At 38.0% G+C, this 1126402-nt stretch overlaps 9 protein-coding genes across 18 annotated transcripts; 4 read left to right on the forward strand and 5 right to left on the reverse strand.

The window, feature by feature from the left end:
* Positions 1 to 21712: 21712 nt before the first annotated feature.
* Positions 21713 to 80888, forward strand: LOC5578264. The gene is made up of 5 exons (XM_021843981.1): positions 21713 to 22504; positions 50449 to 51013; positions 51164 to 51291; positions 73162 to 73871; positions 79889 to 80888. Exons 1-5 carry the CDS (start codon positions 22474 to 22476, stop codon positions 80561 to 80563), a joined length of 2109 nt encoding a protein of 702 aa, XP_021699673.1. The 5' UTR covers positions 21713 to 22473; the 3' UTR covers positions 80564 to 80888.
* A 15252-nt stretch (positions 80889 to 96140) lies between these two features.
* On the forward strand, positions 96141 to 669933 carry LOC5578262 (Down syndrome cell adhesion molecule-like protein Dscam2). 5 transcript variants are annotated; one of them, XM_021843982.1, is made up of 21 exons: positions 96141 to 97328; positions 210256 to 210842; positions 349577 to 349698; positions 396699 to 396820; positions 413198 to 413256; positions 579107 to 579183; positions 608909 to 609098; positions 609884 to 610501; positions 610655 to 610782; positions 611031 to 611167; positions 620799 to 621685; positions 624288 to 625367; positions 625435 to 625587; positions 630814 to 631959; positions 632022 to 632171; positions 632299 to 632469; positions 632593 to 632744; positions 650700 to 650778; positions 650844 to 651008; positions 668063 to 668234; positions 668347 to 669933. In XM_021843982.1, exons 2-21 carry the CDS (start codon positions 210788 to 210790, stop codon positions 668564 to 668566), a joined length of 5883 nt encoding a protein of 1960 aa, XP_021699674.1. In that variant the 5' UTR covers positions 96141 to 97328; positions 210256 to 210787; the 3' UTR covers positions 668567 to 669933. The 5 variants fall into 5 exon arrangements, with proteins under 5 accessions (XP_021699674.1, XP_021699676.1, XP_021699678.1 ...); XM_021843984.1 differs by having other exon boundaries at positions 650862 to 651008; XM_021843986.1 differs by having other exon boundaries at positions 650931 to 651008.
* A 72615-nt stretch (positions 669934 to 742548) lies between these two features.
* On the reverse strand, positions 742549 to 832154 carry LOC5578261 (collagen type IV alpha-3-binding protein). The gene is given in 10 exon segments (XM_021843988.1): positions 742549 to 742959; positions 743025 to 743160; positions 743622 to 744173; positions 760422 to 760538; positions 820710 to 820740; positions 826957 to 827220; positions 827281 to 827303; positions 827305 to 827418; positions 827420 to 827581; positions 831436 to 832154. Coding segments are annotated over 10 exon segments (1764 nt in total). The 5' UTR covers positions 831673 to 832154; the 3' UTR covers positions 742549 to 742831.
* A 54044-nt stretch (positions 832155 to 886198) lies between these two features.
* On the reverse strand, positions 886199 to 955167 carry LOC5569275. The gene is made up of 5 exons (XM_021843989.1): positions 954457 to 955167; positions 907872 to 908613; positions 887288 to 887561; positions 887084 to 887230; positions 886199 to 887019 (listed from the first exon to the last, which is right to left on the reverse strand). Exons 2-5 carry the CDS (start codon positions 908569 to 908571, stop codon positions 886713 to 886715), a joined length of 1428 nt encoding a protein of 475 aa, XP_021699681.1. The 5' UTR covers positions 908572 to 908613; positions 954457 to 955167; the 3' UTR covers positions 886199 to 886712.
* A 10963-nt stretch (positions 955168 to 966130) lies between these two features.
* Positions 966131 to 1002952, forward strand: LOC5569276 (tripartite motif-containing protein 2). The gene is made up of 12 exons (XM_001652759.2): positions 966131 to 966315; positions 966377 to 966513; positions 966589 to 966767; positions 967021 to 967101; positions 980872 to 980991; positions 995048 to 995135; positions 995283 to 995488; positions 995558 to 995703; positions 995764 to 995910; positions 1001700 to 1001888; positions 1001944 to 1002016; positions 1002112 to 1002952. The coding sequence occupies exons 1-12, from the start codon at positions 966188 to 966190 to the stop codon at positions 1002583 to 1002585; spliced, it is 1968 nt and encodes a 655-aa protein (XP_001652809.2). The 5' UTR covers positions 966131 to 966187; the 3' UTR covers positions 1002586 to 1002952.
* LOC5569277 (ras-related protein Rab-43) lies at positions 1002600 to 1013815 on the reverse strand. The gene is made up of 4 exons (XM_001652760.2): positions 1013312 to 1013815; positions 1006377 to 1006461; positions 1006059 to 1006315; positions 1002600 to 1005990 (listed from the first exon to the last, which is right to left on the reverse strand). The coding sequence occupies exons 1-4, from the start codon at positions 1013522 to 1013524 to the stop codon at positions 1005886 to 1005888; spliced, it is 660 nt and encodes a 219-aa protein (XP_001652810.1). The 5' UTR covers positions 1013525 to 1013815; the 3' UTR covers positions 1002600 to 1005885.
* Positions 1013816 to 1026080: 12265 nt separating this feature from the next.
* LOC5569279 (transportin-1) lies at positions 1026081 to 1058645 on the reverse strand. 2 transcript variants are annotated; one of them, XM_001652761.2, is made up of 9 exons: positions 1058464 to 1058645; positions 1046569 to 1047079; positions 1040362 to 1041210; positions 1038389 to 1039519; positions 1038152 to 1038323; positions 1037987 to 1038082; positions 1028385 to 1028460; positions 1027928 to 1028102; positions 1026949 to 1027856 (listed from the first exon to the last, which is right to left on the reverse strand). In XM_001652761.2, exons 2-9 carry the CDS (start codon positions 1046665 to 1046667, stop codon positions 1027749 to 1027751), a joined length of 2706 nt encoding a protein of 901 aa, XP_001652811.1. In that variant the 5' UTR covers positions 1046668 to 1047079; positions 1058464 to 1058645; the 3' UTR covers positions 1026949 to 1027748. The 2 variants fall into 2 exon arrangements, 1 of the variants encoding a protein (XP_001652811.1); XR_002500318.1 differs by lacking the exon at positions 1028385 to 1028460 and having other exon boundaries at positions 1026081 to 1027856.
* A 9714-nt stretch (positions 1058646 to 1068359) lies between these two features.
* On the forward strand, positions 1068360 to 1099803 carry LOC5569280 (vesicle transport protein USE1). Of its 2 annotated transcripts, none has more exons than XM_021843995.1 (4): positions 1068360 to 1068743; positions 1081741 to 1082131; positions 1082195 to 1082336; positions 1082399 to 1082504. In XM_021843995.1, coding segments are annotated over exons 1-4 (678 nt in total). In that variant the 5' UTR covers positions 1068360 to 1068600; the 3' UTR covers positions 1082401 to 1082504. The 2 variants fall into 2 exon arrangements, with proteins under 2 accessions (XP_021699687.1, XP_001652813.2); XM_001652763.2 differs by lacking the exon at positions 1082399 to 1082504 and adding an exon at positions 1099567 to 1099803 and having other exon boundaries at positions 1068361 to 1068743.
* Positions 1099777 to 1106514, reverse strand: LOC5569281 (electron transfer flavoprotein-ubiquinone oxidoreductase, mitochondrial). 4 transcript variants are annotated; one of them, XM_021843994.1, is made up of 5 exons: positions 1106451 to 1106514; positions 1106069 to 1106246; positions 1101946 to 1102059; positions 1100754 to 1101888; positions 1099777 to 1100490 (listed from the first exon to the last, which is right to left on the reverse strand). In XM_021843994.1, exons 2-5 carry the CDS (start codon positions 1106097 to 1106099, stop codon positions 1099953 to 1099955), a joined length of 1818 nt encoding a protein of 605 aa, XP_021699686.1. In that variant the 5' UTR covers positions 1106100 to 1106246; positions 1106451 to 1106514; the 3' UTR covers positions 1099777 to 1099952. The 4 variants fall into 4 exon arrangements, with proteins under 4 accessions (XP_021699686.1, XP_021699685.1, XP_021699684.1 ...); XM_021843993.1 differs by having other exon boundaries at positions 1106387 to 1106514; XM_021843992.1 differs by having other exon boundaries at positions 1106316 to 1106512.
* Between the last annotated feature and the right edge of the window lie 19888 nt (positions 1106515 to 1126402).

The raw sequence follows: 1126402 nt of genomic DNA on the forward strand, positions 1-1126402 counted from the left end.
AACCGCCATTCACACGTCATGCTAGTTTTTTTTTGAACAATAACAATGAGCGGCCCGCCGGAAAACGTCATTCGAACGTCTCGTAAAATGACTTATGGGGAAACGGATCCATCCAAAGATAAATAGAAAAAGGTACTTTAAGTACGAACCAAAAATTCTCGCCCTAGCTGACAATTTAGGGCATATATCAGTGAACGTTTTGTTAGAACACAACTTTCTAGTAGCTCTTCAAATAAACGAGTTAAAAATTTGGAAGCTCCGAAAATTTCATACGCATGATTTGCCACTTTTAAATCTGGCATCACGGCGCATTTTATGTAGGAAAGTGGGTGGCAAAGCAGTCTTCCGCTTCACCACCCGCTGGATGGAGGTTGATATAGGCAATTATAATGCGCCACCATCGTACCTTCGTGCTGTGCGTATACACGAATTCTCTCTGCTCCTGGAAGTTTTTTTTAACTACAGTGGCCCAATTTCATATTCGTACAGGATACTGTTTCCACATCAAGTTAGTAAAAAACTATTATATGAAGTATTGAGCTACAAATACTTTATCCACATTGAAAGTAACAGGTGTCATCTATTGTTTGCCAATCACAAAATGTTTCCATTTACATTCATCTTTGGATTAATAGAAAAGTATTGAATTGATGTCTAAAATTAACCCAATTCCATATTCGTACACCTACCAAAATTCATACGCACAACGTTCAAAATTAAATTTAGAAGCTCTATTTGATTACTGAAATGCTTTATTATGATGTTCAGATGTAGTTAAATACATTTGGACAATTTATTAGTGGACATATATGAAATTTAGGTTAAGTTATGAGAAATGCCAATTTTTCAATGGTTTTTGCTATTAAATCCTATAATTCGAACAATAACGTTTATTTTTGTTATTGGATCCAATCTATAGATTATACTCGTAAGCTCTGATAGAAATTTAGTTGAAATATATATAGTTTACAGAAATCATAAACAGTTTTTATCCCTTTTGAGTTCAGAAAATTGTTGTGCCATAAGTTCAAAACTCTTCTAAAATGATATTTTTGATCAATGTAAACCAAATTTTCATTTTAAACAACAGGTAAATGTTAATTTTGAATTTGTCTGTAAACGTAATTTGAACTACGAACTTCGTTTTACAATAAAGTACCCTAAACTACGCTGTACATACCTCCACATAATTGATGTCATCGTAATATTCAATTATTTTTGAAATAATATTCAAATTATATTCAAAATAGCACCCTATTTTGCAATTTATTGATTTTATAAGAAAAATACAAAATAACTTGAATGAGCAGAGAGTATTGAATAGTATATCAATACTATCAATACTAATAGAATATATCCTGTTGTTTTGATCATTTTAAAAAACGTTTGTGTTGCGGTTATGGCAATAATATTTATTCTTTAAATCTCTATAATCATATTTGGTAGTAAAACGTAAATTAAAAATGATAATTACGCAATGTTTTGATAGGAACATTAACTATGGATTATGAATATACATTTAGGAGCCAAACATAAAGAAATTGACTAAAATTTTTGGTTTTGGATTTGTAATAAATGTTATACTACCTAAGATTCAAAAGTATAAGTTGTCGATATCCACTCCTAGCTACTCTAAAACTGATTATAATTTTTTGAAACTTGTGCAATATTCGCAGTTATCATTCTTAAGGAAGTGATGTTGAAAAAAATGCAATTTATTGTTCGACTTACCGAATATTCTAGCAAAAAACATGGGAAAACTGATATTTTTCTTAAATTTACTTAAGTTTCAAATATGTCCGCTTTTAAATTTTCCAAATGTATTCTACTGCATCTGAACAACACAACGAAGAGCTTAAGTAATCATCTAGTCCATTAAAAATTAGTTTTGAATGCTGTATTTTTCTTTTCTGTTAGGTGTACGAATATGGAATTGGGTCAATTATAGACACAATCTCAATACTTTTCCATTATTCCAAAGATTTAAGCAAATGAATACAGTTTGTCATTGCCAAACAATAGATGACACCTATAACCTTCATAATTGATAAAGTATATCGAAGTCCATGTACCATTTAATAGATTTATACCAACTTGATATGAAAACAGTGCCCCGTACGAAAATGAGATTGAGTCACTGTACCTGAAGCAATAAAACAGTCTACTCCTCTGTGCTACAAAAACAGTACATTTCATTGCAGTACTATTTTTGCTACTATGGATCCCTTTACGATCCTTGTTTTTACCAGTGCCTTCGATTTTTCGTTGGATCCGTTGGCCAAAGCTATCGGTGGTAATCCTTCTTGGACACCGTGTTGGGAAAAAAAACCTGTCAAAGACAACGTATTCTTTCGTTTATTCACTAAACATGGTTGCAACTATAAACAAAAGGAAGGGTGAATCTCTGAATTCACAACTCCCTTCCAAAAAAGTGGGGTTTGAAACTGTCACTAAACGTGGCAAGAATGGAAAAAAGGGCATTTCTCCGGAATGCGCGCTTTCTTCCAAGGGTGAAATGGATAATGTTGATTATTGTATCGAAATGATTCGATGCTCTTGACAAGTTTTCCGAAGTCAAAATCGAAGAAGTTTCTAGCCCAGTCTTTTTGATTTAATTGAGGAAGTAAAGAGTGCCGCCTATCGTGGTCAGTTGTTTCGAATTTGGGGGATTTAGGCAGGAGATCTTAGTAAGGGTCCACGGCTACAAAGCAAAGCTGAAGGTTTTCTGGGTTCGAATCCCGGTCGGTCCAGGATCTATTCGTTATGGAAATTTCTTTGATTTCCCTGGGCCTGCCACACGATATACAAATGCGAAAATGGCAACTTTGGCAAAGTAAGTTCTCAGTTAATAACTGTGGATGTGCTCAGAAGAACTGAGAAGCAGGCTCTGTCTCAGAGAGGACGTTAATGCCAAGAAGAAGGCAGTAGATCTTGAACTCCATTAGGGGAATCAAGGTCTTCTTCCAAATCGCAAAGAAAGGAGACTGTCGCGTTTGACCGGAAACTCTTAAAGATCGCGAACTTCTTCTCAAACATCTTGAAGAGAAGAAGCACCATTTTTTATTTATGAAGACAAAACTGAACGTTTGTTCAAAGTCGTCTTGAAAGGTCTTTCAAGTGACTATAATTCACCTGAAGAGATCAAAAATAGAATAAATGATTTACTTGGATTTTTCCCAGTCCAAGTAATCATTATGAAAAAGAGAACCCAATCTGGCATTGTTCGGAACGGGTTTTCTCAAGAATATTATTCAGTACACTGTAACAAAAAAGAACTAAATAATATTAAAGCTTTAGAAAAAGCAAAACTTATGTTCGATGTCCGTGTGACGTGGGAACATTTCCGTAAACCTGGAGGAAATTACCAGAACCCCACTCAGTGCCGTCGGTGTCAAAATGGTACAAAAACTTGCCGCATGGATGCTAAATGCATGATTTGAGGAGGTTCTTCTCACCCTAAGAACGTCTTTCCAGTGAATGAAGATACCTATAAGTTCTTATACGCCAATTGCGGGGGCAATCATAAGTCAAATTATTGGGCTTGCCCATCGTGTAGGCGAGTCGTCGAGGCTAGTGCCAGGCAGATGAAAGATAATATTCATTACGATAACGATCGTTTGCGGAATTTGCCTGGTAGGGTATCGAACAATACTCATTTTCAGTTAAAGAACGACATTTGCAATCTCTTTGCTGATTTTTTCCAAGAGACTTATACAAACTTCTCGGCTAATGACCGTGATTTTGAGCACTTTTCAAGTTTTCCTGATTTTACAACCGATGTCGGCGTTAGTCAAATACAGGTACAAGATATTTTAACAGGACTGAAGAATTTAGATTCCACCAAAGGATCAGGGCCTGACGGAATCCCACCTGCTTTACTGAAAAACTTAGCCAATGAATTTACAGCACCATTATTTTGGCTGTTCAACATGTCACTTGAAAAGGGCAGATTTCCAAAAGAATGGAAAAGGTCATTTCTTATACCCATTTACAAGTCTGGTAAAAAATCTGATATTCGAAATTATCGTGTAATTGCTATTATTTCATCCATTCCAAAACTATTTGAATCAATCATTAATAAAAAAGTATTTAGCCAAATAAAACATAGAATAACGAATGTACAACATGGTTTCTTTAAAGGTCGTTCTACTACAACGAACTTTTTGGAATTTGTTAATTACACTTTAAATGCAATGGATAGAGGTAACCACGTCGAATCACTTTACACCGACTTTAGTAAAGCATTTGACAGATTAGATATTCCTATGTTGATTTTCAAGCTAAATAAAATGGGGATTGCAATGAAACTCCTCAACTGGATTGAATCGTATTTAACAGATCGCCAACAAATAGTAAGATTTGAGGGAAAACTATCTAAACCTGTTCATGTTACATCAGGAGTTCCCCAAGGTTCACATTTAGGCCCATTGTTATTCATATTGTTTGTTAATGATATTTCATATGTGATAAAACATGTTAAAATTCTTATTTATGCTGACGATATGAAACTTTTTATGGAAATCAATAGCAAAAAAGAGAGCGACATTTATCTGAATGAAATAAGTATATTTGATAAATGGTGTAGTAAAAGCTTACCTAAATTAAACGTCAAAAAATGTAATCTAATCACATATAGCAGAAAACGTAATACACCACAGATTACTATATTTTTAGAAAACCAAGACGTTCAAAGGAGCAATAAGATTAGAGATTTAGGTGTTATATTAGATTCCAAACTTACATTTACTGACCATTATAATACTATTGTCCATAAAGCAACCAGTATGTTAAGCTTTATTAAGCGTTTTAGCTACAATTTTCGGGATCCATATACGATTAAAACCTTGTACATTGCTTATGTAAGATCAGTTTTAGAATATTGTAGTATTGTGTGGTCCCCACATATGAAAACACATGAGGATAGAATCGAATCAGTACAGAAGCAATTTCTTTTATATGCCTTACGCAAATTAGGCTGGACAACGTTTCCACTGCCATCATACGAGGCTCGATGCATGCTTATTGACATCCAAACTTTAAAGGAGCGTCGCGAATTAGCCATGATTTCATTTGTCAATGATATAGTATCGCATCGTATTGATTCCACCAATCTCTTATCTAGTTTCAATTTCTACACGCCCGCTAGACAGTTGAGGAATCGGAACTTGTTCGCATCAAACAATCATCGAACTAATTATGCCAAATTCGGCCCAATAAATCAAATGATGTCTCTTTATAACCAGCATTACACAGAAATTGATTTGACCATGTCGCGAACGAAGCTTAGGCAATATTTTAATTCCCTTAGATATAATACAACATAGTATTAAGCAAACATGTAGTCTACAATTGATTGACGAAATAAATAAATAAATAAAGAAAGATCATAATCATGCTCATTCTCAAACTAATTTTAATCCGTCGGATAGCCGTTCGAAAAAATACCCACGGAAAATCCTTTGCCGATATCCTAGCAGGTAATTTGAACTCCTCCTCTATTCGTACTATGAGTACCCATTCCAATTGTTTTAAATCAAATGGAAAAAACCCTGCCGTCACAGGTAACTTCTACTCCGCCTCTTCGTCTTCCGAAAGTTCTAATGGAAATCATCAAATGTACCCACTTCAAGTGATATGTCTGCCTCTGATTTTAATTTTCTAACTGAACAATTGAATCTAGTGAATGATGCAATGTTCAAAGCCACCACTATGACTGAAGCAGTCCAAGTTGGTGTAAAATTTACTAATCAAATTGTTATTGGATTACGTTTTTCGAATGGATCCAATAAATAATAATTTAAATATTTTATATTGGAATGTTCGTTCTCTGAATGGTAAAGAGGACGAGCTCTTGATTTCCTTACAGCTAATGTATATATAGCAGTTATTACTGAAACGTATTTGAAACCTGGATCCAAACTCAAAACAGATCATTGACAATGCTCTTGATACTTTAACAAATTCCATTGTTGAAGCCAGAAGCATTGCAATTCCAAAATGTAAAGTAAAATTTGAATCCGTGATTATAGACAATGATCTTAAATTGGACCCTGGCTCTAAGCCCTATTGGAAATTATCTAAAATTTTGAAAAAAAACCTTTGTCAGAAGCCAATACCGGCATTGAAAGAGGAAAACAAGTTATTACTAACTAATTGCGAATAAGCTCAAAAACTTGCTATGCAGTTTGAAAGCGCGCACAATTTTAATTTAGGACTTGCTAGTCCTATTGAAAATCAAGTTACTCAGGACTTCGAAAATATTCTCAATGAAGAGAACGTTTTCGAAAATTCCTGGGAGACTGATTTGAAGAAGTGAGAACTATTATTAAAAAATTCAAAAATATGAAAGCTCCTGGCGATGATTGAATTTTCTACATCCTCATCAAGAAACTTCCAGAAAGTAGCTTATCATTTTTAGTTGATATATTTAACAAATGTTTTCAATTAGCATATTTTCCTGTCAAATGAAAAAATGCTAAGGTTGTACCAATTTTTAAACCAGACAAAAATCCTGCAGAAGCTTCTAGCTATCATCCAATCAGATTGCTTTCCTTCATCAGTAAACTTTTTGAAAAGGTCGTTTTGAACTGAATGGTGGTCCACATCAACGAAATTTCAATTTTTGCCAATGCACAGTTCGGATTCCGTCATGGACATTCGACTTTTCACCAACTTTTACGTGTAACAAATTTGATCCGTTCCAACAAATCTGAAGGCTATTCTACTGGTCTTGCTCTTCTAGACATAGAAAAAGCATTCGACAGTGTTTGGCATGAAGGATTGATCGTAAAATTAAAAAAAAAAACATTATTTTTCCAACATACATTGTTAGAATAATTCAGAGTTATCTGTAAAATCGTACACTTCAGATTAATTATCAGAACTCCAGGTCTGAAAGACTTTTTGTAAGAGCTGATGTTCCTTAAGGCAGCATGTTGAGATCAATATCATACAATATTTTCACATCTGAATCTGACTTACCTGAGTGACCTCAGGGATGTCAAAGATCTTTGTTTGCGGATGACACAGGACTCTCCTCCGAAGGACGAAGCCTGCGTATGTATGCAGTAGATTGCAAAACAGTTTGGATATTTATTTCTTCATACTTGCAAAAATGGAAGACTTCTGCTAATGCTTCCAAAAATCAACTAATAATATTCCCACAAAAACAAAAAGCTCTTTATTTGAAACCTTCAAGTAGACATGTTGTCACGTGGAGAGGGGTTTCAATAAATTGGTCAGATGAAGTTAAGTATCGAGGGTTCATGCCAGATAAAAAATTAACTTTCAAATATCACATCGAGGGCATTCAAGCCAAATGTAACAAATATGTTAAATGTATCAATCCCCTTATTAATAGAAAATCAAAACTTTATCTTAAGATCAAGCTTTTGATATTCAAACAAATTTTCAGGCCAGCCATGTTGTATGCTGTACCAATATGGACTAGCTGTTGTAATACCAGGAAGAAAGCTCTGTAGAGAATACAAAATAAAATTTTGAAAATGATTCTTAAGCTTCCTCCCTGGTATAGTACCAATGAGTAACATAGAATATTCAATGTTGAAACATTGGAACAAATTTCAAATAAATTATTAATAAATTTAGACAAAAATCGTTTTTTTTTCTCCTATGAACATTTGAAATCAACTCACCTGTCAATTCTGAACTGCTACGACAAATGAAATATAATATGTTATTAAAACTTTAATTTTGTTTTACCAAATAAGGATGATAGTGTTTTCTAACACAGAACACCTAGATATAAGAAAATAATGTTATTTATTGAAAACTGTAAAATTAAAAAATGCTAAAATATATTGCAATGATCACATTGCACACTGCATCGAAAAACATAGAAGTGCACACATGCTTATAATTATCTGCTCTGATATGTGCATTTACTTGCATGTGCTTCTACAAAGCTCATTCAATGTCGTTTAGCATCAGCTTGTTGGTCCAAACCAGTTTTTACCCAGAGCAAAGGTATTCCATCCATATTGTATGTGTGGAACATCTTATCGTAAAGAATGCGAGGAACATCCGTTGATCGCTGGCATGCTGTGCCCTTTTTTGGCGCCAAATTCAAAAATGCCTTCGATTACTGAATGGTTTTAAATGCACCGTCCAATAATTAGGAACGCAAAAATTCGAGACGTTAAGAAGCAAACCGACAGACAACGGCGTCATAAGTCTGGAAACATAATGTTTACCTGTTGAAACCGTTTACATTTGTTCGTAGATATCGTACCCCTACTTATCGGACGTCACGGTCGTTTTCTGACGTCAGATATGACTCATCGCCAGCTTGCATCATGTTGTTGCTCGTTATTGCAGGATAGTCAAACAAACCTTTTAAGCTGGCTGACTGCTCCTTCTCCATTCGATCGAGTATAATGTAAGTTTCTCTCGCATTGAAAATTATAAAACATCTTGAGAGAGAGAGGGAGAAAAGGCAACATGTGCTTACAACCCTACAGCAGGTAGGTAGGGTAAATTATGTATTTTGGACAGGCTAAGGATATGTCTGGAAACGGCGATCGATTAACTGCATCAGATTCAAATATTTTATTACGTAATGTTACTTATATGCTTAATGTCCCATTGTATTTTGAGTTTCTGGGGAGAAAAAGCTTACAAAGTGTAGTATTAGCTTCCATAATAGCGTTTTTTGACGGCCTGTCTGACATACATTTCGGACACCTAATATACATTTTGGACACTCTCATGTGAATATAATTTGGACAGAGGCGTTATCTCAATATCCATACAATGGTTTCTTGAAAAGACGATCATATTATAAAACTTTAAGAGTTTACATGTGACTTATGCATTTTTTCGCTTATTGGATGTGTATATCAGTGAAAATCAATAATGTCATTTAATGCAAGCAAATATCATCACATCCACGAAAAACGCCTGCAACTATGCATGCATGCGACACTCCAGTGTGTTTCATCAGATGGCCAAATTATATCAACTGAACAAAAACCATAATCTATTTTGGACAACACTTGATTTATGCCTTATATACTCATGTTAAGATTTTAGACGAACTTAGCTTAAATTTTAGACATATTCAATCATGTTTCCACTTTCAAACTTTTTATGAATGACAATTCTGAGCGTTATTATTGCATTTAATGTATGTTCTTGAAATGCACATCCTCTTGCATTCGTAGGTTTTACAGATGTTTTGTAGATACAATTTACAATTTTTACATTTTTGAAGCCAATATGTAATTGTTATGAAAGTAATCATCAATAATAAGTAGTATAGTGTATTAATGATGCAATACATGATTTCCCATACATGTATTTCTTACCATCTAATTGGAAATAAGCATAGACCGACCAGCCTGTCCAAATTATATGCATGTCCAAATTACATACGTTACCCTAGGTGGTGGGAAGTGAATGCGAGGTCGCTTTGCCCGGCGTTATGTTTTTGAAGTGAATTCTGAGAATTGCTGAATGAGCGAGCAGACGATGGGGTTTCCCCAAAGCGATTGATGATGTGGAATGTACACTGTAGTAGTTATGTTGGATATCCATTCAAGGGGAAGGCAATCGATTATGGGAGCTATGCTGCTACTTAGGTGGCATACAATTAGCCCATTAGCGCCGGCAAATATGAAAATTGTTAACAAATCGCATCATGATTTTGTTTTATATTGGTATATGGAAATAAAAACTAGAATTTAATATGCTCACATATAAAAACAACAAACTTTAATCAAACGAAATCAATGAAATTATATGCCCTCAATTGATTTCATGAAATATGTACTAAGTTTAAAATGTTTCAATTTCTATTCAATGTTAACGATATGCATTGAAATGTACCTTATTGTTAGTACATTGTTTCAATCCATATCGTTAACATTGGATATAAATATGGTGTTTCATTAAAAACTACATGTCTTCACAACGGAATAATTACTTATGTGGTTTCAAATTTCATAACAGTAGTTTTTTTTCGCATTTTTTTGGTACTTAGTTTAGGGCCTGAAATTTTATCAATACGATGTTGATATGTAAATGTGCCTAGTGTATTTTTATTTTTATTCGAATAATATCGATACATTACTGTCAAAACATACAGTATTGGACAAAACATTTGCAACTTTTTCTATTTTTCATACAAAATGATCAACTTTGGTAAGCTATATCTCGGTTATTTATAGACCGATTCGAATCAAATTTTCACAGAACATCACATATAACTTGAATTTTAACATATATTTTTCAATATTTTTTTTTCCAATCACGGGTTAATGAATAATAACGGTTTACCTAAAGTGTAATTTTCGACGAAAAATTCAAAACTATTTATCTCAAAATTTGATAGCCCTACACAAAAACTGTCTTATGTCTGATGTTCTGCCAAAATTTCATTGAAATCGGTTTATAAATAACCGAGATATAGCTTAGTATATTTGTTATATAGTTAAAAGTATAAAATAGTTTTGATATGAAAACTAACCGATGCCGTCATAGTGCTGCCTCTTTAGTGCCCTCGTCATATTTTAAGAGCAATAGAGAAAACATGCGTTATTTTCAGAAGTCTTTGAGAGGACAATGAAAAATCAGTAAAATTGGCAATACTACTGTAATGAGATCGAGTTTATTTTTCATGTTTTATCTCCGTAGTAGTCTCCAGTAGTATCAGATTACTGATCGAAATATTTGAAGAACAACGTTTACACATTGCTGTAGATCGGTTAAAAAGCGTACATATTTGGAAAAGTGTGAGTTTGATTTATATAATCGACCACAAAGGGTAGAATTTATATTTTCCAATATGATTGAAACGCACAATCTCCTTTAGGGATGGTACACAAATTATGTCACGCTAAATTTCAACTTTTTCGACCCCCCCCCCGCCTTTGTCACACTTTTTGTATGAGTCCTCCGAAAATTTTGTAAAGCTTGTCACGCTTGGCTCGACCCCCTCCCCCCCTTGGAGCGTGACGTAATTTGTGCATGACCCCTTATACGAATAAAGTTTTATGTTACTATTCTGAAACAATTTCGAACACGCTGGTTATTTTACATTGTTGTTGGACATAATAGAATTCCAAAAATAAGAATTTTGTACTTTTTTCTAATATCACATTTTTCAGTTTCTTTTTGACTTCAGCAAATAACGGCATAAAAGTCAAAGATATATAGATTTTAGTTCAATTTTAATGTAGGATGTTCATAATAAAATACATGATAAAAACCGTAGAAATATCGAAATAATGTTTGGTAGTTTTGACCGCCTCTTTATATGGAGCCCTACCATTTGCATTGCTTTGAATCTATAAATTCAAGTTGTATTTGATGTGATAAACTTATGCTTGGATAGGTTACGACCTCTTGTATGCAAGAATTTGCTCCTATGAGCATGATACAAAAAGTTGTATGCTTGAGCTTTTTTGCCATCCTATGAAGAAGCTTTTTCGTGGTTTCCCCCAAAAGCTATAACGCATACCGAGGTGGACGGAAGAATAGTTTCAACATAAGGAGTAAGCTAATTGTTGTATCTTACTGTTAATCAAGGCGCTCCTCAATCTTCATTGTTTGATAACGTGAAAACTCATCCATACGCAAAGAAGAAACGTGCTACACATTTTAGAGTGTTATCATAAATTGTGCGAGATTTATCATATGTTATCATATGATCTTTCATTGTCGAGCATATAGAACTAAGTCTTTGTCCCGCAATGCGGGTAGATCACCTTTTCGTAATGAGTTAAGATCCATCAAATAATATGACAATGGATCAAAATAATGGTCGGAGTGCAGTGGCGCAACCATGGGTTTTTTTTTTGGGGTAAACCTCCCCCCTCCCAAAGGCGAAACATTATAAGGCTTGCCAAGTATATTTTTGAAATTTAGCACTACACATCATACAACGATGCAGCTACAGAGCAGTAACTTGGTTAAATTCGTATTAACATTGGAAATGTCAGTGACTTCCAGAGTTATGTTGTTTCAGGTTGTTCTTTAAAATTATTACAACAATAAACTAATGATTAACAGCATTGTCCAACCTTTTTCAAAATCAAACTGATCTGTTGTGTCAACAGTTTGTTAAACCTTTATATATATTGGAATCTTTTCATTGGTGCCGCATCTGAAATATCAAAATTCTTATAGTTCCCTCAGCATTTGGCCAAATTTTGTGACCTTCAAAGCAAACGAATTCCTTGATTATTAGAGTTTACGGAGAAAAAAAACTATTCGGTTTAATCTTGCTTAATTCATTTTACCATGCAGAAATAAAACATACTTAAACTCTTCAACTCATTTTTTTCCTTCAAAATATTTCTTCTTAACAAGTATTTTAATATTTGCAAAACCCCCCCTAGAGCCAAATCCTGGTTACGCTACTGTCGCAGTGGCTCATACGAATAGAAAAAAATGACTCTTCTATCGTCGTCAGAACAATCTTAAGTCCACAGAATCCCACGTACCGTACTTCCGACCACCCGCCACGTTCTACACGCCAAGATACAGGGAATAGGCAAAATGATTGAGATAGGCAAAATTTGGCCCATATTCGAAAGCTTATAACTTTTTGAGAAATAGATTAAATTGGATGCACCTGGAAGCATTCGGTTGCATCTTTGGTCTAATTACAGTAATTTGCCTGACCAAGTGAGGGACAAAATTTAGATTCTCGCTCCAGTCCACTTTTTGGTTTGCATTTAGGTCCCATAACAACTGTGCATAATTTCAGCTCGATCGGAGGAACTATATTTTAGCGCCAGACGTTTAAAGTTTGTATAGGATTTACTATGGGAAAACTTACCTTTGCAAAGAAAAATCGCCAGTGGTCGCCCATTGACCTCTATAAAAATTCTGGACACAGACCTCGATAGGTATTTCTACGACGAAAAATATTGCCGAAGACCGCGAAACAATCCGACACTTATGAAAAAAGTTATTCAATAAAAACCTATTGGCAAGGCGACGTTGATTAACATGTGAAGAAATAACAATAATAACAAAATCGAGCGAAATTTCCGAATAGTCTTTGCTTAATAACTTTTTCCACAAGCATTAAATTGCTTTGCGGTCTTCGGCAATGTTGTTCATCGTAGAAATAACTATCGAGGTCTGTGTTCAGATTTTTTATAGAGATCAATGGGCGACCTCTGGCGATTTTTCTTAGCAAAAGTAAGTTTTCCCATAGTAAATCCTATACAAACTTTAAACGTCTGGCGCTAAAATATCAAGATGATGCTTCCGGGAAAACATAGCAGGTTTCAGGTGCTCTGGGAGAAGTGGACAATGCACGGTACCTACTTTATTAATATGGGTAACTAATTTTAAGATTTTCAAAGGTGATGCTACCGAGAGCATTTCCATAACCACCGGCTGCTATGACTACTGTAAAGTAGGTTTAAGAGGCTCCAGGGCAGATGCGCGGTCACGTTCTAAACCATAGGTAGAACAAACGTTGACAAATATTTTGTGCACAGTGATGCAAAGAAAAATGTTCATCTTATTGATTTGTAAATATTTCAGGCAGTTACTGTATTAAAGGGGTTCAAAAGCAAAGGGTGCCGGTCGTTACCACAAGACAAAGATTGTTTTTCATCTTCATAGGGCTGGTGGCGATTTGGGAACTTTTTGAGGAACTTTTGAAGAAATGTTTGGAAAAACTGCAGGAGTAATACTTGGATGAAATGCTGTAGAAATTCCTAGAAAAAAAAGATTTGATTGAAGTACTCCTAGGCTTCCTCGGTAGAAATTCCGTAGAAATCTTTGGGAGATCAATTGGAGAATTCGGTTGAAGGATGGATGGATGGGGTATGGATTTCTTGGGGCAAATTCTGGAGAAATTCTTTTAGGCATCCTTTGAAAAATCGCCTCTGAAAGTTTTCTAAATAAAATCACTATGACAATTCCTGAAACCTCTCTTTGGGGAATCGCCATAGTCTATAGAGCCTGTACAATTTTGAAGCAGTATTCAATGCAAGCATTAAGGAGCAAAGAGATTCAAAACAGAGTATCCTTTATATTTAAACCCTTTTCAACCAATTTATTTAAAAAAAAACGACAAAAAAAGAACAAACTGCTTGCCTATACAATCAGTTGGGTCGTTAACAAATTTATGAACAGCAAACATTTAGTTAATTTCTGATGTTTTTTTCTTTGCACAGATTAATGAGCTCTCCCGCGAGAGCAAACTCATTAGAATTCTGCTTCAAAAATCTCACACTCAATCACACTCAAGCCGTCAAAAATGATTGAATCATAAAACCTGTTAAAAACTCGTGAAAGCCAAATGTTATTCTTTAACTTAGAAAGAATTATAATTATTCTACCAGACCAACAAGAAGTCATTGTTTTGTGTGCGTAAACTGTTGAAATAGGAACAATGAGTCAAACAGATGAGCTAATTCATCCATCAGTTTTTGATTGCTGAGTTGCGCGATTGACAACTCACACATAAAAAATTTCAAGCGTGAGTTATGAGAATTTGAGTTTCTCACAACACTGATTACATATACTTTACGAACAAATTGATGTGAAATGTGCAAATAAGTTTCACATCTTCTCGGTGTCGAACACACGACTCCCTGTTCACTAGATTGGGCGCGTTACCCCTACACCACGAGAGGACTCATGGACGCAGAAATTAACCTGAATTAGATTTCAGCTCAATAATCACGTGGTCCTTACTGTTTTGGATTTGGCATCTTGTCATTACGGTAAAAAGGTAATGGAGTGGTACGCCAATAACGTGCGGGTAGTTCCCAAGGACAAAAACCCTCCTAACACGCTAGAGCTCTGCCCAATTGAGAAATATTGGGCTATTGTCAAGCGGAACCTAAAGAGGACAAAAAAAACTGCTAGTGACGAAAAGCAGTTCAAGGCAAACTGGCGTTCTGTGGCGAAGAAGGTAGACAAGGTGGCTGTACAAAATCTGATGGCAAGGATCATGCAAAAGGCCCGGCAATTCGGATTTGGAGAAGCGGAAGCCTAACTGAATATTTTTCCTGAATTTTATACTATTGAGCTTGAGCTTGAGCTTGATTGGCCGCCCGTGGTTGCTACTCCAGTATCGCCAGATCAGCTGTACTTACACAAAGAACCAACAGGATGACTGCTTCGGACTAACAGACACCCTCAGTGTATAAGTGCTGGTGAACTTCTATTTATAGGCGATAATGGTGCCTGCCACGTCAGAATGCAGACCAATGAGGGGAAGAAGGAGGAATTGGTGATGCATTAAACTGGCTCCCACGGTAGACCGTATATACCACTGCGTCAACGTCAGTTCATGCGGGAAGTGTATAGAGGGGCGCTAATTTTTATGGCAGAGAGGCTTGCTGTTTGGTTTGCAGGCTGCCTATGTATCAGGCGTAATGAGAGGCGTGCTATAATGATGGAAGAATAGAAGCGTAGAAAAACGGTTTTTTGTCCGTCTCGGGTTTTAGCAAATGCTATGAACTGAGTTAGATCAACTGTGATATATTAAGAGTGGAAAATAGAAGCAAGTGAAAGATTAAATTACAAAGTACGAGGAAAGGACGAGCCTGGGATTGAACCCATGACCTTTTGCTTATAAAGCAGAAGCGGTAGCCTTTGGACCACCAACCCTGTCACTTTTCCTGAATTTTATACTATTTGAACTTGAAAAAGAAAAATAACACAGCGCAACAAAAATGACATTTTTGCGTGTCTCAAGAATCAAATTATGTGTCTCTAGTAGATTTGGGGTTGCTGAATCTGATGCGGTTTTCAGAAATTTTCCAGCACGTCACAATTTTTAGCTACAGGTCGTCAAAGTTGTATAAAACATTGGTTTCGTTGATGTTTACCTAAAATTTTAAGTATATTTTATCAAACTTTTTTGTGATTTTATCCACCAAGCATGTAAAAGAGGACGTATATTTTCGTTTTAGATATATTTTGGTAGAAATTTCACGATTAAATTTAGGTTAAACCGATTTTTTCAACATGCTTGCAGTCTCCATACAAAATTTCTCTTTACTCTTATATGGCAAAATACAATACTTTTCTAAACCATCAAAAAATAACTTTTCCGCATGAAAAGTATTATGAACTTTGATGATAAGTATTGTTATACACATAGAGTTTGAATTCTGTGGCAAATTAAGCAAATAAATTTCCTTACAAGCTGGCAAACTTGCATGCAAGTTGGCTGAAATAGTCATTTTTTGCATTTTCAACACCTAATATCTCAAAAACTAGACGTGTTATGATAATTATGTAAACGGCAATGGATTCAGCAACCCTTAATTAAGTAAATAGAAGTATTTTGATGCTGGAGACAAAAACGTGTTCCGCAGTGTAATTTGATATTTTAAATTAACGATTTCACCTATTCACAGCCATTTTAACCGCACCCATATTTTGACCGCATCACTTTATAGCAAACGAGTTAGGGGAAAGTTGTCGAGCAGGTTTTATCGACGGCCGCTCGACAACGGACCAGATCTTTTCCGTGCGGCAAATCCTCCAAAAATTCCGCGAGTACCAGGTCAATACAGTATTGACCGTAGAGCTATGGAAGATCATGGACGAGAACAGCTTTTTCGGGAAGCTCACAAGATTGATTAAAGCAACGATGGACGTTATGCAAAACTGCGTGAAGATCTCGTTCGAATCCTGCCGGGAACTACCCGAAGGTGGCCAAACCGGGAAGGATACGCTGGGTAAGGCATGTTGCAAGAATGCTGGACAACAGCCCTGTAAAAATGGTGTTCGCTTCGAATCAGATAGGAACAAGAAGACATTGGCGCAGTGAGCCAGCTGGATCGACCAGGTCGCAGTCGAGGATGGAGAGAGGCGGTCATGGACCGAGTGAATTGGCGAAATATTGTTGGCGAGGACAAAACTCCTGCAGAACCTTCCTGCTATTAGCTGCACTTGTAACGACTTTTTACTGATCCGCTGGGAGATTCCATGGGAATCCCAACAGAAAATACAATCGACTGCATTTTTTAGTACTAGTTCTAAAGAAAGGAGCAGATTGCTACACTCGCGTTACGTAATTTATGGCTCCATTCGAAATTTTTTGAAATCTCGAATTCAGGTAGCATAACGGATTGAGTATGAGTGCTTGCTATATGAGATGGCAGAGTCTCATAGCCGAACCTGTGAGCGTCAGCAGTCTCTCTAACCCGGGAGTAGCACTTAAACTGCTGTACGTTGTGTGCACAACATTAGCGTTACACACTTACTCAAGGAACCAACCAGATGACTGCTCAAAACTAGAAGACACCCTCAGTGTATACGTGCTGGTGATGTTCTCTATTTTTAGGCAACAATGGCGCCTGCCACGTCAGAATACAGACCAATGAGGGGAAGGGGGAGGATTTGAGTATACTCCTGCATCTACGCAAGTTCATGCGGGAAGATGTAAGGGTGGTAAACTTATCCCGACTAAGGGTACATAATAAAATTATATCAGCATATGTTATTATGTTATAAGTTTTTTTCGATCATAGGTTGTCACAAACTTGATGCAGGATGTTGTTAAAATAACTAAAATTATAACAAAAAGTGTATGAATAGTAACATAAACATAACAAAATGTGTTTTAATTCTATCAAAAACATATCAAACCAAGTTATAATGTTTAATACAAAGTATCAAAATTATAATACTGTTCGATATACGATAATATTGTACATTATTGAAATGCATAACTATCTATTTATTTTGTTATAAAGTTGTTAAAAAATATCTTAAAGGGAAATAAAACACATTATGTTATATTTCTGTTTTATTATGTTCTATGGATGACGGAGCCTAACAAAATTATATCATAATATGATATGCAAATCATATTCTGATAAAATTTTATTATATTTCTGTTACAAGCCTCTAGTCGGGATGGCAGAGAGGCTTGCTGTTTGGTTAGCAGACTGCCTATGTATCAGGCGTAATGAAAGGCATGCTATACCTAATGATGTAAGAATGGAAGCGTAGGGAAACTTTTTTTTGTCCGTCTCGGATTTTAGCAAATGCGTGTGAACTGTGATAGACCAACTGTGATATATTAAGAATGGAAGATAGAAGTATGTTAAATATACAACTAGAAAGTACGAGAAAAGGGACGGGCCTGCGATTGAACCCATGAACTTCTGCTTATGAAGCAGAAGGGTAGCCATTGAACCACCAACCCCGTCAGATACTCTAGATGAATTTTAGAAAAAAAAAAAATTAATATGCAAAGTGGCATAAATATCCATAAAGTGGCGTCAAATATCCCAAAATTTTGATTGAAATCTGAGAGGGCGCTGCTAGTTCGAAATATGGTTTGGCGCGAAAAGCGTCTAAGGATGCTACTTATCTTGAGCAGCGTCTGTTGATTCCCTGTGTAAGTACAGTTGTTCTTGCAATAACGGAGTAGCAACTGCAAGCGGTCATTCATGCTCATGCTCTGCTGATAATTACTTAGCTTTTTAAAATGTGAATAGCTTTTCTCTGTACATTAGACTGGCCCAGCTCAGTATGCGAGAAAAATAAAGATGTTTTATTCTACGGGGCACCCCTCAGGATTATTCCTTAGGGTTAGAGAAAGACTTCCTGAAAATTTCGGCTCATTTGGTCGTTCCATGAGCTGGCGCATATGGGAAACAGCACATCATCTCCTGTTTGGGTCAGGGAAACTGTTGATCGCGTTCAATTGAACCCAGAATGTCAAAAACACTACTTGATACCATATCGAACAATATTGTAGAAGGTTGTATGATGATTAAAATTGAGAAATTGCTGTTTTAACTATCTGAAATAGATTTGCATTATTGCTTAGTATTTCTTTAAGTTAGCTGGGGGGGTAGCCACTAAGCGCATTATAGCCACCTATGACGCTGGGCGAGCTGCGGTACAAAGTACATGCATAAATGTGATTGTACGGGAGTGCTGATCAAAGCCCAAACTTTCAACAACTGAAAGGTTAATGAAAATGAGTTTAAATCCAGGTACAACCTTTTGCAACTATGTTCATTAGGGTATCAACTTGTGAATTCGTAATTCTGGGTTCAATCGAACACGATAAACTAGTATACGGAACGAAACAGTGACATAGGCAGAGCCGTAGCGTAGCCTCATAGCGCCCTTGGCGTACCGACATTTGAGCGCCCCCTTAAAAATCAGTATTTTTTGTCATTATACTAAAGATACATTAATTTTGTTTTTTCGAAATTCTAACGAGACTTCTGTTAAAATTGTTTATAAAAATTCTCAAGGATAATGATAAAGCAATTTATTCAAGCTTTGAATAGGAACATTGAATTATAAGATAAAAATCTTTTAAAAGTCATACATTATATATAAAATTTTATTCTTAGGAGGACTATTTGATAGTCCGGAGGTTATTAAATTGTCTTAAAAATTTCCTGTTAATAAGACCAGAGATGAATCTGCAGAAGCTACTGAGTGCTACCGAACATTTTTATTTAATTTTATATGCATATTCAAATTAAAAAAAAAGCTAGACAATTATTTAGATTTTCAATTTATTAATTCAATTGAATTAATAAGCCATATCTGGGTAATCAAAAAATGCGAGAAAGACTGCAAATAATTTTAATGAATACTTTCCTTCAAAAAACTTTTTTTTTTTGAATAATTTCGTCAAGAAACAATTTGAAGAACATGTAGGTCAAAAAACATACATGTGTTGAAATTTTATTTTACAGAACATTTTCAGAGAGATTAACATCCTCTTGAAAATCAATTTTGCTAGAATTCTTCTTATTGAAACCTTTACGCAATAATGGCAGCATGGAATTTATTTCAAAATTTTATTATGATTCAATAGAAGCTTCTTTGAAATGTTATTAAAACTTTGTTTTCGTTTATTTTTCTTTTTTTTATGGATCAAATAAATATTAATAAGTGAGAGTATTATTTGGCGCAATTGAAATTATTGCTAAAGTTACGTTTAAAATTTTGCAAGTGAAAGGTTATATCATTCGGTGTGAAATAATTTTTCAATGTTAAATAATTATCTAATTGTGAGAATTTTCCTATATGTTGAATCAGAATCTTCAAAAAGATTCTATGAAGATTCTATTTGTCAAGTGAGGAAACAGTCTAAAGTCACGTAATGATACCGCATTGAATTGACATAGAATCCTGCTTAAAATTATTTTAGAAACATATTGGGTATAACTATTTGGAAATTTTGACCAAGATTTTCTAGTAGAAATTAGATTTATGTGATAATATTACTAATAATTCAGTGTTTTGATGCGGATCATCTCAGTATCCAAATATGGCCAATACCTACCCAAGTCGCCGATTCAAAACGCATTTAATGGAAGAAATCCAGGTAGATCCAAATTATCTTATTTTGAGCTAGTGCACACAAACACACAACACTTTTGTTTGTAGCTTATTTTTGAAGATTTGTACATTCAAAGTTGTGATAGTGAGTTCACTATCTAAGCTACTTCCCCTTAACATCTAATTGGTGATCACTAAACTTAGTGTTTTCTGGATAATGATTTTTGGGTAAAGTAATCTACAAATCATTGATAGCATTAGACAGTTTGGGTCCTTCCTTAGCCGAGAGGTTAGAGTCCGCGGCTACAAAGCAAAGCCATGCTGAAGGTGTCTGGGTTCAATTCCCGGTCGGTCCAGGATCTTTTCGTAATGGAAATTTCCTTGACTTCCCTGGGCATAGAGTATAATCGTACCTGCCACACGATATACGAATGCGAAAATGGCAACTTTGGCATAGAAAGCTCTCAGTTAATAACTGTGGAAGTGCTTATAAGAACACTAAGCTGAGAAGCAGGCTCTGTCCCAGTGGGGACGTTAATGCCAAGAAGAAGAATTAGACAGTTTTAAATTGTTCATTTTGATAAGTCTGAAATTTCACACAGGAGATTTAAATTATTCAACTAATTTTTCAGCATCTTCTGGAAAGCTTTCAATACATTTTGTTTCAAAAAATTTAGTGATAATTCGAGGAAATTTCCAACCCGAAAAAAGTCCCTCGACCGGCGGGGTTTGAACCCGCGACCCCCATTATGCACTTGCTGAATAGCTGCGCTTTTCTTGCTGTGACTAACTATATTTTGATTTTTAAATTTGGATGTTTTTTGAGAAGCGACCTTATTAAATATGCATCTTACAAAATTTAACCAGGTATGTCACGCATTTCGGCGCCCCCTAAAGACTGGCGCCCTTGGCGGGTGCCAACCTGGCCAACCGTACGCTACGGCACTGGACAGAGGATAAATTTTCAATATATTTGAAACGAATATTCCATACAAACTTTGAATTGAATGCGCCAGCTGGGGGAGTAACCAAATCAGTTGAAATTTTGAGAGTTTTTTTCTTACCCTAAGACACATATCTAGGGGGTGCCCGTTGAGTTTCACAACTTTTTTACTTAAGGGCCAGTCTACTGTACATACTATTTTTATACCAACAGTACTCAAACATAAATAGATAAGCTGCAAAATATAACATAATTTTTAAATTAATTAAATAGATTCATTTTCAGTGGTAAACCACACTATTTCCGTGTCGCCAACGATTGGGTGATAAATAAGTGGTTTGATCTTCCAACTCCATAAGTCCATCACCTGTGCGTGAAGACCTCACGGCTTCAAAGCAAAACCAGAATATGTGAGCCTCATCGGACACGCATCCTCATCAAAGCCAAACATTCTTTCGAAACCAATCTAGCCAAGAGAAATAAAAAATCAAAACCAAATCGCCAGACGGATATGCCTCCCAGTTGGAGCTTACCATCCAAATAGTCAACATCTAACGCGGGTTGAAAACAAGAATGAAAGAGTAACCGCCAAATCTAGTCACATAGAAGAAAATTTAATCTCGAGAAGTGAATTTGGCTGATCAACAACCCTTTTCTGACGCTCGTTTTTTTTTTGAATCAGCTCCCACGCGAAAGTAACTCGAAATCAAAGAAGAGCAGCACCAGTAATCGTGCCGGTTACCTCTGAAAATGAAAAGCTGAAACTGTGTTGAACAAACAGAAGTGGAAAATCTTTTTTTTTTTTTGTTAAAAAACGGAGGAAATCTCAATCCGGAAAAGACAGCATAACATACATAAAAGTGAGCTTCCACAAAGGCACTGCGGGAACACTTGTTACAAGTAAAGCTGCTGCCAGTGCGCGGTGAATGCTACCCGAAACCAATGGAAGATAGAGCATAGGGAAGATATCAAAATTAGATTTATGGAATTTTAAGTGCTTTATTGTATAAAGATTTGCGGCGCGATTCTGGCTTCCCTGGGGTTTCCTTTTCTTTCTTCGCTGCTCTACACGGGATTTGTAAACCTTGCATCCGCATCCGCATCCGCAACTGAGTGCTGATCTCCCGGTATAAAGTGTGAAAAGTGAAGATTGTAGATTCAGAGCGTTACCAAACGAAGTGCAAGTGTGGAAAGCTACGCGTAGTGTGAGAAAACCCCACCAGATTTTCCGGCTGTCAGACGGGGAAAGTCAGTAAAAAGACACAATGCGGCGAGGATATGCCGGTTTAGTGGGATGTAAGTGATGCAACATATTATTCGTTTAATCGCTTGAGAATGCTAGAGGGAATTGATTGGTGGAAGAAATGTGAAGTGGAATGGGTAAACTTTATTTTTACATATGTCCTTGAACTTCATTTTTTTCCATATCTTTTAACATATTACTGTGATTATTTTTGCTATAATACATCAATTGAAGAGCTCATTGTACTATGTTTTTGTAAATGCGAAGACAATGTTCGATTTGTTTTAATATTGTCTCATAATTTTAATTTATTTTCAAAACAATGGTTGCATATCACGGAAAATGTTGATGTTTTATACGTCTATGATAATAGCAACGATCATTGTTATGAAAAGGTTTGGATTTTTTAAAGTTTGGATGCACGTTTCAAACAAGTTCCTGTTATACCTGCAATATGTACATTAAGATGGTCTGGGTTTATTAAATATGAAAAATATCAAACAAAAATTACAAACATACTTTGAGAAAGACAGAACAGAACAGACAAAACAGATTCAAGCTCACCAGAAAGAGATCAAAGAGCGCAATTGAATAAACAGATAATTAAAAGTGACGTTTGAGGGTGCAATATGACAAACCCTTCTTCACAAGAAACATGTTTCAAGATTTGCTTGAAAATAAAAAGGGATTCAGTTCGCAGCATCCAGATTTTTACTTACGTTCGCGCTTTTCTCACGCCTCTCACGTCGAGGACCTGGGATCGAATCCCATCCCTGAGATAATGAGTAACTACCCGTCTTCCTTCAAATGGGAAGAAAAGCCGTTGCACAGTTGCGCATGGCTGGTCAAAACTGGCAACATTATAGTTGTGGAAAAGTCAACAAAATTTTACTGATTTAAATTTCCATAAAAGAATTACTGTCCCATATTCATTCTCGAATCGGCACCTTTTTTGTCGCATCAGTGTTTAAGGGGGTTTACCCCAGAGCCGAAAATTTTGGCATGAAACCACAGGAAACATGAAAAATTCTCGGCTGCACCGCCTTTAACCCCTCTACCGGCAGCTTCATTCTTTAACACCAAAAAAAATATTCGAATCACGATAACTCTTTTGTTTCTCGATATTTTTGCACCATATTTTTAAAAGATCTAAAAAAAACTCTTCTAACTTAAGAAGCCGTGTCGATATTAATCATTGGTGATCTGATTTTGAAGATATTCCGATGTTCCTTGGGGGACCGACATTTTCCATATAAAATGTCTTTGGTGGCCATTTTGTTTTTGGTTAATTCATCAAAAAAGTAAAATGTGCACTATACAATACCAGGTAATAAGGAGTTACTCTGCAAAAATCATACAAATCGGTTCAGTATTCTTGGAGAAATCTGAAAATTACGATGTGAGGTTTTTAGAGTTTTCAAGATCTTTTTTTCCAGGGTGGTACCAGAAACATAAATGCTCATAACTCAAAGACGGCTGCACCAAATTGCTTTACTTTTTCATAACATACTCGCATTTTTTTTTAATTTCTTTGTTAGTATCATTTCAAACATTACATTCATTATTTCTTATATCTAGGTGTTCTGTGTTATTAGGCAACACTATCATCCTAATTTGGTAAAACAAATCTAAGATTTTATTAACATTTTGTTAACAACATATTACATTTCATTTGCCGTAGCAGTTCAGATTTTCTACAGGTGAGTTGATTTCACCTGCTTATAAGAGAAAAAAAAAACGCTTTGAATTTACTTAACCTAAACATATAACGCATTAATCGTGGAAATAGAAGATTGTAACGATTTTTGCCTAAAATTGATTATTTTATTTGACATTTGTTCTAATGTTTCAACATTGGATATTCTATGTAACTCATTGGTACTATACAAGGAAGGAAGCTTCAGAATCATTTTCAAAATTTTATTTTGAATTCTCTGCAGAGCTTTCTTCCTGGTATTACAACAGCTAGTTCATATTGGTACAGCATACATCATGGCTAGCCTGAAAATTTGTTTGAATATCAAAAGCTTGTTCTTAAGACAAAGTTTTGATTTTCTATTAATAAGTGGATAGAGACATTTCACATATTTGTTACATTTGGCTTGAATGCCCTCAATGTGATTTTTGAAAGTTAAATTCCTATCTAGCATGAGCCCTAGATACTTAACTTCATCTGACCAATTTATTGGAACCCCTCTCAGCGTGACAACATGTCTACTTGAAGGTTTCAAATAAAGAGCTTTTGGATTATGTGGGAATATTATTAGTTGAGTTTTGGAAGCATTAGGAGCAATCTTCCATTTTTGCAAGTATGAAGAAAAAATATCCAAACTTTTTTGCAATCGACTACAGATGACACGCAGGCTTCGTCCTTTGGCGGAGAGGTGTCATCCGCAAACAAAGATTTTTGACATTCCTGAGGTCACTCAGGTAAGTCAGATGTGAAAATATTGTATAATATTGGTCCCAAAATGCTGCCTTGAGGAACACCAGCTTTTACAGGAAGTCTTTCAGATCTGGAGTTCTGATAATTAACCTGAAGTGTACGAGTTGACAGATAACTTTGAATTATTCTAACAATGTATGTTGGAAAATTAAAGTTTTTCAATTTTACGATCAAACCTTCATCCAAACACTGTCGAATGCCTTTTCTATGTCTAGAAGAGCAAGACCAGTAGAATAGCCTTCAGATTTGTTGGAACAGATCAAATTTGTTACACGTAAGAGTTGATGAGTGGTCGAATGTCCATGGCGGAAACCGAACTGTTCATTGGCAAAAATTGAATTTTCGTTGATGTGGGCCATCATTCTGTTCAAAATAACCTTTTCAAAAAGTTTACTGATGGAGAAAAGCAAACTGATTGGACGATAGCTAGAAGCTTCTGCTGGATTTTTGTCTGGTTTAAAAATTGGAACAACCTTAGCATTTTTCCATTTGTCAGGAAAATATGCTAATTGAAAACATTTGTTGAATTATCAACTAAAAATGATAAGCTACTTTCTGGAAGTTTCTTGATGAGAATGTAGAAAATTCCATCATCGCCAGGAGCTTTCATATTTTTGATTTTTTTTAATAATAGTACTCACCTCTTCCAAATCAGTTTCCCAGACATTTTCGAAAACGTTCTATTGATTGAGAATATTTTCGAAGTCCTGAGAAACTTGAATTTCAATTGGACTAGCAAGTCCTAAATTAAAATTGTGCGCGCTTTCAAACTGCATAGCAAGTTTTTGAGCTTTATCGCAATTAGTTAGTAATAATTTGTTTTCCTCTTTCAATGCCGGTATTGGCTTCTGAGGTTTTTTCAAGATTTTAGATAATTTCCAAAAGGGTTTAGAGCCAGGGTCCAATTGAGGAATTTTATTTTCAAAATTTTTGTTTCGTAAATCTGCAAAACCTTTCTTGATTACTTTCTGCAAATCTTGCCATATAATTTGCATAGAGAAAAAAATTGAAAACCTACCCCTGAGCGATTTTCTGGGTACGCCACTGGTGACAGTTATGTCTTTATGAGCAGTATAGCTTATCTATTAAATTTGAAACAGCTGTATTTCAGCGAAATCAAAAGCGATTTGAGCTCACTAGGCTTAATTTGTAAACAAAGTCTTAAGCCTTCTCAACTGCTATTTAATGTTTACAACGATTTTAGTAGGGTGTTGCTAGTAACAAAAAAAGTTTTTAAAAAACTTCCTTTAAAATTTTGAGTTATTTCCAAAAACTTTGTCCATTTTATGTGAAAAGTTTCGAGAAACTGAATTACCCACTATTAAAAGCAAATGATCCATATTTTCAAACGTACAATAGTTTTTCTTGCCCCACTTTGCCCCTAGAGATGAAAATTTTATTCTCATCTTGTATAATAATTTACCTATTTCTGAATTATGAAATCCTGTTTCCTGCTCTTGTTTCAAAACAAGTTTTTATATTAAAATAAAATTCTATACAATACAGGCTGGGCAGTGCTTTTGGAGGCCCAAGCAGGCGAGTTCGGTTTTCGCGTTGCCGGAGTATTTTTTTATGTATGTATATCAAGTATGCTGATAAAGTAGCTTATGACTGCTTAGTCAAGGATAAATGATCAATTTGGTGAGCTCGTTTCATGCTTTCTTGTTTAATGTATATTATATTATGAAACACATTTCAATTATAATAACGATAGAATGTTCACTTTAATGTAATTTTCTTAACAAAATATGAATGGTTTATCACTGTAGGTGTGACAAAAATTTTCGTTATAGTTTACAAACTGTTCAAATACACATACCTTTTCTTTTATTCAATATTTGTCATTAGAGAAATCGTTTGAATGGTTAGACACTAAAACTGTAGACTTACTTTAAGAACACGTTGTCTTTAGGTGACTATTTGAACTAAGGCAGCATGGGTCGCATCACTTACTAAAGTTGTAACACGCCAGCCTGCGCGTTTCGGGGTTTAAAGTAAGGTGGCTTACGCGCCACTCCTTTCGGAGACCACCTACCAGTTTAGGGCTTGCCCGGCCATAGAGACCCCAGGGATTGGGTCTAATTACTCCCGCTCAGAGATATTTACGAGTCGGCTGACGTCCAACTTTGGGAAGAACAATTAAAAGGGAAAAGGACGGGATTTCAATTTACGAGAAACATAAGAACGAAACGACAACGCAAAACTAACTCGCTAAGTTCTCATCACTGGCCGACCTGACTAATCATCGATCTAACACGTGGGAAAATAGGGAGCATCAACGGTTGTTTCGGGGAACCGCCCCAGTAAAGTAAAATAAATTAAATACAAATAACTACGACCGAATTAACATGCAAAATCTTTACGCAAACATTTATTGACGACTCTTCACTATTCGACACTAAGCCACATAAATTTTACTATAAATTTCGCCTACATTTATTCTTCCCACATTACTCTACAACATATAAACAGCATAACATAAATTCATTTTATTCTCCCTCTCTTCGCATCTTCATTACACTAGCATAGGCCTACTCTCTGCTTTCCCTTCTATCTTTCTATCGTCGTCACTTGGATTGAGTGTTCATGTGCAGATGTTCATTCGAATGGTGTGCGTGTGTGCGTGCTCGTAGTGACTAGCAGCGCAAGCGCGGGAGCTAAGGGTAGCCACGTTAAAAAATCGAATAGCCACGCTACCGACTCATAGGCTACGGTAGCGGGTCAAAACAGAGCCATGCGCATGGACTTATCTCTAATCATGCATGATTTCTACTCACGGTTTGGTCAACTCTCGGAGGGTCTTACGGGTACCGCAGACGGCCGTTCATTCGACAGTGAACGCGCCGCTGGGCGAAACTAGCGTCGATGGGTGCTGGTGGTGACGCTCTCCGACTCTCTCTCTCTCTCTGGTTGTGGGCTAATGCGACGGGGACGGCCGACGCGACGCCGGCGGTGAACTCCTCTTCACGTTGGCGCAATTCCTGATGAATGCTGGGTCCTGCTACCTTCGCCTGGGGCGCGAATAACGTGCGCAAGCCCCCTTCCGGTTTCCGTACCACCGGGATAAACCTCGTAGCTGACGGTGGGGTCTGGACGGAATGGTGTGACGTGTATGGTATACAAGACGGCCACAACCTAATTGGGAACACGTGGTGTCGTTCGACAAACGGATTAGCACACATATTTTAAACCTTATTACCTGCACAAATTGACTCGCACATAAATCTCCTTCTCTGCACTAACTTTGCACTAACTGCCAATTGATAGCAACTAACTAGAGGGAAAGACTTATTAACATCACCTAAAGACAAAGCATGTTAATTTCAACAATCACCTTCAAATACACGTCACGGCGCAACAACTTAAATAGATTACTCCTGCCTCTTCCACTAGCCAGAACGAAGTGATCGGTCAAAATCAGATAATCCTCAGATATGTCGCGAGATGCATCTATCGCTATCTAATCTGAAATATTTCCCGAGAGAAATATCTGAGATTTCCTCGTTCCTATGCTCGCGAAACATTCAAGGTCAGGGGGAGGGGGTTGTTCTTCACCGAAAGGCTTTCGTCAAAACGGCTCGTCTCTATCTCCGACCTAAAGAGAGGCGAACCATTCGGGTAAGTTCAATATCCCTTGAATGCATTTCTTAGGGGGTCAATGCTCAGAAGCACGCGCGGCAAATTTGGCTAGAGCGCTATCGCTGTTGCTTTTTGGGCGGCACATAACATGTGCGAATTGGCTTCAGACGGAACTCATTTAACATGTGGTTTGGAGGATGCTACTCGTGAACTCGAATGAATGTTCATGCAGAGGAAAGAAGTGTTTATCTTAGACTGGATCAATATATTTAACTTAACTATATGGACAAATGTTTTGAAGCATACGAAAAACATTGAACTAAAAATAAATTAATCCTATGGTCGTTACAAGGTGAATCCTGATTATGTAGCTTTTGAACCCTCCCCACTAAAAAATCCTCCATGCGACAATCATGGAGATGCAGAGGTGATCTCGGTCTCTAGTAACAATGGATGTCACACTGATAATCACACATTCCCTCGATGACCGTAAGCACGTGGCCTGCGCCGTTATTGACTTTATAATGTTTGGAGTTCTCGAAAGTGTACATTGAAGATGGAAAGCTATTCTCAAGCTACATCTCTTGGTTCCTTGTGCAACTTCGATTATTCTGGTCTATCACGGAGTAGCAACTACGAATTGTACGGTCATCAATGCTTATGCTTATGCTTAGATTCACAAACAAATTCTATACAATACAAGTCTTTTATTTAATTGGTTAAATAATCTTAATATGGGAAAATTTCATTAGAAATCTAATTTTCATTTTGACGTTTATTTTCAACGGGATGATATCGAAAATCGAAGTAAATTAGTAAGTTATCATTTAAAAGCAATTTGGGACGCATTTGAGATTTTGTCCGACATGTGCATGAATGATGAACTAGCCAGGGTTAATAAATATAGAAATTAAAAAAAAAAGTTGACGTACAGATATTCAATCAGATGATCAATCGATGTACGACACTTTTCAAGTTTTGATATAAATACCTCTGTTTGAAAAATCGCAACTTCAGTCGGTTCTTATATAGTCGGCGTTAAGTCAGAGTGGACCAAATGACACAATTTTTTAATTCGCAATTTTTTGCAATTTTTAAATTCGTGAACATTTTTGTTCGATATTTGCACACATCTTAGGGTTACTTGCAAACAATATAATGTGAAGTGATAAGCAAGGAAAACATAATTGAAACCTCTAATAGAACGATTTTTTGATGGACTAAGTGCACATGGTCTATTCTGACTGAAGCAAAGAACAACTCTATTTTGTTATGGCTATACCGGTCATGCGACTTAAAGCTAAAGGGAGTATGTAGAAGATTTTTTCAAATGATAGAAATGAGCCTGTGTTGGTAGCAAAGCTCAAAGCTTTGAGCCAACCCTTTTCCAGTAGAGAAGCTAGGCAAAATACAGGACGCTTCGATGCTTACTGTCTTTAAAATGGCTTGCTCAATTTTCACCACCTAAATATAATTTGAATCTTGTCGCTCCCTTGCGACGCCTATCCACCTATTCATTTCTATCATTTGAAAAGATCTTCTACTGACTCCCTTTAGCTTTGAGTCGCATGACCGATATAGTCATAAAAAAAAAAGAATATAAAACAATCACGGTCGATACCTTCTCCTATGTATCCAAAGAACAACGTTCATTGATTTGGTTCACTCTGACTGAAAAATTTCCTGGAAAACAACAATCATTTAATGTTTGCATGGTCAATCTGGGTTCTTCAACATTAATATCATAAATTTTTAAAGAACCCATATCCTCAATTCCGAAATAAGTGACATTACAAAAGCTTGAAAACTAAAGTTTTGTTGGGTCAAGGTATTGAAGACCAGAAATATTCAAATATGCGTTCAATCAGAGTGGACCAAGTGAAAATCTTGGGTACCGTTCAAAATATATTTGTCCGAAAAGCGGGTTCTAGGATATTCCATACAGACACCATACGACAACCAAAAACTTCTATCGGAATCAGACATCGACTTTAAAAACTGCAATAATCAATCAGTTTATTGGGGTTACACTAGGTCCACTCTATCTGTACAGAAATCGTTGCAATTTCTGACTAACTATCTAAATCTGTTTAATAGCCAGAAATCAAAATCAGATGCACCAAATTAAGTAATGTTTATGAATTATTGATGGATGGAAAGAAAAATCATTCCCTGCCGAAAAAAAACAAGAAATCACTTGATATGTCTTGCATTTTCTCGAATTCTGCAGCGTGCTGATCATTTTCGTTGTTATGGCAAAAAGCACTTGATCCACTCTGCCTGCATACTTTTATCGATTTTTATATATCATCCAACGTAAATTTGTTACATATCTCTAGCAGTTTACAACAATAATTAAATCTGATAAAAGTGAAATGAAAGCAAGGTAATATTGAATCTAATGACATAATAATCCAATTTTCCCAAGTTTTGCACATGGTTCACTCTGACTTAACACCGGCCATAAATCATCGAGACAAGCATTGTAAAGTTATGTAAATCCTATACGGCCGTGGCCTCCCTCAAGTCTGATGGCTATTTACACCCATGTTGCTTGTGCTTTTCAAGATTCTTGGAAGACATCAAGCGTGATCCTTGCCAGACTAATGGCATCTTCGAAAGATTTCTGACAATATCTTGGTGGATTGCTGATAAGATATATAGGGTGTCCCAGAAAGTAAGGGCACAACTTTATTTTTTTTTAACAAATAAATATTTTAACAGATTTGATTTTTTTTCTTGGGGCATTTTCAATGCTTCCTTTGAAAATCTTGTTTGATGAAATAACTTTTAACATTGAAATTTTCTATTTAAAGAAAATAATTCTTATCTAACCAACACAGATCCTACGTTTGTGTTTGGTTGGAACGTCACTGATAATGAGTACCTTATCAAAATCCTTCGATGTGGTGAGTTCAATTACATTGTATCTAAGATGTTTCATGTTTTGTTTGAAATTTTATTTGACTTTGCTAGAAAACATTTGAGAAAATGGTAAAATTCTTCAAAATCTTTATTTGTTCTCTCCCCATAAAATAACTTCATGAAATCATGGTATTTGTTTTAGATATTTTCAATATAAATAAAAATAGTTCATTTCAAATTTAATGGGTCGAATATCTATATATTTCGAAAGTTGTTTTAACGGATATACATGGACTTGGTTTTGACCCTTTCAAAAATCGACCACAGCTTAAATCGGATGTTTTAATTCTTTCCAATTTTCATATAGGGGAACTTACGTATTCTCGTCAGCTTAAGCCGATGCCGTGCTTCTTTTGTAATTTTCTCGGACATCAGCAGACAAAGTCCGTGTTTGTCTAATTACATTTATACGTTGCTCAGTCCTTTATCGATTCACACCGACGGACCTGTCAAAATGATTCTAGAAACGTTTTCACAACGCTGCAAACATCCCTTGTCAGTGTGACTATTGTCGGCAGCCTTAATCTCTTCGGCAACTTTCCCATAACAGCTGCTGGTGAATCTCTTCGGCAGCTCAAAATCAGTCGCATTTTGAGGCGTGCTCGTTTGAATTGATAACATCTCCGGCGATATCGTTTATTTAGTCTCGGAAATCTCGCCAGCGGGAACCGGGCAGAACGAAGAATCATCTGAATGTTTCCACTGATGTGTTTTGACAGAAAAATACTGTGTATTTGGCGTTTAAAATTTGATTGCCGATAATAGTCGAATGGTGCCGAAGCCGTAAGTCTCCCTACTTAAGTTTATAATTTCAAATGAAATAAGTGATACTGATAAATATTTTTCTCTGATTTTCATTGTACATACGTACTTCATGACCTAGCATAAATTTTGTACTACAAAGTCGCTCAGACATAACACGATTTGTGCAAAACTTATAAGAGGTGCTTCCAGAAATGTAACACTATCAACAATTAAGTAGCGAACAAAATTGCTCAAAATTCAAAATCTGCTTTTAATAAGAGCAGTAATAAAATGTGTGAAAATCAGATATTTATCTGCACTAGTCTTGAAATGGCAGTATGGTGAACACGTGCCCATATTTTCTGGGACGCCCTATATGGCCGGTATCGTGAGCAATCTATATCAAATTAGTTTTAGAGATGAGCCACATTTCAGATTCATTCACATAATCTTGGTATTATTTCTATTTTGTTTTTATTCCTTATTTGGGTTTACCAAAATTTCCGACCATTTTGATTCACATTGGTTTAAAAAATGACTAAGCTTGGATTTAATAACACTTGCATCAATCGATTGAGTAATGTTACCCCAGATTACAATAACGTCAGCTTAAGCAGTAACATATAAAAGAGGCTTAGTGCCGAGTTTCAGACAATTTGAACGAGTTGCCAAGTGGTGAACTCGCTTAGGGAAAAAAGCCACTCGAATAAAGGTAAACTAGCTACCTATAACGTTGACTCTTAAGGCTATTATTTTAGCAAATTCTAAATTAATAATTAGGTTCTCGAAAACTATACCCCAAAATGCAAAAAAGTAGGTAACCACCACTTTAGAATTTTCAGATATGGTGTAAAAACACAAGTGTATTCATCGCAATTTATCTCCTTGCCCTACAAGCAGCGCATTGCCTGACAGCATGATAAAAAATGTCAGTTGAGACATTTTCAAACTTTTTAAGGCTAAAGTTACTGTATTCTGCAACAAAGGTACCTTGATTTCTAATTTAATTTTCCAGAAATCCTTTGCTAAGCTCGACGCAGTGACCCTTTAGGAGTTGACGTTATAATACATGCTTTAAGATGAAGTAACTTAAGGTTTGCTTCTCGTTTACTCACTAAAACTACAGTTTCAAATCCAACATAAAGATTGTATCCTAAATTTTCTTGTTCTGCATCCGGGTCACACTCGCTAGAGCGAATGTAGTGGAGATAAAAAAAAATAATTCAACCACATTATCACCCGCGTGGCACAGAGCTTCTTTTCGTCTGAGACAGCTTCTACCGTGGCTTCGGAAACATAGGAAACCCCGTGAGCAAGACGTATGAGATCTATTAGAATTAAAATGAGAACCCATTCTAAAAATTTATCGCTCGCTTCGAATGCCGTTAAAAAGCAAGCAGTAACAATAGCAGAAACAGACGACGACAGGCGTTCACTATAATTAGATTCAATCTATCAACTAATCACCACCTATCGTTCGCTTATCAATGCGAGCAAAACGATATCTACTGGTTTTATTATCGTTCATAATATTGATCAAATGTCGATAAGATTTTCTCCTACAGAGAGATTCTGGAACGTATGTATTGTCACCTTTAGCTTAACCGTTTCAAAATCAGCATTGGAATTACTATAATCTTGGCATAATAGGATTATAGAAAACCGTTTTTTCAAGACTTAACTACTTCTTGAATAATTTGTCAGTGAAACTAAATAACTCATTACAATTCATGAGCGGCTTAGAAAAAGTGAAATCTCAATTTATCTTGCCATGAAGTTGACACTTATGTCCCGTAGAATATTGTAGAATGAGTTTCTTCAAAGATTTCCCGCCGGCCAACATATTCATGCAGTCCAAGAACTCATCCCAAGGCGGCTTTTATCAACGAACGAACTATCTTCTCAATGCTGCCTGTCGAAACCGGTTGTAAAGTTTTCATTCAAACCAAACTATGAAAATTTCAGTGACTTGAGATTTGACTACGATGATGGCGGTTTGTGTATTCAATTATCATTCAGATGAACTCAACACGGCAGCATACGTGAGCAATAAAATGTGGCTTAGCATAAATTAGATTTCGCCGATGGACAAAATCCACCCATGGCGAATCGTCCGCAACTTAAACCCACACTAATCGATGCGGATCTATTCTTGTGGTCCGCGTATCTAAACATGGTAGCAAACATTTTTCTTCACCTAATCCCGTTATTAGCATTTCACATCCTTTCCGCACTGACGTCCACTGACAGATACAAGATGTTTGATAAAACGGTACAAGCCCACAGTATGTTGCCCAAATTAATCAACATTAACTAGCAGCTGTTTAGTATAATACCGTTCCAAAGTGCCCCGCAGAGTATTTTAGAAATTTAAATATTTTGTTTTGATTAGTAAATAGAATATCTTGCATGTTTAGTATTTGTTTGTGGCATTAGACATCTGGAGGTTCTTATGCCGGTAAAATTTGCAATCTTTTTTTTTTTTTGAAAGAAAGAAGAGAAGTGCTCGATAGATAGGGATCTTCTCAAATGTGTGTAGGTTTACAAATTACGGAATTTTTGCACAGTAAACCAAAAGGTATTTATTTTTAAGATGTATATTGTGTAGTGGGACAACTTTGAGAAGAATGTTGAGGACGTTCAAGATATCGCCATCAGCCATTTTTTTATGAAGATGACCCAATTTTGTTTGGATAGCTCTCACTTCGCTCTTTTTTTCACCACACAAGATATCCATATGCCACTTTTGGTCAAACAACAGTTTTGGTAATCCTTTCGATATACTTGTGTTTTGGACTCCAAGTTTTACCAAAACTTCGTCAGAATTTATTTTTTCCTCGTCTGTAGAGTCTTTTAACCACTGCTTTCATTATTTATCAATATTGTGATATGACCCACATTCAATTTGGTGCTCATAAAATATCCTTTCACAATTGAGATATGTTAGTCATTGGTTGATGTGGCACATTGTTAGGCTGACCATACGTACCGTATTTTACGGGACAGTACCGTTTTCACGACCTTGTCGGGCTGTCCCGTCGTTTTATTGAAAATTCTCAATTTGTCCCGTATTTTTGGAAATAAGGAATAGACACAGCACAGTTTTGAACTAGTTTTTATATTTTTATTTCTCACTCATCTATTTTACAGTAATTTCTCAATCAGAGTCATATTCATTTGTAGACAACATTAAGTTGTAATCAAAATTTTGTATCACACCCTTTAGCATGACAAGTTTATTCTTATATTTATGAAATTTATAAAACGATTTTAAATATTTATGTATCATTTAATTTTGTCTTAAATAGACACCTCAATTTCGGAAAATTGATCGCATGTTGACGTGAACTGAACGAAAACGAATTTTGAGAACGAAAAACTTACGTAAAAATACAAAACTTTTCAAAATTAGGCTGATTTTCAAATTTTAGGAAAAATAAATAATTCAGATAATTAACAATTAGGTACCATTTGTTTTCAAAAAATAGAAAAATAAAAAAACTTTTCAAAGTGCTCAGTCATCTACCAAATCAAGCTTTTAACATAATATTGAACAACAATTTTAATTTCACTATTGATAAAACAATACTTTTTTTAAAGGGGCCCAAACGCAAAGTGGTGTAGGTAACATTTTAGTCAGTTTCAAAATAAATATATTTTAAAATTCCATTGTTTTCAAGCTTTTAAAGTAATTTTTCTGCGCAAAAAAAAGTTGCAGGAGATTGGCTTCTTTTTGGCTTCCATACAATTTATATAAACTAGAAAATTGTTGAAAAAACTTCAAAGTCGATTTTTTTAAAACCTGGTATTTGCTACTTACACCTTTTTGCTTCTAATTCCCTCATTTTACTTTTTATAATCAAACTCATCGTAACGTTAACATTTTCATTTAAATTTTTCCAAGAACCAATCGGATTCAGGAGTTTTTTTTTTATTTTTTTTTCAAATTCTAATGTTTGAAATTTCGCAGATATAGTCAAATGTGGTTCTAAGTTTCAAACATTGTTTTATTACATCTAGAAGATTAATTGATCAAACAGCATTCAAGAGTGAATAGAAATCGTTGGAAAGATTGTGACAACAATTGAAAATGCGGACGACAATTCATTATCTCTTCACAATAAGGTTTATCCCGTTTTTATAAATTATTTGTCCCGTTTTTATCCTGTTATCTTATGGTCAGCCTACACATTGTCCCAACTAAAATTAATATTTGCATCAGCCGACATAGTGAATAATTTTTGGTGATTTTTTTGGCTTAGTCATTCTAAAAAACTATATTTGATCCTTAATCACGATCAGCCTAAAAATGAAAATAATTCAATCTAAAAGAATATATATGTACGCCTTTAGTCTTTAACTCATGTGTATACTAATGGAAAGGTCTCTGTTTTATTTGAAAAAAAAAAAAAAAATGACAATAAGAAAAGTCCAGATCGTATAAAAAATTGTACAAGCTTAAAGCTCAGCAATGGTCCAGATTTTTACTTAGATAGAGTTGATTAGGAATCTAAATTCATAAATTCAAATAACACAAACGAGCCCATAGCAAAAATTTTTGGTGGTGTTCGTGCAGAGATATGCCAAGCCATAGATGTCAAAAATAGTTATTAATTAGAGAGCATAACTTATTAAATCATAGCTCGTGACGGCTCTTGTGGAAGATCTTTTGGGAATAATAGTTTTCTGTAAATCTCAGAAAAAAAGAGTTTCTTTGACCTTGTTGTGATATACATATTTAAAAATATTAAATTGGCAAAAAAAGTTCGCAGTTAATAACTACGAGAACGCTCATAGAACATTCCGAATCAAGCTCTGTCCCAGTTGGGACGTGACACTTAATGAAAATTACTTGGTAAAAGATAGAAAAAATTATATGCAAAATATTGACAGCTTTTACCGAAAGATCTTAGCAGATTATTTTTCGTTTAAAATGTGTAAGGTTTTATTGCAAAAAAAAAACTTCTTACAGCATAACTCAAACTAACAACATATTCTTATAAGAAAATATTTGTTGCAAAAATTGTGAACTATTGTGTATAGCTCCAAAGAACAGCCTGTGTATAAAAGAAGGTGAATTTTATTTAAATTTTAATTCAACAGTTGTTATGCCTATAATTATGGTTACATGATATTTCGAAAGAACATCTAATATTTGAAAGATGAATAAATGTGTGCTAAATACATCGAAAACTTCAGTGCAAAAATTTATTCCAATGGCGCAATCCAAAAGGTCAACTAATATTTGATAGAAGGGTAATTTCTGAATAAATAGTAATATACTAATGGCAATTAGTTATCTAGGGGTCTATTTTGTAAATCGAGCAGATTCATGTGACTCATCTGTGGTCACTGTCGATCAAAGTAAGCATGCATATTTAAGATGTCACCCGTCGACTCCCATAGTAATCCAGTCACATAAAGTGACAACTGTCGAAAAACTCGAGTGACAGGGCCGTGTCGAGTGAAATTTTTGGTCGACAGTGACTCCAGTCGAGTCATTTTGATCGACTCGACTTATAAAATAGGGCCCCTAATATGCTTTAGTTTATTCATGAGCATATGAGTGTTGAAAAAAGTGTAATTCTTGTATCAATTGACACCAAACAAAGCTTTATGTCGTCAGTTGGATTCAGAAGAAACAAAAAAAAAACAAATGTCATCTCAATAAACTTTTGGTTTCATACTCATTATGCCTAACGACCATTATGCTAAATGACTTTATGCCAAATGACAATTGTGCCAAACGACTTTATGCCAAACGGATTTATGCTGAAAGATTTTATGCCAAATGACCTACCACCGAGATTGCGATTTTGAGGCCCCTAGGAGCTCGAAGCCCGGTGCGGACTATCAACTCTCAAACCCCCAACGTCTTTTATATTTTTTATCCTGAACATCATAGCTTTATTGTCATGAACCAATATGAGGTTCTGGTCACTTCCGGAGTAGTTTCCGATAGGGCCTCAGAAGGACACTTTTGTAATCCTATTCATTCATATCGTGCGACTCATGTATTTTTATCCTGAACATCATGTAATTCCATGGACCAATATGAGGTTCTGCTCACATCCAGATGCTTCGGAATCGGTTCCGCCGGAACATCAGAGGAACATTTTTGTAATCTTACTCACTCTAATTGCGCGAGGACTCGAAATTAATGATATTTTTATCCTGGTTCATGGCATTATATATCAGAGGGGCACTTTTGTAATCCTTTTCGTTCATATCGTGCAAAACCCTCGCGCGATATGAGTGAGTAGGATTACAAAAGTGTCTTTTTAAGGCCCTATCGGAACCGATTCCGGGATATCCGGAAGCAATCAGAATCTCATATTGGTTCATGGTATTATAGCTATGATGTTCAGGATAAAAAATCACGAATTATGAGCCGTCGCATGGTACTATTTTTTAACCCCTCTACTGGCAGCTTCATTTTTTACCGCTGAAAAAATATTCAAATAGTGATAACTTTATTGTTTCTCTATATTTTTGCACTATTTTTCCACAAGATCTTAAAAAACTCTTCTAGTTTAGGAATCCGTGTCGATATTGGTGATTGGTGATCTAGTTTTGAAGATATTCCGATGTTCCTTGGGGGACCGACATTCTCCATATAAAATGTCTTTGGCAGCCATTTTGTGTTTGGACAATTTATCAAAAATAAAAAATAAACTGTGTACTATACAATGCCAGGTAATAAGAAGCTGCTCTGAAAAAATCATACAAATCGGTTCAGTATTCTTGGAGAAATCTGAAAACTACGATTTGAGGTTTTCTAGAGTTTTCAAGATTTTTACTTGTCTAGCGTGGTACCAGAAACATAAATGCTCATTACTTAAAGACGGTTGCAACAAACTGCTTCATATTTGCACAACATACTCGCATTAATGTATCATTTCGATGAGTAAATATCCGAATACTATAAAAATGCTGTAGCCTGAGATATTTACGAGGGTTATGGCTACGCGTCGGTCCCCCAAGGAATTTTGGAATATTTCCGGATCCAGATGACCAATTACCAATATCGACTCAAATTTTTTAACTAGAAGAGATTTTTGAGGGCTTGCGAAAAAATAGTGTAAAAATATTGAGAAACAAAGAAGCTATCGCGATTTGAATATTATTTTAGCGGTGAAAAATGAAACTGCTGGTAGAGGGGTTAACATTCAGAAAATGTTCTCTTTAGCAACAATCAGGAATCGGTGCCATGTGACCGGGTATCCGAAATGGCCAGAATCAATGAGAAACAATGTTATTTGACCTTCTGGCAGCTTTTTACTTATAAAAAGTACACAATGAATAATTTAATTACCGCTTATCTTGTAAAATCTACGTGAACAATCACTTCCGGAACGAATATATCCCATTTGAATCCGGAATAACTTCGGAACCAAGTGGCCAATCCCATTTTTTGTGGAACATAAAAAATCTTGAAGAGTATGCGGTTGGTTTGAGACCAAAAGATCCAAAATCGATTTATAACTGGCCATGTTATGATTTGTTAAAGTTAATCTATATAAATGAAAATGGAATGGTATGTCTCGAAATGGCTTGAGAACTGGGTCAAGGATTTGAACAATTCTTTCTCTGTTATATTCTACAGGGGATGCAACGTGTTCGGACGGGGGAAAATTTAGGAAAACTTTAAGAATAGTTAGAAAAACGAGAGAAAACTAATATGTCATTTTGATTTTTAACTGCCTACTTGATGGCAGGACAAAGTTTGCCAGGACCACTAGTTTTTAATGGAAAGTCAGACGTTGGGGGTTTGAGAGTTAATCTAAGCATCCTAGCTCATAAAATGCCGTATAGCTGCTGCTGCTATAAAAGCATAACTGCCACATATGAATTTTTGAATCAACTTTTTTTTTATTGTAATATTCATGTTTCAGTATATACTTTACTACACAGATGAAGATTGAATGATTGAAGAGATGAAGAAAAAGGTAAACACTTTCTTTGAAAATGTTATGGAAAAATATGAAGTTGGTGCAGTTCCATATAGAAAAATAAAGGCATAACAGTCTCTATATTAACTTTCAACCCAAATAGCAAATGCAAAACGTGATTTGAGTTCATGTTCATTAGGGCGATTCAAAATTTGTAAATATTTGAAAATCCAATCTCCCATATCTTCCGTACTATCCTAACCATAAAAAACATGAAAATTTCACAGAACACTATTTTAATGGTCAGGATGGTAAGGAAGATATGGGAGATTGGATTTTCAAACATTTTTCATTTTTAAACTGCCCTTATGTTCATATTCTGTGTTGATAAAAAAGCAATAGTTGTTGCTATATGAATGTGGTATGCAGAAATTTACTAGAAAATTATAAACATTAATATATAATATACTCTGTATAAGAAAACAAACTTCAAACTTTGAGCGCTATTTTCTCAATGCCTACCAATTCTTTATGGGACAGTTATGCTTTTATGGACAATGCAACTTAGTCCTAAAACATGTTGTTACGGTGCATCAATAATGTAATCAGCATACGATAAATTGAAGAAATGTCTCTACACTCCAAGGACTCGATGGTTACCCTGAGCTTAAGTATCGTCATTTATTATGAATTTCAGTTAATGGATCAGACCTCGATCTCAGCCAGAACAAGATAGTGGCCAATAGTTTCAACCACGCGACACGACACCGACATAAAATCTTGTTGATGGGGCTTGACACTTCCACAGGCCGGCACCTGAGGTGAACAATATGTAATTTAATTAGCATATTCTCTATCATATGAACCCATTACCATTTTATGACAGTTCTTTTCTCATCCTAGATGGACGGAATTCCATTCTGGTGACCCAGAGGGCGCCAAGTCAAATTCGGCTCGTGATTCCGTCTAACCGTTTTGCTATGCAAATGATTAGCATCTGCATAGTGGTTTTGTTGGAATTATTCGTCTTTGACCTTGGAGTTATTTTTGATGTGACGTTCAATGCGAGTTGATCATCGGCGACAGTTTTTGCAGTTGATTGAACCTTTTCCTCATATTTTGGACATTTTTGATACAACTACATGTTTATGTTTATTTATTTTTCATGTTTCAATCCCAAACCATAAAAGGCATCTAGGACGTGAAGTTGTACACATAAAAAGAACAGTTTTACAACGTATCTTCTTATTCTTCTTGGTGTTACGAATTTTCGCATTCGTATATCGTGTGGCAGGTACGATGCTACTTTATGCCCAGGGAAGTCAAGGGAATTTCCATTACGGAAGATTCTGGAACGACCGGGAATCGAACCCAGACACCTTCAGCATGGCTTTGCCGTGGACTTCGGCTAAGAAAGGCCCCTTTTAAAACTTATCTATACTGCTAATAAAAGTAAAACTGTCTCTTGTGTTAAAATAAGACATTGAGGAAATAGCGTTGAAATATTGAAGTTTATCTTCTCATACGAATGTTTATAATTTTCTACAGATTCCTGCATGCCGTATATGCGTATTCGTAGGGTCCTTCCTCTGCCGAGTGGTTAGAGTTCACGGCTACAAAGCAAAGCCATGCTGAAGGTGTGTGAGTTCGATTCCCGGTCGTTCCAGGATCTGTTCGTAATGCGGAAATGGCAACATTGGCAAAGAAAGCTATCAGTTAATAACTGTGCAAGTGCAAGTGCTCATAAGAACACTAAACTGATAAGCAAGCTCTGTCCCAGTGAGGACGTAATGCCTAGAAGAAGAAGAGGATTTGCCAAAATGTAGCTTGAACGATTAAGAATGATTTTTTTTTGAAAATCCATATGGGACAGTTATGCTTTTATAGGTAGTATAAATCACAAAGAAAAAAATCTGTCCTATTGTTGTAAGATACCAGAGAGTGTTGTTGTCAACTAAACATATATAAAAAGGATGACTTCAAATCAAGACAAAACGTTGAACTCAGTCTGCGTTGAGCCTATCGCTTTCGCATTATAACTCTTCAATAAAACCGTTTTACGATCGTTCAGCAACATCGTTGTTAATCGATTATGGAAAACATGCGTGCATTTAAAATCTTACTGATCAGTTTGATTTTTGGTGATGGACAGGTGCAGAGCATGAATAATATCCAATTGGATCGTAGTCATTTACTATTAGGGTGTGTTTATGTTTGATATTAGCATAGAAAGGGCTTAGGGCAGGAACAGATCAATACTCTATGCAAGTGAATGAGAAAATTATCATTTTCGATTGCAGGGTGTCTGCGATTTCTTAACTCATTATTTGTTGTATGTTGTTTCGCATATGTGATATTTTCTGCAAGGTGGGGCATAAGTACGACCTTAGTCGAATAATCATTGTTTCCAGAAAAACTAGAATAGAAATAAATTACACACAGTGAACCTTCAACATATTGCATACATTGATGTTGCACAAACTTGTGTCGAAATACTTACTCATGTTTGATTTTAATAATTTTAAATGTATAAAACGAACTTAAGCCCCACCGGTGGGGCAAGAATTCTAATCTTTTGTGGTGCAATATTTTGTTCGTAGACTAAACCATAAATTATCGTTACTATTATGACAGGAATACTTTATACCGGCTATGAACTTATGATACTCCCTATAGAAAAGATAAAGAAAGAAAGATTGCTGGAAAATACACACTAAATTTTGACAAAAAATTATGCCAAAACAGGTTTAATTGAAATATACCTAAAAACGGTTCTCCCCAAAACTAAAGTAAAACGGGAAATTTGATGGATTTTTGGCACAATCACGCATATTTCGCGAATTGTAAAAGTAATATATCTAGAGGGATTTGCGATAAGGGCCTATCTGACAAATCAATAGCACTGAGAAAATAACCAATGAAATTATCATGTGCAATTTTTAACCCCAATTGGAGAAAATATACTCAAACTTAAATTTTTTCACTATAATTCACATATCATAAACCTAGTTTGACAACCACTATTAATACTACACATACAATTTCCATTGCTATTTCGTACTCATAAAATATTATAAGTTTTCACCTAAAACGTACTCTAGAATGCCAGTATCGCCCAATGTTATGCTCCTGTACTCGATATTATTTTCAGTATCGCCTTTTACTTTTGCGCCGTGTTTACAAATTGTTTGATTTCAATTAAGCCCACCAAGTTCGTCATGTTTATTTTTTGTTTGCAGTGTCGCCGTTTACTATCGCCGTGTTTTGATTTCGATTTCAGATGCGCCCATCACTTTGGTTAACAAAAACATAGGCATAATCTATGAAGTGTGTTGTTTTGCGTGAGGTAAAGTTTAGTCTTCTACAAATTTGCGTTTTTTTTTGATAAATTATCGGTACGGGAAAAGTTCAACAGCAGTAGATAAACAATCGAGCTACAATTTCAACGCTATATTTTCTTAAATTGTGTACATTTTGTCAGTTTCGCCGAGATCGCGAATATTTCTAGATATGAATTTTAGGCATTTTTCGAGTTTTTCTAAGAGAAAATATATAAGTCGAACTTTTGCCCCATTATGGGCCAAACATAGTTTCCAAACAGAGTAAGGTGGGGCAAAACGTCGACATTAGTAGTATAATCAAAGTTTCAAGGAAAACAAAAACAGTTAAAACAAAACAAATACCATACAGTGAACCTTCAACATATTGATTATCATTTTGCTGAACAAACAGTCAGCCCAAAATGTTTACCCATTTTTAGTTATAACAGTTTTAAAATTGATTGTCTTCAACGATCTTTTGCCCCACAGGTGAGGCAAGAGTTCGAAATTAGTGTGGGCAAAATTTCGCTGGCTAAAACACAAAATATCGATACCTACTGACAGGCATACTTTAAACCAGCCGTAAACTTATGTTTGCCGAAAAATACACACTAGATTTTCATTAAAAAAATGCCCAAAACAGAGTTAATTGTGATATATCCTAAAATACCCAGTTTCTCACAAAACTAAGTGGAAATGTAAAAAAAATTAGTGACGCTTTTCGCACAATTTGAAAGTAATATTGCCCCACTATGGGCCATAAATTGTTCCCAAGCATTTATGCAAAAACTAATACACCTCAAAGCATCCTTATGATTGGCCAAGAAACGACCTAGAAAAAATATTGTAAAGATTTTTTTTATTTGGTTTCATGCAAAGAGAGTTTGACCAAAAATTACAACATTTACGTCGAAGAACAACAAATAGCCATAACTTTTCCAAATCTCAATCGATTTGTATGATGTTTGAAGTGAAAGTTTTTTATGTACTTTAATACCATTCGAACGACCATGCCATTTATAAATTTTGTTTTGAACTGTGCTACAAATTTCAAATAGAAACTCTTACCCCACTTTACTCTATGTATTATAAATCATTTTTTAATACCTCACAATGCAACCATATTAAAGACACGGACATCGTCTTCAGCCATTAAGCTGTACAGACTGTAACTTGACACTAGACAACGGACAAGCATCCTCCAGTGGCACAGCCGAGAAATATTCCTGACGAAAAGTTTCGACGGCTGAAGCGGGAATCGAACCCCACACCTTCGGCATGGCTTTGCTTTGTAGTCGTGGACTCTAACCTCTCAACTAAAGAAGACACCTAAAAATTTCAAATGATTGTAATGTGTGAAGTATTTTTTAGAAAGGAATAGGGTAAGTGATCCATGAGTTGAGGGTGTTCATATAGTTACGGTAGTGCCATTTTCACTGATTTTATTGCATCAGCCACAAAACCGATACTGTCAATCGACGTATTGGCTAGTTGATACAGGAAATAGCTGAAATTACTTTAAAACTGATTAAACATCACTAAAATTGAAAAAACTTTTCCTACTTGTACCAATAGTTGCGGTAAAGTGTTTCTATAGTGGAGGATCCCGTAAGAAAACAACGATTAATTAAAAATATACCGCAACTATAGGAACAGTGTACCAATAGTGGAATTATTATTTTTCACTGATATGCCATTGATTACTGGAGAGAAAATCACATCGAGATAAAGAGATACCGAGATAAGAACAACATCGAAAAATGAAGAGTAAAAATGTATGCTCATTGAAGGGATCGAGAAAAATCATCGATATAGACATTTACATGTCTATTAAACTTTTCGTTGGTCCACACTCATCCATAGATTTTATTCATATAAACAACAGTTGATAATCCACACCACCGCAAACAGCGTGGTTCCTGTTCCAAAAAGGTTTCTATAATATCAGTAGTATCCATGTAAGGGGGTTGCGGTAAAACATGATTATCGTGTTAACAGCTCTGTCGTTCAATTCCAGTGGATTAAATCCGGGACATTAGGCAGAATGAGCAGCTGCTATCTGAGTACAATCCTATCAAGTTAACAGGTTCCCTCATATGATATGGCGGTAGCACAAATTTCAACCATAAACGACCCGTATGCAGATTAGTAAGATTAATTGTGGGAATTTTTGATTGAATTATCGGAATCAGCGTTAGAATAAGCTCCAATTTGATTTTTTTTTTTGTGACTTGACAATAATTGAGCTTAATATCCAGTCTTGAAATTTTTCGTCACTCAGACCTTGCGGCAACCAAAGGTAGTACTCTTAATTTTTTGAATGAGCTTTGGTGGCTTATAGTGGTATTTCTATCAAAACCTGTAGCTACTGAAGATTCTTAGGCTTACGCATGGTAAATAATGTAAACAAGAATAGGTACAATGCAGTGGCGTAATATCATTCAATCGCTATTCAGCTGTGATGATTTTTTAATATGTTTCCAAGTTTTTCAATGATGAGGATGGAAATCACAGCATAGTTAACAAAATAATATAATTTTCGTAAGGCAGTTAAGCAAAATGAATGCAAAATTAAAGAATATTAGTATGAAATTTTGTATTAAAGCCATTTTCACCGGATTCGAGAATACATAAGGCTTCTACTGCATATAAAAAAATAATGTCCCATTTGGATTCTCGAACCAACAATTCTTTTCATCACAATATGTATGATTTAAGACATACTTTAATATGATTATAAAAAATTACATACTTTGTTTGAAAATGTTCCGGAAAAATATGAGTTTTGTGCAGTCCCGTATTGAAAAATAAAGACATAACAGTCTCTATATTAACTTCCAACCCAAATAGCAACTGCAAAATGTGTGTCGTTGCAAAATGAGTAATCTGTGATATACAGTTAACTCTCCCTTACTCCGTATCTCGATATCGAGTAAGAGAACCATAGTAAAAGTTGATTTTCATGGCTACTTCGATGGTCCCTTGGATCGTAGTTTCACTGGTTTTGTGTTCTGTTACTCGATACCACGATAACTCGATGGTCCCTTCAATATCGAGTAAGGAAGAGTTGACTGTAGCGTGCAGAAATGCACTAGAAAATTATAAAAATTGGTATAAGATAACAAACTTTAAACTTTGAGTTTAATTCGAATATTAAAAATTGATGAGATTTTAGCAGATTTAGCACTCACAAACAATCTATTCTACGATTACTACCTGATAAAGTTTAAAGGAGTTCGTCACTATTCCAAGGCATAGTAGAACATGAATTCAGTCTCAAATTTCTTAGCTAAATGTATTTTTACAAATTGGGGCGTTTTTTGGATTTCAAGTCAGAAATTCTCTTATAAAGTTTAAAACCTAAATATATGCATAATACTATGTATTCTATGTAATTCATTCGATTTTGTTCGAAAATACTTATTTATATTTAGAAATCGATTGATTTTGGTTGAATTCAATGTCAAAATATGAGAGTTAATTCAGAAATTTAAATTTAGATAAAGTTTAGATTCAGAGTTGGTCAAGCTTTTTTTTTCAATTTAAAACACATTTGAAACTTTTCACATTCTCTTATGCAGTTCTAACCGCAATGAAATCAAAAAGCAGTTTGGTTGAGGATTTGCATGTATTTTCATTCAAAATCAATGAATCAATTGTAACGCCACCATTACTGTTTCTCATTCAACTCCTACCACTGCGCCGCTTCCGATCGCCGATCGGCATACGCATCGTTCATCAAATACGCCTTTAACTGTCTACTACCAGAATGTCTGTGGCATGCGTAGCAAAACCAACGACTTTTTCATGGCTACTGCCTCCTGTGACTATGATGTCATCGTGCTGACAGAAACGTGGCTTCGGAGCGATGTGAGCAACTCCGAACTATCCTCCGAACATAACATCTTCCGTTGCGATCGTAGCAGTGCATCTAGTCAACTCAGCAGAGGAGGGGGAGTGCTAATCGCTGTTAAGAAATCTATCTCGAGTCTCCCTGTTCGACTCGAAAGATGTAACTCGCTCGAGCAAATCGTAGTGAAACTCCACTTCGAAGTCTGTTTATGTCTGTGGAATTTACCTACGGCCAAACAGCGATTTCGACAAGTATGCTGCTCATGCAGACAGTGTGCAAGAAGTGATGCAAAATACTTCCGACGGAGATTCAGTGATGATTATCGGTGACTACAACCTGCCTCATCTGCAGTGGACATATGATGATGATTTGAATTCATATCTACCGACGAATGCGTCTTCGGAGCCAGAACTAATATTCACCGAGAACATGATTACCAGTGGTTAATTGCAGATTTGTGACGTACGTAACTCAAACGGTAGACTACTTGACTTGCCCTTCGTCAGCAGCAGTACCGAAGTTGAATTGATCGAAGTGCCATTCTCGATTTTACCTCCTGACCGCCACCACAAACCGTTCGTTCTACGTTTAATCACAAGTGAATTGGAGAGTTTTCATGCAGTGTCAGACCAGCACGATTTCAACTTTAACCGTTGCAATTACAATGCTGTTATCGAGGAACTGAGCTTGTTTAGTTGGGAGGACCTATTTCGAGACACCGATGTTAACGCAGCGGTTGCCAATTTCTACAGCGTGGTTTGTGGAGTAATACGCAGACATACTCCTCTCCGCAGATTTTCTCCTCGCCGCCAGAATAGTTTACCGTGGTGGAACGCTGATCTTCGTCGCCGGCGAAATGTCCTTCATAAAGTGCGTCGCCGTTTCCTGAAACACCGTAACGAAGAAAACCGATCCCTCCTACGGAGACTCGAGGGTGAATACAACGAAAGCGAATCTTCATCCTTTCGTGAGTACATTTCCGTATAGAAGATGAGGTTAAGGCGGATCCTTCCGTGTTATGGCGTTTCTTCAAAGGAAGGAAAGGTTCGCAATCACTCCCATCAGAAATGTCTTTTGGTGGCATAACGAGTCACAGCCCTACAGAATCAGTCGAACTTTTTGCCGATTTTTTCAAATCAGTGATATCTTCGGAAGCATTGGATTTGTTGCCGCCTTTCGATATTCATTTTCCTTGTCCGACGTTTTCAATAGCCGATGTCACCGATGCACATTGGTCCAGATTTTCAAATAGCTGGCTAAAACCCCATTTCCAAACATACACTCCCGTGCAAAAGTTTGGGTTCACCCCCTCAAAAACAAACAAAAGTGTTCTGTCCATATCTCTGTGATTACACGTCCAATTGAAACTCTTTAAGCCGCATTCGAAAGGCAAAGAGTTATTCTTACTTCGTATGTATTTTTCCAAAAACATTTTTTGAATTTTGTATACTAATTTTTTACTTAAAGTTGTGACATTTTTCAAAAAACACACTGAAAATTCATATTCAATTTTCTCAGCTTTGGGTCGACCAAAATTTTAAATCAAAGTGTCATTAGAATCGTAATCTTATATTCTTTGAAGAGACCCCACGAAATTTTTGCGGAAAAATCTGGAAAGTATTCAAAATCAATGAAACAGTCAGTCAAGTCATCGTGCAAAAGTTTGGGTTCACCCCTCAGTATGATGCAAATCGTGCAAAAGTTTGGGTTCACCTGAATTTACCTAAATCTGTGAAATCTCAAACCTACGTATGAAAAACAGCATTTTTGCTTGAATTTTACCCTATGACATCCAAAAAATTGTGACTATGGCCAAAATAGAGTCTTCCATCTTAAATCATATTCCAAAACACTTGTTATGGCTAAAAATAGTAAAATATTGAGAATGCGCAATTTCTGCCATGATTTTTCAAAACTGGACCAATGTGCGATGCCCTGAACGCTATCGATCCATCGTAAGAACCAGGATCGGATAAGCTTCCTCCTGTTTTCATCAAACGTTGTGCTGAGGTACTCGCAATACCTGTTTGTCGTTTTTTTTTTGCAGCCGAATTCACTTTAAATTTACATGATCATGTAATATTCAACAATTTTTAATTGAAAATTCAATGTATATTCATTTAAATTTACAGCATGCTGTAACATTACACGAATTTGATTTATATTTACAGTAGGTTTCATTTTACATCACATTGAAAAATAAATATTTTTTTCTGTGTACAGTAATTAAGGGAGAACAAGTACCACTTTATTGTTTGTATAGTATATGCACAGCACTTAAAATCATTAAATTTTTTGAAAGATAAACTCAACTTCTTTTGGATCATGTAATAAATATGATGCTATATTATTTCCGATACTGTATGTCGGGGTAACATTGATCAGTTCTTTTAGATATTTATTAATAATTTCATTTAAATTCAAATGAAAATGTGGTATTTTTCATAATTTCTAAACTAGTAATGGCACACCTCGCTCTTGCATATATGCCGTATTTTGTAGTAGGCTTGAGTTTGGGCGAAACTCATGTGGCTCTCCTAACTACAGTAGTTGAAAAACTATAAATACAGGAAATGCAGCTATAAATAATATTATTTTTCTACAGTAATTTTGAGTTGTATTAGCACTGGGTGTATTTCTACTTTCAAGGCAATTTGTCTACAGCAGCGATAAGCGTGAGTTCCACAGACTATGATTTACTTTGCTTGGCTACTGAAGTGTGAGTATCACGAATTTTTCAAACTCTGGTCATGGTTCTTAAGCAGAATATGAAGGCCAAATTCCTACAAGCCATTTACTTGACAAAAGTAGATTGTGGAATACTTCTTATGGTCAATTTTGAATCACAATTTTGCATTCTTTTTAGTAACTATTTTAATTTAACATACTTATAGAACAATTCAAGGCAAGATATATTTTGGCGATGTTTTTTTTAGTTAAAATTGTTTTTACTTGCTTATATCATTTGCAGAACTCTCGTGAGGCATGAAACTTCGGTAGTGTAATCCGTAACCATGGGTATAATTGTTTTGAAATATTGAAAAATTTGCATGCATTGAAAATATTTTAACGAAAAATGTTGATATCAATATCTTACGAAAGGGTCATTCGGATCAATGTTTCTCTGCTGCCCCTGCTGCTCTGTTACCCCGTTTTACGGTACCAGTTCTTACCAAGACAGGGCTTTAATCATAAAATAAAATTGTACTATCTTTATATTTTATTTTACTCATTCTAGGTGCTGTGGTTAGTATGGTACTACTATCCACAGTGTACAAAGCTAATGCTCTCAATGCATGGCAAGCAGCCATGCTCAATCCGAACGTTCTCCAGATGTTGATGAACGGTGGTTTTGACACGCGGCAGCCGGCGCGAATATTCCTTCCTCCCAAGTTCTATTCCTCGATTCTGTACGACAGTGGCCACCGCAGCCCGGAAGAAATATTCCGCACTAATGTGGAGCTCATGATGGAAGCCGTTTACGATGACAGTCTCCTACTCAAGCAAAGCCCATCAACAGCATCATTATCACAAGCCGACCTGACATCCTTAGTGGCACCATCAGGAGCAACGTTCAATCGACCCAACTCAATTTCGTATTCCGATGGCAGCACAGGAAATCGCAATAAAGGAAGCGGAGCATTGGAGAAAAATACTGTAACAAATTTCAAATCGTCCTCGGCATCAACTCCGGGGAAGACGATGCCTTCGCCAATCGTTTCATATCAGATCCAGAGCGGCGTGCCACAAATTGGCAGTAGAATCCCTACTGGTGGGAAAAGACAGAACTTCGACAGCACGAGGTAGGACGTGGCTTGATGGCCGGAAATTTAATTATATCCTTTCCATCTTTGTGACACATTCATCATTATGCAAGAGAAACAATCGAATGAATATGTTATAGTTCGTCTATTAACCGTCAATGCTTTCTATCTCTTTCGCACATCGTTTAGGGATCCAGCTCAGAAGGTTGGTTTGGGTTACAATCTGCGCTCGGCGCTTCCTGGGGAACCAGATGTTGACTATCCAATTCTTGGACGCATTCCGGATACCAGTTTCAAGTGCCATGGGCGACGTGATGGTAAGTGAAGTTTGTTAACCGTGTTGGGTGAATCACACTCCAATACATTTTTTTGTATCAAGCACCAAAGTGCTACTAGGTTCTTCTTCTTCTTTACATTGCGTCCTCTCTGTCCCAGTGAGGACAGCCTGCTTCTCAGCTGAGTGTTCTTATGAGCACTTCTACAGTTATTAACTGTGAACTTTCATTGCCAAAGTTGCCATTTTCGCATTCGTATATCGTGTGGCAGGTACGATGATACTCTATGCCCAGGGGAGTTGAGGAAAATTCCATAACGAAAAGATCCTGGACCGACCGGGAAACGAACTCAGACACCTTCAGCATGGTTTTGCTTTGAGCCGCGGACTCTAACCACTCGGCTTAAGAAGACTCCCTAGTTTGAATTGACAGTTTAAAATGCTCTATTTACTTACTTAGGTTAACTTGCATACAAGTTTACAAGCTTGTTTGCTGATTTATGTGCTTACACTCTCAAAAATAATGAAAATTACTGTGAACGTAATTCTCGTTATGACTGAATGACACATGATGTAAGTTATGGAACGACATGGAAAACATAAGGTACCGTGGGGTAAGTGGATACAGAAAAATCATTAGTTAACTTCATTGTTATGTACAGCTAACGTGAATAATGTAATTCAAACTTTTTTCTGTGGATAACAAATAAGGGACTATTTTACTTCAAATCGTCATTTATTTCGATTTTTCTGATTGTTATGTATTGAGTATGGGAGACTTAAAAATTTGCGCCAAATGATCCACTTGCCCCACCATGGTGGGGTAAGTGGATCATCATTAAAAAAATCTGTTCTCGAAACAAATGTAGTGTGATTATGTTCAATAAGAATGATATTACCCTCGTTCTTGTTATTAGTGCTAGTAATGTTGCATTTTAATACATCAAAATTAAAAAGTATCTTTATTTAATCAAGATATAATAAAAAGTATGTATGTATTGGTTCATACTAATTTGAACAAAAAAAAACATTGTAACTAGAAAAATTTGGAGAAAATTCATCCGTTTATACGCATAAGTTATACAGGAGTATTGTAGGATTATTCCTAACGATATTTTCGAAAAACACTCTTGGTTTAAAATATTAGTTACATTTACTTTTGAATACCAAACTGAAAACCTTCTATTTTATTTATGAATATATGTGTATCATCTGTCTAGAACAATTTATATGGTCAAATAAGGTACGATGCAATGCTTTCGATTGGAAAATTAGTATATTTTGCTCTTTAACAACTAAGCTTAGATAAATCACGAAAAGTTTCGTGTAAATTTTGAAATTATTATTCTTTTTATATATTTTTTATACCAGAAAGGTTAAAAAAGCTTTTAGGTGGATTAATTCAAATTTTATATGGTCAATTTGACAAATTCAAGCTGGGAACAAAATAAAGGAAAACAACATTGTCGGATATTAAAGCTTATTAAAATTCACGTAAGCAGTCTGCCAATAGATGATAATTAATCTTGATCCACTTGATCCGCAGTGTTACCTATTTTTCATTGTGAATCATTCAATTAGAACTGAAATGATTACCATGTGTTGAAAAAAAAATAATAGAATTCGATTTTAGACAGAGATACAATGGATTTTTGATTGATGGAAAACAATTTTCAAATTAATTACTTTTTACACCTTACAAGTTTGCTTGTGTTAGTGTATGTGTAGTACCAGTTTTGCAATAGTTTCAGTGTGGGCGTAAGAATATTACCTAAAAAGAAGCAGTGGTGCGAAAACTTTTAACATATTCAAGTATTTATGCTAAATATTGACAAATGATCCACTTACCCCACTGATACACTTCCCCCACTGTACCTTATCTTTGAAGATGTTGTTGGATTTTGAATTCAGACCTCTTTACAGAAAATGCACTGAGTTCAGTTGTGTCGTAAATCTTAAAGCTAGAAATTGATTCATTAAGTAGATATTCACTTACAATTTGATCGTCCTTCTTTCTGTTACAGCATAAATCCAACAAATATGGTCAGTTCCAATTAGGGCTCAAGCGTTATTGGTGAAACCTGACCTAATAATCGTTAGCAGTAAGTTCACTAGTAACTAGAGTGTCCATCCCGGGACATCCCGGGACAAAAAATCCCGGGATTTGACTAATTTCGGGATTTCCCGTTTCCCGGGATTTCTGATATCCCGGGAATCTCGGGATTCTCGAAATGTACGTAGAATTTGATGAAAACCACTGAATTTCAATTGTTAATGACATTTTTCCTTACTATCAACCATATTTGATAAAGTAGAAGAGCATAACGTGAAAGAGAATAAACAAGTAATTATTTTCATGAAAATATCAATTTACCAAGTAAGAAACACATAGTTTTATTTGTCTAGTTGCAAAGTTATAATGCTTTTTTTTTCAACATTAGCCATTTTTATAAGCCTATGCTGAGATAACAAATTTGAAAGTACACCTAAACTACCACAAATTGCAAGTCGGTATCATCTGTAAAAAGTAGGCACTGATAAAATTAACTGACATGTTTTCAATCTCGTTTTTCATACAAATATTCAAAAAAAATCCAGGAGATTGGAACATGTTTCAATTTCAATGAAACTTTCATAATTTGCTTTTTACTCCGTGCAGTGGGACTTACATGCGTTTACTTTTTATTATGGGACAATCCGACTTGGTGTTCTTTCCTAATTTTACTGAACAAAAAGTGATTTCTAGTTAGTGCAGCTAAAAGATCATTAGAAGTTATAATAAAAACTGATATCAGCTCAACTTCGACCAAAATGCAGATGGCACTCACTTGCGATTTACGGCAATAAACTTCAGTCAATAATTTTCAGTAATTACATATGTTTTAGCATAATCTACAATAGCTTCAATGATCTTCGATCGTTTCTTTTGTTCTAAAGTTTTTATGGCTTTTCAAATGTTTGAAGCCAATTGCTTTAATGTTATGACTTAAGTTTTTATCATGCTTGCATTCATAAATGTTATAGATAATTTGAAAAAATACATAGCAAACCCGTAATTAGTCAAGCTAAGTTTTGATTTCTGTTAGGTTTCTTCATCAGAATATCTGAAATGTGATATGCTATAATTAAAATATTAAAATTTACATTATCTGTTTATTTCATTGAAAAAACATTGTATTGTTAAATTTGAACTTCCATTTCAACCGAAATGCCAGTTTTATTAAAAAATATATAAATCCCGGGATCCCGGGATTTCCCGGTAAAAGCATAGAATTTTGTCCCGAATCCCGGGACGAGAAAAATGGTCGGGAATTGGACATTCTACTAGTAACTGTATAATAAATCGAACAACTTACAATACTTTCAAATTGCAAACTCAGCCTCAGCCGGAATTGGAGGTTACACTACCGAGATGTGGAAATCCCAAACCTAAACAAATTACATCTAGTTATTAATGCGAAACTTGTTCAGATTGCACTAACTGCACAACAACTAAATCCAATTAGAAAATAGACTCGATTCTCTCGATTCAGTAAAGCAAATTCAATAACTTTATATTTGTCAAATTCACGATGCTTCGTCTTACAACTCTTTATGATGACTTTCAATTTTGATCTACGCTTGATGAGGTTTTGTGCTCTCCTTTTTCACGTATCTCATGAAAGTTCTGTTGAGGTTCATATGCTGTCGTTCATTTTTTTTTTTCCAAAGAAAACGATGGGACTGCTAGACACTAGCGTATTTAAAATTGGACACAACTTCATGTCATTCGAATCGCCTCAAAAAGACGTAAAATTACAAGGTTTTTTTTGTAAGAGTGTAATTTACCACAGAAAACAGGTTTTAGATGCTGAACTAAAATAGTTCTTTAAGCATCAAATTGCAAAATAATGATTTTTTAAGTAAGAGTCGAACATTTATCTAACGAGGTTTGCCGAGTTGGATAAATGCTACGAGTGCTGAAAAAAAAAGAATGTTGCAACGATTTGCATACAGCATTTTTTTTTTGCAATAACGAAAATGATGTTACAGTTGGATTATTTCTTGGAGAATATACATATTCCAAGAATTTTTTGCGTAGTAACATGCGTAATTTCTCAATCAATTAGGCTGTGTGATGACTGTCTCAAATTGTCACACTTCCACTATGGGCGGTTCCCATATAGAATGGCGGCCAAAAATGTTTTTGCCATCTCATGACATGTTGATGAGCTCTGTGATACAAATTTGATATTTTGTTTTTAATGAACAAGTTTTTGAGACCAACTTTTTAAAAGGGCTTATAGCGAAAAAATGCATTTTTTTCTAATAACGCATATAGGCCACTGATGCAATTGACGTTGTTAAAATTATTATGAATAATAAAATTTACCAGTAGCGCAACCAGGATTTGGTTCTGGGGGGGGGGGGGGTTTTGCAAAATTTAAAATACTTCTTGAGAAGATATTTGAAGATAAAATAAATCGAGTTGAAGAATTTAAGTACGTTTTTTTGCACAGTAAAATGAATTAAGAATTATTACAATATATTATCGTGATGTTATTCGGTTGCTCTCCTTCTGTGTTGCTGTTAAATATGTTTCGAGTTTTTTTTAACAATGAGAATGAATTCAACAATAATCTTCAAGTGCAGCAGTTTGCAAAGGAAATCGTTGACACTATTGTTGCAGTAGATCGGAAGTAGATCAGCATGCAAAACTCATCTGCCGATAGAATACTGTCACATCTTACTGAATGCAATCTAGAAAATCGAGTATAAAATCTAAAAATGAGTTCTGCTTTCATTGTGAAGATTATATGTCCAGATATGTGAAAGTACCTTAAAATTTTTAAAACGACAAATAACCTTTGTTTTTTATTGACTTTATAATCCGACTGAATTACTATTGCAGTGGAGCGCTAATGCATCCATATTTCTAATAAACGAATCCGAATTATAATTTTCCAACATTTTTTTTAATGAACTATTTTCATTATCAACTCAAAATGCTTCCACCACACTGTGTTTTATTTTCTCGATTTCATGCGCTTTTTTAATAGCGCCCAAACCGTTGATTTTAGCGATATAGTTTGTTCGGAGAAGTTTCTTGGTATATTAAAGCGCAGCATTTAACGAAACAAGTTTTGTGATCAATCCACCTAGCAGTGAGATAGGAAAACAGTTTTTTCAAAACATTTAGATAGACATATGGTGTCTTCGGCAAAGTTGTAGAATTGGCAATTTGAAACAACTTTGTCGAAGACACGATTTTTCTATCTCTTATACTTTTTGAGATATATGCCGTAGTATGTGAATGGCCCCTAAAAATCTTGTATTTTATCATAACTTTTTTCCAATATTTTTAACATTTTTTGTGTTTTCTACAAAGTTGTTTGTCATGGAAAAAACCCGTGTTTTTGCTGAACATATCATCACCCTATCTTTGAAGTAATGAATAAAGCAAATAAGGCAGAAATATTGAAAATAGTCAATGAGCCCAAACTGAAAAAAGTGCAAATATGTGCAGCTAAATTCTTCACGATCCTTTAGTTTACATCTTTGACTAACCTTGGAAATGAATTTTATCCTTGGACAACTTGGGACAAAAAAGTATGGGATGTGTAAAGTTTCGGTAAAAAATCGAATATGTTTTTTCAGTGTAGTCTCCACATTAACCTGAACTAAATTACGAATTTTTATTTCGTTTCATTTTTCAAAAACAGCTTTCTTAGTAAGCTGTCGAACGGTGTATAAAGATATGTATGTATGTATTACGATTCTCCAGTATATTCCATCCAACGTATACCTTGTATTTGTACTGAATTCTTTGTTTTTTCTTAAAAACTCTAGCTTTGGCATACTGTGTCAATGAAACTACAAGGGATCTTGCCCTAGTATTCCAGGAATATCTTAATGTGAGTGTTTACCTGATCGACCATAGTGACTTCCATGGCTCATTCAATTTAGGTATTTTTGCAATTCCGTTGCAAATCAGCCTACATTTTGTCAAGAGAATGGACAACATAACAGCTTGCTTTTCCTACCGAAAGAAACAGTACTGAAAAGTGCTATTTTATAGCACTAATGTCGAAAAGTAGCACTCTACAGAACTGTTTTGGGAGTTTTCAAAATGACGTCGGATTGCGAATTTTCAATAACCAATATAAGCTTAGTTGATTTTGAAACGTGTTTCGTTTCCTTAGAAAATGATCGAAGCTTAGATAGATCGACATCTTTTAAGTGCTTCCGCAATCCGGACCGAGAAGGTTTAGACGACATACAGTTACAGGTTCCAGGAAAGCTATCTGTGTAAAAAATCTTTATATATTTCAAAATATATTTTATTCGTTTCTATTGACGTGACGCTTCTTTAATTAGCCGTTGGCTGTCTAGAAAGTGACACAACCTATGGTGCTCACGTACGCATAAATCAGAGGGCGAATAATGGCCTTGAACGAAATTTGATGAATCCGTAGACGGTGGAAGCTAACCATTGCTTTTGGTGAACTAATTTAGAAGCCAGATTTAATAGCTTTAGCATATCTTGATCAATCTCAACGACCATTCTGTTACGCCAGAGGGGGTAACACAGCTGGAAAAATGAAAACCATAAAGGCTATGATATGCTGTTGTTGTATGTTGAAGCAGACCGAACAGCGCGGTTTTTGGAGTAGATTGAACTTTATATAGTCAAAATTGGGCAAATTAATTATGGGAATCGGAGAGAAAATTTCGGTCTCTATATTTTGGTCCCATAGTTTTATTGATAACATCTTTTGTATTCATCTGATAATACACCTTTTGGAATTTAAACTAGTATTATCTATAAAGGAAACATCCACTAACTTTGCTCGAGTCAAATACCGCAATATGAAAAAGGTGGGAAATAAATGTTCAAGCTGATCTCGGTAACCTGAGAACCAATTTCGATTTTCCTTTCAATGGCTCTGGTCCATCATGATTACTTGTATGAATTTCATGTTTCTGGATGTATTTAGTTTCCCCTCAGAAAAGTGGAGTCAATGATTTTTTATCATATTGACGATAAAACTTCCTCAAAAATCGACCGATCAACGATTTTTATTGAAGCTACGGATTCATTAGTTCTCGTTATGACGTATTGAAATTTTTGTTTGAACAGAATTCAGAATTGTTTTGCAATTTGCTTACAATCGATGACCCTATGGTATTCACTGCCGTATCATCTGCACGGCTTACTTGTATCGAGGACATCGCATTTCCAAGACTTTTTGCCTTTTTCTAAGTCTTTGTACAGTCAAACCTCCATGAGTCGATATCTGAAGGGATCATCGACTCATGGAAATATCGAGTCATGGAACACAAATGCTATGGAAAGCTGTTTGAGGGGACCACATCATGAAACCATGAAATTTTGTTTTTAGTATGGTTCCATGAATCGCTATCGAGTCATGGAACATCGACTCAAGGAGGTTTCACTGTAACATAATTCAGGATGCAGCTGCATGTTCAGTGTGCGTGCTGAGCATGCTCAATAGAGTGGTTCAAAAAATCGTTTTTGCTTCACACCACTCAATCTATTCAAGATCAAATTCTGAGTGCCCTCCCAAAATTTGAGCACATTCGGATGAAAATTGAGACTGCACAAGCCTTTCAAGGTTTATATGGGAATTACTATGGAAAAAGCAAGCAAATCATTCAATCGGTCATAGTGTTTACCCATGTGCTCTTAAAGATTTGAGCTACGTTGATACTGTGTGATACAATAATCAGCTACAACTTTGCCCAATACCGATTTCAAATCGGACGTCTCAGTAATTAGTTATTGATTTATATCCAATCGCAAATTCTTCAACAGTGCTCATTTATCTTTTGAACAGGCAACATTGCTGCATCTGGCGCGAAAGAAAGCACACATAAATCATGGCTACTATGTTTTACTGCATATATCCAGTGATGCCTGCAGATAAGCCCAATTATTATAGCCAAAATTTTACAACTCATATAAAAAAACAATAACTAATTACTGAGGCTTACTAATTGCTTGCTTTTCCCATAGTAATTTCCATATAAACTTTGAAGGACTGCACATTGACTTTGAGACGTGCAAAATTTTAATCCGAACGAGTTCAAATTTTGGGAGGACACTCAGAATTTGATCTTGAATCGAATTAGCGGTGGGGAGCAAAAAACGATTTTTTGAACCACTCTAATGCTCAAGTTCATCGTATTATTGGTATCACAAACATCTGGGTGTCCTGTGGACTCCTGAGGCGGATGGACTTACCGGCCACTTTGATTTTACACTGCTCTTTAAGAGCAGCCGATACCTCCGCTGAAACGGTGATCTTATCCAGTTTGTTTTTGCACTGGACAGTCGCTTCTGCAGGCAGAGATCTCATTTTGACTTTATCGCCAAGCACTTTCTATATCAATTGTTTATTGGCTGTACTATTTAGCTTGGCATCTTTCTTTAGGATTTTTTTTTACCAATCTTGGTCAGTTGTATGCTCGGTACCTACGTCTGAATGACTGATACTTAACCTGCCTCGTATCGTCTTTATCCTTTCGCTTCACTGTCTTCGGTTTCGGCTTTCATTTTTCCCACTCGTATCCACGGATTGCTGTTTGCATCCGCGGTTCTTATGGGAGCGTTGCTCGTTTCAGACCATTTCGAGGCTCCTTTTCCTTGGCCTTAGACGTGGGATTGCCAAATCCATAGTTGCCAGGCCATTTTGGTCACGAGACGTGCATTGTACTAGATTCCGCGCTTTTTTTTTTGAATATCTCTATTAGTAACATTACATTCACTTCTTATAACTAGGTGTTCTGTGTTATTAGACAACACTATCATCCTAATTTGGTAAAATAAATTTAAGATTTTATTAAAATGGCCACTTTCCTGTTAACAAAATATTACATTTCATTTACCGTAGCAGTTCAAATTTTCTACAGGTGAGTTGATTTCACCTGCTTATAAGCGAATAAAAAACGCTTTGAATTTACTTAACCTAACTTAACCTAAACATATAACGCATTAATCGTGGCAAAAGAAGATTGTAACGATTTTTGCCTGAAATTATTTAATATTTTATTTGACATTTGTTCCAAAGTTTCAACATTAGATATTCTATGTAACTCATTGGTACTATACCAGGGAGGAAGCTTCAGAATCTTTTTCAAAATTTTATTTTGAATTCTCTGCAAAGCTTTCTTCCTGGTATTACAACAGCTAGTCCATATTGGTACAGCATACAACATGGCTGGCCTGAAATACAAAGGAAACACTTATATTCCAAACACTCGAGTTTCGTATGGAGATTTCGATGAAACATTTCATTTATATATGTTGACAAATTTCGTGGAAAGGATTGTGATTTGCATCTCAAGTTTAAAGCCTTAAACGTTAATTTGGACCAAACAGTTGTAACGATTCTGTACTTCGAGGTTGCAACAACTAACTCATACCTGTATTATTAACCCCTCTACCGGCAGCTTCATTTTTTACCGCAATAAAAATATTCGAACCTTGATAACTTTTTTGTTTCTCGATATTTTTGCACCTTTTCTTCACAAGCTCTCGAAAAACTCTTCTAATTTTAGAATTTGTGTCGATATTGATCCTTGGTCAATTGAATCCTAAGATATTTCAAAATTCCTTGGTGGACCGACGCGTAACTATAACCCACGTAAATATCTCAGGCTACGGAATTTTTATCGTATTCGGATATTTACTCTTCGAAACAATATGTTAATGAGAGTATCTTGTGAAAAAATGAAGCAATTTGGAGCAGTCGTCTTTGAGTAATGATATCAGTCAGTGGTACCAGTCTTTGAGTCTGGTACCACGCTGGCTAAATAAAAATCTCGAAAACATCAAAAAACGTCATATCGTAATTTTCAGATATCTCCTCACCCTTTTCTACCTGAACCTCACACACACACACACTACTTCACGCAACCCTATCGACAAACTTGAGCTCTCCATCATCACACCACCCGGACCATCGATTGCAGCATCCAGTATGTAGTACATAAGACTGGAAATTTCCCACCAAAGCCATTTCACTGTGCATGCAATGATTCCTTCTACCTGCAGCCTATTTAAGGACCTTGCGTGCACAGATATTCATTCAGTATTCAGTATTTAGCCGTTGTATGGCACGCGCAATAAACCGTCGTAGTTCGAAAACCGATACCCAAAGCGTTTCTCTCACCGAAGCAGCCCAGCTAGTAGTCCTTTTCAGGACTGTTGTTAGAAATCATATTCACAGTCTGAGCTATCGACATCCCAGGCATTCCTCCAGGAGAAGGAATTGGCCGATCATCCCTGGCATTCCGAAGAGGAATTGGCCACCGAAGCAGGGATCCTTCAACCGGAAGGATTGCCCTCGTCAACTACTGTCCGTGATCGGACACTCCTAGAATACTTAAGCGATTTATATGATTTTTTCAGAGTAGCTCCTTATTACCTTTCATTATATAGTCCACATTTTAGTTTTTCGATAAGTTGACGTAAAGCAAAATGGTCGCCAAAGACATTTTATATGGAGAATATCGGTCCCCCAAGGAACATCGGAATATTTTTAAAACCAGAATCACCAATGACAGATATCGACATAGTTTCTTAAACAAGAAGAGTTTTTTGGGGGCTTGTGAAAAAATGGTGCAAAAATGTCGATAAACAAAAAAGTTATCAAGGTTTGAATATTTTTATTGTGGAAAAAAAATGAAGCTGTCGGTAGAGGGGTTAATTTCAAACTCTCATAATTCAGGCTGTTTGAAATTTGAACCAAGGTATTCGGAGTATGAAACAGAATGAGCACAGTATTCGAAATTTCAAGCAAAATGTTGTTACAAATTTTTGAGTAGAAGTTACAGTGAAATATTTCACACATTATTTTTCTCAGCACACGCAATAGTTCATACCGTTTTGTCTCAAATTCCGAACAGACTCATATTCCGAACACTTTGTTTTTGTATGGCGACTTGGTTGAAATGTTTCGCTGAAATATGTCACCAAATAACAAGGAAATGCCAGTCAATTGCAATTCAATTTTAACGTCTCCAATATAATTTATACCGTGGGAGTAGTGATGATTCTGTAGTTTGTAACCAGTAGAACAAGCTCACATTTATTTATTTGCCAAATTATTCATTTGAATACGATTTATTCGTGCTGTTCGGAATTTGAATCAAGGCGTTCGGAATATGAGACAGAATGAACACAGTGTTCGGCATTTGAATCAAAATGTTGTACCATACTTTAACGTTAAAACAATACTAAAACTAATAAAATCAACATTATTTTTGGTACACCCAACAGCTAACCGTTAGACTTTGCGAAGAAATTAAAATGTACACAAATATCAGCCAATGTATACCAATCAGATGCATTTGAAGTCCCTGTTGGCCTTAAGTGTTCGGAATATGAGTCAAAACGGTATTTCAGATTTAAAAAGTTTCGGCTGGCTCATGTCTTACAAGCCTCCTTGAATAAATGTACGACTCGTCATCATTTTGCAAATTGTTGCATAATAGTAGCTTAAGGAACAAGTTGCAGAATGATGAATTTAAAGAACGAGTCATATTTTTTTTACAAGGCTTGCCGAGGATAATTACGACGAGTGCTGTAAAAATCGAGTTCTGCAACGAGTTCATCAAAAATTATATCGGACTGCATTCATCATTATTTTACAATTTTTTAAAAATAATTATTGTGTTATGATTCATTACGCAACTCAAAACACTTGCGTTATGAGAAAGCGTTGCGTAATAAATCATTATAACACTGGTTTCAGTTGCGTAATGACTATTCTCACACTGCATACTTCAGTGCAGGAAAGTAGGCCGTTCCATGGCAGATTGGTGTGATGAAAGACAGCCTTTTACGATGAGAAATTGTAAAAATAATTATTTTGTTATCCCGTTGCAAATCAGCTCACTTTTTATACAGAAGATTTACGACATAATGGCCTACTTTTCCTAACAAGAAAAACAGTGCTGAAAAGGTCTACTTTTCAGCACTGTTTACGTACACTTTTCAGAAATGTTTTGGATGTCGTCAATATCCTAGTCTATTCATTCGCCATTCATCTAATAATTCGTATGGATTTCTGACACACGCAATTGATTTCTGATTCTACATTTGCTGGACGGTTCGAATCCGTCTCAGGTGGATGATTTGGAATCTAAATGTCTAGCGGATGTGGAGAAAGCAAAAGAGGCAGCTATTTTACTCGCAATCAAGTCCGGATTTCCACGAGACAGTTTGCATAAGCATTTTGGCACTTGAAGAACAAATGTAAGAACAGCATGGTTACGTACCTTCAATGTTATTATTTATTTAGTTGGTGTTTCTGTTCAATTTAGTTCAATTATTTTGATAAAACCTCGTTAAGGATGTTACGCCATTTTACTCGTTCCATGGCTGTGTCTCTCCAACTTCGATTTTGGCCCACGTTCTCCAGATCTTGTTGCACCTGATCTAGCCACCTAGCTCGCTGTGCTCCCCGCCTTCTTGTGCCAACCGGATTCGACGCGAACACCATCTTTGCAGGATTGTTGTCCGGTAGTCTTGCAACATGCCCTGCCCAGCGCACCCTTCCGGCTTCCGCAACCATCTGGATACTGGGTTCGCCGTGGAGCCTAGCGAGCTCGTGGTTCATTCTCCGCCGCCACACACCGTTCTCCTGCACTCCGCCAAAGATTGTCCTAAGCACCCTTCGATCGAACACTCCAAGTGCTTGCAGGTCCTCTTCCAGCATGGTCCATAGTGGTTATCACGTCCAATGGTATAGGTGCCCTAGTGTAGATGTAGTAGTGAACCTTAGAGGAAAATATCATGCACTCTGTCTCGAAAAACACCCAGAATCTGGGTAAAAAAAATTCAAATTGGGTAATATTTTCATATGCATTTTGATGAGTCTGGAAAACGTGTGCAAGTTTCTTTGAGGAAAACAAAAACAAACTGTGTATGACGAGCGTATGCTAGTCTACGTGTGTTCAAATGTCACTAAGCTCTATACTGCATGTCCATAGAAGACCACCGGTCTTATAAGCGTTTTGTACATGGTACATTTGATGCGGGAGTGAATCTTTCTCGACCGCAGCTTCTTCTGGAGCCCATAGTAGGCGCGACTTCCACTGATGATGTGTCTCCGTATTATCAGCTGTTAATAAGGATCCGAGGTAGACGAACTCATCAATTACCTTAAAAGTATCCCCGTCTATCGTAACACTGCTTCCCAGGCGGACTCTGTCGCGGTTCCGCCTATCAGCATGTATTTGTTTTTGACACATTCATCACCGGCCGACTTTTGTCGCTTCACGTTTCTGGCGGGTGTACAGAGGCCGTCCCTTATTTTTCGAAAATGCAAAATGTTATAAGTTCGTCATTGTAAAGTGCTCGTTTTGGTAAGAAAAAAATCAGGTTAAAATTTGAAGTCCGTACGTGGACGCTAAGTGGTCCCCCAACGACCCTAAAGGTATTAGGTGACCCCCGTGCGCCAAATCGAGCTCGCTGCTCTAGTGTATGCAACATGAATACGCAAAGTCACTTGTAACATATAACATAGGATGGATTTAGATTAACTTAAAAACAATGGACGTAATATTTGAATGTCCCCTTGCTTTGATAATCTGTCAATACCATGTTGCTTCGATAATCCATTTTGGTGTTCTACAATGCATGCTGGTTCAATATCTGCTATAATATTTATAAAGAAAATCTTTAAACTTTTGCAGTACTATAGTATTTTATAGTACTGCAAAAGTTTAAAGTTAAACTTTTAAGCAATGTATGAAGTTTTGAAGTCTAGATTATCCGCTCATATAAAAAATACGTTTCGTTTCTTTTATTGTGTATTACTTTCACCACTGGACTGCGAAGTGCGGCCTAATAAGTGCGAAAGTGTGAATAAAAGTTCGGGATTGTATCGAATCACGTTGGTGTCTTCAGATCACTTATTCTCTGATTTACAAAGCATAAGTCCCCCGAAGATACCTACCCGAATTGATGCCATTGCGCACTTTTATTGGCGTTTCCGCACTTGTAAAAACTTCTGCGATAGTCCAGTGGTGAAAGAAATGCGCAATACCTAAAATAATATATTATCCATATCTTGAGTTTAGAGACCGATTTATTAAAAATTGAAATCTGGACTTCATTGTCATGCGTATTGTGTTGCAAAGTAACTAGCTGCATCGATCAAAGAAGTGTGGGCTCAATTCCCGCTTCAGCTCGGTTTTGTCACGAACGTATCATACTGTGCCATTTGGCGTTGCATGCTAGTCCATTGATTCGTGTGATGTTCCCGTCAAAGGTCTTAATCGTACATAATGCTTTCCAGGAAACTTTCCATAGTAGGGTTGACAGCTAAAAGTGCCCATGCAACCGAAACGAAAGGGAAAACAAAACTTACGAGTGTGGTCAGGGGTCATTAAAAATTACATTCATCATTTAGAGGAGGGGTCAATGAAAGTGTGAGAGTATTAGGTATTGGAAAAAGCGTGACAGATGGGGTAGGGGGTTGAATCGTCCCTCAGAGTCTTACATTTACTTTTGTAACCTAACGGTCACACCGATTGTGAAACTTTAAAAACTCATGGCAAACCAAAAAGCCTGCTGATCGCAGCTGTCTAATGGATTGACTTATTAGAAGCATTGTCAGTTCCTTTATTTTCAATTATGATAATTTCCAAATAATTGAATACATTCGAAAACAAATTTGATTGTTTCTTGTAATTTTAAAATAGCTGGAATATTTGTAACATTTTCAAAAAGCAATTTCATGCTTTAATATGATTAATGACCTGATTTTGACAATGCGTATTTAAAAGGGTTTTTGAATTCTCTTTTATATGTTAGCTATCTGTCTTAGTTCTTTCAGTCCTACAAAGTACTTAAAACCTGGGAGTGAGAAACCAATACAAAATTTATGTACGTCATAGTGAGCCGAGATTCTGCTGTCACGAACTGTCACTGTGAGCCCAGATCTTAAAGAATGGACAAACATGGAAAAAGCGCGTAATTGAACAAAACATATTTTTGCACTTCAACAAAGTTGACAACAATCGATTGAAAATTGATTCCGGCACACCCAAAAGCAATGCCACGATAGCACCTTCTAATTAGATCGAATATAAAGTATTGAGACACGCATCTTTTCACTGTTTTCCAATCAAAACTAAAATTAAATGCACATCAAACTATGGCCCTTTTTCCAAATTTGTCCAGAAAGATCAAAGGTACACAACAAAAGAAAACTAGCGATTTTTCCCAAGCCTGCCTTGATTGTCGTTGGTGAGCCGGGAGTTTGGCAATTTGGAAAAGTGTTGTTCAATATTTCGTGTGTAGTATCTGTGCCTCCCTCCCAGCTTAAAACTAATGTTATAATGACGTAAATTCAATTTTAAGCAAAATACTCGTTGCAAAATGGTGAGTCGACAATCAGGAAGGAGCGACCAACACAGCTCTGGTCCTCACAAGTTCCTACCTCGCGCTTCCTCGGGTCAAATGATGACAAAGACCGACAGCTAAGGGTTGCGTACTTAGCTGGTAGTGCAGCCTGGGCACTGTTGTCCTTCTGACATCAGCTAGAGTGAGGAGGTGCGTTTTGGGCGTCTGTACACCAGGAGGTGCGGCTCAAACAGCGTCTGTTCTGGCATCCAGCGGCTGAGTATGAAACGCTGTATCACGTCAGCTACACCTAAGATGGCAGTCCCATCAACGTGATGTAGGTAGCATGACCCCGGTAAGGTAGCATACCGAATTAATTATCCACCACGAAAAATGGAGAAAGAAGAAGAAACGAACGTTATTTTTGGCAACAGACCTGGCAACGAAATAAGGACTATGATTGGAAACTCGGTACCTGGAACGTCAGGACCTTAAATGAACCAGGACGAGTGAGCCTTTTGGCTCGTGAATTGCGAAAAGTTGGCGTGTGCGTAGCTGCTATTCAGGAAGTGCGTTGGCTAAGATCTGGAGAACGTGAATTCAGAGCGGTAGACCCCATCGCTAACACCGCTGTCAAATACAACATCTACCACAGCGGTGGCGATAAAGCTGAACACGGAGTCGGTTTAATAGTGATCGGGAAGCAGATGAAGCGCGTTATTAGGTAGAAGCCGATCAACGAGTGGATTTGCGTATTGAGGATTCGGGGCAAGTTCTTCAACTACAGCCTGATCAACGTATATGCACCGACTAACGACAAACCCGATGACGTGAAGGACGCGTTTTACGATTGTCTCGACAAGACCTATGGAGAATGCCCAAAACACGACGTGAAAATTGTCATCAGCGACGCTAATGCGCAGGTCGGAAGAGAGGACTTCGTCCGCCCTATCATTGGTAAAGAGAGCCTTCACTCTGTTACCAACGACAACGGCCTACGTTTAGTGAACTTTGCTGCCACCAGGGGGATGGCCATCAGTAGCACTTACTTTGCACGCAAGGATATCCGCAAGCACACCTGGCAACACCCAAATGGTGAATTTTGCAACCAAATCGACCATGTTCTGGTAGACGGCCGACATTTTTCCGATGTCAACGATGTTAGAACTTTCAGGGGTCCTAATATCGGCTCAGACCACTATCTCGTTGTAAGCAAAATTCGAGCGCGATTATCAACCGTTTCGAGTTCTAGAAATCGACAATCGTTGCGTTTCAATATCCAACGCCTGTCAGCAGATGGTGTAGCAGCAGACTACCATCAAAAGCTCGACGAGCGAATTAGCGAAATCGACGAAAGCGTCATCCTCAGTGATCTGTGGGAGTCAGTCCACGGAGCGGTGAGCACAGTAGCACGAGAAGTGGTAGGTACTGCTCAGCGGAGACCAAAGAACGGTTGGTTCGACGAGGAGTGCCAGAGAATGACGAACGAGAAGAACCTTGCAAGAAGCCGGATGCTGGTGTCTGAGCAGAGAGCGGTACAAGGAAGCAAGGGCAGCCGAAAAATGGATCCATTGCAGAAAGAAAAAGGAGCATGAAGAGACAATAATTGCTCAGGCACAAGAAGCTATGGAACAGAACAACATGCGACGGTTCTACAAGTCCGTAAATTGTGTGCGGAGAAAAACAGCGCCGTCTCCCGCCATGTGCAACGACCGCGAAGTAAACTTGCTGACGGATAAAACAATGGTGGCCCCAGGTGGAAAGAGTACTTCGAGTCATTGTTGAACGGAGATAATGGAAGTGGATCTGGTAGCAGAATTCAAATCGATGACGATGGACAGGCTGTGAAACCTCCAACGCTAGATGAGGTAAAGGAAGCTATCAATGGGCTGAAGAACAACAAGGCTGCTGGGAAGGACGAGCTCCCGGCCGAACTTCTCAAACACGGAAGTGAGCAGCTGCACGAACTCCTTCACCGTATCATATCGAGAATATTGGAGGAAGAATAAATGCCTACTAGTTGGTTGGAAGGTCTCATTTCCCCTTTGTACAAGAAAGAGCATCGACTGGAGTGTGCCAATTACCGAAGGATAACACTCCTTAATTCGACGTACAAAATCATGTCTGGAATTCTGTTCAACAGATTGAGACCGTATGAGGAGTCCTTTGTCGGCGAATACCAAGCTGGTTTTTGAGAGGGCCGATCAACGACGGATCAAATGTTTACCCTGCGTCAAATCCTAGATAAATTCCGGGAGTACAACTTGCAGACTTATCATCTGTTTGTAGTTTTCAAAGCAGCGTACGATTTAGTGAAAAGAAACGAGTTGTGGCAAATTATGTCCGAACATGGCTTTCCGGTGCAGCTGATTAGACTGATTCGTGCAACGCTTGATGGATCGAAATCTAGTGTGCGGATGGTGGACGAGATTTCGTCATCGTTCGTAACCTTAGATGGATTGAAACAGGGTGACGCTCTTTCTAACTTGCTGTTTAACATAGCGCTCGGAGGTGCTATCAGGAGAGCCGGTGTGCAGAGAAGCGATACCATTATCACACGTTCTCATATGTTCCTTGGCTTTGCGGACGATATCGACATCATCGGGATTGACCGTCGGGCAGTGGAAGAGGCGTTCGTGCCTTTCAAGAGGGAGACAGCGAGGATTGGGCTCACGATCAACACCACAAAAACGAAGTACATGATAGCTGGTGGTCAACGTGGGTCCGAACGTGTTAGTGATAGCGAAATGGTGCTAGGGGGAGAAAAGTTTGAAGTGGTGGAAGAATTTGTGTATCTTGGAACACTAGTGACATGCGATAATGATGTTACCCGCGAGGTGAAAAGCCGTATTGCAGCTGCGAGTCGGGCTTTCTACGGGCTCCGTAACCAGATGAAGTCCCGTAGCCTGCAAACGAAAACAAAACTCGCGTTATACAAGACACTGATCCTTCCGGTTGTCCAATATGGCCATGAATCATGGACATTGAAGGAAGTCGACCGGAGAGCTTTCGGGGTGTTTGAACGTAAGGTGCTGCGAACAATACTCGGCGGTAAACTAGAAAACGGCATCTGGCGGCGTCGCATGAATCACGAGTTGTACCAAGTGTATAAAGAGGTGGATATTGTCAAGCGGATAAAACACGGTAGGCTGCGTTGGGCTGGTTACGTTGCCCGTATGCCGGAAGAACGACAAGCAAAGATAATATTCAACAGAGAACCTGGACGAGGCCACCGACTTCGTGGCAGGCCGCGCACACGATGGCTTTTTGCGGTTGAGGAGGACTTAAGGGCACTTAACGTTCAGGGCGACTGGAAGCGATTGGCCCAGGACCGAGGCCACTGGAGAAGACTCATCCATTCGGCGCGAATTTATCTTAGCGAATTGTAGCCCATCAAGTATCAAGTAAGTACTCGATGTAAAAAATAAAATAAAATAAAGTAAATTTGATATTGGGGGCAAGATAGCCATAACAGTAAACTCTTCAAACCATGCAAAACCATAGAGTCCAGACGGTATATTTTTTTAAAGAAATATAAACCGCTGAGCGCTCAGTAACGCTCAGTAATTGAAGTCAAAACACAGCTGTCAAAATATTACTAACTGTTCGTTAACGATTACCGAGCAAAGTGTAAAATTAATTACAGCAGGCAGTCAGTATTTCGTTCCAGATGAATAAAAAAGAAAATTCATATTGATGATAAATTTAACAAATTAACTTATTTTGGGAATTCATATTCGTCTTCACTTCATGTATAAAATAATAGACATTTAATGCATTATTCTACATTCTGAAGTTCACAAGTACACCGTGTCCAATATATTCTCATACACTTTTTCCTTTCTGCGTCGTCGTATAAAGAAGGGATCGTTTATCATCAATGTATTGGTGTTAAGTTGCTCTACCTTTGCACTAATGAATGAGCACTGTGTATGATTTTTTTCATTCCGTGTTCACTTGTAATCGACTATGGAAGAGTTTCGAGCTGTTGTGATAAAAAAGTTTGTGAATGGAGAGCGCCCAGACGCTATTTTCAAAAATTTAAAAAGCCAAGGTGTGAAGCGAGATTTTGTCTACTGGACCATCAGACGGTACCGTGATACTTCCTCGTTGGATGACCGGAAGAAATGCGGCCGGGCACGTTCAGTTAGGACTAAACGAGTGATAAAGGTTGTAAGAGAACGGATCCGAAGAAAGTCTCAGCGTTCTATGCGGAAAATGGCTGCAGATTTGGGGGTTTCAAAATCGACCATGCACAATATCCTCAAAAGTGACCTGAAATACCATGCTTTAAAAAAACGTAAAGTACATGGAGATTCAGAACCGTCAAAGAAAACAAGGTTCGAAAGAGCCAAACTCATCCTTTCCCGGCACGCTGGAGAAGAGTTTGTGTTTTCCAATGAAAAGTTATTTGTTTTACAACAATCCCATAACGTCCAAAACGACAGAATCTGGGCCGCCTCGTCGAAAAATGTGTCAGACAGAGATAGGAACATTCCACGGTTTCAACGCGCTGCTTCAGTGATGGTTTGGGGTGATATTTGTATGCGCGGTAAATTACAACTCGTTTTTATCGAAAAAGGTGTTAAAGTCAATGCGGTGTATTATAAAACGGAAGTTTTGGAGAAAATTGTGAAGCCAAATGTTCAAAAAATGTTTGGAAGAGACCATTATGTCTTCCAACCGAATGGAGCACCCTCCCACACAGCAAATCTCGTTCAGAGCTGGTGCAGGGAGAATTTAACAGACTTTTTGGCGAAAGATGAATGACCTCACAGTTCACCAGATCTGAATCCTTTGGATTACTTCGTGTGGTCATATATGATGTTGAATGTAAACGAGCACAAAGTGTCTAATTTGGCATAATTCAAAAACGCAATCCATCGTATTTGGAATGAAATGCCCATGAAAGTCGTGCGTGCCGCCTGTGACAGTTTCGAAAAACGCCTAGAGCTAATTAAAAGGGTTAAAGGTGGAGTTATTTCGAAACATTTGCTCTGATTGATTTATGGTATTATGTCTTTCGATAAATACAGTTGATAGTAAAATTCGACTTACTGAAACGCAATAATTGTGTTTTTTATTTGTATGAGAATATATTGGACACGGTGTACAATAAAACTTCTTAGAGCAGAATTAACTTCATGTTTCCGAATTCCACAACGAAATAGCAAATTCCAGCTCTTTAATTAAATTTCCAAGAAAATATTATTATCATACTTACGTATAAGAACCAAACGCTCTTCTTGTTCATCTTACTTTGATTTTAAGAAATGATCTCGAACACATCATTTAAAAATCATCGGACACAATCAAAACGCGTCGTTTTGCGCTTTGAAACAAATATGGCGGCATGCTTGGTGTTTGGAACAAATTACAATTTGTTCGGCAAACCATTGTTGCGTTAGTACTGAAGTACGGTAAAAGTTTACAGTCTACAGTAAATCTGGACGATTTACAGTTTTTCGGTAGATGTAATGACAATTTCGGTAAAAAAAAGATAAATATGTTTATGATTTTCCTATTTTTTCAAGTTTTTAGGTAAAGCTTGTTAGCAACACCGAAACTTCAGTTCGTTTTTCATTTACAGGGCGTTTTCGGTAAGAATGTCTACCGAACAACGAAATAAAAACTAAGTGTGTATTAATTATACGTAATAAAAGTATTTTTTTTTTTTAAATTTTATTGTACATGAAAAAAAAACAATATTATTTCTGAGTTTTGGGTCACCCTATTCCACGAAAGAGCACCCTAATAACGAAATAAAAAAAAACGGGTCCAAATTTTTTTAAAAAGCGTGACAATTCAAGAAAAAAAATTTATTTTTCGAACATCGACTGCCTTGGAGACGGACCAGCACAATTGTACTGGTCTGAATTTGACTTTGAAAAGTTCATGGATTGATAGAATAGCCAAAATAAAAAAAAGTTTTGTTCTACGGGATGATGTGTTTATAAGGTAAATTTTGAAATAATTACTCAAATGTGGTCCGTCCCGAAAGGGATATTAAACACGTTTCTTTGATTGTTATTTTCATATCATATATGATATCCTGAAAAATTTCTGAGGGGGCCTGGAGGATTCTGGAGGGGATCCGGTCCCCCTGCCACCCCCTGTACCTACGCCAATGACTGTAGCCTCCTCTTTTCGATGGTCTCTGACTACCGTAATCCGGGGTGAGACATTTGTATGAGGCATGAGTTTTCAGTAGCGTCATAATGATAGAAATCACTGCTTCAAAAAGTCGACAAATATACGCATGAACTAAACGCAATTTTCGCAAAAAAACATAATTTTTACTGGGTCATGAATATGAGAAAAAGAGGCACCATTCATGATTTGAAAATGTTCTATCAATAAATATTTATTTGTACTTTTTACGAGATGAGCCATTCCGCTGATTTTATCCTGGATTATGGTACTGGTTTGAGACTGACTTACGCTCTTACTACCCCATGAAACGCTGTAAAATGAAAATGAATAAAAAAGGAATATTACTTTGTTATAACTAACTACATGTATTATATATTAACATATTTTATTCCTCCTCAACAGGATACTACGCCGACGTGGAAGCTCGATGCCAAGTGTTCCGGGTTTGTGCCAATACCGACGATTCCGGTTCAGGATTTGCTTTTCTTTGTCCAAACGGCACCCTGTTCAATCAAAGATACTTTGTTTGTGATTGGTACATGAACGTTCGTTGCGCAGAAAGTGAAAATTATTACAGCAAGAACGAAGAACTTGGTAAGACCACCACAGACTTTGGAAAAATGATGGGTGCCGTGATGTCGATGGTTGGCTTCCCAATGATGTCCAAGATGATGGCGGCTGTTGCTGCTGATGATGTGCCATTCAACAACGTGAGGCCGAGCTCACTTAACGATGATATTTCCTCAAATGGGAAAAACAGCTTCAGCTTTAACATGCTAGACTTTGTTGGAGGAAATCAACCCTCATTCGGCCAGGATGGCATCAAGGAAAACCTTATTCCATCGAAGGGTGGTGTGAAGGGCGGCGTTTTCCAATCAAAATTCAATAAGGAGAGTAGTTACCAGGCTCACATGGGCAAAGACGTGACACATCCAGCGAATCAAGTGTATGTCTCCAGTTTAGGAACTCTTTCAACCGACCCGCAGTCAGGCTTCGATCCGGTAAAATCAACTTTCCTCGCGCCATCAGTCGGATTGGAACTGCTTCCACCAAGATTGACGAGTAGTCTGAAAGTGCCAACCATTGCACAGAAACAGAAGTTCAACGAAGAGGTAAGACACTCTATTTCCGCCAACATCAACTGCTAACAAACTAAAACAGTTCAGTGTCCATTGTCATCTGCACAAATATTTGAATTCCCGGTTGAGATGACGGCAAACTTTAGACAAGGAACAATTTCTCCGCAGGATGATAGCTCATGCCCACGTAGTCACACGCCTACAAATACTAGTTGTCTACTATAAAAGTTTTCAACCGCAGCGAAAGTAAAATTGAAAAGAAGATTGTTCATTCCACCGACTAATTTACTTCCATCCGGTGCTGCTTGCGTGGCATCTCTAACGGATGAGACAATATAATAGTTGAATAAGACAGACAACTAATTGGCGCTTTTACATATATGGTGTTTGTCGAAATTATAAACTTCTCTTCTATTGACGAATAAATGTGAGGTTAAAATTTCCACAATCTATTTTGACAACTCAAAATTGGCGTTTTCCGAACAACTCTAATTATGGCGAAAATGTAGGAAAAATGGTGATTTATCCTTTCGGGACGAACCCGCACAATATCACTGTGTTTAATTTTTTTTGCGCTTTTTGAATAGCGCCTAAACCGTTGATTTTAGCGATATAGTTTGTTCGGAGAAGTTTCTTGGTATATTAAAGCGCAACTTTTGACGCAAAAAGTTTTGTGATCAATCCGCCTAGCAGTGAGATAGAAAAACTATTTTTTTCAAAACATTTAGTTAGACATATGGTGTCTTCAACTTTGTAGAAAGCACAAAAAATGTTAAACATCCTGGGAAAAAGTTATGGTAAAAAATATGATTTCTAGGGGTCATTCACATACAACGGCATATATCTCAAAAAGTATAAGAGATAGAAAAATCGTGTCTTAGACAAAGCTGTTTCAAATTGCCAATTCTACAACTTTGCCGAAGACACCATATGTCTATCAAAATGTTTTGAAAAAATAGTTTTCTATCTCACTGCTAGGTGGATTGATCACAAAACTTTTTTCATCAAAAGATGCGGTTTAATACACCAAGAAACTTATCCGAACAAACTATATCGCTAAAATCAACGGCTTGGGCGCTATTCAAAAAGCGCATGAAATGGAGAAAATAAATCACAGTGTAATAGTGCTGTTCAGCACCCATGGCATTGGATTCCGAACATCACATAAAGCTTTTCTAACTTAAGTTTTTTTTTTAATTTCAATTATTGAACTACAGTTGATGCTTGTAATTAAGCACAGCAGCTCTTGTTTACACAGTATTTAAAAATAGCCAGCTCAGTGTAAACAAAATATAAGCAAACAGTGTAAAAATTGAAAAAGTTTTATCGGCTGCAACTTTTCAACAATTCGTTTGTTCAATCTATGTATAGGTATGAATCGAAAGTGAAAGAATCATTCTTTGAAATGACGAAGACCAAAACTATTTAATGTGAATTGATTTCCACAGCAATGATTTTTGATGGGATAACGTGAGACCAGCATAATAGACAAAGAACACACGACATTGGCAAACAAGGCCTTAGCAGGACGCTGTTGAGCCCAATTCAATTCGATCTCGCTCACCAATACATCTATCAGGAAGAGCTAACATTAATTTTCCTGATAGTAGTATTAGTTAGCGTGGGCGGGATGAAAAGGGCTCAACAGCAACGTTTCTGAAAAAAAAAGGCTCAAGACCTTTTGGGCCCTATCGAATGTTTGTCCAGAATTGCGCTGGTGTCTGCACTTATCCAGTCGATGTTCGTTCGGACTACCGATTTTCATTTTCAGTATTTTGATAAAGTTCTAGGTTGTGGCTCTCAGTCTGTTTTGCTCAGATACTGATTTAACATTTTCATCCGACGTTTCGGACACATTTATTGTGCCTTTTTCAAGGAATTAACTGGCACAATAGGCACAATAAATGTGTCCGAAACGTCGGATGAAAAAGTTAAATCCGTTTTTGAGCATAACGTACTGAGAGCCATAATCTAGAACATACATATAATCATATAATGATCACAGTCGTATCCCCGAGAAATGTTATAGAAATATTTTGAAAAAGTCAATTTTCTGATTCTCATTCTAATCCACAATAGTGGAGCTCCATATGAAAAGGTGGCCAAAACTACCAAATTTTATGTTTTTTTTTTAAATTTTAAAATACACTTAATGTTTCATATTATTATGATCCAACATTAAAATTAAACTAAAATTTAGATTTCTTTGACGTATATGCCATCATATTGGCTTAAGTAAAAAAAAAAATGAAAAATGTGATAATAAAACAAAGTACACAATTCATATTTTAGAAATGCAATATTTCCTTAATGCTTTGCATTTTCTGAAACCTTATGGTTCAACATTTGGTTGAATTATTAATACTATTCAATATTACCCTTAAGTTATTTTAACGATTTTTAACATAAAAATCAACTCTCAATCAAATAATGTTGCTGCTATTTTGAATAGTGCACATCAAAAAGCATCCGTGGATCTTACAAAAAACGATTTGCAAAGACATTTGCTGCTTTTCAGGTTAGAACTATTTAAAAGATATTTTTCATACTAAGCTGATTTATCATATACCGTGCTGAATCAATACCCGGATGCTAGGGATCAATGTTCAAATTATATTTTAAGTGAATTATCTCTTGATTCAGATAATCTTCTGTGATGCAACACATAGATACATATCATATCTAAGTAATGATAACGATTGTTTAACTTAGAAGCTTTTATCATTTAAATAGTCAAATTAATAATTCTTGTCTTGTATTTAAATCCGGAAAATAAAAATAATAAAAATGAGAAATGTAAGTTGAATAGTGTTTTCATTACCTCAATTGAATCCAAAGATATCCGATTGGACGCTCATGTCTCGAACTGCTGAAATACTTGAATCGCACATTTTTTCTGCGAAAAACGAAGTGAGTGATTAGATAACACTTTTACTTGGTTTGCTTCAAGTTTTCTCTGTACTTTCAAAATTCTCGTTCAAATAAATCAAATTCAGTAGTATTTTATAACGTCTGAATTTCGAGCCACTCGTCTTGAATCACGGACAGTCTCTTGCAACACTATAGGTAAACATTTTAACTATATTTCAGTTTCCATAACACTGTATTGTCAAATAATAGTCCCGTTCGCACTTGTGTTGAAAATACCATCGAAATGAATTCGATCACAATATTATTACCCCAATTCAAACTCGATTAAGTAGCATAGCATTGACTGACTGTACATGTCAATGGTTGCTACTCCGTGATTGATTGGAACTGGTAAGGATTGCAATTCGATCCAAATGAATAAAAGATGGGAATTTCCGCTTACTCTCCAGGTGCAATTTTTGCAAATCTCATTTTATTGATCAATAACGGCATCGGCCAAGTCCTTACAGTCAGTTGAGATGGGGAAGGAATGTTAGAGTGTAATGATTGTTGCTTCTCGAAACTAAGAATACCTCTGCATCTCCACAATCACCACGAGAAGGGTGTTTATTAGTGAGGAAGGAAAAATATCTGGGAGTCACCTGTGGTCGGTGATGCGATCCATGGAAAAGAAAGAAAACAATTTTTACTAAAAACTATTTAAGCATTTTGTCTTGCGGTGAAAAGATATTTTAAGATAGGAGATAAAGAAAATACGTTGATATTCAAAATGTCGAACTATTCAAATGTTATTTTTAGTAATGACAAGAAAGTTATGTAGAATTAAATTATATTCAACAAGCAAAAGGGTTTATGTCGACACTTGAAGTGACGAACCATACATAGTTTGTTTGGAAAATACAAAAACGTTACGTTGCCTCAATACAAATGAGTAATTATAAGCATTAAACGAGCTCACCATTTTGTAATCCATCCTCGACTGAACACGATTTTTTTTTGCACTCGCACAACGCGAACCGGACACGATTGACCATCGCTTGCTCGACAGAAACATGGAACAGAATCAAGGGATCAATTACTACCACACTGCCCAGCGAACCGCCGACGACACGAGAAAAAAAAAACACGATTGCCTGGGCTTCCCCGGAGCCCTGCCCAGCAAATCGCGCGCAAACATTGAATTCGGAAACTGCACCGCCGAAAACACCCATTTTGATCAAATTCGATTAAGTAAAATAAGTGCTTTCAACCATTTTTTGCATTTATTATAAAAAAGCGTTTAAAAACAAATTGAGTGAAAATAAGTTACGTAGTATGTCATCAACCTTTCTGAAACGTTAAGAAAAAATGAATTACATACTGAGAAAACACATTTTTCGAGTAAAGCGTTAAACATATTATTGGCCGAATATTATCTTTTTCCGACCATTGCGCATTAAACCATTAAGGTATATGGCAATAAACCATAAATGTGTGATTACATGCGAATCATAGAAATAATGTATCGTACAAAAAGCATGTAACAAAAACTCATAGCTTCGATTTCAAACCTTTATTGTTTTTTATTATTGCATATTTGATATAGCTTGTGAATCACATAGAATGTTTTAGATCTCAGATATCAGAGTCTAAGATAAAGTCATTTTTTTGGGGAACGTTAAAAAATTACGTCCATAGTTTATGGAAGTGGGGGTGTATGAAAGTATTTCAGTGCATGTACTAGGTTTGGGATATAGTGATAGTAGACGGAGAGATTGAATCCTTTCTATACCTAAAAATAATGGACGTAAGATATGAATCTCCCCTCTGCTCCCTTATTTGATGATCTACGATTTTTTAATACCATGTTGACGGGACAATCCATTTTTGTGTTCTGTGATGTATTCTGGTTCAATATTATTATTTTTGGCATTACGACCTCACTGGGACAGAGCCTGCTTCTCGGAGTTCTTATGAGCACTTCCACAGTTATTATGTGAGAGTTTTCTTTGCCAAAGTTGTCATTTTCGCATTCGTATATCGTGTGGCAAGTACGATGATACCCTATGTCCAGTTGAATAATAGGTTGAATTAACCCAATTAAATCATTTTATGCTTTTTTATTAGTTTACGGAACGAGTTGCAGAATGATGATTTTTCCAGCACGAGTCGTAAATTTATAATGACGACGAGTGCTGTAAAAATCGAGTTCTGCAACGAGTTACGTACAACATTTTTTGCAATTTCAAAGAAGACCACTTGAGGGTATCAGAGATTATATAGGAATGCATTCACCATTATTTTACAATTTCTGGAAAATTGTTGTATAATGATTCATTTCGCAACTCAAAACATTTGCGTAATAAGAATGTGTTGCGTAATGGATCATTACAGCACTGGTTTCAATTGCGTAATGACTATTGCCGCACTGCATACTTCAGTGCAGGAAAGTAGGCCGTTTCATGACAGGTGTGATGAAAAACAGCCTATTACAATGAGAAATGGCAAAACTTAACTAATCTTGTGATTATATGGTTTAAGGGGTGAAATCTAGTGCTTCTACCCTGCTAATTGCTAGTAATTAATTTTTAATTTTTATATTGGCACACGTTTACATACTTTCTTGGGCATCATCTTGAGTAAGTTGCAGCAAAGGATGACAGTAAAACAGCTTATTGGGCATTACGACGGTTGTTTCTGGACTTCCAAGACTTACCCGAATACCAGTAGCGCAAATATGAAAAAATATGCCAGCATTTACCGAGGGTCATGTAATCTTTCTTGGCTCTGAATTCAATGAGAGATGTTCTGGAAAATTGTGAATCTAGAATGACTCGGACGTACTTATCTGAGAACCAGGAAGACGTAAAGCTTGATTTCTATCGCGGCTTCGTTTTTCCAAAAACTATAGTTGATTTACTCGTATTAACTGAAAGGCCATATTGGCTATAATAAGAATTATCTAAAAGAACCTTGTTTTAAATCAAACAAAAAAAAAATGCGTGTATTACTGCATTATATCCAATTAACTATATTTAAAATGGTTTGAACTCCTCAATAAAACCAAATAATGAATAACGAATGATAAACTTTTGATAATAAGTATCTCTTCATATCTCTCTATCTACATAGCTTGATGGAATAATTAAATAAATATTCTGGTATACATTAATCACAATCGAATTTCTTTTTAATTTTAGATCAATTCCGCACCACCAATGCCCAAAGCACAATTCGAACTACTAATGGGTAAGCTGCTGAAAACGTGGACCGACAAGGGTTATGCTAAAACTTTCTCACCGAGGCCTCAGACACCTAAAGCTATTTTACCACCATCGGGCGTCCTTCCACCGTCTCCTTTGCCACTTGGCACGAATCGTCTGCAGTTCTTCGCCGGAAAGTCACAAATAGCTCAAACTCCTCCGGCACCACGTAATCCAAATCCTACCACAGTTCAAAACGTGATTCGAGTGAATAAAGTATTTGTCGCGCCGCAAAGTTATCGCCCATCAAGTTATGTTACTTTCTCGCAAACACCAATTCCGCAATCTGTGGCCCAAAGACTCAATGTGGGAAGTCGTCCCATCGTAAATCCATCATCAGTTCAGATTTCACGGCGAAATGGCATTCCAGTTCAAAGAATTTTGCGACCAGCACCGTTGTCAGCATCGGCCATAAGGAGAGAAATCGGATACGACATAGAAATTGTTCCCTCTAATGGGTATTATCTCAATAACAAGCTGGAGAGAAACTCATATTTTGATGCGCTGAACAAACAAGCCAAATCGGATAACGGTTTGAACTACTTTAGTGGTTTATCATCGTACAATGTTCCTATCAGTAGTATAGGACCAAAGTACAATAAACAGCGATGAGAGGATTTAGTTTGTGTTTTAATCGATCAACTTTGTACACATTGAGTAGCTATTAGGTTAAGGTTTCGTAGTTGGTATCTAACAGATCCGATAGTAGTTCAATTTGTGAATGATATGTGTGTAAAAATGTTAAATAAATTGAAAACTAAATAAGCCCAGTATATCTCTTATGTTTAATTTTCTTTTATATCAGTCATTAAATTAGTGTTTGCGTTTTTCAAAATGCTCTCATTAGCATTTGTCATTACTTTTCTGAAAGTATAAAAAGCATATTTATTCGATCGCAGTACGCATATGAGTAGAAATGTCATTTTGCGCGCTTATTTTGCAATGTCATTTCTCTTTAAATTGTGTACTGAACAATTCTCGCTGAAACCAGGCCGCCATCGGCACCCATCGTTAGAATTCCAATTGTATGTCACTGATCGCTAGTTTTCGATAAAACTTAAGGGTGGTCCTTTCTGTTTTCTCAAATTGGTGGACCCCTCGTACGCCAGCTAGCTGAACAGTTTGCGAAAAAGCCCATTTTTTGATAAATCTTGGGTATTTCTTCACGGGATATGTCTCATATTTCGCTTGGAACACATAGCAAACTTAGTGGTATCGTATAGAGAAAGGATATAGCTTTCATTTAAACTTGAAAAAATTTTAGCGGCCATTTTGAATTTGGCCACCATCTTGAATTTTGTTAGAAAAAACGATTTTTCATCATTAGCGCACCGCTAGTTTTGAATTCTGAGATCACCATCAGAAAGCTGAGGAAAAATTGCGTAAGATAGGCTACAAAAACTAGGTGAGCAAAGGTATTCACCCTATGATATGAACGATTTTCTAAATCATGTTCTACTATTTTGACGTATATGGCGAGTGCAATCAATACAAACATATTTTTTTGTACAACAAAGAATCAAGTTTTCAATCGTTGGTGTATTATTTGGGACAGATGAAGAATAGGAGTATTAATTTGAGTGAAAAAATCTGGCGGCCATCTTGGATTTTAACGCCATCTTGGTTTTAAGTAGTAGAATAAGTTTTCACCTTGTTAGCACTCAACATGTTGAATTTCAATGCTACCGTTACACTTATTCTTCTTCTTGTTCTTCTTTTTCCTCACGTTACGTCCCTACTGGAACAGAGCCAGCCAGCTTAACTAGTTTTAAAAACAAATTATCAAATAGGATTTTTTTAACGCTTATTTGCTACCTGAATGATTCTTCTGCATATCTTCGAGTTGTGAAATAGCATTACAGATAACTCTCCCTTACTCGATATTCTGTATCTCGATATTTACCCTAACTCGATGGATTGCGCGCTCCCTTCAATCTAGCATACTTTGATCCCTCTGTAAGTCGATAACTGTTGCTTACTGGATAACTACTGCTTACTGTTGCTAACTCGATGCGATCTGTTTCAGTTTCATATGCAAGTTTACCTCTCTAACTCGATATTCCCATGAAAATTTTTAAATACTCTCCAAATGTTGATAAATTTCATAAACTCGATAATTATAATTATAGTGATAGTAAAATGAAGGTTGAAAAGTCATTTCAAGGTGATAAAAAATTGAATTTCTAAAGACTATGAAAAAAGTGTCACGTTGCTAGATGTACTAAAAATTTACTATTTTTCACATCTATTTACTATTTTGAATGTACTTTGTCGAAATAATCAAAATTTCAAAAATTGAAAAAATTGTGTTCTGTATCTCGATACTTCCCTAACTCGATGGTCCCTTCAATATCGAGTTAGGGAGAGATGACTAGGGCTGTGCAAATATCGATATTATCGATAATATCGATATTATCGGTTCGATTTTATCGATATGATATCCGATATCTTTCGATCCAATATTATCCGATATCGATAAGACCTTTGTCCTTCCGATAATCAGGACAACACTCAATGATTATGTTAAAATTAGTCCAACGAAATTTCCGATATCCGATGAGTATAACATATCTTATCTACAATATTCAAATAATTGAATCCATTATGTAACAGTAGGTGTCAAATGACGCCGAAATAGTCGATTTTGTTTTAAAATCTCTTCATTAAAAATATCGGATATCGGTTGGATACCGATAATGTCAAATCCGATATATCGCCGATACCGATATTGAATCATTGTGATATCGCCGATACCGATAAATCGTCATTGTGCACAGCCCTAGAGATGACTGTATTTCTTTCATTTATTTGGTCTAAAACCATTGATACAAATGAACAATTAGTTGAACAGCTGAGATACGATAAGAAAGATAGAATCTGATTGTTTTTTCAAACGGAGGGCTTATAATTCAACATGATGAGCACTGAGATGGTAAAAAATCATGCAACTGCTAAAAACCAAGATGGCGTCGAAAGCCAAGTTGGCCGCCAGTTTTTCTAACCTCGAAATTATACACCTGCCTTTCGGCATTACGTCCACATTAGAACAAAACCTGCTTCTCATCATTCAATTTCGCAATTTTTCACATGCATGTTGGGCGGTACTAAAAACGATACTTTATGACTTAGAAAATCGAGGATGTTTTTTGCTTCAAAATTTAAGACTTTCATTATAAATTAATGCACTTTTGTCAATGTTTTACGTAAGAACTACAGATATTACCACAAGGCTTACCAATGTCCCGACATGCAATCTGTAAACTTCATACAATGAACAATAATGCATAGGGTAAAAAAATGTTTGTTTAATACAATCAATGTTTTTTTTACGGTTTTCATTTATTGAATTTATATATTTATTATTACTGAATTCAAAGATATATCGAAGATTTATTCTGTTGTCAGAAATCGCATTAAAAAAGAAAATTCCTGTTTAATAACCTGGATTTATAACTAATAAAGCTGAGTATCAGGCTCGGTTCCAGTAGGGACGTAACGTCAGTGAAATGAAGGATATTAAGAAGAAGAGTATACGTAACCTTTTTTTATTGGTAGCCTCTATATTCGACATACTGAGTGCTATCAAGGTGAAAAATTAATTCTACTACCTAAAATCAAAATGGCGTCAAAATCCAAGATGGCCGCCAGATTTTTTAACTAAAAATAATATTCTTATTGTTAGGGCAGGATCGTGGTTTCCGGCGAGGAATTGGGTTCACACACGGACGTTTCTGGCACTACCGGACTTGGTAAGGTTTTCTGAACTAGGCACCACAAGATCACTCAATCTCTAAGTACTTTACGACCACTTTACTTTTATTGAACTTTGAAGTTGACTCGATAATGGTTTGGATATAACTGATTAATTTTATTTCATTTACTTCCCTTTTCTACCCTACGTTGTTTGAAATCTTTCGTTTAACGAATTTTCACAAGCTATAAAAAACTGCCAGCATTGCTGTCAGCTGCAATGGCATACCTGCCTTTTGGGCCACGATTGACTTGAGAACTGTCACTTATTCTTTACTCGACTCGAATAAAACACCAAAGGTTGAAAACTTGATTCTTTGTTGTACAAAAAATGATGTTTGTATTGATTGCACTCGCCATATACGTCAAAATCGTAGAACATGATTTAGAAAATCGTTCATTTGATAGGGTTAATACCATTGCTCATCTAGTTTCTGTGGCTTATCTTACGCAATTTTTCCTCAGCTTTCTGATAGTGATCTCAGAATTCAAAACTAGCGGTGCGCTAATGGTGAAAAATCGATTTTTCTAACAAAATTCAAGATGGCCAAATTTTTTTCAAGTTTAAATGAAAGCTATGTCCTTTCTCTATACGATGCCACTAAGTTTGCTATGTGTTCCAAGTGAAATATGAGACATATCCCGTGAAGAAATACCCAAGATTTATCTAAAAATGGACTTTTTCGCAAACTGTTCAGCTAGCTGGCGTACGAGGGGGCCACCAATTAGAGAAAATAGAAAGGACCACCCTTAAGTTTTATCAAAAACTAGCGATCAGTGACATAAAATTGGAATTCTTACGATGGGTGCCGATGGCGAGAATTGCTCAACTAAGAGTACTTATTATTTCGGGTGCATATTCACGATCAAGTTTATCATTCTAAGCAGGCGATATTTTTATGACTCGATTAAATTTACACTTGTCATTTCATTCTGCGTTTCTATGGTCAATAACAATCGCAAGAGCAGAATTAGATCATTCTTCGTTTAGTTATCATTGGCTGCAGTCGCAAATTTGAAAATGAGCACCGAAAAAATTGAAGTTTTGAAAAGTTCCCGTGGAGAGGACATATTGTACCTCGATGGATACTTATTTTATCGAAATAAGAGGGTAATGAAAAAAATGAAGCTCAAAAACTATTCCCGAAATATCTCTGAATTTTGTTTTATGTAGGTCGAGGATTTGCATTACTGGGAGTGCCGTAACCGTAACCATACTATAGCAAAGGCGTAACTGGTCGTCTAGGGTGGTTACGTGGTTCGCAAGCGATGCACATATTCTTACATCGAATAAACCCCATCACGATCATGAGCCGGCCCCAAGAAGTGCTGAATCGCTCAAGTTCCGCGATGACCTCAAACGTTCATCAACTGCTGATGGCGGGACTCCGGCGAAATTAGTTCGCAAGATAGCTGTGGAGTACAGCGCTTCAGTTCAACACCTACTATCGATGAACGCCCAAATCAAAATTGTGAAGCGAACCCGGAGAATTTTTGTGTTCCAGAAAATCTACAGAAAGCCATCGGAGGAACTCAATTCTTTCAAGGTGAGGTGGAGACGAATGGTGAAAAGGCGATAATTTTTACTACAGAAGAAGACCTACGCAGACTGGCTCAATCTCGGTATTGGGTGGCGGATGTAACGTTTGATACTGTTCCAGGCTTGTTTGAACAACGTTTCAGTATCCACGGTAGCGTTGATCCTGATCACACAAATACCGCACCGATAGTGTATGTACTTATGCAAGCAAAAACGGAAGTGCTGTATCAACAAGCGCTGGAGCAAGTGTCAGAGGTTGCTTCGCGATTCGATATCAAGCTGAACCCTTCCGTAATTCTGACGGATTTTGAACGGGGTTGCAGCGAGAATTCCCTGAGTCCCGTTATTCCGGCTGTTTTTGTCATTTTGTCGCAGAACATTTTAATTCAGCTCTTCTGGCGGAACCTTGTATAAACATTACAAAAATAAAAAAATATATATATAAATAGCGTTTCATCCTCCAAAGGAGATTACAAAAGGTATGGAGGAGAATTTAAATATACAAAATATATGTTTAATTGAACCAGAAAGAAACATACAAATTATCTTCAGATTGAACTCAAATAGATTTGTTTTTATCGCAAATTCACCCATATTTTGAATATAAACTATTTTTCAAAGCTATTATGATAAATGTCGATGTTCATGCCTATATCATCATCAGAATTGTTTCCTTCTTTCGAACATCGACCATTCTTTAGCTTTGCATTGTTCTAGAAATTTTGGCGGTAAAAATGCTACGAACGTACATTTGTTTTTCTTCTTGGCGATTCTCCTACACTATCTGTACTGTTATAGTAGTTATTAGCGATATCCATGCTATATTCCCATAGAAGATTTTTCCTTTTTCAAACTGTTTAATAACCATTTGCGATAAACTGCTAAATTTGTCATTACAAATTTATTTTTTAGTCAATCAAATAATGATTATTCTTTAGTATTATATTTTTAAAACAAATTATGGTAAAAATTGTGGCGGTAAAAATGTTTCAATTTTTGCTGTTCAAAAGTTCTCAATTTCAAGGCTTGTTTTAGTAAACTTTTTCCATACATATCTTTGAAAATTTATAATGCCCAGCTACCTTAGATGTCTCTTTGGTGGTTTAACGATTTCGATTGATGATTTGACTGTTCCATTAATGATTATCATGAGCTGTCCGGAATTCGATTCAAAGTGTCCGGAATATGAGGCAAAAGTGAGGAAGCGTCCAGAATAAGAATCATCAAAAGGCCACACATTTTGATTTATTTAAAATTATTGAAGTTGTGGAAGCGTATTCTTCACCCACCGTTCGAAAGTAAAGGGCTTCCGACGCTCGATAGCGCTAAGAAATCATACAGAATGATTTATTTTGTATGCTCTATGCTGGGTTATATTTCCCTGAGTCCTTAAGTGTCCGTAATATGAATCAAAACGGTTTAAGCTGCATATATCGTTTCTGACATGCTCTCTAAAGTTTCCTATTTGTGTCATTTTTCGACTGGAAAAATGACCTTTTTGGGCAAATGGCATTCGGCCAAACGGCATTCGGTCAAACGACCCGGAACCATATAGGATTCCCTCACTCCTCGTGGTCATTTATTCACACAAAAATTTTCAAATTTGTACGGACCTTTCCCTCCCCCATGACTGACCACGCAGTTTATTGTTATTTTTTTTTGCAAAAAGTTTCCCTATAACTTATTGTCATTTTTGAAAGATTATTTCAACGTAAAATACTAAAAACTTTTATTGATCTATTCTAGCTTAAGTGACGGTTTGGTATAATACTAAGTTGTTGAGTGGTAACGTCTTCTTGTTTCAAGATATTTGTATACAATTTCTCGAATATATTACGAGCAATGAAATCGTGATTAATTGCAGGAGATTTTCTCATGGCAACAAAATTGTATATTTGACACTCAGCCGTTCAAGGTCGCTTTCCAATCGAGGAAACACTGCTCCATTATTGATTCACCAGTTCATCAATTTTCATACAATAACTGAAGGCCGCAAGTTGCGCTCATTTGAAATTCAAATCCTTAATAAAATATTCGCCATAATATTTAAATATCTCAACCGCAAAACAGGAGCCTTCCTGTTTTCCATTGCCGTTTACGGTTTATTTATAGTGAGAACAGCTAAGGAAAACAAACTGAGAACAGCAAAAGTGCTTCCCTCTTCGAGATTTATTCAGTTGGGTACCACAATTATGAGATGAGTGATCTAACTCAAACTCTTCGTCTTTCCAACAGATCACAGCAGGGCCGAATTGATTTCGTCGAACCGAGTCTATTGACCCAAGCCACTCCTAAGGGGCTATCCATTTATTACGTAAGATGAAATTGGCGGTTTTAGAATTCCCCTGCCCTCCATAGTAAGATTTTTTGAATGAAAATTAAATTATTTTGTATGACACGTAAGAAATCTCAAATCTCCACTTCCCCCCATAAACCCTTACGTAATTAATGGAAGACCTCTAAGTAAAATAATAATCCATCTTCCAAATCTTCCTTGTGTTTCATCTTTATATGAAATGTATATGGAAAATACTATGGAAAGTATGAGAAAATATTCTAAACGCGGTAGAATTTTTATGTAAGTAAAAACTCATAATCTCTAAGTCTAAACTTATACTGATGCAGAGGCTTATTCTCCAAGTCTGTAGAACCACTCTATAATCGCTTATATTTGCTCTGTTATAATTTTCAGAATCCGGGTTAGTTATAGGCAATCCTTTTATGTATTGACTAAAATCGGATGGTTGTCAGAACTAGATGAATCACAATAACATAGATCGCTGATAATCACTGATAGATCTGAAAGTTGGCTAAAATTATTCCAACGTTCAATGAAGAATTTTAGGTAATATTTTTTTCAGAAATTAGTAGCTGACTATCATAGCTTCCGAATCGTGGACCGAAAAATCTGTAGAGCTATTGTAGTTTAACTTGTACAGTAAGGTTATTGCACCTACTTAGCCATAATTTATGCCTTTCAGATGGATGAGGTGTTTGGAATATGAGTCAAAACGGTATATGATTTCCGTAAATGTTAACCTTACCATCTCATTTGAAATGAACGTAAAACGACTAAGCTGTCCGAATTATATGCAGGTCTAAATAAAAGGTCAAAGGAAGAGCTGTAAGATTCTAAGAGGACTTTTTCGCTATTTTGTTATTGGAACCCCCTACTACTAAGCTGTGCATCCGAATAGTAGAAGCATTAACCTAAGAATGCTAATGTCGCTACTGTTCGTGTTACCAACATCTAGTTTGCCACGCGCTGACAGCTTGAGTACCGGTCCTCAAAGTGTCAAATAAATGTTTAAATCATCCACTTCAACATGGCATCGAACAAAAAATGAAAATATACAGTTAAAGGTGAAAATAAACTATTTTAGTTTTGTGAGAACAGCGCTATTAGCGTTCTACTACTATTATTTCTATTATCCGAATCGATCCAAACTAGACAATTAATGCATTTCATCCTAAAATTCAGACCCGGCCCTGGCTGCCAGACCTTATATGGTGGAACCAATTCTGATAAAATTAAGGAGATTATTTACCGCAGTTACCAAGGATTACGAAAAGTGTCTGTGCAAACGGGAGGGCGCTTTGCTAATAGGGCACCATTACTGAACAAGAGCTGGAAGTTTAAGTCGGTTATAAATTAAGTTCCTTTGTTCGGGCTCTGCTTAAGATATTATCTTGTTCATCGGATTTTATATCGGCATTTTTAATCGTTGCCCTAATCTGAGTAATGGTCGCCATGTGATGTGAAGGTGAGGCGAAGGTGCGATGTGGGTGGCAATTGGGTGGAACAACGTGTCGTATTTAGGGGTTCTCGCCTTCCCGCGTCCCTTCTACGTTATGTTACGCTACCGCAGTTTTCGGTTACATTCATGGATGCTGTGGGTCATTGATGACCATCTGTATAGTAGTAGCAAGAGTAGATGACGATGACAACGTGGTGATGATACCACAACACAAAACAGTGTTGATCCACGAACTCAGTGAGTACTCGTCGATGAGTGGACCTGCGCAGTAAACTCCACGATTCAAAATTTCGTGCAATCGATCCATGCTTTCATATTACCTCGTTGCCTTACCTCTGCTCACGGTGCATACGCTGCGGTTATTAAACCGAAATCTGTACAAGATTTCACACATGCAAACGATCTCTTATCATTGCTGAGCTTTTTCGAATGGAAAATGCTCTCTCCAGCATTTTTAGCACGTGGAACAGTTGCATCCCGTAAATTGAGATAAGCATGTTGTTTTTTTCGAGAGAAATTGCACACTCGTAGAGGCAATTGCACTGATACTACCACCGTGTGGAAAAACCGGAAGATTGCTATCGTGCACCGGTTCCCGGCACCACAACCAGTGCACAAATTGTTTCTCCGTCATTTGTCTTGCATATGCAATCTGAAGGGTTGTAGCTGAAATCTGTCGCGATGGACGATCCTGAAATTGGCGATTGAAAACTCATTGGATTTCATAAATATATAGATAAGCTGCAGGTGTATACATTGAGACAGGTGCTTGAATTAAGATAAATTGTCTGTTAAAATCATTGAAAACATGTTTTATAAATTACTGATTTGTAAAAAGCGTCACGTTGATATCTCCCTATCTCGATATAATTGTCATTCCCGATTATCTTTACGATGACATGGGTTCCAATAAATTGGTTAGATGAAGTTATGTATCTGGGGTTCATGCTAGATAAAAGTAACATTCAAAAATCACATTGAAGGCATCCGAGCCAAATGTAACAAATATGTGAAATAAGTGGATAATTATTAATAGAAAATCAAAACTTTGCATAGCATAGCATAGCATAGACTGACTGCACATGTCAATGGTTGCTACTCCGTGATTGATCGGAACTGGTAAGAATTGCACTTCGATCCAAATGAATAAGGAATGGGAGTTTCCGCTTACTCTCGAAGTGCAATTTTAGCAGATCTAATATTATTGATCAATAACGGCGCCGGCCAAGTCCTTACAGTCAGTTGGGATGGGGAAGGAATGTTAGGGTGTAATGATTGTTGCTTCTAGAGACCGAGAATACCTCTGCATCTCCACAATCACCACGGGAAGGGTGTTTATTAGTGAGGGAGGTAAAGATCTGGGAGTCACCTCTGGTCGGTGATGCGATCCAAGGGGGAAATATACGACTTATATTTAAAGCTAGTTTTGTATTTTTGTCTCGAGAAGTTTTTGGAAAAAAATACGTCAACATCTATAATGTCGAACAATTCAAAAGACGTTTTTATTAATGACGAAAACTGAAAATTACATGTATGTATTTTAAATTATATGAAACAGGAATAATGCCGACACTTGTAGTGACGAACCATACATAGTTTGTTTGAAAATTACATATGAGTATTACTGTGCATTTTGTCTCGATATGGTAGAAGTTTTAGAAAATACGTCAACATTCACAATGTCGAACAATTCAAAAGATAATTTTAAATAATGTCAAAGAGAGAAAAATGTATGTATATTGAAATTTGTATAAGAAAAGAGCATAATGCCGACACATACAGTGACGAACCATACAACGTTTGTTTTAATATTACATAAAAGTTACGCTTTCAAGAAAAAATGAGTTATCATAAACATGAAACGAACTCACCAGTTGGTAATCCATTCTCGACTGAACACAAAACTGACACTGACAACAAAACTTCTTGGCGTCCCGAAAACAAACCGTCTTGCTTGGGCCTTCCCAAATACCTACCCAGCTAGACACTCCAAAACAGGGGGGAAAAAATTCTCCGGCAACGAAAACACGCGCGAAATCGTCAGCAAAATCTATCGGACGCCGCAAAACCGAACTGTCCTGCTTGGGCTTCACGAAGCAGTACCCAGCTAGACACTCCAAAACAGGGGGAAAAAAATTCTCCGGCAACGAAAACACGCGCGAAATCGTCAGCAAAATCTATCAGACGCCGCAAAACCGAACTCTATTAAGGCCGCACGGGACGTCATCATAATCACCCTATTCATTTCAAGAAGCAAATCTCAAGAACCACTCCATATATCGATGCGAAAAATGTATCAACATGATTCTATATATGTAGAGCACAACCCAATAAATTTTCAGCTTCATCGGTTCACTAAAACTCGAGATTTGCTTTCACAAAGTTTTGATGATTATTGTTAGAGTGAGACGAAAGATAGGGAAAATAACACGGTCTCCCGTGTCCCCTTAATAGAAAATCAAAATTTTGTCTTAAGAACAAGCTTTTGATCTTCAAACAAATTATCAGGCCAGCACACAACTATGCTGTACTAAGATGAACTAGCTGTTGTAAAATCAGGAAGGAAGCTCTGCAGAGGAATTTTGAAAATAATTCGGAAGCTTCCTCCCTGGTATATTGCAATTTTAGAGATAACTTTCCGTTCTACGGTTGAACAGAAAGCTACCGCAGCAGTCACATTACTGATTTTCACAAAGCATCATCGATTGGCTGCGATGATACCTTGGAAACCAGACTAATGATTGTTGTTTTCGACTGTTTTTCAATGCTTTGGACTCTACTAGCATACTTTGATTGGATGGTTTGGTTCAATGACAAAATGATTTTCAAGGCTGCGGTAGAACTTTGACAGCTGCGGTAGAACTTTGACAGCTGCGGTAGCACTTGGCGGCTACCGCAGAACGGAAAATTTTCAAAAGAACCGTAATAGTACCAATGAGTTACATAAAATATTCAATGTTGAAACATTGGAACAAATGTCAAATAAAATAATTAATAACTTTAGACAAAAATCGTTGCAATTTTCTACTGCCACGATTTACCCTTAAAGGCGTGGTCGACTTTTTTACATTTTTTTGCTCATATATTATGACTCAACTTATCAATTCTCAAAATATAAACAGTATTGTGTAGGGGGTTAGTAGCACCTCCAAATGCATCTCCAAAGATTTGAATACCGGTGGCCAATCCGGATACACGGTCGAAAATGTAGTGTACACTCCCTAGTCCACCAGTGATTCTTGATAAAATCTCAATATATTTAGAATGTGTTTTTGTGAAACTATATGAATATAATACGTTTCAAGTCTTCCGAGCTCATGTGGAACATTTTTGAGCCACATTTTTAATTTGCCCACTTGCCATGTTTAGATGCAGTAGACCGGAAGCGTTAGTATACGACCCCGTAAAACCAATCCAAATCATCAGTTGATTTTCATAATGTGTCAAATAAAATCATTCTTTCTCGACGAAAGATGAAAATCGGAAGCCATTCTGGCCATTTTAAAAACAGAATGTATTTATGATTCTATTCAAAATTCATTCAAATCATCCCGGTATTCATATCAGATTCGTCGCAGGATTCTCATCAAGTTTCTCACAGGATTCTGATCAGAATTCTCTTTAGAATTCGCTTGAAATTCTCTAAGTATTCTCATCAGAATCCTCTCATTATTCTCATCTGAGATGCTTGTCAGATTCCTCGTAGAAATCAGAAATCTTCCTAGGATTCTCACCAGAATCATTTCGAAGTTTTCACCAGATTCCACTTTTCAGAACATTCGAAAAATAAGCCGCACCCTAACATACACCTTGAAGTAAGTGAAAAAAAAAAACTAAATATGTTACTTGGAATATCAAACTTCATGATTTGTGGTAACAAGAACCACAATAAATGTCCAGACATATACCTGATGCCATGGAGGAAGTGCCCAATTCCACAATGGAGTTGGAAACGCAAAGGCTAACGTCTTACTGTACTTTGAGTTTCTGAGGAAAAAAAAATATATAAAGTGCAGCTTTGACTTCTTACAGCACGTGTTTCAGCGGCCTGGTCAGGGGCGTTATCTCAACAGCCAAACAATGGTTTCTTAAAATCGACGGCTTTACATGAGACTTATTACTTAAAATATTATTAGATAATTCTCCTGATTCATCAAACACTTCTATGTATTCATTAAGAAATATTTCTAAAGATTCCACCACTCCTTCATTAGTTTTTCTAGAAATTTCTCCAGCAATTCTACCATGAGTGTCCGTATGGACTTCAGTTATATTAAGAGCGTTCTCTTTAAGATCTTCCCGCGATTTCCCCAAAATATTCATCAAGTATTCGTCTAGAATTTTTTTCTCAAATTCCTCTACACTGATAAAAATCTGAATCCCACACCATGATTTACAAGTCATGAAATTCGTGAACTGGTTAGGCCATGATATCAGGACTACAGATCATGGTTCCTGGAGTCATAATCATGATTCTTCATAAGCGCAACATCCAGAGCGACAACACAAAGCGGTGCACTTTGCTTCAACTCATTCGCATCGATCATCCATCATTCATCACGATAGATTAGCACTGTAGTAAAGTACGTGGCTCTTTATCAGAAGGTTCTTGGTTCAAATCTTGCTCTTCCAAATTTTGTTTATTTTTTTGTTTTCATTTTATCGTGTTGACTGACAGAAATATAAATAGATCCGAAATGGATGCGCGAATCATGATTTTCGAGCATTCGATGCATGATTTCGAGCACTCAGCTGCAACTTGTGTCGCATTACGACAATCTGACTCATGATATCGTGAATTCAAATCATGGTGTATTTTCATAAGATGAAAACACACTAGAATCATGATATCCGGGTGCATAATCATGATTTTGGATTCTGATTTCTACCCGTGTAGGTTTTTTTTAGCCACAATTGTTTTCATGGATTTCTCCAGAAATTATTCAAATCCTAAATACAAAATTTTTTTTTCTTTCCATTACCAATGATAATGGCCTGCGGCTAGTAACCTTCGCTGCTGCTAGAGGGATGGCAATCAGCTGCACCTACCAATGTATATAAGAGGAAGGTAGTTTAATGTGTTTAAACACTGAATCCGCCAGGTGACAACTGGCGAGATTGTTTTGGATGAGAGATGGATTCACAAGCTTTGCCTCACAAGCATTCATTTGAATGATTTAAACCATTAATTTTGGCTATGACTTCTTTGAGCAGCATTTTATTCAGGAATTGAAGATCGAAATAGTCAAAAATCAATTTATTCGTGTCGTAGGTTGAATTCAGCGTCCTATCAGCGTTTTCTTCTATTGTGAGCATCAAAACACTTACGTTTTGAATAATTTCGACGACCACGACGACATAACGCACGAAGAAAACAAATATCATTCATGGAATGCGGTAGAACATTTTTATTTCAACTCGTATGCTTCGGGCCTTTTTTAGCCGAGTGGTGAGGACGTAATGCCAATAACAATAAGATGAAAAAGGCCTGACCAATAATTCAACCAAAACGAAGTATTTGATTGCAGGTAAAGATGGTAGGCTGGAGGTGCTGAGTATTGCTTGATGGGGATGTGTTTGAAGTTGTTTTCATGTTTTCCCGCGAAGTGAAAAGACGTATTTGGTCCCTCAACTTGCAATCATAAACAAAAAACAACCTTTATAAAACATTGATTTTTCATGTGGTTTTCTTCTGGGATGAAGCGTGCTCGTTGAAAGAGGCAGACCGAATAGCCTTTGGTGTTTTTTGAGCTGTTTACAATACTCGGTGGGGGACTAAAAATTGTTTGTTTCGCAGACGCATAGATCACGAGTTATAGCAAGTGTATAAGATTCGAATATTATAAGGCGTTAAAATGCGGCAGACTTCAGTTGGCTGGACACTTAGTGCGAATATTGGAAGAAAGAATTGCGGGCATAATATTCAGCATGGAACCAGGTAGAGGTAGGCGACTGTTTTCGTGGAAAACCACGAATGTGCCGGCTGTACGTAGTGGAAAGAACCTGGCGATGGAGAAGTATCGCTTAAGACCGACGAAGATGGAGCTCTACAATACGACGGAAATGGTGTGACGCTACGCTGTAGCCATCAAGATAAGGTAGGATATTCTAGGGAATGATTCTCTCTGGCAAATTGATAAGCTACATTCCATAAAAAAGTTTTCGAGTCAACAGTATTTTCTGGCAATATTTTCATATCTGAATTACCTGAGTTATCTAGCGCAAGGTCAAAAACACTATTAACCCATGGGAAAATCTGCCGACTCGGAGGGAGAAGGTTGTTCTTTCAAGATCCCATGATATCGCAGAATATCCCATGATATGAGCGAACCAGAAGCAACCAGGTTTCGTCGACAATTCGAATCTTGTGGAGAACAATGCACTACCGAGCATATCGTAAGTAACTGTCCGGCTCTCGAAGATTTGGGGAGTATACATGACATCACCGATGTAGTCAGAGCGCTTCAAAATGATCCATCATCTGAAAAACGATTTATAAATTTTCTGAATGACGCAAGAATTTTCGTCAGTATCTAACTCGGATTCACATGTTACATTTATATTTCAGGTACTCTGACAGCATTTATTTTTTGATAAACCCTTCCGTAGAAATTCTCATATTAGATTCAACTGTGAGTACGAAAATATCAAGTTATACTCTGTAACATCTCTGTAATCTGCTGCTGCCCTTAAGGTAGCTTCAGAACTTTTTTTCATTTTCATATGGAGATGAACCAGTCGTGGGCTGAAAATCTCCCTAATAAAAATAATAATCTTCTATATAAATAAAACTGGAATGGTGTTTGTATGTCACAAAATGGCTTACGAACAGGTCAACAGTTTTGAATGATTATACCTCCGTTTTGTTCGTCAAGGGTTCCGACGTGATTGTGTGTATAAAAATCCCAGGATATTCACCGGGAAAGTTGGAAAAACGTGCGTGAACGGAACTGCTATTTCGTTTGGTACGATCAATATCGGTTCAGCCTATTTGATGGCTAAACGAAGTTTGCCGGGACCACTATTAATAATAATAATAATTAAGTTCTGTCGAGCAAGTGCATGATGACACACTGTCACGTGGACTTCAACCCTTTTTCGCTAGGAAAGGACGCTGTGCAATGAGAATCGCATCGGTGTGCGGTCATCAGTAGGATTTGTTCCTACTGGCAAACGATGAGGTTGCCTCCTTCGCCACTTCTTCCGCGCTTTTTGGCCACCGTCGTCATCGTCTGGCACTGGCAGGTAGAAGCAAGAAGCATTCCGAGTGAAAAACCGAGGCTCATTCCTTGATCAAGTGTTGCTAGAGTGAAAAGTGTCAAGTTTTTCTCCGGTGGCAGACTCACTCACTAAAGCAAAAGAAAGATGGCAGAAGCAGTCTGTACCAAAAGTGTCTGGGTCGAGAAAAATTGGATTAAAATGTCATAATTCAGGACTATTGCCAAAGTTTTGCGTTCATTGTGCGAAGCGAGCTGGTTTGTGGTGCGGACAAATTGCAAACCTTTTTTTGGCGGCTTATTTGTCTTATTTTACCCCGCAGGGGACGGAAAGAAAGCTGTGCGGTGGCAGACCGGAGGAAATCTTAGATAGCTTCTAAGAAAAGGCGAAGAAAACGAGAAATTGGGGGATTTGTTTGATTTCGGGTGCAATCGTGTGTGAAGAAACGGAAGAAAGTAAAGAAGAGATTTGTCTGATGTCGGTGAGGCTGCGAAAGGAGAAGGGTTACGATCCGGCTCAAGAAACATGGGTGGTGGGAGGCAAACGTGACCTAAAGAGTGACTGTTTTCTGGGACTAGGAAATAAAAATGACACCAACGCGATAAAGAAAGGATTGTTGAATGTAGAAGCAGTATACTGAAGATAAATATGTGTTTGAATTGGCGGTAAAATAAAATATCTCATTTTCATGTCTACAGACCGACAACTATTCGAACTTGTACAAAACGAAAATGTGAGAAAAAAGTTTTAGTAAATGTGTATAGAATGGATAATCATTTTGATTCAATACGGCATTAAGCAAAGTGAAAAACTAAGCCATAAGTTAGTTTTGCTGCAGTTATGTTCAGATAGAAACAAAAAAAATCTCCAAAGTGAAAAGTTTCCAATCGCCGACAGGAAATGCATTTTTAATTAACTCACATTTTGGGATTTTTGCTTGCTGACGTTGTTACTGAAACACAGAATGGCTGCTGGTGGCTTTTGGTTCGGTTGTACGTCGACGGATGATAGTGGGACGATACTGGTGATTGTGATGATGATGCATTCAAATGTGTTGGTGCGATAGACAGCCTAGAGTGCAGTTGCAGCTTCCGAGCACAGGAGAAAGCAGGTATGGAATTGATGCTTGTCGGCAACCATGAAATCGATAGTTTTTCACGATTTTCTCTGAGATGTTTGCCCGTTTTCTACAGTGGATGGAACTTTGACTATAATTGATATATTCGATTACATCTCTTGCAATAATAAACATTGGAAAGTAAAAACTTACACGACAAATTGAATTAATTAAATTTTATTAGATTACTAGTATAAACCATGTAATGAAATATCATATTAAACTTGAGAATAAGTGTCTAAGAAACTTATAATTGAAGTACATTATGTCCTCTGTGTAAAAACTGACACTATACAAATACATAATAGATTAAGTGCAAATTACCTATTATAGTAAAACAATGTTTCGTATTTAGCTGATCGGTGGTTTTCGATTCAGAAAATTCTTAAACCGCTGTTTAAATTACTTCTCGCATTAACATTCTCATATATTATTATTTCGCAAATCCGATTAGGCGTGATTATATCATGGATCACATAACCAAACACTGGTAACTCCCAGATCTATACCTTATTCCACTTACACAATATCCTTTCCATGACAACTGTGGAGATGCAGAGGCATATTCGGTCTCTAGTAACAACGGCTGTCTAACTAACATTCCTTCCCTTTCCCGATGACCGTAAAGACGTGGCACATTGAAGAATGGTAAGGTAATCCCAAGCTCCATTCGTGAACTCCCTGTGCAACGTTTGTTCTGGTCAATCACGGAGTAGCAACTACGAATTGTACGGTCATCTATGCTCATGCTCATGCTCAAGTAGTTACATTTTCTCACCCACTTCCTATAGACTAAAATGATTCGAACATGATTCCAGATGCGATTCGTAAAAATAATTATTATGATCCGAGAATGCAGGTCATATTATATACTAGACCCTCTATATTTTCTTATTGACAGAACATATCCAACCACATTATGTGGCTCTATGTATGTTCTTAAATACTTCATTTTCTAGGATCTTCAAATTAACTTGATGCACTTTTCAACTGATTAAAAAAACAGTAATCATTGATAATGCGCTTCTTCTTCTTTTCTGGCGTTACGTCCCAACTGGGGACAAAGCCTGCTTCTCAGATTAGTGTTCTTATGAGCTCTTCCACAGTTATTAACTGAGAGCATTTTTTTTTGCCGATTGACCATTTTTGCATGTGTATATCGTGTGACAGGTACGAAGATACTCTATGCCCTGGGAATCGAGAAAATTTCCTTTACGAAAAGATCCTCGACCAGCGGGATTCGAACCCACGACCCTCAGCATGGTCATACTGAATAGCTGCGCGTTTACCGCTACGGCTATCTGGGCCCCATTCTATTACATAACCTAAAACGAACAAACGATATACTTGATGAACATGTTCCATGATCCTATATGAGTCGAGTGTTTCGTTGCATGCATGCAAGATTTGCAAAATCAAGTTCAGGTCAAATGACCTTTTTAAATTCCTTTACTAGTACCATCCCAAACATTAACCCGTTAACGCCCAGCATCCTATTTTGAGGACAGTGATTTGCGCAAATAGCTTGAAAATTATTCATGGTATAATGATATTATGTTTGGAGAACTTGTTCATAGACCTGATGTCTTCTACTCACTGGTAATTATCCTTTGGAATTCACTCACCAGATGGCGTCACAGCATGATCAAATGTACCTCACATCTGCACATGCAACCCCCTGAGAAAGTCGAAAATCCAACTTTCACAATGGGTGGTATGAATAAAAAGCGTTGAACTTTACTACATGTAGCATCTACTCAAAAACAAAATCCACAAAGTTTACTACACTTTTGGTATGAATAAAAAGCCTTTCGAACATGCAGTGCGTACCGCTTTCGAACATGGGCTTTTACTAAAGAAAAATCCATTCAAAGTGACGCTTAGAATTGATACATTCATCCATATACATGAAATTTATGTAATGTAATTAATTATCTGACAATAAGCATAAGCATAGATGACCGTACAATTCGTAGTTGCTACTCCGTGATTGACCAGAGCAATCGCAGTTGCACAGAGATTTTGTGAATGGGGCTTAGGATTAGCTTACCATTCTCAATGTGCATAAATCGAGAGCTCAAAATTTAAAAGTCAATAACAACGCCGGTCTGGGGCCCAGAGAGCCGTAGCGGTAAACGCGCAGCTATTCAGCAAGACCAAGCTGAGGGTCGTGGGTTCGAATTCCACCGGTCGAGGATCTTTTCGGGTTGGAAATTTTCTCGACTTCCCAGGGCAAAAAGTATCTTCGTTCCTGCCACACGATATACACATGCAAAAATGGTCATTGGCATAGTAAGCTCTCAGTTAATAACTGTGGAAATGCTCATTAGAACACTAAGCCGAGAAGCAGGCTCTGTCTCAAAGAAAACGTAATGCCAAGAAAAAGAAAAAAAGAAAAAGAGACGGTTGTCATGGAAAGGATATTGGGTTAGTGGGATTAGGTAGAGATCTGGGAGTCACCAATGTTTGGTGATGCGATCCATGATTTAATCACGCCTAACCGCCCTGAGAAGCAGCACGTTCAATAGATCAAACACTACTAACGATCCGTGGCACGGCATGTTCGATCCTGCCCTCATCGCCCGCCCCCGCAGGAGCAAGCATCAAGGACGAAGGATCAAACACTACTCAATGTAATTAATTACCCGACAATTTGCACAAATTCAGGAAGGTGCTGTAATTTGACAAGGTTTTCAGTGTAATTTTGCGATTATAGGGTGTCCCAGAAAGTATGGGCACGACTTCACCATACTGTCATTTCAAGACTAGTGAAGATACAAATCTGATTTTTACACATTTGATTACTGTGCCCAACAGGAGTAGACTGCGATTTTTCAATGATTAATTTAATTATTAATGTGTTGATTACGTAACATTTCTTTGAAGCATCTTTTATCAGTCTTGCACAAATCGCGTTATTTTTGAGCGACTTAGTTTTACCAAATTTGTCAAAAAGTGCGTATAGAAAAAATCTGAAAAAATATATTTATCAGCAACGATATGATAATTGATCGGACTATCACTAGTTCAAATTGAAATTTTAAACTTAAGCATGTAAAATTTGTATTAGAACTAAAAATTCGATTCCAGCCGTGGTCGATTTGAAAACGGTCAAAATACAAATTCTTATATTTACATCAAAACATGAATAATAGGGATTAACCTTTCCCAATTCTGAAATTTATTACATTTTTTTTAAATGTATTGCTTTTGAAATTCCACAATTATCATTAAAAATCCGACATGGCTATCGGAATCCTAAAGTTCCTAGAGGAATTCTGGAATTCCAAAGGGGATCTGAGAATCTGAGGCGTCAGAATTCGCACGTTAAATTCAGAATTATTTTATAACTATCTGAATTCCCACCGACATTCCAAAATTCCTAGAAAATAACATAATTATCGTAATGTCAGAATTTACGTGGATATTTCAAATTTCTACGACCGGTAATCTAACCAGAATCTCAGAATTGGCGGGGTGAATGTTTTCGAAACCTTAGAATTCCTAAGCAAAACTCAAAATACCTTCCAATTCGGACCTAGTAACAGTTTTTTGGCCATATCTTTTCAGAAAGATGGACGGCATGAGAAGTTTTATGTTTTCTTGAAAGCCTAATTTAGCGCGCGCACTTTTCTCTCAGAGAGTTTTGTGATACCTCCTACCAGGACATGACCAGGACCAGGACATCATGTTTGAACAATTTTCTTCAAAAGGTCCGATTTGGACCAATCCTGTTCCATTTCGGACCCCTCATGTTCTGATTCGAACCACCCTATATATTATCGTTTTTTGCTATGGTATCAAAACTTGTTGAACTTCTTCTACAAGCGCAAGCATAAAAAATAAATTCAATGCGTGAAAAAATCTCATTAAATTCGAGTTAGAAATAGCTCAAGTAAAATGTGAATTTCATTAAAAAAAAACATAGGTGTAATCCGAAACTGGTTCAAAATTGAGTACATTGATATTTTTCTAACTCGATTTTAAACTGACCATTTAAACGGGATATACCGAGATAAAGAACACATATTTTATAATTATGGAGCTTTTTGTTATTTTGACAAAATACATTGGCAAAAGCCATTTTGCTTAGAATACAGTAAAATTTTAAAATATTGAATCATGGCATGAAAATATCGGGATTAAAAGGTGAACTTGTTCGGGAAACTGAAAGAGACAGCATTGAATTTTGGGACATCAAGTTGGAGAAGTATCGACATACATTTTACGGTCAAAGTACGCTATATTAAAGTGATTATAAAATGAAGCCAAACTTCAAATTTTCAAGTTCAAAACACATTATATCGTGTTAGGAAAAGTTGATTGTTTTGTTGTCAGCACTCGTAAAAGTTTTGTTTTTATCGTATTGTCAAACAACAAGCTATATCCAAAATAGGATGTGGTAATAATGGATGCTTTTCAAGTAGCTGGTTTATTGGTTCCTTTTTTGTGGTCTACCGTGTTTCTTAGATTTTTTCGAAGACATTTTTTTGACCGTAACGGAAACAAAGGCACCATCCATCAATATTACAACTTCTGTAATTTTCTAGCAAGTAGAGAAGACTTTCACGGGGTGGAGCTTATGAAATAGACTGACTGCTTGTTGAAAATCAAGAGTTCCATGTTGAACCATATTAATAGGTCCGGATTGAACCAACATACATTTTGAGATGTTCAAATATTTGAGCACAAACAGTGTTCAGACATATCAAAACCATATAGTCCGATGAAAGCTTAGACTTGGGGGATTCGAATAAAAAATAACACAGTAAGATTGGAGATTTATTGCCAATTACAGAAGCTTGGAAATAATTCTAACCGATAGCACACTAAAGCGCTTCAAAACAACAAACTAATATAAAAATCAAACGAATTAATTAAAAGGTGTCAAATTTATTGTGTTATATCCAAGTGGGTAGGAAAACGGTACACAAGATCTTTACAGTAGCGCCAGTGTTGAGAAATGCTTGATGGTCCGAATTGGACCAGGTTCCCCTAATGGATACTCTTTATTTGAAACTCCTTGCTTATGAAATAAAATTAAAAGCGATGACATGTAGTTTCATTGACATCAATTTGATTGAAGTAGTCCAGTGAACATTTTGGTCGGAAATATGAATTATTAATTACATTCAAAATTTGTTTTACTCTGAAAACTACAAGATATTTTAGGTTTCCGATCTGTTTGAATATAAATAAAAATTCATAGCGATGATATCCAGCTTTTTCACTATAACTTTGGTTGTACAAGTCCAGTGAACATATTTTAGTAGACATAGTTTTGGATTACACATTATTTATTTTTACCAAAAACATACGAGAAACCCTAGATTTTGTACCTTTTTGCCCTAAAATCAATGTATAAAGCAACGGCATAGATTTTTTTTAGCATAAACTTACATATAGAAATTATGTGACCTTTTTTGGGAAGAAATAGTAAACAATGAAAACATTCAAAATTTATGATACCAATAATAAACATTCATAAAACCCTATGTTGCATAATTGTATGCCCATTAGGGCGGTTCAAAATCTATATAACAAAGTTTGAAAATCCAATCTCCTATGTCTTCCTTACCATCCTTCCTTACCTTATACCTTACCATAAAAATAGTGTTATGTGAAATTTTAAGCTCTTTCGGTGGTGATTTAAAGGTGGCCCAAAAACGATGTAGGTTTATTTGGAAATTACTATGGAGTAATTGGGAAAAATGTTCCAAACACGTTAGTACTTGAATTTTCAGTACAAACTAATCAGCCCATAGTGAAAACTCATTCTTTAAATCATTACAAAAATTAAGCTGAAGCTGAAGAGAGCAATTCAATAATACGGATAGAAAAAGAGATATTCATGTGTTTGTTTGCTATTATTTAGCTGCATATGGAACTATATCCCTGCAAATATCTACAAAAATCCCAGACAATATTAGCTCAAAAGAAATTTGATTCTTCAGCAACATCCTTCATTAAATAAGAAGTTCTCACTATGGGATGATAAATTTTTACTCACATTACAGTACCAACGTGTTTGGATCATTTTTTCAAATTTCCCCATAGTAATTTCCATATAAACCCACATTGTCTTCAGGCCACTTTTAAATCACCTCCGAAAGAGCTGAAAATTTCACAAAACACTATTTGTATGGTAAGGATTGTAATAAAAATATGAGAGATTGGATTTTCAAAGATTTTTAAGTTTTGAATCGCCCTAATGCCCATAAATCGCGTTACAAAGCAATGACATGTAGGGTAGGTGTACCAGTTATGGCCATAGTGGTTCCCTATTTCGCCATACGTGATATTTTGAATGCCTTCACATTTTGAAAAATCTTTTGTGTTTTAGCAGTAAAATAAAGGATAAATCTTGATGTTAAAACATACAAAAAGATTAAAAGTGTAAAAGTTATCTAAATTTTGCATATGGCCAAATAGGGAACCACTATGGCCATAACTGGTACAGTTTCCCTAGTTCTTATTTGATTGTACAAAAACAGTGAATACGCCTAAAGAGTAAGAGAAATTTTTGATTACACTCAAAATTTATTTTGCTCAAAAAACTACAAAAACAACAAGCTTGAACTTATTAGCCTATAAATAAAAATTCAAAGCGATTACATTTTTTTCTGGTATTTATTTGCTTATTTCAGTTCAATAAACATTTCATTTTTATTCATTTAGTTATCATCTAAACAGATAACACTGAATCAACAATTTTACGCCACTATACTCGGTTCGTGGCTGCTTCTCTCCATCGTCGGTTCTGCCCCACGCTCGCCAAATAGATACGCACATGAACCTACCCATTCACCACTGGTCCAACTTTTGCTGCCTCGCGTTTTAGGCGGGTGTACAGGTCTGCAACCTTTTCAAATGTACGGCCGACAATGTCCATATCATCTGCGAAGCAAACAAATTGACTGGATCATACCCCGGATGTTAAGCCCGGCTCTCCGCATAATACCTTTTATCGCAATATTGAATAACAGGCACGAAAGTCCATCACCTTGTTATAGTCCCCGGCGGGTTCCAAACAAACTGGTTCGCCTGAAACCTTCGTACAATTTCGCACACCGTCCACTGTTGCTCTTATCAGCCTCGTGAGGTTCCCGGGAAAGCTGTTCTCGTCCATAATTGTCCATAGATCTACGTGGTTTCTACTATCGTATGCCGCCTTGAATCGATGAACAGGTCATGCGTTGGTACCTCATATTCACGACATTTTTGGATGATTTGCCGTACAGTAAAGATCTGGTCCGTTGCTAATCGGCCGTCAACGAAACCGGCTTGATAATTTCTCACGTGGTCGTTTACTACAGACGACGGAAGATGCTAACTTTGTAGGCCGCATTTATAATGGTGATCGCTCGAAAGTTCTCACAATCTAACATGTCGTCTTTCTTGTAGATGGGGAATATCACCCCTTCCTTCCACTCCTCCGGTAGCTGTTCTGTTTCTCAGATTGTGCCTATCAGCCGATGCAGACAAATGGCAAGCCTCTCCGGGCCCATTTTATGAGTTTCCTCCCGTCCTTCTTTGCCTGTGCTCTCAGCATCATTCAGGTGTTCATCGAAGTGCTGCTTCCACTTTTCGATCACATCACGCTCGTCCGTCAAAATACTTCCATCCTTATCCCTGCACATCTCGACTCGCGGCACGAAGCCGTTGTGGGATGCGTTGAACTTCTGGTAGAACTTACGTGTTTCCGGCACAGTTGTTCCAACTCCTCGCACTTGGTCTCTTCCAGGCGGTGTTTTTTTCTCCCGAAAGAGGCGGGTCTGCTGTTGCTGTTTTCGTCTATAACGTTCCACGTTTTGTCGGGTCCCTTGCTGCAGTATGACCGCCCGCGCTGCATTCTTCTTCTCCAGAATCTGCGTACATTCCTCGTCAAACCAATCGTTCCGTAGACTTCTTCCCACGTATCCGACGTTGCTCTCAGCTGCATTGTTGATGACTGCTTTCACTGTTCTCCAGCAGTCCTCAAGAGGGGCTCCTTACAGCTCACCCTCTTCCGGTAATGCAGCCTCGAGGTACTGCGCGTATGCATTTGCCACATCCGCTTGCTTAAGCCGCTCTAGGTCATACCGGGGCAGTCGTCGGTACCGTACGTTGATAACGACGGAGAGTTTTGGGCACAGTTTCACCATCACAAGATAGTGATCAGAGTCGATGTTAGCGCCACGGTAGGTCCTGATGTCGATAATGTCTGAGAAGTGCCGCCCATCACTCAGAAGGGGATCAATTTGTGAGTCTGTCTGCTCTGGTGATGTCGAGGTGTTTCGGTATGGAAGGCTGTGCTGGAAGTAGGTGCTACGAATGGCCATATTCTTGGAGGCGGTGAAATAAACTAGTCGTAGGCCGTTTTCGTTCGTCATCCGATGGGCGCTAAAGTTTCCAATAGTCGGTTTGAGTTCCTCCTCCTGGCCAACCTGAGCGTTTAGATCTCCTATGACGATTTTGACATCGTGGGTTGGGCGTGGCGGTTGAAGAACCGGCCTTTGATCCTCAATTTGCACATTCTCTCATTGATTGGCCACCAACCGATTACGCGCCTTTGCATATCACCCATCACTATAAAAGCTGTTCCCAGCTCGTGTGTGTTGCCGCAGTTCTGGTAGATGGTATGGTTACCTCTAAACGTTCTCATCATTGATCCCTTCGAAAATCGCTTAGAAAACGACGGAGATATGCATTGTCAAAAATAGACTTTTAACTTTTTTTGACCTTTTGTTGTCAGGGTAAGTTTTCTCCCTCTTGGTAGTAAAAGAGTAGAAGTTGAGTTCGACCGAATATACTTTTTGCAACGCTTACTGCTTCTAAATGCGTAATAATTATGGCTTAATAAAATGCAAAATTAATTCTGTGGAGCTATCAGATATCGACGACACATTTTAAAGATGTTTTTTGGATCTTCACCATAGATTTATTTTGCCGAAGGTGTGTTTATTTTATGGGAACGTAATTTTTGATAACAATTTCGGGATTCAAGCAATTATGGTATGCCTTGGGCGTTAACGGGATGATATAATATGAAAACAATATGCTCTCATGATTCCATGGGGTTGCTCTGACATACTTAAATAGGAAGTTTTATATTCATACTTTATTGGAAGTTTAATGATTTAATATGTTCGAGATTATTTTGAATGACCTGAAACATATCGAAAAATCTTATGCATTATATTTTGTCTTTTCTGTAACATCCCGAGCAGGTGAAAAAAGCTCAGCAATAGCTAATTTTGATATGGACATCTAAAAGTGATATTAACTTGATAGATATAAGAGATAAAAGATCTGAAAATGATATCTAAAATTTACTCCTAGAATATCATTAGCATATCATATTTAGCTTTTGTAAGATCTAACCAATATCAGCGAGCTATTAATTTGATCTGCAAACATCAAATTTTGATATGGCTTAGTAGTTCCAGGAATAAAATTTAGATATTATCTTCAGATCTTTTATCTTTTATGTCAATCAAATCAATATCTCGATTTGATGGTCAGAACTTTGCTTCTGCTCGGGATGTATGAAACATTTGAACAGTCCTTCTAACAGTATTTCTAACAGTATGTGTCAGTAGTGTTTGACGCGAGTGTCAGTAGTGTTTGACCCTTCGACCTTGTTGCTTGCTCCTGCGGGGGCGGGCAATGAGGATCGAATCAGGATCGAACATGCCGCGCGTTGTCCACGTAGGGAAATGAAAAAGCACCGCGGATCGTTAGTACTGTTTGATCTATTGATCGCGTCGCTTGCTCTTGTGGGGGCGAGTGATGAACACTTGTTTGGCGTACATGCGAGTAACGAATAATATCGCAAAACTTGTTAGGCGTGATTATATCATGGATCGCATCACCAAACATTGGTGACTCCCAGATCTATACCTTGTTTCACTAATCCAATATCCTTTCCATGACAACTGTGGAGATGCAGAGGTGATCTCGGTCTTCAGTATCAACGGTAGTCAGATAGGTAGTGATTCCTTCCCTTCCCCGATGACTGTAAGGACGTGGCCGGCGCCGTTATTGACTTTTAGTATTTGAGCTCTCGATTTGTGCACATTGAAGAATGGTAAGCTAATCCCAAGCCCCATTCATTGATTCCCTGTGCAACTTCGATTGTTCTGGTCAATCACAAAGTAGCAACTACGAATTGTACGGTCATCTGTGCTTATGCTTATTCAAAATAATCCATAAGGTGAATATGTATTGAAAAAAAATTATCTTGAAATGGTTGCATTAGAATAATTATTCGATTTATATTTGAGAAGTTATTAGCCTTCTTCCTTTCTTCTTTCTTATGAGTAAAATTCTTTTGCACCTATTTTTTAAGCGGTTCCAATTCTCATCATAAATGAAAATGCAGGTTTTCACCCGTTTTGAAACTGACATATATCCAACATGGTGATAAGAATTCAAAACTATATTTGTGTGAAATTTGATTGAATTATAATTGGTTGAAATTCTACTTCGAGACTTCCAAGTCTCGAAAATAAAACCCGGTCCTATGCTTGTAGTTAAATTTCTGAAATATCAATTAATGTATTTTTTTCCTCTTGGCTAGTAACGACATTTCAATCTACAAATGAACTTTAACACTTCACTTTTTGCAAAAAAAAAAATAAAATACTAAAATCACTAAGGTGAGCAAATACCTTTAAACTCTAATATGTGTTGCTTATCTTGACAGATAGGCCTATTTCGTCTGCGACTTACAGACTTCTTCAGTGTCGAGTGCTCGACTTGAAGAGAACATCGCATGGATCTATTATTTATACTAGAAAAAGTGTGAGGGTATGTTAGAACTAGATTCTACCTGTAATCGTATACAGGAGGTCATTTTTTAATTGTGTACCTAATCAAATGAAAGGATTGTCAAAATTACAAATTCCTGCTTGTTTTGGCAGGTGGTCAATCAATGTGTTTATGTATTGTGTGTGTGAAGGTTAGGTATAAGTCTAAACAGCCAAGAGTACCCATTTCCTTGATCTTTGTTTAGTAATTTATTGTGGTTTTGTTTGAAAATTTCTATGCTTTCCGCTACGTCAAGCTTCCAAGGATTTGAAATATGTCGTAAGAGTTTGATATTTTTTGTGTTAAGGAAATGTTGTTCATTGTAAATATGTTCTGCAACTTTTGATTTGAAATGGTGTACATGTCCTTTTTCTGTGTCTTTGTGTGCTTTAGTAACTTCTGCTACGTGTTCTTTAAAACGTGTATTGAGAGTCCGTTTTGTTTGTCCTATGTAAATTTTATTGCAGTGGTCGCATGTAATTTGATAAACGCCTGATTTATATAAACTGTCAATTGGGTCTTTTGTTGAACCTAGGAGAGTTCGGAGTTGGTTGTTTCTACTGGAAAAACCTACTCGAAACCAAACTTTCGTAGGATTGGGCGTAGTTTTTTTTGTTTCATCGTTGTAATTGACGGCTATATGTTTGAGTGTTGGTTGTTCTTGTGTCAGAGTAGTAAGTGAACGTTTGTATTGTTCTCGTGTTCTTTTGTCGATGAGTTGTTGTATTGTTTGTCTTGTGTAACCGTTTAATTGTCCTGTTTCAAAAATGTAGTTAAGTTCCTTTCTTCTACCAGTTTCACTGAGGGGGATTGTTAGCATTCGATGTATCATGTGATTGAAGGAAGACATTTTGTGTTGGTGTGAGTGATTTGATGTGTTTGGAATGATACGTTGAGTGTTAGTTGGTTTTCTATAGATTTCAAATGTAAGTGATGAGTGTTCCTTTACAATAAGTAAGTCCAAGAAAGGCAATTTGTTATCCTGTTCCACTTCGTAAGTAAATTCAATGTTTTTGTGAGCCTTATTAATTGTTTCTAAAGTTTGGGGTAAGATGTGTTTTTTAACTATGCTGAAAACATCATCAACGTAACGCCACCAGATTTCAGGGAGCTGGTTTTTATCTTCTAATCGTTTTTCTAAATTTGCCATAAAAATCTCACTTAAAAATGGATTAATAAGGCTCACAAAAACATTGAATTTACTTACGAAGTGGAACAGGATAACAAATTGCCTTTCTTGGACTTACTTATTGTAAAGGAACACTCATCACTTACATTTGAAATCTATAGAAAACCAACTAACACTCAACGTATCATTCCAAACACATCAAATCACTCACACCAACACAAAATGTCTTCCTTCAATCACATGATACATCGAATGCTAACAATCCCCCTCAGTGAAACTGGTAGAAGAAAGGAACTTAACTACATTTTTGAAACAGGACAATTAAACGGTTACACAAGACAAACAATACAACAACTCATCGACAAAAGAACACGAGAACAATACAAACGTTCACTTACTACTCTGACACAAGAACAACCAACACTCAAACATATAGCCGTCAATTACAACGATGAAACAAAAAAACTACGCCCAATCCTACGAAAGTTTGGTTTCGAGTTAGTTTTTACCAGTAGAAACAACCAACTCCGAACTCTCCTAGGTTCAACAAAAGACCCAATTGACAGTTTATATAAATCAGGCGTTTATCAAATTACATGCGACCACTGCAATAAAATTTACATAGGACAAACAAAACGGACTCTCAATACACGTTTTAAAGAACACGTAGCAGAAGTTACTAAAGCACACAAAGACACAGAAAAAGGACCTGTACACCATTTCAAATCAAAAGTTGCAGAACATATTTACAATGAACAACATTTCCTTAACACAAAAAATATCAAACTCTTACGACATATTTCAAATCCTTGGAAGCTTGACGTAGCGGAAAGCATAGAAATTTTCAAACAAAACCACAATAAATTACTAAACAAAGATCAAGGAAATGGGTACTCTTGGCTGTTTAGACTTATACCTAACCTTCACACACACAATACATAAACACATTGATTGACCACCTGCCAAAACAAGCAGGAATTTGTAATTTTGACAATCCTTTCATTTGATTAGGTACACAATTAAAAAATGACCTGTATACGATTATAGGTAGAATCTAGTTCTAACATACCCTCACACTTTTTCTAGTATAAATAATAGATCCATGCGATGTTCTCTTCAAGTCGAGCACTCGACACTGAAGAAGTCTGTAAGTCGCAGACGAAATAGGCCTATCTGTCAAGATAAGCAACACATATTAGAGTTTAAAGGTATTTGCTCACCTTAGTGATTTTAGTATTTTATTTTTTTTTGCAAAAAGTGAAGTGTTAAAGTTCATTTGTAGTTTTAAACATACTCTAATAATCCCTCCCAAAGTTTAATATAAAAAAGTGTAGTGACATTTCAATGTAAATACTGCTTTAATCGTTCAAAAAATCATTAAAAGAACCTGTGACCAGAAAGTTGAATAACCTTTTGCATTCGTTAGCAAGGCAGGTCGGTTTTATTTCTCACGGTAGACTTGGTCTGACATTCGTAATGAAACAAATAGGTATGTATTCACGTTGCACTGTCCGAACCCAGCAGGATGAGGGTAGTCAGAGGAGAGTTTTCTTTGTAGCAGATGTGAATTGGACACGTGCAAGAGTACGGAAAAGTTGGAAATTTTGTATGTGTGCTCACGGAGGACGGTAATAAAAGCGCATGGATGCATATTATGTCCCGTTCTGGACTCATTTGCATCGTTCAAACTGAAAAATGAAATTCAAGTGGGTATGTGTATCAAAACGGTGGACAAGTTTCCCTTGTGCGGCGTAATCGTGTTGGTGTATCCAGCTGTACCAGAGCCATTCGGCTTTGAATACTAATATAAAGGTCGGCTCTTCGGACCGATCAATCCGAGCATGGCAGTGAGCTTTCATAGCAGAAAATGGTTCGTAGTAGGTACAAGTACCGTACATTGAATTGGGAAACCTCTCCCGGTGTTGCGTTACTGGCAGAGCTTCTTCCCGTACGCATCCCAACAGGGTTGAATCTAAGTGTATCTTTGGTAGACGAAGAATACAGTAAGATAGGAGAATTGCGATATACATCAATGGGCGGTATGAATAAAAAGCGTTGAACTTTACTATAGATAGCATCTACTCAAAAACAAAATCTACAAAGTTTACTACACTTTTAATTTGAATAAAAACCTTTCGAACATGTAGTACCTACTACTTTCGAACAGAAGCAGTGACTGGTGCTACACGTTAAGAAAATTCCATTCAGAGTGACACTTAAATTAATAAAATCTTGCATATTAGCTAAAGTGACCAGAAATGTTTGGCTTCAATGCGGGACACATTTTATAAATTTTTGCATATTAGTATAAGGAATATTAAAAATACATTCCTCGCGTTGAGTATCATACAGGCGTATCTGCAATGATCGATTTCTCTTCGTCGATTTTCTCTTTGAATCAGTACACTAAATTCAATCGATTTTCGTAACATTTCACGATGCTGCATGATGAAGAGCTATGCATACTTCATACTTAATCAAACAATAGCAGTCGCCCGGCCAAGTAATGAGCTTAAGAGAAAATCGATGATGAAAAATCGATCACTGCAGTTACGCTCTTATGATACCGAACGCGAGATATCTTATTATTTTTTTAAATTGGTAAAAACTAAAATTTTCGAGGAAAAGGCTTAGATATTTTAGAGTACTAATTTCTATGAAATTTTCGAAATGTCAATACCATACATCAATTTAGTTTCTTTAGATCGGAATCTCGTATTTTTAAACCTGAATTCTTTAGGACTTTAAATCAGAATTTTGTAAGCTCCTCAAACCAATTCCAGCAAACAATTATGGTATTTCAATCCTTATGAGATTCTGGACTGAACACAATTTAAGAAAGATTCTACATCCAGAAGGATTCTGAGCTTTATCTGGTAAGATAACTGGCTTACCAAAATCCTCAAAATTCAGACTACATTCTATGGAAAATCCTTAGAGTAAAGTGGGGCAAAAGTTCGAGTGGGGCAAGAGTTTCTTTTTAAGATTTCTAGCTCAAATCAAATCAAAACTTAGAAATGTCATGGTGGTTCGAATGCTATTCAAGTAAGAGACTTTCACTCCAAATATCATAAACATCGATTGAGATTTGGAAAATTTATGGCTATTTGTTGTTTTTCGACGTAAATATTGTAATATTTGATCAAACTTTCGATGCATGGAACCAAATGAAGATACAATATTTTTCAATATTTTATGTAAGGGCGTGTCTAGGCCTATCATAAGGATGCTTTGACGTGGATTAGTTTTTCCATAAATAGTTGGAATCAATTTTTGGCCCATAGCGGGGCAAAAGTTCGAATCTGCGGGGCAAAAGTTCGACCCATGTGTAAACCCACGGAAAATTCTTCAAATTTCCTGAAATCTTCATATTATCTTCAAATTTAGCGAAATTTGCCTGATCGTGCGAAAAAAGTCACAAAAATTTTACATTTCCCTTAGTTTTGCAAAAAACTGCTATTTTTTGGGTGTATTACAATTAACCCTGTTTTGGGCATTTTTTTATGAAAATTTAGTGTGTATTTTTCGGCAAACATAAGTTTACGGCTGGTAGAAAGTATGCCTGGTATAAAAGTATTGATATTTTTGGCAAAAGTTCGAATAAGACAATCAATTTTGAAACTGTTATAATAAAAATGGGTAAATATTTTGACACAAGTTTGTTCAGCAAAGTTATAGCCAATATGATGAAGGTTCGCTGCATGGTATTTGTTTTGTTTCATCTGTCATTATTTTCCTGGAAACTTTGATTATACCACTAAGGTCGAACTTTTGCCCCACCTTACTCTACAAGAATAGAAAAAATCTTTGAAAACAGAGCCAATTTTTCAAGATTTTGTACAGAATTATTGGAAGTTTCCTAACAGTGCCATGAGAAAAATTCTGAGCAAAATCTTGAGTTCAAAATATAATAAATGCTGTTCCGTTTTCAACATAAACTTTGGATGAATAAAAACGATGTTCTGTTAAGATATTGACTAGAATCCTGTGTGGATCCTGTAAAGATCTTGATTAGAATCATGTTGGTCCATGGAGAAAGCCGACCAGTAGAAGGATGTTAATTTTGAATTTTCATATAACAATGAATAACATTTCATTTCAAGTACAAATTCAATTATTTTTGGTTATCTCCACAATTTGGGACGTTTTCTGGGACGCTTGGTGATGCGTGACAGATTGCTCAAATCCAGCACTATCCCGCACAATCCGGGACGTCTGGTCACTTTGATATATGTCAAATTTGTCGCTTATTCACCCAACAAATCATGTGAAAATATGAATATTACTACATTCCCGCTATACATCGCGTAATTGATCATGAACACAAATTCATGTAGGTTATGTAACTTTATACGATTTGAAGTGTAAATTTGCGATAGCCATTCTCTTTATGTGCATGTGAATTTTATAATGATTTGACAACAAGGATTTTTCAGAGAATTTTGGAATTTTAGCTAGAAATCTGTATCCTATGAAGGAAACTTGAGATTACAGCAATTGTGAAATTATAAAGTTCCTAACATTTTCAAGATTCCTGTACTGAGAATTTTGAGCTTCCTCTGTGAATTAAAAAGAAAACAGCATGTTGAACTCCAATGATGGATATGGGATCCTTAGTATTCATGTGGTATTCTCGTTATTTCGGTAGGTTTCCTGATAGTATTCCTGGAATTCTTAGAAATTAAAATAAATTCTCACAATAGTGGTTGAATTAAGGATTTTATTTTACATTTCTGCATTCAAACATTCAAAGGTTTATACTATAATAGAAGATTTACTCTTGAATCCCAATCTAAAGTTTACAAGAATTTCAAAGATTCGGACCAGAGTTTGCAGGAATCTAACTGAAATCTCAGAGATTCTTACAGAAATACCGCCTTGAAGATACCCGAATAATTTCAAAAGATGAATAGCCACACAGTACGAACGAAACCTGTAAAATTATAGTGAGTCGAATGTAACAAAAGGACTCCATCATATATGATAGATATTTATGTGCGATCTTGAAATTACATTGCTGCTGGTATTGAAATGAGTTATAATTAGCTACCATACTAGATGAATAAGGACTGTTCATTTAAGTAGAGTAAAGTGGGGCAAAAGATCGAGTGGGGCAAAAATTTCTTTTTAAGATTTCTAGCTCAATTCAAAACAAATCTTATAAATGTCATGGTGGTTCGAATGCTATTCAAGTAAGAGACTTTCACTCCAAATATCATAAAAATCGATTGAGATTTGGAAAAGTTATGGCTATTTGTTGTTTTTCGACGCGAATATTGTAATTTTTGGTCAAAGTTTCGTTGCATGGAACCAATTGAAGATAACATCTTTTTCAATATTTTATGTAAGGGCGTTTCTTGGCCTATCAAAGGGTTGCTTTGAGGTGTATTAGTTTTTGCATAAATGCTTGAAAACAATTTTTGGCCCATAGTGGGGCAAAAGTTCGAATCAGCGGGGCAAAAGTTCGAATCAGCGGGGCAAAAGTTCGACCCATGTTTAAAATCACGGAAAAAATTGCAAATTGCCTAAAATCGACATATTATCTTCAAATTTAGTTTAATTTATCTGATCGTGTGAAAATTGTCACCAAAATTTTACATTTCCACTTAGTTTTGCGAAAATCTGATATTTTTGAGTATATTGCAATTATTTTGGGCAATTTTTTGATGAAAATTTAGTGTGTATTTTTCGTCAAACTTAAGTTTACGGCTGTTGTAAGTTATGCCTGTCATAAAAGGATCGATTTTTTGTGTTTTAGCCAGCGAACTTTTGCCCCACACTAGATTCGAACTCTTGCTCTACCGGTGGGGCAAAAGTTCGAATAAGACAATCAATTTTGAAACTGTTATAATTAAAAATAAGTAAATATTTTGACACAAGTTTGTTCAGCAAAATTATAGCCAATATGTTGAAGGTTCATTGTATGGTATTTGTTTTGTTTTAACTGCTATTGTTTTCCTGGAAACTTTGATTATACCACTAAGGTCGAACTTTTGCCCCACCTCACTCTAAGTGGACACGTGTTTTTTACAGTAAACTGTTTATTTTCGAACAAATTCATGAGTTTACCTAAAATACATCGAAACCAACGTAATTTCGATCAAATTCACATAAATTTGAACATTTATTGAGCATTGCTGGAGAATGCTCTTACTTTTCTTTTGATACCTCCCATAAAATTCTGCACAACTTTTTTCGGAACTTTTCGAACTGCTTTTTGAACTGCTGACCACATTTTCTTGAAAAAATCGATGGAGCTTGCTTCTCTTGCATCCTTCTTAAGATGTTTCAATAAGGCGTAGTTCTGAGCAATTTGATGGATTCGATCATTTTTCTACAAATTCGACTTATTCCTTCTTGAGCATCTCCAAAGTAGCTGAAGCATAATGAGCCGATGCAATGGAGGCATGGTATGCTTTCAGTAGATGGGCAGAAGCCATTTTTTAATACATTCAGTTCTGTAATTTTCGCCGTTGATTGAACCCGTCGTGAAATATGTAATACTTTCATACCGCAGGAGCAAATTGCTTGCCATACCAAATCATTTTTCCCAAATATTTCTGTTGGGATGTATCGTACGTCGTCAGGAATATCTGTTTTGGCCACAGCGTTGAAAAAAATCAATTTGGACACTTCGCGATTTAAGCCAAATCTCGGAACGGCAGTTTTTCTGTACACCATTTGTGCAGAAAAAAATTGAGAGTCGCCATGTCAATTCGACCCATCGTTTAGAATTTATAATTTTTTTATGTCAACTTTTGTCTGCTGTCAAAATAAACACTTGAGATCACACTGAAACAAAATTTTATTTGTTTTTATGGAATTTTTACACCAAAATGCTAATATTTAGGTGTCCACTTTCTTAAATGAGCAGTCCTTATATAAAAAACTTCTTAACGGTATTTGAACTCGCGACCTCTGGAGCGATTGCTACACGCCCAAGCTCGCTCAGCTGTCTCACCACTTTAATAAGTGCCTGACGAAAGTTGAACACGTTATGCCTAAAATGAGTGTATCACAGAATCGCTTCGACGGTTGACGGTTTCGTCGGGAAGTGATTGAAAGAGTAGTCAACAATGCGGAGCGTTCTCTCGGTCGGGTAATTGTTGAGCGTGGCTGAGTTTGTTTTGTGGCAGATTCATGTAAGGGTTCATTCAAATATTACGTAACGCAAAATTTGACAATTTTAGACCCCCTCCCTCCCCCCACGTAACAGCCTTTGTATGGAAAATCTTAAATTTTTGTATGAACCGTAACACTATGTAAGACCCCCTCTCTCCCCCTGTTGCGTTACGTAATATTTGAATGATCCCTAAATTTCGAGCAGATTTAACTGAAATATAGTTAGAAGGGCCCTGATTGGTTGACAGATGGTCATATTTGCTTCAGCTGTTGGCTAACGCTTGTAATTTTCAAATGCCTGCCACAATTTTCCGTAGATGTTCATATTGCATGCTGCTTAATATTCACAATTTTTTGCTGTGCAGATCAAATACCGGATATACAGTATTCCCAAAAGACTCCCAGAATGGCTTCCAGAATTCCAGAATTGTTATAACAAATCTAGAATGCCTATCGAATCTTCCGGAATATCTCCCGAAACCGGTAACTTACGCGTTGTTCATACTCCGATGATGGCCGGTAGAGTGCCGAAGTCGGTCCAGAGATTCCGGTTGGAGGATGGCTTCCGGTTCACTGGCGCTCCGACGACTCAAGCTGGTGATACGCTCGCACTACTCAGAATAAAAACTCAGTTAAAAACTGTGTAAGTACTAATAAGAATACTGCTGAGAAATAGCCCAGTGAACCACGTATCGTATAAGAATGTGCGCCAAAAATCTCATATTCATACGTCAAAAATCAGAATCGCACAATATGCCAAACCCAAACGAATAAATGTTAACACAAATTGTATATAATTCTTCACTACGATTCATTGTCGACAAACTTTGTCGACAACAAACCATGCCGTAAATAGTATAATCTAGAATCGTGTCAAGTTATATAAACTGACAGATCATATATCAATGCAGACTAGCAAGAAATGGAATCGCAATAACTTTGCAAAATTTGCCATCCGACCCGAGGTTGGTATCTTCGGGCGGTGGGCTTCAAAGAACAACAAAGCGTATGTACTGTATAGCAAACTTCCTTTCATATTGGCAAATAATCACACCTCGTTCATGAAGCGATCTGTAGTGTAGTGGTATGGTACCAGGTTAGGGATCCAAAGGTCCGGTGTTCGAGTCTTGGTGGAAACTTTTTTTTATTTTTATCGGAATTTTGTGGCATCGTATTGCTGACCATCGAAAGTCTGAAAAAGTCGTGGGAAGTGCGTATATGGCCTTCACTTTGGTGTGTACATAGCGTTTTCATGCATTTTATACGAGTGATTTAATTCATATAGAATGATGTATAGCAAAAAATATACCAACCAAAATGTTGACTGGGAGGATCTGTCCCAGTTGGGACTTAACGTCAGAAAGAATACCAGATCTCTCAAATAAATTCAAAATTCCTTACCGGAATCTCAAAATTCTTTTCGAATTATCAAAATTTATACGGAAATCTCAAAATACCTTTCGAAATATCTAAGCTGACATCGTTTTCCTATGATATTTACTCAAATTTTAATTACACAGTTCGACAAAAAAAGTCGATCTGAATGCACAGAGACAAGACACCCCGGGCTTGAAAGTATGAAAAAAGACAAAAATAATGGCGTTTACAGAATGTTCGTGTCTGCCCCAGGTCATTTTTAAAATATACTTGAACATTTTGCATTTTTTATTAAACCCCTCTACCGACAGCTTCATTTTTTACCGCTAAAAAATATTCAAATCACGATATCTTTTTTGTTTGTCGATATTTTTACACCATTCTTTCACAAGTTCTCAAAAAACTCTTCTGGTTTTCGAATATGTGTCAATATTGATAATTGGTCATCTGGATCCGGAGATATTCCAAAATTCCTTGGGAACCGGCGCGTAGCCATAACCCACGTAAATATCTCAGGCTACAGATTTTTTATCGTATTCGGATATTCACTCCTCGGAATGATACATTAAGGCGAATATGCTGTGAAAAAATGAAGCAATTTGGTGAAGCCGTCTTTGAGTAATGAGCATTTATGTTTCTGGTACTATCCTAGACAATTAAAGATCTTGAAAACTCCTTAAAACCTTATATCGTAATTTTCAGATTTCTCTAAGAAAACTGAACCGATTTGTATGATTTTTTCAGAGTAGCTCCTAATTACCTGATATTGTATAGTACACATTTTATGTTTTTGATAAATTGACCAAAAACAAAATGGCCGCCAAAGACATTTTATATGGAAAATGTCGGTCCCCCAAGGAACATCGGAATATCTTCAATTCCAGATCACCAATGATTAATATTAGCACGGCTTCTTAAACTAGAAGAGTTTTTTGAGATCTTGTGAAAAAAATGGAGCAAAAATATCTAGAAACAAAAAAGTTATCGCGATTTGTTTGCTGTTAAAAATGAAGCTGCCGGAGAGGGGTTCAATATCTAATCTAATCAACAACCCGACACAGTGTTTTATTTTCGGGACAGCGGAATTCATGTGCCATATAATGTTTTAAACTTGAAATTCAATATGAATAGTTGTACTAAGATTTGCATGGGGTCCCCCTTTTTCGTACCTTCCCCATTTCTAAAGTATCGCAAATGATGGAATATATGATATAAATAGTTGAAATTAGCGATTTTAGCAATACTACAATCCACCAGCTATCTCTTCAGAAATATCGTAGTTTATGAACAACCCCTTGACCATATCGTGGAGCCGTCTATAAATTGCGTGTTCATTTTAGGGGGGGGGGAGGTCTGTTCAGAAGTAACGGCTCATATAAATAAAAATAAAAAATTGAAGAGTTGATCACAAGGGGAAGGGGGGGTGAAAAATACCAAAAATATTTCCACGTGGTTATGGAGGATCGCTTGCAGGTTATTTTGTTTCTTGTTTACTATAATGAATTTAAGATCTAACAGACTAACGAACGTTTTACTTATTTCTATCAAATGTGATGCTATTGTGATGGCTATATCATCTTTGCTTCATTTCTCATATATGAACAGCACAATGCATTACAATGACAATATTTCATTTGGTCACAAAGAGTGCCTTTCAATTTTTATTGAGAATTTGAGAATGTTTACAAGTATCAAAAATATATACATTTTCAAACCGAATTTATTGTTCACGGAGATCTACTATTCCTTGAGATAACAGTACAGTAGAGATTATTTGCAGCTAAATTATCTTCTGCTTTATTTTTTGTACATCTCATTTTTATACTTTTGTTACAATTATTTACATTTTTCGGATTTCGGATTAAGAATAATAAAATGGAATATATGTTTCATGATATTTTTATTACCCTTTTTTTCTACATATATTCTACATATAGTCGAACTAATCCCCAACAATATGTTCCCATTGCATTGACGTTATTTTTCCCTTTAAACCGTTGTTCGATGTCCTTAAAATCTTGATGTGCTCGCTCGCCCTGCTCGTCTGAAAAACTTCCAAGGTTTGAAGGAAATCTTGCAAGGTGACAAATCAAAGAATGCATTTTCAATGTAACATTAATGTCTAGCTTTTTATAGCAAGTCATCATGTTACTTGTAAGTTCTTTGTAGTTGTTAGCTCTATTGTTCCCCAGAAAACCAGCACAAACAAGTTTCAAATTTTGGTAAGCAGATTTTTCATCAATTGTCAATATATTATCAAAATCAGTGCTTTTGAATATATCTCGAATTTTAGGCCCATCGAATATGCCCATCTCAACTTTCATATCACTTAATTTTGGGAAAAGATCCTTCAGATGCTCCTTCACTTTAGAGTTTTGTTGAACAAATTTTTTGAAGAGCTGTGTAACAAGTCCAAGCTTAATGTGCAAAGGTGGATGAAGGATGTCTTCTGGGGCGACTAATGGTTCTAATATAGCACTGTATAAATCTGGTTTATTTCCTGGGTACTTATCAAAAAAAGGACGTAGTGGCCATGCTGATTCGGAATATTTATTACCATCATTGTTCCTGTCCCACAGGCAAATAAAACATGGGAACTTTGGATTACCGCTTTTCAGTCCCATGAGAATATTGATCAGCTTGAAATCTGCAATTATTTTCCATTTAAAAGCAGGGTAATTAATCAAATATAAAATGTCTTGCAGCACGTTATATTTTTCTTTATGTATGTTACTGTAAGCCACTGGAATACTGGGGTAAACATTTCCATTGTGCAGTAACAAGGCTTTTAAAGACGATACACTCCCATCAATAAAAAGACGCCATTCAGTTGGATCGTGATCGACCTCGAAAAGTTCAAACAGCCCGTGAAGATTCCTTAAATATGTTATTCCTTTGTGTTCATCGAACGTTGAGTGGAAATCATCGAACTTCGACCTATTTGCGGTTCTTGTAGCTGTTTTTAACAGTTTCTTCTCTCTCAATCTGGATCCTAACAATTCAGAAAGGTTTGAAGGCAAATTTAGATCCCGCGTTAAATCATCAAAGCTAGCTTGACCAACCAAGTCGGGATTATCAGCATGACCCGCTGACGTAGACGGTTGTGGATGATATGATGAACTTGTTGCTATTGTAGGCGTCGAGTTTATTTCCGGTAAGTCATCCTCGTGGTTATCAGGACAACAAGTTTCCTCCTCCTCCCTTTCCATCCCGTCAGATGGTAAGACTTTTTCTGGAAGAGTGCACAACGACCTTTTAGGGTATTGGATTTCACTCCTTTGGCACCATTTTCTACCCACTAATGAGGGCATTAGACAGGAATAACAATACATATGAGCTACATCAGGAACTGACCATATCATAGGGACTGCAAGTATTGACCGATGTTCTTTCTTGAGCAGCATTGAATGGCAGCAAACACAAAGATGATTTGGAGAAAAATTCTCGTTGATTTGTGGATCCCTTTTAAAGTACTGCTTGTACTTTTCAATTACCAGTTGAGTGAAATTTCTTTGCTTGTGTCTTGGCGTGTAAAGGCCACAAATGTTACACAAGAGACTTCTAACCAAATCGCACTTAGAGTTATCCATTTTCACCTTGCAATTAACACTTTGTTTTTCACTTGAATGAAGAAACATATCACGTCGTACATTATTTATATAAGTATAGGTATAAATTAACTCAACGGCCGAATGTGAGGTAATGTTTGAAAAGATGAGTTTTAGCTACCCACTCGAAAAAGCAAGTTCGATAACAAAAAAAATAATCAATTGTTTTTTATATTCATTACAAATTTATTTTACCTGTAAAACGTTGGTCAGGTTTCTAATAGCTTCCATTTCAGCATTGTTTATCCTTCCTTTGGTATTTTATCCCCCTTCTCTTATGATCAACTCTTTAAACCTCTATTTTCATTTATACGAACCGTATAAATGAAAATAGAATGAATGAAATAGAAATAGAAAATTGAACAGACCCGCTCCCCTCCAAAATGAATACGCATTTTATGGACGGCTCCACATTATAGTCGAAGGGTTGTTCATATACCACTATATTTCTGGAGAGATAGCTGGTGGATTGTAGTATCATCTAAATTGCTTATTTCAACTATTTATATCATATATTCCATCGTTTTCGATACTTTAAAAATGGGGAGGGTACGAAAGGGGGGGGGGGAGTCCATGCAAATCTTAGTACAACTATTCATATTGAATTTCAAGTTTAAAACATTATATGGCACATGAATTCCGCTGTCCTGAAAATAAAACACTGTGTCGGGTTGTTGATTAGATTAGATATTGAACCCCTCTACCGGCAGCTTCATTTTTAACAGCAAAAAAAATATTCAAATCGCGATAACTTTTTTGTTTCTAGATATTTTTGCTCCATTTTTTCACAAGATCTCAAAAAACTCTTCTAGTTTAAGAAGCCGTGTTAATATTAATCATTGGTGATCTGGTATTGAAGATATTACGATGTTCCTTGGGGGACCGACATTTTCCATATAAAATGTCTTTGGCGGCCATTTTGTTTTTGGTCAATTTATCAAAAACATAAAACGTGTACTATACAATATCAGGTAATAAGGAGCTACTCTGAAAAAATCATACAAATCGGTTCAGTTTTCTTGGAGAAATCTGAAAATTACGATATAAGGTTTTAAGGAGTTTTCAAGATCTTTAATTGTCTAGGATAGTACCAGAAACATAAATGCTCATTACTCAAAGACGGCTGCACCAAATTGCTTCATTTTTTCACAGCATATTCGCCTTAATGTATCATTCCGAGGAGTGAATATCCGAATACGATAAAAAATCTGTAGCCTGAGATATTTACGTGGGTTATGGCTACGCGCCGGTTCCCAAGGAATTTTGGAATATCTCCGGATCCAGATGACCAATTATCAATATTGACACATATTCGAAAACCAGAAGAGTTTTTTGAGAACTTGTGAAAGAATGGTGTAAAAATATCGAGAAACAAAAAAGATATCGTGATTTGAATATTTTTTAGCGGTAAAAAATGAAGCTGTCGGTAGAGGGGTTTAATAGAAAATGCAAAATGTTCAAGTATATTTTAAAAATGACCTGGGGCAGACACGAACATTCTGTAAACGCCATTATTTTTGTCTTTTTTCATACTTTCAAACCCGGGGTGTCTCGTCTCTGTGCATTCAGATCGACTTTTTTTTGTCGAACTGTGTTATTCCATTCATTTCAACAATCTCAAAGCATGAGTAGCAACCTCAGAAGCTAACTACCAGTAGCTTTGTAGTAAACGCAACCTTTATTTATAGCAACGCGTTGTTTGTAGTATGTTCGAAAGGTGTAGAAAGAGAAATGACACAAACATGTTCCACTCATGTTCCACATATAGCGTTTACTACCGATAATGTAGTTAACTCAACTTTACTACATTTTATTCATACCGCCCAATATCTCAGTGACTTTTTGTCTAGATTTGCATGACTAAATCATACTCGAATCAACTTGTTATCCTCATTGCGCTTCTTCTTATTTTGCACAATCATTTGATTGAGACGAAGCTGAGTGTAAATTTTAAAATTCCAAGAGTACATACATGCATGATCATAATTGACCACCCACAGTTGCTACTCCATTATCGAAAGAACAGGGAACCAACAGACGCTACTCATAATCAGTAGCATCTTCAATGTGTAAGTACTGATCCTCTTATTATTATAACAAATAATAATGATGCCAGCTGCGTCCGAATGCAGGTAAATTTGGGGATGGGAAGGAAATTGGACGTGTCTTTTGCTTAATTTATGCCGAGGAGTCCTCTGCACTTCCACAAGAAAACACTGGGAGTTTGGATATGGGAAAAGATTCGTCTTGGTAAACAAGAAACATATCATTTGAAATGAATACTTGAGCATATACACGTATAACGAAAAAAAAATAACGTGAATTGAGCTTTCAATGTGTTATTCGAATAAGGCAAGTCCAAAGTAAATGCGTCTATCAGACTGCATGTTTCTTCTTATTCTTCTTTATCTTATTTTTGCAATTTCGTCCGATGGATTTTGCTGACAATTTCGCGCGTGTATTCGTTGCCGGAGATTTTTTTCCTGTTTTGGAGCGTCTTGCTGGGTAGGTATATGGGAAGGCCCAAGCAAGACGGTTTGTTTTCGGGACGCCAAGAAGTTAAGCTGTCAGTGTCAGTTTTGTGTTCAGTCGAGAATGGATTACCAACTGGTGAGTTCGTTTCATGTTTATGATAACACATTTTTTCTTGAAAGCGTAACTTTTATGTAATATTAAAACAAACTTTGTATGGTTCGTCACTATATGTGTCGGCATTATACTTTTTTCTTATACAATTTCAATATACATACATTTTTCTCTCTTTGACATTATTTAAAATAACCTTTGAATTGTTCGACATTGTGAATGTTGACGTATTTTCTAAAACTTCTACCATATCGAGACAAAATGCACAGTAATACTCATATGTAATTTTCAAACAAACTATGTATGGTTCGTCACTACAAGTGTCGGCATTATTCCTGTTTCATATAATTTAAAATATATACATGTAATTTTCAGTTTCGTCATTAATAAAAACGTCTTTTGAATTGTTCGACATTATAGATGTTGACGTATTTTTTCCAAAAACTTCTCGAGACAAAAATACAAAACTAGCTTTAAATATAAGTCGTATATTTCCCCCTTGTCCATGGATCGCATCACCGACCAGAGGTGACTCCCAGATCTTTTCCTCCCTCACTAATAAACACCCTTCCCGTGGTGATTGTGGAGATGCAGAAGTATTCTCGGTCTCTAGAAGCAACAATCATTACACCCTAACATTCCTTCCCCACCCCAACTGACTGCAAGGACTTGGCCGGCGCCGTTATTGATCAATAATATTAGATCTGCTAAAATTGCACTTCGAGAGTAAGCGGAAACTCCCATCCCTTATTCATTTGGATCGTAGTGCAATTCTTACCATTTCCGATCAATCACGGAGTAGCAACCATTGACATGTGCAGCCAGTCTATGCTATGCTATGCTTTATCTTCTTTTTGCAATTTCATTTCCCCAAACACTGCTTCTCAGATTAGTGTTTTAAGGATACATCCATAGTTCTTAAATGATGGCTCTCAATGTCAATGCTCCCACTTTTGCATGTGTATACCGTGTGGCAGGTAATGCTAATTGCTCGGAGTATGCATTCAAGGGAATTCAAAAGAAACAGGGAATTTACTCATTCTCCCTTGTCTCTCATTTCAATTGAAATGGACGTTATATAGTCAAAACTTAAGCTACACCCCTGTTTTCGAAAACTTTGGGCCAATTTATCCCTTCTCACGCACGTCCGGCACGACAAAATTGAATTGCGCAAAATGCACCACCACATGGACATGAAGCCGCTACGTGAGCACACGGACACGGAAACGTGGATGCCTCTACAACTGGCCACACAGCTTTTAGTGCACCCGTACGTTTCAGGTGACCACGTTTACGCACACTCGTCGTTAGCTTAATGATTGATCGAATTGCATACGTATTTTCACGCAGCATCAGTTGCATAGTATTTTCCACTAACATGGCATACGAGCCATCGTGTCGTGCCATAGTCGTAAAATTTAATGATTCAGAACGTGGACACTGAGCAGGGCCGAACGCGTTGAATTTCCACAGAATATCTGTGAGGTCGAGTTTCGTAAAATTGTTATTCAAAATCAGTCAAAGACGTAAACTTAAAATATTCAAAATTCAGAGTTATTTCTAGTTAAATGCTTATACAAACAAAATTAAAGTTTGTCTTCACTCTTTTTTGGTTTGAATATTAAATCCCAAATCCGTTACTGGCTTAAATACTGCACTATCACCATCGCACAGAAAACCGGGTACAATGATGAACTTTTCCAATGAAACCGGAAGCTACCGTTTTGAATAAACCCTGCAGTTGGGCATCGATTAAGGTGCTAAATATTAAAAAGACACGTATGAGGCGGTTGGGAGCTTTCGCCGGGCAATCCAGAGAGGCAACTGTTGTCGGCGCATGTTTGGTGAAAAGAGTTGTACACATATGGTGTAGATGTAGTAAGCATGCATGCACTTTGGGACATGTGGGCATTTTACTATATGTGTCGCATGTTTATGACCGTGTGCAATTGTTTAAAAAACATCACTTCATTTGTCACCAGTGTGCATTTTTACAATTGCAAAATCGTATACGCTCGATTTATTTGCTGTTTTTTCACTATTAAGTTAAACTATTAAGCTTTCATTAAAAAAGTTACAAATTGTGACTTGGGTTCGTTTTCGACCCGAATACAATTTGATTAATCGCAAAAATCAGTGTGATGACCGAATTTTGTTCTGCTGGGCTCAGAAACCTCACCGGAGATTCGGATTTGGTCACTGCGGCCACCGGGAACCTGCTTCATCTGGAAAAAGTTTCTTCAAAACCCTTACTAAGACAGCATACAGTTTCGTAAATAAACAAGTAATCTGAATCGTACTCATATTGCTGCATATTGGGTGGTAAATGACTGGACAATGCGTACCATTGGTACTTCGCGTACCTGCAGGTATAAAATAGACCCCGTTTGTGGTCCCTAGCCATTTGTCCAGTAATTCCTATCCCTACCTCTTTGTGGTGCCGCCTGGGGTACGAGTAACCGTAGGGAAGATCGGGTAACCAACCCTGGTGGGACCTTGGTCGTATGTTGACAGGGAAGGGGGGCTCCTCTCTTCTGAGAGTCAGAGCGTTTGTTCTCCATGTTAGGGGCGGCTCAAAACAGCGTCTGTTAAGAGCGGCTGATCATCGTCCTAGTGTTAAGAGTGGCTGATCATCGTCCTAGTGCCAGCTTGGGACTATAAACAGTGCTGTGCACGATGAACCTCCGGCAAGACAGGGGGTTGGTACAGGCCTTACAAGCCAGCCGTAAAAATCATCAGTACAGGAAGCATACAATGTAAATTCGTACCGGAACAATCGGCATAGACCCAGGCATCGAATACGGACTAACGATTGGAAACTCGGATCGTGGAACTGTAAGTCTCCCAATTTCTTGGAAAGTACCCGCATTCTTTCCGAATTATTGAGGGTCCGCAAGTTCGACATTGTAGCGCTGCAGGAGGTTTGCTGGAAAGGGTCGACGGTACATACGTATAGGAATGGTTATTCCATCCCTATACGGTACCGACGCCCGCCACAGTACAATCTGGAACGACTCAAGCTACCAGAAGTCGCAAAGCCTTGAAGCAGCGTTGCCAGAAGAGGGAGAGCTCGCCGAAGCCCCTCTTGAGGACTGCTGGAGCAGCCATTAACAACGCAGCGGAAGGTGCCATTGGGTTCGTGGAAGGAAATCGACGGAACGGTTGGTTCGACGAGGAGTGTCAGACGGTTTTGGACGAGAAGAATGCAGCGCAGGCGATGATGCTGCAGCAAGGCAAACGTGGAACGATACAAACAGAAGCGAAGACAGCAAACCCATCTATTGCGAAGAAATGAAGCAGCTGTATCGTTCTCAAGAAACACGTAAGTTCTACAAGAAACTAAATGCATCCCGCAAAGGCTTTGTGCCGCGAGCCAAAATGTGCTTGGATAAGGATGGAGGTATCTTGACGGACGAACGTGAGGTGATAGCAGCACTACGATGAACACCTAAACGGTGCAGAGGAGGAAGATCAAAATAGCAGGAGGAATGGCTTTATCAGTACGGCAGATGAGGGGGACGTGCCAATTCCCACAATAGGTGAAGTTAAGGATGGATCAAACAGTTCAAGAACAACAGAGCAGCTGGAAAGGATAGTATTGGAGCGGAACTTATTAAAATGGGCCCAGACAGGTTGGCTACTTGTCTGCACCGATTGATAGCCAGGATCTGGGATACAGAACAGCTACCGGATGAGTGAAAGGAGGGAATAATATACCCAATATACAAAAAGGGTGACAAGTTAGAATGTGAGAACTATCAAGCGATCCAAATTGACACTTATATTGAGCTGTTCGGTAATCCAATCCGCATGGTTATTAAATTAATTAACTCATTACGCGTGGTAAAGATGGACAAATTATGAGTGAAATTATGAATAAAATATAGCACATGGATTTTTCCATAATTTCACCCATAATTTGTCCATCTTTACCACGCGTAATGAGTTTATTAATTTATCAACTGACTAGACTGATCAAAGGACACGCAAAGGACTTCGACAAGGCGATGGTCTTTCCTGCCTCCTGTTCAATATTGCGCTAAAAGGTGTTATGAAATGGGCGGGCTTCAACATGCTTCAATAAATCCAGTCAGTTCATCTGCTTTGCTGACGACATGGACATTGTCGGAAGAACGTTCAAGGTGGTTTCTGAACAGTACATATACCAGGCTAAAACGTGAAGCAGATCGGGTTTGATTGAAGGTAAATACGTCGTAGACGAAATATCTGCTGGCTGGAGAAACCGAGCGTGGCTGACGCGTGATGATCGACGGGGATGAGTTCGAGGTGGTGGACGAATTTGTCTACCTCGGATCATTGATAACGTCGGATAAAAACTGCAGCAGAGAAATTCGAAGACGTACCATTGCCGGAATTCGTGCTTACTACGGACTCCACAAGACCTTACGTTCTGGTAAACTTCACTTCCGTACTAAGTGTACCATATACAAGACGCTGATAAAACTGGAAGTCCCCTACGGGCATGAGACGTGGACAATGCTCGAAGAGGATTTGCAAGCGCTAGGAGTTTTTGAACGACGTGTGCTTAGGACGATCTTTGGCGGAGTATGTGAGAACGGCGTATGGAGGAGAAGAATGAACCACGAGCTTTACGGTGAACCCAGTATCCAGAAAGTCGCCAAAGCTGGAAGGGATGGGCGGGACACAGAATGCTGGACAAAAATCCCGCAAAAATGGTGTTCATCTCAAATCCGGCCGGTACAAGACGAAGGGGAGCGCAACGAGCTAGGTGGTTTGACCAAGTGGAGCAGGATCTTGGAAGTGTGAGGCGATCGAGAAATTGGAGGTTAGCAGCCATGAACCGAGTTAGTTGGCGTTACATTGTGGCGCAGGTCATGTCTTGAAGAACGTAGAGCCAGCAAAAGTAAAGTAAGTACTCATATTGCTGAGTATGTATTCACGTGGTGAATTGTGATTAGTGGTTCTCAAATCATTAACTAATTCATACCCGGTTCCGGAAACCCGGAACACCCTAAAAGTAAAAAAAAAGTTTCCGTTGCAGTTTTGTATATGTAATTCACATCGGTACTATTCGGTTGATTGATATTTTATCACAAAATTTCTCTGTAATAAGGAACCAATTACAAGTGCACATCCCCTGAAAAACTCGGTCCAGTATGCGGAACCAATTTCTGAAGCCCCGGAAGGTGGCCAATCTGGACAATCCGTGAATTTACTCGGATTTATGCCTCAAAACCAGTGTTGATAGACTCACACTCAAATCTCAATCAATACGCTCTCCCGTGAAAGCAAACTCATTACAGATCTGCTTCGCAAATCTCAAACTTGAGATTTTGATGCAAAATTACTCAATCAACTCAAACCGTAAAAAATGATTCAGTCGCAAAACCCGCCAAAAACTCGTAAAACCCGAATGTTGTTGTTTACGTTGAAAAGGATTGCCATAATTTTACCAGACTAAACAGAAATTATTGACGTTTGTGAGAAAACTGTGGAAATACGAAACAATTAGTCAAAAAGGTGAGCCAACTCATCCATGATTTTTTGACTGCTGAGTGGCGTGATTGACAACTCACGCATGAAAAATCTCAAGCTTGAGTTATGAGAAATTGAGATTTTTACAACACCGCCCAAAACCATATTAAATGTGTCCAATTCTTTACGACTTTTTATGTTCAGATGTATTTTGCAAAAGGTTCAATGTTAGTTAGGATTTTAGTCTGGTCCTGGTGCACCGGAATGGCCACTGCAAAACCCGTAGTTTGGGACCACTAAGTCTTAGCACCAAAACTTGACATGCGAAGGCTCAATCTTCATGATTTTGGTTCAATTATAGATGAATGCACACTTTGGTTCCTGTGGACCACCGAAATATCCCATAAATGACCACCGGAGATACCCATATTGTATGGCATTTCAGATTTTGCACCAAAACTAGGCATGCGATGGTTCAATCTTCACGATTTTGAATACCTGTGACTCTTCTACTTGAATTATAGACGAATGACCACTCTGGCTAATTATGACCACCGAAATAACTGAGGAATGACCACCGGAGATATCTGTATTGTGGGACATTTTAGTTTTTGCATCAAAACTAGAAATGCGACGGCTCATGAAGATTGATTTTTAATATCTGTGATTTTTCTAGTTCAATTATTGACATTCGGTGCTTTAATTTTACTGTTTTTTTTTAGAGTGTAACCCATATCAAAAGCCTGGATCCAGGTGCACGTTTTTCGCCAATTTGAATCCTTGTGCCCTGAACAGAAATAGACCAGTCACATTGCCAATCGGTTTACAATGAATACCTTTTTTACAATAGTCGGATAGCTTCGTGGTTTTAGGCAATGTTCCTCGTCGTAAAAATACTTGTCGAGGTCTGTATTAAGAATTTTTACAGAGGTCAAAGGGCGACCTCCAGTGAATTTTCTTTGCAAAAGTAAGTTTTTGCATAGTAAATGCCGTACAAACTTTGAACAACTGGCACTAAATTATAGTTTCACCGATTGTATTGAATTTGAATTGAAGTACTTTTTATTGAAGGAATTTTCTGCCGTAGGCAGGTTCATCCCCAAACCGATTGTGAACACGACCACAATACACATATTGCATGGTTTTTCACATTCCTGCTCTATTTTACAATATAAACTCTCATAGTACATTATTGATTACTTCTTCTCCTTGGTGAAAGATAAAAACAATTATTTATTTTTCAAAACAATTTTTATATTTCTTGTGGGGGTTAGTTCAGAGATAACAATTTAAAATTCAATTCCAAACAGTTGGTTCGAAGACCGAACGGTCTTCGCAAATTAAATAAATCAGAACTTGATACTTGATGTGCTACAATTCGCTACGATGAATCTGCGCTGGATGAGTCCTCTCCACTGGGGTCGGTCCTGGGCCAATCGCTTCCAGTCGCCCTGAAGATGCCGTTTTCTAGTTTACCGCCGAGTATTGTTCGCAGCATCTTACGTTCAAACACCCCGAAAGCTCTCCTGTTGACTTCTTTCAATGTCCATGATTCATGGCCATATAGGACAACCGGAAGGATCAGTATCTTGTATAACGCGAGTTTTGTTTTAGTTTGCAGGCTACGCTACCACTAACACGTCCGAACCCACGTTGACCACCAGCTATCATGTACTTCGTTTTTGTAGTGTTGATCGTGAGCCCGGTCATCGCTGTCTCCCTCTTGAAAGGCACGAACGCCTCTTCCACTGCCCGAAGGTCAATCCCGATGATGTCGATATCGTTCGCAAAGCCAAGGAACATATGAGAACGTGTGATAATGGTACCGCTTCTCTGCACACCGGCTCTCCTGATAGCACCTTCGAGCGCTATATTAAACAGCAAGTTAGAAAGAGCGTCACCCTGTTTCAAATCATCTAAAGTTACGACCGATGACAAAATCTCGTCCACCACCCGCACACTTGGTTTCGATCCATCAAGCGTTGCACGAATCAGACTAATCAGCATCGCTGGAAAGCCATGTTAGGACATTGCCACAACTCGTTTCTTTTCACTGAATCGTAAGCTGCTTTGAAATCTACAAACAGATGATGAGTCTGCAAGTTGTACTCCCGGAATTTATCTAGGATTTGACGCAGGGTAAATATTTGATCCGTCGTTGATCGGCCCTCTCGTAAACCAGCTTGGTATTCGCCGACAAAGGACTCCTCACATGGTCTCAATCTGTTGAACAGAATCCCAGACATGATTTTGTACGCCAAATTAAGGAGTGTTATCCCTCGGTAGTTGGCACACTCCAGTCGATTCCCTTTCTTGTACAAAGGGCAAATGAGACCTTCCAACCAACTAGTAGGCATTTGTTCGAAATAGATCAGTATTGAACACAATAGTATAACCTTACTATTTAGATTTGCGAGAAAGTTCCTTCTTATTCTTTCTTAGTTCTGCTCTTCTTTGTTTTGCTTCTTCTTCATTCTTCTTTTCCTCTGCTTTTGCTTTATGATACTCGAGCCTACGGTGCGATGTTAAGACAGCCAGAGTACGACGTTTGAATCGTAGTGTTCCTGTTCGTCGAGGATTATCGGGCGATCCTAGGAATTCGGCAAGAGCACTGCTTTGCTCTCGACGTGGAACAGGAGCATCAATGTTTTCAGCACGCGATTGTTCTAGTTCGATTAGATCGAGTGGTGATTGCGGCTTATTTAATTTTTCTTCAAACCCCTGGAAAAGATCGACCGATTCGGTTTTAATGCATATTTACAATAATTTTCTTGGTTGACTGCTGCCGTGTTCGTTTCAGTGTCGATTAAATATTCATCATTGAAATCCAAAGATTTCAGCATATCGTAAACTTTCGCTAGGATCTTGTCATCTTCAAACATAATATAATGAGCTTCTCGAAATCACACCCATCTAGCAAGACTCATCATGTTAAGCACTTCCTCCGCTTCTGACTGAATCACTGCAAAAGTTTTTAGTGGTTTTTTATTCGGTAAACCCAACACAGTAGCATTTGTGATTTGCGAGCTTTGGTTTCGGGTTCTGTTGTGGGACGGCTACGGGCGAGGCACTTGGAATAATCCACGCTTTTCTCATCGAACGGATACAAACCGCATGCCTTAAATATATTTCGTACTATGCGATTATCGATACAATCCATCGCCGTTTGAAGCAGGGATGAAAAATGTTCCGTTTTGATATGCTGTTTCGGGTTTTTAAGTTTCTAGTCGTCGATGACTTTTAACCAGGCAGACATTAACGGTTTAAATACGGCAACGTCTAGACTCTAGAGGATGCAAACTTCTTGTGCAGTGACATATGATAATTATACCTAGCTTTCCACATTCCTCGGCTGCTTCCCATGCTGTAAGGGAGGAATGACCATCCACAAAATAAATAACTGGGGGTAAATTACCTTCAACCAATTGAGGATGCAAGACGTTTTTGATGTATTTCAAAAAGCATTCCTTGCTCATCCAGCCACTATCTGTCTTGCCTAAACCCCATGCGGCTGGAACGCTCTTCGTAACATCCAATGGATTTTTTTTGTATGGCAGCACCACCATGGGAGGTAGAATTACACCTTCAGCAGAGCAAGTCACTGTAATGATGTTTTTCTTAGCTACCGCTTGATCAACTTTATACACGTTCCGCTCACCATGCATAGCAATCACCTTGTCAACTTTTGTATCCAAGTAAAAGCTCGTTTCATCACCGTTGAGTACCCTTCTCGGATCTTCGAGGATGTCTGCTACATTATCTTCATTTAGGATTTCCAAAACCTCATTGAACCACTTCCTAATGTTCGACTCGGTAACGTTCGCGCTGGCCTTTGTTACGCTTTCAGGTTTACGTACGGACAATTCAGAGCTGTAACGTTTCAAAAAACTGCGGAACTATTGATCACCTAAAATAAAAGAAAGCAAATTAGCACTATGAACTAAACTGGTTAAAACAATTAAGGGGCCGACCGTTAATAACGTTAAGGGATATAGGATAAGATGTGAGATTTCTTACGCTCCATACAATTAAATTTTAACTGTCATATAAACAATCTTACCATGGAGAGAGGGGGGATGAAAAACTACGAAAATTGTCTTACGTAATTAATCGACTTACTTGGTTTACCATTTTTGAAATGATTTTTTTCGGATGCTTTTCGATGTAGCTTGTCACTCGATTAATTTTGCGGTATTTTGTAACAGGGTGGCCTTTTCGGGCCAGTTTCTTCACCCATCGTACAAGCTCGAGCTCGTCGTCGGCACTAAGTGTCGGAGCTGGCCAAGGCCTCGACTGATGTTTATAGTTACTGCTCAAACGAAACTTGATAGTTGATTCCGAGATCAACTACCGTGCCTGCGGCAAGCTGTTTTGATAGCCATTCCTTTGTTGATGTCGCTCAAGCAGTTTTTGATTGCATCGTTTGATTTAACTTCTCTAGCGTTTTTTTTTTTCATTTTGTTTCCATCGTTGTCTCCATAATGAAGGACCAGGAACACGCAAAACATTTTCAAATATGATTAATTTGTCTTATATTACTTCAATTACTTACCAAATCGATGAAACAAGCAGCGGAAAACAGTTACAGGAATGTTTTTTTTATATACTCTTGCTGATTTTCAACTAGTAAACAGTGAGCTGTCATGTGAGCACTCCAGAGGTGTCCAAAATAAATCGGTACCATAATTTTCCTAACATATTTTGATACAATTTCTAAGAATTATTTGAAAAAAGGTCGATGACAACAGGTGCTTTACGCTTTCCTGCAGTCATAAAAATAAATTTATTATTACAATTCCTTTTTAATAAACATTAGAATAGATAATAAAATATTTCAGAGGAACGAAAAATAATATCTTATCGATTGAATAAAATTGATGTAGCAACCAAGTATTTTACCCGTTTTAATTCAGAAAAGACGGAAAATACATGGATAGGGTCTCAAATATATAGGGGTCCAAATTATTTTGGGTACCCTAGTCATATCAAGGGGCTGGCCTGTTTAAAGGTATAATGATCCTTCCTTTAGAGGCCCCAAGTGCCGGGACAAAAACCTTCTTCAGAACCTCTATTTTACAATACGATGCTTCGATTGTCACGTTTTTCTCGATCAACACTAATGGATGATGTCCATTAATTATGTAAGGGTTTATGGGGGGAGGGGGGTTTGAGATTTCTTACGCGCCATACAATTTATTTTAAATTTACATACAAAAAATCTTACCATGGGGGGAGGGGGATTTGAAAAACCTCAAAAATTGTCTTACGTAATTATTGGATCGCCCCAATGGGAGCTTCCCACGCCTGGATACGGTCCCCGCGGACATTGTGCGTCTGTTGCAAGACAAAGAGTTCTCTCGAATGCGGCCGCCCGGATCTCACACGGTCCTTGGTCGAAATCGTCTGTCGGTACCGACGTAAATGAAATTCCGCTTCACCCGTGGGATTTCAACCGCCAGAATACGTCACTGGGTCGCTCACCTCTCACAAACAACTTTACTACGATGTCGCGGTACTCTTTAATCGTGCGCGGTAAATGAACAACAAATGACAGCAAATCGACATCATGTGCGTCGTCGGTTAGACTAAAAACTAGAAACACATGATCGTATACATTATGATATAAGAGTACCAATATGGAGGCGGTATACGTACATTTTGCATGCAGCCCAATGGCGCATGTATGTATAGCCTCCTTTTTTGTACTATTGTGCGCTACAGTATATGAGTTTGTGTTTACTGGGTATATACGAGGATAAAGCTGACACCAATGCCAATACACTGAATGCACAATGCTTAACAACAAAATAAAAAAAAAGCTAATCCATTAACATTGCACATCCATTGCATTGCACATGGTGCGCACCTACACAACGGTGCAAAGTTGTGTTCGAACTTATTGAACAAAATAATATTCGGAACCAACGAGAACATATTTCAACAAATTTTGACGGTAGTTTAGCAAACGCAACGACGAATGAAAATAACTTCAGTCGAACAGTGAAAGTCAAATTTTTACAACAGATTCGTCTTGTAAATTTTCCGTGCAATGTTGCTTTCCGTGAAATGTAAACACGCCTTATTTGCCGGTGTCAGAATGTGAAAAGTGCTTGTTGAACTTTAAAAGAGGTACGGTATTTTTAACACTTGATTTCATTACAAAGTTTTTTTACCATTATAACGCAATAATGTTTATTAGACGGGGTTGGTGGTCTAATGGCTACCACTTCTGTTTCATATGCAGAAGGTCATGGGTTCAATCCCAGGCCCGTCCCTTTCCTCGTACTTTGTAGTTGTATATCTTTCACTTGCTTCTATCTACCACTCTTAATATATATCATGGTTGATCTATCACAGTTCATAGCATTTGCTAGAACCCGAGACGAACAGAAATAAACCGTTTCCCTACGCTCCAATCTTTCATCATTTAGCTAGCCTTTCCTTGCGCCTGATACACAGGCAGTCTGCTAACCAAACCAGCAAGCCTCTCTGCCACAAAAATTACCCCACCCCTTCACCCTTCCCGCATGAACTGGCGTAGATGCAGTGGTATATACGGTCTATCGGGGGAGCCAGTTGAATGCATCATCAATTCCTTCCCCTTCCCCTAATAGGTCTGCATTCTGACGTGACAGGCACCATTGTTGCCTAAAAATGGAAGATCACCAGCACTTATACACTGAGGGTGTCTGTTAATCCCAAGCAGTCATCTGGTTGGTTCCTTGTGTAAGTGCTGCTGATCTGGCGATACTGGAGTAGCAACCACGGGCGGCCAATCAAGCTCAAGCTCAATTATAACGCAATAATGTTTATTGTCGTGGTGTCCACACCATACATAATAATTGTTAGTTATTACCTTCACTATAACATCTAATACAGTTAACTCTCCATAAATCGATATTAATGAGACCATAGAGTTAGAGAGGTATCGAGTAACAGAACACTAAACTTATGGGACTGCGATCCAAGGGACCATCGAGTTAGCCATGAAAACCAACTTGTACTATGGTTTACCGAGATTATTTTATTTATTCCGACCACACTCACTGTTCTATGCTTTCGGCAACTGTGGGGCATAGTGAAAACGGTGGGCCCATATTTTTCTAATAAAAATAGTGTTCAATAATAATATAACTAGACAATGATCAAAAACCGATTATTCGATAACGCTTGTGAAGTCTTAGTGGCTTAGCTGAAGCAAACATGGAGGTACGAAAAGCAAAACTATGTACGATATCAACTGATTATTACATTTTTAAAAGTGAAGAAAGTGCATTACAATGCCACAATACACAGTGGTTCGATTCGTTCTACGAAGCGGTCATAAAAATTTTTACTCAATATCCGACTGCAAATACCGCATCAGAAATTGTCAAATTAACTGTTTTTGACTGTTAAAACTCCATAGATGTTGATGTCGTTATTGATATCACTTCAAAAATTCTTATTAAGATGCGGAGATCATATTGCGAATGCTCTGTTATATGAATTACACTGCGAAACACGTTTTTGTCTCAAGCACCAAAATACCGCTATTCACTCAATTAAGGGTTGCTGTTTTCAAAAATGTCATAGCACGTCTAGTTTTTGAGATATTGGCTGTTGAAAATGCAAAAATGGACTAGCTTAGTCAACTTGCATGCAAGTTTGCCAGCTTTAAGGCAATTTATTTGCTTAAATTGCCACAGAATTCAAACTTATGCGTTTTTATTGTTTTAAAAAAGTTCTGTTTTTCCCCATATAAGAGAAACAAAGAATTTCGTATGGAGGCAGCAAGCATGTTGAAAAAATCGGTGTAATCTAAATTTAGTCGTGCGATTTCATCCAAATTATATCTAAAATGAAAGTATAAATGCAAAATTGAATGCTTGGTGGATTAGATCAGGGCCCAGATAGCCGTAGCGGTAAACGCGCAGCTATTCAGCAAGACCATGCTGAGGGTCGTGGGTTCGAATCCCGCTGGTTGAGGATCTTTTCGTAAAGGAAATTTTCTCGATTCCCAGGGCATAGAGTATCTTCGTACCTGCCACACGATATACACATGCAAAAATGGTCAATCGGCAAAGAAAGCTCTCAGTTAATAACTGTGGAAGTGTTCATAAGAACACTAATCTGAGAAGCAGGCTTTGTCCCAGTTGGGACGTAACGCCAGAAAGAAGAATGGATTAGATCACAAATAAGTTTGATAAATCATGCTCTAAATTTTATGTAAACATCGATGCAACCAGTTTTTTATACAACTTTGGCGACCTATAGCAACAAATTGTTACGTGCTGGAACATTTCTGAAAATGGCAACAGTTTCAGCAACCCTAAATTTACTCGAGACACATAATTTGGTCCTTGAGACACGCAAAAATGTCATTTTTGTTACGCTGTGTTATTATATGTGCATAAAACCGACTTTGCAATTATCTCTCTTTCCGTGTCCAAGATTAACAATAGTATTCAATATTTTATTGATAAGTACCATAAAATCTAACATTGAAAACAATATATCAGGATTATCATTTTCCAACTTGAGAAGATTCCCCGCACAGATTCGCTTCACATGCTCATAAGCCTACCTTTGGTATGTGGATCTAAAAAGCTAAAGAACACTTTTCTAAGTGCCGAAGATGTACATATCAAATAAATACTTGAAATACTTATTAATTGATAATGACAACTTTACACCAAATCTCTACTTAAAGCAAATGATAAACATGTCACTTAATGTAATAAACCTTACATTTCAAATACATACAACTAAGAAGTAAATAATGAATTTATTAATATTTTGTTGCTTCTTAACATTTCTTTTATTCTCACATTTTTTGCGCTGGATATATAGATACTGAAATGTTGCTGAATATCCCTTTTTTGATGCTCAAATTAAAAACAACAACAATTTCATGTCGTTCCTCCCATACTTTGGGAAGTAATGCCATATATATTAGAATGGCTGTTGTGTCAATACTAATTAATTAGGATTTTATTGTCTCAGCGCCCTCAGTAAAACTACTTATTAAATCAATATACGATGAATGCACATATCGAATTGAAGTATGAGTAGTGAAAATTTCATTACTTTGTGTAATCATTCCAGTTAATACAAATATACTGGTATGTATTAAATTCTATGAATATTTTCACCATTGCCTTTATTGGTAAAAACTTACAACTTTGAAGGTACCCTGCTAACTTATTTGCAAATATTTGCAGCTAGAACCTTCACAGGTTAGTTTTCCTACTAACACATGATCATTTGGTGGCAGAAGTATGATTAAATGTGATTAAGAACATATTCAAAAACGTACTGTAAATAAAGTGATGTAGTTACGAAGTGAGTATAGTTCTATCCTCATTACTGACATCCTCATAGATGTCAAATAACACTCTCAAATGTATCGGAAGTGATAGATATAGATCTGTACTAATGTTCTGTAATCTAAGCTGGTTGAAAAATAATTTTATTCTGGTTTTCGAAGACAATAAACAAAGTGCTGAGGTCGCTTAATGTTTAACGTATTTTTAACACATGAAAAATACACTCAATCATTCATAGCCCTACTATACATATCATACATGAATGTCTATAATGTTTATGTTTTTACATTCTTGAGATCATAATTGATCCATGAAAGGGTAAAGGACTGACAACCAAGACATTTTGTTTTTCGATTTATGACCTATGGGCGGTACCACTGTGCAATATGATGTAGTTTGCTTAATATTACCATTTGCTACGTCTTTGGTGATGATTATTGTTTTCATATATATTTTAATATCCTCATTTTATTGCTTTATTTGTGGGACGGGCCCATATTACCTCCTCAGTCGAAATAACCGCCCTCTAACCCTATATTTCAACCACAAATGAAAAATCAACGTTATTCCAAATAAAATTGATGAGAAAGCGCGGTTAGAGAAGAGTGAGTGGCAGCGTTTTTTGAAAGACTTGACTGTATCTATTTTTCGTTGAATTTCTTATGCATTACCCTAAAGTGGAACAGGTTTGTTTCCCCTTTAAACCTATGTTGTTCTCCAAACTTCCAACCACAATTGTGGCAATTAAAACACCCAGGGCGACATGATCGTTCATCGTTTTCCAGGTATTATACCCATTACTTAAGGTGAAATATTTTGAAATTCAGAGATGACGAACCTAAAAGATTGATATAAGCCCTCTCTTACACTTTTATAAGTATAATGTTTCATCTCAAATTCCAAGCATGACCCATGTTCCGAAAACATGACTCTAAACAGTGATTTCCAATTAAGAAAATGCAGTAAAAATATTATAAGGAATGTGGAAAAATAGAAAATATGCATGTTTTAAGTCAGAATTGTGTCTTTGAAATGTTGGTACAAAATGAACGTTAACTACCTTATTGCTTCACCTTAATAGTACCAAAATCCTCTCGCCGTTGGCAGCTGTTGCCATCTTTAAGACATCTTTCAACACCAATTAACTTCCCCGAATTAAGCAGTGGAAAACTGCGCTACCTGCTGCCGCCAACCCTTTCTGGCTGCTCAACACCTAGTTGCGTCGCGTGGTCCTCATCGTTATCGGTCTTGTTCATCTCCGAACCAATTGTGCGAAGCGAAAAGTTAGTGCCGCCGACCAAACTCGGAAATAGATTTAAAATTTACATATTAATTAAAAAGCATTTTCCGCCGTCATCTTTACTCTGCTTCACTGCCAACATCCGACAGCTTGCTCGATGGTACGGAAATTTTCAGAACCACTTATTCTGCATGGGATGATATTTCGGTCGAACCCGAAACTTACCACGCTATTATCGTCAACGGGAAGATACGAAGAATTTTCACGATGAGCATGCACTAACTTTTGAATGAATAAGGAATTCAATAATGGAGCGTGGTTTGGTGAGTTGCCACGGAAATGCATTTTTTGCGGAAAACTCAATTATTTCAGAAAATCTAATCTTGCGAGGTGTGCTGTTAAAAGTCGAACTGATGCTGCTGTCATAATCGATGATTTTTTTCCGATTTATCGGGTTTGTACACACTAAGTTTTTTTTAGCTGTGTGAATTTTGCGTTTTCAACTAACAAATGTTTAGCAACGGAGCGCGATTGACTGAAACTCGGCTTTAATTAGCTGCGATATTATTAATTTAGTTTGCCTATCACTCGGCTGTGCAAATCTCGGTTTGAAACAACTGAGTTTCGGCGTATGTATGTATGCAGTGGAAATCTTGTGAAAGAGCATTTTACTCTATTATTTGTTGCTATGCAACCTGATGAAGTTTTATTAATATATGAAAAATCACTCAATCACACTCAAGTCGACAAAGATTATTGAGTCATAGAAGCCCTCAGGAACTCGTGAAATCCAAATGTTGTAGTTAAGATAAAGAGGATTATTATAATTGTTTAACGGATTCTTGTTTTAACGGATTCTTGTTTTAATAACATAATAAACATATTAAAAATTTAATTTTAAAAATTGTTCCAAATATAAGCCTTGACACTCTTGATCACCACTTGTACGTTCACTTTGTCGACAAAAATGCCACAGAGCTTTTAGTTTTAACGCTGGGGTTGTTCCTATCTGACATTTCGGAAGGGACACGGAAAATAAAATATTCCCAAAAATTTGAGTTTAAACCAAGGGGTGAGACAAAATCTCAAAAACAATAAAAAATGGGCTATTGACTTTAACCAACGAAAATCATTATATATTGAGTAAACATGTGTTTTGGCCTAAATTTAAGCGTTTGGTATAAAAAATTGGGACAGGGCTTTAGGGCTATATTGACTGGTATGACAACATTACTTTGTGTAAGAAAACTTTGTGTGATTACTTTGTGTGATCCTTTGATTAATAGCTCACGCATGCAAAATCTTAAGAATTTGAGTTTTTTACCACACTGATCTGATCAAATTTATTGAAATTAACCTAATTTTACACTAACTTTAAACTAAGAAAAAAAAATTATAAAATAAACAATTTTCAACATGAGAATTCAATAAATTCAACTTTGTTCGATGTTATCTACCTGTTCTGTGCGATGGATCCTCTAATTTAATGTAACAATCCTATGAAGAATTGCTTATCAGTGCACATAGAAAAATGTGCAGTTTTCTAGAGCATTTTTTCTATGCAAATAATTAAAAAAAAAAGGTAATACTAGTGGTCCCGGCAAACTTCGTCTTGCCATCAAGTAGGCTGTTGGAAAACATCAAGAAATCCCACATACAAAATGACATCTCAGTCTTTTCCAGTTTTCCCGATTATTCTGGTGACTTTCCGGAACTTTTACTTCGCACGTACACGTCGCATCCCTTGTGGAGTGCAAGCATGCAAAATAGGACTTTCGCTTTCATTTCAGATATATTTTGGTCGGAATTTCACGGTAAAATTTAGAATAAATCGATTTTTTCAACATGCTTGCAGTCTCCATACAAAATACTTCCTTTCTCTTATATGGCAAAATACATTTTTTTTCTAAACCATCAAAAAATAACTTTTTAACATCGGAAGTATTATGAACTTTGTTTATGAGTATTGTTATACACATAAAGTTTCAGTTCTTAGGCAAATTAAGCAAATAAATCGCCATACAAGCAAGTTGCATGCAAGTTGGCTGAAATAGTTAAATTTAGCATTTTTATCAGCTAACATCTCAAAATCTAGACGTGTTATTATATTTCTGAAAATGGCAATGGATTCAGCAATCTTTACTTAAGTCGATAGCGGTATTTTGGTGCTTGAGACAAAACCGTGTTCCGCAGTGTTATGTGTTTTGGGCTATTTTCAAGCTTCAAAAAATCATAAATATTGAAAGGTACTTCAAAACTTATCGGAAATACCTCTACACAGTTATTTATCCAATTCTACGAATTTTTGTCGAACACGATTTTATGATTAGAGCAAGTTTTAACTTAGTTTGGTTGAGGTTTGTGTCTCTAAGCTCTTGAACATCTCTATTTTCGGGGAGTATTCTCTCTGAAGAACACACCTGTATGAAAACTTCGGATTTTTAATTTCCTGACATGATGACTATGCATATCTAAAAGTCAATCCCGTTCAAGGTTACCATTTATCTTACGAAAATATATTGTAAACATTAGGTAATTATGAAGCACATTTGTAAATCCGCTGTAAGTGAGCCAAAAGCACCACCGGGAGCTTCAAAGAATGAAGAAAAATGAACAAGTTAGCACTGCCTTTTTTCAGCCAATGATGATGATTGTTTTCAAATCGTTCTAAATGGTCAGTGAAATGCGATCAAAATAATCATCACTTGGAAAGAAAAAGCAATGCTAACTTGTTCAATTCATTCATTCGTCAGTACAATAGAAATATTAGTAGTAGAACGCTAGTGGCGCTGTAATCACAAAACTGATTTCAATTATTTTTACCATCAGTTATGGATTTTCACTGTTTGTTTAATGCCAATGATTTGTTTTGGTTTTTAAAATTGATTTGACACTTTGAGGCCCGGTACTCAGGCTGTCATCGCCTGGCAAACTAGATGTTGGTAACACGAACAGTAGCGACATTGGCATTCTTAGATTAATGCTTCTACGATTTAACTTTTACCAGGTTGCGATGCTGTGTTCGATCTATGGACTTTTTTTTGTAATCTATTGCCTCAAACAACAAGTAAGCAGTAAGCCTTCCTTAGCCGAGTGGTTAGAGTACACGGCTACAAAGTAAAGCCATGGGTTCGATTCCCGGTCGGTCCAGGATCTTCTCGTAGTGGAAATTTCCTTGACTACCCAGGGCATGGAGTACATCGTACTTGCCACGAATACGAATGCGAAAATGACAACTGTGGCAAAGAAAGCTGTCAGTTAATTAACTGTGGAAGTTCTTATTGAACACTGAGCTGAGATGCAAGCTTTGTCCAAGTGAAAACGTAAAGCCTACAAGAAGAAGAAGATGGTTGTCCATTATCTGAAAATAGATGAATTAATGAACTAGAGTTGGGCCACCCAATAAATTCAAATGAAATCAAATGAAAAAGAGATTAATATGCATCACTTACCGTACAAAACCTCTTGGAAGAGTCAGGCCAAATAATCTCCACTATCACAGTCTTTATATTTCCCACAATCAACATAATTCCAAAACTAGAAAAAGCAAGATGGAGCGGCCTTTCGTAGTTTTGCTTTTCAAACAACATATCAGTTTAATTGAATATTGAAAATTACTTGAATCCACCTAAAGCTTTAGTTTGAATTTCAGATATATAAACAAGAGTAAACAACCCAATAAATGGTACGAACAAACTAAAGCTTAATTGACATAAACAAATAAATTGGTTTGTAACTACCAGAATTATTGTTAGATTTAACAAAATCCCAAGTTAGAAACAACTATTTTATTAGTTCATTTTCAATCCAATCATTGATTTGAAACAATCAAACGTAAACCTTAGAACAAACAATCAGAGCCGTAGCGTGCCCTCATGGCGTCCTTGGCGAACCTTTATATGGGCGCCCCTTAGCCCTAAGACTTATTGCTCCTACAAGTTTGTAGGAGCAATAAGTCTTAGTGAAATATAACCATACATATTACATAAGACTTTTTTGAATTCTAGAGTGATAAAATCTTCAAAAGATATCAAAGTGTATTTATTTATTAAGCAAAGGTACATTAAATTACTACCAACTAATCAAGACTCATCCATTGCAATGTTTTGATTGTCAGGAATTGAAGCATATCCCTTGGATAAGAAAAAAAGCAGACCTTATTTTTGAGGAAAAATTAGATGAATAAGGTCAAGATTTTTCTTAGGAAAAATGTGAATTTTCGGAATATTAGTTAAAAGCTTACATAAAAGTGAAAGAAAAATGAGGTCATTAGTAAATACAAATCACTTAAAATGTTTCGCCGAGTTCTTCATAAATTTTTAACCAACTTTCACTCTTAATTGTATAAAATGTGTTTGTAATGTGAGTAATTTACAAACGATTGAACTTGCATATGATGTTTCTCTAGAATGACTCAAATAAATTGGATTGCACCCTATTGAGTGTGTGTATAAACATGAAGAATGTGTCAGAAAGAAGAAAAAGAAGAAGTATGGAGCCACATAGCCTCTACCCATCATATAACTAAGTACTACAGGGTAATAAGAGTCATTGATGAAACTTCCTCTAAGTAAAAGGGATACTCGTGGATACTAATAACACTATCGACATTTACAACTACTAATGATGTATTATGAATCCTACTAGGTTTCATCTGCCACCACCCACCACCCGAATTAATACACGGACCCCAAAAATGACTGATTTTTGCACTTAAATGGTTGTAACTGCTTTTGCTTGATCTTTAGAAACCTAGTGTCTTCTAGAGAATGATTCATTTTGACTGTTTACACAATTTTGTAGAACATTGTTGCTACCGGAAACTTCGCATTTTCAAAATATACGGGAAAACTAGTTTTAGGGGGTCGTTCATAAAATACTCCCGTATTTTGGAAATGCGGCTGAATACACACTTGGTGTCTTTGGCAAAGTTGTTTGTTTTTGAATTATCTACAACTTTGCCGAAGACATCATATTTAAAGATCGTCATTAAAAAAATAGTTTCGCAGCACCGCCCGTGGCAAAGTTGCGAACTAACATTTACCGTCAATATGTTGGCTATAATTTTAGAAAATTTTCGTCCGAAGACACCATCCCGAAAAAATCACTTTTAAAGGTGCTACAGAATTAAGTTCACGATTTCGGCCGATCGAAATACTGTGCGATGGCACTGAGTGGGGTTCTGGTAATTTTTTACCAGGTTTTTGGAAATGTTCCACTGTCACTCGGACATTGAACATAAATCTTGCTTTAGCTTTAATTTTATTTAGATGACTTTTTTTAAAGTGAACTAAATAATATTCTCGAGGAAGCCCTTTTCGACGCATGTCAGAATAAGTTACCTTTTTCTTAATGATTACTTGGACTGGGTAAAATCTAAATATTAAATTTTCGCTCTTTTCAGGTGACTTATAGTCACTTCAGAGACCTTTCAAAGCGACCTAAAATAAATATTCAGGTTCGTCGTCAATTGTTTCAATAGTAGAAAAAAAGTACCGTAAAACGGGATATCTTTGATATTGCGGGTAACTTTGATAGTGCGGGACCCATCACATACTAAACGAAATAAGATATTATCTGTTAATCAGTAGAGCAAAACTAACTAATGCAAAAAAGGGGAATTTTAGTATGACACTTCATGTCAGAGCTGTTTTCATTTAATTCGAGAACATTTGAAACTTAATATACACATATTAAAAATTGATGCAACTTTAGTAATTCCGAAACGTTTACGTTCAGTAGTTTTTCACTTATATTCAAGTCTAGTTATCATAAAACTATTACAAACTGGAACCATTTTTGTAATCTAAGTCAGTAATTTCCATACAACGTTAGACGCCTAGAGGTATGCAACGCCGTATAAATGTTACGTAATTCTTTAACCTTCCAGTCGTCGCGTGGTTTGCCACCGTCAGAACCACCACGCTGCAGCTGTGTTCTAAAAGCGAGGTTTTTTTTTCACATGTGTTGTACAAAATACAACAGCGCGTCGACTAAAGTGTTAAATTGTTTATCTATTCAAAATAAATATTTGGCAATCTATCAAATGCAATCGATAGCTAGTACTTGTTTTAGAAATATAAATTATAATTCTTTGAAACAGCAAGCATCATTATTGATGTTTTCTTCGAAAAAAAAACTACCAAAGTAACTTTTCTTTTTTTTTAATTTCTTTATTAGTATCATTCCAAACATTACATTCATTTCTTATATCTAGGTGTTCTGTGTTATTAGACAACACTATCATCCTAATTTGGTAAAACAAATTTAAGATTTTATTTACATTTTGTTAACAACATATAACATTTCATTTGCCGTAGCAGTTCAGATTTTTTACAGGTGAGTTGATGTCACCTGCTTATAAGAAAAAAAAAACGCTTTAAAAATACTTAACCTAACTTAACCTAAACATATAACGCATTAATCGTGGCAATAGAAGATTGTAACGATTTTTGCCTGAAATTATTTAGAGTAAGGTGGGGCAAAAGTTCGACCTTAGTGGTATAATCAAAGATTCCAGGAAAACAATAGCACTGCGGAACACGTTTTTGTCTCCAGCTTCAAAATATCTCTATTTACTTAATTAAGGGTTGCTGAAGCCATTGCCGTTTACAGAAACATCATAGCACGTCTAGTTTTTGAGATATTGGTTGTTGAAAATGCAAAAATTGACTATTTCAGCCAACTTGCATGCAAGTTTGACAGCTTGTAAGGCAATTTATTTGCTTAATTAGCGACAGAATTCAAACCTTATGTGTATAACAATACTTATCATCAAAGTTTATAATATTTTTGATGCGGAAAAGTTATTTTTTGATGGTTTAGAAAAGTATTGTATTTTGCCATATAAGAGAAACGAAGAATTTTGTATGGAGACTGCAAGCATGTTGAAAAAACCAGTTTAATCTAAATTTAATCGTGTAATTTCAACCAAAATATAGCTAAAACAAAAGTTCAAGTCCTCCTTTGCATGCTTGGTGAATAAGATCACAAAAAAGTTTGATAAAATATACTTCAAATTTTAGGTTAACATCAATAAAAACAATGTTTTATACAACTTTGGCGACCTGTAGCTAAAAATTGTGACGTGCTGGGAAATTTCTGAGAACGGCATCAGATTCAGCAACCCCAAATCTACTAGAGACACATAATTTGATCCTTGAGACACGAAAAAATGTCATTTTTGTTACGCTGTGTAGCAGTTAAAACAAAACAAATACCATACAGTGAACCTTCAACATATTGGCTATAATTTTGCTGAACAAACTTGTGTCAAAATATTTACCCGTTTTTATTTATAACTGTTTCAAAATTAATTGTCTTATTCGAACTTTTGCCCCACCGGTGGGGCAAGAGTTCGAATCTAGTGTGGGGCAAAAGTTCGCTGGCTAAAACAAAAAATATCGATCCTTTTATGACAGGCATACTTTACACCAGCCGTAAACTTAAGTTTGACGAAAAATACACACTAAATTTTCATCAAAAAATTGTCCAAAACCGGGTTAATTGTAATATACTCAAAAATAGCAGTTTTTCGCAAAACTAAGAGGAAATGTAAAATTTTGGTGACTGTTTTCACACGATCAGACAAACTTCACTACATTTGAAGATAATATGTGGATTTTAGGCAATTTGCAATTTTTTCCGTGATTTTATACATGGGTCGAACTTTTGCCCCACTATGGGCCAAAAATTGTTTTCAAGCATTTATGCAAAAACTAATACACCTCAAAGCAACCTTATGATAGGCCTAGAAACGCCCTTACATAAAATATTTCAAAAGATTTTATCTTCAATTGGTTCCATGCTACGAAACTTTGACCAAAAATTACAATATTCACGTCGAAAAACAACAAATAGCCATAACTTTTCCAAATCTCAATAGGTTTTAATGATATTTGGATTGAAAGTCCCTTACTTGAATAGCATTCGAACCACCATGACATTTATAAGATTTGTTTTGAATTGAGCTAGAAATCTTAAAAAGAAACTCTTACCCCGCTCGAACTTTTGCCCCACTTTACTCTATTATTTTATTTGACATTTGTTCCAATGTTTCAACATTGGATATTCTATGTAATTCATTGGTACTATACCAGGGAGGAAGCCTCAGAATCATTTTCAAAATTTTATTTTGAATTCTCTGCAGAGCTTTCTTCCTGGTATTACAACAGCTAGTCCATATTGGTACAGCATACAACATGGCTGGCCTGAAAATTTGTTTGAATATCAAAAGCTTGTTCTTAAGACAAAGTTTTGATTTTCTATTAATAAGGGGAAAGAGACATTTTACATATTTATTACATTTGGCTTGAATGCCCTCAATGTGATTTTTGAAAGTTAAATTCTTATCTAGCATGAGCCCTAGATACTTAACTTCATCTGACCAATTTATTGGAACCCCTCTCATCGTGACAACATGTCTACTTGAAGGTTTCAAATAAAGAGCTTTTGGTTTATGTGGGAATATTATTAGTTGAGTTTTGGAAGCATTAGGAGAAATCTTCCATTCTTGCAAGTATGAAGAAAATATTTCCAAACCTTTTTGCAATCGACTACAGATGACACGCAGGCTTCGACCTTTGGCGGAAAGGCCTGTGTCATCCGCAAACAAAGATTTTGACATCCCTGAGGTAACTCAGGTAAGTCAGATGTGAAAATATTGTATAATATTGGTCCCAAAATGCTGCCTTGAGGAACACCAGCTTTTGCAGGAAGTCTTTCAGATCTGGAGTTCTGATAATTAACCTGAAGTGTACGATTTGACAGATAACTTTGAATTATTCTAACAATGTATGTTGGAAAATTAAAGTTTTTTAATTTTACAATCAAACCTTCATGCCAAACACTGTCGAATGTTTTTTCTATGTCTAGAAGAGCAAGACCAGTAGAATAGCCTTCAGATTTGTTGGAACGGATCAAATTTGTTACACGTAAAAGTTGATGAGTGGTCGAATGTCCATGGCGGAATCCGAACTGTTCATTGGCAAAAATTGAATTCTCGTTGATGTGGGCCATCATTCTGTTCAAAATAACCTTTTCAAAAAGTTTACTGATGGAGGAAAGCAAACTGATTGGACGATAGCTAGAAGCTTCTGCAGGATTTTGGTCTGGTTTTAAAATTGGAACAACCTTAGCATTTTTCCATTTGTCAGGGAAATATGCTAATTGAAAACATTTGTTAAATATATCAACTAGAAATGGTTAGCAACTTTCTGGAAGTTTCTTGTTGAGGATGTAGAAAATTCCATCATCGCCAGGAGCTTTCATATTTTTGATTTTTTTAATAATAGTTCTCACTTCTTCCAAATCAGTCTCCCAGGCATTTTCGAAAACGTTCTCTTGATTGAGAATATTTTCGAACTCCTGAGTAACTTGATTTTCAATTGGACTAGTAAGTCCTAAATTAAAATTGTGCGCACTCTCAAACTGCATAGCAAGTTTTTGAGCTTTTTCGCAATTAGTTAGTAATAATTTGTTTTCCTCTTTCAATGCCGGTATAGGCTTCTGAGGTTTTTTCAAGATTTTAGATAATTTCCAAAAGGGCTTAGAGCCAGGGTCCAATTGAGAAATTTTATTTTCAAAATTTTTGTTTCTTAATTGAGCAAAACGTTTCTTGATTTCTTTCTGCAAATCCTGCCATATAATTTTCATAGCAGGATCGCGAGTGCGTTGAAATTGCCTTCTCCTCACGTTTTTAAGACGGATCAAGAGTTTAAGATCATCGTCTATAATCACGGATTCAAATTTTACTTCACATTTTGGAATTGCAATGCTTCTGGCTTCAACAATGGAATTTGTTAAAGTTTCAAGAGCATTGTCAATATCAAGTTTAGTTTCTAAAGAATTGTTAACATCAAGATTAGAGTCAACATACGTTTTATATATATTCCAGTCGGCTCGTAAATAATTGAAAGTGGAGCTGATAGGATTTAGAATCGCTTCTTCGGATATTTGAAATGTAACAGGGACATGATCAGAATCAAAATCAGCATGAGTAACTAATTGGCTACAAAGATGACTAGAGTCGGTTAAGACCAAGTCAATTGTAGATGGATTTCTAGAAGAGGAAAAACATGTAGGGCTATCAGGGTATTGAATTGAGAAAAATCCTGAAGAGCACTCATCAAATAAAATTCTGCCGTTGGAATTACTTTGAGAATTATTCCATGACCGATGTTTGGCATTAAAGTCACCAATGACAAAAAATTTTGACTTATTGCGAGTCAATTTTCGCAAGTCAGTTTGAAGCAAATTAACTTGCTGTCCAGAGCATTGAAAAGGCAAATAGGCAGCTATGAAAGTATATTTACCAAACTGTGTTTCAACAGAAACACCTAAAGTTTCAAAAACTTTAGTTTCAAATGATGAAAACAGTTGATGTTTTATACGCCTATGAATGATGATTGCAACTCCCCCACATGCCCCATCAAGTCGACCATTACGATAAACAAAAAAGTTAGGATCTCTTTTGAGTTAGATCCAGGTTTTAAATACGTTTCGGTAATAACTGCTATATGCACGTTATTAACCGTAAGAAAATTAAACAGCTCGTCCTCTTAACCATTCAGAGAACGAGCATTCCAATTTAAAATATTTAAATTATTATTTGGATCCATTTGAAAAACGTAATCCAATAACAATTTGATTTGTAAATTTTACACCTGCTTGGACTGCTTCAGTCATAGTGGTGGCTTTGAACATTGCATCAATCATTAGATTCAATTGTTCAGTTAGAAAATAAAAATCAGAGGCAGACATGTCATGTGATTTCCCATTGGAATTTCCGGTAGACGAAGAAGCGGAGTTACCTGTGGCGGTAGGGTTTTTTTCCATTTGATTTGAAACAAGTAGAATGGGTACCCATGGATCGAACAGGGGAGGAGTTCAAATTTCCTGCTACGATATCGGCAAAGGATTTTCCGATTTTCCGAAATTGAAAGATTCGAACGGCTACCCGACGGATTAAAATTAGTTTGTGAATGAGCATGATTATGATTTTCCTGATGGGTATGATTCATGATCAAGCGATCGTTAACTGAAAAATGAGCATTGTTCGATACTCTACCAGGCAAATTGCGGAAACGACCGTTATCGTAACGGATATTATCTTTCATCTGCCTGGCACGAGCCTCAATGACCCTTTTTTGTGAAGGGCATTCCCAAAAGTTAGCTTTATGAGGGCCCTTGCAATTGGCGCATTCAAACTTTCTGGTATCTTCTTTCACAGGACAGACGTCCTTAGCGTGAGAAGAACCTCCGCAAATCATGCATTTAGCATCCATGCGACAATTTTTTGTACCATGACCCCACTTTTGGCACCGACGGCACTGAGTGTGGTTCTGGTAATTTCCTCTAGGTTTCTGGAAATGTTCCCATGTCACACGGACATCGAACATAAGTTTTGCTTTTTCCAAAGCTTTAATATTATTTTGTTCTTTTTTGTTAAAGTGAACTAAATAAAATTCTTGAGAAAGCCCTTTCCGAACAATGAAATAGTTTGCGTGTAATTCGAAATATGAAATAGTTTGGTGTAATTCGATGCTAAATCCAATATGACACGGCATTCTTTGAAACAAAATTTAGAATTGATTACTCGGAATACAATGTTCACTATTTGCTTTATTATGACTTGTAGAATGAGTTTTCACTTTGAATAAGTATGTGCTTACGTTCCAATACTAACGCGTGAGGAAAATTTTTCAAAATTTCTCCCTAGTAATTTTCATATAAACTCACAAAGTCCTTGGGCCACCTTCAAATCAACACCTGTGAAAATTTCACAGAACAAACATTTTTGAATTTTGAACCGCCCTAATGAGAAGTTCGTAGTAGCTGCTACGTGATTGACCAGAACAATCGAAGTTGCATAGAGATTCAATGAATATGGATTAGCTTACGACTTGTGCACAAATCGAAAACTCAAACTCTAGTATACCTCTGCATCTCCACAGTTGTCATGGAAAGGATATTGGGTTAGTGGTATAAGGTAGTGATCTAGGAGTCAATACTACATGTACAACGTGACAAACAAGATTGATCCTTATCGCATTACCCGTCCCCACAGGAGCAAGCGTCGATCTAAGGATCTAAGGAATCATGTAGGATCAATTACTACTCTTTGACAAATCGAAATGAAATTGTTTAAAACATAATTTTGCTTCATTGCATTCCGTAAAATTCCGTATTTACGGAATCATTCGAAAGATCGCACACCCTCAACTCATGCCCCATCAAGTCGACCATTACGATAAACAAAAAAGTTAGGATCTCTTTTGAGTTTAGATCCAGGTTTTAAATACGTTTCGGTAATAACTGCTATATGCACGTTATTAACCGTAAGAAAATTAAACAGCTCGTCCTCTTAACCATTCAGAGAACGAGCATTCCAATTTAAAATATTTAAATTATTATTTGGATCCATTTGAAAAACGTAATCCAATAACAATTTGATTTGTAAATTTTACACCTACTTGGACTGCTTCAGTCATAGTGGTGGCTTTGAACATTGCATCAATCATTAGATTCAATTGTTCAGTTAGAAAATAAAAATCAGAGGCAGACATGTCATGTGATTTCCCATTGGAATTTCCGGTAGACGAAGAAGCGGAGTTACCTGTGGCGGTAGGGTTTTTTTTCCATTTGATTTGAAACAAGTAGAATGGGTACCCATGGATCGAACAGGGGAGGAGTTCAAATTTCCTGCTACGATATCGGCAAAGGATTTTCCGATTTTCCGAAATTGAAAGATTCGAACGGCTACCCGACGGATTAAAATTAGTTTGTGAATGAGCATGATTATGATTTTCCTGATGGGTATGATTCATGATCAAGCGATCGTTAACTGAAAAATGAGCATTGTTCGATACTCTACCAGGCAAATTGCGGAAACGACCGTTATCGTAACGGATATTATCTTTCATCTGCCTGGCACGAGCCTCAATGACCCTTTTTTGTGAAGGGCATTCCCAAAAGTTAGCTTTATGAGGGCCCTTGCAATTGGCGCATTCAAACTTTCTGGTATCTTCTTTCACAGGACAGACGTCCTTAGCGTGAGAAGAACCTCCGCAAATCATGCATTTAGCATCCATGCGACAATTTTTTGTACCATGACCCCACTTTTGGCACCGACGGCACTGAGTGTGGTTCTGGTAATTTCCTCTAGGTTTCTGGAAATGTTCCCATGTCACACGGACATCGAACATAAGTTTTGCTTTTTCCAAAGCTTTAATATTATTTTGTTCTTTTTTGTTAAAGTGAACTAAATAAAATTCTTGAGAAAGCCCTTTCCGAACAATGCCAGATTGGGTTCTCTTTTTCATAATGATTACTTGGACTGGGGAAAATCCAAGTAAATCATTTATTCCATTTTTGATCTCTTCAGGTGACTTATAGTCACTTGAGAGACCTTTCAAGACAACTTTGAACAAACGTTCAGTAAAGTAAAAAATTTGTGCTTCTTCTCTTCAAGATGTTTGAGAAGAAGTTCACGATCTTTAAGAGTTTCCGGCAAAACGCGACAGTCTCCTTTCTTTGCAATTTGGAAGGAAACCTTGATTCCCCTAATAGAGTTCAAGATCTCCTGCCTAAATCCCGCAAATTCGGAACAACTGACCACGATAGGCGGCACTCTTTGCTTCCTCACTTGAATCAAAGAGCCTGGGCTAGAGGCTGCTTCGATTTGGTGTTCGGAAAATTTGTCTAGAGCATCGAACTGATTGCTCATTTCGATACAATTATTCATTTCACCCTTGGAAGAAAGTTCGCATTCCGGGGAAGCGTCCTTTCTTTCATTCTTGCCACGTGTAGTGACAGTTTTAAAACCCACTTTTTTGGAAGGAAGTAGTGAATTCAGAGATTCACCCTTCCTTTTGTTAGTTGTTGATACCATGTTTAGTTAATAAACGAAAGAAGACGTGACCTTCTAGAGGTTTTTTCCCAAGACGGTGTCCATGAAGGATTACCACCGCTAGCTTTCGCCAACGGGTCCAACGAAAAATCGAAGGCACGGGTCCAAACAAGGATCGTAAAGGGATCAATAGTAGAAAAATAGTACTGAAAAGTACTGTTTTGGTAGCACTGAAAAGTACCGTTTTTAATTTTAGCACTGAAAAGTACTGATTTATTGCTTCAGGTAGTTTTTAAGAAAACTTCCAAGAGCAGAGAGAATTCGTGTACGCACAGCACGAAGGTACGATGCGCACTGACCAAAGTAACCTTGTTCTACGGTATTGAAAAGTACTGGTTTTGAAGCATAAAAAAGTACCGTTTTTGTAACATTTAAAATACTGTTTTTTTTAGCACTAAGGAGTACTGTTTTATTCCTTTATGTGATTTTAAAGACGGGGCCCAGATAGCCGTAGCGGTAAACGCGCATCTATTCAGCAAGACCAAGCTGAGGGTCGTGGGTTCGAATCCCACCGGTCGAGGATCTTTTCGGGTTGGAAATTTTCTCGACTTCCCTGGGTATGGAGTATCATCGTGCCTGTGGCAGTGCCACACGATATACGCATGCAAAAATGGTCAATCGGTATAGAAAGATCTCAGTTAATAACTGTGGAAGTGCCCATAAGAACACTAAGCTGATGAGCAGGCTTTGTCCCAGTTGGGATGTAACGCCAGAAAGAAGAAGAAGTGATTTTAAAGACATCCAAGAGCAGCAGGAATTTGTGTACGCACAAGCACGAAAGTAAGATGCGAACTGATTAATGGTACACTTGCCCTAGCATACACAAGGCACTTACTTTATAAAATTAATAGCCCTTATTCGGTGCTTTATTTACAATGTTTCTAACCTCAATGGAACTACAGCAATTCAAGGTGCAATTTTGTCAATTCAAAAGATATATTTATTCGTTCGTTAATAATGTTCAATAAAAGTATAATCCAAAAGAAAAAAAAGTTATACTGCTCCTATAGACTCCAAATGCACACATTAAGTTTGTTTTCAACTTCATCATCCCTTAATTTTAATCCAGACACGTTGTTGCATCTACTAAGTGAAAAGGAATATTATGAAACGAATCACGTCATGGTTGGTTAAGCTGATTTCAAATTGTATTCCGTCGTAAGAAATAATGCCATCACAATCCACTGCAGTGCACCAGCTTCCCATCAAGCGATGAATAACCATTCATTATGCTGATGACATTGACGATGATGATAACAAATTTCAGCGACGGTAAATTTATAGAGCGAAGCGCAGCTGGCTCAAGAACTTGTTGTCCTCCGTTCATTGTTCGGATAGCCCAACCGTGTAATGCCAAACCGAAAAAGCAATGCCATGAACTCCAAAAAACAAAGAAGAAAATAGACGAAGTAAGAAGTAGAATAGACTCATTTGCTCACACGCAGCATCCTTTTATGCTAATGGAGTGGTATTAGAGCGCACCGATCCCTGTCACAGGAGAATGCAGGGCTCTTGCTTTTTCCTTTTTTATGGCAACTCCTGATAAGGGTATGCGATATGCATTTTTCCATGGCAATACTGAACGAAACGATACACGGATTTTTTTTGCACTGATAACATAGAAACTAAGCGAAATATGAAATAGTTTGGTGTAATTCGATGCTAAATCCAATATGACACGGCATTCTTTGAAACAAAATTTAGAATTGATTACTCGGAATACAATGTTCACTATTTGCTTTATTATGACTTGTAGAATGAGTTTTCACTTTGAATAAGTATGTGCTTACGTTCCAATACTAACGCGTGAGGAAAATTTTTCAAAATTTCTCCCTAGTAATTTTCATATAAACTCACAAAGTCCTTGGGCCACCTTCAAATCAACACCTGTGAAAATTTCACAGAACAAACATTTTTGAATTTTGAACCGCCCTAATGAGAAGTTCGTAGTAGCTGCTACGTGATTGACCAGAACAATCGAAGTTGCATAGAGATTCAATGAATATGGATTAGCTTACGACTTGTGCACAAATCGAAAACTCAAACTCTAGTATACCTCTGCATCTCCACAGTTGTCATGGAAAGGATATTGGGTTAGTGGTATAAGGTAGTGATCTAGGAGTCAATACTACATGTACAACGTGACAAACAAGATTGATCCTTATCGCATTACCCGTCCCCACAGGAGCAAGCGTCGATCTAAGGATCTAAGGAATCATGTAGGATCAATTACTACTCTTTGACAAATCGAAATGAAATTGTTTAAAACATAATTTTGCTTCATTGCATTCCGTAAAATTCCGTATTTACGGAATCATTCGAAAGATCGCACACCCTCAACTCATGAAGCCTCGCAGTTTTACCACCCATCCACCCACACACACCGCAACACGTTTCCATCGAGGTGACACCCGCCATACCGAATCCGAAGGAAAACCAAGAGAAGCAAACGATAATGGAACTGAGCGGGCCTATTCTCGGTGACAACGCAAAGACGGTCCCCATCTCCCCATTTTCATCCACGCAGCAAACGAGGAAACCCATCTGATATCGGCAGGTGCCGTTGAGTGATCGGTTTGTGGGAGGAAGGGGAAAGGGGGAGAGGGGTGTTGCCACCACTTCTGTTGCTGATGTTTACATTTTTGCTGCTAACTGCTGATGCTGTAGTGGAAGAGTGCTGCAAAACCCACTTGAAGAGGGAAACACAGCACAGGAGCAGAGAGCTGAGATGTTTCGCATGCTGAGAAGGAGAGTGAAGGTCCATCCGTTTCAAGATATGAGAGTTAATGAATGTGCTGTGGAAAAAAGCGAGCGAATCATGCAAAAATACTTGACCACAGTGGGTTGAAATATTTAAAATGATAAGGGTAGATGAATTCGACTTGGATGTTTGAGATTTGAGAAACGTTTATCAAAATCAAATCGATGAGTTTTGCTTTGTCCGACTTTTATTGGGCTTCTTTCAATGATATTTCTTAAACCCAACCCAAAGCCGAACCTTAAACAGACAAATTAAGAACTTTCAGTAAATGCAAATTTTGAAATTTTGGCTCCCCTATGCTTAAACGATTTTTATTATGGGAAATAGCATCCTCACAAAGTTTAAAGTGATTCTGAAGAAATTTGACTGTGCACACGCCATTTGAAGTTTATATGGAGATTACTATGGAAAATGCTCAACTTTTGTGTTCAACCCTCTATCTCGTCGTCAAATTATCCTTACGTCCAATCAAAATGTGGTCTTCGGCAAAGTTGTAGCTGGGACAAATTCACATGAGCAGAGTACGTTCACTTTTCCATAGATTATTATTACGAGCAGTTAGAGGACTGAACACATAAGATTTGCCTTTTCCATAGTAATTTCCATATAAACTTCAAATGACGTGTGCACAACCAAATCTCTTCCAAATCACTTCAAATTTTGGGAGAATGATTTTTATCATAAAAGACATCGTTTAAGCATAGGGGAGCAGAAACTTCAAAATTTGCATCAGTCTAATGGTACATATGGTGTGGGGGTGAATCTTTCTCGATCGTAGCTTTTTCTGGAACCCATAGTAGGCGCGACATCCACTGATGATGCGTCTCCGTATTTCACGACTAACGTTCCCGACTAAGGGTACATAACAAAATTATATCAGCATATGTTATTATTTTATTAGTTTTTTTCGAACATAGGTTGTTACAAACTTGATGCAGGATGTTGTTAAAATAACTAAAATTATAATAAAAAGTGTATGAATAGTAACATAAACATAAAAAAGTGTTTTATTCTAACAACAACATATCAAAACAAGTTATAATGTTTGATACAAGGTATCAAAATTATAATTCTGTTCGATATACGATAATATTGTATATTATTGAAATGCATAACTATGTTAACGGCTACAAGAATCCGAGGTAGACGAACTCATCAACCACCTCAAAAGTCCCGTCTATCGTAACACTAATTCCTAGGCGGGCTCTGTCGCGCTCGGTTCCGCCTATCAGCATGTTCTTTGTTTTTGACGCATTCATCACAAAGCCGACTTTTGTCGCTTCACGTTTCAGGCAGGTGTACAGGTCTGCCACCGTTTCAAATGTTCTGCCAACAATATTCATATCATCTGCGAAGCAAACAAATTGGCTGGGTCTTGTGAATATTGTACCTCGGTTACTGAACCCAGCTCTCCGCATGACACCTTCTACCGCGATGTTGAACAGCAGACACGAAGTCCATCACTCTGTCGAAGTCCCCGGCGAACTGGAATGTTCACTAAAAATCTTCACGCTATTCTGCACACTGTCCTCCGTTGCTTTTATTAGTCTTATGAGCATCCCGGGAAAGCTGTACTTGTCTATGATTTTCCATAGCTCATTGCGGCCGATATTATCGTAAGCAGCTCCAATACCATTTTACCAGCTGCCTTATTGTCCTTGAATTGGTTGATGGTTTCCTTCATCCATCGTGCTGACGTAGTCACTTCCTCCAATGTCGTGACCCTCTGCGCCTGTGTTATCCATGCCATTCAGGTGTTCATCGCAGTGGTGCTTACATCTTTCAATCACCTCATGTCCGTCCGTCAAGATGCTTCCGTCCTTATCCCTACACATTTAGGCTCGCGGCACGATTTCGAATAAAATTATTTATTATTTAATGCAAAACGCGTATTCGTGGTCTTCCCCCAAGCCGCCGACCTCTACCTGGTTCCCTGTTGAAAATTATTTTCGCAATTCTTGTTACCGACATTCGCACTAAGTGCCAGCCCACTGAAGTCTGCCGTATTTTACACGCTTGATAATATTCGCGTCTTTGTACACTTGATACAACTTGTGATTCATGCGTCTGCGCCACACACCATTTTAGAGTTTTCCACCGAGTATTGTCCGCAGCACTTTACGCTCGAAAACACCGAAAGCTTTCCGGTTTGCCTCTTTCAACGTCCACGCTTCGTGCCCGTAGAGAGCCACTGGAAGAATCAATGTTTTATACAGGGCGAATTTTGTTCCCGTTTGCAAGCTGCGGAACCTGAGCTGATCGTAGTCCGTAAAAGTCTCTATGCGCAGCCGCAACACGTCTTTTCACTTTGCGGTAAACGTCGTTGTCACATGTCACAAGTTTTCCAAGGTAAACAAATTCTTCAACAACATTAAACACATCCCCATCAAACACTACCTCAGCACCTAAACCACCAAGCCTGACTCTACATCTATCTGCAACCATGTACTGCGTTTTGGTAGAATTAATGGTCAGGCCTATCTCGCTGTCTCCCTTTTCAGAGGTTCAAAGGCCTCTTCCACTAACCTGCGATCGATTCCAATTAGGTCTATATCGTCCGCAAAGCCAAACGCAAAGCTGGTGATAATAGTGCCATTTCTCTGCAGATCTCCTAATAGCACCCTCGAGTGCAATGTTGAACAATAAATTCGAAAGTTCGTCTCCCTGTTTCAACCCGTCTATCCAGCGTAGCACGTACCAGCCTTATTAGTTTCGCCGCAAAACCATGTTAAGACATTATCTGACACAGCTCATTTCGTACACCGCCTTGAAATCAATAAACAGATGGTGAGTCTGCAAGTTATACTCCTGGAATCCTGGAATATCTAGGATCATTCGCAAGCTAAACATCTGGTCCGTTGTCGAACGGCCTTTACGAAAACCAGCTTGGTATTCGCCGACGAAGAACTCCTCGAGCGGTCTCAGTCTGTTAAACAGGATGCGTGACAGAATTTTGTACGCCGAATTCAGCAGGGCAATTCCTTTGTAATTGGCACACTCTAGTCTGTGCCTTTTCTTGTAGATTGGACGTATAAGGCGATCCAACCATCCGGTGGGCAATTCTCCGTCCTTCCATACCTTCAGAAGTACTCGGTGGATCGACTGATAAAGCTGCTCACTTCCGTGCTTGAGAATCTCGGCCGGGATATCGTCCTTCTCAGCAGATCAACAGTGCTTCAGCTCGCTGATAGCCTTTTTAACCTCTCCCATGGTCGGTGGGTCCACAGCTTGATCGTCATCATCAATGTTCATCCTGTTCCTCGCTACACTTCTGTTTTCACCGTTCAACAATTGCTGGAAGTGCTCCTTCCACCTGGCAGCCACCGCCGTTTTATCAGTCAGCAATTCCGATCCTATTTTGACGCTGATGTCTTAGATTAGTTCCAATGTAATGGCAAATAATACAAATATTTTGTTATTTTGAGTGCTCATAGTAAGTGAGATCATTTGAAAAACTTGGTCTGATCTGACATCACGCCGACCATATATTGTTTTCAAAATTATGTAATTTACTAAATTAGAATGATAGTTTTGCCAAACGCAAAACACCGAAATGTTAGAAATAAATAATTTATCATTTATTACCCTTAATGTATTTATTTATTGCATTTAACGTATTTATTTATTACATCTTATGTACCGTCAAACTGGGTATCTTGCAAAGGGGTGAAACTTGCAACACTTCGACATGTAACCGAATAGTCGTTTCGTTCAGCATTGAGTTGAATCATTATGATTTATTCCGCCGTTTATTGACCTTAGGTATACAACAGAAGGTTTTGACAAGGGTTTGGGTATCGTTTCTTTTTTGGTGAGTTTGCTGGAGGTGAAAATCATTTTAAAATTTGGATTGTATAAAACTAATATTGAAAAACGTTCTTCGTACCACACAAACGGTAGAAATATGTCATTCGAGGCATTTGCCATCAGTTACAGTACTTAGTAGTGTACAAATTGACAACATAAAAGTTTTGATAATTTTTTTCTTAAACACTATAAAATTCAAAAACGTTTTTGATTACCCTTGTGGGGTAACTTGCAACAGTAATTTTGATCTCAATGGTTTGACATTTCCTGCCGTTTGTCATCGAAAACACAAGAAAAGGCAAAATTGAACATATATTTGTACAGTAACATTAAAATGTTTGTACCTTAATCAATTCAATACACTGTTTGTATTAATTATTGAGAAATTTAAGTAAATCATATTATTATTAGAATTAGTCTTATTTTTTTTCATGAAAATAAAGAGTAATTTAGAAAATCTGCAAAAAAAATAAATTACAGATCAGTCATTGGGAACTCTCTGCATGAAATATGATGAAAGTTATGTCAAACCAATTTTACATATCAGTTTGTTATACGTTGCTTTGATTTAAATATGTCTAAAAAATAAGTTATGTGAAGTGAAGCTTAAAATACCATTGTATTTGTAAAAAAGTTGCATTAAAACGTTTTGATGGCTTTTCAATAACTGTCAAGACTTATAATATGCTAGAATTTTCAAGTGTGCCTGTATTTCCAGTAAACCTATCTACAAACGTTTTCTTTTTCTTTACAACACATTTACGAAACTAAACGCGACAAATCTCATCAACACTAGACATCACACTGACACTGGTTACACTCTCCCCCCGCTCGGGTAAAAAAAATATTAGTGGAGCTAATATTTTTTTCATTTACACACTCAACACTCTGACAACTTAACACGTACCTCTGAACCTTAAATTCACAAACTTCGTTGACAGACACTTATTTTTTTACAATGAAATAGACAAAATCTTGACACACTGCTCCACTCCTTCAATTTCAAAAATCCACCCGGGTAAGAGAGCATTTTATTTTAGCATATACATGGGACGGGGTCATAAGGCATCATCGTTGGCTTAGCCAACTCCACGCAATTTAAAGGTTCAACCTTCTACTGACTATCAAAGTACTAAGACTCCGGTCTCCAACGTACCCAAGATACTAAATTTAATTGACCAACATTGATGAGAAACAATTTAAAAATATTTACAATGAATTAAAAAATAACCTATCACCAAATAAAAATGTTGCTTATACAACAATAAAAATACTACACATTCTACAATTCAAACAACATGCAAAATAATCAAACTAAATTCCGGAATTATTATTTACAAAAACAACGTTGCAGAGATACCCTCTACTATGGTACGAAACATTTCGTTTAGTACTTTGCAATATTTCTCAGTGTCGGAGTTCACTGTCGATCGGCCGATCTACTATTATATACGCGCGTTATCGTTATCATGATCAACTGTGTGCTGTTCGGGAAGATCGAGCTGTACTTATGGACTGCATATGTGGCTATTGTTAGGACTTGGTAAGTATCCAATGTGGTTCTGGCCAGGAAAAAATTGTAAAAATAGGCATTTTAGAGCGTTTTTATCATTTTAATGACATTTCGTCGACGAAAGTTTGGCCAAATGATCATTTTGGTGGTATAATTCTCTTCAAAAGGCCTAGTTTTCCAGGTTTATTCCTGACAAGAAGCTTATTGTGGTGCTTGCCATGAGGCATGATTCCAGGTAAGTACCTTTCATTGTACTGTGCACCGTTAAACTATTGTGAGCGTTTAATTGGTTATCCCAAATTTGTTTGTCTATTGATGTGTTTCCTACAATTATTGTGGTAATAGTTTATGTGGCTCGATCTTGCCTACACTCTTAAAAATAATGAAAATTACTCTGGACGTAATTCTGGTTATGACTGAATGACACATGATGTAATTGATGAAACGACACAAAAACGCGTCTATAAAGATGAATTGAACAAAAAATGTAATTTTACATGTTAAAGGACACGAAAACGATGGAACTGTGATCGTCATTTCCCGAATCAGACACTAACGTATTTGAAATTCGACAAAAATTTACATCATTCGGCTCGCTTCTTTTATGTGCATCCCAAAAGATGTAAATCACATTATTTTTTGGTACTGTGTAGCCCATGCTCTATGGATATACTTTTTATCATGCTCACTCTCATCTACGTAGCGATTAGGGTACCAGATGGTTTTTGTCTCATCTGAATCCTCAATTTTTTCGTCCATTTAGCTTTGAAGTTGAAAATTGCTGCAAGTTACCCCGTTTGACGGTACCGTAAAATCGGGTGTAATTGATCAGAAGGGTGAAATTGATCATCGTATCACACGATTTGGAGCACAAATATCAATGTAAGCTGCAGTAAGTGAACATTGTTTGTCGTAACTATTGTCGAATTGAGTGTTGTGAAGTTTTTTACGTTAGAGAATGTTTATTACTATGGAAATAATGTAAAATTTCAAAATCATGCACGGTGAAGTATTGACAAACACCTATGAGCTTCTATTTCTAAGCAAAAATTTGAACATGGTATAAACATGAAAGTTTTTGAGGATGGTTGAGATCCCAGACAACCAAAATATACGTATAACGAAATCACCTGGAGGTTTTTTATGTGCAAATTTTCACGCACAAGATGTCGCGAAAAGGCCTTCTACGTACAAAAGTGGAGGCAATATACGTGCATATACTATGTGATGAATAACAGCATACAATGCGAGTGTATAACTTTTCTACCGAACTAACCTGTGATCTTATGCGACTTAACGTATGATAATAAATGTTTATTTGACAGCTGCTACGAATTGATTCGACTTACTTTGTACGAGTGTACGGGACGAACGAAAATGTACAAATGAACTCAGAAAAAAGCGTTTTATGTGAGGAAACTCATCAATCTGGCGATTTTAGCCACCGTGTGTTGCGGGTTTGATGTAATTTGTATAAATAAACGAGTTATTACGTGATTTTTCATGCGATTTCTGGTTTTCTGGGATATATTCCCAAACCAGATTTCATCACCAAACCTCGTACCAATTTGCTCATGTGGTTGAAATAATTGAATTTCTGTTAGATATCATTGAATTCCATAGAAAATTGCATAAATTTAGGCGTTTTACGCGTAATTCTTGAAATTTAACTATTCGTTATTTATATAAATATTGCATTGTTAAGGATTTGACAAACATATTCGAATTCAGGGAGCTCAAATTTGTCATGTAGAGTTGTTTTGAAAACTAACAATAATGGCATTGACAAGTGACCAATTTCATCCAGAAATGAGATCCCCTGATTTTTTATTTTAGATATATTTTTTAACACTAAAATGACATTTGTTAGAAATTTTCGGTACATGAGTCTATGAGGCTCACCTTCGCACTTGTTTTCCTGCATTTAGTTGTTTTGATTTGTTAACATTATAGAAAACAGACTAGAAAAAACGTGAAAAATGATCAATTTCACCCGAAATTACGGTATTTGTTGAAATGATACTACAGCCAACTATCTCTTACTCGATATTGAGTAAAAACCGTGTGGGATCTAAATCCGTACACCTTAGAAATTAATTCAAATCCGTCCGCTCCATACAAAACGCCTATTGTTTGTATGAAGTGTACAGATTTTTAACCTGTACTGATTTCGTGTACCCCTTTCCCTTGTATAAGTTGGTTTTCATGGCTACCTCGATGGTCCCTAGAACGCAGTTGCACTGGTTTTGTGTTCTGTAACTCGATACCTTCATAACTCTAAAAACCCTTCAATATAGAAAAAAAAACAACCAACTATAAAATTCAAATCTCATGACCCACTGTAAGGATGCGTTGCTATTTTTTCTTTTATCCCGCTGCACTCGTGCCACTCATCACGGCATCCTGCCTCTCTCCAGTTCCGAACCGAAAGTCTGCGTTGGAACTTTCCTGAGAAGAAGATGAGATGCGATGACGATGCAAACTGAGTGAGGTTTCCCTTTTTCGCTCTCGGTGATTTTTCCCTCCCAATCTCGAGTTTTGTACCAACCAATCCTGCTACTGAACCGAACGTGTTTCCATAGTCATCCTCGGTTGCTTGCTGGTCCAGAGTTCCACTTGCTCATCTTCAGTTTGATTTTTGAGGTTCGTTGCGACGGACGCTTTCTCAAGGAGCAAATATCCGGATCCGGTGTGACAACCGTTTAATAACGATTTTTCCTCTTCGGAGTGCTACTGACTGTCTGTCGTTTGTTCCTGTTATCGGTATCTCTGATTTCCCACCCTTGTGCGGTTTGGTTTATTTTTCATGGGAAGAAGAAATTCTTTTCCTTCGGCAAGTGGAGTCGACGAGTCCACAAGTAATTTACTCAAGTGCTGAGGAACTTATTGTTCTTGAGGAATCTCAAGTGGATTTCGGTGGATTTCCTTTCCTACCCAACGAATGGATTCTTTATACGACTACGCTGATTGTCTTGAGCATCAACTATAAAAGAATCATCGGAGTTTGATATTAATTGAGATTGTTCCTCGGAGAAAAGGGAACGAAATTTCACCATAACGGATCTTTTGAAGTGTAAAGTGCAGACCCAAGCACACAAGACACAAGAGCTTCGGTGCTTGCTATTCAACTGACAACCATCTAAATTAAATTCTTCAACCGAAGTGAGGTGTGAAGTTAGTTTGCTGTCCCTGTGTCACTGGTTATGACGGGAAGTGCGATGGTATTTTGTGCGGATGTGGAAAATATTTAAATGGAAAGCCAACGTGAAGGTATCTCTGATCCGGTACAGAAGGAGCAAAAGTGACAAGTGAAGTGTGATGGATTAGGTGTTTGCTCGGATTATAGGTGTGAAATAGCTCATGCAGAGGAATAAAAAAGAGCGCATAGGATAGTGAGTAATTGAATAACACAGCGTAACAAAAATGACATTTTTGCGTGTCTCAAGGATCAAACTATGTGTCTCTTGTAGAATTGGGGTTGCTGAATCTGATTCCGTTCTCAGAAATTTCCCAGCACGTCACAATTTTTAGCTACAGGTCGCCGAATTTGTATAAAACATTGGTTTTAATGATGTTTACCTAAAATTTGAAGTATATTTTATCAAACTTTTCTGTGATCTTATCCACCAAGCATGCAAAAGAGGACTTAAACTTTCGTTTTGGATATATTTTGGTTGAAATTTCACGATTAAATTTAGATTAAATCGATCTAATTTAACATGCTGGCAGTCTCCATACAAAATTCTTCGTTTCTCTTATATGGCAAAATACAATACTTTTCTAAACCATCAAAAAATAACTTTTTCGCATCAAAAATATTATAAATTTTGAAGATAAGTATTGTTATACACATAAAGTTTGAATTATTTGGCAAACTAAGCAAATGAATTCCCTTACAAGCTGGTAAACTTGCATGCAAGTTGGCTGAAATAGTCAATTTTTTCATTTTCAACAACCAATATCTTAAAAACTAGACGTGCTATGATATTTCTGTAAACGGCTATGGATTCAGCAACCCTTAATTAAGTGAATAGAGGTATTTTGATGCTGGAGACAAAAACGTGTTCCGCAGTGTAATTTAACGTTTACAATATCGTGGATAGTGGATGAATATAATAGTGAAAGCATGAACAATATAAGTGCGGAATGGTTTGTAGGAGTTATCATATTAAAATAAGGTAATTTAATCTCTATGATTCATACAGGTAGAGTTGTTCGAGATAGAACGTTCAGAATCTGTTAACTGTCTATTGAACATTAATTACTACAATTAAAACTAATTTTCACTCCAAGTACAATACCTGAAATATAAAAATGGAGATAGTAATAATCTTTCGCGATCGTAAAGAAGCAAAATTTTGATTTGGCAAGTTTCTTTTTGATTCTAAATAGTTATAAGATAAGGGTATGTACCTGGTGTAGGGTTTAGGCCGAGGACCTGGGATCGAATCCCGAAAATTGAGATTTCTTACACGCCATATATTTAGATTTCCATAAAAAATCTGTAAAACTGTTTTATTTAATTAATGGACAGCCTTTTTGTTATAAGTCGATATTCCAATTAATTCCTTGCTACCACTTTCACCTCCTTGCTAGGGTTTTCGTCCCCCGAATTTACGTATGCACGTTTTCGCCCCCTTAGGCTCGCCCACTTTGGAAACATTGAAAGCGATTAAATGCTCCATTTTCTACTGCAGGTTTGAACCGTAGTTAAATATTTATTTTCGTAGTTTATATAACTTCAAGAAATTTCTATACCGGATTGAAAACACATGCGATAACTACAAAAATGCGATATTCTGCTTCTGTCTTCCATTCTCGCAAACTTTAAAAAGCACCTCTTATTGTATTAATGCCTATACTATGGCCCTATGTTCTACATGGTTTTCGAAAACATCAAACCATTAACTTTTGTTATCTTCTAATTCTTGAATCTGTATTAACCTTCATCCAGCCCACATACTTTTCACGTGCATAAACACACTAAAATGTGAATAACTTTTTTGTTTCTCAATGGATTTTGTTGAAATTTTGAGAACTTCCAGAAAAACTTTCCTAGTTTATGGTCCAAAAAACTTGGAAATATGCTTCATGTGGTTCCAAAGTTATTCCGGATTGTTTTGGGGTACCAAAATTGGCCACAACGTCCAATTAACGGATATCTCAAGATCGTGATAAGCAAGAAGGTTGGCGGCTTCGACGAAGTTGGTCAGCAGACTAAGGGCTATCCGGCAGTAACTAATTGGGAATTTCTCCGCTAGGTGGCGCTAGCAACAATTTTTCTTAAATCTTCTATATAACGAGATGTTGATTATCTAATTCAAAATAATCCCCTAGGTGGGGCAAATAACCAATTTTCTCGAACCTTTTCTATCTCGAGATACTGATAAGCTAGGAGGAAGGTCTTCTTCTTCTTGGCATTACCCAGGTAACAATTTGAAGCTGTTCAAACGCTTTTATAACTAAGTTAAATCAGCCTTTGTTTGAACATATAGCCTGCTCACATTTTTATTCAGCTTTTAAACATCTAATTCTGGCGATATTATTCAGCCTTAAGCTGAACTGATGCAATATTCTTCTTTCTGGCGTTACGTCCCAACTGGGACAAAGCTTGCTTCTCAGATTAGTGTTCTCATGAGCACTTCCACAGTTATTAACTGAGAGCTTTCTTTGCCGATTGACCATTTGTGCATGTGTATATCGTAAGGCAGGTACGTAGATACTCTATGCCCTGGGAATCGAGAAAATTTCCTTTACGAAAAGTTTCTCGACCAGCGGGATTCAAACCCACGACCCTCAGCATGGTCATGCTGAATAGCTGCGCGTTTACCTCTACGGCTATCTGGGCCCCACTGATGCAATATGGAAGGCTGATTCAAGGTCTAGCATCCCGAGCAGAAGAAAATAACTACTGAATACCAAACTGAGGTATTCCATACCAGATAATTTCCAATACTTACAACCTGAATGAGGTATGAATGAGCCCTGCATAAGAGGTAAAATACATTATTTGAGGTATTCTATTCTGAGTATTCAACAGAGAATTGAACTCAGATTCACTGATTTATAGCGACTTACCTTGACAACTACTCCACATGAGACTGTGTGAAAATCATTCAGAACAAGAGAATAACTTGCTGACAAGAGCTGTGTTGAAGGTTGCATTGAGGCTGGAGAAGCGATTACTGCGCTATGCGAAAACATTTCAATTAGCTGTCAAAAGTGTGTTGTGAGTTTTGGGTTAAAATAGAATCCTCGATAATTTTCAATCTGTTTAATTGTTGTCAACTCTTTGTATGATGGTTATAGAAAAAACAGTTATTTCTACCGCTTCGTTCAGGTAATGAAAAATATCTCCGTGATCGAATGTAGTATTTCATCTTATTGTTACCCAAGCTAATCGATGCCGAATTCAGAAGTTTTTTTTTTATTTTTTGAGAAAAGAAATGCCTGTGTGCGTTTAAAGTATGTCCGCTTCGTGATGGGACGATTTGTTGTTTAACGAGTTTAATGAAACAGTTTTTAAATAAGCAGGACGTACCTACATAAACGACCCAAACTTTGGATGGTGTATTTTTGTTCCCTTACGATATGACAATTTTTCGACAGTAGATGTTGATTTGATTAAAGCTTTAAATAACCTTTAATCAATGTTATTAAAACTTGCTGAACAAAAGTAAGAACTGTAGATGGCAAAAAATTTGTTCAACTTGATATTCAGCTTTGAGTGTACTGCAGAATAAGATTGTTTAATAAGCTTTTCTTCAAATTATTGTTCAGCTGTCTCGGTGTTCAGCCTTGTACACCATTGTTCGGCCAATGTTCAGACATAACTCTTGCTGTTCAGCTTTCATTGTTACTTGGGTAACGTCCTCACTGGAACAGAGCCTGCTTCTCAACTTAGTGTTCTTATGAGCACATCCACAGTTATTAACTGAGAGCTTTCATTGCCAAAGTTACCATTTTCGCATTCGTATATCGTGTGACAGGCACGATGATACTCTATGCCCAGGGAAGTCAATGAAATTTCCACTACGAAAAGATCCTGCATCGACCGGGAATCAAACCCAGACACCTTCAACATGGCTTTGCTTTGTAGCCGCGGACCATTTGGCAGTGAAACATCCGGTTGAAAATTCATCCGCTAGGTGTTGCTAGCAATGAATTTTTAATCTGCTATATATTGAGATCTTGAAGTAATAGAAGGCCGGCGGTAAAATATGTTAATGGGAATTCATCTTGTAGGTGGCACTAGTAACAATATTTCTACAGTTTTCTATATATTGACCAAATTTATATGTTCGGCTATGTTTTTCAATTTTGACACGGTTCGATTTTGGCAACACGGAAATACATATACAAATAAATGGATCATGGGACAGTCAACAAGCCTGTTAATTTCAATATTTCTGTGGGTCGTTGTGAGGCTTACCATGTTCAAAATAGGTAAATTTAATTTATGGTCATTATCACGGTGATAGAAGTTTCAATAAAACTACCGTTCTATTTTGGCACGGTTCGACTTGGGCACCATGAAGATTTTTGGCAAGTCGCCAAAATCGAACAGGCACTTAAAATATGGCGGTGGAAAATCTGATTGAGAATTCATCAGATGGAAAGTTGTTGTCTACAGTATATATTTCTGGACTGCGATGCTAGGATTTTTGCAATCTCATAATCCTGATATTTTTTTATATTTTTAAAATAGACTACCGGCTACGCAATTACCTACAGTGGAGCAAAACAATTTAAATCATTTTATTTTTTATGAAGAAAGATATTTCACTACAAATTCTTCGAATATCAGAACTTTTGTTTAAGGAAAAACGTTTGTGAGGATTTATGTTTTTCTTCATTATGTACAACCGGTACTAAAATACTATTTTTGATATATTTTTCAATATCATGTAATAGTTATAAGACGAATTTTCCCATACGAAATTATTCCACATAACTTTTCGATTTATGTGCATATAAAGAAGCACTACGCGTTGAGTATCGAGTCTTTCGGTACAGGAATCCATTTGCATTTTGATTATTCATGGAGATAACCTTTCACACAGTACCAGCAAATAATGTAGTCGAACATCGAAAATTTTCTATAACTCACAACTCAAAGAAATTTTCAACAAGTGTTGTTATTAGTGACATTATCTGCTATTACTATGGCATTTGCCATTTATTACATTTAGTTTGGAATGTTATGAGAAGAATTATTGTCGTCTAAAAAAAAAATGATCAAAAGACCGGCATTCTAGCGTACGAGCATCTTGGGATGAAATTCTTCTTAAAAATTTACGACAGCGCCACTAAACGAACAGAACTCAAACCAACTTGATTCCTATTAGGAAGATTTCAGCTATCCAAAATTATCTGTCGAAAAATTAACTTCCTTGCTTATCATGTTGTTGAATTAGATAAGTTTTCTGAAAATATCACAGAGTGAAGAACTAGCCATATGTGTTAAAATTCACGTTAATAAAGCAATTTTGGTTTAACAAAAAAAAAAATATCACTAGTGACATCTGCGGAACAAAATTGAGATCAATTTTATCTCTATTAGGCATATATTGTGGTTCTGGACTATTTGGAAAAAAACACAACATTTTTAGCGATTCAGGATCACCAAATTCTGAATATTGGAAAAATATGTTACTTACACTATATAGCGAATGAATATTTGTTCAGTTCTCTACCTCAGATGATCTATTGAACAGCCAGTGTTGGTACAATGACACTTATATCTCAATCATGAGGTTCTCTCACAAAAGTGAAATGGTTTGAGATCTGCTTCGAAATATTCACTAATGATATTTGAATGAAAAATCCCTTGGTCACGCTCATGCCGTCAAAAAAGATTCAATCATAAAACACATGTGTCCGTGAAAATATAATTTTAATGTTTACATTAGAAAAGTTCGTTATAATTCTAGCAGAAAAACAAAGAATAAGGCCGTTATGTGCGGACGGACCTGGTGTAGTGGTTAGAAAATACGCCTCTCACTCCGAGGATCGCACCCATCCCCGAGATAGTCGCTAAAAATTTCAGTGATGACTTCCTTCTGAAGGCAAGTAAAGCCATTGGTCCCGACATAAACTAGCCCATGTCTAAAAATCTCGTTAATAAAGATAGAAAAAATAACTTTGCCGAAGACACTGACCTTCAGGCTCATCAGAATCTTCAGATGTAGAAGATTGAACAAAATTTGTTACTAGCGCCACCTAGCGGATAAATTCTCAACTAGTTTTGCTATTGCCGGATAGCCCTTAGTCTGCTGAAGAGTTCAACCGAAGACATAAGCTCTCTAGCTCATCCGGATCTTAAGATATAGAAGATTAAAGATAGCCTTTGATTTACTGAACAACTTTGCCGAAGACACCAACCTTAAAGCTCAGCTGGGTCTTGAGATATCAGTTGAATGGATATTGTGGTTAATTTTGGTACCCCAAGACATTCCGGAATATGAATCTGAATAATTTGTGGCTTTAGAATATATTGCAAGAATTTCCAGCCTAAAGAACATGTTTGAATTGCATTAATTTTTTCGAACACTATTTGTCTTTTTGAAAATTAGACTTCAAGAAATATCTGAGAGTTGTTGAATTTTAAAATGGAAACTTCAAGACTTGAAGTAATTTGAATTCAAAAACAGATAATAGTAATATTTTCTGAATATTATTATATTTACTATAGTTTTAGATTGGATAGAATTGTTAAATGTTTATGATCTAAAAATTCAGAAAAAAAAATCAATCATGTTTGGAATTGAAAAAAATGTTATTCAATCTCAACCAGCAAATAAAAAATCGAAATTAAATGTAAAAAAGACAGCGTGTATTTAAATTTATTAGTAAGTCATAGTTTAGTGGTAACCATTGGCGCCATCTTTGGGGAGGGTAGAAAAGATCATACAATTAATCATTTGATATTAATATGAATTAGGTCCCAGATGGGAGAGTGGCCCTGTTCCCGCGGATACGATCCGGTAGGGAATAATTAATACGAAGAAAGATACGTTCGAATTCACGGTTTATTTCAGACTGATTTGGTATATCACATGATGTTGTATTCATAGTCCTCTACCCTATTGTACTTGCATAGAATATTCTCGATGTGCATTGTTGTATACAATAATGTGTTGTGTCTAAACTGTTATACATTTGACGGACTGAATATTCTGGAACTGTCAGACAATAGAGAGAATGAAAATGTAAATAAACAATCGTTGGATTGTGTTCGGTCTGGAAAGATCGAAAGGTAAGTTGGTTGCTTATGATGAAATTATAATGGTTTACTGATGTTTTCTGTTTTGTTTCAGGTATGCTCGATTGTTATGGTATGCTTACAGGTAAGTAGTTTCAGTGTTGCCAGAATGGCAGAATTTATGGAGTGTTTGTGGCCTCAACATGAGGCATGTTCGTCCACCGGTGTGGTGCGGCATGATGCACCCCGGTGGCTTGTTGTTGGCCACATTTCGCATAAACACGTTGCGCGTAAGGATGTTTCGTATAATCGTCTATTAAGCGAAAAGCCCACGCTGAAAATTATGCGAAACGTTCTAATGCGAAATGTTTCATCCCGGAACTCGTGGTTCATCTTTTGCCGAGATTGGCTTCGAATTTAAATTATGTTCATGATGTGTTGATCCAGAAGAGTCCGATTTTGTGTAAGTTTATTTAAGAGAGTCTTTTTGGTTGGATCACACCGTATTTTACGTGTCAAGTTTTTTTTAGTTGACCAATATTATCGGTGCTGCATTTGAAATATTACTATGCAGATTATTGTTTTTGAAACTTAATTTAGAAGGATACTTTAAAGAGTTCTTTCACAATTTTCTTTTAAGACTCCCATCCACCTCTTTTTAATGCAAACATTCATAAGTGTTTGTGTGAGTTGTAAAGAGTGCCTACAATGAAATTGCCACACTCAAAATTGATTCGCAAAATTCGAGTTTTCATCCAATTGTCATCAAATTTTCAGGGGTTGAAAAATAACTATTAAACTTATTTTATTATATTATTTTACAATTTTACTCGTATTTTATTTACAGTCCATACGCAAATGCCCGCACCTTGGCCTTAATCCCGACCATAAGATTCTGCACAACCTGTGAATCAACCGTTTTTCGCATGTAAACCCATACTTTCTTCAGTTCAGACAGTCGTCACTACCTTAGGTCGTTTAAAAAGGTGCTGCTTCATAATCGCCCAGTACTTCATGATGGAGCGGAGCTCAGGAGTGTTGGGAGGGTTGAACATTTTCGGGACGAAATTGACCTTATTGCCCGCATACCACTCCAGCACGTCTTTGGAGTAGTGGCATGCGGCCAAAAGATTGTTGGGACGTTGTGGGCCTTCAGGAGAGGAAGCAGCCACTTCTGGAGGCACTTTCCATGTACACCTGTCCGTTCATTGTGTCCTGGGTCACGATAGGTGCACTCCGCTTCCCGCACGTGCAGATGGCTTGCCAAACCAGGAACATCTTCGCAAATTTGGACATCTTCTGAGTGCGGACATGCTCCGGAACGCTGAACTTATCCTTGGCCGTGAAAAACAGGTTGCCGGGAATCTTTTTGAAGTCGGCCTTTACATATGTTTCGTCGTCCATGATGCAGCATTCAACTTTCGTCAGCATGTTGAGGTACAACTACCTGGCACGGGTTTTGGCGGACTTGTTCTGCTTCTCGTCACGATTAGGGGCCTTTTGTACCTTGAACGTTCGAAGCCCAGCCTTAGTTTTGGCTTTCTGGACAAAACTTCGGCTTAGGTGCAGGTTCTTAGCCACATCCCGAACGGAGGCGTTCGGATTTCGGTTGAAGGCCCCAACTACGCGGTTGTGATTTTTGGTGTTGTACGGAATACTTTTTCCTTCACTTCTGGGCTTCCGATCGGTAGTCAATCGTTCCTCGAACCGCTTAATCACTCGCGACACCGTGGAATTCACGATTCTCAACGTTTTAGCGATGGAACGATGCGAGAGATCCTTGTTCTCGTGATGAATGCGCAAGATTTTATCACGCATGATCTGTTCTTTTGACTCTATTTCCGCGAGTTTTGATCACAGGACTTTAAAACTTGCAAGATGTAAATAATGCACTATGAACTAAATCCACCCAAATTTTCATTAAATTCTACTCAACGGTTAAAAAGTTAGAGCAATTTCATTGTGGACACCCTTTAACATCATTTGTGAATGGGCCCAAAACTGTTTGATAATATAAAACCACTCCCATTTCTTTTTAAGATCCAACTGCTAGTAATGGAAGCTTTTGCCCTAATAATTTTTCGATTGTGCTTTTTCTTCCACCATTTGCATAGAATACTGCTGTGTAATGAAATTACTGTAAACGACGTTATCGGTTTTCCTAATTGCTTTCTCAGTTTGCATGTGCTGATTTTATGTAAGCATTGTAACTAAAACATCACGTAGCTACGTGCTGGCGGCAACATTCACGATCCGTAACCTTTTGCAGCTGTAAGCTCATTTGCTTTTGATCTGGATTGCACTTTCCTGCAGACGGAGTTGCTCGGTGTAGGCTCCTATAGCTATATGAACCTGCATTGGCTCGTTCACAAGTTGCATATCTGGCTTCGAAGCGTTCAATGCTTCACTAGCACGTGGCGTTGTCTGTTCCCTGGGAGGAGAAGCACCGTTGGTTAGTCGGAAACCAAATGTTCACATTATGTCGGAACCGGATGAAAGGCCACGTAAACTATTCTGACATTTTTCCGGGGCATAAATTCTAATAATCGAAGCAAACGGATAAGTTGTGAATTTCAACGCAAAGAAAATTAAGTTTAATAGGTGCAAGATAAATGGAGATATACACGACTCCCTGTTCTCTAGATAGGGCGGGTTACCCCTAAGCCACGTGTCCATTTAATCCAATTGCAAAGTATATGTAATGTTTAGTTTTTCGGTAGTTGTCAAATTTCCTACGGCTGGTTAGCCGTAAACCACGAATCATAATTAATAAAAACAAGTTTTGTGATACTTAACAATTTTCATTCAGTGCTAGAAACGTTATTGAGAGACAACATACAAAAATGTTCATCTACGAATTGAGAAACCAATTGCGGAATATTTCACAAAGTCGCTGAATCGTGAGATTCAGTTAATCAAATTGTCATCAAAAGAGACGAAAAACAAACAACAAAGCAAGCTCGCTCACCATCGTTTATCCGAACTTTTACGGATTAGGATACAATCAAAAGCAAAATTGTCATGACAATAACAGGACGCAACATTGTTGCACCTTCTCAACTCGCGATTAATCAGTTATTTCAAACACAAAACCAAGTTTGTTTAATGGATGCTTTTCGATAATGTGCCAATGTTTATCAACACAGAGAAAGTTCTCGAAAATTGCAATGCAAAGCCTAATCACATGCGCACGTGGTGATTGATCATTGTTTAGAATATAAGTGATTCAAGTGATGATAAACTGATGTTGCGGAATAAAATTTTTGCAACAAGAATTGTTGCTGCGTGTTGAGTGACAATTGATTCACTGGTCAAGAACAAATATTTTGGTATGGTGAATGAAAATGGTGGGATATGCATAAAATCTTGTGAAATGAAAGGATAATGCCATAAAAATGGGGATTTTATGTATGTAAATATATAAAATACGAAAAGCTGTTTTCAGTGTACTCCAACAGAAACACAGTCAGAATTTTAAATACATTTCTATCGGCTTTTACCGCACTGAAAGTTCCACGCGGTTCATCGTTGCGGAATGCGAAACAAATTTGATTTCGTTACTCTTGATTCCTCAACGACGGCTGATTGGATTGCCGAGGCATTTGCTTCCAAATCAAGATTCACTCCTCAGACGCATACATACTCGAATTCAATTTTTCCGTTCCTGCGGAAACGAATCAGCTTAAATCTGTAAAGAATCCGGTCCGTTAGCCTGGAGCAGGCTCAGAAGATTAATCCTTTCGTTACTTAATTTGCCGTTGTAACTATTAGCGACAAACTCGTAACCACATCATGGGGTTTTACCTCAAAATGGCAAATACCCGACTCGCAAATTTGAGAAGCTGAGCGTTCAGGGGAAGCATGATTAAACCATGAAACATTTCCAAGTGCGAGAATCGTACAGATATAATCCACACGCAGGGTATGAGAGAAAATACCTGCATTACAATTCCTGTTTCTGTTCCTTCGAGGTGAAATTAAAATTTCACGTCTGCCAGTATGGTATTTTGCTCCTTCTCTGGCACGGAGTGGGAGGCAAATATTTTACACAGATGCTTTCAGAGCAGAGCAACCGAAGAGTGTAGGTTCTGCACATTCTGTGCGGAATTCTTTCATCTTGGGTGATAAACGATGATAATTTGCCTTATCTTCCCCTCGAACGCATTAAGGGAATGTTGAAGCTCTTTTCGCAATATGTTCCAATTGTTTAAGAGATAGCAAGGCAGGTTGATGGCTCAGAATGAGAAATTCCGTGTGTAATATTATTGCCCACCATTATTGTAGCAACAGAAATATGTATGTTGAACTTTGGTTTGAAAATCATTTATTTGTATGTATTTTAAATCTTGCACTCGTATCGTGTATCATGTGTATTGTAGCTACACGCAAACAAATTTTGTTGTATGATCTACCGAATCCATGGTAGAATTAAGAACTGCACCAACGATTTTCAACCGACTACAAAAATCTGTTAAGTTTACTATAATCTGGTGAAAATCACTGAGCAGTGCAGTAAATTTGACTATGTCCATAGTAGCATCCACTACAAAGCATTGTATTTCAATCCATGACACCCACCGTACAACACAGTGTGGTCAAAAGTATGATGCTTAACTTCTCAAATCAAGAATGATTCTAGTCAAAAATACTACAACTCTGGTTAAATCAACAGAAGAAATTTTCTTGTGTAGTGATGTTGACTATGTTTTGGTAGAGTTAACAGATTAATGTAGTCGGTTGAAAATCGTTGGTGCAGTTCTTAATTTTACCATGGATTCAGTAGTTTCTACAATAAAATTCATTTCAGTGTAGTCTTGCTGAAAAGCTATAGTTATACTACTTAAGCTTTTTAGCCTACCAACCATCAGAAATCAATTGGTTGGTAACAGTCTGAAAAGGACCGTCAAGATTGAAAACAATCATGATGTGTAAACATTTGGAATTTAGCCAGTTCCAGCGTGTTACCTTAAGAAATAAACACGATTATGCTTTCAACAGGATAACTTATTAACCTTTCTCATTGAGGCCTTCTGTTTTGATTGGGGAGTGAAACCATTGGAAGCAATTATAAGCTGGCAATAAAAATGGTATTTACAAGCGAATCATTTGTTTGGCAGAAGTGGATTTGGCGAATGAAATTAGCCGTAAAAGTTGTTGAACTTAGGAGGAAGGTGCAGTGGTGGAGGGGAAAAGTTTGAGCTGAACCAAAGTACAGAATTTTGTTTAAGCACCGGTAAAAGAGTCTGGTTCAGACATTATTATATGGAGTTTTATATGGAATGGGTAAATGCATTTGGGATTGAATAATTAAACAAAGAAAGTATAAACGTATGTGGGCCTACATAAACGTAGCGGTAAATGCGCAGCTATTCAGTTATATCATGCTGGGGGTCGTGGGTCCAAATCCTATCGGACGAAGATCTTTTCGTAAGGGGCATTGACTCGATTCCCAGGACATAAAGTATCGTCGTACCTATCACACAATATACACACGCAAGAATGGTCAATACCGTAAAACTAAACATTACATATACTTCGCAATTGGATTAAATGGACAAATTGATGTGAAATTTGCGAATCGAACTCACGACTCCCTGTTCATTTCAGGGCGCGTTACCCCTATACCACGAGAGGACTCATGGAGGCAGAAGTTGTAATTGAAATAACTTGTTTTTGATAATATGATTGCAAAACCATTCACAGCTGAAGAATATTGATGAAATACGATACAAAAAAGACGGAAAGACATCTAAGATGTTTCACAAGTATGATAAACCCACTTCAAAGTCTCATTTCCATTGCCATAAAGCCTATTCAGTTTCCCAAAAGTTTACAGAAACAGTGATTATTTCAAACCTTCGCAGGTAGTTAAATTTCTGTGCGACATTCCACGATCAATACATTTTGAGCAGATGTTGACATCATAATCCCGGTATTTCAGCGTTCATTTATACCTCCGTGAATTGTTTCTATAATATGAAAACACTAATAAATAATTAAATTAAATAAAAAACCCTCTGACAAAATATTACGTTGTTATTGCGCACGAAACACAGTTGCTGGTTTGAGAAGTTGTCAAAATTGTTATTTAATGCAAGGAATCCTCAACTAGACTTGTTTGATGTTTTAGAGATGCTGTATTCAGAAAGAATAAACACATCTTAATGATGCAAGAGTACACATGGTACCGTAAAACGACAAAAAAGTAGACTTGTAATTTCATTTTTCATCGTTCTTCCTTGACCCAATCTCACCCCCATTTTTAATTTTTAAGGCACCGTACCGAATAAAAAAATTTTTTGTGGAAAAATCAAAAGGATTCCGGAAAATACGTGAGAAGTGTATTGAAAAGACTTTCAAACTTCTACAAATATAAAAAGAGAATGAAGTGCACGCGTTATACTTTGCACAGGAGAAATGTAATGTTGTAAATTTTGTCCAGTTTCAACATACAAGTTTGTTGATATATTAAACAAAAACTACTATTTCTTTAAATGTATATTGTCATTAATCATGTGTAATAATATCAGCGTGATTAGCTGAAATATTTAATTAATCATATTTTTCCGTTTTGACCCAATCTCACCCCCCAGACCCATTGGGAGTGACAATGTCGACGGTACACAAATTATTAGTAAAAACATTTGAAAAATAACTTTACACCAATAACAAAAATGACATTTTTGCGTGTCTTAAGGATTACATTTTGTGTCTCTAGTAGAAAATAGGACTTGAACATTCATTTAAGATAAAATTGAGTTAAAATTGCACGATAAAATTCAGATCAAATCGATTTGTTCAACTTGCTTGCATTCTCCACACAAAACTCTTCGGTCCACTTACAAGACAAAATACAATACTATTCTAAGTAATCAAAAAAAAAAACTTTTAAGCATCAAAATTATTATGAATTTTGTTGAAAAGTATTGTTGAACACATAAAGTTTAAATTCTGTAGCAAATTAAGCAAATAAATTGCCATACAATTTGGCAAACTTGCATGCAAGTTGGATTATGTAGTCAAATTTTGCATTTTAAACAGTCATTATTTCAAAAACTAGACGTGCCATTATATTTTGAAAACGGCAATGGATTCAGCAACCCTTAATTAAGTAAATAGTGGTATAAATAGTCGTATTTTAACAAAACTTTTACATTGTTTTTTTTTTTTAAAGTGTGGATCAAAAGCTTTCGATTGATAGGAAAAATTATTTAATTAATTATTTTGTTCTATGGCAAATATTTTCTCTTAGTACACGGGTAGCAATCGGAATCCAAAAACAAGATTATGACTCATGATATCATGATTCTAGTGTGTGATTCTAGTTTCATAAGTGATATTATGAAAATACACCATGATTTAGACTTATGGTATCATGAGTCAGATTGCCGTAACGCAACACACGTGTTAGGTTTTTGTTGCTGATTGCTCGGAATCATGATTCAAATGCCAAAAATGCTGAGTCGCGCATCCGTTTATGATCGACAAAATAAAAAAAAGTTAAAAATAACATACATTGAAATTCGAGCCAAGAACCTTCCGATTGTAAGCCACGTACTCTACCACTCAACCGCTTCGTCATCTTGAATTAAGAGTGATCGATACGAATGTGTTGAAGCAAAGTGTGCCGCTTAGTGTTTTCGCGCTGGATGTTACGCTTATGAGGAATCATGATTATGACTCCAGGAACCATGATTTGTGATCCTGATATGATGACCTAACCAATTTACGAATTTCATGATTTGTAAATCATGGTGTGGGGATCATATTTTTATCCGTGTAGTGCTACTATAGAAACAATAAGTTTGCTATAGATGCAAGGAAGCTTAAACTTGAAGCAAACAAAATTGGTTTGTGTATCAATGGTACTTGGGGCCGATTTCTTCACCTTCGCTTAAGCCGTAAACCTCGTTTACCCATACGATTGAACCAGGTTCAAGGCCTAAGCGAGAGTGAAGAAATCAACCCTTAGATAAATAGTTTCTGAGCTTGATGTCAAAAAATATTTTGCAACGATTTATAGTAAAACGGCCATAACAAGCCACTAGTGCGATTAAAGGGGACTGTCTTCTAATGGAACACTGACCCTACACGAAATACGAATAATTTGATAAAGAAAATTCCAGCAAGCTTGCTTAGTTTCAAATTTTTTAGAATTTCCTGGGATCCTGGGATTTCCCGGGAAATGGTAATTTTATTTCCCGTTTCCTGGGAAATCAAAACCCGGGAAATTTGGAAACTCTAGTTTCTTCACTAAGTGGCGGTGATATGGATATTATTTGCTAAGTGTCCTTTTATTACTTTGTGTTACTGCAATTTGACGTGCAAATCTTTTCTAACAGGGCTTCATCAGTTAGAAAAGATGTGCACGTCAAATTGCAAACAGCAATATATGTTAACAGTGGAGCACAAGAATTTCTTAAATTAAAATAATAGTTCTCAGTTACCTCCAGTATTTTTTTTTTCAATACTGGCAAGAAACAAGTACACAAAGGCTGATTTCCATACAAAATGGTTAAGTTTGGAGACCTGCGTCTCAGCTTCCAGCAAATCGATTGATCTGAAATTCGAACTACAAATAACTTGAAATTAAATATGTGAAAAAATCATCAAATTCTTTGCAAGGATGTCTATGCTATTGATATCCACCCATTTTGACCCCAAATGCCCAAATTTTTATGCTCAGATCTTTTTGAAACAAGCAGTTTGGAATAAATATTATATTGTACAAAGTTTTGAATTTAATCTAAGTGAACAAATTTGCAGAAACATGCCCAATTCAAAATATTCACATTTCTAAATTATTTCAATTTAACAATTTTGGCATTTACCTCAAAATATTTTCACAATCTTGGAAGCTCTTGAATAGAATTTGGGTAATTTCTTATAGATGAAATTTCAAGATGTTTATGAGATGTAGTTCAAATTTCAGGTCAATCGGTTCATTAGAGACTACTTTATTCTTGCTAGTACTCTATGACTCAATATTATCTGAATGTTTTGCTTTGCTTCTGAGCCAAAACAGTACTTATTAAGGTTTGTGGTAGCTAGAATGATCATGCTACTTTTTCCCGAATGACATTTACCCGAACTCCAGTTCCCCGAAATCTTTTTCTTGAATGACCCTTTTCCCTGAAAGGTGATGAAGTTCAATGAAGGACAAAAACATAGTTTTCAGTAACAATCGATGAGCTGGAAAGAACGAAGCAATCTAAAGAAGGTGATATATGGACATTTTATATTGAACACATGTTACCGAATGCACTACTAATGAGAACACCTTGACCAACAAAATTTCAAAAGAAACTACATCTTAGTCCATTCTACAACTAGTTCTACAATACTGAAAAAGATTTCTAAAAAAAGGCCCAACCAAATTTCTAACCCGGGCCCCCATATTTATAAATCCAGTACTATTTATTAGGTATTGAAAGACCATACACTACTCGCCAACGACGTGCTGGACGAGATTTGAATAGTGCGGGCTTCCAATGGGTCACGACGTTCTCAAACGATCGGTTACGGAACATGAGTCCTTTGCTCGATAAATACGTTTTAATTATGATTTTATCGTGAACGCACTTCCGAATATATATGGCCTTTATTTCCCTGAGTCAGCGATACTTCATTCATCTCAGACTGCAGTAGTGACACTGATTTTGGAATTGAGAATATGTATTCTAAAAAAAAAAAAATTACGACACTGATGAACTGATAAATGATGTTGTAAATCTGTTTTTCCTAAAGATCGGGACATATTTAGAAAATACAAGCATTGAATGATTATTATTTTATGTTGAAATGTTTCGTTTCTACTTAGTCTTGAAATGGGGTTCTTAGTACAAAGTTCATCAAAATCTTTCAGTTGGAGGATTGAATTGTATGTTTTCCATGATAATCAATTCCCATTATCTTATTTTAAAGTAGGAAAATGTCGAACAAAACTATCAAGAGGTTCAAAAATGACAAAAGGGTTATTATATGTGTCATTCCTTACCAGGAGTCCACAAAGAGTACACATGTGTATAAGATCATCGCCGATTTCAGCCAAAATTTGGTCAACTGTTCAATCGCTTGGAACATGCAAAAAGCCAAGTTTTTATGCATATCGTATCACCTCTCGCCCCATGGGACCACCTCCTGTGATTGAAAATTTGAAAAACAAACCATGATTTTGCTTACGTTAAATTCATATCTTCGAATCCATTTGACTCAAAGAAAAATGACCTTCGGCCTTTTGAAAGGAAAACGTTGAGGAAGTTTAGAAAAATATTTTTATAGGATACAGTGTTGCCAAATATACTTATTTTAAATTTAAAAATTGTCATGTACACAATCTGCTGCATTTTTATAATTGATCGTGGAAGCCAAAATCAAAGGGAAGCTGCTTTATAAATCGTTCTTTGATGTTGAAACTTTCAATTATATTCCATCATTAATTTCATCGATGTACTACGAAGCAGAGCGTTAATGATTAATCATAAATTTAATCATGATTAATGATTATGATTAATAAAAAATGGTAATCATTAATCACAATAAATCAAGAGTTAATCATTAATCACTAATCATAATCATTGCAATATTATGTTTTAATCATTAACCATTATTCATAATCATAAAGATTGCCAATTTTATTCAGTAATCATAATCTTAATCTTAAATCAAACATTTAATCAATCATCAATCAATCATTGAACAAAATTCGACAAATTTTACAACTTTGCCTTCTAATGTATAAATAAATTTTGCATTTCTTATATCGTGTGACAAGAACAATGATAGATTATGCCCAAGGAAGTTCCAAATTCAACCAAGTACCGCATGACTTTGCTTTGTATCCGCGGGGGTTACTATAAGTCTAAAAAAGACCCTCAAATATTTCCTTCATGTACGACGGTGCATTTTCTTAGTTGTATTTGATTCGAATCCGAAGACCTGGTTAGACGCTTGTGAATGGTACCATTCTACATGAAGGATTGCTGCTTATAGGCGCAGATCACCAAATTTCGACCAAGCACTAGTTTTTTTTAGCCGTTCATAAGATACTTGTATATTTGTATGAAAATCCGAAAATTGGCACACAATTTTCGAGATCGAAAATTAGTCCAATTCCCCTGGCATTTCTGTCAATAGCTCCTTGCTGTTCTTGTTCACGTTCCTTCGATCATGACGTGATTTGTGATTTGTGATAGTGTCATGCCATTAAATCATCATTTTTACTAATAATCATTATTAATCATTCAAAGGCTAATGATTAAATGCTCGAAAGTATGCACTAAACGCCTTAAAGTATGCAACAAACGGATAATTTCAATTTTCCTTTGGTTAGCAATAAATCTGAAATAAAAATCTTTTGAACTTCTATACAGTAAATTTTTAATCTCAAACCGTTTTTACTGAAATCTAGATTCAGATCAAGGAAGGGCGAAAATTCCTTTAAAACATTGTTTGAAAAAATATTTTTCCAGTTTCTCATAAAGATCTCGTTAGGAAATTACAACCAAATAATTAGACTGATTTCACTCAACATTTTTCAAAGAATGGGGTTGTTTAGTGTTGAAATATTTGCAGTGTTTTGTAGTTTGTTAAAAAGATCACATTTTTCTAAGTATATCACAATTTTATTGCGCTGAAATATCTTAACATTGATATTATAAATTATTAAATCGTCTCGAAGTTAAATTAGGGGGTTATTGAAATAGTTCCAGGGATCATAAAAACAATAATTAAATGACATGAGATGCCCTAAGCACCTTTAAATATGCAACGAATGCATCACACTCTTCAGAATGTATTGGTACACTTATGATTAAGAAAAATCTGAATCAAATAGCAGCATGATTTTTCGTTCAATCATCAACTTTCCAATCATGATAATCTTAACGCTTTGCTATTGAACCATCCTTCTTTACACGAGGTCTGTAAAACAATGAAGCTTGATAAATCGGTCATAACTTTCAGGACTCAATATGAAAGTGGCTACTGTATCTTAGGGGGGCTACTCTAGTACTTCACGCAATTGAATCCGGAATCATCTTAATTTCTGAATCGATACTCGCAGTTCTAAAGACAAACAGCAATCCTGATAATTACAGAATTTCGTTAGAAGACGACTGAAAAACATAATTTTGAACAACTATCGTAAAACTAAACATTACATATACTTCCTCAATTGGATTGAATGGGAAAAAAATGATATAAAATTTGCGATAAAGTTAGACGTCTTCTCGATGCAAATCAAGCTCATGACTCCTTGTTCACTAGATAGGGCTCGTTACCCCTACACCACGAAAGGACTCATGGACACAACGGTTTTTACTGTTGAATGCCTAAGCCGAGAGTGCATTAGCTATTAGGTATAGAAAGACCACATACTACTCGCCAACAACGTGCTGGACGAGATTTGTATAGTGCAAGCTCACAATGGGTCGCGACGTTCTCAATATAAACACGATAACTGATAATTTAAAAAAGTATTATTTTGAAATTGAAAATTTTGATGAAATTTGACACTATTCACGTAGGGGTTAATCATAATCATTATTCATAATCACTAATCATACTGAGTTTAATCATTAATCATCTAAAATTGTAATTTAATCATAAATCATAATCATTAATCATTAATCATACTTTGGCTTAATATATGTATGTATGTCTTACTGTCTTACTGCCGTACTGTTCCTCATAATTGATATTAAGATTTCCGTTTGGTGGTTTGACTTCCAGGTGCTCGCCGTGGGCTGTTGGAGAAAAATGAATTATTCTTCTCTGTGATTCGGACCTGGTATCCACGACTTCTACATCAAGCCCACGAACTACCTGCCCTTGTTCCACCTGTATTTGTATGTTTATTGTTATAGCGATGAAAGAGGTTAGTTTATCTGATCGAAAATATAAAAAATTATTCAATAACAGTTTTTATGGTGAAAAACAAAAACAAAAACTCTAGTAACTTCCTTCGTTACATTTAATGATTGATTATAGGGTGCATTTGATTCGATGTAAAAACATAAAGTGCTCTCAGTAGATGAAAAGTTTGTTGTTACCTCGGATTAGGGGCGACAGACCGTTATTATGCAAAAAAAATGTCTTTCAAATCTGAGTACAGGGCTCGATTCCTTATGTTATTCCGCACCTTTAGGCCAATTTTAAAAAAATCCCTAGGAGGAATCTCAATAAATCTTGATTTGAAGTCTTTGACTCAAAATTCCAATATAAACCATATTAGAAATACGAAAAAGCATATCATATAGCTTACAAAACAGAAGTAAAAGTATGTTCTCTTCAAAAGTGTATTACGTGAAATATGAAAAATATTACGCCAACACTCGGAGTGTCGAACCAAGCATTGTTTTTTTAAATAATGCAGAAATGCAACATTCATACAATTTTCACGATAAATATGTGTGTAAACATATTTCACTCATTGTAAATAGAAGCATGAAACGGGCTCACCAATTGATAATCCAAAGTTGGCAAGGTAGCTGCAAATCACTTGAACTCCGTTACCAGCACGATCAAAATTAACCCCTCTACCGGCAGCTTCATTTTTTACCGCTAAAAAAAATATTCAAATTGCGATAATTTTTTTTATTTCTCAATATATTTGCACCATTTTTTCAAAGGTTCTCAAAAAACTCTTCTAATTTTAGAAAATGTGTCGATATTGATAATTGGTTATCTGGATCTCGAGATATTCCAAAAACTCTTGGGGACCGACGCGTAGCTATAACCCACGTATATATCCCAGTCTACAGATTTTTTATCGTATTCGGATGTTCACTCTTAAGAATTATACATTAATATGAGTGTGTTGTGAAGTAATGAAGCAATTTGGTGCAGTCGTCTTTGAATAATGAGCATTTATGTTTCTGGTACCATCCTGCACAAAGAAAGATCTTGAAAACTCTTTAAAACCTTATATCCTAATTTTCAGATGTCTCCTAGAATAATGAACAGTTTTGTATGATTTTTTCAGATTAACTCTTTATTACCTTGAATTATATAGTACACTTTTTTTCTGGTAAATTGACCAAAAACAAAATGGCTTCCAAAGACATTTTATATGAAGAATGTCGGTCCCCCAAGGAACATCAGAATATCTTCAAAACTAGATCACCAATAATAAATATCGATACGGCTTCTTAAACTACAAGAGTTTTTTGAGATCTTGTGAAAAAATGGTGCAAAAATATCGAGAAACAAAACAGTTATCGCGATTTGAATATTTTTAGTGTAAAAAATGAAGCTGCCGGTAGAGGGGTTAAAAACGAGTTGGCTTCTTGCGCTTTACGAAGCACTGCCCAGAAAGACGCGCGAAAACGAAAAAAAAAGTTTTGCACTGGTGAAAAAAACGTTGAAGAATTAGTTTATCCTCGAACACTTGACATGTACCATTGCCGACTTTGACATGGTTAACTTCAGTGGGCGCATCAGTAGTTGTAAAAGTCGGAAGAAATAGTTGCAATTCAGCTGACTTGATAAATGTCACTCAAAATTTCACAGTAGCTAAAACATTCACTGTTGCTCGATGCCACAATAAAAAATTACATGTGTTGGACACATTATACGAAATATGAGTAGCAATATTTTTTGGAATCAATTTTTAAATAAATATGAAAAACATTAAGGCAAAATAATTATTGTTTTCTATAAATATCAAAGTTCTGGAAGTGCGGTAAAGTCATAGCTATGCAACATGTTTTATTCCTTTGGAAATGCACTAGAGGAATGCATTGAAGTTAAGCAGTTTCGTGAAATACTATCATTTATTCATCGGGCAACATAGTTCCATCTCATGAATCTGAAGTATTGCTCTCCCAAGTCTTTCAGTAAATACAACAACGGTCGAGAAAAAAACGACACGAACGAAACATTTCTTCCGCTGGGGTTCTGTTGCCAAACTCAATTTTCCGATAACTTTGCCTTGCTTCTGCCTTATTTAAACATTTTTGTTCGGAACTTTCTATGGCGCTGCAAGGCAACGCTAGGAATCTGCTGCAAAACTGCACGATGGGAACGGAACGTGTGCATTGGCTGAAACACTAGAGCCTCTTCGGGTGAGATTTTGCAGTTGTGTAAATTTGATCAAAGTTGGATTGAAAAGTAGAGCTAATGTTTGAACAGGGAAGTTGGAGAGAAGTTCTCTTCGGTAGAGTGAATTGCGGGATACGGATGACTGCAAGGAATAAAGGTAGATACTAGTTGGTGAAGCGATTTTCAGTATAATAATCAAAGGGCATTTTGCGTTGATTTGTGATGCAATTATTATTTCATTCGTAAAAGATTGAGATAATTAAATAATGCACCATTAACCTTAGTTATTATACTCTTTCTACCAAACTAACAACGCTTTGTGAATATTTTCTAATTTTATGTTTCAAAATGGAAATTTATGACTGCAACAAAAACTTATTCAATCCCAAAGCGGATATCATAACGGCATCCATTGAATAGGTTTCGATTTCCCATTGCAATATTTCGATGCTATCATATGTGAGATCAATTTTTCAAATTTCCCCGCAGTGACTTTCACACGCTTCGCTTTATATGTTTCTATGCCGTGTCAGCATCGGTGCATTCCCTAAATTCAATTATCATCCAGTGCTGACTGAAGTGAAGTGTTGTAGTACTCTAGAGAAGTTAGAATATAAATTTACCATAAATCATGACACTGAGTTAGCAAAATGCCGAACAAGTTTTGAGACCAACAGCACACTTCTGCCCTGTAAGACTCTTATTCGCCATCAGAGGAGTCATAACATAAATTCAGGCGCATTGGCATTTCCCATTTCCACAGTTTCATTCACATCCACAGAAAAGAATAGAATGGGGGTCGCATGATTTTCGTGCATATATGCAGAAAACATTCACGAACGAGAAGACTTCATGCATGAATTTATGACACTATGACTGGGAGTACGTTTATCTATTACCCTAGATCAGTTGCTGTCGATATCCAAAAGGCGGCCCGTGGCGCCCAAAAATGTGTAGCACGTCTGATTCATGCATTTTAATGCCGCGCTGACGTTGCTGCTTGGTTTGGTTGGTTTGACTTTATTAACGAGATTTTTAGCCCTGGGCTAGTTCATCTCGGGACCAACGGCTTTACTTCCCTTCCGAAGGAAGTCGTCACTATAACTTTTTACGTCATAAGTGACTATGTCGGGGATGGGATTCGATCCCAGGTCCTCGGCGTGAGAGGCGAATGTTCTAACCACTACACCAGGTCCGTCCCCCACGTTGCTGCTGGCTGTATTCTGTGCTCAACACTAGCTCAATGTGGATTTGCTTTTTTTTTTTATTTATTTATTTATTTATTTATTGGAGTAGGGAAAAGCCCCTAGGAGTGGCGTTCCTTTCGAAGCACTTCTCCTAGAGGCATAAAACCTTCTCTTCTTTTCATCAAAACATTACAATAAACATGCACTTCCAGTGAGAAATAATTCTCTTTGAAGGGAGTGCGGTAAATAGAATTCAATTAATTAACTTCCTAAATTAATAATTACTAATTTACACGGCTACAAATAATTTGAATTCAAAAAATAACAATTCGAGCAACGAGAAAAACACATGGCGAGGATTGATGATCAGCTGTAATATCTGCAGGAAAGGTCTTCTGGCGATTCTTCTAACGGAGCAACCAGGCGCCGATGCTGACGCAGTGAAGTGTGGTTGGCGTTAAGCAGTGAAAAGCTGGAAAAGTAAGTGGCGAATCTTCCTGACCGAGCAACCAGGCGCTGTTGTTGACGGAGCACCGGAGTTCTGTTGGAGCAGCGTGGGGCGTCATGCTCAAGGATCGGGTCATCGCTTGTGTAAAGGTGCATGGCAAACTGATTGGCGTTGACGTGTGATGGAGCTGGAACCATTTGAAGACAATTTTAATGGGCGCAGTATCACTGGCTTCGGCCAGACATATACCAGTCATCATTACCTGGAAAAAGGAACTGGTGATTCTTCCTGACCAAGCCACCAGGCGCAGATGTTGACGAAACAGCTGAGTACTGTTGAAGTAGTGTGGGGACAGCATGTTCAGGGTCATCGGTAGCGTAAAGATGCAGGACAAACTAATTTCCGTTGTAGAGTGATGGAGCTGAAAAAGTAGCTGGCGATTCTTCCTGACCGAGAAACCAGGCGCAGGCGTTGACGGAACAGCAGAGTGTGGTTGGCGTTGAAAAGTGGAGGAGCTGGAACCATTTACGAGCAAATTTAACGAGCGTAGCATCACTGGTTTCGGCCAGACATATACCAGTCATCATTACCTGGAAAAAGGAACTGGTGATTTTTCCTGACCGAACCACCAGGCGCAGATGTTGACGGAGCAGCGGGGTGTGATTGCCGTTGAAAAGTGGAGGAGCTGGAAAAAGGAACTGGTGATTCTTCCTGACCGAACCACCAGGCGCAGATGTTGACGGAGTAGCAGAGTGTGATTGCCGTTGAACAGTGGAGGAGCTGGAAAAGTACACAGAAAAAAATCCGTTCTCGTATCCGTGAACAGCAGACGTGAACTCGTCAACAACAAAAATACACCGTGAACTAGATCATGTTTATGTGACCATTTGTGGTAGTTCATGGTGTATTTTTGACAGTTCACGTTTTTCAGAATTCTTTTTTGAGCGTGTAGCTGGCGATTCTTCTTGACCGCGACCAGGCGCAGGCGTTGACGTAACAGCGGGGTGTGATTGCCGTTGAAAAGTGGAGGAGCTGGAACCATTTACGAGCAAATTTAACGAGCGTAGCATCACTGGCTTCAGCCAGACATATACCAGTCCTTCCTTACCTGGAAAAGTAACTGGCGAATCTTCATGACCGAGCAACCAGGCACAGGCGTTGACGTAACAGCGGGGTGTGATTGCCGTTGAAAAGTGGAGGAGCTGGAACCATTTACGAGCAAATTGAACGAGCGTAGCATCACTGGCTTCGGCCAGACATATACCAGTCATCATTACCTGGAAAAGTAACTGGCGATTCTTCCTGAACGAGCAAGCAGGCGCAGGCGTTGACGGAACAGCGGAGTGTGGTTGGCGTTGAAAAGTGAAGGAGCTGGACGTGACACTGGCGATTCTCCCTGACCTAGCAATCTGATGCTTAGTCTACGTACGTTGCAATTTTGCTTCTTATCAGACACAGAACCATTTTTTTGAAACGCTCCATATCTCCTTCAGCTTTCATATGAGGAGGTAGAGCATTGTAACGGTTGTATCCAAAGTATGCGAAGGATTTTTTCCCAGCTTCCGTTTTTGGACGGATTACCAAGACTGCCTAGCTTCTGAGTGGGTATCGGGTAGATGTGTGTTGCAATTGTCGATTATGCAAAGTGCGGGGATTGGTTAAAATATTATGCATTTTAACTAGTCCTTCTTTCTCACGAAGTGCAGCAATGGGTAGAATCGCGTCGGCAGCTTTCTTGAACAATCTCAGAGTTGAAAACAGCAAAGGTCGTTGGTAAAGAATTTTCAAGCAGCGGTTTTGTGTTGATTGTAGTGCTCTAATTGCAGTTTTAGTTGCAGCTCCCCAGACTGATAACAGATATTGGAGTTTCGATTGAACAAATGCATGGTACATTGCCAACAATTCTTTCTGGGGCATAAATTTAGATACTTTCCACATTACACCACACGTGGCACTTAATTCTCGCTGTAGTGACGAAATATGCTCGTTTCACTGTAGTTTCGAATCAAAGGTGAGGCCGAGATACTTGAAAGATTGGACTTTGTCAACTACAGTCGTATTTACTACCAGATCGAGTTCTGTTTGATCTTTCGACCTTGACGCTTGCTTTTGCCGGAGCGAGCGACGAGGGCAGGATCAAACATGTCGCGCGTCGGTCTAGTAAGTGAAAAAGTGGCGTGATCGGGGAGTTCGGTTGGAGTAAGTTAAAAAGTGCCGCGATCGGTTCGTTCTTTTTGATCTTTCGACGACCTTGACGCTTGCTCCTGGGCAGTGCGTCAAGAAAGCCCGAGCTGTCGTCCGTGTTTTTTTTTTTCGGGTCGCGCGCCTATTTTTTTTTTTTTTTTTTTTTTTCTGAGTGCTAGCCGAGCAAGCGAGTGAAGCTGAAAGTGGATTGTGGCTGCTCAGTCAAGGATAACGGATCAATTGGTGAGCTCGTTTCATGCTACTATTTCTAATCTATAAAATATGTATGACTGCACATTTAATCGTTACAATGGTGGGATGTAAATATGATGTTTCAACAAACTATGGATGGTTCGTCACTGTGAGTGTCGACACAAACTCTGATTCATGATTTATTTATGTGCAAAATTTTTTTTTCAGAACACCCCTTATATACCTTTATTTTTGTAATTAAAAAAACTTTGAATGGTTCGACACTACAAGTGTAGACTTGCGAAAGGTTCACTTTATTCAACAAACTTTGGATGGTTCGCCACTGTAAGTGTCGGCATAAGAATAAGAGTGTTCTATGATGTCCCAACCAATTGAGTCTTTTGTTTCTTTTCAAATGAGTAAAATATAATAATACATGCTTTCGTACTGACAGCTGTAGGAATGTTACATTTAGGTATTTGTTCAACAAACTTTGAATGGTTCGTCACCTCAAGTGTCGGCTTAATTTTCCTCTACATAGAAATTATATGAACAATTATATTTACGTATAAGCATGTATATATCTCACAAATCAAATAGTGTGGCTTCGTAGCCGTGCGGTTAGTGTCACCGAGGCATTTAGCCGCATCGTGCTAAAGAGCGTGGGTTCGATTCCCGCCTCAGGCCGAAAACTTTTCGAGAGGAATGTTTTCTGACTGTGCCACTGGGCGTTGCATGGTAGTCCGTTGTCTAGTGTGGTGCTTCCTTCAAAGGGCAAATTGCCCACTGGAAGCATTAACGTGTAGTGTCTTAAAAAAAAAAATCATTGTTTATCATGGTCTAATCGCTTATCAAAGCGAATCCTTTGACCCAACGATCCTTCCCATTAACAAACATCCCTCCCAGTAACCTTTGTGGAGATGCAGAGGCAAACTTCTTCTTCTTTCTGGCGTTACGTCCCAACTGGGACAAAGCCTGCTTCTCAGCTTAGTGTTCTTATGAGCACTTCCACAGTTATTAACTGAGAGCTTTCTATGCCAATTGACCATTTTTGAATGTGTATATCGTGTGGCAGGTACGAAGATACTCTATGCCCTGGGAAGTCGAGAAAATTTCCAACCCGAAAAGATCCTCGACCGGTGGGATTCGAACCCACGACCCTCAGCTTGGTCTTGCTGAGTAGCTGCGCGTTTATCGCTACGGCTATCTGGGCCCCTGCAGAGGCAAACACGGTCTCCAAATAGCAAAGGTTACACACTAACATTCCTTCCCTCAATCCCACCTGACTGCAAGGACGTGGCCGGCGCCGTTATTGACCTTGTATAAATAGAGGCACTGAATTATGCACACTGAAGAAGATTATGGCCAACCCCAGCCGAACTTCTAGTTGATTCTTTGTGCATTTTCACTGACTTCGGTCAATCACGGAATAGCAAGCATTGATATGTGTAGTCAGTCTAAGCTAAGCTAAGCTAAGCTACAGTCGTATTTACTACCAGATCCGCATGTCGAGGAATTTTGAGGCGAGGTGAATGAAACAGCATAAATTTCGTTTTTAAGAGATTCAGTGACAACATGTTTTCAGCAAAAAAGTGGTGCAGAACGGTCAAATCTTCTTTCATATGTTGAATGATCAAATCTGGATTTGCATTCTGATACGATAGGGACGTGTCATCGGCAAACATTCTAGGGTTCCCGTGTAATTTCAGTTTTGCAAAGTCATTAATATACATTAGAAACAGAAGAGGGCCTACATTGCTGCCTTGGGGAACTCCTACCGTCACATCACGTTCGCTACTGAATGCTCCGTTTACAGACACATATTGCTTTCTTCCAGTCAGATAGCTCTCGAACAATTTGTTTGCCAGCCCTCTTATCCCACAGTAGTTCAGCTTTCGTAATAGAACGCGACGGTCGATCGTATCGAAAGCCTTCTTCAAGTCGATAAACAATACTCCTTCTATTTTCCGGTTGTCCAGGCAATTGTAGATTTCATCAACCAACTCGCTAGCCGCCGTCCATGTGCTTGATCCCTCTCTGAATCCAAATTGTCGGCAGTAAAGTACCGTTTTGACTCATATTCCGAACACGTAAGGTCAACAGTGACTTTAAAAGCATCTGATAGGCATAAATAAGCTGATATTTGTGAAAATTTTAATTTCTTCGCAAAGTCTAACCGTAAGCTGTTGGATGTACTGATAAAAATGTTTATTTAAACTTGTTTAGTATTGTTTTTACGTAAAAGTGTGAAACAACATTTTGACTCAAATGCCGAACACTGCGTTCATTCTGTCTCATATTCCGAACACCTTGATTCAAATTCCGAACAGCACGAATAAATCGTATTCAAATGAATAATTTCGCAAACAAATTTATCTGAGCTAGTTTATGTGGTCTCAAGCTAGAGAATCATCACTACTCCTGAGCTATAAAATTGATTAAGACGTTAAAATTGAATTGCAATTGACTGCTATTTCCTGGTAATTTGTTGACATATTTCAGCGAAACATTTCAACCTTGTCGCCATACAAAAACCGAGTGTTCGGAATATGAGTCTGTTTGGAATTTGAGACAAAACGGTACATCATGTTGTCGTAGAAAGTTGTCTACCCTGGTAACTAGCAATTTTTCCAGTACTTTGCTTAGAACCGACGGGATTGAAATAGGGCGGTAATTGTTGACATCCAGTTTGCTGCCTCCTTTGTGAACAGGAATAACACGTGCAATTTTTAGACAATCGGGAAAGGTTCCCAGGGTGATACATTCGTTGAAGATATCACGCTTTGAATGAAAAATGGACACAGTGACAATGCTAAGAATGGCCGCTGAGAAACTGCTCTTAATGCCAGCCCATAAAATTGAGAATCGCAAGCAGATTGTCAGTCCAAACATTGTAGATGCTGAACACATTCGCTTGTAGAAGAATCTAAAGCAATTCTGTTTTGAACTTAGGATACTCCAATAGTACTACAATTCTGTTGAAATAATTAACCTTCAGCTAAAGTCTAAAGTAGTAATACAGTCAACAGATTAGCACCAAGCGTTCTCTTGGGAACTCTTTAACATTCGTTAAAGCGAATGGTTGGATAAAATTAGATGGCAAACAATTGTTAGTTATGTATATGAACCTAAATAAGTAAAATAAACACGCCTAAGCATTATAGGGTAACTCGGTGTTATACGCCCCACCCGGGCAATACGTCCCTCCTCGATATTTAACTAACCACAATCAATATCTAATTGAAAATTACTGAGAATCCTTACTATTCAAAAGACTGTCTCACTATGCAAACTTTTTTTTTTTTTTTCTAGTTCATTTATTTGAGGCTCAATCGCGTTTAACGCTTTACGGAGCCGAAATTCATTTTTTGTATTGTTTACAAATCATTCACTTTTTTGTACTAAGATTAGTATGGGAAGGAGCCAGGGTACTCGTGGCAACTCGAGGTTAATGGTCACATTTTTTGGAAGGAAGGACATGGTGAGGATTGGGTTTAGGGTTTTCTGCAGCACATCCGGGAGGTATATCGTGGTATCGCGATTAACGTGTAGTGGCGTTGGTACCAATTTCTTGCCGGTATTCGTCTGCCGGATGGCCAGGATCCTCAATCCAACATACAAGGGACAAAACACAGAAAAAAAAACTGGAGAAGAGAACACAGAAGAATTAAACTTTTATACTGGACAAGCGAAGAAAATCGTAAATTGCGACCATATAAATTAGATCGCGGGTGCCCAACACATCTCTAACTGGAACATAGGGTTGTCTACCTCGGGCCGCAAGGGTATCCAAAAGTTGCGCTCTGGAGGCGTCCATATCCGGGCATTTCCAAACTACATGATCGATGTCATCATAACCTGAACCACACCTATTACAAATATTGCTCAGCGCGAGGTTAATTCTGTGCAAATGTGTACCTAGCGAGTAATGGTTGGACATAAGTCTTGACATCACGCGAATGAAATCTCGAGTTACATCCAAACCTTTCCACCACGCTCGCAAGGAAACTTTAGGAATTATGGAATGTAACCACCGTCCCAGTTGGCCATTTAGCCAATCGCTTTGCCAACCGTGAAGAGAACTTTGACGTACTAAATGAAAAAATTCATCGTGTGAAATTCTTCTATCATAAATCTCACCTTCCTCAGCGCCCACCTTTGCGAGAGAGTCCGCCTTCTCATTGCCATAAATTAAGCAATGGGAGGGGACCCATACAAAGGTAATCTTATATGATCTTTCGACCAGTGCACACATCTGCTCTCTTATTTTTGTAAGAAAGTAAGATGCATGCTTTACAGGTTTCATCGATCGAAGTGCCTCAATAGAACTGAGGCTATCCGAAAAGATGAAGAAGTGGTCTGCGGGCATGTTTGAGATCATCCCCAAAGCGAAGTTGATTGCTGCCAGCTCAGCAACATAAACCGTGCAAGGTTCCTGAAGTTTTCGGAAGGCGGAAGAGTTTTCATTGAAGACACCGAAGCCAGTGGATCCATTGATGCGGGACCCGTCAGTGAAATATCTCCTGTAGGAATCGACATTCTGATACTTTGCGTTAAAAATACGTGGAATCGTTATACATCGAAGTTGATCTGGGATTCCATGAATAGCTTGTTTCATGGACAGATCGTATTCAACAGAGGAACTGTCATTGGTGAAGTGTACACGTGGAGCGTTATAACATGGAAGACTTATGTCAGATGACATGTAGTAGAGATAAACTCTCATGAATTTTGACCGAGTATTCAGTTTGAGCATTTCTTCGAAGTTTTCGATAACGAGTGTGTTGCTCACCCCACACTTAATAAGTATTCTTAGCGAGAGCTCCCAGAATCGGTTCTGTAGTGGTAAAACCCCTGCCAGCACCTCCAGGCTCGCATTGTGAGTCGAATGCATACAACCTAAGGCGATACGCAAACAACGATATTGAATTCGTTCCAATTTAATAAGGTGGCTGTTTGCTGCTGAGAGAAAACAGAAAGAGCCATACTCTAGAACAGAGAGAATTGTTGTTTTATAGAGTTTTATGAGGTCTTCCGGGTGAGCACCCCACCATGTTCCGGTAATTGTTCGTAGAAAATTGATCCTTTGTTGGCATTTTTCCGTTAAATACCTAGTATGGGTTCGCCAAGTGCCTTTTGAATCAAACCAGACCCCAAGGTATTTTGAAGTCAAAGACTGGTCGATGTCTGTTCCCAATAGCTTAAGCTTTAGTTGGGCTGGATTCCGCTTCCTAGAAAATACAACCAGTTGAGTTTTTTGCGGCGCAAACTCGATCCCTAAATTTCTAGCCCAAGTGGATAGATTATCAAGGGAATTTTGCAATGGTCTTTGCAAGATTTCCGCTCGTGGGCCCTTCATAGAGACCACAGCATCATCTGCAAGTTGTCTAAGCGTGCATGGTTCTTCCAAACAGTTGTCAATATCTTTAACATAAAAATTATAAAGCAAGGGACTTAGACATGAGCCTTGGGGAAGACCCATATAGCTAATTCTGGAAGTTGTCAGTTGACCGAGAGTGAAGCACATGTGTTTTTCTGACAACAAATTGTACAAGAAATTATTTAACATTCCAGGTAGTCCACTATTGTGCAGGCTTTCTGACAATATTTCTATGGAAACTGAATCAAAAGCGCCCTTAATGTCCAAGAAAACCGAAGCCAATTGCTCCTTGTCTGCAAAGGCTAGTTGAATATCTGATGAAAGCAACGCTAAACAATCGTTTGTTCCTTTGCCCTTACGAAAGCCAAATTGTGTACTGGAAAGCATGTTGTTTGATTCGACCCAGTGATCGAGTTGGGATAGGATCATTTTTTCTAACAATTTCCTTAAACATGATAACATAGCGATCGGGCGGTACGAATTATGATCAGACGCTGGTTTCCCAGGCTTTTGAATAGCTATTACTTTGACCTGTCTCCATTCAGGTGGAACAATGTTGTGCTCCATGAATGAGTTGAACAAGTCAAGCAACCGTCTTTTAGCGATATCGGGGAGATTTTTAAGAAGATTGAACTTAATCATATCGCGTCCCGGAGAGGAGTTGTTTGATGAAAGAAGAGCCATAGAAAATTCCAGCATAGTGAATGGTCTGTCCAACGCATCGTCTCTCTGGGTTTCCCAAAAAGGCGGATGAGCTGGAACTGAGTCTGGACAGACCTTTTTTGCGAAGTTGAATATCCAACGATTGGAGTATTCGTCACTCTCATTTGAGGATGAGCGGTTTCGCATGTTGCGAGCCACTCTCCAAAGCGTCGTCATTGAAGTTTCTCGTGAGAGGCCATCGATGAAACGTCGCCAATAGCTACGCTTCTTCGCTTTAATAAGATTCTTCAGTCTTTTTTCGAGCTTCGAGTACTCTAAATAAAGTTCTGAGGTACCATATCTACGAAAAGCTTTAAAGGCATTAGATTTTTCTCGATACAACTGAGTGCATTCATCATCCCAACCAGGTGTGGCTGGTCGTCTTTTGAAGGATGCACTTGGAACTCGTTGCTTTTGGGATTCTAATGCACTTTTATAAATCAATTCTGTTAGGAATCGATACTCATCCAACGGTGGGAGAGTGTTGAATGATTCGATACCGAAAGTTACCGCTGATGCAAATTTTTGCCAATCTATATTCCTAGTGAGGTCAAAAGGAACCTGAATTGACTGTTCTGACCTTTCACAATTATTTTTGATAGAGGTTATTATGGGCAAGTGATCACTACCATGGGGATCATCGATAACCTTCCACATGCAATCGAATGATAGTGAACTTGAACCCAGAGACAGGTCAAGGCGGCTTTCTTTGCCGTCGGATGAAATACGTGTCACTTCACCTGTGTTCAAAATGTTCAAGTTGAAATCGTCGCATAAGTCATAGAAAATAGCCGCTCTATAATCATCATAAGATTCGCCCCATCCAGTACCATGGGAGTTCATATCACCCAGTATTAAAATCGGGAATGAGAGCATGGAAACTGCATTCCAAAGATGACGGCGGTTTATTGAAACTCTTGGAGGAATATAAACAGAAGCTACGCAAAGATCTTTACCCTTTACGTTTATTTGGCAAGCAACGATTTCTATGCCTGGATGAGTCGGAATGGGGATTCTGTAGAATGAATGGCACTTTTTGATCCCTAAAAGCACACCCCCGTAATTATCATCTCGATCCTGGCGTATAATGTTAAAGTCGTAGAAGTTAAGATCATCTTCAGAAGAAAGCCATGTTTCACAGAGTGCAAATATATCACAATCGGAATTGTGAAGCAAAAACTTAAATGTGTCTAATTTAGGTTTTAGACTATGACAGTTCCACTGTAGCACTGTGATCATATCATGTACCTCACTTGATGAATTATCCATCGAAAGATATGATCGAAGCAAGGAGGGGCCACGAGATAGTCAATTCCCTGAGATATTCTTCTATTGCGGGGAGAAAAAGTTCGAGTATGCCTCTGAATGAGTCTGAAACTCCGAGAGCATTACATATGCGATCCACAAGGGCCGTAAAAGTTATCAGTCCTCGCTTAGCCCGGGCCGTTTTCGAGGAAGAGCGAGGGACTTCAGTAGCATTTCTTTTGCTTTCTTGTCTAGAGCTTCTTTTCGAAGTGTATTTTATCTGTGGAGGCGGGGGCGGCAGATCTTTGCTGCAACACGGAACGGAAGCATCAAAGACCTGTTTCTTCGGGTTTTTCAAATTTACCCCACCTCCTTTGGAATTAGGCAAACTTCTGAGGGAAGATTTCAATACCTTACGGCGCAGTCCCGGAGAAGATGGAGACTTTCTTTTACCGGGTGCGTGTACCTCCGAAGAATCTCCCCCATCGGTTTCGTCGTCGTTCGCTTCATCGGAAGACAACTCTTGAAAAGAGTTACCAACTGGGATGGCTGATGAAGACTCTTTTGCAGGCGGATTCAAAGCTTTCACCATTTCCGCATACGTCTTCTTGGAGCGCTTCACAATTGAGCGACTCTCATTTCGAATGCGCTTTTTGTATGCCGGGCATTTCTGCAAGTCATGCAGATCCTTGCTACAGTAGCTGCATTTTTCAGCTTCCTGTGTGCAAGCATCTTCTGAATGAGCTTGGTTGCATTTGCCACAACGGGGCTTGTTGTCGCAAAAGCTAGCACTGTGGCCAAGCTGCTTGCAGTTGGTACAATTGAATACCTTCGGCACGTAAAGACGCACTGGGTAAAAAACACTATCAATGCAAACAAATTTCGGGAGGACGGAACCAGGAAAAGTCACTCGAAACGAGGCTGACGGCGAAAAAACTTTCTTATTTCCTTCCATGGAAACTGATTGCAACTGTTTGCAATCCAGTATAGCCACATCAGGAATTGACCGGTTATCAAAAACACCTTTGCCAGTCTTAATGTCTTCACATGTCAGACTCGCGTCGATGATTTTCCCTTCCACCTCGACTTCTCGTGCCGGAATATAGGTAAAGTATTCCACAGCAAAAGCCTCATGCTGAGCAATCTCGTTCGCTGCTTTGTAACTAGGTGCAGTTACACGCAGCTTGGATTGCTTCACTTGGTGAATAACGGTCCCTGGATATTTACGCGTCAGCTCTCGAGAGATCGAGAGCACATTCAAAATCTTATTTTTGCGCCGGAAATAGACAACCCAAGGCCCAGCCGAAGACGGTTGGTAAAACCGCGTTCGAGCAACGAGATCTTTTGGAGGCGTATTGCCTCCATCCGAATCGTCCATGCGGGATAAAAATCAACCGCAACCAAATAAAAAAAAATAATAAAAATAATAATAATAAAAAAAAAACAAAACAAAAATATGCAGAAAAAAAATTAACCTATCAGTGGACTATTTTGTACACACCTCCCCTAAATGAGCAAAGCAAAATTACAAAGGAAAAAAAAAAAAGAAAAAAAAACTTAACCAATCAGTGGGCTATTTTGTACCCAACTCCCCAATTCGGTCGAAAGAATCGCACCGGGAGAGAGACAGAGGAGAAGCGAAAACAACCTTGAACTCAGCACTGTTTGTTCGGAGAAGTAAAAGCAATTCAATAGATATCCAAATTGATACTTATCCGTATACAGCAGCTCGTCCACGCACCGTAGGTAGCAGAACCGATTTGCCTTCTGCCTTGTTGATGCTCTTGGTGCGGGGAGAAAAAAATCCTTATGGTGGAACGATGCTAGTTTCACTAGCTCGCTTCCTTCGCGAAGCGCGATCGCCTAAGCACACAATTGCACTAATTTAATATTGATTGTGAGCACAAATTGAACCAAAAACCCACGCGGGCGGTGGGAGAAAAAGGCCTAAAATACTTTGCAAGAGTGCCGTGCGATGAGACCGGGAATCAGTCAACCGACTCGTACAAGCGCTAAGCAAGGAATGACTATGCAAACTTGACAGTTGTAACGCGCAGCAAAACAGAGATAATGCAATAAGTATCAAAAGTCGAAATTTGATGTAATTTGTTTATTTGTTTAAGCAACTTTTTTGAACTAAATAGCAACAAGTTTGAAGCAATCAATGGTGAATCGTCGACGCTGGAACTAATGAACGAGTATCTTAATTAGTATGAACAACATGGGTGGAAATTCACAGAAATATTCATTTTCAACAGCTCCTTATTTGTACGTAATATGACTCACCGCGGGCTGAACTATATGTCCCAATCTTGACATCTCTTCCATAGAAAGTTCCTGAGCAGTTTTTAAGCGAGAATAAGCAGCTGACAGTCCTGGGGCATTATACCGGGTTACCCTAATTGGTTGGTAAATACTGATACGGTGGAATACGTGGAATATCTCAAATTTATCGGCAGTACACGCGTACTCGCTGATGTGCTGAAGGACCGTGGACTTGGCATCGTAGCGCTGCAAGAAGGTTGTTGGAAGGGATCAATGGGTGAACGTTTAAAGGTAACCGTACCATCTACCAGAGCTGCGGCAGCACACACGACCTGGGAACAGCTTTGATAGTGATGGGTGATATACAGAAGCACCTGATAGGGTGGTGGCCGATCAATTGAAGAATGTGCAAGTTGAGGATCAAATGCCGGTTCTTCAAATTCTGCATAATAAACGTGCATAGTCCTCACTCTGGAAGTACTGATGAAGATAAAGACGCTTTTTACACGCAACGCGAACGCCAGTACGACATCTGCCCAAGCCACGACGTCAAAATTATCATTGGCCATCTAAACGCTCAGGTTGGCCAGGAGGAGGAGTTTAGACCGACGATTAGAAAGTTCAGCGCCCAACGGCTGACGAACGAAAACGGCATACGACTAATAGATTCTGCCGCCTCCAAGAATATGGCCATTCGTAGCACCTACTTCCAGTACAGCCTTCCATACCGATACACCTGGTGATCTTCAAAGCATACAGAATCAAAAATCGACGACATTCTGATTGATGGACGGCATTTCTCCGACATTATCTACCTATGGCGCTAACATCGACTCAGACCACTATCTGGTGATGGTTAAACTGCGCCCAAAACTATCCGTCGTTAAAAGCGTACGGTACTGACAGCCGCTCGGTAGGACCTAGTGCGGCTTAAGCAACCGGATGTCATAACTGCATACGTGCAGCACCTAGAGACTGCATTATAGCCGTGTAGTTCCGGCGTATAGAATAGAACTACGGACGACCTGTTCCGGTGGTAAGAGTTCACCAAACGGGGTAACCCCAATTCAAGGTGTGATGCGAAAAACCGTGCTGAGGAATGAATGGTCGAAGGGGTGAAAAAGATGTTCGGCCGTTAACGGAGCCTGTGGGGCACCTGGGCACCCCTCACAGTATTTTGTCCCTTACCGCGTTAATGCAGGGCTCTGGCGTGGTGGACCTCTTTTCCCGTGCTACTCGTGGGATCCAATCATGAATACAAACTTAAACCAAAATCAAAATAATAGTAGTAGTGCAGGTAGTAGCAGTAGTAGGGAAGCGAACCCTTTCGCAAGAAGTGGGTTAGCTAGGTCTCCGTTGAGGAGAGCGGAAGCAGGAGGAGGCAGCAGTGCACGTAGTGCCAGTGCTGGAAACCATATTTCATCCCCGGCTAACGCATCGGGTGAGGTTATGGATGGAGCGTGGTTGATGAGGGCCATCAATAAAAGTAGAGATGGGCTCTTTGCGATGGAAGTGGCTGCACAGCAGCTCGACTCCATAATTGACTTTGCGTCCTCGAAGTCTAACATCAGCAAGGACCTCAAGCAGGCCCTGTTCAGACTTCGTAAGTCGATGTTCGCGGCCAAGCAGAACCATGCTGAACCCATGGCGACTGTGGCTGCGGCAGAACCCGTGAAATTGAAGGTGCCGAAGTCTACCCAGACGGAGCCCTTCGTCTTCGCGGGTAGCCCCAAAAGTGCGGAAGCGAATGCTTACAACAAGCAATCGCAGAAGCGCGCGAGGCAGCCGTCAGGGGAGGAGCTACCCGGCGGCGCTCGCAAGGCCAGACGGATATTAACCCCGAAAACCGGCAGAAGTGCCGGAAAATCGCACCCCAGCCAGGCGTCCCGGAAAGCCGAGAAGGGTGGGCCCGAAAAGGCTGGCCCCTCACGGAGTGATGGGAACAGGGGGTTGCGACCTTTGAGAGGTCCTCAATCACCACAGGTTAGGGCGGATCAGGGGGGGACGCCCCCTGGACAACCGTAGTGAGAAAGAAGAAGAAGGAGAAGCAGGAAGTTCAGGAGCGCAGGGATACCAGGCCTAAGAAAAGTAGGAGGGTAGGTGCCAAGCGCGAAAAGGGTGATGCGATCATCATCAAGACGGAAGAGTCCAAGTACTCGGAAGTCCTGAAGGCGATGCGCAGTGACGCGAAGCTCGCAGATCTTGGAGCCGACGTACGCAGTGTCAGACGCACTCGTACAGGTGAAATGATTCTCGAGCTTAAGCGCGACAAGGAGCGCAAGGGCGCCGCCTACAAAAGTTTGGCGGAAGAGGTCCTTGGCGAGGGTGTCGAAGTGAGGGCTCTGACGCAGTCAGTGACTCTGAAGGTGATGAACCTTGACGAGATCACCAACGCAGAAGAGCTCGTCACAGCACTGCGGCAACAGTGCGAGATTCAGGTGCCCACCGCTGCCGTTCAGCTACGGAAAGGTCCGGCAGGTACTCAGGTGGCCTTAGTACACCTACCTGTGGCGGACGCAAATAAGTCCGCTAAGGTAGGCAAGATCAAGGTTGGTTGGTCAGTATGCTCACTGAACATACATGAGCAACCGGTGATCTGTTTTAGGTGTAGGGAACCAGGACACAAGTCCTGGGGCTGTAAAGGCCCTGATAGGACCAAGTTGTGTAGGCGTTGTGGTGAGGAAGGTCATAAGGCACTAGGCTGCAAGAACCCTCCCAAGTGCTTGATTTGTTCCGGCAAGTCCGTGAACAACAATCATCCAACGGGAGGCTCAAGGTGCCCGACCTTCAAACAAGCCATTAACGAAAAGTCACAGTGCAGGTAACGCAGCTGAACCTGAACCACTGTGACGCAGCTCAGCAACTGCTGTACCAGGCAGTTGCTGAGTGGGGGACGGACATCGCCATCATATCGGACCCATACCGAGTACCCGTCGGCAACGGCAACTGGGTCGTGGATGGATCCGGAAAAATGGCGGCGATATGGACGACGGGTAAATACCCCGTCCAGGAGTTGGTGTCTACTACCTACGAGGGCTTCGTGATCGCCAAGGTAAACGGGGTCCTCTTTTGTAGCTGCTATGCGCCTCCGAGTTGGTCGACCGAGCGGTTCACGCAGATGCTATAATGCATGACGACCGTGTTGACAGGGCGAAGGCCAGTAGTAATAGCGGGTGACTTCAATGCCTGGGCCGTGGAATGGGGAAGCCGCATCACGAACCAGCGAGGTCAAATCCTGCTAGAGGCACTGGCCGTGCTAGATGTCGATCTGGCTAATGTTGGTACCAAAAGTACCTTCAGCCGAAACGGAGCGGAGTCGATTATCGACGTTACTTTTTGTAGTCCTGGCCTAACGAGTAGTTCGAACTGGAGGGTAGACAATGCCTACACTCACAGCGACCACCTGGCGGTTCGCTACAGTATCGACTACAACAACAGCAGGCAGCGCGTAGAGGAAGCGGCTAGGTCACGGCCAAGCCCTCGTAGGTGGAAGACATCGTACTTCAATGACGAAGTACTTAGGGAGGCGCTCCGTCGTGAGCGTAACCTACTCGGCCTAAGCGGGGACGAACTGGTAGCGGTGCTTTCGCGTGCGTGCGATGCGACCATGCCTAGGAAAGTCCACCCTAGAAATGGGAGACCACCGACGTACTGGTGGACTCAAGCAATTGCGAACCTGCGCCGTGCCTGCCTACGGGCCAGGAGGCGGATGCAGCGAGCACGTACCGAGCAGGAGCGTGAAGAACGACGGGCGGTGTTCACCGCTGCCAAAGTCGCGCTGAAGTCCGAGATAAGGGCAAGCAAAAAGGCCTGCTTTGAGAGACTCTGTCAGAGTGCCAACGTGAACCCGTGGGGTGATGCCTACAGGATCGTTATGGCGAAGACAAGAGGTGCAATTGCTCCTACGGAGCAATCTCCACAGATGCTGGAGGGGATCATCGAGGGGCTCTTTCCGCGCCACAACCCTAGCCCATGGCCTCCTTTTGTAGGACAGCCGGGGATTGGGGCTGGCGATGAGGATAGAGTAACCGATGAGGAACTTGTAGGGATTGCAAAATCCCTAAGCATGGGGAAGGCACCAGGTCCGGACGGAGTTCCAAACCTGGCCCTCAAAGTCGCAATCTTGGAGGCTCCCGGTATGTTCAGATCTGCTACGCAGATATGCCTGGACGAGGGAGTATTTCCAGATGCGTGGAAGAGGCAGGCCTGGTACTATTGCCAAAGGCGGGGAAACCACCTGGTGACCCGTCGGCGTATAGACCTATATGCTTGATTGACACGGCGGGGAAGGTGCTCGAGAAGATCATCCTCAACAGACTGTTGAGGTACACTGAGAGTGTAAATGGTCTCTCAAGTAACCAGTTCGGCTTCCGGAAAGGGAAGTCCACCGTAGACGCTATTCTGACGGTTAAGAAAACCGCTGAGATAGCACTCCAGCGTAAGAGGAGGGGGATTCGCTACTGCGCAGTAGTGACTCTGGATGTAAAGAACGCATTTAATAGTGCCAGTTGGGCGGCTATTGCCGATGCGCTCCTGCGTCTGGGGATACCCGAGTACCTGTACAAGATTCTCGGAAGTTACTTCCAGAATCGGGTATTAGTCTATGACACAGAGGTGGGTCGGAAGTGCTTTCACATAACCTCAGGAGTCCCGCAAGGTTCCATCCTGGGCCCGGTGTTATGGAATGTCATGTATGACGAGGTGTTGAGATTAAAATTCCCGGCGGGTGTGGTCATCGTTGGCTTTGCCGACGATATTACGCTGGAGGTCTACGGTGAATCGATCGAAGAAGTGGAATTGACTGCAGCCCACTCGATCGCAATTGTGGAGGAGTGGATGAGCTCCAGGAAACTGGAATTGGATCACCACAAAACTGAGGCGGTTGTTGTCAACAACCGAAAGTCGGTGCAGCAAGCGGTGATCAGTGTAGGCGACTGCACGATCACTTCGAAGCGCTCCGTCAAACACTTGGGGGTGATGATCGACGATAAGCTTACCTTCGGTAGCCACGTCGATTATGCCTGCAAGAGAGCCTCCACAGCTATTGTGGCACTGTCCCGGATGATGTCCAATAGCTCTGCGGTGTACGCCAGCAAGCGAAAGCTTCTGGCCAGTGTCGCCTCGTCCATACTGAGGTATGGTGGCCCGGCTTGGGGCACGGCCTTAAGTACCAAGAGCTACCGTAGCAAGCTAGAGAGTACTTATAGGCTAATGTGCCTGAGGGTTGCGAGCGCGTACCGTACCGTGTCACACGATGCACTCTGCGTCATCACCGGTATGGTGCCTATTGGTATCCTTATCATGGAAGACATAGAGTGCTTCGAAATGCGCGGCACAAGAGGCATACGCAGGACTGCCAGACTGGCCTCCATGGTCAAATGGCAGCGTGCGTGGGACAGTTCCACCAAGGGAGTGTGGACTCACAGGTTGATTCCGAGGTTAGATATCTGGGTCAATAGGCGCCATGGGGAACTAACATTCCACCTGACACAGGTCCTTTCGGGCCATGGTTGCTTTAGACAGTATCTACACCGTTTCGGTCATGCGGGTTCTCCCGAATGTCCAGTTTGTGCAGGTTTAGAGGAAACGGCGGAACACGTTTTGTTCGTGTGCCCGCGTTTCCGCACAATGCGTGACCGCATGTTAGCCACATGCGGTCGGGACACGACTCCGGACAATTTGGTACAGAGGATGTGTGAAGACGAGTTTGGCTGGAATGCCGTTTCATCGGCTACCACCCACATCGTCTCGGAACTGCAAAGGAGGTGGCGAGTGGACTCGAGGAGTGGCTAGTGCAGACGCTAAACAACAGGTGGTCCAAGGGTTCGCAGTCGGCTACGTAGGTCATACCGGTGCCCTACGGTCGAAATCGACCCTTACAGCGATTAAGTGGCCGCGGGGAGAACATCCTGGTAGCGCTGCTGTCGTGGCGCCGGTCTACTGGGTGGATACGAGCCTCTGGTTGTTCGGGGCAGGTGGAGGCCCCTTCGTCAGCAATCCCAGCTGGTGCTAGCTGATAGGGCCTGAGCCTTCAGTAGGTCAAATTGCGAAGCCCGCAGTATCAGTTCTTGATACCTGCGGTGCAGCTGGGCGCGGGCGTAGTGGTCGACCCTGCCCGCTTTCAGCGGACAACGGGAGGTGAGGACCACCTGGGAAGCTGGCAAAGCGCCAGCATGCTACCTTGGTGGACCCCCCTAAGCGTGTCATCGATGTTCGTTGCTGCATGGCTACGCAGCTAACCTGGAGGATGCGATGTGCAATAGCCCCTCTCCGAAGCAATGCCTTCTTGGTGGTCCCGGAGAGACGAAGGGTTTGGCGGCAATGGAAATGGTTTAGTGGGTCGGGGGTGTAGTCCTGTTTACTGCTTGCATGTAGTAAATGGTCCCTAACCCCACACGGCGTCTGTTGAGCAGAAAAAAAAAAAAAAAAGAGACTGCATTACCGGAAGAGGGTGAGCTGGAAGCTGAGAGCAACGTAGGGTACGTGGGACGGAATCGATAGATTCTGGAAGAGAAGTATGCAGCGCGGGCGGTCATGCTGCAGCAAGGGACTCGGCAGAACGTGGAACGTTATGGACGGTAACGGCAACAGCAGACCCACCTTTATCGGAAGAAAAAAGATGCCACCTGTAGGAGACGGAGTTCGAGGAGAGGAAAGAAGAGCTGAGCCGGTCTCAAGAAACAAGTAAGTTCTATCAGAAGCTCAACGCAACGCCTTCGTGTCGCGAGCCGAGATGTGCAGGGATAAGGATGGGAGCATCTTGATGAACGAGCGTGTGGTGATCGGATGTAGTAAGCAGCACTTGGACGAACACCTGGCGCTGGGAGCACAGACAATGAAGGTCGAGACAACAGAGGAAATGCCTTCGTCAGTACTGTGGTCGATGGAAACCAACCAGCCCCCACTTCGACGGAGGTTAAGGATGCCATTTACGAGCTCAAGAACAAAAGCTATGGTATCGGAGCTGAACTCATAATGATATGCTCGGTGAGGCTGGCCATTTTTCCGCGCCTACTGATAGGCACAATCTGGGAAACAGAACAGCTACCGAAGGAGTGGAAAAAAGGGGAAAATATGCCCCATCTACAAGAAAGGTGACAAGTTAGATTGTGAGATTTTTGAAGCGATCACCATTCTAAATACGGCCTACAAAGTATTATCCCAGATCATCTTCCGTCGTCTGTCACCTGTAGTAAACAAGTTCGTGGGAAGTTATCTTGCCGGCTTCGTTGACGGCCGATCGACAACGGGCCAGATCTTTACTAATCGCTCAACTCTACGGCGAACCTAGTATCCTGAAGGTGGCTAAAGCTGAAAGGATAAGTTGGGCAGGGCATGTTGCAAGAATGCCAGACAACAACCCTGTAAAGATGGTATTCACCACAAATCCGGTCGGAACAAGAAGACGTGGGGCGTAGCGAGCTAGGTGGATTGACGAGGTGCACCAGAACCTGGAGAGTCTGGGTCTCAATCGAGAATGGAGAGAAGCGGCCATGAATGGAGTGAATTGGCGAAATATTGTTGGCGAAGTTTTATCGTGTTAATTGATGTAAATAAATAATAAATAATAAATGCGTTGAACTGAAGGGCTTCGTATTGTCAAGTTTCATAGAATTTGGTTAAGAAAAACTCCCCTTGCCAAAGTAAATCATGGAAGTGCCCAAGGGGTTCTGCACCCTACATATCACTCATGTTTACAAACTGTATTACGTTTATTGAAGGTTTTAAAAAATGTTTTATGTGAATTTTTGACATGGAGTAATATTGATCACCCATGTAAATATAAAGGCCCAATTCTTACAAGTCATTTGTTTTTTCTATTATTTAAAAATCGAAAAAAAAAACTGGAACCATGGAATACGCCTTTTGGTAGGCAATATCCTAAGGGTTTTTCAGCATTCTTCATAGTAATTTGTCAATTTTACCGAATTGAAATTTTGTTATCAAAAATTGAATTGTATCCGACGTTACTTTTTAAAGTATAAAACTCATTTTTATTATTTATATCATAAGCAGAATTCGTGTGAGACATAAATTTTTGATGGTGTCATCCATAACCACGGAAATCATTGTTTCAAAGTTCTCTGAATTAAATCTCAGACTAATTTTGGAAGACAGTATTGCATTTTAACGCGTTCAGTTTGCGTTCCAGTTCAAACTTTTGAATGAAGGATTAAGTAGGCTTGAATATTGAACAGTTCAAAAATTTGAACCCGAAGGAGCTGAAAAAATGAACGCTAAAGGAAAATTGTTTTCATGGCAGATTTCAATGTACAAATATTGAAAAAGATATCTAGGAACATTTAATGTTCCATAAGTCGTGCATGATGTATATTCAATGAAGTTTAAAGTTTTTTATTATGTTATGTGCATTTTTGAGTGAACGGTTTGTGAGCAGTGTCAGAATCTTGCACGAGAGTTCAATGTTTACTGCGTTCTGAAATGGTGGAAGAACTGCATAACAATTATGTGAAAAAGTCTTTGGAGAAATCTCTGCTCCTAGATGATTTTTTTGAGGTAGTCCTGGAGAGATTTCTGACAATTTTAGTGCAGAATTCTTTAAGTGATTATTTTCAGATGACTTTTTTTTGCTGTTTTTTTGGGATCTTCTTTTTCTGTTACTGGTAGAAGCTCGTGTTTTAGTGGAAATTGGGCTAATCTTTATAACCATCCTATCTTACTTACATAAATTTATTCGTCAAGTTACGTCTATAGGCGATCAAAAGTGAGGTTAGGTTTCGAGAGTTTTACAAATTGAAATGAATATTTACGGTTTCATTTATCTCAAGTTGCAAAAATCTTGTCAATTAGAGGATTGTGATGATTTTTCTTCCAAAGTTATCACTAGAAATTTTGATTAAGATGCACCAATCCCTATTCTATCCCTATTCGCCATCTACGCATTCTAGCTCGGTTTAAGAGCACCAATAAGTTTTGATTTCTTTTATTTTCTCAAGTAGACTAACATTTCTGCTGTTAGTGATTGTAAGGAGGTGGAACGTGTACTTAGGAGACTTCCTGAAGATTATTCGGTTAATGCAATACAATTACTCTGAAGCGGGGGTAGATACAAGCAGAACACACTTAAGTAGAGAGCTTATGCGATTATTATTGTCATGCCGAGACCCACGTAATGGGAGCAATTTGTGTCATGAGCAACGTCACGAAAAATGATAAATTTGTTGAAAGCATTTACGAATCACTTTGAAAGTTCTCATATCCTAATATACTGTAACAACATCTGTGTGCTGAAATCATTATTCTTTATCTGATTAATTATTAAAATGCAAAATGGTCACACTTGCTGCTCTCGGTGATGTCGTTCCCGGTGTTTAAGTGAGTCGAGAAGACAAACTTTTCCAGAAGAAGAAAAACACTGTTCTTTTGTTCTTGTCAGTTTCATCCGTATAATATAAAAGTTCTCTTCTAACGTTTCCATTTTCTTGCTTTTCGTTTTCTTCCAGGATAATCACCACCCAACTGACTCTATCAACGCAGGGAAAGTTAGGCTAAAGTATTTTCCGTAGAAGTCTCTGTCGTTCGCGGCGATGGATCAAGTGTAAAAAGTTTCCCTTTTCGCGCTTTCAGTGCCAATCGTAGATGTGCACTCACGGGACTGCCAAAGTGTGAAATAATTATTTGTGTACATGTATATATACATAGTTGTCATATGAAATCCATTGCTCTAAATTGCAGAAGCCAGTGAAACTGACGTACAGTAATTGGAAATCAAATTAAGAGGGATATGTACCCGATAGTGAACTCTATATCGTAGTGCAGGAGCAGTAGAAGTTTTGACTCAAAATTAAGTGACTTCAGTAAAGTTGTAATTAGTGGCTTTTGTGTACAAGAGGGAAAAAATTCATCAGTGCGCAATGTGCTGCAAAAGTTTGCGGAACTTTATGATGCTATGTAGAAATTTTCAACGAAAGCAGTAATTGCTGCCGGCTCCTTACATTATTGCTCATCATATGATTTTATCAGAGGTTAACCAAAATGGATGTACATGGCCTGCTGCTGAAGGCTGTTTGCTTGCTGTACATTATAAAAGGTAAGTGCAAATAAATGCTACAACAATGTACTAAGAAGTGTAGGTTCAAATTCCTGCTTCAGGTTGGAAAACTTTTCGATAGAATCTTATTACGATTGTGCTACTGAGCGTTGCGGGATGATCCGTTGTCTAGTGTAGTGCTTCCTTCCAAGTACATTAGCCAGAGCATGTGATACCAAATATTAAGTGGACACTGCGTCTAACTATTCACATCCCAAATTGGTTTGATCTCAGGGACATACACACAATTTAATTTTGTACTGTTGTGTAATCTTTCAAGGTTTATTGTAGCCAGTTTATGAAAAATATCAAAACTTGTTTTAAATAAAAGTCAAATGAAAACTATGCTAAGCAAAGAATAAACCTTTATCTACACAGCACCATTTCTATGCTCCAATAGCAGCTCTTTATTTGGAATCACGCTTCGAATTCTTCGAAACGTGAAGCAAGCTGTTTCTTGTTCGGTTCCTATTGTGCTTCGACGTTCGAGTGTGGAGTGCGAATACCACAAGAGTTTGAATTTTCTCGCACGTTTTACTGCACTTTTTATGCAGTTCTCCAAGTGCATTGCATCACTGGCTCGTTGCATCTGACCCATCCAATGCAAACTTGCAGGAATGTTTTGCCACCGTAAGAACGAACGTGGCGTGAAATTGTGCAGTAAAACAGAAGGAATTCCTTCATTAAATTCTGAGCAGGGAGCAATAGAAGGAAACAATTCTCCTGTATTTCGTTCAAGCTTGGGTTAACCAATCGTGCATGCACAATCGATTTAGAGAGTTTGCACCATAAATGTGAGTAACTCAATCCATTTCTTATTCTTCTTGGCATTACGTCCTCACTGAGACAGAGCCTGTTTCTCAGTTTAAAGTCCAATGAGCACTTCCACAGTTATTATCTGAGAGCTTTCTTTGCCAAAGTTGCATTCGTATTTCGTGTGTGCCATTTTTGCATTCGTATATCGTGTGACTGGTACGATGATAGGGTCGATGTACCAATAGCCGCATAGCTAAGAACAAAAAATCGTATAAAATCGAAAAATAACGCTAGCGTCATTATTTTTATTATTATTTTTCGGGACGAACCAGCACAATTGTGCTGTTCGGCACCCATCACTTTGAATGATTCTTTTAGCTAATAAATCATTGTTTTACTAAACTTTTTTGATTTCGATTATTTAATTATCATTGCTACTTGTAATTAAGCACAACAGAATTTGTTTACATCGTGTTTAGAAAACACCAGCTCAGGGTAAACAAAATGTAAACAAACACGGTAAGAATTGAAAAAGTTTTATCTGTCGCAACTTTTTAACTATGCGTTTTTTCTAGGTATGCACAGATACTAATCGAGAGTGAAAAAGTCATTCTTTGAAATGGTGAAGACCATATGAGAATTGATTCACACAGCAAATATTTCTGGGGGGACAAAGTGGGACCAGCACAATTGTGCTGGTGCCGGCACTTACCCGGTCGATGTTCGTTGTAGACTACCAATTTTCATTTTCAGTATTTTGGTCGAATTAAGTGGCTAAATCTGGTTCTAATGTCCACAATAGTGCATAATATTGTATTAAAACATGAATGAGTGATTTCATACGAATCATAAGGATGATGTACCGTTCGAAAACTATGTAACAGAAACTCATAGCTTTGGTTTGGTGTTCTACAATGTATGCCGGTTAATATCTGCCATAATATTTATGAAATTTGACAACTGAAGCTGAAAACCATTACTTACTATTTGCTTCCGAACCACAGAGTCCTTTAAATGGCATACTATTGATGTATGCAGCCCATGCTGGTCTTCTTCTTCTTGGCATTACATCCTCACTGGGACAGAGCCTGCTTCTCAGCTTAGAGTTCATTGCCAAAGTTGTGATTTTCACATTCGTATATTATGTGGCAAGTACGATGAAACTCTATGCCCAGGGAAGTCAAAAAAATTTCCATTACGAAAAGATCCTGGACTGACCGGGAATTGAACCCAGACACCATGGCTTTGCTTTTTAGTCGTAGACTCTAACCACTCGGCTAAGGAAGGTTTCTGCTGGTATTACTTGCAAATATGTTGTTTATGATGTATGAAATGCGTTTGAAATACTCTACTTAACTATTAAACAATGTATGAAGTTATGGAGTCTAGATTATCCGCTCATATAAAAAATATCGTTTCATTCCTCTTACGTTTAAAAATATATTGTCCAAAACTTGAATTTTGAGATTTAGATAAGCTGATATATTAAAAATAAAAATCTGTACTTTGTTGCCGTGCGTAAAGTGTTGCAAAGTAACTAGCAGTATCGATCAAAGAAGTTTAGGTTCAATTCCCGCTGCAGTATTTTTTTCGTCAGATACGTATTACGATTGTGCCATTTGGCGTTGCATGCTAGTCCGTTGATTCGTGTGATGCTCCCTTTAAAGGCCATAATCGTACATAATGCTTTTCAGGAAACTTTCCACGGTTGGATTGACAGCTTAAAATGTACATGCAACCGAAACGAAATGGAAAACAAAACTTACGAGTATGGTCGAGCATTACATTTTCCTTAGTAATCTAACGGTTACACCGATTGCGAAACTTTAAAAGCTCATGGCAAACCAAAAAGTCTACTGTTTGCAGCTGTCTTCTGTATTGTCTTATTAGAAGCATTGCCAGTGTCTTTATTTTCAAATCAGGTAGTTTCCAAATATTTAAATACATTAAAAAAAAATGATTGTTCTATGTAATTTTTAAATTAGCTGGAATATATGTATGTAACAATTTCAAAAATCAAATTCATTTTTTAATATAGTTATTGACCTGATTTTGTCAATCCTTTTTAAATGGATTTTTGAATTCCCTGTTATATGTAAGCTATCCGTCATAGTTCTTTCAATCCTACACACTACTAAAAACTAATACAGTACTGACCCGATTTTGACAGCCCCCGATTTTGTCTGCCCCCGATTTTGTCAGCTTTTTGACCCGATTTTGTCAGCCTATCTTGAATATATCCAAAAATTATCTTCGTCATGTAGTACCTGTTTACATTAATACTGATGATGATGTTCGATGTCATGCACGCATGGGCGTAGCCAGAGGGGGCAATGGCAATCCTTCTTCCCTCTGTACAAAAGAACAATTTTACTAAGAGAATTAATCTTGGGTCTGAATTTTTCAAAGATTATCTCCAGCACTCGTATTTATACAGTAGTTACGTCATGGTAGATTATAAAACTTAAAAAGTCTACCAAACATCAGACTTTTTGAAAACATCTTGCCAGAAATTGATCGAAGGTTTTATCAACAGTCCGCAATGGAGACATGCACACCTGAGTAGTCGACAAACGGATTACATACATTCTCGAGTATCAGTAAATCGTGCTTCGTTACTTGGCAACCTGGTAATTATTTATTTAAAATAAAAAACCGAAAAACACAGCCGAGTTCACGAAAAAGAAATTTGGTATGTAGGTTCATTCATGAATTCCTCTAAGCATTTCTCTAAAGGTTAAGATGCATCGAAACCAAAACTCGAATTTTCAAGAGCACAAATCTAGAGAACCAGTCAACCGTTTGTACTGGAAATTTAACTCATTGGCCACATTTTGTTACATTCTTTCAGGGTTTTTTTTTAAAGTAAATCTCGAAGATTTCCTTTACAATTTGCTCCTAATGTTTTATTGGTTTTCTGCCTTGAATAACTCTATAAGCTCTTAAAAGTATCCCTTCAAAACTACATTTTGATGAAATTCGCTCACAGTATTCTTAATGTAGTTTGGCCTAGGACTCATAAATAGTTTCAAAAACTCCTCTTAAAACTGTCTTAGAGAATCCTTCAGGAATTCCTCTTATTTCCCTTCTATTTTTTTTGCAAAATTGTTAAGATTATGAAGGATCCTTTCTGGAATCATCTCACGAGATTTTTCAATAATTCGACCAGGAATTTCACAAAGATCTTTTTCAAGCATTTAATCATCCCATAGGTATAGAAATAATTATAGATATTTATTCACGACTTTATCGAATATCATTTATGAATACCTCTAAGAACACCAAAAAATCGCAAACTAAAAAAAGTTTCTTAAAATATTATTTTTTAATTTTTATACCGGAAACAATTTTTTACAACAATTCCAGGTCAAACTCTTGATGAAATTCTTGCGAAACTTCAAAAACAATTCTATAAAATTGAATGATGAATTTAAAAATGTTTTAAAATTTACATAGAAATCTCCAGTTGAAATATTCGATGAATTATACTTAAAGGAATTGCAAGAAGAGCTTCGAGGCAATTACTGATGCCATTTTAAAAGAAATTCTGAAAAAAAAAACCCAAAGAAATTTTCGTTTGATTTTTCTTAGGAATTCCGGTGTCCTAAGAAAAATTCTTAGATAATTCAACGGTTAGGTAGATTTAGATTGATGCCGGTTGTCTTACAGGCCAGAGCAACATTGCCGATCAAAGGGATCCTTTGGCGCGAAATTTGAGAATGAAGTTGTGAGGGCCGCTTTTCTCCCCCTGATAAACAAAAAAACCTGACTATGCCCATGTCCCTCGCCCCCTTTAAAGGCTATGTAGGTCGTAAACGTAGTTCATAATCAAATATTAACACGGTAAAATTTGAAAAACAGAAACAAAAAATATGTCCCGATTTTGTCAGGTTCCCCATTTTGTCAGCCTAAAATTCATCGGGGGGGGGCTGACAAAATCGGGTCTCTACTGTATTACAATGACTTAAATTCCATTTTAAGCAAATAGACTCGATGTAAAAAATAAAATAAAGTAAATTTGATATTGGGAGCCAGATAGCCATAACGGTAAACGCGCAGGTACAAAGCAAGATCATGCTGAGGGTCGTAGGTTAGAGTCCAGCCGGTCGAGCATCTTTTCGTAAAGGGAATTTTCTTGACTTTCTTGAGCGTAGAGTATGATCGTACCTGTCACACGATATACACATGCAACATTGGTCGATTGACAAAGAGAGCTGTTAGTTAATATCTGTGGAAGTGCTCATGAGAAGTTGAGAAGCAGGCTACTTTAGCGTCAGAAAGAAGAAGAAGAAATTTTATGGTAATTATTTGCACTTGAAAATGCGCCATTCTTGTTAATTAACGTCCAAGCTGTCGGGCACATATGACGTCAATTTACATGAATGTTTAGGGAAGCTGCTTACGCAGACTGAATATTTTGACGTTTCCATTTTAGCTCTAGGAATAAAATGAATGATTCCAGTTATTTAAAATAAAGTAGTTCCATGTTACCAACCTTAACAAAAACATCGTTCGCATCATTTGAAGGAGGGCTATGTGATTTCAAATGTGATAGTGTATATGTTAGGTAATGTGAGTGTAAGAGGTTGGAGGGAGTCTCTAAAAAAATAATTTAATTTTCGAGTCTAGTACACGACTCTGACAACGGCCTTATAGTGGAGGTCGAATTATGCGTAACTGTCAAAGGATACAAACTGTAGTGGAATAAAATGATATAGTTCTCAATTAGGTTTTCATTTATATATAGGTATTCCACTAAACAATTCGAAGGTTTATTATTATTTTCAATTTTAATTTTTATTGCATAATTATTTTTGAGGAAAAATCCCACGTAATTTAGGAGGATATAAACAAACATAGCAAAATCAAGACGTTTTGATTGAGACAATTAGTTTTCAAGTTATTCGCACATGTATGTTTACCCATTTTTATATGACGTAGACTAGTTCTTGAATAATCTCGATAAACGTCATCGTCACGTGATGCTTTGAATCTTAGAGAGAATATGATTTTTTTTATCTCTCGTACATTATTTCCGTTCCATTTATAAAAAAAATCATATAAATTAGAGTATATTATTTTTTTTAATTTCAATGTACATTAAAAAAATATAATTATTTCTGAAAAAGCACCCTAATGACGAAATAAAAAAATACGGGTCCAAAATTTTTTAAAAAGGCATGATTTGAACAATTTAAAAAAAAATAAAATTTTTTTTTTTTCGAACATCGACCGCCTTGGGGACGGACCAGCACAATTGTGCTGGTCTGAATTTGACCCTAAAAAGTTCATGGAGTGATAGAATAGCCAAAATTAAGAATGTTTTGTTCTACGAGATGATGAGTTTATAAGGTAAATTTTGAAATAATCACTCAAATATGGTCCGTCCCGAAAGGGTTATCTTGGTTTTGTGGGAAATATGAAAACTCAAATGTTTGTATTTATTATCGCGTGTGCCACTATAGGAATACATGTGCCTATAGTAGCACTATTTCTAATTTTTGTTCCTATAGTAGCACTAGCATCACGGCGTTGGCAAAATACTTATCAAAATCGTATTTTTACAAAACTTTTATATTTTTCCTACACAGTGTGGATTAAAAGCTTTCGTTTGATGTAAAAAAAGTTCTAATTTCATCAATTATTTGTATAATAAAAATAGTTTCTCTCAGTAGGGCTACTATAGGAACAATAGGTTAACTATAGGCGCAAGGGAGTTCAAATTTTAAGCAAAACTAATTATTTCGATCATTTTTTTTTCAACAATATCAAGCTGTGTATCAATGGTACTTAGGTTAATAGCTCCTGACCTTTATGTCAAAAAATATTTTAAAAGATTTTGAAAAGATTTATAGCAAAACGGCCGTAAAAAGCCACTTGTCCGACTATAGGGGACTGTCCACTAAGGGAACACCGACCCTACTCTATGCGCAGGGAACTCAAGAACATTTCCATTACGAAAAGATCTTGGACCGACTGTGAATCGAACCCAAATACCTTCAGCGAGGTTTGTTTTTTAGCCGTGATTTCTAACCACTCGGCTAAGGCAGGCCTCTCAATCCATTTACTGTTTATTTTATTGTTTTAATCATTTTCATTCACTAAGGCAATTTTTTATCGAACATCAATAATGTGCAACTATTGCACAATTGTTAATTAACCCGTATAGGCCTGAGTGAAAGCAAAAATTCTAAAACCTACACCGCTCAGCGAATTCTTAATGGATTCAAATGATTTTTTGTCAGTATACTGGCTCACATATCTAGTTTCTAGAAGTGGACAGAGGAACGCGGAAATATTCTTGTGGCCGGAGTTATTCCGGTGGATCACTGGGTCAGGTCGGGTGAGAAGGGTACTGTGCGTTTGTGCCCCTGAAGGTAGGCAAATTTCAAGACACAGATAATTTCTAGAATCGGCTATAATGTGGCCACTACATGACGGAATTTTAGAAAAATTGCATCAGTGTAAACTTTTTGAGAAACGATTGAATTGGATAACTATGAGTTCTGCATTTGATTTATCCTAGAAATGACCATTTTCGAGTCTAGAGACGCCTCAAACTTATGATAAAGTGGCGAATTTGAATCTGAACATCTGCGCCAAGCTTATGGGAACGCATTTTAGTGCATAATTATGTTGAATTTCTACTTTTCGAGAGTTGAAACGGTTTAGTATCCAACAAATCCACTGCCAGTTCTTCTGGGCATTACGTCCGAATGGCCACATTAGGTATATTTTAAACGGTGCAAAACTCTTAATTCATAATGTTGAATATCAGATCTTAATAATTTATGCAAATCAGAATGATTGTCATTGCAAATAAATTAAGGTAACTTGGCATGTCCCAAAAAATAGCCCTTTTTTACCCGACTTGACCCAGTGACCCACCGGCCACAGGAATATTTCCGAGTTCCTCTGGCCACTTACAGATACTAGATATGTGGGCCAGTGAACTAACAAAAAATCATTTGAATCCGTTAAGAATTCGCTGAGCGGCGAGGGTTTCAGTTTTTTTTCTTTCACTCAGGCCTATACGGGTTAATATTTTAGCATTATTATGTCTTTTGATGTCTTGTCCAACAATGTCAGAGTCGAAATGTCATCATTATTATTTATTTATTTAGTTGGTATTACATCAATTAATTTGATGAAACCTCGTTAACGATGTTACGCCAATTTACTCGGTCCATGGCTGTGTCTCTCCAACTTCGATTTTGGCCCACGTTCTCCAGATCTTGTTGCACCTGATCAAGCCACCTCGCTCGCTGTGCTCCTCGCCTTCTTGTGCCAACCGGATTCGACGCGAACACCATCTTTGCAGGATTGTTGTCCGGTAGTCTTGCAACATGCCCTGCCCAGCGCACCCTTCCGGCTTTCGCAACCTTCTGGATACTGGGTTCGCCGAAGAGCCTAGCGAGCTCGTGGTTCATTCTCCGCCGCCACACACCGTTTTCCTGTACTCCGCCAAAGATCGTCCTAAGCACCCTTCGTTCGAACACTCCAGGTGCTTGCAGGTCCTCTTCCAGCATGGTCCATGCTTCATGTCCATAGAGGACCACCGGTCTTATAAGCGTTTTGTACATGGTACATTTGGTGCGAGGGTGAATCTTTCTCGACCGCAGCTTCTTCTGGAGCCCATAGTAGGCGCGACTTCCACTGATGATGCGTCTCCGTATTTCACGACTAACGTTGTTATCAGCCGTTAACAAGGATCCGAGGTAGACGAACTCATCAACCACCTCAAAAGTATCCCCGTCTATCGTAACACTGCTTCCCAGGCGGGCTCTGTCGCGCTCGGTTCCGCCTATCAGCATGTACTTTGTTTTTGACGCATTCACCATCAGGCCGACTTTTGTCGCTTCACGTTTCAGGCGGGTGTACAGGTCTGCCACCGTTCCAAATGTTCTGCCGACAATATCCATATCATCCGCGAAGCAAACAAATTGGCTGGATCTTGTGAAAATCGTACCTCGGTTATTGAACCCGGCTCTCCGCATGACACCTTCTAGCGCGATGTTGAACAGCAGGCACGAAAGTCCATCACCCTGTCGAAGTCCCCGGCGGGATTCGAACGAACTGGAATTTTTATTTATTTATTTACAGTCTTCGATATTTTAACATCGCACAGACTAAAACTTAATTACTTATTCTAGATTTGAACGCAGATTTACACAAATTAAAATCATACATGTGATACACATCATTAAAAACTTGGCAGCAAACATCGAGTGGGTTGTGTTGTCCATACTGTGTGCGATGTGCCGATCGTCGAAAGAAGTCAGTACGCCGTATCGTTCTACCTGGAGCATTGAAACGAAGCTTTTCCAAAATATCCGGACAGTCAACGTTGTTCTCCAGTAGGTCGAACACGAAAAGCCTCTGAAGATATGTTCTCCTAGTTGCCAACGTCGGAAGACTGATGAGTGCGCATCGGTTTTCATAAGCAGGGAGTCGAAATCTATTACGCCATGGTAGTCTACGAAGTGCAAACCTGACAAAGCATTTCTGAACACGTTCGATGCGGTCAATCTGCACAGCGTGATACGGGCTCCAGACCACAACGCCGTATTCCAAAAGGCTGCGAACCAACGAGATGTATAATGTTTTCAGGCAGTAAATATCATTGAAATCCCGAGTGTTCCTGATGATTACACCGAGTACTGCGTAGGCCTTAGCTATCACCGACGATATGTGCTCGTTGAAACGCAGTTTGTTGTCCAGGGTGATACCTAGATCTTTAATGGTTGAGACTCTTTTCAACGTACAGCTTTGCATCGAATACTCAAAAAGAATTGGAGCGCGGATTCGTGAAAAGGTAATGATGTTGCATTTTTGTATGTTAACCTCCATTCCGTTTCTCTCGCACCAGATCAGAACTTTGTCAACATCTGCCTGTAGTGCACAGCAATCCACTGGAGAGGACACCACACGAAAAATTTTCATGTCGTCAGCGTACATGCTTTTCAGGGATTCTAATTCGCTGCAAAGATCATTCACGAAGAGTACGAAGAGAAGAGGACCGAGATGGCTTCCCTGAGGAACACCCGACGAAATGCAAAACGGATCCGATTTAACTGTTCCAAGCTTTACGGAAGCAGAGCGTTTACTGAGATACGAAGAAAACCATTTGGTCAGCCAATCAGGAAATCCAATCCGCTTAAGTTTTTCGATCGCAAGTTGGTGTGGGACACGGTCGAAAGCCTTCGAGAAGTCGATGTATACTGCGTCGATTTGCTGTCGTTTATCTATTAGATCGACCAGTAAAGACACATAACTCATGAGGTTTGTTGTAGTTGAGCGCTTTTTCATAAATCCGTGCTGATCGACTGCAATGATGTTACGCACCGCCGGGTAAAGAAAATCTAATACCATACTCTCAAAAACTTTCGGCAGACAGTTCAGGATAGAAATTGCTCTGTAGTTCGTAACATCATGAACATTTCCAGTTTTGTGAATTGGCGTGATCGACGCTTCCTTCCATCTCGATGGAAATGTGCTTTCTTCGAGCGAACGATTGAAGAGTAGTGTAGCCGGTACAGCCAACGAAGAAGAACACTGTTTGATGAAATACGGCAATAATCCATCCAATCCAGGCCCCTTACAACCGTCAACTTCTCTCAGTTTGATGCACACGTCGCGCTCAGTGAAGGCAGTTGCAGGCAAGTTGAGGTCGAAACTCTGCAATCTATTTAGGTACGATTCAACCAAAGGTGGTGAGTTATTACTTAGCACACTTTGAAAGAACGACGCAAAAAGACTTGCAGACTCCAACGGCGTTGAAGATGTATCACCAAGATAGTTAACGGTGTGAGGAATTGCTTTCGTAGATGTACGGTTTCGAATTAAAGTCCAAAACTGCTTCGGGTCATCCTTTATATTTCTTTCTAGTCGGGAAATGTACGACCGAAAGCGTGATGCGTTTAAAGAATTGAATTGGCATTCTAAGTCGCGCACCACTGCTTTACTGTCATCATTCCTCAGTCGAAAGTATCTTCTACGAGCCTTACGTAGCCGGTTTCGAAGATTCCGCAACTCTCCGTTCCACCAAGGTCGTCTGCTTCCATGCTGTCGTGATTGTCTTTTCAAAGGAACGTGTTGTCGAAAAATAGAATCCAATTCGCCATAGAAACTATCCACAGCTTCGTCCAAAGTACCAGAGTTCAAGATCTCTCGCCAATTGATTTGTGAAATTGCAACATTCAATACATCAAAATCGCAATGGTTAAAGTCATAAACTACATTGGAGTTGTTCTCATTCTCGAGCGTAGTCCGTTGATCTTCAATGACCATCACAAACGGCTGATGATGACGGTCCACATTCATTAAGGGCAGAGGAGGCTCAATTATTTCACATATGGTCATGCAATTCACAAAAGCTAAATCGAGCAGTCTTCCGTTTTCATTTGTTAGATAGTTTACTTGTTGTAAACCAGACGCGATAACGTTCTCAACTAAAGAGATTTCCTGCTCGGAGGATGCATTCGTTGGAATGAAGCATCCGACGTCGTTATCGAAACACCAGCGGAGAAGAGGCAAATTGTAGTCACCCAGAACTACAATCCTGTCATGAATGGAAGTTTTTCTGTGAAGTTCATTGATGCACGCTGCATGTTGTTCATATAATCCAAGCTCAGTATTGGGAGGGAGGTAAACCGCACACACCACAAGTGATACGCTTCCAACACTAGCTCGAATGACTACCTGTTCTAGACGATCAGCCCCGTTGATAGTGAAAACATTGCATCGAATATTCTTTTTGACACCAATCAGAACCCCACCACCACGGAGGCACTGGCTAGTGGACGCACTACGATCACAACGGTGTATCACATACTCGTCAGTTAGCTCGGCATCCAACACATTCTTATTTAGCCAAGTTTCTGTAAGCACCACTATATCGTAATCGCAAACAGACAAGGCTGCAAATAATTCGTTTGTTTTGGTTCTTAATCCTCTCACATTCTGATAGTAAACCGTGATCGAGGGCGTAGATCGGTTCAGTTTGCCGTCGGTATTCGAATTCACGTGATCGGGATCCATAGCTCTTCGCGGTCGATGCTATCATAAGCCGCTTTGAAATCGATGAACAAGTGATGCGTTGGGACTTGGTATTCACGGCATTTCTGGAGGATTTGCCGTACAGTGAAGATTTGGTCCGTTGTCGAGCGGCCGTTGATGAAACCAGCTTGATAACTTCCCACAAACTCATTTGTTATTGGTGATATACGACGGAAGATAATCTGGGATAGCACTTTGTAGGCGGCATTCAGGATAGTGATCGCACGATAGTTTTCACATTCCAGTTTGTCGCCCTTCTTGTAGATGGGGCATATGACCCCTTGCTTCCACTCCTCCGGCAGCTGTTCCGTTTCCCAGATTCTGACAATCAGCCGGTGCAGACAGGCTGCCAACCTCTCCGGGCCCATTTTGATGAGTTCAGCTCCAATACCATCCTTACCAGCGGCCTTGTTATTCTTGAGCTGGTTGATGGCATCCTTAACTTCCCTCAATGTGGGGGCAGGTTGGTTTCCTTCATCCGCCGTGCTGACGTAGCCACTTCCTCCGCTGTCGTGACCCTCGGCGCCTGTGTTCTCCGTGCCATTCAGGTGTTCATCGTAGTGCTGCCTCCACCTTTCAATCACCTCACGTCCGTCCGTCAAGATGCTTCCGTCCTTATCCCTACACATTTCGGCTCGCGGCACGAAGCCTTTTCGGGATGCGTTAAGCTTCTCGTAGAACTTTCGCGTTTCTTCTGAACGATGCAGCTGTTCCATTTCTTCACATTCCGCTTCTTCCAGGCGGCGCTTTTTGTCCCGGAATAGGCGGGTTTGCTGCTTTCGTTTTCTTTTATATCTCTCCACGTTTTGTCGCGTTCCTTGCTGCAGCATTGCAGCCCGCGCTGCATCCTTCTCCTCCAAAACCTGCCTGCATTCATCATCGAACCAATCGTCACATGTCCTCCTTTCCACGTACCCGACGATGCTCTCGGCTGCGTTGTTGATGGCTGCTTTTATGTTGCTCCAGCAGTCCTCAAGAGGGGCTTCGTCAAGCTCGCCCTCTTCCGGCAACGCTATCTCGAGATGCTGCGCGTATGCGGCAGCGACGTTCGGTTGGGCCAGTCGCGCTAAGTTATACCGAGGCGGGCGTCGATACCGTACATTGTTAATGACGGATAGTTTTTGGCGCAGTTTCACCATCACCAGGTAGTGGTCGGAGTCAATGTTAGCGCCACGATAGGTTCTGACGTCGGTAATATCGGAGAAGTGCCGTCCATCGATCAAAACGTGGTCGATTTGTGATTCCGTCTGCAGTGGTGATCTCCAGGTGTATCGATACGGGAGGCTGTGCTGGAAGTAGGTGCTGCGAATGGCCATGTTCTTGGAGGCGGCAAAATCTATCAGTCGTAGGCCGTTCTCGTTCGTCAGACGGTGGGCGCTGAACTTTCCAATCGTCGGTCTGAACTCCTCCTCCTGGCCAACCTGAGCGTTTAAGTCTCCTATGATGATCTTGACGTCGTGGCTTGGGCAGCGGTCGTATTCGCGTTCGAGCTGCGCGTAAAATGCGTCCTTGTCATCATCAGTGCTTCCGGAGTGAGGGCTATGCACGTTTATGATGCTGAAGTTGAAGAACCGGCCTTTGAGCCTCAACTTGCACATTCTTTCGTTGATCGGCCACCACCCGATCACGCGCCTCTGCATATCACCCATCACTATAAAAGCTGTTCCCAGCTCACGTGTGTTGCCGCAGCTCTGGTAGATGGTATGATTACCTCTAAACGTTCGCACCATCGAACCTGTCCAGCACACCTCCTGCAGCGCTACGATGTCGAAACCGCGGATCTTCAGTATATCGGAGAGTATGCGTGTGCTTCCGATGAAGTTGAGAGATTTGCAGTTCCACGTACCGAGTTTCCAATCGCAAGTCCATTTTCGTCGCTGTGGTCTTTGCCGATTGTTCCGGTCCGTATTCTCTCGTTGACGTTCCTGTGCTAGTGTACTTTTACGGCTGGCTTGCAGGGCCTGACACCAACCCCCTAGATTTCCGGAGGACCATTCCCCCTATATGTTCGGAGGGCCATAGTGCGCAGTTTAGCTTAGAGTCCTTCTCTGGCACTCGGACGATGATCAGCCGCCCCTGACATGGGGAACAGACGCTGTTGTGAGCCGCTCCTAACATGGAATACAGACGCTCAAGGTTTGCAGAAGCAAACCCCCCCCCTTCCCTGTCAGCATACGACCAAAGTTCCCACCGGGGGTTGGTTACCCGATCTTCCCCAAGGTTACTCGTACCCCGGCCAGTACCACGAGGAGGTAGGGATAGGAGTTGCTGGGCAAGAGGCTAAGGACCACACAACGGGGTCTATTTTATTCCTGTAGGTACGCGAGGTACCAATGGTACGCCATGCCCAGCCATTTACCGTGCCCGAAATGTCATCAATTGGTCGGCGTTCAGACAGAGTGGACTAGATGATATGTTGGCGTTCTAAAGATACGTTAACTTCTTCTTTCTGGCATTACGTCCCCACTGGGACAGAGCCTGCTTCTCAGCTTAGTGTTCTTATGAGCACTTCCACAGTTATTAACTGAGAGCTTACTGTGCCAATGACCATTTTTGCATGCGTATATCGTGTGGCAGGTACGAAGATACTCTATGCCCTGGGAAGTCGAGGAAATTTCTAACCCGGAAAAGATCCTCGACCGGTGGGATTCGAACCCACGACCCTCAGCTTGGTCATGCTAAATAGCTGCGCGTTCCCGACCAGAACCACATAACAAGATAATAACACATTCCTATCAGCAGCAGTTAAAAATAACAGAAGTTGATATAATTTTGTTATCAAAATGGCTTTGTTCTCAACTTGTTATATTTTTTGTAACACATTTATAACAAGATTTGTTATATTTTTGACATCGCATTTATAAGTTTGTTGCAAATACCATCCGATGTCATATACAGTAACATAGTTTGTAATAATTTTGTTATTTTGTAACATCCTTGCAACACATTCTGTAATAATTTTGTTATTATTATAATAGAGTTTGTTATATTTTAGTTCGGTTTGGTGCAAATTTTGTTAGAATTTTTGTTATTTTAACTACTAACGGTACATGTTTTATAACAACTGGTGATATAAAAAAAATCATATCAGGGGAACACAATCTGTTATAATCTTGTTTCTTCTTTCTGGTCGGGTTTACTGCTACGGCTATCTGGGCCCCATACGTTAAGGATTCCATAAATTCTGATTTTTCTGATGCTGTTTTGATGCACTTATATAATCAAATAGATAGTTTCCATTTTTTAAGCAAAGAATGCAAATATTTTGATATTTTGAATACCTAAGGTACTTTTTCCTGAAACCATTGAAAAATACTTGGTTCAGAGAAGATTAAATTAGTGCGTTTATTGTTGTGAAGGCAATGTTCCATCTTTGTAACGTTCCGATTTTGACACGTTCCGATTTCACCACGTCCAATTTCTTTAACAAATTATTCCGTTTTCGTCACGCTCCGAATTGGCGCGATCCTATTTCTTCCCTAAATTAGTCCGTTTTTATCAACAACAAAAATCAAAAATTTTCATTGTTTTGAATTCTTGGAATACAAATACAAGGCTTGCTTTGAAGCAAATCTTATGTTTTAAAAATGCCATAGGGTTGAATTTCCGACATTAGTATTGAGTACTGATTAGTTGAATAGGTTTTAAGGATCTGCATCTTGACACCATAAAATGTTCGATGTTGAATGTTATAGACATACCCGTTCAGTCAATTTATAATTTTCTGTTATAAGAGATGTGCCTAAGATTGAACTCAAGATATTCTGTTACGTGGCAGTAGAAAAAGTAATTCAACCCTTAAAATCTCGGGACAAACCTCGAACTTTTAAATGACTACAATTTGATGACTAGTAGGGAAAGTGTACCAGTTATGGCCATAGTGGTTCCCTATTTGGCTATATGTGAAATTTCTATAATTATCACATTTTTAATCTGTTTTAATGTTTTAACATCAAGATATATCCTCTATCTTACTGCTAAAAGACACAAAAACTTTTAAAAATTGGAGTGGTTCAAATTATCGCGTATGGCGAAATAGGGAACCACTATGTCCATAACTGGTACACCTACCCTAAATCAATTAATTTGAGATACATTTTGAAGAGAGTAGTGTTTGTTCCTTCGACCTTGACGCTTGCACCAGCGGGGGCGGGCGATGAGGGCAGGATCGAACATGTTGCGCGTCGGTAGTTAGAAGTGAAAAAGTGCCGCGATCGTTAAGTTGTGTTTGATCCTTCGACCTTGCTCCTGGGCAGTGCGTCAAGAAATCCCGAGCAGTCATCAGTTGTTTTCCCTTTCGGGTCGCGCGCCTATTTTCTCTGAGTGCTTTTATATTGCCGAGCAAACGAGTGAAGCTGCAAATGGATTGTTGCTGCTCAGTCAAGGATGACGAATCAATTGGTGAGCTCGTTTCATGCTACTATTTCTAATTTATAAAATATGTATGACTGCACATTTAATCGTTACAACTGTGGGACGAAAATATGATTTTCCAACAAACTATGAATGGTTCGTCACTGTAAGCGTCGACATAAACTCTGATTCATGAATTATTTATGTTTCACATTTTTTTTATTTTCAGAACACCCCATTCTTTTTAACTTTATTTTTGTAATTAAAAAAAAACTTTTAATGGTTCGACATTACAAGTGTAGAATTGCGAAAGGTTCATTTCATTCAACAAACTTTGGATGGTTCAACACTGTAAGTGTCGGCATAAGAATAAGAGTGTTCTATGATGTTCCAGCCAATCGAGTTTTTCGTTTCTCTTCAAATAAGTAAAATATATATAGTAAAATAACACATGCTTTCGCCCTGACAGCTGTAGGAATGCTACATTTAGGTATTTGTTCAACAAACTTTGAATGGTTTGTTACCTCAAGTGTCGGCATAATTTTCCATAGAAATTGTTCATATCAAATGAAAATATTATATTTACATATAAGCATGTTAATATCTCACATATAATTATTTATCATGGTCTAATCGCTAGCAAAGTGAATTCTGTGACCCAACGATCCTCCCCATTAACAAACATTCCTCCCAGTAACCTTTGCGGAGATGCAGAGGCAAACACGGTCTCCAAATAGCAAAGGTTACACACTAACATTCCTTCCCCCAATCCCACCTGACTGCAAAGAATCCCAATCCCAATCCCACCAATCCCAGACGAACTTCAAGTGGATTCTTTGTGTATTTTCACTGATTTCGGTCAATCGCGGAATAGCAACCATTGATATGTGTAGCTGAGCTCTGTTAAATTTTGAAGTAAATACGGTTAGTTGGTCTTACAATCCTTGGGTGAGAAATCCCCCTGACCCCTCCTTCTTTTCTAAGTAATGAAGAAAGCGTGGACACGAGGGGTCTAAATTGGCCTCAAAGCTATCAGTTCTTGGTTTCAAATAAAAGAACATCATTAAGGACAATGGAAATTGCGCGATATGCCGCAAAATAAATTAAAATTGAAGAATTTATATGGAAATCACAGTTCCAAAAAAGTTTATAACCGTTTAGTTTCAACTGTAAAGGTTTTTTTTTGGCTTACTACTTTAAATTTCAAATGTTGCATTACACACTTATATCAAACTAATCATCTAAATTTGTAAAACTATATTTATTGAAATTCCGCGAAATATAAACTGTTTTTATTTAGAATGTGTATTTTTGTGTGAAATATGACCAAAAGTATGAAAGCGCGACAAAACCGCGAATTTTTAAATTTATCGCCCCAGTCACTCGCGAAATTTCAAGAACTTTGCCGCGAATTTCCATTGTCATGCACACTTAGATCAAATCACCGAAGTCGGTAATTAATTTTTTGCAATTTCTCATCGTAATAGGCCTTTTTCATCATCATGCCGGATTGGACGGCATGAAACGGCCTACTTTCCTGCACTGAAGTATGCAGTGCGGAAATAGTCATTACGCAACTGAAACCAGTGCTGTAATGATTTATTATGCAACGCTTTTTCATTACGCAACTGTATTGAGTTACGTAATAAATCATTACACTTTTTTTTTAAAATTGTAAAATGATGGTGACTGCATTCCGAAATGCATACGAAATTGCAAAAAATGTTGTACGTAACTCGTTGCAGAACTCGATTTTTACAGCACGAGTCGTAAATTTATCCTACAAGGCTTCCGTAAATTACTATACCGAAACCTCAACAGCTGAACGGTCGGTAATCAGTTCGGTAAATGAACCGATTATCGAAATTTTGGTAATTTGAAATTTCGAGCGCAGCTGTCAAAACTACCGACTGTTCGATAATGTTTTACCAAAAAAATGTAATCCATGTCCGCCGGTTGTTTTTTTTCTCCTGCATCTTATCAGCAATACGAAAACATAGACAAAATTTCACATTGTCATCCATAATTTTTATTGAATCGCCATGATTATACAACAATTTTAGATATTCATTCACGTTTAACGACACGGATAGGATGAATGAAGGAGTAATCGTTGTTTTTGAGGAAAGCTGACTGCGTCACTACAAGAACGGGACGGACAAAACTGGAATAATTTCTTAGTGCATGGTTCCTAGAAGCCGTACTGCAAATAATTTGTCTTGTTACTTTATAAACCAATCAAAAAGCATCATTCTTACCTTCATCGTAATAGTTCTACACAAAATGTTTGCGACTTCCAAAGGCCCACTAGAAAAAAAAAACACACTCACGACAGCATGACAACACCATGCTTTACCGATTTCGGTAAACTGACAGATTGATTACCGAATCATCGGTTAAACGGTTTACTGTAATACTGACGAATCACAGACGCCTCAGTAAAAATGATGACCGATTCACATAAATTTACCGAAATCCATTCCAGAAATTAGTTTTTCTGTTGTTACAACATCCTTATGGAACCAAATGATAGCAAGACTTCTGAACGATCTAGTTCGAAGCACATTTTCGTCGGGTAGGACTATGCTTCACGACTATGCGTATTCACGAAAAATTTTCTATGTTTATTTTCTTGTATTTCATAAACATTAATCAGTTTATCTTTTAAGTCAAATTTGACAATCTTCGGTAATTTAGAAAAGATCTTCAACACCATGCTTATTGCAAAGTCAGGCATCACATATCGAATGATTGACTGCAATCAAAAGAGCAGTGAGTCCACACTCCACACAAACAGCTGAAACCAATTCTGCCCTTATTCGCCTAACTGTCCCATTTATAAAGAAAAACGTATGAAACTTGGGATAGTTATGCGAATATGGACAAAATTTATATGCATAATAATCATTATATTTTTAGAAAAATATTATTAACTAAGCTTAGGGATGCTTTTTTGTAAAACTGAGCAAATTTGGTTAACAATTTTTGCTGAAAAAGACTCAAAATCTGGACATATCTAGCTAAATTAGGACGTATGGTAACCCTAACTAACCTTTCAATGAGATTTTCCATAGATATATGGATGTAAAATTCCTAGAGAAATGATTTTTTTTTTTTTTTTTTCAATTTCTTTATTAGTATCATTCCAAACATTACATTCATTATTTCTTATATCTAGGTGTTCTGTGTTATTAGACAACACTATCATCCTAATTTGGTAAAACAAATCTAAGATTTTATTAACATTTTGTTAACAACATATTACATTTCATTTGCCGTAGCAGTTCAGATTTTTTACAGGTGAGTTGATTTCACCTGCTTATAAGAGAAAAAAAAAAGTTTTTAATATACTTAACCTAACTTAACCTAAACATATAACGCATTAATCGTGGCAATAGAAGATTGTAACGATTTTTGCCTGAAATTATTGATTATTTTATTTGACATTTGTTCCAATGTTTCAACATTGGATATCCTATGTAACTCATTGGTACTATACCAGGGAGGAAGCCTCAGAATCATTTTCAAAAATTTTATTTTGAATTCTCTGCAGAGCTTTCTTCCTGGTATTACAACAGCTAGTCCATATTGGTACAGCATACAACATGGCTGGGTTTGAATATCAAAAGCTTGTTCTTAAGACAAAGTTTTGATTTTCTATTAATAAGGGGATAGAGACATTTTACATATTTGTTACATTTGGCTTGAATGCCCTCAATGTGATTTTTGAAAGTTAAATTCTTATCTAGCATGAGTCCTAGATACTTAACTTCATCTGACCAACTTATTGGAACCCCTCTCATCGTGACAACATGTCTACTTGAAGGTTTCAAATAAAGAGCTTTTGGTTTATGTGGGAATATTATTAGTTGAGTTTTGGAAGCATTAGGAGAAATCTTCCATTTTTGCAAGTATGAAGAAAAAATATCCAAACTTTTTTGCAATCGACTACAGATGACACGCAGGCTTCGACCTTTGGCGGAGAGGCCTGTGTCATCCGCAAACAAAGATTTTTGACATCCCTGAGGTAACTCAGGTAAGTCAGATGTGAAAATATTGTATAATATTGGTCCCAAAATGCTGCCTTGGGGAACACCAGCTCTTACAGGAAGTCTTTCAGATCTGGAGTTCTGATAATTAACCTGAAGTGTACGATTTGACAGATAACTTTGAATTATTCTAACAATGTATGTTGGAAAATTAAAATTTTTCAATTTTACAATCAAACCTTCATGCCAAACACTGTCGAATGCTTTTTCTATGTCTAGAAGAGCAAGACCAGTAGAGTAGCCTTCAGATTTGTTGGAACGGATCAAATTTGTTACACGTAAAAGTTGATGAGTGGTCGAATGTCCATGGCGGAATCCGAACTGTTCATTGGCAAAAATTGAATTCTCGTTGATGTGGGCCATCATTCTGTTCAAAATAACCTTTTCAAAAAGTTTACTGATGGAGGAAAGCAAACTGATTGGACGATAGCTAGAAGCTTCTGCAGGATTTTGGTCTGGTTTCAAAATTGGAACAACCTTAGCATTTTTCCATTTGTCAGGAAAATATGTTAATTGAAAACATTTGTTAAATATATCAACTAAAAATGATAAGCTACTTTCTGGAAGTTTCTTGATGAGGATGTAGAAAATTCCATCATCGCCCGGAGCTTTCATATTTTTGAATTTTTTAATAATAGTTCTCACTTCTTCCAAATCAGTCTCCCAGGCATTTTCGAAAACGTTCTCTTGATTGAGAATATTTTCGAACTCCTGAGTAACTTCATTTTCAATTGGACTAGTAAGTCCTAAATTAAAATTGTGCGCACTTTCAAACTGCATAGCAAGTTTTTGAGCTTTTTCGCAATTAGTTAGTAATAATTTGTTTTCCTCTTTCAATGCCGGTATAGGCTTCTGAGGTTTTTTCAAGATTTTAGATAATTTCCAAAAGGGCTTAGAACCGGGGTCCAATTGAGAAATTTTATTTTCAAAATTTTTGTTTCTTAAATCTGCAAAACGTTTCTTGATTTCTTTCTGCAAATCCTGCCATATAATTTTCATAGCAGGATCACGAGTGCGTTGAAATTGCCTTCTCCTCACGTTTTTAAGACGGATCAAGAGTTTAAGATCATCGTCTATAATCACGGATTCAAATTTTACTTCACATTTTGGAATTGCAATGTTTCTGGCTTCAACAATGGAATTTGTTAAAGTTTCAAGAGCATTGTCAATATCAATTTTAGTTTCTAAAGAAATGTTAACATCAAGATTAGAGTCAACATACGTTTCATATATATTCCAGTCGGCTCGTAAATAATTGAAAGTGGAGCTGATAGGATTGAGAATCGCTTCATGCGATATTTGAAATGTAACAGGGACATGATCAGAATCAAAATCAGCATGAGTAACTAATTGGCTACAAAGATGACTAGAGTCGGTTAAGACCAAGTCAATCGTAGATGGATTTCTAGAAGAGGAAAAACATGTAGGGCTATCAGGGTATTGAATTGAGAAATATCCTGAAGAGCACTCATCAAATAAAATTCTGCCGACTTATTGCGAGTTAATTTTCGCAAGTCAGTTTGAAGCCAATTAACTTGCTGTCCAGAGCATTGAAAAGGCAAATAGGCAGCTATGAAAGTATATTTACCAAACTGTGTTTCAACAGAAACACCTAAAGTTTCAAAAACTTTAGTTTCAAATGACGAAAACAGTTGATGTTTTATACGCCTATGAATGATGATTGCAACTCCCCCCACATGCCCCATCAAGTCGATCATTACGATAAACAAAAAAGTTAGGATCTTTTTTGAATTTGGATCCAGGTTTTAAATAAGTTTCGGTAATAACTGCTATATGCACGTTATGAACTTTAAGAAAATTAAACAGCTCGTCCTCTTTACCATTCAGAGAACGAGCATTCCAATTTAAAATATTTAAATTATTATTTGGATCCATTAGAAAAACGTAATCCAATAACAATTTTATTTGTAAATTTTACACCTACTTGGACTGCTTCAGTCATAGTGGTGGCTTTGAACATTGCATCAATCATTAGATTCAATTGTTCAGTTAGAAAATTGAAATCAGAGGCAGACATATCATCTGATGATATCCCATTGGAATTTTCGGTAGACGAAGAAGCGGGGTAGGAGTTACCTGTGGCGGTAGGGTTTTTTTCCATTTGATTTGAAACAAGTAGAATGGGTACTCATGGAACGAACAGGGGAAGAGTTCAAATTACCTGCTACGATATCGGCAAAGGATTTACCGTGGGTAGATACATTCGGAATTGAAAGATTCGAACGGCTACCCGACGGATTAAAATTTGTTTGTGAATGAGCATGATTATGATCTTCCTGGTGGGTATGATTCCTAATCAAGCGATCGTTAACTGAAAAATGAGCATTGTTCGATACTCTACCAGGCAAATTCCGGAAACGACCGTTATCGTAACGGATATTATCCTTCATCTGCTTGGCACGAGCCTCAACGACTCTTTTGCGTGAAATGCATTCCCAAAAGTTAGCTTTGTGAGGGCCCTTGCAATTGGCGCATTGAAATTTTCTGGTATCTTCTTTCACAGGACAGTCGTCCTTAGCGTGAGAAGAACCTCCGCAAATCATGCATTTAGCATCCATGCGACAATTTTTTGTACCATGACCCCACTTTTGGCACCGACGGCACTGAGTGGGGTTCTGGTAATTTCCTCCAGGTTTCTGGAAATGTTCCCACGTCACACGGACATCGAACATAAGTTTTGCTTTTTCTAAAGCTTTAATATTATTTAGTTCTTTTTTGTTAAAGTGAACTAAATAATATTCTTGAGAAAGCCCTTTCCGAACAATGCCAGATTGGGTTCAAGAGAAATGATTAAAAAAGGACATAGAATAGTGGTGCTCAACCTGCAAGCTTTATCCGATCCACACTACACACACTACTACTACACACAAATAAGCTTCCTGTCACTTTAATTCAAGCATGTAGAAATCCACCATATGGAATCAATGAATGAATTTTCAGGTGGTCGTTTGGAATTCACAGGGACCCACTAGGACTCTGAGGTAGCTCGTTAGGAATCCACAGAATCTTGCCTATGTTTCCCAGGATCTTGCTTATGTTCCAGATAGAAATTAATATCTACCCAAGAGTTCGCTAGGATTTTCAAAGTTTCGCTTTGAATTTTAAGACTCCGCTGCGATATTGCTAAAACTTTTCAAGTCGCCGATGGGGATTTCTCAAAGCCTATACCCCATTTGGCATAATGCCATTTGACATAATTTGAAGAATAGATTCCCACAAATTGTTTTTCTCAACTTTGAACTCTATAAATTCAATGCATATCATCGTCGATAAAATCTTAACAATATAATTGAATCTCTTCCGAGTTCCAACTGGTGCCTTCCAAGACACACTTATAGCTGTGTGAGTACTTATTCATATTATAATTTGCCACCATAGTGTGAGCTCGCTATAATAAATGTAATTATAAGTAGATGAAAAAAACGAATTTAGTACTATACCATTTAATTCCACTAGAGTTTGTATCCTTTGATAGATACGCGTATTTCGACCACAACTGCAAGGCCGTCTTCAGTGTCGTGTACTAGACTCGAGTAAAAAATATGGCGCCAAAAACGGATCCATTTTGTTACCAAAATCGGGGGGTGGGGATCTGCCAAAAATGGAACATGCTAAAAACAGAGCATGCCAAAAACGGAATTCCACTGTATATACCAGGATATATATAGAAGTTTGAATAAACATCAAAATACATAAACTATCTACGCTTCAATTTTGAATTTTGAGGGAAATATCAAAGTATAAACTACAAATTCAATGCAACTGCGCTTCAAGAGACTATTACGGAAGCTTTGAAAATTTCAATATGGTTTATAACTTAATTAAATTCCACCGTTAGACAGGAACCTTTATTTTTCCCAGTATATCGAGATACTGGAGATTGAAGAAAATTTGTAACAAGCGTCACCAGCGATTGGATTCTCTGATTCTAGTTTCAGAAAATGGCCGGATAGGACATGACCAGTGGAGTTGTGACGTATTTCCGTCATTTCAGAAGCTTATTTTTTCCTCGCTTATATTTTCAGATGGTGTGAATCTTAACCTTTTTCTATATTTTTCCTATAAACTAAAACTAATTTGAAGTCAGGTGCCAAAATCTGATGAAACCCAACCGAACCCAACCAATAGTTATTTCCGCAAAGAAGTTTTAGGAAAAGTGATCATTTGTGCATTCTTTTGTAATTATGTCAATATACACTCCCAAAAATCCTGTGATGTTACGTATTTTGGATGCACATCAAAGAAGCGGGCAAAGTGGCGTAAATTTACGTCGAATTTAGAATAAATTAGTGTCTAATTCTGGAAATATCGATCACGGTTCCATCATTGTCATTCAGTCATAACAAGAACTACGTCTACAGTAATTCTGATAATTTTGATTATTTATTTTTTTAAGTGTAGCATATTTCAACATTTTTCAAGGCAATATATAATTAGCATTTATTCATAAAACTCTATGTTTTGCTTTTCCAGCGATTCAAATATTTCAAATTTATATATCATCCCCTGAATTTTTGTATAGTATCCTTCGTTTCGTTCTAATATAATTTAAAATGTATGAACTGGCCTATTCTATTCGATATCCACACGCCACTCCATTTACGGTCGGTTATCTGCCAGTCTCGCAGCACGTGATTTAATTTTCCGCACAACTTGCAATATTTTATATCCCAGGGAGGAAAAACATCACTCAACACGAGTAAACTATCGTCGTAAAACCCTTCCCGCTTCATCGCTAGTTGAAGAAAAATCGTTGGCAAATAATCACTTAACCCCTTTTTTATGCCAGCAATTCACTTTTCCCCTCCCACACGGCATCCGTATCGACTTGAGAGTCAGGAAAATCTCTTCTGATTGAGCTTCCCACACTTTTTATGTCCCACCACCGGCTGTTTGTAGCGCACGGTTGGCTTCTTTTTTACACTTTACCGATACGTTGAATATTTATTGCGCATACATAGCAAATGCCATATGTATTACTATAGAGCAGCGGTTCCCAAGTTGTTTGGGAACATTACGAATTTTCTGGGAATGGAGCGGCACACTAATATAAAAACACTGTATTTAATGAACCTACTTTGAGGCTGTTTGAAACAAAAGGTAGCAATTGTTCTTAATTTTCATCTGCATTCGCATTCATGTTGTATTAAACGTGGCAATTTCAGGACATTTTCAGGTACAACATAGCAATAGCCAAGAAGTATACAACATTGGAAACAAAAATTCTTTGTAATCGTTAGCATACTTTTCTCATTTTTTTCAAAGATTTAAAGGAAGTCTTCAAATCACAAAGCGAAATTCAAATTGAATGTTGATTTTTGAACAATATTGTAATATTAAGCTGAAAATTCACTTTCGTAAGTATATGATGCGCTGCAAATGACATATGAAATCGTATTGCGTTTTTTAAATCTTCTGATAATCTTCTCCGATATCATCATCTGATTTTTCACGGGTAAGGATTGTTTCATTAATTTGGAAAAGGTTATCCAAGATTATGAGCCAATTTTCGAGTTGGTTTTGAATAAATTTGCGGTGCACCTGGCTAAGTGCTACGACGCACCAGAGCGCCGCGGCGCATAGTTTGGGAATTACTGCTATAGAGTCATTTGTAGGAGGAAAATACATACGATGGATGACTGTCGGGCACATATCACACATCCGTATAGGTAGTTAGATGGGCAGGCACCGGTGCACTTATTCCATTTGGTCGGATCGGTGTACCGTCTCCTATTTGTGGCGTTCACCTTCTCCATTTCTGCCACTTGACAGTTGGAGTCAACGAGTTTCAGCGGAAACGAAAACGTCATTCTTGATATTTCACGTTCAGTGAGTTCACATCAGTGGCACATGGAATCATGGATGGCTGGCTAGATGGGTCGCACAGTGAAGTATGTTTCGAATAGTTTTGTTGATTTATATTGGGGGCAGGACGTTTTCCATACATAAAGATAGTGGATGTTTCACATAGTGCTACTTGATCTTGTATGCAACTGCTGTTTACAAGACATACGTTATGCCAAACGTTTTTATACGAAACGCGATCTTGGAATGTCAGTGAATCAAAAATTGTATACTACTCTACTTCTCATCAGCACCTGGTGTTGGTATTCCGAATTTAAAGGATCATTTGTAAGCCCTTGACCAACCGAACATCTTTGTTGAACAAGCCTACATTTTATGAGATGAACCAGCCTAGGGCTGAAAGTCTCAATAATAAAGAAAGAAAAAAAAAAAAGCCTACATTTCAAATCATCAGGGTCGTATGGCTCTCCTATAACCTCCTATAACCTCCTATAACGTGTAAAAATAAGATAGCGACTTCCGATTTGTTAGAACCATGCAAAACTATACAACATTCTAAGCACTGTATTCAAAAAATGCAACAGATAAAAATGACCATCACACCTCTCCTAAGCCAAATGCACGCACCTGTGCAACACTTGCGCCATCTGTTTTACACACTTTCAATCACTCTTACTTCAAACTACTGTCGTTCATGAGGATCTTCCCTGCTTGATGAGTTTCGCAAGCGTTACGAATGGTTTGTGGAACATAGTTCGTGATTTTCAATTCGTAATGCAACAATCAGCTTGTTCAAGAATATGTGACTGGATGTTCATATATTTCAAACGCTTTGATTTGCGTTTTATTAACTTGAATGGCAATGGAAAATCAACACTAAGCTTTTGCATTGCCGATAATACATACGCACTTTCTGTGCGCGTGACAGAAATGGTGTACACGTAAAAGTATAGTGCAGACGCTTATCTCCGAAACCACGGTTATTCCCACGTATAAATCGGTTTTCACTGTGTTCCGTAAATTAGAGATATAGTTACTGCATTTTTCTGTGAAGTTTGTCAAGTTGCTGATCAGTTTACTGCCGAAATTGAGAAAACAAATTTGTGATTTCTACGGTGTTTCGTGGGAAGCCATAACGCAAACAGCATCCAAAGCTTCCGTTAAACGGGCGGCTGGTATCGAGCAATCATGGCAGACGATCGTCGTACTCTTCGAGGTCAATCTACGACCAAACTTCCTGGCTCCGCTGCCGATGATATGAGTGTGTCTGATCTGGCTAAATTGATGAAATCGCAGTTTGCTACCTATCAACAATCTACTAATGAAGAGATTCGACGATTGGAACACTCATTTCAATCCGAAATGAACAAACTGCGTTCGGACATCACTTCGGAACTTGAGAACATGCGCAAGGAATCCCTGAAAACCACAACTGATATACTGAACACCGTCAAAACGAATAAAACTGAGTGCCTAGCTGCCGTCGACCGAAGCATGCGTGCTAACGATCTCATCGTAAGCGGTGTACCGTTCGTAGTAGGGGAGAGTCTGCCAGATCATTTTATCAAGTGGTGTCAATCTCTGGGATATACAGATGAAACGATTCCACTGGTCGATATCAAAAGGCTCGCAAGAGGTTCACCTTCAAGCGGAACAGTTTACCTAATACTTGTTCAGTTTGCAATCACCATACAACGAAACGAATTTTATGCCCGTTATCTACGCTCAAGAAAGCTTTCGCTCACGGACATCGGGTTCTCATCTAATCAGCGTATATTTGTGAACGAGAATTTGGAACCAGCGGCGAGGGAGCTTCGTTCAAAAGCCTTGCAAATGAAAAAGAGAGGAAAACTAGCTGGAGTCTATACGAGGATGGGGATTGTTTACGTCAAGAAAACAGCCAACGACCAAGAGAAGCCTATACTATCGGAGAATGATCTACAAGTTCTACTTTAAACCACTTTGTTGCTGCTGCTGTTGTTGCTGTTGGGGTTGCTGGATGCCATTTGGATGCTGCTGCAGTAGATGCTGGATTGATGCTATCATTCATCGAGTGTGGTTTGTTAAACTTATTAATATACGCGTCGAATAATTATGAATATGTTTGAATTTTTCTATGTAATTTTGTTAGTTTTTAGTCAATTGCGTGTGCTCTTTACAGATTTCCTCTTAATTGCTTTGTTCTTATCTTATCCTTATGGCTAGTGGTTCTACTAGAGATACCTCTTTGAATTGGTGTTTGCCAGGAACCGTCATGAAAAGTGCCCTTATTGCCAATAAACTTTCAATTTGTAGCCTTAATAGTCAGAGCATCTGTGCTCGCAAGTTATGCAAACTAGACGAATTACGACAAATAGCCCAATCAAGTGCTATTGATGTAATATGTGTGACTGAGACCTGGTTGAATAACAAAACCGACGATTCACTACTGGCGATTGATGGTTATAACATCATTAGGAATGATAGAGAAGGAAGGCTAGGAGGTGGCATCTTGATATACATAAAGCAAGGAATTCATTACCGATTGTTGGACAAATCCATCCGTCGTTCAGGTGTGTCGTATTGTGAATACGCTGCCGTAGAAATTGTCCTTAAAAGTGAAAAGTTATTTCTCGTTGCGATGTACAATCCACCAGAGCTCAATTGTGTTGATACCATTGATAATTTGTTGTCAAATTATGGCACAAATTATGAAAACTTATTTTTTGCAGGTGATTTCAATACAAATTTGTTGAATCCTAATTTGACCAGAACTTCACAATTAATGGCGTTGCTGAGCGTCCACAATATGTTCAGTTTAGGCTCCGAACCTACTTTTTTTCATAATAACAGATATTCGCAGTTGGACCTTATGTTATTCAATTCAAAGGCACGAGTTCTTAGGTTTAACCAAATAGATGTTCCAAATTTTTCCAATCACGATATGATTTTTGCATCACTTGATTTTGACATTGTTCACACTCCTAAAAGAATTGAATATCGTAACTATAATGCCATCGATGTCAATGGTCTTTTAGATGAATTCAACTCCTTAGACTGGCATAGTTATTATCGTATAAATGATCCAAATTCCCTGCTTGATTTTTTTAATTCCAACATTCTTGAATTGCATAATAAGTACGTTCCTGTACGTTCATTGTTTCTGAAAAATCAACAAACAGTATGGTTTAACGACATTATAAGCAAAGCCATTGTAGATCGCGATTTGGCTTATAGGCGGTGGAAAATCTCTAAAAGCTCATCTGATCTGAAAGCATTTAAAACTCTCCGTAACAAGGTGACATTGAAAGTTCGCCAGACAAAAGGAGCATACTATGAAAGAAATTTAGATACGAAACTTCCCTCTAAAGAGTTATGGAAAAGATTGAAAAACATCGGTGTTGGTAAGGGAACTAAGAGTTCAGAAAATGAATTTGAATCCAATGTGATTAATGCAAATTTTGCTAATAATTTCTCTAAGAGTAATTGTATTTTGGATACAAATAATGCTACTACCAGCGTGACCATCAGAAACCAATTCTATTTCGACCAAATAAATGAAATTGATGTAATCAATGCTCTTTATCATATGAAATCAAATGCCACTGGATTGGATAATCTACCCATAAAATTTTTGAAATCAATCAATCCACTTATAGTTAGACCTGTTACACATTTATTCAATTCCATTGTTACAACCAGCGTTTTTCCCGATGAATGGAAAAAACTAAAATCTTACCCTTGAAGAAAAAAACTCATCTCAATAGCTTGCAGAACCTACGTCCCATAAGCATTCTTTCAGCGTTGTCGAAAGTTTTTGAACGCATAATTAAGAATCAAGTCTGCCATTATATCAACCAGAAGAATTTGCTAATTAAACAGCAATCCGGGTATCGGGAAAAACATAGCACGAAAACCGCTATGTTGAAGGTTTTTGATGACATAGGATTAGTTTTGGATAAAGGAAGACCAGTTGTTCTTCTGCTCTTAGATTTTTCGAAAGCTTTCGATTCCATTTCTCATAATGTATTATGTCAAAAACTCACAACTAGATTTGGATTTTCTACTCACGCTAAGAATCTCATCAAATCATATCTGAGTGGCCGAACTCAAACGGTCCTGAACAATGGAATATTTTCCAATTATCTTCCAATATCATCGGGCGTACCACAAGGCTCCATTCTAGGGCCAATTCTATTTTCTCTCTACATCAACGATCTGCCAGAAGTCTTAAAACACTGTAAGATACATATTTTTGCGGATGATGTTCAGCTTTACTTCGGGTGTATGGAAAATACTGCCATAGCTATCTCCAAGAAAATCAATGAAGATTTGTCCAATATACATGCATGGTCTATTAGAAACAAGCTTTTGCTGAATGCCGATAAAACTTGTGCTTTATTCCTAAGCCATTCTCAATCTAATAATATACTGAAACCAACTCTGAAGCTGAACAATACTGTCATTGCGTATTTGGAAGAAGGCGTAAGTTTGGGTATTACGATTCAACCAAATTTCAAATTTGATAAATTTATTTACAAACAATGTGGGAAAATATATGCGAGTTTACGAACTCTATATGCAGTTTCCTCTTTCTTAAGTACGGACATTAAACTCAAACTCTTCAAAAGTTTAGTTCTACCTCATTTCATTGCCTGTGATTTCCTTTTAACCGAATCGTCAATGTATGCTGAATCAAGGTTGCAAGTAGCTTTGAATGCTTGTGTAAGATTTGTGTTCAGTTTGAATAAATATGATCAAGTTTCCCATCTTCAATATCATTTGATAGGCTGTCCATTTAATAAATTCTCTCAGCTAAGATGTTGCCTATTCTTATTCAAACTTGCGAGAACAAAAGCTCCTGAATATCTTTATACAAAACTAAAGCCCTTACGTAGTTCCCGTGCAAGAAAATACGCTATCCCACGTCACAACACGTCCCTATACGGCAACTCCTTTTTCATAAGAGGTACCGTAAAACGGGGTAACTTTGATAATGCGGGTAACTTTGATAGTGCGAGACCCCCAACATACTAAACGAAATAACGAAGTTTCTGTCAATTAGTTAAGAAAAACGAATGCAAAAGTGAAGTGTATTAATATGACACTTCATGTCAAAGCTATTTTCGTTGGAATCAAATGCATTTGAGGATTTTTATGCAAATATTAAAAATTTACAAGATTTTAGCATTTTTGCAACGCTTACAAACAATCTGTTATACGACCACTATTTCATAAAGTCATAATGAGTTCGTCACTTACCCATGATAGCCTAGTTATAGTAGACCATGAATTCGGTCTCAAATCTCTTAGCGAAAACCATTTTTACAAACTGGGACCATTTTTGTAATCTAAGTCAGAAATTTCCATACAGCGTTAAACGCCTAGAGGTATGCAACGCCCTATAAATGTTCCGTAATTCATTCAATCTTGTTCGATTTATACTCCATTATCAAAGTTACCCCAAAACAGAAAACCGACTTTCGATTATATGAAAAATTGTATATCCATTAAGAATAAATCTTTTGGCAATCTATCAAGTGGAATCGATAGCTAGGATGTCAGTACTTGTTTTAAAAATATAAATTGTAATTCTTTGAAACAGCATGCTTAAATATTGAAGTTTTCTTCGAAAAAAACTATCAAAGTTACCCCGTTTTACGGTATTTCTTTCTGGAATTGTTTACCGAACGATATAACCCTAGAAAACTCAATTTCAGCTTTTAAGAGGAGATGTACAGAGCACTTTAACAATTAAATTAGATTTAAGCGATGAATTATTGAATTGTAATCGAATTAGTTTTGATATGTTGATGCACCTTTCTGTGCCCCTTTTTACAAAAGGTAACAATTCAAAGAGACAATAGTCTTATGTTACTTAATGAGAATAAATAAATAAAATAAAATAAATAAATATATATGCAAGTCTAGTTTTTGGGATATTGTTGTTGTTGTTGAAAAGAATTCAAATTTCAAACTGCCTCTCTGTTGTAGCAATGTCGTCACTTGAATGCGAGTCCTCAATATGATACAATTTATATAAAATGTGTAGAACATTCATACAAAAGGAGTGGTTGGGTGTCTAAAATGACCATTTTAGGCGTAATAAAATTTGCGAATGAACCATATTATTTGCGATGATCAAGTGAAGTGTGCTATTTCCATACCTAAGAATAATGCGCGCTCGGGCTAGGCATTGGATATATATATAGAAAGCGTTGTGTTTGGATGGGCATCTAATTCTTCCGAAAGAGGTGTACTTTGCGAAAAAGGACCACGTGATTATTGAGCTTAAATCGAATTCAGGTTAACTTCTGCGTTCATGAGTCCTCTCATGGCGTAGGGGTAACGCGCCCTAACTAGAGATCAGGGAGTCGTGAGTTCGATTCTCACTGAGAAGACGTGTAACTTTTTAGCAAATCTTCACATCAATTTGTCTATCTAATCCAATTGCAAATTATATGTAATGTTTAGCTTTTCGTAAGTTGTTAAACTTCCACTCGGCTGGTTAACCGTAAACCACGATTCATAATTAAAAACAAGTATGATGATCATAAGTTATATTTTGATGCTTCACCAAAATATTGTATCTTGTCATAGAAAAAAAAAGATTAATTTTGTATGGAAACATGGTGAGAAATTCGATTTTTTTTTGTACAAGTGCAATTAAACGATATCCTACATTGTTATGTCCTATTTTGCATAAATAAGATCACTATGAAGTTTTTTTTTAAACAATGTTTTAGTTTCTCAAGTAAGCATTAATAAAACCAATGTTTTATATAACTTTATCGACCCACAGCTCAATACTGTGAAGTTCTGGAACATTTCCGAAAGCGAAGCAACCCCACATTAATTGGAGATGCGTAACTTGATCCTTGCACGCAAACATTATTTTTTTATTTATTGGCGTAGGAAAACGAAAGGCAAGCCCCCCACAGAAATCTTTCATGATGTTGATAACAAAACAAAACAAAAATACAAATAGGGCGCCAGTGCCAATTATGGACTACCTAAGCTATATAGAATCATTTCAACGAAAAGGCTAAACAGAGATCTTCCAGCGTCAACAGAAAGATTTCAACCTCTACTATATGGGAAAAATATAAAAAGAGTAATAAAACTATTTTTAACATAAAATCTTTTGATCCATTATTGGTACACGTGTTCCAGTAGTTGAGCTAGTGCTCCAGTAGTAGACGTTTAACATTTTTCCCTCGGAACAGCAACTAATATCTTTCGAATGATAAAGATCATATTTGGCACTTTTCTTCATTTTTATACATCCATTTTAAAAACTACTTCCATCCGTTGAAAGACAATCTTATATGTTAAACAAATTGAAGAAGCAATAAAAATGTAAGTTGTTAGTCTTCCTGTTGTTACGTAATTGACCATCTCCATGACTAGCTGTTCACAATAAGCAGGGTTCATTTATTGCTTGAATTAGAAAAAAGTTCATTCCACACAAAAAATGTTTTGAATTTCTATAAAACATAATCCTTTAGAACTACATTAGTTTTTATGATGCTATGGAATTTTGTCGGATGTGTTTGTCGATTATGTATCCTTAGCATATTATAGAAACCCCCCCCCTCCAGAAAAAAACATAAGTTAACACTCAAAGTAATCCTTTAAAACCCCACAGGGGAAACTTCGTTTACAATTCTAGGCAAAATATTTCATTTGAGGTTCCGAAACACAGATATTTTAACAGTTTTTTTAAATGAAATCACGGTCCATAATTAGCAATGCCAAGTGGGTCCATAATGGACACATCGGCAGCAAGCTGGATAACATGGGAATAAAATGGAGAGTCCATAATAGGAAACGTCAAATTTGTAAACATTCCAAAAATGGACACAGGCGGGGTCCATAATAGAAATATGAACAACATCAGCTTTACAAACGCATATTTTCATTATGGGCGATCAGGTGGCCAATAATCGAAAAAAATACATGTTCGGATTCGTTTTTCTTGTACATCATTTCATAGTTAACACTTCTATTAAGTTATCCCTGGAATATCAGGGCACGATCATTCATATTTTAATTGATACAGTAGCTCAAAGTTAGAGTTAAAAAAAAATGAAGAATTCAGTGCAAACACAAGATACACATTGAATACAGAATACTGCATAATTGTAATAATTTATACAGATATTTATACACTGTGCGAAAGCTTATTCAAATATCTATCTTTGAAAAACAAAATGAAATAAAAATTCGAACTTTAGGTCGGAAAAATGCGGGAAGTGTACTGAAAAAAATGTATTTGATTCTATATCGAAACTTTACAGATCCCATACTTTTTTGTCCCAAGTTGTCCCAGGCTAAAATGTATTTTCAAGGGTACCTTGATATGTAAACTAAAGAATCGTGAAGAATTTAGCTGCACAAATTTGCACTTTTTTAATTTAGGGCTTTTTGAATTTTTACAATAATTTTAACCATTTTCTATTAACCCGCAAAGTGCCGGGACGAACCTAAAATTTTCAAAATGCTCGTTCTCAGCAATGCTCCCACCGATTTTCGAGATTTTTGGCTTTTAGTGAAGGGGAATAGTTGTACTAACTTTCTGCGTTGGTGCCGCCCCGCCAAAACCCTCCCCGTTTTTTGGAGATGCAAATATGTCTGTGTTTTTTCTCGTTTTTCACGCTGAGCTGACCAAATAGCTCTTGTTCTTAAATTTATTCGTCGCCCAGTTACCTAAATCTTATCAGAGAGGTGCCGTTCAGTGAGGGGATGGTTACACACATCTCGGGAATAACTTGGCTTCGATGGTAAGTAACCTGGGTCTTCGGAAAATCCGGAATATTCGTGAATATGGTCATTTCGTGAAAGTCGTCGTAAACAGCTGCGGTTTTTTGCCAATTCATCAGATTTTATTATCAAAGAACGTAATAGATGATCGGAATTGCTTATCGACATGAGTGGCCACTATAACGGCCTCCGGAAGATCCGGAACATCTGTAAAAATTGTCATTTCGTGGGAACTATCCTAGAACATCGGGATTTTTCCCAATGATATCAGAATTGAAAATTATGGAATAAAATGGGTGATTTGAATTATTCATGGACATATGTGACCACTATAAGGGCCTTCGGAAGATCCGGAACATCCGTAAAAATGGTCATTTCGTGAAAACTATCCTAGACCACCGGGATTTTTTTCCAATGATATCAGAATTGATAATTATGGAATAAAATGGGTGATTTGGACTATTCATGGACATACGTGGCCACTATAATGGCCTCCGGAAGATCCGGAACATCTGTAAAAATCGTCATTTCGTGAAAACTATTCTAGACCACCGGGATTTTTTCCAATGATATCAGAATTGATAATTATGGAATATAATGGGTGATTTGGACTATTCATGGACATATGTGACCACTATAATGGCCTCCGGAAGATCAGGAACATCTGTAAATATGGTCATCTGGTGAGAATCCACATCTCGGGAATAACTTCGTAAACAGCTGCGGTTTTTTGCCAATTCATCAGATTTTATTTTTTTTTTTAATTTCATTTATTTGATAGGCTCAAACGTGCATGGCACTTAACGGAGCCGAATAACGATATTGTAAAACTATTTTGATTCTACAATGAAAAAATGCATTAAAACTAGCTTTTTCTTGCTGTCTTTTTTGGACGCAGCACTTCCGTTGACGTTGAACCAGTTGCTGCAAATTTATTCCTGCGTTCGTTCGCATCATGCCTGTCCATAGCCGCCTGGAACGCGTTTGCTATTTTTGCCAGACCATCCAATTTCTCCTGTCTTAGCCTTTTCTGCTCCGCTTCCTCTTCTTCTTCTTTCCTTTGCATCTCAATTTTTCTTAATTCTTCCGCACTCTCTACGGTTTGTAGAATAACTTCTTCTTCAATTGTTTCCTCTTCAATAAATTCCACTTCATCGGATAACGCTGACGCTCCAGACTCTACAACTACTGCATAGGAAGCCGATTCACCAGTCTCCTTTTCCTTTTTCTTGGAGTTTCGCTGTGGGCATGCATCTTTGTGGTGTCCCTCCATCCTGCACAAAAAACATTTATGCTTAAGACCTTCATAAAAGATCCTAACTTTCCAGCTACTGATTTCTAGAGTTGGAGGAATCTCTTTTTCTAGTTCTAAGTGCACTCCCCGAATACCGGTGTACAAATGATCGAGTCCCAAACCGGTCGGAAACTTTTCCCGAATGATGCTTTCCACTCTTCCGTATTCAGCAAACACCACAGCTAAATCATTATCGGGTACCTCGGGGGCGATGTCGAAAACACGCACGTAGGTACTCTTCCTTCCCGCAATCGACAATCGTACATCCACAGCCTTTCCATTCGTGTAATGAAATTTGATTGATTCCTTCTGTCGCCTTAACATGTTTTCCATGGCTTCTTCTGTTTTATATTTAAAACAGAGCGCTCTTCCCGGCAGTCTATACACTGCTTCAATTATCATCAAATCCAAATGCATCCGTTTCGTAAAAACAGCAATCTCCTCCCATGAAGGCTGGGGAGCTCCAGCGGGGAATTTGAATTGGACTGTATTACAAATCGCTTCCATGATACACGGTATCAACGATTTGCACCGAACGTTTCGAACTAACGGACAAAAGCCGCACCTAACAATAGACTACGTACACGCGGAAGCAATTTACAGCTGCGTCCGATGCAGACCAAAGCAGAATAGAAACTGATCAGATTTTATTATCAAAGAACGTAATAGATGATCGGAATTGCTTATCGACATGAGTGGCCACTATAACGGCCTCCGGAAGATCCGGAACATCCGTAAAAATTGTCATTTCGTGGGAACTATCCTAGACCACCGGTATTTTTTCCAATGATATCAGAATTGATAATTATGGAACATAATGGGCGAAATGGACTATTCATGGACATATGTGGCCACTATAATGGCCTCCGGATGATCCGGAACATCCGTAAAAATGGTCATTTCGTGAAAACTATCCTAGAACATCGGGATTTTTCCCAATGATATCAGAATTGAAAATTATGGAATAAAATGGGTGATTTGAATTATTCATGGACATATGTGACCACTATAAGGGCCTTCGGAAGATTCGGAACATCCGTAAAAATGGTCATTTCGTGAAAACTATCCTAGACCACCGGGATTTTTTTCCAATGATATCAGAATTGATAATTATGGAATATAATGGGTGATTTGAACTATTCATGGACATACGTGGCCACTATAATGGACTCCGGAAGATCCGGAACATCTGTAAAAATCGTCATTTCGTGAAAACTATTGTAGACCACCGGGATTTTTTCCAATGATATCAGAATTGATAATTATGGAATAAAATGGATGATTTGGACTGTTCATGGACATAGGTGGCCACTATAATGGGCTCCGGAAGATCTGGAACATCCGTAAAAATGGCCATTTTGTGAAAACCATCCAAGATCACCGGGATTTTTTCCAATGACATCAGAATTGATAATTATGGAATATAATGGATGATTTGGACTGTTCATGGACATAGGTGGCCACTATAATAGCCTTCGGAAGATCCGGAACATCCGTAAAAATGGTCTTTTCGTGAAAACCATCCTAGACCACCAGGATTTTTTTCCAATGATATCAGAATTGATAATTATGGAATATAATTGACGATTTGGACTGTTTATGGACATAGGTGGCCACTATAAAAGCCTTCGGAAGATCCGGAACATCCGTAAAAATAGCCATTTTGTGAAAACCATCCTAGACCACCGGTTTTTTTTTTCAATGATATTAGAATTGATAATTATAGAATATAATGGATGATTTGGACTGTTCATAGACATAGGTGGCCACTATAATGACCTCCAGAAGATCCGGAACATCCGTAAAAATGGTTGTTTTGTGAAAATCATCCTAGAACACCGCGATTTTTTTCCAATGATATTAGAGTTTAAAATTATAGAACATAATGATGATTTGGACTATTCATGGACATGAGTGGCTACTATAAAGGTATCCGGAAGATCCGGAACATCCGTAGAAACGGTCATTTTGTGAAAATCTTCCATATTTGTTTAAATGATATCATAATTTATGATTGTATTACCTAACGAATGATTTACATTGTTCATGGATATAAGTGGTTACTGTTTTAGCATCCGGAAGATCCGGAACATCTGTTATAATGGTAATCTCGTGAAAATCATCCTAGATTATCATGATTTTTCAAATGATATCAGAATTCATGAATATAGAACAAATTGAAGATTCGTATTGTTTATGGACATAAGTTTTCACTATAATGGCCTCCAGAAGATCCGGAACGTCCGTAAAAATTTACATTTCGTGTAAATCATTTAAGACTACCAAGATTTTTTTTAATAATATCATAATTTATAATTTTAGACCCTTACTGATGACTTATATTGTTCATGGACATAACTGGCCGCTATGATGGCAGCTGGAAGATCCGGAACATTCGTGAAAATGGTACCCCCTTGAAAATCATCCTAGACCAACGCGATTTTATCCAATTACAAAACATAACGAATGATATATATTTGTCATGGACATAAGTAGTCACCAAAATGGCCTCCGGAAGATCCGGAACATCCGTGGAAATGGTCATATCGTGAAAGTCATTCTAAGCCACCATGAATTTTTCCAATGATATCAGAATTCATAATTATAAGACAAAATGGATTATTTGGAATTATGATATTGTTGGAAAATACGCGTTGGTCTAGAATGATTTTCACGAGATGACCATTTTTTTCGAATGTTCAGGATCTTCTGGAGGCCATTATAATGGCCACTAATGTCCAGGAACAATCAAAACCATCCGTTATGTTCTATAATTATAAATGTTGATATCATTGGAAAAAATCGCGGTAGTTTAATATGATTTTCAAGAATTGACTATTTTTACGAATGTTCCGAATCTTCCGGAGCCCATTTTAGTGGCCACTTATTGCCATGAACACCACGTAATGGATGATACGTTCTAAAATTATAAATTCTGATATCATTGGAAAAAAAATCGAGGTGATTTAATTTGCGGATGTTTCGGATCTTCCGGAGGCCGTTATAGTGGTCACTTATGTCCATGAAGAATCTAAATCATCCATTATATTCTGATATCATTGGAAAAAATCTTGAGGGTATAGGATGATTTTCACGCAATGATCATTTTTACGGATGTTCCGGATCTTTCGGATGCCCCTACAGTGGTCACTCATATCCAAGAACTATATGAATCATCCGTTAGGTTAAACAATTATAAATGATGATCCCATTGAAAAAAAAAACAGTGGTGGTCTAGGATGGTTTTCACGACATGATCTTTTTAACGGATGTTCCGGATCTTCCGGAGGTCATTATAGTGGCCGCATTTTTCCATAAATAATCTTAATCATTCATCCGTGGCGCTGGTCTAGAATGATTTTCACGAAATGAACATATCTACGGATGTTTCGGATCTTCCGGAGGCCTCTCTGGTGACCACTATATATCATTCATTATGTTTTGTGATTATAAATTACGATACCATTGGAAAAACTCGCGTTGGTCTAGGATGATTTCCTCGAGATGACCATTTTATCGGATGTTCCAGATCTTCCGGAGGTCATTATAGTGGCAACATATTTTCGTGAAAAATCAATATCATCCGTAATGTTCTATTATTATGATATCTAATATCATTGGAAAAAATCGCGGTGGTTTAGGTGGATTCTCACCAGATGACCATTTTTACAGATGTTCCGGATCTTCCGGATGCCATTATAGTGGCCACCAATGTCCATGAATAGTCCAAATCACCCATTATATTCCATAATTATCAATTTTGATATCATTGGAAAAATCCCGGTGGTCCAAGATAGTTCCCACGAAATGACCATTTTTACGGATGTTCCGGATCTTCCGGAGGCCATTATAGTGGCCACCTATGTCCATGAATAGTCCAAATCTCCCATTATACTCCATAGTTATCAATTCTGATATCATTGGAAAAAATCCCAGTGGTCTAGAATAGTTTTCACAAAATGACCAATTTTGAAATGTTCCGGATCTTCCGGAGGCCATTATAGTGGCCACGTATGTCCATGAATAGTCCAAATTACCCATTTTAATCCATAATTATCAGTTCTGATATCATTGGAAAAAATCCCGGTGGTCTAGAATAGTTTTCACGAAATGACCATTTTTACAGATGTTCCGGATCTTCCGGAGGCCATTATAGTGGCCACATATGTCCATGATTAGTTCAAATTACCCATTTCATTCCATAATTATCAATTTTGATATCATTAGAAAAAATCCCGGTGGTCTAGAATGGTTTTCACGAAATGATCATTTTACGGATGTTCCGGATCTTCCGGAGGCCATTATAGTGGTCACATATGTCCATGAATAGTCCATTTCGCCCATTATATTCCATAATTATCAATCCTGATATCATTGGAAAAAATCCCGGTGGTCTAGGATAGTTCCCACGAAATGACGATTTTTACAGATGTTCCGGATTTTCCGGAGGCCATAATAGTGGCCACGTATGTCTATAAACAGTACAAATCGTACATTATATTCCATGATTATCAATTCTGATATCATTGGAAAAAATCCCAGTGGTCTAGTATAGTTTTCACGAAATGACCATTTTTACAGATGTTCCGGATCTTCCGGAGGCCATTATAGTGGCCACGTATGTCCATGAATAGTCCAAATTACCCATTTTATTCCATAATTATCAGTTCTGATATCATTGGAAAAAATCCCGGTGGTCTAGGATAGTTCCCACGAAATGACCATTTTTACGGATGTTCCGGATCTTCCGGAGGCCGTTATAGGGGCCACTCATGTCGATAAGCAATTCCGATCATCTATTACGTTCTTTTTTAATAAAATCTGATGAATTGGCAAAAAACCGCAGCTGTTTACGACGACTTTCACGAAATGACCATATTCACGAATATTCCGGATTTTCCGAAGAACCAGGTTACTTACCATCGGAGCCAAGTTATTCCCGAGATGTGTGTAACCATCCCCTCACTGAACGGCACCTCTCTGATAAGATTTAGGTAACTGGGCGACGAATCAATTAAAGAACAAGAGCTATTTGGTCAGCTCAGCGTGAAAAACGGGAAAAAACACAGACATATTTGCATCTCCAAAAAACGCAGAAAGTTAGTACAACTATTCCCATTCACTAAAAGCCAAAAATCTCGAAAATCGGTGGGAGCATTGCTGAGAACGAGCATTTTGAAAATTTTAGGTTCGTCCCGGCACTTTGCGGGTTAAAAACAACTAAAAAATAATTCAGAGAATAATCGCTAAATCATAGGGTAACGTATATAACTTGGACATGCATATAATTTGGACAGGCTGGTTGTTCTATGCTCATTTACAATGAGATGATAAGGAATTTATGTACGGAAAATCATGTATTGTATTATAAATACACTAAGCCAATTATTAATGACGACCGTTTTCATAACAATTAAAAATTGGCTTCAAACACATCAAAATTGTAAATTGTATCAACAGAACACCTGTGAAACCTACGAATGCAAGAGGATGTACGTTTCATGAACATACATTAAACGCAATAATAGCGCTCAGAATAGGCTTTCATAAAAAAGTTTAAAGGCTTCAATATGATAAAATATGTCTAAAATTAAAGCTTAGTTCATCTAAAATCTTAACATGAGTATATAAGGCATAAATCAGGTGGTGTCCAAAATAGATTACGGTTTTTGTTCAGTTGATATAATTTGGTCATCTGATGAAACGCACTGGAATGTCGCATGTATGCATACTTGCAGGCGTATTTCGTGAATCTGATGATATTTGCTTGCATTAAATGAAATTATTGATTATCACTAATATACACATCCAATAAGCGAAAAAATGCATAAGTCACATGTAAACTCTTTAAACATTACGATATGATCGTCTTTTTAAGAAACCATTAAATAGATAGTGAGATAAAGCCCCTGTCCAAATTATATTCACATGAGGGTGTCCAAAATATATATTTGATGTCCGAAATGTATAACAGACAGACAATGAAAAAAAGCTATTTTGGCAGCTAATGCTACAATTTGTAAGCTTTTCCTCTCCAGAAACTCAAAAAACAATGATACATTAAACATATAAGTATCAAAACGTAATAAATTATTAGTATCTAAGGCAGTTAATCGATCGCCGTTTCCAGACATATCCTTAGCCTGTCCAAAATACATAATTTACCCTACATATCGTCATTTATATGTAATTTCTAACATTTATAATGGTTTGCACAACGTTAATCGCATAAATGGCTTATATGTATTATTAGTAACAAAACTTATTAACTCGTTATAGGTCCTATTCAAAAGTTAGTCTCGAAAACTTTTTTTTTGAAAATAAAACATCTAATTTGTATCACCAAACTCATAAATACGACATGAGATGGAAAAAATATTTTTGACCGCCAGTCTGTATGGAAACCGCTCATAGTGATTTCTCGGGACAAATCGAGTATTATTGTATATTCTTAGTGCGTAATATGAAGTACAAACTTTGTCTTGCCATCAAGTAGGCTATTGTATAACATCATGTATTCTCCCTTACAAAACGACACATTAAGGCAAAACAAAATCAAAACCATAGGGTAAACAGATATAATACGCCCCTCTCCCAACCCACAAAGAAAAAAACTGCTCTAACGCAGTAGCAAATGCATTACTTCTATAGTTTTTGATGTCAAGGTTTTATCTATTTAGTTGGTCATGCTATGCATGCAACTTTCTATCGCCAGGTAGCTTATAAAGAGGGTTCAAGACGTTTTTGTAAACGGTCCAAATATTGACGTTTCAAAACAAACCGGGATATAAACCTCTCCTATATAAAAAAGTTCAACAGCGTTGTAGAAATGTTTCCACTTGCTTAGCTTAAAAGAGTCCATTAGCAGTTGTCTCCCGCAATTTTTTTGTGATAAGTACAATAGTAAAACATGGACTTCTTTTATAACAAAGTTTGCTTATCGGACTCAAAATTTAATACCGAATAGCAGATTTTCGATATTTTTGGAATTTATATTGGTTTTTATACTTTTCAAAGATCCAATATGCTCAATATATTTTTTTTTGCAGCACGCTCAAAAAAGTTCTGGAAAACGTGAACTGTGCCTAACTCAAATCTTTAAGAGCACAAATCTAGAGAACCAGACAGTGTTTGGAGCTGTATACTTGATCGATTGGTCTGGCAATTGTCTGGTTCGCCAGATTTGTGCTCTTGAATTTTTGGGGTATGTCTTTGATTTATAACCAAGTCAAATTGATTGTGCATTACAAGATACTCCACAAGACGTGTTTAGTTACGATATGTTTCACGTTTCGGAAGAAGAAGTGATTGGAGCGATCGGAAAACTGAAGTTTTCATACAATCCAGGTCCGGACGGGATACCACCAGCGCTATTAAAGAGATACAGCTCCACACTTCTGGCTCCTTTGACTAAGCTTCTAAACCATTCACTTCGACAACAAGTGTTCCCTGCGTGCTGTGCGTATACGAATTCTATCTGCTCTTGGAAGTTTTCTTAAAAACTACCTAAAGCAATTAAACAGTACTTTTCAGTGCTAAAAAGGCAGTGCTTTTCAGTGCTAAAATTAAAAACGGTACTTTTTAGTGCTACTAAAACAGTACTTTTCAGTACTATTTTTTCTACTATTGATCTTTTTACGATCCTTGTTTGGAACCGTGCCTTCGATTTTTCGTTGGCGAAAGCTAGCGGTGGTAATCCTTCTTGGACACCGTCTTGGGAAAAAACCTCTTAGGAGGTCACGTCTTCTTTCGTTTATTCACTAAACATGGTTGCAACTACAAACAAAAGGAAGGGTGAATCTCTGAATTCACAGCTTCCTTCCAAAAAAAAAGTGGGATTCAAAACTGTCACTAAACGTAGCAAGAATGGAAGAAAGGACGTTTCTCCAGAATGCGAACTTCCTTCCAAGGGTGAAATAAATAATGTTGTTAATTGTGTTGAAATGAGCAATCAGTTCGATGCTCTAGACAAATTTTCCGAACACCAAATAGAAGCAGCCTCTAGCCCAGGCTCTTTGATTCAAGTGAGGAAGCAGAGTGCCGCCTATCGTGGTTAGTTGTTCCGAATTTGGGGGATTTAGGCAGGAGATCTTGAACTCCATTAGGGGAAACAAGGTTTCCTTCCAAATCGCAAAGAAAGGAGACTGTCGCGTTTTGCCGGAAATTCTTAAGATCGCGAACTTCTTCTCAAATATCTTGAAGAGAAGAAGCACAATTTTTTCTACTTATGACGACAAAACTGAACGTTTGTTTAAAGTCGTCCTGAAGAGATCAAAAATAGAATAAATGATTAACTTCATCTGACCAATTTATTGGAACCCCTCACATCGTGACAACATGTCTACTTGAAGGTTTCAAATAAAGAGCTTTTGGTTAACGTGGGAATATTATTAGTTGAGTTTTGAAAGCATTAGGAGAAATCTTCCATTTTTGCAAGTATGAAGACAAAATATCCAAACTTTTTTGCAATCGACTACAGATGACACGCAGGCTTCGTCCTTTGGCGGAGAGGCTTGTGTCATCCGCAAACAAGGATTTTTGACATCCCTGAGGTAACTCAGGTAAGGTCACACTACATGTGGAATAAATCGCTTGTATACATTTATCAAGGCGAGAAATCGTCGCAGATCTTTCACAGTCGTTGGTGTGGTGAAATTGGATACAGCCTCGACGCGTGACGGTAACGGACGAATACCGTCTTGGTTAACAAGGTAGCCAAGAAATTCAACTTGGAACGCAAAAAATGTGCATTTCTCTAAATTGATAACAAGGCCATTTTCCTTAAGGCGTTCCAGCACGACTTTTAAGTTGTTTTTATGTTCTTCTTCGTTTGGTGATACGACACAAATGTCGTCGATAAAAACAACAACGAATGGCAAATCTCCGAAAAGTTTGTTCATAAACCGTTGGAAAGTCTGACTTGCATTACAAAGTCCAAACGGCATTCGAAGAAATTCGAACAGTCCGACTGCTTTTTTCGGAACGTCTGCTTCCTCAACTGGTATATTGTAGTAGGCCCTGACCAAATCAAGCGTAGTGAAGACTGTCTTACCTCGAAATCTTTTGAGCAGATTGTGGACATGTGGGACTGGATACCTGTCTGGAACGGTGACTTTATTCAACCGACGATAGTCGCCAACGAATCGCCACTCTCCGTTTTTCTTTGGAACACAGTGGAGAGGACTGGCCCAGCTACTACTGGAGGTTGGCAGATCCCCATCTCACACATGGCATGAAATTCCGCTTGTGCTGCTTTTTCACGTTCAGGGTGCATTCGACGGGATTTTGATGCGACCGGTGGGCCGTTCGTAATGATGTGATGCGTGACATCGTGCTTCACCTCACGTGGAATCGACGATGGAACCAGTATCTCGCGATAATCAGCCAAAAGGTCACGATATGGGTGTTGACAATCTACCGCTTTTACACCGTGAATGACAGCCGGGGTTAGACTGCCGATGGATCGAAGTTTAGTTGTTCCGTCGATAAGCTGTCGGTGCCTCAAATCAACCAGCAAACCGAAATGCGCAAGAAGATCTGCACCGATGGTAGCTCCACTCACATCAGCAACGATGAAGCGCCACGTAAGCGGCGCCGAAGTCCGAGATCGACTGAGATGAATTTGCTGGCATAAGTGTTGATTTTCGTCCCGTTGGCTGCGTGAAGTGAGAAGGGGATGGTTCCTTTTTGCTTGTCGTTTCTTGATGCAGGGATTATAGAAACGTCGGAACCCGTATCGATGAGGAATCTGGTACTGCTGGTTTTATCGAATACTACGAGACGTCGACTTCCACCATCACCGCCTACCTGTGCCGATTCAGGAAGGCGCCCATCTAGTTTTTTTTGACGATTGAAGACGCACGGTTCTCGACAGTGTTCAGCTCGTCCTCCATATTTGCGATGATACCAGCAAATCGTATCTTCTCCTTCCGTGCTTGGTCTTGATGATGAACGGCTTCGGTTTCGGTTCGGTCTGGCCTTCAGCCGGCGAATTTCGGCTGTCAACGCTTCTATCTCTCCCTTAAGGCTGCTGTAATCGAGGGGCGATGAGCCGGTTGTTGGAGCAGAACAACTGGAAACGTTCGTGGCGGAAGTGTCTAGCATTCGATCGGCCATTTCAGCCAGTTTGGTGAGACTGCCATCGCTGATGGACAAAATCGCACGAGCGTGACTCGGTATACGTTGCAAGAAAAGTGTCTTCATGATGCTTTCATCCACGTTGAGGCCGGTAGCAATCTCCTGCATACGAACAAGAAGGTGCGATGGTCGCAGATCGCCCAAATCGCTTGATCCTAGCAACTGCTCAATCCGAGCTTGTGGGGATAAAGCAAATCGTGCGATTAGCCGGTCTTTGACTGCTTGATATTTGTTGATAACCGGCGGCGTGTTGACCAGATCCGAAATATGACAGATGACGCTCTGGTAGATCCTGGCGACGATGTGCCAGAATTTGGTCTCGTCTTGGGTGATCCGGGCCAGATGGAACTGCGCTTCTGCCTGAGCGAACCACATGTTGGGGTCATTTTTCCAAAAATCAGACAGTTTTACAGAAACGGCGGCTGCCAATTCAGCTCCTGCTGCGACAGCTCCGGCTCCGTTATTTTCGTCAACCATTTTGAGGTTAGAATCGGCGCGATACAAAAACTTATCAAATCGGAATGTCCGCGATTTCCTCGCAATGCAATCGAATGAAAAATCACGTCGGGGTCACCAATATGGGAACCGGACACGAGAACGAGTGATAATAAAGGCAGACGATTGAAACTATAACTATTTTTATTAGCCGTTCGATTTCACGCGTTACAATTCTTGCGATTCTTTTTCAACTGACGTTTTCTCTACACTCCACCAGGTGATAGGGTGACCAACGAAATGGGTCTCCACAATTCTAACAATGTATGTTGGAAAATTAAAGTTTTTTAATTTTACGATCAAACCTTCATGCCAAACACTGTCGAATGCTTTTTCTATGTCTAGAAGAGCAAGACCAGTAGAATAGCCTTCAGATTTGTTGGAACGGATCAAATTTGTTACACGTAAAAGTTGATGAGTGGTCGAATGTCCATGGCGGAATCCGAACTGTTCATTGGCAAAAATTGAATTTTCGTTGATGTGGGCCATCATTCTGTTCAAAATAACCTTTTCAAAAAGTTTACTGATGGACGAAAGCAAACTGATTGGACGATAGTGTAGTATCGTACTGTTAAGAGTAGGCCATGGATGTTGAGAGTGACATAAGAGGTTTGGAATAAAATATTGTTATTTAGAACACCATTGAAATCAGACGTGTTTTGGTGTCTCTACATTGGCGACGAGAGTAAAATAGTAAAAAAAAGGAGGAAAAGAACAGTAAGATATGCCCGATTAAGACTCTGTATTGATTATTTGGGTCAAAGTTATGGAGACATGAAAGCCGGAATCAAATGCAACGTGGAGTCAGATTCAAATCTTTCACAGTACCGGCAAGGCGCATCAGACAGGAACCAAGTTGGATGAAGGGCACGATTTGGAATGGTAAATATGAAAATACTTTGGATAAACATTGCAAGATGACGCCATGAAGGTAGCGTGTTCATAAGAATTGTTTGCAAAGATTTAAATTTACGAGAATAATTCTCAAAACTGGTTTTTGTACTGATTGATTGTACAATAAAATGGTTATTGAAAGATTGTTTGCAAGTGGATATTAAATATTATCAAAAATATTTTCTAACAAGTATCATTTTCAACCGGAGTTTACTAATTGATTTTTATTTTAGCAAAATTCTAAAACTATAAAAAAAAATACACTAAACTGTCAGAAAAGGACGTTATTGAGATTGTTTCAATATATTTAGAAAAAAGGAGGAGAAAAAAACAATTAAAGCTTCCGGTAAAAGTAATTAAATGTTTAATTTAAAATTAAGACAAGTGACAACCATGTTCCGGCCCGTATAAATAAACGGGAATCAATTGGAATGAACCGATTAAATGCATTGAATTCTAGTTGATACTTATTTGGAGAACTTCTTAATGAGTCAAAAAAAAAAAATTGGGAGCTTTTCATGATTTTAATATGAAGGTGCAAAATAACAGTAAATAACAGATACTACCCGTATATCAAAATTTTACATAACTGTAATTGAAATCATTTTACAGCCGCAAAAGTGAAGGATAGGGAAGCCATATTTCCAATATTGAATACACTACTTTTCATCACATGTTGGATACATTAACCACACTGCTTAGTGAATGAAACAATATCCACATTCATATCCAGCACAAGCACTACAGGTCTGAACTTTGGTAGCCTGAGTAGAGTATTTCTTATTAGGATGCATACAATGCGTAATAAACACAGTAATAAATTAATAAGCATTGGTTTGTTGAACGGATTGTAAATATAACGATTTTGTGTAAATTTGAATTTAGGAAATTCAACTGCTGTTTATTCGATGAAAAATAAAAGATTATTTTTTGAAAAACACATATTTATATTGAAAACTAAGAATGAAAAACAAATATACCAGACTTAGCTCATAGAAATTTGTCCTAAGTATAGAAATGAAAAGATTGGTAACGGTGAGGTTATTTCTGTTATACTATTAACATTGACATGCTTTTAATATTTTTGATGATTCGGAGAGTTGATATAAGGGTGTAATAAAAACAATATATTTCTGATTTGAATATTAAATGAATTATAAGAAATCTACCATAATTGTATATTACCGCATAACTATAAAAATTAGAAAAGATAGAGCAATCAAAACATTAAATTAAATTTTGAATGAGATCATTTGTGACATTATAGTATTCGAGGCGTAATATTGATGCCAAGACATTTGAGTTCAATTCCCACTCCAGTCAAAAGTTTCTAGCCTAAGTCGGAAGAAATTGCCTATGTTTCTTGATAATTAATAATTGTCATATTTATTGTTTTAACATTACTATTATATGGTTATTCCCATTTAAAACTTTGATCGGTACAAAACTTCCTACTTATAATTCATGTTTCATAGATCAGATGCACAATTTTCAATGCAGTAATAAACAATTTATTTAATTGTTAGCATACGCAGAAAATATATGTGGTATTTTAATTTTAAAGCAGGATTCCAAAGATTGAAAGTTTATTTGAAAATAGGTGTTAAAATGCATGTTAAATCCAAGCTTAAGAAGAAAACAGCTCAAAGATGAAAGATATGTAAATCATAATCATAAAAAAAATAACTTGGAGCTAGTACAGATGCGAGTATAGATTGAAAATTATAATGAATAATGCTTCCTTGACCTTGTAAAAAGTTTAAAATTAATAGATTATCATTAAAAATAAATAAACATACATACATTAATCAAGTATAGATGAAAAGAACACGTAAAGTCATCGCGGTCTACAAAGGTACTAGAGCCCTTGTTAGTATCTGCAAATGAGAGGAAGGCAGATGAAACAATTCTGTCCATTTCTAGTGTGAAATGAAAGGATTTCCAGATTGTTAATATATAGTAGAGAGTAAAGGGAATACTAAAAGTAATTCCGGTCTACTTCTCCAAAAGAAACGAAGAGGATATAAAACCTGGTCCGTTTCTGTAACAAGAACGTAGGGAGAATATGAAAATTCGGTCCATTTCTAAAAAGAAATGAAGGAATAACATAAATCGTCCGGCCCGCTCTTAGTCAATATGTAGAGAGTAAAGAGAACATCTAGAATGATTCTGGTCTACTTCTCCATAAGAAATGAAGAGGAAAAGATAATCCTGGTCCATTTCTGGAAAAAGAACGTAGGGAGAATGTGAAAATTCGGTCCTGTTAAAATCTATACAGTAGGAATAACACATATCATCCGGTCCGTTTCTTGAAAAAAAAAATGTTCGAGAGAACATGGAAAACTTCTCCATTTGAAACGAAGAGGAAAAAAATCCTGGTCCGTTTCTGTGAAAAAAAACATAGAAGTGGAGCGATTCGAAATAGTCATAATAATATATATAAAGAAAAATAATACCAAATTTCCAATTCACTATTAGTCAACTAGCAGAGAGTAAAGAGAACATTTTTAATGATTCTGGTCTACTTCTCCTAAAGAAATGAAGAGAATTAAATAATTCTGGTCCATTTCTGGAAAAGAACGTGAAAGCGTATCATTTGGTCAATTTCTTGGAAAAATAGAAATTTGTAAAGTTATGCAAAGGAAATACAAAGTTTCAGTCTGCAGACTAAGATTCATGTCAGTCCTTCTGGCTGTCCTGTTGTTCATGAGATATAACGATATGATAAGTACATCTAAATTTTCCATGAAAAAAGGAAAACATCCAGTTGTAGGATAACTGGTCATCAAACCCACAACTAGAGTTCATTGGTAATATTTGATCCTTTCCCCTTATGCAAAAGGAAACTTCACATAAAAACCGTTTAAACTTTAATTTTATATGTTTTATACATTTCTCGTAGTTTAGGTGTGGCACGAAATATTTGAATAAATTTTGGAAAATACTGTTATACGACAAACGATTTTCAAGAATGAAAAATGGACAAGAAACATGTTTATTTCAATGGAAACAAAAGTACAATCGGTAATGATTGAGAAAAAAGGGCACATCATTTAGCGATTAAAGAGGAGAGAAAGGTATCTGAATGAAGCTAAGTATAAATGATGACGTATCGGTACTGTAAATATTGATGATATGTTTTTACTAATTGACTTCCATTTATTTAGAGACAAGAGATCGTGTGGCGGGATACTTACAATAGCATAGAGACAACAACAGTACAAGAATGAAGACCTCATGGATGATTTGCTCAACACGGTCGTACCATCAAACATCCGTAATAAGTTTTATATCAAAGAAAAAAGTTCACCTTATTCTCTAGTTTATAATCTCAGGTCTATGCATTAGATTAAATTATTTTAAAATTATAGAAAAAAGGAGAGATGTAGTATCGTACCAGGTCCGTCGCACTCAGGCTCAGATTGGGTACCACTTCTAGTACTGCATTTGGTCCCTCGGTAGTGCAAAAGGTACCCAAGTTTGACACATCGCAGTACACTTTTCACGGCATTCTAGATTACCTTATGAGCCATAAAATTTTGAGCCTTTGCAAGGGACATGAAGGTCTTTAATTTGTCTTTGATCGTACTGTTAAGAGTAGGCCATGGATGTTGAGAGTGACATAAGAGGTTTGGAATAAAATATTGTTATTTAGAACACCATTGAAATCAGACGTGTTTTGGTGTCTCTACAGATAGCTAGAAGCTTCTGCAGGATTTTTGTATGGTTTTAAAATTGGAACAACCTTAGCATTTTTCCATTTGTCAGGAAAATATGCTAATTGAAAAAAAATGTTAAATATATCAACTTAAAATAATAAGCTACTTTCTGGAAGTTTCTTGATGAGGATGTAAAAAAATCCATCATCGCCAGGAGCTTTCATATTTTTGATTTTTTTAATAATAGTTCTCACTTCTTCCAAATCAGTCTCCCAGGCATTTTCGAAAACGTTCTCTTGATTGAGAATATTTTCGAACTCCTGAGTAACTTGATTTTCAATTGGACTAGTAAGTCCTAAATTAAAATTGTGCGCACTTTCAAACTGCATAGCAAGTTTTTGAGCTGTTTCGCAATTAGTTAGTAATAATTTGTTTTCCTCTTTCAATGCTGGTATTGGCTTCTGAGGTTTTTTCAAGATTTTAGATAATTTCGCAAAGGGCTTAGAGCCAGGGTTCAATTGAGAAATTTTATTTTCAAAATTTTTGTTTCTTCATTGAGCAAAACGTTTCTTGATTTCTTTCTGCAAATCCTGCCATATAATTTTCATAGCAGGATCGCGAGTGCGTTGAAATTGCCTTCTCCTCACGTTTTTAAGACGGATCAAGAGTTTAAGATCATCGTCTATAATCATGGATTCAAATTTTACTTCACATTTTGGAATTACAATGCTCCTGGCTTCAACAATGGAATTTGTTAAAGTTTCAAGAGCATTGTCAATATCAAGTTTAGTTTCTAAAGAAATGTTTACATCAAGATTAGAGTCAAAATACGTTTCATATATATATTCCAGTCGGCTCGTAAATAATTGAAAGTTTTTTGTTTACCATTGGTAATGACAGTTCGTTGTCTTCTATACTAGATATACCACTTACCAGCAGCTGGAAGTGGGTACAACTTTTCAACTCGCTTTCACTTCTGAGTTCTACATATGTTATGTGCATATTCTCTAAGATAAGTAACATTTATTCTTGATTTATTCAAGTTTTTACGTAAATATAAGGATTTGTTTTTTGACCATTTTTAAAACGACCACGGCTGGAATCGGATTTTCGGTTCCAATACAAATTTCACATGTTTAAGTTTAAAATATAAATTAATAATATAAGTGATAGTCCGATCAATTATCATATCGTCGCTGGTAAATATATATTTTCAGGTTTTTATTATACGCACTTTCTGACGCAGAACAAATTTTGTAAAACGAAGACGCTCGAAAATAACGCGATTTGTGCAAGACTGATAAGAGATGCTTGAAATAAATGTTACGTAATGAACACAATAATAATTCAATTTTTCATTTAAAAATCGCAGTCTACTCTTGTTGGGTACAGTAATCAAATGTGTAAAAATCAGATTTTTATCTTCACTAGTCTTGAAATGGCAGTATGGTGAAGTCGTGCCGATACTTTCTGGGAAACCCTATATTCGTGAAAACAATGTTAATAAGAATAATGGATATTACATCTTTAAACCGGAATATGCTGGCCCTACTCCAGAAAAAGTTTTAGCTACGCCAATATTTTTGTAACGTTGTGCAACGGATCATTGCGCAAAAGAAATACCATGATACCACGAAGTACATTCATCGTGAGGATGTTTTGTGGTTTACTTCTTTTCTTAAAATCGAATCACAGTTTAAACCACAAATTTTACGCCCAAGTAAACTTATCAAGCATTTCCATGAAATTAATTGCTTTACATTTTACTATATGATATCTTCCTTCATTTAAGTTTGCTGAGCCGTCGTTGGTTTTGAAATATGAATTCAGTGTTAACAGTCAAACAAAAGTGTCATTCATCATTCTTCCTTCAGCAAATATTTAGAGAGGTCGAACATCTTGGTGGAAGGAAACTACACCCGCATAATGTTGAATCTTGCCCGACAGTAAAGGTGTTCCTAGGAAATGTGAAAATGTTACCATGAAGTAATCGCTCGAGGCAGGACAGAGAAAGTTTCACCCAATTGAGAAAGGTAAAATCAAACACCACCCGCATTTTAGGTTTACCATATCCTACGCTTTTCTCAAACCGACAAACTTCCAACCGATTACGTCCCACTCACAATGCAATGACTCACATGACGCAAAACCTTAAAGGATTAGCTACCTTCGTCGGATTCAATTCGATGAAATAATCAGGAAGCCGTTGCTGTCGCGTATTAGTTGTTAATGTTTGCCAAAGTTAGGGTGGCTGTTAAATTAAGAAGTTTAGTTCATTTTTAATGCGGATCCGATCCAAATTTGCTACCATCCGCGAAAGAGCGAAAGGTGTAGAAGAGCGTATGACCAAATGAAGTCTGGAATACACCACGAAAAAGCAATCATCAAAATGAGAAAAGTTTTCCCATGCTGTGCACACCTTGGCAAACTGGCAGAACTTCGCACCTGCCCGGATTTCGCTACATGTTGCGCTATGACAAAAAAAAGTAAATTTGGGAATTGTCGGTGGCGCTAAATTGATTCCGGAACTGATACTACTTGTTCTTTTCCGTTCTGAGATGCTGGGGTGATGGATCTGCTGTCAACTATCTTCTAAATTGTTTGAATCTCAACGCAAAGTTTAACCCTCTCCAAGAACATATTCAAATGATGTTACCCATACTATGAGGATGATGCTGAACATTATTGAATGATAGTTTTATATTCAAATCTGGAGAGACTTGAATGGTTTTATAAAATAGAGGATTCATCATTTTCACCCTTAACAGTGTGTATACATTTGTTGACACTAGATAAATTGAATCAGATTCGATCATGGCATTTGGAATTTATTGTTTTACCTGGAATTCGAACTTTGTTTTTGCACTAACATTTGATTGCAAGATAATCCAGTGCTTCGTGAAGCCCAAGTAGGACAGTTCGGTTTTGCGTCGTCCGATAGATTTTGCTCACGGTTTCGCGCGTGTTTTTGTCGCTGGAGATTTTTTTATACGCGTATCGTTATTTTATACAATCCGATTACTCTGGAGGGATCGGTGTTGGTATTTACTGGCTATTGAGCAAAAATATTACTGCACAATCGACAAGTATTTCGCGAAAGACTATTGATACTATAAATAAACTTTTGTTTCACTTTTGATTGCCGGCTTTCAAAAGATCAAATTGAGAACACTTAAACAACAAATGTTTATGGTCTATCGCCAGCTTTCTAGGCGAATCCTGACAATATACCTTCCCCAACCTCCAACTCCGTAGCACTTATGAGGGTGTCGCTGAGTCGGTGGCTTCATTAAGTAAGTGCTACATCAACATTTCCTTCCCCAATCCCAAGTTACGGTAAAGATGGGCGTGGCCGGGAATAGTGATATTCATGCTTTTAGTAATCTTGTTTATGATTTGAACAAGGTATACTCCCCTGCCTTGTTCCTGAAAGTAGTCAGAATGAGATTATTAAAAACAAACATAAATGTTGCTAGTATCCAATCTACGAAGTATACCGTAACTACGCTAACGGTAACGCTAACATTTGATTGGAAGATAATCCATTCAACTATCAATAGTATGCAAACAAATTTTCAACTTCTATTCATTTCTCTCGTCGCTCGCTTGCGATTCTATCCATCTTGTCATTTCATTACTTTTGTTACTCCCTTTCACTCTGTGATTTGTATTCACCGAGAAAAGCCAATAAATATTCATAATATAATTGTTGTTTGTCTATTTAGTAGCGGGTTAGATAATTTTGACACTGATTAGTTAGCAGAATATTTGCCCTGTCACGCTACTTGAGAATAATTTTGATATACTGATTAACTTTGAGTATGGCATGTAACACGTGACACGTAAACAGAATCTCAAGAAGCCTTTTCAATAACACAATTATTATTCATTCCTATCCTATTTCGTCCTTTGTCCTTCTATTTGGTACCGTCCCCGGGAAGGAGCATCACGAATCAGCTGAGATTGAACAATTTAATGTCACATACAGCAAGCTAGCTGTGTAAAACATGAAATATTCTAGATTCTAAGAACATTAAGGATTTTTTTTCCTGTCAGAGATGATGATCTCAAATGTGATAAAGGGCGTACCTATCGTCAAATTTATTGTGCTCTGAGGGTGTGGTACATACGGAAATTTATACTTATATGATGTCGTTACGCACCAGTGACGATCCCTCACATGAGAGAATGTCAAAAAGAACAGGGAAAAAGAATCGCGTGCAGAGACAAGCACACGTGACACTTATACAATATATTTGTGTTCGTGTCTTACTCAACAAATGAACTCTCCGGTAAGATGAAGTGTGGATGGGTTTTAAAACTGACGTCTGAAATCATATTCTCGAAATGAAATTAAATCGCAGCCTTTTTAATGATAAATTGTTTCGAGTCAAACAGAAAAAATCTACGGTGGGCAGGCCTGATTGATATTGATATTGAACAGAACACTATTTTGAATAGTGATATTCAAAATAATGTTCTGTGAAATTTTCAGCTTTCTAGGTAATGATTTAAAGGTGGCCCAAAGACAATATAGGTTTATACTGAAATAACTATGGAGAAATTTTGAGAAAAGTTCCAAGCACAGTACTAGCGTGAGTAGAAACTTATCATCTCATATTGAAAACTCATTCTTATAACAGTATATTGTTTGCATATGCTAACTTCAATTGTTCGGGGTTCTGCTAAACTGCACCAAGTGCCAAAAGCATCATTTTGAGATATTTAGCTTAAAAGTTCACTCATCTGCGAGTAAATCGCTAATGACTCTTTTGAAAATTTTACCGTTCATAAATGACTAACAGGGTCCAAGAAGTAACTCAAGATAGAATATTCAAAAAAATCATCAATTATTTTCCATTTAATTAGATTTGATTTCAAATCAAGAGGTACTCAGTTCACTCTAGCTGAACAAAAATTGAAGAAAATGGTTTTCAGTTCGGTATGGCTGAATGTGTTTCATGATTTTCAGGAACACAGGAAAAAGAAAGAAATAAAAAGGGTTCATATCATCGCCATGCATGTTGGAATGCTTGTCACAAATGTTTATGCACTGTGAACGGAAAAGATTTGTAATTTTCCATTGAACTGGCCACAATGTAGTGGTATGAATTGGTACAAGCCAATTCGTATTCTAACGTATTCTACCGAATTTTTCTTGATGGATTATCTATTTCAACAGAAGAGTTGTTGAACCAAGTCCCTCACGCATTCGAAGATTTGAAAAAGACAATAATGATGTACTTAGTTAAAGAATGTGCCGATCGAAGAAAACCATGAATTTGTTCTGCCAGAGCAGTAGAAGCATTAACCTAAGAATGCTAATGTCGCTGCTGTTCGTGTTACCAACATCTAGTTTGCCACGCGCTGACAGCTTGAGTACCGGTCCTCAAAGTGTCAAATAAATTTTAAAATCATCCACTACAACATGGCATCGACCAAACAATGAAAAGATACAGTTAAAAGTGATAATAAACTAATTCAGTTTTGTGAGAACACCGCCATTAGCGTTCTACTACTAATATTTCTATTGCCAGAGCGCACCAAGTTACTCGCATTTAATACACTTTGGCTGAACAAGTTCACGATTATTAAATTTTAAGTGAAGTAGATACCAAGAATGGCATGCATTCCATCATTCCCGTTGTACATGAAACTGCTTGTGCTTTATTGTTCAAAAATAGTCATAAAAGCTGAAATTTGATTCATTTTATATGACTCCCTGTTAGGGACAACGTAAAAAAATATTAAACGGGATTCGAACTCGTGTCCTTCGAGTGGTGATATGGCGTGCTATCTCTCGGCCATTAAGAACTGTTGAATTGAGAGCGAATAACTCGAAACAAGTTGTGCGCGATCTGATCTAGGAGGCTTGATGATGAAAACAGATAAAAATGTCATTTTCTGAACAGCTAAAGCGCACCAAGTGCTTCCAAATTATTCAGACAACATCAAATTTAAATGTCTTGTTATTTCATCACGGCTCCTGCATGAACCCATCGACATATTATATATAAAGCGAAGGTAAGCGTCTTGCGAATGTTGAAATCTTTTTTTCATACAAAAACACGATTTTTATATACTTAAATGGTACTTGGTACGGTGTGGCTGAACAAAATTTCAATGATATTAGATCAGCAACAACCAAAAAAATACTGGATATTACAAAGCCGTTAACTTACACGACATACTAAAATCCTTTGGTGTTGTTACTGTATGTTGTCCGGAATGGCCACTTAGCACTATTTAAGGAAGAATTTAAAAAAAAATGCCGTCTTCGATCAGAATACTAAATAACCTCCAATGACAAGCTTAGGTTTATGGTTCGCTCTGGTTGGATACAATTTCAGTTTTACATATCCTGCTAGAGAAAAAAATTGAATTTACTCAACGAGGGATGGTTCAAATTATTCGATATCTTAAATGTAGATAGGTTATGATAATCTGAATCCTCTAGTGTAAATAACTCATTTTTGAAAAAATTGGCGTTTGGTGCGGTTTAGCAGAACCCCGACCAATTAAAATACGGAGTTACAGGTATATAAGATTCTAGGGTTATAAGCTTGTCCATTGCAATTAGGTAGCATGATTTAATTCACAAAAGAGAGAAAAAAAAACTTACCAAAACACGGAAAAAGTAAATAAAAAGTTTGTCCAAATCATTTTACTTGAATGCTGGTTGAAGATATAAGTGAAGATTTCCTAAAAAATGTAGCATATATAAGAACCGTCTGCTTGTGGTTTAAATATTTTTTGATAGAATAAATGTTTGCGGATAAATTATTGCAGCAAATATATAATACTAACTCTTTACAATGGTACGGTTAAAAATATCCCATCAGTGAACCCAACCACGTAGGACAAACCCAACAAACGTATAAAAATAAATAAAAGGAAAACAGTCGAGTCGGGTCATTATTTTGAAAAGTGCCAACAAGGACACGTGCAACGGAAAAGAACCATCAACTTGACATGTCGCCATAATTAAGCGTCACGTTGAGAAGCTGCCGAGCGCTGAGGAACTCTTGTTTCAGGGAACAACAAATTTCATCTGTTGGCGAGTTGTTTCATTCTGCAATGCAATTAATCTTTTAGCAAGCATTACAGGAATGCTAATGTATTCATGAACACGTTCCAATGTAAATGCTAGGATCGCAAAAAGAGTTCTTCTAAGATTTTCTGTAGGAAGATGCTTAAAATGAAAAAAAAAAATAAGGTACCCCGAGGCAAGTGAGGATCCGGGGTAAGTGGGGCGTTTCGTCATAGCTCAACTAGGAAAAGTTTTTCATGGGGGTATTCTTCTAGAAAGTTGAAGATACAACGACAAGGAATGTATTTAGTACTAAACATATTGTTATTTTGATTACCATGTGGTTCATGTAACAGTTGTCAGGTCAGCACCATTTACAACTTGCATGACAAATTGTGACACGTTTCACGTCTTGCATTGACTCGCAAAAAATAAATGTGTTTTAAATCGAATTTCCATCAGTAAGCTATAATTTTTAGTATTATTACAAGCTGCTAACGATAAACCAGTATTTTGTTTTCATTTCATATGAAATTTTCGATGGTCTATCTTACCCCAAAATATATTTGTACCTGGGGTAAGTGGGACCTATCAAAACAAAAACCAGAATCAAAACTTTTCGTACACGTTTCATACATTTTGCTAGAGAGTAGCACTAAAACATTCAAACAAATGATTTTTATCAAAAAATATCAACCTCAAATTACGTTATTGCATAAGAGGGAGAAGAAAAGTATTATTATTCTTTATTTTTTAATTATTTTTTATTTTTGAAATACGACTTCATAATTGAACACACAGCTGACATTTGAAATGCATCATGAGAACGATTACTTTTCTATATTATTTGAACTTTATTTGTTATTTCTTCCAAATTAAGTAGTGATGGAAAACAATTCCATACCATTAGGTGGTTTTCTGTCATGTATATAAATAATAACAAAACATATTTATAATTTCGTCAATTATTAATTGTTTATGTGCTAAGAACTTATAAATGATATATTTTGAACATGTTTAATTCCTCTTTACGCTTTTATTGAGGAATTTTCAGTTTATATTAAATGTAAGGTGACATACTATTAAATAAAGGGTTTCTTCCTAAAACGTAACGTATTTTATGGTTGATCCCTTATGTACATCAAATATGTACTCAAAATTAAAAATCTATGACTTTTCAATCCTATTATTGTAACGATTGACTTAATGATGTGGATTGACGCATGATACTGGATGTGTCCCACTTGCCCCGCTTAGCGAGGTAACCGCGTCCATTGGCTCATTCTTAAACTTTATTCCAAGGTTTTCACAATTTCGAAATTGTTCGATTAGTTTCATGCACACACCAGCAAATATGTTGCCAAAACGTGATTGTGTTGTTGGACTTGAAAAATATTGACATTTGAAAATTTTATTGAACATTTTGTTTGAACTATCGTTTTTTTTCGTTCCCACTTGCCCCGCGGTACCTTAGATCGATTCGAAGTACACAGTCCAATCTATTGGTAAGTGTATTGAAGCTCAGCTTTGATTAACCAGTAAGTACGAACAATGCAAAAGTTTACCGTCGTATCCTGAACGGTAGATATCGACGAATGAAGGGATTACATTTCCTTCTTACATTTTTACGAGCACATCATTCCTGCAGCATCTTTTCGCTATATAGTCGTCATCATCAGCACGGCTATCTTTATTATCGTCACTCCCAGCGGAGATAACGAAAAGAGTGACTTGCCACTTTGCGTAGTGGATCAAAATGAGTTATCAACCATGTCAGGTTTCCTTCCCCTAAGAGCTTCCAGTTTGAGATAGACTACTCAATATTATCATAATTTCCGTTCTGGTAATAAATTATAAGGGAAATTTACGAGTCACGTTTCGTCTGTGACAGCACCTCTTTCTAATACCGTAAAACGGGGTAACTTTGATAATGCGGATAACTTTGATAGTGCGTAACCCACCACATACTAAACGAAATATCATAATTTCTGTTAATCGGTTAAGCAAAACGAATGCAAAACTAAAGAACATTAGTATAACACTTCATGTAAGAGCGGTTTTCATTTAAATCAAGAACATTTTAGGCTTTTTATACGAATTTAAAAAAATTACACAATTTTAGCATTTTCGCAACGCTTACAAACAATCTGTTCTACGATCACTATTTGATGTAGTTTTGAATAGTTGGTCACTTATCTTTGACAGCCTAGTTATCATAGAACTTGAAATCGGTCTCAAATCTCTTAGCGAAAAGCATTTTCACAAACTGGGACCATTTTTGTAAACTAAGTCAGAAATTTTCATATAACGTTAAACGCCTACAGGTATGCAATGCCCTACAAATGTTCGTTACTCATTCAATTTTTTTCGAATCATACTCCATTATCAAAGTTACCCCAAAACAGAAAACCAACTTTCGATTATATTAAAATTTATATATCCATTCATAATAAATCTTTTGCCAATCTATGGACTGTAATCGATAGCTAGGATGCCAGTACTTGTTTTAAAAATATAAATTGTAAATCTTTGAAACAGCATGCATAAATATTCAAGTTTTCTTCGAAAAAACTATCAAAGTTACCCCGTTTTACGGTAATTAGAATAGTACTCTGAAAGTATGCGTTGTGTAGGATTGTCAGAAGTGATTAACCAAATTTGATCGCAATTTCACGGTTTTGGAAGCTTGTATAGAACATCAGTTTTTATGACTAAGGTAGAAGTACCCATTGTTACTATAATTATGACAATAGTGGGAACAAAATTATATTTCATAAGCAATCATTTCATTACTCTGTAGTGTTGCATTATCATTCACTCGAAATGGCATTTGAAATAACGGAATTTTGCGAAATATCGATTCAACTCAACAACAAATTGACATAAACAAAATGTACCTTTGAATCGTTCTTTTTATTGTTACCGGTTTACTATGGGAGTGGCCGTGCGGTTAGTGTTACCAAGCATTTAGTCGCATCGAGTCAAGAAGTGTGGGTTCGATTCCCGTTTCAGTCCGGAAAACTTTACGTCAGGAACGTATTTCGACTGTACCACGTTGCATATTATTCCGTTGTCTAGTGTGGTGCTTTATCAAAGGACAAAACGTCCACTGGAAGTACTGGTATTAAGGCGAAGTAGGCCGTCATTGAAATTTGTACGCGTCGTTGAAATTGAAATTGCGAGCTGCATTGTCAACATGCTTTGAATGACGGGCTACTTAGCTTCAAGGCCCAAGTAAAAATGGTACAAGAGTCAAAACTGAAAAAGCAGTTTTCTCTTTTTAAATAAACAAATCGAAAGAAATAAAAACACTTGGTCAAATCATCTAGCTCGTTGCGCTCCTCTTCGTCTTGTACCGGCCGGATTCAAGGTGAATACCATTTTCGCGGGATTTTTGTCCGGCATTCTCACAACGTGTCCCGCCCATCGTACCCTTCCAGCTTTGGCGACTTTCTGGATCACCGTAGAGTTGCGCAAGCTCGTGGTTAATTTTTCTCCTCACATACTCCGCCAAAGATCGTCCTAAGCACACGTCGTTCAAAAACTCCTAGCGCTTGCAGGTCCTCTTCGAGCATTGTCCACGTCTCATGTCCGTAGAGGACTACCGGTCTTATCAGCGTCTTGTACATGGTATACTTAGTACGGAAGTGTAGTTTATCAGACCGAAAGGTCTTGTGGAGTGTGTAGTGATACGTCTTCGAATTTCTCTGCTGCAGTTGTTATCCGACGTTATCAATTATCCGAGGTAGACGAATTCGTCCACCACCTCGAACTCATCTCCGTCGATCATCACGCGTCTGCCAATGCGAGCTCTATCGCGCTTGATTAATCCAGCTAGCAGATATTTCGTCTTTGACATATTTACCTTCAATCCAACCCGGTCTGCTTCTCGTTTCAGCCTGGTATACTGTTCAAAAACCTCCTGGAACGTTCTTCCGACAATGTCCACGTCGTCAGCAAAACAGAAGAACTGGCTGGATTTATTGAAAATCGTGCCCTGCATGTTGAAGTCCGCCCGTTCGATAACACCTTCTAGCGCAATATTGAACAGGAGGTAGGGAAGACCATCGCCTTGTCGAAGTCCTTTGCGTATTTCAAACGGGTCCGATAATGCACCCGATATCTTCACACAGCACTGTACACTATCCATCGTTGCTTTGATCAGTATAAACAATTTCCTGGGAAAACCATTCTCGTCCATAATCTTTCATAGCTCTTTGCGGTCGAAGGTACCATAGGCCGCTTTGAAATCGATGAATAGGTGGTGCGTAGGGACTTGATATTCGCGACACTTTTGGAGGATCTGCCGCAACATAAAGATTTAGTCTGTCGTGGATCGCCCTTCCACAAAACTGGCTTGATAACTTCCCACAAATCTGCTTGGCAGTGGCGATAGACGGCGGATCTGGGAAAGTGCTTTATAGGCTGCGTTAAGAATGGTGATCGCTCGATAGTTCTCACATTCTAACTTGTCACCCTTTTTGTATATGGGGTATATTACTCCCTCCTTCCACTCCTCCGGTAGTTGTTCTGTATCCCAGATCCTGGCTATCAATCGGTACAGACAAGTGGCCAACCTGTCCGGGCCCATTAGGGTTCCTAGTACCGACCCCTTTTGACGAGTACCGGTTCCACGATACTGGAACTCTCAGTACCGGTAGTACCGGTAAAATACCGGTACTGGAAGATTTTTTTTACAATCAATATGAAGCATTCAATATTGGACAAAATTGAATCATCTTTTTCACATTCACCAATAAGCCCAAGTTGCTTGTTCTTCATTTTTATAATTGAGTAATCCGTTCTAACTTTATAACTCATGAAACAATCAAAAATATGCGTAGACATTCAAGTTTGGTCTGACGTGGTGGGTCACATTGATTCATATATGTTCTTTAACCATCCATAGTTGACCGTTTTACAGGAAATTAGAAAAAGTTGTAGATGCATTGTGTAATATTCTATATAGTGCGGAAAATCGTTCAAAATGAATAGTTTATTGACTATTTTCATGTTAACACCTTGCTTATCATTCATAAAGAAGGATTTAAAAATGCAAAGCTTGTTGAAAGGTCAATGTTTAACTGCCATACTTGTGTATTTATATAACTTAACTTTCAGACACGGAGATATCTCTTTCCTAGCCCATCTGGATGCATCTCGAATTGTTGCCCATGCATCCTGAAGTGTCAACATTTTTTTCGTTTTGAACAGATTCGTAATTCACGAATTATTCCAACAATTTATATCAATCGTTGTATCATAATTGAAGCACCTTTAAATGCTTCAATATCCTGATATTGTTTGTATCTAGTTGTCTAGAAAGCTTGATATTCACCATTAGAAACTTCATTTGTATTCGGCAATCGATAATTCGATAATCCTGTTGATAACCATAGGATCTGCTGAATCATTTCCGTTCAATAATTTAAGTTTTAATTTAGATGTTCAAAAAAATTGTTTTAACTAGATGCAAACAATAAGCGTGCATCTAACGTTTTATGTAAGGAGATAAACCGTCCTTAGTGCTGGAAAGATTATAATTCGAATAGGCCTTGATCGACCTGAGAAATTCACCATCAACAAACTTTTCCAAACTTACGTATCATTTATTGTGAAGGAATTTGTTGATTCAAACGGTTATTAGATTTTTCATCAGTACCGAAAATACCGGTATTCAGTGCTCTCCGGTACCGGTATTTCGGTACTAAAAAATGGTCGGTAGTACCGGTACTTTCGGTACCGGTACTCCCGGTACCAAAACCCTAGGGCCCATTTTAATGAGTTCCGCTCCAACACCATCCTTTCAATCTGCTTTGTTGTTATTGAGCTGTTTGATAGCATACTTAACTTCACGTATTGTTGGAGTTGGCACGTCTCCCTCATCCGCCGTCCTGATGAAGCCACTCCTCCTGCTGCCTTGGTCTTCCTCCTCTGCGCCATTGAGGTGTTCATCGTAGTACTGCTTCCACCTTTCTGTCTTTCTGTTTGTCTGTCAAGATACCTCCATTCTTATCCCAGCACATTTCGGCTCGCGGCACAAAGCCTTTGCGGAATGAACTTACGCTTTTCTTGAGAACGATATAGCTGCTCCATTTCTTCCAGGCGGCGCTTTTTATTCCGGAATAGATTGCTGACTTCGCTTCTTTTTGTATCGTTCCACGTTTTGACGGGTGCCTTGCTGCAGCATAATCGCCCGCGCTGCATTTTTCTCGTCTAAAACCGTCTGACACTCCTCGTCGAATTAACCGTTCCGTCGATTTCCTTCCACGAACCCAATGGCACCTGGATGCCTTGACACAACTCCACCAGTCCTCAAAAGGGACTTCGGTGAGCTCACCCTCTTCCGGCAACGCTGCTTTGGACTTAGTCAGTTGTGACTTCGGGTAGCTTGAGTCGTTCTAGGTTGTACCGTGGAGGGCGTCGGTACCGAATGTTGTTCACAACGGAAAGTCTTTGGCGCACTTTAACCGCTACAAGGTAGTGATCCAAATCGACGTTTGCGCCGCGATAGGTTCTGACGTCGATAATGTCCGAGAAGTGTCTTCCATCAATCAAAACGTGGTCGATTTTCAATTCAGTCTGTTGGGGTGATCTCCAGGTTTGCCGATACGGGAGACTGTGCTGGAAGTAGGTACTACGTATGGCCATGTTCTTGGAGGCGGTAAAATCAATCAGTCTAAGGCCGTTTTCGTTCGTAAGCTGGTGACCGCTGAACTTCCCTATAATCGGTCTAAATTCCTCCTCCTGGCCAAATTGAGCGTTGAGATCTCCGATAACGATTTTGACATCATTGCTTGGGCGTCCTTATCGTCATCGTCACTTTCTAGAAGAAGGCTGTGCATGTTGATTATTCTGATATTGAAGAAACGACCTTTGATCCTCAACTTACACATTCTGTCTGTTGCCGCAGCTCTGGTAGATGGTATAACCATCCCTATACGTATGTACCGTCGACCCTTTCCAGCAAACCTCCTGTAGCGCTACGATGTTGAACTTGCGGACCCTCAATAATTCGGAAAGAATGCGGGTACTTCCCAAGAAATTGGGAGACTTACAGTTCCATGATCCGAGTTTCCAATCGTTAGTCCGTTTTCGATGCCTGGGTCTATGCCGATTGTTCCGGTGCAAATTTACATTGTATGTTTCTGGTACTGATGATTTTTACGGCTGGCTTGTAAGGCCTGCACCAACCCCCTGCCTCGTCGGAGGACCATCGTGCACAGCACTGTTTATATTCCTTGGCTGGCACTAGGACGATGATCAGCCGCCCCTAACATGGAGAACAGTCGCTGTTCTGAGCTGCCCCTAACATGGAGAACATACGCTCTGATTAGCTACATCCTCAGAAGAGAGGAGCCCCCCTTACCTGGGGGGACCAAGGTCCCATCGGGGTTGATTACCCGATCCCAAAGGTTACTCGTATTCCAGGCGGCATCACGGGGAGGAAGGGATAGGAGTTACTGGACAAGAGGCAAAGGACCACAAATAGGGTATGAAATAGACCTGCATGTACGTGAAGTACCAATGATACGCATTGTACAGTCATTTACCACCCGCGCCTTGCCGTGTTGCCGTGAGTTCAATTTGATGATTTGATGAAATAGTAACGCTTGGTTTGGTCGAAACTGCTACCTAAAAAGAAAACACAAATTCAATCTCTAATGAGAAACTTTTCACTTGCCCCACGTGGTGTTTCAATTTAGTTATTTTTAGGTCTATGACGAATTATTTCTAAAACTTTTTTTATCGCGGTTCAAAACTGTCAGAGGGGACAACTTAAAAGTGTTACAGAAAAATATTGCCCGCAACTTTTTTGCTGAAAATATCAAAATAAGATTGTACGCTGTCAACTTGTTACACGGGTAAAAATGCGGCACTCTAAAACAGGAGAAAGAGTCATGATTTCGGGAGGAAGGTGTGTTTTAATGTTATGAAAATACACCATGACCAATAGTCATGGAATCATGAAGCATTTTTCCGTAACGCCGGCTGTACGTTACGTTTTCAATTTTTAGCGAAGAAAAATGTCAATTAAAATCCTCAAATCATAAGGCATGTATGCTGGAACCATGAATAAAGTTCATGCAAACATAAGCACTATTCATGGATTTAATCATCTGTCATTTATGATTCCTATTTTTGATACGAAAAGTGGGAATTTCGGTCATGAAATCATGAAGCAGAATCTGATATCATAAACACAGGTCATGTAAACATAAGAACTTTCCATGTATTCTGATGCCTGTCATTTATGATTCCAATTTTGGTGCTGAATCGTGAAATCATGAAGCAGGATCCCTGAATCATGAACTCATTTCATGAAAACGAAACATTATACGTCAATTAAGATCCCAGTGCCATTGGTAAACAAATAATATTAAGATTGAAATTGTTACTGCTTTTGTGCCGGTAGTTTTGTAATAAACCGTGAAAACATTACACAAATGTCAACCTAACGAGTGCAAACATTCGGTGGTTAGGTTGCATGAGTGATGGAACTCTCCTTAACGACTCTGCTGATGTGAAAAGTGGAACTGGAACATCCAACTGCCGAAAGCCTTTTGTGAGCTGCTCTGTTAACACTTCAGTCGTCGCGCTGTTGTATTTTGTACAACACTGTTGAAAAAACTTCGATTTTCGTTCACAACAGCAGCGTAGTGGTTCTGACGGTGGCAAACCGCGCGACGACTGGAAGATTAAAGGACGTGGGGAATGCATCACTTCCGAACAGTTAAAATCGCCGACGAGCTTGTCAAGTAAAATATTCGCTCGAGATTTTCTATCAAATCATCTGGCAGCTCTGGTTGACAGGTTAACAATCTTTCGCTCTATTATGCAATAATGGCTGAAAAATCTCAGAAATCTGTTACCTGTCGTAATGTTCTCAATAGCCTCAATGGCTTACGCATTAGCTTAAAACGTTAATTCACATATTCAGTAAAATAAAACAAATATTTTCACTTACCCCATTTACCCACTTGCCCCGCGATACCTTATATGAAAGTGATGTGGAAATTCAAGATACCTTATCAATAATTATATAAAACTGATCTGCTTGGTAGAATGTATCAACAAGTATCAATAAGTTATTCGCTGAGAAATCGCTGAGAACAATAGTATTCACAACTTTTGCATTAACGACACAAAGGTTACCAATTTTTCACAACTAAATTTTCGTGACCTTTTAGGTTCTAATTTTTACAATTTCCAAGCGGTTTAATGAAATGTCGACACAACACTCACTACAACACTATAATTCAATATAGTCAGAAACTAAGGTTAAATATTAGCAAATAATTTTATTCACACACATAGAGTTGTTCGGTAATCCAATCCACATGGCTATACCATATAACCCTCGCCTAGCGCAGAAGATGATCTCTCGTAAGTTGACCCAGACCTTTCTTCTCCCACACTGAACGAAAGCTTCAGACTCATACTGAATGATTCACAAGACTGCAAATTATCATATTCCTTATTTTGAATGAAAATGAAAGAGTATGATGCATACACCGTCTATTCAACAAAAATCATCCAATTTTGTGATGGTTTGCAGTATACATCTGTATGAAAATAAACAGATAGTTAAACTGTGACAACAAGCATAAATATCATGCTCCCAATGAATGATTCTATTTACTTCCATGTCCCAAACCAAAAATCGTCCAATCATTGTCTGAAGTATCATACGGCAGACTAATGATGCTAAATATAAAATCATCCTTGTGAATATTTACATAAATATGGCGGCATCTACGTGACGGGCTCGATATTTTCTCGTGGATTTCACAGGTAATTGCATACTATGATTGAATAATCCAAATAAATCTTTGTTTGTAGCACCTTTTCGAAGTTGAAGACACAAATTGAGGGCACCAAAACCAAAAGTAGCCTCAACGCAAATAGTTTGGTTCCCATCCAGAATGTGGTCACATATCAGCACTCTGCATGTTCGCTTCAAGCTGTTTCGCTTCCGACATACTAAAGTGTGATGAATATTTCCTTCATTTAAACAAATAAACAGTTATGTATCTAGAAGCCTCAACGATTAGTTATTATTTACACTCGATTTGAAATATTTTCAATTAATAACAAGAATGCAATGTGTGTTGTTTACATATATGAAGGATAATCATTCAAATTCATACGTATTTTTCAAGGAGTAAAATCATTATCAGACTAGATGATTTTCATTCGGTGTTGTTTGTAAACAGATGATTTCGGCAAAGATGAAAACCATCTTGAGAGTGTCTGAAAATAGGCATGGGGCTCGGATGTGGCAAAAATCATTCAATTTCAGGCGGGAGATTCTGTTCAGTGCATTTGTTTCTCATTAGGTAAGAATAATGAAATAGGCACAATATATGGCGATGGAACAAATCTCCCAAATGGCTGGGACAGTCCGTTTGGAGTAGGCCTTCTGATACATGATACCTAATGTCATTCAAAAACCGATTTGATATAAAATAAACTAAGAGCAATGAACGTGCGTCTGGTTAGAATTATCTAAACTTCGTATAGTGATGTGTTTAGTTCTCTTCAATAACACAATTACTTACAACATTTTTCGTCATAAACAGAAAATCACCCAAACTAATATCTATCCCAAAAAAAAGTTCGATTGCCGATAACAGAGCCAGCTACAAATTGTGCCAAAGATTATAAGAAGTTTCTCTTGTATAAATTGGAACTCTGCTCGCTGAAGATGACGATGACTAGAGCAAAGTAAGGTTCATAGTGCTCGCTAAGCGTCTTTCGTGACGTTCACCTCCTATTCCGTCCCCCAATCGAACCATGTTGCATCGAGCATTCTCGAAGGATAGCGGATGGGTATGGGTTGGGCAGTAGATAAGAAACTGGCAGAGTGCGATAAAGGCCCATCACCACCTCTCGGGTCGACAGCATCCCCCAGGTTTGGGTTAGCTGCTGGAAGGAAATATTTTTTTTTTATCTCTGGTGGGGTGTTTTCGATGGCAATTTCCCTCTTCGACCCATTCACTACTATACTCGAGGCACATATTCACACAGCAGTTTTCAGTTTTAGTTTGTTTATTTTATTAAGTTATCGAATAGCTGTCTTGTCGTTGGTAAAAACAACTCAACTCAAATGGTGCAGAGCAAGCGATTCTCGGGCAAAAGGGTCTGGAGATTTAAGGGGGACCGGAAGCGAGATGTCCCGTAGTGCTACGGTTCCAAACGATCAAAGTTGTATGCAAAAGTTTTACCCTTGCTTGGCTTCCGACACATGAAGCCCGGTGGTTCACCGCCTTTCGGGACAACGAGGGTTTGATGCGATGACTTGGTGATTTGGAGATATGGAATTTATGGGAAAACAACTTCTAGCGTCTCTTCGTCATTTGCTTTACTCAATGTGCCATATAATATTTGTTATGCACATTCCGGAAGACCTGCTGAAAATGAGGCTTATCATCAGGAAAGTTCGTGACACTGCCAACTACAGTAGGATGCATCATTTATAAAGTGAAATGGGTGAGGAAGTTTCTGTTTGCAGTTTTTCGTTTTGCTTTTTGATTGCAAAAAAGTGACACAAAATGTCGATTAGCGAATAATAATATTTGTAGGAACTTTCTTTCAATGCGTTAACGGCCATCGTCCTATTTTGAGGACAGATATGCAGAACGGCCTCAAATGTGGGCAGTATTTATAACTTGAAATATTATGGTATTGTTTATGGGAATTTAAATTTATTCTTAATATCTTCAATTCAGGGAACTTTATAGCAGTTCACTGAATTTTATAGCAGTTCACCGTATTTTGGCCGAATACTTCGAATATAGTTGGTCAAATTACCAAAAATCTCAATGTTACAGCTTTAAACTTCTCCCAGTGGATACAAATTCAATAGCCTTGAGCAACAGCATCAACCTGATGAAAATGTTATTTGATGTTTTTGAAATAAATAGACAAATGAGAAAAGTTTCGAAGCGAGTACCTAAAATCGAGAACACATTCATAAAAGTAAAAAAATAAATTAAAACTAAGATTTTCTCGTGACCCACCAGAAGTCAGCTCATGACCCTCCATGGGGTCGTGACCCACGATTGGGAAACCATGATCTAACTAAGCTACTCTGAAGTTATGGTATTCACAAGCAACATGTTCTATCTTAAGTTATGTTGACCATGCGCTTGCGTTTCATTGATGCAAGTAGGCATTTATTGCGTTAGATACACGTTTTATCGCATTTGTGAACTGTGACGAACTTAAAGTTGAGCTTGATTGGCCGCCCGTGGTTGCTACTCCAGTATCGGAAGATCAGCTGCACTTACACAAGGAACCAAGGAATCAGATGACTGCTAGAGACTAACAGACACCCTCATGGTATAAGTGCTGGTGATCTTCTATTTGTAGGCAACAATGGCGCTTGCTAGTCAGAATGCAGACCAATGAGGGGAAGGGGGAGGAATTGATGATGCATTAAACTGTCTCCCACAGTAGACCGGATATACCCCTGCATCTACGCCAGTCCATGCGGAAAGGTGCTTGGGTTGTGAATTTATAGCAAAGAGGCTTACTGTTTGGCTAGCAGACTGTCTCTGTATCAGGGGTAAGCACTATGGACCAGAAATCAAATCAACCTAAAAGTGATACAAACTTGAGAAAACATGGAAAACGAAACATGGGACGACTAAGATGCATTTTTAATTGAATTGAGAGTATTTGTAAGGATTATGAATGTTTGTAAAAGTATGCGATTTGTAATGCCTTATTATTATTAACTCAAATTCAATCATATTTCATATCACATGCATATTACATTTTCAAGAATATGTTTCATACATTTCAAAGTATTTTAAAGATACTATATTAAGTTTCTCAGAATAGTTTTTACAGTATATTTGCATTTAATGCGTCATTTGCACGCTTAAAATTTTATAACGCTTTTTTCACTGTAAATAGCCTATGACAAAGCCATCAAATCATGAGAAAGTCGCATAGGCATTGTTCAAAATGGAAGAAGTTAATATGAATTACATATTTGTAGATGCTGTTGTAAATTCACTTTCGAAACATTATGTACAGAAATACTTCGACTGTTATTGAGGGTTAACTTGATGTTTTAAAACATCAGAGCATTCGGTTCATACCATCCTGTGGACTCCATTATATTTTTGCATGCAGGAAATTATTAAAAAATAAGCTTTTCATCAACCTTTTTTTAATTATTTTTTTCATTGATAGGCTTTGACCTAGTCATTTGGTGCTGTCTATTAATTTTTATATTCTTTTATACTGTATTTTTCGGATATTCTAACGCAGGGTAGAAGAATAGTAGAGGAGGTTGTATAATTATTTTATAATCAATGAAGAAATATCAAATCACTCTTCACGGTGTGCTGAAACACACATATTATCTAACTTGCATAAACCTCTGATCTTTTTTCACTAAAAGTTAGTCTTGATAGTCAAAAAAAGCTTGCGGAATATTAAAAAATCTTTCATTGGCAACAAATTGAAAAAAGTCGATTTATGTATTTTTATCCTTCTCCCATATATGAGTTCATAGGATAATATTAGAGTTACTCTAATATGATGACTTTTAACGGCTTAATGTCCAATTTGACATATCTTTAACATAAATGAATTCTTAGATGTTTAAAATTTAGCATCATTTCTTAAATACACTCGCACATTTTGACCAGCCCATGATGGTATGCCGTATTTTATATAATGGAAATTTCACTCATATGGAAGATTTGTATTCTTATTTCTGAATCAAATCAGTAATATTTTACGTATGTGGCATAGTATTTGAATAGGAATTCCCAGAAATGGATACACATGGCAGTATAGGCTGTATTCATGTGCTTATATGCGCAAAAGTCTTGAAAGAGGGTTCACTATAACATGAAGTTATGTGCAGTCACTAATCTACTCATATGCAATGCGCACATGATATTAGGGGTTCGAAGTGCCTGATTTTGAAGAAAAAGGACTGTATAACTTCGGATCGACATTATGGCATCACTTCAATTATTTGTCCTGAGATGAATAATAAATGTGGAGAAGATGACAAATCGGTCCAACGTAATCCAGCACTTTTATTCACGATGTCGCACCTATGGAGGGCACATTTTGCGAAATAGACACAACAATGTCAATAAACTACATGGACACATAAATTTTAGTATCGTAATTTCTGGCAACCCTGCTGTGTTTGAAACTGTGTATTCCAAGGTGCTATCTTTTTTCATCATTTTGTGATCAACAACCGCTATTGCTCCTCGCCACTTAACATCGCCCACAACCGACCAATTTATCACCGCACAAATTAGCTGAAGCACTCAGTCAGGTAGAATCAGTGGATTTTGCATAATTCCGAGTCGGCCATGGGCGTAAATAGCCATCAGACTTGAGGGGGGCCACGGCCCCTTCTCATGAGAGATAAAAGTCATAAGGGATTTATATAACTTAACAATGCTTGTTTTGATAATATTTGTGAACCGAGTCGCGCACTTTCATACAGAGGTAGATCAAAACCTAAAAATCGTCCAGAACCGATTGATCAACTTTCTTAGATATCAAATGTCACTTTCATCTTTAAATCTATTTTATCGTTTTATATTGCCAAGATGACGAATTCAACCCAATCTAATAATCTCAAATAGAATACAAGAATTAAAAAACAGACTATAATCAGGATTTACCTTTCCAATTAGATTTGAACTAGAACTTCTTCAAAGTTATCAAACAAGATAAAGATTTAAATGTATCAGTTCAATTCAGGTTCAAGATCAATGTGAAATTCAAACCTTTTGAAGCAGACAAGTAAAAAAAACAAGGCCTTTGAAAAAAAAATAACGCTTGCTAGTTTGAAAATATGGATTATTGTTGCTCAGAATTTCTGTAGCGAACGATTCATTTCTCTATACCTCACGAAACCAAAATTTGAACATAGGATTGAATAATACCTTTTTAGAGTTAAAAACTTTAAAACCTAAAGCTGCTTGGCTACCATCATATTGAAAAATTGAAAGTTTTTTTTGTATTCAAATAAAGCTGTTGTCAGCAAATTCGTACGATAACTGTTGTTTGAAGAAAGCAGGATGGAACTGTTGTTTGAAGAAAGCAGTTGAAATGAAAAATTGCCCAAAGCCCATAAAAGCAGTTTTTTTGCAAAACTAAGTGAAAATGTGAAATGTTGGTGACTCTTTTTGTACGATCAGACAAATTTTGTTAAACTTAAAGATAATATGTGAATTTGGGGTAATTTGTAAATTTCTCTGTAAGCTTATATGAGTTGAACTTTTGTCCCGCTGATTCTAACTTTTTCCACACTGTGGGCCAAAAATTGATTCCAAGCAATTATGTAGCAATCAATACACCTCAAAGCATCCTTATGATGCCTTATAACGGACTTACATAAATAATAAAAGGAAATTTTATCCTTATTCATTTCCATGCGATGAAAATTTGACCAAAAATTTTATTTTTTACGTTAAAAAACAACAAATACCCATAATTTTTCCAAATCTCAATCTATTCTTGAACACTATGGTTTTTATAAGCTTTGATTTGAATCGAGCTAGAATCGAGCTAAAAACAAAATCTTGTCTCACTCGCACTTTGGTCCCAGTCTCTCTAGTAATGTTTAATTTTGGTCTACTAAAAATCTAAAAATAAATCCGGCCGGTCCTAAAATATAAATGTACGACTGAGAAATACATATTTACTGAAAAATCGTGAGCTCATGCTTAGAAAACAATCAGTTTTCATACAGTAGATTGACATAGATGTTAGTAAAGATCGCCTAACAAATGGCTGTTTCATTGGACTTGGTAAAATAAGCAATCTGAGCCAAGACAAATTTAAAAATGTTTTTTGATTTTACACGTATAAAATTCTAATGTGAGTTTGACTTAAAGAAAATTGATTGCAGTTAGGCTTTCTAGATTTGTTCATACTTGCAATTAAAACATATAAAAACATATAAACATATAAAACATATATATGATCATCGATGTCTCCTCATTATTCTAGAAGCAAGTTTTTTTATTTTTATTACAAATAACGTAACGTCTTCCTTTTACAGAAATTAGCTTAGCTTAGACTGACTACACATATCAATGGTTGCAATTAAGTGATTGACCGAAGTCAGTGAAAATGCACAAAGAATCAACTAGAAGTTCGGCTGGGATTGGTCATAATCTTCTTCAGTGTGCATTCAGTGCCTCTATTTATATAGGGTCAACAAAGGCGCTGGCCACGTCCTTGCAGTCAGGTGGGATTGGGGGAAGGAATGTTAGTGTGTAACCTTTGCTATTTGGAGACCGTGTTTGCCTCTGCATCTCCACAAAGGTTACTGGGAAGGATGTTTGTTAATGGGGAGGATCGTTGGGTCAAAGGATTCACTTTGATAAGTGATTAGACCATGATAAATAGTTTTTTGTCAAATGTAAATATGCTTTTATGAAAATATAATATTTTCATTTGATATGAACAATTTCTATGTAAAGGAAAGTTATGCCGACACTTGAGGTGACGAACCATTCAAAGTTTGTTGAACAAATATCTAAATGTAACATTCCTACAGCTGTCAGGACGAAAGCATGTGTTATTATATTTTACTTATTTGAAAAGAAACAAAAACTCGATTGGCTGGAACATCATAGAACACTCTTATTCTTATGCCGACACTTACAGTGGCGAACCATCCAAAGTTTGTTGAATAAAGTGAACCTTTCGCAAGTCTACACTTGTAGTGTCGAACCATTCAAAGTTTTTTTTTATAATTACAAAAATAAATAAAATTACATATTGCTATTGCCTGTCAAACAATGATCATCCAGAAATGTATATTCAAAATGCATTTAACGCGTTTAGTTTCATAAGTGCATGTTTTATACTAAAAACTAGTTTTAACTATATTCTCATTTCTTCTCCATTTTATTTCGGGGGGGCCAAGCCCATGATTCGGGGGGGGGGGGGGGGGGTCCAGGCCCCCCTGGCCCCTCCCTATTTACGCCAATGGAGTCGGCTAGAGTGTGGTCCGAGAAAATCGCCCCGCCATTGCTTTCCAAAAATCTCCCACCTCGCCGCTCTCCACCTGCACTGCACCTCCCAGCTACGTGCGCAGTGCCGCCCGTCAAATCAAAACAAACACCCATTGCTCCCGCTGTGTCACCCGCAATTGCAGTAAAAATCGCAACAAATTCACCAACCTGTATCAGTCGAGCCAATATAGGGTGCAGAACCACTTGGGCACTTCCATGATTCACTTTGGCATGGGGGGTTTTTCTCGGCCGAATTGCCTGAAACTTTGCAATAAGCAGCACTTCACTACGTCGCATGGTGTGGCCAAATATGAGCTTTGTAGCTTTCAAAAAACCCCACTGCCGAAGTGAATCAAAAGTGCCAAGAATTGGGTCCGGCTCCCTACTTTACCGACTCCTGCTTGTCTTATCGATCCGCAATCCGAAAATCCCGCCAAAGTTGCATCGAGGTCCTAAAACGCATCAATTTTCCACATCGCTTCAATTTCATCATCGTCCGCTCCACCGACGTTCAACATTACAAAGGTAAACAAACATATCACCGACAAGTTTGTGAGTAGAGCGGAATAGAGAAAGAGAAGTGATATTCTCATCTGTTCTCATCTGTCAACGCCAGTGTTGCCAGTTCGTTGGCACATCGATCTACTTTTCGGTGTAACGCTTGAGTGACGCCTTGCGACTGACCGTTGGTTAGATTAGACCGTTAGGAGCAACGATGGAAATCTGCAACAGCTGTGCTGTAATGATGGCCGCTCCGGAGGTTGTGTGTGGCGGTTTTTGCAAAGCAACGTTCCATTACAAGTGTGCCAAATTGTCGGAGTCTTTATACAAAGATATTTGTGGAAACTCCGCTGCTTTTTGGTTCTGCAAAGCATGCTGTGATTTGATGAAGAGCGCCCGGTTTAAAAACGCAATGACATCAACAAATGCCGCCACTTTGGAACTTAAGGATGCATACCAGAGGGTGGTCGAAGACTTGAAAGCAGAAATTAAAGACAGTCTAATCGCCGAGCTGAAGCTTGAAATCCAAGGTGGCTTCAACAAACTGTCCCAGCTCTGCTTTCCCCTGCTCCACGTCGTTTCCAGTTCAGTACTCACCCTACACTTAACACCAAACGTATGCGCGATGAAGATGCATCTGTGTCGACAGAACATCCACCGAAAATCTTTTGCGGTACTGGACAAACCGCTAGCAGCGAACAAGCAGCAATGTCGGACAACTTCTGGGTGTATTTGACCAAAATATCACCGGATGTCTCAGAAAACGATGTGCTCGACTTGGTCAAGGAATGTTTGCAAACAAACGACGTCGTGGTCAAATCACTAGCTCCTAGAGGAAAACCTGCATCGATGCTCTCATTTGTGTCCTTCAAGATTGGAGTTCCTCATGATCATAAATTTTTTTTTTTTTTTCATCTTTATTAACGTGTTTTTTAACATTATGCTAGTTCAACACGATGGCCCAGCAGAAGGCTGAAACCCTAGAAAATTTCGGCCAGCAGAAGGCTGTACCGAGGAAAAGGAGATAACTGTCAATCTATTTTACAAGTTCAATTCTTATTCTAGTACAATTTCGTAAATCATTTCAATATCCATAGGCTGGCATCGATGTCGTCATCATACGAGAAGGATCATATGCTGCTGTACAGGTTGGTCTCGCGTAAAAAGCACAGTAAAGCGGCAATAGTAGTTTCATCGTCGCGTAGTAACTCTCCAATGTTGTCGGAAAGCCCGTGTAGTTGTCGTAGATGTTCATACATGGGACAGGCACAAAGGACATGGTCAACGGAGGCTGGGATACGGCAAGTTACGCATTCTTTGTGGAAGGACCCTCCTCCCATATTGTGCGATATTAGAGTGTGTCCGGTTCGTAAGCGAGAAATAATTCTTTGGTCCTTCAAGATGGGCAGGTCTTTCCACGCAGTGGTTGAGTTTTTAATCTTTCGAAGGAAAAGCGTTCTTGTGCGGAACCATGAATTCTCCCAATGTTGGCGGCAGGTAGATTTTATCCATTGTTTAAGGTCCATAGAGGGTACCTCTGAAGTGTACCGCTGACCAGAAATGCCCGATCTGGCCAGATGATCAGCCATTTCGTTCCCTGGAACTCCACAATGCCCGGGGATCCACGTGAAAACCGTGTCATGTGGTGTGTACTTCAGTATTGCTTGAATCCAAGGGTGTGTTGGCGAATCTGACTGAAGGGCAGATATTACACTCGCTGAGTCAGTTAGGACTAAGATCGAACGGTTCGAAGGGGTGGTAGCCGCGATAAAAGCTGCTGCTGCCTCGGCAGAAAAAACTGAACACTGTGGAGGCAGGCTCATACTTACGTCTGGAATGTCACCGGTCACCCCTATGCCAACACCGGAGCGAGTAAGGGATCCATCGGAGTAACGAAGGTCGAAATTAGAATAAGATGTCCGTAGAAGCTCTGCGACTGATCGTCGCAAAGCAGCATAATTGCTGCCGGCAGAAAAACTGTTCTTGATTTTATTGTCGATTTTTGGTGGGACGGAACGCCAGCTCCTGTCTCCGAGCACATGATCATAAAGAAAAAGCGATGGATCCCGCTACCTGGCCCCAAGGAATACAGTTCCGCGAATTTGTTGATCATGACTCGAACGTTCGACATTTTTGGAAGCCCCCGCAGCGCATCGATCCGGGAGCATCTTCTTCGAGCCAGGCCCTGACCAGTCAAGCAATGTCAACGCAGTCGTCCATCACGTTGATCTAGAAAGCTGCCCATCGTACCCATCCAGTGCTACTTTGAAATACCTCACACTGTATTATCAAAACGTAAGAGGCATCCGAACTAAAACGCGTAAACTATTTTTAAACTTATCGTCCTCCGATTATGACATCATAGTACTCACTGAAACGTGGCTGCGTCCAGACATCTCGAATGCAGAACTGGCTTCGAACTACATTATATTTCGTTGTGATCGAAGCTTAGCCACCAGCGACCTTAGTAGAGGCGGCGGAGTTCTAATTGCAGTGAAAGCATCACTGAATTGTATGTCAGTTGATCTAGAACACTGTGACAATCTTGAGCAATCGTTTGTATGTGTAAAACTGCAGAAGTCGTCAATTTACATCTGCGGAATCTATTTTCGTCCCAACTCACAACCTGTATTGTACTCATCGCACTCTGCAGCAATCCAACAGCTCAGTGAACGGATCTCGCGGTTTGATTCGATCGTCGTCGTTGGAGATTATAACCTCCTTCAACTAATCTGGCAGACTGATGATGACATCAATGGACTACTTCCTTCCAACGCCTCATCCGAACAAGAAGTCACCCTGCTTGAAACAATGGTTGCTTCTGGATTTCAGCAAATCAACAACATTGTTAACTCAAATGGACGCCTTCTGGATCTCGCTTTCGTGAACGACAACAACGACGTTGAGCTACTTGAGCCTCCGACTCCTCTCCTCAGAATGGACAACCATCACAAGCCGTTTGTTCTCCGCATTGACGATAGCTGCACGCAAGTAGGTGATTCAAATCACGCCGATGATTTTGACTTTCGATATTGTAATTTCGACGAGCTGAAAAGCGCTATCGCTACCGTCGAATGGGCTACACTGTTCATTGGTAAGGACACGGACGAAACGGTATGTACTTTTTATGAAGTTCTGCATCGCATTCTGGACGAGCACGTTCCGCGTAAACGACTAAGACGTACACATCCTTTCAAACATCCATGGTGGACATCCGAGCTGCAGCACCTTCGTAATATTGTTCGTAAATCTCAAAGGCGTTATTTTCAGTCACGAACTGTTGAGAACCGTGACAAGCTTCGTCTCCTAGAAGCCAGCTATATCGACTGTCAAACAGCCTCGTTCCGACGCTACGTTGCTCGCATGGAAACGACTGCAAAGGAAGATCCCTTCGCCTTCTGGACCTTCATACGGAATCGCAAACGTGTGAACAAATTCCCAGCTGAAATGGCTTTCCGAGACACCGTCGCTAACTCCCCCGAAGGTATTGCTAATTTGTTTGCAGACTTTCTCGAAAACGTACACTGCACAAACCCGCCGACGTTCTCGCCGGACAGTCTCAGGAATTGTCCCACTTTCGATCTAAACCTCGAGCCTTTTGACTTTGCTCAGCAGGATGTATTATATGCCGCAAAAATTGGACACCAGTAAAAACCCCGGTACCGACAATCTTCCGCCGTTACTCTTCAAGGAATGTGCCGATTCTTTCCAAATTCCATTGACAATCATTTTCAATAAGTCGCTCCAAAGCAGAACTTTTCCGATGCTTTGGAAGACAGCCTGAGTCATCCCGATTTTTAAGGCAGGCTCTACTCGTGGTGTTGAAAATTATCGAGGAATTTCAATTCTGTGCTGTCTGGCGAACATTTTCGAAGAACTGATTCATAATGTCCTGTACACTGCATCTCAACCGCTGATATCTCAATTCCAACACGGGTTTGTTAAAAAGCGGTCAACGACAACGAATCTCATGACGTTTACGAGTTTCCTCCCGACGGAAATTGAAAATAAGCAACAAGTTGATGCCATATACTTTGACTTTTCCAAAGCATTAGACAAGGTACCCCATGATCTCGCCATTTCTAAGCTCAGACCCTTGGGCTTTCCAAATTGGATAGCTGATTGGCTACGGTCACATCTGACAAACCGACATTGGCGTAAATAGGGAGGGGCCAGGGGGGCCTGGCCCCCCCGAATCATGGGCTTGGCCCCCCCGAAATAAAATGGAGAAGAAATGAGAATATAGTTAAAACTAGTTTTTAGTATAAAACATGCACTTATGAAACTAAACGCGTTAAATGCATTTTGAATATACATTTCTGGATGATCATTGTTTGACAGGCAATAGCAATATGTAATTTTATTTATTTTTGTAATTATAAAAAAAACTTTGAATGGTTCGACACTACAAGTGTAGACTTGCGAAAGGTTCACTTTATTCAACAAACTTTGGATGGTTCGCCACTGTAAGTGTCGGCATAAGAATAAGAGTGTTCTATGATGTTCCAGCCAATCGAGTTTTTGTTTCCTTTCAAATAAGTAAAATATAATAACACATGCTTTCGTCCTGACAGCTGTAGGAATGTTACATTTAGATATTTGTTCAACAAACTTTGAATGGTTCGTCACCTCAAGTGTCGGCATAATTTTCCTTTACATAGAAATTGTTCATATCAAATGAAAATATTATATTTTCATAAAAGCATATTTACATTTGACAAAAAACTATTTATCATGGTCTAATCACTTATCAAAGTGAATCCTTTGACCCAACGATCCTCCCCATTAACAAACATCCTTCCCAGTAACCTTTGTGGAGATGCAGAGGCAAACACGGTCTCCAAATAGCAAAGGTTACACACTAACATTCCTTCCCCCAATCCCACCTGACTGCAAGGACGTGGCCAGCGCCTTTGTTGACCCTATATAAATAGAGGCACTGAATGCACACTGAAGAAGATTATGGCCAATCCCAGCCGAACTTCTAGTTGATTCTTTGTGCATTTTCACTGACTTCGGTCAATCAGTTAATTGCAACCATTGATATGTGTAGTCAGTCTAAGCTAAGCTAATTTCTGTAAAAGGAAGACGTTACGTTATTTGTAATAAATATAAAAAAACTTGCTTCTAGAATAATGAGGAGACATCGATGATCATATATATGTTTTATATGTTTATATGTTTTTATATGTTTTAATTGCAAGTATGAACAAATCTAGAAAGCCTAACTGCAATCAATTTTCTTTAAGTCAAACTCACATTAGAATTTTATTCGTGTAAAATCAAAAAACATTTTTAAATTTGTCTTGGCTCAGATTGCTTATTTTACCAAGTCCAATGAAACAGCCATTTGTTAGGCGATCTTTACTAACATCTATGTCAATCTACTGTATGAAAACTGATTGTTTTCTAAGCATGAGCTCACGATTTTTCAGTAAATATGTATTTCTCAGTCGTACATTTATATTTGAGGACCGGCCGGATTTATTTTTAGATTTTTAGTAGACCAAAATTAAACATTACTAGAGAGACTGGGACCAAAGTGCGAGTGAGACAAGATTTTGTTTTTAGCTCGATTCTAGCTCGATTCAAATCAAAGCTTATAAAAACCATAGTGTTCAAGAATAGATTGAGATTTGGAAAAATTATGGGTATTTGTTGTTTTTTAACGTAAAAAATAAAATTTTTGGTCAAATTTTCATCGCATGGAAATGAATAAGGATAAAATTTCCTTTTATTATTTATGTAAGGCCGTTATAAGGCATCATAAGGATGCTTTGAGGTGTATTGATTGCTACATAATTGCTTGGAATCAATTTTTGGCCCACAGTGTGGAAAAAGTTAGAATCAGCGGGACAAAAGTTCAACTCATATAAGCTTACAGAGAAATTTACAAATTATCCCAAATTCACACATTATCTTTAAGTTTAACAAAATTTGTCTGATCGTACAAAAAGAGTCACCAACATTTCACATTTTCACTTAGTTTTGCAAAAAAACTGCTTTTATGGGCTTTGGGCAATTTTTCATTTCAACTGCTTTCTTCAAACAACAGTTCCATCCTGCTTTCTTCAAACAACAGTTATCGTACGAATTTGCTGACAACAGCTTTATTTGAATACAAAAAAAACTTTCAATTTTTCAATATGATGGTAGCCAAGCAGCTTTAGGTTTTAAAGTTTTTAACTCTAAAAAGGTATTATTCAATCCTATGTTCAAATTTTGGTTTCGTGAGGTATAGAGAAATGAATCGTTCGCTACAGAAATTCTGAGCAACAATAATCCATATTTTCAAACTAGCAAGCGTTATTTTTTTTTTCAAAGGCCTTGTTTTTTTTACTTGTCTGCTTCAAAAGGTTTGAATTTCACATTGATCTTGAACCTGAATTGAACTGATACATTTAAATCTTTATCTTGTTTGATAACTTTGAAGAAGTTCTAGTTCAAATCTAATTGGAAAGGTAAATCCTGATTATAGTCTGTTTTTTAATTCTTGTATTCTATTTGAGATTATTAGATTGGGTTGAATTCGTCATCTTGGCAATATAAAACGATAAAATAGATTTAAAGATGAAAGTGACATTTGATATCTAAGAAAGTTGATCAATCGGTTCTGGACGATTTTTAGGTTTTGATCTACCTCTGTATGAAAGTGCACGACTCGGTTCACAAATATTATCAAAACAAGCATTGTTAAGTTATATAAATCCCTTATGACTTTTATCTCTCATGAGAAGGGGCCGTGGCCCCCCTCAAGTCTGATGGCTATTTACGCCCATGCAAACCGAAAGGCATTTGTTAACATCAATGGCACATATTCTTGCGTCATCTCTGTAACGTCTGGTGTGCCGCAGGGAAGTGTGGTTGGGCCTCTGATTTTCGTTTTGTTCATAAACGATCTGTGCTTTCGTCTGAAATCCGGAAAGCTGTTTTACGCCGACGACCTAAAAATTTAAAGAACCATCGCATCTCACCTGGACTGCTGCGCTCTTCAAGCTGATGTTAATGAACTTGAATTGTGGTGCCGGGAGAACGGAATGGAGCTCAATATAAAAAAAAAATGTAAATCCATCGCTTTCTCCCGTCGACAATCACGCACCGAATTCGATTATAAGATCGGATCGGAACCGCTTGAACGCGTGGAATCAATTCGTGATCTTGGAGTAATCATACAAAAGTGCAGGGATTGAATCCTGAGAAAATTGAGAGAATCTCTTACGTATCGCTCTCTGTAACTATCATAACATGCTGCACATTATGAGAGACTGTTTATCGTATACTGCTACAAGTTTGATCAGATTGGGGGGATAGTAGTGCATGATAAAACCCCTCTAAACATGCTCCAAGCCTGGGGGACACTGTTGTTATTGGAAGTTCGTGGATTGTTTATCGTGCCAGTAAAGAAAAACACCTATCCCCAACGGTAAACAAGCGAGAAAAATGGATTTTATCATCGCTCTCTCGTTGGGGCTCTCGCTCGCTGCTTCCATTTATCAGACTTGTTACACCTTGCGATACAATGACGATCATGGACCGCAACAGATGGGATGTTTTTCTTTGCTTGCTTTGATCGTGCTTCATTCTCAAATGAGAGTGAATTCTGCAACGCCTGCAAAAGTGCGTTTCAACGATCATATCTCTGTAATTAATGCTAAGGCGTTCGTTGCCCTTGGTTTCGTTCGTCGCAGTACAAACGATTTCAATGATATTAATGCGCTCAAATCGCTGTACTGCTCGTTAGTTCGCAGCAAATTAGAGTACGCAGCATGTGTATGGGCACCGCATCACACCACTCAAATCGTCAGGCTGGAGAAAGTTCAACGGAGTTTTATTCGGTACGCCCTTCGACAGCTGCCTTGGTCAGATCCCGTCAACTTGTCGGATTACCCAGCACGATGTATGCTCATCAATCTGGAGATGTTGGACGCCAGACGTAGCAACCTACAAAGGCTCTTCGTTTTTGATCTCATCATGGGAAATATCGATTGTCCTGCACTTTTGGAAGACGTTCAGTTCTACGCGCCGCTTCGTCAACTAAGGGAACGTGATTTGCTGCAGATAAGGCGTCACAGGACTTCTTACGGATTCAACAATCCGTTGTCTAGATGTTTTCGTTTGTTCAATTGTGCGAGTGCGTTGTTTGATTTTAATGTGTCTAAGTAGGGTAGATGTACCAATAGTGGAGGTACTAAGCACCATAGAACTTCATTTGAACGCCCAAAATACAAGATGCACAATTAATGCACATGTTAATGTTGTAACGGGAAGTAACGACCATTGACTTAATGAGAAAAATGATTTCATCGCAGTAATCCACGGCATGTCAGTGAAAAATAATACCTCCACTATTGGTACACTGTTCCTTTAGTTGCGGTATATTTTTAATTTGTGTTCCTATAGTTGTGGTATCCGTTGTTTTCTTATGGGATCCTCCACTATAGGAACACTTTACCGCAACTATTGGTACAAGCAAGTAAAGTTTTAGCAGATTTAGTGATATTTCATCAGTTTTGAAGCAATTTGAACGCTTTTTTCAACTATTCCGCGTATCAACAATGCCAATACGTCGATTTGCAGTGTCGGTTCTGTGGTAAATGTAATAAAATCAGTAAAAACGGCACTACCGCAACTATAGGAACACCCACAACTAAGGGAACACTTACCCTATGTCTTTAAGAATAGGCTTAAGGATTTTTAGCTTAAGAAACAGTCTGTGAAATGTAACAATTCGAGACGGTGACAATAAATAAAGTAAATAAAGTAAAACGAGGTATCTTTGATAATGCGGGTAACTTTGATACTGCAGGATCCGCAACGTACTAAACAAAATAACACAAATTATGTTATTCAGTTAAGCAAAACGAATGCGAAAGTAAGGAGTATCAGTGTGACACTTGACCACGGAGCTATATTCGTGCCAATCGAGAGTATTTGAGGCTTTATATTCGAATATGAGAGAATGATGAGATCTTAGTACTTTCAAAACGCTCACAAACAATTTGTTTTAATAGTGATAGTAAATTATTCATGAAATTATAATGAGTTCGGTACGTATGCTTGATGACCTAGCTATAGACACGCAAAAATGTTATTTATGCTAAGCTGTGTTATGATTAAAAGACGGCGTGCAATGTATCAAAATTGATACTTCATTGCCCCTCGATGACAATTTGGTAATACTACAGTTAACTCTCCCTTACTCGATATTCCGTAGCTCGATATCGAGTTAGAGAACCATAATAGAAATTGGTTTTCATGGCTAACTCGATGGTCCCTTGGATCGCAGTTGCACTGGTTTTATGCTCTGTAACTCGATACCTCCCTATGTCGATGGTCCCTTCAATATCGAGTAAGGGAGAGTTGACTGTACATGCACTACACTAAGGATACGGGTGGTGTCACAATAAATCTAATTATAGGTTGCAAGAATGAGAAAAACACGGGAAAATAACTTGGACTTCCTTACCAAGTAGTTAGAATTCGTTGCTACAAAGCAAAGGCATGCTGAAGATGTCTGGGTTCCATTCGCAGTCGATCCAGGATCTTTTTGTAATGGAAATTTCGTTGACTTCCCTGGGCATAGAGTATCATCGTATTCGCCACACCGATACACGAATGCGAAAATGGTAGCTTTGGCAAAGAAAGCTCTCAGGTAATAACTGTGGAAGAGCTCGTTGAACACTAAGCTGAGATGCAGGCTCTGTCCTGATTAGGACGTAACGACAAGAATATGAAGAATAACTTGGAGTTATAAGAATAAATTAAGATCTGACGTACAATTGTGAGATATCTAAGGTACTGAGAACTTAATGATCGGACTTAACTGAATCGAAAGCTCAACGATGTCTATACTGTTTAGACAAATACAAAAACAAAAATGTGTTCAAGCCATTCACCTAACGAAGAGCAACATTCATCGACAATGCATGAAATTCAAACATGAGAGTAAAAGAAACATTGACACAAATGTCCCATTTCATAAACACGCGTTCACCTACTTCAGAAGTAAAAAAAACAACCACTACATCCCCTTGAACCAAAAGTGTGAAAATCCTAGCAAAAGATTCGCGAAAAACCACTCTTGGCTCTAGCCTAACCATGCTGGTGCTGGAGTTAACGCAAACATTAATTTGATGGGAGATAAATGAGATAGATAAACGTAGACGCTGGGTACAATTCCGGCTCTGGTGGAAAATGACTAACATTAGGTGGGTACCTCACAAACAATCTGTTCTGAACAGCAAGTGGCTTAAGAGCAGACTGCTGGGAGGTTGATGTGGCTACATATGTGCTAACAAAACGATTTTTTCCTTCGCCCGGTCGTCTGCCCTGGTTGTGCCAACTTCTTCAAACAGGGAATAAGTGGTGGGGTGTATATCCACATAAAAATCGCTCTTCGAACGAACGATGTACCAGTTCATGACAAGTGGATGTGTACAGAGGAAAAAGATACTTGTGTTTTCGAGATTCCATGAACAGCGTGTCGTTCGTGCATTTTTTTCGATTTCAAGAAATTACAAATTGGCAATCATTTTATTTTAGCCCACACGTAAAACATGGTACCTAGTATGAAAGCGTAGTCTTGTTTAATTTCCTACCATATTTGTAGAGAATGCTGGAAATTTGACGATCACTAAAATATTTTCAAAACCGCAATTACTAAATAAATAGTAATTTATGTTGAACACCACTAAGAGTCAGTATTTTTTTTCCTAAGCTCGCGTATGCTTATAAGGGTGCCCCAAAAATTAAAAATGTCAAAAAGTTAACTTGCTCACCCCTTAAATGATAGATAATAGTGTCAGAAGCAGCGTTGTGAAAATATTAAATTATTATTTCTCATGCTTGAGAATTTTTATGCTTGAGTTGTAACTGCCGTAATACGCATGATTGTCCCATGTTCCAAAATATGCAATCGAGAAAAACGCGTTTAAAGATTTTAACACATTTAGGCCTCGTATTGACCAGGTGTGTGGTAAATTAAATTAAAATCTTTACAATAGTATAAAGAATAGCGTGCTCATAAGAATTTATTTTTTCCCACAACACAAACTCACACAACAAGGAAAAAAATAAATTTAGCAACGAAATTCAAAGTGGGACTGTTATGCCTAGAAGTAAGGGTTTTTTGGTGAATTTCTACGCATAATAATTCCACTGATAGTAGAGACCTGAGACGAGACTCGCGAAGACGGTCTTCTTTTTCTGTGATTGCTGAGTTTTTTTCTTATTCCACTTTGTGTTTTTACCAATTATGCGCAAGCCGTTCAAATCTTCACATGAACGTCTCAGCAAAAAATGATTGAGTTTGCATCACATCGAATCATAAATAGCCGTTTGAGTGAAATTTAATACCAGCAAACGTAGCAGATATTAGAAATAATTAATCTCCTGCTTAGATTTATCAGCAACTTTGGAAAAAACTGCTCCGCTGACTGCGGTTTTCAATAACAATTTACTTTGAACACAATACTTTTCACTTTTTCAGCCATAAAAACGGTGGGCTGCATTTGACGTTTCGTGAGAGGGGAATCTGGGCTGCATATGACGTTGATATTTTTCCTCTTCGCGAGTCTCTCTCAGGTAGAGACCAATTATGTGCTAAGCATACTGCTGTAGATGACCATTCTTATGTATATATTGTATCGTATGTAGAGGACGTATATCCTTATGACTACGTTAAGGCACCTAATGAAGGCTCAAGTGACATGTGCCAAACGGAGCCACTTTCTCTGGGGACAGGGTATCCAAAACAATCTGGTATGTTATCAAGTCATCCAAGAACGTTTGAATTACCCTTTTTTAGCCTTGATTTGGAAACTTATGAAGTTTGATGTTGCCAGCTAGGTTTAAGAACCGACAATTTAGTGGCCATTTCCCCCAGGAAACCGGGAAATCGGAACAATCAAATACATCTGAACCACCTTTAGATTTGAATTGAAAATTCATGAAAATTAATATGTCGCAAGCCAGATTTCAGATTCGTCAATATAATGGCCACTTCCACCAGTGAACCGGTATTCGGAACAACCCAGCATGTGGCAAAGTCATCCAAAAACGGTCGAACCATTTCTATTTAGAATTGGTTTGCTAAATCATGAAGTTGATTTGTCGCAAGCCATGGACTCGAAATTAAAGTGATTAATGATTCTTCAAGTGAGATTACTTCAGTACTCCCCGCGATGAACCCAAAATTACAATTAATTTCTAATCGATGACCACGGTTCCAAAAACTAGAAGAGTTTTGTAATCAAACCTGAAAATTTAACTGAAATTCATTGGAAAACGGATGGGAACTAATATTTTGATATTGAAAATTTCTATCAAATTTGACGTTGGGCTCGCATGAATGATGAATGCATCTCTAGAATACAAACGCATAATACAGGTTGTGTTCCACATGGGATGTAAAGCCAACGTAAGAAGATATTCAAAACGATTTTCCCAAACTCCAGCTGAATAAAAACTGCCTACTGAATATTTTGTTAGAGATCAGCGCAGCGAATTGTATAGTGACACTGTGACAGTTATGCGTAGAAATACAGTAGTGGGACAAATTGACTTGGCTTGCTTTTTATTGAGTTTCCGAACAAAGTTAATTTTTAGTAAGTATTTTCTAAAACTAGACGTAAAAATAAACTGTTCGGTGAGAAAAAGTCAAAAAGCACATAAATTAACATGGGACAATTATGCGTATAACGGCAGTGTAGCTCACGAAACTCAACTGTATAAAAAAAATCCGAAGGCTATGACGCATACCATGTCAAATCCGTCAGTCACCGAACTCGACCATCTTCGATTTGCAGAAAATTTTGCACATGTTTTTGGTTTGATACAATAAGTGTTTTCCATAGAAAAATTGTTCATTTTGACTCGAGAATAACTTTTGAAAATGACATATAAACTTTTGCATGCAACTTGTTTGAAAAATTCTTACATCGAAACTGTTGGTTTTAGAGAAAAGTGTTCTATGAAGAATTTGTAGTGATCCGTTTGGTCTACAAGAAAAAAATACACACTGAAAAATTATACAATATTTTTTTCATGAAAAATCAAAATAAAACTTAAATTTTAAATTACACAATTACACATGAAATTTTTAATAAAAAAGTTTTTCTAAGAACAACTTTTGGTCGACTTCGAAAATTTTGATATTTTATCAAAATTAAAACGTTCTGATGATACAATAAGAATTTTGAAATGATTCTAAGCCATAATGATTAAATGAATAAATTCTCTAGAAGTAGCCATTTTCGAATTATATCGAGTTTAATGCAAAAAATATTATTTATATATTAAAATAGACCATTTTCATTAGTTATTCGCGATGCATACACTAGAGCAGTGTGCTCGATTTGTGACACGGGGTCATCTACACCTAATACCTTGAGAGTCGTTGGGGACCACTTAGCGTCCAAGTACGGACTTCAAATTTTTACCTGATTTATTTCTTACCAAAACGACAACTTTACAATGACCAACTTATAACATATCGCATTTTAGAAAAATAAGGGACGGCCTAGTGGAGAGTTGTTGACTACCTGTGACATAGTTTATCTAACTATACGATTTAAATTTGTTTTATCTAATTACTATCGGCGAACTCTTTGCTAACTTTTAACTTATTTTGGACCTACTCAACCCCAGTTGCAAACACTTTTGATTATTATCATCACTAACTATCAGTTCTCTTTTAATTTACTCTCTAACTAAACTTGATACTAATTCGATAACCTAAACTTACTTCATTCTTCTTTTCATTTGCATAATTCTGGATTAGTCTCAACTTTCACTTGAGTTATTCCGGATTTAACCTCGCTTAACTCTCGACTTATTTTGGTTTTACTCTTAAATTTTTAACATTCAAAGTCAATTATCTACTCACCCTTCATTATCTTCGACAGACTCTCGATTCTCTTGACATCCTCTGGTCGTATTTGTAATCCAGCGTAATTGCAATCCCATTTGATGAGACACTCTTCGTTTAATCCAACTCTGATGCATATCTGTGTTGGTTGGTAAATGGCTGGGCATGGCGTAAGGACTGTTCATTTTATAAAGTGGACACTTTGGACATGCAATATCTTTTTAATTTATCAATGAAATCGAAATCGGTTTTCTGTACATCGTTCGACTAAAATTGTACAATGCTGTGGTAATAAAAAGTTACCAAAATAATATGATTTCACACTAATAAGGCACAACGTTTAGAACGGTCGATTTTTGGAGGTTATCAAAATCAAGGATTATTAAAAATCGGCAGGAAAATTCGCCAATTTATGTTTTTTATTTTCAAAAAATGGTTGTACTTAGAAAGCATCATCAATTAGAAGCTTGCTAAAAAATATCAAGTTATTTTTGGAGAAGCAATTTTGCAGATATCATAAAATCATGTTTTATCAATTTTTTTAAAGAAAAATATCTTAAATTTAAATGGAACTGATATTAGTAGAATTTTAAGGTTTAAAGTACGTCCAGACGGAAGTAATAATATAGTATCTTCTATGTAAATAAAAATGGAATGGTGTTCCGTCAAGGGTTCCGACGTGTTTGTGTGTATAAAAGTTGAAGGATATTCACCGGGAAAGTCGGAATAACGAGAGTGAACGGAACTGTCATTTTGTATGGAACGATTCGTACTGGTTTTCAACAGCCTACTTGATGGCAAGACGAAGTTTGCCGGGACCACTAGTTTATAATAAAAATAACTTATGCCTTCATAGAGTTGCTGATTTAGTCCACACGTCATATTTTAAGCACAATAGAAAAACAAATAATTTATTTTCAGAAGACCACTCAAAGCACAATGACAATCATCAAGATTGGGAACACTGCTTGAATTAAATCAAATTTATTTTGCATGTATTATTTTCAGAATGTGTTATTCTGAGACTACCTATCAAAATATTTTGAGAAAAACGCTTACAGTTTGCTCTAGACCGATAAACATGCGTATATAATTTTAAAAGTATGGGATTTTTCAATAAAACGACCATAAAGAGTAAATTTGGAACCCAAGAATGCGTTTTTTTTTTTTTTTTTTTTTTTTATTAAGGCACTCCGTGCTCGTGGCCACTACTGTGCCGGAATCAGTTTTATCTGTATCTTCCTTACCGATACAGTTCTATTTTTAACTAATCTATATTTACATCTGCTTTCACTCTCTTCTGCTCTTTTGCTCTCACACCGAGCAGGTAGGAGAGTGCTCTGCTGTTGGTCCAATCGATTTCCATAAGCCATAGTCCATTGCTCTTGCGGTGGTTTGTTTTGCCGTGCTCCTGAGTCGTTTGAGGCTAGCTGCCTGCGCAGTGGGTCAATTTGTCTCAGTCACCATCTGATACTGACGGAGGATGGATGTGCTCCCCTATGCACGGTCCTCCGTGCGGCGTCTTCTGGTGGCTGGACGGGTTATTTTTTGGAGGGGCTGTGAATTGAATCCATGACCTTCCGCTTATGAAGCGAAAGCGTAACCTCAAGGCTACGGACCCCCCTAAGAATGCGGCTAAAACTCAATATTTTGCTTTTTTTTATACATATATAGTTTCTTTAGTAATCTAAACCAGTTTTGAACACGCTTATTACTTTACTTTTTTGCTGGTAGTAAAAAGATGGTGTATCAGCAAATTTGACCATAAGGAATAGATCACTAAAGTGACTCAGCGTCCGGAACTGATGGAATATTATTGATGTTTTTAAAAGCTCTACCTTAAGTTGAATAGTAAAGGATACCAACATACAATTTGTTCATAAAATTTAGGATTTTTTTCATGCGAAAAATAATGCTTAAACTTGACGAACAGTTTTTCTTATGAGTTTTTGCTAAATTTATTTAGTTCTTCAACCGAAAGTATTTTGTAAGTTTCTGTATTTTCATAACATTGTAGAATAATAGTTGAACGATACACAGAAAACCGTTTACGATTTCATCAATAAATAAAAAAGATATAGCATAAATAAGGTGTCCACTTTATAAAATGAACTGTCCTTACCATTGGTACCTCGCGTACCTACAGGAATAAAATAGACCCCTTTGTGTGGTCCTTAGCCTCTTGCCCAGCAGCTCCTATCCCTACCTCCTCGTGGTACTGGCCGGGGTACGAGTAAGCTTGGGAAAGATCGGTTAACCAACTCCGGTGGAAATTCAGGTCATATGCTGACAGGAAAGGGGTCTGTACCCCATGTCAGGAGCAGCTGATCATCATCCGAGTGCCAGAAAAGTACTCTAACCTAAAGTGCGCACTATGGTCCTCCGAACATTTAGGGGGAATGGTCCTCCGGAAATCTAGGGGGTTGGTGTCAGGCCCTGCAAGCCAGCCGTAAAAAAATCAAGCAAAGAATAATCAACGAGAGAATGCGAACCAGGACAATCGGCGAAGACCACAGCAACGTAAAGGGACTAGCGATTGGAAGCTCGGTAAGTGGAACTGTAAATCTCTCAACTTCATCGGGAGCACACGCATACCCGCTGACGTGCTGATGGACCGCGGATTCGGCATCGTAGCGTTGCAGGAAGTGTGGTGGAAGCAGTGGCGTAGCTAGGGTTTTCGGGGCCCGGTGCGGAGTTCAATTTAGGGATCCTCAAAATTAAGTTGTACGCCGTCTAAGTGTCTAAGGCGCTGATGGGAAATCGACTGTTGAAATAAACGATGAACAAATAGCTTTTATAAAATTATGACTAAGGTGATGGTACTTAAGTTGATATGTTGTTGTAGTAGTTTAATAGCGCAAATGTCAATTTATGTGCCTATAGTTCTTCTTTGTTTAATTCTTGTTCAGATATTATTCTACCGAAATTTGGACTATTAAAATGAAATGTGTTGGAAGTCGGGATTTATTTTGAAATTCATGATGAATGAAATATCTTAAAAATCAATAAATTTGCTCAAAGTTTGCTCAGATAAATTATCAATTCAGATCAGAATTTTTCAGAATTTTCCATAGAAGTTACCTCAGATATTCCACCATAAATTCCTTCAAAGATTCCTTGTTTTTAAAAAATCTAAAAAAGTACTTCAAAAATGTATCCAATGAGTTTACTATACTTTTCTTAAAACTTCCACCAAGTTTTCCGTTCATCAAAAATTAAGATTTTTTTTATCAATTAATCAATGAATTAGGATTCTGAAAAATATTGAGGTTTTTTTTCAGAAATTATTAATGAATCTTTGATTTTTTTTTTCAATAATCCCTGAGATATTTCAGAATGGAATCAAAAATAACATCCGATAAAACTTGATTTAGTTTGAAAGTAACCCTTGATGAACTTCTACAAAGATTTCTGAGCTCTTGAGAAAGTATTGAAGAATTTTGAAGAAAAATGGCTCAAATGATTGAAATTACTAGAATATTTACTATGATATTAGCTGGTGTTGGTTGAAAGTACTGCAGGAGTAATTTCATATGAAATGTTGGAGACATCTTTAGAGAAATTTCTGAAAGAGCTCTATGATAAATCCCAGGTCAAATTAAAAGAAGACTATCTGGAATATTGAATATTTTTCCTCGTATAATCTCTGCAGGACTGTCAGAAGCAATTCCTAGGGTGAATGTGGATAAATACTAGATGGAATTCAAATAAAAATTTCTATTAAAGATAACTGGACAAACTGGCGTAGATTTTCTCGTGGATCTTCCTGGAAAAATCCCCAAATGAATTTCTTTAAGAATTGTAGAATTTTGTTTATTCTTAGAACCTCTGTAGGAAACTTTGGATATCTCCTAAAGTTACAACTGGGGAAATCTAAATAGGCACGGAAAGCGTTGTAATGCTCATGGATTTTCTGGAGGCAATTACGAGAACATTTCTATAATAATTCCTTGAAACGATACTGACAGATTTTTTGGGAGACTTGGTGGTAGAATTAATAGAGAAATTTCTGAGGGTGATTCCAGAAGTTTACCTGAAGAGATTGTAACATGATTACAAGATTATTATTAATTTTTTTAATACTTTGTTTTTTGATTCATCATATTTTCGCCCCGAAAATTCCGATTCAAATCGTTTCAAAGAAGAGCTTATATATATCAGTGCTTATTTTAATCCACGAGCGGTTTGGAACGATACCCGCTCAAGTGTTGGTGCATAATTATACTCGACAACGGAGTGTACTGACTTCTCGACGTTGGAGTTTGTATGCCTCGATGAGTATTGATTATTGGTTGGTGCACATTTCCAAAATTAAGTGCACCGACTTAAACCAATAATGCAAAATTAAACCTAGTTAACGAGAATGAATTTTTAATAGAAATTTAGGCTACTCTAATCACTAATACCATTGATCATGGGGCCCCTTCACATTGCCGATCATGGTCACCTAGAAACTGAATTTTTATCTGCCTGTTAATGTGTTAGTTTTCTAGAAATAATAATAAATTCATAATATGCAGGGAAACTCTTACCACGATTTGAGGGCCCGGTGTGGACCGCACCTACCGCACCCCCTTAGCTACGCTACTGGGTGAAAGGGATCAATGGTGCGAACGTTTAGAGGTAACCATACCATCTACCAGAGATGCAACAACACACACGAGCTGGGAACAGCTTTTATAGTGATGGGTGATATGCAGAGGCGCGTGATCGGGTGGTGGCCGATCAACGAGAGAATGTGCAAGTTGAGGCTCAAAGGCCGGTTCTTCAACTTCAGCATAATAAACGTGCGAAGCCCACACTCCGGAAGCACTGATGATGATAAAGACGCTTTTTACGACAGCTGCCCAAGTCACGACGTCAAAATCATCATAGGAGATCTGAACGCTCAAGCTGGCCAGGAGGAGTTCAAACCGACTATTGGAAAGTTCAACGCCCACCGGCTGACGAACGAAAACGGCTTACGACTAGTTGATTTCGCCGTCTCCAAGAATATGGCCATTCGTAGCACCTACTTCTAGAGCGGTTCAAGCACCGGATGTCGCAGCCTAGATCTAGAGCGATTCAAGCAATAGGATGTCGCAGCGGCATACACGCAGCACCTCGAGGCTGCATAACCGGAAGAGGGTGAGCTGGATGAAGCCCCTCTTGAGGACTGCTGGAGAACAGTGAAGGCAGCCATCAACAATGCAGCTGAGAGCAACTTCGGGTACGTGAGACGGAGTCGACGGAACGATTGGTTCGACGAGGAATGTTGGCAGATTCTGGAGGAGAAGAACGCAGCGCGGGTAGTCATGCTGCAGCAATGGACCCGGCAGAACGTGGAGCGTTATAGACAGAAACAGCAACAGCAGACCCGCCTCTTTCGGAAGAAAGAACGCTGCCTGGAGGAGACGGAGTGCGAAGAGATGGAACAGCTGTGTCGGTCTCAAGAAACATGTAAGTTCTATCAGAAGGTCAACGTATCCCGCAACGGCTTCGTGCCGCGAGACGAGATGTGTAGGGATAAGGATGGGAGCATTTTGACGGACGAGCGTGAGGTGATCAAAAGGTGGATGCAGCATTTCGACGAACATCTGAATGGCGGTGAGAGCACAGGCAATGAAGGTCACGACAACGGAGGAACATTCCAGTTCGTTTGGATCCCGCCGGGGACTACGACAAGGTGATGGACTTTCGTGCCTGTTCAATATTGCGCTAGAAGGTGTTATGCGGAGAGCCGGGCTTAACAGCCGGAATACGATTCTTACGAGATACAGTCAATTTGTTTGCTTCGTGGATGATATGGACATTGTCAGCCGAACATTTGAAAAGGTGGCAGACCTGTACACCCGCCTGAAACGCGAGGCAGCAAAAGTTAGACTGATGGTGAATGTGACCAAGACAAAGTACATGCTTGCTTGTGGGGCCGAGCGCCACAGGGCTCGCCTGGTAGCAGTGTTACGATAGACGGGGGTACGTCTACCTTGGCCTTGCTGACGGTTGACAATAACGGTAGCCGTGAAATTCGGAGGCGCACCATCAGTGGAAGTCGGACCTACTATGGCCTCCACAAGAAGCTGCGGTCAAAAAAAATTCACATCCACACCAAATGTAACATGTACAAAACGCTCATAAGGCCGGTAGACCTCTACGGGTATGAAACGTGGACGATGCTCGAGCAAGACTTGCAAGCACTTGCAGTCTTCGAACGTCGGGTGCTTAGGACGATCTTTGGCGGTGTGCAGGAAAACGTTGTGTGGCGGCGAAGGATGAACCACGAGCTCGCCCAACTCTACGGCGACCCAGTATCCAGAAGATGGCCAAAGCTGGAAGGATACGATGGACAGGGCATGTTGCAAGAATGCCGGACAGAGAATGCAAAGATGGTGTTCGCTTCGTATCCGGTCGATACAAGAAGGCATGTCTTTGGGCCACCTTTAATTCACCTCCTAGAAAGCTGAAAATGTTTATGATAAGGATGGTAAGAAACATATGAGAGATTGGATTCTCAAACACTTTTAAATTTTGAACCACCCTAATGTAGATAAATGAGAAGTTTTTTGTACCTACTGCAGTTATAAAAACGATAATCATTTAAATGTCACTAAAAAAAATATCCAGGCAACTAAGGTGCACTGCTATTTAGGAAAGAGACGTCATCTAAACGATCCATTAATGTTCATTTCAACATGATTGGGGCGTTCGTGTCAGTATTCACCCTGCACTAAACTCAAACCAACATCGGAACAAAACCGAGAAGTAAATAAAATTTATAATCCATAAATTTCCCGTGGCATCGCAAATGATTTTACGTTGCACCTCGTTGCAGTTGGATTCCGACGCGTGCTCTTCTCGGTTTGAAGAAACCCCTGTGCCATTATTCTTATGATGGCAGTGTATTTTTCCACCATCTTGCAGCGCAATAGTAGCGTGCTTCCGCAGCATCCTTCCGGAATGTCTTGTACTCGTTTATGGTTCGGTAAGGTACCCTGTGATGCAATAATACTACACGGCATGGGCACGAAACGAACTGCAACCCATTCTGAGAAGGATACGGCAAAAGCAATGCAATCGGATGCAGGTGAAATCAGTAATGTCCTCAATCGCAATAGCGCAACTTGTTTATTGTATCACTTTTCTGGGAATCTTTTTTCGAAGAAGCTTTCACGTTGTTCGATCGGAAAAACGATGCCATTCATACGCCGGAGATAGAACCCGCCGATGGGAGAAAAAGTTTTATGGGTTATTTTCGTTGATGGGAAACTAAATTGATTACCATGGTTATTCACTTTATTGCGATGCATTGAGTTATTTTTTTATTTAATGTACGAGGGAATTAGATGCAACAGATTTCTTGTTCTTAGCTTAGCTTAGCTTAGCTTAGACTGACTACACATATCAATGGTTGCTATTCCGTGATTGACCGAAGTCAGTGAAAATGCACAAATAATCAACTAGAAGTTTGGCTGGGATTGGCCATAATCTTCTTCAATGTGCATAATTCAGTGCCTCTATTTATACAGGGTCAATAACGGCGCCGGCCACGTACTTGCAGTCAGGTGGGATTGGGGGAAGGAATGTTAGTGTGTAACCTTTGCTATTTGGAGACCGTGTTTGCCTCTGCATCTCCACAAAGGTTACTGGGAGGGATGTTTGTTAATGGGAAGGATCGTTGGGTCACAGGATTCACTTTAATAAGCGATTAGACCATAATAAATAATGATTTGTGAGATATATACATGCTTATTTGTAAATATAATATTTTCATTTGATATGAACAATTTCTATGTAGTGGAAAATTATGCCGACACTTGAGGTGACGAACCATTCAAAGTTTGTTGAACAAATACCTAAATGTAACATTCCTACAGCTGTCAGGACAAAAGCATGTGTTATAATATTTAACTTATTTGAAAAAAAAAACAAAAAACTTGGTTGGAACATCATAGAACACTCTTATTCTTATGCCGACACTTACAGAGGCGAACCATCCATAGTTTGTTCAATAAAGTGAACTTTTCGCAAGTCTACACTTGTAGTGTCGAACCATTCAGAGTTTTTTTTTCAATTACAAAAATAAAGGTAAAAAGGGGTGTTCTGAAAATAAAAAAAAATGTTGCACATAAATAATTCATGGATCAGAGTTTGTGTCGACACTCACAGTGACGAACAATTCATAGTTTGTTGAAAATATTTACGTCCCACAATTGTAACGATTAAATGTGCAGTCTTACATATTTTATAGATTAGAAATAGTAGCATGAAACGAGCTCACCAATTGATCCTTTATTCTTCACTGTGCAGCCACAATCCACTCTCAGCCTCACTCGTTTGCTCGGCTATATAAAAGCACTCAGAAAAAAAAGGCGCGCGACCCAAAAAAGGAAAAAAAAACTTGGCTTTCTTGACGCACTGCCCAGCAGCAAGCGTCAAGGTCAAAGGATCAAAAAGAACTAACCGATCACGCCACTTTTTCACTTACTAGACCGACGCGCGACATGTTTGATCCTGCCCTCGTCGCTGGCCCCCGTAGGAGCAAGCGTCAAGGTCGAAAGATCAGACAGAACTCTTAGATACAACAGATTTCTTGTTCTAACCACAAAATAGAGTTAAAATTCATACTGAGATATAACAATTCTGCATTGTAGTTACAAATTATTGGTGTTTTCAATAGAATTTCTTATCTAATTCTCGTTACTATCGGAATTCTTAGGGATACCGATTTCAAATACAGATATTTTGCTCCATGATACAAAAAAAAACAGATTATTCAAGAAAAAAAATACAGGTGGGGACAGACCTGGTGCAGTGGTTAGAACACACGCCTCTCACGCCGAGGATCTGAGATCGAATCCCATCCCCGAGATAGTCACTTGTGATTCAAAAAGATAATAGTGACGACTTCCTTCGGAAGGGAAGTAAAACCGTTGATCCCAAGATGAACTAGCCCATGGCTAAAAATTTCGTTAATAAAGATAGAAAAAAGAAAAGAAAAAAAATACAGGTTGCAATGTGGCAACCCCAAGTCTGGAACCCAAAGCTATGTACCATGCTTGAAAAAAAAAATCCAAATTGATGTTATGATTTTGTTGATATGGGGTAACATTGATCACACAATTCATGGCCTCTGAAAACAAATTTGAAAGAAAATCTTACAAGCCATTTACTTTTAACGTATTTCAAAATAAAAAAACGCCATAAAGGCAATTTTCCAAGTAAATTATGCAATGGAAGCTTTTTGTTAATAAATTGAGAACATTTCGAATAAATAACGTATAATCTATTGAGAATTTTCTACCTTCTGAATGTTGAATTACAACAACATGTTCATGTATGGAACTGCTGCTTATGCTTCCGTTATGCCAAACGTCCTTCACGTGAATTGTTTTAATGAGAAATGGAACACCTTCGTCCATGCGTTTGAGAAATTCGCTGAATAAGTCATGACAATATAAGTAGATGAGTTTATCGTAAAGTATCCTCAGGTTCGTATTTGAACAATGTTGAAACACGGTGGTCGTAAAATTACAATAGACAGGTGTCAGTCAGCGAAAAAGCCCTTTCTAATTGATCCTGCTTGCTGGGAAGAGAAAAGGGTCGCCACTAACAAATTCACTGTCCATTAAAAGCTTGGCGTGGAACAATCATTACGATGCGCCTCATTTTATTGGAGCGATAATTCATCCGAATTTCATGGCCGTAATTACTCACCGGGAAAGTGTCAACCCAACTTGTTACTTTGTTACTAATTGAAGTGATGAGACGATCCCTGATAATGAATAAAATGTGTCAGTCAGCTCATCTTAGAAGTGTACCGTAATCCGGGGTAACATTGATTAGTTTTTTGAATATTTTCTTAATATTTCATACAAAAATGCAATTGTTGCAAGTATTTTATTTAAAAAAAACTACTTGTACCCATCGCTTGTAGCTGCGTACTGTATTTTGTTTCTAAATGTTTAAAGAAATGTTTTAGGCGATATTTTGATTTAGCTTTAAAATGTCGTTACCGTAAAACGGGGTATCTTTGTTAATGCGGGTAACTTTGATAGTGCGGGACCCATCACATACAACTCGAAATAAGCAATAAGCAAAACGAATGCACTAGTAAAGAATTTCATAGCTATTTTCATTTGCATCGAGAATATTTGAGACTTAATATACGAATATTAAAAATTGATGCAACTATAGCAATTTCGAAATTATTACGAATAATCTGTTCTACAATCACTAATGTATGCACTTTTAAATAGCTCGTCATTTATATTTGATAGCCTAGATATAATAGAACTTGAATATGGTCTCAAATCTCTTAGCAAAAACTATTTTTACAAACTGGAACCATTTTTGTAATCTGAGTCAGAAATTTCCCTATAACGTTAAACGCCTAGAGGTAGGCAACGCCCTTTAAACTTCACGTAATTCTGCCAATTTTGTTCGATTTGTACCCTATTATCAAAGTAACCCCAAAACAGAAAACTGACTTTCAATTATATGAAATATTAAAGATCCATTCAAAATAAATCCTTTGCGATATGTCAACTGCAATCGATAGCTAGGATATTAGTTATTGTTTTAGGGCCGATTTCTTCACCATGGCTTATGCTGTAAACCACGCTTACCCATATAGTTAAACTAGGTTTAAGGCCTAAACGGTGGTGAAGAAATCGGCCCTTAAACATATAAATTATAATTCTTTGGAACAACATGCATAAATATGCAAGTCTTCTTCAAAAAAAAAAAACTATCAAAGTTACCCCGTTTTCTTGGCATTACTTACTTTACTTTTGATGGCTCTACGTTAGACTGGCCCAGCTTAGTATGGGAGAAAATTAAAGTTGTATGATTCCACGGGGCACCCCCCCACGATTATTTCTTGGGGTTAGAGGAAGCCTTTCTGAAAAATTCAGCTCATTTGGTCGTTCCATGAGCTGGCGCATTTGAATTGAAGTTAATATGGGATTTTCAGCTCAAGCATATGAGCAACAGCACATCATCTACTGTTTAGTTCAGAAAAATTGATGATCGAATTCAATTGGACCCAGAATGTCAAAAACACTACTTGATGTAATGGCGAAGAACATTGTAGAAGATTGTACCATGATCAAAATTAATATACCGTCGATGGGGGTGACAATGGGTCTAGGGGGTGAGAATGGGTCAAAACGGAAAATTATGATTTATGTAATATATCAGCTAATAACGCTGATATTGCTAGAAATAATGATTCATATGTTGGGGAACATATTATTACACATAATTTATCACAATATACATTTTTAGAATTAGTAATTTTTGTTTACTATATCAATAAACTTGTATGTTGAAACTAGATAAAATTTACAGCATTAAATTTCTCCTGTGCAAAGTATAACGCATGTACTTCAACCTCTATTGCTGTATTAGTAGAAAGTTAAAAGGCTTTTCATTACACTTCACAAGTATTTTCCGGAATCTAATTGATTTTTCCACAAACAAATTATTTTTTTCGGTACGGTGTCTAAAACATTGAAAATGGGGGTGACATTGGGTCAAGCAAGAACGATAGTAAATTTAATTGCAAGACCACTTTATTGACATTTTACTGTGCCGGGTGTTCTCATTCCTCATTAAGATGTGTTTATTCTTTCTAAATACAGCATCTCTGAAACATCAAACAAGTCTACTTGAGGATTCCGTGCATCAAATATCAATGCAACGAATTTTGACAACTTCTCAAACCAGCAACTGTATTTCGTGCGCAGCAACATCGTTAAATTTTATCAAGTGTTTTTTTTAATAAATTCAATTATTTATTAGTGTTTTCATATTACAGAAACATCTCGCAAAAGTACGAATGAGTTGGATCGCTGAAATACCGGTACTATGACGTCAAAATCTGCCTGAAATATATTGATCGAGGAATGTCGCACCGATATATAACTATTTGCGTGGGTTTAAATAATCACTGTTTCAGTACACCTCTGGGAAAACTGAATGGCCTTTATGGCAATGGAGATGAGACTGTGAAGATAATTTGAGGGAAACAAACAAGAAAATTTATGTAAACTTGACGATAAATGTTGGGTCTCATATATTTTCTCATAGCTCTTCAAATTTTTGGTATAATCGTTCTTTTAAGTGGGTTTATCATACTTGTGAAACATCTTAGATATCTTTTCGTCTTGTTTGCATCGTATTTAATCAATATTTTTCAACTGTGAATGGTTTTGCAATCATATTCTCAAAAATAAGTTATTTCAATAATAGTGACCCAATGTCACCCCCTCTATGGGGTGAGATTGGGTCATTTTTCATTCACTTGTGGTGCCGCTATGAATAAATATTTTTCAATAATTTTTTGAACAGTTGTTAATGTACCATCAAAGTACATACACACCAAATTTGAAGTTTATTGGAGCTAAATTGCGATAGTTATTCAATAAACAAATCGTACATATGCCTTTTTGACCCATTGTCACCCCCAACGACGGTAGTTGGTGTTTTAACCATCTGAAGTATATCATGCAGTACTGCTTGTATTTCTTCAACATAGCTTGGAGGTAGCCACTAAGCGCATCATAGCCAGCTATGACGCTGGGCGAGCTGAGGCACATGTCGCATGCATATAAGTGACTGTACGAGAGTGCTGACCAGAGCCTTACTTTCAACAACTGAAAGAGTAATGAAAATGAGATTAAATCCAGATAAAACCTTCTGCAATTATGTTCATTAGGGTATCAACTAGTGTATAAGTCATTCTGGGCTTATTTGAACGCGAACAATTAGTATACGGAACGAAACAGTGACATAGGATCAATTTTCAATACATTTGAGACGAATATCCCATACAAACTTCAAATCGAATGCGCCAGCTGGTGGAGCAACCAATTGAGTTGAAATTTTGAGAGAGCGTTTTTCTTACCCTAAGGCTCATATCTAGGGGGTGCCCCGTTGAGTTTTACAACTTTTTTGTGTAAGGGCCAGTCTACTCTACGTCCTTCAAGACATGACCTGCGCCACAATGTTACACCAACTAACTCGGCCAACTAGTATTGGCCGTTGAAGCCGAATATGAAAACCAAACTCTTTTAGTCATTTAGTTTTCCAGTTAGGGGAACATGGTCCAATTCGGACCTTGTATCAGTCTTTTGGTCAGGCTCTGTCCCAGTGGGGACGTTACGCCAGAAAGAAGATGAAGAAGAGATCAGTCTTTTGGTCACATCTCTTTAGTACGATAAATGGCATGAAAAGTTTTATGTTTGCGTGAAAGCCTGATTCAGCGCGCCACTTTTCTCTCAGAGAGTTTTGTGATATCACCTACCAGGACATGACTAGACATGTTTGAACAAAATTCTTCAGAAGGTCCGAATTGGACCAACCCTGTTCAAATTCGGACCCCCATGTTCTAATTCGGACCACGTTATAATTTATGGGGTTTTGCTTTGGTAGTAAAACAATATACTCATTCCTTGCTTAGCGCTTGAACGAGTCGGTCGACAGGATCCCGGTCTCATCGTACGGCACTTTTTGCAGAGTTCATTTAGGCCTTTTTCCCCACCGCCCGCGTGGGTTTTTGGTTTAATTAGTGAGTTAAACAAGTTTCAGTTTTGTGCAAAGTGAGTGCTTAGACGATTGCGCTTTGCGAAGGAAGCGAACTAGTGAAACTAGTATCGTTCCACCGCAATAAAATCATCGCCCATCATCAATTATCGGTGATTGATTTTCTCCCGCACCGAGAACAACAACAAGGCAGAAGGCCGACCCGGTCGGTCTACTACCTACGGCGCGTGGACGTTCTCCTGCTGTAGAACGGATAAGTATACATTATCTATTGAATTGCTTTCGCATCTCCGAACAACAGTGTTGAGTTCAAGGTTGTTTTTCGCTTCTCCTCTGTCTCTCTCCCGGTGCAATTTTGCCCGTATAGGGGAGTTGGGTACAAAATAGCCCACTGATTGGTTAATTTTTTTTTCTTTTTTTTTTTTTGTGAATTTGATTTACCCATTTAGGGGAGGTGTGTACAAAATAGTCCACTGATTAATAATTTTTTTACACATATTTTTTTTTGTTTTTGTTATTTTTATTATTATTTTTTTTCTTCATTTGGTTGCGGTTAAGCTTTTTTCCGCATGGATGAATCGGATGGAGGCGATACGCCTCCTAGAGATCTCGTTGCTCGAACGCGGTTCTATCAACCGTCTTCGGCTGGGCCTTGGGTTGTCTATTTCCGGCGCAAAAAGAAGATTTTGAACGTGCTCTCGATTTCTCGGGAGCTGACGCGTAAATATCCTGGGACCGTTATTCACCAAGTGAAAGAATCCAAGCTGCGTGTAACTGCACCTAGTTACAAAGCAGCGAATGAAATTGCTCAGCATGAGGCTTTTACTGTGGAATATTGCGTCTATGTGCCGGCACGAGAAGTCGAGGTGGAAGGGAAAATTATCGACGCGAGTCTAACATGCGAAGACATTAAGACTGGCAAAGGCGTCTTTGAGAACCGGTCCATTCCTGATGTGGCTATACTGGATTGTAAACAATTACAATCAGTTTCCATGGAAGGAAATAAGAAAGTGTTTTCGCCGTCAGCCTCGTTTCGAGTGACTTTCCCCGGTTCCGTCCTCCCGAAATTTGTTTGTATTGACAGTGCTTTTTACCCAGTGCGTCTTTACGTGCCGAAGGTATTCAATTGTACCAACTGCAAGCAGCTTGGCCACAGTGCTAGCTATTGCGACAACAAGCCCCGTTGTGGCAAATGCAACCAAGCTCACTTGGAAGATGCTTGCACACAGGAAGCCGAAAAATGTAGCTACTGTCGCGAGGAACTTCATGACCTGCAGAAATGCCCGGCTTATAAAAGACGCATTCGAAATGAGAGTCGCTCAATTGTGAAGCGCTCCAAGAAGACATACGCGGAAATGGTAAAATCTTTAAATCCGTCCGCAAAAGAGTCTTCATCAGCCATCCCAGTTGGTAACTCTTTTCAAGAGTTGTCTTCCGATGAAGCGAACGACGACGAAACCGATGGGGGAGATTCTTCGGAGGTACACGCTCCCGGTAAACGAAAGTCTCCATCTTCTCCGGGACTGCGCCGTAAGGTATTGAAATCTTCCCTCAGAAGTTTGCCTAATTCCAAAGGAGGTGGGGCAAATTTGCAAATCCCGAAGAAACAGGTCTTTGATGCTTCCGTTCCGTGTTGCAGCAAAGATCTGCCGCCCCCGCCTCCACCGATTAAATATACTTCAAAAAGAAGCTCTAGACAAGATAGCAAGAAAAAAGCTACTGAAGTCCCTCGCTCTTCCTCGAAAACCCCCGGGGCCAAGCGAGGACTGATAACTTTTACGGCCCTTGTGGATCGCATATGCAATGCCCTCGGAGTTTCAGACTCATTCAGAGGCATACTCGACCTTTTTCTCCCCGCAATAGAAGAGTATCTCAGGGAATTGACTATTTCGTGGCCCCTCCTTGCTTCGATCATATCTTTCGATGGATAATTCATCGAGTGAGGTACAAGATATGATCACTGTGCTACAGTGGAACTGTCATAGTCTAAAACCTAAATTAGACACATTTAAGTTTTTGCTTCACAATTCCGATTGTGATATATTTGCACTCTGTGAAACATGGCTTTCTTCTGAAGATGATCTTAACTTCTACGATTTTAACATTATACGCCAGGATCGAGATGATAATTACGGGGGTGTGCTTTTAGGGATCAAAAAGTGCCACTCATTCTACAAAATCCCCATCCCGACTCATCCAGGCATAGAAATCGTTGCTTGCCAAATAAGCGTAAAGGGTAAAGACCTTTGCGTAGCTTCTGTTTATATTCCTCCAAGAGTTTCAATAAACCGCCGTCATCTCTGGAATGCAGTCTCCATGCTCTCATCTCCAGTTTTAATACTGGGTGATATGAACTCACATGGTACTGGATGGGGCGAATCTTATGACGATTATAGAGCGGCTATTTTCTATGACTTATGCGACGATTTCAACTTGAACATTTTGAACACAGGTGAAGTGACACGTATTTCATCCGACGGCAAAGAAAGCCGCCTTGACCTGTCTTTGGGTTCAAGTTCACTATCATTCGATTGCATGTGGAAGGTTATCGATGACCCCCATGGTAGTGATCACTTGCCCATAATAACTTCTATCAGAAATAATTTTGAAAGGTCAGAACAGTCAATTCAGGTTCCTTTTGACCTCACTAGGAATATCGATTGGCAAAAATTTGCATCAGCGGTAACCTTTGGTATCGAATCATTCAACACTCTCCCACCGTTGGATGAGTATCGACTCCTAACAGAATTGATTTATAAAAGTGCATTAGAATCCCAAAAGCAACGAGTTCCAAGTGCATCCTTCAAAAGACGACCAGCCACACCTGGTTGGGATGATGAATGCACTCAGTTGTATCGAGAAAAATCTAATGCCTTTAAAGCTTTTCGTAGATATGGTACCTCAGAACTTTATTTAGAGTACTCGAAGCTCGAAAAAAGACTGAAGAATCTTATTAAAGCGAAGAAGCGTAGCTATTGGCGACGTTTCATCGATGGCCTCTCACGAGAAACTTCAATGACGACGCTTTGGAGAGTGGCTCGCAACATGCGAAACCGCTCATCCTCAAATGAGAGTGACGAATACTCCAATCGTTGGATATTCAACTTCGCAAAAAAGGTCTGTCCAGACTCAGTTCCAGCTCAACCGCCATTCTGGGAAACCCAGAGAGACGATGCGTTGGACAGACCATTCACTATGCTGGAATTTTCTATGGCTCTTCTTTCATCAAACAACTCCTCTCCGGGACGCGATATGATTAAGTTCAATCTTCTTAAAAATCTCCCTGATATCGCTAAAAGACGGTTGCTTGACCTGTTCAACTTATTCATGGAGCACAACATTGTTCCACCTGAATGGAGACAGGTCAAAGTAATAGCTATTCAAAAGCCTGGGAAACCAGCGTCTGATCATAATTCGTACCGCCCGATTGCTATGTTATCATGTTTAAGGAAATTGTTAGAAAAAATGATCCTATCCCGACTCGATCACTGGGTCGAATCAAACAACATGCTTTCCAGTACACAATTTGGCTTTCGCAAGGGCAAAGGAACAAACGATTGTCTAGCGTTGCTTTCATCAGATATTCAACTAGCCTTTGCGGACAAGGAGCAATTGGCTTCGGTTTTCTTGGATATTAAGGGCGCTTTTGATTCAGTTTCCATAGAAATATTGTCAGAAAGCCTGCACAATAGTGGATTACCTGGAATATTGAATAATTTCTTGTACAATCTGTTGTCAGAAAAACACATGAGCTTCACTCTCGGTCAACTGACAACTTCCAGAATTAGTTATATGGGCCTTCCCCAAGGCTCATGTCTGAGTCCCTTGCTTTATAATTTTTATGTTAAAGATATTGACAACTGTTTGGAAGAACCATGCACGCTAAGACAACTTGCAGATGATGCTGTGGTTTCTATGAAGGGCCCACGAGCGGAAATCTTGCAAAGACCATTGCAAAATTCCCTTGATAATCTATCCACTTGGGCTAGAAATTTAGGGATCGAGTTTGCTCCGCAAAAAACTCAACTGGTCGTATTTTCAAGGAAGCGGAATCCTGCCCAACTAAAGCTTAAGCTTTTGGGAACAGACATCGACCAGTCTTTGACTTCAAAATACCTTGGGGTCTGGTTTGATTCAAAAGGCACTTGGCGAACTCATATTAGGTATTTAACGGAAAAATGCCAACAAAGGATCAATTTTCTACGAACAATTACCGGAACATGGTGGGGTGCTCACCCGGAAGACCTCATAAAACTCTATAAAACAACCATTCTCTCTGTTCTAGAGTATGGCTCTTTCTGTTTTCTCTCAGCAGCAAACTGCCACTTGATTAAATTGGAACGAATTCAATATCGTTGTTTGCGTATCGCCTTAGGGTGTATGCACTCGACACATAATGCGAGCCTAGAGGTTCTGGCAGGGGTTTTACCGCTACAAAACCGATTCTGGGAGCTCTCGCTAAGAATACTTATTAAGTGTGGAGTGAGCAACACACTCGTCATCGAAAACTTCGAAGAATTGCTCAAACTGAACACTCAGTCAAAATTCATGAGAGTTTATCTCTACTACATGTCATCTGACATTAGCCTTCCATGTTATAACCCTCCACGTGTACGCTTCACCAATGACAGTTCCTCTGTTGAATATGATCTGTCCATGAAACAAGCTATTCATGGAATTCCAGATCAACTTCGATGTATAACTATTCCACGTATTTTCAACGCAAAGTTCCAGAATGTCGATTCCTACAGGAGATATTTCACTGACGGGTCACGTATAAATGGATCCACTGGGTTCGGTGTCTTCAATGAAAACTCTTCCGCCTTCCGAAAACTTCAGGAACCTTGCACGGTTTATGTTGCTGAGCTGGCAGCAATCAACTTCGCTTTGGGGATGATCTCTAACATGCCCGCAGACCACTTCTTCATCTTCTCGGATAGTCTCAGTTCTATTGAGGCACTCCGATCGATGAAACCTGTAAAGCATGCATCTTACTTTCTTACAAAAATAAGAGAGCAGATGTGTGCACTGGTCGAAAGATCATATAAGATTACCTTTGTATGGGTCCCCTCACATTGCTTAATTTATGGCAATGAGAAGGCGGACTCTCTCGCAAAGGTGGGCGTTGAGGAAGGTGAGATATATGATAGAAGAATTTCACACGATGAATTGTTTCATTTAGTACGTCAAAGTTCTCTTCACGGTTGGCAAAGCGACTGGCTAAATGACCAACTGGGACGGTGGTTACATTCCATAATCCCTAGAGTTTCCTTGCGAGCGTGGTGGAAAGGTTGGGATGTAAGTCGAGATTTCATTCGCGTGATGTCAAGACTTATGTCCAACCATTACTCGCTAGACGCACATTTGCACAGGATCAACCTCGCGCTGAGCAATATATGTAATAGGTGTGGTTCCGGTTATGATGACATCGATCACGTAGTTTGGCAGTGCCCGGATATGGACGCCTCCAGAGCACAACTTATGGATACCCTTGTGGCCCGAGGTAGACAACCCTATGTTTCAGTTAGAGATGTGTTGGGCTCCCGCGATCTCGTCTACATGTTGTCGATTTACGATTACCTTCGCTTGTGTTGTATAAAAGTTTAATTCTCTTGTGTTCTCTTCCCCAGTTTTTTTTTCTCTCTGTGTTATGGTCCATTTGTGTTGGATTGATGTTCCTGGCCATCCGGCAATCGAAAACCCACATGAAGTTGGTATACGCCATGATACGACAAACGAGCAACCATGAAATACCACCCGGATGAGCTGCAAAGAACCCTGTAACCCAATCCCAACCTAGCCCTTCCTAAAAATATTTGTGACCACTAACCTCGAGTTGCCACGAGTACCCTGGCTCCAACCCGGACTAAACTTGGTACTTAAGAAGTTAAACAATTGTAAAAAAAAGTACAAAAATGAATCTCGGCTCCGTAAAGCGTTAAACGCGATAGAGCCTTAAATAAATGAATTGGTAAAAAAAAAAAAAACAATATACTCCGATTTATGTGGTATCATGCTTTTTGAATTTGTCCTGTAAACGGAAGCTCTAAAAAATAAACTAAATGCCCGTCAAATTCCAATTGAATTAGGTCAGAACTAGCTCAAGTAAAAAAAATGTGAGTGAAATCCGAAACTGGTAAAAAATGGGTACAGTCAACTCTCCATAACTTGATTTTAAATGTATAATCATGTACGGAAGGTACACATATTTTTCAATTCAGGATTTTTTTGTTATGTTAACAAAATATATTGGAGGAAGTCATTTTAATGTTGAATACAGTAAAATTTCAACACATTCAAACTTTGAATGGAAATATCGGGATAAAGAGGTGAATTTGTAAGGGATACTGAAGCAGACAGCTTCGAATCTGGGAACATAAAGTTGGAGATGTATCGACTTACATTTAGGAGTCAAAGTATTCTATATTGAAGAAAGTGCGCATTCCATCGAGCAAGGGAACAAAACACAGAGAACCACGTAAGAGACAATTTGCTGTATTGTTCTCAGCACTCGTAAACGTGTTTTGTAAGGTATTGTCAAACTATTTTGGATACAGCTTAGCTGTGGTATTGATAAAGATGCTTTTCAAGAAGATGACTTATTATTTTCTCTATTTTTCGGTGGTCTACCGAATTTCTTAGTTTTTCCGAATACTTTTTCTTGACCGTAAAAGAAACAAAGGCACCATCGATCAATATTGTAATTTCTATTATTTTGTACCATTTGGAGAAGACTTTCACGTGATGGTGCTCTTGCAATAGGCTGTGTTCTCGTTGGAAATCAAGAGGTCCGTATTGAACAATATCAAATGGTCCGGTTTGGACCATCACAAATTTTGTGATTTACAAACTAGTGGCGCACAAACAGTGCATAGGTATATCAAAATCATATGGTCGGATGAAAGCTCAAGCTGAGGGGGTCGCTCATAGAATTATTGTCGCTCATAGAAGCTTGGAAAAAGTGCTAACCGACAGTTCACTAGAACACTTCAAAACAACAAACTAATATGAAAAGCAAATTGGGGCCCAGATAGCCGTAGCGGTAAACGCGCAGCTATTCAGCATGACCAAGCTGAGGGTCGTGGGTTCGAATCCCACCGGCGAGGATCTTTTCGGGTTGGAAATTTTCTCGACTTCCCAGGGCATAAAGTATCTTCGTACCTGCCACACGATATACGCATGCAAAAATGGTCATTGGCATAGTAAGCTCTCAGTTAATAACTGTGGAAGTGCTCATAAGAACACTAAGCTGAGAAGCAGGCTCTGTCCCAGTAGGGACGTAACGCCAGAAAGAAGAAGAAGAATGAAAAGCAAATGAAATAACTGAAAGGGGTCAAATTTATTGTGTTATATCCAAGCCAGTGGGTAGAAAAACAGTATATACGATCTTTACAGTAGCGCCTGTATTGAGAAATGCTTGATGGTTCGAATTAGAACAGGGTCTGAATTGGACCAGGTTCCCCTATTTTAAAATTAAAAACACAATGAACTGCGGAATACTGTTAAATGCAGGTAATTTTCTAAGGAAAGTTGGGATTTTATTAGTAATTCGTTCATTTTGCTAATATGAACACATATCTGAAAATTTTGACAACAGTTTCATTGCTAATATCATTTACTGTACTCATAAGAGTTATCAATCATTGGTAGTGTCATCCATAATCATGGATAGCATTGTTTTGAAAAGTTAATAAATTTACGCATGAGAAAAACTCAATTTTCGCAAAACCTTAATCCTTATGAGCTTATGAATATTAGCACGAGAAGCACCTTTCATGCATTGACAATGTTCTCCATTGAAAAATGTTGATTCGAACTTTTTGTGATCGATGTTACCCCGCTGATCAATGTTACCCCGTTTTACGGTACATGCATTGTTGAGCGACTTTTTTGTAAATATTATTTTGAGATTTATTCAATACTAGTTGTCCCGACAAACTTCGTCTTGCCATCAAGTAGGCTGTGGAAAAACGTCATGAAACGCCCCGTGCTAAATGGAAGTTCCGTTCACTCCAGGTTTTAATCTTTTCCGTTAAATATCCTATGCTTTTTATATACACAAACACGCCGGAACACTTCAGGAACATATCTATGGAAGAATTTTCAAAATCCGATAGCACGTTCTCAAGCCATTTCGTGACATACAAACACCATTCCATTTTTATTCATATAGATAAATACAAATGTACATAAATTGTAATAGGGGAAGAGGTGGTAAAATGAACACCTTAAGGAAATCACCTTGTTTCAGATAGAAAAACGAGGAATTTGTATAGTGCTATCGCACAACATCGAAAATAGGGATGTAATCTATAGCAGCGACATGGATTCAGACTAAAATAGCTAAATTTTCACATATTTTCATCGCTATCAAAAAGCGATGCAAATGTTCATTTTACCTGCACTATGTGGGTAAAATGAACAGCAGTTGGTGGTAAAATGAACATCACGCAAAAAACGTGAGCAAAACAAATTTTGTCTGAAAATTTGCATTGTCCCACCGAAAATATATCCATTAATTATTGTAACCCATTCAAAAAGAATTCTAAAGGTATCAGATTTGACATCATATCATAACGATATTCACCTCACTAAAAAATCTCAAGCCTTCCGAGCTTAAAGTTACGTCAGTTCTAATTTTCAAACGTGGTTTTCTAAAATCTTAGTTTTCGTTGATATTTTCTCTTCAATTGACCTACGTATCAACTCGAACACTCAGATTTATGCTCTAAATCGTCCGTGCGTGATAAAAATTCATCGAAATTTGTTTTTTCTCGGTAAAAGTAACGGTGTTCATTTTACCACCCCTGTTCATTTTACCACCACTTCCCCTATACCGTCGTTGGGGGTGAGAATGGGTCAAAAAGGCATATGTACGATTTGTTTATTGAATAACTATCGCAATTTAGCTCCAATAAACTTCAAATTTGGTGTGGTTGTACTTTGATGGTACATTAACAACTGATCGAAATATTAAAGAATAATATTTATTCACAGCGGCACTACAAGTGAATGAAAAATGACCCAATTTCACCCCATAGAGAGGGTGACATTGGGTCACTGTTATTGGAATAAATTGTTTTTGAGAATATGATTGCAAAACTATTCACAGCTGAAAATAATTGATGTAATACGATGTTATATTTTGTTGCGACATTCCTCGATCCATACATTTCAGGCAGATGTTGACGTCATAATCCCGGTATTTCAGCGATCCAACTCATTTGTACTTTCGTGAGATGTTTCTATAATATGAAAACACTAATAAATAATAAAATTTAAAAAAAAAATTTTTTTTTAGCATTTCATAAAGTTTTACGATGTTGCTGCGCATAAAACACAGTTGCTGGTTTGAGAAGTTCTCAAAATGCGTTGCAATGTTATTCGATGCACGTAATCCTCAAGTAGACTTGTTTGATGTTTCAGAGATGCTGTATTTAGAAAGAAAAAACACATCTTAATGAGGAATGAGAATACCCGGCACCGTAAATGTCAAAAAAATGGTCTTGGAATTTGATTTACTATCGTTCTTGCTTGACCCAATCTCACCCCCATTTTTAATGTTTAAGACGCCGTACCGAAAAAAAAATGTTTGTGGAAAAATCAATAAGATTCCGGAAAATACGTGTCAAGTGTAGTGAAAAGACTAATACAACGATAGAGGTTAAAGTACATGTGTTATACTTTGCACAGGAGAAATTTAATGTTGTAAATTTTATCTAGTTTCAACATACAAGTTTATTGATATAGTAAACAAAAACTACTAATTCTAAAAATGTATATTATGATAAATTATGTGTAATAATATGTTCCCTAACATATGAATTATTAATTCTTGTGATATCAGCGTTATTAGCTGAAATATTTCATAAATCATAATTTTCCGTTTTGACCCAATCTCACCCCCTAGACCCATTGTCACCCCCAACGACGGTAATTAAATTATATTTTCATATTCTTCCATGATAATTTATTATTCGTGTTAGTTTATTTTTCATTTATTTAAATATTATTTCATTGTTAAAATTAACAAATTCAATAGTTCACTTAAATATATGCGATATTCAATATCACAGTTCACGTCGTTTGAAAAAGTCGTGAAATTACTTCGGCAATTTTACGTACTTCCGTCCACGAAGATGTAAAATCACACCTTATTTGAGGACTTTCAGAATATCTACTCGTCCATTTTGACCTGGACCGTGGAAGAGGCGAGAGTGCGTGAATAATTGTTAAGTGACGCGGTGTGTTTATTTGGTAACAAAATAAAATGTGATAAGCCTTATAGATTGAAATTAATGTTACTTTTTGAACATTTTTGTTAGTCAAGTAAAGTTCGTTAACTTAAAGCTAAGAAGGTAAAGTGTGGTCAAATTAGTTTGTGTGTGCGATTGTGAATTGAGAAAGGTAATTGTGAAGTTTTTTGTTGTGTGGAGATTTTTTTGTCAATGCGTCGAACAGCTGTTCGACGGCTTTTTATCCTGGATCTGCGTCTAGCGATCTACGGCCTAAGCTCGACACACCGCATCAACTCGCTAAACGCTGCTCTCGACCCCACGCGTCATCCGTCACCGACGCAAGTGATTACCAGCATGCGACATTTCATCATCTGGAAAAATCAAAAAGTCGCAGTTCGTTGCCGTATTTGGAGTGATACTCGCAATACCACCCGCGTCGATGAGCTAAATCCGGAATCCTGCTTTGCCGTCACATTCATCGTTCGGCACTTCTGCTTTGCCGGCGCATTCATCACCGTCGCTTCTGCTTTGCCGGCGGCATTCATCGCAGCAAAAAGGGTCCGTGAGTAAAAACCAAAAACCCACTAACCATGCGCATGAGTTAAACTTCAAATAAATAACCGAGTTCGAAGACAAGAAGAAGACGATCGATAAATGTCGGTAGAATCAGATTAGAAATCCACACACACACACACACATTAGGGAAAGCTAGGAAGTATGAAGAAGTAGAAGAAAGAAACACGTTATAAATAAAAACCTAGGTTATCAAATTTGAATAAACTTCTAAATGTTTTTGCTGTTCTACACCAAATTATGTATTTTTGTAGTATGTTAAAGTTTTCCCTGTAAAAATTTTTGGGCCTCGAGATTTCTCACGTTTCGCGTCGTTCTACCTGTTTCTTTTTTTTTTTTTTTTGTACGCCAGGATAGACTGCCTGGTGAATCAGTCTCACCACTCACGTGTCTGAAGCGGACAGGCAAATTTGAATTAGTGAGTTCTTCCAGTGATGATACTCGTGAGTGGTTTCTTTTTGTGTCGGTAGAACGGCGGTAAGCATCAACTTTTTTTTGAGAATCGTTTAAGGCGACCTCTATAAGTGAGAAATCTCGATTCACTATACCTTTTGAGTTTTCTGTATCGTTTCCTAAATTGCTATTTGGACTCTTATAAAACAAACCTGCCCTGAGGTTGGGTTTCTTGCCGGGCAAACATAACTCGACAGACGGTCCTCTTCGGCGGTGGCGCTAAAGCCGTCTGTTTTTTGAGCCTGGGAACGAAACAGGAGACGAAAAGCCTTTAGCCGTGCTACACAACCTACGCCTAATGCTTGAGCCCTGAAAGGCTAATTCACATATGACATATTTTAAACGAGAAATAGTGACTTGTTGGAAAGTTAAATCGATCAACTATGTGAACTATTAGGGGCCCAGATAGCCGTAGCGGTAAACGCGCAGCTATTCAGCAAGACCAAGCTGAGGGTCGTGGGTTCAAATCCCAACAGTCAAGGATCTTTTCGGGTTGGAAACTTTCTCGACTCCCAGGGCATAGAGTATCATCGTACCTGCCACACGATACACAAATGCAAAAATGGTCCATTGGCAAAGAAAGCTCTCAGTTAATAACTGTGGAAGTGCTCATAAGAACACTTAGCTGTGAAGCAGGCTTTGTCCCAGTTGGGACGTAACGCCAGAAAGAAGAAGATGTGAACTATTATTATAGGGTCTCCTTGATATCATCAAATAGATATACTTGTATTTCATGGTCAATTTAATTAAAATATACCCTTATCATTTTATTACACAAAGCATGATTGAATCATCCATGACAGTAAAGGAAACTAACAGCAATTAAAAATTACAAAAAGCACTCAGTAAAGAGAATAAATGCTCCCACCACCGAAAAATTCCATTAGTCGAAACCACCTCCGAGTCGACCGAAAAGTTTAGCAAATATTCCATAATAATGATTCCAACGATTAAACATAATGGTTAGGTGAGAGAGATAATGAACGAATGGAATTTTCTCCTGAGAATTTCGAACTCATCCTTTGCGTGGGGAATTGCTTTGATGGTAAGATTTTTCCCCTCCCCACCTTCTATGGAGCGGGAACTGAACATTCAATTTGCGGACTTTGCTATTGCTGACAACCCGAACAGATAACGATAACTAGTCTATATAAACAGCCAGTACCATAGCTTTGCGAGCAAAATACTAAACTAAATTATTGCATATCAGATAATTTTCAATACTTACCGACTGAAGGTGGTAGCTATAATACTCCAATAATATCATAATCATTTTCGGATTTGGGGTAAATTTGATAACGGATGTTGGAACATATGGGAAACTGCAATCAAACTACTGTTTTTCATCATTACAGTTGGAACTCGATTGGAGAATGATTTTATACATTACAGCAGATAATTTGTATAAAAAATCACTTGCAAAAGTGTTGAAACAAACACGACAACGACCATTAAGAATCTATAGAAAATCGTATGGAATAAATATCCCTTACAATTGAATATAGACTCATAATGGTGGTTGTCATTGTTTGTTTCAACACTTTTGCAAGTGATTTTTTCTTAAAATAAAAATCTATATAAATAAAAATGGAATGGTGTTTGTATGTCACGAAATGGCTTACGAACGGGTCAACGGATTTGAATGATTCTTTCTCAGTTTTGTTCGTCAGGGGTTCCGACGTGTTCGTGTGTATAAAAATCTCAGGATATTCACCGGGAAAGTTGAAGAAACGAGCGCGAACGAAACTGTCATTTTATATGGGACGATCAAAAGCGTTTTTCAACAGCCTACTTGATGGCAAGACGAAGTTTGCCGGGACCACTAGTATGGAATAAATATCTAAATCAACACCGCTAGCGCATGACAGCTCACCATAGTACCATGCCCGAAAGAACTTGAAACTATTGAGAACCGGAGCTACAGGTCCAAAGCCCTGATAAAGGTGGATGGTTGTGATGGCTATGACCGTGATCATCATGTAAAGAACAAACGGACAATGCTGTATCGTGTCAGCACCGAGGAGGTAGCCCCTACAGCATGATGTAAATAGCGCAACCCTGATTAGGTGGCCTATCGAAGACTCTTCACCAACCAAGAAAGGCAAAAGTAGAGCAAACGGATTGATTCTACGGCAATAGACCCGGCAACAAATAATAATAATGGATCTTGGAACGTGAGAACTTTGAATGAACCCGGGTGTGTTGGGCTCCTGGCTCGTGAACTGCGGAATGTCGGCGTGAACGTGGCAGCTATCCAGGAAATACGCTGGCCGAGAACCGGAGAACGTGAATTCCGAGCGGTGGACCCCATTACTTCATTCAAGTACCACATCTACTACAGCGATGGCGACAGAGCAGAACGTGGAGTTGGATTCATAGTGATTGGGAAGCAGATGAAGCAAATTATTCGGTTGAAACCAGTAAGCGACCGAATCTGTCTGTGGCAAATTCATCAACTACAGCCTAATTCTGCGCCAAAGAACGATAAGCCCGATGACATGAAGGATGAGTTCTATGAGAGCTTGTGAACGGTTGTGTCCCTTTACCTTTTCCAAATTCCTCCTTGATAGCTGCTGATGAGGGACAATCCACCGAACATCGAGAGTAGAGGTGGGTTGAGATAGGTGTAGGGTGCGGTGCTTCTATTTAGCCGGTCAAACATTCGTCATGGGTGATGTTGCCAATGCCATCCTTATGGTTTCGGAGAGATGCCAGAAATTCCGTTCTTGGGACACCAAACACAGAAGCACATTCAAAACTACAAGTATTTCCACGAACAAACTACACTTCATTTTATTACACGTACACACAACATACTGGACAAACTTTATTCTATATCTAATGTACACTTAAATCTACCACTTTAAAATTAGGACGACCGTGAAACTGGACGTGCTCCGTCCCGGACCGAGGTGTGATTGATTCTGCCGATCGTCTCGCAGAGCAATTCAGTTGAGGCCGTCTTGCCAGTGTGTCTCTCAGTATGGACTGCTTCGGACGAACTCCGACAAACACATCTCTCAGCTCTCCTTATCGCGCAGGCTGATAACGGACGATGCTATGGTGATGATGATCTGCTACCTACGATCTAGCTCTTCATGATTGTTTGATGCTGTAATCGTCCTGCTGTGTTGTGGTGGTTGATGTCGGTCAAGGACATGAAACCGAAAGTGAATTTCATTCCAGGGTTGTAGCCTTGTTCCGTTTGCGGTGGCGAACAGCTTGGATAAGGCCTACGGAGAGTGCCCAAAACAAGATGTCAAGATAGTCATCGGCGAAACAAATGCGCAGATCAGGAAAAAAGACTTGTTCCGACCCGTCATTGGAACGGAAAGCTTCCATTTTGTTACCAATGATAATGGCCTGCGGCTAGTAACCTTCGCTGCTGCTAGAGGGATGGCAATCAGCAGTACCTACTTCGCACGAACGAATATCCGCAAACACACCTGGCGACACCCGAAAGGCGATACCCCCCCCCCTGCTTCCAATCGTTGGTGATAACGAAACATTGCAATTTTTATTTGACAAAATCGCCAGCTTAGGCCTCAATCAAGTTAACCACATTAAAAATAAGCAAAATAACTATTTAGATTTTTTATTAACGAATATGTATGAGGACTTCTGTGTGTCTGAATCACTAACCCCATTATGGAAAAATGAAGCATTCCATACGGCAATTGAGCTCTCAATTTTTGTACACAAGAATAACAGACCTGATGACTGCGAATATGAAGAAGTTTTTCAATATCATTCGGCAAATTATGAAAATATTAGGGAAAGGTTAAACAGGATAGATTGGCAAACGATTTTAAGAAGCGAAAGAAATGTCGAAGCCTCAGTCGACGTTTTTTACAAATTGTTATTTGAAATTATTCTTGACGAGGTTCCATTAAAAAGAATAAGGCGAAGAAACCATTCCAAGACTCCAGTGTGGTACAATGAACAAATAAAAAATTTGAAAAACCACAAGCAGAAAGCACATAAAAAATACAAAAGAAATAACAATAATGAAAACTTAACAAGCTATCAATTAATTTGTGATCTACTTAATCAAGCCATAGATAACGCATATGAGGATTACAACTTAAAAACTGAAAATGAAATAAAATCTTGCCCAAAAAATTTCTTTAATTACGTCAATACAAAACTGAAGTCAGATAATTTTCCCTCGATAATGCATCTTGACAAAAACGTTGGTGATAGCTCCGAGAAAATTTGCAATCTTTTTGCATTTTTCTTTCAAGAAATTTATACTACTTTTGATGATGAAGACCGCGATTGCAATTACTTTGATTTCTTACCAGAATATACTAGAGACATTGAAATCAGTCATATCAACGTAAAGGACGTCATGGAAGGCTTGAATAAGTTAGATGTTTCAAAAGGGTCTGGACCAGATGGAATTCCACCATTATTCATGAAGAGCTTAGCTGTAGAACTTACAACTCCATTGTTTTGGCTTTTTAACATGTCATTAGAGTCTGGTACTTTTCCAAAATCATGGAAAAGCTCATACCTGGTACCCATCTCTAAAAATGGAAAAAAATCTGACATAAGGAATTATCGTGGTATTGCCATTATTTCTTGTATTCCTAAACTATTCGAAGCAATCATTAATGAAAAACTATTCAATCAAATTAAAAGCAGAATAACAAATGCTCAACATGGATTCTTTAAAGGACGTTCAACAAATACAAATCTAATAGAATTTGTCAATTACACACTCACTGCAATGGATAATGGTCACCATGTAGAGGCACTTTATACTGACTTCAGTAAAGCATTTGACCGCGTTGATATACCTTTGCTACTATTCAAATTACAAAAACTAGGAATAGAGTCTAATCTTCTGAAATGGATTGAGTCCTACTTAACCAACCGTCAACAAATAGTTAGATTCAAAGGAAGTAAATCGAATCCCATTCAAGTCACCTCTGGAGTCCCTCAAGGTTCCCATTTGGGCCCTCTTCTCTTCATACTGTTTGTCAACGACATCTCTTTGATCCTTAAACACATAAAAGTTCTGATTTACGCTGATGATATGAAACTTTATTTAGAAATTATTAATAAAGAGGACATAAATATATTCCAAAATGAAATAAAAGTCTTCTACACCTGGTGTAATAAATCCCTGCTGCAATTGAATGTAAAAAAATGTAACTTAATAGCTTTTAGTAGAAAACGAGACACACCAAACGTTGCAATCACCCTAGGAAATCAGCCAGTGGTAAAATGTGACAGAGTCAGAGACTTAGGTGTCATCTTAGATTCAAAACTAACATTCATTGATCATTATAATACAATCATCAACAGAGCAAATAACATGCTTGGATTTAGTTATAGTTTCCATGACCCGTACACAATTAAAACGTTATATACTGCATATGTAAGGTCAATAATTGAATATTGTAGTGTAGTTTGGTCTCCTTTTTCAATAACACATGAAGAACGGATAGAATCAGTACAAAAACAATTCCTACTGTTTGCCCTACGTAAATTAGGTTGGACAAGATTTCCTCTACCTTCTTATAAAGCACGCTGCATGCTTATCAACATACAAACTCTTAAAGTGCGTCGTGAATTCGCAATGGTGTCCTTCGTAAATGATATTGTTTCACATCGTATTGACTCCGCAGAACTCTTAGCAAAACTAAATTTTTATGCACCCTTCCGACAACTGCGAAACCGGAATATATTCCTTACGTGCCATCATCGTACTAACTATGCCAAATATGGGCCTCTTAATCAGATGATGGCAACATATAATAAACATTGCGCTAGTATTGACTTCACAACGACAAAAACCAAATTGAAGCGATATTTCAATTCAGTTCGATGATTGTAAACTCGTTTATAAAACATTGCAGCATAAAATGTTCCTTTATAATTCCTGTTAGAAATAAGAAAAACATGTAAAATTAGTGTGTAATAAAACGGTCTACTATTGATTGACGACAAATAAATAAATAGACCACTTGCTGGTTGATGGGCGACATTTCTCAGATGTCATGGATGTCAGGACCGTCCGAGGTCCTAATATCGACTCGGATAATTATCACGCTGAAGCTGAAATTCGGGTTCGGATATCCAGCGTCACGAGTTCCACAACAAACAGAACGCTGCGCTTCAATATACAACGCTTGTCGACTGATAGGGTAGCTGCACAGTACCGCCAGCAGCTAGACGAGCATTTGGGAAGAATCAACGTTTCTGGAGATGCCGATAGCCTGTGGAACAACGGCGCGGGTAGTGATTGGCACTGGTCAACGACGAAGATGAAACGACTGGTTAGATTAAGAGTGCCAGAGAGTGACAGACATGAAGAATGTCGACAGAAGCCGTATGCTTGTGGCCGGTACCCGACGGAACAGAGAGCGATACAGGGCAGCGAGAGCCGAAAAAAAGCGAATCCACCGCAAAAGGAAAGGCAACACGACGAAAGTGTGGTAGCTGAAGCTCAAGAAAGTATGAACCGGAATGATATGCGCAGATTCTATGCAACGGTCAATGGTGCGCGGCACAATACCGTACCTGTGTCCGCCATGTGCAATTGTTGATCGGTGAAAATGGAAATGTAGTGATGAATATTTATGATGACGATCAAGCTGTGGACCCACCGACCATGGGAGAGGTTAAAAAGGCTATCAGCGAGCTGAAGCACTGTTGATCTGCTGAGAAGGACGATATCCCGGTCGAGATTCTCAAGCACGGAAGTGAGCAGCTTTATCAGTCGATCCACCGAGTACTTCTGAAGGTATGGAAGGACGAAGAATTTCCCACCGGCTGGTTGGATGGCCTCATACGCCCAATCTACAAGAAAGGGCACAGACAGGAGTATGCCAATGTCAGAGGAATTACTCTGCTGAATACGGCGTACAAAATTCTGTCGCGCATCCTGTTTAACAGACTGAGAACGCTCGAGGAGTCCTCTGTCTGCGAATACCAAGCTGCTTTTCGTGAGGGCCATTCTACAACGGACCAGATGTTAAGCTTGCGAATGATCTTAGATCAATCCCGGGAGTATAACTTGCAGACTCACTGGCGAAACTTATAAGGCTGATACGTGCTACGCTGGATGGTTCGAAATAGAGTTTTCAAATTTCCCGGGATTCGATTTCCCGGGAAACGGGATGTAAATTTGCCATTTCCCGGGAAATCCCGGGATTCCAGGAAATTTTCATAAAAATGAAAATAAAGCAAATTTGATGATTTATTTTTAATTATTCGTATTTTTGTTATATATTTTTATACCAGTAAACTTGTATGGTACCTACATTCTCTTTTTTGTAAGTAATTTATTCATGTTTCTCAAAAAAATCTATTGATTTCGTTGGAGGAAGATTTGATTATCCGGAGTGAAAAATAAATCGATACAACGGATAATCGAGTCTGACCTGTACCAATATTAAATCAAACCTTTCAAGCACTATAATAAAAACCAACTAGAGTGTAACGATGGAAAATGTGACGGTTAGATACATTAAAACTTTATGTGCGTACTCAATTCATGGATGATCCCTCGAAAAATCTTGTATTTTGTAAAGCATATAATCTATTTTGGAAAAAAAAAAACTTATCGTCAAAGAGCTAATCATTTTATCAACAACTGTTTAATTACAAAAAAAAAACAACAAATCAATATCGAAGTAAAGCCTGTCCACGTTAAATTTCAGACACCCAAATAATGGCAGCAAAAAAAAAGTTACTCATAATTCAACAAAAACAATTGTTTATTTCAGAATAAAAGAGTTATATCTACAAAATAAACAGTTGACAAGGATGTTAATCCTTCTTTCTGTAAAATTCTCGAACTTTCTGTGGTACACCCGCCATCCGTGTCCGAAATTTATCGTGGACAGGCTTTATAACTAGTGATCTAATAAGGTCATTGGTTAGAATGATATGAAAAGTAAATTATACGATAGTTTTGGTTTGAAAATGGATGGTCAATCCTTTTTAATAGAACTACCCGGGAAATACAGAAATGCCGGGAAACAGGAAATCATTTCCCGGGAAACGGGAATCCCGGAAAATCTCGTTTCCCGGGAAATGTTCCCGGGATTGAAAACTCTAGTTCGAAATCAAGTGTTGGGATCGCAGACGAGGTGTCAACCTCGTTCATGATGTTAGACGGGTTGAAGCAGGGAGACGCACTTTCTAATTTACTGTTCAACATTGCACTTGAGGCTGCTATTAGGAGATCTGGCGTGCAAGAAAAATGGCACTATTATCACAAGGTCATTCATGCTTCTTGGCTTTGCGGACGATATAGACCTAATTGTGTGGGTGCTGAGGTAGTGATTGATGGGGATGTGCTTGAAGTTGTTGAAGAATTTGTTTACCTGTGAACACTTGTGAAATGAAATGTGACAACGAAGTTTCCCGTGAAGTGAAAATACGTGTTGCGGCTGAGAATAGGTCCTTCTACGGACTACGTAACCAGCTTAGGTCCCACAACGGAAACACAATTCGCCCTGTATAAAACATTGATTCTTCCGGTGGCTCTCTACGGGCACGAAGCGTGGACGTTGAAAGAGACAGACCGAAAAGCTTTCGGTGTTTTGCGAGCGTAAAGTGCTGCGGCCAATACTCGGTGGGAAACTCGAAAATTGTGTGTGGTGCAGACGCATGAATCACGAGTTGTATCAAGTGTACAAAGATGCGAATATTACAAAGCGTGTAAAATACGGCAGACTTCAGTAGGCTGGTCACTTAGTGCGAATGTCGGAAGAAAGAATTGCGAAAATAATATCCAGCAGGGAACCAGGTAGAGGTAGGCAACATCCTAAAGAAGTTTTGCCCAAGACCGACGAAGATGGAGCTCTACAATACGCTCGGCAATGGCGTGACGCTACGCTGTAGTCATCAAGACCAAGACAAAATATCTGAATCTTTATCGATTGATTCTCATGTTGAATAAAACATAAAAACATGAGGCGTTGCAAATCTCTAGGTGTGTAACGTATAAAATTATTAAACCTGAATTTGGTGTTCTGCGGTTATTGTCACTTCTTCGGATGTCGTTTGTAGGAATGACTGTTCGCCCGAGGTCAGTTTGAATCGTCATTGCTTTGGGCATGATGGAGTTTTCTCGCTCTTCGAGGTGAGGAACGGTTATTACTTCTAGGACGAACTGTTATAGCAGAAGCATATCTAATAGACACTAGAAGACGGCAAACATTAACCATTAGTAAGTCAGATTATGACCAGTCAAGGCGGTATCAGCAGAAAGCTTGAACGAGATAAAATTGATTGAATAAAACTGGAGATGGGTACTCGTCTTAACGACTAATGTTTTGGATGAATGGTTATTGTGTGGATGAGGGATACAATCATCATAGTGAAACATTACGATGTATAACAACGTTATTGAAAACTTCTTACGTTCTTGCGTGGGTATATTCTATGTAGTTACATTAAATCATCAAAATACCACTAATTACTCCATTAAATTGAAGGTATATATTCCAGGAAGTTGAACACCTACCTGTTGCCTGTTGTACCGGCGTGCGGGGTGACATTGCACAGTGGGACGGATTGGTGTTTTAGGAGGAAAGATGGAACTCACGCCTTCAATTGTAATTTTACGTAAAAATGATGTTCTACAAAATTGTTCCTATTATAAAAACATTTTTTTTGGTCGGACCGAAAATTAGGGTGGCCCTTTGTAAAAATAGATAATCATCAAAACTTTTTTTTATTTCAAGGAATATGGTATAGTTTGTTCTACAAAGTTGAAGATCAGAAAATTTTAAGCTGATTTGACAAAAAAAGTTTTTTTCTAGCTCAAAAATTGACCTTTTAAGAGCATGTTTCGCTATTGATTTAGGGTGGCCCTTCAAAAATAGGTTTTTGTGTTTTATTATTTTTATTTAGAGTTTCTCAGCTAAGTTGCCTTCCCATCATCTATAGAGCCGATTGAAACGCATATTTTGAAGCCTGTACATTTTTTTCTATGAAGAGTTGTAAACATTTTTCATGAAAATCAAACATTTTTCCACATGTAGATGTATTTGAGGCAAACAAAAAGATTATTTTTGCATGACAATAATTTCATTTCGGCTTAAATACGAATAAAAAAATGTTTTGTTTCATTTTCATTCAAAGGAGTTAATCAATAAAAATAAGAAAAATTGTCTTTTGAAAATTTCTTCTAAATTTATTTCACGGTTGAATTTCATATTATGCCATCCTCCTAAACTTTCCAATACTTTTGTTTTGGGATTCACCAGCCTAATCGGGAAACATTCTGATTGGAAGTAACAAATGTTTAATTACCGGAAATTCGTTTACAAGTAATTTGTGCACCGTAGGAGATAAAGCGTACATGAAACGGTTGATTATTAAAGTATGATTTCTGATTATGATGCTGACTTTTCAGTCTTTTTTGAGAGCTTTCTTTGTTATATTTGTCCCTTTGCATTCGTGTATCGTATGTATGATACGTATCGATATCGTGTATCGTATGCATGATATCGTATCGATGATACTTCATGTCCATAAAAGTAATTGAAATTTTCATCACGAAAAGATTCTTATATCTTTTTGTTTCAACTTGCTATATCTTGTATGTTAGCGTTTCAATAAGCTCTCTAAGTGATGGGAAGGCAACTTTTCCGACAAAACTTGAAATTATAAAAATAAAACACTAAAACCTATTTTTAAAGGGCCACCCTACATCAATAGCGAAAAATTCTCTAAAACGGTCAATTTTTGAGCTAGAAAAAAATTTTTTGGACAAAACAGCTTAAAATTTTCTGATCTTCAACTTTGTAGACCAAACTGTACCAATATTCCTTAAAATAAAAAAGTTTTGATGATTATCTATTTTTACAAAGGGCCACCCTAATTTTCGGTCCGACCAAAAAAATTGTTTTTAGAATAGGAATAACTTTGTAGAACATCAGTTTTACGTAAAATCACAGTTGACGGCGTGAGTTCCAACTTTCCTCCTAAAACCCCAATCCGTCCCACTGTGCATTGGGTCATAAGAATGCCTAATGGCCACCTTTTTTTTACAGAAATCTAATATCAGAATAAAGAATAATATTTGACAAACTTGATGAAAGCGTTATAAATAACCACTAAATCGTTATAGATTAGTATTTTGACGTTTATACTAGTTATGAAATCCATTGAAAAGGGCGACCAAACGCCCAATGTCACCCCACACAGCGATACTAATTAAGTTATCAAAACGATGATGTTCTAAGCTCATCATAGTTATACGTTCTGGTAGAATCGTAGTTTCTAGAAATATTAGGAATATTTTTTTACAAATATGCTCTAAAAGGCGGAAACTTGCCTTACGGATAAAACTCCTTCGTTGTACGAACTGTATCAATTAGTGATTTATTTCAATTTACGAACTCTCAACAGATCGTAAAACTGAGCTCTTGTTTAAATCTGTTCATCGCATTTTCGCAAAAAATATAAATGCAATTCAAATTATACATATAGGATCTTGAAAAACTTCCAAATGCTTCATTTATTTATCATGCTCGTCGATTGCAATCTAGATTTTTTGCATTTAGATTACGTTTGAACCACCGCGAAAGCACTGTTTCCATCGGTATAATTTTATCTGTTATAATCTACAACCGCGAGATTATGGACGTGATTCACTCACTGCCTAGCAGAGCGCAACTAAGGATAAACTTTCGTTGGTTTCGTTAATTTCACGCGCCTCTCACCTCAAATACATGCATTCGGAAAAGGATCTCCACTGGAAGCATGTGTCTCTTCGTAGTTTACAGCTGTTTCATCTTGCGAAACCACCCCCAGTTCAGTTCACTTTCTTAAAATGTATATAAACTGTTCATGTTTACGGACCTCAGTTTTGCTTTGCTTTTCCACATCCCCCCTTTCCTGTTGACCGCTGTGCCATCCCCACATAGCACAGTGGTTCCGCCCATAGGCCAAAAAAAAGTAAGTCGTCTTGTTTTTCACTCCAATAAAATGTGGAAACATACAATTTTACATGTCTCTGATAGATACTGAAAGTAACAACCACGAAAGTACTCTTGATAGCCAAAACGTGATTGATTTGACGATTTCTGGCGGTATTTTTTATGAGATATTGTGTAAGTTATTATTATTACCGCTACGTAGAACAAATAGAACCACTGTGATATAGCTGCGGAATGGATGGCACTAGAAGCTTCATAGTTTGCTTGTCGTTTGCAGCAGTTCTCTGTTCGCCTTCACGCTTCTCTGCCGCCACGCCAGTAAACGTTTTTCCTCTCCATAATAAAATAAGGAGAAAACATGCTTCTGATGTTTGCTTCCTTTGGCCGGATTTCGTTACGGACTCTGAACACCGTCTTGCTGTGTATTCTGGCATGATCTCGACACGCCTTCCAGGACTTCTCTCGTTTGTGTAGGCTCAGCTAGGAGGCATCAACGCAGCTGAAGAAAAAAAGCAAACTTTCCACTCTAAGAGCAAATACAATTTGTTCTAAAATTTATGTTTGGATTGTTTCCCATGAAACAACAGCGCGCGGGTGAATTAAATTGTGAGTTCTAGCACTGTGATGTTGTTTTACGGGGGAAGCAGAAGACATTTCCATGTCCGCTGAATATTTCAATGGAAAATAAGGGGCAGCGACTGTTTTCTTTTGCATGAACTTGTTCTAATGATGACCTACGGGTAGAAGCAATATTTTTCTACTTCATAGTTTAACATTGTATATTCCTGCCCCGAAGGAGCAATTGAAGACATGTCAACTCCAACGAGCTTCAGCTATCAGCTCGTTGTAGTTTGATTGCGTACGTGTAGTCCACAGTTGAGGATCAACTAAGAGTCATTTTCCAATACAAAATATCATTAAAAATCATGGTGACTCTGAACAAAACGGAATTACCTTCCAGACACTGCAGATTACAGTTGTTTTCAAGAATAAAGGGATGGTACACAAATTATGTCACGCTAAATTTTAACTTTTTCAACCCCCTCCCCCCCCCCCTTTGTCACACTTTTTGTATAAGTCCTCCGAAAATTTTGTAAGGCTTGTCACGCTTGGCTCGACCACCTCCCCCCCCCCCTTGGAGCGTGACGTAATTTGTGCATGATCCCAAAGGAGAATTAGGGGCGAAATAAGCACCCCCTTATTCAATGAAATTTTAAATATTTCATCGACACTTTAAACACTAGTCATGCAAAATTAAGCACGACTTATACTATATTGAACTGGTGAGTTGAATTGTTAACTTATTTGGTTGATGATGATGAAGTCCATTGACGATATATGTCGGGGCGTGATACTAAATGACTCGAGTGATCCGAATGAGGTCCGAACAAGAATTCATTTTTTCAAAGAAACTTATGCTAGAGGAAACCTACTCGGGCGGTGGCTACGTGACTGTTTTTGCTTTACTCAGCATAAATGCGCTCATCGCCCCGGATGGCGTGATCGCGTTTATGCTGATCCATGTTTACTTTATTGGGTTGCGTTTATCGCAACCACTTAAGCCATGTATCCACCACACGCCCTAATTAATTACATAAAAAATTTAAGTTCAAAACTTACAATTTTTTATAAGATAAGATAGTAGAAGTAATATAAAAAGTAATATGTATGTAATAGAACAGTAATATAATATAAAATGTATAGTGTATGCAAATAAATGTTTGAAGTATTCTTACAAATTATGCTGGTTATGTCAATATGTACAATTTATTTATAAAAGTAAGTAGTATGTTTAGATCATGAATTATTAATTTTTCACGTGTTCTTCTTCCTCACTTTTGTTTTCTGCTTCCAATATTTCTTCTTCACCATTTTTATCGTTTTTATTTTTTCTTATCCACCACATGTCCTAAGTATCGTTTTATTCTATCTTTATGAACAGTGTCCAACTTTTTATTTATTTTTACTTGGATATTTTCTCCTAAATCATCTATGACTTTGAATGGACCTTTATATTTCGCTTGAAGTTTTTTGGATGTCTCGTCCTTGATGAGGACAAGTTCTCCTGCTTTAAAATTTACAAGTTTCTTGTTTTCGTCATAATTAGTTTTTCTTTGTATTTTTGTGTTTAACAATTGTTTCCTAGCGGCTTCGTGAGCGTGTCTAAGTTTAATTTTAAGAATTGTGGTGTATTCGTCTAAATTATAATTTTGTTCTTCTGATTTTTCTGTTAAATTGGACGGTACATTAGAAAGTTTCCCATAGACTAAATAAAAAGGTGTATGTCCAGTTGATGAATGCACTGTATTATTATAGGAGAATTCATAGAATGGCAACCATTCAGACCAACTGAATAGTTTACCATCGCATTGAATTCTCAAATATGTTCCCAGTACTTTATGTGAGTTTTCCAAGGCTCCTATGGTTTGGTGGTGGTAGGCGGTTGAATTTAGTTTTTCTATTCCCAAAATATTTGCTACGGATGTAAACAGTTCTGACATGAACTCCGTTCCTCTGTCAGAGACAATTGTTTTTGGCACTCCATACTTTAAAATAACACTGGTTACAAAGGCATTTGCAACGGTCAGTGTGGTCTTATCAGGGATTGGTGTCGCTGTTATAAATTTTGATAGTTCGCATTGTGTTGTTAAGATGTACTCAAATCCATCTGATTTTATTAATGGACCAACAATGTCCAGATATACTTTTTCAAACGCCGATTCTGCTGTCGTTGTAATTTTCATAGGAATTTTTGTATTGCTAAGTTTATTTATTTGACATTGCTTGCAATGCTTTATGAATTCCTCAATATCTTTACTCATACTTTCCCAATAATATCTTAATTTGATGGTATTCAGTGTTCTTTTGATTCCAGCATGCCCTGCAGTTGGCAATATGTGGAAATCATTCATTATAAGTAATTTCTCTTTTTCGTCCTGGACTTCTTTGATGTGTTTTCCAATAATATATATTTTTGGCATGCCATCCAATTCTTGTGCATTGATATTCTTAATTACTTCTCTTGTCGTTGCAACGTTGTCTTTTATAATCAATGCTTTTATGTTTTCTTTTTTAGTAAATTCAATGATTTTGTTCATCATTCCCCGTAGGTGAATTGATGTTGTTTTCAATGGAATTAATATTTTTGTTTTGGAAAACTTTATGTCCTTCGATTTCTTGTCAATTTCTAGTTCTATACTGTCTAAGGCAGGTGATGAAGGGTGATCAGTCCTATCTTCACTAGTCTTTACAGATGAACTTTCCTTTTTATTTCGTTCCATGGAACGTGTCGTTATTAAGCAAGTTTTTTCACTGAGTGATTTAAGTTCTTGGATCGAAATTCGCGACAACGCGTCCGCTATCACATTTTCCGTTCCTCGTTTATAAATCACTTCAAAATTATACTCTTCTAAAGCCAACCTAAATTTTGTTAGTCGGCTCGAAGGGTCAGTAAGAGAGAATAAATAAACTAAAGGCCTATGGTCAGTATACACCAAAAACTTTTTACCCCAAAGGTAAGGCCGAAAATGACGTATACCCCATACCATTGCCAATAGTTCTTTCTCGATAGTTGGATAGTTTTTCTCTGCCTGGTTAAGCATTTTACTGGCGTATGCCACTGGTCTGCCATTTCCATTGGAAAGAACAGCTCCGATAGCATATCCAGATGCATCTGTGTGCAGAGTGAATGTGTTATCGTTAGACAAATTTGGAAAATCTAAAACAGGTGGGTTCATAAATCTTTCTTTGAGTTCCTTGAATGATGTCTCGCACTCATTAGTCCAGACAAATTGAATATTTTTCCTGGTAAGAAAATTTAAAGGTGCACACAAGAAAGCAAAATTGTTAATGTGCTTTCTATAGTAATTTGCAAATGCAACGAATCTTTTTACCTCGTCTGCATTGATAGGTCTTGGCCAATTTTTTATTGCTTCAACTTTAGCAGGATCCGGTTTGATACCATCTGCTGAAATGTAATGACCCAAATATACCAATTCTTCCTGTAGAAAGTTACACTTGGCTGGGTTTAGCTTTAAGTTAACTTCCCGTAATCTTTCAAAGATTTTTATCAAATTTCTATTATGTTCATTAAATGTCCTACCAAAAATGATAAGGTCATCTAGGTATACCAAACATTGTGCTCCGTCGAGACCCGACATTGCTATTGTCATTAGTCTTGAAAAGGTTGATGGGCTTGTTTTTAATCCCATCGGTAACCTAGTCATCTGGTATTGTCCAGTTGACGTCGAGAAAGCTGTCACAGGTCTTTCTTCAGCTTTTAATTGACATTGATAATATCCCTGTGATAAATCTAGATGTGTGAAATATTTTGCTCCGGCTAAAGAGTCAATCACTTCTTCAATGTTTGGAAGTGGAAACTTGTCATCCTCTAGTACGTTATTCAGTTTTCGGTAATCAACGACTAGTCTCCATTTTTTAGAATCATCAGCCGATTTTTTAGGCACGAGTAAAATCGGACTATTCCATTCAGAACGGGTTTTTTCAATAATTCCGTCTGATAACATTTTTCCAATCTGTTTGTCAATTTCCTGTTTTTGGGATTGTGGTAGCCTGTATTGTTTTGAATATATTGGCTTCGCATCCTTTTTCAAACTAATTGTTGGCGTAAATATCTCTGTTGTTGTAAGCTTATCATCTTTTAAACAAAAGATGTCAGCATATTTCAAACAAATTTTACTTATCGTTTGCTTTTCTTTAGTTTGCAACTTTGTCATGTTAAGTTCTTTGAGCAATTGAGTTGCTCTTTTTGTGTCATACTTGGGAAAACTGATTTTTCCGATCTGGTTATAATTTTTCAATGGTTTGATATCAACTTTTAACGATTCGATACATATTGGGTTGTCTCCTATATTTACTAATCTCACTGGTATTTTACCTTGGTTTGGTGTGGCCAATGAGTTAGCTACAAAAACTGAAGATGTGATCTGTTGGTTCAAAACCACACAGTCATCCTTATATTTACTTATTACATGTGTAACTATCTCTGAACGCGCAGGTACTGTTACAAACGCGCGATTGTTCGATATAAAGGGAATCACTATTGTTTCGGCATTGTTATTCAATTCTAAAGTTAAAGAGTTAAAATTGATGACCGCGTTAGTTCGTCGTAAGAAATCTGTTCCAATTAACGCTGGAATGTTTTTTGGCAATTCTTCGATAACATGTAATGTAATTGGAAATTTGAATTGTCTGTATTTTATATTAACATTAATCGTTCCAATGGAACGGGACGTTCCATTTATGCCTTTAACTTCCAATATATTAGTTCTATAAATGTGTATGTTATCTGGTACAAGTTGTTTTGATATTATCGAACAACTTGCTCCACTATCGATAATAAAATTTATAGAGTTATTCAATAGATTAAATGGTATTCGTAGTAGTCCATTGTTCGAATTACTCACGAAAAAGCTCGGCAACTACATTAACTTCTGCTTCCTCTTCATTCGGTTGTCTCCTATTATTGTTTTGTTCAGCTACATTCGCGTGAGCATTACTATGTCTGTTGCGATTGTTATTGGTTTCGTTGTTATGGTTGTTGTTATTATTGTGGTTGTTGCCTCTGTTTCCATTATTGTTATACTGTTGGAAATTTCCTCGGTGGAAATTTCCGCGTCCTCTGGAGAAACCGCGGCCACGTCTATATCCTGACGCACGGCCTCTCCAGTTATTGTTACTCCCTCTCCTGGGATAATATTGAGAATTGCACCATAGTGCTATTTCATTTTTTGGTTTAGACGTACCTGGGTTGCACTCTAAGGCGTCAGATACGGCTTTGTTTAGGCTTGTAGGGTTTCGAGCTCTCAATAGAAATTGTGTGGTTGGATTTTGAAGACCATCCACGAAAGCTCGTACTGCTACGGACTCTACAATATTTGAAGCAGCAGCTTCCGAAGTAAATGTACCTTGCGATACATGAGCAGCAGCAAGCTTAGTTGCTAACTTTTCGATTTCTGCTCCGTAATCAGTGATAGAAGCATTATGTTGACGCTTTGATAACATCTCATTTTCTACTGCTCGGGGAGTTAGCTTTACAGCAAACTTATTCTTGAGTTCAGTAAAAGCATCATTTATCGACTGTGCTGAGTCGATGGAGCCATGCGCAGCTCCTGTCAAAGTTATTTTTATAAATTTTAAGATATCTGCTTCGGAAACATCGGTTGCGTAATCTTTTAGGAGATTAACGCTTTCCACGTATTGCTGTAAATTGCTCGCCGAGCCATCAAATGGCTTGACAATTTTTAGCTCAAGACCCAAATCTAGTTTCGGAGGCATTTCTAACTTCTTTAATTTTTCCTCAATCAAATTACAAATGTCGGAATAGATCCTTACAATAATATTTTTGTAATATTCTGAATCTTCCTTGGATATCTTTTGATTCAGGTCTTCTAATAACACAATAGCCCTATCGTACGTTTCTTGACAAAATTGTTTCTTCTTGGTTAACGTTGCACTTAAATACTCTCTATTGGGGCATTTCTTTAAATTATTTAGGTTAACTCTAAGGTAAGCTATTTGTTGCTCTAGATAGGTTATATCCATTAATAAAGATATTATTTTTTGTTACTCACATTGGTTTTTTTTTTATTTTATTTCCTTACGGCATGTTAGCAGGATAGTGCATGTACCTAAAATATGAAAGAAGTCTAAGTATCTGATGTTCTTAAAAATATTTTTTATAAATACTTCCCTTTAGCTATTGCCTCACTAATAAAGCAAAGGAATTAACGCCTTGTTGTCTGCTATTGCTGGGATGATGCATTCCAGTTCAGCATATCTGCGATGCCGTCGACCAATCGTACGATGATGTCACTGTCCCTTGGTTCCATTTCCAGTCTTACAGCTGCTCCGGCGGCCAGCCCAAAAAGAGCGTTTACGATTTCGAGTTGAGCTCGAATTTCTTCCTTCGAGAACCCTTCCTGCACTTTCCTTTCCAGTGTTGACCGTATTTCCACTAACTGGATAAAGCACAGCGAGTATAGTTTTTCTTGTACTTTTCGTTCGCACATTTTGTCACTTTGTCACTTAGTTGTGGGCATAAAATTTTCTTCGTAACTGTTGCTAAATTTTCCGTTTTGATTGTTCAATGTTGCAAATTGAAAATAATTTACACTCCGGCGACGGTACGCCGCGCGATTCGTTCCGCCAATCGTTCGGTGCTTCGCTTATGAAGCAGCACTAGTCCTTTCACCAACATGTATCCAATAATGGCTATAGCCATCACACAAATTGAAATAGTTAACGGAGTATTGTCCGTGTTGCTTATGGCCACGTTCTCATCTGACGAGAACCAGCCCATGGTGCAGAAATAATGCTTTACACGGGGGGAAAATGTTGGCACTGAACTTTTACACTTTTACTTTCGCTGCTCCTGGCACTTAGTCTCCATGCAATATCAATTTCACTGCTCCTGGCAGGATCGCCATGAATTGTTAACTTATTTGGTTGATGATGATAAAGTCCATTGACGATATATGTCGGGGCGTGATACTAAATGACTCGAGTGATCCGAATGAGGTCCGAACAAGAATTCATTTTTTCAAAGAAACTTATGCTAGAGGAAACCTACTCGGGCGGTGGCTACGTGACTGTTTTTGCTTTACTCAGCATAAATGCGCTCATCGCCCCGGATGGCGTGATCGCGTTTATGCTGATCCATGTTTACTTTATTGGGTTGCGTTTATCGCAACCACTTAAGCCATGTATCCACCACAGAGTAATGCTAACACATGCAAAAAACTTTCTCCTTGAATGATTTGTTCATCTTTTTGCAAAGCTATGACACAAACAGAAGCTCCGCAATACAAAGCTTCGCTGTACATCGTGAAGTTTGAGAAAATTAAGCAGAAATCAGCACACAAGTTTTGTTTTAAGATCTGTGAAAATAGCACACATGGTATATTGGCCAAAAAGAAACTGATTTTTTATAGCTTTATTTAAGATAGTATAACTGTTTGAAGGTATAAAAGGTTTTTATTTTGCCTTCATGGTTCTTTGAAATAAGAATTTTTATCAGCTTCAAATAAGAATATAACCAAGGTAATAGACAAAGTAACTTTGCGAAGTTTGTAATCAGTAACTAATGTTGCTTGGGTAAATTCCACAAAAGTATTTATTTTGCACCAATACCTCTTTACCAGACTTGTTTTTTTTTTCTCTCTCGTTTTTGACACTTGGGATGATTTTTATCACCATGAATGGATGCTGCAGCTCGTACTCTGGGATGGAGACACCGATACGAAATACAAAACAAACTTTAAGATAATTTCAGCTCGTCAAAGATCGTGTGCGTTTGAGACGCTAATCTCAAAAACGGGAACACCAAACGCGATAAGTTTTTCAATAGGGAAGGTTAAGTGAAAGCTTGATTTTATTTGCTAGGTTGGCAGTGATATTGACCATGATTGCTGAGTATCCTTATATGACTTCGTGTTACCGCAATGTGGGCTTCAATAACTTAAACTGGATTTGCACGTCAAACGCAAACAGCAATACCGTGGGTCTTCCCAGACAAACTTTGAAGAATGGTCATATTTCTCTATGCATTTAATTTTAAATTTTATCGAAAACAGTAAAAAAGATGCGAGTTTCACTGCTGTTAGAATTTAAATAAAGGAGTGTGGGCTCTATTCCCGCTTCAGTCTAGAAAACTTTTCACCAGAAATGTATTTATATCGACTGTGCCACTGGACGTTGCAAACTAGTCTGCGTTTAGTGTGGTGTTTTCTTCAAAGGGCAAATCTTCTACTGGATGCATTAACGTGTCGGTGTCTCTTTATTTTTAATTGTTCTAGGAGACCGCTGTCTGTGTGGGTGGACAGCGCAATCAAATCACACAAATTTCCAAATTGGCGGGGAACATGTCTTTGCAGCCGGCGTTCTGATTGGTTTTTACCTCCCAGGTACTTACCTTACCAGTCGGCTGTACGTCTCCATTCGATTCGGTCTAATGCGAGTCACGCATTCTGCGAAGGGTACGCAAATTGTCCTCAGTTTTATCGAACCATCTGGCTCGCTGCGCACCAAGTCACGCCATCTTGTGCCGGGTGGAATATTTCAAGAACCATTTTCACTGGACATTCTGGATATATGCCCGTCTCACCGCTACCTTACATTTTATGCGAGGTAGCTGGTGCAAATCGTGGTACATTCGCCTGCTCCACGTTCTGTCTTCTATTTGCACTCCGCAAACCTTCCGTTCGAAAACACTAAGGGGTGGTACACAAATTATGTCACGCTAAATTTCAACTTTTTCTACCACCTCCCCAACCCCAAAATTTTGGAAGAGTTGTCACGCTTGGCTTGACTACCTACACCCCCCCCCCCTTGGAGCGTGACGTAATATGTGCATAACCCCTAATAGCGCGTTGATCCTCTGCACGTAGGATCCATGTTTCATGCCCATAGAGGAGTACCGTTCTAATCAGCGTTTTGTAGATTAACTGTTAACTGCGTGCGATGGCGAACAGTCCCATGACTTGTGTCCCGGTTCCCTACACCGGAAGCAGATCACCGGTTGCTCGTGTATGGTCAATGAGCATACTGGCCAATCCACTTTAATCTTCCCTACCTTAGCGGACTTATTAGCATCCACCACAGGTAGCTGTACTAAGGCCACCTGAGTTCCTGCCGGACCTTTCCGTAGCCGAACGGCTGCGGTAGGCATCTGTACCTCGCACTGTTGCCGCAGCGCCGTGACGAGCTCTTCTGCGTCAGTGATCTCGTCTAGATTCACCACCTTCAGACTCACTGCCGGTGTTAGAGCCCTCACCTCGACACCCTTGCCAAGGACCTCTTTCGCCAAACTTTTGTAGGCGGCGCCCTTGCGCTCCTTGTCACGCTTGAGCTCGAGGATCATTTCACCTGTACGAGTGCGTCTAACACTGCGTACGTCGGCTCCTAGATCAACGAGCTTAGAGTTGCTGCGCATCGCCTTCAAGACTTCCGAGTACTTGGACTCTTCTGTCTTGATGATTATCGCATCACCCTTTTCGCGCTTGACTCCTACCCTCCTACCTTTCTTTGACCTGGTATCCCTACGCTCCTGCACTTCGTGCTTCTTCTATCTCTTCTTTCGCTCCACAGTTGTCCAGGAAGCGTCCTCCCCCTGATCCGCCCTAACCTGTGGTGTTTGAGGACCTCTCAATGATCGCAAACCCCTGTTCCCTTCAATCCGTGAGGGGCCAGCCTTTTCAGGAACGTTATAGACGGAAACAGCAACAGCAGATACGCCTCTTTCGGAGATAAAAACGCCGCCTGGAGGAGACGGAGTGCGAGGATATTGAACAGCTTTGCCGGTCTCAAGAAACAGGTAAGTTCTATAAGAAGCTCAACGCATACCGAAAAGGCTTCGTGCCGCGAGCAGAGATGTGCAGGGATAAGGATGGGAGCATTTTGACGGACGAGGGTAAGGTGATCGAAAGGTGGAACGAACTTCGAGGAATACTTGAATGGTGCTGAGAGCACAGGCAATGGAGATAGGAACAACAGAAGAAATGCTTTCGTCAGTACTGCGGGCGATTCACCAGCTCAACAACAATGAAGCTGCTGGTATGGGTGGTATCGGAGCTGAACTCATGGGAATGGACCCGGAGGGGCTGGTCATTTGTCTGCATAATTTATCTGATAGGCATAATCTGCGAAACAGAACAGTTACCGGAGGAGTGGAAGGAAGGGATAATATGCCCCATCTACTAGAAAGCCGACAAGTTAGATTGTGAGAACTTTCGAGAGGTCACCATTCTAAATGCAACCTACAAAGTGTTATCCCAGATCATCTTCCGTCGTCTGTCACCTATAGTAAACGAGTTCGTGAGAAGTTATCAAGCCGGCTTCGTTGACGGCCGATCGACAACGGATCATATCCTTACTGTATGGCAAATCCTCCAAAAATGTCGTGAGTTCCAGGTCCAAACGCATCTCCTTTTCATCGATGCATCATGGACAAAAACAGCTCACGAAGACAGATAAGCTGACGGTAAGCTTACGAGACTGATAAGAGCAACGATGGAAGGTGTGCTAAATTGTGTGATGGTTTCAGGCGAACATTCCAGTTCGTCTGAATCCTGCCGGAGAGTACGACATGGTGATGGACTTTCGTTCGTATTGTTCAATATTGCCTTAGAAGCTGTTATGCGAAAAGCCGGGCTTAACAGCCAAGGTACGATTTTAACGCGATCCAGTAAATTTGTTTGCTTCGCGGATGATATAGACATAGTCGGCCGAACATTTGAAGAAATGGCAGTCGAGTGCTTGAAAATATGTGAAAGTCTATGAAGTTCTTTAAAGGACTATAGGTCTAAGAAGGCCAGTGAAGATCAGCAATGGTTCGAGAAGATCTGCAAAAGTTCAGAATTGTTCACCAAGTATATCCATAAACTGAGTTTGTTGAGATGCATTGAATAATGGAATTAAAATTTAGATTGAATACCATTCACATACACTGAGAAGAATTGCATGTTGGCAAGGGCAATCTGTTTTGGGCAACATGAAAAGATGCATTTTTTTTTCAAAGAATCTTTTTCATCAGAAATAATAATTGCATTGTTCCGTTGTATGTATTAATTAGTGCTTTACTTTGAGTGCAGCCGATTTACCTAAATTGATGCTGCGATACGTAAGCACTTCTCATCATAACCTAGTTCTCCTTCTTTACATATACCACAGGTGTGTTGCGTTGCTGAGTGTGGCGAAGTGAGAGAATGTAAATAAAATATCACAAATTCCTTAACCTTCTTGTTCTTGCTCTAACGGGTCCCTACCTCAATGACTTCATGCTTTCATATGCCGATCCCATCGTAAGCCAAGCAGCAAACCCCTGGAGGCCACGTAGCAGCCTGATTTATTGCGAAATATTTCATAATATAAAATACCTGCAAGACCTGACGAAGAACGAAGAACTCGGTCGTTCGATGGTCGACGAGTCGGAAGGAACTTCCACCCACACCTGTTCTCACTGGTGAAAATTCCTTCGTCATCCGTTTAGGATGGGCTGGCGAATGGAATGGAAATGAAATATTTCCCTCGGTATAAATTATTAATGATTCTATTGTTTTAGATGGGTTACAGATAGAAAAATAATATGCTTGCAGAAGAGTCGTTTTTTTCCCTGATACACACAAATATTCCTCTCCCTCGAAGTGGAATACATATTTGAGCAGATAAAATATTAGTACTAATATATAACGGATAAATTGATGCAATTTGCCTTCTATCATCCGATGGCAGTTCTGCTTCGTTCGCTAGTTATCGAGTGGTTTGCATCGCTTTTCGCTAATTGGAACTCATTATTTATTCATCCGAGCTAAAACTGCTATTTGTGTTTTCCGTTTTTCAGGCGTCATACTGTTGGATCTTCAGGGACCTATGTTTCTCAGTGAGCCACAGCACCGAGTGGAGTTTTCGAACAACACTGGGGGACACATCGAGTGTTCGGGCCATGGGAGTCCTCCACCAGACGTAAGTAGAACAACTATACATTAGGTAACCTGAATACCCTATTTTTAATAAAACTGCAACATATTGACAGGGTTATATATATATAACGATTTCTAAACTTTGTTGTTTACTATTTAGTTAATTCTGAATTAAGACTATTGAAATCGATGTAGATATTAATAAATCTAAAAACAAAAAAATAGTTTTAGTGGCTATCTAGAATCGAACTAAGAACTTGAAAGCTGCTAGTATCCAATCTATGAAGTATGCCGTAACTACGCTAACCTAGAATCGAATTGAGAACTATGCGATCGATATGACCAATAGCCTGGGACACGGTTAGCTTAGCTTAGCTTAGCTTAGACTGACTACACATATCAATGGTTGCTATTCCGTGATTGACCGGAGTCAGTGAAAATGCACAAAGAATCAACTAGAAGATCGGCTGGGATTGGCCATAATCTTCTTCAGTGTGCATAATTCAGTGCCTCTATTTATACATGGTCAATAACGGCGCCGGCCACGTCCTTGCAGTCAGGTGGGATTGGGGGAAGGAATGTTAGTGTGTAACCTTTGCTATTTGGAGACCGTGTTTGCCTCTGCATCTCCACAAAGGTTACTGGGAGGGATGTTTGTTAATGGGGAGGATCGTTGGGTCACAGGATTCACTTTGATAAGCGATTAGACCATGATAAATAATTATTGGTGAGATATAAACATGCTTATATGTAAATATTATTTTTTCATTTGATATGAACAATATCTATGTAGAGAAAAATTATGCCGACACTTGACGTGACGAACCTTTCAAAGTTTGTTGAATAAAGTGAACCTTTCGCAAGTCTACACTCGTAGTGTCGAACCATTCAAAGTTTTTTTTTTAATTACAAAAATAAAGGTAAAAGGTGTTTTGAAAAAGAAAAAATTAGACATTAATAATTTATGAATCAGAGTTTATGTCGACACTCACAGTGACGAACCTTTCATAGTTTGTTGAAAAATCATATTTACGTCTCACCGTTGTAACGATTAAAGGTGCAGTCATACATATTTTATAGATTTGAAATAGTAGCATGAAACGAGCTCACCAATTGATCCGTCATCCTTGAGCAGCAACAATCCACTTTCAGCTTCACTCATTTGATCGGCTATATAAAAGCACTCAGAGAAAATAGGCGCACGACCCGAGAGGGAAAACAACTGACGACTGCTCGGGCTTTCTTGCTGCAAGTGTCAACTTCGAAAGATCAAAAAGAACTAATCGAACGCGCCACTTTTTCACTTTACCCGACCGATCGCGCGACATGTTTGATCCTGCCCTCATCGCCGGCCCCCGTAGGAGCAAGCGTCAAGGTCGAAGGATCAAACATAACTAAACGATCACGCCACTTTTTCACTTTCACTCGACCGACGCGCGACATGTTTGATCCTGCCCTCTTCGCCGGCTCCCGCAGAAGCAAGCGTCAAGGTTGAAGGATCAAACACAACTCAACCAATAGCCTGGGACACGGTTATATGAAAAATTTAGATTCTCGCTCCAGTCCACTTTTTGGATTGCATTTACGTCCCATATCAACTGTGCAAAATTTCAGCTCGATCGGAGAAACTATATTTACGCGCCAGCCGTTCAAAGTTTGTATGGGATTTACTATGGGAAAACTTACTTTTGCAAAGAAAAATCGCCAGAGTTTACCCATTGACCTCTATAAAAATTTTGATCTCGATAGGACAATATTGCCGAAGACCGCAAAGCAATCCGATGCTTGTGTAAAAAGTTATTAAGCACAGACTATTTGGAAATTTCGCCCGATTTTGTTATTATTGTTATTCCTCTACGTGTTAATCAACGTCGCCTTGCCAATTGGTTTTGATTGAATAACTTTTTTCACAAGTGTCGGATTGTTTCGCGGTCTTCGGCAATATTCTTCATCGTAAAAATACCGTTTTGATTCGAAACCCGGACAGCTTCAAATTCCGGACACTCTTCTTTGTATGGGAAAGATTTCTCTCGAAATGTTTCAAAATGCGCCGTCAAAAAGTTTCCAATTTGAATGATGATTTTTATAAACATTTTACATAGCAATCCATAAAAATTTACAATCTTCAACTAGTTTTGACGTTTTTCTTACGGCTTAGTGCGTTTAATTAATGATTCGATTATTCTGATTGCGTTTTTCAAGAGCTGTCCGGAATTCGAAACAAAGTGTCCGGAATATGAAGCGATAGTGTGATTGTGTCCGGAATAAAAATCATGAAGAGTCCGAACATTTTTATCGATTAAAGTGAATTAAAGATGTGGAATCCGAATCTTCGCCCACCATTCGAAATTTAAGTGTTTGCAAGGCCTGATTACGCTAAAGTTTTGTATAGAACGATTCAATTTATATGTGTAGTTGTTAATTGTACTTCACTGAAGCCTTAAGTGTCCGTAATATGAATCAAAACAGTAGCTATCGAGGTCAGTGTTCAGAATTTTTATAGAGGTCAACGGGCAACCTTTGGCGATTTTTCTTTGCAAAAGTAAGTTTCTCATAGTAAATCCTATACAAACTTTGAACGGCTGGCGCTAAATTATAATTTCTCAGATCAAGCTGAAATTTTGCACAGTTTGTATGGGACCTAAATGCAATCCAAAAAATGGACTGGAGCGAGAATCTAAATTTTGTCCCACACTAAATGACCAAGATAGCCGAATGAATAATGAAAAAATACATAGGAAGTAAGAATAACTCTTTGCCTTTCGAATGCGGCTTAGAGAGTTTTAATTGGACGAATAACACTGCGGAACACGTTTTTGTCTCCAGCACCAAAATACCGCTATTCACTTAATTAAGGGTTGCTGAATCCATTGCCGTTTTCAGAAATATCATAGCACGTCCAGTTTTTGAGATATTAACTGTTGAAAATGCAAAAAATGACTATTTCAGCCAACTTGCATGCAAGTTTCCCAGCTTGTAAGGTAATATATTGGCTTAATTTGCCACTGAATTCAAACTTTATGTGTATAACAATACTTATCATCAAAGTTTGTATTATTTTCGATACGGAAAAGTTATTTTTTGATGGTTTAGAGAATTGTTGTATTTTGCCATATAGAAGAAACTAAGAATTTTGTATGGAGACTGCAAGCATGTTGAAAAAATCGGTTTAATCGAAATTTAATCGCGCAATTTCAATCAAATTATGTCTGAAATGAAAGTTCAAGTTCTATTTTGCATGTTTGGTGGATTAGATTACAAAAAAGTATGATAAATTGTACTTTAAATTTCATGTAAACATTAATAAAAACAGGGTTTTGTACAACTTTGGCGACCTGTAGCTAAAAATTGTGACGTGCTGGAACATTTCTGAGAACGGCATCAGATTCAGCAGCCCCAAATCTACTAGAGACACATAATTTGGTTCTTGAGACACGCAAACACGTCATTTTTGTTACACTGTGTAATCATAGAGATATGGCCAGAACGCTTTTGTATGTTTTTGAGGGGGTGAACCAAAACTTTTGCACGGGAGTATACAAGAAAAATCTGAATACATATATTTATAATTGCCGATACGATAAATAATCAGAATTTCCCTTTTTTGGAAATAATAAACTTAAGTATATGAAATATGAATAGAAACTGAAAATCAGATTCCAGTTTTGTTTGATTTTCAAAAAGGTCAAAACCGAGTTCATGTATATCTGTTAAAACATGTATAAATTTATTTTATTTTCGTTGCCTATCTAAAAGTAAAGACATTTGACATAAGTAAATTTGAAATGAATTATGTTTATTTACATTAAAAATACATGAAAAGCTATGATTTCGTGAAAATATACTATGTAGTGAAAAAAATTATCCATTTTGTCAAATGTTTCCTAACCAAAGCAAAATTTAAACAAAAATTCTTTTGGAACATCTCGGATACAATGCACTTAAACTCAGGACATAAATAAAAACAAATTTAAATATAAATGGTTATAACCCATTCAATAAGTAATCTACAAGTTTCAGATTTGACATCATACCACAACGATATTTACATCACTGAAAAACCTCAAGACCTCCGAGCTAAAAGGCACGTCAGCTCTAACTTTCAAACGTTGTTTTCTGAAATCTTAGTTTTAGTTGATATTTTCACTTCAATTGACCTACGTATCAACCCGAACACTTTGAATTTTTCTCGGTATAAGGCATGGTGTTCATTTTACCACTACTTCCCCTATAATGTGTGGCGAAATAAATTGAAAAAATAGGCAAAATAACTATTACAAAATAACTATTACAAAATTGTGACAATTTTTGTCGAAAAACAAGGCTTCATGGATGGTAGAAATTTACCCTGGTGTGAAAAAGTTTAACCAAATCGACCATAGTTTTCTATTCCAGCAATGAATTCTTTCCATAATTTTGCTTCAATTGTTTTAAATAATTTTGCAATCATAAGCTTATTGCTTGAATAGCAAACTTTTTTTTTTCAATTAAACCTAATTTCAAACAGATTTGTTGCACCCTTGGATATTTCTTGAAGAAATTTAATAAAATCAAAATTTTCAAGAAATTTGAGCCTGGAGGGATTTTGATTCACCACTGTACATCACAAAATGCGTCAGAAATTCTTCAACATTTTTTTTTAATTCTACTTCTAAAACCCGGTTTTTGCCTTTGAATCTTTTGAGATACTGTGATATCTTTCCGGATATCAACTGCTCGAGTCTACTGTTGAATAAAATCTGTCTTTATTTCAATCTTCAAGTTTACAAATCACTTAATTCTACATACATAGATTTGTTCTCTACACAATGCTTATCCTAGTGGGAGGTGCTTGGAGTTACTTTTCATTTAGGCAAACCAATCAGGGATCAATAAGAGGTTTGCAACAAGGATAGAATAATGAAGAAGGAGAGAGGGAGAGAGAGAGTAAAAGCGAATAAGGCATCAACGCTTGTTGCGTGATGCACTTGGCAGCAGTCTAAGTCATTTATGTGTATGCAAGTATTATTGCCTGGGAACAGAGTGCTATGCTGAAGGAGTCGAGTTACGGTTCATGTGAGTTTTGCATTTGAAGTGATTTCTGAAGTGCCAATGACATGGGTCATTGCTATGTGACATTTGAGAATACATGACAACGACGTGCGTCGTCGTTCTATGTTATTTGAGTATGAGTATAAGCTATAAATTATTTTAGGGTGCTGATTGTCGTTTTGTAACCAAGCAACAATTGGCTGATTATATGAAAGTTGTACGTTTTTGTCAAGTCGGGTTCTGTGACTGTGGGAAAGTTACAATCACAGAACATGTGGTGAAGAAGTCAGGTGATTTATGATATGATGTAACTAAATACACTACATCTTCCCCCTTTTGGAGAATGATGTAATAAAAATGGAATCATTCGTTATGACCTATCCTCCAAGTACCTCATCTAGAATGTTAATTATGTTTTCTTTAATTGCTATTATTTATTTAGATTTTTATTGTTCTATTTTTATGGACTATTGTTTCTTTATGAGTGTTGTTATGTTTTACTGTACAATTTGGATCTGCTATTTTGGTTACTGTGAATGGTCCTATGTAAAACGGGTCAAGTTTTTTTCGATTTTCGTTTGTCAGATATACTAAATCTCCTATGTTTAAATCGATTTTATTGATGTTTTGATTGCACACATTTTTACGTTTTTCTTTTTGGAAAATTAACTTGTTTCTAGCATTTGAGTTTGATGTTTGTAGTTTATAGCGTAATTCTTGATAATATTGATCTGGATTATAAACTGGATTAATCATTGATTGGTTATCTTGCAAGTCATGCGGTAGTGTAGCTTTTCGTCCAAAAACAAGTTCGTATGGTGTATAGCCATGTTCAATATTTGGTGTGGTATTGTAAGAGAAGGCAAAAAATTTTGTCCAATCATCCCAGTCCGAATTGTGAGTATTGGTGAAGGATCTCAGATACTCATTGAGACATCTGTGGTTCCTTTCCAAAGCTCCGATTGTCTGTGGATGATAGGCTGTTGCAAATGTTTGCTTTATTTCTAATAATTTACAAATCTGTTCAAAAACATCATTATTGAATTCAGTGCCTTGATCGGAATTCAATTGAAGAAAATTTCCATAAATCAAGATAAAATTTTCCACTAATGCTCTTGCCATTACAGAAGCTTCTTTTGTTGGTACTGGTGCAAGTACAATGTATTTCGTTAAATTACATTGTATAGTTAGAATGTATCTATTTCTATTGTTTGTAATGCCGAATGGTCCTGCGGTATCAATTGAAATTGTTTCGAATGGTTTAAAAGGGGTTGAAGTTACGATAACAGGCTCTTTAGTATGTCTGTTCACTTTGTTAATTTTACACTTTTCGCAATTTTTAACAAAATTTCTTATTTCTAATTTCATGTTTTTCCATGTAAATTTTTCTCTTAATTTTAAATAAAGTTTATGTTGACCAATATGACCTCCCGTAGGTGTCATATGGTTATTAACTAAAATTTCATTAATTTTATCAACATTCTGTATAAATGTCGGAGGATTATACAGTACCAGCTGGTAATTGGAAATGGCTCTATTTGCGATTTCCTTAACAGTTTCGCTAGCGAATGATTTGAATAGCTCATCTTGCAAAGAGATGGCGACCATGGTTCTTTTATAATGATTCAGTAATTTTCCAAGTTCTAAAAGTGCAAGCTCTAATGCTTGACTTCCATTTGTGTTTCCGTCATATAGTTGAATCGTAATCGTTTGAAGCATCTTATTGTAGTTATTATTAAATAATTTAACTTTCAGTTGGTTGTGGTGCACTTCACACCCAACTTTCAGATATTTTCTAACTTCCGATGGATTCTCAGTTTGCCAAGCCGTGAGGTGATCAGTCTCACTGTCTGCTAACTGCGAATCATCGAATTTAGTTGTATCGTTTAATTTTTTTCTATTCATTGCTCTAGTGTTAACCACTAGAACAGATAAAGATTTAAGGTCATCCGAGTTCAATGGGATACGCGACAATGCATCTGCGCAAACATTAGATTTTCCAGCAAGAAATTCAATGTTAAAATTATATTCTTCCAAATCAAGCCTCATCAACGTTAATTTCGATGTTGGCTTTTTCATGTTAAATAAATATACTAATGGTCTGTGATCCGTTTTAATTGTGAATCTTCGGCCATATAAATACGATTTAAAATAATTAACAGCCCAATGAATTGCTGCTAATTCTTTTTCAATGGTAGGCTTATTGCGTTCGCCTTGCGTAAAGCTTCTACTCGCAAAAGCTATTGGGAAATCTCCTTCAGTATAACGCTGAGAAAGAACTGCTCCACATGCATAGTTTGATGCATCTGTGGTCAAAATAAATTCCCGTGAAAAATCAGGGTATCTCAGAATATATGGTTCCATCAAGGTTTGTTTTAATTGTTGAAAACTTTGTTCCTGACTATCTGTCCATTGAAACTGCACTCCTTTTTTAAGCAATGCATTTAATGGTCGAGCTATATCCGCAAAATTTGGTACGAATTTTCGGTAGTAGTTGCAAAATGCAACAAATCTACGTACTTCGTCAACATTGTTAGGTTTGGGATAGTTTTTTAAGGCTTCAAACTTAGAATCGTCTGGAAGAATGCCTCTATCCGTTACCTTGTGACCAAGAAATGTCACTTCATTTAAGAAAAATTTGCATTTTGCAGGATTTAATTTGAGGTTATAATGCCTCAAACGCTCAAACACCGTAGTTAAATTTTGAAAATGATGATTTTCCGAACAGCCGATGACGATTATATCATCGATATAAATGAATGCACATTCAGGATTTAATCCTGCCATAGCAATAGTCATCATTCGCTGAAAACTATTGGGTGATATGTTTAAACCGAAGGGCAATCTTTTAAAATGAAAATGACCATTAGGGGCTGAAAAGGCTGTGTACTTTCTAGACTCTTGGTCTAATGGTATCTGGTGAAAACCAGACATTAGATCAAGCGTACTGAAGTACTTTGCTCTCCCTAATTGATCTAAAATTATGTCAATACGTGGCAAAGGAAATTTGTCTGCCAAAACTTTTTTATTTAATTGTCGGAAGTCGACAACTAATCTCCATTTTTTTGAATTATTGCCAGCTTTCTTTGGTACCAAGAGAATTGGCGAATTGTACGGAGAAACTGATGGTTCGATTATATCATCGTCCAAAAGTTTTTGAATTTGTTTTGCCATTTCATCTCCTTGCGAGTGAATGGTTTTGTAATTTGGAATGTAGACTGGTACCTGGTCATTTAGAAGAATATTTTGAGAATAAAAATTATTGTGAGATAACTTTTCGTTCTCTAAACTGAAAATATCAGAATATTTTTCAATCAACTTTTTTAACGAGGAGTGAACATATGAAGGAATTTCATTAAAATTGATTTTCGAAAAAATGTTTTGTATCCTTTCCTTTTTCATAGCTAAATTTTCCGTAGGTTTATTGACTCTAACATAATCGTGTAAAGGTTCACATATAGGATGAAAATTTGAGATTGCGACCTGTGACTGCGTTGTATTAACAAATTTTATATACGGTGAGTTTGATGATACAATAGTGTTTCCACAAAAAACTCCTGGAAGTATTTCTTGTGAGAGCACGATTGAATCCTCGGTCACATTAAAATTTGGTAATCTTCTAATCACCTCGCATCTTGGTGGTAAAATTATACTATTATTAATACTATCTTCAATAGGTATGCATATTGAATGATTTTGAAAATTAAAATTTAAAAGCCAATTATCATAGTCGATGGTGCACCTGAACTTGACTAAGAAGTCACGCCCAAGTATACCATCTGTGGGTATAGGGAAATTTTCACTAACTAACTGAAAAGAGTGAACTAATTTAAGGTTATTGTCGAATGTTACAGAAGTTTGAGCTTCGGCAATAGTTTCCGTCACTCCTTCCGTAACACCTGTTATTCTAAGTTTCTTGTTAAAATCTACTATTTGCATTGCGGGAACTTTTGTAACTTTAAACAGAGATACATCAGCTCCGCTATCTACAATAAATGTACACTTACTGTTTGTCATTTCAACATATAAGGTTACGAAATTTACAGCATTTAAATTTATCGAATGAATTGTTGTTGAGGGGATGGACCCTGGTTCGCCTGGCCTAAAAAATTTACATTTTGAGGTTGCCCTGCTGTCGGAATCGGAATTTGTTGAGGTAGGTTTTGCATACGTGGCATGTTTTGTGGCATAGGATAAATTTGTTCAGCATTTGTTACAAACATTTGTCGAGGTCGTTGGTCTCGCCGACCGCCTCGATTAAACCCGTAATTTTGAGGGGTTCGATTTAAAAAATGCCCTTGATACCTGTGATAAGTATGCCTTCCTCTTTGTGCATTTTGGTTCCTTTCACGTCGGCCCCGATTATTTCTGGCATGATTATTATGCTTATGTGTACCATAAGTCATAATTTGTGAAGAGTTCTGTTGATTGGCTGCTGTTGGAGTAGCGTTTTCTTGTACTTTCTGCACAGCTTCGTTGATATTGGAGAAGGTGCCGGCTTTTAAGATAATTTTTGTTTCATAGCTGGTGGTGCCATTAATTAAGGCATCTACTCCAGCTTTCGTGGCCATGGTCTTAGCCACCCCATCCGGGATGCCTTGACCAACGTAAATGCTTTTCAACTTGTTGGTTAGTTTGTCTATTTCGTCACAAAAATTATTTGTGTCCCCTTTTTGTTTTGTAGTTTTTAATTTTGCGATTATGTTTGCAGGTGTAATTTGTTCTGCGCATCTTTGTTTGACATCATCGATAAGAGCATCGATTGTGTTAAGATTTTCCGCCAAGCCTAATCTGGCTTTTCCAGTCAGTCTGGTTTTTAAAAATCTTACTGCTGTTGCCACTTGATCAGCAGCAACATAATCCTTCAATAAATTCGCCGAATCCACGTAGGCGTCTAGATTTTCAGACGTTCCATCGTACACTTGTACGATGGAAGTTGCCGTTTTTATGTCGAATGGCATTGTTGTTACGTTTCTAGCTATACACTTTTTCAGTAAATTGTTAAATATTACGGCGTAGACCACCGACTTGCAAGATACCGATTTTTTATAATGCTTTAACTTTGTATTTAACAAAATAAGGGTTTCGTCAAATTCTTGACGAGCTGCTTTAATCAGAAAATTAAAATGTGAGCTTCCGATACGCGCCTCATTTTCTAAGAGAAGGTCCGTAATATTTTTATATATTAACTTTACATTTCGTAATTTTTCATCGAGTGTGAATTTCAAATATTTTCGAAATGGAGCCTTTTTCAAGTTTGTTTTAATTTTGTGAATTTGTCCTATTAGAAGCTCGATTTCACTTTCACCATTATTCATTAGAAATATTAATATTTGTTCGACGATCAAAGCATTACTTCTAAGTATTATTTTCCACTGATAAAAAAAAACACATCCGTTGATTTGTTTACGTTACCTTATAAAATTGTATACGGTTATATCGTAGCTTCCCGGTTGTCGCTCGATATACGATCCTCGGCGTCTCGTTGCATCACATCGTTGTTGTTGTTGTTTGTGTTGGCGCTGAGCCCATGCGCTTTCTAATCCCGCCGGTCGACTCCTGTCGACCGTGGTCTCGCCTGCAGTTGATTTGTTTGTTTGATTTTTGCACTTATTTGTGCTTTCACTTCATCACTATAAACGCCAACGGTGTATACTAACGGGTCACGAAACAGTTCTTATTCCACTTCGACGGTTTTTCATAATTGTTCTTTTTTCACTTGCAGCTTACTCGAGTTCTTTTTCAGGCACTAAGCAGGGTTTTGCATGTTGGCTATTGATCTAGCAGCCTTCATTGCTTGCCTTTTGGTATGTAATTTGTACAGTTGGTAAAACATCACTGCTAACTGTAGACCGACTAATGCTAAAATGATGTTGAGTTTAAACTCGTGGTCGGCGTGATACTCTTCATGAATTGCAAGTTCATTCAGAATTTGGACTTGCGGGTCCCCTGAATTCTGAGCAGTTTTGGATTTATTATTCCCCATTGTGGGTACTCACTTCACAATTATTTTATAATTTAAACTTTTTCCACTTTTCAAGATTTTTCGCTTCCACTTGGCACTTTTTACAGTTTTAATTGACTATTGAATAAGTCTTCAGGCTCGGTTGCCTGTTCGCGGTCAGCCATGTGATATCTTTCCGGATATCAACTGCTCGAGTCTACTGTTGAATAAAATCTGTCTTTATTTCAATCTTCAAGTTTACAAATCACTTAATTCTACATACATAGATTTGTTCTCTACACAATGCTTATCCTAGTGGGAGGTGCTTGGAGTTACTTTTCATTTAGGCAAACCAATCAGGGATCAATAAGAGGTTTGCAACAAGGATAGAATAATGAAGAAGGAGAGAGGGAGAGAGAGAGTAAAAGCGAATAAGGCATCAACGCTTGTTGCGTGATGCACTTGGCAGCAGTCTAAGTCATTTATGTGTATGCAAGTATTATTGCCTGGGAACAGAGTGCTATGCTGAAGGAGTCGAGTTACGGTTCATGTGAGTTTTGCATTTGAAGTGATTTCTGAAGTGCCAATGACATGGGTCATTGCTATGTGACATTTGAGAATACATGACAACGACGTGCGTCGTCGTTCTATGTTATTTGAGTATGAGTATAAGCTATAAATTATTTTAGGGTGCTGATTGTCGTTTTGTAACCAAGCAACAATTGGCTGATTATATGAAAGTTGTACGTTTTTGTCAAGTCGGGTTCTGTGACTGTGGGAAAGTTACAATCACAGAACATGTGGTGAAGAAGTCAGGTGATTTATGATATGATGTAACTAAATACACTACAATACAGTTAGCAAGCTAACTAGGAAGAGGAAAGGAATTTATTAAGATATTCATAAAATAAATGTTAAGGGTGTTTCCTAAAGCATTTTTTTGCAGAATCCATGTGCAATTCCAGTCGTTATTCTTAAAGGCTGTCTGGATGAATTCTGGGGAAGCCAAGAAAGGAATTCTGCTAAACATCAAGGATAATATCTAAACAAAAGGCCTTCCTTAGCCGAGTGGTTAGAGTCCGCGGCTACAAAGCAAAGCCATGCTGAAAGTGTCTGGGTTCGAATCCCGGTCGGTCCAGGATCTTTTCGTAATGGAAATTTCCTTGACTTCCTTGGGAATAGAGTATAATCGTACCTGCCACACGATATACGAATGCGATATGGCAACATTGGCAAATAAAGCTCTCAGTTAATGACTGTGGAATAGACTGGCCCACCTTAGTATGGGAGAAAAATAAAGTTGTATAATTCCACGGGGCACCCACCAAGATTATTCTTTAGGGTTAGAGGAAGACTTCCTGAAAGTTTCAGCTCATTTGGTTATTCCATGAGCTGGCGCAATTGAATTGAAGTTAATATGAGATTATCAGCTCCAACATATAGGAAACAGCACATCATCTCCTGTATGAGTCAGGAAAATTGTTGATCGCGTTCAATTGAACCCAGAATGTCAAAAACACTACTTGATACTATAGCAAACAATATTGTAGAAGGTTGTATGATGATAAAAATTGATAAAGTTGGTGTTTTAACTATCTGAAGTAGATTTGCAATATTCCTTCAACTTAGCTGGGTGGTAGCCACTAAGCGCATCATAGCCACCTATGACGCTGGGCGAGCTACGGCACAAGGTGCATGCACATGTGTGGTTGTACGGGAGTGCTGATCTAAGCCTAACTTTCAACAACTGAAAGCTTAATGAAAATGAGCTTAAATCCAGATACATCCTTCGGCAACTATGTTCATTAGCGTATCAACTAGTGAATTTGTCATTCTGGGCTCAATTGAACGCGATTAACTAGTGTACGAGACGAAACAGTGACATAGGGTCAATTTTTAATATATTTGAGACGAATATTCCATACAAACTTTGAATTGAATGCGTCAGCTGGGGGAGCAACCAAATGAGTTGAAATTTTGAGAGAGCTTTTTTCTTACCCTATGGCACATATCTAGGGGGTGCCCCGTTGAATTTTACAACTTTTTTGTTTAAGGGCCAGTCTACTGTGGAAGTGCTCATAGGAACACTAAGCTGAGAAACATGCTCTGTCCCAGTAAGGACGTTAATGCCAAGAAGAAGAAGAAGACGAAGAAGAAGAAGAAGAAGAAGAAGAAGATCTAAACAAGATTCGGATGGAACTGTTGAGAATTTTTTTATTCATTAGAGACGATCAAATTTCATGTAGTCATTCACATCTAGAGAAAAACTATTAACCCGTATAGGCCTGAGTGGAAGCAAAAATACTGAAACCCTCACCGCTAAGCGAATTCTTAACGGATGCAAATGATTTTTTTTTCAGTTCAGTGGCCCACATATCTAGTTTCTAGAAGTGGCCAGAGAAACTCGGAAATATGTCTGTGGCCGGAGTTATTCCGGTGGGTTACTGGGTCAAGTCGGGTAAAAAAAGCAATTTTTGGGATATGCAAAGATACCTTTATTTATTTGCAATGACAATCATTTTTATTTGCATAAATCATTAAGATCTGATATTCAACATTATAAATGAAGAGTTTTGCACCGTTTAAAATATACCAGATGTGGCCATTTGGACGTAATGCCCGAAAGAACCGGCTGTAGATTTGTTGGATACTAAACCGTTTCAATTCTCGAAAAGTAGAAATCAAACATAATTTTGCACTAAAATGCGTTCCCATGATCTTGGCACAGATGTTCAGATACAAATTGGCCACTTTATCGTAAGTTTGAGGCGTCCCGGGACTCGAAAATGATCATTTATAGGATTAATCAAATGCAAAACTCATAGTTATCCAATTTAATCGTTTCTCAAAAAGTTTACACTGATGCAATTTTCTTAAAATTCCGTCATGTAGTGGTCACATTATAGCCGATCCCGGAAATTATCTGTGACTTGAAATTTGCCTACCTTGAGGGGCACAATTATACTGTACCCTTCTCCCCCGACCTGACCCAGTGATCCACCGGAATAACTCCAGCTACAAGAATATTTCCGCGTTCCTCTGTCCACTTCTAGAAACTAGATATGTGTGCCAGTATACTGACAAAAAATCATTTGAATCCGTTAAGAATTCGCTGAGCGGTGAGGGTTTTAGAATTTTTGCTTTCACTCAGGCCTATACGGGTTAATATGTATTAATATATCTCTTATATCAATAATCATTTATCGTTTGTTGTCCATCTGTTATTTTTTCTACCTGCTTCTACAGTTTGTTTTTTCTCATTCCTTCCCATAACGCTTTCTAAAGTAACATCGTAAAAAAATCTTTCCATTCTCCAAAAAACAAAACTTCTACGAATCTAAAGGAAGAAGGTGAATTCTATTAGTTTGGAAAAATGGTAAAATTTGTATACGTATGATTCCTGATTCTTGAAAATTACCGCCAATACTTTTGCGTTGATCTTCTGCAGTTCTACCAAAATATTTAAAAATAATCACTCCAAAAAAGTTTGTTCTGAATGTCTGCAAGAACCTAAAACCTTGGATTCACATCAATTTGTTCACCATAGTATCATGAAACTTCGGAGTACATGCAAAACATTTTCTAAGATGTTAGATACAAATACCTTCAATTGAAATTCGATATGTTTCAACGCCAATCATTGTCCATTATAAGAGACGAAAAAAGGAGTAAATCCTACAAAACCACTTAAGCTTATCTGTTTAGTTTATCGCCAAAAATTTCGTCAAAAAGTTTTAGGAATTCTCAAGTATGAATTGTAAAATCTTTTAGTGAGTCCCATGAAGAATCGCTAGTGCTGTTAAAAATGTCTGGAAAATGGACGAATCTCTGGTAATATTTTCTGAAAAATCCAATCACAATATTTCAGAAAAAAAACAATAATATAATTCTATGAAGAAATTTCTTAACAAATTGCTCGAGAAGTTTTTGAGTGCTTTTGCGGAAAAGTTTTTAAAAGAATTTACCAAAAGAATTTTATAGTATTAGTTTCGAAAGAGTTTTGAAGGAATGCGGATAGCAATAAATTTGTAGAGTAATCTTCAACTCTAAGAGAGGTTTTTGTTAACAATGCAGATTGAACTGTGAAGATCGTATCTGAGAATGAAAGATTTGTTGGAGGAATCTGAACAAAAACTTAAGTAAGAATTTCTAAGGGAAAGACGGGAAAATTGTAACTGAGAATTTTCTGGACAGGATTCTTTGCTTGGTGATACTCCTAAAGTCAATTGTACTTTTTCTTGATGGAACAATTTTTCAATGAACAACTAGAGGAAATTTTAGACTAACAATTGTATTGTATTGATATGCACGGTTGTAGGACATTTCCCAGAAAGCCAAACCCCAGAACGACATTCCCCAGAATAACTTTCCCCAGAATCGCATTCCCCAGAATGGGACATTCCCCAGAAATCCATTCCCCAGAATGGGATATTCCCCAGAATAGGACATTCCACAGAATCGTTTTTATATGTTATAAAAGAGTGGAAAAAATAAATTTGGTTATTTAGTTTTATTGACGTTAAAAATGTACCTGCTGAATGGATCATTGAAGGTAGTTTTTGTCAATGCCCACCGTATCAAAACAAAAGCGCCACTGTATATGGGATTTAACATTATGACAGCATTGCTGTTCTGTCAAACACACAAGGCTGCGGTGCCGCTATCTATGCTTTCCATAGTGGCCGTTTTGGTTGTTTTAATGATCCATTGATTCGAATTCCCAGAAACTTTGAATTCTGGACACAGGCGTCAATTCACCCAAAATATTTTTCGGTCAAAATTATTATCATGGATCTCAAGCAAATAAAATCGGGATGGAGTCAAAAAATAAATATTTTAAAAGGCGAGTGTTTGCTTCCCTTTCTCAGGCAAACCATCTGGGGCCGTCCATAAACCACTTGGTCATCTATGGGGGTGCAAGGTTTGGCCAAAGACCACGGCCTATACAAATTTCAAAACGTTTGTACGGGCAAAAGACGAAAGATGGAAGTTTGAAAATCCAAAATAATTGTGTACGTGGTTCACCAACCAAAATCTTAAGGGGAAAAAACTGTTTAACAATTTTACATCTGCTTAACATGATTTTGCTTCTGTCATGTCCCTGGATATCATTTCCCCGAATGCCAGTTTATCGAATGACCATTTGCCCAAAAGACATTTCCCCGAACGACTCGTTTCCCTGAAAAGTGATGCAGTTCAAACAAGTGCAAGAATAGTCTTTGGGGACTAGGTACTGAACTAGAAAGAATGATAAGCAATTAAAAGAAGTAGATAATGTAGATTATGAGGTTATCCTCGACTGAATATGTAAGTACATTTTGCCAAAAATACCTATGACGGTGAAACTCAAAAGAACCGCAAATCAAGTAAAGAATAGTAAAGAATAGTCATAAAGTTATGACAATTATAAGAACTAAATACTTTTCGGGGAACTAGGCTATTCGGGGAAATAGGGTATTCCGGGCACTGACATTATGGGAAATGGTGTTCGTGGAAACGAAATTCGGGGAACCGTCATTCGGGGAAAAGTAGCACAACCGTTCAAAATAAGCTGCTCTTACATATGTCATACTATGTTTTATGATCAAACTTGAGCTAAGCTATCGATTTTTTTTTTGTTTTCATAGTTATTCTTCCTTCTTTAAAAATTGGCTGTTCATTCTAATTGTATTTCCAAAGGGTGATTTATATTAGTGTAATATTCTTCATATGTACAAAATAAATTGATGGAAAAAAGTTGATGGAATGTTTTTTTTTTTGCTTTCATAGCATATTATCCCTTCTTTTGAACATATGCTGTTCTTCCTAGGTTTATTGTCTTCATAATTATGTAGATTAATGAATCACAATAACACTAGAAAATTTCTCTTGTCTTTGATAACACAGCGCAACAAAAATGACATTTTCGCGTGTCTCAAGAATCAAATTATGTGTCTCTAGTAGATTTGGGGTTGCTGAATGTGATGCCGTTTTCAGAAATTTTCCAGCACGTCACAATTTTTAGCTACAGGTCGCCAAAGTTGTATAAAACATTGGTTTTATTGATGTTTACCTAAAATTTGAAGTATATTTTATCAAACTTTTTTGTGATCTTATCCACCAAGCATGTAAAAGAGGACTTAAACTTTCGTTTTAGAAATATTTTGGTTGAAATTTCACGATTAAATTTAGATTAAACCGATTTTTTTAACATGCTTGCAGTCTCCATACGAAATTCTTCGTTACTCTTATATGGCAAAATACAATACTTCTCTAAACCATCAAAAAATAACTTTTCCGCATGAAAAGTATTATGAACTTTGATGATAAGTATTGTTATACACATAAATATTGAATTCTGTGGCAAATTAAGCAAATAATTTCCCTTACAAGCTGGCAAACTTGCATGCAAGTTGGCTGAAATAGTCAATTTTTGCATTTTCAACACCTAATATCTCAAAAACTAGACGTGCTATGATAATTCTGTAAACGGCAATGGATTTAGCAACCCTTAATTAAATAAATAGAGGTATTTTGATGCTGGAGACAAAAACGTGTTCCGCAGTGTAATTTCTTTTTAGAGCAAAGCTTAATAGCTACCAAATATCGTAGTCTGTATGCACTAGAGTGGCCCACATTAGTCAGACTACAATAAACTACTGTAAAAATTTGAACAAAATCTATCAACTCTAAGGAGGGGCTAAACCAGCTTGAAATTTGTAAGGAGAAAATCGTCAGAATATATAAAAATCGTCCAAGTGATTCTAAAGATTTCTAATTAATAAATGGTTCCAAAGATTTCTAATTAATAAATAAAAGACTGCAACAAATAGGAAGTTTTGTCGTTAAAAAAAACTAAACTAAAGTGTTTTACCTATGAAAATTATAATTTGGTTATCCTCCAATTTTTCAGTTAAATGTGTTTACTATTTACCATTTACCTGGATTTTAACAGCCCAAAAATCACTTGTAATTTTTTTTCTGGGAATGTCCCATTCTGGAGAATGGTTTTCTGGGGAATATCTTATTCTGGGGAATGGCGTTTTGGGGAACGTCATTCTGGGAAATGGCGTACAATCGATAAGCACAATATACGTAGAGGACCTTTTTTAAGAAATGTGTGAAAAAAAATCTAGAGCAATTTGATAGAGATTTTTAAAGAAATTTTCCTATGGAAACCCTAAAGAAACTTCATAGCATAGCATAGACTGACTGTACATGTCAATGGTTGCTACTCCGTGATTGATCGGAACTGGTAAGAATTGTACTACGATCCAAATGAATAAGGGATGGGAGTTTCCGCTTACACTCGAAGTGCAATTTTAGCAGATCTAATATTATCGATCAATAACGGCGCCGGCCAAGTCCTGACAGTCAGTTGGGATGGGGAAGGAATGTTAGGGTGTAATGATTGTTGCTTCTAGAGACCGAGAATACCTCTGCATCTCCACAATCACCACGGGAAGGGTGTTTATTAGTGAGGGAGGAAAAAATCTGGGAGTCACCTCTGGTCGATGATGTGATCCATGGACAAGGGGGAAATATACGACATATATTTAAAGCTAGTTTTGTATTTTTGTCTCGAGAAGTTTTTGGTAGAAGCTTTAAAAAATACGTCAACATATATAATGTCGAACAATTAAAAAGATGTTGTTATTAATGATGAAAACTGAAAATTACATGTATAAATTTTAAATTATATGAAACAGGAATAATGCCGACACTTGTAGTGATGAACTATACATAGTTTGTTTGAAAATTACATATGAGTATTACTGTGCATTTTGTCTCGATATGGTAGAAGTTTTAAAAAATACGTCAACATTCACAATGTCGAACAATTCAAAAAATAATTTTTAATAATGTCAAAAAGAGAAAAATGTATGTATATTGAAATTGTATAAGATAAAAGCATAATGCCGATACTTATAGTGACGAACCATACAAAGTTTGTTTTAATATTACTTAAAAGTTACGCTTTCAAGAAAAGATGTGTTATCACAAGCATGAAACGAACTCACCAGTTGGTAATCCATCCTCGACTGAACACAAAACTGACACTGACAGCAAAACTTCTTGACGTCCCGACAACAAACCGTCTTGCTTGTGCCTTCACAAGTACTTACCCAGCAAGACGCTCCAAAACAGAAAAAAAAAATCTTCGGAGACGAAAACTTAGAGGAATCTCTTGTGCGATTAGAGAATGAATTTTGGTTCGCAGGCACTCCGCCGACCATCAACCGGCGCTACGTCGTTGTCTACTCGACTTGTCTCTGGTAAACCAGTAACTCTTTTGTCAGAACAGGTACCAAGTTCAGTAGTGCGATTTCAGTAAAAAAAAAAAAATTTAAGTTCGTAGGTACCACAACGAACCATTACTGACTCTATGTGGCGGTCGCTCTAGTTAGCCTAGTTCCCTGTGGTGAATCCAGCCTACTCCAACCGATGTTGTCAGGATTTAAATCTATAGATATATAGCCTACTCTGACCGAAATTGTCGGGGTTCAAATCTCCGTATAACACAATACACGGTATTGCTGCACCAAGCCTCTGTATGACAACTAATGTAGAACCTGAAGTTTGATCTGATAAGCTTCACTTGACTTCACTTCACTTGGTCACCCCCATACCCATTTCTCTTAAAGACATTTCGCATAAAGTCGTTTCAAAAACGGACGTTTCGCAGAAAACAATTTCGTACAAGAACATCTAGCATTAAAAAACAGCTAAAAATATGTTGTAAATTTCAGTTTATTTTCATGCACATATTTGGAGCATCAAAATAAACTGAAATGTCGACGACAAATCACATATTTTTTAATCGAATGCACTGTAAGTTTACACGATCATGTAACATTCAAGCATCTTTAGTTGAAAACTAAACGTAATGCTGTAACAATAGATAAACTTGGTTTACTTTTACTATATATTTCTGTTTACACTATATTGAAATTTAAATATTTTTATCTGTGGAGGCATACAATTCTCACTATGCCAAATGTCTACTATGCCAAATGTGCTTATGCGAATCGTCTTAATGCGAAATGTCCTACTTCCACTTGATATGGTTAAATTGTAACAGTGTGCTGCCTAAGAAGCAGTGTTACGATAGACGCGGATACTTTCGTGGTGGTTGATGAGGTCGTTTTCGATGAGTCGTTCGTTAATGAACTTCGCCGCGAACGACCAAGGCTTCAAGCGGAGATTTCGCCTTTTTGTCGTAGAATTTATGGACGTGCTTCTGTTCGAAGTTCGTCATTTCGATTAGTTAGTTCAAAGCGCATTTGGCCAGATTCGATAGTTCCACGCCTGCCAGAAGTTTGTGCTTGTTGGCAATTTTAACAGAGCTGTTTGACATGATCTTCAAAAGTGCCGCAATAACCACAGACTACTCCATTTTGTGTTGGGTTATCTGCAGTTTAACTTTGCTCATCCAATTCTAAAACGCGTTTTTAGTTTCCGCCACCAACATCTCTTATTTTAGCATTTCGCTAATTACCGTGAGCACCACGTGCTCTTCAAATTCAGGTTTCTTCTATTTCCTGGACAACTGCAGTGTGAAGGTTCTGTCATACTTCGCATTTCAAAGAATGAAATCTTGAGAGACGCCAGCTGACACTGTATTGACCGATCCTCTGCGGTTGCTTCTTCACCGTATGGACTTGGTGGTCACATTGGATAACAACATGCGGATAATTTTCTTTCTCTTCCACAACGTCTTCAATTGTTGTTCTTTTTCCTAAATCAGCCAGTGAGAACAAATGTCCAGCTCTCCGAGCGTCATAAGTTTTGCACTAATCATCTAACCCATCCTTGTTCTTAAGATGTTACAACCTCTTTCAAGTAGGATCTTCATGGTTTTCACCGTGGATTCATCATCGCTGTACTCTGATTATGTGTTGGTTGGAATCATTTGTGCGAACGTTTAGAGATAATATCATTCATACCGTCTACGAGAGTTGAGCCAATATACGAGCTGGGTACAGCTTTTACAGTGATTGGCTATAGACAGAGGCGTGTGATCGAGTGGAAGCCGATTCACGAAAATATGTGCAAGTAGATGATTAAAATCCAGTCTTTCATCAGAGGTGAACTTATCAAGGGTTATAAGACTGGTTGGTGCGACGATGGATGGAATGTAAAATTATGTGGAAGTATCAGACTCATACTCCAATTCATTCGAAATTTGACGGGGAATATGATATGGTCGGGGTTCTGCTAAACCGCACCAAGTGCCAAAATCTTTATTCCGAGATATTTTACTTTAAAGTTTTTTTATGTACTAGTTTATCGCGGATGATAATTTCAATTTTTTTATCGCTCACATGCGATTAACAGTGTTCAATAAGTACACCGAGATTAAATATACTAGTAAATCACCAAAAATTAACGATGTAATTGAATTTCATTAAACAATATGAAGCACTCAGTTCACTCTGGCTGAACAAAAATTGAAAAATATGGTTCTTGGTTCGGTATGGTTGGATGTGTTTCACAGTTTTCAACAACACAAGTAAAATTGGAGACAAATGATGTTTGCCATCACCGTGCATGTTGGAATCCATGTCACAAGTGTTTATGGGAAGGGTTTGTATGTATTGAATCAAGGTTCTCACGTGTTCATACATAGATCCTAATGATCGAAGAAAACCATGAATTCGCTCTGGCAAAGCGCACCAAGTTGCTCCCATTTGGTGCGCCTTTGCTGATCAAGTTCACAGTTCAATGCGTGAAGTGTTCACCAGAAATCACCATCTATTCAGATGTACATTGACCTGCTGATGTTTTTCTGCAATATAAAAATAATCACAGAATCTAAAAGTTGTTTGATTTCCATCACCATCGGATAGAACATCAAAAAAAAAGTTTCATCGGGATTCGAACTCTTGCCTTCTGAGTGGTAATCTAGTGTGCTACCACTAGGTCATCTTCACTTCTTGAAGGAATGGTGATAAACTTGAATCAAGTAATGTGCAGTTTTTCTGACGGGGTTTGATGGCGATAATCCCATTTTCTGAACAACTAAAGCGCACCAAGTCCACCTGAGTTGTTCACACAGTATCAGATTAAATTAATTCGTTTTTTTATTACGGCTTCTGTGTGGTTTGATAAACATATTATATAACAAGCTAATGCAAGTATTTACTGCATGGAAATGCCTTTACTTCATGTCTAAATGTGATTTTCAGATAAACAGTACTTAGTGCGGTGTGGCTGGATAAAATTTGAAAGAAAATAGATCAACGCCACCGGAGCAACATTTAATTTCAATTAATCAATTGCTGCCCAAGGCTAGTGAACCTCTATTTCCATGAGTTGCTTGGAATGGATAAATTGTAAAAATATAGAAAGAAGTTGAAAAAATATAGCTTTATATCTGAAAAATGAATTTCCTCTGATGACGTGCGTTGGTTTATGGTTCGCTCTGGCTGAACAAAATTACAGTTTTTCATGTCCACCCAAAGAAAATTTTTGATCTAAGATTACAAGGGACTGTTCAAATTACTTGATATTTTTATGGTAGAAAGGTAATGATTATTTGAGTCCTCTGGTGTAAAAAAGTCAATTAGGGAAAAAATGGCACTTGGTGCGGTTTAGCAGAACCCCGACCATATGAAAACGAACTTTCGTGCCCTTTGTTTAAAGGACAGTCATATGTAACAGGCGAGGAACAGATTTCAACAAATCCTGTTGATTTGCTTTGATTGTCGACTAAATATTAGGAAAGGTTAAAGACCTGTCCACTAGCCTTGATCGTGAGACTGCATAGTCGGATTGACGGTGAATGCGTCAAAGACAAAGTACATGCTGAGCGTTATTCGGTGATAGGGTTCCCCAAGGAAACAGCAATAGAAGGAGATACCATACTTACCTTTTTTCATTCCCTTATTATAATCATTTCAAACATTACATTAATTTATTACATCTTGGTGGTTTATGTTGAGCAACACTATCATCCAAATTAAAAACAGTATTTCAGCTTTAATTAACATTTTGTTAACAACTAATTTCATTATATTTGTCGTAGCAGATTAGAATTTTTACAAGTGAGTTGATTTCACCTGCTTATAAGAGAGGTAAGTCAGATGTAAACATATTGTATAAAATTGAGCTTGAGCTTGAGCTTGAGCTTGATTGGCCGCCCGTGGATGCACTCCAGTATCGCCAGATCAGCTGCACTTACACAAAGAACCAACCGAATGACTGCTTGGGACTAACAGGCATCCTCAGTGTATAAGTGCTGGTGATCTTCTATTTTTAGGCAACAATGGCACCTGCCACGTCAGAATGCAGACCAATGAGGGGAAGGGGGAGGAATTGATGATGCATTGAACTGGCTCCCACGTAGACCGTATATTCCACTGCATCCACGCCAGTTCATGCGGGAGTGTATGGATGGGGGAAAGGCATGGCAGAGAGGTTTGCTTTTGTGGTTAGCAGACTGCCTATGTATCAGGCGTGCGCGTGGAAGTGGGAAGCGTTAGGGAAACGGTTTCTTGTCCGTCTCTGGTTCTAGCGTTTGCTATGAACGAATAGTTTAAGTGTGATATATTTAGAATGGAAGATAGAAGCAAGTGAGAGATATACAACTACAAAGTACGAGGAAAGGGACGGGCCTGGGATTGAACCCATGACCTTCTGCATATGAAGCAGAAGCGGTAGCCATCAGACCACCAACCCCGTCGTAAACATATTGTATAAAATTGGTCCCAAATTACTGCCTTGAAGAGAACCAGCTCTTATAGGAAGTCTTTCAGACTTGGAGTTCTGATAATTAACCTTGAGTGTACGATTTGACAAATAACTTTGGATTATTCTAACAATGTATGTTGGAAAATTAAAGTTTTAAATTTTACAGTTAAGCCTTTTTATCAAACAATGTGAAATACATTTTCTATGTCTAGAAGAGCAAGACCAGTAGAATAGCCTTTAGATTTGTTGGAACGAATCAAATTTGTTACAAGTAAAAGTTGGTGAGTGGTCAAATGTCCATGTAAGAATCCGAACTGTTTATTGGCAAAAATTGAATTTTCGTTCATGTGGACCATTATTCAGTTCAAAATGGACTTTTCAAAAAAAGTTTACTGATGGACGAAAGCAAGCTGATTAAACGATACCTCGATGCTGCAGAATTTACCATACTTACTACTTGTTTTCATTTTATAACAATATATAGCAAATATAACCAATTTGATAGCATCGTCGCTCCACGCTCAATCTATAAAATTTTCAAATTTAAAAACTACCTTCAATTGACTTCTTGTTTACAGACGTACATTCAACAACTGTATATTGAACAGCTATATAATCAACCAAAATGTGATCGATGTGTCAACAATTCTCAGTATGTTACACCTCATAAGAGCATCTAAATTTCAGCACACACACACTGTTAGTAAAAGTCGTTGCATTCAAGATTGACCACCAAAGTTCAATTGCCAGCGGAATGTGGGTGGAAACGGAAAGACAGAAAATTAATGGGAAATTATTGTCGTCAATCAATGAGCGGGGAAAATAGCAATACGCGTCGGAGATTGAGATGGCCCCAGCAGTCGGAAGATGGATCCAAAACGTGAAAACTTGGAAGAAGGGGAAATGAGTGTGTCAGGTCGTTAAGCTTTCCTCCGGTCTGCCCACAACAGGGGGACGGAAGTTAATAGAGTTTGAAGCGGTACATATTTCCGAAATAATAAAAATATACATCCTTATATTAACATGCATAGGTTCTCATAGATCAGTTAATAGTTACAACTCCGTCAATTTCACATAAAAAAAATAACAGAAAAAAACATTATCGGCAATGTACATATCATTGCCAAGTTCGAACACATCTTATGATTGACTCACCGCCAACCATCACTACGAATCAATGAACGATTGTTCGAAGGAGGAAAAATGTTCCGAGTTAGGATTTTTCTTCTTACTGCCATTCACATTTTGATTCAACCATCTTGATAGGCCCTGTCCTTTAGTCTTATGATCGTTACCGCACAACAAAGCTAGGAAGATAATAAGTTTGGCACTCAATTACTGCTGAATTAGTTCGACTTAATAATGAAATTGTGCGAGCACCATATAGCTCCTCTGCGACCCCTCTTTGACAGCTTGTTAATTTTCGGACCATCTGTTATCCATAAGATATAAGTCATGAAGCTTTTTGCTCAGCATTAAAGAAAAATCTTTGGTTTACATTATAATTTCCGTTAAAAAAATTGATTTGTAGTGTAGTTGAGACCTGGCTTAAAATCATTAAATATATAATCCGGGTTGAGGTAATATTTATTTCGTCAACCGACGTAGACGCATTTTACATATACATATTTTTGTTTTACAGTGGCCTCTCCACATCTCGATATCGAAGGGACCATCAAGATAGGGAGGAATCGAGACATAGAACATTATTTTAATGAATACTAGATTGGAAAAAGCGCCGTTGTTAGGAAAATAGGAATAATAATAAACAAGCAGACGTCATTTCATGCTAATTAATACATTTTAATCTCGAAAATCTGGTCTAGTATCCTTTGATAAAGTGCTCATCGACATATGGAGAGAAAATCGGGAACGAAAAATCAACAATACCACATCGAGATATGGAGATATCGAGATAAGGAGGATATCGAGATATGGAGAGAAAATTTATATGCAGAATGAAGGGACCGAGGAAATCATCGACATAAGGAGAGATATCAAGATGTAGAACATCGAGATGATGAGAGCCGACTGTATTTCTTAAAACTAGGTTTATGAAATTCATAAAAATATTGAAAAAAAAGTGTAGTGTAAGTGATGTCAATTTCATTTTGTTTTATTTTATGTGTTGCGATTTCGAATGCATTTGAATTAAGTTTTTAGATTCTGCCGAGACATGGTAAAATCAATAATGATGATAGTAAATGGTTGATGGTAAATGTCCATTATTTGATTTAGAGACCCGTTTTTGGCATAATTTGTTCGATGGTGATATGTCAAGAATAAGTGACGATTTCGTAGTCGCCTAGAAGGAATGTAGAAATTAAATTTTGCTAAGAGGAAATCTTTGCGATTTCACGTCGTTCTTCCAAAGTTTGTATGTCAATAAGCATTAAGCGTGCTTTGTAGGGTGGAAGTGGGAAACCTAATTTACGAAGAGAATATAGATAGGTAATTGCATAACTTTCAGGAGCGACTGGAGAGAATTGATCCCCTTTTTTTGATGTGGCTGTAACCCTGCAGGGAAATCATAATTTGATGAGAGTTTTATACGATCTCAAGTAAACATATTAATATGCAGTAGCATCATATGTACTTGCTAATTCAAGGACAATTGAAATTAGAAAGACCTAATTCAATTTAGTTATTATCTTAAATTGAAAAGTATTTTGTATATTTTTAAATCTTTTATGGTTTGCTATTGTGTACGATTGTAACGCTAATGTTGTGCACACAACGTACAGCAGTTTAAGCGCCACTCCCAGGTTAGAGAGACTGCTGACGCTTTTCACAGGTCCGGCTATGAGACTTCTGTCTACAGGCGAGTTTTAAGGTGAAGATGAATCGAAGCCAAAATTCAAATTTTCAAGAGCACGGATCTGGAGAACCTAACACCCCTTTGAGCTAAAAACCTAATCGATTGGTCACCACCAGCTAGTGACCAATCGATTAAGTTTTCAGCTTAAACGGATGTTTGGTTCTCCAGATTCGTGCTCTTGAAAATTTGAAGTTTGGTTTCGATTCATCTTCACCTTAACAGTGGCTCAAACACTCGGTCTTATCTGACAACCCAAACCGAAGCACCAACGAAATTTGAAGCAGTAGAAAAGGATAGGGTGTCTGATCCAGTCATAGTGTGTGTACCAATAATAGTGGTAGTGCCGTTTCAAGCGTGTTATAGCCAATTTTTATTTTTATGTGTATTTTTCTAACATGGACATTGTCAAAATGATATGGTTGTGTGAAAAAAAATCTTGTGAAATAGTAAGGAAATAGTAGAAAACAATTAAAATCCTTAACTTTTTTGCTCCTTTGCGCCAGTTATAGTGGGGCGTTCCTATAATAGTGAGTCTCAATGGGAAATCAATGTAAACCACTATTATAGGAACAAAAGTTTGCAAATACCACTATTACTGGAACGTGTTCCAGTAATGGAAGAAATGCTTTTTTGATAGATTTAATGATTTTATCATTCTTAGATTATTTTTTACGTGAAATATAATAAAAAAGCTTTCGAATGACGTATTCAGGTATAGAAAAACGAGTTTCCTTTATTTTTTGGCGATTTTTTATTCCTCAACCCGTTACTATTGCCACTATCACTGGTACAGACGACCTATCTGAATAAAAATGTAAATTAAAACGGGTGTAAACACCAATCAATTTTGTAGAGCAAGCGATAATTGTCTATTTATGGCCATAGCGTGATTTCTACAATACTGTTACAATTATAAAGGGGGGTGAGGGCCCTACTTTGAGCTCTAAGTTTTTAATTGAAGACTTACGGTTTTTCGTCGATGATGTCGTGTTGCAACAAGGGTTGTCATGCGACGGATTAGCTGCACCCGAAGACACAACTTTCCTGACCGGAGGTGTCACGTGCCTCCTTGAGAAGCGACAACTTGTTGCGTAAGCTCTCCTATCGCGTGACCCTTGCGACTCGATGAGTTGTGCCGGTCAAGAGCGACGGCAGTCGATGTTGCAGTAAAGCGAGTTTGATGAACGACGTCGGCTAATAGCTGAACGCGCCAACGTTCTTCTTCAGCGTGAAACTGACGTCGAAGTTCAAACGAGAATTCCAGCGGGCTATGATTGTCTGCGCGACTAAAGCGTCGGGATTGGCACGCACGTTAGGCAACGCACATACACGGGGATGGGCATGCAATTCAGGGGTCGCTCGCTGGCGCGCATGCGATGCGAGGTGAGCGATCTTGATGATGAGGGGGGTGCACTTAGGGGTATTCAGAACCAAAGAAAAAACCCTTCGTTGAAGGGAAAGCTACCCATCAACGCATTTAGGATTTCAGTTACTAATTAACTTCACTATTTCGCTTACCTAGGCTTTTTTCACTGAGCACAGATCGAAATCTGGTGAACTTTCCCATACGGTGTATAAATTCTGAAAACTACACAATTTAGTTTCATAAACTATAATCCGGCCATCAAGATTATCTTATCACCTTAATCTTTCAAACTGATTAGCTAAACAAAACTTCTACCGATCTCCTACAGTGTATCTAGCAACTTCTACGACGATTTGCTTTCACTAGGGTCTACCTTACTTGGCTTTCCGATACTGATTGATGGCTTCCACCCAAAACTGCCCAATCTAGGCCCAGCAAACGATTCCCAAGTTAACGGATTATCGTCTGATGCATCGGATGATCCTGTTGTAAACAAAAAGTGGCCAATCAAACTCCGCCACGTGTAACGCGATCCAGAGATTCATTTTTCCTCTCCAGAGCAGGTACTGCAATCCCTATTGCGGTCCATATCGCTTGGATGTGAGCCATCTCACATAGCAAGCACTCATACTCAATCCGTTACGCTACCTGATTTGGGATTTCAGAGCATTTCGAATGGAGCCATAAATTACGTAACGCGAGTGTAGCAACCTCCCCTTTCTTGAGAGATAGTACTAAAAAATACTGTCAATTGTATTTTCTGTTGGGATTTCTATGGAATCTTTCAGCTGATCAGTAAAAAGTCGTTACACGACAACTTGCTGTTTATAAAAACTCTTGCCAGTACTTACGTATTGAGGGTGCTACTGATCCCGAGTAGCGTCTGTTGATTCCCTGTGTAAGTACAGCTGTTCTTGCAATAACGGAGTAGCATCCCGACCAGAACCAAATAACAAGATTATAACACATTTCTATCAGCAGTTGTTAGAAATAACAGAAGTTGATAAAATTTTGTTATTCAGATGGCTTTGTTCTCAACTTGTTATATTTTTAGTAACGAATTTATAACAAAATTTGTTATATTATTGACATCGCATTTATAAGTTTGTTGCAAATAACATCCGATGTCATAAACAGTAACACAGTTTGCAATAATTTTGTTATTTTGTAACATCCTTGCAACACATTCTGTAATAATTTTGATATAATTGTAACAGGGTTTGTTATATTTTAGTTTAATTTGGTGCAAATTTTGTTAGAATTTTTGTTATTTTAACTACTAACGGTACATGTTTTATAACAACTGGTGATATAAAAAAATCATATCAGGTGAACACATTCTGTTATAATCTTGTTTCTTCCGTCTGGTCGGGATCTGCGGGCGGTTAATCATGCTCATGCTTATGCTCATGTATTGAACTAGCCTATAGTTGTGTACGAAGTGAGCGACCGATCGGTCGTCGTGATATGATCGCTGGAATAAAACAATGTGTGAAGTAGAACACGATTCGTAATCGCGTATCATAATCCGAAGTTGCAATGGATAATTGGGGAAGTTCTACCGGGATCCCAACACACATATAGTAGTTATTACTGAAACTTATTTGAAACCTGAATCCAAACTCAAAAGAGATCCAAACTTTTTTGTTCATCCTAATGATCGACTTGATGGCGCATGTGGGGGAGTTGCAATCATCATTCTTAGGCGTGTAAAATAAAATAAAACTTCTTTTGTCATTTGAACCAAAATTTTTGGAACTTTGAGTGTTTCTGTTGAAATACAGCTTGGTAAATAAACTTTCATAGCTGCCTATTTGTCTCTTCAATGCACTGGGCAGCAAGTTGATTTGCTTCAAAATGACTTGCGGAAACTGACTCGCAATAAATCAAAACTTTTTGTCATTGGTTACTTTAATGCAAAACATTGCTCATACAATAATTTGTAACAAATGGGGCGATCCCTCCCCAGCACAGGTGAGATTCTCCTCTCTTCAACTGCCTCAGGGTCGACGAGCGCGCTTAACTATCGCGACCAATAATACAGTAAATTACTTCTGCTTAACACAAACCGCTTTATTATTTCTTCTTCTCACAAACAGGTGGCTTGGTCCCAATTTCCTAGGGGTTATCTCCTACCTCAATTCTTTGTCTACTTCTTCCCTATCGGCGGGGCTCCTTCTTCTTGTCCCGCTACTTCACCTCTGCTTCCTCCACTAATAACACAGCGTAACAAAAATTACATTTTTGCGTGTCTCAAGGATCTTGGTGACCTGTTGGAGAAGGTGGTGGTGGTGTGGTGGGTTTTGACGGTTAGTGATGGGGTTCTTATTTTGTTGGGATAGTGGTTTACCTGGATCTATATCTTTTTTCACTTCTACCACTTTACACTATCTTTAATAATGGTTTTTAAAACTCTTGGACTTTAGCATTCAATTAATATACACGTCTTTATCTTCTGATTGCTGCTGACTTAATGATCTTTACGATGACGGTTACTTATCGACGATCGCGACCGCGAAGCATTTTTCCGCCCATCCATATTCGCCCCATCATGGCCCCCTTCCCGAGCAGAAGAAAATAACTACTGAATACCAAATTAAGGTATTCCATACCAGATAATTTCCAATACTTACAACCTGAATGAGGTATGAATGAGCCCTGCATAAGAGGTAAAATATCTCAAATAATACCTTCTGCATGTTCTACAAATACCAAGCTGATAATAAGATCAGGTATTGTAATACCTAAATAATACTTGATGGATTTTCATATAAAAGTGAAATTTTTCAATACTAGTTCAATACCTCCAGCAGTCCTCAATAGCTGTCGAATACCAAAACGAAGTATTTTTAATTATTTTAAACATTTTTTTTTCAAATACCATTATAATACCAAAATGAGGTATTGATGACTGAACAATACCTAATTGTGGTATGATACCCAAATATGGTATGCATAAGTTATTGGCGAGTTATTCTTTCCTCCTCGGGTTTACACCACCCACAATGGCCGCCCATCTTTATGCTCCTGAGTAGCGAAACTGATGATGCGGCTGCGTTCTTCACATTGGGAGTTGGGTTTTATATAATTTAATACTTTCTTGGCATTGGTTATTTGACAACAAAACGATGCACAAAATCACGATAATCTCAAAAATGTTGGGCACTTCAACACACCACTGGTTTCAAATTGACAAAGTAATTCCAATTAAAGAATTTTATTTGATGAGTGCTTTCAAAGATATTTCACATCTCAATACCATGATAATGCTACTTGTTTTTCCTCTTCTAGAAACCTTTCTACGATTGATTTGGTCTTAATCGACTTGAGTCACCTGTGTAGCCAATTTTAAAACCGGTCAAAAATCCTGCAGAAGCTTTAAGCTATCGCTTAGCTTGCTTTTCACCTACCTTGATACCTTGATGGCTACAGCGTAACGTCACGCCATTGCCGGGCATATTGTAGAGCTCCATCTTCGTCGATCTTGGGCAAAACTTCTTCAATTGCCCCGAACGTTTAGGGTCGCCAGGTCCTTTTCCACTGCGTACAGCCAGCGTATTCGTGGTCTTCCCCGAAGCCGTCGACCTCTAACTGGTTCCCTGTTGGATATTATTTTCGCAATTATTTCTTCCGACATTCGCACTAAGTGACCGGCCCACTGAAGTCTGCCGTATTTTACATGCTTAATAATATTCGCATTAGAGTTTCCATTTTTCCCGGGACTTCCCGAAAAACGGGAAATGAAATTTCAATTTCCTGGAAATTCCAGGGATCCCGGAAAAAAAAAGAAAATTCGAAAAAAATTTCAAGCCTTTCTTAGTATTTTATTTATATATTTTTTATAACCGTCATTTCTCGTTTTTTTTTCTCTAAGTACTTTATATATGTATATAAGCACGCTTGGCTTCGTTTTGAGCAAGAGACTCCAATACAAAAGAGTTAAAAAAAAACTATTCAAAGACCATGAAATAAAAATAAGCTTATTCTCGATAAATCTTATAAAGTTAAAATCATATTTGCCAACTTTGAATCTATTTTATCAAGCGCTAAAATAAAAACCAACCAGAGTCTTACATTGAAATTCTGACTGTTTCATTGAATATAATCCATGAAGAAATGTATAAGCCTTTTAAGTTATGAAATAGATCTCTCAAAATCTTTGTATTGCACTATCTTATTATTATTATTTTTTTTTTTTGAAAATTTGGCTCACCTATGCTTAAACGATTTTAATTGTGATAAATAGCATCCTCTAAAAGTTTGAAATGATTCGGAAGAAATTTGACTGTGCACACGGCATTTATGTGGAGATTACTATGGAAAACGCCAACGTTTTGCGATCAGCTCTCTATCGCTTCGTCATAATATTCTATGGAATAGTGAACCAACTCTTCTTATGTGAAGCCCTTTCAGCTACAACTTTATCGAAGACAACATATTGATTGGACGTCAGGATAAATTGCTATTCATAATCATAAACTGGATTTGCATTTTGCATACTTAACCAACTGCTCGGCAGGCAACAGTGGTGCTCCTGGCGGGTAGAATCGGTAGAATAGATCAAAGTAATCTAGGCTACTATGTTCTACAGCAAAAAAGCAATGTTGCTCTGAAAGTAATTGAATGATCATCTCAGCATGATTTAGACTTTGTTATCAATAGTAGCAAATTTTCCATACGTCCCATCAAAATGTGGCCTTCCACAAAGTTGTAGCTGGGAAGATTTCACATGAGTAGAGTTTGTTTACTTTTGCATAGATTATTAGGAACAGTTGGAGGACTGAACACATAGAGTTTGCCATTTTCATAGTACAGTCGCCTCTCCACATCTCGATATCGAAGGGACCATCGAGATAGGGAGAGATCGAGACAGAGAACATTTTTTTATAGAATACTACATTGAAAATCACTCCGTTACCAGGAAAATAATACATAAACATATGTCGTTTTGTCTTCGCAAATTGTTTTGAATCCCTAAAATTTGATCTAGTAACCTTTGACAATGGGCATATTGACATACAGAGAGAAAATCGGGAACGAAAATCACATCGAGATAGGGAGATATCGAGATAAGGAGGATATCGAGATATGGAGAGTAAAAATATATGCAGAACGAAGGGACCGAAGCAACCATCGACATAGGGAGAGATATCGAGATGTAGAACATCGAGATGTGGAGAGTCGACTGTAATTTCCATATAAACTTCAAATGGCGTGTGCACAGCCAAATTTCTTCTAAATCACTTGAAATTTTGGGAGAATGATTCTCATCATAATTGACACCCTTTAAGCATAGGGGAGCAACAACTTCAAAATTTGCATCAGTCTAGTGCATCATACTTTGCGCACCTAGGGCCTAACTTAGCACACTTTTGAAAAATTCGTGGAAAAAATGTTTTTAATCCGATTTAAACTTAATGAAAGAACATATCAGAATCGTGAGTTAGTGCGAGAATATCAAACAAAGAAAATGTTGCACTGATATTTACTTCTTTAGCTAAATGCACAATGTTTTGCGCTGCGCAAGGTTAGGTGTGTACACGGTGACTATTTAATTGCGAAAAACAACAAATAATTATTGATATATCTTGTGAGAGCATTGATTGGCTTGACATACACAGTATATGTAGCAATAGTTTTTTTTAATCAATTTCAAATTTAAATTCTTTTATGAAATAGAACTTCCCGGGAAATATGGGAATCTCGAGAAATACGGGAATCCCGGGAAACAGAAGTATATTTCCCGGGAATCCCGGGATATCTCACTTCCCGGGAACATTTTCGAGTTTCCCACCGAGTATTGTCCGTAGCACTTTACGCTCGAAAACACCGAGAGCTTTCCGGTCGGACTCTTTCAACGTCCACGCTTCGTGCCCGTAGAGAGCCACCGGAAGAATCAATGTTTTATACAGGGCGAATTTTGTTTCCGTTTGCAAGCTGCGGGACCTAAAGCTGGTTAAGTAATCCGTAATAGGCCCTATTCGCAGCCGCAACACGTCTTTTCACTTTGCGGGAAATGTTGTTGTTACATGTCACAAGTGTTACAAGGTAACCAAATTTTTCAACAACTTCAAACACATCCCCATCAAACACTACCTCAGCACCTAAACCACCAAGCCTGACTCTATATCTACCTGCAACCATGTACTTCGTTTTGGTAGAATTAATGGTCAGGCCTATCCTCGCTGTCTCCCTCTTCAGAGGCACGAAGACCTCTTCCACTGATCTGCGATTGATTCCAATTAGGTCTTTATCGTCCGCAAAGCTAAGGAGCATGTGCGACCTTGTGATAATAGTGCCATTTCTCTGCACGCCAGATCTCCTAATAGCACTCTCTAGTGCAATGTTTAACAGTAGAGTAAGGTGGGGCAAAAGTTCGACCTTAGTGGTATAATCAAAGTTTCCAGGAAAAAAATAGCAGTTATAACAAAACAAATACCATACAGTGAATTTTCAACATGTTGGCTATAATTTTGTTGAACAAACTTGTGTCAAAATATTTACCCATTTTTAATTATAACAGTTTCAAAATTGATTGTCTTATTCGAACTTTTGCCCCACCGATGGAACAAGAGTTCGAATCTAGTGTGGGGCAAAAGTTCGCTGGCTAAAACACAAAATATCGATCCTTTTATGACAGACATACTTTACACCAGCCGTAAACTTAAGTTTGACGAAAAATACACTCTAAATTTTCATCAAAAAATTGCCCAAAACCGGGTTAATTGTAATATACTCAAAAATAGCAGTTTTTCGCAAAACTAGGTGGAAATTTAAAATTTAGGTGGCAGTTTTCACACGATCAAACAAATTTAACTAAATTTGAAGATAATATGTGGATTTTAGGCAATTTGCAAAGTTTACCGTGATTTTATACATGGGTCGAACTTTAGCCCCGCTGATTCGAACTTTTGCCCCACTATGGGCCAAACATTGTTTTCATGCATTTATGCAAAAACTAATACACCTCAAAGCAACCTTATGATAGGTCTAGAAACGCCCTAACATAAAATATTGGAAAAGATTTTATCTTCAATTGGTTCCATGCAACGAAAGTTTGACCAAAAATTACAATATTCGCGTCAAAAAACTACAAATAGCCGTAACTTTCCCAAATCTCAATCAATTTTTGTGATATTTGGATTGAAAGTCTCTTACTTGAATAGCATTCAAACCACCATGACATTTATAAGATTTGTTTTGAATTGAGCTAGAAATCTTAAAAAGAAACTCTTACCCCACTCGAACTTTTGCCCCACTTTACTCTAAATTCGAAAGTGCGTCTCCCTGCTTCAACCCATCTAACGTAACGAACGAGGTTGACACCTCGTCAGCGATCCGAACACTTGATTTCGAACCATCCAGCATAGCTCGTATCAGCCTCGTATTCACCGGAAAACCATGTTCAGACATTATTTGCCAAAGCTCATTTCTTTTCACTGAGTCGTACGCCGCCTTGAAATCAATAAACAGATGGTGAGTCTGCAAGTTATACTCCCGGAATTTATCTAGGATCATTCGCAAGCTAAACATCTGGTCCGTTGTCGAACGGCCCTCACGAAAACTCTTTTGATTATGTTTATTGGTATTCATCAACAGGCTGAGTTGCCCAAATGATGATAAAAAAAAAGTACATGAAACGTCACTAATCAGTTCGTGCTTGGATTTGGTAGAGATCGGACGTATAATAGAGAGTGCGAAAAAAGAAAAATAGATCCAGGCTGCAGCAGAGCTGTTTCCGATTCAGAGGAGGTGTAGTGGTGTGAAAAAAATATCAAAATGGCAGACACAGAGTTACGAGCAAATTCCTTACGTATCCGTTTTGAACGAGGTGTACCGGAGCCGACAGATAGTGAAATATTCAAGTTCATGAAAGCAAAGATGGGTCTCAACAGCGAAAAGCTGTTGTCAATGTATAAAGATAAAAGTGAAACGTCGATTATCATCAAATTCAAACGTCCTGAGGATATGCGAAACACATTGCGTGACCTTCCAGGAACAATGGTGTTTGAGTACAATAAGTATGAAAGTACTGAGGTCAAACTGTCATCGGCAAATGCGATTGTAAGGTATGTCCGGCTTTTCAATCTACCGCCGGAGATCGAAGATCGAGAGATTTCCACGGTGATGGTGAGATTTGGAAAAATTGTTCGGATGGTGCGTGAAAAGTACGGAGAGGAAACCGGTTTCCCTATTTGGACCTCAGTCCGGGGAGTGTATTTGGAGCTCAAGGAGGGCATCGAGATTCCAGCGACAATCTACATACGAAATCTGCGCGCGAGAGTGGTTTATGAGGGCCTTGTTAACAAGTGTTACTTGTGTGGCAGTCAAGATCACCTAAAAGCGGATTGCCCACAAAAAAGGTCAGTAAACGAGCGAATGCAAGAACACCAAGTTTCATCGTACAGTGGAATTCTGAAGGGTGGAGAGAGATGGTCCAAACAAGTGCAGGCTAAAACATCGAGTGGTGATGGAATGGTTAGCCTGGGCCAAGGTCTTCCAAAGAGAACAAAAGCAGTTCAGCAGTTGCCTGATAACAGTGAAGGAGCGACGCAGGCAGGGGAGGGTAGCGGCCATCGTGAAGAGCAACGCAACGATGTAGATGATGTTGTAGATCAACAACCGTTGGCCAACGGTCACAACGACATGTGTACGGATGAATTAGAGAATGTTTGTCCAGCAGCTTCGGAGAACGACTTCATCAAGGTCACGAGCAAACGTGCTAGGAAGCAGAAACCTAATTGCAGCAATAAAGATAGTGCTTCGGATTCGGATGAACATCCCACTGGAAAGATTCATCAGGAGCAAATAATCGTACAGTCATCGAAGGGAGGGGTGTTGAGCGAAAGTTTAGATCGGGTTACACGAAGTAGAGCGAAACAGATGAAGGTGAGTGATTTGGGTGAGTGCTCGATAGAGATAGGAGCAAGCGAGGAACTCAAAACTGATTGAGTGTGCAGAGAAGGGGGGCTTAGTTCGGGATTAGAATAGGGGTGTGGTAGTTTTATCTCGAAGTTAAGCAATAGGGTGAGCTGTGGCAAGCAATTTGAAAATGGTTAATGAATACCTAACTAAAATCTACAAGATTTAGTCAGAAATGAATCACGTTGTCAGAGTGGCTAGTGTTAATTTAAATAGCAGTACTTGCACAGCAAACAAAAATCTTTTGCGTGAATTTATCTGGAAAAACGACATAGATGTTTTGTATTTACAAGAGGTTTGCTACGAGAACTTTTCCTATGTTCCGTCGCACACTCCGTTTGTAAACGTTAATGAGCATGAATCTGGAACCGCGATACTGGTACGGAATTCTTTGAATGTGAGTCAGCCTTTGTTTAGTTTAAATGGAAGAATATCATCTATCGTTGTGGAAAACATGAACTTTATAAATATTTATGCATATTCGGGATCCAATCGTAAAAAAAAGCGGGATGAAATGTTCTTAAATGACCTGACAGCCCATCTGGCGAAGCCAAATGTGGAAACGAATATTGTAGGAGGAGACTTCAATTGCATTCTAAACGGTTTTGATTGTAATGGAGAAACGAAAAATTATTGTGCGGGACTTCGTCAGATTGTTGATAATTTTGGATTGAAAGATGTTGCTTTGGAAATGAAAAAGAATCAATTTACCTTCCATAGATTAAATTCCGCTTCTCGACTTGACCGTTTTTATGTACCGCGTGGTTTTATGAGCAGTATTCTTGAGTTCAAAACAGAACCTGTAGCCTTTACAGATCACTGTGGAATCATTATGAAAATCAAAGTAGATGGTCACTTGATTGTAAGCAAAGGTAGGGGATATTGGAAAATTAACGCTACTCTGCTTAAAAACGAGGAAGTTTTAGAACTATTTAATGAAGCTTATGGTAGTTGGAAGTTGCGACATGTTTTTTCAGTAGATAAAAGTAAGTGGTGGAACGAGGTTGTTAAGCCCAAATCCAAACAGTTTTATAAATGCAAAAGTTGGGAATTGAATACAAGAATATCGAATGAGAAGCACTATTTTTATGGTAAACTTTATGAATACATGGATAAACGAAACAAGGGTATGGATACTTATTTAGATATAAAGGTAATAAAATCAAGAATTTTTGAAATTGAAACAGAGAGACTTAATCATATAGGAAATACTTTTGATAGCTACAATCTTCTTCAAGGAGAAACAATGAACATTTTTCAAATTGCTGCTCAAATAAAAAGGAAAGAAAAAAAAATAGTACATTAAAGATAATAAGCAATGGTGGTATTGTCACAGATTTGTTTGAGCTTAAATCACTCGTATTCGATTATTACTCAAAGCAGTTTGAAAAAGAAGCTGATCAGATCTGCGAAGGCACTGATGATCCAGTGAATAATATTTCTGTAAGTTTGAATGATGCAGATAGAGACCTTTTAATATCTCCCATTACGTTGGAAGAATTGAAGAGTGTACTGGATGCTGCCAAAAAGAAAAAATCCCCAGGACCCGATGGTTTAACTTATGAGTTTTATTCACGAAATTTTGATGTACTGAAAAACGATATTTTGGAAATTTTTAATGCTTACCTCTCTGGTGCACTTTCACCACCGAAAGGCTTCTCTGATGGTGTAATCACTCTTATTCCAAAAAACACTAACAGAAATGCTTCTCTCGACAACTATCGACCAATATCTATGTTAAATTGTGATTACAAACTATTTACAAAAATTTTATCAGAAAGAATTATGCTGCATCTCGACAAGTTGATTGGAACCGGTCAAACAGCGTGTATCAGAAATAGATCTTGCATTGATAACTTGAAAGATCTTAGACGAATCTTGACAAGATCATGTGAAAACAAGAAGTTTAAAGCAGGTTTAGTAAGCATTGATCTCAATAAAGCTTTTGATAGAGTCGATCACAACTATTTATGGAAAATTTTAGAAAAATTTGGATTCCCTCGTATGTTTATCAATTGTATTAAGAACTTGTACGCTATTGCTTCATCCCAAGTTCTAGTGAATGGTTTTCTAACTAAATCGTTTCGAATAACCAGATCGGTTCGGCAAGGCTGCCCTCTAAGTATGGTGCTATTTGTATTATATTTGGAGCCCCTTGTAAGGACTATATCGAACAATTTAAATGGATTTTGGATTTATGATAAGTTTATAAAAGTTGTTGTTTTTGCAGACGATTTCAATGTTGTGATAAGATCTGAAGAAGAATTCGACAAACTGTTGACAATATTCGAATGCTACTCAAGATATGCAAGGATAAAAATCAATTATGAAAAGTCTGGATTCATGCGTTTAAACCAATTAAGACTAGGACCACAGAAAATAAAAGAGCTGGATAGTTTGAAAATATTGGGCGTGATATTCAAAAAAAGTTGGTACCTAACAGTTGTTTCAAATTATAATTCGTTAGTTGCAATATTAAAAGCTACGTTACAAAAGCATAAGATCAGAAATTTGAATCTTCATCAAAGGTGTATTGTGTTGAACACGTTTATTTTGTCAAAGTTGTGGTACTTATCACAGGTTTTTCCACCACTCAACAGACATGTTGCAGAGATAAAGAAAGCTTGTGGGAATTTCATAAGGAATGGATTTATATTCCGAGTTGAAAGAAACCAGCTTTACCTTGATTTCCTCAAAGGAGGCTTGAAACTGATTGATCCAGAAGCCAAAATGAAAGCGCTTTTTATAAAAAAATTACTTTACAATACAGACATAAACGGTAACTTTGTACAGGAAATGTATCTTCTTGATTTTAGGATTCCACAGAGATTGACTAAAAATGCCAGAGAATGGATTGACATTGCAAAAGATCTCAGCGTCAGATTTAATTTGAACTCAACAAAACTGCTGTACGATTATTTCATCGAACTAAATAATTGCATTCCAAACATTGAAGGTAAAATTGATTCTGATTGGGATATCATTTGGGAAAATATTAATCAAAAATTTCTAACAATGGACGATCGATCTAAAGTTTACTGTAAAGTTGTTTGTAAATAATTTGATTCCAACAAGTGAAAAACTCTCAGCCTACAATATTCGAATGACTTCACAAAGATGCTCTATTTGTGGAGCGGAGGATACTCTGAATCACAGGGTAAAAAAATGTCTAGGTGCCAAAAAAGTATGGGAGTGGTGCTGTCAGGTTATAAGAACACGACTGAGTTATAGAATGAATGACATGGAGGATATTCTCTCACAGAAAATTTGTTTAAATTCACAAAGGCAAAAAGCAGCACTTTGGCTGACTGTACGTGCCATTTCTTTCAATTTGAAGCATCCAGATTCATGCTTATTTGTTTTTAAAAAACAGTTAAGAGAATTGCGATGGAACAACCGAAAATCGTTTGCTAAGGAATTTGGAAATTTTCTACAAATTTGTTAATCAGTTGAAGAAATAATACAAGTAAACGTAGCGTAATGTATAGGTTTAGAAATAGCTTATCTTACCAAATTCTAGTATGTACTGTAGTTTTGTAAAAATACTGTATACTGTTTCAATAAAATAAAAAAAAAAAAAAAAAAAAAAAAAAAAAAAAAAAAAAAAAAAAAAAAAAAAAGAAACAAAATTAAATGTTAAAAGTGAAAAAAAAAAAAAAAATTAAACAACAAAAGCGAACAAAATTTACAAACAAATTAAAGCCAAAACAGACATTTAAAAACAACTATCTTCTAAAATATTGTGAGAATCTACTACGGAGTACTTCGCGAGACAAGTGGTAGACAAAGAGTGACGAAACGCGATTAAAGGTTCGTTGGAGTCCATTGCACAGTGGTCCAGATAGCAAGTTTACGCGGACATGAACTTTTCGACGTCATTTTGTGGTTTTAGAGTATAAGTTGCTTCCCAAAAGTGTCTCGAAATTAGTTGTACTACAATTTGTACGAAAGGGATTTTTTTCTGCACTAATCGCAATAGTGTCCTATACGCCAACTTTTTTCAGTTAATAGATAGCAAGTTGGTATACTCCTGGATGCTGCGAACTAATTCAAAATGCTTGTCAAGCGGGAGCCTGATTGCCGGAGCCAAACATTAGAGATTGTGGTTAGGTTTCTCTTGAGAATGTATTGTATTCTCAAGAGAAGGTATTGTTATCTCAGAGATAAAGAATTTATTTGTTTTTATTATATCTTATCTTCCACATCACAGGCTTTATCTACGAAATCTGCGTATGTAATCAAAAAGAGTGAACAATGAATTAAGTAGCGTTTGAGATGCTGATGCCACCCGAATCTTGGCTTTCGATGTTATTCGATATGATGTTAGGAATCGAGTTAATACATCATATTAGCCCACCTTGTTGATTGAGAGGATAGTGCGTTCCTACGACAACCTTCGAACGAACATCGCATTGTAATTCACAGGCATAATAACATAAAAATGGTATATATCCACGCACTTCTCGCAGACCGGCTATTAGCCAATTTCAAGATATTTATAAACACACTTTGAAAAAGTCATGTGAGCTAGAACGCATACAAGCTCTCCAGGGAGAGATCAGAGAGCGAAATTTAATAAAAAGAGAATTCAAAGTGACGTTTGAGGGACTAATACGACAAACCCAATTCTTCACAAGAAACGTGTTTCAAGATTTACTTGAAAATATAAAGGGGTTTAGTTCGCAGCACCCAGGTACATTCAGCAAAGTTGTAGCATATTTCAATACAAAAAACTTTGTAGAACAAACTTTTTCTCTATCTCTTATACTTTCTGAGATAAATGACTTTTTATATAAAAAAAATGAAGAAAATCATTTTTTCACTCATAAGTCATTTATTTACAAATTTTAGCACCCTACTATGTTCTACAAAGTTTTTGGTACCTCTATATTCTACAACTTTGGTGAATATACCACAGTCGTGTTTCTTCTGGTTTTCTTATTGTAGGAGATATTAATTTAAAATCACACCGTATTACAGGCCAAATAACTCGCAAAGATGCACTTGAAAATGAACCTACCTGTCACACCGTGGCTCTACACCCCTTAAAGAGTATTTGAGTGAAATTTGGTGAATATATTATGTTTATATATATTTTTAAGACTATTTTCAATGACGGGTGATTTGCAATTAAAACACATTAATTAGTCATCTTTTTTACAAAACACACAAAAGTCATGGCCGCCGCGATTCAGCATGAAATAATCAACACCTGTTTAGATTTTGTAGAGTGTACTATATTTGTTAAAAAGCATAATTTTCAAAACTTTTTCAATAATTCTTGCGCTTCTTCGTGTAATTCCGAATGCTTCTGTGGGATTTGATGACTTGTCAGTGAGATCACTGGATCTGATGTGAGTAGCAATCGCAATTATATTTTTTGACATGGTTACTATGACTTATTTCAATACGACTTTAACTACTGTAATAATTACTGCTATACTTAAATCAAAGACTCAAGATAAATAAATTGAATGCCTCTCAACTCTTGCAACATATTACCATTTATGACTTTTAATACGGTATGATTTTAAATTAAAATCTTCTTTGGGACGTTATGTCGGGAAGAAGAAGAAGAAGAAGACCGCGGTTTAAGAAAACGAGAAGAAATACAACTGTGGTATATTCACCAAAGTTGTAGAACATAGCAGTACCAAAAACTTTGTAGAACATAGTAGGCTGCTAAAATTTGTAAATAAATGACTTATGAGTGAAAAAAATGATTTTCTTCATTTTTTCATATATAAAGTCAATAATCTCAGAAAGTATAAGAGATGGAGAAAAAGTTTGTTCTACAAAGTTTTTTGTATTAAAATATGCTACAACTTTGCTGAACATACCAACTTGCTATCTATTAGCATAAAAAAGTTGGCGTATAGGACACTATTGCGATTAGTGCAGAAAAAAAAATCCCTTTCGTACGAATTGTTGTACAATTAATTTCGAGACACTTCTGGGAAGCAACCTATACTCTAAAACCACAAAATGACGTCGAAAAGTTCATGTCCGCCTAAACTTGCTATCTGGACCATTGTGCATTGATAGCTCCATGCATTGCGTAGTTTGTGCTACGATAGGGCAGTCGCAGCATTGCACTGTTACGCAAAGCCCGAGGTTGAACGTTGACGTTTATCTGTTCCAATATAGATGGGCAGTCAATCCGGTTACCCAGTGCATCAGCGATCAGAAGAGCCTTAGCAGTATCCCGTCTGGATGAAAGTGGCTCCAAACCAGCATGGTATTCGCCGACGAAGGACTCCTCGAGCGGTCTCAGTTTGTTAAACAGGATGCGGGAAAGAATTTTGTACGCCGAATTCAGCAGGGTAATTCCTCTGTAATTGACAGACTCCAGTCTGTGCCCTTTCTTGTAGATTGAGCGTATGAGGCCATCCAACCAGCCGGTGATTTTCCAACATACATTATTAGAGTAATCCAAAGTTATCTGTCAAATCGTACACTTCAGGTTAATTTATCAGAACTCCAGGTCTAAAAGACTTCCTGTAACAGCTGGTGTTCCTCAAGGTAGCAAGAGACCCAAGTTTAGAGATCTGTATCTCAGTTTCTGGTGATCTGAATTGGCTGAAATTTGGATGACGAACTACATATGACCTGAAGTTTTGTACACAGTAAGTTCATTAAATTTCAGACAATTTTCAAAAAGTTTCAGAGGGTTGTTCAAACACAAAAGTAAATTTATAACATTTTTTTTAATTAAATTCAAAAACGATAAGTTATAGTTAGATAGTTTACTTTCGGAAGTAGCACAAACTTACTAAACACACCATCCACTTACAACTTACCGTTGTTTAATTAAACCAAAACAAAATTCCGGTTCCTTACTTTTACAACATACCTATCCTTACTTGAACAACCTACTGAAACACTTTGAAAAATGACTAAAATGTCATGAATCCACTGAAGACAGAAATTCATTTAATTTGTAGTTCGTCATCCAAATTTCAGCAACTTCGAACCACCAGAAGCTGAGATACAAATCCCCAAACTTTGGCATTTTGTATGGAAAATAGCATTTGATTCCTAACCTTTGTCACTGACTGTACCTCAGGGATGCCAAAAATCTTTGTTTGCGGATGACACATGCCTCTAAATCAAATGACTTTGGATATATTTTCTTCATACTTGCAGAAATGGAAGATTTTCTTCTAATGCTACCAAAACGCAACTTACAATATTCTCACATAAACCAAAAGCTCTTTATTTGAATCCTTCAAGAAGACATGTTGTCACGATGAGAGGTTCCAATAAATTGGTCAGATGAAGTTAAGTATTTAGGGCTCATGCTAGATAAGAATTTAACTTTCAAAAATCACATTGAGGGCATTCAAGCCAAATGTAACAAAAGGGGGGCTGGGGGCAAGAAGGACACCTTAAGATATATAGGTTCAAATCATGGTTGATTAGCACAATTTTTGAAGATTATTCCAGTGTAGGGGCAAGCTCACCTCTTGTTCTAAATGACGTTATCGAGAGATTTCAAAAATATAAGAAACAAATGATGATTTGAGATTTTTGAAAATGTCCCTTCTTATGAGGTTTTTAAACAAGGCACGGGGCAAGAGTGCCAGTCGTATGGGGCAAGAAGACCACCAGAGAAAAATGCCACAAATTTTGTATATTATTATTTCCCCGCCTTAAATTAATATTTTAGAGTAAGTAAAAATAAAACTGAAGGGTAAAAGTTGACTTATAGTTAAAGAGTAATTTTACGAAATTAATTTAGTTCTCATCTTATTTGACCGTAACAATATTAGTAAAACTTTTCAGATACTATTTTGAATGTCCAAGATGGTTTATTTTGGTTTTATTTAGTTGGAAACATTGATTTAATGCAATATTAAAAAAGAAAAATAAAGGATAATTTGATTTTATATGAGAAAATTGTGGTGTCCCTCTTGCCCCACAAGACATACTGTTTTTATTTATGTAAAATTTAACGTCAAAAGGGCTTTTCCGAAAAAAAAATCTTCAAAGCTATATTAAACAATTGAAAATCATCAATACTGTGCGGAAAAATCAATATGTTTTGTATTTACTGGGAGTCAAACCTTGTTTTCCAGTCTTACGATCTATTTTCATTTTTCTATTTTTTTGTACTGAACATTTTTAACTGTAATATTTACACAACCCTCAAAAAGTATTCAATTTATTCTTATCCTGAGTTAAACATCAAAAAATTGATATAAACTACACTACCCACCATGAGTATGGAATCGTTGCAATACTGAGTATTGCAGAAATTTTAAGTTTAGCATCACCCAAAATTCAGTGATAAAATTTTTTTCAACAAAAATAAAAAATCGCAGGGGCTCACAGACGTATTTTTTTTAGATGACCTCAAAAATACATTGATCTAGCACTCCAAAATCATGAGATAATATTTATTTTAGGTGATGCTAAACTTTTCAAGATGCTGCAATATTCAGTTGATATGACTCAATATGAGTGTTGCAATACGCGATTCCATACTTATGGTGGGTAGTGTGTAGGGCCCCCGGCTTGGTCACTGTTTTTTTTCGGAATATTGATCAATCTGTTTCTTCTCACAATTTTCTCCACAATTTTATTTATTACTAAAAAGTCGTCACAATTCACTAGCTTTCCGCCCTTAGAATCGTTCTTAAGGAATCGATGGAGACACTTTCACTTTTCCCTCGATTCTGATCGCGTATGTGGGTGGTTCCACCAATTTCCCGGAATATACTTTATCCACCTATACTTTATCCACCTTATATCACTATCAAACACTCTCGACCCGAATTGGCCCGCTCATCAATTTGGCAGAAAATGCCCACTGAACTTTGAACGAAATTGTCGAAAACGAACGGCACACCTCGTCAGAACTGGGGACCGTCAGAACTGCGCGCGTCGTACACACCCGGACTCCTCCGGTCAGAACTGCAACCCCCGCCGCCAGCGATCGGGGCGTTTTATCGCGCTCCCGCGGGGAACTCAATCTCCCAATCTGAAAATAAAGAGAGAAAAGAGAAAAGCCAAAACGAGCGTTGCTCTGGCTCAGTTAGTACAGCCATGTGACCGAGACCTTGTTGGGGCGTTCAGTCAGCGCTGTCGGGTGACACAAAAACAAAAAATTAAAACAAAAACATTCTCCGGCATTGGAGCACGTTAACGAGCAACAAGCAGTAAGGTTCTTGGCTTCTGCTTACATCGCTTGTTTTCTAGTTAACCTAGTGAAAACCCACATCTGATGAAATCCACCAACTTGCGTGGAACATCATCGAAAAAATAAAAGGGTTCTTTCCTAGATCAATGGTGATCATTGATCTTTCGAATTATTCGATACGGGGAGGGGAATGTTTCTTTCGGTCGGCAGGACCGCTACAAGTGTACGTGAAATTAGAGGTGGCACTTTTGCCCCATGTCCCCCTATATAAAATGTCTTTATCCACTCATATTAGATATTGAAGGTATTTGTTCGCCTTAATAGTGATTTCTTAAGTTTACAGTCGACTTTCCACAACTCGATATTCTATAACTCGATATCTCTACTAGTCGAAGACACGTGAGAGGTAAATTTCCTTCCATAACTCGATATCTATTTTAAAATCATTCTTATTAGGAGAAACTTGGTCTAATTCTTGTTTAGAGGTGAATAAATGCTGGCAAGTTGAAATAAAATGTGAAAACCATGAAAATATAAAAATACAAAGCCAGTATAAATAACGTGATTTTTTGAGCTTTTCGAAAAAAGTTTTCAAATAATAGTTTGTAAAACATTATCAACAAAATAATATTGCTTTCTTGCACAAGTGACCATATATGTATCGGAAATACAGAAATTTGGTTCTTCGATTTTGTGATTTTTTGTATCGGTATATTCTATAAGTCGATGGTCCCTTGAATATCGAGTTTTTTTTCTTTCTTTATTATTGAGACTTTCAGTCCTAGGCTGGTTCATCTCATAGATATATCGAGTTATGGAGAGTCGACTGTATTTTTTCTTTGCAAAAGTAAAGTAGTGTTGAAGTATTTCTTTCTTGATTTACTCATTAACAGAAAATCAAAACTTTGTCTTATGAACAAGCTTTTGATCTTCAAATAAATTTTCAGGCCAGCCATGTTGTATGCTGGACCAATATGGACTAACTGTTTCAGGTAAAGCCTCTGTATCATTGTATAATTTGACTGCTGATTTCAATTAACTGATGTTTCTTTAAAAAACACATTTAATGCATATTTAACAAGATATATTTGCTTGAGACAAAATCCATCTCGCGGTATCCACTAATATTGTTTTATTTCATTTTTCAGGTGGAATGGTCGGTAGCGACAACCAACCACGAACTGGTGTACTCTTCACCGAACGGAAGTTTAATTTTTTACCCCTTCTCGGCGGACAAGTTTCGGCACGAGATCCACTCCACAGTGTATAGGTAAGTTTTATATCCTTTTCATCAGCTATACGAGAACTCAAATCCTTTGCCGGTCCTGTTGGTATTTTCTATTTCTATTCTTTGTCTTCCACCTCTATATCCCAACAAAGAAAATAGGTTTTGTTTGGACTCACAAAAGAATCCGAATGATAATAGGGCGCTATGGGAAAATGAAAAAGAATCTCCTGCGTTATTTGTTGACGTCTTCAGCACTCCCGTCAACGCTGAGCAAAGCATATCTGTTTGTCCTTCGATGCATGGCTTGCCATCATTAGCGTCATCCGCCTTTTCAAGGCGCTTCTCTCAAACCCCGCTTCAAATCGCTTCAAATAGCGAAACGGTTGCAGAAAAAACCCGACTGTGTTCTAAAGTATCTCTGCCCGGTAGTTCCGTTATCCTGTGGGCATTTTCCATTTCTCCCTGTCAGGAGGGATAAGCAGAGAAAACGAAAGGATTCTGCAGTATTATTACCATTCCAGTTCTATGCACTTTCCTTTGATGTTATTTGCAGAATAATGCCTCAGCGTTCATTTGAAATTACCAAATAATTAATTTCATCAGATGCTGTTTCTTGTTGCAAACCAGTATAAGCAACATATTTTGCTTGTACCGTTTTGCCTCAAATTCCGAACAGGCTCATATTCTGAACACTGTTTTTGTAGGGTGATGTGCTAGTATCCATCGTATTAAGCATTGATCAGTGAGAACTGCAATTTTCCCAGTATTGCTGTGAATGATGCTGACACAAACCGATGCCAAACAATTCTTTCTCAAAACGGCTTTAGCATTGTACAATAACATTTTGATAAATCTTGATCTCTTTTTGGAAATAATGCAAAGAAAATGCATCTTACCGTATTCTCAGTCCGTCGTATCGTTTTCAACTCCGTCGCAATCAGTTTCCAGATTCGTCTCACAACTTACGGCTCACTGTGTGTATTCAATGGTTAAAACACAACATATCAACGCTATAATAAAATGTTTTACTAGCATATATAGATCTACGGGCATCTCCCTCCATTCCTTCAGCATGATGGAATATACTAATTTCCTTTAAAATTAATTGTTCGTTACCAAAATTCAGCCCAAACATATGAACACAATTCCTTTTGACCGTACAATTATGGCATTTGCTCACAGTACAGCGAAAACAACACAATCAAAGAAACCGTATTTTTACATCGAGCGTCGCGCACAAATTGATGCGCACAAGCTTTTTTTTTCTCAGTACCGTAATCCGGGGGCAAATTGATCACTTTTTCGCAACTTTTTGTCATGTTTTTCTTTGGAATTCAAATATTGTCAAATTTATTTCGGTAAAACCAGTACTTCATTGATCTCTATCAAATTATGTAATTGTTTTTTGATGAAATAAATTTTAACATTTCATAAAATTAGTTCTAATATCAATAATTGAAAATGACACATTGGGGCGAAATTGATCACTATAGAATTAAGCATATTTTAGAAAGTAAAATTTCCCTATCTACTAAATTTAAGTCTCCTGAATCTGAAAATAATGTCAATATTCTTACAACTTGTGTATCTCATCATTTAATTGCAAAAATAAACTTTGTAAATCTGCATAATACGCCTAAATGTATGCAATTTCCCTTGAAATAAGCACGTTCTTGAACAATAAACGCTTTTATAAGCAAACGACTGTTCTTGTAATGCTGTACGATTTCAAAAATGAGTTCAGCAGTTCATACTGAAGCTTGCACAACATTTTTAGCACTCAAAGTTCGTTTGCAGGCTTAGCACTAGCGGATTGTTTAGTACCAACATTTTCAACAGTATTGCTGACACCTTGAAACAATGTGAATATTTCTATGCAAAACTGACCTTAATAAAAATGAAATAGTTTAAAATTATCATTAACATCTATAAATTAGAAAAAATGGAATGTTTGTTATGCCAACAAAGTATTAAGCATCCTTGAAAAGAAATGCTATTTGGTACCGACCTGATCAAATTCACCCCAGTGATCAATTTGCCCCCGGATTACGGTACGACAGATTAAACTTTGTTAACATTCTCAATTATACGCGGCGGTTGAGAAAATTTCGTAAAATTTGGTGATTTATTGAAGTTTTACGGCATGCGATTGGAATGAAATTCTTCAGTGAAGAAGCACGAAGTTTTTCCATAGTGAAAATAAGTGCCCGGCGAAGTAAGTCACCCACGGGGGCGGGAAGAAACTTGTGTTGGAAAGTGGTGTGGCTCAGTCGATCGCTAAGCATTTCTCTCAAATCGTGTTCGTTCATGTGATTTCGGTGATAAAGTGCAAAGTGGATAATTGAACTGAAGTTATTTACCGAAATACAGTAGTTTTGTAGCGGGCCCCCCGGCTAGGTCACTGTTTTTTTTCGGAATATTGATCAATCCTTTTCTTCTCACAATTTTATTTATTATTAAAAAGTCGTCACAATTCACTAGCTTTCCGCCCTTAGAATCGTTCTTAAGGAATCGATGGAGACACTTTCACTTTTCCCTCGATTCTGATCGCGTATGTGGGTGGTTCCACCAATTTCCCGAAATATACTTTATCCACCTAAACTTTATCCACCTTATATCACTATCAAACACTCTCGACCCGAATTGGCCCGCTCGTCAATTTGGCAGAAAATGCCCACTGAACTTTGAACGAAAATGTCGAAAACGAACGCCTGGAACAGACCGTCAGAACAGCGCCCTCGCCGCCAGCGATCGGGGCGTTTTATCGCGCTCCCGCGGGGAACTCAATCTCCCAATCTGAAAATAAAGAGAGAAAAGAGAAAAGCCAAAACGAGCGTTGCTCTGGCTCAGTTAGTACAGCCATGTGACCGAGACCTTGTTGGGGCGTTCAGTCAGCGCTGTCGGGTGACACACAAACAAAAATTAAAACAAAAACATTCTCCGGCATTGGAGCACGTTAACGAGCAACAAGCAGTAAGGTTCTTGGCTTCTGCTTACATCGCTTGTTTTCTAGTTAACCTAGTGAAAACCCACATCTGATGAAATCCACCAACTTGCGTGGAACATCATCGAAAAAATAAAAGGGTTCTTTCCTAGATCAATGGTGATCATTGATCTTTCGAATTATTCGATACGGGGAGGGGAATGCTTCTTTCGGTCGGCAGGACCGCTACAGTTTTATTGCATTTTTGGTGTACAAGTGTACAAACCATAACAGCTTTCACAAAATTATACTTGGATAATGAATCTTTGTTGCAGGTAAGTTTAAATATCCGCCGTAGTGGAACATTTAAAGTTTGATACGACGAAAGACGCTTACGACGAAGAAGAACAAAACCCTATGGCGATTAGGTTGCAATGTTTCACTGAAATATGCCATCAAATTACTAGAAAATGGCAGTCAATTTCAAGTAGATGAAAAAACCGAATTTAGTACTATACCATTTAATTCCACTAGAGTTTGTATCCTTTGACAGAAACGCGTATTTCGACCTCAACTGTAAAGCCTTCTTCAGTGTCGTGTACTAGACTCAACTTGACGAGTACTAAATTCGATTTTTTCATCTACTTATAGGTATTCTACTAAACAGCTCGAAGATTTATTATCAGTTAATTGCTATTCAATTTTAATGTCTTCTAATCTATTTTACACTTCGAGAGTAATGCTGATTCTCTAGTTAGGGGTCAGTAATATTAGCTTAGATAAATTTATTTGCGAAATTATGCTTTTGAATAGGATTTATTCGTGCTGTTCGGGATTTGAATCAACGTGTTCAGAATATGAGACAGAATGAACACAGTGTTCGGTATTTGAATTAAAATTTTGTACCTGCTGTTACGTAAAAATAATACTAATCAAACTCAAATAAATATTTTTATCAGCACACTCAATAGCCAACAGTTGGGCTTTGCGAATAAATTTAAATTTTTACAAATATCTACTAATTTCTACTTATTATATGCATTTGAAGTCTCTGTTGACCTTAAGTGTTCGGAATATGAGTCAGAACAGTATTCAGTTATAGAGAGTATTACCCCATATAACGTTTTGACTCATATTCCGTACACTTAAGGCCAACTGTGACTTCAGATTCATCTGATAGGCATAAATTAATTAATATTTATGAAAAATGTAATTTTTTCGCGATATCTAACTGTTAGCTGTTGGAGGTGCCGATAAAAAATACTTATTTTAACTCGTGTTGTGTATTGTTGTATTGTTTAGTATGGAACAACATTCTGATTCAAATGCCGAACACTGTTAATTCTGTTTCATATTCCGAAGGTTCAAATTTCGAACAACATGAATAAATCGTACTCAAATGAATAATTTTGCAAATAAAGTTATCTGAGCTAGTTCTACTAACCTCGAACTAGAGAATCAGCATTACTCCCGAAGATAGATTAAAAGATTTTAAAATTGAATAGCAAATGACTGCATTTTTGATAACATATTTCAACGAAACAATTCAACCAAATCACCATACAAAAACCGAGTGTTCGGAATATGAGCCTGTTCGGAATTTGAGACAAAACGGTACTCATATTTGCAAACAATATAAAGGTGCTTTCCATAATGTGCACACAACACAGGTGGAATTTCAGTTTTCTATGAGATTTAAAAAGAATAATTTATTGCCTATTTAATTTCTTGCCGACCTGGAACCTTGCGTGATAGCACTACAAGAAACCAAAGCCGGGCGGTATAACGTGCTGGCTCATCGGCAAGCAATACACGTTGCAGCTAGCATCAAATACCGTGCACTACTGGGACGAAGAAAGCTTCACGAAGAAGATAATTGCAGCAGCGAAGAAGTCGATCCCACAAACCAGTGAACGAATCAGGCCAAATTCGGTACCGCGTTGGTGCCCAGAAGCAAAGGCGGCAATTAAACGACGACGAAAGTGTCAGCGCTCCCTTCGACGTTTCCAGAAACTTGATCCGAACCAACCCGAAGCATTGGCGATTTTCCAGGAAGCTAGAGCAGTGGCGAAAAAGGCGGTCAATCTGCGAGAAACGGCTAGCTCGTAGGTTGGGTTTTTTCCTCTCAGAGTCGCCTATTTACCTGCTCAAGAGGCTCACGACGGATACCGTAGCTGAAGTGGACGTAACATAGGAGATTTGACGCACAATCACAGGGACATAGCCTATGGAATATGGAAAGTAGAAGTGGCGTACATTTTACTTATTTTTTTTTTTCGTTCATGATAGAGTTAGGGTTAGTTTAAGGGCTAGTGAAGTGGTGCGGCCGATAGATGACGGTGGGGTCCTTTGTGGGCATGCGAAGGGGAATCGGATGACATACCTGGCAGCTGCAGTGTTCTGGAGGGTTTAACATGCCGCTACCGATTCCTGCGGCACTTCCAACGACGGTCTTAGACTGGTTCACAGTTGGATGGAGTGCACCCGTCGTTGTGATAACTACGACCTCTCCTTGACGACCTTGCCGACCAATCCAATTATGGCCACGAGGATGCTCAGATGGACGGGTCGAGTTAGATGTTGATGGCTTGGTCGCTCTGGTTGGAGGGTACGGCGAGTTGGCAAACAGGTGGTCGGGACACACGTGGCTCCTCCGGGGCGGGTTTCAGACACCGCGCCTACCAGCCACGAGAGATGGGTAGTAGCCGTCGCTTTAGGTCGGATCTCGTTGGGCGGGTTATCTGACGCTGGGGCACACGTGGTTCCTCCGGGACTGGGTCTGACTGTGCGCCCGCCAGCACAAGGGATGATCCTTCGGCGTCGTTCTCCGCAAGATATAGTTGGTATGTTATAAGGCAGCGTCCATTTATTACGTAACGCTAAAATTGGAAATTTTTGACAGAAGTGCCAGAAAATCGGACCCCAGCCAGGCGTCCCGGAAAGCCGAGAAGGGTGGGCCCGAAAAGGCTGGCCCCTCACGGATTGATGGGAACAGGGGGTGGCGGCCATTGAGAGGTCCTCAAACACCACAGGTTAGGGCGGATCAGGGGGGACGCCCACTGAACAACCGTAGAGTGAAAGAAGAGGAACTAGAAGCACGAAGTGCAGGAGCGTAGGGATACCAGGCCAAAGAAAGGTAGCAGGGTAGGTGCCAAGCGCGAAAAGAGTGATGCGATCATCATCAAGACGAAAGAGTCCAAGTACTCGGAAGTCTTGAAGGCGATGCTCAGCGACGCGAAGCTCGCTGATTTAGGAGCCGACGTAAGCAGTGTCAGACGCACTTGTACAGGTGAAATGATCCTCAAGCTTGAGCGCGACATGGAGCGCAAAAGCGCCGCCTACAAAAGCTTGGCGAGGGTGTCGAGGTGAGGGCTCTAACGCAGGCAGTGACTTTGAAGGTGATGAACCTTGACGAGATCACTGACGCAGAAGAGCTCATCACGGCACTGCGGCAATAGTGCAAGGTACAGGTGCCCACCGCTGCCGTACGGCTACGGAAAGGTCCGGCAGGGACTCAGGTGGCCTTAGTACAGCTACTAAGTCCGCGAAGGTAGGAAAGATCAAGGTGGGTTGGTCAGTATGCTCATTGGCCATACACGAGCAACCGGTGATCTGCTTCAGGTGTAGGGAACCAGACACAAGTCCTGGGGCTGTAAAGGCCCTGATAGGACCAAGTTGTTTAGGCGATGTGGTGAGGAAGGTCATAAGGCACTAGGCTGCAAGAACCCTCCCAAGTGCTTGATTTGTTCCGGGAAGTCCGTGAACAACAAGCATCCAACGGGAGGCTCAAGGTGTCCGACCTTCAAAAGAGCCATAAATGAAAAGTCACAGTGCAGAACGCAGCTTAACCTGAACCATTGTGACGCAGCTCAGCAATGTTGAATGTTGAAAAATGTAATCTAATAACTTATAGCAGAAAACGAAACACTCCGAATTTAACAATAAGTTTTAGTGATCTTGACTGGTATTTTTGTGAACTTAATTTTGGATTTCGGCTTGCAGTCACAATCAAAAGCGATGAATTAAAATTATCAACGCTTTTGATTGTGACTGCAAGCCGAAATCCAAAATTAAGTTTAACAATAATGTTAGGAAACCAACAAGTTAAAAAAAGTGATAAAATTAGAGATCTAGGAGTAATTTTGGATTCCAAATTAACGTTCGTTGAACATTACAACACATTAACTCATAAAGCGGGCAATATGCTTAACTTCATAAAACGTTTCGGATATCATTTTCAAGACCGTTATACGATCAAAACCCTTAACGTTGCTTATGTGAGATCCATATTAGAGTATTGTAGTATTGTCTGGTCCCCATATTTGAAATCACATGAAGAACGAATAGAGTCGATTCAAAAGCAGTTTTTACTATACGCACTCCGCAAATTAGGATGGACTGTATTTCCTCTTCCGTCATATAAAGCACGATGCATGTTGATAAACATTCAGACATTAAAACAGCGACGAGAATATGCCATGGTCGCATTTGTTAATGATATCGTTTCACAACGTATTGACTCAACAAAGCTATTATCTAACTTAAACTTTTATGCTCCTAATCGACAATTGCGTCACAGAAATTTGTTTACTTTAGATCGTTATCGTACAAACTACGCCAAATTTAGTCCTCTAAATCAAATGATGTCTGTTTACAATGAGCACTGTGAAATGATTGATCTTAGTATGCCCCGGACCAAATTGAAATCATATTTTAACTCACTAGGAAATCTTAGAATATAAGAAACTATGTAACTATGTAGTCTACAAATGATTGACGAAATAAATAAATAAATAAATTTAGCAAATTGCTGTATCAAGCAGTTGCTGAGTGGGGGACGGATATCGCCATCATATCGGACCCATACCGAGTACCCGCCGGCAACGGCAACTGGGTCATGGATGGATCCGGAAAAATGGCAGCGATATGGACGACGGGTAAATACCCCGTCCAGGAGTTGGTGTCTACTACCTACGAGGGCATCGGTATCGCCAAGGTAAACGGAGTCCTCTTCTGTAGCTGCTATGTGCCTCCGAGTTGGTCGACCGAGCGGTTCACGCAGATGCTGGACTGTATGACGACCGTGCTGACAGGGCGAAGGCCAGTAGTAATAGCGGGTGACTTCAGTGCCTGTGCCGTGGAATGGAGAAGCCGTATCACGAACCAGCGGGGTCAAATCCTGCTAGAGGCACTGGCCGTGCTAGATGTCGATCTGGCTAATGTTGGTACCAAAAGTACCTTTAGCCGAAACGGAGCGGAGTCGATTATCGACGTTACTTTTTGTAGTCCTGGCCTAACGAGTAGTTCGAACTGGAGGGTAGACAATGCCTACACTCACAGCGATCACCTGGCGGTTCGCTACAGTATCGACTACAACAACAGAAGGTAGCGAGTAGAGGAGCGGCTAGGTCAAGGCCAAGCCCTCGTTGGTGGAAGACATCGTACTTCAATGACGAAGAACTTAGAGAGGCGCTCCGCCGTGAGCGTAACCTACTCGGCCTACACGCTAAGCCTGCTCAACGCAGCGCATGTGTTAAAACTACACAGAATGAGGCAAACAATGCAGGACTCTCTGGCTGAGTGAAAATTCTGTGTAACTCGCGCTTATGCTATGTGTAACCGATGTGTTGGCCATTGGCTGTGCGCGGATCGATGGAAATGGAACTGTCAGTCATCTCCCGCACGGCAGCAAACAGTTGGCCGTTGGTAAGATGGGGAGTTTTCAGGGATTTTTTCCAGCGAAAAGCCAGAAGATGATCGCAAATGAGAAAGTTTTTCCCCCATTTGCTTCCGCTTCGGCTATTCGAATGAAAAAATCTCTGAAAAACTTTAAAATCGAAATGTTTTTTTATGTTTTCAGAAGCAAAACAAACATGGAAGCGAATTCCGAATTCCCAGCGTTCCTCCTCTGTGCGCATTTCACTCATTCGGTTTGTTTACCACCGTTTGCACAAAACTGTGTACAGCCCCCTTTGCACAGAATCTGTGCTGCATGAAGAGAGGCCGATTTTGTGTACTCGGCACTCATTTCTAAGCGGATGAAGTTTAGCGTGTAAGCGGGGACGAACTGGTAGCGGTGCTCTCACGTGCATGCGATGCGACCATGCCTAGGAAAGTCCACCCTAGGAATGGGAGACCACCGACGTACTGGTGGACTCAAGCGATTGCGAACTTGCGCCGTGCCTGCCTACGGGCCAGGAGGCGGATGCAGCGAGCATGTACCGAGGAGGAGCGTTAAGAACGACGGGTGGTGTTCACCGTTGCCAAAGTCGCGCTGTGGTGCACAATCAAAGACGTGCCCATGCAAATTTAATTAATCCGGTGCTCACTTGGAGCATCGACGAAATTGTTTTGATTACACACGCGAAATGTCCGGCCGAACTGCAGGCACCTGTTGGCGACTGTTCGGTGGCATTTCGCGCGGTGCCAATCATTAAACCATCATCGATCGTAACCGAGTCCAAAGGTCTTGGCCCATAAGGTCTAGGCAAATTCGTAAATGTATCATCATTGTTGATAGTAATGACTGGTGACAATGTGTGAATATAAGCGCCTTCTGCACCAGCAGGAGGTCAGTTCCTTCAGGTCTTCGGACCAATGCCAACTAAATGGTTTTTTAATATATATTACTGCCAGTGTTCGGTTCGTAAGTAATGCCCAAAGTGGTCCGCGGGTTCCGGCTTCTTCATCAGTGGTTCTAGCATATTTCATTTCATCAGTGGTTATTATGTGAAGATAGTCGAATTGTGTTAATTAATTGTGTAAAAGTGAATAATTGTCGATAAAGTAAATGTAACAGTGATTAAATCTTTTTTTAAAAATCCGATCACGATAGCCCTGTGATTATTGTATTCGGTAGAAAAGCTAAATTGCCCCAAGATATGTTAAAATTTCGTTCTGAGCCAATTTATAACTTTGATGAGTATCTTGCAGAATTAAAATTTAAATTACAAAAATCTGGCGAAATAGCTCGCAATAATTTGATTGAACAAAAAAATAAAAAGGACAAATGAGTTAAATAAAAATCTAAATCCAATTAATGTTGAAATAGGAGATTTAGTTTATGTTACAAACGAAAATAGAAAAAAATTAGAACCGTTTTATTTAGGCCCTTTCAAAATTAAAAAGTTAGAAGATATGAATTACACAGTTGTAAACGTAGATAATAAAAAAGAAATGAAAATTCATAAAAATCCAATAATCAAAATATAATGTTATACTTGTTTTCAAATTGTATAGATTTTAACAACAAAAATTGACAAAAAAATGTGTAAACAAAAAAAAAATAATATTGGGTAAAGATTTTTGGACTGCTAGCGAAAAGAATGTTAACAACATTATCCCAAAAAAAGGGGGGATGGTGTGGGGCACAATCAAAGACGTGCCCATGCAAATTTAATTAATCCGGTGCTCACTTGGAGCATCGACGAAATTGTTTTGATTACACACGCGAAATGTCCGGCCGAACTGCAGGCACCTGTTGGCGACTGTTCGGTGGCATTTCGCGCGGTGCCAATCATTAAACCATCATCGATCGTAACCGAGTCCAAAGGTCTTGGCCCATAAGGTCTAGGCAAATTCGTAAATGTATCATCATTGTTGATAGTAATGACTGGTGACAATGTGTGAATAAAAGCGCCTTCTGCACCAGCAGGAGGTCAGTTCCTTCAGGTCTTCGGACCAATGCCAACTAAATGGTTTTTTAATATATATTACTGCCAGTGTTCGGTTCGTAAGTAATGCCCAAAGTGGTCCGCGGGTTCCGGCTTCTTCATCAGTGGGGTCCAGATAGCCGTAGCGGTAAACGCGCAGCTATTCAGCATGACCAAGCTGAGGGTCGTGGGTTCGAATCCCACCGGTCGAGGATCTTTTCGGGTTGGAAATTTTCTCGACTTCCAAGGGCATAGAGTATCTTCGTACCTGCCACACGATATACGCATGCAAAAATGGTTATTGGCACAGTATACTCTCAGTTAATAACTGTGGAAGTGCTCATAAGAACACTAAGCTGAGAAGCAGGCTCTGTTCCAGTGGGGACGTAACGCCAGAAAGAAGAAGATCAGTGGTTCCAGCATATTTCAGCGCTGAAGTCCGATATAAGGGCAAGCAAAAAAGCCTGCTTTGAGGGACTCTGTCAGAGTGCCAACGCGAATCCGTGGAGCGATGCCTACAGGATCGTTATGGACAAGACAAGAGGTGCAAGGGGCTCTTTCCGCACCAAAACCCTAGCCCTTGGTCTTCTTTCGTAGGACAGCCGGGGATTGGGGCTGGCGATGAGGAGAGGGTAACCGATGAGGAATAACAAAATCCCTCAGTATAGGTAAGGCACCAGGTCCGGACGGAGTTCCAAACCTGGCCCTCAAAGTCGCAATCTTGGAGGCTCCGGGGATGTTCAGATCTGCTACGCAGATATGCCTGGACGCGGGAGTATTTCCAGATGTGTGGAAGAGGCAGAGCCTAGTACTATTGCCAAAGGCGGGAAGGTGACCCGTCGGCGTATAGACCAATATGCTTGATCGACACGACGGGGAAGGTGCTCGAGAAGATCATCCTCAACAGACTGTTGAGGTACACCGAGGGTGTAAATGGTCTCTCAAGCAACCAGTTCGGCTTCCGGAAAGGGAGGTCCACCGTAGACGCTATTCTGACGGTTAAGTAAACCGCTGAGATAGCACTGCAGCGTAAGAGGACGGGGATTCGCTACTGCGCAGTAGTGACTCTGGATGTAAGGAACGCATTCAATAGTGCATGTTGGACGGCTATTGCTGATGCGCTCCTGCGTCTGGGGATACCCGAGTACCTGTACAAGATTCTCGGGAGTTACTTCCAGAATCGGGTATTAGTCTATGACACAGAGGAGGGTCGGAAGTGCTTTCACATAACCTCAGGAGTCCCTCAAGGTTCCATCCTGGGTCCGGTGTTATGGAATGTCATGTACGACGAGGTGTTGAAATGGTCCCCGGGTATGGTCATCGTTGGCTTTGCCGACGATATTACGCTGGAGGTCTACGGTGAATCGATCGAAGAAGTGGAATTGACTGCAGCCCACTCGATCGCAATTGTGGAGGAGTGGATGAGCTCCAGGAAACTGGAATTGGCTCACCACAAGACTGAGACTGTTGTTGTCAACAACCGAAAGTCGGTGCAGCAAGCGGTGATCAGTGTAGGCGACTGCACAATCACTTCGAAGCGCTCCATCAAACACTTGGGGGTGATGATCGACGACAAGCTTACCTTCGGTAGCCATGTCGATTATGCCTGCAAGAGAGCCTCCACAGCTATTGTGGCACTGTCCCGGATGATGTCCAATAGCTCTGCGGTGTACGCCAGTAAGCGTAAGCTTCTGGCCAGTGTCGCCTCGTCCATACTGAGGTATGGTGGCCCGGCTTGGGGCACGGCTTTAAGTACCAACAGCTACCGTAGCAAGCTGGAGAGTACATATAGGCTAATATGCCTGAGGGTTGCGATCGCGTACCGTACCGTGTCACACGATGCACTCTGCGTCATCACCGGTATGGTGCCTATTGGTATCCTTATCATGGAAGACATAGAGTGCTTCGAAAGGCGTGGCACAAGAGGCATACGCAGGACTGCAAGACTGGCCTCTATGGTCAAATGGCAGCGTGCGTGGGACAGTTCCACCAAGGGAGTGTGGACTCACAGGTTGATTCCGAGGTTAGATATCTGGGTCAATAGGCGCCATGGGAAACTAACACTCCACCTGACACAGGTCCTTACGGAGCATGGTTGCTTTAGACAGTATCTACACCGTTTCGGTCATGCGGGTTCTCCCGAATGTCCAGTTTGTGCAGGTTTAGAGGAAACGGCGGAACACGTTTTGTTCGTGTGCCCGCGTTTCCGCATAATGCGTGACCGCATGTTTGCCACATGCTGTGGGGACACGACTCCAGACAATCTGGTTCAGAGGATGTGTGAAGACGAGTTTGGCTGGAATGCCGTTTCATCGGCTATCACCCACATCGTCTTGGAACTACAAAGGAGGTGGCGAGTGGACTCGAGGAGTGGCTAGTGCAGACGCTAAACAACAGGTGGTCCAAGGGTTCGCAGTCGGCTACGTAGGTCATACCGGTGCCCTACGCACAGTGGCGCATGGCCGGACAAAACCTCAAAAACTCATGTTCTCAAAATCACTCGTCAATATTTTTTATAGACTTCTTTACTATTGAGCGACAATTTCTCAAAATTTGAGATTGATCTGTTCTGTTTTCGATTTTTGGCAGCATCGTAAGTGTGGGAAAGTCAGCAAAATTGGACTGCTCGAAATTCATCAACTTCGATTCACCTAGCAAACTTCAAACATCTGTATCTCAACGAAATCATAACCGATTTAAGCTCAATAGGTTCCATTTGAAAGCGTAGTTGTGAGGCTTAGTTTTGACTATAATTATATAATTTTTAACATATTAAGTTGTTATTTGTAGCAAAAAAATGTTTCAAATAATCTTTCTCCAAAATTTTGTTAAATTTTCTAAACTTCGTACGTTTTATGTGAAGAGTTTCGGGAAAATGAGTCACTCACTATGAAGCAGCAAATCATCCTTACTTTCAAACGTGCAATCGTTTTTCTTGCCCCTTTTTGCCCCTAGAGGTGAAAATTCCATTTTCATTTTTCATTATAATTTATCGATTTCATCATTCAAATCTATATAATTGATCATAATTCGTTTGAAACTTTAGTGGAATTTCTAAAAGGAAGTTAAATTTGTACCTCTAGTTCAGGTTTATGCAAAAATTTCTGCCTTACAACAAAAAAATGTAGTGATAGCCTTTTTATACGATTGGATGAAAAAACTTAATTTGGACCAATTTCACTAGAAAATCGAATTTTCAATTTGACTGTTATTTCCAACGGGATGATATCAGGTATCCAAGATAATTAATAGATAACTATTATCTAGCAATTTGAGACGTATTTGAGGTTTTGTCCGACCTTTGTATGAAGGACCGCCACTGTGCTACGGTCGAAATCGACCCTTACAGCGATTAGGTGGCCGCGGGGAAAACATCCTGGTAGCGTTGCTGTCGTGGCGCCAGCCTACTGAGTTGGATACGAGCCTCTGGTTGTTCGGGGCAGGTGGAGGCCCCTTCGTCAACAATCCCAGCTGGTGCTAGGTGATAGGGCCTGAGCCTTCAGTAGGTCAAATTGCGAAGCCCGCAGTATCAGTTCTTGATACCTGCGGTGCAGCTGGGCGCGGGCGTTGTGGTCGGGCAGGGTCGACAATGGGAGGTAAGGACCACCTGGGAAGCTGGCAAAGCGCCAGCATGCTACCTTGGTGGGCCCCCCTAAGCGTGCCATCGATGTTCGTTGCTGCATGGTTACGCAGCTAACCTGGAGGTTGCGATGTGCAATAGCCCCTCTCCGAAGCAATGCCTTCTTGGTGGTCCCGGAGAGACGAAGGGTTTGGCGGCAATGGGAATGGTTTAGTAGGTCGGGGTGTAGTCCTGTTTACTGCTTGCATGTAGTAAATGGTCCCCAACTCCACACTACTGGACCTTGGTCCAGAGTCTGTTGAGCAGATTATCCCCCAATTGCTAAAAAAAAAGACCGTAGTAGCACAGCCGACCAGCGAGTGTTTACCCGGCTAAGGATCGGCCACACGCGGCTAACACACATCCCCGTTAAAAAAAGAATCTCCACCCACATGTGAATACTACGGAACGGCAGTGGATGTGCGTCATGTCATTCTGGAATGTCGAAAATTAGATAAAGAACGACTAGAAAATGGCATCAACACCACAAGTTTACGAGGTGCACTCGGAAACAAAGACGTTAAAGTTTAAAATCTTTCAAAATTCTTGCATGACACTAGGTTATACAAGTAATTGTAGAATACAGTTGAATTGTAAATTTTAAACCGACGCCGACACGAATGCACACTTATGGTGTTAAGTGTCGTAAACAAACAAACAAACAAACAGAAGATAGAAGATAAAAGATAGGAGATAGAAGATAGAAGATAGAAGATAGAAGATAGAAGATAGAAGATAGAAGATAGAAGATAGAAGATAGAAGATAGAAGATAGAAGATAGAAGATAGAAGATAGAAGATAGAAGATAGAAGATAGAAGATAGAAGATAGAAGATAGAAGATAGAAGATAGAAGATAGAAGATAGAAGATAGAAGATAGAAGATAGAAGATAGAAGATAGAAGATAGAAGATAGAAGATAGAAGATAGAAGATAGAAGATAGAAGATAGAAGATAGAAGATAGAAGATAGAAGATAGAAGATAGAAGATAGAAGATAGAAGATAGAAGATAGAAGATAGAAGATAGAAGATAGAAGATAGAAGATAGAAGATAGAAGATAGAAGATAGAAGATAGAAGATAGAAGATAGAAGATAGAAGATAGAAGATAGAAGATAGAAGATAGAAGATAGAAGATAGAAGATAGAAGATAGAAGATAGAAGATAGAAGATAGAAGATAGAAGATAGAAGATAGAAGATAGAAGATAGAAGATAGAAGATAGAAGATAGAAGATAGAAGATAGAAGATAGAAGATAGAAGATAGAAGATAGAAGATAGAAGATAGAAGATAGAAGATAGAAGATAGAAGATAGAAGATAGAAGATAGAAGATAGAAGATAGAAGATAGAAGATAGAAGATAGAAGATAGAAGATAGAAGATAGAAGATAGAAGATAGAAGATAGAAGATAGAAGATATCCTGAAAAGTGTTGCAGTTACGGTGAAGATAAAACGAAGCAAAACTCGAATTTGTAAGAGGAGCACAAATCTGGAGAACCGTACATCAGTTTAAGCAGAAAACTTGATCGATTGGTCACTCGCTGGTAGTGAACTATCGATCAAGTTTTCAGTTAAAATGAATCTTCGGTTCTAGAGATTTGTACTCTTTAAAATTCGAGGTTTGGCTTCGAATCATCTTAACCTTAAAAATTATTAGTCTTTGCAAACAGAATGGTTAACTAGGAAGAACGATAAGCAATCCAAAAAAAATTTTTGTTTTTCACGACCAAACACATATTGCTAAAGATGCCGAAAACGCGTGAAACTCGAAAGAACTATCAACTAAATGAAGAAAGGCGAATGTCAGATGATCGATCACCATCCTGAAGTAAATGAAGATGTGATAATGCTGAGTGCCTTTAACTTTTCAAGGAAATGGGGTATCGGGGAACTGGTGTTTGGGAAACTGGCTGTTTGGGAAACGACATTCGGGAAAAGGAGTACAACCATTTGATGTTGCGTAATTCACAAGAAACATAAAAAAGGAGCTGATTCATTCAAATTCAATTTTTACAGTCATAAAAAAAAATTTAATTAGTCAAACAAATGACCTACAATCGAAGAGAAGACGCAAAGCATTCATCGCAGTAATGGCTGGCAATAATTCATTTATTTTTAATTAGAAAACTTAATTCCCCCGCCTTGGAAGTTTGCAGAAATATTTCACCTCGAAGCAGTCTAACTTTCTCATTTTCATTCTCTGTCTCCGCTTTCTTTCTATTTCAGATGTAAATTAAAAAACTTAGTCGGTACTATTTTAAGCCGCGAAGTGCACGTGAAAGGAGGTAAGTCTGTCCCAAAACTACACAAATGCTTGCGGCGAGAATCGGAGTTTTCTTCTCACCTGTCTCAACGGGGTTGTAGCTTGGGCTTTCAATATCACAGTCTCAGTCAACGGGTTGTCTGTTTTGTTAGAGAGGGACGGCAGCAGCTGAGTACGATGAGGTATGCCCCAATGGGATGTGCAAAATTACAGCAGTTGTCGTTTAAAATAATTATGCTCCTCTGGTATGGGACGCTGCGGCAGATGCAATGAACGGAAAGAACAAAACACATAATTATGATTAATTCACACCGCTTTCGACTACCTCTATCCAGTAAGAGCAGCAACGCCATACGTGCATGATTTTGCTTTACATAAAGTTCCATTTTAATTAGGTTGGATAAGTAATATTTGTCCTTTTTTGCTCCATTCTCTTTCTGTCGATCCAGAGGCAGGATTAAGGGGGGAAAGTTTGTCTGAAAGTGAGACTTTCTAACTCTTTGTATAGCTATCAAATATCTGGCAGCTTGAAAACATATTGTTTCATATTGTAAAAACTATTTGAAAAATGGCTAGCATTCTTTCCTTCTTACCACTATGACAGTTGTTCCTGTCCCAGCGACTCACATTCATACATCCGTATGAAATACCATCTTTGACACTTCCTCTGAGAGGTGGTCGAGCTTCTAGTCCATCAGAATAGAAGCTCAAGCAGAGTCTGGCTAGAGCGTGGTGGGAGTTCAACAGTGAACTCTGTTGACTACATAACACCACATATCTGCAAGTAGTCGTGTCATTCTACTTCCTGAGTAAAGAAGGGTGACACCAATTTGAAACGGCGAGTAGGCTCATGGCAGGTCTCTGGATACGTTCAGAACCCGTCCATTTTAAGTGATGAGTACTAGGCTCGGATGATCATTCCCTACCTACGCCGATCCGGCTCTGAACACGATCCTCATAAGGGATCGTGTCAACCCTAACATGGCCTCCCTGCTTGCATAGATAACCCTGGGAATATGAAAGGTGACTACGTACGGCGGTTGACGATAGCGGTCTGGAAAGAGGACCCTGAATAATGGAGATTATATACAACATCGGAGAAGGGGCGGCAAATCCGTTTACCAGAAGCGGGTTGGTAAGATTACCAATGCTTCAAACCCAACAAACGCATCAGCAGCACGAGCGTGAGCAGGAGCAAATTAACCTTCAGCAACAGCAGCAGTATATTATGTGGTCGAAAGTACCAAAACTACCGAAGGTAGTTACAGCGAAAAGACTTGTGGATGAGCTGCACGAGTATGTCGACAAAAGCAGCAATGTGCACAAAGACATCAAACTGTTGGTGACGAAGATGCAAGGAGCCCTTGCCCTTGGAGCGGCCGTCAAAGAATGGAAAACTCTGGAGGCGAGGGCTGATACAACCGAAAAAAAAAAACATGCGGTGACCAAGTCCGCATTAGAAGCAATGCGAGCCTCAGCATCGCGAAAAGTGGAAACGAGTACTGTAACGGGGGAAGCCCCCGTCTCGAACAAAAATGTCAGTGCATGCAAACAACGCCCTTCTTCACGCCGAAGAGGGCAAGAGCGTCACCACAAGATGTTAGATAAGGCGGCTCAAAAAAGCACAAGGACACCCCCGGTACTGAGGTATAGCCAACAACTGAGGAAGCTACTGAGGAAAACAGCCAAACTCCGAGGCAAGTGGCCAAAAAGAAACCCATCCGAAAATCGTGTGTCCATTAAGGGGCGGGACAAGGGCGAAGCGATCATTTTTAAAGCATGTACGAATCGTCCATGGAGGTTTTGCGTGCTATGCGGTCAAACTCAGATCTCAAAGAGGTAGACAAAAGTCCGTAGCGAAAATGAAGTGTGAAATAGCTATCATCTCTGAGCCATACCGAATCCTACCTAGAGATGGGAATTGGGTAGCAGACACAAGTAAAACAGCGGCAATTTGGACGGTTGGAAAATACCCCTTTCAGGAAGTGATTGAATGCGCAGAAGAAGGCTTCGTAATCGCCAAAGTTGATGGTGTGTACATGTGTATAGCTGCTACGCACCTCCGCGATGGCCGTTAAAAGAATTCAACGGTATGCTAGACAGATTAACGGAAGAGCTTATCGATCGTAGACCATTCGTCATAGCCGGCGACTTCAATGCTTGGGCGATCGAGTTTCGAGTGGGGAAGCCGCCTCACAAACGCAAGAGGATACAGTGTGTTAGAAGCATTAGCAAAGTTAGATGTTCATCTAGCCAACGAAGGTACCATCGGCACATATCGTCAGAAAAGCAGAGAGTCCATCATCGACTTCACTTTCTGCAACCCGAGGCTAACAAGACACATGAAATGGAGAGTGTGCCCATCAGATTATCCAGTACCGCATCAAGGGCAATTTCCATCTAGTATATTCGCGTTTATGGTACCAAAGTGTTCCAACTGCCAGGGCATCCTTATGAAGGAGGCCGACGTGCGGAAGCTGCTTCATCAACAAGAAAAACTTCTTGAAGCGGTACGCTCACAAAACGACACCAATCAGCGTATTGCTGCTGACCTAAGTAAATTCAGCTTAGTGTCAGTATTATTTGAAAGCATTGAGCACCTGCTCAATGAAATAAACGAATCGTTGGCTTTGTCCAACAAAAACAAAGAAAGCATACGCAATGCACTCGACCAGCACATGGTGTCGTGTGACTCACGCGTGAGCAATCACCGACATAAACATATCAAGTACAAAAATATCACAAAAAATTTAAAACTTTTTTGACGATTCTGCATTGGCTATTAAAAAGGCAGTCAATTCGGTAGCAGAAGAAGCAGTAAATGCAATCACGCCAACGGAGCCTCCAACCACTCCTGACCCACTTCCAATAATAATTGACGAGGTCAGAAATGAATTGGCCTCATTAGCCAAATCAGCTGCATTTGCAGCAATAGCAGAAGCATCAACGACGACGGAACATAAACAAGCAGAAATCTTATTCTTATCGAAGGAAATATTGGATGAGATTAAGTCTGTATCTGCTGCTGCTGAGACTATTGAGGGCAGCCCAAATAAAAACTCACTGCAAGCGAACAAAACATTAGCAGAAGACTTTATCTCTTCGAATATCAATTTACAGCCACATCACCAGCAGAAACAGCAACAACAAGAACAAAAACAACGACAACAACTACAATAACAGCCACAACAAAGAATTTCCGAATCCCTATCAAAAACTGACAGTCTCTCCTCTGTTTGGCGAATTTTGGGAAATAAGCGGTGCTGGACTGGTCAGCATACGACATGAAGCTGAGCCGTCGAAAGCTTCAAGAAAAAGCCAAGCAACGAAAAAAACGAAGACAGCGACAAATTTCCCGCATAACTAGTGGTCAACCATAAAACAGCATAAAAAACCACCAGCCACCTGAACGCAGCAGGAATTAAGGGCTCGACAAAGAGCTACTGGCTATGGCCAAATTTAAATTTGCTGGTCCACCTTCCAACACAGACCATCCAATTTCTGGCCTCTCAGTCCCGAAGCCAATCAATTTTACAGAGGGCGAAACTATTAATCCGTATCGTCCAGAAAAAGGAATCCTAGGAAATTCAACGCCCCTACATCCGTATGTCACCCACCATCATCCACCTCAACAACAACAAAAACCTTCAACCCAAACAATGTGTAGCAGTGACAGCCAATTCGACTTGGATCCATTGCGACCACCTATTGTGCGCTAACGGAGCAATCAACGGAGGGTGACGGTCGTTTCTTGAAAGCTCGTCTGCGTGACCCGAAAATCATGGACGTCGTCCGACTGTTCCTCGCGTACATGCACGATCAACAAGCAGATGTATGCGTGGATGGCTTTACTGCAACCAGTATTCGTCTGAAATTGGCATCTGAAGGTCTCCCATCTGATCCTGAGAATCTGCTTCGAATCTTCAAGGAGGTACATCAGGAATATGGACTGGACTCTTCGGCAGCAGTGACGGACCTGGAATCGTATCGGAAATATCTGTCCAGCGAGAGGATTCATCGTCTTCAGCAGCTGCGTGAGAGTGGCTCAAAACTCCAACTGCAGGTTCCGAGTTTTCGGAAATAATGACACCTTTCGACAAGAAAGTAGAAACTCTGCTACCTGACGCACATAGTAATCTAAGTATTACTAATAATCCAAAAATTTCGTCGTCTTCTCAACAGAATGCGACTGAAATTCTGGTATATTGCCAAAATTTCAATCGCATGAAAAGCTCAGCCAAAATGAAGGAAATTCAACAAAAACTTTTATCTTCTTCTTTCAATGTAATTCTTGGAACTGAAACTAGCTGGGACGAAAGTGTAAGAAGCGAAGAAACTTTCGGAAACAATTTTAATGTATTTCGGCACGACCGAAATTTGCAACACTGTATTAAGAAATCCGGTGGTGGAGTCCTCATAGCCATCAATGCAGACTTTACTTCTGAAGAAATTGAAACTTTCAAACACAAAGAATTCGAAAATAATTGGGCTAAAGCTCTAATTAATGGAGAAACGCATATTTTTTCATCCGTGTATTTTCCACCTGAACACGCTTACAAACATTCTTTTGAATTATTCTTCAAAATTGTCGAATCTATTATTTCAAATATGGAACCTGAAGTTAAACTGTATATTTATGGCGAATTCAACCAACGCAATGCCGACTTGATTGCAGACCATGAAAATGAATCACTTTTACTCCCAGTCGTAGGCAAAGACAGTACTTTACAATTTTTATTCGATAAAATATCATATTTTGGCCTAAATCAAATTAATCACGTAAAAACCAGCAAAATTCTTACTTGAACCTCTTATTTACAAATTGCACTGAAGATTTCTGTGTGTATACATCATTATTACCTCTATGGAAAAATGAGGTATTTCACACAGCAATTGAATACTCAGTCTTCATACATAAAACTTTTCTCCCTAGCGACTGGGAGTACGAGGAAGTGCCGGAATACAATAAAGCAAATAACAAAGAAGCAAAACGGAGACTATGTACAATTAATTGGCAACATATTATAAGTATTGAAGGAAATGTCGACACCGAAGTAGACATATTTCATTCAATTATTCAACAAATAATTAATGAAACTGTGCCAACAAGAAGAAGAAGACGTATACAGAATAACAAATTACGGGTGTGGTTTAGCCCACAACTAAAAAACCTAAAGAACAAGAAACAGCAATCGCATAAATTATACAAAAAAGAAAATACTGCCACGAACTTACAAAATTATCATGACATATGTAACCAACTCAACTCAGCCATTAACTCCTCACATGAAGAATATAATCGTAAGGTCAAATAATGTCCTAAAAACTTTTTTAATTATGTAAACACTAAATTAAAAAGTAGCAATTTACCTTCGCTAATGCATTTTGACGGAAACGTAGGTGAAAACTCTTCCGAGATCTGCAACCTCTTTGCTTTGATTTCTTCCAAGAAGTGTACACCACCTACTACGAAGAAGACCGCGACCGCAATTTCTTTTCTTTTTTCCCAGAAATTTCTAATAGTATATCTATAGCAAAACTATCACAACAAGAAATCTTATCGGCACCAAAAAACTTGGACGTGTCAAAGTGAGCAGGACCTGATGGCATTGCACTCGTGTTCTTCAAAAATCTCTCAGAAGAACTTACTAGAGTGGTTCAAAAAATCGTTTTTGCTCCACACCGCTCATTCGATACTTCTCAAATTCTCCCAAAATTTGAGCTCATTCGGATGAAATCTGAGACTGCACAAGCCATTTAAAGTTTATATGAGAATTGCTATGGGAGAAGCAAGCAATTCATTCAATCGGTCATAGTGTTTGCCCATGTGCTCTTGGAGATTAGAACTACGCTGATACTGTGAGATACAATAATCGACTACATCTTTGCCGAAGACCGTTTTCAAATCGGACGCCTCAGTAATTAGTTATTGATTTAATTCCAGTCACAAATTCTTCAGCAGTGCTCATTTAACTTCTGAACAGGCAACATTGCTGCACCTGGCGCGAAAGATAGCACGCACAAATCATGGCTACTTTCAAAATGCATTAGCGAAGGTAAATTGCTACTTTTTAATTTAGTGTTTACATAATTAAAAAAGTTTTTAGGACATTATTTGACCTTACGATTATATTCTTCATGTGAGGAGTTAATGGCTGAGTTGAGTTGGTTACATATGTCATGATAATTTTGTAAGTTCGTGGCAGTATTTTCTTTTTTGTATAATTTATGCGATTGCTGTTTCTAGAACTTACCCTTCCCTTAGAATGCCTTTTCAACATGTCTCTAAAAAATGGAAAATTTCCAGAAGCGAGGAAATCCTCGTATTTGGTGCCTGTTTTCAAATCAGGTACAAAATCTGACATACGGAACTATCGCGGAATTGTCATTATCTCCTGTATCCCCAAACTCTTCGAATCTCTCGTGAACGACAAAATTTTCCAGCAAGTAAAAAAAACAAATTACTTGTAGGCAGCATGGCTTTTTTAAAGGCCACTCAACATCTTCCAATCTGCTAGAATTTGTATCTTTCATTCTCAACGCAATGGACAATGGCAAGCACGTAGAAGCTCTCTACACTGACTTCAGTAAGGCATTTGACCGAATCGACATACCATTATTAATCTTCAAATTGCAAAAAATAGGAATGGAGCCAGGACTCTTGAGTTGTCCAGTCATATCTATCAGATCGGAAACAAATAGTGCGCTTTCAAAATAAAATATCTGCACCCATTTCTGTAACCTCTGGAGTACCCCAAGGTTCTCATTTAGGCCCACTTCTTTTTATTTTGTATGTAAACGACATTTCCTTTTTACTTAGAAAAATAAAATGTTTAATATATGCAGACGACATGAAACTCTTCATGGAAGTAAGTAATTCTAGCGAAGCAAAAGAATTCCAGAATGACACTTGGTGCAAAAAAGTCTACTCCAACTCAACATCAAAAAATGTAATTCAATAGCATTTAGTCGAAAATATGTAACACTTCCAATTGAAGTATTTTAAGGAAATCAAGTAGTGCAGAAGTGTAAATTTGTAAGGGTTTTGGGCGTAATCCTAGACTGTAAACTCACTTTTGTAGAACATTATAATTCCATAATAAACAAAGCAAACAGCATGCTTGGCTTCATTAAGAGGTTCAGTAACAATTTTCAAGACCCATATACTTTTAAACTATTGTATATTACATATGTAAGACCAATTCTGAAATATTGTCACCTAGTATGGAACCCGTACCATGTAGTACACGAAGAACGCATAGAATCAGTACATAAGCAATTCCTTTTATACGCCCTTCGGAAATTGAATTGGACTGTACTGCCACTTCCGTCGTATGAAGAACGCTGCATGTTCATCAACTTGGAAACACTTAAGCAACGCCGGGAGTTCGTAATGATTCTCTTTATAAACAACATTATTTCGAACCGTGTAGACTCTGCTGCACTTCTTTCTCAACTAAACTTCTACACACCCTTCGGCATTTAAGAACAAGAAAATTATTTTCAGAAAAATCATGCAGGACGCATTATGCTCAAAACGGACCAATATACTGATGCGTCAGTATAATGTACATTGCGAATTCATTGGCATTACTATGTCCAAAGAGCAGCTTAAAACACGACTAAAAAACAATAGAAGTAATCCATAGCATGTAAGATAGTATTGTAATTATTGTATGTAGTCTACCTATGCTTGCCGAAATAAATAAATAAATAAATTGCGTAAGTCAGACAGACGTACGAAGTTGGAAAACGGGTAACCAGCTAACGGTCGCCATCCGGCCTACTGGTGGAACTCGACCATTGCCGATCTACGTGGAAGCTCCAAGCCAGAAAGAGGATGCAGCGGGCTTGCAACAACGCTGAAAGAGAGAAACGTAAATTCATCTACAGAGCGGCAAGATCCGCACTTAAAAGCGAAATCAGGCTTAGCAAAAAAGCTTGTCTTCAAGAACTCTGCGGCAAAGCAAACGCGCACCCGTGGGGCGACGCGTACAGAGTAGCTTTGGCGAGGTTAAAAGAACCAACCATGCCACCGAAAAAGTGCCCGGAGAGAACAAACGGCAATATTGACGGACTTATTCGGCAATATTCCCACAGCACGAAGCCACAACCTGGCCGCCCACTCCTTACGGAGTGCAGGATGGACACTACAAAGAATCTCGAGTAACAAATAAGGAGTTGATCGGTGTGGCGAAAGCCTTGGACACAAAGAGGGCCCCAGGACCAGACGGAATCCCAAATCTGGCTCTCAAAACAGCGATCCTCGAGAACCCCGATATGTTCAGGACCACACTGCAGAACTGCATTGACGATGGCAGCTTTCCAGACTCCTGGAAGCGACTGACACTGACCCCGAAAGTCGGCAGAAGTGCCGGAAAATCGGACCCCAGCCAGGCGTCCTGGAAAGCCGAGAAGGGTTGGCCCGGAAAGGCTGGCCCCTCACGGAGTGATGGTAACAGAGGGTTGCGACCTTTGAGAGGTCCTCAATCACCACAGGTTAGCGGGGATCAGGGGGGGCGCCCCCTGGACAACCGTAGTGAAAAAAAAGAAGAAAAAGAAGCAGGAAGTGCAGGAGCGCAGGGATACTAGGCCTAAGAAAGGTAGGAGGGTAGGTGCCAATCGCGAAAAGGGTGATGCGATCATCATCAAGACAGAAGAGTCCAAGTACTCGGAAGTCCTGAAGGCGATGTGCAGTGACGCAAAGCTCGCAGATCTAGGAGCCGACGTACGCAGTGTCAGACGCACTCGTACAGGTGAAATGATCCTAGAGCTTAAGCGCGACAAGGAGCACAAGGGTGCCGCCTACAAAAGTTTGGCGGAAGAGGTTCTTGGCGAGCGAGTCGAGGGGAGGGCTCTGACGCAACGCAGAAGAGCTCGTCAAGTCAATGCGGCAACAGTGCGAGATTCAGGTGCCCACCGTTGGTTGGTCAGTATGCTCACTGAACATACATGAGCAACCGGTGATCTGCTTTAGGTGTAGGGAACCAGGATACAAGTCCTGGGGCTGTGAAGGCCCTGATAGGACCAAGTTGTGTAGGCGTTGTGTTGAGGAAGGTCATAAGGCACTAGGCTGCAAGAACCCTCCCAAGTGCTTGATTTGTTCCGGGAAGTCCGTGAACAACAAGCATCCAACGGGAGGCTCAAGGTGCCCGACCTTCAAACGAGCCATAAACGAAAAGTCACAGTGCAGGTAACGCAGCTGAACCTGAACCACTGTGACGCAGCTGGGGGACGGACATCGCCATCATATCGGACCCATACCGAGTACCCGCCGGCAACGGCAACTGGGTCGTGGATGGATCCGGAAAAATGGCGGCTATATGGACGACGGGTAAATACCCCGTCCAGGAGTTGGTGTCTACTACCTACGAGGGCTGCGTGATCGCCAAGGTAAACGGGGTCCTCTTCTGTAGCTGCTATGCGCCTCCGAGTTGGTCGACCAAGCGGTTCGCGCAGATTGGACTGTACAGGGTGTCCGCAAATTATCAGTTCAAACTTTGAAGACTTGGTTCTGTACAATCAAGCATAATAAATTCAATATTCTTGCATGGTTTTAAACATTGGCTTATTACATTCGTAAGAAGTAAGTTTGACACATTTCCGATTTCAACTAATTGCAAAACCAACCCAAATGTATTGAGGATTCTTAAAGGGAGCTGTTTTCCGAGCTTTATGACGGAAGGGAAATGTCCATAGAACTCACTGGATTTGAACCGTACAATTTTCTATTTCCATTTTAAGTTGAAGCCACTGAACAGTGAGTGAGTGTGTGATCGTTCAAGCAGACTACTATATTGTGACTGAAGTTAATATTAAAAAAAAAAAACCGTGTAAAATTATCTAATGAGTAATTAACCGTACATCATTAGACGCGTTAATGAATTCTCCGTTGAATGGTGCTTAGTGAGCAGCGTTAAAATCTAGATAATCGAAGGAACACCATTTTCCATTTTCCAATTTGAGGTAAGGACCACCTGGGAAGCTGGCAAAGCGCAAGCATGCTACCTTGGTGGACCCCCCTAAGCGTGTCATCGATGTTCGTTGCTGCATGGCTACGCAGCTAACCTGGAGGATGCGATGTGCAATAGCCCCTCTTCGAAGCAATGCCTTCTTGGTGGTCCCGGAGAGACGAAGGGTTTGGCAGCAATGGAAATGGTTTAGTGGGTCGGGGGTGTAGTCCTGTTTACTGCTTGCATGTAGTAAATGGTCCCCAACCCCACACTCCCGGACCTCGGTCCGGAGTCTGTTGAGCAGATTATCCCCCCATTGCTTAGAAGGAAAAAAAGACTCCTGGAAGCGACAAAAGTTGGTGTTGCTGCCAAAGCCGGATAAACCGCTTGGCGAATCTTCAGCGTATAGGCCGATATGCTTTGTCTAGCAAACTGCTCGAAAGAGTAATCCTGAACATGCTGCGGAGAGCAAGAACGGGCTGTCGAATATTCAGTTCGGCTTCCGGAAAGGAAGGTCTACTGTGGACGCCATCCCAACTGTTATTGAAACCATGGAGACAGCTTGTCAGAAGCAGAAAAGGAGCGGAATCCGTTATGTTATTGTGCGGTGATCACACTAGACGTGAAGAAAGCTTTCAACTGCGTTAGCTGAAAAGCAATCGCCGATTCTATAGCATGCATAGCATGAGAGTACCTGAGTAGATGTGTCGTCTCGATGGTGACGAACATCTGCGTCGCCTCGTTCTTTTTTCCACAATCATTCGTTTCGTTACCTGATTGAAAGCAGCGAACAAGAAAGGTGAAATGAAAGAGTAAGAACTTCCTTTCATTTGATTTCATTGAAATCTATCAAAATGTTTTAAATTTCATTTTACCTATTTCTTACCTAAAAAGTTACATACATTAGTAACTTTTTAGGTAAGAAATTGAGACTACCGATTGAAAGACCAGCTCGCTGCGGTGAGGCTCTGATTTATGACGCGTGATGCACAAGCAGCATGAAAGAAATGAAAGACTATGCTTGCTGCGACGAAAGGAAAGGCTTGCCGGATTGAAACGAAAAAGTAGAGTTTCAATTGAAAGGGAAGCTTGAGTCAGTCAGTTGGGGACTGAAAATGCTTTCAATGAATTGAAAATGGACGGCCCTGCGAAACAGATCAAGGAGTGAAAAGTACTCCAATTACGGCGGGCGTTCCTCAGGGCTCTATTCTCGGCCCGACTCTGTGGAATATTATGTATGATGGTGTTCTGAAATTGAATTTTCCCAGAGGCGTAAAGCTTGTTGGCATTTCGGACGGCGTGGTGCTATTGGTAGTCGGTGAATCAAGTGAGGAGGTGGAGGTAATCGCCGCCGAGACGATCGATACTGTAGAAGATTGGTTGCGCGACAAGAAGCTGGCGATAGCCCACCACAAAACATAAGTGGTTATGATCAGCAATCGTAAGGCAGTGCAGCAGGTAAGAATCGCGATTGGTGGTTGCATCATCGACTCGAAGCGCGAAGTTACGCATCTGGGGGTGATGATTGATGATCGACTAAATTTCAACAAACATATCGACTATGTCTGTGAAAAAGCGGCGAGAGCGATAGTGGCGTTATCCCGGATCATGGCAAACGACTCGGCGATTAAAAGCAGCAAGAAGCGGCTGCTAGCGAGCGTCACAACATCGATCATCAGATATGCAGGTCCAGCATGGGTGACTGCACTGAAGACCGGAAGGAATCGATCTCGTCTGTGATGGCTATGCGGGTTTTAAGTTCGTACCGCACCATTTCATCGGAGACAGTCTGTGTGATAGCCGGGATGATACATATCAGCCTTCTTCTCTAGGAAGATCATGAGTGCTACACGGACCGCCACACAAGACGAGTCAGGTTTGGTCACACAAGTTCGCCATCCTGTCCCGATTGCATCAACACGGAAGAAACTGCGGAACATATATTTTTTGCATGCCCGCGGTACGATCTGGAACGAGAGGAGATGAAAGCCATTATTGGTGACGATGTAAACATTGTCAATGTCATCCAACGGATGTACAACGACGCGGATAAGTGGAATGCGGGCAGTGGCACATATAATGTCGGCACTACAGCGGATGTGGAGTGTAGAACAGCGGCATGAAGCGTAGAGATCAGTACTAGGCTTCGGGGCGGCGGAGGGCCAACGAACCGAAAGTCATCCTTCAACCGGAATCGTCGGACCGACTTCGGCACTTGAATGGCAACCTGACGAAGAAAGAAGAAAAAATTAGTGCGGTATGGCTTTGGGTCGTCGGGGCGCCGATGAACCGAAAGTTATCCTCCAACCGGAATAGTTGGACAGACCTCGGCACCTGACAAGCTAACCGACGAAGCACGAAGAGGAGCTTCGGGTATGCAGGGCACCGACAGTGCGGACGTCATTTCCAAACCGGAATTATCAGACCACGGACCCGGGGACGAAGACCTCGCGATATCCGCTGGTAGACGGGGCCCCATAGTGCGGTCGTTTCCTCCCACCTGAAATAGTGGATAACCTCCGTCGCCGGAGGGAGACAGGAGGACCAAAGAGAGCGAGCGAGAGCCAGCTTAAATAAGCAATAAACAGAAGCGGAGAGCTTAAAATATGGCGGCGTTAAAAATTTGAAGCCCCCGTCTCCCGAATTGATAACAATAGGTAGTTCCGGGGGACGCATAGGCTTCTTTCCAAAAGCCGATTATATGTGGTGTGATTGAGTTTTCCCCTTTTTTCCTCTTTCACAACAACTTAAGCGAACCAGAGTACCGTAAAACGGGTTAACTTTGATAGTTTTTTCGTAGAATACTTCAATATTTATGCATGCTGTTTCAAAGGATTGCAATTTATATTTTTAAAACAAGTACTGACATCCTAGCGATCGATTGCACTTGATAGATTGCCAAAAGATTTATTCTGAATGGATATATTATTTTTCAAATATACGAAAGTAGGTTTTTTGTTTTAGGGTACCGTAAAATGGGGTGTAATTGATCAGAAGGGTGAAATTGATCATCGTATCACACGATTTTATTTATTCGTAATGGAGCACAAATATCAATGTAAGTTGCAGTAAATGAACGTTGCTTATCGTAACTATTGTCGAATGGTGTGTTGTGAAGTTTTTTGCGTTAAAGAATGTTTATTACTATGAAAATAACGTAAAATTTCAAAATCATGCACGGTGCAGTATTGACAAACACCTATGAACTTCTATTTATAAGCAAGGATGTGAACATGACATAAACCTGAAAGTTTGTGAGGTTGCTTGAGATACATCCCCAAACCAGATTTCTTCACCAAAACTCGTACCAATTTGCTCATATGGTTGAAATAATTGAATTTCTGTTAGATATCATTGATTTCCTTAGGAAATTGCATACATTTAGGCGTTTTCCGCGTAATTCTTGAAATTTAACTATTCGCTATTTATATAAATATTCCATTGTTAAGAATTTTACAAGCATGTTCGGATTCAGGGAGCAAAAATTTATCATATAGAGTTGTTTTGGAAACTAACAATAATGGCATTGACAAGTGATCAATTTCAACCCGAAATGAGATCCTCTGATTTTTTATTTTTGAGGTACCGTAAAACGGGGTAACTTTGATAGTTTTTTTTTTCGAAGAAAACTTGAATATTTATGCATGCTGCTTCAAAGAATTATAATCTATATTTTTAAAACAAGTACTGGCACCCTAGCTATCGATTGCAGTCGATAGATTGCCAAAAGATTTATTCTGAATGGATATATAATTTTTCATATGACCGAAAGTAGGTTTTCTGTTCTGGGGTAACTTTGATAATGGAGTACCGTAAACTGGGGGGAAGTTGATCACTTTTGAGCGATTATGTGCTATAATTCATGTATTATCATGTATCATGTATGCATGTATTATCATCCAAATATTTTTGAAACCTGTACTGGTTGAATGTTTAACGAATTATAAAAACGAAAGTTTGACGAATTGTTATCGTAATAACAAAAACATTTTTTGGAGATCAAAAAGTGGTGTTTTTGATTCCGGGATGAAGTTGATCAATTACTGCGACAGGTTTCCTAAAATAAAGAAGTATGCTATTCACTAAATTTGGGGTCTCTGAATCTGAATCAAGACTTAAAAATCTTACAACTTATTGATAAATCGGGTAATTTTTTAATTGAAAGTTGTGAATTACAGATTACACTACATTAAACGCCTAAAAGTAGGCAATTTTCTTTGAAGTTAGCAACCCTCTTGCAAAAAGATAATTTTTTCTCTAAAATAAGAATTTGTATCCTCAATACAAATTCGAAACTGGGTACACAAAACATATCTGGAATGTATGAAACAGTTTATTGAAACTGTAGCTTTGTACAGTCACCCCACAGTTGTGGATAGCACACAGATATGGATCAAAGTTGACTTAAACGTTGAATATCTCATCAAACAGAGTTGCAATTACGCAGAACACATTTTATCTTCGTGAACCATAAATCTGTACAGCATTGAAATCAATCATAACATCTTCCAGCATATTTTATTCTTCCGTATAAAATAAATTGTTATCCGTATTCATAGAATCGTTGATTCATAACTGTGGGGCATTGAAACCCGTGCCACTGTTATGAATCAACGATAAGACGTTTCCGAAAGAAAAGCCGAAACGTATACTTTCACAAACACACCATTCGTTTGCTTCACAGATAAATTGCTTTTATAGTGTTCTGATCCATAATATGAGGCGATTTGATCCATAATAAGGAACCTCATGTTCCACTGATCCACATCTGTGGGATGGACAACGTTTGAAATTTCTTACGAAATCGATACTTTTTCGTGAATAACCGCGATTTTTTATGTGTATTCTAGAAAACAATTATATTCGGCATAGCCAGGCGGGTAAAATAATTTTGTACAAGGTAACCATGATTTGTAATCATATTTTATTTTAAGAAATTACCCTTAGCTGATCCATAACTGTGGGGTGACTGTATAGCCGTGGTAAAAGCCGTTTATTTTGAGAAGAACCCTTCAACAGTTCATGAAACATTTCCTAAAAAATCTGTTTTTCCATGAAATAATTACCTTGAATGCCAAACCGAATTTATGAAAACCAAGAGTAGCTATCAGGTAATGCCACAACTCAGAAATTGTGATAATTGAAATCGTGGCATAGCTCTTATAACAGTCTATACATGTGGGTACGGGAAGGATCAACTTCTCCCCGCTGATCAACTACACCCCGAATTACGGTATGAATCGAACAAAATTGAATGAATAATGTACATTTGTAGGACATTGCATACCTCTAGGCGTTTAACGTTACATGGAAATTTCTGACTTAGATTACAAAAATGGTCCCAGTTTGTGAAAATGCTTTTCGCTAAAAGATTTGAGACCGTATTGAAGCTCTATGATAACTAGGCTATCAAAAATAAGTGGCCAACTATTCAAAACTACATCTAATAGTGATCGTAGAACAGATTGTTTGTTAGCGTTTCGAAAATGCGAAAATTGTGTCAATTTTTAATATTTGTATGAAAAGCCTCAAATGTTCTTGATTCAAATGAAAACCGCTCTTACTTGAAGTGTCATACCAATATTCTTTAGTTTTGCATTTGTTTTGCTTAACTGATTAACATAAATTATGATATTTCTTTTAGTTTATGGTGGGTTACGCACTATCAAAGTTACCCGCATTATCAGAGATACCCCGTTTTACGGTATTTGTTAACACTAAATGACATTTGTTAGAAAATGTCGGTACTGTAAATTCGGGTGAAATTGATCAGTAGGGTGAAATTGATCACTGTGTCACACAATTTTATTTCCCTCTTATAGAGCACAGAAATCAATGCAACCTATTTAAATGAACGTTGTTTGTCTTAACTATTGTCAAAATGCATGTTGTGAAGTTTTTTTGTGTTAAGGAATGTTTATTTCTATGAAAATAATAGAAAATTGCATAATCTTGTTCTGTGTGGTATTGGCAGACACCAATAAACTTATAGTTTTAAACAAGGATTTGGACATGATGTCAACCTGAAAACATGTAAGGATGCTTGAAATATATCCCCAAAACGAATTCTTTCATCAAAATTCGTACCAATTTGTTCATTTTGTTGTAATAATTGATTTTTTCATAGATATCAGAAGATTCCTTCGGAAATTGCCTACATTTAGGCGTTTTCTACGGTATTGTTGAAAATTAATTGTTTATTATTTCCATATATGTTGCATTGTTAAGAATTTGGTAACCATATTTGGATTCAGGAGGCCCAAATTTAATAAGTAAAGTTGTTTTCAAAACTAACAATAATTGTTTTGACAAGTGATCAATTTCACCCCGAAACGGAGTTCCTTGATTTTTTTATTTTAGAGACGATTTTTAGCACTAAAATCACAACTGTATGAAAATTTGAGTATATAAGCCAAGGAGGCTCACCGTCGTACTTGTTTTCCTGCATTAAGTTGTATGGAATTGGCAACATCATAAAAAACAGACATGGAAAACGGTGAAAAGTGATCAATTTCACCCGGAATTACGGTACATAAGTCGATGAGGCTCACCTTCGTACTCGTTTTCCTGAATTTAGTTGTTTGGCATTGTTAACATTATAGAAAACAGACTAGAAAAACCGTGAAAAATGATCAATTTCACTCGATATTACGGTAACTTTGATAATGGACATACATCAAACAAAATTGAATGAATTACAGAACATTAATTGGGCGTTGCATACCTCTAGGCGTTTAACGCTATATGGAAATTTCAGACTTAGATTACAAAAATGGTCCCAGTTTGTAAAAATGGTTCTCGCTAAGAGATTTGAAACCGAATTCATGTTCTACTATAACTATGCTATCATGTAGGGGCCCAGATAGCCGTAGCGGTAAACGCGCAGCTATTCAGCAAGACCAAGCTGAGGCTCGTGGGTTTGAATCCCACCGGTCGAGGATCTTTTCGAGTTGGAAATTTTCTCGACTTCCCAGGGCATAGAGTATCTTCGTACCTGCCACACGATAGACGCATGCAAAAATAGGTCATTGGCATAGTAAGCTCTTAGTTAATAACTGTGGAAGTGCTCATAAGAACACTAAGCTGAGAAGCATGCTCTGTCCCAAGTGGGGACGTAACGCCAGAAAAGAAGAAGAAGCTATCATGAATAAGTGACGAACTCATTGTGACTTTATCAAATAGTGATCGTAAAACAGATTGTTTGTAAGTGTTGCAAACATGCTAAAATTTTGTAAATTTTTAATTCTTGCATATAAATCCTCAAATGCACTTGATTCCAACGAAAATAACATTGACATGAAGTGTCATTCAGTGACGAAGGGAAGTAAAGCCGATGGTCCCGAGATGAACTAGCCCAGGGCTAAAAATCTCGTTAATAAAGATAGAAAAAAAAGGAGTATATATCGAACAACATTGACTGAATTACGTAACATTTATAGGGCGTTGGATACCTCTAGGCGTTTAAGGTTGTATGGAAATTTCTGACTTAGATTACAAAAATGGTTCCAGTTTGTGAAAATGATTTTCGCTAAGATATTTGAAACCATATTCAAGTTCTATGATAACTAGGCTGTCAATGATAAGTGACCAACTATTCAAAACTTCATCCAATAGTGATCGTAGAGCAGATTGTTTGTAAGCGTTCCGAAATTGCTAAAAAAAGTATCAAGTTTTAATATTTGTATATAAAGTCTCAAATGTTCTCGATTCAGATTAAAACATAAAGAGTCATACAAATATTCTTCAATTTTAAATTTGTTTTTCTTGACCGATTAACAGAAATTATGATATTTCATATAGTTAGTGATGTGTAACGCACTATCAAAGTTACCCGCATTATCAAAGATACTCCGTTTTACGGTACCCAATATTTTTGTCGAAAATAGTTCCTGATTTTGAGAAATAATTCGTTAGATGCATTTCGTCATACAAATACGTTTCGCGTTACCTTTTAGCGATTTTTCGTGCATAGACACTAGCGCATGCGCGTGTGGTGAGTAGCAAACCAGGCCATGCATGCAACCCATTCAAACGTAATACTTGTCGAATTCGATGCTACTTTTTACAAACTATTCAAAACAGTACAGTGTTCTTTAAAATGTAATTGAAGACAAATTACTATGACTGTATGCAGTACCTTTAAGCGATAACATCTAACTATTAAAGAAGCGACCGCAATCGAAAATTTAATAAAGTTAGAGTTGGAAAGTCTTTTCAGACTACCTCAATGCACAGGAACATGTCATTAACGACGAGCTTGTTTATTTCACAGCAATTTTGGAACATTTCCGAAATTCTGTTCCGTTTGTTCTCAACTCAGTTCTTCGTGCTGCATGTTATAGTTGTTCCAATGCAACTTATGATTGTTTTGTATAGCTTAAATAGGCTCTTCAAGTGAAGGGACATCGGTTACAAAAATAGCTTGTTTTTTTATGTTGGAGATGGAGGAACTATTCAGGTGTTGTCGGAAAAAGTTTTTGAAGCAATTTCAAACTTTACGAGGAGGTTTATGTATTGGCCGATATGGTCCTGAAGAACGTGACTACCATTAGGTACCCCGCTGCATAGGATATGTGGACGGTAACAAAATAAAATTTGTCGGAACTTTTTTTTCGTTAGCACGATTATTCGCTGAAAGTGCAAGCTGTGTGAAAAGTCCCTTGGTTGTAGGATATCTCGGCAGCGTACATGACAGCAGAATATATATTAATTGTGATTTAGCAATAAATACTTCGCAATATTTTAATGACCAACAATAGATAGTTGGTGATAATGCTTAGAAATTGCCAGCAACAGTTGACGAATTCCATCCAGAATGAGTCAAAAAAAAGTAAAAATCGTGCTCGATAGTCTTCGATTTGGATTAAATATTGCACATGTTTTTGGTATGATAGAATAAGTGTTTTCTATAGAAAAATTGATCATTTTCGATCCAAGAACAACTTTCGAAAATGGCCTTTAAATTTTTGCATGCAACTTATTTAAAAAAATGTTCTATGCAGAAGTTGTAGTGAACCTTTGAACTATAAGAAAAAAATATTCACCGAAAAAATATTTTATTTATTTTCATAAAAAAATCAAAACTAAAACTAAAACTTTAAATCACACAAAAACCCCATTTTTAATATTTTTTAGAATCTTGACAGTTAACAGATGTTTGCGACAAAGTTTCATGATGGAGAAATTTTTAATAAAAAAGTTTTTCTTAGAACAACTTTCGGCCGATTTTTCAAAATTTTGATTTTTTGTCAAGATTAATAAGTTCTGATGATACCATGAGAATCTTGAAATTGTTCTGAACCATAATGGTTATATGGATAATTTCTCTAGTAGTAGCCATTTTCGAATTATATCGAGTTTTATGCAAAAATATTAATTAAATAGTAAAATAGGCTATTTTCCTTAGTTATTCGCGATTCTCCATCAAGGAAAGTAAGTAAGTGGAAAGAAATAAGCGGTTTACTCTCGAAAACGTATTATTATTGATGGAGAATCGCGAATAACTAATGAAAAACAACGGTAAGAAGCAACTGGGTGCTATCATAGTACCGTAATATGGGGTGAATTTGATCACTTTTGAGTGATTTTGTTCTATTATTCCTAGTAGGATGCATGTATTATCATCAAAATATTTTTAAAAACATTGTACTGGGTGAATTTTTATCGAAATATGTCAACGAAATTTGACAAAATATTATCAAACACAAAAACATTTTTTTTTAAATCGAAAAGTGGAGTTTTTCATTCCGGGGTAAAGTTGATCAATTACTACGAAAGTTTCCAAAATAAAAGAAAAATGTTATTCACTAAATTTTGGGTAACTGAATCTGAATCAAGTCTCGAAAATCTTACAACTTGTTGATAAATCGGTCAATTTTAGAATTTAATGTTGTGAATTTCAGAATACACCACATTAAACGCCTAAAAGTATGCAATTTTCTTTGAAATCAGCAACCGGGCACCAAAAACATTATTCTTTTCTCGGAAAACTGATTTCTTACCCTCAATGCAAATTCAAAACTGAGTTCACAGATAATATATGGAATTAATGGAACAGTTCATTTAAATAGTGTCTTCATATATTCTTGGCAATAGTCGATTGTTCGGAGAAGAACCCTTCAACAGTTCATAAACATTTCCTAAAAAATCTGTTTTTTTCATGGTATAATTATTTCAAATGTTAAACCGATTTAATGAATATCAAGAGTAGCTATCAGGTAATGCGACATCACGGAAATTGTGATAATTGAAATCAGATCATAGCTCTCTTGACAGTTTTACATGTGGGTACGGAAATGATCAACTTCTCCCCACTGATCAACTACACCCCGAATTACGGTACATGGAAGGATAACTGTGTTAGACACAATTATTTTTCATCAATTTTAGGAATGTATTCAAACATCATATTGTACGGATGATTGGATCTCATTGACCTTCACATCTGAACAATGGTAGAGTAAAATAAAATTAACGTTGCAAGAAGTATGTGGATAGCCATTTGACACGCACAATTTCCCACAGCACTCCAAAAGCTGCTCACGAGTCATAAATTCTGGATCATACTTTCAACATTTTTATGTTTCAGCACAGAAGTTCACTTTCAGCTAAGGCCAGCGAATACGCAAATTTCCCCAACACTTAACTGATCGTGTAGACCGTGATAGACACATAAAGATGCGTAATTTATGTCAAAATATAACCATAAAAATTGCATTGCAGCCAGAGGAGACTCACTTTTTTCGCGCTTGGATAAGCGATAGTGGAAGTAACATGGGGGGAAGGAGCACACCGTATTCGTACTCGTTGCCTTTGAAGAGCTGATAGTCCTTCGGTTGTTTTCTCTTTGGGGTAGCTTTGTTTACCTTCCGTCTAAGCGCGTTGGCCAAGTTCTCTTCAGAACACAGAACCGTAGCCTTGATGATGGTGCTTTGATTTAGCTGAGCTGATGCTTTGCAAGTTTGCTTTTATAAGTGGTTCTCTTCGATTTCATACGCTGGTCAATTAATTTGGGTCAAACTTATCATCGTTTATTTCAATTTAAAACAATGTCTTGTTTTATTTTAGTTTACTGGGCTTTTTAAAATAGTCGCATATGAGTTGTCTGCTCATTGAATGCCATTTGTATTCCATTGCTTCAACTTTAACGGTTTTAATCATGGAAGCTTACTTTGATAGTTATCGATGTATATCTAACTTTCCATCAGCCAATTCTTTCTCCTATATATTCCCTAACGTTCGATTACGTTCTCCCTTATTGTGCAAAGTGTCAAATCAAATTACATTATAGACAAACGAAGGTATTTCTTTCCAATAATCGAAAGTAACGAGCGAAAGAAAAACTCCGATCATCATTGTATCCATGACACTGAAGTGCGGAACTTCCTAAACATCAATGCTCTTCTCCTGTAGAGCTGTGTCGCTTCCAATTCATGGGGAATATAGATGCAGGAAAGAAGCTCCACTGGATGACATTAAGGGACATGATTACGTAAAAAACAGAGCAAATACACTCGAGTTAGAAGAGGGCGTCTTCCCCCACAAGCCACCTGAAGCTAAAGGAACTGGCACTGAAAGAAGTATGGAACGGTCTGCACGTGGAAGTGAGATCATAAAAGCACACCAACGAAATCCAGTTCATCGCATTTTCAAGAGGTGGAAAAGTTTCAATTTCTTTATCGAAATTTGATCACTCTTGAAAAAGCAGACGCGAAAAGGCTCGTAAAACGGACTTTTGGGATTATGCGTTTGTACTATGATTCGATATTTGAAGACGTGTTTTAGAAACCAGATGATTTGATAATTCGTCCCAAACATGTGAAGTTTGATTGTAGTTTAAGTTTTAGAAATTCACTAAGTAGGGAAAGTGTACCAGTTATGGCTATAGTGGTTCCCTATTTGGCCATATGTGTTTTTTCGAAAACTTTAACATTTTGAATATTTTTGAATGTTTTAACATCAAGATTTATTTGATATCAAGCTACTAAAACACACAGAATAATTAAAAAATTGAAATTAATCAAAATTATCACGTATGGTGAAATAGGGAACCATTATGCCCATAACTGGTACACTTACCCTAGGTTTTTTTTTAATATACCCACCACTCACCCCCACATCAAAAAGCTCATCTCACAAAAACAAAATATTGAGAGAAGAGGCCTCCTGGTAGTGGACTCATCTATTCTCAGCTGAATTGAGCAACACATTTTAATAAGAGGAAAAATCTATGTTTATGAGCTGAGATGAAAACAAGCTAAAAACTATACAAAAAAGAAAAATGAGCGAGTTCTAATTTAAACAATAATCTATACGATATCCCAGTGGAGAGAAATCTCCTTTTGAGGGATTCATAGATGATTAAATGTTATTTTGATGATCATCGAAAACTGCAAACGCAAAGGCCAAACAAGTATAAAGCCTCATTTATTCGACTTTAAATTTGTAACATGCATAGCAACAAATAACTGATGGTGTGCTTCTAGAGTTTACCGTGAAACGTTTGTAGTTTGTTCTAGCAATCAAGAAAAACATTGTAGAACACATAAAGATACCAGTTATCCGGCACCCGCAAGATGCCAGTCTAACTATGGGTGTCATCTGAGTTCACAGGATTTTTCTATCTAAAATGCCAGGTTTAGCTACTGTTGTATCACTGTGTTTTCTAGGCATGGCGTTCAGAAATTTGAATCATGCATATATTACGAAATACTTCTACTAAAACAAGAACTTAAAAAAAACGCGATATTTGCAGGCTTATTCGAAGGCACCAACACCAAAGATAATAAATAGTAATAATAATTGACAACGGCAAGAAAAAAAAAGTTTTCATGTAGTAGTTTTGTGATGGTTCTGATTTTTATAGAAGGAAATCATTAATTTTAGTTTTTAAGTACTTTTTGAGACGAGTTTTGAACAGACTTCGATTGATAATTTCTTTAAGCTCAATGGTAAACTATTATATCTCACTGGACCAACGCATGAAATGCGTTTTTGACCTAATTAGTAACAGCTCTAATACGCGTTAAATGACCATGTTGTCTGGTATATGCAGTCGGTTACCACCATCCATTACTAAATTACAGTTGAACATTTGGATTATGAAGAATATCATGAACTAAAAGGAGTGTTGCAATTCACATATGCTAGTAAAGGCAGAATACTATGGATTTCGTTTGAGTATAATTCCAAGGTAGGATGCAAAATTGGCAGTTTGAAAATTAATTTGATACACCTATTCTGTAACACTTGTAGTTTTATAAGTTTGGATTAACAAGCGCGACCCCATACAGATACTAAATATTGTAGACGAGAATGAATATGAGCGTAGTAGAATTTTATCAAAACATGGCGAGGTATAAAACTAACAACTTTCCGTACGATTCCGCATAAAGAGGCAACTTTTCTTTCAACGTGTTTTTATATGAACTTCCCATGATAGAGTAGAATCAAGATGAACTCCTAGATACTTGAATGAGGTAACATATTCAATACTTGTTGTTCCAATTTTGGGTTCTGTATAGATGAGGTAAATTTTGCGCGCTGACCTGAACACCATAAATTTGGTTTTTGACAGATTTAAGGTTAAACAAATTATTTGCAAAATAGTATTTTAGCAACAACAAGTCTTCGTTGATCTGATTAATCATTAAATTGGGATTTGCACAAGGATAACATATCGCAGTATCATCTGCAAATAATCGTGGAGTTCCATATTAAGGCTATATTTCCTAAATCATTAATGTATATTAAGAAAAGAAGTGGTCCGATATTGCTTCCTTGGGGACACCTATCGAAATTTCACGCAGATTGCTACTGTAATCGCCAATTGATATTGTTGCCTATTGGATAAATAACTTTTTATTAAATTCAACGCAACGCCTCTGACACCATTATCGCTCTAATGTACCCAATAAAATATTTATGATTTAACGTATCGAATTGCTTTCTTAAATCTAAAAATAGAGCTCCCACAGTTTTTTTAGCATCAATTCATTAATAATGGAAGTCAACGATTCTGTACCAGCAGTAGTAGTACTACAACCCTGTCTAAAGCCGTATTGTAATTTGTAAATTATGTTGTGCCTCTTTAAAAAGGATAATAAGCGATTGACTAACAATCTTTTCAAAATTTTTGTTGAAAACAGAGAGAGTTGATATGAGACGATAGTTGGTCGGGCGAATGCGGATCACCCGCTATTGAACACTGGGACAACTTAGCAATTTTTAAGCAATCAGGATATATTTCATTTTTGAGCATAGTATTGAAACACTGCACAGTGCGTCCAGGAATCAGTTTTACGCGGAAAGATGCATTTTGAGCTTTAGAATGAAACATTAGACAAAAACGGTTCTTCTACAAAGTTGTTTGTATTAGTTAAGCCCTTTGTTTGGTGTATTGAAAATTAGGGTGGACCACATTTTCATAGAAATTGTGTAACTAACTTTCTTATTTGTAGAAATTATATTATACATGCTCCAGCAAAGTTGTAGACCATTCAATTTCAAGCAACTTTGCCAAAAAAAGTTTTTTGTATCTCTTAAATTGACCGATTAGAGCTTTTTCCTACGGTGACATAGGGTGGTCCGAACAAAACTGGTTTCTGGCTCTAGAGTTTTCAAATTCAAATTTCTCATCAAAGTAGTCTAAGAAACACTTTTTAGAGCTTTAAAAAATGCGTAATTTGGTGAGTGAAGAAACTCGCTATCTCCTTCCGTTTAGGAGTATTGTTGTTTTTCTCTCAAAAACATGCCTACTTTGATTGTGAATATCTCTGATTGGGGCAAACATAAAAAATATCTTTTGACTGCATTCAAAACACAAAATAAAACTGTATATTATGTCAAAAAATTACAGATGTGTTATTTTTGTAACTCTAATAAAATGCCTGAAAAACAAAGGATTTTAAGCAGAAAAACTTTAATAACTTTTGAACTAAAATAGATATCATCAATATTTTTGCATGAAAATTTTCGTTTTGTTAATTCCTTAATGTCGTTCATAGACCGCTTTGACGAGAAATCCGAAATAAAAAAGATAGGGCTCTAAAACTATTTTGAAGATTTTCATAGTATGTATTTCTTTACTATTTTGCATTTTGAGCATGAAAATGGAAATTTTAGACAAAAATGATCTTCTACAAAATTGTTTCTTAAAATGTAAGCTTACATAATGTGTCATTTGAAACTAGGGTGGTCCACAATATCACACATATTATAAAATCAACTTTTTTATTTGCAAAATTACTGGTATATACCCTTAGGCAAAGCGGAAGAACATGAAATTTTGATCAACTTGCCAAAAAAAAGTGTTTTCTGTAGCTCAAAATTTGACCAATCTAGAGCATTTTTTCCTAATCATCGCAGGGTGGTCCAACAAAAATAAGTTTTTCAACTCTAGTTTTTTCAATATTATTTTCTCGTCCTAGTCGTCTATGAACGACTTTTACAACTTAACAAAACGCAAATTTTCATGCTAAAATATTGATGATATCTATTTTAGTTCAAAAGTTATTAAGTTTTTGTGATAAAAATTATTTGAGTTTCAAGACGTTTTATTAGAGTTACAAAAATAACACATCTGTAAATTTTTGACATAATATACATTTTTATTTTGTCTTTTGAATGCAGTCAAAAGATATTTTTTATGTTTGCCCCAATCAGAGATATTCACAATCAAAGTAGGCATGTTTTTGAGAGAAAAAACAACAATAACTCCTAAACGGAAGGAGATAGCGAGTTTCTTCACTCACCAAATTACGCATTTTTTTAAAGCTCTAAAAGTGTTTCTTAGACTACTTTGATGAGAAATTTGAATTGAAAACTCTAGAGCCAGAAAACCAGATTTGTTCGGACCACCCTATGTCACCGTAGGAAAAAAACTCTAAATCGGTCAATTTAAGAGATACAAAAAACTTTTTTTGGCAAAGTTGCTTGAAATTGAATGGTCTACAACTTTGCTGAAGCATGTATAATATAATTTCTACAAATAAGAAAGTTAGTTACACAATTTCTATGAAAATGTGGTCCACCCTAATTTTCAATAACACCAAACAAAGGGCTTAACTAATACAAACAACTTTGTAGAAAACCGTTTTTGTCTATGTTTCATTTTAAAGCTCAAAATGCATCTTTCCGCGTAAAACTGATTCCTGGACCATAGTGCACTGGCACAAAATTTTCTAAAAAAAGTGGGAAACAATTTTCTTTGATAAGCCTAGCAGGAATGTTATCATAGCCACAAGCTTTTTTCGAATTCAAATCATTTATTAAAAGTGTGACTTCATTTTCAGAACAAGGTTGTAGAAGATAGATTCCTGTATGCAGTTGATGGCAGAATAAGGTCAGCTGTATTCTGTAATGAAACTTCATCAGCAAGGTTGCTGCCAATACTGGGAAAAATAATTGTTAAGGATTTCGCAGTGTGTTGGTCGTTCTCAACTTCTGTGCCATTTACAGTCAGGCAAATTTTATTTTCACTTTTAGAAAGTCCAATAGAGAGTTAATATTTTTCCAAAGTTTAGAATGTGTTGTATTACTAAGAATATTTTCATAGTATTTTTTCTCACATGTTTTTTAAGCCTATCTACTTTTTTTGAAATATGTTCTAGCATGATCTTTTGTTTGCTCATCTGAAGGAAACCGTTTAGTTTTCTTTAGGTATCTACTTTTAAGTTTAATTAAGTACCACAAATCGAAGGTCATCCAGGGACATTGGGTTCCTTTTTATTTTTGCTTCCTTTGACACTATCTTTATGCACCTATCATAAATCAGTTTATAGTTCCTAATGATTTCTTCAAGACAATTGCTTACATTATCAACAACTCCAATGCTGTCAACATAATTTTTAAAATCAAAGTTAGCTTACGATAATCAATGATTTTTTTTTGTTAGTACAATCTTATCAAATGGTTTGGCCAGATTGAAACTTGATATTATGGGCAAATGATCGCTAGCGTCGTTCAAGACAGTATAGTTAGTTAACCGATGTGCGTATTCAGATTGACAGATTATGTGGTCTAGTATGTTAGAGCTTAAAAGGCCTTGTAATAAAGCTATTGGGTACACATAAAGCCGAAGGATTCTAATAAATTTCTATATTTTACAACCACATTGTTATTTACCAGATTAGTGGGAACATTTCATATCACCAACAATCAACAAGAACGATTTACAGAGGACTTTTGCAGGTATCGTTAAACAAGCCAACTTTGATAGTTTTCTGAAAGAAAACTTTATTATTTCTGCATTTTGTTTTAACGATTTTTATTTCGTATTTTTTTTAAAACACGAACCCGATATCCACAACATAATTTAATAAGAATTATTACAATAAATTTTGTTTTATTTTTTGTAAGAACTCCTTTGAGTTGATACTGTCAACACTGGTCTGGTTGATACAATAGCATGTTTCACTGTCCGTTTACTTTTTTTGCATATTCTTCTTTCGTATTTTTCAACATAAAACTTAGGCTTATTTTGTTCCGTGATAACATTTTTTGATACTAGCAATGTGGAGTTCATAGTCAAAGTCATTAGAATAACAAAAAAATCTTATGTTTGATAGTACGATTGTCTCCAAAAGAGTCCATTGTTCGTGGTACCTATTAATAAACCGTATAATGGCCTGTGGCTGCTGTGCTTACTACTGCTGTGAATTTGTTTGCTGTTCTGGAGTTAATGAACTCATTAGGTGAAATTATGTCGACAGCTTTAGAGGAATCTGTAAGTAGACCTATAGATACCCGACTAAGGGTACATAACAAAGTTATATCAGCACATGTTTTTATATTATAAGGTTTTTTTGGAACATGGGTTGTTAAAAACTTGATGCAGGATGTTGTTAAAATAACTAAAATTATTACAAAAAGTGTATGAATAGTAACATTAACATAACAAAATGTGCTTTAATTATATCAAAAACATATCAAACCAAGTTATAATGTTTGATACAAAGTATCAAAATTAGAATACTGTTCGATACACGATAATATTGTATATTATTGAAATGCATAAGTATTTATTTAATTTTGTTATAAAGTTGTTAAAAATAAACAAAAAATATCTTAAAGAGGGATAAAACACATTTTGTTATATTTTTGTTTTAATATGTTCTGTGGATAACGGAGCCAAACAAAATTATGTCATAATAAGATATGCATATGCAGCCTCTAGTCGAGTACACTTTGTGATTTCGTTAGTTTCCTTCAAGAATTCCTTGACGGTTATTTGACAAACGGGGAGCGATTGTTGGATACTTTTCTGGAAATGTTTGGAAACACGTGGTCTTGCTCCTGTGAAAAACGGCTGAACGGCTACTTGACGAACAAATTACTTTAGTTGTGGTTGAGTTGGTTTGGTCAGGTAGGTTGGAAAGCATACCTCGGCATGCGTTTTATTGAGTAGCCGTGGGAACCCAATCTCTACTACAGAGTTGCTCATCAATGTCTTAGATCTTGTACCTAAACAAACGACTATTTTTGGATTACTACATGATCAATAACTTTCTATTGTTATTCTAGTACATCTTTACTATTCTCCCATTTAGTTAATTTTTTGTTGGTTATTGACACAAATAAATATGTATTAGCTGTGTTGTTGATTGTTTACATTCTTGGGTCTGTTGCTTCAGTTTGATTATGTATACTGTTTCATAATGGGGAAAGATGAAGAATGTGCCTGTTTAACGTGCATGTACTGCGAATCTCTGTTTTTCAATTTTAGCCGAGATTCAGCTAACAATTTGCCAAGTTGCTTGCTAACGAAGCACAATTTACTGATACTCGGCTTTTGAAAGCTGCCGTCTCATGTAATTTGTTTGCCGACTACTCGGCTGTGCAAATCTCGGGTGAAATAAGCCTAAATTAGGTGTGCATGAAGGTATTACCGTAAAGAACTAAATAATATTAAAGCTTTAGAAAAAGCAAAACTTTGTTTGTTGTCCGTGTGACATGGGAACATTTCCAGAAACCTGAAGGAAATTACCAGAACCCCAATCAGTGCCGTCGGTGCCAAAAGTGGGGTCATGGTACAAAAAATTGTCGCATGGATGCTAAACCCGACTAGAGGCTTGTAACAAAAATATAATAAAATTTTATCAGAATATGATATGCATATCATATTATGATATAATTTTGTTAGGCTCCGTTATCCATAGAACATAATAAAATAGAAATATTACATAATGTGTTTTATTTCCCTTTAAGAAATTTTTTTTGTTCATTTTAAATAACTTTATAACAAAATAAATAGCTAGTTGTGCATTTCAATAATATACAATATTATCGTACATCGAACAGTATTATAATTTTGATACTTTGTATCAAACATTATAATTTGGTTTGATATGTTTTTGATAGAATTAAAACACATTTTGTTATGTTTATGTTACTATTCATACAATTTTTGTTGTAATTTTAGTTATTTTAACAACATCCTGCATCAAATTTGTAACAACCTATGTTCGAAAAAAACTTATAACATAATAACATATGCTGATATAATTTTGTTATGTACCCTTAGTCGGGAATGCGGAGGTTCTTCTCACGCTAAGGACGTCTGTCCTGTGAAAGAAGATACCAGAAAATTTGAATGCGCCAATTGCAAGGGCCCTCATAAAGCTAACTTTTGGGAATGCCCTTCACGCAAGAGAGTCGTTGAGGCAGATGAAGGATAATATCCGTTACGATAACGGTCATTTCTGGAATTTGCCTGGTAGAGTATCGAACAATGCTCATTTTCAGTTAACGATCGTTTGATTAGGAATCATACCCACCAGGAAGATCATAATCATGCGCATTCACAAACTAATTTTAATCCGTCGGGGTAGCCGTTCGAATCTTTCAATTTCGAATGTATCTATCCACGGTAAATCCTTTGCCGATATCGTAGCAGGAAATTCGAACTCCTCCCCTATTCGATCCATGGGTACCCATTCTACTTGTTTCAAATCAAATGGGAAAAAAACCTTACCGCCACAGGTAACTCCGCATCTTCGTCTACCGGAAATTCTAATGGGAAATCACATGACATGTCTGCCTCTGATTTTAATTTTCTAACTGAACAATTGAATCTAATGATTGATGCAATGTTCAAAGCCACCACTATGACTGAAGCAGTCCAATTAGGTGTAAAATTTACAAATCAAATTGTTATTGGATTACGTTTTTCTAATGGATCCAAATAATAATTTAAATATTTTAAATTGGAATGCTCGTTCTCTGAACGGTAAAGAGGACGAGCTGTTTAATTTTCTTACGGTTAATAACGTGCAAATAGCAGTTATTACCGAAACGTATTTGAAACCTGGATCTAAACACAAAAGAGATCCTAACTTTTTTGTTTATCGTAATGATCGACTTGATGGGGCATGTGGGGGAGTTGCGATCATCATTCATAGGCGTATAAAACATCAACAGTTTTCATCATTTGAAACTAAAGTTTTTGAAACTTTTGGTGTTTCTGTTGAAAACACAGTTTGGTAAATATACTTTCATAGCTGCCTATTTGCCTTTTCAATGCTCTGGACAGCAAGGTAATTTGCTCCAAACTGACTTGCGTAAATTGACTCGCAATAAGTCATTTTTTTGTCATTGGTGACTTTAATGCCATACATCGGTCATGGAATAATTCTCAAAGTAATTCCAACGGCAGAATTTTATTTGATGAGTGCTCTTCAGGATATTTCTCAATTAAATACCCTGATAGCCCCACATGTTTTTTCTCTTCTAGAAATCCATCTACGATTGATTTGGTCTTAACCGACTCTAGTCATCTTTGTAGCCAACTGATTACTCATGCTGATTTTGATTCTGATCATGTCCCTGTTACATTTCAAAATATCCCAAGAAGCGATTCTCAATCCTATCAGCTCCACTTTCAATTATTTACGAGCCGACTGGAATATATATAAAACGTATGTTGACTCTAATCTTGATGTTAACATTTCTTTAGAAACTAAACTTGATATTGACAATGCCCTTGAAACTTTAACAAATTCTATTGTTTGAAGCCCGGAGCATTGCAATACCAAAATGCGAAGTAAAATTTGAATCCGTGATTATAGACGATGATCATAAACTCTTGATCCGTCTTAAAAACGTGAGGAGAAGGCAATTTCAACGCACTCGCGATCCTGCTATGAAAATTATATGGCAGGATTTGCAGAAAGAAATCAAGAAACTTTTTGCTCAATTAAGAAACAAAAATTTTGAAAATAAAATTTCTCAATTGGACCCTAGCTCTAAGCCCTTTGCGAAATTATCTAAAATCTTGAAAAAACCTCAGAAGCCAATTCCGGCATTGAAAGAGGAAAACAAATTATTACTAACTAATTGCGAGAAAGCTCAAAAACTTGCTATGCAGTTTGAAAGCACGCACAATTTTAATTTAGGACTTACTAGTCCAATTGAAAATCAAGCTACTCAGGAGTTCGAAAATATTCTCAATCAAGAGAACGTTTTCGAAAATGCCTGGGAGACTGATTTGGAAGAAGTGAGAACTATTATTGAAAAATTCAAAAACATGAAAGCTCCTGGCGATGATGGAATTTACTACATCCTCATCAAGAAACTTCCAGAAAGTAGCTTATCATTTTTAGTTGATATATTTAACAAATGTTTTCAATTGGCATATTTTCCTGACAAATGGAAATATGCTAAGGTTATTCCAATTTTAAAACCAGACAAAAATCCTGCAGAAGCTTCTAGCTATCGTCCAATCAGTTTTCTTTCCTCCATCAGTAAACTTTTTGAAAAGGTTATTTTGAACAGAATGATGGCCCACATCAATGAAAATTCAATTTTTGCCAATGAACAGTTCCGCCATGGACATTCGACCACTCATCAACTTTTACGTGTAACAAATTTGATCCGTTCTAACAAATCTGAAGGCTATTCTACTGGTCTTGCTCTTCTAAACATAGAAAAAGCATTCGACAGTGTTTGGCATGAAGGTTTGATCGTAAAATTAAAAAACTTTAATTTTCCAACATAGAATAATTCAAAGTTATTTGTCAAATCGTACCCTTCAGGTTAATTATCAGAACTCCAGATCTGAAAGACTTCCTGTAAGAGCTGGTGTTCCTCAAGGCAGCATTTTGGGACCAATATTATACAATATTTTCACATCAGACTTACCTGAGTTACCTCAGGGATGTCAAAAATCTTTGTTTGCGGATGACACAGGCCTCTCCGCCAAAGGAAGAAGCCTACGAGTCATCTGAAGTCGATTGCAAAAAAGTTTGGATATTTTTTCTTCATACTTGCAAAAATGGAAGATTTCTCCTAATGCTTCCAAAACTCAACTAATAATATTCCCACATAAACCAAAAGCTCTTTATTTGAAACCTTCAAGTAGACATGTTGTCACGATGAGAGGGGTTCCAATAAATTGGTCAGATGAAGTTAAGTATCTAGGGCTCATGCTAGATAAGAATTTAACTTTCAAAAATCACATTGAGGGCATTCAAGCCAAATGTAATAAATATGTAAAATGTCTCTATCCCCTTATTAATAGAAAATCAAAACTTTGTCTTAAGAACAAGCTTTTGATATTCAAACAAATTTTCAGGCCAGCCATGTTGTATGCTGTACCAATATGGACTAGCTGCTGTAATACCAGGAAGAAAGCTCTGCAGAGAATTCAAAATAAAATTATGAAAATGATTCTGAGACTTTCTCCCTGGTATAGTACCAATGAGTTACATAGAATATCCAATGTTGAAATATTGGAACAAATGTCAAATAAAATAATAAATAATTTCAGGCAAAAATCATTACAATCTTCTATTGCCACGATTATTGCGTTATATGTTTAGGTTAAGTTAGGTTAAGTATATTCAAAGCGTTTTTTTTTCTCTTTTAAACAGGTGAAATTTACTCACCTGTAAAAAACTCTGAACTGCTACGCAAATGAATTGTGATATGTTGTTAACAAAATGTTAATTAAATCTTAAATTTGTTTTATCAAATTAGGATGATAGTGTTGTCTAATAACACAGAACACCTTGATATAAGAAATGAATGTAATGTTTGGAATGATATTAATAAAGAAATTAAAAAAAGGTATTACCGTGAATAAAAAAAATCGTGTATTTAACGCACATTTTTGAACCAAGGATGTAAATGGCGTAATCCGTTCTGAATCACATAATCAAGCTCAACCCGATTCAAGTTTGACCGAACTACAATTTACTTGACGTTGGTTTGTTTATGTTTTTATCACCAGCTAAGCTCCTAAAAACGAAAACGAGAATGATGGAAAGTTCTACGAGAACATTAGGATGAACAATGTTCCAGATAACTCTTGAATATTCGTTCAAATAGCTCTTGTAGTGCTGTACAATTTTGAACTGTAATAAAAAGACAATTTACATCGTCTTCAGCCACAGGCTGCACAGACTGAACGATCCCTAACATTAGGCAACGGACAACACGGAACACCCAGTAGCCCAGTGATGATTTTTCGACTGACGAAAAGTTTCCACCGACCGGAGCGGCTATCGAACCCCGTGGCACAATACGCCTAAACGACTGACGCCGCAAACCGCACGGCCACGAAGCCCACAAATGTACATAATGTTATAATATTTCTGTAGTAGCGTACAATGCAACGTTTTGGTGAAACATTTCAAAACGTCACTGACAGACAGACATATTTGGGATTAAACAAGATTCAAACAATTAAATTTATAATGAATAATGAAATTCCGAGTATTTGAATGTGATATACATATACCGTAAAACGGGATAACTTTGATAGTTTTTTCGAAGAAGTACAGGAATGTAAGCATAAACTCATCATCCCCTAGTGAAAACTCATGCTTCAAACCATAAAAGAGAAAATTGCTGGAGATAGCAATTCAATCTGATAGATAAGTGAAGAGATATTCATGAGTTTGCTTGCTATTATTTAGATTTATATGGGATTATAGCCTTGAAATCATCTGCAAAAATCCCAAACAAAAATAGCTCAAAAGTGATTTTTATCTTCAGCAACATCCTTCATTAAGGTTTGAAGAATGAACTTCCACTATTGGATGATAAGTTTGTACAAATATTACTGTTCTAACGTGTTTAGAACATTTTTCCATATAAATTTCTATATAAACCTACTTTGTCTTTGGGCCACCTTTAAATCATCACCGAAAAAGCTGATAATTTCACAGAACACTATTTTTATGGTAAGGATGGTAAAAAAAATGGGAGATTGAATTTTCAAACATTTTTAAATTCTGAATCGCCCTAGTCCCGCAAAGTTACCCGCATTATCAAAGTTACCCAGTTTTACGGTACATACACTTCAAATGTGAAAATATTGACGGTACCAAATAGCAATTTCCTTCCGAGGATGCTAAATAATCTGTTGGCATCACAGACATTCCATATTTAATCATAAATTTCTAAAGATTATTTTAAACTATTTCATTTTCACTATGGTTAGTTTTGCATTGAAGTATTTAAAATTTTTGAGGGTGTATTCAATACTCTTAGAAAACTCAGTGCTAAACAATACACTGGGGCAGAGCCTATATGCAAACTTTGTGTTTGAAGTGTAAAATAAAGTGCAAACTGCTAAACTGATTTTTAAAATCATTCAGCAGTACAAGCTTAGAATTTTACCCTTCTTCTTCTTTTTCTTTCTGGCGTTACGTCCTCACTGGGACAGAGCCTGCTTTTCAGCTTAGTGTTCTTATGAGCACTTCCACAGTTATTAACTAAGAACTTACTATGCCAATGACCATTTTTGCATGTGTATATCGTGTTCGATTATACTCTATGCCCTGGGAAGTCGAGAAAATTTCCAACCCGAAAAGATCCTCGACCGGTGGGATTCAATTTAATTTAACAATATTTGAATATTTTAAGAAAATTTGACAAAAAAATTAAAAATAGTGACCGATTTGCCCCCGGCTTGCGGTATTAAAATTAGGCTGGTGTATAAGTGCATTTATGAGCTTAACAAACTTTACAACAAAATAATTTAGACTCGCAAGCCCAAAGAAGTAAATCCATTATACCCCATGGGATCCACTTTCTGTTTCACTGAATTATTGCTTGTCATTTGTAAGCCCCATCGTTGACTTGTAGTGTTGAACTAAAGCAAAAATTATATGTCGTACCAACATATTAAGCAAACAGAGCAGTGTGTGATATCCACCCAACTCAACCACGACCCACCTACAAGAAAAACGAGGCGTTTTCCACCACCCACAACGTTTCAAAAGCACGAACTGTGCATCTGTCAGTATAACTCTGTATAGCTCTGGGAACACAACAGCAAACATACAAAACAGTTCGAAGAATAACTCAAGTGCGAAGATGTTTTCTTCCACAGACACCAGCTAGACGGTTGTCATTCCCGTTTTGCGATTGGTTGGATGGGTAGCATACAGAAGAAGGATACGACAGAAGCCTCAACCTTTTGATATGAGGATTTCTTGTTGTTCGGAAAGTATGCATACATAAGTTATTTAAATGTGTCAAAGATGCAATGCAAATTTTGATGGTATTTCATTTCAACTGAAGAAGCCAAAACAAACAATGATACCTTTCACACAAAATTCTAATGAATATCTTTATTTTGTGAAAAATTTTATAACTTGGAAATTTAAGCTATAAAGAAAAAGTTTTAAAGCCTCCATTTCAAACAATTTTAAAACTCTTACTTGCAGAAAAGCCTCGTTTATTATTTCCATCAACTTTATTGCCCCTTGACATGATAGTGATTTGCATTTATTTTCTGGATCAAGAATGTGGCTGTGCTAAGAGGGGGATATTCTTGCTAATTTCGATCGCCCAAACAGCAATGCTCATCAACATCATTGCATCCCCTCGGACTCCAAAACCCAGTGGTTTCAACTAACAAACAAAAATACCAAGTGCTCACTGAAAAATGAGAGAAAAGGACGAGCTTCTGTTGCGGTCGGTACAGCAAAATAAGGAAATTAAGGTTTGCCTCAATAATTCTGCTAATTACGCTAAAAAGTTTTCCAGTGGCATCGCTCGAAGAGCTCCCACTGCTGAAACCACTCGGAACAGCTGTAGTGTGGCAGCTTTGGAAACTGTGTTCGTGTTTATATTTTATATTTAAGTAGCGAATGTGGGTCCCGAGTGCCGAGTGCTGTGTGCATACTGCATCTAATTAAAATTTCTGCTTGAAATAATTTTCATCTTCCATTCTCCTGGGTCTTAAAAATTGTGCAGTGTGCTCGTGTTTCATCTTGCTGGCGTACCCACTATGGGCGATCAGGTGGCCAATAATCGAAAAAATGGCTTGTTCTGATAGGTTTTTCTTGTACATCATTCCATAGTAAACACTTCTTTCAAGATAATCCTGGAATATAAGGACAAGATCTTTTATAGTTTAATTGATACAGTATGTCAAAGTTGGAGTTTTTAAGAAAAATAAAAAATTCAGTGTAAATACAAGGTACGCTTGGAATACAATATACTGCATAATCGTAATATTTTATACAGATCCTAATATACTGTCCGAAAGCTTATTCAAAAAGCTATCTTAGAAAAATAAAATGAAATAGAAATTCGTATTTTAGGTCGGAAAAATGCGGGGAGTGCACTGAAAAAATATATTTATTTTTCTATCGAAACTTTACACATCCCATACTTTTTTGTCTCAAGTTGTCCCAGGCTAAAATTAATTTCCAAGGGTACTTTGAGATGTAAACTAAAGGATCGTGAAGAATTTATCTGCACAATTTGCACTTTTTTGATTTAGGGCTTTTTGAATACTTCCAATATTTTTAACTATTTTCTAAAAAGCTAAAAAATAATTCAGAGGAGTACTGAATATCGCTGAATCATTCATATCATCATTTCTATGTAAGTTCTAATATTTATTATGATTTGCACAACGTTAATCGCATAAATGGCTCATATGCATCATTAGTAGCAAAACTTATTATTTCGCTATAGGCCCTATTCAAAAGTTAGTATCGAAAACTTGTTTTCTGAAAATAAAACATCAAATTTGTATCACAAAACTCATAAATACGACATGAAATGGAAAACATATTTTAGGCCGCCAGTCTGTATGGAAACCGCCCATAGTGGTACCCAAGCTATTTACTCAGGAAGTTCGGTGAGTTGTCAGTCTTGTATTGTATAAATATCCTGAATGAGTTGTATTTTCGACTAACCTGGAATAATTTATGAGAGGTACTTAACAAATGCTTAACAAAGATTCATATGATTGTCGCCAGACTTCAAACGTTAAAAGGATTTATTGACCTAATTAAGGATTGAATCTCAAGTTGTCGTTTTTGCTTTAATAATTACCTAGTATCAATTCAAACACTAACTTTATTTCTTAAATCCAGGTGTTCTGTGTTAGGCAACGAAGTCGTAAGTAGATGAAAAAACCGAATTTAGTACTATACTATTTAATTCCACTAGAGTTTGTATCCTTTGACAGATACGCGTATTTCGACCTCAACTGCAAGGCCGTCTTCAGTGTCGTGTACTAAACTCGACTCGAGTCTAGTACACGCCACTGAAGACGGCCTTACAGTTGAGGTCGAAATACGCGTATCTGTCAAAGGATACAAACTCTAGTGGAATTAAATGGTATAGTACTAAATTCGGTTTTTTATCTACTTATAGGTATTCTACTAAACAGCTCGAAGATTTATTATCAACGAAGTCATCCTAATTTGGTGAAACTCGATCAACAGATCACATATCATTTGACATGGTAGTCAACTGTTCTTGAAGGTGGCTTGAATTTATCTAAATATACGATAAATTATCGCTTTTTGATAAACCCAACCTAAATACAGGAGCCCATATAGCCGCAGCAGTTATCGCGCAGCTATTCAGCAAGACCAAGCTGAGGGTCGTGGGTTCGAATCCCACCGGTCGAGGATCTTTTTGGGTTGGAAATTTTCACGACTTCGACGGGCATAGAGTATCTTCGTATCTGCCACATGATATACACATGCAAAAAATGGTCAATCGGCATAAAAAGCTCTCAGTTAATAACTGTGGAAGTGCTCATAAGAACACTACGCTGAGAAGCATGCTTTGTTCCACATAAATCACTTATCGTGGCAATACAAGATAACAAAGTATTTTCTCAAGAAATATTGATGATTTCATTTGATATTTGCTCCATTCAGACCCGGATTTGAGAGGGAGCCGAAGAATGGAGCCCTCCAAAGATATAAAAAAAATAGAAAATAAATACTTTTAAACTTTTCTACAAGAACAGTTTTCAAGATATAATCAAAATTCGATTACAATTCCCAACAAATGTATCACGCATAACGTATGATCTCGCTCCAAAATCAATCGGTAACCGTTCCCGAGCAGAAGAAAATAACTACTGAATACCAAACTGAGATATTCAATACCAGATAATTTCCAATACTTACAACCTGAATGAAGTATGAATGAGCCCTGCATAAGAGGTGAAATAATTCCTTCTGCATATTCTACATACACCAAGCTGATAGGGAGAGATCCCCCAGTACCGGACAGTACTCAATACCGGACGAAAAATTGAGAAATCATGATCCAATCAAAATGGTGTATTAGAAGAAAAGGAAGCTATTAAGGAGAGTAATGTTTGCGTAGAATAACACATCCTTCAAATATGCATGCCATTTTAAAAAGTAGAGATGTTTGAAAATTGTTAAAAATCTGACGTATGATCCTAAATTTGAGCCTAATTAGTAATTATTTTGCATATGGCAAAATAATTTAGATCACGCTAGTGTAGTAATAATGATGTACTTGGGAAAAATAATTAATGATTTAATAAAACAATTCGCAAGTGTAAGTCTGAAAATACTTGAGAGTGTCAGATTTCGAATGTATCGTGGTTCATCTTCGTTCGGTTGCTTCAAGTTCTACTTCTTGTTGTAACAACGGACCAGTTATGTGAGTGTGTGAGTCTGAAACTAGCAACACATGCTTGGGCTTGCTTTCTGGTACAGGTAGCATGGTTGAGTGACGGCAAAGATTGAATGCGTGTGAGAGGGAATGAGAATAAGTTCAACCAGAGTTGGTGTGCGTGACGTGTTACTGCTGGGCTTGATGTTGAAGGCCGTTCTGTTGAAATGATGCGTGCGTAAAAGATTCTGTGAACGACTTTGTTGGCGAATGGACGTGTTGTCCTTGATTCGCGTTTTCGGTTACTACAATGGCGCAGTTTGTAGGAAGTCTATCAGAAGTGATTAGAAATCAGGTTACACTCAAAATGTGTTATTGTATTTAAGAAAAGCGTAAGTATTTTACCTGGGGAAGCGGAAAAAATATGAGATTTTGGAGTATCAAAAATAAAAGTGATTTGTTTAAAGTATCAATTTCTAACGGAATTCCAGTAGGCTCACCATGATTTAAAAGTTATGAGTAGGCTGCGAATGATCCAAGATGGAAGCAAAAATGCTAAAAATAAAAGGAATTCCAGCAGGCTCTCCAGGTGGTGAGTAGGCTGAGAATGGTCCGAGATGAAAGCAAAAATGCTAAGAAAAAACGGAATTCCAGTAGGCTTACTAGGTGGTAAGTAGGCTAAGAATGATCCGTAAGAAAAAATAAGGAAGAGAAATTAAATTGAAACAAAAAAATGGAGTTCCAGTGGCTTATCAGGAGATGAGTAGGCTGTGAATGATCCTAGTATGTAAAAAAAAGTGAAACGGAATTCCAGTAGGCTCGCACTTGAGTGAGTAGGCTGAGAATGATCCTATGTTAAGGCCGGTTTGCTACTGACAAGAAAAGGAATCGCCCATCTCGATGCGTGGAAAATTTCTCCCAAGAAATGGTCAAGAAAATCACTTCTTTCTGATCGCAGAACGCAGTTGAAAAGAAATGTCACTTCAAAGGGGGCTCTCTGTAGGAAATTTCTTGACCCTTTCAGTCAAGGAATTTCTTTACTTTTCTTGAGCGAAACAGCATACTTAGCTTTAAGATAAAAAAGGAGTGAAAACTGGTCTACTTCAGTTGACAACAATACAGATTTTATTTTCTTTTTTCAATAACCCTGGCAATCTTTATTGATTGAAAGGTGATTTTTGATTGATGAACTCTATTACGAATCTACATATACAGTAAAATGGACGCTAGCCACATCCATTTATGTATGAGTGGATTTTCAATAAAGTTTCTGATGATAAAGTTTTTAATTGAATTTGGATTGGATTTAGACTGGATTGAATTTGGATTGGATTTTAATTGAATTTGGATTAGTTTGGATAAGATTTGGATTAGATTGGATTTTGGTTGGATATTAAATCAGTTATTAAATTATTAAATTGAATTTGGATTGGATTTGAATTAGATTTGGATGGATTTGGATTTGGATTGGATTGGATTTGGATTGGATTTGGATTGGATTGGATTGGATTTGGATTGGATTTGGATTGGATTTGGATTGGATTTGGATTGGATTTGGATTGGATTTGGATTGGATTTGGATTGGATTTGGATTGGATTTGAATTGGATTTGGATTGGATTTGGATTGGATTTGGATTGGATTTCGATTGGATTTGGATTGGATTTGGATTGGATTTGGATTGGATTTGGATTGGATTTGGATTGGATTTGGATTGGATTTGGATTGGATTTGGATTGGATTTGGATTGGATTTGGATTGGATTTGGATTGGATTTGGATTGGATTTGGATTGGATTGATTGGATTTGGATTGGATTTGGATTTGATTGGATTGGATTTGGATTGGATTTGGATTGGATTTGGATTGGATTTGGATTGGATTTGGATTGGATTTGGATTGGATTGGATTGGATTTGGATTGGATTTGGATTGGATTTGGATTGGATTTGGATTGGATTTGGATTGGATTGGAATTGGATTTGGATTGGATTTGGATTGGATTTGGATTGGATTTGGATGGATTTGGATTGGATTGGATTGGATTGATTGGATTTGGATTGGATTTGGATTGGATTTGGGATTGGATTTGGATTGGATTGGATTGGATTGGATTTGGATTGGATTTGGATTGGATTTGGATTGGATTTGGATTGGATTTGGATTGGATTTGGATTGGATTTGGATTGGATTGGATTGGATTTGGATTGGATTTGGATTGGATTTGGATTGGATTTGGATTGGATTTTGGATTGGATTGGATGGATTTGGATTGGATTTGGATTGGATTTGGATTGGATTTGGATTGGATTTGGATTGGATTTGGATTGGATTTGGATTGGATTTGGATTGGATTTGGATTGGATTTGGATTGGATTTGGATTGGATTTGGATTGGATTTGGATTGGATTTGGATTGGATTTGGATTGGATTTGGATTGGATTTGGATTGGATTTGGATTGGATTGGATTGGATTTGGATTGGATTTGGATTGGATTTGGATTGGATTTGGATTGGATTTGGATTTTGGAATTTGGATTGGATTTGGATGGATTTGGATTGATTTGGATTGGATTTGGATTGGATTTGGATTGGATTGGATTGGATTTGGATTGGATTTGGATTGGATTTGGATTGATTTGGATTGGATTTGGATTGGGATTGGATTGGATTTGGATTGGATTTGGATTGGATTTTGGATTGGATTTGGATTGGATTTGGATTGGATTTGCTGGATTTGGATTGGATTTGGATTGGATTTGGAATTGGATTTGGATTGGATTTGGATTGGATTTGGATTGGATTTGGATTGGATTTGGATTGGATTTGGATTGGATTTGGATTGGATTTGGATTGATTGGATTGGATTTGGATTGGATTTGGATTGGATTTGGATTGGATTTGGATTGGATTTGGATTGGATTGGATTGGATTGGATTTGGATTGGATTTGGATTGGATTTGGATTGGATTTGGATTGGATTTGGATTGGATTTGGATTGGATTTGGATTGGATTTGGATTGGATTTGGATTGGATTTGGATTGGATTTGGATTGGATTTGGATTGGATTTGGATTGGATTTGGATTGGATTTGGATTGGATTTGGATTGGATTTGGATTGGATTTGGATTGGATTTGGATTGGATTTGGATTGGATTTGGATTGGATTTGGATTGGATTTGGATTGGATTTGGATTGGATTTGGATTGGATTTGGATTGGATTTGGATTGGATTTGGATTGGATTTGGATTGGATTTGGATTGGATTTGGATTGGATTTGGATTGGATTTGGATTGGATTTGGATTGGATTTGGATTGGATTTGGATTGGATTGGATTTGGATTTGGATTGGATTTGGATTGGATTTGGATTGGATTGGATTGGATTTGGATTGGATTTGGATTGGATTTGATTGGATTTGGTGATTTGGATTGGATTTGATTGGATTTGGGATTGGATTTGATTGGATTTGGATTGGGATTTGGATTGGATTTGGATTGGATTTGGATTGGATTTTGGATTGGATTTTTGGATTGGATTTGGATTGGATTTGGATTGGATTTTGGATTGGATTTGGATTGGATTTGATGGATTTGGATTGGATTTGGATTGGATTTGGATTGGATTTGGATTGGATTTGGATTGGATTTGGATTGGATTGGATTGGATTGGATTGATTGGATTGGATTTGGAATTGGATTTGGATTGGATTTGGATTGGATTTGGATTGGATTTGGGATTTGGATTTGGATTGGATTTGATTGGATTTGGGATTGGGATTTGGATTGGATTTGGATTGGATTTGGATTGGATTTGGATTGGATTTTGGATTGGATTTGGATTGATTTGGGATTGGATTTGGATTGGATTTGGATTGGATTTGGATTGGATTTGGATTTGATTTGGATGGATTTGGATTTGGATTGGATTTGGATTGGATTTGGATTGGATTTGGATTGGATTTGGATTGGATTAGGATTGGATTTGGATTGGATTTGGATTGGATTTGGATTGGATTTGGATTGGATTGGATTGGATTTGGATTGGATTTGGATTGGATTTGGATTGGATTTGGATTGGATTTGGATTGGATTTGGATTGGATTTGGATTGGATTTGGATTGGATTTGGATTGGATTTGGATTGGATTTGGATTGGATTTGGATTGGATTTGGATTGGATTTGGATTGGATTTGGATTGGATTTGGATTGGATTTGGATTGGATTTGGATTGGATTGGATGGATTTGGATTTGGATTGGATTTGGATTGGATTTGGATTGGATTTGGATTGGATTTGGATTGGATTTGGATTGGGATTTGGATTGGATTTGGATTGGATTTGGATTGGATTTGGATTGGATTTGGATTGGATTTGGATTGGATTTGGATTGGATTTGGATTGGATTTGGATTGGATTGGATTTGGATTGGATTTGGATTGGATTTGGATTGGATTTGGATTGGATTTGGATTGGATTTGGATTGGATTTTGGATTGGATTTGGATTGGATTTGGATTGGATTTGGATTGGATTTGGATTGGATTTGGATTGGATTTGGATTGGATTTGGATTGGATTTGGATTGGATTTGGATTGGATTTGGATTGGATTTGGATTGGATTTGGATTGGATTTGGATTGGATTTGGATTGGATTTGGATTGGATTTGGATTGGATTTGGATTGGATTTGGATTGGATTTGGATTGGATTTGGATTGGATTTGGATTGGATTTGGATTGGATTTGGATTGGATTTGGATTGGATTTGGATTGGATTTGGATTGGATTTTGGATTGGATTGGATTGGATTTGGATTGGATTTGGATTGGATTTGGATTGGATTTGGATTGGATTTGGATTGGATTTGGATTGGATTTGGATTGGATTTGGATTGGATTTGGATTGGATTTGGATTGGATTTGGATTGGATTTGGATTGGATTTGGATTGGATTTTGGATTGGATTTGGATTGGATTTGGATTGGATTTGGATTGGATTTGGATTGGATTTGGATTGGATTTGGATTGGATTTGGATTGGATTTGGATTGGATTTGGATTGGATTTGGATTGGATTTGGATTGGATTTGGATTGGATTTGGATTGGATTTGGATTGGATTTGGATTGGATTTGGATTGGATTTGGATTGGATTTGGATTGGATTTGGATTGGATTTGGATTGGATTTGGATTGGATTTGGATTGGATTTGGATTGGATTTGGATTGGATTTGGATTGGATTTGGATTGGATTTGGATTGGATTTGGATTGGATTTGGATTGGATTTGGATTGGATTTGGATTGGATTTGGATTGGATTTGGATTGGATTTGGATTGGATTTGGATTGGATTTGGATTGGATTTGGATTGGATTTGGATTGGATTTGGATTGGATTTGGATTGGATTTGGATTGGATTTGGATTGGATTTGGATTGGATTTGGATTGGATTTGGATTGGATTTGGATTGGATTTGGATTGGATTTTTGGATTGGATTTGGATTGGATTTGGATTGGATTTGGATTGGATTTGGATTGGATTTGGATTGGATTTGGATTGGATTTGGATTGGATTTGGATTGGATTTGGATTGGATTTGGATTGGATTTGGATTGGATTTGGATTGGATTTGGATTGGATTTGGATTGGATTTGGATTGGATTTGGATTGGATTTGGATTGGATTTGGATTGGATTTGGATTGGATTTGGATTGGATTTGGATTGGATTTGGATTGGATTTGGATTGGATTTGGATTGGATTTGGATTGGATTTGGATTGGATTTGGATTGGATTTGGATTGGATTTGGATTGGATTTGGATTGGATTTGGATTGGATTTGGATTGGATTTGGATTGGATTTGGATTGGATTTGGATTGGATTTGGATTGGATTTGGATTGGATTTGGATTGGATTTGGATTGGATTTGGATTGGATTTGGATTGGATTTGGATTGGATTTGGATTGGATTTGGATTGGATTTGGATTGGATTTGGATTGGATTTGGATTGGATTTGGATTGGATTTGGATTGGATTTGGATTGGATTTGGATTGGATTTGGATTGGATTTGGATTGGATTTGGATTGGATTTGGATTGGATTTGGATTGGATTTGGATTGGATTTGGATTGATTTGGATTGGATTTGGATTGGATTTGGATTGGATTTGGATTGGATTTGGATTGGATTTGGATTGGATTTGGATTGGATTTGGATTGGATTTGGATTGGATTTGGATTGGATTTGGATTGGATTTGGATTGGATTTGGATTGGATTTGGATTGGATTTGAATTTGGATAGGAATTGGATTGGATTTGGTTTGAATTTGGATCGGATATTAATTTGAAACGAATTTTGAATTTATTGTGAGATGAAGTGTTGGTAGAATTGAATTTGAATTTTTTTCTTACAACGGAATCAGATATTTTTTTTATTTATTTTGAATAGATGTTTATTAAAATCGGATGATGATTTCAAGTCATGATAAGGTTCCGATTGAATAGAGTGGAGAAGGGGGAGAATGTAGTAATAATGATGTACTTGGGAAAAATAATTAATGATTTAATAAAACAATTCGCAAGTGTATGTCTGAAAATACTTGAGAGTGTCAGATTTCGAATGTATCGTGGTTCTACTTCTTGTTGTAACAACGGACCAGTTATGTGAGTGTGTGAGTCTGAAACTAGCAACACATGCTTGGGCTTGCTTTCTGGTACAGGTAGCATGGTTGAGTGACGGCAAAGATTGAATGCGTGTGAGAGGGAATGAGAATAAGTTCAACCAGAGTTGGTGTGCGTGACGTGTTACTGCTGGGCTTAATGTTGAAGGCCGTTCTGTTGAAATGATGCGTGCGTAAAAGATTCTGTGAACGACTTTGTTGGCGAATGGACGTGTTGTCCTTGATTCGCGTTTTCGGTTACTACAGCTAGCATGATCGAATATTATCATTATCTGAAAGTACGAATGTATTTTGTACCATATTTAAACTAAATATGGTCAAACTACAATTTTGGTCTAGCACCTTCTGTCCCCAGTTTCGGACAGCTTGATTTGTAACATGATATCTTTCTAATTTCCGCACCAGTGTCTCAAAATTCATCAATTTTCATGGATTTTTTCGATCATCATATCAAAGATGCAATAAAAATAAGAAGAATGAAAATTCAGAACAACACGTATAATGTGTTGCTTTTTCATCATATATGAAAAATGATTTTTGATAACCAGCTTGCAGACTTAGTAAAGCTAAAATTACTATTTTTAATGTTGCTAATGGATTGAATTGACAATAAAATACTAGGTATGGAGTAAAAACAATCAATGATATACAAATTTTCAGAATTCGAGGCATTTCCAGATCGTGTCCGGTATTGGGAGCAATCTTTATGAAAGGTCATTTTGGTACTACAATACATAATCAAAATACAATGTCAAAATTCATATTTATATTTTCAAATTTATTTGTGTACGTTACAAAAATGATAATACTTATCATAAATGAACACCCAGACCGCATTAAATCAAGCCGCTTAGGTGTCCGGTACTGGGAGATCTCCCCCTAATTAGTAGTTCAATCATTCCAGCAGTCCCCAATAGCTATCGAATACCAAAATGAAGTATTTTTAATGGTTTTAAACATTATTTACCAATACCATTATAATACCTAAATGAGGTATAGACAACTGAACAATACCTAATTATGGTATGATACCAAAAAATGATATGCATAAGTTATTGAGAGTTAGTTTTTCCTCCTCGTGTACACATTCGTTGTTTTAAATCAAATGAACGGATCGTAGTTTTATATATGATCAAAAAAAAAACAAAGTTCCCGTTAGAAGTCACAAGGTCAACTAACTTCTGTTTATTATTTCTCCAGGAAGGTAACCGATCAAATACAGATTGGTTGCCCGAAGGCGAACGATGTTTGACAGATAGAGGTGGTCCATTAATTACGTAAGGCAGCGGTTTTCAAGTCGTGCTCCGCGGAGCACTTGGTGCTCCGCGAAACCTTGTCAGGTGCTCCGCGACAGTTTTGAAAATATGGACCAATACCCAGAAATATCTCAACTTTTTGCGTAATACGGTTTTAATTATATTAAACCAAGCCCTACCTAGAATTTTCTGTTAAAACCACTTATTTGTTCTCTAGATTTGTGCTTTTGAAAATTTGGAGGTTAAAAATATTTTTTCGGGGAAAATTTTAACTAAACATTTAATATGTGATAGTTTTAGCTGCAATTTCGGGGTTTCTTGTACCGTAATCCGGGGTAACATTGATCAGTTTTTGGGATATTTCTTAAACTGTTCATTTGAAAATGCAAATGTGGCAAGTTTTATATTTTTAAAAACAAGTACTGGCACCCACCGCTCGTGACTGTATACTGTATTTCAGTTTTGAAAATATTTAAGTAAGTTTAAATAAATGTTTTAAGTGATTTTTTGATAAAGCTGATATGGGGTAACATTGATCACCCATGTAAACAACATTCGGTAATGTTGAAAATGTCGTTGCATACTTAAATCATGGCCCCTGAAGCCGAATATGAAGACCAATCTCTTACAAGTCATATGTTTTTTGAGTTATTTCAAAAATAAAATCACTTTGAACCGTGTAATACGCCTAAAGATAGGCAATTTCCTAAGGAAATTCTGCATTCTTAATAGTAGTTCGTTAATGTTACTAAATTGAAAAAACTTATTAAAGATTTGACAACGTAATCGTTTTCGGCGATGTCATTTTTAGCAACAACCGCATTTTCTATGCTCATACCATTTGCAGAACTCATGTGAGACATGAATCTTCGGTAGTGTCATCCATAGTGATAAAATTAATTGATTCAAAAAGTTGACATTTTTACGCATAAAAGAAACGCGATTTTCGCAAAAAACCTCAATTAATATTAGCTTATGAATGTAAGAAGGAGAGGCACCATTCATGCTTTAAAAATATTCTATAAATAAATGATGATTTGAACTTTTTACGAGAAGGGTCATACTGATCAATGTTTCCCCGCTGATCAATGTTACCCCGGATTACGGTACCTATTTCGTATGGAAAACAACTGTTAAAGTTGAAGATAGCCAATTTACCCCGGCAAAATACATATTTTAGAACTTGCTGGGTGTGAAAATTTTGTCGAGATATTTCTCTTCGACGGAAAAATATCTGAGGAACATACAACTTCGAAAATAATCTAAATTGTGATTCCGTGATAATAAAATTAAGAATATTTCGAGTTTTAGCAGCATATTGAATATTTCCGTGAGTGCTGAACTTGTGGTTGATCCATTCAAGCACATTAAAAAGAAAAGGAAATATTTCTCTACAGAATGTCGCTCAATTGTTCGAACAATAGGTTGCAAATTTCTCAACCATAGCTATTCTGCCGATTTCAAATCAAGAATTTTGAAATATTTGAAAAAAAAAAACTAATAAAGGTTCATTTAGATGCCTGATTGTCACGGTTCAAACCTAAGGTAAAGAAGCTTTTTAAATCAAATAAACCAAATCCGTTCAGATTAGAATCAAGAGGAAAAAACTGAATTGCGGTGAAGATGAATCAAAGTCAAACCTATTATTTTTTTTTTCGAGCACAATTCTGGAGAATAGAACTGGAAACTTGATCATTAGCATGTTACCAATTGATTAAGTTTTCAGAAAAATTAATGATTGGTTCTTTAAACTTGTGTTCTTGAAAATATCCAGTTTGGCTTCGAATCATCTTCACCTTAAGGTGAAAGATTGTTTAACATAATTCTTACTTCACGACTTTCGTAGGAGTTATAGGGTCGATTTAGGCTTGTAAAACATCCAGATTTCAAACGGAGTGGTGATGTAAAACAGGTGCTCCGCGCGATAATTTTATTTCAAAAAGTGCTCCGCGAGTGAAAAAGGTTGAAAACCCCTGACGTAAGGGTATATGTGGGGGAGGGGGGTTTCGAGATTTCTTACGCACCATACAAATTACTTTTGATTTTCATACAAAAACTCTTACCATAGGGGGAGGGGGGGGGGGGAGGTGTAAAAAACCGCCAAGAATGTCTTACGTAATTAATGGACAGCCCCATACATGAATGAGGATGTTCGAATGCACAGAGTGCGCCAGGGGCATGACAGTCTTTCCCCATTAAGAAATTATTTCAGAATTGACCTTTGCCAATGTTTTATGAACTCATTATTAAACTAACTCAACAACTATAATCGAATAGTAAATCTTAGATCATTCATAAATAATTCGAAAGAGCAATTAGCAGAAACTTAATCATTTTGTTGTTGCTTAATCGTTTATATAACAGGCTCAAGCGCTCTTAGGCATAACGGAGCCGTATTCTATTGATTTAATTAACAAAATCATATTTGCTTCTTATTGAACTATGTTAGTTCTGGGGAAACGTAAAACTCACGGTTTGGTCGAGGTTAGGGAGTACAATCATTTTAAACTTAATCATATACAGTATTGGACAAAACATTTGCAACTTTTTCGATTTTCCATACAAAATGACCAACTTTGATATTTTTTCTGTTTCTGTTCGGGATGAACCACTGCAACCAGTTTTCTTTGATCTTTTGTGGTATACCCGTGTCCTTTGTTTAGTGCATGTCGTTCTACTCCATTAATATTGAGAAATAATGAAGCAGTCGTTTTTTTATACAAATATCATTCTTTACCATTTTGCATAGAGCCTCTTAAGAAAAAGATACCGCTATTTATACCTTTTGGAGAAAACAGTTTATCACCATTAAACTCTCAAAAGCGCGCCCCTTAATCAGGTTCGGCCACTAAACTGGTTGAATGATACAGATTTTGACCATGCATCGGTACTCTTGCGTATCAAATTATTGCTTCTACTTATAAGGTTCAAATTCGTTTTTTGAAACTGTGAACAGGTTTCACCGCATGAGACATTTAGATTCCTTGAAACCAGAAGCTTATCTTAGAAGTTAGGAGGTCTGCTACTGCACTGATTCGGAATCGTTTCCCTCCTAGATATCGAAAGATAAACTCTTGAACTCGGAAAGTACTTGTCTCATGAGTTGAAACCAACCTCAGATGCTGATTGAGCAATTTTTCCACTTCTACCCAGCACATCATAATCTAGCACAAATAGGTGGATCTTACTGGCTTGTTACTCTTTTATACTCTTCCGATCGTAACTTATAAGTATTCACAAGAACAGATATAACAAGAGTACAATACGGTAGATCTTACCCCGTAACGCACCACGAAAAGGTGATCTACCAGCGTTACGGGCAACCAACTTTGGTAAGCTAGATCTCAGTTATTTATGGACCGATTTGAATGAAATTTTCTCAGAATATCAGACATAACTTGAATTTTGACATATATTTTTGAGTGATTTTTCCAATCACGAGTTTAAAAAGCGGTAACGGTTTGACTAAAGTCAATATTTTGACGATTTTTTATAATTTGCATAACTAAGCACATTGAAGGAATAGCTTCAGGGTATCTTCAGCAAAGTTGTAGATTTTGACGAGATAAACAAGTTTGCTGAAAAAAGGTTTTGTGTAGGGCTATCAGATTTTGAGATAAAGAGTTTTGAATTTTTCGTCGAAACTACTCGCGCACTTCCACTATTTACTTTGTCATGGGTTTCTGCTCGGCCACATTGGATGGAGTACTTCTATATGACGCAGAATGTAAATATGGGCTCAGCACTAGCAGCTTAAAAAAAAAACCCTGCCGAAGTGAATCAAAAATGCCAAGAAAAGGATCCGACTATTTATTCTTGGAAATTTTAGGTATGGTCTGGCAAGCATGGGAAACATTCACTCGAATATTGCATTTCTCTCGCTCACATCCACAAGCGGTCAAGAGCGAGATTGCCGTTTCACCGATCAAGCTGAGTGTTTCAATTTCCAATGCGCTTTTTTCTTGTTCGCCGAGCGACAAGTTAGGCAAAAACGACAACAGAATGATTCACTACTGACTCCTTGTGCCGAAGACATCCGATTGCTGTAGCGAATGATTCTTTACATTCCGATTCCGCACGAGTGGCATTCGTATTTGAGAGCTGAAGAGCGTTCACTGACTGGTAATACACAAGGCGAAATGTTTCAGTGAACGCTAAATCTGTACATTTCGCAGGAAGCTTTCAGTGATCGAATGGCGAACGCGTTCTTTCGTGTCTCCAATTTAAGAAAGGATAGGTGCTTTCTCCGCTCCGTATATCTTTTCATTTTCGGTTTATCTCAATCGTTTACGATTCGTCGGGATTGCACTCACCTTAGTAGCGTTCGGCAGTCATTGAATATTCGGTGGCAGCAGATACTTTGCAGATATCACGGTATCTTTTTCATGTAACTTTATAACACAAAAATTCGGCATGTCTTAAATTTGGACCAATGAAAGACAAGACTTTCCTCTTTCATTTGCTGCTAAAATGAAAATAATCCATCGGGGGGTCTAGTGCTACTTTTTTTTATTTTGTTGTTCGTAATATCATTTTAAATACAACGTAAATAATAAATTTTGGTGAGGTGAACTGTTGAAACGGATTTAGATGAAAATTTTGCAAATTTACAGGCCGAGGCCGAAATTTAAATATTCGTGTTGCCTCTCATTTGCTTTCATCCATTGTTGAAATTTGCATTGCTTTTACAACAAGTATGTCAAACAACTTCTTTTTAATTATGGTTTGTAACTCAAGAGCAATATTCATCTTTCTGACTTGGTTTAGAAACTGGGCTTGGTTTCGAAAGGACAATAAGTCGCAAGACAAAATGGAGACAAGACACATGGTCGAAAATGCAAAAGGTCAAAAGGACAAAAGGTTGAAAGTGATTTGCATTATGGGAAATTTAATCATTTTAGAAAGAAGATTTTTGACCTTTTATGCCCTCTTTATTCCTCTTCGATCGTTTGTCCTATCCACCTTAGGTCATAGATTCTAGAATATTGACAAGTTTACTTTTGTGCTATTCGCAATATAACATTCCATAAATCCAATATTCCAACCCAATTGCAAAAGCAGTGCAATGTTGACACTATTGTCCATGTGTTTGTTGTGACAATTGACAGAACATTGCTTTTGTTTGCGATGGTAAAACAAACGGAATTGCTGACAAATATTCTCAGATTAGCAGCCAGTCTAGGGCTGAAAATATCTTAAATAAAGATATGAATTTTATTAATAATGCTGACGAAAACACACTTCCTTTTAAAATTGATGGTAGAAAAAGTGTAAATGAATTCATACAAACATCGATAGGTTTCATTCATAACAAATCTACCTTTGAAAGATTGATCGTGTGATCGTAACATTTTGCATAGAGATCTCAATAAGTGCTGTAATGTTTAATTTTAGCATAGTTTTATTAGAGTTGTACGGAATTCTATAGTAATTCATAAAACAAATAAATTCAATCAGTTTGAAAATGTTACTTAGTAACTTTACGATTTTGCAAGCTTCTTCTTCTTCTTGGCATTTACGTCCTCACTGGGACAGAGCCTGCTTCTCAGCGCAGTGTTCTTGTAAGCCTAATAATGAAATAATTCGATGCTTTATCAAAAATATCAGATGAATCATAAAAGTCTCCGATTACACCAAAAAGGAGTTAAAAACGGTGAACTTCAGTGCATACAGACTTGTCTGCTATTTACATCGAGCAGTTCTCAGATACCGCAAATTCGGGTGTAATTGATCAGTAGGGTGAAATTGATCACTGTGTCACGCGATTTTATTTCTTACTAATAGTGTTAATTGTTAATTGCAACCTATAGTAAATGAACTTTTTTTGTCTTACATAATGTCTTATTGTGTATAGTGAAGTTTTTTGTACCACATAATGTTTATTTATATGAAAATAATGTAAAATTCTAGAATCAAGTTTGGTGTGAAATTAATAATTATCTATAAACTTCTAGTTCTAAACAAGGCTTTGGACATGGAGTAAAACTGAAAGTTTGTGAGGATGCTAAAAATATATCTCCAAAACAGATTTTACTATCGAAACTCTTACCAATTTGCTCGTTCTGTTTAAAAATTATTTTTTTGCTACAGAGTAGGGAAATTTTTTGGAAATTGCCTACATTTAGGCGTTTTTCGCGGTATTGTTGAAATTTAATTATTGAATATTTTCATAAATATTGTCTCCTTAAGAATTTGGCAAGCATATTTGGCCCAAATTAAGAATGTAAAGTTGATTTCGAAACTAACAATAATAACATTGACAAGTGATCATTTTCACCCCGAAATGGGATTCCCCGATTTTTAATTTTAGAGCAGATTTTTGGCACTAACATCACATTTGTTAAAAAATTTCGGTACATGAGCCAATGAGGTTCACCGTCGTACTTGTTTTCCTGCATTTAGTTCTATGGTATTGATAACATTTTAGAAAGCATACCAAGAAAACAGTGAAAAATGATCAATTTCACCCGAAATTACGGTACTATATATGTTTCGTATAGTTATGTTGTGCTCAAAACTTATACCGGGTGCCCCCGTTCGTTTGACCACATTTAATCTGAATACTTTTTAATCTGTACCCCGCTAATTTGCACATCGTTCAGATTAAAAATGTTTCAAACGTCATTTAGCTCATGGAACGGAGTAAAGTGAGATGAAACGCTGTGGAACGGAACGCAGAATCAAAAACAAAACATTGAAAGAGGTAACCAGAAACACTTTTCTAGGGTGACTAGATGTTTAATTTAAAAATGAACCCCGATGGTTTGCATAAGGTACCGTTCAAATTAGCGGGGGTGCTAAAGGCGCCGAATCGAACAACTTTTGTTGCTAATCTTCCAGCAAAAGACGTTCGAGTTGGCGCTATAATTGAATTAGAAGAGTCACAGGGATTCAAAATCATAAAGTTTGAGCCGTCGCATGTCTAGTTTTGGTGCTAAAGCTTAGTGATTCCATATTACGGGTTTTCCGGTGGTCATTTCGGTGCTCCAAAAGGACCAGAATAACCATCAATTCATTCTTTTGGCAAGATACATTCAAACGTAAAAAATCGTTATGAGTTAGACACAATTCATTTGGTTTTTTGGCATGAATCCGAGTAATTTCATCGAATTGTCCAGATTGGCCAGCTTCCAGGACTCCAGGAACTGGTCCCGCGTGGACCATACTGGACCGAATTTTTCAAGGGATGTGCACCGGTAATTGGTTCCTTATTAAATATAGAGAAATTTTATGCCAAAATATCCATCAACCGAATAGTACCGATGTGAATTTCATAAACGAAACTGCGGTGGAAACTTACTTTTCGTATGTTCCGGATTTCCGGAACCGGGTATGAATAACTAAGTGATTTGAGAATCTCTATTCATAGTCCACGTGAATCCCAATTTAACAATATGAAGACGGTTTAGATTACTTGTTTAGTTACGAAACTATAAGTTGTCAAAGTAAGGGTCTCCAAAGGTACTTCTTCAGATGTAACAGGTTCCCGGTGGCCACAGTGACGCAATTCCGGATCTCCGAAAGGGTTTCCGAAAATCGACATGTGTGCCTTTCATTTAAGTCCAACAACTCGGTCGACAGACTGATTTTTACGAGCTGTTTGAGTTTTCGGGTCAAAAACGACCCTAAGTCACAATTTGTAACTTTTTTTTCATGGAAGCTCCCCAAGGGGCCATTCAAAACTTATGTTCCGCAAAAATAATTGTTCCCACAAAAAATACCTAATTGTCAGAAAACCTCAAATTGCTAGGTTATTTTAATCAATGATTTGAATTTTGAAATGGGTCGAAATCGACCCAAGGTCCTTCCTAAGGTTTAGTTATATCCCAAACTCCATAAAAAAATTGAAAAAAAAAAATATTGTTCTAGACCCTCCGACCGATTATTTTCATTTTGGTTGCAAATGAGAGAGGAGAATCATGGCTTTCTTGTGTCAAAATTTTAGACATGCCGAATTTTTTGTTTTGAAATTGCTCTACGGAACACACCGTGGATATTTTATCGGTAGCGTTCGGGTGGATGAGTGAATTTTCGCATGCTTGTGGTCTGGTTTATTATAATTGAAAAAGTAGTTTAAAGCAAAAAGTTGAGATATGTCATGGCATTGGTATAAATTTTCAAAACTTTCACGGAGCACCTGCTAAGGCTTCGCGTAGCACCATGGAGCACGATATGAAAACAGCTGGTATAGAGGATATTTGTGGCTACGATTGCATAACATGCCTGAAAAGTCAAGGAAATCTACATTACGATGAAATCATGGATCGTCGTGTTGGATAAATATAACGAGTTCTGAAAAAATCGAGTTTTGCAACGAGTTGCCTACAACATTTTTTGCTATTTCGATAAATGCCGTTTCAGCTGGATGAACTCTAAAAGCACAAACGAACATTTCAAGAGAACCCACGTGGGCATACATCCATGCGTAGTATCAATTCAGTATTTTTCAATCACGTAGGCTGTGATACAGTATTACCTACCCATGAATGTCACAAGTTTTCACGCTCCCATCGGTATCAAGTAAGACAGCACAAACAGTAGCTGATTACATTCGATTCCAAATCAGAACCGCCAGCCTGTGTGGGGTCGTCCATAAATCACGTGGTCATTCATGGCGAGAGGGGGGGTCTGACAAATGATAACGGTCCACACAAATTTCAAAATTTTTGTATGGACAAATGACCACGAGGGGGGTGGCCTGGAATCCCAAAAAAACTGATCACGTGATTAATGGACAGCCTCTGTCGGAATCAGATCGCACAACGGATCTAGAATAAGATGTAATTGTGCTTATTCTGCGCGGCGTGGAGGCGAGACGAGTCGAATGAGGGACAATTGTCGACTCGCTCCCATTGGATTAACACTAGTCGCCTCACATCACCCGAGGTTAGAACGACTCGTCTCGACTCACACGCCACGCAAATAAGCACTATTGGCATGAAGAGACTGGGTTGTTCGATTGACGCCTACCAAAACAGTACTGAAAAGTGCTACTTTTCAGCACCGAAAAGAGTGCTGAAAAGTAGCACTTTTCAGCACTGTTTCTTTCAGTAGGAAAAGTAGGCCGTTATGTTGATCAAATTCTCAATGAAAAGTTGATTGATTTGCAACGGAATTGCAAAAAAAGGATTTTTGATAACCAGCTTGCAGACTTAGTAAAGCTAAAATTACTATTTTTAATGTTGCTAATGCTTTGAATTGACAATAAAATACTAGGTATGGAGTAAAAACAATCAATGATATACAAATTTTCAGAATTCGAGGCATTTCCAGATCGTGTCCGGTATTGGGAGCAATCTTTATGAAAGGTCAATTTGGTACTACAATACATAATCAAAATACAATGTCGAAATTCATATTTATATTTTCAAATATATTTGTGTACGCTACAAAAATGATAATACTTATCATTAATGAACACCCAGACCGCATTATATCAAGCCGCTTAGGTGTCCGGTACTGGGGGATCTCCCCCTAATTAGATCAGGTATTGCAATACTAAATAATAAGTGATGGATTTTCATAAAAAAGTGAAATTTTTCAATAGTAGTTCAGTGATTCCAGCAGTCCCCAATAGCTATCGAATACCAAAATGAAGTATTTTTAATGGTTTTAAACATTATTTACCAATACCATTATAATACCTAAATGAGGTATTGACAACTGAACAATACCTAATTATGGTATGATACCAAAATATGATATGCATAAGTTATTGAGAGTTATTTTTTCCTCCTCGTGTACACATTCGTTGTTTTAAATCAAATGAACGGATCGTAGTTTTATATATGATCAAAAAAAAAAAAAAAAAACAAAGTTCCCGTTAGAAGTCACAAGGTCAACTAACTTCTGTTTATTATTTCTCCAGGAAGGTAACCGATCAAATACAGATTGGTTGCCCGGGGGCGAACGATGTTTGACAGATAGATGTGCTCCATTAATTACGTAAGGCAGCGGTTTTCAAGTCGTGCTCCGCGGAGCACTTGGTGCTCCGCGAAACCTTGTCAGGTGCTCCGCGACAGTTTTGAAAATATGGACCAATACCCAGAAATATCTCAACTTTTTGCGTAATACGGTTTTAATTATATTAAACCAAGCCCTACCTAGAATTTTCTGTTAAAACCACTTATTTGTTCTCTAGATTTGTGCTTTTGAAAATTTGGAGGTTAAAAATATTTTTTCGGGGAAAATTTTAACTAAACATTTAATATGTGATAGTTTTAGCTGCAATTTCGGGGTTTCTTGTACCTATTTCGTATGGAAAACAACTGTTAAAGTTGAAGATAGCCAATTTACCCCGACAAAATACATATTTTAGAACTTTCTGGGTGTGAAAATTTTGTCGAGATATTTCTCTTCGACGGAAAAATATCTGAGGAACATACAACTTCGAAAATAATCGAAATTGTGATTCCGTGATGATAAAATTAAGAATATTTCGAGTTTTAGGAGCATATTAAATATTTCCGTTAGTGCTGAACTTGTGGTTGATCCATTCAAGCACATTAAAAAGAAAAGGAAATATTTCTCTACATAATGTCGCTCAATTGTTCGAACAATAGGTTGCAAATTTCTTAACCATAGCTATTCTGCCGATTTAAAATCAAGAACTTTGAAATATTTGAAAAAAAAGCTAATGAAGGTTCATTTAGATGCCTGATTGTCACGATTCAAACCTAAGGTAAAGAAGCTTTTTAAATCAAATAAAAAAAATCCGTTCAGATTAGAATCAAGAGGAAAAAAACTGAATTGCGGTGAAGATGAATCAAAGTCAAACCTATTATTTTTTTTTCGAGCACAATTCTGGAGAATATGTAACGTTTTACGTTATTTTAGTTTGAAAACATAAATAATAAATTAAAAATAAAACATAAAATTAAAGAATTTAATTTTTATAGCGTTGAATAAAAATATTTTGTTTGCGTTCGTAAAATGCAGCGATCCATGTAGCGTAAGCGTATGTGGATTGCGTTTTCCATAACGAATTGATGAAAGCTTCGCAAAGCGCCATGTACACATTTTGGCGGACTACAGGCGTAATTCAGATTTGTCGCCATACCTACCATACGCCATGCAAAAGCAGTTGGCGCGATTTTCTATAATAGTTGCTTTTTGTTTGAATAGTTGGACGGTCAGAATAGGCAGTTTCTTGGCGCAAGAGTTTCTTCGACTCAATGATTTCGCTACGAAGTTGGCTGGAGAGCAGAAGTGCGCGAGTCGTGTGATAAAATTAAGTTCAGTTGCAGTAAATTTTAAAAGTAGAGGACTGAGGTCCGTGAATAATTCGCGTTTCTGCGCAAAAGGTTTTATTAAGTTTATCTCAACGGAAAAAGCGCCCTGCGCTTTTTCCGTACGGCTGGATTTTTACGTCGACATTCGGCATCCGTCACCGCCGAATCGTGAGTTTCGAGTCCGTTCATCGATAATTTTGGTAGTCCGTTCATCGTTGAGACCCGTGTGCAGTGCAAAAGGCCCGCCTTGAAAGGTAGTTAAACGGAGGCGTGAGTGAAGTCGCTAAAGTGCTCTGTAGCGAATTTTCTCCTTCGGACGCCAATTACCGAAGGTAAAGGCCCCATCACGTTACACCTTGTGGACCCTTTCATCGAGAGTTCGGTTCGTCGAAGCGTGACGCCAATTACACGCCGCGAACCTCGATCCTAACCCAAAGATAGGGCTGCATTACTCCCCGCTCGGATTAGCGGACAGGTACGCGAAGCCGGGTCGCTGGGTACGTGCTTCTCTATTGGAAGGAGCGGATCGTCCCGGGTATAAATCGGCGCAATCGCCGTCTCACTCTCGAGATCCGAAATCGGAAGCTTCCGTTCCAGCCGCCACTCCCTCCGCAACGTTATTCCGGCCATTTTGCACGCAGGTCAATTCTTCGCTGCCCGCCAATTTGCAGCACGGACACGCCGGTGGTCGCCATCTCGTTACCGCCATCGCTGAGGTCGATCGTCGTCATCCCATCGAGTCTGTGGAGTCGACATTTCGGTTCCCGTCAACGAGTTTTCATCGAGTCAACGCCAAAATCCTGCGCAGGTACGTCAAGAGCTTATTTTACATGGCCATGTTTGCTCTTTTCCATTCCGTACGGTTTTTGCTAGTCCAACCCGAATGAATGGTGAATCGTTTCCTAAAATAAACAGTTTTGAAGAAAGATTAGTTACTTTTTCCGTTACGTTTAACTATGCTTAAATAAAACTACTCGCTAACTTACATTACGTTTCGTTCCGTTCATTAGCTCATTTGAGTAAGCATCCTCTTCTGAATTCCCTAAAATTTCAAGGCTGTGGAGGAGTAAAAGTCATTCTTGCGTTTGATTTTCTAGTGTTGTTTACCAAGAACCGTTCAAAACTCTCCCAGAGAGAAAAAGTCTCTAAACGTCGGGCAAATCTGAACACGACTGGTGGTCTCTCATTGAGAGTGGCGCTTAAGCCACCGAGTTTGCTAATAATCTCTTGTAAAGTTTTACGAACGGTTACAAATAGAACTGGAAACTTGATCATTAGCATGTTACCAATTGATTAAGTTTTCAGAAAAATAAATGATTGGTTCTTTAAACTTGTGTTCTGGAAAATATCCAGTTTGGCTTCGAATCATCTTCACCTTAAGGTGAAAGATTGTTTAACATAAGTCTTACTTCACGACTTTCGTAGAAGTTATAGGGTCGATTTAGGCTTGTAAAACATCCAGATTTCAAACGGAGTGGTGATGAAAAACAGGTGCTCCGCGCGATAATTTTATTTCAAAAAGTGCTCCGCGAGTGAAAATGATTGAAAACCCCTGACGTATATGTGGGGGAGGGGGGTTTCGAGATTTCTTACGCACCATACATATTACTTTTGATTTTCATACAAAAACTCTTACCATAGGGAGGGGTTGAATGATACAGATTTTTTGACCATGCATCGGTACTCTTGCGTATCAAATTATTGCTTCTACTTATAAGGTTCAAATTCGTTTTTTGAAACTGTGAACAGGTTTCATCGCATGAGACATTTATATTCCTTGAAACAAGAAGCTTATCTTAGAAGTTAGGAGGTCTGCTACTACACTGATTCGGAATCGTTTCCCTCCTAGATATCGAAAGATAAACTCTTGAACTCGGAAAGTACTTGTCTCATGGGTTGAAACCAACATCAGATGCTGATTGAGCAATTTTTCCACTTCTACCTAGCACATCATAATCTAGCACAAATAGGTGGATCTTACTGGCTTGTTACTCTCTTATACTCTTCCGATCGTAACTTATAAGTATTCACAAGAACAGATATAACAAGAGTACAATACGGTAGATCTTACCCCGTAACGCGCCACGAAAAGGTGATCTACCAGCGTTACGGGCAACCAACTTTGGTAAGCTAGATCTCAGTTATTTATGGACCGATTTGAATGAAATTTTCTCAGAGTATCAGACATAACTTGAATTTTGACATATATTTTTGAGTGATTTTTCCAATCACGAGTTTAAAAGCGGTAACGGTTTGACTAAAGTCAATATTTTGACGATTTTTTATAATTTGCATAACTAAGCACATTGAAGGAATAGCTTCAGGGTAACTTCAGCAAAGTTGTAGATTTTGACGAGATAAACAAGTTTGCTGAAAAAAGGTTTTGTGTAGGGCTATCAGATTTTGAGATAAAGAGTTTTGAATTTTTCGTCGAAACTACTCGCGCACTTCCACTATTTACTTTGTCATGGGTTTCTGCTCGGCCACATTGGATGAAGTACTTCTATATGACGCAGAATGCAAATATGGGCTCAGCACTAGCATAGCTTTAAAAAAAAACCCTGCCGAAGTGAATCAAAAATGCCAAGAAAAGGATCCGACTATTTATTCTTGGAAATTTTAGGTATGGTCTGGCAAGCATGGGAAACATTCACTCGAATATTGCATTTCTCTCGCTCACATCCACAAGCGGTCAAGAGCGAGATTGCCGTTTCACCGACCAAGCTGAGTGTTTCAATTTCCAATGCGCTTTCTTCTTGTTCGCCGAGCGACAAGTTAGGCATAAACGACAACAGAATGATTCACTACTGACTCCTTGTGCCGAAGACATCCGATTGCTGTAGCGAATGATTCTTTACATTCCGATTCCGCACGAGTGGCATTCGTATTTGAGAGCTGAAGAGCGTTCACTGACTGGTAATACACAAGGCGAAATGTTTCAGTGAACGCTAAATCTGTACATTTCGCAGGAAGCTTTCAGTGATCGAATGGCGAACGCGTTCTTTCGTGTCTCCAATTTAAGAAAGGATAGGTGCTCTCTCCGCTCCGTATATCTTTTCATTTTCGGTTTATCTCAATCGTTTACGATTCGTCGGGATTGCACTCACCTTAGTAGCGTTCGGCAGTCATTGAACATTCGGTGGCAGCAGATACTTTGCAGATATCACGGTGTCTTTTGCATGTAACTTTATAACAAAAAATTCGGCATGTCTTAAATTTGGACCAATGAAAGACAAGACTTTCCTCTTTCATTTGCTGCTAAAATGAAAATAATCCATCGGGGGGTCTAGTGCAACTTTTTTTTATTTTGTTGTTCGTAATATCATTTTAAATACAACGTAAATAATAAATTTTGGTGAGGTGAACTGTTGAAACGGATTTAGATGAAAATTTTGCAAATTTACAGGCCGAGGCCGAAATTTAAATATTCGTGTTGCCTCTCATTTGCTTTCATCCATTGTTGAAATTTGCATTGCCTTTACAACAAGTATGTCAAACAACTTCTTTTCAATTATGGTTTGTAACTCAAGAGCAATATTCATCTCTCTGACTTGGTTTAGGAACTGGGCTTGGTTTCGAAAGGACAATAAGTCGCAAGACAAAATGGAGACAAGACAAATGGTCGAAAATGCAAAATGTCAAAAGGACAAAAGGTTGAAAGTGATTTGCATTATAAGAAATTTAATCATTTTAGAAAGAAGATGTTGCGGTCGGGGATACCTTTCGGAGATCTTCGTAGCAAAATTCACCTTTTTGCCGGTGATAATTAGCTCAAAGCTGTAAATTTTATTAATTAGAATGGTACAACAAAATAAACAAATTCTACTTACAATTGGTCTCGTACTTGGTAGTTTAAGTTCAATTTTTATATTTAGTATTATAGTTTAGATTTAGATCTGTAATTAAGTAGTAAGTATTTAGTATTTTACATAATTTAATAAATGATTTCCAATTCACTTTTCTAAGGTTGTTTTCACGATGGTATCAAAACAATGATAATCAATTTCCCTTATCACCGTCTCTGACAGTCCGTCTACGCATGTATGCGCTACTCACATATCCGTACCCATACGGTCGAAGTTTTCGGGGGGCGCGTCAATAGACGCATTCGTCGCAACATCCTCCCCCGCGTGACGTACGAACACTGGTTCGACGCCACCACATGTGCGACTAACAGCTGTACAGCATCCGCTACCATCCTTATCACCACGACCGCTCAATTCCAGTTTTCCATGTCCGGCAACATCCAGGATTGCCAGATTGCAGACCGCTCTCCTCTTCAAAATTCCGGCGGGTGTCTCGACGTCCGCTAGACGTACAGCCCCGTCCTTCCCTGGATATGTTCGGCACACACGGCCTCGAACCCATTGGTTCCGGATCTTTCCGTCAACGACCACAACCAACGCTCCTTCTTTAATTGGTGCAACATCGCTGAACCATTTTGATCGTCGAGATATTATCGGGAGGTATTCGACGATCCACCGACTCCAGAACGTATCCAGTTTATGCTGAATCAGCTCCCAGCTGCTCTTTAAAGCTCTCCTCTCATCTACTGGTGCTTTGACCGGTTGCCGGACGCCACTCGAGTTGAGCATCAGGAAATGGTTGGGGGTTAACGATTCCTGCTCCTTGCTATCTAGCGGCAGGAACGTCAACGGTCGCGAGTTCACCATATGCTCTGCTTCTGCCAATAAAGTGACGAACGATTCGTCGTCTAGTTTTTGTGACATGGGCAATGATCCGAGGGCGGTCTTTACGGATCGAACCATCCGTTCCCAACAACCACCCATATGTGGGGCTGATGGAGGGTTAAATCTCCATTGCGTATTCGTGTCCGTGAAAGTACTACCCAAGTGACTGTTGATGATCCGCAACTCGTTCTCAAGTTCCTTACTAGCGCCTATGAAGTTCGTGCCATTATCGCTATATACTTCTTGTGGTGCACCCCTTCGAGCGATGAAACGTCGGACTGCCTTTTTGCACGAATCGGTAGACAAAGTGTGCACTACCTCCAGGTGGATAGCTCGAACTGTCAGGCACGTAAAAATCGCTACCCAGCGCTTCACGGCACTACGGCCAACTTTCACTAGGTAGGGACCGAAGTAGTCTACGCCTACAAACGTGAAGGGTCGCAGAAACGGTGTAGTTCGAAATTGTGGCAGCTGGCTCATCTTCGGTATTACTGGCGTAGCTTTATATATACGGCACCATTGACAGCGTTTCGCTACGGATCTTATCTGTGCCCTCAACTTAGGAATGTGGAATTTCTGGCGAACTTCGTTCACGACCGTCTCGTTGTTGGCATGACGAAATGTTCGATGGTACCAGTCCAGCAACAAGTTAGTTACCGGGTGTCCTTTCGGCAGTATTATCGGAAACTTAGTGTCCTGTTCAAGGCAATCTGCGGCAGCGATACGACTGTCTACGCGCAACAATCCGTGTTCGTCCAGCATTGGTGGAAGATTCGCCAGTGGACTGCTTCTGCTTAGTGCTCGTCTCGTCAAACTCTTTGTTTTCCGAATTCGTCGCAGAAGCTTCTCACCGAATCGATAAGCGTATGCCACGCTTCGCAGTAGCCGTTCGTATTTTGAGAACCGTGACACGTCGATGATCGGAGATGATAAGAAGTGGCTGCAAATGACAGCCGATCGCAATTCTTCCTCTGTATCTTCCACCTCGAACTTGTTCTTTGGCCAATCCTTCTCGTCTTCGTATAGAAACGCTGGTCCGCGCATCCATCGACTGTCGGGCTCGCAGTTTGGACCTTTTCCCCACTTAGTAGCCTCATCAGCAACGTTGATTTTGGTTCCCAGCCAACGCCACTCTTCCGTTTTCGACAGGCTCAGGATCTCGTTGACTCTGAACGCCACGTACTGCCGATATCGTCGAGTATCCGACCTTATCCACGAGACAACGGTGCTTGAATCACTCCAATAGAAAGTGCGTTTGATATGCACTGAATGACCATCTTCAATGGTCTTACGAAGACGTGCGCCGATTACCGCGGCCTGCAACTCCAGCCGGGGTACGGAAGTTAGTTGTAGTGGAGCTACTTTTGTTTTAGACGCCACTAGCGCACAGCGTATCTGTCCGCGATCTTGAACGCGGAAATAAGCTACAGATGAGTAAGCTTGTTCACTCCCATCTACGAATATGTGGAGCTCCAGATCATCGTAGCAGGAAGGATCGTATCCCGGGAAATAGCTCCGCGGTATTCGCACGTTGTCCAAATCCTTCAAACCCTGCAGCCACAGTTTCCAGCGTGTGAATAGATCCTCGGGTATTTTGTCGTCCCAGTCCACTTTCGCTCTCCAGACATCTTGCAACAGGATCTTCCCTTGAACTACGAGCGAGCCGACTAGTCCCAGCGGATCGTAGATCTTCATCACGAAGCTCAGCATCGCCCTCTTAGTCGGTGCGGTCTTGCTCTCCAGAACCTTTTGTAGGCAAATCGTAAAGCAAAACAAATCCTCGCCTGGTAGCCACGATATGCCAAGCACCCGCTCGAATCCACTCTGGTTATTCATCGATAGGCTTTTCACAGTAGTCGGGTTCACTTCTCCGATGGCTTCCAAAACCGAGGACCGATTCGACACCCAGTTGCGTATGTGGAAACCTGCTTTCCGGTGGACTTCGGCAACTTGCAATGCTAGCTCGACAGCTTCCTCTTCTGTGTCGACGCTATCAAGGTAGTCGTCGACATAATGCTTCTTCTTGATGGCCGCCGCTGCCTTTGGGTATTGTCGTTCATACTCCGTTGCATTGAGGTTTTTCACATACTGTGACTGTGCAGGAGAACACGTTGCTCCGAAGATTGCAACGTCGGATACCATGGTCACCAAAGGTTCACTCGGTGAGTTACGGTAGACGAACAAAAGCGCACTTCGATCCTCCTTCCGGATTCCCACTTGCAGGAACATTTCCTGAATGTCGCCGGAAAACGCCACTTCGCGTTCTCGAAATCTGAAGGTAACTTGCAGTTGCGGAGTCAGAAGATCAGGTCCTTTGAGGAGCATGGAGTTTAACGACACTCCATTCACTTTTGCGGCCGCATCCCAAATCACTCGCACTTTTCCAGGCTTGTTTGGGTTCAGTACCACACCTAAGGGAAGATACCACATACGCCGCGGATCAAATTCAGCCATTTCATCCTTCTTTACTACGTGGACGTAACCCTTCAATGCGTAGTCAGCTACTTGTTTCCGAACGCTGTCGTACAACTCCGGTTCCTTTTCCAAACGCTTTTCTAGGCATCTAAATCGACGCTCTGCCATGGGACGACTGTCCGGAAACTTGATGGAATCTTCTTTCCAGATGAGCCCGGTCTCGAACTTTCCGCTTGCCGTCCGCACTGTAGTCTCTTCGAGGATTCTGCGCGCTCGTTGGTCCTCACTTCCCTCCAAGTTTGGAGCTGCGGCAACTCCAAGGCTCTCAACCGAGAAAAACTCACGAACGTACTCGTGGAGGTCATGCTCCGACGTGTCGGCGCATATATGCATTTGCCGATGTTGGAAATTTGCTTCTCCCCCGCGTAGACGGCCACATACTACCCACCCGATGCGAGTCTTTGCAGCGATTGGTTCTCGCTCTTGCCCTTCTCGAAGCTTCGTCGTTGTCAACAGGTGCGAGTTGCTCAATCCAATCAGCAATCCAGGAACGGCCCCTCGGTAACTCCTGACTGGTAGACGTCGCAGATGTTGATACTCCTTCGCCAGCTGTCCAACGTCCACCGACTGTTCCGGTAGTCCCAGGTTCTCGACGGTGTACACTTCGGACAAATTAAATCGCGTGTCACACCCTGGCTCCGATATGCTAAGCGTTTCTAGCTCTGTCGTCGCCATTTTCTTGTTGATTCCACTGGTCCAATGGATGCACAAGGAATGCGCTCGCCCTTTCTCTCCTAATTTGTCTGCAATCGCCTGCTCAACAATTGTTACCGACGAACCGTCGTCCAAGAATGCATACGTATTCACTGAACCATTCTTCCCGTACAGTGTCACTGGCAGGATCTTGAACAGTGTCGATGAAATAGGTTGACGATGGATGGTTACAGTGGCATCGGTGACTGGTTGCTTCTTGGTGGGCTCCGAATGTAGGAGACGATGATGACGCTTTTCACAGTTGTTGATACCACAGACTTCGCCTTCACATGGCCAACGTGTGTGTGAAACCAGACATCGGCGACAAAGTTTGTTGTCCTTCGCGAAATTCCATCGTCCGTCAATCGACAGCTTCTTGAAAGCTGCACAGCTCGCAGCCGTGTGATCGTGAGCGCCGCACGCTGGACAGGTTCTAGCTGGTTCACCTCCTTTCCCTTTAGCGCTTTTAGTCGGCTCTCGCCGGTCGACGGTCGGCGATGTATCCTTCCGTTCATGGGTCATGTGGGCATTTACAAACGCCTTACCCTTGGATTTGGGGTTCTCCTCCTTCATCGGCTTCGATGCAAACGAGAAGTTCGTCACGCCACTAGTAGCCGTAGTAACCTTCCTCATATACTCGCTGAACGTTTTCAAATCGACCATCGGCAAGTTCTCTTGATGCAGTGCCCAGTTAAACTTGATGTTGGCCGGCAGCTTATCCACAAGCTCCTGTAGCAGGATAGGGTTAGACAGGTGATTGTCCATTCCCACTGCTTGCAAGTGACCACACAAATTTTGGACGGCTAGTCCAAACTGGATCAACGTTTCCAGCCTTTCCGCTTTGGGGGCTGGCGTTCCTCGAACTTTGGCCACAAGGTTGTGAACAATCTGCTCGGGCCTCCCGTACAGCGTCTGAAGAGTCGACAGAACTTGCGATACGGTGGACGGGTGAAGAAGAAAACTGCTGACAGCTTCCTTGGCTGCACCTTTCAGCGACCGTTGCAACCGTAGCAAATTTTCGGAATCAGTGTAGCCACACGCCGTGGTGGAATGGTTGTAGCTACTAATGAAGAGTGGCCATTCGATGGGATCGCCACTGAATACCGGTAGCTCTTTGGTGATGACTTGTCTCGCGGCCAACTGATGAGACGTCGGACCCTGAACAGAATGGTAATGCAGGGGCGCGTTTCGATTCACATTTGCGGAAGCATTCGCTACCAACGGTGATTGCCCTAACGAATCTACCAAAGGTGGCCCTAACATAGGAGGTACAAAATTTGTATGGGGTGTTCCTACTCTCCTATCCTGACTAGCGACACTTGGACAAGATGCCGCTATGCTTCGCTCATCGCATCGATAATTTTGGATAAATTTATTTGGCTCAATTTGGGAACTACTTACCGGCGCCGTTGGTGGGTTTGTACTCACGGCTAGACTTCGCTGGATAGTTTCTGAGTAGTTCCCATGCTGTTCAGCCGACGTGGGCAAGTTCGCCGCGAAGCGCGGGTACTCCTCCGAACGTTTTTCAGCTGATGTGCGCTTTTCCGCTACGGGACACTTTCCCGTTGCTGAGCGCTGTTCCGCCGCCGATAGATGTTCGATCCCTGGGTACTTTTGCGCTGACGAATATTGCTCGCAGGTTAGGCGCATGTCTTCCAACTGCTCGATCAACTGCTGCTCCTTAGCCAAAAAGGATTGCTTCTCTTCAACACGCCGAGCTTGCTCCTGCGCGTACTGCTGTTCGAAAAGCTTCAATCGGTTGACAAGGTCCAGTTCTCGCTTCCTCCGTGAATCGTTTTCCGCCTGATGCTGCGCTTCGACGTCTTGCTGTCTCTTCAACATGGCTTCGATTTCTTGAAGGCGTTGCCTGTCCTGCTCGCGTTGTTCCTCGGACCGCTTCAGTAGTCGGACCAAATCCTGCTCACGCTGCTGTTGACGTTGAGCCTCTTCCAGCTCATCAGGACGCCGCTGATCACGGAAATGCTGACGTCGCATATCGGACACTTCGCGTTGCCACACTGCGTATGGTCGAGGATTCCCGAGTAGCTTGGGGACGATCCTCGGAAGGTGGTCCGCATTTAGCGGATTTGCATTCCGGGCTAACTCCGAACTCTTCGGCGGTTGATCTTCATCCAGAAGGCGAACATACGGTTGGATGTTGACCAGCGGTAGGAGATTAGGGGCTTGTACTTGCAGCTCGGAATCGCGTTGCTGTTGGCCGAAAGGATGGTTCGCGAAATTGTCCTGAATCTCCGGACTGTCTCCGATAGATATGCTGTCGATAGTGCGAGGGACTGATTCCGTCATCCCTGCTAGGGCACGCTGGTGACCACTGACGGAGAATTCACGAACTTCCACGGGAGTTGACGATCCGACTGGCCCACTGGAATGATCTGGTGGAATCGGTTGATGGTCTTGTGGCTTCGAACGAGAATCGATAGCAGGGTCGCCACCGGAGGATATTTGCTGCTTATCGAACCACTCTTCAACCTTTTGTCGGCTGCTTGCATGGCTCCGATTGCTTCGTCCACTCTTCACACTCACCAAATCTTCATCTTGCTGGCGCAATAGCTCGTGCTTCCGAGCCAAATACTCTTTCTCCCGCTCCAGCTTCTCGTTTATCGCCTTCTCGATCAGCAACTTTTCGTTCCGCAACCGCTCTTCTTCCAGCTTCTCTCGTATACATCTTTCGTCCTCCAGCCTCTGGAGATCCCGGGCAATCTGCGCTCGCCGTGAGCTCGAAGTGCTAGATCGGCCAGTCCTAGAGCTAGCGGGGGGCGGAGGAACTTTCGGTACGCATTCCGCACAGATGAAATCTCTGGATCGTACTGTAGCTTTATCCACTTTCGCGCAAGAAAAATGGTACCAGTGCTTGCATTCTCCGCACTGTACCATATAAAGCTCCGCGTTGTTGGCCCGCTTACATACCGCACAATCGAACTCTTCACCGTGCTCCGCGTCTATCACCGAAGGCTCGAAATTCCCGATCTGCTCTTCAACACGAAGTGCACCGTCACTGGAAGTCGGTTGGGAACCCCTGGTTGCTGCATTTTGAGTCGCTCGAGTTTGCGACCGAGTTTGGCGAACAAATGATCTTTGCTGCATACTGATGCCTCAATTCTTTGAGAATGTTGCGGTCGGGGATACCTTTCGGAGATCTTCGTAGCAAAATTCACCTTTTTGCCGGTGATAATTAGCTCAAAGCTGTAAATTTTATTAATTAGAATGGTACAACAAAATAAACAAATTCTACTTACAATTGGTCTCGTACTTGGTAGTTTAAGTTCAATTTTTATATTTAGTATTATAGTTTAGATTTAGATCTGTAATTAAGTAGTAAGTATTTAGTATTTTACATAATTTAATAAATGATTTCCAATTCACTTTTCTAAGGTTGTTTTCACGATGGTATCAAAACAATGATAATCAATTTCCCTTATCACCGTCTCTGACAGTCCGTCTACGCATGTATGCGCTACTCACATATCCGTACCCATACGGTCGAAGTTTTCGGGGGGCGCGTCAATAGACGCATTCGTCGCAACAGAAGATTTTTGACCTTTTATGCCCTCTTTATTCCTCTTCGATCGTTTGTCCTATCCACCTTAGGTCATAGATTCTAGAATATTGACAAGTTTACTTTTGTGCTATTCGCAATATAACATTCCATAAATCCAATATTCCAACCCAATTGCAAAAGCAGTGCAATGTTGACACTATTGTCCATGTGTTTGTTGTGACAATTGACAGAACATTGCTTTTGTTTGCGATGGTAAAACAAACGGAATTGCTGACAAATATTCTCAGATTAGCAGCCAGTCTAGGGCTGAAAATATCTTAAATAAAGATATGAATTTTATTAATAATGCTGACGAAAACACACTTCCTTTTAAAATTGATGGTAGAAAAAGTGTAAATGAATTCATACAAACATCGATAGGTTTCATTCATAACAAATCTACCTTTGAAAGATTGATCGTGTGATCGTAACATTTTGCATAGAGATCTCAATAAGTGCTGTAATGTTTAATTTTAGCATAGTTTTATTAGAGTTGTACGGAATTCTATAGTAATTCATAAAACAAATAAATTCAATCAGTTTGAAAATGTTACTTAGTAACTTTACGATTTTGTAAGCTTCTTCTTCTTCTTGGCATTTACGTCCTCACTGGGACAGAGCCTGCTTCTCAGCGCAGTGTTCTTGTAAGCCTAATAATGAAATAATTCGATGCTTTATCAAAAATATCAGATGAATCATAAAAGTCTCCGATTACACCAAAAAGGAGTTAAAAACGGTGAACTTCAGTGCATACAGACTTGTCTGCTATTTACATCGAGCAGTTCTCAGATACCGCAAATTCGGGTGTAATTGATCAGTAGGGTGAAATTGATCAGTAGGGTGAAATTGATCACTGTGTCACGCGATTTTATTTCTTACTAATAGTGTTAATTGTTAATTGCAACCTATAGTAAATGAACTTTTTTTGTCTTACATAATGTCTTATTGTGTATAGTGAAGTTTTTTGTACCACATAATGTTTATTTATATGAAAATAATGTAAAATTCTAGAATCAAGTTTGGTGTGAAATTAATAATTATCTATAAACTTCTAGTTCTAAACAAGGCTTTGGACATGGAGTAAAACTGAAAGTTTGTGAGGATGCTAAAAATATATCTCCAAAACAGATTTTACTATCGAAACTCTTCCAATTTGCTCGTTCTGTTTAAAAATTATTTTTTTGCTACAGAGTAGGGAAATTTTTTGGAAATTGCCTACATTTAGGCGTTTTTCGCGGTATTGTTGAAATTTAATTATTGAATATTTTCATAAATATTGTCTCCTTAAGAATTTGGCAAGCATATTTGGCCCAAATTAAGAATGTAAAGTTGATTTCGAAACTAACAATAATAACATTGACAAGTGATCATTTTCACCCCGAAATGGGATTCCCCGATTTTTAATTTTAGAGCAGATTTTTGGCACTAACATCACATTTGTTAAAAAATTTCGGTACATGAGCCAATGAGGTTCACCGTCGTACTTGTTTTCCTGCATTTAGTTCTATGGTATTGATAACATTTTAGAAAGCATACCAAGAAAACAGTGAAAAATGATCAATTTCACCCGAAATTACGGTACTATATATGTTTCGTATAGTTATGTTGTGCTCAAAACTTATACCGGGTGCCCCCGTTCGTTTGACCACATTTAATCTGAATACTTTTTAATCTGTACCCCGCTAATTTGCACATCGTTCAGATTAAAAATGTTTCAAACGTCATTTAGCTCATGGAACGGAGTAAAGTGAGATGAAACGCTGTGGAACGGAACGCAGAATCAAAACAAAACATTGAAAGAGGTAACCAGAAACACTTTTCTAGGGTGACTAGATGTTTAATTTAAAAATGAACCCCGATGGTTTGCATAAGGTACCGTTCAAATTAGCGGGGGTGCTAAAGGCGCCGAATCGAACAACTTTTGTTGCTAATCTTCCAGCAAAAGACGTTCGAGTTGGCGCTATAATTGAATTAGAAGAGTCACAGGGATTCAAAATCATAAAGTTTGAGCCGTCGCATGTCTAGTTTTGGTGCTAAAACTTAGTGATTCCATATTACGGGTTTTCCGGTGGTCATTTCGGTGCTCCAAAAGGACCAGAATAACCATCAATTCATTCTTTTGGCAAGATACATTCAAACGTAAAAAATCGTTATGAGTTAGACACAATTCATTTGGTTTTTTGGCATGAATCCGAGTAATTTCATCGAATTGTCCAGATTGGCCAGCTTCCAGGACTCCAGGAACTGGTCCCGCGTGGACCATACTGGACCGAATTTTTCAAGGGATGTGCACCGGTAATTGGTTCCTTATTAAATATAGAGAAATTTTATGCCAAAATATCCATCAACCGAATAGTACCGATGTGAATTTCATAAACGAAACTGCGGTGGAAACTTACTTTTCGTATGTTCCGGATTTCCGGAACCGGGTATGAATAACTAAGTGATTTGTGAATCTCTATTCATAGTCCACGTAAATCCCAATTTAACAATATGAAGACGGTTTAGATTACTTGTTTAGTTACGAAACTATAAGTTGTCAAAGTAAGGGTCTCCAAAGGTACTTCTTCAGATGTAACAGGTTCCCGGTGGCCACAGTGACGCAATTCCGGATCTCCGAAAGGGTTTCCGAAAATCGACATGTGTGCCTTTCATTTAAGTCCAACAACTCGGTCGACAGACTGATTTTTACGAGCTGTTTGAATTTTCGGGTCAAAAACGACCCTAAGTCACAATTTGTAACTTTTTTTTCATGGAAGCTCCCCAAGGGGCCATTCAAAACTTATGTTCCGCAAAAATAATTGTTCCCACAAAAAATACCTAATTGTCAGAAAACCTCAAATTGCTAGGTTATTTTAATCAATGATTTGAATTTTGAAATGGGTCGAAATCGACCCAAGGTCCTTCCTAAGGTTTAGTTATATCCCAAACTCCATAAAAAAATTGAAAAAAAAAATATTGTTCTAGACCCTCCGACCGATTATTTTCATTTTGGTTGCAAATGAGAGAGGAGAATCATGGCTTTCTTGTGTCAAAATTTCAGACATGCCGAATTTTTTGTTTTGAAATTGCTCTACGGAACACACCGTGGATATTTTATCGGTAGCGTTCGGGTGGATGAGTGAATTTTCGCATGCTTGTGGTCTGGTTTATTATAATTGAAAAAGTAGTTTAAAGCAAAAAGTTGAGATATGTCATGGCATTGGTATAAATTTTCAAAACTTTCACGGAGCACCTGCTAAGGCTTCGCGTAGCACCATGGAGCACGATATGAAAACAGCTGGTATAGAGGATATTTGTGGCTACGATTGCATAACATGCCTGAAAAGTCAAGGAAATCTACATTACGATGAAATCATGGATCGTCACGGAATAGGGTCCTAAAGCTATGTCCCAATTTTAGTGCCAAACGCTTAAGTTTAGGCCAAAAACACATGTTTACTCAATTTTCTAATGTTTTAATGTTGGATTAAGCCCACACAATATTTTTTTTAAATTTTGTCACATCCTTTGGCTTAAACTCAAATTTTGGGTGTATTTTGTTTTCCGTGTCCCTTACGAAATGTCAGATAGGAATAACCCCAGTGGTGTTTTTGTCGACTGAGCGAACGTCAAACATGATCAAAAGTGTCAAGGTTCATTTATGGACCAAATTTTAAAATTAAAGTTTTAACATGATATAGCCATTATTTGAGCGGGAAAAATTGCTAAAGTAGTTACAGTAACATGCTTTTTCGTGTTATTAAATAAAAAGAAGATTTCATTAAAAATTTTAGGACCCAATTGATATCAGAAACAATCAACATGCAACAAATAATGTGGCGTCGTTAACGTCAAGCGGTCGTGTTTTGTACACAACCCCCTCTGACTTTTGTTTTTTGAAAGCTACGGAGCTCATATTTGCACAGAAAAAAATCCGTTCTCGTATCCGTGAACAGCAGACGTGAACTCGTCAACAAGCAAAAATACACCGTGAACTAGATCATGTTTATGCGTAAACATGATGGTAGTTCATGGTGTATTTTTGACAGTTCATGTTTTCCAGAACTCTTTTTTGAGCGTGTGACCACAAAATGCGTCGTATTGAAGTGCTTCTAATTGCAAAATTTCAGATAATTCGGCCGAGTAAAAAACCCCCTGCCAAAATGAATCATGAAAGTGGCCAAGTAGCTCTGCACCCTACATAGTTAATCCAAAGTTATCTGTCAAACCCTACACTTCTGGTTAATTATCAGAACTCCAAGTTTGAAAGGCTTCATGTAATAGCTGGTATTCCTCAAGGCAGCATTAATGGACCAATATTATACAATATTTTCACATCTGACTTATCTGAATTACTTAAGGGATGTCAAGAATCTTTGTTTTGGGATGACACAGGTCTCTCTGTCAAAGGACAAAGCCTGCGTGTCAGTCTTAGTAGAATGCAAAAAAAGTTTGGATATTTTTTCTGTATGCTTGCAAAAATGGAAGATTTCTTCTAATGCTTCCAAAACTTAACTAATAATATTCCCACATAAACCAAAAGCTCTTGATTTGAAACCTTCAAGTAGACATGTTGTCACGATGGGAGGGGTTCCAATGAATTGGTCAGATAAAGTTAAGTATCTAAGGCTCATGCTAGATAAAAAATAAAAACTTTCCAAAATAACAATAAAGTTGAATACCAAATGTAAAAAATATATAAAATGTCTGTACCCACTCATTAACAAACAACTTTGTCTTAAAAATAAGTTTTCAATCTTTAAAAATCAGGCTGGCCATGTTGCATGCTGTACCAATATGGACTTGCGGTTGCAATACCCAGAAAATGGTCTGCAGAGGATTCAAAATATTTTTTTAAATACTATTCTGAAGCTCCCTCCCTGATATTGTACTAATGAGTTACATAGATTATCCAATGTTGAAGCAGTGGAACAAACTTCTAATTAAATTAATTATAATTTTCGACTAAAATCGTTGCAATCTTTCATTGTCAATATGTTACAATAGAGTCCTAAAGCCCTGTCCCAATTTTAGTGCCAAACGCATAGGTTTAGGCCAGAAACATATGTTTACTCAATTTTTTAATGTTTTTCGTTTGTTTAGGTCAAAACATATTTTTATGTATTTTTTTTTATTTTGTCACACCACGTGACCTGAGCTTAAATTTTGGGTGTATTTTATTTTCCGTGTCCCTTCCGAAATGTCAGATAGGAACAACCACAGTGTTAAAACTAAAACCAATGTGGTGTTTTGGTCGACTAAGCGAATGTCAAACATGATCAAAAGTGCCAAGGTTATTAATGGACCCAATTTTCAAATTGAAGTTTGAATATGATATAGTCGTTATTTGTACAGGAAAAATTGCTAAAGTAAATGCAGTAACATGCTCTTTCTTGCTATTAAATAAAAACGAGATTTCATTATTCATTTAAGGACCCTATTGAAGTTGCCACCACAAAATTAATCGATTTCATACTCGCTGGCCACTATCAATATTCAGGCTCAAAAAGATCAAAATGACGAACCAAATACAGTGGCCAATCTTGTCTACTTTATATGGAAATCGATCGATAAACTCATAATCGCATGCGTCGTTGTATAATGTATATCTATTCCAATCGAATAATAAAACTTTGATCTCATGCGTGCCTACCTAACTTATCTGAACATTATGAATAAAAGAAAAACGCTACAGAATAAACAAAAAACACTACTGAAAGAAATGTTCTTGCATATTCTTCTGAGGCAGAAAAATAGTGTTATGCTGCTGACAGACTTCACTTCCATTGGATGTTTTTCTTTTCTCGAAACTGAAACTGATGACTCTGTGATTCCAACCTAGATCTGTTTGCTGGGGATGAGGAAACGACACACGATTGTTGCACTTCTGAACATTGGTATGTAAATGACATTTCCGACCCATGGAGACACATGCTGTAGCAAATTTCTTTGAACAGTAAAGAAAGAAAAAGCTTGTTAGCCGATCATTTGAATCGAATTTTCCGCTGAAAATGAAGTTTTTCAAATGTTAACAAATTCCTTGGATACAATTAAATTTATCCGAATCATTGCAAGTTTGTTGAAAGGAATTCATAGGTACATAATAATTTCTGATTTTAATTGCTTTCACTGGCAGAGTGCATAACGCTCATTCAATATTTTCTTATCATTTAGTAATGGCTGCTATTGAGAACTTGTACAATTCTGATGAATATGCTCGATACAATGCACATCCCAGCAACGGGGTCACACTGAATGAAGATCCCAAGTCCATTTAGCGTAATGGCACCATTCATTGGGACAGTCTTGCTTCCATTTCTCACGTTATGGAACCACATGTGAATGCTGTAGCAAAAGAACGGAAAACGTACTCCACGTCTATTAAGCACTATTCACATCGACAGTTTTTAGCACCTGTCTGGGAGGAACGGCGAGTCAGAGATCTCCTGCAACTATTCACCGCCAGGATTGAGATTGGAAACCATCACACATCACGTCGAACATCGGGAGAAATGCAATGAAGGAAATTAATTATGTAAAATACCATTTTAATTTCTACAGCTTTCTGTCGCTTTACAATTAGGATGGAAAACTTTCTTCCGAGAACGTTTATTATAATTGCTACTCGTTAAGAGAACGTTTCAGCTGTGTTTTTAATTGCGAAACATTAAGAAACTATCACTTTTGCTTTTCGTTTCTGTTATTTTCAATATCTACTTCGTTAGACTTTTATCAGTAACATTTTATCACAGACTACAAGTTAGGGATCATGCACAAATTACGTCACGCTCCGAGGGGGGGGGAGGGGATCAAGCCAAGCGTGACAAGCCTTACAAAAAATTCGGAGGACTCATACAAAAAACGTGACAAAGGGGGGGGGGAGGTGGTCAAAAAAGTTGAAATATAGCGTGACATAATTTGTGTACCATCCCTTATTGCTATCACAATATCAATAAATCTGATTCAACAATACTAATAAAGTTCCATTGGGTCAGTGGAGGCCCACCAACAAGGTTTTTTAAACTATTCATTGAAACCGTTTCTGAACTTGTTAGTTATGCCGCTTGTGGAATCAATCTAATCTTGGAGTACATATACTATACAGCATGAATAAGAGTTGTTGTATGTTCTTATCAAGAGCAGAAGGCAGATTCAATGTTTATACAACTGCTTAAAATACGGAATAAAAATGATGTCGAGTACTTATATTCAAACAAACTTGAAGAAATAAGCTAGTTGTAAATTCTAAATAATTTCATTAGAATAAAACCACCATTAGCCTCCACTTGAGACACTTCCGGTACACACCATAGGCGCACACGGTGTGCCAGAAACCGTTATCAACAGAAAAAAATGTCCATGAATTCGGCACATACAAGACGCGACGCGAGACAAGACATAACACTTATCGTTCTTACAATCGTCAAAAAAGTTAAAAAAATTTTACCTTTTGTCGACCGGTTTGGATAATGAAGAATTCGAGGAGGAGCGAGCTCGAATCTACAACGCTGCCGAGGTGAATGGTTACGAAAGGAAGTTTGTGGATAAAATCTTCCAGAAACACAAACTCAGAAAACAACGCCAACATGTTACTACATTAGAACCGATAAAAGAAGAAACGAGAAGAGTCAGCCTGCCATTTTACCCTAAAGTAACTAATCCCATTAAAACATCATTGCAACGACAAGGTATTCAAGTTGTACACAAAAGTGACAACACGCTTCGAGACCTTCTATGCAACCTGAAGGACAAAGTTCCACCCGACGATCAGTCGGGTATCTACCAGATTCCATGCCAGGACTGCTCTGCGGTCTATATAGGACAAACCCGGCGTAAGATAAAAATAAGATTAAGAGAACACAGGAATGCTGTGGTTTCCAATAGAACAAATGAATGCAGCGTAGCGGTTCATGCATAAAATTGTAACCATAGCATAAACTGGCAAGGTGCGAAGTTAATAAAAGCAGTAAGGAAAGTTTCGCACCTAAATGCATGGGAGTCCATGTTCATCAATAAGTCTGAAGAGCCATTGATGAATGAAGACGGCACATACAAGATCACGTCGTGCCTCTTCAACATAGCAGACATCACAATACATTGAAGCATCTCTTCGTTTTGGACGTATACGATCAACGTACGAAATCATCGCAGTCAGTCGGACATTGTCCTGTAGATGGGCTACATCGCGCCCGAAACCGGTCGACAAAAGGTAAAATTTTTTTTAACTTTTTTGACGATTGTAAGAACGATAAGTGTTATGTCTTGTCTCGCGTCGCGTCTTGTATGTGTCGTTTAGTTCTTACGTTAGCACACACCACAAAATGCATGAATTCGGCACCTACCATTAGAAAGATTTTTAATGGCTGCTTGGGCACGTCAGGAGTTAATCATCAATATTAACCTCCTTCTCCCGAGCAGCCTAGACAGCCGCGTAGTGTCGGTAGCGGTTGTTTCAACTGGCTAAGAATTAACACTACGGACTGCCTGTTCCGGTGGTAAAAGTCCACCTCACAGGTGACCCCTAATTTATGGTGTGATGCGTACCGTGCCTAAGAATGAATGGTTAGGGGGGTCTAATAAAACCTAACCGCAAACGGAGCCTGTGGGGTACCAGGGCGCCCTCCACAGTATTGAGTCCTTCCTGTGCTACCCGGAGCAATGGTGCAGGTGACCTTGTGTTTCTCCGAGATAATCGGCTGCCCTTCTTCAGTCTCTATCCTGAGGCTTAATAAGGGTGGGATTATGAATATGTTGACATTTAATTTAAATTATCACCTATATGGATTCGCATTATGCGTTTTACACAGTGTATTCTGTGCTCTTTCGCCTTTGGCGACTTTAAATAGATACCGATCTGGTTTTTTCGTTGCTGGTCTTTTTCGTGCTGAGATTGCAAAAAGCTTAATCCTGCCTAGTTTGGGTAGTGGCTACGGTTAGGTTAGCTCAGATCAATCTTCAGCATAAAAGAACAGCAACGATCAATCTTTGCAGACTCATGCAAAATGGTGCAGCCCAAGTGGCGCTAGTTCAAGAACCCTACTTTCGTAGAGGGAACTTTTATCTAGGTAACCTTGTGGACCCAGTTTTTGCTACTTTTAGCAAGCTTGAAATGGCAAACTCGCGCTCCATGCCCCGCGCATGCGTGCTCGTTAATAAAGCAATCGTTGCTACACTCATTTCTGAGTTAACTACCAGAGATGTATGTGCTGTCACAATCGATGTTTCTGTTGGTGACCTCAACAGGAAATACGTCTATTGTTCGGCATATTTACCACATGATGAACCATCCCCAACGGATGACTTCAAACGAGTTGTCGTACACTGCGTAACAAAAGGCCTTCCGCTGATTGTGGGCAGTGATGAATGCTCATCACATCATCTGGGGCAGCTCGGATATCAATTTGAAAGGCTCCAGTCTTTTTTTTTTTTTTCCTTCTAAGCAATGGGGGGATAATCTGCTCAACAGACTCCGGACCGAGGTCCGGGAGTGTGGGGTTGGGGACCATTTACTACGTACAAGCAGTAAACAGGACTACACCCCCGACCCACTAAACCATTTCCATTGCCGCCAAACCCTTCGTCTCTCCGGGACCACCAAGAAGGCATTGCTTCGGAGAGGGGCTATTGCACATCGCATCCTCCAGGTTAGCTGCGTAGCCATGCAGCAACGAACATCGATGACACGCTTATGGGGGTCCACCAAGGTAGCATGCTGGCGCATTGCCAGCTTCCCGGGTGGTCCTCACCTCCCGTTGTCCGCTGAAGGCGGGCAGGGTCGACCACTAAGCCCGCGCCCAGCTGCACCGCAGGTATCAAGAACTGATACTGCGGGCTTCGCAATTTGACCTACTGAAGGCTCAGGCCCTATCAGCTAGCACCAGCTGGGATTGCTGACGAAGGGGCCTCCACCTGCCCCGAACAACCAGAGGCTCGTATCCACCCAGTAGGCCGGCGCCACGACAGCAGCGCTACCAGGATGTTCTCCCCGCGGCCACTTAATCGCTGTAAGGGTCGATTTCGACCGTAGGGCACCGGTATGACCTACGTAGCCGACTGCGAACCCTTGGACCACCTGTTGATTAGCGTCTGCACTAGTCACTCCTCGAGTCCACACGCCACCTCCTTTGGAGTTCCGAGATGATGTGGGTGATAGCCGATGAAACGGCATTCCAGCCAAACTCGTCTGCACACATCCTCTGGACCAAATTGTCCGGAGTCGTGTCCCGACCGCATGTGGCAAACATGCGGTCACGCATTGTGCGGAAACGCGGGCACACGAACAAAACGTGTTCCGCCGTTTCCTCTAAACCTGCACAAACTGGACATTCGGGAGAACCCGCATGACCGAAACGGTGTAGATATTGTCTAAAGCATCCATGACCCGAAAGGACCTGTGTTAGGTGGAATGTTAGTTCCCCATGGCGCCTATTGACCCAGATATCTAACCTCGGAATCAACCTGTGAGTCCACATTCCCTTGGTGGAACTGTCCCACGCACGCTGCCATTTGACCATGGAGGCCAGTCTGGCAGTCCTGCGTATGCCTCTTGTGCCGCGCATTTCGAAGCACTCTATGTCTTCCATGATAAGGATACCAATAGGCATCATACCGGTGATGACACAAAGTGCATCGTGTGACACGGTACGGTACGCGCTCGCAACCCTCAGGCACATTAGCCTATAAGTACTCTCTAGCTTGCTACGGTAGCTATCGGTACTCAAAGCCGTGCCCCAAGCCGGGCCACCATACCTCAGTATGGACGAGGCGACACTGGCCAGAAGCTTACGCTTGCTGGCGTACACCGCAGAGCTATTGGACATCATCCGGGACAGTGCCACAATAGCTGTGGAGGCTCTCTTGCAGGCATAATCGACATGGCTACCGAAGGTAAGCTTGTCGTCGATCATCACCCCCAAGTATTTGACGGAGCGCTTCGAAGTGATTGTGCAGTCGCCTACACTGATCACCGCTTGCTGCACCGACTTTCGGTTGTTAACAACAACTGCCTCCGTTTTGTGGTGAGCCAATTCCAGTTTCCTGGAGCTCATCCACTCCTCCACAATTGCGATCGAGTGGGCTGCAGTCAATTCCACTTCTTCGATCGATTCACCGTAGACCTCCAGCGTAATATCGTCGGCAAAGCCAACGATGACCACACCCGCCGGGAATTTTAATCTCAACACCTCGTCGTACATGACATTCCATAACACCGGACCCAGGATGGAACCTTGCGGGACTCCTGAGGTTATGTGAAAGCACTTCCGACCCACCTCTGTGTCATAGACTAATACCCGATTCTGGAAGTAACTTCCGAGAATCTTATACAGGTACTCGGGTATCCCCAGACGCAGGAGCGCATCAGCAATAGCCGCCCAGCTGGCACTATTAAATGCATTCCTTACATCCAGAGTCACTACTGCGCAAGAGGCTCCAGTCTGATGGAATACTTAAGTAGTACAGACCTTGGATTACTTAACATAGGCAATCGCCCAACCTTCATGGTTTCTAATAGAGAAGAAGTGTTAGACATAACGCTCTGCTCGAATAGAATCAGTCACGAGTTGACGAATTGGCATGTATCAGATGAGGAATCATTATCTGATCATCGCTACATCTTCTTTGAACATTCAAATGTAACTGCGCAGACTTTGCGTTTTAGGAATCCCCGGTCAACAAACTGGGAACTCTACATTGAATTGGTTGCGACCAAATTTCATGGATATTCTCCGTCCATTGAAAATCCAAGTGATCTGGATGATGCCGTTGATACTACAACATCCTACATTATGGAAGCTTTTGAAGAAGCATGTCCTCTGCGGTCTGTAAAGACTACAAGAGGGACCCCATGGTGGAATTCCGATCTGACTAGACTCAGGAAACAATGTAGAAGGAGTTGGAACAGACGCCGTTCAGCTGGATCAGAGTCGTTCAAGTCAGCTCGCAAGGCTTACAAGAAGGCTCTTCGTTCTGCTGAACGATCCGGCTGGAAAAACCTTTGTACAAATGTTTCCAGTTTGAGTGAAGTCAGTCGGTTGAACAAAATTCTTGCAAAATCTAAGGATTTCCAAGTGAACGAAATTCGCTTACCTAATGGTGACTTTACTTCTTCCGATGAAGAAGTTTTAGAATATTTATTCAATGCACACTTCCCCGGATGTGTGGACATAGCATCTACGGATGAACCAAATGTCTTTTCATGTAGTTACGAGTCTCTGGCCTCGGCTCGCAGTATCGTAACTACTGAATCGATTCAATGGGCACTTAATAGTTTTGCTTCTTTCAAATCTCCAGGAGCGGATGGGATTTATCCTGTTCTGCTCCAAAAGGGATTTGAGTCTATCAAACATGTTTTGAAAAAGCTACTTGTAAGCAGTTTTGCTACCGGGTACATTCCCAAATCCTGGCGTGATATTACTGTAAAGTTTATCCCAAAAGGAGGACGTGCGTCGTATGAGGAAGCGAAGAGTTTTAGACCAATCAGTCTGACCTCTTTTCTTCTGAAATGTCTGGAACGCATTATCGATCATCACATCCGTGATGTTTATTTGGCAAACATGCCTCTTCATGTGAATCAACATGCTTACCAATCTGGAAAGTCCACTGTGACTCTTTTACACAAAGTTGTATACGATATCGAGAAAGCATTCGCTCAGAAGCAATCGTGCTTGGGTGTTTTCTTGGATATTGAGGGTGCCTTTGATAACGTGTCTTTCGATGCCATATTGGAAGCCGCACGAAACCATGGGCTACCTACAATGATTACCAATTGGATTCATCAAATGCTCAAAAACCGACATCTCTTCTCGACATTGCGTCAAGCAGCGATTCGAAAATTGAGTGTTTGTGGATGCCCCCAAGGGGGAGTCTTGTCACCACTTTTGTGGAATCTCGTAGCAGATACGCTATTGAGGCAACTCAATAATTGCGGTTTTCCAACTTATGGATTTGCCGACGACTATCTAGCTCTGATAGTTGGTATGTGCATAAGCACCCTATTCGACCTGATGCAAAGTGCTCTTCAGGTAGTCGAGAGTTGGTGTCGTCAATATGGCCTTTCGGTTAACCCGAATAAAACATCTATTGTTCTTTTTACGGAAAGACGAAACTGCGATGGAATTCGACCTTTACGTCTTTTTGGCACTGAGATTAATGTCACTGATCAAGTAAAGTATGTCGGAGTCATTCTAGATTCCAAACTTTTATGGATAGCTCACATTGATTTCAGAGTCAAAAAAGCTTGTATGGCCTTCGGTCAATGCCGGCGAACCTTTGGTAAAACTTGGGGCCTCAAATCCAAATATATCAAATGGATTTACACAACAGTTGTTCGACCAATATTGGCATATGGATGTCTTGTGTGGTGGCAAAAGGGCGAAGTGAGAACAATCCAATCAAAATTGGACGATCTCCAAAGGATGTGCTTGATGGCGATGTCTGGTGCGTTCTCTACAACTCCCACAGCAGCGCTCGAGGCCATTTTCGACGTTGCGCCACTACACATATATCTTAAACAAGAAGCACTTTCTTGTTCTTACCGTTTATGGGTACTGGATCTACTGGAGAAAAATCCAGTGAATCGTAGATCTACACACACTTCGTTGTTTCCACTTTTGGTGAATTGGGACAAAATTGTCCTTGCTCCAAGTGATCTCACAATTGCTTGTAACTTTCCTTACAGGACATTTACCACACAATTCCCTTCACGGGAAAAGTGGACGTCTGGCTATTTGGAAAGAAGTATATCAAACAATATAGTATGTTACACTGATGGCTCCCTTCTTGAAGGTAGAGCTGGTGCAGGAGTATATTCTCGTGAGCTAAGGCTGAATCAGTTTTACTCACTTGGTAGAAACTGCACCGTTTTTCAGGCGGAAATATTTGCTCTTATGTGTGGAGTGCAATCAGCACTTCAACAGCGCGTAATGGGTAAAGTCATATACTTCTGTTCAGATAGTCAGGCTGCTATAAAAGCTCTCGCTTCGGCCAACTCAAGGTCGAAGCTTGTTATCGCATGTCGAACTCAAATTGAGGAACTGAATTCAGTCAACTCTGTAAACCTTGTATGGGTACCTGGCCATTCTTCCATCGCTGGAAATGAATTGGCTGATGAGCTAGCTCGCGATGGAGCATCGCATGACTTCATTGGCCCTGAGCCGGCTATTCCAATTTCGAAGTGCTGGGTGAAGCTTCAGATAAACTCTTGGGCGGCAACTCAGCACAAGCAATATTGGAATAGTTTGGAGTCGTGTCGTCAAACAAAATTGTATATTACTGAGCCATCTCCAAAGGTGGCGAAGTATTTAACAAATCTGTCAAAGCAGAATTGCAGTCTCTTGGTCAGAGCGTTGACAGGCCACTGCCGACTCAACTATCACATGGCAAATATTCAGCGTGCTGACTCATTTGTGTGTGATAGTTGTGACTCCGATTATGGAACTTCGTATCACCTGATATGTAACTGTCCAGTTTTTGCGCAAATGCGATTCCAATTATTTGGTAAACACTTATTAAGTGAAACTGAATACAGAAGCCTGAATCTTCAGGACATCCTGTTATTCTTAACCCGCTGTGGTAATGAGCTATAGGCTCTCTTAACGCTCATGCGTTTTGCAGTGCCCTTTTTAGGGCGCTGTTCGAACCCATTGTGGTATGGAGCTACATGCTCTCATTTCGCTTATGCAATCTTCCCCCTTCAAGGGACCCCACTCCTATTTCCTCCCATCTTTCCCTTCCCTTTCCTCTCCCATCGGGTAGATGATGAAATAGGCTCAAATATGGCGATGGCACAAATCTCCCAACTGGTGGGGAACGTGCCTTTGGAGCCGGCCTTCTGATACCTGATAGCACACACCACAAAATGCATGAATTCGGCACCTACCATTCGAAAGATATAGTATTAAAAAAAAAAGACACGGACATCGTCTTCAGCCATTTAGCTCACAGACTGTAACTTAAAACTAGACAACGGACAAGCATGCTCCAGTGGCACAGCCGTGAAATATTCCTGACGAAAAGTTTCATTGGCTGAAGCGGGAATCGAACCCACACCCCATGACACGATGCGCCTTAATGCCTGACGACACTAACCGCACGGCCAGGAGGTCCACATTTTCAAGTATTCAAGCATCTTCTCCGTGAATTTGAAAATATTCTAACGAGGGAATCGAAAGTTATAATGATTTGAAGATTTTAAGTTATTTTGCATGGGATATTCACATGCTCATAAATATTCCTCAACGGTGCATCATTATTAACTTGTAAACAAGGCAAGTAACCATCAACTTTGCATCAAGCATTCAAAACATGTGATATCCAAGCATCTTCCCTGTACATTTGAAATCATAACGTCTACTAAATCTGAAGTTACAGTGATTTGTATATATACCATTATTTCTATGAAGTCTAAATTAGAGCTTTTTTATGGCTTTTTTATATTAGTGCACAGAATTTACAAATAAAAATGTCCACATGACTGACACTCGGCATTCAAAAGATGATTATTCAAGCCTCTTCGCAGCTAGTCTGAGAATACTTTATCTATAGACAACACTACTAAAATACTTTGAAGTTTTGGATGAATGTTTTTACCACTACTAATTGCAAAAAATTCTTATCAATATGTTGATCAATGTGATTTAATAGCGTGATTGATCGCCTACTGTTGCTTCTCCGTTATTACAAGAGCATTATTACATGCACAAGGAATCAACGGAAGTTACTTAGGATTAATCGCAGCACTCTCAGTGTGTAAGTAATGGAATTCTCATTCCTTGTACTAAGCAATACCGCGTCCTGCTGCGTCCGAATACATGTTAATTGGGGTTATGGAATAAGTATTTACGTGATACTATCTTTGAGGAAGCCGTTGGAATCCTCTGCACTTCCACGAGAAGTCAATGGGAGTTTGGAAAATTGGAAGTGGTTATATTACAGATTCGTCTTGGTAAACAAAACGCTCAATTTCAATAGTCCTAGGGATCATCACATCATTTTCACTGGTTATACCCTGTTATACCTCTGTTAAAACATAATGAAGTCATCAACATAATGAATAAAATAACATAAATAGTAATCCTTTTATATGCACAAAACATGACAGAATCAATGTATAACACAGCGTAACAAAAATGACATTTTTGCGTGTCTCAAGGATCAAATTATGTGTCTCTAGTAGATTTGGGGTTGCTGAATCTGGTGCCATTCTCAGAAATGTTCCAGCACGTCACAATTTTTAGCTACAGGTCGCCAAAGTTGTATAAAACACTGGTTTTATTCATGTTTACTTGAAATTTAAAGTACGATTTGTCAAAATTTTTTGTGATCTAATCCGCCAAACATGCAAAATAGAACTTGAACTTTCATTTCAGACATAATTTGATTGAAATTGCGCGATTAAATTTCGATTAAACCGATTTTTTCAACATGCTTGCAGTCTCCATACAAAATTCTTCGTTTCTTCTATATGGCTAAATACAACAATTCTCTAAACCATCAAAAAATAACTTTTCCACATCGAAAGTATTACAAACTTTGATAATAAGTATTGTGATACACATAAAGTTTGAATTCTGTAGTAAATTAAGCCAATATATTACCTTACAAGCTGGCAAACTTGCATGCAAGTTGGCTGAAATAGTCATTTTTTGCATTTTCAACAGTCAATATCTCAAAAACTAGACGTGCTATGATATTTCTGAAAACGGCAATGGATTTAGCAACCCTTAATTGAGTAGATAGCGGTATTTTGGTGCTGGAGACAAAAACGTGTTCCGCAGTGTAATCGATACCTTTGATGACGAACTATTCAAAGATTTCGCAAATCATGTAGCATTAATCCAAAAAGTAATCTATCAGTATCTAAAGGAAAAGTCGACGCTTATGGTATCCAATAATTCTAGGAACTAAACAAAATATAAGGCTTGTTGCATTTACATATTTTGCAAAACATGAAACAAGGTTAATTTCTACAATAAACTCATACTAACTATTAATTGAACAAACACATATATAAAAGTTTCCCCTTCGCTGTCATGAACGAAATGTGCACCATCATATTAAACTTATTTAAAACACTAGCATAAAACGACCTCACTAGTTGATAATCCAACCTCGACTGAGCAACATGGTGCCACTTTCAAATTGTTCAGGTTCGCCAATATACTTATTTGGGCCATAACGAAACACTACCCCGCAAAACGCGCAGAAATGAAACAAAATTCACATAAACGAACCCATTTGCTTATGGTTTAACGAAACACTGCATTTCTTCAATGTAAGATATAAGTTGAATGCAAATCTGTTAAGTTAATATCTGTCGAAATTATCAAATGCGTGTTGCGAACAAAATTTTAGACGATTAAAAAAAATCTTAATGACTCCCAAACTTCAAAGTACTCTAGTTATGTTGTTTATTGATAAAATAATCTCAAAGTAACTCCGAAGATAACTAACTACTATATTTTTTGAATGCCGATGGTCAGTCCTATAGACATTTTAATTAGCAACTTACGTACACTTTCATAACAAAGGCATATAAATCAGCCCTAATTTAAACTTCACAGAAATAATCATAAAAATACAAATCACTGTAACTTCAGATTTTCTTGACGAAATGATTTCAAATTTACAGAGAAGGTGCTTGGATATCACATGTTTTGAATGCTTAATTCAAATCTGGTGATAACTTGGCTGGTTTACAAGTTAATAATGATGCACCGTTGGGAAATATTTATAAGCATGTGAATTTCCCTTCCAAAATAGCTCAAAACTTTCAAATCACGATAACTTTCGATTCCCTCGTTATAATATTTTCAAATTCACGGAGAAGATGCTTGAATACTATATCTTTCGAATGGTAGGTGCCAAATTCATGGACATTTTTTTCTGTTAATAACGGTTTCTGGCACACCGTGCGCAATAATAGTCTGCTCTTCTAAGATATTTATTGTTCAACGGGCATAACCATCAAACAAGTTTTAAGAAAAGCACTTCTGAGTAGGTAAGTATCTACAAAAAGTTCTAAAGAGGTTAATAATGTAAAGGTTGTTCGTTAAGATCATTCAAAATATTATCCTTTCCTTTCAAATGTACGGATACAATCACTCAAACACTCAAACCAACATAGTTTTAATATCATTATAAATTATTATGTACACACTTAAAAAAATACGGATTACGGTGAAATTTCCCTTCAATTTCAACAGCTGAAGGTTCGGTGAAAAATCATCGAACAATCTGTGAACCCGTTGAACAATAAAAAAATAAATAAATAAATAAAGAAAAACACGAAAATGGTTCGATCGGGAATCGAACTTCCGCCCTGCCGATCAGAAAGCAGGTTTGCTACCACTAAGCCAGCTTTCACTGCTCGTAAGTGGGGTGCAAAAACTGGAACAAAAGGAAGCTCATGCCTGCCAGAGCGGCTGTCACACGATTTCACAAAAGTTCGGTGAAAATAATGCTTTTACCGAACTGTTCGTTAGTATTTCACAGGGTTACAGTAAAATGGTTTGTTTCATGGATTTTTCCGGTAAAATAGTACATTTTCTCCGGTAAAATAGCTGATTTCACGGATTTTGTCGGTAATATAGTAGATTTCACAGGAAAATCTGTATTTTTACTGTTTACAGTTCAAATTTAAGTGTGTACAAAATAAGGCGATCTTGGCTCTGTTGGCGCCATATGACTCGACTCTACTAGAGAAACGAGATAAATTTAAAAAAAACGCCTGTCTTAGTGTAATTTTTCCTTTCCACATTACTTAGTCTTGTTGTGGTATGCGAATCACTTAATAATTTTGTTTTTATAAATTTATATAGAAAATGAAAATTAGCTTGCAGAGTTGGATTAAATTACATCCCGTTTGTCTTGCCAGTTGACCAAAGCAAGAACAAAAGTGCCCTTGGCAGCGTGAACGGCATACTGGCCCCTCTCCCTTTGCTGGAACCGCGGTTGATGAAGTGAAAATGGAAATTTAATAGTAGTCCGCTTATGCGGTTTGTCATTTTGCCTTTGGATGTCATGAGCTGCTTTTTTGTTCGGCCATCCCGATAGCCTCTCTACAACACTCTGAGTGCACATTCCGTTGTAGATCGCCAGCTGGTGCGCTATGCATTGCAGAGTGGCCTGTTAGTGACCCTGGCAACGTCATGACAGTCCCGTGAAATTGGTATTAACTGGAATTGGTTCTTCTTATTCGTTGCAAGAAGCAAGAAGAAGTTGACGCATTCACCTATTAGACTAGTGTGTCTTTTTTAAGAATCGTCCCAGCCTCTTTTCGTAAAAATGTTTCCTTGACATCTCTGGGCATTGAGTATCATCGTACCTATCACACGGTATACGAATGTAAAAATGTCAACTTTGGCATAGAAAGATCTTGGTTAGGAACTGTGAGAGTGCTCGTTGAGCACTAAACTGAGAATCAGGCTCTGTCCCAGTATGGACCTAATGTCAAGAAGGAGAAGAAGAACATTGAGATATTTGACTATTTTGCAATAACCTTAATGTGTGACATATATCTTAATTTTTATTCTGTCTTTAGCTTGAATAAATCAGTTGAATATAAAAATGCATCAAATTTATCTTTTAAATAAACTTGTTACTTGTACACAAAGGAAAAATATTTGCAAATATTCTCTAGTGATTTCACAAAACGTTGGGATTGATACGTTTCTATGCCTTAAGCGAGCATACGAAAAGTAATAGCAAAACGATGTAAATGGTTGAGAGACAAAAAACTGCAGTAGATGCTTATAGTCGTGAAAATGAACAATCAGAGCGAAATGATGTAAAATGCATCAAACAAGTGAGATGTTACGACTGGTGAGATTGTTCAAGTGTTCAAATAATCAAAAATGTGGACAACGATACTTACTGGCATTCGCGGAGACTCATACATAATACTGGAGAACATAATCTGAAATATTGTTTAAGAATATGGTCATGCAATAAACTAATTCAGTGTCTTATGCCACCGCAAAAATGCATATATGTTAAGTATTGTTGGTTTAGAAGTAATTAATTATAAACCCGAAAGAAGGACTATTTCAACAATATTTGAAAGATGCATTTTCCACATTCTTCCCTACTCTGAGGGATCAATAAAAAAAGCTATGGTTCGCCTCTTAGCTACTTTCAGTGGACATGAAAGAGCGAACAGTGAATGTAAATTACTCTGAATGGAAAATGGAGTAATTAATCATCATAAGAAACAGATGCGTCCTAGTTAACGCGTCTCATTTGCACATTTAAAATTCAGCTCAATTTTCAGCATACCGATCTGGGCTTCTATTGAAATTCGATTAGAAAATGAAATACCGTAAAACGGTATAACTTTGATAATGCGGGTAACTTTGATAGTGCGTAACCCACCACATACTAATTGAAATATCATAATTTCTGTTAATCAGTTAAGCAAAACAAATGCAAAACTAAAGAATATTAGTATGATACTTTATGTAAGAGTGGTTTTCATTTGAATCAAGAACATTTTAGGCTTTTTATACGAATTTAAAAAATTTACACAATTTTAGCATTTTTGAAACGCTTACAAACAATCTGTTCTACGATCACTATTTGATGTAGTTTTGAATAGTTGGCCACTTATCTTTGACAGCCTAGTTATCATAGAACTTGAATACGGTCTCAAATCTCTTAGCGAAAAGCATTTTCATAAACTGGGACCATTTTTGTAATCTAAGTCAGAAATTTCCATATAACGTTAAACGCCAAGAGGTATGCAATGTCCTACAAATGTTCGTAATTCATTCAATTTTGTTCGAATCATACTCCATTATCAAAGTTACCCCAAAACAGAAAACCAACTTTCGATTATATGAAAAATTATATATCCATTCAAAATAAATCTTTTGCCAATTTATCGACTGTAATCGATAGTCAGGATGCCAGTACAGTGGGATTCCGTTTTTGGCAACAAAGCGGAAATTTTCAGTTGCCAAAAACGGAACCGTGCCAAAATCGGAACCCATATTTTAAATTTTATTTTTCAATATTTTTTTTGAAAACATCATTACAATGTTAATACATCATCTTTATGAAATCATAAGGCATCGAGAATTCTAAAAGGATCACTTCGAAGCATTTTTTCCGAAGGGTTACACTATGCTATGAATCTATAGCCCCGTACTGTTAATTCTGACAAACGTTTTTTTTGGTGGCGTTTTTACGCCTCAACGTCTTCATTTATTTTTTAGAAGCTTTATGTATATTTTTTGTATAAGAGGGCCTTGAAAAACCAATAATCGCATAAGTTACCTTTATTCAAGAACTGGACATTATCTTAAAACTTTGTTAGAATACATTATACAAATAAAATTTTGTTTTGTTTTCTTATAAAGACGTATTTGCGAAACAAAAGCGCTGGGTATTGCAAAATGGCATGAGCTTTTTTTTCTAAATTAATGAACATTTAAAATCAGTTTAACTTTTGGACTTAAGCGTAAAATTTGATAAAATTCGGTAAGTTTATAATAGTTCTTATATTTATGATAAAGTAAAGAATTTAATTATGAATAGTTGATTGCAATCAAAAGGACAAACATAAACATGAGATGATACATAAATGCGACTTGTAATTTGCAGAATTCGATTTTTACTTGAAATAATTTTTAATGCATAATTAATATTAGAGCTTGATATATGTTTTACATCTACCATCCCGAGTAGTATACATGTCATAATTGAGCATTATCAACTGATATAAGACCAAATCTGGTCATATATAGTTTAAAAATATTCTATTATAACATGTGTGTTGCTTTGGTTATGAAATCAACGGAATTTTACAGGATCCTGTTATGAAACCTCAAGAACCTGATAGAAATCTTCAGGTTCTCATAAAAACCTACAAAAAAAAAACTTGATCTCTGAAGCATCTTGCCAGGCATCCGTAGTTCTCAGGATATTGCTCAGTATTTTGCTAGGAGATAACATCTTGGAATTCCGCTGCGATGTTGCTGAAAATTCTCAAGTCTCCGATGAAAAAAAATAAAAGTTTATTATTATTAGGCTACAACTAGCACACCTCAAATTAATCTGAAAACCTTTTCAAAATCCCCAAGCATTCGCCGGAAATATATAAAATACCACTAGAAATTCACATTATCCCACTTAAAATTTACAGGACGCCCTAGAGTTTATTAGGAATCATCATATTTTGGGCATAATCCCCCCATAACCAATTATACATTTTAAGGATTCCTCAAGAAACCCTCAGTGTTCACTTGGAATCTGCAGACATCCTCATGAATTCGTTAAAATTTCTGAAAAGTCCTCTAAGAACCAAGAATTTCCTCAGGACTCTTCAGGATACAGTTAGGAATACAACTTCACAGATTAACAATCTTGTACAGAATTCTGGACCATCTTTTATCAAATCTAACGCCTTACAGAGTATATTGAATAAAGCTATGGTAGCTTTAACTAGTTGACGCAGAAAGATCAATATACACACCAATATCACAGACAAAAAGTTAAAATATTACGCGTTGCAAGAAAAATTTTGTTTCCGTGAAAATCCGGGGTTATTGATTGCTAAATTTTCCATCAAAATCATCATAGTCACCGCTGACTAAGGAAGATACAATTTGGTTATGAGGAATCTTCTGTCATAACGAATTTTATGACTTCAACGGGTTGTGAGAGAATCGTATTCAAGAAAAAACCGGCACTATTTGGTTCCAACATGACACTTTATGATAATAATGATATGGATGCTAGCAGCCAATTTTTGGGAACCACCATTTAGTTCTAATCCCATAAGCTACGGGAAACCTTCAGAAATGGTAGGAGTTTGGGGGATGATTGTGTCAGATATGTGTGGAGGCTCGTTGCTTAAGAAATTTGAGATACATGAATTTGAGTAGTTCGAGCAATGGCTATTCTTTATGGGTAGTTGCAATTTTGATTAATGCGTAGTAGTGGGAATATATTGACCTAAATAATGTACTGCATTCCAACTATCGTTTCATTGCATATCAGCAATATCAACGAATTGAATCATGTTTAAAACTGTAATGCTTACTGTGGTTCATTTGCTCTATGCGGAGATTGCTCACTGCGCGTTATTTCCGCGAGGCAATCCAAATTTTTAAATTTCTCCGCAATACTCTCAGTCGTATTTATCGCACGCTTCAATGATATTATTGAGAATAAATTGTAATTTGGACTGTATACGCATATATCATGGTGGAAAAATAATATAAAATTTTACTATATTAATTATTTTTTATGGATTATATGTTGACACTTCTGCAACTCTCTCGAATATGTCGGTGATTGTGCTTTGTTCAAACAAGCTGTTCTAAATCTGAAGAAAAGTGTTTTTTATTGTATCACCTACTGGCAGACTCAAGTGGGCTGGTCACTCAATATGGATGCCTAAGAAAAGATATTGGTCTCTATTTGAGATGCTGGTGGAAATTATCGGCCTCATGAAATGTTGCGAATGCATGACCAATGACAACCCTGGAGTAAATAAGCGCGTACGCGAGTCCTTAGTAGTTGGTGAGGTTTGGGGAAATATCGATGAAAATGGAGCTCTGGAATGTAATGGGTGTGAAGTTGACATGCTATTCAAACGACTAAAGCAACAGACACGATAGTATTTACAAAAAATACAAATTTTAATGGTATTGAAATATGTTGCCAAAAACGGATCCATTTTGTTGCCAAAATCGGAGGGTGCCAAAAATGGAGCATGCCAAAAACGGAGCATGCCAAAAACGGAATCCCACTGTACTTGTTTTAAAAATATAAATTATAAATCTTTGAAACAGCATGCAAAAATATTCAAATTTTCTTCGAAAAAACTATCAAAGTTACCCCGTTTTACGGTACATTCAATTGTTTTGTTCAAGCTTAAATCTGCCTTTCAGCAATTCGAAGCATTTGCAATCATTCCCCTCAATCTACGCCAATAACTTCTTAACTCAATTTCCCGCGTTAGTTTAGCAATTCACTCTTACTGGATGAAGAAGTGCCAATTAGTGATAGCAAGGAAGTGCTGCAAATCTGAACTTCAATAAACTTGATGAACACGATTTGCAGATACATCCGGTTCTCCACCTTGCCTTCGGGTATTGTAAGCTGTTTTGCTATTAGCAAATTCCAGTCAGAAATAGTACGAGACTTTTTCTCCATTTCCAAACTCTTCAGTTACCATCTCCGGTTGTATTGAGCGCATCGTTTTTACTCCTTTCACGAGACAATCTGTCCTCGGGCAAAGTAGCTTTGTTCATGTTCTTCACTCACTGGGCTGAACAGAATCTGTCTATCTGCGGAGGAAAATTTCGAGTGCACACTTCATTCCCTTGGACTCCCTAGGAAGCTACACTGGAGAAGACATAGTTACTTTGGCACAAACATGGCAAATCTGTGAAAAAGTTTTTCTTCCACTTTTTGTTGTCATTGTGCATTAAACAGATAGAGAGTGCGGCAATGCAGTGGAAAAGGAGAAATCTGGTACACTGGAACCTTAATTTACGACCTAGATCGGGGGTTCGTAAATACAATTGGTTCGAATGGCATGCAATTTGAGTGTAAAGATTTTATTACGAACTTATCCATGTACTCTCATGCAACTTAACTTATAATGACAATAATAATAACTGATTTGACAGCTGCTACGAAATGATCCTATTCACTTTGTACGAGTATACGGTACGAAAAAAAAAATGTACAAATGAACTCATAAACGAGGAAACTTATCGGTCAAGTGATTTTATTCAGCATGAGTGTGATGCAATTTGTATAAATGAAACTGATCGCTCGGGTATGTATCAAGCTCGTTTTAATCGAGTTCCCAGGTTTATCAGGTTATTAACAATATTTATCATATTCTATGCAGGGAAATTACCTATGAGCTGTTCAAATTACGTATTTTAGATGATAGGAATGTTTGATCTGACCACACGGATCGTTTCCACGCTCATTTCACTCAAATACTCCATTATATTAGGCTTTTCATACATTTTATCATATTATATGCAGGGAAATCGTTTATTAGCTAAGCGATAATAGTCTAGAGAAGAAAGTGTATGAATTAAAACTAACCACACAGATCGGTATCATGCTAATTTTACCCAAATTCTCCAAATGACCAGACTTTCGTTAAGGTTTCTGTTCATGAACTATTGAAATAACGTTTTTCAAGCTATAGAAGTCACGGAGGATATTACAATAATTATAATTAATCAAATGGATTGTTGTAATTCTTTTTTACCGAAAAATCCCATTAGAGAGACCCAAGAGACTGACTTCTCATATTATGTTCAGGGAAACTTATAATGAGCTATACAATAACGTTTTCTAAGCGATAATCGGTGTAATGCTCTTTATATCCAAATTCCCCATTTTTTCAGGCTTTGGTAAGATTTCTCATATCATGGGCAAGAAAATTTATTATGAACGTTTTCTAGGTAATTATAGTCGAAGGAAATGAGTGCTGGAGTTGAAAGTTATCACAAGGGTTATGATCATGCTCATTTCACCCAAATTATCCATGTTTATCTGATCCTTGATTGGACTTCTTTTATTATATGCAAAGAAACCTCTAATGAGCCATTAATATAACGTTATCAAAGCAACAAAAGTCACAAAAGTGAATGCAGTTATTTAAACTGAGCGAACGGATTGTTAAAATTTTGTAAATACAATTGTAAAATATTTCTGCTGTGTCAAAGAAAACTTATGAGCTTTTGAAATAACGATTTCTAAAACACAATAGTCTACGCAAATGAGTGTAGGAATAGAAACTGATCGCAAGGTTCGTAATTATGCTAATTTTATCCATCTTTAATCCTATCTCATTTTTCCATTTTCACAAAACCAAATGAAAATGGATTCCCAGGTAAAACAAGCATGATAACGATATGCGCGGTCAGTTATAATTACTGCACTTACTACCTTACATAACTTGATTTCAATAGCTCAAATTCCAACAGCAATGCTTTTTTTTACAAAACTATTCATTGAGATATATGATTAAATTTAGCATAGGACGATAGTCAGTTTGAATTCCTGCACTCACTTCCTAAGACTGTTGTCACTTAGAAAACGTTATATCAGTAGCTCATTATTAGCTTTCCTACATGTCATAACAGAAGTACTGTAAAAAGCCTGAAAAAGTGAGTATCATTCCATTTATTTAGTTAACCTATAAACAGATAACACTGAATATCAAAAATTTCCCGCCACAATACTCGGTTCGTGGCCGCATCTCTCCATTTTCGGTTTTGACCCACGCTCGCCAAATCGATGCGCACTTGATCCGCCCATCTAGCTGTGCTCCACGCCTTCTTTGTACTAACCGGATTCGAAGCGAACACCATCTTTGCAGGTTTACTGTCCGGCATTCTTGCAACATGCCCTGCCCACCGTATCCTTCCAGCTTTGGCCACCTTCTGGATACTGGGTTCACCGTAGAGTAAGCGAGCTGGTGGTCCTTCGACGTCACACACCGCCAAAGATCATCCTAAGCACCCGACGTTCGAAGACTCCAAGTGCTTGCAAGTCCTCCTCGAGCATCGTCCACGTTTCATGCCCGTAGAGTACTACCAGCCTTATGAGCGTTTTGTACATGGTTCATTTGGTGCGGGTGTGAATCACTTTTGATCGCAGCTTCTTGTGGAGGCCATAGTAGGTCCGGCTTTCACTGATGATGCGCCTCCGTATTTCTCTGCTAACGTTATTGTCAGCCGTCAGCAAGGATCCAAGATAGACGAGTTCGTCGATTCCTTCGAACGTATCCCCATCTATCGTAACACTACTACCTAGGCGAGCCCTGTCGCGCTCGGACCCAGCTAGCATGTACTTTGTCTTTGACGCATGAACCACCAGTCCAAGTTTTGCTGCCTCGCGTTTCAGGCGGGTGTACAGGTCTTCCACCTTTTCAAATGGTCGGTCGACAATGTCCATACCATCCGCGAAGCAAACAAATTTACTGGATCTCGTAAAAATCGTACCCCGGCTGTTAAGCCCGGCTCTTCACATAACACCTTCTAGCGCAATATTGAACAACAGGCATGGAATTCCATCACCTTGTCGTAGTCTCCGGCGGGATCCAAATGAACTGGAGTGTTCGCCTGAAACCTTCACACAATTTTTCACACCTTCCGTCGTTGACCTTATCAGTCTCGTAAGCTTCCCGGGTTTTCGTGAGCTATTCTCATCCATGATTTTCCATAGCTCTACGTGGTCGATACTATAGTATGCCGCCTTGAAATTGATGAAAAGGTGATCCATTGGGACCTGGTATTCACGACATTTTTGGAGAATTTGCCGTACAGTAAAGATCTGGTCCGTTATCGATCGGTCATCAACAAAGCCGGCCTGATAACTTCCCACGAATTCGTTTACTACAGGTGAAAGACGACAGAAGATGATCTGGGATAATACTTTCAAGGCCGCATTTAGAATAGTGATCGCTCAAAAGTTCTCACAATCTAACTTGTCGCCTTTCTTGTAGATTGGACATATTACCCATTCCTTCCACTCCTCCAGTAACTGTTCTGTTTCCCAGATTGTGCCTATCAGCCGATGCAGACAAATGGCCATAACGCAATAAATGGTCTATAACGCTCCACGTTCTGCCAGGTCTCTTGCTGCAGCATGACCACCCGCGCTGCATACTTCTCCTCCTGAATCTGCCTACATTTCTCGTCGAACCGATCGTTCCGTCGACTCCGTCCCACCTACCCGACGTTGCTCAGCTGCATTGTTGATGACTGCCTTCACTGTTATCCAGCAGTCCTCAAGAGGGGCTTCATCTAGCTCATCCTCTTCCGGTAATGCATCCCCGCGGTGCTGCGCGTATGCAGCTGCGACATCCGGTTGCTTGAGCCGCTCTAGGTCATACCAGAGCAACCGTCGGTACCGTACATTGTTGACAACGGAGAGTTTTAAGCGCAGTTTAACCATCACCAGATAGTGGTCACATTCGATGTTAGCGCCACGATAGGTCCTGACGTTGATAATGTCAGAGAAGTGTCGTCCATCAATCAGAACGTGGTCGATTTGTGATTCTGTCTGCTGTGGTGGTCTACAGGTGTATCGGTATGGAGGACTGTGCTGGAAGTAGGTGCTACGAATGGCCATATTCTTGGAGGCAGCGAAATCAATTAGTCGTAAGCCGTTTTCGTTCGTCAGCCGGTGGGCGCTGAATTTTCCAATAGTCGGTCTGAAATCTTCCTCCTGACCCACCTGAGCGTTTAGATCTCCTATGATGATAATGACGTCATGGTTTGGGTAGTTGTCGTATTCGCGTTCGAGCTGCGCGTAAAAAGCGGCTTTATCATCATCAGTACTTCCGGAGTGAGGGCTGTGCATATTATGCTGAAGTGGAAGAACCGACCTTTGAGCCTCAACCTGCACATTCTCTCATTGATCGGTCACCACCTGATCACGCGCCTCTGCATATCACCCATCACTATAAAAACTGTTCCTAGCTCGTGTGTGTTACAGCAGCTCTGGTAGATAGTATGGTTACATCTAAACGTTCGCACCATTGATCCTTCCAACACACTTCCTGCAACGCTACGATGCCGATTCCGCGGTCCTTCAGCACGTCGGCGGGTATGCGGGTGTTCCCGATGAAGTTGAGAGATTTACAGTTTCACGTACCGAGCTTCCAGTCGCTTTACGTCACTGTGGTCTTCGTTGATTTTCCCGGTTCGTATTCTCTCGTTGATTATTTGTTGCTTGATTTTTTTACGGCTAACTTGCAGTGCTTGACACCAACCCCCTAGATTTCCGAAGGACCATTCCCCGTAAATGTTTGGAGGGCCATAGTGCACAGTGTAGCTAAGAGTCCTTCTCTGGCACTTGGACGATGATCAGCCGCTCCTGAAATGGGAAACAGACGCTGTTGTGAGACGCTCCTAACATGTAGTACAGACGCTCAAGGTTTACAGAAGCAAAAGCAAACCCCCCTTCTTTGTCAGCATATGGCCAGATTTCCCACCGAAGTTGGTTACCAGATTTTTCCTAAGGTTACTCGTACCCCGACCAGTACCGCAAGGAGGGATAGGAGATGCTGGGCAAGAGGCTAAGGACCACACAAAGGAGTCTATTTTATTCCTGCAGGTACCAATGGTACGCCATACACCACAATAGATCAGCTTAATGGTCACAGTGGTATAATGTCCCCACAAAGAAAAAAAAAATGGTACGCCATGCCCAGCCATTTACCATCCATTTTTTGACCAAATGCATTGTTGTTGCGCAAAACAAAAATGTTTTGCTCACTAGCGCCGCCTACTGGCAAAATTTCGAAACTTTCGGCTCAAATAATGTTAACCCTCGTGATACAGAGCAACTTTGCTGAAGACACCATCTTTCTAAGTGGTTAGGCTACTGAGCTATGCGCAAAACAAAAATGTTTTGCTCACTAACACCGCCTAGTGGCGAAATTTCGAAACTTTCGGCTTAAATAATGTTAGCCCTTGTGATACTGAGCAACTTTGCCGAAGATGCCATATTTCTTAATGGTCAGGCAACTGAGCTATCCGCGAAACAAAAATTCTTTGCTCACTAGCGCCGCCTAGTGGCAAAATTTCGAAACTTTCGGCTCAAATAATGTTAGCCCTTGTGATACTGAGCAACTTTTCCGAAGACGCCATCTTTCTAAGTGGTCAACTTAGCTAGGCGCAAAACAAAAATGTCATGCCCACTAGCGCCGCCTGGTGGCGTAATTCCGTATCAGAATGACCACCGCATGCCAGCCCTTGAGCTACTGAACAACTCTTCCGAAGACACCAAACTTCCAAAACATCAGGATCTAGAGATATCATATGTTACAAAATTGTGCATTCTTATTCCTCATGGCTCATATAGTGCAAAACAGAAAAAGCGCCCCTACCGGCAAAGTTCTCAACTAAAAGGATGATCCTCAACTCCTTAAGGTAGATTGTACTTAGCACTGAAACTTCGCCGAAGACAGTACTGTGCTATCTCTTTTGGCATACGAGATATTCAAAAACACCCCCAAAGTGATGAAATCTCATAAGCCCTGAGTCTCCTATAATGTTCTGGTGTGTCTAATAGGAGTGAGCGTAATAGGAGTGCACGTTATAGGAATGCGTTTAATAGGAGACCTGACTGTAGATTACGCCTTGGGATATTATGACGTCTTGTGGTTGGTTGGTTGGTTTGACTTTATTAACGAGATTTTTAGCCCTAGGCTAGTTCATCTCGGGACCAACGGCTTTACTTCCCTTCCGAAGGAAGTCGTCACTATAACTTTTTACGTCATAAGTGACTATGTCGGGGATGGGATTCGATCCCAGGTCCTCGGCGTGAGAGGCGAGTGTTCTAACCACTACACCAGGTCCGTCCCCACGTCTTGTGGTGATATCTGTAGTTTTAATGTACAACATTCATTTATTTTACATGCAAAGGCATCGACCGTGATAATTATATATAAATTTTTCGAACTTTGTATACTAAATTTTTACATAACGTTGTGACATTTTTAGAAAAACACATAAAAAACATGGCTGATTTCCTCAGCATAAGATCGACCACGTTAAGATAATGTGTCATAAGAATCGTAATCTTATGGGAGTTCGTAGCGTTGAGGTTACGCATTCGCTTCAAAAGCGGATGGTTATGGGTTCCATTCCAGCCCCTTCACAAATCCCTTCCAGCCACCAGAAGACGCCGCACGGAGGACCGTGCTCTGAGGGTACATCCATACTCCGTCAGTATCCGATGGTGACTGAGAAGGCGGCTAGCCTCAAACGAATCAAGAACACGGTAAAATTAACCACCACAAGAGCAATGGACTATGGCTTATTTGGAAATTGATTGGATTAACAAGAGAGCACTCTCCTAACTGCTCTGTGTGAGAGTAAAAGAGTAGAAGATAGTGAAGTAGATGATAAATATAGATTAGTTGAAAATAGAATCTGTATCGATAAAGAAGCTACACATGAACTATGATTCCGGCACAGTGGCCGCCATGAGCACAGAGTACTTTTCAAATAAACATGAGGAATAAAAATAATCGTAATCTTATATTCTTTAAAGAGCACTCAAGAAATTTTGTCGGAAAAATCTGAAAACTTTCGGCTGTATCATTAGACATTGAAGTCATCGTGCAAAAGTTTGGGTTCACCCTTAGTATGGTTTAACGGGCAAAAGTTTGGGTTCATATATATAAGCTGAAACGCAGGCTCTGTTCCAGTAAGGACGTAACGCCAGGAAAATAAGAACAAGAAGAATAAGCAATACGGTAGCTTTAAAATTCAAAAACTCCTAAAAAACTCATAGTAGAATGATTAAAATCAAGATGGTGTCAAAATCCAAGATGGCTGCCAGATATTTTCACATAAATTATAGTTAGTTTTTGTAACCTATCTTACTCAGTTTTTTTCTCAACTTTCTGATGGTGACTCAGAATTCTTAACGAGTTTTGTGCTAATGGAGGAAAAACGGATTTTCTAATAATATTCAAAATGGCGGCCAAATTCAAAATGGCCGTCAAAAGTCTCAGATGAAAGCCATACCCTTTCTCTGTACGATGCCATTAAGTGTGCTATGTGTTCCAAGGGAAATATGAGACATATCACTTGAAGAAATACCTAACATTATCAAAAAATGGGCTTTTTCGCCAACTGTTTAGCTAGCTGGCGTACGAGGGGTCCACCAATTTGAAAAAAAAAATATATAAAAAGACCACCCTTTAGTTTTATCATATACTAGCGATCAATGACATAAAATTGGAATTCTAACGATGGGTACCGATGGCGGCCTGCGTTCAGCGAGAATTGCTCCTCTGTACATAATGTGCGAATTCCTACCAAAAACATAAGAAAATGGGGAATTTGAATACAACGGGAATGATAACAGTCCGTGCGGCTATCAGAACAACTTTCATTATATTCCTTAAACTTTTGTACATAATATATAAGTTTTTTTTCAAGGATTACTTGTTGTGTTCAGAATATACGATTGAAACAACTCTTCGTCGGTTTGCTACCTTTTTTCCCACTGTGCAATGGCTCGAAACAAATCACAATATGCATACCGTAATCCGGGGGCAAATTGATCACTTTTTCACATCTTTTCGTCATGATTTCCTTTGGAATTAAAAAATTGTCAAATTTATTTCGGTAAAATCAGTAATTCATTGATCTCTATCAGTTTATGTAATCGATTTTTCATGAAATAAAATTTAAGATTTCTTAAATTTAATTTTAAATCAAAAAATTGAAAATGACCCATTAGGGCGAAATTGATCACTATATAATAATAGTTATTTATGCAACGAGGTGCAAAATGATGATTTTTTCAGCACGAGTTGTACATAAATACGACGAGTGCTGAAAAAATCGAGTTTTGCAACGAGTTGCATACAACATTTTTTGCAATTACGAAAAATGCCGTTACAGTTGGATTAATTCATAGAGCATAAACAAATTTCAAAAAAACCCACATGAGCATCAATGTGTAGTAACGACTCAGATTTCCTCAATCAGGTAGGCTGTGATATGATTGTCACAAATTTTCACATTTCCGTTGCAGACTCTATTTTCAGGCTGATCAGGTAAGATGCCGCTTATAATTTTCTAATAATATGAAAGCTATTTTACATGCACTGGATTGCCTGCACGAGCCGCCGCATAAAGCTCCCGCCTTTCTTGAGAATGAACCAACAAACTCTACTGCCTCCTCTATGTCCGCAAGGCGATCGTGCTTCAAGCTCCAACATGAAATACCTCACAGTCAACTGACTTCCGATTCGATATTCGTTTCACTATCCAAGCCTGGCTAAATTCGGATCGTCGGAGAATCAGAACCTATTTACAATTTCAGCCATATTATAAGTCATTCAGGTGCTGAATTGTCTATAAACACACAAATTGTCTACGTGAACGCTAATCGCCCCATCAAGCTCCCGTCTTTTTTGTAGTGAGCTTTCATATTCTACTGCCTCCTCTCCGTCCCATTTCAACTTAGAATCCCTCACAGTCAACTAACTTTTGCTTCTACATCCGAATCTACGATTCGAATCCGAGCCAATTTGGTTCGTCAAACGGATGTAGAATCAAAACCTAGTTGACTAAGTGATTGACAAATTCAGAACAATTGAATAAATAACGTATGGATACAATCCGACGTCATTTTGATAACTTCCAAAACAGTACTGAAAAGTGCTACTTTACTGATACTGATATTAGTGCTGAAAAGTAGCACTTTTCAGCACTGTTTCTTTCGGTAGGAAAAGTAGGCCGTTATGTTGTCCATTTTCTTGATAAAAAGTAGGCTGATTTGCAACTGAATTGCAAAAAGCATATTTTAGAAAGTAAAATTTCCCTATCTACTAAATTTTATTCATCATTTTATTGCAAAATTAAACTTTGTAAATCTGCATAAAACGCCTAAATGTATGCAATTTTTCCTTTAACGCTTCAGTCGTCGCGCTGTTGTACTTTGTACAACACTGTTGAAAAAACCTCGCTTTTCGTTCACAACAGCAACGTGGTGGTTTTGACGGTGGCAAACCGCGCGACGACTGGAAGGTTAAATAAGCACTTCATTCAACAAAAAGCGGTTTTACGAGCAAAAAACTATTCTTGTTATGCTGAACGATTTCAAAAATGAGTTCAGCAGTTCACACTGAAGCTAACACAACATTTTTAACACTCAAAGTTTGCATGCAGGCTTAGCACCAGCGGATTGTTTAGTGCCGATATTTCCAACAGTATTGCTAACACCTTCAAAAACTGTGAATATTTCTATGCAAAACTGACCTAAATAAAAATGAAATAGTTTAAAACCATCATTAGACATCTATAAACTAGAAAACATGAAAAGTCTGTGATGGCAACGGAGTATTAAGCATCCTTGAAAGGAAATGCAATTTGGTACCGACATGATCAAATTCACCCCAGTGATCAATTTGCCCCCGGATTACGGTACGAAACTTATAATTGCTATACAAAATGTCTCAGTAAATCACCTTAACTCAATTTACAAACCTCGTAAAAAAGTTACGTGAATTGAATTTAAGTAGAAAAAACTGTGTGAAACGAGAATTTAGTGTAATCGGATGGGAGCGTAGCTTCGTGAAATTCCCCTTTTGGCTCAACAGGGATAGGAAAAAAGAAACTTTTATTGAATTTATAGCTTTTGGAAGGGCTGAATGAAAACGACAACCGTCATGGTTGTCGACGAGTAAGTGTAACAGCAGCAGTAGTGGCACAGCACCGGTTTGGTGGTTTAGTTGTATATTTATGACAATCTTTCAAAAAACTGCCATTATGGTGTGTCGTAGGAAGTTCATTCAAGTAGAAAATTACGGTTGTTATTTATTCAGTGCTGGTTCTTTTGTCGTGCCATTCCGACGATAAATCTCGTGTTGTAGTTTCCCGGCTTGGAAATGGATATTGCAGTGCAACAGTAGAAGGGCAGTTCAAATAATACAGACATGTTTTGAAGTCACAACTTCTACACCTTTCAATGCAACGTAAAGATTGTGTTAAAAATTTGACAGGGTGCCATATCTGGTGCTGTGCACTTTTTTATTTGAATTAAAACCAAACTTAAATGTACTGCTCGTTCTTGAAAGCGGTGAAAGTTAATGGTTGATGATGGAACATCGGAAATACGCTATGAATTCCAACTCTTACCTTAGTTTTATGCTTTGACCCGTAACGAGGGTATTTTACCTTTGCTTCTTGTGCCCAAAGTGTATCCTAACTCAAAATGTTTTCTTCAAAAATGCAAAGAAAACGTAATGCTTGTTGGATATGCAGTGTATTTATATATCTTGCGGGTATCTGCCTTGATGATAAATAGAGGACATTTGATTTTCTTCCTGTCGATACGAGCCAACTGGAACATAGCAAGCTTCTCAGCAGTGTTATTATGAGCAGTTATTGAATGAGGTGCTTGACCATCTTTAAATCTATTGAATGAGGTAATTGACTATCTCTGCATTAGTATACCGTATGGCAAGTACAATAGCAAAGCAACAAGAGTCGCACAGTGGGACGAAACTGGAAATTGACGGTCAAAACCTCTTATAGGCGTCTTAGCCCATAGGTGTCTTTGGAACATAGTTTTGAATTAGCATCCCGAGTAATAATAAAAAAATAATTTTAAATTAGACTAAATAGGTCACCCGAGCAAAAATATTTTTTTGAAATTTTTTTTTTTTTTTTTTTGGGCGATCATTACTTCAGCAAAGTTTTAGTTCTTTTCATTTTCAACAGCTTTGCTGAACATACTTGATATTTTTAACTTCATTTTAACGGTTAAATTTTTAAATTTAACCTATTTTACCATAAATATCAGTTTTTTGACCATTTCTATGCTCAATGTGCAATTTACGAGCATGACATGTTCTACAACATTTTATATATTACAAAAATACACAAATTTTCCGAATATACCAAAGCTGTGAAATCATCACATTCCAAGATATAATGAAATTATGTTAAAATTTATATAATTTTCGACCATTTTTCTAAGCAAGTTTCTTCTGAATCGGCACTTTTCGGCAGCCATATTTAGTATACTTTGATTCCTTATTATATCAGTTAAAGCCCCATGGAAACAGAATGATCGGGTCTCACAGGGCTTATTGATTTCAACCATTTTTTGACAGGCATGGAATTTTATTTTGACATCAAATAGTTTTTGACCTTTTGTATGCTCATAGTGCAATCAATAAACTTGGGATTTTTTATAACACAAATCTTAACAACTATGTCGAAGTCATCTGAATAAACTGACAAGCTATCAAAAAACAATGTTTTATTGAAATAAATACTATTTTTGAGAATTTACTAGGTAGGTTTCTCATGTACCAGCAATTTCGGACACAAGTTCACTTCGGCCGGCACAACAAATTGGTTGAAAAATGAGAGGAATTGTGTTCAACAGGCTAAATTATGTTTTACTCTCAATTATTATTTGCTTTTTATCATAAAATACATATGATCGGTGTTCAGACAGACTGGACCAGATGAAATTTTGGTGTCATAGAGATATGTTGGTAACACGATCATTTTTGATTTTTCTGATGGTATTTTGATACAGACGTATCATCAAAAAGATAAGTTCCTTCATCACAACATATAATGCAAATATTTTGATATTTTGAATGCCTGGGGTACGTTTTCCTAAAATCATTAAAAAACACTTGATTCAGTCTGTTTGAACACCGACTATATTATTATTTGTTTCTTAATTTTTTCACGCATTGTGACCGAAGCCAAATTATCATCGACAACTACGATTTGATGCTAAAATTGAGCAGCTTTAGTGTGATAAAGGTGTTTTCTAATGTGTTATTTTATGATATAACTAATACAGAGTATTGCATTGTGAGTATACAAAAGGTCAAAAAACTATTTAAGATCAAAATTCCAAGCTCGTCAAAAAATGGTTGAAATCAATAAGCCCTGTGAGACCCGATCATTCTGTTGCCATGGGGCTTTAACTGATATAATAAGGCATCAAAGTATACTAAATATGGCTGCCGGAAAGTGCCGATTCAGAAGAAACTTGCTTAGAAAAATGGTTGAAAATTATATAAATTTTAACATAATTTCATTATATCTTGGAATGTGATGATTTCACAGCTTTGGTATATTCGGAAAATTTGTGTATTTTTGTAATATATAAAATATTGTAGAACATGTCATTCTCGTAAATTGCACATTGAGCATAGAAATGGTCAAAAAACTTATATTTATGGTAAAATAGGTTAAATTTAAAAATTTAACCGTGAAAACGAAGTCAAAAATATCAAATATGTTCAGCAAAGCTGTTGAAAATGAAAAGAACTAAAACTTTGCTGAAGTAATGATCGCCCAAAAAAAAAAAAATTTGCTCGGGTGCCCTATTTAGTCTAATTTAAAAATTATTTTTTATTATTACTCGGGATGCTAATTCAAAACAATGTCCCGAAGACACCTATGGGCTAAAACACCTCTAAGAGGTTTTGACCGTCAATTTTCAGTTTCGTCCCACTGTGAGTCGGGCTAATGGTGAATGCGTCGAAAACAAAGTACATGCTGGTAGGCGGAACTGAGCGCGACAGGACCCGCCTGGGAAGCAGTGTCACGATAGACGGGGATGCCTCCGAGGTGGTGGACGAGTTCGTCTTCCTCGGATCCTTGTTGACGGCTGACAACAACGTTAGTCGGGAAATACGGAGGCGCATCATCAGTGGAAGTCGTGCCTACTATGGGTCAAGAAAGATTCACCCCCGCACCAAATGCACGATGTACAAAACGCTCATAAGACCGGACTATGCTCGAGGGGGGATTGCAAGCACTTGGGGTTTTCAAACGCCGAGTGCTAAGAACGATCTTCGGTGGCGTGCAGGAGAACGGTGTAAGCCACGGCTGTCTGCGGGGAGGGGGGGGAGGTTTAGGGGTTGTTTGCGAGACCTCTTTTGGTTCCGGGTCTCAGGGCGTTTGGCGTGGGGAGCTTTCGGAACGTAAAAACCCTATAACGCTAATAATTTACGATGCTCTTTTGGGCAAAGAGCTACAAAGAGACAACGAAAAGCTGTCTGGAAATGCTCTTCCCCGAACTGAGAAATGGAAAAACATGCTCTCCCCATAAATGAGAAAGGGAGAAAATAATCTCTTTCTCTTATACGCACTGAGGTTGTCAAAACAAACTCTTCACCACTGTGGGAATGAAAATAACAAAACACAAACGTGTGAACTCTTCATCCCGCAGAGCCCGTACGCTCAGTTTGTGTGTGGGTAAAATCGCTTCTCTTTTGTAGTTGATCATTAAAAGGGGGAGAAAGAGGATAAGTCAAAAGCAAGGAAGAAGCCTGCTTACAGGTGGGTGAACAGCAGGTAGCAGACGTTACTGTGATGGTGTGCAACGAGGAGCAGGCGTGACGACAGCGTGTGGTACACGCTTTGAGATCCGAACACTGCGCCGGCGACGAGCACGTTGGTATCTTCTGGTGCTGGTGGGTCACGATGAGCCGAAGGGTCTTGGTCCTGTGGTGCTCACTCAGCTGTCCGTCAAACAAGCTGGCGAGAAAGACGATGGTGAATGTCATGTGAGCGAGCCCACGGAAAGGGCGGCGTTCAGTGGGCGATAAGTGTTGGTTGCTGGGCCCACTTGTCGCTGATTATCCCGATGACAGGATTGGCCACTGGATGAGGCTACGCCGATGTGCACCCAATATGTAGCGAACGGGAATACTTGATACGGTTCATACAGGCCACTGCTGTGCTTAGACGCGATGCCGGGATTCCGGTAACTCGGTCTCTTGGCCACTTGACGGGGTTCCCCGAGCCGTTTTAGTTGTTAGACGTTAACTTCGAGCGATTGACGGTTTACCCCGCGGCCGCAAAGAAAGAAATCTTTCGTGAAATCACAACCGTTTGCTGTCTCGGCCAAGGATCAACTGCCCTTCATGCTCCAGTAAAATCGTTTTCTCTCATCACCAGACGGTCGGCCACCCACGGCAGACGCGCGTTTGCTCCTTCCTCTCGATCGCGCTACCTCCACATGGCACATTTTACTGAGGTTGCCAAACTCCCGAAACGCAAACGAAAGCCACCCACCGCCGCTTCAAATTAGCCGTTTCTAAAGCCAAGCTTCACACTCATTTTCCCTACGTTTTCACCTTCATTTTATATATTAGATAAGATGTTACCCGACGGTAACTCTTTTTTTTCAAAAACTTTAGTGCTCGTGAATCGTTCTTCTTTCTGGCGTTACGTCCCAACTGGGATAAAGCCTGCTTCTCAGATTAGTGTTCTTATGAGCACTTCTACAGTTATTAACTGAGAGCTTTTTTTGCCGATTGACCATTTTTGCATGTGCATATCGTGTGGAAGGTACGAAGATACTCTATGCCCTGGGAGTCGAGAAAATTTCCTTTACGAAAAGATCCTCGACCAGCGGGATTCGAACCCACGACCCTCAGCATGGTAATGCTGAATAGAAGTCGTGAATCTTGACTCTTTTGAAAAGAACCGTGGTTCGTTAACTCATTTTCAAGAGTCGACTCTTTTGAATGATTCGTGAGCAGGGGGGGTATACGCAACGAGATGCGCCTACCGTTCATGTTTTGTGGGTGTATTCGTTTGGCTCACAACGCTGCTAGGCATCCCGCTGTTTGAGTGTTGAAATTCATCAGCATTTGCTGCCTGGCATGGCCCGCGTTCGACATGTGCTGTTTGGGTCGGCCCGCGTGAGAGATGATGCTGTTTCGAACGGCCCGCCCGAGAGATGTTTGTTAGGAGAGCTTTGTTTGTAGTTGACAGCCGTACACCCACCCTGTTCGTGAGTGAGTTGCCCATCGCATTTGGATACATGAAACACTTTGTTTTTCCACGCACGATGCTCCAAAGTGCAATGAATCACTTATATTCTTCAATTTGTGCTCGAAAACAGCACCGGAACGCGAATAGACCATTTTACGAGACGTTTTTGAACAGCTGATCGCTTATTTTATGAATGAAATTTTGACAGGAGGCGGTGTCGTAGCGTGTGAAAGTACCAGCAATATCATCAGTGTTGCCGTTTCGTAAAATGGACTATTCACTGAGCCAACATTGTTTTTAAATCCGATACGCCACTCTCACTGATTGGAAGTGATGTCAGTTTTTATGTTTGGTATTAAAATTGTTTGGATATTCATACACTTGCTACAACCACGTATTTTACAATTTCATAATACTTAAAAGTTGTACCATGTCACAAGTGTTGCAATACATTTTTATGCTTGAGAAAAACAATGTACGATGCAATTTAACAGCAAAAATGAATGTAAAATATTATACAGTGCAATTGACTGCATCTAATCGACAATTGCGTCACAGAAATTTGTTTACTTTAGATCGTTATCGTACAAACTACGCCAAATTTAGTCCTCTAAATCAATTGATCTAAGTATGCCCTGGACCAAATTGAAATCATATTTTAACTCACTAGGAAATCTTAGAATATAAGAAGCTATGTAACTATGTAGTCTACAAATGATTGACGAAATAAATAATTAAATAAATAAAGAAATAAATAAAAAAATAAATAAATAAATAAATAAATAAAAAAATAAATTAATAAATAAATAAATAAATAAATAAATAAATAAATAAATAAATAAATAAATAAATAAATAAATAAATAAATAAATAAATAAATAAATAAATAAATAAATAAATAAATAAATAAATAAATAAATAAATAAATAAATAAATAAATAAATAAATAAATAAATAAATAAATAAATAAATAAATAAATAAATAAATAAATAAATAAATAAATAAATAAATAAATAAATAAATAAATAAATAAATAAATAAATAAATAAATAAATAAATAAATAAATAAATAAATAAATAAATAAATAAATAAATAAATAAATAAATAAATAAATAAATCAACATATAAAAAAATAATTAAATAAATAAATAAATAAATAAATCAATAAATAAATAAATAAATAAATAAATAAATAAATAAATATATAAATAAATAAATAAATAGATAAATAAATAAATAAATAAATAAATAAATAAATAAATAAATAAATAAATAAATAAATAAATAAATAAATAAATAAATAAATAAATAAATAAATAAATAAATAAATAAATAAATAAATAAATAAATAAATAAATTTATAAATAAATTAATAAATAAATAAATAAATAAATAAATAAATAAATAAATAAATAAATAAATAAATAAATAAATAAATAAATAAATAAATAAATAAATAAATAAATAAATAGATAAATAAATAAATAAATAAATAAATAAATAAATATATTAATTAATTAATTTATTAATAAATGAATAAATAAATAAATAAATATATAAATATATTCAAATGCATACTGATGGCAACCTTCTCCGTCCGTGAGAAGCGAAAGAAGAGAGGAGAAAACTGCCAAAAATAGTAAACAACACACGCATGGTGTGAAAAATGCTTATAATTTTGGTCAAAAAACATGTTTTACTACCAAATGATATACACTCCCGGGCAAAAGTTTGGGTTCACCCCCTCAAAAACATACAAAAGTGTTCTGTCCATATCTCTGTGATTACACGTCCAATTGAAACTCTTTAAGCCGCATTCGAAAGGCAAAGAGTTATTCTTACTTCGTATGTATTTTTCCAAAAACATTTTTTGAATTTTGTATACTAATTTTTTACTTAAAGTTGTGACATTTTTCAAAAAACACACTGAAAATTCATATTCAATTTCCTCAGCATTGGGTCGACCAAAATTTTAAATCAAAGTGTCATTAGAATCGTAATCTTATATTCTTTGAAGAGACCCCACGAAATTTTGGCGGAAAAATCTGGAAAGTATTCAAAATCAATGAAACAGTCAGTCAAGTCATCGTGCAAAAGTTTGGGTTCACCCCTCAGTATGATGCAAATCGTGCAAAAGTTTGGGTTCACCTGAGCCGCATGCACATCATTTTTGTCAATATCTCTGCCATTTTTCAACCGATTTTAACAGTTTAAAGCTTTTTTGAGCGCAAATAATGGCGCGTACATGATCGGTTTGAGATTTCACAGATTTAGGTTAGTTCAGGTGAACCCAAACTTTTGCACGATTTGCATCATACTGAGGGGTGAACCCAAACTTTTGCACGATGACTTGACTGACTGTTTCTTACGCGTCATACAATTTATTTTGGATTTTCATACAAAAAATCTTATCATGGGGGGAGGGGGGGTTGAAAAATCCCGAAAAATGTCGTACGTAATTAATGGACCGCCCCTAATGTGGATTTTTAGAAGATTATTGAGCTCAGGTAACAAAATACTTTCCACTACTAAGGTAAAAAGGTGTAAAGGGTGCCCTTAAGGAAAAACGGCTCTATCGCAGTAGCAATTGCATAATTTCTAAAGTTTTTTATGCCAAGGTGTTATTTATTTAGTTGGTCATGCTCTGCACTCAACTTTCTCTTTCCGGTTTGCTTCAAAAAAGTGTACAAGATGTTTTTTTTGTAAACGGTCCAGATGTTTACGTTTCAAAACAACCCGGGCAATATGCCCATCTCATAGAAAAAAGATCCATAGCGCTGCAGAAATGTTTCCAAGGAAAATTCCACCACTTGCAAAGCTTAAAGGGGTCCATTAGAAGTCGTCTCCCGGTAAAAGATTTTGTAATAAGTACAATCGTAAAGAATGGGTTTCATCCACTCTGAGGCTTGCTTATCAGAAGCAAAATTTTAAACCAAAAACCTGAATTTCGATATTTTAAGAATGTCTATTGATTGTTTATACTTCTCAAAGAACCTATATGCGCAACATCATTTTTTTGCGAATATTTAAGATATGTAATCATATTCACCTGTAATAGAAGCCTCATTCCCGTAAACATGAAGAGAAACGTATTGCCCCGTTGGGGCGTATTACACCGAGTTACCCTACGAGCAAACAGTTTGTAATTTGTTCTCTTGTCATTGTTTCGGACCTTCGGATCCGCCGTCCAGCACACAGTTCGACTCGTGAAGCTTTTTGGCTTCCGGGCCTAAAATTGAGGAACTTATCCTCCACAGCGGACCAATATCTCGGGCCGTCGGTCGGCCCTTATCACCGAGGAGATTCCTTTCTCGGCCGTCCAAGGTAGCCATGCCACGGCCGGCCAATTGCGTCTTAGAAGGAAGACGCCTGCTCACCTAGTCCACAGTGTTTGGATTGTGATTCGAGTAAGCCGATGGAACCATATTCCGAGAGTGTTACAGTTCGTGAACCATAACAGTTCAGTGCGCATCGTACCTTCGTGCTGTGCGTACACGAATTCTCTCTGCTCTTGGAAGTTTTCTTAAAAACTACCTAAAGCAATAAAACAGTACTTTTCAGTGCTACAAAAACAGTACTTTTCAGTGCTAAAATTAAAAACGGTACTTTTCAGTGCTACTAAAATAGTACTTTTCAGTACTATTTTTTCTACTATTGATCCCTTTACGATCCTTGTTTGGACCCGTGCCTTCGATTTTTCGTTGGACCCGTTGGCGAAAGCTAGCGGTGGTAATCCTTCTTGGACACCGTCTTGGGAAAAAACCTTTCGAAGGTCACGTCTTTTTTCGTTTATTAATTAAACATGGTATCAACAACAAACAAAAGGAAGGGTGAATCTCTGAATTCACTACTTCCTTCCAAAAAAGTGGGTTTTAAAACTGTCACTACACGTGGCAAGAATGGAAGAAAGGACGCTTCCCCGGAATGCGAACTTTCTTCCAAGGGTGAAATGAATAATTGTATCGAAATGAGCAATCAGTTCGATGCTCTAGACAAATTTTCCGAACACCAAATCGAAGCAGCCTCTAGCCCAGGCTCTTTGATTCAAGTGAGGAAGCAAAGAGTGCCGCCTATCGTGGTCAGTTGTTCCGAATTTGCGGGATTTAGGCAGGAGATCTTGAACTCCATTAGGGGAATCAAGGTTTCCTTCCAAATCGCAAAGAAAGGAGACTGTCGCGTTTTGCCGGAAACTCTTAAAGATCGTGAGCTTCTTCTCAAACATCTTGAAGAGAAGAAGCACAAATTTTTTACTTATGACGACAAAACTGAACGTTTGTTCAAAGTTGTCTTGAAAGGTCTCTCAAGTGACTATAAATCACCTGAAGAGATCAAAAATGGAATAAATGATTTACTTGGATTTTCCCCAGTCCAAGTAATCATTATGAAAAAGAGAACCCAATCTGGCATTGTTCGGAAAGGGCTTTCTCAAGAATTTTATTTAGTTCACTTTAACAAAAAAGAACTAAATAATATTAAAGCTTTAGAAAAAGCAAAACTTTTGTTTGATGTCCGTGTGACATGGGAACATTTCCAGAAACCTGGAGGAAATTACCAGAACCCCACTCAGTGCCGTCGGTGTCAAAAGTGGGGTCATGGTACAAAAAATTGTCGCATGGATGCTAAATGCATGATTTGCGGAGGTTCTTCTCACGCCAAAGACGTCTGTCCAGTGAAGGAAGATACCACCAAATTCATATGTTGTAATTGCGGGGCTAACCATAAGTCCAATTTTTGGAATTGTCCTTCACGCAAAAAGGTCATTGAGGCTCATGCCAGGCAGATGAAAGATAATATCCGTTACGATAACGGTCGTTTCCGGAATTTGCCTGGTAGAGTATCGAACAATGCTCATTTTTCAGTTAACGATCGCTTGATCATGAATCATACCCATCAGGAAGATCATAATCATGCTCATTCACAAACTAATTTTAATCCGTCGGGTAGCCGTTCGAATCTTTCTATTTCGAATGTATCTACCCACGGTAAATCCTTTGCCGATATCGTAGCAGGAAATTTGAACTCCTCCCCTGTTCGATCCATGGGTACCCATTCTACTTGTTTCAAATCAAATGGAAAAAACACTACCGCCACAGGTAACTCCGCTTCTTCGTCTACCGGAAATTCCAATGGGAAATCACATGACATGTCTGCCTCTGATTTTAATTTTCTAACTGAACAATTGAATCTAATGATTGATGCAATGTTCAAAGCCACCACTATGACTGAAGCAGTCCAAGTAGGTGTAAAATTGACAAATCAAATTGTTATTGGATTACGTTTTTCTAATGGATCCAAATAATAATTAAAATATTTTAAATTGGAATGCTCGTTCTCTGAATGGTAAAGAGGACGAGCTGTTTAATTTTCTTACGGTTAATAACGTGCATATAGCAGTTATTACCGAAACGTATTTAAAACCTGGATCTAAACTCAAAAGAGATCCTAACTTTTTTGTTTATCGTAATGATCGACTTGATGGGGCATGTGGGGGAGTTGCAATCATCATTCATAGGCGTATAAAACATCAACTGTTTTCATTATTTGAAACTAAAGTTTTTGAAACTTTGGGTGTTTCTGTTGAAACACAGTTTGGTAAATATACTTTCATAGCTGCCTATTTGCCTTTTCAATGCTCTGGGCGGCAAGTTAATTTTCTCCAAACTGACTTGCGTAAATTGACTCGCAATAAGTCAAAATTTTTTGTCATTGGTGACTTTAATGCCAAACATCGGTCATGGAATAATTCTCAAAGTAATTCCAACGGCAGAATTTTATTTGATGAGTGCTCTTCAGGATATTTCTCAATTCAATACCCTGATAGCCCTACATGTTTTTCCTCTTCTAGAAATCCATCTACGATTGATTTGGTCTTAACCGACTCTAGTCATCTTTGTAGCCAACTGATTACTCATGCTGATTTTGATTCTGATCATGTCCCTGTCACATTTCATACATCCCAAGAAGCGATTCTCAATCCTATCAGCTCCACTTTCAATTATTTACGAGCCAACTGGAATATATATAAAACGTATGTTGACTCCAATCTTGATGTTAACATTTCTTTAGAAACTAAACTTGATATTGACAATGCTCTTGAAACTTTAACAAATTCCATTGTTGAAGCCCGGAGCATTGCAATTCCAAAATGTGAAGTAAAATTTGAATCCGTGATTATAGACGATGATCTTAAACTCTTGATCCGTCTTAAAAACGTGAGGAGAAGGCAATTTCAACGCACTCGCGATTCTGCTATGAAAATTATATGGCAGGATTTGCAGAAAGAAATCAAGAAACGTTTTGCTCAATTAAGAAACAAAAATTTTGAAAATAAAATTTCTCAATTGGACCCTGGCTCTAAGCCCTTTTGGAAATTATCGAAAATCTTGAAAAAACCTCAGAAGCCAATACCGGCATTGAAAGAGGAAAACAAATTATTACTAACTAATTGCGAAAAAGCTCAAACACTTGCTATGCAGTTTGAAAGTGCGCACAATTTTAATTTAGGACTTACTAGTCCAATTGAAAATGAAGTTACTCAGGAGTTCGAAAATATTCTCAATCAAGAGAACGTTTTCGAAAATGCCTGGGAGACTGATTTGGAAGAAGTGAGAACTATTATTAAAAAATTCAAAAACATGAAAGCTCCTGGCGATGATGGAATTTTTTACATCCTCATCAAGAAACTTCCAGAAAGTAGTTTATCATTTTTAGTTGATATATTTAACAAATGTTTTCAATTAGCATATTTTCCTGACAAATGGAAAAATGCTAAGGTTGTTCCAATTTTAAAACCAGACAAAAATCCTGCAGAAGCTTCTAGCTATCGTCCAATCAGTTTGCTTTCCTCCATCAGTAAACTTTTTGAAAAGGTTATTTTGAACAGAATGATGGCCCACATCAACGAAAATTCAATTTTTGCCAATGAACAGTTCGGATTCCGCCATGGACATTCGACCACTCATCAACTTTTACGTGTAACAAATTTGATCCGTTCCAACAAATCTGAAGGCTATTCTACTGGTCTTGCTCTTCTAGACATAGAAAAAGCATTCGACAGTGTTTGGCATGAAGGTTTGATTGTAAAATTAAAAAACTTTAATTTTCCAACATACATTGTTAGAATAATTCAAAGTTATCTGTCAAATCGTACACTTCAGGTTAATTATCAGAACTCCAGATCTGAAAGACTTCCTGTAAGAGCTGGTGTTCCTCAAGGCAGCATTTTGGGACCAATATTATACAATATTTTCACATCTGACTTACCTGCGCTACCTCAGGGATGTCAAAAATCTTTGTTTGCGGATGACACAGGCCTCTCCGCCAAAGAACGAAGCCTGCGTGTCATCTGTAGTCGATTGCAAAAAAGTTTGGATATTTTTTCTTCATACTTGCAAAAATGGAAGATTTCTCCTAATGCTTCCAAAACTCAACTAATAATATTCCCACATAAACCAAAAGCTCTTTATTTGAAACCTTCAAGTAGACATGTTGTCACGATGAGAGGGGTTCCAATAAATTGGTCAGATGAAGTTAAGTATCTAGGGCTCATGCTAGATAAGAATTTAACTTTCAAAAATCACATTGAGGGCATTCAAGCCAAATGTAATAAATATGTAAAATGTCTCTATCCCCTTATTAATAGAAAATCAAAACTTTGTCTTAAGAACAAGCTTTTGATATTCAAACAAATTTTCAGGCCAGCCATGTTGTATGCTGTACCAATATGGACTAGCTGTTGTAATACCAGGAAGAAAGCTCTGCAGAGAATTCAAAATAAAATTTTGAAAATGATTCTAAGGCTTCCTCCCTGGTATAGTACCAATGAGTTACATAGAATATCCAATGTTGAAACATTGGAACAAATGTCAAATACAATCATTAATAATTTCAGGCAAAAATCGTTACAATCTTCTATTGCCACGATTAATGCGTTATATGTTTAGGTTAAGTTAGGTTAAGTATATTAAAACATTTTTTTTTCTCTTATAAGCAGGTGAAATCAACTCACCTGTAAACAAAAACTGAACTGCTACGGCAAATGAAATGTAATATGTTGTTAACAAAATGTTAATTAAATTTTAAATTTGTTTTACCAAATTAGGATGATAGTGTTGTCAAATAACACAGAACACCTAGATATAAGAAATGAATGTAATGTTTGGAATGATACTAATAAAGAAATTAAAAAAAAAAAAAAAAAAAAAAAAAAAAAAAAAAAAAAAAAAAAAAAAAAAAAAAAAAAAAAAAAAAAAAAAAAAAAAAAAAAAACCATAACAGTTCGTGGCACATCGCAATCGGACAGCCTTATGAAAGTAAACATTCATTCTCTCATTTGGTACGTGGCACGAGAGCGTTCAAGAGCAGCAACTCTCACAGACTGCAATTCGGGTGATTTATGTTTTGCATAAAATTGGTAATAATTTTCATATTTTCAACCTCATTATAATCTATTGTATCATGGAACATCCCTTTGGTTGCAAACATAGCACAGAACATGGAAAACTTTCGCCTCTGTTTCTTGATCTCCTTCCTTTCCTTAGGTTCTCCTGTTTCTTTCCTGTCACTCTCTGGCATCTTTATCGATCCAGTCGTTTCGTCTTCGTCGTTGATCTATGCCAATCACATCCCGTTCCAGAGTGATCCCAGCCTCGTACATAGCTGGGACAACTTTAAAAAATTGATTCTTTTCAACTGTTCGTCTAGCCGCTGGCGGTATAATGCAATTACCGCATCCATCTACAAGTGTTGGATATTGAACTGCATTTTTTTTAGAATTCGTGAAGCTGAATACTGCCCATAACTGCAAAACAGTCACATTCGACATTTTTGACAAATTGGAGTTAACACCATGGAGAGTCATCAAATGATATATACTTTCGATCAACTTACTAAAATCTGTGAGATTGTTCTAGAAAATTCGAAAAAAATACCAAGTTGTTTTGTCACATTGGCAAATATAACCGCATAACAGTCACATTGAGACTATACATGAGCCTCATAATGTAGTAGCAACAAAATTTCTATCAGAATTATTTTCTGACTATTCACCCAATATGCAAAATGAGTTGTACAAAATTTCAGCCTCAAATAAGCTCTTTTGAATTCTTAATGATTTTTAGAAATTTAAGTTTCCTCCCATACTGCAGTAAAATGCAAACTTGGTATCCCATTTACTCAATGCCTACTTTTGTCGAATGTTACAAATATGCAGTTATGGGCAGAATAGCCTCACCTGAGTTTTAGCTACAACGAGATATTGATCCGAGTCGATATTAGGACCTTGAAAGGTCCTGACATCTAAGAAACGTCCCTACGTGGTCTATTTGGGAGCAGGCATTGTAACTCGGGTGTCGCCAGGTGTGTTTACGGATGTTCTTACGTGCTATAAGTAGGTATCATCGCTCCAGCAGTAGCCAAGGTTACAAGACCGTTATCTTTGGTTACGGAATTAAAGCTTTCCGTCGCCGATGTTTAACTTAACATTAAAGTGACCAGACGTCCCGGATTATCCGGGACAGAACAATTTATAACTTGACAGTACAGTGCCAATACTTTTTGTTTCAATTGACTTAGTATATAGTATATGTCTAAGATTCAATATGAATGTAAATTTCACATCAAATATAGGCAGTGTTTCATTGGGGATGAGATCTGACAAGCGTCCCGGATTTTTTCCGGCACACATCTGGTCACATTACTTAACATTTTGTTTTAAGCGCTCTCAGTGGGTCTTATCAAGGCTTTCTTAGAAGTCATCCTTATAGTTCGTTGACCTTATAGTTTGTTAACGCATGATTTCCGATTCTCTGTAGTAAAATAACTTACTCTACAATCTCAACACAAAGATTCGATCGCAAACCAGTTCCCACCATAAAACTCGCTTTATCAGTTTCCTAACCATTTTAAAGCTAACTCTACGTTCTTCTAAGTCACCACCATTAATAGTAGATGTCGTACATGAATGGGATGGAATCCACCGCTCGGAATTCATGTTATCCGATTTTTGTCCAGTGTAGTTCCTGGATAGCTTCCACGTTCACGCCGACATTCCGCAGTGCACGAGCCAGGAGCCCAACAGTTTGAGTTGAACTCGTCAACTTGTTATATCATCAAAACTATTTATCTTGTAATCTTTACATTCAATACCGTTTCAGAAAATTACCGACTAAAAATTAATTTCACCCAATTCACGGTATCATAAAGCAACAGCTAAGCACTGCTTAATCCTTTTGCCAACAAAAGTTTGACTTGTAATCGCCCAAAAGTAAACACTCCTAATCAATTTTGCATACTCCCGCGGTGGAGCACTTGAGCGGCGTGGAACAAGTTTATTTTTACGGAAATCAAAGCCTTACCATGCATACGAAGCAGAACACGCACATTTCTCGCCTGGGCGTTGGCATCTGGTAGCATAGAAGAAATATAATTCAGCATAAACAAACCTCTTCTGAGTAACTCGTTAACAGAGAAAATGCTACCGATGAGATTTTGTCAGAAGCACCGTAAAGATATGCAAAATCCATTCTCTTCCAGTGATTTCTAGAAATCCTTTGACATCGACAAAAAAATATCCTACCAGCAACATGGAGAGAAAGAGTTGCTACGAATAAACAAGCATTTACATAAATTACCCAGTTTGTACCACGTGAAGCTTTTTTCTTTCTTGTTGTGGGCTTCTAACGGGAAGAAAACATCTCTATGATGGCCTTTTTCTTTCTCCCAACAACGAGTTTCCCAGAACACAGATTAGAGAGTTCAGAATAAATTGAAAGTTAAAGATGTTCGGTTCCCAGCATGCATGATTTCTCTTGTGAAGTTGTGCGAGGAAAAGGCTGACCAACCAAAAAAAAAAGAATCAACTCAATTTGGGCCCAGGTTGGTGTCCTTCTAGAGCAGAGTGGAATTCGAGATGACGAAATGATGATGGGTCTTCTCCTTTCTGTTTGTTTTGTACTTTGCCCGGAAAGCAAAGGTACTGTAATCTACGGGGAGGAAAACTTTTTCTCTGGACGATCAGCTGTAACCGAATCACGGTCCACTATAATAAACATGTTGGTTTTGGTCACCGGTGTGATTGAGGACAAAATAAAAATGTTCAGACATGGCTATATTTTTCATGGGACAAGGTGGTGTAAATATCAAGTTTTTTACTCGATGACCAATGATAACACTAGGAACAATATAAATTATCGCACAATGCGATTATTTTCCGAAACTTCAACGAAAGTTGACGTATATTGTTACATGTTATACAATTAACTCTCCCTTACTCGATATTCCGTATCTCGATATCGAATTAGAGAACCATAGTAAAAGTTGGTTTTCATGGCTACCTCGATGGTCCCATGGATCGCAGTTGCACTGGATTTGTGTTCTGTAACTCGATACCTCCCTAACTCGATGGTCCCTTCAATATCGAGTAAGGGAGAGTTAAATGTACTAATAAATGAAACAGAGATTTCTGAAGATTTCTGAAAATTGCACTTCGAATGCACAGCAAACTTCACCATGAAAGATGAACAGCTATTCATCTTTATAGGCTCATGTTGAATGGTACTGCCAGTTGGCTAGAGTCTATCCTACTTGTGTCCAGTTCCTGTCAATACGTGTTATTTTACAAATAAATCAAGTAAAACAATTCAATTTTAATTTAACAAATCTGTGGACAACGAAAGTGTATCGCACTTGCTCGCTTGTCATCATACCAAGTCTTCTTCAGTTTAGATCCACGCGTTTCTGCTGATCGGCTTCAGTATTTCTAACCAAGTCTCTGTAAGTTATTTGTTGCATAATAAACGACAAAGATAACAGCTCAACGAAACGAAAAGGACCCGGTGAGCTTCGTAAAAAGCGCTTTTACCAATTTGTGTGTATCTGGGGAAGCACTTTGGATGAGGTCTTCTGCTGGTTGTGTCACAAGCCTAGATTCTAGATGGCTAGTTTGGGAGAGACGTGCTTTTCTAGCTCGTTGGGCGAAGAAGGGATTTGTTTTAGTTGCAAATAAACAAACCTGTGTTGATTTTATCTTTCGGTTGGAAGGTGAATTCAATGACCAGCATAAGAAAGGGTCAGTCTTATTTGAGTTTCATGCAAAACACTAAACTACCTGAGTTTTCTTCAGAAAGATAGATGTATTTGTAATATTATGATATGATATCAGATTATTCTACAAGATGGAGACCTTCATAAATTGACAATATTGCTTTAAAAGTTCTGTTGAAATCGGACGTGATTTCAATCACGTTTGAATCCTACAAATAATCGAAGCATTTTATTTAAATATAATGTTTCACATCATGTCGGAGTAGAAACTTGTGAGCTAGTTTCTGTTTGTTCTTAACATTTACTAGTAAGTAGCCGTTCCACATTTACTCTTCACAATAAATCATTCAAAATCGGGCTCTTCTCAACACACCATATGTGTTATTTTTCACGCATTCTGAGAAATCGATTTTGTGCTGATTTTTGCTTAACTTTCCTGAACTTCACCGCACACGCAGATGCTTCCGGCTTTCACAACCTTCTGGATACTGGGTTCGCCGTAGAGCCTAGCGAGCTCGTTATTCATTCTCCGCCGCCACACACCTTTCTCCTGCACTCCGCCAAAGATCGTCCTAAGCACCCTTCGTTCGAACACTCCAAGTGCTTGCAGGTCCTCTTCCAGCATGGTCCATGATTCATGTCCATAGAGGACCACCGGTCTAAGAAGCGTTTTGTACATGGTACATTTGGTGCGGGGGTGAATCTTTCTCGACCGCAGCTTCTTCTGGAGCCCATAGTAGGCGCGACTTCCACTGATGATGTGTCTCCGTATTTCACGACTAACGTTGTTATCAGCCGTTAACAGGAATCCGTGGTAGACGAATTCATCAACCACCTCAAAGGTATCCCCGTCTATCGTAACACTGCTTCCCAGGTCTAGTCGGCATTGATATTTCCGTCAGTTTTAATTGGAAATTTTTGCCTCACAAAACACTTGGAATGTGAGAGAAGTTAACATGAACAGTTGATTCTAGTAAACTACATCTTGAATATGACCTGCAGACTACCGTCAATATCAGTTTGCCTCCTGTCTGCACGATTGCAATGCAACTCTCATGTAGACTGAACTCCTTGCTTCTAAACAGAGAGTATACATAGGATTTTATTAGACAGTTAGAGTGCTGAAGTATGTCAAGCAGGAGTAAAGACATAGATGTGATGGACAAATCCTGGACTTAACCATTTTTACCGATTTTGGTGATGACCGCCAGTAGGGCCAATTTTCAGAAATGTGATGCTATTTAAACGTTTCTAATGACCGATATAATTTCATTGCATTCCTTACTATACCGCCTCCCGTTTGGTAGACCTCATTTCTTCTAATCCCCTAAGAACTGTCTAACTTCCACATTCAAGACGGAGAGAATTTTATAATCATTCGATTGATTGCCCATGAGCTCAATGGCAGGGATTCAATCCTGGGATTGAATCCGTGCACAAAACGCACAAGCTGAGATTTGAAATATCATGATTCAAAACGATCCCGCTCATTGAGATGAATTCAAAGCATGCTTGTTTGAATCTTGAAGTAGAAGGATGCTCTTAGAAGACTGCAGCTGCCTTGTTATTCTTGATCTGGTTGATGGCATCCTTAACTTCTGTCAATGTGGGTCACTTTCTCCGCTGTCGTGACCCTCTGTGCCTGTGTTCTCCGTGCCATTCAGGTATTCATCGTAGTGCTACTTCCACATTTCAATCACCTCACGTCCGTCCGTCAAGATGCTTCCATCCTTATCCCTACACATTTCGGCTCGTGGCATGAAGTTTTTCAGTTTTTCGCATAGCTTCTCGTAGAACTTTCGCGTTTTTTGAGAACAATGCAGCTGCTCCATTTCTTCACATTCCGCCTCATCCAGGCGGCGCTTTTTGTGCCGGAATAGGCGGGTTTGCTGCTTTCGTATCCTTTTATATCGCCCCGCGTTTTGTAGCAGCCCGCGCTGCATAATTCTCCCCCAAAACCTGCCTGCATTCTTCGTCAAACCAATCGCTACATGTCCTCCTTTCCACGTACCCGACGATGCCCACGGCTGCGTTGTTGATGGCTGCTCGCCCTCTTCCGGCAACGCTGCCTCGAGATGCTGCTCGTATGCGACGGACACGTTCGGTTGGGCCAGTCGCGCTAGATTATACCGAGGCGGGCGTCGTTGATGACGAATAGTTTTGGGTGGAGTTTCACCATCATAAGATAGTGATCAAAGTCAATGTTAGCGCCACGATAGGTTCTGACGTTGGTTATATCGGAGAAGTGCCGTCCATCGATCAAAACCTAGTCGATTTGTGATTCCGACTGCTGTGGTGATCTCCAGGTGTACCGATACGGGAAGCTGTGCTGAAAGTAGATGCTACGAATGACCATGTTCTTGGAGGCGGCAAAACCTTTCAGTCGTAGGCCGTTCTCGTTCGTCAGCCGGTGGGCGCTGAACTTTCCAATAGTCGGTCTGAACTTCTCCTCCTGGCCAACCTGAGCGTTTAGATCTCCTATGATGATTTTGACGTCGTGACTTTGACAGCTGTCGTACTCTCGTTTGAGCTGCGCGTAAAATGCGTCTTTATCATCATCAGTGCTTCCGGAGTGCACGTTTATTATGCTGAAGTTGAAGAACCGGGCTTTGAACCTCAACTTGCAGATTCTCTCATTGATCGGCCACCACCCGATCACGCGCCTCTGCATATCACCCATCACTATGAAAGCTGTTTCCAGCTCACGTGTGTTGCCGCAGCTCTGGAAGATGGTATGATTACCTCTAAACGTTTGCACCATCGAACCTGTCCAACACACCACCTACAACGCAACGATGCCGAAACCGTGGATCTTCAGTACCGTAATCCGGGGTATCATTGATCAGCGGGGTAACATTGACCGGAATGACTCATCTCATCAAAAGTACGTATTATCATTTATTGATGAAACATTTCCAAATCATGAATGGTGCTTCTCTTTCTTATATTCATGAGCTAATAAAAGTTAATATTTTTGCGAAAATTGAGTTTACCTTATGCGTACATTTATCAACTTTTTGAATTAATGATTTTAATTGCTAAGGATGACACTACCGAAGATTCATGTCTCACACAAGTTCAGCAAACGTTATAAGCAAGGAAAATGTGATTCTTACTAAACATGACATCACCAAAAACGATTTCGTTGTCAAAACTTTTATAAGTTTGCTCAATTAGGCAACATTACCGAATTACTGTCAAGAATGTAAAATTCCCTTAGGCAATTGCCTACCTTTAGGCGTATTCCGTGGTTCGAGGTGTTTTTAATTTTAAAATAACTAAAAAAGTAAATGACTTGTAAGCGTTTGGCCTTCATATTCGGCTTCAGGGGCCATGATTTAAGTAAGTAACGACATTTTCAGTATTACCGAACGTTGTTTACATGGCTGATCAATGTTACCCCATATCAGCTGAATCAAAAAATCGCCTAAAACATTTTTTTTAACATGCTTAAATCTTTCAATAAACAAAATACAGTATATAGTCTCTACCTATGGGTGGCAGTACTTGTTTTAAAAATATAAAATTTGCAACATTTGCATTTTCAAACGAAATATTAAAGAAACATTCAGAAAAATTATCAATGTTACCCCGGATTACGGTACATCGGAGAGTATGAATGAAGTTGTGAAGGCCAATGAAGTTGAGAGATTTGCAGTTCCTCGTACCGAGTTTCCAAACGCTAGTCCATTTCCGTCGCTTTGGTCTTTGCCGATGGTTCTGATTCGTATTTACTCGTTGACGTTCCTGTGCTGGTGTTTTTAACGGTTGGCTTGCAGGGCCTGACACCAACCCCCAGATTTCCGGAAGACCATTCCCCCTAAATGTCTGGAGGGCAGTTTAGCTTAGAGTCCTTTTCTGGCACTCGGATGATGATCAGCCGCCCCTGACATGGGGAGCAGATGCTATTGTGCGCCCCTCCTAACATGGAGTACAGAAGCACAAGGTTTGCAGAAGCAAAAGCAAACCTCCCCTTCCCTGTCAGCATACGACCAGAGTTCCCACTGGGGTTGGTTACCCGATCTTCCCTAAGGTTACTCGTACCCCGGCCAGTACCACGAGGAGGTAGGGATAGGAGTTGCTGGGCAAGATGCAAAGGACCACACAAAGGGGTCTATTTTATTCCTGCAGGTACGCGAGGTACCAATGGTACGCCATGCCCAGTCATTTACCGTGTCATATATTTGGCAAAAAAGAAGAAGAAATCATCCTATGAGCAGTTTTTTAGCATGTATAGTTAGCACATGTTACATCGAGTTGTGTGTAACAAAACGACCTCTATTGCATTCATCATATTTTGCAACTTGTTTTTCAAATTACAGTTTGGCTCCTGTATGGACCTTGCGTACAATATTTCATGCAAAAATATATTGATATTGAATCTGTTGTTCATCATTGATCAGAAAGCCAATCTTTTACATCCAATATAATAAATGGATCCAACTCCTGCTTGGCACTCAACACTATTATAATGTCTACCAAGCATAGAAAGTTTCATCATTCATATCATCAGAGTCTGAAGTTTATTATAATTTCTTGCTTTACCATCTCCCTTATATCACAAAACTTGTTCTATGTATAGGTATGCATCACAAGTAAATATCTTCTACCACATTAATTTTTCCGCAATACGGGCAAAACTTTTCCCCATATAGCTAAGCTTTATTTTCTAACTTATGTCGCAAATCTCGTGTTCATTTTTAGCTGTTAATCAAGCTCACAGGTGTAATGTTTTTCATGACTTGTTCCTCATATCGTACACTCGTTGAAAGGCTGTGTTCAGAAAAAAACTGTCTTCCGTGCATAAGAAGTTTAAGATTCATTACGAAGCATAACTTTGACCCATGCCCCATCCAGACTTCCTTCTTAGGGACTTTTACAGCAAATGGTGAAGAAAATGAAAATCTAGATATGATTCAAGTGTTAAAATGAACTCCTACACCGTTCTGCTTGCGGACAGGTTATCCTGTTCTGTATTCGGAAATGTAAAGAAACGACCGGCTTGTCGTTTTTTTTTTGTCGAAAGATGCAGAACGCTTTTATCGATGCCGGAAATCAGCAAACGGTAGTGGGATGGAAATGAGTTTTCTTTGTCTTGCAGTGCTCCCTTACTACCAGATAGGCGTCTGCAGCTGTATACTCAAAGCCGATGAAAGGTACTGAGAGTAAACAAATTTCTTTTGTTTCAAATGTGGGGGCAATGCCTGCGGGTGTGAAAATTATCATACCGTGAACTGGAAGAAAATTGATCAGAATTTTGGAACTCAAATGATATTCCAAAAATCATCAAACTAACTAAGTTAGGTAGGTTATACTAAAGTTAGGATATCATTTGTAATACTTCCAGCTTGAACTTTTTGTTTTTATAAAACTAACAGTTTTTTTTAAATATATAATGCAAGTTTAGCTCGTCGATACTTTTTCACAATTTTACTTGAATCAAAATGGTAAATACTTATATCAGCATATTGAAGACATGTGTAAAATTCAATACAAATCAAAGATTATCTAATTCGGTGACTGACAGATTTGACATGCAATCCATCGGTAATTTTGTATTCATTTGAATGCTTCTGAAGAAGAATCATATAGTAAAAGCTCATCCTATCTAGAATTATAGAGATGTTTCATATAATCTAGACCAGTGTTTCCGAAACTTGTTTTGGCTTTCACCCCTTTGAGGCCAATATTTATTCGGAATCGCCCCCTGATATATTTCTGAAATATTTGTATTAAATGCTTTACTTTGCTAAAATTATGATCAATATATTATCATAAGTGTAATACATATTGATTACTCGTTAATGTTAAGTGTATGTAGTTTCGAAGGGGCCTTCCTTAGCCGAGTGGTTAGAGTCCGCGGCTACAAAGCAAAGCCATGCTGAAGGTGTCTGGGTTTGATTCCCGGTCGGTCCAGGATCTTTTCTAATAGAAATTTCCTTGACTTCCCTGGGCATAGAGTATCATCGTTCCTGCTACACGATATACGAATGCGAAAATGGCAACTTTGGCAAAGAAAGCTCTCAGTTAATAACTGTGGAAGTGCTCATAAGAACACTAAGCTGAGAAGCAGGCTCTGTCCCAGTGAGGACGTTAATGCCAAGAAGAAGAAGAATGTAGTTTCGAAACATATTTACACTAAAAAATTTTCTTTGATATATCTCCTTGAATTTCAACAATAGATTTTTATTAAAATTATGCACTGAACTCATATCAATATTCCTTTCGGGACGGACCATATTTGAGTGATTATTTCAAAATTTACCTTATAAACTCATCATCTGGTAGAACAAAACATTCTTTATTTTGGCTATTGTATCACTCCATGCAATTTTTAAGGTCAAATTCAGAACAGTACAATTGTGCTGGCGGTCGATGTTCGAAATTTTTTTTTATTTTTTTTTTAAATTGTTCTAGTTATGCTTTTTTAAATTTTTGCTCCGTATTTTTTTTATTTCGTCATTAGGGTGCTCTTTCGTAAGATAGGGTGACCCAAAAATTCAGAAATAATGTGTTCAAAAAAAAATTTCAAAAATAAGTGAATAAGCTAAAATGTGTTAATAATTAAATTTATGGAATGTTTTTGTAATTTATTTTTTATTTTTTTATCTACACGTTACGCGAGTAGATCATCTTTTCGTGATGCGTTACGGAGTTAAGATCTACCATATTGTACTTTTGTTGTAGCTGTTCTTATATAATATTTATAAATTACGACCAGGAGAGTATAAGAAACTACCAAGCCAAATGACTAATTCAGGATATGAGGCTGGTTGCAAATCATGAGATAAGTTGTTAACGAGTTCAAGTGTATGTAGTTCAATATGAGAAAAGCACCAATTTTCAACCCAGCACTAATTTTCGACCCATTCATACGATTTTGGCCTACTTTGTACGGAAATCCGAAAATCGGCACAGAATTTTTGTAGGTCGAAAATTAGTGCTTTTCCCATACTAAGCGAGTAGACGATTCCGAATCAGTGAAACTTCTACGATTCCGAATCATAGAAGTTTCAAAAGCTGTTTTCATAAATTTCAAAAGTTGTTATCAAAAACTTAAAATGTGGCGAGACATTTCCTACGAGTTTTTTTAGCATGAACCACCTGTACAAAATGCAACCTTTTATGAACGAAAGTGTATTATGTTAAATATCCATCATATGAAGCGTCCTTGTAGGTATACACATCTTTATGCTAAAACACAACTTAAGTCAATTGCATACATCCAGTTAATAGAAAGCTGAACTCTTCAATTATCGGCATCAAAGTTCAAACTTCCTATTTTTTTCTTTTCCTTGTTCGAGTGTATAAAACTTTTTAACAAAGATCATGCATCATTGGTTGTTATCCTTAGATTTGGTGGGGTGACAAAACGTCGAAAGACAAAATGTCGAATGCCAAAACGTCGAATGCTAAAACTTCGAATGCTAAAAAGTCGAAGGGACATAACTTCGAATAGAAAAGTAAATTCGTGAATGACTGACTAAACGTTGTATTATTCGATAAATAAGGAATCCTAAGAAAATCGATGAAATGTAACATCAAATCCTGAGGGGTGCGGACATGAAAATTTTGATCATTCAATTTGAACACAATATTTTTTACCAGTGCTAACCATAGTTTATTTTCTTGTCTTGCAGGAAACCATTTTCAAGGTGTCACACTTAAAATACTTCACATAACGCTTTTTCAGTTTGATGCAGGTACTTGGTGCTATAAATCGCCTGATTCAGATAGTTTATGAACGTACATAACTTAGAGTTATATTTTACAAAAGGTTTGTAAAACACTTAGTATAATATTTCTTTGAAACTTGGTAGTTTTTGTATCACATACATTTCAAAACAGTTTTTAGCGTGATTGAGTAATGACCGCACATTCGTAGGCATACTCGGATCGTTTTAATGAACATTTCAGCTTGAAAGCAGCTAATCCAATTGAAATTCGACCGAACTACAACTTGCTTAAAGTTGGATTGTTTACGTTTTGATCATAGACCAAGATTCTAATAACGGAAACGACAATGAAAAAGCTCGAGAATATTTTACGAATTGGGAAGAGAAATGTTCCTGAAAACTAGAATATTCTGACAAATAGCTGTTGTAATGCTCTCAATATGAAGTTGTAATGTTCTAACATTTGAAATAACAGATGTAGTGCTCTCAAGTTTCTGTTGTAGCTCTCAATGAAATTATTCGATGAAACTTTTCAAAGCGTTACTGACAGACAGATAACTCTGGGATTTTATATACAGTAATGACCCGATTTTGTCAGGCCCCATTTTGTCTACCCCCGATTTTAGCACCCTTTGTTCCCGATTTTGTCAGCCTAAAATTTATGTTTATTTTAATTAGACTAAACGCGTCTATACTGGCAATATTGTGTGCATTAAGTCAAATATGACTTTAGTCACGTCTATACGATCAAATTTTTGAAATTTGAAATTCTTAATACAGGTCGGACTCGATGTTCCGGGATTCGATTATCCGGAATTTGGTTTTTGATATTCATGTTTTTCAGTTTTTATGCATAAATTTGAAATAATTTGGTATTGCAATAAACAATATCAATGGTTTTGCAGTTGGCTTCGTGGTAGGCCGCGCACACGTTGGCGTTGGAGATATGGACGGAACACTTTTGTATGTTTTTTAGGGAGTGTACCCAAACTGCACAAGAGTGTATAGCAAAAACTATACCAACCAAAATGTTGGCATAGTTTGGCATCAACACGTGACATACAAACACAATTCAATTTTTTAATAGGTATACAGTCACCCCACAGTTATGGATCAGCTAAGGGTAATTTTTTAAAATAAAATATGATTACAAATCATGGTGACCTTGTACAACATTATTTTACCCGCCTGGCTATGCCGAATATAATTGTTTTCTAGAATACACATAAAAAATCGCGGCTATTCACGAAAAAGTATCGATTTCGTAAGAAATTTCAAACGTTTTCCATCCCACAGATGTGGATCAGTGGAACAGGAGGGTCCTTATTATGGATCAAATCGCCTCATATTATGGATCAGAACACTATAAAAGCAATTTATCTGTGAAGCAAACGAATGGTGTGTTTGTGAAAGTATACGTTTCGGCGTTTCTTTCGGAAACGTCTTATCGTTGATTCATAACAGTGGTACGGGTTTCAATGCCCCACAGTTATGAATCAACGATTCTATGAATACGGATAACAATTTATTTTATACGGAAGAATAAAATATGCTGGAAGATGTTATGATTGATTTCAATGCTGTACAGATTTATGGTTCACGAAGATAAAATGTGTTCTGCGTAATTGCAACTCTGTTTGATGAGATATTCAACGTTTAAGCCAACTTTGATCCATATATGTGTGCTATCCACAACTGTGGGGTGACTGTACATTGTTTTCGTTCCATTTATAAAAAAAAATCATATAAATCAAAGTATATTATTTTTTCAGTTCAATTAAAAAACAAAATTATTTCTGAATTTTTGGGTCACCCTATCTTACGAAAGAGCACCCTAATGACGAAATAAAAAAAATACGGAGCAAAAATTTAAAAAAGCATAACTAGAACAATTTAAAAAAAAAATAAAAAAAAATTTCGAACATCGACCGCCAGCACAATTGTACTGTTCTGAATTTGACCTTAAAAATTGCATGGAGTGATACAATAGCCAAAATAAAGAATGTTTTGTTCTACCAGATGATGAGTTTATAAGGTAAATTTTGAAATAATCACTCAAATATGGTCCGTCCCGAAAGGAATATTGATATGAGTTCAGTGCATAATTTTAATAAAAATCTATTGTTGATGTTCCCCATGTCAGGGGCGGCTGATCATCGTCCGAGTGCCAGAGAAGGACTCTAAGCTAAACTGCGCACTATGGCCCTCCGAACATTTAGGGGGAATGGTCCTCCGGAAATCTAGGGGGTTGGTGTCAGGCCCTGCAAGCCAACCGTAAAAACACATCAGCACAGGAACGTCAACGAGAGAATACGGACCGGAACAATCGGCAAAGACCACAGCGACGAAAATGGACTAGCGATTGGAAACTCGGTACGTGGAACTGCAAATCTCTCAACTTCATTGGAAGTACTCGCATACTCTCCGATGTACTGAAGAACCGCGGTTTCGACATCGTAGCGCTGCAGGAGGTGTGCTGGACAGGAGCATTGGTGCGAACGTTTAGAGGTAATCATACCATCTACCAGAGCTGCGGCAACACACGCGAGCTGGGAACAGCTTTCATAGTGATGGGTGATATGCAAAGGCGCGTGATCGGGTGGTGGCCGATCAATGAACGAATGTGCAAGTTAAGAATCAAAGGCCGATTCTTTAACTTCAGCATAATCAACGTGCATAGCCCACACTCCGGAAGCACTGATGATGACAAGGACGCATTTTACGCGCAGCTCGAACGTGAGTACGACCGCTGCCCAAGCCACGACGTCAAGATCATCATAGGAGATTTGAACGCTCAGGTTGGCCAGGAGGAGGAGTTCAGACCGACGATTGGAAAGTTCAGCGCCCACCGGCTGACGAACGAGAACGGCCTACGACTGATAGATTTTGCCGCCTCCAAGAACATGGCCATTCGTAGCACCTATTTCCAGCACAGCCTCCCGTATCGGTACACCTGGAGATCACCTCAGCAGACAGAATCGCAAATCGACCACGTTTTGATCGATGGACGGCACTTCTCCGACATAACTGACGTCAGAACCTATCGTGGCGCCAACATTGACTCCGACCACTACCTGGTGATGGTGAAACTGCGCCCAAAACTATCCGTCATCAACAATGTACGGTACCGACGCCCGCCCCGGTACAATCTCGAGCGGCTGAAACAACCGGATGTCGCCAATGCGTACGCGCAGCATCTTGAGGCAGCGTTGCCGGATGAGGGCGAGCTCGATAGGGCCCCTCTTGAGGACTGCTGGAGGACAGTCAAAGCAGCCATTAACGACGCTGCCGAAAGCGTTGTCGGATATGTGGAACGGAGCTCAAGAAACGATTGGTTCGACGAGGAGTGCCAGGAGGTTTTAGAGGAGAAGAATGCAGCGCGGGCTGCAATGCTGCAGCATGGTACGCGGCAAAACGTGGAACGATACAGACTGAAGCGGAAACAGCAAACCCGCCTATTCCGGGACAAAAAGCGCCGCCTGGAAGAGGTGGAATGCCAAGAGATGGAGTTGCTGTACCGTTCTCAAGAAACGCGGAAGTTCTATCAGAAGCTCAACACATCCCGCAAAGGCTTCGTGCCGCGAGCTGAGATGTGCCGGGATAAGGATGGGAGCATCTTGACGGACGGACGCGAGGTGATCGAAAGGTGGAAGCAGCACTACGATGAACACCTGAATGGCGCAGAGAACACAGGCACAGAAGGTCAGGACAGCGAAGGCGATGGCTACGTCAGCACAGCGGACAGCGGAAATCAACCAGCTCCTACGATGGGGGATGTTAAGGATGCCATTCAACAGCTCAAGAACAACAAAGCCGCTGGCAAGGATGGTATCGGAGCCGAACTCATCAAGATGGGCCCGGACAGGTTGGCCGCTTGTCTGCATCGGCTGATAGTCAGAATCTGGGAAACGGAACAGCTACCGGAGGAGTGGAAGCAAGGCGTTATATGCCCTATCTACAAAAAGGGCGACAAACTGGAGTGTGAAAATTATCGTGCAATCACCATCCTAAACGCCGCCTATAAAGTGCTATCCCAGATTCTCTTCCGTCGTCTATCACCTATAGCAAACGAGTTCGTGGGAGGTTATCAAGCAGGTTTCATCGACGGCCGCTCGACAACGGACCAGATCTTTTCCGTGCGGCAAATCCTCCAGAAATGCCGTGAGTACCAGGTCCCTACGCACCATTTGTTCATCGATTTCAAGGCGGCATACGATAGTATCGACCGCATAGAGCTATGGAAAATCATGGACGAGAACAGCTTTCCCGGGAAGCTCACAAGATTGATCAGAGCAACGATGGACGGTGTGCAAAACTGCGTGAAGATCTCGGGCGAACACTCCAGTTCGTTCGAGTCTCGGCGGGGACTACGACAGGGCGACGGACTTTCGTGCCTGTTGTTCAATATTGCGCTTGAAGGTGTCATGCGGAGAGCCGGACTTAACAGTCGAGGCACGATTTTCACGAGATCCGGACAATTTGTTTGCTTCGCGGACGACATGGATATTATTGGGAGAAAATTTGAAACGGTGGCAGATTTGTTCACCCGCCTGAAACGCGAAGCAACAAGAGTCGGGCTAATGGTGAATGCGTCGAAAACAAAGTACATGCTGATTGGCGGAACTGAGCGCGACAGGGCCCGCCTAGGAAGCAGTGTTACGATAGACGGGGATACCTTCGAGGTGGTGGACGAGTTCGTCTACCTCGGATCCTTGTTGACGGCTGACAACAATGTTAGTCGGGAAATACGAAGGCGCATCATCAGCGGAAGTCGTGCCTACTATGGGCTCCAGAAGAAACTGCGGTCAAGAAAGATTCACCCCCGCACCAAATGCACGATGTACAAAACGCTCATAAGACCGGTAGTCCTCTATGGGCATGAGGCGTGGACTATGCTCGAGGAGGACTTGCAAGCTCTTGGGGTTTTCGAACGCCGAGTGCTAAGGACGATCTTCGGCGGCGTGCAGGAGAACGGCGTGTGGCGGCGAAGGATGAACCACGAGCTCGCTCAACTCTACGGCGAACCCAGTATCGTGAAGGTAGCTAAAGCTGGAAGGATACGCTGGGCAGGGCATGTTGCAAGAATGCCGGACAACAACCCTGTAAAGATGGTGTTCGCCACGAATCCGGTCGGAACAAGAAGGCGTGGGGCGCAGCGAGCTAGGTGGATGGACCAGGTACACCAGGACCTGGAGAGCGTGGGTCACAGTCGAGGATGGAGAGAAGCGGCCATGAACCGAGGGAATTGGCGAAATATTGTTGGCGAGGCTTTATCAAGATAATTGATGTAAAGCCAAATAAGTAAGTAAGCTTATTCACTATCACTAGCATTGCCAATTCCAGAAAGGACTTAGTAAGAAAAGGCTCATGGTACGAACAAAAACAGATTGACGTTCAACGATGACTGGTGTAAAAACTTCATGGAAATATCTTGTGGGAACTTTTCAGCTGAAAAGATGACTGGTCATTTTGGCTTAGGTTTGCTTCTCATATGCACACACCACTAGTTTGCCTCAAGCGGAAGCAACCTCGGTGAAGCATTCCATGATGTATCTCACTGGCGCCAGTTTGGAGCTGGAAATATCTCTTCCGTTACACTTTTTTCACTCTATTGAAACATGAGGATGCAGATTGATGGCCAAGATTTTGAAAACAACATTTTAAATCAGCTTGCAAAGTATTTCCAGATTGTTTGCCATGGCAATACAACAAGTAGTGTTGGAATAGTTGAACAAATACTTTCATCATTTACAGATAATTTGAAAGAGAACTAAATTAATATTACCAAAATGTTTGAATTTTAAGACTAACCGGATTTTGAACACTTTGTAAAACTCTTAACGTTACTTAACCAATAATGAATATCAGGACAATCAAGGATAATATTAGTACATGAAATGCCCGCTGCAGGTTACTAAAACCAAAATAAAGTTTCTCTGCAATATGCTAATTGCTCATCTCCACCGAGTTAATGTCGTTTATGAAAACTTGTCTGTCGGCGAATAAAAATAATGCAACGACACTGACACTGCCAGCTTGTTATGACTATAAAAGTTGTAGTTTTCCAGGACGAGTTTTTTTTTAATGCTAGCCCTTCTCTGATAAGGACGACAAATGTAGCCTGCCAGTGAGTTTGTTTGATGTTGGAGCATAACAATTTAATTATATCTTTTGTTGAAGGCTTGTAATGCGGCAATACAACTGTTCAAACGGATTGTGGTGCATGATGTGGTCAGCAAAGTTTGCACCAACGTATAAAGTGGCAGATCGAGGGGGAAGGAAAAAGCAATAAGAGAGAAAATTTGAAGATATTCAGAGTACAATATAGCATAGCGTAGCATAGTATAGCATAAACTGACTGTACATGTCAATGGTTGCTACTCCGTGATTGATCGGACCTGGTAAGAATTGCACTACGATCCAAATGAATAAGGGATGGGAGTTTTCGCTTATTCTCGAAGTACAATTTTAGATGTTTTAATATTATTGATCAATAACGGCGCCGGTCAAGTCCTTACAGTCAGTTGGGATGGAGAAGGAATGTTAGGGTGTAATGATTGTTGCTTCTAGAGACCGAGAACACCTCTGCATCTCCACAATCACCACGGGAAAGGTGTTTATTAATGAGGGAGGAAAAGATCTGGGAGGCACCATTGATCATTGATGCGATCCATGGATAAGAAGGAAAAATACGACTTGAACTTAAAGCTAGTTTTGCATTTTGTCTCGAGAAGTTTTTGGTAGAAGATTTAAAAAATACGTCAACATCCAATATGTCGAACCATTCAAAAGATGTTTTTAGTAATGGTGAAAAGAGAAAAATTTATGTATATGTTTTAAATAATATGAAACAGGAATGATGCCGACACTTATAGTGACATGCATAGTTGGTTTGAAAATTACAGAAGAGTAACGCTGTACATTTTTGTCTCGAGATGAAAAGTTTTTGGTAGGAGGAACCATTCAAACCATGTTTTTAGTAATGTTAAAGAGAGAAAATATATGTATATATAAATAATATAGGTGTCCGGCCATTTGGCAGAATGCCGTTTGGCGGAACGCCATTTGGCCGAATGCCATTTGGCCGAACGAGTCGTTTGGCCGAATGCCGTTTGGCCGAATCACGAAAAATAAAACAAATTGCTACAACGCTTTGATTGTTGATTTGCATGATGTGGCGGGACTATTATGACACAATTGAACCGTCTATTCACACATCATGCAAGACTCTATGCTGATGCTTGATTCGTCTCTGGGTTATCAACGGTGTTATAAGGTTTCAAGTGTCTTTAATGATTTCATCATATTTTTTTCCTTCTTTTGAACATAGGCTTTTCTTTCGAGTGAAACTGGTTTCATTCATATCGGCTATAATTTAGCTTATGTTTTCATTGGGAATTTTGCCTTCTTTAAATCATAGGCAGTATTTTAGAGTTATACTAATCAAACTAATATTTGCATTAAACTTGCTTAAATTTTAATAAGAGATAATTCCTTCTTTTGATCTTAGGCTGTTCTTTTAGGAGTGAAATATTTTTCATAGTTATTAGAAATAAGGTACCGCGGGGCAAGTGGGAACTAAAAAAACGATAGTTCAAACGAATCGTTCAATAAAATTTTCAAATGTAAATATTTTTCAAATCCAACAGCATCATCACATTTTGGCAACATATTTGCTGGTGTGTGCATGAAACTGATCGAACAATTTCGAAATTGTGAAATCCTTGGAAGAAAGTTTTAGAATGAGCCATTTGACGCAGTTACCTCGCTAAACGGGGCAAGTGGGACACATCCAGTTTCATACGTCAATTCACATCAGTAAGTCAACCATTACAATAATAGGATTGATAAATCATAGATTTTCAATTTCGAGTACATTTTTGATGTACATAAGGGATCAACCATAAAATACGTAACGCTTTATGAAGAAAACGTTTATATAATAGTATGTCACCTCCCATTTAATATTACCTGAAAATGTCTCAAAAAAAGCGTAAAGAGGAATTAAACATGTTCAAAATATATCATTTATAAGTTGTTAATTAAAAGTTAGAACATAAACAATCAATAATTGACGAAATTAAATATATGTTTTGTTATTATTTATGTGCATAGTGCATTCAACCCGTTTGATCGGGTGGAATTGTTTTCTGTCACTACTAAATTTGGCAGAAATAACAAATAAAGTTCAAATAAAATAGAAAAATAATCGTTCTCATGATGCATTTCAAATTTCATCTCTATGTTTGTTCAATTTTGAAGTCGTATTTCAAAAATGAAAAACAAATAAAAATATATAGAAGAATTACACGTTTCTTCTTCCTCTTATGCAATTAAGTAATTTGAGATTGATCTTTTTTGATAAAAATCAATTGTTTTAATGTTTTAGTGCTACTCTTTAGGAAAATGTATAGAACGTCTACGAAAAGTTTTGATTCTGGTTTTTGTTTTGATAGGTCTCACTTACCCCGGGTACAAAAAAATTTTGGGGTAAGTTAGATCATCGAAAATTTCATATGAAATGAAAACATAATACCGGTTTATCGTTAGCAGCTTGTAATAATACTTAAAGTTGTTACTTACTGATGGAAATTCGATTTATAAAACATTTATTTTTTGCAGGTCAATGCAAGACGTGAAACGTGTCAAAGTGTATTATGCAAGTTGAAAATGGCGCTGAATTGACAACTGTTATAATGCACCACATGGTAATAAACATTACAATATGTTTTGCACCTAATACATTCCTTGTCATTGTCAACTTCCTAGAAGAATACCCCCATGAAAAACTTTTCCTAAGTGAGCTATTATGACGAAACGCCCCACTTACCCCAGATTCTCACTTGCCCCGGGGTACCTTAAGGCTTGTTTATAAACGGTTTACTTAAATGAGATGTCCTTCTCCTCCAAGGTTAAGATTGCAACGTGTGAACTGAACTCTGCACCGTTGCTTGCGTAAAGCAGTAAACCGAACGACTCAGTGAACACTTACGTCGAAGAAGCTCACTGGTTCTCCGTTGTGAAAAAAGAAATAAAGTCATGTGGTTGAAATATTTTACTTTGTACGATTCGAGGGATCAAACAACCTGATCCAAAAAAAAGGACGATTAAATCGTAAAACGTTTTAGTTACAGTCAGAGGCCTACAAGACTACAAAAGCGATGCGAAAACCTCTGCTGGCAGCTCTCACCCCTAGCAGAGAAGTTAATGATTGCTTACTTTTTGGACGTTCTTTTTTCACCATTGACTGTTTCTTGAACTAACATTAAAGTGTTAATTATTTGTATATCAATGATGATTTATCTCTCTTCAAGAATAAGCAGAATAAATTCTTTGAAATTCATTTCAAATTCATGCTAACTGTAGTTCACTATTGTTTTTAATTTCGGCCAAACGTCATTCGGTCAAATGGCATTCGGCCAAATGATCCTTTCGGCCAAATGGCGTTCGGCCAAACGGCATTCTGACAAATGGGATTCGGCCAAATGACCCGGAACCATAATATAATGCAGGCATATTGCCAACACTTGTAGTGACGAACCATACAAAGTTTGTTTGAATATCACATAAAATTAACGCTATCATTAAAAAGTGTGTCATTATAAGCATGAAACGAGCTCACCAGTTGTTAATCCATCCTCGACTGAACACGGATATCTTTTCGCACTCACACAATGCGAACCGTAAAACTACTCAACGTCCCGAAAACAAACCGTCTTACTTGGGCTGTCCGAAGCACTGCCCAGCAAAACGTGCGAAACAAAACACAAACTCCCGGCGTCCGGAAAACAAACTGTCTTGCTTGGGCTTTCCGAAGCACTCTGGCCCAAACTCCTTCATATTTATTGTAAATACCACAGTACTTTTGAGAAGATGGGAAACTAGCATCATAATGCTAACTTGATGAGTTTGATAAGCTTTACACCATTGATGATATTAAGAGTACAATATAGGTAATAAATTTGAAGAGCAATTCTCTAATGTGGGGCGTTAATTAGTGGCGAAATTCGAGCCTACTACTATTACCATTCTCAGCACTAGTGGCTATCGTGCAGCAAAAATGAACAGATATAGTATGGACCGATGCACGAGTTCACTATTTGACATTTGAGCAGTGCCGAATTCATTAGTTGCTATGGTCACGTAAATAACACGGCACCGCTAAAACGTCAAATAGTGAACCCGTGCACATGTACATAGATATTAGATAAAGTAAGTCAAAGCAATAAAACAGTACTTCTCAGTGCCTTAATCACATTACTTTTGAGTGCTACTTCTTATACCTATTGATCCCTTTTCGATCCTTGTTTGGATCCATGCCTTCGACTTTTCGTTGGATCCGTTGGTGAAAAGCTAGCGGTGATAATCCTTCTTGGACACCGGCTTGGAAAAAAACTTCTTATAAGGTCTCGTCGATTATTCACTGAAACCATGAACAAATGTGAGTTGTAATGTGAGGTGCACAAAAGTTGAGTAATAGTGAGCCACGGAAACCATAAACAAAGCAATACCTACTGTTCAACGACTTCGCTTATGCGCCATCAGCTCTGAAGGAAATGTTGCAAAGTCGCTCGTTCTGTTGCCCGATTAGCGGTCATAGGATAGGTTAGGCGGACGCGATCCAATCTCGTAAACCAAAGCGGACGAACGATACTTAACTCAATCAAACCTCAATTTTGGTGGACCTAAACGTAACCGTAACTCAAGCTGACCTTACCAAATTGAGCTTCGCTCGCATCAAGTCATAATTGCTCACAGACTAAATCAAATTTGTGCATGATTAACAATATTTGTATTCAAATAATCATTCGGATATTGTTTGATTAATTTTTAGTGTGTGTAAGAGGGCTAGAAGGTTCTAACTTGGTTTTTGCTGACGACATGTTGACGATGCAGTGCGACAGATCTTGCGACAGTGTGCAGTCGGTAGGCGTGGCGATCCGATGATGAAGGTTAGCAGGTGAACGGAAAAACTACCAACTGGTGCCAGTGGCGGGTGTCCGCGTGTGAACGCAGAATATAATACATGCCGAAATTACGACCTCGGAATTGACCAATAACGCCACCGATGGCAGCGATCTCAGTGACTTGCTTGATGACGTAGACTTATCGGTGTTGGATTCAGGCACTTTTGGAGAATGAGACGGATGGAAGCGAGTCGGTTTGATCAGTTTATCAGTCGAGCGGATGGTGACAATTGGTCGGCGTTAAGTCAGAGTGGACCAAGTGACATTTTTCATATTTTGATAAAAATGGGTTTAAAGTCTAAAGCTTCGTAATTTTTGAACTCGTTTAAATTTTGGTACAATATTTCTACACATCTTTGTGTTACTTTCAAACAATATAATGTGAAGTGACAATCATGAAAAATCATAATCCAAGCCTCTGATAGAAAGATTTTTTGATGGACTATGTGTACTTAGTCCACTCTGACTGAACTAAACATCACCGTTCAGTGAGTTGGTTTACTCGGACTGAACAATTTGTAGGAAAATAATAATCATTTAATGCTTCAATGGTCAAACTGGGTGCTATCTCCAAGATTAGCAGATTATCAAGACCCTTCGACACCAGTATCGTAAATTCTTCAATAATCCATATCGTCAATACCAAAATCAGTGGCATTACGATAGCTTGAAAATTAAGGTATTGCAAGGTCATTGCATTGGAGACCAGAAATATTCAAATATGCGTTCAGTCAGAGTGGACCAAGTGAAAATCTTGAGTACCGACCAAAATATACTGGTCCAATAAGTGGGTTCTAGCACATTTCATACATACACCATAGCACTACCATAAACTTCTATCGGACTCTGAAATTGACTAAAAAGATGCAATAGTCAATCAGTTTATTGCTTTTCAACACTTGGTCCGCTCTGTCTGCACAGAAATTGTTGCAATTTCTGACCACCCATCCAAATATGGAAAATGGTCAAAAATCATAAGCAAATGCATTGAATTAAGTAATATTTATTAATTTCTATTGATGGATAAGTAGAAGAATCATTCGATGTCGAAAAATCTGACAGATCTCTTGACATATTCTTCATTTCCTCGCATTCCTCAGCGCGCTGATCATTTTTGCTGCTATGGTAATAAGCACTTGGTCCGCTCTGACTGCACACTTTTATCGATTTTATTGATCATTCAAAGTAAATTTGTTACATATCTCTCGCAGTTTACAGCATTCATCAAATCTGGTCAAAGTGAAACGGAGGAAGGATAATTTAGCATCTAATGAGAGAATAATCAAATTTTCCCAAGTTTTGTACTTGGTCCCCTCTGACTTAACGCCGACCAATTGTTCGGGCTTGTCTACTGGATCAGAGTGCGATACGGTGAACCCCTACGGACGGACGCCGAGTGGTGAATACGGTTAACGACGAGGGGTTCTTGATCGAACTGAACGATTGCGTCCAATGACTCAAGGCAGATGGCGAACTGCCCCTACGGACTACTACACAACACATACATTGAACAATCGAATGTAGGCGAGGGCTCTTGACTCAGGATCGTGGTCGACTGTCCCTACGGCCAACGTGGTCGGTGAGTACGACCGTTACAACAGTCCTATGACCGTTGTCTTCGTCCTACACAAGATTGGGTCTACTTACTCGGAGATGATAGCGGTGATCCCCTGCGGACACAGATGAGGTGAGGAATGCGCGGGATCAACCCATGCGGTTTAAAGCCAATAACATTTCGGCTTCACCTCTCCTCCTGTTTCTTTCTACTAAATTTGTCAAAATTTGGAACTGAATAAAACAACAAATTATCCTACGGACGATTTAATCACGCACATGTGTAACGTAGCATGACTGTCGTCAGCATAGCATACTTTACAAATAGTATACCTGTTCTCAACATTGTTTGTGCAACTTGCGCGATAATGCACTTTGGCGCAACACTACGGAACGTCACGTCTTATATCGCGCAACAAAATCAATTGACCTCATTTTTTTGTTGCATGATTAGTTATGGATACAGGGTAAATCTCTGGATTCACAAGTTCCTTTCAAAAAAGGGGTTTAAACTGGTACTAAACGTGGCCAAAATCAAATTGAAGCAGCATTTAGCCCAGGCTCTTTGATTCAAGTGAGGAAACAAAGAGTACCGCCTATTGTGGTCAGTTGTTCCGAATTTGAAGAAATTAGGCAGGATATCTTGAACTCCATTAGGGGAATCAAGGTTTACTTCCAAATCGCAAAGAAAGGACATTATCACGTTTTGCCTTGACATCTTGAAGACATATTAAAGCTTTAAAAACCAGACTTATGATCGATGTCCGTGTTTCTCCGGTATCACACTCATTGCCGTCGAGGCCAAGAGCGGGGTGATGGTACCAAACATAGCCACATGGATGCCAAATGCATGTTTCGTGGAGATTCTCCTCTGTCTAACTTTTGGGATTGCCATTCGCGCAAACGTATCGTTGATGCTCGTACTCGGAATTTCCCAGACAGAAACTCCAACACTTCTCATTTTTCAGTTAACAAACGCTTGCCAAAAAATGTACCTTCTTCTAGTAACATGTCTCCCTCTGCTTCTGATTTTTTATCTGAACAATTGAATCGAATGATTGATACAATGCTCAAAACCACTGTTTTGACTGAAGCAGTCCAAGTTAATGAAAAATTTAATAATGAAATTGTTAATGGATTGCGTTTCTAACGGATCCAATTATTTTTCGTAATATTTTAAGTTAAAATGCTTTTCCTATGAATGGTAAGGAAGACGAGCTGTTTAATTTTCTAAGAGCATGTAACAGATTTCACTAAAACTTTTCAAATTCATTATCCAAACTCAAAAGAAATCAAACCTTTTTTATTTATCGTAATGATGGACTAGATCGAGCATGTGGTGGAGTTGCTATCATCATTCGTAGGCGTACAAAACATCAATTTTTTTCGCCATTTGGAACCAAAGTTTTCGAAACTTTGGGTACTTCTATTGAAACATATAGCTTGCTAAATTTACTTTCATAGCTGCCTATGTCAATGCACTGGACAGCAAGTTCATTTGCTCGAAACTGACTTGCGAAAATTAACTCAATAAGTCACAATAAGTCAAATTTGTTTGTCATTGGTGACTTTAATGCCAAACATCGGGCATGGAATAATTCTCACAGTAATTCCATCGGCAGAATTTTATTTGATGAGTGGTCTTCAGGATATTTCTCAATTCAATACCCTGATAGCCCTACGTGTTTTTCCTCTTCTAGAAATCCATCTACGATTGATTTGGTCTTAACCGACTCTAGTCATCTGTGTAGCCAATTAGTTACTAATGCTGATTTTGATTCTGATCATGTCCCTGTTACATATCAAATATCTCACGAAGCGATACTCAATCCAATCAGCTCGACTTTCAATTATTTTCGAGCCAACTGGAATATATATGAAACATTTATTGACTCTAATCTTGATGTTAATATTCCTTTACAAACAAAACTTGATATTGACAATGCTCTTGAAACATTAACAAATTCCATTGTTGAAGCCAGAAGCATTGCAATTCCAAAATGTGAAGTGAAATTTGAATCCGTGATTATAGACGATGATCTTAAACTCTTGATCCATCTTTAAAACGTGAGAAGAAGGCAATTTCAACGCACTCGCGATCCTGCTATGAAAATTATATGGCAGGATTTGCAGAAAGAAATTTAAAAAACGATTTTCACAATAAGGAAACAAAAATTTTGAAAATTAAATTCCATTATAGAACCTGGCTCTAACCGCTTTTGGAAATTATCTAAAATTTTGAAAAAACCCCAGAAGCCAATACCGGCATTGAAAGAGGAAAACAAATTATTACTAACTAATTGCGAAAAAGCTCAAAAACTTGCTATGCAGTTTGAAAGCGCGCACAATTTGAATTTAGGACTTACTAGTCCAATTGAAAATCAAGTTACTCAGGACTTCGAAAATATTCTCAATCAAGAGAACGTTTCCGAAAATGCCTGGGAGACTGATTTGGAAGAAGTGAGAACTATTATTAAAAAAAATCAAAAATATGAAAGCTCCTGGCGATGATGGAATTTTCTACATCCTGATCAAGAAACTTCCAGAAAGTAGCTTATCATTCTTAGTTGATATATGTAACAAATGTTTTCAATTAGCATATTTTCCTGACAAATGGAAAAATGCTAAGGTCGTAACTATTTTAAAACCAGACAAAAATCCTGCAGAAGCTTCTAGCTATCGTCCAATCAGTTTGCTTTCCTCCATCAGTAAACTTTTTGAAAAGGTCTTTTTGAACAGAATGATGGTCCACATCAACGAAAATTCAATTTTTGCCAATGAACAGTTCGGATTCCGCCATGGACATTCGACCATTCATCAACTTTTACGTATAACAAATTTGATCCGTTCCAACAAATCTGAGGGCTACTCTACTGGTCTTGCTCTTCTAGACATAGAAAAAGCATTCAACAGTGTTTGGCATGAAGGTTTGATCGTAAAATTAAAAAACTTTAATTTTCTAACATACATTGTTAGAATAATTCAAATCGTACACTTCAGGTTGATTATCAAAACTCCAGATCTGAAAGACTTCCTGTAAGAGCTGGTGTTCCTCAAAGCAACATTTTGGGACCAATATTATACAATATTTTCACATCTGACTTACCTGAGTTACCTCAGGGATGTCAAGAATCCATGTTTGCGGATGACACAGGCCTTTCCGCCAAAGGACAAAGTCTGCGTGTTAGCTGTAGTCGATTGCAAAAAAGTTTGGATATTTTTTCTTCATACTTGCAAAAATGGAAGATTTCTCCTAATGCTTCCAAAACTCAACTAATAATATTCCCACATAAACCAAAAGCTCTTTATTTGAAACCTTCAAGTAGACATGTTGTCACGCTGAGAGGGGTTCCAATAAATTGGTCAGATGAAGTTAAGTATCTAGGGCTCGTGCTAGATAAGAATTTAACATTCAAAAATCACATTGAGGGCATTCAAGCCAAATGTAACAAATATGAAAAATATCTCTATCCCCTTAATTATAGAAAATCAAAACTTTGTCTTAAGAACAAGCTTTTGATATTCAAACAAATTTTCAGGCCAGCCATGTTGTATGCTGTACCAATATGGACTAGCTGGTGTAATACCAGGAAGAAAGCTCTGCAGAGGATTCAAAATAAAATTTTTAGAATGATTCTGAAGCTTCCTCTATAGTATAGTACTAATAAGTCACATAAAATATCCAATGTTGAAACATTGGAATAAATGTCGAATAAAATAAGCAATAATTGTAGACAATCTTTCACATTATTCTATTGCCACGATATGATTATTGCCTTAAGTTAGGTTAAGGTAATTGAATGTTATTTTTTTCTCTTTTAATCAGGTAAAATCAACTTACCTGAGAGAATCGCAGTAGGCCATGTCGCAAACGGTTGTGTTTTGAACTGCTGTCTCGTTTTTTTTCGCGCTCGGCGTACATAATTCCGCTAGTGGTTTGGCGGGTACTACGCCACCCGGATTTATTTTTGCTCATTTGTGTTAAGTGAAGTTCAAGTGGATTTTGTAGGAAATAATATTAATTATTGATGTGTGGTATCATTATGTCATTTGGTGCTTTTGAATTAATATTGAAAACAAAGCGATTGAAGAGTAGTGTTTGATCCTTTGACCTTAACGCTTGCTCCTGCGGGGTAAAGTGAAGAGAAAAAGTCCCGCATTCGATTAGTTCTTTTTGATCCTTCGATCTTGACGCTTGCTCCTTGGCAGTGCGTCAAGAAAGCCCGAGCAGTCGTCAGTTGTTTTCCCTCTCGGGTCGCGCGCCTATTTTCTCTGAGTGCTTTTATAGAGCCGAGCAAACGAGTGAAGCTGAAAGTGGATTGTTACTGCTCAGTCAAGGATGACGGATCAATTGGTGAGCTCGTTTCATGCTACTATTTCTAATCTATAAAATTTGTATAACTGCACATTTAATCGTTACAACGGTGGGACGTAAATATGATTTTTTCAACAAACTATGAATGGTTCGTCTCTATGAGTGTCGACATAAACTCAGTTTCATGAATTATTAAGGTTTAACTTTTTTTTTCAAAACACCTTTTTCTTTAACCGTTATTTTTGTAATTAAAAAAAACTTTGAATAATTCGACACTACAAGTGTAGACTTGCGAAAGGTTCACTTTATTCAACAAACTTTGAATGGTTCGCCACTGTATGTGTCGGCATAAGAATAAGAGTATTCTATGATGTTCCAGCCACTCGAGTTTTTTGTTTCTTTTCAAATAAGTAAAATATAATAACACATGCTTTCGTCCTGACAGCTGTAGGAATGTTACATTTAGGTATTTGTTCAACAAACTTTGAACGGTTCGTCACCTCAAGTGTCGGCATAATTTTCCTCTACATAGAAATTGTTCATATCAAATGAAAATATTATATTTACGTATAAGCATGTTTATATCTCACAAATAATTATTTATCATGGTCTAATCGCTTATCAAAGTGAATCCTGTGACCCAACAATCCTCCCCATTACCAAACATCCCTCCCACTAACCTTTGTGGAGATGCAGAGGCAAACACGGTCTCCAAATAGCAAAGGTTACACACTAACATTCCTTCCGCCAATCCCACCTGACTGCAAGGACGTTGCTATTATTAACCCTGTATAAATAGAGCCACTGAAGTATGCACACTGAAGAAGATTATTGCCAATCCCAGCCGAACTTCTGTTTGATTCTTTGTGCATTTTCACTGACTTCGGTCAATCACGGAATAGCAACCATTGTAGTCAGTCTAAGCTAAGCTAAGCTATCAGGTAAAATCAACTTACCTGTAAAATTACGAACTGCTAAGGCAAATGAAATGTAACATGTAAAATAAAAGCTTATTTTAGTTTTAACAAATTAGGATGACAGTGTTGCCTAACATAGAACACCTAGATATAAGAAATGATGGAATGTTTGAAAAAAGATTACACAAAATAAAAGCTTACATTAGAACTGATTAGATTCCAAGGAAATAGGGTGAAGTCAAGCCTCCCTGGGAATCAAGTCATCGCAGTGCGTCCAAAGTTTCTGAGGATAACCGATATCATTCCGCCTGGGGAATTGTTAATATATTTTGTAAAAGTTTAAACAGTACTGTGTGACCAAAGTGTATGAAACATTGGTTTTGTCTATCAAAATTGGTGCAAAGTTGATTAGACATTTGTAATCTTCCGCCTTTTGTACTGATAAATAACAGAAAACCCAAAGCCATGACTTTTATTGTGTGCCCGATGATGTCTTGAATAAAAAATAGGTGACCCCACACACAGCAATGCACATCACGACTGAAATAAACAAAAAACGAAACTTTTCAATTTATATTTTCTCGCTAGTCTTGTCAGCCCTTCCTTGGTGTCTTCCTTTAGCACAGTTGAATGCATCACAATTCCCTGGATTCCGAACTGCCAAGTCGAATCGAATGATATGGTGCATCCAGCCCTGTGGCTATTCTTTGTCAATTGTAGTCTATTCCGTTCCAGCCATTTCCCCTTACTGTTCCGAGTGTTGGCCAAGAATATTCGTTGGTTGGCGAAGCTCAGTGCCGTTTCCCTCCGTGGTATTATTAATTCATTACGAAAGAAGCTTTTGTTTCCTACCTAGTCACGTTCCCTGCAGGAACGCGGAATGCAGTCTCAGAAGCACAGGATGTGCTGGCTGTATGATACATTTGAGTTCAAGGCTTTCAATAGAGATGCCCAACGGAGAATCAAGTTCTTATTTTGAAAAATAAATTCAATTAGTAGGACTTAACCGTACATCACTGAAGCACAAAATATTTTCGAGAGATCCTAGTTTGTTTGCTAATTTTCCGTGGTACAGATGACACAGTGGCCCAGCAAACATTTTTTACGCAGAAAGATGCATTGAGAGCGTTAGATTTAAACATTTACAGTCAGTGACATAAGTTAGTAACCAAATGCTGTTTTTCCATACAAAATGCCCAAGTTTAGGGTGCTGTATCTCAGCTTCTGGTAGTCCGAATTAGCTGAAATTCGGATGAAGGACTACAAATAACTTGAAATTTTGCCTGTAAGGGAATTATTACATTACAGTCATTTTACATAGAGTTTCAGAGGGATGTTCAAAGACAAAAGTAAGTAACCGAGAGACTTTGTAATTTACATAATTCAAAAACGGTAACTCGTACCAGGAATTCTACCGGAGTTCTTCTAGTACTTCCGCCAGGTGTTCCTCCAGGAATTTCCCAGGAAATTCTCCAAGAATCCTCCGGAAGTTATCTGGAAATTCCTCCGAGTGTTCCTCCAAAAATTCCTTCAAGAGTTCCTCCATAAATTCCTTTTAGAGATCCTCCAAAAATTTCTAATGATTCCGTTCCCAGGAGTTCCTCCAAAATATTCATCGGGAGTTCCTTTAAGAATTCCTCAAGACGTTCCCCAAGAATTACTAAATCTGTCTCCTATGTAGTAATTTCTTCGGAAATTAAACGATAAGTTCTACTACGCAGAGATGACTACGCAAGACGCAAAGAATCCCTGGGTCCGCTAGAAATTCCTCCAGAATGAATCAACTGTTTCGCCAGTAACTCCTTTGTTAACTTCGCTATAGGGAGCCGGATTTCATTCTTGGCACTTTTGATTCACTTCGCAAGTGGGGTTTTTCGGATGCTACGAAGCTCATATTTGGCCACAATATGCATCGTATAGAGGTGCTTCTGGTTGCACGGTTTCAGATAATTCGGCCGAGAAAAACCCGCCATGCCAAAGTGAATCATGGAACTGCACCCTATGTTATAATGTGCATTCCTCCGTTAGATCTTATGTGCACGGATAAAACTATTTCCCCACATGTTGAGATTAGTTTATCCAAAATTAAGTATTACGATCATACATTCAATCCAAGATCTCTCGATATTCTTCATTCTTCCTCGTGAATGTTGTCAAAAAAAGCTACATCTACCCAATGAGGGTACTTTGACCCAGTAAGCCAAATTTGGGTAAATGCAACTTTTCTTATGTTTGAGTCGACAAAACTCAAATTTGCGTTCAATCAACGTTGAGTATATTTTTTGTAATGGAATTAAAGACAAACTACTTAGTGGGGAAATCCAAAGTAAGAACACTAAAGGGTGGAGAGGGAATCAAATTGCGACACGCACAAATATTTGGCAAAATCATTTTCAAATTTTCAGGGAGTAAAATAAAACATGTTAAGAATATTTTCCCATGTTTGTTTTAATTCAATGCTATTTTTAAAAGCACGAACTTTTCTCTTCAAAATACTCATAAGGTCCTGTACAACATTTGAACCATTTTTTTTGTTTGTGGCAGTCCATTTTATCTTCATATCTTTACCCGATTTCACTTCCTTAGGATGCTTCCGAAGTGTCTGCTTCATGATGGCCCAGTACTTTTCAATTGACCTCAGATCCGGTGCGTTTGAGGGGTTAAGATATTTTGGCACGAAATTAGCCTTCTTAGCCTTGTACCAATCCAAAACCTCTTTCGAGTAATGGTACGAAGCCAAATCCAGCTGGTAAATTGTAGGACCATTGTGTGACCTCAGAAGACGAATTAGACGCTTTTAGAGGCAAACTTTGACATCTTCTGCTTTCTTACGTGGTCAGGGACATCGAATTTATGAATGAGCTTTGAAAAACTGGAGCCCTGGAAGTCTGCTTTTACATACGTCGCATCATCCATAACGAGGCAATGTGGTTTCGTCAACATTCTGTGCACGTGTTTTATCTACCGCATACTGCAGATCATCGCGATCAGGCTAAGGTAACCAGACGTCGTGGCGTTAGGGTAACGCGCCCTAACTAGAGATCAGGGAGTCGTGAGTTCGATTCTCACCGAGAAGACGTGTAACTTTCACGCAAAACTTCACATCAATTTGTCCAAGTTATATGGAAATTTCTGACTTAGATTACAAAAATGGTTCCAGTTTGTAAAAATTGTTTTCGCTAAAAGATTTGAGACCATATTAAAGTTCTTTTATAAATAGACTGTCAAATATATATGAAGAAGTATTCAAAACTATATCAAATAGTAATTGTAGAACAGATTGTTCGTAAACGTTTCAGAATTGGAAAAGTTGCATCATTTTTTTCGTATTCGTATATTAGGTCTCAAACGTTCTCGATTCAAATGAAAATAGCTCTGACATGAAGTGTCATACTAATATTCTTTACTTTTGCATTAGTTTTGCTTATCTGATTAACAGACATTATCTTATTTCGTTTAGTATGTGGTGGGTCTCGCACTATCAAAGTTACCCGCATTATCAAAGATACCCCGTTTTACGGTACCGATTTTAAGTACGAGACACCATAGAACAGGTCTGCCCAACCTTTTTGAAAGGCGGGCCAAATCGCAGAAATAATTTTGTGTCGCGGGCCACATTTTTAAACGCACAAAAGTCAGTTAATGAAGTTCATACAATCTGACAAAAATCAGTTTATGGAGTAAGTTTTATTTGAAGAAATAAAATGTTGGGGAACCGGTTTACCTCCTCGCCTTCGATAGCCTTATTCCGTTGGTGGCTCTCCAACACTCGATGGATGGTGGGTTTTCAGGGGAGAGGGCTTCCTCCGTCCACTTGATACGGTACAGTATTCCGTTCCGGGGTCACAACACAATTAACACACGCGACATTTACAAAACACATTTATTAGACACTACATTTATTAACTATACAAAACATTTAGTTTTCGGCTTATATTCTAAATCGTTCATCTTAATCCTAACACAAAGTAAACAAATTAAAACTTCCCGCGCTTAGCCTCCACTCACGATAGGTAGGTCGTTGGAATACTTCTAACACTACCTATCCTAAATGGTCATCATCCAACCTCGATCGATGCGATGATATTTTTTCGGGCCCACTGAGAGTCGGATCGTTCCTTATCGCTCTCTTATCACCGGTTGCGATATTCACCACTGCAGTAGCCTTACGGGTAGCCGCAGCAATATACATGGAGCCATCATGTTGCGATCGCTCCGCTCTTGGCTCCTCTCAGCAATGGTCACGGCGACCACTGACTGCCTGACCAACACAGCACAATGGATCTCGTTGCATTCTTGCTCGCAATGTAGGTCACATTTGTGCATTGCTATATGGCTCGGTTGGGTTTGCGATATGGGTGATATCGGATGGGTTTGGTGTCACTCCCAGACATCCTCACCCACCCAGAAATGCTAACTTTCTGAAAAGAAAAGAATCCTCTTCTGAAGGGAAAGGAAAGAAGGAAGGGGATAGTATGCTGACTATTCGTGTGATTTCCTGGACGAATCTTCATCCGGTATTGGCAGAAAACAGAGCTTTTCAACGGGCCGCTTCATCGATCCTGCAGTGGTTTTTAATGTTACGACTCGTACTACTCCATCATCTCCGGGATGCAGCTGAATGATTCGACCCATTCTCCACTTCATTGGTGGTAGATTATCATCTCGCACAACAACCAATTTGCCAATTTCTACATTGATAGCTGGTTTCCAACGTTTGCTTCTACCCTGTAATTGGCAAAGATACTCTCTACGCCATCTTCTCCAAAAATCCTGCAACATTCGCTGGATCAACTGATATTGGCTCAAACGGTTCAACCGTATACATTCCAGATTTGGTTCAGGAATAGATTGGATAGAAGAGCCAACTAGAAAATGTCCAGGCGTCAACGGTTCTAAATCTGTGGGGTCGTCGGACATTGGGGTTAGCGGTCTCGAGTTAAGACATCCCTCAACTTGTATAAGAAGAGTATTGAAGTCTTTAGGCGAGAGTGGTGTTTCTCCAACGACCTTGTTCAAAAGATTCTTGGCTGACCGGACAGCGGCTTCCCACAGTCCTCCGAAATGTGGAGCGCTGGGCGGATTGAAATGCCATTGGATTCCCTGTTCAGTGCAATCTTTGGTAATCCGTTCTTGATGCTCTGAATTCCGCAACAGTTTTAAAAAATCCTGCATTTTATTCTTGGCTCCAACGAAATTCGTTCCGTTGTCGGAATAGAGGTCTCGACACTTTCCTCTTCTTGAAGTGAAACGATGGAGGGCTTGCAGGAACCGATCAGTACTCAGATCGGAGACCAATTCTAAGTGTACTGCTTTTGTACAAAGGCAGATAAAAACGGCCGCGTACGCCTACACCACGGGTCGTCTTGGAGCTGGTCTTACATAAAATGGTCCGAAATAGTCGACGCCGGTCTGCGAAAATGGCCTTGACACGGTGACCCTCGGTGCTGGTAACTCTCCCATGAGCTGCTGTGCTGGTGAGGGTTTTGCACGCCAACATTTTAAACATTGATGGACGACGTTTCTAGCAACGCTTCGCCCGCCCAACGGCCAAAATTTAAGACGAACAACTCCAAGCAGCAATTGTGGTCCTGCGTGTAAAAGCTGCAGATGATAGTGCTTCAAGATCATACGAGTGAGTCTATGCCTTGCAGGAAGAACCATCGGATGTTTTGCGTCATCTTGCTCCATGGAATGTTCTAGACGTCCTCCAATGCGAATAACCAAATCGTTGGAAATATAAGGGTTAAACCATCGAAGTGGAGATTTTCTAGACACCGCTTCTCCCTTAGAAAGTGCCTTCCATTCATCCGCAAAAGTCTCCTGTTGGACACGACGAACAATAGTGAACTCTGCCTTCCTAAGTTCTTCCGTTGATATAAACCTTACAGGTACTCTGCTATGGGACTCAGTTCGCAGATGCTCCATGAACCGCAACCAAATTGCTGTTCTTCGTATGAGATCAGAATACGAAGCGAACTTTTCCATGTACCACTCGTTAAATTCCATGTTGGCCGACACCGTGCATATAGCCACTCGTCGCCTCTCCTGCTCTTCTTCCTCTCCATTTAAATTTTCAGAACATACGGGCCAACGATCTTGACTTTCCTTCAACCAGTCTGGTCCCTCCCACCAGAAGGAGTTATCAACGATGTCTTTTGGAGAAATTCCTCTGGAGATCAGGTCCGCCGGATTTTGTTTGCCTGATACATGACGCCACTGCGAATATTCCGCAATTTCTTGGATTTTGGCGACCCGGTTCGCTACAAAAGTGTTCCAGACGTTTGAAGGGGCTTGTATCCATCGTAGAACGCACGTCGAATCAGTCCAGAAATAACACTCAACGGGAACTCTAATGGAATCCCGAACCTTCTCATATAGCTGCGCCGTCAGTAAAGCCCCGCACAGCTCCAACCTGGGAATTGACTGCGTCTTAAGCGGCGCCACCTTAGATTTGGAGGACAACAGCCGAACTTGAAGTCTCCGTTCCGAATCTTGACTACGTATGTAGATACATCCACCGAATGCCTTATTTGAAGCGTCAGAAAAGCAATGAAGCTCAACCAAAACTGCTTCCGGGATCATGACACATCGTTCGATACGAATATTGTTGAACAGATGCAGCTCTTCGTAATATTTTCTCCACATCTCACCCACCGTCTGAGGTAGTGTTTGGTCCCAGTCCAGTGCTTCACCAGCTTCGTTCCGGATCCTCCACAAAAGCTGCATAATGATCTTGGCTGTAGTTATTGCAGCGCCTAGTAGTCCTAAAGGATCGAATAAACTGGCGATTACCGACAGTACTTGCCGTTTTGTTGGCTGGTGAGTTGAATTCCAATCCGGGATAGAGAACTGAAACCTTAGCTGATCAGTGATTGGCATCCATGTTAAGCCCAGAGTTTTTACAGTTGGATCAGGGTCGAGATTGATCCCTTCCGATACTCGAATCGCTAGACAGTCCTCAGAAACACTATCCAATACTTCCGGAATATTTGACACCCATTTCCGGAGTTTGAAGCCTCCCTTTGATGTCATCTCGATGAGTTGCTTGCATAGTTTTTGTGCAGCCTCCTCCGTATCCGCTCCTGTGATAACATCATCCATATATGTATCCTCCTTGATCGCCTTAGCAGCCATTGGAAAATGTTCTCCTTCATCAATCGAGAGTTGATTTAACCTACGCGTTGCCAGAAACGGTGCGGGCTTCGTCCCGTACGTGGCAGTATCCAGTTCATATACGTCCACCTTGTCTACCGGATTGAAACGCCACAGAATACATTGCAGCGGTCTGTCCACTTGAGTGATGAAAATTTGCCGAAACATCTTTTCCACATCGGCTACCAGCATGATTTGCCTTACGCGACTCCGAAGCATAATCGATCGCAAGTCGTCCTGCACAATCGGTCCCACCAGCAGAGTATCGTTTAGCGAAACGCCGGACGACGTCTTGCACGACGCATCGAATACCACGCGGACCTTGGTGGTTATACTCGCTTCCTTAATGACCGGATGATGGGGCAAGTAGCACCATTTCAAATCATCGGCCGTTTCTTCTGCTTTCGTCATGTGTCCCAGTTTGATATACTCTGCCATGAACTCATGATACTGTTCGCACAGACCAGCATCCCTCGCCAATCTGCGTTCCGTACCTTGAAGTCGCCGGAATGCGATGTCCCGTGACTCGCCCAACTTGGAAATTGCGCCTTCATCCTTCGGCAACGAAACAGTGTATCGACCATCGGATTCCCTACGAACCGATTTCCGGAAGCTCTCCTCACACTTCCTTTCCTCCAGCGAAAGCAGCTTAGAAACGCCAACCTCTTCACTAGCCCAGAACCGTGCGACTAGTTCCTCCAATCCTTGTGTAGCTGCCGTACTACAACTGATGCGAAGGCTTTTAGTAGGATTCGTCAAGCCTCCGCATACCACCCAACCGAACACAGAGTCGTTTAGTGCCGGTAGTTGATCTCCAAGGGGAATTCTTCGGCCAGATCCGAAGAAGTCAAAAAAGTGTTCGATGCCCAACACCATATCCACTGATCCTGGATTGAAAAAGGTGGGATCTGCCAAAATGATCCCATCGGGCACCATCCATCCTTGAGTATTCACCTTTGCCGTAGGTAAATGCACCGTGACTTTTGGTAGAACGAGGAAACTCATGTTTTGCGAGAAAGCCGAAACTCGCGAACGTACCATTGCCGAAACCTGATGCTTCACCTTCGTTGCTGCATGACCAATACCAAATACCGATACATCTACCCTTTCTCGGTGTGTCCTGAGACGTTGACTCAACCGTTCTGCGATAAAATTGCTTTCGGAACCGGAATCCAACAAAGCACGAGCCGAAAATCGACTACCCTCGTCATCTTCCACGATAACGACCGCAGTAGCCAATAACACCTTAGAAGAGAACTGTTGAGTAGTATCAGAGACTGTTGATTCGGTGGCTACCATGTTGACCACCTGGGAGGATGTAGAAGGAGATGGTTCATCCGATTCTGTTTGTGGAGGAGGGTTATTGTTCCCAACAGCAGTAGTAACGTTCGCCGAACTAGCCTTATTCTGCTTGAAGCATACCATTGTGTGATGTCGACCCTTACAATTGCGACAGAAATACTTTGACGAACAATCCCTCGCTAGATGTCCCGATCTGAAGCAGTTTCTACATAGCGAGTTTGACCTCAGCACCTCATCTCTCTCTCGCACTGACAACCGTTGGAAGGAAGAACACTGGTAGAGTTGATGATCCTCCTTACACACCACACATCGCCCCCCAGACGACTGTACAGAACCGTAGCTGGCCTTCACAGCAGACGACTTCTGCCTGAACGATTGTGGCTGAGAACTCCTGGTGTCCGCAACCTTCGTTGGTAGTGCTTCTAAGATTCGGATTCTGCGGTGGAGGAAATCCGAGAGATCTGCCAACGTATCTTGATCCTTAGTTGAGGAATATTCCTCCCAGCTTCGGCGAGTTACCGGATCCAATCGTGTTGTAAGCAAGGTGACTAACAAAAGGTCCTTGTAATCCTCCGGTTCGATCACCTGATCCAAATTTTGAACGACCTTTTCGAAACCATCGATAAGAGTATGCAGATCCACTACCGATTCCTTGGATAACGATGGCAAATTGAACAAAGCTTTTTCAATTGCTTGCTGTTGTCATACCGTTTTACCCGAGTAACACACAAGTTATAATTGAGGCAGAATATCTCTTATATGACCAGATCTGGTTATATAAGAGTTATTCTGCCTCAATTATAACATGTGTGCTACTAGGGTAACAGCATGTCCCACGCAATTTGATAGTTCGTTCTGGTTATCTTCAAGGAATCAATCAGGCCCTTTGGTTCCCCTTGAAGACATCCCTTAAGGTAGTGGAACTTCTCCACTTCCGGTAAATCCGTCTTTCGATGGATGAGTGAACAAAACAGATCGCGAAAGCTGATCCATTCATCGATGTCCCCGTTGAAAACCTGGAGCTTGATTTGGGGTAACCGTACGTGGTCAAGGGAATGGCCATATCCTAATGTCTCATTTCCTCGCATCGAATGTTCAACCTCATCTGGATCCTCCAGTTCCTTGGCCCTATCCATCAAAAAAGCCTTACAATGGTAGTACCTATCACTGTAAACTATCCTAGCCTTTTCGAACGTTTCATCCTCATCCTCAAAATCGTCATGAGTCTGAACTTCTACCAGGGTCTCGCCATATCTCTCCCACAACTCATCAAGTTTTTGCAAACGAACGTTCACCTGGTTTGCAGTAGTAGTCGGCTGGTAATCATTCACAAATCTCCAGATGTCGTCCAAGGATGTTTGAATATTCCTGAGCTGGACCATCAACAGCTTAAGGGTAGGTGGCTTCTTCCTTTGGGGTGGTGCCATGGTGCGTTTACGTCACTCGAACCGGTAAATATACGAATTGGATAGTGTAGTGATCCGAAAGTCCAAGGCTTCGGCGGACATATACTGTTGAAGCCTACCTGACGCAACAGAAGGATATGCTACGCGACCAACTACACTTATCCACAGTTGAGGAACCACTGATGTGACGTCATACAACGTTTACTGCATTTCGACTCGTATCCGTTTGAATGTGGGAGGAGAGGGGTAAGAAACCAGCTGTAGTATCCAAATTTTGGCTTCGGCGGACATATACTGCTGTAGCTCACCTGTGAGAACAAACAGTTGCAACTAACTGTATTCCAAAGCTCGTCCTATCATCAAAGCCAAAATCCACACAGTCAGCTCGTTCGCAAATGATTTTTCACAGAGGGATCCAAAGAAGAGGGAGAAACTAATGTAGTATTCAAAAGAGAAGCTTCGGCAGAACATATACTGTTCAAACTAACCCGTGGAACTAGTAACGACACCAATTCAAATCCAAATCGATCAGAAGAATGCCAAAGCGTGCAAAATTCCAGCAGAGTAAGTCGATTGTTCTGATAACGAACAGTTTTGCTCAGGGATTGCGTGGCAAATGATGTGAAGAGGATTCAAATTTTCATTTAAAAATGTGTATTATCTGAAGTCCCGCTTCGGAGACATATACATTCTTAGCACTCACCATACAAAATACAAATTGATGCCACCTCTTCTTGTCGTCCTCCGAATCCCGAATGGCCAAGTTCGAACCAGTAGCTTCTAGCAGTTGAATAACGCCTGACCTGACCTGAGGTCTATCGGATCCAGCTTCGTATCGTCGGTATGGATAACATGCAATTCCCTCCGGCTCGGTTGATGGTAGGTTGAACAAGGAAATACGTCGAAAATGGGCATTAGTATCACATATACGCTAGCAAAGGCTGGACATATACTGATCAAAGGTATATTTACCTGGAGAAGTAAATCCGGTGCTGGATCAGTAGTCCGAGCCTTCAAACGATCCTTTGGTCCAATGGATGCTCCAAATCCAGTCCATCAAATAGATTTCCAACGAATGTGAATCCAATCATGCACAATTCCTCAAAGTGCGGGCAGTCCAAGCAATCGAAAATGAAATTTCACAAAACACCGTGTGTTAGGATGGCGCAATCTCCTAGCTTCGAAAGGACATATAGTTATTGCTCCAACTCACCTATGGAAACAATCCAAGCAATGGATGCCCAAACGAAGCCACGCCGATAGAAGAAGATCCTTTTATCCTCCTTTATGTCCTTTGTGGTGCAGTGTCGCGATGGCGCGGTGTCAAAGGTGTGCTGATGGCTGCTGAAGTAATTATTCACTCGCAGCTATGGCGAGTTTTCCTATCCGCGATGGCGCCAAACCAAGCCTGCCCCAGGCTATTGTTTCCTTTCCAGCCGATATCGTCCTGACCAAGTCCTCACCGGGGTCCAACCATCCGGTTCGAAGGACCAAAAATGTTGGGGAACCGGTTTACCTCCTCGCCTTCGATAGACTTATTTCGTTGGTGGCTCTCCAACACTCGATGGATGGTGGGTTTTCAGGGGAGAGGGCTTCCTCCGTCCACTTGATACGGTACAGTATTCCGTTCCGGGGTCACAACACAATTAACACACGCGACATTTACAAAACACATTTATTAGACACTACATTTATTAACTATACAAAACATTTAGTTTTCGGCTTATATTCTAAATCGTTCATCTTAATCCTAACACAAAGTAAACAAATTAAAACTTCCCGTGCTTAGCCTCCACTCACGATAGGTGGGTCGTTGGAATACTTCTAACACTACCTATCCTAAATGGTCATCATCCAACCTCGATCGATGCGATGATATTTCTTTGGGCCCACTGAGAGTCGGATCGTTCCTTATCGCTCTCTTATCACCGGTTGCGATATTCACCACTGCAGTAGCCTTACGGGTAGCCGCAGCAATATACATGGAGCCATCATGTTGCGATCGCTCCGCTCTTGGCTCCTCTCAGCAATGGTAACGGCGACCACTGACTGCCTGACCAACACAGCACAATGGATCTCGTTGCATTCTTGCTCGCAATGTAGGTCACATTTGTGCATTGCTATATGGCTCGGTTGGGTTTGCGATATGGGTGATATCGGTTGGGTTTGGTGTCACTCCCAGACAAAAAAGATAATTGCTGCTAAGTGTAGAGACACCACAACAAGTATTACTTCAGTGCTGTTCAGAATACAAGTGACGTTTATTTTCTTATTCGCCTAGCGACCCTCTTTTTCCAGCCTACTACATCTCTCCTTGTCTTCAATAAAAATGATAATGTTGACTTAATTTTTAGATTAATAACTATAACGTTGTATGTTCATATGGTTTGACCCTTCCACTGCTGTGTTATCGGCGGCGAGTTTTTCGATTTCCTTCGGATCAAATCCATATGTGAATTTCTTATTTTTTTAACCGCACTTAACACTTCGTAACTATTATCTTTATCTTTCTGCTGCCAACTTCCATGCAGTGTATAAGGTCCAGTGAATATGGCTCTCAAATATTTTCTCAGTCGCGTTACCTAGCGTTGACAGTTGTGCTTTTCTGAATTTTAGGGAAATAAAATATTAGTAGGTAGATTGTCACTAACATGTAACAAATAATTATTCATCTGGTTGATACTTTGCCGTCTATCCGATTTTAGAGGTAAATTGGACAACTGCTTCATATTTATGCTTTTCATTTGCTTCACCAGTGCGTGTCTTCAATTTCTATTTCCGGTTATCCACACTTCATTATGCTTCTTCTACTTTTGTTGCAAACCTGTATAGATGTCTTTTCAATGCTGAAATTAAACTAATGATTCTGTTTTATATTTAAGAAATGTTGCAACATTCCATATATTTTTCAAATTTTACATAGTAGAATTCGTTTAACTCCTTCTACTTCGACTATACTTGAAGGTATCGATTGTTTATCAACTAAAACTTTCAATTCCATTTAAATTGGTCAATATGTTTTAATCGAATGCCTTGGTTGAGCTTCTTTTTGTTTTTTTTTTGTTCTATTTCTTTCTTACTATTTGTTCAAAGCAGACCTTTTTCTCTAGAACAACTTTAATTTATTTTTCTTTACTATTTTTTTTCTTATCCCAAAATGGACCAGGAACATTTCATCCTCTTCATTTTTCTTACGGAGATGTAGACCGGAATCATATAGAATGTTCCCTTTACTCTGTTCACTGATTGACCATAAGCTCCTTCATTTCTTTCTATATATTTGATTTTTTACAATTGCACCACGTATTTTTTTATTCTACTGAAATGGACCAGGATTTTAATCCTCTTCTTTTCATATGAAGACCTCATAAAAGCGATATTCTATCACCTTTATTTTTTTTTTCAAGAAACGGGCTGGATGATACGTGTTATTCCTACTGATCTCTTTTGAACAGGACCGAATTTCCACGAACTTCCTACGTTCTTTTTTCAGAAATGGACCAGGATTATTTCTTCCTCTTCATTTCATATGGAGAAGTAGACCAGAATCATTCAAGATGTTCTCTATACTCTCTACTTTTTAACTAAGAGCGGACCGGACGATATGTGTTATCCCTTCATTTCGTTTGGAAATGGGCCGAATTTCCACAATCTCCCTACTTTCTTTTTATAGAAACGGACCAGGGCTTCTGCCCTCTTCGTTTTTTAAGGAGAAATAGACCGGAATTACTCTAAGTATTCCCTTTACTCTCTACTGATTGTTAAAGCACTAGAACTGGCGAGTTCACAAGTCTTTTTTTTTTCGAAAACGCTTTTATACATCAGAATTATTCGTATTTTTTTTTTTCTTACATTGCGTTTTGTAAATACTCACATATAATTTCGATTGACTTCTACATTCCAAGTAGGGAATTACTTTTATATTATTTTCATTATAACTGTTACGGTGAACATATCTATGTTATCTAATCAATAATTGCTTTCTTATTTAGCTCGTTATTGAAAGAATGTCTAACGCCAATATGTATATAAAAGTTTTATCTTCCGAACACTTCGCTTATGAGTATATTCAAAGCAAATTGTCAATAACTGCATATATGTAACAATTGCGATTTATGCAATTTTGTTTTTTTTTTCTGTTCAGTGAATTAACTATTTTAGTGAGTTCTTCAGAATTACATTAGAAAACAGAGTATTAAACGAAGATAACCACATTTTGAACTTTAAAATTCTAAACTAACGTTATGATGAATTATCAAGAAACAATGACAATTTACACAGAAACTAAAAGCTGCACAGACTAAATATTGATAACACTTGCAAACGAAACAAAATCACAAAACGTGAAATAATGAAATGTCATCAAGACCTCAACTCTTGAAACTTATGATCCGCCTAAACTTCAGATGCCGTTAATTGTACGACGATGAACCCCACAAGAGGAAAGAAAGAAGTTTTTTTTATTTTACATTCGAAAGTGCCTAAAATGCTGCAAATCAGACATATGTATGTTGAATTAAATTGAACTTAATTAAATTAATTAAAACTTATTAAATTTTGCAATTTTTTTTTTATTTCAGTACTAACATACGAAATGATTTGATGTGTTCTTTATTGATTTTCTTGCTTAAATTTTCTCAGTTGATACAAATATGCAATTATAGACAATAAAGTTGATTTTTGATATTCATTTCGACTGCACCCTTACATCATCTCTTACAATTATTATGTTAAGAGCACAACAGGAACAAGTCGCAATGCTTCCAGACTACATACCTTTCTTTTCTTTCTTTTTTATGAGCATACCCATGTAACATTAGAAGTTCAATAATAGTTTATTCAGCGAGGGGAATCAACGGGATCATCGAAACCATTCTCGATGCAAGAAGTTTCCGTAAGCTAAGCCTCATTTATTTATTTATTTCTCTAATTTTTCCCGTACATATTTCGGCGATAACTCATCTTTTGTACAATTTAAACAGCAGTTGGTAATTCAGGACATTGCAGCATCCTTTTGTTCGTTAAATTGTCAAAAAAAAGATGCGGTATAATGAATTCTCCAAGGAGATTTTTCTTACTGTAATCGTATATAATGCTCTACTCAGACATACGAAATAAAAACACGATGGCTTTTTGCACAAACTTGATATTTTAGAAATAGTTCTACACACTGAAAAGAGCGATAAAAATATTCACCATATGATGATAAGTCATGCATTAAAATTAGAAAACATTATCCACTTTTGCTTATAATTCGTCACAAAAGAAATTACCTTTAACAAAATGTTAGTCACAAAGAACAGTTGTTGTTTGGAAAACTAGCTTTTTTTCCTCGTTCTGAAGTATACTGCTAATGATTTGTTATAAATCGCTTTTCAAATTGAGTACCTTCGGCAGCAGCTTTATTTTTAGAATCTCATTTGGGTCTCAAAATTATTTACAACATACTTACAAGGTATTTCCATAATCACCACTAGTTCCAAATCTCGTCATTCAGTCAATATCCTCTCTAATATACATAACCGAAATTGAATTCGCCTTATGGAGACTGAAGAAGGTCCAAATTTTTCATCACGTTCCACTTTCACCAATCCTGATTCTATGACTTTGATGATTTATCCTAGTAACTAATAATACTTTTACAACAAAATTTACACAAGAAAGATCAAAACTTTCCTTCTTTCACAATCCTATTTATCTCTCGTCGCCATTGTAGAGACGCCACAACAAGTATTACTTCAGTGCTGTTCAGAATACAAGTGACGTTCATTTTCTCGCCTCTTTTTCCAGCCTACTACACTAAGCATTCTGCTAGACATTGTGAGAGTCCCTATCAAAATTATATAATACTTAGGCCCAGAATATTTTGAAGAATATATACCAGAAATTTTTGATCCTGCGAGAATAATTCCCAGGAATCGTATTCCGAATTCTGTCAGAGTTCGACCTAATATTAATAGCATGAACCGGAATGTACTAAAATCCTGATCAAAATTTTACAAAAAACTTGGTCAGAATGTCCAAGGTTTTACAAGGATCGTGACTAGGATTCCTTCAGAATCTCACTCAATAATCATGTTGAAATGCCACCTAGAAATCTTTGAAAATGCTAATGTATTTCAATATAAACCAGCTCATAATTTTATTATAAATTCGTTTAGTGTTCTGGCAAAATGTTACATAGAATCATGCTGCAATCTTGCCCAGGATTCTAGTAAATTATGTATTTAATTCGTTGGAAATCCTGGCTATGGAATCCTGGTGAAAAATTGGTGAGAATCTTGCGAATGTTGAGGCCTTATTTGCTGCAATAGAAATATTAGTAGTAGAACGCTAATGGCACTGTTATCACAAAACTGAATTAGTTTATTACCACCCTTAACTGTATATTTTCATTGTTTGTTCGATGCCATGTTGTAGTGGATGATTTAAACATTTATTTGACACTTTGAGGATCGGTACTCAAGCTGTCATCGCGTGGCAAACTAGATGTTGGTAACACGAACAGTAGCGACATTAGCATTCTTAGGTTAATGCTTCTACTTTTGCTGCTGACAAGAAAAGTAATTGCCAATCTCGATACGTGAGAAATTATTTGCATGAAATGGTCAAGAAAATCACATTTCTTTGATCGCAGTATGCAGTTAAGAAGAAATGTCATTTCAAATGAGCCTCTCTGTAGGAAGTTTCTTGCCTCATTAAGTCAATAAATTTCTTAACTTCTTCTTCTTCTTCTTCTTCTTTCTTTAGCGAAACAGCATACTTAGCTTTTTCCGTGAATGTCGTGTCCAGAATTCTTAAAAAATCCTGTTCAAGAAATGCCTCCCTTTCTTATAACCCTGTCAAGAATAAATGTCGAATGAATGAATGTGGAAGTAAGTCATGATAGTCGAAACACCTAGAATTTGATATTTAGATTTTGAATCATTCATAAAATTAAACATCTAAGAAGCTTAAAAAACAAAACAATTTAAATTATGACTAAGCTAGAATATTTGTTTGAAACTAAATTGAAAATTAAATAGGCTTAGTATGTTCTAACTTCGGGTTGGTAGAATATTCAACGCGCAAAATATGAGAAGAATCTTCGAACCCCGTACTTCGGGCAGCCCTGCCATAGGTTCTTTCGACTTTATCTTCACAACGATTGCACACCTGTTGGTGAAACTTACACAGCGTAAACAAATACACATTGAACAAATTACACCCAAAATTTCAAGAGTAAATACCCAACGGGTAAAAAGTTACAGCCATTTAAAAGTGGTGCAATTTGATTCCGTACACCCTTTAAGCGGTGCGCTTTGCTTCAACTTTGCTTCGTATGGATCACGATAAATTGCTAATGTGCTGGAATACTTGGTTCTCAACCAGCAGGTTCTTGGTACGAATCTTACTCACGCGTGTTTTTTTTGTTTTCATTTCATCGTGTTGACTGACAGAACTATAAATAGATCATAGGGTAGAAGCACCGGTTTTGGCCATACGACAGTTGTAGTCATAGTGGATTATACACCATTTTACATAGCCAATCAGCATGAAACCTTTTGTGTTCAGTAGATCACATTACTCGTCCAAATTGATTCAAAACATAAGAAAAACAATTAATTTTCTTTATAATTTTAAGTTCCATACACCTAATTTGGCCAGGGCACTCCTAATTTGGCCACTCTCATGAGAAATCAATGCAATTGGCCAAGTTAGGAGCCGAAGTTAAGGGGGCAGGATCCGTCATTGATTTTGGAATTTTCAAAAGCAGTTTTTTCGTTCAAAATCAAGAAAATGTACAGAAAAAAGTGTTCACCATATTCTATACTCCAAACAAAATACAGTGAACACATTTTCATCGAAGAATTTTTAGTTTTGAACAGAAATACTGCTTTTGAAGTTTCGATGATGACGATGATAACGATGACGGAGCGTTGAACGTTAAATCTCTGGTCGAAACTGGTTCCGTTGGCCTATATTGACCAACGGGATTTTGAAAGCGAAAAAATGGTTTTAGCTCAGTTTTGATATTTTACACATATAATATGGATTGAAAGCTTCCATTTGACATATTTGTAGTATAAAAACGGCTTCCCATTCAATTTTTATTGACATTTTCTCTTAGGCTGGCCAAAACCGGTGATTTTACCCTAAATGATTGCGTGAGTCATGATTTCGAGCATTTGATACATAATTCCGAGCAATCAGTTACAAAAACATAAGAACATAAGAAACGTCAAGGTTGCGTTACTGCAACCTGACTCATGATATCATGCGTCTAAATCATGGTGTAATTTCAGAAGAAATCACGCTGGATCAGAAGGCATAATCATGATTTTGGTATTCTAATTTTTATCCGTGTATGTAAACATGGTAAACAAATTCTGAATTGATAAATTTCACTCATTTTAGAGCATAAGGAGGAATATGACACAACTTTTGCTTAAGTTATCAATATGTTTAAATGTTTCATCCTACGGCGTTCAGTTCAGTTCAGTTTATGACCATGTTCCAAAACATTCTTCAAACTAAAAAAAAACAATTCAATGTTTAAATATTAGAGCAGTAAAATGTTTCCAAACATTTGACCTTCTCTCATGGAAAACCCTTTCCGTAGCTGTCGACGAAAGCAAACGGTTAAGCTGCACTGCGTGCTTCCGAGCAAATGGTCCATGTCTCATGTTTTATTGGCCAATATACAAATCACGACACTTGAGCTTACGTAAACAGTCTGTGAAATTGATTTTCTCTTCTCTCGTTTGTACTTTTTTTCTTCTATGGACCACTAACAAAGACAACACCACCCAACGCAAAGTCGCCGTTGGTGGATGGGAAGGTGGAAAAGCCCAAGCTCCTAACTGACCGAAGAGCTGTGCCCAATCGAGCTTGGTCCAAATGCTGTATGCTCTGCTCACGTCAACATCAATGTAACCGGTGGACTGTAAAAATAAACATCCTTTTCCCCTTCGATGTCTTGTCCAAAAAAGCAAAGAAGGTGAAATAATGTAACAAACTTGGGTGGAAAATGCGGGCTAAGGAAATATCGTGGAGCATTTCTTCCATTGTGTTCGAACGACTTTTTGAAATTATGCGTGAATAAAAATTACTTATTTACTTCAAATGCGTTCATTTTAACTAATGGTAGAACAGTTATAAGTAGGAGCACGTGCAGAGTTTTTAACCGGGTTTGATTCCATAGTGTAACCTGTAACCATCGGTAGATTGTCTCTTTATTTGAAACCTTCAAGTTGAGTTCAAAATTTGATCGTTTGTTTACCACCAACGTGTGATCAATTGATCAAATTTTCAGACCAAACGGTTGTCTGGTTCTCTAAATTTGTGCTCTTGAATAATCGAGATTTGGCTTCGGTGCATCTTATAATAAGTAGTCAATACCAATTAGATACATTATATGCATTCTTACCAATAAAATGTTTATGTTCGAGCATTTAGTTATGTGAAAAACCACAACTAATTTCTCAATACATAAATTGATATAAACTCCCATTGAATCCACATGTGACAGTATGTCAGGATCATCATTACCGCTCACACATGTAAATAATCATGATACAGCAAATTTATGACGCCACAGCTTCTAATTCTGTCACGTATCCCGCTTATGATGAATATACATGTCGTCGTCAACATCCTCGTCATCCAGCATACCGGCACATAACTCATCAGCCACAGGATTTTCCTGCGACACAGAGTTTTCAACGAACAGTCAAAAGCGCTGGATAGGTATATGACCGAACACAAATAACCCATCCTGCTGAGCCCAGTCTTCTTCTACGACGCATGAAGACACGTGAGAAGAAAATTATTATCTCGCCGGCAATAGCTTGTACATGTTTTCCACATCGTCTTAAACGGTTCACTCATTTCTTATTTTCTTCTTTTTCCTTCCAGTCGTTAATCAGAAGTATAATGTGCAAGTACATGACGAATATGTCATGACGGGAAACACCGCGGTCCTGAAATGTCAGGTAAGTGTGTCACCATTCCAAAGTATGATATAATCATTGGCACGTGCTAACGAAGGGTGGCCTTCGATCTAAACCTGCTATATTAAGTTCTTAATCCAATTACAACATGAACTACACATTTATATAACTTGAAATTCACATCTCCAACTAGTTTGATTGGTTCACACATAAGGCAGAACTAATCACTTTAATATTACTGCCCATGTTTTCATGGTCGACGTAACCATCAACACTACCCTTGCTGGGAAAATGCGTTTTTGTGTTCCCAGCTGCATTCTTGAATCTTTCAACAATTTCGGTCAAATAATCTGTGTCTTTGCTAAAGATTGAAACATAACAGTTGAACGAGAGAAACTTTTGATTACTCCGTGCAATTAGTGAGTCTGATGAACGATTATATGGATGAATTGACGTAAACACCAGGTCACTGTCATAGCAACCTGGTTTAGCTTAGCTTAGCTTAGACTGACTACACATATCAATGGTTGCTATTCCGTGATTGACACAAGTCAGTGAAAATGCACAAAGAATCAACTAGAAGTTCGGCTGGGATTGGCCATAATCTTCTTCAATGTGCATAATTCAGTGCCTCTATTTATACAGGGTCAATAACGGCACCGGCCACGTCCTTGCAGTCAGGTGGGATTGGGGGAAGGAATGTTAGTGTGTAACCTTTGCTATTTGGAGACCGTGTTTGCCTCTGCATCTCCACAAAGGTTACTGGAAGGGATGTTTGTTAATGGGAAGGATCGTTGGGTCACAGGATTCACTTTGATAAGCGATTAGACCATGATAAATAATGATTTGTGAGATATATACATGCTTATTTGTAAATATAATATTTTCATTTGATATGAACAATTTCCATGTAGTGGAAAATTATGCCGACACTTGAGGTGACGAACCATTCAAAGTTTGCTGAACAAATACCTAAATGTAACATTCCTACAGCTGTCAGGACGAAAGCATGTGTTATTATATTTTACTTATTTGAAAAGAAACAAAAAACTCGATTGGTTGGAACATCATAGAACACTCTTATTCTTATGCCGACACTTACAGTGGCGAACCATCCAAAGTTTGTTGAATAAAGTGAACCTTTCGCAAGTCTACACTTGTAGTGTCGAACCATTCAAAGTTTTTTTTTATTACAAAAATATAGGTAAAAAGGGGTGTTCTGAAAATAAAAAAATGTGAAACATAAATAATTCATGAATAAGAGTTTGTGTCGACACTCACAGTGACGAACAATTCATAGTTTGTTGAAAATTCATATTTACGTCCCACAATTGTAACGATTAAATGTGCAGTCATACATATTTTATAGATTAGAAATAGTAGCATGAAACGAGCTCACCAATTGATCCGTCATCCTACACTGTGCAGCCACAATCCACTCTCAGCCTCACTCGTTTGCTCGGCTATATTAAAGCACTCAGAAAAAAATAGGCACGCGACCCGAAAAGGAAAAAAAACTTGGCTTTCTTGACGCACTGCCCAGCAGCAAGCGATCACGCCACTTTTTCACTTACTAGACCGACGCGCGACATGTTTGATCCTGCCCTCGTCGCTGGCCCCCGTCGGAGCAAGCGTCAAGGTCGAAAGATCAGACAGAACTCTAAATGACATCTATTATCTTCATTAGCGTTAGCGTTAGCGTTAGCGTAGTTACGGTATACTTCGTAGATTGGATACTAGCAATATTTATGTTTCTTTTTGATAATCTCATTCGGACTGCTTTCAAGAACAAGGATGGGGAATATTCCTTGATCCAATCTTAAACAAGAAGACCAAAACCATAAATATCGCTATTCCTGGCCACGCCCATCTTTACCGTAACTTGGGATAGGGGAAGGAAATGTTGATGTAGCACCTACTTAATGAGAGGCAACCGACTCAGCGACACCCTCATAAGTGCTACGGAGGTGGGGGTTGGGAGAGGAAAAAAAGTCAGGATTCGCTTTGAAAGCTAGCGATAGACCCATGGCATTTATTTTTTAAGCGTTTTGAATTTAATCTTTTGAATGCCGGCAATCAAAGAGAAGATATTTAATAAATAACATCTTTTATCTTCATTATTGATTAAGTAATGATCGATTAAGTATCGATCTTTCATTTCTCGCATTACTGTCATAGCAACCTGGTTTATAAGATAAACTGGTCGGCGTTAAGTCAGAGTGGACCAAGTTACATTTTTGATATTTTGAAAAAAATGGGTTTCAAGTCTAACGCTCTGTAATTAATGGACTCGTTTAAATTTAGGTTCAATATTTCTACACGCCTTTATGTTATTTTCAAACATTATAATGTGAAGTGATAATCATGAAAAATCATAATCCAAACCTCTAATAGAACGATTTTTTAATGGACTATGTGTACTTGGTCCACTCTGACTGAACTAAAGACCACCGTTCAGTGAGTTGGTTCACTCTGACTGAACAATTTCTAGGAAAATAATAATCATTTAATACTTGCATGGTCAAATTGGGTGCATATCTGTAAGATAAACAGATTATCGAGACTCTTCGACACGAGTATCGTGATTTCCTAAATAATCCATATCGTCAATACCAAAATCAGTGGCATTACGATAGCTTGAAAATTAAGGTATTGCAAGTTCATTGCATTGGAGAATAATCCAATTTTTCCAAGTTTTGTACTTGGTCCCCTCTGACTTAACGCCGACCAACTATCCTAAAAAACACTAGGGAAACCGGGTGTTTCTTCGGATATTGAAGTTGGTGTATGTGCTCATATTAACACCCCCCAACCAGCAAATCGCGATAACTTTTTTGTTTATTCATATTTTTGCACCATTTTTCTCATAAGATTTCAAAAAACTCTTCTCGTTTAAGAATCCGTGTCGATATTAATCAATGGTGATCTGGTTTTTAAGATATTCCGATTTTCTTTGGGGACCTACATTCTCCATATAAAATGTCTTTGTTTTTTATCAATTCAGCCAAAAATGAAATGTAGACTACACAATACCTGGTAATAAGAAGCTACCCTGAAAAAATCGTACAAATCAGTTAAGTGTTCTTGGAAATATCTGAAAATTACTTTTTGATGGTTTTAGAAGTTTTCAAGATCTTTATTTGGCCAGCTCATTATGCTCATTATTCAAAAACAACTGCAGTGTATTGTTTCTAAGAGTGAATACCCGTATACGATAAAATTTCTGTAGCTTGAGAAATTCACGTGGCGTTCCCAAAGGAACTATCTCCGGATCCAGATGACCAATGATCAATATCGACGCATATTGTAAAACTAAAAGAGTTGATAACTTGTGAAAAAAATGTACAAAAATATCGCGAAATAAAAAAGTTATCACTATTTATATATTTTTTAGGTAAAAATGAAGCTGCTAGTAAAGGGGTTAATCTGTTCCCAAACAGTGGATAAAATTTGAGCTATGGAAAATGCTCCTTCATGGTTGATGACTCACCGTTTTGTAGCGTCTGAAAATAAACCTTCCTGTACCTAACCAATAATTAATTTACTTCCATGAAAAAGGTGAAATGAACTATATTTTCGCCAACAAACCATGCAATGTACAAGAACTATGATCGGACACTCAGTACTGGAAATGTAAGCACCTTAATTTGAACTGGACGATTACACCTTTTGGCTCATTTATTCAAAATGTCACAGTTTGCGTGGATGTCATTCAAGCGCTTTGGCTCAAATGTTCAGAACGTTTTTTTTTACAAGGGGTAAATATGCAAATAGATCCACAGAGAAGGTGATTCAGGAAGTGCGGGGGTGATGCACGAACGACGACCCACTAAAACCAGCCCATGCACTGTTCTTGAGCAGTGAATTTCTCAAGTGGTGTACAGTGTATCGACATTACCCTTGGCCTCAGACCCTTATCTCCCCGGAACCACCTTACGAAATTTCTTCGGGGAGAGGCCAGTGCATATACCACAACACATGTAGTAGAAGTAGCCAAGGCTAACTGCTTCTCCTAGCCGACTTAAACATTGTTAGAGACCAGCCTCGGCATGGTTAATCCTCTGCAGCCAACTCTTGGGCGGCGCGCCATAGGCACTGCAGTTCTAACATGATGTGAGTGACAGCCGTAGTTACTGCATCCCAGAAGCAGAAAAGGAGAGGAAACCGTTATTGTGCGGTGATCACACTAGACGTGAAGAACGCTTTCAACTGCGCTAGCTGGAAAGCAATCGCCGATTAGTTGCATAGCATGAGAGTACCTGAGTACATCTGCCGGATTCTGAAGAGCTATTTTCAGAACCGGTTACTGATATACGAAACAGACCAAGGGGTAAAAAGTATTCAAATTACGGCGGGCGTTCCTCAGGGCACTATTCTCGGCCCGACTCTGTGGAATATTATTTACGATGGTGTCTTGAAATTGAATCTTCCCAGAGGCGTAAAGATTGTTGGCTTTGCGAACGACGGGGTGCTATTGGGAGTCGGTGAATCAAGAGAGGAGGTGGAGGTACTCGTCACCAAGACGATCGAGATTGTAGAAGATTGGATGCTGGACAAAAAGCTGGGGATAGCTCACCACAAAACTGAAGTGGTTATGATCAGCAATCGTGAGGTAGTGCAGCAGGCAAGAATCACAGTTGGTGATTGCACTATCAACTCGAAGCGAGAAGTTAAGCACCTGGGGGTGATGATTGATGATCGACTTAACTTCAACAAACAAATCGACTATGTCTGTGAAAAAGCAGCGAAGGCGATAGGGGCGTTATCCTGGATCATGGCAAATGACTCTGCGATTAAGAGCAGCAAGAAGCGGCTACTAGCGAGCGTCACAACATCGATCATCAGATATGCTGGTCCAGCATGGGTTACTGCACTGAAGACCGAAAGGAATCGATCTCGTCTGAGCAGTACTTATAGGTTGATGGCTATGCGGGTTTCAAGTTCGTACCGCACCATTTCGTCGGAGGCAGTCTGTGTGATAGCAAGGATGATACCTATCAGCCTTTTTCTCGAGGAAGATCGCGAGTGCTACACGGACCGCCACACAAGAGGAGTCCGAGAAAGAGAACGTGCTGACACCAACAGAAAATGGCAACACCAGTGGGACCAAGCTACGACTGACAGATTCACACATCGTCTTATCCCAAGTCTGTCGATGTGGATAAGAAGACCACATGGTGAAGTAAATTTTCACCTGACGCAGTTTTTGTCTGGACATGGTTGTTTCAGACAATATCTGCACTGATTCGGTCACACAAGTTTGTCATCCTGTCCCGAATGCATTAACACGGAGGAAACTGCGGAACATATATTTTTTGCATGCCCGCGGTTCGGCCTGAAACGAGAGGAGATGAAAGCTATTCTTGGTGACGATGTAAACGTTGACAACGTCATTCAACGGATGTGCAACGACGCGGATAAATGGAATGCGGTGACGAAGAAAGAAGAAGAAGGAGAAATTAGTGCGGTATGGCCTTGGGTCGTCGGGGCGCCGGGGGGAGACAGGAGGACCAAAGAGAGCGAGAGGAAGCCAGATAAAGAAAGCAATACCATGAGGTAGTCCTGGGGAACACATAGGCTTCATTCCAAAAGCCGATTATACGTGGTGGGATTGAGTTTTTTCCCCTTTTTTCCACTATCAAAACTACTCAAGCGAACCGGAGTAGTTATAGAAGACATACGAATGAAAACCACAGAGCCAAATCCCAATCGGCGCCAAGACAGCCGTGGATAATGAATGTTTCTAGCTTTTGCTAGAAGTGCTAGATATCTATGGGTTCAGAGCCGGATCGGCGCAGGACAGGTAATGGCATCTGAGCCTACTCCCGCCCAGTTGGAACAACCAGACGACGGATTTGGAACGTAATCTAAGGCCTGCCACGGTTTTACGGGACCCACTCGCCGTTTCAGGCCAGTGTCACCCGACCCTACTAAGGATGTAGAATGTCGCCGCTGTCAGCCTCAAAGCATATTATCCAGTACATATACCGTTACTTGTTCTTAGTCGTGCGCTGCCAATATACATAATTGAGGCCGTACTGGCGTTGGTCCCAATGTGCTCGAAGCACTCCTACTCGTAGTTCCATACCTTGTCCGTTTGCATCGCGACCAGTATGCCATAATCAGGACCTTACTGGCATCAATCCTGATGTGCCCGTTGGCACTTCTGTTAGTTTGAGCTAGGGTGCATTGGTACTTTGGGCGGCACCGGTCGCTTTGACAGAGTTGTATTCGGATTTTTGTGGTTTTTATAAAGGTTCATCAGTGCCCACTGTGAACTCCACCACATCCTGGGCAACTCCCCAACTCGCAAAGGTCCTGGGAGGGAGGCGTTCGTCAAGCCCCTGGACTTGCGTCTCTGCTGCCCCGTCATGGCGCGGTGTGGAGTGGTTGATTCGACGAGTATTAACAGAGGATGACGGATGAGAAGAACTTGGCCCGAAGTCGAATATTGATGCCCGGTACCTTTCAGAGCAGAAAACGCGACAAGAACCCAGACAACCAGAAGTCGCATGAGAATTCATTATTTGCTCATTTCGTTCCGTCCCGTAAACATGTACAATGATAAGTCGAAGTCGGGTCAATCCGTACTTACTTACTTATTTGGCTTTACATCAATTATCTTGATAAAGCCTTGCCAGCTGGAATAACTCCATGTGGTCTTAAACTAGAATTAAAGAATTTAGAAAGGACAAAGATAAAACTTACCTGGACCAATACATCCGATTCCCGTCAGGCGAAACGATTCATAGAACTGGACGCCAGAACAACACTAAGGTTAATAAACTTGAATAAACATGAGTTAAGTACTTATACTGGACTAATCACAGGTCACTGTCCTAGTAAATACCACTTAAAAATAATTGGAAAGTTGGAGCAGGAGGATAAGTGTCGTTTCTGCAAGTTGGAGAGTGAGAGCTCTGAACATTTAATGTGCGAGTGTGTTGCACTTTACCGTAAGCGTTGTAGATATCTAGGCTTATTAGAGCCTTGGGAAATCAGGAACTCTCATCCCAAACAGGTACTAAGTTTCGTACGAAATGCTGTACCTGATTGGGATACACGCCAACTGATGGGTGGAAAGTCACTTCTTATAGTGATGAGTCTTCTCAGCGCGGCAGGAAACAAAGAAGATGACACCACAAAAGATCAAATAAATGGTCGCAGTGGTAATATGTCCCCGACACTGGAAAAAAAACCTCGCCAACAATAATTCGCCAATTCACTCGGTTCGTGGCCGCTTCTCTCCATCCTCGACTGTGACCCACGCTCTCCAGGTCCTGGTGTACCTGGTCAATCCACCTATCTCGCTGCGCCCCACGTCTTCTTGTTCCGACCGAATTCGTAGCGAACACCATCTTTACAAGGTTGTTGTCCGGCTTTCTTGCAACATGCCCTGCCCAGCGTATCCTTCCAGCTTTAGCTAGCTTCACGATACTGGGTTCGCCGTAGAATTGAGCGAGCTCGTGGTTCATCCTTCGCCGCCACACGCCGTTCTCCTGTACGCCGTCGAAGATCGTCCTTAGCACTCGGCGTTCGAAAACCCCAAGAGCTTGCAAGTCCTCCTCGAGCATAGTCCACGCCTCATGCCCGTAGAGGACTACCGGTCTTATGAGCGTTTTGTACATCGTGCATTTGGTGCGGGGGTGAATCTTTCTTGACCGCAGTTTTTTCTGGAGCCCATAGTAGGCACGACTTCCGCTGATGATGCGCCTTCGTATTTCCCGACTAACATTGTTGTCAGCCGTCAACAAGGATCCGAGGTAGACGAACTCGTCCACCACCTCGAAGGTATCTCCGTCTATCGTAACACTACTTCCTAGGCGGGTCCTGTCGCGCTCAGTTCCGCCAACCAGCATGTACTTTGTTTTCGACGCATTCACCATTAGCCCGACTCTTGTTGCTTCGCGTTTTAGGCGGGTGAACAAATCTGCCACCATTTCAAATTTTCTCCCAATAATATCCATGTCGTCCGCGAAGCAAACAAATTGTCCGGATCTCGTGAAAATCGTGCCTCGACTGTTAAGTCCGGCTCTCCGCATAACACCTTCAAGCGCAATATTGAACAACAGACACGAAAGTCCATCGCCCTGTCGTAGTCCCCGCCGAGACTCGAACGAACTGGAGTGTTCGCCCGAGATCTTCACGCAGTTTTGCACACAGTTCATCGTTGCTCTGATCAATCCTGTGAGCTTCCCGGGAAAGCTGTTCTCGTCCATGATTTTCCATAGCTCTACGCGGTCGATCTTATCATATGCCGCCTTGAAATCGATGAACAAATGGTGCGTAGGGACCTGGTAACCTGGTACGGCATTTCTAGAGGATTTGCCGCACGGAAAAGATCTGGTCCGTTGTCGAGCGGCCGTCGATGAAACCTGCTTGATAACTTCCCACGAACTCGTTTGCTATAGGTGATAGACGACGGAAGAGAATCTGGGATAGCACTTTGTAGGCGGCGTTTAGAATGGCACGATAACACTGTTCAACAAAAAAATTTTTTTGGCTGGATCAGGGACGCGGTTATATGGGTCTTGAAGTGCAAGAAAAGTGTAGAAAGAGGCCGTTTTCAAATAATTTGCAGCACCCCTGGATTAGTTTTTGACAAAGTTTGAAAATTTTGCATTTTTCATCAAAAAAGCGTAATAAGCAAAATATCAATATAGTTTCAAATTCAATTATTCAACCATTGAATTAGTCAAATCAATATTTTTTAGCCCTAGGTCGCTTCAGGGAAACGTGCACCATTTCAGAAGAATATTGGCATCATTTTTATATATGAATTTGGAATGTTAACGATCATTAAACAAGCATACGAGGATGTGCACCATATAAATACTACTTATTTTTCTATTCCACACATCTGGTTCATTATATAATAATTATTATAGGTTCAAGAAGACGCTTGATTATGATTTATTTCTTTGCTCCATTTTATAAAGCAATGAGCAATGCAATCCAGTAACATTTGAGTTCAACAAGGATACGACTACGGAAAATTGATGTGTCTGTGATGTGATGTGATGTGAATATATGGGCTGGTTGGTATAATAAACTCTCAGCAGAAATACAAAATATATATATAGGTTGGACACTGACATGTAAGTGGTCTTACATGCGCTAGTCGGTTTTTCAGGAGACGATGTCTGTATTCTGTATTCTTATTATTCTTATTCTTATTACTTGTAAGATGAAACAATTTCTGGTTAAACCATTTCCGATATTTTTTTTTATTTTTCGGTTCTAGATTTCACATGTTTTTTGGCAATTTTAATCAAACTTTCAGTTTTGAGATTTGGAATGAATTTCACAAATAATTGCGATATATTCAAAATGAGTAAAACACTTGTTTTTCTATGTCTTCTTGTTTATAGAAAGAAAAATAGAAATTACGTGAAGTTTCGCAAAATTGTTTATCACAAATGTATGGATAAATTGTTTCTTCACTTAATTGAAAAGCATTTTCACTCGTTTCGAGGATATGGGAATGGGGGCTCATAAATGGACACGTTTGTCCATATATGGGAGACGAGTTTAAAATTAACCTTAATGGTCGACTTCTTTATGTTTCCAATATGCTTACAACTAAACCCATTTGAAGAAAACATCTCATTGAACAAGAAACTAACACTCCATTTGAAAGTTTGATTAAAATTGCTGATAAATATGTAAAAACCAACAAAAAAATCGGAAATGGTTTATCATCTTACAAGTAAGAAGTAGGCATGATACCACTAAATCAGTTTTCACAAATGATTAGTATTGTGCGCAAACTGAATCAAAAAGATCTCATGCCTGCCTGAGTGGCTGTCAAATGATGTCACAAAAAATGTAGAATTGTTGATCACTGAATTATTGGTTGCTATTTTACGTTAGTCTGTAATTTCTAGGGATATTCTGATAACAAATGGACCTCACGATAAGTAATCTATTCTTAATGAGTATCTTCAAAAATCTTTGGAAATCGCAAATAACATTATTATGACATTTTTCACGGACTTCGCCATCGGCTCCTGATAAACCGACTAGCTCATGTAAGACCACTTACATGTTAGTGTCCAACCTAATTTTGTATTACTGCCAAAAGTTTATTAGACCAACCAGCCCATATAAACATAACAGACACATCAATTTTCCGTATTCGCATCCTTGTTGAAATCAAATGTTACTGGATTGCATTGCTCATTGCTTTATAAAATGGAGCAAAAAATTAAATCCTAATCAAGCGTCTTCTTGAACCTATAATAATTATTAGATAATGAACCAGATGTGTGGAATAGAAAAATAAGTAGTATTTATATGGTGCACATCCTCATATGCTTGTTTAATGATCGTTAACATTCCAAATTCATATATAAAAATGATGCCAATATTCTTCTGAAATGGTGCACGTTTCCCTGAAGCGATCTAGGGCTAAAAAATATTGATTTGACTAATTCAATAGTTGGATAATTGAATTTGAAAATATATTGATATTTTGCTTATTACGCTTTTTTTTGATGAAAAATGCAAAATTTTCAAACTTTGTCAAAAACTAATCCAGGGGTGCTGCAAATCTTTTGAAAACGGCCTCTTTCTACACTTTTCTTGCACTTCAAGACCCATATAACCGCGTCCCTGATCCAGCCAAAAAAATTTTTTTGTCGAACAGTGTAATTTTCACACTCCAGTTTGTCGCCCTTTTTTTAGATAGGGCATATAACGCCTTGCTTCCACTCCTCTGATAGTTGTTCCGTTTCCCAAATTCTGACTATCAGCCAATGCAGACAAGCGGCCAACCTGTCCGGGCCCATCTTGATGAGTTCGGCTCCGATACCATCCTAGCCAGCGGCCTTGTTGTTGGGTCAATCCGTAGCAGCTCTCAAATATTCTTTGTTATCACAAATAAAGTCGCATAAGCGAACTTTGGAATAAAATCGATATACTCGCATCGAATGTCAATTATCATCATATAAAATATTCACGTATATCGTTTCCACCTTTGTATGTACATATAACGCCGGTTTCCAACACCATATGCGTGAAGCTTAGCACATTTAAGCATCGCTTAACGCAAATGCTTATTGCTTTATACGTATATTCTAGTTGTCTGGGGAAGATAGGGCAGCCGAAAAATGGATCAATCACAGAAAGAAAAAGGAGCATGATGAGGCAGAGGCAGTGATTGCTCAGGTGCAAGAAGCTATTGAACAGAATGACATGCGACGATCCTACAAAACTGTCAATGGTGCGCGGATAAAAGTAATCTGTAAGTAGAGCTGATTACAATGGGCATGCTGTGGAACCTTCAGCGTTAGAAAAAGTAAAAAATAAAACTTTCGACAGAGCTTTCAAACATGAAGGCGAGTAGCTGGATGAACTCCTCCAACGTGATACGTTCCTAGATATGGGAGGAAGAACATCTGCCTACTAGTTTGTTGGATTGTCTCATTTGCCCTTTGTATAAGCGAAGGCATCATTTGTAGAGCATCAATAACCTTATTCCTCGGTTCCTAATTTGGAGTATAAAATCGTGTGTGGAATTAGGTTCAACAGATTAAAATCGCATGATAGTTCCTTCGTTTATGCATACCAAGATCAGAGAAGAGAAACGCGTCGTGGCAACTTGGATGAACTTCTGACGGGATATCACTGATCTGCAAGAAAATGTTTGAATCTCTAGTATTGCTGTTGGCGTTTGAAATGCAAATATCAAATGCCGGAACACCAAATGCGGTAAGATTTTTCACAAGGAAGGCGAAGTCAAAGATTAATTTTCTTTTCTAGTTTCCTTTGATTACTTTGTGTTACCGCATTTAGAGCCCAGTTAACTAAGGTTTGCACGTCAAATGCAAACTATAGGTTTTGGAATCAAAATTCGAAGGTGTGAAATGAAGGATTTCTGAACGAAAATGTTTTTTTTTAAGCAAAAAACATTCTACATGGCAGGAATCCCTGGAATAATATGTGATAGAATCTCAGAAGAATAAATATCATCAGTCTCTGAATAATTTGAATTACATCCTAACAAAGGAATTGTACGTTTTCTAGAAGAAATTCGTAAAACACAATCTCAAAGTTATTTCTGGATGAAGGGGAAAAGTAAATTATTTCTAAAAGGTTCTTCGGAATTTTTTTTTTTTAGAAAACTAGGATAATTAAAGAATCTTTGCCATCGACTTGGATGTCTACTACATTTGTTGCAATGGAAAAGTGCTCGAATCATTTCGTCAGATGGTTTGAGCGCGAGACATCCATTCTGATGCCATACACTGCAGTTGATATAGGACATGTCTGCAGACTGGAGCAAACGTATCTTCCAACATCGTGTACTATACACCATTTGCTATACTATGGCCACTTCCATGTTTTCAGAGGTGGACAAAATGCATCGGACAGAAGAGGAAATTGTTCATTTGCGGTCGGTTTGTGCGTCGAACGTGAAAAATATCATTAGCCTAAGGCGTGAAAATCGATTTTGTTATGTCTTTCCGAAGGTGCAATGTGTGGTTTACCAATCCATCAACGTCAACGGTGTCCAGTCACTAACATGATTGCCATGAGAGGTAAAACTTGGGAGGTACGATGGATGAAGATAATCTGCTTTACGACAACCCTATGTAAAACCGAATAAAACTGAACATATTCGAAAATGTAGATTTGTTTTGTTTCAAATAATGTACTACAGCTGTTTAAGTTATAATCAAAGAAATCAAATGATTTCGAAAGCTGTACAAATGTCACTGTACAAAATATAAAGACTTTACATGCAAATAGTGTTTCTTTTTGTTTTTATATCGATTCGAACACAATGTTTTTTTTTCAGACGGTGTCATTTATTTTTAAAAAGATTGTCAAATTCGTCGCAAATTCGATAAATCAAATTGGATGACTTGGTTCTATTTCCCATTTGATGAAGAAGACTAAGGTGTGTTTTGCTCCATTTCCCACCAAATTTAGAGGTACAGTTAGTTTCCACCAACGATGTAAACCGCCAACAGAGCAACATGGAAAGATTAGGCAAAGCTCGTGAAACCAAAACTCTAACCGTGGCGTACAACCGTTTCACCTCTGGTTTCTCGCTTATCTCTGAATATTGTTTTTGCCGCTGCTGCAAGAAGCTGCTTGACAGGAAGTAATTTCATTAAATGGAAATTGCATTTGGTGATTGAAATTGAACATTCTGATGATTTTGTGGTGACGCTAGGTATGTGCATCGTTAATCTAAATCAGGTCAGATAGTTATGACTGAGTGACGCTTGAAATTGTATAAAATTATCAACTATGTTTGATATAGATTTTGAGTTGCAGTATCGGACATATAAAATATAAAATGAACCAAAGCAGTATCGGACAATCAAAATATAAAATGAACCAAAATGTTTGAAAATCTTATCTCCCATATGCTCCTTACAATCCTTACCGTAAAAAGAGTATTCTGTGAAATTTTCAGCTTTTTACATAAGTGGTGATTTAAAGGTGGCAATGACAATGTAGGATTATATGGAAATTACTATGAAGAAAATTTGAGAAATGCTCCAAACACGCTAGTACTGTAATGTAAGTAAGACATTTATTAAACCATATTGAAAACTCATTCTTCAAACCTTAATGAAGGTTGTTGCTGAAGAATCAAATCCCTTTTGAGGTAATTTTGTTTGGAATTTTTGTACATTTTTGCAGGGCTATAATCTCATAACAAGCTAAACAAAAGCAAACAAACTCATGAATATCTCTTCTGCTATCCGTCGGATTGCATTTCTCTCTTCAGCAAATTTCTTTATTATGGTTTGAAGAATGAGTTTTTACTATGGGATAATAAGTTTGTACTTACATTTGTGTTAGGAACATATGTAAAAAAATCTCCATAGTAATTTCCATATAAACCTACATTGTCTTTGGGCCACCTTCAAATCACCACTCAGAAAGCTGAAAATTTCACAGAACCCTATTTTTATGGTAAGAATGGTAAGGAACGTATGAGAGATTGGATTCTCAAATATTTTTAAATTTTTAACCACCCTAAAGACCAGCAGTCTTCAAAATTGCCTTTGCTTTGGCGTTGCTTTGATTCATAAAACAAGGAGAAGGAGAATGCACGATCCTTATTTTTCAATCCAACAAGGCTTTGATTTGATCCTATCATTTCAGTGAAAATACTGCATCATTTATTTGAATCATTTGTGGCTCATTCAACAAGGTAGACTATGCTGCAGATGGGCAACCAACATTATTAGTAGGCCTAGCAACCTATACTGTTTTTTTTTTCATCGTGATCTAGGGTTGTTGCTCTACGCGGTTGTTGAGTATCAGTTGAATTTGTTCATGTGTCATAAATAGACGTTAAGATGAAACATCTCGGAATTCAAAGATGGCCGGCACAATGGCCGACTTCTCCCCCTACTCACGTTTTCAAAGGCACAAAACTGGAGAAATATTTGGCAAGCGTTCCTGATCTTCTTATTTTAAGCTTTCTGCTAGTGCACAAAGCCAAAATAAAAAGTGCTCTTTTGTGGGATGCTTTCATCGCGAGATTTGTGCCTTTGAAGTTTTAGTGCAATCCCAGAAGTTGATTCCAAACAGTTTCACCTTAATGTTATCTTTTTTATTACAGCCACAATCAGTTTGAGCTGTCTTCTCAGGAGAAAATGACATGATCAAATATGTTGCTCATAACATTGGCGTTATGCTCGAACAAGAACACTACCACCATAGCGCTGTTGGAGACATGGATCATTTTACGGAGCCCAAATATTCTTGCCACGTTCAGAACAAAGCTCTATGCAACGGACTGCGATCTCCGACAGACTGTTATTCAAAAGTCAAACAATATTTTCTATTCTTTGTGGCAATAAAAAATCTCTTGATTTGTCTGAAAAAGATCTACCATGGAAAAAAATGTTTTGATTCGAAGTGTCCGGATGCTTCGAATCCAGGACACCGGCTTTAAATCACCCAACAATTCTTTTTTCGACATTTTTATGCATGGAGTATGTAGAAGACGTTTGAATTATGAATTCTAGTCGAAACAAATTACAACCAAAACCACCGGGAAAAAGGCCAGTGTCTGACTTCCGAAGCGGCCGGCTGTTTGATTTAGCACGGTATTATACGCGCTTCTATTCTCACCCCAAATTGAACAAACGTATTAAAGGTTCTCCTTTCAAAGTCCGTTTCACCCAATGCAGATTGACCAGTAATGTTCTTGACATATAAATTATACATTTTGAACTAAACTATTTTCTCATAGATATAGCTAATCTTTCAACGATTTATGTTATTAAAAATATTGTAGTTTTGACTCATGATAGGTATACTAACTTCTTCTGTTTTCCTTGATATTACGTCCTCACTAGAACAGAATCTGCTTATCAGCTTAGTGTTCTAAGAGCACCACTCGAATTCACTTCTGATCAAAAATCATTTCATATTCTCGTTTACGTCAGCAAAATCATATGGGACATGTATTCGAACGAATAAGATTCGATTGAAAGCTGGATACGCCATAAACATGAATAAGGGTGATAATCTATGGGCCCAGGCCCAGGAACCTCAAGGAAATCGACGGCAGGCTCGATCTCAGACATCTTCAACTGAAAGCCGTTATTGTACACTGCCATTTGTTTTCTATGCTTATCTAGGTCCAGAGTATGTAGTTAGCTTTGAAATGATTTGAATCAATGATGCATTATTTTTGATCAAGTGAGCACAGGAGCAATTAAAGGCAAAAAGCGCGAATCCATTGCGAAGCATTGATATTTTCAAAGCATGCTTTTCAAAGTATCTGTGCAGCAATGATGACCAGATATATCTCCGTCATTTCTCAACCGATTATTTTCATTTTCTATATACCGTTTTGCATCGAATTGCCGGACGCTTCAAAAGCCGGACACGTTGAAAGTTTTCATGATGTACGAAATTTTTAAGCAATTAATAACGTGAAACTTATTAACAGATCGATTCTTTGGATTAACAAGTTTATTGTACATGTTAATGCATCGCAGAAGGCTTTTAAATTGTTAAAATAATAATAAAAATGTTGTGCGTGTCTAATCGTCCGTGGATTTCAATCTCTGGTAAACAATTTGCTAAGATTGATGCCCAGTCAACGTACCATTAGATTTGGTATCCAATATTCGTTTCTATTCCATTGAATGTGATAAACAGAAAAAGAAAAGTGTATTCGCGTCGGCAGCTAGTGAAATTCACCGGATTATGTGATAAAATAATGTTTAAAACGATTAAATGTCTACGTCCGGAATACGAAGCATGATTTTCAGCAGCTTCAAAAGCTTCAAAATATACCTATTCAAAAAATAATTGAAAATGAGTCAAACAGCTTTTTGGTGGTGTCAGAAGTTTTTATGAAACTCTCAGTTTAAAAAAAATGTGTTTATTTCATTTTTGTTCTAGTGAAATAATTCTCTAACAATGTGACGAGGTTAGTTCTAGAATCTAGATGCTGCATGTTGCTGAACCAGAGGCAGAAATAGGAGAGAGTGGTTCAAATTTTCCGCAACGCTCACCATAATTTTGAATGCTTATTAACGAAATTTATCTTTGATAAAGTGCACAAAATTAGTTATTTCTTTTCGAATTGAACGAAATACAGTCGACTCTCCACAACTCGATATTCTATAACTCGATATACTCTATAACACGATGGATTTTTCGGTCCCTTCAATTTCCCATACATCGTGCTCTCCATAAGTCGATATTTCTATAACTCTATACCTCCCTTAGTCGATGTCACGTGAGAGAAAAATTTCCCTCCATAACTCGATATCTATTTTAAAATCCTTCTTATACGGGGAAACTTGGACTAATTCTTGTTTGGATGTGAATAAATACTTGCAAGTTGTAATAAATGTTTTAAAACATTAAAATAAAAAAAAAATGTAAGTAAAAATATGGCATTTTTCGAACATTTCGAAAAGTTTTCAAATAATTGTTTGTATAATAATATCAACAAAATATTATTGCTTTCTTACAGAAGTAATCATATATGTATTGGAAATACAGAAATTTGTTTGTTCGATTTTGGGATTTTTGCGTTGGTATATTCTATAACTCGATAATTCTATAAATCGATGGTCCCTTAAATATCGAGTTATGGAGAGTCGACTGTACTTACAAAATCTTTAAATATAATGGATAAATAAAAGTGTCCGGAATTCAAAACATATGTGCCCGGAATTTGAATCAGCTCTAAAATGCTGTCCGGATTTCGAAGCAAGAGTCACTGTTAAAATTTTAATATTTTCATGACTTTTGCTTTATAAATGGTATTTTTCTCTTCATTATAACAAATAAGAACCTACAAACGTTGTAGAAATGCAATATGGCTTGATTATCTTTTAATTCGCCTGTAATATGTAAGTTTGAAATAACACTACTTCTTAGGTGTCCGGGTTTCGAAGCAAAACGGTAACGAACAAATTACCCCTATTACTGATAACAATTCAAAAATAATGCAAAACTATTGATTCAAAAAATCATATATAAGTTGATTTTTGTCAAAAAAAAAAAAAACAATGCAACAAGCCTAGAAAAGATAATGTGCAACAGGTCCTATTCTGTAGTCTCAAGAGAAAGAAAGCATTAGGAGAAAAAAAAACGGATGCATTCATTTCCAACAGTACATTAAACACTAAAATGAAGATCTACCAAAATCAAATTTAGCGTTGCGTATTTTTTATCCTGTCATAAAATACTTCTCTCGCCTTGTTGAATAAGATGTTTCGCTTCAACAGCTTTCAAATCGCAATCAACAATCCGTGAAAAGTCCCGACATCAATTTTACCCATATCATCTCAATTAACATAATTGTCTGATAAATTGCGGCAATTGAGGTGTTCCTTTTCATTGAATCTTACACCTTCGCGTGTCGTGCAGGTTGGTTTACCACAAATAAAAGAAAACCAGTTGTGACGTGAGGCTTTAACCTGCCATTCTTCCAGCGAACGTGACGACATTATGCAAATTATAACTTTGTCGTACGTGTCGACATGATTGGGAAAACTCACTCTCTGGCTGGGTTGGTTGGACTGGAAGCGGAGGACTCTTTTCGAGAGGAAATTAACGCGGTCTAACCGCCTCAGGCACAGGCTATAATATACGCATCCCACGATCTGAAGCGAAAAGTTGTAAACAAATTAATAACATTTAAAGCCCAAGTAAAAATGGTGCAAAAGTCAAAACTGAAAAAGCAATTTTCTCTTTTTAAAGAGACAAATCGAAGAAAATAAAAACACACAGATCGTTTATTTTCCAAATAAAAAGGCTATGTGTTTTTATTTTCTCAATTTCTTGTTTAAAAAGGAGAAAACTGCTTTTTCAGTTCTGACTTTTGTGCCATTTTGTCTTGCGCCTTAACAAACTCTGGAGAAATTTAAAGAAAATTTTGGTTTGTTTTAAAAATTTTATATATTCAAAATTCTATGAAATATCAATTTATGGTAAAGCATTTTCATTGGGTTGCTAGGCTTTTCCCTGCGCAAGTTTTCTTTGTGATCAATACAAATAATAATTTTGGTCTATGTATTTTTAAATGTCTCAAAATTTCATTTCATGATAGAATTCTTGGATTTTTGGATAAAATATTAGAATCCTACCAAATCATCTATACTTTTTGTCAGAAATCACATTAAAAAGCACCAAAAAGCAAGGTTCTGCTCAAATTACACGTGAACTAAATAGCATGTTATCAATTCTTTATTATTTAATACTTACTTCGTTTACGACAAAACTTCGTTTACGATGTTACGCCATTTTACTCGTTCTATGGCAGTGTCTCTCCAACTTCGATTTTGGACCACGCTTTTCAGATCTTGTTCCACTTGATCAAGCCAACTCGTTCGCGGGATTATGGGACATGGACATGGAGCAGCCTTCTTGTAACAACCGGGTTCGACGCGAACACCATCTTAGCAGGGTTGTTGTCCGGTAGTCTTGCAACATGCCCTGCCCAACGCACCCTTCCGGCTTCCGCCACCTTCTGGATAGTGGGTTCGCCGCAGAGCCTAGCGAGCTCGTGGTTCATTTTCCGCGGCCACACACCGTTCTCCTGCACACTACCAAAGATGGTCCTGAGTACCCTTCGTTTGAACACTCCAAGTGTTTGCAGGTCCTCTTCCAGCGTGGTCCATGCTTCATGTCCATAAATGACCACCGGTCTTATTAGCGTCTTGTACATGGTACATTTGGTGCGGGGGTAAATCTTTCTCGATCGCAGTTTCTTCTAGAGCCCATAGTAAGCGCTACTTTCACTGATGATGCGTTTCCGTATTTCACGACTAACGTTGTTATCAATCGTTAAAAAGGATCCAAGGTAGACGAACTCATCAACCACCTCAAAAGTATCCCTGTCTATCATAACACTGCTTCCTAGGCGGGCTCTGTCGCGCTCCGCCTATCAGCGTGTCCTTAGTTTTTGACGCATTCACCACCAAACTAACTTTGTCGCTTCGCGTTTTATGCGGGTGTACAGATCTGTCACTGTCGATTGCTCTGTCGACAATATCTGTATCATACGCGACGAAAAAAAAAATGAGCTGGATCGTGTGAAAATCGTCCCTCGATTATTGAACCCGTCCATAACCTTGTCGAAGTCCTCGGCGAGATTCGAACGATCTACATCGTTCGCCCGAAATCTTCACGCTTTTCTGCACACCTTACATCGTTATTCTTATTAGTCTTGTGAGGTTCTTGGGAAAGCTGTATTCGTCAATGATTTTCCATAGCTCTTTGCGGTCATAAGTCGCATTAAAATCGATGAAAAAGTGATGCGTTGGGACTTGATATATACGGCATTTCTGGAGGATTTACCGTACAGTGAAAGTTTGATCCGTCGCCGAGCGGCCGTTGATGAAGCCAGCTTAATAACTTCCCACAAACAGGTTGCTTTCCTTTATCCACCGTGCTGACGTAGTCATTTCTTCCGCTGTCGCGACTGTCTGCGGCTGTGTTCTGCGTGCCATTCAGGTGTTTGTCGTAGTTCTGCTTTCGCCTTTCGATCACATCACTTCCGTCCGTCAATATGCTTCCATCCTTATCACTACATATTTCGGCTCGCGGCACGAAGCCTGGAGATGCGTTAAACTTCTCTTAGAACTTTCGCCTACGAAATACACAATACTTTGCTAAACGCGCAATATACAATATTGCAATATATATTGCAATATATGCAAGCTGGTAAACTTGCATGTAAGTTGACTAAAATAGTCAAAAGTAGTATTTTCAACATCCAATATCTCAAAACCTAGACGTGCTATGATGTTTCTGAAAAAGACAATGGATTCGGCAACCCTTAATTAAGTAAATACAGGTATTTTGGTGCTTGAAACAAAACCGTGTTCCGCAGAGTTACCGATCATGGCCATTAATTTGAAATTGGGTGGGACTTTATGCCCAAACAGAAATTTGAAAACTCTTAACAGCAGTAATGATTGCGATGATGTTTGCTTTAATCTGTGTTTGCTTGGGTTCATTAGCAAATCGTAAGTTAAATTAGCAGCAGGCTTGTTGTGGCGATCAGTATAGCCATACATAAAAGAAATAATATGATTGTTAATGAACTGTACCATACCCACACAGTTACGGATCACCCACAGTGACGGATCACTTTGGCGTTCAACATTGGATAACTCGCTCAAAACATAAACGTTGACGTAAAACATATTTTTCCCATGTTATACTATTTGTTTTCTACCATTTGTAATGTTAAGCACAACATTCGACCGCTAAATAACGGTGTATTTGACAAATGTTTAGTTGGTACCACACAGCTATCATTATATGGTCGTTTTCTGTAAGAAGTGCCGTCAGCATTCATAAGCTCCCACAGGTGGTAAAATTCAAATGTTATAACATATTTTATGCTCGTTCGCTTCGATTTAGTATGAATTCATCTTTGGAAAACATTTTTCTTGATTGTTGATTCTAAATATCGAATATTAGCACTTCTAACTAGTGATCCATAATATGGACCAAGAAATGATCGTTTACCACGGTTATGGGTCACTTCCAAAGAATGTAGATTTCTGCTATTTTGTGCATTGGATTCGACATTTTCAGACAATAGCACTAAGGATAAAACTAATAAAACATCAAGGTTTGTAAATTTCATTTTTAGCAGACAAAAATGGGTGGTAAACTTGGTGTATAGCGAAAACAGTTCATGTTTCAGTTACTACAATGCAGTATCACAAAAAAAGGCCATTTTACCCTTGTTTCCAGCTCTAACACTGCTATTTTTTGCAGTAATATATGACACATTGTTAACATTCGCTATACCATGCAATACAGATGCATTGAGTTGAAAATCTCTTGATTTTGCGCACTGATCCGTAATATGTCACATTTTGATCCATAATATGAAAATTGATCCATAATATGGTTTTCAGGAACCGATACTATTTTTAATTTTTATGCAATCCTATGTAAATATTACACTCAAAACAGTTTACTAACCGAAGTTCCAATTTGAAACGATTCAATTCGTGCTTTTATATTACAATTTTACGTTTTCCATGTCGTTTTATTGAATTTTATAGGTTGGACTCCACACTATTTGATCCATAACTGTGGGGTCATGGTACATAAAATTTTAAATCCATTTCATCATTCCATCAAGGTTATAATTGTCAGTAATATGGTAATTCTGGGGCTCGTTACACTGTTAGCTTCAACCCACATCAATACCCACCTTGATTTTTTTAAGATCTCCTACTAGAGCAGTGGTTCTCAACCTTTTCAGTAATGCGACCCCCTTTGAAGCTTTACAAACGACTCACGGACCCTCAAAGGTGAATGTTCTTGAAATCATTCTTGAAATTCAAGAATCTTGCTATGATTCTTTGGAGGAGTTTACTCATAATTGAGCCAGGAATGTAGATTTCTGGCTACTAGCATATTTTCAAAAGTATCCTTGTCATACTCCATAACCACCATAAACAATATTGACAAAATCCAACAAAAAAATGCAGGGCAAGTAGAAGAAACCCCTTGGGCACTTCCATCTTTCACTTTAACATTGTGGATTTTTTGCATCCGAAGGTCTGAAACTCTGCAGTAAACCGCATTTATGTCCAGTTTTAGAATAGAGTAACGAAAAACTTGGGACAACAAAGATTCATTTTAAGACGGTGAACTTTCTCGACCGAAACTTGGAAATTAAAATGTTACTTAAAAACAACGGTTTTTAGCAAAAATATAAACTCAGTAGCTTAAAAAATATTCTGCCGACGTGAAACAAAAGTGCAAATAATAATATACATTCTTCAATATTCTAAATCGCACTAGCTTCTCAACAAAAATATTCCCAGGAGTCAATAGAGTCCTAATCCCCTGTCCCAATTTTAGTACCAAACGCTTAAGTTTAGGCCAAAAACACATACCTACTCAATATTCACATGCATTTCGTTGGTTTACGGTCAAAACACATTTTTCCTGATTTATGAGGTTTTGTCACACCCCTCGATTTATGCTTAAATTTTGGGTGTACAGTCAAATGCGAACCAAGGGACCATCGAGTTAGCCATGAAAACCAACTTTCACTATGGTTCCCTAACTCGATATCGAGATACGGAATATCGAGTAAGAGAGAGTCAACTTTATTTTGTTTTTCCTGTCCCTTCTGAAATGTCAGATAGGAACAACCCCAGTGTTAAAAGTTGAGCCCATGTGGCGTTTTTGTCAACTAAGTGAACGTCAAACATGATCAAAAGTGTCAAGGTTCAAATTTGAACCCATTTTTAAATTAAAGTTTAAATATGATACAGCTGTTACTTACGCATGAAAATTTGCCAAACTAGTTACAAGAACACGCCCTACCGTGTTATTTAATAAAAATAAGCTTTTATCAAAAAAATTATGACACGATCAAAGATTTCATCAAAAATCGTCAGGTCTGGATGCTTTGCATTGGATATTTTAAGAAACTTGCCAATGGGCTTCTAAGCTCTGCTATATTCTGCTGAGGGGAGAATTTGTCAAAAGACTCGCCAGGAAATCTTCGAAAGCTTTGTCAGATATCCGTAAGGAATCTTCGAAGAAGTAAACTGAAGTTAACTGCGACAAATATCGATCAAAAATTTTTACTCGAAAACTTAATTAAAAATTCACAAGACTTCCACGAATGGTTTTTGAAGAAGCTGTGAAAAATCTTGCTTTGTTCACTACTTCCAATAGCTAACAAAGATCTAAGAAATTTTTGAAGGTTCTTTCCAGGAAGCTGGCAAAATCTGCCAAGAATTAATCTATTTTTAAAATCGCACTGAATTAAACTAAAACGAATCCGCGTAAAGTAATCATCTCTGGCTTGCTATGCCAGCCGACAGAATGACATTGAAGGTAATTTCCCAGTATTATCACAGTTGAATAAAACAAAAAAGGTTACGGCTTAAAAATATTTGAAAGACGTAAAATGTGCAACTGGACAGCGTCCATTTATTACGTAAAGCTAAAATTAGAAATTTAGGACCCTCGTCCGTAACGCTTTTTACGTGAAAAATTTCAATTTTTTGTATGAGTCATAACGCTTTAGCCTACTCCCCCACTCCCCCTGGAGAGTTACGTAATTTGTGTATATTAGGAACATATTCCTCATATCAAGAGAAACAACACTAACTCTCAATGGCTTCACGGACCCCCTGAGAGCTCGTCACGGCCCCCTAGGGGTCCGCGGACCACCGGTTGAGAAACCCTGTACTAGAGGTCGATCCATTTTTCAGAAAGATTCTGTATTTTCAAGTTAAAATTACACACTTTGTTAATGCCAGCTCGCGAGCATAATGCGTTGCCTAGTTCAACATCATCTTGATACAAACTATGTTGGATGCAATGTGGATTTGCTTGAAAAAATGCTGTTTTTGAATAGTTCTCCCGGTTTAAATGAGCTTAATTCGTTTACACATTGGGTATCTTCTTCTTCCGATTCCATTAGAAGCTTTCTATTGCAAGGATTCCGAAATAGAAAGTTTAGCGCATCTATGAAACTTACATAGGATGCCGTCTCATTAACCAGTATTTTTTTGGGAACCGATTTTACATGTCGAGCATCTTGTCGGCGGTTCAACAAAATATCTCGTGGAGCTGGAGCTGTTCCACTCAAATTGTCCAAGAAATCCAAGGACTGTTTTTGAAACGTGTCAGTATCCGAACAAAGTTCTAACTGAAGATGATTTCTCAGCTCCATGAGGTCCTTATTAGGTGCCTGGATATGATTTTTTTTGTGTTTATTAATGACACTTTAAACAAGAGGGGTGTGTTCGTGTCGGTGAAAATGTCCAATCTAATTTATATTACATTACGCAATTCATTTTTTGATTTTCACAATGTCTTGTACAATTCTGTTTCATGTAAATACTTCAACAGCCTCGTAGTTCTCTCTAGATTGTCATCGAGGGCTTCTTTCAGGCTTAGCGTATCGATGCCGTATCTTCTTCTTTCGTGTTCGAATTTCCTGCAGTGCAGAATAAAGTGTCGCACATCGATTGTGGCCCCACAACACTCGCAGGTAGGCGGAGATTTTCTTTTCGAAAGAAAAGTATATGTGAACCGAGTGTGGCCGATTCTCAACCTCGTTAGCACGCGTTGGTCGGCAGCATTGCCACGTTCTGTCCACCTCTTGGTATCGTGCTTGATTTCTCTCAACTTGTTATCTTTTATTCCAAGCCATTGGCAATCCCATCGGTGCCGTATGGCTGCTTTCGTCGCTCTCAGTACATCTTCGCCGGGGATAGGGATGTCGATAGCCGGTTGTTGTCGAGCTTCGTTGGCCAAGCAGTCGACTTCATTATTTCCGGTTATGCCACCATGTCCCGGGATCCAATGAAACCGAACGTTTTTGTTTCGCACTATGTACTCAACCTCCTGAATCCACGGGTGCTTTGAAGATCCGGCCTCTAAGGCCTGCAGGCAACTCGCCGAATCCGTTGGAATCACCACCTGGTTCCGAATGTTTGGAATTGAAAACGCTTTTCTGATCGCTTACGCTTCTGCAGAGAAAACGCTGCACTCCTTCGGTATGCTAAAAGTTCCGGAGATGCCGTTGTTGTAAAAAGCAGCTGCTACCGTGTCTTCACACTTCGAACCATTAGTGTAGACGACGGTCGAGTTGCGGATGCGTGTCGACAGAAATTGCTGGACGACTGGGTGGACTTTATCCGGAGGGTCACCGGCACGAATGCTCCTTTTCACGTCCCATACAATCGAGGGCTTCTGTTCATTCCAGGAACAATCGCCCTATCTAGTATCGTGGTCGGACCGTACCGTTCTCTTATTCGAAGGACCGACCGACACACGTTGTAAACAGACCCGGCATAGACACGTAACAGCAACACAAGAACCAAGGAAAGCGAAGCATCGGTGGTGTTAACTAATGGTCACGAAGACCGGAGATCACCGTGCTTCCAAAGTGTTTTGGTATTATGGTGTTCTAGGCTGGATACAGCTTCGGATCATAATCAAAGCACATGGTTCTAGGTTCAATCAAGACTGTTCTTTATTCATAATTGTCACGACTTAAATAGGTAATAATTGCTGATATAAACAATTTCAGTTCGATGATTGATTTCTTCAATCGATACATGAGCAAGAGAGACAAAAGGTAGACACCCGGGAACGACGTTCTGTAATTTGGCTATTCTGCATATATTTAGGTGGCGTTGTAATTTGAGCTATTTAATTTCATTGCACCGCGGTTGAACTGTGGCGCACTGCATATGGCAGTAAGTGATGGTCAGCAGAACAAGCGTATCACTCGGAATTTCTTGACCACACGTACTGCCGTTTGGAGTGCGCTTTTATCGTGACTCATGTTGTTATGATTTATGAGCTAATGAAACAAGGGAGGTCCACTACACTAGCAATGTGAAATGTCGACAGCCGGGAGTGCTACGTCGGTTAGTTCTTCCAAACTTTCCGAAGCGCGTCGAATCAAGGAAAGAGTGTTGTTACGGCTGTTCTTCGTCAGAATAAGGATGGCTATCCTCACTACACAATGAACCGCCAGCAGTTCAAATGGTAGTGTGCCCGCTTCGGCCATGACCGAAATTATCGGGCTAGTGACAAACGCTCCAGAAGCAAACCGAACCATTTTGTTATAAGCCGGAACGAGGATCTGCAGTATTGCTGGTCCTCCTCGGCTTACCAATCCAATACCGTACGTCAGTTTTGCTGTTACCAACGCCGATCCAACTTGTAGTAGACTTGTCCGATTGCCTCGCAATAGTTTTGCTCCGATCATCTGGAGTATTTTCAGCCATGACTCACATGCTTTCTTGACCATTTTGCAATGCGGTTTGAATGTTGAGGTACGGTCCAGAGTGACCCCTAGAACCCTCAGTCGGTTGGTTTTCGGGATGCAGACTTGGTCAACCATGATGTTCTGCGCAGGCTCCCGACGCGCGTTTGGGCTGAAGTAGAAGTAGAACACATGCGACTTGGCAGCAGACATGGCAAATCGCCCACTTACAGACAGCCTTCACGGCGGCCTGCAATTTCGTGTGTAGCCCTTCGCTTTTAGCCGTTTTAACGATGAGGAGGATGTCATCGGCGTATAAGAGTATGTCGACTCCATCTGGCAGTACCTGGAAGATGGGCTGCATCGCCACCAGGAACAGCGTTACGGATAACACTGATCCCTGCAGCACACCATTTTTCAGCTTTTGTTCACTGGACTTGTACCCACCCAACGACACCTGAAACGTTCGCTCCGAGAGGAAGCTTTGCAGAAGGTTCATCATCCGACCACGTATCCGCCATGATTTCAGGGTGCGAAGTATACCGTGTCATCAAGTGGTGTCATATGCCTTCGACAAATCCAGAGACGCTATCAAACAGTGCTCATTGGCATTCGGTATCGACCACTCCAGCTCGGCGAAGTATGTGTCGGTACCGCGACCCACACGAAAATCGTGCTAACGCTTTTTAAGTCGTACGTTCAACTCCAGCTCCGTGATTAAACGACGGTTGACAATTCGACAATTCTACGATGAAGAATATTGCCGATGACTACGAAACACTCCGACACTTGTGAAAAAAGTGATTCAATGAAAACCTATTAGCAAGGCAACGTTGATTAACACGTAAAGGAATAACAATAATAACAAAGTTGGGAAAATTTGCGAATAGTATTTGTTCAATAACTTTTATCCCAAGCATCGGATTGCTCTACAGTCTTCGACAATGTTGTTTAGTGTAGAAATACCTATCGAGGTCTGTGTTCAGAAATTTTATAGAGGCGAATGGGTGACCTCTGGCGATTTTTCTTTGCAAAAGTAAGTTTTCCGAGAATAAATCCCTTACAAACTTTGAACGGCTGGCGCGTAAATATAGTTTCACCGATCGAGCTGAAATTTTGCACGGTTGTTATGGGACCTAAATGCAATCCAAAATGTGGACTGGAGCGAGAATCCAAATTTTCATATAACCATGTCCCAGCGTAATGTCCAGCATTTATCAACCTGAGAACTTGGCTTGTAAATTTAGTTCCAATTTAGTTCCAATGTAAATTTGTTGCTTGTAAGTTACTTGTCCAACTTTTTTTTTTCTATTGCAAATATATAGCGGTAAAACTTAACGCGTTTTTAACACGTTATTTAGAATGTTAAAGATAGAAATTTTATGCTTTTCACACGATATGAGAATGTAGAAAAAAAGGTCATTTTGTTTTTCCTCTCGGGTTGCGCGTTCTTTTTGCCGGGCAGTGCGTCGAGAAAGCCCGGGCAAGTATCATTATTTTCCTCTGGGGTTGCGCGTCCTTTTTTGTTTTCGAGGGCTTTAATATGGCCCGAGCAAACGAGTCGTTTTCGTTCCTCATTGATGTTATTTTTCGTTCTTTCGGCTAGCGCGCATTTTGCTGGGAAGGGCTTCGTGGAAGTTCAAGTGGTCATGTTTCTGTTTTGTGTCATCAGAGCGATCTTTTGCATGAAAAGCTAAAGGATTATTTTTCTTGCGTCTCCAGAGTGCTTTCTTTCTCAGTTAGTTCTCAGTTGCCCACAGTTGATCAGCAGAAGTTTTCTCATTTTATTTTGTATGGAGAAAGGCATCTAACTTCAAATATCTTGTGAATGAAAGCTTTAATCGAAAAAATATTTGGTAGGCTTGATAGCCACCAACTATTTTTTCGAAAATAGTTTCCAATTTTGAGAAATAATTCGTTAGATGTATTTCGCCTTACAAATATTTTTCTGGTTACCTATTAACGGTTTTTCGTGCATAGACACTAGCGCATGTGCGTTACGGTGTGGTGAGTAGCAAATCAGGGCATGCATGTAACCCATTGGTGAGCTCGTTTTATGCTTTTATTTCAAATCTGTAAAATATGTATGAATGCACATTTAATCGTTACAACGGTGGGCCGAATTTTCAATAAACTATGAATGGTTCGTCACTGAGAGTGTCGGCATAAAACCCTTATTTATAAATTATTTATGTTTTACATTTTTTTTCGAAACACCCCTTTTCTATAAGTGTAGACTTAAAAAAGGTTCACTTTATTCAACAAACTTTCAATGGTTCGTCACTGTAAGTGTCGGCATAAAAGTGTTCAGTGATGGTCCAGCCAATCGAGTTTTTTTTTTTTCTTTTCATATGAGTAAAATATGATAATACATGCTTTCTAGAAGTGTTGCGCTGAGCTATTTGTTCAACAAACTTTGAATGATTCGTCGCTTCAAGCGTTAATTATTTTCTTCTACATGGACATTTTTTATATCAATAGAATACATTATATTGATAAGCATGTTTATATCTTACAAATAATCGTTTATCATGGTCTAATCGCTTATCAAAGTGTTTCCTGTGATCCAACGATCCTCCCCACTAACAAACATCCCTCCCTTTGTGGAGATGCAGAGGAAAACACGGTTTCCAAATAGCAAAGATTACACACTAACATTCCTTTCCCCAATCCCATCTGACTGCAAGGACGTGGCCGGCGCCGTTATTGACCCTGTATAAATAGAGGCACTGAATTATGCACACTCAAGAAGATTCTGGCCAATGCAAGCCGAACTTCTAGTTGATTCTGTGTGCATCTTCACTGACTTCGGTCAATCACGGAATAGCAACCATTGATATGTGCAGTCAGTCTAAGCTTAGCTAAGCTAAGATATACGAATGTAGAAAAAAAATGTTCCAATGCCAGTAAAGACCAGAAAATATGGTTTAAATATATTTCATAAATTAGCTTCGTACATGGCAATTCAAAAAAAAAGAAATTTGATTCTGTTCATTTCAATCGTATTTTATGTTAAACCATCGTTTACGTTATTTGGGGATGCGACCGAAAGTTGTAACGTAAACTGCGCTCTTCCCTTGAAAAAAAAAACAAAATCCATAGTTGAAATGTCTGGTGAAATTAAATAAAGCATTTACATATTAATACTGAGATTCGTTAACAAAATATTTAAACTGCCAACTTCGTAATATGTTTAAGATTTATATAATTGATTGAAAAGAGAGAGTTCAATATTGAGATTATTACTGGATATTCATTTATTACGAGTAATGGAGTTGACTGTATGTCAAAAATTAAGCCCCTCCCACAGAAAACTCAATTATCAGAAAATCGCTGTCGGTGACATCAAAAAAGAGTAACAGTCTCCATAACCTGATATTCTATTCGAGTTATAGAACAATAGTCTCGATGATCACCTCAATATCGAGTAATATATAGTTGACCATACTCTAATAGAATAAATCCTTCGAAAGTGTAATAGTCATTATGCCTATTCCCTGTCTAATTATAACAAATAATTAATAAATTGTAATTTTTTCATTACAGGTGCCTAGCTACATTCAGGATTACGTGGTAGTAACAGCCTGGGTGCAAGATACCGGCGTGCATCTATACCCGAATACCGACATCGGTGGCAAATACATCGTACTGTCGAACGGTGATCTGTACATAAACAATGCTGGACCAAGTGATGCGTACAAAACGTATTCTTGCAGAACTGTAAATAGACTAACAGGTAAGACAACTAATGAGGAAACGAAATCGACACTCACACCCCATAATTGTATGAACACATATTCAAACACATGTCAGCACCCCTGGTATGCCCAGGAAGAAAATAATATTTTTAGTTCATCAATAATTACTTCATGGAATGTATTTACCTGAAATTGTCAAGCAGAGCACTCGGTTCAAATGTGGTAGGAGAACTGCTCGTAGAGCATTGCAGGGTCGTTCCGATGGGCCACTGTGTAATACGAACCAGATGAAATGAAATTCTCTTTTCCCAGTTCCCCCGGAGTGCCCCGATGACTTCTCTATGCATGCAAATTGCTCTGGTGATATTTTTCCCAGTACTAGTTTTCATTTTACGGAGCACAAAGCCATAAAAGCTCTCAACCAGAGCCACATTTTCCATTCGTTTAATGCATTCCACTTCTTCCCGGTACCACTCGAACAGGCGAAGTAGCTCCACAATAAAGAAGGTATATAAATGAAACAATGAAGCTTTTCTTGCTGACGAGCAATGTATGGAGTAAAATATGCTTTAAGAAACATTCAGATACGGATGTTGTTTTCTAAAGACAATGGTATTTTCATACCATTAGAGATCTATATATCAGAGGCATGTTATTTTACAAGCAGTGAGAAACCAACAATCATTGGAATGTCAATTATCTTAAAAGCAGGTGAAATCAACTCATCTGTAAAAATTCTTAACTGCTATGGCAAATAAAATGTAGCAACATAATATTAATAAAAGCTCAATTAAGTATCCGCTTTTGTTTTGCCTACTTTCAGAAGAAATACAACTTTCGACATATCCAGGTAGAGTGATAGTGACTGAACCGAAAGGACTAGTACAACCTAGAATTAATGTAGAAAAACATTCACTCAAGCACGTGGTTGTGAATGCCCACGTGACGCTGCCTTGTGTTGCCCAAGGCCACCCGGTGCCAACGTATCGCTGGTTCAAGGAGGTCAAGGACCAGATCATTCCCCTGCAGTTAAATGAACGGATCAGCATCGTTTCGGCAGGATTGCTCAAAATTTCCAAAGCCCGCCTGGAGGACAGCGGGAAGTACCTTTGCTGGGTGAACAACACGGCCGGCGAAGAGACAATCCAGGTGACGTTGACCGTTACCGCTCCTTTATCAGCACACCTGCAGCCGCAAGTACAAACCGTAGATGTTAGTAAGGATGCACAGTTCCAGTGTATCATTTCGGGGTTTCCCGCGCACGAAGTTCTGTGGATGCACAACGGAAAGCCAATTGTGCGTGACAGTCGGATAGAAATCTATACCGATACGCCACGAATTGTGATTAAAAACGTACATAAGGAGGACCAGGGCATGTATCAGTGCTTCGTGTCCAACGAATGGGAGCAAATCCAGAGCACGGCAGAACTACAACTGGGAGGTGAGTATGAAATAAGTACAAATTAGTATACATCTTCCAATCAACGTACCTGCAGTGAAAATAAGACATTTTTTCTGCTACTGACTCGTAAATTTCATCCACAAATCCTCCCTTCACCATATTGCGCTCATTTCTATTTACATCTTCTTTCAGATGCGACACCGGAGCTACTTTATTGGTTTTCGGAGCAGACTCTCCAACCAGGCCCGACAGTTTCGTTAAAGTGCGTTGGGACTGGAAATCCTCCACCGCAATTTACCTGGAAGCTGGATGGTTTTCCGGTAAGATAATTTTCTTATCTTTTCCTCTCCTGGGTCTTCGGTACGACTGCCGTAAGATTTATCTGCCCGCAGTTCGCCGGTCTTCGGTGGCAGTGAAACCGTTATTATTTTCCTTCTTCTCGTTTCACGGCACAAATGTACAACCATGCCAGCATGCGATGGTTTAGTTCGGTTGAATGGACAAATCACAGCACAGACGATAAGCTACTTATTTTCATACCAATTTGTATATTCTTATTTCCCCTCAGATACCGGATAATTCCCGCTTCGTGGTTGGCCAATACGTTACAATACACGACGACGTAATCAGCCATGTGAATATTTCAAACGTTAAGGAAGAGGACGGTGGAGAGTACACCTGTGTGGCGCAGAATAGTATAGGAAGGTTAGTTATTGAAACGGAGCAAAACTGAAATTATAATATAGTGAAGGGCAAGGTTTTTTATTATTATATTTTCGGATTCATTAATTCTGTTTTGTGCAATACCACACATCTTATGGTTGATGAGACAGACAGGATCATTTCTGTCATTAAAGTACATGGTTATAAGAAAAAGATTGTATGGATTTAAATTTTCAGCTTATTTTCTTTTCGCTCATTTGTCATAACTATGTACAATGAGTCTTTTTGAAGCAACGCAACAAAAAATAACTGCAATATATGTACAAAACTGGCGGAATTATTTTAAGAATATGATTCAAGTTTTATACATGAATATCAGGAGAGTTTAAGATTATTTCATCGAGAAATTGTTGGAGGAATCTCTGGAGGCATCCTCAGAATGATTATAGTTGAAATAGTAGCAGGTGTGTGTGAGTAGTGAGTAGCAGGCTCGGTTCCAGTGAAAGCTTAAATGCAACAAAAGTTAAGAAGAATGATGTATACAAATGTATTGCGACTTTTGCACCCATTTAGACTCACCCCAAATTTCTTATCATCACAGTCGAATCTCGCATACAATTTCGCAGTGTCTGTCATAAGATAGGTTGTTTCAGATATTTGACAGTTGTCCAGTTGGCTTACCTAGTTAAACAGATCTTGCTGTGCGCGATTGTGTGATTTGTGCGCAATAAATCGTACTGTGATAATCGTTGAGTCTAATCGGGGGAAAATGTCGCAGCGAAATCATGCTTGGAGGAATGTCCAAATTACCAGAGAAATCTAAACACTCGCGCAAGACCCAATACAGTAATGACAAAATGTTTGCTGGGCATAAGCTAGACATCGATATATGATTGTATTCAGTGATAATAAACACTTGCTTTCTTTTGATTTAGTATTGGTTGGTGTAATGATAAAATGATAAAATTTACAGTTGATTATTCTTTGTTTCTCTTTAACGGCAAGTATGGATATTTATGACTTTTGTATGCACCAGATGTAAGAAGGTTTCCTTAAATTTGCATTGAAGCCAAAGAACTTCCATTCCTGACCTGATGGTGAAAGATCGACAAGTGACTTGTTACCATTGGGGCATTAAATCCATTTGTAGAATAAAAAGAAAAACCTATTATGTGTTTAGTTTGTCAGTAAGATTAAGAAGTCGCTTAAAGCTTTATTAAACTTAAACTATGTATGTACTAAATGTAATTAAAACTAATAAGAAACCTATAAAATGAGCATACACTCGATTTTTCGTTAATACCGTCACTTCCGCACTCACCCATATCATGAATGGGAAGTGGCGCACGTCGTCACGCCTCAGCCGATGAAGCATCTAGCTACAGGGTTTTGACTTTGAAATTGGACATCGAAGAGAGAAGGACAATGTTTTCCCTGACGCACTTTCGCGTTCGATGGAGATCGCCTCGCTGAGCGAAGAGGATACATGGTACCTACTCCTCTCTGTATTCAAAGTTTCTCTCTGCGCCAGATGAGAACGTTGATTTCAAGGTTCACACTCAATCACGATTTACTTGTTCGGTAATTTTTTATACTGGGTACGAATTGTAAACCATAACAATACCGAACTTTCAGCTTTTTGATTGAAAACTTCCGAGGTTCAGTAACAATTTTTACTTTTTACTGAACCACGGTAACTGTCAGACCTAATTTTACATCATTACCGAACAGACCAAAAAGTCAGTAAAATCAATTACCTACTATTCAGTAGTTGATGTTTTTTACTGACTTGTCGTCAAATCAAAACAATCTGATGCACATGCGGGAATGTGTCAAATGAGAATCTCCTGGTGTAGAATCATCCGGCCAGCTCCAGGAAACGCGTCCACGGCAACCAAACTTTTCCTGCACCTATTTTGCATAGGGTTACCAGACGTACTCTTTTTAGAGTACAAGTACTCTTTTTTGCCTTAAAGATTTGTGTACTATTCTTTTCTGCTAAACGGGCTCAAGTGTACTCTTTTTCAGTTATTACTGACGATAATCGACAAATCAAATAACCTGTTGAAGAAACCAGATCAACCTTTCCCAGGATAACACAGATAATTCACCGATTTTTGACAAAAACTGTCTGAATCGAATAGGGTAACGACTGTTTACATCGTTCTCAAATGCTAACAGTTGGCGCCAGCGGCAAAAAGTACAGACAACAACTTTTTAAACATTCAGTTTATTTTACTGGCCGCCGAACGGCGACACTGATGTTTGCATTCCACTCACTGATTGCACGATGCTCGTTGCTCAAATTTCTCAAACTTCCAACACAAGCACATGGAAGAATGGTAGTCGAGAACTGTCAAGCGTATGGAAATAATGAAAAATGTAAATCAGGGGAACTGGGGGTAGTATGCCCATAGGGGGCAAAACGCGCCACCCTCGATTTGGACGAACGGTGTGGTTTAGAATACTTTTTTTCACCCTCTAGGGTTATATCAAATTGATAAAAATGCTTCTTTTAATATATTTTTATGTGTTTCTCTCAAGAAAATCGTAAAAAACGTATAAAAACGTTTTTTGCTATTTTCGTTGCAATTTTGTGCGGTCTTCAAAGTCAAATTTTAGGTCGATATATAACAAAATTTCTGAAACTATTGCCGAGAGCCAACTTGTGCACTGTCATAGTTTGTATAAAATGCAAAAAATATGTTGAATTTGTCCTTAAAAAGCTTATTAAAGGAGCTAAACTTCAATCAACTCGTGCGGCAAAACGCCCACCCCTATTTCATAACACCAAAACAGCCGTTTGAATGGATCATTGAAGATAGTTTTTGTCAGTGCTCACCGCACCAAAACAAAGGCGTCACTGTATATGGGATTTAACATTGTGACATCATTGCTGTTCTGTCAAACGCACAAGGCTACGGTGGCGCTATCTATGCTTTCCATAGCGGCCGTTTTGGTTATTTTAATGATCCATTTAAATTCTACCAAATGTAATGCCATATTGAAATTACGCGCAATTTGGAACCTTACAAATGTACATTTTTCGCATCAGCATGTATACTATTATTGAACAATAACATCTTAACAAACGCCCGGATGTATGCAACCTATAAACAAGCATGATTGTGTGCGTACGTTTACAGCATGGCTAACGCCGAACTGAAGCGGGGCGTTTTACCCCGCAAAACAATACATATGCAGTTAGGTAAGAATTTTTTTAAAAATGATTTATAAAACCCAGAAAAGCTAAAATGGATAGCTGTTTCTACTATTTGAAAGAAAACATATTTGTTTATCCGACCATAATTCTAAAAGAGCACAAAATAATGTTTTTCACATCTAAAATCTCTGTTTTCCTTAACGTTGGCAAATTACCCCCAGTCCCCCTACATCAATTATCTTGATAAAATCTCGCCAACAATATTTCGCCAATTCACTCGGTTCATGGCCGCTTCTCTCTATCCTCGACTGCGACCCACGCTCTCCAGGTCCTATTGCACCTGGTCAATCTACCTAGCTCGCTGAGCCCCACGTCTTCTTGTTCCGACCGGATTCGTAGCGAACACCATCTTTACAAGGTTGTTGTCCGGCATTCTTGCAACATGCCCTGCCCATCGTATCCTTCCAGCTTTAGCTACCTTCACAATACTGAATTTGCCGAAAAGTTGAGCGAGTTCGGTTTTCATCCTTTGCCGCCACACGCCGTTCTCCTGTACGCCGCCGAAGATCGTTCTTAGCACTCGTCGTTCGAAAACCCCAAGAGCTTGCAAGTTTTCCTCGAGCATAGTCCACGTCTCATGCCCGTTGAGGACTACCGGTCTTATTAGCGTTTTGTACATCGTGCATTTGGTGCGGGGCTGAATCTTTTATGACTGTAGTATCTTCTGGAGCCCATAGTAGGCACGACTTCCAATGATGATGCGCCTTAGTATTTCCCGACTAACGTTGTTGTCAGCCGTCGGCAAGGACCCGAGGTAGACGAACTCGTCCACCACCTCGAAGGTAACCCCATCTATCGTAACACTGCTTCCAAGGCGGGCCCTGTCACGCTCAGTTCCGCCAACCAACATGTACTTTGTTTTCGACGCATTCACCATTGACCCGACTCTTGTTGCTTCGCTTTTAAGGCGGGTGTACAAATCTGCCACCGTTTCAAATTTACTCCAAATAAAATTCATGTCGTCCGCGAAGCAAACAAATTGTCCGGATCTCGTGAAAATCGTACCTCGACTGTTAAGTCTGGCTCTCCGCATGATTCCTTCAAGCGCAATATTGAACAACGCCCGAGATCTTCACGCAGTTTTGCACACCGTCCATCGTTGCTCTTATCAATCTTGTGAGCTTCCCAGGAAAGCTATTCTCGTCCATGATCTTCCGTAGCTCTTTACGGTCAATACCGCCTTGAAATCGATGAACAAATGGTGCGCAGGGTCCTGGTACTCACGGCATTTCTGGAGGATTTGCCGTACGGAAAAGATCTGGTCCGTTGTCGAGCGGCCGTCGATGATACCTGCTTGATAACTTCTCACGAACTCGTTTGCTATAGGTAATAGACGACGAAAGAGAATCTGGGATAGCACTTTGTAAGCGGCGTTTAGAATAGTGATTGCACGATAATTTTCACACTCCAGTAGATCGCCCTTCTTGTAGATAGGGCATATCACGCCTTGCTTCCACTCCTCCGGTAGCTGTTCCGTTTCCCAGATTCTTACTATCAGCCGATGCAGACAAGCGGCCAATCAGTCCGGGCCCATCTTGATGAGTTCAGCTCCGATATCATCATTTCCAGCGGCCTTGTTGTTCTTGAGCTGTTGAATGGCATCCTTAACTTCCCGCATCGTGGGAGCTAGTTGGTTCCACTGTCCGCTGTGCTGCCGTAGCAATCGCTTTCGCTGTCCTTACCTTCTTTGACTGTGTTCTCTGCGCCATTCAGGTGTTCATCGTAGTGCTGCTTCCACCTTTCGATCTCCTCGCGTCCGTCCGTCAAGATGCTCCCATCCTTATCCCGGCACATTTCAGCTCGCCGCACGAAGCCTTTGCGGGATGTGTTGAGCTTCTGATAGAACTTCCGCGTTTCTTGAGAACGGTAGGGCAACTCCATCTCATGGCATTCCACCTCTTCCAGGCGGCGCTCTTTGTCCCGATATAGGCGGGTTTGCTGTTTCTGCTTCAGTCTGCAGCGTTCCTTGTTTTGCCGCGTACTATGCTGCAGCATTGCAGCCCGCGCTGCATTCTTCTCCTCTAAAACCTCCTGGCACTCCTCGTCGAACCAATCGTTTCTTGAGCTCCGTTCCACATATCCGACAATGCTTTCGGCAGCGTCGTTAATGGCTGCTTTGACTGTCCTCCAGCAGTCCTCAAGGGGGACCCTATCGAGCTCGTCCTCATTCGACAACGCTGCCTCAAGATGCTGCGCGTACGTATTGGCGACATGCGATTGTTTCAGTCGCGCTGTATTGTACCGAGGCGGGCGTCGGTACCGTACATCGTTGATGAATGATAGTTTTATGCGCAGTTTCACCATCACCAGGTAGTGGTCGGAGTCAATGTTAGCGCCATGATAGGTTCTGACGTCGGATATGTCGGAGAAGTATCGTCCATCGATCAAAACGTGGTCGATTTGCGATTCTGTCTGCTGAGGTGATCTCCAGGTGTACCGATACGGGAGGCTGTGCTGGAAATAGGTGCTACGAATGGCCATATTCTTGGAGGTGGCAAAATCTATCAGTCGTAGGTCGTTCTCGGGCGCTGAACTTTCCAATCGTCGGTCTGAACTCCTCCTCCTGACCAACCTGAGCGTTCAAATCTCTTATGATGATCTTGACGTCGTAGCTTGGGCAGCGATCGTACTCGCGTTCGAGCTGCGCGTAAAATGCGTCCTTGTGTGGGCTATGCACGTTGATAATGCACTATGGCCTATCAGGTGGCCAATAATCAAAAAAGTGATGTGCCCCAAATTTCAATGCTTGTTCGCCATTTCATTGTAAACATGTCTGCCAAGAAATCCCCAAAATATTAGGGCATGATTTGCATTGCACACTCAGATATGAGGTGCCAAAGTTGAGCCTATGGAGAAAAACTTGTTTTTATTAACAAAAACTATGGTTTACTCAAATGACTCAAATGACGACTTTTTTTCGATAATACTTACGTAAAATGTTTTTACACCATTTGAAAGCATACATAAAAAGCTTCCTAGATATATAAAAAAATAAAAAATAGCTTTAAAATAGTGGCTTTTATGATGTTTTTATAAAGCGGTTAAAAAAATCGAATAAGCTTATAGTTAACACATCGAGTACTTTTTTGTCCCAAGTTGTCCCAGGCTTAGATTCAGTTTCAAGGGTACTTTGAGATGTAAACAAAAGGATCGTGAAGAATTTAGCTGCACAAATTTGCACTTTTTTAATTTAAGGCTTTTTGAATTTTTCCAATATTTTTAACCATTTTCTATTGAAAACAGCTAAAACCTAATTCAGAAAATAACTGAATTTCGCTAAATCATTCATATCATCATTTCTATGTAAGTTTTAATATTTATAATGGTTTGCACAACGTTAATTGCATAAATTGCTTATATGCATTTTAAGCAACAAAGTTTAATATTTCGCTATAGGCCCTATTCAAAAGTTAGTCTCGAAAACTTGTTTTTGAAAATAAAACATCAAATTTGTATCATAAAACTCATGTATACGACATGAGATGGAAAAAATATTTTTGGCCGTCAGTCTGTATGGAAACCGCCCATAGTGTAATGCTGAAGTTGGAGTTTGATTCTTAACTTGCACAGTAGTGTGGGACAAAATTTAGATTTTCGCTCCAGTCCACTTTTTGGATTATATTTAGGTCCATAACAACTGTGCAAAAATTTCAGCTCGATCGGAGAAACTATATTTAAGCGCCAGCCGTTCAAAGTTTGTATGGGATTTACTATGGAAAACTTACTTTTGCAAAGAAAAATCGCCCGAGGTCGCCCAATGATCTCTATAAAAATTCTAAACACAGCCTCGATATGTATTTTTATTCAGAATTTTTATAGAGGTCAATGGGCGGCCTCTGGCGATTTTTCTTTGCAAAGTAAGTTTTCCCATACAAACTTTGAACGGCTGGCGCTGAAATATAGTTTCTCCGATCGAGCTGAAATTTTGCACAGTTCTTATGGGGCCTAAATGCAATCCAAAAAGTGGACTGGAGCGAGAATCTAAATTTTTCATATAACCGAGTCCCAGGCTATTGCACAGTCGTTCATTGATCGGCCACCACCCAATCACGCGCCTCTGCATTTCACCCATCAGCATAAAATCTGTTCCCAGCTCACGTGTGTTGCCGCAGCTCTGGTAGATGGTGTGATAACCTCATCATCCGGTATTCCACTTAACGCAACAAACACGGATACTGCTAAACACTATTCTTTACACTCCACAATCTCCATCGCTCTTCCAAGCCTTTCCGCTTCCCGCGCACAGCAACAAGAACACTCTAAACCTGCAGCACCAATTCTGCATTACCCTTTACCCAGTAACGAGATTTGTATCATAAAACTCATATATACGACATGAGATGGAAAAAATATTTTTGGCCGTCAGTCTGTATGGAAACCGCCCATAGTGTAATGCTGAAGTTGGAGTTTGATTCTTAACTTGCACAGTAGTGTGGGACAAAATTTAGATTCTCGCTCCAGTCCACTTTTTGGATTATATTTAGGTCCCATAACAACTGTGCAAAATTTCAGCTCGATCGGAGAAACTATATTTAAGCGCCAGCCGTTCAAAGTTTGTATGGGATTTACTATGGGAAAACTTACTTTTGCAAAGAAAAATCGCCCGAGGTCGCCCAATGATCTCTATAAAATTCTGAACACAGGCCTCGATATGTATTTTTATTCAGAATTTTTATAGAGGTCAATGGGCGGCCTCTGGCGATTTTTCTTTGCAAAAGTAAGTTTTCCCATACAAACTTTGAACGGCTGGCGCTGAAATATAGTTTCTCCGATCGAGCTGAAATTTTGCACAGTTCTTATGGGGCCTAAATGCAATCCAAAAAGTGGACTGGAGCGAGAATCTAAATTTTTCATATAACCGAGTCCCAGGCTATTGCACAGTCGTTCATTGATCGGCCACCACCCAATCACGCGCCTCTGCATTTCACCCATCAGCATAAAATCTGTTCCCAGCTCACGTGTGTTGCCGCAGCTCTGGTAGATGGTGTGATAACCTCATCATCCGGTATTCCACTTAACGCAACAAACACGGATACTGCTAAACACTATTCTTTACACTCCACAATCTCCATCGCTCTTCCAAGCCTTTCCGCTTCCCGCGCACAGCAACAAGAACACTCTAAACCTGCAGCACCAATTCTGCATTACCCTTTACCCAGTAACGAGATGTATTTACCTTGTTGACCAAGGTTTATTGATGCAAGGTACCACAGATGGTATGATTATCTTTAAGCGTTCGCACCATTGCTCCTGTCCAGTACACTTCCTAGAGCGCTACGATGTCGAAACCGTGGATCTTCAGTACATCGGAGAGTACCCGATCTTCCCCAAGATTACTCGTACCCCGGCCAGTACCACGAGGAGGTAGGGATAGGAGTTGCTGTGCAAGAGGCTAAGGACCGCACAAAGGGGTCTATTTTATTCCTGCTGGTACGCGAGGTACCAATGGTACGCCATGCCCAGCCATTTACCGTGCCGTTATATCCAAACATATATTATATGATTTTAGAGTAGATAGAAAATTAAAAATTGATGATCAAATTCAGAGAATAGTACGTCAAAACTTAGCCAAAGCTCATGATAAGAGAACCAGAGCTTATAATCTTCGGTTCCGGAAACCTGCTCTAATATTTCAGGTGAGACAGAATGTTTTGGAGTGGTACAAGGAGATCAATTTCGTGCCGAAGCATCTCAATCCCCCGAACACACCGGAACTGCGGCCATTTGAGAAGTACTGGGCCATCATGAAGCAGGCACTTTGGAAGCATCATAAGGAAGTGAAATCGGAGGAAGACATGAAGAAAAAATGGGCTGCCACGCAAAAAAAGTTGGTCTGAGTTTAGTATAGGACCTAATTAATATTGTGAATTTGGATATGGAAATGAAATTGAATAAAACAAACATGGGAAAATATTCATAACATGTATTATTTTCTTCAATGCAAGTTTGAAGATGATTGCTTGGACATGCAAATTTTGTCAAATAATTGTATGTGTCGCAATTTGATTCAGTACATCCTTTATTCTCAAATATTGCGATGACACATTGGCGGGAGACGTGCCTCTGGAGCCGGGTTTCTGATACCTGAGGCATTTCCGGATGTGCCATTGAAACAAAAATATGTATATCTCAGTGAGTTCTCAATTTACTCCTCATGATAGCAAAAATTGTTTTCAATTTCATGGAAATATTTTTCTGCTCTCAGTTTTGACATTAATAAAAAGCTAAAACGACTGAAATGACAACTTGAGTTATCAAAATCCGCGACATCACATCATTAAAATTAGTTTCCAATATGATCTAAAGCATTGTTCGGGTTGTACATTGTACAGTATTAAGTTACAGTATGTGAAGCTAAATGACTAAAAACGTTGTCCGCGTCTTTTTAAGTGCCTATGAATATAGTTTCAATATCACTAATGAAGGTTTATTCTTCTTTATTTTTTCCAGAGTTTCACACAGCGCCAAGGTGAACGTCTACGGGCTTCCATATATCCGAGAGATGCCTAAAATAACTGGCGTTTCAGGTAGTGACCTGGTTGTTAAATGTCCCGTGGCGGGGTATCCCATCGATAAGATACACTGGGAACGTGACGGTCAAACACTGCCCATAAATCGTCGCCAGCGAGCATACAACAATGGAACGCTAATCATCGAACAGCTGCAAAGGACCGAAGATGCCGGGACTTACACATGTATGGCTCAGAACAAGCAGAAACAAACCGCTCGGCGAAACGTCGAGATACAAGTTATAGTGCCTCCAAAGATTATGCCCATTCAATCCATGACGAACATGCTACGGGAAGGAATGCGGGCTGCCATATCGTGCCAAATACTGGAAGGAGATCTTCCGGTAACCTTTCGCTGGGAACGCAACGGAAAGCCAATCCTCGGCACCGGAAACGAAGTTATAAGGCGGCTAGACGAATACTCCGCCAGCCTAGTTGTTGAACATATCACATCCGAGTATTCGGGAAATTATACCTGCATTGCAAGTAATGTCGCAGGCAGTGAAAGTTTTACCGTTCCTTTGACGGTAAATGTACCACCAAAGTGGGTCTTGGAACCGAAAGATTCCAGTGCTCAGGCGGGTCAGGACATTGCTCTGCACTGCCAGGCGGGAGGTCACCCAAAACCAACAATCGCCTGGAAAAAAGCAATCGGAAGCACCCCCGGTGAATATAAGGATTTTTTATACGAGCCCAACGTCTCACTGCACGCAAACGGAACATTGGAATTCCGAAAGATTACCAAAGAATCGCAGGGGCATTTTTTGTGCGAAGCAAAAAACTCCATCGGGACCGGTGTCAGCAAAGTCATTTTTCTCAAAGTTAATGGTAAGAAAATTAAAAGCAATATTGCCATATGGCACAATAAAAGCAACAAATCATTTTTACCGCTCTAGTACTATATGAAGTTTGTACATCTTAACCTTGCGTTTTCCAAAATGGTCATCGGTGTATCAACTGCACAGCGAAGAACAAATGCTCGTATACAATCGTAAAATAAAACACGTGGCATTTTTTTTACCCTAATCTGAAAGCTATTAATCTGGTTTTATAGAAAAATATCAAAACAATGAAATAGTAGTTTACAGAACAAGTTGCAGAATGATGATTTTTACAGCATGAGTCGTCAATTTGTTCTACGAGGCTTGTCGAGTAGGATAATTATGACGAGTGCTGTAAAAATCGAGTTCTGCAATGAGTTACATACAACATCTTTTGCAATTTCGTAGACGACCACTTGAGGATATCAGAAATTATATCGGAATGCATTCACCATTATTTAAACGTTTCTGAAAAATTGTTGTGCAATGATTCATTACGCAATTCAAAACAGTTACGTAATAAGAAAGCGTTACGTAATAAATCATTACTGCACTGTTTTCAGTTGCGTAATGACTATTCCCGCACGGCATACTTCAGTGCAGAAAAGTAGGCCGTTTTATGACAGATAAGCGTGATGAAAAACAGCCTATTACGATGAGAAATTGCAAAAAATCATATTATTGTATTTAATATCGCTTGTGCCACTATAGGCACACATGTGCCTAAAGAATTGCATCAATATAATGTAAATTTCCGCTACACATAGAGTAACCCAGCATGGGCTCTTAGCAATTACGCTACTTTTCGCATAAATTGGCATCATATTGATGTAGTTCAACACAATGTATTATGTAAATTTGTGACTATTCTGGAATTTTCTTAATATTTTTCCCCGTTAGATATCAGTATTTGGTCTATAATTTCATAATCGAAGGGTTACAAAATATTATATCGGTGAAATCGGTGATTTTCATTGATTTTCATAGTCTGTATATAAAAAAATGGAAAAATCTAAATTTCATCGATGGAATATTTTAAAATTTGCCGATTATGAAAATATAACCCATTTACTGAACTCTATCGTAAAAAATCCAGGGTACATTCGATTTGCATAATCTGCTGGTTTAGATATAGCGTGCAATACCCTTACGAAAGATCAAACAAGATCTAATGAAACCATCAAATCTTTAGGGATTTCCCGGCATTCAAGCAACCTGCTCTGCCCACTATGTTCTTCGGGTTAAAAAGAGATCAACTAGGGGAAGACGGGGTAAGAGCGCCCTCCGGGGTAAGACGGACCACCTTCAGTTTGGCATGAAAATGGCGGTTGTCTTAAAAGTTCACCAAGCACTTTTCATAAATACAATATTTTTGACATTCCGAACCATTTATGGTGGTATTTACATTAAATTTGTCATACCAAATATCAAAAACAAAGATTCTGCTCGTCAATATTGAATTTGATCTAAATTTAACGGATGCTAAGCATTTCAGAAGGGATTTTTTTGAAAAAACATAACAAATTACCCGTCCATGCATCAACAGAAATGTGAAATATGCTTCAGTGAAGTGAAATATGAATTGTAAATATTTAGTTTTGAAATGATGCCATAGTTGTGAAAATTGCGCAAGCGGGGTAAAACCGACCACTGTTGATGGGGTAAGACCGCCACCCCTAATTTATACCAAATAAAATGTCCAAACCATTTTAAAAGTTGTAACTACGATTTACATTACTATTCAAGAAAAATGAAATCAATTTTGTTATAAAAACAAGCCAAATCCGTGTATTTTTCCAAAATATGGGTGTCTCAATGTAAAAATAGGTAAACAGCTAAGTTTTTTTAATTAATTAATCCTAAAAATGTTTCAATATCTTCGTTAATCAATGTAGAATTCATAAAACATTAAACTTTTCAAAATCTTAGGGAACTGATATATTTTTTCTCAAAACTGTGTTCGAAAATCGTGGTGGTCGCTTTTACCCCGTGGGTGGGCGGTTTTACCCCGTCGCTAAAAATAATCTTGATAAGACATCACTTTTTCAAGCGTAAAAAAATAAATATATTTTTACAAATACAACACCTGTGATATTTTTTGATCATGCCTAAGGCTTCAAAAAACGACATGCTGCGTCGAAAAAAGATTTATTAATTCTTGATTTTGACATATGAATTAACATGCTTAGGCGGGCGGTCTTACCCCGTCTTCCCCTACCTTTTAATCACAGAACATTACAAAAAGTCCATCACACATGTGGTCAATCATACTATATATAATGCAAGAGTCATTTTATAGTTAATTTAAATATTTATAGTCTGTCTAGTTCTAAATGCGCTGGATTGCAATAAATCAGCGGATTGTAATCCATTTCTCCTACGGTAAGAGCTCGCTACATCGTAACTAACGATGTACATCAGGAGACCCTCTTTATAACTCTGGTTTCAAAATTCCAAGGGACCTTAAATAATTTTCCTAACATATTTTTAAAACAATCGGTATGAAATTGAGTTCACGATGTGTGTTTTTTAAATTCCATATTCTAAATCTTGTCTGAACATGTGTTTTTCTTATAAAAAAAACACATTTAATTTTTCTCTTTTTGCAGTGCCTGCTCATTTTAACACTAAAAGCAAACAAATAACATCTCCACGAAACAAACAAATTCATATCCAGTGCAACGTACAAGGCGATAATCCCATCGATATCAAATGGAAGCTGCAAAACTCACAGCAACACATCGACGAATCCTTGGACAACCGGTATAATATCCGGGAACAGGTTCTGGACGATGGTATGGTTTCGGAACTGGGAATTTCCCATACCTACCGGCAGGACACAGGAGTTTACGTCTGTCACGCAACGAATGCTTTCGGTCATGACGAAATGTCGATTCAGTTGGTCATCCAAGAAGTTCCAGAACCACCCAAGAATCTTCGGATAAACTCACAACAATCGAGAACTCTACAGCTCTCTTGGAGCCAACCGTTTGCAGGAAATAGTCCCATCGAAAAGTACAATGTGGAATATAAACTCACGACGGATTTGTGGCAATCGGCTGAACACATTACAGTAGCGGGGACACAAACCGTCATAACGTTACAAAATCTCAAACCAGCGAAAGCATATCATATTCGGATATCTGCCGAAAATAAACTGGGTGCTTCCGAGTATTCGGAAGTGATCCAAGTGACAACATTAGAAGAAGTGCCTTCTGGTCCACCGTTGAACATCAAGGGTGAATCGAAAAGTTCCACCGAAATCTTCCTCTCGTGGGAAGCTCCAGATCGTGAGCAATGGAATGGTAATCTATTAGGTTACTACGTTGGCTATCAGGAAGCATCTGGACCTAATGATAAGGAAATCAAACCAACTCAAGGCTTTAATTTTAAAACTGTTGAAGTAAGAACACACTTTGGCGGAGAGACCACACTCACCAACTTGAACAAATGCACCCAATACAACATCGTGGTGCAGGCCTACACGAGTCAAGGAAGTGGACCACCTAGCAAGGAAATTGCAATAGGTACGCTCGAGGATGTGCCTTCAACACCTCCCGACAGTCCCAAATGTGACGTACTGAGTTCAACATCCATCTACATCACGTGGTCTCCTCCAGCACCCGAGGGGCAAAACGGAAAAATCCGAGGCTACAAAGTGTCCTATATTGAAATTGACGATCTTTTTGGTAACAATCCTTGAAAGTTTCCAATGTTGTTCAGAGTAAGTCGTAATTATGATTTTTTCGATTTCAGAAAAAGAACCTTACGTAACAAAAACCAACAACCAATACATGACTCTGGAGAACTTGAAAAAGTTTACGAACTACACTTTTTGGGTGCTCGCTTTTACAAAAGTCGGTGATGGTGTACGGACCACTTCTTTCTTTTGTACCACTCATGAAGATGGTAAGTCATCGTTGTATGCTTGGGCTCTGATTTTTCTTTCAATTTTCCTTCCCCTTGACATTTCATATGCATTGTCTTCCTCTGTATATAAACCTATCGCTTTTTGTACAGTATTATTTCAATCATTTTGCTAAGACCAATTAATTCGATCAATGGGTCTATCTCTTCAACCTTGGTGTTGGTCCAAGTTTTCCAATTCAGATTCCCGATCTACCTTTCTCGCTATGCTCCACGTTACCTTGTTTCAACCAAATTTAACAAACACGGACACCTCTTCAGCCATTTAGATACACAGACTGCATCACTAGACAACAGATAAGCATTTAGTGATGCGGCCTAGAAACATTCGTCACGAATAATTCCAAAAGTTGAAGACGATGCGCTGACCGCACGATCCCGAAGACGGGGTTGGTGGTCTAATTGCTACCGCTTCTGCTTTGCAAGCAGAAGGTCGTGGGTTCAATCCCAGGCCCGTCCCTTTCACATATTTGTAACACTTTTTCTAATAGCTGTCTTTCTCTATCTCTCTGGGTCATTATGGCGCAAACACCATCAGTTCCATCTATCGCTAGAATTGAATATATCGACTTAACCGCTTATCACAGTGGTGTCCATACGGTCGAATACCTCATCCATCACTAACAAAACACTCCTACCTCCAAGGTAGCTGTGGGAAATGCAGGAGATTCTCCGCTACTAATTAACTTCCTTCCTCTCCTTGGTGAATATAAGGACGTGGCCGGCGCCGTTCAATCGAAAAATATCAAGGGTAGTGTGATTGTACATTGAAGATGGAAAAAAAAGCTAAAACCCAAGCTTCATCTGAGTGGTTCTCTGTGCAATATCACTATCCTGATTGATCACGGAGTAGCAACTACGGAGTGTATGTTCCATCAGTTGATCGTTTTTTGATCGTTTGACGACACTAACCGCACGACCCCCAAAGCCCCCCATTCCACGCAAACAGTAATTATCTCCATCTTGCGATTTTGAACGCATTCTTCATCGCGCCCCTTCAAGATTTCCATCCCAATCTCTGCACGGGCGGTTCAGCTTCTAGTAAAAAATCCTTGTGTTTTTGGCGCAGAACAGCTCTTTCATCGATCGCGTTCTTTTTGCTGGCGCTTCTTTCTCCGGAAGACCACGTTTAGTCTGTTCCAATCCTGTTTATACCGTGTCTCATTCGCTCTCGTTCATTGTAGCAGCATTCTCGCATGTTGCATTCTTTGTATCTTTCAGTTGTTCGCATTCGCCGTTATACCAATCGTTCCTCTGGTATAACGGGGCCGCTAAACCTAGCGCAGCTGCTGCGGTGCTATATATGAAGCGTGTGCTAGAATAAGGGCGTAAGTCGCATGATCGATTTCTCTTCGTTGATCCTCTCTCCCATGAATAAAGGTGACAAGATGCGGGTGTGTTAGCATTTTTTCACCTCAGGACGCAAGATTGCATCGATGCCTAGCGTTCTGAAGTGAAAAAATGCTAACAAACCCGCATCTTTTCACCTTTATTCACGGAAGAGAGGATCGACGAAGAGAAATCGATCATGCGACTTACGCCCTTATTCTAGCACACGCTTGATATGGCGGATCGTATGTGCCTCCAGCCATCTTCAAGAGTGGCGGCGTCAACCTGCTCTTCCGTCGGTAGGGCCACTTCCAACTGCTGCTAGTATGCTTGGGCTACTTCTGAGTGCCGTAGCCATGTTGAGCCACGGCGTTCGGCTTCGACGCGTCACCGTCGAAAGTATATCTAATTTAACTCCTTCGTTGAATATAAGGGGTTTTTTAAAAACTAAATCTAAAACTAAAGTGGAAGTCGGAAAAAGTGACTACTCGTAATGCTGCTCTGAAATCAACTGAACTTTATTCCTCCTGTTCGGTACACAATTAATCTGAATCTAAAAATCTGTTTACCTTACAAGCACGTACTTTCTGGAGAACGGTGACACGTTGAGCTGGATCCATCGTCGCATGGGAATGTTTGGAGTTATAGTTGTCCTGGATGAGTACTAGGAATGATGTTATGCTGAATTTGCGTTTTTCGTCTGGTTGGGTGTAAAATCGATAATGCCTGGGAATCTTCTGTTGAATGATGATCTGATGACTGGTTTGGGGATCGCGGATCCTATGGTGACGGTGGGTTCGATGTTAACTTCTATATTCTCACTGCGGTATGTGCGAACATTGGTAATCTCGGAGAATAATTTTTCGTCGATTAGAACGTGGTCGATTTGGCTTTCAGTTTGGTTATCGGAATATCTCCAGGTGGCCTTATGGATATCTCTGCAGGAGAAGTAGATTCTTCGGACTACCATACCACAAGAGTCTACAAAGTTGACGCATAGTTGGCCGTTTTCTTGCGATGAGGCGTGCATGCTGTTCCGCCCGATAACCAGTCTGTACATTTCCTGATTGTGCGATCATGTCAAAAACATCGATTTCCACGTCACGCGGCGAGCATTCGTCTTTTATCTAATCAAGCTGCGCGTAAAACGAATCCTTCTTATTTTCGAATCTCCCTTTGTGTACATTGACAATGCTGTAGTTGAAGAAACGACTATATCCTCATCTTACACATTCCTGCGATGATCGGTTGCGAAGGATAATGCGTTGCCACATCTTGCCCAACAGTTCCTAGCTCATTTGTGGTGCCACAGCTTTGGTAGAAGGCAGATCGATGCCCACTTTTCCACACTTTCTGCCGATTGTTTTGGGTCGTATTATCTCCTATGTTATTCGCAATAAGGTTTTAAACGGTTAGCTCATTGGGCTTACGTCAACACTCCTGTCTCGCTGGAGTGCCATCTAGCCCGCTTTGTTTTACGTCCCAACAAGTACTACGGGTCCTTCCTTAACCGAGTGGTTAGAGTCCACGGCTACAAAGCAAAGCCATACTTAAGGTGTCTGGGTTCGATTCCCGGTCGGTCCAGGATCTTTTCGTAATGGAGATTTCCTTGACTCTTCTGGGCATAGAGTATAATCGTACCTGCCACCCGATATACGAATGCGAAAATGTCAACTTTGGCAAAGAAAGCTCTCAGTTAATAACTGTGGAAGTGCTAATAAGAACACTAAGCTGAGAAGCAGGCTCTGTCCCAGTACTACGACGGTCTCGCTGATGGGGCTAGCATCTTGGATTCAGCTTCCCACGATTCAACGTTTCTTACTTAGTTGCTGGATACCAGGACAGACGCTGTTTGTGCCGCACCTCCTGGTGAGTAGACACTCGAGACGTACCTCATCAATCCTTGCTATTAACAGGGACGCGTAATGGGACCGTTTTTCTGATTGGACTCTCCAAAAATCATTACCAACGGAGCAGTTGTCTCCAACTTAATAGAGTCGAAACTACTGGTTTCTTTACTTGAGTTCTCATTCATTTTTTTCATTTATTTAGTTAACATCTAGACAGATAACACTGAATCAAAAATTTCACTCCACAATACTCGGTTCGTGGCCGCATCTTTCCATCCTCGTGTCTGCCCCACGCACGCCAAATCGATACGCACTTTATCCGCCCACCTAGCGCGCTGCGCCCTACGCTTTCTTGTACCAACAGGATCCGAAGCGAACACCATCTTTGCAGGGTTCCTGTCCGGCATTCTTGCAACATGCCCTACCCATCGTGCCTTTCCAGCTTTGGCCACCCTCTGGATACCGGGTTTGCCGTAGAGTTGGGCGAGCTCGTGATTCATCCTCCGATCGTCCTAAGCACCCGTCGTTCGAAGACTCCAACTGCTTGCAGGTCCTCCACGGTTCATACACATAGATGACTACCGGCCTTATGAGCGTTTTGTACATGGTAAATTTGGTGCGTGAGTGAATCTTTTTTGAACACAGCTTCTTTTGGAGGCCATAGTAGGCCCGACTTCCACTGATAATATGCCTCCGTATTTCACGGCTAACGTTATTGTCAGCCGTCAGCAAGGATCCAAGGTAGATGAACTCGTCGACCACCTCGAACGTATCCCCGTCTATAGTAACACTGCTATTTAGGCGAGCCCTGTTGCGCTCGGCCGCACCAGCTAGCATGTTCTTTGTCTTGATCGCATACACCACCAGTCCAACTTTTGCTGCCTCGCCTCTTAAAATGTTCGGCCGACAATGTCCATATCATCCGCGAAGCAAATAAATTGACTGGATCTCCTAAAATTCGTACCCCGGCCGTTAAGCGCGGATCTCCGCATCGCATCTTCTAACGCAAAATTTAACAACAGGCATGAAAGTCCGTCACCTTGTCGTAGTCCCCCGCCGGGATCAAAACGAACTGGAATGTTCGCCTGAAACCTTCACACAATTTTGCACACCTTCCATCGTCGCTTTTATCAGTCTCGTGAGTTTCCCGAGAAAGCTGTTCTCGTCCATGATTTTCCATACTGTCGTATGCCGCCTTGAAATCGATGAAAAGGTGATGCGTTGAGACCTGGTATTTGCCGTACAGTAAAGGTATTTGCCGTACAGTAAAGATCTGGTCCGTTGTCGATCGGCCGTCAACGAAGCCGGCTTGATAACTTCCCACGAACTCGTTTACTACAGGTGACGACGGAAGATGATCTGGGATATACTTTGTAGGCAGCATTCAGAATGGTGATCGTTCGAACGCTCTCACAATCTAACTTTTCGCCTTTCTTGTAGATGGGGCATATTACCCCTTCCTTCCACTCCTCCGGTAGCTGTTCTGTTTCCCAGATTGTGCCTATCAGCCGGTGCAGACAAATGGTCAGCCTGTCCGGGCCCATCTTACCAGCAACTTTATTGTTCTTGAGCTGGTGAATGGCATCCTTAACCTCCCTCAAAGTGGCTGGTTGGTTTCCATCGCCCGCAGTACTGACGAAGACATTTGCTCCGTTTTCTCGTTCTTCATTGCCTGTGCTCTCAGCGCTATTCGTCGAAGTGCTGCTTCCACCTTTCGATCACCTCACGCTCGTCCGTTAAAATGTTCCCATCCTTATCCCTGCACATCTCGGCTCGTGGCACGAAGCCGTTGCGGGATGCGTTGAGCTTCTGATAGAACTTGAGTTCTACTCAACACTTTTTACCCAGTTTGCTGAGATCTCTACTTCCTCTCAAAGAAACGATAGTCCTTAGACCACCGATCGCGTCTCATTAATTTGTATATAAGGAAGTTCATCGTGCAACAAATCACCATCACTACTCCCTGTTTCCATCCTAAATCATAGTTTAAAAACCAGTTAGATTAAACAGTCGTTATATTTTTCCACAGTTCCTTCAGCACCAAAATCGATCAAAGCTGTTCCTGCATCGAGCACAAAAATAATTATTTCTTGGCTACCTCCGGCAAGTAAAAATGGCATAATCACCGGTTATACGTTCTACATGGCACTCGTAGATGGTGGCAGAGATGAAGGAACCCACAAGAGATCACTAGTACCGTACGCAGAGATACACGAAACGGTAAGGTTACAGGAGCATGCCACCTATCAGTTCTGGTTGACGGCGTCTACGAAAGTGGGCGAAGGTGAAAAATCGGAAGTGATCACAGTTCCTCCAAACAATAAAGTTCCTGCTCGGATTGTGTCCTTCAGCCAGGAAATCATAACGCCATGGAAAGAAACGTTGGTTTTACCGTGCAGAAAAGTTGGAGTTCCAGCACCTGTCACAATCTGGCGGCAAGACGATCAACCAATGGAAACTGGGACGAGGAAATTGATTGCTAAAAACGGAACTCTTTACATTAAAGACTGTCAGCATTCGGATGCTGGAAACTATACCTGCAGCGTGGAAAACAACTGGGGTAAAGACGAAATAGTTTACCATATTAAGATAAAGGTTCCTCCAGACCCACCTAGCCTGTCCGTTATCAATACTTACACTGATAGTTTACTACTCGAATGGTTGGATAATCGTCATGGAGGTTCTCCAATTCTTGGCTATGTCATAAATTACAAACGAGAGCATGGCGATTGGGAGGAGATCCAAATAGATTCTAAAACTAACACTCACCTTTTGGTGAACCTATGGTGCGGTACAAAATATCAGCTGTACATTACGGCCTACAACAAAATCGGTACCGGTCTTCCATGTGATATTGTACATTCCCAAACGAAGGGATTGCCTCCAGTTCAGCCGAAACACTCGCAAATGATAACGAATAACTCAACTAGCGTAACTTGTTGGTTGGATTCGTGGGGTGATGGAGGCTGTGGGATTTCCCATTTTTCTGTGGAAAATCGAGTGTTCGGCAGATCACAGTGGAATATGATTTCAAATCATGTTGAAGCAACCGAAAGGATATTCACTGTGTCAGAGTTGATACCGGCTACCAAGTATCAACTTCGAGTGACTGCTTACAACAATGCCGGAGCTACGATGGCAATATACAATTACACTACGCTGACTGTTTCTGGAGGTATTTTTGAAATTGAAATTGTCTGAGTCATAAATAACTAAGGATCTTTTTATTTTCTTCAGTGATTGTTCATCCTGATTTGACTAATCCAGTTTCACCCCACTTGGGAGACAATCCTTTCTACGCGAATTTCAAGGTTCTGGTGCCCCTTTGCCTGTCCATTCTGATTCTATTCGGACTGATAGCAGCGGCTCTTCTTATTCGAAAGAAAAGTAATTCGTCCTAAGCATTTCTTTTCGACACCCTTGAATAATATATATGTTTTTTTCCACCCTTCTCGTTATCCTTATCTGGTTTTGAATTGGTAATCTATGCTCCTCGCATTGGATGTGTCCCCAGAGCTCAACAACCAGAACCGAATACCATCAACGTCAATGTCAGAATCACCATCGATTGCCAACATCCAAAACAAGCAAAACCGGGACCAGCAATATCTGGCAGTTCGCGCCCAACAAAACAGCCGAAATAGCAATTCTGTTGATTCCGGTAGCTTTAAAGCCGAAGGAAATGGTAAGTTTTTCTTTCATTCCCTTACCAAGTACAATTTACATGTCACCATGTCAGTTCATACATAATTGATAGATATTTACCATTAGGTCAATAATGTGTCTTTTATTTCGTCCCATCTTCTAGAATACATTGAAGACATTTGCCCGTATGCAACATTTCAGCTGAACAAGCAAACGTACAGCGAAAGTTCATACAGTGGAAATGTTTACAGTGGACCCTATCACTCGGTAAGAGGATCATTTGTGTATCATGATGTAAAAACCGAAAATTATCATGTAAGTTTAATTTTATATCATCACTCTTTCTCACATTTGTCTCTATATTTTAGACATCTCTCGCACTCATTGTTAGCCTTTGTTTGAACAATAGAGGAGAACAAAATAAACTGGATTGAATCATGCCAATTGATGTGCCTTTGTAGTTTTGTAAATTTCAAATAGATTATACCATTCCCAAATCTTTCGCTGGAATCTTGTCACACTTGGAATATTTGGATATGCTCCAAAGAAATGCTCAAATTGATATGGAATAATATAATAGATTGTATAAGACGAAAATTGTTCGGCTTAAACATATGGCAAAACGCCGACAAAGGAATGATTTATGGACAAAAGGTATTGATTTGATTTGTGCAATCTTTTCCGTCCAGTGAGTCAATCTTATAAAAGTAGTGTTCAAATATCTATAGTGTTTAATAAACAAATCACACATCATACTATTTTAGTATATATTGCTGATAAAAGTTAGATTTAAAATTAGCTGAACGGTTTATCCAGAAGAGATGTAATAATTCAACTTAAAACATTCATCATGACATGAAAACTACAAAAAATTGTAAAACCTGCAGAAAATTGATTTCATTCCGAACAGGAACGCAAACCTTTTTTATTGCACCCTTAAATCTACTTTCTGGCGTTACGTCCCTACTAGGACAGAGCCTGCTTCTCAGCTTAGTGTTCTTATGAGCATTTCTTCAGTTATTAACTGAGTGCATACTACGCCAATGAACAATTTTGCATGTGTATATCTTGTGGCAGGTACGAAGATACTCTATACCCTGAGAAATCGAGGAAAATTTCATTACGAATAAGTTCTCGACCGGTGGGATTCGAACCCTCGACCCTCAGGTTGGTTTTGCTGAATAGCTTCGCGTACAATAAAATTCTCAGCAAGAATTTTATTAGTTTCAGAAAAATAAAAGGATTTATATATTTTCATGGTATGCTCATTACAAATCTTTCCATGATTTTCATTTATTTTTGTTTATTTTTGTAATTGGTTGGTTGGTTTGACTTTATTAACGAGATTTTTAGCCCTGGGCTAGTTCATCTCGGGACCAACGGCTTTACTTCCCTTCCGAAGGAAGTCGTCACTATAACTTTTTACGTCATAAGTGACTATGTCGGGGATGGGATTCGATCCCAGGTCCTCGGCGTGAGAGGCGAATGTTCTAACCACTACACCAGGTCCGTCCCCTTTTTGTAATTGGATCGTCAGTAAAAGTAAACCATTCTGCTCAGGATTCTAATAGTAAATCTTACAGGATTCTATGAAAATTTTGTCGAAATTCCGTCAGAATATAGAGTAACACTACACTGAAGTTTTGTTACGCGGTTTTGTTTTGCTCGTCTTTTCACACGTTATTTAAAGAAAAAAAACCACGTTATTAAAAAAACCAACGCAACTTAGAAGACCTGAGCCGAAATTTGTTTTTCCATACTAAACAATTCGTATATTCCTGAAACGTCGAAAAACACGAATTCTTATTTTACGTTTTTTGAAGTCGTTTTTTGGAACAACTAGGGAAAGTGTACCAGTTATGGTCATAGTGGTTCCCTATTTGGCCATATGCAAAATTCGGATAGCTTCCACATTTTTAATCTTTTTGAATGTTTGAACATCAAGATAAAAGTTATATCTTACTGCTAAAACACAAAAAAATAATATTCAAAATGTTGAGACATTCAAATTATTACGTAAGGCGAAATAGGGAACCACTATGGCCATTACTGGTACACCTACCCTAGTTTTTTTTTTCACGCAGGTGGTCGTAAAAAATAGTGTATTCAAACCCTCTGCTTAGCAGTGCCTGCATATTTCAATATACATTCAACAACGCTGACCCTCAGTAGGATCCACCATCGTGGATTTCTTTTTTGTGTGAATGTTTTTTTGGAAATACATGCACGAATCTGGTAGAACGTGCATTCCGTTTTTCAATCATTTTTTCTACACTGATTCTCATCCACCTACTGACATTCGATGGCAGCAAATACAATTTCTATTGAGAAAAAAATCATTTCCATCAGAATACCCCACAAAAAAAAAACAATCAGAAATCATCAACTGGACGCATCACATTGTCATTTTTTTACATCAGAAATGTAAAAATTATTTGTATTTTTATATTCAATTCTCAATGTCAGTGCCTCTAGGTGTTGAAAATTGATCTGTCACGTTGTCATCGTCTCCGCAAATTATTAAATTTGGCTAGTGAAACGGCTGGTGCCATTTAAAAAAAAGTGTCTAATGCGAAAATAAAACGGTTTATTCTGCACGCGTTCTCCTGAGCAGTGCTTCATTGAAGCCCAAAGAGCTGGTGAAGTTGCATCGAGGCCAGGCCTCAGATTTTCGGGAGCGCGGGTCTGAAGAGCCGGACAGCGGATCGGATTGATGGCTTGGTCGGCTCGTTAGTGGTGACCAATCAATCAGGTTTTCAGCTTAAACCGCTGTTTGATGCTCTAGATTTGTGCTCATCAGGGTTTGAGTTTTGGCTTCGTTTCACCTTAGCATTAGCATTAGTATTACGCATTTCGCAGAAATTCGTAGGTGGTACAGTCCTAGACAATTGTATGAGGGTAGCCTCCTTCCCGTCCGTTACCAAAGTCAGAGATTTGGGACTAACCTCTAACTCTTAGACAAGATTGACGCATCCTCTAGTAATCCAGAGCTTGCCTTGGCACGTTCTTGCGAAAGCTGGGGAATGGGAAAGGATGATTGATTGAACACCTACTTAAGAAATATGCAGAGAACTCTACGATCTCTCATAGATGTTACGGGATGTTGTGGAATGTTGAAGAGAAAGGGTAGTGCCCAGTGATGAGAAAAGTACTGGAGCAAACATTTACCGCCTCTACATTTACATCTTTCTACACGACCATCAAAATCCAAAGCAAGCCATGACCGTTCAAAACCGTTGCTTCGTCAGCGAGGAATTACGAGATGCTAGTACGGTAATGCAAGCCCCATCGCCACTTGTTAAAACGTGCAGGCATCATCCTCCCATACTGCTGAAAATGGAGATATGTCCGCAAAAACGCTTCCACGACGTTTCCGAAAGTGTTTTCTACGATTTCCGTAACGCTGACTTCAACGGAATGAACGATTTCTTCAAAAATGTTGACTGGGACGACGTTCTTCGAGATTCTGATGCAAATCTGGCTGCCTCGACAATCTCTGCTATCTTGTTGTACGGCATAGATCAGTACGTTCCCGTCAAGGTCAAATGTGAACCTTCGAAACCAGCCTGGTCTAATTCCGAACTGATACATCTCAAGAGGGTGAAGAAAGCAGCTCTCAGACGTCATAGTAAGTTTCGTACAGATTCTACGAGAGCACGGTACATGCAATCGAATACTGAATATAAGCAGCTGAATGATTGTCTGTACAACGCTCATCAGGACCATTTGCAAAGCATCCTCAAAGCAAACCCTAGAAGCTTCTGGAAACACGTCAATGAACAACGGAAAGAATCTGGATTGCCCCCTACGATGTCCGACGGCTTACATGAGGCCGATTCCAAAGAAGACATTGCTGATATGTTCCGCACGCAATTTAGTAACGTCTTCACCAATGAACACGTCGATCCAGACATTGTTAATGATGCAATTAGAGATGTTCCCCGGCTTTCCACCTTCGTGCAGCAAATCATAATCACTGACGATATGGTTGCATCAGCAAGCAAGGAATTGAAATCGTCCACAGGATCCGGTCCAGATGGCATTCCTTCTCTTGTTCTCAAACGTTGTGCAGAAACTATTGCAGCCCCGCTAGCAAGGGTTTTTAACCTATCCCTAGCTTCTGGTGTGTTTCCGAATTGCTGGAAACAGTCGTACGTTTTTCCAGTTTTCAAAAAAGATAGCAAACAGTTAGTCTCCAACTATCGTGGAGTAGCTGCGCTGAGCGCTACCTCGAAGCTGTTCGAGGTCATTATTCTGCAAAAATTGGTCCAAAGCTATGCACATTACATATCGCCTGATCAACACGGATTCATGCCCAAACGTTCGACGACAACTAACCTGGCTTGCTTCACTTCGTTCATTTTACGCCTAATGGAGGCTGGTCAACAAGTCGACGCCATTTACACGGATCTCTCCGCTGCATTTGACAAGATGAACCATCAAATCGCAGTGGCCAAGTTTGATAAGCTTGGTATGGGAAATAGCATGCTTCTATGGCTCCAATCGTACCTAACCGGTCGGAATATGTCCGTCAAAATTGGAGATCACGTTTCGTCACCCTTTAGAGTCTGGTCCGGAGTTCCTCAGGGTAATCACCTCGGTCCGTTTCTTTTCCTGTTATACATGAACGATGTTAATTTCAAGCTTAAGTGCCTGAAGCTTTCATACGCCGATGACTTGAAGCTGTATTGGACGATAGAGCAACCGGAAGACGCAGTTTTTCTACAACATGAGTTGCAAGCCTTTGCTGAATGGTGTCAAATAAATCGAATGTCGTTGAACGTGCCAAAATGTTCCGTTATATCATTCAGCCGCAAACATGCACCTTTCAATTTCGGATATTTTCTAGCAGGCACGCAACTTGAGCGCGTATCAACAGTCAAAGACTTGGGCATTCTCCTGGACTCAAAAATGACATTCAAAGACCACGTTGCATATGCTGTGTCCAAAGCTTCTTCTCAACTGGGATTCCTGTTCCGGTATGCCAAAAAGTTTCGGGATGTGTACTGCCTAAAGGCTTTATACTGTTCGATAGTACGCCCTACTCTGGAATATTCTTCAATAATCTGGTCTCCGTACTATCAGAATGGAATCAAACGTGTTGAGGCTATTCAACGCAAATTCGTCCGCTTTGCTCTACGCCACCTCAGATGGAGAGATCCGCTTAACCTGCCCAGCTATGGTAGCCGATGTCAGCTAATCAAATTGGAATCACTGGTGTCGAGACGCAACGTAGCCAAAGCCTGCTTTGTTGGAGATCTCCTGCAAGGAAACATCGACTGCTCCACTCTGCTCAGATGCTTGGACATCAATGTACGACGTCGCAATCTACGAACTCATTCGTTCATCAACATACCGTTTTGATTCATATTACGGACAGCTTCAAATTCCGGACACTCTCGTTTGTATGGGAAACATTTCACACGAAATGATTCAATTTTCGCCGTCCAAAAATTCTCATTTTTGAGGCTCGTTTTATTAGGTTTCTTCCATAAATATCATTGCAAATTTATAATGCCCAACTACCTTAGACGTCTCTTAAGTGGTTGAACGATTTCAATTGATGATTTGACTGTTCCATTAATGATTATCATGAGCTGTCCGTAATTCGAATCAAAGCGTCCGGAATATGAGGCAAAAGTGGGGGAGCGTCCGGAATAAGAATCATGAAAAGGTCAAACGTTTTGATTTATTTAAAATTATCCAAGTTGCGGACGCGTATTCTTTACCCACCATCCGAAAGTTAAGGGCTTCCGACGCTCGATAACACTAAAAAATCATACAGAATGATTTATTTTGTATGGTCCAAGCTGGGTTATACTTCACTAAGGCCTTAAGTGTCCGTAATATGAATCAAAACGGTACCTTCTGCCAGAACAAACTACGGTTTACAGGAACCGATGCGTAGCATGTCCCGAGTATTCAATATGTGTTATCATGTTTTTGATTTTAATGTGTCGCGCGAAACAAATAAGTCTAGTTACCGTCGAGTTTTGTGCTAATTTTTGTAATCTTGGTTTGAATATTTTATTGTTTGTATTTTGTTTAAGAAACAAGGGTCATTGGGGTAATGTTTTACCTGTTGACTAATAATAAATAGATAAATAAATAAATAAAACCAAAAAATGTCACGGCTCTTCAAAACGGTAATCTTCTTCTTCCTAACGTTTTTCAACCCCGAATGCGAAATGACTCGAGCACAGTGGTGACACGATTTTTCCGGTTTTCGGGGTTTTGCATTTTTGCTCGATAAAGGTAGCATGAACTTGTTTATATGTATCGCAACGGAATGATTGTGCTCTTTCTGTTAGAGCTAATAGATTTCAATTAGTTGAAAACACTAGCGAAATATTAGCGATTGAATGATTTAACACTTTTTTAAATCATTCACCTTGGAATGGCTGCCCGAAAACGGTCATAGTGGAGAGACAAAAACAGTCAAGCAGTGTGTGAACCGTTGGCAGCACAACGCCTGATGGTATTGATGCTGCTGCTGCTTTGTGTTTTGGTTGAATGGCAGAATCGATAAACTGTGGTGAATTGTGGTCACAGTTCCCAAGACTGGTAGTGCCAAATGATACGTTTGGTAGACGTTCTGGCTGACAAATGGTTAGTATTTACGCATTGTGATTATGCGCTGCTGATTAGAACAAACTCACCAAATTCCATTTTCGAAAATCCTCTGCAGTCTATCGCTCCTCTAATAATGAACAATAGCTTGAGCCGTAACTTAGCACTGCCCATCAAAATGCACGCACTGTAATTCTTAATCCATCCGAACCGAGCATCCACGAATCACTTTCAATTTTTGAATCAACACGCACAGGGGATAAAAAACGAGTCACGCGAAACGATTTCAATTGATGGTGCTATCACAGAGCACTCTCGAGCAAAACGCAAACAAAACTTCACACAACATCTTCGGTTTTAATCTCCGATTTTGTGTCGCCAGATTGATGTTTTGTTTTTATAAAGTAGCTTCCTTTGCTCAATCAAGGTTGGATGATCAATTTGGTGAGCTCGTTTCATGCTTTTATTTTAAATAATATATAGTATTATGAAACTTATTTTTATCATGACAACGATGGGAATGTTACTCAAATGAATTGATTTAACAAAATATGAATAGTTCGTCACTGTAAGTGTAGACATAGACTCATGTATATTAACATTAAAAACCCCATACATTTCCTTTTTCTCATTTTTATCATTACTTATATTAATTTTAATTAATAACCTTTGAATGGTTCGTCGCTAAAAGTGTCGACATATCGTATGTTCATATTGTCTTTAGAATAGGGTAACCAATATATTTTGGACCCCTATATGTTTTGGACCCCCTGGGCCATTTTACTGCTAATTTCCCAGTTTTAATCAAAAGACCAACTCAATTCGCATGCCATTTGGAAAGATAGGATTATTCCGCACTTGCTTCAATCGTTTGTACAGAGACTATGTGTTTATTTTATCTAAAATTAATTTAATTTAATCGGTTCATCCATGCAACCGTTACACGCGTTACACACAGAAATTGAAGCCGTCAGAAATTTTTCAAATGTAAACGAAAACTTTTTTTCATATTTCTGAACTGAAAGCGAAGAATTACATCGGTCTTCCATTGTCAATCGATTGATTAGACTATGGGCAAGCATATTATACAACCAGTGTCGTGTTTAGAAAAAGCAAAACTTTTGTTTGATGTCCGTGTGACATGGGAACATTTCCAGAAACCTGGAGGAAATTACCAGAACCCCACTCAGTGCCGTCGGTGCCAAAAGTGGGGTCATGGTACAAAAAATTGTCGCATGGATGCTAAATGCATGATTTGCGGAGGTTCTTCTCACGCCAAAGACGTCTGTCCAGTGAAGGAAGATACCACCAAATTCATATGTCGTAATTGCGGGGCTAACCATAAGTCCAATTTTTGGAATTGTCCTTCACGCAAAAAGGTCATTGAGGCTCGTGTCAGGCAGATGAAAGATAATATCCGTTACGATAACGGTCGTTTCCGCAATTTGCCTGGTAGAGTATCGAACAATGCTCATTTTTCAGTTAACGATCGCTTGATCATGAATCATACCCATCAGGAAGATCATAATCATGCTCATTCACAAACTAATTTTAATCCGTCGGGTAGCCGTTCGAATCTTTCTATTTCGAATGTATCTACCCACGGTAAATCCTTTGCCGATATCGTAGCAGGAAATTCGAACTCCTCCCCTGTTCGATCCATGGGTACCCATTCTACTTGTTTCAAATCAAATGGAAAAAACCCTACCGCCACAGGTAACTCCGCTTCTTCGTCTACCGGAAATTCCAATGGGAAATCACATGACATGTCTGCCTCTGATTTTAATTTTCTAACTGAACAATTGAATCTAATGATTGATGCAATGTTCAAAGCCACCACTATGACTGAAGCAGTCCAAGTAGGTGTAAAATTTACAAATCAAATTGTTATTGGATTACGTTTTTCTAATGGATCCAAATAATAATTTAAATATTTTAAATTGGAATGCTCGTTCTCTGAATGGTAAAGAGGACGAGCTGTTTAATTTTCTTACGGTTAATAACGTGCATATAGCAGTTATTACCGAAACGTATTTAAAACCTGGATCTAAATTCAAAAGAGATCTTAACTTTTTTGTTTATCGTAATGATCGACTTGATGGGGCATGTGGGGGAGTTGCAATCATCATTCATAGGCGTATAAAACATCAACTGTTTTCATCATTTGAAACTAAAGTTTTTGAAACTTTAGGTATTTCTGTTGAAACACAGTTTGGTAAATATACTTTCATAGCTGCCTATTTGCCTTTTCAATGCTCTGGGCAGCAAGTTAATTCGCTCCAAACTGACTTGCGAAAATTGACTCGCAATAAGTCAAAATTTTTTGTCATTGGTGACTTTAATGCCAAACATCGGTCATGGAATAATTCTCAAAGTAATTCCAACGGCAGAATTTTATTTGATGAGTGCTCTTCAGGATATTTCTCAATTCAATACCCTGATAGCCCCACATGTTTTTCCTCTTCTAGAAATCCATCTACGATTGATTTGGTCTTAACCGACTCTAGTCATCTTTGTAGCGAACTGATTACTCATGCTGATTTTGATTCTGATCATGTCCCTGTTACATTTCAAATATCCCAAGAAGCGATTCTCAATCCTATCAGCTCCACTTTCAATTATTTACGAGCCGACTGGAATATATATAAAACGTATGTTGACTCCAATCTTGATGTTAACATTTCTTTAGAAACTAAACTTGATATTGACAATGCTCTTGAAACTTTAACAAATTCCATTGTTGAAGCCCGGAGCATTGCAATTCCAAAATGTGAAGTAAAATTTGAATCCGTGATTATAGACGATGATCTTAAACTCTTGATCCGTCTTAAAAACGTGAGGAGAAGGCAATTTCAACGCACTCGCGATCCTGCTATGAAAATTATATGGCAGGATTTGCAGAAAGAAATCAAGAAACGTTTTGCTCAATTAAGAAACAAAAACTTTGAAAATAAAATTTCTCAATTGGACCCTGGCTCTAAGCCCTTTTGGAAATTATCGAAAATCTTGAAAAAAACCTCAGAAGCCAATACCGGCATTGAAAGAGGAAAACAAATTATTACTAACTAATTTCGAAAAAGCTCAAAAACTTGCTATGCAGTTTGAAAGTGCGCACAATTTTAATTTAGGACTTACTAGTCCAATTGAAAATGAAGCTACTCAGGAGTTCGAAAATATTCTCAATCAAGAGAACGTTTTCGAAAATGCCTGGGAGACTGATTTGGAAGAAGTGAGAACTATTATTAAAAAATTCAAAAACATGAAAGCTCCTGGCGATGATGGAATTTTCTACATCCTCATCAAGAAACTTCCAGAAAGTAGCTTATCATTTTTAGTTAATATATTTAACAAATGTTTTCAATTAGCATATTTTCCTGACAAATGGAAAAATGCTAAGGTTGTTCCAATTTTAAAACCAGACAAAAATCCTGCAGAAGCTTCTAGCTATCGTCCAATCAGTTTGCTTTCCTCCATCAGTAAACTTTTTGAAAAGGTTATTTTGAACAGAATGATGGCCCACATCAACGAAAATTCAATTTTTGCCAATGAACAGTTCGGATTCCGCCATGGACATTCGACCACTCATCAGCTTTTACGTGTAACAAATTTGATCCGTTCCAACAAATCTGAAGGCTATTCTACTGGTCTTGCTCTTCTAGACATAGAAAAAGCATTCGACAGTGTTTGGCATGAAGGTTTGATTGTAAAATTGAAAAACTTTAATTTTCCAACATACATTGTTAGAATAATTCAAAGTTATCTGTCAAATCGTACACTTCAGGTTAATTATCAGAACTCCAGATCTGAAAGACTTCCTGTAAGAGCTGGTGTTCCTCAAGGCAGCATTTTGGGACCAATATTATACAATATTTTCACATCTGACTTACCTGAGCTCCCTCAGGGATGTCAAAAATCTTTGTTTGCGGATGACACAGGCCTCTCCGCCAAAGGACGAAGCCTGCGTGTCATCTGTAGTCGATTGCAAAAAAGTTTGGATATTTTTTCTTCATACTTGCAAAAATGGAAGATTTCTCCTAATGCTTCCAAAACTCAACTAATAATATTCCCACATAAACCAAAAGCTCTTTATTTGAAACCTTCAAGTAGACATGTTGTCACGATGAGAGGGGTTCCAATAAATTGGTCAGATGAAGTTAAGTATCTAGGCCTCATGCTAGATAAGAATTTAACTTTCAAAAATCACATTGAGGGCAATCAAGCCAAATGTAATAAATATGTAAAATGTCTCTATCCCCTTATTAATAGAAAATCAAAACTTTGTCTTAAGAACAAGCTTTTGATATTCAAACAAATTTTCAGGCCAGCCATGTTGTATGCTGTACCAATATGGACTAGCTGTTGTAATACCAGGAAGAAAGCTCTGCAGAGAATTCAAAATAAAATTTTGAAAATGATTCTGAGGCTTCCTCCCTGGTATAGTACCAATGAGTTACATAGAATATCCAATGTTGAAACATTGGAACAAATGTCAAATACAATCATTAATAATTTCAGGCAAAAATCGTTACAATCTTCTATTGCCACGATTAATGCGTTATATGTTTAGGTTAAGTTAGGTTAAGTATATTAAAAACGTTTTTTTTTCTCTTATAAGCAGGTGAAATCAACTCACCTGTAAAAAAAACTGAACTGCTACGGCAAATGAAATGTAATATGTTGTTAACAAAATGTTAATTAAATCTTAAATTTGTTTTACCAAATTAGGATGATAGTGTTGTCAAATAACACAGAACACCTAGATATAAGAAATGAATGTTTCGTTTTATTTTATTAAATTTTTTACTTTATATATTTCATTTAAATTTTTCATACAACCAGTGTCGTGGACTTTGTCGCCAAACGATAAAAAATGCTGGTGGTCCAAAATATATACTTTGAGGGTCCAAAATGTATTGGTGTGTCCAAAATAATGAAAAACAGTGCATCACAATTCAATTATTTTCGACGTTTTTTGGATCCTACATGACCGTATAGGCATTTTTATCTTGTAGAGGAAGTTTCTCTCTACATTTTGGCATGTTCAGTATTCGTGAATACCGTGGTTGCCTGAAATTTCCTTGACTTCCTGAGCATAGTGTATAATCGTACCTGCCACACGATATACGAATGCGAAAATTGCAACTTTGGCAAAGAAAGCTCTCAGTAATAACTGTGGAAGTGCTCATTGAACACTAAACTGAGAAGCAGGCTCTGTCCCAATGAGAATGTTAATGCCAAAGAAGAAGAAGGTTTAAAGATTCTTGTGTAATGTAACAGGGTGTCTACTACCTGGAAAAACCTGGAAAACCTGGAATTATCAGGGAATTTAATTCAACCTGGAAAAACCTGGAATTCTCAGGGAATTTTGGCTACACTCAGGGAAATTATTTAGAAACATTGATAGATGGTAGAATATGTCTGTTTTGTGACACAAAATCTCCTCAATCAAAAAATCGCTATCGAAACGCTAGTTAACATGTTCAGTCCTTTCAACGATTTTTAATTAATCAGCGTAAAACATGTTTCGACCAGGAATCTTAAGATTGCCAAATTGTTAAAGGCAAGTACAGCCAGCTCCAATTAGGAGTGGTCCATGAGCAGTTGATATGTTAAAAACATTCAAAAAATTTAACAAAAATATTTTTTCGCCTATTATACAAAAATAATAAACTTTGTAGGAAATGAGCAAAAATTACAACAGGCACGATACATAGTACATTTCTCAAGTAAGCCAATTTTCTTTAAAAGTCTTGATCACTGTTTTAATCCAAGTCTCCATTTTTGGTTATGGTCCTTAAAGTCTCTATTTCAATAAAAATTATCTCTCAAGTTACTTTTTCAATCTGCTTGCAGTGAATTCTGATCCAAAATTCTAAAGGCTCCAAAGAAATCTATAAAAACTATTCGGCAAATTTTCCACAAGTTCTTAATTATATTTTTCTTAGAGCTTGCGATGAATGTTTCATTAATTCTAATCATTTCTCGAGTGGTTTCTTCTTTAGTACTTTCAGAAATTACTCCAGAGATGCTACCAGCGATTTTTCAATGGCTGTTTTGAGTATTTTCTACAGAATTGGGTCCAAAACTCTTAGAGCACGCCAACGCATCCACAAATGTTTATTCCAGAGATTTTGGAAAAAAATCGTTTCGATTTTTTCCCACAAAATTCTAGAATAATTCCTAAGACGATTGTGTCATTTATTCCAGGCATTTTGATAGGGATTTTTCAAATATCCATCCACCATTACTCTCAGGAATTGCTGCAAAAATCCTTCAGGCATTACTAAATGATATGTATTATAAACATTCCTCGAGAATTCCTCGATAAATTTGGCATAGGATTCCTCATCAGGTTCCTCCAGAAACTTGTTTTGTAATGTCTCCAGCATATCATCGAAATATTGTTGCAGGGGCTCAAACATTTCTCTAAAAAAATTTCAATTAAAATTAACCAAATTTCCTTGGATTCTTCAAAACTATAGTCAAGGTTTAGGGATTCGGTCCGTATTTCTCCAAGTAATATCTTAAAATCGTCTTGTAGGACATTATTTAAATATTTTTATTTATTTTTTTTAATATTTTAGGAAAAATTTTATCAAAGAGATCCTCGTAGGAATTCATCAAGACGTACTTAGAACTCACATTTTTTTCCAAAACAATCTAAAAAAATTCCTTAATATTTAAAAACTACTTTGAGAAATTAAAAAAAAAAAGTTTGGGGCATTCCTGAAGGAATTTTGAATTCTTGAAGATGCTCTAAAAAGAAATCAATGGAATGATTCTATACCATTACCCGGAATATCATTACCCGGAATGCAATTTACCGGAAAACCATTTACCGGAATGTACCATTACCCGGAAAAACCATTTACCCGGATGTACCATTTACCGGAATGCACCATTACCCGGAAAGCCAAATCTTCCATTTTCGACGACCTTTCATTGATGCGCAGTACAAATTAAGGCCTGTTCATTTAAGAAAGTGGACACGTGTTTTTTACAGTAAACTGTTTATTTTCGAACAAATTCATGAGTTTACCTAAAATACATGGAAATCAACGTGATTTCGACCAAATTCACATAAATTTGAACATTTATTGAGCATTGCTGGAGAATGCTCTTACTTTTCTCATGATACCTCCCATAAGGTTCTGCACAACTTTTTTCGGAACTTTTCGTTGTGCTGCTGTTCGTTGTGACCACATTTTATTGAAAAAATCGATGGAGCTTGCTTCTCTTCCATCCTTCTTAAGATGTCGTTTGATTATTGCCCAATATGTTTCAATGGGGCGTAGTTCTGAGCAATTTGATGGATTCGATCATTTTTCTACAAATTCGACTTTTTCCTTCTTGAGCATCTCCAAAGTAGCTGAAGCATAGTGAGCCGATACTAAGTCTGGCAAAAACAATAGAGGCATGGTATGCTTTCAGTAGAGTTCTGTAATTTTTGCTGTTGATTGAACCCGTCGTGAAATATGTAGTATTTTCATACTGCAGGAGCAAATTGCTTGCCATAACAAATCATTTTTCCCAAATTTTTCTGTTGGGATGTATCGTACGTCGTCAGGAATATCTGTTTTGGCCAAAGCGTTGAAAAAATTCAATTTGGACTCTTCGCGATTTTAGCCAAATCTCGGAACGACAGTTTTTCTGTACACCATTTGTGCAGAAAAAAATTGCGAGTCGCCATGTCAATTCGACCCATCGCTTGGAATTTATAATTTTTTTATGTCAACTTTTGTCTGCTGTCAAAATAAACACTTGGGTACACACTGAAACAAAATTTTATTTGTTTTTATGGAATTTTCACACCAAAATGCTAATATTTAGGTGTCCACTTACTTAAATGAACAGTCCTTATGTCACGCTAACCATGGACATTCTCGACTCCCTCGGTTTCATAAACACTATTTCAATAGACATCTACAATGAACCAAATATGTTTTTCTTCTTGCTGGCGTTACGACTCAATTGGGACAAAACCTGCTTCTCAGCTGTTCTAGGAACATTTCTACAGTTATTAGCTGAGAGCCTATGTCAACCGAGCATTTTTGCATTCGTTCATATTTTGACAAGTATGTAAGTACTCTAGCTCTGAAACGTTGTCAAATATGTCAACCAGAAATAATTTTGAACCGGCGGTATTCAATTCTACCAACCTTTGATCTTTCTGAATAACTTCACTTTGCCGCAACGTAGGCCTTAGACTATTAACGAATATCACGATACCAAAATTTGAATGACCATGTAATTTTGTTGGCAACCTAATTAGAAAAGAATCGCCTGATATAGATCGGAAAACTATGTCTTCAAATTTAGGCTATAAAACTAAACATTACAGGCAAGGACAGAAAGAATGAAAAGAATTTTTAATTTTCTTTTATGTCTGAGACCACTTGGAAGGTACCATCACTATAAATCGAAATAAAAAAGCCTAACAAATAAGATAGGTTGCATTTGAGTAAATGGAACATCTCAGCATCAAAAAATGTTTGGCGTTTTGATGGTTTTCTTATTTTCTTACGTTAAAACAGATCAGAATCCAATTTCAATATTGTATCAAAATTTAAAAAAAAAACACTTATCTTGCGAGGGAAGCAACATACAACAGTTGAATTCTCATGTCAGCTTTATGATTTGGGGAAAGCTAAAAAAATCAAGACAAAAACTAGGAGTGCCTTGGTGATTTAAAGTAGAAACACTATTCGCCATTGTAACGTCCATCTTTGGAACCTCAATAGATCTACTTTTCCTTTGATTCTGATTGGTTGTGCTATTTTTCTTCGAATGTCATAACTCTGAATGTCTGTACTCTGAATTCAATGTCAGTGTAATAAACAAGAAAGAACAATAAGCAATCAAAATAATAAGATATTTGATCATTTTCGACTAAACACATTTAGAAGGGTGAATAACAGATGACCCAAAATAGGTCATTCTAGAAAAAGGATTATACGGGGGATTTACAATTGGTTGATTGTCGTTTGCGGAAACGACATTCGGCGAATTGACACTCGGCGAAAAGTATTAAAAATTCTAATCATTGCTTATTTATTAATATTTAGACACTTGGAGAATCGACAGTGGAATATTAAACGTAAAGTTATATAGTTGTAGCCAAATTAAGCCAGTTCAGCCAAGACAAGCTGAAAATATAAGTTGAAAGAACAGCTTATTTTTGAAAGAAGGGTGAATCATTTATGAAATGCAAATATATGAAGATGGTGCATATTGACATTATCAAGTATGAAGATATCTTAGACTCAGGGGCCCAGATAGCCGTAGCGGTAAACGCGCAGCTATTCAGCAAGACCAAGCTGAGGGTCGTGGGTTCGAATCCCACCAGTCGAGGATCTTTTCGGGTTGGAAATTTTCTCGACTCCCCAGGGCATAGAGTATCTTCGTAGCTGCCACACGATATACACATGCAAAAATGGTCATTGGCACAGTAAGCTCTCAGTTAATAACTGTGGAAGTGCTCATAAGAACACTAAGCTGAGAAGCAGGCTCTGTCCCAGTGGGGACGTAACGCCAGAAAGAAGAAGAAGATATCTTAGACTCCTCTCTGGTGCTTATGTATTTTGAAATAAGAACCTTATCGTTGGTAGTCATTTTAAATATTTTTAAGGTAACATACTGACCTGAATGACCGTTAAACGGTTACAAGGACGGTAATGAAACAAGTTGAGAAATGGAGATATAATTTTCCGGTAAATGGTCCTTCCGGGTTATGGTTTTCCGGCAAATGGTTCATTCCGGTAAATGGTTTTCCGGGTAATGGTCTTCCGGTAAATTGCATTCCGTGTAATGGGTTTCCGGGTAATGTCGGAGAACCAATGGAATAACTTTTGGATGGATGATTTTTGATGTGATTACCCTTAAAAAATCCAGATTGAATTATTGAAGGTATATAAAACGGAATTCATGGAAAAATTACTCAGAAACTTCGTGACAAATCTCAAGACAAACTCCGGAAGAGATCTGCGGAGTAATATGTGAAAGAAATCTATAGTTAATCGAACTGTTTTACTTGTCGTAATGCCATGAGAAATTCCGAAAAGGGCCTCAGAATTATATTTAGAAAAATGTCTGTTCAACTTAGGAATCAAACTCGTGCTTCCTCCTCGTTTTTTTTTTTTTTTTTTTTGTCAAGGAAGAGGTCTACAAAGAGCTTATTTCTAATACGGTCATACTACCAGCTCTGATTTCCCCAAAAATGCTCTCCAGAAATCCTGAATCTTATTTTAAGGGAAACGATATTTTTTTCTTAAGATCGAATAGACTATTTTTTCATATCTGACTTTGACGATTTAAGGCACTTTCAGATCATTTGTTAAACATTCTTGATTTCCGTGGCAATTTAATAAAATCGCCATTTTTTTTTAATTTTTTCCTATGTTTACACGAAGCACAAAACAGAAAATTGTTTTTTATTGAAGTGAAAAATACTTTGAAATTTTTTGTTAGATACATTTATTTTCAAAGATACCTTTCATTTGAAAAAAAAGTTTTAGTCATCTAAAATTTATTATTTTTATATTTTGAGGGATTTCTTCAACCTGGAATTATTTTTTAAAACCTGGAAATCTCAGGGAATTTCATTTCCGTAAATGAGTAGACACCCTGTGTAATAAATGAACGAAGCCCTATAACTTTCGCGGAGAAAACATACAGCTAATCCTAGACATGCCTAAGATATTTTAAAATAATACAATGTTAAGTGCACTACTTCTATCACTGATATCTTTTCATCTAGATACAACGGGATCCTCTTGTAGATTTTACCATTTTTTCAATCTTTCAAGGGCACAGAAGGAGTGTTCTCTATATTTGTTAACGTCTCTTAGGCGAAACTAAATATGGTTAAACAAAATCGTCAGTGTTATCATTGATCACACGAAATAGAAAAGCTTCACAACCCATTACAATTTCATCGCCTAAATAATATGGTAGCTCTAAACGTTTCCCAACCCACATTAGTTTCAAGCATGAATCAGATATCATAGAGGAAAGCAATGTACAGATATTAAACTCCATTTCACCGTGAGTTCTACCACATTTTAAATATCCTCTGTTACGCACTCGTATCATTAATCTTTTCGGTCTCATAGATATCATAGCGCAAAGGTCATAGTTTTCCACCATCTCAAGTTCACTCTAATCACCGTTTTCTTTTCCCGAGCATTTCAGCAGAATCAGCATCAAATGAACCTCAAAGTCATCACATTCCCCCGAAAACCATCCGCCATCATTTCTTACCATCTCGCCATTATGAAAACGATCCTTTTTTACGTGGTTCAGGTTCTAACTTTTTTCTGTCCGACGTCTCTGTCTCGTGCTCCTGATGTTCGCTAAAACGAAGGAATGACAATTGGCAAATAGATTAGTTCCATCTCATTCATTAAACTAGTGCAGAGAATCAAAATTTTCCCAATGATACAAAAATGTGTTGAATAAACTACCAGAAGCCCCCTTTTTCTTTTTTTCTCTCTTCTATACTCTACAAATCAAATTTCTTCCATCAAAAAATACCGTTGACCACGTGACCTTCCTGAACACGATGCCGAACGCTCGAAATCGAAAATCTCCCATCCAAATGTACAATTCGCTCGCAAATGTAATCCTTCCAAAAATCGTCCACACGAAACCAAATATTTGTCCAACCAATTAACTGAAAACTGAAACCACATGACCATCCAGAACAAAGAACCAGAATATACAAAAGTACGCAGAAAGGGCGGATCTCGTCTGAGGGATCCGGCCACTTCGGAGCCGATAGGTGAGTACGAAATTCGATAACGTTGGTGTTTTCTCGCTGTCTCCCGCAAAGCAAACCATTTTTAGATATAAATCAATTTATAGAATCTGACAATCCCGGATCCACAGATTCCGAAGTTAGGAAGATACTAACACTTCATATACCGATTACAGAATATGATACGCTTGGTTCCGAGTCCGACAACGACATGGCCTCGCGTTCTAACCAGTCCAACTACCGACATCACAGAGGTGAGTATTTTTTTTCTACTTCAATTCTACTTTAACTATTTTATTTGTTCTATTCTCACATGAAACATGTATAAATATTGAGGGGATTGAAAATGCTATTCTTGATTCTCCCAATTGGCTCTTGGTCACAATATCCATCTTCTCATAAAATTTGAGCTCATTAGGATGAGAACGGTGATTTGTTTGCAAATAATTATGGAGAATCTGCGCCATTCATTTAACCTTCTGTATGAGCGTAAAAAAATAAGTTTTATATGCCTTGGGGTCATATTGAACCAACATTTAAATCGCAATAACTTCAAACATTGGGTTTTTCTGCAGTTTTGTAACGAAAAAAAAAATATAAGGAATTTCAAGGATGGTGGTTCTTTGCGGAGAGGTTTAATATTTGCAGAACTTTAAACGCTTATTTCTCAGAAACAGTTTTAAATAAAATTATACTTTTTCCGGTGAAGATTTACTTCAAAGAAAGGGTCAGTTTATTACATATTGATTGGTTGGGAATTTCAAAGCATGATTGCTAATTGGTCTACAGACAATACATTGAATGTTTTCTTAATATAACATTCTACAACTAGCAGGCGCAAGTGAGCTACAAATATTTCGAACGCATATATCTCATTACCCGAGCAAAGTTGAATAGCAATATGATAACAAATATTGTTACCTGGTTATCATCATTTGATAACTGATTTTGTTATCATCTTGGCTGAATTAACAGCCAACATAACAAAAATGAGAACTCAAATTTATTTGTGGAATTACAAAGTAGGGGAAGTGGTGGTAAAATGAACAGGGGTGGTAACATGAACACCGTGCCTTTTAGCAAGAAAAAACAAATTTCGATGATTTTTTATCACGCATGGACGATTTACAGCATAAATCTGAGTGTTCGAGTTGATACATAGGTCAATTGAACTGAAAGTATCAACGAAAACTAAAATTTTACAAAACCACGTTTGGAAATAAGAACTGACGTAACTCTTAGCTCGGAAGACTTGAGGTTTTTCAGTGAGGTGAATAACATTATGATATGATGTCAAATCTGATACCTTTAGAATTCTGTTTGAATGGGTTACAATCATTAATGGATGTATTTTCGGTAGGGCAATGAAATTTTTCAGAAATATTTGTTTTGCTCACGTTTTTTGCGTAGTGTTCATTTTACCACCAACCACTGTTCATTTTACCCACATAGTGAAGGTAAAATGAACATTTGCATCGCTTTTCGATAGTAAGGAAAATATGTGAAAATTAAGCTATTTTAGTATGAATCCATGACGCTGCTATAGATTATATCCCTATTTTTGATGTTGTACGATAGAACTATACAAATTTCTCGTTTTTCTATCAGAAACAAGATGATTTTCTTAAGGTGTTCATTTTACCACCCCTTCCCCTAATAGTAAATTAAATTATCAGTGAGTTCAAGTTGATAACTAAGTTAAGCACAGCATATTTTTTTGAATTTTATGGTCATAATTCACGCAAAAGTTTTAAGATACGAGTGTATTGGATTGAACTTAAGCTTCAAATAATTTTACAAAATTTTGTATGACGAAAAGTCAACTTTGTTTATCAACACACACTTTGAAAAAATTGTATGGGAAAGATGCGTATTATCAACCTGTTATCAATAATGTCTGTCACGAATACAATGACCGACCGGTTATGTTATCATTCGGTTATCATTGATAACAGAATATCAAATTTATAACAGTGATAATGAAAGTTGTTATCATGTTGATATCATCTAGTTATCCGCCGTTGCTCGGGTATGCAAAACTGCAAGTTCTCGACAAAGTTGTTCGTTGGGTATAGGACCGTGTTCCATACGCTTGATTAGTTCGATATTCTAACACAAGGAGGCACTAGTGAGCCTTCAAAATTTAAAATTGAGAATTTTTTGATAAGTTTTCAATTATGCACTGTATGTTCGGTTATTTCGATAGTCTGCCACAAGGAGGTTTGAGCATTGAAAATTTTTAACTTTCATAACTGCAAATCCAAATGAGAAGGTTGGTGTTTTCAGTAAAGTGGTTTGATAGCTAGCTCTTGCAGTATATGTCTGATTGATTCGATACTCGGTGAAAGAGAGGCTGAATATTTCAACAGATTTTATATCAATAGTAACGAACGAAAGAGCATTTTGGTCGAAGGTACCAGTCTTCAAGATTGAGTTAAGAATATTAATGAAATATAAATGAATTTGAAATGTTTGATGCTCGATAGAACCCGCTAGTGTCACTATTGCGAGCTACTCAGGTATGCTAGCAAATTTACTGAAAACACCATCCTGCTATTTGATCTGCAACCTGAGATACAGTATTGGACAAAACATTTGCAACTTTTTCGATTTTTCATACAAAATGACCAACTTTGGAAAGCTATATCTTAGTTATTTATGGACCGATTTGAATGAAATTTTGGCAGAACATCAGACATAACTTGAATTTTAACATATATGTTTGAATGATTTTTCCAATCACAAGTTTAAGAGCAGTAACGGTTTGACTAAAGTGAATTTTTTTGACGATTTTTTATAAATGACATTACTAAACATATTGAAGGAATAGTTTCATGGTATCTTCATCAAAGTTGTAGATTTTAATGAGATGAACAAGTTTGCTGAAGACAGTTTTTTTTGTAAGGCTATCAGATTTTGAGATAAATAGTTTTGAATTTTTCGTCAAAAATTACACTTTAGTTAAACCGTTGTTACTTATAAACTCGTTATTGGAAAAAATACTCAAACATATTTGTTAAAATTCAAGTTATATCTGGTGTTCTGTGAAAATTTCATTCGAATCGGTCCATAAATAACTGAGATCTAGCTTACCAAAGTTGGTCATTTTGTATGGAAAATCGAAAAAGTTGCAAATGTTTTGTCCAATACTGTATATGAGTTTTTAAATTTTAATTATCATTAACGACAATATTTTACTCATCATGAATACGGACTCACAAAAAAGCATTGCAACACACAGTTGCATATTGAATCACCCACCAAAAAGTTTAGCATCACATCGAAACAGATAGATTCACTTTGTTATATCTCGAGATCGTTATGATTTGCAAAGAAACGATCTTCAGTAAAGTTGTCCAGAAGGTCAAGATCATTCGGAAGGCAAATAGTTTTGATCGAAATTTTTCCGCCAGATGGCGTTAGCGAGTATATAAAATGATCCTTTATCTCATAATCCAGATAAGATGGAAAATACGAGCCTTCGACAAAGTTATCTTGAAAATCTAGAACATCCGAAGGAAAACAGTTTAGGTTTGTCGCTAAGTGGCTCTACTCTTCTTTTTCTTTTAAGTATTACATCCCCAACTGAAAGGACCACTCTTTAGTTTTAGCATATACTGGCGATCAGTGGACCAATGACGCAATCTGGCGGGACAAAATTAATAACTCGGTAACGAAGCATTTGGTGTCTTCCACATAGTTTTTTTTTTTGTAAAAACAAGGACCATCTACTGACATTAACGGATAGTCCGTGAATCGTCCGCATAAGTGGCGTCACAATCTAACTTTTTACTGTGGCGTTCTAGAAACTTGGCGTGTTCGGCAAAGCTGTTCATTTTAACAAAATAAACAACTCTCACGAAGACGTCAAAATTCCACAACCTGTTGTTTTCGAGTGACCAAATTAGTGAAAGAACGAGTTTTTCAATGCGTTTGACATTTTTTAAGAACCTTGTCATATTATATTTGTTGCTGTTTTTTTTCATATTATATTTGTTGCTGATAAAAATGTAACAAAAACAAGCTTTAGTGGAAAATTTTAAGTAATACGACGCATAAAAGTTAACACCAACACACGGCGCACAGTAAAAGTCAAAAAAACAAAAGAATTTAATCAACCCTTTTAAATTTATAGCTAGCGTAAAAAGCTGGATATTATTCCAATGAAGTTAAATTTCCATGAGTTGCTCTTTGGCGTTCCCTTTTTAGAAATAACGAGTCATGGAACAACACTTTTTGAAAACTGTTTAAAAAAGCCATCATAGCAGCCATAAAATTGAGTTTTAGAGCAGTTCCTTGTGTTGATATCAATGGATAGTAGATGGTAGAGATTGAAACTGGGTACCGTAAAATGGGGTGAAGTTGATCACTTTTGAGCGATTCTGTTCTATAATTCCTTGTAGGCTGCATGTATTCTCATCCAAATATTTTTAAAACCTGTACTGGTTGGATGTATATTGAATTATAGAAACGAAACTTTTACGAATTGTTCTCATAATAACGAAAACAATTTTTAGAAATCAAAATGTGAAGTTTTTGATTCCGGGGTGAAGTTGATCAATTACTGTGACATGTTTCCTAAAACAAAGAGACATGCTAATTACTAAATTTGGGATCACTGATCTCGAATCAAGTCTCAAAAATCTTACATCTTGTTGATAAATCGGTCAATTTTAGGATTGAATGTTGTGAAATCCAGAATACCCTAAATAAAACGCCTAAAGGTATGCAATTTTCTTTGAAATTGGCAACTCGCTCACAAAAAGAACATTTTTATCTCTGAAAATGATTTTTTTATACTCAATGCAATTATAAAGCTGGATTCACCGAACATATATGGAATGTACAAAACAGTTTTTTTTTAAATGTTGTCTCTATATAGCCTTGGCAATAGTCGAAATTTTAGGGTAGAACCCTTTAACAGTTCATCGAACATTTCCTTAAAAATCTGTTTTTTTTTCATGGTATAACTATATTGAACGACGAACCGAATTTAGAAACATCAAGAGCAGTTATCAGGTAATACGATATGACTTTTTTGTGATAATTGAAAACGGTTAATAGCTCTCTTGGCAGTTCATACATGTGGGTACGGGAATGATCAACTTCTCCCCACTGATCAACTACATCCCTAATTACGGTACATCTATGTTTTTCTTCAATGATATAAATGAAATACAGGTCGGACTCGATTATCTGAAGTATAGATTTTTTTTTCACTGCGGATAATCGAATCTTCCGGATAATAAAACCTCAAAAAAGTAAAATCTGCGATAAAAGAGCTTAAATATTATTTTCTTTCGTTGTTTTATTTATATGATGCAGTGGCGTAGCCAGAAATTATTTCTAAGAACATTAGAGGTCTTGAAAAAAAAATTGACCAACATACACAAAAAAAAACTTTTTTCAAATCTCCATTTCCCAACTTACTTCCCAATCTGATAAACCATACATATTGAATATTGCAATACCAAATTATCTAAAATGTATTCATAAAAACTGAAAGAACAAGAATATAAAAAACATACTTCGGATAATCGAGTCCAACCTGTAGTTTGCTATGAAAAATTAATTTAACTATCGGCATCATGATTCAAGGCGAGTAATTTATTTTGGGAATGTGTTACTTGGGGATTTTTTTTTATTACCGTACGGGTTTGGGCCGAAGGGTCTCAGATTTTCATGAAACTTTTTCCACAGGCAGGGCTCATGGATATATGAATAAAAAAAAATTGAGAAAAATTCAGGGTCGCCTATTTTTCCGGAAAACTCAGGTGGAAATTTTTTGTTTTCCCTTGACACTACTTACTTTGAAAAATCATAACTCAAGAACGAAGCATCGTAGAAACAAAGTTTTTATATGAAAATTTAAGCAAATTTTCTCAAAAATCCAAAAAAAATATGAACTGGAAAGTTTTCCACAAAATTTTCCACCGTTGGGAAAATTCGTAAAGAAAAGCCGGAAAAACTATGCCCGAACTCGTGGAAAATTTTCAAAAAAATATTTTCGAGAAGGTAATTTTATAAGCTTTAATCACTGAAATTTTTGGAATGCACTTTTTTTTTCGTTTTTGAGTTATGGCCAATTTTGTGAAAAATGTCCAGATGTGCCATATAAGACTTTTCTTTGAAAAATCATAACTCAAGAACAAAACATTGTAGAAACAAAGTTTTTATATGAAAATTTAAGCAAATTTTCTCAGAAATCCAAAAAAAAATATGAACTGGAAAAAGGTTTCCACAAAATTTTCCACCTTAGGGAAATTCATAAAGAAAAGCTGGAAAATCTATGCCCGAACTAGCGGAAATTTTTAAATGAAATATTTTTAAGAAAGAAACTTTATAAACTTCAATTCTGGTAACTTTTAGGATGTACTTTTCTTTAGTTCCTGATCTATGGTCAATTTTGTGAAAAATGCAAAGATTTGCCATACATGCCTTTTCGTTTAAAAATCATGACTCAAGACTCATCATGATTTGGCGAACCGGATTCAAATTATCTCAAAAATATAAATTTTTTGAAATGGAATCAGTTTCCCAGGACATTTTTCACTGTTTATGAAAACAAATAATGAAAACCCGATAAGCTATTCCAGCTTTCAAACAATGTATAGTTGAAAAGAGCGATCAATAAGATCCAATCCTACAATATTTTTCAATACGCTCATTTTTCGTTCCTAAAACATGATCAAATATTGCTAGGATGAGCTGTTTGAACCATATATTTACAAATTTATAAGTTCATAAACAAAATTTCTTAAGAACGAAACTCAGAAGAACTCTTAAGAACGAAACTCAGAAATCAGAATGTAGGCAATTTTTTCCTGTTAGGTAACTACAAAATTGACAGTTAAATACTTAAATGGGTAGACAATATGACAAATAGGTATTTACCAATTCAAGTTTAAAGCGTTGAAATGGCTTGAGAATCATAAGTTTACCAAAAACTAGCAAAGAGCAGTGAGAAAGTGCAAGTGTTGTCTATCAGCTGTATATTCCTCGTTATTATTTTTTGTAAAGTGAAAAAAGTTTTCCCGAAGCTGTTGAAATGGACAAAGTTCAATATTACGAATACAATTCTTTATGCTGTAACCCCTTCGGACTGGACGGCCACAAATCAGTAAGGACAAATCTACGATCGATCAGCCAAGGCCTCATCAGTAAGTTTCATTCGAATGGAGTTCGGTGGATTACGGAAAAGATGAAAATTTGCGTGAATTATTTCTCCTCGTTGTGAAATTATCAACAAAGAGGAAAATGTAAATGATTTTATAGAAAACTTGAAAAATCTCACAGAGAAGTTTCTTGTGCATCAATTCAAAGTAGATAAACAAAATAAATGTATAAGAGCTAAAAAGGAATCACTAGTTGAAAACAAAGAAATAATGTGCCAGATGGATTTCGCGGAAAATTATTCGTGCGTGATACAAGATTCCATTCAAAGCCATTACTTTGTACGACCTCAATACATCCATTTGTAATTTATTACAAAGACAAATCTTCGATCAAAGTCTTAAATTTTGTTGTAATTGCTGACATAAAAGAGCATAACACGACATCAGTTTATGCTTTTCAAACAAAACTAATTTCAAAATTGAAAAATAAATTTCCTGAGCTTGAAAAAATTATTTATCTTTCAGATAGTTGCGGAGAGCAGTACAAAAATAAATCAAATTTCAAAAATGTATGCAACCATGAAAATGATTTTAAATTAAGAGCAGAATGGCACTTTTTCCCAACCTCACATGGAAAAGGTCCATGTGATGGTGTCGGTGGCAATATTAAGCGAATGGCTAGAGATGCTAGTATTAGAAAGTCAGCGGAAATTAATAACGCCAAACAATTTTTTGACTGGGCTGTGTCGCAAAAGGTGAAAGACAAATTTAAAAAAGATTGGGAATTCATCTATGCAACTGAAAATGACTATTCAGAGGCTGAAAAATTACTTCAGGAGAGATTTTCTAACCTTGTTCCAATTCCTGGAACAAAAATATATCATTCATTTATTCCAAAAGACGAACGAAGCATTTTTGCGAGTGAATTCTCAGAAGCACATAAAACCAAGAAAATACAGCATGCTTTGTTCTTAATACTACAAAGAAACGAAAATCTTCTGGTGGTAGCAACCAAAGGCAATCTTCCCGGTTGAAAAAATAGATAGTTTTAAGATAAAATGTAAGTTATGTACTGAATAATTGAATAAATAAAATTATAAAAAAATAAAAAGAATCTTATTTGTTCCATAGAAAAGAAAGAATCCCTTGGAATGGAAAAGAAACAGTTTTTTCAGCTTTGCTTAACGGTGTAATGTTTCATGAAAAATATAATCCAATCCGACTTATACTTCATTAAAACCAATCCCATATCGTTTCTTTCAGATCTTTTAGAAAATTTGCAATTGCTTTGATAAAAAAAACTTTGTTTTTCTGATGCATCGATTGAAATATGGGTTTTCAAAGAAAAGGCTAATATGGTCATTTTTCACAAAATTGACCATAACTCAGGAACAAAAAAAGTACATCCCAAAAGTTACTAGAATTGAAAATTATAATGTTTCCTTCTCAAAAATATTTCAATAAAAATTTTCCCGAGTTCGGGCATAGATTTTCCAGCTTTTCTTTATAAATTTCCCTAACGGTGGAAAATTTTGTGGAAAACTTTTTCCAGTTCATATTTTTTTTGGATTTTTGAGAAAATTTGCTTAAATTTTCATATAAAAACTTTGTTTCTACGATGCTTCGTTCTTCAGTTATGATTTTTCAAAGTAAGTAGTGTCAAGGGAAAACAAAAAATTTCCACCTGAGTTTTCCGGAAAAATAGGCGACCCTGAATTTTTCTCAATTTTTTTTTATTCATATATCCATGAGCCCTGCCTGTGGAAAAAGTTTCATGAAAATCTTAGACCCTTCGGCCCAATTTGTACGGTAATAAAAAAAATCCCCTCTTCTGATACAAAAAATCAAATTATAAAGCATATTCCTGTCGACATTTTAGAGCGCACGATCTCTTGTCGTGAGCCTGTAGATTTCTATTCAATCGGAATGAGGGTACTACTAGAATGAGCGTGGATACTTGGAGTTTTTTAAACATAGGATTCAGTTCAAAGGCAGCAATTTGGAGATTCCTTTGGTTTTGAGAAATGCTAGGTTGTTTAACAGACAAATATCCTGTTCGAAGGTCCCTGTTTGTACCGTAGGCAGACATCAATTTCATAAGAAAATAAGATTTTTTTTTCCGCTAATTTTGAGAATCATTCTTCAATATTTGTCATGAAATATTAATTGCGTTATAAAAAAACCTTCATCTAAAATTGTTCTATGTTGCCTAAAAATTTGAGCTTGCGATTTTTTGCGCTTTTAGAGATATTAAAGTTCAAAAATGCTCTATTTTTCATGTTTTTTTTTTCAATTCTATTGCGTCGTTTAATTGAAATTTTTCCACTGAAGTTTGTTTTCGCTATATTTTTATCAGCAAAATATATAATATAATATAATTCTTGGGAAAAATGTCAAACTTGGTGAAAACCCGTTTTTTATTTCACTAATGTAGTCTTATTTTGCCAATAACCCGAAAACAGTAGGTTGTGGAATTTTGACGTCTTCGAGAGAATTGTTTATTTTATCAAAAAGAAAAACTTTGCCAAACACGCCAAGTCTCTAGAACGTCATAATAAAAAGTTATACTGTGGCGTCACCTATGCGGACGATTTACTATCCGGTTAGATGGTCCTCGTTGTTACAAAAAAACTTTTTCGAAGACACCAAATGCTGGGAATGCTTCGTACCAGGGGGGTGCGAACTAAATATCTACTAGCAGCCAGCCAGTGCGCATCGTACCTTCGTGCTGTGCGTACACGAATTCTCTCTGCTCTTGGAAGTTTTCTTAAAAACAACCAAAAGCATTAAAACAGTACTTTTCAGTGCTAAAATTAAAAACGGTACTTTTCAGTACTATTTTTTCTACTATTGATCCCTTTACGATCCTTGTTTGGACCCGTGCCTTCGATTTTTCGTTAGACCCGTTGGCGAAAGCTAGCGGTGGTAATCCTTCTTGGACACCGTCTTGCGAAAAAAAACTTCTCGAAGGTCACGTCTTTTTTTTTTCGTTTATTAACTAAACATGGTATCAACAACTAACAAAAGGAAGGGTGAATCTCTGAATTAACAACTTCCTTCCAAAAAAGTGGGATTTAAAACTGTCACTAAACGTGGCATGAATGGAAAAAATGACGCTTCCCCGGAATGCGAACTTTCTTCCAAGGGTGAAATGAATAATTGTATCGAAATGAGCAATCAGTTCGATGCTCTAGACACATTTTCCGAACACCAAATCGAAGCAGCCTCTAGCCCAGGCTCTTTGATTCAAGTGAGGAAGCAAAGAGTGCCGCCTATCGTGGTCAGTTGTTCCGAATTTGGGGGATTTAGGCAGGAGATCTTGAACTCCATCAGGGGAATCAAGGTTTCCTTCCAAATCGCAAAGAAAGGAGACTGTCGCGTTTTGCCGGAAACTCTTAAAGATCGTGAACTTCTTCTCAAACCTCTTGAAGAGAAGAAGCACAATTTTTTTTACTTATGACGACAAAACTGAACGTTTGTTCAAAGTTGTCTTGAAAGGTCTCTCAAGTGACTATAAATCACCTGAAGAGATCAAAAATGGAATAAATGATTTACTTGGATTTTCCACAGTCCAAGTAATCATTATGAAAAGAGAACCCAATCTGGCATTGTTCGGAAAGGGCTTTCTCAAGAATATTATTTAGTTCACTTTAACCAAAAAGAACTAAATAATATGAAAGCTTTAGAAAAAGCAAAAATTTTGTTGGATGTCCGTGTGACGTGGGAACATTTCCAGAAACCTGGAGGAAATTACCAGATCCCCACTCAGTGCCGTCGGTGCCAAAAATGGGGTCATGGTACAAAAAATTGTCGCATGGAGGCTAAATGCATGATTTGTGGAGGTACTTCTCATGCCAAGGACGTCTGTCCAGTGAAGGAAGATACCACCAAGTTCATATGCTCTAATTGTGGGGCTAATCATAAGCCCAATTTTTGGAATTGTCCTTCACGCAAAAGAGTCATTGAGGCTCGTACCAGGCAGATGAAAGATAATATCCGTTACGATAACGGTCGTTTCCGGAACTTGCCTGGTAGAGAATCGACACACAGGTAACTCCTTCTCCGCTTCTTCGTCTACCGAAAATTCTAGTAGGAAATCATCTGATAATGTACCCACTTCAAGGGACATGTCTGCCTCTGATTTTAATTTTCTAACTGAACAATTGAATCTAATGATTGATGCAATGTTCAAAGCCACCACTATGACTGAAGCAGTCCAAGTAGGTGTAAAATTTACAAATCAAATTGTTATTGGATTACGTTTTTCTAATGGATTCAAATAATAATTTAAATATTTCAAATTGGAATGCTCGTTCTCTGAATGGTAAAGAGGACGAGCTGTTTAATTTTATTACAGTTAATAACGTGCATATAGGAGTTATTACCGAAACTTATTTAAAACCTGGATCTAAACTCAAAAGAGATCTTAACTTTTTTGTTAATCGTAATGATCGACTTGATGGGGCATGTGGGGAAGTTGCAATCATCATTCATAGGCGTATAAAACATCAACTGTTTTCGTCATTTTAAACTGAAGTTTTTGAAACTTTAGATGTTTCTGTTGAAACACAGCATGGTAAAAATACTTTCATAGCTGCCTATTTGCCTATTCAATTCTCTGTACAGCAAGTTAATTTGCTCCAAACTGACTTGCAAAAATTGATTCGCAATAAGTCAAATTTTTTTGTCATTGGTGACTTTAACCCCTCTACCGGCAGCTTCATTTTTTCACCACAAAAAAATATTCAAACAGCGATAACTTTTTTGTTTTTCGATGTTTTTGCACCATTTTTTCACCAGCCCTCAAAAAACTCTTCTATTTTGAGAATCTGTGCCGATATTGATCATAAGTCATTAAAATTCTCGTTAATAAAGAAATTAAAAAAAAAAATCATAAGCCATCTAGATCCAAAAATATTCCGAAATTTCTTGGGGGACCGACTTTTTTTCTAAAATCTACGTAAATATCTCAGGCTACAGATTTTTTCTTATGTTCGGTCATTCGCTGTTCGAAACAATACTTCGGTCATGGAATAATTCTCAAAGTAATTCCAACGGCAGAATTTTATTTGATAAGTGCTCTTCAGGATATTTCTCAATTCAATACCCTAATAGCCCTACATGTTTTTCCTCTTCTAGAAATCCATCTACGATTGACTTGGTCTTAACCGACTCTAGTCATCTATGTAGCCAATTAGTTACTCATGCTGATTTTGATTCAAAAATTTTGAAAATAAAATTTCTCAATTGGACCCTGGCTCTAAGCCCTTTTGGAAATTATCTAAAATCTTGAAAAAACCTCAGAAGCCCATACCGGCATTTAAAGAGGAAAACAAATTATTACTAACTAATTGCGAAAAAGCTTAAAAACTTGCTATGCAGTTTGAAAGTGCGCACAATTTTAATTTAGGACTTACTAGTCCAATTGAAAATCAAGTTACTCAGGACTTCGAAAATATTCTCAATCAAGAGAACGTTTTCGAAAATGCCTGGGAGACTGATTTGGAAGAAGTGAGAACTATTATTAAAAAATTCAAAAATATGAAAGCTCCTGGTGATGATGAAATTTTCTACATCCTCATCAAGAAACTTCCAGAAAGTAGCTTATCATTTTTAGTTGATATATTTAACATTTTTTTTCAATTAGCATATTTTCCTGACAAATGGAAAAATGCTAAGGTTGTTCCAATTTTAAAACCATACAAAAATCCTGCAGAAGCTTCTAGCTATCGTCCAATCAGTTTGCTTTCCTCCACCAGTAAACTTTTTGAAAAGGTTATTTTGAACAGAATGATGGCCCACATCAACGAAAATTCAATTTTTGCCAATGAACAGTTCGGATTCCGCCATGGACATTCGACCACTCATCAGCTTTTACGTGTAACAAATTTGATCCGTTCCAACAAATCTGAAGGCTATTCTACTGGTCTTGTTCTTCTAGACATAGAAAAAGCATTTGGTTTGATCGTAAAATTAGAAAACTTTAATTTTCCAACATACATTGTTAGAATAATTCAAAGTTATCTGTCAAATCGTACACTTCAGGTTAATTATCAGAACTCCAGATCTGAAAGACTTCCTGTAAAAGCTGGTGTTCCTCAAAGCAGCATTTTGGGACCAATATTATACAGTGGTCTCGGCAAACTTCGTCTTGCCATCAAGTACGCTATTGCAAAACGTCATGTAATCCCCCATACAAAATAACACCTGTGTCTTCTCCCGTTTTCCCTACTATTCCGGAGACTTTCCCAAACTTTTTCCTTGCTCGAACACGTCGCATCCCTTGTCGAGTTCAAAAGTGAAAAACTTACCTCAATCCGTTGATCCGTTCTCAAGTTATTTCGTGACATACAAACACCACTCCATTTTTATTTATATAGATTTTCACATCTGACTTACCTAAGTTACCTCAGGGATGTCAAGAATCCATGTTTGCGGATGACGCAGTCCTCTCCGCCAAAGGACAAAGTCTGCGTGTTAGCTGTAGTCGATTGCAAAAAAGTTTGGATATTTTTTCTTCATACTTGCAAAAATGGAAGATTTCTCCTAATGCTTCCAAAACTCAACTAATAATATTCGCACATAAACCAAAAGCTCTTTATTTGAAACCTTCAAGTAGACATGTTGTCACGATGAGAGGGGTTCCAATAAATTGGTCAGATGAAGATAAGTATCTAGGGCTCATGCTAGATAAGAATTTAACTTTCAAAAATCACAATGAGGGCATTCAAGCCAAATGTAATAAATATGTAAAATGTCTCTATCCCCTTATTAATAGAAAATCAAAACTTTGTCTTAAGAACAAGCTTTTGATATTCAAACAAATTTTCAGGCCAGCCATGTTGTATGCTGTACCAATATGGACTAGCTGTTGTAATACCAGAGAATTCAAAATAAAATTTTGAAAATGATTCTGAGGCTTCTTCCCTGGTATAGTATCAATGAGTTACATAGAATATCCAATGTTGAAACATTGGAACAAGTGTCAAATAAAATCATTAATAATTTCAGGCAAAAATCGTTGCAATCTTCTATTGCCACGATTAATGCGTTATATGTATAGGTTAAGTTAGGTTAAGTATATTAAAAACTTTTTTTTTCTCTTATATGCAGGTGAAATCAACTCACCTGTAAAAAATCTGAACTGCTGCGGCAAATGAAATGTAATATGTTGTTAACAAAATGTTAATTAATCATAAATTTGTTTTACCAAATAAGGATGATAGTGTTGTCTAATAACACAGAACACCTAGATATAAGAATTGAATGTAATGTTTGGAATAATACCAATAAAAAAAAAAGAAACAAAAAAAGTGTGCATCTTGAAAATGGTTTCCTACGAGACAAGCAAACAAACAACGATTAGCACTGGTAGAAAAAAATGTTGTCAAATTGAACGACCAAAATGTTGGAGACCACACCCCTCAGCTTCGTACGAGTTATTAATTTTGTCCTTGCAGATTGCGCCTCTAGCCCATAGTGCAGTGGCATGAAATTGGAATGCTAACGATGTGTGTCCATGGCGGCCTAATTTCAGCGAGAATTGCTCATATGTTCCTTCAGTCGCACAAGCAATAATAAATACTAAAATATGATTTTTCGTGGTTTTTTTTACGGTACCAAGATAAAAAGCTTTCAGATTATGTAAAACTAACACCGTTGGCCTTAATTTTTTTTAATTCGAATATTTTTTCTTAGATATGCGGTTACTGGTACACCGACCCTGGAAGAAATCTGAATTAAAAAACCTGTCATTAGACTTCCCCTAAGCTTTTTAACAGCTTTGCCGAAGACACCATCCATCCATTTTGTCTAAAAACTTAACTGTATTCATAAAAGTTATCGATCTCAAAATAGATCTCTAGGCGTTAATGGGTTAATACGGAATTATTGGATATCTGGGTATAGGATATTAATAAATTGAACAAAAATACCAATATGGTGAAATATTAATGTAGGAATTTATATTTCTGAGGGTGATAACTTAGCAAATTTCGACTTCTTAACGTCATAATTTTTAAGATGCTGTTACACAAGCGTGTTGTATGGGGTTGTCCATTAATTACGTAAGAGTTTCCCCTCTCGTTTGAGATTTCTTACGCGCCATACACATTTTTTTTAATTTTCATACAAGAAATCTTATTCTGGGGGGAGGGAGGGTATAAAAACCGCTAGAATTGTCTTACGTAGTAAATGGGCAGCCCCTATAAAAAAAACATATTTTAAACTCATATTATACCTAACGTATATGTTTTGAATATATTAACTTATGTGTATGTAATTTAAATTATATTGAAAGGTGGCAGTTGGAGCTCCAAAGAATTTATCAGTAATCAATATTACAGTATTGAATAATACATTTGCAATTTTTTTCAATTTTTCTTACAATATGGTTAACTTTAGAGGGTTAGATCTGAGTTATTTTTTGGACCGACTTGTATGTTTTTTTTTTCAAACTCATAATAACTTGTGGTTCAACTTTTATTTTTCATTATTATTTTTTTTAACGAGTTCAAAAACAATGACGGTTCGACTAAAGTGTTTTTTTTTTACAAAAATAAATCATTACTATTGTTTAAAACAAAGCAATAGCTCCATGGTACTTTCAGCAAAGTTGTGGGTTTAGACAAGATGAACAAGTTTGCTAAAGACGCTTTAAAAATACTGCCCATACTCGCACAACAATCCCATATTGTTTGGGATTTCCTATATCAATAGGACTGTTATGTGAGTATGGGCGGTAGGGTGGTTTAAAAAATCGTTTTTGTTGCACAACGCTTTTTCAATTCTAGGTGAAATTCCTCCCAAAATTTGGGCTTATTTGAATGAAAACTGAGACTGTACAAGCGCTTCAAAGTTTATATGGAAAAAGCAAGCAATTCACTCAACCCGTCATGATATTTGCCTATGTGTTCTTAAGGGCAAAAGCTGAGCTGATACTGTTAGATACATTTGTCAGCTACAACTTTGCCCAAGACAATTTCAAATCGGATGTCTTAGTAATTAGTTATTGATTTGTGTGTGAGTTGAAAATCTTATGCTATGATAAATGTGCTGCTCTGCAGGCATCAATGGATATATGCAGTAAAACATTTTTTTTTCCTTACTTTTATTTATTAGGCACTCCGTGCACTTGACCACTACTATGCCGAGGATCATATACAGAATCTATTTATATTTTAGTTCTTATTGCTATTTCTCTCATACCGAGCAGGTAGAGGAGAGTGCTGCCGTTGGTCCAATCCATATCCATATCGAAGTCCATTGGTGTGCGGTGGTTCATTTTGCCATGTATATGTGCCGTGTGAGGCAACAGCCTACAAAGAGGGTCAGTGTGTCTCAGTCACCATCCGATACTGACGAAGGATGGATGTATTCCCCAATACACGGTCCATCGTGCGGCGTCTTCTGGTGGCTGGACGGAGTTTTTTGTGTGGGGGGATTGGGAATCGAACCCATGACCTTCCGCTTACGAAGCGAAAGCGTATCCTCGAGGCTACGGGGCCCCCCATACAGTTAAACATAGTAGCCATGATTTATGTGTGCTATCTCTTACGCCAGATGCAGCAGTGTTGCCTGTTCAGAAGATAAATGAACACTGTTGAAGATTTTCCAAATGGATATAAATCGATAACTAATTACTGATGTGCCTGATTTGAAAACGGTCTTCAGCAAAGTTGTGGCTGACAATAGTATCAGTTTAGCTTTAACCCTCAAGAGCGCATGGGCAAACATCATGACCAATTGGATGCATTGGTGCATGCAGTAATTCTCATGTAAACTTTGAAGGGCTTGTGTAGTCTCAGTTTTCATCTAAATGAGCTCAAATTTTGGAATGACACTTAGAATTTGATCTTCTATCGAATAAGCGGTGTGGAGAAAAAATATTTTTTGAACCACTTCAATGGGCAGCATAGGTCTTTCATATTTTGATATATATTCGTCAAAATTTGACTTTGGGCAAATCGTCATAACTATTCAACTCGTGAATGGAAAAAAATGCTAAAAATATATGTTGACAGTGCCTGACGTGTTGTGAAAATTCAATTCAATTCGATTCATAAATAACTGAGATCTATCATATTAAAGTTGATAATTTTGTATTGAAATGAAAAAAAAAGTTGCAAATATATTGTCCAATACTGTATGTTGCACATATCGGAATAACATATTTCTCTACTAATCGATTCCAGACACTCAGGACGAAACCTCTTCGTCTTCTGAGAATTCACCTTCTAGTGTAACTAGAAAGTCGAAACCACCGTACCCGCCGCGAAAATCGGCCAAATCATCGCAGAACCTGGCAAAACGACACGTCCGGAGTTCCAGCGGCTACTCGAGTCACAACGAGGAGACAACGTTTAGGTACATGCACCGATTTCCAAACCACCATCTACCGTCCCACCTACTAATGCAGCCGTCGACTCCAAATAGCCAAAATACCAATGCAACACTTCGCTTTTCTTCCTCGTTCCAGTATATCTAATTATCCAAATTATTCCGATCATATAACGCCGCCAGCCAGGTTCTCCGATATCCTAGGACGGGACGCCACGTTGGCAGTCTCGTCCGTGAATCCCTCCGGGCTGGTGGGCAGTGCCAGCGAGCTCACTAGTACGAAAAAGTCGAGCAATCACTCGCCAAGACCACGTGCCAATCAGAAGCTTCAACGAGAAGCATTCCAAATCAATGTGTGATGGGATTGTTACAGCGATTTTCAGGAGTTTTAGGCCGAGCTCATCAATCATCTCATCTAAGTACTACATGTCGCTAGAATGCGCCAAAACCATAGGGACATCATCGCATTTACTCATCAACCTTTACTCATTTGCTAGCAAATGTGAAAATCCTGAAACAAAAGGGAACTCACTTGGTGAATTCGTGTTTGTTATGTTGTTCTGAAGTAGATTTCTTTCGTCAATACGATTGTCATATTTATAATATAAAGGTAAATATGCCACGAAGTTATTTGAAGTCAATCAACCTTTTTTTTCCATTATTCGGACCATACCTAGAAATGACATTTTGTGTTTGGAATTCATTGGAAATTTCAATTCATGGCATTTTTCCTCACTGCATATCGTTAGTGGAAAAAGAAAAGTAAAAACTGCGCAATGACGTAAAGATACAAGTGAGAACACAAAGAGATTGTTATCGAATACCATAGACTTAACTAGATAGTTATTTGATACAAAAATTTAACACAAAGAGTGAAAACGCGCAACATTCGCCAAAAAAGAAATAGGAAAAGTGATGTGTAAATTCGTTTAGCTATTTTATATCAAGATAATATTTTAACGTCGGTAGTTACCCCTGCGGAAGCAGATTTGTTGAGCGCATCTCAAACAATTGCTTTTTTCCTTACAAAAAAGAAAATCTGTCGCTACATGTTTAGGTTTCAACAATTGACTTTTATAGTAGTTAGTATGGTTACGTTGAACTCTCGTTGATGGGAAGAATTAGTTAGACACTAGAATCACTCCAAAACACACCACTATTATCACCATGTGAGCTTTATTTATACAAGAGCAAGTCAATCTCATTTCACAAGTAGTGACAAGTACAATAAGCCTAGAACGTATCGAATCATGTTGAGCGAATGATGGTCGATTGATTTTATAGTGAATTTATTTAGTTAACCACACACGACTGACTGAGTGTTGTCAAGGGGACTGTTGCAATCTTAGGGGAAAATCTAAGAAAGTATAGAACACACACGAAAAACGAATTAGGATATTATTTTCAAGAATGTATCGATATAATCGATCACTCCAGGAGCCAAGAGGTCGATAGCTGTTAATAAATGTGTAAAAATGAAAAAAATAGTAGTTAATACGGAGAAATAATTGAACAATCTAGTCAAAATGCAACCCCAAGATAGAAATTTGCAAAAACAAATCACAACATTTCACTTCCCAAATGTAAATAAGAGACAAAAATTGAAAAACAAAAACACAAAAACTCACAACTAAAACAGCCAAAATTTTTGTAAGTGGTACTGAAAACTTTTTGCAAAATCATAGTTCATGGGACAGAAACATGTTGTGACTATAAAACTCCAAAAGTAAGAATATCTTCGTATTTATATGGCCAAATCAAAATTCTCTTTGACAGTTTTTAGCAAATAGGTACTGTTATCCAGGGTATATTGATCAGTCCTATGTATATTTCTTTTTTTTTCAAACTTGCAGCTCTATTTGTTCGTACTTTCGTACGACATTGACTTTGAAAGAGAAGGTGCCTTCCACTTAGAGACATTTTGTTCACACGAAACGTTCGATTTTCTTCAGGACCCAATTCATCTTTGATGGTAATGGACAACAGTGTAGTTTGTTTCTGCAGTGCAGTGATAAATAAATTAAATTACTTGTGAAATAGTGGACTTGCCCCGGAACAACGATTTCCATCGCGAGCAAAATTGAATTTTGAAACAGAATAAGTAGGAGGTAAATTATCTCTGACGCTTGTCCTCGTTTAATTTTGCATCCGAAGGGCGTATAAAATGAATTGCTTCTGTACTGATTCTATGCGTTCTTCGTGTACGACATGGTACTGGTTCCATATTTGGTGACAGTATTCCAGAATCGGTCTTACATATGTAACATACAATAGTTTAACAGTATATGGGTCTTGGAAATTGTTACTGAACCACTTAATGAAGCCAAGCATGTTTGATTTGTTAATTATAGAATTATAATGTTCTACAAAAGTGAGTTTAGAGTCTAGGATTACGTCCAAATCCCTTACAATTTTACACTTCTGCACTACTTGATTTCTTAAAAATACTTCAATTGGAGGTGTTACATATTTTCAACTAAATGCTATTGAATTACATTTTTTGACATTGAGTTGGAGTAGACATTTTTTGCACCAGGTAAAGAATAAGTTAATTTCACTCTGGAATTTTTCTGCTTCGCTAGAATTACTTACTTCCATGAAGAGCTTCATGTCGTCTGCATATATATAAAAAAAAACATGTTTCTAAGTGTAAAGGAGATGTCGTTTACATACAAAATAAAAAGAAGTGGGCCTAAATGAGAACCTTGGGGTATCCCAGAGGTTACAGAAATGGGTGCTGATAAGGACTGTTGATTTTATAAAATGGACACTTTGTTTATGCTGTAACTTTTTTATTTATTGATAATATCGTAATCGGGTTTTTATGCATTGTTCAACTGTTATTCTACAATGCTATAAAAATATAAGATCTTAGAAAATGCTTTTGGTTGAAGAGCTAAATAGTTTTTCCAAAAAACTCCTAAGAAAAGCTGATTGTCAAAGTTTAACATTATTTTTCGCATAAGAAAAATCCTCATTTTTATGAACAAATTATATATTTGTATCCTTTACTATTCTACTAAAGGTGTAGCTTTGATAAAAAAATAATTATATTCCACCATTCACTGACATTAGGTAACATTAGAGATTTAACCATAAATGCCCAAACTTGCTGATACACCATCCTTTCACTCCCAGCAAAAGAGAAAAATAAAAAAGGTGCTCAAAACTAGTTTAGATTACTAAATAAAATATATTTGTACAAACGAGAGCTAAATCATGAGTTTAAACTGCAGTCTTAAGTATAAAGTTTACTTTTTATGGTCATTTTACTAAAAAGTCTCATACTTTAAAAATCATGTACGTATTTATATCGATCTACAACCAACTGTAAACGTTTTTCTCCGAATATTTCAATTAATAATCTCAGAATAACATATTGTGAAAATAATATGTGGAATATATAATCGATTTTATTACAGCAGTGTTGCCAATTTCGATGATTGTCATTGTGCTTTGATATGTCTTCTAAATATAAAGCAATTGTTTTTCTATTGTGCTTTAAAGGTGACGTGGGGGCTAAACAAGTAACTCTAGGAAGGCATAATCTATTTTTATTATTAGTAATATATTGGCACTTCCGTCAAGACGTACTTTAAACCAAAATAAATCTATTTATATCAGTTTCCTTCAAATTTAAAACATTTTTCTCCAAAAATATCGGGGAAAAATTATTTTATTTTATCTGTAAAATTGTTGCTCCAAATAAAACAAGATTTTTTCCATCAGGCTTCTGATTTCATTCGAAGAACAAGCCTGTTTTAAAAATAAAAAATATTGATTGGTGAATTTTTCAGCCAATTTCTAACAATCATTGATTTTGATAACCTCCAAAAATCAACCGTTCCATATTCGTGTGTAATGAAATTATTTTGGAGATTATTTTATTCTCATAACATTGTACAATATTAGTCGAACGATGTACAGAATACTGATTGAAATTTCATCGATAAATTAAAAAGATACAGCACGCGCATTGTGTCCACTTTATAAAATGAACAGTCCTTAATTTATTTTGAAAGCGTACTATTTGTTTCCGTTGTGATAGATATGGCTGGATCCAAATCAAGAGTCCTGGCTCCATTCCTATTTTTTGCAGTTTGAAGATTAATAATGGTATGTCGATTCGGTTAAATGCCTTACTGGAGTCAGTGTAGAAGGCTTCTACGTGCTTACCATTGTCCATTGCGTTGAGAATGAAAGATACAAATTCTAGCAGATTGGAAGATGTTGAGTGGCCTTTAAGAAAGTCATGCTGCCTACAAGTAATTTGATTTATTACTTTCTTGAAAATTGTGTCGTTCACGAGAGATTCGAAGAGATTTGTGATACAGGAGGTAATGGCAATTCTGTGATAGTTCCGTATGTTAGATTTTGTACCTGATTTGAAAACAGGCACCAAATACGAGGATTTTCGAACTTCTGGGAATTTCCCAATATTTAGAGACATGTTGAAAAGGCGTTCTAAGGGAAGGATAAGTTCTTCTGGGAGATTTTTGAAGAACATGGGTGCAATCCGGTCCTGCTCCCTTTGATGCGTCCATGTTTTTTAGTGCCGACAAGATTTCTTGTTGTGATAGTTTTTCAATAGATATACTGTTAGAAATTTTTGGGAAAAAAGAAAAGAAATTGCGGTCGCGGTCTTCTTCGGAGTAGGTGGTATACACTTCTTGGAAGAAATCAGCAAAGAGATTGTTGATATCGGAAGAGTTTTCACCTACGTTTCCGTCAAAATGCATTCGCGAAGGGAAATTGCTACTTTTGAATTTAGTGTTCACATATTAAAAAAAAGTTTTTAGGACATGATTTGACTTCGGATTCGACCTTACGATTATATTCTTCATGTACGGAGTTAACGGCTGAGTTGAGTAGGTTACATATGCCATTATAATTTTGTAAGTTCGTGTCCGTATTTTCTTTTTTGTATAATTTATGCGCTTTCTGTTTCTTGTTCTTCAGGTTTTTCAGTTGTGGGCTAAACCACACCGGTAATTTGTTATTCTATATACGTCTTCTTCTTCTTCTTGTTGGCACAGTTTCATTAATTATTTGTTGAATAATTGAATGAAATTTGTCTACTTCGGTGTCGTCATTTCCTTCAATACTTATAATATGTTGCCAATTAATTGTACATAGTCTCCGTTTTGCTTCTTTGTTATTTGCTTTATTGTATTCCGGCACTTCCTCGTACTCCCAGTCGCTGGGGAGAGAAGTTTTGTGTATGAAGATATAGTATTCAATTGCTGTGTGAAATACTTAATTTATGCATAGAGGTGATAATGATGTCGGATTGCGTTGGTTAAAGTCGCCATAAATATGCAATATTATTTCAGGTTTCATATTTGAAATAATAGTTTCGACAATTTGGAAGAATACACGGATGAAAAAATATGCGTTTCGTTATTAATTAGAGCTTTAGCCCATATATTTTCGAATTCTGTGTGTTTCTTCTTCTTCTTCTTGTTCTTGGCATTTTTACGTCCTTAATTTTTCAATTGAAAACATAGGTCATAATCAATCGATTACTGCACTTATTTCTAATGGCATTATCATTTGTACCATTATTCTTGCCACACGCGTGATATCACAACAAATTCAACTATCAACAAAGAATCCGGAAATAGTGTAAATTGTGTGATCTTTTCTATGCTGCGCACGGTGCGTTTTCAATCCAAACCCCTTTTTTGACGGTTCTTTTACTAATCACCAGATGTCTAAGTGATCGTTTAGTTTTGAAAATATTAGCCTATTGATTCATGTGTCCGGGTACAAGTGCACGACATGCTTCATTATTTCCGACATTTAGGTTTTCGTTCTACTTCGTCGTAAGCGCTATTATTCGTCGTATCAAACATAAAATGTTTCACAACGGCGGATATTCCAACTTACCTGCAACATAGATTAATTTTCCAAGTGTAATTTTGTGAAAGCTGTTATTGTTCGTACACATGTATACCAAAAATGCAATAAAACTATTGTATTTCTTAAAATAACTTCAGTTAAATAGCTTTGCATTTTTTCACCGAAATCGCATGGACGAACACGTTACACCACTTTACGATACAAGTTTCTTCCCGCCCCTCTCCCAGACAACCAGAATGTACGTATAACCAAATCACCTTTTGCGTTATGCAATGCTTATATGTGCAAAGTTTCACATAGAAGATGTCGTGAAAAGGCCTTATACGTACACAAGTGGAGGCGATATACGTGTTTATTTTATATGATGAAACCTAACATGCAATGCGTGTGTGTAGATTTTCTTGCGAATTAGTCTGTACTCTTATGCGACTTCAGTTATGATAACAAACTTTATTTGACAGCTGCTACGGATTGATCCGACTTACTTTGTACAAGTATACGGGACGTACATATGTACATATGAACTCATGAAATAGCGTTTTATGCGAAGAAACTCATCAATCAAATGTTTTGATCCACCATGTAGTGCGGGAGTGATGCAGTTTTTACAAATAAGCGACTTTTTTTCGTATACTGCAATGCGACTTCTGGTTGTCTGGGCTGTGTGACTTACTTCGCCGGGCACTTATTCTCACTATGGAAAACTTTCATAGTTTTTCACTGAAGGAATTCATTCCAATTACACGCCGTAAAAGTTCTATGATTCGCGAAATTTTATGAAATTTCCTCAACGACCGCGAATAATTGAGAATGTAAATAAAGTTCAATCCGTCGTACTGAGAAAAAAAACCTTTGTGTGCGGCGCTTTGATAAGCGATAAGCGAATTTCGAAAGCTATGAAATTTGGCGCTTAGAACACTTTTGCGTATAACGCGCCTTGACTAGACAAACAAATGTTCAGAAGACACCAAAACCCTATCTCTTATATTTTTCAAGTTATTAATTTATTCCGCTTAATTTCAATCCGTGGACCAATGTGCAGTGGACGGTTATGTCCTTTGAAGGAAGCACCACACTGGACAATGGATTAGCATGCAACGAAAATTTTTACGAACTGAAGCGGGAATCGAACCCACACTCCTTGACACGATGCGGCCAAATGCTTGGTGACACTAACCGCACGGCCACTAAGCCCACAATTAGCAGTTGGAAATGCAAAACTTGACTATTTCAGCCAACTTGCATGCAAGTTTGCCACCCCCTTCCACACTTTAATGACCAGTGCGGTTTATGAAAGGCTCTATATTTAATCACACAAATTGTGAAAACATGCATCTGGAAAACAATACTTAATCGCTGTTGAAAATTTACTGCTTTCCACGTTTTGGGAATTAAACGTTTTGACATTCGATGTTCGACATTTTGTCCCTACACCGAGTCATCGTCTACAAATAAGCAGTTGTTGAAACATGAATATTTCAGTGAATTTCTCCTGTTTTTGCATTATCTTTGTTTTGCTGCATACAGTTATTAAACTTGCATAGTCGGATTGCAAGTTATTTATAATTTTGTATTGATACTGATTCGAAAAATATCGAAGAGATTTACACCACTTTGTCCTGATTCGACAGTCAAATTGAAAAACATGCATGAATATGCATTGCTATTGCAAAAATACCACGTAAAACGTTCCCACTTTGCGCAGTCTCAACATCTAATACCTTGTAATATTAATTCCTTGAACTTCAGTACCACTTACAAAACCAAAAGCATTGCCAATGAAATTTCGCAATACCAAAATTATTTTGGAGGATAAGGAAGGAAGTGAAAAAGCAGCGCCTTAGATTTACCGTGTAAATAGTATCCTGCCAAATTCATAAAATTACTTTCAACCACGCATCCACTGAAGAGTTCCCGCTAAATCAGTTTCCGAAATTGCAACTTTCACATTCCGCATCATTAATCTGTTTTCCAAGCAGGCTTCTTTAAATACAACGCGTACACCAACGTGAATACGACTGATAGTGATTAGGTTAATTATGTTTCAAGCACGTCATGGACATGAGCCTATTGGAACACTCAAGCGAATTCGATAGAATTAATGAGATCGCGTGGAAGCAACACTGATATGACAATATTGAACGAACCCATTCCAGGTGTGTTTAGCATATTATAGTTTTTAAACTAGGAGCAGGAGCAGGAAAGTGACACTGAAGAAAAAAGAAAAAATATATTTGTGGAAATGTCGTAGCCAAACATACCAGAAACAGTTAGAACCATGCGGATAGTCAGCAAAAATACTCTCAAATAAATACTGAAACAAACCAAACCATACAGAAAAGCAAAAATATGAACAAGACACAACAAACAATAGCAGACATATACCTCGAATTTTATTTCTTTCCTCAAACAACGGAAAACAGCCATGTAATGCTATTTGCTACTCTTGGCTATAAAGTTATCGCAGCATTCTAAACATAGAGCAGCAAAGATGCTCAAATTGCAAAAGATAGTAAAATTTCGGCTTCTTATCGATCGAATGACTCTCACACACATCTTTGGCCATGGAAATTGACGGTTAAGCAAAATTCAAGCATCTTGTCAATGTCGGCATCAAAATCCATTTTGGTATTATGGAATTTTACTGTAAACACTAACGAATTGTCAAAAAAAAAAAACAACAAAACAAGAAACGAAAGAAAAAGTGAAAATATACTATATTGATGATTTTCCGTTTGACTAACGATTCGGAGCTGAAAGAAATCCAATGCATTTAAAATAAAGCTTTCACCATTTGAAACCATATTTGATTACAAACACTTTCATTTTTTTATTTCTTTATTAGTATCATTTCAAACATCGCATTAATTTTCTGTACCAGGTGTTCTATGTTAAGCAACACTTTCATTCTAATAACCACAACTAAATTAAACTTTAATAAACATTTTGTCTACAAAATATTCCAATTCAATTGCCGTAGCGGTTCAGAATTTTTACAGGTGTGTTCATTTCACCTACCTACTTATAAGAGAAAAAACACTTTCAATTAACTTCAGCTAACTTAACCAAAATATATAACATAATATTCGTGGCAATAGAAAATTTCGACTATTTTGTCTAAAATTATTAATAATTTTATTCATTTATTGTTCTAATGATTCAACATTGGATATTATATGTAATTCACTCGTGCTATACTGTCGTGAATCGCAAGTCAGTCCAATCTGCATTTCCGCCAAAATTGAGTTCAATGATATATATTTTGAACGGAAAAATTAAGAAAAAAAAAACAACAAATAAAATTGTCACCTAATTAAAAGTAATCGCATAACATCCCCACTACAGATTGCCGTACCGTGTAACACGAAAAAAATCAGAACACGTTATCTTTATCTTTTTATTTTTCTCAGATAGATATCATAATGAAAAGCAAATTGTGGAAGTTTCATCAAGATTGAAACATGTTCAAATCATCTGGATTTTTTTAAATATTCATTATGGAAACAAGTTTGTAAACTTCAAGTTGATTTTCTCAATGTCTACTTTTACAGATGGGACTGACTTGCGATTCACGGTAGTATTCCAGGGAAGCTTCACAATCATTTCAAATTTTATTTTGAATCCTATGCAGAACTTCCTTCCTGGTATTACAACAGCTAGGGTAAGTGTTCCCTTAGTTGTAGGTGTTCCTATAGTTGCGCTAGATTTATTCCCGTTCCCGTTTTCACTGATTTTATTACATTAGCCGCAGAACCGACACTGCCAATCGACGTATTGGCTCTTTCATACACGGAAAAGTTGAAAAGAGCGTTCGAATTGCTTTAAAACTGATGAAATATCACTAAAATTGCTAAAACTTTTCGCACTTGTTTCAATAGTTGCGGTAAAGTGTTCCTATAGTGGAGGATCCCAGAAGAAAACAACGGATATCGCAACTATAGAAACACAAATTAAAAATATACCGCAACTAAAGGAATAGTGGAGGTATAATTTTTCACTGACATGCCGTGGGTTACTGCGATGAAATCATTTGTCTCATTAAGTCAATGGTCGTTACTTCCCGTTACAACAGTAACATGTACATTAATTGCGCTTCTTGAATTCAGGCGGTAAAATGAAGTTCTATCGTGCTTAGTAGCTCCACTATTGGTACATCTACCTTAGTCCAAATTGGTACAGCATACAACATGGCTGGCCTGAACATTTGTTTGAAGATCAAAAGCTTGTTCTTAAGACAAACTTTCGATTTTCTGTTGATATGTGAATACAGACATTTGATATATTTGTTACATTTGGCTTGAATGCCCTCAATGTAATTTTTGAAAGTTAAATTTTTATCTAGCTTGAGCACGAGCTACTTAACTTCATCTGAACAATTTATTGGAACCCCTCTCATCGTCACATGGTTTTTGTGGGAACAGTGTTGGAAGCATTAGGGGAAATCTTCATTTTTTGCATTTTTGCAAATATGAAGAAAAACTATCTCCAAGAATTTCTCAAGCGATTTCTTCTGGTATTCCTTCAGAGATTCCTCTAGAAAATCATCTAAGGATTCAGGATATCTTCAAATTTTTCTCCAGAAATTTCTCTTGGAGTTGCACTAGAACAATTTCTTCAAGGATTATTCGAGATATTTCTCTAGTGATTTATCCAGAACTTCTTCTGAGGATTCCTCCACGGATACATACACAGATATTCCCAAGTAGTCCTCTCGAGATTCATCCAGGAATTATTCTGGAGATTTCTTCCGCTCTAGGAATTCTATCAGGAATTCGTCTAGGTGTTCAACACCTTATAAATTCCTCAAGGTTTTGTTACAGGAATACTTCAGAGTTACCACGAGGAAAATCGCTGCATGGCTTATTCTAATGATTTCTTTTGATAGTCTTCTAAGGATTCACCAAAAATTTCTCCAGGGACACGTTCTGGACCTCCAAATAACCCTCAACGGATTCCTCCAAGAGTTCCTCTTCAAATTCCTTCAGAGATTCTCCCATGAATTTTATCAGAAATTATCCTAAGAATCACTTAAGGATTTATATTAGGAAAATCTCTTCAAAAATTCCTCCACTAAAAGCTCTACATAAATTTCTTTTGGACAATCTCCTCATGGTTTCTTGCAGAGATTTCTCCTGGAATTTTTCTAAGGGTTATAGCAGGGATCCTACTAAGGATTATGCCATGGAATCCTTCAGAGATTATTTCAGGGGTTTCTCTAGTAAAACCTATACAGCAATTCTTGCAAAGATTTCTTCAGCTTTTGCTTTAAGAATTTCTCAAAGGATTGCTTCGGAAAATATCTACATGGTTTCCTCTAGAAATGGTTCCAGGGATGAGCAGAATGCATCCCTCCATAGGCTCCTGCAAGAGATTCTCTAGGGATTCTTCCAGGACTTTTACCGGGGATGCCTCTAGGGATTACACTAGATTTTTTCCAGAGGTTCCTCGAGGGATTTATATAGGAAACCTTTCGGAAAATTATCCAGGGTTTTCTCATAAAACTTTTTCAGGAAAGGAGTTCTTAGAGGAATCTCTAAAACAAATTGCGAAGGAAATCCTGGAAGAATTAAAATAAATTTTGATAAAATGCCTGGAGGAATTCATGAGCGAATCTCTGTAGGAATCTCTAGAGAAATTTTTAGTGAAATCCCTGGAGGATGATGCCTACAACGAAACTCTGAAGAAGGAGAAATTTCAAGGCGAATCCCTGGAGGATTACCTGAAAAATCATTAGAATAATTCATGTACTGTTGAGGAAACCCTAAAGGAGTTCATGAAGTTATTTATTATAGAATCCCTAGATGAATTTCAGAATCTAGTGAACTACTAGAGGAAATTCTGTAGAAATCATTGGAGAAATATCTGGAGTAATCCTTGAAGAAATCGTCGAACTATAATTTAAAAAAAGCCTTAGAGTAAAGTGGGGCAAAAGTTCGAGTGGGGTAAGAGTTTCTTTTTAAGATTTCTAGCTCAATTCAAAACAAATCTTATAAATGTCATTGTGGTTCGAATGCTATTCAAGTAAGAGACTTTCAATCCAAATATCATAAAAATCGATTGAGATTTGGAAAAGTTATGGCTATTTGTTGTTTTTCGACGTGAATATTGTAATTTTTGGTCAAACTTTCGTAGCATGGAACCAATTGAAGATAAAATCTTTTTCAATATTTTATGTAAGGGCGTTTCTTGGCCTATCATAAGGTTGCTTTGAGGTGTATTATTTTTTGCATAAATGCTTGTAAACAATTTTTGGCCCATAGTGGGGCAAAAGTTCGAATAAGCGGGGCAAAAGTTCGACCCATGTATAAAATCACGGAAAAATTTGCAAATTGCCTAAAATCCAGATATTATCTTCAAATTTAGTTAAATTTGTCTGATCGTGTGAAAACTGTCACCAAAATTTAACAATTCCACTTAGTTTTGCGAAAAACTGCTATTTTTTAATATATTACAATTAACCCGGTTTTGGGCAATTTTTTGATGAAAATTCAGTGTGTATTTTTTGTCCAACTTAAGTTTACGGCTGGTGTAAAGTATGCCTGTCATAAAAGGATCGATATTTTGTGGTTTGTTTTGATTGCTATTATTTTCCTGGAAACTTTGATTATACCACTAAGGTCGAACTTTTGCCCCACCTTACTCTAAAGACATTTCTGCAGAGATTTTCTTGGAGGAATCCATAGAGGAGAACCCGACCATACGGAAGAAACAAAATTATAACAGAGTGTGTTGTTCTGATATAATTTTATTATATCACCAGTTGTTATAAAACATGTACCGTTAGTAATAAAAGTTACAAAAATTCTAACCATCTAATAAATAAGGAATAAGGTATAGTGGGGGAAGTGTATCAGTGGGGTAAGTGGATCATTCGTCAATATTAAGCATAAATACTTGAATATGTTGGAATGTTTTCGCACCATTGCTCCATTTTAGGTTATATTCTTACGTCCACACTGATACTATTGTTACAATGGTACTAAACGTACACTAACACAAGCAAACTTGTAAGCTGCGAAAAATTATTAATTTTAAAATGGTTTTCCATTATTCAAAATTCCATTGTATCTCTGTCTAAAATCGAAAACTATTGGTTTTTTCGACACATGGTGAGCATTTCAGTTCTAATTGAATGAACCACAATGAAAAATATGTGATTTTTGTAAATAATTACAGATATATTGTACATGGTACACTAACCCCTACTTTTTAATGGGGTGGGGTTAGTGCATCAAGTAATATTATCATTTATTGGCAGACTGCTTACGAGAATTTTAATAAGTTTTAATATCCGCAAATGTTGTTTTGCTTTATTAATTTTAATTCCCAGTTTTAATTTGTCAAATTCACCATAGAGTTAATCCACCTAAAGGTTTGTTTAGCCTTTCTGGTATGAAAAAAATATAAAAAATAATACCGGGTACCCCCGTTGGTTTGACCACATTTAATCTGAACACTTTTTAATCTGTACCCCGCTAATTTGCACATCGTTCAGATTAAAAATGGTTCAAACGTCATTTAGCTCATGGAACGGAGTGAAGCGAGATGGAATGCTGTGGAACGGAACGCAGAATGAAAACAAAACAGTGAAACAGGTAACCAGAAACACTTTTCTAGGGTGACTAGATGTTTAAATTGAAAATGAACCCCGATGGTTTGCATGAGGTACCGTTCAAATTAGCGGGGGTGCACGGTAATTTCAAAACTTACACGAAATTTTTCGTGGTTCATCTAAGCTGAGTTGCAAAAGAGCTAAATATACTAATTCTCAAATTGAAAACATGTTATCGTACCTTATTTGACCATATAGATTATTTTGGACAGATGATACGAACATATTCAAAAATGGAATAAAAAAAATTCAGTTTGTTATTTAAAAATAATGTAACTTATATTTTCAAACTACGAGTGTTTTTCGGAAACATTGTTAGGAATAATCCTACAATACTTCTGTGTATGAATGGACAATACCTTTTGTGTATAAATGGATGAATTTTCTCCAAATTATTTTAGTTCCAATGTTTTTTTTGGCGCAAATTTTTTAGTCCCTCATACTCAATACATAACAATCAGAAAAATCGAAATATTCGATTATTTGAAGTATATTATTTGTTATTCACAGGAAAAAGTTTGAATTAAATTATTCACGTTAGCTGTACACCACAATTAAGTTGACTATTAATTTTATTGTATCCAATTACCCAACGGTACCTTATAACAAATCCTATCATAATTATAGTAACATTATTACATAATGCAAATTGTGTTACTATTTCGGATGTTATTCACAACCAAATTACAAATTGTTCGAGCGCGAACTATGTCGGCATCGAAGGGCTTTCTTCGCTGCCTTGGCAGCCACCGAAAAGTGTTTAAGTTCGGCAAAACACGTGAGAATACCTGACAGAGGACTTGAGTCGCTACAAGCGGGGGTTCCAGAACACCACCACGCTTTCTTCAACGGTAGGTCACTAGCGCTCGTCCACCTTTGCCCTAAGGTCGGACCGATACACACAACGCGAAAACCAACGAATTCCCTTGGTAACCGGGCACTTAGAAAAGTCACACACGCACTATATCACCACCGCACAATAACGAAAACGGCTAAGTCTCTTGGTAACGGGGGATTTGTGATTTTTCTCACTCGACCGAGAACAAAGAATAAAGCGACGCAGATTGACCGTACGTTATACACGTTTGACTTTCTATTTTCGAATTGACCAACGATATAATAGGTACATAGAATAAATGGGTTTGCTACCTATTGTCTTACAGATTGTGCGTATGAGCGCTCGCCTCACCTCTCTCACAATTTCTCGCATATAGTGCACAATGGGGTAGTGTAGGGATTGTAGCAATTTTGGCAAAATGAAATACAATTAATTATATATAAATCACGGAGTAGATGGGTCCGGCTCCAACATTCAGGCCACCTTGGAACACGGAGGTGTTCCAAACTTCATTGTTTGACGAATTCAGCGTATCGGTTTTCAGATGGGCATCTCTACGGATGATGATCGCTCCGTCGTAGATCCTCGCCAAAGACCGGGAACAAAAAAGAGAAGACCAGGTAGATCGAACGACTCAGCTTAGAGGTATTGGAAACGTAATTACCTGTACTAAGCGCGGGTGCGCTTCGAGCAAGTTCTCCCTTGCGGGTTGCTCTACCTGTAACGATTAGATGGTTGGATCCGGTGATGGCAGTAGAGCGATCTTCGCTACCACACGAACGATGTCCTTTCCCGGTGCTGTCCGGAGTGTCACTACTCGGACGACACCATCCTTCCCCGGATGAAGCTTGACGATCCTTCCGAGCGGCCAACTGGCCGGATGAACGTTGTCTTCCTTGATGACTACGATGCGGTCAACCTCGACGGCGACCGGTGGTTTGCAGCCCTTAGTAGCTCTTGACTGCATTTGTTGCAGGTACTCCGGATACCAGCGAGCCCAGATGTTCTGCAGGTGTTTCTGGACTAGCTCGTACGACTCCAGACGGTTGTCGGGAATCTCACGCAGATCAGGTTCGGGTACCGCTTGTAGATTGGCTCCGACGAGAAAGTGTCCTGGAGTTAGGACCTCCATATCCAACGGTTCGCTTGGCATCGGCGTTAGCGGACGGGAGTTCAGGCACATTTCGACTTGAGTCAAGAGAGTGACCATCGGTTCGTAGGCGATGTTGGAGTTACCAACGGTTTTCAGGAGATGCTTCTTCGCTGACATGAAAGCGGCCTCCCACAGACCTCTGAAATGTGGTGCTCGCGGTGGGATAAATTTCCACTCGTTCTCGGAGCACCATCTGAAGATTCTGTTTCGATCACGGTTGTCCACCTTCAGCATTCGGTAGACACGGTTGAGTGCGTGCGACGCACCCTTAAAGGTTGTGGCATTGTCCGAGTGCAGCTCGGCGATTCTTCCTCTGCGGGCGACGACCCGGCGAAGTGCTGCCAAAAAGGCCGCCGTAGTAAGGTCGCTCACAAGCTCGATGTGCACTGCCTTTGTAGCGAAGCAGACGAAGATAGCTACGTAGGCCTTCGTTGGAGCACGATTACGGACGGATGACTTGATGAAGAATGGACCGCAGTAATCGACTCCGCAAACGGAGAACGGGCGAGTTGGTGAGACTCGGGATGCCGGTAGATCTGCTGTGCTCTGCTGGACTAGTGTGGACTTGCTACGAAAACAAGTGTGGCAATGGTGAAAGACGGATTTTGAGAGATTTCTGCCGCCGAGAATCCAATATTTCTGGCGCAGTGTGGCTAGCAGGAGTTGAGGGCCTGCGTGCAGTTGCTTTAAGTGAAAGAAACTAGCCAGCAGAGTCGACAGCTGGTGTTTGGCAGAAAGCACGATGGGGTGCTTCACGAAGTCGGAAAGAGCGGCGTTCCGCAGCCGGCCACCGACACGAATAATGCCGTCTTGATCGATAAATGGCTTCAACCACTTCAAAGCGGACGATTGGGCGACAAAATCTCCGCTTGCCAGATCAGAAAGTTCTTCTGCGAACGACTGATGTTGCGCTAGACGACACAGCTCCAGTTCAGCGCTCTGTAATTCTCCAGTATTGAGTGGAGTGATTGGCTGATCGCGGAAAGTGAGTTGGCTGTACTTGTCTGGATCCTTAAGGTGTAGCTTGGCACGTTCTTGCAAAGTTCGGAGATAACGTAAGCAGAATGCAGTAACACGACGAAGCTTGGTAAAGCTGGAGTAGCGAGCGAACAAATTGTCATGAAAATCGCTCTGTACGACGCCCATTGAAACCAGCGGGATCTTTCGCATTTCTTCGGTGACGGCTTCTGTATCTTCGTCGGTTGGAATAAGACTCGGCCAGCATTCCGGAGGAAGTGAAAACCAGACAGGACCATTCCACCAGCGCTTACACTGGATTATATCGATCGGATGCAGTCCTCTTGAAATGTCGTCTGCTGGGTTATTGACGCCAAGAACATGTTTCCAGCGACTCACATTGGATATGTGCTGGATTTGTGATACTCGATTGGCTACGAATGCCTTCCAATGGTTAGGTGGCGACCGTAACCAGTGGAGAACGGTAGTGGAGTCCGTCCAAAAATACGCTGGCAGTGGTATCTTAAGGGCGGAGAACACTTTCTGGAATAGCTGAGCGGACAGTCGTGCAGCACATAATTCATGTCGGGCAATTGAATGGCGACTAGATAACAGGGCTACTTTAGATTTCGCTGTTAGTAGCTGGATCGATACACCGTTGCTAGTTTCGGCCCGTACATAGCAACAGGAACCGTAAGCTCCCTTGGGCGTCGGAGAAGAAGTGTAGCTGGAGATTGACAGCAGTCGGAAGTGAAACGAATCTTGGAACTCGGATTTCACCGAGCATATGCAGCGTGGAGTGGAAGTCTTTCCATTCTGCTTGAAGTTTGACTGGAACCGGCGTGTCCCATTCACAAGATTCTCCATTCTGCTTCAGCGCCCACAAGCGCTGCATGAAGAGTTTGGCAACTACGATGGTGGGACTCACGAGACCAAGTGGATCGAATATTTGCGCAATGTATGACATCACCTTTCGCTTTGTAAGAACTGCAGCCGGAGGCGGCAGTTGGACCTTGAAACATAGTGCGTCAGTTCTTGGTTCCCACACCAAACCCAGTGTGGAAACCGCCTGCTCGTCCTAAAGATCGTGTAGTGGTTGCAGGGCTAAATCCTCCGGTGGTACACCGTCGAGAACTTCCGGAACATTTGACGCCCACTTCTTGATCGGTAAGCCAGCATCATTGAGCATGGACGTAACATGCTCTCGCACTTGAACCGCAGACTCTACGTCGTTCGCCCCTGACAACAGGTCATCGATGTTGAAAGTCGTAAATGACAGGATCTACAGCAGCTGGATACAGGTGTCCATTATCATGAGCAATTTGCTTTAGAGTTCTCGTGGCGAGATAAGGTGCAGAAGCAGTACCGTAAGTCACTGTCTGCAGCTCGTAGGTGGAAATCGGATCGGTGGAGCTCTTCCGGAACCGAATGCGGAGGAATCTGCGATCCTCGGGAAAGTGGAGTATCTGCCAATACATTTTCTCCACGTCGGTGACAAGGGCAATACAGCGTATTCGAAAGCATAATACAATCGAGTGAAGATCTTCCTGAACAACAGGGCCGACGAACAGCGTATCGTTCAGCGAATGTCCGGATGACGTCTTACACGACGCGTTGAAAACAGCCCTGACCTTAGTCGTCATACTCGACTCTTTGAAGACGGCGTGATGTGGAATGTAGTAGTGCGGTTGATTGTCGTCTACTGGTTCGTCGAGCTTCTTCATGTGACCTAGCTGAAGGTATTCGTCCATAAAACGGTGGTACGCGTCCTTGATTGCAGGATCACGTTCAAGTCGCCGCTCGACACTCAGAAGACGGCGATCTGCGATTTCCCTGGAGCTTCCTAAAACAACTTCAGGATTGTCGGTTCGAGGAAGACTGACGATATACCTCCCAGACGGATCACGAGTAGTTGTTGCTGAGTAGTGCTTTTCACAACGGTTCTCTTCTACAGACCGTACTGGACCATCGGAGATGGTTTCGATTTCCCAGAATCTCTGGAGAGTAACTTCTAACGGATCATCTTTCGTAGAAAGGTTACAGATACGAGGGATGCAAGTGTACTGACTTGCAGCAGCCCCAGCGACGGCCCATCCAAATGGTGTTTCAGCCAACCACGCAAGTCCATCTCCTAATGGAATCTTCCGACCACTGTGGAGTTCCCAGAAGGCCTCACTTCCGATGACAAGATCTATCCTTCCTGGAACATGGAACCGAGGGTCCGCCAGCGCAACATTCGGGATATCCCACGACGATATATTGATTGGGATAGTTGGCAACTGTGCCGAAGGGTTCTTGAGGATGAGGAATTCCAACTTCGTCGAAATATCCTGTGTTCTCGATTGGATCATTGCGGTTATCACACTTTTTACGTTCTGCTTTGAGGAACCGATGCCTGCTATGGAAACATCCACCTTCGACCGTGGGTTGAAGAGTAGCTTTGCCAATGGCTTTGAAATGAAGTTGGACATGGACGCCGAATCCAGCAAGGCCCTTGCCTGGTGCTCATGGCCGTGGTCATCGATTACATTGAGGACAACCGTTTCCAACAATACTGTGTTGCATGCAGTTTGGACTGCCATGCTGACTTTGGAAGGAGCGGAGCTCGGAGTGTCCACACTTGTGGACGGGGACGGTTGTTGAACAGAAGGAGATGATGCCACGTCGGAACTCGACGACGTCTTGGATATAGCAGGATCGTGAAGCAACGAATGATGCTTCTCCTGACACGTGCGACACGTGAACTTTGACGAACATTTCTTGGCCTGGTGTCCACTGCCCAAACAATTCCAGCACAACCGTTTCTGTGTAGCGAATTCTTGGCGAAGGCGTACATCCTTCCCAAGAAATAGGGGGCTGTTGCGTAGAACGTGATTGTCAGAGCACGACAGTGGACATGCCGACGGAGAAATGGAGGATGCAGCGGCATTGGCTGCGAACTTGAACTTCGTTGATTTTGGAGTGTTTCCGGCCACCTTAGACGAAGGTGCCGGTTGCTGGTGCTCCCAGCCGACGAAATTCAGCACTCGTACACGCTGGTAGAGGAATTCTACCAGTTCGTCGTACGTCACATCATCTTTCGTACTGGTTTTCTCCTCCCAAGCTCGCAAAGTGGATTGGTCCAACTTGTACGAAAGAATATTTACCAACGGTGTGTCCCAGTGTTCCACAGGTTCGTTGAGTTTCGCTAGTGCCCGTACATGGCGCTGGAAATCGTCAACCAGACCGTGGATGCGTATAGCAGATTCCTGCTTCACCGCTGGCAAATCGTAGAGTGCTCGAAACAGTTGACGCTTCAGAGAACGACGGTTGTCGTATCTCTTGAGGAGAGCGTCCCAAGTGCAGGCATAATTGTCGGCTTCGATGCCGACGGATTCGAAGGGCTTCTTCGCTTCCCCTTCGAGAGACTGCAAAAGATATTGCAGTTTGGCGACTGTTGGTATGTCCGCATTGGAGTGGACCATGGACGAGAATGTGTCCCGGAACGACAACCAACGCGAGAAATCGCCGTTGAAACGTGGAAGATCGATCTGTGGTAAACGGAGATGGAAGTTGGCTGCTTGAGCAACAAAAGAGGAGTTCAACGCTGGCTGATTATTTTCGGCGGGACGTTTCGACAGCAAATATCCTTTCGCTGCACAATATCGATGCTCGAAGTCAACTCTTTCGGTCAGGTGTGCCTCGAGATGCTCCGGATCCAATCGCTCGATGACGTCTTGAACTTCCGCAAAGGCAGTATTCACACGGTCCAGGGTTTCGATCCTCACTTGCACTTGACATCTGTCCCGCACTGCCTCGAAGTCTTTGACGAACTTCTCGACAGCGTTCCGAATTGCTATTAACGACTGCCGCTGGACCAACTTGTCCGTAAGGATTTTGTCGTCCTTAAGAGGCATTTCGGCGAGGACACAAACGTCGCGGTGTGTTGGCCTTCACGATGACAGTAACGAACGGGAGAGGGTTGTTTTACTCGAAAACGCAAACTCCTTCCCGTCGCGAACAACCCCAATTCTACGCGGAACGCAATCAAGGGCGCGAACGTTTTCCACTTGAATTGCGCACCGTCTTCCACCAATTGCCACAATGACTTAGGAAAAAATCGGAAAAGTCACCCAACTTTCGTCAACCAAATGAAATTAAGCTCAAATTGGTTGGAAATAGCATTCACTTTCTAAATTGTATCGCTACTACAAGCCACATGCATAGAGAAAAGGAACGAACTCACCGGGCTTCAGATGACGAAGATGGCCGCTCCAATCCTAGTGATGGTGTTCGTACCACCACTACCACTGCTTGACACCAATAGTTGGGGATGCTTGCTCGGCGTACAAAATGGCTCCGATGACAATGGCAATTGGGGGTCAATCACCTCATTGAATGCCCACGGTTTACAAGATGGCGACGAAACAGCTCCACACAGAGTAACTTTTCCAAACGCTTCTTCCACCAAACACACAATTTCACACACCGGCGGGGCGATCGATTTCGTTCGGGCTAATTAATTAGCCAGCAGCGTATAACTTTCACACGCGCGCGTACAACGTTCACAAAGTACCGTTAACACGTTTAGGCGTACCGCGTGGGTAGCAACCTCCAAGCGCGATGGCGCCTCTATGCCAATGTGCATAATTGCTTCACTTTCGCACCAGCGTGGCTGGTCAGCAATTTGGTCTTTATCGGCACTTTTTCACTTTTCGACCGCGGGATGGCCTTCGATCCGGTTCGAAGGACCAAAAAATGTTCGAGCGCGAACTATGTCGGTATCGAAGGGCTTTCTTCGCTGCCTTTGGCAGCCACCGAAAAGTGTTTAAGTCCGGCAAAACACGTGAGAATACCTGACCGAGGGCTTGAGTCGCTACAAGCCACTTGGGTTCCAGAACACCACCACGCTCTCTTCAACGGTAGGTCACTAGCGCTCGTCCACCTTTGCCCTAAGGTCGTTTATATGAAAATGATTACATTTCTATTTATTCATCTACATAAACATGAGTAATTTCCTATTCATCCACCACATGTCCTATATACAGTACTGGACAGAATAAAGTACGCATTGGCCGTTTTTCCATACTAAATGGTCAAGTTTGGAGGCTTACATCTCGGTTCCTAGATGTCCGATTAACCTGAAATTTTCACCGCAGCTTGAAAGTAACCTCAAATTTGCTAGGCTAGAAATTCATAGTTTTTCATTAACAAACTTTAAAATTATCGCAAATCTTAAATTTTGATAAAAATGACAAAAATTTGAATTGCAAATAATTTTTAAATGGAAATATTTAGAGCAATATGTCCTTCTGCAAAAATTTGCAATTTGATAAGACACGCAAATTTGCACAACATATTTTTTCGGTAAAACTGATTGTTTTCAAAATATTTTCAATATAAAATTATGCAATTTTTCGCAAGTTGAGAGATTTCCAATAATTCAAAAGATTGTGTTTCAAATACAGTGATATTTCAATTGAGTAAAATCTATGTTATATCTAGGCTGTGGTTAAAATTTAAGATCAATCGGACCACTAGAAGCTGAGATTCAGATTTCCAAACTTGACCATTTTGTATGGAAAAACGGCCAATGCGTACTTTATTCTGTCCAGTACTGTATATTTTTACTCTGCTCTTATGAACTATATCTTCCTTATCCTTAATTAACACCTTTACATTTGTTCCCAAGTCTTCAACTACTTGGTATGGACCGTTATATTTTGGGTCTGGCTTTTTTCCTGTCTCATTCTTGATTAGAACTGAATCTCCTGCCTGGTAATAAATTTCTTTGGATGTTGTATTTATGTCTGAAATTCGTTTAGACTTTTCCTGTATAAACATGTTTCTAACCTCATTGTGACTTATCAGTAATGTCGCTTTTACTCTTTTACAGTAATCTTCGGAATTGTACAGGGGCTCTGGGTGACTCTCTACCAAATTTGAAGGCATTTTTATGGTCTCCCATAAACTAAATAAAAGGGTGTGTATTTTATATGCAAATTCGTAATACGGTACCCAGTTTGCCCATGACAAAAGTTTATTGTCACATTGAATTCTTAGAAAATTTCCAAGACTTTTGAGAGTTTTTTCTAATACTCTAATTGATTGATGATAATATGCTGTGCTATTGAGCTTTTCAATGTTCAGTAGTTTTGCGACTGAAACAAACGATTCAAACATGAATTCTGCTCCTCTGTCGAATGCAATCCTATCTGGTACACCATACTTTAAAATAACGCTTCTTATAAAAGCTTCAGCAACAGCTTCCGTTGTCTTGTTCTTGATTGGGGTTGCAGTAATGAACATTGTCAGTTCGCACTGCGTCGTTAGTATGTATTCATATCCATCAGAGGGTATAAGTGAACATAATTTACTTAAAGTTTTGGCATTTTCCACAAGATTTAATGAATTTTGCTACATCTTGGTTTAAGCCATTCCAGTAATAGTTTTGAAAAATTGTATTGATTGTTCGTTTAATACCTGCATGACCTGCAGTAGGAAATATGTGATAATCGTTCAGGATTATTTTTTTCACTGTGTTGTCATTGATGATTTTAACTTTATTTGAAATTCTTAAAATTGAGGGAACCTTTTTTGCTAAATTATGTTGCATAATGTTTTCATAAAATTTGTGCGCACAATTTTTTTGGATTTTGGATTTTTGGATGGGTCAGGCGCGTTTATATGGGTCTTGAAGTGCAAGAAAAGTGTAGAAAGAGGCCGTTTTCAAATGATTTGCAGCACCCTTGGATTATTTTTTGATAAAGTTTGAAAATTTGGCATTTTTAATCTCAAAAAGTGTAATAAGCAAATTATCAATATCTTTTGAAATTCAATTATTCAACCATTGGATTTGTCAAATCAATATTTTTAGCACTGGATGACTTCAGGGAAACGTGCACTATTTCAGAAGAAAATTGGCATCAATTTTGTACATGAATTTGGAATGTTAACGATCATTCAGCAAGTAGATGAGGATGTGCACCATATAAATACTACTTTTTATTTGTATTTCACACATCTGGTTCATTATATAATAATTATTATAGGTTCAAGAAGACGCTTGATTAGGATTTGATTCTTTGCTCCATTAGATAAAGCAATGAGCCATGTAATCCAGTAACATTTGATTTCAACAATGTTGATAGGTACTCATTAAGTATAGTTTACTTATCGTGAGTTTCCATTTCATCAGAATATCCCTAGAGAAATTACAGAAAAAAATAGCAACAAATAAGTTAGTAATCAACATTGTCACATTTTTTGCAGAAACCGCTCAGGCAGGCATGAGCTCCTTTTGATTCAGATTGTGCATACTATTCATTTGTGAAAACTGATTTAGTGGTAACATGCCTGCTTCTTACTTGTAAGATGAAACAATTTCTGGTTAAACCATTTCCGATTTTTTTTATTTCTCTGGTTTTACATTTTACATATTTTTCGGCAATTTTAATCAATTACCACTAAATCAGTTTTCATAAATGATAAGTATTGTGCACATAAGGGGGGTCCGTAGCCTTGAGGTTACGCTTTCGCTTTATAAGCGGAAGGTCATGGGTTCAATTCCCAGCCCCTCCACAAAAAAAAACCCGTCCACCCACCAGAAGACGCCGCACGGAGGAACGTGCCTTTGGGAGCACATCCATCCTCCGTCAGTATCAGATGGTGACTGAGACAAACTAACCCTCTTCGTAGGCAGCTAGCCTCAAACGACTTAGAAACACGGCAAAATGAACCACCGCAATTGCAAAAGGACTATGGCTTATGGAAATCGATTGGACTGAACAGCAGAGCTCTCTCCTACCTGCTCGATGTGAGAGTAAAAAAGTAGAAAAGAGTGAAAGCAGATGTACATATAGATTAGTTAAAAATAGATCTGTATCGGTATAGTAGATACCGATAATCTGATTCCGGCACAGTAGTGGCCACAAGCACGGAGTGCCTTAAAAAAAAGTATTGTGCACAATCAAAAAGAGCTGATGCCTGCTGAATCTAAATCAAAAAGAGCTCATGACTGCCTGAGTGGCTGTCAAGTGGTGTCACAAAAAAAATGACAATGTTGATTACTGAATTATTGGTTACTATTTTACGTTAGTCTGTAATTTCTAGGGATATTCTGATAACAAATGGACCTCATGATAGGCAATCTATTCTTAATAAGTACCTATCAAATTCTATGAAAATCGCAAATAACAATATTATTACATTTTTCAAAGACTTCGCCATCGGGTCCTGGTAAACCGACTAGATCATGTAAGACCACTTACATGTCAGTGTCCAACCTAATTTTGTATTACTGCTAAGAATTCATTAGACCAATCAGCCCATATAAACATAACAGACAAATCAATTTTCCGTAGTCGTATCCTTATTGAACTCAAATGTTACTGGATTACATTGCTCATTGCTTTATCTAATGGAGCAAAGAATCCAATCCTAATCAAACGTCTTCTTGAATCTATAAATTATTAAATAATGAACCAGATGTGTGAAATAGAAAAAAGGAGTATTTATACACTCCTCACCTACTTGCAATGACACATTCCAAATTCAACAAACACCTTTCCACCCCACACCTCCCACAACACTTCCAAAAACAGCTTACTACATGACCATCGTATACAACAACCAACGAAAAATTTCCAACCAAATCCTCACACGACCAACCCACTTGTCTGCTGAATAGCTGCGCGTTTCGCTTACGGCTATCTGCCAATATGCTTCTGAAATAGTGCACGTTGTCACCTGAAGTCATCCAGTGTAAAAAATATTGATTTAACAATTCAATGGTTGAAATAGTTGAATTTTCAAAAAGATATTAATATTTTTGCCTTATTTCTCTTTTTGAGATTAAAAATTGCCAAATTTTCAAACTTTATCAAAAATAATTCAAGGGTGCTGCAAATCATTTTGTAAACGGCCTCTTTCTACAATTTTCTTGCACTTCATGACCCATATTAACGCCGTCCCTGATCCAACAAAAAAAAATTTTGTCGAACAGTGTAATTCTTCGACACTATAATATTTCTTGCATATCGAACCAAGTTCCTCCATTGTTCGTCATAACGAGACCAAGGTATCCGTTGGCTTGATAATAATGATTTTCAGCGGGTCTAGTGGATGTTTCGAATTTAGGGACTCACAAACACGCATTTACACTTTGAAACTAAAACTGATTTTTGTTGTTTATTATTAGAAATACTTATAGCTACCTTACAATCTACTACTTCACTTATTTATTGGCGTTGAGCAAGTTGCTCACGCTCTCACTCTCTCTAATCTATATGGTCAGCTGTTGAGCACCTGCTCACGCTTGACCAAAGCTATGTTTAATTAAACTAATGACCTGGTTCTGGTGTGGCAATAAGGAAGTTTGAAAGTTTTGCTACTCAGCGCTATAATGTAGGTTTGGGTGGTTTGATGTTTAAACGTAAACGGGTTAAATGTATAATGGTAAAGTATGTAGGTCATGAAAAAGAGGTCACCACACCTCCCCCTTTTAAAAAATGGAATGTTAATGTTGTTCTAACAAAAAAAAATCTCTTGAATTTTTTTTTTCTTTTAATTTTTTTTTTTTCATTTTTAAATTTTGATTAGTCTAATTTTATGAACTGTATATTGTTTTTTGAGGGTGAATTATAATACAATTCGGATCTTCATTTTTGTGTACAATGTATGGACCTAGATAAAAACGATCTAACTTTTTCCTGTTTTCGTTAGAAATATATACTTTATCTCCTGGGTTAACATTGATTGGATTGGTCTTTTCATTATTTTTTATTTGTCTCTTTTCCTTGTTTTGAATGAGGTTTTCTCTTGCAATTTTATTAGTGATTTCTAATTTAAATTTAAGTTCATTATTATATTGATCGATATTATAAATTGGCTCAATTTGTGTACATCATTCTGAAAATTTTGTGGCAATTTAGCTTTATGACCAAAAACAAGTTCATATGGTGTATAACCATGTTCCGTATGTGGGGTTGTATTAAAAGTAAATTCATAATATTTGACCCAATCATCCCAATCTGTTTGGTGTGCGTTAGTGAAACATCTCAGATATTCGTTTAAACATCTGTGATTTCTATCTAAGGCTCCTATAGATTGTGGGTGATAGGCAGCTGATAATGTATGTTTGATTTCCAAATGTTTACATATCTTTTCAATCATTTCATTATTGTATTCAGACCCTTGGTCTGTTCGAAGCTCGAGAAATGATCCAAATGTCAAAATAAAGTTATTAACAATTGCTTTCGCTAATACGTTTGCTTCTTTTGTGGGTACAGGGACTAATATAACATATTTCGTTAAGTTACATTGCAAAGTTAATATAAATCTGTTTCCAGTGCTTGTTTTTGTAAGTGGTCCTACAGTATCTGCGGAAATAATTTCAAACGGTTTGAAAGGAGTCGTAGTGTCTACTTCTGCTTCCTTTGTATGCCAGTAAGTTTTATTCATTTTATATTGGGCACATTTTTGAACAAAATTCATTATGTCGTTTTTCATGTTTTTCCATTTGAAGTATTCTCTTATCTTCAGGTATAATCTATGTCTACCTACATGTCCACCAGTAGGTATTAAATGAAATTGTTTGAGGATGTCCTGAATCTTGTTGAAGATCTTTAATATTTTTGGAGGTTTAAAAGGATAATTTAATAATTGACAATGGCAATATTTGCGATTTCCTTAAATGTTTCAGTAGACATGTCCTTGAACATGTTATCCTCCTTTGAAATTGATATCTTGTTTCTGTTATATTTACTCATGAGTGTTGATAATTGTAGGAACGCAAACTCTAAAGCTTGACTTCCATTTTTGTTTAGTATTGGAACAATAATTGATGATGATGATGATGATTATTTAGCCACCATCAGCGCAAGGATTACCTATGGCTGCAGAATCATACCGGACCGGTTTAGTATTGGAACAATAATTTGTCCTAAAAATTTTCGATAGTAGATTGAATGGTTTTAATAAAAGTTTCCTGTGGTGCACTTCACAACTAACTTTAAGAAGTTTTCTTACTTCCGAGGGGTTGTCCGTTTCCCGAATTGAAAGGTGATCAATCTTGTTCAATGGTTTTGACACTTCCACCGATTTATTATTAGTTCTCAATGATCGAGTCACCGATCTTATGTTCACTCTAAGGATACTTAATGTTTTCAAATCTTCTGAATTACTTGGTATTCTTGACAGTGCGTCAGCACATACATTGTCTTTACCTGGGACAAATTCAATATCAAAATCAAACTCTTCAAGTTCGATACGCATTTTGGTCAGCTTTGATGTTGGATTTCGCATTCCAAATAAATAAACTAGTGGTCTATGGTCCGTACGAACTTTGAACTTTCGACCGTACAGATATGATTTAAAGTAGTTGATTGCCCAGTGTATAGCAGTCAACTCTTTCTCAATTACGGGTTTATTCTTTTCTCCTTTGGTGAATGCTCTACTGGTGAATGCGATAGGTAAATCATCATGTGTGTATTTTTGAGACAATACAGCTCCACAAGCAATGCGTCTGTTGTCAAAATGAATTCTTTTCTTTTTCTTTCTTTCCTATAACAATTACAGAAAGCTACAAAACGACGCACTTCGTCTGCATTTGTAGGTACAGGATATTCTCTTATAATTTTGAATTTGGAATCATCTGGTAAAATTCCACAATCTGTTATTTTATGACCTAAGTATGTTACTTCGGTTTTGAAAAATGTGCATTTCATAGGGTTGAGTTTCAGGTTATAATATCTCAGCCTTTCAAAAACTATTGATAAATTATTCGGGTGATGGTTGACTGAACATCCAATAACTGCGATGTCGTCAATGTAAACGAAAGCACATTCTGGATTCAATCCAGCCATTGCTATGTTCATCATACGTTGAAAGCTATTTGGACTGACATTGAGCCCAAGTGGCAATCTTTTGAAATTAAAATGTCCGGATGGAGAGGAAAATGCTGTGTATTTTTTTGGTGATTCTTCTAGCGAAATCTGATGAAACCCGGCCATCAAATCTAGAGTGCTAAAATATTTAGCTCGGCCCAGTTCATCCAAAATAACATCAATACGTGGTAACGGGAATTTATCCGCAACTACCTTTTTGAGAAATCTCCATTTCTTTTCATTGTTATCGGACTTTTTAGGAACTAACAGTATTGACGAATTAAAAGGTGAAGTTGATGGTTCGATGATGTCATCCTCTAACATTTTGTTTATTTCATATTTTTGCGCATGATTAATTTTATAATTGGGAATGTAAACCGCTTTTTGGTCTGTCAGTTCAATGTTTTGAGAGTAAAAATTATTTGTTGATAATTTTTCATCTGTGAGCGAAAAAATATCTTTATATTTTTCTATCAACTTTTGAAGAGAATGTTTTATGTGTGGAGGAAATTCATCTACTTTTGTCAATTCCAAAATTTCTTGTACTCTTTTTTTTTTTTGGGACAAAATCTGTAATAATGACTGATGAATCAGTTGTGTTAATAAATTTTACTAATGGACTTTGATGTGACACGATGGTATTGCCGCAAAAAATACCTGGTTGAATCTCTTGAGACAATATCAAAGAATCTTTAGATAAATTCAAATTTGGTATTCTTCGCATCACTTCACATCGTGCAGGTATGCATATGTTGTTTTGGTAATTGTCCTCAATTGGTATTGCGATTTCTTCGTTGAAAGTTCTAAATGTCAATAGCCAATGGTCGTAATCTAAATTGCATTTAAATTTAGATAAAAAATCACGGCCTAATATGCCATCAGTGTGGATAGGAAATTGTGAATCGACAGTTTGAAAATTATAACATATTGTTATGTCATTCTCAAAATATAAAGTTGCTAATGTTTCAGCTGAAGTTTCCTGGGTTCCAAGCGTTATACCTGTAATTTGGAACCGTTTATTTTCATTGACTGTATGTTACTTCCAAAGTAACGCTCCAATTTGGTATGAAGTACAGCGTTTTCAGCGGATGCCGACCACGTGCCAACTGGACTTCAGCCTCTAGTAGCTGGCCGGATAGAACGACGCTGGTTCGAGCAAGGGTGCTCTTATGCACGATAACCTTGAATAAAAATAGAAAGGAAAAGTGTCTTTTCCGCTAATAATCTCACAACTTCTTCAATTCTAAGTCGTTTTAAAGAAAGATCAAAGGCTATTGTATAATATGCTATTGAACAACTGCCTTTGTTCTCTGAAATCGACGCCAAACAAATGGCGTTCTCAACAATTAAGAATAGTGTGCATGTGTCGGAAAAGCCAGCTTTTATAGGTTGCTTCGAACGATTATCCCTCTAATTTTCGTCACTTGCACTCGCGTAATTTTGCCGTAATTAGCCACTTGCACAAAAACTTTTTATTCTCGTCAACTTTTAAGTTTTTATAGTAGTTTAAGTTAACTCACGAAAGAACTATTTCGGGTTTGGGGAGTAAAATAAAAGTAACGTGCTTCTAGGTCAGTGGTCACTAAACTGCGGCCCGCGGGCCGCATGCGGCCCTCAGCAAGGATTTGTGCAGCCCGCGGAGTGATTTTGAATATTGGAGTTGTGCGGCCCGTATCTTGTGATTTCAGAAGTTGAAAAGATATCTTCTGCAATATCTGGCAAACGTTTCTCTGTATTAAGCCATTCGATAATTTTCTAGATTTTCTCTTCATCATACGTTAAGCAGTGGAATGGTTATCAAGAAACGAAGGAAAACAGTTTCAATTTCTTATTTTTTGTTTGTTTGATAACCCAAAGTTCCTCCAAGTCTGATATCATCGTTTCTTTAAAACATCAAAGTTTTCAACGTTCTAGTACCACAGTTTTCAAAGTTAAAGTAAGAAAGCGATTTTTCTAAGTATTTCTATTTTAAAAATAACGCTGAAGTCATAGTTTTTATTCGGCTAAGGTTTTTCTTCTTCTGTGGAGGTTAATTGTTGAGATTGTTCTAATGTTACAATTATTGTATTAAAAATGATTATAATATTGAAAGTTTATCAAACCCATAATCCATAATCCACCCGCCCTATCTCTTGAATCGGTATTGAATTGATTATGATCATGATGTTTCACTTTCGGAAATCCTATAATTTTTTACATTTATCTTTGCACGAAGGATAAACTCTTGAGAATCCAGGAACATTTGTTATTTGAAAAAATGATTGAAATCGCTAGTAACTGCCAGACATAATAGGCACGCAAATTCCAGAAATCACCTGCCGACCCCTAAAACAAGATGTGACACCTGGCTTCTTATTAGTTTTCTTCTTCTCTTGTATGATCCGTGTGTTGCCAGAAAACTGGTACACATCATTGAAAATTGAAAAGGAGAGAGAAAAAAAGCTGAACACAGAAGGTGCTGAAGATATCGTGCAATAATCACTGCTGTCTGGAGGACCAATCAGAGGCTGGTTCATTTTGGCACGAAATTTAAGTAAGTGTTGTCGAGTCTCGTTTCAAATCGACCCCAATCGTTACCCATTCAAGTTGAGTAACAAATGTCGAAAAACTCGATTGAATGAGTCGTGCCAAACGAATTTTTTGGTCGAAAGTAATTCTAATCGAGTTGTTTTGGTCGAACTTATATGTTTACATCTAGTGGCCCGCGACGTGTTTTAAGAGCAAAGGGGTGGCCCGCACAACCAGTTAGGCTGAGGACCACTGTTCTAGGTTGAGCGCCAGATCACAAGTGATCAGGCGACGATTTATTTCTCTTCTATCACCCTCAGGTACAATTCCGAACGTGATACCACAGTATATCACAATACAGACGATTCTGTAAATTCCATATATTATATACAGTGGGATTCCGTTTTTGGCAACAAAGTTGAAATTTTCAGTTGCCAAAAACGGAACCGTGCGAAAATCGGAACCCATATTTCAAATTTTATTTTTCAACTATTGGTTTTGAAAACATCATTACAATGTTAATACATCATTTTTATGGATCATAAGGCGTTGAGACTTCGAAAAGGTTCACTTCGAAGCATTTTCCCGAAGGGTTATACTATGCTATGAATCTATAGCCCCGTAATGTTAAATCTGGCAAACGTTTTTTCTGGTGGCGTTTTTACGCCTCAACGTCTTCAATTATTTTTTAGAAGCTTTATGTATATTTTTTGTATAAGAAGGCCTTGTAAAACCAATAATCGCATAAGTGACTTTTATTGAAGAACTGGACATTTTCTTAAAACAATGAAATAACACTAAAAAAAATGATTTTGTTTTCTTTTGAAGACGTATTGCGAATCAAAAGCGCTGGGTATTGCAAAACGACATGTGCTTTTTTTTCTAATTAAATGAACATTTAAAATCTGTTTAACTTTTGGACTTTAGCATAAAATTTGAAAAATTCGGTTAGTTTATAATTGCTCCTTCAATTTATGTTTCTGATAAAGTCAGAAGTGACTGCATCAAAAGGGCAAACATAAGCATGAGATGATGAATAAATGTGACTTGTAGTTTTGTAAAATTTAATTTTTACTTGAAATAATTTTTAATTGAGTTTGATATATGTTTTACACCTACCTTATGAAATCAACTGAAATTTACAGGATCCTGTTATGAAACCTCAAGAACCTTATAGGAATCTTCAGGTTCTTATAAGAAATCTACAGAAAAAACGCTTGAGCTCTGAAGCATCTTGCCAAGCATCCGTAGGATCTCGCATAGAGTTCTCAGCATCTTGCTAAGGATTCTGCTAGGAGTTAACATCTTGGATTTCCACTGTGATGTTGCTGAAAATTCTCAAGTCTCCGATGAAAAAATTAAAAAAAAGTTTATTATTATCAGGCTACCACTACACTAGCACACCTCAAATTCCTCTGGGAACCTTTTCAAAATCCCCAAGCTTTCGCTGGAAATATTAAAAATACTACTAGAAATTCGCATTATCCCGCTTAAAATTTACAGGACGCCCTAGAGTTTAATAGGAATAACCACACTTTTTTTTATTAAATTTAGGGTAGGGATTGCAAAAAGTGAAGTGTTAAAGTTCAATTAGGAATCACCAGATTTTGGACATAATCCTCCAGAACCAATAATACACTCTAAGCATCCCTCAAGAAGCCCTCAGTGTCCACTTGGAATCTGCAGATATCCTCATGAATTCGTTAAAATTTCTGAAAAGTCCCACAAGAACCAACAATCCCTTAAGGATTCTCCAGGGTACAGTTAGAAAATTCATAGACTCAGCTCGTAAGGAACATTTTGATGATGCTGAGTCCCGTATCCTTAATTAACAATCTTGTACAGAATTCTGGATCGTCTCTTAACAAATCTAACGCCTTGCAGAGTCTATAGAAAAGAGAGAACGTAGCTTTAAATAGTTGACGCAGAAAGATCAATATACACACCAATACCACAGACAAAAAGCTAAAACACTCTCAGTCGTATATATCACGCGCTTCAATGACATTAATGAGAATAAATTGTAGTTTGGACTGTATTCGCATTTGTCATTTTGATGTACATATTTGTATCTATTATTGCAGTGTGTTTTTACATGCGCAATGTTTGTAAGTCCATAATAATAAATACAGTGAGCCAAAAAGATAAGAAAAATTTAGGATTGTAACTCTGTGTGAGTCATAGATTTTTTGTTGCTCTTATGTCGGTGCTGATGCTTTGTTCAAACAAGCTGTTCCAAATCTGAAGAACAATGTTTTCATTGTATCACCTACTGGCAGACTCAAGTGGGCTGGTCACTCAATAAGAATGCCTAAGAAAAGAAATTGGTCTATAGTTGAGATACTGATGGAGATTATTGGCCTCATGAAACGTGGCCAATGTATGACCAATGACCATTCTAAAGTAAATAAGCGCGTACGCGAGTCCTTAGTAGTTGGTGAGATTTGGAGCCCTGGAATATAATCGGCGTGGAGTTGACATGCTTTTCAAATGACTAAAGTAACAGACACGATAATATTTACAAAAATTTACAAATTTTAATGGTATTGAAAAATGTTGCCAAAAACGGATCCATTTTGTTGCCAAAATCGGGGGGTGCCAAAAACGGAATCCCACTGTACCTGATAAGTGATTTAATTTTAATTCTTGCAACAATTTATTCGCTCGACTTTTAACATAGTTTTGATTATCATTTTTCAATTCGATAACATTGTACTTTTCAGCCAATGCCATCTTTGGTTTCAAATCTTTTATAACTGCCAAATTATTTGAAATGTTAACCAACCGAATAAGTATTTTACCCACGGTGTCTTTGTGGAGCAACATTATTACAAAAAAATAGGTAAATCTGGAATTTCAAACTGAAGATAATTATACTTTGCTCTTTTATTTGCGACCAAAATCAAAAAAATCGGTCGGGGGGTCCAGAACATTTTTTTTTTTAATTTGTGTGAAGTATTTAAGGATATGTGTTGTTGTACCGACGACGTTGAACTGTTTGAATACCTTGGGATGGAAATTAAAGTTTTTCTTGGTCAAAAGAGCTGTAATTACATAAATGACATTTGACATACGCATAATCGCAAAACTGTCTCAAGCATAATTTTAATTATTTTCCAAGAAAACCCTTGAAAATCGTACTTTAATTGGTCATAATGATGTAAGGAGTTATTAGGAAATATTTCTCGCATAAGTTATGATCCGAACTCCTCCAAACACGTCGGTTTTTCGCGAGTTGAAAAAAATAGTTTCGCAATAAACGTACCGAGCAGTGGACATCTTGTGCATAGAGACGAATCAATTATTGTTAAGACTGCATGTGTTAGTTAGCTATAACTATTGTACCGCTGCAAAGAAACGCAGCATCCACAGCAATTGACGAGTGACTGAGCGACTGTTTGTGAGCGAACTTCTATCCACATAGAAGTCGACTCTCTGTTTGCGATAGTACTTTACCTCCAACGAAATGAACGGCAAAACACCACCAACCGTGCCTCCCGATATAGATCCAGGAGCAAGCACGAGTGGTTTCAATTTGCCGAATAAACAAAACAGAAACAAGAGAACATTGCCAATATGGATGGATAGGAACGATCAATACGGTGATGCCCAATTCTTGTTACTAAGAGGTGCTAATGATACCCCTCTTGCGAGAAAACCGCTGGTCATAGAAAAGTCTGTCGAGCTGGCTGCCGGTGGCCCGATTGCTGGGGCAAAATCAGAATCACGTTGTACGAAATATACCCTTGAAGTGCGCAACAAATCTCAGGTTGAGAACCTCTTGAGTCTCAAACGATTGATCGATGATACACCTGTAGAAGTAGTATATCATCCAACGCGTAATGTTTGCCGCTGTGTTGTCACATGTTGGGATTTTGCAGAAACATCTACAGATGATATCATCAGAAGACTCCAGGATCAAAATGTAACGGATGTTCGAAGGATTACACAACGAATTGGCAAAAATGTTGTCAACACAGGGACGATGATACTCACTATTCGCGGACCTGCCCCACCAAGTTACGTTCGACTCGGACTCCTGCAAGTGCCAACGCGCCCTTACTATCCCAGCCCTTTGTTGTGCTACAAGTGTCTGTCTTATGGTCATACTAAGACAGCTTGTAAGGAAACGGAAAAATGCCAGAACTGCTCGACTACACACGATGAAATGGAAATTTGTAATCGTACACCCTACTGCAAAAATTGCGGAGAAAACGAAAAACCAACCAGTCGCACATATACTGCACATCGACGGGAGCAAGAGGTCATCAAAATTAAGGTCGACGAGGGTCTGACTTATGCTGCAGCGAGAGAAGCACATAGATCCAGAATCACTAGCTCGAAAGGCAGCTTCGCCAGCATCATTCAGCAACGTTTGATTAACGTTCAAGCTGCCGGTGATGAGACTAACGAGCTTAAACAACAATTAAAACTACAAGAAGAGCAGAACACAGCTCTTATTGTAGAAAACGAAAAACTTCGAAATGAGATCACCAACTTGCGGAAGTCAGTCAACGAACTTGCTGAAACGACTAAACAATTACAACTACAACTCAAACAGCAACCCCAATGTGCAGCCCCAAGCGACATAGTGGCAAGTGTTCCTACAGTGCAACTGCCGGGAATATCAAAAATGCAAACGAGGCAGCAACACCGTAACACGTCTGAAAGCAGAAAAAGTGCACAATATTCAAGCAGCGAAGCAAAACAGCAAATCAAGCGACACGTTTCCAGTCCTCCGAAAAAACCGGCCAAACTACGAAAATCAAACAGGAAGAAAAAACACGTTGAAATCTCCTCGAATACAGCCTCAGCAGATGAAACCGCTTCAGAAGAAGGTTTTTCCGAAGCACGACCGGATGAAGAAATGTCTCAAAATTAAATCCCATCAAAACGCTGGCAATAGCAAGCTACACTACCAACAAAACATCAAACAATGAATCCTAAAACTAATCAAAAAAATGGAAGTCAAAAGTTATTGTACAAAAATGGAAAACACGTCAGCAACCCTCATGAGCCAGCAAGCTCCACATCGTACGTCAGCAACAACATCACAAATCATTCAGCGATTCCACGGGTTTGTACAACCCCAGGCCTTTTCCCTGCTCCAACCCCGACCAGAGAAGTTCCAGAATTTTCTGATGAGCCTTTGGCGGCAGTTGGTGTGGGGGGCCTGTACTCACAGGCAAGTACCGTAATCGGGGGTAACATTGATCAGCTGGGTAACATTGATCGGAATGACTCATCTCGTTAAAAGTTCAAATAAAGATTTATTGATGAAACATTTTCGAATAATGAATAGTGCCTCTCTTTCTTATATTCATAAGCTAATGAAAATTGAGGTTTTTGCCAAAATTGCGTTTACTCCATGCGTAAATTTGTCAACTTTTTGAATCAATAATTTCTAGCACTTTCACTGACACTACCTAAAATTCATGTCTCACATGAGTTCTGCAGACGATGTGATCAAGAAAAATGCGGTTGTTACTAAATATGACATCGCCGAAAACGATTTCGTTGTCAAATCTTTTATAAGTTTATTCAATTAGGCAACGTTAACTAATTACAATTAAGAATGTAGAGTTTCCTTAGGAAATTGCCTACTTTTAGGCGTATTCCGCGGTTCAAGGTGTTTTTAATTTTGAAATAACTCAAAAAGTAAATGACTTGTAAGAGTTTGGTCTCCATATTCGGCTTCAGGGGCCATGATTTTAGTAAGTAACGACATTTCTAATATTACCGAACGTTGTTTACTTGGGTGATCAATGTTACCCCATATCAGCTGAATCAAAAAATCACCTAAAACATTTATTCAAACATGTTTAAATCTTTCGAAAAACAAAATAAAGTATAAAGTTAGGAGCGGTGGGTGCCAGTACTTGTTTTAAAAATATAAAACTTGTAACATTTGTATTGTGAAATGAAAAATTTGAGAAAAACCGGAAAAAGTGATCAATGTTACCCCGGATTACGGTACTCATTCAATTCTAAATTATGAACAAACAACAGACGCTCTAAACATTCTAGTCATCCAGTCTCCATCAACAAGTTACACATCGTATAACAGCAACATATTCGTGGATAATTCAGCAATTCCAAGGGTTTACACAACCCCAGGCCTTTTCCCTGTACCGACCCTGACCGGAGAAGTCCCAGCTAGTCCTGATGAGCCTTTGGCGGCAGTCGGTACAAGGGGCCTGTTTTCACAGGCAAGTACCCATACAATTTCAAACCACGAACAGACAACAGACGCTTCGCACATTTTAGTATCCCGGCCTTCACCAAAACGTCCTTCATCAAACAACAGCAACAACTGCATAACTTACTCAGCGATTCCAAGGGTTTGTACAACCCGAGGCCTTTGCCCTGTACCGACCCCGACCGGAGAAGTCCCAGCTAGTCCTGATGAGCCTTTGGCGGCAGTTGGTACAGGGGGCCTATGTTCACAGGCAAGTACCCATACAATTCCAAATCACGAACAGACAACAGACGCTTCGCACATTTCAGTGTCCCGACCTGTATCAAAACGCCCCACACCGAATAACAGCAGCAACCCCGTGACTCATTCAGCGATTCCAAGGGTTTATACAACCCCAGGCCTTTTCCCTGTACCGACCCCGACCAGAGAAGTCCCAGATATCACTGAAGAGCCTTTGGCGGCAGTTGGTACAGGGGGCCTGTACTTACAGGCAAGTACCAATGCAATATCTTCTTACGAGCAGACATCAGATCCAATGCATATTCCAGATCATTCGAAAAACCACTCACACATATTGCGAACCACTACCAGCCAGTCGACCTCACATGTACATGTCGAGTCAACACGTGCTACTCGAAACACGTGCAGCCCAGCTGAAAAATGTGTAGCTATTCAGTGGAACGTAAATGGTGTTCAAGAACGATATGCTGAACTCCAACTATTGGTAACAGAGTATCAACCAATCATAATCGCGGTACAAGAAACTCGACTGTCGCGGTACGAAATAATGAATAGATTCTCACATGCCGAGTACAATTGGAAATTTTTATCGGGGCCATCATCACCATCTCAGAACGGAGTGGGCCTTGCTGTTAGCAAATCAGTCCCGCATAGTTTTCTGCATGTGAATTCATCAATGCAAGTCATCGCCGCCAGAGTCAACCATCCTATCTGTGCTACTTATGTCTCAATCTACATACCTTGCCATACTTCACCAAGCCAGTTAGAAAACGAGTTAGAGCAACTGATAACGGAACTACCTTCTTCTATCGTACTGCTGGGTGATTTTAATTCCCATAGCTTACTCTGGGGAGGCATAAAAACTGATGCCAAAGGAGCAATAATCGAACAGCTCTCAGCGAAACATAATCTAACCATCCTCAATACTGGGGAACACACGCGATTGGACCCTCGTACTGGAAACACGTCAGCAATTGATTTATCAATAACATCATCAAACCTAGCAGGGCGACTCCGGTGGATGGTTGATGAGGATAACCGCACCAGTGATCATTTTCCACTGATCCTCAAAACTGTAGCCAACATCACAAGCATTCATCATCGTAGGCGTTGGTTACATGATCAAGCAAACTGGGTAGAGTTTGAGGATATACTGTTGGAAAGAATTCCACGTGATAGCGCTCCATCGATTGATGAACTCACCCAGCACATCATCTACGCAGCGGAGCAAAGCATACCACGAACGACTGGAAAAATCGGCCGCAAAGCTGTTCCATGGTGGAACCAAGAAGTAAATGCTGCAATACGAGCAAGGCGGAAAAAACTTCGGAAACTTAAAAGGATGGGCGAAAACGATCCACGCAGACTACAGGCTTTAAGTGAGTTTCAACAAGCACGAAACGCGTCAAAAAAGATCGTCAGAGAGGCAAAAACCAATTCGTGGAACAAGTTTGTCTCTGGATTCAACCCACAATGTCCAGCCAACGAAATGTGGCGGAAAGTAAATTCCTTTTGCGGAAAGAGAAGTTTTCAACGACAAGTGCTAGTTATCGACGGTGAAACTGTAGAAGACTCAGTACAGGTTGCTGAACATCTGGCGGAGTTCTTCGAGTCAGTTACAAAATCTGCAGATCCATGCTTGACGATTGAATACGGTGTAGAGCCGGTTACAACCCCCAACGAAGAATTCAACATTCCTTTTAGCATCGACGAGCTCATGTGGGCTCTCGAAAAAGGTGGAAACACATCGGTTGGCATCGATAACATTAGTTATCCGATGCTAAGACATCTCCCGTTTCGAATAAAAATGCAAATGTTGAACACAATCAATCATCTCTGGAACTCCGGGCGCATACCGGATGCATGGAAGGAAGGATTGATCGTTCCTTTATCAAAACCAGGAAAAGATCCTAAACAAATTGGCAACCAACGCCCGATAACACTGCTAAGCTGCTTTAATAAGACTCTTGAAAGGATGGTGAATAGACGGCTAGTTGATTTCATTGAAAACCATTACAAATTTAATTCACATCAATTCGCCTTTCGAAGAGGAAGAGGAGTAGACACGTACTTTGCGGCACTGGAGAAGGACTTACGTAAACCATTCGACGAAGGCGAACACTGTGAATTACTGTCCATTGATCTGCAAAAAGCCTATGACAGAGCTGACCGAAATCAAATCGTTGCAAAACTCACGAGCTGGGGAGTTAACGGTAAAATGCTCAACTTCATCAAAAGTTTTCTGTCTAACAGAAGTTTTCGAGTACTGGTTGGCGACGTGCAATCTACGCGTCGAACTCAAGAAACAGGAGTCCCACAAGGTTCGATTCTCTCAGTATCGCTTTTTCTAGTTTTAATGGAGACCGTGTTTGAGAAAATACCGAAAGGGATACGAATATTCGTCTACGCTGATGATGTTGTATTACTGGCCATCGATAAGGACCCTAAATTGGCGCGCCAAAAAATTCAAAAAGCAGCTTCGACGTTAGGGTTATGGGCTGAACAAACTAAAATGATTATATCGGCTGAAAAATCAAGTTGTATGCACATTTGCAGAAAGCGGAAACACCCAGCAGTTCCACCAATTGAAATTTGTTGCACTGTAGTTCCAGAAGTAGCGTATACAAGGATACTAGGAGTTATAATAGATAAACGACTCAACTTCAAAAGACACATAGCAGCCGTGCGAACCAACGTTCAGACTGTGCTTAACTTCCTTAAAGTGATTGGAAATAGAATGAACGGTGGAACGCGTAAAACAATGTTACAAGTCACAAAGGCAATGCTTCTCCCCAAAATTTTCTTCTGTATAAACTTCATCAACAGTGGCAGCGTAACAAATATGAAGAGACTACTACCTTTATTCAATGCAGGTGTTCGCGAATCATCGGGAGTCTTCAGATCAAGCCCGATAGAGTCTATAATGGCTGAAGCTGGACAATTGCCATTTGAATACACTCTAACTCTCACAGAAATAACCAAAGCCATTCGATTATTGGAGAGAGATACTAAGCTTTTTCCTGAAAACTATTCCCAATCACAATCGATAACAACCTACCCATCGGTTGAAAGAGCCAAAAACGCTTATGAACAACTCACCCAGCAAGAATTACCCAGGATTGCAATACTGCACCGGATCGGTGACAGATCATGGAATGAACCAAGAATTAGAATCGACTGGGAGATCAAGCAGAAATTCAAAGTTGGTGACCCACCAGCAAAAGCTCAACAGTTGTTCCTATACTTAACTTCAACTAAATACATGCTGTACCAACACGTGTTTACGGATGGCTCAGTGGACAGATACAAAGTCGGCTTTGGTGTAGCAACAGAAAACGAAAGTTTTAGTAAAAAGCTACCCAAAGAATGCTCTATATTCTCTGCGGAAGCAAAAGCCATTTGGTTTGCAATCGCCAAAACCTGTTCGAACGAATCAGCTACAGTTATATTCACAGATTCGGCGAGTGTTCTGACAGCTCTAGAAAAGGGCCACTCTCGTCACTCTTGGGTACAAGAAATTGAAACAGTCGCAAAGGGAAAACAACTAACCTTATGCTGGATTCCGGGACATACGAGGATTTCAGGTAACGAAAAAGCAGATGCTCTCGCCAAAGCAGGCGAGGATGACGAATTTTATAACTGCGACATTCCTGCTGAGGACGCACTACGATGTTGCAAACATGAAATAAGACTAGCATGGGAAAACCAGTGGAAAAATAGTACAACTTTCCTGAGAAACATCAAAGCAACAACATTCCAGTGGAAGGACCGACAAAACCCAACGCTGAGGAGGGCCATTAGTCGTCTACGAATCGGTCACACAAGATTGACCCATCAACATCTGTTCAACCGTGAAACTAATGTGTGCCCAACATGCGGAGTTCCTGTTACAGTAACTCACCTGCTTTTGGACTGTAGGGCTTACGAAGATCAAAGGAAGGAATGTGAACTAGGGTTAACTATAGGTGATATTTTGACAAACGAAGAAGAAAACGAAAAAAAATTGGAAAATTTCTTGAGGAAAACTGAATTAATCAACAAATTATGAACTGTAGCTAAGACATTGTTAAGAAATAAAACTTTGAAGGATGAATGGCCACTTCCGAGGCTAAAATCCAAAAAAAAAAAAAAAAAGTTATGATCTCGTCCTAAGGTGAAGATGCATCGAATTCAAACCTCGAATTTTCAAGAGCACATATCTAGAGAACCTGGCAACCTTTTACGTTGAACATTTTATTGATTTGTCGCCACCAGCAAATAACCAGTGAGTTACCGGCTGCCTGCTTCTCTAGACTTGCTATGTATAACACACTTGCACATAAATTACAAATCTTGAATTTTTTTTTTCTTAATGGAGATAGTTGCCTTATTTGTTATTTTAATAGGTGTAGAGTAAAGTGGGGCAAAAGTTCGAGTGGGGTAAGAGTTTATTTTTAAGATTTCCAGCTCAATTCAAAACAAATCTTATAAATGTCATGGTGGTTCGAATGCTATTCAAGTAAGAGACTTTCAATCCAAATATCATAAAAATCAATTGAGATTTGGAAAAGTTATGGCTATTTGTTGTTTTTCGACGTGAATATTGTAATTTTTGGTCAAACTTTCGTTGCATGGAATCAATTGAAGATAAAATCTTTTTCAATATTTTATGTAAGGGCGTTTCTAGGCCTATCATAAGGTTGCTTTGAGGTGTATTAGTTTTTGCATAGATGCTTGAAAACAATTTTTGACCCATAGTGGGGCAAAAGTTCGAATCAGCGGGGCAAAAGTTCGACCCATAAAATCCACATATTATCTTCAAATTCAGTTAAATTTGTCTGATCGTGTGAAAATTGTCACCAAAATTTTACATTTCCACATAGCTTTGTGAAAAACTGCTATTTTTGAGTATATTACAATTAACCCGGTTTTGGGCAATTTTTTGATGAAAATTTAGTGTGTATATTTCGTCAAACTTAAGTTTACGGCTGGTGTAAATACTGGTGGTGTAATACTTATAGATGAATAACAGTTTTAAAAAATAACAGGTCGCATTTGAAAAAAAAAGCACTGAAATCTCGACTAATATCCATTCTCCAGTATTTCTAGTATACTAACATATTTGTTGGGGTTGGTAGGTTTGGGGTCGAGTTAATTACCTCCAAGAAGTTTCCTACGTTGTGTAATCCGTAATTCCAATTTCTTTCCCGTTCCGACTCCGATTCCTTAAATCCTCAATCCTTCCCGACACAATATCAATCACCTTCCAATCCTTGCACTTAGTACCTTTTCTTCCCTTCTACAAATCAACTCCACTTCAGTAACTGTTCAAAAACTTAGCCACTTTATTCCGTAATTGAATTACAACTTTATTTATTGCTTCAAAGAAACGCGCGCGTATAGTTGACCGCCTTAATTGGTTGGCTTTAGGTTTGCTACTGACTATGTAGTCGATCTGGAGGTTCTTACTGACCTGTGCTGCATGTGTTGTGTTCAGTTCGTTTTACAATCGGGTGTATAAGTTATGTATGGGTATTTTATAACAGTTATAGTTTTTAGGGTGGCCAATTTTAAGTTCAAATTTGCATGTTTAGTTTAAGTAATTCTAAATTCATATTAGTGTAAGAAATAATTCATACTAAATCTAACATTACCGGCCCCCTTGAACTCGCTTCAATATATCTTCTAGTATTCTTATTAACTAACTAAACTATTCTGCAATTTCCTGATGGGTGGGCAAGGGACAAATCCTATTGACAGGACGCTTATACGTCCCTTTGGTCGTCTCGATCGTGACTACCCGCACGACTCCATCTGCGCCAGGATGAACCTCGATGATCTTCGCTAAGGGCCATTGCAGGGGAGGTAAGTTGTCTTCTCTGAGAACTACGACGCTACCGACACGGATGGGACTTGGCTGAAGATTCTTGCTGGATTGCTGAAGTCCGGTGAGATATTCTTGGCTCCAGCGCTGCCAATATCGTTGGAACATCTGCTGTCGTTGCTGATAGTGGGTAAGGCGATTCGAGGGTATGGCTGTCAGATCGGGCTCGGGGAGGGCTTGCATGGAGGTACCGATCAAGAAATGGGCTGGGGTGAGGGCTTTCATATCTACTGGGTCATCTGACAGCGGGGAAAGAGGTCTTGAATTGAGGGCAGCTGCGATTTGCACGAGCAAAGCGCAGAAGTTCTCGTGAGTAAGTTGGTTGGCACCGATGTCCTTTTTCAGGGCCGTTTTGGCGGAGCGGACTGCTGCCTCCCATAATCCTCCAAAGTTGGGAGCACGGGGTGGTATGAAGTGCCACGATATTCCTTGGTGTGCGAGCTCGGATCCAATCGTCTGTTGACCAGTCTTACTGTTGAGGCTCTTGTACAACTCGTGTAATTCATGTTTTGCCCCTTGAAAATTCGTCGCATTATCGGAATGAATCTCACTTGGGATTCCGTGAGTACCGATGAATCTACGCAACGCAGAGATGAATCCAGCCGAAGAAAGGTCCATGACGAGCTCCAGGTGGATCGCTTTGGTGGTGAAACAGATGAACACTGCGATGTAAACCTTTGGAGGGGCTGCTCGTCGATGAGGAGGTTTAAGGAAAAAGGGTCCGCAGTAATCGACACCAGTTTTAATGAAGGCTCGAGCAGGGCGTACTCGGGCGGAAGGTTGACCCATCGGCTGCTCAATTGGTCTGGGATTGAAGCGAAAGCAGCGATAGCATTTTCGAAGGACGGATTGGACAGCTCTTTTACCATGAATTGGCCAGAACTCCTGTCTCATTACAGAGAGGGTTGCCTGATGTCCTCCGTGATGGGTTTGAAGATGGTAGTACTCAATAAGCATACGGGTGAAGACATGTGACTGCGGAAGGACGGCTGGATGTCTGGTGGCATAGTCCTCGAGGGAATAGCGTAGGCGGCCTCCTACGCTTATGATTCCTTCCTTGTCGATGAAAGGGCTTAGAAGTTTCAACAGAGATTTAGGCGAAACTTGGTAGGTCTTCTTCAAGGATTTGATTTCCTCAGAGAAGATTTCTTGCTGCACTAACCGTACGAGAGCCGTCTTAGCAGCGTTGATCTCTGGCGCAGTGAGAAATACTGCATTTTTGCGCTGGGATGTTCGCCTGCAGTTTTTCAAAAACCGTAGACAGAAGGCGACTATTCTGATGAGAGGAAGTAGCGTAGATCGGAGAGAAAAAATGGAGTTCGGCTCCACTGCTACGACGTTTGCTTGAACGACGATTCGGTGTTCCAGATCCACATCATCAGGAATTGGTTCCACATTTTCTGACAACCAACTAGAGGGTGATTCCTTCAGCCAATAAGGCCCCTTTTTCCAGAGATCATTTTTCAGGAAATCGTCTACAGGAATTCCGCGAGAAACCAAATCGGCAGGGTTCTCCTTACCCGCCACATGTTGCCATGTATGTCCGTAAGTTTCGGTTTGAATTGTGGAAACACGATTCGCAATGAAAGTTTTCCACGTATTTGGCGGAGATCTCAACCAGTGAAGAACCAGAGTTGAGTCCGACCAGAAATAAGCCTCAATGCCATTCAGTGCAAGGGCTTTGGTTACGGTCTGATAAAGATGTGCAGCTTCACGAGCGGCACATAGTTCCAATCTTGGGATAGTCATTCTTTGTAGTGGAGCCACTCGAGATTTTGCAGATAGAAGTTCGATTCGGGCGGTGCCATGGCGATCCACAGAGCGCACATATATGCAAGCACCGTATGCTACTTCCGAGGCGTCGGCAAAGCAGTGTAGCTGTACGTCGACGTAATCCCCAACAAAGGCGAATCTAGAAATGCTGAATTCTGCTAGCTTGGACAAACTGCTATGGAAGAGTTTCCATTTTCGCTCTAGCGGTGCAGGTACTGGAGCATCCCATCCAGTTTTCAGTACTGCTATCTCCTGCATCATGATTTTTGCGGTTACCACGACGGGAGATATCAATCCAAGAGGATCGAACAGCCTTGCTATTCCAGACAGTATTCGTCTCTTAGTCCATTCATTCTGATCGTCATCAATGTTGAACAGGAACCGCAGTTGGTCGGCTTTCGGTTCCCAAGTAATCCCCAGGGTTTTGACCCTTTCTTCTGGGCTTAAGTCGAATTTTATTGTAAGGTTTGTTCCTAATTGGTCCTCCGGAATACCAGCCAGGACCTCCGGGCGATTTGAACACCATTTCCGTATTGGGAATCCTCCTTTGGCCATCAACGACGTCAGATCTTTACGTAGACCGATAGCTTCGTCCACGTTTGCGGCTCCACCAATATAGTCGTCCACGTAGAAATCGTTCTTCAACGCTGTGCTAGCTGGGGAGTTTTCTGATCCTTCGTCCACTGCCAACTGCTGTAATGCACGTGTGGCAAGAAAAGATGATGGTTTTAGCCCGTATGTCACCGTAAGCAGCTCGTAGACGTCGACTGGTTCATCCTTCTCGAAGCGAAAAAATATTCTCAGGCGTAGAGCGTCATTGGCATCATGTAGCACCTGCCTATACATTTTTGCTACATCTCCAACAAGTGCCACTTCGTGTTTGCGGAAACGAATCAGAAGATTGAGTAACTCTTCCTGAATTACTGGCCCTTTCAACAGGACATCGTTGAGGGAGTATCCGGTGTCCGAGCGTGCCGAAGCATCAAACACGACGCGCACCTTAGTTGTTGTGCTCGATTCTTTGAGCACCGCGTGATGCGGCAAGTAGAAGGCCTTTCTTTGATGTATTCCTTCCGTTTCCATGGCCTCTGCTTTCAGCTCCTCTTCCGTCATCCTTCGCATATGTTCCATATCCAAATATTCTTTCATGAAGTCGTGGTACTGTTCCTCCATGTCCGAATTCCTCTCCAGTCGGTTCTCCAGTTTTCGGTACCTGTCCAGAGCTGCTGCCCTTGAATCACCCAACATTCGACCGAAATTTGGATGCTTCGGCAACTGGACTATGTATCGCCCATCATCCGCTCTCGAATGCGTCCGCTTGAAATTCTCCTCGCAGTCTTGCTCTTCTTTGGACCATGCCGGTTGATCGTCGCAACTTTCCACTTTCCAGAATCTTTCCAACAGCTCCTCGAGGGGTTCCGTAGCAGTCACCGTACAGCATCGAACTGATCTCGTTTGTTGTAGACTTGCATCTCTGCCAGACACGATCCACCCGAACACCGAATCTATGAGCATTGGTAGTCCAGGACCGAGAGCCACCCGTTTCATCTCCCGCTCAAATAGGAATCTGAAGAAATGTTCAGCCCCCAGCAGCAAATCAATGCGGCCGCTTATATTGAACTCAGGATCCGCCAGCTGAAGATTCTTTGGGATGTTCCAATGCGAAACTGGAGTTGTAAACGAAGGTGAATCAGAAGTCACTAGCTGCAATACCAAGAAGTTCATTCCAACCATGAAATCAGTGACTCGAGAGCTAACCATTGCGTTGACCGCATGTTTTGCCGTAGATTCTGCCTTTCCAATTCCCGTGATGGGAACGTATATTGTCCGCCGCTTCAGCTTCAACATTTGACTCAGACGTTCACTCATCACATTCACCTCTGATCCGCTGTCGCCCTCCGAACTGATCCCGTATCCACACAATCACTGTAGACAGAAATACACTTGACCGACAGCTTCCTTGTTTTGCTCCTACGCTGTATGATCCTGCTGTCGATAGTTCTGCTGCTTCGAGTTGTTCATCTTCCACTGCTTCCGATACAACGTGTGACCTTGCTGCGTCACCCTTCCTTCCAGTGCCAATTGATGAACCACTGCCTTCCGATCCGCTATTGTTGCTGCCACCGCTATTGGATTGGAATCCAGGATGAATGAGAGTGTTGTGTTTCTTCCCACATGTCTTGCAGCTGAATTTTGAGCTGCATTCACGCACCCAATGACCAACTTTGAAGCAGTTGCTGCAAAGACGCTTGCCGTTGACGAAATCCAGCTTTTCCTTCATCCCAAAGTTCTGGAACTTACTACACCGAACCAAATAATGCTGCTCGCCGCAACACTGGCATGTTGGATCACTTCTGGTGTTTTCCGTTGCAGCATACACTGCCAATCGTTCCCTGGGCTTGGTTGATGCCTTTGGAAGTAAACTGCTGACCTTGCCAATGTTGGATTGTACAGCATCCAAAACCCTCGTACGCTTTTCCAAAAAATCCACCAATGCAGTAAAAGTAGGATCTCGCAATGATGCTGCATGGTCCTCCCACAGCTGCAGGGTGTACGTATCCAGCTTTGAACACATCCAATGGACAACCATAGCTCCCCAATGCTCCGTCTTTTCGCCCAGCTGCTTCAAAATTTTCAATCGTTGATCGAATTCGTCCACCAATCCATGTATTTTTACCGCTGATTCCCTTTCGATCCGTGGGAAGTCCATTAACGCCTGAAGATGCCGTTTCTTCAACAGGTATTCGTTGGAATAGCGTTTTATGATAGTGTCCCATGCTATGGCATAATTATCGTTAGTGATCGTTAGGGATTCGATCAGCTTGGCTGCCTCCCCCTTCATGGCAGATTTCAAATAATGAAATTTCTGCACGTCGCTGAGTTCCTGGGATTCATGGATCAACGATATGTAAGTTGACTTGAAGCAAAGCCACCCCTTGTAGTCCCCATCAAACTCTGGTAACGAAATCTGCGGCAGACGAACTCCTGTGTGCATTCCCAACGCACTGTTGTTCCGGAAAGTGTAGTCCGGACTTCCTCCCACCGGTTGTGGGTCGTTCGCCAATTTCCCCAGTAATGCAGCGCGAACCTCGTAGTACTGCTTCTCGAACGCGGCGTACGCGTAGTTTGTTTCCTGCTCAGCCTCACCCTTCGTGTCTAACTCGCATATTTCCTCCTGCAAATCTTGAAACTCATCCCAAGCTGCCTCTAATTTGTCCAATCTTGATTGGACTTGCCCTTGTTGAGTTGCCTCATCATATCCCTCCAAAAACTGCACATGTCGACGCACGGCAGCAAACAGCCGTTCGCGCTTCTTTATTTTATCCTTAATGCCCCCAGCCATACCCACACTATCAGATCCGCAATCCGTGGAGCAAGCAATGGACCGGAAATGATAATCAAAAAAGACCCAGGAAGTACCGCCGATACGATAATAGAGTCAATGGACAGTCACTCACCTGTGACCTGTCGTATTCAGGCCTTGTATATATACAAAACTCGCCAAATTCCGGCCCCCGTGACCAACTTGTCTGATATTATTGGCCCAGTCTATAGTTATCTAGGCCAATCGCTTCGTTAGTGTTTCTGTAGTCGCTTCTCGCTCGTCCAAACCAAACGTCCTAGCGTAGCTCGCAGCAACAGGTAGCAGTTATGTATGTATAGCTGTTGTTATCCACCGACCAAAGCCGCACTACCACCGCCGGGCACGATCCAGACGTAAACAGTCCTATGAAGCCGATCCACCGACGACTCAGTCCAACAGTACATGGAAGGGTAACAAAAAACCAAGAAGCACCACAACAAGAGGGGTAATATATTGGACAGGCACTCACCTGAGGCCTGTCAACAATAGGCCTTATATTATATATCCTGCAGCAACCAGACGTAAACAACGGCACAGATGTGCAGTAAGCCGATCGAGCACGTGTAGTCCAACGAGTTCAAACGAACCCAACCGATGGTGCGATTAACCGATAGAGATGAGTATCCACGTCTGCTTGGTTCCACCAAACAACTATCCGATTCACACGGTCGGTAACTCGATCAAAAACCGAGTAGTCACGTGTAGTCGAAGAATGTCGATCACCAGTAGCACGCCGACGGTTAGATTGGCCTCCTCGCAAATGTGATTGCGACGATTGTAGTCACGTAGTCACCACAAATGACTGCGCGCGCCACAGAAAAGGAGAAAATAGATCCAAGTAGCACCGTACAAAACAATTTAAGAAATTAGGACCACCACTCACCTGTGGCCTAATTCAATTAGGCCTTGTATTTTATTATCCAACAGCTAAGATGCGATACTTAGAAGATTGCCAGCCGCGCGACTCGAAAGTGTTGCAGCTCTCCGTAGTGATATCGCAGCAGACTCCGTTGGGTGGTATAGTGGTTACCACATCCAAGTGCGACCGTTGTGTAGATGTTGTTGTGAATCTCTCCGGGTGATGAGACTGATAAGCAAACCGTTGAAATATTTCGCCGCGGTAAACTGCCAGCAATATGGATCCAACACCGTCCAAAGTCCGCGTTTTTCAGAAACAATACGACAATAGCCCAATTGTCCTCTGAGCCACAGATCTTCTTAACTCAACCGCCGATCCTGGTCACTAGAGTGGTTCAAAAAATCGTTTTTGCTCCACACCGCTCATTCGATTCTAGATCAAATTCTGAGTGTCCTTCCAAAATTTGAGCTCATTTGGATGAAAACTGACACTGCACAAACCCTTTAAAGTTTATATGGGAACTACTATGGGAAAAGCAACCAATTCATTCAATCGGTCATAGTGTTTGCCCATGTGCTCTTGGAGATAAGAACTACGTTGATACTGTGAGAAACAATAATCAGCTACAACTTTGCCGAAGACCGTTTTTACATCGGACGCCCCAGTAATTAGTTATTGATTTTTGAATAAGTTGTGAAACTTTGGCTACAATTATTGGGCTGCTCTGCAGGCATCACTGGATATATGCAGTAAAACATAGTAGCCATGATTTGAGCGTGCTATCTTTCGCGCCAGGTGCAACAATGTTGCCTGTTCAGAAGTTAAATGAGCACTGCTGAAGAATTTGTGACTGGATATAAATCAATAACTAATTACTGAGGCGTCCGATTTGAAAACGGTCTTCAGCAAAGTTGTTCCTGATGAATGTATCTCACAGTATCAACGTAGTTCTAATCTCCAAGAGCACATGGGCAAACACTATGACCGATTGAATGAATTGGTTGCTTTTCTCATAGTAATTCCCATATAAACTTTAAGGGGCTTGTGCAGTCTCAGTTTTCATCCAAATGAGCTCAAATTTTGGGAGGACACTCAGAATTTGATCTAGAATCGGATGAGCGGTGTGGAGCAAAAACGATTTTTTGAACCACTCTACTGGTCACGGCACCAAAATGTTGGGGTTGGTAGGTTTGGGGTCGAGTTAATTACCTCCAAGAAGTTTCCTACGTTGTGTAATCCGTAATTCCAATTTCTTTCCCGTTCCGACTCCGATTCCTTAAATCCTCAATCCTTCCCGACACAATATCAATCACCTTCCAATCCTTGCACTTAGTACCTTTTCTTCCCTTCTACAAATCAACTCCACTTCAGTAACTGTTCAAAAACTTAGCCACTTTATTCCGTAATTGAATTACAACTTTATTTATTGCTTCAAAGAAACGCGCGCGTATAGTTGACCGCCTTAATTGGTTGGCTTTAGGTTTGCTACTGACTATGTAGTCGATCTGGAGGTTCTTACTGACCTGTGCTGCATGTGTTGTGTTCAGTTCGTTTTACAATCGGGTGTATAAGTTATGTATGGGTATTTTATAACAGTTATAGTTTTTAGGGTGGCCAATTTTAAGTTCAAATTTGCATGTTTAGTTTAAGTAATTCTAAATTCATATTAGTGTAAGAAATAATTCATACTAAATCTAACAATATTTACTTACAGATATACATACGTACATTCATTCATGTATACATCCAAACATATGTACACTAGGACGATTCAAATTTTAAAACTGTTTGAAAATCCAATCTCCCATATGCTTCTTAGCATCCTTACCATAAAAATAGTGTTCTGTGAAATTTTCTGCTTTTTAGGTGGTGATTTAAAGGTGGCCCAAAGACAATGTAGGTTTATAAGGAAATTACTATGGAGAAATTTTGAGAAATGTTCCAAACACGCTTGTACTTTAATGTAAGTAGAAACTTATCATCACATATTGAAAACTCATTCTTCAAACCTTAATAAAGGATGTTGCTGAAGAAAGAAATCCGTTTGAGTCAATTTTGTTTGGGATTTTTGTACATGTTTGCAGTGCTATAACCCCATATTAAGCTAAAGCATTGCAAACAAACTCATGAATACCTGTTCTGCTATCCTTCGAATTGGATTTCTCTCTTCAGCAAATTTCTTTATTATGGTTTGAAGAATAAGTTTTTACAATGGGATAATAAATTTGTACTTACATTACAGTACAAGCGTGTTTGGAACATATCTCAAAGTTTCTTCATAGTAATTTCCATATAAACCTACATTGACAACCTTTAAATCACCACCTAGAAAGCTGAAAATTTCACAGATCACTATTTATATAGTAAGGATGATAAGGAACATATGGAAGACTGGATTCTCAAACATTTTTAAATTTTGAACCACCCCAATGTACATAAACACACAGAAACGCAAATACAAACATATGTGCAAGTCTCTCGAAATCAAACAAAAAAAAATTGCTCTAGACCCCCCGACCGATTATTTTGATTTTTGCAGCAAATGAACGCGAGAGACCTAGACTTTATTGTGGCGAAATTTCAGACTTACCTATTTTTTTGTAATAAAGTTGTTCTACGAAACACACCGTGTACCATTCACGGGAAGTGCAATAGAATTAGCCACAAACACGTTTGGTTGAACTTTCTGGTTCAGTACCACACATGTTCCGGTAAATTCTGTTTCAACGTATGTAATATATTCATGCCTTGGGGGTATTGTGAGATGTAATAATAAACGAGACAGTTTACAATTATTTGAGCGATCATTGCTTCATTGTAACAAACGTAGAACTCCGGCATGAAGTCAGTAAACAAATTTTCACGAAAAATGTTATAGACCACGCACGTTTGAATGAGTTGTTTGCTCAAAACAGTACACAAATTCCGCCCGACTGTGATGCAAACGGTAAACTAGAGCACGTGATTAGAACATATAATTCTCTGTTAAATCAATGCACTAAGAAAGTGACTTTGAAGACAAAACTAAAAGGCCACTGTCCTTGGATGACTTACGATCTGATAAGACTGATTCGTATAAAAGAAAATACGTTAGGCAGATATCACCGTAACTCTGATGATGTTGCAATAAAAGAAACGCTTCAGCATGCATCGAAACTAGTTCAGCGGAAGAAAGCTCAATGTAAAAGTGACTACTACTACAAGCAACTGGAACGTGCTGACGCCAGGACTGCGTGGAGATTCGTCAACTCAAATTTAGGAAAGCAGCCAAATATCAACAAAATATCTGCGATATCTGTGAACGATCGATTAGTTTCCAATAACAGCCACATCTGCAATGCTTTCAACGATTTTTTCTGCAGCGTAGGATCCTCCTTGGCAGCCAAAATCAATAGTAATCGAAACATCAACAAGTTTGGTACGCTCGTTCCCCAAAGAAATTCTCTATACATAAATCCCACGACGATCTGTGAAATTACAATCATGATTCATAACTTGGACTCAAAAAAATCAGCTGGCCCTGACAATATACCAGCCAACTTTATCAAAACCCACCATTCGTTCTTCGCTCTTTTGTTAACGGATGTGTTTAACGAAATAATATCTACTGGTCAGTATCCTGATTGTCTTAAAATTGCTCGGGTGGTGCCCATATTCAAATCAGGCAATAACAAAGATCTTAACAACTATCGCTCAGTATCTTGTTTATCCATAATGGAGAAACTGCTGGCTACAAGGATCATCAGCTTTGCACAACGCTTCATCAATACTCAGCTTTGCACAACGATCATCAATATGGTTTCCGGAGTGGATCCAGCACACTTACAGCCTGTAGTGATCTCGTTGATAACATTTACGATTCACTCGATCGCAGACGACTCTCTGCCGCGCTTTTTATTGATCTTAAAAAAGCATTTGATACAATCGATCATCACTTACTAATTGAAAAATTAGAAATTATGGGATTCAGAGGAGTTACAAAATCATTATTGAGCAGCTACCTAACAAATCGTCGTCAGTTTGTCGCTATAGCAGGATATAAAAGTCCTCCTGTATTAATGAAAACTGAGGTGCCACAGGGTAGCAATTTAGGTCCCATTCTTTTCTTGCTATTTATCAATGATCTTTCTAAACTTCCACTGAATGGTAAACTGAGGCTTTTTGCCGATTATACGTCTTTGATGTATGAAGCCAACTCCATCGAGAATCTGCAAAGGCAGATCAAGGAAGACATCATTCTACTGCAAGCGCAAATCTGCTGTCTCTGAACCTCAGCAAAACCAAGTATATGATCTTTCACTCTCCTCGTAAATGGCTTCCAGCTCGCAATATCTTGGAAGTTCGGGGATGTGTGATAGAAGAAGTAGCAGAATATTCGTTTCTTGGTCTTTTGTTGGATAGTACAATGAAATGGAATGCCCATGTAAACATGCTGAAAAACAAACTAAGCTCTATTTGTGGAATATTCCGAAGAATCGCCGAGTGTATCCCAAAAAATTGGTTGATGAAGTTGTATCACGCATTGTTCCACTCCAGACTGCAATATCTGGTGACCTGCTGGGGGTCGGCCAGCAAATCTACTTTGAAAGAGGTTCAAGTACTTCAAAATCGATGCTTGAAAATAATACACGGATTTCCAGTACTATACCCGACTATCGCACTCTACACACGGAACATGGACTCGATTCTTCCAGTGGTGGGAGAATATTTTTGTGTGACAAAATTATTTAGGTGTGAGTCTATTGGAGGGCAAAATCCTCAATATATGATGATCAATTTCGCCCCAATGTTTCATTTTATATTTTTTATATTAAAACCATGTTTATGATATGTTAAATATTATTTCATGAAAAGTCGATTACATAAACTGATAAAGATCAATGAAGTATTGATTTTATCGAAATTTATTTGACAATATTTGAATTCCGAATTACAACACAGCCAAAATTTGCAAAATAGTGATCAAATTGCCACCGGATTACGGTACCAATCAAACCTACAACGTTCGATGGTAACTTTTTCATTACGTTAGATCTTACAGGATACTCAGCTGACTCATGGCCTAAAGTTGCATCTACAAATCCTAATGTACATGTTATTCTATTTACTCCTCTGACTTCAATTGTTGCAGATGTGTCAATTCTTATATAATCCGGAATATATTTTTTGTCAAGTAGACAATAGGACTAGAGGATCTTGTTTCCCGGACTCGAAAAAATCCCGGGATTCGGGATTTTATTTTAAAAAATCCCGGGGTTTCCCGGGATCCCGGGACAAAAATTAAATGTTTCAAAAAAAAACTTTAGAATGGCCGGAAAGGGTATTGAAGCAATGTTTAGTTTTATTGAGCAGTTGCATAACAACCAAACCTGTTTTTGAAGGTTAATTCGAATTAAAATAGGCAGAAACAATGTTCTCTTAGATTTAATCCATCAATATTTCACCTACAGCAGGCCTGCCCAACCTTTTTGGCTCTTTTTCGACATAAATGGTTGGTACGTTCGCAAGAATAGACCGATATGCATAAAATTAGGCTCAAATGAAAGCTTGGTAGTATATCTGTATAACCCATGCTGCAAATTTAAAATTGTTATCAACCTTTTTGCTACCGATGCAAGTAAGTTCAAAAAATCATCCGGCCCGCGGGCCGGACTGATTTTTACCTTTGTCGGCATCGCTAGCGAAGAGTTTGATATAAATTTAAAATTTTCAGCATGGATTAGACAGATATACTACAAATCTTTCATTTGAGACTAATTTTGTGCATATCGGTCTATTTTTGCGAACGCACCAACCATCTATGTCGAAAAAGAGCCAAAAAGGTTGGGCAGGCCTGACCTACAGTGACTCAATCTCATTTTCGTACGGGGCATTGTTTTCATATCAAGTTGGTATAAATCTATTAAATGGTGCATGGACTTCGATATACTTTAGGGTGCTATTTTGAATATAATTTGAATATTGTTTCAAAGATAATTGAATATTAAGATGACATCAATTATGTGGAGGTATGTACAGCGAGGTTTAGGGTACTTTATTGTAAAACGAAGTTCGTAGTTCAAATTATTTTTACAGACAAATTCAAAATTAACATTTATCTGTTGTTTAGAATGAAAATTTGGATAACATTGATTAAAAATATCATTTTAGAAGAGTTTTGAACTTATGGCACAACAATTTTCTGAACTCAAAAGGGATAAAAACTGTTTATAATTTCTGTAAACTATATTATTTCAACTAAATTTCTATCAAAGCTTACGAGTATAATCTATAGATTGGATCCAATGACAAAAATGAACGTTATTGTTAGAATTATAGGATTTAATAGCAAAAATCATTGGAAAACTGGCATTTCTCATAACTTTACCTAAGTTTCATATATGTCCACTAATAAATTGTCCAAATATATTTCACTACATCTGAACATCATAATAAAGCATTTCAGTAATCAAATAAAGCTTCTAAATTTAGTTTTGAACGTTGTGCGTATGAATTTCGGTAGGTGTACGAATATGGAATTGGGTGAATTTTAGACATCAATTCAATACTTCTCTATTAATCCAAAGATGAATGTAAATGGAAACATTTTGTGATTGGCAAACAATAGATGACACCTTTTACCTTCAATGTGAATAAAGTGTTTGTAGCTCAATACTTCATTTAATAGTTTTTTACTAACTTGATGTGGAAACAGTATCCTGTACGAATATGGAATTGGGCCACTGTATCTGCAGTTGAAGTCAATGGGCATTTATTAAAGTTAATTTGAAACGAAATTCAAACGTAATGCATAAGCTATAGGTATAGGTGATACAAATCACTCTCAAATTTAACCAAAATTATTTTCATTCTTGTGTAATATTGAATCTTTATACTTTTAAATTATTAGCATGACAGCCACAGGCATTTTAGCCCTGAAAAAGTGAAAGCTACACTGGGCAAACTAAAACGGTTACGGTAAGATAAAATGGCATCGATCAAATTTTAATATGATGAAACATTCAACCACCAAAGCATTTTTTGACAAACGGAACAAACTGTAAAAAAAACCTACTACAGTTTATTGAAACGTTACTAACATACCAGAATTAAAAATTATAAGCAAAGGTGGCCTTAAAACTCAATTAAAACGCTTATTTATTACGCTAAATACAATAAATAAAATACATTCTTGCATCAACAGTCACCAGAAAAACATGTAGCTTGAAAATAATACAACAGTATTTTCTAGTTCAACATGCAATTTCGGGATATCCCGGGATTCTCGAAAATATCCCGGGATTCGGGATATTTTAGATCCCGGGATTCCCGGACAAGACCCTCTAAACAGGACGCTCCACTGTCTACTATCAATTCTAAACTCCTTCCGAACAATTTAAATTTAGCTCGAAGAGCTTTCTTTACGCTAAAATTAGCGAAAAAGATCTATAAGATTTGCCTCTTCTGCTTTTTGATTTAGTTGCTGGTTTGCGGGTTGGCGTGGTCGGTGTTGCTCATGGGCCTGCTCGGTCACATTTGCTGCATGCACGCGGTTGTTGTTGTTGTTGTTATATCGTGGTGGTCTATTGCCTCTGTTTCCTCTATCATGGTTGTGGAATTGAGGCTGATAACTGGAATCAAAGTTTCTCTGTTGGTAATAATTCTGATAGTGGCCTCTGCCACGTCCATTACCTCTACCACGGGTACTCCGATATCCGCGATATTCGCCGTACCCTCTACGACCTCTAGCATGAAAATTTTCAGATCGCCCAAGACCATTTGATGAGCACCACAGTGCCATCATGTTACCATTAGCCGTATCACTTGGTGTCGTTTGACACTCAAGGGCGTCTTATACTGCTTTGTTGAGGGATGATGGATTTCTCGCTTTGAGAAAAAAAAATTGTTGATGGATCCCTCAATCCTAGGGTGACCATATCTCGGAGATTCAAAATCAGGACATTTTGTAATTTTGACGTTAACTACGTCTTACGGCAATATACTGGGTGTCAATTGAAAATCTAAAATGTTGCGACCGTCACGAAATTATGTAAGATTTTGGTAGATTTTCAATGTTTTCCCACCAATCGGTCGGAAATTTATACAACATTTTACTCAAATGGAGAAAACTTTTGATTTTTGACGATAGACTGTCGAAAATTGGGAAAACGTCGACCCCTTTCTTACGCAACCAAACTCGTTCATATTGTCTTCCACGATTCCTTTGGGTTGGCTAGTGCACTATAAAAGGAGACCATTTTCTGCTTCTTCGCTCATTCTTCTTCTGATGTTAAGTACATCCTACGGCAATATACTGGGTGTCAATTAAAAATCTAAAATGTTGCGACCGTCACGATATTATGTTAGAGTTTGAACTAATGGAAGGCTGCAACTATGAAAATCGAATAAAATTAAAATGCAAAAAATCACTTGGCGTAGTTAACGTCATGCGGTCGTGTCTTGTACACAACCCCCTCTGATTTTTAAAAAATTTTCTTGTGCAAGAATGTTTTTGTTTCAAATCTCGAAAACTTATTCATATAGACTCAAGTGAAATAAGTATACAAACTTACTTTATCGATTCTATGTGTTTCACAGACGAAATTCTACACGTTTTGCTCTGAACCAGATCATTTTTTCACTTTTAGAACGATTAATTTCCGGATTTACAAAACGACGAAAGTAAGATTTTCAACTTTCGCAACCTAACCACTACTTTCGCCGCCCCGCTGTATGGAGAGACAAAGTGACTTAACCACGAATCAAAACAAAACACTACTTGAGTCGATTTTACACTGATAGAAAAACGTCGCAAGTAACTCGATAAAACGGCTTATCATTTTGTCATAAAATTTTTGTGGGAAATCATACACGGGAAAAAAATCTGTGGTAATAATTACTATTGTAGCTGACTACGCCCATTCTTGAAACTACCATGGAATTTTAGACCAATTTACTATGTTTACGGTACATCCCACCATATAACTGGTACATTCGACAGAAATAATTTACAACAATCTGATTTCGACTACAAACATGGTAAAATCAAGCGCGTTTCTGGTCTGCTGAAAATTGCCGGTGCGAGCGCTTAAGTTAACCCCCTAAAATAGTAGTTCTTACCGCACAATTTTTTTGCGTGTAGGAACTCCCTAGTTTTTGAACGCGAGCTGTTTGTATGCAAAATTTAAGCAATGTACACGGTGAAAAAATGTCAAAAAGGTGATTCATTTTAAAACAGTTTTAGAAGACAGGTTGTGATTCTTCTGAATTAATTTTCTCAAAACCGTCTGGAAGTTACTTACGTCGATTTGAAAAAGTAATCGAGAAATATTGAACATGCCTCATATTTCTAACGGCAGTGATAACAAATATTAATGGTCGATTTTTCACGTTGACGACTTATAATGTACGATCTCGAGAAACTTCTAATGAGCGGGTGTGAGCATAAGTATAAACTCTTAAATAAAACTAGCCTTTTGTTTCGACAATAATCTATAACTTTTCAAAAGACACTAGGGTGTCTTAACTTTATATTTTGCTAAGTATCTGGCAAGTATTTTCTCAAAATTATCGTTTGAAGTCTGTCAAAAATCACAGTACTCTTCGCCAGGCTGTCGCTTAAATTACATGAAGGACCTCGACAGGAATCTTTAAAAATCTATAGAGGGTCTCAAAACATCCAGTTCAGGACATACTGCAACAATCTCACCAGCAATTTACCGCTGATTTCAACAGAAATATGCTTTGTGTCTAAGATCTAGCTAGGAAATTGCATAAAATGGTTTAAAAAAACAGCTTAAGAATGTCAAAAGTGTGTTTAATAGAATCTAAAAAAAAAAATATTCGAAATCTGCGTCAAGTCTTTTTGGCGATTTATAAAAGATTATTCAAGGAAATACCGCTTGAGTCAGGGTTTTACAAAGAATCTTTTTAGAAGTTTCATAAAGATGCATCCGTTAAGTTTTCATTCAGATTGTGATAATTGACCAAAGATCTCAATAGGAATTCATGGAGTGTCCTACATTAAATCAATAAACATTTTGGGGGGATATACGGCAAACATTTTCACTGGAAACCGACATTTTTTTCAATACGGTTTTGAGAGAGAATCGTTAAGGGTCATTCCAGAAACTCATGGAGTGCAAGATGCTAGTTTAATTTTATCGTGCTCCGCTGGTTTAGTTTTGTAGTTCTGGCCATGGTTTTTGTAAACATTAATTCCACTGAAAGATCAATCAAGTGGTTGCAGTGCTAATACACCCAACCCAACCCAAGGAAAAAACTCCACTGAAATTGCAAATTGAGCATTTATGGAACATCTTCAATGATGGCAGCAATCGTACAAGTTTTCTCATTTGATATTTCTTTGAGTTCCAAAACATGGCAAAATAATGAGAGAATGCCTAATGGTGATGCATCAAAATATTGCACCAAGATATTAAACAGTTTTATGCTCCCATGATTGCTATCATCTGTACTGAAACTAATAATCGCTTTTATTCTGATAGAATTCCGTAGAAGTACACCAACAATGACAGCTTGTGTTTTAGTACGGGCCCAAAAGATTCTATTAAAAACATCAGCATTTCAAAAATCGACTGAACCTGAAAGTTTTTTAGTGATACAGTATGGAACGCATCCCAAACTTTATATGCAGCTAAAAGTCAGTTTCTTCCACAAAACTCATTTTTTTTTTAAATTGATGCCATTTGAGCATTATTATTGTGTTTTGGTATTAGGATAGCTTTTCCTACTTCAAAATATCTCTGAGATCTCACATTGTCTGCCAAGCAGGAAAAAGCAGGACAAATCTCGATTACTTTTTCAAATCGACGTAAGTAACTTTCATATGGTTTTGAGAAAATTAATTCAGAAGAATCACAACCTGTCTTTTAAAACTGTTTTAAAATTAATCAACTTTTTACTTTTTTTCGCCGTGTACATCGCTTAAATTTTACATACATTAAGCTCGCGTTTAAAAACTAGGGAGTTCCTGTTATTTCCCACAAAAAAATATTAAAAAATGATAAGCCGATTTATTCAGTTACTTTCGACGTTTTTCTACCAGTGTAAAATCGGCTCAAGTAGTGTTTTGTTTTGATTCGTGGTTAAGTCACTTTGTCTCTCCATACAGCGGGCGGCGAAAGTAGTGGTTAGGTTGCGAAAGTTGAGAATCTTACTTTCGTCGTTTGTAAATCCGGAAATTAAACGTTTTAAAAGTGAAAAATCGAGTTGATTCAGAGCGCAACGTGTAGAATTTCGTCTGCGAAACACGTAGAATCGATAAAGTAAGTTTGTATACTTTTTTGACTTGAGTCTATTACAATAAGTTTTCGAGAAATCTTGAAATATGAAAAATAAATCAGGACACCTCAAAAAAAGCTCAAAATCAGGACATGTCCTACTAAATCAGGACGGATGGTAACCCTACTCAATCCATCAATAAATACTTGAACCGCAATTGGTTCTACAATATTTGCCGCAGAGGCTTCATTCGCAAATGTGCCCATAGACCCATGAGCTGCCGCCAATTTTGCAGACAATTTTTCAATCTCCGAGCCAAAGTCAGATATTGACTTTTGACTCTGCTTCAGAGCGTTCATTTCGTTCTGAACTGCTCTGGGTGTAAGTCTGAATTTTTGCCTCAAACTTTAGGGGCTGTCCATTGATTACGTAAGAGTTTACGGGACAGATTTCTTACGCGTCACACAATTTATTTTTTATTTTCATACAAAAAATCTTACCATGGGGGAAGGGGGGTTGAAAAATCGCGAAAATTGTCTTACGTAATTAATGGATCGCCCTTTTGTAGAGCATCCGCGACGGTGGCTGATCCATCGATCGCCCCATGCGCAGCTCCTACTAGCGTGGTTTTCAAAAATTTTACTAACTTATCCTCCGGAACCCCTTCAGCGTAGTTCTGAAGCAGTTCAACACCTTCGATGTAACTAGTCAGTTTCGTGATTGTCCCATCAAACGGTTGAACCACTTTAAGAGCCAAACCGAGGTCCAGTTTCGGAGACATTTCTCCAAATATCTGTTCGCACTCTGATTCTGAATCGTCAGACTCCTCTGTACAAATTTCAAAATTTTCCGAATCTTCTTCTGAATTTGGATGGAACAAATTTCCCAGAATCGATTTATTCAATGGTGACTCTAATATATGCTTCTTCTTATTCTTTCTGGCGTTACGTCCCCACTGGGACAGAGCCTGCTTCTCAGTTGAGTGTTCTTATGAGCACTTCTACAGTTATTCACTGAGAGCTTACTATGCCAATGACCATTTTTGCATGTGTATATCGTGTGGCTGGTACGAATATACTCTATGCCCTGGGAAGTCGAGTAAATTTCCAACCCGAAAAGATCCTCGACCGGTGGGATTCGAACCCACGACCCTCAGCTTGGTCATGCTGAATAGCTGCGCGTTTAATTCTAAGGCTATCTGGACTCTAATATATCTAAACAGTCATGAACGACTGCTCTCAGTTCTTTGTATCTAGCAAACAAATGTTTCATAGAAACAAAATCTATCGAGCTGTCGTTTAAAACTGCCTTCAGATCTTTTTTCAGGTTAATTAAAATTGTCTTTTTTGTTTTCTTAGTTTTTGGTCAAAATTTATTATATCTTTTTAAACTCTGATGCAATTTAAAAATGCATCTTCGATTTTGAAAAAAATGTCCATCCACTTTTATAAAACTGATATCATTTTTTTTTACACTCACATTTGCTTGTATCTAATATTTCAAACGTTTTTATCTCACATTTCCCTATATCTAGTTTTTCTAGTGTTTTTCTCTCACATTTCCTTATATCTATTTGGGTGGATTAGTATTTCCGCTGTCTGGTTCGGTTGTTGCTCCTTTGGAATCGTCCACATAGGTCGTCCGATAGGTCGCCCACAGGTTGAAATTCCCTCTTGCTGCAAGTGGATAGAAGCAGGGCACCGTAGAATATCCGTGTAGGTGCCTGTAGGTGTGTGTATGGCTCAGGAAGGCGAGACTCTTACCGATCGTTCGGAAATTTGCTACGTTCGGCGCTTGTGCGCTTTTGAAATAGCGCGCACCAGGATGTAACCTACGGCTACTCCTGCCAGAACACAAAGCGCCACAGTTTGCACCACGTTATTTTCGGTTGCACTAGAGTGATTCCAAGCAACAGCACCAAAATTTGGTAAATTTTTTAATTCATTTTTTTCTATTGAGCTGAAACTTTGCACAGTTTTCCAGTTCCATCTAAATCGTCATTTTCCGATATCAAATCTTCAAGTTGAGTCACGACTAACTTTTCAAAAGGGTGTATGTGAAAATGGTTCAAAAATATTCAAAAAGCTGCACAGCAAAAACGGTTCGTTCGATTGTTAGACAACTAAAGAAACAAAGTTAGACAACTAAATAAAGATTCAAAAAAAAAAATACACACAGTAAAATAATTTTTTTATGCATTAAAAAACATAATTTTTGACACAAAAACTCAAATATCTCAAAACCCTATCGGAATACCAACGTAATTTTTTGAGGGAAAACGGTCCATTATATTAGCTATCTACCATAAAAATTTGGTGATGGTAAACCAATAAACAAAAAAGTTATGACATTTCAAACATGTCACAATTTTCACATTTAGTAGAAAAAAAAATGTTTTTTTTTCGGTGTAAATTATTACGGGAACCGCAGTTTGTTGCTGATTTTATTGTTAAGGGCCTTGCGTGAAATAAACATAAACATATATGTATAAATATTATGTATATGTATAAATATTATATGTATATGTATATATGTATAAATTAAAATGAATTAACAGATTACACGAAAATATTTTTTTTTTTACCAGGATATTTTTTTTTAGAGTATGATCGATGAGTTTCTAAATGTTATATATAAACTTTAAAAGTTTTGGATTTTGGTATGCGTTATGAGATCATGAAAACATTTTATTAATACTTATTTATTTATTTATTGTTATTCAATTTTTTTACAATATCGAACACTTTTGCATCATTATCAGTACAGTTCGAGTATAGTTTTGCTTTAATTTTATTTTCTGGCAATGGAATGAAACAGTGAAATTTTTGGGTTCCTTGGATCGTTTTCGCGTTATTATATTGCTCGCTGAGTTCTGATGCCGTTAATTCGTACTCCTCAGTAGTAGTAAAACAAAATGATAATTTTGTTAAATCTTCTTCCTTTCTGCGATTCGCCCAATCAAATAGTTCTTTTGCAGTTTTAATTGGATGCTCACGTTCTTTGGCTAAGTGGCCATGCGCTTTATGGTTCCTCCAATGGCATCACAAGGACCTTTGCCATGTGACGTAGCAAAGAAATGCCATTCTGCATAAATTCCGTACTTTGATTTAAATTGACATAGGCTCGAAAAATTCTTACGGTTTTTGTACTGCGATGCTGCTCCATCAGACATGAAATATATCTTTCTGATTTCTTTATCCTTATCAACGCGTAAAAAGTTAATCATTTTGGCAATGAACAAATTTACAGATACTGAGTCGTGTCTTAAATCTTCGGAAATTACAATAAAACTAAAATGTTCAATTTGCGTACTTCCATTGAAATAAATAACGAATGGATGAATTGTAGCTTGTTGTACGTTCCAGTGATGGGACTGCACTTCATCTTGCAATACAAAGCTATAGTTTTCAGAAAAATCACAAATGACTAAAAATTCACCATATTGTAATGTATTTTTCGTATTTTTTAAAAAGCGGGATTGCTCTGTTTTAATAAAGTTGTGAGGAATTAAACTTTCTAATTTCAAGCAAAAAAATGACACAAACTCATCTACAGGTTTTACAATAGTTTCTAGGTCACACCTATCCGTGGTCACCCATTGCTCAAATGATAACTGATCAATATAATTTTCTTCAAACTCAGCGAATAAAGTATTTTCCAATGATGAAGAATCTGGACAATCCGAACAAGATCGTAGATAGCAATTTGATGTTGTATTTTCACACAAAAGACTACCAGTTAACATTTTAATATCCTTTGATAAATTGATTCTTTTCAAACTATGTAAGATTAGGTTAATATTTTCGTGTGTTGTGCACACACAAACATTATGTGTTCCTGAATTGGATAAAAGCTTGCATTGCCTTGGACGAAGGCTTGCAAATGAGGAAAAACCTACCTTAATATTTTCGTTAATTTCCTTGAAGCGTGTATACGCTTCTTTCAAAGTAGTCATCATTAATCGTTTTTGGATTGCTTGACGCTTTCCATTTTTTTTTTACAGATACATAATCTTTTTGGCCAGGCATAGCTCTACTTACTTCATCGTCTTCAAAATATTGAATTATTTTTTCTTTTGTCTCATCTGTTAATGAAGTACTCGACCTAGCATTTTTGGTTGCAAGACAGTTATTTTTGAATTGTTTTGCCTCTTTTGCTGTATTTCTATTGGTTTTGAACTCATCAATGGCGTCTTGAATAGACCACGAGCTTGGCAGCATCGACAAAATCAATAATTTTTCTTTCCTTGTCGTGGCTAGATTCGAGAACCTTTCCTTCATATTCATAATTACCTCATCGTAGTATGTATTTTCCACATCCTCATTTGAAGAGGTTTCTTCGTACAGCTTCGTTGATTTCACGGTATTTTTTCTCGGGATAATTGACGTAACCCATCTTCGTCCATTTAATCGGAGTCACTTTTATTCCAGCTATCCCTTCGTTGAAGCGTTCGATGTTGACCTTCTGGATGCACTCATCTTCTGATTGATTTGTTGAAACAGATGTCGCTGATGGTACCGTGGCAAGACTATCTGCACTTGGTACTTCTGGTAACTCCTCAGTTGTTGTCGGTGCATCTAGTAATTCCTCAGTTGTTGTTGTTTTCGAACTTCCTGCAACCTGATCCACCGATGATGTACAGATTGCCCGTTTGTCAACTTTTAAACGGCAGGACGTACAAATGCGTAAATTTGTATTCAATGTAGACATTGGAGAATAACCTGCCGCTTTCAGTTTATCTATGGTGCTTTCGGTGAGATTTCGTAGCTCTTTCGAACACTTTTTTTCTGCAAACGGCTTGCAACAGTTGAGAAAGCGACTACTCATGTTGCTCGTTAGATTTTAATAAACAAAATCACTTTTAAGTTTTTACTGACTAGTTTGGTGTCGTTTGCTTGACTGAAGAAAAATTTTACAATTAAATCTTTTATAACCATAGTGGTAGTATATTTTTAGCTTTTTCGTGAGTATGTTCATGGTATGTACCTACCATGTTTTTGATGTTGTTGAAGTTACTCGCTTTCTCCCAAATATGATTAACAAAGTCTATTCTCTACCAAGGCGGGTCTATACCCAGGTGTAATCAGATTTTAACTTTGTGGAGAAAACCAGCGCCGAGAAAACCGACCTGCTTTACGTATACTAGATCACCTGGTTATAGACCCGCCTTGTTCTCTACGAGGTAAACTTTTTGCAGGTAAACTAGTCGTATACCTGTATAGAAAACTTTTTGTGTAGCTTTCGTCTTCAATATTATATTTCTTATAGGTTTCTTTTATCAAAAGGTTTCAACACTATTGAGAGAATTTTTCTTCAGTTACGTACAATAAAAAATATGACACTATCAAGACTTTAGATCACAACACTGGATCGCGTCTAACTTTTTAATAGATGCTATAATAGTTATGAATAATTAAATAAAATATCATGAAAACAACTTGTTAACCTCATGTGGTACCCTTAACAAAAAATTCAGCAACAAACTGCGGTCCTAAAAAAAATTAACAATGAAAAAAAAAAAATTTCACTAAGTGTCAAATTTGTGAAATATTTGAAATGTCATAACTTTTTTGTTCATTGGCTTACCATCACCAAATTTTTATGGTAGATAGTTAATATAATGGACCGTTTTCCCTCAAAAAATTACGTTGGTATTCCGATAGGGTTTTGAGATATTTGAGTTTTTGTGACAAAAATGATGTTTTTTAATGCAAAAAAAAATTTATTTTTTACAGTGTGTATTTTTTTTGGAATCTTTATTTAGTTGTCTAACTTTGTTTCTTTAGTTGTCTAACAATCGAACGAACCGTTTTTGCTGTGCAGCTTTTTGAATATTTTTGAACCATTTTCACATACACCCTTTTGAAAAGTTAGTCGTGACTCAACTTGAAGATTTGATGTCGGAAAATGACGATTTAGATGGAACTGAAAAACTGTGCAAAGTTTCAGATATTTTTGAAATGGTCGATCAGAATCGACTTGCATGCCTCCGTGGAATCCCTCACTATTATTGCTGGCCGGCGCGACAATCTCGTCGGCGGAAAACCAGCCCATTTTGTCACTTTTCTTCATATCAAAAAAATATTTCTTTTTTTGATAACTTCGTGCAGAAGAACCAACTTCGTATCAGGCAGGATCGCCATGAATTGGTTTCGTTTTAAATTGCTTTGCCGGGCGGTGATTGAATTGTTTCCGTTTTGAAATATCGTTGGCCAGTGATAGTTAATTATTACTGACTCGGATGACGGTTCAAGTCGTTCTCATTTTTTAATGTTTCGTTCTTAAACTTATTGAGTGGCGCGATGCAAGCTTTCGCTGCGTATGCAATTCTATGTTTGGTTCTCCAACCACAAAGTGTTTATGCTAAATAAGCATAACAACTATAGCTCGAGTTCCTCGTCGCCTTGCATAGGCGTAGCTAGGGGCATCCATCACACTCGGAGAAATCTCTAGAAGAGACCCTGGAGATATTTCAAGAGCTAGTCATGAAGGAACCTCTGGAGGATTTACTGGAGCCCTGTTTCAACTGGTCCCAATTTTTCCCTATATTTCATAAATGATAAATATTAGAAGTTCGTTATTGTAAAGTGCTCGATTTGATAAGAAAAAAATCAAAGAGGATATTTTCAACCAACCTGACAAAGTAACCGGAATAACTGCCGACCGGTGGTCATTTCCAAAAAATTCTAAAGGTCCTCATAAATATTATTATCTGTACAAGTTCATTGAAACCAAAACAAAGATATTTCGTTAAAAATTGCCATATTGGCAACATTTTGAATACCGTGTACCCCCGCTAATTTGAACGGTACCTCATGCAAACCATCGGGGTTCATTTTTAATTTGAACATCTAGTCACCCTAGAACCGTGTTTCTGGTAACCTCTTTCACTGTTTTGTTTTGATTTTGCGTTCCGTTTCACAGCGTTCCATTCTACTTTACTCCGTTCCATGAGCTAAATGACGTTTGAACCATTTTTAATCTGAACGATGTGCAAATTAGAGGGGTACAGATTAAAAAGTGGTCAAACCAACAGGGGTACCCGGTATCTGACATTTTGTTGGGTATATACGGGTTGGAGCAAACTATAACAATATTTAATACTATGGACATCTCTATAAGAGGGCACCCTGATTTAAAATTCATAACTACAAAGAAAATAAACCTTAGGGGCCTTCCTTAGCCGAATGGTTAGAGTCCGCGGCTACAAAGCAAAGCCATGCTGAAGGTGTCTGGGTTCGATTCCCGGTAAGTCCAGGATCTTTTCGTAATGGAAATTTCCTTGACTTCCCTGGGTATAGAGTATCATCGTATCTGCCACACGATATACGAATGCGAAAATGGCAACTTTGGCAAAGAAAGCTCTCAGTTAATAACTGTTAAAGGGCTTATAAGAACACTAAGCTGAGAAGCAGGTTCTGTCCCAATGAGGACGTAATGCCAAGAAGAAGAAGATAAGAAAAATAATTAATTTTCTTATAATATCAACTCTAATACACATAATCTGACCAGGGTACTCCTAATTTGGTCTCTTCAAAAAGAAATCAATGTGATTGGCCAATTCAGGAACCGAAGCTACACCTTTGGCCGAAATTGGTTCTGGTGGCCTATATTGACCAACGAGATTTTAAAAGTGAAAAAATGGTTTCAACTCAGTTCTGACATTTTCCATATGGATTGAAAGCTTGCGTTTGGCATATTTATTTAAATAAGACTTCCCATATAATATTAAAAGACATTTTCTCTTAGGCTGGCCAAAACCGGTGCTTCTACCCTATCTGATAAGGTCTGGCCTGATTAGTAACAGAGAACATGATTATTCTAGAGAAGCGCGGAAAGTATTTTGATTTTGTTTATATACAATATATGCAACGATGCAACGATCACCATTAAGGCTAGCCATGAGGACTTTCCGCGATAGGACTGACAGCTAAAAGTGTAAATGCAACCGAAACGGATGGGTAAACAAAACATGCAAATGTAATCAGAGCTTAACATTTCCCTTTGCAATCGAACGGCCACTTCGACCGCGAAACGAACCAGCTGATCGCAGCTGTCTCATGGATTGCCTTATAATCGAGGTTATTCTAACAATGTTGTACTGTTGTAGTGGGCGTGTCATCTCGAAATCATCATAAAGGACCGAGCTAACCGGTGATGTAATTTTTCGTATTGTATACATCCATCGTCGTTTTTGAGATTCCACAAAGCACTCGCACCAACGAAAAACCTCGTAAGGAACTGTCATCGTGTGCGTGAAAAAAAGCAAAAAATATCTCTCCTGGTTTTTATCACAGAAACTCGAAGAAAACATCTGCAGCAGCTTCGTAGTCGCGAATAGAGCTTGGCGACATTTGAACACACGCAGGCTAGCATACGCTCGTCATACACAGCTTGTTTTGGTTTTCCTCAAAGAAACTTGCACACGCTTTCTAGACTCATCAAAATGCATACACGGAGAAATATTTTTACCTAATTTTTGAGTTTACTTTACCCAAAATTAAGTATATCGATTATAGTTTCAACCCAAAATCTCTCGGTTTTCTCTTTCTCCCACACGAATGTTGTCAAAAATAGAGAGAGCTGCATCTACCCAATGGGGGTACTTTGGCCCAATAAGCCAAATTTGGATAAATGCAACTTTTCTTAAGTTTGGGTCGAAAGAACTCAATTTTGCGTTAAATCAACCCAAAATTGAGTATATTTTTCTAATGGAATTAAAGCCAAACTACCTAGTGGGGACCTTGGAAATTTAGCCAAAATTGAGTTATTGGGCTCAACTACGGAATTGCGTTGAAACAACCCAAAATTGAGTTGAATTCCGTCTCCGTGTATGGAAATATCACCCAATTTGAAAAATTTATACCCGGATTGTGGGTGTTTTACGAGACAGAGTGCATATTGTTTTCCTCTAAGGTTCACAACTACATCTACACTAGGGCACCCATACCATAGTGGTTTTTGCGCTCGTGTACATACACGTTACATGTCACCAACACTACTTAAAGATTGCTGGTTGAAAATATAAACAAAGATCAGCTGTTCCCAGCAAAATCAAATGGCAGTATTTTCAACCAGCAAATTTGCGCACGTTTTCGTGACACCGCTCGGTGAGAACTCAATTGGGCGTGATAACCACTATTGGAATCGCGTTTGACAGTTCAATTGAAACCTTCAGTTTCATTATTCGCGCTTCTCTTATACAAACAAATTCTATGGTTGGTAAGTGTACTTCGGCTTGCTGTTCCTCTAACTATAAGAGTTCAAATCCCAATCAAAATGGTGTTGACAACAAAAATCATAATAAAAATATATAAATTGACAAAATGTTTCGGCTCGCATGGAACCCCACAAATTCATGGTTGATTTTTTGCAAGTCGACAAAGCAGAAGAAGCCTGCTATTTTGGCATCGAAACTTTGATAACATTCCACAAAGATACTTTACGCACAGGTATTTTTATGAATCGATGACGAACGCTATTGATTTGTTATATAAGCGTCTTTAAAGCTCAATATACATAAATGGGAAGAAATTTAAAGATATGGTTTATCGGGTATAAGCAGCCCTTCATTGGGGATGTGAGTGCTTCGTGAAGCCCAAGCATGACAGTTCGGTTTTGCGTCGTCCGATGGATTTTGCTGACGATTTCGCGCGTGTTTTCGTCGCCGGAGAATTTTTTTCCTGTTTTGGAGCGTCTTGCTGGGTAGTGCTTCGTTAAGCCCGAGCAGAACAGTTCGGTTTTGCGTCGTCCGATAGATTTTGCTGACAATTTCACGCGTGCTTTCGTCGCCGGAGAATTTTTTTTTTGTTTTTTTTTTTCCTGTTTTGGAGCGTCTTGCTGGGTAGGTTTGGGAAGGCCCAAGCAAGACGGTTTGTTTTCGGAACGCCAAGAAGTTTTGCTGTCAGTGTCAGTTTTGTGTTCAGTCGAGAATGGATTACCAACTGGTGAGTTCGTTTCATGCTTACATTTTTTCTTTAAAGCGTAACTTTTATGTAATATTAAAACAAATTTTGTATGGTTCGTCACTATATGTGTCGGCATTATGCTTTTTTTATACAATTTCAATATACATACATTTTTCTCTTTTTGACTTTATTAAAAATTATCTTTTGAATTGTTGGACATTGTGAATGTTGACGTATTTTCTAAAACTTCTACCATATCGAGACAAAATGCACAGTAATACTCATATGTAATTTTCAAACAAACTATGTATGGTTCGTCACTACAAGTGTCGGCATTATTCCTGTTTCATATAATTTAAAATATATACATGTAATTTTCAGTTTTCGTCATTATTAAAAACGTCTTTTGAATTGTTCGAAATTATAGATGTTGACGTATTTTTTCCAAAAACTTTTCGAGACAAAAATACAAAACTAGCTTTAAATATAAGTCGTATATTCCCCCCGTGTCCATGGATCGCATCACCGACCAGAGGTGACTCCCAGATCTTTTCCTCCCTCACTAATAAACACCCTTCCCGTGGTGATTGTGGAGATGCAGAGGTATTCTCGGTCTCTAGAAGCAACAATCATTACACCCTAACATTCCTTCCCCATCCCAACTGACTGTAAGGACTTGGCCGGCGCCATTATTGATCAATAATATTAGATCTGCTTAAATTGCACTTCGAGAGTAAGCGGAAACTCCCATCCCTTATTCATTTGGATCGTAGTGCAATTCTTACCAGTTCCGATCAATCACGGAGTAGCAACCATTGACATGGGCAGTCAGTCTATGCTATGCTATGCTATGGGCAGCCCTTCATTGGGGATGAGATCTGACATAGATTTTCCGGGACACATCTGGTCACTTTACCCTAAAAGAAATTGTACCAATTACACAAGATAGGCGCTATGGATAAAAATAAGTGCATTCTTCTTCTTCTCCTCCTTCTCCTTCATTCTGTAGGGGAAATCAGGGTAAAACCGACACTGTGGGTAAGCCCGACACCCTTTGATTTTTCATGTTTTAAGCAGATTTTTATGCAGTTTCCACCACGCTCTATCTTAACTTGTGAAATGTTGTGTTTCGAATGACATTACAACTGACGCTACCAATAAACTGTCAAAATAAACAACAAAATCATATTAAATAACAATGAAACAACAGCAGTTGCAATATTTCGCTGTTATTCTTTAACTATTTCGCATGTGAAATTTTGAAAATGTCATTATTTGTTCTGCGTCTCTATCATCATTTACTATTATTACGTTGATACAACATGAAGGAGAAATTAATTTTTGATTTTTCGACAGCTGAAAACGCTATTGAAGAATAAATGTCCACTCGGGGTAAGATCGACACTTTCATTTGAGGTAAAATCGACACCTTTCTTTGTTTCATAATCTAACTTCAGGGAATATTTCTAATCGTAAGACTATCTCTTTAGTTTATGTGAGTCTTTATTTTCGAATTCCAGTGAAGTTCATGGATGGCGAACTTGTTAACATGTAAAATATGACACTGTATGACTTGCCACAAGCCATCATTAAGTATTAAAAAATATATTTCTATGTTATCACGTTTCAACTTATTTGATGAAGCTTGAAGAAACGTTTCTCATATAAAATTGTAGAATTAATAGAATTTGAAATATTTTCACATATATTAATCTATTTGTTTATTTACGAATCATAGGGTTCGACAGCTTTTATTGTCTCAAAATAATTACACTTTTCTGTTTTGTTAAAATAAAACAGTATTTATTTTCAATACCAATCATTCGCTAGAACTTCATCTTCGTAAACATTCAATGAACACAAATGAATAATATCCATTTGTATTCACCCCAACTATATAATCTTAGCATGGGACATTTGAAATATTCACATATATTTAGTGGATCTTTGGCCTCTCCTTAATAATTTACGTAATATGCGAATAATCCTTTGGAGGAAGGGGTCATAAATGTCGAAAGTCATGTTTAAAGCATTATTTTAAATATTTAATGTGATGGTGATGTTCACAACGTATAAATTCTACTCAAAGTGGATGTGTCGGTTTTACCCCAACAGGGTGTCGATCTTACCCGCACTCTCAATTGTCTTATCTAAAAATGATGAAATATCAATTCGATTTAAATCACTATATAACCTTAATATATCATCCAGCGATCGCAAGGATTGATAGATTTATAACCAATATGTGGTTCTACAACAATTTTAGCTTCGTTTAACAAGCGAAAGTACACACATTTTATCAATAAGCTTATGGTGTCGGTTTTACCCCGAATTCCCCTACCAACTAAGACAGATGCTGCTTCGCAGCTTAGTGCTGTTATGAGCACATCCAAAGTTATAAACCAAAGGCTTTCCTTTGCCGATAGATCTTTAGTGACATGTGTAAATAAATCGTGTGGTAGACAGGGTAAAAGCACCGGTTTTGGCCAGCCTAAGAAAACATGTCAATAAAAATTAAATGGGAAGCCGTATGCATACTACAAATATGTGAAATGCAAGCTTTCAATCCATATTATGTATATAAAATATCAAAACTGAGCTAAAACCATGTTTTCGCTTTGAAAATCCCGTTGGTCAATATAGGCAATCGGAACCAGTTTCGGCCAGAGATTTAACTTCGGTTCCTAAATTGGCCAATTGCATTGATTTCTCATGAGAGTTCCCAAATTATGAGTGCTCTGGCCAAATTAGGTGTATGGGAGTTAAAATTATAAGGAAATGAATTGTTTTTCTTGTGTTTTGAATCAATTTGGATGAGTAAATGAATGTACCGTCAAACGGGGTGACTTGCAACACTTTTCAACTTCAATCAACCAAAACCATGATCTAAACGTAATCTAAAAATCTAAATTCCTTGTAGAACTTTGAATGGCCGGCTCGCCTACAGAATGAGATGATAGAAAATTGAATCGAATTATTTTGTCATATCAAAAGTCATCAAAAAGGTGAAATTTTTTAAATGTCCTTGTGCGGGGTGACTTGCAACACTCACTGCTAATTTAGTTTTTTCCAACAAAATGTTAATATTTTTTATTAGTCGCACTTGTTAAGTATTGTTATTCATGTATTTAAAGCATTCGAACCAATACAAGAATATTTAGAATACATTTTTGTAAGAAAATAATTGAGCTATTTTTGTATGGGAAAAAGAGGCGTTAAATCATCAAGGTCCAATATCTTAACTGATCAATATTTTTAACGAGTGTTTGTAGTTGATTGATGAATTATTACTCTTTTGATTGTAAAGTAGACCTAACACAAAAGTTTTTAACTTTTCTAAAACTCTAAATTGCTTAGAAATAAAGTTTTGCAAGTCACCCCGCATAGGTACATGTGTATAAAAATTATTTTTATTAAAAAGTTGTGGCTACAATTTCGTAAAATAAAGTTCGTCATATTATCACTTATTAGTTATAGAAACAACATGTAGAGTATTACTTTTGTACATTAAATCTATCTCATGTTTTCAGGTAACGATTTCTAACCTGCATCAAGTATCAGTTTTCTAGACATTTAAAAGAATTATGTTTATTGTATTAACATATTTATAATAACAGTTTTAATCGTGGCCCCTACTTGAATTGTGAGTCACACGTATTGAAGCACCGATTTAAAACGAATTGTCTATTGAAAATTGTGTTTTATAGTGAAATTTAGTTGTAAATTACAATGTGTTGCAAGTCACCCCGTTTGACGGTAGCTCTATCATGTGAATGTGATCTGTTGAACACAAAAGGTTTCATGCTGATTAGCTATGTAAAACGGTGTATAATCCACTATGGCTACAACTGGCGTATGGCCAAAACCGGTGCTTCTACCCTACGAAAATACTTTATGCGCTGGGAAGTCGAGGAATTTTATTTTATTAAAAGATCTTCGACCGAAAGGATTCGAACCTACAGCCCTCAGCTGGGTCTTGCTAAATAGATACGCATTTACCATTGCGGCTATCTGGACCCCTACAATGTTCTCTTTCTAGAATGTATTTAAATAGATGTATCAAAATCTAGCAAGTCACTTATGAAGGGCATCTTCAGTAGAAGTAAAACACAATGACATGATTCAATAATAAAGAATAGATTCCAGATTTACGTCAGTATTTTCTACCCAATATCAAACAACAAAATCAGAATTTTTCAAAACAAAACGACGAGTGTTAACAATCACCGCCGGTATTTTCATAAACACTACTTCGTATCTATTTAATCTATAGATCAGCTGACATCTCCAACGAGCTCGTTTGATGAAGACTCAGACTGCTGGCCCATCGTCGCTGGGTTGAATCAGTTTTTTTTTCAGGCACACATTCGATTCCGCATCCATACGCATACTTTGCGAGCACTAGTACATGATCGGCTTATTCTTACATTGGTCTAAAACATATCCTGTGAAGCGTTTAAGGAACTTTGGATACTCTTTCTTATAGATAGCACGAAGCACGGTTGCTGGAGCCCATCCTCCTGGGTTAACTGAAACAGAAAAGAAACGATTCCTTCAGAATAGATGGTCGTAATCGGCAATAGAGTTTGATTACCAGTAGAGCAGTAGGTTATTTTGCACGTTAGATCATCTCGAGTTGCAGTTTTGCTATCCTTTCCAGGAGTCAGATATGTTTGACAAACTAATATCACTGTCAGATAAATGCGAACGCATTTGCCTTGGTTTGCGGGCTGAAAAAACAAATGAAATAATTTAAGCGCGCTTTTAGATAAAACGTACACCTGAAGGATTGATACGTGTTTAACACTTCCGTTTTCAACCACCTAATCAAGAATTGGAAAACAAGACGGATACTCTTCTAGTTTTGGGACTTTTCATTTTACCCTACTTATCCGAATCTGTTTAGGCTTTCTTGAACCACTTTAAGAATAAATGAAAGATAGCTGAAAAATTATAAGCTAGGAATAAGAATTTCTTTTCTATAGATGGTCAAAATAATTATAAGAACTGCGGAAAAATACGGCTTAGCAGGGTAGCTCTTTATGTTTGAAACGAATGATGCACAGCTTCAATTAACTTTCAAAATAGATAATTCTGTACAATGACTGATTTTGTTTTATATAGCTACCGAACACGCAATGTTTTTCAGACCACGATAATTGTATACAACGCAATAAAAATTTTCACTTACCGGATACTCTGCATTTTGATTAGAATGATTGCACACAACCCAGACGTCGTGTGCACCCTGGTCCAAATTGTCAGTGATTTTTCGCATGTGTGACCAAAACAGAGCATCGCGTTGACTGGCCGGCCAGATGCGCTTGTAGGTTTGCAGGAAGACTAATGTATCCGGTGCTACATTATCCACTATCTGTACATCTTCCAGTGTTGTTTCCCAGTCATTCCGGTAGGCGGGATCGAAGAAGTAATGGCACATTTCTCGCGCTGTAACACCCTTCACCACGTGACAGGATTTTAGCGGATCAATCACCATTCCATCGACTTCCTCTTCCCGTCGGTACATTTTCATTTCACCTTCATCGGCAAACAGTTGCCATCCGTTGCCACTGTCGCCCACGCCTTGCCGGGCCTGGTACAGCTGCTCCGTGCAGATTTTGTCGATTTCTGGCCACAGCTTGTGCGTGCGAGCTTGCACACCGGTCCCGAAGTCTTCCGATTGTTGGTTTCCATCGTCAGTCTCTTGGTTGATAAGAACAGAACTGGTCGTGCTGATTTGTGACTGTAATATTAGAGATGTAAAATGTATAAATAACAAAATTGGCATATTAATTATTTTTCATTTTCTCATGCCGTATGGAAAAATAAGCTATACAAACATTATAGCTCTAAGCTGCTAGACTGATGCAAATTTTGAAGTTTTTGCTCCCCTATTGTCAATAATGATGACAATCATTCTCGCAAAATTTGAAATTTGAAAGAAATTTGGTCGTGCACAAGCCATTTTAAGTAAATATGAAATTGCTGCATCCATTTATTACGTAACGCTAAAATTGAAAATGTTTGAAACCGTAATGCTTTTTGTAAGAAAAAAAATCAATTTTTTGTATGAACCGTAACGCTTGAGCCTACTCCCCCTCCCCCTAGAGCGTTACGTAATTTGTGGATACCGCCTAACTGCTCGCCATAATAATGTATGGATAAAAGATAAAAGAACAAACATTTGACGAATTCCATGTCAAATCGGTCAGTCGTACAACTCGACCATCTTCGATTTGCAGTAAATATTGCATATGTTTTCGTTATGGTGAAATAAGTGTTTTCCATAGAACAATCGATCATTTCAACTTAAGAATAACTTTTGAAAATGGCCTATAAGTTTTTGCATGCAATATATTTGAAAAGTTGTAACTTCGGAACTGTTGATTATAGAGAAAAATGTTCTATGAAGAAATTGTAGCGAAATATTTGTATTACAAGAAAAAATAAATACACTGAAAAAATAGTTAATTTTATTTCATAGAAATTCACAACAAAAATAGTTTAAATTTAAGTTTTAATTTTAAATAACACAAAATAAGATTAATTTTTAATATTTTTTCAACTTTTATTGCCGTCAAGCTACCATTCACCGTGCATTTAAGAAAAATTTGCACTTCAATAAATTGTATAACTTTGCCAAATAATTTAATGCGTACTAAAATACCACTACGTAGCGTGCAATTATATAATAATTCAGGAAAAAATATAAAACTAGTGTTGGATAACAAAAAATACTCTAAAAATATGTTTGAAAATGTAATGTTAAGGTCGCCTCGTATCGTGCTATGTCACCATTTACCGTGCACACCAGTGCACCATTCACCGTGCATATAGTTTTCGTCATGATTTAATTTTGTATCTTGAAGAAACGTTGGTAATGGAGCAGCTATGTTGCTAGTAGTGTGCGCACTGATTTTTAAGAGTATTAAAATCTTCATTTATAATAAAAAACATAAAAAATTTAAAAATTAACTAAATAAATAATGTTTCATTAAAATCGTTATAGGAGGTTTGACTGTATTGTCCAAATCATTTCATATTCACTCAAACACTCAATATGAAGTTTTTTAATCACAACATAACAATAAATCTAATATAACCGAATAATTTCAAGCTTTTTACGGTAATGCACGGTAATGGGAACCATACATATTGAAAAGGGTCCATTTACCGTGCATTTGGGTTTTGACTGAAACACAATAAAAAAATATAAATTGCATAAAATTTCATTGCTCATACGATGAAATACATCTAACTAGTAGTATCCACAGTGTAAACTTGTGGAAATTTTGAAAAATTTCATACTCTTACGTTAAAAATGAAAAATGGTAATTTTTGGCGTTTCTACTAAGAGTGTTGAAAAATCTCATTATCAAACAGAATTCACATGATTTTGACTACATAAACTAGGTTTTTCAAAATGCTTTGTGACAATAACTACTTCATTTTATCAGTTTTATCTTATTTTGCTGACAAAAGAATAATTTGTGAAAATTGTATGAATATTCTGTAGGAATTTGTATATGTGCACGGTGAATGGAGCCCGCACGGTGACTGGTTTCTTAACGGTATATAATCTTGATACTAAACAGTTGTTTGGGGCAAAGTTTCATAATGTAGAAATTTTAATTAAAAAAGTTTTAGTCGAATATAAAAATAAATTAATTTTTTGGCATAATAAATACGTTTTGATGATACAATGATAATCTTGAAATAATTCTAAAGCATAATGATTATTATGATCACTCCTCCAAAAGTCGTCATTTTTTAATTATATCAAGTTCAATGCAAACAATATTATTTAAATAATAAAACAGTCCATTTTAATTTGTTATTCTCGAATCAGAACAATACATTTCCAAGAGTATAGGCCATATTAATCTTCACTTAGGGTCAGGCGGGGCAAGATGAGCACCCTAAGGATTAGCGCGATTTAAGCCTACTTAAACGTTCTTATTTTGGTAAAATTGGTAATAATCCTTATCTTTTACATTATTACTTTGACATCCAACCATTAAAAGTTTTAAAAAGTGATAAATAGTTTTCCAAATAATACGTTTAATAATAGCTTTTTTATCATCGGTCAAATAAACTGCGGGGCAAGATGGGCACCCCCATAAAAAGATGCAATTTACTAAAGAAAACTATTATTTTTCAATGCCTGCAATATCTCAAGATATTATCTTTAATATCTGATAGTATTTATCTTCAACTAGCTTAGTTTTTAAAACTATTATCAAAAAATAAATAACTTTTCATAGATTGCTAAGATTTTACCTAAAAATCGATTAAATTTGTTGTTTGTTTATATTTTTTTTAGAAAAAATGGTTGTGCAAAGAGGATACCGCAAGTCAAGCCCACAGCTAAATGTTGTTCTATAATTTCACACTTTTACTTAATTTTGAACATGGTGCTCATCTTGCCCCAAGGGTGTTAATTTATTAATATAATCAAAACAATTGAAATATTTTTTAAATTTCATAAAATTTTTACTCCTGATTATCTACAGAAGATTATTCTATAACTATACGGCCAAAAACGTGTGAATTTAATGGTTTACGCAACAAAAATATCACTTTTAAAAGAACAAATCTTATATGAAAAAGTAAATTTTTGGTCTTCTATGTATTTTTGACAATATTTACGTTGTGCTGTTGATTTTTTAGCTGAAATTTATGGCCATCATATCAATTTAATGACATTCATCAGAACCCCAAATAATTTATTGAAAAAAATCGGTAGGAACGACACAAACTAGGGGTGCTCATCATGCCCCGGGTGCTCATCTTGCCCCGGGTGCTCATCTTGCCCCACATTCCCCTATTTATTTTACGTGATCGAGAATCGTGTATAACTAATGAAAATGCCAATTTTATTATTCAATTAATAATGTTTTGCATCAAACTTGATGTTCGTGAAATTCCTTTTTACTATTTTTTTTATTTTTATGTTTTTAAACTTTTATTGCAACTTGCAAGTCCTTTTCACTGCCAAACCAGAAATGGTTTATGTCTCCCTGTATAAAAAAGGGTTTTTAGATGGATTTCGAGTTATGGAGGGAAATTTTCCTCCCACGTGGCATCGACTAGTGGAGACATCGAGTTATGGGAATTTGAAGGGACCGAAAAATCCATCGAGTTATAGAATATATCGACTTAAAGAACATTGAGTTGTGGAGAGTCGACTGTAATTCGAAAATTACTACTTCTGGAGAAGTGATCGTGAAATGATTATTATCATTATGGTTTAAAATGTTTTCAAGATTCTTATTGTATCATCAAAACGTATTTATTTTGACAAAAACCCAAAATTTTGAAAATCGAACTATAGTTGTTCTTACATTTTTTTTTAATAAAAATTTATCCATCAAGAAACTTTGTCCCAAACATCTGTTGGATTATATGGTAAAAATTTGAAAAATATTAAAAATGTGGGTTTTGTGTAATTTAAATTTGAAGTTTTATTTTTGAATTTGTCATGAAAAAAATTAAATATTTTTCAGTGTATATATTTTTCTAGTAGTCCAAAAAGTTCGCTACAGCTTCTTCATAGAACAAAAATGTATAAGCAATTTTCAAAAGTTATTGTTCTTGTGTCGCAATGATCGATTTTGCTATCAAAAGCATATGCAAAATTTACTGCAAATCGAAGATTACCGAGCACGATTTTTATTTTTTCGACTCATTCTGGATGGAATTCATCGTTTCTCATGTGAAATCTTCCCAACTAAAACATTGTCAAAGACCCCATTTCGGTATGGTTGAACGTGTTTCATGATTTCCAGCAAAACAAGAAAAACATAAAGACAAATCGTTCATATCATTGCCATGCATGCTGAAATGCATGTCACATATGTTTATGCACTACGAATGGGAAGGATTTATAATTTTCCATTCAACTGGGAACTTGTCATGTTGGGGACTCATGTGAACAATAAATTTGTACAAGCCATCCTGAACGTACTCTATCTGTCTTTCTCTTGGTGCATTATCTATTTTAATATGAATTCCCTCAGTATAAAGTCTTCACACGAAGGCCCTCAAAGATCCGAAAGAGAGAATAATTAGAGTAAGGTGGGGCAAAAGTACGACCTTAGTGGTATAATCAAAGTTTCCAGGAAAATAATAGCAGATGAAACAAAACAAATACCATACAGCGAACCTTCATCATATTGGCTATAACTTTGCTGAACAAACTTGTGTCAAAATATTTAGCCATTTTTAGTTATAACAGTTTCAAAATTGATTGTCTTATTCGAACTTTTGCCCAAAAAAACTTTTGGGCAAAAGTTCGAATCTAGTGTGGGGCAAAAGTTCGTTGGCTAAAACACAAAATATCAATACTTTTCTGCCAGGCATACTTTCTACCAGCCGTAAACTTATGTTTGCCGAAAAATACACACTAAATTTTCATAAAAAAATGCACAAAACAGGGTTAATTGTAATACACCCAAAAAATAGCAGTTTTTCGCAAAAATAAGGGAAATGTAAAATTTTTGTGACATTTTTCGTACGATCAGGCAAATTTCGCTAAATTTGAAGATAATATGTACACAGAAAAAAATATTTAATTTTCAATGTGATGTAAACTGAGATCTACAGTAAAAAAAATTCAAATTCGTGTGCTATTACAGCATCATGTAAATTTAAACGAATATACATTAAATTTTCAACTAAAAATGGTTGAAAATTATATGATCGTGTAAATTTAAAGTGAATTCAATTGAAAAATAATGGGTTGGTCGTTGAAATTTACGTTTATTTTGATGCTCCAAATATGTGCATGAAAATAAACTTAAATTTACAACATATTTTTAGCTGTGTAGATTTCAGGAAATTTGAAAAATTTTCCCTGGGTTTATACATGGGTCGAACTTTTGCCCCGCAGATTCGAACTTTTGCCCCGCTATGGGCCAAAAATTGATTCCAACTATTATCCACGTCAAAGCATCCTTACGATAGGCCTAGAAACGCCCTTACATAAAATATTGATAAATATTTTATCTTCATTTGGTTCCATGCATCGAAAGTTTGACCAAATATTACAATATTTACGCCGAAAAACAACAAATAGCCATAACTTTTCCAAATCTCAATCGATTTTTATGATATTTGGAGTGAAAGTCTCTTAATTGAATAGCATTCGAACCACCATGACATTTCTAAGTTTTGATTTGATTTGAGCTAGAAATCTTGAAAAGAAACTCTTGCCCCACTCGAACTTTTGCCCCACTTTACTCTATGTAGTAAAAAAATGAGATAATCGAAGAAAACCATGAATTTGTTCAGCCAGAGCGCACCAAGTTACTCGCATTTAGTGCACTTGGGCTGAACAAGTTCACGATTCTTTACGTGAAGTGGATACCAGGAATGGCATGAAATACACCATTCTCGCTGTACATGAAACTGCTTGCGCTCTACAGTTCCAAAATAGTCGCATAAGCTGAAAGTTGGTAGATTTTTATGACTGTCTGTTAGGGGCAACGTAAATAAATATTAACTGGGGTTCAAACTCGTGTCCTTCGAGTGGTGATTAGGCGTGCTACCTCTCGGTCATCTCGAACTGTTGAATTGAGCACGAAAAACTCGAAACAAGTTATGCGCACTCTGATCAAGGAGGTTTGATGGTGAAAACGTTATTTTCTGAACAGCTAAAGCGCACCAAGTGCTCACAATTCATGCAGACAACTTCACATCAAAATGCCTAGTTATTTCGTAACGGTTTCTGCAATGATTCATCAACATATTATATACAAAACAATGGGTTGCGTTTAGCGCATATTGGTATATTTTCTTCATACAAAAAAACACGATTCCTATATAAATGGCACTCGGTGCGGTGTGGCTGAACAAAATTTCAATGGAAAATGATCAACACCACCAAAAGAATAGTTTATATTACATAGCCGTTCGTTTACGTTACATGCTAACATTCGTTGGCGTCTGTTCCTGTAACTTGTCCGGAATAGCTACATTGCAATGTTTCAGGAAGAAATTGAAAAAATGTAATTTTGAAGCACATTACCAAATTACCTCCAATGACAAGCTTAGGTTCATGGTTCACTCTGGTTGGATACAATTTCAGTTATACATATCAAAGAAAAATTATGAAATTGTTCAACTAAGGACTGTTTAAATTATTCAATATTTATAATGGGGCAAGGTTATGATTATCTTAATCCTCTGGTGTAAATAACTCATTTGTGGAAAAATTGGCACTTGGTGCGGTCTAGCAGAACCCCGACCAGATGATCATTCAATTACTTTCAGAGCAACACTTCTTTTTTACTGTAGACCATAGAAACCTGAATAACTTTGATCTTTTCTACCCGCCAGAAGCTCTACTATTGCCTGCCGAACAGTTGGTGAAGCAATCAAACCCACTTTAAGATGATGAATAAAAATTCATCCCTGACGTATACTCAAAATGTGGTCTTCGACAAAGCTGTAGCTGACAGGATTTCACATGAGAAGAGTTTGTTCACTTTTCCATAAAATATTATGATGAAGAGATAGAGGGCTGAACACAAAAAGTTGACGTTTTCATTAGTAATCTAAGCCTAAAATTTGTGGACAGAGTTTGGACACAATCCTTTTATGTAGCCAAAGACCGCGGTCCGCACACATTTCAAAATTTTGCATGGTCAATTAATCATTAACCCCTCTACCGGCAGTTTAATTTCTTCACCACAAAAATATTCAAATCGCGATGACTTTTTTATTTCTCAATATTTTTCATCTGGTTTTGAGAAATTTCGATATGTCTGACAGGCCGATATGGGGACAGGCACTTAACATATAAAATTTCTTTGGCCATCATTTTGTTTTTAATCAATTAAGCTAAAATATAAAATGTGGGCTATATACAGTATTGGACAAAACATTTGCAACTTTTTCGATTTTCCATACAAAATGACCAACTTTGGTAAGCTATATCTCGGTTATTTATAGACCGATTTGAATGAAATTTTGGCAGAACATCAGACATATTTTGAATTTTAACATATAGTTTTGAGTGATTTTTCCAATCACAAGTCCAAAAGCAGTAACGGTTTGACTAAAGTGATTTTTTTGACGGTCTATATAAATAACATAACTAAACACATTGAAGGAATAGCTTCATGATGTCTTCAGCAAGGTTGTAGACTTTAACGAGATGAACAAGTTTTCTGAAAACAATTTTTGTGTAGGGCTATCAGATTTTGTGATAAATAGTTTTTCGTCGAAAATTACACTTTAGTTAAACCGTTATTACTCATAAACTCGTGATTGGAAAAATTATTGAAAAATTTATGTTAAAATTCACGTTATACCTGATGATCTGCGAAAATTTCATTCGAATCGGTCCATAAATGACCGAGATCCATCTTACCAAAGTTGGTCATTTTGTATGGAAAATCGAAAAAGTTGCAAATGTTTTATCCAATACTGTAATGTAGTACCTGACAATTATACAAATCGCTTGAGTTGTCTCTAAAATATCTAAAAATTACTATATGGCAATAAATCTTCGAGCTGCTTAGTGGATACTTATAAGTAGATGAAAAACCGAATTCAGTACTATACCATTTAATTCCACTAAAGTTTGTATCCTTTAACAAATATGCTTATTTCGACCTCAACTGTAAGGCCGTCTTCAGTGTCATGTAGAGTCTAGTACACGACACTGAAGACGGCCTTACAGTTGAGGTCGAAATACGCGTATCTGTCAAAGGATACAAACTCCGAAAGAACTTGAAACTATTGAAAACCAGAGCTAAAGGTCCAAACCCCTGATAAAGGTGGATGGTTGTGATGGGTATGACCGTGGTCATCATGTAAGAACAAACGAACAATGCTGTATCATATCAGCACCGAGGAGGCAGCCCCTCTAGCACGATGTAGGTAGCGTAACCCTAGTTAGGTGGCCTATCGAAGACTCTTACCCGACCAAGAAAGGCAAAAGTAGAGCAAACGGATTGATTTTACGGCAACATACCCGGCAACGAATAAAGGACAACGATTGGAAAGTTGGATCTTGGAACGTGAGAAGTTTGAATGAACCCGCGCGTGTTGGGCTCTTGGCCCGATGACATGAGAGATGAGTTCTATGAGAGCCAGGATAAGACCTACGGCGAGTGCCCAAAACAAGATGTCAAGATAGTCATCGGCGACGCAAATGCGCAGATCGGGAAAGAAGCTTTCTTCTGATCCGTTATTGGAACGGAAAGCCTTCATTCCGTTACCAATGATTTAGGGGTTGCGGCTAGTAACCTTCGCTTCTGCTAGAGGGATGGCAATCAGCAGTACCTACTTCGCACGAAAGAATATCCGCAAACACACCTGGCGACACCCGAGTGGCTATGTCTGCTCCCTAATAGACCACGTGCGACCTTCCTCAGATGTCATGGATGTCAGGACCTTCCGAGGCCCTAATATCGACTCGGATCATTATCTCGTATTAGCTGAAATTCGGGCGCGGTTATCCAGCGTCACGAGTTCCAGAACAAACAGAACGCTGCGCTTCAATATACAACGCTTGTCGACTGATGGGGTAGCTGCCAAGTACCGCCAGCAGCTAGACGAGCAGTTGGGACGATTTAACGTTGCTGGAGATGTCGACAGCCTATGGGACGCTATCCACGAAGCTGTGACAACAATGGCGCGGGAAGTGATTGGCACTGGTCAACAACGAAGACGAAACGACTGGTTCGATGAAGTGTGCCAGAGAGTGACAGACATGAAGAATGTCGCCAGAAGCCGTATGCTTGTGGCCGGTACCCGACAGAACAGAGAGCGGTACAGGCCAGCGAGAGCCGAAGAAAAGCGAATCCACCGCAGGAAGAAAAGGCAGCACGAAGAAAGTGAGGTAGCTGAAGCTCAAGAAAGCATGAACCGGAATCATATGCGGAGATTCTATGCAACGGTCAATGGTGCGCGGCACAATATCGTACCAGTGCCCGCCATGTGCAATGATCAAGAACGGAATTTGCTGACCAATAAAATGGCGGTGACTGCCAGGTGGATGGAGCACTTTCAGCAATTGTTGAACGGTGAAAATGGAAATGTAGCGAGGACAGGATGAACATAGATGATGACGATCAAGCTGTGGACCCACCGACCATAGGAAAGGTTAAAAAGGCTATCAGCGACAGTATTGATAGACTCACACTCAAAATCTCAATCAATACGCTCTCCCGTGAGAGCAAACTCATTAGAGATCTGCTTCGCAAATCTCACGCTTGAGATTTTGATGCAAAATCAACTCAATCAACTCAAACCGAAAAAAATGATTCAGTCACAAAACCCGGCAAAAACTCGTGAAACCCGAATGTTGTTGTTTACGTTAGAAAGGATTAACATAATTTTACCAGACTAACAAGAAATTATTGCCGTGTGCTAGTAAACTGTGGAAATACGAGACAATGAGTTAAAAAGATGAGCCAACTCATCCATGATTTTTTGACTGCTGAGTTGCATGATTGACAACTCACGCATGAAAAATCTCAAGCGTGAGTTGTGAGAAATTGAGTTTTTCACTACACTGATCAGCGAGCTGAAGAACTGTAACGCTGCTGGGAAGGACGAGATCCCGGTCAAGCTTCTCAAGAACGGAAATGACCAGCTTTATCAATCGATCCACCGAATACTTCCGAAGGTATGGGAGGACGAAGAATTGCCCACCAGCTGGTTGGATGGCCTCATACGCCCAATCTACAAGGGCACAGACTGGAGTGTGCCAATCACAGAGGAATTACCCTGCGGAGTTCGGCGTACAAAATTCTGTCGCGCATCCTGTTCAACAGACTGAGACCGCTCGAGGAGTACTTCGTCGGCGAATACAAAGCTGGATGATCCTAAATAAATTCCGGGAGTATAACTTGCAGACTCAATAAATAAAAATATTTTTGATTAAAATTTTCAATATTTTTGTATTGATAAAAACGGAATAACTTGTTGAAGAAATCGGAACGTGACAAAAACGGAGCGTGACAAAATCGGAACGTGACAAAAACATAACATACCTGTACAAACAACTTCTCTCAAGGTACCATTGCGGTTTGAGCTGTCTTCAAATTCTTAAAAAGCTGGTGAATTATGGATCGCAATAAAAACAAATTTTAAAAAATCATGTCTACAGTCTACTCCTCAAGGAGTTGTATAAAATCCAAAATCTAATGAATCTGCTTCAAACTTTGCAAACCACAGAAGTGGTAAGAAACTCGGGAAAAATATTACCGTTCGGAGAAAACAACTCTGATTTGTGAGGTTTTGGCTGCATCGCGACATTGCACTATGGGCGGTTTTCATATAGCGTTTTGTCTCAAATTCCGAACAGACTCATATTCCGAACACTCGGTTTGTATGTCATCAAATTACCAGTAAATGGCAGTCAATTGCAATTCAATTTTAACGTCTTTCAATCTATTTTATATTTCAGGAGTAGTGATGATTCTCTAGTACGAGACCACTAAAACTAGCTCAAATAAATTTATTTACGAAACTATTCATTTGAATACGATTTATTCGTGCTGTTCGGAATTTGGATCAAGGTGTTCAGAATATGAGACAGAATGAACACAGTGTTCGGCATTTGAATCAAAATGTTGTTCCATTCTTTCACGTAAAAACAATACTTAACAAGTTTAAATAAGTATTTTTATAAGCACATCCAACAGCTAACAGTAAGACATTGCGAAGAAACGAAAATTTTCATGAATATCAACTAATTTATGCCCACCAGGTGCATTTGAGGGGGGCCAGATAGCCGTAGCGGTAAACGTGCAGCTATTCAGCATGACCATTAGAGTGATGCAAATTTTGAAATTTTAGCTCCCCTATGCTTAAACGATGTCAGTTATGATAATTAGCATCCTGCCAAAGTCTTAAGTGATTCGGAAGAAATCTGACTGTGCACACGCCATTTGAAATTTATATGGAGATTACTAAAAGTGAACAAACTCTTCTTATGCAAAATCCTTTCAGCTACAACATTGCCGAAGACCACATTTTGATTGGACGTCAGGAAAAATTGTTATTCATCATCATAAAGTGGGTTTGCATTTTACATGCTTCACCAACTGTTCGGCAGGCAACAGTGGTGCTCCTGGTGGGAAGAATAGATCAAAGTAATCCAGGCTACTATGTTCTACAGCAAAAAAGCAGTGTTGCTCTGAAAGTAATTGAATGATCATCTCAGCATGGTTTAGACTTTGGTATCAAAAATAACAAATGATCCTTACATCCTATCAAAATGTGGTCTTCATCAAAGTTGTAGCTGGGAAGTTTTCACATGAGAGGAGTTGGTTCACTTTTCCATAGAATATTACGACAAAGAGATAGAGGGATAAACACAAAAGATTTACCTTTCCCATAGTTATTTCCATATAAACTTCAAATGGCGTGTGCACAACCAAATTTCTTTCGAATCACTTCAAATTTTGGGAGAATGATTTTCACCATAATTAACATCGTTTAAGCATAGGGGAGCAAAAACTTCAAAATTTGCATCAGTCTAATGACCATGCTGAGGGTCGTGAAAGTGCTCATAAAAACACTAATCTGAGAAGCAGGCTTTGTCCCAGTTGGGGCGTAACGCCAGAAAGAAGAAGATGGTGCATTTGAAGTCACTGGTGGCCTTAAGTTTTCGGAATATGAGTCAAAACGGTAAAATGGCGGTCAAAAATATTTTTGCCATCTCATGTCTTATTTATGAGTTTTTTTGTTACAAATTTGATATTTTGTTTTCAATGAACAAGTTTTCGAGACCAACTTTTGTAAAGGGCTTATAATGATTTTTTTTACTAATGATGCATTTATTCCACTTATGCAATTAACGTTGTGAAAACCATTATAAATAATAAAACTTACATAATAATGATGATATTAATCATTTAGCGATATACAATTATCCCCTGAAATTATCTTTAGCTGATATTAAAGAAAAAAGGCAACAATATTGAAAAAAGTCAATGAGCCCTAACAGAAAAAAGTACAAATATGTGCAGCTAAATTCTTAACAATCCTTTAGTTTACATCTTTGAATAACCTTAGAAATGAATTTAAGCCTGAGGCAACTTCGGAAAAAAAGTATGGGATGTAAAAAGTTTCGGTAAAAAATCGAATATGTTTTTCAGTGTAGTCCCCACATTTCCTTGAACTAAAGTACGAATTTTTATGTTGTTTTATTTCTCTAAGATAGTTTTTTAGTAAACTTTCGAACAGACATGTATGAAACATTACGATTCTGCATTATATTCCATCCAACGCATACCTTATGTTGCCGCAACCTCTGTTTGCGGGCGATTTGTCGATATAAGATGTGAAGCAACCGTCTGTTCCGTCGCATATATACACAGCAATTATTCATTTCAGTTTAAGATAGCCAAGCTAGTAGTGTTGATACAGTTATTGTTTTGCAGTCAGTTCGCATTTTGATGTGTACGCAGTGTGTACGCAGCATAAGTACTAAAGAGCTAATTAAGTCAGTTATTAAGACAGTATATTTGAATAGGGTGGCGTAGATCAAGTCACTAGGAGTGCACAGAAACCCAGACAACCAAAATGTACGTATAACGAAATCACCTGGAGGCTTTGTATGTGCAAAATTTCACTTATAAGATGTCGCGAAAAGGCCTTCTACGTACAAAAGTGGAGGCGATATACGTGAATATATTATGTGATGAACAATAGGCAAATATTTTCAAAGCTAAACGATCATTTCGACATCTGGAGGCTAGTAGGAGAACCGGCAAAAAAGAGGTTGGGTTGAGAACTTACCGTGTGCAGCATAGGAAGGACCACACAATTTACACTTTTTCTCGGAATAGTTATTTTGTGATCGTCTACAGAGATCATTGAGAAACAGAATAAACTTTTTTTCCTTTGAAAATGTACAGATCCGGTCAGTGCTCATGTACGATTAGTGGGATAAAATTGTAAAATTGGTGTTTGGCAACATAGGTTATAAACTTCCGGATTCTTTGTTAGTGGTTAAATTTGTTGTGAAATCACACGTATGGCAAGAATAATGGTACAAAATGAGTATGCCAATGGAAAATAGTTCAAAAATCGATTGATTATGAACTAATTTTTGGGTTGAAGAATTGAATTTTGGACGTAAACAAACATTTTCAGTGACATTTCACTCGTTCTTCCCCAGCGACCTCTATGACGGTGGCGCATTATATTTGCTTATAGCATACAATGCGAGTGAATAAATTTTCTACCGAAGTAACCTGTGATCTTATGCGGCTTAACTTATGATAACAAATGGTGATTTGACAGCTGCTACGGATTGATTCGACTTACTTTGTACGAGTGTACGGGACGAAACGAAATGTGCAAATGAACTCAGATAAAAAGCATTTTATGCGAGGAAACTTCACAATCTGATGATTGTATTCACCGTTTCTTGCGGGTTTGTATGAATAAACGAGTTATTACGTGAACTTTGATGCGACTTCTGGTTGTTTGGGAATGTGAGTTTACCACCGTTTATCAATAAGTACTCTGAATACTAATCAAATATATTTGCAGCTTGGAAGTTGCCCAGTTTGGCATCTACGAGACAGTGTTCTTCCGATTTACCGTAACACCTTATATTTGTATTAAATTCTTTGTTTTTCCTAAAAACTCCAAATTTTGCATACTGTATAAATAAAACTACAAAGGATCTTGCTCTAGTATTCCAGGAATATTAATATAAGTGTTTACTATGTTTTGATGTACCAGAAGAACCTATCAGAACAAGTAATTATTTCGATTATTGGCCACCTGATTACCCATAGTGGCATGGGCATTTTTTTAGGATGCCACACAAATTATTTCAAATTATATGTGGTTATTTTCGACCCCACTATTTATGTATGCCCTTGTCCATTTGACAATTATGCGAAACGGTCTTATGTCAAACAATTTACAACCAATCAATATCAGGTAGGGGAATTAGGGGCATAATGGACACGTTAAGCAAATGTTCGTTTTAAGACCCTTAAATGGCAATGTTTTTAATTTACCCCCGGCTAGTTTTCAAGTTTGATGTTAGTACGACGTGCCACATTCATTCATAGTGATAAAAATCATATCATATGTCAGAAAAGCGAGATAGAAAATTGGGTCGAAAACAAGGCTGGTAAAAAGGTATCGGGGGAAATGAACACCTGTATGAAATTTAGTTATTCCAACATATTCAATGACTGTCAATCATTCCGATATGCAAAAGGACTCTCCCTCAATCATAATAGCTAAAAAGAACCTTTCTGGGTTCGTTACTTTGCTCAAAAATTAGATTCTTCCACGGTCTTGCTTATATGCCAATTTGAAACTGAGAAAAATTTTATGTCAAATTTTAAAGAACAATTGATGCAAAAAATAAAATGTTTTACCGTCAAGCATTTCAAATGCATTACAGATTTCATGCAGTGAATGAACTTTTGATGAAATATGTGTATTATCAGATATTGAGAGGGTGTCCATTTCGCCCCGTATGTTCATTATGCCCCTAATCCCCCTACAGTGGACCCAAGCAACCAAAAGTTCGGATAAAAAGGCATGTTTTGGCTTAATCATCTCACTTTTTAAGCAATTAACCGAATTTTACAGTTAACATAAAGTTCGTTTAGTAGCTTGGAGAACTATATTTACCTTCAAGTAAAAAAAGTTCAATTCAAACTTGTTCTGAACTTTCTAGTTGTTGACAAGTTCACACGTTACTTTTTCTAGAATCTCGTTACTTCGGGAAGAAGTGTTCCAGCGGGGTAAGTGGATAATTTGTCCATATAAGTACCTAAATATATTGATTTTTTCGCACCATTGCTTCGTTTTAGATGACATTCTCAATACTATCAAAACAACAAAATTTGTACTACACGAGAACTTAGGGTTCATTCACAAATTGCATAACACTGAAGGGGATGGGTAAGTGTCCTCTTCATGTTACAGCTCATATAAAATTTGTAGAATAATCATACAAAAAGCATTACAAAGGGGTGGGTGTCAAAAATTGTCGTTTTCAGCAAAATGAAATATGCGAATGAATCCAAAGGGCGGATCCTCTTTGCTTGATCTTTTTCTGGTGCGCCTAATTTTTCTTGAGATTTCAATTCTCAATTCTCAATGCTATCTCATGAGTTCCATCACGTGTGCTGTTTAAAATTCAGCGTAATAATTAAAGTGATAACATTTTTTTTTCAACGATTAACTGCAAAAATCACTTCATTTAAAAATTGTTTTCTGTTAAAATGCATTGTATCTTCGCGTAATTTTTAATACTATTAGTTTGTTCAACACATGGTGAACATTCAGTTCTAACTGAATGAATCACAATGAAAAAATGGAATTGGATAAGTGGATCAAGTATTATTATAATATAGGGGAAGTGGTGGTAAAATGAACAGGGGTGATAACATGAACACCGTGCCTTTTACCGAAAAAAAAAAACAAATATAGATGAATCTTTATCACGCACGGACGATTTAGAGCATAAATCTGAGTGTTCGACTTGATACGGAGGTCAATTGAAGTGAAAATATCAACAAAAACTAAGATTTTAGAAATCCACGTTTGAAAATTAGAAATGACATAACTTTTAGCTCGGAAGAATTGAGGTTTTTCAGTGAGGTGAATATCGTTATGATATGATGTCAAATCTGATACCTTTAGAATTATTTTTGAATGGGTTACAATCATTATTGGATATATTTTCGGTGGGGCAATGAACATTTTCAGAAATATTAGTTTTTGCATGGTGTTCATTTTACCACCAACCGCTGTTCATTTTACCCACATAATGCATACGTTATTTGACCATATCAATTATTCTAGACAAATGGTACAAATATATTCACAAATAAAATAAAAAGATGTTGATTTTGACTATTATTTTTTCTGTATCCACATACCCCACAGTACCATAAAACAAATCAATTATCAACATAAACACAACTAGATCAAATCGTGTCAATTTATGATTTCTATCCACATTATTGTCATTTACTTTCAAACTTACATGTTGAGATTGGAATTTCAGACGAACGCGTAGCTGCCGGTCTTCTTCAATCTTGTCTAGGCCTGTTTCCACTGCATCAAAGAATTCATCCTCCGGTATTGTCGAATGAGGGCCTTCCTGTAAAAATAAGATGAAAAAAAAAAACACACCGTTAATAAACGTGCTGCATAACATACTGTCCGATGAACTGAATGGGTGTTGTTCACATATGACAAGTCATAACATAAATGCTATCATGATAATTGACACACGACAATAAAAAAAGGTGTTGAAACGGTAGTCCAGCTTTCGATAACAAGAAAAAGTAGTCATAACTTGCATAACAATCGTGCGCAAATCTAGAGACAAATCGCATTCATTGTCGCTCGTTTCTGAAATGAGTGAACGCAAGTCTTAGGTAACCTATTCAGCAACAGAACGCTGTGGTTAAATAGGGTTAGGCATGAGCTCTTAAATAGAAAAATAAAGTTTGGTATGAACTGCATCCATTAGTGTAAACAATAATCAAAGCTTGTCTAAATAACAATCGATGGAAGTTATGTCTTGCTTGAATAAGTATCAAAGCCTAAACGTCGTGTGAATACTAATCATTTTTGTTCTATTGAATCGTTAACTCATCCTCATAACAAAAGTTTGCATATAGCAAGATCGAACTCGAATCGCAACTCTAACAACGGCCAATCGCCCGCATATCAGGCAGTTTTCATTGTCATGGCTATCTTTCCCATTAGTCAAACCACCAGAAGCATTCCGCTGGCCGTAACCTTCGAAGAGTTAGTAATTTAGGCGCGGGTTTCACCTTCATAGTATGTGACGACCGTATGCCGAAACGAATCTAACAGTCTAATCACTGCCGAATATTAATGATCTACGACCTGCCAAGTCTTCTTCCGATGTTTTGACTAAACGAGTGACCTTTGATTTCCGCTTCGATGTTTCGTGATAGTGACCCAGACCTAGGCTGAATTTGCATTTCCTATGAAGAATCATCTAATATTCATACATTCTAACGATCATAGAACATTCTCGAGATTATCCAGTTCCACAATATTACATCTCGAGATTATCCAGTTCCGCTATATAACAAAATCAAACCAAAAGTAAACGAGGAGGTTAAGGTAAGGTGATGTGATAATTTCCATCGTATTAAGCTTTGCTGTAAGAATCTGCAATTTTCCTAGTTTTGCAGTGCAGCTTTAACATCACAATCGAGGGAAGCGCAATTTTTTTCTCAGCCCAAAAGGATGAAAAAAGGTGTTGGTTCGAAAATCCATTTGGCTTCCCGACTAGGGGCTTGTAACAAAAATATAATAAAATTTTATCAGAATATGATATGCATATCATATTATGATATAATTTTGTTAGGCTCCGTTATCCATAGAACATAATAAAACAGAAATATAACATAATGTGTTTTATTTCCCTTTAAGATATTTTTTTGTTCATTTTCAACAACTTTATATCAAAATAAATAGATAGTTATGCATTTCAACAATATACAACATTATCGTATATCGAACAGTATTATAATTTTGATACTTTATATCAAACATTATAACTTAGTTTGATACGTTTTTGATAGAATTAAAACACAATTTGTTATTTTTATGTTACTATTCATACACTTTTTGTTATAATTTTAGTTATTTTAACAACATCCTGCATCAAGTTTGTAACAACCTATGTTCGAAAAAAAACATATAACATATGCTGATATAATTTTTTTATGTACCCTTAGTCGGGTTACTTAACATTAAAAAATCTCGTTTGCCATCCTATTAATGTAGAGAAAAAATTCCTTAAATTTATGTAGGTATATGATTTTTTTTTCTAAAACACATAAGGTACCCCGGGGCAAGTGAGAATCCGGGGTTCCGTCATAGCTCGTTTGGGAAAAGTTTTTTTAAGGGAGTATTCTTCTAGAAAGTTGAAGATGCAATCATAAGGAAAGTATTTAGTACAAAAAATATTGTTATTTTTAATACCATGTGCTCCATGTAACAGTAGTCAGCTCAGCACTTGCATCTTGCATGATAATTTGTGACACGTTTCACGTTCTGCATTGGCTCGCAAAACAAATTGTGCTATAAATCGAATAACCATCGGTAAGCTACAACTTTGACTATTGTTACAAGCTGCTTACGATAAACTGGTATTTTGTTTTCATTTCATATGAAAATTTCTTTAGTCTAACTTACCCCAAAAAATCTTTATACCCGGGGTAAGTGGGACCTATCGAAACAAGCATCAGAATCAAAACTTTTCCTACACGTTTCAAACATTTTCCTAGAGAGTAGAACTAAAACATTCAAACGAATTATTTTTATCAAAAAAAAAAATCATTCTTATATTACGTAATTATTGAATTGGGAGAAAAAATGACTTATTTTTCTAAATATTTTTTTCTATTTAATTTTTGAAACATGAATTTAAAATTGAACGAAGACAGAGGTAAAATTTAAAATCCATCATGAGAACGATAACTATACTATTGTTATTGAACTTTATTTGATATTTCTACCAAATTCAGTAGTTGCGGAAAACAGTTCCATCCCATTAAGTGGTTTTCCACCATGCATAACAGTAATAACAAATAATAATAAGGTATTTTGAAATTCGTCAACTATTGAAATTTTATGTGCTGCATTTCGATTGACAACTTATGAATGATATATTTTGAACATGTTTTATACCTCTTTACGCTTTTAGTGAGCAATTTTCAGTTAAAATTAAATGCGATGTGACATAACCTTACATTTACGTTCTCTTTCAGAAACGTTACGTATTTTATGGTACTCAAAATTGAAAATCTATTATTTATCAATCCTATTATTGCAATGAATGATTAACTGATGTGGTTTGACGCATGAAACTGGATGTGTCCCACTTGCCCCGTTTAGCGAGGTACAGGTCGGACTCGATTATCCGGAGACTCGATTATCCGGGGACTCGATTATCCGGGATTAGATTATCCGGAATTTTAGACTCGATTATCCGGAATTTGTTTTTTGATGTTCTTGTTTTTCATTTTGTATGCATAAATCTGAGATAATTTGGTATTGCAATATATAATATGAATGGTTTTGCAGTTTTGAACGTATTCGAGAAAAGGAGGGTTTGAAAAAGTGTTTTTTTTTTGTGTATGCTGATAAAAATTTGTTTTTTTCTTGTAAAGACCTCTACTGTTCCTAGAAATATTTTCTGGCTACGCCACCGCATCGTATAGATAAAACAACGAAATAAGATAATATTTATGTTCTTTTATCGAAGATTTCATTTTTTTTCTTAGTGATTCGATTATCCGGAGGATTCGATTATCCGGAGTGAAAAAAAAAATCGATACTCCGGATAATCGAGTCCGACCTGTAACTGCGTCTAATGGCTCATTGTCCATCTTTCTTCTAAGGTTTTCACAATTTAGAAATTATTCATGCGCACACCAGCAAATATGTTGCTAAAATGTGACCGTGTTGTTGGATTTGCAAAATATTGACATTTTTAAATAATATTGAACAATATATGTTTGAACTATCGTTTTTTTATGTCCCACTTGCCCCGGGGTACCTTATTTGACTATTCTATAAATACATTAAAAGAACTGCTATAATTTGCACCTGCTTTGTCAACGAGATCAACCAACTTGACTGGATCGGCTTCGATATTGAAGGACATTCAAAGCTGTTTAACATTTTGAGCTAAACATACATACAAACCAGTCAGAGCTGCATTCGCCTGTTGATCGTTAATGGAAAATTATCACTGGACAGGTTCTCAAAACCACTCCCCCAAAATTGCCAAAACAGATTGCATCTTACTTATAGCGTTTTCATTTGGAAAGCAACCAAGCTTGTTTGGGAGGGAACTGAAAACGCTGGAATGCCCGATCTCGCATCCATTTGAAAACTTCTTAACATCTTAGTGCAGTGGTTTTCATAGCTGCATTGATGGTCCCTTGAATCGCATTTGCATTTCCCTAATTCGATGGTTCCTTCAATATCGAGTTGTGGAAAGTTTACTGTATCTCAAGAGGAGTGCTGGTTGCTTGGCAGAAAAGTAACGGATCAATCCTTACACAAAACTCTTCAGGAATCCTTGAAAATGTCCTAAGAGTAATACAGTCGACTCTCCACATTTCTATGTTCTACATCTCGAATCCGCATACGATTTCTCTCTCCATATCTCGATATCCTTCTTATCTCGATATCACCATATCTCGATGTATTCCTGTTGATTTTTTCTCTCTCTAAATGTCGGTATGAACATTATCAAAGGTTACTAGACCAGATTTAAGCGATTCAAAACAATTTGGAAACTTGAAATGAAGTTTGTTTGTTTATTATTTTCCTAGTAACGAAGTGATTTTCAATCTAGTGTTCATTAAATTAATGTTCTCTGTCTCGATCTCTCCCTATCTCGATGGTCCCTTCAATATCGAGATGTGGAGAGGTGACTGTAACTGAGTGATATCTAGATGAAACCCTTATGGAACTTTTGTAGAAATTTCAAGAAAAAAATCATACAGTGATCGCTTGAGATTTTTTTCTTGTTTTGTTATTTCTAGTTGATTTCTGGTGGAGCCATTAGAAAAATTAGCAGAATTTCTAAGAAAATTTCAGATAATATCGCTGTATTAATCTCTGATCTTATTGCAGTTGGAAATCACCGGAGAAATCTATGGAGCTGTCCTTAATGAACAAATTATTTGAAATCTCTTGAAAACGTCCCTTCAAAATTGTTTCTAGAGGTAATTTTAAACTATAATTCTGTGTGGAATTACATATCATGAATTACTACCATGTTTCAGGAATTTCTGGAACATTTTCTTTAGGAGTTCAAATTATCTCTCTAATACATAAATATTTATTTTTGTCTTAGTTTCATTTTTCGCTATCTAAAATCGAATAACACGTTTTTGATTTATTTTTATTCACAAATTTATGAATTTTGGTTTTTGATTTCACTAATGTTTATTTTTTCATTTTTTTTAAGCCTCTTCTGACTACCGATTTTTGACAAATATAAAAATTTGAGTTTTTTCAGTACCTTGAAAAATATATATTTTTTTCTGGAACATATTTTATTTTCCGTGTAACTAACGGAAATGTACAAATTTATGTAGTGCACGTTATATTAGAACCAGGCATTTGTAGGTTATAAAAAAAATCAAATATTTTCCAAAAATACAAAATTGTTTCAAAAATCTAAAAAGTCAAAAGGCGGGGTTGGGTATTAGAGTGTGTATGTTAGACTGATGCAATTTTTTAAAATAAACTTTTTGTGATCAGTTCTCTAACTGCTCGCCATAATCTGATCTATGGAAGAGTGAACAAACTCTTCTCATGCGAAATCTTCCCTGCTACAACTTTGCCGAAGACCAATTTTTGATGAGACGTAATGATAATTCGTTATAATTTATTCAAAAATCTAAATCATGCTGAGATAACCAATCCATTACTTTCAGAGCAACACTGCTTTTATGCTGTAGAACACAGTAGCCTGGATTACTTTGATCTACTCTTTCCTCCAGGAGCACCATTGTTGCCTGCCTGCTGAACTGATTTCACATGAGAAGAATTTGTTCTCTTTTCCTGGACACAAAAGGTTGGCCTTTTCCATAGTAATCTAGCGTAAGCATTGTTACGGTATACTTCGTAGATTGGATACTAGAAATATTCATGTGTCATTTGGTCATCTCATTCAGACCGCTTTCAGGAATAAGGCTGGGTAGTAGCTTTGGCCCAATCTTGAAAAATATGAACCTACCTACCTAAAAATATTAACAAGGGCATGAATATTACTATTCTTGGCCACGCCCATCTTTACCGTAACTTGGGATAGTAATGGAAGGTAATGCTGCCCGAGCAACACACTTGTTATAATTGTGTATTATCAACTGATATATGACTAGTTTTGGTCATATATCAGTTGATAATACACAATTATAACATGTGTGATAACTTAGCCCGGGATCGAATTGATTACTGGAGTAAACTTGATCGGGTTATACGTCTAACGACTTTATTTTTCAAAAATGTTAGTTTTCCTTAGTAATAATGACATTTTTAGATAGTGTGAGCAATACTGTTGAAAGTCAGTACTAAAGAATACACTAACCCTTCGGACACTCGGAATTCATTCATAGTATGTACCGTTTTGACACATATTCCGAACACTTAAGGCCATCAGTGACTTCAGATGTATCTTAGACGGATAAATTAGCTGATATTTGTGAAAATCTAATTTTTTTTTAAGTGTAACTGTTAGCTGTTGGGTGTGCCGATAAAATTGTTTATTTAAAACTTGTTTAGTATTGTTTTAACGTAAAAGTAAAGAGTCCCATTTTGATTCAAATGCCGAACACTCTGTTCATTCTGTCTCATATTCCGAACACCTTAATTCAAATTCTGAACAACACGAATAACTCGTATTGAAATGAGTAATTTTGCAAATAATTTAATCTGGACTAGTTTTACTGGTGTGGACCTAGAGAATCATCACTACTCCCGAGGTATAAAATAGATTGAAAGACGTTGCAATTGACTGCCATTCCCTAGTAATTTGATGACACATTTTAGCGAAACATTTCAACCACATCTCCATACAAAAATCGAGTGTTCGGAATATGAGTCTGTTCGGAATTTGAGACAAAACGGTATTGCAATTTAAAGATAATTTCTACGGTTGAACAGCAAACTACCGCAGCAGTCACATTTAGAGTTACTTATTTCTCAGGAGCACATTAAGGCGAAGTAGGCCGTCATTGAAATGTGTACGCGTCGTTAATGATTGTTGCTAACTCGTCTCTCGATTTCGAATCAAAGCAAATCAGTTGGTTTTGCACTGACACTGCTGAAAAAGTATCAGCATACTTTATGCATGTTAACGAGTACAGTGATACTTTTTCAAGTCAATATAAACTATCAAGACTGAGTTTTATCACTTTAAAATTCAAGCTGAAAAGTCATCATTGTTGCCAAAACTAATGACGGGCTACTTAGTCTTAATGTACTGACGAGCCTCCAACCAAACCGTCTCTTAGCTCATCGGAATCCTAGTGTGCTGCGCTAGACGGAGGCTCACGAACATTCTAAAAGCGCGCGCTAGGTGATGTGCTCTCGAGGAGACTCGTCTCATGCGCTGCTCGGCGCTACGGCTCGCCATCGGTATCTAAGTTGTGAAACAACTGCTTAGTAACGAAGAGTCTCTACATCTATTTTCGCCTCATCATGCAGGTGTCTAGATGGCCTACATGATATGATCGAAGACTCGCGATCCAAAAGCTACAATTTCGATTCTCGTTGAAAACTTTTGTAATCACTTCAATTATTGCGCTGAATTATAAACAGCACATGTGACGGAGCGCATGAGACCGCAGTGAGACACATCGCAAGAAAAATGAGGCGCACCAAAAAAGGTCTCACAATGTACAGCGCGCCCGTGTGCTTGCACGCAATGAGGCTCCTGCACCTAAGGCTACATCACGTGTACAGTAACTCTAGTCACATTGATGATTTTCTCAAAGCATCATCGTTCGGATGCGATGAAACCTTGGAAACCACGCTAATGACTATTGTTTTCTGCTGTTTTCCAAAGCTTTGGGCTCTACAAGCATACTTTGATTAGATGGATTCGTCCAACAATGATTTTCAAGCCTGCGGTAGAACTTTGACAGAAAGGATTTTTTTTTTTCAGAAGAATTGTAATATAAAGAGCGCTTAAACAAACAACGTTATAATCAAATGGAGCTCTGAAACTACCATGGGATTCAGGGAACATTTTCTTCTTCTTGGCATTACGTCCTCACTGGGAAACCTACTGCTGGGATCCTACTGCTCAGCTTAGTGTTCTTATGAGCACTTCTACAGTTATTATCTGAGAGCTTTCTTCGCCAAAGTTGTCATTTTCACATTCGCATATTGTGTGGCAAGTACGATGATACTCTATGCCCAGGGAAGTCAAAGAAATTTCCATGACGAAAAGATCCTGGACCGACCGGGAATCGAACCCAGACACCTTCAGCATGGCTTTGCTTTGTAACCGCGGACGCTAACAACTCGGCTAAGGAAGGCCTCAATTCAGGGAACCTATATTTATTGAATATGAAAATATTTTATTCTTAAACTTGTTCTGTTTTATAGTGACCAAACAACAAATAGCCATAATTTTTCTAAATCTCAATCGATTTTTATGATGATTGCAGTAAAAGTCTCTTACTTGAATAGCATTCAAAGCACCATGACATTTATGAGTTTTGTTTTGAATTAAGCTAGAAATCCTAAAAAGAAACTCTTGTCCCACTCGAACTTATGCCCCACTTAACTCTATGCTGATACTTTTTCAGCTGTGTCAGTGCGAAGCCAACTGATTTTCTTCGATTCGAAATTTTGAGATGAATAAGCAACAATCATCAACAACGCGTTCATATCGCGTTCAATCATATCAATGTCGGCATACTTCGCCTTAAATAAGAGCGTTCAAAGTTGAAAATGACAATTTTTGCATGCGTATATCGTGTTGCATGCATTTTTTTTTTGTTATTGAGTGATTCCAAGCAACAGCACCAAAATTTGGTAAATTTTTTAATTCATTTTTTTCTATTGAGCTGAAACTTTGCACAGTTTTCCAGTTCCATCTAAATCGTCATTTTCCGATATCAAATCTTCAAGTTGAGTCACGACTAACTTTTCAAAAGGGTGTATGTGAAAATGGTTCAAAAATATTCAAAAAGCTGCACAGCAAAAACGGTTCGTTCGATTGTTAGACAACTAAAGAAACAAAGTTAGACAACTAAATAAAGATTCAAAAAAAAAAAAATACACACAGTAAAATAATTTTTTTTTGCATTAAAAAACATAATTTTTGACACAAAAACTCAAATATCTCAAAACCCTATCGGAATACCAACGTAATTTTTTGAGGGAAAACGGTCCATTATATTAGCTATCTACCATAAAAATTTGGTGATGGTAAACCAATAAACAAAAAAGTTATGACATTTCAAACATGTCACAATTTTCACATTTAGTAGAAAAAAATATTTTTTTTTTCGGTGTAAATTATTACGGGAACCGCAGTTTGTTGCTGATTTTATTGTTAAGGGCCTTGCGTGAAATAAACAAGTCGTTTTCATGTATTCATTAGTATTATGTATATTATATGTATAAATATTATGTATATGTATAAATATTATATGTATATGTATATATGTATAAATTAAAATGAATTAACAGATTACACGAAAATATTTTTTTTTTTTACCAGGATATTTTTTTTTAGAGTATGATCGATGAGTTTCTAAATGTTATATATAAACTTTAAAAGTTTTGGATTTTGGTATGCGTTATGAGATCATGAAAACATTTTATTAATACTTATTTATTTATTTATTGTTATTCAATTTTTTTACAATATCGAACACTTTTGCATCATTATCAGTACAGTTCGAGTATAGTTTTGCTTTAATTTTATTTTCTGACAATGGAATGAAACAGTGAAATTTTTGGGTTCCTTGGATCGTTTTCGCGTTATTATATTGCTCGCTGAGTTCTGATGCCGTTAATTCGTACTCCTCAGTAGTAGTAAAACAAAATGATAATTTTGTTAAATCTTCTTCCTTTCTGCGATTCGCCCAATCAAATAGTTCTTTTGCAGTTTTAATTGGATGCTCACGTTCTTTGGCTAAGTGGCCATGCGCTTTATGGTTCCTCCAATGGCATCACAAGGACCTTTGCCATGTGACGTAGCAAAGAAATGCCATTCTGCATAAATTCCGTACTTTGATTTAAATTGACATAGGCTCGAAAAATTCTTACGGTTTTTGTACTGCGATGCTGCTCCATCAGACATGAAATATATCTTTCTGATTTCTTTATCCTTATCAACGCGTAAAAAGTTAATCATTTTGGCAATGAACAAATTTACAGATACTGAGTCGTGTCTTAAATCTTCGGAAATTACAATAAAACTAAAATGTTCAATTTGCGTACTTCCATTGAAATAAATAACGAATGGATGAATTGTAGCTTGTTGTACGTTCCAGTGATGGGACTGCACTTCATCTTGCAATACAAAGCTATAGTTTTCAGAAAAATCACAAATGACTAAAAATTCACCATATTGTAATGTATTTTTCGTATTTTTTAAAAAGCGGGATTGCTCTGTTTTAATAAAGTTGTGAGGAATTAAACTTTCTAATTTCAAGCAAAAAAATGACACAAACTCATCTACAGGTTTTACAATAGTTTCTAGGTCACACCTATCCGTGGTCACCCATTGCTCAAATGATAACTGATCAATATAATTTTCTTCAAACTCAGCGAATAAAGTATTTTCCAATGATGAAGAATCTGGACAATCCGAACAAGATCGTAGATAGCAATTTGATGTTGTATTTTCACACAAAAGACTACCAGTTAACATTTTAATATCCTTTGATAAATTGATTCTTTTCAAACTATGTAAGATTAGGTTAATATTTTCGTGTGTTGTGCACACACAAACATTATGTGTTCCTGAATTGGATAAAAGCTTGCATTGCCTTGGACGAAGGCTTGCAAATGAGGAAAAACCTACCTTAATATTTTCGTTAATTTCCTTGAAGCGTGTATACGCTTCTTTCAAAGTAGTCATCATTAATCGTTTTTGGATTGCTTGACGCTTTCCATTTTTTTTTACAGATACATAATCTTTTTGGCCAGGCATAGCTCTACTTACTTCATCGTCTTCAAAATATTGAATTATTTTTTCTTTTGTCTCATCTGTTAATGAAGTACTCGACCTAGCATTTTTGGTTGCAAGACAGTTATTTTTGAATTGTTTTGCCTCTTTTGCTGTATTTCTATTGGTTTTGAACTCATCAATGGCGTCTTGAATAGACCACGAGCTTGGCAGCATCGACAAAATCAATAATTTTTCTTTCCTTGTCGTGGCTAGATTCGAGAACCTTTCCTTCATATTCATAATTACCTCATCGTAGTATGTATTTTCCACATCCTCATTTGAAGAGGTTTCTTCGTACAGCTTCGTTGATTTCACGGTATTTTTTTCTCGGGATAATTGACGTAACCCATCTTCGTCCATTTAATCGGAGTCACTTTTATTCCAGCTATCCCTTCGTTGAAGCGTTCGATGTTGACCTTCAGGATGCACTCATCTTCTGATTGATTTGTTGAAACAGATGTCGCTGATGGTACCGTGGCAAGACTATCTGCACTTGGTACTTCTGGTAACTCCTCAGTTGTTGTCGGTGCATCTAGTAATTCCTCAGTTGTTGTTGTTTTCGAACTTCCTGCAACCTGATCCACCGATGATGTACAGATTGCCCGTTTGTCAACGTTTAAACGGCAGGACGTACAAATGCGTAAATTTGTATTCAATGTAGACATTGGAGAATAACCAGCCGCTTTCAGTTTATCTATGGTGCTTTCGGTGAGATTTCGTAGCTCTTTCGAACACTTTTTTTCTGCAAACGGCTTGCAACAGTTGAGAAAGCGACTACTCATGTTGCTCGTTAGATTTTAATAAACAAAATCACTTTTAAGTTTTTACTGACTAGTTTGGTGTCGTTTGCTTGACTGAAGAAAAATTTTACAATTAAATCTTTTATAACCATAGTGGTAGTATATTTTTAGCTTTTTCGTGAGTATGTTCATGGTATGTACCTACCATGTTTTTGATGTTGTTGAAGTTACTCGCTTTCTCCCAAATATGATTAACAAAGTCTATTCTCTACCAAGGCGGGTCTATACCCAGGTGTAATCAGATTTTAACTTTGTGGAGAAAACCAGCGCCGAGAAAACCGACCTGCTTTACGTATACTAGATCACCTGGTTATAGACCCGCCTTGTTCTCTACGAGGTAAACTTTTTGCAGGTAAACTAGTCGTATACCTGTATAGAAAACTTTTTGTGTAGCTTTCGTCTTCAATATTAGATTTCTTATAGGTTTCTTTTATCAAAAGGTTTCAACACTATTGAGAGAATTTTTCTTCAGTTACGTACAATAAAAAATATGACACTATCAAGACTTTAGATCACAACACTGGATCGCGTCTAACTTTTTAATAGATGCTATAATAGTTATGAATAATTAAATAAAATATCATGAAAACAACTTGTTAACCTCATGTGGTACCCTTAACAAAAATTTCAGCAACAAACTGCGGTCCTAAAAAAAATTAACAATGAAAAAAAAAAAATTTCACTAAGTGTCAAATTTGTGAAATATTTGAAATGTCATAACTTTTTTGTTCATTGGCTTACCATCACCAAATTTTTATGGTAGATAGTTAATATAATGGACCGTTTTCCCTCAAAAAATTACGTTGGTATTCCGATAGGGTTTTGAGATATTTGAGTTTTTGTGACAAAAATGATGTTTTTTAATGCAAAAAAAAATTTATTTTTTACAGTGTGTATTTTTTTTGGAATCTTTATTTAGTTGTCTAACTTTGTTTCTTTAGTTGTCTAACAATCGAACGAACCGTTTTTGCTGTGCAGCTTTTTGAATATTTTTGAACCATTTTCACATACACCCTTTTGAAAAGTTAGTCGTGACTCAACTTGAAGATTTGATGTCGGAAAATGACGATTTAGATGGAACTGAAAAACTGTGCAAAGTTTCAGATATTTTTGAAATGGTCGATCAGAATCGACTTGCATGCCTCCGTGGAATCCCTCTATTACAGTGCTGTTCTGAATAATAGCAGCGCATGTCGATTTTCATACAAAATGATCAACTTTGACATGCTGTAGTTTTGTTCCCTTTCAAGCAATCGAGTTGAAATTTTCTCCACAGAACTACAAATATGCCCAATTTTGTAAACACAAAATTTCAAAATTTTCTAAGCCCCTGCCGAAAAGTGAGATACTAGGTGAAATTGTTCGAAAAAATAGCAGTTTTAAAAATTTGAATTTCGGCTTGACATTATAGTTTTAAATTGTATATCACTTACCATTGGAACAATCTCCTCCTACTTATCAAACCTACACCTAAACAGAAAATGTTTAAAATATTTGTAGAAGAAAAATTTTAAAATGAAAAACTGCTATTTTTTCGAAAAACTTCACCTAGTGTCTCACTTTTCGGCAGGGACTCAGAAAAAACTGAAATTTTGTAGTTATAAAATTGATCATATTTGTAGTTCTGTGGAGAAAATTTCAACTCGATTGCTTGAAAGGGAACAAAACTACAGCATGTCAAAGTTGAGCATTTTGTATGAAAATCGACATGCGCTGCTATTATTCAGAACAGCACTGTAGGTTACATAAAAAGACAGACTATTTTTCTGTACAGGTTGCTATTTTCAGGATTTTTTACCTACAGCGTGAGTTTCACTGGCCCCGCTGACTGTGATTTGCTTTGCTTAGCTACTGTAGAGTGAATTTCGAGATTTTTCTCAACTCTGACGGAAACATCATCAGTTGTCGGTTTCTAGGGTAGAAACCGACAACTGATGATGTTTCCGTCAGAGTTGAGAAAAATCTCGAAATTCACTCTACAGTAGCTAAGCAAAGCAAATCACAGTCAGCGGGGCCAGTGAAACTCACGCTGTAGGTAAAAAATCCTGAAAATAGCAAAACACCCGTTGCTAAGGGAACCCAAAATTACTGTAGAAAAATGTTCTATCAAGGCTGTGAACCGTTTCACCTATTCGTTTAACTTTTAGTTAAAATTTGACAGATCGATAGCTATTTCCCCTCAGGTTAGAAATAACCCTGCATGGAGCATTGTTGCTATAGTATAAAGAATAGCGTGGTCGTTGGAACCAAGAGTTTGTATTATGGGAAAAAAGTAAATTTTGCTACGAAATTCAAAGTGGGAATGTTATGCCTAGAAATAGGGGGTTGTTGGTGAATTTCTACTGTTATGCGTACCCACAAGAGACGAATTGAGACATAGTAGTCAGGTTCAGATTGGGTACCACTTCTAGTATTGCATTTGGTCCCTTGGTACTACAAAAGGTACCCAAGTTTGAGAGATCACAGTACATTTACCACGGCATTCTAGATTTTGCTCTATTACCTTATGTACCATAATATTTGGGGCAACTGCAAGAAACGTGGAGCTCTTTATTTCGTCTTTAGTCCCACTAATAGTAGTGACCATATTTTTCCAAAAACATTTTTTGAATTTTATATACTAAATGTTAAGCTTGCGACATTTTCCAAAAAAAACACACTTAAAAAACAAGGCTAATTTCTTCAGCTTTGAATCGACCAAAATTTTAAATCAATGTGGCATTAGAATCGTAATCTTATATTTTTTTAAGGAGCACTCACGATTTTTTTTTTCGGAAATATCTGAAAACCATTTAAAATCAATGGAACAGTCATTTGAGTCATCGTGCAAAAGTTTGGGTTCACCTCAAACTCTTGCACGATACACATCATACATAACAAGGGGTGAACCCAAACTTTTGCACGGGAGTGTATGATAATTTTCATCAAAAATGATTAATTTTCATTAACACTTCAGCAATCGCCCTTTTTCTTGTTTCGGGGAAACTGGGAATTTGAGGAAATGGTTTTGGGTAATCGAATTTGGAGAAAAGTAATAGGTTGTCCAATAGGTTTAAAATGATCTTCATACGTAGATAGAGCAAAAGAGTTCTAACACATGGCAGATGAACTATAGCAAACGCCCATATCCGTTTGACTGTTTCAACTAATTTTTCCCGTGAGTTTTTTTTATCACGGCGAACGTCTGTTATGGCAGCCGTACATTATGATTGTAGTCCAATATGACAAATGTCTGTTACGCTTAACATAATTATGGCAACGATCCATACGGCCAGGGCCGTATTTACGGGGGGTCCAAGGGGGTCATGGCCCCGGGCCTCTACATTTTAGGGGCCCCCACAAAATAGTGCTAAATTGATCATTATTTATCATTTAAGAATCACTATAAATAGCGATGAATGGTGCCAACTTTTGGAATCATATCAAACGATTGGAAAATTTAAGGTTTCTAATGTTAAATTAGAGTGTAATCCTTTGGCTTGCAATCCAAATAATTTTTAGGTTTGTTTGTTGTGTGCAGTATCTAAGAGCTTCAGGTTTTGCATATTTCTTAGAGTTATGTTTGGAACTCTTTTACATAAAAATGAAAATTTATTTTAAAGATTTATAAGGAGGTATTTTTCTTAAAAATTGAAGCCATAATTGCAAGGAATGCATTGAGAATAAAAAAAAATACTAGCACGTGTATTTTGTAACAATTGTAATTTTAGCGCCATTTTAACTTGCGTAGAAAGTTGCATCACACATACACACACACATTTTGATCATTTCGAAAGCTGCTTACTCTCAATAAACATTTTGATTTCTTCACAAATTTAAGTTTAATTGGTCAAAATTACCCCTGTATTTCTGTATATCAGGGGTAAGTTGGAACTGCCAAAATAAACAATGGAATTATAAAAAATATTCACAAGATTCAATCATTATCCTTCTGACTAGTATTTAAAAATTCAAACAAACAATATTTTGAAAAAGGATACTACAGTTATTACGCAATAATTTGGAGGGAGGTGAGTGTAAACTAGGTGTCTCTTCATACCATTGACAACATTGTGATGTTTTCAAAATATAATTTTCAAACTTGACAAAAACGAAGTTAATGCTTTCGATGAATTAAAATTATGATATGAATTCTTCTGGTACTAACATTTTTTTGCTTTTTTAATTACTGTAAACAGTTATTTCACCCAATACATATTTTTTCAACAAACATAGCAGTAATGAAAGGGCATTTTTGCAATTGCGGGCGTATTTCATAATTTTCAATTCTATTCCTAATTAACAACTCATAAAAGAGAATTTTTACCATTTCATGTTCCTCTTTACGCTTTTCAATAGACAATTTTAGCCTATCTTAAGTATGATGTGCATTTCATCTATTGAACATTTTTTACCAAAAACGTTACATATTTTATGATTAATATATAATTTACATCAAATATGTGTCCAATATGAAATGTTAAGATTGATTATTCAGTTTATTTGTAACCATAAATATTTTGAGGTGAATTAATAAATTGAATCGAATTGATACCACTTGTTTCGAGAAGCGGGGCAACTGAGTCTAAAAGGCCCCACCAAGACTCTGGCCCCAGGGCCCCCACATTTGTAAATCCGGCCCTGCATACGGCTAAAGTGTTTATGCCTATTGTCCCGTCCCCGACCGGTATTGGGTGCTGCCCCTTAAGAAACATGTGAGTAACACAAGTCTTACTTCATGACTTCGTAGAACCTATTCAAGTCAGGTGAGTCAAAATTCAGGATTTCAAATGGATTCAAATGATAAAGATAAAACTACTTCACGCAACAATTTGATTTCAGAAAGTGCTCCGCGAACCAAAAATTTTGCAAACCCCTGCCGTAATGCATTCATTATCTCTGTCGTTTATCAAATTGATTCACATCAAAAATATAATCACTGATACTTATTCAAACTAAAAATTTACAAGAAGAATCGACAAGTTCATATTAATGCTGTTGCTTGGGATACAGTGTTTTTTTCTCTTCTGAAGAAAATATTTTAAGTTATTGATTGAAAAGTGCTTAGTCATGATTTCTATTCCATGAAAAATTCCCCAAAACGTAAAATTGATTTCATGCACCTTTTAATCTTAATTATCGGTTGAAATTCGGACCAAAACCTCCTTTTATTATGCCAGTCAATTGACAAAATTTTACAAATTCTAGATTGATACAATTTTGAAAATTCTTTGTTGAAAGAGCAAATAAAAAAACTTCAGAAAACCAACACCGCTTTTGCCATTTACTCTGGGATAAACAACGTTTGCGCAAACTTTATTACACAGATAGAATAAACTTTGTAAATTTTTCTTACCTTAAGAATTTGGCACTTTTCAAACAAATAAGCAGGAAGATAGAACAATAAATTTAATAGGCACGCTTCTGTTGTGATTTTCTCGATCATTTCACTTGTTGTTTTGAAAGTGATAAATTGAAATAATTCAAAAGCCTCAATCATAAGACAGATGTTTACAGGCTGGGTTAATTGTGGACGAGATGATTTGGCAAAATAACTCGATAATTCCAATTTAACATACAATTTTCCGTTGAGTTTCCAATTGGGACAACACGCACACGATTGGTTGAAGCAGAATGATAGGGTAAGGTTGGGAAAAAGTTCGACCTTGGTGGAATAATCAATATTTCCAGTAAAACTATAACAGTTGAAAGGAAACTAATACCATACAAATTTCGACAGAACATTACAATAACCATAAGGTTTCCAAATCTCACTTGATTTTGGACTGAAAGTCCCTTTCTTGAATAGAAATCGAACTACCATGACATTTGTAACATTTGTTGTGGTGCGTTTTTTTTTTTCAAAAAAGGTGTGCATCTTATCCCACACAAATAATTTTTCCCAAAAAAAAAACGTTTGAGAAAAAATATGGTTATAAATCTACTCCACTACATATCTCCAGCTTACATGATGTGGAGCGAGTTCTTATCGAATTAAAAAAACTCAAACAACAAGCTGGACACAAACCAACTTGATTCGTTTATTGAAACACTTGATAAATGTTGTTGGTGCATTTTGGCACATATTTGTTAACTGGTGCATTTTACCCCAGGTCCCCTACTCCATTCCTTCAGTAAGCGTTCTATAAGAAGTAACTTCAAGCTAAATTGGTCAATAATAGAATTGGAATAATACGTACAATTTCCCTGTGTCTGAATCCTTTGAATAGCCTGGCCGCTGTGAGTGACGGCATGACTGTGGTTTGATATTGTTAACTTTGGCACAAATCACCACTGGCACTGCTTGGCCCTTTATATACCATACACCGCTGCGATTACTTGACAAACTTCTAACACTTGGAACTTAGGACGACCTTCATTCGCAATACAAACCAATAAGAAGCAGTGAACTGTATCGATAGATTGTCCACGCAACGATTTGTTCCTATTTAGTAACTTGGCACTTCACTGCATCTCACAGACCAAAACGAATCACCAAATTCTTCACAGATAAAGTAGATTAGACTGGAGATGTATAGTCTTCCTAAGACAGGAACAAACTTCGGCAGCTACAAGGTGAACAACCTTTTCCTTTTGGCAAATTATAAGTTTTCAAAAAATCACACTAGCTAAATCGCAAATAGGCGTATCAAAGCCGCGACGCTCTGATAATAACCTCGGGGGCTTCGACAGTGACCGATGGCGACGACACAAACGACACAGTGTATCGTCCGTGCGAAGGAAATTAACCGACTGACTTACTGAAGTCTGCTGACTGGATGAACAGCTAGCTACCGAGCTACCGAGAAGAGCGCGTATGGATTTGCCAATGCCATGCTGCCAGAACCACGCCACCAGAGCTAAAAGCTATACAATGACAACAAAATGCAATGCTTTTGATGCGGGGCTCACATAAACCGATTGTGAGTTGTACTAAAGCTCGATGCATTCTAAATGTGTATAGATGTTGTGTACAATTGATGGGAAATTAAGTAGATGAAGAAACCGAATTTAGTACTATACCATTTAATTCCACTAGAGTTTGTATCCTTTGACAGATACGCGTATTTCGACCTCAACTGTAAGGTCGTCTTCAGTATCGTGTACTAGTCGAGTCTAGTCGAGTCTAGTACACGACACTGAAGACGGCCTTACAGTTGAGGTCGAAATACGCGTTTCTGTCAAAGGATACAAACTCTAGTGGAATTAAATGGTATAGTACTAAATTCGGTTTTTTCATCTACTTATAGGTATTCTACTAAACAGCTCGAAGATTTATTATCATGATGGAAAATTGTTCAGTAAAAAAAATTCGTCATATGAACTTTAGATACTAGACCTGGAAAGACGGGCAAGAAAGAGGTCTCTCATTTTGAATTTCAAAAAAGTTCATCATTTGTATAGTTAAAAACGAATTGCGTCATGAAAAAATTCTTGGAAAATTATTGGAGTCCAACTAAATCCTAACTAGCATCTTTCAAAAATTTCATCAAGAATTTTGCAACGGATCTTGCGAAGTATCTAACAAACATTATTTCTGTGGAATACCTCAGGGCTCTACTAAGAATGTTGCCTGCAGAACTACTGTCCAATACTTCAACAGAATTATTGAACCATAGAACTGATGATGTCAACATATATAATAAGTTCATTTGTTTCTATACTGAGTATTTGAATTCTTCAGTTCATTTGATAACAATTCGGTTGTAAAGTCTTAGAGCTCATATCAAAATTTTCAAAATTCTTTATATGGAGCTTTGTTGGACTACATATTTTACTGGGATCTGTTGCCAGCCTTAAACATCGTTGGATATTTTCAGAATTTCTCTAGTGAATATAGAGACCCATAAGAACTGCAAGTAAATCTGTTTGGCAGCTCCAAATCAGCCGCAATCAGAGACGTATTCAGCAGAATTTCAATACAACTTTAATTTTTCTGTTGGAAATCACAGAATATAAAACTTCTATTGTAAAAATTTCATTGATTTCATAAGAAATAGTATATTCTGTTGACAATTTGGTGGCTTAGTTCATAATTACCATCATTCAATATGTCTTGTGTGATTTCTCTGGAGTAATACTGTGTAATTTTCGTAATAACCTTAGCTTTTGTAAAATAATAAAAAAAAAATAATTATTATATGTGGATTACAAGTGGATATGTTATTTATTCTTTAATTGAGAGCGATGGAAGAATCAAACTTTGACTATATGTGACTCGAACAAATCTGAAAAAATACTTTTTTGATTTACAATACAATACTAACTAAGGAATGTTTTATGTATCGAATATACTGAACAAAAATTATAATACATAAACACATAGATATTAAGAACACAATGTAATTTAGAATGGTCTACAAATGCTTGACGTCAAATAAATAAATTTGAAACATGTTTGAGCCATTGATTAACTTATTTAGCCATCTCTTGTTATTTTCACATATTCTAATACTTTGTGAAAAATTGAGCCAAAACTCAACAAAATTTAAATTAGTATGACAATAAATTCTGAATTCCCACTCGCAAAATTTTAGTAGGGAATGAACTGCCATTATGTAGATTGAAATGTCATTTAGTCTACAGATTTGAAATCTTTAAAAAAAAATACAATATCAACATTGAACCGTAATGAAAATTTACTTTGAATTCAAATTTCAACAACTTAATTCCATAAAAAATAAGCTGACACTATCAAGAGGTTATTTCTATCTCACGAATTCACAATTGGTTGATGATGCAATCAAATCTTTAACGTGTTACAAGGCGTCATGAATTTTGTGAAAATTGTATTATCATAATATTATTCTCTACAATTAGTTTTATAAACACTTTCAGGGATTGTATCCTTAGAAGATTGCGAGAATCTCTCACTCACTCTCTGTTACAATCATAATATACAGCACTTCATGAAAGTCTGTTTATCTCTTACTGCTACATCTCTGATTATAAATCAGGGGATAGCACAGCATTTTAAAACCCAATTAAACAAGTTCCATACCTGGGGGATATTATTGCTATCGGATGTTCGAGAATTGTTTATCGCACCAGTAATAAAAAACACGTGATAAACAAGCGAGAAAAATGGATTTTATAATCACTCTCCCTTTCGCTGCTGCTTTTTATCAAGTTTGTTACAACTTGCAATACGTTGCCATAATAACATTAACATAATAATCTTAATATAAATTAGGGGTAACCGTACGACATTGCAAGTCCTGCACTGGTGGTGACTTTAATGACTGTTGTTCAAAAATTCAAGGAAAGTAATTTCCATTTATTTTTGCGACAGTTTTCAAGTAATTGTCTAAGAATTCTGCTAATGGCATCTCCCGACAACTTTTCATATATTCCTTACGAAATGTATTCATGCATTCCCTCTCCAATTATTCCATGAAATACAGGCGGTATTTCTCAAAGGATTACTAAAGTGTTTTCACAAGCACTTCTAGATTTTTTTCAAGAAATTCTATAAAAAATTGTGATTGGCTTTATGATAGCTCGAGTAATACCCAAGATATTTTTTTTCCAATTACCAAATTTTCATAATTCTTCTAGGATACTTCCTTTAATATTCTATAAATTACTCGTTGAAAAATCAACTTGAGATATCTCTGAAAATCCTTCTTTTAAAGACTCCTTCCGATATTCAATGGTATAGGATTAGTTTTCTGATCAGTTTCAACAGGTTTCTTTTTAACAGAGTTCTTTACAAGTTTTCCATTAGCCTTTATACTAAAAAAATCGTCTTCTCCATATACGAAAATTATTGGATTTATCAAAGCATTCTGTAAAAAAATTTCGAATATTTTCAAAATTTCGAAATTCTAGGGTTCTAGGGTTTAATACAGTTTTCCTACAAGAATATTTCAAGAACTCGACCAGGAATTTCATTATAAGCACTTCCAAGTATTGCTCTGGGCAAAGATTTTCCAAGAAACTACAGGTATTCAACTAGAATATTTTTATGATGTTTCTCATTGCCGATTGTCATTTTTTTATTGTCTTCAAAAAGAACAATCTATGAAAGTTAAATAGTCCGGAAAATATTTGTTAGAAAAACACCCGAATATAACCTAAATTTGACAAAATAGTAAAATTGTCATTTCTGATGAATTAGGTAGATAACTGATTGTTGCTTTGTTTTAAAATCCTTACCCGATATTTTATTGTTTTTTAAAACCGACCCAATCCAAACCTTAAATTCATGTTGATCTGACGTTAAGTATAATTTCTACAACTAGGGTAATTTATGTATTTTGGGCAGAGAGTAACGCGTATATAATATGGATATTTCTATTTGATTTTTGATAGATGGTTAAATTGTATATGCGTAACGGTCCCTTTGAATCTATCAGAGAAAATATCACTTGCCTATGTGAGTTCACATTAGAATTTTTTTTAACGTTAAGGGCTTTAAATGTATGGAAATGAGAAATAACTTTTAAATGTTATCCCATGAAACCAAATATCAATAACTATGTCCAAAAAAGGGTTTCAACTCATGGTCCACAACTCTATTCATGGACAAAAATTGAATTTCTGATCCAGTGTATACACATATCTAAAATTCATCAAAATATACCGTTTTGACTCATATTCTGAACACTTAAGGCCAACAATGATTTCAATTGCATCTGATATACATAAATTAGCTAATATTTGTGAAAATATTAATTTCTTCGCAAAGTCTAGCTACAGGTTGGACTCGATTATCCGGAGTATCGTTTCGAACCCCTTCTTTTCTTACCTACGTCTAAAACTGCTAAACCATTCATATTGTACACTGCAATACTAAATTACCTCAAAATTATACATAAAAACTGAAAAACAAGAATATCAAAAAATATATTCCGGATAATTGAGTCTAATATTCCGGATAATCGAGTCACCGGATAATCGAGTCTCCGGATCATCGAGTCCGACCTGTATTAGCTGTTGGGTATGTCAACAAAAATGTTTTACTTTTTTAGTATTGTTTTTACGTAAAAGTATGTAACAACATTTTGATTCAAATGTCGAACACTGTGTTCAGTCTATTTCATATTCCGAACACCTTGATCCAAATTCCGAACAGCACGAATAAATCGTATTCAATTGATTAAATTGGCAAATAAATTTATCTGAACTAGTTTAACTGATCTCGAACTAGAGAATCATCACTACTCCCTAGGAATAAAACATATTGGTAGACGTTAAAATTGAATTGCAATTGACTCCATTTTCTAGTAATTTGATGACATATTTCAGCGAAATATTTCAACTAAATCGCCATACAAAACCGAGTGTTCGGAATATGCGTCTATTCGAAATTTGAGACAAACCGGTAGTAGGCCTGGAAAATTGATATTTTCGTTAATATTGAGGAAAATCCGATTTTTGACCATATAACTCTAAAATATCTCCTAAACTATTAGATATAGTGAAAAAATTCAATGATCTACAATATTGTAGAACATTTCATTGTGCTATCTTTCGAAATAAAAAGTGTGAGAGGAAATTTCGAAAGCTCTAAAGTTTGACGCTTAGGACACTTATATAACGCACCTTGACCAGACAATCAAATGTTAAAAAGACACCAGTTAGAGAACCATAGTAAAAGTTGGTTTTCATGGCTAACTCGATGGTCCCTTGGATCGCAGTTGCGCTAGTTTGGTGTTCTGTAACTCGATACCTCCCTAACTCAATGGTCCCTTCAATATCAAGTTAGGGAGAGTTGACAGTATATTGTATACTTTTCAATTTTCAATAGTTACGTGAAAAAAAAACAAAAAACACAATTAAATTCGCTTGAAAACGAACAAAATTAACACGATCCATGCTTCACATGTATACTGCAACCGATTGCCGAAAGAACCCCAGCACATCGGATGGAGTCGGTTTGTTTGATGCAAACAAAGCTTCGGACAGCAAATAATATAGCTAAAATAATAGATTGAGGTTCATTTTCACCTTGCGCATGCTGTGCGACCTGTTCATTCAATGTGGGAATCATCGATTGGAGTGGTATGGAATGTTGCAAGTGTATGATACATCAAATAGAAATGTCGAGAATGTGACTTATTCGTACACTAGCTGGCAGGGTCCTGATAAGGTGTTATTCATTTTGAGTTATTTTTGCCGTTTTTTTGATAATGTTTACATTACAGTAACTCGTGGCTTTTGTATTAAAGTGAAGTTTGGACAGTCAAAAATATTAATTGGATAAGCGGAGTATCCAACATAGAGTGTAATCCAAATCTGTAAAGAAGAAGATCTATTGAATAATACACTAACTACAGCACGCTCATAATGAAAGATGGCAGATATATGACAACCATTGTTTCAAATATTTAAAAAGTATTTACTACATTTTTAGCAGTGAATACTCTTCTTTTGGAGCGAACATAGAATTATGATAACAATTCATTTTTGAAAGCATTTTTGAAAGTATTTATTAAGAATTAAGCACAGTACAATTTTATGGTGACAGTTGTTTTTTAGAGATATCAGTGGAATTATTGGTATTTAAGCTGCATTTTTTTCTACATAATTCAATTCCTAAATTGTTCTTACTTAAAACTATGCTTTTGCATAATCATTAGCTGTCTGTTTGCTCTTTCCTTCAACCAAATATCATCCTTATTTTTAAATTGTTGTTTTTTTTTTGGGGCTAAACTCTTATAAAAAGTCAGATGAATTAACATTTCCTTAGATGCACATAAAAAAGCGAAACAGAATATTGTAAAAAAAAAAACAAATTACACGTCGGGACTTATAAGTTGCTTAATCAATTTACACAACATAACGATGTGGAATCTCAATCTTATCTGGTTGTCAGGATTTAAAAATTAATCAATGGATTGTTACGTTTGTACTCAGGAAATTCCATTTCAAAAACAACATCAAATGTTTGCTTTCATTTTGATATTGAGAGTAAGGAAGGGCAAAAGTTTGGTATAATCAAAGTTTGCAGAAAAACAATAGTAATCGAAACAAAATAAATCTCATACAGTAAACCTTCAATATTTTGGCTATATTTTTGCTGAAACAACTTGTGTCAAAATATTTATTCGTTTTTTGTTGTAACAGTTTCAAAATTGATTATCTTAATTGAACCATTGCCCCACCGGTGGGACAAGAGTTTAAATCTAGTGTGTGGCAAAAGTTCGCTGGCTAAGACACAAAATATAGATACTTTTATGACAGGCATACTTTAAACCAGCCGTAAACGTATGTTTGCCGAAAAATACACTCTAAATTTTCATCAAAAATTTGCCCTAAATAGGGTTAATTGTAATAAACCCAAAAATAATAGTTTTTCGCAGAACTGAGTTAATATGTAAAATTTTGGTGACATTTTTACACAATCAGGAAAATTTCGCTAAATTTGAAGATAATATGCGGATTTTTGGTAATTTTCTGTGAGTTTACACATGGGTCGAACTTTTGCCACACTGATTCGAACTTGTACCCCACTATGGACTAAAAATTATTTCCAAGCATTTAGGCAAAAACTAATACGATTCTATGACACTACCCCGAACGCCACTACCCCGAATGCCACTACCCCGAACGCCATTACCCCGAAAGCCATTACCCCGAATGGGTCATTACCCCGAACGCCACTACCCCGAATGGGTCACTACCCCGAACGCCATTACCCCGAATGGATAACATTTTGAAACATATTGTTTTGTCCTCTAATTTTGGGAAGATTCACACAGCCACATTGCAATGCTCTGAAGGACAGCCTATTTCGAAAAGAAGGGTGAATTTATTATGAGAAGGATAGCTATAATATGTACAAAATTAGGATGTAGTAAAGTCTCTTATTGGACGTCGGTAGCCACTTCCTTTACTCATGTTTATAGGTGTCGGGCATTAAGATTAAGATCTTTTTAAAGATTTTGTTTCGTAAACGATGGTAATGGAAGTTCACCCTGAGATAGTCGCTGCAAAACCAACCTAATAGACGACCGTTCCGCTATCGCACTTGTACACTTGTACATGTTAGAAAAATCGGCGGCCTCTGATTGACGCTACAGTAAGAACTTTTGTTGATTTGTGGGATCATTAATTTGAATTTCTGTGAGATAACCACAAAAAAATATTATTTTGATTCAAGATAATGAAGAAATGATGATGGCAGAAAAGTGGTGAGTAAATCCATAAGAGACCTGTCTGTTTTAATACAAGAAGATAAAAGAAAGGGAAAATAAATTAGAATTATAGCAGGAATCACTTTAGTGAATGCCTTCAAGATATATTCCTTTATAAAAAGCTGTTCTATATGGAAATATTAGTGACTAGCTTATCCAACAGCTATGACGTGAATGATCACTGTAACAACGCGATGCTATGACACAACCTATATTCATATGAAAGAAAAACATTTATTCAAAAACAAAATTGAAATATGAACACCACCAACAAGTCCAAATACCGGCATCTGTTAAGCAACACCATATTGAGGGTTATGGATTCGAATTCCTTTCAGTCAATAAAAGGCTTATTTTATTGAAGCCCATTCACAAATTTCGTAACGCTGAAGGGAGCAAAAAATTTGTGGGTGGTTGTCCTCAAAATGTTACAGCCCATTCACAATATGTAGAATTTCTATTAAAAAAAAGTACGAGGGGGTGGGTAGGTGTTAAAAATGGCAATTGTTGGCGAAATAAAATTTGTAAATGAACCCTTTTATTTGCGAAGGGGCCCACTGAGCTGATAAACAGGCACTGTCTCAGAAAGAATGAGAAGAATATAGTTGTCATCAAGATATTTCGAAAGAATAGCTGGCATATAAAAGAAGGGAATATATATGATGAACATTTTACCGACGAATTTTTCGTGCCATTAATTACCAGCCTTCATTGGAGACGCATTTTTGCACGCAAAACAAGATACTATACTGTATCTAATACTATTCGGGGCAGTGGCGCAACCAGGGGGGGGATTTGGGGGTCAAACCACCACCCCCCCCCCCAGAGCCGAAAAAAAATTAAGGATTACCAAGTAGATTTTTGATACCCATTATTACACATATTTTGCAACTACGCGGCAGTAAATTTGTTTGGTACATATTAACAATAAGAGTTTCATTAGTTTTTACATTTACATCTTCTAAGTCATGTTTTTTTCTTCAACTCTTAGACCCTTGAAGAGTTTGATAAAAAAAAAACTTATAGATAACGAAATTTTCTTGCCTTTTCCTAATAACAAATTGAAGGCTTTGTGTGAAAAAGTTTGTCAAATATTTAGATACATTGGGAACTTTTTAACACTTCAGTACTGGTGCTTTTGGCGGGGATCAACGGAAGGTTACCATAATATGCAGTACCCGAAGCATTGAAAATGTTTAAGTTAGCTCAGTATTTTATTAAATTTTACACTGATTTATAGAGCACAAATTCTCAAAAAACTCTTCTAGTTTAAGAATCCTTGTCGATATTAATCATTGGCGATCTAGTTTTGCAGATACTCCGATGTTCTTTGGGGGACCGACATTCTCCATATAAAATATCTTTGGCAGTCATTTTGTGTTTGGTCAATTTATCAAAAAAATAAAATGTGAAATTTACAAAAAAAAAAATAATACAAATCGGATAAGTATTCTTGGAGATATCTGAAAATTACAATATGATGTTTTTTGAAGTTTAAAGGTCTTTATTTGGCCAGTGTGGTACCAGAAATCTAAATGGTCATTACTCAAAGATGGCTGCACCAAATTTCTATATTTTTTCAAAACATACTCTAATTAATGTATTGCTCCGAGGAGTGAATATCCGAATACACTGTATTCAGATTTCTGTAGCCTGAGAAATTGAGGTGGGTTACGGCTACGCGTCGGTCCCCCAAGGAATTTTGGAATATCTCCGAATCCAAATGACCAATGATCAATATCGACACCGATTCTAAAACTAGAATATTTTTTGAGAACTTGTGAAAAAATGGTGCAGAACTATCGAGAAACAAAAAAGTTGCCGTGATTATTTTTCGGTAAAAAATGAAGCTGCTTGTCAATTTTTACTATGCGTGTTGAACAAGTGAAGTTTATTTAAATCTTCAGGTCGATTTTTTTCTAATAAAAATACTATCTCAAATTCAAATTTTTAAACCCCCCCCCCAGAAACAAATTCTGGTTGCGCTACTGATTCGGGGTAATGGCTCATTCGGGGTAGTGGCGTTCGGGGTAATGACCCATTCGGGGTAATGGCTTTCGGGGTAGTGACCCATTCGGGGTAGTGGCGTTCGGGGTAGTGGCGTTCGGGGTAATGGCGTTCGGGGTAATGGGATGGAGCCACTAATACACCTCAACGCATCCTTATGATAGGCCTAGGAATGCCCTTACATAAAATATTGAAAAAGATTTTATCTTTATTTGGTTCCATGCAATAAAAAAGATCAATATTCACGTCTAAGAACAATAAATAGCCATAACTTTTCCAAATCTTTTACGATTGTTATGATATTTCGAGTAAAAGTCTCTTACTTGAATAGAATTTGAAGGACTTTCAGAGGGTTGTTCAAAGACAAAAGTATGTAACCGACAGATATTCAAATTTAAATCAAAAACGGTAAAGTGCGGTTTGTGTGTTATTAAATTTGTGTAAATTCTGAAAAAGAACAAACTTATCGAACAAACATTTTAAGCTTATTCGGACCACCAGTAGCTGAGATACAGTGACCCAAACATGTACATTTTCTATTGAAATACACAATTTGTTTACTAACTTTTGTCACTGACTGTATATGCACGTAGACGTTAATTCTTTACGAAATTTGTATTTTTGAAACATTTTTTTTTGTTCATTTTCATTTGAGCTTTTGAGATCAGAAAACCGACATAAATGTTATATATTTTCATGAAGGTATTGTTTCGCGTTTTGGAAATGTAAATCAAAAGAAACACGAAAGATGTAAATGACACATTCGACGCACATCTATGCCAAGATATCAAAATTTCAAACTCTGAAATAATTTCAAAGCTGTACAGAACATGGAAGACAATATGTTAAATTGTATTAAAACATAAATTTGATTGAAAATACAATAAAAATATACCTGAAAAGTTATATAACTTGATATAATTTATTGATGAGAAATTGAAATATTTAACAACATTTTTATAAAAGTACTGTATCACAGTTTATCAAGTGTCATATGATTCTCTCATACATTAAGTAGGAGGGTATTTGATGACATTGTGTGGCTTTAATTGATTCGAACGAATTATTGATTCTTTGAAAACGAATTTTTTCAAAAAATCACATTAATATGGTGTCGCGTATGCAGTATGGAGCTACATGCTCTCATTTCGCTTATGCGATCTTCCCTCTTCAAGGGACCCCACTCCTATTTCCTTTAATCTTCCCTTCCCTTTCCTCTCTCATGATGATGCAATGATGAAATAGGCTCAAATATGGCGATGGCACAAATCTCCCAACTGGTGGGCACCGAGCCTTTAGAGCCTGCCTTCTGATACCTGATACTTGAATGTAAGTACAAACTTATCATCCCATAGTGAAAACTTATTCTTCAAACCTTAATGAAGGATGTTGCTGAAGAAACAAATCCATTTTGAGCTAACTTTGTTTACAAGTTTTGTAAATGTTTGCAAGGGTATACTCCCATATGAAGATAAATAGTAGCAAACAAACTCATGAATATTTCTTCTCCTATCCGTCGGATTCAAGTGCACGAAACACTATTTTTATGGTAAGGATGGCAAAGAAAATATGAGAGATTGGATTTTCAAACTGTTTGCAATTTTGAACAGCCCTAATGGCTATATATTTATCTCTCGTTTCACCGGAAGTGATACAAAATTTCGATCTTGGTCATAGGATTACAATGGCCATATTAAGAGATAGTAGCTTGTATTCGTTTTGAGATGATTTCATGACGTGCAAGAATCCGCATTAGACTGGCCCAGCTCAGTATGGGAGAAAAATAAAGTTGTATATTTCCACGGGGCACCCCCCAGGATTGTTACTTAGGGTTAGAGAAAGACTTCCTGAAAATGTCAGCTTATTTGGTCGTCCCATAAGCTGGCGCAATTGAATTGATGTTAATATGGGATTTTCAGCTCAAACATATGGGAAATAGAACATCATCTCCTGATTGGGTCACGAAAATTGTTGATCGCGTTCAATTGAACTCAGAATGTCAAAAACATTACTTGATATCATAGCGAACAATATTGTAGAAGGTTGTATGATGATTAAAATTGATAAAGTTGGTGTTTTAGCTATCTGAAGTAGATTTGCAATAGTGCTTAGTATTTCTGCAGCACAGCTGGGTTTTTTTCCATGCAACTAGGAGTTTAAAAATCTTCATAGACTGGCCTGTATATGTTCATGCTCATGCCAGTGTAATTTTTGGCGCGGTGTGGGATCCACAAAGTGCCTTCCCCACTAAAAACACTCTCCTAGGTTTATTACCATAACCCTCCGGAACCACCTTCCAGTATTACTTCGGAGGGGAGGCTAAGGTGCTGAGCGCACCTCTTCAATTTGTTATTCTACATGCTGAGCCCTTCGGCTCCTGTTAGCAGTTTTAAAACCGTTCAACGTTGTGCCTCATGCTGAGCCCTTCGGCTCCTCACGTTAGTAAATTTGTTAGTATCTACTGTTTTCGCCCATTGGCGACCCGTCAATTTGTTAGTACCTACATGCAACATTCTGAGCCCTTCGGCTCCAGTTTGTACACTACTCTGCACTCATTCAGATCGCGTACTCACACAGTTACGACGACCTTCTCCTTTTCTTTGTTCAGCTGGTAGGATGCCGAGGTCGGTCCAACGATTACGGTTGAGCATAACTTCCGGTTCGTAGGCGCCTCGACTACCCATTACCAGCGTCCCGACGTACTCTACTCGACTAGTCCCCGACGGTGGACCTAGTCTACACCGACGAAGTATTCCTCGGCGGTGAAAATTCTCCCGAGACCGATTTTTCTTTTTCTACATTTCGAGCCGACCGGAAGGGTGCCGAAGGCAGTCCAGCGATTCCGGTGGAGCCTAGCTTCCGGTTTACTGGTGCCCCGACGACTCTAAAACCGGCGCTATGACACGTCTACACAACTAGTCCCCGGCGGTGGACCTAGCCTACACCGACGAAAAATTCCCCGGCGATGGAAGTTCTCCCGAGACCGATTCTCCTGCTGCTGCTGCTACTGCTACTGCTGATCTTCACTTTTTTACGGGACGGCCGGTAGGGTGCCGAAGTCAGTCCAGCGATTCCGGTGAAGCCTATCGTCCGGTACACTGGTGCTCCTACGACCCGGGACCGGTGCAACGCCGCGTCTACTCAGCTAGTCCCCGGCGGTGGATCTAGCCTACTCCGTCAGAGAGTTCCCCGGCAAAGGAATATCTCCCGAAACCGAGCAGCCATTCTTCCTTTTCATGCGTTCACTCTAGCTAGCAGATCGTTGGTCGCTACGCCACTTCCTCTGAAGCTCGGACATTATTCTCGATACCGTGCTATCGACAGCGTTCCAGATGCCTTCTTCTCGGCACATCTCTTCGACAACGTTATCGACAGTGACTCCTCGCATGTCCCTCCTCACTTCTTCGAACTTAGGACATTCGAAGACTACGTGCTCCGGTGTCTCCTCCACATTCTCGCACTCCGGGCAAAAAGGTGAAGAAGCATGTCCAAACCGATGCAGACACTTCCGGAAACAGCCGTGCCCGGACAGAAACTGCGTCAGATGGAAGTTCACTTCTCCATGCTTTCTATTAATCTACAGTGAAACATTTGGAATTAGACGGTAAGTCCACCTTCCCTTCTCCGCGTTGTTCCACTCTTGCTGCCACTTAGCCAACGAGTCCGTTCTGACGATCCTTCTCACATTTCTGGTGGCTCTTCGCTCATAACACTCCACGTCCTCGGCCCGGGTGATGCAGATGGGCATTATGCCAGCGATAACGCATACTGCCTCCGATGAAATCGTCCTATAGGCGCTCGCTACTCGTATGGCCATAAGTCGGAATGTGCTGTTCAACATCGGAATGTGCTGTTCAACAATCAGCCTTTTACTACTTCTCGGTCCTCCGACGTTCGGCATGATCCTCGCTATCGTGTTGACCGCCTTCGACGCCTTTTCGCAGGCGTAGTCGACGTGCGCGTTGAAGTTTAGACGGTCATCTACCATCACCCCCAGATGCTTCAAGGCACGTTTTGATGAAATGTCTTCTCTACCGATGTTGATTTCAACCCTCTGAACAGCCTTGAGGTTGCTAACCAGCACTAGATCCGTCTTATGATGAGCCAGCTGCAGTTTTGCTCCAGTCATCCACGCTTCAACCGTGTCAATCGCTTCCGTCGTCAGCATTTTGACCTATTCCAACGTCTCGCCAGCCACCGTTAGAACGACATCATCTGCGAATCCAACGATTTCCACTCCGTTAGGTAGCTCCAGCATTAATACTCCATCGTACATCGCGTTCCAAAGCGTTGGACCAAGGATTGAGCCTTGTGGCACTCCTGCCGTGATCCTGATCGACTTTTGACCCATCTCCGTTTCATATACCAGGACTCTGTTTTGGAAATAGCTTTTTAGCATACTGCACAAGTAGCCAGGAACTCGCATTCTATGCAGTGCTAAGGCTATAGCCTCCCAGCTGGCGCTGTTGAAAGCATTTTTGACGTCAATCGTCACTACGGCGCAGAACCGATTGCCTTTCCTCTTCTGTTTGGATACCTTCTCCGCATTCTGCACAACTGTCCGGATTGCATCCACCGTCGAAAACGGTTTCCGGAATCCGAATTGTCTCTTCGATAAGCCACTCTCGCTCTCTGTGCATTGTGTCAGCCTGTTAAGGATGATCCTTTACAGGAGCTTACCAAGTGTGCCCAGCAAACATATAGGTCTATACGATGCTGGGTCCCCTGGTGGCTTCCCTGGTTTTGGCACCAACACCAGCTTCTGAACCTTCCAACTGTCTGGGAAACAGCCTTCATTCAAGAGTTTCTGCAGCGTCGTCCTGAACAAATCCGGGAACGCCAATATCGCGGTTTTTAGTGCTACATTGGGGATCCCATCCGGACCGGGAGCTTTCTTCACCTTCAGACCCTTCGCCACTGCTAGTAGCTCTTCATTAGAGATTCGCACACCTCCGGGTTCTTCTTCCTCGTCTTCGTATGGCGTAGGCGGCCACACTGTTGGGTCATGATGTGGAAACAGACCTTCCACGATAATCCTCAACTTGTCTGGACAGTTTGGACTGGTGTCGCCGGACCCTTAAACTTCGCCATCACAATACGGTAGGCGTTGCCCCAAGGATTTTCTTCAGCTTCTCGACATAGCTCCTTGTAACAGCTGGACTTGCTCCGCTTAATCTCATGTTTGAAAGCAGCTCTAGCTTCACGGAAAGCGATTCTCCGTTTCTCTCTCTCTACTTCGGTTCTTGCTCTCTGGACGCGTCTTCTGGCTCGGAAGCATGCAGCACGGAGGGTACTAAGCGTCTCATTCCACCAGTACGCTGGGCACCTTCGGTTCCTAGGCTCCAACTTTCTCGGCATCGATGCATCACAAGCCGTTGCTACCACTTCTGTCAACTCTTCTGCGTCAAGGTTCGCCCTGCTGTATATTCGAAGCGCCTCAATAAACACCTCCTTGTCGAAGTCCTTTGTCTTCCACTTCCGCTCGTATGTCCTCATTCTCATCGGCGCTGGGGAGATTCGCCGGCCGATGCTGTAGAGAATCGCCTGGTGATCACTGTGGGAATATTCCTCGCTCACCCTCCAATTCATGTCATCCAACAACAATGGGCTACAGAACGTAACATCGATGATGGACTCCCGACCGTCTTTACAGAATGTACTGACAGCCCCTTCGTTGCACAGCCTCACATCTAGCTTCGCCAGAGCTTCGAGTAAGCTGTACCCCCTGGCGTTGGTCAATCTGCTGCCCCACTCTACGAAGACTCCGTTGATTTTGGCAATAACAAAGCCGTCGTGTGAGCTATCGACTACTTCTTGAATGGGGAACCTGCCCATCACCTGTATTGCCACCATACCTGCTCTATCAGCCACCCAATTACCGTTTTCGAGGGGAACCCGATATGGCTCCGCAATTATTGCTACATCGCAGCACAGCTGGGTGGTAGCCACTAAGCGCATCATAGCCACCTATGACGCTGGGCGAGCTGCGGTACAAGGTGCATGGATATAAGTGATTGTACGGGAGTGCTGATCTTAGCCTAACTTTCAACAACTGAAAGAATAATGAAAATTAGCTTAAATCCAGATACAACCTTCTGCAATTATGTTCATTAGGGTATCAACTAGTGTATTTGTCATTCTGGGCTCAATTGAACGCGATTAACTAGTATACGGAACGAAACAGTGACATAGGGTCAATTTTCAATATGTTTCAAACGTATATTCCATACAAACTTCGAATTGAATGCGCCAGCTGGGGGAGCAACCAAATGAGTTGAAATTTTGAAAGAGCATTTTTCTTACCCTAATGGACATATGTAGGGGGTGCCCCGTTGAGTTTTACAACTTTTTTGTTTAAGGGCCAGTCTAATCCGCATATCTTCGGTTTTAATTTCCATTTTTCCTTTGTCGAAGCTCTTATCTGGATGCCGGTTCCTGCTTTCGTCCCTTGCAAGAAAACAAACCAAGTAAGGTACCCCGGGGCAAGTGAGAATCCGGGGTAAGTGGGGCGTTTCGTCATAGCTCAACTAGGAAAAGTTTTTCATGGGGGTATTCTTCTAGAAAGTTGAAGATACAATGACAAGGAGTGTATTTAGTACTAAACATATTGTTATTTTTATTATCATATGGTTCATGTAACAGTTGTCAGTTCAGCGCCATTTTCAACTTGCATGACAAATTGTGACACGTTTCACGTCTTGCATTGACTCGCAAAAAATAAATGGGTTTTAAATCGAATTTCCATCAGTAAGCTATAATTTTTCGTATTATTACAAGCTGCTAACGATAAACCAGAATTTTGTTTTCATTTCATATGAAATTTTCGATGGTATATCTTAACCCAACATATATTTGTACCTGGGGTAAGTGGGACCTATCGAAACAAAAACCAGAATCAAAACTTTTCGTACACGTTTCATACATTTTGCTAGAGATTAGCACTAAAACATTCAAACAAATGATTTTTATCAAAAAAGATCAACCTCAAATTACGTAATTGCATAAGAGGGAGAAGAAAAGTGTTATTATTCTTTATTTTTTAATTAATTTTTATTTTTAAAATACGACTTCAAATTTGAAAAAACATACAGCTGAAATTTGAAATGCATCATGAGAACGATTACTTTTCTATGTTATTTGAACTTTATTTGTTATTTCTACCAAATTAAGTGTGTGGTACTGAATGAACATTGTCATAGATATTGTCTTCCAACCCTGTTATGATGGTTGACAATCAAAAGCCTGTTGAAAGAACTCCGAGAATGTAACATCGGATCGGACATCAAACGATCTAGTAGGCATGGCACAACTTCGACGCCTCACTCCTATAGTAATGTCAGAATGGAATGCAAGGTTCTTCGTAGTGCTCCCGCTTGCCAACAACGAATCTAAGCTTCACATTTGGCGATCCTGCCAGGAGTTTTAAATAAATTTTCGTTTTTCCTGGAGAGCCTGGATTCGATAGCAAGCGGGAGTGTCCACTAGGAAATGTGTTTGTGTCAAGTGCTTCTTAAACCGCGTGTGAAAATATGTATTCAGAGTGATTGTGGAGTGAAGTTTGAATCTGATAAAAAGGCATCTGTAAGTAAACAGCAATGTGGTATTTTCTATGAATAGAAAACTGATTGAAGAGGAAATATGACATAAATATGCATTAGCCGCTTCACTACTCGCTGAAGCAGCAATGTTTCTCTCTGTTCTTGTTGTTGCTCTTATTGAACACCAGCCTCACCTCAACTATTTGAGTTGCGCGATGCAGGCTTTGAAGTGAATATTTTGTTTTGCATTTGAATTCAAACAGATTGCTTCGATGGAAATATTTGAATGTAAAAGTGTTTCATCTATTTTATGCGATTCAAAGATTATGATCATTTCGAGCTGATTCATCTAAGTTATGAAGTGCGCATTCTGCTTTTATCAGGGACCTATTTGAACGAAAAAAAGAATTGAACGGAAAAAAATAACGTTAGGAACTGAACTATTTTTTTTTTTTGCAGAAGTTAATCCGTACAAAACGTGTATAAAAAAATATCGTATGATTAAGTATAATTAGTAAAATAATGTGATATTGCAAAAGAGAAGTGGTGTTAAAGTTATTAGTGGTTTTCATGAATATTAATCAATTTGTATAACTAATCAATTAGTAATTTCAATCGAAAAAAAACTCCCGTAACATTTATCAACTGTGCAAATTTCTATATAAATAATAATAAAACTTCGCTTTGGTAGTATGTGATCATTTCATCGTCTCTTCTGTGATGATACACACATTTCTATATCTTATCTCTCTTGCTTTCAAATAAAAACAAAATAATTTCAATAAAACAAAATAGAGTGAAAAATGAATGTAAGTGTGTGCCAATATTCCTAACCATAGGCGATTTTGAATTGGTGTTCCAAAAGTAGTTTTTTCGTTCCAATTAATCGATTTTTTGATGTTGAAACAACATGAAATCCTAATACAAGGGATTTGATCTTATTTTGAGTCGTTGTTCTTGTAAATTTGCTTACGAGTGAAGAAATCGAATCGATTTGAATGAAATCGATACAAAGGACGAATTGAATTTTAATCGATTCAGTATTATCGATGTTTTGGTCAAATTTGACCTATAATGCACATGATTGTTTTCTTTCCTATTTGCTTCAGTACATTGTGTATCCCGTAATGTTTAACGAACAAGTTAAGTGTGAAGCATACTGAATCGGTGAAATTTGTGAATTTTGTGTCGATAACCGGTGAGATCCAAACTATTCAAATCTACTTAATTCATTATTATTTCTAAATAAATGCCATGTTAAAAAAAATAATAACATGTTTGAAAAAAATATCCTTAACGCGACTGGTGGTTGCTATGAAAAAATGCCCTTAATACAATTGGTGTATGCAATGCAAAAAAAATGTACTTAACGTGACTGGTGGTTGCAATTAAAAAAATATTATTGCCGCGATTGGTGGTTGCATTTGGTTTGGTATTTGGTTGTCTTTAACGCGACAGATGGTTGCAATGAATATGTTACTAACTCGACTGGTGGTCGCATACTTGTTCATAGTAACTGCTATTGATGTTGTTAACTCGACTGGTGGTTGTATACTTGTTCCTAGCAAGTATTATTGATGTTGTAAGCTCAACTGGTGGTCGTACATTTGTTCTATGCAATGGTGGTGTACACTTGCTACCGCGACTGGTGGTCGCATACTTGTTCATAGTAACTGCTATTGATGTTGTTCACTCGACTGGTGGTCGTATACTTGTTCCTAGCAAGTATTATTGATGTTGTAAGCTCGACTGGTGGTCGTATATTTGTTCTATGCAATGGTGGTGTACACTTGCTACCGCGACTGGTGGTCGCATACTTGTTCATAGTAACTGCTATTGATGTTATTAACTCGACTGGTGGTCGTATACTTGTTCCTATCAAGTATTATTGATGTTGTAAGCTCGACTAGTGGTCGTATATTTGTTCTTTGCAATGGTGGTGTACACTTGCTACCGCGACTGGTGGTCGCATACTTGTTCATAGTAACTGCTATTGATGTTGTTAACTCGACTGGTGGTCGTATATTTGCTTTAAGTAATGGTGGTGTACACTTGCTATCGCGACTAGTGGTCACAAATTGGTTCCTAATAAAAGTGATGTTCACATGCATGCGCGACTGTATCTATAGAATAAGATATGTAAGCCCAATGATGGCTAGTAACTTAGTAGATATGTTATATCAAAACAAGTAACAACAATCAAACAAGTCTTTGAGTGAGTATTTCCGTGAAAGTACGGTGGATTGAATGTACAACAAGATGAAAGTCAAACACTGATGCTACTCTGTTGAACGCATATATGTCAGTTTATTAATAGCAATATTTTGTCCAAAATTCATATTAGATATGTCATTTCATATAATTAGCTTGCCGTTTCTAATGTATGGAACGACATTCAACCGATCAATAATTTCAACGCCGTTCTGATTGCGTGGGTAACCTACAGCGGAAAAATGTTTCAAAGTCGCATGTACAAGTGAACAGTTGACATTTGAAACAGTATACATCGGTGAAGTTCTTAGCGATGTGAAATATACATCCTGAATTCCTGAAAGCTTTCGTGATGATGGAAACGATGTGAAAACTCATCACTTCAAACTTTTTTTTTCCTGAGAAGAGGGAGGATGTGTGGTACTGAATGAACATTGTCATAGATATTGTCTTCCAACCCTGTTATGATGGTTGACAATCAAAAGCCTGTTGAAAGAAATCCGAGAATGTAACATCGGATCGGACATCAAACGATCTAATAGGCATGGCACAACTTCGACGCCTCACTCCTATAGTAATGTCAGAATGGAATGCAAGGTTTTTCGTGGTGCTCCCGCTTGCCAACAACGATTCTAAGCTTCACATTAAGTAGTGATGGAAAACAATTCCATCCCATAAGGTGGATTTCTGTCATGCAAATAAATAATAACAAGACATATTTATAATTTCGTCTATTATTGATTGTTTATGTGCTACATTTTAATTAACAACTTATAAATCATATATTTTGAACATGTTTAATTCCTCTTTACGCTTTTTTTGAGGAATTTTCAGTTAATATTAAATGTGAGGTGACATACTATTAAATAAAGGGTTTCTTCCTAAAACGTAACGTATTTTATGGTTGATCCCTTATGTACATCAAATATGTACTTAAAATTAAAAATCTATGACTTATCAATCCTATTATTGTAATGGTTGACTTACTGATGTGGATTAACGCATGAAACTGGATGTGTCCCACTTGCCCCGCTTAGCGAGATAACTGCGTCCATTGGCTCATTCTAAAAATTTTCTTCCAAGGTTTTCACAATTTAGAAATTATTCGATTAATTTCATGCACACACCAGCAAACATGTTGCCAAAACGTGATTGTGTTGTTGGATTTGAAAAATATTGACATTTGAAAATTTTATTGAACAATTTGTTTGAACTATCGCTTTTTTCGTTCCCACTTGCCCCGCGGTACCTTAATATGTTTTTGCCCTTATCAACCAAGTCAACCTAAATATGACTCAAACTTGTAGGTGAATATAGGTTTCGCTGCTAAATTTATAAAAACATTCCTCTGTTCTGGGACTGCGTGTTGCGTGAAGGAATTCACAATATCTTTTCGTTTCAGAGTTACTAATGTTTTTCTTGTGCAACATATCTACTGCAATTGTGCATATCTCAAATAAGGTCAAACATAATGAAAAAAATAATGGCAAAATATTTTTCTAAATTAGGTGGAAGTGCTCACAGAATACTAAGGTAAGAAGTTTCCCTCTGGGAAAAAGAAACATAAAGTATTTCAGCGATTCTTCCTAATGAACACGTGTTCTAAACTAGACTAAACTGTCTATGTGTAAGCCCTATTCGAAAACGATAAAAATAGGTTCATGTCCTAGGAAAAGGATCATAAAAAGTATGTCCAAAAATTACCCATAAAATAATTCAATACTAGAAATGGTTGTAAATTAACAAATAAAAATTCCAAAATACCGTTCAACAAAATGCTTTCCACAGAAGAAAAAAAATGCAGAAACAGCAATAGAAATCAAAAACAGCATTTTAAAATTGAATATAAGAACTATAATATTGGAAATTTTCCAAAGAATCAGAAAAAGCATTTGAAATCATATAGCAATCAATATTACAGCTTCAATTGACAACAATTTGATTGTAAATGCTGATTTTTATTTGACCTTTGGTATTTTTTGAACTTTTAAGTGTTTCGTTTTAATTTTTCATTACAGCTTCTTGGTTATTAGGTGCTAATTAATAATTATTCTTTAATAATTTTAAGTATTTAATCGCTTTTAATACTATTGCTAAATTATACTTTTTATAGGAATATCTTATGATGTTTATTACTAGAGTCCAATTTCTCAATGCTTATTTTTATTAATTCACTAGTAAAAAATAAATTTTTAGTGTTATTTTGACTTTTGTTATTGTCAAAAATGTTCAAACTGCTGTTTATGTCTAATTATGTTATTGACTATTTTTTATAAAATACAACGCTTCTTTTAATGCTTGTTAATTTGGCTGCCGTTTGAAAATTGATACAAATATTTACCCAACCTTATGAGCTACGATTGGCATTGTTATTGCCAAATATTTCGCATTTTTGCCATCCACGCTAGAGTAACCATTCAAGGAAACACCAGCCCACTGATTCTCTCTCTTCGTACACCTTGAGCTCAGAGGTCTCTTTCCACATAGAGGACGAGGCACAGTGCAATTTCTATAAATTAATGTATGGACACACGAGTAGTATAGCAAAGAGATGAAGAAAAGTCGAACCAAAACAAAGCTTCGAAAGGCAAACCGTTGACCACCAACAACACAGAAGACAGTCTGTTGGTTTTGAACATCCGAAGGTTTGCAACGCGCTCCTGTCAAGTACAGTAGTCTCCCACGTTCGGCTTGGTTTCCAATCATGGTTTGAAAAAGTGCCAATTGAAAATTAATGAAATGAATCCATTTTTTTCTGGAAAACAGTTTAAAATAACTAAACATATAGAAAAATCTTTATTGGATTATCGTTTCTTGATATTCAAATTCAATTATTTCAGTGTTAAATATAACAAAATTGTTATAATAAGTTACAAATAGCAGTAAAAGGAGAATGACGGTCTAGATGAAGGAATTACTGTACTCCGAAAAACTGGTCATTGGTCTGCACTGTACACGTGAAATCTCCACAACAGGTGATTACGTAACGAAAGTTGTAGCCACCATCACCGGCATCGACATCGCCATCTGAACTCAACGCACTTTCAGAGATTTGCGGGCGCAGGCTGCATGTGGGAGATGGTGAAAGAAAAAACCCAGAAATTCGTTCAAGGTTGACCTAAGAGGTTAAAAACAGCATGGACCTACGCTTGTCTTGTGGTAGTTTACCCAATTGATACCACTGCAATTTTTTTAAATGCAAATATTATTTCAGGATATTCGGAAATCTCTTGCATATAGGAGAATATCACCTCCTTTTTTTTTTTTTAAGTTCAAATGCTCTTTCGATCGAAAACTGTTTTTCATTCCCGTTTACGCCAGCAAAATTAAGTCGGTCATGGTTTCGAACGAATAGGATTCAACCTAGGACGATCCACCGTAAATAAGAATAAGGGTGATCCAAATTTTGAAGTTGTTGCTCCCCTATGCTTAAACGGTGTCAATTATCAAAAAAATCATTCTCCCAAAAAAATGAATTGATTTGAAGAAATTTGGTTGTGCATACGCCATGTGAAGTTTATATGTAAATTTCTTTGGGATATGCAAACCTTTTGTATTCAACTCTTTAACTGCTTCGGATGGAAACACAGTATAAAATTCTTACATTTCTTGTATAAGTAACGATACTATATGTACAGTATTTGAAAGATATCTTGCAGTCGCTAGTTGGGTGTGTCTATTATTCAAACTCTTAAGCGATGTATGTATTTTTAGTTCAGTTTATAACTATGATTAAGCATTCGTTTCTGGAAGGGTTAACGCTGATTTTGGTACTTGCACATTTTCAACTTTAAAAAATCCGATTTGAGCAGTCCGAATATGACTGGAAACCTTGAATTTAAAGCGATTTCACCCGCTCCAGTGCCGAATACTACATTCACCTTCACTGCAAATCGTGGCCACCGTGTGGTCAATGATTCAAGCAAACAGTCAATCCGCGTCTCGTGTGTAGGAAGGCAACTGCCAAAATCAATTATCATAAAGCCATCAATGGTCGATTGTTTATGCGACTGAGGCCTAATGTCTACAGCAATGTCCTTTGTTTACGGTTACAATAACAAGAAGCCACGTTCGTCTATTACAAATTTATAGCTTTACTATTTATGATGGCAAGGGAGGGCGCCGAAAGAGGGAATCGGGTTCATCATCCTCCAAATTTTCATTACCAACTATTTGAAATTCAAAGCAGAAACAAATGTTGCATAACTTCAAATCGAACACAATGATCTTTTGATAAGGTAAAGAACTATTTAATGATTCCATTTGCCATGTGGGCTTTTGTCGGTCGAATTATCTAAACATTATTCATCTTTTGGTGAACTAGACCCCATAGCTCAAAAAACCACACAATGGAGTGAATCATAAACCACTGGATCAGAATACGTATTCTTACTGCTGATGGCTTAAGGTACACACTTGAAATGTTTTGTATTGTACATTGTTTTATCAAAATTTCAACAGCTGAACATTTCAACAAAAAAATAAAATAAAAATATGGTCCACTCCCTTGATATGTGGTAGCAAAACCGAATCTTACACTCCCAAGTACGATGTACTAAGTTAGCTTGCTTGTCCCATGCAATGCAGACGCGTTTTCTCGGAACTATTGGTTATCGTTCTAAAGTTAAAGATAAATCGGCGACTTTATCGCGGAAAATAGTCACAGCGCCGCTCGTCGGCTGGTATTTCGTACCCTTGTGGTTTTCCAAACAATCGCGAAATGTCTTCACGGAAAAATCGCGAAAACACGTTCAGAATCGATTTCTCGAACATTCCTAAAAAACCCTCTTTCAAAGAGATTCACAAGTTCGTCGCGAGTGATCTTGGACTCTCTAAGGAGAAAGTCTGTAGAATACAGATTAGTCACATCTACAACTGTGCGTTCGTTGAAACTATTGATCTTGCCACTGCGCAGGAGATCGTAAAACAGCATGACAACCGTCACGAATACGAGTGCAACAAGAAAAAATACAGGTTGCGCATTCAGATGGAAGACGGATGCGTACATGTCAAACTGCATGATTTGTCTATGGACATAACAGATGAACAAGTGACTGCGTATTTGACTCAATATGGAGAAGTATTTTCAGTCCAAGAATTGCTCTGGACGGACGATTACGAATTTGCTGAACTACCGACAGGTATTCGCCTCGTGAAAATGTTGCTCCAACAACCAATAAAATCTTTCGTCAGTATTTGTGGTGAAAACACATACGTCACTTACTCCGGACAGCGCGCTACATGTAAGCACTGCGGAGAATACATACACACTGGAATTCCATGTGTACAAAATAAAAAACTCCTTGTCCAAAAGGCAAGCGTGAACGAACGTCTAAATGCATCTGGTGGAACCAGCTATGCTGGAGTTCTCAAGCAAAAGCCAGCTGCGCCAAAAGATACTAACAACCTCTTCACGGATGTATACGAGATCAGCGATAGCGAGGGTACAACGACCAAAACAAACGGCTCTACCGTTGCTACTCTCAAACCACCGGAGAATCCAACTGTTGTAGTGCAAACGGAGCAGATGGACACCACCGTAGAGGGTCTGGAAACACAAGCAACGAATCCTCTGAATTTGTCCACAGAAATCTCCATGGAGTCCAACACCGCACATACCACCTTCAAGCCACCAATACTTCCATGCTCCACTATGAGTAACTCGACCAGCAAACACAAGAGAGATGATGGGAACACTACCGATGACTCTGCAGCTTCTGCCAATAGCAAGAAGGATCGAAGACAAAGTAAGAGACATCACAAGGTTCTTCGAAACACCGACGCAGGATTTGATTAGAATCAATGGCTACATTTAGTTACACTATAGCTTCAATTAATATTAACACCATATCTAATCAAACTAAAATAAATGCACTGCACAACTTCATCCGTCTTCTGGATCTCGACATAATTCTGCTTCAAGAAGTTTATTTATTTATTTATTTATTTATTTATTTATTTATTTGTTGTATTCGTTTTCTTTTGTGACAGGAAAAACCAGCAGAGCTGATTAAAAAACCTGTATCTTTTTAAACAACATCACAACAATATACATACATTCAACGGACAATCTTATGCCTAATTGAACAATGATCCTTAATCTAATTATTCTAAACCCTAATCCTATCCATCCTACTCTTAAACATGGAGCTATTACAAGTAAAGTCGAAACAATCGGAGAATCTATTAAATGAGACACACATTTTACGTATAGGGTCACTTTTACCATAGTTTGTACGTCGGAATGGAAGAGCAAAGAAGGATGACGAGCGAAGTATACGAGTTGGAGCTGAGAAATGGAAGTCACTAAGTATACTAGGTGAATCAATTTCACCTAGAATAATTTTAGCCGCAAACAAGGCCTCAGCTTTTAAGCGACGTGCCGAAAGTGTTTCGAGGTTGAGCAATAAGCATCGGTTTTCATAGGGAGGCAGAACAATTGGATCATTCCATGGAAGATGGGATAGGGCACGGCGAATGAAGCGACGTTGAACAGATTCCAAACGTAAATTCCATGTAACATAACTAGGCGACCACACAACAGAAGAAAACTCAAGAATTGAACGAACTAATGAACAATATAATGAACGAAAACAATATGGATCACGAAACGACTGACATACTTTTGAAATGAACCCGAGCTGGCGGTTAGCTTTACAAATAGTTGAAGTCATGTGCTCAACAAACGCATCAGAGAAACTCCATTTACTCTGTAGACAGCATTAACATTGTTCAGTTTGCGGGAAAATGTTATGACCTGACATTTATCAACACTTAATGACATTTTGTTTCTGCTACACCAATCCTCAAAAAGCGTAAGAAACTGTTGAAGCGCTTGCGCGTCATAGGGAGAACGGACAGCGTTGAATATCTTTAAATCATCCGCGTATAATGACCGGCAGGTGTGAGGTATTTTCCTTGTGACGTCGTTGAAAAACAACGAGAACAGTGTGGGGCCAAGGTTACTGCCTTGTGGCACACCCGATGTAGCGGCAAAGGGGGATGAGCAGCAGGAGCCAATTTTTACTTGCAGCGCCCTATCTCGTAAGTAAGAATCGAACCAGTCTAATAGTATGCCACCTATGCCGAGTTTTCTTAGCTTTGCTATAAGAATATCGTGGTTGAGACAATCGAAAGCAGCTTTGAGGTCCGTGTACACAGCGTCAACCTGTGTACCTTGATCCATTTTGCGGAGTACAAATGAAGTGAACTCGACCAAATTTGATGTGACGGATCGACGTGGAAAAAAGCCATGTTGTTTTGTGCTAATGTAGCTTTTGAAATTGTGTAGCAAGGATTCATTTACAATCAATTCAAGCAGCTTCGAAGAAGAACATAACGAAGTTATTCCACGATAGTTGATCATGTCTTGGCGATCCCCTTTTTTAAAAACTGGAAACATAAATGACGATTTCCACTGAGCAGGAAAAACTCCTGAGGATATAGACAGGTTGAAGATATGATGGAGCGGAAGTGACAATTGCTGGATACATTTTTTCAGGATGCAAGTTGGTATACCATCTGGGCCAGGAGAGGAACTAGGTTTTAATCGTTTGGAAGCTTTAATAATGTCCTCTGCGTTTATGTGTAAATTGTTTAAGCACGAAATGTCGGCAGGAACATCACTGGTTGCAGTATTAATGTCACATTCAGACAGACAATCAGCAGTAAATACACTAGAAAAACGTTTAGCAAACAAGTTGCATTTTTCTTTTGCGCTGGATGCTTCTTGGGTGTTATAGTGCATAGACACTGGTAGTCCGCTATCCTTTCGTTTGCTGTTGACGAAACTCCAGAAACTTTTTGGGTTACGTCGGAGGTTCTCTTCCGAACGCCGGATGTATTTTTGGTATTGGCGGTTGTTTTCTTTTCTGTAAACGTCGCTTACGAAATGAAACCGTTTACGCGTCACGTAGCACCTATTTTTACGAAGCTCCCTTAAAGCAGCGTTCCTTCGAGATTTTAAATGGAGCAGTTTTGGAGTAATCCACGGAAGAGAAGGCTTGGGCTTACATTTTGGAATAGTTGCTTGCAGAACGTCTATTATCTTAGATGTGTAGCGTTGAACGGCATCATTCACACTTGAAGAACTAAGAATCTCTGACCAATCTATATCTCCTAGACTAACAGCTAACAGTTCATAATCAACTTTGTTGAAATTCAGAGCAGTGGGATCGAAAGGGTCAGGAGAAGCCTTAATACACACCGAATCAAAAGTTATTTCCAAAGACGGATGGTGCTTGTCTTCACCAAGAAGAGGGTATAATGCGCGATTCACAGAGGCTGCGTCCTTAGCTTTATCACTCATAAAAATTAGGTCTAAAATCCTACAGTTACTATTACGATGCTCATTCATTTGGTATAAGTTCAAAGAGTCAAAACTGTCTATTAGATGGTTGGCGTAGGAAGGTACAGAGTTATTGGACTCGATTGGAAAAGCGAAAAGAGAATCTGCATCAACTTTGTCGTAACGCCAATCAATGCACGAGAGATTATAGTCACCACATATGACCAATAGATCGCGTTCCTTGAGAGAGGAATATATCTGCTCAATCGATGTTATATGAGCATTTAAGATGCTCAAATCATGTTTCAAATCCGGAGGCAGATAAAAGCAACATAAATATAAAGAGTATTCAGGTAGCGTTATTTTGACCCACAATTGTTCAATATGAACGTAGTCGTTTGACATCATACGAGTTGAGTTAAACTGCTGTTTTACAGCAATAAGTACTCCACCACCGAGTTGCTTTGAGCTATTGCTTGTCGATCGATCACTTCGGTACACTGTATATTCCGGGCCAAACAATTGTCGATCAGAGATGACGTCATTTAACCAAGTCTCAGTTAACAATATGACGTCATATGATGAGGAGGTACTAGCAACTAGAAAGGAGTCTAATTTGGTCCGAAGACCTCTAACATTTTGATAAAACACACTGAGTCCTTTGACTCCTAAAGAAGACCTTAAACTAGCGTTTGAAATGGATGAATTGTTTGCGTTCTGGAAATTAACGGGGAGCTCATTTGATAACGTTTTGGGAGTTGGCGAGCAGATGGGAACAATTCCGGCCTCTGTATTGCTATTCTGGTGATAGGAGTGCGAGGGACGCTGGTTGATGGGTATGGCGCTGATAACCGATTGACAGGAGGGCGTTGGTATAAAAAAGGCTTGATAACTATTCCTTCTGGCCAAAATTTGTCCGATCTAATAGTAGGAACTATATCCTCAGGCACGCTTAACTTAAAGGAAATAAATGTGAGAGGTGGTCCATTTGAGCGGTTTTCACTGACTAGTTTCTGACATATCACTTGATCTATGCGACAATTTGCTTTCATGGATACATAGTCGGAAATATTTTGAGCTGTTTCATGTGGTTGGAAAGGCGAGACATAGAACCATTTCCTGGGATCTTCACGGTTAGCAATCGATAATGTAGGTGACACTGGGCCATTCTGTCTACTGATAACGGCAGTGTTGCGTAGCTGATTAACTCTTGTTGGAAGCGGATGAGACTGATGTGATTGGGCGGGTCCATCAGCAATGTTGACCATGGTTGGAGAAAACATCGTGGCTGGAACGGTATGATTAGAGGCAACTGTAGTATTACCTGAGTTTGTTGAGATGGTTGTGGTGTTATCACGACGGATATATTCCAAACTGCTCCGGCGAGACACAGCGTTTGGTGAGGTTTGTGTACCAACAGAGTGCATCCTTGCAGCGTTAGAGCAACTGTCATGAATAAGCGGATAAAAGCGAGCTTGATGAGATGGAGCGTAGGTCACCAGGCTAGTGACGGCAGGTGGGCGAGCAAAATCGTTTTGAGTTGTGCTAACAAAGGCGGCTGGGGTGGCTTGACTGGCGATGAAGGCTTGATTGGTATTTACGGCATGATTTGAGATAATGGCTTGGTTGGTAAAGGTGGCTTGATAGGCGTTTATGGCTTGAGTGGTTTTGGTAGCTTGGGTGGCGATAGTGGGGGCACGTGTACAACTGGCATGGTAGGTGTTGGCAGGAGTATTGACGGTGGTGGCTTGATAATTTGTGGCGGCATTGACGGCGTTGGCAGGAGCACTGGCGGTGATGGCTGCATTATTATTGACGGTATTGGCAGATTCGTTGGCAGCAGCGGTTCCAACAACAGCGGGGAGTTCGTAACTAGCAGCAATAGCAACAGCACCAGGAGAAGGCATAGGCGGATTGGCAGATGGCAAAACAGTTTCATTCGGTAAAATGACGTTAGCTTGCGACGTGGATACGGTGACGATCTCAGCTGAGCATTGTTGGCTAGCTGTAAGAGGGAGAGCTACAGTATTTGAATTTTCACATGAACTATTTGGAACATCAACTCGCATTCTTTTTTCGGAATTTGGAGATAAATCCGAGCTGGATGTACGATCTCTCTTGTTGTTATCATTCAACACAATTGAAGAATCGTCGGTATGCGGTTTATCCGTAGCATTTCTGTGTGTGTTCTCGGCGACCAAATCGTTGAAATCCCTCGAGAACTCGAACTGCATTTGATCCAGGGCGTTCTCAAAATTGGTTTTCACGACATCAACAATTGATGATTTGTCCAAAAACGACATCCTGGGTACGCTTACATGAGTGTGTTCGTTCCCAAGTGAACGACACAAAGAACGGGTGGCATCGATTTGGGCATACACTAGTCGTGTGAGCGAATTGATACGATGCAAAACGAGATCAAGTATAGAACTATGCACTTGCTGGTCGACTCGATTCTCTATACTACGACAGACGGTACAAAACCAGAACACTCCGGGCAAATCACGAATTGCTTTTAATTGGCTTCCATTGAGATTGGCGCATTTCGCATGGAATGATTTACGGCAATTTCGACATTCGATTTTATTGCTTCTGGTCGATCCTCCAAAACAGGGAGCACCATCACACTTCTTCGTCATTGTTGACAAACAACTAATGCGTTTCAACTGGTTTCACGATCAGTGAGAAGGCACTACAGAATGGCGGTTGGCCACTAACAGCTTCTACACAACGAAGCCGTTGGCAAAATTTATTTCGGCGTTATATGCCCTGCAGAGTCACAAAATCCACAAATAACACAGTAATGTTGATTATCAACGTAGAGAGATGCACTTTTGATGCTTTAACGAATTATTAAAAGCGAATTTCTGGGCTAATATCGATATTGAACTTGAAGCGAAAAAACAATCGGCTAAAAACTTCGACAACTTCGACTTTTGAAGTTGAAGATAAACATATGACTATTCCAGGCTATAACACTATGACGAACGTCGACCATACCAAACGAGGTACAGCCATAGCTGTTAAGCAACATATCTCTATCTCCCATGTCGACAGAAGCTTGGATGGCAGGTTGATTGTGTTGCGGTTGAATAACTCAGTTACCCTATGCAATATTTACGCTCCGTCGGGAGTATTACAAAGAACCCAGCGAGAATATTTCTTTAACAATACACTCTCGTATTACTTGCGAGAAGCTACTGAGCATGTAGTATTGGGCGGTGATTTTAACTCTGTGGTGGATGCGAGAGATTCTACCGGTAATAGCAACTACAGTGCCTCTCTTCGACATACATTGCAACATTTACAACTGGTGGATGTATGGGCTGCTCTCAGAAGAAGTCAAAGTGGGTATACCTATATAACACATAACTCTGCATCAAGGATTGATCGATTGTATGTGAGTCGTAGCCTGCGGAATCAACTTCGTTCAACCAACACTCATGTTTGTTCGTTTACCAACCATAAGGCACTAACACTCCGCCTGTGCTTGCCTCATATGGGAGTGGAACATGGGAGAGGATTTTGGTCCATTCGTCCACAGATATTATCAACGGACAATATAGCGGAGTTCGAATTGAGTTGGAACTATTGGCTTCGACAACGGAGGTACTATTCATCGTGGATGGATTGGTGGACCATGTATGCGAAGAAAAAAAATTCTGTCCTTTTTCCGATGGAAGTCGCGAGAACTATATTCCGAATTCAACCGAAGACATCAACAACTATACACTCAACTTGATACAGCATATGATGAGTATTTTGGTAACCCCTTGGTCCTTACTACCATAAATCGGATCAAAAGCCAGATGCTTATTCTTCAAAGGCGATTTTCGGATACGTTCATGCAGATCAATGAAACAAGAATTGCGGGGGAGCCTCTTTCAGCGTTCCAACTTGGCGAAACACGACGGCGGAAAACAGTAATAAATCAGCTGGATACAGATAACGATGGTTTGTTAACCAACACCGATCAGATTGAGCAACACATCTTTGCCTATTTCCAACAACTTTACACGGAAACCGAAATCGGAACTGGCAATGATTTCGTCATGGAGAGGGTTATACCAGCCGATAGTCTATCTAATGGCCGTTGTATGGATGAGATCACGACTGATGAATTATTCCAAGCAATCAGAACAAGTTCCTTCAAAAAATCTCCGGGCTGCGACGGCATTCCCATCGAGTTTTATGCAAAAACCTTCGATATAACTCATAGACAGTTGAACCTTATTATGAATGAAGCTCTAAGTGGGAACTTTTCGAATAAATTTGTGGCAGGAGTGATAGTCTTGGTCAAGAAAAAGGGGCCAGACAAATCAATCAAATCTTTCCGACCTATATCACTTCTCAATGCTGATTACAAACTTTTCTCAAGGATAATCAAGCTAAGATTAAACCAAACACTTGTTGAGAGTGGTATATTAAGTGATGCTCAGAAATGTTCAAATGGAAACAACAATATTTTCCAAGCAACCCTGTCTATCAAAGACCGGATCGCTTCTTTAAAGGAAAGAAGACTGAGTGGGAAAATGATATCATTCGATCTCGATCACGCTTTCGATCGGGTTGATCGAAGATTTCTTTTCCGCACGATGGAGTCCTTAGGATTCAACACTGATCTGATAGCTTTGCTCAACAAAATTGGGCAGCTTTCCACCTCCAGGATTCTTGTCAATGGGAACCTATCACCTTCGTTTCCAATACAACGGTCAGTTCGGCAGGGCGATCCAATCGCAATGCATCTGTTTGTTTTGTACATACAACCACTGCTACGAAATTTGGAAAGAATCTGCAGTGGACCCGATGATCTTGTAACAGCATATGCCGACGATATTACGATCATCACTACAAGCATGGGAAAAATTGAGAGCGTGAAGGTTGCTTTCGATCGTTTTGGTGCGATAGCTGGAGCCAAACTCAACTACAACAAAACGTTGGGTGTAGACATCGGTCACATAAACAACAATACCCGACTGGTTGTTCCTTGGTTACAAACAGTGGACACAGTAAAAATACTCGGAATCAATTTTGCTAATTCTGTTAGATTAATGAGCAAAATCAATTGGGATCCTCTAGTCCATAGTTTTGCTCAACAGCTGTGGTTGCATCGCTGCCGTTCTCTGACTCTCCACCAAAAGATAATCCTTTTGAATACTTGGATCACCTCGAAGATATGGTACGTTTCGTCCGTTGTAACCATCAATAATCTGTATATTGCTAAACTGACGTCATTGATAGGAAGTTTTTTATGGACTGGTCAAATTACGCGTGTTCCTATACAACAGCTAGCTCTACCAGTTGAACTTGGTGGACTTAAATTGCAGCTACCAGGACAAAAATGCAAAGCTCTGCTCATAAATCGGCATCTTATCGAGTTGCAATGCATGCCATTCTACAGCCGATTCTTGAACCAAGTGCAAAACCCTCCAGATCTGCAAGCGATTCCAAGCAACTGCCCGTGCCTTAAATTGGTTGCTTTGGAATGTTCGTATCTTTCTAATGCAACAAAAACGAATCCTTCATCCAGTGGGATACTTAGAGAATTTGTACTAGCAGCAGAACAAGCAAAAGTCGTGAGGGAAAATCCTAACCGGGATTGGAAACGTATTTGGCGAAACATCGCTGATCGCCGACTCAACGGTACAGAGCGTGGTCTCTACTACATGCTGGTCAACAACAAAATTCCTCATCAAGATTTGCTGCACAGAATGCAGCGCGCTGATTCGCCTACGTGTGAGATTTGTAACGTACCGGAAGACCTCAAGCACAAACTTTCAACTTGCCGACGAGTATCGAGAGCATGGACTATATTGCAGAACAGATTACGTAACATAGTTGCTAATAGAGGTTTCACATTTGAAGATTTAAAAAACCCTATACTCAAAAGAGTCAATCGAGCTGACAGATTGTTAATCCTAAAAATATTCATTCAATACGTAGCCTTTATAATCAATAACAATAATCAAATAGACACTGATGCGTTAAGTTTCCACCTTGACTCTGAAATCTGAAGAAATATGTAAATAGCAATAAGTTAAGTAAACTTCAATGACAGAATAAAAACTTTTATAAAAAAAAAATTAGTATACGGAACGAAAAAAAAAAATCACAGTAACCGGGTAAAATGGCACTGTGGGTCAAACTAGCGCAAGCGAGTAGGCGCTGCTGGGCAACCTTCTGCGCACAATTCAATGCGCTGATGTCGTCGCATGATCGCCTATGGGCAGAGACGTGCGTGGGGAACAAAATCCAAATCGCAGTACACAACGGAGGAATACTAATTTCGGTGGTCACCCCGATGCCCTTTACCGAATGTCGCTTGTATCGATTACTTGACATACGCGTTCTTCTTCTTCTTTCTGGCGTTACGTCCCCACTGGGACAGAGCCTGCTTCTCAGCTTAGTGTTCTTATGAGCACTTCCACAGTTATTAACTGAGAGCTTACTATGCCAATGACCATTTTTGCATGCGTATTTCGTGTGGCAGGTACGAAGATACTCTATGCCCTGGGAAGTCGAGAAAATTTCCAACCCGAAAGATCCTCGACTGGTGGGATTCGAACCCACGACCCTCAGCTTGGTCTGACATACGCGTATATTGATATAAAAGTCTTTCATTGAGTTTGCCCTAAAGCTAGAGTAAGCAGCGGCAAGAGTATGCACTTGGTTGTTAATTGATGGTCATGTCTGCGCAGAGAAACATAAAAATGGGGTGGGCTGGGCACTTTTAGGGTTAAGGCACATAGGCGCACTAATGGAGCGTCCTTGCTCAAACCTTGGGTACGGATGGTCTTATAGGTACAAATGTACCGCAGTGTGCGTTTGAAATGCAAATATCAAATGCGGGAACAGTTAACGCGCTTAGATTTTTCACAAAAAAAGGCAATGTCAAAGATTGATTTTTCTTTGCTAGGTTGGCGGTGATATGGACCATGGTCGCTAAATATCCTTCGATTACTTTGTGTTACCGCATTTGAAGCGCAGTTAGACAAGATTTGCACACCAAACGCAAACAGCACTATCTACAAAAATATCAGCTTTGGCAGTGATTTTATTTGTTGTTAAAGATAAAGATAAACCTCACCAAGTTACAATGTATTTTTTTGAAACATGAATAAACAACTCTGAAATATAAACCTGAAACTAGTGCTGTCAAACGGGATTACTTGCACCTGGGGTAAAACTTACAACATATCGACAAGTAATTAAAATTTATTACACTGGATATTGACCTTAGGTATAAATAAAAAAAATGACTGTATATTAGAAGGCCGGCAGAAACGTTAAATAAACTATTCATGTAGTAGAATTTGCTTTATATGTAGCACAACATGGTACATCTATTCAATAAGCAGCGGTCTGCTACGGCATTTCAACAAGACCTTGCGGGATAAAATTCGTAACAAATCGCAAGGAAAATAATTCAAGCTACTTAACTCAACCGTTTGATGTCAGTTTTTGGGATTTTTCGAGAAGCACTTGCAAAGTCAAATCTTGGTTTCAAATACCAAATCTCAAATATATCCTCTGATTTAATATCATATCCCCAATCTTTCCTACAGTGCTGGGTCATTAGGCCGGAGTATTTGAGGCTAAAATTGTTTAGGTCAAATGCATCATTAGGCCGAAGAATCTTAGAAGGCCTTATCCAACAAACGCCAAATCCTCGATATTTAATATTTCTTGTACATGGGAGGAGAATGACATACGTGGTGTGCTAGAGTAATTAACTACCACTAGTATTTTAAAGAAATTCTTGGAAATTTCCCTCTATAAACAAAACTAAATTCTATTCAAAATACTAGCTGTAAAGTACTGTGCAAAAGGATAGGACAAGAAACGGCCAAGAAATGATTTCCGCTATCGAAATTCTTTGAGCAGCCCGCAGCTAATAAGTAGAGCCGATTTCGTAACGTCGGTAACGCCTGCCGTGAAAACCAAATGGAGCAGTCACTTTTCCGTGCGGAAAATGTTCCACTCAATTATTCCGCAAGTAAAAGTGACATTTCGCTCCTTGGAAATCAGTTGCCAAAATTGCTTTAGTAAAAAGCAGTATTTTTTCTTGAGCACTTTCTTGTCAGCAGCGTAACCCATTCGACCCAATGTACTTCGGCTTGATGACCTGACACCCTTTTCTACGTACGGAGATATTTAAAAATCAGCTTCAATGATCTCTGCAGCAATGCTCTGCAATGTGGACAAGGAAGTAGGTACAACAAATAAGTAAAAGACAAACTTTCATCTTTTTTTTTTTGTAAAAATCAATCTATAGGTGTTGCATAGAAAATCGATCCAGCAAAATTACCTCTAAGATAAATGTAAGAAACTGAACGGGAGCAGAATGACCGCAATAAGAAAAACTACGTTTTGGTGTAGTATTCAATAGCTTATTCAGTTTACCAACGACTACGAAACCAACTTAAATGCGTCCACCGAATGTTGCAAGTAGTAAGGAATCGAAAGCAAAGGAGAAAAAAGTCACAATCGCAGCTAAAAATGGCACGTTCAAAGAATGTGAAAAACTTATAAAGAAGTGGTTAAATTTGGAAAACATCTAAAACAAAATTAACGATAAATAGAATAGAAAAAACTAACAGAAAACAAATCCTGAAAACCTCGATTCCTGTCTGCAAAGACACCATCACAGTTTACACAGACAAAATCACAGAAAGTTGGAAACTGTAAATAGTAAAAAAACATTTGGAATGTTTAAAATAAAAATTCATTGGCAATTTTTCCAATATTTTTTCTCTACTAGGAATAAGTTTTGATTTTCAAATCGATTTTTTTAAAGTGTTTTCAAATTTTCAATGCAACGTGAGTAGAAACTGTTACACTGATGATACTATTACTAAAATTCAGTTTTTTGCCAAACAGAGATGTCTTATGTTCTATATAAGTCTACATAGAAATCATGTGATTGGAAATATTCTACAACTAAAACGTGGGCTTCGTGGCCTTGCGGTTAGCGGCGTCAGTCGTCTAGGCGTATTGTGCCATGGGGTGTGGGTTCGTTTCCTGCTCCAGTCGATGAAAACTTTTCGTTAAACGAAAAATTAATCGCTGGGCTACTGGGTGTTTCGTGTTGTTCGTTGCCTAATGTTAGTGATCGTGCAGCTTATATGTTGAAGACAATGTAAATTGTCTTTATTTTATCGCACTTTGAACCTTTTCGGTTACAAATGATCATTACATTGATTGTAGATATTGAGCTAACAGAAACAATCACTCTATCCCCTATATCCATTAATGTGTTATAATAGTAAACATAATCAAGCGAGCAAGTGTTATAGACGTCAGTATCGCTACAAATGTGGTGTCACAAAACAAAGAGTATGTTTACACAGCTCTCATGAATGACAAATATCCACTGATGAATCCCCATCGCTGACGCTTTTTCAATAACAAAAAAGTGTTAGCCATTAGTACAAGCCTAATGGACACTTAAGTCAAAATCATCATACAAATCAAATTCTATTACAAAATTGCAGATCCAGATAGAGCATGCTGGATTCTCATCTTATGTTCTTGGCATTACATCTAAACTGGGACTGGTCCTGCATCTGAGCTTAGTATTCCAACAACAACAGTTAGTCCTCCAGAACCGGACACACGGCGTGTCTGGTAGAACAATATTATCACAAAAAATAGGTATCTCTTATTCCTTCACCATTCGAAATATAGGTTTTTAACTTTCATTTATTGTGACATGTTCCCCAAAAAGAAATCCACCGAGGGATTGTTATGAATTAGGATGTTCCTAAAAGTGCATTATTTTTAAATGTAATCACAAAAGGCAGTTATTTTCCTCTCAAGCTCGATTTAGGCTGTTTCCAATGGAAGTTGATAGAATAAAGAACCATAAAGTTACATGTTGTAATAGACAAAATTGTCCTATGTGATCTTTTGGATTTAATAAGCCAAAGGACACTTATTCGTACAGTGAAAGTATATCGATTTTAGCGTACAACTGTTTCTTTTCATGGTTAGATTACATTAACTTTCTCTTTCTTCTATCTAGAATTAAACCCTATTAGAACAAAGCCAGCTTTTTCAGTTCTTTGGAAACTTATTTATTAATTGAGAATTGGCTTCGCCAATCAATCGTTAACAGTTTCGGATTCCGCCATGGACATTCGACCACTCATCAACTTTTACGTGTAACAAATTTGATCCGTTCCAACAAATCTGAAGGCTATTCTACTGGTCTTGCTCTTCTAGACATAGAAAAAGCATTCGACAGTGTTTGGCATGAAGGTTTGATTGTAAAATTGAAAAACTTTAATTTTCCAACATACATTGTTAGAATAATTCAAAGTTATCTGTCAAATCGTACACTTCAGGTTAATTATCAGAACTCCAGATCTGAAAGACTTCCTGTAAGAGCTGGTGTTCCTCAAGGCAGCATTTTGGGACCAATATTATACGATATTTTCACATCTGACTTACCTGAGTTACCTCAGGGATGTCAAAAATCTTTGTTTGCGGATGACACAGGCCTCTCCGCCAAAGGTCGAAGCCTGCGTGTCATCTGTAGTCGATTGCAAAAAAGTTTGGATATTTTTTCTTCATACTTTCAAAAATGGAAGATTTCTCCCGATGCTTCCAAAACTCAACTAATAATATTCCCACATAAACCAAAAAGCTCTTTATTTGAAACCTTCAAGTGGACACGTTGTCACGATGAGAGGGGTTCCAATAAATTGGTCAGATGAAGTTAAGTATCTAGGGCTCATGCTTGATAAGAATTTAACTTTCAAAAAATCACATTGAGGGCATTCAAGCCAAAAGTAATTAATGAGTAAAATGTCTTTATCCCCTTATTAATAGAAAATCAAAACTTTGTCTTAAGAACAAGCTTTTGATATTCAAACAAATTTTCAGGCCAGCCATGTTGTATGGGGCCCAGATAGCCGTAGCGGTAAACGCGCAGCTATTCAGCAAGACCAAGCTGAGGGTCGTGGGTTCGAATCCCACCGGTCGAGGATCTTTTCGGTTTGGAAATTTTCTCGACTTCCCAGGGCATAAAGTATCTTCGTACCTGCCACACAATATACGCATGCAAAAATGGTCATTGCATAGTAAGCTCTCAGTTAATAACTGTGGAAGTGCTCATAAGAACACTGAGAAGCAGGCTCTGTCCTAGTAGGGACGTAACGCCAGAAAGAAGAAGAAGATGTTGTATGCTGTACCATATGGACTAGCTGTTGTAATACCAGGAAGAAAGCTCTGCAGAGAATTCAAAATAAAATTCTGAGGCTTCCTCCCTGGTATAGTACCAATGAGTTACATAGAATATCCAATGTTGAAACATTGGAACAAATTTCAAATAAAATAATAAATAATTTCAGGCAAAAATCGTTGCAATCTTCTATTGCCACGATTAATGCGTTATATGTTTAGGTTAAGTTAGGTTAAGTATATTTAAAGCGTTTTTTTTTCTCTTATAAGCAGGTGAAATCAACTCACCTGTAAAAATTAGAACTGCTACGGCAAATGAAATGTATATTATATAAACAAAATGTTAATAAAATCTTAAATTTGTTTTTACCAAATTAGGATGATAGTGTTATAATCTAATAACACAGAACACCTAGATATAAGAAATGAATGTAATGTTGGAATGATACTTAATAAAAAAAAATCAATCGTTAATGTTAATATATAGTATATAAGAACAATATTTGCGACCAGTGAGATCGAACCAACCATCCTGAAAATTGACGTAATTCATAACAATTTTCACATAGCTTTATTTACATATTTCAGTGTTCGATTCCGTAGAAATTGATACTGAAAACTATTGAAACGAAAATAGAGCTGTTTATAACCCATTTTTACACATCAATAATACTTGGTGCTGTTGTTTGATATTTTCATCTTTTTCTCAATTAATACGATACACATAGATGCTTGATTTAGTAATTTCGGTGTGAGAAAATAAGTGCTGCTTACTAAAAATTACGTGTTTTTATGGATCATTAAAATATCCCAAACGGCCGCTATGAAACGCATAGATTAGCGCCACCGTTGTCTTGCGTGTTCGATAGAACAGCAATGCTGTCACAATGGTAAATCCCATATACGGTGGTGCCGCTGTTTTGATGCGAGGATTGCCAAATGAGTGACCTTCAATGATGTTAAATGAGGATTATAAAACTTGGGATATAGGGCATTTGAGCATGAGCGTATTTCGTTTCCTTTCGCAGGCTGTTATTATGTTGATCGATTCTACTTTTAACCTACCTCGTAATAAACCAATACATAACTAATTTATGAGGCGATTGCCGGGAGATTTCTGGATTTCAACGCAGATAACTCATTCCAGCATAAAAAAGAACATGACGAGATCGCACTCATAAACCGCACGATCAAATGATTAATTGGTTGGCAAAGAAAACTCTCAATTAATGACTGAGTGCTCAACGAACTCTAAGCTGAGAAGTAGGCTTTGTCCCAGCAGAGGTGTAATGCAAGAAAAAAAGAAGAAGAAGGAGATAAAGAAGAAGAAGAAAGTTTTAAAACGTTAAAACGTATTTTAACCATGAAAAGAAACAGTTATACGCTAAATCGATATTATCGATATTACAACATGTAACTTTATGGTTCTTTATTCTATCATCCTTCATTTGAAATAGCCTACATCGAGCTTGAGAGAAAAAACTCAGCCTTTTTGGGATTACATTTAAAAATAATGTACTTTTAAGAACATTTTAACAATCCCTCAGCGGATTTTTTTTTTTTGGGGGAACATGTCAAATGAAAGTTAAAAATCTATAGAATGGTGAAAGAATTAGAGATGCCTATTTTTTCTGATAATATCGTTCTACCAGACACGCCGTGTGTCCTGTTCTGGAGGACCCAACTGTTTTTGTTGGAAAACTAAGCTCGGATGCAGGACCAGCCCCAGTGCAGATGTAATGCACAGTACGAATAAGTATTCCAACAGTAAAATCTCCAACATATCTCATTGAATATGTGTCGTATATCTCATCAAAGCCTCAAAATCACATAGGACAGTTTTTTTTACAAGATGATACCTAATATATTTTATTTTATGAGCTTCTATTTGGAATTAAAGCTTTCATCGATCTTTACAAAAAAACTGTCTTTTACAATGATACAATGATACAATGATTATATTTCAAAATATGTACTTAAAGGAACAAAAACGTAGAATAAAAAAAAATCTTCGAGATTTTTTTTGGACAACACGTCGAGTGAAAGCTTAAATCTTTATTTTCAAACGGTGAAAGATTTAGTGATGTCTATTTTATGATAAACCTTTCCCGTATACACGCCGTGGGACACCATCAAACATAAATAAATCGATGTCCAATCAAAAAAGAGAAAAAGCAACATTTGCGTAGAATAGGGTAACCAATATATTTTGGGACCCCCTTGGCCATTTTCCTGCAAATTCCCTAATTTAAATAGAAAGACCAACTCAATTCGCCATGCCATTTGGAAAGATACGACTATTCCGCACTTTGCATCAACCGTTTGTACTTAGAAAATGTGTTTATTTTATCGGAAATTAATTTAATTTTAATCGGTTGCATCCATGCAACCGTTACAACACGTTACACACAGAAAATTGAAACCGTCAGAAATTTCTCAAATGTAAACAGAAACTTTTTTTCAAATTTCTGGACAAAAAGCCCGTAAATTTGTTCGGTTTTCTATTATCGATCGATTGATTAGACTATGGGCAAGCATATTATACATCCAGTGTCATGGACTTTGTCGCCAAACGGATAAACAAATGCCGGGGGTCCAAAATATATACTTTGAAGGTCCAAAATGTATTGGTGTGTCAAAAATAATGAAAAACAGCTGCTTCACAATTCAATTATTTTCCGATGTTTTTTGGATCCTACATGGCCGTTTGGGCATTTTTATCTCGTAGAGGAAGTTTTTTTCTACATTTTGACATGTTCTTTGACTTGGTTAGGCTGTGCAAGTAATTAATTGGGACACAAAACTAAAATCGCTTCCTTAGGGGGTTCAAAATACGACCGTTACCCTAATACATCATATCCTTGTTCTATACAAGTTTTTTTTAAACAATAGAAATGTTTGAAACGATGTTATATAATGGAAAACTTGGAGGATGGAAAGATTTTTCGATAGACATCTGCGGGCAGAACTCAAATTACTTGAATTTTCAATTGAATTACTATTCCTGGAATGAAAACATTGAATGGTGAACTTGTTTATAGAATTCAAGTCGTGTCTAGATAGTGTTCGATATGGAGGCCACCATTCAAAGTTGGTTGATTTGGTACTAAAAATACAAAATTGAGTGGTTAAATTTGTGCCTATTTATATTTTCAAATTGATTTTTGCACGTTACAAAAATTATAATATTTATCATAAATGTGTAACAAGATTGCTTAAAACCAATATATTTTTGAAAGTGTGGTAAAATAAGCCAATTGTCTATTCATCTTCTTTCGACGAAAGTCTGGTAGTGTCAGATTTATCTGGCATAACGGCAACCATGGCGATGACAAACATTCACAAATTTAAATCTTTTTTTTTATAGTCATCGTATTTTGATGTATTCAAATTGTGTCACAAATATTCATAGCACTACTCACCTCCAGATCAGGACCGGGTATAGAGGAATTTCTATTTTAGTAAGTTCTTCCTTGCAACCCTGTAAAAAAGAAAACAAGCGATTATTTTATATATCGGACCTAAAGAATATGAACATATTTTAAGAAATAATTATAAGAAATCAGTGGCGCAACCAGTTGGAAGGGGTTTTGGGAGTCAACTCAAACCTCGATCGCTCCCTAGGCCAGAAAAAAAATGTTTTTGAAAATACATACATCAATCCACAACAACTAAAACTCAGAGGTCCAAGATGGAGCGGTTCGCATAAAAACTAAACTTCAGTTTTTTCACAACTATATACTGGACAGAAAAAATATTCGTTATTAATACAAATGAGAGAATGTTAAGTTATCATTTTGGTTCCTAGAGCTCCTATTTATATAAACTGAGCTTTAAATTCATAGCTTTTCATAAACAGCCTTTAATAAACAATAACAACTGAACAAATTAATATATGAACCTCCGGTTTTGACAAAAAGGGCAACCATTTGTATTGATTTTTGCAAACAGACAAAAAAGAAAATAAAAAACATATATTTCTGTTAAAATTATTCAACTCGGTAAGACATTTTTTGGGATTTTTTTAGTCGAATTGGTAGTGTTCAAAATATTTCACGCGTAAAATTCTACTACCTTTTCATGCATTGAAGATATGTGATAATTTAAAAGTTTTTGCTTGGAATATTGTGATGAATCGAATGTGTCATTATGTTTCGTATATTGCCTACTCTAGGTTTAGTCATGGGCTTTTATCCGAATCGATCCGGCTCTCAGAATTTGGATGCATTATGTTCGGCACCACATTTGCTTTCGTAATCTAGCAAATCAAATCAAAAGTAGAAGTGGATCCAAACAAGGAAGATATCGAGATATGGAGAGCAAATTTATATGCAGAATGAAGGGACCGAGGAAATCATCAACATAAGGAGAGATATCGAAATGTAGAACATCGAGATGTGGAGAGTCGACTATATTCATGTTTACGCTTTTTTGTGGAGAATTTTGTGGAGAGTTAATATTAAGTGCGATGTTACATACTAAAAATGTTTTATGTATGTTTTCTTCCTAAAGCGTTACGTCCCAGACAACCAGACATCACATGAAAGTTCACGTTATAACTCGGTAATTCATACAAACCCGCCAAAACACGGTGGATAAAATCGTCAGATTGATGAGTTTCCTCGCATCAAACGCTTTTTTTCTGAGTTCATTTTTACATTTGGTTTCGTCCCGTACACTCGTACAAAGTAAGTCGAATCATTCCGTAGCAGCTGTCAAATCAACATTTGTTATTATAAGTTAAGTCGTATAAGTCACAGGTAAGTTCGGTAGATAATTTATACACTCGCATTGTATGCTATTATTCGTCACATAATGTATGCACGTATATCGCCTCCACTTTTGTACGTAGAAGGCCTTTTCGCGACATCTTATAAGTGAAATTTTTCACATACAAAGCCTCCAGGTGATTTCGTTATACGTACATTTTGGTTTTTCTGGGTCTAGGGTATTTTATAGTTTCATCCCTTATGTACTCAAAATCAAAAATCTATGATTTTTCAATTCCTATTATTAAAATGGTTGACTTACTAACATGGATTGACGCATGAAACTGGATGGGTCCCACTTGCCCCGTTAAGCGAAGTAACTGCATCTAATGTCACATTTCAAAACTTTCTTCTAAGGTTTTCTCAATTTTGAAATTATTCGATTGAATTCATGTTGCCAAAATATGACCGTTGATGTTATTTTTATACGCTCTTTTCTTCTTTGTTTTCGAAACGAAATTCATGTGCCTTCTATTTTGCGAATTTTTTCAATAAAAAGTAAAAAAAAAAATAATAAACGTGTGGGTGAGATTTTGAATCTCACTTGCATTTTACAAAATGATTTAAAATTAGAAAGGGCCCCATAAGGACTGTTCATTTTATAAAGTGGACACTTTATTTATGCTATATCTTTTTTATTTATTGATAAAATCGTAATCGGTTTTCTGGGCATCGTTCAACTATTATTCTACAATGCTATGAAAATATAAGATCTTATAGGGTGTCCAGAAAGTATGAGCACGACTTTGATAATGAAAATCATAGTACTTTTTCAAACAATCAAACATTTCTATATTTTTGTATTTTTCTATAGGCTATTTCCACCAGCATCTGTGATAAATTTGTTTGATTTAATAATCGTTTACACTGAAAATTTTAATTTTATAAAATTAATTCTTATGTGGCCAGCACAGGCCCCACATTTTGTTTTTGTTGGAAAATAACTAGAAAAACATGTTTTTATCAAAACCTTTCACCATGGTGAGTTAAAGAACATTGTATCAAGGATGTTTTACATTTCTTTTTGTTTGAAATTTTATTTGGCTTCGTTAGAGAACACTTAAAAAATGGTAGAATTTCGAAAAATCTCGTATTTTTCTCTCCACATAAGACAATATTACGAAGTTATAACTCTTCAGGTATATTAAATAGTAACAAAATTAATACATTCCAGATTTACAAAAGGTAAGTCCCTATTCTCTTGGATTGGCAACTTTAATTTTTGAATAATTCATGTTTTTACGTAAACATAAGGATTTGTTTGTTGAACATTTTCAATTCGACCATGGCGGGAATCGAATTTTTAGTTCCAATACAAATATTACATACATAAATTTAAAATTTCAATTGATTGTCCAATCTATTATTATATCGTCGCTTATAAATATATTTTTTCAGATTTGTATTATACGCACTTTCTGACGTAGAACAAATTTTGTAAAACAAAGTTGATAAAAAAAACGCGAATTTTGCAAGACTGATAAGATATGCTTCAAAGAAATGTTACGTAGTCAACACAATAATAATTAAATTATTCATGAAAAAATCGCAATCTTTTGTTAAGTACAGTAATCGAATGTGTTAAAATCAAATTTTTATCTTCACTAGTCTTGGAAATGGCGGAATGGTGAGGTCGTGCCCATACTTTCTGAGACACCCTATAGAAAATCCTTTTGGATGAAGAGCTAAATAGTTTTTCCAAAAACTCCTAAGAAAAGTTGTTCGTCAAAGTTTAACATTATTTTTCGCAAAACAAAAATCTTCATTTTTATGAACAAATTGCGTGTTTGTATCCTTTACTACTCTACTAAAAGTACAGCTTTAAAAAAAAATCAATTATATTCCACCATTCTCTGACATTAGGTAACTTTAGTGATTGTTCTATTTTATGGCAGCAAAAGAGAAAAGTGAAAAGCGTGTTTAAAACTAATTTAGATAACTAAAGAAACTTTATTTGTATAAACGAGAGCTAATTCTTTAGTTTAAACCGCAGTCTAAAGTATAAATTTTACTCTTTGTGGTCGTTTTACTAAAAAGTCTCATACTACGCATTGGTGCATATTAGACTGGCCCAGCTCAGTATGGGAGAAAAATAAAGTTGTATAATTCTACGGGGCACCCCCCAAGATTATTCTTAGGGTTAGAGGAAGATTTCTGAAAATTTCAGCTCATTTGGTCGTTCCATGAAGTGGCGCAATTGAATTGAAGTTAATATGGGAATTTCAGCTCAAACATATGGGTAATAGAACATCATCTCCTGTTCAGGTCAGGAAAAATTGTTGATCGCGTTCTATTGAACTCAGAATGTCAAAAACACTACTTGATACCATAGTGAACAATATTGTAGAAGGTTGTATGTGATTAACCTTGAGAAAATTGGTGTTTTAGCTATCTGAAGTAGAATTGCAATACTGCTTAGTATTTCTGCAACATAGCTGAGTGGTATCCACTAAGCGCATCATAGCCACCTATGACGTTGGACGAGCAGCGGTACAAGGTGCATGCATATAAGTGATTGTACGGAAGTGCTAATCTTAGACTCACTTTCAACAACTGAAAGGTTAATGAAAATGAGCTTAAATCCAGATACAACCTTCTGCCAACTATGTTCATTAGGGTTTCAACTAGTGAATTTGTCATTCTGGGCTCAATTGAACGCGAACAACTAGTATACGGAACGAAACAGTGGACATAGGGTCAATTTTCAATATATTTGAAACGTATATTCCATACAAACTTCGAATTGAATGCGCAAGCTGGGGATGCAACCAAATGAGTTGAAATTTTGAGAGAGCATTTTTCTTACCCTAAGGCACATATCTAGGGGGTGCCCCGTCGAGTTTTACAACTATTTTGTTTAAGGGCCAGTCTAGTGCATATTTATCAATCATACAGCAAATTGTAAAAGTTTTTCTCCGAATATTTCAATTGGTAATCTCAGAATAACATATTATGAAAATAATATGTGGAAAATAAAATCGATTTAATTACAGCAGTGTGGCCAATTTTGATGATTATCAATTGTACTTTGAAAGGTCTTCTAAAAATAGAACAATTGTTTCTCCGATTGTGCTTTCAATGTGACGTGGGGACTAAATAAGTAACTCTGTGAAGGCGTAAGTTATTTTTCATATTAATACTATATTAGAATTTCCGTCTAGACGTAGTTTATACCAAAACATCATATCAGTTCCCTTCAAATTTAAAATATTTTTTCTCTAAAAATACCGGTTAAAAAATATTTTTTTTATCTGTTAATTTTTTGCTCCAAAAATAACTTGATTTTTTTCCATCAGGCTTTTGATTGATGATGCTTCCGGAGAACAAGCCGGGAGAATTTTCCAGCCAATTTCTAACAATCATTGATTTTGATCTCCAAAACTCGACCGTTCTAAACGTTGTTCCATACTCGTGTGAAATTTTATTATTTTGGAGATTTTTTTATTATCATAACATTGTACAATACTAGTCGAACGATTTACATAAACACAATTTGTATGCATAAATTACTACTTGAGTCGTTAAATTTTTGAAAAAGGCTCAATATAAGTGTCCGAAACGTCGGATTAAAATACATGAGTCTGGTATGCCAGACTGAGAGAAATAACCCCAAAATATGAATTTTAAACTCAATAATAGAGATGTACCGAATATTCGGCCGGCCGAATATAAGTGTCGAAATTTTTATTTTGCCGAATGATGCCAAATAATTAAATCTATTATTCGGCCAAATAGGTCGAATAGTCACCGAATAGTAACAAAATTAACTAATTAGGAAAAAATATAAACTTTACATACATATGATACATTAAAATTTCCATTTAATTGATTTAATAAATGGAGTTTACTGTTTCAAATTGTGAGAAATTCTCCGTTCTATGGCTTTAAGGCGACTACGGTGCCGCACATTGGTCAAGATTTTCAAATAGGTGGCAAAAAAACCATTTCCAAACTTAGTTTTTAGTTGGAAAACAAAGTCAAACATTCATCAACTATATCAGATAGTTGAGATTACGTACAAGAAGTTAAAAATTAAAATGTTTTTTTACGTGTTCAGCCGTTAACCCTTAATTTTTATTTTCGATCTAAATATCATTTTTCGTTATCTAAAATAATTCTAAACACGTTTTGGGCAATGATTTATTTTTATTTGAATTTTGGTTTTGGATTTTTATAGTTTTTATTTTTGAACATCCCTTTTTTTTTTCTTGAAGCCTCTCCTGAGTATTGATTTTTGGCAATAATAAAAAATCACATTTTTACGGTACTTTAGAAAATATTAATTTTTTAATTTGTTTTCAAAGCATGTTTTATTTTCCGTGTAACTAACGGAAAAACAGATTTGAAATTATTTCAATACCATCGGGCCGAATATTCGTTTGGCCGAATAAGAATATTTCAACTATTCGGTATCCTGCCGAATATCGAATAGAGCTTTTTTCACGCAAAGCACTTTATCTTTGTAATTCTACTGGAAAAATAAAACAAATTCTAATGTAAACAATAACATTGAGTTTTGAAAAATATCTATACATGATTATGAAAGTAAAATGGTACCTTATATCATTGGAGATTCATTTGACAGACCTTCAAAAATTGTTTATACAAAAGTGACTTTTTGAAACAGACTTGTTATTAATAAATGAAATTTTTTAGATCAATAATTAAATGTTTCCAACGTTCATGTATTTCTGTAAAATTCAACATGTGAAAATTTCAGAAATCATCATTGAGAAATTTTCTTCGCTTGAAAAGTTTTAATAATTGAATGAATGACTAAAGAAATAAACCAAAAAAAGTTTCTGATTCATATGTTTTTTCTACAAGGAAAGTTATAGGGCTTAGTGTTTGTCAATAAATTAAATTACGTCCGCTCGAACGCAGACGCAAAAGAAAGAACCTCAATCCATTGGTATCAATATTCATACATTACCTATATTGCTCCTCTGCTTTCTTCCGTCTGTCGACCTCCCGATCAAGCTTTTTCTTGAAACTTTCTTCCTTCTGGGAAATAATATCTAAACAGTGCTGCAAAGTAGTGATGACACCGGCAGTGGTCTCTCGGAATGTTATTGCTTCTCCCTTGAAATCAATCGGCCGCAAACCGTCACCCAAGTCGAGTGGAACATTGTCTTCATTCTTCAGATGAAGCACGTCAAAATAGCTAAAAATAAATGTTTAAATTGGAATAAACTGCACATTGATCATTTTAATATTCGCATACCGTTGCAAGGTATCAATCTGTCCCGTATAAGATATCCCGATAGGTTTCAATTTCATGCATTTTTTCGCGCAATCCACGACTGACACGCTTCAAGCTACTTCCACTGGCCGTTGACAAGGTATTGGACTGCAAAGATATGGGTACTGCCATGACGTCGAAGGCTAACGGTTTCGGGATAGTCCGTTTTGTACGACTGAAGGACTTCAATCCAGTTTCGCTTATCCTCTGGTGTTTCCGCTCGCAGATACCATACATTTTGTCCAATCGAAACATCGAACCGGCATTCGTCAAATTCGTGTGACTGCAAAATAAATTTGAGATAAAAAAATTGACCAGGTTAATTGGGTATATGAATCTCGTGTGTTTACACCTCAATTGGCTGCGCTATCACCCTAAATGAATTTGAACTCAAGGCCAAGAATTTGACTCATTTGTATATCATTTCACTGCTATTCTTGCTGCAATGGAGCTTTATATACCAACTTGTTCGCCGGCTGACGCCTGTAATGCACAAGATGTGATCAAGTGCCTATATGCCTATTATTGCGCCATGAGTCATGCGGAAGGGGTGGTAAAGCATCATCGCTTTCGCTTATCAACAATTGATTGTGAGCCACCGAATGTTCGTTCATCGAGGTGCGAAATATACATAAGATAAAATATTACGGCAGATTTGCTATATTATCTGTGACATACTTTTACTATGAAAGAAAGGCTGATTCAACATTCCTGTAATGTTTGTATGATAGAGAATATTTCAAAATTATACATAACTATTCCGTCATTTGTTTATGTAATATCCATTTCAAATCACTAGTTTTAATCAAAAATCAAACAAATAAGATATTTTATATTTTTTCCAAAGCTGGTAAATATCTTTATCGACTACCCTGAGATCAGTTCGATAAGCTAACATATCCACTTAACGCTTGTCGGTCGCTGTTCAGTAAAAAATAAGAAAGTTTTTTTTTCGCCTCCCTTAGTGCACAAAAATAATTGGCGGGCCAAGGATACGAAGCAGTTGACCACGAGGATCCGGAAGATGAACGTCAGTGCAGTCCAGCGCTCATGAGAGAGCATCGCGAATAAGTTGCGTCGTACGACTGATCAGGGCCCGTTCGCCAAAATTCATAGACGTTGAATTCGTTGAGAAAAAAATGTTTTTACTATGTTACTGAAAAAAATCTTACTCTTCATTAACACCTATTAGTTATAAGCCTAGTATGGGCTATTCGGATGCTTGCAGTTGCTGATAAGCAGCTGTTCAGACTTCTGGTGAGCTAATTTCAGTTCTTTTCGTCGTTCAGCTTTCGATGTTATCCACTGTCTTTGTGAGTAGCAGTGATAAAAAGTTACGTACATATCTGCTAAACCGGAACAAACACTAAACAAAACACACGCGAGCAACAGAGTGCTGATTTACTCGCTCCTTTCGTGCTTGTGAGTAAACGAGGCCAAAGTGATTCGTGAACGCGTTCGCGAGCTGTACAGAGTCAATTGTCAAAAAAAAGATGTTTCCCCTCCGAGATGTATGTTTTTCAAGAGTACTGATAGTTTACCGTTGATTTTATGGATATACGATTGATTTGTCTTCTAACAAAACCACGAAAAATCACGCCTTGTTGGATTACTCGCGATTTTTTTGCTTTTCTTTTGATATATTCTCCCGAGCATGTGGGTGCGAGCTTACCCACACCAAGTCTGTTCGCGAATCTGTCATGTTTGTTTTACACGCCAGGACCTCCACCATCTCTATCGTCTCACTCAATACCTCCAACGTGTCGTTATCGGCGAAAACAACTATGGTTACTTCAGGCGGCTGTTTCCTGTGTCCATTGTACATTATTTGACTCTCCATTCCCACTGCAAAGCGTGTTGGATCCGGGATGGGACATTGGCATGCTTCTCTCAGTCCTATTGGTATCGCAAACGAGCAGCCGATTCTAAACGAAGCTCTCCAATATAATTGCGGAACAAGTTTTTATCTCAAGTTCCAAAATACCTTCTTCTTCTTCTTGGAGTTAACGACCCCACTGGGGCAGATCCTGCTTCTCAGCTTAGTGTTCTTATGAGCACTTCCACAGTTATTAACTGAGAGCTTTCTATGCCAAAGTTTCCATGTTCACATTCGTATATCGTGTGACAGGTACGATGATACTCTATGCCCAGGAAAGTCAAGGATATTTTCATTACGGAAATATCCTGGACCGACCTGGATCGAACCCAGACACCTTCAGCATAGCTTTGCTTTGAAGCCGCGGATTCGACCACTCGGATAAGGAAGGCCCCTTCCAAAGTACCGCTTTACTTAATTTGGGGTTGCTGAATCTATTGTCGTTTTTAAAATTTCATAGCCTGTCTGGTTTTTGAAATATTGATTGATAAAAATTCATTATTAATCGATTTTATTCGACTTGCATGCAAGTTCATCAGCTTATAAGCTGGTTTTAGTATTTATTTTACTACAAAATTCAGTATATATGTATTTATGAATACGAATCTACGATGTTTCAAATATTTTCGCAACTAAAATGGGGCTTTTTGATGATTTGGAAAAGTGTTGTACTTGGCCATATTAAAGAATGAATTTGTATGAAGGCTGCAAGCATGTTCAAATATTCAATTAAATTGATTCCAATCAAATTATGTTCCATACACAAGTTTAAGTCTTTATTAGGATGCTGATTGATTTATCAAAACATTTAATAAATCATTGTTTACATTTTCATCAAACATCAATCACATCAGTATTTTATACGATTTTGACAACATGTAGCAAAAAAAATGTGACGCTGGAGCATTTCCGAAAGCGACAACGGATTCAGCAAATCCAAGCTTTGCTCTGTCTTTTATCTTTGAGACACGCAAAAAGGTTATTTTTGTTCCGATTTGTATCCTACCCTGAAGCCCTTATGCGCTTGGGTGACAGTATTTAGAACCACATCCGTGCGGTTCGGGTACTTTCTTTACCTTTGAGTCCTTCGTTATCACATTGAGTTTTATAGTGTCTAAAGCTCTCTCTACATCATAGTGTTCAAAAGTTTCCGAAGATGCATCTATTTGGCAAACGTATTTTCTTCGATTACCCATTGAAAAACGGTAGGAAATAAGTAGTATATCATATAAATTCATTGATTTGAAAAAAGTCTCAAAATCTTAGAAGCTAGCTGCTTTGAAAAATGTTCAAACATCTCAGGATGTGGTCTGGTAGGAATTGAACTTAAAAATCTTTATTTGCTAAATGTGTTAGGTGATTCCTTGGTATTAGAGGCTACACAGATGCTAAAACTACAAGCTTTGATGCATAGCGGAACTGAGTTCGTATGATCATTTCATAATCTAAACTTTATGTAAACTTCAAATTTGACAACATAAAACTTCGATGTAACGCAGTACATGCAATTTAGTCACCTAAAATGTAATCAAATTGCCTCTATACATTACATAAAGTCATCATAAAACAATGGAAAAATCGTACCTTTCAACGACATATCGCTAATAAGTCTTGAGATCTTTACTTGCTCAGCCCATTTTCTCATATTTTTTCATATACCTAGTTCTACTAACTCACCACCACTATTACTTCACTTACTTCTGAACAAGCGATACTATTGCGCTTTCTATATCAGGATGCTAGCTCCAGAGACAAGTTCCTCACCAATGGATTGCCTGCTTCGCTCCTAGTAAACATGATCACAATAAATTAAATCATTTAATTGTTTAAATATCTCAGTATCTCACAAGAACATCCCAGAGTCTGCTAGGAAGCTCGAGGAATTCTCAAGAAAGCTTGGAAAGTTCTGAGAAGCCCCCTGAACCCAAGAATCCGCTAAGAGTTCTCCAGAGTACAGTTAGGAAACTCATAGACCAGTTCGTAAGGAACATTATAATTATTTTATTTTTCATCGTATGTATTGAAAATATTCATAGAAAAATGTTGATCCGAAATTCCACGAGGTCACTCCGATCAATATTACCCCGCTGATCAAATTCTGTATTCAAATGCATATAAACACTGTTTGACTGTTCAACCTAAGCAAGGCAAATCGAACCAATCGCATCACTTTTGGCTCAAACATGCAGAGAAAGATAACAAACCAACAAACGTTGATTGTCGGCGGCTCTTCGCGTCTCTCACATCTTTTCTGCTCTCACCTTAATCGTTGCTTTCTGTAGGCTGATTGCTCCACGACATCCGAAGTCACTGTCCTGCTCACTTTTGTAATACGATAATGTGCCATCCTTCAGCACAATGAACCGGGGCTGCCATCCGTGGATATAATTTGTCCACTTACTTAGGTACCCCTTAAGCTCTGGAGTGCTCAGATTGAGTTCTGACTCTGAATCGTCACTGTTTGAAACATTGTTATGCATATAGTAGTCATCAGCCATTTCAAGAAGTAAGAATTCCCTTCAATATAACTTCTACACTATTCCGGTAGCGAAATCACACAATGTTACTCACTAACGACTCCTTATAACGTAAGGATGTTGAAAATTTGAAGTTAGTATTCTTTTTGACTACAAATCACTTGTATTTAAAATATGTTTCAGCTTTCTCCTAGTTTCCAATGAATATCATATAGGTAGTAAAACATTCACGATACGAAGCACTTCATCCAAAAATAAACATCACCATACTTTTTCACCGCACAGCTTGAAATACTGAATAGGACACCAATTAAATTAAATTACTTCTTTAATTTATGTACCCAAAAACGCCGAAATCGCGTTTGCACACTGATAACGGTACGACTGATAAAGACTCCAATTTTGCCAAAGTTTGATTTTACACTTTCGAACGACCGACCGAACTCCTGCTCTATGCGATTGTTTTTATGTTTTCCTCACGCAAGACTGCATTATTTTTTATCCCAGCGTGACTGACAACTCAGCTGACACGAGCGAAACAGAATGCAAAATGAAAACGTCAAAACCAATGCCCGACAGTATATCCATCTTACGGTGAACACAGCTTCTATTTTTAACCGGGCAGTTTATTACAAATTCTGCGAATTGACTGGTCTTGTTCTCTGTGATCGTTGCATTGAATGCGTATGGACTTATCCACGGTCTTCTTTTATCCTCGTTTTTCTTTTTCTTTTCTGCTCTGAATGCGGGCAATGTTTACAAAAAATGACATCCGGACCAACATCCGGAAACGAATGTTCACCGGATGAACACGAAGTGGATAAATGCATAACGAAATAGTTCATTTTTTGTAAACACGGCCCGCAGTAAAAGGTTTTCTTCCCGGTGGAAGAAGCAGCGTGACGTCATTGTAAATTAGTTCATGAGATTATTACACATCTGAGAGAGACTCGCGAAGAGGAAAAATATCAACGTCATATGCAGCCCAGATTCCCCTCTCACGAAACGTCAAATGCAGCCCACCGTTTTTATGGCTGAAAAAGTGAAAAGTATTGTGTTCAAAGTAAACTGTTATTAAAAACCTCAGTCGGCGGAGCAGTTTTTTTCCAAAGTTGCAGATATATCGAAGCAGAAGATAAATTATTTCTAATGTCTGCTACGTTTGCTGACTTGAAATTTCACTCAAACGGCTATTTATGATTCGATGTGATGCAAACTCAATCATTTTTTGCTGAGAGGTTCATGTGAGGTTTTAAACAGCATGCGCATAATTAGTATAAACACAAAGTGGAATAAGAAAAAACTCAGCAATCACAGAAAAAGAAGACCGTCTTCGCGAGTCTCGTCTCAGTTACACATGTGGCATTTATGTGATTATGACATCTACAATCTAGTGATGAAGACAAAAGAATAAGGATTAATTCAACGGACGTTTACCCTACATCTTAAATAATTGTTTGAACTGACATTTCTTTTCAACTGCGTACTGCGATCAGAAAAAAGCGCTTACTTGATCGATTCCTTGCAGGAATTTCTCATGCATCAAGATAGGCCAAGAAATTACTTGTCAGCAGCGAATCAGGCTTAAAGCTAATTATGCTGTTTCGCTCAAGAAAAGTAAAGAAATTCCTTGACTGAATGGGTCAAGTAATTTCCTACATTTCCTCATTTCCTCCTTTGAAATGACATTAATTGAAATTTTCTTGTCAACTGTGAAGGGAAGACGGGAGGGCCGTTGTTAATTGTACCACGATTTTCTGGTGAGTTGCAAGCTTGGTGGCAATGATGATGTCGCGCTACACGATGATTGTTCATCTGCAACAACCAGACAGCTCACCAATCCACCTCGAGGTGGATCGTGCTGCACGGAGAACCGAAACAACTCAAACTTGAGATAAAAAGCACTCAAAACGAAGTACTTCTTCAACACTAATGTTTTGGATATTATTTTATACTGACTTTTAAATACTTTTAACTCAAACTTGAGGTACATTCGAAACTACTTATTTTTGAGTTGTCTATGAAAGCGTTCAATTTTTATTTTGTTTTGTTTCGCACTCTGAGAAAGTACCCAAAAGCAAGTATTGATTCAATACTTAGTTTTGGCTGAAAATTTCTTTTGAACATCATAACAAGTTTGGTCGTCGGTTGAATGCTGGTGCGCTCCGGGTAAGTTATTTTATTAACTTTTTTATAATAAATATCCGTTATCACTTATTTTTTACATTCAATAGATGCGGAAAAAACCGAGCTGCCACCCTGGCTTGTAAGGATCATTCGGTTATCATTATGGAGTGATCATTAGTAAGTTTGTTTCATTTTATCTACGCCATGAGATATTTAACCTCATTTTTTCAGCATTACAGCCTCCGAACGATGGACGGTTATCATTATGGAGTGAAGAATGTAAGAATGTGTAATTAACAACTGGACTAACAACTCATGAGTATCGATATATCGTTTGTCTGGTGAGTTGCAAGCTTACTGTCAATGATGATGTCACGCTACACGATAAGTGTTCATCTGCAACAACCAGACAGCTCACCAATCCACCGCGAGGTGGATCGTGCTGAGTTGTTGAGTTGAAGGAGAGCGAAAGAAGGAAGGCACAAAAGTCTGTTTGACAGCTCTGCAGAAAGCGCGTGCGCACGGACAGAGCGCGTGCGCACGGACAGAGCGCGTGCGCACGGAAAGAGCGCCAGTTCGGCTCGATTTGCAATGATCGGTTATTATTATTTTTCGCTATTGGATATTCTATGGTTTGGTTGATCGATGTTTGTTTTAAAAGCAGCTCCACTTATTTTGAAACATATTGCCGTGAACAATAGTAGACAACACAACTAATTTAATTAAAATAATTTGAAATTATAATTAGTACATATACAAAAGGGGAAGAACGTTTAGGCTGGTTGTGCATTACGATAAAATCTTTTAACATAAGCAATGCTTGTTGTTGGTTCTTGTGGAAGGATCAACATGTTCGGCTTAACGAATCTTATTTTAAATATCGAATAACACCACATGCAATTGAACAAAAAGGATGTGATTACAATAGACTTTTGATATTTTCAATTCTGAACCACCGCAAAAAAAAAAATATTGGGAATCAAAATTCTCCTGAGAGGGATGATGTGGGGGAGGCTCATTCTAATTAATATTGTCGTTCAATTATGGGGATAAATTAAAATTGTTATTGTTCTATACATACTTATTTATTATATGGTATGGTCGGTGTTCAGACAGACTATGGTCGGTGTTCAGACAGACTGAACCAAGTGTTTTTTTTTCAATCGAGTAAGAAAAATGTACCCCAAACATGTGAAACACAAAATATTATAGATATTTACTGTAATAATGGAACTTATCTATTTGATAATACATTTGTATCAAAATAACATGGAAGATTTAAAATTGATGGAGTTCTTTACATATCCTTAGAGCTCCAAAATTCATCTAGTCTGGTCTGTCTAAACATCGACCATATGATTCTCAAAAACTCATGAGAATGGTATTTTACTCTTTGAACTGTTATTTAATTTGGATGTGTTTAAAAGATTCATAAATTTAATTTATTATTGATGTTACGAGCTATGTCTGTAGTTAAACTTAATGCTACACAAGAAATATATTTGAATCAAAGTATTTTTATATATAAATCATATGAAAAAAAAAATGTTCCAGAAAGTACTCTAGAATTCTTTGGGAGCGTCTCCCGGGATTCTTCCTTAAATCATTCATGAATCCTTTAAATCCTCTCTGGGATTGTTCTGCTGAAAATCTTGAGATTATTTCTGAATTTTCTTCCAGATATTGCTTTGGGATTCATCCAAAAAAAAACGTTACCATTCCGGTATTACTTCTGAGATTCTTTCGGATATCCCATTGCGATTATGCTGGACATCTTTTTGGATTTTTTTGCAGAACTCTGTATGTGATTTTGCGTGTATCTCCTTAAGGATTACTTTTGAAATCCAGGAAATTAAATTCTTTGAAATTCTTGAAAATTGTTTTCGAAATACTATGGAAGATTTTACCATAAATCCTGATGCAATCCATTTGGATATTTAAAGAGGATTTTATCAAAAAATGTACGACTCTACTAGAAATTCTTCGAGAATTCCTCCGAAAATAACTCTAGATTTTTATCCGGAAATACTTCTGGTATTCTTATGAGAATGCCTCTGGTATTCTTCCAAAAATGACTTGAGATGCTTTCGGAAATCTTTCTGAAATTCTTCAAGAAATTCCACTGAGATTTTTACGCCAATAGCATAGCATAGACTGACTGTACATGTCAATGGTTGCAACTCCGTGATTGATCGGAACTGGTAAGAATTGCACTACGATCCAAATGAATAAGGGATGGGAGTTTCCGCTTACTCTCGAAGTGCAATTTTAGCAGATCTAATATTATTGATCAATAACGGCGCCGGCCAAGTCCTTACAGTCAGTTGGGATGGGGAAGGAATGTTAGGGTGTAATGATTGTTGCTTCTAGAGACCGAGAATACCTCTGCATCTCCACAATCACCACGGGAAGGGTGTTTATTAGTGAGGGAGGAAAAGATCTGGGAGTCACCTCTGGTCGGTGATGCGATCCATGGACAAGGGGGAAATATACGACTTATATTTAAAGCTAGTTTTGTATTTTTGTCTCTAGAAGTTTTTGGTAGAAGCTTTAAAAAATAGGTCAACATCTATAATGTCGAACAATTCAAAAGACGTTTTTATTAATGTCGAAAACTGAAAATTAAAATTGTTTGAAAATGACATATGAGTATTACTGTGCATTTTGTCTCGATATGGTAGAAGTTTTAAAAAATACGTCAACATTCACAATGTCGAACAATTCAAAAGATAATTTTTAATAATGTCAAAAAGAGAAAAATATATGTATATTGAAATTGTATAAGAAAATAGCATAATGCCGACACTTATAGTGACGAACCATACAAAGTTTGTTTTAATATTACATAAAAGTTACGCTTTCAAGAAAAAATGTGTTATCATAAGCATGAAACGAACTTACCAGTTGGTAAATCCATTCTCGACTGAACACAAAACTGACACTGCACAGTGGTCCAGGAATCGGTTTTACGCGGAAAGATGCATTTTGAGCTTTAGAATGAAACACCAGACAAAAACGGCCTTCTACAAAGTTGTTTGTATCAGTCAAGCCCTTTGTCTGGTTTTATTGAAAATTAGGGTGGACCACACCTTCACAAAAATTGTGCAACTAACCTCCTTATTTGTAGAAATCACATTATACATGCTTCAGCAAAGTTGTAGACCATTCAATGTCAAGCAACTTTGCCAAAAAAAGCCCCCTTGTATCTCTTAAATTGACCGATTTAGAGCTTTCTTCCTACGGTGACACAGGGTGGAACAAACTGGTTTCTGGCTCCAGAGTTTTCAATTCAAACCTCTCATCAAAGTAGTCCATGAAACACTTTCAGAGCTTTTAAAAAATGCGTAATTTGGTGAGTGAAGAAACTCGCTATCTCCTTCCGTTTAGGAGTCATTGTTGTTTTTCTCTCAAAAACATGCCTACTTTGATTGTGAACATCTCTGATTGGGGCAAACATAAAAAATACCTTTTAACGGCACTCAAAAGACAAAATAAAATTGTATATTATATCAAAAAATTACAGATGTGTTACTTTTGTAACTCTAATAAAATGCCTTGAATAACAAAGGATTTTAAGCAGAAAAACTTTAATAACTTTTGAACTAAAATAGATATCATCAATATTTTTGCATGAAAATTTGCGTTTTGTTAAGTTCCTAAAGTCGTTCATAGACCGCTTTGACGAGAAAGCTGAAATAAAAAAGATAGGGCTCTAAAACTATTTTGAAGATTTTCATAGTATGTATTTCTTTATTATTTTGCATTTTGAGCATGAAAATGAAATTTTAGACAAAAATGATCTTCTACAAAATTGTTTCTAAAAATGTAAGCTTACATACTGTGTCATTTGAAACTAGGGTGGTCCACAATATCACGCATATCATATAATCAACTTTTTTATTTGCAAAAATACTGGTATATGCTCTTAGGCAAAGCGGTAGAACTTGAAATTTTGATCAACTTTGCCAAAAAAAGTTTTTATGTAGCTCAAAATTTGACCAATCTAGGGCATTTTTTCCTAATCATCGCAGGGTGGTCCAACAAAAATAAGTTTTTCAACTCTAGTTTCTTCAATATTATTTTCTCGTCAAAGTCGTCTATGAACGACTTCTAGAACTTAACAAAACGCAAACCTTCATGCAAAAAGACTGTTGATATCCACCCCAGTTCAAAAGTTATTCAAGTTTTTGTGATAAAAAATATCTGACTTTCAAGACGTTTTATTAGAGTTACAAAAACAACACATCTGTAATTTTTTGATATAATATACAATTTTACTTTGTTTCCTGAACGCCGTCAAAAGATATTTCTTATGCTTGCCCCAATCAGAGATATTCACAATCAAAATAGGCATGTTTTTGAGAGAAAAACAACAACAACTCCTAAACGGAAGGAGATAGCGAGTTTCTTCACTCACCAAACTACGCATTTTTCAAAGCTCCAAAAGTGCTTCACAGACTACTTCGATGAGAAATTTGAGTTGAAAACCCTAGAGCCAGAAAACCAGCCTTGTTCGGACCACCCCACGTCACCGTAGGAAAAAAAGCTCCAAATCGGTCAATTCAAGAGATACAAAAAAACTTTCTTTGGCAAAGTTGCTTGAAATTGAATGGTCTACAACTTTGCTGAAGCATGTATAATACAACTTCTACAAATAAGAAAGTTAGTTACACAACTTCTATGAAAATGTGGTCCACCCCAATTTCCAATAAAACCAAACAAAGGGCCCAACTAATACAAACAACTTTGCAGAAGGCCGCCTTTGTCCAATGTTTCATTCCAAAGCCCAAAATGCATCTTTCCGCGTAAAACCGATTCCTGGACCATAGTGCACTGACAGCAAAACTTCTTGGCGTTCCGAAAACAAACCGTCTTGCTTGGGCCTTCCCGAATACCTACCCAGCAAGACGCTCCAAAACAGGGAAAAAAAATTCTCCGGCGACGAAAACACGCGCGAAACCGTGAGCAAAATCTATCGGACGACGCAAAACCGAACTGTCCTGCTTGGGCTTCACGAAGCACTAACCAGCAAGACGCTCCAAACAGGAAAAAAAAAATCTCCGGCGACTAAAACGCGCGAAATTGTGAGCAAAATCTAACGGACGACGCAAAACCGAACTGTCCTGCTTGGGCCTCACGAAGCTCCACTGAGATTTTTACGCCAATATCTTTGAAATACTCCTGGGACTCTTACAAAAATCCTGTTGGAGTTTTTTTTTTCGAATGTCTTTCTATTCTAATTTTTTCAATAAATTTTGCTGGGATTGTGCTGTAAAACCTGCTAAGATTCATCCAAAAATACGACTGTCATTCTTCCGGATATCATTCAAGAATTTCACCGGAAGTTTTCGTGAGATTCAACCGTAAATCGTTCTGGTATTTTTCAGAAATTCCATTGAGATTCTTAAAAATATCCTTCTGAAAAATTTTCTGAGAATTGTTTTAGGATTATAGAAGTTATTTCGCCAGAATCCCTGAAAGATTTAAAAGATATTCACATACATCCAGAAGATTTCATGAATATTTTCCAGAATAATTCCGATGTCCAGATGAAGTGCAGAAAGATTCATGGAATAATTTCAAACGGGATTTTCGGAATCATTTGAAAGTAACTTTTAGAAGATCCTCAGAAAAAGAAATCAGTAATCAACTTAATCGAAAAAATCTCATTATTTCAAGCAATGCTCGTTGGTTCATGTCGAAGGATCAACATGTTCGGCTTAACGAATCTTATTTTAAATATTGAATGACACCACATACAATTAAACTAGTATGTGATTACAATTCTGAATCACCGCAAAAAAATATTTAGAATCACAATCTTTCTGAGAGGGATGATGTGGTGGATGCACATTCTAATTAATATTGTCGTTCAATTATGGCGATAAATTAAAATTGTTATTGTTCCATAAATACTTGTTTATTATAATTACTTGTAAATATTGATACAGCATATAAAAAGACATTGGTCCAGAAATTACTCCAGAATTCTATGGAATTTCCCTCCTGGGATTCTTCCTTAAATCACTTATGAATCCTTCAAAACCTCTCTGGGATTGTTCTGGAAATCTAAAGATTATTTCTGATTTTTCTCTAAGTTCTTCTGGAAATCACAGAATACTTACAGATATCGCTTTTGAACTCATCTAAAAAACATCGTTAGCATTCCGGTACCATATCTGAGATTCTTTCGGATATCCTTTGTGATTCTTCTGGACGTCTTATTGGAATATTTGCATAAATCTGTATGTGAGTTTGCGTTTATCTCCTTAAGGATTACTTTTGAAATCCTGGAAATCAAATTCGAATCGAAATTCTCGAAGATTCTTTCGGAAATTCAATGGAAGATTCTAACAAAAATCTTGATGCAATTCTTCTGGATATTTTTAGAGGATTTTGCCAAAAAATGTACTACGACTCTACTACAAATTCGTCGAGAATTCCTCCGAAAATAACTCTGGCCTTTTTCCGGAAATACTTCTGGGATTATTATGAGTATTCTTCCGGAAATCACCTGAGATGCTTTCGGAATCCCTTTAGAATACTTTCGAGGATGCTTCCGAAAATCTTTCTGAAATTATTCTAGAAATGCCACTGAGATTTTTACGTCCATATTCTTGAAATTTGTCTGGGACTCTTCCAAAAATCCTGTAGGAAATCTTCCAGATATCTTTCTAGCATTCTTTCGGGAAGCCTTCTGAAATACTTTCGAAAATCTTTCTGAGGATCCTTCAAATCCTTCTGTTAAGGATTCTTGCAGAAATTCTTCCCGAATTACCTCTAGACTCTGGGAGTTTCCTGAATTTTTCAAGAAAACTGTTATTATTTCGACTATCTCTCTAGGATTCTTTCGGAAATTCTTCTACAATACCCCCAGATTTCTTTCTGTTATCCTGCTGGAGGTCTTCAAAACATCTTTCAAAGATTCTTCCAGAAATTTTACTGGAATTTCTGCTGGGATTCTTCCGTAAAGCCTGCCGAAATTCATCCGGAAATACGACTGGAATTCTGCTTGAATGATAAGCATTCAAGAATTCCACCGGAAGTTTTTGTGGGATTCAACCGTAAATTGTCCTGGTATTTTGTTTAAATACATTGAGATTCTTAGGGAAAAATATACAGGATTCTTAAAAATATCCTTCTGAAAATTCTTCTGGAAATTGCTTTGGAATTAAAGGAGGATTTCCGGAAGAATCCCAGGTCGATTTACAGAAGAACCACAGAGAAATCACTAAAATATTATTAGGGAGATTTCTAAAGGAATTATTTTAAGGATTCTCGTAAATTCCTGAAACAATCTCAGGAAAATTTCGAATGGATTTTGAATGTTTTTTTACAGTGATATCCAAAAGAATCCCAGAAGTTATTTTGTAAGAACCCCTGAAGATTCAATGAAAAGTCACAGACATCCAGACGATTTCATGAATATTTTCCAGAATAATTACGATGTCCAGAAGAGCTCCAGAAAGATTTACGGAATAATTTCAAATGGATTTTCCAGAAACATTTAAAAGTCACTTCCAAAAGATGCTCAGAAAAAGAAATCAGTAATCAAAGAATCTCATAGGTATTTTTTTAAAGTCCCAGTGACTGTCCGGTAGTTTTCTTGGAGGATTTCCATTTAAAGTCAAGAGGGATTTTCAGAAAATTCTGCCAAGGATTTAAGAAAATTTCCAAGGAAAATCAGTGATAAATCACGAAAAAAATCAAAAACACTTCCTTATGAATTTCCATAAGAATCACAGAGTTTTTTTTCTCAAAAAATCTTAGAAAAAAATTCTAAAGAATCACGAAGGAATTTTCGGAATAATTCTGGATATACAAAATTATCTTAGGCAGAAACAATAAAATCAATAGCAATAAATCTGTAAGAATATAAGAAGGATTTCTGTAAGAATATAAGGAGGATTTACAAACAATTACAGAGGAATTTTCGGATGATTTCCATAAATAAAGATTTAAAAAAATCCCCGTCATCTGGAAGATTCTTAGCAGGATTTTCGGAAATATTCCACAGGGATTTCTGAGAGAATTCCATTGGGATTTACAAAAGAATTCCAGAGGAATTTCCGAAAGAATCGCAAGAATTTGCACGGAAGAAAGTGAAGTGAAATAATAGATTTTTTTGATTATAGTCTCAGGCGTCTTTCCGAGAATATTCTAGAATAATAGGTATAATCTAAGACATTTTTCGGAAAGAATCTCAAAGGGATTTTGAAGAACTTTCAAAGAGTTTCACGGAAGAAATACTGAAGAATTACGAGGAAAATATCAGAATTTAAATAATAATTTCGATTGGATTTCCAGAAGAAATCCCGAGAAATTTTGTGAGAATCCCCGAACCCAGATTTTTAAAATAGATTCCATTACACTGGAAAGCAATCATTAAATCATTTTCGGCAGAATTCCAGAATTTTACGGCAGAATTCCAGAATTTTACAGCAGAATCCTGAAAGGATTTCCATAATAACCCAAGATGGGTTTCTGGGATAGTCCAATAGGAAGTCCCAAGGAGGTTATTGGAAAAATCATAGCGATCAAAGAAATAACTACATACCGTTAAGTCACCAGTCACCGTGCGGCCTCCATTCACCGTGCACATATACAAATTCTTACAGAATATTCATAAAATTTTCACAAATTATTCTTGTGTCAGCAAAATAAGATAAAACTGATGAAATGAAGTAGTTTTTGTCACAAAGCATTTTGAAAAACCTAGTTTATGCAGTCAAAATCATGTGAATTCTGTTTGATAATGAGATTTTTCAATACTCTTAGTAGAAACACCAAAAATTCACATTTTTCGTTTTAACGTTAGAGCATGAAATTTTTCAAAATTTCAACAAGTTTTCACTGTGGATACTATTAGTAAGATGTGTTTCATCGTATGAGCCTTGAGATTTTATGCAATTTAGAATTTTTTATTGTGTCTCAGGGGAAACCCAAATGCACGGTGAATGGACCCAATTCAGTATATATGGTTCCTATTACCGTGCATTAGTGTAAAAGGCATGAAATTATTCGATAATATTAGATTTATTGTTATGTCGTGATTTAACTACTTCATATTTAGTTTTTGAGTGAATATGGAATGATTTGGACAATACAGTCAAACCTCTTATAATGATTTTAGTGAAAAAATAAATATTTTGCCGAGTTTTAAACTTTTTACGTTTTTATTGTGAATGAAGATTTGAATACACTTAAAAATGACTGCGCACACTACTAGCAACATAGTTGCTTCATCAATAACGTTTCTTCAAGATATGAAATAAAATCATAACGAAAACTATACGCACTGTGAATGGTGCACTAGTGTGTACGGTAAATGGTGACATAGAACGGTACGAGGCGACCTTAACATGACAGTTGCAAACATAATTTTTGAGTAATTTTTTGTTATGTATCACTAGTTTTAGATTTTTCCCTGAATTACGATATAATTGCAGGCTACGTAGAGGTATTCTAGTACGCTACAAATTATTTGGAAAAGTAATAGATTTTTTTGAAGTGCAAATTTTTTTTAAATGCACGGTGAATGGTAGCTTGACGGTATAATAATTTCAGAAGGGTTTCTGAAAGAATCTCAGTGAATTTTCAAGATGTCCTCTAGCAACACAACTAATATATACTAATATTTACAACTCAATACTTAATTATAAATTGCGTTAAGGTGATTATAGAACAAAGCCACACCTCAAATTTTCAAAAGCAAAAGACTTGAGAACCAAACAGCTCGCACCGTTGAAAATTTATCCCATTAGTCACCACCAGCAAGCAAGCAGATTGATTGGTTTTCAACGCAAACTGTTGTCAGATTCTCCAGTCTTGTGCCCTTGTTTGGCTTCGTTTTATAATCACCTTAAGCTGAGTGTACGCCATCCAGTTTGGGGGCGGATTGACGGTATCGAAGTGGATTAAAAACAATTATAGGAGAACGTGTGGAAAATACATATGAACTGCGCAGAATACATCAGACCGATATAGCATTGCTGCGCACTTCTAAAAGCATTTTATTTTTATTAAAATGTTTGATAATAGTAGAACGACAATGATCATCAGCTGATTTTCCGCTACTGTTTTTTTTAAATCACAATTGTTATTTCTTTTCGTGCACGCGCTCGGGAAATGAATCTGGCCATGGTGCAACAACCGCGCTACATTCGATGAATCCTATGCGACAAAAATTGTCGGCGCTATCCGTCAAATTCGCTCACCAAAGCTATTTTGGTGACTTTAACATCACAGCTGGGGTAAGAGCGCCCACCGGGGAAAGACGGACCACCTACAACGGGGCTGCCCAACGTACGGCATTTTGTGCGGCCCGCGGATGGTTCGAAGGTTCTTCTCATATTTGGCCCGTTGACTATCTTACCAACGCGAAGTTAGAACACAACTATTCAATTTACAATTCAGTTTCAACCTTATATTTTATTTAAATTGTTTTGTTTCCTTTACATATTCTTAGCTATTTAATTTTATGAATGATTCAAATTCTTAATCTCAAATGCTGTGTGTTTTAGCGATGTTTCTAACACCGGCATTAAAAAAAATGCAGCATGAACACAACTTATGGACAATGGCTAAGTTTTCTTACATAATTTCACTGAATCAAAGGCTAATATTCTCACAGAATCCTGGAAATAAATTTTACCATCACCTGGGCGTTATTCACACAAGGAATCTGTAGTTGTAACAGGATTATAAAAAAGACAGGATTTTTATAAAATCTTAAACAGGATATTTTAAAAATTCTGCACTTACTTTTGAATCTTTTCAACACTCTCATAGATTTCAAGGATACATTTCGAAAAGATTTTTGGGTGAGATTCCGAAAGAATCCTAGGCACGATTTTTGTAAAATCCTAAACATTCTGACCAAGATTTTCGTAAAAGCTTGATCAGGATTTTAACACATTTCGGGTTCATACATAATTCGAAGTATAATTTTTATAAAATCCTGGGCATTATTCGCACAGAATCCAAATTTTTTGAGGTAGATTCTTCAAAATATTCTGCAAGAGGTTATTATATAGTTTTGAAAGAAACTCTCTCAATATCCAGCAAAATGATTAGCAGGAATTATCTATTATTCGATTTCTTCAAGTGAAATTTACATACTTCATTCACTGATTTTTGGCAGATTTTATGTACTTCATTTATTTACTTTTGTCAGACTTTATGTTCAAATTTGTGTTTTTTAATGTGGCCCGCGGTTCAAAAAGGTTGGGCAGGCCTGACCTAAACTGCCAATTAAAGCATGACTGTCCCATATGGATTTTCAAATCAACACATTTTTCCATCGCAACATTCATGTTTTAAGCTAAGTATGCTTTTTCGGTCAAGAAAAGTAAAAAAAATTCTTGCACTGCGTACTGTGATCAGAAAAATTTGATTTTCTGGACCATTTCTGGGAAGAAATTTTCCACACATCGAGATAGGCGATTCCTTTTCTTGTCAGTAGCAAACCAGCCATTACCCAAGTAACCATAAGCATTATACTGCCCATAAAGGCATATCTGTCTTATATGGAATTAGTAGGCATTGAGAAAACAGCGCTCAAAGTTTGAAGTTTGAATTTTCATACAAATGTTTATAATTTTCTGGTAAATTTTTGAATGCAATATTTATTTAGCTCCACCCCACAATATATTCATTTTGCTAATATTCATCAGTAAAAAATATAAAGTTGAACATAATTCCAGTTTTGCAGTTGTTATTGGGGTTCAAAGTTTATATAGAGACAGTTATGTCTTTATTTTGCCATATGGGACTGTACCAACTTCATATTTTTCCACAACATTTTCAAACAAAGTGTATAAATTTTCATATGCGAAGTGAAGTGTATATTAAAACATGAATATTGTGATGAAAAAAAGTTGGTGGGAAAATCAATATGGGACAGTTATGCTTTTATGGGCAGTATATCATTGCATTAATTTGATCGAAATTCAACATTTTTTGTATTGATAATGTCATCATGCATTTATTCAATAACTGACAATCAATGATCCATTTGATTAACATCATAAATTCATACTCGGTAAGTAGGCCTTGACCGGGTTAAACGGTTTTATCTTCGCTTGTCAATTTTTTTCATCTTTTTCAGATTCCAATTACGACCGAGGTTTTGATTGATCGATTTTGTGGACTTACGTAGTAGATTCGATTCAAGAGTTGCTGCTTACTTGGATTATTTGATTCAAGAGTTGCTGTCCGCTGGGATTGCTTGATTCAAGAATTGTAGTTCATTCAATATTCCCAAGTCTTCCACCGTCCATTCAAGTTCGTTGTTATTTGCGTTGGTTTTTCGTTCATTTGAAGACAGCTAAGTATATTTTTTATTTATTTCTCTTTCTCTTACTCCTGCTCCAAAGAATAATTCTGACCATTTTTCCATTGTTGAGTTTCCATTATGGAAACGGATGAGGGAGAGGGGGGATCCAAAGAAAATGTTCAGATTAACGAATCCTCTTCATTGAACAAACCTTTTAGAGTGAAGGTTTATCCGTCTAGTTTTCCTGGACCATTTGTAGTCTTTTTCCGAAAAAAAGAAAAACCAATTAATGTTCTTTTGATCTCATTTGAGATTTATAAATTGTACAAATCAGTGAAAGAAATTAAAAAATTTCACTTGATAAGTTACGAGTAATTTTTGGATCCAGAGATGAAGCAAACGCTCTTCTGGAATCCAAATTGTTTTTCAATTCCTATCGCGTTTATGCTCCTTATGATGCTTGCGAAATCAATGGAATTATTTATGACGAATCTTTAGACTGCGAAGATATCAGATCTCATGGTTCAGGAATTTTTAAGAACAAATCCATTTCCCCTGTTAAGGTTTTGGATTGTGTTCGATTATCAAAATTATTATTTGTTGGGATTGACTCGAAGTATGTTCATTCAAACTGCATAAAAATTACGTTCTCTGGTTCCGTTCTTCCAGATTACGTAATGGTTGATAATGTTAAATTTCGCGTGAGACTTTATTACCCAAAGCTCATGCATTGTAACAAATGTCTTCTTTTTGGGCACACTTCTAGTTTTTGCTCCAACAAACAGAAGTGTTCGAAATGTGGGGAACCTCATTCATCTTCTGAATGTAACAAAACATCAGATTTATGTATTTATTGTAAACAAAAGCACAATTCATTGAAAGAATGTGTTGTTTACATTGATCATCAATCAAAATTCAATCAAAAATTCAAACATAAAAATCTTTTGTCTTATGCTGAAATCATGAAATCATCTGATAATTTTTCAGCTCCCAATACATTTGAGATTTTGCCAGATGATGATGGCATTGAATCATCGGAAAATTTAAATTATTTTGCTTATAAACCTCCCAGCAAAAGAAAAAGAATTTCAAACAAATCTATTAACGCTCATAATAATGTATCTTAACCTCAACCATCTACATCTTATAATGTAAATTTCCCTCCCCTTAGTGCATCAGTTCCTTCTAATAATATTCCCGGCTTCCAAAAAATTGACGCTGAACAAACATTCAACAGAAACGATCTAAATTCGAACAATACTACTAGTGATAAAGAAAATGAAAATTCTCATAATTCAATTTTGAAAATTTTGGAAGAAATTGTAGAATTTTTGGGATTAAGTGATTTTTGGAAAAAAATATTAAATTTATTTTACCATTTTTGGCTACCCTTTTAGATAAATTGAATTCGTTTGTTCCCCTCTTTTCTTCTCTATTCTCGTTTTAATGGCTTCTATCAATTCCAATAAATTGCATATTTTACAATGGAATTGTCGAAGTATTGTCCCTAAAATTGATAGATTGAAAGTATTATTAACCAATTTTGATGTAGATGTGTTCTGTTTAAATGAAACATGGTTAGGAACAGCTAATTTTTTTCGTATTCCAAAATTCAATGTAATTCGGAAGGATAGAGATTCATCATTTGGAGGTGTTTTAATTGGAATTCGTGATAATATTGAATTCAAATATTTAGATATTTCTATTCAAACGCAGCTAGAATACGTTGCAGTTTCTATCAAAAAGGGTAGATTTCAGTTTTCAATTATTTGTTTTTATATTCCTCCAAATGCAAGTTTTTCTTTGTCACAAATTAAAAGTGTTTTGAATGAAGTTCCTACTCCGTTTTATATTTTAGGAGATTTCAATGCACATAATTTTGCCTGGGGTAGTGAAAAGACTGATGGTAGAGGTTCTTTGATTATGGATTTGATTGATGATTTAAATTTAAATATTCTCAATGATGGATCGATTACTAGGATTGCTGTGCCTCCAAATAATCATTCATGTATTGATTTATCTTTGTGTTCAAATAATTTGTCAATGCAAACCTCTTGGAAAACCATTGATGATCCAAATGGTAGTGATCATCTACCTATTTTAATTGATATACATACTTCTGAACAAAATGAAATTTTTAATGAACCATGTGCTCCTGATCTTTGTAAAAATGTTAATTGGGTGAAATTTTCAGACCTTATTTCTATTTCATTGATCAACGTTATAAATTCAGATTCTCCAGTTGACAATTACGACAATTTTTCAAAATTGTTAATTGATTGTTTGCAAAAATCTCAATATAATAAATTAACTAACGGCACTGTTAGAAAAAACCGGCCATCTTTTTGGTGGGATCATGAGTGTTCCGTTTCGTTAATAAACAAATCAGAAGCCTTTAAAATGTTTCGCAGATCTGGCTCCAGAAATCATTATTTTTTATATTGTAAAGCTGAAGCTCAATTCATAAGGCTTACTAAATTCAAAAAGTGAAATTATTGGAAAAATTTTGTTGAAAATTTGGACAGTGAAACTTCGCTATCCAATTTGTGGTCCGTAGCCCGTAATTTAAGAAATTATAATTCTTCTGTTCCTCCTATTTTAGAATATTCGGACAAATGGATTGATGATTTTTCGACAAAAATATGTCCTGATTTCGTTCCTCCGTTCATTAATTTTAAAACAACATCATTAAATTATTATCCTGAACTTTGTGATCCATTTTCATTGGCCGAATTAAAGATGGCTTTATCAATAACCAAAAATACTGCTCCGGGTATTGACAACATTAAATTCATTGTTCTCAAGAATTTACCAGAGGAAGCAAAAATTCATTTACTTTCGATTTATAATTCCTTCTTATGTCAAAATATTATCCCTCTTGAATGGCGTTTCATCAAAGTTATTAGTATTGTCAAGCCTGGTAAAGATCCCTCATTCGCTGATAGTAGAAGACCTATCAGTTTATTGTCATGTTTGCGTAAATTATTAGAACGTATTATTTTGAATCGCCTTGAATTGTGGGCTGAGGACAACAATATTTTTTCATCTTCTCAATTTGGATTTAGAACTGTATTGCGCTTTTGACTTCACAAATTCAACTTTCATTCAATAAAAAACAGGATGTTATTTCAACTTTCCTTGATGTTTCTGGAGTGTATGATTCTGTTTTAATTGATTTATTGTACAATAAAATGCATAATTTGAAAATTCCAAACTTGATTTCAAATTTTTTATGTAATTTATTTTCTTTCAAAATTATGAAATTTTATCATGATGGAATGTCCAAACAAATGCGTTATAGTTATTTTGGTCTTCCACAGGGATCTTGTCTAAGTCCTTTCTTGTACAATTTATTTACAAGTGACATTGCTTCCATTATTCCTAATGGATGTTATTTATTACAATTTGCTGATGATAATGTTATTTCAATCAGTGGCAAAAACAGAGAGATCATTAGACATTTTATGCAATGTGCTTTAGATAATATTGATATGTGGGCTCATGAAAATGGTTTTTCTTTCTCAGTTCAAAAAACGAAATATATTGTTTTCTCAAGAAAACATTCTTCTACAATTATAAACTTATATCTTAATGGCCTTGAAATTGAAAAAGTTGATATATACAAATATCTTGGTTTGATTATAAATTAAATTGGAACACTCACATTACATTTATCCAAAAAGTTTGTGCCAAAAGAATTAATTTTCTTCGTACAATTACAGGTACTTGGTGGGGAGCAAATCCTTCTGATTTAATAACACTTTATAGAACGACTATTCGTTCAGTTATGGAATATGGTTGTTTTTCATTTGGTAGTGCTGTACAAACATATTTTGTCAAACTTGAAAAAATACAACTTCGTTGCTTGAGAATTTGTTTGAAGCTTATGAATTCAACACATACTCAATAAATTGAAGTTCTTGCCGGAGTAGTGCCACTTAAGATTCGCTTTCAAGAAAAAAATTGCAAATTTGTGATGAATTGTTTCTCAAACAATCATCCTATTATCAATATTTTGAAATCGTTATTTGAAATTAATCCTTCGAGCAGAATATTAGATTCCTTCATTCATTGCTCTGGTGAACAAATTGAAACAATTCCTTTAAATGCCTTTTATAATTCAAAAATTATAATTCACTCATACCAACCTATCATTGACTTCACCTTGTTTCATGAATTGAAACAAGTTCCAAAAATTCAACATACTCATTTTGCGAATTTTTTGTTTGAGCGCAAATTTATTGGAGTTACACCTGCGCAAATTTATTATACGGATGGTTCTTTGATTCAAGATGTTGCGGGATTTGGTGTATACAATTTATTGTCGGGTCATTTTTTTAAATTACAATCTCCTTGTTCCATTTTTTCGGCAGAACTGGTTGCTCTATATTTTGCGTGCAACTTGATCAAAGATTGTACACCAAATATTTATTTCATTTGTTCTGATAGTTTAAGCTGTCTACAGGCATTGGATACGATAAATTTCAATTTTAAAACTCATAATATTATATTTATGATGAAAACATTATTATTTGATCTTAGTTCTAAGGGATTTATTATTAAATTTGTATGGGTTCCTGCTCATTGTAAGATTTATGGAAATGAACAGGCAGATTCATTAGCTAAATTTGGCGTTCATCGAAGAATAACCTGCAATCGTCACATATTACTGTAGTATCGGTCCTATCTACATATATATAATTACCTTGCTTTATATAAATCTTGAGATAATATCGACAATCCTAAGAACATTGATACTTGTACACCCCTACCTGAGTGAGCGATCAGACCAAGCTTCCGGAATAAAGAACATTGTTATTTTGTCTATCAACCATACAAGACGTGCGTGTCTTTATACGGTATCCGAAACAGCGCGATTCTACAGTGGCGTACGAGGAGAATAATTTCGGGAACGGTGATTGATTGTGAAATTATTCCGGATAGATCCATTGAATTTCGGACGGTTTGATTTGATAGCTCAACTTGAGTGATTTTTATTTTGATCAGTATCTGGTGTTTGAGTAAGTATGGTGCAAAAAAAAAAAAAAATATCTTTGGAAGTGCATTCGGTTTGTTGAAGAAGCGAAAAGGTCAAATAGGTTATGGTATGAATGTGAAGGAATATGATAGTGCAAATGCAAGAAATGGCAGTTGTTTGCAGCGGAAAAGAAAAACATGGGAAACATAGCATGCGAAAAGTGTTTGGAGTACTCAAAATGGCCGTCGACAGTGAGCATTGTATAGGATGCTGGGAAAAATCATGCATCCAAATTGGGAAATGTTGTTGGAAACAAGATGGCCAATTGTGTAAAGCTATAAAGTAGTGTATGTTGGTAAAGGTGTGGCGCTGGAAAAAAAATTAATCATTGAAACATGTGTTTGGAACAAGATGGCCAACTTCGTGAAGCTGTAAAGTAGTTTGGTAATGGTGTAGCAGTGAGAAAATCATACAGGGATGTTCGGGGCTGTGTGTTTGAAAATTTACTACTACGAAGAAGTTACAGTTTACTGCTACGAAGAGAAGAAAAATTTTTGTGATTGTATGACAAGAAACATAAAATGTAGTGATCACCAATACATGTGAATACTTACGTTGTTTTATTTCTTATTGAAAATGGAAGTAAGAGTGAGAACAGAAAGTGTCGACGAGCCAACAGTGCTGCACAGATACATTTTTGCACACCGTTTTGCTCAACTTGTGAATGTGTGAGTATATAAACAAAATTACTATATGCACACAGGCGCACACTGCTCGTTTGATGACCAGCGTAGAATTGTAAGTAAGATGAAACGAGAAAGAAATGAGAATGCAACGGCTCGGTAAGTCAGAAACAAATTTTTTTATCCTTTTTGGAAGACATTTTAATGGATCGTAGCAGTTGAAAGCAGTACAAATTACAATTATGGAAGACTTAATTGGTTGAGGGGTTATGCAATTGTCAAATCCTGAGTCAAGGGCCGAGAGCCGGATTCTCAGTTGATTGATTTTCGGTGAAATGGGCCGTGCTCCGGATTCACCTATTTAAAAGCTGTTGCATTTCCATATGCATGTGTTGCTTGGGTGGAATACCAGAAGTATACATTCTACAGCAATCTAATAAATTGTTAGATGTAGTACTGAAATTGACAGACAGAAAAGTGATCGGTAATTCTGAACAGCTGTGGGGAATTGACACAAAAAAAAAAAAAACAAAAATCCTGAGTCATGGGCCGCGAGCCGGATTCTCAGTCGACAAATTCACGGTGAAATGGGTCGCGTACCGGATTCACTGAAAGATGGTGAAATGAAAAAAAGAAATGGGGACATCCTGAGTCATGGGCTGAGTGCCGGATTCTCATTGGTTTATGTTTTTATGGTTATATTGAATGCGTTTCCAGTTTGTTGAAAATAATTCTGATGATAGTCTATGCAGTAGTTTGGAAGCATTAGTTATTCCTACGTAGAAGCGCTATTTGGTTCCAATGAAACTGGGAATGTCGTATTTAAAAATGTTGGACCGAAATTCGAAATCATGGTCGTTTATTATTTCATGAAATGTACGATGTATGTACTAGAAGAGAGATGACTTAAAATGATCGTCCTGTAAAGGCAAATACAAATGTGATTGTTATATATACATTATTATTTTTTAATTCTGCATAAACGATTATCCGGGTGTATAGGAATGGTTGTGGTGAACGTATAGTTCGTGTTTTGAATGGATGAAGTGCTCGTGTGATATAGATTATCCGAATGTAAAATTTTTTTTTTATTCTTCTGGTACAGTCGATGCACTTTCTAAGATATTGTTGGATGTGATATTTTTTTATTTGATTGACAATGTAATTAATTTTCTCAGACGATGGAGACTTTCAGGCCAGTAAAGCAATTTGATGCGAAAGTAGACCAGTCTCAATTAGCTACGGAGTGGAGAAAATGGAAGCGTAGTTTAGAATACTACTTGGCTGCCAGTGGCATAACAGGGCAACGCGAGAAAAGAAATCAGCTGCTTCATCTTGGCGGACCAGATCTGCAGGACATTTTTGATAATTTACCAGGAGTTCACGATGTTCCACACGTAACTCCAGATCCACCATTCTATGACGTTGCTGTGCAACAACTTGATTCCCATTTCCAACCATGCAGGCGTCGAACGTACGAAAGACACGTATTTCGCCAAATTTCTCAGCTTACTGGAGAACGGTTTGGCGATTTCGTTATGAGATTGCGTGTCCAAGCTAGTCGGTGCGATTTTGATCAAGAGGGTAATTCAGTAATGGAGAGTATGATAATTGATCAGATCGCGGAAAAATGTATTTCGTCAGCTCTTCGCAAGAAAATACTAGAGAAGGATCGACCACTAGATGAAGTAGTAGCCATTGGAAAAACTATTGAGGACGTCGAGCAGCAATGCAAGGAAATGGTACAAAGGGAGCATGATGATAAACCGTTGACCGTCGTGAATAAAGTAAACCAACGGGGTTTACCACCGGCAAAAACTAATTTCCAGCCGGCAAACAACCGATCGTTCCAGTACCAACCTCGGTCTCAACAGGGTTTTTCGTCGACCGAATTTCCGAGACCAATCGCGATTCCGGTTCGAAGCCAAAAGGAATTGGACGAGTTCTGGAACTCCTCCTACTTCTGGAGCGGAAGGAGGACGTCAATCGATTAATGACAACAGAATTTGTTTTGGATGTGGACGTCGTGGACATCTCAAAGGCAGTGCATCATGTATTGCTCGAGACGCACAGTGTCTCAAATGTAGAACTGTTGGTCAGTTTGCTAAATGGTGCACAAAACGAACGAATGAAGACTCTCTTCCAAATCCTTCCTCAGCTAAGCGCATAAAGGCTGTAGTTGAATCCGATGACAACTCGAAAATGTACGGTAACTCAGATCTTCCAGAAAAAGAGCAAGACATTTGCTTCATAATGGGTGGAAATGTTTTCCGTTTCAAAATCGGAGGTGTTGAAACCATTATGACCATTGACTCAGGCGCCGCAGCCAATATCATCGACCTTAAGACATGGGAAACACTCAAGAAACAGGGAGCTAAAGTTAATTTCAAGCCACACGTAGATCGGTCATTCAAGGCTTATGGTTCGTCGACCCCTATAAGCATGGCGGGAATGTTCATTGCTGAAATTGAGACGGGTAACAACAAAGTTGAAGCTACTTTCTATGTAGCTAAAAATGGCTTGCAAAGTTTGTTGGGAGACGAAACGGCAAAAAAGCTTAAAGTCTTGAAAATTGGGTACAATGTTGGATCGATTCAAGATGTTTCAAAGGTATTTCCTACAATAAGAGGTGTTATTGTGGAGATTCCAGTTAACCCTGATGTTAAGCCTGTACAACAGCCATACCGTCGCGCTCCATTTGCGTTGGAAAACAAAATTGCCGATAAACTTCAGTATCTACTTGACCGGGATATTATTGAACGAGTGCAGCAACCGTCGGCTTGGGTTTCTCCAATTGTACCCGTCGTGAAGGATAATGGTGAGATTCGTCTTTGTATCGACATGCGCAGAGCAAATCAAGCGGTTGTTAGGGAAACACACCCATTACCTATTATTGAGGAACTTTTCGGAGGAATCAACGGTGCAGTTCGGTTCTCCAAGCTGGACATCAGAGAAGCTTATCACCAGGTCGAAATTTCTGAACGATCAAGGGAAATCACAACTTTCATTGCTAAGCAAGGATTGTTCAGGTAAATGGAACTGTGTGCTGGATGGATAAATTGAAATTAAATAAATAAAATGAAAATATTTGGTTCTTAAGCGTTTTATTGAGTTCTTATTTATATTTATACAGATTTAAAAGGCTGATGTTCGGAATAAGCTGCGCTCCTGAACTATTTCAGAAGGTGATGGAGTCAGTGGTAGCTGGTTTAGATGGAGTAGTCGTATATTTGGACGACATAATGGTTTGGGGGCGAAATTCAGAAGAGCATGACCAAAGACTGAAAGCACTACTCGGTCGCCTGCAGGATTACGGAATTTTACTTAATAAAGAGAAATGTGTTTTCGGTGTTTGTGAGCTAGAATTCCTAGGCCATGAAATGTCTAGCTCCGGTATTCGACCAACAGAAAGCAGGGTCGCTGCTATCAAGTCATTTCGACTTCCGCGTAACGTTGCAGAGCTTCGCAGTTTCCTTGGGCTCATAACATATGTAGGCAGATTTATTCCGTCTCTGGCGGATAAAACTGAGCCACTACGAAGACTGTTGCGCATTGGAGAAAAATTTGATTGGAAGGAAGAACACTCTCAAGCGTTTGAAGAGATTAAGCGTGCTGTGAACGAAACCAACTGTCTTGGTTATTATGACCCCAATGACCTCTGTATCGTAGTAGCTGACGCAAGTCCCAGCGGATTAGGTGCTGTATTGCTACAACAGAATGCAAATGGAAACAGGAGAATCATTTATTTTGCCAGCAAATCATTGACAGAAATCGAAAGAAAATATTTTCAAACTGAGAGGGAGGCCCTATCTCTGGTTTGGGCTGTTGATAGGTTTCAGCTTTATTTGCTCGGGAAAAAATTTAAGCTAATAACTGACTGCAAACCCCTGAAGTTTCTATTTAAAGAACGATCAAAACCTTCTGCGAGAATTGAGCGATGGGTATTACGCCTACAAACGTACAATTTTGATGTTGTGTATGAGCCGGGAGCGAACAATTTGGCCGATGCGCTTTCTAGGTTATCGGTGACCAATCCAGTGGCATATCGATCTTCCGATGAAGAATGCATATTACAACTAGCTTTAGAGGGATTTCCTAGCGCTATATCGGTCGAGGAAGTCGAAGAAGAGACATTGAAAGATGATGTTCTTCAAAGCGTTCAACGAGGGTTGGAAACTGGAATTTGGAACGATATGTCTAAAAATTTCAAACCGTTCAGTTCAGAATTGTGTTTGGCGCGAAACCTTCTCTTAAGAGGTGATAGGTTAGTGATACCAGAAAAACTAAGATCTCGAATGTTGGAAATCGCCCACGAATCTCACCCAGGAATAGTGGTTATGAAGCGAAGGCTTCGCCAAAAAGTATGGTGGCCGGAAATTGATAAGCAAGTTGAGTTATTTGTTAAAAAGTGTAAGAACTGTACTCTGGTTTCAACCCTAAATCCTCCTGAACCACTGAACCGCACCAAGTTACCTGAGAAAGCATGGGCAGATCTTGCAATTGATTTCATGGGTCCGCTACCGTCTGGTCATAATTTGCTCGTGATGGTGGATTATTTTAGCCGATTCACAGAGGTGATTATCATGAAGCAAATCACAGCAAACTTAACAGTGAAAGCCCTTCATGAAACGTTTTGTCGTTTCGGTATGCCAGAATCGATAAAAACCGATAACGGTCCCCAGTTTATTAGCATTGAACTCCAAGATTTCTGCAAACATTTTGGCATCGAGCACAGGAGAACAACACCATATTGGCCTCAAGCGAATGGGGAGGTGGAAAGGATCAACCGTTCTATCGGAAAAAGGCTAAAAATTAGTCAAGAAACGACCGGTGCAGATTGGCAGTGGGACCTAAGAACATTTGTCCTCATGCATAACTCAACGCCGCATTCTACTACAGGTGTGGCACCGTCAATCCTGATGTTCGGGAGACAGCTTAAAGACAAGCTACCTGGTCTGTTGTTGAAAGGTTCCAACATCTTGGAGGAGATTCATGAACGAGATTTTTTGCGGAAAATGAAGGGAGCCGAATACGCTGATCTTCGGCGCGGGGCGAAGCCGAGCGATATATGTCAAGGGGATACCGTTGTTACGAAGCGTATACACAAGGAAAACAAACTGTCAACAACATTCGATCCTGAAGAGTATTTGGTGATTGATCTAAATGGTTCCGACATAACAATAAAATCGAAGGAAAGCGGGAAGATCATCCATCGTAATGTGGTTCACCTAAAAAAGCTATTTGCAGATACCGAGCATCCACAATCACTAGCAGGTAAATCGGAAGCGGAGATGGACGCCGGAGAATTGTTGGTTCCGGGTCAAAAACATACAACAACCGAGGGAGGAGAAACAGCAAAAGTTAGGGGAAACCAGAAGAGCCTTCTGGATACTGGTACAGAGGGAAACGCAACGATTCGCCCTAGAAGAGAGGTTAAACAACCATCATATTTGAAAGATTACACTATTGACAAAATCGACTAGTTTTGAGAAAGAGAGGGATGTAGTATCGGTCCTATCTACATATATATAATTACCTTGCTTTATATAAATCTTGAGATAATATCGACAATCCTAAGAACATTGATACTTGTACACCCCTACCTGAGTGAGCGATCAGACCAAGCTTCCGGAATAAAGAACATTGTTATTTTGTCTATCAACCATACAAGACGTGCGTGTCTTTATACGGTATCCGAAACAGCGCGATTCTACAGTGGCGTACGAGGAGAATAATTTCGGGAACGGTGATTGATTGTGAAATTATTCCGGATAGATCCATTGAATTTCGGACGGTTTGATTTGATAGCTCAACTTGAGTGATTTTTATTTTGATCAGTATCTGGTGTTTGAGTAAGTATGGTGCAAAAAAAAAAAAAAAATATCTTTGGAAGTGCATTCGGTTTGTTGAAGAAGCGAAAAGGTCAAATAGGTTATGGTATGAATGTGAAGGAATATGATAGTGCAAATGCAAGAAATGGCATGAATACTATCCAAAACTGAAAGTAAAATCTCTTTTGGATTGGCAAGTTTGTTGGAACTCTAGCGATAAAGGGCGATGGTGTCATTCTATTTGCCCAAAAGTTAGTAATTATCCATGGTTCAAAAATATATCAGCCAGTAGATATTTCATTTGCTCTTTTTCAAGGTTGATATCAAGTCATTATATTTGCAACAGCCATTTATATCGAATCAACATCAAAGATTCTAATCTATGCGATTGTGGAGAATCTTATGAGGATATTGATCATATTGTATTTCAATGTCGCAAATTCATTTTACCGAGGAAAAAATTAATCAACAACATAGTAAATTTGAATCATCCTATTCCCATATCTGTTCGTGACATACTTGGTACTAAATGCTATCCCGTATTGAAAATTTTATTTGAGTTTCTAAAAGAGATCTCATATTTTGTTTGATACTTGTTGTTGTTTTTATACATTTATTTTCAGATGTCAAGAATGATTCGATTCTGATGAACCCTCTCCCTCGCCGACTTTTGATGATACTCTTCACTTAATATCGGATTGATGTTCATATTCCACGATTATGGCTCTGTTATGGTCTGTTGCCGTGTGAGCCTCTAGTTTTAAGTTTAATTTGTACCGTTTCTTGAAAAGATAAAGAGGTTTTGTGCCTCTTTGAGAAAGATTTCAAAAAAGAAATCACTCAAAGGGGTTTTTCCCTCTTTCAAAATTTTAGTTTAAAATAAATAAATAAATAAATAACATCATAAATGCATTGTAACATTATTTTAATGCAGCATTATGCTAAGCGTTCAAAGTGAATATACAGTTATGCTGTCATACAAGATTACATAACCTCATTAAACTCACTCGAATCGGTAAGACGATCGAGCACGTTCGCACTCGCTCATTACGTTTTGTGGGATGTGGAAGAAGAACAATTTTTATAATTAAATGACTTTCTTTCATCTCGAACCCCCATTTCATTATCTAAGGATATATGTATTCATTCAGAATTATGTTGTATTTTATCTATGGGACTCTTTTATTCATATGGAGCGAGAAGAAGTGTCGATCAATTTCCCTCCCCTGACATCTTTTCAATGCGCTAGTGCTTTGTTTTGTTGGTTAAGTTCTGTTATTTTCTCTACGAGAAAGAATGGTGATCAAATTCTTTCTATTGATGTTTCATTTGGTGAGGAAAGGAAATCTCTGTTGTTCAATCGCCGAAGAGAATTCTTTCTATTTGTAATAACTGGGCGAATAGTAATGGTTAACACACACTGTGGCTTCGTTTATAAGGAACTTTTATCCTACCATATCACATCAGCAGCTTTAGCACAGAACACCAACGCGCCAGGCAACCAGCACACCATCATTGTAGTTGTGGGTTCGAATCCTGATTCCTACAAAAAAAAAAATTGAGATTGTAAAGAAAACCATTGAAAGGGTAGCCAATGGATTCATTGTTTTGTTTACTTTTGAGGCAAGCCCTAAATATACATTATTTTAAATGCTTCAGATGGGCTTGTGCATTAAAACTACTTTACCAAGTATTGCATTAATTCGGTCATAGTGGGGCCTTTTCCCGCTTTAATTATGCTTTATAAAGCTCTTAAAGATTATGGCACTTTAAAACAGAATCTGATAGCACACTATGGATCAATACACGATTTCACTAATTTTACGTTTTAGCAGTGCCGTCACCATTCCATACTTCATTGCAAAAAAAACGGCAAGATCAATACTCTATTTATCGTCAATCCTTCTCTCACTCAGGCAAATGACTGTAGAAATACTTAAATATCCCATATGCAAAACCACCACAAGAAATCGTGTTGAAATTCGTAGATTTGTCTTATGAGAAACCAGAAATTGTAAACAAAAAATAGCAACAACCTGGAATTGAACCAAAAACCTTACGATTGATAGGCCCGTGCGTACATCACACGCCTATCGACGACTCGATGTGCCGGGATGCTAAAACGATACATAAAACGTTTTTAGCCCCACACTATGAAAACAAAATAAAATATCAACAGCAAAAAATCGACAGCCGCGGTAAATTAAGAAGTGATTTTTCAAAGTTCAAAGTTTAAAGTAGTTCAAAATACTTGTCATTGGGCTTCCCGTTAAGAGAAAAACTAGGTACTAACCAAAGTAAACGTGATATGCAAACCTTTGCGTCGCATATTCTGAAGATTGTTAATGCCGGGAGTCCAGTGAAGGATTATCCATAGATTTCATGTAGACTTTCATGTGACTCGTTGTCAGAGACTAGCCAACCGAAATATGAACTTTTTTTAGACACTTCAAGGGAAAAAGTGGGACTAAAAGATGGTATGCCGGGAATGGTTCCTGGACCATCCCCATTTTTTCTGGGGTGGATGTAGGTGTGGCATAAGGCATGAATTCAACTAACCTTGATGATATATATGAACATGTCAAGAACAAAAAATCATAGTTTTCCAGAGGAAAATCATTCTGAACAAGTAATGCTTTACTTATGTTATTGAAATAGACACACCGAAAGGCTTTAGAACAGGTTCTGGGGGTCCTGGAAACATTGCAAGGGATTAACGATTCACTTATAGCTCCACAGGCCTATTATGTGACACACATATTTTGTTTAGTATTTTCTGGCTAATCTCAAATTATTCAAACATTATTTCAGATACACTCTACTCGTCTAGAGAGCACACAATTTGTCCAGGATACTCAGGAATCTTTGCTAGAAGGGAACGACATCTCCAGGGAAGTGGCCACTTTTAGAATAATTCGGAAACCTTCCATGCGACACATCAAACTTTATGATTTTGCAAAACAAGTTCAATCGAAGACATTTCAATTCTGATGGTATTGGCCACCAATGTTGTTCCTTCATATGTCATTTCCCTGAATGCCAATTCCTCGAATGACCCTTCTCTCCGAATGACCCATTTCCCCGATAAGTGATGCAGTTCATGAAAGGACCAGAATAATCTTCAGTGACAAGGTGGTGAACTGGGAATAATAATAAGAACCGTAAAACGGGGTAACTTTGATATTTTTTTCGAAGAAAACTTCGATATTTATACATTTTGTTTCAAAGAATTACAATTTATATTTTTAAAACAAGTACTGGCATCCTAGCTATTGATTGCAGTCGATAGATTGCCAAAAGATTTATTTTGAATGGATATATAATTTTTCATACAATTGAAAGTTGGTTTTCTGTTTTGGGGTAACTTTGATAATGGAGTATGAATCGAACAAAATTGAATGAATAACGAATATTTTGTAGGGCATTGCATACCTTTAAGCGTTTAACGTTATAAGGAAATTTCTGATTTAGATCACAAAAATGGTCCCAGTTTGTGAAAATGCTTTTCGCTAAGAGATTTGAGACCGTTTTCAAGTTCAATGATAACTTGGCTGTCAAAGATAAGTGGCCAACTATTCAAAACTACATCAAATTGTGATCGTAGAGCAGATGGTTTGTAAGCGTTTTGAAAATGATAAAATTGTGTCAATTTTTAATATTCGTATAAAAGCCTCAAATGCTCTTGATTCAAATGAGAACCACTCTTACATGAAGTGTCATACTAATATTCTTTAGTGTTGCATTCGTTTTGCTTAACTGATTAACAGAAATTATGATATTTCGTTTAGTATGTGGTGGGTTACGCACTATCAAAGTTACCCGCATTATCAAAGATACCCTGTTTTATGGTAATCCAAATATTTACGACAATTATCGAGAGCCAAAAGCTATACTGGGAAATGGGCTATACAGAGAACGGGGTATTCGAGGAACTGGCGTTCGAGGAAACAGAATTCGAAGATCTGACATTTGAGGGGAAAAAATACAACCATTCCGGTGATGTTGTGCCCTCAAGGAATTATAGAACAATTATAGAATAATTCTGAAACCATTCTTGCGATACACCAAACTTCATGGTTATATAAAACAGGTTCAATAGAAGACATTTCAAAGACTTCGGGCAACATTGGCCATCTACCGCCAAATTTTGGAGATGTGGTGCTCTCAAGGAAATGGCCACCTGCAGAATAATTTTGATACCATCCTGGCAACACAACAAACTTCATAGTTTCACAGAACAAGTTGAATGAAAGACATTTCAATGATTTCTGAAGATATTTGCAACCTACTGGCATATTTTGTCATTCATTTGTCACCTCTATTTCATAAAACCATATGTTTTTTTATGTCGCAAGCAAAGTTTCAGAATAATTTCAAAAGTCATTCCCATGAGAGCACCTGATTACCGTAATGGTTTTAGAATCAATACTAAAGATAGTTGTTTCTTGAAAGCATCACATCCTCGGAAAATACTAAGCGATAGTCAATATCGACAGAAGCTTTCAAGGCTAAGTATCCCGTCAATCGTTTCAGCAGCTATATTGATTTTGCAGCTTGCAATTTCAAAGTGATAAAACTCAGTCACCAAAAGTATACCCCTTCTAGCACTAAACCGAATAGCGCTTTCCGCTTTTCTACTAGCGCTGCCTTTCCTGTACGTTTATCCTAATGTGGGAAGTAGTGCGCTGTATAGATCATTAGATGATCTATACAGCGCACTACTTCCGACATTGGCTTTAACATACAGGGAAAGCAGCGCTAGTAGAAAAGCGGAAGACACTATTCGGTTTAGTGCTCGAAGGGGAATAATATTCGGTTTAGTGCTCGAAGGGGAATAAAAAAGTATCACTACAGTTGATGTTCGTTATTACGACAACTTTGATAGCGACAAATGCTCTCTATAACAACATTTTTCAGTCCCTTGAAAAAAAAAATAATTTTATGACTATTCTCTATGACTATTCTCTATTATGACACTCCCTTGCGATATCGTTATAACAAGCTTAGACTGTACTTGCGCTTATATGCAGAGAGCATGCTGATACTTTTCCAGCTAAGTTAGTACAAAACCAAGTGATTTTCAGATAAATTAACCACATTCACTTTTCCTTAATATTATATGCAAAACAATGAAGTTTGCTGTGTCGCAAGAGTGGTTTTAGCATCATTTCAATGACAGGCACAATCATTTCAAAAGTGAGGGCAACAAATTCCCGTCATATGCCAGGCGAATGAATTTGTTTCGAAAATCATGAAGTTTGGTGTGTCGCAAGGAAGGTTTCAAAATTATTCTAACTGTGGCCACTTTCCTGAGGACATTATATCCCCGGAATATATCAGTATGTTGCCAATGTCACCAGAAAGCATTGAAATGTTTTCTATTGAACTTGTTTTGCGGAATAGGCCAGTAGGTGATCAATGATGCCAGAAGTAATGTTTTTTGTCTACTATTGAACTTGCTTTGCGAAACCATAAAGTTTGGTGTGCCGTAAGGAAGGTTTCAGAATTATTCTAAAAGTGGTCACTTCCCTGACGGCACCACATACCCGTAATAGGTGGCCAATGCCATAAGAAATCGTTGAAATTCCTTCTATTGAACATGTTTTGTAAAATCATGGAGTTTGATGTGTCGCAAGGAATGTTTGACTAATTTTAGGTTGGCCAGAAAATCTAAAACAAAATATATTTGTCACATAATAGGCTTGTACATAGAGCTATAGGAGTATTGTTCATCCCTTCAAAAGTTTCCAGGACTTCTAGAACCTATTCTGAGGCCTCTAGGTTGCCAAAATGTGTCTATTTTGATAACATAAGTAAATGATTACTAGTTCAAAATGATTTGCCTCTGGGAAACTATGATCTTTTGTTGTTGCCATGTTCATATAATCAAGGTGAGTTGAAATTATTCCTCATGCCATACCTACATCCGCATCCTTCCCCCTCTCCCCCAAATGGGGAGGATCCAGGAACCATCCCGGACATGCCATCTTTCAGTTCCACTCTTCCTCTTGAAGCAGCTTCAAAAAGTTCGTAATTAGGTTGGCTAGTCTCTGAGAACGAGTCATTTGAAGCACGCAAGTCTCGTCCCGGACTTTTGAGGGTTAAACATGATGCTGAATAGAACTACCATAATGGTGTTTGTTTAACACTTGTCCGCCTAAGATATTCGTCACTTACACGGACGACGAAGCCTCAAAATCAGTTGGAACGCTAAATTCAACCCACTATATCTCGGCTGTCCTAAGTCCGATTTACAAAATTTTGGCACCTACAGAAATGTATGGGCTTTTAGATTCATGTCAGATTTTTTAAATATTTTTGGAAACTACTGATTGATTTGTAGTACTTAAAACACCGGAGCAAGTCCTAAAAAAATTTCTAACCGCCAGTAATTTGTAGATAACTTAGAATTTATCACGATAACCTATAGATTTTTTTAATGTATGATGATCGTCTTAGTGTAACCAAACAATTGGCATTGAATTTTTGATTGTTAGCTGTTCAAAGAACTACAATATATTCACAAAACTACGAAGAATACAGAAAAAATGCATTTTCAACTATAACTTGAAATTTATCGCGATGACCCAAACATTTTATGATCTTAAAATATACTCATATTTAAGGCCATCAAATTTGCAGAACTCTGATATTAAATTTCAGTTGGAAAAACTACAATATTTTCACAAAATATTGAAAAATACAGGAAAATACAGGTTTTCTACAGTAATTTCTTATTTATCGCAATGACTCATCAGTTTTATAATTTTAAACTCTTTGTATGTTCATGAGAAACAAATTTCCTGAACATTGTTGATCGCTGTTGTTTAAAGAACTACAATATATTCACAAAACTGCGTAGATTACAGAAAAAATACATTTTCAATTATAACTTGAAATTTACCGCAATGACCCAAACATTTTATGATCTTAAAATAGACTCATATTTAAGGCCATCAAATTTGCAAAACACTAGTAATGAATTTCTGTTGGAAAAAACTACAATATTTTCACAAAATAGTGAAAAAATCAGGAAAATACAGGTTTTCTACAGTAATTTCATATTTATCGCAATGACTCATGAGTTTTATTATTTTAATTTCTTCGTATGTTCATGAGAAACAAATTTCCTGAACATCGTTGATCGCTGTTTGTTCAAAGAACTACAATATATTCACAAAACTGCGTAGAATACAGAAAAAATGCATTTTCAATAATAACTTGAAATTTATCGCGATGACCCAAACATTTTATGATCTTAAAATAGACTCATATTTAAGGTCATCAAATTTGCAGAACACTGATAATAAATTTCTGTTGGAAAACCTACAATATTTTCACAAAATAGTGAAAAATTCAGGAAAATACAGATTTTCTACAGTAATTTCATATTTATCGCAACGACTCATCAGATTTATAATTTTAAACTCTTCGTATGTTCATGAGAAAACAAATTTCCTGAACATCGTTGATCGCTATTTGTTCAAAGAACTACAATATATTCACAAAACTGCGTAGAATACAGAAAAAAATACATTTTCAACTATAACTTGAAATTTATCGCGATGACCCAAACATTTTATGATCTTAAAATAGACTCATATTTAAGGCCATCAAATTTGCAGAACACTGATAATGAATTTCTGTTGGAGAAACTACAATATTTTCACAAAATAGTGAAAAATTCAGGAAAATACAATTTTCTACAGTAATTTAATATTTATCGCAATGACTCATCAGTTTTATAATTTTAAACTCTTCTTTATATGTTCATGAGAAACAAATATCCTGAACATCGTTGATCGCTGTTTGTTCAAAGAACTACAATACTTTCACAAAATCTTGTATAATACAGAAAATTCTGAAATTTCTTCTGCAATTTATTGATTGTCTCTAGACCTTATCAATTTAAAGGCAATGCTTCAATTGTTAGATATAAAAATAAACATATTTTTAAACATTTTTATGTTTTTCAAAGAACTACAACATTTTCACAAAACTACGAATAATACACGAGAAATACGATCCTAACAACAGTTTGAATTTTTTTTGCAATGATCCATGGGTTTCGTGATTTTAAAATATTCTCATATCACTTGTCCGCCTAAGATATTCGTCACTTACACGGACGACGAAGCCTCAAAATCAGTTGGAACGCTAAATTCAACCCACTACATCTCGGCTGTCCTAAGTCCGATTTTCAAAATTTTGGCACCTACAGAAATGTATGGGCTTCTAGATTCATGTCAGATTTTTGAAATATATTTGGAAACTACTGTTTGATTTGTAGTACTTAAAACACCGGAGCAAATCCCTAAAAAAAACGAAATTTTGCCAATGATTTTTTTTATCTTATGATGATTGTATTAGCGTAACCAAACAATTGGAATTGAATTTTTTATTGTTAGCCATTCAAATAACTGCAATATATTCACAAAACTACGTAGAATATAGAAAAAAAAATACATTTTCAATTATAACTTGAAATTAATCGCGATGACTCAAACATCATATTTAAGGCCATCAAATATGCAGAACACTGATAATGAATTTCTGTACGGAAAACTACAATATTTTCACAAAACAGTGAAAAATACAGAAAAATATAGGTTTTCTACAGTAATTTCTTATTTATCGCAATGACTCATCAGTTTTATAATTTTAAACTTTTCGTATGTTCATGAGAAACAAATTTCCTGAACATCGTTGATAGCTGCTTGTTCAAAGAACTACAATATATTCACAAAACCTTGTATAATACAGAAAATTCTTGAATTTCTTCTGCAATTTATTGATTGCCTCTAGATCAATTAAAAGATTTGAAGTATTTGAAGTTATAAAAATAAATATATGTACAGAACATTTTTGATGTATTTTAAAGAACTACAACAGTTTCACAAAACTATGAATAATTCAGGGAAATTACGATCCTAACAACAGTTTGAAATTTATTGCAATGATACATGGATTTTGTGATTTTTAAAATTTTGTCATAATGCGTCATCGCAATGAATATCAATCCACACTAGATATGAGAAAATTTATAAATTGTAAAATTGATGGGTAATAGCGATTATTTTAAACTATAGCTCTAACTATTTTTTTTTTCTGCCATATGCTACGCAGTTTAATATATATGTTGTAATTCGTTAAATGTACAAATTACAATGAAAAATGTTTGGTAATATAAATTCGAACTTCATTGTTAGATAAGTTTCAAGTTATGTACAAACAAACGCTATTTTTTTAGACTATCTCCAGTGTTTGTAGTACTACAAATCAAACCATAGATTCCAAGCACATTTCTATAACCACACATGAATCTACAAATAAGGACAAACTAGGGTTGAAGCGATCCACTTTTTTTTTAACACCGTCATCCATGTAAGTAAAATATCATTAATTGCGTTATTATTAGTAAATTAAAAAATGATGTCATTGCAACAATAATGGATTAGCTACAACTTGCAGTTGTAAGTCTCAAATATGAGAATAGTTTAAAACCACAAAATCTATGGGTCGTTGCGGTAAATATGAAGTAAGATTGTTGAAGGTATTTTTTTGTATTATTTACAATTTTTTTGAGAATGGTTTAATGCTTTGGAGAAACTATAAAATTTGCTCAGTTAATTTATGGTTTATGATATGAAAAAATATAATAAAATCATGAAAATGATAACTCTTTGTCACAATTATTATACTGCAACGGAAATCTGATATATTTCTCTTATAATAAATAATAATAATTAGATATGATTAGTGCAAATATTATCAATAAATAAAAATTGTTATATTACCAATTTTGTAAACTGCTTGTCGTGCTTTGAAACAGAATTTATAACTGCTCTATTTTTATATATATTACGTTGAGAAAATTTCAAATCGTAACCACAACTACTATGAAAAAGCAACCATAGTCAGAGGCTGTTCGTTATTATTCGTGATATTGTGAAAATATTGTAGTTCTTGGAGCAAATAGCCATTATAATTGTTGAGAAAGTTTGTTTCTTTTTCAAAACTTAATAACGGTTTTGAAAAATTAAATCAATTAGTCGTCTTGATAAATATGAAACAAGAGCAGAAATAGTATTGTAACGACCCCTCGGTCGGCGCTTCTCACTACACTGGAGATGGTCAGCTGTGGTAACTACAAACTTCATTGTGACAGGCGGCCTGTCACTGAATCTACGCTGTTCGGCGAAATAATAGAAGAGAGCGGAGGAAAATAAAACGTTGATTCATGCTAGAAGTTCGTCAAAATAATCAGTCAACTATTTTCAACATTTTCATAGGAGTTCTTTAGAGTTTATTGTTCTATAGTGTCGAGGAATAGTCGCCAAGTGAATTGCACAAGGGTATAATTGAATTTATAAAAAATAATCGATGAATTTGCCTAAACTAAATACTTTTCCTTAAGATAACCCTAAAACTTCGTCCGTGGGACAAGACAGCTCTGCAGCCTTTCTTTGCGTATTACTCTTAGCTAGAGATTTAATCGGTAAGATAGCTTGAACTAGGCTTCATTATTTGTCCTAATACGATATGTCTAAACAGGTTGAACCCGCTCGCTGAAAACACGTAATAGTAGCGTAATACGTTAACGCTGTAGCTAGGATCTCGTCCGGTAATTCTAATTGCTTCTCCTAAACGATAATCTATTTTGAAACTGAAATCCAATTACAGAAGCTAAACTCCAAAGTACATAGGGTGAACAGAAAACTTAAACAGAAATAAGAACACTAAACGTAAGCTATGAATATGTACAAACATAAGTTCAACTCACTCAAATTGTACTTGTTTTACAGGAATTTTTTAATTACATATTATTTGTCATTAAAAACTTGGACGTTCTTATTACTGGCGTGCTGTCACCAACAATTTAAAAATTCGTTTACACTACGACCGTCTGCAAGTGAAAATGCCTAAACCGCTCTCGGGCATCTGTAGGCAGTCTACAATCCCATGAAGTTTTGAGCTCTACGCGAACAGAAAAATGCAATATCTGCAACAGTGCGGGCCAAGGTCGTTTGTGGAAATGCTGTGTATGCCGTAACTGCAAACATCCCACCTGCATCGGCCTAGAATCAGATGAAGACAACCACCAATTCGTCTGTCCACAATGCCAACCACCCTCCGGTGGGGTGACGCAAGCTTTTGCTCCAGTTCCTTCAGGTATGCCCACACAAACAGTTCCGCTAGAATACGTGAATTTGTCATGGTCGCAAATATCACCAGTCACGACCGGAGCCTCATCGTCGGTTCCCATGTACATGCCACCAAACGCAGTCGGCTATTCCCATACCGTCATGCCAAGATACTCGACTGCTCCGTCATACTCGTATGCAGCACCGTTTCCTCCAAACAACTACGCATTCCCAGGTAATTTATCAGGATTTTGCAACCCCGCCCAAGCACAACCGCCGTACACAAATACATCGCTGCCGATGTTGATACGTCACCCATTGCCTATATTGTCAGATGCAACCCCAATCACTACCGGATCGATTCGAGAATCCACAGTGGTACCAACAATTCTTCCTCCACCAGGTTTCCCGGCACAATTCTCAGTGAATCAACCGACACCACAAGTTCCAACTGCTGTTGCATCTATCGGAAAACCCATGCCAATAGCTCCGACGCTGCCTTCATGCGTTCCGCAGACACGTCTTTAGCTCAAGCGGATGTCAAAAGTCAAAGCTCCAAGGCCACAAGTTCCAGGCGATCCACCAAGCAGCAACAAAAACAGTTGGAATTAGAAATGTTGGATGAAGAAAGGAAGCTGCAGGAGAAGGAAGAAGCGAGTAAGCGGGATTACCTTCGAAGACGATACGAGCTGCTGCATGAAATCGCCAGCGAGACATCGTCAACATCGGGGATCAGTGAAGTAGATGACGGATGTAACGAGAAGGTCAACTCATGGTTGCAGAGTGGAATACCGAACAGGAACGTAACTCATACTATTGCATCTGCCTCGCAAGCATTCGGGTATATTCGGCCTGCACCCGCTATACCGCAGGCTATACCGTCACAAACCGCAGATCCCTTCGTGCAAACGCGACACGTATCCAACCAGCGGAAAGTGGACTTCAGCTTGCACAAGATGACAGCCAACGCCCACTAAGAAGCATACGATTTGCCGATATGAGTGCTCCAGGCAGTGCACCAAACTTCAACCCAGTACAGCGATCAACTCCAAGGCAAATAACAACCCAGATCGAGTACGGTCAAAATCTATCACAGAATCAAGTAGCCGCAAGACAAGCTGTATCTCGTGAATTGCCTCCTTTCAGCGGCACACCGGAAGACTGGCCCCTATTTTTCTCAACCTTCAACTCCACAACGGAAATGTGTGGATACACGATGGAAGAAAACCTGATACGCCTGCAGAAATGCCTTAAGGGCAAGGCTTATGATGCTGTTAAATGCAGACTTATGCATCCAACTAACGTCCCTGGGATCATCGGTACACTGAAAATGCTCTATGGCAATCCCGAGGTTATTATTCACAATATAATAGCGAAGATTCATGCTGCTCCCGCTCCTAAAGCTGAAAAGCTCGATACTGTTATCGAATTTGCACTTACAGTTCAAAATTTACGTGCGACGATAGAAGCATGCGAGCTCTTGGAGTACTCATACAACGTTGCACTACTAACAGAGCTTGTCGACAAACTTCCCACCACCACTCAAATTAGATTGGGCAAAACATCGACGTACACTTTCCACAGTTCATCTTTCTACGTTTGCTGACTGGCTTTATGATCTTGCCGAAACTCTATGCCCGATTGCATCACTTAACGCCGCACGCGCTGCTAAAAATGGCCCAGCTTTTCTCAATGCTCACTCTGAAGAGCTTAACGATGCATCAGCAATGGGAAGCAACTCCAATGCTCTGAATATATCTACAAAAGGCTGCCCAGCGTGCAAAAGCAACTGTGTCAGCCTCGATAAGTGCCAGCGGTTCTTAGACCTCGGGTACAACGCAAGATGGGCAGTGGTTAAGGACGGCGGAGTTTGTAGAAAGTGTTTGAAGAAACACAAGGGAAGTTGCAAAGTGCAACAGACATGCGGAAGAAACGGGTGTAGTTTCAAGCACCATCAATTACTCCATAACAGCCAACGTGACGCTGCTGAACCATCTGGTAACCAGAATCACAAACCGGACGACGAAGTCTTAAGCAAAACATCTTCTAAAGAGCGGGATTGCAATGCTCATCACAGCTCCGCTGCAAAGACGTTATTTCGCGTCGTCCCAGTCATGCTATATGGACGCGACAGGATGGTTAAAACCTACGCCTTTCTTGATGATGGCTCTTCGTGGACCCTAATGGACGCAGATCTGGGAGCAGAGCTGAATTTGGACGGTAAACCTGCACCTATATGCCTGAGATTGGACTGGAGACAAACAACGATATGAGAAGGATTCGAAACTGGTAGATGTTGATATATCTGGGACTGGAGAAAACTGTAAAAAGTACCCGTTACGAGAAGTTTATACGGTTCCAAATCTCGGTCTTTTCCACCAATCGCTATGCATGCATGATTTAGTGCACCAATACCGTCACCTTAAAGGAATACCAGCTGAATCTTATGAAGATGTACAGCCACGACTCCTCATCGGAGTGAATAATGCCAATCTTGGGCATCCACAGAAGAGCAGGGAAGGAGCTATGTACGAACCACTTGCTACAAAAACTCGCCTCGGATGGATCATTCATGGTGGCTCAGATAGTGGTGAATTCACTGGACATCATAGCTTGAGTGTCTGTGACTGCAGCGAAAACAGCAACGAAAATCTGCATCGAGCAATGCAGAGTACTTCTCACTCGATAGTGTAGGAATATTAAAAGCAAATAATCTCGTAATCTCAGCGGAGGATCAACGTGCTCAAGCAATCCTACAAACAATGTCTCGAGCGGACAATGGTCGATTCGTGTCGCCTCTACTGTGGAAATTTGATGAGTTTCGTCTTCCAAACAGCAAGCCAGTAGCACTACACCGTCTACGATGCCTCGAAGCTAGACTTAAAAGAGAGCCTAAGCTAGCGGAAGCAATGGCACAGAAGATGAAAGACTACGTTGAACAAGGATATATTCGAAAGTTAACTGAAGCGGAGCTAAAACAACCAAAAGCACGGATATGGTACCTCCCAATATTCCCAGTTTTCAACCCAAACAAACCGGGAAAACTTAGAATTGTTTGGGACGCAGCAGCGAAATCTCAAGGGATATCTCTAAACATGATGCTGCTCAAAGGACCTGACCAACTAACTTCCTTAAATTCTGTCCTTTATAAGTTCAGGGAAAACAAGGTGGCCATTTGCGGAGACATTAAGGAGATGTTCCACCAAACAGTGATCAAAGAGGAGGATCAAAATTGTCAACGTTTTTTATGGAGGGAGCATCCAAACGATCTGGAGCCAAGCACATTCGTAATGCAGGTGATGACTTTTGGAGCATGCTGCTCGCCCAGCTGTGCCCAGTACGCCAAAACGTAAACGCGAGGGGAACATGAAGAAGAGTACCCCGACGCTGCTGAAGCGATAATTAAAAAACACTACGTGGACGACATGTTAGCCAGTGTGGAGACCGAAGATGAGGCTATCAAGTTAGCTCAGGATGTGCGACACGTGCATGCTAAAGCGGGGGTATGAGATGCGAAACTGGCTTTCAAACTCCTCAACCGTTCTCAACTCATTAAATGAAGGCAAAGAATGCGAGAAAAACCTGAACCTGACATCAGGGCTGGCAACGGAAAAAATATTAGGTATGTGGTGGTGCACGGCAACCGACACCTTCACCTACAAACTGTCTCCAAAACATGATAGCGACCTGCTAGCCAGGAAGCGAATGCGCTACGAAACGAGAGATGCTGCGTACGTTAATGGCGATATTTGATCCTTTGGGACTCATCTCCAATCTGCTAATCTTCCTAAAATTCTTCTACAAGAAGTCTGGCGATCCCGCGTTGGCTGGGATGATCAGATACCCGATGAGCTGAAGGATAAATGGGAGTTGTGGCTGCGCTATTTTCCGGCGGTACACTCCGTAAGCATACCCCGTTGTTACCGAGCAATGGTCCGCTTAGAAGACGATACGAACGTTCAGGCTTCACACCTTTGTGGATGCTAGCGAACTTGGGTATGCAACTGTTATCTATCTACGGTTTCGAGCAGCAAGGCAAGGTGGAATGCATGATAGTTTCAGCCAAGGCAAGAGTAGCACCGTTGCAGTTTGTCTCAATCCCGAGACTAGAGCTACAAGCGGCCGTAATTGGTTCCAGACTGGCTGAAACCATCGTAAACTCGCTATCGTTCAAAGTTAATCAACGCTTCTACTGGACGGATTCACTCGACGTTCTTTGTTGGATACGATCAGATCATAGACGATACTCACAGTTTGTTGGATTCCGAGTGAGTGAACTTCTTGAAACGACAACGATTTCCAGCTGGAATTGGGTAGGTTCCAAAGACAACGTCGCTGACGAAGCAACGAAGCAACAACAACCGAATCTGGAAAACAGTAGCAGATGGTTCAACGGACCAGATTTTCTTCACCAGGACCCCTTATACTGGCCAAAGGAACCAGTACATAGTGGAAATACGATAGAAGAACTACGCGCACATCTGCTTCACCAAGGAAACACTTCAGTATCCGCTGTTGATTTCAACTACTTTGATTCCTGGGTGCGTCTACTACGCGTGACTGCTAGGCTTCTTAGATATATGGGTAACCTTCGTAAAACAGCGACTAAGCAGGATCGAACAGGTGGCCCGTTGTTAAAGTCAGAACTACAGTCTGCCTCGTTTTACATCTACAAGCATATACAACGAGAGGTGTATTCCGAGGAAATAAACCTACTTACAAACTCCAACAAGCCCCGTCTACCAAAATCCAGTCCAATATACTCCTTTACACCATTTTTGGATGAACATGGAATACTACGAATGCTGGGGCGAATAGGAAACTGTGAATTTGCAACAATGGATGTGAAGAATCCTATTATACTTCCAAAGGATCACCATGTAACTAGGCTGATCGTGCCTGGACTACCACGTACGGTATCAGCATGGCAATCATGAGACGGTTGTGAACGAGCTGCGACAAAAGTACCGTATTCCAAGGCTCAGGGTGCTATACAAAAGTGTCAAATCGAGCTGCCAAGTGTGTAAGAACGAAAAAGCCAAACCAAATCCTCCACTGATGGGGAGATCTACCTTTTGCTAGATTAGCAAGCGTTCACTAGGCCATTTTTCGTTCATCGGTGTGGACTATTTCGGGCCATTGTACGTGACAGTTGGAAGACGACTAGAGAAAAGGTGGGGCGTACTTGTAACATGCTTAACCGTACGTGCCATTCACGTTGAAATTGCACACTCACTCAACGCTGATTCATGCATCATGGCTTTGCGTAACTTCATGGCTAGACGAGGCGTACCGATACGAATCTTTAGTGATCGTGGCACAAATTTTGTGGCATCTAGCAAAGAACTCGAAGCTGCTTTAAGAGAGATGGATCAGGACAAGGTGATACATGAGATCGTGAGCCCTGACACGGAGTGGGAATTTCTGCCACCAGCATCTCCGCACATGGGCGGCTGCTGGGAGCGTCTTGTCCGTTCGGTAAAGGTAAACCTACAGAAGATGAAACCACAACGGAACCACTCGGATGAATCTCTACGCAACACGCTAACTGAAATCGAAAATATCATTAATTCGCGACCGTTGACGTTTGTATCCGTTGATGACCCCGATGCTTCAGTATTGACTCCGAACCATTTTCTCTTGGGGTCGTCCAGCGGGTTGAAACCAGCAGCACCCTTAGATGACAGCGGACGTAGCTTGAGGCGAGCATGGCGAGCGTCACAAGTCGAGGCGAACCTTTTTTGGCAACGATGGGTGCGTTCCTACTTGCCTGAACTGACCAAACGCTCAAAATGGTTTGAAAAGGTCAAACCTATTACCATCGATGACATTGTAGTTGTGGTTGACCCAGGACTACCCCGGAACTGTTGGCCTTTAGGACGCATAATCTCGGTCAAGAAGGGCAAGGACGAACAGGTCAGAACAGCTACGGTGCAGACCAAGAACGGTATCTACGAGCGCCCAGCTACGAAGCTGGCCATTCTGGACGTTCGACGCGATTTACAGGTAAGCCAGGACACTGGCGTACCTGGGGAGGGCTGTAACGACCCCTCGGTCGGCGCTTCTCACTACACTGGAGATGGTCAGCTGTGGTAACTACAAACTTCATTGTGACAGGCGGCCTGTCACTGAATCTACGCTGTTCGGCGAAATAATAGAAGAGAGCGGAGGAAAATAAAACGTTGATTCATGCTAGAAGTTCGTCAAAATAATCAGTCAACTATTTTCAACATTTTCATAGGAGTTCTTTAGAGTTTATTGTTCTATAGTGTCGAGGAATAGTCGCCAAGTGAATTGCACAAGGGTATAATTGAATTTATAAAAATAATCGATGAATTTGCCTAAACTAAATACTTTTCCTTAAGATAACCCTAAAACTTCGTCCGTGGGACAAGACAGCTCTGCAGCCTTTCTTTGCGTATTACTCTTAGCTAGAGATTTAATCGGTAAGATAGCTTGAACTAGGCTTCATTATTTGTCCTAATACGATATGTCTAAACAGGTTGAACCCGCTCGCTGAAAACACGTAATAGTAGCGTAATACGTTAACGCTGTAGCTAGGATCTCGTCCGGTAATTCTAATTGCTTCTCCTAAACGATAATCTATTTTGAAACTGAAATCCAATTACAGAAGCTAAACTCCAAAGTACATAGGGTGAACAGAAAACTTAAACAGAAATAAGAACACTAAACGTAAGCTATGAATATGTACAAACATAAGTTCAACTCACTCAAATTGTACTTGTTTTACAGGAATTTTTTAATTACATATTATTTGTCATTAAAAACTTGGACGTTCTTATTACTGGCGTGCTGTCACCAACAAGTATATTCTTGTATTACATGGTATTTTGTGAAAATATTGAAGTTTTCTAACGAAACTTCATCGGTTAATTTACACAAGCTTGCCAACTCTAAATGATAACATTTTATTTAACATTTTCAAAAAATAAAATCCATGGAACATTGTGATCAATTGCAATCATATTTCTCCTGTATTATTCACAGTTTTGTGAAAATGTTGTAGTTCTTTGAAAAACATAAAAAATGATTAAAATATGCTTATTTTTATATCTAACAATTGAAGCATTGTCATTAAATTGATAAGGTCTAGAGACAATCAATAAATTGCAGAAGAAATTTCAGAATTTTCTGTATTATACAAGATTTTGTGAATATATTGTAGTTCTTTGAACAACCAGCGATCAACGATGTTCAGGAAATTTGTTTCTCATGAACATACGAAGAATTTAAAATTATAAAACTGATGAGTCATTGCGATAAATATGAAGTTACTGTAGAAAACCTGTATTTTCCTGATTTTTTCACTATTTTGTGAAAATATTGTAGTTTTTCCAACAGAAATTCATTATCAGTGTTCTGCAAATTTGATGGCTTTAAATATGAGTCTATTTTAAGATCATAAAATGTTTGGGTCAACGCAATAAATTTCAAGTTATAATTGAAAATGTATTTTTTTCTGTATTCTACGCAGTTATGTGAATATATTGTAGTTCTTTGAACAAACAGCGATCAACGATGTTCAGGAAATTTGTTTCTCATGAACATACAAAGAGTTTAAAATTATAAAACTGATGAGTCATTGCGATAAATAAGAAATTACTGTAGAAAACCTGTATTTTCCTGTATTTTCAATATTTTGTGAAGATATTGTAGTTTTTCCAACAGAAATTTATTATCAGTGTTCTGCAAGTTTGATGGCCTTAAATATGAGTATATTTTAAGATCATTAAATGTTTGGGTCATCGCGATAAATTTCAAGTTATAGTTGAAAATGCATTTTTTCTGTATTCTACGTAGTTTTGTGAATATATTGTAGTTCTTAGAACGGCTAACAATCAAAAATTCAATGCCAACTGTTTGGTTACACTAATACGATCATCATACATTAAAAAAAAATCTATAGGTTATCGTGATAAATTCTAAGTTATCTACAAATTACTGCCGGTTAGAATTTTTTTTAGGACTTGCTCCGGTGTTTTAAATACTACAAATCAAACAGTAGTTTCCAAAAATATTTAACAAAAATCTGACATGAATCTAGAAGCCCATACATTTCTGTAGGTGCCAAAATTTTACAAATCGGACTTAGGACAGCTGAGATATAGTGGGTTGAATTTAGCGTTCCAACTAATTTTGAGGCTTCGTCCTCGGTGTGTTAAGGTGAAACAGTGCGCTAGCAAAAAGCTTAAAATAAGCAGATCAGGAACGTTTGCCTTCTATTTCTCTAGTTTAGGGGCTGTCCATTAATTACGTAAGACAATTTTGGCGTTTTTTCGACCCCCCCTCCCCCCATGATAAGATTTTTTGTATGAAAATCAAAAATAATTTGTATGGCGCGTAAGAAATCTCAAACCCCCCTCCCCCCATAAACCCTTACGTAATTAATGGACCACCCCTTAGCGCCTTTGAAAACGCGACTAGGGTCACAAGTTGGCCATTGTGACGGCCATCTTTGGATTCCGAGATATTTCAACTTAATGAATGAATGTTTGTGCTTGCAATGGGGCTCTGCATAAAAATGTACCTCTCCCTTTCACTCTTTCACGAAATTTGTAAACAACAAGGCCAGTAAACGTCAAAATCCCATACAAATTCAAAACTGTGCAGAGGCCTATATGTTGGAATGTTTAATAAATGTTTGGGCTTGCAATAGGGTAACGACTGTTTATTTTGATCTTAATCGCTAACAGTTGGCGACAGTGGCAAAAAGTACAGACAACAACCCTTCGAACATTCAGTTTATCTATGCTGCCCGCCTAGCGGCGACACTGATGTGTGTATTCCTTTCACTGATCGCGCTACGCTGGATTCTCAAATTTCTCAAATTTCAAACACAAGCGCATGGAAGAATGGTAATCGGTGAACTGTCAAAACGTATGGAAAATAATGAAAAACGTAAATTACTTGCAATTAAGAAACTGGATCGAATAAGTAGTGATTAGAAATCAAGTGTAATATGAATATATAACGTTTTTGTGTTTAGTTCATCTTCCATTGTGCTTTCTTTGCTTCAGGATTTCGTTTTTACTACCACTGAAAAAGAGTCATCTATTGCCTTTTCAGTTTTGAATATCGCCCTATTATTTCCTAAACAGATTTGAAATAACCTTGTGATAAATTGACACTGTATTTTTCACGAAACTTAGATGATTTGCCTATATGCGCGAAATTTTCCTCGAGATACTAAAGTTTATATTGCATACGATTTCTACCCAGGAACTTAGGTAACCACTAAGCATTTAAATAGGTCCTGCAGAGGACTGCTAAAAGCATTTGAGCTGCAGGCTGCTCTAACAGAGCAGATTGATTGCTTAGCTGCATTGAATAAGCAGAACCACTGCTGTTTAAAATCTTTTGGTCGGTTATAAGCATTTCCACTACATGGGCTGTTTTCATATCGAAGCAATCAAAATGCTTTTTTTCATGCTATGGGTCACTGCACAAAAATCTTCCTCTCTCTTTCACTCTTACATACAATTTGTAAACAACAAGGCCAGTAAACGTCAAAATCCCATTCAAAATCAAAACAGTGCAGAGCCCTATACGATTGCTAGAGAGAAGAGCACAGATGATATGTTACGAATTTGACAATAGTGGTTATCACGCCCAATGGTATGGGTGCCCTAGTGTAGATGTAGTTGTGAACCTTAGAGGAAAACAATATGCACTCTGTCTCGAAAAACACCCAGAATCCGGGTGTAAATTTTTCAAATTGGGTAATATTTCCATATGCATTTTGATGAGTCTGGAAAGCGTGTGCAAGTTTCTTTGAGGAAAACAAAAACAAACTTTGTATGACGAGCGTATGCTAGTCTACGTGTGTTCAAATGTCACTAAGCTCTATACATTCCATCTCTCATACAAGTGGCTCGCTCGTGTTGACATCTGAGTTGTTGTTCTCTCGCTGCGAAAGAAAAATGCAAACCAATGCCTGCCGGCTTTGTTCTTATAATATCAGCTACTCGAGCGGACCCAATACAGAAAAGTGTGACGAGGAAATGCTTTGGAAGATTGCTTAATAGGTGGTCCCAATCTTACATCTACCCAAATTTACATATATAGTAAGGTGGATACGTGTGTTCTGTACCCTCATACATGGCATGGGCTGATTTTAGTGAGTCGTCGGCGGTGTGGCATCTTCACACTCCCTAAATTATCTTCTCAGGAGTCCTGTAGTGGATTTCAATTTTGCAAAAAAGCTTACGTTTAAGATTCTCAAATATTATGAATCATGACACCAGTTCGTGGAAAATCTGCACATTCGCGATAGGAATTATACCTTCTAAGTACTTTGTATGATTCGTTCCTTATAGAAAGCATAAAATCAGTGCTCATCACCGCAGCATCTGTAGCATATTCTGGAGCACTGCACATCATGTATCATGTTCATTGAATAAAAATTAGAAACTCCCAGGTCTTGAGGTCAAATCTAAACCCTGCAGCAAAAAAGGCAACACAACAACAAGTACTGTGTGACGACAACAGTGACTGCAGTGTTGCCACATTTTTTCCGACTCTCATCTGTGTTTTCGGCTGAAAAACTCTTTTTCATCTTAAGTCAACCTTAAAAAATCTTGGTAGAAATCTGTGTCGCAATGAAATCCAAAACAAATTTTTTTTTTTCGGGTTAAAAAGAACTTTTAAAGTCGGGTAATTGTTTCTAAAAATTCAAAATACTTAATTTTTTCAGAAAAATTAAACAGAGTAATGACATTTCTGTTTAATATCTTCCAAAACCGTGTCATAAACTCGTGAAATATCCTACAATCTTAAAAATCTTTTTTATCTAAAAAATCTGTGATCTGTGATCGCAGATATCTGTAAGCAAAAACAGGAAAAAATCTGTGTAATTACAGATTAATCTGTGTATGTGGCATCACTGAGTGACTGAGGAAAAAGGAGGTGAAATATATTTTTGTTTTTTCTCACTCTAAAGCAGAGGCGTTACGTTTTTTTGACAGTCATTCAAATGTTTCTGAAGGTGTAGCACTTAGGCAGCCCGTTATTTCGCCAAAACCTGCATTGAGGCAGCATTGTAAGCGAATATAGGTTTAATGAGCATTTAATGCCTTGCTGTGTAGGCGAATATAATGCTGGCTGTATGCTGTGATAAATGCATGTTGGTTACTTGGGTAATGGAAAAGAAAAATCCTATGTATGTGGGATTTGAAAATTTAAAATACCTAATGAATCAAAAAATAGAAGTTGATATCATGGGTAGCTGTAGGGTAGGTGTACCAATTATGGATGCAATATGTCAACAGTGTGGATAAAAATCAAGTTTTAATCACGTTCCTAAAACGTAACCATGACTTGTTGGTGTTAATTACTAGTTTGAAGGCTTGCGGAGCAGTTGATTTAAACAGTTTTGGTACTAAATTGACTTTAAGCTTCAAAAAATTGGTTTTAAAAAGCGTTGTTTTTGTACCAATTATGGCAATAGCGTTCCTAGCATTCGACATAAAAGTGTTCCAATTATGGACTATCGAATATTTGCACGAAATGAACTCAAACGTCATCCAGAGCGAATGATAATGCAACGCTAAGATGTAATGAAGTGATTGCTCATAAAGTTTTCCAAAAGTTTTCTGTTAAATACATGTTAAATCAATTTATGGCAATTGGTTCATGGGAGCAAATTAACTTTCGAAAAGGAGTCGAAATGTAGTGAAAACGCAAATTATGATACAAAACAGCATTAATGAACTCACATTACCTTTTCAGCGCCTAATTTTAACGAAAAAAGAGGGAAAATTCAAAAATCGAGTGTCACTGAAAACCCCCCTCTACCTTGAAATTAACATCTTCCGCTTGCGAACGTTTTCGAACGTGTGATTGATAAATTTTAGCAATTGAGTACAAAACATGAAGATCATGCCTTACCGAACCTTCCCGTCGTGGAAGTCACCCGTAAGATAGCTTCACTTCTTCTATTTCAATTATCAAAAAATGTAAACAATCTGCCTCCAGAGTATCGCCATAATTGGGTTCTCATACACTCCTTGTTCCAGTTATCGACATAGTGGAAATAACACGATTTCCAGCTTAAAACAGTAGATTTGGTTGCTCACCAGCTAAATTTATTCATTTGTTCTCATTAGGCAACATACATTAATAGGTTGAAGCAGTTTTTCCGGATAAAAACATACATTTCGTAAGAGGTGTCCTTTAGCAAACTGCTAAGAAGGTGACATATGTGTGAGGCAAAATTTTCAAATGTTCATTTTTCGAAGCTTATTGCACGAATGTTCTTATAAAGCTTTAGTTACCATCAAAAATAAACAGGTTTATCATTCCTGTAAATATAAGCCGTTATATTCTAGTGCAACAATAAGAAAAATCTCTTTTTGTTCCCACTTTTGCCATAATTGGTGCTATAGCCATAATTGGTACTTCTACCCTAGTTGAATTAAAATATACTTGTAGATCGGTTTGTATCGATCGTTGCGGCAAGTCAGCATTGCTGTGGAATATAATAGAGTATTAGATTAATGTGAACGTTTCGTTCCTGTTATCCGAATAGTGGGAAGCATTGGATGGGATTTCTATGAACCAACATGTATGTGATGTGATATATTCAAAATTCGTGGAAAATAAATTTCAAATTGGTGAAACAAAACTCTAACAATCTTAAATTCAATTTTAAAACTTTGAGGCTCTTCATTAGATACGTAATACAATTTTGACCTTTTTTGCTTATCTATTGAATCGAAAAGTTCTAATCACAATGAATTCAATATGCCGAATTTTGGCTTATTTTTACCGAATTATACACAGTTCGAACGAAACGTGTAAATTTCTGAGATATATAATGCACATAATTGAAGCGTGGAAAATCGTGGATATTTACATGATATGTCATGTAAACTTCAATTATATGTCATGTAATTCAGCAGGACTCTGTGTGATTACATGACATATAACACAGTATTACATGATTTCAGACTTAAATTTACATGACGTCATGTTTACATCGCATAAATGAAATTTACATGACGTGTGAACTTCATTATTTTTAACTGTGATACACAGCCGAAAACAAATTTCACGAAATCCAAGCAAATAAAGGCGAGTATCAGTCGTGCTTCGTCACAAAGCACACCGACAATTTGTTAGACGAATCTTGGTTAAAATTGAAAAACCGGGATTTGTACAGCCGAGCTCGTGAAAAAAATCTAAGTGTGAAGGATATAGTCGATATACCTGAACATTAGGATATTTCATTTAAGGGGTCTACTTTGTAAATCGAGCTGATTCATGTGACTCGTCTGTAATCATTGTCGATCAAAGCAAGCATGCATATTGTGCATCCGAGTAATCGCTGCAACGTCGCTCAACTGTCGCGTCGCTGGACTGTTGAGCGCTTTGCAGTTTAGTGCTCCAGCGACGCATTGAAATAGCCTGTTTCGCTCGAGCACTAACATGAAAAGGTCGCCAGCGTCCTGCGACGTTTTGGTCGCGCGAAATAGTTGAGCGAAGTTAGTGTTCGTTCTTGATTATGTCTGAACTGACAATATTTCAGATGTCATCCATCAACTCCCATAGTAATAATAGAAATATAAGTAGTAGAACGCTAGTGGCGCTGTTATCACAATATAGAATTATTTTATTATTACTTAATGTTGAAGTTTTTGATTGCTTGTTTAGTGCCATGATGTAAAGAATGTTTTATTTTGGTTGAAAAAAAAAAAATGATTTGACACTTATAGACCCGGCACTCAAGCTGTTAGAGCGTGGCGAACTAGATGTTGGTCACACGAACAATCGCGACATTTGCGTTCCACGGCTAATGCTTCTACTATGGACCGATGCACGAGTTCACTATTTGACGTTTAAGCGGTGCCGTATTATTTACGTCACCATGACAACGAGTGAATTCGGCACCGCTCAAACGTCAAATTAGTGAACTTGTGCATTGATCCATAGTAATCCAGTCACATAGAGTGACAACAGTCGAGAAACCCGAATGACAGAGCTGTGTCGAGCGAACTGTTCGGTCAATAGTGACTCCAGTCGATTCATTTTGTTCGACTTGACTTATAAAATAGGGCCCTAAGTTTCATGTTACGGAGTAGTTGTCAATCTTCATCTTCTTCTTCTTGGCATTACGTTCCCACTGGGATAGATATTGTTTAGTGTTCTTATGGAAACTTCCACAGTTATTAACTGAGAGCTTTTTTACCAATGTTGCCATTTTCACATTCGTATACCGTGTGGCAGGTACGATGATATTCCATGTCCAGGGAAGTCAAGGAAATTTCCATTACGAAAAGATACTGAACCGACCGGGAACCCAGACACATTCAGCATGACTTCCCGGGTAGAGGTGAATAACAAAATAATGGTAAAATAAGAACAAATTTTGCAATCATATCTGGTTTAACCATTATTATGTTATTAATATATTACATAAATATCTCATCAATAGCAAAACATACAATCATAACAAAATTTGTCATTGGTATGTTATCCTTGAAAGTCATGTAATAACTAATCAATAACAAAATATACTATCATGGTAAAATTTGTTATTTGTGCGAACATACTAAAAAAAAACAATAAATATCTAAAGAATAACAAACATTGCCATCACAGTAAAATATGTCATTAGTTTGATATTTGAAAACTTTATTTAAATAATTCATGAGAACAAACCAACATCAAATTTTGCCATAATAGCTCATTTTACTATTTGTATTGAAGATTTAAAAAGCAAATGTTTTTTTTGTAGGAAAGCAAAAAGTTTATTTTTCAATCTTGCTAAATTTAGATATTAAAGTCAAAGAACTAAAATTACCATTATTTCGATCTACTCGTGAATAGCTTATTTAGTTATTATTTTGTTATCAATAACTAAATAATAACATATTTTGTTATTTACGGTTGCCTATATTTTTGCTATTATTTTGTTATTACAATGGCAAAATATGATATTATTTAGTTTTTATGCCATATAAACTTAGTTATTATTTTTGTTATTTTATCTGTTATTTCAAACAAACAAAGAACAAATTTTGCTATTCAAACATTCCATTTTAATGGTAAGTTTTGTTATTCTTTTGCAATTCTCCTCTACCCGGGTTCGCTTTGTAGTCGTGGACACTAACCACTTGGCTAAGGAATATATTTGTCAACTCTTGTACCAAGTACTCACAGCTCCGCGTAAAGCTAAGTATGCTATTTCGCTCAAGAAAAGTAAAGAAATTCCTTGACTGAAAGGGTCAAGAAATTTCCTACAGAGAGCCCCCTTTGAAGTGACATTTCTTCTCAATTGCGTACTGCGATCAGAAAAAATCACTTTTCTTGACCATTTCTTGGGAGAAATTTTCCACGCATCGAGATAGGCGATTCCTTCTTGTCAGTAGCAAACCGGCCTTAACACGATATGAAAATAGCGCCCATTTTTGTACATTAACTTGGATACCATTAAGGCTCAAGAATCCATCATTCAATCATCAGCAATCATCAAAAACGAAAAACCAGTTTTTTCGTTCAAATTTAAAGAAATCCTCATAAAAATCTTTCATCGCAATCCAGATAGCAAGGTCAATGCAATGATAGATTTTCTTGAATATTGCTTAAATTTTGAGCAAAAAAACTGGTTTTGCAAATTTGTAAAACGATGATGGTTATTTTCCTCTTAAGGTACACAATCGATGGATTTCGGATGATTTTCAAAATTAATACAATAGGTTTTAATCTACAATCTGTACAATTCTAATGCACTGTGCTTACTCCCTACAACGGTCCAACAACTGACAATCAATTTTATACTGTTTATATTTGTGTTTTGAACACCTCCAGCTTTATACACACATATTTAACACTTTTTTTTATTTACCTTTTAGATTTAAAAGTTTTTTTATTTTGTTTCTTTATTGAATCGTTTTATTCTGACAACGACAAGCATCGTACCCTGAATAGAGAAGCTTATCCTAAAGCATGCTAGTTAGTTTATTCTATAATAATATGGACACTCGATATATTTACTGTTACCCCCCACTGAAATTCATTCTAACAGAACGATATGCACCTTTCTTTCTTCTTCATGGCAATATGTATCTACTGAATCTTGGGGGCACATGATTTCAACCAAATGTTGAACTGTGAAACTCCTGAGCCTATTATCCGCAGAATGCAACATAAACTTTTAATTGAAAATCATAACTTTTAATCAGCTAACCAATTGAGTCTCCCAAATGATTATGTGAACTTTTAAACACAATCCCTAATATTGATTGAGTTTGATATTTAGTGAAATCATTTCTTTTTCCACAAATTCAAGAACATGCATCCTAAATGCCACAGAAATTTAATGTACTTAAGCCCGCAAGTTTATTTAGAAGTTTTTGAAAGGCTTCCTTAAACAATTGAAATCTAACTGTTTGTTTCAAACTATTGCACAGAGATTGATAAGCAAGAAAAAGTGCATGTTTTTTATTTGGATTTGGTTTAAATGAATACGGACTGTTACGAAAAGTAGTTGGAAACATTCACGATGCTTTGTTCTCCAAGCTGAACGCATTTTTATACTGATTTTTTTAAGCAGACCTTCAATATTATATGTTGTCTATGATAGGGCAATAAGCTTCTTAAAATATCTTTAAAAAGAGATAATGATTTTCCCACACTTTTAATTTTAAATCTACACAAAATGCAGAACTTACTGCAAGCAGAATTTAAATGAAAAAAATGACCAATGTCAATTATGTTAACTACAAAAATCAATTAAAAATATATTTATATATATATATATATATATATATATATATATATATATATATATATATATATATATATATATATATATATATATATATATATATATATATATATATATATATATATATATATATATATATATATATATATATATATATATCAAAATTGTAATAGAAGCTTCAAGTAAACATATTACACATTTAAAATAAAAAGTGTTATCCGAAAAAACTCAAACGAATTTAATCGATCCTTGAGGAACTGCTCTAAACAACAAACATAGTTTAAAGATTCGTTTATTTCTCTAAATGCCTAATATGTATTTTAAGAATCATTTGTGTTTTAAAAAAAAAATCCTACTTTGCGGTCGCTATTGACATAAATGTGCATCTATGGAATTGCTAAGTATGAGTATATTGAAAATACCACTTTCTTATGGATAATTTTTTTTTTCTTGATAAAATCAATTTTGGAACATGATTGGAAACATGTTTAAGATTATACAACTTTGCACAATTTTGGCTATTTTAAACATTTTGAGGTATGTTTTCAGGCATATATACCATATGGTATCTAGTTATATTGGAAGATATAACATATATACCTTATGGTACCTAGTTATATTGGAAGACTTTCAAATAGTATAACCATTGAACATAGATTAACCAAGCACTGATAGCCTTCAAAAATTTTGAAATTTCGTCCCGTTTTTCCAGGGACTTTTGAAAATGGTGCTAATTACTTTTCGATATAGTCCTTAATTCTTTAAGCTCGTGGAAAATGCAAAAAAGTTGGTCAATATTATTTATTCTAAGGCACTTTTTTCACACGCGATACTTACAAGCATTCATCTGATATCAGTTCGACTGAAACAATTTATGCAGAATTATTTGCACTTTTATACGTAAAAAAGCGAAGCAGCAATACCACAACGAATAAATAAATGTATAAATAATAATAAATAAATGCACCATTATTTACGCCAATCATACAGCATTTTTGCATATCAATATCAGTCGGGCTTCAGGTTACAATGAAATCAATCCATTATTAACAAACTACGCTCTTCCTCAATTCCGTAAAAGTTGTCGATCAAAATGCCATGATAACATTTTCACACTAGCATCGTTTATCGCGTAGCATGAAATAGCGGAAGAATCGTTTTACAATATAGCATTTAGCATTTATATGCACTTCTCAAAACTAATTTTAACGAGACGAGCGAAAACAGATCCTTCCGTGTGGTTATATGGCAATAATCAACATTTGTTAACGATCCTACATTGCCATCTTATTAACACCATTCTCGAATTGTATCACCGTTTCATCTTTGGATTCACTTCTACTATTACTGCGTATGTCACGTGCAATGTCATCAATCTCATTTTCATACAAGTTATTGTCTAAGCTTTCGTGAGACGGTTCATCCTTATAACGCTGCTGGAAGTTATTTCCCATCTGGAAGAGACTCTTGGGGCAGTCCTTGTAATATGGGAAACATTCTCCTGGACCAGATTCTCCTTTGCCGACGTTTTCTGCTGAAACGTATTCATCTAGGTGCTCTGAATATGGAGACAACGATGCACTGAAATATAATCAAATTGGTTTTATTAAAAGTTGTTTTCAAGAATGTATGTTTTAAGACTGACGTAAAAAACAGCTTCAACACCTCGCCTATCAGCCCGAATCTCTCGACGGGCTTCGAATGAACTTCACATATTGCACGCAGCATGCAGGCTTTTCCATCTAGTCCAAAATTTGCAATGAAGTCTTCTACTACCGTGTACAGAAGAGCCCTAAAATGACGAGAATAAATATCAAACAATTATTGGGAAGATTCTCACACAAATCACCTTTCTCCTCCATGGAACGCATGTTTATGCTCATCCGGTAAAACTGGCGCTTTCTGCTCATTGTCCTCGCCATCGATGAAGTTTGTGGTTATCTTGAAATTTTCACTTCCGGAAAAGTTCGGCGCATTCCGCTTCCGTCTCCTAGTGCGCATATAATCCGATACGTAATCTGCCAGAATGCTTCCGGCGGCCCGTCCCATCGAGCGAGCCAATAAAGGCGGCAGGACACCCAACGGATTCTGATTATCCGTCAATCCCAGTTTATCGAAGTCAACTGTTTGGAAATAAAATATTAAAATCATATATGTTTTAGTTATACGATTAATATTTATAAATGAATTGTAAGAAAACTTGGATGAACTCTGAAGGACACAGCTGTACCTAGGTACAGCTGCCCTCCCATGTAGGACAGTAATTGGTAACGCGTAGATGGAAATCCGTAGCTTGTAGGATTTCAGCAAATTGGTTCCAACACGGTGCCTTAGCCTTATGGCAACAATCACAATGCGTTCACAGCAACATTCACTGAAATGAAAACGATGTGGACGCATGGTAGCTCAGTTATCGCTCAGCTTCTGAGACGCACAGACGTGTTTACGATTGTGCTCCTCATTAGTCGGGCATTGTTTTCTGATCGCTTATCCATTGTTTTCTTGTGCCGCGTCGCGTGTCTAGTAATTTCGCAATGAGGTGAGAAAACACCTTCCGAATCGACTACTCAAACTTCCCCGTGAAACCAACTTTCGAAAAGGTCCATGGATTTTGCCGCATAGCTCTCGGTCATGGTTCACCCCTAATGACTCCAGTGCAATAGGGGTGAACAATGTGCGTTCGTCAAGGTCGGCGACCTTGGATACGAGCCTCTGGTTGTTCGGGGCAGGTGGAGGCCCCTTCGTCAGCAATCCCAGCTGGTGCTAGCTGATAGGGCCTGAGCCTTCAGTAGGTCAAATTGCGAAGCCCGCAGTATCAGTTCTTGATACCTGCGGTGCAGCCGGGCGCGGGCTTGGTGGTCGACCCTGCCCGCTTTCAGCGGACAACGGGAGATGAGGACCACCCGGGAAGCTGGCAACGCGCCAACATGCTACCTTGGTGGACCCCCCTAAGCGTGCAATCGATGTTCGTTGCTGCATGGCTACGCAGCTAACCTGGAGGATGCGATGTGCAATAGCCCCTCTCCGAAGCAATGCCTTCTTGGTGGTCCCGGAGAGACGAAGGGTTTGGCGGCAATGGAAATGGTTTAGTGCGTCGGGGGTGTATTCCTGTTTACTGCTTGCACGTAGTAGATGGTCCCCAACCCCACACTTCCGGACCTCGGTCCGGAGTCTGTTGAGCAGATTATCCCCCCATTGTTTAGAAGGAAAAAAAAGGTCGGCGACCTGACGCCGGGAAGAAGCACAAGCTTCGCATAACCATCGAGGATGGAAGTGTCGAAGTGAAGGTGTATGACCTCTACAATGATGTAACAAAACAGAAGTTTGTGGAGTTGCTGCGCGCGTTCGGTAAAGTGGTCTCAATTCACGAGCTAACATGGGGAGAGAGCTACGAATTCGCCGGCGTACCGCTCGGTATATGGTCGGTACGAATGCTACTGCTTCATAACATCGGCTTGTGGGTCACCATCGAGGGGCAGGAAGCTTGCAAAGAGCAGGCACAGTCTGGCATATCATGTGTCCTGAACAAAAAACTTCTCGTGCAGGAGAGCTACGCCAACGTAGAAAAACAGGGTAGCAATCGTCCGTCACCAAAAAAATCGTCCGGTGTGAACCCATCGAGCACGATACTGGTAACTGCTACCGCGCCATCGCTCGCTTCGTCGGCTACTTTTCCCAAGCTTCCGAAGCCTCTGAGTTGGAGCGAACAGTCTGCTCCGACGACGAAAAACAACAGTAAAGGCTCCCCCAGATCTAAGGCGGCATCCACAAGGCTCAAGCGTTACGGCTCATACAAAAATTTGAAATTTTTCATACAAAAAGCGTTAGGAAGGAGGGGAGGGGGTCAAAAATTTCCAATTTTAGCGTTACGTAATAAATGGATGCTGCCTAAGCGACTTTTTACAGCGAGAGCGACAAACAATCGCCACGATTTCGCTTATGTTTCGCTGCAAGCACTGTTTGATGAGTGCGTCTAAGCCACAGCGAAGCGATTTCGCAGCGATTCGTATCGTGTCAGTCAAGATGGTTCCATAGAAGAGTGCTTGCAGTGACACAACAACGAAATCGCGACGATTTTTTGTCGCTGTCGCGTCGATTTGGAGGAGCCTTAAATCCTACAAGATTGATTTATCGGCGTCCCCCAGCCTTCAACAGTATCGTACGCAAGGTCCGTCGTCGTCTTACCAATCGACTCAACAAACCACCGGGACTACCCAATTCACTGTTCCTGAGCGGTTCCATTTGAATTCGAATGTCGGTTTACTTTTGTATTTTTTGATTTGGATGAAATTTTGCACATGCTTTCTTTATGCCCAAAAATGCCTTTTTGCATCATCGGCTCGCCATTTTGACTCTAGCCTTACTTTTGAGAAGGGCCTAAGAAAAAAACCTTTAATAGTTTTCAAAAAATTATAACTTAGAAACGGTTTGTCCGATCAGTTTGGTGCCTTCCGCAAAGTTTGGTGAAAAAAAAAGGTGAATTTGTTGAAAATGGTCATATAGATACACCACAATTTTACGCTCCCTCCGGCTCTGCTCAGCGTGCATCACGGGAGGATTTCTATACGCTTCTCTAAGGATTCAATTAAGAAGGGATTCTATCAGGAGTTTTTCCAGAGACTCCATTGTGAGTACCTCTAGGGATTTATATCAAGGGTTCCTCAAGGAAATCCATCAGGATTTTTTTCTTGGGATTTTTCAACCCTTAAAAGCCCGAGACGAACATTGATTTTTTAAATTAAATGAATTTTGAAATAAATGTGATTAGTTGGTTTTACAATCCTTGGGTGAGACATCCCCCCTGAACTCTTTTCCCATCTCTTGCTAATGGAAAAAGCGTGGACTTGAGGGGTCCAAAATTGGTTTTAAACGGATATCTCAATATCCAAATGAACTAGAAGATTGGTGTCTTCGGCAAAGTTATTCATCAGATCAAGGACTATCTGGCGATAAAAAATCTGATTGAGAATTCATCCGCTAGGTGACCTTAGTGACAAGTTTTATTAGATCATCTGTATCTTAAGATCCTTATTACCTAGAAGGTTGGTGTCTTCGGCAAAGCTGTTCAGCAGATCAAGGGCTATCTGGCGATAGTCTGATTGAGAACTTTTTCGGTAGGTGGCGCTAGTGACAAATTTTCTTCAATTGTCTGTATCTCAAGATCCTTAAAAGCTTGAAGGTTGATGTCTTCGGCGAGGCTGCTCGGCATAGCAAGGGCTATATGGCGGTGATTCGATATTATTAAGATACATGCAATTGAATAAAATTTAATACATCCCAAGTAGAAATGGTTTGTGGAGGTGAAAAATCTATTTGAGAATTTATTCGCTAGGTGATTATGATAATAATGATAATGGTCCCGCCACATATCCCTTAAAAGGTTTGAACAAGACGATTCTTTTTAATTCATTCTGATCATTTTCACCAGATTTGCAAACAATAAACGGTCTGATTATTTATAAGTTTTCATAGAACAGGTCGGACTCGATTATCCAGAATATCGATTTTTTTCACTTCGGATAATCAAATGCTTCGGATAATCGAATCACTAAAATAAATAAAATCTGCGAAGAACGAACTTAAATATTTTAGTTGCCTCTCCAAATCTTGATGTTCTACATCTCGTTATCTCTCCCTATGTCGATGATTTCTTCAGTCTCTTTATTCTGCATACAATTTCCCTCTTCATACCTCGATATTCTCCTTATCTCGATATCTCCCTATCTCGATGTGATTTTCATTCCCGATTTTTTCTCCGTGTGTCAATAAGCCCATTATAATTTTTTCCTATCTTCCTGACAACAGATCGGTTTTCAATGTAGTATTCATTAAAAGAGAGTCTCGGTCTCTCCCTTCGATCGTCCCTTCGATTTCGAGATGTGGAGAGTCGACTGTATCTTTTCTCGATGTTTTATTTATATGATGCAGTGGCTTAGCCAGTAATTATTTCTAGGATCATTAGGGGTCTTGAGAAGAAAACAATGTTTTTGATCAGCATACACAAAAATCCCCTTTTTTACCTAAGTCCAAACTAGCTAAATCATTCAAATTGTATAATGCAATACTAAATTATTTCAACAGAAACAGAAAAACATACTCCGGATAATCGAGTGAAAAATTCAAATAATCGTGAGTATCGCGCGCTGTACTCAAACTTTTGAAGACTACAAGAAAAGGAATAACTTATAACCAGGGCTGGCATCAACTCGCACAATGCGCGCAAAGAGCAGAATATAACCACTGCACAAAGAGGAGACAGACGCGCGCTAAGTGTAACAACACGAACACAATGAGGGCGCGTAGCAGAAAAGAGAGTGTAAGCGATTGTAGAGTGATTCTGACGCAGTGTGTTGGCAAAACATGCTCAAAGTGTACACAATTTGACTCTTTTTACTTTATAGCCATGTTACATGTTAGAATTACAATGAAAAAGGTAAGCACTTTCTATTTACAAGTGTAGTTGTGAGGCAATAAAATGCGGCATAATATCGGAGTTTTTTTTTTTTTTGAGAATATAAATCTCATGTATATTGTCGCTAAATTGTTAATTCTGTATCTGAAAATGTTGATTAAATATTGAAATACCACCTGAAGCATTTTTCTTCGTTTAAATTATCCTTAGAATCAGGTGATTTGCAGTTATATTTCATAGACGCTGCAAATACGAATACTATAAACACAATATGTGAATGATTTTAGAAGTAGCCATTTTGTGATGACGCACCAAAAGGCCTTAAGAATTCCTTTCTAAAAATACCCATATTGCGTAGTTTTCGAGTGATTTTCACAAACCGGAAGTCACCATCTTGAATTCCTGAATGACGGTGTACACCGATTTCCGTCATCTACTCGTCGCCCCCGTTCCAAAAATACCCATATTGCATGGGTTTGAAGGGATTTTCACAAACCGGAAGTCGCCATCTTGAATTCTAAATTAGCGTCAGACATCGATTTCCATTACCTACTCGTCGTCCCGTTCCAACGATTCTCCCATATTTTCCAATAGTCGCCCCATTTAATAGGACACCAACCTTCTAGCTGATAAAGATCTTGAGATACAGATAATTGAAGAAAATTTGCCACTAACGCCACATAGCGGGAAAATTCTCAATCAGACTTTTCACCGCCAGATAGCTCTTGATCTGCTGAACAGCTTTGCCGAAGACACCAACCTTCTAGCTAATAAGGATCTTGAGATACATATGATTGAATAAAATACAGTAATGACACGATTTTGTCAGCCCCCGATTTTATCTACCCCTGATTTTATCTACCCTCGATTCTAGCACCTTTTTGACCCGATTTCGTCTACCACTGATTTTAGCATTTTTTTTCCCGATTTTGTCAACCTAAAATTTATATATATTTTCGTCAGAGTAAGCGTGGGCAATATTGGGTGCATAAAGTCAATTGAGACCTTGGCCACGTCTATACAATCATCTAAATACCGAACTGTAGAAATTTGAATTTTTTTTCTATCTTTATTAACGAGATTTTTAGCCCTGGGCTAGTTCATCTCGAGACCAACGGCTTTGCTTCTCTTCCGACGGAAGTCGTCACTATAACTTTCACGTCATAAGGATGGGATTCGATCCCAGGTCCTCGGCGTGAGAGGCGTGTGTTCTAACCACTACACCAGGTCCGTCCCCAATTTTTAATAATTATCCAAGAAACTGATCAATGTTACCTTGGATTACGGTACATAGAAAATGGAAATGAAAATCAATGCTTATATTAAAAAAATCATAAAACTAGGTCATTAAGTTAAAATTAAACTTGAAACAGTCGATTTTTTTCCCGATTTTAGCTCTTTTCCAATTTTGTCAACCCTAAATGCAGCATGGGGCTGACAAAATCAGGACATTACTGTATACCCCTTGTGCCATATAGCGGATGAATTCTCAATCAGATTTTTCATCGCCATCTAGTTTTTGATCTGCTGGATAACTTTCCCAAAGACCAGAGTTGTTAGACTCACACTCAAATCTCAATCAATACGCTCTCCCGTGAGAGCAAGCTCATTAGAGATCTACTTCGCAAATCTCACGCTTGAGATTTTGATACAAAATCACTCAATCAACTCAAACCGTAAAAAAAAATCAGTCGGAAAACCCATCAAAACCACGTGAAAGCCGAATCTTATTGTTCACGTTAGAAAGGATTACTATAATTTTACCAGACTAACAAGAAATTATTGCCGTGTGTGAGTAAACTGTGGAAATACGACACAATGAGTCAAAAAAGTGAGCCAACTCATACATGATTTTTTGACTGCTGAGTTGCGTGATTGACAACTCACGCATGAAAAATCTCAAGATATAAGAAATTGAGTTTTTCACAACACTGCCAAAGACACCAACCTACTAGCTCATTTGGATGTTGAGAAATCCGTATGAAACTAATTTTGGACCCCTCCTGTCCACGCTTTTCCCGTTACTAAGAGAAGGGGAAGGGTTCAGGGGGGATGTCTTACCCAAGGATCGTAAGACCAACTTGTGGGATGCCCTATTTGCCGGTATATTATGCTATAATATATACCCCTCGGTTTATAGACAATTGACGTTCATCCAGTCCGTTAACATTCATTGCCACGTGAACTACACCGACGTGTGTATGCCGAACATGAACTCGGCCTCTTTCTCCAGCGAACAGCCGACCCGACAAGACGTGCGCTGCTAGGTCGTGTAGTAAGTATACGGCATCGTTTGGGCAATCCTCTGCGGGATGATTATCCAAATTCCACAATGGCGATCCTGCCAGGTTAGCTACATAATAAGTAGCTAATAAAAAAGCGAACGCTGGAACTAGTAATCAGCGAGAGGATTTCCCACATGCCAAAATAAAAAGTGAAAATGGATGTGGAAAAAAAGTGTCATTTTTCTGCGAATTGCCAGTGCCTTGTATAATTGTTCTGGACACGAGAACGATGGATCATTTTCTCAAATATGTCAAACAATGAAGCCACGACATAATGGAAATTTGATCTGATGAACTGGAAGTGGAAACCAAGCCGTTTTCTCGGTAGCAGGCAGTGTGTGTGCGAGTGACAAAAAGAAGAAAAGTGTTTTGGAAAGTGATCAAATTGTGAAAGATTGCTGTCAACGTGTGTTAGTGATGAACGCGCGACAGTATATTTTCTAATGTAAAGTGATCGCTCAAATTGAGTTTTCGCTGTGATGAGTTGGTTCCACGGGCGGGATGCTCGGTGAATCAATGAAGAATATGAGAATCTGCCACGAGTAGGGACTCTCGATGCAGAATAAGCGCTTCATCCACGAGATGGGACACTCGATGGATTCAATGAAACAAAATCCACAGGGTGGAGATTTCGAATTGAATATTTTACAAGACGGGACGCTTGATGGAATATATATGAATCTGCCACGAGTCGGGATGCTAGGTGGAGTTTTTTTTTTTCAGATCGAATGGGACGTTCGATAGAATGAAGATCGATATGGGATATTCGAGTCTATCTTCCACGAAGTAGAATACACCGCTTGAGTTTTACGGTGCATCGGTTATGTGACGTTCAGAGGAACGACATTGAAATCTGCCACAAGTCGGGACGCTTAGTGGAGATTAAAAATTTCATTTAGGAGATGAAATTGAATCAGATTGCCATGAGGTTGAATAAATGCTGCTCAGAGTTGCATGTCACCTGATAGAAGGAAAAAAGAAGCCTGTTGCCCTGTTGTCATAAATAAAAAGGGGCGGGGGGATAAATGGTGGTAAAAAAAAACGATCTTGAGCCAATGAAATTACTACGCATCGTTTATTGGTAAATATAACACTCGCAGAGGAATGTTATAGGGGCCTAGATAGCCGTAGTAGTGAACACGTACCTATGCAACAAGACTAATCTGAGGGTCGTGGGTTCGAATACCTCAGGTCGAGGATCTTTTCGAGTAGGAAATTTTCTCAACTTCCCAGGGCATTGAGTATCTTTGTACCTGTCACACGATATACGAATGCAAAAATGGTCAATTGACAATGAAAGTTCTCAGTTAATAACTGTGGAGGTGCTCATAACTGAGAAATAGGCTCTGTCTCAGTTGTTTGTGACGTAAAGCTACAAAGAAGAAGAAGACGAGGGATGTGAACTGAAAAGTGAGCCAGCAACAAGCAGGGCGCCGCAAATCCATAATTTGGGAAGCCCGGAATGAGCATATTTCTTTTTATTTGAAGCTGAAAACTAGGAAAATCTGTTAGTGAAAGTTCGAATGAACTTCTCATCTTCACTCGGATATCTTCCCTAATAAAAAGGAAACGAATCTGCAATATTTTCCTCTAACAATTTCAGCTTCAGACTTTGCTTCTTCTCTTTGGAACATGATGATGACTGTCGTTCGACACGAGGTCCGACCACAATTTGGTTCGCTATGGGTTGATCACCAACAATTTAGAAATTTGGATCACGGAAATCGACAGCAAGCTCATTGATTTCAAATCGACCAACTTGATCATGATGATCATGACACAAGATAACCATAAGCAAAACACACTGAATCCGTATAGGGTGATGATCTATGCACCCATTGGTTGAAGCATACGAATTTGAAATGGAAAGCTTCAGCAACTTATATGGAAAACTGTGAAATTCATGTTGTCGGTTGATGAATCAGTACATGAATCAAAACTAAAGAATTGAATGTGTGACACACACGAAGTTTGTAAGAAAATCACAACAAATCGATATAGATGTTCATGAATCGATCTATAATGTTAAACACACGGATAAAATGTATGGAGTTCAATCAGTGTGACACAGTTTGTGTAGAAATAGTTGTTTCTGCCCTCAGTGGCGTTGCGTATATTTATACACTCATGCCACCTTCACCACTTGGGCGTTTTAGTGAAAAATATAAACAAAAAATGTGCGTGTTCAAGACATCGCTTGGCGAGAGCTCGATACCGTTGGCTTCGTGGACATGCGGATAGTGTTACCAAGCTTAAGTCGCATCGAGTCAATGAGTGTGGGTTCGATTCCCGCTTCAGTCCGGAAAAATTTACGTCAGTAATGTATTTCGACTGTGCCACTAGGCGTTGCATCCTAGTCCGTTGTGTGGTGCTTCCTTCAAAGGGCAAATCTTCCACTGGAAGCATTAACAACGTGTGTGTAGCGTCTTAAAAAAGGCGAAAAACAGTAACGTGAAATGTTACAGAAGACTTCTAGTTTCTTACTTTTCGCTCTCTTGCATCGAATTGTACGCAAGAGTTAATCTCTTGTCATGGACAGTGTGTTTATTTTCTCTACTAGGAGGAATTTTTCTCTGCGTGACAGCCCACAATCTACAACACTGAGCGCCACTTAGGCACATCCAGTATCTGATATCTCAACAGCAATGTCGTCAAAAACAAAGAGAGATGCATCAAATCAGCAATGAATGCCCGTGGAATCAAATAAAGCCAACATTAGGGGTTTACCCAAATTAAAGTTGTTTTAATCCACTAGGAGGACTTTGAAAGCTATCGCTGGATAGAAAACAAAACCTCACTGGGTTGTTTTTTTTTTTCGCCGTTGTCAAACGAAAACCACCTACTGAGAACTATATGCCGGTTAATTCAAATTTGGGTTATATAACGGAAGAGTCTGAATGAGTGAAAAGAAGTTATGTTTAGGTAGAATAGTGGCTTCGTCTAGTTCTTGAAGCCAGCAAATCCGTCAAATTCGACGATTCAATGTAATATGTTTAATTGCCAGAAACTAACAGTACCAAATCGATGTTATGTATTTGGTGCTTCCTCCTGTATGCAGTATGACAACCTTGTCAGTCCTTTTGTTTTAACATGGTTTTGCAGTCAGCGGGGTTGCTAGTCTATTTGTTTTACCTTGAACTATAAAAAACATATGTAACAGAAAGTCTAGGAATGGAGTAAATTTACATATTTCATTCTCGGCACCATGAGATTTGTTTTTAGAGAAGGAGTGGGATGTGGGATGCCCTATTTGCCGGTATATTATGCTATAATATATACCCCTCGGTTTATAGACAATTGACGTTCATCCAGTCCGTTAACATTCATTGCCACGTGAACTACACCGACGTGTGTATGCCGAACATGAACTCGGCCTCTTTCTCCAGCGAACAGCCGACCCGACAAGACGTGCGCTGCTAGGTCGTGTAGTAAGTATACGGCATCGTTTGGGCAATCCTCTGCGGGATGATTATCCAAATTCCACACAACTAACCGCATTTATCCCAAAAAAAATTAAAAAATAATTGATCTACTAGTCTTCTACTAGTGTGGTCATTTAAAAATTCAAGGTCCGCCTCGGGCTTTTAAGAGTTAAGGAGTGCCGCCAGCCATATGAGCAGGAATCCAGGGATTTTATCAGGAATTGCTATAGGGATCCCAATTTCCTATTATGATTCTACTGGTTATTCCTTCAGAGTTTCTCTAATTATTTCCCCAGTAATTTTACTAGGTTTTACTGGGATCCAAGGAATCAACCAAAAAAAAAATTCCAAAGCGTCCACAAGATTTTTTTCTGAAAAATCATCAATATTTCCGCTAGTGAATCTACCAGGAATTCAGCGAAGCATTGAACTAGAAATTCTTTGTTTCTCTACTCTAGGTATTCCATCAGGAAGCTTCTACAGAATTTCAAAAGATAATTCATCCAGGAATTCACATTCAAAAAGCAATGAGTTATTTTTACTTTGTAGGTATTTTGACGAAAACATTTATTAAATTTTGTTTACAAAATTTTACTTAAGGTTGTGACTTCTTCAAAAAAAAACACTGAAAACATGTCTTTTTCTGACAATTTCTGAGCATTGGATCGACCAAAACTTTAAATAAATGTGTCATTAGAATCGTATTTATAATAATTATTTGAGAAGCACTTGCAAAAGTTCGGCGTAAACTACTGAAAACTTTTAATAGGGTAGGTGTACCATAATGGTTTCCTATTGCGCCATACGTGATAATTTGATTATTTTCAATATTGTTTATCATTCTGTGTGTTTTAGTAGTTTACTATCAAATGAATCTTGATGTTAGAACATACAACAATATTTAAAATGTGAAAGTTTTCGAGAAAACACATATGGCCAAATAGGGACCCACTATAGCCATAACTGGTACACTTTAACTTATTAATAAAATAGTCATTAGAGTCATAGTGCAAAAGTTTGCGTTCAACCTTTAATATGGTGTATCATGCAAACATTTAGGTTCACTAGAACTTAATTTTAAAACACGGAAATTCTATGAAATCTCATACCAATCATGTACGCACCATTTTTTGACTAATAATAATAATAATAATAATAATAATATTTTTTTCGTTAAATCAGCTATTTAATCGGTTGAATAATGGCAAATTTAATGAAGAAAATTATTTGTGTGTGTCTCAGGTGAACCCAAACTTCGTTTTCTCATTTGAGATCTGTTTCGAAAAACTCACGCATTGATGCAAAATCACTTGTTCACGTTCATGGCGTCAAAACTCAAATGAGATTGCCCTCGTGTAAGAGCTCAACGATTGAGATTTGAGTGTGAGTCTACCAACACTGATATTCAATTAACTTATACTCCAACAGTTTATATGATAGGACTAGAATATTTGTGACTAGGACATTGTTTAAATTGATAAAAAACATATTGACATTTACTGTTTTGTCTCAAATTCCGAACACTCGGTGTTCTGGCAGCCCTGCCGCCCCTATGAGAAGTGAGCCGTGAGTGACAGTTGATAGTGAGAGGTGAGAAAGAAAGAGAAGGGGAGATGACAGATGTCTTAAAACTGTCATCAGTAAAGTAGATGTAAATAAAAACAAAAACAGGAAGAAATAAAGGTGACTGAAAGGATTGAATAGTGCGCAAATTAGTTGAACGATAAATTACCGGTAGAAATACTAGAAAATAGGCGAGAGTTGTTAGTGGAAAAAAGGTGTTGGATGATTGCAGGACGTTTCGAGGTTATTACAGCCGTAAGTTCGAATTTAATCAGGAACGAACCTAGAAAAACAGAGTCCGTATATTACTTTTAGTACTCAACGTAATACAAACCTTCTGGACAATTTACTGGACAGACGAGAAACGAAGCAACAAGACCATCAGTACAGACTGTAGGACAGAGAGGTAAATTACAACAAAAAATACCGACGGAAAAATTAAGTAGATCTTTGATTTGATAACAGACAACATACGCACGAACATTGAGTAAGACGATCGGGTTTGAACATTGTACCACTGGAAGAATTGTAAGTTGTAATCAATTTAGACATGAACTTAAACATCTAACACATTTATGAAATTCGATAGAAGTTTAAAAAAAGACATAGCTAATCGCTTGGGACAGGAAAGCCAACATAGACGAAGGCAAACTAAAATTGTAAGTTGTATTAACAAAACTGTATGATTCTAAATCTGTACTCATTCAAACACAAACACTTTGATTTAATTACAGTTTGATCTACCCGTAAAAAGGTTGATTTGCAAAAACCGTTTGTTTTAGCCGATTTGATCCGAACAAAATCAAAAATTTTAAATCGGATTCTTCGAGATGGCTTCCTCACCTTCCAAGAACGAGCTATGTTTGTTCTGCTCGATGTCGGAGTCAATGTCTGAGGACGTTGACTGGGTCCAATGTGGGAAGTGTAAACACTGGGCCCATTTTTCGTGCGCTGGTGTTGACCAAGGGATTGTCAATAGTCATTGGCTTTGCCCACAGTGTGTCCCTAGTAGTGTTCAGCAGCTGAGAGTTCCTGATGCGGCCGACAAGAAGAGGAGTAAGAAGTCCGGCAAGAAAAGCGATGGAGGGTCCGATCAGGGAGTTGGTTCCGACGTTGATCCAGTTGAGAAGCAGTTGGAAGAGGAACAACTTGCCAAGGAGAAGGCCTTCGCGAAGCAGATGGAGGCGCGGAAGAAGTTACTCGCTCGGCAGAAGGCGTGGAAGGAAGAGCAGCTGAAGCAAGAACGGGAGATGCGTGAGCTGGAACTCCAGGTTCAACGCGAGATGGAGGAGCAGCAGTTGCAGCACGAGCAAGAGATGCTAGATGCTCAACTGGCTGCGGAGAGGGATTTTATGAAGAAGCGGGATGCGATCCGGAAGCAGTTTGCTAGCAGCGTTAATAGGGTCAACGCGTTGAAGGACCAAGAAGGCGCTGTTGGTGGAGCTTCGGCAGACAATCCGAAGCAGAAAGTGCACGAGTGGCTGGACGAGCAGACGGAGATTGGCAAATTGCCGTCGGCCGCCGATTTTCGGGGAGCGTACCCCAAAGGTGATCCGCTGCGAGCGGAGTCAAAGAAAGTCGAGCAGCCGAAACTGATGAAGAAGGTGCGGGAAGTGGTCGAGACCGATTCGGAATCAAGCGACGAAGAAGAAAGCAGCGATTCGTCGGAGGATCGAGTGAGAAGTAGTCGTCATAGCAACAAAGCCGGCAACGGGCCGGGGCGAAGCGTTGGTCGAAGCTCGAGATGTAGCGAAGTTGGCGATAGGTCGGAGCGAGCCGTCGGCCGAATTACGAGAGAGCAGCTGGCCGCTCGAAAAGCGGTGTCGCAGCACCTTCCGAAGTTTCGTGGAGAAGCGGAAGTTTGGCCGCTGTTCATCAGCAGCTTCGAACACACCACAGCGGCGTGTGGATTCACAAATTTGGAGAATCTGAAGCGGCTACAGGACTGTCTGCAAGGAGAAGCGCTCGAGGCAGTCAGGAGCCGATTAGTTCTGCCAGATTCAGTTCCGGATGTTATTCGGGACCTTCGAAGCTTGTTCGGGAAACCGGAGAAGCTGTTGAAGACGCTGCTGACGAAGGTGAGGAGCGCTCCAGCGCCGAGAGCTGATCGGCTGGAGACGTTTATAAATTTTGGTATCACGGTGAAGCAACTGTGCGACCATTTAGAAGCTGCACGACTGACCGACCACCTCAGTAACCCGATGCTGGTGCAGGAGTTAGTAGACAAGCTGCCGCCAAGCTACAAGCTGGACTGGGTCCGGTACAAGCGGGGCAGAGTGGACAGTCCGCTGAGGATGTTCACGAACTTTGCGACTGACATTGTGTCCGACGTCTCCGAGGTGGCGGAATTCACCACACTGTCGATGAACGACCGGGTGCGGCCTGGGAAGGAGAATAATCGGAAGAAGGAGTTCGTGCATGTGCACGAGTCTAAGCCGAAGCGAAGTGAAGTCAATCGTAGCGAGGTGGCCAGCCGACCTTGCTGGATTTGCAGGCGAACGGATCATCTGATTCGGAACTGCGAGGAGTTCAGGCGAATGAACATCGCAGAGCGTCTGCGAGAAGTCGAGAGGCAGAAACTCTGTGGAGTCTGCCTCAACAAGCACAATGGTAATCGCTGTCCTTCCAAAATTCGGTGTGTGATGCGGAATTGTCAGGGAGCTCATCATCCTCTGCTGCACCGGGTAGAAGAATCAGTGCAGCTGCAGAAAGCGAAATCGGACTGCACGGTGATTTTCCGGATGATGCCGGTGACGCTCTACGTCGACAAGCGACAGTACGATACCGTCGCATTCCTGGACGAAGGATCGTCGGCGACTTTGGTGGACGACGTGGTCGCAAAACGGCTGAAGGCAGAAGGGACACTCGAGCCGTTGATCGTCACGTGGACCGGGAATATCAACCGATTTGAGAACGAGTCTCGCAGTGTCGAAATGATGATGTCGGCAAAAGGTTCGAGAGAGAAGTTTCCGCTGTTCAACACGCGAACGGTGTCTGAGCTGCAGCTTCCGAAGCAGAATGTTCGGTACGCAGAAGTGGTGCAGCGATACAAGCATCTTGCAGGGGTGCCGACAAAAGACTTTCCGTACGGGGTACCAACGATTCTCATCGGTTTGGACAACCTTCATTTGTTCGCTCCGTTGGAGTCACGTGTAGGGAAACCGAACGAACCAATCGCTGTACGCTCGAAGATGGGCTGGACGATCTACGGTTCCGAGAAGCGAAAGCCCACGGTGCAGACTTATTTGAATCTACACTCCGTCGCACCGGTGAGCAACCAGGAGCTTCACGACCTGATGCGGCACCAGTACGTGTTGGACGAAACAGCGTGTTCGTCGTTCGCTGTTCCAGAACCGGCGGAAGAGAAGCGGGCTCGAGAAATCCTTGAAACGACGACAAAGCGGATAGGCGATCGTTTCGAAACGGGATTGCTGTGGCGCAAGGACGAGAGAAGATTTCCCGATAGCTACCCAATGGCCGTTCGACGGATGAAAGCCCTCGACCGTAAACTGGAACGCAGTCCAGCGCTGAAGGTGAACGTGTGTCGGCAAATTGAGGAGTACCAGACGAAGGGGTACGCACACAAAGCAACCGACGCCGAGTTAACGGAGACGCCACAAGCTGCTGTGTGGTATCTGCCGCTGAATGTTGTGGTTAATCCACGGAAACCGGGCAAGGTACGCCTGGTCTGGGATGCTGCAGCGTCGGTGAATGGAGTCTCCCTGAATTCGGAGTTGCTCAAGGGTCCGGATATGCTAGTTCCCCTCCCGCGGGTAATTTGCAATTTCCGAGAGCGTCCGGTCGCCTTTGGTGGGGACATACAGGAGATGTACCACCAAATCCGCATCAGAACGGAGGATAAGCAGGCGCAGCGGTTCATTTTCCGAGGCAACAGCGACGATGCTCCACAGGTGTACGTTATGGACGTAGCGACTTTCGGCTCCACGTTCTCGCCCAGTTCAGCACAGTTCGTGAAGAACTTGAACGCCGAGCAGTTTTCGGATCAGTACCCGGAGGCTACGGTAGCGATCGTCAAGCGGCATTATGTCGACGACTACTATGACAGCGTGGACACAGTGGAAGAAGCGGTTCAGCGAGCGAACGAGGTGAAATATGTCCACTCCCGCGGAGGTTTCCATATCAGGAACTGGGTGTCCAATTCAGGCGTGTTCCTGGAGAACCTTGGAGAGCGGAGTAGCGAGTCGTCGGTGCATTTCAGCCTGGACAAGAGTACCGAGTACGAGCGTGTGCTGGGAATCGTATGGGATACGGTTGAAGACGTTTTCTGCTTCGCCAGCGCATCGAAGTCGGAGTACGCTGAAGTTCACAGCGGTGATAAACGTCCGACGAAGCGAATCGTGCTTAGCATCGTGATGGCGCAGTTTGATCCGGTGGGGTACCTAGCGCCAGTCATCATACTAGGAAAGATGCTGATTCAGGACCTCTGGCGGACAGGGTGTCAATGGGACGAAGTTGTGGATGAAGCATCGTTCGGCAAGTGGAAACGGTGGACGGACATTCTGGCAGACGTTCGAGCTTTCAAGCTGCCACGCAGCTATTTCGGCAGTGCGCGATCGGAAGAGGTCCAGGATGTGCAGTTGCATATATTTGCGGATGCGAGCGAGACGGCGTATGGATGCGTGGCATACTTTCGAGCCGTAGTACGCGGTGAGGTGATGTGTGCGCTCGTGATGAGCCGAGCGAAGGTGGCACCGTTGAAGCAGCTGTCGATTCCGCGCCTGGAACTTCTAGCAGCCGTGCTCGGCGCACGGATGTCACAGACGGTGTACGAAAACCACAATTTCCACATTACGAAGGTGGTCTTTTGGATCGACGCAGAGGTGGTGTTGTCGTGGATTCGGTCCGATCAGCGCCGCTACAAGCAGTTCGTCGGTTTTCGTATCGGAGAGATCCTGAGCCTAACAAGGCTGGCTGACTGGCGATGGGTGCCGACGAAATTGAACGTGGCAGACCAGCTGACGAAGTGGGGTAAGAACCCGGAAATAGACCCGAACAGCGCGTGGGTACGAGGACAGCAGTTCCTGTACGAGAGTGAGGAGGAATGGCCGAAGAAGAGTTTGCCACCGGCGAACACAATGGAGGAGTTGCGGGTTCACCTACTGCTGCATGATGTGAAGGTTCCAGCGGTACTAGTGGACGCGACCAGATTTTCGAAGTGGACGGTCCTGGTTCGAACGATGGCGTGTGTGATCCGATTCGTTTCGAATTGCAGGCGGAAAAGGGAGAGGCTGCCGATTGAGACGCTGCGGGCAACGAGAAGTCAGCTGAAGGTGCTGATACCAAACGCGGGAGCTTCAGTTCGCGTGCCACTGAAGCAAGACGAGTATGAGAAGGCGGAGCGCTGCTTGCTGAGGATTGCGCAGTCGGAGAGTTTCGTCGATGAACTGAAGGTGTTTTCGAGGAACAAAATTCGACCGGCAAGCCAGTGGATGGCGATCGAGAAGTCCAGTCCGCTGTACAAGCTGACGCCGCTAGTTGACGAGCATGGCCTGATTCGAATGGAAGGGCGAGTGGAGCGTGCGGAGTTTCTACCGTTCGACTTGCGGTTTCCGGTGATTCTTTCGGACGACCACCGGATCACGAGGCTGATAGTTCAGCATTACCACGAGAGGAGCGGCCACGGATACCGCCAGGCGGTGAAGAACGAGCTGCGACAGCTGTACTACATTCCCCATGTAGACGCGGTGGTAAGGAAGGTGTCGGCTTCCTGCATGTGGTGCAAGGTGCATCGTTGTCGTCCTGAAGCTCCGAGGATGGCCCCGCTTCCAGTGCAGCGAGTAACGCCAAATCTACGTGCATTCAGCTATGTTGGCGTAGATTACCTGGGACCGTACGATGTGACAGTAGGACGTAGGACGGAAAAGAGGTGGATCGCGCTGTTTACCTGCATGGTGACACGCGCGGTACATTTGGAGGTGGCGCACGGGCTGACAACGCAATCGTGTTTGATGGCGATACACCGGTTCATCGGCCGTCGGGGCTGGCCGATCGAGTTCTTCTCGGACAACGGGACGAATCTGCGAGGAGCCAGCAAGGAAGTAGTGGAGGCTGCGCAGGGCATCAGAGATGACTGCGCAGACCTATTGACGAACGCGAGAACGAAGTGGACGTTCAACCCTCCGGCCGCACCGCACATGGGAGGCGTCTGGGAGCGGTTGGTCCGCTCGGTGAAGGAGGCGCTTCGGGCGCTCGACGACGGAAGACGGTTGACCGACGAGATTCTGCAGACGGCCATCGTTGAAGCGGAGGACATCATCAACACCCGTCCGTTGACGTACATGTCGCAGCAGTCCGATGAAGCAGAAGCACTCACTCCGAACCATTTTCTGAGGGGCGTTTCACCGAACCAGCCATGCGTGGCGCTACCACCTCCCCATCCAGCGGTGGCCTTGCGGGACGCGTTCCAGCGTTCGCAACAATTGGCTAGCGTGATGTGGGAACGGTGGATAAAGGAGTACGTGCCGTTGTTGAACCAGAGGACGAAATGGTTCGGCGAAGCCAGACCGCTACGGGCAGGAGATCTGGTGTACGTAGTCGAGGGTGCCAACCGGAAGTGCTGGGTCCGTGGAGTAGTAGAGGAAGCCATCAAGTCTGGTGACGGAAGGGTCCGTCAAGCGTGGGTGCGTACCAGCACCGGAAGGTACAAGCGAGCGACAGTAAAGCTGGCCAGAATGGAAGTACAGGATGGTAACCCTGAGCCGGATGTGGCTTCCGGGACAGAGTTACGGGCCGGGGAATGTTCTGGCAGCCCTGCCGCCCCTATGAGAAGTGAGCCGTGAGTGACAGTTGATAGTGAGAGGTGAGAAAGAAAGAGAAGGGGAGATGACAGATGTCTTAAAACTGTCATCAGTAAAGTAGATGTAAATAAAAACAAAAACAGGAAGAAATAAAGGTGACTGAAAGGATTGAATAGTGCGCAAATTAGTTGAACGATAAATTACCGGTAGAAATACTAGAAAATAGGCGAGAGTTGTTAGTGGAAAAAAGGTGTTGGATGATTGCAGGACGTTTCGAGGTTATTACAGCCGTAAGTTCGAATTTAATCAGGAACGAACCTAGAAAAACAGAGTCCGTATATTACTTTTAGTACTCAACGTAATACAAACCTTCTGGACAATTTACTGGACAGACGAGAAACGAAGCAACAAGACCATCAGTACAGACTGTAGGACAGAGAGGTAAATTACAACAAAAAATACCGACGGAAAAATTAAGTAGATCTTTGATTTGATAACAGACAACATACGCACGAACATTGAGTAAGACGATCGGGTTTGAACATTGTACCACTGGAAGAATTGTAAGTTGTAATCAATTTAGACATGAACTTAAACATCTAACACATTTATGAAATTCGATAGAAGTTTAAAAAAAGACATAGCTAATCGCTTGGGACAGGAAAGCCAACATAGACGAAGGCAAACTAAAATTGTAAGTTGTATTAACAAAACTGTATGATTCTAAATCTGTACTCATTCAAACACAAACACTTTGATTTAATTACAGTTTGATCTACCCGTAAAAAGGTTGATTTGCAAAAACCGTTTGTTTTAGCCGATTTGATCCGAACACTCGGCTTTTGTATGGCGATTTGGTTGAAATGTTTCGCTGAAATATGTCATCAAATTACAAGGAAATGGTAGTTAATTCAATTTTAACGTCTTCCTATCTATTATTTAACTCGGGAGTAGTAATGATTCTCTAGTTCGAGACCAGTAAAAGTTGCGCAGATGAATTTATTCGTGAAATTATTCATTTGAACACGATTTATTAGTGCGTAAATGAGTTTAAATATCGGAAAAGCTAAACTTGTTATTGTTGTGATGAAAATAAAAGATGGAATAACTGGGAATAATAACTTAATTTTACTGATGGAATAATATGTAAATTTAAAACATAGCTATTTGACAAGCATCTTTTAGCTGATTTTTCAATGGGTAATGTTACTAGAGATGTTATTCCAGGAGAAAATGTTAGTTATTATTCTCAGTAATTTTAACTCCTTTCCAAATCAAAATCATTTACTTCTCTCTGGAAGATGGCGTATCGGCCCCAATGGACATACAAAATATTTCTGTTTGGCATTGATTCTTATATTTTTGATTGCTTACTATTTGAATAACCTGTACGTTTGATCATAAGAAATGTCTAAAAAATCTTTTGAACAACAATTTTAAAACCAAAAACGACTATTATTTTGAGAAATTTTACATTTAGTATATCACATTACAGCAGGAGCTGGAATAAAATGTTGCGGTTACAAAATAGAGAACGTATGTAGTTGTAAGGACAAATGTAATCTTGATTGCTTTAAACGGAACACGACTAGAGCATGCTAAAGTTTAGCATTTTGTATGAAAATCGACATACGCTGCTATTACTCAGAACATCGCTGTATATTTTCAGTGTTGTCCTGTCAATCTGCCAATCATTCTCAAGATGTTATAGAGAGGGCCAAACGTGAGCCTGGGGGGTCAACGATCAAATCAACCTTTACTACTATTATTTTGGACACAATTGTAGGTTTACATAATTTAATTGAACTTTACGAAGCCCAAGTTAGCGAAAATATATCACCTATTATTGAGGAGACTATTACTATCTGGTTTTCGTAATCTGGATTTCGAGGCTGGTTACTATCGACACCTCTCCATTTTCATACTCAATTATTTCGTTAAAATACTGATGTGACAAGCTAAGCAAAAAAAACTTGTGGTAGAAGGTACTCACTCGTTACTGGCAAGCTGATAGAAATGTTGGAGAGAAATCCCGTTGGAGGATAGCGCACGAATGGAAGAGCAATTGTCGGTGCGATGGTTAGTGAGGTGCCCGGGGGAAGTGCCAGCCTGCCGTCGTCCGTTACCCAAATCAATCGCTTCATACGACTATGGGGTTTCTCCGATTCGTTGCTAACTTTGTGCGCCGATGTCGTTGGTGCTTCTGCATCGTCTTCATTTACGGGAGCTTCCCTGGGTTCACGGTTAAGCGCGCCTGCCTGCCGATAATCGTCGTTGGACACATACTTTTTTCTGTATTTTTTGTTTTCCTTCAGCAGATATTTCTTCAAGCTTTTGGCCGATGCTGCCTCCGTACTGGCAATTATTTCATCAAAATTGTTATTAGATTCAACATCTTGTTTTAACTCGTTTGGTGTGTCTTCTGAGTTAGTCTTGACTGTTGGTTGATATGGCGCAACATATCGTTTCTCTAATTTATCACTAATGATGACTGGATTGGAGGACTTGTTGCTATTGCTATCACTATCACTATTACTATCGCTACTACTACTCCTACTCCTACTACTTTTAACTGTGCTACTAGTATTATCTGCACTGTCCGTAGGATGATTACCAGCCATATTGTGAGTCCCAGCTTTGTGAGATATTACTGTTAGCAGGACAAAAGCTATCCAGCACCATCGTATTTCCATTTTAGCACTTGGTGGTCAGTAAGAAAGGGTCCAGTCGGGGAACTGAAAAAGAAAAAAAAACAAAATTTATTGGAAGAAATCAGGCAAATCAAAGTCATCATGTGCGATTTCTTATGTCCTTTTCTATGGTATTCCCCTTTATCACAATGTTCTTCCTGTATTCCGGTAAAATCACCACGACCCACATAGTAAGCTGTTATTACCGATGACACCAGAAAATTAAGTTTCACCTTCAAAAGCGAATAATAAATGAGAAATAAATTTTCACCATGCAACGCGTGATTAACATGCATTTAACGTCTTCAACGCCGTATCATTGGTGCAATCAATTAAGGGTCGTCTGCTTGTGCGGTTCATTTTGCATTCTGATCGTACCGAAAGCGGCTTTTGGGGACAGGCTTACATCAATTTTCTGTTTGCTGATTTGACTATCGTAGATTTCTTTTTTTTTGGTGCTTGTTGTTTATTTGTTATTCAACCACAGAGGGAAAAATGTTTGCGTACTTTTGGTTTCATAGAAAACACTAACTACCTCTGCATTGAAATTAGGTATTTGAGCTTCAGGAGGCTAAGTTGTGTTCTGTTAAAATTAAAATCTTTCAAGCAAAATGCGCTCCAGAATAATTTATTTGACTAGGTAAATGAGAGATATAAACGCGAACGAAGCATTACACAGATGATATGATATGAAACATTTGGGACCTAGATAGCCGAGGCGGTAAACTCGAAGCTATTCAGGGCTGCAGAGGGTCGTGGGCATTGACGTAGAAACAAGGGGACCAGCCCTTAGAAATTCTTCAAGATACCGAATATGAAATGAAAACAAAATCTAGGGGAAAGTATTCAATATCGACAGATGGAGAGGTGTAAGCCAACATTAAACGTAATTATGGTGACATAATGTTAAAATAATTTGTACCCACCGGAACTTGAAACCACAATTTACATGATACATATTTCGTTTCTTTTTGCACCTTTGCACCTCTAGGAACTTTTCAAAAATTTACTAAAGAGATCATCCTGTAATTCAATAAAACATCAATAACACTTCCACTTGGAGATCTTCAATGAGATTAAAATATACCTTCTATTCTATCATCATCATGTATAGTTAATTCAGGTGAAATTGATCAGTAGGGTGAGATTGATCACTGTGTCACGATTTTATGTGATGCAGTATTAGGCATCAATATCAATGAAACATGTGGTAAACGAACGTTGTTTGTTAAAATTATTGTCGAATTATGTGTTGTGAAGTTTTATGAGTTAATCAATGTTCTTTTTATTTCTATGAATCAACGTAAAATTTTAGAATGATGTTATGTGTGGAATTGGCAGATATCCATAAACTTTAAGTTCTAAACAAGGATATGGACATGTAGTTAGCCTGGAATTGTGAGGGTTAATTAAAATATGAGGGTTGCTATTATGAGGATGCTTAAAATATATTCCAAAATCAGATTGTATCATCAAAATTCTAATCAATTTGCTTATTTTGTTAAAATAATTAAATATCCCAGAGTTGGCTTTGTAGCGCTTTGAAATGTTTCACCGAAATGTTTCATTGAACACACATTTTAATACCCTATAACAGTTTATTTGAATGTTAAATACAAAACAGCACTAAACAACATCAGCAATTCAGTAGAATATTTGAGAATTCTTGGTAACATCCCTCTTTTTAATAAGCAGAATGTTCTAGATCATATGAAACGGAGGGAACTCTAAGACAACATTTAAGGCTTTAGTTCATCGAGATTAAACATTACAACAGCATTAAGGAAATATGTTCACATCAGTTTAGTGTCCTAAGCGCACTTCCATAGTTATTAACAGAGAAATTTATTAACCCAAGTTGTATTGCTCGTGGACATCGATATAATCAGTCTTTAAAAAGTCACACCCACATTTTATTCTGAATTTCATAAGAACGTGGCAAGCCACGTTGGGTAAGCAAGTTTTCCCTTAATTCTGTATCTGATTTCCCCACAAATATTCCCAAATACCACAAACAACATTCACAATTTCAACAAATTTATTGAATATCGAAAAAAATCTTTTACAAATCTTGACTTCAACCATACCAAAAAATTAACAATGAATCTTATTTTCATCTAAATGGTTTCAATGAATTTCTTCTCAGATACGTCTGCCGATTTTAAGAAAAATGTCTGCCAGAAGTCGTAGTAAAAAATCATTAAAAAATTTAGTTGAAAATTCTTGTTCTATTTATTTTTCATGAATCAAAAAAGTGATAAAGGAATCTATATAACACTGTACATTTGAGAAAAATTTGCACAAAATTTTACCATATTTCCTAATAATTTAAAATGAACAAGAACATCACTATGAACCGTGGCATTATATCATAATTCAGAGAAAAATCTAAAATTAGTGATGCATAACAAAAAATGCTCAAAAATTAAGTTTACAAATGCTATGTTAAGGTGATTATAAAACGAAGCCAAACTTTGAATTTTCAAGAGCCTCGTACCGTTCTATGTCCCCATTTACCGTGCACGCTAGTGTAACATTTGCCGTGCGTATATGTTTCGTCATGCTTTTATTTCGTATCTTGAAGAAACGTTTCTAGTGGAGTATTTATGTGGCAAGTAGTGTGCGCACTAATTTGTAAGGTCAAATCTTAATTTACAATAAAAGCCATAAATAAATGAAAAATGTGCTAAATTACTATTTTTTTTATTAAAATCGTTATAGGAGGTTCGACTGTATTGTCCAAACGTTCAAAAACTAAATATGAAGAAGTTCACTCATGACATAACAATAAATCCAAAAACTACCCAATAATTGCATGCCTTTTACACTAATGTACGGTAATAGAAATCATATAGTAGATGGGTTCATTCACCGTGCATTTGTGTTTCGACAGAAACACAATAAAAAATTCTAATTTGCATATAATCTATTTGCTCATACGATGAAATATATCCTACTAATAGTATCCGCAGTGAAAACTTGTTGAAATTTTGAAAAAAATCATATTCTATCGTTAAATTGAAAAATATGAATTTTTGGCGTTTCTACTAATATTATTGAAAAATCTTATTATCAAAAAGAATTCACATGATTTTGACTACATAAAGGGCGAACACGAAATTATTGCGATACATTCAACAGGGCATAACTTTGCTACCATTGTGTAAAAATCAACCAAATTTTGCACACTTTCTCATTGATGTGTATTGTTTACATGCTGTCAAACTCGAAGTCGTGGTTTTCGATTCAATGAAAATGAAGGTGAACCAACGCGAGGAGAGAACAAGTTCTTTCCAAACACCTGGAATTTCCTGACCTGTCGCACCGGCAGTTGGGAAAAATGTTGAACATTCACCATTCCACCGTCTCCAGAATGTTGAAGCGGTTTCAGGAGCGGTTGACGTTTGACCACAGCAAAGGAGCTGGAAGAAACCCGAGACCGGAGAACAAAAAGACGGTGGGAAAGGTGAAGCGGATGATTAAAGCAAATCCCAGCGTCTCAAGCCGTGATTTGGCTGAAAAGATCGGTATGTCGCAGAGCTACGCCCAGAATGCAAAGAAAAGAGCTGAACTATATACATACAAGGTACAGAACTTCCCAAACCGCGATGAGCGGCAACAATGGACGGCTACAACTCGGACACGGAAGCTCTACGAGAAGATGCTAACAATATATGGCTGCTGTGTGATGGACGACGAAACGTATATAAAAGCCGATTTTAAGCAATTTTCGGGGTTGGAGTTTTTGATCGGCAAGAGCAAGTTCGATGTAGATGACAAATTTAAGAAAAAGAAAATGTCGAAGTTCGCCTCCAAATATCTCATTTGGCAGGCCATCTGCTCTTGCGGACTGAGAAGTGAGCCCTTAGTGACAAAGGGCACAGTAAATGGCGAGATCTACAAATCTGAGTACCTCGAAAAGCGCCTTTTGCCGTTCTTGCAGCAGCATGACGAAGCTCCGCTATTTTGCCCAAATTTTGCATTATGCCACTATTCTAAAAGTGTCCTGGAGTGGTATTAGGCCAACTCTGTCCATTTTGTTCCAAAAGACATGAATCCGTCAAACTGTCCTGAGCAACGCCCGATGGAGCAGTACTGGGCAATTATGAAGCGGGAACTTCGGAAGAGCAAGAAGACAGTCAAAGACGAGAAGGACATGTTAAGAAAATGAAAAAAAAACACCGACTGACACTGCAAAGACTTCGATGGAGGGAATCAAGCGAAAATGCCTTCAATTTTACACTCAAGGCTCCATCGATTAACTTTTCTTTTGATTTTTGAAGTAAATATGTGTATAAAACTACCCTAAAATTTTGGTTTGATTCTAAACATTATAAAAAAATTGGCATGGCATTTTTGGTGTCGCAATAATTTCGTGTTCGCCCTTTACCTTCCAGGTAGATGCATTCATCACCTCGGAACCTTGCTGACGGCAGACAACAATGTTAGCCGTGAAATACGGAGACGCATCATCAGAGAAAGTCGTGTCTACTAAAGGCTCCAGAAGAACGTGCGATCAAAAAGATTCGTTCACACACCAAATGTACCATGTACAAAATGCTGATTAGACCGGTGGTCCTTTACGGGCATGAAACGTGGACGATGCTCAAGGAGAACCTGTAAGCTCTCGGAGTATTTGAACGTCGAGAGTTTAGCACGATCTTTGGCGGTGTGCAGGAGAACGGTGTGTGGCGGCGAAGGATGAATCACGAGCGCGCTGTATACATCCTGAAGATAGCAAAAGCTGGAAGAATGCGTTGGGCGGGGCATGTTGTAAGAATGTCGGAACACAACCCTGCAAAAATGGTGTTCGCTTCCGATCCGGCAGATACAAGAAGGCGAGGAGCACAGCAAGCACGGTGGTCTGACCAAGTGCTGCAAAATCTGGCGAGTGTGGGTCGCAGTTGAGGATGGAGGGAGGCAGCTGCGAACCGAGTAGTATAGCGTGGAATTTTTGACACGGTTTTGTTGTAATACCAATAAATTAATGAACGAATTAACGATAGTCCTTACGTCCCTTGACAAAGACCAAAACGCATCGGCCAAAACGCGGGAACATGAAAAAAAACATCGTTTATCGACTGAGAAAGCCATCCGAATGTAGTAAAAAAAACTTATCAATGTGCTTCTGTGACCCAACGATCCTTCTTGTGACCATAAATGAAAATAATAGGTAACACATACTACAAATAGTTATGTTTTCACAGTAACATTTCTTTCTTTACTCTCACTTAACTGCAAGGACTTGGTCGGTGCCATTATTGATCAATGACTCTGCAGAGTTATGTTCAATCACGTTATCAGTTATCAGTAAGCAGACTTCCGAGGCACACTCCCCTCTAATGAGAAATGTGTTCAATGACCATATATCAGCCTATTTTATCATCTCATCTGATAAAATTGTAAGGGACAAGAAAGTTGAATGGCGATGTACCAAATGTATGCGATTAATTCTTATAAATATGTCAAATAATGCTTTATATTTCAAACTGGTCGTACACACAACCTTTAACCCGTATAGGCCTGAGTGAAAGCATAAATTCTAAAACTTTCACCGCTCAGTGAGTTCTTAATGGATTCAAATGATTTTTTGTCAGTATACTGGCACACATATGTAGTTTCTAGAACTGAACAGAGGAACGCGGAACTATTCCTGTGGTCGGAGTTATTCCGGTGAATCACTGGGTCAGGTCCGGTGAGAAGGGTATTGTGCGTTTGTGCCCTTGGAGGTAGGCAAATTTCAAGTCACAGATAATTTCCGGAATCGGTTATAATGTGGCCACTACATGACGGAAATTTAAGAAAATTGCATCAGTGTAAACTTTTTGAGAAACGATCAAATTGGATAACTATGAGTTTTGCATTTGATGAATTCTACAAATGACCATTTCCGGGTCCCGGGACGCCTCAAACTTACGATTAAGTGGCCAATTTGTTTCTGAACATCTGTGCCATGCTTATGGGAACGCATTTTAGTGCACAATTATGTTTGATTTCTACTTTTCGAGAAATGAAACGTTTTAGTATCCAACAAACCTATAGCCGTTTCTTCCGAGCATTACGTCACATCCGGGAAAGGTCACATCCGGTATATTTTAAACGTTACAAAACTCTTCATTTATAATGTTGAATATAAGATCTTAATGATTTATGCAAATTAAAACGATTGTCATTGCAAATAAATAAAGGTAAATTGGCATGTCCCAAAAAATAGACCTTTTTTACCCCACTTGACCCAGTAGCCCACCGGAATAACTCCGGCCACAGGAATATTGCCGAGTTCCTCTGGCCACTTCTAGAAACTAGATATGTGGACCAGTGAACTGATAAAAAATCATTTGAATCCGTTAAGAATTCTGTGAGCGGTGAGGGTTTCAGTATTTTTGCTTTCACTCAGGCCTATACGGATTAACAGAGCAAAATGTAAGTTATCGAAAAAATATTAGTTTTAATCAATTGAAAAGACGCGTTTATATAATTAAAATCTGTAACTAATTACTTCATCATTAATTAGCTTATTATTGATTATTATTTACAGCCAAGCTATCCTTCCATTGACTTGTTCTCAGCTCGAAAGAGGACTCTACCAAACGATTAAACACGAAAAAGTGAAATCTTTCATAATTTCGGGGTCAACCTGTTGAGGACACAATTTGCGTCATATTGCTTGGTGCTTGAGTGCGCATCTTGTGTCCTAAATACTTGTTTTCCCTTTTTCCCTGCCTTCCTTGGATGCGTGTTCCACTTTGAACTTTTTGATTCAAGACCGTACAATTTTCGATTCGCCGATAAATCGGATACGTCGCACATCGCCCCCTTTCCTCCCTGCAGATTCCTGTACGCATTAAAATTTATTGCAAATTCAGACACAACATACGTATATGAACTGCATGTAGGTGGATTAGGTGCATCATGAACACACAGGGCGAAATATACACCCCTTTTTTCTCTGAGTATATACATCTACATAAAAATTTCATACACTGCATGAAATCTGTATTGTATCTGAACTTTTTGACGGTAGGTATGAGAGTTTATGTTTTGCTTCAATCGTCCTTTGACTATTCTTAATTTTTTCTCAGCTTTAAATTCACTAGGCAGTGCGTCTAAATTTGAAGCAAAGTAATGAACCCAAAGACGCATTTATTAGCTACAGTTAACTCTCCCTTACACGATATTCCATATTTCGATATCAGGTTACAGAACCATAGTAAAAGTTGGGTTTCATGGCTAGCTCGATAGTCCCTTGGATCGCAGTTGCACTGGTTTTGTGTTCTGTAACTCGATACCTCCATAACTCGATGATCCCTTTAATATCGAGGTATGGAGAATTGACTGTAGTATGATTGAGAAGAACCCGCTTTGCAGATCAGAACGATCGACAATCTTTAATAGTTAATATCGTAATCACTTATGTTCATGAAAAAAAATTGCCACTGTATCTTTTTACCAGCCTTTGTTTTTCGACCCAATTTTTCATCTCGTTTTTGTCATTTTATATGATTTTCAGCATCATGAATAAATGTAGTAAGTCGTACTAATATTAAACTTGATTACTTGTCGAGGGTAATAAAAAAAAACTGTTGTCATTTTATGGTCTTAAAATAAGCATTTGCTTAATGTGTCAATTATGCCCTTAGTCTCTCTATGTCTGCAAAATATATAAGATTCAAACATTTTGAATAGTGTAAAGCAACCAGAGTGTTTCCAAGATGAGCAATTAGAGAAATGAAACTTGTCTGTTGTAACGATACTCGTGAACTCATACTGAAGATGAAAGTGGTTTTTTCTATCATAATCCAGCAGAAAAACTCTCGCTATCATCGGCGGTGTTTCCCAGGCACGCTTAAGTCACCGGTGTCAATTCTTGTTGGTTACTCTTATTGCAAGGAGTCGAATCGTGACTGCAAAACTGGTTTTCCTCTGTTTGAACTTGACTGATCTTCTGGATAACCACTAGAAGAGACGCTAATTTGTTACATGGCATTTTTTATTTCATTTTTTTATTAGTATCATTTCAAACATTACATTCATTTCATATATCTAGGTGTTCTGTGTTACGAGACCACACTATCATCCTAATTTGGTAAAACAAATTTAAGATTATTTACTTAAATTTTATTAACATTCTGTTAACAACATATTACATTTTATTTGCCATAGCAGTTCAGATTTTTTACAGGTGAGTTGATTTCTCCTGTTTATAAGAAAAAAAAACGTTTTCAACTTACTTAACCTAACTTAACCTAAATATATAACGCATTAATCGTGGCAATAGAAGATTGTAACGATTTTCGCATGAAATTATTAATTATTTTATTTGACATTTGTTTCAATGTTTCAACATTGGATATTCTATATAACTCATTGGTACTATACCAGGAAGGAAGCTTCCGGATCATTTTCAAAATTTGAAAATGGACAGCTAGTCCATATTGGTACAGCATACAACATGGCTGACCTGAAAATTTGTTTGAATATCAAAAGCTTGTTCTTAAAACAAAGTTTTGATTTTCTATTAATAAGGGGATAGAGACATTTTACATATTTGTTACATTTGGCTTGAATGCCCTCATTGTGATTTTTGAAAGTTAAATTCTTATCTAGCATGAGCCCTAGATACTTATCTTCATCTGACCAATTTATTGGAACCCCTCTCATCGTGACAACATGTCTATTTGAAGGTTTCAAATAAAGAGCTTTTGGTTTATGTGGGAATATTATTAGTTGAGTTTTGGAAGCATTAGAAGAAATTTTCCATTTTTGAAAGTATGAAGAAAAAATATCCAAACTTTTTTTTATCACTATTACGTTTTATTTGATAAAATAGAAAAGCATCATGAAAAAGAAAATAAACGAGTAATTATTTTCATGAAAACATAAATTTAAAGAAACACACATTTTTATTTGTCTAGTTGCAAAGTTTTAATGCTTTTCTTTTCAACATTAGCCGTTTTTATAAGCCTATGCTGAGATAGCAAATTTAAAAGTACAGCTAAACTTCAGTCAATAATTTTCAGAAATTAACTTTTAGCATGCTCTACATTACCTTCAATGATCTTTTATCGTTTCTTTTGATCTAAAGTTGAAATGTCTTTTCAAATGTTTTAAAATTATGACTTCAGTTTTTACCATACTTCCATTCATAAGTTTTATAGCGAATTTGAAAAAAAAAACAATAGCAAACCCGTAAATTTTGATTTTTTTTAGGTTATTTCATCAAAATAAGAAAGTCTTATCTGAAATTTGATTTGAATAATTAACATATTATCTTGGAAAGTTACATTATATGTTTATTTCATAGAAAGAAAAAAAAATGGATTGTTTAATTTGTACTTCCAATTCAACCAAAATGCTAGTTTTATTTAAAATTTGATAAATCCCGGGATCCCGGGCTTTCCCTGGACAAGCTTAGATTTATGTCCCGAATACCGGGATGAGCAAAATGGTCGGGAAATGGAAACTCTAGGATGTAGAAAATTCCATCATCACCAGGAGCTTTCATATTTTTGAATTTTTCAATAATAGTTTTCACTTCTTCCAAATCAGTCTCCCAGGAATTTTCGAAAACGTTCTCTTGATTGAGAATGTTTTCGAAGTCCTGAGTAACTTGATTTTCAATTGGACTAGTAAGTCCTGAATTAAAATTTTAAAATTGTGCGCGCTTTCAAACTGCATAGCAAGTTTTTGAGCTTTTTCGCAATTGATTAGTAATAATTTGTTTTCCTCTTTCAATGCCCGTATTGGCTTCTAAGGTTTTTTCAAAATTTCAGGTAATTTCCAAAAGGGCTTAAAGCCAGGGTCCAACTGAGAAATTTTATTTTCAAAATTTTTGTTTCTTGATTGTTCAAAACTTTTCTTGATTTCTTTCTGCAAATCCTGCCAAATAATTTTCATAGCAGGATCGCGAGTGCGTTGAAATTGCCTTCTCCTCACGTTTTAAAGGCGGATCAAGAATTAAACTCATCGTCTATAATCACGGATTCAAATTTTACTTCACATTTTAGAATTGCAATGCTCCTGTCTTCAACAATGGAATTTGTAAAAGTTTCAAGAGCATTGTCAATATCAACTATTGTTTACAAAGAAATGTTAACATCAAGATTAAAATCAATATATGTTTCATATATATATTCCAGTCGGCTCGAAAATAATTGAAAGTGGAGCTGATACGATTGAGTATTGCTTCATGGGATATTTGCAACGTATCAGGGACATGATCAAAATCAAAATAAGCATGAGTAACTAATTGGCTACAAAGATGACTAGAGTCGGTTAAGACCAAATCAATCGTAGATGGATTTCTAGAAGAGAAAAAACATATAGGGCTATCAGGGTATTTAATTGAGAAATATCCTGAAGAGCACTCATTAAATAAAATTCTGCCGTTGGAATTACTTTGAGAATTAATCCATGACCGATCACGCTATGTCTGAACCCGACGATTATAAAAATCGAATGTACATCGGATTTTTTTCTGTCTAGAGATCAGTATTTGGTCTATATTTTCATAATCAGAAGGTTTTAAAATATTCTATCGGTGAAAATTTTTCCATACATTTTGTATGGGCGGAAATGCGTCGAAAACTTGATTTTCAATGGGATTTAGTATAAAAAATGGCTGAAAAGTGGAAAAAATCAAAATTTCACCGATGGAATATTTTAAAACTTTCCGATTATGAAAATATAATCCAAATACTAAACTCTAGCGAGAAAAAATCCGATGTACATTCGATTTTTATAATCGTCTGGTTTAGACATAGCGTGCCGATGTTTGGCATTAAAGTCACCAATTGGTCATTGATGACAAAACATTTTGACTTATTGTGAGTCAATTTTCACAAGTCAGATTGGAGCAAATTTACTTGCTGTCCAGAGCATTGAAAAGACAAATAGGCAACTATGAAAGTATATTTACCATGCTGTGTTTCAACTGAAACACCTAAAGTTTCAAAAACCTTAGTTTCAAATGACGAAAACAGATGATGTTTTATACGCCTATGAATGATGATTGGAATTCCCCCACATGCCCCATCAAGTCGATCATTACGATAAACAAAAAAGTTAGGATTTCTTTTAAGTTTGGATCCAAGTTTCAAATACGTTTCAGTAATAACTGCTATATGCAGGTTATTAGCTGTAAGAAAATTAAACAGCTCGTCGTCTTTACCATTTAAATAAAGAGCATTCCAATTTATAATATTTAAATTATTGTTCATTTGATCGATTAGAAAATCGTAATGCAATAACAATTTGATTAGTAAATTTTACACCAACTTGGGCTGCTTCAGTCATAGTGGTGACTTTGAACATTGCATAAATCATTTCATCCAATTCTTATAAAAATAAAATCAGAAGCAGACATATCACTTGAAGTCAGTACATTATCTGATGATTTTTCGTTAGAATTTTCGGTAGACGAAGAGGTAGATTAGAAGTTTCCTGTGGTGGCAGGGTTTATTTCCATTTGATTTGAAACAATTAGAACGGTTACTTGTAGTATGAATAGAGGAGGAGTTCAAATTACCTGCTACGATATCGGCAGAGGATTTTCCTTGGGTAAATACATTCGAAATTGAAAGATTCGAATGGCTACCCGACGGGAAAAAAACTAGTTTATGAATGAGATTGATTAAAATCCACCGGATAGGTATGATTTCTATTCAAGCGATTGTTAACTGAAAAATGAGCATTATTCGATAATCTACCAGGGGAATTCCGGAAACGACCGTTATCGTAACGGATATTATCTTTCATCTACCTAGCACAGGCCTGCCCAACCTTTTTAGCTCTTTTTCGACATAAATGGTTGGTGCGCTCGCAATAATAAACCAATATGAACAAAATTAGTCTCAAATGAAAGCTTTGTAGTATATCTGTTTAATCCATGCTGATAATTTTAAATTTATATCAAACACTTCGCTACCGATGCAATTAAGTCCAAAAAATGAACCGGCCCGCGGGCCGGACTGATTTTTTCTTTTGCCAGCATCGCTAGCGAAGAGTTTGATATAAGTTTAAAACTTTCAGCATGGATTAGACAGATATACTACAAAGCTTTCATTTGAGACTAATTTTGTTCATATTGGTTTATTATTGCGAGCGCACCAACCATTTATGACGAAAAAGAGCCAATAAGGTTGGGCAGACTGTAAGACATTTGTCTAATTCACACTTTACTTTTCAAATTCAATTTAAATAAATTCAATTAAAGCTAAGAAAAAAATTCAAATAAAAATTACACTAAATAAAAAATTAACACTAAGAAATTTATATGATTATTTACATTTAATCCCTCTCAGGGTCTATCCGGGAGAATCGGTTATCTTCTGGGCGGACTCACTTCCCACACTAATTCAACGAAATTTAATTCACACAACAAAAGAAAGAAAATAAGGGAATCGTAGCAAAATAAATAATTACACTCTAAAGATTATAAAATTCGAATTCATTTGTTTAGTTTATTTAGTAATTTACGGGAAATGGGAATAGGGTTATTTGGGATTTTTTTTGCACTGCACATCACCTGGCGCCGGTTGGCGGATCATTTGCCGGTTGCCTACTGCTGGGGGTCTTGTCGGACGAATCGCCGTTCGAACACTCCGTGATGACCCGATTCAATGTCGACTCGAGCTGGGCACCGGGCGCACTTCTTGACGGGCGAGGGGTAGCGAACGGCCTTTCGTCGCGAACGGTTGAGGGGTGGTAGGCGGTTTCGTCGGTACGTTCCAGGGCTGATTAATCGGCACAATTATCACTGGTCAAAACCCCGCGAGGGCTGTAACTTTGGACCACTCGCGACGCACAACACTTGAAACTTTGTTCCTGCGAAGAGGATTAACTTTCTTTAAATCAACTTAAGGTTTTAACGATTTGAACTTTGTTACCGAAAAGAGGCCTTGGCCTTCTCCAACATTGGCTTTTAAGGAATTTTTGATGTTGCAAAATCTGTGTTTGCAGAACATTTCCCGGGAGCGGTTTGTTTTTGCGCAGTTGGTAATGCGCGCCATGTTATTTTAGTGCAAGAGGAAGGATAACGATGTAGGGTTTTATGGGAGGGAATTTGAATTCAAATTTTATTTACATTTATTATATTTTTATATTTACAAATTTTATAGTTAGGGGATAATTATTTATATGTATTTACAAGAAGAAGACAAAACAAAAACGAAGAATAAATATTTACAAAAGAAAAAGAAGAAAATAAATATTGGGACCTATCTCAGAGGTAACAATTATCCCGGACCGGGTGAAAAAAAAACAAAGTTTTTTTTTTGTTAGGAATAGCAATATTCTAAAATTCAGTTTACAGAACAATATTCTAGTACAAGTTCTCTCCTCTTAAAGATTTACATTGATTTAGAGAAATGATTGATCCTAAACGGCAATTCTTTTTCGCAAAATCACTTTAATCTCTAAGAGTAAGCCTGCTTCTATCAGAATGCTCTTATTCGGTTTCCTGATTCAACTATCGAATTCCAGTGATGTCTGAATTGAATGGTCGCAAAACAGTTCTCTGCTCTTCAAATTTTAACTGATCCTTCGCAATGATTGTTCCTAATGCGGCAAGTGCTGTTCCGAGGGATCATGCAAAATTGGAAGAGTGAGGCTGGCTGTTGCGTGATGTGGTGTTCTTTTCGATATCGAAACTCACGAAATTCTGGTTCCTAACGTCAAGCTATCAATGGGATTCGAAGGCTGTTGATTTTTAACAAAGTTATCTTCTCTTACTAATCCATATTGATTTGCAGCAATGATTGTTCCTGAACGTCAAGTGCTTTTCCTGCAAATCATTTGAATTACCAAGAGTGAGCCTGCTTGGACAAAAATCCTAGCCTTCATTTCATTTAGCTTAGATCGCGAGTTACCATGAGTTCCAAATCTATCTTAAATATCAGAAAAATTGATTAACTATGAGACCAATTTCGATTACTAGCTCTCTGCTATTTGAAATTCAGTGTAATTTAGAGCAATGATTGTTCCTAGACGTCAAGTGCTTTTCCTCTAAATTATTTGAATTTTGAATAGTGAGGCTCACTAGTAGTTGAATCCGTTCATCATTGTAATCAATACGATTAAGAGGGATCTGCGTGTCGAGATTTCGTCAACTACGAACGACTTATACTATTGTAGTTCTCTGCTTGCTGAAATTCCGAGTAATTTAGAGCAATGATTGTTCCTAAACGTCAAGTGCTTTTCCTCTAAATTATTTGAATTTCAGTTAGTGAGGCTCACTATCAACAGTATGAGTCATTCTTTGTCGCTGGATCTGGACAGGTGATTTGTCCCGAAGTATTTTAATTAGGCACAACAAAATATGCAGTTTTTGAAATGCCATAAGACGCAAAACCATGGATCGTGCACAAAGTTATCGAATTGCCATTCACTTTCCCACTATTAAAAAGACCTTTTTTTAACCATATCAACCTTTGTTGACCAAATAATTTTATGACTACTTAGTTATGCTAATGAGAATAAATTTACGAATTACTTCTCTTTTTCGGTAACATGTCTCAAGAAAACTCTTGGACCAAATTTACTAATTACGATGTTTTTTTTATGATTCTAGGGCGCCCTAATTCTATAATTGTTTCGATGCTCACACTCGCTGCTCTCATTTCAAGAGAACGGGTGATTTTGAAACCTAAATTTAATGAATCACTCTCGATGCTGCTTATTTCCCGTTCTCGCATGCAAGAACATATTGCAAGCAACATGAGAGGAGTTTTTAGTGACTATAAAATCGACCACCTGGGTATCGCAAAGCCTTCTGCTCTACCCTGCGCATGTCGACTCGAATGAAAAGGCTCTTGTGTGGGTGTGAAACGTCAAAGCGTGTTTACATTTTGGATGGATGCAAGTAAAAGTGAATGATTCGTGATATTTTTGCACGATTTCACGGTTTGCTGCACGGGTTTCATCATAAACTAACGGTGATACGAATCGATATCGACAAACGTATGTGCGGGTGTAAGTTTCATTTGTTTTTGTTTATTTTCAGGTACATTGGCAGAGACAAGTTTGGAAAAATAAAGAGGAGGATCCGACAGTTGTTTTAATTGAACTAACCGGGCTTTAAATGAATCGCCGGCCAAATTCCGAGTGGCTTGCCTGTCAGATCTTCGAGGTCATATGATGAGGATCCGACCTTGGCCTTCACCTTGCAGGGAAGATACTGCTGACCGTATTTTGCGTTGTAGTTCTCTACAGCGCTGGAAGGCTTCATATTTTTCCGGTACACAAGTTGACCGACGGAGAAAGCTTTGGAAAATCGCCGACTCCGAAAATTATAGTGCTTGGTGGATGATTCGTGTGCTTTGTTCAAGTTGTTTTTGACAATATCATATATTTTTGTGAAGTTTTGTTTACGTTGCTCCTCGCGTTCACCTTCAGAGGTCTCCTGATGATGACGTGAGAGACGATGGTCATTTCCCGTTTCGGATAATTCAGTGCCGTGCGTGATAAAATAGGGCGTGAAGCCAGTGGATGTGTGTTTGGATGTATTAAGAATCATCTCGATTTCAGAGAGCTTTGTATCCCACATTCGCTGGTCTTCACGTACATATGTTCTGATGGCAGAATTTATCGTACGATTCACTCGCTCGACAGGGTTTGCCTGCGAGTGATAACGCGAGTTCAGCCAGTGTTTAATGCGGAAGTGATCTAGTAGGTCTTTAAACACCTTAGATGTAAAGACGCTACCGTTATCCGTGATGATTATCTCCGGAACGGAATTTCGATAAAACCACTGATCCTTCAGAACTGAACACATAGCTGAACTGTCGATTTTCCGAACGGGATGTATCATCACCCATTTGGAGAAGTAATCGCTGATTACTAGCAGGTGTTGGTTCCCCTTTTTACTTCGAGGGAGAGGACCTACATAATCGATGGATATAATTTGCCATGGCCGTGATGCTTGGCGCATTTTTCCCATCTCTGGCGTGATCGCTACATAAGAAGCTTTGGTTTCTTTGCACGTTGTACAGTTTTGAACATATTTGCGTATTTCTGAGGCCATTTTCGGCCAATAGTAACGTTTTTGGATACGATTCAGAGTCTTGTCATAGCCTTGGTGGAAGTTGGTGTCGTGGTTTTCCTGGAGTAAGGTAGGTATATTTTCGGGTAATGGAACAATTTTCCACTCAAAGCGTGAATCATACGGTTCATTCTTTGCCGTGACGAATTTCATTAGAATTCCATCATCTATGCGGAAATCAGCAAACTCATCTGGCTTATTCCTAACTTTCTCGACCAATGAGGAGTGCCAGGAGGCAGCCGGTGTATCTTGGACTACAGCTATGCTTCTTGATAATGCGTCTGGGACTACATTTTCCTTGCCTTTTCTGTGTACCACAGACATATCAAACTGCTGTAGATCCAAGCTCCACCGACTGCACCTTGAGCCCACCTTCCATTTGGTATTGAGAATGTGTGTTAGGGCAGAGGAGTCTGTGATCAGTTTAAAGTGAGAACCCTCAATATATCCTCGGAAGGCTTCTATGGCAAGCAGAGCTGCCAGTGCTTCCTTCTCGGCTGCGTGGTAGTTCCGCTGCGGAGTAGTCAGTTTATGCGAATAGTAAGATATGACCTTTTCGCCATCATCTTGCTGTTGAGTCAGGACACCAGCCACGGCGACGTCGCTGGCATCCGTCTGGATTGTAAATTCCCTAGTAAAGTTGGGACTGCCCAGAATTGGAGCGCTGACCAGTCGCTCTTTGATGGTGCAAAAGGATTTCTCTGCTTCCTCGTTCCATTTTATAATTTTCGATTTCGTTTTCAGAAGATCGGTCAATGCCGCCGTGATCATACTGAAATCGGATATAAAACGGCGGTAATAATTTACCATTCCCAAGAATCTTCTCAGTTTAGTAATGGTGTTTGGCCTCGCATATTCGACGATGGGTCGAGTCTTTTCTGGATTGGCTCGCAGACCATTAGTACTGAGCAGATATCCAAGGAATGGTATTTCTGGAACGCCAAATTGGGATTTTTCCAGATTAATTGACAAGTTCGCATCTCTTAGTCGGCGCGCAATTTCTTGGAGCAACTGCACGTGATGCTCGAATGTCTCCGTCACCACGACGATATCGTCGAGGTAGACGAAGACATACGGTTCCAATACACCGTGGCCTAGTACCCTGTCCATTAGTCTAGCTAAGGTAGCTGGACTATTGACCAGACCAAAAGGCATTCGGGTGTATTGAAACAGCCCCTTGCCTTGCACACTGAACGCTGTATATTTCCTCGAAGCCGGATGCAATGGTACTTGCAAGAAGGCTTCCGAGAGATCTATCGTTGAAAGATAGTTAGCTTTAGGAAGTTGGCTAAGAATGCGATGAGGGTGTGGCAAGGGGTACGCATCGCGTACAGTACGCTCGTTGATTTTGCGAGCGTCTAAGCAGAGGCGAACTTTATTAGGCTTAATTACAGGCACGCAGTTCAGTGACCATGCTGAATTACTGCGTTCGATAATACCTGTATCAAGCAGTCGTTGCAATTCCGTGGCCACCAACCCTTGAGTTTTAGGTGACATTACATAAGGGAACTGGCGAACTGGAGGTTTGTTTCGCCATTCCTCTTGAATTTCAATCCGGTGCTCAGCCAATGGAGTCAGTGACAACTGTCCTTGGCGAGCTGGGATAAAAAGTGCTTTGATACTTTCGATTTCTTGCTTCTCCTCGGTAGTGAGGATGCAAATGGAAGATTTAGAGGGCGGTTCATAAACCTCATCGTCTACTAGGGCACACTCACCAATAGTGGGTTGAATATTGAATTTGGCCCAGAAGTCCATACCGCAAATACAACGGATGGCTAGGTTTGGTACCACTAGGGTCGGGACAATTTTGGTCACACCGTTGAAAGTGAAGGGTAAGTCAAGCTGACCACGAATTTGCAACTGTTCTCCTCCTGCGGTTCGTAATGTTATGGGATTTTGAAGTGGTGAAATTTTATGTGATTTGAAATTAGAATAGACCGAATCATCAATTATGGTAAGGTTACTACCGCTGTCTAAAAGAGCTCGGATTTTATGATCATACACCGTTACGGTAGTGTATGGACGATTGTCGTTAGGGTACGGGTAAGTAATCAGACATGTAATAGGGTCTCGTGAGTACATATCCTCAGATGCTCTTTCGAAGCAATTGGAAGGAAATGGATAATGAAATTTGCACGCACCTAGGGGTTCAGCGAGCCGCGTTTTTCGCTCGCTGACATGGCGTTTTTTAAACAGTATGGGCAATTTCGAAAAGGGTAACCACGGAAACCACAATTTTCACAAAGAACGGCCCTTGGGGCACGACATTCTCTGATAGAATGCCCGTATATGCCGCAGTTATAACAGGTGTTTTCTGGAGGAGGTTGATACGAATCTATGAGACTTTCCAACGTTAATCTTGGTCTCTGTTGGAACTGATTATGCGTGGGTGCCTGTGTTTGATTTTTGGGCGAATTTTGATAATTTTGCCTATTCGTTTTGTTGGGATGGTTGGTACGGGGATTAGGTGGTGTTTGTGACGGTGGTTGTCGGTTTTGATTAACCTCGGCCGAATTTGGTTTGGATTTGCCTTGGCTAACGGCATTTACTGTTTTTTCTATTCCAAAAACTTTGTTGTATGCCGAGAAGTTCAATGCATCGATCTTTTGACCGGCAGCAATCAAAGAAGGCAAATCAGTTATTGGGAGAAAAGTTAATTGCTTCTTGTAGTCTATCCTTATATTTTGGAGTAGGATCTGAACCTTTTCATACTCAGGAATTTGTACGCACATGGATCGGAAAAGTTTTTCCATCTCATAATAAAATTCATGAAATGATTCACTTCTCTGCTGGCGCCGCTGATAAATTTTCATTTTTATCAGAGCGTCCAAATCGGGGTGCATGAAGGTCCGCTTCAATTCCAGCACCAAATGTTGCCAATTGAGCAAACGACCTGTGGTGCGCATGGTCATATACCACTTTAATGCAGGGCCCGCAAAAAGGTGAACAGCGGATTCAAATAGCTCAACCTCGGACACATGTTCGGCTAGCGAAAAGGTCTGAACGATTTCTAAAAACTCATTGAGATTGATACCCTGATCGGTTCCCTCATATTTGGTTATTTTCCACTGCGAAACAGGTAAGGTGTGACGTGAAGGGTTAGATGATGCTGTTGATGGATACGTTGGGTAAGGCGAGAATGGAATAGGAATTTGAGGGTAATGTGAATGAGTTTGGTAAGTATTTTGAGGTGGGTTATTAGTTTGAGGTGCCATTGTTGGAAAACTAGGATTGAACCAAGACTGTGAACTGGTTGGATGATTTCTGGAATCAATTGACGGAATTTGAGGGATGGAATGCGTTGTCGATTTAATTTGAGGAATATTTTGATAGGAATTTGAAAAATATGTATAAGGCGGGTTTGTGAACCCAACTGAAGGTTGATTTGCCGGAGTTAAGTTCGAATCCACCTGTGGTGTTGTGTGACTCATGGGCCTGCCTGAATTTGTAACTGTAGCTTGAGTTGCTAATAAGCGTAAGTTGGCTAATTCAGTTTCAAGCTGTTCGATACGAATTTGAAATGATGCAGAACTGAGATTCTGATTTGAAACAGAATCCAGATTCTGATTTGAAACTTGATTCGATGCTTGGGCAGGTTCTTGAGTGATAATATGGCGGTTTGAAGACTCTGGGTTCACAGTGAACAAATTAATCAAAGCCTGTTCATTGTCAACTTCATGTTCGGTATTAGAAGGGTTTGCATTTTCTGTGTAAAACTCTTTTTGTAAAATTTCGGTAATGTCAACCAATAGAGCTTTCAAAAAGCTACTCTCTTCTGTGCTAATATTTTCCACTTTTAACAACTGGTATACTCTATGCCCGTAATGTAAAAGCCTGGTTTTACATTTGGTTCGTACAACTCGATCATTTTGTTTCACCATTTCAGAAAGCTCCTGAAACTTTTTTTCACAGATTGTCATTTCCTCTACTTTATTTCCCACAAATCCTGCATCCAAATGCTTTTTCTCTTGCTTTTCAAGCTTGAGATGCTCACGTAAGCTCCTACGTCTGCGTGAGAAAGACGCATCATCACGAATCACTATATTTCGCAAAGCCAATTCACAAAGCAGCTCATCGTTTTCTAAATGGTCCACCCTTATATCATGGTACCAAACTAAAATCATTTCACTTGCATGCAAGTAATCTGGACGCACCATAGCCATTGCAAAAAAATATGCTACTCACAAAATATATCGATAGATGAAGAAGTAATTCACAAAATAATCAATGCAGTATAAAGAAAAGTAATTCACAAAAGAAACTAATTCAATTTAAATCTATTCACTAAAGGTCACTATTGTTCACTAATAATTCAATGGAAATCATTCAATACAAATAATTCAATAAAGGTCTATTCATAATGGGTCATTGTATCAATAGGTATTCATAATGGCAATTGTTCAATTCACAAATTATAATCCAATTGTTTCACTATTGTTTCTGCACACAAAAGAACGCAATTTGTTGTAACTAACTTTTTCTGATTTCAGATAGAATAGAAATTTAACGAATTTCGATTTCTCCCGGAGCACATTTGAAAAAGATTCTAATTTAATCCTAAAGTAGAAACTTTTTCAATCACTAATTCACGTTGGGCGCCATTTGTAAGACATTTGTCTAATTCACACTTTACTTTTCAAATTCAATTTAAATAAATTCAATTAAAGCTAAGAAAAAAATTCAAATAAAAATTACACTAAATAAAAAATTAACACTAAGAAATTTATATGATTATTTACATTTAATCCCTCTCAGGGTCTATCCGGGAGAATCGGTTATCTTCTGGGCGGACTCACTTCCCACACTAATTCAACGAAATTTAATTCACACAACAAAAGAAAGAAAATAAGGGAATCGTAGCAAAATAAATAATTACACTCTAAAGATTATAAAATTCAAATTCATTTGTTTAGTTTATTTAGTAATTTACGGGAAATGGGAATAGGGTTATTTGGGATTTTTTTTGCACTGCACATCACCTGGCGCCGGTTGGCGGATCATTTGCCGGTTGCCTACTGCTGGGGGTCTTGTCGGACGAATCGCCGTTCGAACACTCCGTGATGACCCGATTCAATGTCGACTCGAGCTGGGCACCGGGCGCACTTCTTGACGGGCGAGGGGTAGCGAACGGCCTTTCGTCGCGAACGGTTGAGGGGTGGTAGGCGGTTTCGTCGGTACGTTCCAGGGCTGATTAATCGGCACAATTATCACTGGTCAAAACCCCGCGAGGGCTGTAACTTTGGACCACTCGCGTCGCACAACACTTGAAACTTTGTTCCTGCGAAGAGGATTAACTTTCTTTAAATCAACTTAAGGTTTTAACGATTTGAACTTTGTTACCGAAAAGAGGCCTTGGCCTTCTCCAACATTGGCTTTTAAGGAATTTTTGATGTTGCAAAATCTGTGTTTGCAGAACATTTCCCGGGAGCGGTTTGTTTTTGCGCAGTTGGTAATGCGCGCCATGTTATTTTAGTGCAAGAGGAAGGATAACGATGTAGGGTTTTATGGGAGGGAATTTGAATTCAAATTTTATTTACATTTATTATATTTTTATATTTACAAATTTTATAGTTAGGGGATAATTATTTATATGTATTTACAAGAAGAAGACAAAACAAAAACGAAGAATAAATATTTACAAAAGAAAAAGAAGAAAATAAATATTGGGACCTATCTCAGAGGTAACAAGACCTGACCTAGCACGAGCCTCAACGACTCTCTTGCGTGAAGGGCAATCCCAAAAATTTGACTTATGATTGGTCCCACAAATAAAGCATATAAACTTGATGGTATCTTCCTTCACTTGTCAGAGCGTCAGAAGAACCTCCGCGAATCATGCATTAAGCATCCATGCGACAATTTTTTGTACCATAACCCCAGTTTTACCACCGACGACACTGAGTGGGGTTCTGGAAATTTCCTCCAGGTTTCTAGAAATGTTTCCATGTCACACGGATATCGAACATAAGTCTTGCTTTTTCTAAAGCTTTATTATTATTTGAATCTTTTTTGTTAAAGTGAACTAAATAATATTCTTGAGAAAGCCCTTTCCGAACAATGCCAGATTGGGTTCTCTTTTTCATAATGATTTCTTCGACCGGGGAAAATCCAAATAAATTATTTATGCATTCTGACCACGATAGGCGGCACTCTTTGCTTCCTCACTTGAATCAAAGAGCCTGGGCTAGAGATTGCTTCGATTTGGTGTTCGGAAAATTTGTCTAGCGCATCGAACTGATTGCTCATTACGATGCAATTATCAACATTATAAACAAAAATAAATTATCCATTTAAAAAGAAAATTGTCATTCCGGAGAAACGTCCTTACTTCTATTCTTGCCACGCTTAGTGACAGATTTGAAACTCACTTATTTGGAAAGAAGTTGTGAATACATACATTCACCCTTCCTTTTGTTCGTGGTTGCAAACATGTTTAGTGAATAAACGAAAGAAAAAGAGAGCTTCTAAGAGGTTTTTTTTCCAAGACGGTGTCCAAGAAGGATTACCACCGCTAGCTTTTACTAACGGGTCTAATCAAAAATCGAAGGCACAGGTCCTTACAAGGATCCCTTATCAATAGTTGAAAAATAGTACTGAGAAGTACTGTTTTATGGCACTAAGAAGCAATAGTACTTTAGGTAGTTTTAAAAATTTAAAAAAGACCAGAAAAAATTTGTGTACGCACACCACGAGGGTACGCAGCGCAATGTAATTTTTTCGTTATTGATTTCCTTAGGTATCGTCCACAAACTACGTAACTTAACTACGTACGCTTTAGGAAGTGGAAGGAAGTGGAAGGAGAGAATAATTATCAATTTGAACGTTCCGTAAGAAATGGACGCTACCTTACTGCATTGAGCAAAACTTCTCCCCGTGTATGGTTTTCACTCAGTTGATATACATTCCACTTCATCGAAGCAGTACCTCGCAATGTGAATAAATAATATGGCAGCCATTCAATCGCGTGAGCAAGTCAGTGGATCATTTTTTTATATTTAACTTGGTGATACCTTTATGATCGTCTAATGACATACAAAGTGTGATATAGAAATGGAAGGTGAAAACGACTCGATTGTCCTCGATGTGTGAGTAGAATTTTGATTGCTGTGGACATGCATTAGCTTTCTCTGTCATAGAAGCTTTTAATATGGTAGAAATAATTAAGCCAGAATCGTTCGTTTGGATGGGTCATCATTAAACACATGAAAACCAAATTATGATACATAAAACCAACTTCTCGTCAAGTCACGTGAATAGATGGCTGCTAGTAGCTAGTAGGTGGTTGGCTAGTCGTTTATCTTCATTTTACAATGGGGAGTACAAAGCATGCATCACTTCGAGTTTTCCGCAAACATGTTCCCATTTGTTCGTCTGAGTCGAAACTTCACGATGCGCTGCAGTTGGGAAAAAACGTACAGTTTTAGTCCATGGTGCGGTGGATCAGTTGCAAAATGGGCGTTCTTTCACGCTTATTTATTAATTTATTGACAATGATTTTACTGGGAACGTTTTTATGCAAGACTAATCAATGATGTAATTATGTTTTATGATTCTGCAATGTTGAAATACAACATCTTGCAGTTAATCCCAAATGAGTTACGAGTTTATGATTAAGAGATGACTGAATTACGATCATTAGACGGCAAAATAAAGACGTTCCATTTTATTCGTTTTTCTACTTCGAATTATTTCGCCTTTAGCACATTTTTCGCCGTCTCAAACGTCCAAAGATGTCAATATAGGATATAACGAAACGAACAGGTCGCAAAAGTAATTAGTAGGAACGCAAAATAATATCACTGATGTTGCAACGGCAGCGATTGAAGTGAGTTGTCGTTGTTACATTCTCCAAATGGCTAAGTGAGATGTAGAGAAATCATCAAAATTTGCCAGCACATTATTAGGCCACAGGTCGTTTTCAAGGCCCTCGCCTTCTGCACAAAGAGCATTGATTCTATTCATTGACCAAAAGAGCAGGTGTAAGCAGACTAGCCATTAATTAAAGTGAAAATGAAAGTTTATCAAAGCTGTATGTTTAATGATACGAAATTCTGAATAGCGAGGATTGGATTTGGATTGGATTTGGATTGGATTTGGATTGGATTTGGATTGGATTTGGATTGGATTTGGATTGGATTTGGATTGGATTTGGATTGGATTTGGATTGGATTTGGATTGGATTTGGATTGGATTTGGATTGGATTTGGATTGGATTTGGATTGGATTTGGATTGGATTTGGATTGGATTTGGATTGGATTTGGATTGGATTTGGATTGGATTTGGATTGGATTTGGATTGGATTTGGATTGGATTTGGATTGGATTTGGATTGGATTTGGATTGGATTTGGATTGGATTTGGATTGGATTTGGATTGGATTTGGATTGCATTTGGATTGGATTTGGATTGGATTTGGATTGGATTTGGATTGGATTTGGATTGGATTTGGATTGGATTTGGATTGGATTTGGATTGGATTTGGATTGGATTTGGATTGGATTGGATTGGATTTGGATTGGATTGGATTGGATTTGGATTGGATTGATTGGATTGATTGGATTTGGATTGGATTTGGATTGGATTTGGATTGGATTGGATTTGGATTGGATTTGGATTGGATTTGGATTGGATTTGGATTGGATTTGGATTGGATTTGGATTGGATTTGGATTGGATTTGGATTGGATTTGGATTGGATTTGGATTGGATTTGGATTGGATTTGGATTGGATTTGGATTGGATTTGGATTGGATTTGGATTGGATTTGGATTGGATTTGGATTGGATTTGGATTGGATTTGGATTGGATTTGGATTGGATTTGGATTGGATTTGGATTGGATTTGGATTGGATTTGGATTGGATTTGGATTGGATTTGGATTGGATTTGGATTGGATTTGGATTGGATTTGGATTGGATTTGGATTGGATTTGGATTGGATTTGGATTGGATTTGGATTGGATTTGGATTGGATTTGGATTGGATTTGGATTGGATTTGGATTGGATTTGGATTGGATTTGGATTGGATTTGGATTGGATTTGGATTGGATTTGGATTGGATTTGGATTGGATTTGGATTGGATTGGATTTGGATTGGATTTGGATTGGATTTGGATTGGATTTGGATTGGATTTGGATTGGATTTGGATTGGATTTGGATTGGATTTGGATTGGATTTGGATTGGATTTGGATTGGATTTGGATTGGATTTGGATTGGATTTGGATTGGATTTGGATTGGATTGGATTTGGATTGGATTTGGATTGGATTTGGATTGGATTTGGATTGGATTTGGATTGGATTTGGATTGGATTTGGATTGGATTTGGATTGGATTTGGATTGGATTTGGATTGGATTTGGATTGGATTTGGATTGGATTTGGATTGGATTTGGATTGGATTTGGATTGGATTTGGATTGGATTTGGATTGGATTTGGAATCTGAGAATCTGAGAATCTGAGAATCTGAGAATCTGAGAATCTGAGAATCTGAGAATCTGAGAATCTAAGAATCTGAGAATCTGAGAATCTGAGAATCTGAGAATTTTAGAATAAAATTCTAGCAATTTAGAGAAGCTCCTCAATATCTGATGCACCATGTTTTATTTTTGTTTTTTTTTATAAATTCACTATAAACAAGAAGCATCGGTATATCTCCGAAACGATGTTTCTAATAATGATCAATTTAAATTTTGAAAACAGTAGAAAATATTCTACCACCATTTGTCAAAAGTTGCGCAAAAGGGTAAAAAATGCGATTTCAGTATTTAGGGATAGGAAAACGATGATTACGTTAGAAGGGTTAATTTGAAAACAAGTTTTCGCTTTCATATACATAGGAAGTAACGACATTTGCCAACTAAAGTTAATCAATCATTCTCTGTACATTAAAATATTTCCTGTCGACGATTAATCACATGTTCACATTGACATGTGAAACTCTTCTCCCTAGTCATGCATGGATGAAATTTCACCAAAAATAAATTTCCGCTGTTCTTCTAATACTCTTCCTGATTGGGTCACATTTTCATAATCGATAGTTCAATGAACTTTCCCACCTGGCAGCGTCGTCTCAGAAAAGAAAAGAAAGACATGGAAAGATGCCCCTGGCGTAGTTGGCTCAAAGTGACCTAAAAACAATCCGAGCCTTATTCCATAAATGCACATACCTCATGAAATCGAAAAGGCATCCCAGCAGCATCTTCTTCACTAGCCGATCGGAAGTAATTGAAAGCGTTTACTTCTTCCCATATGGTATTTCGCGATCATGCCTGCCTCCAGTCTCCTACAGTGTGAGCATATGAGAGAGGTTTTCAGATCGTGATGCACAAAGCATGAAAAAAAACGCTTTTATAAGAATTCGGCGAAATCTTCTATTTTTGCAAGTACGAAGAAGGGACACTTACACTTACATAAGCCAAACCAGTTCTGGTGGTGAACCAAAACTGTTGCACGATGACTTGAAGGACTGTTTCATTTATTTTGATAATTTTTTCAGATTTTTCCGCCAAAATTTCGTGAGCGCTCTTCAAAGAATATAGGATTACGATTCTAATGACACGTTGATTTAAAATTTTTGGTCGTTCCAGTACTGAAAAAGTCAGTTTTATTTTCAGTTTTTTTAATGTCACAACTTTAAGTAAAAATTGTGTACACAAAACTCAAAAAATACCTACGAAGTAAGAAAAGCTAATTGCCTTTCGAATGCGCCATAGATAGTTTCAATTGGATGTGCAATCACAGAGATATGGACAAAACACTTTTGTATATTTTTAAGGTCTTGAACCCATTTTTTTTCACGGGAGTGTAAGTGAACCATAATGCGCCATATTAAATTTGCAAAAACCCCTGGCATATACAGTGGTCCAATTTCATATTCGTACAGGATACTGTTTCCACATCAAGTTAGTAAAAAACTATTAAATGAAGTATTGAGCTACAAATACTTTATCCACATTGAAGGTAACAGGTGTCATCTATTGTTTGCCAATCACAAAATGTTTCCATTTACATTCATCTTTGGATTAATAGAAAAGTATTGAATTGATGTCTAAAATTCACCCAATTCCATATTCGTACACCTACCAAAATTCATACGTACAACGTTCAACACTAAATTGAGAAGCTCTATTTGATTACTGAAATGCTTTTTTATGATGTTCAGATGTAGTGAAATACATTTGGACAATTTATTAGTGGACATATATGAAATTAAGGTAAAGTTATGAGAAATGCCAATTTTCCAATGATTTTTGCTATTAAATCCTATAATTCGAACAATAACGTTTATTTTTATCATTGGATCCAATCTATAGATTATACTCGTAAGCTCTGATAGAAATTTGGTTGAAATATATATAGTTTACAGAAATCATAAACAGTTTTTATCCCTTTTGAGTTCAGAAAATTGTTGTGCCATAAGTTCAAAACTCTTCTAAAATGATATTTTTAATCAATGTAAACCAAATTTTCATTCTAAACGACAGGTAAATGTTAATTTTGAATTTGTCTGTAAAAATAATTTGAACTACGAACTTCGTTTTACAATAAAGTACCCTAAACTACGCTGTACATACTTCCACATAATTGATGTCATCCTAATATTCAATTATCTTTGAAATAATATTCAAATTATATTCCAAATAGCACCCTATTTTGCAATTTATTGATTTTATAAGAAAAATACAAAATAACTTGAATGAGCAGAGAGCATTGATATACTATTTAATAGAATATATCCTGTTGTTTTCATCATTTTAAAAAACGTTTGTGTTGCGGTTATGGCAATAATATTTATTCTTTAAATCTCTATAATCATGTTTGGTAGTAAAATGTAAATTACAAATGATAAATACGCAATGTTTTGATAGGAACATTAACTATTGATTATGTATATACATTTAGGAGCCAAACATAAATAAACTGACTAAAATTTTTGGTTTTGGATTTGTTATAAATGTTATACTACCTAAAATTCAAAAGTATAAGTTGTCGATATCCACTCTTAGCTACTCCCAAACTGATTATAATTTTTTGAAACTTGTGCAATATTCGCAGTTATCATTCTTAAGGAAGTGATGTTGAAAAAAATGCAATTTATTGTTCGACTTACCGAATATTTTAGCAAAAAACATGGGAAAACTGGTATTTTTCTTAAATTTACTTAAGTTTCAAATATGTCCGCCTTTAAATTTTCCAAATGTATTCTACTGAATCTGAACAACACAACGAAGAGCTTAAGTAATCATCTGGTCCATTAAAAATTAGTTTTGAATGCTGTATATTTCTTTTTTGTTAGGTGTACGAATATGGAATTGGGTCAATTATAGACACAATCTCAATACTTCTCCATTAATCCAAAGATTTAAGCAAATGAATACAGTTTGTCATTACCAAACAATAGATGACACCTATAACCTTCATTATTCATAAAGTATATCGAAGTCCATGCACCATTTAAAAGATTTATACCAACTTGATATGAAAACAGTGCCCCGTACGAAAATGAGATTGAGCCACTGTATGTCTTGAACGAAGAATGAGCCTGGTTACATGTCTCGGAGTGGTGTGCCGATGGAATTACCGAGTTGCATATCTCCTGCTCCACCGCACACCTGCTTGACTTCTGCCTGAACTTGAACGGCGCGCACGAGAGCCAACCTCATGATGCGCAAAATTTACTAAAGAAAACAAGTTTTATTACATGAGACACTTGAATCCCTCGGAGATGTCCACCATCCACCATCAACACCGTCAGTCGTCAGCTTCAGGTTCAGAAAAAATCGTCGGTCATTGCGATGTCTTCTTCGTTTCCATGTATACTTAGGGTGCGGCTTATGTTTCGAAAGTTTCCAAAACCAGAATTTCATGTGCTCTTCTGCTCTTCGTATGCCGTGCGGCTTCCATTCACCGTGCATATATACAAATTCCTACAGAATATTCATACATTTTTTACAAACTATCCTATGGCCAAAATGAGATAGGCAGCGTCTATTTATTACGTAACGCTAAAATTGAAAATTTTTGACTCCCTCCCCCCCTCCGTAACGCTTTTTGTATGAAAAATTTCAAACATTTGTATGAGCCGTAATGCTTGAGCCTACTCCCCCCCTCCCCCTAGTGCGTTACGTAATTTGTGGATGCCGCCTAAAACTAATGATATGAAGTCGATCTTGTCATAAAGCATTTTGAAAAACCTAGTTTATGTAGTCAAAATCATGTGAATTCTGTTTAATAATAAGATTTTTCAAAACTCTTCGTAGAAACGCCATTGGCGTAGCTAGGATTTTTTTCTGGAGGGGGCCTAGGGGGGGCCTGGCAAATACTTGTTTAACAGAAATTATATCTGTAGTTAATTCAACATTTTCACATATTTCGTTGTTTTAACAGATTGGTATTGATTTTAATTATTCGTTATTTTGTCTTATTTCACGGCAGTGATATTTGTAAATTTCAATTTTCGCTACGGAAAAGATTCATTCCTTTTGTAATCCAAGGATTCTTTCCACGAATTCTAAAGAGAGTTCGACAACAGTTTTTCCAACGTTGCTTTTGAAATTCTTCCTAAAGTTTCTCTACAGGATTGTTTAAAAAAAATCGCAGCAAAAATTATCCTGACTTCCTGCAAGAAATAATCTTCCAGATGTTACTCTAAGTACTCCTCGTAATGTTCCACATGAATTTCATGAGCAATCAAAAAGAATTCAATTGTGAAAATGTTGTTCATGTTTTCTCAAAAATACTCTGTGCAGATCTATTTGTATTTTTTCACAGATATATATTTTTTGACTTCTTTAAAATCAAGAGCAACATCTCGCATTTCTTCAAAACTCTATCGAAAAAATATATATATATTTTTTGGAAATGACTGACTAAGAAATGTTTCAAGAAGTCTATCATTCCTATAATGTCTTAGATGAATAGTTCAACTGCTGTTTCAAAAGCTCTTCCGCGAAAATACTCAAAGATTCGTGATTACTTCAGGGATTTCTTAGAGAATTATATCATTGTTTCCCTATGATTGTCCCGAGAAAATACCTGATATTCATCTAAGTATTTTCTAGAGATTTTTCTAGCCGCTCTAACGATTCATTTGAGATTTACAAATTTATCTACTCTTCATTTTTCTGGTTCAAACACTACTCCAGGAATATCTCAATATTTTCATGGATTGCTTTACTTCACTCCATATGAGATTTAAAAAAAAACATAAGAAAAAGGTTCAAAAGTAATTTGGTGGTAATATCTTAAATAATTGCAGCTTAAATATAATTTAAAAAGAAATCTGAATTCCTGTAATGAAATTCAAGATTTAAACCGTAAAATTTAACTAGTTGGATTTAAACGTAAAATAAACTAGTTGACAATATACCTCACTGAAAAGCTTAAGTGGTTTTGTAGGATCTACTACAAAAATTCTTGTTCTTTTTTCTTCTTCTTTGATAATAGAAAATAATTGGTGTTGAAAAGGATCGAATTTTTACTGAAAAGGTTTGTAACTTAAATCTTAGATAATATTTTATATGCACTCCAATGTTTCATGATGGTGAATATATTGATGTAGAAGTCTAGTAGCTATCTATCTATCTAGAACCTATTTTTTACTACCTTTAGAAATTCCAAACAAACTTTTTTTGAAGGGTCCATTTCTATAGAAGTTTACCACAAGTTTTAAGCACATTACCAAAGATATATTGTAGTAAAATTCGTAATGTAAGATTTCATGCATTTAAACCATGGGTGAAACTTTTGCATTACTTTGAAAATTTGTTGAGGAATTCCTGATGGACACTCAGAAATCAGGAACCATACGAAGAAGAAATCTGTAATTTTTAAAACTCTCATAATATACCCTATTTTAGATTATTTAAAATGTTGCTTTTTGGAGTATGGAAAGATTTTTGTACGAAGTTTCTCAAAGCGTCATGTGAAAGAAGGAGAAACAACAAAATATTGAAGCAGGTAAAATAGATGGGCAATAAAGATAATTTATAATCTTTCCTCTAGAGGTAAATTATAGGATAGTTAAACCCTTTTTAATGGATCTACAAATAAAACAATTTTCTCAAGAAGTTCCATCAAGATCTTCTTTAGAAATTATCCTTGGAATATATCCTTCCTTGATTTTTGGATTCCTAGAATTCTTGCAAAAAGCCTCTTGAAATTCCACCCTCGTATCGTACAAAAATTCAAATCAAAAACAATTTCCTTGGTGAATATCTTAATAAGTCCTTTCTTCTTTCCTAGTTTTCTTTTCATGTTTAATGTTTCTCTACAGATTCCTTTACAACTATGTTCGGAAGCAAAAGTTTTCCTGGGATTTTTCAACAAATTTCTTCTTATGATTCGAAAGCAAGGGACATTTCAAAAAAAAAAAAATCTTTCCAATTCTTGAATAATCCGGGAATTGGAAGCAAAATTTCTAAAAAAAACATAGAAGAATTTATGACGCAATTTGTGATTTATATTTGAAACATTTCTTGAGGACTTTTGATGAACTTCACGGAAGAATTTGTAATAAAATTTGTGGGAAAACTATTTTAAGAATTTTACAGAAGAATTTCTAGTAGAACTTCCAGCGAAATCTCTGTATTAGACTTGACAGAATCAATGATTTTTTGGAGGAAATACGAGGGAAAACTGAACATTTGAAAGAATAATTAACATTATTCAGGTAAATCCGGGAGAATATTCCGGAATCAATTTGCTAATAAAAAGTAGAACTAGAAGGAATGCATGACCACCAGGACGAATTCGCTTTGAAAGTCCCACAATATTGTTTGACTAATTTCCAAATGATTTGCAAAAGTTCTAAAGCTACCCTTCAATATTCCTTAAGGAATTTGATTAGAGTAAAATTCTATAAAAATATCGAAAAGTTTTATGAAAAATTGTACTACAAATCTGTTGAAAATTAATCAAATAATTTATGAAATAATAAGTTTTCCTGAAATAATATAGCAATACATTTATTCATGCGAAAATACTTGAAAAGTTGAATCAACATCAAAGAGAGAATTTATTGCTAGAATGAACGATTTTGTTACATTTTTCAAACCAGGTTAAATTTCTGCCATTCGACTGAAGAAAACTTGATCATGCCGAAATTTCTTAAAAGTTAAGTCTTATTTTTTGATAAAAAATCCCGCTATGTATTGTTTGAGAAATGCCTTTAGTAATGTTGTCTATTTTACCAATTCTTTTTTCGGTCTTTACACGAATTGAAGTTAATGTATGGATTTCTTTAGCAAATTCTCATAAGGGAAATCATCCTCACCGGACACCTCGAGCAGGGTATCCTCGAAAAAAATGAGAAATCATGGAATTATGCTGAAACAGCAGGACATTTACGTTTTTTTGTATCACGGTATTTTTTGCAACGGAGATGGCGAAAAATTGCGCTCATCGCATACAACAAGAAGCTAGTTCTAACAATAATCATTCGATCGAAAGCCGGACAGTTAAGCTTTCGGTTGTCGCACAATTCACCGAAGTCAGAACCGCCACGCTGATGCTGTAAAAACCAAGCGCAGGTTTCTCTCAAATAACGTAACTTCTGAAGAGATTTTTTGTCCATAACAAGAGTCATGTACCTGATTCATAAGATTTTGCTTCATGTTATTTTTTTTAATTTTTAGTATCATCAAAATTTCTGGGGGGGGCCTGGATGATTCTGGAGGGGGCCAGGCCCCCCTGGCCCCCCCTGTTCCTCCGCCAATGAGAAACGCCAAATTCACATTTTCCATCTTAACGTTAGAGTATCATTTTTTTTATAATTTCAATAAGTTTTCGCTGTAGATACTCATAGTATCTACAGATGTAGTTCATAGTATGAACCATGATATTTTATGCAAATAAGATTTTTTTATTGTGTTTCAGTCGAAACACAAATGCACGGTGAATTTATTATGTATGGTGCCTATCACCGTGCATTAGTGTAAAAGTGTAAAAGGCTTGAACTTATTGCGTTATATTGGATTTATTGTTATGTCGTGATTTAACTACTCCATATATAGTTTTTAAGCGTATATGAAATGGTTTGGGCAATACAGTCAAACATCCTATAACGATTTTAATGAATAAATAATAATTTAGCAATTTTTTCAACATTCTATGGTTTTAATTGTAAAGTAAGATTTGAATAACCTTAAAAATAAGTGCGCACACTACTAGCAACATAGTTGCTCAACCAACAAAGTTTTTTCAAGATACGAAAATAAATCTTGACGAAAAATATACGCACGAAAAATTGAGCATCAGCGTGGCATAGAACGGTAGTGACGCATGCCACTTGAAGGTAAATTAGCATTTTATGAAATATTACCTTTAGTAAAATTTACGTAACTTTGTTATTTTTCAACCACTTTTCAATCTTTCGACATCGTTCCCTTCAAAGTTGAATGTATAGAAAGTTTGTTGAACATTAAGTTTGTATAAAACTATAACGAGTAATATTTAAAAGTAGATTTCACAATTCTTTCCTCATTTACTGAAATCCTGAAAAATACTCATCCGATTCCAAATTTGTTTGCATGCTTGCAAATTTTTTTTGTAACTTTGATTGTTTTTAAGCATTGTGATCAAAACACATAGCACAGCATTGTTTAGCATAGACTGACTGTATAACGGTTTCTAGTCCGTGATTGATCGGAACTGGCAAGAATTGCACTTCGATCCAAAGGAATAAGGGATGGGACTTTTAGCAGCTCCCTACTTTTTATTCTTATTTGGCATTCCGCCCCCACTGGAACAGAGCCTGCTTCTCAGCTTAGTGTTCAATGAACCCTTCCACAGTTATTAACTGAGAGCTTTTCTTGCCAAAGTTGCCATTTTCGTATTCGTATATTGTGTGGCAGGTACGATGAAGTCAAGGAAATTTCCATTACCCGTATAGGCCTGAGTGAAAGCAACAATACTAAAACCCTTACCGCTCACCGGATTCAAATAGTTTTTTGTCAGTATACTGGCCCACATATCTAGTTCTAAAAGTGGCCAAAGGATCTCGGAAAAGTTCCTGTGGTCGGAAATATTTTGGTGGGTCACTGGGTCAGGTCGGGTAAAAAAGGGCTATTTTGTGGGACACGCCAAATTGTCTTTATTTATTTGCAATGGCAATTATTTTAATTTTCATAATTCATTAAGATCTGATATTCAATATTATAAATAAAGAGGTAAGCACCGTTTAGAATGTACTGGATGTGGTCACTCGGGCTTAATGCCCTAAAGAACCGGCTATAGATTTGTAGGATACTATACCGTTTCAATTATCTAACAGTAGAAATTAAACATAATCGTTTACTGAAATACATTCCCATGGGCTTGACACATATGTTTAGATACAAATTGGCCATTTTGTCGTAAATTTGAGGCACCCTGGGGACCCAAAATGATTATTTCAAGAGTCAAACAAATGCAGGACATAAGGTTATCCAACTCAATCGTTTCTCAAAATGTTTACGCTGATGCGATTTTCTTGAAATTCCTTGATATAGTGGCCACATTATAGCCGATTTTCAGCCGACTTGACCCAGTAACCCATCTGAATAACTCCGGACAAATAAAAATTCCCGAAATCCTTTGGCCATTTTTAGAAACTAGATATGCGTGCTAGTATACTGACAAAAAATAATTTAAATCCGTTAAGTACTCACTGAGCGGTGAGAGTTTTAGTAATTTTTCTTTCACTCAGGCTATACGGGTTAAGAAAAGATCCTGGACCGATCGGGAATCGAACTCAGACACCTTCAGCATGGCTTTGCTTTGTGACCGCGGACTCTAACCAGTCGGCTAAGGAAGACCCCTCAGCAGCTCCCATATTAGTGATCAATAACGGCGCCAGTGATTAGTGATCAATAAGGGATCTTCCTTAGCCTAGTGGCTAGCGTCCGCAGCTACAAAGAAAAGCCATGCTGAAGGTGTCTGGGTTCGATTCCCGGTTGGCCCAGGACGTTTACACGATATACGAATGCTTTGCAACTTTGGCAAAGAGAGCTCTCAGTTTAGAACTTTTGTTTTTAAATTTATAGTACGGTACAAAAAAGCTTCAAAAGCCAGGCCTGTTGTGTGTTGGCACGGTGTGGGACTCACGTTAGGCGTGCTTAACCACTAAAAACTTTCCCTACTGCTCCTGTGCCTTGATCTCCCCCGGAACTACATCACACAACTTCATCGGGGAGGGCTGTTTTCATGCACTTCGTCAGTCTCATCCTCTAGCTGTTCAGCTAGTGCGCTGTTAGAGCTTAATGTCGTCAAAAAACGCTGCCCACTACGACATTTCTACGGTGTCTTTGCAACTACTCGTTTTGCCCAATTGGCGGTTGAAGATCTCGCCGGGACTTTGGACAGCTTTCTGTGCGAAGACGCCTACTTCCCTTGGGCTGGCCTTGCGTCAGAGCCCTGTTGAACTTCTGCTGGACGCTCATGTGCATTTCGGTGCTCTACGACGACTCGTTCTCCGCTGCTGCTGTTCGAGCTCTCCTGGTTGACCAGTTGGATGCCGAGGTCGGTCCAGCGATTCCAGTTGGAGGATGACTTCCGGTTTACTGGCGCCCCGACGACCCAAAAATGGTTTGGCCGGTTCACAGGCACCCCGACGATCAATTGGCTGTGCAACAACGCGATCTATTCAACTAGTCCCTGACGGTGGACTTAGCCTACTCCGAAGCTGTGCTGACAGATACCGAGGTTGGTCCTGCGATTCCGGTGGATAGAAATTTCCGGTAAACAGGCGCCCCAACGACCTTTTGCTGGTGCTGTTTCGTGAATTACTCAGCAAGATACCGGCGGTGGACTCAGTCTACTCCGACTCGACGTTGGTCGGCCAAGTGCCAAAGTCGATTCTGCAATTCCGGCTGGAGCTTCCGGTTTGCAGGCGCCACGACAACATATTACCGATACTATGCTACACTCTTAAAAATAATGAAAATCCACATTATGACTGAATGATGTTGTAAGTGATGAAATGACGTAAAAATGGGTTCTGAAAGATGTATTGAACGAAAAATTTAATTTTACATGATGAAGGTCATGAAAACCGATGCCGCTATGATTGACATTTATCGAATCAGACACAATCGTATTTAAAATGAGACACAAATTCACGTCATTTGCTTCACTTCTTTTATGTGCATCCAAAAGACGTAAAACCGCATGATTTTTTTTGGAATGTGTACGCCCGCTCTACTCGGTCTAGTCCCCGATAGAGGATCTAGCCTACTCCGATCGCGACCCGGAGCTCTCTGGTCTTCACGCCATCTCCTTTGCAGCAATGAAATAATCTGCGTTATCCCCCTGTTCACCGCATTTCAAGCGCTTTCATGCTGGCACATGTTCTGCACGATGTTATCCGGATTTAATACGCTTGCGGTTTCTGGCATCATCTCGCTTCGTATATCCCTGAATCGATGGCAGTTAAATATAACATGCTCCGGGGTCTCCTCGATATTTGGACAGACTTCCGGTTCACAATGTGAAAACTCTGCGTGTTCGGATCTGTGCAGATATATCCGGAAGCATCCATGGCCTGATGAAAACTGGGCCAAGAAGAAGTTAACTTCTTCATGTTTTCTGGTCGTCCACAGCGGCACGTTAAGAATTAGCTTGTGGATCCACCTTCCTTTCTCCGAATTATTCCACTCCTGCTGCCACCTCGCGGTTGTATCCATTCTGATGGTGTTCCTCACATTCCTTGTGTCCCTTTGCTGGTAGCATGCTATGTCCTTAACCAGAGTGATGCAGATGGGGATCATTCCAGTGATACCGCACACTACCTCCGACGGTATAGTGCGGTAGGCACTTACCACCCATATAGCCATGAGCTGGAACGTACCTGCCAGCTTCTCTCGATTACGTTTGGTTCCCAACGCTGCATGCCAAGCCAGGACTCTGTATCTCAATATGGACGATGATACGGTCGCCAGAAGTCGTCTCATACTGCTCCTTGGTCCTCCAATGTTGGGCATGATCCTAGCTAGCTAGTGTTAGCTGCTTTCGCTGCCTTTTTGCAGACATAGTCTACGTGGCTGTTGAAGTTTAGCCTGTTACTCTAAGGTGCTTTATAGAGCGTTTTGATGGGATTGCGTGTCCTCCGACGTTGATTCAAACCTTACAGTTGCTGACCAGCACCTCCTCCGTTTTGTGATGAGCCAACTGCAGCTTGACTCCAGTCATCCAAGATTCAATGGTGTCCAGTTATCGCAAGAACGACGTTATCTGCGAACCCGACGATCTCGACTCCATTCGGCAGTGACAAGGTTAGCACTCGATCGCACATCATATTCCACAGTGTTGGACCAAGTATAGATCCTTGTGGAACTCCCGCCGTTACTTTCGTTGACATCCGTCCCTAGTTTGTGTCGAAAACCAGTACCGGTTTCTGAAAGAAGCTTTGCAAAACTTTACACAGATATTCGGGAATCCGCATCCTGTGTAGGGTTGCGGCGATAGCCTCCCAAATAGCACTGTTAAACGCGTTCTCAACGTCTATTGTTACTACTGCTCAGTATCGATTGCCTCTTCTCTTTTGATTGGACGCTTTCTCCGTGCACGCGATGACTGTCCGAATAGCATCCACCGTCGAAGTCTTAACCATTGGACGGGGTACACTTTGGACTTTTGTGTATTTTTTCGTAGCACGGAAATCAACATGATTTTATTTTTGGCTAAAACCTTGACTCATAACACGCATATAAGAAAAGTTTTTTATGACTTTTGAAACTTTTTTGTGTTTTTGAAAATTGTATTCTTATATAACCTACAAATGCCCAGGGTTCATTTAACGTGTGATATAAAAAATCGTACCTTTTATATTTTTCTACGATCAACCTATCACAAAAGAAGAGCTTGGCGGTATTCAAAGAATTTCAAATCTGTTTTTCCGTTAAATACACGGAAAATAAAAATATTTCTAGAAAAATATTAAAAACTTAATATTTTAAAAATATAAAAAATTTTATATTTTAAAAATATAAAAAATTTAATATTTTAAAAATATCAAATTTTTTATATTTTTCTGTAAATATAGGGTGCCGGTACCAATGGTTGTAATGTACCAGTAGATTGGACTATGGAATAAAACGTACATTTTTCGATAAAAACGACTTGAGTTGTTTTTGGTGGATAGATCGCCTTTAGTTTAGTCGATTTGCCAAATTTCAGCTTTTTATTTTATCAAAAAGTCATGTAAATAATTAAGTTTACGCAAAAAAATTGCTCCCTTGCGCCAATAGTTGCCGTCGTGTTCCAGTAGTGGATCAACGGATGGAAGCAGTTTTTGAAACGGATGTATAAAATTGAAGAAAAGTCCCAGAGATGATCTTTATGCTTCATTCGAAAGATTTTAGTTGCTGTTCCGAGGGAAAAATGTTAAACCTATGTAAAAATTTACCATTTTCTTTAAAATTCCTTGTATCATTGTCGAACGTCTACTACTGGAGCACTAGCGCAACTACTGGAACACGTGTACCAATAGTGGCTCAAGCGATTTTATGTTAAAAACATAGTTTTATCACTACTTTTATATTTTTCCCATATAGTAGAGGCTGAAATCTTCCTGTTGACGCCAAAAGATATCTGGTAAGGCTTTTCGTTATTTTGTTATGATTTTTTATAGGTTAGGTAGTCCACTAATGGCACCGGCACCCTACCGATCTGGAAAAATTTTACCGTAAAAATTTGAATTTTTATTATTGCCAAAAATCAGTAACTAGAAGAGGCTTCAAGAAAAAATGAAAAAGGGGAGGGATGTTCAAAAATAAAAATTATAAAAATCAAAAACCGAAAGATTTGCGAATAAAAATAAATCATTGCCCAAAACGTGTTTAGAACGATTTTAGATAACTAAAAATGATATTTAGATCGAAAATAAAAATATGGGTATCAGAGGGTTAACTGTGTTAATAACTGTGGAAATGCTCATTGAACACTAAGCTGATGGGATGAGCTTGGAAGTTGGGATGAGGAAGAATGTTAGGGTGTAATTATTGTCGCTGTAGAGACCGAGAAAATCTCTGCATCTCCACAATCACCATGATTATCACGCGGTGAAAGAATATTGGTAAAAGATTAAAAAGAGTACGGCGATTATGAATGTCGAACAATTCAAAGGTTATTTTTAGTAATGACGGAAAAAATATGTTATAAAATCCTCGACGACACACAACTAGGGACATGCATCTTTGGTAGTGTCTTTAGTACTCATGAAAATCATTGTTTCGAAAAGTTGAAAATTTTACCCATGAATAAAATTCAAATTTCACAAAAACCTTATTTTTCGTTAGCTTGTGAATATAATAAAAAGAAGCACCATCATACATTCAACATATTCTATGGATTATTGTTAATTTGAATTTCTTACTAGGAGGGCGATAAATGTTACTTTGCTGATCAATGTTACCCCGTTTCACGGTAATAAAAATCTCTGCTAAGGCAAGCAAATACCTTTAAACTCTACCAATATGTTGCTTATTCTCTTATTACGAGAGTCAAAAACTGTTTGGAAAAATGTGTCATTTGCGGAAAAGGGGTAGTCATTCTGAGATTCGGGAAAATGTGGTTTGGGGGAAAATTCATTCGGAGAACTGACAATCGCGGAAAAGTAGCACAGCCAATCCATATGTATATCGTGTGGTGCCTGCCACACGATATACACATGCAAAAATGGTAAATTGGCGAAGAAAGCTCTCAGATGATAACTGTGAAAGTGCAACACAAGAACACAAGCTGAGAAGCAGGCACTGTCCCAGTAGGAACGTAATGCCAAAGAAGAAGAAACATATCGGCATGATCAAGTGTTTAGACTCCTTTTCGATGCTTACATATTTTATAAGAAGAACATGTACATTGTCTTTAGTGGTCATTCCAAAAAAAATCCAGTGGACATTTAGAAAAATAATTTTCCGGTAAATAGTCTTTCCGGGTACCGTAATACGGGGTAACTTTGAAAGTGCCAGACCCACAACATACTAAACGAAATATCAAAGTTTCTGTTAATTAGTTAAGCAAAACGAATGCAAAAGTAAATAGTATTAGTATGACACTTCACGTCAAAGCTGTTTTCGTTGGAATCAAGTACATTTGAGATACATACAAGTACATACATACATACACATATGCAAATATTTAAAAATTTATAAGATTTTAGCATTTTTTTAAAGCTCACTAACAATCTGTTCTACGATCACTATTTGATGAAGCCATAATGAGTTTGTCACTTATCCTTGACAGCCTAATTGTAGTAGAACATGAATTCAGGCTCAAATCTCTTAAAGAATATCATTTTTACAAACTGGGACCATTTTTGTAATCGAAGTCAGAAATTTCCATATAGCGTTAAACGCCTAGAGGTATGCAACGCTCTATAAATGTTCCGTATTTCATTCAATTTTGTTCGAATATCAAAGTTACCCCAAAACAGAAAACCGACTTTCGATTACATGGAAAATTATACATTCATTCAGAATAAATCTTTTGGCTATCTATCTAGGATGCCTAGTTGATTTAAAAATATACTTGTTTAAAAATATAAATTATAATTCTTTGAAACAGCATGCATGAATATTCAAGTTTTCTTCGAAAAAAACTATCAAAGTTACCCCGTTTTACAGTTTTGCAGTAAATGGTTCATTCTGATAAATTACATTCCGGTTAATGGCTTGTTTTAGTAAAATGAGGAAAAATAGAAAACTACTTTCAACTTATACTACTTGACGTGTTAGACAAATTTAAAGCTCTACAAATTTTCTACATATCAAATTTTGAAGCGAATGGTACATGAAGATTTGAAATTGGAGTAAAAATAACAAACCTTGTAACCTTTACTGTACGTCATATATTATGACTTGCAAATTCATCATCAAGCTCCTTGCACCACCTCTAAATCTTAATTTTTGATTCAAACTTTGAGATTTCTCTTTTCTGCTATTTGAATTCAAAAGAGCACATGATTTTCTAGTTTTGAAAACTTTCGAAAAAATAAGCCGCACCCTAATGCACACCGACAGTGGAACCCACAGCCTCGGAAACCCACTGACTGCCGTTTGGTTGACTGGAACCTTGACCCAACTTCGTGGATGCGGCGAGAAGGTACTTATGGAGGGAAGGGGGTCTCTTCTTCTCATATTAACAAGAGGTAGTTTATAATATGGACACCCAGCCGATGAGTCCGAGTGGGTGAGCCTGGCGAAAGGTGGAATAGGAAGAGTGCCCGGGTGGAGCGAAAGTGAAAAACTTTGATCAGGCGAGGCTTCTTTTTATTGATTTAACGCATGATTATTAGACGAGCCGGCGAGTGGATTAACCAAGGCTCAGCAGGTGTTGCAAACATGGGTAAATGACATCTACATGGCTCATCCTTTACACTAGAACACGAGAAAGTCGATAAACATGCGTTTCAATTGAAGATTTTGAAGATTTGAAAAAACAGCTTCCAATTAAAATAAGATAGGAAAGCATATCATGATCCCCCAACACACTCAATATCGCACATCGTCGAAAACTTTAGAAATCATGTTTGAATCAAGACGGTGTATTAGAAGAAAAGAAAGTTACGGTGGAGAGCAATGTTTTTGTAGAATAACTCGTCCTTGAAATATGCACAACTTTTTGAAGAAGAAAGGTTATTCGAAAACCGATAAGAAGTTGACATATCGCAAAAAATTTATTCCTAAATAACAATCATTTTTTAATGCGGAAAAATAATTTGGATCACCCCAGCATTATCGAATACAATCATAATTTGAAAGTATTAATACATTATAATTATTATAATGGTACATTCAAACTAAATGTAGACAAACAACTATTTTTGTCTAGCACCTCTTCTTCTTCTTCTTGGCATTACGTCCTCACTGGGACAAAACCTGCTTCTCATCTTAGTGCTCTTATGAGCACTTCCACAGTTATTAACTGACAGCTTACTTTGCCAAAGTTCGCATTCGTATATCGTGAGACACGTACGATGATACCCGTTTACTACAATTTGTTTGTCTAAAATCAGCAGTTTTGGAACTAGATTTCTATTTTTCCAAATAAATTGTATGCAAAAGCTCATAATCCATTTTCAAAAGTTATTCGTGAATAAAAAAGAATGATGGATTTATCTAAACAAAACATCATACCGAAACCATGTGCGAAATTCAATGCAAATCGAAGATGGTCGAGAACTGTGACTACGCTATTTTTATTTTTAAATAGACTTTTTTTTTCCTTCGGTTATTAATTGAACTAAATCTTAAAATTCTTAAAACTTTAAAATCAATCTTAAATGCTGTACATTATCATACCAATCGTACATACACGTAAATATATTACAGTTTACAGTTGGGTGACTTCAAACTGCTTGAGAATTTATTATTGATTTACGCATCGATATTAATGATTGATTATCGTAGAAAAAAAGAGTGTAACATATCGTTAATTTTTGACAAATCCTTTGGGCCCAAGTGGAGCCATTAAACGATAATTCGTAAATAAAAGATCACTATGACCTATCATACACTGAACCAATTAATCCAATTATATGTACCTGAAAAATCCTGAAATATACTTGCATCGGAGTTCAGACTTGATGGATTTTATTAATGCCCAATGAAGGCTATATAAAGATCCAATTGGGTTTAAATAATAACCGCATGGAAGCAATTCGAATTCTACATAAAACTTATTGGACACTGATTATCAATTCGGTCATTACGAAATCATATACATTATATATGATTTGGTAATGTGAAAAATATCGGTTCATATTTAGTTAAACGATGGCGTAGCAACTGCATACAATTAAATTCAAAACGAGTTGTTGTTCACAGGTCTTGTCAAAGGAAAGCTGTTGAAATCAGGTTATTTTTGATTATAATGTTATTATTTTATTTATATACATATTGTACTTTGCTTTAATAAATGGATTATTGGGAAAGTTGTGTATCGCACTTCGAAGGTCACCAAGCAGTGGCTCCAAATATGTTTCTAAGCAAATGGATCCATACCCAAAGTTCTTCAAATGTACATTTACGCGACAAATTACACTTTTTTCTTCTATTCAAATGCAGATTTGCACTTGATTGCATCATTGCCACAATTAATTATAATCGAACAAGCCTATTTCAAATGGCTGACATACTTTTACAAATGTTTTATAAGCAAGTTTTCGTGAAACAAATAAAACAAACAAACTAGCAACCCTGCTGAGAGCACATGCTTTTGATAAAACGTAAACAATTTTCGTTGGCGCGAAAACGATTCACTGCCTTTTCTTGCCTGCCAACGGCGAAAACAAAGGGTTTGACGTTTCCGCACTTATGAACCCGCCCGCCCTTCTGAGTGCGGGGTCTAATAAGGTGGGAACTGCGCAATAACTTGCCTAAAAACGTCAAACAGAAGTTCAAAGTTTTCATAGTTGCATCGAATTAGGAACACAATTCTTGAACAAACAAGATAAAATTTCATAAAGAGTTGAATATGAAGCAACTCTTTATGAAACTCAAGGCACATAACATAAGTGGAACTCGAGGTCAAAAAAGGCATCCACTTTAATATTTGTATGGTGGTATAAAGACATCGAATTGTCAAAAGAGTTAGACCACCAATACATCAATCGGCATTGTATTGAAGTGAACCAAAGACAACAATTATCCAGAGTAGGAACAAAGGAAATGGAAATAACTACGCATGTTTTTTCGAGCATAAAATATTTTTTTTAGGGATTTTGGAAGACATAAACTTTTTCATGTAATGAATTAGAAACTTTTTTGAAAGGAAAACATATTTTCGAAAATATTGCATTCTATCGATATGCAACATGAATATTGGAAAGAATGACAGAAAAAAATTATTCTATAAAAAAAAATGTTTTGCTTCCGATCTGAACTTTGTCGAAGTCTCCTGATCTTAATGTCTACCATTTTTGCAGCAACTGGTCTACTGCTCGAATCACATGGTTTTTGTTTACCATTGACAATGACAGTTCGATGTCTTTTATACTAGATATACCACTTGCCAGCGGCTGGAAATGGGTTTTCAACTCGTTTTCACCTCTAAGTTCCACATATTCCACATAGCTCAAGGGCTATCATTATTTAGACCAATAAATTCGAGATTCTGCCACTATTTGGCGCTAGTGAGCCTGGAACTTTTGTTTTGCGGGTATCTCTGGATCCTGACCATTTAGAAGGATGGCGTCTTCGGCAAAGTTTATGAGAAAGTTAATGACTAGCACTGCTTGAGCTAGTTGATTTAAAATGTTGCCACCAGCGGCGCTAATAATAATAAAACTTTTGTTTTGCAGATATCTCAAGATCCTGATCACTTATAAAGATGGCATCTTCGGCAAAGTTTTTCAGTAGCTCAGTAGTTGTTCAATAGCTGTTAGCTAGACTAATGATGACCCTTGAGCTACTGAACAACTTTGCCGAAGAAACCATCCTTATAAGTTATCTGGCTCCAGAGATATCAGCAAAACAAAAGTGTCTCGCTCACTATCGCGGTCTGGTGGCAACATTTTGAATCAACTAGTTTTAACAATGATAATCCTCGAATCATGAAAAACTATGACGAAGACGTCAGTGATCAGGATTAGGAGATACCCGAAAAAACAAAAGTGTCATGCTTACGTGCGCCGTTTAGTTGCAGTTTCTATAATTAATCTAGATCGCAAGGTATTTTATTTTGAACATGTAAAACCAAGGGTGTTGTACAAAGTACAACGCGCGACAACCGAAAGGTTAATAGTAAAATAGTAAAATATTTAACGAGTGAGGAATGTGTTTTTCCAACCTTCCTAACCTACAATCTGAAACAAGAGAAAGGTCGCATTGCATGTTTCCGTATGCACCATATTGTATTTCTAATTATTGGTCTAATTATGGTCAATAGATATTAACTCATACTAGAAATGATGTTCCAGAATGTCATTAACAAAATCGTCACCAACAACATAGTTCATTCAGCTCTTCTCTACAACATTGCTAAAAGAAACCCATTTCAATGACATTTCACTTTCAATCGACCATCCCAACGACGTCTCCTAACCGCAACTCTACACCAGATGCAACATCATTCACTTTAATTTCCGCTACTGATCTACCCTTTTCAATAGAGCTTTTGTTTCAGAAGTCGACTTGTTTCAATGGTTTGTTCAAATTCAGAAGCTTGAAATGCAGAATTTCACAAGCAAATAGCGTATAGTAAAATGTAATACCACAGACAAACGAAACACTCAAACCATTTTCAGCGCACAGTTCAATTCTAATGCTTGGTCATTGGCTCACTCGTGGCGCTCGTATCGCTTTTATTCAAGTTTGACGTTTATGCACTATCGCCACCTGGTTCCAGGATGGGTCAAACAATATTTCTAGTATTGGGCGTTAATGTTCGAGGGATTATTTTTTAAGTTGACAATTGCTTTAGCTGTTACGTCTGGTTATCTGTGGTAATACATACCTACTGACCATATCAATAAATAATAAATTCAATAGGTCGAACCATAAATCACAGGGTGTATACAAAGTATTCGACTAGTTAAGTAAACTACTGTGCGTACATGGAAAATGGTTGAAGCGAGAGCGAAGGCTTGTGCAACTTTTCCTCCACAAATTGCAGCAGAAGAAGATTGCGAACAGATGCAACGGTCACTTCTTGATCATGGGACTGGCACGCGCTCTGTGTCTAGTATTGGCAAGATGTCTCACATATGGACCGCGCAGCAAAAGTAAGAGTAAAATCGTAACAGATAACATACGGATGTGCGTTTGACAAGTATTCCACACAAGATTTTACTTTCTTTCGCAGACGCGTTTTTCGCCTATTTAAGGCGACAAGTTGTTACTGATAGACACGGAATATCTGGTTTTCACTTACACTTTCGTTAGAGAGATCTCATCTATCCTTGATTGAGACACTGCAAAGAATTTGTCTGTTTTCAGCTAATTTCACCAAGTGTTCGACTGTTTCCAATTATGCTCTAATCCGTAGAAACTAGCATCACTCTAATAATTCCACTTCGGTTCCGTACATTCAACACATTTCGTAAATTGGACACTGTCTAACTGCAAGGAAACCCATTCACCACCGCACTTGGGCCGTTAGTAATAGACTAACATCACTTTTTGCGTGGACTTCGGCCAATGGCTACCGATTCTTCGACACAACTAGTTCACACGCAAAGAATTATCGCAAATTATCTGTTTGTTGGCCCCAGACACTTCCTCAACCGCTCCTTTCCAGGCTCAACACGCACACGATGCTCTTTGGTCCCGACTTAAGCCAGCTAAAGAGAGACAAACAGCAGAAATGCAACCGCACAGCTAAACGATCGAAGCTAAACTAAAATCATCGATGGAATAAAAATGATTATAAATGTATGAAAACATACTAACATAGAGCATGCAGTGATAAAAGCAGAAAGCAAGAGAGTGAAATAAACAACGTACGCAGCCAAAAGCGTGGTTTTCACCGTCACGGAAGATCTTCACCGGTTTAGTTGAATTTGCGCGCGCTGAAAGTCAGTTGCAGCATAAAAATTACGGAGAGCTTCTCTCGCTCTCTTTGAACTGTCACATGTTTTGGATCCGATGTCTAAAATGCTTGAGTTGTGCTATGAGATTGTGCCAGTAAGTATCTCAGCGTTTAACTATGATCATCTAGAAGTTCGATAAATTTGTTACTGTAAACTAGGATTAGGGTGAAGTTCAGTAGTGTTTTAAAGTTGTCCATTCTGGCAGCTTTTTTTTTTTTTTTTTATTAGTATCATTCCAAACATTACATTCATTTCTTGTATCTAGGTGTTCTGTGTTATTTGACAACACTATCATCCTAATTTGGTAAAACAAATTTAAGATTTAATTAACATTTTGTTAACAACATATTACATTTCATTTGCCGTAGCAGTTCAGTTTTTTTTACAGGTGAGTTGATTTCACCTGCTTATAAGAGAAAAAAAAACGTTTTTAATATACTTAACCTAACTTAACCTAAACATATAACGCATTAATCGTGGCAATAGAAGATTGTAACGATTTTTGCCTGAAATTATTAATGATTGTATTTGACATTTGTTCCAATGTTTCAACATTGGATATTCTATGTAACTCATTGGTACTATACCAGGGAGGAAGCCTCAGAATCATTTTCAAAATTTTATTTTGAATTCTCTGCAGAGCTTTCTTCCTGGTATTACAACAGCTAGTCCATATTGGTACAGCATACAACATGGCTGGTCTGAAAATTTGTTTGAATATCGAAAGCTTGTTCTTAAGACAAAGTTTTGATTTTCTATTAATAAGGGGATAGAGACATTTTACATATTTATTACATTTGGCTTGAATGCCCTCAATGTGATTTTTGAAAGTTAAATTCTTATCTAGCATGAGCCCTAGATACTTAACTTCATCTGACCAATTTATTGGAACCCCTCTCATCGTGACAACATGTCTACTTGAAGGTTTCAAATAAAGAGCTTTTGGTTTATGTGGGAATATTATTAGTTGAGTTTTGGAAGCATTAGGAGAAATCTTCCATTTTTGCAAGTATGAAGAAAAAATATTCAAACATTTTTGCAATCGACTACAGATGACACGCAGGCTTCGTCCTTTGGCGGAGAGGCCTGTGTCATCCGCAAATAAAGATTTTTGACATCCCTGAGGTAACTCAGGTAAGTCAGATGTGAAAATATTGTATAATATTGGTCCCAAAATGCTGCCTTGAGGAACACCAGCTCTTACAGGAAGTCTTTCAGATCTGGAGTTTTGATAATTAACCTGAAGTGTACGATTTGACAGATAACTTTGAATTATTCTAACAATGTATGTTGGAAAATTAAAGTTTTTTAATTTTACAATCAAACCTTCATGCCAAACACTGTCGAATGCTTTTTCTATGTCTAGAAGAGCAAGACCAGTAGAATAGCCTTCAGATTTGTTGGAACGGATCAAATTTGTTACACGTAAAAGTTGATGAGTGGTCGAATGTCCATGGCGGAATCCGAACTGTTCATTGGCAAAAATTGAATTTTCGTTGATGTGGGCCATCATTCTGTTCAAAATAATCTTTTCAAAAAGTTTACTGATGGAGGAAAGCAAACTGATTGGACGATAGCTAGAAGCTTCTGCAGGATTTTTGTCTGGTTTTAAAATTGGAACAACCTTAGCATTTTTCCATTTGTCAGGAAAATATGCTAATTGAAAACATTTGTTAAATATATCAACTAAAAATGATAAGCTACTTTCTGGAAGTTTCTTGATGAGGATGTAGAAAATTCCATCATCGCCAGGAGCTTTCATGTTTTTGAATTTTTTAATAATAGTTCTCACTTCTTCCAAATCAGTCTCCCAGGCATTTTCGAAAACGTTCTCTTGATTGAGAATATTTTCGAACTCCTGAGTAACTTCATTTTCAATTGGACTAGTAAGTCCTAAATTTAAATTGTGCGCACTTTCAAACTGCATAGCAAGTTTTTGAGCTTTTTCGCAATTAGTTAGTAATAATTTGTTTTCCTCTTTCAATGTCGGTATTGGCTTCTGAGGTTTTTTCAAGATTTTCGATAATTTCCAAAAGGGCTTAGAGCCAGGGTCCAATTGAGAAATTTTATTTTCAAAATTTTTGTTTCTTAATTGAGCAAAACGTTTCTTGATTTCTTTCTGCAAATCCTGCCATATAATTTTCATAACAGGATCGCGAGTGCGTTGAAATTGCCTTCTCCTCACGTTTTTAAGACGGATCAAGAGTTTAAGACCATCGTCTATAATCACGGATTCAAATTTTACTTCACATTTTGGAATTGCAATGCTCCGGGCTTCAACAATGGAATTTGTTAAAGTTTCAAGAGCATTGTCAATATCAATTTTAGTTTCTAAAGAAATGTTAACATCAAGATTGGAGTCAACATACGTTTTATATATATTCCAGTCGGCTCGTAAATAATTGAAAGTGGAGCTGATAGGATTGAGAATCGCTTCTTGGGATATTTGAAATGTAACAGGGACATGATCAGAATCAAAATCAGCATGAGTAATCATTTGGCTACAAAGATGACTAGAGTCGGTTAAGACCAAATCAATCGTAGATGGATTTCTAGAAGAGGAAAAACATGTGGGGCTATCAGGGTATTGAATTGAGAAATATCCTGAAGAGCACTCATCAAATAAAATTCTGCCGTTGGAATTACTTTGAGAATTATTCCATGACCGATGTTTGGCATTAAAGTCACCAATGACAAAAAATTTTGACTTATTGCGAGTCAATTTACGCAAGTCAGTTTGGAGCAAATTAACTTGCTGCCCAGAGCATTGAAAAGGCAAATAGGCAGCTATGAAAGTATATTTACCAAACTGTGTTTCAACAGAAACACATAATTTTTCAAAATTTTAGTTTCAAATGATGAAAACAGTTGATGTTTTATACGCCTATGAATGATGATTGCAACTCCCCCACATGCTCCATCAAGTCGATCATTACGATAAACAAAAAAGTTAGGATCTCTTTTGAGTTTAGATCCAGGTTTTAAATACGTTTCGGTAACAACTGCTATATGCACGTTATTAACCGTAAGAAAATTAAACAGCTCGTCCTCTTTACCATTCAGAGAACGAGCATTCCAATTTAAAATATTTAAATTATTATTTGGATCCATTAGAAAAACGTAATCCAATAACAATTTGATTTGTAAATTTTACACCTACTTGGACTGCTTCAGTCATAGTGGTGGCTTTGAACATTGCATCAATCATTAGATTCAATTGTTCAGTTAGAAAATTAAAATCAGAGGCAGACATGTCATGTGATTTCCCATTGGAATTTCCGGTAGACGAAGAAGCGGAGTTACCTGTGGCGGTAGGGTTTTTTCCATTTGATTTGAAACAAGTAGAATGGGTACCCATGGATCGAACAGGGGAGGAGTTCGAATTTCCTGCTACGATATCGGCAAAGGATTTACCGTGGGTAGATACATTCGAAATAGAAAGATTCGAACGGCTACCCGACGGAATAAAATTAGTTTGTGAATGAGCATGATTATGATCTTTCTGATGGGTATGATTCATGATCAAGCGATCGTTAACTGAAAAATGCGCATTGTTCGATACTCTACCAGGCAAATTCCGGAAACGACCGTTATCGTAACGGATATTATCTTTCATCTGCCTGGCACGAGCCTCAATGACCTTTTTTCGTGAAGGACAATTCCAAAAATTGGACTTATGGTTAGCCCCGCAATTACAACATATGAATTTGGTGGTATCTTCCTTCACTGGACAGACGTCTTTGGCGTGAGAAGAACCTCCGCAAATCATGCATTTAGCATCCATGCGACAATTTTTTGTACCATGACCCCACTTTTGGCACCGACGGCACTGAGTGGGGTTCTGGTAATTTCCTCCAGGTTTCTGGAAATGTTCCCATGTCACACGGACATCAAACAAAAGTTTTGCTTTTTCTAAAGCTTTAATATTATTTAGTTCTTTTTTGTTAAAGTGAACTAAATAAAATTCTTGAGAAAGCCCTTTCCGAACAATGCCAGATTGGGTTCTCTTTTTCATAATGATTACTTGGACTGGGGAAAATCCAAGTATATCATTCATTCCATTTTTGATCTCTTCAGGTGATTTATAGTCACTTGAGAGACCTTTCAAGACAACTTTGAACAAACGTTCAGTTTTGTCGTCATAAGTAAAAAATTTGTGCTTCTTCTCTTCAAGATGTTTGAGAAGAAGCTCACGATCTTTAAGAGTTTCCGGCAAAACGCGACAGTCTCCTTTCTTTGCGATTTGGAAGGAAACCTTGATTCCCCTAATGGAGTTCAAGATCTCCTGCCTAAATCCCCCAAATTCGGAACAACTGACCACGATAGGCGGCACTCTTTGCTTCCTCACTTGAATCAAAGAGCCTGGGCTAGAGGCTGCTTCGATTTGGTGTTCGGAAAATTTGTCTAGAGCATCGAACTGATTGCTCATTTCGATACAATTATTCATTTCACCCTTGGAAGAAAGTTCGCATTCCGGGGAAACGTCCTTTCTTCCATTCTTGCCACGTGTAGTGACAGTTTTAAAACCCACTTTTTTGGAAGGAAGTAGTGAATTCAGAGATTCACCCTTCCTTTTGTTTGTTGTTGATACCATGTTTAATTAATAAACGAAAGAAGACGTGACCTTCGAGAGGTTTTTTCCCAAGACGGTGTCCAAGAAGGATTACCACCGCTAGCTTTCGCCAACGGGTCCAACGAAAAATCGAAGGCACGGGTCCAAACAAGGATCGTAAAGGGATCAATAGTAGAAAAAATAGTACTGAAAAGTACTGTTTTAGTAGCACTGAAAAGTACCGTTTTTAATTTTAGCACTGAAAAGTACTGTTTTTGTAGCACTGAAAAGTACTGTTTTATTGCTTTAGGTAGTTTTTAAGAAAACTTCCAAGAGCAGAGAGAATTCGTGTACGCACAGCACGAAGGTACGATGCGCACTGCATTCTGGCAGCTAATTAGTCCTGAACTGGGTCTCCAGTTAGCCGAATGAGTGAGGGTGGATTACAAATGCGGAGACGACAGAAACGATGCCCAAGTCAAAGATATTTCCGGGTAGATATATTTCCTGATATCTTGGGTATAACAGGCAAAAACCCTTTCAACTGTACAAATGCTCATAAGTTTAAAAACTATGCAAGTATACTGGACTGAACAAAATCACCCCTCTGTGAAGAACACTAAAGAATATACATTAGAGATGGCAAGAATAAACAAATGCAAGGAGAAGATGATAAAGACGGTATACTCAGAGTATATTGACAACGCTCACACGATAATACGTCACTAGTCAGCTTCGTCAAGAGTTAGGGTATTTTGGAATCGAATTGTTTTTTTTTTTTTTCCTGCAGTGACAAACAACTGAAGACTTCGTTAGGCTCTACAAAGGATCCGAATACTACACTGAATAAGGATGGAATTTACAAAATCAGTTGTCCTCACTGCCGCATTGTCTACGTTGATCAAACAAAGCTGTCTCTCGATATTAGATTCAAGAAACACATGTGGAGAGAGGAAAAAAGCGGAAGACGATAGACAAGGAAATGACCCTCAACTTCAAATCTAAGGTTGCAAAACATGTCTTTACAGAAGCTCATATGCCGTTGTAGAGAACTTTTGCCACTATAGAAGTTTTCGTTAAAACGAGCTTCGACTGTAATCCCCAAATGGAATATCCATGTTGGCAGAAAGGTTTTAGAAGTGCAGTCACCGATGGTGACATTCAGCTGGCGACCAAAGAGATCAGACCAAAGCTGCTTGGGCATGACAAGAGTTAATCTTTATAAATATGTTTTCAATTAGCATATTTTCCTGACAAATGGAAAAATGCTAAGGTTGTTCCAATTTTAAAACCAGACAAAAATCCTGCAGAAGCTTCTAGCTATCGTCCAATCAGTTTGCTTTCCTCCATCAGTAAACTTTTTGAAAGGGTTATTTTGAACAGAATGATGGCCCACATCAACGAAAATTCAATTTTTGCCAATGAACAGTTCGAATTCCGCCATGGACATTCGACCACTCATCAACTTTTACGTGTAACAAATTTGATCAGTTCCAACAAATCTGAAGGCTACTCTACTGGTCTTGCTCTTCTAGACATAGAAAAAGCATTCGATAGTGTTTGGCATGAAGGTTTGATCGTAAAATTAAAAAACTTTAATTTTCCAACATACATTGTTAGAATAATTCAAAGTTATCTGTCAAATCGTACACTTCAGGTTAATTATCAGAACTCCAGATCTGAAAGACTTCCTGTAAGAGCTGGTGTTCCCCAAGGCAGCATTTTGGGACCAATATTATACAATATTTTCACATCTGACTTACCTGAATTACCTCAGGGATGTCAAAAATCTTTGTTTGCGGATGACACAGGCCTCTCCGCCAAAGGACGCAGCCTGCGTGTCATCTGTAGTCGATTGCAAAAAAGTTTGGATATTTTTTCTTCATACTTGCAAAAATGGAAGATTTCTCCTAATGCTTCCAAAACTCAACTAATAATATTCCCACATAAACCAAAAGCTCTTTATTTGAAACCTTCAAGTAGACATGTTGTCACGATGAGAGGGGTTCCAATAAATTGGTCAGATGAAGAATTTAACTTTCAAAAATCACATTGAGGGCATTCAAGCCAAATGTAACAAATATGTAAAATGTCTCTATCCCCTTATTAATCGAAAATCAAAACTTTGTCTTAAGAACAAGCTTTTGATATTCAAACAAATTTTCAGACCAGCCATGTTGTATGCTGTACCAATATGGACTAGCTGTTGTAATACCAGGAAGAAAGCTCTGCAGAGAATTCAAAATAAAATTTTGAAAATGATTCTGAGGCTTCCTCCCTGGTATAGTACCAATGAGTTACATAGAATATCCAATGTTGAAACATTGAAACAAATGTCAAATAAAATAATCAATAATTTCAGGCAAAAATCGTTACAATCTTCTATTGCCACGATTAATGCGTTATATGTTTAGGTTAAGTTAGGTTAATTATTATTAAAGCGTTTTTTTTTCTCTTATAAGCAGGTGAAATCAAGTCACCTGTAAAAAATCTGAACTGCTACGGCAGATGAAATGTAATATGTTGTTAACAAAATGTTAATAAAATCTTAGATTTGTTTTACCAAATTAGGATGATAGTGTTGTCTAATAACACAGAACACCTAGATATAACAAATAATGAATGTAATGTTTGGAATGATACTAATAAAGAAATTAAAAAAAAATCTATATAAATAAAAATGGAATGGTGTTTGTATGTCACGAAATGGCTTACGAACGGGTCAACGGATTGGAATGATTCTACCTCCGTTTTGTTCGTCAAGGGTTCCGACGTGTTTGTGTGTATAAAAATCCCAGGAGAGTCACCGGGAAAGTTGGAAAAACGTGCTTGAACGGAACTGTCATTTCGTATGGGACGATCAATATCGTTTTTCAACAGCCTACTTGATGGCTAAACGAAGTTGGCCGGGACCACTAGTCATAAATATTAGCTTTCCTTTCCTGATCAATCTAGATAGCTAGGGTTCATCCCCTAAAAACATACAAAAGTAAATGAACGAGCGAAGCTTTGATTTAAACACAAGCTTTTGATCTTCAAACAAATTTACAGGCCGGCCATGCTGTATTAAAAATGATTGTGAAGCTCCCTTCCTGGTGTAGTACTAATAAGTTTCATAGAATATCCTATGTTGAAACATTGGAACACATATCCAATAAAATTGTTTATAACTAGTGGTCCCGGCAAACTTTGTCTTACCATCAAGTAGGCTATTATAAACGTCATATAATTCCCCATACAAAATGACACATTAGTCTTCACCTGTTTTCCCGATTATTCCTGAGCCTTTTCCAACTTTTCCCTCCCGATCCGGCTCTGAACATAGTACCCATGAAGGACTATGTCAAATCTAGCATGGCCTCCCTACATAACGATGGGATCACAAAGGCGACTATTCCAGCGGAGATGGATAGCGGCTTGTAAATCTACTGAAATTGCGACAATCAGTCCTAGCTGCAAAGCAGGACTACGGAGCATAAGGCGGATTAGGATTCGTGAAATAATCCTAGTCTTAAAGAAGGACGCCAAGCAAAAGAGTGCAGTCAATAAGTAACTGGCACGAGAAGTACTTGGCGACGAGGTTGATGTGATGATCCCTGACTGCAGAAGCGACTATCCAGTGTAAAAATCTGGATAATGTCACCGATTCAGCGGAGGTCTCGGCTGCCCTCAAAGAGCAGTGTGACATCGAAGTAGCCAGTAAGGCCATTCACCTTGGAAAGCGCCCGCAGGGCACCCAGGTGGCGGCGACCAGGCTGCTGGTCGTAGAGGTCAACAAAGCGAAGAACTTAGGCATACTCAAGGTAGGCTGGTCGGTTTGCCGGCTGAGCATACAACAGCTTCCTGAAGTTTGCTTCAAGTGTTTCGGGAAGGGCCATAAGTCGGGGAATTGCAATGGTCCCGACAGAAGTAAGATTTGCAGAAAATGCGACACCAAAGGGCATAGGGCAAGCGATTGTAAGCAAATCACTAAGTGTTTAATATGTGTCCACAGAGCACACAACGGACACTTAACGGGCGGACCCAAATGTCCGGGCACAAGCGGAGTATCAAAGCAGCCAAAACGAAAGTAAAATTTAAACCACTGTAATGCAGCCCTGCAGCTGTTCTGGCAGTCAATCTCGGAAACGAAGACCGACGCACAGTGGCCCACAGCTGGCCAAAAGTTTAAAAAAATGAGGTTTGCATATTACTCCTCGAATATTTTTTTTTATTTCTTCATTATTGAATAACAATTTCGATTGTTCACAGGATGTGACCTGGAGAGACGTCGCTTTGTTTTGAAGATGTTTCGAACCATATTTGACATGTTTATCATTTGAGAATGTCAATAAGTGTATAACATAGAGCTCCTTCAAAAATAAGGCATTTTTTTCAAAGGTAGTGCAAGATATCTAGGAAACGCTCTAAAATAATCATTTACCCCTCAATGGTGGCAAATGCTCCATAGTATTCGATGTACTATAGCTCCACTTGCACTTTTTTGCGCCAAGGTAACCATTCGACTATCATGCTTGTTATAAATATCGCATTTTTTACCATTATAAGCTCCCGAATAGACTCAGAAACCACCTCGAGTTTGCCGGTGTGCCGGTGAAAAAACAAACGCGTCAGTAGTGTTGGATCCGTTGAATCTGTTGCATGCTCCTTGTGGGCGAGCGACGACAAGCCCATGGCCCCCCAGCGCCGAATACGGCAGATGAAGGAGAAGAACTGGTGAGGGAGACGAACGAAGAGCTGGCAGAAGTCGTGAGATCATTCGCGTCAAAGGCACCGGGATCTGATGGTAAAATTTGCCTTAAAAGCGGCAGTGAATGCGGATCAGGACATGTTCAGAACCACGATGCAACGCTGCATAGATCAAGGAATCTTCCCGGATGTATGGAAGCGACAGAAATTGGTGCTACTACCAAAGTGCGGACGGACTGTCCAACAACCACTTTGGATTCAGGAAAGGTAAATCTACTCTGGACGCTATCTAGTCAGTTTTTCAGACAGCTGAGGTGGCTATCGAGCATAAAAGAAGCGGCATCCGTTACTGCGCGGTTGTCACTCTGGATGTGAAGAATGCATTCAACAGTGCAAGCTGGGAAGTATTAGCCTACGCATTTCACCGTTTATAGGTACCGGAGTAATTGGGTAGCATTCTACTGTATGACACAGTGGAGGGGCAGAAAAGCATTCAAATTACCGTGGGAGTACCTCAAGGTTCAATCCTGGGCCCGCTGTTATGGAATGCGATGTACGATGACGTGCTGAGGCTGTTCCTTCCGATTGTTGGCTTCGCCGACGATATCATCCTAGCGGTCTATGGCGAATCGATGGAAGAAGTAAAGTTGACAGCAGCGCACTCTATTTCCATAGTTGAGAAATGTATGAAGTCTAGGAAACTAGGACTGGCCCGTCACAAGACTGAGGTGGTGGTGGTCAACAACCGCAAGTCCGAGCAACGGGCGCTTATTTCGGTAGGTGATTGCACCATAGAGTCCAAGCGACCCCTTAGGCATCTTGGGGTAATGACCGATGATGAGCTCAGCTTCGCTAGCCACGTTGAATATGCCTGTAAAAGGGCATCTACGGCTGTTACGGCGCTTTCGAGGATGATGTCCAACAGTTCCGCCGTTTTTTTTTTTTCACAAGGGTTAAATCTGCAAACAGACCTCCTGAGAAGGTAACGCAGGGAATGCGGGGATGACGGACCAACGACGACCCGATAAAACCAGCCAATTCACTGCACTTGAGCAATTCTTTTTGCATCGCACAAAAAATTTTGGAAGTGAGTACGCAGAGCATAATTCGTCCCCTTAATGCTACAACTAGATAACTCGAAAATCAAAATTTTGAGATGTGCAACTTTGAAAGTATGACCGTTTAACAAGGTGATGGTTAATCGCAGAGATTATGATTGAAAAATAATCTATAACTTGTATATTTTGAATCACACGCTTAAGACCTGTGGATATTTTGCAGATCTAATTAAAAAAACTGTTTTGACAAATTGAAGTCAAAAATTTCAAATTTCGAGTTATCTAGTTGTAGCATCAAGGGGACGAATTGTGCAGTAGGTAAATGGCACATCATCAATCGGCCGCTCATGCGTAAAACTCAACCCCAAAATCTGCTGGACTTCTCCGTTTTGGACCGAACTTCGGTTTTGGGCGTCCATACAACCCCTCATCACTTTACGTTGGATAGTACGGCGAGTTACGCCTCTGATTGAGTTCTTAAACTTACTTGAAAGCCTTCCCCTCTATTGTCTGGAAGTCCGAAGGCTACGTCGTTATCAATAGAAGGCAGGTTAGAGTAGCGTTATGAATTCACACGTTTGGGTTAGATGAATGGAAAAAAGAAGAGTGTCGGAAAAAAATGATAAATTGTGAAAAAAATGTTTCACCCGACTCTATTGAGAGGATTTCCCGATAAGATAAACGAATCATGCTTTTAGTACTGGAGAATACATTTCTCATCATCGGGTTCAGTCTGCATTCCGTCTTCAACTACCGAACATCATTTCTTGTACGATGAATCGCCAAACCCCCTGCAACCGCTCAGTAAGACTTATCAATTACGAGAACGAAACTGCTGAGCCAATATCAATTCGAAACAAAGTTGATCAAAAGTCTTCAACGAGTGCTAAACCATCACTAGAGTAAGATTATGTGAAAATAGCAACAATAAAAATTTATTAAATTTCAAACACATATTTCCAGCGCTGTTCGTGCCTTAGAAAGTTTGGTGATCTGCCCAATTTGCGAAAAGCGCCTCAAGGCACCGAAAATGCTTCAATGTCAACACACATTTTGCCTTGCGTGCCTGGAAATAGCATATTGGCAACAGAAGCAGCAAGGTAGGTTGTAAAAAATCGAAAGTATTTTGAAATTCCTTTACCATCTACGATTTTTAAGGTTTTTTTTCTCTTTAGATTACATTGCTTGTTCTACATGCGAATCAAGGCACGCACTCACTTCCGCTGTGCTATCGGACCTTCCGTCCAACCTGTACATTGATTCAGTGCTGCAGGTCTTGAGCCAACCAACTACTGGAACCAATGGCGATTCGAAGCAAACCTTATCTGCTTCGCATGCTACTTCCAGTGATGCAGTAAGTTTTTGTTTTTTCGATCATAGAACTTAGATAGAGTTGGGTTCGAACATGCTGACATGCTTTACCACTTACGATACTGTATGGTTCCATTCCCAATTAATAAAAATGTTTCACTTGAAGAAAATCAAAAATGGACTGATAATGTCATAAAACTGCACAAAATTGAGTGACGAATGATTTATCAAATTGAACTTCAGTTTTGTATGAAATAGAGAAAAAAAACTAATGCTTTAATCATATATCGTTGCAGCCCAACGAGGAAGCTTCAACCTGCCGGAAGTGTGATACAATCAGCAGTGTTATGATGCAAAAATGCAACCACTGCGATCAGGTAAGTAGAGCTATCACAAGGATAACAAATTATTTGACGGATTTCACGCCAACTCGACACGCGATTGGCAGCACCCCTTCAGAATTCAATGAAAATTTCTGGATGTCAAAAGTATGTGAAACTAAGATACTTTGCATATTTTGTATTTTCAAAATCGATCTAGACTAACATTTGAAATGGGTCAAAGTTTTTTTTTACTTTTTTACAAACCCGTATAACTTGAAAACGTTAAGACCTACAAAAAAATGTTGTATGGGGGACTGTCGTGAAATTTTCTGAAGTTTTAGAAAAAAATATTGAAAAAATAAAAAAAAAAACATTTTCTACACCGGAAAAACAATGATTCAAAACTTTAAAGTCGATTTAAATAAACGGCCATTTCAGATTTTGATCATCCTTAAGCAAAAAGTTTCGTAATTAAATTTACTAAAAGTCGTCCATACATTGCAAATTGGGCATATTTTAGGGAAAAAAGTTTTTCTAACAACGAATATTTCAAGTCCAAAATATTTTTTGATTTTTTTTTTATTTCGCTTTAAATAGTCTAGTATGCTCATATTTTGAAGTGATAAATGAGTTTTAATCACAAAATAGATAATATTTGTTTTATCGGGAGTAGTTAAAAGACATAAAACGGAATTATACAGAGTTTTTTTTTTGATTAAATACAATTGATCTCACACCAAACCGCTTATGAGAAAATGAACTCCGTCTAACAATCCGATGGGTTTTTAAGGGTTGGAAAGATATCACAATAATATTTTATTTCTTATTTGGTCAAAGCCAATCTTAACAGGTGTCTGGAAAGGGTCAATATTATGCTTATAAAAAAAAGTCGTGGTTTTTTTTATCATGCATCATTATTTTTATTATTGCTATATATCCTAAAACGTAGTATCTGCACATGAATATTTACATTATTTTTGGGCTTTACTGAATAAATTGAATATTTTTGGTTCATCCTCTGAATTGGTATACCGTTTGGCTGCAATTTGTGTATCACTAATAGGCATAAAACAATGATATTTTTGGGTACCAGGGACAGTTTTAACCTTATCAAACAATTCCAACAATTCCTCTGACATTTTAACATACTGTTCATTAAATATATAACAGAAATTTAATTTGGTGATACATGTATCAGTTTGTTTCACTGCCCAGTCGAATAGTTCTCGCGGAGTTGCGATTGTGTTTCCATAGTCTTTTGCAAGACTTGCTCTTTTTGCCATTCGCTTGAGAGTGCCACCAATAGCGTCACAGGGGCCTTTGCCGTGGGATGTGGCAAAAAAGTGCCATTCTGCTTCCAATCCATATATTTTCTTGAAATTACATAAGCTGGCAATTTTTTTTTTAATTTTATAATGAGCTGCAGCTCCATCTGACATAAAAATAACTTTTGAGAAATTTATTTTTTGTTTAACAAAATTTATCAATTTTGAAATAAATAGCTGAACTGCTACTGTATCATGGGTCAACACTTCTGATATTATAATAAAACTAACGTTTTCCAATTTATTATCTTTTTTATGGTAAATTTCGAATGGGTGTATCGTTGCTTGGGAATTATTCCAGTGATATCCTTGAGCAGCGTTTTGTATGATAAAACTATTTCAAATTCTTCAACAGGCTTTATTATAGTTTCTAAATTACAGCGATCGGTGGTGAGCCTTTGCTGGAATTACACTTTTCACATTCTCGAAAAAAAACATTCAGTCGTTCTTACTAAAACATCGCATAACAGTTTTTCACAAATTTCTGCCTGAGAGACAATTTCTAAACTGTTAAGCATTAATTTAACATTTTCGTGGTATGTGCATACATTGTGAATTCCTGTGCTATCGAGAAGCCTACAATGTTTAGGTCTCAACATAGTAAACAAAGTAAAACCAATTTCTACATTTTGGCATCTTTCTTCAAAAATCATGTACGCCTCTTTAAGAGACATCATCAATAGACGCTTTTGAACTTGTTCTTTACTACCATTTCGGTACTCAGAAACGAAGTCATTGGCTCCTGGCATAGGCCTACTAATATCATCACTCTCAAAGAAATCAATAACAATCTGTTTATCTGTTTCACTAATTCCATACCCACTTCGAGCCCTTGTGGTACATAGAATGCCCTGTTCATTCACAAGTTGTTTCACTTGTCTTACCATGTAAATTGGTGCCTCGAACTCCTCGACAATTTTGTTGATCGACCACGACTTAGGAAGAACCGATAATATTTTCAACTGGTCATTTCTGTCAATACCAGGTGAGTTGAATTTTTCTTTCAACTGATTGATGATTTCCTCGAATGCCTCCACCTTGTCGACGTCCATTGCATCCATGCCTAGTATGTCATGACGTACAGCTTTGGTGATCTTCACTGACTTTTTAATTCGATAGTTCGATAATTCGATAATTCGATTCGATTCATGTTTCTCGACGAGATTGGGGATAAATTCAAAGTTTCAATAATACTGTTGAATTTTTCCACGTTGTAGGGGCCTAGTAATTCATCCGCTGATGGGACGGATGGCAAAGATGAACAGGACGGGACTGCTTCTGAAATATACAATAATGTCGAATTAATATATTGATATGGGTTCTATGTAAACAATCATTGTCGTTTAATGTGCTGCAAAGTAAATTTATCTTACCTAGCATTTCATTGGAGGCCTGACCGCTTGTTGGTGGTTGTGGATTTTGATTCACTTCGCCTCCACCCGAACGTCGTTTTTTTTAGGCGGACTTCTGTGGAGCCTGATCACTAAGCGACATGACTCACAAATATGCATAGTTTCATCAAGCTGATGACTATATCCCATAGCACGTATGTGTTCGATCATTGTTGGTGACAAGTTTCGCAACTGGCTACGCCTGCACTTAGGATTGTTTATACCGGCGCAACATCTCGAAATTTTAATGCGCGATAAATATTGTTGATCCATCTTAACTTCTTTTCACAAATGACTTAGATAAAATGAAAAGAGTTTTATTGACATCAAGCTTAAATAGTTATATGCATGTCAATATGCACGACAATTATAAGTTAAATACCTATCTTTCTATACACTCACGCGGTGATTATTGAGTAACTCAGGTCGTTAACGGACATTTTAGGTAGATAACAATACAAACATTATTTCTTATTCATCTGGCTTGTAACGCAGGTACGTTTAGAAGTATTTTCTAGAAGAAAATTTAATGGGGTATGGATCAGGTTGTTCCTTTTCAGTGTTTGCAATCTTTCGAACCATAAAAATCCGTCGGATTGTTAGACGGAGTTGATTTTCTCATAGGCAGAGGCGAAATCCATAGATTGCCTTCATTTAAAAAACATAATCACTGCATAATTCCGTTTTTTAACTATTCTCAATAAAAAAAAATACAATTTATTTCTGATTCAAACTCATTTATCACTTGAAAACATGATCATATTTGACGGTTTAGAACAAAATCTTTGAAAAAAAATCGTTGTTAGAAAAACTTTTTTCCCTTAGATATGCCCAATTTGCAATGTATGGACGATTTTAGTAAATTTAATTACAAAACTTTTTGCTTAAGGATGATCAAAATCTGAAATGGCCATTTTTTTTAAATCGACTCTTAAGTTTTGAATCATATTTTTTTCAGTGTAAAAATTGTGTTTTTTTCAACATTTTTTTCTAAAACGTCAGGAAATTTCACGACAGCCCCCCATACAACACTTTTTTGTAGGTCTTACCGATTTCGAGTTATACGGGTTTATAAAAAAAGTAAAAAAAAAAATTGGGACTTAAAAATTTGATGTTAGAAAAACTTTTTTCCCTTAGACATGCCCAATTTGCAATGTATGGACGACTTTTAGTAAATTTAATTACGAAACTTTTTGCTTAAGGATGATCAAAATCTGAAATGGTCGTTTTTTTTAAATCGACTTTAAAATTTTGAATATTATTTTTTTCAGTGTAGAAAATGTGTTTTTATTTTTTCAATATTTTTCTCTAAAACGTCAGGAAATTTCACGACAGTCCCCCATACAACACTTTTTTTAGGTCTTACCGTTTTCGAGTTATATAAAAAAAAGTAAAAAAAACTTTGACCCTTTCCAAATGTTAGTCTAGATCGATTTTGAAAAAACAAAGTATGTAAAGTATCTTAGTTTCACATAGTCTTCACACCCAGAAAGTTTCATTGAATTCTGAAGGGGTGCTGCCAATCCCTTTGTCGAGTTGGCGTGAAATCCGTCATTTATCAGTTTTCACTGGTCTTTCATTATGGCCTAGACAGTTTTTATTCGACTCTTGTAAAACGTAAAATATATCATGTAAAATTGAAGAAAAGCACACATTTATTAGTATCATTTCATATATTACATTCTTTTCTTATAAATAGATGTCCTGTGTTAAACAACACTTTCATCCTAATTTGGTAAACATTTTGTTAACAACATATTACATTTAAATTGATTTTTGTCCAAAATATGAATAATTTTATTTGACATTTGATTCAATGTTTCAACATTGGATAATATTGTTCTATGTAACTCATTCGTACTATACCACGAAGGGAGCTTCAGAATCATTTTCGAAGTTTTATTTTGAATCCTTTGCAGAGCTTTCTTCCTGGTTTTGCAACAGCTAGTCCATATTGATACAACATACAACATGGATGGCCTAAAATTTGTTTGAAGATCTAAAACTTGTCCTTAAGATAAAGTTTTGATTTAGTGTTTATAAGTGGATACATACATTTTATACATTTGTCACATTTGGCTTAAATGCCCTCAATGTGATTTTTAAAGGTATTTTGTTTATCTTGCATGAGCCCTAGATACTTAACTGCATCTAACCATCTCATCGTAACAACATGTATACTTGAAGGTTTCAAATAAAAAGCTTTTAGTAAATGGAATAGTTTAAGTTGGAAGCAGAGAGAGTTCTATGTCAGATGTGAAAATATTATATAATATTGCGCCCAAAATGCTGCCTTGAGGAACAGTAACTCCTACAGGAAGTCTTTCAGACTTGAAGTTCTGATAATTAACCTGAATAATCCAAAGTTATCTGTCAAATCGCACACTTTGACAGATAACTTTGGATTATTCTAAATTTAAGTTTATTTAATTTTACAATCAAGCATATTTCAGGCTTTATTGAAACCGTTTTTAAACCTAGATCCAAACTAAACAAAATAACAAACTTTTTTCATGTTTTGTTATGATGGTCTGGATACAGCATGTGATGGAGCTGCTATCATAATTCATCTGTTCATAAAATCAAGTGATAATAATTTCTATTTTCGATAATTACAGCTGATTGCTTTTAGGAACTCTAGAATGTTAGCTGAATCCGTGAAAGCCGATCATTCAAGCCTTTATTCGATGTTAATCATTGGTCGTCAGCAAATTCCATAACTGGATACCGCAATTTCTGCTCTCGAGATCATCCCATCTACACTTCAGAGTCGATGATCTTTATAGTCACATAGCTACTGGTCTCGAGCCGACGGCAACTTCCGGGGTGGGCGCTCAAGGCCTCTTTTGTTCAACCTGGATCTTAGGGTCGTTTTAGGAGGGTTCCGGGAGAATTTCCGAACTAGGTGGTGCAAAGGCGGACAATACAAAAATGGAAGGACAACGGAAAACAAGATTTTTCTTTACACAACCTTAAATTCTAATAGCTGAGGTTCAGATGGGCCATACAGAATAATGAAACTGGTATATACAGATTTTTAACAATTAACACGATTATTCAGAGACTTAGGAAAGGAAGGGGGGGGGGGGGAATTCAAGATGGATGGAGCTCACCGGTACGTTGCGGCCGTTGCTGCTGCGATGACGGACGAAACTTCGTTGGACGCTGGAGTTGTACGGAGTAAATCCTTTTCTTCTTCTTCTTCTTCATGCCTTTTCTTCTTACACAACTACTGGCTGGTTTTCACATGTAACAAGGGGGGGGGGGGCTGACGGTATAGGCCTTTATAGCGAATGGCCTTAGTTCCAAAATGTCCGGAGAGTGGTACTAAAGCGCGCATTATCACTTAGTCGGGATTCGAGCGAGCAGACACCGATAAATGTTCTGACAAGGTACAGATTTTGCGCAACGTCACTGGGATTCCCTTATGCAAAGGTACCCTTCTTGTCACTTCCGACCATCACTTTCTTTTTCACCACACTCGCTCGAATTATTGGTACATTTCGATCAAAGGAGGCTAAACTTATTCTGGCACTAGCGTTTTTAGAAAATGATGTCTTACTACCAGCTGAAGTGGTGCCATTCCTTGACCCGTACTATTAACTTTAGGCGTTTTTAAACTATTTGTGACGTTATAACTGTACAATTTTACACCATTAATTTTAAGATAAACTATCGCGGAACTAATCACCGGCTCGTTTTGTAACGGACGAAACCGGACCGTCTTCATCACTACTCCGGACCAAAATTAAAAAAGAGATTTCCCAAATCTTGCTATCCCATTTATAGTAGTCCCCCCCCCCCCCACGACCCTTGTCCTTCCACTCGCCACTCCCCTTATCAACCTGCTATGTCCTTGATGATAGATCACAAGATGACGTCTTCTTTTATTGTGATGAGTGGGTCTTGGTAACGATGAGTTCCTTACACTCTAAACAAGTTTTAGTTATCAAGATGTCTTACAAAACTTTTAAAAATAAGATTCCGATTGGGCTACCTGCGAAGCCTTAACATTTCCTAACCTTACACTTGTTTTCCTTTTTTTTTGTAAATAACGCAATATGAAATTTATGTAATATGAAAAATAAATAAACAATCTGAATAATAATGTAAATAAGAAATCTGGATAATAAATAAATTTGTGAATACAAAAATGAATGAATTGGTAAATAAATAAATGACTTAATAAATAAATAAACAAATAAATAAATAAATAAAAAGATAAAAAAAATGAATAAATAAATAAATAAACAAATAAATAAATAAATAAAAATATAAAATAAATAAATAAATAAATGAATAAATAAACAAATAAATAAATAAATACATAAATAAATAAATAAATAAATAAATAGATAAATAAATACATAGATATGGAACAAATCTGCAATCAGAATCAACAACAAAATTAATAAATAAAGACACCTTAAGCTACTAAGCGTAAAATAAACATCACTCAAACACTGAACCGTGGAGACAAACGTTTATCGTACACTTAGACATTTCAATAAATAATTTATACAATACAAAATAAAAAAAAATAACAATTGAATTAATCTGAACCATCAGCTTGCCTTCCCACCACACAAATTCATTGTTACCCAAACGATTGGTAACATTTTTTAATATATGAGGGTTCGATCTAAGCAGAGTCTCAATAGAAAAACAAAAAAAAAAAAAAAAGGTTTAAATAAGATGTACCATTCTCAAAATAATTACTTCATCTTCCAATTCACTAAACTCGTGTGACATTAAGTAAAATTAACTACATTGCATCAGCAACTAAAGCGGTTTTAATGTTATTTTCGCAGAAAACTTTCCATTACAACGAATTTAAGCAGTCAATATTTAATGCTACAGAACTTATCTGTCATGAATCATGTATCATTACTTTGCAATATAATCAAAAAACATCATTAACATATTCAATTTTAATAATTTCAAACCATACCTTTCTTAAATGGGATTATTACAGTGCCCGTTCGATTTTGTTGTAATCAAACCATGCTTAAATTTGTGTAGATCATATCACTATGAAAATCAAAATGTCTCCATGGCTTAGATTTTTTCCTCAGTTATAACTGTACGGTTGCATTTGAAAAGCCACACAAGAGTTCACTTTCAATATAAAAAAATATCAGTTGCATTCAATATATGAGGATTTGTTTGTTTTCTATAACAGTCACTCGAGTATGTGCAAATTAATTGTATTAGGTATTAGTTACTCTGCCTTCACTATCAGAAACCATTCATACTCTTTCTGAATTGCAAACCATTATTATAGGATCTCTGCCTTCTCTATCAGAGCCTTACAAGATCTATTTTTGGAGCTTCGCCTTCTCTATCAAAGTCCAATTCGAAAGGAACTCTGCCTTCTCTATCAGAGCCTTAAATAATTCTTTTGGTACTTCGCCTTCTCTATCGAAGTCCAATCTACAAGTACTCTGCCTTCTCTATCAGAGCTTTAGAAAACATTTTTGAAACTTCGCCTTCGCTATCAAATCCCAACCATGAAATACTCCACCTTTGTTGGAAAACCTTGAATAACCTTGCAATTTCGTTTCGTTCAATTTCAGTTTCATAATTCAATTAGCTGTAACTTTGTTGAATTCTTTGAAGAAAACTTGATACGCCATTGTTGTGTGGTGGATCTTCAAGTCTCTGTTCATTTTCACGTCTGTGCTTCATTACTTTCGTTGGAAGACTGAACCATTTTATTCGTTGTAGTCACGGTATACTCAACAAGGTAGGCTATTCCCACGCGTAAATCAAAGCATGTGTCGTCATTCCTATTGCCAAGCATGAGGTATACAGGATAGTAAAAAAGAGCAAGCCTTGCTTTCTTTTGCACTCGTTCTAGTTTGCGATAGGAATGACGTCACTGCCAGATGTCATTTTTCGGAGTATAATACCTTGCTTCTTCTAAACGTGGCCGTAGTGACATTTCTCTATCCCAAATCCTCCTATGTTCTTTCTTTTTCTGGATCATCGATATATGCCTAGGCTATATGACTGACTCTATCCTTCTCAACAGAAACTGGAATAGATGTAGAAGGACGCTCACTTTACGCAAGTTTTATCGAACTTGATGCAATAAAAAAATCTTAATCGAACTAGGAATCAAGAGAAATTTTGGACTATTTTATGACTTTACATGCATATATTTTTTTTTAACTTTTGTGACTTTGAAAAACCCTTTGTATTTAGTCTTCGAAAATTTGCTCAAACTTGCATTAAAATACAGAGATATTGTTTGTATGGTATTCAGTTGGAGCTGCCTGACAGCTTAACTTGTCAAGGTTGAACCCTCGGTCTGGCTTTTGCCAAGTTTCCCCTCTACCAGGACCAATACTCAGACGGACTAGGCTATGGTGCCCACATGAACACTGTTTTTCTATTAGTATTGTGACGTGGTACTTTTTTAAAAATACTCATATTCCCTTGCTTCTGAGAAAAGGAAGCATTGTGAAAATCAGCAGCTCCATCAGAATTTTGTCATTACTAATACTGTCTAATCGAAATGGTTTTGAATAATTTGTCATTTAAGTGCTATTCTGATTACTTAAATGTCAATTGTCGTCAAGTATTAACAAAATTAGGCTGTTTAGTAGTAGTTCTAGTTAATTTCAGGTCTTTACGTTCATATATCCTTAAAGAAAAAAGTAATTTTCCTTGTCTGTTCAACAATTTCTCGAAACTAACAAGTGTTCCCTAATGATCGATCTCAGCGTCTTACTTTCCATAGTCATTTTATAGTGAATATTTAAGAGTAAAGTTACCTTACGCTTCTATTACAGTCTCCTGCAAGATTCACTTTTCGGTGGCAAATGCAATGCTTCACAACGCCTACTTTCTACTAGTAAATTTTGCGAAAATGAAGCTGAAATCAGATTATTTATACCGTTCAAGGATGGAAAACAATCGCCTCTAGCGACTAACAACATAGTATTTGAATGGTCTAAGAGGGCCGTTGCTCTTGCAGAAGCATGATTTAAACAGCTCACTACGCGCGCATAATAAGGATATATGAAGCATCCGATGCACTGTTTGTCGCGGGACAAACCGTTTGTCGGATGTTGTAACATGTTGCGATTAATACGGATCAGAACGCGTTCACGGCATAATTTTCAGCCCAAACCATGCCCGATTGACTTTCGGATCAAAAATGGTATATCGGAAGGCAGATCGTGGAATAAAAGCGTAAAAATCTTCCAAAAGTTATGACTTTGCTTTGCGAACATTTGATCGTAATCACACACGCCGAGCGATTCATTTTTCGCGGAGCGGAGTTTGTTGTGATGGCTTGACGACTAAGGGTTTATCGTTGTTGCTATGATCGCATGATAAAGAACAACCACGATGCATCATTTGTTTTATCATGATCACTAGATTTCCATCCTTGATACCGTTGTTACAAAATAGGAATTTCTTATTATGGCAATGTAAAAACCATAATAAAATAAGATCGTCGCCACTTATTTCTACTCAGTGAATCTACTAGTAATTTTCCTCAGAGTAATATTCCCTACGTCGAATATGATAACGATGTGTCTAGCTAGCTAATAGTAAGTATGGCTACGGATCATTCAGGTTAGCAAAAGGCAAACTGATCGTCACCAATAGTATTAATGTCCACTTCGAATAGATTAATTATTTCAAATGGGCATCAATTCTATCAATAACGCAGAATATCCGTTGGATCACATCCGAGATATTATTGCGTCTATGCCATATAAATTATGACGCGGCTCTAAGCAAAAAATGCCAAAATGTGATACCACCACTACAGGTTACGCCTTTGGTTTGCATCATATGGGCTAATGGATTATGCCCTCCCATCGCGGCAAGGTCGCACAACCAAGGGGAGGGCATGAAAATATAGAGATAAATATGAGAGTTTTCACCCCAAATTGTGGTGTTTAAACATAGTTTAAAAAATGATTCCAAATCTTCACAAACCTCTACATCATCAATATCTCGTTAGCATAGAAGCAAGTTTTAGCTATTTTTCTTAATTAGCGTCACTTTTTTAAATCACAGATAGTTCACATAAATGCAGAAATATTGCTGTGTGCGTTTGAAATGCAAATATCAAATGCGGGAACACCAAACGCGGTAAGATTTTTTACAAGAAATGCGATGTAAAAGATAGATTTTTCTTGCTAGGGCGGCGGTGATTTATTTAATCGTTGCTAGGTGTCCTTTGATTGTTTTGTGTTACCGCATTTGGAGGACGTTTAGTCTAGATTTGCATCCCAAATGCAAACAGCAATATCAATCATGATAAGCTAGTTTGTTTGGAACAAATCATTAGGCAGAGTATAAAATTCTAATACACTGTATTTTCCAGTAAGAACGATTTTTATAACCATTAGAGATGATTTATTAAACAACAAAATTCTAGATATTCAAATCATTAATGAATTCAACCGCAGGCTTGGAGCAAGCAATCCATTAATGGTATATTTGAGAGAGAGAACGCATTGGACAATAGCAATAAACAACAATACTCAGGGTGTTATCCAAGGTATCGTTGAAGCCAACTGATGGTTCGCAAGTGAAATCAATGATAATTAGCTTTCAGTTGAACCGTAAAGCTACGTAAGCTACTTTTCAAAAGTAAATAAATTCCAAGATCGAAACTGTCAATAAATTTTCAACGGCGAGCTCCATTTGAAAAGTCATTTCTTCTCAACTACGTACTGTGATCTAAGAAAAATGATTTTCTTGACCATTTTAGACAATTTCTCACTCATCAAATCTGCGATTATTTTACTTTTCAACAGCAAACCGGCGGAATATTTTATCTAATGAGTACTACGAACCTGAAAAGAAAAGTAATCGCCTTTCTCGATGCGTGGGTATTTTTTTCCAGAAATGATAAAAAAAAGCATTTTTCTTTGATCGCAGTACGCTGAGAAGAAATGGCTTTTCAAATGGAGCTTGCTGTAGAAATTTCTTGACCATTTCATTCGCAGAAATGATTAATTTTCTTGGGTAAAACAGCATACTCGGCTTTGATGACAATAATTGATCTTAAAATCTCGAAGCTTATCATAGGATTGGCATCAAACTTGATATATCAGCTATAGCTTAATCATTGGGTTTTATGATTAACTACATGACTACAAATGGATCAAACGAATTCTGCCAATTGTGAAACGTGTTTCGGTCAATTTCATCATCGAGAAAATAAAAGACAAAAAAGGGTTTGGCAGTAGATGTAAGACGTTTTAAAACTACGTATAGTCGTTATCACGCCCAATGGTATGGGTGCCCTAGTGTAGATGTAGTTGTGAACCTTAGAGGAAAACAATATGCACTCTGTCTCGAAAAACACCCAGAATCCGGGTGTAAATTTTTCAAATTGGGTAATATTTTCATACACATTTTGATGAGTCTGGAAAGCGTGCAAGTGCAAGTTTCTTTGAGGAAAACAAAAACAAACTGTGTATGACGAGCGTATGCTAGTCTACGTGTGTTCAAATGTCACTAAGCTCTATTGCTGTTGCACGTCAAACAATCCAGAAATTTTGAAAATAGATGTTCAGTATGCAGTTTAATTATTATCTCATCATCTACTTTAAAAAAATAAGGGCAGGAGGGCAATACCACGTATCGCCCCAATCCCCCCACTCCCCTGGCCCCTCTCTATTTACGCCAATGGGTATAAATTTCTCAGATCGGTCTATTATTGCGAACGCGGCATCCATCTAAGTCAAAAAAGAGTTCAAAAACTTGGGCCGGTCTGATGTAAAGCGCATTTCGTTTACAAAGAATGGTTTAGTCGTTGCACTTTCATTGAAAATTCATAATTCTTAGTCGTTTCACAGCTATATCTATTACAGTTATAATAGCTATTATAACTATTAAGTAGTATCGAAGCTTGTATTTTGTATAAATACTTGAGATACCGGACTTATGCTGCCAAAAGTGATGAATTCTAAATAGGGTTGATGTACCAATAGTGGAGGTACTAAGCACGATTGAACTTCATTCAACCGCCTAAATTCAAGTAGCGCATTTAATGTACATGTTAAGGCGAAGTAGCCCGTCATTCGTTTTGGTAGCAATGATGACTTTGCTGCGTGCAATTTCAAAGTAATAAAACTCATTCTTGATAGTTTATATTGACTTGAAAAAGTATGACTGTACGCGCAAACATGCATAGAGTATGCTGATACTTTTTCCGCTGAGGCAATACAAAACCAACTAATTTTCTTTGATTCGAAATCGCGAGATGAATTAGCAACAATCATCAACGGCGCATACAAATTTCAATGACGGCCTACTTCGCCTTAATGTTGTAACGGGAAGTAACGACCATTGACTTAATGAGAAAAATCATTTCATCGCAGTAATCCACGGCATGTCAGTGAAAAACAATACCTCCACTATTGGTACACTGCACGGTGTACTAAAATTAAGAAGGTGATATATTCCGAAAATTGACAGCTACTTGACGACGTCATTCCTATCCACCTCGAACAAATTTTTCGAAAAAAAATGATCTAGTGGTCCGGAAGGTATATGGTACGATAGGAGTGACGTCACATGTTTACAATGAAACTTGATATTTACATCAGTAAAGAGACTGCCTTGTTAATTTTTATGCCGTGGGTACACTGTTCCTTTACTTGCGGTATGTTTTTAATTGGTGTTCCGATAGTTGCGGTATCCGTTGTTTTCTTATGGAATCCTCCACTATAGGAACACTTTACCGCAACTATTGGTACAGGTAAGAAAAGTCTTAGCAATTTTAGTGATATTTCATCAGTTTTAAAGCAATTCGAACGCTCTTTTCAACTGTTCCGTGTATTAACAAGCAAAAACTTCGATTGGCAGTGTCGGTTCTGTGGCTAATGTAATAAAATCAGTGAAAACGGCACTACCGCAACTATAGGAACACCCACAACTAAGGGAACACTTATCCTTATTTGAATAAATTTGAGTTTTGAAGGCGTTTTTCCAAAATGAACATTTCCCATTTTTATTTAATTATTTGACTTTCTTTTTAACTGAATACCTATGTTTCCCTATTGTCCAAAAATATTCTTAATAAGCAAACAAACTGCGCTGCGATAAATTTATTCGACTCCCTTCTCCAGGTTTTATGTGCCATCTGCTGGCAGTCGCATATGGATCAGCTCATCAAACAAGTTCAGCAGCTCGATGTTCAACTAAACTCAGCGATCAAGAAAATGGAGCACAAAATGAGCAACTATAAGGTAAGAAGACCCAAAACTAACCAAGACCACACCTCTCAAAAGTGGTAAAAAGCCATCAATCAGCAACCGCTTTTCGTTTGGCTTTTCGGGTCACATCCAAATGACGTGCCACGATCTGTCGTCACTAGTTAATTATTCCGATCCCGCAATGACTAAATTAGTCCACTAATGATAACAGAACAATCGAATGAAAGTAAGAGTATGTTCCATAATGCGGAGGGTTTTAAAGATTGTTGCCGACTCAATCTTGCCTCTACTGTAAAATTACTGTACGAGACCATATCTATCCTAATTAAAATATTGTTGATGAACACTTAACACTCTTACATAAGTTTGCATTTCAGATTCGCATTGCTCTAGTTGAGCCAAGTCCTGACACTATCTATTGCATCGACAATGAAAGTCGTACAATTTTGATGACAGCCGCATAATATTTTATACAATCAATTGAGCAGCTTTTAGCTTCCGTCGCCACGAAATCCGTCTCTATCGAATCGGTGCGCAGACGGCTCAATTCAAATCGAATCCACCGCACGTGACAGGAATGAAAAGCACGTGTGTGCCTTCGGATGTCCAATGCATACGCGTTTGGATGGCGGACATTGGCGTGAATAAGAGGGGGCCTGGCCTCTTAGAAAATGTTGCACTTCACTTGCCCTTCCGTTGGCCGTTATCTTTAACCGCTCTGTTAATTTCGGATGCTTTCCTACTTGGAAGAAATCATTTGTTTTTCCGATTTATAAAAAAGGTAAGAAGATTGATGTCATCAACTACCGCGGAATCGCTGCTATGTGTGCTACGTCGAAACTGTTTGAGTTAATTGTTCTGGACTTTCTCAAACATAATTATTTAAAACTTGTCTCGGAGACACAACACGATTTAATTGGAAAACGTTCGACATCAACTTACCTTGTAGCCTACACGTCCTTTGTTATAAAATAGATTGATTCCATATACACCGACTTTTCGGCCGCATTTTATTAAATCAACCACCAGATCATGATAGCTAAACTGAATCGTCTGGGAATATGCGGAGGTCTCCTAGCCTGGCTTCAATCTTATTTACTCGATCGAACTATGTCTGTTAAGATAGGCGATACTACGTCTTCTGCATTCCGTGTCACTTCCGGTGTTCCGCAGGGTAGCCACATCGGACCCTTTTTATTCCTGCTCTATCTAAACGATGCGATGTCAATTCTCTACTCAAATGTTTCAAATTGTCCTATGTAGATGACTTTAAGCTGTTTAATGAAGTAGTGTGTCATCAAGATGCCGTTTTCTTACAAAAGGATCTGGATATCTTTACTTATTGGTGCACCTTGAATCGCATGTCTCTGAATAGACGGGTCTCGGCCATATCTTTTGGGAGCAAGCGCTCTCTAATCTGCTTTGATTACTCTATAGCTGGGGAGACTTTAAATAGAGTAACTTCGATCAAAGATCTAGGTGTTATTCTTGATAGTAACCTCAACTTTGAGGATCACATAAGCTATATAACAGGTGAAGCATCAAAGAGTCTAGGGTTCATCTTCCGTGCGGCCAAACGTTTTTAAGATGTTCACTGTCTAAAAACGTTATACTGCTCGTTAGTGCGTTCCACCCTTGAATACGCAGTCGTAGTATGGGCTCCTTATTATAACACCAGCGTTCAAAGAATTGAAAGGATTCAACACAAATTCATTCGTTTCGCAACATGTTATCACCCTGAAATGACCCATTTAATCTTCCTAGATATGAAGAAGGTGTTCATTGATCGATCTTTCTTTATTGGAAAATAGGCGTAACATCTCCAAAGCATGTTTTATTGCTGATGTGTTTCGTATTGGTTGTCCTTGTGTTTTGAATTCATTAAACATTGATATTCACCGTCGTACTCTACGTTCAAGAGTGTCCATTTCCCGGCCATTTTGCTCGTCCCGTCCGGGACAAAAATCTTTGGAAATCCCGGGATTTATCAAATTTTCAATAAAACTAGCATTTCGGTTGAAATGGAAGTTCAAATTTAACAAAACATTTTTTTTCCAATGAAATAAACAGATAATGTAACTTCTCAAAATAATATGTTAATTATAGCAAATCACATTTCAGATAAGACTTTCTTATTCTGATGAAGTAACCTAAAAAAAATCCAAACTTAGCTTGACTAAATACGGGTTTACTATAGATTTTTTCAAATTCTCTATAACACATATGAATGGAAGTATGATAAAAACTAAAGTCGTAATTTTAAAGCAATTTGCTTCAAACATTTTAAAAATTATAAAAACTTTAGAACAACAGAAACTGAAAAAAAATCAACTGAAGGTATTTGTAGATCGTGCTAAAAGTTAATAACTGAAAATTATTGATTGAAGTTTACTGCCGTGGTTCGCACATCAGTCTCATCTGCATTTTGGTCAAAATTTAGTTGATATCAGATTTCATTATATCTTTTAATGATCTTTCAGCTGCACTAACGAGAAATCACTTTTTTTAGTAAAATTAGGGAAAAAACACCAAATTGAATTGTCCCATTATAAAACACAAATTTTATTTTTTTTTGTTTCTATTTTTAATAACGAGATTTTTAGCCCTGGGCTAGTTCATCTCGGGACCAACGCCTTTACTTCCCTTCCAAAGGAAGTCGTCACTGAAATTTTTAGTGACTATGTCGGGGATGGGATTCGATCCCAGGTCCTCGGCGTGAGAGGCGAGTGTTCTAACCACTACACCAGGTCCGTCGCATCGTGTAACTCAAAAATAAATCGTTATTTGGTCATCTTTATATTTTTCTTGGAAAGATAACGGAGTGAAAATCAAATTATGAAAGTTTCATTGAGATCGAAACATGTTCCAATCTCCTGGAACTTTTTAAATATTGAAACTTTGCAACTAGACAAATAAAAATAAGTGTTTCTTACTTGGTAAATTGATCTTTTCATGAAAATAATTACTCGTTTATTCTCTTTTTCATTATACTTTTCTACTTTATCAAAAAAGGTTGATAGCGAGGAAAAATGTCATTGTTTTTTATTAAAATTTAGTGGTTTTCGTCAAATTCTACGTCCATTTCGGGAATCCCGGGATGTCAGAAATAAAATCCCAAGAAACGGAAAATCCCGAAATTTATCAAATCCCGGGGGGATTTTTTGTCCCGGGATGTCCAAGGATGGACACTATACTACGTTCGTATCAGTTTCTACGTCTACCAACCGCACGTACTAATTGTGGACACAATGAAACTATTGCCAACTAGTGGTCCCGGCAAACTTCGTCTTGCCATCAAGTAGGCTGTTAAAAAACGCCATGTAAAGCTCCGTGCAAAATGGAAGTTCCGTTCACTCCTGTTTTTTCAACTTTCCCGTTAAATATCCCTTGCTTTTTATATACACAAACACGTCGGAACACTTCAGGAACATAACTATGGAAGAATCATTCTAATCCGTCGAGCCGTTCTTAAGCCATTTCGTGACATACAAACACCACTCCATTTTTATTTATATAGAAGATATGTCTCGTTAGTTCAATACATGTTACCATGTTTTCGAGTTCAGCGGTAAAGAAAAGTTTTAGTGAGATTTTTCGATTATAGTAAATTTATTTGAGGTAGAGTTAGCTCAATTTAATAATTTATGTTAGTTTGGATTCATCATTTGGATTGTATTATTTTGTTGATGAGAAAAGATGAGAAGGTTTTGCGCCCATTTGAGAGAGAGCTAAAATGATAGCACTAGTCAAACGGGCTTTTCCCTTCTCCTAAATAAATAAATAAATAAATAAATAAATAAATAAATAAATAAATAAATAATTAAATAAATAAATAAATATATAAATAAATAAATAAATAAATAAATAAATAAATAAATAAATAAATAAATAATTAAATAAAAAAATTAATAAATAAATAAATAAATAAATAAGTAAATAAGTAAATAAATAAATAAATATATAAATAAATAAATAAATAAATAAATAAATAAATAAATAAATAAATAAATAAATAAATAAATAAATAAATAAATAAATAAATAAATAAATAAATAAATAAATAAATAAATAAATAAATAAATAAATAAATAAATAAATAAATAAATAAATAAATAAAAAAATAAATAAATAAATAAATAAATAAATAAATAAATAAATAAATGAATAAATAAATAAATAAATCAATAAATAAACAAATAAACAAATAAATAAATAAATGAATAAACAAATAAATAAATAAATGAATAAATAAATAAATAAATAAATATGGAAATTACTGCGGAAAAGGCAAGCCTTTTGTGTTCGTCATAATAATCTATAGAAAAGTGAACAAACTCTTCACATGTGAAATCTTCCCAGTTCCAACTTTGCCGCAGACCACGCTTTTATAGGACGGTATTATCATTCTTCTCTGGAAAGATTTCACATTAGAAGAGTTTGTTCACTTTTCCATAAAATATTATGACAAAGAGATAGAAGTCTGAGCACAAAACAAACAAACTACAAATGGCGAAACATTTAAAACTTTGGGATGATGCTATTTAGGGTAGAAGCACCGGTTTTGGCCAGTCTAAGAGTAAACACTTCTGAAAAATATATGGAAAGCTCAACATGCACTGCAAATAACGCTAAATAAAAGCTTTCAATCCCTATTTTCTATGGAAAAATATCGGAACAGGGCATAACTTACATTTTCGCATGAAAATCGTGTTGGTCAATATAGGCCACCAGAACCAGTTTCAGCCACACTCTTAACTTTCGTTCCCAAAATGGCCAATCACATTGATTTTTTATAAAAGTGGCCAAATTAAGAGTATTGGAGTTTAAACTATAAGGAGAATACATAATTATTATGTTTTATGTGTTTTGAATTAACGCTGATATAATTTTGTTATGTACCTATCTACGGGATGTTACATATTTTCATAATTTAAAATCTTTATTTTATCTAAATATTATGAAAAATATGTATACATTAGTTAGTTGTACGAAATACAACAAAAACGACATTGTAACTAGAATATTTTGAAGAAAATGCATCCATTTCATACACATATTGCTGCTTCAAATTCAAAAGCTTAAAAAAATAGATGATATATTGGTATCATCCGTCTAAAACGATTGACATGGTCAAATAACGTACGATAATGTGCTTTCAATTAGAGAATTTGTGTATTCTACTTTCTTGCAATTCACCACCAAAAATGTTGTTTGAAATTTGCAATATATTTTTTATACCAGAGAGACTGAAAAAAAATTTCGGTGGATTGATTAATATTGTCTCTGGCCAGTTTGACAAATTTAGGCTAGGTGTGAAAGAAAGTTAAATGAAAACAACAAATGAGGATATAAAAACTAATTGAAATTCGTGTAAGCAGTCTGTCAATATATGATGATATTAATTGATCCACTTACTCCATCCCATTTAAAAGTACGGGGAAGTGTACCATGTCCAATATGTCGGTATTTATTTATAAAAATCACATTTTTTCTTTGTGATTCATTTGATAAGAACTGAAATGTTCACCATGTGCTGAAAAAGCTAAGTATTCGATTTTAGTCAGAGATACAATAGATTTTTTATTGACAGGAAACAATTTTAAAAAGGATTGACTGGTACACTTCTTCAACTGTACCTTATTTAAACGTGCATTAGTTTTGTTTACCTTTAAGCCAGAACTTAATGAGGTTACAATTTCATACTCATTTTTCACTTAAAATCAACCCAAACTGCATGATTCTAACAATTCTGTTAATACGTATAGACCTGAGTGAAAGGAAAAGTAATAAAACTCTCACCGCTCAGCGAATACTATTTTGTTTTCAGTATACCTACTCTAGTTTCTAAAAGTGGCCAAAGGATCTCGGGAATGTTCCTGTGGTCGGAGTTATTCTGGTGAATCACTGGGTCAGGTCGGTGAAATATGCTTTGTGCTTATGTGCCCCTGAGGGTAGGCAAATTTCAAGAAACGATTGTATTGGATAAATCATGTATCCTGCATTTAATTCACCCTTCTTCTTCTTCTTCTTCTTCTTGGCATTACGCCCTCACTGGGACAAATCCTGCTTCTCAGCTTAGTGTTCTTATGGGCACTTCCACAGTTATTAACTGAGAGCTTTCTTTGCCAAAGTTGCCATTTTTGCATTCGTATATCATGTGGCAGGTACGATGTACTCTATGCCCAGGGAAGTCAAGGAAATTTCTATTACGAAAAGATCCTGAACCGACCGGGAATCGAACCCAGACACCTTCAGCATGGCTTTGCTTAGTAGCGGCAAACGCTAACCACTCGGCTAAGGATTCACTATACAAATGACAATTTTCAGGTCCTCGAGACGCTTCAAATTTACGATAAAGTGGCTAATTTGTATCTAAACTTCTGTGTCAAGCTTATTGGAACGCATTTTAGTGAATAGGTTTAGTGTCCATCAAAACTTGGAAAGGGATGTTTCACCCGCATCAAAACTATAGCCAGTTCTTCAGGGCATTAAGTCCGAATGGCCACATTCGGTACATTCTAAATGGTGCAAACCTCTTCATTTATAATGTTGAATATCAGATCTTAATAGTTTATGCAACTTAAAATGATTGTCATTGCAAATAAATAAAAATAACTCGGCCAAAAAATAGCCGTTTTTTACCCGACTTGACACAGTGACCAACCCAAATACCTCCGACCACAGGAACATTCCCGAGAATTTTTGACCACTATTAGAAACTAGATATGTGTACAAGTAAACTGACAAAATATATTTGAATCCGTTAAGTATTCGCTTGGGCCTTCCTTTTAGCCGAGTGGTTAGAGTCCGCGGCTACAAAGCAAAGCCATGCTGAAGGTGTCTGGGTTCGATTCCCGGTCGGTCCAAGTTCTTTTCATAATGGAAATTTCCTTGACTTCCCTGGGCATAGAATATAATCGTACCTACCATACGATATACGAATGCGAAAATGGCAACTTTGGCAAAGGAAGCTCTCAGTTGTGAACTGTGGAAGTGCTCGTTGAGCACTAAGCTGAGAAGCAGGCTTTGTCCCAGTGAGGGCGTAATGCCAAGAAGAAGAATCAAAGGAAGACGTAATCACTAAGCGGTGAGTGTTTTAGTGTTTTTTCTTTTACTCAGGCCTATACGGGTCAAAACTCTAGTTCAAACAGAATTAGGAGGGTGAACTTGTTCCCATGCCTTTGGTTTCATCTTAAATCTTTATATTCCATTTATGTTCTGTCATTCCATATAATAAGGTAAGAAACGTCATCTTGACAAAATATTCTAAAAAAAGGTTGTTAATCACGTAAGTTTTTTTTTTAATGCAAGTGACAGAGAATATCAAATACAGCTGATCAATTGGTTTGGGACATCTATGAGGTTTTTATCTTTGTATGAACATACAACGGTCCATTAATATTATGGAAAGTTATGCAAATCTTCAACGATGTGGTAGTCCAATGTGAAGGGGCCATGGTCCCCCTATTTACACCCATGATGGCGGACCTGATATAACTGTGCAAATTTTACCGTCCCCCCGATGTGGAAGACGACGTCGTCGGTTTGGCTCGACGGGTGTAACAAGGGTACCATCGAATCGACGAGCGGTGGCGTTTAATTGAGGCGATAAATGTACCGAGTAAAAGTTTACTTATCGGCGAAATCAAATTCATAAGCAAAATTTGTAGTCTCCTCAAACACTTTCTTTCAACTGGCAAAAAGGGATATATGTGAGACGTGAAGAATTGCAGTCAAGAGGTACATACCTGTAGGAGAAATTTTTTGGCAAATTCACGTCAATAATTTACGCACTGTCGACGAATCGAAGAAGACTAATGGGTTGTTTCACTCATTCAAGGTGACCCTCGTGTTCAAAAAAATGATTAACCCTTCTAGTTCAGTTGAAAATCTGATTACTCAGGATTTCGAAGGCATTCTGAATCAAGAGAACGTTTTCGACAATTCTTGGGGGACTGATTTGGATGATGCGTGAACTATTATTCAAAAAAATATATGAAGCCATTGGTGATGATGGAATTTTAATATCCTTATCAAGTAACTTCCAAAAAATTGTTCATAAATTGTGGTTGATTTATTGAGCAAATTGGATTATTTTCCTGAAGAAAGAAAAATGCAAAAGTCAGATTGTACCAATTAAACACGGACAAAAATTGTACCAAAGCTCACCTAATCAGCTTGCTTTCCTCTATTGGTAAACTTTTTGAAATAATTATTTTGAAAAAGATTCGGAAATTAAATTTTGTGATTTATCAGTTCGACAACTGATCAACTTTCACTTGTAACGAATTCGATTCGTTTCAACAAATCTGAATCATTTGATCTTGTTATTCTAGGTATAAAACAAATATTCAACAATGTTTGGTATGATAGAAATTTTTATTTTCTAACTTATTTATTAGTATCTTTTCAAACATTCATTTCTTATATCTAGGTGTTCCGTATTAGACAACACTATCATCCTAATTTGGTAAAACAAATTTAAGATTTTACTAACATTTTGATAACAACATATTACATTTCATTTGCCGTAGCAGTTTAGATTTTTTACAGGTGAGTTGATTTCACCTGCTTATAAGAGAAAAAAACACGTTTTCAATTTACTTAACCTAACTTAACCTAAACATATAACGCATTAATCGTGGCAAAAGAAGATTTTAACGATTTTTGCCTGAAATTATTAATTATTTTATTTGACATTTGTTCCAATGTTTCAACATTGGATATTCTATATAACTCATTGGTACTATACCAGGGAGGAAGTCAAAATTTTATTTTGAATTCTCTGCAGAGCTCTCTTCCTGGCATTACAACATATTGGTACAGCATACAACATGGCTGGCCTGAAAATTTGTTTGAACATCAAAAGCTTGTTCTTAAGACAAAGTTTTGATTTTCTATTAATAAGAGGATAGAGACATTTTACATATTTGTTACATTTGGCCTAAATGTCCTCAATGTGATTTTTGAGTTAAATTCTTATCTAGCATGAGCCCTAGATACTTAGCTTCATTTGACCAATTTATTGGAATCCCTCTCATCGTGACAACATGTCTACTTGAAGGCTTCAAATAAAGAGCTTTTGGTTTATGTGGGAATATTATTAGTTGAGTTTTGGAAGCATTAGGAGAAATCTTCCATTTTTGCAAGTCTGAAGAAAAAATATCCAAACTTTTTGCAATCAAGTATAGATGACACGCAGGCTTCGTCCTTTGTCAGAGAGGCCTGTGTCATCCGCAAACAAAGATGTTTAAAAACCTTGAGGTAACTCAGGTAAGTCAGATGTGAAATTATTTAATAATATTGCAGGAAGTCTTTCAGACCTGGAGTTCTGAACCTGAAGTGTACGATTTGACAGATAACTTTGAATTATTCTAACAATGTATGTTGGAAAATTAAAGTTTTTTAATTTTACGGTCAAACCTTCATGTCCGACACTGTCGAATGCTTTTTCTATGTCTAGAAGAAGTAGAAAAGCCTTCAGATTCGTTGAAACGGATCAAATTTGATATACGTAAAAGCTGATGAGTGGTCGAATGTCCATGGCGGAATCCGAACTGTTCATTGGCAAACACTGAATTTTCGTTGATGTGGATTATCATTCTGTTCAAAAAGACCTTTTAAAAAAATTTACTGATGGAGGAAATCAAACTGATTGGACGATAGCTAGAAGCTTCTGCAGGATTTTTGTCTGGTTTTAAAATTGGTTCAACCTTAGCATTTTTCCATTTGTCAGGAAAATATGCTAATTGAAAACATTTGTTAAATATATCAACTAAGAATGATAAGCTACTTTCTGGAAGTTTCTTGATGAGGATGTACTAAAATCCATCATCGCTAGGAGCTTTCGTATTTTTGAATTTTTTAGTAATAGTTCTCACTTCTTCCAAATTAGTCTCCAAGGAATTTTCGAAGATGTTCTCTTGATTGACAATATTTTCGAAGTCCTGGGTAACTTGATTTTCAATTGGACTGATAAGTCCTAAATTAAAATTCTGCGCGCTTCAAAACTGCATAGCATCTTTTTTGCAATTGATTATTAATAATTTGTTTTCCTCCTTCAATTCTGAGGTTTTTTAAACTTTTTAGATAATTTCCTAAAGGGCTTAGAGTTAGGGTCCAATTGAAACATTTTATTTTCAAAATTTTTGTTTCTTAATTGTGAAAAACGTTTTTTGATTTGTTTCTGCAAATCCTGCCATATAATTTTCATAGCAGTATCGCGAGTGGAAAAAAGAATCAGTAATTTTACCAACAATCTATATTCGATAAGCAAAATTTTGTTATTCAATTTGATGGACGATCTCCCAACATATTAATCAACCTCTTGCGTTTTTTGTCATTTCATGATGCTTTTTCGTTCAGGCATGTTCCGTGATTTGAGATAAGCTGATCTTAAATGGAAGTAAGCCAACTTTTGTCGCCTCAGTCAACTCGCTTCCCCGATATATAGAATTAGCGTAATTTTTTTTTAATTCAGAGCTTTTACGGCAAACACTGTCAGTAAAGCCATATACCTATTTGCTTGAGGAATGTAATTAAGCTTGAAGTCACAATAACCCAATTCACCATAAGTACAGTTACCGACAACTAACATTCACTTCGCCTTAAAGTTTTTCCTTTCCTGCCGTTTTAATTCTGATTTCCGCAGTTAAAAATCTTACCCACGTCTTTAAGCTGAAAAACCCGGAATTCAAAGAAAGATCCCGAGCACTCTCTCAGAATGCTTCCATCAGATAAAGATCAGCAGTTAATTACAGAGAACGGTGACATTTCAAGCGAATAATTAATAATAAAAACATTATGTTCACATCATTGAGTAATAAAATAACTTGTTGAGCAGTTTTTCAAAGAATGATGATATTTCCAAAGAATAATAAATTCAGTAGTGCTAAATATTTCAGTCAATATTTAAAAATCCTAGAAGTAGGAAAAGTTCATTTGAATAATCATCGAAATCCTTGATTTTGGCATAACTTCAAATTACAAATAAAAAGATGTTTGGAATTTAAAAATAAGACTGCATAAAATGTCCCGTTTTTCATTCGACAACAGTTAATGATTCAGATTATTCAAAAGAATACGTTATCTTACCAACTTTGCAAAACTTAGAAAACAATAATTTTACCAAAATTTTACAATAAACCATTTGAAAATAAGCTTTTAACCGTTTAACAAAACGTCATTCGACCAAAATAAATGTTCCACACCAATTCGACCAAGCGTCATTCGACCAAATGACATTCGACGAAATGTCCCAAAGCCCAGAATTTCTTTTAAATGTTGAGTAGAAAGTTCTCTGAGGATACCTTCAGGAATAATTCCAGAGATTGTTCCTAAGATTGCTTTGGGAATTCCTCCAAAAATTCTAAGAGATCTCTCAAGGAAGTTTTCAAAATCTTGTTCAAGCATTCTTCCAGGAGTTTTTCATACACTTCTCCAAGGAATTCGAATGACATTTTCCAGAAAATCGTGGCGTATTCCTAAAGCAAATCTTAGGGTAAGTTACTGTTAAAACTTATGTAAGTTCTTAAGTCACCCTTGATGAATAAACATTTCTAGAAAGACTCACTCTTAAAAAAAATCTAGAAGATGTTCAAGATTATTGCTAAGATAAATAATAAAAAGGAACATTTTGCGAAGGAATTATGGAAAAACATAGAACGAAATCCCTGTGATTGATCGGATGATTTCTTGAAAAAAAATGCGGTAGTGTTAATTGGTTTTGAAACTGAAATAAACTTTTTAATATTCCATAAGGATTTTTTGGGAAATTAATTGAAAAATGTTTGGATGTACTCCAGTAATCCTTGGATGAAATGATGGAGAAATTCTTTAAAAAAAATCTAAGGAGACCTAATATCGAAACACAAGTCGGTTATAGGGAATTAGACAACGTCCATTTATTACGTAACGCTAAAATTGGAAATACGTAACGCCTGGGCCCTCTCCCCCCTTTCCCTAGAGCGTTACGTAATTTGTGGATGCCGCCTCATTTGAAATGTTCTTAATAGATTCACTCGAATAATCACTCGAGGAATTTTTGGAGCTATTCTTTGGAAATTAAATGGCATGGAAATTCTTGTCGGGATTCTTCGAAAATAAATCTTTGAACGAATTTCACCAAAAACTATGGAATTAACCTTTGCAGGTTTTCTTCGAAAAAATCTATGGAAGATGTCTTGTTACTCTGGACTGGAGAATTCGGTTGAAAAGTTATTAAAAAAATATCTGGAGGATAGACTTTGGAAAATTGTTCAAAAATCCCTGAGAAAATTACTGAAGGTTGTAACGTTGAAGTGCTAAAAGATTTCTTAAGCAAATTCAAGAGAAATTCATATAAGCATTCTTCAAAAAATTTCTGAAGGAATTGATAGCGGAATGTCTTGAAGAGTTCTTGATGAAATCTTTGGAAAAAACACTAGAATAATTCTTGAAGCTGTTCTCGAGAAATGTGAGAAGAAATTTTACAGCATCATTATCTGTAAGCAAGATAAGGAAAAAATAAACTTCAGAGATCATTTTGGTTAAAATAGAGACTTCAGAGACCTTTTATAAAAAATAGAAACTTACATAAAAATGCACACCTAATGTAGAATGCCGAATCTCGACTTATTTTAACCACAGCCGAGTAGTTGTCAAAACTATTTCCTATGATCTAATGAAAAAAAAATCAGTACATCGTGCTTCGTTGCTAACCATCCGGACAATTTGCTAGCTGAGTCTCGGTTAAAATTGGAAAACTGAGGCTCGCACAGTCGAGCTCGTGAAAAAAAAATCTAAGATTGAAACATTCTCTAAAATGAAACCTGCTGCCAGCCCTAGACATGTTAATCCTTTAATGATTAAATATTAAAATATTGATAACATCAATCATGTTTTGGTAGGTCGATAAAATTTCATACTCGATAGGATTCTCACTGAATAGCTTATATAGCGTTTTGAGAGCAGCGCAGACGATTTTTCTTTTCGATTGAATATAGTTTTCTGGCAAATAATAAGGCTCTGGGTTTTGACGTAAACATTCTTTGTTGTGAACATATTCTATCATGAGTTACTGCCTCAAAATCATTTCCCTGATTGTGATCGAAATTTCCTGAGAATTCCAGGTTTTTTTTTTCAAGTGTAAAGTTCCCTGATAATTCCAGGTTTTTTCAGGTAGTAGACACCCTGAGATAGTATCATATTTACCAAAACATTGATTCAATTTTACCAAGCGCTAGAATAACGCTATAGTTACGTCGAAATTGTGATTGTCACATTGAAATAAAACCATGAAAACAATGTATAAACCTACCTAATTTATGAAGTTCTAATCTTGCATTGCAGAAAATCTTAGTTGAAAAAACATATCGTCGAAAAGATATGCGTTTTATTAATAACTATTTATTTGATTACGAAAAACAATAAATAAACATAAAAATGTAAATGTGATCTAATGTGGACATTGGTTTGTAAGATATGAAAAGTAAATTGTGCGATAGTTTATGTTTGAATATAGATGATTAATCCTTTCATCAAATAGAACTTCCCGGAAAATAGAGGAATCCAGGGAAAAAAGGGAATACGCTAGATAAATACGCGACAATATTTAGGTTTACGCTATTGTAAATTCGGCCAGAAGAAATGCATTTCTTCAAAGAAAAAATGCAAAGAAAAAATGCATTTCTTGAGCATTTCTTGCAAGAAATTTCCCACGCATCCGGATAGGCGTTTACTTTTCTGTTGAAGTGCATACTTCCCATAAGTTTTAAGAATCCTTGCCGGAATAAGCCTAGAAGTTGTCTGTTCATATACCGGGTTGTATATATCTCCATTTCAGGTATTTCTTCGTTGTTTGGAATCAAACATAAGTTCAGAGAAATCATCGTTGAATTTATTTGCCCTTTTTTTCGCATTTTTTTTTTTGTTGTGAGAGAGCTTTATATCTTTTATATCAAGTGATGCTTTTTTATTTATTAGCTATAATAAAGTAAGGTAAACGATTCTTGTTAAAACCGCGATTGGGTACAGACACAATAATTTCGATCCCACAATGTTAGCATACTAATAATCCAACTCGATATCATCGCTCTGTTACATTCCACAGATACGTTTTACAAACCTTAATTTGCAAATCAAGGCACATTTTGAAGAAAAAGTACAGGCGCTTAAGAGGCAAGAGTGTTCAATTCAAGGTAATACATAATTAATCATCCCTATTTAATGAAGTCAAAACTGCAACTGCATCGGTAGCTGACATTTGGATGCAAATAACTTTGTGTTTCTTTTCGCTGCACTTGTCCGTTTGCGGTGGATGGTGAACAATGTTTCCCTAAACGAAGACGAATCACAGAGAATACTAAACGATGGACTATGCGCGCACGAATTGGTGATGGAGAAGATACGCCGACTCAGGACAGCAATCGGAGACAATGCGATTGGCACACAAGGCAATTTTGTTCATGTGTATCTGAATTTGCATAAAGAAATTTCGATCGTCTTTGAGGAGATTGCACACTGGGGCGAGAAAATTATTGTATTTGACCAGGTGCCGTGTATTTTTATCACCAATTGATTGTAAACGCCATCTAAAGCTATGAATATATTTCATTTTCAGAAAAAAAGCAAAATAGAAGTAATTGGCTCCAACGAAGATGTGGGATATTCTGCAGATTGTATAGACAACGACAAACAGCACACAAAATGTGATACGATACGCCCAGGAAAACTAGGCACCGAAGAAGCGGTTTTCAATTTCTACAAGTTAAAACCCTCCAACAATCTAAACAATCCTAATACTAAAAATCTTCTTAATTGTTTCAGGAATCATGCCTTTAAACCGAAACTTTTTTGGAACAAATGCCATCGTCCAGCAGGAGTGGGTGTTGCTCCATGGAAGCATGAAACAATAGAGCAAACATTACTCTATATCGCGGGAGCTGAAAGCAGGCTAATATACGTTGTTAATAGGTAACGTTGAGGTCAAATGACAAACGATGAAACATGTGTTTTCTGTTTTTGTTTTTGGTGCCTATATTTTTTTTTCAATTCCTGGATTTTCCAATACGCATAAAAATTTACAATCAGTAGACACCTTAGACCTTAGACTTCATATTTTCCAGACGTTTGATAAAAAGTTTTCATATTTTTTTTTACAGAGTATAGGTTTCAACAGGTTTTTGAAGCTAACTACTAAAACTTAAATTTTTTTTTCTTCAGCTGCTTTCTCTTGGATGTAAAATTTTAAGGTGAAGATGAATTGAATCAAAGTTTCAAGAGCAAAAATCTATAGAACTATGTAGTCAACGGATCAAGCTGAAAACTTGATCGATTGGTCACTCGTTGGTGGTTTCAATTTTCAGCTTCAATAGTTTTCTGGTTCCCTAGATTTGTGAAAATTTGAGGTTTGGCTTCGATTTATCTTCGCCTCAAGTGATACAGGATTAATCAGAATATTTGAAACTTTGTTTTTTTTTATACAAGACTGTGAAATTTGAAAAGTCAGTTCGACGTTATTTATTATTTTGATGAAATTTATAAAACATTTTGGGTTTGAAAATGCAACAGTTTGAATTTTAAAAGAGTACAAGACAAACGGATACAAACGATTTTCATTCAGAAAATAAATGAGCAGTTCTCGCTTAGACCGGCCCACTATTTACATTTGGTCTTTCAAAATGTTTAAAATGATTTTTTAAGTTAATTGTTCACATTTCAAATACATTACACCAATCGTAAATCGCTACCGCACCGTTATATGACCGCAAATTACACCAGCGCGAAAAGAAATGGTCTACAAAATCGCACATAGCTTTTGTTTAAAATAAGCATACAGCTCTGTTTTTTTTATATTTTGTGTAAAACTAGCTCAGTTTTCAGTGATTCTCCGATTAAATCCAATATGGCCGCCAAATATTTTTATTTTTGATAATGAAGCTCCTATATTTTCTATTTCTAGAACCATGTGATTGTGAAGGGGTTGTGGGAGAAAATTTCGAGTTATGGCAGTTTGAGTGAGGCAAGAATTCTCATAATAAATCTTCGAGCTGTTTAGTAGAATACCTATAAGTAGATGAAAAAAACGAATTAAATGGTATAGTACTAAATTCGTTTTTTTCATCTACTTAAGAATTTTCAAACATCGAGGGGCCCTTTGTATCGTTTGTATCGTTTCATTGCATTTATTTTGTTAACATCTAAACAAACAACACTGAATCAACAATTTCACGCCACAATACCCGGTTCGAGGTTGCATCTCTCCATCCTCGGTTCTGTCCCACGCTTGCCAAATCGCTGTGCACTTGACCGGCCCATCTAGCTCGAAAAACCCTCATTTTTGTTTTTCTTTGAACTTGAGCTTGAGCTTGCAACCATGGTTGCTAGTTCAGTATCGCCAGATCAGCTGCACTTACACAAGGAACCAACCAAATGACTGCTTGAAACTAGCAGATACCCTAAGTGCTGGTGATCTTCTTTTTTTTAAGCAACAATGGAGCCTGCCACGAAAGAATGCAGAACAATAAGGGCTCCCACAGTAGAACGTATATACCACTGCGTCTACGCCAGCTCATACGGGAGTGTTTTGGTTGGGGGATAGGCATGGCAGAGAGGTTTGCTCTTTGGTTTTTTTTTTTTTTTTTCCTATCTTTATTAACGAGATTTTTAGCCCTGGGCTAGTTCATCTCGGGACCAACGGCTTTACTTCCCTTCCGAAGGAAGTCGTCACTGGAATTTTTAGTGACTATCTCGGGGATGGGATTCGATCCCAGGTCCTCGGCGTGAGAGGCGTGTGTTCTAACCACTACACCAGGTCCGTCCCCGCTCTTTGGTTAGCAGACTGCCTATGTATCAGGCGTAAGGGAAGGCGTGCTAAATAATGATAGAGTGGAAACGAAGCGAAAAGGTTTCTTGTTCGTCTCTGGTACTAGCGTTTGCTATGGACGAATAAGGTGTGAGTGTGATAGATTGGAAGTGGAAGATACAACTACAATAGGAAGATACAAGGGAAAGGAACGGGCATGGATTTGAACCCATGACCTTCCGCATATGAAGCAGAAGTGGTAGCCATTAGACCACCAACCCCGTGATGAAAACTCATTTTTGTGTTTCTTTTAATAATAAAAAGCTTACATTAATACGTTTGTACAATATAAATTCTTAGAGGTTTCTTTTTGAAATTCTAAAGCAACTTTAATGTGAACTCGTCTCTTAAGGCTTGAAAATTATCATGTCAAATCTTAAGAATTTACTCAAATTTATATCAAACTCTTCGCAAAAAGCTAAAATTTCTTGTTCAACAGATTTATTATCAAAAAGAGTTTTAGACGAAATTCCAAAAAAAAGATGTTTGTTTATATGGCTTGATACATGATAGGCAATTAGTTTAAATTTTAGTGAAATGCATTGAGCAAAAATAAAGTGCTTGTTAAAGGTTCAGAAAATGTTCCAGTAATCTACTGGCCATTATTTTGTGTTATTTTTTGTTTTAGTCTGTTTCTACAATTTTTGGCGCGTGGGAAATCTCACCCCTCCCTCCCCCATAAACCCTTACATAATTAATGGACAGCCCCTATGCAAGTCAGGTTTCCTATAAGATGCTGCAACCAACTTTCCTCCCACGTCAATTTCTCAACAGATTTTAATATTATAAAGCTGATTTTTCGTTCACGGCCGGCACATACTATGAGCTCGTTACATGCCGAATTTCACGTGAATCGATTGAATAACAGCTGAGAAATAGCGGTGGGCCTAAAGTGGATGGTAGCGTCTAATAGGAGACCAGACTGTACACTGGTAAAAATGAATCTTGAATTTCTTCAATTTTCTTCCAAATTTTTGTCAAGTGATCATTTTGGCGCCCTTGGCGGGTGCCAACCTGGCCAACCGTACGCTACGGCACTGCCGAAGCGAACACCTTCTTTGCGGGGTTGCTGTTCGGCATTCTTGCAACATGCCAAGCCCATCGTATTCTTCCAGTTCTGACCACCTTCTGGATAGGCGGCATCCACAAATTACGTAACGCTCGAAGGGGTGGGGGGAGGGGGTAGGCTTGATCTTTACGACTCGTATTTTTTTTAAAATTTCCATACATACATACATACAGCGTTACGGAGGGGGAGGGAGATGGTAAAAAAATTCGAATTTTAGCGTTACGTAATAAATGGATGCTGCCATAGAGTTGGGCGAGTCGCCACACACAGTTTTCCTGCACGCCGCCAAAGATCGTTCTAAGCACCCGGCGCTCGAAGATTCCAAGTACTTGCAGGTCCTCCCGTAACACTGCTATTTAGGCGAGCTCTGTCGCATTTGGTTACATCTACTAGCATGTACTTTGTCTTGGACGCATTCACCACCAGTCCAGCTTTCGGCAAACAAGTTGACAAGTTGCGCATAACACCTGCTAGCGCAGTATTGAACAACGAGCACGAAAGTTCATCACCTTGTTGTAATCCCTGACGGAATTCAAACGAACTGGAATGTTCGCCTGAAGCCTTCACACAGTTTTGCACACCTTCCATCGTTGCTCTTATCAGTCTTGTGAGCTTCCCGGGAAAGCTGTTCTCGTGCATGGTTTTTCATAGAACTACGTGGTCGATACTTTCGTATGCCACTTTTAGTGAAAAGGAGATACGTTGGGACATGGTATTTACGACATTTTTGGGTATTTTGCCGTACAGTAAAGATCTGGTCCGTTGTCGATCGACCGTCAACGAAGACGGCTCGATAACTTCTTACGAACTCGTTCTCTAAAGATGACAGACGACGGAAGAAGATGTGGGCTAATACTTTGTAGGCCGCATTTAGATTGGTGATCGCCCAAAAGTACTCACAATCCAACTTATGCCTATCAATCGATGCAGCAAATGGCCAACCTCTTCATGCCCATCTTTATGAACTCAGTTCCGATTTATTGTTCTTGAGCTGGTGAATGGCATTCTTGAGCTCCCACAATGTGGGGGATGGTTGATTTCTATCGTCCACAGTAATGACGAAGGTATTTTCTTCGTTGCCTCGACCGTCATTGCCTGTGCTCACAGCGCAATTCAGGTGTTCGTCGAAGTGCTGCTTCCACCGTTCGATCACTTCACGTTCGTCCGTCAAGATGCGCCCATCCTTATCCCTACGCATCTTGGCTCGCGGCAAGAATGGAACTTCATTTTTTTATTTGATTACAGTACCAGCTGACATTTGTTAGTCTCATTGAAAATTTTATTATAAAAAGCAAGATAAAATCATAACCGAACATAACAATCAATATGGGTTTATCCTACGACTGGCGTGAGGTGAGAATTGTCGGTGTCGTATAGCGAGGTGACAATTCTCGACTCGAGTGAAGTGACTCTCCATTTGACTTACACAGCGAGTCACTTCACTCGAGTCGAGAATTGTCACCTCACGCCAGTCGTAGAATAAACCCAAATATCAGTTCGATAAACCGTTAACGAGCGGTTTCCCATGTAGTGTTCCATGCTGTTGCCGTTTCCGTCTATGACGTTCCACGTTCTGCCGGGTACCTTGCTTGGTACATTCCTCGTCGAAACAATCGTTCCGTCGACTCCAATCCACGTACCCGACGTTGCTCTTTGAATACTTTAAATATAAATGAATGAGGTCGTGTATATTTTTAGATTGACTCCCTTCAATTATAAGCGGTATTTTAAACCCCAGAATATTATCATTTTAAAAGATTAAATAAGGTTTAAGTTTTATAATAACTTTACCATTTGTTTAGGAGTCCCGATAAACAATAACATGTAAAAGATGAACATTTTATTTTTGTCAGTTCTTCAGTTCAGTCATGTTTGTTCAAATCGGTCGACAGCATTACGACATTTTCATAGTTACTACTTGCATCATAGAACAAAAATAGCATTTCTGTGTTGTAGATTTTCTACCGCTTGTAGTTTGTTTTTAAGAAAGTCGGATGTGACGTTGGACAAATCCTTTGAAGAAATCAATCCTCGGAAAGGAATCCTTCAATAAAGTATTTAGAATTTGTCATATGTGGATAAGCCAAACCCTTTAAGCCATACCCTTTATATTTTTATAAACAAAAAATTAACTTTACACCTACATTTCACGGGATCTCCGTGCAGTTTCTGAGAACAAAACTATATGAACAACTTCTTTCTTATAATCAACTGTTCGAAGTAGACACAGTAATACCTTTGATGTCATCTTTTTGAGAAGTTTCATGATTTCTACGCTTCGAATAAGGTTTTTTTAATATTCAGCACGCTCCGTTTTTCTACGAGAGTTCTTAACATGAGGCTACATAAAAGCAAACACAAATTTAACCTAAAATATGAAACATTTCACTTTCTTCGCGTGATTAGAAAATTTATGGTATTTCCACTTAGCTGGACCTCAACCACATCGAATTAATTTTACACCTTTTTTTATTTCACTTTAAAATTATTGCAATATCATCAATTTCTAGTCTGTCGTAATGTTCTGAATGACCTCAAAGTTTTATGCATGAGTTTTTTTTTAACGTAAATTCATATATTAACTAAAATAACTTGTATATTTATTTTCACTCACTTGCCCTACGGTACCTGATAGATTTAGACCAAGGTAAATCACATGGGTGATGGAAGAGGGGTCTGAAATGGATTAAAATCAGACCGCGGGGTTCATAGACGGGCTTTGAATCAACTCAAAGATGTTCAAAAATGGTAGTACTTTAAATATTAGAGAACCTTACGAGATATCATATTATACGGAAACACGATTACACTTGAACTTGGCATTTTCAGGGCCTCCGGAGATATCCTGCAACGGATTGTTCATGATGATATGGCATACCCAAACGGAATCACTTTTGACGAGAGCAAACAAGAAATTTTTGTTTCCGACAAATGGAAGCATTGTATTTTTGTATTTTCGTCAGATGGAACCTTTTTGCGTCAACTCTGTGACAAAGGAGATCAAGAAGGTTTACTAAGGTATGTTTGCAACCGTAGATAGCTCTGATATTATAGGTATGTCGATATTTTACAGAGCTCCTGAGGGAATTGCCATAGGACCGAGTGGAGTTCTTTTCATTTGTGATACAGGAAACGATAGAATCCAGGTAATATGATTATCTTAGGTTACCCTAGGGAACAGCACAACGGATTGCTATAACAGATACACCAAGAATTTCTCAATCTATAAATATCATTCCAGTGTGTTAGTCCAACGAACGGCCGAATGCTGTCACAATTCGGACGAATTCCAAAAGACCAACTGTTGAAAGCATCGCAAACTAAAACGCCAACGCGATATGTAGATCTCAAATGTCCTATGGGAGTGGCCGTTCACGACGACAAAGTTTTCGTGCTGGACAGTGGCAACCGAAGAGTCAAAATTTTCAACAAACAAGGCGAGAAAATACTGGAATTCGGGCAAGTAGGATCTGTGATTGGACAGTTCCAGTATCCAGAAGTGATTGCTGTCGACCCGAGTGGATTCATTCTAGTTGGTGATGGCGGGAACGCTAAGGTTCTGATATATAACCCGAATGGAAGCTTCGTTACGGCGCTTGGCTGTCGAGGTGATAAAGCTGGGCGATTCAATTGGGTATCGGGTCTGTTCGTGACCAAGGATCGTGAGATTATCATCAGCGATTATAAAAATCACACCGTGCAAGTTATAGCATAGCGGAGACCAAAATCGATGGAAAAAAAAACTGAGATGTTTATTTTAATTGGTTTTATTTACATTTGAAGCAAAATAAATTAGAAAATGATTGCGTCCAATTCAATAAAAATAATATCAATATAATCACTGTCTCTCGTTAAAAATAATCGATATACATAATCACTGTCATTCAACAAGGATGGTTTCTGTTTCTAAATTTATTATTTTAATTTTGATGTTTACCCTCATTGGCTGTGAGTACATGAAAATTACAAATATTTCTGAGAAACTTATTTCAGTCATCAATTTCAAATGGTTCGCAGCTGTTCCAGAGAATATATTCAGCACTTTTCAAATTTTCCAAGCTTTAGTAATATGGCATAAAATATTATAAAATATGTAAGCAGCAAGGAAATACAAACGCTGCACTATTTTTCAATGGAAGCCGGAAAAAAGTACATTGCATTTAGATGATGCATTTAGTGGATGAGAACCGGAATAAGAACACGAGTGGGACATTTCTAGATTGTGTCCCACTGATTACAGGAACTTTAATAATTTAACTTGGGCCGAACATTAATTCTTGTTATGATGTAGTCAAACGCTCAAAATGTACCAACTTGCCCGCACAAACCAACAGGCAAGATGTAGTATTAATGTGGCACATAATTTTGGATACGAAAATCTTCAGTTGCACTCCCAACATTTCATCATAAGAGGCTAATGTGCAAGTTTGAGTGGAACTCGTCAAGTCTAAGGAGAGGCTCAATAACTCTTCCATTTTTAGAATCTGTGTCGATTTTGATTGTTAAATATTCCAAATGTTCCTCGGGGGATTTAAACTCCCCATTAAAAATTCTTTGGCTATCATTTTATGAATAATCAATTTTTCAAAAATAGAATATGAGCTATTCAATGTCAGATACTATGCACGGCCAGAATAACATCGAAAAAATAAATTCTGATTAAATTAATGAGGTTATATCAAATTGATTCGTTTTTTTGCTACAGACTCTCAGTAAAAGATAATTTGAAAAGCAAATCACCAAACATGAAAATGCCTGAGCCTGAAATATCTTAGGTTTCCGATTTTTTCTTATGTATGCTTACTATCTTTTTGTAACAACACATTAATGAGAGTTTGTTATGAAAAATTAAGCATATTATTGCAAAGATTTTTAAGGAGAAGTAGGGGTCATTGAAATTTGTACACACCGTTGATGTTTGTTACTAATTCATCTCACGATTTCGAATCAAAGAAAATTTGTTGGTTTTGCACTGACACATCTGAAAAAGTATCAGCATACAACTTTATGTATGTTGGCGCGTAAAGTGATACTTTTTCAAGTCAATATAAACTATAAAGAATTAGATTTATCACTTTGAAAGTGCACGCAGCAAAGTCATCATTGATGCCAAAACGAATGACGGGCTACTTTACCTTCATGATGAATGTTAAAAATCATATTTTTTTTATTTGCCTGACACTGTATTACCCATACTTTAGTTCCTCAAACAAATAAGCTACAACTCAAAGAGCATCAGAATATCTCCGAAAACGAAATTGACACATACTTTTAAATAAGAAACGCCAAAAAACAGACATTTTCAATATAATGCAGCCGAGCAAAGTAGGGGAATGTGGGGCAAGATGAGCACCCGGGGCAAGATGGGCACCCCTAGTTTGTGTCGTTCCTACCGATTTTTTTCAATAAATTATTTGGGGTTCTGATGAATATCATTAAATTGATATGATGGCCATAAATTTCAGCTAAAAATCAACAGCACAACATAAATATTGTCAAAAATACATAGAAGTCCAAAAATTTACCTTTTCATATAAGATTTGTTCATTTAAAAGTGATATTTTTATTGCGTAAACAAATTAAGTCATACGTTTTTGGCCGTATAGTTATAGAATAATCTTCTGTAGATGATCAGGAGTAAAACTTTTATCAAATTTAAAAAATATTTCAATTGTTTTGATTATATTAATAAATTTAAACCCATGGGGCAAGATGAGCATCATGTTCAAAATTAAGTAAAAGTGTGAAATTATAGAACCACATTTAGCTGTGGGCTTGACTTACAGTATCTTCTTTGCACAAAACAATTTTTCTAAAAATATATATAAACAAACAACAGATTTAATCGTTTTTTTTAAGTAAAATCTTAGCAATTTAATAAAAGTTATTTGTTTTCTGATAAAAGTTTTAAAAAACTAAGCTAGTTGAAGATAAATATTATCAGATATTAAAGATAATATTTTGGGATATTGCAAGCATTGAAAAATAATAGTTTTTTTTAGTAAATTGCATCTTTTTATAAGGGTGCCCATCTTGCCCCGCAGTTTTTTTGACCGATGATAAAAAAGCTATTTTTAACGTGTTATTTGGAAAACTATTTATCACTTTTTAAAACTTTTAATGGTTGGAGGTCAAAGTAATAATGTGTAAGATAAGGATGGTTACCAATTTTACCAAAATAAGAACGTTTAAGTAGGCTTAAATCACGCTTATCCTTAGGGTGCTCATCTTGCCCCGCCTGACCCTACTGCAGAATAGCATCACACACCTACATTTTTTCATACATTCCACTTTGAATGCGATCTCAACATAAGTGTTTCTGATTTCTGTAACAACAATTTTATGTATAAATTCGTATTTTTTTAAGTGATGCACAACATTACATGTTTAAGCGTTCCATTTGTTGTGCAGAAACAAAATTTTAGAATAATTCAAAGTAGGACACAGGATTTCTTCCTAAGGCGCCATCCACAAATTACGTAACGCTCTAGGTGGAGAGAGAAGTAGGCTCAAGCGTTACGGGTCATACAAAAATTTGAAATTTTTCATAAAAAAAAAGCATTACGGAGGGGGGAGGGTCACAAATTTCCTAGTTTAGCGTTACGTAATAAATGGACGCTGCCTAATTCTTTCTTTGGGGATGAACCTGCCTACGGCAGAAAATCCTTTCAATAAAAAGCAATTCAATTCAAATTTCAATTCCTAATTGTTTCATCATTCATTTGAAAAACTTTTGTTCGTTAAACAACTTGAGTTAAGCAGCAAAATTTTAATATTTGGATTAGTTACCAAAGTTTTACACACTGCTCAATTCTTTTCTGCCATAACGATAGTGCGAGTCATACGTTTTTGTTATTCCATTTATAAAATCTAACACGTCTCTCATAACTATTGTATACTAACTTACATCTTTTGAATTATTTAAAAAATATAATTATACTATATACAGTTACGTCTGATACTAAACTACATCCCAAGCACGGAGAGATTCAACAACTATATATACCACCTTCATTCACGTTTTACTGCATAAACCACAATTACTAACAGAAAGCGACATGCTTTGGCCGAGCGTTATGCCATCAGTTGTATCGTCCGCGCTTATGTTATCATGTCTCCTCTGAAAAAAGAAAGCAAACCAATAGAATTCCCTAACGCACACACCATGCAAATCTTCAATTACGCTACCTTCAACTCTGTGGCAAGAGTCATAAAAGCATCCTCAATATTCCTGTTATCCTTGGCTGACGTTTCCATCACAAACATAATCTCCGGGATGTATTGGCACATGGTTTGTGCTTCTGCAAACTCGACCTCTCGTATGGCGTCAAGATCACACTTATTGCCGATGACGAAAATCATCACATTGGAAGCGGTATATCGGCGTACCTCGTCGATCCATCGTTGCAGGTTCAAAAAGGAGGACCGTTTTGTAATGTCGTACACTGGAATTGTGAATGGTTCCATGAACTTCAAAGATCCAAAACTATCATCGATCATACAAACCTATGATGACACCATTTGCAGATCTGTAATAGCTCTGTGTGATTGTTCTAAAACGTTCCTGTCCGGCGGTGTCCCAGATTTGTAGCTAAAATATTTTATGTAACATGAATGTGCCATCCATAGAATAGAGTTTGTAGGAAGTACATTTTCTGCGAATATTAACCAGTATTTTTTGTGCAATAAAACTTTGTGGATAGGTAAGAATTTTCTAATAGTTATACAAATGCATCTAACTCTACAGAACTTTATATAATCACGATAATAGTGCTTCCATGTGCTTCTATTATTCTCACGATTTAAAGCGGCGCTACAATAATGCACGAACAAGAGGATCATTTTTAATACGAACGAATGTGGGTCAACGGAATAGGGGTCAATGATAACCTGATCCAAAGATCGTTAGCCCAGAGATCTGTGGAGAAGTACACTGATATTATGAGCTGCCTAGTCACGATAAAACTCTGTTTTTTCATGTTACTTCGAATGAACATGATCCATAATAATGAGTGACCCATGATAGTGATGTTTGAGAAATCTAGTGTACAGGACGGACTCCATTATCCGGAGTACCGATTTTCTTCACTTCGGATAATCGAACCATGAAAAAATTCAAATCAAAACATGAAAATAGTTATTTAGGCAACAAGTTGCAAAATGATGATTTTTTCAGCACGAGTTGTACATTTATCCAACGAGGCTCGCCGAGTTGGATAAATACAACGAGTGCTGAAAAAATCGAGTTTTGCAATGAGTTGCCTACAACATTTTTTGCTATTTCAAAAAATGCCATTTCAGCTGGATGAACTCTAAAAGCACAAACAAACATTTCAAGAGAACCCACATGGGCACACATCCATGCGTAGTATCAATTCAGTATTTTTCAATCACGTAGGCTGTGATACGGTAGTAGGGGGGCTGGGGGCAAGAAGGACACCTTAAGATATATAGGTTCAAATCATGGTTGATTAGCACAATTTTTGAAGATTATTCCAGTGTAGGGACAAGCTCACCTCTTGTTCTAAATGATGTTATCGATAGATTTCAAGAATATAAGAAACACATGATGATTTGAGATTTTTGAAAAATTCCCTTCTTATGAGGTTTTTGAACGAGGCACGGGGCAAGAGTGCCACTCGTATGGGGCAAGAAGACCACCAGAGCAAAATGCCACAAATTTTGTATATTATTATTTCCCCGCCTAAACGATAAATTGTAGAGTAGGTAAAGATAAAAACTGAGAGATAAAAGTTGACTTATAGTTAAAAAGTAATTTTACGAAATCAATTTAGTTTTCATCTTATTTGACTGTAACAATAATAGTAAAAATTTTCAGAAACCATTTTGAATGTCCAAGATGGTTTATTTTGATTTTATTTAGTAGGAAACATTGATTTAATGCAATATTAAACAAGCATAGCATAGCATAGCATAGCATAGACTGACTGTACATGTCAATGGTTGCTACTCCGTGATTGATCGGAACTGGTAAGAATTGCACTACGATCCAAATGAATAAGGGATGGGAGTTTCCGCTTACTCTCGAAGTGCAATTTTAGCAGATCTAATATTATTGATCAATAACGGCGCCGGCCAAGTCCTTACAGTCAGTTGGGATGGGGAAGGAGTGTTAGGGTGTAATGATTGTTGCTTCTAGAGACCGAGAATACCTCTGCATCTCCACAATCACCACGGGAAGGGTGTTTATTAGTGAGGGAGGAAAAGATCTGGGAGTCACCTCTGGTCGGTGATGCGATCCATGGACAAGGGGGAAATATACGACTTATATTTAAAGCTAGTTTTGTATTTTTGTCTCGAGAAGTTTTTGGTTTTTGGAAACTTTAAAAAATACGTCAACATCATAGATCGACATCGACATTATAGATTGTCGAACAATTCAAAAGACGTTTTTATTAATGACGAAAACTGAAAATTACATGTATAGATTTAAATTATATGAAACAGGAATAATGCCGACACTTGTAGTGACGAACCATACATAGTTTGTTTGAAAATGACATATGAGTATTACTGTGCATTTTGTCTCGATATGGTAGAAGTTTTAAAAAATACGTCAACATTCACAATGTCGAACAATTCAAAAGATAATTTTCAATAATGTCAAAAAGAGAAAAATATATGTATATTGAAATTGTATAAGAAAATAGCATAATGCCGACGCTTATAGTGACGAACCATACAAAGTTTGTTTTAATATTACATAAAAGTTACGCTTTCAAGAAAAAATGTGTTATCATAAGCATGAAACGAACTCACCAGTTGGTAATCCATTCTCGACTGAACACAAAACTGACACTGACAGCAAAACTTCTTGACGTTCCGAAAACAATCCGTCTTGCTTGGGCCTTCCCAAATACCTACCCAGCAAGATGCTCCAAAACAGGGAAACAAAAAAAAAATTCTCCGGTGACGAAAACGCGCGAAATTGTGAGCAAAATCGATCGGACGATGCATAACCGAACTGTCCTGCTTGGGCTTCACGAAGCACTACCCAGCAAGACGCTCCAAACAGGGAAAAAAATAATCTCCGGCGACGAAAACGCGCGAAATCGTGAGCAAAATCTAACGGACGACGCAAAACCGAACTGTCCTGCTTGGGCCTCACGAAGCACTACCCAGCAAGACGCTCCAAACAGGGAAAAAAATTCTCCGGTGACGAAAACGCGCGAAATCGTGAGCAAAATCTAACGGACGACGCAAAATCGAACTGTCCTGCTTGGGCCTCACGAAGCACTACCCAGCAAGACGCTCCAAAACAGGGAAAAAAATTCTCCGGTGACGAAAACGCGCGAAATCGTGAGCAAAATCTAACGGACGACGCAAAACCGAACTGTCCTGCTTGGGCTTCACGAAGCACTACCCAGCAAGACGCTCCAAAACAGGGAAAAAAATTCTCCGGTGACGAAAACGCGCGAAATCGTGCGCAAAATCGATCGGACGACGCAAAACCGAACTGTCCTGCTTGGGCCTTACGAAGTACTACCAGTCACGAAATAACTTGGGAACGAGTCAATGGATTTACCTGATTCTTTCACAGTTAGATTCTTGAAGTGTTCCGACGTGTTTGTATGTTAAAAAAAACTCTAAATATACACCTTTAATGCAATATTAAAATCAATATGTTTTGTATTTATTGGGAGTCAAACCTTGTTTTCCAGTCTTACATTCTTATAATATTTCGCATATTTTGCGTTGGTGAGTTAAAGACATTTTTTTATTTTTTTGTACTAAACATTTTTAACTGTAATATTTACACAGCCCTCAATTAGTACTCAATTTATACTTATCCTGCGTTAAACATCAAAAAATTGATTTGAACTACGTGAAATTAGAGGTCGCACTTTTGCCCCGGGTGTCCTTCTTGCCCCATGTCCCCCTACCTACCCATGAATGTCACAAGTTTTCACGCTCCCATCGAAATCAGGTAAGACAGCACAAACAGTTGCTGACTACAAATGTTGGACTATTCGATTCCAAATCAGAATCACGTGGTCATTCATGGGGAGAGGGAGCGTCTGGCCAATGATCACGGTCCATACAAATTTTATAAATTTGTGTATGGACAAATGACCACGAGGGGGGAAGGGGTTGACCAGGAATCCCAAAAAACTGATCACGTGGTGAATGGACAGCCCCTGTCGGAATCAGATCGCACAACGGATCAGATGCAATAGAGCGATATTCAAAACTGAAAAGGCAATAGATGGCTCTTTTTCAGTGGTAGTAAACACGAAATCCTGAAGCAAAAAAAGCACCACGGAAGATGAACTAAACACAAAAAGTTATGTATTCACTTTGCACTTGATTTCTAATCACTACTTTTTTGATCCAGTTTCCGAATTGCAAGTAATTTACGTTTTTCATTATTTTCCATACGTTTTGACAGCTCTCCGACTACCATTCTTCCATGCGCTTGTGTTGAAAGTTTGAGAAACTTGAGAATCCAGCGTAGCGCGATCAGTGAGAGGGATACAAACAACAGTGTCGTCGCACGGCGGCCAGTGGAAGAAACTGAATGTTCGAAAGGTTGTTGCCTGTACTTTTTGCCGCTGGCGCCAACTGTTAGCGGTTATGAACGAAATAAACAGTCGTTACCCTATTATGCTAATTCTGCGCGGCATGTGAGGCGAGATGAGTCGAATGAGGAACAATTGTCGACTCGCTCCCATTGGATTAGCTTTAGTCGCCTCACATCACCCGAGGTGAGAAGGACTCGTCTCGACTCACATGCCGCGCAAATAAGCACAAATGGCTTGAAGAGGCTGGGTTGTTCGAATGGTGCCTACCAAAACAGTACTGAAAAGTGCTACTTTTCAGCACCGAAAAGAGTGCTGAAAAGTAGCACTTTTCAGCACTGTTTTTCTCAGTAGGAAAAGTAGGCCGTTATGTTGATCAACTTCTCAATGAAAAGTTGATTTATTTGCAACGGAATTGCAAAAACGTAATTTTCATATCATTTCAGTAGTTTTATTTGTATGATTTGTAGTCAGAAAACCATTTTGACTTGAGTCTGTTTGAATAAGTTTTCGATTTCCCAAATCCCAAAATTACTAGCGCAAGTGGATAGATTATCAAGGTAATTTCTCTATGGGCTTTGCAAGATTTCCGCTAGAGGCCTATTTACTAGAGATGGTAGGGTCTCAGGTTTTCAAACCCGAAACCCGACCCGAACCCGAACCCAGTTGGAGAAGGAGCTGCGTTGAAGGATAGCTGGTTCTCATTACAAATGGTTTTAGATCACTTTTGGAAACGTTGGTTATTGGAGTATCTACCAACGATTACAAGAAGGTCAAAATAGTTCTAAGATGTGCGGCCGATCAAGGTAGGTGAACTTGTGGTGATTGCAGATGAAAAGCTTCGAAATAGTTGGACTTGGGGACGTGTCATTCGAACATATGTAGGACAGGATGGTGTAGTGAGGAAAGCGGATATTCAAACAAATACAGGAGTCCTGCAACGTGCTGTGGCGAAACGCGCACTGTTGGATGTCGGACGATTTAATGACGCAGAAGCAGAACTTCCGTCGTCATGATGTTAGGAAAGGATGTTGCCCACGATACCCCTCGATCCATGCAAATGACCCAACGCCAATTGGCAGTTGGATATATCATAGGCTTGTCAAAGCTTAAAGGAGGATAAATCTACCTATCCTCCTTTAAGCTTTGACAAGCCTATGATATATCCAACTGTTTGTTAAATCAAATACAGAAAGAGATTTATTTATTTTGCTATCACGGTAAATTTGTTATTAAAAAAGTTGAATTCATTTAAAATCAAATGTTTAAATTTATATTTTAGATATAGAAATTCTGCAATTTGAGTTGGATTGATATTCTGTGGCTATTGAACACTATAGAAGACAAATTGGTGATTTCCCTGATTGAAATGGTTTTCTAAGAAATAAATCTATTGCAGCTTCGAGCTCACTCTACCCAAAAAACGAGTTTTGCTACGCGGATTGTCCGAAAAATAATTTGACCACAATCATATTAACCCACCTAATCCTATCATGTGATTTTTGTTACCATGAATGAATTCTGCACATAGTACTTATAAAAAAAATGTAAACTAACAGAGGATAGCTAAAAAGCCTTGCTATTTCATGACCTAATAAAACGCTTTAGCTCAATGTACAGTTAACTCTCCCTTACTCGATATTCCGTATCTCGATATCGAGTTAGAGAACCATAGTAAAAGTTGGTTTTCATGGCTGACTCGATGGTCCCTTGTAACGCAGTTGCACTGCTTTTGTGTTCTGTAACTCGATACCTCCCTAACTCGATGGTCCCTTCAATATCGAGTATGGGAGAGATGACTGTACTTATTATGCCCATAATCCCCTTTATCATGTGACATGCACAAAGATACTCTATGAAGAAGACATTTTCCAACGGGGTTCTTTTTCTGTTCTAAGCCGTTAAAAAGTTGAATCTTTAGCATGGCTTGCTTAAAAGCAGCGAACATTTAAAATAAGTTATATGTATAAACTAAACGACCCAGCCTGTTTAATTATGTTGGAAAGCACTATCAACCAGAACTAGAAAAATTTTATGGTTGAACCGAGTCAGAGGTTGAATTAGGGAGCAGTATATGTGTTAATCGCATGACGTGTAGTGAATGCGTGCTGAACCGTATTCTTTATAACTATATCACCTGCAGATGACTCATAACGGGGTTTTACCCTAAACCTAATATACAAACTCATCCACCAACATAAACCATCCACTCGCACCAAAAGAAACCATATCCACAGAGAATCTGTCTGCAACAGCACATTGCTGTGTACATCCTTGGACTCAACTGATTAAAGCAAAATACAAAAAAAAATAACTGAGAAGGTCAGTGTACCAATTGCGCGGGATGCGGAGGTTTCCTTTTGGTGCTTCGTTAAACGTCTCCGGTTACCTGCTATTTACTTTTACTAAACGTTTAATTTCGGCACAGTTGAAAGCAAAACTTGCGCCTCAAAAACAGAGCGTAAAATAATCGATGAACACGATCACGCGCCTATTCCGCGTTCGACTTACACCTAGTTGCTGCTTATTGAATTGGATCAACAATTTTCCTTTGTGCGTGAAACGCTCGTCACGCGTAGAAGCCAACAGTCAGGGCATGTCTTAAAAAGCCCTTTTTCAACCATGAAAGAGCAATGTTCTGGACAATCCTAACTGTATCTCATTGTTTGCATAAACATTACATTCTATAAAACGATGAACTTATGTCTCAGAGAGGTGCATCTCTGCTATATGCATTAGCATGCTAATTAATTATCGTCCAGCAAGTTAATTGCTGTCCCATGTAGAAAATGTACTGATACGCGATAGACACCTAGTACTATAGGCAACAACAAAAAACACCTTTCTCTAGAATGCTGCATGTGAGAGTGAAATGGAATGATATAGGTACCATATACACACCTTAACTTTTTTCCCATCCACTGTGACTGCTTTCATCGAAAAATCCACTCCGATCGTATTTCCATGGCTTTCGATGAAATTTCCGGATTTGAAGCGCTGCACTATGCATGTTTTGCCAGTTCCACAGTCTCCAATTAGAACGATTTTGAACAGGAAATCGAAACTTTCTTCATTGGTGATGGACATTAGCGTAGTGGGATTGCGAACGGACATCTCTCTCAGGCAGGTGTCATCAAAGTACTATGCCCTAATGTATGCTGACTTCACTGCTCCACGTCTTCCCAGCGTAGATTCACGTAGATCTTCTATAGCGATTGTTCAAAAAGTTTAAAGCCACTCTTAAACTACAATTAGTTAACTTAAAACAAATAGAGAATATCAACCAAATTTGTTCAACTAGTGATCTTCTCTTTAAGTTTGCTTGCACAACATCTGTTGTTTTCTTTCGAAACCAAAGTACTGCCACTAAATGCGCTGACAGTAATCTATCTCGCTGGCTGTATTAATGTGGATATGTTTTGACGTTTCCTTACAAAAAAAATGACTATGAGAGTATCCAGTAAAGTAACCAATACATCTATAAAAAAAACAACGGATGAACACTGTCCCGAGCAAACTGTGATATAAAAACAAGGCAATTCATCGATAAAGTAAATTACTATTAGCTAGGCTCAAATTTGAGAATAAAATTTCCTGACATTCCCTGATCTTCCAGGCGATTTCCAGAAAAAAATCCAGACCATTAAAACAAGATAAATTGCATCGTGCACCTAATAAATTATCGTTGAAAAAAAAAATCCATTTTCAGTAACTGTAAATTCAGAAACATACATTAGTACAAAAATCTTGATACAAAGTCTAACAAAGCAACTAAGACACATTTGAAGTTACTGCAAGTGTCCTGCATATGCATCATGTATGTATTTTTACTTATACATATTTGAAAACATTACTCACCTTTCAAAGCATCCTGGAACAACAGATTAAAACTGTAGCCGTAGAAATACAAATACAACATAACTGAAATTTTATAAAACAAGAAATTCCAGCATACCTGTTTCTCAAAGGATACACCTTTCAATATAAGAATTGCCATTAATTTTCCTTACTCATTATTTTTCACATTTTCGCTTAATTTTTTTTTTTTATTATAACTCTCGATGTGTGCACTTTGAGAAAGGTTATTTATTTGTTCATACTCTGATATACTTTGTCGAATTCCGTTCGTTGATTCCGTAAATGTCTGATGAAACCCAAGTTTCTATTTGCTCTTGCAATTATATTAGAAATATGGTTACGAAAGGACATATTTGTATCAAGAAGGATTCCAAGGTCTTTGACGGTCTTTGATAATCCCATGTTATCGGAGATTTTTTTTAGTTGATTTTTTTATTTTGTTTATTTCATGTCATCAATTAGAAGTAGACCATTTTGTTACAATTTTAAACTTAATATTATATAGTTTAAAACGTTATTTTCTTAATCTAGTTAGTGTCGAGTCTAGTACACGACATTGAAGATGGCCTTACAGTTGAGGTCGAAATACGCGTATCTGTCAAAGAAGCATAGCATAGCATAGACTGGCTGCACATGTCAATGGTTGCTACTCCGTGATTGATTCGAACCGGTAAGAATTACACTTAGATCCAAATGAATAAGGGATGGGATTTTCCGCATATTCCGCATAAGTGCAATTTTAGCAGCTCTCATATTATTGATCAATAACGGCGCCGGCCAAGTCCTTACAGTCAGTTAGGAAGGGGAAGGAACGTAATTGTGTAATGATCGTTGCTTCTAAAAACCGAGAATACTTCTGCATCTCCACAATCATCACGGGACAGGTGTGGTTAGTGAAGGTGGAAAAAGATCTGGGAGTCACCTTTGGTCGGTGATGCGATCCATGGATAAGGAGGGAAAATACGACCTTCACTTAAACCTAGTTTTGCAATTTTGTATCGCAGTAAAAATATTTTGAAAGAAATTATAAAAAAGTTGACATTTATAATATCGAGCTATTCAAAGATTTAGTAATGACGAAGACAGAAAAGTTTGTGTATTTTAAAAGTGTATGTAACAGAAATAAGGGTATTGTCGACACATGTAATGACGAACCATTCAAAGTATGTCTGAAAATTGAAGAAAAAAAAAGTTACGTTGCAACAAAAAAATGTCTTACGTCGACATTCATAATATCGAACTATTCAAAGGTTATTTTTAGCAATGACGAAAACATAATGGTATATTCAATTTAAATTAAACACGAAAAAGTCGACACTTGTAGTGACGAATCATCCATACGTTGTTTGAAAATGAAATAAAAGTAGCTTTGCAACGATAAAAATGAATTATAAGCATGAAACGATCTCACCAGTACTTCATCCTCGACTGAACGCGAAGCTTTTCGCACTTTATCATCACGAACCGAACACGATTGGTCTTGATTCCATACCTCGTCCCTCCGGAACATGCAACCGAATCAAAAGACCACGCACTATAAGGTACCGCGGGGCAAGTGGGTAAATGGGGTAAGTGAAAACAATTGATATATTTTACTAAATATGTGAATTAACGTTTTAAACTCATGCGTAAGCCTTCGAGGCAATTGAGAACATTACGATAGGTAAGAAATTTCTGAGAGTTTTCAGCCATTATTGCATAATAGAGCGAAAAATTGTTAACCTGTCAACTGTTACTCCGTAACAAGTTGGCGGCGTACAATCTTATTTTAATATTTTCAGTGGAAAAAATGTTGCGGAAAATAATTTCCTGTACCACTTCTTAGTTGTCCTCTGTGACAGTTTCAAACTGCAATAAAAAAGTTTTAAAATTAATTCGACGTAGACCTAAAAATAACTAAATTTAAACACCGTCAATTTTCTTATCAGGTGGGGCAAGTGAAAAGTTTATCATTAGAGATTGAATTTGTGTTTTTTCTTTAAGTAGCCATAAGTAAACATGGTTCGCAATTATCATAGAAAAACATAACGTGCTAATAATTTAAGAAACACTATACTCAAGCGTTAAAAGCTATTAGAAATCATGGAACTTCTCTAAAATATGTTGCCAAACATTAAAATATTAATATGTCTACTTCGGGCAGCCAATTAAAAGGAGATTTTGACTGAAAAGTTGCAATATTAGAGAACACACGGAAATCTCGTGGAATGTCTATGTAAAGCTAATTCAAAACATAAAAAATGGGGTATAGGTCTATCCACATAAAAAGATTCTAAATACGTTATCGAAGAGTTATCCGACGTCATATCCGACTTTCTCAAAAACAAATAACGAGCGGTGGAAATTCTACAAAGTAGAAATGCAATTACTGTCCTATAATGTAAGAACTAACATTGGAAATGTTGCAGTTATAATGTTGTCGAAGCATTTCAACTAACATAACTGAACAGAAGAAAATTCAAGTGAAAAGAATAACATTTTCTTTGTTTACATGTTACTTATGTTATTGTTGTTATTGCATTAACAAATGTTAAAGCTAATAGAAATCGTGAATATAACTGTTTGTTTTTGAATTTATTGTTCAAAACGGTAAACTTTTCACTTGCCCCACTTTTGGGGCAAATGAAAAGTAAGGAGACATTTTTCAAAAACTTTTTCTCCCTGGCCACGATCACAGGGTTTGACGGTGCCAAAGTAGAAGGTGCACCATAATAATACCCGTCTGTGAAACATATCACCTTCCCAATACTTTGGCACACCTCCAACGGTTCATGATTTATCATGAAACGGCTGCATTCAGGCGGAGGATCTGTTAATATGTTTCGGCATATTATCAGGTCCTCTTCGAACGGAGGGACCGCCAGGGCTCATTAGTTACTTATAAACCAGTGCTGGTTGTTTGATGTTTCAACTCGTTTACACGAGCTGTAGCATCCTTTGTACTAATCAGCAATGGTGGTTAAGTTTCGAAGCCAACGTGTGACCAATCGTTTTATAATGCAACATAAGAATGGGTGTTTGGTGGAACTGTGCGTTACACTCGTCGTTATTAAATTTAGTGATTGTGAAGGTGCTAATAGTGATTTTATAATTAAATCTATAGTGATGAAAATTTGAAAATTAAGGTGGAAGTGATTCTGATAGTTTTGTTAAAAATATAATAATAATGATGTGAACTCTACAAATTTAATAATGGCCATAATACATTGTGCAATCATTTTTTTGAATATAAACTTAATTGCCTAGTTCTTCAAACGTACATGATAAAAGTGTTAACGTAATGACAGCGAGTGCAGAAGAATGGTTCGAAGTGATTTTTTTTTAATGTAACTTTCTTGATCATAGTGCTAAATCGTAGTTTGAATAGTAATGACTCTACAGCAACAAAAATAATGATACATTTAAATTGAATATCTTTAAATTACTTAGTAATGCTAACAGATGGTAATGCTAACAGATTTATATGAAAATGGTGTGATGTGAAAAGTGGTATAATAGAAAGTATATCTGAAGTGTATTACGAAAGTTGATGAGTGATAATCGGTGATATACGTGATAGTGTCGAAAATAAAAGTGACGATAGTGAGTGATGAAATGAAATGGGGAATGAGGACCTTTTAATAAAACTATTTCGTTCTTCACTTTAACCACTCTAGTAGCATTTCAGGCCTTATCATAGTTTGATAGTAGTCTGAACTACTAGACTGCAAAACTACGGTAAGGGCTGATTGCTGCTAGGGTACACAGTGACCATTTGAGCAACATTGCTTAGGAACGTCTGTGTGATGAACGCAATAGAGGCTTATAAAAGCAAATGCTGGGAAGGAGCTTAAGGCAGATTAAGAGTGCCAGTACTACCCCTATCGCTAACGACAAAAAAAAAAAAAAAAAAAAAATTTTCAAAAACTTTTTCTGTATTTTTTTCTTTAATTTTTCATAAAAATCAATTTCAGCATGCTGCTTATATTTGGTGTGAGTCAAGCTAAAAAATATATACCACCTCATTTGTTTCAATTTAAAGTCTCTAGAATTTGAAGAATCCCAACTATGCGAATTTCATTACCCACTTGCCCCACGGTACCTTAGTCCATTTTTTTTTCGCACTCGAATGACGCGAACCGAACACCTAGGTCGAAATACGCGTATCTGTCAAAGGATAAAAACTCTAGTGGAATTAAATGATATAGTATTAATTTCGATTTTTCATCTACTTATTCCCCTGTAATTTTTTACGTCTTTCTTGTCTCCCTTTTTGTATACCGGAAACATTATTGATTCTTTCCATTTTGTGGGGAATCTGGATTCAGCAATTGATCTTTTGCAGATAATGGTGAGAGCAGCGCACAACGATGAAGCACATTTTTTAGTACAATTGATAAAATACCATCAGGACCCGCTGTAGAAGATGACTTGAGTTTATTCAGCGCGTTCGTACTTCATTTTAAGAAAACTGGAAATATTCCATATTAAAAGCATTTTGAGGAACGTCAGCCAAAGCGTTATTGATTAGGTGTATATCAACAAAATCTTTACGGAAAACGTCTGAAAAGTATTTTGCAAAAAGATTGCACATATCGTCACAAGAATCTGCTACCTCGTTTAAAAATACAGTTGGTGGTAAGCCAGCTTCCTTTCTCTTAGCATTCATGAACGACCAGATTTCTTTTGGGTTATGCTTCAGGTTAGATTCAATGCGGTTGGTGTACCATGCATGAAGAAATGAGTTATACGATCTATACCTGTTGCTGGCAATATTGTAATGTTTCTTTGACTTCGTTTTTGACAGGTTACTATATTTTCTCAGTGCGTTGGATCTATGACGCTTTAAGTTACGTAAATGGTTGTTGGACCATGGAGGTTTTCTTCGAGGTCGAAGTAAAGGAACGTTATTAATAAAAAGCTGTTTACAGATGAAGAAATTCACAGAACCGTAACGTCAGCAGCAGGTTAGCTCATCACAAGTCATAGCAAGTTCGATTGTTCTGGTCAATCAGGGTGCAACTACGAAGCGGTCATCCATGCTCATGTTCATCTTATTGAGCAAATCTATGATTTTTTTTTGGCATGATTGAAAAAAGAACGCGTGATATTGGGAGGGTGTATCAGGGCATCATTGTAGTTACAGCTGGACAATGGAGTGGAGTGCCAGCCGGAGTCAAGGGTTGAAGTAACCCTAACAGCCTTGTAGATGGGTTCTTTTTTCCCAACAGTTGTATTGGATTTGACGCGCCCCACAGTGGCGGTCCTTCATACAAAGGTCGGACAAAACCTCAAATACGTCCCAAATCGCTTGATAATGGTAATCTAATAACTATATTGGATACCTGATACCATCTCGTTAAATGTTAAATTGGAAATTCGATTTTCTAGTAAAATCAGTCCATCCTATCGAATGAAAAAGCTAGAATTACAAAAATATAGGTTGTAATGCAGTAATTTGTGCATAAACCAGAACTAGACACAAATTTAATTTCCTTTTAGAAAATTTAGTAAAGTTTTAAACGAGTCATCACGCATTATACAGATTAGAATGATGAAATACACTCCCGTGCATAAGTTTGGGTTCACCCCCTAAAAAACATGCAAAAGTGTTCTGTCCATATCTCTGTGATTACGTGTCCAATTGAAACTCTCTTAAGTCGCATTCGAAAGGGAAAGAGTTATTCTTACTTCGTATGTATTTTTCCAAAAACATTCTTTGAACTTTGTATTGGTGAAAAAATCTAGAAAGTATTCAAAATCAATGATACAGTCAGTCAAGTCATCGTGCAAAAGTTTGGGTTCACTCCTCAGTATTGTGTATCGTGCAAAAGTTTGGGTTCACCTGAAATTACTTAAATCTGTGAAATCTCAAACCAATCATGTACGCGCCATTATTTGTGCTCAAAAAAGCTTTAAACCTTTAAAATTGGTTGAAAATGGCAGAGATATTGACAAAAATGATGTGCGTGCGGCTCAGGTGAACCCAAACTTTTGCACGATGACTTGACTGACTGTTTCATTGATTTTGAATACTTTCCAGATTTATTCGCCAAAATTTCGTGGGGTCTCTTCAAAGAATATAAGATTACGATTCTAATGTCACTTTGATTTAAAATTTTGGTCGACCCAATGCTGAGGAAATTAAATATGATTTTTCAGTGTGTTTTTTGAAAAATGTTACAACTTTAAGTAAAAATGTTGTATACAAAGTTCAAACAATGTTTTTGGAAAAATACATACGAAGTAAGAATAGCTCTTTGCCTTTCGAATGCGGCTTAAAGAGTTTCAATTGGACGTGTAATCACAGATATATGGACAGAACACTTTTGTATGTTTTTGAGGGAGTGAACCCCAACCCCTCCAGAACAGCTTTACTGAAGGCCTCAAGTTTCGAAATTATATGGATTTTGAGATACCCGGTTGCAAATTGTAGTCTACTCGAACCGTATTTAGTGCATTCATTATTACGCTACTTTATTTGTCGTTTTACCGCATTATTTAAGGCCATACTGTGAACAAAACTGTCGAGTGTTGTTCTTAAGAAGAATTTTGAGGAATACTTTTTGGTTTGGTATAGATAGAATACCTTTGTTGCAAAGCGATAGAATATAGTAAATTATAAATGTTCGTACATTCGGGATCTCGATTATTTTGATGTTGTCGAATATTCAATCTGCCGAAATCCGTTATCCGACCGAGCGCTCAAGCCATTCTCTGTAAATCAACCTTTCACACATCTTGCAGTGGCTGTAAATTCCATCAATTGTCAGGAATTTTCATACTTTCGATAATTTTGAGACACTTACTGATTCCCTATTTAAAAAAATGCTTTTTTTGTTTAGTCCAGGACAGAATAATTTTAATAGGCTGTCATCAATAACCAATACAAGAAATACATAATTTACTTACTCATGCATTATTGAAAAGATTTTAATCGTCAAAGCTACTTCCTTGCTTTTCTAAATCTGAAAGAAATATTAAACATTCTCACTAATAAATATTTATGGAAACCTAACCGCAACACTTATTCTTCTCAAAGTGAGCTCTTTAGTTTACTGTGTTGCAGGCTGTTCTGATATTACCATTTCAGTTGTATCAAGATCTAGTATATTAGACACACTAAACCTGTCTTGCGATATATTAAGTCCTTTTTTGCAGATATCCATGATGTAACGTTTATGATCTGATAAAATTATCTTTCTCTATTACTGAAAACAACACTGAGACTACGATGGTTCTATAAGTATGTGTATTGCATGTCCATAAACTCGTTGGGAATTATATTGATCTACTGATTTGTCGATCCAGTAGCAATACCTCAAATACCATTACCATGGCCTTTGTCTTTTGGACATTTGCCGTGTTTTGAAAGTGAAAAACGTGTAGATTCTACCATTTATATGAATTTTCAAACCGAAGCAAGTTTTGAAATAATTTGCACTTGACTTGCATATTATGCACTGTTACAGTTATGTTGTAAAAAAAATATTACCGAAAATGTTAGCAAACAAACTGATAACTAAGGCCGTTAGTGTTTTCTGTTCTGTTCTCTGAAATTAGTAACTTTAAAATCCATTGGTGAAATTTGGCATAACCGAGAATCTGATTTAGGATAATGTATCATTTGCGATATTGCTATTGGATCGATTCTACATAGATAATCTATAAACGGAACTGATTGTAGTTGAGGACAGTTGATGATTACTAAGTTGTGTATGATTTAGACGAATACTTTTGAATATTTTAGATATATGAAATGAGTTTTTCTTTACTCTTTGGATACTCTTAGGACTTTTGGTAGATTTGGTAATTGATGGAAGGAATATAGGAAAAAGATGGGATTTTTGAGACTTCTGTTTGAATTCTTAGCACAATTTGTTTCACTGATTTGCACACGCATACATCCAAGCACACTTTACACATTATACTCGCACATGCTCCTGTAATAATATTATCTATGCTACATAGCAATTCATCTCTTGTTTTAAGTATAGTTCGGCCTGTATGTTGAAGAGGTTGTTGCTGGTATTGCAAAATAATCAATAGCCGGTGTTGCCATTTCTCTTATCTGTATACTTTTCGATTGGCAATCAATGGAAACTTGTCGTTAATTATAGAATTCAGATTTATTGCGATTTCTAATGTAGATTTTACGTTTAGGTGTACAGACTTCAAGCGTTAATAGTTTGTATTGTTTTTTAGATATTCCTTTTTTAAAATACGATCACACGATTCCGCGACGAAAAAAACGCGACGCGACCAATTCCCCGTGGATTGGTTTCTTTTCTCTGTCTAGATTTAAGGTACATACGATTTACTTAGTTTTCTCCGCTTTTTCTGTATAAACTTTGCACAGTGGTCAAAGTGTAAAGATAGTTTCATCTGGTTTTCCCTACGCTTTATCCTGTAGTAGTAACTAGTGCTGGTTGCCTTTTTTGAATGTGTACAAATGAAAGACTGAAACTCTGCGCATCATCGAAAGTTTTTATATCAAGAAGATTGGCATCCATTGGATTACCGATTTATCACATGTTGAACGTAGACAAGTATTCGCACTAAATCCTGTTGAGAACATGTCCTACAGAAATCTCAAATTGTGAGAAAGTGTTCAATCTTCTTGATGCATTTTCTTTGATTTTGGGATGAATTCGTTGGAACAGTGCTGCTTTAAATAAGATTCTATAATGAGATACGATGAATAAATAATAATCTCTGTTAATGGTCATATAAACTATGCAATTTTGTTTCAATTAATGAAAGGTTGATATTTAATGGACTATTTTTTTTAATAATTAAGCATGAATTTGGTTGTGCTCAACACTGTTTTGTCCCGATCTGTAAACTTATAACAGTCCATGCAAATTTGTTAATATTTTTTAAAGTTGCATACTATAACCTATCATTTCATGATATACCTTAAAACTTAAATCAGTTTACATACGAGCACCTTCAATTGTGGTATACGCGGCGGACCAACAACAGGGCTTTCACTTACGTGTTACACGAACCCGGTAGATGACGCGCGATTTTCCTACAGTAAAAAAACCTAAAACTTTGATAACTGAAAAACCTATGAAACCAAAATTGGATTATATATAAACTCCTAACAACGAACGAACACGATTATATATCACAACGATTTCCAGCGGAACGACACGAATACGACTTGGTTTATATTTTGTTCCCGAACGCGACGCGACGCGACCTATTTATTAATACGAAAACGACCGAACGCGACGATTTGCTTTAACGATACGACGACACGATACGCGGCGACGAATTATATAAGAAAATAAAATGAAAGCTTCGTAAACTACTTGTATAAACATCCAGAAATGTTTCCTTCTGCTATTGAACAGATATTATTCAATGTGCAAAGTTATATTTGTAAAAACTACTCGAAATACTTCGCAGCTAGAACACAAATGTAAGTAACAAAGAGATTTGTTTCGATTTGAGGAAATATGTTTGTCTTCAGTCTTTGATTTGTTAACCTAATGTTAATATTGTTGACTAACGTTTCTAGTTAAGGTTGTCAACATTTGTGACTTCATTTCCTTTAAAAGTATTTTTCGCATTGGATTTTCTTAGATTTTTTGTAATTTGTATGTTTTGTATAAGTCTTAAGCTTCTTCTGGTTGCAGTATTGTTTGTTTAAAACCATAATTGTTAATTCTTTTTATCTACCTAATGGCACCATGGTTTCACATTGTATAGCATCTTTCGGTTTGTTTCTTTCTCATAAAATATCATTTAGCCGCTGTGAAGGAACTTGTGCAAATGTTTCTGTTTTAAATAGTATCTGTTCAACGATAGTTTTGGTCTCTTCTATATAGGAAAAAGAACAGTAGAATTAAATAAAAACGACAAAACAAACTAATAAGATACGATCCCGGCGACCGAAAAACGACGATTAACGACGGCGACGACGAAACGCGAACGCGACCCGATATTCCCGATATACAAAAGTTTGTTTTACTTACGATTAGTTACTTTTATAATTCTCATTTGCTTCTGTACTCCCTTTGCTTTTTCATGGTTACTCTTGATTTAATGGATAGTTTATACACCAAACGTTTTTGAACATAACCAGAACGTCTCAAAGGCGAAGAATAAATACTAAAATATCACGAATTGTTGGTTAAGTTTCAAATTTAACAATTTTGTGTTCTGTAGTGTTCAGCTTGATTGCTACGCTTGAAACTGTCAAACGGTTTTGTTGCTAGAATGTGTCATTAGCTAATATTGATGGCAAATTTCGGTCTAGACATCGCTGCCTGTTTGTTCCTGTATTACCGGTATTCTGTATCATATCTAATCTAATTGAACCTAAAAGATCATCTGCCAGCAAAGTCCCGTAGAAGGATACCGGCATCAGCGTTTTGTAGACGCCCAACTTCGTGCGATGGCGAAATATACTCGATCGAAGAGTTCTACGGAGTCCATAGTAGACTCGATTTCCCCATGTACAGACTACCGTATTGTATTGTATTCGCGGTATTTGTACAAAATCTAGCGGATGGAGAATCCGTTGTATTTTGTTGATCCATAAATTCGGCCTGATATCGTCGATATATACTATAATATTTGATAGACGGCGACACAATCATTACAGCAACTTTACTTATCTACCTTTTTTGCAGATGGGGCAGCTGACATGACAGCTTCATCCACTCCTCCGGTCTCCTCTGAAATCTTGCTAATAACCCAGTGCAGTTACTTCTCTCCAGTAGCTTTGTAGTTGTTTTAATCGATCAACCTTCCTTTCTACCTTCTAAAGATTAAGGCCTAATAGTTCTTCATCCTCCGGTTGTGCTGCTAGTATTGTTTCCGTATCAGCTTCTTTACTGACCACATCTCGATCAGCTCTTGTCCTTTCATGAGAAGATTACCGTTACAGTACCTGCACATGCTCTGCAGCTTGTGGCACAAAGCTTTGTTCGACCAGTACAGCTTATCGTAGAACATCCATGGTACAGCATATAAGCTTCGTGATCACGTTCTTCCTGCTGTCGCTTTTTTCACCGGAAGTTGTGTCTGTTCTGTGTTGCTGCATTCGTTTCATACTTCAACTGATCGCATTCGCCGCCGTACCATTGGTTTCTTTGATTCGGAGTCGCCCAACCTATAGACTGCGATGGTACGTACCTCTCGTGCATCGGAAGTGCCTTCAGCAATTTTCAAGTGTGGCGACCCTAAGCTGCTCCTCCGTTGGTAGGGTCACTTGCAACTGATGCGCGTGTTTTTGAGACGCTTCTGTCTCGGAGCCGCGCAAGGTTGAACCGAGGCGTTCTGTATCGTCGCGAAATGTTCATCATTCAAATACTTCAGAACATTTATACCGTGACATGCTCTATTACCGTGAGGTTAAAAAAAAACTCAAGTTTCAATCGATCAGATAAAAATAACGTATGATTATTTTCAAGTCTTTCATGTTTTATGTAGTAGACCGTTTTATATACTTTGCATAAAAAATATGATTTGAACCATTTTGAAAATTTTAACCATAGTTACAGTTGATGTTGTTAAACATACCAGTGTTCCAAATACCGTGCATCTGACCCCGACTGCCGGGTCACATTTTGAAACATCTCTCAATTGAACGAACGAAGCACATCAAAAATAAAACTTTGGTATCAAACAACGTATTGAGGTTTGCATGATTGATCCGAGAAATAAAATATATATTTCACTTCGCTATTTTGGAATTATAACTGAAACACGGTATTTGGAACACATAAGCAATCGTGCCCTAATACCGTGTGTTGGCACCAGGCGATTACATTCAAACATTATTTTTGTTTGTTAGTGTGTGCAACTTTAGTTCAAGTTTGTCATGGCTTTCTAAATACTACTTAATTAGCTAACGTTTGTGACAATCATTTAGAAAAATAGGATGTTAGAAATCCACATAATTCACAAATACCCGGTATTAGGCAACACACGGAATTAGAGCAGGTCACGGTACCACCGAGGAATGCATCAAGTAATTAGGTGGTGAGTGATCATTGGTGAAGCCGGAGTTGACATTCAAGTGACCTTATATAGGTCATTTGACATAACGGACAGTAGGCATAACGGTCATTTAGCATAATAGATATTTGGCATCACATTTTTTATCAAGAACAGCCATCTTTTGAAAGAAGTACTATATTTCTGATTATGCTAAATGGCCATTATGTTAAAAGGCCATTAAGCCGAATGGCGTTATGCCAAATGACCTGTTCCCCCTTATAAATATTTTTGTGGGGACCTTGAAAGGCTGCAAAGTTAACGCATCGCTGATCGTTACCCGTCTCTATATTTCCTTTTTTTCGTATCAGTGTCTATGCCGTCAAACACGATTTTCACGTCACGCGGCAAACATCCGTTGTACCTATATCTGCTACTGTTACACGTAGATCGCCTCTTTCTCGTCTTCAGGTTTCCTTTCGTATGTACAGTGCACGTTGATAATGATGTGAAGAGACGGCCTTTTCATCATCGCCGTGATTTTGGCGAAAGGAGTAAGAGCAAACTAATCTTTGCCCAACGATTGACAGAAATGCTACTAACACATCTAGCATTGAGTTCAAAACCGTTTGCTCGTTTTGATTACCTTTGTTAACTAAAATGTTTCCACTCACGCTCAATTCCTTGCACACCCCCATTCACTCTGCATACACGGTACAAAATAATTAATCTTTATTCGATTCTAGAAGTAGAACCATTGATGTCTCAACTCTATATTAGTGTAATAAATCAAGATAGTTACTAAACATTTCGAATTATAAAACAGGATCAGAAGTCTCCAGTAAGGAGTTTTGTTTTGCTCATTTCGCTTTTGCTAGGAAGGATATAATGAGAAGGAATTTTCATGATTGAGGAAGTATTGGTAAATCGCTTTTTCAATAACTATGATGTTCAGCGCTAAAATGTGACTAACTTCAGCATTTAGTACGTTTGTGTAGAATGCGAAGCAGACTTACGATTGCGAGCTAGAGTTACTATATCATTTGATTAGTTGGAGTGGCTTGCCTAATAAGAAAATTTTATGATTTTGATTTTTTTATTTTTTCTTCGAAATGGTAAGACGTGACAAGCTGAAACTTTTCAAATAAAAACAGCCAATTTTAAAACAAAAGATTCTACGAACTTCCATGATATAAAAATGCAATTGTATACAACAAATTTGCAGCACTTCACTCTACCACGTGATTTACTATAGTAGTACTGTTTTAACTTATGAAGTCAAAAATTTCAATGGTATTCAAAATTTCAGCTACGCACCTACTGCTATTGATACCACAATTAGTATAGAGTCAAAAAATTCTCGAAACATCGAATGCATTATACTGCCTTTGTAAAAATAACCCTTCCCATCCTAGACCCACTCCAACTGTGATGCTAAGGTTTGTAATGTTCTCAAACACAATATTTTTGATATTCCAAAGAAGAACATTAAAATGCGCCTCTACATACCGCTGCATGGATCGCAAAACCGTCGTTACATTTCAGCTTAGATGCTATACATCAGTGCCAATCGCTCGCTGAGCTGCTGAGGAAATTGTTCGACAAACCGACTCCAATTTTCCTCTCCCACTTGGGTCTTGAAGCCCAGCAGAATCTGAAAACACAAAAACAGTAGAAAGTTGAAAACGATCGGCTCATATTCCTCACACACAACCAATGCAATACCTTTTGAAGCATCTCGTGCAAATCTGGTTTCGGGTTCATCCACGATGCTGCAGCGTCGCAGAAAAAGATGAAATCGGGCACCACTCCAACCGGATTGACGGTAATCATTTGGCACATACCACGGAAGGCGGAGTCTTTCTCTTCGTTATCCCGGATGTTTCGGAGTGATGAACACCTATTTTCATTGATAAAATATCGAAGAATATAGTGCATAAACGGTAAATGTTCAACCTTCAAGCTGTACCACACTATGCATAGCTTTTGAACAGTTGGCCAAAGGTGACAAGTAACATGGACGAATAACGAAATTTTGACAACATTTAACAAGACATGAAATACCACGGATTAGAACAGCACTTCGTCTAACGAAAACTTCGCTTACACAACTGTCAATAGCAGATACATAGTACGCACATTACGAAGGATAGAATAAAAAATATATTATTTTGTTACACACCATTGTCGCACAAACTGTTGCAATGAAGGAGCCACTTCTAGGGGGCACACAAGACCGAGTCGACCAATTGTTATTGCTAAATAGGAAATAAACAGAGAAAATAGGGAAAAACACATTAACATAAACAGGAACACAGGGTCGTACCCTGATACGCTGCTGAAATCATAGTGACTTGAGAAACAAAGTTATATACGAGCACCCCCATTCTTCTTCTGTAGTTTCATTGAATACTTCTACAGCAAATCTGCACTTAAAGATCCTACCTATAAATGCTTTGAAGTGCCTTCTTAGCCTTTAATATACTTGGGTGTAGTTACTACCACAGGTTTCGAAATGCACTAGACTCTAGAGCGATATCGCCTATGCCACTCCATATAAAAAAGGGTGAAAATGAACAAAATGCATTACGAGTCTACAATAATTCTTCCAATAATGCCTGAAAAATCTTTTTTAGATATTTATAAAACTGTTTCTAGGGTGGGACAAAAGTTCGACCTTAGTGGAATAATCAAGATTTCCAGGAAAAGTATAACAATTGAATAAAAATAAATACAACACAGTGAACATATAACACAGCGTAACATACACGACATTTTTTCGTGTCTCAAGGATCAAATTATGTGTTTCTAGTACATTTGGGGTTACATAATCTGATACCGTTTTCAGAAATGTTCAAGCAGGTCACAATTTTCAGCTACATGTCACAAAAGATGTATAAACACTGGTTTCATTGATGTTTACATAAAATTTAAGATATAATTCGTTAAATTTGTTTGTGCTCTACTAGCGATTGGAAACTCGGTACGTGGAACTGCAAATCCTCAACTTCATTGGAAGTACTCGCATACTCTCCGATGTACTAAAGACCCGTGGTTTCGACATCGTAGCGCTGCAGGAGGTGTGCTGGACAGGAGCATTGGTGCGAACGTTTAGAGGTAATCATACCATCTACCAGAGCTGCGGCAACATACGCGAGCTGGGAACAGCTTTCATAGTGATGGGTGATATGCAAAGGCGGCTGATCGGGTGGTGGCCGATCAATGAACGAATGTGCAAGTTAAGAATCAAAGGCCGATTCTTTAACTTCAGCATAATCAACGTGCATAGCCCACACTCCGGAAGCACTGATGATGACAAGGACGCATTTTACGCGCAGCTCGAACGCGAGTACGACCGCTGCCCAAGCCACGACGTCAAGATCATCATAGGAGATTTGAACGCTCAGGTTGGCCAGGAGGAGGAGTTCAGACCGACGATTGGAAAGTTCAGCGCCCACAGGCTGACGAACGAGAACGGCCTACGACTGATAGATTTTGCCGCCTCCAAGAACATGGCCATTCGTAGCACCTATTTCCAGCACAGCCTCCCGTATCGGTACACCTCAGCAGACAGAATCGCAAATCGACCACGTTTTGATCGATGGACGGCACTTCTCCGACATAACCGACGTCAGAACCTATCGTGGCGCCAACATTGACTCCGACCACTACTTGGTGATGGTGAAACTGCGCCCAAAACTATCCGTCATCAACAATGTACGGTACCGACGCCCGCCCCGGTACAATCTCGAGCGGCTGAAACAACCGGATGTCGCCAATGCGTACGCGCAGCATCTTGAGGCAGCGTTGCCGGATGAGGGCGAGCTCGATAGGGCCCCTCTTGAGAACTGCTGGAGGACAGTCAAAGCAGCCATTAACGACGCTGCCGAAAGCGTTGTCGGATATGTGCAACGGTGCTCAAGATACGATTTGTTCGACGAGGAGTGCCAGGAGGTTTTAGAGGAGAAGAATGCAGCGCGGGCTGCAATGCTGCAGCATGGTACGCGGCAAAACGTGGAACGATACAGACTGAAGCGGAAACAGCAAACCCGCCTATTCCGGGACAAAAAGCGCCGCCTTGAAGAGGTGGAATGCCAAGAGATGGAGTTGCTGTACCGTTCTCAAGAAACGCGGAAGTTCTATCAGAAGCTCAACACATCCCGCAAAGGCTTCGTGCCGCGAGCTGAGATGTGCCGGGATAAGGATGGGAGCATCTTGACGGACGGACGCGAGGTGATCGAAAGGTGGAAGCAGCACTACGATGAACACCTGAATGGCGCAGAGAACACAGGCACAGAAGGTCAGGACAGCGAAGGCGATGGCTACGTCAGCACAGCGGACAGCGGAAATCAACCAGCTCCCACGATGGGGGAAGTTAAGGATGCCATTCAACAGCTCAAGAACAACAAAGCCGCTGGCAAGGATGGTATCGGAGCCGAACTCATCAAGATGGGCCCGGACAGGTTGGCCGCTTGTCTGCATCGGCTGATAGTCAGAATCTGGGATACGGAACAGCTACCGGAGGAGTGGAAGCAAGGCGTTATATGCCCTATCTACAAAAAGGGCGACAAACTGTGAAAATTATCGTGCAATCACCATCCTAAACGCCGCCTATAAACTGCTATCCCAGATTCTCTTCCGTCGTCTATCACCTATAGCAAACGAATTCGTGGGAAGTTATCAAGCAGGTTTCTTCGAGGGCCGCTCGACAACGGACCAGATCTTTTCCGTGCGGCAAATCATCCAGAAATGCCGTGAGTACCAGGTCCCTACGCACCATTTGTTCATCGATTTCAAGGCGGCATACGATAGTATCGACCGCATAGAGCTATGGAAAATCATGGACGAGAACAGCTTTCCCGGGAAGCTCACAAGATTGATCAGAGCAACGATGGACGGTATGCAAAACTGCGTGAAGATCTCGGGCGAACACTCCAGTTCGTTCGAGTCTCGGCGGGGACTACGACAGGGCGACGGACTTTCGTGCCTGTTGTTCAATATTGCGCTTGAAGGTGTCATGCGGAGAGCCGGACTTAACAGTCGAGGCACGATTTTCACGAGATCCGGACAATTTGTTTGCTTCGCGGACGACATGGATATTATTAGGAGAAAATTTGAAACGGTGGCAGATTTGTTCACCCGCCTGAAACGCGAAGCAACAAGAACGAGGGCTAATGGTGAATGCGTCGAAAACAAAGTACATGCTGGTTGGCGGAACTGAGCGCGACAGGGCCCGCCTAGGAAGCAGTGTTACGATAGACGGGGATACCTTCGAGGTGGTGGACGAGTTCGTCTACCTCGGATCCTTGTTGACGGTTGACAATAATGGTAGTCGGGAAATACGAAGGCGCATCATCAGCGGAAGTCGTGCCTACTATGGGCTCCAGAAGAAACTGCGGTCAAGAAAGATTCACCCCCAAACCAAATGCACGATGTACAAAACGCTCATAAGACCGGTAGTCCTCTATGGGCATGAGGCGTGGACTATGCTCGAGGAGGACTTGCAAGCTCTTGGGGTTTTCGAACGCCCAGTGCTAAGGACGATCTTCGGCGACGTGCAGGAGAACGGCGTGTGGCGGCGAAGGATGAACCACGAGCTCGCTCAACTCTACGACGAACCCAGTATAGTGAAGGTAGCTAAAGCTGGAAGGATACGCTGGACAGGGCATGTTGCAAGAATGCCGGACAACAACCCTGTAAAGATGGTGTTCGCCACGAATCCGGTCGGAACAAGAAGGCGTGGGGCGCAGCGAGCTAGGTGGATTGATCAGGTACACCACGACCTGGAGAGCGTGGGTCACAGTCGAGGATGGAGAGAAGCGGCCATGAATCGAGGGAATTGGCGAAATATTGTTGGCGAGGCTTTATCAAGATAATTGATGTAAAGCCAAATAAGTAAGTAAGTAAGTTTGTGCTCTAATCCACCAAGCCTGCAAAATAGGACTTTAACTTTCATTTCACATATAATTTGATTTAAATTGCACGATTAAATCGTTTTTTTTTTCAACACGATTGCAGCCTTCATGCTCCATACAAAATTCTGTGTTTCTCTTATATGGCAAAATATTATCTTCTCTAAACCATCAAAAATAACTTTTAAGCATCTAAATGTTTATGAACTTTCTTGATAAATAAAGTTAAAGTTTGAATTCTGTGGCTAATTGAGCAAATAAGTTGCCATACAAGCTTACAAACTTGCATGCAAATTATCTGAATTAAGCAGCTGTTTTGTATTTTCGAAAGCCAATATCTCAAAAACAAGACTAGCTATGATATTTTTGAAAACGGCAATAGATTCAGCAACCCTTAAATAAGTAAAAAGCGATAGTTTGGTGCTTGACACAAAAACGTGTTCCGCAGTGTGATCTGTTAGCTAATTACTTTCTTAGAGAAACTTATGTCAGAGTATTAATCCGTTTTTAGATTCAGTCATCTCTCCTAACTCGATATTGACGGGACCATCAAGTTATAGAACACAAAACCAGTGCAAATGCGATTCAAGGGACCATCGAAAAAGCCATGCAGACCAACTTTTACTGTGGTTCTCTAACTCGAATCACTGCGTAGTGTCGGCGTGAACGTGGAAGCTATCCAAGAAAATACGCTGGCTAAAAACCGGAGAACGTGAATCCCGAGCGATGGATCCCATCGACAGCACTTCATTCAAGTAACACATCTACTACAGCGGCGGCGACAGAACACAACGAGGAGTTGGCATCATAGTAATTGGGAAGCAGATGATTCGATTTATTCGGTGGAAACCAGTAAGCGACCGAACCTGTGTGTTAAGAAGTATGAAGAACAAGCTTTCAACTACAGTTTGATCAGCATATATGCACCAACGAACGAAAAAACCCTCCCCCCCCCCCGCTAGCCACGTTGAATATGCCTGTAAAAAAGCATCTACAGCTATAGTGGCGCTTTCGAGGATGATGTCTAACAGATCTGCTGTAATTGCCAGCAAACGCAAGCTCCTGGCAAGCATGTCACTTTCCATACTAAAGCCTGTCCACGATAAATTTCGGACACGGATGGCGGGTGTACCACAGAAAGTTCGAGAATTTTACAGAAAGAAGGATTAACATCCTTGTCAACTGTTTATTTTATAGATATAACTCTTTTATTCTGAAATAAACAATTGTTTTTGTTGAATTATGAGTAACTTTTTTTTGCTGCCATTATTTGGGTGTCCGAAATTTAACGTGGACAGGCTTTAAGCTATGGAGTCCCAATCTGGTCAAAACCGCTTAAAACAAGCAGAATCCTAAAGCGGTTGGAAACACGTACAGGATCATGTGCTTAAGAGTAGCAAGCGCATACCGAACGGTATCTTAAGAAACCGTGTGCATCATAGCCGGGATGACACCCTTCTTCTTTCTGGCATTACGTTCCAACTGGGACAAAGCATTCTTCTCAGATTAGTGTTCTTATGAGCACTTCCACAGTTATTAACTGAGAGCTTTCTTTGCCGATTTTGCCATTTTTGCATGTGTATATCGTGTGGCAGGTACGAAGATACTCTATGCCCTGCGAATCGAGAAAATTTCCTTTACGAAAAGATTCTCGACCAGAGGGATTCGAACCCACGACCCTCAGCATGGTCATGCTGAATAGCTGCGCGTTTACCGCTACGGCTATCTGGGCCCCATCGGGCTCATCATCAAGGAAGATGTTCAATGCTTCAACCAAAGAGGTACCAGAGGAGTCCGCGACACGTGTATAGAGGCAACAATATAATAGAGAGAATGTGTGCGGATGCCGAGTGCTGGAATGCAGTAACTACGTCTGTTACTCACAGTATGCTAGAATTTATTTATTTATTTATTTATTTAATTGCTACGTCTTGGATCTATACCTTAATCCGCCAGACTGTTAATTTAAATACAGTAATTTATCGATTATATCACGGATCCAAATTTTTCCGAAGCGTGATAAAATGAAAATGTATTTTCTGCTATATATTTTTTATCAAAATTTGAGATTTACGTTGCAGAAATAGAGAGAATGAAATGCAAAGCACGTATGAGATGGGTCAAAAAGATACCTGATAATTGTTTAGGGTTATTTTTCTATGTAAAATGTATGAATTTTATACAATCATTGTGACGTGATAAAATCGAACCGAAAACCGTGCTAAAATCGAACCGAAAACCGTGCTAAAATCGAGAGTGATATATTGAAGCGATATTAAAACGAGCAGTGATAAAATCGAGAAACTACTGTACTTAATTCTATGTTTAAAAGTACATTTGGACACATTAAAATCAAAATAACATCCTACATCATTGAATGCCCGCAAACAACTAGACATTGGGCAGTTCTGTCCATATGTCGTTCTATGCGGTCGTATAACCAGCAACTGCCTCTCGCGGAGCTGCCTTGTCGGTGCGTAAAACCTCAGTTCGTTGGTCAGTTCCGAGCAGTCGATGTTACTGGACAACAAGTCATACACAAATAATCGCTGAATCTTAGTTCGTCTGGACGTCAATGTTTCCAAATCTATCAGCCTACAACGACTTACATAGTCGGGAAAATTTGTTGGATCGTTCCACGGTAACTGCCTTAAACAATAGTGGATGAAACAGCGCTGCACCTTCTCAATTCTGAGCATATGCGTTGCATGGTATGGAGACCAGACGCACACTGCATATTCCATGATGCTCCTGACCAGCGAGCAATACAGAGCCTTCACCGTGTACACATCGCGAAACGATTGCGAGTTTCGTCGGATAAATCCCAACACAGCAAATCCTTTCGCCGTCACGGTGCTTATGTGTTCAGTGAACTTCAACTTACTATCTATTATTACGCCAAGATCACGAATGTGAAACATGCGCTCGATGATGTTGTTACCGATTGCGTAGTCGTAAGTCACATACGTTTGGCGCAGCGTGAAGGTAATAGTTTTGCACTTGTCTATGTTCAGTTCCATACCATTCTCTGTACACCATGAAATCAGCTCATTTACGTCAGATTGTAATGCACAGCAATCGAGAGCCGAAGATATTTCTCTATAGATCTTAAGATCATCCGCATACATCAGCTTTCCAGATTTTAGACGGACGGCAAGATCGTTTATGAATAAGATGAATATTAGCGGGCCGAGAACACTTCCCTGCGGAACACCGGATGATATATCATATGAATGAGAACGTGCACGGCCGACTTGGATATGAGCTTTTCGATCGGTCAGGTAGGATCTAAGCCATTTGGTTATCCAGTCAGGAAACCCAATATGCTTAAGCTTGCTGATTACAAGTTCGTGAGGAACTTTATCGAAGGCTTTCGCAAAGTCGAAATAAATTGCATCCACTTGACGCCGCTTCTCGACGCTATTCGACAGAACATTTGTGAAACTCATCAGATTCGAAACTGTCGATCTTTTCTTTACGAAACCATGCTGAACATCGGAGATTATTGGACGAATTGCAGCGCCTATGGTGCGCCGACTAAGAATCGTGCAGAAGATTTGCCCTGTCGAGGCTGTTTTCCTAGGCTACTTCTGCTACATGTGTTGTGCTGGCCCCTCCCCGAAGAAATACCGTAAGTTGGTTCCGGGGAGATAAGGGTCTGAGGCCAAGGAAAATGTCGATACACTGTACACCACTTGAGCAATTCAACAAGAATACAATACCGTACCATGTGCGATGATCGAGAGGGAATTTGCTGACCGATAAAACGGCAGAGGCTGCCAGATGAAAGGAGCACTTTCAGCATTTGTTGAACGGTGAAAATGGAAATGTAGCGATAAACAGGATGAACATTGATGATGACGATCAAGCTGTGGACCCATCGACCATAGGAGGTTGAAAAGGCTATCAGAGAGCTGAAACACTGTAAGGCTGCTGGGAAGGACGCGATCTCGGTCGAGCTTCTCAAGTATGGAAGTGAGCAGCGTTACAAGTCGAGGTCGGTCCTGCGATTCCGGTGGAGAGAAACTTCCGGTTCACAGGCGCACCGACGATCATTTGCCGGTGCAACAACGCGATCTACTCAACTAGTCCCCGGCGGTGGACTTAGCCTACTCCGAAGCTGGCCCGGATGATGCCGAGGTCGGTCCTGCGATTCCGGAGGAGGGAAACTTCCGTTTCACAGGCGCCCCGACGACCATTTGCCGGTGCTATTTCGCGAATTACTCAGCTAGACCCCGACGGTGGACTCTACCTACTCCGACTCGAAGTTGGTCTGCCAAGTGCCAGGGTCGGTTCTGCAATTCCGGTTGGAGGATGACTTCCGGTTCGCAGGCGCCCGACGACTTTTAACCGATACTACTCTACACCCATTCTACTCGGTCCCCGACGAAGGATCTAACCTACTCCGATCGTGACCCGGAGCTCTCTGGTCTTCACGCCACCTCCTTTGCAGCAACGATATAATCGCCTGTTCACCGCATTCCAAGTGCTTTCGTGCTGGCACATGTTCTGCACGATGTTGTCCGGATTTAGGACGCTGGTTGTTTCTGCATCATCTCGCGTCGTATATCCCTGAATCGAGGGCAGTCGAAAATGACATGCTCCGGGGTCTCCTCGATATTTGGGCAGGCCGGACAATGTGGAGCTTCCATGGCCTGACAAAAACTGAGTCAGGAAGCAGTTAACTTCTCCATGTTTTCTCGACGTCCACACCGACACGTTAGGAATTAGTCTGTGCGTCCATCTTCCTTTCTCCGAGTTATTTCACTCCTGTTGCCACCTCGCCATTGTATCCAATCTGATGGTATTCCTCACATTCCTTGTGACCCTTTGGTAGCATGCTATGTCCTCAGCCAGAGTAATGCAGATGGGGACCATTCCGACGATAACGCACACTGCCTCCGACGATATAGTGCCTGAATATTATGATATTAAGCCTGAAGAATACAGAAATTTCCCTTTTTCTTATTATTGTTTCTCTTTCACCTGTTTCATCCTCGCCTTGCCAAACATTTGGCATTGAATAACTTTTTCCACCATTGTCGGATTATCTGATCTGTAAACAGATATTTCATAGAGGTCAATGGATGATCTCTGGTGATTTTTCTTTATATAAGTAAGTTTCCTCAAAGTGACTATCATATAAACTTTGAAAACCTGAATTTTGCCCCACACTAGTGTTCATCTTGCCCCACTTTACAGCTCAAACTTTTTCACTCCTAGTATTATTTAAAAATACAGCCCAGGATTATTTAGGACCTTTGTGCCGGATTCTGAGAGACCTACCTAAAATGTTGTCTAAGAAGGATTAAGTAAAAATTTTACATAGAAATTTTTCAGTAGCTCGCAAAGCTTCAGCTTAAGAATTGTGCTCGAAATTCTGACGAAAAATTTACCTATAAGATTATAGAACTCTAGGATGTCTCTAGAGTAATATCCAAGACATAGTAATGAAATGATCTTATCTAGAATTGTGTGTAAATCGCGGTGAGAAGTCTGCTCATCATTACGTAAGAATCCTGCCGAAAAATTTGTAATAAATCTTTTTAGAGTCTTTTCCAGGATTCTGTCTAAATCTCTCCCAATATGGTGTAACATTGATTCCCAATTTTCATGAGAATCTAACCTTGATTAGCTTCAAATTGAATTTGAATAATTCAACAAGCCGGTTATGAGCAGAGTCTTGAAAAACCTTTGTGGGTCGCACAAAATGAAATAGTAACTTATATAGGTAAAACAAATAATTCAAACAGTAACATGAAGTTTGCAACGAGGTAATAACAACAAACGACCAAATTCCTCATAAATACATTGTGTGGGAGACTAGAATACGCTAAAAAATACAATTCAAAATAATCTATAACAAACTTACCGGTGTTTTCCAAAAGTGTTTTGGGTGTATTAGGATTGTTGATGATTTCAATCAGCTGTGCCAGCACCAAAGGAATGTACGGCTTCGTGTCTTCACCTGAAACGAAACCAAATTAACAATCGGTGAGTCCTTTCGCGATTGATGATGTGCTGTTTCGAAACTTACGTAGTTTGATGCTGATTTCACCGATGGCCCAGGTGGCATTATTGCATACTGAAATGTATTCCGGATTCAAATTTTGGCCCAAAATAGGTAAAAAGTCTGCAATAAATGGATGGACGTGCTGGAAGCATGCCTTTGTCAAGTCTCCGAGTAGTGCAAACGAAGACTGCCGTACCTATTTGGAAAATGAAAAATTTTATGTTAATGGTGTGTGATGATTAGAACATTTTCAATACTTACTTCTGGCATGGAATCCTGCATACACTGGTAGAGAAGCTGCATGATGTTACTACTGACCACCAAGGATTCAATGTGGCCATCGAGTCCCTCTGCCAGGCCGGAAAGTAAATCCAGAGCCACAATCATGAAATCCTTATCTGGTAGCTCAAACTGTCCGGGACTCGCAGTGCTGGCTAGATCCTGATTCAAAGTTTGCTGTATCAACGATATACATCTTCTGTACACCGGTTCGCAGTATGGAAGGAATCCGGACTGCAAAGCTGTGGCCACACTGGATAAACACTCCAACAGTGGAAACAGATCTTTGTCTTCGTCTTTGAGCATGTTCCACTTTTGAATCAACGGTGGCATCAACATGTTGATATACTCTGGTTTGTTCAAATGATGACCAACGGAGTCTGCCAATGTGCCAATGGCGTCGTACAAGATGAGAAGATTTTTGTGTTGGTATTTCCCGAAGGCAAATACCAAAGTTTTCAGTATGAATCCAAGATAAGGAACCAATTCCGTGCATGCTTCTTCTTCGAGAGTGGCGAATGCCGAGCAAGCTGCTTCCTGAACACGTTTGTTCGCATCGAGGATGCGCTTGAGCAGTTCCTCCATCAGAGGTTTCAAGTATTGATCGTGCGGCTGACTGACAACCCAATGGGCATATCGAGAGAGTGTCCAACAAGTTATCGCCCGTACCAGTGCTTTCTTGTCCGAGAGACACGAAATCAGATACGGAATCAATTCTGGCAAATGAGGAATCATTCCATTCATGCATCCTTCGGCGATAGCACCCAAGGCCAAGATTCCACTTTCCTTGATCTGCCAATCTTGATGGAACAATGTTTCCTTCAGAATAGGTAACAGGATCGGGAGGAAATCGTCCTTGAAGACATTTGCTAGAACATCCAATGCTGCTGCGCTACATTTACGCAGATTCCAGTCGGACAGATTGCTGTCATCGTCCATATCGTCATAAGGATCGTCCATGTCTTCTTCTTCGTCGTTTCCTTCCATGGGTCTTGAACCTTGATCCTGCGAGTTCATGTTACCTGCCTTCTGTGTATGTGTTCGCGATTTGTGGAACCGTGGTTTGATATCTTCTTCGCGATCTGGAATCATTTCATCCTCTTCGACATCACCCTGGAAGTAAGTCAAAGAATGTAATATAACTGCGTAGGAATAAATACAGGGCTGTTACAATTGGCAAAAAAACGCGCCATATAAAATCTACAGCTAGAAATGCAATCCAAATAAGGATCATGATTTTGAGAGAGAATATTGCCTTGCCAGACAAGCTAAAAAATATACGCGACCTCATTTATATCAATTCAAAGTCTTTAGAATTTGAAGAATCTCAACTATTTTCATAACCCACTTGCCCCACGGTATACCATATTTGGAAAACATCGGATGTAATTCCTGAAATATTTTATGTGGGAATGATCGGAGGAATCACAGGAATAATTTGTGTGCTGGTGTGAAACCTCAAATGCATTTTTGAAGAGTCAATAAATGGGGACAAATTCTTGGAAAAATGTTTGGAGAAACTCCAATACCAAAATGTTTATTGTTGATTTAAACATTTTCATAAGGGTACCCTGTCTAAAGGCGTGGTTGGGTATTAGAGGGTTAATAGAAAATAAACTCTGGAGGATTTTATGAAACAATTCCTGGAAGATACTGAATAAATTCTTGGTTCTTCTACATGAAAATGGCTGAAAAAATTATTGAAAAAAAATTCGCCTACGAATGGAATGGAGGAAATCCCTTCGAGTTTCTTCAAAAAATATCTGTGAAAACTTTGATCTTCTCTGAACCTTCCATTAAAAAAGAGACTTTTAAAAGACTTGGTCACTAGTCTTCGAAGAGACCTGTTACCTGCCCTATCCCCACCATGAACCAAAGTATTGATTTTATTAACTGTTACAGCCCTATAACTAAAAAAATGATTCTTTTTAATGTATTCGAAAAATGATACTAACCTTCAAGATGATTATATCGATATCCGAGTATCTCATACCCCGAACGAGCACCGGCGCCAACTGGGCCAAATGAGGCGTAAGTGCTTCCTTGCAAATTGTCTGCTCCGCCAAAGAAAGCCAAAATTCGCACGCCTCTAGGGCTGTTTCGTCGGGATCTTGCGTACGAATCAGCATGTACTCGATGATGCTGTTCATATGGGGCATCAAACGGTCCATTCGCACTTCCAGCAGCATGACCAAACCTCGGCAGACGTTCTTCCGAACCTCGCGGTCCTCATCCGAGGAAAGGTGGAACAGATTCTCGATGAACGTATCGATGTGCAGCATCAGCGCTTGCGTTCGGTTGATAATGAACTGGTTGATACAAGCAATTGCGTGAGAGCGAATCTTAGGGCTCGAGTGGCGGAAAAATTGCAGGAATTTCGGAATCATGATGTTCAGTGGGCGATTCAGGGCAGCGCTGTCCAAGGTGTCGGCCGAATCTTCGCAAATTTTCTGCAATGCGCCGAAAGAACCTTCGCAAACGCTGTACTCCTGTGAATCGAGCATGTCACAAAGCGTCGGAAGCAATTCGGGCCACGTCTGGAGGCCTCCCTTGTTAGCTATGGTGGTGATCAGGATTCCCACTGTCGCCCGGATTAGAGGCGATGGATCTCCCAGGGCCATCAAACATTCTTGCTTGATATACTCAATAATCGCCGGCTGAAGTTGAGTTCCGTGGATGCGGATGTTGTTCTTCAGAATTAGACCCGACAAAGATCGTGTGGGTTCATCTTGGGTCTTCAGTTTGGTTAGCACGTAAATCAAATAGTTGTTAAAATCTGGGAACTGGTTCAGTTCTTCAAGTTTCTGTAAAATTGTAAGGAGAGAAGGTGATTAATTTATGTGAAGGATTGTGCGAAGCATAAATGGAAATAGTCAGGGCTGGTAGCGACGGAGTGCCATTAAAATAGTATTTTTTTAATAAGGAGACCTTATGCTTAAAAAAGGAAAACGAACAGGAACTAAAATGAGAATGAACGGAAACCAACAAAGAGACCCATAAAAACCAAAATAATCCACACAAGTTTCCCAAAGTTAGACTTTTGATTATTTTTTTTTTTTGGCTTTTCAGAAGCAGACATTTTTTACGAATATATTTATTTCTTTCGCAATTAAAAATATTACCGCTCGTATCACTGTTTTTTCAAGCTTTTTCGAGGAATTTCATAATAATTTCATTTGCCCATAGTTTTCTTCGTGTATTAAGGGGGCAGGATCCGTCATTGATTTCGGAATTTTCAAAAGCAGTTTTTTCGTTCAAAATAAAAAAAAAATACAAGAAAATGTGTTCACTCACTGTATTCTGCTCTCCAACCGAAATACAGTGAACACATTTTCATCGAATAAGTTTTAGTTTTAAGCAGAAAAACTGCTTTTCAAGTTTTGATGATGACGATGATTACGATGACGGAGCGTTGATCGTTAAGCCAAAGATTTCTGCATGAATTCAATTGTTGATTCCTTAACCTTTCGGCCATCGCACGTATTTTTAAAAGGCAAGCAGTCGCGCTTGTTTTTTTTATAGTAGGGTACAAAAAAACTTCAAAAGCCTGGCCTGTTGTGTGTTGACACGGTGTGGGGCTCACGTTAGGCGTGCTTAACCACTAAAAAACTTTCCCTACTGCTCCTGTGCCTCGAACAAACCCCCACGGAACTACATCAGGCAACTTCATCAGGGGAGGGTTGTGCTCATGCACTTCGTCAATCTCAGCCTCTACCTGTTCTGCTCGTTCGCTGTTGGAGCTTAATGTCGTCAAAACGCTGCTCACTACGACATTTCTACGGTGTCTCTGCGACTACTCGTTTTGCCCAATTGGCGATTGAAGATCTCGCCGGGGCTTTGGACAGCTTTCTGTGCGACGACGCATACTTCCTTTGGGCTGACCAGTTGGATGCCGAGGTCGGTCCAGCGATTCCGGTTGGAGGATGACTTCCAGTTCACTGGCGCCCCGACGACCCAAAACTGGTTTGTGACGATCGATGCTATTCGGCATAGTCCCCGACGGTGGAGCTAGCCTACTCCGGCTACGCGCTGCTTCATGCTTCGATGCTGACCGGTGGAGTGTCGAAGCCGGTCCAGCGATTCTGGTTGGAGGATGGCTTCCGGTTCACTGGCGCTCCGACGACTCAAGCCGGTAATACGCTACGTACTACTCAGAGTTGACCCCGGCGGTGGATCTATCCTACTCCGACGAAGTTTTCCCCAGCGGCGGAAGATCTCCCGAACCGATGCTATCCGGGCAGATGCCGAGGTCGGTCTTGTGATTCCGGTTTGTGGGAAGCTTCCAGTTCACAGGCTCCCCGACGATCATTTGTCGGTGCAACAACGCGATCTACTCAACTAGTCCCCGACGGTGGATTTAACCTACTCCGAAGCTGGCCGGGCAGATGCCGAGGTCGGTCCTGCGATTCCGGTGGAGCGAAACTTCCGGCTCACAGGCGCCCCGACGACCATGTGCCGGTGCTATTTCGCGAATTACTCAGCTAGACCCCGGCGGTGGACTCAACCTACTCCGACTCAACGTTGGTCGGCTAAGTGCCAGGGTCGGTTCTGCAATTCCGGTTGGAGGATGGCCTCCGGTTTGCAGGCACCCCGACGACTTTTAATCGATACTACGCTACGCCCGCTCTACTCGGTCTAGTCCCTGATGGAGGATCCAGCCTACTCCAATCGCGACCAGGAGCTCTCTGGTCTTCACGCCATCTCCTTTGCAGCAACGACATAATCGCCGTTATTCCCCTGTTCACCGCATTCCAGGTGCTTTCATGCTGGCACATGTTCTGTACGATGTTATCCGGATTTAGGACGCTTGCGGTTTTTGGAATCATCTCGCTTCGTATATCCCTGAATCGAGGGCAGTCGAATATAACATGCTCCGGTGTCTCCTCGATATTTGGACAGTGTCCGAATCTGTGCAGATATTTCCGGAAGCACCCATGGCCTGACAGAAACTGGGTCAGGAAGAAGTTAACTTCTCCATGTTTTCTGGTCGTCTACACCGATACGTTATCAATGAGCCTGTGAGTCTACCTTCCTTTCTCCGAGTTATTCCACCCCTGCTGCCACCTGGCCATTGTGTCCAACCTAATGGTATTCCTCACATTCCTAATGTCCCTTTGCTGGTAGAATGCGATGTCCTCAGCCAGAGTGATGCAGATTAGGATCATTCTGGCGATAACGCACACTGTCTCCGATGATATAGTGCGGTAGGCACTCGCCACCCATATAGCCATGAGCCGGAAAGTACCTGCCAGCTTATCTCGGTTACGTTAAGTCCAAGCCGGTACTCCATACCTCAGAATAGACGATGACGGTCGTCAGAAGACGCCTCGTTCTGCTTCTTGGTCCTCCAATGTTGGACATGATCCTAGCTACAGTGTCAGCTGCTTTCGCTGCCTTTTCGCAGGCATAGTCTACGTGGCTGTTGAAGTTTAGCCATTAGACCATTACTCCAAGGTGCTTTAATGAGCGTTCCTATGGGATTGCGTGTCCTCCGACGTTGATCTCCAACTGCTGAACCGCCTTGCAACGATACCATCGTTAGGGATACCATCTGGTCCGGGAGCTTTGTTCAGCTTTAATCCTTTCGCAACCGTTAGACACTTGTATATCGGCATTTTCTTCATCTACGTCAGCGTACGGTGTGGGCGGCCACGCGGTTGGAGCATGCGTAGGAAAAAGACCGTTCACTATCGCCTTCAGTTTGTCGGGACACATTTCATCTGGGGTAACTGGGCCCTTGATCTTCGCCATCACTACTCAATAGGCGTTGCCCCAGGGATTTGCGTCAGCTTCCCAGCACAACTCCATGTAGCTGTTCGTTTTACTCGTCGCTATTTCCTGTTTGAAATCGGCTTTGGCCAGTCGGTAGGTCACTTTACGCTCTTCCATGTTGGCTTCAGATCTAACTCTCTGCACGCGTCTTCTGGCTTTTAAGCAGGCTGCGCGAAGGGTACTGAGTCTGTCGTTCTACCAGTATGCAGGACGCCGTTGATTCCTTGGCTCCAATTTTCTAGGCATAGTTGCGTCACACGCTCTCGCCAACGTTTCTGTCAGCTCTCCTGCATCCATGTTTGGAGCGTCGCCTGCTGCTCGGAGTGCTTCGACGAAAAGATCCTTGTCGAAATGCTTCGTCTTCCACCTTCGTTCTCCATTCCTCCTGCAGTATGGCAACAACTTCTCTGGCCAACGCAGTAGTGGATCGCTTGATAATCACTGTGGGTGTATTCTTTGCTAACTCTCCAGTTGATATTGGTGATCAGCGACGGGCTGCAAAAGGTCACTTCGATGATGGATTCCCTACCGTCTTTGCGAAATGTGCTAGCGAGACCGTCGTTGCACAGCCTTACGTCGAGTTTCGCTAGAGCTTCCAGCAAACTGTATCCTCTCGCGTTGGTCAATCTACTACCACACTCCACGGCCCAAGCATTGAAGTCTCCTCCGATTATCACCAGCACATCCAACATCTGGGTGTACTGCTCCAGTGTCCACCTCGGGGGGCGTAAAAGCTACACACGAAGATTCCGTTAATGTTAACGATCACGAAACCCTCGTATGAGCGTTCGACTACTTCTTGGATAGGGAAACGACCCATTACATGGATCGCCGTCGTCTTTGCTGTGTCTGCTAACCAATTGCCGTTATCGGGAGTATACGGTTCTGCAGTGATCGCAATCACGCTTGTTGTACTTTGTAAAACACCCTTGGTTATTCATGTTCAACATTTGTGATTTCAATCCAAAGCTTCAAGCAGATTTAATGGATTTCGTATTTTATACAACTGTGGACCGTGGACATAAATTTTCATGAAAATTTATATTTGCGATCCATAATTCACGACCTATTTTTGAATTCAAAGAGCGCTTGAAGCATAATAGTATTTTCAGAGAAGTTGTTCGTAGATACATAAAGTACCTACGATGTGTTAAACTTTACACAGTGTGTTGGCACAGAAGGGACCTATTTTTTAAAACTTAGTTTTAGAGTTTAGTATTTCTGAAAGACTTCAACCAAGAACTTCTCTTAGGATACCTTCATAATTACTCCAGAGATTCCTGATATTTTCAGAAAGTCCTGCTGCAGCAGGATTTCTTTGAAAAATTTCCCAAGGAATTTCTCCAAGAATTATACAGGTATGTCTCCGTATAATTGTCAAGGTTTTTTTTAAGAAACTATCGGAGAAAAACGTTTTCAGAAAACAATCCGGAAAGTATTGTTAAAACAAATCCCATAGTAATCTTTGTTAAAACTTCTATAGATATCACTGAACTCTTGGATCTCTGGAAAACTCTCAATTGAAGGTTTTTCTAGATAAATTGCAGAGATAATTATTGAAAAAAAAAAACAATCAATTGCATCCATTAATTAAATCCTGCAGATTTTTTGAAAGCATTCTATGAAAAACATTGTTGAACAGGACATCGGAAGAAATTTGTGTAGAAATGGGCGAAGTAATTGCTGGTGTAAGACCTTATATGAAACTTTGACTTATCAACGAACGTTTTACTTGAAAAATTGCTCGGTAATTATTTGGAAGAACTGCATGAGTAATTCATGTATGAAATGTTGGAGAAGTTCTTAGGAACTTTCTGGAGGAACTTATTGATGAGTACCCGGTTGAATTTATTGAAGAATAACTGGAAGAGTTGTTAATTGATTTCACGGAAGAATTTTGGATCAATTCCTCAGATAAATCGCAAATGAATTCACAAAGCAATTGTATGAAAAGGCTGAGAAATAACTGGAAAAAGACGTAGAGGCTCTGACGAATTCTCGTAGGGGGTCCTGATAATCACTCAACGATTTTTTTCAAAAAAATTAGAAGAAATTTTTGGTGATTTTCTCGGGAGAACTCCTATAGGATTATTTGGAATATCTGCAAGAGTAACTACTTAGTGGAAGAATTGGTAAGAAAATAGAGAATATCTTGAGTAAATCCTGAGATAGTATTTTGGAAAATATTAGTGGAAATTCCTGATAAAGTATTTCGAATCAGAAATCAATACAAGGAAAATAGAGAAATAGTGACTCTAGAGACCATTCTAAATAAAAAAGAGACTTTAGAAACCTTTCAATAAAATAGAAGCTTGCATTGAAATAGAGACCATGTTTTGAAAATAAGAGACCTGCTACCAATCCTGAAATAGGCAAACTTTGCTACATACCATCTGTACGGCACGCTGAATCGCATTGTCTGTCGATTGCGATTGTTTCAGCAGGGTGATGATCTGGTTCAATCCATCTGGCTGCGGTTCCCACGTCATTTTGTCGCTGGAGTTTTGTGTTCTCTGTTGTTACGCTTCGAAAGCTGCTGCTGACCGCTGGCTACTGTCTGCTGTCGTGAAGAGTCCCGTTACAATTTGGTCGCGAACTAATTCGCGCCGCAAAAGAACGACAAGAGAAAGGCCAAAAATCCGTGTGCGTGGATGTTCTACGAAACCGAGAGGAAAACTATGTTTCACGCACCGGCAGCAGCTTCCACACAAAAAGCGCGAATCTTGACCACGGGCGCCTTCTAGTTTGTTTGTCTCCCTTCTGAGTGTCTTCAATTTTGCAAAACTCGTTTGTACCCCCTTCTATTAGCGTTTCAATTTCTAGGGAAGGGAATTTATGCTTCTTCGCTTTGTTCTGTAAATCTGAGCCCGGAGGGGTCACGCGATGGGCAAATCAAATAATCTGAAAAGAGTTTGAAATTGTATTTTTGATTAATTATTAAGTAATTTCAATAATAGTAAAACAAATCAAAGACAGTTCAGTACGTCTATCAATTTTGAGGTGAAGTTGAAACGAAGTCAAAGCACAAGATCACAAAACCGGAGAACTGATCATCCGGTTAAGCTGAATCTTGATCGATTGGTCACTACCAGCGATTGATCAATCGATCAGTTTTTCAGCTAAAACTGAAATTCGGTTCTCCAGACTTATGTTCTTAAAAATTTTGGCTACTCTGTTTTGATTTCGTATAGGATTTTGACGTTTACTGGCCTTATTGTTTGCTAATTTCATGGAATAGTGGTAGACTGAGACGAGACTCGCGAAGACGGTCTTCTTTTTCTGTGATTGCTGAGTTTTTTTCTTATTCCACTTTGTGCATACCAATTATGCGCATGCGCATACCAATTATGCGCATGCTGTTCAAATCCTCACATGAACCTCTCAGCAAAAAATGATTAAGTTTGCATCACATCGAATCATAAATTGCCATTTGAGTGAAATTTCATGCCAGCAAACATAGCAGACATTAGAAATAATTAATCTTCTGCCTAGATTTATCAGCAACTTTGGAAAAACTGCTCCGCCGGCTGAGGTTTTTAATAACAGTTTACTTTGAACACAATACTTTTCACTTTTTCAGCCATAAAAATGGTGGGCTGCATTTGACGTTTCGTGAGAGGGGAATCTGGGCTGCATATGACGTTGATATTTTTCCTCTTCGCGAGTCTCTCTCAGGTGGTAGAGAGAGAATGACTTTTGTGCAGAGCCCCATTACAGTGGTACTTACTCAACCTTTTTTTAAATAATTACATATTTTGACACCGAATTGTTTTTTTTTTGCTTTTTGTTGCGAGAATTTGAGGGTATACGTCAAATTCTATGAAATTTCTACAAAAACTGAGGCCCAGCACCGAAAAAAACCAACAAAAAAAAAAACTAAAAAACTAGATATTTTTTCATGTAAAACAAAATCAGAGTTTTATATTTTTTTTCTGAAAAGTTGAAATCTTAAGCTTTCATTCCATAAAAAAAAATGGAAATCGGTTAAGCTGTTCAAAAGTTCTTCTTCTTCTTTCTGGCGTTACGTCCCAACTGGGACAAAGCCTGATTCTCAGATTAGTGTTCTTATGAGCACTTCCACAGTTATTAACTGAGAGCTTTCTTTGCCGATTGACCATTTTTGCATGTGTATATCGTGTGGCAGGTACGAAGATACTCTATGCCCTGGGAATCGAGAAAATTTCCTTTACGAAAAGTCCCTCGACCAGCGGGATTCGAACCCACGATCCTCAGCATGGTCATGCTGAATAGCTGCGCGTTTACCGCTACGGCTATCTGGGCCCCCTGTGTTCAAAAGTTATGATTCTTTAAAATAAAAAAAATAATGCGCTAAGACTTACAGTGTGTGCCGATGAAAAATCACTGATTTTTTATTTTCAAAAAAGTATATCTCATTCTAAAAAACATACATCGTTTAAAATTTGACAGTAAACGTAAACATTTCTGAACATTCAAGAAAAAATGAAATCAGCAATTTCCCCTTTGGTCCCAAGGCCTTCTTAACACAAAAAAAAAAACGGATTTTTTTTTATTTTTTCATGTAAAAAATATTGTAAAATTTTATATTTTTCTTGAAAAGTCAAAATCTTTAGCTTTCATTTCGTCCAAGAAATTTAAAAATCGGTGAAGCGGTTCAAAAGTTATGTTTTTTTTTAATAAAAATTTGGCCCCGATTTTTTGGTCACTTTATTTTGGAAATAAAAAAAATCCATAAGGATAAGGAACAAAATAGCAAATTTTCACGGAATTTGGTGACCCACTAGATCCGTTTTTCATGGAATAGCATAATTACTAAAAAACAATTCAACTGCCTGGAGATTTATTTTCCTTTGTTTTACGCATTCTTTTATGCTGCTTGTATAGGGTTACCATTTGAGGTTAGTTACGTTTGATTACTTCTACGACCCTGAAAACGGCAAATTTTGCATACTTAAATAATAGAGCAAACAGTAAACGGTAACAATCCCATATTCGTTGCTGAAATCAATAAACATATGACGTTAGGGAATCGCCACTGATATCAATATTGATTCAAAATTGTTCAACAATGTTCAATTATTCATTGTAGAAACGTGTTTTATTTTGTATTGATCAAAATCGTGTAAAAACAGTATCAAAGGTTAATGAATGAAAAAAATGTATATGGATGTATAGGTTGGAAATTCTAATGTAATTACTGAAATAATTTGAAAAATTTGCTAGAAAATCAGTACTTACATATGAAGTCCTGGGCGGGCTTTCAATGAACTCATTGAATTTATTGATTGTTATTGCAAACCCCCTTTGGCTAATCTTCCAGAGGAGTTTTTATGGGGTTCTTACAGAAGGCAGGGTTAAGATTACCTCTGTAGCCGCAGATTACTGCAGAAAGTTGACCAGTAATTTATTCAGTAGGTCTGTCAGACAATTGGGCTGATTTTTGACAAAATGTATTAAAATATTTTAGGGGCCCAGATAGCCGTAGCGGTAAACGCGCAGCTATTCAGCAAGTCCAAGCTGAGGGTCGTGGGTTCGAATCCCACCGGTCGAGGATCTTTTCGGGTTGGAAATTTTCTCGACTTCCCAGGGCATAGAGTATCTTCGTACCTGCCACACGATATACTCATGGAAAAATGGCCAAATCAGCAAAGAAAGCTCTCAGTTAATAACTGTGGAAGTGCTCATAAGAACACTAAGCTGAGAAGCAGGCCCTGTCCCAGTGGGGACGTAACGCTAGAAAGGAGGAGGTATTTTATCTCAAAGTCGCTTTCTAACTTTAGCAGAGGTTTTCTCTAAAACTTTTCTCAGATTTTTTTTTCACTTTTTCCGATTTCTTTCAGAAAGTTAGCCAGGAATCCCTATCTTTCTAGATATTTTGATTTCTAAATCACTCTATATTTGTCTTTATAATAATAACAGAAAAGCTGGCTTTAGCGACATTTTTTTCTGAAAAAAGTCACTACACGCAAAAAAAAATGCGGTAGAAACTACCATTTTAGGGTGTTAACTTAAGCGCTCGCATCTGTCAGCAGAACACAAATGCGCTTGATTTCACTATGTCTTTTATCGAAGTCTTATTGACGGAAATGATTTCTGTTAAATGTACCAGTGATGGGATGTACTATAAAAAAGACAATTTACACCGTCTTCAGCACAAAGGCTGCACAGACTGAACGATCACTATCATTAGGCAACGGACAACACGAAACACCCAGTAGCCCAGCGATGAATTTTTCGTTTGACGAAAAGTTTTCACCGACTGGAGCGGGAATCGAACCCACACCCCGTGGCACAATACGCCTAGACGACTGACGCCACTAACCGCAAGGCCACGAAGCCCATAGTAATTTGTTCTGAAATTCCATGGTAATTTTAAGTATGGGCGTAGTCAGCTAAAATAGTAATTTTTACCACAGGATTTTTTGTTGGAAATAGTGACTTTTTAGTGACCAGCTCGAAAAAAGTGATTAGCTACTTGCCCTGCATTTGAGATTTCTTCCTTGTTTTTTCTATGGGTGAAACAACTACGCATAGTATACAAATTTTTCAGATTCATGTCGAAAGAGCCTTGTAATTCTAAAAACCAATGAACTCCAAAGAAAGAAACTTACGAATGATGTTCTGATGTTGTTTAGGTAGATTTCAACTTATTTCACAATTTTTGCTCGCCCATAATCATGAAGGCAAGTTAGTAGGAGTATTTTAATCCTTTACAAGTTTTGGTATAGGGTTATAGCGAATTTATTTCAAGTTCATTGAGCATTTTTCAGACAGCGTAGAATTGTAAAAGTATCGGTTTTGGCCGGCCTAAGAGATTTTTTTCCTTACTTTTTATTTGTTAGGCACTCCGTGCACTTGGCCACTACTATGCCGATTATTTTTCGTTACAGAATCTATTTATCAAGGCGGGTAGAGCTCCTCCTAAGGTGATACATTATGCTCACTTTGTGAAGAAAACCAGGAATGGTAGGCGAAGAAGGGCTGGCCGTTTTGTTTACAAACATCTGAGACAGGTAGTCAGACAATTGACTTCTGATTGGAGGGAGAAACAGTGTTATTGCGAATCTTTACTTTAATCCGCAGACTGTCCAACAAGTTGCGTGCCCATGCGCCGAGTTGTGCGCCAGCCAAAAAGTAAATAAAGAAATTTCAAAATATCTCGCCGAGGCAGTGAATCACTTTTAGGGCTTCAGTCCTAAACTGGACAGCGAGCATAATTGTTTAATCGATAAAAAACATATGGAATAAAAATGTTCGTACCTTCTTGTTTTCAAGTAGCAAGCGTTTTAAATCGGCGCATGAGCGATCGGCGCGCAACTTTTTCGAGGGTCTGCGGTTTTCAGAAAAGATTCGCAAAGTGCCCAACTAGTACCAGACCCTTGCGCGTAACACAAGAAGCAAAGAGAAAGTGATCAAATGCTAAAAATTCTCGAGAAGCATAATATCAAGAATTATTCTAATACGGTCGCACCTGCTCCATGTGTGGTCTATACTTCTTTCTCTCTTTTCTACAATTTCGTCCACACTTATGGCAGCACGGTTAGTTTTAGTTTCAGCACCTTGCAAGCCAGGCAGTAATGACTTCTGATTGGTTGGAGAAAAAGTGGTGTCAGAAATTATTCTAATGCAGCCGCATCTGCGCGTAGCGTACTCTACTTTTATCTCTCTTTTTAACTATTTCGTTCGCACTATTGGCAGCACGATTAGTTTCAGTTTGAGCGTTATCCAGGCCAGGCAGTAATGTTTGTAAACAAAACGGCCAGCAAGTTAAAGATGGCCTCCTAGCCACTTTCGCCAAGTCTACCTTACTCTGGCTACAGAGTACAATGAACCAGCCTTGCTATTTATATCCTAGTTCTTATTGCTATTTCTCTCATACCGAGCAGGTAGAGGAGAGAACTGCCGTTGGTCCAATCCATATCCATATGGCCGTAGTCCATTGGTGTGCGGTGGTTCATTTTGCCATGTGTACATGTCGTGTGAGGCAACAGCCTACAAATAGGCTCAGTGTGTCTCGTGTGTCTCAATCACCATCCGATACTGACGGAGGATGGATGTGTTTCCCCAATACACGGTCCTTCGTACGGCGTCTTCTGGTGACTGGACGGAGTTTTTTGTGAGGGGAGGATTGAGAATCGAACCCATGACCTTCCGCTTCAAAGCGAAAGCGTAACCTCGAGGCTACGGGACCCCCTATAAGAGAAAATGTCTCTAAAAATCATATGGGAAGCCCTATGTATACTAAAAATATATCAAACGCAAGCTTTCAAACCATGTTATGAATGAAAAATATTATTTTGATGAAGTGCTGGAAATTTCTAGAGGAACTAAATGAGGAATCCCAGGTGCAGTTTATCGAGGAACTCTTGGAAAAGTTTATAATAAATTTCATCGTATAATGCCTTAAGGAAGTTTTAAGTAGTTTCGGAGAGTTGTTGTGGATAAATTTTTGAAAGAATTCTTATAAAAATGCCTGGTTCAAATGAAACAAGGCGTAGGAATTATTGTAAGGTTTCTGGAGGATCTGTGGGAAAAATCCTAAAAGTAACACTTGGAGAAATCGGTGAAAGAATCATTAGAAAAACATCTGGAGGAAATACTGAGATTTTTTCTTCAGAGTAATCTCTGTGAAAATAACTATAATCAGGTATCAGGTATCAGAAGGCCGGCTTCAAAGGCACGTTCCCCACCATTTGGGAGATTTGTGCCATCGCCATATTTAAGCCTATTTCATCATCTACCCGATGGGAGAGGAAAGGGAAGGGAAAGATGGGAGGAAGTAGGAGTGAAGTCCCTTGACGAGGGAAGATCGCCTAAGCGAAATGAGAGCATGTAGCTCCATACCATATGGTGAATCGATGGAGGAAGTAGAGTTGACAGCAGCGCACTCTATTTCCCTGGTTGAGGAATGGATGAAGTCTAGGAAACTAGGACTGGCCCGTCACAAGACTGAGGTGGTGGTGGTCAACAACCGCAAGTCCGAGCAACGGGCGCTTATCTCGGTAGGTGATTGCACCATAGAGTCCAAGCGATCCCTTAGGCATCTTGGGGTAATGATCGATGACAAGCTGAGCTTCGCTAGCCACGTTGAATATGCCTGTAAAAGGGCATCTACGGCTATAGCGGCGCTTTCGAGGATGATGTCTAACAGCTCTGCTGTAATTGCCAGCAAACGCAAGCTGCTGGCAAGCGTGGCGCTATCCATACTAAGGTATGGAGGACCAATCTGGTCAAAAGCGCTTAGAACGAACAGAAACCTAAAGCGGTTGGAAAGCACGTACAGTATAATGTGCTTAAGAGTAGCAAGTGCATACCGGACGGTATCTAAAGAGGCCGTGTGCATCATAGCCGGGATGACGCCCATCGGGCTCATCATCAAGGAAGATGTTCAATGCTTCAACCAAAGGGGTACCAGAGGAGTCCGCGACACGTGTAAAGAGGAAACGCTCAGAAGCTGGCAGCAGGAGGTTTCTGTCAGGACATGGTTGCTATAGACAGTACCTGCATAGGTTCGGGCACTCAGAATCTCCTGCGTGCCCCAATTGTGCTGGTGTAGAGGAAACAGCGGAGCATGTCGTGTTCGATTGCCCCCGTTTCATTGTTGTGAGAGGTCGCATGCTCACTACATGCGGAGGGGACACGTCCCCCGACAATATTATAGAGAGAATGTGTGCGGATGCCGAGTGCTGGAATGCAGTAACTACGGCTGTCACTCACATTATGTTAGAATTGCAACGTCTATGGCGCGCCGATCAAGAGTTGGCTGCAGAGGATTAGCCCTGCCGAGGCTGGTCCCTTGTAACATTGTTTAAGTCGGCTAGGAGAAGCAGTTTGCCTAGGCTACTTCTGCTACACGTGTTGTGCTATATGCACTGGTCCCTTCCCGAAGAAATACCGTAAGGTGGTTCCGGGGAGATGAGGGTCTGAGTCCAAGGGTCATGTCGATGCACTGTTCACCACTTGAGCAATTCTAAATGAATTGCTCAAGCACAGTGCATAGGCTGGTTTTAGCGGGTCGTCGTTGGTGCGTCATCCCCGCATTCCCTGAGTTATCTTCTCAGGGGACCTGTTTGCAGATTTCCCCCTTGTAAAAAACAAAAAAAAAATACCATAATGGGTTCGAACAACGCCTTAAAAAGGGCACTACAAAACGCATGAGCGTGAAGAGAGCCTTTAGCTCATTACCACAGCGGGTTAAGAATAACAGAATGTCCTGAAGATTCAGGCTTCTGAATTCAGTTTCACTTCATAAGTGTTTACCAAGTAATTGGAATCGCATTTGCGAAAAAACTGAACAGTTGCATATCAGTTCCATAATCGGAGTCACAACTATCACACACAAATGAGTCAGCACGCTGAATATTTGCCATGTGATAGTTGAGTCGGCAGTGGCCTGTCAACGCTCTGACTAAGAGACTGCAATTCTGCTTTGATAGATTTGTTAAATACTTCGCCACCCTTGGAGATGGCTCAGTAATGTACAATTTTGTTTGACAACATGACTCCAAACTATTCCAATATTGCTTGTGCTGAGTTGCCGCCCAAGAGTTTATCTGAAGCTTCACCCAGCACTTCGAAATTGGAATAGTCGGCTCTGGGCCAATAAAGTCATGCGATGCTCCATCGCGAGCTAGCTCATCAGCCAATTCATTTCCAGCGACGGAAGAATGGCCAGGTACCCATACAAGGTTTACAGAGTTGACTAAATTCAGTTCCTCAATTTGAGTTCGACATGCGATAACAAGCTTTGACCTTGAGATGGCCGAAGCAAGAGCTTTTATAGCAGCCTGACTATCTGAACAGACGTATATGACTTTACCCATTACGCGCTGTTGAAGTGCTGATTGCACTCCACACATAAGAGCAAATATTTCCGCCTGAAAAACGGTGCAGTTTCTATCAAGTGAGTAAAACTGATTCAGCCTTAGCTCACGAGAATATACTCCTGCACCAGCTCTACCTTCAAGAAGGGAGCCATCAGTGTAACATACTATATTGTTTGATATACTTCATTCCAAATAGCCAGACGTCCACTCTTCCCGTGAAGGGAATTGTGTGGTAAATGTCCTGTAAGGAAAGTGACAAGCAATTGTGAGATCACTTGGAGCAAGGACAATTTTGTCCCAATTCACCAAAAGTGGAAACAACGAAGTGTGTGTAGATCTACGACTCACTGGATTTTTCTCCAGTAGATCCAGTAAACAGTAAGAGCAAGAAAGTGCTTCTTGTTTAAAATGTATGTGTAGTGGCGCAACGTCGAAAATGGCCTCAAGCGCTGCTGTGGGAGTTATAGAGAACGCACCAGACATCGCCATCAAGCACATCCTTTGGAGATGGCCCAATTTTTTTAATTTCTTTATTAGTATCATTCCAAACCAGGGATGAGAAAAGTACTGGAGCAAACATTTACCGCCTCTACATTTACATCTTCCTACACGACCATCAAAATCCAAAGCAAACCATGACGGTTCAAAACAAAAAATGTCACGGCTCTTCAAAAAATGTAATCTTCTTCTTCCTAACGTTTTTCAACCCCGAATGCGAAATGACTCGAGCACAGTGGTGACACGATTTTTGCGGTTTTCGGGGTTTTGCATTTTTGCTCGATAAAGGCAGTATGAAATTGAACTTGTTTATATGTAACGTAACGGAATGATTGTGGTCTTTCTGTTAGAGCTAATAGATTTCAATTAGTTGAAAACACAAGCGAAATATTAGCGATTGAATGATTTAACACTTTTTTCAATCATTCTGCTTGGAATGGCTGCCCGAAAATGGTCATAGTGGAGAGACAAAAACAGTCAAGCAGTGTGTGAACCGTTGGCAGCGCAACGCCTGATGGTATTGATGCTGCTGCTGCTTTGTGTTTTGGTGGAATGGCAGAATCGATGAACTGTGGTGAATTGTGGTCACAGTTCCCAAGACTGTTCCAAACATTACATTCATTTCTTATATCTAGGTGTTCTGTGTTATTAGACAACACTATCATCCTAATTTGGTAAAACAAATTTAAGATTTTATTAACATTTTGTTAACAACATTTTTTTTTTTTTTTTTTTTTTTTTGTCGGTAGCGATAGGGGTAGTACTGGCACTCTTAATCTGCCCTAAGCTCCTTCCCAGCATTTGCTTTTATAAGCCTCTATTGCGTTCATCACACAGACGTTCCTAAGCAATGTTGCTCAAATGGTCACTGTGTACGCTAGCAGCAATCAGCCCTTGCCGTAGTTTTGCAGTCTATTAGTTCAGACTACTATCAAACTATGATAATGCCTGAAATGCTACTAGAGTGGTTAAAGTGAAGAACGAAATAGTTTTATTAAAAGGTCCTCATTCCCCATTTCATTTCATCACTCTCTATCGTCACTTTTATTTTCGACACTATCACATATATCACCGATTATCACTCATCAACTTTCGTAATACACTTCTGATATACTTTCCATTATATCACTTTTCACATCACACTATTTTCATATAAATTCATTGTTATTACCATTTACCATCTGTTACCATTATTAAGTAATTAAAAGATATTCAATTTAAATGTATCATTATATTGTTGCTGTAGAGTCATTACTATTCAAACTACGATTTAGCACTATGATCAAGAAATTTACCGTAAAAAAATCACTTCGATCCATTCTTCTGCACTCGCTGTCATTATTAACACTTTTATCATGCACGTTTGAAGAGCTAGGCAATAAAGTTTATATTCAGAGAAATTATTGCACAAATGCACAATGTATTATGGCCATTGTTAAATTAGTAGAGTTCACATCATTATTATTATATTTTTAACAAAACTATCAGAATCACTTCCACTTTCATTTTCAAATTTTCATCACCATAGATTTTATTATAAAACCACTATTAGCACCTTCACAATCACTAAATTTAATAACGACGAGTGTAACGCACAGTTCCACCAAACACCCATTCTTATGTTGCATTATAAAACGATTGATCACACGTTGGCTTCGAAACTTAACCACCATTGCTGATTAGTACAAAGGATGCTACAGCTCGTGTAAACGAACTGAAACATCAACAACCAGCACTGGTTTATAAGTAACTAATGAGCCCTGGCGGTCCCTCGGTTCGAAGAGGACCTGATAATATGCCGAAACATATTAACAGATCCTCCGCCTGAATGCAGCCGTTTCATGATAAATCATGAACCGTTGGAGGTGTGCCAAAGTATTGGGAAGGTGATATGTTTCACAGACGGGTATTATTATGGTGCACCTTCTACTTTGGCACCGTCAAACCCTGTGATCGTGGCCAGGGATTAACATTTTGTTAACAACATATAACATTTCATTTGTTTACTCAATTATGCATAAGAGCATTTCCTCAATGGTTAACTGCAATTTTAAAATATTCATTACCCTCTTTATTTCCATGTATCGTATTGCTGACTTAGCCTGACAATATCATTTCAGACAATCAACTCGTTTGATGTTGTAGTATTGATATTTTTTCCCTGACCTCAAGTGAAATTCCCTGACTTTCCCCGACTTTCCAGGTCAAAAATTGAATTCCCTGACATTCCCTGACTTTCCAGGTTTTTCCAGGTAGTCGACACCCTGTCTACCATGCATTACTGGTTTGAAATATTTTCCCTGAGTGTAACCAAAATTCCCTGAGAATTCCAGGTTTTTCTAGGTAGTAGACACCCTATTTTTGTTGAGGCACTTCTGTAAAAACGCTTTTTCCGTAAAGAAAATGTGTGGGAGATATCATACTTAAACGCGCTTTTGTGAATAAGGAACCAAATGAAGAAGATTCCTCTTGCCTAAGTTTCACTAATCGTTAGATTATTAGCCCCAAAATGTAGGAAAAAATAGCAATTTTATTAGAATTTTATTCTATACGAATAAAAAAAAATCGTATCTATGCCCAAAATAGTCATCTCTATATCATGTTCAAAAACATTTGTTTATAGCTGAAAATATTACAATACTAGGAATGCGGAATTTCTGACGTGATTTTTTATTTAGATCTGAACCTGTGTGCGACGGTAGAATTTTCTAGGAAAAGTTGATTCGACTGCCACTTTCTCCTGATTCTAAGAAGGTGGTACTTCTGTACCTGCCCGATTCTACGCTTGCTTTCAGAATTGATCGCGATCTCCCTCTAGTGGGACGCGGCCAGTTAGTTAGGAAACACTACCCGTCACAAAAAAAAATGTATTATGGTCGACCCGTCGTAGCGAGGGCAAAACGGGGAAACAAAAATGTCGCTCCGCTTCAAGTGAAAACGCCTCTCGTGGTGGTGATGGTTTTCTTTTCGTTAATTTCTTACCTTGCTTGGAACTAAAAATAATCAAACCACCAGCAAAATGGAGCTGGCGACCGGGAAAACAAACTACACAATAATTGAAGCGATTTTTCGCGGTAGAAATATTGAAAATTTGGGAAAATATCGCAAATTTGACGCTGCGTGTCGTCCACAGATGACTTTTTTGTGTGAAGAAAGAGTTTTTGAGCTTTGTGAGGTGCGTTTGGAGGTAGCAGGGATGCCAGTTTTGCAAAAATAATCAAGCCCGCCTTTCGCTGAAAACCTACACCAAGGTATCCAGAAGGGAGGTAGTTCAGTTTGTCAGAACGCTCAATTAAAATTGTTTTCCGATATCAGATCCCGACAGCTCTTCTCCAAGCAGTTATCATACAGAGTGGACTCCTGGGCGCAGGACTTCTTGAATTTGTGCCGTGGAAGAACACCAACAAACGGTCGGTAACAGCCTTGCCTTTGGCGATGCAAGCTCGTGAATTCTTCAGCTTTTGCCGACAGAGTATAAATTCCATTTGAATTGGGTCCTAAAATGTTTAATGAATCCTTGTTTTTATTTAACAATACGAAAGAGCATGTTATTGCAACTACTTAAGCAAGTTTTCCAGCTCAAATAACGGCTATAACATTTTTAAATTTTAATTTTAAAAAGGGTTCCAAATATGAACCCTGACACTTGTGATCTTGTTTGACATTCACTTTTTCGACAAAAATGCCACAGGGCATATAGTTTTAACACTGGGGTTGTTCCTATCTGACATTTCGAAAGGGACACGGAAAACAAAATATACCCAACATTTGAGTTTAAACCAAAGAGTGTGACAAAATCTCAAAAATCATAGAAAAATGTTTTTTGTACTTAAACCAATGAAAATCATTTAAAAATTGAGTAAACATGTGTTTCTGCCCTAAACTGAAGCGTTTGGTACTAAAATTGAGGCAGGGCTTTAGGACCCTATTGACATTTATTTCCAACTGCGTACTGCGATCAAAGAAAAATGCTGTTCTTGAGCATTTCTTGCAAGAAATTTCCCACGCATCGAGATTGGCGATTACTTTTCTGTTGAAGTACATACTTCGCTTTAAATGGTTAAAGTAATCTTCGCGGTCGGCCCATTAGAATTTTGACAGTCGAGTAGTATTTCATAACAAAGTTGACAGATCTCGCGTTTAGTATCATACAGGCGTATCTGCATTGATCGATTTCTCTACGTCGATTTTCTCTTTAGAGTAGTACAGCGGGGATTCGCTAGTTGGAACACGACTGCCTTCCATCTATAACAAATCCGACCCGTTAGTTGGAACGACTGACAGCTGGTGAAAATGCTCCAGACTAACGCATCTGGAGCGCAAATCGTCACGAAACGCACATATACATACACAGTGGCGCGGGAAGTGGGTAGGACAGGTAGGACATGTCCTACGCACAAAAACACCTGGGTAGGACAGTCAAAGGATTGTCCCACCCATGATCCATGATTCAACACGAACTAACATCATTCCTACATAATTTTAACAGTCCGATGTAGATGTTCTCGGATTAGTTGTCATGAGCATTCCTGGAAGAATTTCTTGACTAAAAATTAGAATATGTGTGTAGAACTATCAAGATATTCCTAAAGAATTGTTTATTGAAGAACCCAAGACCGGCAGCATCGTGTACTGAATATACCGTTTTGATTCATATTACGGACAGCTTCAAATTCCGGACACTCTACTTTGTATGGGAAACATTTCACGCGAAATGTTTCAATTTTTGCTGTTCAAAAGTTCTCAATTTCAAGGCTCGTTTTAGTAAACTTTTTCCATAAATATCTTTGAAAATTTATAATGCCCAACTACCTTAGATGTCTCTTTGGTGGTTTAACGATTTCGATTGATGATTTGACTGTTCCATTAATGATTATCATGAGCTGTCCGGAATTCGATTCAAAGTGTCCGGAATATGAGGCAAAAGTGAGGAAGCGTCCGGAATAAGAATCATGAAAAGGCCACACATTTTCATTTATTTAAAATTATTGAAGTTGCGGAAGCGTATTCTTCACCCACCGTTCGAAAGTAAAGGGCTTCCGACGCTCGATAGCGCTAAGGAATCATACAGAATGATTTATTTTGTATGCTCTATGCTGGGTTATATTTCCCTGAGTCCTTAAGTGTCCGTAATATGAATCAAAACGGTATGCATTTGAAACAAAGCTCACTTGTTATACACAGCACTAGATCACCACAATAGATCAACTTAATGGTCGCAGTGGTGTCATGTCTCCACAAAGCAAAAAAAAGGCGTAGTTCTTTTGGCGATATAGTCGATGATGCTCTTCATTTCTCAAGAATCTGTGGACGATCCGTGGAGAGATTTCCACAGTACTCCCGAATCATACTCTCTAGAGGATCTTGACTGAGTTTTCGTTAACATTTCTGCAAGATTTCTCAATAAATTAATTGGAAATGAGCAGATCGTATTTCCCATGATTTTTTGTTAGTAATTTATTTCTCTTCTGGAATTTATACATAATTTATACCAAACCAGGAATTTTATTGAGCATTTCTCCTGGTATTGCATTAGGCAGGGGAAGAATTGCTCCAAGGATTTCTTCAGATAATTATAGGTCTTCAGATAATTGGAACCAGTTTAGTTATTTTTGATGTATATTTTTTCCAAATATTCCTTCTCTGAATATTCTACACTGATAAAAATCTCCATATCGTCGTTATTTGTTTCACACATAGATATTTGCAATTTGTATCGGTACATGGTAATTATGTGTGAGATACATAATCAAGGTTCATTTCATAATATATTTGAATTATGTGTGCGTACACATGTTTATTATCAAACACATCCATTAATTCTATAGGGTTGATCAATGAATAACATGGTTGATTTTTATTCAATATTAGTAACAAATATGTATGATGAAACAATGATAATTTATTCACTTTCTTTATCCCTAGCCAAATTATAATAATTTTTATTGCCACACAATGTTTCACGCCAATACAGAACTTTTCAGAATGACGAATGTCCTCCCCTGAAGGGGTAGCGGTTCCCCTCGTGGGTGCGAGTGCGACTTGGTTCCAGCCATCTGATGCCATCCGAAGCAGATTCTCTCGCAAATTGTTTGATTGCCGGCTGCTGAAAAGCTTTTTAGCCCTTTCGCATTCAATCTTCTAGTTGCTGAAATGAAACATCAATTAATTAGTTGTATTAATGTTTAATTAATATTGAAAAGACTTACCAAACTACATGCAATTGCGTGCTCGATGATTTTCAACCTGGTTCCAGAAAATGGTTGACTTCTTTTGTTGATGTTCACGAGTTCATTTTCCATATACGCGTTATGTGTGAAACTATATAGATTTTTGCTATATGGTTTCACACATATTTTTGATTCACAGTAACAGGGTTCATTCATTCTCATTTAAATGAAATCAATGTGTGAGATGGATTCTAATATTAATGTGTCGATACACATAAAGAAAATTATCACAATTTTTGCAGTGTAGGAATTACTCCATGTAACACAAACAAAAATTCTTAGGCATTTCTCTGGAATTCTAGCAAAGTTTTATCTAGAATTTTCCCCTGGAGTTATTTCAAGAAGTTCTTGAAAAGTTACTTAGAAATTCATACTGCATGTAGAGATTTACAGAATTTGGAAATTTTCAAGAGTTTTAAGAATTAAACCAGAAGCAACTACCATTATTTAATAGTTTAGAGATGTTTTTAGGATTCCATCCAATGCTTCCTTCGTGTTTAATTCTTATAATTACAAAAGTACAAAAATACATTATCCGAATCCAAATAAAATTCCTCAGGACAATTAATTGTTGGATTTCAATAATTATGTAAGGGAGAGAAAAAATCCTGAAAAAAAAACCTTGGGGTAGAAAAGGATTGGAGATATTTTGAAACATGTATGGCAAAACCCCAGAAAAATATTTTTATGAAACTTATTGACGATATCCCAATTAAAAATTGAGAAGAAATTCTTGAAGTTGTATTGAAGTTTCCATAAAACAATCTCAAAAGGAATGTATGATTGGTGGATCTCTAAGAAAAATACTTGAAAAATATTTAGAACAATTCACGAAGGAATCTTTGCAGAAAATGTAGTATGAGATTTATGAATTTAAGACCTGTGTTTTTAAAATTTAACATTTGGTAGAAAGAAACCGGAGGAAGAATCGAAAACAAGTCTTGAAGAAATCTTTAATAGCATTCAGCAACATTGTATTAAAGAACTTTTGACACATTTTTAAAGTTATACCTTGAAAGAATGTTTTAGTGGAATTTAGTAGTTTTTTTTTACAAAAATTTGGTGTAATCTCATATAAATTCTTTAAGAAACTGTAAGAACTTGTCTATAACTTACCAGGGTAAAATTTCCGGGCACGCCTCACCTGTCAAAAACCCTGGCTATGCCCATTGAAACTTTCATAGTCTTGTGTTAAAGGCCTGGATAAAAACAGTCAATTAAAAAAATATTTTTTTCTGGATTTCCGTGGACATTTTGCCAACATTTGTCCTACCCATGGTTTTGAATGTGGACGCGCCTCTGTGCATACACATTTGTTCTATATATGGAGACTTCAATGCGACGATAGTCAGACGTAAGAGTCAGTTTGACATCTTCGCCTGACCCCCTGGAAGTTCCTCAGTCAACCAATATTTTGATTTTTCATGACAAAATGAAATTCTGGTCAAAATTTCAGTCAATTTGGAGAAAACTTAGATGTGCTTCAAATCAATTATGTGTTTTTAGACTATTTTAAAGCTTTGAAAATTCGAAACTACTGAACGGAACATTAAAACTTATCGGAAATACCTCTACACTGTAAGATCAAAGTACCCTTCAAAGGGTAAAAAAGTACCCTCTTTGAAAGAAATTAGTTTAACTCATAAAAAGAGTAAAGGGCGTTTACTCATTAAAGAGTAAACGGCTTGTACGTCAGATTAACGAGTGAATTTTACCCATTATCCAAAAACATTTTTTCTAGGAAACAGAGTAAAATTTACTCTTTTTGAAATATATAAAATGCAAATCGATTTTAATGTTTCATTTCTAAGAAAAATAATCGATAGAAAACTAACATTTTATTGAACATAATTCAGTCCGATGCGGGAGCATTATTTATTAAAATCTGACTTTCTGGCCTAGTACTGCTGCTACCGGAGGTTATGTGCAGCGGGACAAGCATACGAGACTTGGCATCTGAAGTCTCGGGCAAACATCCTGTGAAATTTGATTGTTTTCATAGTAAAAACACGATAGGAAAATAATTTGAATGCACATACCTTAAAATTACTGGCTATTCTGGTTTTTATTAAATTGATACGGGTTTGTGTACATAAACTATTATATTTTCTGCAAGGTCTGAGGGAGAAGTTAAATCTATTTTCAAATTGCAAGGAAATTTTCACCCATTAAAGAGTAAATGGCCGGAATATATAAAAGGGTACTACACAGCCAATTCAGATTACCGACCCCAGTAAAATTTTACTGGGTTTTGGAACTACGGTTTTTTCGGTAATTTTTACGATTACCGAAGAAAACCCAGTAAACCAAAATATGTTTTGATTGATGGAAATTACTGACTTAAGCTAAGTATGCTGTTCCGCTCAAGAAAAGTAAAAATTTCTGCTCAAGAAATGGTCAAGAAATTTCCTACAGTGAGCTCCATTTGAATTGACATTTCTTTTCAACTGCGTACTGCGATCAAAGAAAAATGCTTTTCTTGAGCATTTCTTGCAAGAAATTTCCCACGCATCGAGATAGGCGATTACTTTTCTGTTGAAGTGCATACTTCGCTTTAGTCAGTAAAATTGTAGAGCGTTTTCACTGGCTTTCCAGTTTCCAGTGCTTCATGCTTTGCTTCTCCGGATTCTGTTTTTTTTTTTCAGAAATCAATACAAATTAAAACCCAACCGACATGAACATGGACATCGATATGCATTTTTCGTGCGAATAAACATCTACGGTATGCTCATATCTCAGTGGAAGCAATCGAAAAATGGCGCCGGACGATTTTACAGCAGGAGATTCTCATTTGACACTTTCCCGCATGCGCATCTGTTTGTTTTGATTTGATTTTAACTACAAGTCAATAAAAAACATCAACTACTGAATAGTCGGTAATTGTTTTTACTGACTTTTCGGCCTGTTCGGCAATGTAGCAAAATTGGGTCTGACAGCTACCGTAGTTCAGTAAAAAGTAAAAAATATTACTGAACATCAGAAGTTTTCAATCAAAAAACTAAACGTTCGGTATTTTTTATGATTTACAATTCGTATCCAGTATTAAAAATTACCGAACAAGCAAATCGTGATTGAGTGTGTAAACACCCATTATTCGAAATAATAATTTACCCGTTATTTTGACGTCTTCATATATCAGAAAATAATGGGTATTTTTTCCACATTAAAGGGTAATGACGAGTTTACAGTGTACATAGTAGTTTGTTCAATTTTACAAACTTTTGTCGAACACGGTTTTAAGATTGGAGCAAGTTTAAACATAGTTTGGTTGAGGTTTGTGCTTCAAGGTTCTTGAAAATCACTATTTTTGTGGAGTGTTCTCCATGAAAAACATACCTGTGGGAACATTTTGGATTTTGAATTTCCAGAACATGATGACTATGCATTTCTAAAACTCAATCCCGTTTAAAGATACCTTTTATCTTACGAAAATAAATTGTAAAAAATAGGTAATTGGGTCCTAAAATGTTTAATGAATTCTTGTTTTTATTTAATAATACGAAAGAGCATGTTATTGCACTACTTTAGCAAGTTTTTCAGCTCAAATAATGGCTATAACATTTTTAAACTTCAATAGACCATTTCCGTCAAACCTAACAGCCCTGTTTTGTATTTTTCCTCGAAAGTTAATGATTTGTAGTTAACATTTGTGTTGTTATTTTTTCTATATATGTATTTTTGAATTTTTGATAAATTTTCAAAAATTGACTATTTCACCACTTTTTGAGACATGCGGAACGAAAATAGTAACCCTAAAGACCCAAACGCAATGATAGCGGAAGGATTCAATCCTCTCATACAAGTGGCAGGATTCATTGCATGCCTGGATTCAAACAGAAGAAGCGCGCGAAATAAATCTTGCTCCGTGGCCTCAGCAGCTCTTGGAGTGGGATTTTTTGAAGACTGCAATCAGGCAAATGGACTATCGATAAACATAGGAACCCCTTATGAAAATTCACCACAATAAATCGGATCGAAATTCATGAATTTGCATTATGAAACCAGAATTTGCAAACAAAAAAAAGTTTTCGCGGCAACTTGGAATCGAACCAAGAACCTTGCGATCGACAGGCCCGAGCGTACACCACGCGCCTATCGACGCCTTGATGTAGGATGATAAAGCCCTAGTGATGCTAAAACGATACATAAAACGATACTAAAACGATAGTGATGCAAAAACGATACATAAAGCGTTCGTATTGCAATAATCGTTCCACCTTTCATAAGGCAAAATGTATGAAATTCGAAAAGTCCAGTTCGCTGCGTGTAAAGCTAAGTATGCTGTTCACCTCAAGAAAAGTAAAAATTTCTGCCCAAGAAATGGTCAAGAAATTTCCTACAGTGAGCTCCATTTGAATTGAAATTTCTTTTCAACAGCGTACTGCGATAAAAGAAATATGCTTTTCTAGAGCATTTCTTGCAAGAAATTTCCCATGCATTGAGATAGGCGATTACTTTTCTGTTGAAGTGCATACTTCGCTTAAGAAAAAAAATCCTTAAATTTGGTTTACGTGAAAAAAAAAATTGACCCAAACATGAGAATAGGGTCCTAAAGCCCTGTCCCAATTTTAGTACCAAACGCTTAAGTTTAGGCCAAAAACACATGTTTACTCATTTTTTTAATGTTTTCCGTTGGTTCAAGCCCAAAACACATTTTTTTAGACTGTCACATCCTTTGGCTTAAACTCAAATTTTGAGTGTATTTTGTTTTCCGTGTCTCTTTCGAAATGTCAGATAGGAACAACCCCAGTGGTCGAACTAAAACCCCTGTGGTGTTTTTGTCGACTAAGCGAACGTCAAACATGATCAAAAGTGTCAAGGTTCATTTATGGACCAAATTTTTTAATTAAAGTTTAAACATGATATAGCCATTATTTGAGCGGGAAAAATTGCTAAAGTAGTTACAGTAACATGTTTTTTCGTGTTAATAAATAAAAACAAGATTTCATTAAAAATTTTAGGACCCAATTTACCCAAATTGTGCTTATTGGGCCATACTAGTGATCCTTTATAGAGAGATAAGCGAATGTAAAATGCAAAGATTTGGCGACATACCAGCAGTGCTGATTTTGCTCGGCGTCGAGAACAATATTGTAACATGGACATGACTTCCTCATCGCTAAAAAAATATTTTGTTTCGTTATAGATCTTTGAGCTACATATTCAAACTAATAAACAGCCCAAAAAATCAACAACTAAAAATCGCATTGACAAAAATTTAAAAAAGAAAAATATTTCATTGTTTTGCTTCATGCAAAATTACTTTTATCGAAATAATTTCAAGCGGATAACATTACTCCTCAAGAAAAGAAAAGTTCAAAACAAACATAACGCATGTACGTTTGGCTCACACTTTGACAGCTCTCGCTGCTCGATTGGCTCACACTTTGACAGAAATGTCAGCTTCCGCGAATCTCTCTTATAAAGGATTTCTAGGCCATACTACCCTCTGCATCTCTCTTCATTTTTACAACATTGGTGAGGAAGATAGAGAATACCAAGAGATTTTAGTTGCGAGAATAATCGATAATATTATACACTCAGTAAGACGGGTAGTCACAGAATGATTAAATTTTAGAAATTTATGACTATTTTCTATCTACCTCTCTTTCATTCTGCAGGGAATTTTATTCCTATTTGTCAATTCACCTGGGTTGAAGCATCGCTAACCTTCAACCCAGTCGAAATGACAGTTAGTGTGAAAGTTCACAGCAGAATGAAAGAGAGGCAGATAGAAAATAGTAGTGATCCTTTATAGAGAGATAGGCGGAAGTAAAATGGAATAATTTGGCAACAGACCAGCAGTGCTGTTTTTGCTCGGCGTCGAGAATAATATTGTAACACGGACATAACTTCCTCATTGCTAAAAAGTGTATTTTGTTTCGTTTAAGATCTTTGAGTTACATATCCAAGCTAATAATCAGTTAAAAACATCAGCAACTAAAAATTGAATTGACAAAAATTTAAAATAGAAAAATATTTTATATTTTTGCTTCGTGCAAAATTACTTTTACCGAAATAATTTCAAACGGATTACATTACTTCTCAAGAAAAGTTCAAAACAAACATAACGCATGTTCGTTTGGCTCACACTTTGACAGCACTCGCTGCTCGATTGGCTCACACTTTGACAGAAGTGTCAGCTTCCGCGAATCTCTCTTATAAAGGATTTCTAGAAAATAGTCATTCAATAGCCAACTCAAAATGAGGTAAACTGTTTCCCGTTGTTTTTGTGTGTCGATTCGATAAGTAAAGTGTTATTAGCGTGCGGGAATGAGCTTGAAAGTGCCGGGCGGGCTACGCTGCCTGCCGAAAAGTGAGTTTGTTTTGCTCTCAAACATGTTCCACACTGTCAATCAAAACACACGCATTTTATACACGAAAAAAATATTTTCACAAAGAAGACGCATGTTAAACATTTTGTAAAAAATATTTATATATTTTATAAGTTTCCCTTAAATCTTAAACCATTCAGAAAACCTTCCATAAGCGATTTATTCACTAAATTTGCATTGCAAGTTAATTATACAGATTTTTGTTGACCACTATTCTGCGTTGTCCTAACAAACAAAACTACATAATAATAAATATTTGTGCAAGCTGGATAAAACGATGTGTGAACAAATTTCTGCGTGCATAAATCGCCTTTGACAGCTTGGCAGATTTGTTGTGACAACGCAAACATTTTTTTTCCTCTGTGCCGCTTTTCGTATTCATACGGGTCGTCTAATTTCGATTCCGCCCGCGATTCAGCGCAGAATTTCACTTTGCGGGTGTGATCCAGATTCAGAGGAGGGAACACACAAGATTTCACCAATAACGATCACGAAAGTAGAAACCGTTACGAGTCGTGTGTCAGGTGAGCAACGACGGGCGACAACGAAAAAGGATGACGTCCAAGCTGGAGATTAACGTTCGGAGTTTAATTGCCCAGTGTGAGGAACTGGCCTCGGTTGACCAACAGGACTGGAGACTGAAGAAGTACATCAAATCGCTGGACACGATGATCTCGGAACTGGAGGATCAATTTGAGTAAGTTCGATATTGATTAGAACAGATAGCTAGCCTAGGTCTTCAAATTAATTGGTGAAAATTGAATTTGGTTAAATGAAAACGGAATCTGGGATCAATTATTCATGTCAGTCAAAAAGTCTGGAATTCTCATTAATCCTGCAGAAGTTCTAGGTTTGTATCTATCGAAATAAGTGCTGTTCAAGCTGCAGCATACTGCGGGCCACACAGAAGAAAATAAGATATAGGGGCAATGAGGGCAATATGAACCACCCCGGATTTGATCATGAAAACTGGGCTTTAATGTCCAGTAACATTATGACCTTCCGAAGGATGCATCGAATAGCCACCACAACAAAAACTGTAACAACAGTCGTTTTAACAATATTCACAAAATTATACAAATTAGTCCATTGCTGTGAAAATCTTTCTAGGAATTCAATTAGAAATTTATTAAGGTATTTGCCCGAATGTACAGATATTACTCCGGAAATTTCTAAAATCCTAGGGAATTTCCCCAAAAATGTTGTTTAGGATACCTAAAAAATACAACCTGAATTCTCGTAAGGAGCACCCCAGGAATGTAATTTGTCCAAAGATTATTTCAGAAATCATCTGAATTCCTCCAAAAAATCTTTGGGAATTTTTCAAGAAATTCCTAACTCCTTCAAGATTTCCGACCGATGATTAAGGCCGCACGGGACGTCATCATACCCAGTCAACCAGTCTGTGATTTTCGATAGCGATCGATATCGATTCTTTTTGAATTGTTAGCGATCGATATTGTTGGACAAAGATCTATAAATAATTATGAAGACTGGTTGGTCTGGTAATCACCCTATCCATTTCAAGAAGCAAATCCCAAGAACCACTATCGAACCATATACTGCCGTGAATCGCAAGTCAGTCCCATCTGCATTTCCGTCAAAATTGAGTTGAGTTCAGTTTTCAACATCTCTTTCAGTGCTCTTTCAGCTGCATTGTCACTCTCTACTCTGCACACTTCTCAGCGATCCAGTGCATATGTGAAGGCATGTCGGAAGCAGATACGATCGTCGTCGTGGGCGATTATAATCTTCCTCGTCTAAGCTGGGAAATCGATGACGATATTCACGCATTGCTGCCCTCTAACGCATCATCCGAACAAGAAGTCGTCCTAGTTGAAACGATGGTAGCTTCGGGATTGCACCAAATCAATAGCTTGCAAAACACGAACGGCCGAATACTCGATTTGGCATTCGTCAACGAACCAGGTGATGTAGAGTTAATCAAACCGCCAGCACCTCTCCTCGGGATTGACAACCACCATATGCCGTTCCTTCTTCGAATCAACGCAGAAGATTATCAATTGCAGTACGTTATGGATTCGAATCAAACATATGACTACGATTTTCGTCACTGCAACTTCGCGGATCTCGACACCGCCATATCCTCCATCGATTGGACTACGCTGTTTCACGGTAAGACTACAGATGAGACGGTACGTATGTTCTATGATACTTTGAATGGAATTCTCAGCGAAAATGTACCGCGAAGACGTCGTAGATGCCAACCATTTAAGCACCCTTGGTGGACTTCCGAGTTACAGAACTTACGGAATGTCCTCCGGAAGTCTCGTAGGCGTTATTTTCGGACAAGAACGGTTGTTGATTATGACAATCTCCGTTCAATAGAAAATCGGTATAACGAATGCCAAACGGAAACATTTCGGGCCTATATTTCACGACTGGAGACGACTGCTAAACAAGACCCCTCTTCGTTCTGGAACTTTATTCGTAACCGCAAAAGCTCAAATCGGATACCAGCTGAGATGACACACAATAATTGTACCGCTAACTCTCCTGAAACATTAGCTGACATGTTTGCAGATTGCTTCGAAAACGTTTACCGTAACAGCTCGCCACCGTTTATTCCCGATAACCTCAGACAGTCTCCTGTGTTTGATATAAACTTCCCGCTGTTAGAATTTAATCAACACGATGTTTCATCAGCCTTGAATGAACTTGATATTTCCAAAGGACCAGGAACCGACAATCTTCCTCCAGTGTTCCTAAAAGAATGCTCCGCATCTCTGCAATTGCCTCTTTGCATTATTTTCAACAGATCGCTCCGTGACGGTACTTTTCCGCAGCCGTGGAAAGTAGCTTCAATAAGTCCGATTTTCAAATCTGGTTCCAATCAGATTGCCGAGAACTACCGCGGCGTTTCCATTCTGTGCTGCGTGGCTAAAGTCTTCGAAAGCTTAGTTCATAACGCGTTGTATGCAGCTGCTCAACCGTTAATTTCAGATTCGCAACACGGGTTTGTTAAAAAGCGATCAACCACTACGAATCTGATGTTGTTCACTGATTTCGTATCGACGGCCCTCGAGAACAGACAACAAGTTGATGCCATCTATTTCGACTTCTCCAAAGCTTTCGACAGAGTTCCACATGATCTCGCTGTTGCGAAGCTGAACCATCTGGGATTTCCGCGCTGGATTACTGATTGGCTCCATTCATATCTGACAAACCGTGAGGCGTTCGTCAAAGTAAACGGAGCAAAATCTCGAAATTTCGCTATTACATCTGGTGTGCCTCAAGGTAGCGTCCTCGGGCCACTGATTTTCGTGCTGTTCGTGAATGATCTCTGCTTCCGGCTTAAATCACCCAAAGTGCTGTTTGCCGACGATCTGAAAATTTACAGAACTATTTCGTCCCTTCTCGACTGCTGTGCTATTCAATCCGATATTAACGAGATTCAACTGTGGTGCGTTGAAAATGGAATGGAGCTGAACACTAAGAAGTGCAAACAAATTTCTTTCACCCGACGCCAGTCCCGAATCGACTTTGAATATTTGGTGGGCCCAGATATCTTGGAGCGCGTTGAATCCATCCGCGACCTTGGTGTCATAATCGATTATAAACTGCAATTCAACGAACATATCAGCATCGCCACTGCCAAAGGATTCGCTGCCCTCGGATTTATTCGACGTAGTACAAAACATTTTCAGGATATCTACGCTTTGAAGTCGTTGTACTGTGCTCTAGTTCGAAGCGTTCTGGAATATGCCGTCTGTGTGTGGTCTCCACATCATACTACGCAGATCATCCGAATGGAAAGAGTTCAACGTAGCTTCGTTCGGTACGCTCTTCGCCAGTTGCCTTGGGCAAATCCAACTGATCTGCCGGATTACAGAAGCCGGTGTAACCTCATCGCTTTGGAAACGCTCTCTGCCAGACGTACAAAACTACAGAGACTGCTTGTGTTCGATCTGATTGTAGGAAATGTCAATTGTCCGTCACTGTTGGAAAATGTGTCCCTGTATGCCCCGTCTCGTCAACTACGTGAACGTAACCTGCTTTTTGTAAGACGTCATAGGACTTCATACGGTTTTCATAACCCTCTGGATAAATGTTTTCGTGCGTTCAATAATGTGAGTGTTGTGTTCGACTTCAATATTTCAAAGTTTGTTTTTAAAAATAGAATAAGGATCTTAGAGTAAGATACAGTCTGGGGAATTTATTTTTAATTCAAGACGGTGATAAATAAATAAATAAATAAATTAATGGAATAATATGATTTGTTCGGAAAAACTAGGAAAAAACAGCAAGTCAAATTGTCCCATAATGAAAAGTAACCGCATATCAGTCCCACTACAGACTTTAGCACCGTGGAACACAAATATGTAACTTGTTTTGATTATCTCTATATTTTTCTTGAAAAGATATCGTAGTGAAAAGCAAGTTGTGAAAGTTTCATTAAGATTGAAACATGTTCCAATCCTCTGGAATTTTTTGAATATTAGTATGAAAAACGAGTTTGAAAGATTCACAGCCTATTTTCTCAATGCCTACTTTTTACAGATGGGACTGACTTGCGATTCACGGCAGTATATCGATGCGAAAAATGTATCATTATGATTCTATATATGTAGTGCGCAACCCAATAAATTTTCAGCTTCATCGGTTCACTAAAACTCGAGATTTGCTTCCACAAAGTTTTGATGATAATTGTTAGAGTGAGACAAAAGATAGGGAAAATAACACGGTCTCCCGTGTCATCTTAATCCATTTTATTACTGGAAAAAATGCTGTAGTATAAACTTATGTGAAAACTCAAATGAAGTTTTGAAATTGTATGGGAATATTTTAAGAAACTTATCAAGAAATGTTCAGCGAAACTGCATGAGTAATACTTGGATGAAAAAATGGAACAATTTCTAGAAAAAATAGATTTGTTTGAAGAAATTTTGGATTTATGGGAGGAAGAATTCTTGAAGTTAATTGATTCTTGAATCGTCATGAACAGGAGAATGTAAGTTCATGTAAGGTTTCTTGAAAGAAAAAAATCTGTAGAAATCTTTGTAAGATCTCCTAAAGTGACAACTGGAGAATGCGTTTGAAAGATTAAAAAAAAAAAAATCTGGACAAAATTCCAGGATAGTTTCGGAAAAAATAAAGTAATACCTAAGAAAATTACTGGTGGTAGCTTTGGAGTTCTCAAGCAAATACTGGAGAAATTCTTCGAAGTATTATTTGAAAAAAAAAATCTCTGAGAAGAACTAGTAGAGATATCTCTAGAAGATTTTTTGGAGAAATCCCTTTATGAGACCCTGAAAGTATTCTAAGTAAAATCCCTATGATAATTCCCGAAGCTTTTCTTCGAGTAATCTGAGACGAAATTCTTGACGAGCCTGTTGAACCCGTTATAGTCTCTGAAGGTTGTTTTGGAGCCTGTACAATTTTGCATCAGGTATCAATGCAAGCAGAATAAGGGGAAAAAACTTTAGGAGACCTTTGGTTAATATTAATACTTTGAAGACCTTGCATTAAAAATAAAGACTTTTTAGAGACTTGCATTGAATAAGAGAACAAATCTCTAAAAAGAAACCTACTACCAGTCCTGTCTTCAGGATCGTTAATCGGATCAACTTTTGTTATCATTCATTTTTAAAAATATGAATATCCTCTTTATTTACATCCTTTTTAAATCAATGTTATTGAAATAATTTGACAAAAATAGACCAAACTGCTTGTCTCTACAAACAGTGAGGTTATTGTAGTTTCCTCATATATTTCTATATAACAAATGGATGAATAGCAAACATTCTGTGACTTTTTGTAGTTATTTTTTTCTTAGCACCGAAGTGGCCTGGCTAATCGCAAAAGTTTTCAGGAGAAACTAAAAAGGCTTGTAAAATCTTCAGATCAGATCAGAATTGTAATTGTAATTGCTCAATCCACACCCTGGCAGATAATTGTCCGCCAATCTAGACACGGGCTGGGTGAGGACCTACCAAGCCTCCCCCGTTAACATGTCCTATACCGTTTAGCACACCGGGTTCTTCCACAAGCAGGCGCCGGAATTAAAGCGGTCCCACGAGTTTCAGATACATTAAATAGATATAGTCCCTCTGGCACTAAACCGAATAGCGCCCTCCACCTCATCACCAGCACTGCCCATGCTGCTACGCCACACAAAATGCCGGAAGTGGCGTGCCGTGTAGCACATTAGATGTTCTACAGAGCACACCACCTCCGACACCATGCTCAACGTACAGCAAAGACAGCGCTAATAAAAGCGGAATGCGCCATTCAGTACCAGAGGGACTATAAATGTAACGAAGAGGAAATGAAAAGATAGTAGAAATGGTTTGGTTGTTGGATTGCTGAAACGAGAAGAAAGAAATAAAGTTATTACGTTAAAACGTGGTTTTTATAGTTGAATAAATGTATCGATAGTTTCTCATCTGTTTCTTTTCCGTATCGTAGTTCCGTCGATTCTATCCACCTCGAGTTTTGTCGACTCCGCTTGGGCAATGAGGACCGCGATGAAATGAAAAATATAAAAAATATAAAAATATGAGCATTAGTGTTTATCTATTATTTAATGTGGTTCTCATTTGCTTTCAAATACAGTTAACTCTCCCTTACTCGATATTCCATATCTCGATATAGAGTTAGAGAACCATAGTAAAAGTTGGTTTTCATGGTTAACTTGATAGTCCCTTGGAACGCAGTTGTACTGCTTTTGTGTTCTGTAACTCGATACCTCCTTAACTCGATGGTCCCTTCAATATCGAGTAAGGGAGAGTTGACTGTACCTAAGTAACATGTGAACTCTGCCTCTATCAGAAAATTCTAATAAATCATAATTTATTCTCCTACACTTTCCCTAACAAAAAGTATTCCTATTTAATAAGACAAGTGCAAAAGCACAAATAAAAGTGTGGGACCGCATCGAATCATGTTGATGCCCACAGAGCACTCATTCTTCGATTTCCGAAATATGAGTCCGCTGAAAACACCGACCCAACTCGACGCAATCGCGCACCTCTACCGGCACCTCCGCACATGTAAAAACTTCTGCGATAATCCTGATTCCACTTTCTACGTAATGTAACCCAGCATAAACAGCTGCCCAACTCTCCAGACCTGCGCCCTCCAAGATCCAAGGTGCTGCTGCCTTACGTTCAAAACTTCTTTCCTCAAAGTCTATCTATCGATTCCGAACTGCATACTACAATACCAATCAGACCCTATTCCTGACAAGACACAGAGTCACAACCCCAATGTGATGGATTTACCCACAACCTTGTCATAACCCCTCTTACGTTTCGCTATCCTCGGAAGTCACCCATATTGATGCTTGGCAAAAAATATCAGTTTTAAATCCACAAATCCCAAATTACACCACATTACGTTGGTCCGTTTGGCGTCGCCGGTGGATACCTGTTCTGACATTCGTTTCTTTCAAACACCACTTCAAGCCTGTACCCCCACTTCATGAATACGAATGTTGACGAATCACGATAATCTGAAGGTCGTGACCAGAACGGAGGTAGTCTTTATCACTAGGGACCAACCGCCACCAAAATCTTCAGATCAGATCAGAAACTTCAAAAAATATTTCGCTGGAAATTCTTCAACAATTCTGCAAAAAAATCTTCTAAAAATCGTTTTCATCTACTTAAAATATCAGTAGAAGTTTTAACAACTTTCAACGGTAGTTCTGAATCAGCCAAGAACTTCTAGGGAGAGTGCTGTGGGATTTCTATAGGTATTGCTCTGAAAAACGTGAAGAGATTCAGCAATGCTCTGAAAGATTGTATCAACAGTGATCGCATGTTCAGAAATAGCCAACACCATCACACTCGTGCTGTGTGTAATACGATGCGAGTGGTATCAGATTATTCCATTACTGCATACAAAGATTCTTCAAAAATCTTCTGATAATTATCTACGGATGTTCCAGAAATTTCTCAAAATTTACTTCAGCGATGCTCACGGAAATTGTCTTAGAACTTATACAGGGTTGCCCGTAGATATTTCTCAAAAACCATCAATTGATTCATTCAGAACTGCTATAGAGGATTGCTCCATTTGTTTTTTTCTAAAGTTAAGTGTTCAAAGGTTAAAGAAGTTTCTTGTAGCAATTATTACAGTTAGTTTACCAAGATTTTCACTATAGATATTCTCAATCGATCTTCTCGAGAGCCCGAACTTCTGGGGGTTATGCATAAATTACAGACAAACAGACGTACCACTTAGAACAAATCTCGATCGAAATCATAGTCACGCTATGCTAAAATTAGTGCTAAAATTAGTGTCTTTGGCCGACGGACCAACAGATGGCGGTATTGTAGGGTGATGTGTTAGTATCCATCGTATTAAGCATTGATCAGTGAGAACTGCAATTTTACCAGTATTGCAGTGAATGATGCTGATACAAACCGATGTCAAACAATTCTTTCTCAAAACGGCTTTAGCATTGTACAATAACATTTTGATAAATCTTGATCTCTTTTTGGAAATAATGCAAAGAAAATGCATCTTACCGTATTCTCAGTCCGTCGTATCGTTTTCAACTCCGTCGCAATCAGTTTCCAGATTCGTCTCACAACTTACGGCTCACTGTGTGTATTGAGTGGTTAAAACACAACATATCAACGCTATAATAAAATGTTTACTAGAATACATAGATCTACGGGCATCTCCCTCCATTCCTTCAGCATGATGGAATATACTAATTTCCTTCAAAATTAATTGTTTGTCATCAAAATTCAGCCCAAACATATGAACACAATTCCTTTTGACCGTACAATTATGGCATTTGCTCACAGTACAGCGAAAACAACACAATCAAAGGAATCGTATTTTTACGTCGAGCGTCGCGCACACATTGATGAGCACAAGCTTTTTTTTTTCTCAGTACGACGGATTGAACTTTGTTTACATTCTCAATTATTCGCGGCGGTTGAGGAAATTTCGTAAAATTTGGTGATTTATTGGAGTTTTACGGCGTGTGATTGGAATGAAATCCTTCAGTGAAGAAGTACGAAGGTTTTCCATAGTGAAAATAAGTGCCCAGCGAAGTAAGCCACCCACGGGGGCGGGAAGAAACTTGTGTTGGAAACTGGTGTGTGGCTCAGTCGATCGCTAAGCATTTCTCTCAAATCGTATTCGTCCATGCGATTTCGGTGAAAAAGTGCAAAGTGGATAATTGAACTGAAGTTAATTACCGAAATACAGTAGTTTTATTGCATTTTTGGTGTACAAGTGTACAAACCATAACAGCTTTCACAAAATTACACTTGGATAATGAATCTATGTTGCAGGTAAGTTGGAATATCCGCCGTAGTGGAACATTTAAAGTTTGATACGACGAATAGTAACGCTTACGACGAAGTAGAACAAAACCCTACAAACGTCAAACGCGAACAAAAAAGCCTTATCGTATCTTCCATCCTCCATAGGAATAAGTAGGACGTTTATCGAGTTTGTATGTATATTGAACAGATAATAAATAGTTCAATATCCATTTCATTTTCAAGCTTTCTGCTGATCTTGATTTTTTTTGCTGAATCGTGGGTAGGACAATCCTTTCACTGTTCTACCCAGGTGTTTGTGTGCGTAGTACATGTCCTATTTGTCCTACCCACTTCTCGCGCCACTGATCTTGACCATACATTTTATATTGCTGTTTGCGTTTGACGTGCAAATCCAGGCTAACTGAGCTGCAAATGCGATAACACAAAGTAGCCAAAGGATACTTAGCAATCATGATCCAGATCACCGCCAACCTAGCAAAGAAAACCAATCTTTGACTTCGCCTTCCTTGTTAAAAATCTTACCGCATTTGGTGTTCCCGCATTTGATATTTGCATTTCAAACGCACACAGCAATATTATGATTTTGCATACATACACAATTTTGAAGTTGACATTTTTCAAACATTACACTAGAAAACACGGCGATTTTTTTTATTTTCAAGTAAATAATGGGGCGTACGTAGAATTTTTGAATTGCTCTCAAATTTTTGTTCCAAAGTTTTGCAAGTGTCGTTTAAGGAATATAGGCTTACAGTTCTTATGCCGCATTGATTTATGTTTTTGGTCGATCCAATACTGAGAAAATTGGCCACGTTCCAGGATGGAAATCTAGGTATCATGACCAAATCAATGATGCATCGCGGTTGTTCTTTATCATGTGCGCCTAGCAACAACGATAAACTATTAGTCGTTAAGTCCTAACAACAAACTCCGCTCCGCGAAAAATGAATCGATCGGCACGTGTGCTAACGATCAATTGTTCTCAAACCAAATTCATTACTTTTGGTGGATTTTTACGCTTGTATTCCGCGATTTGACTTCTGATATGCCATTTTAGATCCGAAAGTCAATCGGGTAAGGTTTGGATGAAAAATTATGCCGTGAACGCGTTATGATCCTATTAATTGTGACTTGTTACAAGATACGACAAACGGTCTGTCCCTCAACAAACAGTGCATCGGATGCTCCATATATCTTTACTATGCGCGCGTGATGAACTGTTCAAATCATGCTCCTGCAAGAGCGACGGCTTTCTTAGACCATTCAAATACTATGGGTTTATTCATAAATTTCATAACGCTAAAAATTGTCATTTTTGACACTCATCCACCCCCTCGTAACGCTTTTTGTATAAATATTCTACAAATTGTATATAAGCTATAACAACTCAAGGACAAACACCCACCCACCCCATACAGCGTTATGAAATTTGTGAATGGGCCCTATGTTGTTAGTGGCTAGAGGCGATTTTTTCCATCCTTGGCCATGTTTGTCAGAGTTTTTTTTTTAATTTTGTCGCTAAATATAACTGAAACAATATTTGAGAAGCTATAAAATTGGTATACATTTTGTGACTTATCTATCCTAAGTATCAAAAATTCGTTCCAATACTAATGAACAGAGCATGAGCATGAGCATGAGCATGAGCATAAATGACCGTACAATTCGTAGTTGCTACTCCGTGATTGACCAGAACAATCGAAGTTGCACAGGGATTTAGTGAATGGGGCTTGGGATTAGCTTACCATCCATCAATGTGCACAAATCGAGAGCTCAAACTTAAGAAGTCAATAACGGCGCCGGCCACGTCCTTACGGTCATCGGGGAAGGGAAGGAATGTTAGTTAGACAACCATTGGTTTTAGAGACCGAAGAATCTTCTGCATCTCCATAGTTGTCATGGAAAGGATATTGGGTTAGTGGGATAAGGTAAGGATCTGGGAGTCATCTTTAGTTGATGATGCGATCCTTGATATATTCACGCCTGACCGGATTCGCGATATTATTCGATAAATGAATTATATACTATCGTGCCGCGCGAGCGACGCGCAACACGATTGATCCTGTCCACATCACCCGCCCCCGCAGGAGCAAGCAACGCGACCAAAGGATCAAACACTACTAACACTGATCACGCGATCCGCGGCTCTTATATACTATCGTGCCGCGCGAGCGACGCGCAACACGTTTGATCCTGTCCACATCACCCGCCCCCGCCCCCGCAACGCGACCAAAGGATCAAACACTACTAACAGTGATCACGCGATCCGCGGCTCTTATATACTATCGTGCCGCGCGAGCGACGCGCAACACGATTGATCCTGTCCACATCACCCGCCCCCGCAGGAGCAAGCAACGCGACCAAAGGATCAAACACTACTAACACTGATCACGCGATCCGCGGCTCTTATATACTATCGTGCCGCGCGAGCGACGCGCAACACGATTGATCCTGTCCACATCACCCGCCCCCGCAGGAGCAAGCAACGCGACCAAAGGATCAAACACTACTAACACTGATCACGCGATCCTCGGCTCTTATATACTATCGTGCCGCGCGAGCGACGCTCAACACGATTGATCCTGTCCACATCACCCGCCCCCGCAGGAGCAAGCAACGCGACCAAAGGATCAAACACTACTAACAGTGATCACGCGATCCGCGGCTCTTATATACTATCGTGCCGCGCGAGCGACGCGCAACACGATTGATCCTGCCCGCATCACTCGCCCCCGCAAGAGCAAGCAACGCGACCAAAGGATCAAACACTACTAACCTTCGTTCCAATACTAATGAACAGATTAAAAAAAGTGTTTTCAGCATTCAGGCTCGCCAGATCACCTTAAAAGTTCGAATTAGGTTTTTCAGTTTTCCTAAAGTTGTCAAATTAGATTTCCACATAGTAGCCTCACGTTTTCTGAGCACAGCAGTATTTTTTCAGATTTGTTGGACCTCTAAATAGCGAAAAGTCATTAAAAATCACAAAAATAAAATTCATCTCTTTAAGGTGAAACAGTTTAGAATCAACTTCTAAGATTGCACTAAAACTTCAAAGGCACAAATCTCGCGAAGAAAGCATCCTACAATAGTTTGCTTTTTACTTTTGTGCACTACCATAAAGCTTAAAAGAAGAAGATCAGGAACGTTTGCGCACCATTTTTCCAGTTTAGTGCTTTTGAAAAAGCGAGTAGAGTCACAAGCTTGGTCACAAGTCGGCCATTGTGACGGCTATCTTTGGATTCTGAGATGTTTCACCTTAAAACGGCTAACATATTGGTAATTTTATGCTAGAGTGCAAAGCTAAATTATATAAATCAAACTATCGTTTGATGCTTCGCGTGAATGGAAAAAATAAATGTTTTGATTATTCTTCTTCTTATTGGCATTACGTCCTCACTGGGACAGAGCCTGCTTCTCAGCTTAGTGTTCTTACGAGCATTTCCACAGTCATTGACTGAGAGTTATTTTTGCCAAAGTTGCCATTTTCGCATTCGTATATCGTGTGGCAGTAGGGCGATTCAAATTTTAAAAATGTTTAAAAATCCAATCTCCCATATGTCTGTCAAATTTTCAGCTTTCTAGGTGGTGATTTAAAGGTGACCCAAAGACAATGTAGGTTTATATGGAAATTTCTATGAAGAAATTGTGAGAAATGTTCCAATCACGCTAGTACTGTAATGTAAGTAGAAACTTATCATCCTATATTGAAATCTCATTCTTCAAACCTTTTTAAGATGTTGCTGAAGAAACAAATCCCTTCTGAGCTAATTTTGTTTGGGATTTTTGTACATGTTTACAATCCCATATTAAGCTAAATTATAGCAAACAAACTCATGAATATCTCTTCTGCTATCCGTCGGATTGAATTTCTCTCTTCAGCAAATTTCTTTATTATGGTTTGAAGAATGAGTTTTTACTATGGGATAATAAGTTTGTACTTACATTACAGTACAAGCGTATTTGGAACATTTCTCATTTTTTTCCATAGTAATTTCCATATAAACCTACATTGTCTTTGGGCCACCTTCAAATCACCACCTAGAAAGCTGAAAATTTCACAGAACACTATGTTTATGGTAAGGATGGTAAGGAACATATGGGAGATTGGATTCTTAAACATTTCTAGAATTTGAACCGCCCTAGCGTGGCAGGTATAATGATACTCTATGCCCCAGGAAGTCAAGGAAATTTTCATTACGAAAAAAAAAACCTGGACCGACCGGGAATCGAACCCAGACACCTTCAGCATGGCTTTGCTTTGTAGCCGCGGACACTAACCACTCAGCAAAGGAAGGCCCACGTTATTGAATTTTCCATACAAAAGCTGTTAACTGGGGGAGGGATGGGGTCTAAAATTAGCAAATTTTGCGTTACGTAATACTTGAATAATCTCTTATAACATTGAGTTTTTTGATAAAATTCTAGGAAACCGGAAGAAAAGTTAATCACAGAGTACCGCAACCGGTGTGCAGAACTGAAGAGGCTCTCGAACTATGTGGAACCGTCGCCAAATTTGGAACAGAAGCGCCTAAAATCCAAACTGAAAGCATCGGGCGATAATGGCGGGGAGGACGTGATTAGGGAAATTCGACAGATCCATGACCAAAAGTTCCAGAAAGAACTGCGCAGCGAACTGTTCAGTGGCAACACGACCATTCGACGACGGGCCGGTCAAAAGGTAGCCGAGAATCTGGAACAAACGGTCAAACAGTACTCGGACGTGCAGGAAAAGCTGGCCGAGGATATGCTTCTGCTGACTCGAAACCTCAAAGAGCAGAGTGAAATTTCCAACAAGATTATCAAACAGGATACGGAGGTTGGGATTCTTACATCCCTTATCGTCAAATTTGGATTTACATATAATCTCTTTATTTTGTAGAATTTAAGCAAGTCGACTAAACTAACCGATCAGAACATGTCCTCACTGTCGACAGAATCTGCGAAGCTGCAGGAAAGCTCGAGCAAAGCTTGGAAGTGCTGGATGTGGTTGATGATAGGGCTGGTGATGATGATTTTCATATGTAAGTATTGACATTTGGATTAACTATTGTTACTTGAACGTTACTTGAACTTTATTTTCTAGGACAAAGGAAAACCTTTATATTCGCCAGTTTTTCTCTCTTCGTCGTGGGGACTTTATAAGACCTCAATTAATTTGATAAAACCTCGATAACGGTGTTACGCCAATTCACTCTCTCCATGACTGTGTTCTCCCCATCTTCGATTTCAGCTCACGCTATCCAGATCCTTCTGACAAGATATTTGCAATTTAAGGCACAAGAAACCGTAAATATTCATTTCAATTTGAAAAACTTTCGCAACCTAATTTTACTTTTGATCGCCAATCAGGTTGTATTTCGGTTTTGACGCATTTACCATTATTTCGACTTGTGTCGCTTCACGTTTCAGGCGGGTGTGCATAATTGGGCTTTATGCATACTTTATGGGAGGTTATTCTATGAGTGGCTTGAGGTGACAATTTTCGGTCTCGTATACTGCCCATAAAAGCATAACTGTCCCATATGGAATAAGTAGGCATTGAAAATATAGCGTTCAAAGTTTATCTTCTCATACAAATGTTTATAATTTTCTAGTACGTTTCTGCATGCTATATTCATTTGGCATCAAGGCACAGATCATTCATTTTGCCTCTATTGATCAGCAACAATTACAAACATGAACACAATTCACGCATTGCAATTGATATTCGGATTGAAAGTTCATATAGAAACTGTTATGCCTTTATTTTTCAATATGAAACTACACCAACTTCATATTTTACCACAACATTTTCAAACAAAAAGGGTTAATTTTTGAATGCACAGTAAAGTATACATTAAAACATGAATGTTGCGACGAAAAAAGATGTCAGGTCGAAAATCCATATGGGACAGTTATGCTTTTATGGACTGTATAGCGAGGTGACAATAAACGACTCGAGTGAAGTGACTTGCCGTGTAAATCAAATGGAGAGTCACTTCATTCGAGTCGAGTATTGTCACCTCGCTATACTACCATTCTATGCATATATGTCCTGCGGTTCATAAGATTTACATAGAACAGGTCTGCGCAGACTTTGCGTTTTAGGAATCCCCGGTCAACAAACTGGGAACTCTATATCAGTGCTGGAAAAGTTCGCATCACGAAGCAGCTCACGAGTGTATACCAACGCATAACAGACATCACAGACTCGGGAACTGGCTAGGTGTGAGTAAGTCCTCACCCGTCTGCTCGGGAGAACATGTCAAAAGAAGTAGCAACAAGCTCGGGAGCGTTTACTCGCGAGTAACCGAGCAAGGTGTGATTTATTATGGTTTTGATAGACAAATTAATTGTATAACCATCATATCGACAACAAACTACTAGTTTGTAGTCAAAAGCCTTTGAAAATCATAAATCTCGGAGGGGAAGCAGCTCCGAACAGGTTCGTGAATCACTTTTAGCTTCAGTTACTCGGGAGCCGACAGATGCGAGTAAACCAGCGCTCTGACGCTCGGGAGCGTTTGGTTTTGTTTATGTCCCAGTTCAGAAGAAATGTTCGTCACTTTCCATCACTGCTCTATATTGAATTGGTTGCGACCTGTTGCGACCAAATTTCATGGCTATTCTCCGTCCATTGAAAATCCAAGTGATTTGGATGATGCCGTTGACACTTCAACATCCTACATTATGGAAGCTTTTGAAGAAAAATGTCCTATGCAGTCTGTAAAGACTACAAGAGGGACCCCATACTGGAATTCCGATCTGTCTAGACTCAGGAAACAATGTAGAAGGAGTTGGAACAGACGGCGTTCAGCTGGATCAGAGTCGTTCAAGTCGGCTCACAAGGCTTACAACTAGGCTCTTCGTTCTGTTGAACGAGCCGGCTGGAAAAAACCTTTGTACAAATGTTTCAAGTTTGAGTGAAGTCAGTCGGATGAACAAAATCCTTGCAAAATCTACGGATTTCCAAGTGAACGAAATTCGCTTACCTAATGGTGAATTTACTTCTTCTGATGAAGAAGTTTTAGAATGTTTATTCAATACACACTTCCCCGGATGTGTGGACATAGCATCTACGGATGAACCAAATGTCTAGCCTCGGTTCGCAGTATCGTAACTACTGAATCGATTCAATGGGCACTTAATAGTTTTGCTCCTTTTAAATCTCCAGGAGCAGATGGGATTTATCCTGTTCTGCTCCAAAAGGGATGTGAGTTTATCAAACATGTTTTGAAAAAACTACTTGTAAGCAGTTTTGCTACCGGGTACATTCCCAGATCCTGGCGTGATATTACTGTAAAGTTTATCCCGAAAGGAGGACGTGCGTGGTATGAAAAAGCAGAGTTTTAGACCAATCAGTCTGACATCTTTTCTTCTGAAATGTATGGCACGCATTATCGATCATCACATCCGTGATGTTTATTTGGCAAACTCTTCATGTGAATCAACATGCTTACCAATCTGGAAAGTCCACTGTGACTCTTTTACACAAAGATGTATACGATATCGAGAAAGCATTCGCTCAGAAGCAATCCTGCTTGGGTGTTTTCTTGGATATTGAGGGTGCCTTTGATAACGTGTCTTTCGATGCCACATTGGAAACCGCACCACGGTGCTCCAATTACCGTTATTATCAAATAAAATATACCATTCAAACGGCAGTCAGCAGATGATTCCTGACGTTGTTCTGCACCTCTGGGCCGATTTTGAAAAAAAATCTTAGTCAGAATTTTGAGTTACACCCTTTTGAAGTTTATATGATAGAAATCACATAAAATATGTTATTTTTACTTGTTTAAACAGAGAGATTATACAAAAAAAAGTTTTGATTTTTTATCTGGTTTTAGATATTGAAAAACACATTTTTCTAAAAAAAATTCAAGACCGATATTTGAAAAAGGCCAATGCGATGTTTAGTTATTACTTATCAACCAATACACGAACAATTATATCTAACAACCTTACGCCTGATAGTGATTTTAGGTAATTGTCCAAAGCATTCAAATATGAATGAATAATTCTTGGACAGGATATGCAGATACGCCCTTTTGAAGTGTATGGACAGAATATTGCATGGTGAATTCTGTTTCATCTATAATCAACGGTTAGGTGAATACATAATCATTACACCTTCGCGGTTCTTCTTATTTCATTAAATTTAGCAAGTTGCATAAAATAAATTTACACGTACACATATTGTCTAGATTGACATTAGAAAAGGGCCAAAGTATAAATAAAATATATACACGGAGAAATATTTTTAAATAATTTTTGAGTTTACTTTACCCAAAGTTAAGTATGTCGATTATAGTTTCAACCCAAAATCTCTCGGTTTTCTCTTTCTCCCACACGAATGTTGTCAAAAATAGAGAGAGCTGCATCTACCCAATTGGGGTACTTTGGCCCAATAAGCCAAATTTGGGTAAATGCAACTTTTCTTATGTTTGGGTCGAAAGAACTCAATTTTGCGTTAAATCAACCCAAAATTGAGTATATTTTTCTAATGGAATTAAAGCCAAACTACATAGTGGGGACCTTGGAAATTTAGCCAAAATTGAGTTATTGGGCTCAACTACGGAATTGCGTTGAAACAACCCAAAATTGAGTTGAATTCCGTCTCCGTGTACACATCAATATAGCTGAACATCAAAAATGATCGCAACATTCGAACATAACAAATCTGTATCTACATAATTCTATATTCTAAATTCAATTCAATTCTATTTAATTCTTTTCTATTCTAATTTGTTCTATTCTATTCAATTCTACTCTACTTAAATTTATTATATTCTGATCCACCCTACTTGTTCTTATACATATTTTCACAAATGCCGATGTTGTAATCAACAACTGCGCGCAAAAGAAGCGAACGGTACACTTTCGATGTTTGTTCGACTTTATAGCGCTGACAGGTCTGTGAAACAGTGCTATGCTCAGACTCCAACGCCAGCTCATTATGTCAGCCTAGTCCTCGCATTGCAGAAGTCTTTTGCATGAAACTTGGTGATATGATATTTCGAAGCTTTTGTCAGACTCTGCTCTTCCTAGCTCTCGACAAACTTGTTCAAATAACCTTTAAAACGAGGATCCAGCTCAAATGAAAAGCATTCAATACAAAATGCTTCAGTTCCTTAAATACATAAAAACTATCATATATAAGTTGAAACCTTTATTTGCACTTCCTGTGAAATAATAATTCAAATCTTCATTTTTATGGATCATATGAGAAGCACGCATTAGGAGTCATACGTGCCTATTCTGCGCGGCGTGTGAGGTGACACGAGTCGAATGAGGTGACAATTCAAGACCAACAATTGAAAAGGCCTCAAGTCCAAAATGTAAACAAATCGGGTTTCTGCTGATTTAAGTGTATAAGAGCCTATTCTTACTGTATCATACAATAGTCATGCAAAAATATGCATGAAAGTTGAAAAAATATCATTTTTCTAAAAGGCCCCATCTCATTTCCCGATAATTAGGATATTAATCGCAAATGCGGCCTTTTCCCAAAAAGGTCCCATTTCTATATTTACTTGAAACCGAGTTGAGGCCTATTAAACAAACATCAAAATTGCAACTAAAATTACGAAAAAATCTAGAAAGATTCGCGAATCAGGCGAAACTGACAAAATGTACACAATTTAAGAAAATATAGCGTTGAAATTGTAGCTTATTTGTCTATTCACTGCACTTGAACTTTCCCCCTATCGATAATTTAACTATTCGAAAAACGCAAATTTGTAGAAGACGAAACTTCACCTCATACAAAACCACACACTTTATTGATTACGCCTGTGTTTTTGTTTATCAAAGTGATGGGCGCATCTGAAATCAAAATCAAAACACGGCGAGAGTAAACGGCGACACTGCAAACAAAAAATAATCAAGGCGTACATGGCGGGCTTAATTGAAACCAGAATGTAAACACGGCGCAAAAGTAATAGGCGACACTGAAAATAATATCGATTACAGGCTCATAACATTGGGCGATACTGGCATTCTCGAGTACGTTTTAGGCGAAACCTTTAAAGATTTTTTGAGTACGAAATAACTAGGGGATATTGTAGGAGATGTGTGTGGTATTGATGAGGATTTTAAAATTAGGTTTATGAAATATGTATTAAAGTGAAAAGGTTTAAGTTTGAGTATATTTTCACCAATTGGGATTTAAAATTGCACATGAGAATTTCATTGATTATTTTCTCATTGTTATTGATTTGTCAGATAGGCCCTAATCGCGAATTCCTCTAGAAATGTTTCAAATTTACTAAGCAGATACAAGTTATACTTCAGCCGCTCCGCTCCATGTATTATTTTACACAGCGATAGTCTCAACAGCGAACATAATCAAATTTTTCGTCGGGTTCCTGTGGAGTGATGTATTTTGTATCATACTACCTAATAATACCTGTGTCAGCATGTCTGTACTTCACGACTTATTGATAACAACACGATTTCGTTACAATTACATGAAACATAATGTTCAATTGAAATATTACTTCAATTGAACAAATATTTCCATATAATTGCTCGACGACACTCTCGTTTAGCACATCCATTATGTTTATCGATGACGATGATTGAATAATCACATACTTAATCGACCGCACGAATCTCCTCTTGCTGCAGAGATCCCATGTACCTTGCTTTACCACGTAACACTCTTCTACACTTCAATTATCGTATTTTATCATGAATATTGAATGATTTTCAAAAGGCCACATCTGAGGATGATGAAAAAACAAGCCACAACTAGAAGGCCTCAACACATTTTAGAGTAAACAAAGGCGTCAACTCACAGGCCTCATCAGCGTCGGCCGGCGTCTATGGGCACAAATGAAAAGGGCTGCATAGCTTTTGGTGAAATAAAAGCCTCATTTCCTTTGACTCGTTTTTTTAGCAGGAATTTTTGCTAAAATGATAGTAATGAATATTCATAGCTATAAATCAGTTTATCCATCGACTTTCTGGACGATAAAATAACATAAAATGCTTAAATTCATAATTTAAATTTGATTTATTGTTTGACAAAACAAGATTGCATTTTTCTCATTGTTTACTTTTTGGAGATGAGGCCTTTTGAATTGTTAGTCTTGAATTGTCGACTCGCTCCTATTTGATTAACATTAGTCGTCTCACGTCACTTCTTTTGAAACGCGGATATTTAAAGTTTTCCGATGTTTATTCGTTCGTGGCTTTTTACAAACTGATGCGGTTTTCCTCTATCGTGTGTTCTCGAACTCTCACTCGTCTCAATCAATTCCCCACTCATACATATGCTTCTTTATTACAGTACCTCACGCACTCATACACTCACACGAACACATAGTGTCATTCAGGATATACACTGAAAAATTATACCAGGACAGTGTGGCCAATCTACATATCACTACAACTCGGCCATTCTGACAACTGATCGACTCGATCAGCAATGACCGTATTTATGTGTTAGTAAAGGATGGCCAAACACCCGTGGCCGACTCGGGGTTAGTAGGCTATACACTGAGAAAAATCTACACGTCAAGGTCGTGTGTTTTACTTATAGATTTGCGCAATGAGGAAAACCACATGATTTGAGTGTGGTAGCCATATGGATTTCATCATTGATTTCACAGTATAATATCATGTGTATCAACATTAGGTTGTCATGTGAAACAAACATGAATTTCCAAATATTAAATCATGAAAACCAACTGATTTGCTTATATAATTCGAAATGTAATAGCTTTAGATAGCCATGTGTGGTAGAACATAAATTTCATGGGACTGAAAGAAGAAATTTGGTAGAATAACTTTTGCTCCCCAAAATATGGATCCGAGGCTCCTCTGCTTGTCGCAAGCTCTCTTGATTTTTTTTCAAATCCGTGAGCCAGCAACAAGCGGGGCGCCGCAAATCCATAATTTGGGAAGCCAGGGATAAGCATATTCCATTTTTTCGAAACTGAAAGCCAGGAAAATCTGTTAGTGGAATCCGATTTTTCTACTAAACTTTACATTATAATCAATGTTTTCTTATAGAAAGGTAGAATTCTCGTACATCGGTCAACTTCACTAATAAAAGAAAAATCGAATTCACAAATTTTCATCTAACACTTTCAGCTTCAAAATTTGCTTCTTCTCTTTGGAAGCATGATGATGACTGTCGTTCGACACGAGGTCCAACCTCAATTCAATTCACTATGCATCCCATGGGCTGATCACAAACAATTTAGAAACTTTGAACATGGAAATCGATAGCATAGCTCATGGATTTCATCATAACAATCTCATTGCGCATATCAATGAATCGACCAACTTGAACATGATGATTATGACACAAGATAACCATAAGCAAAACACACTGAATCCGTGTTGGAGTGATGATCTATGCGTCCATAGGTTGACACATACGAATCTGAAGAGAAAGCTTCGGGAACTTATGTGGAAAAAATATGGAATACTTGTTGTCGGTTGATGAATCAATCCATGAAGCAAAACAAAGGAATTTAATGTGTAACACACACGAAGTTTGCAAGAAAATCATAGCAAATCGATATGGACGTTCATGAATCGATCCATAATTTTAAACACACAGATCGAGCGTGTGGATTTTTATCAGTGTACAATATGAGGGAAAGGAATAAATGGATGGGTCACATATAGACACAACAGTAAATAGGGCAAGTGTAACATCCGTCAGTATTCTTGCAACTTAGTCTTCCAAATAATCGTAGGAGTCTCGCCAATCGGCCCAACGTTTTAATCGGCATGCCTCGACAATGCCATCATATGGTATTTGGGAAATCTGTGCATTCTCTATGTCCCTGATAACATATCGATCGTTCGGAAGCACTTTGTGAATTCGGTAAGGTCCCTTATATCTAGGTAAAAATTTTTTATTTGTTCCGATAGTAGTATCAACATTCCGAATCGCAACAAATTCGCCCACAGAATAATTAAGAGCTGGTTTATGTTTCTTCTGGAACATATTCAAATTCTTTTCCTGTGACTCTTGAATATGTGTCGCTGCTAACTCTCGCAATTTATCCACATCTCTACAAACATTATCATCTTGTTTATCTTCTAGAAACTCAGTGAGCCTATCAACCTCTCGACCTCGCTGATTGACCCCAAAAAGAAGCATAGGGGAATTCGGGGTAAAACCGACACCCTAAGCTTATTGATCAAATTGGTGTATTTTAGCTTGTTAAACGAACCTAAAACTGTTATAGAATCACATATTGGTTATAAATCTATCATTCCTTGCTATCGCTGGATGATATTTTAAGGTTATATTGTGATTTAAATCAAAATGATATTTCATCATTTTTGGGTAAGACAATTGAGAGTGCGGGTAAGATCGACACCCTGTTGGGGTAAAACCGACACATGCACTTTGAGTAGAATTTATACGTTGTGAACATCACAATCACATTGCATATTCAAAAGAATGCTTTAAACATGACTTTCAACATTTATGACCCCTTCCTCTAAAGGATTATACACATACTACGTAAATTATTGAGGAGAGGCCAAAGATCCACTAAATATATGTGAAAATTTCAAATGTCCCATGCTAAGATTATGAGGTTGGGGTGAATACACATGGATATTATTAATGTGTGTGCATGGAACGTTTACAAAGATGAAGTTATGGTGAATGGTTGGTTGTGAAAAGAAATACTGATTTATTTTTACAGAACAGAAAAGTGTAATTATTTTTAGATAATAACAACTGTCGAACCTCATGGTTTGTAAATAAACAAAAAGATTAATTTATGCGAAAATATTTCAAATTCTATTAATTCTTCAATATTAAATGAGAAAAATTTCTTCAAGCTTCATTTAATAAGTTGGAACGTGATAACATAGAAATATTTTTTCAATACTTAATGATAGCTTGTGGCAAATCATATAGTGTCATATTTTACATAGTAACAAGTTCGCCATCCGTGAACTTCACTGGAATTCGAAAATAAAGACTAGGATACCAATACTGCATTTTTATCTGCTCAACACATTTGGTAACGCCCATGTGACCAATCTTCTCATGAGCAGATCGAATAACATTAATTTCCATCTCTTTAGGAACGTACAGAAGAAGTTTATCATCACCTGCAGATCGATATACTAAACCATCCTCTAAGACGTAACCATTTACTGGCCCGTTTTCCAATTTCTCCCTAAGCGTAGAAATATCACTATCTCGATTTTGCGTTATTTGTAGCTGGAACGCTATGTCTTCTGGATCAATGGCGGAAACAATTTGCGCGGAATCTTCATCTGTTTCAACGGAAACGGAAGGGAGGCGGCTTAATGCATCGACATGACTCATCAACTTTCCACTTCGGTGATGAATGGTGTAATGGTAGTTTTCCAACTCCAAAACCCAACGAGCTATTCTTCGATTCATGTTGGCCTGGTTCAAAGTCATTGCTACAGAACTACAATCCGTCACAATTCGAAACTGGATACCTTCCAGATAAATTCGAAATTTACGGAGCGAGTAAATAATGGCCAATGTTTCCAATTCGAAACTATGGTAACGTGACTCGGCTGGACTAGTGCGCTGTGAAAAATATGCCACAGGATGGAATTTTCCATCATCTTGTTTCTGTAGCAGTATTCCTCCAAACCCATCAGCGCTGGCATCACAATGCAAATCGGTTTCTCGATCAGGACTATACAACGCCAGTACAGGAGCGGCTACCAAACTATTTCGCAACGTATTAAAAGCTTCGACACATTTATCGTCAAACTCAAATTTCATATCAGGCCTTGTCAATGCTCTCAACGGCTTAGAAATGGTCGAAAAGAAAGGGACAAACCTACGAAAATATGAAAACAATCCAAGAGCTTTTGATAACTGTTTCGCATCATTCGGGAGCGGCAAAGAGTTGATAGCCTGCAAATGAGACCCATTTGGACGAATGCCTTTTTTACTGACAGTGAATCCCAGCAAATCAATCTCAGTATTGCTGTGTGCATTTGAAACGCAAATATCAAATGCGGGAACACCAAACGCGGTAAGAGTTTTCACAAGTAATGCGAAGTCAATACTTGATTTTCTTTGCTAGGTTGGCGGTGATATGGATCATGGTTGCTAAGTATCCTTTGATTGCTTTGTGCTACCGCATATGAAGCCCATTCAGCCAAGGTTTGCACGTCAAACGCAAACAGCAATATAACCGAACAAACACTTCTTAAACTTCACCTCTAAACGAAATTCAGCAAGCCGTCTCAGAACACGCTGCAACAAATCGAGGTGTTCTTCAATCGTGTGACTAGCTAATGTTACGTCATCCAGGTATACTACCAACGTTCCCTCTTGGATGAATGGTTCCAACGTTCCAACACACGATTGATAAAGCGCTGAAAGACCGCAGGGGCATTTCTTAAGCCAAACGGCATTTTCAAATATTCGTACTGACCGCCCGGAGTAACAAATGAAGTGTACGGAATGGAATCAGTTGCCATGTTGACCTGATGAAATCCGTTCTTCAGATCCAATACGGTAAAATATTTTTTTACCCTCGAGACGCTCCAAACAATCATCAATCAGTGGGATTGGATAACTATCACGTACTGTAACTTTATTCAAGGCTCGATAGTCAACACACAACCGTTTTTCACCTGACTTTTTTGGTCGCAGAACAATAGGGAACGAATACGGGGAGTTACTGGGCCGAATAATACCCTCAGCTAGCAGAGTATCTACAATGCCATCAACATCTTTCCTGTCGGAATATGATAACCGCCGAGGAGCAAAACTTATCGGAACATCTGTAGTCAATTTTAATCTCATCTCGTAGTTGTGTTCCTCAGTAGGAATATTCGAGCAATCCAAATAGTCGCGCTCGATGATTCTCCTTATCTGTTGCATGATATCGGAACTCAATTCAGTGTTTATGTTGAATGATTCGGCAATATTGTCACTCATATCAATAGAGAAAACATCAGGAACGGAACGATCGTATGTTACAGGATCATGCACAGAGAAAAAATAACGACACTTCGAACAATGTTGGAACTTATCTGAATTGAAATCATCTTCGAAAAGATTGTACGAACAATGCAAAGCTTCACCGGAAATTTTTAATTTATTTTTTTCATGGATTTCAACTTTTGGTCTTACAATGTCACTAACAAAAAACTTATCGCACAACGTGATTCCAAAATTCAAGAGGAAATCACGTCCCAACAATAAAGGATGGCAAATAAAATAGTCTGGTACAGTATACATTTTGATGGTTTTGGTCCGATTGCGAAATGTCACACATACCGGAATTATTCCATATGTGCATAATGGAAATCCTCCTACGCCTTTATATCCAGAACATTTTTTCTCTGTGGGAATGAAATGACTGCCGATCTTTGTATTAAATTAATCGGACTACCCGTGTCAAAAAGTGAGATCAACGTTTTACTAAGTTGCAATTTGGAATCTGTCGGGAATGAAACACTTACCCTGTTAATCACTGGAATGCTTTCATCGATTGCCTCCGGCAATTCGTCATCCTTCACCGGACATCCACGTCGGAAGTCGTCTACCAAAGCAATCTGTTGACGATGAGCAGGAGCCGGCTTTGGACAATCCTTCAGCTTATGTTGGTTCGAGCCGCACCGGAAACAGGATCCAATTTCTCTTTTTGGTTCTGGGCAGCTGGCAGAGAAGTGTCCCACGCCGGAGCAGTTGAAGCAGCGTACTTCCGAGGTTGAAGGCTTTGCTGCGAGTTTGATGTTGGTCTTGACTCTGTTTGGTACGGAAGAGGCGGAATACATCTCTCTCAACTGCGAGTATCGATGCGCCAACTGCTTCAGTTGTGCAATGCTTGTCGCTGGGTAGAGCACAGCAATATTCGCAGACCGATCGCGAAAACCGTCAACAATTAACTGCACCGTTTGTTTCTCATCGATGTTTGCCCGCGATGCAATCTCCTGCATTCTCAAGATGTATCCCATTACAGTTGTCTTCGCTACAGCGAACGTCGTTTTCTTCATCGTGTCAATGACTTCCGACACTGAATGAACGTGGCTGAAGTTCTCCAAGAAACTGTTTTTGAACTCCTGATGTCTTGGATCGGTCGACTCTGAGGAACAATTCTCCTTCGTATCCAGGTTCCATCCACCGGCCGACACACATGAGCCGGAATTCGTCATCACCATGAACGGAATCACACGCTTGCTCGAAATCATCAATCCACTTTTCAGCATCATACGATTCACCACCTCGGAAGCACGGAACGGAATACTTGATGTCACGGAAATCTGGTGGTTTTATTGGTGCCGCTTGTGCCACATTCAACTCGGCTTCAATCGCTGCTATTTCTCGACGTAAATCAGCAACAAATTTTCGTTTCTGCAGCACGCGGATTTCAGCATCCAGTTCACGTTCTTCCTCGTTAGCCGAATCAGCCTCCTCATCGTGGCGCCATTTTGTTGGTCGTTCTCAGCATTGATTTTATCTCTCAGCGTCACTTGTTCAAACAGGATCCGCAAGTGCCGAACTGTAGCGGAAGGCGGAAATTCAACATGGCGGTTTTGCAGCCAAGTAATGAGCTCGGCTTTGGTCATCCGATTTGCATCCGCCATTACTGCAGCCAATTCCAAATTCAGCTTCCTCCACACAAGTCTGGTCCTCCGGTAAACGCGAGGGCAATCCCACTTCTGAAGATGTAACCGGCCAAAAACTTTACTTTTTCGGACTTCTTTTGAAACGCGGATATTAAAAGTTTTCCGATGTTTATTCGTTCGTGGCTTTTTACAAACTGATGCGGTTTTCCTCTATCGTGTGTTCTCGAACTCTCACTCGTCTCAATCGTCTCAATCAATTCCCCACTCATACATATGCTTCTTTAGTACAGTACCTCACGCACTCATACACTCACACGAACACATAGTGTCATTCAGGATATACACTGAAAAATTATACCAGGACAGTGTGGCCAATCTACATATCACTACAGTTCAAATATTTTGCGCGCAGTTGTTTAATTAATACAGTGTCCATTTGTAAAAATATGTTTAAGAACAAGTAGGCGGGATCAGAGTAGAATAAATTTAAGTAGAGTATAATTTAATAGAATAGAACAGATTGGAAAAGAAAATACTTAAATAGAATGGAATAGAATACAGATGTATAATATAGATACATATAAGTGATATTCGAGTGTTTCGGTCAACTTTGATACAGTCATTGTTCAGCTATATTGAAATGTGTATATTTCATTTATACTTTGGTCCTTTTTCAATGTCAGTATAGACAATATGTGTACGTGTTAATTTGGAATCGTTCAAATATTACGTAACGAGGGGGTTCGGTAGTGTTACGGTTCATACATTTTCCATAAAAAAAGCTGTAAAGTGGGGAGGAAAGGGGGTCTCAAATTGGAAAATTCTGCGTTACATTATATTTGAATCATTCTTTCTATGCAACTTGCTAAATTGAATGAAATAAAAACAACCGCAAAAGTGTAATGATTATGTATGCACCTAGCTAATCGTTGATTATAGATGGAGCAGAATCCACTATATTCCATATTCTTTCCATACATTTCAAAAGGGCGTATCTGCATATCCTGTTCAAGAATTTTTCATACAAATTTGATAGCTTTGGACAATTACCTAAAATCACTCCCAGGCGTTAATTTGGTAGATATCATTTTTTGTGTATTGGCTTATTAGTAATAACTAAACATAACGTTGGCCCTTTTCAAATGTCGGTGGAGAAATGTTTTTGAAAAATGTATTTTTTAATATTTAAAACAATATGAAAAATTAAAACTACAAAATTTTATTATAATCTCTTTGTTTAAACAAGTTAAAGTGGCATATTTCGTGTGATTTGTATCATATAAAATTCAAAAGGGCGTAACTCAAAATTCTGACTAAGGATTTTTTTCAAATTCGGCCCAGAGGTGCAGAACAACGTCAGTAATCAACTGCCGACTGCCGTTTGGATGGGATATTTTATTTGATAATAACGGTAATTGGAGCACCGTGCGCACGAAATCATGGACTACCTACAGTGATTACCAATTGGATTCATCAAATGCTCAAAAACCGACATCTCTTCTCGACATTGATTCAAGCAGCGATTCGAAAATTGAGGATGCCCCCAAGGAGGAGTCTTGTCACCACTTTTGTGGAATCTCGTAGCAGATACGCTAGTGAGGCAACTCAATAATAGCGGTTTTCCAACTTTTGGATTTGGAACGACTATCTAGCTTTGATAGTTGATATGTGCATAAGCACCCTATTCGACCTGATGCTAAGTGCTCTTCAGGTAATCGAGAGTTGGTGTCGCCAATATGGCCTTTCGGTTAACCCGAACAAAACATCTATTGTTCGTTTTACGGAAAGACGGAACCGCGATGGAATAAGACCTTTACGTCTTTTTTGCACTGAGTTTAATGTTACTGATCAGGTAAAGTATGTCGGAGTCGTTCTAGATTCCAAACTTTCTTGGACATCTCACATTGATTTCAGAGTCAAAAAAGCTTGCATGGCCATCGATCAATGCCGGCGAACCTTTGGTAAAACTTGGAGCCTCCCCAAGTATATCAAATGGATTTACACAACAGTTGTTCGACCAATATTGGCATATGGATGTCTTGTGTGGTGGCAAAAGGGCGAAGTGAGAGCAATCCAATCAAAATCGAGCCATCTCCAAAGGATGTGCTTGATGGCGATGTCTGGTGCGTTCTCTACGACTCCCATGGCAACGCTCGAGGCTCTTTTCGACGTTGTGCTACTACACAAATCTTAAACAAGAAGCACTTTCAGATCTACACACACTTCGTTGTTTCCACTTTTGGTGAATTGGGACAAAATTGTCCTTGCTCCAAGTGACCTCACAATTGCTTGTCACTTTCCTTACAGGACATTTACCACACAATTGCCTTCACGGGAAGAGTGGACGTCTGGCTATTTGGAATGAAGTATATCAAACAATATAGTATGTTACACTGATGGCTTCCTTCTTGAAAGTAGAGCTGGTGCAGGTTTATATTCTCGTGAGCTAAAACTGAGTCAATTTTACTCACTTGGTAGAAACTGCACCGTTTTTCAGGCGGAAATATTTGCTCTTATGTGTGGAGTGCAATCAGTACTTCAACAGCGCGTAATGGGTAAAGTCATATATTTCTGTTCAGATAGACAAGCTGCTATAAAAGCTCTTGCTTCGGCCAACTCAAGGTCGAAGCTTGTTATCGCATGTCGAACTCAAATTGAGGAACTGAATTCAGTCAACTCTGTAAACCTTGTATGGGTACTTGGTCATTCTTCCATCGCTGGAAATGAATTGGCTGATGAGCTAGCTCGCGATGGAGCATCGCATGACTTCATTGGCCCTGAGTCAGCTATTCCAATTTCAAAATACTGAGTGAAGTTTCAGATAAATTCTTGGGCGGCAACTCAGCACAAGCAATATTGAAATAGTTTGGAGTCGTGTCGTCAAACAAAATTGTACATTACTGAGCCATCTCCAAGGGTGGCGAAGTATTTAACAAATCTGTCAAAGCAGAATTGCAGTCTCTTGATTAGAGCGTTATCACCTGATATGTAACTGTCCAGTTTTTGTGCAAATGCGATTCCAATTACATGGTAAACACTGTCGTGAATTTGGCTAACTATGTAGGGAATAGATGTAATAGTGTATGAAGGGAATAAAATTGTGCTTTTTGTATGAGAAAAGAATATACAAAAGTGTAGAGAATAGATGCATGAAGATGTTTTGAGTAACTATAGAATGCTGAAACAGTATAATGAGTCGACAGAGAACACGTGAGAAATAGTTCAGAATGTATAAAGAGTAACTTATTTACACTCTGATTAACAAATACTCAATAGTGTAAATAAGTTACTCTTTATACATTCTGAACTATTTCTCACGAGTTCTCTGTCGACTCATTATACTGTTTCAGCATTCTATAGTTACTCAAAACATCTTCATGCATCTATTCTCTACACTTTTGTATATTCTTTCCTCATACAAAAAGCACAATTTTATTCCCTTCATACACTATTACATCTATTCCCTACAAACACTTATTATGTGAAACAGAATTCAGAAGCCTGAATCTTCAGGACATTCTTTTGTTCTAACCCGCTGTGGTAATGAGCTATAGGCTCTTTTTACGCTCATGCGTTTTGCAGTGCCCTTTTTAGGGCGCTGTTCGAACCCATTGTGGTATGGAGCTACATGCTCTCATTTCGCTTAGGCGATCTTCCCTCGTCAAGGGAGTCCATTCCTATTTCCTCCCATCTTTCCCTTCCCTTTCCTCTCCCATCGGGTAGATGATGAAAAAGGCTCAACTATGGCGATGGCACAAATCTCCCTACTGGTGGAGAACGTGCCTTTGGCAGTATACCAAACCGACAATTGTCACCTTACGCCACTCGTAGAATAAACCCTGGAACTTTTGAAAATCGTACCTCGGTTGTTAAACCCGCCAGCAAAATCAAGTGGATCTGGGTCATGGATTCAAACAATAGGATTCGCTCTTTTTAATGTATTCGAATTCTCTGAGCAGAATCTCAATAGAGAAACAAAAAAGTAGATTGGAGTATCTTGTACCTTTTAATTCCGCCCTAATTGCTTATCTTTGACAGTTTGACAGATACGCGTATTTCAACTACCACTTGCAGTCTTCTTCCAGTGTCAGTTACTCGTAACCACTGAGTGGATACGAGTAACTGACACTGAAGAAGACTGCAAGTGTTAGTCGAAATTCGCGTATCTGTAAAACTGTCAAAGATAAGCAATTGATCATTGAAGGTTGTTTTTGTCAGTGCTCACCGCATCAAAACAATGGCGCCACTGTATATGGGATTTAACATTGTGACAGCATTGCTGTTCTGTCAAACACACAAGGCTACGGTGGCGCTATCTATGCTTTCCATAGCGGCCGTTTTGGTTATTTTAATGGGTCATTAGGGCGGAATTTGAAGGTACAAGGTACTCCAATCTCCTTTTTTGTTTCTCCAATAGGATTCGATCGAAAATTTGATTCGACGTAAACGAGCATGAGGGTAGTAATGGTTCGAGCAACAAAAACCATACCATCCCGACAGAGGTTTTGCAAATTTTGCTTTTTCAGCGGTCAATATCTCAAAAACTAGACGTGCTGTGAAATTTTTAAAAACGGCGATGGATTTAGTAACCCTTTATTAAGAATAGCGGTATTCTGGTTCTTGAGATAAAAACGTGTTCCACAGTGTAATCTAATGCGCCCGAACATAGGGAAATCTGAATTTTTTGTAAAGACTAATTCATTTTTTTTATTACAGTTATGGTGTTATTTATGAAGATAATGAAGAAAAAATCCTACTGAAGACATTCCCGCCAGTTTGCCTTTAAGGGCTTGGATGGACCTGCCCAGAATATTTAAAAATTTCACAGCCCCTGCCCAATGCCTTAGTATCCTCTGTTTTTCTTATTAAATTTTGTTATTTTTTAGTTTTTTTTTATGAAAATGGATATAAATAAATTTTACAGTATTTGCAAAAGTAGTTCTCATCGCTGGACGACAATGTTTATTCCAATTACGAAGGAAAGAAATCAGTACATCTCAAATTTGGCTATCCTAATAACACAAGTTACAAAATTCGGGTACGGTTCGGGCATGCGCTTCGGATAAATGCTTCAAGAAGGGAAAGAGGTAGGTATTGCACAGTTACATTCCGTTGTAGGCAGGGCCGCCGCCACCTTCGGGAACGACCCAGTTGATGTTCTGCGTTACGTCCTTGATGTCGCATGTCTTGCAGTGGATGCAATTTTGTGCATTAATTTGCAGTTTCATGTTGCCACCCTCTTCGTTCGGTACAAATTCGTACACACCGGCTGGGCAGAAACGAGCTTCCGGTCCGTCATAAATGGCGAGATTGTTCTTTACCGGAATGGTGTCATCCTTCAGGGTCAAATGTGCCGGCTGGTCACCTTCGTGGTTTGTTCCGGTCAACGCTACCGATGAAAGCAGATCGAACGTTATCTTTCCGTCGGGTTTAGGGTATTCGATTGGTTTGCATTCCTTGGCCGGTTTCAAGCGCGTATGATCTGGAGCGCCATGTCTGAGGGTCCACGGCTCGCGTCCTCCGACCAGCAGAGTAAATCCACTGTAAGCCACACCGCCAAACAGCCCCAATGCATTATGGAAACTTGGGCGGGCATTTCGAACCTTGTACAGATCCTTCCACACATACGATTCTTTGATTCTGAAAGAAAAGAATATTCATTATTGTTTTATCTCTGACAAAACAAAGTTAGGTTGTCTGTGCTTTGACAGCAATTTCAGAATTTCGAAAAGTATTCTCGGTTTGGGGTTAAGTTCGAAAAAAAAAACTCGCGGAAACGCAACAACGTTTGAAACAAAATTCACATATCGATTAACTTACAAAAAAGTACAGGCCCTTCATATTGACTCCAGAACACAGATCAAGTATTGAATGATAGAACTGTAAATTAACTTTTAACTCACCTGTCAGGATAGTCCTTCGGTTCCAGTCCTGTTTTGTCCTGAGTGGCACCAGATAAAATAGCTTCACAGGCACTCTCAGCCGCCAGCATGCCGCTCTTCATGGCATAGTGGCTTCCCTTCACACGAGGCACGTTCATGAAACCGGCAGCGCATCCAACCAAGCATCCGCCAGGGAACGTGAGCTTCGGAAGGCTTTGGAAGCCACCTTCATTCAAGGCACGTGCTCCATATGCAATGCGATTGCCTCCCTCGAAGACTGTACGCACCTTGGGATGGGTTTTGAATCTCTGGAACTCCTGGAACGGACTAATGTACGGGTTTACGTAATCCAACCCAATTACAAAACCAACTGAAACGAGTGGCGTTGGTTCCCTCAAGTGGTACAAGAAAGAACCACCATAGGTATTTTTATCCAGTGGCCACCCAATGGTGTGCTCAACTAAGCCTGGTTTGTGATTCTCCGGTTTAATCTCCCATACTTCCTTCAAACCAATTCCGTAGGTTTGAGGATCGTTTTCAGCATTTAGGCCAAACTTGGTCATTAGTTGTTTAGATAAATGACCTCGGCATCCCTCGGCAAAGATGGTGGTTTTAGCATGCAATTCCATGCCTCTTGCGAAAGTGTCTTTTGGAGCACCAGACTTGGAAATGCCCACATCGCCAGTCGCAATTCCTTTCACGGAGCCATCTTCATGGAAGAGAACCTCCGCTGCTGCAGTACCAGGGTAGATTTCAACTCCAAGTTCTTCCGCCTGCTGACCGAGCCATGCTACTACGTGACCCAATCGAACCACGTAATTTCCTCGGTTATCCATAGGCCAGCCCGGAAAGATGGGGATTGGCAATTTACCACTCTTCGTCAGGTACGAGAATTTATCATGGGTGACCGGAGTGTTCAGGGGAGCTTCCTTCTCCTTCCAGTCGGGAATTAGTTCGTTCAAAGCAACGGGATCTAGACAAGCCCCAGAAAGTATGTGACCGCCCACTTCAGAGGCCTTTTCTACCAGACACACCCGAATTTCCTGTCCCTTCTCAGCGGCAATCTGCTTGGCACGGATCGCTGCTGAAAATCCAGCAGGACCACCTCCAACAATCAGAAGATCGGCTTCGTCGGCGAAACGTTCCATGTCGACTTCTGCGAAAAGGAAGAAAATTAGACAATTCTTAGATAAGAACAGTATAAATAAATTACCTGCCCATCTTTCATCCTTGTCTCGTGGGTTCAGAGTGTAGTGAGTTGTAATTTTCGGAAATTGTGCTGATGCCTCGGAATAGTTACGGTGGGAGTTTAAAAGAACTCGCGGAACTGCAAGTAATGCACATGATTAGCGTTTAGTTTGAGAATAAGCGAAAAATGAGCATGTGAAAACTGATGAAAATGTATTCACTGTTTCAGCTGAGAGTATAGAATACAATACAATCAAGCACTTTGAAAATCGAATTTCTCAGGGTCATGATGTGGAGTGATGCTAAAACGATACATAAAGCGTTCGTATTGCAATAATCGCTCACGTCAAAATCAGAATGAACATACACAGATGCCTTCCACGGGGCAGTCGACCTCCTCCTGATTGCTGCAACTTGTTTTTTTTTTTCGACATTCGCACTAAATGACCAGCTCACTGAAGTATGCCGTATTTATTCGTTTGACAATCTTCCTGCTCCTGTCCTTAGAGAGCTACCAGAAAGATCAGTGGCTTGTACAGAGCAAATCGACTTTGATTTTTCATTTGGCCATACTTGCAATCGTCAGTCTTTCTTCATCGTTGCTCTCTTCACATTATTATAGAAAACAGATTTACTTTTCGAAACACTTGTTTGTATGATAGAGAATCGCGGTGTCGTAAGATAGAAACATTACGGAATTGTTTATTCTGGCAAATTTATTAACGAAAAAAGAATGGATGATGTTAGATGAGCTTTAAATAAGCTCCAGTTTGAAAATATAGTTTTCTTTTACAAGTTGCGGGTTCCTCAGCTGGTTACGCAATTCATAAAAGGTCATATTCGCAGCCAGAATACGATAAGGGAAACATCATCGTCATAGGTTATAAACTTGAACTACATCTCCATCTCCATCTCCACTGCCTTAGCTTCTACACCGCTAAACCTTATTTCTCTACATGCAATAATATACATAGATAGATAAAGGACAGAGAAGATAGCATTACAAGCGTATCCTCGTTATCTTCAAGATAGCGAAATCCTGCTACTGCCCATAAACGCATGTCAGTCCCATGTTTGCTGGATTTCCTATTCACATGGGACAAGTATGCGTTTATGGACACAGTGATCGACTCCACACGGAGAAATATTTTTACCTCATCTTTGAGTTTACTTTACCCAAAATTAAGTATATCGATTATAGTTTCAACCCAAAATCTCTCGGTTTTCTCTTTCTCCCACACGAATGTTGTCAAAAATAGAGAGAGCTGCATCTACCCAATGGGGGTACTTTGGCCCAATAAGCCAATTTTGAGTAAATGCAACTTTTCTTATGTTTGGGTCGAAAGAACTCAATTTTGCGTTAAATCAACCCAAAATTGAGTATATTTTTCTAATGGAATTAAAGCCAAACTACCTAGTGGGGAAACCTTGGAAATTTAGCCAAAATTGAGTTATTGGGCTCAACTACGGAATTGCGTTGATACAACTCAAAATTGAGTTGAATTCCGTCCCCGTGCATCGTCTGCAAAGTCAAATAGTATATTCAACAGAACGCAATATTGAACAGTGAATTCAGAAACGCATCTTCTTTTTAATCCATGTAATTTAAGGTGATTATAAAACGAAGCCAAACTTTGAATTTTCAAGTGCACAAGACTGGAGAATCTGACAACAGTTCGCGTTGAAAATCAATCAAATTGCTTGCTTGCTGGTGGTGATCAATGGGATAAATTTTCAACGCGGAGCGATGTGATCCACAAGTCTTGTGCTCTTGAAAATTTGAAGTGTGGCTTCGTTCTATAATCACCTTAACAAACAAAGTTAACATTTTGTATGCAATTGTTATACTAGATTTTAATTGTCAGCACAATCAGCTTTCCTAGTTCATGTTAAGACATTAGCTGCATAAGCTAGATTTTAGTCACCGAGTCGAACGCGATCTAGAAATCAAACAGATGACTATGAATTCTTTCAAAACGAAATACCGTGAACCCCCGCTAACTTGAACGGTACTTCATGCAAACCAGTGGGATCCATTTTTAATTTGAATTTCGAGCTACCCTACGTATAACGAAAAAACGTGTTTCTGGTCATCTCATTGGCTGGTTTATTTTAATTCTGCGTCCAGTTTCACAACGTTCCATTTCACTTCATTGCGTTCCATGAGCTAAATGACGTTTGAACAATTTTTAATTTGAACGATTTGCAAATTAGCGGGGGTCAAATTCAAAAGCGTTTTGATAAAAACGGTCAAAACAAGAACATAGTACCTACATGGTTGCAGGTATAGAGAGTTGGAGTCCTAATGACTTAAAGACTTTGATTATTTTGAAAAACTTCTGACATGTTTCTCGTATCGTGGAGGCTATTGAGACTGACAATACAGAGGACAATACTCAGTGGAAAACTAAACGTATACATCGAGATTAACATCATATTACAAAGAAGCTAATATTATTAAGCAAAATAAATACGGCAGATTTAAGAAGTCACTTTCACACCAAGTCGAAAAATAAAGTTAAAAATTAAAAATAATATTAAAAAATAAAAATAATATTCAGCAGGGAATGTTCCACTTTCAATTAACATAACATCAACATTATGTTGAAATTTATTTTTTACCTTTCACTCCAAGCTTCGTTCACTGACATAAAATACAAACACATATTGAGATGAGTTTGGCAAGTTAAGTCAGCTGTAAATATATATAATTATAACAACTGCAACAATTATATAATAAATAATTAACTTAGCCTACTTTTTGACCGCTTTTGTGTTTTCTTTTGCTATTGCGTAATTTCAATATGGATTATTTTTTATTCTTTTAGTGAAAAACTTCATATCAAGATTTCTCGAGATTCCTCTCGAAGATTTTTTTATAAATTGGCCCGGAGGTGTTACGTGTGCATTTCGTAGATATTTATGTTCTGCACTATTTTTACAATACAAATGCGAGCAATAATGCGACTTGGAATATATATATATATATATATATATATATATATATATATATATATATATATATATATATATATATATATATATATATATATATATATATATATATATATATATATATATATATATATATATATATATATATATATATATATATATATATATATATATATATTTTTTTTTTTTTTTAACAATTTAATTACCGGTATCCGCGATTTTTTTTATTTCTTTAGCAACCATAAGGGATCATCCATAAATTGCGTCACACAAGACATGGCCATTTTCAACCATCTTCTCCCGTATACCACTGTTTTTTTTATAGAGACTTCGTAGTTACGGGACATTTATACGTGGAAATTAAACATGGGGCAAACTGACTTGGTTTGCTTTTCATGAAGTCAAACAAAGTCAATTTGTATGGGTTTTCCTCAACTGTATACGTAAATATAGACAGCTGAATGGCAAAAAGTCAAAATGGACAAAAAATTAACATGGGACAATTATGCGTTTAACGGCAGAGAGAGAAGAGGCAATGACTCTGCTAAAAATTGGATTGCACCAGTTTCTTATTGGACATTATATTATTCACAAATCTTTTTTTAGATTCGCAAATGCCTTGTAGGTATTTGAAATATATTCCAACATCTCTTGCATTAGATAACCGTACTACCGTAAAGTGCTCTAATTCAGTGTATTACCCATTGTAACGTATTTTATCCGAAATTTTGGAAATTTTGGAAACCTGTCATTTGCTCCTTTTGCTTGCTGTCTATGAAAAACACAGTAAAAAAACAAAAACTATAATTTTTGATTTCTAACCTAATGACTCTGACTGCGCAGAATTATGACACTTTATGGTACTTATTTGATGATTTTCTGTTCTGTATTTCGATTTGATCTAGGGCCATGATAGATTTTAGTATCTTATGACTTCACCTCCTTCTCACAATGCTGAATATGATGTTTCAATACATTAATAGGGCTACCGAGAAATGCAGGTCAAAGTCCAAACAGTTACGTGCTTTGGTATCGCCGGTAATATGACGTATACAAAAATGTATATAAATCGAAAGCAGAAGCACGTTTTTAGAATACTACTTTGAATTCATATTAGATTTGAATTTAAATATATTTCAGTGGAAAATTTAGAAAGATAAAGCTTAAAATTATACCTTGAAATTGATACTTACATTTCGACAGTTGTAGAATATTCCTGGCCATGATTGATTCCTTATCACTAAATCAATTATATAACAACACTAGAGCAAATTATGCATTCAAGCAATAATATTCGTTTCACAAAACAAAATCAGCTGCTGTCTTTTCTTTAGCGCAACGAAACGTAGAGAGATAAACTTTGCACCTAATCTATAAACAGATATGGAAGACAAAAGATCTTAGTCGGACTTAGCACCTAATCTACTCGCGTGAGGATACCCGTAAATACAAGATGTTCACGATCACTGCATCGAAATAGTAGCAATTAGCGTCTATGAAATAAACTTAACAGTAATTGATTGCAATTGAATAAACAGAAGGAGTAGAATTTAACAAGTTAATTCGTATACGAACGATAACACAATAATGATTAGCCAACAAAGTGGCATGACATTTTAGCCAACAACACTGACTGAACTGTCGTGACGGTCGTGACATTAAAATAAATTATCACTGATGAGTGTCAGAAGACTGGCGAGCTTTTGTGGAACTTGTGGTTTATCATTGCATGCAAGCAGCTGAAGATCAGCACGCTCGTTTCTGTTCACTTAAGTTTGAATGAAAGTAAGCCAAGCCCCAAAATGAAAATTACATTAAAATAGCCTTTTTAATAGAAAATAATTGAACATCTGAATTTTACACGTTTCATCATCAAAACTTAACAAAAAAAAAAAAACAATGTTCAAAATGTGGAATTATGTATTTTTTACATATAGTATGACAGGGTCGGTAGGGGCCCAGATAGCCGTAGCGGTAAACGCGCAGCTATTCAGCATGACCATGCTGAGGGTCGTGGGTTCGAATCCCGCTGGTCGAGGATCTTTTCGTAAAGGAAATTTTCTCGATTCCCAGGGCATAGAGTATCTTCGTACCTGCCACACGATATACACATGCAAAAATGGTCAATCAGAAATAAAGCTCTCAGTTAATAACTGTGGAAGTGCTCATAAGAATACTAATCTGAGAAGCAGGCTTTGTCCCAGTTGGGACGTAACGCCAGAAAGAAGAAGAAGATGACAGGGTCGGTGTTCCACTATGGCTTATCAGGTGGCCAATAATCAAAAAAGTGATGTGCCCCAAATTTCAATTCTTGTTCGCCATTTCATTGTAAACATGTCTGCTAAGAAATCCCCAAAATATTAGGGCATGATTTGCATTGCACACTCAGATATGAGGTGCCAAAGTTGAGCCTATGGAGAAAAACTTGTTTTTATAAACAAAAACTATGGTTTACTCAAATGAATATAACTTTTCTTCTATAATACTTACGTAAAATGTTTTTACACCATTTGAAAGCTTACAATAAGAGCTTCCTAGAAACAATGAACAAAATAAAAAAAGCTTTAAAATAGTGGGTTTAATGATGTTTTTTTATAAAGCGGTTAAAAAATCGAATAAGCTTATAGTTAACACATCGAGTACTTTTTTGTCCCAAGTTGTCCCAGGCTTAAATTCAGTTCCAAGGGTACTTTGAGATGTAAACTAAAGGATCGTAAAGAATTTAGCTGCACAAATTTGCACTTTTTTAATTTAGGGCTTTTTGAATTTTTCCAATATTTTTAACCATTTTCTATTGAAAACAGCTAAAAACTATTTCAGAAAATAACTGAATTTCGCTAAATCATTCATATCATCATTTCTATGTAAGTTTTAATATTTATACTGGTTTGCACAACGTTAATCGCATAAATGGCGTATATGCATTATAAGTAAAAAAGTTTAATATTTCGCTATAGGCCCTATTTAAAAGTTGGTCTCGAAAACTTGTTTTTGAAAATAAAACATCAAATTTGTATTATAAAACTCATAAATACGACATGAGATGGAAAACATATTTTTGGCCGCCAGTCTGTATGGAAACCGCCCATAGTGTGTTCCCTTAGTAGACAGTCCCCTATAGTCGTACTATAACTAGTGGCCTTTTACGAGCGTTTCGCTATGGGTTTATTAATATATTTCATAACGCCAAAAATAATCATTTTTAATACCCACCCACCGCATTGTAACGCATTTTGTATGGATATTTTTCAAATTTTGTATGAGCTGTAACATCTCAAGGACACCCACCCACCCTCTTCAGCGTTATGAAATTTGTGAATGAGCCCTATACATCGTTGCAAACTATTTTTTATATTGATGTCAGAAGCTTTGTATGTAAGTACCGTAAAACGGGGTAACTTTGATAGTTTTTTCGAAGAAAACTTCAATATTTATGCATGCTGTTTCAAAGAATTACAATTTATATTTTTAAAACAAGTACTGATATCATAGCTATCGATTGCAGTAGATAGGTTGCCATAGGATTTATTTTAAATAGATATATAATTTTTCATATAATCGAAAGTCGGTTGTCCGTTTTGGGGTAACTTTGATAATGGAGTATAAATCGAACAAGATTGAATGAATTACGGAACATTTATAGGGCGTTGCATACCTCTAGGCGTTTAACGCTATATCTAAATTTCTGACTTAGATTACAAAAATGGTCCCAGTTTGTAAAAATAGTTTTCGCTAAAAGATTTGAGACCGAATTCATGTTCTACTATAACTAGGCTGTCATGGGTAAGTGACGAACTCATTATGGCTTTCTCAAATAGAGGTCGTAGAACAGATTGTTTGTAAGCGTTGCAAAAATGCTAAAATCTTGTAAATTTTTATAATTTGCATCAAAATCCTCAAATGCACTTGATTCTAACGAAAAAAGCTTTTACATGAAGTGTCATACTAATACTCTTAACTTTTGCATTCATTTTTCTTAACTGATTGACAGAAACTTCGTTATTTCGTTTAATATGTTGGGGGTCTCGTACTATCGAAGTTACCCGCATTATCAAAGTTACCCCGTTTTACGGTACCATTGAATCACGGATTGATTTTGATCAGAAATTTATCGAAATAAATAATTTCGCTTAAAATTTAAGCTCACAGACCTAATTTTCCTATAGTAGCACTACTTAGAGAAACCGTGTTTTTTATCAAACAAAATAAATGACGAATTCCTTCGAGGCCTTCCTTAGCCGAGTGGTTGGTTAGAGTCCGCGGCTACACGCAAAAAAATTGTGCGGTAAGAACTACTATTTTAGGAGGTTAACTTAAGCGCTCGCACCGGCAATTTTCAGCAGACCAGAAACGCGCTTGATTTTACCATGTTTGTAGTCGAAATCAGATTGTTGTAAATTATTTCTGTCGAATGTACCAGTTATATGGTGGGATGTACCGTAAACATAGTAAATTGGTCTAAAATTCCATGGTAGTTTCAAGAATGGGCGTAGTCAGCTACAATAGTAATTATTACCACAGAATTTTTCCCGTGTACAAAGCAAAACCATGCTGGAGGTGTCTGGTTTCGATTCCCGGTAGGTCCAGGATATTTTCGTAGTGGAAATTTTCTTGACTTCCCAAGGCATAGAGTATCATCATATCTGCCACACGATATACGAATGCGAAAATGGCAACTATGGCAAAGAAAGCTCTCAGTTAATAACTGTGGAAGTGCTCATAAGAACACTTAGCTGAGAAACAGGCTCTGTCCCAGTGAGGACGTAATGCCAAGAATAAGAAATAGAAATGACGAATTTGTAACTTTTTTTACACCGATCGAAAGCTTTTAATTCAAACTTCAAAGGACAAATATTAAAGTTTTTTAAAAATATGGTGATGATTTGTGTTTTGCCTACGCCTTGAAGCTAGTGCTACTATAAGAACAGAATTTAGAAATAGTGCTAATATAGGAACTTATAGTGACACAAGCGATAATAAATACAAAAATTTGAGTTTTCGTGATTTTATATTTTTCCACAATAACAAGATAGAAAGCTTTCAAACGATTTAAAAATAATGCCGCTGACTTTATTTTTCGATTTCGTAGAAATATTTGTTCTTAGCTGTGTGGCATTGGTACACCGACCCTAACTGCTGTAATCAATTTTCTTTTTATTTATAATATCCTCACAGTTGCTGAAGTTGCAAGCTGCAATGCTGAAAATACTAATTGTAGCTTAACGGAAACTAGTAATGCGCAAAAGTCAAATTCAAACAAAAGCTACGAGCACCACGAGTGAACATTAGTGTGGGACAACATTTAGATTCTCGCTCCAGTCCACTTTTTGGATTGCATTTAGGTTCCATAACAACCATTCAAAATTTCAGCTCAACCGGAAAAACTATATTTTAGCGCCAGCCGTTCAAAGTTTGTATGGGATTTACTATGGGAAAACTTACTTTTGCAAAGAAAAATCGCCAGAGGTCGCCCATTGTCCTTTATAAAAATTCTGGACACAGACCTCGATATGTATTTTTACAATGAAGAATATTGTCGAGGACCGTGAAACAATCTGACACTTGTGAAAAAAGATATTCAATGAAAACCTATTGGCAAGACAACGTTGATTAACACTGTTATATCTACCTATCTAAAGCAATATTCTTTATCTTATGATGCGGGTACCTTTTACATATTATTTTATTCTTTATTTGCAGGATATAAAAAACACGTAAACGAATAACAATAATAACAAAATCAGGCAAAATTTTAGAATAGTCTATGCGGTGAAGCGGCGTGTAAGTCAAAGAATCATTAGAATCAACATTGATGTAATAGTAGTAGTGTCACCTTTCCATGTATATTTTCAAAACAAACAAACAAAATATATAACATTTGTGTTAAGCATATTTTTATGTAAACACATGGGAAATTTAGTAGATTGACGAGTATTGGATATCAAAATCAACTCTTCAATCGTACATATCAAAAGAAAACATTACAATTTAATGAAGGGCAACGGAATTTCTCTGTTTTTAATTGGATTTATCGCATATTTTTGTTATGCATCGGTACGGTTTATGTTTGCAAGGGATGACGGTGTTGCCAGGTGATTGGTGACAGATTTTTCTAGCAATTGTTAAATGCTTGTTTTCGGAACATTTGCTGCATATCATAAAAACTTATCATTTTGCAAATAGTTTTCCATCACAAGATCACTGATTTAATAAAATTTCAATGATTTTTGTGATCAATTCACATTAAATGCTATGATTTTACAGATAGCAACTCTGACATCACTGCGCTCAACGATCGCGATGATTGTGCACACTGAGAAAAATCTACACGCCGAGGTCGTGTGTTTTACTTATAGATTTGCGCAATGAGAAAAACCACATGACTTGAGTGTGGTAGCCATATGGATTTCGTCATTGACTTCACGGTATAATAACATGTGTATCAACATTAGGTTGTCATGAGAAACAAACATGAATGTCTAAATATTAAATCATGAAAACCAACTGATTTGCTTATTGAATTCGAAATGTAGTGGCTTTAGATAGTCATGTGTGATAGAACATGAATGTCATGAGACTGAAAGAAGAAATTTGATAGAAGAAACCTTGCTCCCCAAAATATGGATTCGAGGCTCCTGTCGCAAGCTCACTTGAATGTTTTTTTTTTTTTCAAACAAGTGAGTCAGCAACAAGCGGGGCGCCGCAAATCCATATTTTGAGAAGGCCGGGATTAGCATAGTTCATTTTATTCGAAGCTGAAAGCTAGGAAAATCTGTTAGTGGAATCCGATTTTTCTCTAACACCATACATTATATCCAATGCTGGAAGTAATGCATTTTATTTATAGAAAATTAGAATGAGCTCCTCATATTCACTCGGACATCTTCACTTAGAAAGAAAAACGAATCCACAAATTTTCCTCTAACACTTTCAGCTTCAGAATTTGCCTCTTCTCTTTGGAACATGATGATGACTGTCGTTCGACACGAGGTCCATCCGCAATTAAGTTCGCTATGGGTTGATCACTAATAATTTAGAAATTTGGAACACGGAAATCGACAGCAAGCCCATCGATTTCAAATTGACCAACTTGAACATGATGATCATGACATAAGATAATCATAAGTTAAACACACTGAATCCGTGTTGGGTGATGATCCATAGTACCCATAGGTTGACGCACACGAATTTGAAATGGAAAGCTTTAGGAACTTATGTGGAAAACTATGGAATTCATGTTGTCGGTTGATGAATCAGTCCATAAAGCAAAACTCAAGAATTGAATGTGTAATTCACACGAAGTTTGTAAGAAAATCACAACAAATCGACATAGACGTTCATGAATCGATCCATAATTTTAAACACACGGATCAAGCGTGTGGATTTTTTCAGTGCACACACGATAGACGCGTCCCGACGCATCCCGACGCATCGCACTGTGGAGCTTTCCAATTATTTTGGGTGGTCCAAATTGATAAACTCTTGGTATGATTTTATGCTTCGTAGAGATGTATTTTTGTAATTTGAGAGAATCGAAAAATAAACAACTTATGAATTTCAAGTTTTTATGCTTTGCCCAACCTATTCGCACTGAAAATTAATACAACAGAAAAAAGTTGGATATTTTAGACTATAAACACAGGCATGTCTCAGTGTGCGGTGGCGGCGTCGATTCGCAGCAAGTGAAAACCACCGCCATAATAGTTTTGTGTGTTGCGGTTGATAAAACTTTATAAATATTTGATTCCCGTTTGAAATGTGTTCTTTTAAGGGAAGTGAATGAAAGATTTGTTTAGTGGAAGTGTAGTGAACGCAATATGAAATCCAAAACACAAATGTTTGCTGCAGAATTACAATGGAAAAGGTAAGCACCTTCTATTTACAAGTGTAGTTGTGTGAGGCAATGAAATGCGGCATAAAATCGGAGATTTTTTTTGAGTATATAAATCTCATGTATATTGTCGCTAAATTGATAATGCTGTACCTGAAAGTGTTGATTAAATATTGAAATACCACCTGAAGCATTTTTCTTTGCATAAATTATCCATTAAATCAGGTGATAAGCAGTTATATTTCATCGATGTTGCAAATACCAATACTATCATAACAATATGTTAATGATTTTGGAAGAAGCCATTTTGTGATGACGCACCAAAAGGCCTTAATAACTTTTTTCACAAGCATCGGATTGCCTTGCGGTCTTGGGCAATGTTATTCGTCGTAGAAATACCTATCGAGATCTGTGTTCAGAATTTTTATAGAGGACAATGGGCGACCTCTGGCGATTTTTCTTTGCAAAAGTAAGTTTTCCCATTGACTGTTTAACAATAAACTTGCGACGATCGACGCGCCACCATATTTCATATAACGGAGGTTATTAGAACTAACTTGGAGGTAATGATTTGGAGGTTATTTTGCAATTTGGAGGTTAAAATCACCTCCAAACACTAGCGATTTTGCGGTGGGATGTTGACGTTTGATCACGAATAGTAAATCCCATACAAACTTTGAACGACTGGCGCTAAAATATAGTTTCACCGATCGAGCTGAAATTTTCCACAGTTGTTATGGGATCTAAATGCAATCCAAAAAGTGGACTGGAGCGAGAATCTAAATTTTTCATATAACCGTGTCCCAGGCTAGTGAACATGCCTGTCAACCAGTCAGTGATTTTCGATAGAGATCGATATCGATTCGTTTTGGCAGATCTATAAAGAAATTGTAATACTGATTGATTGGGATGTGGCACACTACCAAATATTAGAATTGAGCACGATGAAATAAATCAGAGCGTTATGTATATTTGTCTGTGGTTATATGCATGGTGTAAAAATGTTCCTTCTTATCCCGTAGGCTATGGGGCTGACATACAAAATTCAAATTGCTCGTATTTGAGCATAACTCAAAATCTTCAAAAAAAAAAAAAAATGAGGATTGCTTCTCTACACTGAAATGAATTTTATTGTAGAAACTACCGAATCCATGGTTAAATTAAGAACTGCACCAACGATTTTCAACCGACTACATTAATCTGTTAACTCTACCAAAACATAGTCAACATCACTACACAAGAAAATATCTTCTGTTGATTTAACTAGAGTTGTAGTATTTTTGACTAGAAACATTCTTGATTTGAGAAGTTTAGCATCATACTTTTGACCACACTGTGTTGTACGGTGGGTGTCACGGATCGAAATACAATGCTTTGTAGTGGATGCTACTATGGACATAGTCAAATTCACTGCAGTGCTCAGTGATTTTCACCAGACTATAGTAAACTTAACAGATTTTTGTAGTCGGTTGAAAATCGTTGGTGTAGTTCTTAATTCTACCATGGATTCGGTAGATTATACAACAAAATTTGTTTGCGTGTATTAGTTGTAGTTTCATGAGTAATGGGGAAGTTTACATTTGGAGTATTGTTGACAAAGTAATCTCTGGGTCAGGTATAGTAAAATTCACATAAACTTCCTTTTAGAGCACATTTATCACTTGGAAACGTTTAGTGGTTTACCGCACTCATTAAGCCCAGAGATGTGTCCACAAATTTTGTCAAGATATTGGATATTAGAAGTCATCTACATCGTCCTGGAGTACAGGTTTTTTTTATCTACCAAATCTACTATAGTCTATACTCACCCAATTCTCGTTAAACTTTCTTATTCCTATCCATAAAGCTCCATATGACTGAAAGTGTACTTACGTTTTACGCATAATTGTCCCATGTTCCAAAATATGCAACCGAGAAAAACGCGTATAAGAATTATTGCACATTCATGTGTCGCATTGACCAGGTTTGTGATAAATCTAATGGATCATTAAAATAACCATAATGGCTGCTATGGAAAGCATAGATAGCGCCACCGTAGCCTTGTGTGTTTGACAGAAAAGCAATGCTGTCACACTGTTAAATCCCATATACAGTGGCGCCTTTGTTTTGATGCGGTGAGCACTTGCAAAACTACTTTCAATGATCCATTGAATTTTTTTTGCTATAGTATGAAGTATTGACCTCAGCCTACTGCATTGGCTGAAACAAACCGTTTTGTTGGTTGTTTTTCCTCGTCTTACCAAATAAATTCAACAAATTTTTCCTTGAAACAAACTAAACATTAGCTGTTTTGTGTGACATTTGTAAAAACAACCAAAGCTTTAGTTTGTTTCAAACTGGAAAAATCTGTTTGAGTTTGCCAATCTGAAGATTGTTACAAACAAAACCATTGTTTGAAGTTACCAAATAATTTATTGTTTGTAGGTTTTCTGCAATTACACCCGATTCTGTTTTTGCACGGGGGATGCGTAATGCGTACCGTGCAAAAAAAGTTTTCAGTTCAAAATTTCAAAAACCGTGCAAAAAAGTAACACCATTTCTCGACGTTTCATGTAAAAATAAGGTTTTGGCGAAAAAAAATGTATTGAAACTACACGGCCGTGTAAAATAAATTCGTGCAAAAACAGAATCGAGTGTATTTGTTTATTATTTTCCCTTTTTCAATAATAAAACGAGCGCAATATCTAAAATATTTGTATATATTTGCAAAACTGAACTGATTGAAACTAGTTCATCCATAATATTGTATGAACAAAATAATCTGATTGCTGATCTGATCTGATTTGAAATAATCCATATTGCATCATCCGTTGGACAAGTTCCGCTTTGTGTCTCATGCCGCTGATTATTCGTAGTGTTGATCTAAAAACAATCTTAATATGAATATCTGTTCTAAAATAAGGCAGTGAACAATGCACTTCCTAATTATCTTGTTTTGTCCTGACTTATATGCTGGAATCCACCAGCGTTTTGACGAAGAATTCGACAGCCCCAAAATCAATTACTAATGCCGAATGCCGAATCGAATTCGATAATGCATCTACTACAGTATGGCCCATAAAAAAATGCGAAAATGGTCATATCATGTTTTATGGTAGTTTTTACATATAAAATGTGAAAGAAACATAAATATTATATATTACTTGTATTGTTTAATCTATTAAGACTCAGTTTTTCGCTTTGGATATGATTTTTATCTGTTACTTTCACCTTACCAGAGAGGGATTGGAAGCATACCTTCAAATTTTATCATGCGGACGTCGAGTTCAATATCTGTGTGATGAAAGCTTCTAAAACGGTGGTAGGTCATTTGGCATAAAGTCGTTTGGCATAAAGCCGTTTGGCATAAAGTCGTTTGGCATAATGGTAATTTGGCATAAAGTCGTTTGGTATAATGGTCGTTTGGCATAATAGTCGTTTGGCATAATGAGTCTGAAACCAAAATTTTTAAAAGATTTTTTACGTTTCTATTGAATCTTTCTGATGGCATCAGGCTTGTTTTGAAGTCAGTTGAAACAAAATGACACTATATCCAACAATCATATGCTCTTGAACAAACTAAAGCATATTAGGAAAGTTATTGCGAATAGTATTTAATTATTTTTCTAGAAATTACACTTCTTTCAAATATCAATGCTTCTTTTGAGTTTCGCTTTTGTAATATTTTTTTTGCACTGAGGATTTTGATATATTTAGCACAAATTTACCCTTCTTTCAAACATTCTATGTTTTTTTTCTAAACATGATGTAGCCATAATTATAGGTATAACGAGTGTTGATCTAAAATTTAAATAAATTTCACCTTCTTTTATACACAGGCTGTTCTTTGGAGCTATATTGTAGATAACATTGATCTGCTTAATTTATTGTCAAAAAGAGAAATAGATTACTACAGTTACAGTTACACAACCCATCGATGTGTTACATTTCCCCGAATGTCGTTTCCCTGAACGTAAGTTCTCCGAATGACAGTTCCCTGAATATCCCGTTTCCCCGATCAGCCCACGTCCCCAAAAAGTTTTTGGCACTCATAATTGTCGTAAATTTATACATCTCAGGGTGGTGAACGAACTATCCATCTAATATGCACCCTACTTTATTTAATTGGCGGTTCTTTCGAGTTTTACCGTCCTCAGCATTTTTGCCAACATGTGTATAGTCAAAAATGACAAAATACCTCCTTCTTTTGATTGCTTATCGTTCTTTCTCGTTCACTATCCAGCTACTGGAGACTATTATAGCTTCTATATAAATTGCACCACTTTTCGGGGAAACCGGTCATTCGGGGAACTTCGGGAATTAGAACCGATGGTTCTGATCGCAATTTCTGATGTCTTCTCGTTGTACTATGCCGAGATTATTTTTGGCGTCCAATCTTCTATTGGTTTAATCATAAATTTTGCCTTCTTTTAAAAATAGGCTGTTCTTTGTATTTATACTGTTTTAAATTTTTATTATTTATTTAAACTTAATGTCATCCATTTTTATATTTTGCTGTATTACCAATTCTTGAATGATGATTACTTTAGAACCTGCCAATATTCAAAATATTTGTTTTCTTGCGTATACATGATCTCTTCTCCCTTCTTTCGATAATAGACGGTGTTTTCGACGTACACTTTCGAAATTAAAATTGATATTGAATCGTTCAAAAGTTTTGCAACACATATTTTGTTAATGTGTTGTTCATTTGAGTTATGCTGTGGGAACATTTTTTTGCGTTAGAGCCTCAAACATTTTAAACGAAAAACTATCTGCTATCTTAAATAGCATATTTAGGAGAGCAGATAATTTTTCGTTTAAAATGTTTCCCTGCTTTTATCAAGTAATTTTTATCCAGTGTTACGTCCAAACTGGGACAGGGCTTGGTCTGCTGCGAAATATTCTATGAGCGAAATATTCTACTGCGAACTTTCTTTGCCAATTTGATATTTTCAAATATGTATATCGCAACAAGCTCAATGATACTCTATGTTCTGAGATGTAAAAAATGTTATCATCCTGAAAAGATCTTCCACCAAACTCGTTACGAGTTTTATTTAGTTATGCTCTCTAATGTCACAACAATTTTTGACATTTATAGCTTGGAAAATCTCTGAACTAACACCATGATTATTGAAAACCTACTATTTTTTTGCTATGGGCTCAGTGGTGATGATCTCGGTAAAAGTTTCAAAAATGCCGATATTCATTCTAAATCATACATTATGCCAAACGACCATTATGCCAAATGACCATTATGCCAAACGGCCATTATTCCAAACGACCATTATGCCAAACGACTTTATGCCAAACGGCTTTATGCCAAACGACCTTATGCCAAACGACTTTATGCCAAACGGGGTACAATCTTCTAAAACATCAACGATGGCGTGGAATTCTTCACAGGCCTTGTCTCCAGCATACGCCCATATCAAATGACAGAATTGGTTCATACCTGGGTAATTGGAGACATAAACATATTTTTGAAAAAACGGCTCATTTTGCAGAGCTTTGATTGAATCTTCATACAAGTGTGATAAACGGCTCCGTTTTGCTCAAAACCTATGAGCTAGTATTGATATAAGTTGTCTCTAACCGATGAAACAAATTTCATCCTCTAAAATCTATTATAGGCCTCTGTATTTATTTTGTATTCAACCTTAACAAAATATAAAGGCATATCAAACCTATAAGACGCATATGCTTAGCTTAGCTTAGCTTAGCTTAGACTGACTACACATATCAATGGTTGCTATTCCGTGATTGACCGAAGTCAGTGAAAATGCACAAAGAATCAACTAGAAGTTCAGCTGGGATTGGCCATAATCTTCTTCAGTGTGCATAATTCAGTGCCTCTATTTATACAAGGTCAATAACGGCGCCGGCCACGTCCTTGCAGTCAGGTGGGATTGAGGGAAGGAATGTTAGTGTGTAACCTTTGCTATTTGGAGACCGTGTTTGCCTCTGCATCTCCACAAAGGTTACTGGGAGGGATGTTTGTTAATGGGGAGGATCGTTGGGTCAAAGGATTCACTTTGATAAGCGATTAGACCATGATAAACAATGATTTGTGAGTTATATACATGCTTATACGTAAATATAATTGTTCATATAATTTCTATGTAGAGGAAAATTATGCCGACACTTGAGGTGACGAACCATTCAAAGTTTGTTGAACAAATACCTAAATGTAACATTCCTACAGCTGTCAGTACGAAAGCATGTGTTATTATATTTTACTCATTTGAAAAGAAACAAAAGACTCAATTGGTTGGGACATCATAGAACACTCTTATTCTTATGCCGACACTTACAGTGGCGAACCATCCAAAGTTTGTTGAATAAAGTGAACCTTTCGCAAGTCTACACTTGTAGTGTCGAACCATTCAAAGTTTTTTTTAATTACAAAAGTAAAGGTATATAAGGGGTGTTCTGAAAAAAAATGTTAAACATAAATAAATCATGAATCAGAGTTTGTGTCGACACTCACAGTGACGAACCATTCATAGTTTGTTGAAACATCATATTTACATCCCACCATTGTAACGATTGAATGGGCAGTCATACATATTTTATAGATTAGAAATAGTAGCATGAAACGAGCTCACCAATTGATCCGTTATCCTTGACTGAGCAGCCACAATCCACTTTCAGCTTCATTCGTTTGCTCGGCTAGCACTCAGAAAAAAAAATAGGCGCGCGACCCGAAAAAAAACACGGACGACAGCTCGGGCTTTCTTGACGCACTGCCCAGGAGCAAGCGTCAAGGTCGTCGAAAGATCAAAAAGAACGAACCGATCGCGGCACTTTTTAACTTACTCCAACCGAACTCCCCGATCACGCCACTTTTTCACTTACGAGACCGACGCGCGACATGTTTGATCCTGCCCTCGTCGCTCGCTCCGGCAAAAGCAAGCGTCAAGGTCGAAAGATCAAACAGAACTCTCAAACCTATAAGACGCATATGCCCTCAAAACTATAACCCTGGCAAAATATTTTATTGTGATCATGAAAAACACCTTCGCTAAGAACTCCTCCATCCTCTGATACCAAACAAACTAAAATTTTCAACAATAAAGTGTGATTTTTGATGGTGGAAAGTTTATCACCAGAGTATACGACAATCAGACGCTGTTTCTAGCTTTGGGCGGACAAAACCTTTTAACTTATTTGCTTTATAACATTATTTAGGACAGTAAGAAAAATATGACAAAAATTGTCCTGGATAACGAAGTTGTGTCAGAATATACTACATTAGCCATAAATTACATTCACTATCAAAAACTATGAAAATAACGCTTGTGGATGCTATATTCACGTTCAAACAATTTTCGCATTTTTTTATGGGCCATACTGTATTCCTGATAATGAAATTCAGTAATAATTTCATAGTGATATGACGCGTCTGTAATAAACACAGTATTGAATTCAACATACCTTATAAATCAGAGAATATTCGTTTCATTAAAATGTTTGTCGTTAACATTTGAAGTATTGAGCAAAACCTACCGATGCTATTTTTGAACAACCTAATTATTGGTAAAATCAAAATAAACTTAGGTTCAAGAAAACGCAAATCTTGGTTTGAGACAAACATATTTTTTGTTGATTTTATAAAAAAAAATCTACTCTGCAACAACCAATTCAGCTTATTTGTTTCAAACAAAGATGTGTATTGAAAACAACAAATTATAGTTTGAAATACAGTGATACCTCCATGAGTCGATGTTCCATGACGCGATATCGACTCATGGAACCATACTAGAAACAAAATTTCATGGTTACTGTGATGATAATTAGAAATAGCTTTCCAAAGGATTCCTGTTCCATGACTCGTTATTTCCATGAGTCGATGGTCCCTTCAATATCGACTCATGGAGGTTTCACTGTAAATCAGTTTTTTGGGATGGAAATCAACAAAAAAATTAGTTGTTTCAAACTTGCCTGATTTTTCTCCGTGTACGCATAACATCCCCACTGATAGTAGTGATCCAGTAGCGTAGCTGAGATTGAAAATAATGGACCTTTTGTTCATATGTTCTTGAAGTTTTTAATTTTTATTTAGCAACGAAAATGTTAATTCATGGAATCTACCGATACAACCCCTTCAAGGCTGATAACGGCTAAGTGTCTAGAAAAATGAACTTTAGAGAGGTCATGCCTGAAGAATGAAACCAAAATAAGATTGAACAGGAACCACATTTCGATAAGAATTCCACAAGTACTCCAGCCTGGCAACTCTCGAAGCGTCTTTCTAAAAGTAAAGTTCTTTAATGATTTTCTGTTTCAGAAATTTCATCAGAATAGATACTGAATTAGATACTGATACTGAAAGTTTGCTTCAACTATTTTTTCGAATATTTATTCAGAAATACATTGAACGATTCGTTCACAGACTTCCCAAGAAATTAATCCAGAATTTTCATTACCAGTACCTTGAAAAACTCAACCGGAACTTTTTCCAATGATACCCACAGATTTGTTTTCGTATGATTCCCTTTGAATATTTCTCAAAGTAGTCCTCAACGAATTGTCAAGATTTTGGGAAAATACAGAAGAGGTAAGAATAACGCCTTTCGAATGCGCCATAGAGAGTTTCAATTGGACGTGTAATCACAGAGATATGGAAAGAACACTTTTGTATGTATGTTTTTAGTGTATATTCTAAACGAAACCGAAGGATATCAATGATGAAATACATGATAAATACTAACAAAAGAAAAATCTTTCAAGGTTCAGAAGAGATCGAACTCTTGAGAAAGTCTTGGATGAGTCTTCGGAGAATCTAATACGTAATGAAATAATCGAAAAATTATCCATCCAATATTGGTCCAGGTAAATCTCGAGTGGAACTCTTGTAACAGAAATAATTGCTGTAGGATTTTGTGATTATAGACACTTAATAAATTTCGAAATGCAGAATCCAAGTTCTAGAATTTACTTTAAAAAACTTAAGAAATCTTTGAAAGGAATCCTTATTTATGGAGACATTTTTGAGAAATCCTTGGTGGAATTTATTGTGAAATACTTGGAGAAAATCCCTAAAGATTTTGTAATCCCTGGATGAACTTATGGAGCAATTCCTGGGATAATCAGTTTGGTAATTAATAAAGGATTGATTCTGGAAACGGCTGGATGTGTTACTGAAAAAATGCCATGAGAGGAATTCTTGAATGATTTCTCTAAATAGATTTCACAATAATTATATAAATCATAGAATACAAGAATTTCTGAGAGAATTTTCGTTGTAATTCCGTTGGACTGCTGAAGGACTTTATGGAGCAAATTTAGAAATAATTCCTCTTAGAATATCTCAAGAAATCATTAAAGAAATTTCAAGACAAACTCCAAGCAGAATTGCTAAAGGAATCTCCAAAAACTCCTGCTTGAGGTAATTCCAGGAGAAGTCTTTGTACGTATACCTGAAAAATGATCTGAATGAATATGTAGAAGCATTCCTGAAGATGAAAATTCAAGAACCTATGGAGTAGTCGCAGAGTAAACTCTGGAGCCTCAAGAATTTACACCAAGATTAATTGTAATGCGAAAAAAGGAAAAGAGACTTTAGATAGATTAGCTGATTTGCGTAAGAAAAGAGACTTTAGAGACCTTTGTTCGCGTTATCGAATTATTCTTTGGTACTTGTCAAGAATGTATAAAATATTGTGTACAAATATTAATTTTGGCTTGTTTCAGGTTATGGCTCATAATAAAATATTTCCAAACCAGCTCCTGGCTTCCACAGGCTCAAGCTTTTGAGGACTCCCTGATATTCTATTATTTACAGAACAATGTATTTTTGAATTCAAAACCATGATGTACTGCTCAAAAGTACTGAACTATAGCGTTGAAATAAATGCTAACTTTATCAATTTACTAGAAACTATTCGTTACCAATTTAGGCCCTACAAACCCGATTTTCCTTGCTCCATACATTTCATTTTATTAAAAAATCAATTTCCAATGCTATGAGTAATATTCACCATGACCTCTGGGCCCCTAAGAACCTGGGGCCCGGCGTGGATGTGCTAAGCGAACTGTTCTTATGTATATATGGTACCGTATATAGAGGCACTTAATGAAGGCTCAAGTGGCATAAATAAAAAGGAAATATGATTTTATACTTTGGGATGGAAAGCAAAATTGTCTGTATGTGAAATAATGGGAGAATGTGTGAGTTAGTGAAAGAAAGAGTAGATGAGTAACTCAGAGAGTTTATAAGATTTATTCATTTATTATTATTAGAATTACTATATCGACACTTCCAGCTGCAGGCTTGACAGAAACTCATCTGCTATTTCAAGATTGCTCTGCGAACCCCGAATTTATGACACATATCTTTACATGATCTGACCTTTCTTTAGATTTTGAACTGTTCTCATCAAATCAAGTATGTAGATTTGCAAATTCATGAAGTTGGATATGTCGCAATATAAGTCTCAGAACCACCAATATAATGGTCACTTTCCTTGGGAACAGGGTATCCAAAACAACCTGGCATGTGATCAAGTCATCCAAAAACGTATGAATCATCCTTCTTTAGCATTGAATTGGGAAGTCATGAAGTAGGATATTTCGCCAGCTAAGTTTCAGAACCGCCAATTTAGTGACAATTTCAATTTCTTCGCAAAACTTAACCACGATGCCCCGACGGACCGTTATTATGTAAAAAAATGTCCATCAAGTCTGAGCACAGGGCTCGATTCCTGAGGTCATTCTGCACCTTTGGACCAATTAAAAAAAGCCTAGGAGAAATCTTGAAAAATCTTGATTTGAAGTTTTTGACTTAAAAAAAACTACAAAAACGCCCAAAACTGTTCTCAACTGGTATAAAATTGTTACTATTGTTATAATTAGCAATATTCACAACTGACTTAAATTTTCAGAGTGGCTCAAGTATGTTTTATTTCTCATCGTTTACTGGTTTGAATTTAATTGATTGTTGTTTTCTATGTTTAACGGATTGAAAGGTAAGGCAAATAAATTAACAATTAAAATAGTTTTTTTTTTTGACAAACTATTTAGTTCTTCATCCAAAAGCATTGTGTTATATTTTCATAACATCGTAGAATAGTAGTTGAATAATGCACAGAAAGCCGATTACAATTTTAATAATAAATAAATAGGTATGATAAATCACATATATCATATATAACAAGGTGTCCAATTTATAAAATGAACAGTTCTTAGTTGTTGTAATTTCTAGAGCTAGAGTGAGGCCCTTTAGTGGATTGAAAATAAAAATTTGAAAACTATTTTGAAATTCTTTTCTTCTATATTACTAAAGAAGTACATAGAATATCTAGTGTTGAAATATTGGAGCATATATCGAATAAAATTATCAATAATTTCAGACAAATATCATTGCTATCTTCTATTTCCACGAGTATTGCTTTATACATTAAGTTAAATTAGGTTAAGTTTATCAAAAAGCTTTTTTCCTGTAATAAACAGGTGAATGCAATTCACTCAAAAAAAAAAGTGAAACGCTACGGTAAATGAAATATACCTAATATGTAATTAACAAAATGTTAATAATTTAATTATGTGTTACCTAATTAGGATGATAGTGTTTTCTAACACAGAACAGCTAGTTATAATGAATAAATGTAAGGTTCAAAACGATACTAATAAAGGAATCAAGAAAATAAAAAAAATCACATAGGATTCAGGTAAGTTTTGAACCCGGGTCTTTCAAAGTGGGAGATCCCACAACACTAAGGAAGTCCCCCATTTATGTCACATTAAGTTACAAAAAGGTAATTTGAATATTGTACACGCTTATTTTCAGCGTCAGTCGATCAGTTCGACAACTGCAAGGATGTTTTCGTTCTCAAAAGTAACGCTAACAATATCCTTTCAATTGAACATCATTAACGAGCAAACTGCACTCGTTATCGTACACGATAGCGTGGGTACTCATATAAGGATAACTACATATATCAATCAATCTAGAGCCCATCAAAGATGTAAAGATCTTAGCATAGTGCGGTACCACATGGTGCCATTATGATAAGTATTACAACAACAAGAGAGACGATGTTTTTCAAAGTGTAAACCTTTACGTCTTTTATTCGTTTTTACCGGCAGCATCCCACATTTGACTCTCACCCAGCGGGTTTTGTGGGAAAGGTATTCACTCATTGTATCAACTACATACATAGTAGCAAAATATTTCGTCTCCATTAAAATTGAGCTTTTTAAAGCTCGAGCTCTGCGTTGTATTACATGTTTATGGAATGAAGCGGAGTAGCATTTTTATAATTTTCTTGACGACTTTTATCTAAAAATTTTCATCAACCCGGACCTGGTGAGCCAATACTGCTGAAAAGCAGCAAAAAACCCCACTGAGTAACAAATAATCAAGTGCTGATTATTCAGCTAGTGAAAATGTGCTTTGCTGGATGATCAGTAAAACAGCTGTCATTTTAATGCGAATTTGCTTTGCTGAAAGATCCAACAAATTTCATTTTGCTGGATCGATTGCTGAATTTACAGCACAAGAAAAAATCGGCAAAAAAATGCTGGCTTACAGCAATAAAATTTTGGTGTGTAGTGAAATGCTTTTTTGTATTATTGGGGGCCGTTCATAGAGTACGACACGCTATGATAAGGAGAGCCAAAACGTTCGGCAAAACGTGGCGATCCATACAAAAATCCATGATAAACGACCAAATTTTCTAGCAAGTAAAAAAATCAAATTACTAACACGCAGTATGGCTTTTTTAAAGAAGGCCGCTCAACAACTTCCAATCTGCTAGAATTTGTATCTTTCATTCTCAACGCAATGGATAATAGCAAGCACGTAGAAACTCTCGTCTCGTAGGCATTTGACCGAATCGACATACCATTAGTAACCTCTCTACCGGCAGCCTAATTTTTACCGTAAAAACAAATATTCAAATCGCGATAACTTCTTTGTTACTCGATATTTTTGCACCATTTCTTCACAACTCTTCTAGTTTTAGAATATGCGTCGATATTGTTCATTGGTCATCTGGAACCTGAGATATTCCAAAATTCCTTCAAAAAACCTCATATCGTAATGTTTAGATTTATCCATGAATACTGAACCGTTATTTATGATTTTTCCAGGTAGCTATTTATTACCTGGCATTGTATAGCCCACATATATTTTTTTGATAAATTGACGTACAACAAAATGGCGGCCAATGACATTTTGTATGGAGAATGTCGCTCCCCCAAGGAACATTGGAATATCTTCAAAACCAGATCACCAATGATCGATGTAGACATAGATTCCCAAACTATTTTTTGAGTTTTTTAAAAACTTGTGAAAAAATGGTGCAAATACACCAAGAAACAAAAAAGTTATCGCTATTTGAATATTTTGTTTGCAGTTAAAAATGAAGCTGCCGGTAGAGGGGTTATTCTTCAAATTGCAAAAAATGGAAATGGAACCATATCTTTCACATCGGAAACAAATAGTGCGCTTTCAACATAAATTCTCAGCACCCCTTTCTGTAGTCTCTGGAGCATCCCAAGGTTCTCATTTAGGCCCACTTTTTTTTTTATTTTGTATGTAATCAACATTTCCTTTATACTTAAAAAAATTCTCATATATGCAGACGACATGAAGCTCTTCATGGAAGTGAGTAATTCTAGCGGAGCAGAAGAATTCCAAAGTGAAATTAATTCATTCTTCATTTGGTGCAAAAAAAAAGTTTACTACAACTCAATGTCGTAATTCAAC

The sequence above is a fragment of the Aedes aegypti genome, chromosome 2 (assembly GCF_002204515.2).
Source record: "Aedes aegypti strain LVP_AGWG chromosome 2, AaegL5.0 Primary Assembly, whole genome shotgun sequence".
In the NCBI taxonomy this organism is placed as follows: domain Eukaryota; kingdom Metazoa; phylum Arthropoda; class Insecta; order Diptera; family Culicidae; genus Aedes; species Aedes aegypti.

Coding starts and splice junctions, on each gene's coding strand:
- LOC5578264 (XM_021843981.1), top strand. CDS start 22,474: ATGCGGCGAGGATATGCCGGTTTAGTGGGAT. Junction 51,014..51,163: donor CAGAACTTCGACAGCACGAG/GTAGGACGTGGC, acceptor CACATCGTTTAG/GGATCCAGCTCAGAAGGTTG. Junction 51,292..73,161: donor GTGCCATGGGCGACGTGATG/GTAAGTGAAGTT, acceptor CCTCCTCAACAG/GATACTACGCCGACGTGGAA.
- LOC5578262 (XM_021843982.1), top strand. CDS start 210,788: ATGGATGTACATGGCCTGCTGCTGAAGGCTGTTTGCTTGCTGTACATT. Junction 349,699..396,698: donor ATGGGAGTCCTCCACCAGAC/GTAAGTAGAACA, acceptor TTCATTTTTCAG/GTGGAATGGTCGGTAGCGAC. Junction 609,099..609,883: donor AACTGTAAATAGACTAACAG/GTAAGACAACTA, acceptor GCCTACTTTCAG/AAGAAATACAACTTTCGACA.
- LOC5569275 (XM_021843989.1), bottom strand. CDS start 908,571: ATGGAAATACGATGGTGCTGGATAGCTTTTGTCCTGCTAACAGTAATA. Junction 887,231..887,287: donor GCGTTCCATGGAGGAGAAAG/GTGATTTGTGTG, acceptor TCGTCATTTTAG/GGCTCTTCTGTACACGGTAG. Junction 887,020..887,083: donor GTGTTGAAGCTGTTTTTTAC/GTCAGTCTTAAA, acceptor ATTATATTTCAG/TGCATCGTTGTCTCCATATT.
- LOC5569276 (XM_001652759.2), top strand. CDS start 966,188: ATGAATCGCCAAACCCCCTGCAACCGCTCAGTAAGACTTATCAATTAC. Junction 995,136..995,282: donor GCAAGAGTGTTCAATTCAAG/GTAATACATAAT, acceptor CCCTAAACGAAG/ACGAATCACAGAGAATACTA. Junction 1,002,017..1,002,111: donor CAGGAAACGATAGAATCCAG/GTAATATGATTA, acceptor ATATCATTCCAG/TGTGTTAGTCCAACGAACGG.
- LOC5569277 (XM_001652760.2), bottom strand. CDS start 1,013,524: ATGTCCGTTCGCAATCCCACTACGCTAATGTCCATCACCAATGAAGAA. Junction 1,006,462..1,013,311: donor TGGATGGGAAAAAAGTTAAG/GTGTGTATATGG, acceptor AAAATATTTTAG/CTACAAATCTGGGACACCGC. Junction 1,006,316..1,006,376: donor TGCAAATGGTGTCATCATAG/GTTTGTATGATC, acceptor TCACAATTCCAG/TGTACGACATTACAAAACGG.
- LOC5569279 (XM_001652761.2), bottom strand. CDS start 1,046,667: ATGACGTGGGAACCGCAGCCAGATGGATTGAACCAGATCATCACCCTG. Junction 1,028,103..1,028,384: donor CAACAGTTTGTGCGACAATG/GTGTGTAACAAA, acceptor CAATGAAAATAG/GTGTTCATCACTCCGAAACA. Junction 1,027,857..1,027,927: donor TGCACGAGATGCTTCAAAAG/GTATTGCATTGG, acceptor TTGTGTTTTCAG/ATTCTGCTGGGCTTCAAGAC.
- LOC5569280 (XM_001652763.2), top strand. CDS start 1,068,601: ATGACGTCCAAGCTGGAGATTAACGTTCGGAGTTTAATTGCCCAGTGT. Junction 1,068,744..1,081,740: donor GAACTGGAGGATCAATTTGA/GTAAGTTCGATA, acceptor ATAAAATTCTAG/GAAACCGGAAGAAAAGTTAA. Junction 1,082,337..1,099,566: donor GGTGATGATGATTTTCATAT/GTAAGTATTGAC, acceptor TTTTTATTACAG/TTATGGTGTTATTTATGAAG.
- LOC5569281 (XM_021843994.1), bottom strand. CDS start 1,106,099: ATGGCCAGGAATATTCTACAACTGTCGAAAT. Junction 1,102,060..1,106,068: donor TATTCTACAACTGTCGAAAT/GTAAGTATCAAT, acceptor CATTACTTGCAG/TTCCGCGAGTTCTTTTAAAC. Junction 1,101,889..1,101,945: donor CAAGGATGAAAGATGGGCAG/GTAATTTATTTA, acceptor TCCTTTTCGCAG/AAGTCGACATGGAACGTTTC.